Source organism: Anoplolepis gracilipes, chromosome 4 (genome assembly GCF_047496725.1).
Source record: "Anoplolepis gracilipes chromosome 4, ASM4749672v1, whole genome shotgun sequence".
Taxonomy (NCBI): domain Eukaryota; kingdom Metazoa; phylum Arthropoda; class Insecta; order Hymenoptera; family Formicidae; genus Anoplolepis; species Anoplolepis gracilipes.
The window spans coordinates 10,973,643-11,955,805 of NC_132973.1; the positions used below are offsets into that span (position 1 = coordinate 10,973,643).

At 32.9% G+C, this 982,163-nt stretch overlaps 58 protein-coding genes, 5 long non-coding RNA genes and 1 other non-coding gene across 168 annotated transcripts in view; 33 read left to right on the top strand and 31 right to left on the bottom strand.

Annotated features, from left to right (window-relative positions):
* Dap (cyclin-dependent kinase inhibitor dacapo) overlaps window positions 1-9,956 on the bottom strand; it is a 10,114-nt gene extending 158 nt beyond the window's left edge. The window contains exons 1-2 of the mRNA XM_072889662.1: window positions 7,754-9,956; window positions 1-2,789 (exon numbers count right to left, since the gene is read on the bottom strand). The exon at window positions 1-2,789 is cut by the window's left edge and continues 158 nt beyond it. Coding sequence (XP_072745763.1) covers window positions 2,689-2,789; window positions 7,754-8,423 — 771 coding nt within the window. The 5' untranslated portion in view covers window positions 8,424-9,956 and the 3' untranslated portion in view covers window positions 1-2,688. The remainder of the gene's footprint in view (window positions 2,790-7,753) is intronic.
* Window positions 9,957-14,184: 4,228 nt separating this feature from the next.
* Window positions 14,185-21,617, bottom strand: LOC140664513 (uncharacterized). Of its 5 annotated transcripts, none has more exons than XM_072889671.1 (4): window positions 21,525-21,617; window positions 18,578-18,949; window positions 15,065-15,218; window positions 14,191-14,900 (listed from the first exon to the last, which is right to left on the bottom strand). In XM_072889671.1, the coding sequence occupies exons 2-4, from the start codon at window positions 18,595-18,597 to the stop codon at window positions 14,655-14,657; spliced, it is 420 nt and encodes a 139-aa protein (XP_072745772.1). In that variant the 5' UTR covers window positions 18,598-18,949; window positions 21,525-21,617; the 3' UTR covers window positions 14,191-14,654. The 5 variants fall into 5 exon arrangements, with proteins under 5 accessions (XP_072745774.1, XP_072745772.1, XP_072745773.1 ...); XM_072889672.1 differs by lacking the exon at window positions 21,525-21,617 and adding an exon at window positions 21,156-21,254; XM_072889670.1 differs by lacking the exon at window positions 21,525-21,617 and adding an exon at window positions 20,881-20,988.
* A 13,641-nt stretch (window positions 21,618-35,258) lies between these two features.
* Window positions 35,259-41,036, bottom strand: LOC140664512 (uncharacterized). 2 transcript variants are annotated; one of them, XM_072889667.1, is made up of 2 exons: window positions 40,380-41,034; window positions 35,259-36,316 (listed from the first exon to the last, which is right to left on the bottom strand). In XM_072889667.1, exons 1-2 carry the CDS (start codon window positions 40,666-40,668, stop codon window positions 36,174-36,176), a joined length of 432 nt encoding a protein of 143 aa, XP_072745768.1. In that variant the 5' UTR covers window positions 40,669-41,034; the 3' UTR covers window positions 35,259-36,173. The 2 variants fall into 2 exon arrangements, with proteins under 2 accessions (XP_072745768.1, XP_072745769.1); XM_072889668.1 differs by lacking the exon at window positions 35,259-36,316 and adding an exon at window positions 37,502-38,440 and having other exon boundaries at window positions 40,380-41,036.
* A 31,444-nt stretch (window positions 41,037-72,480) lies between these two features.
* Window positions 72,481-107,110, top strand: Hipk (Homeodomain interacting protein kinase). 7 transcript variants are annotated; one of them, XM_072889646.1, is made up of 19 exons: window positions 72,482-72,635; window positions 73,343-74,691; window positions 86,351-86,701; window positions 89,521-89,850; window positions 89,969-90,061; window positions 90,197-90,415; window positions 90,494-90,866; window positions 90,954-91,171; window positions 91,273-91,593; window positions 91,687-91,866; window positions 91,965-92,111; window positions 92,194-92,358; window positions 92,594-93,021; window positions 93,477-93,566; window positions 94,137-94,415; window positions 94,747-94,909; window positions 95,137-95,360; window positions 95,677-95,964; window positions 96,252-107,110. In XM_072889646.1, the coding sequence occupies exons 3-19, from the start codon at window positions 86,354-86,356 to the stop codon at window positions 96,448-96,450; spliced, it is 4,065 nt and encodes a 1,354-aa protein (XP_072745747.1). In that variant the 5' UTR covers window positions 72,482-72,635; window positions 73,343-74,691; window positions 86,351-86,353; the 3' UTR covers window positions 96,451-107,110. The 7 variants fall into 7 exon arrangements, with proteins under 7 accessions (XP_072745752.1, XP_072745747.1, XP_072745750.1 ...); XM_072889649.1 differs by having other exon boundaries at window positions 92,206-92,358; window positions 94,744-94,909; XM_072889644.1 differs by having other exon boundaries at window positions 72,483-72,635; window positions 94,744-94,909.
* Window positions 107,111-110,774: 3,664 nt separating this feature from the next.
* LOC140664508 (protein YIPF1) lies at window positions 110,775-113,270 on the bottom strand. Of its 2 annotated transcripts, XR_012046466.1 has the most exons (5): window positions 112,980-113,270; window positions 112,452-112,837; window positions 112,189-112,369; window positions 111,605-112,053; window positions 110,775-111,523 (listed from the first exon to the last, which is right to left on the bottom strand). XR_012046466.1 is itself a non-coding variant. In XM_072889661.1 (4 exons), the coding sequence occupies exons 1-4, from the start codon at window positions 113,176-113,178 to the stop codon at window positions 111,860-111,862; spliced, it is 960 nt and encodes a 319-aa protein (XP_072745762.1). In that variant the 5' UTR covers window positions 113,179-113,270; the 3' UTR covers window positions 110,775-111,859. The 2 variants fall into 2 exon arrangements, 1 of the variants encoding a protein (XP_072745762.1); XM_072889661.1 differs by having other exon boundaries at window positions 110,775-112,053.
* Window positions 113,271-114,229: 959 nt separating this feature from the next.
* On the top strand, window positions 114,230-120,676 carry LOC140664503 (DNA excision repair protein ERCC-6). The gene is made up of 15 exons (XM_072889652.1): window positions 114,230-114,490; window positions 114,703-114,950; window positions 115,342-115,664; window positions 115,746-115,817; window positions 115,981-116,110; window positions 116,200-116,352; window positions 116,582-116,709; window positions 117,074-117,228; window positions 117,414-117,728; window positions 118,096-118,290; window positions 118,365-118,514; window positions 118,756-118,866; window positions 118,961-119,164; window positions 119,367-120,171; window positions 120,375-120,676. The coding sequence occupies exons 1-15, from the start codon at window positions 114,371-114,373 to the stop codon at window positions 120,527-120,529; spliced, it is 3,264 nt and encodes a 1,087-aa protein (XP_072745753.1). The 5' UTR covers window positions 114,230-114,370; the 3' UTR covers window positions 120,530-120,676.
* Window positions 120,677-120,846: 170 nt separating this feature from the next.
* Window positions 120,847-123,585, bottom strand: LOC140664505 (uncharacterized). Of its 2 annotated transcripts, XM_072889656.1 has the most exons (6): window positions 123,354-123,585; window positions 122,934-123,280; window positions 122,425-122,845; window positions 122,062-122,265; window positions 121,383-121,631; window positions 120,847-121,164 (listed from the first exon to the last, which is right to left on the bottom strand). In XM_072889656.1, the coding sequence occupies exons 1-5, from the start codon at window positions 123,449-123,451 to the stop codon at window positions 121,427-121,429; spliced, it is 1,275 nt and encodes a 424-aa protein (XP_072745757.1). In that variant the 5' UTR covers window positions 123,452-123,585; the 3' UTR covers window positions 120,847-121,164; window positions 121,383-121,426. The 2 variants fall into 2 exon arrangements, with proteins under 2 accessions (XP_072745757.1, XP_072745756.1); XM_072889655.1 differs by having other exon boundaries at window positions 120,847-121,631.
* Window positions 123,586-123,821: 236 nt separating this feature from the next.
* Window positions 123,822-135,204, top strand: LOC140664507 (contactin-1). 2 transcript variants are annotated; one of them, XM_072889660.1, is made up of 6 exons: window positions 123,822-124,133; window positions 125,194-125,481; window positions 125,818-126,008; window positions 126,362-126,491; window positions 126,904-127,044; window positions 128,141-128,304. In XM_072889660.1, exons 1-6 carry the CDS (start codon window positions 124,088-124,090, stop codon window positions 128,161-128,163), a joined length of 819 nt encoding a protein of 272 aa, XP_072745761.1. In that variant the 5' UTR covers window positions 123,822-124,087; the 3' UTR covers window positions 128,164-128,304. The 2 variants fall into 2 exon arrangements, with proteins under 2 accessions (XP_072745761.1, XP_072745760.1); XM_072889659.1 differs by having other exon boundaries at window positions 123,825-124,133; window positions 128,136-135,204.
* On the bottom strand, window positions 134,665-137,132 carry Rrp40 (exosome complex component Rrp40). The gene is made up of 2 exons (XM_072889663.1): window positions 136,927-137,132; window positions 134,665-135,946 (listed from the first exon to the last, which is right to left on the bottom strand). The coding sequence occupies exons 1-2, from the start codon at window positions 137,130-137,132 to the stop codon at window positions 135,427-135,429; spliced, it is 726 nt and encodes a 241-aa protein (XP_072745764.1). The 3' UTR covers window positions 134,665-135,426.
* Window positions 137,133-137,381: 249 nt separating this feature from the next.
* Window positions 137,382-138,123, top strand: LOC140664514 (coiled-coil-helix-coiled-coil-helix domain-containing protein 7). Its single transcript, XM_072889675.1, has 3 exons — window positions 137,382-137,558; window positions 137,714-137,812; window positions 137,882-138,123. Exons 1-3 carry the CDS (start codon window positions 137,412-137,414, stop codon window positions 137,981-137,983), a joined length of 348 nt encoding a protein of 115 aa, XP_072745776.1. The 5' UTR covers window positions 137,382-137,411; the 3' UTR covers window positions 137,984-138,123.
* Window positions 138,124-138,325: 202 nt separating this feature from the next.
* Window positions 138,326-142,753, bottom strand: LOC140664506 (ethanolaminephosphotransferase 1). Its single transcript, XM_072889658.1, has 8 exons — window positions 141,967-142,753; window positions 141,631-141,699; window positions 141,282-141,474; window positions 140,762-141,024; window positions 140,425-140,582; window positions 139,653-139,833; window positions 139,396-139,572; window positions 138,326-139,246 (listed from the first exon to the last, which is right to left on the bottom strand). Exons 1-8 carry the CDS (start codon window positions 142,036-142,038, stop codon window positions 139,184-139,186), a joined length of 1,176 nt encoding a protein of 391 aa, XP_072745759.1. The 5' UTR covers window positions 142,039-142,753; the 3' UTR covers window positions 138,326-139,183.
* A 574-nt stretch (window positions 142,754-143,327) lies between these two features.
* Window positions 143,328-145,252, top strand: LOC140664511 (CUE domain-containing protein 1). 2 transcript variants are annotated; one of them, XM_072889666.1, is made up of 5 exons: window positions 143,328-143,865; window positions 143,958-144,096; window positions 144,190-144,565; window positions 144,661-144,741; window positions 144,826-145,252. In XM_072889666.1, exons 2-5 carry the CDS (start codon window positions 143,989-143,991, stop codon window positions 144,960-144,962), a joined length of 702 nt encoding a protein of 233 aa, XP_072745767.1. In that variant the 5' UTR covers window positions 143,328-143,865; window positions 143,958-143,988; the 3' UTR covers window positions 144,963-145,252. The 2 variants fall into 2 exon arrangements, with proteins under 2 accessions (XP_072745767.1, XP_072745765.1); XM_072889664.1 differs by having other exon boundaries at window positions 143,329-143,883.
* Window positions 145,253-145,528: 276 nt separating this feature from the next.
* On the bottom strand, window positions 145,529-150,511 carry Swip (strumpellin and WASH-interacting protein). Of its 2 annotated transcripts, none has more exons than XM_072889653.1 (3): window positions 150,321-150,511; window positions 147,750-150,015; window positions 145,529-147,659 (listed from the first exon to the last, which is right to left on the bottom strand). In XM_072889653.1, exons 2-3 carry the CDS (start codon window positions 149,981-149,983, stop codon window positions 146,636-146,638), a joined length of 3,258 nt encoding a protein of 1,085 aa, XP_072745754.1. In that variant the 5' UTR covers window positions 149,984-150,015; window positions 150,321-150,511; the 3' UTR covers window positions 145,529-146,635. The 2 variants fall into 2 exon arrangements, with proteins under 2 accessions (XP_072745754.1, XP_072745755.1); XM_072889654.1 differs by lacking the exon at window positions 150,321-150,511 and adding an exon at window positions 150,129-150,258.
* A 380-nt stretch (window positions 150,512-150,891) lies between these two features.
* On the bottom strand, window positions 150,892-152,543 carry Rpl23a (ribosomal protein L23A). The gene is made up of 4 exons (XM_072889422.1): window positions 152,450-152,543; window positions 151,689-151,987; window positions 151,333-151,460; window positions 150,892-151,218 (listed from the first exon to the last, which is right to left on the bottom strand). Exons 1-4 carry the CDS (start codon window positions 152,481-152,483, stop codon window positions 150,957-150,959), a joined length of 723 nt encoding a protein of 240 aa, XP_072745523.1. The 5' UTR covers window positions 152,484-152,543; the 3' UTR covers window positions 150,892-150,956.
* Window positions 152,544-153,140: 597 nt separating this feature from the next.
* On the top strand, window positions 153,141-154,497 carry LOC140664383 (ras-related protein Rab-36). The gene is made up of 6 exons (XM_072889424.1): window positions 153,141-153,449; window positions 153,526-153,692; window positions 153,805-153,906; window positions 153,994-154,058; window positions 154,136-154,266; window positions 154,309-154,497. Exons 1-6 carry the CDS (start codon window positions 153,387-153,389, stop codon window positions 154,357-154,359), a joined length of 579 nt encoding a protein of 192 aa, XP_072745525.1. The 5' UTR covers window positions 153,141-153,386; the 3' UTR covers window positions 154,360-154,497.
* Window positions 154,498-159,463: 4,966 nt separating this feature from the next.
* On the bottom strand, window positions 159,464-161,541 carry LOC140665299 (uncharacterized). 2 transcript variants are annotated; one of them, XR_012046581.1, is made up of 4 exons: window positions 161,268-161,541; window positions 160,702-160,772; window positions 160,352-160,546; window positions 159,464-159,633 (listed from the first exon to the last, which is right to left on the bottom strand). It is a non-coding gene; the product is annotated as an uncharacterized lncRNA (long non-coding RNA). The 2 variants fall into 2 exon arrangements; XR_012046580.1 differs by lacking the exon at window positions 161,268-161,541 and having other exon boundaries at window positions 160,702-161,162.
* A 2,142-nt stretch (window positions 161,542-163,683) lies between these two features.
* On the top strand, window positions 163,684-173,600 carry Cpr (Cytochrome P450 reductase). Of its 2 annotated transcripts, XM_072889416.1 has the most exons (11): window positions 163,684-163,878; window positions 168,053-168,255; window positions 168,537-168,729; window positions 169,221-169,370; window positions 170,204-170,328; window positions 170,425-170,613; window positions 170,707-170,945; window positions 171,037-171,368; window positions 171,466-171,727; window positions 171,824-172,052; window positions 172,134-173,600. In XM_072889416.1, exons 1-11 carry the CDS (start codon window positions 163,867-163,869, stop codon window positions 172,276-172,278), a joined length of 2,079 nt encoding a protein of 692 aa, XP_072745517.1. In that variant the 5' UTR covers window positions 163,684-163,866; the 3' UTR covers window positions 172,279-173,600. The 2 variants fall into 2 exon arrangements, with proteins under 2 accessions (XP_072745517.1, XP_072745518.1); XM_072889417.1 differs by lacking the exons at window positions 163,684-163,878; window positions 168,053-168,255; window positions 168,537-168,729; window positions 169,221-169,370 and adding an exon at window positions 169,769-170,079.
* Window positions 173,601-174,333: 733 nt separating this feature from the next.
* On the top strand, window positions 174,334-177,336 carry Rad17 (Rad17 checkpoint clamp loader component). 3 transcript variants are annotated; one of them, XM_072889420.1, is made up of 9 exons: window positions 174,334-174,753; window positions 175,148-175,559; window positions 175,651-175,807; window positions 175,885-176,007; window positions 176,104-176,282; window positions 176,347-176,436; window positions 176,505-176,692; window positions 176,783-176,901; window positions 176,971-177,336. In XM_072889420.1, exons 1-9 carry the CDS (start codon window positions 174,739-174,741, stop codon window positions 177,098-177,100), a joined length of 1,413 nt encoding a protein of 470 aa, XP_072745521.1. In that variant the 5' UTR covers window positions 174,334-174,738; the 3' UTR covers window positions 177,101-177,336. The 3 variants fall into 3 exon arrangements, with proteins under 3 accessions (XP_072745521.1, XP_072745522.1, XP_072745520.1); XM_072889419.1 differs by having other exon boundaries at window positions 174,336-174,753; window positions 176,502-176,692; XM_072889421.1 differs by lacking the exon at window positions 176,347-176,436 and having other exon boundaries at window positions 176,502-176,692.
* Prp31 (pre-mRNA processing factor 31) lies at window positions 177,218-179,920 on the bottom strand. Its single transcript, XM_072889418.1, has 8 exons — window positions 179,673-179,920; window positions 179,330-179,527; window positions 179,041-179,245; window positions 178,565-178,734; window positions 178,317-178,474; window positions 177,948-178,238; window positions 177,641-177,865; window positions 177,218-177,530 (listed from the first exon to the last, which is right to left on the bottom strand). Exons 1-8 carry the CDS (start codon window positions 179,788-179,790, stop codon window positions 177,426-177,428), a joined length of 1,470 nt encoding a protein of 489 aa, XP_072745519.1. The 5' UTR covers window positions 179,791-179,920; the 3' UTR covers window positions 177,218-177,425.
* A 968-nt stretch (window positions 179,921-180,888) lies between these two features.
* On the top strand, window positions 180,889-183,627 carry LOC140665142 (uncharacterized). The gene is made up of 6 exons (XM_072890894.1): window positions 180,889-181,246; window positions 181,323-181,797; window positions 181,875-182,209; window positions 182,306-182,553; window positions 182,624-182,795; window positions 182,868-183,627. The coding sequence occupies exons 1-6, from the start codon at window positions 181,218-181,220 to the stop codon at window positions 183,091-183,093; spliced, it is 1,485 nt and encodes a 494-aa protein (XP_072746995.1). The 5' UTR covers window positions 180,889-181,217; the 3' UTR covers window positions 183,094-183,627.
* Window positions 183,628-183,834: 207 nt separating this feature from the next.
* LOC140665295 (uncharacterized) lies at window positions 183,835-209,725 on the top strand. 5 transcript variants are annotated; one of them, XM_072891223.1, is made up of 7 exons: window positions 183,865-184,201; window positions 184,617-184,789; window positions 202,335-202,395; window positions 205,380-205,451; window positions 208,497-208,636; window positions 208,702-208,866; window positions 209,315-209,725. In XM_072891223.1, the coding sequence occupies exons 2-7, from the start codon at window positions 184,669-184,671 to the stop codon at window positions 209,332-209,334; spliced, it is 579 nt and encodes a 192-aa protein (XP_072747324.1). In that variant the 5' UTR covers window positions 183,865-184,201; window positions 184,617-184,668; the 3' UTR covers window positions 209,335-209,725. The 5 variants fall into 5 exon arrangements, with proteins under 5 accessions (XP_072747327.1, XP_072747324.1, XP_072747322.1 ...); XM_072891221.1 differs by having other exon boundaries at window positions 183,885-184,201; window positions 208,715-208,866; XM_072891225.1 differs by lacking the exons at window positions 183,865-184,201; window positions 184,617-184,789 and adding an exon at window positions 188,802-189,098 and having other exon boundaries at window positions 208,715-208,866.
* Window positions 209,726-209,824: 99 nt separating this feature from the next.
* On the bottom strand, window positions 209,825-214,159 carry Qm (geranylgeranyl pyrophosphate synthase quemao). 4 transcript variants are annotated; one of them, XM_072891217.1, is made up of 7 exons: window positions 213,701-214,153; window positions 213,425-213,579; window positions 212,305-212,449; window positions 211,727-211,847; window positions 211,498-211,637; window positions 211,319-211,417; window positions 209,825-211,160 (listed from the first exon to the last, which is right to left on the bottom strand). In XM_072891217.1, exons 1-7 carry the CDS (start codon window positions 213,764-213,766, stop codon window positions 210,903-210,905), a joined length of 984 nt encoding a protein of 327 aa, XP_072747318.1. In that variant the 5' UTR covers window positions 213,767-214,153; the 3' UTR covers window positions 209,825-210,902. The 4 variants fall into 4 exon arrangements, with proteins under 4 accessions (XP_072747318.1, XP_072747320.1, XP_072747319.1 ...); XM_072891219.1 differs by having other exon boundaries at window positions 213,688-214,153; XM_072891218.1 differs by having other exon boundaries at window positions 209,825-211,135; window positions 211,315-211,417; window positions 213,701-214,149.
* Window positions 214,160-214,290: 131 nt separating this feature from the next.
* On the top strand, window positions 214,291-219,308 carry Mvb12 (multivesicular body subunit 12-like Mvb12). Its single transcript, XM_072891216.1, has 8 exons — window positions 214,291-214,712; window positions 216,935-217,078; window positions 217,172-217,370; window positions 217,463-217,607; window positions 217,921-218,001; window positions 218,088-218,433; window positions 218,518-218,568; window positions 218,658-219,308. The coding sequence occupies exons 2-8, from the start codon at window positions 216,953-216,955 to the stop codon at window positions 218,691-218,693; spliced, it is 984 nt and encodes a 327-aa protein (XP_072747317.1). The 5' UTR covers window positions 214,291-214,712; window positions 216,935-216,952; the 3' UTR covers window positions 218,694-219,308.
* A 349-nt stretch (window positions 219,309-219,657) lies between these two features.
* LOC140665290 (uncharacterized) lies at window positions 219,658-257,046 on the bottom strand. Of its 5 annotated transcripts, none has more exons than XM_072891210.1 (5): window positions 256,815-257,046; window positions 222,814-223,209; window positions 222,021-222,721; window positions 220,810-221,902; window positions 219,658-220,734 (listed from the first exon to the last, which is right to left on the bottom strand). In XM_072891210.1, the coding sequence occupies exons 1-5, from the start codon at window positions 256,890-256,892 to the stop codon at window positions 220,306-220,308; spliced, it is 2,697 nt and encodes an 898-aa protein (XP_072747311.1). In that variant the 5' UTR covers window positions 256,893-257,046; the 3' UTR covers window positions 219,658-220,305. The 5 variants fall into 5 exon arrangements, with proteins under 5 accessions (XP_072747311.1, XP_072747312.1, XP_072747310.1 ...); XM_072891211.1 differs by lacking the exon at window positions 256,815-257,046 and adding an exon at window positions 252,572-253,257 and having other exon boundaries at window positions 220,810-221,899; XM_072891209.1 differs by lacking the exon at window positions 256,815-257,046 and adding an exon at window positions 252,572-253,249.
* A 371-nt stretch (window positions 257,047-257,417) lies between these two features.
* LOC140664520 (CIMIP2 protein GA14893) lies at window positions 257,418-260,180 on the top strand. The gene is made up of 7 exons (XM_072889683.1): window positions 257,418-257,813; window positions 257,990-258,122; window positions 258,222-258,318; window positions 258,434-258,609; window positions 258,726-258,779; window positions 259,612-259,880; window positions 260,111-260,180. The coding sequence occupies exons 1-7, from the start codon at window positions 257,761-257,763 to the stop codon at window positions 260,178-260,180; spliced, it is 852 nt and encodes a 283-aa protein (XP_072745784.1). The 5' UTR covers window positions 257,418-257,760.
* On the bottom strand, window positions 260,080-263,676 carry Kyat (Kynurenine aminotransferase). The gene is made up of 8 exons (XM_072891215.1): window positions 263,548-263,676; window positions 262,374-262,510; window positions 262,136-262,286; window positions 261,717-261,953; window positions 261,384-261,627; window positions 261,135-261,301; window positions 260,710-261,060; window positions 260,080-260,606 (listed from the first exon to the last, which is right to left on the bottom strand). The coding sequence occupies exons 1-8, from the start codon at window positions 263,578-263,580 to the stop codon at window positions 260,550-260,552; spliced, it is 1,377 nt and encodes a 458-aa protein (XP_072747316.1). The 5' UTR covers window positions 263,581-263,676; the 3' UTR covers window positions 260,080-260,549.
* A 965-nt stretch (window positions 263,677-264,641) lies between these two features.
* On the top strand, window positions 264,642-266,077 carry LOC140665115 (E3 SUMO-protein ligase NSE2). Its single transcript, XM_072890855.1, has 5 exons — window positions 264,642-264,894; window positions 265,080-265,237; window positions 265,312-265,405; window positions 265,522-265,711; window positions 265,794-266,077. Exons 1-5 carry the CDS (start codon window positions 264,816-264,818, stop codon window positions 265,891-265,893), a joined length of 621 nt encoding a protein of 206 aa, XP_072746956.1. The 5' UTR covers window positions 264,642-264,815; the 3' UTR covers window positions 265,894-266,077.
* Window positions 266,078-266,197: 120 nt separating this feature from the next.
* Window positions 266,198-268,131, top strand: LOC140665114 (uncharacterized). 3 transcript variants are annotated; one of them, XR_012046547.1, is made up of 5 exons: window positions 266,200-266,860; window positions 266,931-267,099; window positions 267,333-267,448; window positions 267,535-267,848; window positions 267,998-268,131. XR_012046547.1 is itself a non-coding variant. In XM_072890854.1 (4 exons), the coding sequence occupies exons 1-3, from the start codon at window positions 266,417-266,419 to the stop codon at window positions 267,416-267,418; spliced, it is 699 nt and encodes a 232-aa protein (XP_072746955.1). In that variant the 5' UTR covers window positions 266,198-266,416; the 3' UTR covers window positions 267,419-267,428; window positions 267,535-268,131. The 3 variants fall into 3 exon arrangements, 2 of the variants coding, with proteins under 2 accessions (XP_072746955.1, XP_072746954.1); XM_072890854.1 differs by having other exon boundaries at window positions 266,198-266,860; window positions 267,333-267,428; window positions 267,535-268,131; XM_072890853.1 differs by having other exon boundaries at window positions 267,535-268,131.
* A 222-nt stretch (window positions 268,132-268,353) lies between these two features.
* On the top strand, window positions 268,354-319,711 carry LOC140665112 (uncharacterized). Of its 9 annotated transcripts, XM_072890845.1 has the most exons (13): window positions 268,358-268,861; window positions 272,380-272,904; window positions 278,397-278,558; window positions 280,423-280,939; window positions 282,207-284,876; window positions 291,691-292,249; window positions 303,202-303,445; window positions 303,569-303,789; window positions 304,499-304,691; window positions 307,083-307,412; window positions 310,736-310,993; window positions 312,290-312,452; window positions 314,914-315,052. In XM_072890845.1, exons 2-12 carry the CDS (start codon window positions 272,637-272,639, stop codon window positions 312,409-312,411), a joined length of 5,544 nt encoding a protein of 1,847 aa, XP_072746946.1. In that variant the 5' UTR covers window positions 268,358-268,861; window positions 272,380-272,636; the 3' UTR covers window positions 312,412-312,452; window positions 314,914-315,052. The 9 variants fall into 9 exon arrangements, with proteins under 9 accessions (XP_072746944.1, XP_072746939.1, XP_072746942.1 ...); XM_072890838.1 differs by lacking the exon at window positions 312,290-312,452 and having other exon boundaries at window positions 268,355-268,861; window positions 314,914-319,711; XM_072890841.1 differs by lacking the exon at window positions 312,290-312,452 and having other exon boundaries at window positions 268,355-268,861; window positions 291,694-292,249; window positions 314,914-319,711.
* On the bottom strand, window positions 285,753-291,727 carry LOC140665117 (uncharacterized). The gene is made up of 2 exons (XR_012046548.1): window positions 291,438-291,727; window positions 285,753-286,830 (listed from the first exon to the last, which is right to left on the bottom strand). It is a non-coding gene; the product is annotated as an uncharacterized lncRNA (long non-coding RNA).
* Window positions 319,712-319,958: 247 nt separating the features above from the next.
* Scar (wiskott-Aldrich syndrome protein family member 3 SCAR) lies at window positions 319,959-343,647 on the bottom strand. Of its 4 annotated transcripts, XM_072890850.1 has the most exons (10): window positions 343,305-343,647; window positions 334,878-335,117; window positions 327,854-328,194; window positions 327,573-327,726; window positions 327,375-327,489; window positions 327,084-327,116; window positions 325,633-325,931; window positions 325,076-325,386; window positions 324,503-324,922; window positions 319,959-324,272 (listed from the first exon to the last, which is right to left on the bottom strand). In XM_072890850.1, the coding sequence occupies exons 3-10, from the start codon at window positions 328,125-328,127 to the stop codon at window positions 324,091-324,093; spliced, it is 1,788 nt and encodes a 595-aa protein (XP_072746951.1). In that variant the 5' UTR covers window positions 328,128-328,194; window positions 334,878-335,117; window positions 343,305-343,647; the 3' UTR covers window positions 319,959-324,090. The 4 variants fall into 4 exon arrangements, with proteins under 4 accessions (XP_072746951.1, XP_072746949.1, XP_072746952.1 ...); XM_072890848.1 differs by lacking the exon at window positions 334,878-335,117; XM_072890851.1 differs by lacking the exons at window positions 334,878-335,117; window positions 343,305-343,647 and adding an exon at window positions 342,298-343,212.
* LOC140665116 (uncharacterized) lies at window positions 330,012-332,159 on the top strand. The gene is made up of 3 exons (XM_072890856.1): window positions 330,012-330,076; window positions 331,328-331,425; window positions 331,962-332,159. Exons 1-3 carry the CDS (start codon window positions 330,016-330,018, stop codon window positions 332,103-332,105), a joined length of 303 nt encoding a protein of 100 aa, XP_072746957.1. The 5' UTR covers window positions 330,012-330,015; the 3' UTR covers window positions 332,106-332,159.
* Window positions 339,702-340,924, top strand: LOC140665119 (uncharacterized). Its single transcript, XR_012046549.1, has 3 exons — window positions 339,702-339,773; window positions 340,231-340,300; window positions 340,844-340,924. It is a non-coding gene; the product is annotated as an uncharacterized lncRNA (long non-coding RNA).
* Window positions 343,648-344,594: 947 nt separating the features above from the next.
* Window positions 344,595-345,414, top strand: Lsm3 (uncharacterized). The gene is made up of 3 exons (XM_072890349.1): window positions 344,595-344,756; window positions 344,829-344,936; window positions 345,096-345,414. The coding sequence occupies exons 1-3, from the start codon at window positions 344,736-344,738 to the stop codon at window positions 345,261-345,263; spliced, it is 297 nt and encodes a 98-aa protein (XP_072746450.1). The 5' UTR covers window positions 344,595-344,735; the 3' UTR covers window positions 345,264-345,414.
* Window positions 345,415-345,614: 200 nt separating this feature from the next.
* Window positions 345,615-346,657, bottom strand: LOC140664838 (sperm flagellar protein 1). The gene is made up of 3 exons (XM_072890350.1): window positions 346,506-346,657; window positions 346,068-346,349; window positions 345,615-345,925 (listed from the first exon to the last, which is right to left on the bottom strand). The coding sequence occupies exons 1-3, from the start codon at window positions 346,615-346,617 to the stop codon at window positions 345,636-345,638; spliced, it is 684 nt and encodes a 227-aa protein (XP_072746451.1). The 5' UTR covers window positions 346,618-346,657; the 3' UTR covers window positions 345,615-345,635.
* Window positions 346,658-348,188: 1,531 nt separating this feature from the next.
* On the top strand, window positions 348,189-353,340 carry Mfs3 (major facilitator superfamily transporter 3). Its single transcript, XM_072890341.1, has 9 exons — window positions 348,189-348,418; window positions 349,741-349,982; window positions 350,123-350,356; window positions 350,436-350,523; window positions 350,765-350,997; window positions 351,081-351,221; window positions 351,307-351,439; window positions 351,636-351,877; window positions 351,957-353,340. The coding sequence occupies exons 1-9, from the start codon at window positions 348,394-348,396 to the stop codon at window positions 352,137-352,139; spliced, it is 1,521 nt and encodes a 506-aa protein (XP_072746442.1). The 5' UTR covers window positions 348,189-348,393; the 3' UTR covers window positions 352,140-353,340.
* L(2)10685 (5-methylcytosine rRNA methyltransferase l(2)10685) lies at window positions 351,635-354,770 on the bottom strand. 2 transcript variants are annotated; one of them, XM_072890344.1, is made up of 9 exons: window positions 354,557-354,770; window positions 354,174-354,356; window positions 353,721-354,090; window positions 353,396-353,578; window positions 353,045-353,331; window positions 352,853-352,977; window positions 352,627-352,764; window positions 352,396-352,546; window positions 351,635-352,104 (listed from the first exon to the last, which is right to left on the bottom strand). In XM_072890344.1, exons 1-8 carry the CDS (start codon window positions 354,638-354,640, stop codon window positions 352,405-352,407), a joined length of 1,512 nt encoding a protein of 503 aa, XP_072746445.1. In that variant the 5' UTR covers window positions 354,641-354,770; the 3' UTR covers window positions 351,635-352,104; window positions 352,396-352,404. The 2 variants fall into 2 exon arrangements, with proteins under 2 accessions (XP_072746445.1, XP_072746444.1); XM_072890343.1 differs by having other exon boundaries at window positions 351,635-352,546.
* Window positions 354,771-354,879: 109 nt separating this feature from the next.
* Window positions 354,880-369,437, top strand: LOC140664839 (uncharacterized). 2 transcript variants are annotated; one of them, XR_012046503.1, is made up of 5 exons: window positions 354,880-355,025; window positions 355,560-355,658; window positions 364,876-365,283; window positions 367,835-367,991; window positions 368,720-369,437. It is a non-coding gene; the product is annotated as an uncharacterized lncRNA (long non-coding RNA). The 2 variants fall into 2 exon arrangements; XR_012046502.1 differs by having other exon boundaries at window positions 367,835-367,981.
* Window positions 369,438-370,960: 1,523 nt separating this feature from the next.
* Ttk (zinc finger and BTB domain-containing protein ttk) lies at window positions 370,961-419,031 on the top strand. 5 transcript variants are annotated; one of them, XM_072890337.1, is made up of 7 exons: window positions 370,961-371,735; window positions 386,332-386,758; window positions 387,027-387,759; window positions 387,858-387,917; window positions 413,215-413,480; window positions 414,042-414,317; window positions 414,501-419,031. In XM_072890337.1, the coding sequence occupies exons 2-7, from the start codon at window positions 386,543-386,545 to the stop codon at window positions 414,651-414,653; spliced, it is 1,704 nt and encodes a 567-aa protein (XP_072746438.1). In that variant the 5' UTR covers window positions 370,961-371,735; window positions 386,332-386,542; the 3' UTR covers window positions 414,654-419,031. The 5 variants fall into 5 exon arrangements, with proteins under 5 accessions (XP_072746438.1, XP_072746439.1, XP_072746440.1 ...); XM_072890339.1 differs by lacking the exon at window positions 414,501-419,031 and having other exon boundaries at window positions 370,975-371,735; window positions 413,798-414,176; XM_072890338.1 differs by lacking the exons at window positions 413,215-413,480; window positions 414,042-414,317; window positions 414,501-419,031 and adding an exon at window positions 392,896-405,063 and having other exon boundaries at window positions 370,968-371,735.
* A 1,756-nt stretch (window positions 419,032-420,787) lies between these two features.
* On the top strand, window positions 420,788-425,778 carry Fz (frizzled class receptor). Its single transcript, XM_072890340.1, has 3 exons — window positions 420,788-421,957; window positions 422,296-422,675; window positions 422,990-425,778. The coding sequence occupies exons 1-3, from the start codon at window positions 421,143-421,145 to the stop codon at window positions 423,526-423,528; spliced, it is 1,734 nt and encodes a 577-aa protein (XP_072746441.1). The 5' UTR covers window positions 420,788-421,142; the 3' UTR covers window positions 423,529-425,778.
* A 208-nt stretch (window positions 425,779-425,986) lies between these two features.
* LOC140664836 (uncharacterized protein C18orf19 homolog A) lies at window positions 425,987-429,272 on the bottom strand. 4 transcript variants are annotated; one of them, XM_072890348.1, is made up of 4 exons: window positions 429,023-429,272; window positions 427,546-427,887; window positions 426,657-426,921; window positions 425,987-426,287 (listed from the first exon to the last, which is right to left on the bottom strand). In XM_072890348.1, the coding sequence occupies exons 1-4, from the start codon at window positions 429,084-429,086 to the stop codon at window positions 426,068-426,070; spliced, it is 891 nt and encodes a 296-aa protein (XP_072746449.1). In that variant the 5' UTR covers window positions 429,087-429,272; the 3' UTR covers window positions 425,987-426,067. The 4 variants fall into 4 exon arrangements, with proteins under 4 accessions (XP_072746449.1, XP_072746447.1, XP_072746446.1 ...); XM_072890346.1 differs by having other exon boundaries at window positions 427,498-427,887; XM_072890345.1 differs by having other exon boundaries at window positions 427,447-427,887; window positions 429,023-429,271.
* Window positions 429,273-430,044: 772 nt separating this feature from the next.
* On the top strand, window positions 430,045-434,037 carry LOC140665232 (pre-mRNA-splicing factor 38B). 2 transcript variants are annotated; one of them, XM_072891072.1, is made up of 6 exons: window positions 430,045-430,368; window positions 430,871-431,154; window positions 432,068-432,231; window positions 432,404-432,808; window positions 433,103-433,339; window positions 433,697-434,037. In XM_072891072.1, the coding sequence occupies exons 1-6, from the start codon at window positions 430,338-430,340 to the stop codon at window positions 433,767-433,769; spliced, it is 1,194 nt and encodes a 397-aa protein (XP_072747173.1). In that variant the 5' UTR covers window positions 430,045-430,337; the 3' UTR covers window positions 433,770-434,037. The 2 variants fall into 2 exon arrangements, with proteins under 2 accessions (XP_072747173.1, XP_072747174.1); XM_072891073.1 differs by having other exon boundaries at window positions 430,046-430,368; window positions 432,080-432,231.
* Window positions 434,038-434,477: 440 nt separating this feature from the next.
* LOC140665231 (glycosaminoglycan xylosylkinase) lies at window positions 434,478-439,238 on the top strand. 4 transcript variants are annotated; one of them, XM_072891070.1, is made up of 6 exons: window positions 434,478-434,634; window positions 435,320-435,700; window positions 436,074-436,374; window positions 436,785-437,053; window positions 437,836-438,062; window positions 438,276-439,238. In XM_072891070.1, the coding sequence occupies exons 2-6, from the start codon at window positions 435,320-435,322 to the stop codon at window positions 438,502-438,504; spliced, it is 1,407 nt and encodes a 468-aa protein (XP_072747171.1). In that variant the 5' UTR covers window positions 434,478-434,634; the 3' UTR covers window positions 438,505-439,238. The 4 variants fall into 4 exon arrangements, with proteins under 4 accessions (XP_072747171.1, XP_072747169.1, XP_072747172.1 ...); XM_072891068.1 differs by having other exon boundaries at window positions 434,493-434,844; XM_072891071.1 differs by having other exon boundaries at window positions 434,493-434,716.
* On the bottom strand, window positions 438,945-622,849 carry Sick (sickie). 7 transcript variants are annotated; one of them, XM_072891062.1, is made up of 23 exons: window positions 622,582-622,849; window positions 603,169-603,266; window positions 559,000-559,117; window positions 557,549-557,601; window positions 540,005-540,174; window positions 522,263-522,426; window positions 501,130-501,283; window positions 499,163-500,720; window positions 498,255-498,628; window positions 488,186-488,528; window positions 480,014-480,361; window positions 479,520-479,747; window positions 478,589-479,006; window positions 478,238-478,379; window positions 475,370-475,608; window positions 474,421-474,572; window positions 445,409-445,492; window positions 444,572-445,228; window positions 443,825-444,363; window positions 442,957-443,487; window positions 442,461-442,663; window positions 441,769-442,136; window positions 438,945-441,369 (listed from the first exon to the last, which is right to left on the bottom strand). In XM_072891062.1, the coding sequence occupies exons 2-23, from the start codon at window positions 603,232-603,234 to the stop codon at window positions 441,220-441,222; spliced, it is 7,059 nt and encodes a 2,352-aa protein (XP_072747163.1). In that variant the 5' UTR covers window positions 603,235-603,266; window positions 622,582-622,849; the 3' UTR covers window positions 438,945-441,219. The 7 variants fall into 7 exon arrangements, with proteins under 7 accessions (XP_072747163.1, XP_072747164.1, XP_072747160.1 ...); XM_072891063.1 differs by lacking the exons at window positions 603,169-603,266; window positions 622,582-622,849 and adding an exon at window positions 590,831-590,995; XM_072891059.1 differs by lacking the exons at window positions 603,169-603,266; window positions 622,582-622,849 and adding an exon at window positions 586,680-587,684 and having other exon boundaries at window positions 501,130-501,280.
* Window positions 622,850-624,629: 1,780 nt separating this feature from the next.
* LOC140665230 (uncharacterized) lies at window positions 624,630-634,500 on the bottom strand. 2 transcript variants are annotated; one of them, XM_072891067.1, is made up of 6 exons: window positions 634,323-634,500; window positions 632,262-633,308; window positions 631,735-631,912; window positions 631,303-631,596; window positions 630,761-631,003; window positions 624,630-629,866 (listed from the first exon to the last, which is right to left on the bottom strand). In XM_072891067.1, exons 2-6 carry the CDS (start codon window positions 633,305-633,307, stop codon window positions 628,274-628,276), a joined length of 3,354 nt encoding a protein of 1,117 aa, XP_072747168.1. In that variant the 5' UTR covers window position 633,308; window positions 634,323-634,500; the 3' UTR covers window positions 624,630-628,273. The 2 variants fall into 2 exon arrangements, with proteins under 2 accessions (XP_072747168.1, XP_072747167.1); XM_072891066.1 differs by having other exon boundaries at window positions 624,630-629,869.
* A 2,193-nt stretch (window positions 634,501-636,693) lies between these two features.
* Crb (cell polarity complex component crumbs) lies at window positions 636,694-673,977 on the top strand. 2 transcript variants are annotated; one of them, XM_072889607.1, is made up of 19 exons: window positions 636,694-637,063; window positions 654,606-654,976; window positions 655,215-655,395; window positions 656,120-656,293; window positions 657,725-658,052; window positions 658,520-658,980; window positions 659,811-660,052; window positions 660,305-660,527; window positions 661,080-661,543; window positions 662,285-662,556; window positions 662,674-663,076; window positions 663,756-664,232; window positions 664,778-665,524; window positions 665,754-666,570; window positions 666,861-667,233; window positions 667,697-668,012; window positions 668,680-669,000; window positions 669,518-669,613; window positions 670,290-673,977. In XM_072889607.1, exons 1-19 carry the CDS (start codon window positions 637,015-637,017, stop codon window positions 670,524-670,526), a joined length of 6,552 nt encoding a protein of 2,183 aa, XP_072745708.1. In that variant the 5' UTR covers window positions 636,694-637,014; the 3' UTR covers window positions 670,527-673,977. The 2 variants fall into 2 exon arrangements, with proteins under 2 accessions (XP_072745708.1, XP_072745709.1); XM_072889608.1 differs by lacking the exon at window positions 656,120-656,293 and having other exon boundaries at window positions 636,695-637,063.
* Endog (endonuclease G, mitochondrial) lies at window positions 673,705-676,246 on the bottom strand. The gene is made up of 5 exons (XM_072889610.1): window positions 675,802-676,246; window positions 675,158-675,351; window positions 674,805-675,041; window positions 674,491-674,671; window positions 673,705-674,299 (listed from the first exon to the last, which is right to left on the bottom strand). The coding sequence occupies exons 1-5, from the start codon at window positions 676,066-676,068 to the stop codon at window positions 674,201-674,203; spliced, it is 978 nt and encodes a 325-aa protein (XP_072745711.1). The 5' UTR covers window positions 676,069-676,246; the 3' UTR covers window positions 673,705-674,200.
* Window positions 676,247-676,586: 340 nt separating this feature from the next.
* On the bottom strand, window positions 676,587-680,373 carry Rad9 (cell cycle checkpoint control protein Rad9). Its single transcript, XM_072889609.1, has 6 exons — window positions 680,081-680,373; window positions 679,501-679,703; window positions 679,269-679,433; window positions 678,848-679,004; window positions 678,415-678,586; window positions 676,587-678,112 (listed from the first exon to the last, which is right to left on the bottom strand). Exons 1-6 carry the CDS (start codon window positions 680,112-680,114, stop codon window positions 677,431-677,433), a joined length of 1,413 nt encoding a protein of 470 aa, XP_072745710.1. The 5' UTR covers window positions 680,115-680,373; the 3' UTR covers window positions 676,587-677,430.
* A 111-nt stretch (window positions 680,374-680,484) lies between these two features.
* On the top strand, window positions 680,485-682,452 carry Vps29 (vacuolar protein sorting 29). The gene is made up of 4 exons (XM_072890737.1): window positions 680,485-680,671; window positions 681,133-681,324; window positions 681,601-681,836; window positions 682,163-682,452. Exons 1-4 carry the CDS (start codon window positions 680,669-680,671, stop codon window positions 682,278-682,280), a joined length of 549 nt encoding a protein of 182 aa, XP_072746838.1. The 5' UTR covers window positions 680,485-680,668; the 3' UTR covers window positions 682,281-682,452.
* An 88-nt stretch (window positions 682,453-682,540) lies between these two features.
* On the bottom strand, window positions 682,541-685,425 carry Ufd1-like (ubiquitin fusion-degradation 1-like). Of its 2 annotated transcripts, XM_072890736.1 has the most exons (5): window positions 685,237-685,425; window positions 684,998-685,118; window positions 684,768-684,922; window positions 683,979-684,530; window positions 682,541-683,524 (listed from the first exon to the last, which is right to left on the bottom strand). In XM_072890736.1, exons 1-5 carry the CDS (start codon window positions 685,237-685,239, stop codon window positions 683,453-683,455), a joined length of 903 nt encoding a protein of 300 aa, XP_072746837.1. In that variant the 5' UTR covers window positions 685,240-685,425; the 3' UTR covers window positions 682,541-683,452. The 2 variants fall into 2 exon arrangements, with proteins under 2 accessions (XP_072746837.1, XP_072746836.1); XM_072890735.1 differs by lacking the exon at window positions 685,237-685,425 and having other exon boundaries at window positions 684,998-685,130.
* Window positions 685,426-686,058: 633 nt separating this feature from the next.
* Window positions 686,059-699,793, top strand: LOC140664523 (uncharacterized). The gene is made up of 12 exons (XM_072889695.1): window positions 686,059-686,411; window positions 686,485-686,659; window positions 688,314-688,457; window positions 689,013-690,910; window positions 693,035-693,053; window positions 693,463-693,594; window positions 694,423-694,566; window positions 694,842-695,600; window positions 696,646-696,930; window positions 698,502-698,729; window positions 699,108-699,289; window positions 699,523-699,793. Exons 2-12 carry the CDS (start codon window positions 686,525-686,527, stop codon window positions 699,605-699,607), a joined length of 4,011 nt encoding a protein of 1,336 aa, XP_072745796.1. The 5' UTR covers window positions 686,059-686,411; window positions 686,485-686,524; the 3' UTR covers window positions 699,608-699,793.
* A 2,974-nt stretch (window positions 699,794-702,767) lies between these two features.
* Prp19 (pre-mRNA processing factor 19) lies at window positions 702,768-706,065 on the bottom strand. The gene is made up of 8 exons (XM_072889899.1): window positions 705,963-706,065; window positions 705,426-705,575; window positions 705,049-705,326; window positions 704,785-704,979; window positions 704,290-704,445; window positions 703,988-704,218; window positions 703,474-703,814; window positions 702,768-703,131 (listed from the first exon to the last, which is right to left on the bottom strand). Exons 1-8 carry the CDS (start codon window positions 705,979-705,981, stop codon window positions 702,987-702,989), a joined length of 1,515 nt encoding a protein of 504 aa, XP_072746000.1. The 5' UTR covers window positions 705,982-706,065; the 3' UTR covers window positions 702,768-702,986.
* A 254-nt stretch (window positions 706,066-706,319) lies between these two features.
* On the top strand, window positions 706,320-708,271 carry Rfc4 (replication factor C subunit RfC4). The gene is made up of 6 exons (XM_072889937.1): window positions 706,320-706,466; window positions 706,934-707,201; window positions 707,289-707,537; window positions 707,619-707,828; window positions 707,908-708,021; window positions 708,125-708,271. The coding sequence occupies exons 1-6, from the start codon at window positions 706,354-706,356 to the stop codon at window positions 708,224-708,226; spliced, it is 1,056 nt and encodes a 351-aa protein (XP_072746038.1). The 5' UTR covers window positions 706,320-706,353; the 3' UTR covers window positions 708,227-708,271.
* Window positions 708,272-708,325: 54 nt separating this feature from the next.
* On the bottom strand, window positions 708,326-772,660 carry Sprt (PDZ domain-containing protein sprite). Of its 5 annotated transcripts, XM_072889890.1 has the most exons (12): window positions 772,304-772,660; window positions 747,289-747,425; window positions 746,505-746,598; window positions 728,837-728,917; window positions 717,077-717,237; window positions 716,141-716,326; window positions 714,946-715,101; window positions 714,319-714,471; window positions 711,691-711,955; window positions 711,484-711,525; window positions 710,782-711,189; window positions 708,326-710,378 (listed from the first exon to the last, which is right to left on the bottom strand). In XM_072889890.1, the coding sequence occupies exons 2-12, from the start codon at window positions 747,366-747,368 to the stop codon at window positions 709,965-709,967; spliced, it is 2,040 nt and encodes a 679-aa protein (XP_072745991.1). In that variant the 5' UTR covers window positions 747,369-747,425; window positions 772,304-772,660; the 3' UTR covers window positions 708,326-709,964. The 5 variants fall into 5 exon arrangements, with proteins under 5 accessions (XP_072745991.1, XP_072745992.1, XP_072745995.1 ...); XM_072889891.1 differs by lacking the exon at window positions 711,484-711,525 and having other exon boundaries at window positions 772,304-772,659; XM_072889894.1 differs by lacking the exons at window positions 746,505-746,598; window positions 747,289-747,425; window positions 772,304-772,660 and adding exons at window positions 743,433-743,874; window positions 744,040-744,242.
* On the bottom strand, window positions 715,333-715,404 carry Trnae-uuc (transfer RNA glutamic acid (anticodon UUC)). Its single transcript has one exon. It is a non-coding gene; the product is annotated as a tRNA-Glu (tRNA).
* Window positions 744,415-850,963, top strand: LOC140664636 (uncharacterized). 14 transcript variants are annotated; one of them, XM_072889905.1, is made up of 16 exons: window positions 744,415-745,128; window positions 781,353-781,727; window positions 783,821-784,112; window positions 810,880-811,127; window positions 811,364-811,556; window positions 814,849-815,043; window positions 815,333-815,500; window positions 815,776-815,917; window positions 816,137-816,169; window positions 824,569-824,771; window positions 825,634-825,731; window positions 826,669-826,878; window positions 838,116-838,235; window positions 840,469-840,737; window positions 846,293-846,409; window positions 847,141-850,940. In XM_072889905.1, exons 7-16 carry the CDS (start codon window positions 815,452-815,454, stop codon window positions 847,358-847,360), a joined length of 1,461 nt encoding a protein of 486 aa, XP_072746006.1. In that variant the 5' UTR covers window positions 744,415-745,128; window positions 781,353-781,727; window positions 783,821-784,112; window positions 810,880-811,127; window positions 811,364-811,556; window positions 814,849-815,043; window positions 815,333-815,451; the 3' UTR covers window positions 847,361-850,940. The 14 variants fall into 14 exon arrangements, with proteins under 14 accessions (XP_072746006.1, XP_072746011.1, XP_072746003.1 ...); XM_072889910.1 differs by lacking the exons at window positions 810,880-811,127; window positions 811,364-811,556 and adding an exon at window positions 845,238-845,284 and having other exon boundaries at window positions 847,141-850,963; XM_072889902.1 differs by lacking the exons at window positions 810,880-811,127; window positions 811,364-811,556 and having other exon boundaries at window positions 781,353-781,750.
* Window positions 768,117-862,484, bottom strand: LOC140664524 (uncharacterized). Its single transcript, XM_072889696.1, has 4 exons — window positions 862,220-862,484; window positions 840,536-840,612; window positions 796,725-796,787; window positions 768,117-769,491 (listed from the first exon to the last, which is right to left on the bottom strand). The coding sequence occupies exon 4, from the start codon at window positions 769,332-769,334 to the stop codon at window positions 768,117-768,119; it is 1,218 nt and encodes a 405-aa protein (XP_072745797.1). The 5' UTR covers window positions 769,335-769,491; window positions 796,725-796,787; window positions 840,536-840,612; window positions 862,220-862,484.
* On the bottom strand, window positions 860,070-861,242 carry LOC140664932 (uncharacterized). Its single transcript, XM_072890566.1, has 2 exons — window positions 860,752-861,242; window positions 860,070-860,562 (listed from the first exon to the last, which is right to left on the bottom strand). The coding sequence occupies exons 1-2, from the start codon at window positions 861,133-861,135 to the stop codon at window positions 860,089-860,091; spliced, it is 858 nt and encodes a 285-aa protein (XP_072746667.1). The 5' UTR covers window positions 861,136-861,242; the 3' UTR covers window positions 860,070-860,088.
* A 280-nt stretch (window positions 862,485-862,764) lies between the features above and the next one.
* Window positions 862,765-870,599, top strand: LOC140664639 (uncharacterized). Of its 11 annotated transcripts, none has more exons than XM_072889926.1 (9): window positions 862,765-862,850; window positions 862,953-863,031; window positions 864,186-864,209; window positions 864,823-865,162; window positions 865,503-865,829; window positions 866,426-866,645; window positions 867,724-867,858; window positions 867,947-868,003; window positions 869,962-870,599. In XM_072889926.1, the coding sequence occupies exons 2-9, from the start codon at window positions 862,978-862,980 to the stop codon at window positions 869,999-870,001; spliced, it is 1,197 nt and encodes a 398-aa protein (XP_072746027.1). In that variant the 5' UTR covers window positions 862,765-862,850; window positions 862,953-862,977; the 3' UTR covers window positions 870,002-870,599. The 11 variants fall into 11 exon arrangements, with proteins under 11 accessions (XP_072746027.1, XP_072746029.1, XP_072746034.1 ...); XM_072889928.1 differs by having other exon boundaries at window positions 864,189-864,209; XM_072889933.1 differs by having other exon boundaries at window positions 862,788-863,031; window positions 865,545-865,829.
* Window positions 870,600-871,084: 485 nt separating this feature from the next.
* Ttll12 (Tubulin tyrosine ligase-like 12) lies at window positions 871,085-879,492 on the top strand. Of its 2 annotated transcripts, XM_072889896.1 has the most exons (3): window positions 871,085-872,282; window positions 873,795-873,956; window positions 877,498-879,492. In XM_072889896.1, the coding sequence occupies exons 2-3, from the start codon at window positions 873,950-873,952 to the stop codon at window positions 879,357-879,359; spliced, it is 1,869 nt and encodes a 622-aa protein (XP_072745997.1). In that variant the 5' UTR covers window positions 871,085-872,282; window positions 873,795-873,949; the 3' UTR covers window positions 879,360-879,492. The 2 variants fall into 2 exon arrangements, with proteins under 2 accessions (XP_072745997.1, XP_072745998.1); XM_072889897.1 differs by lacking the exons at window positions 871,085-872,282; window positions 873,795-873,956 and adding an exon at window positions 876,982-877,420.
* Window positions 874,325-876,891, bottom strand: Nst (phosphoglucomutase 3-like protein nst). Its single transcript, XM_072889898.1, has 4 exons — window positions 876,575-876,891; window positions 876,331-876,401; window positions 874,920-876,246; window positions 874,325-874,757 (listed from the first exon to the last, which is right to left on the bottom strand). Exons 1-4 carry the CDS (start codon window positions 876,667-876,669, stop codon window positions 874,619-874,621), a joined length of 1,632 nt encoding a protein of 543 aa, XP_072745999.1. The 5' UTR covers window positions 876,670-876,891; the 3' UTR covers window positions 874,325-874,618.
* A 319-nt stretch (window positions 879,493-879,811) lies between the features above and the next one.
* On the top strand, window positions 879,812-890,219 carry LOC140664630 (uncharacterized). Of its 3 annotated transcripts, XM_072889888.1 has the most exons (7): window positions 879,812-880,427; window positions 880,605-881,163; window positions 881,290-882,233; window positions 882,319-882,541; window positions 882,679-883,640; window positions 883,916-884,135; window positions 884,318-890,219. In XM_072889888.1, exons 1-5 carry the CDS (start codon window positions 880,333-880,335, stop codon window positions 883,480-883,482), a joined length of 2,625 nt encoding a protein of 874 aa, XP_072745989.1. In that variant the 5' UTR covers window positions 879,812-880,332; the 3' UTR covers window positions 883,483-883,640; window positions 883,916-884,135; window positions 884,318-890,219. The 3 variants fall into 3 exon arrangements, with proteins under 3 accessions (XP_072745989.1, XP_072745988.1, XP_072745990.1); XM_072889887.1 differs by lacking the exon at window positions 884,318-890,219 and having other exon boundaries at window positions 882,679-883,644; window positions 883,916-884,311; XM_072889889.1 differs by lacking the exons at window positions 879,812-880,427; window positions 884,318-890,219 and having other exon boundaries at window positions 880,634-880,747; window positions 880,825-881,163; window positions 883,916-884,311.
* Window positions 887,886-971,770, bottom strand: Tara (SERTA domain-containing protein 2 taranis). 9 transcript variants are annotated; one of them, XM_072889923.1, is made up of 5 exons: window positions 971,602-971,770; window positions 970,297-970,379; window positions 969,798-969,845; window positions 911,805-911,843; window positions 887,886-893,589 (listed from the first exon to the last, which is right to left on the bottom strand). In XM_072889923.1, exons 3-5 carry the CDS (start codon window positions 969,804-969,806, stop codon window positions 892,216-892,218), a joined length of 1,422 nt encoding a protein of 473 aa, XP_072746024.1. In that variant the 5' UTR covers window positions 969,807-969,845; window positions 970,297-970,379; window positions 971,602-971,770; the 3' UTR covers window positions 887,886-892,215. The 9 variants fall into 9 exon arrangements, with proteins under 9 accessions (XP_072746024.1, XP_072746023.1, XP_072746019.1 ...); XM_072889922.1 differs by having other exon boundaries at window positions 970,297-970,401; XM_072889918.1 differs by having other exon boundaries at window positions 970,297-970,595.
* On the top strand, window positions 955,861-957,100 carry LOC140665076 (uncharacterized). Its single transcript, XR_012046545.1, has 3 exons — window positions 955,861-956,119; window positions 956,208-956,267; window positions 956,864-957,100. It is a non-coding gene; the product is annotated as an uncharacterized lncRNA (long non-coding RNA).
* Window positions 971,771-982,163: the final 10,393 nt, after the last annotated feature.

Here is a 982,163-nt window from a genome sequence, read left to right on the forward strand (position 1 = left end):
ACCGAAAATGACATTGTTCGCTAGAATTAAAATGTGATTACAAAGGACTATTTTATTATCACTTTTTCGAGAAATAAAACATATCAAAAAATATATTATTATATCGTACAGTACCATTGCCAAATCAAATTCATTTCCAAATTTACTTTGTTTTAAGTTTGCTGCATTTATGTCGATCAAAATCGCAAAGTGCTACATCTGCCACGAACATACAATCAATGATAATTATTATTCAACTTTCGATTATAAAAATTATGTGAAATTCTGAACTTTACGTTCCATACGGAGAGAAATAAATATTGCAATCAATGCGTATCTTTAAATTTGATTTATGAAAAGAGAGGGAGAGAAAAGAGAGAGGAGAGGGAAGAGAGAGAGGAGAGAGAGAGAGCGATTTATATTTTTCAACTATCTCTCCAATATATTCGATGTTATGATATGGATTTTGAAAATATATATAGCTTGTAACCACCAGTCGTATTTTTGGGCTATAATCTCAAAAAGGAATAGGCGAGCGGGAAAATATCAGGAGGAGCGAGAAGATACGGTAAGGTCCTTTATGAGGACCGCTTTAATAAGGTATTGATAAACAAAAAGTCGTGTATGATAAACAGCTACGATTATAAAAATCAATTAAGAATATACACATAGCTAACATTACGTTTTATAAATTCGTTGGCGATGAACGAAGTAAACGTTCGCTTTACAATACGCATTGAAGTTTTTTTTAATTATGAAACGCTTAATTCGCTCAAATTCAATATGAAAGAAAAAATTTTTCTTCATAATTATTGATAACAAAAATGAAAACCTGCAATTTATTAACCTCTCGTTGGACACCTACAATTTAATTTTCCGATAATATAGCTTTTTTGCTTCTTTTTAATTTGTATATATTATTAAATATTTTATATATAAAAAAAATACTTTTTTATAATTATATATTTATATAATTACATCATTATATTATTGAAGTGGCCAACACAAAGTTAATGTTATTACAATTAATTTAACATTCTTGTCAGAGATATGAAAATCATGGAATACTTGTTTTATATATAAGATTGGAGAAAGTTAAATATCTAAAAATCTTCCTATTGGCTTTACATTTAATCAAACATGGACAGATGTTCGAAATCATAAATTTTAATATAAATTATTACATTTGTCTAAACTAATTGAAATGTAGAAAATAATAAGAAAACTGAAAAGTTTTTATCTAAATAAATTTCTTAGAGTATATCGCAGCAAAAAGTCAAGCAATTCAATTTAATTGAATCATGTAGAAATATATATTAAATAATTTTGTGTCAATATTTTAATCTATAACGTAAAAAAATGGAAATAAAAGATGTAACTAAAGAATGTTTTTCTTTTAAAAGCTGCGACTTTATGAGGATTTGTGTGTCTCGTATTATTTGCTGGAATAAATGCGTAGGACAAAGAAAGGGAAGGGAGAAAAGAGATGATGGATCTTTTTTTTTTAATAGGTAGAGAAGAAAAAAATCGTAAGGTGATTTGGCATCGGCTGTACTTTCTTAAAATCGTACAGGAGATCAATGCTTAAACATGGGTAACAAACTACAACTAAATCATGTTTCTCTTCTTTCTTAAAGCTGATCGCATTCTGATATGGAGTCGCAACCGTCCTTTTGAACTTCTCCTTATATTTTCGCAAAATCACATATCCAAATTGAGAAAAACAAATATTTATGAAACTTTAATTTGAAAATTTTTCAGTCGCTTCGATATTGCGCTCATTTCAAGAATGGCATCGAAATTAGCGCGATATCTGTCGCGAAAAATCTATTTCTTAATAAGATTTTAAATTTCCTCAGTTATTCAACAAAGGAAAATCCGTCGTTGAATACTTGGGGAAATTGAAACAGTCGCAAATCCCAAAAATCCATAGACCAGCTGAAACATCCTATTCTTTCATTCAATGAATACGCGCGATATACTCTGCTCTATATCTTAAAAGCTAATAACCTAATTCCTATGAATAATCTAAACTTGCGTGTATTTCATAGTTCTTCTTCTCTTTCTTATAAAGTTTTTTTTTTTTTGTGTGTGTGTAACGACATCGTTTAAAGATTTTTCTATGAATGTCTCAGAAACAAACGTAGAATATATTACATTAATTAATTTGGACACAAATCATTATTCTATCTACAATCTAATTTTTATATTCTCCTTAACATTACTTATTCTATCCTAATACAAAAAAAAGATATGCTATGTTTCATAAAAAAATAGCGACGAGAATTATATATTCTCCTCTCTTCTTCCATCAAGCGCGGTCCTCTCTTTCGCTTTTCTTCTATTTATTTTAATCTTTCTGTTTTCCTCATCTCGCGCCTTTCCTCGCTGTTACTATATCGTTTTCGTGAATTACAGACAAAGATGTATGTGATGAAAAGCGATGTTGTTTCCTATTTCTTTTTTTTTTTTTATTAATTTTTTCCCTTTTAATTCATCTATCTCTCGATCTGTTTCGGTTGCACTCTCATGGTAGATAAAACTATATATGAATGGCACAGCCAACGCAAACCTCGCGCCTCCTGCCGGAGTTCTCCCTTCTCCGTTATTCCTCTCGGCGATGCTATTTCCTGCTTCTGGTATTGTCTCACGTCGCGCACAAACGAAATGGAAGAAGACGGCAAGGTTTGAACAAGAAAGCTGAAGGTTTTAGCTGCGTATCTGACCCGCGTTACGAGTGATCTTCTCCGGCGGCTCTATCATACTCTTTGTGGTGCCGTTCAAGCCACGCTTACGACTCTTCATGTAGTCTGGAACAAAGAATGGAAAAAAACATATTTTTATATAAACCGATGGGATAATCGAATAGAAAGTCGAATTGAATATGAAATATAAAAATTTATTGTCGTTTTAATAACGTTCAACTTTGAGTCTTTAGACGATTGAAAAATTTTTCTGCATTTTCATCATTTTTAAATATGAAGAGTGAACTCTCTCTTTCTCTTTCTAAAAATATTTCAATTATTGCATAAACGAAATATAAAAAGGGCACTTTTTATCCTATAGATTTTACAATAATTTTGTAATTAGGATAATCTTATTACAAAATGCTAATACTAAACAATTTAAATAATGTAAATATTATTTATTATTACATATACATTTTTTTATATTTATTTTTATTTGTATTGCATCCGAAAACGAGATAATGTATCTTAAAAGGCATCTGGTGAATAACGCAAGCAATTCATAGCTTATCTTCGACTTTGATTTCTTATATGTAATCGCATGCAATGCCAGACTTGACCTTATGCACAATCCGGCTTGCTAACGACCGTATGTGCATGCGAAATCTTTCCTCTGATAACCTTGGGAATATAATATCGACGTACCGTGTTGCTAATTATATCAGTAGAAGATAAGAGCGTGAGATCAGAATTTAACATTGTTTTTGTTAGTCGTTTTATATAGTTGTAATTTCCAGACAAATATTTTTGTTGAGAAACATTAAATATTAAATTATTTTTCTGTAAAACTTCATAACAAATATTGTAGAAAAGAGGTAGAAACGCTTGCAAGATATAAATTAAATTTTAACAGTGTATAAAATTCTAAAATTTATACAAATATGTTGTATATAGAAATTTACATACGTGTATATATGATTCATACTTGTGTGATTAAATTTGAATAAAATTAATAAAAATATGACGAGCGTCGAGACAAGTTTGCTCATCGTGACTCATAAATCGATACGTTGGTACGACGTACCCTAAATGTATAAAGGCACCCTTCCAGATCCCTTTGGTATAGCATTTGGCAAATTTTTCACAGAAAATTAGGTGCATCTGTCCAATTTTATATTCGAACCCTTGTACTTTTGTAGGATTGTCTGGCGAGCCACGTGACAAAGATCACACGATACATACATATATATGTATATGTATGTGTACACCTAGTTTTCACTTTTCCAATATTTTTCCTTACTACAAAATTATTCGATTATTACATTTTAACAAGTTATTACAATTACTATCTACAGTATTTTAATCTATTGCGCGAGTATATTTCACTAAACACATGTTTATTTATTATGACATCTACGTTATTATAAATATCGCAGCTTTTTCAAAACCCCCGAATATAAAAAAAAAAAACAAAAAAAAAATCACCGTTTTTTAATCAGTAATTTAGACTATATTGTGGAATTTGTAAAATATAAAATTTGCCGAATGAAATAAAATTGAACGGATACAGTATTTAATTATTTCCCGATACTTCTTACCCTCTAATTTAAATACCTATGAGACGAGATATGCGGGTCCTAAATCCTGATTTTAAATGCCGACCCTCTCGCAACGACCCGTCTGCCGCCCCTGGGGTTCGTAGTAGTCAGGGGCACGCGATTGCGTGCACAGCTGATGCCCCCCACGCGTGCAAACACTCGACGTACACGCGTCACGCGGGATACAAAAGGTCTGAAGAGGAGGGCGGGTGGGGATTGTGAGAGGAAAAGCATGGGGGTGCACTCGGGGCCAGCAACCCCATATGGATTTCAACAGCTGACCGCGCGGCTCATTAATAAAGTACGTTAGAAATATCGTTCGGCGCCCCCATAACTGTATCCGTAAAGCAAAATACGTTACGAACTCGTTACTATCCCGGCGAAAAAAAGAATTGAGTAGCGTAGATAGCAAACGCAATCGGTTTCTCATCCATTCTACACGGGTGTACAAGATGTTCCGGAAGTTGTAACTTCCTTTCATTGTCAGACAGATAGCAGAAGTCGAATTGAGAAAAACGTTTCAATATCGGAGTATTCACATATATAGAAAACAATTTATTATTAAATTTTATTGAATATCAGATTTTAATAAAAATTGAGAACAAAATGAATCAAATGAAATATAAATCCGATATAAATATATAAACCGATGGGCTTTTTCTTCTTTTTTTTTTTTTTTCGACGATTTGCAACAAACTGTGTAGTATCACTTTTCGCAATGCATTAAAATATAAACAAAAACGTCACATGTTGTGGTTCAACGTGAAATGTGTTCATAAGCATGAATATGCGTGTGCGACACATGACGAGTCACGTCCAGAAATAGTGGCGTCGCGTGGGTGGTGTGCATAGCCGAATAATAAATATGAGAAAGAAAGAAAGAAAGAATTAGACTTTGTAAGATTTATAGTATTTACAAGATGACTGTATTGTAATACGAGCGCGTCAAGCAAATGTACAGAAGTCGAAACTTTGTTAAAATATTTGAAATTGCTTAAACGCTTGTTAATTTCGATCTTTGTGATAAAGAACTTTTATATTTTTTATTATTTCACATTAATAAAAAATTTAAGTAATGAGATGTTTAACGGCATAACTTTGACATTGCAGAATTTCGAATATTGCAATTTCATAAATAAGAGTTCGCAACTGCATATCTGTATTCTCGTTCTTTCTCCTTTTTTTTTTCTTTTATAAAATTGCCAACATCGCTTATCTCTCAATCACATTATGTCACTCAATTATATATTGACTCAATCTCTTCTCATCTTCGCACAATCGATTAATCGTTATCAAACAAATATCCAGACAAAGAACAACGATTAAACTCGAATTTAGCATCGCAAATCGTTCACGATACACGTTATTCGCACGTAAATATATGAAGTGCCAACAATGATAATTTTGCGTACGAGAATGATAACACGTGTACGAATGCATCGTATATGCAATTATGATTAGTGATGCCGTTTTTTTCCATTTCAGACTTTGCCAATATTATTGCGCATCATTATGTCATAGGTCCCTTGATGAATAATAATATAAAGCATCTATTTTGAAGAATGGATAAGCTAAGATTTAGCTAATTTTAAATTTATTTCATAGTTCAAATTTATTGAAAGACTTGGAAATCTCTTATCTTAAACATACTGCACGAATTTACAACACACACACATACACCCTAGGTCTTTGTCCATTTCACATAAGTTGGTTGTGTTATCTCAAAATTCGGCTTGCGCCACTGCTGTCGTAAACATGTAATGCAATATTATTTTGATTGTGTCATCGTTTACAGCGCAGACAAGCGATTTTGCTTATCTGTAGAGGAAAAAAAGAAAATATATTTATGGCCAACATCTCTCCTTTCAACATTATCAACATTATATATACTACGCGATAATGCAGTTTCAATAATTTACTTTGCAGAATTCATCGGTAGAATATCTTGTTGACACATGTCATCGAAAAAGGGGGAAAAAAATAATTATGCATTTATACAAAACATGGAAAATGATACAAACTGCATGAAGTAAATATTAGAAAATAGTAGAAAAAATTAAAACCAATTCCAGTAGATACTCTTTAGCTGATTATCGTGCCGTAAAATATATTGGATGTGAATATACGGTACGTGCAGTAATATGCAACAACATATTGTGAAATAACTATGAAAAAGATTTTTAAATCAATCACTGTATATGTTAACTTTATTCTATTATAAATATGTATATCGATTCATTGTCAGTTTATATATTCTTAGCGTTATATCTTTGTACTTTGTAGCCAGAAGGAAATAGCATTGATAACAATTTGAAATATATGAACGATGCGAAGCGCAATTTGTTATTATCAGGTACTGACGTAATTATACACGAATTGCGGCAATCTTACAACAGACGGATTGGATTGACCTAGGCTATGTGCTTTCTGTATAAATATAACGAGCGAATTAATCGCGATAAATCCTGTCCAAAAGTCTGTAATCATTCGATATACGGAGTCATTTCCGCAATTCGTAGAATACTATATAATAAATAAGTACGGCGAGTAAAATTATGATGTTTATACCGAAAGCAATGATTCGCAGTTTCCGGGATCTATTTCCCGGAAAGAAATTTGTAACGATAAGATATAACTCTTATATATCATGTCCTAATTGTTGCTCCTGTTAGATTACAAAATTATTTCTATAAAGTAGATAATTCACAATTAGGAATTTCGTAAATTAGCGGAATAAATTCTTTCTCTTTCACTATTTAATGTAAGACAGATTCTGATGAAACGATCGATTAAAGCGAACATACTTATACATAATTGATAACACCGATACTTGCGGGCTCGCGCGCGCAAACGAGATCCAAATACGATCCAATACGAAAACAATATATCAATCACTTCCTGTCGAATTGTCTTCGTCGAATATGTATTCCTCGTGCATATGCAATGCAGGTGTAAACAAACTTGATCGTGCCTTCGTGGCGGCAGATATGCGCAGAATTACAAGTAGATTAAGGCGTTGAAAACTGACAATAAGATAGATATCGTGCAATCGAACGAAACCCGTCGCGATTTTAGCGAGATAATTAGCAGAGAGCGACCAATCGGATGAATCGTCGTTGTTCACGATAACGACAGCCGCGTTAATTTCGTACGCGAACGCGTGCGCGCGATCAAACAATTGCAAAAACAAACATCGCCCGGTTGCATTTATGTAATCGACAGAAATCCATCGCCGAAGACGATATACCGCTTTGCGAGTAAGCGCTGTAAATAATTTTTATCAGTAATTTTGCGCGGCTATCTTTTTCTTCGAACACGTTTCACAACAAATCGAAAATTCGCAATCAAAGGGCCAAATAAAACTGCAATGGTAAAAATTGATGGTAAATTGTCGGAAGCGGAATGAAAACACGTGCGATTGCCGTTGTTGACTTGTCAACAAGCTTACTTAACAGCTGCTAGATTTCAGAATAAATTTGTGAAACTTACCGGTGATAGTGGATTGCTTTCTCGCGACAGAGGGTAGAACAGGGGTGGTCGGTTCCGGCGCGCACCTCTTCCTTTTCACGTTCGCGTCCAAGAGCTGATTGGGCGTCGTAGCTTCGCCGATCTCGGGCACCCTGGGCTCCTGCGGCGGCGTTCTCTCGGCCGTCGGCGTAGCGCATGTCGACGTCTCCAACTGCTCGACGATTCTCGTGGTCGTGGTCGTGGTCGTCGTAGTCATCGTACTTATCATCGTCGTGAGCAACGTCGTCGGCGACGTCGCGACGGAGGTCGGCGGGACGTCGTCGACGCGCAATTTACGCGGCGTCCCGGGCGCGTGTTTTCTCAGATAAGGCATGCCACGCAGAGCGTAGGGCTCGGGGACGACGTCGTGTTCCGTCACCTCTTCCCACTCGTAGCGCGAGTTGTTCCGCGGTATCCCCAGCTTGAATTCAAATCCCCATCGTTCGGCATCGAGGAGCGATTGGGCGCGCAGCTCCCGCTCGGCTAGAGCGCGAGCCGCCGCGTGGTCCACCGGCCCGAAGAGATCGCGTCGCACGCGGGCGAGCGCGGCCCTGCTCGGTGCCGCTCGCTTGCCACCGCCGCTGTCACCGCCGCCGCCTAGATTCCTGCTTATTTCCGTCATCATCACCGGATTCAGCACTCGTGCGCTCATATTTCGTCGCGCTCTATCGCTACTGCGCAAACGCTCCACTACGGCAAACGTTCGTGCGCGCCGTTTCTTTTTCACTCACTCACTCACTCACTCTCTCTCTCTTTCTCTCTCTCTCTCTCTCTCTCTCTCTCTCTCTTGCGTCAAAACAAATAACACAAAAATCCGGACGTGGAGAAATTTCAAAGCAAGACGAGTGCGCGCGTACACACACTCACACACACACAAATATATATATATATATATATATATATATATATATATATACACTGTCTTATTTTTTTCTTCTATGTCTCTTGCTTTCTCTCTTTCTCTCTCTGTCTCTTCGAGCACACTTTTTTTTTAACACGGGATCGTTTTTTTCTAGCAATGGCCGTGACGCATTGGGGATGATGACTATGATTCCTTCCAGGAATCGTTGCCGCCGTCGTCGCGGGACGTTGGAATTGTGGCTACGCACCGTGGACGGGATATGGCAACACCGCGATCCGTGGCGCGACCCACCGAATTTCGAATAATGGCCGCGTTGCTGCTGAGCGTTGACCAAAGCTTCCGCTTCGTGATCGGATTCACGGACTTGACGCGATGGTCCCACGGCACACGTCGACGCTCATAGTCGCCGAGAAGGTAGGTGACGACAACGATGATATTCGAGTCCGCTTCTGCAGGAAAGAGTCTGTACCATGGGACGATGCGACGCAAACAGCAGCCGCGCTTGGCAACACGATGGGCACGGTTACTATGTGCCAGACAGAGATAGCGGTAGCGAAAACAAACTCCCACTCGTGCGCGATTTTGCCGCGCCGTGCTGCACAAAACTGTCCGTCAAAGTCACTACGGAGACGTTCCTCACGTTTCCATGCAAAAAATACACGCGACTTTAGTCACCCTATCAACATTCCCCTCTCGCGATACGACAATTTCTTCGGCGTAGTCTGGAAGAACACGATGAATGATGCGGCAACGTTGCCTGGCCGCACTTGCGCGTGAGTATCAAGCGACGGCGAGAGAGCGTGTTACGTGTCCCGCGCGAATTTCGTGGTCCACCGTCGGCGATCGTCTACGTCGCGGACGGATCTCTCTCGCTCTTTGTTCCTTCTCTCTCTTTCTCTCTCTTTTTCTCCCTCTCTCTCTCTCTCTCTCTCTAGCTTTCTCTCGTACTCGCGTACTCACACACGACAAGTATAGTATATCCGAGACGCGATAACGCAATCGGTCTTCTTGGCGCGAGAAAATTCCATAGAAAACCGCTATTGCACACGGCCCGCAGCAATATGTCGATCCGCGGTGGGGGAAATCACCGAGTCGCCTTTGACACCGCGTAAATAAGCACGTAAATACACGGCTCGCGTCGTTTCCCGCCAAACGCGCGGCTGTCAAGACACGCGCGTGGCCCACCCGTGTCCGGAAGGACGTGCGGGGAACGATTGCGCAGTTACGTTGATGCCGAACACGACGATACGTGCGCGAAAGCGAGCTGCGGCGCACGGAGCTGCGCAGAGGCACGTAGTAACCACGAAAAGCGCTCTCTAGCGACTGAAACGTACTTCTTAAAGTGCGAGCAACCGAGCCTCCCGCGAGCTCGGGATTTTCCGTCTCCGTTCGGCTCGACTCGGCGATAGTCCCCCCCGTCTCTTCATCACCGTGGAGACCAATCACGCGACGAGCGGAGAAACGAAATAACCGCCATTCCCAATGTATAGTCCCCTCGACGTGACTGCAGCTACGTTCAAACTTGCTGGAGCATGTGCGGAAAGATTGTACAGTTATCGCGGTTTCTACTAAGGAAGGTGAAGAGGGGAGGAACACGGTCGAGAGAATACCAATCGCAACCTCTCTGGACGTGCTACGATATTCCAAGTTCCAGACTCGAGATTCGAGATTCGAGGGACGAAATTTCAAGAGTCGTCTCTTCGCACATTGGTTCACAGATTTTTCAGGAAACGGTAATCGCACGGTAGGATTGCACAGAGATAAATATCTATCTTGCGCGACTTCATTTTTCTTTATGAAAATTATACCAGCGGAATTTATTTCCGCATCATGGAGAGATATCTGATTAATTTTTTTTATTATTTTGAATTACATTCATGTTTCTTTTTTTTTTACCATTGGAATTCTTATATCGTATATGTATATTCTCTCCCACACGATTCTTCATCGCTCGTTACTCTACGACGTGATTAACGAGATCAACGTAAAGGATCGGGATCGAAAACACACATCGTCAAATTAATTTAATTGTGGCCTTAATTCGTCGCTTTAATTGTCCTTCACGCGCTCGTGCTCACACGAATGGCAGTCGCGAAAAGAGAGCGGCGCAGCGGCGCGTCCCCTGGTTAACGGCAGAAGGAAGTGCATCGAGAGAGAGAGATGAGAAATAAATAAGTCCAGTCTCTCCAAAACAACGTACGCAATCTTATCGCATACGTATATATTCGGTGGATTTTTATGTTTTCGCACGACGCGACGTGTTACGCGTCGTCAACTTATTTACATACTGCTCGGATTATCGTTGACGTTTTATACAAGACGATAGACTCATACGTTCGAAAGTTATATTGAGTTGACCCAAAACGTAAAAAGAGAACTGTTATCTTAATTTATTTTTTTAATCTTTACATCGAGGCAATGGAAAATGTACGCGAGAAAAAGGTTTCGCTCTAGATTAAGAAAAAAATAAGACGCACAATTTTTGATACGTCATTATTTTATATTTATATTGATATTAAATTTGCTGACTTTGCTATTAATATATTCGTTATCAAGAATAATCGCGATCGATGATTGATAATTTATGTCTCAGATTTATCAATGTCAGTTTAAGTTCGATGTACTTTTAAATCGATTAAAAGTAATACTCGCCCAGGGGAGGGAGCGCGGTGAGTGCGTTGAATAACTCTTTGAAATAGTCTGAACTGTAAAAAAAAATCTAGGTGAAGAAATTGGAAAATTTTAATTCATAAAATGTTGCGCCAAGATTTTCAAGATTTTTCGCGAGGCTACGCGACGCGACGTGACGTTTCGTTCAATTTTACGCATCAAGTTACAGCGCTCCACGACAATCGCGCGTCGCAGCACCGAGTGCGATGACATAAAATCAACGAGACGAATCGAGACCTTTTTTCATTGATAATTGTCAATTTACTCCGTTGTGCTCGTCTCGCACGCGGCACGCGAGGGGACCTACGGGAAATAACAGCATCGCGCGCTCGTCGACGGCGCAACTCACGGCGAGCGAAGCGTAGATAAACGATCCCAGAGACCAATTGGAGAGAGCGCTTGCCACGCGGCATTCTCTCTCCCTCTCTTTCTCTCTTAATCGCGTTGGTGTACGTCGGTTCGGTTTACACGCCGCCATAGCGTGGCGCGGGTATTTCGAATATTCAAACTGTCATCCTTTCCCACGCAAATCTTAGCTCGACGATCAATTAAATCGCAGATTGTCTATTAAATTATTTTATATGTATTTGCAAAAATCTGCAGTTTGTCAAATTTTGCATTTTATATGTTGTGTTAAAAATGGCGCAAATTATCTTTACACATATAATATATTATTAATTTCTTTTTAATTACGATTCGAATGAGAGATATCATAACGTGAGAAGAGAAATTCCGGTGCCGGTGCAGCACGTTGCGCTCTGGGAAACGAGAATCCCACGCAGCATCCAGGAAGTGGTGAGGGGTGGTACCGGATGCATTTCAATGAGGGGAGACGAGCGAACGAGTTCACGTAAAACAATTCTTTCTGCTTTTGGCAGAGAGAGAGAGAGAGAGAGAGAGAGAGAGAGAGAGAGAGAGAGAGAGAGAGAGGAGGGGGGAGGGAAAGAAAGAGACCACCAGTCTCTCTTTCATTGTCCACCGCAGGAGTGCATTTCAGCGAGGTGTCTGGTCGCACAGGTTGCGCTTTGTAACCCGCAATAAAGCGAAGGCTCTATTATCTACTTTATGGGATATTTGTTACAAAATATCATCGATAAATTCGTCATCAAATTTGTATCGAATAATGAGAAAGGCTTATACATTGAAATTAAGAAGCGATGCAAAGTGCAATGCAATAATTAATCAACTGATTATTACGTTATTATGTTTCCATTGTTTATATTTTGCTTTTGTCTTGATACAATCCTTCGTGAAATATTATTTGAAATTGAATGTATCATATTGGATATTGACACATTTTATTTATGCAGTTTTACAAATTTACGTATTGTTGCGCAAATAATTATTGACGATTAAAAGGAAAACAAACATCTTTCGCATGACAGATAACACATTGCGCGTATATTTGTAAAGTGGTCAGATTATTTCCGAAGGAAGTTTGTGTTTATTCGCGGACAAGGCGCGCGACCGGAAGACGCACGGCTGCATCTGCATCGGTCGCGTGTTTGCCAACGAAAGAGAGTCACCTGTTTCATCATTTTGCTATCAAAGCCGGGCTTACCCTGAGACCGGCGTGTGTTATCTCATCGCGTGCTAGCGGTAACGAGGACAAAGCTGCACATGCGCGATAAATCACTTTTATCAAGCTCAAGGTGGTGGTGGATCGAGATCGAGGTTGAGAACGGGTGCACTGTTTCGCAGAAGTCTACTTTTCTCCGAGACGGTATTTGGCGAAATGGAAATAGAAGCACTAATTCCGACGGTTTCTCGGCACAAATATTACAAATAAAAATACTAAAATTTAAGAATCGAATAATCGATTAAATCTTTGCTTTAATTTATATTTGTGTAGAAACATTTTATACATATATATACATATATATATATATATATATATATATATATCTAATATTTAAAAATATACATGATAATACACAATACACGCACACACATACAGACTTTTGTAGAGTTTTTCAAAGAACGGAGGTTTCTTGTTCTTGAGCGTCTGACATTATTATCCGTTTGCATTCGCGGAAGGTTCTTTATCGGAAGGATTCTCAATGCTTGGTCAGAACAATGTGTGTGGTATATATCCTACAGCAATATCCTTTGTCGTCGTCGCGATTGTGCCCACTTCCGTGGGAATTCGTAGAACGGAAGTGCAATTTCTGGCTGGTACCGCGTCGTGTCCAGCTTCCATAACAGCAACGCGAAAAAAAGCGATCTTTAAAGAAGCGACGCCAGGTGCAACGCTTTCTCGCGCCTTCTCGTGAACGAATTCTCCGGATTTAATTCGACGAAATCATGATACTCGTGGTATTAATTTCTCTCTGACGGTGAGAGTGTTTTACGGAGAAGATACAATCGGTGAAAGGTGACAAAGATTCGCAATCGTAAGATTTTGTAGTGTTTAATTTGTGATTAATGCGAGTTTACGTAAATTGTGCGTTCTGATAACGTCAGAAAAAAAGTGTGCCATTAAAGTTATTATCTATTAAAATTATACATTATTAAAAATTGTCATGCTGAATCATCAATTTTACAAGTTTGAAGATTAAAATATCTAGCGGCAAATACTATAGAATGCTCATTGTAGACGCAGATGTTTCATTTTGACGTAATATACATATGTATATATTAGATCACGCATAATTTATGTATAATCAGCTGCAATAACTATGAGCGTCGTAAACTTTAAGTGCGTAATTTCCTGGCTTTTCGTTAATGCTTTTTATGAAAATGGAAGAGAAGGCAAGAAGAATATGTTGGAAAACACACAGATTTTTTTACAAATATCATAGAAATATATTATCTTTTCTTACATCTATACATGTGAATTATTTATCTCATATTATATAAATATCATTTGAGTATATAATGTACGTGTATTGCACGTTCGTTTTCTATAAATATTAAATTGCATAAAGTCACATACGATGCTTTAAAAATAATATAATTGAGTTTAATTGAGACAAATCACGCGTAGTTGCTTCTTTTGTCAAATATTAACAAATTTCATTAATTAAAATAAAAAATTTTGCTTTGGTTTCTTCGAGACATGTTGGCATTATGCCTTCTTTGACTAGAATTTATAATATAAACTAAAAATAATTCAATTTTATTAATAAATTACCAGTTTGAAAATATAGTCTTATCACATTTGTTTACAGGACTTTATATTCGCCACTTTCTCGCTATTTGTATAAAAATCTAACTCTTACTTCAACTGTAAATTTTCAAGAAAAAATGTGCAAATTAATTATATAGGTTATTTTTTTTTTTTTCACAGGAAACCATTTCTGTGTCTCGTCGATGCTATCAAGTCTTTGCTATTATCTATATCGAAAAATATTACGACTCTTCTAATTTAGCTTTTTTCGTCGCATTTTCCTCCGTTGGTTCATCATTTTTTCTTCTTGTATTTCTTTCTGTTTCTGTTTCTTCAATCTGTTCTTCTTGCTCGTTCCTATTCTGTTCTTCGTCAACTAAATTTTTAGAATCAGAAATTTCATTTCCGTATTTGTCTACTTTTACCCACATGTAACGGCCAGGTAGTGGCATTTCGCGGTTAAAATCAAAGTTCCATTTTTTCATGACCTGCACATTCACACAAAAATCAAAATTTTACTTCATTTTAATCGATATCTAATCTATTTTTGATAGAATTATTTTGTCGAGATATATAATTATTTAATAGATGAGAAAAATTTTAATAAATCTGGATTTAACTTGTTAGGAGAAAAATCGTTTGTTTCTCTTACCTCTTCTGATATTCGTCGGTTCTCTTCTATAATACGATTGTAAAAGTTCTGCTCCTCGCCGTCGCTGTCATTTTCGTCTGCAAATAGTTTTCTACGCGCGCGCTGTAGACCATCTACCGATGTACTGACATTTTTTTCCATTATCAGCTGGACTCTTGTAAGGAAAGTTAAGTTTTTAATGACAAAACATTTTTAAATTTATTCTTATATTTATGTAAATAATTGCTCACATATTGAAATTCTCTCCCTCTCTCTCTTTTTCGATATTTCTTTATCAACTTTTTATAATTTTGATTATATGTATTTACGTAAGGAAACAATTTTATCTTGTATAGATATGGGTAATGTATATTTTTACTTGTTTTCTTTGTTAAATATACACACAGACTAATTTCATAAATGGAGTTAAAAAATTGATATAAATTAATTTTGTTTACATTTTTATATATGCAATACGCTATTACAATGCACTAGAACGTACGAGAATAAATAATTACAAGTCTAATATTGTATTAGAAATGTGCAAATATTTTTTTAAGCGTGAGATTTCTCTTTCGTTTTTTGCTTGCTACATATTATTTTATATGTATTTATTAATTTTGAAAGAATGTATTGTTTTTATGTATAGTATAAAATATTAAAGAAAATACTTTATACTACATTATATACTATTTACTTATATATATATATATATATATATATATATATATATATATATATATATATATATATATATATAATTCATACAAAAAAATTAATTGTAAATGTGTAAACATTTTTTGTACACTTCAATTACTAGAAATTGTCAAAGAAATTCTTTGAGAAATTTTATCAATGCATTTGCTTGTTCTTTGATAAAACGATTAAAGCAGTTAAATATAAAACTACTGACTAGAGGTTCTGTCGTTGAATGGAACAAGTAAACTTGTTGACAAACTTTTAAAATTAAATAAATATCTACAAGGATATATTTGAAAAAAAAACAAAGCTATAATTATATTATTTATTTCATACACGATTATATCGAATATAGTCAAAATATCAAGAAAGAATTTTGCCGTTATTTTATCTGCAGTGCATTTTTCTTTTGCTTGTTGATAATTTCAAAAAAGTTATTCTACATGATACCTATACACAAACTAATAATATCCTTCTACGTAAAGCTGTCAAGCTACCAGGAAAATTCATTGAAGAATAACATTCGATATTAATCACCGATCGTGGCGAGTTATGACTATGATATTGTATGGTTTGTAAATAAGATGACATGCATCAAGAGTCAAGCTTTCGCGCGAGGTAAGACTATCTATACGTGCAAACGGTAAAAGAAGGAGAAAAGGAAGAGAGAGAGAAAAAGAGAGACTAGTAGCATTGTCGGTCAATATGCCGTTGGACGGACGTATTGGAATGCATTACACTTCCGGCACACACGATTGCGGGCACGAAAGCTATTTGTCATTTTCACGTACATACACTCTTACAGTCTTTTAATATTACTGTGTGTTGATCGTTAGATAATTTACATGGTAAATATTTTAAAATTACCTTCGATATATAGTATTACAATATTTTACATATAATTTAAGAGCTTATTCTTAAATGATTTTGAATTCATATTTAGAATATTTAGAATAAAATGAAAGTTATGCGTGGAAAGCTTTGTAATGAATAGTTTTCAATTTTTATAGATGTAGTAAATTATTTCTAAAAAAAAAAGTTCTTTTAATTATCTGTGAATTACGTGTATGTAATTGGAAATCCATGCACTAAATACAAACATTTATTTCGATAACATTAAAAGAATACCCTTATTGTTAGTAATATCCAAATTTACTTCTGTATCTTATAAAAGATAATTTTAGTGGTTTTACTCTAATTGACACGCGTTCTCTTTCTCTTAATGAACGTTGTAGAGGCATTTCCTGAAGCCAATAAGAATAAAACCCAGATTCCCAAAATTACATTAAAGTCGAAGATAAATTTTTTTCTCTTGTATGTTTGCTCTTTAATGATCGCGAAACTTTTTGCGCGCGTTCTTTAACATAAACTGGTTTGATCGGCTGGCTTTCGTCCGGGGAAATTAACAAGCAAATTCCGCGTTATTCGCATAATTACCTAATTACTATGATGCACTTTGGTGCAAATGATACCAGTCAAGTACATTAATTCCGCTGATTATACGTGTAGATATATATACAATGTCGGAGTAAGAAAAACCAAATGCATCTCTCTTCACACACCGGGTTAATGTACTCGATTGTAATACGAATGTAATGCTTTTCTCTCCGACATTTCGGCCACACTTACGCGTACACGGATCAAGAAGATAAATGGACGCTGCGTGGTCCACGAATCAAGGTGCGAGATGACCCGCAAGAAAGAGAGAGAGAGAGAGAGAGAGAGAGAGAGAGAGAGAGAGAGAGAGAGAGAGAGAGAGAGAGAGAGAGAGAGAGAGGGACGCATTGTTGAAATCACTCGAATAGCGTCATGCCGGGTTTGCGATCATCCGATTCTCGGCATAATATATTGTCGCGTCGTATTAACTCGAAAATCGCAATCGTCCGAGAAGAACAGTATTTTTTTCTGCGACTACCATATACCTTTAACGATCATCCAATTATTGCGGATTTATTGCTGGCATAAATTGCGCGTACCGTTTATTTGGTCGTCTTAAGTTGACAACAGCGATTTATTTAGAGCACTATGTGCCTGCCCGGCAAACCTAACTGCCACATTGAAGGTAATACTCGTTTGAAATAATATCTTGCGCAGCTTCAATAAAACATGAAATTGTTTCATTTGTTTACATAAATTTTCATTTTTTAAAACGTAGAAAAAATTATTTTATTATATCGCGCACGCCTGCAATTATTATATATAGTTTTCCACAATGTGTCTTATCTAAATAGCTATATGGATCGAAACATCGAGAATTTCGTGTTATAGAGGAAATTATTGTGTCCTTGCACATTCCACTTATACGCCTATAGTCTATCAAAGGAGGTAGTATGGGTTTAAACGGAGGTGCACGCCTTTCCCTGACCTACTTACGCATTTTATTCCCGACAAATATCGCATTGCACATTTAAAATTTCTCTCTTTTATCATATTATTTATTTTAACACGTGAGACACAAATATTACGTATTGTCAAATTGCACGTGACAATAATCTGTTTTAAATTAAAAAGTCGATTTTATAGTTGAAAAAATGTGCATACAATGTAAAAAAATTTTATATTCGATAAATATAATTGCGGTTTATTATGCGCAATATAACTTTATAATTTTTACAAATTTTATTTTTATATTAATCTTATGATCTAAAGCTGCATAAAAAATGCTAATGGCAACACGATATGTATTTATCGAAAAAGAGAAAGAATACTTATAGATTGTAAAAATAATTAAAGAACAAAGGAAATTATGCTACGCTCGATAAAATAAATATAAATAAATATAAATGAAATTCAGCTCAATCTATTAACGCTCTCTTTAGACGTTCATCTACTCACTTCTTTGGGATATTTTTCATTCGATTTCTCAGGAATATATATGCGCATGTATGTGTGTGTATCTGTGAACGATGATAAGGTATCGACTTTATCTTGTATTAATTACACAGACGAGCGCACTCAATCGAGATCACTTTTGTTACACTTGGTAATTGCACACGCTTATTTATCTCGTCTTAGCACGTGCGTCTCGTCTTTCCGTTTAACGTCGACTTCAGCCAGTTTGTACAGTTCCACCCGATCGATAAACACGTTTTCATCGGGGGTGTGGAATTCAATGGGGTAGTTTGGTGCGCGCGCACGTTTCTGTGACAAGGCTTGTCAGTGCGCATTCGCCAAGTGTCAATGATAGAGGACGAATGTTGATTCGGGCTGAATTGGAAAATTTATATAATAAATAACAGGTTTTTCAGATAATCAAATATATAAGTGATAAAATTAATACTACTTTAAAACGGATCCAAGTTGAGTATAAATGCACAACTTGTTCTTTGGATTTATTTAAAAAAAGATCAATTTTTTAAAACATATGTTTAGCATTGGTCTACTTTCTAACGTGAGAATCAGAGTCAAATGACCTGTCAAAAAGATTTGTGCATAGAAGGCAGTAATAATTTATACTTATTTTTCACATTTTCGGTAAATCACTTGAAACTCACTCAATATATTGGCTAACGCCAAAATATCCTAAGATGTAAGCAATATCGTTATCCTCCCAACAATATTTATCGGTATTTATAAAAACACGATATATAAGTGAAAATGTTGGTTAACTTGTTGGATGACGGAGTTATAGCGACCGCGAAACTTGGGATGCAACTAATCCTAAGGTAAGACTCTAGTCACTTGCTGCATCTGCAGTTGCAGCTGACTAGCCTAGATTCCGCTGTTAGACCCCGCGTATAGGAATAGCCACGAGAAGCATGACAGTACGAACGACACGCATGCGCGAGACAACCCGTTAACCGCACATTTTATTCACGCGGTCGTTCATCCCGCGAAGCGAATTTATATATCGGCCGATAACGATCGAACGATACCCTTCCGTGAAAATATCTCTGGACGTTCCGCGAACTTTATTCTCGCTCCCGCGAGACAAAGGGGAGGATTAGCGAGAAACTTTCGTTGGACCACCTCGGAGAGGCGCGATGGGAATTATCTTGTCAGCTTGGCGCACACGTATTTCCGTTCCGGACTATAATGTCTCCTTTCGTAGAATCATCTGCGCGGAATGGAACGTAATTAATGATGCACGTCCGCAATGAGTCGCCCGATGCCTTAACGATAACGCTTTAATTAATAGCACCGCGCCGTTATCGATTCAAGCTCAAGGCCCAAGGTTGCAGCTTTCCGAGAAGTGTCTAATGCATCGCATTTACGATCGATGAAAGAGAGTAACACGATCGCTCTGCCGTATATCGGCTCGTAAAATCCGATATGTGTACCTCGATTGAACACTATGCAAAGATTGCTCTGACTCATCGTATCATATTGAAACGCAGTTTGCGATAAGATGCACAACTGAGAGAAAGCTCCGTTGCTTCGTCACAATTGACCTTTCCGCAACCTGATTAAAATAAAACGAGAATAAGTTGCCAATTAAGCTAATATAACATCTGCGTATATTTTAACTTGCAAATTTATTTTATCTATACCTAGTATAACTAGTCTGTATTTATATCTATATAACTAGTATAAGAGCTGAAATTTCACTTGAAGAGATAAGATTTAAAAATAGTTTTAAATTTTTGAATTGATAATTAATTGCAAATTTATATGGGGTAAACTAGGGTATGATGGCCATAGGCTGTCATTTTTTCAATAATCGCTATATAGTGTGCTTTTTCAGTCATTATCAAAGATAATCGATATTTATAGTAGTTTATGCGCATACATTATTCGAAATAACGATATTGTGAATCTTATATTGTATTTTTACTTTTGATTACTTGCAAAGTTTTTCATGTGTCCACTAAAAACTGTTATAACGTCGAATAAATGACAGTTTAGCTATCGTAATCGACGTTAGACATATTATAAAGATATGTAAATTGTTATATGACCTACAATTTTTATTTTCGTTTTCACTATTTTTTTATAAATATTATGGTCATCTTTTCCTTAAAAGTTGGATAAGATGGCCAATGCTTACGTTGTACTATTTTGATAATATAAATTTTCCTTTTAATTTCGATAATATTACGTAATTTAAGCTTCGGTGAAGATAATATGCCAAACACAATTAAAAAATAACAAAAATAAAAGTATGTTTTTTGCATTTTAAAAAACTATGGTCATCTTACCCGAGTTTACCCTATTATCATCGATATGTTTGCGATATAACGTTCGATTCCTGTGCTGTAGAATATTTTTATTTTACGAGATACGTAAAAGTAGCACAATGATGGGAAGTGAAGAGTTTTCACACGCACGCACACATTACGCGAATACGCTCGTACAACGTCTGCGAAACGCAACTTCGGAAACGTTCTTCGATTCTTTTTCGTTTCCTTGGGCTCCTTGGTTAGGTATTTCCGACGACCTCTTTAACGGCCCCAGGGCAACCGCCGTTTCGTACCGTTTCGAAGGCGGTGTTCCGTATCGTGACTGCGGTTGAGAAAACACAAGCAACTAAATCGCACAGAAGTTTTTTTTTTCAAGTAAGCCAGCACCTCTCTCGAACGTTGAATGGCGGAACGTTTTTCGCGCCCGGTACTTGTCCCCGTCCTCGACTCGCTCCTTGACTCTGGTCTTTAACCTGTCAGCAACAGTGTTTTTCTCTTCCTCAAATGAACTCGTGCCGTTCCAACAAAACGCACGTTTGTTCCAAATGCGTGATGCGACTCTTTCATTTTACCAGAAAAGATCCGCGATTTTTCGTCCCTCCCTCTCTCTCTCTCTCTCTCTCTTTCTCTCTCACGGGCAAAAGTATTCTCTGCAAAATTACCAATTATCAGTGGTTGGTCATTGACTCGTAGCCTCTTCTCTTCTTTTCTCTGCTGCACTTTCAATCATTCACACGGAAGTCAATTCGTATTGTCGCGATGACACAAATTCAGTATGAAAAATTATCTAACCTTATAATCGAATGACAGAAGGACGGAAACATGAAAAAAGAAATAGCTATAACCATAGATATAGTATATATATATATATATATATATATATATATATATAATATAATGACAACATGATTGCTTAACTACTAATTAGAAATAGATCCTAACATATTTAATATCACTAGTTTGCATCTATATTATTTTTTAGTAATTAAGATTATTTCTGATTGATTAAAGAATTTTGAATCACTGCGCATTCACAAAAATGTTACACTTTAATCTTATATTATGAATGAAAAGATCAGCTTAAATTAATACAATTTTGACAGCTCAGTTTCAGCTGAGTGTGCAATGTATCGAGGTTAGCACGTCTGTTGCATAATGATACACGTCTATTGTATGATGATGCACTTATTATTTCTCTTTTCCTTGCAACACTTTTCAGCTGCTACGTGATATCCTTGCAAATACTCTTTCGATTGTTGTGCAAATGCAATACATACGACGATCGATAGCAGGACGGAGTAATAATATTTATCGCTTCAGCATCGTTATTGACAGCATTATGAAACTGTTTTTCTTTCTCCCTCTTCTCGATCTTATTATATGCCAAGTTCCTTTTATTTCGCATTACGAATAAAAATATAAGTATGGAACATTGTTGTTTCTTCTGTTATTAATCGCATTGAAAAATTTGCATATAAAATTATTAAACAGTAAATAATTAGACCAACTTTTATTAAAGAAACATGTAGTATATAAGAAAAAAATAATAGTCTATATTTGATGTCCCTTTTCTAATGTGATATAAAATAATTTCTTATTTATTATATTATTCTTGTCACATGTAAAATTTTTGCCAAGATTAGATTTAGTAACCCATCTTTTTTATTAAGATTTGTCTTAAAGCCATGTTGATGAATAAGATCAGAATGCAAAAAGTTTGATTAGGAAAAACGAATGGTTGAGCAAGATTCGAAAAAATCTGACTTGACGACGCAGTCGCGCGTAACGCGGTTCTTTCGTTCTGCGCCTCGACACCTGTGCAAAAGAAGATTCCCCCAGGTAAACTCTCTCATCCCTACTCGCCAAGAAATCGGCTGAAAGGACGTAGAGGGTTCGACTAGAGTGCCTATGCCCAGTAATTATTCCGCTTGAGTTACCGGACAAACGGATGGGCCTTTAGCGCCCCAGAAAGAAATTTCTGCCGGACAGTCCCCTCGTGGCGAAGAAATCATTTGCATCTCTTAACACGAGAAAAGATTTCCGATGCTATTATAGATAGAGTTAATCTAATGCAGTGAAACTTTGCGTGATACAAAACAGCGCCTAGGAACTATTAGCTTGTTTTGAAAATTAAATGAGGTTTTCCTGCATTATTTCTTTACAGTAAAATGCACATGTTTAAGTACATTTAAAACTATTTTAATATACGCATAACATACTTAAATTGTTTTATCGTATTTCCAGAAGAAAATTCTTTTTTGTCCTTTGACAATAAAAACATGAGTTTGAGCATAAAATGCGTGACTTATTTATTTAGCTTACGTGACTTATATTTAGTTTAGCATCGTATGTGTGTGCCTCTAACACAAGAGTATTTCTAACATATCTAATCAATATTTAAAAAAATTGAATTCAAAGAGCATGACATATCGAATATATATAACGTAACAAATGACGTAATTCTTCACAATTCCAAACCACATTTCTTCACATTTTATATTAATAAACTGCTAATAATTCTGTGTTTAAAGAAAATTTGATTTCATCAGGAATTTTTATCTTATATGATGAGCGGTTTTATTTTAATTCCCGAAAAAAATATAATAATATACATAATATTAATTAAAGAGAGATTGTGCGGCAGTCAATAATGTTATAAAAAGCTATTTTACCTTGCGCGCGTTCTTGACTTCGTTTCTTATCGCAGGTCGTAAAAATTGCATCCTCGCAGTACTCGAATGCCGACATTATTAACCTATCGCTAATGCGTTTCAGATTTGCCCGATAGCACGCGACCATATTCGTTTCGCATTCTATCGAAGTAGCGATCGATATTAAATTGTTCACTTCTTTGACGAATAAAATATTAAATTTTTTTCTTAAGTTTTTCAATTTTTTTACATGATTCGCTTAATTGCACCTTCTTTTTGAGCATATTCGACATCCGGATATTCTGTTTCTGTAAAAAATCACAAGCCTTAATTTTAATGTCGCAGAAGTCAGGCGTACCCTTTTTCTCCCTTTGACAGGCAACGAACCTCGAGCGATTCTTATGAATGGGATGCATATTCATTCATTTCTGACCGAATGATGATGCACGTGTTGCCTTCCACGGATCCGACATATGCTAAAATCTTTCGTGCCAACTGTCGCTTCCTGCATAAATTCACAGACCTTGAAATGTATTCTTCACGAAAAGAAATCACCTCGGTCACGCTCTGTTCGAAGAGACTCGCGCGAGGGACAGGTTGCTATTACTGGTAATAGGAAGCGAGTCTTTGATTCCTTTCTGGAAAATTGTTGCGGAGTAAGATAGTAACGCGTTAAGTTGTGTTAACAATCCGTGATTCCTGCATATCTTGAAGTATGGAGAAACATTCTGTGTAGAAACTCGGAAGAAAATGAAAGACAATGAGAAACAAATAAATAATTTTTTTTTCTATTAGAAAATATGTATATAGGGTGTCTGATAATTACCGCCCCACCTCTATAGAGCAGATCAAACTGAACATAAAAGTCCTCTACCATTTTGCGATTTTTGTGATAATTATTAAAATATTAATTAAAAACGCTCAGCGTATGAGCGCGCGCCTTATATAACACTCAGCATATGCTATAAGTTTTTAATTAATAATTTAATAATTATTGCACAAATCGCAAAATGGTACAGAACTTTTATGTTCAGTTTGACCTGCTCTATCTGCCCTAGAGAGGTGGGGCGGTAATTACCAGACACCCTGTATATCTAGTACAATATAAAATGTCTGGCGGCTCTGACTTTAAAGAAACGACTTCTCGAGGAGTCACATGGCCTCTTTACGAAGGGTGCATGCGTTTAACGAAACTCCCCATGAAAGTCTGAGACTGCTCAGATTCAAAGTTAGCCTGCGGTGTCACCCCTCTTTATTTTCTCTGTGGTTTAAATCGGTATAAAAAAAAAGCAGCCCTCCGATTCAACAGGAATATTTTCTGTCGGATGTTTTCATCCGGCAGACGCGACATTTCCAGGGGCAGGAGCCAGACGGGAAAAGTCAAAGCTGTCTCACATGCGGCCAATCTGTCTCTGCTGCACGCTGCAGTCATTTATAAGTACGCGAAGGGAGATTACAAGATAGATAAAGAAGTACTCGGAATGTTCAGAAAAAATAAATCACTACTGGCAGTTACGAAGGTTTAGTTTCTTTGTATGGTAAAACGCGTAGAGAAGAAAAAAAAGTCAGAGGCACAAATTACACGTTTTATAGTAAAAATGTAATCTTTATAGATTAAATTGCAGCGTTCAGATAAATAATTAATATTTTATATCATCCAAATAATTATTTTTACAATTTAAACGCTAATTAAATAAGCTAGCTTTTCGAATCGCGATAAAAAAAATCGCTTTGTTGAAACGTCGTGTTCCGTAAACAAGGGTTATTTAAGAGTCTTTCACCCTACGGCATTTATATCCCGTGCAAGAATGCGAGCAAGAAATTATCGTAGTTCGCCAAGGTGGTTTCCTTGGCGCTCTCTCGCTCCGATGTTTCTTCGTTCCGATCATTATCTCTCGACCGGTTAATTACCTCGGGAACTCTTTAATAATTAACGTTACGGCATGCAACACAATTGCGATCTGCATTCTATCAGACGGCGGTTATCATAATTTCTGTATTACGTGAAGCGTATTTCTGATATTCGTATATATTCCTCCTCGTGATTTAACGTTATTTTTTTCTTCAAAGATGTTTATACGCATCGACTTATGAAAATATCTACTTTGAAAGTCGGTTTCTCGGTCCGTGATTTTATTTGCAGGAACACGTTTTATATACCAGCTGGATGAAATTTACGACGACTCGTTCGGTCGGTGTCCTCTCGCGCATTTTTATTCAGGACTTCGGGCTATCAATTTTTTCCCTTGGGAACGGGAACCACCTACAGATTCACCGCCCCCTTAGATCTTTTGCCACTAAACAAAAATAGATTCAACGTAGGTCGCGAACGCGACTGCGGAAATCCGTCTAGTATTTATTTCGCTTTCGCAGACAACGCTCGTTCATTTATGGCAGGTCAGTGACGCGTGTTCGTCCCACGCTCTAAAGAGATCATCGAACGACAATTCTTTTGTGATCTTCAGCAAGGTTGATGATAAATGAGTAAAATTGCATACTTTTGTTTTCGGACTTACATTTCTGATACACGTATAAGTTTCTACTTCAAACTTATCGGCATATCTATCAAGCTTATTTTCAAAAAATAAATTCTTATTTTGCAAGCATATAAGTGCAATAATTTTACAAAGATGTTATTTACAAAAAAATAATTTTCTTTTATTTATAATTAGATAACAATTCTAGTTATGTAATTGTAGTTTGATTGACAGTAGAATATCAGAAGAAAGAAAAATGTAGTGGCGATAAAAGTGTTACATGCATCTGATGATAAATTCTACAGACACATGAGCGCAATATTTAGCACATCTACTTCAGATTGTTAAATATTTGCTTTCGTACTGTCTGAAATTTGAAAAATCAGTGTATTGAGTGTCATGATGCTTTTTTTTTATAATGGAAAATAATGGTTTAACTTGCAACGTGTAAAATTATCGATGTACTTAATATATAAAAACAAAAACAAGATTTAAAACAAATTTATTAAAAATAAATTTAAAACATATTTTTAAACGAAGAGAAGAAAAACAATTTTCTATGTTAAATAGAAAGAAAAAAGAAAAAAGTGTCATTGTTTTTTCGCTTTGCTTGTTTTGTTTCTTATTCGTATTTACGTATATACACAAAAAAAGATAGGGCAAAAGGCTAATTATCATTCCTGTTTCCAACTGAGAATATTCACAGAAAATACTGCGTAGTATACCAAAGCGTACAGCCTTTAATTACTCATAATTGTACAGATACACATATTCAAAGAATTCACATTTATATCAACGGGGTATGCTTGATCCGATCTAGATCAAGATTATATGATATGTAAGTTATTCTTTTTCTCTTTATGAATTATATTAACACTGCAATCTTTGTAATAGTTCGTTTCGCTAAATAATGGCCATAGTTTGTAAGGAGAGAAATATTTCTAGGAAATAAGCTATATTTAATATGAGTGAAAATTCTTTCCAACTAGTTATTCAAATCGCTTTTTTTCTGTTTCTTCCGTTTCTGAATTATAGATATTTATTATTTATTATTCTTCATTAATTAAATTTCTTACATTAACATTTACAGGGTTTATACTCCCTGGAAAAACATGGAAAACCTGGAATTTTCAAAGATTTCTTTTGTATCTGAGAAAATCAGTTTCATGAATTTTTTTTAGTACATTTATTATATTTATAATAAATCAATTATTTGCATAAAATGTAAATACAATAAATAAATGTATTACATTTATAAATCTTGAAATTTAAGAGGTTCTGTGTTTTTCCTTTATATGAATTAAAAACATTAGGAAATATATGTAATAAAAAAATTTATTTTAGAGAAAGTTGTATTAAAATTTGGAAAATGTTCTCTTTACTTGGAATTTTTTAAACAAAATTACCTAGAAAATTAGAAAATTTTTTTACAAGATTTGAGTCGACACCCTGATTTGATGTTAATATACATATATCATGACATTAATTATTGACATGATAATATTAGCGCGTGAAAATTGTATGTACAATTAAGAAATTGATTTTTTTTTAATATTTACACTTATATTTATATATGTATAAAATTAAATACTCTTATTTTTCCGTCATCGAAGTGATTTTCGAATAAATCTGCCATTCGTTAAAAATTAAAATAATATCTAATTCGTTGGAAACGTAAATAAATAAATCCTTTTTTATTTCACACGTCTTATCAGCGCGATTATTGCGAAACACGCATGTATGGAATCTGGGCATTGTTCTATCGACGATGATCGATGACGTCCCCATTGGATATATAGGTTCTCGATACCGAGGAGAGAAAGCATAAAAGATTAGATGCGCCTGTGGGCGCATTCAACTTGGCTCGGAATTCAAAACCCTGGCATACAATTACCTCTTTTCTCGAGAGAAATCCAAAACCCGTACCGCGAATCCGAGAAGCCCAGGAAAGTCTCGGCATACAACGTAACGTTACACTGTTAAATCCCGTATGTAACGCTAGTCACGTGTATCTCCTTTTTCTTCTCGGTTCCTCCTCCCCTCTCTCCTCTCTCTCTCTCTCTCTCTCTATTATGAATTACCGGATGCGAGAGCGACCGCAAAATCTCTTCGTAGGATCTATGCGATATATTTTACTTCGCGCGAGTACGGTATGATGTCTAGTTTCGTCACGCGCATAGCGGACGCTATTGTACAATCGGTCCGTGTAATTTGAGACCGGTCGGATACATGTCACGATTCACGATCTACATACGTCACACATAAATCATATTATTTTAGATATTACGTAACCAATCATGTGTAAACAAATATATGCAAATTTATATATAGCTAAGAATGATATATACATTTTTCTTTTTTTTTTTTTATAATTATTAAATCATTCGAGTTGTCTGATCTTCTATTTTATGGTTGCATCTTGCGTGCATACGGCAATGATCTTCTTGATCCCTTTAAATCGATCGACAAACACATTTTCAAATATCACGAATAATTTTCCATAATTCTCAACAGAATCATCAATTTTCCACATTTTCCAGAAATAGACTCTCTTTGTCAAAATGCGTAAAGGTACTATTAAAAATTAAATAAAACCTATTAATATTAACATAACTAACATCTTAAATGTCGTCAACGTTTTTACTAAATTTTTTTGCAGATTAACATGAAATATAAATGAGTTAAATTGTAATTGTTTAAATAGGGAGTTAATAGTTAGGATCATACATGCAATAAAATATTTCGCGGTATGATTTAGGCCTAAAAAGGTAAAAGTTTAGTTGGAATAATTTCAAACATGCACTTTTAATTTCTTTTCAAACAAACAACTTTTGAACAGAGGAAATGGTCATTTTTCGAAGGAAAATTTTATTATAATTAACAATAACTTTTGTCTAAAAAAAATAGCAGTTCTTATCTGTAACAAACGCAAATTATTATTCTCAAAACTGCTTCGTGTTCAAAACACTACGCACAAACGATTTTAGCTCACCTGTGCTTTGTCGCAAACATAATACTGCCATAAATAAGCCGCAAAGGCGCGAAACGCAACGTGATTGTCCCGGAAATTTTACTATGCAAATATTGTCGGTTACGATATCGATTTATTGTTAGAGCAATATCACACGAATAGAAGAACTGTTCGTCGCAAGTTTACCGCGTCGACTGACGTCGCCCTCTCATGCTCCTCGTCAACGAGATGCGAAACAACGCTAAGCGTTCTGTTCGCGCTTACGGTCGTTCTTCCACGTTTTAAAGGGACTCGTGCACCAAACTGCATTCCACCGCGGTTAATCCATCTATGTATGTCTATTTATAAGTCGAACACTCACCGCCCTGTGGATTTCGACTCGGGTGCACGCACGCATTCACGGCCGTGCATCCACGGAGAAGTTCTGAGCGTCGCGCATCGATTTTATTTATAGAATAAAACACAGGACGGGCGTAGATATATGTATATTGGCTGTAGGAGGGCTTCAAAGAGAGAGACGTTGGGGTGCGCCAGTCAACGAGGGGATACCGTGCGAGCTTTAGAAAGGAAGTCTATTTCCGGAAAAAGGGGGAAACTGTCGAATTTACCGAAGCGAGAGCAGCTTGCGACGCTTGAAAACTTGGAATCGATCGACGATCGATTCCAAGAGATCACGTAGACTTGCCACATGCGTGCAAGAAACGATTTATAGAATGAAAAGATGCTCGAATCAAATGATTATTAAATAATAACTGTAGGATTAAATAATAAAAAGAGAGAAACATATAATTTCTCGGCTAAACGAATTTACAAAGAAAGACAAAATTAGCTCTAGAAGTGTAGAACTGAACTTTCTAGATAGTTAATTATATATTTATGGAAAAAGTTCAATTTTTATCGCAAAACTTTTTTTTTTAAATCAACTTTGAATTTAAACTGATTTGTGTGAACTTTAAGTTTCAACTGTGACTGTTTTCACGACGTTACAAAGAGTGCTCTCGTATTATTATTATTTTTTTTTTTTTTTTTTTTCGAGCTTGAGTATAAACCGGATGCGACATATACCGTGCGCTACGAGTCCATATAAGTACGTTAACCCGCTTGGCAACAAATTTCTAACTGTTCCTTTTTTTCTTCTTTTTCTTGCCTCGAGCGGCAGTACTTCCTTCGTCTTCGTGATAATTTTAAAACACCTTGTACCCTTCCTCCTCTCATTTTGCTCACTCGCCGAGACCGTTATCTCAATGTGTTGTACTTTTAACGAATATTTACTCAAAACGAAAACTTACGCACCGGTCTTTTATTTTCATCAGGCAATGAACCTCGAGGCAATTTTGAAATTTAATTTCGTTCCCAACTCCTGCAAATTGCGAAATCGTCATTATTAAATACTTTCGACAAATTCTCTGCGCAAAATGCACTCTTTTCTCGTCTCGATTTCTCTTTTTTTTTTCATCAAGTGCATCAAAAGAGTTACATATGTTATTCATATGTTATTAACAATAGATATTTTTATATTTAATTTATGTAATATTGAAAGGAAATTGTTGTTAATTTAATATACGATAGGATTTATTCTTATAATTGTATATTTAATGGATTCCAAAAAGTTTATCAAAGTTGATAAAAAAATTAATGAATTCTTTATGAGATTATTCGCCTAATATATTCATCATCGCCGTTTTAACCGTACGGTGCTTTAATTACTACTAATAGGTTAATTAACACTAATAGCGATTCTTTTAACGAATGTTGGCTAAACGAAGAAAGTAATCAAAGCTCTCGACGCATGAAGGGAAGAAGCTTAGTAGGCGCGCGATGATTTCCAGGATAGTTGTGGAGGCGGTGGTACGGAACGACTGAAACACAAACGTACATTCGTTTTTTCGCTCTTTATATTCAGACTGGAAGTGATTTCACGCTTCGAAGGACCTCTCTTCGACCTCGAGACAGGATCTAGGCGAGGCATCCTGCCAACGATCCTCCTTCCTCGCAAGCCTTATTTTGTCGTCTGCTATTCAACTTAATAATTTCTCTCTTGACCTTCGCGAGTGATTCACATTTTCATTATTGCGTATTTAATTTCTTTTTATTATTTTGATTTTATATTAAATTAAACTAGATTTCCTAATGTTTTTTTCCTTTGAGATACACCGCTATCCATAAAACCAAATACTTAAACAAAAGTAGATTACATGTAAATGTAAATTAAACATCTTTCAATCTAGATAGTAAAGAAGAGTAAAAATGCGTTTTATAGAATTTATTGCGGAATGTAGGGTTAAAAATGCGAAAAGCATTGAAAGGGAAGAAAATGCAAAGGGGCATAAAATTGGATATGGTCAATGGTGGTTCGAGGAGATCGCGGTTATAACAGCAGATGGACAATAATTTGTGTCGATTCGCTTGTTGGAAAGAGTCTGGAAATAGTCTCGTCGTCCTTTCTTTTGCAATCAAATTCGCAACGATTCTCACAAGGAGCCGTGAGAGACAGGATGAAGGACATTGGCTCGTGATTCGTAACTTTGGTCGATACGGTTAGTTTTTGCGGTGTCTTGGTCTACCGGCCAAGAAAATCTGTAAAGAAGTCTCCCCGTGAGACATCTCGGAAGAATGCATGCTGTAAATGTAAATGCACTAACTTTGTTGAAGTACACATTGATAAAATGAGTAACTCAATGATAAAAATCAGTCAACCTTTGGTTGACGAGGAGAAAGAATATACTTACCGACTGAAATGTTATCAGGCACTAGAAAAAAGGAACGTAAAGGGTATTTTTTACTTTCTACATTAGTGAATAAAGTGTCCGTCTCACGTTTATTATTTATTTCTATATGTAATTTTATCAGAAAAAAATCTAAAACGAAAACGAACAGCATTTTTTCATATTTACAAAGCATTTCTGCACTTAAAATTTTTATACATTTATCGCCGATTTAAAGTAAGAGCAAAAATGTAATTTTAACCATAAACGTAATATAAATATACATATAATCAATATTTAAACATTTGCTTAATTGATCGTAATCACAAATCATAAGATATAAATAAATCGTATATCATCAAAGGAATGCGGACGACTAAAAAAGAACGATTTCTTCTTCCAACAATCGAGTGATTATATTTCATTGAGCCAGGACTCGAATGCCATGCAAGTGTCGCTGAAAGATTTATAATATCTCTATCGTACCACTTAACTGTCAATGAGATTATTGTCAACTTAACGATGAGCAAAACGTGGTAGTAATCAAAAACCACGATTGAAATTGCAAGGACACTTTTAAAGTTGCATAGTTTTTTATAATAATGAAAAAAAAAATATATATATGTTATACAAAGTTTTTTTTTATAAAAAAATACGATAAATTTTTTACTTAATAATTTTTGCCAGGCCGTATTTTATCTAGAATGTTTTGATTATCAAGTATAAAAAGAAATTTAAAAAATGCTATTTCAAGTTTTGTATTTCTATGCAAGACAAAGTTAAAAATTATTAATTTTTTCTTCTTATATTACAAAGTCTTGATTTTAAGATGCGGATAAGCATAAACACGATATTAAAGAATTGCAAACGCCAAATTATATGCAAAAGGAAATGGTCATGACGTTCGCGTGGCGAACCAAACGGACATTCGAACCAGTTTTCGCGAAAGTCGAAAGTAAAAGGGATCGAAAAAGCGGGCCTCTCGATATGAATGTCCTTTAATTAAAACTGCCGGCTGGACCCTTTTCAAGCGTGCGTGTTTACAAAGTATTAGTTAATATACGGAGGACACGCGGAAGGGGGGGGGGGCGCGGATGGGGCGCGTGCTACCGTTAAAAAGTGAAATGCTACTGGGCGAGTTCGTTTTGGCCATTGTGGACATCATTTGGTGGTCTTCGATCGCGGACGTTCACCCTTCTCATTTAGGGCCGCCCTGATCCACCGGAAAGATTGTAATTTATCGCCACTGCCGACACGCGCTTTCTTGCCACCCGGTTGTCTGGACGCGAATGACAGTTAAAGTTTTTCACGGGAAAGAACGAACCGTTGAAATTTTCGACATTAGCCGAATGCGGTAGGTACAATTTGAGATTTGTTAAAAAAAACAAATAATATACGAGAACCATTATCGGTGATTTATCATACGATTATTGTAATACACGACATTTTCAAGATGGATGAGATTGAGTGCAAATCTTGCATTCTTTTCTAGCTTGTCTAGGTTTTTTTTTTATTATAAATTGAATCGGAAAATATACGAGAAGTTTTTTTCCACTAGCAGTTGTCCTACTTACAAAAAAATATTAACAGAAGAAAAAGGCCTTATATATACTCGTACGTGCGAAATGCATTTTATTGTCCGAAAAAAAAAAACCTTTGCTTGCTCCATCAGTGTTAGATACACTTAAATATTTCGATTATTAAAAGTATAAATCTAAAAAATGATTGATAGAACTTTGTATGTATTAAAAGAATTATTTGATAGATGGTTTGGTTGTCGATTTGTCAAAGTTGATCCGTCCGTAACTTTGTTACGATCAGGTGCTGTCCCTGATGTAAACTAGTTCTACAGCTAATTCAATCAATTAAGTCTATAGTGGGGCGCGTTACACGTGTATCGATGATAGATATCCATTAAACGTATTTCAATCGTACACCTGGATATGTTCTACTACTCGGTTGAATGAAGGAAACTTTCGACTTTTAAAATGCTTAAAACATATTCTACAGACAATTTACATCACAGAATTTGGATAATATTCTATCCATAATTTTTAAGTTATATTTATATATTTATGCAATCGTATTATCTGATAATGGATTAAAATAGAGAACACCCTGAAGAAAGACAATTAAAATTGCTAGTTAAAAAAGACATTACTCGAAACTTTTTGAAAAATATGCATATATATAATTCGCAGTAATTTCAGTGATTTGTCATTAATCGCTCGGTGAATGCTAATCGAATATCCATTGCAATATATATGTATATAACGTTCGAAAATTCATTTACGCAATAATATTTCGTCGATATTCGATTTAACGCAAGTATGGTTCCGCGTTTGAGAGGGGCATCGTATTAGTTACCATCGAAATGACTAGCTAGGATGACAGCCATTAAAACCATGAACCAGCTGCTTCCCTTTGCGTAGTTCCCCTATAGTTGGAAGACCCCACGGTGCATCATGCATTATAATTAACCATATAGCAACCGCGCCGAGTCACCCCCATGCATCGTATCATCGTACAGATAAGTATAAACTACCCACCTATATGGGGTACCGTTGAAAATGTTGCTTCGTTTTGTTATTATACGTTTTAAAATTATGTTGCTTTGCTACATAAATATACATAAATATTCTTTACCAAAGAATAATAGATATTTATTGAAGATTTTGTGTATATATCTTTATTACATTTATATCTAGTGTATATTATCTTTATTATATATTTGTACTTTATATAACGATATCTTTTCTTTCAAAATTAGCACGAATTAAATTTCCAATATTTTTTCATTATTTATGTCATTCAGATATTTTCATATTTATTATATAATTTTATCGTAATTAAGTTTGAGACTAGTGTAATATAAATTACGTGCGTATGTAGGGATAATAGTCATGGTTTTTGTGTCACCCTGTAGTTCACCCCCATACGCGTATCAGGACCACCATAGCACGCGTCCAGGTGGATATATTAGAATGTTCGTTACAAAACGCGATTCGTGCTGCTCAGCTGTCTAATTTTTGACGATTTTGACTCATTCTCCACGTGTCATTTCCCTTAAAATGTGTCGATGGATCATCAGATAATTTCGATTCGCCTGCCGTTTTTTAACGTTTACGTAACATATTATTAATTTAAAAGACTTGAAATAGTAATACGAGAGTAATAAATATTACTAACTGCTGAATATGGCGAAATAACTATTGCTTTAATCGATTAAACTTCTACTTGTTAAATTAATTTTATAGTATTAATTAAAATAATCAAGAGATGTATACAAGATATGTACAAGATGCCGTAATTATGCGAAAAATTATAATTTTAAAATTTCAGTATACATCGATTAAATAGGAGAATAGAGAAAGTGAATAGATTACATAACATTATAGAATTATATAATAATCATTTTTAATTAGTAAGAGATATATTTATCAGAATTATCAGTTTATTTTTTTCAAATTAAAGCATATATGTCTTGATATAACATTTTTAAAACATTTTCTAATATGATATTCTTAAAATATATATTAGAAAATGTTAGGGTAAGAAAAAAATAACAACAATAGGTAGAAATGAAAGCACGATAGTTTATTATTCGCTTAAATGACTAGATGACTAGAGGTGTGTTCTAATTCTAAAACGAAATGTACATAGGACTTTCCCCTATCTCTCGTGCGACGAGAGTACGAAGAGAAATGCGTTGATGTTTATAATCAATTAGTCTTTGGAGGCGCTGCATTGTTGCTTCCTCGAGGAATCAACCGTTTTAAGCTTCCGATGGACCTTCGCCATTAAAAAAATCTTTAATGTGAGGAATTTGTTAAAAACTGTGTCGATAAATCGCGAGTGGAACTTTCACGAGAGACACCTTCGATCGGTTCGCTAAAGACATCATTCATTAATTGTAAAAATTCTAATTAGACGATATGGCGATTCTTATGACAATAAGTCCATCCTAAAAACCTCCAATAAATCACCTGACGAATTATTTACAAAAATTAATTAATACGTCCGTCACAATTAATACTACAGAAAATTACTCCAATAATTGTTCAATGATAATAATGCTTGAAGGACGCGAAAAAGAATAAATATACAACATTTGATAGCGCAGATAATGTCTGTTCTACTAAAATGATTGTTTATGTGCCATGCATACGCACAGTTTACGCTTATATTTAATTACTCGAATCATTCTGCAAAATATGATATATATTTTAAATTTTATATTACCTAATTTTTTTCTCTCTCTCTCTCTATAATCTTGAAATATAATTCTAATATTTTATATAATAATAATAATAATATATTAATTTTTTAAATATTTTCGTAAGAGAAAGAGAGCTGATTGCTCGCAAGCAATTTTTTTTGTCATTCGAGGAATCACATTCAAGTTAACAGGATAGTTTTTTTTTTGTCACTGCAGTGAAATAAGAGAAAACTATACGTATGCACGGGATCTAAGGATATACGATCGTTTTTGATTCGACGTTATATTCTACGTAGTTTTCGTTATCGTCGCTGTCGTAGTAGACGTCTTCGTTGTTTTCGACGATTCCACATTTTGTTGCTTTGTCACGTCCACCGAAGTCGTCAAAGGCTTTTTATTTGCGTCACATATTTTTCGAGCTCGCCAGTAATCTGTAACAAAAATATTAAACGGTATTGAATGTAAATGACGAATGTTATTGAAACGTCGTGTCACGAGAGAGAAGTCGTAACAATAATAGTATAATATATATTGTATAAAAACAAAACTTTGTGAGACACAATATAAGAGCATTCGTTCTATTCATTCGGTACGTTTCACGCGGCGTGAATAGATATCTTTGTGAGTGAACACACGTGAGACTTCCCGTAACGAATATATTTAAGATTCCATGGCGGTGTATGAACTTTAGCGGATCGATCGGGTCATCTCGACGTCATTGCCTCGCGTAAACCTGTATAGAAGCATCGTGCGAGGGAGAAGCACGAAATTTCCACAACAAAGACTACACACGTCAGGAATCGTCTTAGGGACACCCTACTTTCGATCAGGTAACCACCTGAGCATCCTACCCTCGTTCCTTTTTATTCGATTTTCCTCTCTTTTTCTGACTGACTACTGACAGGTGCGACTTAATGTTAACGGTACCAATTCTGAAAGTAAAGTCTCCTTGTTCTTTCGATAATATAATAAAAATAGGACGAATATAAGACGTATACATTTTGTTATAAAACTTTATGAAATAAATAATCAAATGTATGATGAAGGAAGGTGATCGCTTGTATCATACGTATATAATATATGGATAAAGTTATAAAATAGGATATCGTAAAATCCATAATCTTCTTGAGCAATTTGAAAATCATTTTTTTCTTACAAGGACTGCGATTTAATCGATTATTCTCATTCGGTCCAAATATTAAATTATTAGCGTTTGCGAAACGATATAACGAATCGGAGCGCGATTCGATCCGACAAATCGATGAGGGAAAGGTCGAAAAAAAATCCACGCAATAGCCATATGTCGAGGACATGATCCTTTCTCTTCGCGCTTCTCTCTTTTGGCAATGGCGCTCTTTTACCATATGGCGCGCGAAACCGAGCTCTTCCTCGATCAACGTTTATTCTCTCTTCTCCTTTTCTTTGCTCGTATTCACGATTCCGCTTGTCAACATCTGTTTCCACGCCTCAACGTGCCGCGAAGTAGCTCCTAGATGCGTGGAAGGCTCAACTTTACCTGGACGTTTACCTGTCCATATGTCTCGAACGAGATTCTGGTTCAAAAGTTTTCCTATTGTTCGCAGATCCGAACGGCTTCTCCTTCTAATGCGTTTTTCACCCAAAGGAAAGATCTTTTTCGAAATCCTCTCCAAGGCATCTCCGATTTTGCGGGAGACGGAGAGTCTACTTTCCAGTCGCGATCGAAAGGATCTTTTGTTGATTTCTCGACGATTGACAATGTCAAAGGTTTTCTATTCCACGTGGAAAATAATACCGCGATCTACAGTCCTCGTTTCTACGATACGATGCGCTTATTTTTTTTTTCTCCCGTTAATCTTAAAAGAAAATAGAGAACACTTTTTTATCTTTTCCGTTACTCGTGCGATTTCAGCCGAATAGATATATATTAGAGAATCCAAATTTTTCTTTTTTATGTTTATTTTGTATAGATGTAGAATTATTTTGGTCAAACGTATTTTATCTTGGATTAAAAATACAAGAAAGGAAACTCAGGACAATGTTAAGAATCAAATAAAATATAAAAACAGTGTCGTACTTTATGTTAAATTAGTAAATGTAATTTTCATCAATCTGTGAAAATGTTAATAAGCGGAGGAGTTAGTGAAATTAATGTATGTCCAGTCCTTGTCGTATTCGCATCAAATGCAACTTGTTCCAGCAGGTGACGCGCGACCTTCGAAAGGCCCCGCGCGACCTTCGAAAGGCCCCGCGCGACACGATATCGCGTGTTCGCGGGGTCTGATTTAATCGTGGGAAAAGACGTTCCAGTCGTCATGGGCCCATATAGCAAGGGCTAACAGGTGTTGGTGGAAAAAGAGGTGCTGGTTGCACCGTCCCGCTCCGTTGAATTTTCGAGGGTCGTCGCGTTCCAGTCCAAGGAGTCATCGTGGCAGGGGATTATCAGTGCAAATAGACGCAGGATCTCTTTCGAAGTTGAGAAAATTAATCTTTCTCCCTCGCGCGCGCTACGATTATCTTGCACACGTGTTTCAACCTATCGACCATTCTTTTATCCAGCGAACCACTTCGAATGCCTATATATTTCAAAACGAAAATATTGTAGTCATTATATATATTTTTTATGATAGTATAAAAATTATTTTTATGAAAGAATAAAAATTTTTTTCGGATTATTATCTCAGATAAAAAATGTAAGATACGTTTATCTGTTTATCTTGCATGCAAAAGTTTTGCACTTGGTCGAAAAAGGATATTATCCATTGTGCATAAATATTCATACGATTAGATTAAATAGCAAGCATAGGTATGTCATGCTGGAGGAATCCAAGGAATGCAATCGCGGCTTTCTTTTACTCCTTGGAAATCAGGGCCCTTCGATGATGCATGACAGGACCCTTGAAGGTATTTTACGTCGGTCGTCTCTTGAACGCATGACTCATAGTCGTGATTCATTCTCGATCACGACGTTCCTTCCCTAACTGCGTTATTATGCCGCGTACTAATCGTAGAATGCGACTAGCAACTAAAGTTTCTCACGCGATCATACACGTACACATGTCCACTTATCTTTTCTGATAACTCGAGTATTTTTTTTTTTTAGATATTCGATAGATATTGCCTAGCAACTAGTGGATGTTCTTCGAATACGACGAAATTATGAAAAAAAAATCAAGTTGCATTCGTTATAAATTGCATTTTCTAAATAAAAAAATTATAATTGTTAACTATTATTATTCAAAATTTAATATATTGAAATATATCACAGTTGGATACACAGTTGGATTTTCTAAATAAAAAAATTATAATTGTTAACTATTATTATTTAAAATTTAATATATTGAAATATATCACAGTTGGTTTTAAATATATACTTTATTCAATTTTCTAAGAAACTATTTATTTTGTAAAAATTATTTATTTATTTACATTTTGTAAATAATTTCAAAAATTATTAAAAATCTTTTTCTTTTTCCTATTTTCTGTAATTCACAGACCATATTGCATTTATCATTGCAATTGAACCTATGCAAACAATAAATTATATTTATTACACTAATCTGAATCAAAAAGCTCATAAAGATATAAAGTTTATAGAAATGATTTATATTTCATAAATAATTAAAAAAAACACAACATGAGTTTCTAAAGATAAGGTCTAAAAATAAATGAGTTGAAAAGATAAATTACGAAATAGTTTGAGAAATTTTTAGTTTAAGACCTAGATTATCTCCATAACGGATCTCGTTTACGACGCGTGCTTCTAGCGTAAGAAACGAATAGCCTAACAGGATGAAAGGTTCTCCGAAAGAACGGAGAGCGTAAGACGGTAGCCGGGAGTACTCAGGCGAGGGATATAGCTATATAGAAGCTGGAGGAGGAGGAGAAAAGGCAAGATGTGACGAACTTGGAATAAGAAAACAGGTCGAAGCCACGCGACCAGGCCGCGCCTGCGCGTCCAACTTCCCTTTCTTCTTCGACATGACTTTCCCGCCAAAAAATCGCGGTTCTATGACGCCATAAGCGACAGATTTACGTTATTTTACGCTCTCATTACAGCATCCTTCAATGAGCTAAACGGTAGATTATTAATTGTAGAACGGACTAATTTTAACATCAAATTTGGCTTTTTTTTAATTTATTACAAGTCGCAACTCTGTAGAGAATTGCTATTATACTAGAATCACGAATGCAATTCAGTTGCATAATTCAGTTTTCATCTCAAGGAACATTATAATGCCATGCCATATATTGAGTTATGTGTAAGAGATATTTTTAGCTCGGCGCATTAAATCCAAAAAGACGGTATTAATTAAAAGAGTCATAAAAAGACGAACTTTTTTGCGTACGATACATGCATTCTGATATATTTTTCATTGTCTCAAGGAAATATTTATCAAACACCCTTCGCGACTCGTGCATATATACCCCGACCATATATGAATATTCGACTAACTTCCATCAAGTTTATCAATAAAATCCGCGTTGATATTTCGCGAGAGAAATGTTGCTCACCGTGAATGCTGGTCTGCCTTGAATATGGATTGCTTCGCTTTTTGTTAGTCGACGGCTCGCTCTTCTCGTTGTTCCGCCTCTGGTAATTATTCTCCTTGTCCTCGGAACAGGGATCCACTCCCCATCTCTTGGCGAATTTGCTCCTCTCGGCGTCTAGCGCTTCCTGCACCATCTCCATGGTTTCCCGCGGGTCCGGCTTGCCAAAGAGGCAGCGTGGTACTCGCGAGGTCATGGTCGTGTTGGGTAACACCATGTAATAGATTTCGCAACAGATTGAAGCTGCCAGCATTCTTCTTGCGTATTTCACCGGTGCGTAATGGATTTCCGACAACTTGCGTTCAATTCGAGATTACTTCGCGCTCTCCGCACTTTATTGTAGCAAATACGATACTACAGAACGTCGATTCTTCTCGTGCCTTCCGTTTAACGTCTTCCGGAAGGACAGAAGAATTTTCGATAACGTAAATTCCGCAGCGGCGTTGAACTTTTCTGTGAAGTTTCCTCTTCGATTCTTGACGCTCACTCTTGCGCGATGTCTGCCCCAAACCCAACCAACCAACCAACCAACCAACCAACCAACCAACCAACCTTGATCTTCACCGTATGACGGTCAAACTCGTTCTGGTAGAATCGTTCGGAATGGAGAGTGGAGTGAGTCTGCTCGGATCCGTTTGAGCTTGAGCAAAGCCACGAGGTCCGGTAGTCCCCACTACCGGGTGTTCAAATTTAAATCTGATTGGTGCGCCGTGCTGGTTGCGCAGTAAAAATGGCGCGAATTGTCTCTAGCAGCGTCCTCGTTGCGCGCACCATGACATCCGTGCGCGCGTTCTCTCTCTGGTGCGTGCAATCTCCACGTGTACCCTCACCATCGTTCTCAACCTCGAAACCGTCCAACGGATTATGCTAAGCGATCTCTCAGCCTTATGGTAGGAAAGATCGCGCGCGCCATGGAGCGTACCTTTTGCCTTTTTTTCTAAGTAGCGCGACGTATAGAACGATCACGATCACGATCGCGATGCGATTCGACGCTCTCTCGTACATCTCTTTTTTCTTCCATCTAATTTCTTTCCGGATTACGCTATTGCATCTGGATCGATCGTTGAAAAATGCGCGAAGAGAATATTTATCTTCTCGCAAATTACTTGATCGTCAGTTTTACTTCAATTTGCTTCTTTAAAAATCTCTTGCATTAGATGAAAAATAATTTATACCTGCCCGTATATATTTCATACGTTTTTAATTGTCTCTTTACATACGTCTTCAAATTTGTTACTACAATATAATTTTATTTAGCCTTTTACAAATACTTTATGATCAAATATTAGATATAATTCGAAACTATATATATATATATATATATATATATATATATATATATATATATATATATATGAAGCTATTATAAAAAGTGTATCGTCTTTCTTTGAAAAGATTAATGAATTTAGAAATTGAGTTATATTTTTGAGAAAAGTTTATAGAGCAATGATTTAGATCGCGCGAACGTAAAGAGTGCGTAATCAATGAGACTGCAGGACAATTCATCCAATTGTTAGCACGATTCTGCCTCGAGCATTTTTGCGGGAAGTCGGGTGTTCTGTAGCAAGAAGAAAAAACGGTCGTCCGAGCAGGTGGAGCAGCCGGAGAATGAGAGGGAGAGAGCAGAGTGGAAGCAAGTCCCGGGTAGAAAATCGCTCTTCGAGTCGCCGCCAATCGCTTTCTCAAGCACATAGAACTTTTGGATAGACGTGACTTACGAAATACAGACCAATGTAATAACCGTAATCATGCGGTTTTCATATTATTAGACTTATCATATCAAAGAATCATACAACTGATTTAAAATTTTTTTTCTTTTCATTAAATCAAGATCCTTGATTTTTATTTTGCGTTATTAAATTTACTTATTGAATCGCCTTTGAACTGACCGTATTAACGCGAATTAATATCTTAACCATATAAATTTATATTTTTTTTTATTGTGTTTTCTATACATTTTGCGCGGACACCAGATATTATGTAACAGGTCAACGTGATTCAATGAAATGGGGTCGCCCATTCTATAGAGGGCATTCAAAGTGTAACCCGGGAAGACCAAACTAAGGTCACCTTTGACTCTCACGTGTAAATTTTAGTTTCTTTGAAATCTTCTTTCATCACAAATTGATGAGATTGCGATTTCACTCGATTTCGTGGAAAAACGAAACCGGTGTTGTAAGCGCAATCACTCAACCATGAATTCGCATTTTCGATCTCGACAAGACCTGTTTCTTTTACGCTTGTCGAATATACCGAAAAGTATCAAGAAAGATTGTTACCTTAAAAATGATTTTACCCTCAAGATACAATTTTTATTTCGAAAGTGAATAGAATAAAATCTATAAATATATAAAGTTTTATTTAAGTGATATATATATATACACGTACTTACTTGCATTTATAATAATCTGCATGCAAGTCTGAGTGGACGAGACAAAGAGATATGCAAATGAATGGTCAAATATGGGGAAGGAGGGATAGCAGAAACATAATGCGCCACTGTGTGCACGTATATGTGAAATAAAGCGTGACGCACGCTGCCGCGAGATTCGAAGACGTGCAATTATAAGCATCTCGCGCGATCCACCGGGTGGATTGTAACGCAACGTGGTTGAGTCATGCTTTGCTATATCACGGCTGGCCGCATGATGGGGGTAAATTTGACCGTTACAGAAATGCATTGCAGCGCAATGCATTGGGCGTGGACGCGTGTGCGTGCACACGCGCATCACGCGTCCTCTTATACATTCACCAGGACAGGTGAACACCATGACCAACTATAGCCAGCGCCCGTAACGCTCATTAGGTTTGTGATTGCTTCTTGAGATTTTTCCACCGTAATATCCACGCTCGTTCGGTTATTATTGTTGATTATTGCTGCGTTTTGCCCCGTAATTGCTTCTCAACATGATATATCGAAGCTCGTGAGATTGCTGACGATTATCAGTCCATATGTGGAACATACTTTGTTATAGGAAATGTACCCGTGATTTTTTCTATAAAGATTTAGAAAATTAAGCAATTTGCTTTTTAAATCTTTACAGCATGTTATAATAGATATTTATGGATAAATCTCGACCTTTACTCACTTTGCTCTCCAACTCCTAAATCGTTTCCCTCGCTCTTGTCTTGACATAACCGTTGGATCTCTGAGGAAATGCCGACTTCCTTCTCGTTTAAACCCGGGAACATCGATATCCGTGGGGGATTTCGAGTTTCGAGTGTCCGCGCTCCCCATCGGTCTCCCACTTCCGGTCCTGGTCAAGCAGACCGGAACACACGGGGTCCCGAGTACACCGTGACGTCAGAGCATCGTCGAAAATTAGGGAGGAACTTATCTGCAGGGGTTCCACGCCAGGATGTAGTTAATGCCGCGACTTTAACTCGTACTAAAGACGATTACTGACCCGATCATTTTTCACGGTTATGAGCAGTCTAATGGAGAGCATGCTCACGAGGTACGCCGACCGATTTTTCGAAATGCCAAACGTTTTATATTATTATTGTTTTCTTCATTTATTCTTCTTTGATTCTTTTGGGCGAGAAACTGATAAAAATATAAAAAAAAAGAAGAGTTTATAAATTATGCTGTTATATTTTTTTTAAATTAATTTTATAATATCATTTATATTCGACAGCGTTTATAAATTAAGAAATATAATTTTTTATTTAGAATTTAGTAGTCGCTCAAAAAAATGGTCTGGCAACTTGAACAAAAATTTTCTAGGTATAAAAAATTAACTGAAACAGATAAATTATTAGCAAATACTGTGATACTGCATATATTTTACACTTTAATGGCAGAGACGAAATTTATATCTGTTATATTAGTGTAATTTAGACAGAAAATTTGTCTGTAATGCCTATCTTTAAGGCCTATAGTCAAGGATAATTATATTTGTGATTAATATTTGGCAATGAGATCTAAATTTTCTAGAGGTAGGTATTGCTAGAATATTGCTGCTATAAATTCTATATGTGACAAACAATATTCCAACAAATACAAAAAGTAGTGATAAATTTTAATTGAGACATCTAGAAATCTATCTACATTAGCAAAATATTTTTTTGAGGGTTAGCGTTTTTTTTCACTGCGCATTCTTAAACTAATATTCACCATCCATGCTTCTGTTTGCAGACACGATTGCTGCGGAAGAAAGCATCTTGTGAAAAGATGATCGACAGCTGATACCATCGAGGAGAAAGAAAGAGAGCGAGAAATATCGAATGGAACGAGCGAAGAAGTCGCGAAGAAAAAGGTAAGAAAATTCGAAACTCTACCCTTTGGCCATCGGGCGCGAGCACCTGGGCAGCATATGTGCAAAATATAAAAGAACGCATCTCTGCAGGCCGATCATTTCTCTCTCTTCTCCCTTCTCCGCCCCTCTGTCTCTCCGCAAATTTTGTGTCCGCTCGGAAGGTCCCAAAAATTTTGCGGAATCACCGGTGCGTCCCGCGCGACTTTTTCCCAGCGTCGAAATTAACGGAAGCGCACCGCGTGTCGGCCGAGCGTCAATCAGCTGTTGGTTGTGATTGTTGCTAACCGCGTATTGCCCGTTTAAATAATGATAGATAACACATGTGAAAATGACAGATTTGTAATAAAATCTTTTGTTCAAGTTCTTATTAATTTCGGGACTGTAACATCTTATTAATAAAATATTCCATTTGCTTTTCTTTTGTTGTAATGTTGTAATAATATTAAACGTTTATTAAACTTAATTACTTAATAGTAATGTTAATTTTTCTAATTAAACTCCACAATATTAAGTCATTTGCAATGTTAATTTTAATAATAGATTTTTCGGTGATAAATATATTGTAGATTATTAAGAAAGAATTACTATGAGGGAAAGAATTTTATTAATACGAATTGAAGTCAGCATTCGTTTTTTAATATTAACTAAACAATTTAATTATTTAAGTCAATTAAGTTATTTGCAATTTTAATTTTAATAATAGATTTTTCTGCGATAAATATATTGTGGATTATTAAGAAAGAATTACTATGAGGGAAAGAATTTCATTAATACGAATTAAAGTCAGCATTAGTTTTTTAATATTAACTAAACAAAAGTTTTTATTAATTTTTATCTTGTGGCAAAACATCAGGCACTGCACTGTACACGTGTGCACCTATACTCGTCTAGGAAGAAAAATCGTGCAGGAAAGAGCAAAACGAGGGGAAGAAACTGGACAATAGGGTTTGTGTTTGCAACCACCTGTACTCACAGGTAGACGAAAGCATGTGTGAGTAAACAAGGCCGTTTTTTCCACGTGTACGTTTATATCAGACCGCGAAAACAAACAGAAGTTGTCGCGTGGGTTTCTCGTGGCTGTTTTTACGTAGAAATTTGATATATTCGGTCAGTGTTCCATCATCTGCTCACCACAAAATGCCTGGTGCGCGCGTCAGAGTCGATTATCTCTTGGTTTCTCTCACAAACATCTCGACGAATGTAAAGATATCTTTTTATAAATTTTTTGAAATGAGAATTCTCGTTGTCCGAGAACGCGATATAGTGTTTAATGTTCCAGACGCCTGTAGACGTCTGTAGATCGTCGCGTTTGTCATAGACACCGGAGATAAGTGGTAAAGGGTGTGTACGCAAACAGCTGCCATTGAGTTGCAGATGCTCTGGAAATTCTGAAATTCCAACCACGTCGTAAACAGCCACGGACATTTACGGCTGTATCCGCACGAAACTGCGTGCAAGAAACCATTTTCCACCAACCAAGGACTTAAATTTGATTGCTCTGACAAACAGAAATTTTCACATTCGTAGTTGAATTAATTTGAAATATTAAATTAACATTAAATATTAATTAATAACACGTTAATAAGTTTCAAATTAGACGGTAAAAGGCTAAATTATTACTCTCTCTCTCTCTCTCTCTCTTTCTCTTGCATATAATTTCTTTTAAACGATCGGTTCTATAATATTTATTCTGTTGTTTACCTGTCGACCTCTTCAATAATCAATTGTCAGATCATATTGATAATATTTAACGGAATTTATATAAGATAGAAGATATTTTTGCAGGAAAAGATTAATAAAATCAAGTCGTTTTATCTCGTGTTCTTAAAAATACAATTAATTTGAGTTTAGCTAAATTTATACCTCATAAACATACATTTTTTTTATTCGTTATGCCTAACACGGTTAATTAATACATTGGCTGATTACCGTATATCAGGTTAAAAAGGTCGCCAGTAATTGACCAGTTTATTCATGAATCGCGCTTGCATCGGAGCGAAGAAAACATTTAACGCAGGATGTTGCTCCACGCTTTGTATCCCGCGTGCGTGTAGCCAACGCTTTTTATTTCTCTCTTTGCTGACGCGATGCCGTACGATGCAGAAAAGGACGTGGAAAAATTGTCGGTTAGAAATTAGCCACTTTTCTGAACGAGCGAGGATGCGTAGTGACACGAGCGACGAAGCTCAAGGTTGACGTCGCAATTTCAGTCAATTTAGACCTCCTACGGTACAAACCGTACGCATTTACATCTCTACAATCCCTGTAATTTGCACGCTTCTTATGGATTGCGAATTAATAATTAGTGTTTTTTTTTCTTTAATGGTGCGAACATTCTTTGGCAGCTCGTGTTTCGTATTCGAAACATGTGAACAAAGATTGCTTGCATCTTGTCCCCAATTATAAGAGTCTATTCTACAAACTATTGTTAAAAAGAATTCCAGATTCTGTGTTTTAAACATATTATTCATTGGAAAGCAAAAATTTAATTAATGACAATACATTTTTACGTGTACACAAATTTTTGTAAACACGAAAATAAAACTATTGTCCATAAAAAAATCAAAGTGATAAATTTTAATAAGTGACGTATAATTTAAAAAAAAAAGAGATGCTGCTGATAAAATAAATCTAGTACAAATTTTTTTATATAGTTTTGGTATTTCATTTAAATGTAGTGCATGTGAATTATAATTGCGCGGTTTTTACGAGTGCCGTTTAACTCAAACAGATATTAGGGGGGTGCTTTGGGAAGCTAGGTTCGTGTGGTAGAGAAAAGCAAAAAAAAAAAAAAACATGCCGACAAGATTTGAACAATGCGGGAGGAAGGCGTGACGGCAAGCTTTACGAATCTCCGCCGATCCAGCTGCTCGTACCTACATTTACCGTCGACCTTTCGAAGCCTCCACCTCCGCGATAGTTCGTTCAGATAGTCTGAATACCGGTAAATCTACCGACGAGCTGCCCCCGTTGGAGAGGGTGGAACAGCTGTTTCGCTCAATAAGAGAAGATCCTGAATCGTGAATATTTAAAGATCCTAGTATTTTGCGTTTTACACGCTTTCCATTTCAGAGCTTTTTAGCAATAGTTGCTGGAGACAATAAAATATTGTCGATTGGATTAAATTATCTTAGAAATTCAAACCAATCTTTACGAAAGAAATAGACATTTGTCGTTCCTTCGTTATTTAACAATACTTTCGATAGGCTTTGTTCCGTGTAAAAATACAAAACATATACAAAATACACAGAAACATATATCTATACAAAAATGATGTTATTATTTTCTGATTATTTTTTTCATAAAGTTTTGGTAAGTAAGTTTGAGCAGTAATTAAAATTCATGGGTGAAAAGAAGAAATCTCACCAAACAGCGTAAGACAGGGAGCTGAAAGTAATTGAATTGTAAAACAGAAGCCGGATGTTTCATAGCTTGTGATGAATTGCAACTCTTAGGCCACGTCAAAATTCTTAAAAACTAAAATTTCTACTTTACAAAGAACACACGGAGACTCACATTCAAAGAAGGCCTTCACGGTTTATAAATGGAAACAAACCTTGGAATTTAATAACAAAACAGTAATTTGCGATTCTGATTCTTTCTTATATATTTTTTTACGTTTTAATTATTTTTTTCTTCTCGTGAAGAAAGGACAATGATTTCGAAAAACCGTAGGATTTATATAAAGGTTAACGTTCCAATACCAGCGCGCCAGATGTCGGGAATAATTAAATTGCTGTCACGAAAGATCCCTGTTCCTCTCATCATTTTGGCGTAACCAAGCTCTCGTATTTCTACGGTCGAAACAGGAACAGGAAGAACACGTCCCCTTGAGTGAGAAAAAAAAACTATGGGTTGGTTCAAGAAGGAACCATCTTGTCGTGTGGGCACAAAGTAATTTGATCTTCTGAACAGTTTTACGGCTTCTATATCGACATTAATTGTAAAGTTATTTCGATACTTTGAAAGATGTGCAAATTAAAAAGATGTATAATCAGAATAAAATTTAATAGGCAGAAAAGGAATTCTAATTATTGGCGCAATATTATTGAATGAGTATTTATTGTACATTGAAAAGGAAAAATGGAAAGTTAAGTCGACGGGTTTGAATTTTTTAATAACCAGAAAATTATCAAAGTTTTTATACTCAAAGTTTATGAAATATTTGAAACATCCTTTAAGAGACCTTAAGCCATTTCTTGACTATGGAATTGAGAGAAAACAAACCTCGCACGAATTTTTCCGCCGCGTTGAACCGCATGTCCGCTTGCAACGCGCAATTACAACGTGTGTGCATTTTAACGATAGGCCTGAGACGGAAAAAAACCGTCGAAATAACCGTTGTCACAGATAAGTCTTACAGACTCCTGGGAACGCGATTCCCGCCAATTTCTCGACGGGTGCTCGAGGCGATGTAACGGCCGTTGGTCCGAGATGCCTCGAAAGTGGCAGGTGCAACTCGGGCCAAACTTCATTAAACACAATCCCATCTGCGCCCTCATCCTTCCAAGACGTCTCGCGGCCGCCGTAACTTTTCGAGGACGATGGAGAGAGATGAGAAGAAAGGAGCCTTAGCAACTCCGCTTGGCATATATATATATATATATATAATAATGATATATATATATATATATATATGTTCTTTTTTTTTCTTCTTTTTTTATCTTTGCTTGCAAGATTGACAGCCAGATTGACTGGTCCAATGGAATTGCTTAAAACTATACGTGACTCTGCGTGACAATGACTGAAAACTGTGACAGGTGTTTGTTCTCACGAAATGAAAAAGATATAATCTAAGAAAGAAAGAAATGTATTTGTGAATATATGACATCCCAGGTAGCAAGCACACGACATTTTGACGTCAAAATATGGTCAGTTCGAACCAAATATGACGTGATGTAATGATGTAAAAATGACGGACTAATGTCACAGACCGATGACGACATTTCAAGACGTTAAAAAGACGTGACTTCAAGACCATTTTCAAGACCTATTAGTGACGTTTTAATGACATATTTGAGAAAAATTCGTTCACAAATATTGAATTCGTTAATGAAACTTTTCCCTTTTCACGAGTTCACGCTAGAGGAAAAGATTCATGATCAAATGTCATGATCAAGTCCCAGGTTATAGAAGAAGTTCATGTTAGGGCTCTGAGGTATAGAGAATTGTGAATATCAAAATTATACACAAAATTGTTTGAATAATTTAAGATATTATAAGAAATTCAATGAGTTTTTAGTTAAAAAATAGTAATACTTAGGCGATTTATAATAATGACTTAAGAATCACGATATTATAACGTTCTTTTACAACATCATTAAGATGTCACAAAAAAGACGTTTTAAATTAGACATTATTTAGTCACATGATGTCATTGAACCAGAAATGACCAATATTCGACGTCAAAATGACATGTGCTTGCTACCTGGTATATTTATAATTATTTTAAATATTATTGCACTCTTGAAAATATACAAGAAACGTTGAAAACTTTATATTTTATCACAGAATTAAACTTATAATTAATTAAATTTATAAATGTATTCATAATAATACATTATATTTAGAAGTATACACTTCTTTTTTATCATTTAAAAGTAAAGGAATTTGTTTACCGTTGCAAAAATTTCCAGACTTGCAAAAAGGATTTTGAAAGAGCTACGAGTTTTTTAAATTATTAAATGCCCTTAGGATTATTTGAAAGAATAAAGGAGGAGTCAGGCCATTCGGTTATTGTCTCTTAGGCAAACAAATTATTAGTAAATGTCGTCAGGGTTTTGAAAGAATAAGAAAGGAATCCGTTATCGCCGATTAAACAAACAAATTGTTTCTCGGAAAGAAGAGCAAGCCACGTGGCTGGTTCTTTTGACACGTGCCTGGTCTTCTAAACCCTCGAAATTTATTAGTTTTAAGATGCTCTCCAGCTCGAAGGAAAAGGATCGACCGGAACTTGAAAGTAAACAACGTTTGTTATATCCCATCATACCCGCACAATTCTCATTAATTCGATTTACGATTACGAATACGTCATCGTAATTATCAGCTAATCAAGCGCAATTGTTTATCAAATTAAAGATAAAGATAACGAAATAAAAAAAAAATATTTAAATATCTTTTAATTTGTATTTTCTAATAATTGTGAATTGTAATAATTTTGCAAACAGTAAATAGTACCATAATCTAGGATTCCAGCCACAAGCGAAAGAATATTATTGTAAATATCTTTAAAATTACACTGCTTTATTTTTTATCTCAAAATTTATATTTATACGACGCTATTTATCGACAATAGATATACCTTGTAATGTGCAATTGGTACAATACAATAATAACACTTGCTATTACGCGAAAAATCTTCAAGACTTCATGTTCAGTTTTTATTAAATTTCTACGTTATAAATAATATCAGATAGAATAATATTTTCCACTGTCCGCATAATGTAAAAAAGGCTCAGCTTGGACGGAAGGTACATAATAGGTTTTATAGGATCTTTAAATTTTAAAGGGACGGCACTCGAACAGCTGACGCTTCCCAAGATACCTAGATATTCTTTCCAATAAATTCGGGTTTGAAAAATATAATTAATTGATGTCGAAAAATGTCTATTGAAAAAGTATGGAAATTTAATTAAAAATATTCTATTCGTGTGTAGATGTCTGTATATAAATAATGTTTGTATTATACGGTTATATATTATTATTATTATTATTATTAACGTTTTATATTATTATTCTTGACAATAATAGAAACGTTTTTTTCTCCATGTTTAATATTATCAGACTGATACGAGCAGTTTATTTCTCATAGTTCTCACGGTAACAAAAACGATTGTATTTCTCACATGCATTAACCCAATAATAAACATTCCTGTTGATCAATTGACGCGGATAATCATGAATTTCATTATAACATCTGTTGTAAGCGATATCCAGGTGCTAAACGAAGGGTGTGCCTTAGTATTTGATACTTTTTTCCGTCGGAATCGGTATGAAATACGAGCGTCTTCCGGTTTTGTACGAGTGACAAACAATTTTCGTCATTATTACGAGAATACGTCCAAAATTCGCTGTACAAATTAATAAAAAAATGTTTAAATATAATATATATACATATATATTGAAATAACGATATCGTGCTATTTCGTTTCAAGTTGAACTAAATCAATATACATGAAAAGGTATGCTTCGCAGGATGCATCCCGGTTGATCAACGTTCACACGATTGCGCAGATGGCGCCGTTAATGTTACAATTTTACCAAATAACGAGGTAATCGGGGTGGGCGTAACCCCGGCGTGACGGATACAAGGGTGATCAAAACCTCGAGCTATTTGTTAAACCTAGAGGTTAGGTAATTAAAGAGCATTTTTTTCCCAACACCATATGCAACTCTTATTGACTCATCATGCGAGAATCGGCAATCGGCAATCGGCAATTCAATCCGCAGATATAATAAAATCTTTATTTCTTCAGCTTCTGCCAAGAAGGAACTTGGTTGGTGGTTATAAAAATTTTCACTCATCCCTCCATACCCGTTGATAATTAAATCTAATATAATATATCATATAAACATAAAAACATAACATCCGCAGCTTAACTTAACAGCCATCTAATCACAATTATTTATATCTTTTCCTCTCCTCTTTTCTTTTTCTTTCCACAGCCTTTTCAATATCTTTCCTTTCTTCTCATACAATTCTTCGTTCCATATCTTAGCTAATATTTCCTCTCCATTATTACCTAAATCACGAAACCAATCTTTAACTACACAATAACATTTTATTACATAGTGTTCCAAGTTGTCTTCAATTCGCAGATATTAGACGATGGAAATAGTTTGAAAACAAGACATGACACATTATTACAGTCTAAACATTTATATTTACTGTTGAATGAAAGTGATAAATTTTTTTATAACAAGTTATCAGTGAGAGACAGAACTTGCTATGTTTTTTACAATATTGGCGCCACTTAATTAATATTCTCTGCTATTTCGTTAAAACTATTTTTTTGCAAGACAAGAAATAGTTGGTAATATTCTGAAGTCTTGCGGAATTTGTCCTTCTTGAACGCCATTTGCGAAGAATTAAAATAAGAATAAGAACAATAAATACTGCACCAACAATCGCATGGATGTTAATATTTGTCTCAGCGATGTAATCTGTCTCTGAAACAGTACTTTACGTTAGATTTAAAATATGTAATTAAAAACAGCTGATAAAAACATTGTAGAGTTTTGTCTTTTGAACGTTACAATTACAACATAATTATATAATTTATACAACACACACCTGTTTTCGAGCAATTCTGGATGCGTTCATTGAATGCAATCAAACAGATATCGGAAATAACAATGTCTATTTGATGTCCGATGTTTATTATGGTGTTTACTTTGCATATGAATATTCCGTTATTTATCGAAGCAGAAAATAATTGCAGATGCCTGTCTGCTGTGTCTCCACGCATTCTTTTCTCTGTCAAATATTGAAAAAAAAATATTTTGTAATATATTTAAATATAAGATAATGAAAGGTCAGAATAACATACATCATCAAATATCAAATAAGTATATCATATATAACAATGATCAATTTTTACAGTTTAAAACGTAACTCTCTCGACTTACTTTGTGCTCGCGGAAAATTATTGACATCCAAGTGCACATTGATAGAAATGAAATCGAGAAAGAATTTTGTTTCATTGCGAGCATAATGAAAAGTGATTTTATTTTTCTTATTGTTGCCGTCTATTTGATTCTCGTCGGGTTCTTCCCAACTCAAAGTCATCTCGGCTATTTTTTCATCGCAGATACCTGTTGTCTTTGCGGTCGTCGGAACCGTCAACGTAGCATTGGCTATCTAAAAAATGTAATACTGCGTTTGATTGTTCGGTAAAATAAAAATTAAATATATGTCATTAAATCTTTTTAAGATATCAATTAAACAAAAATGTAATTTCTTGTTTTTTTTTTCTACGACGTTTTTATCATCATTATTTCGTAAATATATGCGGTATGTCTTTTGATAAATATTAATATTTTACCTGAGAATCTTTCATTGCGTATCGCAAATTAATTTGAATCATCATGTCATTGTGTCATGTTAGTCAGAATGCACGCTACTCCGGTCTCAATATCTCTAACGATATAACTAAATTCAAGAGCGATATATTTCGTGCAATCTATTGTCGTATTTGCTTCAGTGCATTTTGAAGTAGGCATCGAAGTTGTTTCGGATGCAGTTGTATCTGTCATTGTATTTTTTACCGTTGTTGTTGTAATCGTCGTCTTATCTGTTTCCATTGTGACTGTACCAGTTATTTTCGTTGTAACAATTGGTGGAATGGTTAATGTTGTGTCAGCCGGGATTTCGGCGGTCGTTCCATTTGTTACGAGCGTCGTTGAAATTGTCGGAAGTATCGTAGTAATCGTAAGTGATATAGTTTCTGACGTGTCCGTCGTTATTTCTTTAGCATCTGTCATAATTGAATCTGAAGATATCATCTCAGAGGATGATGGTTGCGACGTGCTCGTTATGCATTCTTCTGTAGATCGTGTTGACAAGGTTGTAGGTGGAATCGGTGGCATTTTAGATTGCGTTCCAGGTACTGCAGTTTTTCTATTTATAGTTGTCATCGTTTCAGACGATGAAGTCGATTCTGTAGATGATACTCCAGCCGTAAGGTTTTCGAAATTGTATCGTTTGTCTCATTTCTCTACATCTTGCGTATGCGTAATAATTTTATACTTAAAATTTTATATTCTCATTTGCTTGTCAAATATCTAGCTGATGGGGGAAATCATTTTTAATGAAAAAAATAAAAGTCAAAATTTTTTCTCTGATGTTAGTTGATTTCTTTTACATGAAAAATAATTTTTTCACAAATTAATAAAAAAATTATCCTATACTTTTACTTTTTTACGAAAAAAAGAATTTTTATTTCGACTTACTCGTTACAGATTTGTATTTTTCAAGAAAGAGATTAATCAGAGAATTATTAATTGTTATAAAATTTACTATCAGAATAGGAATTAATATCGTTAAAAGAATATAAAAACGGAGTTACCTAACTGTAGACTAATAAAACTTCAATCGCGATTATAAGGATTATAAGGAATACTCCAATCAATAACGTCACAAGTGTTTTCTTCATATTTTCTTTTGAATTTCCTTCAAAAATCCACCATATACACACACGTTTTATTTCTTCTTTATACTTACTAATTGCGATTAATTGCAACTGCACACGCGATTTAACAGCAAGTACAATACAAATACAATAATATTAAAAAAAAAAATAAGAAACAATCGAAAACACGCAAGCAGTAAAAGAAAGTATCTGTTTGTTACGATTGTCGTTGAAAAGTAATAATGATTGATGTTTGTCTCATGGAAGAAAAAAAAATTATCTGATCAGGCGCATGGCAGTGGTTAATATAGACAAAACGAATATAACCCTTCCCTCACAATCAGTCTATCGGTATTTATGTATGCATTATCGTTCGGTTTTTTTTTTTTGCCAGACAACGAGATAGGATATCTCTAAATCTTGTTTTCCTCCTGTTTAATCGGTTCGTATTTTAACCGCCATGATTAGGCCGAAGATGATAATTTATGAAATTTTCAAATCTAACATTTTCATAGTCTTGTAATTTCGATCTTTTAAAAATACAGATTTAAATAAAATAAAAAAAAAAATTCTTTTAGCTCAAATTAACAATCTTGCGTTCAGTCATACTTATTCAAAATGAACGTTACTTTTAGTTACAATGTATATTATATTGCATTGTAATGTATATAATTATACATTGAATAACGTAGTAAATATGTTGGAATAATTAACGTATCACGCACGAATGCACCCCTTTCCGTTGTACGACCGGACATTATTGTCCGGTTTTTTGTTTCTGCCGTATCATTACCTTCTTTGTTGGCGACTCGTGCCGGTGCGTGCAATCAGGATCAGTGAAATAAAGCCGAGCTCCTTCTATCCCCATGCGAACCACCCCTTTCCCGATTTCGGTGACCCGCGAGCGATTGCGGTTTCAATTATTAGCTCATATGCAACACGTGTAGGTGGACAAAGCACTGGAATGGATGGAATATTGTCGTGACGAAAATTGCATTTGACTTGATTACGCAACGCACCCTGTGGTCATTAATCACGCATTAAGCCCGCATAGCTCGATATTGTTGGTCTCGCTATTTCGCTTTCTCTATTGCAATGCCATTCTTTCAGCTGCCTAATTTGCGGTTTCGTCCAACTTTCTTGTCTATCAATTTATCGTACAGCTCGAGCGATACTATAGATTTACTTTGAAAATTAATGCTGCAGATTTTCGAACAAATAACTTTAGTAGTATTGAAACATTGCTTATCTCACATCACTTATTGTGATTTATTTTTCAAATAAGAAATTGTAATTTTTTTAATAATTTTTTATGGAAATTGTTTTCTTATTTTTTTAAATATGTATATTGTGTATATACTTTTCTTCAACATTTTTTTTTAATGATAGATAAAATATTTTAAATAAAATTTACATGAAATTTTTTTTAAAGTGAAAAATAAATAACAATATTCCAAAAATTTAAGAGAAAATGTCAAGAAGAACTTTATTATTGTTCGAGTTTTATTTGATTATAGTTTAAATAAATTTGCAATAATTTTACTGAAATTTTTAAATAAACTTTCCCATTATTCTAAACTATTTAAAATATTATCTATTTATATTATGTTTATTGTACCAGGACTCGGGGCAGTGTCTTTTTTATTTCTGTTTTTAGTGTGGACACTTTTATCATTATTTTTATTGGAAAATTCGTACCGCGATAAACTGTGCTCGAACTTTGAACGGTCACAGATAATATAGAAACGCATAGAATCATAAAATACGTAGAAAGCAGCAGATATAATGATGATTGAGTACTCTCTTTCTTTTAACTTAGTGTGCCGATTTCTTTTGAGCCAGCAATCCATCAATTTCAGTCTAACAGATTTTTGAGTCACCTTTGCAAAAATTATCATTTTACGAAAATGATTATTGTGCATCATAATGTATGAGCTTTTCTAATAAACAATCTAAATTATATCAAGTCAAATTTCGAGCCTTTTAGAATGGTCACCTATATCCGAGCAGAAAAGCAAACAAACAAAGAGAGAACTTAATACTAAATTTAGATAAAATATAATAACAAAATAACATTAAGACAATACATTGTGAAAAGAGAACAAAAAAAACTTGTTTCAATTTTTTTTTATATTTGATGTTATGGTGGAGAATATATTTTCGATAACAATCTTTTCCTTTTTTATATAAATTGTATATAATAATCAATAATATCACGTAAAATAGATAATGTAGCCAAATATTAAAAAAGTTTCAAAAAACTAGTTACACCATCGTCTCGAAGCATCTGCTCGTTTACGAAACCCTTCGAGTTTTATCGAACAATCTTTGCCCAGCGAAATCATCTGGCAATACTTTCTGTTTTTTCTATGGCTAGATCGTCACTATCATGATTAAATTTAAGGATCTATTCAAGCTATCTAATTTATCGAAAATATATACCAAATTGATGATTGAACATTGCATGGTAAACGCGTTAGAGGAAAACATCTGCTGTACTGCGAAACCCTTCGACATTTATCAGTCAATCGTCACGTGGAAATTGTTAAAAAGAACATTGAGAAACGATTGAGCGCGACCCCGCGGAGCGACACAACGTCGAGATTTTGATAGATCAAGCCAGAGATCGATTTTGTTCAATCGACCATCTGCCGCGTCGAAGGGTTGTTTGTGGCAAACCCTTCTTGGACCTTCGGACCTTTACGTGCGGATGGTTACCCACAATACACGACGAAAGGTGTACCAACAATACGAATAAACGGGTACATTGATTGTTTTATTCGTCACGAATATTCAAAATAATATCGATTAAGTTAAAATTATTATTGACACTTTGCGATTCAAAATTATTTCGAAGACTACTTATTGTAATAATTAATTTTTATCATACGATATGTATATATATATATATATATATATATATATATATTATTATTATTATTATTAATCATAGTCTGTGAAAAAAATAATATACGATTATTTTAATAAGATAATCAAGAGAGAGAAAGAGTATATATATTATATTATTTTTTAAGAGCTTGAAAGAGGTAAACTATAATAACTATAAATTCTCTTAACTTAAAATTAATTTTTTATTGCGGAATATTTGCATTGATCTCTTTAATTATAGATTTTTTATGATAGTCTTTATGAGTGTTTGAGTATTTGAAAAGATGTAGATTAAAATATTATGACAAATCTTTATATAAAAAAGCAGTTGGTTTGTCGGGCACATGTGTTCCAGAATTGAACTGTGATTTCTCTATGAGAACCGGAAGTGACCCAATTAACAGATGCACATTGGCTCGATAATATATGTGAGTACACGTCACACGTAGAAATTCCCACAAAAATTTATATTGGGTAAGCGTTTCCAACTCGCGTGCGCGCGCAGAGTTTCCCATAGAACACCCCCAACAATAAATAATGTATGTCGATTTGCTCCGCTTCATGGCGGTTTCACGCGAAGCCGTGACACCGAGACGAGACAACAGGACAAAAGAGAGATTTACATAAATTTCACTCTCATACACGTTTCACGTAATCCGAGATTCCTGATAAATAAAATCTTCTAAAATCTCTTTTTTATGGAAAACTCTGATTGAAGAAATCGTGACGAGGAAATTGATATCTAGATTCGTAGAAAAGTCGACAAATAAAATTAAATATCGCACGGTCATCTCTATGCGATTATATGACACGTATGTTGTTACATGTTATACTCACATTCACAAACAAGCGTATTTATATTCTTACTAGTATAAAAGGGAATTAAATTTATGAGGAGAATCGGAGAAAAGATTACTGTAATAACCCGCATATCTAATATATGCAAAATTATAACGTTTTATGTCGCGTGTTATCTACAATGTTATCTGCCGTAAAATTTACTGAAAAATGTATCATGTAACATTATTATGTTGTGTTTTTTTTCGCCATTGCATCTGATATGTTTTTTATTTTGCATATTAGTTATTCAGTTATTACAAAAGTAAACATTTATAGTGATTATATTTAAAAAATAAATTTATAAAATTTTTCCTTTTGATAAAAAACAAAGGCTATTCGAGGTATCAAAACCTCTATTATTTATTTTATTATTATTTTATTCTTAATCCTTGCCTTTCGGCTTAGCATGGCCCCCAGCTTACATGTTTTTACGTATTTATGTATAACCAGTTCGTATCTTGAATTCCATAAATCATATGAGTACACTTGCTAATTTTACCAAATATAATCCAAAAATATATCTCATAAAATAAAATAAACTAAACTGTAATAAACAAAATAACTCCATAAAAATATAAACATATAGGTATAAATATAAATATTTATATATACAAATATATACATACATAAACTATATAATCTATAATTCCTTAAAATTAAATCTGTCACTCTATTTTTGTCCAGAATTTTAAGTTAAAATTAAAATCCAAATTAAAATCAGAAATTACAATTAAACTTAAAATTAAAACTTAAAATTAAAATTAGAATTAAAATTAAGACATTTAAAATGAAAATCAAAATTAAAATTAAAATTAAAATTAAAATTCAAATTCAAATTCAAATTCAAATTCTAATTCAAATTCTCAATTCAAAATTCAAAATAATAATTCCAAATTCTAAATTCTAGAATGCAAAATCCAAATTCAAAAAACCAAAAATTCACAACTTCAAAGTTCAATATTCCCACTGCAGACTTTCAAAATTCAAATCTTAAAACTTCAAAACTTTAAACTCCAAAATTCGAAAATCCGAAAATCCAACCCTTCAAATTAAATTAAATTAACTTACTTATAAAATTTAAAATTTAAACTTTCAAAATTCAAACCAAAACCTCTATTAAATTAATTTATTTACCTTTAAACATTTTAAATTATTTTTAATTTTATAATTATCTATACCTTTGGAATTGTTAATTTCAATATTACGCTTTTTCCGATCATTTAAGGATCCTTACCTCATGCATAAGAACATGTTTGTTATACGCATCGTGGAGTAATCAAGTTTTGTTCAACTGTATGATTATAAGAGAATTAACTCGCAAATGTTAACTCAATTTCGTTATCCTTTCATCAGGCGCGTTGGTTCGTTGCGAATTAACATACAGAACCAAGAGCCGATATGCGGCGTAAATTGTGTGAAAACTTTCGCGAGGAACACCTGCAAAGACGCAACGCGAAACGGAGAGTATACGGTTACATGCGTAAAATTTATGTTGCGTGAAGCAACCGTCCTCGCAAGAACACTTTCCTTCGTGAGAAACGGCTGCGATGGCGATCGTCCGTAACACGTAAAAAAAGTTTTACGAGATAATTGCAATATTCGTAAATAACACGTAGGTATGCGAAAGAACGCCCTGATGCAGCAAAACTTGAAGGAACCAACAGAACTTTATTATCCAATCTTTGCTCATAACTTGACACGCGAATAGTGTTGAATTATATGTATATTCTTAAAAAAATGAAAGTTTAATCGTAATTTGGAAAAGAAGTTTTAGGATATTTTTATCTTAAAAAATATTATTTTAATTATACATCACACGCGCGTGGTTATAAATTATAATTTAATTTATGATGATGATGATGATCTCTTCAACTTATCATTATTGTTATTATTTTTTATAGTATACATTGATATTATTTATTCGTATAATCTGCTGTTTATGCTATATACGTTGGCGATTGTTTGTAATTTGTGTTGCGAATATTTCATAATTATATAACGTCATTTATTACTTTCTACCGAAAATGCATTCACGGTTTCATAATCGCGACCCGAGCGAGAGACAGTCGACGCCTATTATGTGTTTCAGTAAACGTTAAAATTTCCGTTGGCGCGTTGTAGGAAACGGTTGACAGAATCCTTTGAAAGTATTTCCTTTCGGAGATATCGACTTCCGGATTAAGAACCCATCGTCACGAAATCGATCTGGGGGGGGCACGCGCTTCCTGCGTTAGTGGTATGGCTTCCCATAAACGCACAGTCATTGATATTGATTAGATACATTCGAGTAATTGGCCATGATATAAGACTTTAACTTAAAAAACGGAGTAAAAATTATCTTTTTATTTAATATTTTAATTAATTAGCATAACAGTAAAGATTATCTTTTTATTTAATATTTTAATTAATTAGTGTCTGTAAAAACTGAGAAAAGATTATCTTTTTATTTAATATTTTAATTAATTAGCATAAAAATCATATTTTTATATTTATTATTGTTTATATGTATATATATATAGTATTATCATTATCTTTTTAAGAAAGAAAAAAAAAGAGAGGGAGAGATATCTAGTTTCTTACTCTCTTTGATTTAATGAGCAAAATGAGAGAGGAAGAAGAAGATGTTTTATTTCGCTCGTTTTTCTAATCATAGCATTTTATCTTTTATCGTCTTTTAAAATTTGTGAATCGATCCGGCTTATCATATATAATATATAGGAATTACAACGACATCATGTATCGCGATAACATATCGATCTTCATCGACGTAAACGTAATTAAACAAGAAGAACGGTATATTTTATCGGATGTTAATATGCTATTCGATTAGACAAATGTTATCTGAAACGAGTGTCATTTCGTTTGCAAGTTAGAAAGAAAATATTGCATACATATATCCACTGATAAATCGAGTCTGCATTAAATTTCCTGGTCCAACTACTGCTAGAAAATTTATTGGTTCAGTTCTTAATATTCTTAATTGAATATAAATAATAAAGCTTACGATTTCATTTAATTTAATCTCGAAAAAATTATATTTATTATATACTTAATTTTTGTCTTTAGTTAGATTTCTATATTAATGATACGCTTGTGAAAGTTGTTATCGTTTAATAGAGTTATATTTTCCATAACATCTGCATATTGATTTTACGAAAAGAACAGAACATGATCGTTTATAGGTCTTCTTTATGTAACCATGACCCGTCACTTCCATGCTGGGGGGCACGTGAACCATATGGTTTATGTGATCAATCATGCACGCGATTATGTTGGCGATCAAGCTATCGAATTTGCGAAATTTAAACTTTGCACACGCGAGTAATTTTTCGTTACACTTGGACGGCTTCGTGAGAGACAAATTTTACGTTGTGTCAATGTTATCTTTGTGACATATTTTTAGATTTGTTCTACTAATAACTTTTAAAATCGTTCAAAGTACAAGTTTCAGAAAAGCATTGTGTGTGATTACCTGTACTAAAAATATTGTATATTCTAAAAAAGAAATTATTTAATATAATCAAATTTATTTTTTAGTATTAAATGTATTTATAAAGATGTATTGTGTTTATTTTATCATGGTAAAATATAAAATATAAAGTGCAGTACAATATAATAGTAAAATATTGTTTTTCATTCAACTTATCATTTTCCGGAAGCTATAACATCAAGCACTTCGAGCGCAAGATAATAGTTATAAAATAAATTTAATTAATGAAAAAGAAATTAATTGCAACCTTTCACGATTCTATTAATTAAAATATTGATACATTTTGTTAATTAAAAGTACAAACAATGAAAACGGAAAAGGGCAGTGATATCAGATGACAGTGGGTTGCATGCTTCAGTTATATTACAGTTCAGTTCAATTATAATTAATTTGCGAAAATTATATTAACTTACGGTGCTTACAGAAAAAAATAGTGTTTTTATTTTGGCTCGAAACCTGAGGGCAAGGACGTTTTGCGAAAAATTGCATTTGTGTTGTAAAACTGCGGTTGCATAATTTGTGAATTCGTCCGAGGTGTTCGGGCATTGTTCATTGTGTGACAACCTGCACCTGCAGTTTTACGATTGCTAAAAGCGGAAGAACTCCCCCAAGTACATGCTTCACCTGTGCTTTTCTGTTCTCGGACGTGTGCAGAGTACGATAAAAGGACAATAGACGTGTATGTTAAAAACGGTATTTATCTGCATGCAGATCGGTGCTCAAATGCAACGAATGCAGACTCGATGCGCTTAAAATGCTTCACGCAGTTTACGATCCGTCACCAGTGCGATTATAATCTACTTAATTTATTTGAAAGAATGAATATATTTGACATATTTGACACATACACACACACACACACACACACACACACACACACATATATATATATATATATATATATACAAATTTGTAATTAAATATTTTATAAATAATTAATATTGTTACATCATACTTGATATTATTTTTTATAATAAATTTAATTGTTGAACGAGTTTTTGCATTTCGCCAGCAATTTTTCGTAAAGATAGCTGAAAAAATTTATGTAAGTAATTTTATATAATTTTTTTTATACTTTATTTTCGAACAACTTTTTAGATAACATGCATTCTGTTTTCAGAAATATTTTTACCGGTAAAGTATACATATGGTACGTTTCACCAACGTGAGATATGCATCGTTGGCTTCACTGCATTACCTTCTTTTGATTATACTGAAGCTTTGCTTATGCTCTCTTTGATAAAAACATTCTCTACTTTATCCAAGATGCAGCTTGCATTTGATATGAGATGTCACTACACAGTATTTTTGAAGATATATATGTATATATATATATATATATATATATATATATATATATATAATGATGTATTAATTTATATATATATATATATATATATATATATATATATATATTAATATTATTATTATTATAAAATTATAAGCTATATACAGACACACATATGTCTTATATTTCTATTTTCGAATTAAAAAAAAGTAAACTTTTCACATTCTAGTAAAGCATTGCGATGTCACAATTTTAATAATATGTAATTCAACTGCTAGTCGTTGATAAAGTCTTGAGAGATAGTGGAAAGTCGAACAGTTTAATTGCAGTATCTGACATATCGGTATTTTCAACACGGCATTGTCTTTCGAAAGTTTCCTCTGTCAGGTGAAAGTTACCATTACAATTCGACGAAAAACTGTCCTTTATTCTGATTCTTAACATGTTACATGAATATCTAATCTATTTCATTATTAAATATATATACTAATTGATATTACATACATTGATTGATTTAAATTACCAGTTGAAACTATTGTATTTAGATCAATTTTAATTTTTAATTAATAAATAATTTAGCGCGTTAAAGACGAAATAAATTTTCAAGTAGGGATCACAGAGTATCAAGGTTTTACGTTTTACACTGTAGAATCGCGAGACAACTTGTAAACTTGTAAACTTATACACACACAGACGCGAAAAGTGTATAGATATCAAGGTGGAAGACTCTCGCCGGCACCCACTACCACTGATAAATTTATCATTTGTGTCTATTTACAACTGAATCAATAATCGATGTCTTAGATACACCTCGCGTGTAGACGCAATCGTGTACCCGCATCGCGGAAACGTAACTCCAAGGTACTTTACGTTACCCCGTTCATTTCAACTTTCATATCGGATCACGTTCTGTGTTGACTATTCTTAAAAAAAAACTCTACTTATTCTTATAAAATACAAAGCTAAGAATATCTTATTTCAATTTTTATCTGAATTGAAAAAGTATTTACTTGGGATTCGTGTTTAATAAGCATCAAGACGTTTGAGTAAAATAATAAATAAAAAACTAAAATAATAAATAAAAAATGAAATTTTAAGTAAATGATTCTCGATACATTTATATTATTCTCTTTCTTTTCAAGGAAAGACTAAAAATATTTGTAACATAATTGAAGGAATTAAAAATGATTGAATATCCCATATAAATATTTCAATTTAAGATTTAAAATATGAAAGTACAAAATCACACTTATGTTTGTTAAACAATATATTGCCAATATTATACCTCAACAAAGAAGCGTTTTTATTCGATATTGACAAATTATTAGAGCCTGCGAAAATTAAGTATAGATAACTAAATAAAAAACTATTTAAACTCTATGCAAATTTGCGCGAACGCATATGTATTGTGTATTCATATTGATTGCAAATCGATCAACCGTACATGTGTCACATATATGTACATCCGATATTAACAATAAGATTGCTACCAGCATGACCGAATCGGGTTACCGTTTCCGTGACGGTATGAATACATAATGTATACATATGCATACATACATACACACACATATATATATATATATATATATATATATATATATAATACAGCGCTTTTGTTGTATGTATATATTTTTCAGTATATATGTGTACACAGTGTATATATAAATATTCGTGAGATTAACTTCATCTCAATTAAATTAAAAGCCTGGTTGAAGTGGAAAAAAATCATATCTTGAAATATATAAGAATTAATCCACTTTTGGTTATTATTCGTCGCACAATATCACGGTTTTATCATCATAATTTTATCGTTTAACGTACAGTGTAAATTACACATACAATGTCACATTATCTGACTCACACAAAATTTCACAAGTATATATGTATATGTATTTCGTATTTTGAAATGTAGCTTATATTGTACCAACTTATATTGTAAAAATATTCCGCTTGATTAAATTGCGTTGAAAATACCTCTTATTTACATTCGATGTGATTATTGACAATACAAAGTTGGGTTGTTTGCATTTTTACATGCAAATCATTGCTTTTAACAGCGATATACGTATTTTGCACAAAACAACAAAATTATCTGATTGTAATAATTAATATTCTGTAAATGACGTTGCGAAAAATGAAATACAGTGGCAGAATTTTACGTTAAAAACAAACATTTTATAAATTAAATTTGAATATGTAACATGAATCCTTTTTCGTCTTATATTTTTGTTACTTCAAACAATGTAACATACCTGCATTGGATTGAGAAGTTTTTAAATGTGACATTAGATCTCATATCATTTCGGGCCAAGGACATTATTTTTACAAACTGCCTAACTAAAGCTTTGAACTATGGATTATGATAATAAAGTCTGTTTACTGCATATACATCTGACGTATTAACTTACGGTTGTAAGAAAATAATATCTATTGTAGCTTTATGGATATAAATCTATTTATAAAAAAAAAATGTCAATTTTTTTTTCGAAATTTAGCATTTACTTTTCGAAAATTAATATTACCTTTTTCAAAAATTGCATGTATATTTTAATTATGCAACTGTTCTTTTTAAATTTTTTACTTGAAAGACTATCGTTCTCGAAATGCATAAAACCCATAAATTTATTTTTATGATTCTCGCGCGTTCTGAGACTTGAAAAAAAGTATGTATGTGCGTACGTGTGGGTGAAATTATTAATAGAATCTTGTTCTAATTTTTGTGGTAAATTTTAAATCGTGTATAACATGGACATTAAATGAAATTTTCAACTTGTTTGAGATTGCGTTATTAAGGAAAAAATTATTTCGATATATTGTCATCGTGTCACGTAAAATCATTCGTCGAAAAAACGTTACTTTTCTCCTCTGTATGAACGTTTGAAAAATTGATTAAAGGCAGATGCGCCTGTTATTAGAGCGTTTCCGCGCGGTGCAAAACATTACGCTTGCTCAGAATGATAAACGATGTGTACGAGCGATGTCGTTAATCATTCATGATTATAGTACGGGGACACATTTCGTGGTACGCGCATAAGCTATTTCGCATAGAATTATACATGGGTGTCCTTAATTTTCATGAAAAATAAGATAATGCCAACTGCCTACTGTTAATTTAAAAAGATAAATTCCCGTGACTGAGAATAGCCTTATTTACAAACATTCAATCGATAATCTTTCCTTTAAAGCCCGGATAGAAATTTTGTTTTTTTATCTAAAAAAAATGTAGAACACAAAGAAAATACAAAGTCATACCAGCCTAAGTATTAAGCCCCATTTATCACAAAGATACATTTTGCAAACAATATCTAGACTGAAGAAATTCACGAGTGATTATCTCATGGAGCAATGTATCTGCAAAGATACTTTTGGTTACATAAGACTTTAGTATAAAAAAACAGCCACGAATATTTTTTTCTTCTTTACTATGGAACAAATCTCGAAAAACATATCGATTTTTTATTTTCTTACGTTCAGAAATTAAAAAAAAAAAACATAAGTAATGATTTTAGTAATAGAGAGAGCAACATAAGTAATGATTCTCTTATTTGTGGAATAGTGCATCTTGAAAAAAATACATACAATTTTTAGCTGGGAACAAGAAGTCAAAAGAATGCCGTGAATAATGATATACCTTTACCATGTAGTATCTCGAAAAACATGTCCTTGGATCTAAGAAAACAGAAAAGAATCATGAAAGATGAGCCTTTTGTTTTATGGAACAGAATATTTCGAAGGATATGTTGGTTATAAGCTTATCCAGGAATCAGGAGAGCTTTGTGAATAATGATCCTTTTACTATGGCAGCAAGACGTTTAAAAAAAAAACACATTCAGAGCTCGTGAGATCCAAGAGATGGGAGAGCGTTGCCAGAGATTTCCTTTTACTATGGTGGTACACTTCGAAAGTCATGTCCAGTTACAAGTTCGTGAGACTCGGGAATCAAGAGAGCGTTGAGAGAGAGATGGTCCTTTTTTTTTTTTTTTTACTACGCGCGGCAGATCCCATCGTCGCACATCTTTTCCCACAGCGAATTCACCCTAACTCTTCGATTACAGAACGCGACACGCGCTACGTCACCTCGCGCACGTCCTCGCTCATCTCATCACCATCGCTCGTTTCTTCACATCGTCATTCGTCTTTATAGGGAAGTCATTGTCGACGGCCGCACGACTTGAGAATGTCACTCTGATTAACTCGCGTTGTTCCGCATTCAATATTCAACCAACAGCATGATCCTACAAGTACATTCTGACAATGAGAATGAGTTTCTAAATTTATATGATTCTAAATAATTAATTAAATAAAATACGTAAATAAATTATTATATTAGATGAAATTATCACGAAACTCGATTAACTCGATTTAATGGAATATTTATTTAAAGTGTTATTATTCACCGCGATAGATTACTCGCACGTGACCACTTGTCGCGCGTAAGAAAAAAAGACGCAAAGTATATAAAAAAATATATCATACCTGTATAGATTTATCATCATCAGCACTCAAACAGTTTGTTGTCAGATTTTATTTTCACACTACCATATATATAGATTTAGATTTAAATTCGAATACATTTTTACAAAGTGTATCGAGATTGATAAATGAATGAGCATACAATGGATATATATGTATATAGTTGAAATATATTTATATTGCATACGTATATATATAAATCTCTCATGTACGTGTACACATTCTTTATATACACGTGATCGGTAAGGAAATTAATCGACATAAAGAAGGAAAATGCGATTCGAAAGCCGCATAATACGTTCCCAAGGAAGCAGATAAATGTGACTTCCGTCTTACGGAGCGCGGAAACTGCGACAATCGTAAAATAAAATATAATGGTATCGTGAGAGAATGTTATGGAAGATCGAGAAATGAGTTGAACTAAATTCGACCAATGTATATTTTATCAGTAATGAAATTATACTCCGCGCGTAAGAAAGTAAGCCAATTAGATCTAACATATCTAACGAAACCTTACATTGATTTGACAAAGATGCGTCGATGAATATAGAATATTATTGTACAAATTCCCTTGAGGTTTTCGACGAATATTCATTGAAATATTTGATTAAATTTTTATTCTAAATCCCTTAATTTGATATTTTATTCCATCGACAATTCGCTTCTTCCTTCGCTCACGAATGCAAAAGACTTTCCGAGAGATTAAAATTGAAAAAAGTATTATAATTTAATAATGGATTTACAATTTACAATCTTTTAATTATCTTTTAATTATCCGTGGTATCGTGCATTTGTGTTATGTATGTGCGTATACTTCCTCGGATATATCGTATATGTACACATGCGTTATTACTCACTATGACGCATTAACGGGTAACAGAAATATAGTCCGGTCGAGGAAGGAGATGATGGAGGCGTGGTGACGTGGAGGAAAACGGTTTCAAGAGGAGAGACACGTGTGTTATCGAGTAAGAAACAGGGGAGAGAAAAAGAGAACGATAACGCGGACTTGTATAGGAGGTCGAGGCCGAGTGCAAAATTTAGATGCGAATATGACGACAAAAAAGATTCAAGCGTAAACACGAAGACGAGGAAAGGGAACGTTTGTGCCTAAAATCTTAATTCTACTCCTGTCATTTTTAAGGTAACGCGAACGGGAATTATATGATAAATTGATCATTTGTTTTTTGCTCTATAATTTACAATCTGTATTTTTCTTACGCGACATTGATATTTTTAAAGAATTTCTTTCCCGTTACGTCCCGTTATTAATGCTTTTATTATATTACTTTGTAAGATTATACGATTACCCCGCCCTACGGAAAACTCTATTCTTTTTTTTTTCTATTCTGTTTTTTTTTTTCTCTTGATTTTTCATCATAAACTTTACCCTCGGTCAACTTTTTTTTTTAATGAACAGTCCAGGGCCATTCGAAAGGTAAACCTTCTAGCAAAACGACTTTCAGAGCCTGCAGTAATGTACTTTCACATTTGCGAGACCAAGGCATTGAATCGCTGGAAACTCGTTTCATGTTATAAGCGAGCGAGAGAGAAAGAGAGAAGGAGAATGTAAGATGAGGAATAAGTGAGAGAAGAAAACCGAGAGAGAGAGAGAGAGAGAGAGAGAGAGAGAGAGAGAGAGAGAGAGGGAGAAAGAGAAAGAGTAAGGTAAGAAAGTAGGAACACACAGAGGAGAGAGACCAAGTCGTGTTTTTCGCGATCGTGTGCATCAGCAGCGATTTGTAAATTTGCCGGTGAGAATGGCGTCGAAAACAAAGTCGCCTTCGATTATTCGCGCCAAAGGGTGCGAAATAACGATACTGTCGGATTTCACGGCTAAATCGTCAGCAAATCGTTTAAAGGATATGCCGGATTTATCGACGAAATCGGTACGATTTTGTGGCTGCATTTATACGTTCATCGACACCGGGGTACAAAGTCGCTACGTTCCTGGCTGCACTTTGGGAACCGCCGCCACTGTATGCAACTCTGCCAGCACTCTGATATTTAGAGAGCGATCTGTATTCACGTCCCCGCACGTAGGACACCTAGTACGGTGACCCAGTGACACGCGGAAAATCTTAACGTATATCGCGTCGCGTCGTATCGCGTAATTACCTACTACTGACAGAATAGAATTCTCTAATCGCGATCGAAAGTTTGGAGATGAACGCGCAACGATGAGTTTGTGGGCTAATTTCGACGTCGACGACGACGACGACGACGACGACGACGACTGTCAAGCGAGATGACAGCGGTTACGCCGGTATATAACGCTTTTTTTCCAACTGAAAAGAATAAACTCGCTAGACTGTAATTAATATCGCCACAATAATCATATAAATGGTTGATATTGATAAATGTTTAATACTGATAAATCTCAACTTATTGATAAAAATGTTTATGAAATCTAATAACAGTGAAACGTTGTTGTTGCAATTGTGTAACTTCTTATGTGACAAAATCTTGTAGAAAACAAAATAAAGAACAAACATGAGATAACGATATCTCGCATTAAATGTCTAAATTAAGAGTGCGCGTTGATTGATAAAAAATATTTTAAATATTTTTTCTACAATGTTGATTTTTGCGTATTAAGACTTTGGGAAGGAGGGAAAAAACCAACAATAAGTTTAAAATGAGAGAAATGTCACTGTATAAGAAGCTTCTTAACAGTCAGTAGTAAATATAATGTTTAAAATCGAAAAAATGCAATTTTGGCTCATCGAAATTGAATCTAAATTGAATTCAGTAAAACTTATTACTTTAAACATCTGCTAAAAGCAATTACGATAATATGATAGTAAATCACTTGGAAATAAACCATATATCATATACATAAGTCATATTCATTTATTAATGTTTAGAGTTAGTGGTAAGCCCTGACTCTAACTTTCTCACAAAATAATTGCTAGCCTCCTTGAAGCCCATGGAAAAATTAGTCTTTATACCTTTCTATAAATTTATTTACTTTCTACAAAAAAATCTGAAAAGGTAGAAATTTTGGAAAGTTTAACTTTATATGTATTATATTCTTGTTCGTTTTACTTGGTACATTGAAATTGCGCACAATGAAATGAAAAGATATTTGTCTAAAGTTTAAAATATAATTTCCGTAGCTTGATACAGGGATCCTTTTCAAATTGTAGAGTCGAGTTTTCCGACATCGAATTCGACCAAAAACCGTCATTATGGCCGAGAAACGATTATCATAAATTGTTTAAAAAAATGGCTTTTTTTATTATCGTCTAAATTTATATTCGTGGGTGGAGCTGAAAGTACACAGCATGGTTTTGCATGTACCGAATTAGAAGTATTTCGCGCCGGCTGTCTTTATATTGGCACTGACGCGAACCGCGTTCTCTTGAAGATCCGGTTTCACTTGGCTCACGCAGACGGGGAAGATATTCCATGACGAGCACGCAAGTTGCATGTGTGTGTGTGTGTATGTGTGTGTGTGTGTGTGTGCGCGTCTGATTCAAGATTTCTTATTATATTGTCATTTCTTGCTGTGCGTAACGCGGCAGCAAATATGCGTGTAATTGAGATGCAAAACTATGTCAGTACCGAAAAGAAGTTTCATATAGTCTCTCAAACATACGTTACGATTCTAACTACCTAGAGAGAAGTAAAATAATTTAAGTAATTTTTAAAAAAAGTAATTGTTATCACAGAATGTTCTAAAATCGCATGATGTTTTTATAACGAAAAATTTCTGTAGCTCATTTAAAGTCGATTCTTCCTTAAGGAAAAGAATCGAGAAAGATTATTTCTTGTTGAAACTCTCCAACTTTACGATATTATACATATATTATACTTTGTAACTAAATTTCAAAACTTTGTTAAAATTAACTAAGGAATGTAATTTTGGTTTTTTTTTAAATTTAATCCACAAAAAACGTTCCTCTTTCTCTCAATCATGTATAATTCGAAAATTATTATTGTCTCGATACTTTTATTAAAGAAAAATTAAATTTAAATTAGTTATAGAGAATTTGTCAATTTAAAGAATATCCGATGATTTTGAAATATATTAAATAACAATATTAAATAATATAAATTATATAACACAAATTATATAACACACAAAATCTAGCTAAAAGTATTACACAAGATTTATTGATGTTCCATACGTTTTTAAATATGTATTTAATTTGTATTTAATTTACATTTTAATTGATATCTAGATATTTATATATTTATTACTTTATTGACATAGCACAGACATACATATTTTTTATCGAAACGAATGTTTAAACTTGTTCTATTCTTGTTAATTAATCAGATGTGGTATTTTAGAGACTACATTAGTTAAATTTGAACACTGTTTTTAAGCACATTATCATATAGCAAGACATTTTTCACGAAAAAAGTTTAAGAGAGAGTAGTCATTTTTCGCTTTATTATAAATCGCGTCATCAGAGGAGGGTTAAAAAATATACGTGTCTGTTATATTTAGCTAAACATATTTGTGGCTTGGCAAATTCGAAGAGAAATACGCAGTTATTTTCCGACACACTTTATTATTTAAGCTGTGTTTTTGCTACGGCGCGTTTGTAAATCTGACGCAATCGCGTGAAAGTGCTTAGGACGCTTGAAATTTTACTCGTCTTCGGTCAGATCTCACAAGCGCGATTATAAATCGCCGGCTTAACCTCAGTGTAAGATCCATTGTTTTCGTATTTTTTCATAGGGAATCAGTTCGGTGCGGTGCGAGCGTGCAACGCGAAAGGAGAATGAGAAACCACCGACGGTGGAAACTGTTACGATCGTGCTCCATATAACGATGTGGAAGCTAACGTTACGAAGAATCGGCAACGTTGATGAACAAACCGCAGAAATATCGAGGTAAAAAAATATATATTTTATTTATTAAATGTCATGCCTTTTTTTTATAAGCATATCTTATTAGATGCTCAACTTTTGAATTGTATACTGTCGAAATAACTTATTGTCGTCGTGCAATTTTTCTTTGTTCAAAGAAAAATAAAGCAAAGAATTTTTAAAGACTTTTAAAAGACGCAAAAATGAAAAATAGCGATAAATGATAAAACACGGATCACTAGAGGCGATAATAGATACTGTACGAATGCACAGCATAATCCTGATTGTGAATTTCTCTTTTATTATCATCATGCGCTTTATATTTATCGGCTAAAAGAACACACTTATAAAGATGAGCTGAATAAAAATTATCTCGATAAAATGTGTGAAAAATTATGCATGCTACGTGACTTATACATATACTTGGATACTTGGCACATTCAAGAATCTCTCAAACAAAATTGATAAATATATTTAAATATACATTTTAGCTGCAAAAATTTATATTACATATGAATATGTATGTATGTACAACTTTGTTGTAAAAAGAATGCAATAAATAGATAAAGGTTAGTCTGTCGTTATAAAGGAATGACTTGATAAAAAAAAATTATCGTGCGATGAGGGAAAAATTTCAAAACTATTTTATGCGTTTTTCAATCGCACCATCGCGGAATAAATAATCGATACGTTCGTTATACAATAACCGTATTCAATTTTTAATTTCAAAGACAACGCCGTCAAAATTTAATCGCGGCCGGTGTGCCACAATCAACAGTCACCAATCGTCCGCTCAGCCCGCAGTCTGGCCGGCACTGAGCGCTCGACTCGCCGAGCAGCGACGAAGATTGCCGAACGCCTTTCGTGTCTCGTCTCCCGTCTCCCGTACGTCACGCGGCGACGGCAGCGGCAGCGGCGGCGGCGGCGGCAGTTGAGAGTTGAGAGTCGAGACGAGAGGTGAATCAGTTGAGTCCGAACGCGGTCGCGCATGGCAGTGTGTGGTGGAGCGCGGTTCACAACGGGTCGTCGATGGTAGTAACCGCATCGCGGCAGTAGCACGCCAACAACAAGAGGGAGGAAGGAGGAGAGCGACAAGGACAGGGACAGATAGAAGCGTGGATACGGATACATGATCGTAAGACTGCCGAGATAGCTCGCACCGCCTCGAAAATAGAACGACGTATCGCTGATCGTCACATCGTACATCCTACATACTACATACGGATACAGTAACACGTACCCCGCGCGAAACGAACGTTGACGTAACGACACCGCTGGTTCGTGCGAAACATGTACATGAGGGAAATAATTCGGGCTCGTACGACAGAGTGGCGAAAGGTGTAAAGAAAGTGGTGCAAGTGCGCGCACGTCGGCGGCGATAGGAGTCTGGAATAGTAGCGGCAACGGTGACGACGGCGACGACGACGAGGGCGAGGACGAGAACGAGGACGAAGACGAGGACGAGGACGATACAGACGTGATAGTGGTGGTGTCGGCGGTGATTTAAACGGTGACACACAGTTAGTAGTGACGGTGCCGAGACGCTCCGATGATCGTACTTCGGTGTCGTTGGTCCGCGCAGTGGTAGAGAAGAGGAGCGCACAGCGCACTGCGCTGGCCCAGTGGTGGTGCGCGAGCGTGTTAGTGCGACACGCATTTTGGTCGGCGGGGCCGCGTGCCGCGTCTCGCCGCCGCGCCGCGCCGCGCCGTCGTCGCCGTCTCGCTCCGTTCTACTGTCACTCGTCGTCATCGGGCGGCGCGGTCGTCGGTCGTCGGTCGTCGTCTCGCTCGACGGCAACGACGGCTCCCTCTCCCGCGCCCTTCGCAGCGCACCCGCCGGCCGTCATCGTCGTCGCCGTCGTTCCTCGTTCCTCTCAGTCGCTCTCGCCGGAGGCCACCGCACCGAAGGCGTCCGCGCGACGAGCCAGGCCAGCCGCTACGCAAGATGGCTGTGTGTCGCTGACGAGGGGCCGACAAACCGGACAGGGGTACAGACAGCCCGGGGATATAAGCGGAACATGCGGCTACGCGATCGTCGGGCCCGTCCCTGAAGAGAGAGACACTGGCCAAGAAGCGAGAGGTGAGATTCTCTCTTGCTATCTCTACCGCTTGCCTTGTCTTTCCTCGCCTTTTCTCGCCTTTCCTCGCGTCGCATCTCGCTGTCCTTTTCTCTGTCTGTTTTTTTTTTTTTTTTTTTTTACCGTCCTGTCAATTTCTATCCATTTTCGTTTACACGCTTTTTCCGTTTTTTAAACATTCTCGCGACAGAAATTGTCGGCAATGACACTTTCGAATTCGAAACTTTCCAGACAGCGATATATCGACAATGAGGTTTCGTGATTAAGACGACGGAGGAGACGTCCGGTCCGACGTGCGTGTCTCCTCGCACACGTTCACGCTACAGCGACAAGCTGATGAGCGAGTGAACGAACCATACGTGGACTCTACCATCACCGCGAGCAGAAATTCACGTCGCATATATCGGGCGTACGAAAAGTGTAAACAACTTGAGAGATATCTCTTCAGGATATCTTTAATAACGTAGTACGCGTACTCCAATTTTCAAAACTTTACGATAATAACGTATTCGTAACATCTCTCGCTCTTTCTCTTCCTCTCTCCTCCCCGCCCCCTGCCTCTCTCTCTCTCTCTCTCCAAAAACTCGCTCATCATTGGGTATCTTCCACGACGACGTGGAATTGTACGCGCTCATATATCTTGCACAAAGTTTTTGTGTATCGATAACGACCTGGTCGGTATATCTCTTCTCCTATCTCCCATTATTATCCTCTGCTCTCGCCCTCCTACATTCGCTCTCTTTCTCTCTCTCTCAGCGTCTGCGTGGCTGGCAGTCTATCGGTGTCTGCACTTTGTCGGTCCGCACTTTCCCCCGTGCCAGGCTCCGTCCTGTCGATTGAATGGCTCTCCTCTATACACGCATACAATACAATCGCGGAATAAGAGCCTTGCTGGAAACATCTGTCGCGCGACCGATCTAACCTAATCTGCAAAATTCGCACGAAATCCATCGTCGTCGTCGTCGTCGTCGTCGTCCTCGTCGCGACGATCGACGTGCGCGCGCGACCGACCCGTGTCCGGGTGGTTGGCATTCCCCGGCGCGTCGATGTGCGTCTTATTTTCGAGTCCCGTCCGCGAGAGCAATTCGATCCGTCCGAAACGCCCCGCAAACGTTACGCATTATCCGGAACGCAAGCGGATATCGCTACTATTTTTCGTCATTTCACGCTTTCGTAATTTCGCAATGTATTAAGTATATTTTGCATTTCCCCGAATTTGCGGAAACTTGACGATCCCTTCCCGGAATCGGAGAGTAAGCAGGGTATAGCTGGAGTAAGCGCGTATCCCTCATCGCGTCGCGCGACACGCTTTGACGTTTGCTCGCGAGCAGGCAAACGCGTGATAATTGCAGCAAGCATACGGCATCGCCGCGAAACGTATGCTTTTTTTTTTTTTTTTTTTTGCGAAATAACCAGCTGTCTCGAAGGATCTCCTTGCGAGCGAATCGATTTGACATAACCTAGAAATTGCGGTGCTACGCTCGTTGAATGACGAAGGCTTCCCTACGTTACGATGTCGAAATGGACGTAACTGCATTAGAAGATCCCTGTTATCGGTAACACAAATTATTTTCGCTTTTGTCGCGTTACTTATTGTCAGGTCGCTTTTCGCTGTATCGCGAGATACACAGCATTTTTTTTTTAATTATATAATTTGTCTCGCGTGAAAGTTTATTGGCATACGGTGGAAATACGGAATATTATCTTTTTCCGAATGATAATGATGAATTTCAAATTATAAGCGCCGTTATTTTCCACATTCGTTGAAATTGTTTATCTATTTTTTTTTTCTTTTATATTACAATTTTTTACATAATATAAATATTAACGCTTTATCGCACTATCATTGATAAATAAGAATAATCTGGACATGAAGCGTTAGAGAGAAAGCCGTTAAGGCTTATTTAGACTTCTACACAAATATGATTAGAGCCAGGTTTGCCTTGGCTCCGCTTTAAAACGCGAACCGTTATCTGACATTCTGACGTACTCACTTTCATTTTATTCAATTATGAGACTGCGAGATTTTAATCGCATGTAACTGATCGTCCGCATTACGTGCCAGCAGGACGTTAAGCCTCGCAAGTAAAATTACAAGTATTCCGAGTGAATTGAATTTACAATTCTTGCTACCTGAAATCCGTTTAGGCGTTGTCCTTCGGAAAATCTTCCAATACGTCGGCAAAAATGAAACGTTTTATCGGTTTATATCTTAAATCGCGAACCGCGACGTCGCAACATCTGTCGTTTGTAGTCGACATAACGAGTCACGTCGAGCTGCGTCGCGGAAACCTTTCTGGATCGCGATTTCCTCGCGTCACGCTATTGCTCGCGATTGTCGGCGCGACGTAGTCGTTGCCTTCGTCGGGTCTGTCCGTCGACGGTTGTTAAATCGAGTTCACGCATACATATACACGTATACATGTATACACGCATACACGGGTGTCGGATTAGAACATACGTCTGCGTACGTCAGTGGTGAAACTTTCAAGTTTTCTGCTTCTTTAGTACAAAAATGTGCTTTCATCGCACAAACTTTATACTATCATTATATTTATATAATATTCATTTTGTATTTTTAATTTCGTTGCTGTTATACGTATAGTTGAAAAATTCCGTGATCAAATCTCTCCTGTAATATCGGAGAAACCGCTCTTTCATATATATATATATGTATATAGGGTAAGATGGCCATAGTTTTTTTTAAAATGCAAAAAAACATACTTTTATTTTTGTTATTTTTTAATAGCGTTTGGCATATTATCTTCACTGAAGCTTAAATTACGTAATATTATCGAAATTAAAAGGAAAATTTATATTATCAAAATAGTACGACATAAGCATTGGCCATCTTACCCAACTTTTAAGGAAAAGATGGCCATAATATTTATAAAAAAATAGTGAAAACGAAAATAAAAATTATAAATTATATAACAATTTACATATCTTTATAATATGTCTAACGTCGATTACGATAGCTTAACTGTCATTTATTCGACGTTACATAACAGTTTTTAGTGGACAAATGAAAAACTTTGCAGCTAGTCAAAAGTAAAACGATGATATAAGATTCACAATGTCGTTACTTCGAATAAGGTATACATATAAACTACCGTACATATCGATTATCTTTGATAATGACTGAAAAAGCGCACTATGTAGCGATTATTGAAAAAATGACATCCTATGGCCATCATACCCTAGTTTACCCTATCTCCGTGTGTAAGAGCGTGTTGATTTTTGGGCACACCCTGTATATGTGCGCGCGACTGGGTAGTTTCCATCGGGTACGAACGTCAGTGTGGGCTTCGGCCATGCGGGTATCTCCCTTATACCTGGATATTAACATGGTGAGCCCGTCGGCCCTTCGTTTTCGGCGATAGGCATTGTACCGGACTGGGGTTTCAGTCGAGTTTGGACGGTGCGCGCTGGAACGCGTCGGGGAGTGCCCTAGCCGTAATTAGTAATTTTGCGAAGAGGCGGGCAGGCAGGCCTGAATTCGGTAAGAGCTTATCGATTCGCTCGGTTCGCAGCTACATTTCAGCGTAGAATTTTGGCAGCTCGACAGTGTGTTTGCAACGAGTGGCCTGTCTCTTGTTGTCTTTTTTATGTCACGAAACGTGAGAAAAAAATGCGTTTGTCTCGTACCCAAGGAAAAGAGAGAGAGAGAGAGAGAGAGAGACGATTTCTTTGTTGCAAAATGTTGATTATAAACAGCACGTGGCGAGGGGAAACTTTTATTGTCGCTTTTTTTGTAATGTGAATCATTATTTATATCGTCTTCTTCGAGCTATGTAAGATTGAGGGACTATGGCCGCCGTGAATCGTGTAAAACATCGGAAAAGTGCGCAAACAAATGTATTTATCTCTCGACTTAACGATCGTAGTGACTTAATGACTTGTTATGTATTCCTATTGGCACGTTTTGCAACGGGCTCCGGGACAAATTTCAGATATAACAAGATAATATAACGATTTCACCATCTCCGTACACAAGATATGACGAACCTAAGCGTGGAATTGGAGAGTGTGCCACATTTGAGAAATATTAGCGATGCTTGGAATAGCTCTCATCGCCGTGTTCTCAGCGGGCATATTTCGCAAACGGATGATTCGAATGGTACATTAAACCCCGCCTCTTGGAAAATGCAAATGACAACACAGTTTCTTATTTTCTGAAAATCTTACACGTAGCTTTCTCCCGTAAGCTGTTTATTCAATACGATGTGAATTTTTAATATTCTTGTTAGCATCACCCCGGCGACTGGGAGCTGTTCATTTATTGTGCATGCGCGTGTTAATTTCCATAACGAATAACTTTGCGATAACGTTGATGTCGTGATTCATATATGAAGAGAAAACTCTCTAATTTTTAAATTCTTCATTCTAAAGAATAACAAGTGAAACAAAAACTACGAACTTGTAGTTTCAAGCTATTTTTTTTATGACGGAAAACATATTTTTATTTTTCGATAACATTACTATAGATATATATCTGACTGTCTCTATCAGGGCCAATATTTGAAATGACAATTAATGGACGAATAGTCAATATCAATATATACACAAACTATTTGAATTGATTTATCTATATAAATAACATAAAAATGCCTCAGAATGATAATATTATATTTTACGCTTATATATTTATTACGAATAATATGATATTTATGATATAAATATCGAAATACTGAGCATTTTTTTCTTATTTTACGTTACTTTCCAAGATATTCGAAATTCCAATATTTGAGCAGTTCCCTAGTTATTTCGAGATAAATCAAATACTTGAGAATATTCTACTGATAATTTGGTACCAGCTTAATGTCCACAAGTTATATTCGAATATTAAGAATCGAGGAACAAATTTGAAATTGAAAATGTTTTAGCTTCTACTCTTACTAATTTTAAGCTTAATCCTGAAGATTATTCCTGAAATATGTTTATTTGATAAAAAGTGGAGAAACTGTAAAAGGAATGCGAAATGATACACGATAGTTTTTAGTTATTTATTAGACATGTTCAGTTTAGCTTGGTTTCTCGGCTTCGATTTTTTTTTAACGAATCTTTCTATATACACGTCGCGTTGTACACGTGCAGGCATTTCAGGACATACGTTGCTTGTCCGTTAGGGCATTTTTGTGCGGCTGTTCTCCTTTGCGGAGGTACGCGGTGTACGTGTGTGAGTGCGTCGAATACATGCATACGAATGCATTCGTGTCCGAGTACATTGCACCGGCTGGTAGGCGCTGACACGTCACATTGCTGAAGGAATTCATTATACCACGAATTTTAACTAAGTAAGATATCTGTTAAAATTGGCAAATGTCCAAAGCGTCGTTAATTGTACCAATTCGAATCCTGCTTTAACGCGCATACAAAATATGCATATCTTTTTTAAATATGCATATCATTTTAATTTTACAATTAATTTAATTACATTCAATTTAATCATGTTACATGTTTAATTAATATGTATTACAAATTTATCAAGAATTAATTATTAATATTTCGAATATAAGGCTCCTAATATTTATAAACAAGTAACAATCAACTTGGCGAACAAGAGCCATACGCGGATGTTAATTCGTAAATTTCTTTTAGAAATTAATTTTTTCTGCGAAAATTGAAACGTGTACAGGGCACATATTTTACTTGGTGTATTTTACCAAGAAATAGATTCTCATTTTTGAGAATTCTATAACTCCTCTTTACTCCCCTAAAGAGACGTAGGTGAGAAAAATTCTTGGTAAAATACACCAAAAAAAAATATGTGCCCTGTGCACGTTTCAGTTTTCGCGGAAAAAAATTAATTTCTAAAAGAAATTTACGCATTAACATTCGTGTATAGCTCTTATTCGCCAAGTTGATAGTTAATTATTAATTTATAAATTAATATTAAAAATAATTGTCGCGTCGATTCTTTATATTCGGAATTCCCAGAGATTTTTATTTTATGCCAAAGGATACCCTGAAATTCCAATATTTCATCGTATCTCTTAAATTTTGATTTACGAAAAAACGTATAATTCTTTTAGACGCGGAGATGAGATACCGCGAAATTGTGTTTCTGGGATGTGGTAAATTGGATTCCCGTACGTATCCTTGACGGGGTCGTGTACAAACTCGCCGGAAGAAAAGATATCATTTTCGGGTCCGTAATGACACGCGCGCCCCGTCATATTTCCCGTCGCAATATTCTACATTAGCTCATGCCTGGCCCTGTAGGCCATTATCACCGCATGGAGGATTTTCTTGGCTGTCCATTCGTCTAGTCCGCGTTTCTTCGTTTGAAATCCATCGCTGTAAATATACGTCGAACGAATATCTTGTGCGTTGCAACGACAGACGACTCGTCCTTCTATCGTCGAAGGAGTTTGATCGATATAAATATCGTCCAATGGTCTCGGCCGAGGTTTTACCATACAGAATCGCGCAATGTTTGCGTTTTATCGATTATTCGCACGAGAGAGAATTAAAAAACGGAAGCGGTTCGGCGAAACGCGCGAACACGTCCGTGGATATTTCGTGAAAAAAAAAAAAAAAAAAAAAAAAAATACATTTTCGACAGTCACGCACGAATTGATTATCGCCGCTCGAACAGTCGGAAAGAAATATTTTCAACGACAAGACTGACGTAAGGACGCACATACATGCGTCTTCATTGTGTATTAATCCGTGGAACAATTGCTTAATCGCCTATTGATTTGTCGGCGCTTCTGCTTCTACGAAAAGAAGCTCCTGCACGTTTATTTGCTTCGACACGCACCTTGCGTAATATAAAATAATAACAAGCGGACGATTTAGTCTATGCGGCTGTATAGTTTATTTGCGCAAGGGTGGATTTACGTAAAAATTATAATTAGATCACGCAAACGAAGAAATACGTATCCTTAGTCGACGCATATGCGTAAACGAAACACGAAATACGGCACACCGCGATATCTCTTTGATTACAAAATAGATTTGATTAAACTTCAAACGTAACGCTGCTTTCTAAAAAATAGATTCTTTGAAATTTAAATAATTTATAACTTGTTTTTTCCTTTTTACGACACTACAATCGAACGTCAATTCTTGAAATCAAAGTTTTCAAAGATTGTAAATTATTATTCAACGTATTTGCAAAGAAAGATTACAATCTTCAACGATATAATTGAAGATTCTATCTCTAAAGTATTTCGTCCGCGTATTTTTTTTTTAGACAAGATCATTATACACGTCCGCAAAACTTTCCAAGGCTTTACTAACGCGTAATTTCCATTTCTTAGAAACGCGAATTTAAGACAGCTTGGGCAAATACAGTCTTGGACCGTGCCACTGATATACACGCGCCTTTATTAAAACACCCGGTGGAACCGCGGAGGATTGCATTACGCGGTTACATTTGCATTAGGCGCGATTATTTACGGTACAGCATTCGCAAAGGATTATTACTCCGCTCCCTCGATTGTTGGCGACGTCGTTTCATGCGGCGCGGCGCAAATGAAGCTTAACGCGCGAGAGTCTAATTTGTCGGCGAATTTTTGCGCGCGCGCGAGAGAAAGAGTGAGAGAGAGAGAGAGAGAGAGAGAGAGAGAGGAGAGGATTGCCGGTTATAAATAAGGGACGTAACGTCGGACGTTTATGGTCGCGATACTAGGATTCTAATTTACGACGATCGGCGTGCGAGCCTCCTTTAGCGCGAGAAATTAATGTAACATCGCGCAAGAGCGACGCGGCGGCGGCGTTCTCGTTTACGTCATGTGTCATCTATAATTAGTTGCCCGCTCCGAGTTCTGATAATATTTGCCCGACTATCGATACTTTTGTCGCGCGATACTCTCACACGCATATCGATACCATTCCGCTTGGTTCCGTTTTAAAAGTAACTTGTCGCAGATGCGTCGCGCGGTATATTGATTACATGCTATCAATGTACGTGGGGTAGATGTATCAGTGAATGACCGGTCACCGATGCATGACCGCTGAATCTACGCTTACTCTCTTCTATGATCGCAAGAGATAATACGCAATTCCACCTTTTTGCTAAATACGTACGAAAAGCGAATGAATTTTTTTATCGCTTTTTTTTTTTTTTTTTTTTTTTCTTTCTATCGGGGCTCTCGAAAAAATCCCGCAGACTATTCAGATGAGATATAAAAAATTGTATACACACAACATATACATTATCGTGCCGTGAATACCTTTATGAGGTGTATTCTTCCGTTGATTTCGTGACTTTTTATATTAGGCGTCTCCTATGCATTTATATGACAGCAATCTAGAAAAGTGAAATTATTAACAACGTCTGTAATAATTTGTCTGTCGTATGCCATAAGCGATGGTTTGTTTTTTTTTTTTTCTTTTTTTTCCCAATGACGTAAATATTTTTTTAAAGCTTATTGTTAGATAAGCTTATTGTTAGATATTTTTTCAGTTTTTTTCCAACACATATATCTTTTTTACAGCACGATATTTATCGAAGTGCATTAAGAGTTTGAAGCTTTTATAGAGAAGTTTCAGCACATTCGCTATTGTTAAATACGCGTTCTCGTAACGATTTTTGTAAAAAAAAAAAAAAAAAAGTTACAGTATCTATAAATTGTAAATTTTCCTAGCATGTCCAGTGAGGGATTTACGCATTAGTTTTGTTTCGTTTGTGTTTGTTAATCCGTCATAAAATGCAGTTGAATGGCTGCATATAGAGTGCTTAGAAAAATACAAGAAATAAACCATTAGCGGAAAGATAAAAATGAACTCTCTGCAACTTTCTTAGCGAGAATTTATAAACGTGCGATACGTATATATATTTAATTCGAATTTGACTTATTATCGTTGAAAATTAAGACATTTCTCGCACACGTTTTAATTATCGGTATAATTTAAAATAAATTCTTGGAGAGAAAAATTTTGTTTCAATGAGTTGTGCGATTAATATATTCTACTGCCTAGTTTTTATCGTCGTATTTTTTCATCACTCTGTATACATGATTGTAAGTCTGTTCGCGACAGTTGACGCGATCGGTCACTTGGAATTTGCTGTTACTTGGCTATCGCAATTTGCCACAAAAGTTTTGGCCGTTCGGCAAATAAGCTCGGATTTCCCCGTTCATCAATCGATCCGCTTGACTCATCGCGCGGAATATAAGCGCGGAGCTTCGATGCACATACCTACGTACTTACTCGCACGAACGTACAGCGTACAGTACATATACGGATTATAAACGCGGGGGCCGAGCGCTACAGGGTGACGCAAAGTTTCGTTAATTTTATTCCAGGCTGAGTCATCGGGACGTGACCTGACAAATTACTACGAAACAGTTTATCCCGTTGCTACTTATTCCACCGAAACAAATTACTGCAATTTCATCCATTCGCATTCGCGAGTCAGTTTCCTATTTTGTTCCATATATATGTTTGCCGTACAATCTTGGACAAAATATCACGTTTGTATATAGGATATATTATTTTCATATTTTATATACATTTACTGTGGTGCATTAATTGATTTTTACATTAATTGATGATTATTAGTTGATTCTCACCTTCAAAGAGAAAGAATTATGCGATTTATCGATTCAATTAAATAGATTTTCAATTAAAATATACATTGAGTGATATCATTACATTTATCATTACATATTAACATATTATATTTATTATCTTCAATTAGATTTTTAATATTAATCTTTTAATTAAGAGTGGGGGGAATACGAGGAATATATTTTCCCGCAACCGATGAGACGAGATCATCGTCATTTTTGCGTCGAGATACGTTATTTTATTTTAATTTTTTTTCTACAACTTGTCAAACGACCAGTATGGCCGTACTACTTGTTTGCACCAGTTTATTAGGATCCGACGAGTGTCGAGCCGGTTAACTTAAACGTAACTGTACCTCGTGATACCGTGGATCGTTCGTAATGCCGACCAGCACTATTTCTGACAGTCAGCACTATAATTAGAGCACGTCGCGCACGTTAGATAAATGACAACGGAAACGATAGAGAAGGAGAAAAAGAATGAAATGCGTGTCGATATGATGAATAGATAGGTAACAGGTAGAAGGGAGAATTCAAGGAGGTGGGCTTAAAATCGCGCAATGTTTCCGAGACGTTAAGGATAGCGATCGATCGGATGTTTTCGTTCGCCCGGTATTATTCGATCGGTACAACTCTGGCTATGAGTCACAAGTGTATTGTGCAATATTGCGTATTTAGTTGCGATCGGAGAGAATTACGTGAAACTTATACAGGGTGTCCGGTAATTGGTGAAAAACCTGCTAATGGCGGATTCTTGAGATCATTTGGGGACGAGTTTTTCTCAGCGAAAATGTCGAGGCATCAATAATTTCCGAGTTATAAGCGATTGAAGAAAAGGTGCTTTTCGCAAACTAAACTTTTCGAAGTTACAAAATTACCAAAACTACATTCTTTAGTTAATTTCACATAGAATTTTAATTTAAGGCTTAATTGCAAAGATATATAATGATAAAAATTGGAAACTTGCAAAAAATGACGTCTCTCGATATTTTTTTCTCAAGAATCTGCCATTAACAGATTCTTCACCAATTACCAGACACCCTGTATATTGATAATTAAGGAGAAATATCTGTCGAATATATCAAGCTGCCTTAAGAACATTGAAATATGAATTCACATTAATTTGTATGCATGATAGATTTTTCTTTGATTATTATATATATATATATGAAGCGATTAATATTGAGAAAGATGCTAAAAGTCATGTTTTGCTACTTTTATTCCAGGTTCTGACGTTGGAAGAATTTTGATACTGTTTACTATTTTTCATCTTTTGTGAGTCATCTTAAATGGCAATCCTTATTTTTGTATTTATATCCATGATCAATTTTAATATAAGACATTACAACACACGTGGTTGGAAGAAATTTAGTACGTAAGATAGACTGAAAAATTACGGGTTCCTGAAATAGTCACAAAATTGATGGGTTGTTTCGAAACATTTAATATAACCGAATAATAAGAAGAACGTAAAAACGAGCGACAAGAATTCTTAACCTCGACAACTGGAAAAGAGAAAAGACCATTCTCTCGAGACAGTTAAACCTTTAGAAAATTATTTGCTTTCAAGTTAAATTTAATGAAAAATTTATTGAATAAAATAAAAAGTAATCATTTTCATTTACGTGACGATATTTAATGACAGTATTTAAAAAGAGTTTTTTTTTTTTTTCTTTTGAGAAATACTAACTTAAATTGACGTAGTATGCAAGACGTAATACGCAGGACAAAGAGGTGGCTCTAAAATATTCATGGTCATTGGCCTTACCTTTTATGTTTCTACGGTATTTTTTGTCTTTGTGGAGGTTTCATACATTGTTGACGAGATATCTTTCAAATGTTCTAATTAGTAGCGTAATTATTCGAATACTTGAAACATTGATGACATTTTAACGGTACGATGTTTTCCTATCTCCTGTCAATTATCTCTTTTTAATGAATTAGATTTTTATTTTTAAGAAACCTTTAAAACATACCATGTGTAATAATAAATATAATAATAAATAAAAAGAGATTAGAAATATAATAAGCAAGCATTACTTTTTTATTTATTTGTAAAACTTTATAATAAAAAATTGAGTCACACAATAGCAACGAACATTGGGTCGTTATTACCAAGATCGTTCCTTTCTGATTGCAGGGAATGTATGACATGTTCATCCAAACACAGCAGACGAGTAGCGTCAACGGCAGCAGCAGCAGCAGCAGCAGCAGCAGCAGTAACAACACCGTTCACCACCACAGCAAGAAACGCAAGTTGGACTACAACGTTAGCCAGCCGGTAATCCAGCACGCATTGGTCCAATCGACCAGCGACTACCAATTGGACAATACCGGTCTGCAACAACGATACTCCGTGAACGGTGCTAATACCGCATTTAGCTCGCTGCACAACAATAATGCGCTGCAGAAGAGTAGTCCGAACCAGCAGACCCTGGTACGAGCCTCGACGATCAAGCTCTTAGACACGTACCAACGCTGTGGCCAGAAGGTTAGTGCGACTTTCTACCTTCTTTCTATGTCACCGCATTTGTAATCGTTCAGCAGTAATATAGTCTGCTCTTTGTGTTCAATGCCGCGTTCAGTGCTAAATTCCGCCCTATAATACTCTAATTTATCCAATATAGAAATTGTATTCGTCGAATTACGAAGCTAATGAAATCATATACCATCAAGATTCGCACTTTATTTTCGAGTTTAATTACTATACTGTAATTATTGCACTTGTTAGTACACTAGAATCCGTGTTTATAACACGATGATGGTCTCCGTTTCAGTGTCAGCTACGTATATCTTCGTACTTAAAGCTAAAAACGGCCGTATTTAACGCTAATAAATGCGCGGCTTTGTTTGTTTTCCTTTTTTCAATATCGCGTGTAATCAGCACAATGAACAAACACCCGCGGCAATGGCTCGGTGTCATTTGTTTGCAAGTTTTGCGTTTAATCGTAGCTTGTTGTTGTTTCGTCATTGCTCACATTCTCTCGAACCAACTGTTATAAACATACACGTGTACTTAAGAGTACGAGAGCGCGAACAATCACGGCTACGTCTCTCTCAGCGTGTAGTTGACAATTTTTCATCTCAACGTTACGCAGACAGACAGGATGAACTTTCTTTCACGGTCTCGTCGTACGTTGTTGTCGTCTTTAGCGCTCCGGCAAATAAAACTTAACGACTACTAACCGCTTATTGGCATAACGGCGCAGGCTCGAGAGTTAGATTGTTTGACTCTAAGATTACGTTTGGCAACGAGTCGTGATACTTCTCGCTTCGCAATTGATGCTTCTTCTTGCTACAAGCCGAGCGAAAGGGAAAGGTCTCAGACAGCTCTAGTTTGTAGCAAGAATATACTATACAGTTTGCCCCCCCCCCCCCCTCCCCATTACTCATCCATTGCAAGCTTACTGCAGTGATCCTTCGACTATATGTTCTCGATAATAATTGTATCATAACACTCGCTTGTTGTATATAAAATTAACTTTCAATTAATTAGGGATGAAATATCTTCCTGCTTCATTACTCGCAGCTTGATGTGAACTTGTTTCCAATATCCGTGGCATGAGCTCGTTTCAATTACGTTTAAGAACTGTGTCATCTAACTTACTAACATCTCATCTAATAATTGTCTCCTCGGTTCGCCTCGCGTTTGGCATTTTATCCGCCTTTGAAATTTCCAAATTGCATCCTCGCGTTGGCTGTAACTCGACGTCGATTCAATAACATCGGACGGCGCATGCAGTGCTCGCTATAATGTCCTCACTGATTCATTGCGCTCGTCTTCCAACATTCTCACTTACCGTTTGCGATTGTACGAACGTTTCATAATATGTTGTCGCGCGATTTTTGCCATCTCAATCGTTGCAGTCGAGCCACGTCTCCGAATTGCTAAATCGACGCGCATTCAACTAATCTGACGTTCGTTCTGTCAAACGACTAGGCACTCCCGAATCTCTCGGCATACTTGATTCGATAATAAACGTACCGTGGATTTTTGAAACGTTCGATAGCATCTGAAGGTTAACGAGCTTCTAATTGCGCAGAAGGTACTTTAATTCCCTGAACACTCATTAATTTTCCGATTCCAAAAGCAGCGACATACACGCACTTAGCGTCGTAGGAAAATGAGGGTTTATTACCGGGAACTTATGGATACTACCACAAACGAATGCGCGATATAATCGTGATGCTTATATATTGATATGATGTATATATATTTATACGTCATCCTCTCACGTATAACTTGCGCGATCGATTCGAGAATCCTCGACCGTCGAGAATCGTGGCCTCTGGTAACTGATAAAATGCTGTTTGGCATAAAAAGAGCGTTTGCCATCGGTAAATGAGATTAGCAGGATTCAAGGATGCGGTACCGGTTTGAGATGGAAAATTTTTGCGTACATCTGGCGGAGCCGAGAGTTTGTTATTATTCGGGTACATCGTTGATAGTCCGGGATAGTCAGGGAGAATTTTGACGCCGATTATTTTTAATTCAATTCCTCGAGGTAAAGATTCTCTCTCTTTCTCATGCGAAAGGTTTGGTCTTGTCAACAATATTATACATCGCACATACTGCGCACCGGTCTAAGTTTAATTATGGAACACGACGATCATATTTCGGTAGTCTATCGTTGCACCGGGGTGTCACGAGCGCCGGCCGGCGGCGTAGATAACGTTTCCGTATGGCGTAGTTAACTATCGATTGCTTTCAAGGCTTCCATTACATATTTCATGCCGACCATCGTGCACGGAAGTGTGAACACGCGCGTGATTCTCCCGGCGAGAGTCGCAATTTTGGTGACTAGGCGCGACAAAGATGGGGGATGTACAATTAGCCGGAGATTCACGCGTGATGGCGAGAGGCGGCGTTTTTCTTTTTTCTCGATGATTCCTTCGACGATGATCGATGAGCAGCGAGCATTGATTCACCGGGCGATGTATCATAGCGCGCAAGGATGCACGATATAACGTTTGCTATAAGTATTTTCATCCGTTAATTAATCTTCAGCGATGCGCGAATCACGCGATCGGCGGCGATCGAAGCTCTCTTTCGCGTCGATTAGCCGCGGTGTGGAAAATTTCTAGGATCTCCGTTGCACAGATAGTACGTACTACTGTGTACACACCAAGAGGTGTGCGTTTGCGTTTGTGTACTGTCACCGACTATGTCGAGAGATCTTAATTCGTCGCTGTTACCGTTGGTCCGTTTTATCCGTCGTTCTCCCGTTCGTCCCAATTCGAAATTCTCCGTATTCGACGACGATCTCTTAACGTTTAAAAATTTTTGTATAAGGTATATTCCTCCTACAGAGAAAAACTTGGTCGAGGGAGGGTAATGGTGACGGCCTGGCAGTCCACTCCGCCAACGCGACGAATGCGGTGGGTAGTACTGTAGTGTCGCAGCACCATACCCAACAGCAACAACAGCAGCTGCAACAACAACAGCAGCAGCAACAGCACAACAAGCAGACGAGTATGACAGCGCATAGCAAGCAAGTGGCCAATGCGGCCAACGGAAACGGCGGTGGCAGCAATCCCCAAGGGGACGGGGATTATCATTTGGTGCAGCATGAGGTCCTATATTCCATGACCAACCAGTACGAAGTTCTCGAATTTCTTGGCAGAGGTACTTTCGGGCAGGTAAGAACAAACGTTTGTAATATTATTATTATTATTTTGTCTAAATATGTGAAAGTTGCGTGCATCAGCTATTATATATTCTACTCTAGTTATGCAAAAATAAAATGATTTCTTGCAGGTTGTAAAATGTTGGAAAAAAGGAACGAATGAAATAGTAGCCATTAAAATTCTAAAGAACCATCCATCGTACGCGCGCCAGGGTCAGATTGAGGTGAGTATTCAAATCTAAAAATAAAACAAAAAAAAAAAAATAAAATAATGCGTTACATACAGATAAACGTAAGCATTTATAAATGTTGATTTGCGCTGTATACATACTATACGGAGCAATTTATCATATTTACAGGTCTCCATCCTGTCTCGACTTAGTCAGGAAAATGCGGATGAGTTCAATTTCGTGCGCGCCTATGAATGCTTCCAACACAAGTCACACACCTGCTTGGTATTTGAAATGTTGGAGCAAAATCTCTACGATTTCTTGAAGCAGAATAAATTCTCCCCTCTACCCCTCAAATACATCAGGCCCATTCTCCAACAAGTATTGACCGCGCTGTTAAAATTAAAGGTACGCGTTACAGTTGCACCCATTCACATTACTCGATCGATGAATTAGCATGTGCCTAATAGTACTTTGGCTTTGCAGCAATTAGGATTGATACATGCTGATTTGAAACCGGAGAACATTATGCTAGTAGATCCACATCGTCAACCGTATCGAGTGAAGGTCATCGATTTCGGATCAGCCTCGCATGTGTCTAAAGCCGTCTGTAACACCTACCTGCAGTCACGATACTACCGCGCGCCCGAGATCATACTGGGACTTCCGTATTGTGAAGCGATAGATATGTGGTCGCTCGGCTGTGTAGTTGCAGAATTGTTTTTGGGATGGCCTTTATACCCGGGTAGTTCCGAGTACGATCAAATTCGATATATAAGTCAAACGCAGGGCCTACCGACGGAACATATGTTGAACAACGCTAGTAAAACAACCAAATTCTTTTATCGGGACATGGACAGTGTGTATCTTCATAATTGACGCAGATAATATTATAATATCGAATAGCGAGTACAAATTTCTCACAAACTCTAAATATTATTTTTAGGTACATATCCATTTTGGCGGTTAAAGACACCAGAAGAACACGAAGCGGAGACTGGTATCAAATCCAAGGAAGCGAGGAAATATATTTTTAATTGCCTTGACGATATCGGTCAGGTTAATGTACCGACTGATTTAGATGGCGGTCAACTCTTGCCAGAGAAAGCTGATAGGAGAGAGTTCATTGACCTCTTGAAGAGGATGCTTACAATGGACCAGGTAGTAATATCTAATTGATGCTTTTGATTTGAGAATGAGATTCTTTCGTATGTAAGAACATAAATGCAGTATTCTCTCATATTTGTTATGTGTTTGGAATAAAGGAGCGCCGTATAACACCCGGCGAGGCACTGAACCATGCATTTGTCACTCTGGCACACTTAGTCGATTACGCTCACTGTAACAACGTCAAAGCTTCCGTCCAGATGATGGAGGTTTGTAGGCGCGCGGGAGATTTTACCGCGAGTCCTGCACATCATCAGGCTCCACCGGCGCCTCAACCACCTCCAACGTCTTTAGTAGCCAATTTTGTACCTACCACGAATGGCAGTGCGGTGACTCTCACCTTCAACAATCAATTGACCAATCAAGTGCAGCGATTAGTCAGAGAGCATCGCACCGCACAAACAGGATACGACAATCTGGTATGTTTATATATTATATTTTCTTTTTAATTATATATATCATTTTATTTAAAAAAAATTGATGTATTTAATTTACACTCGTCTCCCCTTTAGTATCAAATATATAGTAACAGCAGTAGACGAGCGACACAGTACAGCGGGTCGTCTAGCGGATCCAACAGTGGGCGAAATGGAGTGCACGACTTTCCGCACCAACTGGTGCCTAGTATATTGTGTCCACCGCCCGGATACCAGACGATGCCGAGTCCTGCAAAGCATGTAGTTGTTGCTCAGGTAAAAAAAAAGAGAATAATATCGCTATTGTGTATGAATAATTAGTGTTATTTATTATTAGAATGATTAATCATTAATAATGAATTCGTTTTTTACAGCCACCGCAACCGCAACAAGCCCCTTTGCAGATTCAACCATCGATTATATCGCAGCAAGCCGTGGCCGCGGCAGCTGCAGCTGCTCAACAACAATACGCTGCGGTTCCTGTGTCTATGGTCGAAACTGGTCGACAAATGTTGCTTACTGTAAGTAAAACAATAACATTTTTCACTTTTGAATGACTATATAATAGTCTAGTGTGTTGATATACGTTTATGATCATCATAGAATGCTGTGCAGACATCTTGGCCTGGTGGAAGTCGTCAAATGGCTGCGATCGTACCATCGTGGCAGCAATTGCCTCCGCAGCACGCAGCCATACAACAACCACTGCTCAGCGATGCTGGTGATTGGGGAAGGCCTCTTATCGTCGATAGCTCTGCTATTCTACAGGTAGTACTTGTCAATAAACTGTTGATGATATTTAGTTAAAAGTTGTAGATAAGACTCGTTAATATGTATCTGCGTCTGGCTTACATAATGTTTTCTTTCTTTTTCTCATCCATGATATATTATTTATCGTTATTTATTAAACTCAATTCTCGCGTTTCATGTATCGGAGTATAAAGCCAGAAAAGCTAGTTTATAATCATTCAGTTTTTAACTGATCTCCCTTGTTTTGGGGAAGGATCAGCGGCCGGTATTTCCTGTCACGGAGGTTTACAATGCTAGCGCACTCGTCGAGCATCCTTCGCAGAGCTGGGGCAAACGTACTGTCACTAAACATCATCATCATGTTACGGTACCACAGCAGACTCAACATAGACATGAACATAAGAAAGAGACGCAACAATTGAGTCCGGTGAAGAAGAGAGTTAAAGAGAGCACACCACCTAGTAGCATGCGACGACACTCGCCGACGTCGAGCAGTCATTGGCAGGAGCAGCCAGTGCAATCCCATCATCATAGTAGCAAGCACAGCAGTAGTAGTCACAATGTGGAGCATCAACCAATCGTTTCCGTGCGACAACAGACCATTACAATCGATGACACGCCTTCACCAGCCGTTTCCGTTATCACGATTAGTGATAGTGAAGATGAGGCGCCTGGAAAATGGTGAGTGTGTATGCCAAATGTAGCATAGCCTGCATCCAGTATATTAAAAGTAGTTTATCAGAGATTTAATAAAACATGATGCACCTGTTTCTGATAATTTTGTAGAGTTCAGACTTAGATATTATAGACATGTCTGATAATCATGTTTTTGTGAATAAATAAAACGCGACGATCGGTTTTTTTCGATATTTGTATCTGTAGCATAGAAACTTACATTTACTGCAATTTTATACCCAAATAATATCTGCCAATCAAACAGACAAATTGGCAAATCAAGACAAAACTAAGAAAATTGAAAATATTATATTAAACATAAAAATGGATTGTGAAAATGCATTTTATATGTCTCTAACATCGTGAACCGATTATCGTTTTCGTAAAATATATGGTTAAGCACGCTTATCTGTTAGCGCATTATCAGTTGGTAGTAGAATCACGCATGATATCATTGACAGCTGCGGAGACCGTCAGTGCAGCGCCTGTCAAAGTTTGGCAACTCGCCTGTCGGGCGACGGACGTCCTGTCCGTGAAGAAGTCATACGAAGGTATATTAATGTAATGTGTCGTTAAGGGTGTTATGTGATTAACGATAATTTATTAAAAATATGCAGTTAACAAATCGAATATTACGAGGGACAGAATTGATTTCTATGCTTTCGAGATTAAACTTATTTTGTTGCGAAGTTTCAAGAATCGGTTGCCTCTTTGTCATTTACTTTGAAAATCTCGAAGATGTCATTTAATCTTTATAGACTTTATGTAAATTTTTTATAAAATTAAATTGGTCTATTATATTTGTTTATATCGTGTATATTGTAAATTTTCGAAAATCATCATTTTATACATATATATTTACACATTTTATTTTGCGAACAGTAATACTTTCAATGTATTTGGTACCAACGAGTGTACTTAGGAATCTGGTTGCGGAGCTTGGCGTGAAACAACTATCGACTAACACAAAACCAATGTCTCCTTAGTAACAACTATCGTTGCAAATTAGCATGTAATATTTCACACACGGATGCAATGTTAACTTGTCGATGATCAAAGCACGCAACGGATGACATCTTGATGATTTAGAATAAAAAAATCTCTTCTGTTTGAATTTACAGCACTCAGTCAACGCCGCGCGTTGTACAAATACAGCAGTCAACACACACGAGTAGTCAACAACACACGAACGGGCACGTTTCGCATAGCAGCAGTTCGTCGTCACATCGAACGCAACGTAAGAATGTCATCAGCTGTGTCACAGTAGGTGATAGCGACGGTGAAGCTAGTCCAAGCCGTACACATGCTCATTTATATCAACATATACCGCAACATCCGCAGCATCAACAGACCACACAGTTGATCAAGCATGAGCCGCAACAGCAACATCACGTTAGCAGGTGAACATTTACAATAATGACGCAGTGAAAAGAATTTTTCGTTAAAACTCTTTAAAACCTTTGTCTACTTTTTTTTAATTTTTAATCATAATCCTGTTTTCCATCTGACGCTTTTTGATTTAATCAATTTTTATAAAAGTAAGAAATATCGCGAAGAGATTTACGACCTATATTTTTAATAATTACAATATTAAAAGAAACTTTTTGTTTTAGTATTAAATAGCTATTATTACTATAAACTTATTGTTAGTTATAATATTTTATTTATGACTTTATTATTATTATTATTAATAAATATTTGATTAACCTTTCTTGTTATTATTTTCAGCAGTAGCTCGGGATACTCTTCTCAGTCACAGAAAAAGCGGTTGTTGGCAAAGGTGCAATCCGAATGCAACATGGTGAACGTTGCGACAAAACCGGAACCCGGTGTCGAGTATCTTGCTCCACATCCGTGTCACGCGCCAGCTTGCAAAGAACCACCGACCTATCAGGTTAATTAATATTTCTATTCAATTAGTTTTACGTTTAATTTGTTTCTATTCTTTTATTTGCAATCCAATCGGATTCAGCGGATCCATTTCGTTCTTTTTTATTTTGCGAAATGTCCGGCGAAGAAAGGGTGGGAGGAAAAAAGGGAAGACCCGAGTCGCGTGTATGCTATCAGGGCCTAATTTTTTATTCTTTTTTAATAATTTCCTTTGGTTAATATTTTTTCTAGGATGACGTCTATGACATGCATGACCACTTCTTGCAGTATGTGACCACGAGTAGTGCGCATCCTCATCTTCAAGAGCAGCATATCGTGTATACGACTGGCACGGACAAACGAGTATCCTGGCCCGGAAAACGTGCCGAGTACAAGCATGAATACGTTCAACCACCAGCTGCACACTCTCGAGACCATCAAAAGTGGGTGGTCGCTAATCCTGTGCATCAATATAGGTGAGAATTTCTTTTTCGCTTGATCGTTATCTCATCCGTATTTTTAATCGAAGCACCTGACGAGACGAGATGAGACCTCCTCTTGAATGATTTATACGATATTACTGACTGTATTATACATACTGACTGTTTTTTGTTTGATCGTATAAATTAGTTTCTTTTTCCCTTCGAGATAGTATGTCGAGAGAACTGAAAGAAGAGTTTGCGAATTTGTTGAGAACGTATCTCTTTAGATCTTTAAATGGACATATCGTAATAAAGAAATTAAGGATGTGAATCATACAAGAATGAATTTTGTTTCGTTTTGTACGTATAGGCAGAGCCAGGTAGTAGGTACGGCGGCTCATCCGGGTCATACTCACAGTCATCATGGGCATCCGGCTCATCTGAGTCCAGGCGGCAGTGGTGGCGGTAGAAGTCCCGCCGGGAGCTCTGTGATAGGAAGTGCCCAGCATTTGGGACAACCTCTCTATCAGGAATACGCTCACGTGCGCTCGAGAGCTCACGCGGTGCCACCTCCCGTGTATGTTACCGCCGCGCCTTCGCAGGCTGCTACCGCTATCCAGCAACAACAAGTGCCCACCTATCAAGGCTTTACACCCGGGTGGGTAACTAGAAAAACTAGTTGATGCATGCATGCCTTTTTATTCTATCTTCCTTCTAGCGTTAATGCTAATTAATTATTAACTAATATTAATCGTTTAAATATATACAATTATTAAAATCAATCATATAATTGTTATAGTTAAACTATTTTCCATTTTCTGAGTTTATTCTCGAAACTACATGTTCGTGAATCGGCCAATCTATATATTATAAGAAAAAACTTATTATTTCTTTTTTTAGAGCTTTGTGAAGACTTTCTAATGTGCGTTATCCCGTTTTTTACAGCTCGTCTCCATTAACGTTGTATGATTCTAGTCGAGCGTTGCCACCGCCAGCTCATCACAGCTCGGCCAGACCATTACTGGCAAGTCACGCAGCACATCCGTTGCCTGCGCATATGCAGCCTACAGCTGTTTATGGATTGGCCCCGCTATCGCCAGCCAAACACCAATATCAACCTTCCGGTTTATGGTTTACCGAATAGATTATTCGGTATCGAGTCGTGGATAAGAGTCGTACGAGCGAATGTAATAAGTACGCGCATGAATTTTCTGGAAACTTACGAGCCGCTTGTGCCAATCAGCGAATGCGTAATCGATTAAATGTAACGGAGAAAAAGGTATGCACATTTTTCATATTTTTTTGTGCACTTGGCCAGTAAGCGGAGCGGGGTGGGGGCGTCCGAACTGTTGCAATTTGTGAATACGAATCGAATATTATGCACACACTTATACAGGAATTTACGATCGAGCAAGTTTGCCGAATGAAAAGCAGCAGAGAATAGTAGAGATGTGTTTAAAGATAAAATTTTTGACAATCCGTCCTATATATATGTATATATAAGCAGTGACCACTCCCTTCCGATCCCCGCTCTTTCATAGAAAGCGAATCGTTAGGAGATCAGTGTAATTAGATCTCTTTATATATATTTGTTACGTCTCTCTTGTGTTTGAAACAATTCCATCGCGTCTCATTGCGACAATTTCATAAGGAGATGAGAAAAAAAAAAAGAATTATTCTACTTTGACACGCAATTGTGTACATAAATAGAAATCTCATTACAATTTTTCTTTTCCTTATTTTTTTTGTTCAATTCGAAGAGATGTATACCTCGGTGTATGCGGCATACTGTATAAATTTCGTAAGTTTCCAGAGATACCGAAGTTTTACTACGAAAGGTAAGAGGTTTATAAGGACATTATGTGTACAGACCAAAATTTTCTATGCCTGGATCTATTTAAACCCTACATGCGCATAGTTTCTCTCTCTATTGTAAATATACATATATATACATATATATATATATATATATATATATATATATATATATATATATATATATATGGAACTGTGGCATGTAATTTAAATAGATTGGGAGCATCGATATCGATGATAAAAATATACACGTGGAATGGCATTGTCGATCACGTGCACGTAAAACTGTGAAACAAATATCGTTCATATACGATTTATATTTGCGATTTAATTTAAAGTACGAATGAGTATGCATTTCTTTACGGTATGTCTAAAAAATATATATATCGCGCGCGCGAGTATCTTATTTTTAATCCTCCTTAACGGAATCATTTTAACGAACTTTATAGGTTTTTTTTTTCTCGATCGTTGCAATAAAGATCGCGATTTTGTTCTTGTTCGTGAGATTTTTGATCGTATTAAGAATTTCGCTATGGGATATAGTGTGCTGTAGTCTTTTATGATATTTTATTCATAACGGGTACTCAAGCCTAACGAGGTAATCACATTATTCTTCGTAGTTTGCAGCGTGTTACTCACAAGTATACGTTAACATAACACACACACACATATTATTTAGTTATATTACATATTCGGAATTTCAGATAGATTCGAGTATATATATATATATAGAATTATTCGGGTTGTCATAAGTATAGTCGTGTGAGGAGTACTCGTCAAAACAATAATACACAAAAAATTTAGAATCAAGTCACGAATCTATCAAGATGATTGCACGACATCCGAATTGACGAAAGCTTTGACGTGCCTTTTTTGGAACAGTTCTATTATTTATTTTATTCCTATGTTATTATTTTCAATCGTTCGTTTCCATCGTCAACGTCATTTTCATCGCTCTAACGTCTCATCATCATCCTCATTATCGTTGCTACTAATCGTCATTGTTCTCATGCCTAATATTTTGTTCTAAATTGTATAAATAGTATGTTACAGGCAATCTGCCTTAAGTTTATGGTCTAAAACGTGAAATAGTGACCACAGTTTGGAAGGATTCATGAATTGTATATAGGTTTAATGTGACTTTTCATTAATATTTCTTTCTCCAGTAATCCTTTGCATTTTGATGAGAACTGTATTTAAAAAAAAAAAAAGAAAAAAAATGTACGCATCAAGTAAGTACATTGCACAAATCAGTAAAGAACAGGGAAAGGAATGATATTTGGAGAAAGCGATAGTTTTTGTTTTCAAAGTAGGAGTCGACAGATTTTTTTTTTCAAATGTTGAGAAGGAAATAGAAAGGCAGTAACACATCCTATATATGCGTGAAAATGCCAAACAGCAATAAAATATAATAGTGGATCTTGTATTAAAGAATTTCTCGCGGAGATATCACAATCGTATATTGCATACATTTCCGCGTACTTAGATTTTTTTTTCAATAATAATAATAATGTTTAGACAGGAAGAGAGAGAGAGAGAGAGAGAGAGAGAGAGAGAGAGAGAGAGAGAGAGAAAAAGAAGGAGAGAATGTAGTTCTCTTTTAGATGTAGAGATTTCATGAAACTGGTTTTCACAATTCCGTTCTTCTCATCGAATCACGTTCTTCCTCGTTGCATTTTCTATGTCAGTATCTAAACTAAAGTCAGTATCTAACATTAATTTTCATTTTATTTCTAGAAAATAGGTATCATCATTCTCAGGCGGTATACGCGTAGATACGCGATACGCATACATGGTTCTTCAAGTATCAGCGTCATTTTACGCAACTGCTAATACATGTATCTCGTGATTTTATGGAATAACGCTTAGGCATTGTTTTGCTCTAATTCTATTAATAAATGTATAGAAAGTTGTAACACGGTAATATTCGGCGTATATGGGATTAATTGCGGTATGTTGTTTAGAGTGATTCACGTCCAGAGTTTAATTAGAGATATTTTACACGTAGAGTGAAAGAGGGAGAAAGAGAGTGAAAGAGAGTAAAAAAAGGGAGAGAGAGAGAGAGAGAGAGAAAAGAGAGGAGAAAATTACAGAATATATATATATATATATATATATATATATATATATATATACATACATATATATATATATATATAAATAAAGATAAATATATAAGTGTAGTGTGTAGGGGTGTAACGGAGTTTTAAACACATGTTACCGGTATCATGAGAAGAGAACCCTTTACGTGATACAATAAGTAAGCGACAAACGATATATACAGCTGCAATTTAACTATATTTAACTTATAGAGCAGGGCCGTTACGGCTATCGGGTCCATGATAGCCTCGCAAAATCTCTCGAGTGCCTTTATATCGAGAGGCATCAGATAAATCGATGTAAATCTGTAACGATGTCGGACTTGTTTCGGCAAAAAAAAAGCGACGTCTATATAGACCTCTTTGTTTCTCTTCTTGCTCTTCTTTGTTTCTACAATTATGCTACAGTTTATCCCTCCTTGTCTTAAAGTTAAGCGATTTGCCCGATACCCTCTTTCGTATACGCATCGATACGTTTACATTGTACGGAAAAAAAAAAAAAGAAATATTTAACCAACTCGATGTGCCTGTTTAACGAATAATCATATTTACACTGGATAATTATTAATTGTAACGGGAAAAGAGAAAAGGATATAAATAGATTGGGAAGTCGTTTTTTCTTTTTCTTCGATATAGACTGAACGCGCTGTCGGCGAAACGCGTTACAATCATCGTAAAACATGTTACGTGTTGATATTCATCCCTGGGTTTTGACGTAATTGATCAATTCACGCCCAATTGTATATGTACATACAAACATACATACATACATGTATACATGCTTCCACGTATGACAGTATAGAGATACTCGCGTCGCATTAAAACTATACCATATACCCTTCTCCATATGAGACTCGTGAGAAGAAAAAAAAAGTCATATCTTTAGGTTTCATCCCCTCTACGCGTAATAATGTTGGATGTGTGTATGTGCGTGAGTTATAGTAGTCGTAGCACGCGTAGCGATAAGTTTTTTTTTTCGCTTCTTTTTCGTATACGTTTCGTATATACGTATCGTTAGATACGGATTTTAGTCACGTTTTCTTCTCACTCCATTTACGAGCAGGTCTTGACTGACGATAGGATTTCGATTATCGAGAAACGATGTGGCGTTCGAATTATCGTAGATCTCGCTAAAGTGTTATTTTCTTCAGGGGATTATGGGTACGTAATAAAAGAAATATAAACGCGGTAGAGCGGAAATCTTTAAGCGGGTGACATATCGACTATTTTAAAGGGTACAAAAAACGTACGCGCGCGGACCACCTACAGTAGGTCGACCTGATTTCGTTGTTACATCGTATCGATATATTGTATATTGTCTGTATATATTTTTTTTTCAATCGATCGTCGGTCAATACGTGTTTGCGTTTCGTCTCGTCGTCATTTCAGACCATACATCACACGTTGCTAATTAATTAAACACACATACATACACATGACTACACGTAATAAGCTATCTAAATAAAAAGAAGTAGAGACGCTATAAAACGCTGTGTGAAAAATTAAGTAAAAGATACCGTAATTGTATCGATGGTTCTAGTTGTGATATTTTATTATAATGCTGATATATATATATATATATATATATATATATATATATGTATATATATATATGTATATATGTGTATATATTCGTGCGCAATTAACTTTGAGCGGGTTTTCTCACATGCCCGACGTATATATCGCGAGATATAAAGTATGTAGAGGAGTTGTATCTTAATCTTAACGTATTAATTATATAGGAGAGAAGGAGGAAGAGATTATACGTTGTTGCGGTAAATAATTCATGATGATCCACATGTATAATGTTACGATTATTTGGCAATTTTGCGAACGATTTTTTGTTTTTTTACTTCGGTCTAAACTAAATCTAACGTACGAACTTTCGCCGTTCTTTTCTTTTGTCGTAACATTAATTCTTACCGATCGGAATATTATTCAAAATGTGCAAAATTTTTTTTCAAAATGTATAAATTTTTTTTTTTTTTTTTTTTTTGAAAAGTTAAAGTTATTTCGTGTTACAAATGTAAAGCTGCTAAATTTCTTTGTGATATAAATACGGTTTACATGTAACTAGCTCGGGTCTTTTAAAAATGAAAAGAAAAATAATTATTTAAACTTTTATACATATACAATCGCAACTGTAACAGTTACATAGTCCTTTCGTTCGGATAGAGTATGATAATAACACATTAGGTGTAAAGTATCTAGTTTTTTTGAATCGTTTTGAAATATGTACATATGTTTCTTATTACATCTGGGGAGGTTGGGGGGGGGGGAGGTGATATATTAGTCTTAGGTGTAGTGCCTAAAGTGATGAGATTGTGTGTCTGATAGATTTATTTAACATGGGATCTCCAAGTTGATTCTGCGTCGGTGCAGGAAAAATTTGCTGGATCGCGAATATTGTCGGAAAACAGGTTTTTTTTAGGTTGAAACTATTCAATTAAGAAAATTGATAGTTTTAATATTAAACCTGTGCAGGCACACAAGACACACACACACACACACATACATATACACACAAAAGAAAAAGGATGATAAGCGCGACCAATATATTTCTTGTGTATTGGGTTGCAGATTATTTAAAGTCACTGCAAAATTGAGAAACGCTTAGATGTGCTTAGCATGAGAAGATATTTGTGTAAAAGTGATCAAATGTAAACAAAAAAAGAAAAAAAGAAAATAGGATAAGGGGGAAGGCTTACAATTTCATTGTTAGGACTGTAATATTCATCGCGTTGTACGGGACAGTTCGTATAAAGATATGTTATCACTGTAAACAAAATAACACTAACTTTCTCACGAGAGAAAAAGGTAGATATGTAGCTATACATATATATATATATATATATATATATATATATAAAGTATATAGGAAAGAATAACATATTTTTGGAGTTAATAGAGAAGATTGATATTGTGCTAATTAAATTATTAAACATTTCTCTTAGGTTCTCTATTTGCTACGTTGCTCGTCGTAATCGGACCACATTTGCAAGTAATAGACAATTATTAGCTAAACAATTTCCGGGCTACGCCTCAATAAATCGAGTTAATTTGTCAAATTTTATTGAACGTCGCATATCCCACTCAAGTGTCCACTTGAATGTATTTGATTAAATATTTTCGTGAATATCCTAAAATTTTATTATTTTATTTTTTTTTGAAAGTAAAAGTATTTGTGATTAAACTCAGTATTACATCTCGGATTTAAAATAATGTAAAAATTTTTGATGTGAGAATGAAAAAAGTCTTTAGAAAAAAAAAGAACGGCAATCCTATATATGTTTAAAATTTAAGAGAGCTTGACATTTTTTATCTAAAGCAGAATATTTAATATGGAAGTTGACTAGACCAGAGAGTTCTAAAAGTTGTCGTTACTAGAATAAATGAAGTCCGATTAGAGAAGCAAAGAAATAGATAGATTTATCGCGCGGGTAATTGTATAATAAGGTAATAGGAACGGCGAGACTATCCGACTGTTCTTCAATGTTCTTAATGTTCACTATTATACTATGGTAATGTAACGGCAAATAATAATTAACGGTGGGACTTGTACTATATATACGTTTATCAAGATTTATGCATAATGCTGTATTATAAAAATTAGTCGTAGAGTGAAGAAAGAGAGAGAGAGAGAGAAAGAGAGTATCCTCGTACGTAGACACATCACTGTTTAGATTCTCTAGCCATTTCACCTACGCGTGACTGATAGAGGCAATGTACAATTAGCCGTGTCTCTTTTTATTATGGAAAATATTTCTCTCCACGAGTCGGTAGTAAATTTGATGTTTTACAAATCGAACATTTTAGACTTTCTTCCTAACGTAACGTAGAAGACGATCCAGTTGCAAACTCTTAGTCGTAGGATCGCTTGTATGCATTGGACCAGACAGAAATCGATCGTTATTGTACTCGTATTTGTAAAATCAAAAGAGAGAGACAGGGGGAGAGAGACGTGCGTAATTAAGGGACTTTTTTACAGACGCAGGTCGTTTTTTGCTCTTTCGAGTCTCCTTTTGGTACGTAGACACGTTGAAGGGACCCAAGTGTCTCGTCGTCTTCTTCTAAGTATCCAGCAAAAGGAAAAAAAAAATTCGCATATATTTAATTATACCTCGTAGTACGATGGGCAGTATTTAGTTCTTTGCTACTCATGACACATTTAGACACGATTTCCTTAACTATTTAAAAACTCGAGATAATCAACGTAACACGGAGACAAATTTATAGCAGGAGTGCGAAAAGATGTCCGTCTGACTTTGATTTTTATATTTTACGATGATAAGCCGAACTTGCACTGCATTTTATCACGATAAAATACAATTGTTACGCTACGTATTTATACCTAACCGCGTGTTAAATCAATGTCCCTTTCGTGTATATTAATTGTACTATGATGATAGTAGTGACGCAAGCTGTATTATGTAATTATTGATGCATCGTTTTAATGGCATCGTGATTACAAGTATCGTTTATCCTCACATCGTACGTACAATCGCATCATATAAATTCTCCGCAAAATTTCAATATTGAATATCGATCAATTACGTTTTCCCACGTGTTTCAATATCTCTTCAACTTATCCAAATTTCTTTATCTAGACAGCTAATTAAGCGACTTTTGTTGGTTTACGAGGAAAATCCTCGTAATAGCTGAGTCTGACATGGTCATTTTTACTGTACTAAATGCAAACTTGAATTATCAAATATCACATATAATTATATCTACATTGATATCATTTATTCATCGTTCAATCTGTTTGACTTATTTCGGAAAAGAATTTTCATAGCGTTGCCTTATTAATGACTTATTGTCGATATATATGATAATCATTAAAAGCGACATTCGTAATACGTATTGCCGAATAAATAAATTGTTAAAGTCATCGATATTAATATACTATCTGCCAAATCTCTTTCTCGTATGAACAAACACACATCACACTACAATTACATTACATCACGAAGAATCTACGCGCGGTGACTTAAGAGCTGGAATTTCTGGAAATCGCGAAATTATCATTTAATCAAATCGTCACGATAAGCCGATAAATGTTATCGGTATTTCTAGCTCGTTCGCGCGTGGATCTTTTTTTTCTCGACCACACACACACACACACACACACATATACACGCATACGCCAAGAATATAGTAACCCCGACTTATTGTCCAAGTGGCGAGTAAAGTGAAGTTTCTAAAGTATGATTATTAAGTGTATAGAGTGTTTTTAAGCTTTCTCAAGAAGTCTCTTGAAGTATTGTAATCGTTGGCTGAGCCAAAAATTCTCCGCTTGCATATATGGTGGCCCTTTTGCAGATTCGTTCGTCAATATATGTATAGAGACAGACACACGCATGGTGAATACCTAAGTACGGATACCTGACGAACAGTTAATCACCTCGAGTCACTTTGGTACAGATGTGTATCGCGTAATGCAATAAGATATTAATGTTGCTTATTATTTGATTGTTATTTTCAAATTTAATAATGTGAAACGTAATGTTGCTACAAATTTGTTCTTGTAATTTGTTGCCATTTATATTTGAACATCAGCTGTTAGAATCGAAAGCTGATATTGGACCATCTTTTTTTTTGTTATATTAAATACGATAAATTTTCGCAAGCTCTTTCTCTTTCTAAAAGCTATTCTATTCTTGATTTATTATCGCAATCAATATTTCATACACATTTTAATCGTTGATTAATGTATATAAAATATTGACGGCAACTTTTACGGTAAAATTATTTACATACATTTTATATATTTCTTGTCCATTTTTGTAATTTATTGAAAAGTATAATTATCTGATTGAAAAAATATATGAAAATAATTGATGTGTGGGTGTGTGTGTATGCGCGCGCGTGTGTGAATATATGCAAAATACAACGCAAGTTAAAGCAACATAGAACAGTGTCTTTAGCAAGAACATAGTTACTATTACAAAGTAAAAAGAAATTCTAATTAAGAGATTTAGAGTAGACTTAGATAGAGCGTGCCTTGCGTTACCGTGACACCGACATTACTGAATGTCACTTCTTCTTCGCGATCGTATCTGTACTAATCCGTACTTAGGTAATCGATAAATGTGCATCGAATATATATATATATATATATGTGTATATATATATATATGTATGTATTAATATATATGTATATATATATATATATATATATATATATATATATATAATATATACATATATGTATACACTTCTACATATATAAATACATAAATAATAGATACATATGCATAGATAGGTATATACACACATACCTGCATATACATATATATGTATAATATATATATTATAAATATTACATCCATATATATTATAAATAATATTCATATTATGTAACAAAAAGCTTATGTACGTGTGACGGATTATTCCGGAGGTCGACCAGAGTACAAAGCGTAGATTTAGTTTGGCCTCGGAAATAGTTTGCGCACGCAGTCGAATCAATGTCATCGACGAATGTTAGAGTACTGAAACATATATTTAACAACAAAAAGGTATGCGTAGTGTAGAGAAAAAGCCGACGACCGCCAAGTTGTTAATATCGTCGCATCGACTGAGAATTGAGAGATTGCCGTCTAACTGACAATAAATGAAAATTATCACAGATCGGGACGAACAAAACTTCTCTGGGGAGCTATTATGTAGCTATTTAGAATTGTTTCTGATCGGAATGAAATTTTTAAAAATGTAGTAAAGTGTGATTGGCTCGGATTCGCTCGCATCTTAACAAGATATAGATTCATAGCAATCTAAAGAAATGATATCGCGATCAAATTCGCGATTTTGTCAATCGGAACTCGTCAGTCACATCAAACTCATCTTCAATTGGAAATAATTACATAATAGCTACTCTGATAAAGATCCGAAATTTGGATACGCTCGTTTTTTGACGCGGATAATGATTGAATGATGAAAACTGATTCGTATAATTAATTTTCAATATTTATTAATATTATTATATCTGACAAATCAAATTATTACAAAAAAAAAAAAAAAAAAAAAAAATATCAGCTCTCGATCGACGCGGCGATCGACATTTGGCAAATTAATTACACCGAACGTATGTCTAAGCTACCAAAAATTCTAATCGTCGTAATACAGCTCGTGATTATCAAGGGAATGATGATAAAAAGTGTGCATATCGCGAAAGATGAGTAAAAAGGAAAAAAAAAAGTAAGACGGATTGGAATCCTTCGATAGCCACGAGTTTGTCGCTTTTCCGATAATAGGGATTATAATCGGTGACGACTTACTTATCGACTATAGAGAGCGTTTCTGAATTTTTTAAGTCGTGCATCGACATTAAGGTGCATATATCCTGTGGGCGTAAGAAGTCTATTTGATATTTATATTTTAATACACACACGAGCCGATTATATTTAGTGTATTGTAATTATCAAACATATTGATTAACTGTCCCGGCTGTTTATTCGCTCGTTTGCGAACTCCACTGAAAGTTCTGGCCTGAATCGAAATCAGGACGGGAGTGAAGAACGGGACGCGAGCGATCGGTCGGCGTGCGAGCCACGATTTTCTGTATATTACTGTAGTATAATAATCAAACACTAAAGACTAATGCTTAAGGTGATCAATGAGACTCCGTTGTAATTCGGAGTAGTAAGTGTATTCGCGAATTACTATGCAATGTAAACAACACGTCAGAGCGGAAGGAAGAGAGAGAAAAAGAAAAGAAAGAAAATTAATACAAAAATGATGAAGAGAAAGATTATGGGGGAAAAAATAAAGAAAAACGCATTTGATTAATTAACATATATCGGGTTTACGCAGCGGTACATACATCACTGTGTCTTAGCTCGTAAATAAATGCGGATGTCCACGCATCGTCGCGGGCAATCTGTGAACTGAGTTGAGTAGTGTTTTAAGCGCACTCTTCTTTTTTCTTCTTCTTCTTTAACACACTCTCCTGGATTGCATATTCAACAGCTCCCATTTCCATCAATATTCAACTCGAACCAACGAAATCTCCTGTAAACTACTGTCTCTACTTCCTGCGTCCTCCGTAAAAGTTTTTATTTTGCTGGACTGAGAGTCAAACGTACTCCAATTTTTTTTTCTCAACAATGTTTAATTGACACATGTTGTGACTACTGTCTTTATCAATAATTCAAACCATCAAATCGGAACAAAACATTTTATATTTAGAAAATCACATTTCTCTTATTTTCTATGTGAGAGTTTTCCACTCTTTTATGATAAAAGCGTTTTTCCTAACAAGTGGAAGGGCGTTACTTTCTTACACAAGTGTGATTTTCTTAAATTAATATCAGCTTTGCTTATTCTTAAACAAGAAAAACACTGGGATGGAGTAAATCGGAGTTCGAGCTTGGCATAATTGTGAAATCTTTGATTTGCTCCAACGTAAACGTCAATTATATCGATATTTGTGACTCTTACAATTAGTCAAAAGAGAACTGAAGAAAAAAAATAGCAATTACTAAATACGCCTAAGTCAGCTTGTCGCGCCTGAAAAATCGACTGTTCACATTTTGCTGGATGTTATCAAGTAGCAGCATAGCAACGCAGCGATTTCGAAAATGGAAAGGCAAGACAGATGTAGAAAGAAGTCTCTTTAACTCTTACGTACCTGTTCTATACGTATAATTGTAAGTCTGCAATCAAAGTAATTGTTTCGTCGAAAGAAAGTGATCAAAATGAAACGTCGATCAAAAAGCTTCGCGCGTTTTTAATAGGTAGACGATAAATTTGTTAGGCACGAAACTCTCACGAATCGTCCCTTTTTATATGACGCTGCATCGAATCCACGAATAGATAAACGTGATTAGAGATTACAGTGTAAATGCTTTGTCTCGGCGCGCGTTTTGTCAAATTCTGTACTTTGCTATGCTGTCACATGACTTGGAAAAAAAAGAAAAAAAAAAATCAGTGTAACTAGAGATCAACCAATGTGATTCTGTAGCTTATTATCCTACTTGTATAGATACATTGACGTTCAGCGCTTGAAATTTCATAGCAATTTTTGCCGATTATAATAATGACGGGTGGATTTCCTATAGATCGAAGGATACGGACTTTCTTTTCTTCATTTTCAAGCTATAGAATGATATTGATTGTACATTTTTGATAGAGTCATAGGGCATTTGAGAATCCACATTAAATATCCGCATATGGCAACCGATCTTTAGAATGTTAAAAATTGAATGTCTGTAAGATAGAGATTGTTTGTCGTAAGTTACATAGTTTTCCATCATTAGGATATAAGGATTTCTATTCTAATATATTAATGTGTTGGCAAAGAAATATTGACTTCTTGAGAGTAGTGCGGTATCTTGCTGAAAGATACGAAATGTATGTAATAATGTATAGCTTCTTCTCTTCGTATCGGCCAAGTCCTATATTAGATTATTACAGACAAGAATTGTTGTCGTCTAGAATAACTTCCAAATCTCTTAAACTACTTAAAAATGTTTTACTCAAAGAACTTGTTTCTATTCTTCTAAAGCAATATCTGTTTTTGATTAATTTTGTGCATACAATTGGATTCCCTGATGCAGAAGAACATATCAAGCTTCCAAAATTTTTGGTAAAAAAATATGCAAAACTATCCGCTTGCTTTCAAGAAATATATTTTTCATGTTTTATATTCTCTCTTTTGACTTTACACTTTTAGCCACAGATTTTACTAAATGCTATCAAATCTCGTACATAAAATTAACAAAAAAGGAAAAAATTAAACATTATACCCAATAGCAGCAAAGAGCCAATAGCGCAGAGAAAGTTTGTACAACACTTTTAAATTTTCGTAAAATTTATAAATATCTCTTAAAAAAAAAAAAAAAAAACCAATAAACATCCATGGTAAATTTACGTGTTGTAAAAATGTGAGTTTTCCACAAATGTATATTTAATTGCGCTGTTTGAACTTTAGAAATTCTCTCTAATTGAAACAACGTGCATGGAAATAAATCAGAGATCCGTGAGTAAACTATATTATATACATATAATTTTAGCATATAGAGGGAAAAATTACTTTTGCTATATTTCGATCAATTACACTTTATATAAAAAAATTGAATACAAGATTGTTATTTGTCTCATTCTACACTGTCCATTGTCTACTTTTCCTTACTACGAAACTACCAGTTCAATATATGTACATACGTTACGTAATACCTATATACATACATATTGTTACGTAAATCAAATTACGTTATTAACTAAGCATGCGACTGAATGCCAATGAAAAAAAAGGAGTATGATAGAGTACACATATACAAATGTATAGTTTGCTCGTAGAGGACGTGTGTGCTTTATATAATATCGGTGGGTTGTGTATATATATATATATATATATATATATATATATATATATATATATACATATGTATATTAAAACATGTACATATATACGGCAGACCGATATTGTATGAAATAAACGAGTCAATTTACGAGAAAGCATTGTTATATATATACGTATGTTATAATATATTAATTGATAAAACCAGGGTACATATTAAAAACTATATATATATATATACATATATATATGTATATATATATTATGTGTGTAATACGTTAACGCGAGACGTTTACACGCCAGCATCCCATCGCACACGTGAGCAAAATAATTATTGTGTATATTATTATATAATAACGTGTTCGGCAGGGCGTGAAATATTGTAAATAAACGTATTTCACCGATTTCGCCCGTCGGGCACAGTAACGAAACATGTAAATGTATTTATTTAAAGATCATAAAGGGGGAAAAAAAGTAGCGTTGCGTGTGTATGGTTGAAAATATAATAGAGAACAATAGAAAAAAAAGAGGAGCAGTGTGTAACTCGATACTAGACTGTCGTAGATTTATTAACTTATTATTATTATCGTTCCTGCCTATTCGCGCAATCTTTGACTGCAATATATCGTAAACACGTCGGACCAAAGTCGTTGTGAGCACTAGCTGTAAATTTTGACACCGTTACAGCCTCGTCGTCGAGCACCGTCACTTCACAGAAAAAGGAAAAAAAAATAGAAACGAAAAGGAAGGAAACATCGTATGCTTAGAAGTACGATGTGTTTGATTTTTTCCTTGTCAAATTACAAAATTAGATTCCTTGTTCATATATCATATTGATATAAGATAAATGTGTATGTCTATTAAAATACGCGCCAGCTATATAAATGCACATAGCTATTCTGTATATCATACATATATATATATATATATATATATATATATATGTGTGTGTGTATATATATATTTAGAGAGAGAAAATTCATTTTACATCTAGAATTAATCGACTTCGACTTGCAATTAATAGCCAATATCTTTTAATACGATAATCGAACGCAACTTGTCCATGTATTTCAAAATGCGGTGTTTGCTTTGTCAAAAATAAAAAGAAATAGACATTATACAGTCGAGTTTACGCAACCGAAGGTAGTATAATGCAGAGACAGGTGCTCGGCTCCAGGTATAATTATATATATATATATATATATATATATATATATATATATATATATATATATATATATATATATATATATTCTAGGCTTTTATCCGTAGAATTCTCGTATTTTATACATACATAAATACATATGACGCTCACATCGACAAGGCTTGCAAGTGAATCTCATCGAGACGATTTCTCAATATAGTAACGTATTCCGAAGAACATGATTTTCCTGTCAAAGAATCATATATATATATAATTTTTGAAATTTGGATTTTTTTTATCGCGATTTTATTATTCCTGACGCACTATTAGAAAGCAAATTTTTTGTCTATAGCTTTTGATAATTTTTTTTCGACCCTATCGCAGAATGCAAAAATTTTCTGAAACCGAAGCGACATCAAAGCGGCTGGTTCAAGCAACATGTGTATTTATCGACATACTTACTGACGACATCACCATTCATTGTCTGCGATTACGTGATTTCCGTCGCAACGGCGAGCGAATTACGATTGTCATGGTATATGTGTATTAAACACACCGACGATAATAATAACATTAACGATACAATTACAAAATAAATGTTGCCTTTTGTCACATTGGTAAATGGTAAATGAGCAAGATACTAATGAATTATGTGCGATTAATAATGTAATAATCTATTGTATTATAAGTATACTCTTAATACCGCGCGGTCACGCATTATGTACAACGTCGTGGAGATTATTTCGTATGATTGTAAATGATATGTGTGTTGCGTTGATGTAACGCGCCCCTATATTGCAGTAGGGCTGTGAAATAAATCAACCAGACACTCTCTTTCCCGGTCGTATATATCATTACCCTAAAAGCATCATCTGAAGATTATTTTGTCGAGAACGAGATTATATAAATAGATTTAATTTTTTTTCCTTTAAATACTCACATATATAGGGATCAGGATATTCTTTATTCTCAACTTGCTTATTATTTCAATCATCATAATATAAATATTACACAATATAGTTTTACATAAACAAAGATCGATATGCTGATCAGTATCGTGTGCGATATTTCATTGATTGATATATGTAAAAAATCGGACCTATATAATATTCTTTTAAATGAAACAATATCCGATATATATCTTTTTAATAGTCTCAAAAATCGCTCTATCGTCAGATCTGCGTCCAGATGACTTTTAAGGTGTAGATCCTACATAGCTATTATTTTGTGTTACTTTATGCAACATATTAGTTTGCGTAGAAGCTACTACTTCAGCCATGGCTGGCACAGTGTTCTTAGCCGGCACGTGAAAGAAATACAACATGAACCCTGCTGCTAGCAGTAGATGCATACCCAGAATTACGGCAATATATATAATTCTATGTTTACCTGTAAAACCATTTATTACATCCATTTATTTCACCTATTATACATCATACATTTTCTATTTATATTAGATTAACTTATTTGACTTAAACTATTCTTTTAGTTTTTATCTATTTTAATGACAATAATATCTTTTACCTGCAATCACTGGTAATAACGATCGTAGTAAAACTCCTCCAGATAAAAATGTCGCTAATATGACTAGACTCCATTGCAACCAACCAATTTGAATTGTCCACAGAAAAGCAACCGGGACATAAATGCTTAAGGAATATCCATATAGACATAAAAGCTCTAACAATCCTGGAGCAGCGTAAGACTGAGAAACAAAGAAAATTATGTGGTAATGTGATAGGTAATACGAGAGATTAAAGCAAAGAGAAATGTTGTATAAAAAAAACCTCAATTAATTCTTCTTCAGTATTTCTTGAACTGTAAGTCCATTTTAATGCACCCCATAGGGCTAATGGTAGAAGCCATGCGTATAAAAATATACAAGTAGCTGCGTACGAGACGACGTGAAAATCATACTTCCAATGATACTTGGCAGAACTGGCAGTCTGTAAATAGTTTGCCATGTTTCCACTGATTGCAATGGAAAATACCAAAGTCACACATATCCAAAAGGGCCCATATAAGTCTGGATTTGGTCTTATGTGCGTTATAAGATAATTATCACTACCATGTGGTACCATAGATCGCTTGAGTCTTTCTAATACATCGTTTGTACTGACATTGAAGAATTTCTGATAATATTTGACCGTCCAAAAGTTGCGTTGAGCAGGAGCTAAAAAATAAAGGAAGAACAAACAAGGCTTTGTTTAAATTCCATATAAATTACAACGAGATTTACTTATCGATATGAAATTGAATAAGATTTTTCTAAACATAATTACAAATTGAATAAGATTTTTCTAAACATTACGAACCATCGGTTTTATCGGGAATTCCTTGTAGATCTTCTACGATGCCGATACCCGTAGAATCATTTGACAGGTTATTGAAAGGTTGATTAGTGGAAGTTCCAGTATTCGCTTGTCCCTCAGTATTGCCGGCATGGCTCATCGATGGGAAATCGTGGAAGGATATGAACTGCGAGCTCGTGTTGTTCGTTTGACCACTATCCATGATTTAACGTAACGTTTCTTTTATCCTCGATTGACACTTTGCTGTAAGTGCCATGTATACATTGCAAACCATATGATACCGAGTACCGACAGCTTTCCAGCAAGAAATACACATAAACATAATATCACGCGATTGGCTGTCAAATAGATAAATTTTCGGGACTTTAATAATTCTCTATCCGTTAGCCAATTGCGTGACATTATGCCTATCACATTGCCTATTGGTCAGGAAAACTAAAGGCTCTTTGATTGGTCACTCGGTCAATATGATAGCACAGTTTAAACTGTGATATTGTAAAAATTTGTCTTAATTCTCTCGTAATAACTATTTAATGATTCCTATCAGAGAGAAGACTATATATTATATAGTCGTGTGTGTAATTTTTTTATTAAAGAAAGAGAGAAAAAGAAAAGCACGAATATTTTATTACTTTATTCTATTCATTATTCCTAATGAAGGTAAATATATAAATATCATTTTATATTTCAATATTATAAAAAATATTTATATATATATATATATATCTATATATATTATTTATTCTTAATCCTTGCCTTATTTCAGCTTAGAATAGATTATTCCAGCTTACATATATTAATCTTAATTTTAATTTTAATTTTATTTTGATTTTAAGTTTAATTTAAGTTTAATTTAAGAGTTTAATTGTAATTTTGTTTCAAGAAATATATAGATTATATAGTTTATGTATATGTATATATATGTTTGTATATATAGATTAATATCACATTTAAAATTAAAATTAAAATCAAAATTAAAATTAAAATTAAAATTAAAATTAAAATTCTCAATTCAAAATCAAAATTAAAATTAAAATCAAGATCAAAATCAAAATAAAAAACTGCACAAAACTATAACTGAATTTCTGAATTCAACCTTTTCCACTTTACTTTCGTTTAACCTTCTCCTTTCCTATTTTTTTTTTCTCTCTCTATTCTTCTTATCACCTCTACTCCTCTACCATCTTTATTTTTATCATCGATTCTATATCTCGTCCGTATTTATATATATATATACATATATTTAATTATTTATTTTATTTACAAATCGGTTGGTTCATGTCCATGCTACATCTATATAACTGTTTTATCATCATCGTAGATGTAGCTATGTAGTTTCAAGCGACCGTAAAATAGATGTATGCGACACTAGTATATAACGTGAAAAAAATTGTATGAAAAATGGCACCGTGGTTTCTCTCAGGCTTCTTTGTGATGACGGCAATATGTCAAACATTGATAATAACATGATGGAAAATATACCAGATGATGGGCTTCCTGATTCTTTACAGGAGGTAATTAAATAATATTAAAGTTATTTATAAAGTTGTGTAATCTATCCTAAGCTGAATAATATGTCATAAAATTGACACATGAAAAAACACATGAAAATATTGCCGGTATTAATTATTTTGGTATAGATACACCACATGTATAGCCTGGCAAAATAATAAAATTATAAACTTTTTTTATTTCTTATAAAATAGTATTGCATATTAATTTGCAGATAGTGTCTATTAAAACGGAAGACAGTATATTCCAAGAGGTATCAGAACATATTAAACGTGCTACAAGGCTAAATAATCAGCAAGTGGATGGAATACAAGAGAATAATATAGAACTAAATGCCAAAGAAGATGGAGAAATTGATGACGAAGAGGATCATAAGGCTAAGCTGCAAAAACAAGTTGAAACTGGAGAGATTACTCCATTTGAAGCAGTATCTAAGCAATCAAATTTAAAGCAAAAAGAAAGGTATAATGTCAAGTAATATTTATTTTAGTTTTAGTATTTTAAATAAAGTGGTATAATTATAGTATTTAGTTTAATATCTAATAATTAAAGAATTTCTAATTCTGATACAATTCAATTTTCTAACTTCTAACTTAATAATTGCAAATTATTTAATATCTTTTTTTTTAAATTAAGGATTAATTTTATTAATTTAATGTAATAATTGAATGATTTAATTTTCTTTAACAACTTAAATGTTTATTTAATTTAGTTTATTATTAAACAGATGAAAAATAAATTGATTATGAAATAGAATAGAGAAAGAAAGAATATTTATAAAATAGAATATATATATATATATATATATATATATATAGATTAAAAAAAATTTATTCATATTTTATATTTCTAGAAGTACCAATAAAGACTCTCAATTATTAGATCTTGAAAAATACTTTAAACAGCAATCTATACTTGCGGAGCAAAAAAGAAAATTAAAGAAAGTATCTAAGATTCCTTGTGACAAAGACAAAGATTATTCAGTACCAGCTAAGAAAGCAAAATTATCCAGTGCTGACATCAAGACAAATAAAAGATATCAAAAATCTAAATCTAATGAGAATAGTAAAGATAACACTCTACAAATTATAGACGAAGCAACTTGTTCAAACATAACAAATGAAACTGAAGGCAATAGTTCTGAAAGCGAATACATTCCTAGTGATAATGAGTCAGGTAATAATAATATTTGATATAAAAAAAACTTTAAAAATATATATTTTTATTTTTATTAAAAGAACAAAATATTTTTTTTAGATACAGAAGATAAGATATCATGGGCATCTAAAAAAAGGAAAACTAAATCAGGATATGTACGCACAAAAAAAAGTATGTGTTATCTACAACAACAATAAATTAGTGTATTTTTTTAATATTATATTTCTACTCTTGTTATTCATTTCTCATTATGTGTACCTTATTTTTATCATTTCATGTGTGTATTATTCTTACATATATTAATTTCATTATATTATTTTTTAAATGTGTCCAGCTCAAGACGACGGAGATAGCAGAATATTCAAGCAGAGGATAGAAACAAGATGCTATCCCAAAGATGAAGCAATGCACAAAATTAATGGTCTCTTTAAAGTGCCGCAATGTATTTGGGCAAACTTGTATAGGTACAATATATACATTGAGTAATTTTTTATATATTAGATTTTTTTTTAAATAATGCATTTTTCCAACTATAAATGTTTTATTTGTGCAGATATCAAAAAGTTGCAGTTCAATGGCTCTGGGAACTACACAGTCGTAAATTAGGCGGCTTAATGGGTGACGAGATGGGATTAGGAAAAACTGTACAAGTTATCGCATTTCTCGCCGGTTTGGACTGTAGTGAATTGCTCTCTCACAATGGAAGGTATTAAAATAGTTATCTTAACCTACATGTGTTTTAATTGTATGTGAGTTCATACAAGACCTAGGCAATATTATTTCTTCAAAAAAGAGGAAGAGAAAAACATGTCTATATGTTTTATTTTATTTTTGTTATTTATCTTTTTAATACCATATTTATATATAATATAGATTATATATATAAAGATGTGTTAATACATATGAAAAATAAATATTGCATGCACATTTGATAGATACAGAGGATTAGGACCAACTATAGTTGTATGCCCTGCTACTTTAATGGAGCAGTGGGTGAAGCATTTCCATGATTGGTGGCCTTTCTTCAGAGTCGTAGTACTTCATCATTCTGGGGGTTACAATGGTAAGTATAGATACACCAGGAGAGATCAGTTTTATAATAATCTGAGACTTTGTTTAATTAATTTTACTAAAAGGAATTTGAATAAAGAATTCAGATGGAAAATATTACTATTCAAGTAACAGTGAAGTTGTTATAACATGAAAAAAGAATTTCGAGAAATTATTTAGTTTTATTTTTATACAAGTTTTTTTATACATATATTAATTATATCATTATATTTATTTGTGTTTATACTTGTTATATGATATATATGTATATGATATATATATATATATATATATATATATATATATATATATATATATATATATAATGATATCAATAGTATATTAATTATAAATAGTATATCATGTTCTTTGTATAGGTGATCCAGAAAGTCTGATAGAATCCTTGCAAACTGGTGGAATACTCGTTACTTCTTACAACGGAGTTCTCAAGCATAAAGATTTGCTTGTATCTAGTCAATGGCATTATGTTATTCTTGATGAGGGCCACAAGATTCGTAATCCGCAAGCAAAGGTGATTTAATTGTTCAGATTGAGAGAAATTGCTCAATATTCATTTTTTTACATTTTATCTATTTATTTGTTATTAGTTTATTTAACAAATAATTATCAACGTGTAAGAGAGATACAAGTATATTACTTGTATCGAATAAATTGTATTTTTCATAATAAACAATAGAACGAGCGATTGATTCATAGGTGAGTCGTGCAGTGAAACAATTCTCAACACCGCATCGATTGTTGTTGAGTGGTAGCCCGATGCAAAATTCCCTGAAAGAACTGTGGTCATTGTTCGATTTTATTTTACCTGGCAAATTGGGCACTTTACCTGTATTCCTGGAACATTGTGCGGCTCCTATAACACGTGGCGGTTACGCGAATGCTACAGCATTACAGGAAGCCACGGCTCTCCAGGTAGCTACTATGCTAAAAGACACCATCACGCCATACATGCTACGAAGGACGAAGAACGACGTGAAGCATCATCTGACTTTGCCAGAGAAAAACGAGCAGGTTGTTTTCTTTCTTTTAAACTAATGTCCATTTCTTTTTATAGACACATTATATTATTCTTTCGTTTTTTTACTTTTCTTCTAGATTTTTTCTTTTTTTTTTCATCATTACAGATTCTTTTTCGAGAAAACGTTGTTTACGCAGATTATTTCATATGCATATTAAATATTATACTGGCCAATTGCTCTAAAAAATGAAATGTGATTGGCTAATAATACATAGTGCTTTAATACACTATTAAAGTATGTCAGTGTAAATTAAGCCATTGTGAACTTTGTCTTACACACACACACGTACGCACGCACATACATGTATTTGAATTGAAAGAAATAATAATTTTTTTTTTTTTTTGCTTTCTCTTCCTCAGGTGTTATTTTGTAGCTTAACAGATGAACAAAAAAAGCTATATAAAAAATATCTATGTTCGGAAGACGTGTCCTTTATCTTACATGAGAAAAATAATCGTGACACTGGAAGATACAGAGCAAGATTTCTTATTGCATTGTCAGTGTTGAGAAAGATATGCAATCACCCAGACTTGTTTCTGTACACCAGAGAAATCGTAAGACCACCAAATATGTTATGATAATAATTAGTTTATTTTTTGTAGTATTACAAATCTTGCTTTTATTTAAGGACTCGGACGAAGATATCACTTTGTCCGAAGAACAATTGGAGAAATTTGGTTACTGGAAACGCGCTGGAAAAATGAATGTGGTTCGATCTCTTTTGAAAATTTGGCATAAACAACAACACAGAGTGCTGCTTTTCACTCAAGGAAGGCAGGTAAACGATATTTTCTGAACATTACAAACAAATAAATTTTATATTTGGAAAATATTCCAAATATAAAGAAGATAACTTGATAACTGAGTATCATATCATTAGAGTGATGATTTTTTTATAAAAGTGATTAACTTTAATTTTAAATTAAAAATATAGATAAGAATATAATGTCATTAAATATATTATTAATTATGTTATATAAAAAATAAAATTATCACAACTTGTATCTTTTTCTTTATAGATGATGCACATTTTAGAGTGTCTATTGCAACGCGAAGGATATACCTATTTGAAAATGGATGGGACAACAGCAATGTCTCAACGACAGCAAACCATTCATACATTTAATAATGTACGTGTTAAGTTCGTGGAAAATTGATTTTTAGTAGTATAATAGAAAAATAACAATTCTCTCAATTACAAACTGTTTTTCTTTTTTTTAAAAGGATACGTCGTATTTCGTGTTCCTGTTGACTACACGTGTAGGAGGGCTAGGAGTAAATCTAACTGGTGCGGACCGAGTGATTATTTACGATCCGGATTGGAATCCAGCTACAGACGCTCAAGCGAGGGAACGCGCATGGAGAATAGGCCAAAATAAACAAGTCACTGTTTATAGGCTAATTACCGCTGGTACGATTGAGGAAAAGGTTGGCAACTACAAATTATTAATATTATCATATATATAATATATAATTATCATATTTTACGAAATTTAAAAATGTAAAATATTTTTTTTTATTATATATATATGTATATGTGTGTGTATATATATATATATATATATATATTGTATTATTGTTTTATGTAATATATTGTAATACAATAAAGTTCTTAATTTTTTTTTTTCAGATGTACCATAGACAGATTTTTAAATTATTACTTTCAAACAAAGTTCTTGATGAGCCACGCCAGCGGAGATTGTTCAAAACGACAGATTTGGTAGAGTTATTTAATCTAAACGAACCGATAGATGGCAAATCTTCTGAATCTGATCATTTATTTAAAGATTCTAAATTAATGCCGGCATCTAGCGGCTTTTCTCTCAGTAAGATCGAAGAGATGAAAAAATTAGCTTCGGCTATCAGCAAGAAAATAAGTGCGAATGTAAAGTCAATGTGCGACGAAAATAAGAGTGCAAGTAAAAATACTTGCGAGGAAAAACAACATGAACAAAATAATAATTCGAGAAGCGCCGAGGCTCTTGTTACGGAAAACGATACTTCTGTGGACCAAACATCATCTTGTGATCCAGTTAACATATTAAAATCTCCAGCTAGATATAATGAAGATTCGAATATGAATTTAAATACGGACATCGAAAAGAATAGCAATGTAGAAAATAAAAATAAATTTAACGAGAATAATCAGCAAACTATAGTTGCAATAAAATCTATCAATGATGATTCCATGGAAAAAAAAAATAAATCTGTTTTAAATGACGATAAAATCACCTCACATAATATATCATCTGTTTGTAAACGTAAGAAGCATAGAAGAGATTCACATTCAGGCAAGAAAAATGTTTCTGCAATGTTTGAGGGAGAACGCGTTTCTTGTCTGATAGGTCGTCGATTAAGTCATTCCAATGAAAAGGAAGAATCAATTTCGACTACGGACGATGATTATGTATTGAGAAAATTATTCACCAAATCTTGTAAGTAAAAATATTTATATTTAATTTTTTTTCAATTTACATATAATTAATCTACAATTTTATCTATTAATTAGAGTGAATGTGTCAAAGTATAATTCAACATGCATTCATGTATATATATGTGCCATATATTTTTATTCATTACTGTTATAAAAAAAAATTACACATACAGAAACAGATAGAAAATCTTATGTTTGTTTTAGCTGTCAGTTCTGCTTTTCAACATGAAGCAGTATTATCGAATGCGTATCATAATGGCGATGGCGAGAATACGTTGCAACGTTTCGCGCGTGATTCAGCACAAGAAAGCATGAATTTCGTCCGTCAATCAGGGAAATTTTGCTGGAGACCAGCGTAGAATAGATACAGTTCCACAGTCCCAACACAGAATATATATTTATTTTCCTCTTCATTTTTATTAAGCTTAATTTTATATATATATATATATATATATGCAATTTTTACATTTCTTATGAAAAAAGTGAAAAAATCGTGAATATGTGATTTGTATAGGTGTATGTGTGTATGTATGTATGTATGTAATAAGATTTATAATTATCTTTTTTTCAAAATTTTTTGCTTGTTTTTTTTAGTTTATAGTAATTACATGCTTACAAAATATGTAGTAATTAAATAATTAAACGATGTTTTGATAGAAAATAAACTATTTTTTATAATACAATGGAAAAATTATATTATAATGGCAAGCTTATTATATAAACATTTACTTACAAAAATATAAATAATACATATATACAATTATGTCCAAATATATTAGGCTCTTAACTTTTTTTTATTTCTTATAATCCCAGTACTTTTTCAGTATTTACATAATAAGCAAAATTAAGGGTGTCTAATATTTTTGGGTATAGCTGTATATCTCAATATATTTCATTCATGTTCTATATTCTGAACAACTTAGTCTTACCTCTATCTGTTACCCTTAATTCTTCCTGCATTTCAATTTATATACATATATGATAATAAGGATATCTATGGAATATATGGATATTTTACAAAAAGAATATTATTATTGATAGAAAACTAAACAATTGTTATTATATAGTTATTAATTTGTTATATTAGCATAAAGGATGTGATAATGAGTAAGCAAAAAGAAAAACAGATAGAGTATAGATATTGGAAATAAAATTACAATATCAAAAATTTCTCTTTGAAAACAAGACATTGGTTCAGTATCATCAACTTACCTTATTCGAAATATATTTTGTAACAAAAATTATACTGTCAATTATCAATGTCGCAAAAATGTCTCAAGATTGGGTCCAGACTTGCCTAATGGATCTTCTGGGAACATGACGTAATCCCCGACGAAAGTTGGCGTCAACAAACGATACGTGATTGTATCGCGCCACTCTGGCTTCTCCTTGTACAGATCTCTATACTGATCCTCTGAAATCACTATTCCTCTACACGCTGTTGCGTATTCTAAAATAAACCTGCAATTAAAGACACAAGACTTTATAATCCAATTTTTTCATTATGGCACTTTGAAGTATTTTAATATATAAGAATAAACTTTTGCAAAAATATAAATTATTTTTATATAAAATAAATGTATAATAAAAAAAAGATCTATAATATAATATTATACATAAAATTTTATCTTTCTTTGACAAGATTAAGTTTTGTGCAAATATTGTAATTAATAATTTACACTTTTGTAAAAATAAGTATTTATCTAATAGGTTTCGTATATATTATATTACAACATACTTAATTACAAAAAATAAGAAATGATTAAAAATACCCAATTATGCGCAGGAAAAATTATTTGGAAATTATATATACATAAATCATAAAAAGGAGTTTTTGTCTTTTTCTTTTCAACATTTCTATTTAAATAACAAAAATATGTAGCAAATTTACCGGTCATCATAAGGTGTGATTTGTCTGCCATTGACCCTGCGACTGGGTGTAAAAACAACTACACCATCTTTATATAATTCTTCAAGTAGAGCATATTTGCGAAGATGATTTGGTAAAAAAACTTTCACAACATGACCCCTTTTTTTAAAATAATCTACTATTAATTTTATGCCTATCGCAGAGAACGTCCGATGATTTGTATGGCTAAAATGTAAAATGTATTTCACTTAAAATAATAATTAAAATAAAATATGTAAACTATATTGCAAGTGTATATATAATTTTTATAATTTTATATAATTATTCAACAAAATTAGCTTAGAGAAATTTGTCATTAAAATGGATAAAAAAAAATGATCGTACGCCATCCCCACATTACATCCATCGACAATTATCTCTCTTAATTTATATTTTCTCTTTAATTTATGATTTAAATCTGGACTGTTTTGTTCACCAGATATAACTGGCTTTGCTTCTTCTTCACAGGATTGTGTATTAGATTGTAAAAGATTTAAATCTTCATTATTAGTGTATTGTCTCCTCTTTTGACTTTTGTTTGATGATAATGTAAATTTATCAAAAATGTGACATGGTTTCTTTCGTACAGGTTCTGTATCTGTCTTTAAATATTCTAGATTTTTCAGATTTGGCCTTGTATCTATCACAAAATTGTCTCTTTCATTTGTCTCATCATAACAATATCTACTTCTCTTGCGTTTATTTGGTCTTGAACTCTTGAGAGAAGACCACAACTCTATCACATCGTCCTCTGTTTGTGACGGTGCTGGTGAAATATGACAAATATTTGAAAATAGTATCAAGTTAAATAAGTTCTTCTATTAAAGTCTTTCTAATAAAACAAAAGTATTTACCTATATTTTCACTATTGCGTGGTAATTGTATATTTGATGATTGTATACTGGATAAATTTACTACGGTTCTTGATAATTTTCTTTTTTTGGCAGATTTTTGTGATTCTTTCATTTCTAATTTTCGCTGTGAAGATGAGGGCAATGTTGTTGGACTGCATTCGATAATGCTAAATGAAGCATTTTCTGCATCTCTCTCACTTGCTTCATTGTCACTGTCATTTATAATGATTATACTATTCCGTGAAGGACATTCTTTGCTCAAGGAGACAAATGCATTTTGTTCATTCAACTTTTGCAGCATTCCACGAGTTAACCTCCTCTTTTCATTGATAAGACTATCAATGTTCCTAAATTCGTTCGAGTTAACGCAATTTTATTAGTAACACGTTTCAACAGAAATGTAATCGCATTAATTATTACCTTTCCTCAGAGTTCTTCAATAGAGTTTTATAATAATCTACCATTTTTGCATAACTCTTCCTTTTCTTGGGACTAGAGTTGTTAGCAATGCCACTCATCGTAAATTAAAATTTTGCAAACAAACGCATTAATTCGAGCTTGTAAAAAATTTGGATCAATAATGTTTATCCGATGTTACAATATTTATTAAAACGTGTACAGATACTCGTACTGTGAATGCGTAGCATGTAACATTACATATATATATATATATATATATATAAATTGATTCATAGTGATAACTCGGTGGGAAAGGTAGCGAGACACTTTATCGGTTAGATGGTTTGATTGACAGATGATAAGTCAGACGGTTTGGGGGCGCTGTCAGCGGGATTCAATAAACGAACGAGGTGCGCCGGACGAGAACGGGCGGTGTTCCACGGAGCGTGACGGGCAGTGCGTGATGTGTATGTGTGAGTGTTGCGCGCGCGTGCTGTGTGTGTGTGTGGTGACATTAAAGTGACAGACGGTGGAACGAACGGCGGGCGGCGGACGGACCGCGATGAGTTTGACAGCGGTAGCGAGCAACGCTAACAATAAGTGACGCATCTCCGGCAATCTCCGGCTACGAAGAAGAAGCACGAGAGAGCGATCGATCGGCGAGAAATGCGGCCGAGAAGAGTCTCGTAATATCAAATAACGCATCATCGAAGAAGGAATCGCGCGCGCTCGCTCGCTCGCCTTATTATGGCAGAATGGATGAACGCAAATTGTTACCGTTGCTGATACTCTTCCTGGCAAGTAAGTACTTTGCCGAATTATACACGAAGAAGAAAGAGAGAGAGAGAAAGAAAGAGATACACGCATCCTGGATGGAGGAATATAATGTCATGATCCATATTCACGGCGATCATGCGATCCATGTCCGGCTATAGTACATAACGTCGACGATCGTTACGATTCAGGGTCGAGTTATGTAAAGAGACTATCTCGTTGTTGCTCTTTATCGTTTTGCACCGCTTCCGTTGCCATTTGCGTCATCGTCGCATAACTATCGCTAGAGTACAGGCAGAATCACCTGCCGCGTCCTCGACGCCAATCGTTATTACACATTATCATTACGTCGTTTTTTTTTTTTTTTTTTTTTATAACGCGTTCGAGATTAAAATCACGCGATGCAGAGCATCTATAAGTCTATTCGTTTCAGTTACATCTTTGTGGATTTTTTTACAACGAGATAAATGTGTAATATATTCATGTTTTAAAATAAAAGGAAAAAAAGAAGCAACAAGCGCAAAAATTCAACTGAAACAAAGTAATATTTTTTTAGTTATTCTATCTAACTATAGTTTGATTAAATTCCAACTGGAATTTATTAAGAAACAGTATTTGGTCGACTAATATTACTTGTTGCTCTATAATTTTGCTTCAATTATGCTTAAATTTTGTTCCTGGAGATGAGAATCAATTTTAGAGTACAAGTCTATAAACATATATATCTTCAACATTAAATAGTTAGAAAATACAGTTTTTAGTTTAGCTTTTTTAATATTTATATTAAACATAACTTATTGTATTTTTCTTTTTTGCATTATATCTCTATTGGATATATCATTATATTATTTTTCTCGCTTATGCTTAACAGAGCAATTGTTTTTAAGGAGGTTTAATAAATTTATTTATCAATCTATTCATATACATTTATCGCTTATAAATTTATTCTAAGAATCAACAAGTTGGATTTCTGTTAGCTAGCTCTATACCATTGAAGTTCACAAGTCAATTTTCTTAATATGTTTTAATAAAACCACACAATAAAGATGAAGAATCTCATGACAAAATTTACTTATGAATTTTTCAGGATGGCAGGAGACAATAGCCGTAGTACTGATACGACAGGTCGCCGTGGACGTGGGTAAAGACCTACAGCTCACTTGCGCCGACGAGAGCGTCCTGCCGCATTCTGAAGACTCGAATGCGAGAGTAATGTGGATAAGAGAAGGACGAGAAGATGGACAGATTGATCGGCTGAAGGTCAAGCCAAATGGCGTTCTGCAACTGTTGAACGTCAGCGTGGACGACGCCGGCAATTATTCGTGTATCCTGGACGACGATGCTGTGAAAGCCGAAATCAATGTGGAAGTCAGAAGTGCGTTCGTGCAATCATTCGCGATATTCTTAATGAATTGCATACAATAAATAGCAACATTTCAAATTCTAATAGTTTTTAAAAAGATATCAATTGTAAATTGCTCGAGTTTTAGATTTGTTCTGGAAAATTTGAATAATATAATAATATAAAATTTAAGGATTCTAAATTTAGCAGAAAAATACATATATATATACTACATGAAAATACTCTGAATAATTTATTAAATTATTTTAGATACAGTAAAGAATTTGAAGATTGTTGAATAATATTTTATTTTTAGAACAAGGATTTTATTGTAATTTTAGCATAATGATTGTGTTTTTCTACCTTTAGCACCTCCTCCAGCCCTGCATAATGTGTGGGTCAAGCCATCCACAATATTGGCCAACATTCTCTGGGAAGTGGTTGGTACTGGCGGTTACCCTATTATAGACTTCACTGCCGAATATCGTTTGAAACCAACTGCAGGCGAGGAGCCAGAAGAGTGGAAGCCTATTATTCCAACACATATTCCTCCAAATTCTGTAAATATTCCAAACTATTTAAATCTATAGATAAGAAAATGGGGATGGAAAACGTAACGAGATAAATCAATAACGTTATATGACGTAATATTGTAATTATTGCAACAATGTGTTTAATATAACATTATTTCTGCTGATGTTGATTTAACTTTTAACTTCAATTTTTATAACTTGCACTGTAGAAAAACATTATATGTGCGTATTTTATATTAAGAAAAAAAAAATATATATAAAAGAAGATATTGACAAAATAAATGTAAGAATGATTTGTGCACGCGTTACAGAGTTATTCCATCTCCTTATAAAGAGAAATTAATGAAATTAAGACTAATGATTGTTTCATTACTTTAAAGAGACAAATAGATGTGTATCATTTGGTGCCAAACACTACGTACTCATTTCGTGTGTGGGCAACCAATCAGTTGGGAAGAGGAGATATTGTGGAGGTCGAAGGTCATACGCATCACAGCGTAGAGGAATTGGGTATTTTGTTGCAATTGCTCTATTACATATAATTATATAATTTATTGCACTATTGTGTTTTAGAGATCTGTTTACTAGGATAAAATTTTAACTTTATATATCGTCACGAAACTCTCGCTGCTATTCTAAATTACATAAGAATATAGAAATTAAAAAGAAATATGTTGCTTATTTGAAAATATCACGATATTCATAGTTTAAGAGCGATTAAAAGTCTTTCTGCTTTAAAAAAAAATACGTAATTTTTTTTTAACGAGTGACGATAGTTTTGAGATATTCTACACGTATATATAATGTATCTTTTAGAAATTGTAATAAACACTCTCTCTCTCTCTCTCTCTATTTAAACGTTCCTTATACAGCATCTAAACTAAAAACTAACATATTTTTATATTATGCGACTAATTTTCAGAACTCGCCCGACATCTTTTAGCCGGCGTAGAGAATTTTGATACGCGTGTCTGGGTGGCAGCCGTAGGTATTGTGATGGGCACACTTATGATTCTTGGTTTAGGTACTTGTTACCTACTGTATCGCGAGTGCAAGGCACCCTGTAAGCATTTCCTATCTGGTAACCATAACGTAAGAGCTTCTCCGCTTCTACTCTGTCTCTTTACTGCTGCTACTACTACTTACTACTACTTTTTTCCGCTGGTGATGATCATAACGTTCATGGCTCATTTCTCTGAGAAGCACGATTCTCAAAGAATGGTTCTCCCCTCCATAGAAGCCTTCGCGCAAGTTAGCTGAAGAACTATATACTCATCACTACTCATCCAACAGAAATATTAGCAATCTTAGCCGGCTAGCTGACTTATATCTATGGCTCTAATTCTTTAGCTTTTTCTCTATTATTCGACACATACACACAGTCATATTCTTCCAAATTATCAGTACTTTTATATAATTAATATCTCGTTTCTATATACTCTCTAAGCACTTGCCAACTTTTCATTAGGTTTAGTATCTGACAAATATGACAAGCATTTAAACAGATCTTATCAATTATATTATTAATACAACACTTTTCGAGCCGCCGCACCGAACGCTAAAAATGAGCACTCAAGTATTAACTCATATTTAACATTTCTATCTCTTATATGATATACAGCACTCATTGGAATGAAATCTTAAACTTCTCGATAGAATTTTACCTGCCGCAGATTCACTTGTCTGGTTACTAACTCTTTTACGAATACGTACTTTTTCTTACTATTCCAATTAGATGTTACTTATATTGTACTGTATAATGTTAATGAAATACAATATTGCCTGATAATAATACTAGTGCAATGAATAGTAAATATATATATATTATAATAGTCATAGCGAGCATTTTATGATCTAGTTGAGTAACCGATAAGACCAATCTTCGGCAATATCGAGGTAGGTCAAGAAGGGTAGCACGTCCATTTGTCAGGCAAACGATTGGCATCAGAATCACATTATTGAAAATAAACAAAATTGTCGATTGTCGACAAAAAATAATTGGAAATTATCTGAGAAGACACACAATTAACGAAATTCCGAAAAAGACATGTTTTTCGATACCTGACAAAGAAATACCGGTGAAGGGAGAGGGTAGAAGCTAATGAGGTCCGTGGCCTAGGCCAATGAAAATTAATCTCCGTTCCGAAATTGCAGCGCAGCTGGAGGAACAGGAGGTGATTGAACTCGTGCCCAACATCATTCTGAATCCGGGATTTTTTGACGAGCGCACCGAGCACGTACCGCAGGATGAGAACTTCAACAATCAGACGACCACTCGCCTCAACAACAACAGCGTTGTGCAACCTAGACGGCTTTAGCGTCGTTTTTCGTTTAGCTTAGACTCGCTCCGCTCTAAAGTAAGTAAATTGGATGCAGTTTTCCACGTCGTCGTTTTGAACGTAAGCAACCGAATTTATCGGAAAGGCCTCGAATTTGTTTAAAAAAAAAAAAGAGAAAAAGAAAAAAAATAATGATCGACAAAGTCGATGCACTAAAATGCAAGACTATTTAGCGATTTAACGGCGAAAGGAGGATACGCGGAATTTCGGGTCACTTCGAGTTCACCGATAGCTTCGAATGTTCAACTAGTTTTCTTGACCTTTCCGTTACAATCAGAGATCGAACGAAAGAGCTGGTTTTTATTCTAAATTTTTTTTCTGCAACGCAATTTTAAGAATTTTTCTAAAATGTATTAAAATAATACCGAAAATTGTCTTTATTCTTGAAAGACAAAGGATAAAACTTAGTAAATTAAGTTTTTATATATACAGTAATAGAAAAAAAATTATTGTTAGACTAATTAAAGCTTATTTTCGAGCTCATTTTCGGAAGATATCTTTTCTTTGCAAAAGAAATATAAATTCAGATTGTACAAACGAAACATTTATTGTGTGAAAATGAGAGAAATTGATACAAAAGATTTTTGTTCGGTCTCTGAAGCTACGACGCGCAACAATGAAGTGTTCAAAACCCAGAGTAAGACTTTACATCAGATTTCTTTGCGAGAGAAGATAATAGATTTTTTGGAGATGTTTACTACAGGACGTTCTCTGTCTATGTGTGTGTGTCTCTCTCTCTCTCTCTCTCTCTCTCGCACAGTTTCTCGACGAGACAATGATTGCTCAGAGTGATCGAGCTTAAAAGAGGTGGAACTCCTGATGAGCCAAAAGAATCGTAGTAAGACTGTAACCCTCTAAGGGTATATAATTTAAAAGAACTCGAAGAATCACAAATCATAATAATCGATATTCAAGTCAAAAAAAAAACAAAGAAAGATATATTTTGCACTTGTTTTTACTTTTTCGAAAACTAACGCAATGTGTGAATAGCATACGTGTGTGAATATTAAGATTTTTTTTTAAAGATGCTCATTTATCGTTTAAGCAAGCGATCGAATCGTATATACGATATGTATGATATACGACGAACTTACTGCCGTTTTAAGGTGTGCACAAGTCGTTGAAAGTTCCTTTCTAGGAATCTCCGTGAAAAAAAAATCTCTTATCTTTTGTTTTTTATTTATTATAAATATATGTATAGATATATCGCACATTTTTTTTTTGTCTTTGTAAATATGTGCTCGTTATGTGCTCTTTGTGGAAAAATCTCGAGAATTGGAGGGATGTAGATTCGTTTTAATATCGTAGCAGTACATTTTAGGTGTATTGTTTATATATTAGATTTTATCGATATTTTTAAACATTTAGTCCCACACGCGATTATTCGATGAATGCGAATAATATTGCTTCGGCACACCTTTGGCGCAAACTTGCCTCTGCACCATTTTAATAGCACTTTAATAACTACAAAACTGTGTCTACGACTCACTGACTCACGCATTTTGATCCGCAAAAATCAAATTTTTCTAAACAGCGACTAAACAGGAAAAAAAAGAAAAAAATGAACAGATAATTAACGAATAATTACGAATCATATAAGTTTCAATAGATACAATAAATCGTACGAGAGAGTAATACACGGTGTCACTTCGAAAGTAGCATTTTTTGGCGATGACGAGATCGACGTAAGTTTCTAGTTAAGAGAAAAATCGATTGCATAATAGGAAAGTCTGTTTGATGTTCTTTCATTGTGATGTTATCGAAAGAAACGAGATGAATGGAAGTGAATCATCCGGCATACAACAGCCTACGAGATGCGCGCGAGGTATAATAACTTCCTCGCATCACGTGCAATAATAAAGATTTCAATAATCACTATTGTGCACCTAATTCTCTAACATTTAAATAAGATGAATAGAGCACATTACATATTTTGAATAATGCCGTATTAGAATCGCGGATGAATCTACTGTAATTGAGTGAACGATTGGATTCTACACGACACTATCTAAAACACTATATTTCGTGCGTACGCACGGAATTTCAATGTCAACGTTTAATTTGTTATATTTAATTTTTTGCGAAACGGAAAAAAAATTTATGAGCAACAGACTCGATGATATTCAATGATGAATAATATTTAGAACAGTTTTATTGTATACTATTACTATACCTTAGATTGCTTCATATATCTGCTTATGTGAAAAAGAAAAAAAGCAACATATTATTTGTGCCCAATATATTATTTGTTAAATTATTAATTAATTTGAAATGTTTTTCTTCTCTCTTAATATCGGTGAAATATATAAAATTTTTATTAATATTATTGAATTCGCTCAGAGCACAGTGGCACATTCATATATCTAAGCAACTATGAGATGACAAAAGTACTTTGATGCACGCAGGTTGTATAAAAATTGGTTGTGCGTTGTTACATTGAGGCTTTGGATCCGTTTCTCTGACACACATTCTTATAAATATACATATATGCATGCATATATATATATTTATATTTATATATATATGTAAAAAAATTGTGATAAGAGTAAGCGGATCGATATTCAGCTTCGTACTATGCACTCTGTGTTGTGAATGGTATAGAAGTATATATTGCATAAGAAAAATAATACAATAATATAATAATAATAATAATAATAATAAAAATAATAATAAGTATATATATATATAATAATATGTGAAAGATACATATATATACATATATATAATATATTTATATAATCGAAGCATCATGCAACTTTAGGCGTAAGGAAAAACAATTTTTTACATACATTACGATTATGCTAAAACCTGATGATAATATTTATCTATGTATCAAGAGATAGACGATGATTCTATGCCGCGATACCATGTCTCGCTTTGCTAATCTCGCTCATGAAAAGTTACTTGTAGCGGATTCCTTTTTTTACTTGTTGGAAGAGTCGTATTATTTTTGCCTAGAACGTCATAAAACTTAAGCTGCTTAATATAAGAACAATATATGTAACGAATCGAATCAAAATTTTATTATAATGTAATTTTTTAACGCATTAAAATAGATTTGGATATTTATGAATGTGACACACCAAATACGTATGATAATAATTATGATAAATGATTATTAATCATCTTTTATATACAGTCTTTTACATCATAATTTTTTTATAATTTATATTTTATAATTTAAGTTACATTTATTTTAATTCAATAATTATTATCAATTTAATTTGACGCATGCAAAGCATCGTCTGATTTTTCAATTAATGCGACTCTTCATACTTTTAAATATTAGAAATTTTACGCACGTAATCCTTACTTTTTACCAAAGATTCTTAAAAAATTCTTATCTTTTATCAAAGATAATGACATAGATAAATATACCAAATGCCTATAGCAAAACTATTAAAAAAAAAGCTGTTTTGCTTTTTAAAGACGAAATAGTCTTTTGTGCAATAGTATAATTCAACACAAATTATTCTTATAATTACTACATACTAAACTGATATAGGGATTTTACGAGATAATAAACTTTAAAAAACATCGTGCGTCATGGAATTTCTGCCATTGTACTGTGTGGAGAGGAACCAGCATATCTACACGAATACAAAACGCTCGTATAGTGATCATTATTTTTAGCGGCACTTGAGAGAATCGCGTTTAAAACGCGCTAAAGTCTTATCATTATAATAAGTGAGGAATATAATAATAGCATTTGAAGGCGAATGAGAAGAATTGACATATACCAATCAACGCTTTATATACCGCCATATATATATATACATATATATATTTATACATAGGAAATATATTTTCTATTCCTTTCTACGGAATAAGGATTGTAAAAGAAAATCGCGCTTATTAAATAAATGTAGGTAGTGACGCGAGAAAAATGCGTGAAATAGAAATCATACGATGTAGAAGAAAATATTTGAACGATAAAATTTAGAGTTGACGCGATTACAAGATTACATAATTACGAGTGTAAACGTGTACCTACAGTAATAATGGCAGATATTTTATATTCATATCATAAACAATAATAATCTACAGGCTGTTGTAGGAATTTGTAAATGCAAACATTTTTTTTAGTAGTTTTTAAGGTAAGACATTGAGGGGAATATTTTTTTGAAAAAAAATTGAGCAACTTATTAATTTTTAAATATTTTATTTAATATGTAATTAATTTTTTTGTCTATTTAAAATATTATGTACAATATTTTAATATTTATTTTATTACATTCGTTAATAGATTCTTTCTAACAGATTTATTAAATATATATATATATTTTTTAACTTACATATTATTACTTGAATATGTCATACTAGAAATATATCGTTGGAAGAATTTTTACTTTACAGAAGTACAGAATTTTATCACGGATTTAAAAGATTAATATGTAAAATTAAGACTAAATTCTAAAGATTTGGGCATTTTTAAAACTTTTAGAAATAAGAGAGTAATTCTTACAAAATTTTAAAAACACAGATTCTCGTTTCTCTAATCTTAAAATGAAAAAATATTATTTTGAGATTTTTATTTTTCAAATCTCTATTCGTTTAATATTTTATCGATGCCTTACCTTAAATTTCTTCCTCTTTTTCCTCAACTATTGTAAGTCCATCGAATCAATGTAGTTTTCATCTTCATCCGGGAAGAAAATTTTTCTCGCATTTTCTTTCCGATCGCTCGCCTGTGTACTAATGTTACCGCTTTTATATATCTCAATATCACTGCGATAGATGTACGTGCACAAAACTTACAATCGTTATCACTATCGTTAGATATAACTTACATAATTATCCCCTCGATATACCTCGATGATTAGCGCACTCCTTGATGAAACGTGTGTGTATATATATATATATATATATATATATATATATATATATATATGTGTATATATGTACACACACACATATATATTAAGCACAATGCCATAGAATAGTATGTTTATGGTTGCTAGTAATGCCACCATGTATCGTCCCCAAACATACATATTTGCCTGCCTAATTACATCCCGATGTGCGATGAACATACGTGTATGGTTTTTACAAGAAGGAAAAAAAGAAACGCTAGGGCTTCTTCCATAATATAACAGAATACATATACGGATAGTTTCATAATATAAATATTAATAGTTCTGATATTACGAATATTTTCTCTTCTTTTTAATTCGCAAACTTTTTGCTTTTCTTTTTATGAAGATTACATTTGTTATATTTTATATTGTTGACGCGATAATATTCGTTCATTAAGAATCTCGTTAGATATCGAAAGTAGCGGCGAAGAGAAAGAAAAAGATGTATTACGGCATATAACATCGCAAAACTTTTGTAATCTGATTTGATTATCGGTAATTTGTTATATATTAGTGTGTAATAAATCGTATCCAGGGTCAGGATTTCAATATTGAACACACAGATGTAGGAAATGAAAGAATTATAATTATACTTGTATAATTTTGATTAAGTCTAATAAAAATCACAATTATAATGTATAATGTTACAATTTTAATTATAATTCTCTGGCTATTTATAGATATAGTATCGGACTTAATAATTTTATTCTTTCTTCTTCTGTGTGTTTCACTATTTATTTTATAAAAAAATCTTTTTTCTGGTTCGCTTATTCGCAAAGATTTCGATTTTCTTTAGATCTGTGAAACATATGACAGAAAATCCGACCCTGTCATATGTGTAAATCCCTTTAGATAGTAGTTAGATGTAGTATTTTATTTTAAAACAGCGCTATGTGCGAAGGGTAGGGGCCATAAATGCGACCAAAAAAGAATAGTTTAGCTTTAATAAGCGTATTTCCGTTGTTATTGATACAATTGTTTTGTTTGCTAGATCTTTTTAATTTCTTTGTTGCATATATGCTCTATTAGTGCAATATGTATACTCGATATGCACCGTATTATTTTTCTCTTTTTTTTTCTTTTTCTGTGTTATATTATTTAACTGTCGATCAGTTAACAGTGATATGTGTGTGTTTAATGTTAAGTTGTTAGTTATTGGCGTTAAAGTATTTGCTGTGCAATGACAAAAAGTAGAAAATCATTGGATATATAAACTTTTATAAAACATATACGTTATATATATTTATTTAAAGAGAAGAAAAATAATTTTGTGTTACTCTCTATTATCTTTTTATTGAAACAGTAAAAGAGATTAGTGAAAATTTGTAGATTGTTTTGCCAATGATTTTTTCTTGCATATATACTTAGAAAGTGATGGCAATGAATACATTCCACCAAGTACAAAGACATCTGTGCAATTTTGATTAAGCAAAAATGTATTTGACAAATGGATTAGACATTTTGCTCTTTGAATATATCATTTTGTAGAGAGAGATTGTGTTTGTGAATGCAAATCACCGTCTAGACTATGCATAATCGACTCTCTCGAGTAAGCCAAAGAGAGCATTATATTATATTTAGGCACATATCAGTGAAAAAAATATAATAAAAATTATCATAAACGCTCTGCACTTTATATATCGATATATAGTTTGCGATTACTAGCATAATGTTCGAATGTCATCGAAAATTGTCATTCCTTTTTGTTAGAGCGAAATTAAATATTGAATTTCTTGTAAAGTTCTTTTACTCCTACTCTTAACTATCAAATACGATATAATTATCAGTTATATCGTTTTGCGCTAACACCTTTATACGAATTTGTCGTTTCCGTCGATGTGCATCCGTACAATGATATTATTTAGTGATAATTGTACCTATAGTTTTAATACTATCACAGAATGGTTGTCACAGTGGTTGTCACGCTATAATAGTCTTATATAAAATATCGATTATAAGAAAACTTCCAGATTTATTTACAAAATTCATTACAAATATTGATACAATAAATGTAATCGTCATTGATAATATCGAGTGATCATTATTCTCCGCATATGTTAAGTAGAATCGGCTTCAAAATATATTTATACATATAAAAGATTACATTTAACATGTGACTTTAATTTTATTTTTTTTTCATTACATTTTTTATTCAAAAAATAACAAAACTTTTTTGAATATATTATTTCGCTTTTATAGATAATCACTTTTTATCTTTACACTGAAAAGTCTAGTTTTGTCGAGCTGAAATTATGCTACCAGAAGCAACGTTTTCTCGATTCTAGCACAAAGTTTTTGCATTTCACTAGGTAACGTGTACTCCGCGGCCAGAATAGCATTCGCCGCGGCTATTGTCTCTTGGACCGATCTCGCCTTGATCCATATCCTGCCGTTCATTCCAGCGGCAAGTTCGTATGCCTGATTCCGACCGAGCATCCTGAATAACGGACACTCGGGATTGAGCAATTTTCTCACGAGACTCAGTGAGCAAGTGAACATCATGCCGTCCGAACTGAGTACCCCGAGTTCGTTCTCCTTACCCTGAGAATCCACGCATACCAATTCAGGCTCCATGTCCTTGCTGGCGATTAGCATCTTGGCGTACACCACGTCACCGACCTGCAAGTCAGGCCGGTTCTTTTTCGTCGCGCCCTCGAAGGCCAGGTAAGAGAGCGTCGCCTGTTCGCTGGCACTCACATCCACCTTGTAAATGTCGCCGCTCTTCTGCGTCACTATACCGACCACGTTTTCACCTCGATTGGGAATGTATCTGCGCATCAAGAATATTTGATGAAACTAATGCAAATTAATTGTACAATGCGATTACAGGGTGTTAACTACAGTTATCGTTCAACGAAAAATATCACTCAAAAAATGATCTTGCAACTTGAACAAAAATTTTCTAGGTATAAAAAATGAACTGAAACAGATAAATTATTAGAAAATACTGTAATATTTTGCACTTGATCAATTTAAATGACAGACAGAATTTATATCTATACTATTAGTGTAATTTGGACAGAAAATTTTTCCACGATGCCTATTTTTAAGGCCTATTGTCAAGGATAATTATATTTGTGATTAATATCTGGCAATGGGATCTAAATTTTCTAGAAGTGTCGCTAGAATATTGCTGCTATAAATTCTGTATGTGACAATATTCTAACAGATGCAAAAAAAAAAAAAAAAAAAGTAGCGATAAATTTTAATTGGGACATCTAGAAATCTATCTACATTAACAAAATATTTTTTTGAGTATGGTTTTATACAGCTAAACAAATGTATGTCTCTCTCTAAACTAAAAAAATGATCTTGCAACTTGAACAAAAATTTTCTAGGTGTAAAAAATGAACTGAAACAGATAAATTATTAGAAAATACTGTAATATAATACTGCATATATTTTGCACTTGATCAATTTAAATGACAGAGACAGAATTTATATCTGTACTATTAGTGTAATTTAGATAGAAAATTTTTCTGTCATGCCTATCTTTAGGGTCTATTGTCAAGGACAATTATATTTGTGATTAATATCTGGCAATGGGATCTAAATTTTCTAGAGGTATCGCTAGAATATTGCTGCTATAAATTCTATATGTGACAAACAATATTGACTAACAGATGTAAAAAGTAGCGATAAATTTTAATTGAAACATCTAGAAATTTATCTACATTAGCAAAATATTTTTTTGAGTGTAAGGAAATATAATACCGGAGTCAAACATATATGAAACAGCTGTTTCTATACCGTTTCTGATAGCTGTCAACGTAGTACACGGTCGGCTCGCGCTTCTTCAGGATACCGGCTTTGCAGACGTATACTTTGTCGCCTTCGCGGCGCAATCCGGGTCCCAGAATCACATTCTCTTTCTCGTTCTTGCCTTCCTTTTTGTTCGACGCGATATCTTTCAAACTATCACCCGGCATCACCACGTCACCCGCGCTAACCTCCATTTTAAACAATTTTGAGGAAAAAGCTATTTAACTTTTTTTCTAGTCTCATTCAAATGATTTTTTTAAAATATTTTATGTGCCCTCAACCCTTTTATTCAAATAAAATATATAGGTTATCTTTCGCAGAACACCACGTGCATCCAAGATCCAGTTTCAATGAGACGAAAATCGCAAGTACTCAATGCTTGAAAATCACCGTTTTTCTTTACCTGCAGCCGCACTTTCTGCACTTTCTTGTAATTTGTTCTCCTTTTTCTTCTCATTCTCTCTTCTTCTTCAATGTATGTACATACATATGTATATGAGGTGCTCTATTTGTTCATCAGCAAAATGAGTAAACAGGAAGATAATGTTATGGAACATGTAGGCCCTGTGAAAAAATATGCATTGAAACGAAACCAAGAACTGGATAATCCTTGTTATAAGGTATTGAAATGATTTATAATATAATTGTTAAACACTATTGAAAGTAAATCATTTTTATTTGTTCTCTCCTTTAGAGAGATAACAGTATAATGCAGTTAAAAGAACAAAATTTGTATGGTTGTAATTTGTCTAGTAATATTTTTTTTTTTTTTTAGGAGCATCTTTTATCTTTGAAATGCCTCGATTCTAATCAGAAAGAACGTGAAGCGTGCGAAGTATACTTTGTCAATTATAGAAACTGTAAAGAATTCTGGGTAAGTTCTCTTCCTATGTAATATTACTTCTTTCTCTGTACAATGGCTGAAAATATTTTTCTTATACAGACTAATGTACAGTTTGAACGTAAGTCAAAAGGTATCAAGCCATATATGCCACCATTGGAAGAGCGCAAAAAGATAAAGGCTGATTTTCTAAACTCTAAATAGTGATAAATGTACATATCATTTTACTTTGTAAAAATATCTTTTATTTTGTGATATCTTAGGTTTATTCGATACATCTTGTAATATTACACTATATATATGTAATATAGTCTTCAATAAAGTATATAAGCTCTTGTAAGCATATTAAACTTTTCAAAAAAAATATTTGTCAAATAAAAATCTTTAACTTAAATTTTGTTCAGTATGTCTTAATAAATATATTTTTTAAATCAAATGTAATAAAAAAATTCAATCAAAATGTAATTTTAATCAAAAATTTTCATTTTAACATAAAAAAAAGACAAAAGAACATTTTGTTATCAATATTACATTTGATTATATTAGAATTCTTTTATGTTGTAATGTCATACGGAAATATAATGTAATAATTATAATCATATAAATCTTAACACAAATTTACACTCAAATATAAACAATAATCACTCAATCTTTTATCATACATATTAACTTGTACTAAGTATGACTTGTGTATTACTACAACATGCATTATTATATTATTGAAATGTATATGAATTGCCAATAATTTATACATTTTTAAACATTAGAAAGAAAAAGGAAACTTAAAGAAAAGAGGAAAAGTATAGACAATACATTATTAGTAAATTAACGAATAACATCCGAGGGACAATACGTGTCAAAAATGAAGAGGTGCACATTTTAGTTTAACGCTGGATGAAGTCAGTAGCATTCAAAGAAAAAGTATTTGTACACACATATATGTATATATAAGCCCGATGTTTTAAGGAGAATATATGATAAAAAATGTTTATGGACAGACCACTGTTCTTTCAAAAGTAAAGGACTGATGCGCTGATAATTAAATTATATCACAGTAAGATTAATATAGAACAGATTTGGAAAATTTTGTTTTTAACATAGAAATAAACAGACGATTCAGCAGGTACGATTATGTTAGATGTGAAGCAAAAGAAAGCTATCACAATCTCTGCGAGTAGCACTTTTATATAATCGTATTTTGCAACGTGAAGGACGTAATTCTAGGAAATCTTTGCTCCTTCAAGTATCTTGTCATGATAATTAACTCCTCTCCTAGTGATTAAATCTAATAACAAGTTTGCATGTTATGTGTGTCAGATCTCTTCTCCCTGGTTGCTCCTCTGCGTAGGTTTTACTGATTTTCTCTTAACCCTTTCATTTTTAACATGTATCGTCGGCAAGTAGTCATTCAGAGTGATTTTTTATGGAGAACGTCTGAATACGAAAGTGACGGCACATTTGGCGCACCTGTAATTGCAAAATAGATGATGTAAATAAATTGCTTCATATGAATATATAAAAAGATATATAGATTATATAATATATAGTTATATATACAAGTGTCATAAATTTTAATTACAAGAGCTATATATATAGTTATATTTTATTAAACTTACCACACAGGTACCATAATGAATGTGTGCCAACAAAGCTACTATAGAGACTAAATACATAAATCCCAAATCTATACTAGGTAACATAAATGAGAAAGTAGCGGCTACTGCAACTGGCAATAGTATCCATGGTAATACTTCACATCTAGTATTACTCATCTGCGATACAATTAATCGACACTGTAACAGTGAACCATTAAATTAATAACATGGATAGAATCGATAGATTTTTTAAATTATATGTGTTTACAGAATCTTACACATATATTGGAAAAAATAGTGCCAATGGCAAAATATATTATTCTTGGATCCTTTTCTAAAATGTTATTTGGAGAGTGCATTATCCAAATTGTAGAAATTGCAAAAAGCAAAATCAAAGGCACCAAGGGCCGTATGGCCTCTGGAAACGTCCGCATTTTGCCCGTCTTATCTTTATATGACCTGCAAAAGACAGAAAATTGTATGTGTAAAAATAACACGAGTAATGTATATTGTAATATTGTAATTATTAATGTATGTAATGTGTAATTGCAAAAAATTAATTACAAGACCACTGTATATTCTAGAATATAGTTATTATGAAATATATAATTATCAAGTTGATGTATTATTTGCATATTTCATATATGTATATCTATGTGTGTGTGTGTATATTATATATGTATATTCTGTGGTAAATAAAGTTACTCTAATATTTTTTCTAACAAATATTTTGTTAGAAAAGACATTGGAGACAATTTTGATCTAGATAGATAATAAAATATCAAAGTCAATGATAAGTTATTATATATAAAGATTATTTATAAACTATTTTAAACAATAACTTGTGTTAAATAAATAATATAAAGAATAAAAAATTAAGAATTTATAATTACTAATATTTATTATTATTTATATACAGACTTTACTAAAATAATTTGATAAAAACTTGTCTATGTAAAAACTATGAAAACTTGTCTATATATCCTGAACTTTTTGATACGAGTTTAATTTTAGAACAAATCTTGCTATAATAATAAGATGCATACTGACTTGTATATGTTCCAAAGAACAACTGGCAAGTTAGACACAAGTGCACTAACATAAAATAACATTTCAAACATCATTCCTGCTGATATACCACCCGGCAATTCGAATTTCCAGGCTTCATGTCCACCTATGCTGGTAAGAGTAAATACTATGACAGTTGCCTATAAAATTGACAAAAAAATATAAATTTTCATTAAATGAAAATTTTTAATCTATAAGATCATAATTGCTCTATATATATATATTTAGATTTTGAGTAATTCTTCAATCATTATTATAATCTTAAAATATTCAAACCACATGCACACATACACACACATTATGACTTAAGTAAACTTACTAGCATGGAAGCATCATATCCCCAAGGAAGAAATAGCACACCCGTGTTATATTTCTCCCAGTGACTCAAATAGAAATTAATAAATACATTCCATAGTATAAAGTACATTCGTAATGGCGAGACACTGTGATCCGTTCTGCCGAAAACTGAATACATACACACAGTGATCAACATAGCGGTCCAACTATCTAAGCCATGATCAAATAATTCTCCTAAAGGACCAGAGGTTTGTGTACGTCTCGCTTGCTTTCCATCTATTCCATCTACAATATAATAATCATCAATGACCATTTTAATAGATACTGTTAAAACATTTATTTCTTAATAAATCTCTAGTTTCATATAAATTTGTATACATTTAATTCAATTGTATTCAAGTCTATTATTTTTGTTTCAAAGAAAAAATAAACTTAATGTATACATATATAATTTCCTAATCTTTTATATTAATTAAATTCTATTTTGATTCTAATAAAATTATAACTATATGTTAATGTGTATCAATTCTAAATACACATACCAAGCGTATATGCCATAAAAATGTTAAAAGCAGCTACAGCAAAGACCCATCGTGATATTGGAGGGTATTCCGGCTTGTCATCACTCGATGAGTAAAAGTAGTAGTCATAATATGCAAATAACATAAAATTCAACACGGTAAAGAGGAATCCAAAGAAGGTTAGTACATTTGGAGCAACCCACTTTGGGCAATACTATAAAATAAGACACACAATTAGTATTTGTAATAAATATTATAAGATATTGTCCTATACTATATAATACTACAAAATATATATTTTCTATATATAAATAAAAATAAAATTTTTATTACAGTATTATTCTGTTACTAAAAAGCATAGAAATCATACCTGTACTACTTTGTTCCAGAAAGGATGCATAACATATACGCTTAGGGGGCTTGTATCCAAAGAACTATACTGAAATCAGAATATTTGAAATAAGTATCGCAAATATACACTATTATTATTATTATTAAGTCAATTAATCAAGTAAGGATTTTATATATAAAATCCTTACTATTATTATATAAAATTTAATTCTATAAAATATTTATTATAATTTATATATGATTTGCATATTGTACATATATATATATATATATATATATATATATGTGTGTGTATGTGTGTGTACGTACAATTTTCTAGATTGATAATTATTGATAAATTTTAAATGAAGCTTACTTTGTAGCTCTCGAAGCCCGTGAGGTGTTCCTCAGTCAGGTATTCCACCTCGCACTTGAATTTACGATACATTCTGGAATCTCTAAAAATCTAACCACCTAACGAATCCAACGATGACTCTAACTATTGTTAATCACCGCACATTTACGCGAAAAATATCGTTCTATCGATGAGAGGCGCTCGATGGCGCAAAAACTCGGCTCTTCTAGTACGAATCTTTTCCCTCTATTTATTTTCCTTTCCTATTTGTAACAATCCGCAAAATCATCTGTCGTTAGGCGGATTCATCGTGCGAGCATTGACACAGCTCTACCTCGTGCGCGTTTCATAAACACCTGATTCCGACGTGATTTTCACTCAAGGGAGATATACAATTGCGCCTTCGTCGCGAATCGAGACTTCGCGCGAGCCGAGGCCAAGAGACGTGATGCGTGTAAATGTAATGATAAATTACACGCGTATTACGTATGCACGCATATCAGACGAGCCCGGCTTGTCGACCACAGGTCACGGACCACAACCGCATACACCACAATGCATGCGCGACGCGTTTCACGTACGGAGGAAGAAACACCGGCTGATCATCCCCCCGGATCCCGGATCGCCCACGCGCTCGCCTTTCTGTTTCAACGATCGAGAAGGGGCTCCGCATTCTGAGTCGCTGAATCGTGCTCGTTGACAGACGGCAGCACAATTGTATTTATTTCTGTGTCCGGTTTTATACACGTACATATATACATACTTACACACGCGCATACGAAAAAGGCTTTTTGGAAAGAACAAGATAAAAAATTGTGCCTTCTTATCGCAACCTCGTAACCGATAAACGACAGGTGAGAGAGTTTGTGACATTATATATTTATAATATTAATATAATTTTTTTTAAATACTGTTATATAATATATTGAAAATATGCGAAGACTTGATATTATTCAACAAGCATTGATATACATAAATAATTGTATAAATAATAAGTATAGAAAAAATACATTACGTAAAAATATTACGTAAAAAAGAAAAAAGAAGGAGAAACAATTAATTTTGCATTTGAATTTCGCGCTTGTGTTTATTTTTGCTCGGGCTAGAGAATCAATTGATCGTTGCCAACATTGTCGCAATAAAACCCCATTTTTTTTTATGGGACCTCTTCGCGGAATCTGCCGAAACGAGCCGAAAGCCAAAAGTGATGTAGCACCATAGACATAAAATACATAGACGGAACTTATTCTGACAATGAGATATGTACAAGAGTTATTAAATTAAAAAAAAAAGGCATATAATAATAAATTAATTAGATATATGATTATAAATTATACAATAATTTATAATTATAAATTTTATAATACATGTGTATCAAACGTAAAATATGTCAAATTATAAACTGTCAGACATACACGTGCACGTTCTCCCGCTGCTTTGAAACAGTACTACCGTTTGTTGAATAATACAATTGTAAATGAGATATACAATACTCGGAAGAAACCCAACAAATCGTATTCCAATGTAATGTTGCGTCTATTTTTAAACTCCCTCCCCCGTATCTACCCATATCAATTATCAATGACTAATGTTCCATCTATGTATTTGATGTGTCTATGCCAGTCTATGGTGAGCAGTGAGCACAGATTTCGATAGTTGACAACTTTTTGATGCTTGTTTAGTACATAACAGTACTAAGTACTAAGATAAGATGACATAAAAATTAGACATAGGCTGATAGCGGATCTCGTATTCTGAATGCGTCGTACGCACATATATTTGACTAATTAACAGTTTGGAAAGATGACACTATGCTAATCATCACGATTGACACTAAGTAAAGGGCAGGTCGACGTAACAACGTAACCGGTATTTGCAGATATGGGTTACGCTGTCATTTCTTGAAGATCGTCAGCAGGTGTTTGTACTTTTATATACGTACGTGTTTTTAATATATATATGCAGAGATTTATTCTCGCTAACGATTTATTCTTTGATTATAACGTATCTAGCCTCGTCAATCTCTTTGTCAAAAACTTCACCATGGCCTCTGCCACGGAGCAACAACAACAACAGACTACCCTGGAATTTTACCAGGCGATGGCTGACTTCAAGAATATGTTCCCGCAAATGGACGACGACGTGATAGAGGTGAAAATATTGAATTTGTAGACATAATAATCGTTTAACTGTATCATTAACCTGATGTACGTTGAAGTATCATATCGTTGTATTATTTGCCAGGCTGTGCTAAGATCCAATCAGGGAGCTGTCGATACTACGATCGACCAGTTGCTCACTATGAGTACCGACAACGAGAACGAAAAGATCAGAAGTGAGTTGGAACAAAAGGAAGAACTGCCAACCACTACAAAGTCACCTAGGAAAGACTCTAGCAAATCGTTAAAAACTATACATAAGTGGCAGCCACCGTTGTTGGGACCATTGCCGGATACTTTTTTAAGACTACCCCAGCAAATGTCAGATGATGGTGTTGACTCGGTGTACTCGCAAGAGAATTCTATGTTGGAGGATGAGAGAATTGCTATGTTCCTGCAGAACGAGGAGTTCATGGCAGAACTTCGTTGGAACGAAGATTTTCTATCCACGTTGGAACATGGTAAAGAATTCAAAATTTACAAGATGACAATACATTCTGTATTTAAAATGTTTACTAATGACAATACTAAAAAAAAAAAAAAAATATCTCCCTAGATTCGAAGCTTGAAAAGGGCGGTCAGACCGGTCACGATGACGAGGATCTATTTAAGGAAAGACTGAAAAATATGGGCAAACGTAAGCAATCAATTGGGAAATAATTAAATTTAAAAACCATGTTTACCTATTTTTTCTTCTTTTTAATAATAAACATTTTTACAGTATCTCGACGTAAATTCGCACAACTTACGAAAGTATTCACTCGCAGTAAGAAACGCGGCGGTAGGCAATTGTTGCCGCCGACAGCTTCCTGTGACGACCTTTTAGATCCAGAAGAGTCATCCAAACCTCAATCCTAAAGAAACATCTGTACCTATAATTCTACAGGGAATATCTGTACTCTTGTCTTACTTTATTGTGAAGGCAGAGGGCAAATTTAATAGCGTTCACAGCTTAAGTGTAATTTAAATGTCACAAAAAATAAGCATATCCATGTTGTAATTTGCAAGACAACAGAAAATTATGTTAGAGTACTGTAAGATATAATTTAATGATTTATGTTTTTGATTTACGTGACGGCTGACGAAATAATTGAAAAGATAGTTGAACAGAAATAATGAAATTGCTAGACTGAGGATTCAAAAACGTATCAATGAAAAAAACAAAAACTTACTAAGAAAAATATCAAGGAAAAAGTCTCAAATAATACACAAAATTATCAAAATATATATATGTTTTTTGGTAAATATAAATCTTGTATTTGTGTATATATATATATATATATATATATACATAATTATATAGAGGAATAATATATATTAATTAATCTTAGTCTAATATATTTCCTAATAAGGATTTTTAAATCTGTTTTAATTTTGATAAAATTAATGTGATATTTTATTGCGATATTGTGACACAAATTTTATTTTAATAGATTTTATATTTTGTTGTGATACATGTTGCTTGCTGTTATTTGTATAATTGTATGTTAATCACGCGTAATCGTCTGAAGATTGGCACGAGAAAGTTTTATGAATGAAATTTATTGAACGAAAAAGATTATTGCTGATATTGAGAAAGAAAATATTTAATATTATTTAAGAGCGATAGTTATCGTTTTAAATCGTGATAATTAAGAGATCAGATTCTTATTGTATGCAATGCGATTGCTTTTTAGCACGTGCGGCTACGAAAGTAGTTGATCATATTGTGTATATATGTCTATGTTTATCATGTACGCCAATAGGTGCGTTAATGTTATTATAGACAGAATAGTTTGTTAAAAATTTAGAAAATGCAACGTCGAGATCCAGATTAAGACAATTCCTTCGAAAAATCCAATTGTCAAGAAAGTAGAAATTATCTGATCAGGTGAATGATTCATTAAAGTAGTGAATGAAGGCTTCTATCACATTCTCAGAAATTTACATTATTGTAAATCATTTATTAAATAGTACTTATTCTATATCAGTTTAACAATATAATTTTTTTGCATAAATTATACACATGCATACTATTGCGATGAGTAATTGCTAATGAATTTGATAGAATTTACAGCTTGAAAAACATATATGCCTTCATTCATTTACTCTTTTGATTCTACTTGTTATTGCAAATAGTAATTGCACCTTTTTTAGACATAATAAATCCTAGTCGCTCAGTCTAGCCATTATTGAACGAGAATCTGATATAATGATATTGTGAATGTAGAATATATTTATAAAAAGTGATTGTAAAAAATCTAAGTCATTTACAATAACATATGCTCTATGATTTTATATATATATATATACATATATAAAATCGAAAGAGACGCTAGACTGCATTATATTTACTTTAAATTCTGTTCAAATTCAAAATTAGGAATAAAATTAAGAAATAGTTCTATATAAATGTATATTTATTTTTTTATAATCATTTATGATTTATATCGATTATTTCTCCCTTAACAATCAAACAAGAAATCAACTCGAGTCCAAGAATATAGAATTGTATTATATTAAAGTATCGAAATAATATCGGCTGTCTCGCGTTACGTGTCAGGTTGTTTGAAAAACACTCTAGCACCAGAAAGACTATAGTACAATAACTGGAATTCAGCATTTCTTTCAGCGAGACGTTGGAGAGTAAGCGCTCTGGTTTGCTGGAGTTTTTCGTCACCGTGATCGTCCTTACTTTCGGCAGCAATCTTTTCCTGAGCAAAGTGCTGTTCCACTGTCTTGAACCAATGCAGGCTGTCCAGCTCTGCGCTCTGGTCGAGCAATGCGTTGATGTAGGCAATACCCATCGCAAAGCCGTCGTCAGTAAAGGCCGCTCCAGTTTGGTTCTTTTTGAACATTTTCTCTTTATTCGACACAGAATTATCTACGAAACTGAGCGTCAGCGGCGGCACGATAGCGTAGAACTGCTGCAGATGGTAAGACTTGGCATCGCGAAACGCTGACGTGAACACATCCACCAGTAGCTTAAAGTACTGGATGCCCTCGGTGAAGTTGCGTACAAGATCGGCGATGTCGTCCTCCAGTCGTCTGGACGCTGCTTGCGTTTCGACGCTGTAATTCAGTCCGCGACAAAGTGTTTCGAACGGCACTGTTTTCTCGATGTCCGGTAGAAAGGATACCGCATTGGAGCTAGCGTGGAGACCGCCGGAACGGATCAGCCGCACGTAGCCGAGCGCATTGCCGATTTGCGTGATCAACTGACGAAACTGATCTAGATAGCTTAATCCGTCCGCGGTCATGCCCAGTTTCCGGATGCCTTTCTGGAATTTCTCTGCTCGCTCATATGTATATGGAGCGGCACCCGCTTCCCGTTGTGCCCGGACAAATCTGATGTCGCGCATTAATCGCGACTTGATGTGCTCGTCGAAGAGGAATTGTGAAAACGTATGCAGTTTAACGCGCAGGAATTGGTAAACAAAGTTCACCGTGGTACTCATGATACCGGTGCCGTGGGTGCGAATCGAATTGGCAATGTGTCGGATACCGATGGTATTGAGATGCTTGTTACCACTGCTGTGCTCTATGAACGTCTGCGTGTTCAGATTGTACAGATACCTATGAAAAACGATAATTAATATATATATATATATATATTAATATATATCAATTAATTTTTAAATATTAATAATTAATAATTTTGTCTACCTGGAAACAAACACGTGTATGTTACGCATGATTTCTAGAGCATCTAGACCTTGCTCGAGGGTCTGCGTCGGCAAATGATCTTGCACTGTGTCTAGACCCATCTTATAGCTGGCCAGTGTATGCATCATCCGATAGGTTCTCCAATCATGCAGAGCTACTGTTGTCAGATTGTAAAACATATCATCCAGATAATGTTCGACGAACCTCTTGGTGCAGACCATGTTTTCGAGCAAAGGCAGTGGCGGGACGCGCACCACTCTGCCGCTGTCCTTGGCACCAATGTTGAAGGGATTCGCGGAATCTAGTTTGAGATGGGCATGCACATGCAGTCGTAGACTAGTCTCGATTTCGTGACAGGCTGGCTTCAGCACGTTTTTCACCAGGCTCTCCCTAAGCTCCGCAATATGTTTTTCCCTCAACTCATCCGATCCCTGCTCACTCACGGCACTGTTGAAGGCGGCGAACAGGTGAGCGATGTGACAGACACCGGTGTTGCCGTCGACGACTGAGGAGAGGTAGGCGGGCAGCATATTTTGATGATGCAACAGCAACGAATAGTCGCCGAGCTCGTCGACAAGCTCGTGCAGCTCAGCCACGGCATCATAACTGTCTAGTAGAAATCGTAGCTTCACCACGTCCTCCTCGCGAAAGGTATCAGTCAGCTGGCTAGCACATGCCAGCGTGCAGCGCACTATCAACCGTCTATCCGCGCTTGCCGGGCCGCTTATCAACCGCATACCGAGCCCTATCAGCGATAATGCGTCCAGTCGTTCTCTGCTATAACTTTTGTCCTTCTGAACGAGACCTTTGCGCGCCGTCTCCAGCATAGCTAGCATATAATAAGCTAAATATTGTAGTACCTGCGCCTGTGATTGCACCACGATCGGTCCAAGCGCGTAAAACGTTGTTTGCAAAGATTTTTGCAATTCTACGATTCTGCAGATCAGTTGCACTGTGTTGCGGCTCATCGGCTTCGACAGAGAAGCGTGAAGATTCGTTATGAACGCGACCGTCTCTCGCATCTGGGACAAGAGAGTTAACAAATCCGTCAGCAGCGTACGCTTCTGCCCGATATCCGACACCTGGAGATTTGTCCTTGTAAGGATACTCTGCATCTCCACACACCAGGTCGTTGCTCGGTGTATTAGATTGTTCGCTATAGTCGGCAATCTTTGCGTTCTCGCTTGTAGAATCTTTTCACCTATTTGTGGACTCACGGCGGCACCGGTTTCCTTTGGAATAATATTGCTGAGGAATTTGCTAGGCACCCAAATCACATTTCCTACCAACGTGACCGCGTAGAACCTCTTGTTTGCCTCCAGTACTCTCTTGATTAATCTCTTGTCGCAAGCGCCAAACAGTTTTATCACTATCGCGACGCCAATGTTGGCTCTTATCCAGTTTTTGTTCAATGCAGAATTGTCATTGGATTTAGTCTCCACATCTGTGATTGTGTTTTTCAAATAGCTGACGATTTGCTCGCTCATAACAACACCTTTATTCACATCCATCACATGCTCGATTGCCTTCAAAAACATATTCCTTCGTAACAATTTCTCCTGTAAATCCTTGAGTAGATGATCGAATGTCTCTAGCTTCGCCTCGGCGACGCCGAACTGCGACGGATTGTGCATCATGGAACGTACATGCATCCTGTATTTTTTCCACTGATCCACTATTGTTGGTTGAGCATCGATGATCTCGTCGAGAGTCATAAAGATCACAAATAGATCTATGAAGCTTTCTATAAGAGTGGGTAAATAGATCTCGTGGACAGCACCAGATAGACTTGCCAATTGTTGCGTAGTCAAGTGCACAACGGTTGACATCCGATTGGCAAAAATGGACAGATCCTGCAGATCAGAGAGCAATTTAGTCACACTAGGGAGATCATCATCTGCGCATCTCTCCCCATGGGTAAAGAGTTTTGCGTAGAAACCAGCAGCTTCCATCTTCAAGAGCCTGATTTCTCTGCATGTTCCTACAACAGCCGCCAGCAGCTTGGACAGTGCCTTATTCTCCATCTCTACCAGAGAGAGGATGCTAATGTTTTCCTTCGCTTTGTAAACAAGACGCAGAGGACCTTCTATAATATACTCTAGCGTAGAGTCACCACTCCAGGATTTTGCCACCAGGTTTTCAAAGAACTCCCCATACTTTCGCAGGTGCATAGCACCTGCAGCCTTGAAGATGCTTTCATCTTTCTTGGAATTCCATGCTGGTGCCTCTATCATTTTGAATTAGTGAATTATGCAATTCTGATAATCTGCAACAATTATTAGAAATATAAATTACACAACCTTTATATATATATATATTAATAACCAGTTTTTTTAATGATGTGGAAAATTTATTTGACATATGATACAATCTACTTACTCATACACACATCTATTTTAGCATGCATTCGAGTTTAGATAATAATGTGACAGATTGTTCTTTTATTTTCGTACAGTAAAATTCATTGTTGCTATCCAAAACGACTATAACTTTAACTTTTTTTTATACATATTAATATTATTAAGTTTTTTTAACGATGTGGAAAATTTATTTGACATATAATTTACTTACCTCGCACATTATATTTTTTCATACGTATCTACTTTAGCATGCATTTGAGTTTAAATAATAATGTGACAGACTTTTGTTTTCGTAAAATGATTTATAGTAACATTCATTGTCGCTATCCAAAACGACTATAACTTCAACATTTTTTCATTTGACATTTATTAATCTACACTTGTTCGAGATGAATGAGTGTTTTCAAGTGTAGTTAATGTTGTACTATTCACGATAGATGGCGATACATTACGAGATCACGATACATTATCGCGAGTACAGTCGATATTCTTTACCATCTTGAAATAACACGTGGCTCTACGAAGGATGTATCGTAATTTTCAGATATTTTTTTATTCAACATTTTCACTGAAGAAAAATCTTTTCCAAATTGATCAGAGAAACCCCCAGTTTAAAAAGATCTGGTAATTACAATACACCCTGTATATATAATGCAAATAAAAAATGTTTGAAATCTATTGATTTAAAAAGAAATTTAATTGATTAGACTTTTTGTTTTTGCTCTATTGTTTAAAAAAACATAATGGAGCAAGAGTGGCGAAATAATGCGGATAAGTCAATGTCCATATTGATATTTTTTATTATCAGTACAGATTTTATTTTATTTTTTAACAAGAGAGATAGAAATTATATGATGCCAATCTTGTTGGCGACGTCAAGAGCGTCGTAGTCACGCGTCAAACGCACATACGCCTTCTTTTTGCCATCTGGCCTAATCAAAGTGTTCACTTTCGCTACATCGACATCATAGAGTTTCTTGATCGACGCCTTAATGTGATATTTGTTGGCGCTTGTGTGCACAATGAAGACCAGAGTATTATTGTCTTCGATCTTCTTCATCGCTGCTTCCGTCGTAAGCGGAAACTTTATTATATTGAAAGCATCCATGCTGAAATAAAAGTTTCGAAAATGTAACGATAGATTTTCAAAGAAAATTCATGTAAATCTAGATTTTGTTAGATATCTTAAAAAAAAAATTCGAGCATTTGAGCTCTCTTCTCACCGATTTCTGTTTGGAACAGATTTACGTGGATACTTGGGATTCCTCGGTGGTCTGAAAGTCTTGGGTCTGTGGAAATGGACAGAGGTCCTGATTTTCCGTACCCTAGATCCATGTACTCCCTTCAAGATCTACATGAAACAAACATGCAATTGCCAGTGTCAATAACACAAATATATGCAATTAAATATGTATCTTATGTTTTTTAATTCTTCAGTATTGTGTTAAAAGTTATTTTCACAGAAATTCAAAGAGATTCCCACACTTGTAAATCATCATATACAGGAGTAGTATTTTTTTGAGACAAAAGGAGATTAAAAAAATTAATAATTTGTAAGAAAATTTATTTGAAAAATAACCTTCTTTTGCGCCTTGAGAGCTTTTTGCAGAGGAGCTGCTGATTTTCCACCCTTCGGGGTCTTTTTAGTAGCCTGTACATTTTTCTTCGGTTTGCTGATCAATGGTTTACTGGCAAGCTTAAGGACAGGTTTAGTCGCAGGCTTGCTTGCAGCAGGTTTGGCAGCACTCGCTGGTTTTGCAGCCGCTGGTTTCTTTGCTGCTGCTGGCTTGGCTGCAGGCTTTGTCACTTTAGAAGTGGAAGCCGTGGTAGCTGGCTTTTTCTCCGCCTTCTTCTCTGTCTTCTTCTCTGCAGGCTTACCTATCATTTATAAAAATAATGTGAAATAATTACACTGATAACTGAGAAAATACACTGAAAAGGGAAGAATTGAAAATATTTCTAATATTTATATTATTCTTATAAAAAAATGAGACAGCTCTGTGCTCTTTCCATTTTCTAGGTTATGATACACAGCATATAAATATTAAATCAAATAACGCTATTGCAAGAGGTTACAATTCACATAAAAGAGATATGTAAAGTTTCGAAAAATATCTTTCTGCAAATATTTTTAATCTAAAAACAAGGATAAAGATGTACATGTATATTCGAGAAACGATCAAGCACATGGGTATGACGGGTTGTGTTCTCGGTATGATTAATTTTGAATAACGTAACATTGTTACAAATTTATGTTAATTAACAAGCACCATTCATTATAAAATGTATTAATTCAAAAGAGAAAATAAAGTGAATGTTATAAATTGTTTTCAAATCTACCTGCTTTATCAGTAGGTTTCGGTTTAGGAGCCATTTTACTGAAAAGAACGTAAAGGAGAACGTCAACGTGAAGCGGAAGTAGTATCGGCCAATTCGACTACTACGCTAATTGTTGACGGACGAAACAGGATTTTCAAAATGGAGATTGCTAGGGTCGAATTATCGATTATCGACCGGGAATTAGTGTATAATTTGTTTCGAATTTTTCACTTATGTACATACAGTCATTAACTGTTAATAAATTAATAAAATGAACGATTTAGAAGGAAAAGAATTTTAAATGAGAGTAAAAATCGATAAAATATTTGCAAGAACAGAAGAGAAAAGAGAAAGAAAGATGCAAGTATTATTTAAAAATAAAAATTACATCGGTATTTAATAAATAATAAATTAATATATATATATATATATATATATAATGTATATATAAATGAAAAAAATATTAGTCAGATATATGTGGTTTTCGAAAAGAAAGAGAAAATAATTTAAAAATTGTATATATAATTATATATGATATTAATAATTTTTTAATTATTATTATATAGTTATTATATAATTTTTTAATTATAATAATATAATATAATTTTAATAATATAAAATAATTGACGATAAATTTCTCGTATTAGTTTCCAAATGTTACACCTATCGTGTTCGACAATCTCACCCCGTATATTTTAGTTCCCCCACGTGTGTTACAATCGAGCACCTGCCACAGCAACCAATGTTTTGTTTTGACTCACACGGAATTACTTACTCATATGTTGTGTTCACATAATAATCCACACTAGAGTTATCAGTGAAAAGTTTTAGACAATTCGGTGCGACGTATAAAAGATCAATCTTAACATGTCTATGTAGTTATATATACATAATACACGTATAAAATAAAAACTGTATTATTTTTCAAGATGCTTTAATCCTTCTTTTGGACAGTGCAATGTTGGAAACGCGCTCTGCGGTTTACAAAATGATGAAAGAAAAAGCCCACGATGAGAGACAAGTAAGTACAATATTTGTTAAAATGATTTTTTTTTTTTTATTAATACAGTTTTCTTTTTTCAATCTTCTCCAAATAGATAACTAATTGGCCGCCACCTTTTTCGTCAGAGATGACACCATATACCGAAACCGATTTCGGTAATTTAATCAGGCGAACTTGTAAAAACAAGAACTTGACCCTCAGAATCTCTAAAGTGATTGTCATTGGTGACGTTGCTGTCGGAAAAACATCATTAGTAAACCAGTAAATTCGAACTTAACAAAAAAATTTTTTAAAATAACAAAGATTTATTACTATCATTTAAAAAAAATGTTTATATTTGGATGATAAAACACATTATAATTGCTTTATACAGTTTTTGTCACAAACTCTTCGATAATAATTACAAGGCTACAATCGGCGTGGACTTTGAAGTGGAGAGATTTGATATCCTCGGCTTGCCTTTCCATTTGCAAATGTAATGAAATTTCAAATATTCTGAAAATATTTACAAATGTTTATATAAATGTATGTGTACGATAATAATTTGAAATAACATTTGCAGATGGGATACTGCTGGACAGGAAAGGTTCAAATGTATAGCAGCGTCTTATTATCGTGGCGCTAATGGTTAATCAATATTATTTAAAACATTTTCCTTTATTTTATTATTCGTTTATATAACTTATACATATCTTATTTCACAGTAATTATGGTTGTTTTCGATGTAAGTAACCTGATATCACTGGCGCACTGTCAACAATGGTTAAACGAAGCGAGTCGCAGCAACGTTGGTCCTTACCACATTTTTCTAGTCGGTGCCAAAAAGGATTTATTGGTATGTGTGGTAAATGTAAAAAATGATAACCGTTTTCTCTAGATTACCATTACCATTTTGGGAAATACCAGTCTCATCAGGTGTACGACATAATTGAAAAACGAGCGGCGGAAACGGCGAGAAGGATGCGGGCAGAATATTGGGCGGTCTCCTCGAGAACGGGCAACGGAGTATCCGAATTATTTACTCGTATCGCTGCACTCACTTTTCAGGCAATGGCATTGCGTGAGATGCAGAGTTTAAAACTCGAACCGATCAACATTGGCTCAACGACAATAAGTAAGTAGAGATATATTTCAATCTCGTAGCTCATATGATTATGTAAAAGAGATTATTCTTGGTATCGCAAAGATAAATTATATTATTTGTTTTTTTTTTAGCGTTAAAAAGGCAATCGAAAGAAGCCGAGACGAAGGCACAGAGAGTGCCAAAATGTCTCAAATGCCCGTCGTAATGGCTGAATTTAATATAAATATATTAAATGGTAAAAAAAAAACATTACAGTTTTTCGGCGATTTGTCTATATAATTAATGAATAAAGAGACGCATAGATATTTTAAATAATTGTAATAAATTTAACAATCTTATTCTTCGCATATATTGCATGCGGAAATTAAATCGCAATTTCGAATCGCAGCTGTTCTCGCATCCGCGTCGCGTTGAATTTCCCGCGCCAACTGCGTGCTTCTGATCACTGCCGTTCGTGGCATCACCGTTCTTACTACCCCCATTACTGCTCTATGTATCGCTCTTTCGTGCTTGTTACGTATCACCCGTCTTAAGGATTTTAGCCAATGAAAAAAGAGATTACAGCTGTGGCAACAGCGGATACATCACTAATCGTGGTCGATCGTGGTCGATCGTTGCGTTTCTTGCGCGACGGTTTTGTCTTCGTCGGTGCTCGCAAAAAATATTCGTCTTGCATCAAATTATTGTGTAATTTTAGCCGCTAAATTGTTTATCACGTGATTGCCGCTACAGAAAATTGGAGCAAGACGGATCAACGACGACGAGTTGCTCCGAGCGTTTTATTTGACAGGTAAATTTCGAACTGCATTCCGACAGGTGATAACGTAATAGGGGGGGGGGAAATCTAAGTCACGTGATTGGCAATATTCGCATGCAACGTATGAACTTTGTCAAGTTTTTCTGAGAAAATAAAAATATTTTTACGTTGTATAAATACATACAGTGTACAGTACATCTGTTTTATATAGTTTTAATTCGTAACATCAACTCGAGTGGCATTGGCTGCTGTTCGGTTTAAGGCACAATTCCAAATGAAATTATTTGTTTAAATCAATATTGATAATATACAGATTAATAAAAAAATATTAATAGCAACTAGAAAGTGTGGAACTAGCGGAGTAATTAGAGAGAGTGCGATACGCGATTTCCTTTATATCAATGATTATAGTTTACAGTATACGCGCGTGTCTTGTACCTTGTGTCACGTATACGTGTGTAAAAAATATTTTCAATTTTTTTCTCTAATGTACTCTGGAAACATCTTTTTGCTTGCGTAAATCTATGATGCAAACAAGAGACTCTTGCGTGTTTAATACATAAATCTCATGAAGAATTCTTGTGAATACTGATGTACTGGATATCATTAATTCGATTGTGCACGTGTCCATTTGATGATGAATGAATTTTACAACGGTCACTCAGTTCAAACTCAAGTATTACGTCTCATTGTCAATATAATCATTTTTCAAATCTGTTATCTTGATATAATTTATACAAACGAAATCGATTGTATTGTAAAAAAAAAAAACAATATTTTAACAATAACTTGAACCCTTAATAAAATACGTGTTTATATTTTTATACATTTATTAATATATTTAAACTGCAAAAGAGAGAGAGAGGGAGAGAGAGACAACAATAGTAAAAATATGTTAAAAAGTTGGAAAGGTTAAATCTCTCTCTCTCTCTCTCTCTCTCTTTTTCTCTCTCTCCAGGACAACTCAGGTTCAATCGGAGACATTTTCCGGGACAATTTTAATGCGAGATAAAGAGCTTAAATCCGGGATGTCTGGTCACTTTAAGCGTAGTCTACAATGAGACTTTAAGACGTAAGACTTAAGAAATTAACCAATCATATTCATGATTTTTTTCTAAACTCAATTATAATTTATTAATTTCTTAAGTCTTACGTCTTAAGGTCTCCATTGTAGACCACGCTTTAGGCCAGGTCTACAATAGCTGTAGTAAGCCTTAAATCGTAAAAAGTGAACCAATTGTATTATTACTCTTTCCTAAAGTCAATTGTAATTGGTTTATTTCTTACAGCTTAAGGCTTACTACACCTATTGTAGACCCGGCCTTACTTTTAATGTAGTTTAATACGTTGACATCCATAGCTATCAACTACCAACACATGTTTTTGACGTTGTATTATCACGTGTTCGACACTTAAGTATAATAATTGCAATTAATTGTTTGTTATAATATTCGTTCTAACATTATAGTTTTAACATAAAAAATAAAGTCTAATATTTGCATAATTCTATATTATTATTTTATTAATGTAATATATGATACATATAAAATATTAAGGAGATACCGAATTACCGACCAAGTTCTAACTTAAAAAAACAATATTTATAAATTTTTAGAAATGAGCTAGAAGCCTAGATAAAAAAAAATTTTGTTACAGAAAATGTTGTTGCCACACAACATTTTCTGCAACGAAATTTTCTAAGCTCATTTCTAAAAGTTCACAAATATTCTTTCATGTAATTCTGATCCAGAAAAACCTGTTTTATTTTATGTGTATAAATTGCAACTTTTATATTAAACAAATATATTGTTTTGTTAGGTTAGAACTCGGTGCGGCATCTCGTTAAATCGGATTAAATGAATTCAATTAAAAGTATTAACGGTTAAAAAGTTAAAAAAAATATACATACATTAAAAAAATATATATAATACATATATTATTTTATTTAATTTATATGTTTTTATAATTTTATCTCTCATATACATTACTATATGTATATGTTATTAATATATTATCAAGTAATTATTTGCATATGACGCTATTAATATGAATGAACGAGTATATTTTTCGCAAAATTTGATGTATTTTTTGAGCCAATTTTTGGCCTATTACTTTTTATTGCTTTTCGAGTTATCCAATTTCTATTAAAGATCTGTGTCAATGTGTTTCCTTTTCTTCTATTTTTAACGCTATGCCTATAGAGTGTTATATGCTTATAAAGCCTGTCCTGAAATCACCAAATGTTCTTTAAATAATAGGTTTTCTCAATCCAATTTTTTGTTAGTAAAATATCGAGGAAATATATCATTTTTTTACCTTTATAATAAATTAAGTCTTAAATTCAAATTTTATTAAACTAAACTGTATGAAAAGTGATAAAAGAATGTAAAATTTTGTTAATTTTTTGATTATCTTTTAATTATATTTAAATTAATTACAGAATTTGCTATTAAACAAATATTCGATGGTTTTGAGACACATTATATATGTACGTGTATTAAAAGTTATCGATGAAATTTTATAATTGAAACTCGGTAAATAAAATTTGTCCGTGACAAGATATTAATTGTAAAAGCTTATACTTATCACATAATGCTTCACTTGATTGATTTGTATAATTTAATTATAAGTTATCATCATAATTAGTAATATTTAATCGTACAAAGTAGGCTAACATGAATAGGTTCTTGCATCACTTTTTGTAAGTTTACAAGATACTTTCACTAATTTTTTGTGATGAAAATCTACTGCAATCTTATAATCAATGTCTTATAAGACGAGAAATAATTCTGTTTTTGTTAAAAAAAAAATTGTTTATAATGTATTTTTTTGTTTCTAACCAATATATCATCATTGATAATGACATATTATTGGCGATATTATTATCAATGAGTGAATGTACTTTTGGAAGAATTTATGAAGTTTATCTTTTAAACCAAATATTCTTTTTTTTCGTAATGTTTACAATACTCTATTAAATTTTCAATTTCTCTATTCTCTATTCAATTTTCAATTTTTTATTTTATTACAATACGGTCAATTAAATAAATTTCTTCTAATAGTGCTAAACGTTTTATCTAGAAAAAATGTTTAAGCTTCTATTTTTACCAAAATAATCAATCTGATATCAGAAAATACACGTCTTAGTGATCTTTGATCCCGAATGCATTATTCAGATTTGCGGTCGTCGCCACGACGAAAGTATCGAATTAAATGACCGTGCAGACCTGACTGAAAGTTCACGTTACGTCGATAACGAAAAATATCTTAAAGAAAGTTCTGGAAAATTGTTAAAATTTCTGATTCTTCGTTATAACAATATTGTGATCCAATCACATCCAATTGTGATGTCAAAAACGAAAGAAATTTACGCGACCTTTTTTTCTCTGTCGAAATATACAAATATGTTATTCTCTACTTGTGTTTGGCAATATAAATTAATTAAGTATACTGAAAATATTTTCTTGAATCAACAAATAACTTGGAATCTATTGACTGTGATAACATTCATTTGCAGTGAAAATGCGAAATGCGTAACAGACCTAATTATCAATGCGGAATAATAAAGAAAGATCTTGGAATATTTTAGTAATAGTTATAATAATTGTCGTGCATATGCGCATAAAAGAGAAAACAAAATAGTGGGATAAAAAAAGCTAATTTACTTTGATGAATAAGATGAGAAAAAAAAATTTTAATATTTAAATAAATAATAAATAAATAAATATTTAAATTTCTAGCTTCTGATTTTATAATTCAATATTGCAATAATGTAAACAAATCAATGTAAAAAAATTTACCTACGCGAATGTATTTACAGATTATTTTCTATGAAATGCAATATAAATGCATAGATTCCGTATGTTACATATCTAATATATTGCATCACTTTGTTAAAAAAGGATACAATTAATTATTGCTAAATCACGCTGTATAATAGGATATCAGATATTTTTTACTGATACTAAGCGAACAACATCGATATCGATAAAAAAACGTTATCGTGCTAAGTAGTTTCCTCTGTTATCACTACCGGTATCTTGTTATTGGCGATTCGATAAAATATAATCGAATTATGAATGCAATTTAAAATGTATTAATTTTGTTTTCTAATACAATAATTTTTGTAGATATATTTTACAAAGATTTTGTTAACATTTTTCACAAGATGATTCAGAATATCACTCTTTATTTTCCACCGAGCTCTTCTAACTTTCCGGCTTCATTAGACTTTTAAACAGCTTCACAATATAAGGTTCTTCCTCGCACGCTTTCGGTTGTTTATTTTTTTGCTCCGGATTCTTCGATATCATCTCGAGCTTGACGTTTTCCTCGTTCTCCTTATTGTTTAAATCTTCTTTCTAAAATGTAATATCTCTTTCTTTTATGAAAATTGTTGACCGATTTCTGAGATGACGATATTTGTATCGAGTTCGATCGACAATATATATATATATATATATATATATATATATATATATATATATATATATGAATTTTTTAACAATTTGAGAAAAAAAATTCTACAGAAGGAATAGACTAGCTAGGAATAGAGATAGCTATTCTCTTATAAAGATAACTATTCCTTTTGTAAAAATAACAAACTTATTGCTCAGTCAATCAGATATACAATCAATATATATAAATATAAACACGTGTACTCCACGTGTACTATATATATATATATATATATGTATCTGTGTATTTACCGATTGTGTATTTTCATCAATTTTTGTGTATCATCGGATATGTATCCTTGTCAAATATTTTTATTCAATCAGTACACGTGTTTATATTTATATATTGATTGTATATCTGATTAACTGAGCAAGTTTGTTATCTTTATAAAAGGAATAGTTATCTTTATAAGAGAATAGCTATCTCTATCTTTAGTCTATTCCTTCTGTACAATCTTTTTTCTCAAATTGTGAAAAAATTTATAATAATACACAAAAATTGTCGAATTTTTTTACGTCAGTGAATTATTCATTAATTGGAATTCATTGTTGACTTAAATTACCGATCTGTCATTTCAAACATACATGTATTTTGTACCTTTTTTCGTTAAAAAATGTTTACCTTCACTGTTTCAGTCTCAGGTTCATTTATCTTCTCAGGTTCATTTATTTTTTCAGATTCATTCATCTTCTCAGGTTCGCTCGCCATGATAAAAAAACTCCGAAAATATTTTTGAACTGATAAATTTGTTTTACGCTATTGTATTAACACTCTCTCTTTTTTTCAACTCGATTTTAACTTCTTCTTTGGATATAACTAATGTGAGAAATATAAAGATAAATACGAGTTTTTCATTTTAGATAATCAATTATTTCGCAGATTCTGTTTGATATCTATTTCGTTACCAATATTGCACATTAACATTTAAATCTGATTGATATGTAATTGGAGTAAATCTGGTTATAACTTACCTTTGGATTCCTGTCGTGAAAGTATAAAAAAGGCTGTTAATGCGTGCAAAGACATCATAACGAGCATGCATCTATGATTAAAATTATCCCAATCTATTAACGCCATAAGTGAATAGTAATAGACTATTAACTTTCTCCGTTAATTAAAGTTAATTTATTTGAGAATTTTAATCTCACATGATGACCGAAAAAGAAAAGAATTTCTTTATGAAAATATACCATAAATTCTCGGAGACACAACAAATGAATAAAGAATTCGAGATGCGTTTAATGTGCTATCGATCTTATTAATCTCGTAATTGCTATCGATAATTTGACATAAGTAATAGACATTTAAAATATGAAAATTCTTGCGGCAACGAATTTACCGAAATTATTTATAATATTTATAATATTTATTATATTTATTATAAAATTGAATTAGAATTAAATATTGGTATAGCGTACGCATGTACGTAGTATAGAGATAATCGGCAATAATATTGCTGTTAATGGATTGGATGTATGACGTATGTATATATACATATATGTATATAAATAATGCCGGACGCATTTAAAAAACTGACCTTGTAGATAGCATTGTAATTCATCTAATGTATCCTGCTCTCTCTCTTCAACTTTAATCCGTTCAACATAGTAGTTATAACATCAGACATGACGCGTCATTCCCATTGATGAGGTAATGCGTCTCCTCTGATGATAAATTGATGAAAATAATTTATTTACTTTAAACACGCGAAGCAACGACACCGAGAGGATACTATGAGAGACTAACTTTCTAAAAAAATTTACATTTTTTTTTAAGACGAAAGTTAGAAGAGAATTGAAAGAGAGAATTTTTTAAGAGTTATCAGAGAGAAAGAGAGAGAGAGAGAGAGAGTTAGGAGAAAGAAATCTAGAATATACTAAATAAAAATAAGACACGAATATTTGACATGGATTTTTTTTCGTAGATCAAGGTGACACAATATATTTTTTTTTAATATACTATTAGATAGAATATTGAAAAATAATTGCAAATGTAAAAAAATATTTACTGTATACTTTTTGTGCTGTCGATTCTAACTCTAACAAAAACGCTTGCGTAATCGCAATGTATTAGCGTGGAAGAGAGTGTATGCGAATGTCTCTTTTCACCTGTTTCCTTTTATTGGCTTTCACTTTATGCAAACGGCACCTTCCATCTGCATTTACAGACGTGATTTTTAAATTACATCGCAATTCTGGCAAGTCTCGTATATTTTTATCAGTTAAGCGTAATTTCTATTACGCACAATTGAACAATATTTTCATGTAGGTATAAACCTGATTAAGACATGATATCATTTATTAATCTGTTAATCTGATTAAAATTTTCGTGCATTCAAAGATATCGATAGCGATTTGAAATTGTATTAAAATGTATTAATTTTTAATTTCATCAATTTCTTTCTTGAAAAAAATATTTAAAAAATCTTTATATATAAAATGATACGAGTATAAATTTTTTTTATATGAGTTTTATAATAATATCATAAGAATAATATTATAGAACATATTTTATTACAGATGTAGAATATAATTTACAAAATATTTATGTTTATATCTAGTCAAGTATTGATCTCTTCTCCGTATATAAGCTAAAAACCGAACTCTGCTCTACACTGAAAATTAACATTAATTTGATTTTTACTTCGTATTTTGTTGATCTTGTATTTTTAGCTTGTTATGTAAGATACTGATTATTTTAGTATTTTTTACGAAGAAATCTAGTACTTTTTACTTTTGAAATGAGACTTAATCTTTAAAAGTTTAAAATTTTTAGATAAAATTTAATAATAAATGAATAATTTATTATACAATTTATAATAACAAATTACATATAATTACATAGACATATTATGTTACTATAAAAATACGTAAAAAGTTGAGTGACATAATCACTTGAAGATTTATAAGAAAATTAATAAAAAGCTAATACTGCTTTTGCAACTTTTTGCAAATCTATTTGAATTATAGTATATTAATCACAAGTGTGAGAGTGTGATTATTATGCGCGCCTCATTAAGTTCTATTCATTATCAGATTTTCCTCTTTACATTAAAAATATTTTAAAAATATATTGAAAATATGTTTAAATATATTTTTTATATATATATATATATATATATATTATAATATGTATATTTAAAAACATGTTTTTGTATCAAAAGTCTAAACAGACTGAAACGAGACCCGCATAATAAATTGTATTCTAGTAAAAAAAAAAAAAAAAAAAAGAAATAAAATATTCGATTTGTATATATGCCAAATTACTTGATACGGAATTTCATTCATTGTCAGATAAATTTACACAAAAAGCATACGTGCAATATTAATCAATCGCCAGCTCTATATAAAAATTAACATTAATGTAATTCTATACACTATATTGATGTGAGCTTATTTTTCTTTTTAGAATCGTGAATCTTGTCGATTATTCAATCTAAATATTTTTTTTTAATCCGAAATCTGTTTGGATAAAACATTATTTTCAACATTAAATGCACACGTATAATGTTCGAAAGGTGTCTGGTGCACTTCCTGTATAAGAACGAGGAAAAATTTTAAACATTAAACATATAGCATTTACACACACACACACACACACGCGCGCGCGCGCGCGCATAGACCTGATGATCAAAATAACGATCGAATAAAACTCTCTCACTTCGAAATTAAATCTCTTTTAAATTATCCTGCAATTTATTTAGTAGATTTAGCTGATTTTTAGTTGAGGAGAAAGCGCAAATTTCTGGGACACCCCGTAACAGTACGACCCTCGACAAAGCATAAGAATGACTTGTCACTTTGTCATTGCCGAGACGATGACGGTCGTCGCGTGCGCGCGCGTCCGAAAGAAAGAGCTAGAGAGAGAGATATATATACATACATATATATATATATATATATATATATATATATATATATATACACACTGTGTACGTACTGTACGTAGTCACGCGGAAGATTTCCTCCATTTTCAGTTGCGCGTGAACAGTCATCGTGAGAGGTTGTCGCGCACGCGATCGTTTACTCAGGTGTTACGGATTAATCGTGTGTGTGATTAATCGCACGTTTTCACTCCGATTTTTCACGTCCTCCCAAAACTGCACACGTTCGTTCCGTTCAACTCTTTCGTAAAATATGGAATTGCCGGTAAGCGGATATGAGATGCAAGAAAACAACGTAATACGATGCATATAATTATGCGCTGATAACGTTGATATGAAAAATTAAGATTATTTAAATTTTTTCAACAGTACTTAATTATTCTTTTCAAATGCTTAATTTATGATAATATTAACAAATATTCTTTATAATTTAATAATAAAATATATATTTTGAAGCGAAATTTATTTTAACTTTGACATGAGAGAAATACATTCGTGTACTTTATTTCCTTTCAATTTAATGCAAGTAGATGATTTATTCATGGAACTATAGAAATTAAATAATGTACAGAACGATAAGAGAATATCTCATAAAAATTAATATTTCGATATGTTTAACAATTGAAATTGTTAATCATAAATATTAAATTAATTATTTTCAAAATAGTACAAACAAAAAATATTATTACATATCTATTAGTTTTTAAATAAAGTATCTATATACATAACAGCTTGATAAAATGCAGATCTACTCTTACAAAAATTCATATATTTGTAAACAACAAGCAACTATTAACTTGGGGAATAAGAGCTATACGCAGATCTTAATGCGTAAATTTCTTAGAAATTAATTTTTTCCGCGAAAATTGAAACGTACACATATTTTACTTGGTGTATTTTACCAAGAAATAGATCCTCATTTTTTAGAATTCTATAACCCCTCTTTACCCTCATATATTTGTACTCGGATAATAATAATATTAACAATTTATAATAATATATATAATAAGAATATCTCACTAAGAAAATACGTTTCGTTTATTTTTTTTTTTTTTTTTTTTTACTTTATTATTTGATTTACAGTCTGCAGAACAAAATGATGTAATGCGAAATTGTTTCACGTGCAAAAAATTCTTTAGATAAAGATCGATATATATACATACATACATAAAAATTCCATCTTTATACTTGCTTGTTTCGAACTTGACAATTGTTATTTCTTTCATTTTTGGTTTCTAATATTATTTAAGTAGAATAAAACTAAGTAACTAATAATATAACTTCCCAAACCAAGGTAAGCGAACAATCGCAAAGGGATATTGACCATGACCGATACTATTAATATAAATGACATTGAGTGACTATGACCAATCTCTCATAAAAATTAATGACATAATAATATTAATGCTTCCCTATGTTTGACAATTGAAATTGTTAATTATTAATATTAAACACACATAGATTTGTGGACTGAGAATTTCTTTCAACGTAAAATAATTATTTACTTTATTTATACGTGATTTTTACGTTATTTTACTTATTCCCTTATTCTTATTCCAATATACAACATTGATATTATACATATGCGAAAAAAAATTTGTTTTTTTTTATAAGTGACTCATTCTCTTTATATACTTTTATATGCTTTTCAGTTTGATTATATTACACAAATACCAAGTAGCTGTTATATTTTTAACATTTATTATTTATACGTATAAAAGTACTATATATAATTTTCATCTAAAAAATATTTACTTGCATATCAACGATGTAAAAAATATAATATAAGAAAAAAATATAAAAAAATTGATATATTGATTTTGATAATTTTCGCAAAAATCTAATAACAGTAAAAGTTTACAACATAGATATTTTACATACATATCTCATAGAGCATTTTTAATTTTTACTACTATGTACTAAATTTTTGTTATTACATTGAAAATTTTTCTTTGCTTTTCATTTCTTATACTACGACGCTACTTATGGTTAGAGATTAACTATCTTTTTGTCTCAAAAATTATACATCGGATATTAATTATCTTTGCAAAATGAAGAGAATAAATTTTATATGTTTGATAAATTTTGCATGTTTTAATATTTATCATACAGGATATTTACGTAATGCTTACGCAATTTTTTGAAAGCGGCACGGATATGTAATTTTAGTTTAAATTAATTGAATACAGTTTGTTAAGTTTTCTGGTTTTTTCATATTCATTACTTGGATTACAATCGACACGTTGAAAGCATTTAAGCAGTTTGATAATGTAAACTTTGGATAATTATAAAGTTGCATTATTTTTTTCGAATTTTTGATATTTGACAATACGACTGACAAATAGAGCGAGTTACAGTATTAAGTGACGCGTGTGATAAAAAAGAGAGAGAGAGAGAGAGAGAGAGAGAGAGAGAGAGAGAAACAGGACAGTACAGAAAAAAGAGAGAGAGAGAGAGAGAACAGTATTAAAGTTGACATTTCTTGCTTTAAACATGCATTTCTAATTGTATTATTTCAAGTAGCCTTTTAACTTTAAAGTTGAAAGGCTAGAACAAAGTATGGGTCTTTAGAACGAGACAAAGCAAGCATCCTTTAAACAAAATAAATTTACATGGTATAGTGGATAAGCAAACAGAGATATAGGTAAAGCAAAGAGTATATTAACGTAGATATAGAGAATAATTTTTTATTCCTCAAATGCTTCAACGATAAAATATCTCGGACGATGGAATAATGTTTTTTACGATAAAAGGAAATTCTAATTGAGAATATAATTATTGGTTTGTTTTTTTCATCTATTATAACAGCTCTTAATAATTAAATAACATAATAATTGTGTAAATTTTGTCTTTTCATGCATTCGATAATATAATAAGTATTCTCCACCAGTCATGAAAATGACAAAATAATCTTATACTCGCAAAATAACAAGATAAAAAATAATAACAAGAAAATGTACCAAATAATGCTGAATAATGTCGAATAAATGCTAATATATATCTGCTTTATCATCATTGGTTCGCACGTGTTTGCACGCATCATCTGAGTCATAAATTGATGATGACACTTATTGCATACAAATGTCATATAATCCATATGAGGTTTATAATTGTGAATCGAGGAATTGAGAATCATCAAGAATCATTCTGCATGCATCGTTTGAGTGCTCAATAAGTGCGCGTTCTTATCTTTCCACGAAATGCAAGCTGATAGATAGCACTCTCTTTTTTATTTGGAAGAGGGAGAGTTGTGCTTTAAATAATTAATAATAATTGCAAATAATCACGACGCTGTCAAATCTTTATTTATGGGCATTGAATTGTAAAAAAAGCGTATAAATTTCTTACATGAAATTCTTAATTTACTGAGTTATTCGTTTTTTTATTTTTATTTTATTCGTATTATTATCAATATCAAGAAACAGACATAGATATGTCAAATATGAGTTGTTCTTATATGAGAGATATATATTTTCGAATTGTCTTCGAATTTATTCATCTTTCGTAATTGAAAAGATTATTTTTCCAAATCATACTAAATTTTCCTTTAATATCATGTGTCTATATTCTTATAATGAGTCACTTGTAAGTTTATGTTACTTATCTTGATTTTTTAAAGATAAATTTGATTATTTGTGTAAACAGAACCCTCTTCAGTTTCGAGAAAAGTCTTAATATTTAAATCAATGCCAGACAGATATTCACCGATAATCTGATGACGAATGAAAAGTTGGAATATTATCGAAAGGAATATTATTTGCATAAATTTTGTAGGAAGATTTATTAACATTTTTTAAAGAGATAAGGCAAAAACAAAGCGAAAAAATTTGAATTGTTTTTTAACTGGTGAGAAATGCAAACTATTAACACATTGCTGTAGTCAATGTATATTATTTAAATTTAAAATATAGTACAGTTAAAATATAGTCCATTTACAATTCGTACTCGAAGCGCTATCACTAACAATCAAGTTTGATAAAAGAGAGATATGATAAAAGCCGAGTCATTCCAAATACGTGTTAATTTTTCGCTACATTCTTGATTAACATTATAATAGAGTCATGAATTCATTATTTAAAGCAGTTCTTTTAACATCCAAAAACCTTTTTTTATTTGTGAAACTGAAAATGTTTGGACTTTAGATTAAGTCTCAAGGTTCAAAGTGCCGTTTACAATCGTACTTGTTTTTGCAATTCGTATGAATGCAAAATATTACCTTGCTACAACTAATGCACGCAGAAAAAGATAATGAATAGTATGTTATCAAAATAAATGTATTCTATATCTTGATTAGTTTTTGTAAGTCATAAATATGTATGTAAAAATTTGAGAAAATTGAGTTTTGTAAAATTTTTCTTTGTAAATGTATCTTTGTAATTGTTTAATAATTTCTATTAAAATCGAATGGATTATTGAATTGCAAATTTTTTTTTTCACAGACTGCGGACGCATCACAGCCCAAAGCCATAAGAATGGCAGACTCCCCAGTAGGAGACGAAACCAGATCGGAAACCAATGAATCTTACTTTAGTACTCTGGATATCATATTACTCGCCAGTCTCCTTATAGTGACACTATGGTATTTCTTCAAAAGAAATAAGCGAGAGGATCCTGCGCCAACGACAAAATCTTACTCCATCCAGTAATTAAGTCTTTTCAATTCTTTATGAAACTACTCTTTAAATTTTTTAATGCATGCCTCTCTAACGAAAGTTGGATAAATTTAAGTTGCGAAGGAATATCACGAAAAATTATTGAAAGGAAGGAAAAGGTTTCGAAATTGAAGATGTATTGTGGAGGTGAAGAATGTAGATGATTGAAACTTGGAAAAATCGCGTATACTTGTACATACATGCATGGATAAATTACAAAAATTAAATGATAAATTACAAAATGTCCTCAACAATTTTATTGCAACTGCAGACCAACGTCATTTGCCGCAACACCCCCATCAGAGAACTCATTCATCAAAAAACTGAAAACTTCCGGCCGAAGCTTGGTAGTATTTTACGGCAGCCAAACGGGCACCGCCGAAGAATTCGCAGGTCGTCTCGCTAAAGAGGGCATCAGATATAAGATGAAGGGTATGGTGGCTGATCCCGAGGAATGCGATATGGTAAATCATGGCATTATTATGGCTCTTTTATATCGGCAATTCATTCAAACTATTTAATTCGCCGATGTTTATTATTTGAAATGATTAGTGTAGTGAGATGTAAATTAAACAAAATTTTCTTCACATCATTATAACACTTTTTAGCCATTATACACAACATTTTTCAGACTTCATCTCGTTAATTACTCATTCAAATTATTCAATTCGCCGATGTTTATTATTTGAAACGATTAGTGTAGTGAGATATAAATTAAACAAAATTTTTTTCACATTTTAAATAACACTTTTTAGCCATTATGCACAATATTTTTCAGAATTCATCATTCATCTTGTAAATTATTCATATTTGCAATAATGATTAGTGATTATTATGTTTATCTAGCCCTAGACAGCCTCGCATTCTTGTGCATGATTATTAGAATAGTTCGCAATAAAAAAGTTAATGTTTCTATAAGCGACGTAATAATGAATGTATCATTTTGTCGTGATAGGAGGAGCTAGTACACCTGAAAACTATTCCAAATAGTTTAGCTGTATTTTGTTTGGCCACATACGGAGAGGGCGATCCTACTGACAACGCGATGGAGTTTATCGATTGGCTCAAGAATGGTGATGGTGATCTGACAGGATTAAATTATGCGGTATGTATACTCGCAATCAACGTTACTTCTGACTTCTTGTGCTCATTATATTTGCCTTGAACTTAATTATCTTCCTTCTGACCTCTCTGTGCAAACTGTTTTAAATTTCACAAGCAAGTCAGTCCAATTTTTCATAGTGGAAATCTTAATTTTAATATTAAAAATAATTTTAAATTATTAGTTATATTAATAATAATATTAAAAACCTATTAAGAAAAAGAATAAAATAAACACAATGACACAACAAATTTATTATTCTTTCTTTTTTTTTTATCTGTATCTGTTTCTATCTTATTGCTTATTTTTCAATGTTGGTATATTGATATTAGGAGTCGGGAGACTCCTCTGCTAGTCACGTCGCTGAGTATGACGTAACAAGCGCATGGCATAGAGGCGTAAATGGCCATGAGCCATGATGGCTTGATTAGAGTAGTGCACGTGCGATGTGCAATACGCTCACGCGTAATGTTCACGTGACAGGGTCGTGTGCGAAATTGCTAATTCTCTGACAGGAAATAAAGCGCCTAGCAAAATAGAGAGTGATGTTTTGAGTGATAAATTGCCTGTAATATCAAGTACCAATTCAGACGGTTATTACATACGAACCATGAATCTGAAAACATATAATAGAGTCTTCCGTTTCTTCCTCCAACGCCGTCACGTTTGTGGCGCCGCGATGTATCGTAATGCGGCATTATTACCGTTCGAGGTATCGTTTGAGTTCGTGCGAATCGATATAAAATTCAAATCGTCAGATTTGCCTCGAATTTTTGAGATTTGAATATCGTGAGCAAAGTTTCGCTAACAATTTCTTGATTGTTTTTTTTGTTCAGGTATTTGGACTTGGTAATAAGACTTACGAGCACTATAACGAAGTTGCCTTATACGTAGATCACAGATTAGAACAATTGGGTGCTACACGCGTCTTTGAATTAGGTCTTGGAGATGATGATGCCAAGTAAGTTTGAAATATATGATATTTTTTATTTATTTTTTTATTTAGTCTTTATTTTTATTGCAATTTTAACAATATTTCTTTTTTTTTATTATGTAGCATAGAAGATGATTTTATTACGTGGAAAGACAAGTTTTGGCCGGCTGTCTGCGAGTTCTTTGGCATCGAAGGAGCTGGCGAGGATGTTAGTATTCGACAATATAAGCTTACAGAACACGTGGATCTACCTGCGGATCGCATTTACACCGGAGAGATTGCTCGTCTTCACTCCTTCCAAAACCAGAGAGCGTAAGGATCTTCATTTATCTTTATCTTCATCTTCAAATGTTTCCGTATCTAACTAATGTTCTGTATTTCTGTAACATTTTTTTTTATTTTCAGACCGTACGATGCGAAGAATCCGTTCCTAGCACCAGTTAAAGTGAATCGCGAATTACACGGCCCGACATCCGACAGATCGTGCATGCATATTGAATTTGATATCGAAGAGTCCAAAATACGTTATGAGGCGGGTGATCATTTGGCTGTCTACCCGGTAAACAATGCAGAACTGGTAAATAAAATTGGTGAACAATGCGATGCGAACTTGGATACCGTATTTACCCTTACAAATACAGATGGTGAGTTATGTACTTATTCTTTTCTTTTTGTACCTTTCTATTTATTTAAATTTTTTTTGTATTTATATTATCTGTGCTACTTATTTTACAGAGGAATCCACGAAGAAGCATCCGTTTCCTTGTCCTTGCAGTTATAGAACTGCCTTGACGCATTACTTAGATATTACGAGCAATCCGCGAACGCACATTCTCAAAGAATTGGCCGAGTACGCGACCGATCCCGCGGACAAGGAGAAGTTAAAGCTGATGGCATCGACCACCGTGGAGGGCAAGGCGGCCTATCAGCAATGGATAGTTCAACAGAATCGCAACATTGTGCACATTTTGGAAGATATTTCCAGTTTGAAGCCGCCGTTGGATCACTTGTGCGAAATTTTACCGAGATTGCAGTGTCGATACTACTCAATATCCTCGTCTCCAAAAGTATTTTATCGATCTTAAAAATAATAAGATAGATTTCTTTAATTAAAAGATACGATAAGACTATTATCATTTAATAAAAATAATTTCCGTGTTTCAGCTTCATCCCACTTCGGTTCATATTACGGCGGTAGTGGTGGAGTACAAAACCCCAACTGGCAGAATCAACAAAGGCGTGACAACCACTTGGTTACAGGAGAAACATCCCTCCGATCCACCCTGTGTCGTTCCGATCTTCGTAAGGAAGTCTCAATTCCGTTTACCGACGCGCTCGAGTATTCCTATCATCATGGTTGGTCCGGGAACTGGTCTAGCACCCTTCAGAGGTTTCATACAGGAACGCGATCTCGCGAGAAAACAAGGTGAGTTTTTTCTAACTTCTTGATATTTTGTAACGCAACATTTTGCCTTACCGCATTCTGGAGTATATATTAATACTTTAATCCTTATTGTTTCAGGTAAAGAGGTGGGCGACACAATACTTTACTTTGGATGCAGAAAAAGCCAAGAAGATTATCTTTATCGTGAGGAATTGGAGCAGTACGTGAAAGACGGCACCTTAACGTTGCACACGGCGTTTAGTCGCGAGCAAGAGCACAAAGTCTACGTCACTCATTTGCTTGAGAAGAACAAGGACGAACTTTGGCGCGTCATTGGTGAACAGAACGGACATATTTACGTTTGCGGGTTAGTTCGAGTTCCTCCTTCCCTATTATAGCAAAAAATTTTCATATTTTGTAATATGTAAATTGTGTGTGTTTCTTTCAGGGATGCTAGAAACATGGCTCGCGATGTACACAATATATTACTCAAGGTTGTGATGGACCGGGGCAACATGTCTGAGCTCGATGCCGCAAATTATATCAAGAAGATGGAGACACAAAAGAGATACTCGAGCGATGTCTGGAGTTGAGCCGTATTAATTGTATAATAGAGAGGTATAGAGAAGTATTTTTCATTGTCAGAGGACTTTCAAGTCTACCAAAATTTGATTTATCAAAGTATCGGGATGGTCGTTAATAGCGATATGATTTATAAAATGCCACTCGATTTATTTTCGTTTGGTAATTTTTATCCCGCTATTTTTTTATTCCCACTATCACGTCCTACCGAATAGAATAATTGTAGTTGAATTATACTTTAGACCTTTATAATCAAAGCTGACACAGAATCTTCCTTAAAATTTATATGGAACAAAGTATTTTCTACTACATTTCAATGTATTATAGATTTCTATATTATATAAATCCAATTTTTGAAAAATTACAAATTTATATATTACAAAAAGTATATATTTATAATATAAACTTATAATCTACTTGTCCTTTTTTCAAGAATATGTTAATCTAAAAAAGAATTATTTATTAAATCATATAATTTTATAATTATTTTTAAATGTATGTGCAATTACTAACGTTCGTTAATTGTATAAATAATATCACTAAAATTTTATTCGTTTTCATAACTGTTTACGATCGTTCCCGGTCATATAATGCATCTAGTTAAATATTGGCATTTGGAGAACACAATGATTGAGTAACTCATTAATATAATTGGCCTACATTTATGGATTTAACAGTGAAAAACAATTAATTACAAACTGATCACTTGTGTTCTCTAAATGTAGCCATCTTAACTCTTACAACAAGTTTGATAGGCAATATGCAAAAAATATAATAATTTTTTGTAAGATCAATATAGTAAATATATATAAAAGATTGTTATTGCCTAATAGTAGTTTATAAACAATTAATTAAATGTAAAAAAACAATTGTTGAGTCTTATGGATAGGGAGAAGTTAGATGTAAAGAGTGTAGGAGTCAGCCAGATCATTGAAAGAAAAGGTAAAATTGAGTGATCCTTGTTATCTTTGTTCAGATTGTGATCAGAATGGGAAGAAGAAACATTCAAAGTTGACAAGGAGAGTAGAACATTCAATTTTATCTCTTTCTAAACGTCTCTTTATAAAATCGCCTTACAACGTTTTCGATTAAACAGATTTTGATCCAATCCAGATTAATTAATCATTATTTTACTGTGAATTATTTTATTAGTAGAGACGATCCAATGATGTCATTAATCGCTCTCGGAACAGTTAAACCTGCTTTACTCGAAAACGCTATTACTTTCTTAGGTTTTATGTTTCCACTTGTATGAGCCTCTATGGCTGCTGTATTCAACTTCTCTTATTTACTTGTGAACAAGTCTCATTACAAATATCTTATTTAGTAATAATTACATTTTTTCTTAGACACATTCTTTACATTACATTTTTTAGAATCCATATATCGGTAATATATATTTATTACATATATGGAAATTTAATACAATTAAAATTTTTGTGCAAATATCATAGATGGTTTTAGCCTAGTGTAAAGATAGTTTTACTTTGAAAAATCTTTACAATAAGTTTGTATGCGGACCATGAATCTAATTATTAGTTTAATTGTTAGCTACAATTATAACATCATACAGTATATAAATTATAAATCAAAAGTTATTGTGTACTGGTTATAATTAGCATTAATGATTATAATGGTGTTAATTAAGTTTTTTATCTCTATTTAATTTAGAATTCAAATTTTCAGATACAATTGATACAGATACATTGATAATAAATATAATGAAATATTGTTAATATTCACAATTAAACAATTGTGAATATATAATTAGTTATTTATACAGTGCCTTTTAAATATATTCAGAATATATCTAGATGTATCTAAAAAAAAAAATTCATTATCGAGGAACATATATCTTAACAGTGATTGTAATTATAAATAATTACATTTTTATATGATATGATGCGTAGAGAGCAATAATAAGTGAAATAAAAATTACATAAATTTTTACATGTAAAAAGTAATTAGGGTTATATACAACTTATTTAAACGATATAATTAATTATTATATATTTCAGAAATATTGATTGAATAATTAATTACTGATATATTTGTAAAAATTTTATAATAATAATGATATCAGTTTTGTAATTTTTCTGAAGTTAATTAAAAATGATGTTAATTATGCTCCGTCTATGTATTTCGTATGATCTATGGTTTGATTGACCAATCAAATGATTTGAAACTTTCTGTCAAACGGAACACGTGTATAATATTATTTTAGTGGAAAAGATACGTTCCATTTGATGCTATTTTTGTTTCGAAGCGTTTGATGGATCAATCAGAACGAAGGATGCGTTCGATTTAAAGTTTTTGTAACGCTCGTGAAATTATTTTATCCTTGCTTTTTACCGAAAGTTAAACAAAGACAGATACTCGCAATCATAAACATAAACAAAGATTAAAAGCGCGTGTAAAATGATTATTCAAACTAATTACAACTTAAAAATGTAAATATAATATAAATAAGCATGGCCCATCCAAAAGTAAGTAAATATATAAGTTTTGAAATATGTTGGAAAATTTTTTAGGATTTATCATTTGATTGGAATTGAACCTTATTCGTTTTAACCTAATTTCTAATTGCTATAAATTAATAAATAAATTATATAGCATTTGTGTGAGCTAATCTATTGCTTGAAAGTACTCTAAAAAAAAGAAAAAAAAATTGATTTAAGATCTTGATTTTAATTTTTAAGAATTATAGAATTAATGTATTAATTCTGTTTTCTTCCTTACTTTTATGCACAAGTAGTATTTAAATTTGATTCAATTAGATTTTACAAATATATTATATTCTTATTATATGTATAAAATGTAAATTTCTTAAACATTTTTTAATTGTGCTTGTCATACTGATTTTTTACCTTTTTTTTGTAGAGAAATAATAAGTGGTGCGTGCCATCATTTGACTGTGAAATCATAAATGAGCCTTTGGTTAAGCGTACTAAAAGAGAAGTAAATAAGACTATAGAAGAATTAGATAAGACTCTATCCAATTACTCATTTACACAAAATAATTTCAAAAGAAGAAAATCTGAAACCAGCTTATCGAAATTACTTGAGACTTGTGAACCTAAAAAACTTTCTGAATTGGTAGTTAGCAAGCAGAAACAAAATGAGATTTTCAATTGGTTTCAATATAAGGCATCAAACAGGCAGCCTTCCATGTTAGTTCTCTCTGGCCCTTCTGGTTGTGGAAAAACTGTGGCTATAAAGTTGCTTGCTAAAGAAAATGGATTCAACATTATTGAGTGGATTACTCCAATTGATCAAATGGAGGATGAAAATAGTAATGATTATTATTTGATACTTATAAAAAAAAAGTACACGATAAAGTTTTATAAATTATATATTTAAACATAATTTTTGATAATTTTTAGAACATGTGATACGACAAGGAGATAAATTCGAGGATCATGTAATTCGCGCAACGCGTTACCACACAGTACTCGGCAATTGTTCCAAGCAGTTGCTTCTCGTCAAGGATCTTCCAAATGTTTATCATGAGGATCACAAAGGCTTTTTTACGCTCGTAGAGTAAGCAGGCATTTACTTTATAATAAACTGTTTAGATGTTGCTTGATATTGTTTCTTTACAAATATTTTTTTTCTAGAAAATATTTCCAGATGGGTAAGGACCCTGTGATATTTATTTGCACAGAGACTGGAAATTCTAGACTAATGCAAACGTTATTCGCACCTGATGTAAGAGAGAAGTTTGGTATCGATCTCATCAAGTAAGTTCTTAACAATTAGATCATTTTCTTAATAAATAAATTAAAGGTTTATTTTTGCTCAAAATTTTAAGCCTAATTGCAATTTATCTGACGTAGTGTGAATGCAGCCACGCAAACCGCAATGAAAAATATGCTGAAGCGAGTATCTGGTGTACTGAATTCCATCGCCAGTGACATGCTTCATGTCTCTCAGCAGCACATTGACGAAATATTGTCCAATAGCGTCGGAGATGTGCGCAGTGCCGTTTTGAATCTAATTTTTATTTCTCTCAAAGGTATAAGAATCATATTAATTAAACCAAAGAGCCAGAGAATTTATATTGTTTTTATGATCACTAGTGCCTGAACGATATTTAAAGAGCGAGTGCGGCGTGCGAGAAGAAACTTTAGGTCTACTGCACGGCGTCGGAAGAGTCATAAATCCGAAAAGTATAATTTGACTTTACATTTTGGACTTTTGCAAACTGGTGATTGAGACTTGTAATTAATTCCAGAAGAATCAGACGGCGATTCCTCCAAGTTCGTGCACGATCCTGAAGAAATAGCGGCATTCTTCCAGTCACAATCGGTAGTATTTGTTCAATTTCTACAAGAGAATTACCTAAACACTATAAGAACTATAGAAGAAGCCACTGTAGCATCTGATATCTTGAGCTTGGCTGATGTTTTAAATTCAGAATGGCGTGTAAGTTTTTTTGTTGAAACTCTTTTCGGTTACATAAAATATATTTTTATATATGATATAAAATACATAAAATATTTTATAATTTGGCAGGATCGCAATTTGGGCAAAGTTGCATTATCATATTGCATCCGTGGCTTGATGCTAACAAATGAGAAACCTGTAGCTCGTTGGAATCCAGTGAGAAAACCGCGAGACACTCATAGTAATATGTAAATATTAGATCAGGTTAATTATTTTTGCTGATTGTATTTTTTATTTTAATACACATTTATTTGCAGACGACGGTGTCTGGTAACAGCAGAAACACAATGGTATGAATCAATCATTAAACCTTGTATGAAGAAAACAAACGAAATATCGATAACAAATAAAGACGAAGATATGGAAATAATTATTGAAGAAGATTAATATATATATTGAATTATAAAGTATTATTTTTGTTTCGTGTCCTTTTTATGTTTTTTAGTCTTTTTTCCTCTATTCATAATTAATATAAAATATAAATAATTAGACATAATTATGATATAAATATTAACTTGTTTCTATTTACATTTATTGCATTTCTAACCAGATAAGAAAAATCATGTACAGAAAAACAAAAAAAAGCATCTAGAGTCAAGCAGCAGGTTGAGGAGCACAAAAATTATATATACAAATATGTAATGTAAATTTACGAATGTTAAATATATATGCGTTTTCTCGTGTTTATTATTGTAGTAGGAATTTTTCTCGTTTAAGTTTTTTTGACTTTCAAGAAACCAGCTGTGTTAGAAAAGTACTTTGCATTTGCTTCATTCACTTTTTTCTCCGCGGCTTGTGGATTAACGATTTCAAGACCCTGTAAACATGTATGATCGTAAATAATTATATAAAAAAATAACCATTTTATTTTTATACATGGGCAATTAATGAAAAATTAAAAATAAAAATTATAATAGAACAAATTACCTGTAAAGGGGTAAAAGCTACACTAGAAGCGGTGCCGGATACTTGCTTCTTAACGGTAGTGCTCCCACCCCATTGCTGTTGTTTCTGCAGATTCTTTTGCAGTGTCTTGGATATTCTAACTTTTGTCTTCTCGTCAATCTGCGGCAGCCTAATTCGACCGGTTCCGGCTTTGCCAATTGTTCCTCGTGAGTAACCGAGATCCTCTTGGTAAGCGTCATTCTCAATCTGCAATAATACACACATTCAATAATATCTATGCTTTGATATTACAAGTTACGAATATTCTAAAACCTCACGTGTAACTCACGTCTGCAAAGTTCATCCTGTTGGCATGCTTTCTAAACTCTGTGATTGCGTAGCGTTCTTTCATCTTACGGACGCGTTTACCGCCTCGTTTCTTCCGACCAGGATCAATCGGTTTTGGTAGCGGTTTCACAAACTTTACGGGCGGCGGTTCTTGCAACTTGTCCAACTTCTTCTCAATCTCCTCGCGCAGCATCTGACCGATGTGGCCGTCCGTACTTTCGTGGCAAGCGTCCACTCTAGCCGCTAGCATACTCTTTGCTGCCACGAGCCTCGCCGCTTTCCTCCTTAGATCCTACAATGTCGTCAGATTTGTGATTGTAATTTTATATATATATATATATTTTTTTTTGCATTTTTCTTTTATACTTACGGGAGGCGTTTCTTGCACGATATCGGAATAATATATGAATCCTGTGTGAGGCAAGGTAGCAACTTGCGAAAATCCAGAGAGAGTAGTTTTTTGAGATCCTAGGACTAGAACGTTACAAGCTGGCATCTTGGAGAGTTTTGTCAGACCACCTGCGACACCTAAACCACAGAAATTTGTTATAATGTAAATTCACTTATTTCATAACATATATATATATTTTTTTTTATGCGATTTTATGTCAAATATACCCATAATTTTGGCAGCTGTCGAAGCACCAACAATTATCGATAAATTTGGTGCGATAAATGCCATTCTGCTTTCTACGTATTCAAATATCTTTAATTTACAATTGTTCAATTCCACTGCCATATCGCAAGCTTCACAAATGGCTTCTTTCTCTTCTTCTGTCAATAATTGGCTGTGTGACAACATTTGAAATAATAAAATGTTAAAATTAATTATATATTGTATAATAATTTTCTATTTTCAAATTGACTAAAATCCTCCAAAAAATTTTTTTTTACATTGTTCTACTATTTTATATTTACTATTATACATGTAAAATAAAACAATTAATAAAATTATAAGAATATTTAATAATTATATAACTTTGCAGTATTTTCTAGGGCCATAATACATTATAAATGAGAAATTTATAATAGATTTGCTTATTCTTAATAATTTGAGATTAGAGGGATTTGATTATGCACAAGTAGAATGTTACCCTTGAGTAGTTGATGCTGTTACAGAAACAACCATAATTGTGGCTTGAGTAAGAAACTGTTGCAGAGTTTCATTATTTTTGGCCCTGTCCAAGTCATTTCCCAATTCTCTAACAGTCATTACATATTCCAATTGTCCAACTACCAAAGATTCCAATTCTGGGAATCTTTTTGAATACTTATCTCTTGTAAATCTATGTATAGTAGCTGAAAAATATAAAAATTATATATCAATATACCAATATATATATCTTACAAATTAAAATTATTTCTATGCAGCTATATCATCACCTATTTCATTGTCGATATCTACAGCCATATTATTAGCTTCAACTATTAATTGATATTCTGGATCAGATTCTACAGGTCCTACAATGTCGGCTGACTTTCTGGGTACTTTGCTGTGCTTTTCAATCTGTGACATGACCTTTCGTAGTTGTTCTGAATCTCGTAATTTGGCTAACTCTCGAACAGTGGATACCTTTATCTCTGTGTGAGAAAATAAATTATTTTTACTATAATGTGCTTAATATAACATAATGAAAAAATTATAAAGATTATGTTCTTAAATAGTGAAACGTAATATTATAAAATATAAACAAGAAGAAAATTATTGTCAAGCATAAAGAATAACCTTCTTCTAGGACTTTGGAGACCGAAGCCGGGATGAATTTCGGCTCCGGTTCCTCCATAAAAGTATCCGCGTCGTCATTTTCCTCAAGATCTGCGAGTAGCTCATCCGCCAGAGACATTTTCTTTCGTTATAACTTATTTGCAGTTATTTATTTATCACAAGATTTGCTTGCCGAGACAGACATATATCCGATATAGAGACCCTCTAACCTCTAATAAGAGTCTAATAAAATTCTGCGAAAAAGAAGAATATATACTTTACTATCTCTCTCTTTAACCTAACCCCTTCTGACGTGCACACACATCACGTATGCTTATTGTTCATGGTGTTCTACGGAATTAAAAATTAATATATATATGTACATAAATATTTAGAAAATAGAAAAAAAGTATTTATAAAATTAGAAGAATATTTTATTATTATAGTATTTTTTTAAATTAGACATTATTTCTAAATGTAGAATTTGCAAAATTAAATGCTGATCATATTATAAATTATCATAATAATTTATATTTCAAAATTATAAGAAGATTTGCAGCATTTAGATTGAAAATTTATAATAAAAAAATACTTTGCGTAAGCAATATGACAGCAAATCTATATATAGCAATGCATGCTTAATTTTCTTACTTCTTATTATTTCAATCTTTATAGTATGATTATACATATAGTACTTTATAATTTTGTGACACATAAAGTATTTTAATTTATGCTACATTTGTGATGTATACAATATTCTAATTTGTTTTCTAATAAAAAAGTATTTTAATTAATATTTGGTTTTTATATTTTGTATTTATTTTTTTCATATTTATTTTATTTTGCTAATCTTTATATACAACTACTAAAGATTGAATGTAAGTAGTTTCTTATTATATATATTATTTTGAAGTTTTATTTAAAAAGATTCTAATATTTTTAGTTCTTCTGAAACCTTTATGTTTGATTTGTGTTGCTGAAATATATTAATATATATGTGATTCAAATATGAGCGGGAGTTGCCCAGATCTAGAGGACCAATCAAAAGTATCTCTGATTCGATCCGATAAAAATCACGACACCACCTAGATCACATACGTGTAATTATATTCGACCTTATCTACGTCGGTAATATTTTTCTGTTTATCCACCATCTGGTTCGTGTCTCGACTAAATCAGTACCATCCTCGATACTTATCGCGCGTATCGCGTGCGCACGAGACGAATCACAAATCCGCTTTGTTCACGGTTCCATGTGTTCGTGTCTGTCATGTCGTGGTCAATATTTCGGTCACGGCTCACGGACAGGATCGATAGCTGCTTGCGAGGGATATTCGTATAAAATAGAAACGTTATGAACGACAAAAATGTACGGCAGTGATACTGCGACTGTTTCGCTGACAAGTCTGAATCGAATTCGACATTATGAATGTCAGAGATCAGAAATGCGTCAGTAAGTTTTTACTCTGCCTGCGGAAAATTCGCAGGCTATAACTCGGCAAGGAGGAGGAATTGTCAAACTTGATCGGGTCCTGTTGATGGAGACAATCTTTCGGAAAGCATGAAATGCGAAGGAACAGCCTCAAGAAAAACACGTAAGTCTGGTACTTTACATATTCTGGAAAATCCCCTGCGATAAATACTGATGATGACAACACTTCTGTCTCGCAGAATTAGTCCATTGACGCAAAAAATAAAGGCTCCCCAACATCTGCTGAGATTTCAAGACGAAGACGATGGATTTGATAATGAATGGAGCGATCGCTTCCGGCTGCCTAGTCTGCCACGACAGAAATCGTGGAAGGATGACGATGACATCTTGTCAAATGGAAATAGCGCGGCAACATCTGTGTCTTGGTCGCAAGAGGTGGAAGATACAGCGACCCAGAAATTGGAAGAACAGTGGTCGAACGTGGAGAAGACTTTCTACGAAGAAGAGGATACTCAGCTGCTTCAAGGATCCGTTTTGGACGAATGCACACAATGGAGAACACAGATACCGTATTTGAGACTAATTGGCAAAAATCCAACTTGTACCGATAACAACAGTACGCAAAATGATATTGGCTCCAATGATGAAAAGATGAAAAGATTCGACACTGTACAAAATGACAAAATATCCATGGAGTACAATCTTTCAACAAAGGTAAGGGAAAAATTCTACAATTTTCTCTAGCGTGCAATATGCAAAATATATATTGTATTTTTACATATTATTTACAGGAAGGGGAGGATTCTACACAATACAAATTAAACAAAGTAAAATTTGAAAGTGTTCTTAACATATTGATGGAGTATGTAATTGCAGAGGTCATTCCTAGCAAGGAGAATGATACAGATTCTTTGTGCGAAAGTCTAAGCGATGCCCTAAAAATAGCTCCCGCTCCTGTTCATGGCAACAGAAATTCATCAAGAAATTCAAAAACAAATTGGGTGGAAGAAGCATTTTCTCCAAATTACATTGAAAACAAGTCTTTAAGCATAAGAAATCGATTGTTGGATACAGAAAGCTCTCTTCAGACAATAAAGAATGATACAAATTATCAAAAAGTTCAAAAGTGAGATTAGTAAAACAAAAATTAAATATAAGAGCGCTTTCTTTTATTTTATATATAATCTGATTTTTTTTTTTTTTTTTTTTTATTTTTTTTTAGGAAACAAAGAAAATCAATTTCTGCAAATAAACCAAGAGACTTTAATAATATGGAAGATGATATATTGAGATCCAAAGAGAGATTGTGCACGCCACACATAGGGAGAAATAAGCTTGGCACTATCTTCAATGAGAGGATTGTTGTGAGCCCCGTGCCTTTTGTGGTATCTACACGAGAAAGTTTCTCTACTTTAAATACTATTCCCATTAGATTCATAAACGAAGATTTGGAAATTTCCTCTTTTCAAGGTAGAAAATATCAAGTTATTTCTTTAGCTTTAAAAGATTAATATTAATATAAAAATTGCAAATTCCTTAGGATCAGCCCGAAACATTTCAAGTGGTTTCCATAGCTCTGCAAAAAGATCCAGTGTTTTGAGAAATTCAAATATTCATTCCGCCTGGCAAGCTCCTGTCTGTCCTACCGTTTGGCCGAAAAATATCCGACTTGCGCCTATAGATACTTCAAAACTTCCTAATAATAAAAATAGGTATTGTCGATAATTTAGCGAAAAAAATTAAAAACCAAAGCATATATATTTGAATAATTTTATACATTTTAGATTATTGGCACCGTCGCCTAATATCTTACACTGTAACAGAAAACCACTGAGTCCGATTTCCAAGATATCGAAATCCGCCCACGCAACTCGCGATCGTTTGGAGATTCAAGGAAAACATATCATTCCTTCGCAATCAAAAATCAATTTGCTGTCAGCTGGCTGGGATTATAATTCCAGAATGGCCAAGAGTAAGAGAAAGAAAACTCGAGCAACGGATGGTTCTTGAAAAAAAAAAGAAAAAAGAAAAATGCTTATTGCAGTAAAGTCGAAAGCGCTTCAAACAACACTTGCTTATAAGAAATATATTTTTCTAAAATGTGTCGTATTATGTCTTATTCTGCGTCTGTAAGGAAACCGAAAAGTACAAAATATGCTGCTTCGATGCGTTCGGTTTCGTAGCAGAATAATGCTTGGAGCACGGCAGGAAAACGGCTTTAAAAACGAAGTACATACATATATATATATATATATATATATATATGTATACAAATATATTTATTGTCGTATATAATTTATGGATGGTAAATCATTGCAATTATATACACACGCAATGATATATGATTTTTAAATACGATTGTTCCATAAATGATAAATCATGACTGTTTCTACCTCACCACGTGTCCGTGTTGTTCGAATGTTCTTCTACACGCTTATCGCGAGTGGATATATTTTTATATATGCTGCACAATATTATGTATTATTGTAAATATTGGAAATGATATATATATATATAAAATATATAATAGCGTTGTTGTGAAAATGTAACATCGTGTTATTATCCTATTGTCCTCTGCCTAAAATTTGATTTTATTTAAAGAAAGATATAAAAATTGAAAAAATTTATGACAATATTTTATACATATATATATATTACATATTGAAAATATAAAGGTCATTAATTTTTCCATTTTGCTACATAATGTTAAAGTTAAATATATATTGCATAAAAAAGTATAAAAATACTAAATGGAACTGAACTTTTTTTTTATTACATGCATAAACTATTTTTGTGTATATATGTGTGTGTGTGTGTGTATACGACATATATTATTTACATAAAAAACAGTAATATAAAATGGCAAAGAAGAAAATGCATAAATCTTTATTAAATTGATAATTTGTGTATTAATCGTAATAAAAAACAATATTGTCTATTCACAAAGAGCACGGAACACGTGGTAAGGGGGTTGATAATAAATTTAAACGGTAGTGACATTTGCGCATGTTCAATGTTTTTGGCGCCACGGTGACGTTTCCCGCGACGCGCTTGCACTTTGCAGTTTCGCGTGAGCTTGCGATGGTGAAGGACGTTTGGGCGATCAGTGGAAATTTTGGTGAGTTGAAATCGAAATCAAAATTAGATCTGTGATAAAACTAATAATCGCGACAAATTTTTCTAATCTAAAACACCAAACATGTTGCAACTGTCAGCGAGAAAGTTCATTATTTGTACAGAAAGAGTAATGATAGTAAACACGTAGTACTAACAGTAAAGAATATTGTTTCTTCAAATAAAAAAATTATAAATTGTAATTTACAGTCTCTTTTGAATATCTTATTATGTGCTTTTTTTATACATAATAATTATATAATAATCCTAATAGGGAATATGTACTAGATATTAATAACTTCTCTTACGTAAAGATTTTTTTTTTCCGATGCACTTTGTGTGTAAAGGTTAAAAGACATTGTTAAAATAAATTACAAGTGATATGTATATATATATATATATTTTTTTTTTTTTCACAGAGAAACTTTGTTGAAAAGCGTAAAAAACGTGCAGCGATTTATCGTACATCTCATGATAACTCAAACCAAGGACTTTGCGAAGGATACTGTCGGCGATATGGCTACCTACGAAAGACCGAGCGATCATCATCTAAGGACGATGACAAGGATCGTCGGGGTGTGCACTGCTGTTGGTGAGTCGATAATTTATGTTATCAAATTATCATACCGTCCCGATAGAAAGATATGTATTATTAAATTATGCGGAGAAAAAGGTCCGGTAATTTAAACAAAAAATTTTAGAGAGAAGGAATAGAAAAAGAACGGTAAAAACGGTGGAGGCGAGGAGGAGAGGGATAACAATATAATAATGTTATATAAGAATATAAAAAAATTATATAAAAAAAAAAAATTTTATTTTCTCTCATTTCTGATAGGAATTTTTATCTCAAAGATTGTGACGGGATAGAAACGATCTTTTTTCTTTCTACTTTGAATGAAGGAGAAATGACTCGTGAGAAACACTCTGCTTTTCATTACCGCATGAAAGGTAATGAAAACAGCAGTCTATCTGCAAGACTCTTTACATTTGTTTAATATTAATAGATCATTATAATACAGCGGAAGACAGTAAAGCTTGATCTTTTGAACAACCTCCCTCCGCTTATTATTGTTTAAATAACCATTATTTATAAGGTTCTCAAATTATTTCTCAGGCGCATCTCTCTCTTTCTCTCTCTTCGTGAAAATTGCAGTATACGTAGCATAATAGTTTCTTTTTCTCTAAAAATATCCGAATTCAAGAGATTTGTCTGAAACAATAATGATAAAAAAGAAATATACAATCACATTAAAATAATGTTAATAATAATTAAATATATAATATTAATAAAAATATTAAGTATTAATATCAAAATAATAATTTGTTAATAATTATTTGTACATAATAATTTTTTGTATATTGCAGGTAATCTTATATTAATCTAAAAAATCTAAGCTTTTCATGGTTGTTTTATAAAAATTTATGCTTTATAAAAAAAAATGTTAAATTCAGAATTTACAAAGAACTTATAACGATCATATACATATACATATTTAAAATTAATATGTGTAATATATTTAATAAAATTAATAAAATTAAACAAATTAATATACATCTAACATTAAAATAATAATAAAATAAAATGTTTAAGTAAATAATTAAATAAAATGACACAAAAATATGCTTTAATGTATTTTCTTACGCTTATAATCGTTGCGCTGTCAAGTTTGTTACTGATGACACGTGTTTTCTTTACTTTTGATGATCTCATCCCATTCTTTTCCCACGTCGTGATAAATAATAACGAAAAATACTCTCGACAGATCCGATGGAGTTCCTGATGGTCCATTATCCTCGAATGAATGGCGGTAGATTTTTTTTTTTTTTTTTTTTTTTAGCGTCGCGTCGACGCTATCGAAACGGGTGGATGAGTCGCAACGTTGTTGCTGACTCATCTGATCCGAAACGGTTACGAGATTAATTGCCCGCGACAATCGTGCTTTGGTCGTGCCTTAATTGATAACACTCGGTGCGCTTCCCGCTTCGGCTCCAATTAGTGTGCGCGATCGGTCGAACGAGGAATCGGCGGATCACTTCCAGGCCACAACGATATCTCGATCTTGTAACAGCCCATTGACGTTTAATCAACGTGCGCAGTTTCCAGTTCCAGTGCCAAATGGCCGCGAGGGTTAGTGAATCGTTACCGGAATTCCGCAGCGCGGCTGCGGAATATATGTGTGTGCATACATACATACAGGGTGTATTTCATGTTTCCATTCCATGTTTTTGTTTTTTTTTTTTTTTTTTTTTTCGAGCGAGGGGTAGTTTGACGAATTTTCCTCTAGCGACTTGTTCCTTTTTTCGCGCTCTCTTTGTGATCGCTTTGTAAATATTGCGTCCGGTAAATATATATATCTCTCTGTTTAGCAGTTTGACGATTTGTCACCCATCCAACAAAAGTCGGCGACTCGGTTGAAAAGCACAGAGTTTTTAATTGGTCCACACGAGCGTAAAGCGAAATATATTTTACTGCGAGTAACAAACAAACGTGAATGGTATAACAAAGCGCGAAAACTATTCTAGGAATCATGTTCGCGAATTAATATAACAAAATAGAATATTTTCCTGCGATAAATTCACCGCTCGACGGGAGTGCGTATTTTTTTTTCCACATTGCGTTATAATGACGCACGCGCGACTTGCTTCACATTTTATCGATTGTCAATTTAAATTTTGTTGACGATTCGCGGTGCAGTTAGTTATAACAATTGCATAAACGACCAATAATTTATAAATAATGAAATAATATTGAAAGAGAGAAAAAGAGCGGCAGAGAGAGAGAGAAAGAGAGAGAGAGAGAGAGAGAGAGAGAGAGAGAGAGAGAGTGTATGTGTGTGTGTGATTGTGTGCGTTTAGGTATGTGTGTGGAAACAAATTCACTGGTCATTACGTTTGGTCGGCTGCGTAATAATCTGTCGACCATCGGCGTTCTGAAAATGGAAATATCGGTGAAATAAATAAAGAGCAACGCGTGTGAGGTGTGAGGTGCGAAACGGAGAGTGCAGCTGCAGTTGCAGCGCGACCACAAGCAGTATAAAACTGCTGACGGCTTCAAACAAACCGACCGTTATTTATGCCGTTTGCACGCGAGGCGCGCCCGCATTTGCAATAGCAACTTTTTCGTTTAATCCGGAAGAGACGGAGACAAAAGGAAGAATACCGCCGTTGATAACGACGCGTTCGCGCACCGGGAATTGACGCATAAATCTTTTACGGAGATATATATATATATATATATATATATATATATATTACTCTTTCATTACGTGCTGATGGATGAACGTTAGGGGCGACAAAGAACTCATGTCATCGGTTCTTTTGTCAAGGAATTCAAAATTGAAAAGGAAAGGGTAGGAAGTAGGAAGAAGGAAGAAGGGCAAGTTTGAGGGATAGAATTTTACAGGGTTGGAAAGTAACACCGTTACAGTTATTTTTTTTTTTTTTTTTGGTAACGAAGTGATGACGGAGTTACTATTTTTTTTTTTCTGTAACTGTAGCGGTGACGTAGTTACATTTTTTTAGTAATGGTAACGAATTTAACTTTAGTTACTTTTCATATATGGAACCTACCCAGGTAGCAAGCACACGACATTTTGACGTCAAAATATGGTCAGTTCGAACCAAATATGACGTGATGTAAGGACGTAAAAATGACGGATTAATGTCACAGACCGATGACGACATTTCAAGATGTTAAAAAGACGTGACTTTATGACCATTTTAGACCTATTAGTGACTTTATAATGACATATTTGATTATGAATCTTTTTCTCTAGCGTGAACTCGTACAAAATGAAAAATTCATTCACAAATATTGAATTCGTTAATGAAACTTTTCACGAGTTCACGCTAAAGGAAAAGATTCATGATCAAATCTCATGAGTTATGATCAAGTTACAGAGGAAATTCATGTTAGGGCCCTGAGGTATAAAGAATTGTGAATATCAAAATTATACACAGAATTGTTTTAACAATTTAAGATATTATAAAAAATTAAATGAGTTTTTAGTTAAAAAATAGTAATACTTGGGCGATTTATAATAATGACTTAAGAATCATGATATTATGACGTTTTTTTACAACATTATTAAGACATTACAAAAAAAGACGTTTTAAATTAGGCATTATTTGGTCACGTGACGTTATTGAACCAGAAATAACCAGTTTTTGTTAAATGACGTTAAAATGACATGTACTTGCTACCTGGATATTTATGATTTTATATTTTCTATTTTTATGATATTATATTTTCTATTTTCGTATATTTTAATCTTATCAACAGAGATTCATATAGGTTCGTATTTAGAACGTGCTAACATCTTTGTAAGCGCGTTCTGAATACGGACCATAATTATAAAAGTACAAAAAATATATCGTGTATTTGACTATAGTTATAAATTTAGTGCAAACTAAAATTTTTTATTTATACTTTGAATGTTTTAAAATTTTTTCCTTGTTATTTATGGTTTTACAAATTTAAAATAAAAAATTTTAAAAAATTTATTGATATTTTATTAATATTTTAATTATTAATTTTTTTAATAAAATATATTACAAAAATATATTTTTTATTTAATTTTTAATCTTGTTTTAACATTAAAAAAGTAATGAAAACAGTAACGAATAGTTACTTTTAATAATAAGTAACGAATAACGGTAACTATTTACTATTTTGACTCGGTAACGAGTAACGGTAACGAGTTACTTTTTAAAAGTAACTTTCTATCCCTGGAATTTTATACGTGTCTCCTCTTCCCTTTTTTCTCTAAGGATGTGTACTTTAGATAGAATCTTCTTAAATCATACGCGCATTAAAACGCGGATAAAGTCGTGACAGTGATGGTGAAGACAGCAATTCTGATTCAATTAAAATTTATAAAATTTTCAAAATCGAATGACAGGTATGTAAGGATATAAATATCAAGCTATTTACGTACGACTAGCTATCGGCATTTCGTTATCTTGGCCGGGCGACGTTGTGGAAAAGCCGCAGTCAGTTGAGGCTTTTCGCTCCCGCGTTTTGCCGCGCGCTTCTAACTAGAAAACAACCCCCGGGCCATCGTGCTCTCCCCGTACATCCCTCTCCCCTATACTTCCTTGCACTTGCACCCTCGTTTTAGACGGCACTGTCGATAAAACACCGTTGATTTACTGTCGAAGACTTATCGCGAAATTGCGCGCTTTTACAAGAAAAGAAACGTCGATACACGGAAATAGTTCTCGATATATATATATATATATATATATATATATATATATAAATATAAACACCGTTATTCTGTTGATAGAACACAAAAAATTAGCTCGTCTGAAAAATTTCCAAAGTAATCCCTTATTTCTTTCGCGCAGATCGAATCCTCTTAAGCCACACGTTAATTAAAACAATAAACCTTCTATCTGGTAGAGCAGTAGAGAGATGATCGATTCACCGCGATGGAATTTATAGAATTTCGAGCAAAGCACAAAGGTATATATAAAATATAAAGCGAGACTGAATTTTCGGACGATCGAGAATTTTTGGTGAAATCAGTCGCGCGTAATATCTACTTTTAGTTCTCGTGGAAATACATTGTATATTTGATGTAGATACACCGTGAACTCTTATATAGGGATGCTCCGGAGAACCGGGTAACATATCACGTACTCGAATCGTCGTTGTCGAAGATCGAAATCGTGATAGTCGAATATATATAGTGGCTTGCGACTTGGGGCGGATGAAGAGAAACGCATTCTGTCAGCGTCGATGGTGATCCCCGTTCAACTCGACCCGAGGGGGTTGAACTTTCGATTGCCGTAACTCGGTAACGAGGATAAACTGGGTATTTTGAACACGTGAGCTCCACGAACAACTTACGAACTTTGCGCGAGTTCTTGTTATATACATATCGTACGAGTATCGTCCCGAGTTTCTTGACGAGAATTATTGCTACAATCCTGTTCTTCTTTCCGTCTTTATCGAAAAAAGAATTTTGCACGCAAGAATATCGTTCAAAAAAATGATCTTGCAACTTGAGCAAAAATTTTCTAGGTGTAAGAAATTAACTGAAACAGATAAATTATTAGCGAATACTGTGATACTGCATATATTTTGCATTTAATCAATTTAAATGACAGAGACAGAATTTATATCTGTACTATTAGTGTAATTTAGACAGAAAATTCTTCTGCGATGTCTATCTTTAAGGCCTATTGTCAAGGACAATTATATTTGTGATTAATATTTGGCAATAGGATCTAAATTTTCTAACGGTATTGCTAGAATATTGCTGCTATAAATTCTATACGTGACAAACAATATTCCAACAGATACAAAAGATAGCGATAAATTTTAATTGAGACGTCTAGAAATCTATCTACATTAGCGAAATATTTTTTTGAGTGATCGATTTCATTTTTGATGTTTTTTGGGGGGGATATTAAACTCATATTTTTTTAGATCTAAATTGTGCAATCACGTGCTCTTTCGCATGCTTTCCAGATGTGGGGTTTTAGAATTAATGAAACGTGAGGAAAAAAAGAGAGAGAGATACTCGGTAACTGGAACAAGGATTACTTCTCTATCTGCAACTGACGACCTCGATTAGACGAGCCCCGCGTGATCTCGCCATTCGTATATTTTAATTAGTTTCAGAAGTCTGTAGGTATTGTGTTGAAATCGCTGCCGCAGCATCCTGAAATTATATAAACTGCAATCAGATTAAGCCCATCGTTCTATAGCCAGCTTGTTTACAACGTAAACATCGCGCCCCTTTGATTCCTTCACAGCGCACGTGTTCACACATGACGTGTTGATTACGATTTATTTTTTAGTTTTACATATATTGGCGATATTTCTAATATTTAATATGTTAAAAAACATTTAATAACGTATATTTATCGAGGCAATTGGTCAATATTTTGTTTGGTAAATATTGCGAAGTAAATAATTTGTCAATATCCATCGACTTTTGTATAAATATGTGTTTTGACGGTGTTTTTAACATTTCCATCTCACAAATTAGTGCTCATCGAGAGATATAATTATAATTAAAACAAATCAATTAAATAAGGAGATATACATATTTAAAAAAAACTAATGTTTAAGTCTATAATAATATTGTCAAACGCGTTTAATTTTAATTCAATCGTGCTGTGAATCTCGATGAGACAAATAAACGCAATCAAACATAAACAAATACGGATTTCGGTTGGATTTGGAAGAGAGAGTTTGTCATCGTATAGAACGGAAACGTAAAATTAGGCAATTAGACACTCGGCAATAATTTACAGCCGCGCGCGCGTATCGTGCCAGTGCAGTTGCATTCGTATCGAGGCGTAAATCACCGCTAATTTGTGCACGAATCGCGATTATCCGCCACCGAGAATCAGTCGCTGATACAAATTGCATCTTTCATATCGTGCGCCATAGGAATGCGCATTATGGAATACATAATACGCGAATATCGCGCATTCGTACACTCAAAAAAATATTTTGCTAATGTAGATAGATTTCTAGATGTCTTAATTAAAATTTACCGCTATACTTTTTGTATCTGTTGAAATAGTTTTTGTCATAGAATTTTTATAACAGCAATATTCCAGTAATACTTCTAGAAAATTTAGATCCCATTGCCAAATATAATTGTCCTTGACAATAGGCCTTAAAGATAGCCATCACAGACAAATTTTCTGTCTAAATTACATTAACAGTACAGATATAAATTCTGTCTTTGTCATTTAAATTGATTAAGTGCAAAATATATGCTGTATCACAGTATTTGCTGATAATTTATCTGTTTTAGTTCATTTTATACATCTAGAAAATTTTTGTTAAAGTTGCAAGATTATTTTTTTGAATGTAGCTTTTGAAAAAAATTAATTAAATTTAACTTTATAAAATAGCGAAATTACCAAGGCAACACATTCACCAATGCTTTTTTATGTAAATATATTTTTTTCAGATTTACATAATGAATCATCGTTAAATTTCTCTTTCTCAATAAATTGATCTATTAGATGTCACAGAGTTTCTCTTTTTTTTTCTCGCACTCTACCATTTTATAAAAACCTGTATAAACCGGTAGTTTCATACCAGCGTAGATTCAAGAGGCAAGCGGAATAATATTCCGAAACTTTGCCGAAAAGTAGCATATGTGGCAGCGCGAATGCAAATATAGAAGCATGGATTTATCGCGATTCCTGCGAATGCGGTGAAGCGCATTCCGCAAAAATGACGTTAACGCGAATTTACTGCAGATGAAACATTTCATCCCCGTAATCCTTCAGTCGCCGCGAGATATTTTAAGCGATATATGGAAGCAATGCGAGAATGCTGGAAGAGCTTGATTCTTCTCCGCGCGATAAGAAACTCACGGTAGCTATACCTATACTTATTTTATGCACGGTAGCGATTTGTTAACTCTTTCTGGAAATGCAATGAAAAGCAAAATCTCATTAAAATCTTCCGCTGGCCGAATGTCTTCTTATTCTCACATCCAGATTCGATTTTAATTGTGCCTCAAATTATTTTTACACGCGTGGAAACTGCAACGAGAGCAGAATATTAATATTTTTATGAGATTTGTAGAATATTGAATTTTCTTTATATATATTCAAGATAATATGGAGAGATATAATAATGATAATAATTTATTTTAATTAGCAATTAACATATTTTCGCGGACAGCTATTCTACGTGTACCTAACGCGAGTGACGAAAATATTCTGATGAGATACATAATACTTGAAGTAATTTCACATTTACATATAAACACTTCAATTAAGAACTTTTAATATTGACAAAATCAAGAAAAACAATATCATGTGAAAAATATTTTTACATATAATTTAAAGTAAGTATACTTTATAAAGCAGAAATTTATTTTTATATTTAAATGTTTTATTTTCATTAAATTTATTTATAATTTTTATTATTTTTAAATTTAATTGTATTTAATTTAATTTTTATATTTATTATTGCTATTGAGAGGAATATATATTCAATATTGAAAATTTAACAAAAATTACATCTCTCTTTTCGATTTTGATAACTGAAAATTGACTAAACGTTGATTCGTTAGAGAATACATTCTTATCAACTTTTGCAATCATAACTTGTTTTTTTTTCACCGAAATCTCTTTTCTTTTCATTCATCGTGCGTTGTTTGTTCTCGCGCATGTATTACGAAACGTGCCACTCAATATTATTCTTATCAGTATTTCTGCCAAAGAGTTTCAGCTACTTTTATTTTTTTTTGTTTTTTTTGTTTAGAAACAATACAAACATGTCTTCAAATGAATCTAATTAATTGCCTGAACTGTTTATGCACCAAATTCAATATCCATTTCTTATAAAAATACATTCAGAAATAATCAAAATAAATCTTTCACATTTTCCTCGAAGCAGGACAATATAATATCGCACAAGGGAAGCGATGTTGAAAATATAGAGGTATAGATTGTTTTATAAATAGTTAAAATTAATTGATATCTCTCTCTCTGATGTTTTTGCCTCTATCTAGATTACGTAATTCTCTTTCTCGAGAATTTCGAATTTTAGGTCAAAGTACAATAAAAGCAGAATTCTCTCGATGACTATAGTGTGCCGCATTCCTCGATGAAATTCGTGGTTTTGAGGTTTTGGGAAGTTGGTTATGCAAGTTTTCGCGGCTAAGCGTGGAAAATTCGTGTACACATTCCATTTGCAACATGTGCGCCCCTACCTACAAAATTACACATTATCTCTGCTTAAAATATAAATATATAAATAATAACAAACACTCAAAAAAATATTTTGCTAATGTAGATAGATTTCTAGACGTCTCAATTAAAATTTACCGCTACTTTTTTGTATCTGTTAGAATATTATTTGTCACGTATAGAATTTATAGCAGCAATATTCTAACGATACCTCTAGAAAATTTAGATCCCATTGTCAGATATTAATCACAAATATAATTGTCCTTGACAATAGGCCTTAAAGATAGGCATCGCAGAAAAATTTTCTGTCTAAATTATACTAATAGTACAGATATAAATTCTGTCTTTGTCATTTAAATTGATCAAGTGCAAAATATATGCAGTATTATATTACAGTATTTTCTAATAATTTATCTGTTTCAGTTCATTTTTTACACCTAGAAAATTTTTGTTAAAGTTGCAAGATTATTTTTTTGAATGTAGCTTTTGAAAAAAATTAATTAAATTTAACTTTATAAAATAGCGAAATTACCAAGGCAACACATTCACCAATGCTTTTTTATGTAAATATATTTTTTTCAGATTTACATAATGAATCATCGTTAAATTCCTCTTTCTCAATAAATTGATCTATTAGATGTCACAGAGTTTCTCTTTTTTTATTAATCACAAATATAATTGTCCTTGACAATAGACCCTAAAGATAGGCATGACAGAAAAATTTTCTATCTAAATTACACTAATAGTACAGATATAAATTCTGTCTCTGTCATTTAAATTGATTAAATGCAAAATATATGCAGTATCACAGTATTTGCTAATAATTTATCTGTTTTAGTTAATTTTTTATACCTAGAAAATTTTTGTTCAAGGTGCAAGATCATTTTTCTAAGCGAATGTTTCTTTAAACATTTATTATTTTCTATTTTATGTAGAGACAGTCGAGTACGTCACAGCTTTGTAATTACAGAAAAATTAAGTCATTTGAAAAATTTTTCGACAACTTGATATACACAAAAAGCGTACTGAGCTCTCGCTTATTTGCATATAATTTTCTATATTTTGACTTTTTATAGTCTCTACTGTTGTGCTTCGATTTTCTTACGTCGTGCTCGCATCCGCTAGCGAGGAGTTTCTGGCGTAAAGAGATAATGCCTGCCTAGGTATACTCAATGCCTTTAGAATCTTCCGTAGGGTGGTGCAACCGGTGTAAACCATATGGAAATTCGCGCGCAGCTGCAAAGTTTGCTCAGGTTGACATACTGTGAATCATAAGTTTATATCCGCGGGGACTCATTGCGGTAAAGTTTAAGGCCGTGTCGGAACGGAGAAGAACGGCTGCGGTTGGCTCCGGTTTCATCCCTTGTACCCACATGTAAGGGCACGTGTCTGCACATAAAGGTCGTCGATGATAAGACTATATTCTCTCGATGAGAGATTTGCCTTTCTTTCAGCCAAGAGGAAATATCGCCTGCTCTCGCAATTTTATAGCGAAATACGAATGGCCAAGGAACATACAACTCACATATCTTCCCAACTATCGTAATTCAGGATCGAAAAGAGTTGACATTTAATTCAAGAGATTATTTATTCAAGAATGTTGAGCTCATATACATATTTATGGAAAGCCATCTTATTCATGGAAGAGTAAATAAAGCCTTTAAATAAAACTAAAAACGATATATCAAAGCCATTTTTACGCGTTAATTTCCTTTACGAATATTGAAAACAATTTTAATTTAGCTTCATCTTAGATTCTCTAATTAGAGACACATAAATATATGCAAGTATATTTATAGGTATATTTATAGGTATGATGATTCATTCGCGAATATTATATATGTATATTATTTATATAATTTTTTTTATTAAGTTTTAATTACATAAGATATATGTTCCAATCGCGCTTTTTTTAAATTTACTACAGAAAATTAATTTTATTTGTTTTTTAGATTTAACTTTAATTTGCAATATTTTTCATGACCTACATTTGTCGGTCCAAATATAATTCAACGAAATAACGATAGCCGGGACGAGACTATGGTAAGAGGGAGGTTGGTATTTTATATTCTCGTCTACCTACATATCCTGGGTCGTTGCTTTCGAAAAAGTATTGCGAGATAAAAAAATATGACACGCATCGAAATGCTCGATGTAAAAATATTTTTATTAAGCTGTATAAAAATATCTTTATTGCGTCATGTAGAAAAATATCCAATAAGAGTGATCAAGGGTTGAAACCGAGGCGCAATAAAAAATATGAAATATATATGTGCTATATATGTGCAAGAAATATTAGAATTTTCCCATTCAATCAAAGCAATGTCTTAACGTTCGGTATACTAGATATTTATTATATTTTGTTGATTAAAAACCTGAAATGGAATTTAAAAAAAGGCAGAGTTTAATTATTGTTAGGAAAATTACGATGTATGTCGGTCGATTTGCTTTCACGAAAGTTCCGCCGAGCCAAAAATTTTCCCAGCACTTTGGAAATTAACTGCGAGTCGCTCTCTTCAATTTTAATTTCTGTGAAAGCCACATTTGTGCGCGCACGCGTATACACACACACACACACACACACACCCTCACTCATCCATACATTTATCGTGTTGTTTTGTACACTTTCCTTTTTCTTTTTTATCGCATCATCTAAAGTGTAAGCTATTGTGAACATATTCAAAATTCGCTGCCATTGAGGACTCGCGGATACGCGGCATTTTCCGTGATACATTCCATACGCGATGTATGCATGCGGTAAAGAAAAATTGTGCGACATAGTTACTGACAGTTTCGACACTCTTTAACAACATTTCGCCCGACATTCAGCTCTGTAAATAGATTTATAATGTACAAAGTAAAATGCGCATTGAGGGAAGAGGCTGAGGTACGCTTCTCAACCATAGATTTTCTCGACGACCATTTTCCCAAGATATCGTAGGAACGCGATATATTTTCCAAGGAGACCCCAGTAAGGTCGGATTCTTTCTAAGGGAGGCGCATCCATCATCTCGAGAAAGTTGTTCACCCGATTTTCTCCCACGTTTTCTTTCTACTTGTCCGCTTTATCGCGACCTCGAGGCGACGACGAGGATCGTCGTCCCTTTCGCGCGCGAGAAAGTTTTGATGCTGTTCGTCACGGTGTCGCGGGACAAATCGAATCGTCGCGATGGAAAACTCAACGAAACTCAATTTCCATCCGCGCGCTTCGTCGCCGGAAACGCGACGCCGCCGTCGCCGCCGTCGCCGCCGTCGCCGCATTCGTTCGACGAACGCATCCGCGAGATTCTCCCGACAACGAGAAGGAACGAGACAGGATTCCCTTCGATTGCCGCGGATTAAATTAATTCCCGCTGAATTTTGTACATCGAGAGATGCTTATATATATTTGTACGCTAACGATTTTTCAACGTTGTCGACTTGCAGAAGGAATAAGGAAGCGTGTCAACCGTTTAAAATTCCATTTCACTTTTTCTATCGTAAAGCCTATTAATATATAAATTGAAAAAAGTTTTAATTGATTGAAATCAATTTTGAGGAATATTTTTTTTAAATTAATTGATTAAAAATGATAGCGGAGAACTTCGTTATCCGTTTTCACCAAAACACAGAGTCTTTGTTTCCGAAACACATGTCACGTATAAAGTGATATTGCTCGGTCAAGAGGGCGGTACTTTCCAAAGTTAATTGGTCTAATTATATATTCGAGAGTAGTCCGTCTTAATTATCTCGCGCTTTCACCCTTGCAGGAAGGACACCCTTGACGACACAAGTGGGTGTCCGTGGCTAATTGCATCGCGTCTCTAATTGAATCTGAGAACGGAAATTTGAATTACCCCACTCATCGGTGGTCGCGAAAATTCACTCCGGACAAAGCGACGAGACTATAACAAAGGGAAAAAAGGAAGAAAGACACGTGAAGAAGAAATAAAAATATCGAGGAAGCTACACGATTGCATGAGATAGGAATCCGATCTATAGGCGCCAATCTGTCTTCGTTCCCGCGACAGAGGAAGAGATTAAGGGAGAAAAGGCGACCTATTGGCCACTATTCATCCTTAGGCAAGCTTTCGCGAAAGTACCATCTCCCTCTTTCGCCTTTCCTCCTCGAATTTTCCACCTTGCCACCCACCTCTCGCAACGTTTCTCACCCTTTTAGTACCTCGTCACTTTGTCGCCTCCGCGTGTAATTTTCTTTAGTGTTATGCTTTCGCTCGCATAGTGTAGTTAAATCAACGTTGGTGAAATGTCAACTTTACATCAACAAGTTCTCTGTGGTTATCGATTTTTTAATCAAATTAATCGTCGCAGCAGCACTTAGCGCGTGACTTGCTCGTGTGTGAGAAAAATATCTTCTATGTAGATGTAAGGATCTAATTTTCGAGATAACGACTAGTCAGATGGCGACCTTCTCTTGTCGGTGGGAGGATAATGGATATCCCCCGGTGAACATCTTGGAGGACAATAAAGCCCCGGAAATTTCATTCGCGACACGAACCAGCACAATCCTAGGTGACCGACTCGTGTTCTGCCAGCCGCGGAACATTCGCCCGGCGACGTCCCGCGTTGGCGAACACGCTCGAGAACCCGCATCCGCCAATCTGGCGAGTTTTCCAGACGGTCCTCGACGAAGCATGGATGCAGGCAACATTTTTTTCAAGATTTTATCTACATTCGAAAAGTCGCTCCAACCAAAAATTAAAATTATATGGAAATTATTCCTCTTCTTAAAAAAGACATATTATCTACATATTGTTGCCTCTTTTCCGAGATGCTGATTGGTTATCTCGATGTCTCGTTGTCAAGTGCGTTATTGCGACTTGCTCCGCACGTGTCGATTTGCAGCTGTCAAATTTTGACAGTTTATGTGACAACTTGTAAAAAAATTAAATTAAAGAAAAGTTAAAAAAATAGTTAAAGAAAACAAAGAAGAAAAAAAGAAAGGTACATAAATATTATATATGATGAACCTATATATAAACATTTCCCATGATATTATATGTATATTTAATATGTAATTTATATTTGTGTAATTAATAGAAAAAAGAAGAGATGAAAGAAGGAGAAGGGATATAATATTAAATAAAGAAAGAGAAAGAGAAAGAAAGAAAGAAAAAGAAAACAGGATGCTTTCTTAAAGCCAATAAATATTAAAATTAAATATTCAACAATCAATTAGCATTGCGGAAAAGAAATTTTAACGCTTAACTTTAACATACACAATAATAACCATGTAACACGATATAAACACACATAAAATAAATAGCACGCGCTTAAAATCTTCTAGTAAGATATAAAATTTAATCAAAAATTAATTATTATTATGCGCTTTCGATAGACTATTATAATACGTACATACGTCTATGCTCTTTTTCATTTTTTTTTTTTTTTTTTACATCAACTTCTGCGGAAGTGGGAATTGTCCATCCTGTAACAGCAAATTTCACCTCTTCCGGCTCTTGGTTGCTAGCTCGTAAATACGTAAAATAAGAACATATCGTGAAACGGGAAGGGCAGAGGTACCGGATAAAAAGCGTTAAATTTTGCGCAAGTATTTTCTTCTCGACGACAGCCGAAAAGATCTCAGATGCACGTGTCGTCCTGGTCGGATTTTCCTTTTATTAAACTTCACGCGACTTCGTCCTCTGAATAATACATCGCGCTCGCGTTTCCCCAAATTCGTTGTTGAACTCGCAAACATGCGCGCGCGCACATACACACACGTATACGCGACTCCTATTGTCAAGTTTCTTGGAAAATGAAAATGTAAGCCGTGGTGTTTAACATTGTTTGCAAATCGATAATTACAAAATTTCGCTTCTAGAGAGATTGAAAGCGATTCGATGTGAAAATCATATTGGATGGGATCGCGTGAATATAATATATCGAGTAATGCTTTGAATCGAATATAAAAGTTTGAGACCCATTGTGAATTAATGAATAATAAATTAATTAATATGCAAATTTAATATAAAGAAAGGCAAATAAGAACCAATGCAATCGTTGTAGCGTATGTACATATTAAAATAAATCAAGCGTAATTATAAATCAACACATAATTAATGCATAATTTAAACGCACGTTTCGGTTCTTTATTTGAATTATCTACAACGCAATTAAATAAAGAAATAGTTAGTCATAAAGTAAAATTAGTAATTAAGTCGAGAGTTGATTATTTTTGACTTTTATCGATCTGATTTAATTCTTGCTGTTTTATATTATACCATTATGTTTTATTCACGTTTATTTATACAATTTTATCCTTGACTCGAATTTATTCTTCTTTTTATATATTAAATTTAATTATTATTTCCAAAAGAGCCTTTAAACGATTATTAATTAATTAATATATAATTGACAGTTTTTTAACAGTAATTAATTTCAATGTAATTTTATCGAATCGTTTAATTTATCTGTTATATAATTATTCTCTTCAATAGCTCGATCTTGCAATTACCACGTGAGAACGCGTCACCATTAAAATTGAAACGTGACAATTTTCTTCGAATATTCTTATTGTTAACTGCATTTGTAACATGGTAGCTGAAATGAAAAGTTCTGTAATGGCGCGTAAAATTATTTTCCCGTGTGTCGGTTATTTCATTTTATAGAAACCCTTTGATCGGATCCTCTCTGCAATTAGGACCTTTCACGGACTGCTCTTTGATATCGTTCTCTTCGACTTTCTCAGAAATTGCCTCTGGTCCGGCTTAAATTGTATTCCACGCGTATCTGAAAATTCCGCGTTGACAATAGAGCTTCAGCTGAGTGTGGCGATAAAACTTGTATGCGAGAGAAACTGACTTTTTTCCAACTCCAATTTAATTAAATTTTTTTTCCATTTCAAAGTTTTTTACCGAATTGATCGAAATTGCGTTTCAACTGTCAAGGATTGGATTTTCGAAAAATTTCGGAGCGTTAAGTCGTCACAGCGATGGATTGATAGAGCACCATTTCCAGACAGGGCACTTGCGGTTATCATCGTCATATGTTCGTTTACCGTTGTTTGACAGTTTAGACATTATATGTATATATATAGATCATCCTGTGTACGAGCCAACGATATTTTCACTACAATAAATTTAAATTATTAAATTAATAATTTTTTAAGAAATAAGTTTTTTCAACGGATGGATTAAAAATTATATATTTTTTAAAATTATATTTTTTTAGAAATATATCTGTTTCTCTTGTTGAAAAATTTGGCAGGGCAATTCATTCACTACAATGTGATTGATGTGAGGCTGAGTCTCGATGAAGCATCGCCTGACATGTACATACAACGTGCATTCTCCTGAGGGCAATTACATTGATTCGAGATGATCGGCTTTGTCCCTTTGTCTATAGTAGGCGTTCAAATTGAACCACTGCTTCGCGAGAAAAAAAATCCCGTCGAAATCGAACCTATTATATTGATTTTCTGTCAAAGGGGAGTATAGTGCATTGTGCACATGATACTTGCATAGAATATGTGTGTACTCTCTTCGTAAACAATAGAATAATTTTGTACCGAGATAGCGCGGATTTAGTACAGGATCTCTCGATCGGAATCTTATCGTGTAATATTTTTATAGTACACGTATCCTTTTATAAAAAATGTATGTTCATGTCTTTCGATGCTATAATTTTCATCGTGTAATAATCTCTTTGTTTTAAGATGAAGAGCTCTTGATAGAATATGCGCACACACATTTTCGACAAGATGCAGGGAACATCTCTCTAGAACTTTTTTTTTTTCGTGTTTAAAAAATCGCGAATTGTCGTTTCTTTTTTCAACATTCATTATCATAACGAATTACATATAATAAACGGCAAAGGATTCCAACTTGCACGTTCGTCCCACACGTTTGGAATGCATGGGCGAATTTCAGAAGTGGTAATTAATGCACCGGCATGCATACGGAAGCACACGGAGAGAGAATTTATGCCGCTAAGTATCCTGCGGGAATATCGGTGTTTCTCTCTACAGAGAGAAGGTAGATGGATGGATAAAATGTTCTGAAAGAGAAAGAGAGAGAGAGAGAGAGAGAGAGAGAAAATATTTAACAAAAATTTAAATACGTATAAAATTAAAAATATTAAATTGAAATTAAATTTTTATCAACGCATGCAAAGATAATTAACTCGTGAGTCAAGAACCTCAAATAAAATTAAACAAAAATGTAATCATCTTAACAAAAAATTACTAGGTAAAAATAAAAAAGAAGACTACATGTGTATTATTATACATCATATATTTATGAAACTCGCTCAATTTATCATAGCTGAAATATTTCGCGACGATTTGTATGCGAGTTGTATCCGCGGTTATAAATTACGCGAATCTCGCGTTCGGCGTAAAATACGATCGAGGAGATCGATGCCTGCAAAATACATATCGTATAGCAGCGCGGTGAGATGGAATTCATCAGACGGGACGGGAGATGCAATCTTTTTGATCCTCTTTCTGTCTGTTGCAGTTGTATGCGGCGTCGGCGCGGATGTGGCGTACCATCGACACGTCATGGGGCTTTACGTTACGTGAGGATAATTCAACATGCGTATACCGTAATTCAATTCACGCATTATCAGCCTCCTGCGCGCGCGTTATCGCAATTTTCTGCGTCGAGATAATATTACATATTAGACCCGTGAGAAGGAAAGTGTTAGACAGGTTAATCAAAGGATGATATCGATAGGAGTAAATATTATCCCGTGAAATCAAACTCCTCGATTCTTCGAATTCTATATAGTCGAATCCTTTGAAATTATACGAAGAAGTAATTTAATTTTACAAAAGAGATTTCCGTCCATTCCTTTCAATTCGCCTGGCTCTCGCGGGGTGATTACTATTTATCCATCTGTCAGAGACAGCGACAACATTTACCGTAGTACGTTTGACGATTGTATGCTTGCAATAGTATTGTAAAGTGATTGAATTTTTCTAGAGAGCAAAGATTATTAGTTTATTATTATTATTATTATTTAATTTATGTGGCTATATTTTTTTCTCAAAATATATTTATATATTGTAAAAATACAAATGTTACGAACGCTGAGACTTTTTTCGAAATTTTCTACGATCGAAGGAATATTTCGGATAATAGAGACAACGAGATGAGAATATATAACTGAAATTTTTGAGTTTTACGCGAGATTTTACGAATGGATTTTTCCCTCGATTTTCGTTCTTATATTCTGTTACGTAAATAATAATAACAGTAGATATTCGTAATAAGAGATACTTGCGCAAGTTATTTGTGTAAACAGACCGGAGTAACGCACACCCCGCTTTTAAGGGCTAAACATGAGATTCTAATTTATCCACGGCATATCCTCCAGCTCCATTGTTCCTGGCCTTTTATGCTTTGCATACTCTCAGCTGTGCGCTTTAATTACGATTCCTGGATAAGATCCATTTTGTCGAGTACTAGTAGTATGATAATTAAGCGCGATGAACGACGGTGAAAATCTTTACGACCGTTCTTATACTTATACTTATCGGGCAATTCATGCGATTCGATCCGTCCTCGAGAAATCTAATTTAGGGCCAATTAGATTATCAGGAACGGAAGCGCGATGCTGAAACGAGATTATCTTTAAGGCAAGGTATTTATTCGGTCACGGGAAAGAAAAAGTGAACAAGTCGAAAGTCTTTCCTTATCTAACGATAAATTAAAGGTCTAATTTTCCAAACAAACTTGATAGAATTTTAATATATGCATTAGAGTCATAAATCTTTACAACTTTCTTTTTCAGTGAGTTGAAAAAAATTATAAGGTTTTTTGCTTATCCTAAAGATTCTACTAAAGCTTACTTGCATTCATAAAGAATCCATAAAGCAGAGTTTTATATACTTATATATGATATAGTTTTATTATTTACAGCTTATAAAAAACAGGAATGGGAAAGTTATTTTTAAAAAGTAACTAGTTATCGTTGTCATTACTTAAAAAGTATAACTATTCGTTACTTTTTTCGTTACCTTTTTAATGTTAAAACAAGATTAAAAATTAAATAAAAAATATACTTTTGTAATATATTTTATTGAAAAAGTTAATAATTAAAATATTAATAAGATATCAATAAATTTTTTTTAATTTTTTATTCTAAATTTGTAAAACCAAATAAATAATAAGGAAAAAATTTTAAAACACTCAAAGTATAAATAAAAAAAATTTTAGTTTGCATTAAATTTATAAATACACGATATATTGTTTGTACTCTCATAATTACGATCCGTATTCAGAACGCGCTTACAAAGATGTTAGCACGTTCTAAATACGGACCTATATGAATATCTATATTAATAATTGGAGATTGAATATATGAAAATAGAAAATATAATAATAGGTTATAATAATGTTAATTTAAATATAATAATGTCATAAATAGGTTCCATATATAAAGAGTAACGATAAAAGTAACTGTTAAATTTGTTACCGTTACTAAAAAAAATGTAACTACGTTACCGCTACAGTTACAGAAAAAAAAAAAATAGTAACGCCGTTATCACTTTGTTACCAAAAAAAAGTAACAGTAACGGCGTTTCCAACCCTGAAAAAATATTTTAAAAAATTATACACGAGATATCAGATTCCAAATAAAACTGTTTTAAATTCTGTCACATTATAGATTATCTAAAGTAGCCTTACATTATGCATACAACTATTATATCTCAATTTTTAAATTTATCTACGACGATATATTTGCGACACCCTCGTATTAAAGCACAAACGTCTGATAAAGTTCCGCATTCGAGAAAGGACGATAACTCTTAATTAGATATTCCCTTGTGTCTGCGGTCGCATTTTTCCACAGAGGCGCTAATATATATATATATATATATATATATATATATATATATATATATATACGTGTGTGTGTGTGTGTGTGTGTGTGTGTGTGTGTGTGTGTGTGTGGGTGTGCGCAATGAACTCGAGTGCGGCGAAAAGAAATATTTTCGACATTGCTCACTGCAATTTTCCTGCTGGTATCTCACTCACTCACACTTTCAGGAAAAATATCGTGGCGAGTGGGAGAGATTGAGAGAAATGTTTTACATTTTTTACCAGCGGAGTCTCCCTCGCGTTTTACGCAAGGCAGTCGGCGCCCTTAAATCATTGATACACTGCGTGGGGCATCGTGATTCTCCCGGGATACAAATCGCCATTTCCCTTACAACCAGTCGAATCACGTTTCCGCGATATTGGCAAACATTGACATGAATTTTTCTCGTATAACGAAATTATTATTATTTATGTCCTATATCTGTGTAAAGAGCGGTGAGGTCCTTTATAGAAACTTGAAGTCCGCTGCGTGTTTTTCTTATCCCCATAACTCTCTCTTTTTCTCTTTTTCTCTCTCTCTCTCTCTCTCTCGCATCCCTTCGAAAAATTGTTGACGAAGCGAACGTATTGTTACGACGTATTCGATCCATGGAGTGCAAAGTTTCGTACCGTATATTCGGTTTCTCTTCTCTTATTGTTAGAACATTTAATTCAAACATACGTCTTGAATTACAGAGCAGCATCGGGCGTGATCTTCTTCCTCGAAGTAACTTGGGCCATCACCCTATTTGTACAGCTCTGCGTCAGGTATGTCTTGATAAAGAAATAAAAATTTCTTATATAATAACATTTTATTTTGTTACATATATATATATAGATAAGATTTTGTTTTATGTAAAAAAAAGCTTTATTGCTTTCTTTTATTTTATATTTGATTTTTTATTTATTTATGTATTCTTTCATTTTTCTCTCTCGCTAATTAATATATAAATTTATTTGTATATGATAAATATAATATATAAGAGAGATTAATAATTATATTGATAAATGAAATAAAGAGAAATGAAAGACATGTTGATATACTACGTTTCACACAAATTTAATGTAAATATCGAGATATATAACTTTGCAAATTGCCCGAAACTGGTTCGTGTATATTAGAAAGGATAAGCTGGACGGGCGTAAAGGGTTAAAAGGGCCCCGGGGAACTATCATCGAGTCCAAACTATCGCGGCAGGATAACACGGAAAAGAAGAAGCGCAAAGCCAGCCGGCAATTACCAACCAGGTCGGAAGTTTGCCCCAGTTTTCCCCGCGTTTCCCGACGAGCGGATGAGGAAACGCGGATCACCGGCAAGCACCTAGATAACGCTTTACGATGCAAAAGACGAAGCCTTTACAAGTAGTCTGTCTAAACAAGATAAATGTGTCAAACGCAAGCTTCGAAATTCCTTCTCCTCGAGATGGTTTTAATGGACAAAATTTGTGTGAAAAAAAAAAATTAATTAAGAATAAAGTTATTGTTCCGATTTGTTCCAAGATTTTATATCTTCTCGATATAATAAATATTAGTTTGAGCAAATGTTTTTCGTAATCATATCTTGATTATTGCCCGGCTGATCAGTTTCCCATCCAAGTTGCTCTCGTATCGATCAGGACGGGACGAGAGCCAATGAGAACGATGTCGCCAGCGTTCTTCGTAGCTTGGTACAACTAGTATGTGCTAGGAGAAAGTAAAAGAAGTTTTACCATCGTCCTACGGTTTTATCGTACAACTTAGCTTAGCGATCCATCGAATCGACGTTACTCCCCGACGGAAGTTTATGCTCTCGACGACGACGACGACGGTGCCATTAAAACTGCGAGTCGGAACGATCGATCACCCTACACGAGATCCACCTCCCACTCGATTGTCCCTGATCAGGATGAAAGAGATAATGTGTACGTCGCTTCGTGCAAAAAACACATTTTCAGAGGGAGATATATTTTTACACCGCAAATACATATCTTGGACGAGGATGAAAATTTGTCGGATTAATTTAGAAAATAATTCAATTAGAAATATTTGTGCTTAAGGGGTTTTCGAAAAAAGAAATTCTTCTCTCAATTATATTTTTTGAATTATTTTCTTTCGATTAATTTTGAAAGAGAAGATTTCTTTGTGTTTTCTCTCACAAAGTCGTATAAAACATGATTATCGTGCTTTCCCCCTTTCGTCATCGTCATCGTCATAGAGGATTAATCCTCTGCGAACTGTTGATTGGGCGAATTTAGCAGTGTCTGTCGTGAGTGCTAATATTGGTACGTTTCCAGACATACGCGATAATTACTATCTACCTTTACGGAAATTTCCCTGATAATTTCGAAGCTTTAGCAAGTTGCTTCCAGATAATTTCCTTCTAACTGTCAGTATGCTTACTGCGAATATTTCCATGAAATTACATTACAAAGGACATCGCTATTGCATATATTTAAGTCAAAGTGTTAATGTAGGTACAATAATTTTATATACATATATATATATATATATATATATATATATATATAAATATATATATATATATATATATATATATATATATATAATATATATACAAGGTGTCCGATAATTGGTGAAAAATCTGTTAATGGCAGATTTTTCCTCAGCGAAAATATCGAGAGATTTCATCATTTTTTGCAAGTTTCCAATTTTTATCATTATACATCTTTGTAATGAAGCCTTAAATTAAAATTCTATTATAGTAAACTCTATCTGAAATTAACTGATGAATGTAGTTTTGATAATTGTTTAACTTCAAAAAGTTTAATTTGCGAAAAGCGCCTTTTTTCAATTGTTTATAACTCGGAAATTATTGATGCCTCGACATTTTCGCTGAGGAAAAATCGTCTCTAAATCATCTCAAGAACCTGTCATTAGCAGGTTTTTCACCAATTATCCAACACCCTGCATATATATATGGGTAAATAAAAATAAAACTTGGACTTGAACGCCTACAAAAATTTGACACTCTTTTAAAAAATTGAGCTTTTATGTGAAAAGATAGATTTTATATACAGAAAGCTAATAAAGACACATAATTAAGAGAATATAATATAAAAAAAAACTTGTTGCACTTGTGATATATCGACAACAAATTGAGTTTTTGTTTTGAAGTAAAATCTTCTCTTCACAAAGACAAGATTAAATTTATTAATCTTGGAATGAGCGATGAAAGTATCCGACGCGAGAAGTTGAGTTGATGAAGAAATTATTTTGCTATTCCACTCCTTTAAAAAGAAGGAAGAAATTGAATGAAAATTGATGAAGCTATAACAAGGATTAAAGCTGATTGTTCGTCCGCGATTCAATAGAACGTCGCGTCGTTCTCATAAAAGTTTGTTTATCGAATTTAAATCGGATAATCCCTCTAACTCTTGCGCACAAATCGGAGCTTATGTAAATATTTTTACATTGTTTGCAAATATTAACTCTTTGGTAGAATATGCACATTTCATTTTTGACGGTAATTATTCATATTAATAATAATTATAAATTATTACAAATAAAATTAAAAATAGCTTTAAATTAATTTGACATTTGATATATAATTTTATATATATATATATATATATAATTAAAATAAAGCTCTTTGTGTAAGAATGAAAAAAAATTATTTACAATATATTAATTAATTTAAATAAGTATAGCATATATGAATTAATTAATTTATAATTTTTTTTAATACACGACACATTATTATTCTCTCTCTCTCTCTCTCTCTCTCTCTCTCTTGCCTTCAAATATTATTTTTAATTTTGCAAACGAACGAATCTCTTCCTGTGGAAAGAAAGAATGCTTATACTTTTTTTCCAGAAACGAGGATTCTCTTTGCTCGCGTTGTTGGTCCAATGTTCTGACAAGCACGCGAGGCTGGCGAAGAGCGTTGTTATACTTACCATTGTCGTGCAGCTTGGCATGGCGCCCCAATAGACTTTGGCTGTCCTACGTTGCGGGTAAGAGGACATAGACTCCTTCAGCAATCCTCGTTGTATTTCTCTGTGTGAATTTCTCAATATAGATACGGTTTGCAGCCGGCCTGTTGGCGGTATTGTCCTTGCTGCATATTGCATCGAGCGCACTAGGACGACGAGATCCTTGCCAATCGAACACCGGGACCGATTCGGTAGGCGAAAGTCTCTTGAACTCCAGACAGGACAATTACGATCGTTTCGAAGAAGTTCTAGTGAGTATCCTCAAGATCCTTGCATATCGATTTCTTCTCGCTTCGATTCCTCTTTCCCGTTGTTGAGGTCGGAATATTGTAAAAAATTTGTCCCCAATTTTTCTTATTGTAATTTATTTATTTTCATATACAAGAAAATCTATAATATTTATAATTTAGGAATTTGTCGCTCAATTTCTTTACAGAGTCATTTCATTGTTCTGTATTTTAAAATTTGATTCCCTATAGTAAGATATTTTACATACAATTTTATAATCGATTTTTATAATTTTTTTTACAATTCTTTTGACTTTAGTATATTATATCGCTTTATTGACTTATATATATATATTGAAATTAATTCAGATTCTGTCGCAAAATGTACATTACTACAAATTTATTATTTTTCTTTATTACAATTTTTTTTTTTTTTGGAATTACATCTATCAATTATTGTCTGTTTCGCAAGGTGACGGAGGTCCTCGATGACGGCGTGTCAGGTTCAGGCCGCTGTCCCGGGGACAGCGACGGCGAGATATGACACGAGCGACGGCCCTCCTGGGCCAGCGAATCCGACGAGGACAGTGAGCTTGAACAGAGGACATGTCAAATCGCTACGTTATCTTAGTCCTTGAATCTGAGAAATCTCCGATCCGATCTGGTCCTGTGTCAATCGAAAGCAAATTATTTTGCTCGAAGCCAGAAGACGAACGTTAGAGATACTCGAGGCCGAAAGAGGCTGAAGGCCTTCTAAAGTTGTGCGAATTAAATGACCGAAAAGTCGTTTTGTATGCGAAATTTAGTCTAAAAAAAGAGGAAAAATAAAAGAAAAGAGCTTCCTGATTTTTAAATCTGCGTAAATGATCTAAACACGACACTGTAATAATGGAAGAGATGTACATTGCATGCGCGTGCGTGGAAGAATGAAAAAAAATGTGCGAATATTTTTCTTAGATAGATATTCGTGACTCACAAATGATGATTTTCTATGTATTATGTATTTCAGAACATAACAGGTACAAATGTATAATATATTATAATTGCATGATGCGTACAAAGCTATAAAACTTCAATAAGGCGATTATTTAGTATGCTACTAAATTACTGTATACACGTTGCGCGATTGCTAATAAATACTTTCTAATCTCCTGACTGATGAAATTTATTTATATAAAGAGCTGTAAAGAGAGAAAGAAATATTTCCATTCTTAATATCACAGACTGAATAGCTTCTTTCCTGACAGTAAAAATTGCTTTAACTTGTTCACAGTTTTGTTCTATTATAATTTGTTATGTATAGTACTAATAAAATTGGCACGTGCAATTTACATGGGGATGATTTTACATGAAAAAATGAGAGATGAGAAAAGAAAACTTCTTTTTTATTAAGAAGTTCTTGAAATTAAATATTTTAATAAGACTCACATTTGAAAAGTAAAAAAAAAAACTTTTTGAATGAGCAATATAAATGTTAGATCGATTATGGTATTAATTTTGATCATTTAGATTACACAATTCGTCACATCTCTTGATTTCAATAGTTTAATTTGAGAATTTCAAGAGTGATGAAGCTTTATAAGCAAGAACAATGTCAGCATTTGAAGAATCAAAGATCCAAAATATTGAACAAGATATCATAATTGTATTTGTATAGTACATAGTTTTTAACATAACAAAAATAGGCTACAATTTTTATATTTTTTTATATTAATATATAAAAACAATATTAAATTTTTATTTTCAAACTTTACAATACACCAACTTATATATTATTTTATAAATAATACTATTTGTAAAATAAGCATGATATGATTATCATGTTCATTCTCTACGTTTTTTATAAACCTTTTTCCTTTCTTCAAAAATAAAGCCTTCTATAAAAAATCTTTATTCTGCATTTTTTACTAATTATTTTGTAAATATACATATATCATTTTTTTCATGTTCTATCACCCCTTGTTTACTTTTACCATTAATAATAGATCATTGCTACGGGACCTTGTACTTTGACGTAATAAAGAAATATATAAATTAACATGCATCTTTCTCTCTTAAATTTAAAATGTTCCGGTTAAAAGATCTTTGGGTGCTTCTTTAGTATCCCAATTCTTAAGCTCGTCTAGAATTTTTATTAAAAACGGATTGCCTCCTAAACGATCAATTTCAGCTCTCGCTTTCATGTCCAATTCTTCAAGTACGCCTCTCGTGTATTTGAAAGAGCCAAATTTCTCTAATAATTTAATGCAATGACGTTTTACTTCGATATCTTTCGTTCGTTGTCTCAGAATATCTTTATCAGGCATTATTAAGGAAACCTATATATGTAATAAAATTTATAAAAATTGTGTATATGTGATATAAGATTATTTACATTTTCTTAGTAAATAAAATGTGTTAATTATAACAAAAAAATTTTTTCTCTGTCTCTTTAAATAAAAAAAATATACTAAATATTATATTAAAGGATACTTATTATTTGTCTATCATCAGGATTAGTTGTAAGGGCATGAATAATTGGAAAGCTGAATTTTCCTTCGGTCAAGTCCTCGCAGTAACTTTTGTTTTCAGTATACTGTAATAAAAAATTAACTCAAGTCTTTTCATTTTATATAAGTATGTATATAATGTGACAGATATATTATTATTACTCACCTCACCGAGGCACAAATTGCAATAATCATCACGTATTTGAAAGTACAAACCCAAAATGGCTACCAGCGACGATAAATCTTCTTCGTAAGTTGAAAATAATTTCATTAATCTTACCGCCAAGTTAAAGAGGCCACCAGTCTCTGCAAAATTGATATTTTAATTTTTTTCATACCTATTTTCTTTAATTTCAAAGATATGTATGTTTATATGCACAAGTATTAACATTTACTTCTTATTGTCATGGTCTTGTAATCTTCCTCACTTGGACAAATAAAATTATCCCGCCAAAAAATGTCCATTCCCTGGCCTCTGTGAAGTTCCAACAATTGTTCCATATACACTTTTGTTGCCTGAAACAGATAACGCTACAATGTTTGCACAATGATGTGAATTTACATTTTATCTAACTAAATGTGGAGCTTATCTTTTACAATTATAATAAATTACAATAACATTGAACTATTGTTTTAAATTTCATAAAATATTTTACGCAGTTCATATTCTAGCCAAATTACAATTTTTATTTTAGCTACATTTCATTTTATTCAGTTTATAATTAATATATATTAAAGTTATGATTGACGGATCAAGAACACACACATACACAGGCTTGATCTATTCTTTTATTTAAGCATGTATAATATCATAGATAGCTCAAAAACTGCATTTAAATTTTACATTTTTTAAAAATGTTTGCGCACTTACAGGAAAGAATAAGATCTCTTATTTTTAACTTTTTTTGTAAATATAATGTGACTATAAAGTATCGCTTACTTATTTGTTTTTAAGCAGAATTTGATTACTTACTGCAGGATGTTGCAAATTAACAACTCTTTCCATAGCGATAAACAATATATAATTTGCAGCACTCAACGAGCTAGCAATTCCATAAACAGAATGAGCAACAGGAATACCTCTTCGCAAAATGGAATTATCTTGAATATCATCAATTCTATAAATAAAAATAGAACAAATAATTTTATAAAAATATACTTGCATTTTTGGTTAACATAAATTCAATTTTATACAATTATTATAATATAAAAGTAATGATATGGTAATGTTAAAAAATGTAAGAATTGTAATATGTGTAAATAAAAGTATAATTCCTAGAAAAAGAAGACATTAAGATAACAATAAAACACAACTAAATAAAACATTAGAATGTTAAATAAAACATTAGAATATTAAATTAATGTCAATTTACAAAAAAATAAGTCCAAACAAAAGGAATTTTAGATAAGTTAAAATGTATCTAAATAATATAACTATATATATAGTTATTATATTCAGATATATTTTAACTTATCTAAAATTCCTTTTCCTTGAACTTATTATATATAATATATATATATTATCTTATGATATATATATATATCGAATATACACACACACATATATACTATTTTTTTAATGGAAAAGTGTATATATATAGCTTTTTTTAAAAGATTGACGGCGGTTTTTATGACTCATTTACAAAATGTTAATCATTTATTTAGAAATCATAAAAATTATAAAAAAAGTTTCCTCGCTACTTTTAATAGTTTTGGAAGAATTAAGTAGCAGTTACATCCTGTGATATATCCTGAATATATATAAAAAATATGCAAGATATTTCTATCTGGATTAATATCTTACTCAACAAATAATTTGTAAAAATTACTTTCCATTAATTTGTACAAAATCTGGTAGTGTTACAGTAGTTTGATAAGTAAAACACAATAATAATAGGAAAATAATAATGAAAATTATTGTTCAATACATTGTAAAAAGAATAGTTACAAAAGTAATACTTCCTAATGCTAGAAAATTATGCTGACAAGATATAACAATCTAAACATGTATATATTATGAGAATTTGAAAGTATGTAATTGAAAAATGTGTTGTACAAAACACATAAAAGATTATAGCAAAATGCAAACTTACACAATGCTTGAATTATGGAGCATGCTTACTATTTCCTCGATTGCTTGTATTCTGTCGAGTGATATTTTTAACCAATAATTAAAAGCTTGAGCTAATTTTGCTCTTATCTGTTTACCAGGAACTTGAAGAATGTACCTGATTGGTTCCAACAGTTTCTACGAGAAATCACATAATTTGTTAGTCTTTAATTAATGCTATTTTTCTCTCTATTCGCTGATTGTAAACAACTTAATTATTTAAAAAAAAAAAAGAGAAAAAATTACAAAGCAGAATAACCTCATCTTCTTTCTTGTCACCGCTTAAAGAGTAATAAAACGGGTTAGTTTTATCCATATTTGTCATATTTCCAATTCACAGTGATACTTTCCTCTTCCGAAATCGTAAGAGATCAAAAAGAATAATATCTCGTATATACAAGTAAATTCGTGATACAGCTGTCAAATAAATACAAGAGCACCGCGGCGATTCACATCATCTGACGGTTTGACATCCACAAACGTTACACACCACACACTACACGCCGGCATTAGCACACGCCAATATATACCATTACGCCATCGGTATGAATGGAGGGAGTATATGATAGAGAAGAATAAGAGGGGTCATGCCCCCATTTTTTAGGGAACGCTTTTTCCCCGTCGTACAGTGGCGCTAACTGAATCCACAATTGAGTTATCGAAACATATATTGTAATAATCAACGTTATTTCATTCTCCGTCATTTGTCATGTCGCGAACGGACATTGATAAGCGTTCTATCTTCATTATTCTCTTACTTCGTGACGTAAGCCGCACAGGCGCTAGGCGCATGCGTGACGAAGTGACAGTAACAAATACGTCACTAACGGAGCGCGGTCGGAGCTCGGAGCTCGGAGCTCGGAGCAGGTCGGAGTTCGGCGGCCTCGGCAATGCTCGGTACGTTTTCGGACAGTTTCGCAGGGCGCATCGCGCATCGTCGTCGGACAACAGTAACGTGTGATAGCGTGGATACTGGACGTTGTGATTGACGTCATCCCCTGTTGTCGGTCGCTCGGAAATATAATGCGCGCCGGTGGAAGCAATTGTTCTCTCGCGTCTTATCGCCGTCGCTTCGTCATCAGCGCGGAGTGTACGATCGTGTGAGGAATAGACGAGGAAGAAGGAGAGACGTGACGGAGGTTCCAGCGTCGACATCGGGGCGTCGCGAGAAGGTCAACCTCTATCGAGCGCCTCGAGAGAGACGACAGGCGACGTCGCGCGGCCGATGACACGTCCAATATAATCTACGAAAGGGGGAAGAGTGACATCACGTATAATATATACATATACACATATATATTTATACATATATGTCGCCTCTACTAGTATATATATATCTCTCTCTATCGACCTCTCTTCTCGAGCACGCCCTTGAGTATCACGCCGGTTTTCCACGACTCCCTAAACGCTCTTCCCTCTGCGTCTCATGACTCGTGACGTTATGTGTGTTGTTTGTTTTGTCCAGCATTTGTCTATTATCTCTTACATTACCTGATTACCCCTATCTCATATTCATTATATATATATATATATATATAATCGATCTTTGATACATCTCTCTCGAGTTTTAGCTCTTTAATATATATATATATAAAGAGATCTTGAGAGATAAAAATATACACATATATATATGGTTATCTACAAGTGCTTTACGTCAACGCTAAACGTGGCGTGCTTCAAAGATTTTGTTCCTTTGTGCGAATAATGGTTACGAAAAAGACCTCGCAAAAGTCTTAATTAATTTAATCTCCAGACGAAAATCATCTCAGAGATGAGATGGCGGGATTTCCTGATTGTCATTGTTTCGCAAGATTCCGGAGTCCGTATTCTTTTTTCTTTTGCGTTGCAACAGTGAACAAGTATTGGAAGATGACTGGCTCACGTTCTTATTTTTCGTATGACGTTTTCTTCCGCGTATTAACATCTATTTAGACGGTTCATAAAAGCTGATTAACACATTGCTATATTGATCTAATTCTAGAATGCTAATATATTTATTTGTCGTATTGGAACATTCGTAGATAGATTTGACCTTTTCTTAGGTTCAAATGACAGGAGGAAGTCGCCTCTTTAATACAACGAAATGATGTTTTATCGTTATTAATTCGTAGATTTCGAAAACATTGATATTATGCTTAATTTTAAACTTGTCAAGAAACATGTTTATCAAGGAAAGAATTTGTTTATGAAATGTTCGCGCAATTATTAATGTAGCGCATTCTTCCACGAACATGCCGTACGTTCCACTTTACTTTCCTCTTACGTTTCGTCTTCCTCAAGCCTGTTGTGTTAATTCAAGCTACATACATTACATACTCATCGACAAGGGCGTTCACAAGATTTTTTTCAAAAGGGGGGGGGCATGGCATAAATGTCACTCAGATTGATGCGAAATGCTTTGATAATTATCTTTATATCTTTATATCTTTTAATATTAAAGCTTTCTTATCGCGAAGATAAGACGAGATGTAAATCGAGAAAAGTTAATTTGTTTTTTTGTATTTTATTTTAAAGAATTTTTTAATTTTTTGTGTTTGTATTTTAATTTTTTAATATTTTTTCTTGTTAAATGAGGAACATAAGCATTGAAAACATGAAATAAAATATGATTATGAATTTTTTCATATTTCGAGTCAAAATTCATTTTATCTCGACGTAAATTCCAGCGTGCTTGTCATTTTTCGAGAAAGGCCAAAATCATTATTCTTACGCTTCTTAACACATAAAAAAAATGGATAGATCTCCTTATCGATAAGCGAATACAATCAAGCCGCCTTGACGTAGAACGTCTTAAAAGCGTCGTCTCTGAACGAATCTATTCTCCAGCCAAACTGCAAATCGAATCGAGAATGTAAGACAAGATTGCAACCAAAGAATTCAATCGATTTGCTATATCGCATCGGATTAACGAGTGTTTCATAGTCGATTGCTTCGCGTTTGGAAAACCCGTAGAGCGAAGAATGTCGGTCATACGTTGATATTTTTGGAGCGCTTTGCTGATACATCGGAAAAGGGCGATTTCGTTTATGATTTTTGGACGCGTCGTTATATTTACGTCGCAAGTTTTTATGCAAACGTAATTTTCTCGCGATAATCATCGAACAATGGCTCTTGCAATGGTGATTAGGAATGAAATTAATTTCTATTAATAATTGACGTAATACATTTGGCAAAAAAGAAAAAAAAGCAGTACAGTAGACTCTTGTATAACGTGCAAGACTCAGGTAGCAAGCACACATTTTGATGTCAAAATATGGTTGGTTCGAACCAAATATGACGTGATGTAATGATGTAAAAATGACGGACTAATGTCACCGAGGACGACATTTCAAGACGTTGAAAAGGTCACGTGACGTCAGTGAATCAGAAAACCAGTTTTCAACGTCAAAATGACATGTGCTTGATATCCTATAAATGTCTCAATTATTTATGATTTATTGGTCCATTCTTCTTTGGAGCATTACTCGGAATCTAATCGGAAATGAATTGACAGGTTTCCGGGATCACAGCAATGTCAAAGAAGACCAACTGTAAGATGCTGGTCCATCAGGTGTCAGCTGTGTTACCGGACGACAGGCCAATAACTGCCATTAGTGTTGTCGAAGACGTAGATAAGTGTCCACCGAACTTCACAGTGGTACGAGACCGATGTGTTTTAATATATACTTATCTATAATATGTGTAACTTATTATCGTTGAATAACTAGAGATACGGTTGCGTCTCGTTAAGGTATCGAGAACTTACGACCAGGACACCGATGCCGATCTGTGGAAAGAGAGCGGTCTGTTCATCAAGAAGAAGGGCAGATACATCTGCTTCTCGAAAACCGAGGGTCCGCCTGGTTGCGTGGTCGAAGACATCGTAGTGATTAATGAACGAGATACTCCGCCGGAAGGATACAACATGATCTCGTATACTGTGGATTCGAGTAAGTCTTTCTCTCCCTTTTTCTCTAACGTGTCGTTATATTTGTCAATAAAATATATAAATTTGTAAGCCCTTTGAAACAATAAATTGCAGGGCAGAAAGCTTGGCGGAAGAAACAAGTGTGCTATAAAATTAGAAATAAAAACTCGTGCGTGAAAGCAGTCACGGATATCATAATATGCAGTAGGATAATCCACAAGGATTCCAAGTTGGCTCCTATTGGATTTTCCGCTGCCGGGTATGTTGCTTTTAATATTGCCAATTCAGCTCAACTCTTTGCACACTCGTTTAATATTTTTATTGTAGTTATAATTTTACGTTAAAGCATTTAAACAATTTAATTATCTATATTTATCAATATTAATAATTTACAACAGAAAATAAATACAAAATAATAACTAATCTATACGATATTTCTTAAATATATAATGTTTAAAAAATATAGAAATATAGAATATTTATATATATTATTATTAGAAAAATTCATAGAGTGCAAAGAGCTAATTGCAATATCTTGAGATCGTAATATATTTTTATCTTCTTCTTTTCAGTGTTATAAATGGTGTTCGCGTGTGCTACAAAACCGTAGATATCATAAACGCAAATTCAGATTCGTCATACGTTAATATAGAGTGAGTCAATATAGAGTTATTTTTTTTATATTAAGCGCCTAAGGCATATCTCAATTTCATCTTATATTTTACGATATCTCTTTCAGCTTATTTCAAAATCCTTCCCCGAATCCTTCGAATGGATCTCCTCACAGACCAGCCCCCGAGAGGCCCCCGAAACCAAAGTTTTCGCCAAAACCACCAGTGAACGGGATTTATCCGCAAATTGGTGGCGCAGCTAATAAGGATAATGACGAGTCCGGTGATCGAGATTACGAAGTACTGAGTATTAATGCGAGAATCAGGCCCACAAGGCCGGCGCCCCAACCGCCCACGTCCGCCTTGCCCGTTGTTGGTTCGACGCTCGTTTACGGCACACTTCCAGGCTCGTCCGATCTCGATGGAGTTCCGTTCGCGCTTAATCCTCGTCTTATCATTAATCACTCTGCAAATGTGAGTATGATAATTCGGGGGAGTAGAGTTAGTAATTAATACTTTTTTACAATTTATTTTCTGATATTTTCCCCGTTTCAACAGAACAAACTTCCTGTTATCAAAGTGTGGACACAAAGGGATTTGGACAGAGAAGTACGTTGTATTAAATTCTGTTTTTTGTTTTTTCTTTTTTTTACGATTATTTTGTGATAAATATAAATCTACTATGCTCTCTGTCACAGTTCTTCTACGACTTCCGTGCGGAAAGGGAGACTTGAAGAACACGACGTTTGTGCCAAAACTAACTCTGCGAATTTTCGTGAGCGAGCTCTTCCTGCCGTTATATTCGTACACGTTTGTATCCGATATAATATTAGCCAAACAAGCGTAAATGGAGTGCCTGAACGAATGATTTATATATAACGCGCGAAAGAATAAAGATCGCACGACGCTTAAAAAAAAAAAAAAATTGGGGATTGTGTACTACTCTTAAGAAGGAATAAGATAAACTTTTATTCGATGTACGCGTTTCTTCTTCTCACGCCCCATGTTTAAATTTTGATACCGGTGATAGCGTTGTCATATTTTTATAGACTTGCGTTATATTTTTTAGATACATAGTAGAGATTATATATGTAAAAAATATATGTACACACGCGCAAGAAATTTGTATTATAATTAGAGATCTTTTGCGTATCTCACAAATATCGATGCTTCTAAACTATTGTGTGCACGAACAAATTGCATAACTATATTGATAGTGCTGGCGCGTTTTCACTATATATTTAGCGTTGAATACGACGATAAAAAACCTAAATGTATGGCAAAAGTGCGCACTATGAAAGCTATTTAATTTTTTCCCGTTTCATCTTCTTTGACGCGATATATGTATACTATTTTTTATACGGAAATTCGAATGTTTAGCCTGCAATTTTTTATCAAACGCCATTTTTCCTCTTTTCCTTCTTTTTTATGTTAATAAAATATATATTATAATATTTTTTATTTATATACTCACACACGTTTTTTTGTATCTGTATAATTCCACTTAAAAAACATATATGGTTGTGTATTGAAGGAAACATGTCTTCGATGTCGATGAAACGCGACGTTAGATCCTATTCTTCCAATTGAATCCTCTCATCGTTATATTCTTCAATATTAAATTCGTACCTTACGGTAAGATTCCTATCGATCATCACACATGTACGCGAACGTAATTTAAGATAGAGATACCCTGTATGTTAAACAATAGTTTTAATAAAAAGTGACGTGTGTGGGTGATCAATGAACCACCAAACATATCTTCACATTCATTAAATAAAAATCATGTAAGGTAATGAAGGATATAATACATAGTTCTCGTTTCGAGATAACAATTTTTATAAATAAAAGTATCGTACTAAAAAAAATCGAAACATTTTTTTTCACAGATTACAAAGACTTATAAATATTTTCACAGCAGAAACAATTAAATTAACATATTATAAACATCTTACGAGAAAGGATCAAAGTTAATCACTGCAAGTGCGACTTCAAGATCTAGAAAGGGACTCGTGTGTGTACATTTTATAGATATTAAAAATCATACAATTTTTATAATATTATACACAATATTAGTTATTAGGCAGAAAGAGAGATTGTGTACTTTTCTACTTGATATTATTAAGGATTTTCTGTTTCCTCGATCATGATATTATTTAAAATTCCAGTTTGCGTAAAAAAACGAGAATTATTCAACGTGTATGAAAACAACGGCTAAAAAAATATTTAATTAATCGTTAGCGAATTAAAGGCTCAGAGTCTTTTGTATTTTGCCTTTATCGGTGAGTTATCGGCCGATACAGCGGGACGAAAGATATTTTTGCCCGGCAGGACACTGGCTAGACGTCAGACAAACGGGCCGGTCCAGTGTCTTACGTGCGTCGTCGTAGCATTGCCGGCCGTCGCTTGCACCCCGTGCCTCTCCAGAACTGCCGTAGCTTTAATTCTGCTTTTGTATTTTACATCCTTCGGTTTCAGCATGCTTTTGTGATTGCTCAGCAGTCTCGAAGGCGTGAGGATCGACTTGTTGCTGAGGCCAGTTGCCTCGAGGAAGTGATCGTATCCGCTGGTTCCGGTTTCACCGTTGCCGTTGCTACTACCGTTACAGATACCGGTAGCAGAAAGATTGTTGTCTTTGGCGACGTTCTGGTCGACGTTATTGAGCCCGTTGTAGCTTAACCTTTCGGATCCGTCGCCCTCGGGCCGATCGGGATCGTCCGACAGATCGCATTCATCCAGATTGAACTCCTCAAAGTTTTGCCGAATGTCAAAGTCCTGGAAAGAATTATTTTAGAAATTAATTATTTTTCTCAAAATATCTTATGATGAATCTTCCGCGAGAAATCTTACCTGATCAAGTTCACCGTGGCGTTCCTTTGGCCGAGTTCTATCTTTCGTCTGCTCTTCAGGATCGCCGATTTTGAACTCCTCGAAATGCCGAACGATGTTTGTGACTCTAGCAGTGTTTTTCGATTGGTCCCGCTCTTTTTGTCTCACTTGGAAGGACGAGCGTACGTGATTGAATCTATTCTTCCAGAATCCACCACCTTCGCGACCTTTCGTTTCTTTCGTCGAACTCCTGGTCAAACTTTTGGTCTCTTCCAGGTTCAAGTTCCTCGCCGCTTTCGACGATACCAGTCCTAAAATGTTTTTCTTCGAAGGATCTACACCAGAGTCTTGTTGTCTCTTTTCGTCGATTAAAAATGACGGACTCGGGATCTTTTTCAAGATTAATGTATTATTGCGAAACTGTGGCTTTGGTGGCAGTGCCGGTGGTGTTCTGGGCGGCGTCGGCGACGACATCGTTACTTCCGGCAACGATTCAATGTCTTCGTAATCCAAGTTCCTGGCAATGGTTAATCCTCGTGTGGACATTTGCAGACAAGCCTTTTCCTCAATTCTTTCCATTTTTAAGGGAGGATTATTCACTTGAGATTTTACTAAGGCCTTTTTTGCTTCTTCATCGATTTTGGGCTCGATGATAACCAGCGGAATCGCTTTGGAATCGTCCTTGGAATCATCATCCGATTCCTTTTGAACGATTCTCATGCCAAACTCGTCCTCGGCCACGTCGGTCTCGTTTTCCACTGGCTCCTCCTCTTTCGGAGAATCCTTACTGTCCACAGCGGATTCTTCAGAGATACCCCTCTCCATCTCCGAACCTACTGATTCGATATCGGACAATCTAGCCGACTGGAAATGTACGATCCTACCACGGTGTCTGAATTGGCGCGGTACCGATAATACTGAATTTTCTTCTTCCTCCATGTCTTGTAGTAAAATTTGATTCACACACTCTAATACAGAGTTGTGATTACTATTTGGTCGGTAGGTGCTATGCCTGAACATGTCGTCATTCAATCGGTCCTCGTCAGGATCGCTATACCAATTACCGCTTGTGTCCTCTACCATCAGCTCAGGTGTCTCGATCTTTATCTCACTGCTAAAACATATTGAAAAAAGATTATTTAAAAAAAAAATTAAAAATATAAATTGTATATTTAACGGGATAAATATTTAATTAAAGTGTCGTAATAAATAAAAGATTGTTTGCAACGTACACATTATTGTTATTGTTATTGCCATGCTCATCTTTTGTCCTCAACAATTCTGTCTGCTGCAGATTCTTCTCGTTCGCTTCATTGTAGGCGTTAACGTAAATCGGTTCCTTAACATTTTCTTCTCGATTATTTATTTTTGGATCCTGGTTCTCATCTTCCGAGACAAAATTGCAGTCCATTCCATCATCCTTGCTCTCTGTCCTCGCGATGCTGACTACCTCGACTATCATATCGGAATCCTTGGATGAGATCTTTTGACCCTTCGTCCTGCGAAAGGATGCCCTTCTCTTCGTCATCATCGTCGTACCGCCCTCTTCTACCATATTCTCCTCGTTTTCGTCCGCGATCATGGTCGTTTCGTTCTCGCTGTCGGTCACTGTTGTCGGCGTATACCTGCTTGAACACTTGTTCAGGGTCGAACCAGGTGACACATCTGTACTCTCACCCTCGCAGAAACCCTCCGTGCTAAGCAACGAAGGACTACCTTCCGTCGTTGTGGTGATGATGGATGCATCTGTATTCTCGCTGCTGGTCAAACTGGCTTTGGAGATGTCACTGCCGGCAAAACTGTGCGTCTTCTTCACGCTGTTGCGATTAAGCTCGTCCAAGATCCCAGACGATGCCGGATTCAGCCGTGTGATTATCTCGCACTTCAGGCTTGCGATATCTTTGCCGATACCGCTCTCCTGCAGCGTCTCTCTCTGGAAATGATGAGTTAATTGAAAATATTGAACGTTATAGAAAATGTAGAAACTAATTGTACGCTAATTGTGTATAATTTTGTTCGAATTACATGCAGATTGTCGAGATTCTGTAGGTTTTTTTCGATATTGGCATTGACTGTCCTGGCGTCGGTGGCCATCGTCGTCCGATCACGTTTGCTCTTAATGTAGTTCTTCGTATACCGCCTCAGCATAGTAATCTCCAGCTGTTGATTTTTAATAACATTGTCCTTCTCACATAGCATCTGCCTGATTGATTTTTGCTCCTGTTTGAGTCGTGCCTCCAGGTACAGCAGCGCCCGCAATATCCTCGATAGTTGTTGATCCCGTAGAATTTTTTCCGACTCGTGACCGGTGATACGATGATCCAGCTCCTTCACTAGATCCCGGCATTTCTTCGTGGCGGCCTTTAGAGCGTCCTGCGTGCGCGCCAGTTCTTGCTTGAGCGTTCGGACCTCGGTTTCCATCTTTAAAAGATAAATTAAAAAATATTTCACACAAATGCAAAAGATCTCTGCGCGCGCGCTAAAGATTATCACTATACTAATTGTAAGGTGGAACTTTAATGAACCTTGTTTGATTAATTTAGTCTCGATTTTTTTTTTCATTTATAAAAATATTAGGTGGTTAAATAATTTCTATTTTATAGAAATAAATTGAGTATTAAAAGAGAATTATATAAACGCTAAGAAAATTAGTCTTCTTTTTTTCTTAGAGATCTTTTTCTAAATTTCTACGTCTCACACATACTCTCTCTCTCTCTCTCTCGATGAATAATTTTGCACAATGTGAATAGCAACGAGACATTATTCATCATATATTGCAGGCATGAAGGATGAATGCTGTCAACGTCTACGCAAAATCGATGAACAATGCCAGTTTTGGCCTTACTTCCCGTGAACGAAAGAGGAAGAGTCTCGGCTGAGCTGACTCGAAGAAAGGGAGACGTCCGTGTTCGTTCATCCAGATGCAGATGAGGGTCTGAGATCGGACCGACTCTAAAACCGGAAGGACTTGACCTGGCCACGAAGAACCGGTAAATCGCGTTTCATCGAACGACAGCGATTCATTGTTAGGTAAATACTTTTCAACTTGACGTCTTGACTGCCTAAGGGTAAGCGAAACGTTCGCATTTTGGGTCATGTACGATACAATGTACAGCGAGTCCCATTGTTGTGCCAGCATCGGTTAATGAGATTTTTTGGTGAATAATCTGAATGATAATTTTAACAAAAGATTTAGACGAATTAGAATTCGAAAGAGTTAGCGCAAATAGTTGAAAATAAGATTATAATATATACATATATATATATATACGAGATTTCAATCTCTCCATTTTTATTTATTTTTCTTTCCAGATAATTTATCGTAAATTTTAGTTTCTATGCATGTACATACGCATGCCAAATTAAAGTAAACATTTATATCTAATCAAGATAGATTATTGAATAATGTAAATTAATGAAAATTTAAAAGTAACTTCTAAAAGTAAGGAAAAAAAATTAAATTTTTCTATTTAAAAAAATTACTAAATTATACTTGGATCTTTTTTTACGTTTTTAAAATTTTCGCAAAAAGGTATTTTCGAGATAACTTACGGTTTCCGCATGCGGCGCAAGTTACCTTTTAGAAAAGGAAATCGCGGAGCGGCACTTTCCGCTAGTCGCAATTTAACGCAGCCGATGATCTAACGGCGATGCGGCTAAAGTGCAAGCTGCAATTACGCGAGGTTTATTCGCGGCTCGATGCACGCGCGCGCCTTTCCCGTTTTACAGAGGGTTACGGATACGATATATCGACTGGAACGTAACGAGACACATTTCCCCATCTCCCGCGAATATACCCTTGCTAGATAACTCGTTCGATGTTCAGCGTCCTTAAATCGATAAGCCGTAGCTGCATCTAATTTAATAATCGCGAGATGCTAATCGCATCGCAAGCAGAACCGTTTCCTCTCGATTAACGAGCGTGCAATTTTTCAACGACTAAATCTCCGTCAAGTCTTTGAAACACGCTAGATTACTCCAAACTTTGTATTGTGGTGTTCAGAGATGCGCATTATTTGAAATAGATGCATTTAAAATGGAAAAATAAAATGCCTAGTTTGTATTTTGCATTTAAAATATTCAAGTCTCCAAAAATCATTTTCCATTTAAAGAGTTTTTATTACTCATTTTCTATTTCAAGTGCATTTTTCTTGCAAACTCAAAAATTAATCGAGATATCAAAAATTAGTTCTAAATATTAATAAATCAAGACATTTACGAAATACTGCGTTACACTTGTTTATTGTAAAATAAATTAAATGTTTAATAATTCAGTAATTAATTCATTACCATTATTCGTGTAAAAAAAAAAAAAAAATGGACAGTAAAATCTAATCCATTGCATAAATAGTAAGAAATATAAATAACAAGAACAAAATAAGATATTTAAATATACTAATATTAAAAAAAAAACATTTCTATTTTAAAAACAATTTTAAAAATGCCTATTTTTCATTTCCTTTAATTTAATTGTATGCCTAACAATACAACCTATTTTTTATTTTACATTTTTAAATAAAAATGTTCCAACTGTTTTGCATTTTCTATTTCAATGGGTTCAAATACCCATTTTGCACATCTCTGGTGGTGTTTGAATATAACATATCCTTTTAACTGTTTCCGCATATCCGAATAAACTCCCATGTACCTAGACTGATCTTTTTGCATCAAAACAAAGACCTTGTTGAGACTATAAAATCTGAATGTACCGACCTATATAATTTTTTTATCGGGACTGAATCTCGCCATGGGGTCTTTCTCATATTGCCAGCCTCGCATTCTTCACGCGAAGGCGAAACAATCGTGCGAGCTCGAAATACCTGTGCTCGCTGAAGGAGAACGCTAACGGGAGGAACCTGCACGAGGATCCTTCCGTGAAATTTTTAAGAAGCTCGGCCGCGGACCGGCCGATTACAAGGTTACCGAGTCATCAGGACGGGAGTTTCTCAGGCTGTTGGCGCTGACCATAAATTATACGCCCCTGGCTCTAAGAGAGAACCGAATAAAATGCTATGGAAATCTCGCGAGATGATTTTTCTTTTTCAATATATAATAATGTGAAATAAAAGTGAGACCTATTGGCACGAATAAAAATAAGAATTTTTTTATACAAACAAAAATTTACGATTTTATATATCATGTATTCTAGGAAATTGTGAATTTGGAAAAGTTATACCTACATAAATATGAATGTATAAGTAATTAGTTTTATTCTCATTACATGATAGCATTTTCTCCATCGTGTAATAATTAATTAAGAAAGCGTAAGAAGAAATTCTCAAATATGTCAACGCATATAATTACACATAGCATAAAAATGCGTAATAAAAATTTATATTAAATCTTAGTAATAATTTGCGATTATATTTTTATCAGGTATTTAATAGAACCGTCATGAATGTTACTATTAAATGTTACGATGAATGTTATGATTTAATAATAAAGTATATTTCAGAGACTATATAAATAAAATTTCATTTCTCTAACGAAATGAGTTTTCCTCTTATTTTAAATTTAATGCAAAAGAATTAACGTAACACGATAGTCGCGTATGATGTTATAAAGTTGAACAAGTTCTGAGAATATTCTCTACATAAACCTGTAAACTGTGATTTTTATTTCCGCTCAGTTAGAAATTTCAACGTTTATTCATAAAGTTTCATTGACGTATTTATTTCTAAAGAAAATAAATAATAAAAATAATAATTAACAGAATCATTACTTGTCGGTCAATAATCCCTCGCGACAACTCGTTCGCTTATAACGCGGTAATGACCGTGAAAAGCTCACGCTGGCGCAAGAGAGCACCTTGAAGAGGAGGCACCATAAACAGGAAGAGCACGGATGGCACGACAGGAAGACAAGTGTGACACAACGACACACGAGTCCGTTTCCTCTCGCAATATCGTAGAGCCAGACGCGAGAGGAAAGGTGGCCTCCGCTCGTCCTCCGATTCTTATCGTCCTCTCGACGCCCACGAGACAGAGTGCGGGTTTACGAAAATCCACGAGCCCGTTAGTATAATATAATACGTATGGAAAAAAGTGTGCTGCGCGACTTTCTCCGTTCCCCGAGCAACGGGTTTTTCGGTTGAAGGTGCACACGATTGGAGGTCAAGCGAGTCGAGCCGAGACAGATCGGGGGTCGGTACAGTTATCCGCCTTTGTACGATCGAGGCAAGAGATCTCGCGCTCGATCTTGGCCGTCGATCGGTTCCGGACCCGTCGAGTGATAACGGCATAGACGAAGAGGACGGATATTAGATGTAGTGGAAGAGAGATGCTCGCTAAAGAGCGCGAGGATTAACGCAATTTCTGCTCCGGACAAGCGGCTTGTCACTGACGTCACTGACTTCGGTGTCACGCGCGCGGCATTCGATGAATGGAAAGAGAGAGAGAGAGACAGAGAGAGAGAGAGAGAGAGAGAATGCACTTTCTCTGGCACGTTGCATACAGGCTGCATTTGTTGCGCGCGTCGCAACAGCTGCAATACACTCGCATTGTTTTGCTCGCCAACACCGGCACCATATGCAATTCCCTCCCGCTCAGAGTTGACTGCGAAACGTACAAAGACCAGCCAGGTGTCGTCGTCGAGTCGTCGAATGACGGTCAAAGGAGGCGATACATACGGGACGTCAGTTTCCTCGCGAATTATCCGACCAAAGAATGAATTAATCGATATGGGAAATCATTTCCTCTGAAATCTACATTTTCAAAAGATGAAGATTACAATGTTGCAAAATTGTTATGTTGAAACAAATTTCTCGTCATCTTTAAAAAAAATGGAGGTTTACATAACGCAGAATCTAGAAATATCTATGATTTATGCTACCAAACTCGTAGCTCGATTCCGAATCCGTTGAAACCTTATCTTAGAAGAAATACTTTAAGCTATAGAATAAACTCGGGTAAGATGACCATAGTTTTTTAAAATGCAAAAAACATATTTTTATTTTTGTTATTTTTTAATAGCGTTTGGCATATTAACTTCACTGAAGCTTAAATTACGTAATATTATTGAAATTAAAAATTTATATTGTCAAAATAGTGCAACGTAAGCATTGGCCATCTTACCCAACTTTTAAGGAAAAGATGACCATAATATTTATAAAAAAATAGTGAAAACGAAAATAAAAATTATAAGTCATATAACGATTTACATATCTTTGTGTCTAACGTCGATTGCGATTACGATAGCTTAACTGTCATTTATTCGACGTTACATAACAATTTTTAGTGGACAAATGAAAAACTTTGCAGGTAGTGAAAAGTAAAAATATGATATAAGATTCACAATATCGTTATTTCGAATAATGTATGCGCATAAACTATCGTAAATATCGATTATCTTTGGTAATGACTAAAAAAGCGCACTATGTAGCAATTATTGAAAAAATTACAGCCTAGGGCCATCCCTAGTTTACCCTATTTTGTTATTCGCACTTAAAAACGGACGAGTCTTTACCTTTTCAAATTCCTCCCGGTTGCACTATCTCAGGACGCTTTTTAATGTACTTGTATGAACTCGCGAAGAATTTTACATCGCTCCCGATGACGCACACCACAACGGCGCGGCCGAATTTCACCTGGTTGCGCGACAGCATTCCGCGTGCTCCCGGGCTCTTCTCTCGGACCCCCTCGGGGCCCGGCGAGTCCCGAGACTAGTTTACCGAGACGTTGCGGACCCGTTTCACATTTCGCAGCGAATAAACGCATACAAGAAAAGGAGGAAGAAATCCTGAATTTGAAGAACAAATTCGCGACGACACTGGCACGTCGCGAAATCCACTCGAGGAACTTGACGAAACGCGAGGCGCGCGCAGACAATACGAGCTTATGCCACGGGCCGACTCCGACCTCCGACTGGTCGGCGAACACTCGGTGGTTCGTCGCCGAGCCACCAGCGAACGGTGGAGAAGGGAGACTGTTGCCACTCAGGCTCGGATTTTCAAAGCCAGAGCTCGATTTCTTTGTACGTGTAACTCCAAGTCTATAACTGAAGTGGAGATTTGTGCCGAGTAGGAGATACGTGTGATAACAAAATTTTGTTTCTCTAAATGGAAAAGCTTTTCTCTCTTCGAACTTTTCCAAATATACGACCTTAAAACACGACTCAAAAGTGTATAAAAGTATTTATGCCAATATTATACACATGTAGATAATGGAGACAAGAGAAGATATTACGTTATTATTTTCATTACATAAAAAAAAAAATAATAAATTATCGTAAGCAAATACAATAAAAGCAAGTTGACAAAATCGAAACATATAAGACTAAATATATAATATAAGAATAAATTACAAATATATTAAATTAATACGTACAAGTTGTGAAATATAAGACTAAATTGCAGAAATTATTTAACGTTATCGCATAAATAATTTTCTCCTCGCATTACATTTCGCGGAATATCCCGATTGTATTTCGCAGAGAAATTGAAAAATTAAACATTAATTGACAAATCCAACCCTGGACCAAGTTGGCAGGCGGGGAGAAAAGAGAAAGTAAGAAAAGCAGGTATAGGGAGAAGGAAAGAAAAAGATGCAAAGTCTGCCCCACGTAGTGCAAGCGCGTGTGTGTATGTGCGTCTTACGCGGTCGGCCCATCGTGCCCAGACGGAAACAGGTAGGACCACCGATGAGACCGCCGTATACGTAATGTAAACGTGAGCGAAACGTGTCCCTTCTCGGATAAAATGCGAAACGCCAGAGCTTCGTGGTTTCGCTCAGCTGACTTGGTTTAACACTTTGCATCCTTTGTTCGAACATGTTTTTTTATCCCGATCAATGTTTTGACAATTACCTCACGAATTAAAAAGATCTCTCAAGGTGAAAATATAAAAAAGACGATTCTATCTAACAAACTTTGTCCCTAAAATATTTGTGTTAATTTGTTAATATTATCTGTAAACTGTCAAGTTTCTCTCTTCTAAATTTCATAGAGAATTAAAATATCGATCTAAATTTTTTACGAGTTTGTTTTAGATGCTTTTGATCAAAAATTAATATTTCGTCATATTTTTGAAATATACATTTTCAATATATTTTTATAAGGGTCACTTTTTTAAATTAATAAAGAATATTTTAGATACAAAGAGCGAGCATTGTTTCGAGACATCGTATCTGCGGTTATCACCTTCTCGGGCTGAAAATATAAAAAACTACAATACGATTTTATTTAACAAACTTTGTCCTTAAAATATTTGTGTTAATTTGTTTATATTATTTCTTAAACTGTCAAGTTTCTCTCCTCTAAATTTCAAAGAGAATTAAAATATCGATCTAAATTTTTTACGAGTTTGTTTTAGATGCTTTTGACCAAAAATTAATATTTCGTCATATTTTTGAAATATACATTTTCAATATATTTTTATAAGGGTCACTTTTTTAAATTAATAAAGAATATTTTAGATACAAAGAGCGAGCATTGTTTCGAGACATCGTATCCGCGGTTATCACCCTCTCGGGCTGAAAATATAAAAACTACAATACGATTTTATTTAACAAACTTTGTCCCTAAAATATTTGTGTTAGTTTGTTTATATTATTTCTTAAACTGTCAAGTTTCTCTCCTCTAAATTTCAAAGAGAATTAAAATATCGATCTAAATTTTTTACGAGTTTGTTTTAGATGCTTTTGATCAAAAATTAATATTTCGTCATATTTTTGAAATATACATTTTCAATATATTTTTATAAGGGTCACTTTTTTAAATTAATAAAGAATATTTTAGATACAAAGAGCAAGCATTGTTTCGAGACATCGTATCCGCGGTTATCACCCTCTCGGGCTGAAAATATAAAAACTACAATACGATTTTATTTAACAAACTTTGTCCCTAAAATATTTGTGTTAATTTGTTTATATTATCTCTAAACTGTCAAGTTTCTCTCTTCTAAATTTCATAGAGAATTAAAATATCGATCTAAATGTTTTACGAGTTTGTTTTAGATGCTTTTGATCAAAAATTAATATTTCGTCATATTTTTGAAATATACATTTTCAATATATTTTTATAAGGGTCACTTTTTTAAATTAATAAAGAATATTTTAGATACAAAGAGCGAGCATTGTTTCGAGACATCGTATCCGCGGTTATCACCCTCTCGGGCTGAAAATATAAAAACTACAATACGATTTTATTTAACAAACTTTGTCCCTAAAATATTTGTGTTAATTTGTTTATATTATCTCTAAACTGTCAAGTTTCTCTCTTCTAAATTTCATAGAGAATTAAAATATCGATCTAAATGTTTTACGAGTTTGTTTTAGATGCTTTTGATCAAAAATTAATATTTCGTCATATTTTTGAAATATACATTTTCGATATATTTTTATAAGAGTCACTTTTTTAAATTAATAAAAAACATTTTAGATAAAAAGAGCGAGCATTGTTCCGAGACATCGTATCCGCGGTTATCACCCTCGCTCGACAACGCAAACTGTCGTTGTCGTTGGAATGTTATCGATGCCGAGTACCCGTTCTTGATCTTGCCTCGATAAGTGCACGATTGTGGCTAAAGCGCAGGAATGGTAATTGTCCTAGAAAACGAGATTCTACAGCTCGGCGCCTTCCCAGCGGTTTCCCAACTCCTAGATTGTGCAACTACCATTTAATGACTTTGTCAGAGATTTCATTCTCCCTCGCTCGCGGAAACCAGCACCTTTGATCACATTCGAATTAGTCTCTCGAAATTCTTCCATTCTCATTTTTATCGCCCCGCATTTTGTTTGTTCTTCTGATCGTTCGCGATTCAAGTTATTTTCCTTGCATTTTAATATCGTTCTGCGTAATTTCAGTTTCTCTCTTCGCATTCCAATAACACTTTTCGAAACATTTCGAGATTAATGAAGAATTAATTTCTTTCCTCGCTTCTGGTGTCTTATCGATTTATTAACTCGGTTACCTTAGAAACTTGTAATCTTAAGTCTACAACTCGCACCCAGGTAATGACAAAATCATTATCACCAGGCATCAATATTCATTATCTAAGCGACGAGCAAAGCAAAGCTTTATAATGTAAATGTAAAATATCTTTATTAATGGAAACGATGAACGCAAAGTTTTTTTCTTTCAATCTCAAGTTTATAAAAAAAAAAAAATAACACTTGCGTTAGCAACGTCTGTCTATTCAACTGGAATCCACTCGGTTTTCTCAAGTTTCCGGAAATCCGACATGTACCTATCGAGGTCGACAGTGAAGGCGATCGCAAGTCTAATTTACGTTAGCCTTAATTCCACTAATTCTCCGTTTAAAACACGCAAGGAGTTATATACATTGGCGTAAATTGCGAGAAAGTCGTAATTGATTTCACATCGGTTAGGTCCGTGAGCCCAAGTTAAAATCAAGTCAATGACAATGACAATTGATATCGTCGTCTGTAGTGGTAGCTGTCAATGTCAGCTCGTTTGCGAAAAGAAACGTGCTGACAGTCTCTCTTCGCTGTCACGATTATAACGGCGATAACGATAACGGAATAAAAACAAGCACCTGGCTTTCGTAATCGATCGCACCCGTACTGTGTACTGTACTTTGTAAGTCGTGACAAAGTTCACTTTTGACGCATCTATGTTATCGAGATCGACTTCCTACTTTAACGAAAAGATTTGTTTACAGATTTATACTAATTTTATACGTATAAATATATGTAAATTTATATGTAAAATACGTAATTGTTTATAGATTTTTATACCGGGCACGATTGAACACAAAAAAAAATGTGTAATGAAAATATTTGTCAAAATATGATTAATTAAAAACATTAATAAAAAAATTGAAAGAAAAAAATACAAGCAGTATGTATGCGAATCATGCAACAATGACATACATAAATAAAATTTAAATTAATAAAGTTAACTAACACACATACATACACAACAAAAATGTTTCAGTTTTTTATCCTTTAAAAATTATTAAAATGGACGGTAACATGTGAAATAAGTAAGAATTAAGAAAAATTGCATAATGTACTGATCCAATTATAAAATAGAACGTGATATCGTGAACGATATTACAAAGTCGTGATTTCGAGAAGCCGCCATGATTTTCTCCTTAAAACCTGGTTTTTCACCGAGACGGAAAATACTGGAAGCTATTTATTACGCAGCGATGTAACGCGCAAATGTCTACTGTTTTGCGATAAACGCAGGAAAAATTATCCAGGGAGTATTGTATTATTGCCTACGTTAATAAATACTTGTGACCGACCGCAAAATTCCGGTTTTACGTGAATACGAACGTCCTGTCGGACGATGATTACGTCATCCCTTATCACGGGTATCGTACACTGGCTTATTCTTATCGTTTCCTCTAAATATATGCATAATCTTCCTGTATAGTTGCTCTTCGTATGAAAATCTTTTATTTTCTATGATAAAATTTTTATAATTCTTTGTATGCTTTATATCCTGTTACATTCCTTTATACTTAACATTTCAGAAATATCAAGAATTCTGTTTTACATCAAAAATTTAAGATTAAATTAAATGTATAGAATTTTTAATTATTTATTTTAAAAAGAATAAATAAAAAGTTTAAATTTATCGTCAATTCTTATCTCTTTTAACGAAGATTCGGATAATGATCAAAATAATTGCAACGCAATTCAACGGAATAATCTTTAGTCGATCTTACCGTTTTTCAGCGAATAACATGCCAATTTCGCGGAACTTTTGCATAATGCTTGATTACTTATTACGTTCAATCTCGGATCGTAAACATAGTTTACGATGCAAGCATATAACTAAGGATCTAGTTAAAGTATCAATACTCAGATCGCATTTAAAATAAACGGAATTAATGTAAAAAAAGAAACGTAAAGTCCTTTCGATATTTTATCTTCGATATTAAGTTTAATTAGATTTTATCTTCAATTTAATAGGTATCTGCGAATATACCTTGGATAGCACTGATATGTTCATAAAGAGAAGATTAAATAATGTTAAATGGATAAGACAGTATCGATTAATAAAAATTAAATTAAATACACGTGTAGTTCGAATGAAATTGAGAAAGACTAACATATTAAATTAAATATCGCGTTGCAGCATCTCGGGATGCGGGCGCGATCTGCATCTGCGTGTGTCACGCAGATGTACGGAAAAATGGTTTTGCGATACGGGTCTTTTTACGTGCTCCCATGATCTTTCGACCAGGATATGTCAACTTGTCGATTCAGAAAAATATTTTGTTAATGTAGATAGATTTCTAGATGTCTCAATTCAAATTTATCGCTACTTTTTGTATCTGTTAGAATATTGTTTGTCACCTACAGAATTTATAGCAGCAATATTCTAGCGATACCTCTAGAAAATTTAGATCCCATTGCCAAATATTAATCACAAATATAATTGTCCTTGACAATAGGCCTTAAAGATAGACATCGCAGAAAAATTTTCTGTCTAAATTACACTAATAGTACAGATATAAATTCTGTCTCTGTCATTTAAATTGATTAAATGCAAAATATATGCAGTATCACAGTATATAATATATCAGGATATAATATATCGCTAATAATTTATCAGGAAGAAAATTATTCTTAAACAACAAGAATATTTTTTAATTGGACTATATAAAATGTCTTCATCCAAGCAAATTTTTATTATTTAACGCAATATAATCTCATTTCAAGATTTACATTTTGAAATTAAAGATATTGTCAATATAAGAATATTCTTTTTTTCTGTGTAATAGAAATTAACGAGGCGAGGACCAGTTTTTGCAACAAAAAAATAAATTCCATTTTATTCCATTTCCATTGCTATTGGTTCCAATCAATGCTTCTGATCAATATTAACGCTTCGGAAAAACGGCTGAATAACGGTGGATGAAAACCACTGCCTACTCACATGTCTTTAAGCCACGTAAAACAATGAATGTCGTGAATGACATATGGCGACCAGTTGCAAAAAGCATTAAAAAAATGATAAAAGATAGATATACTGTCGAGATAAGATATTACTGTGTCACAGCTCGTCGTTAAATACGAATATGTGACAATTGCTTTTCTAAAACAAACACGCATAAACTATAAAAAATGACGACAATATTTTACGATCGAGTGACTCACTGCACGCGTCTATATAATACAATAGAAGAATCAAATTAAAAATAATTACATGCGTGTCGTGATATTTTTAAAAATGGACTTTCGTAAAAGTTTTAGTTTGACATTTAAAATATTTGGGAGAGAGACACGGTATGATATTTTTAAGACAGCCAAAGCCAGATCTGGCGAACGGTTCTTCGCGTGCATGGAAAACAATTCTGAGAATCGCAGTAAAACAGTGATGCAGTGCAAAAATAAATGATAAAGTTGTCGCTATCGAGAGTAATGATCGTGTCGCTCTTATCTTATCGCCATGGAATTTCTTCGTTCTCTTTAAAGCCGGCTACTGTGTGTGTGTGTCGACGAAAGTGGAGCGCACATTTCGGATGCGCTTCATCGATTAACCGAGGAAAAAAAAAAGTTCTCTGCATATTTTCGTAAAGTATAATATTTTCGCTCTTTGACGTTCGTTCTTCCGTTCATAATTTCTTCGATAGAACTGTCAAAAATAGTTAAAAGGGCAGCTGCTGGAAGCTTCGATACGCGAAGTACGAAGCATTATAATCATCTGAGAAAGCTATTTTCATCCTGGCGTCAATATCAAGGATCTACACGTCAGCGAGCGTTTAATATCGAGCTATGGCGATAGGAAAGAAATCTCATATCGAGTTTTAATAATTCACTCACGACACACGATTCAATTATGATCGAAGCTAACGGACAGCCAAAGTATACTTTCGCTCCATATCGGATGGAGAAAACTAGCCAAACGCATTTTTGTCGCATACTCGATCACTTGCATTCCGCTCTAATTGTTGCACGCATTTTTCTCTTATTATCAGCATCATATCCATCATAGCATTTGATGCGATAACAAACTTAATTTGAGCGAATCTATCGTTCAACAATTTATTCAAAGAAAAAAAATTCGATTCGAGAGCACCAAGAATGTAGGGTAAACTCGGGTAAGATGGCCCTAGTTTTTAAAAATGCAAAAAACATACTTTTATTTCTGTTATTTTTTTAATAATGTGTAGTTTGGCATATTATCTTCACTGAAGCTTAAATTACGTAATATTATCGAAATTAAAAGGAAAATTTATATTATCAAAATAGTACAACATAAGCATTGGCCATCTTACCCAACTTTTAAGGAAAAGATGGCCATAATATTTATAAAAAATAGAACAATTTACATATCTTTATAATATATCTAACGTCGATTACGATAGCTTAACTGTCATTTATTCGACGTTATAACCGTTTTTAGTGGACGCATGAAAAACTTTGCAGGTAGTCAAAAGTAAAAATATGATATAAGATTCACAATATCGTTATTTCGAATAATGAATGCACATAAACTACTGTAAATATCAATTATCTTTGATAATGACTAAAAAAGTGGACTATGCAGCGATTATTGAAAATATTACAGCCTATGGCCATCATACCCTAGTTTACCCTATTTAAAAAAATTTCTGGTTCTGTAAAAATCATTAAATATTCTTAATGTATCTTGGCATTTCAGCTTCATTGAGATCGCACGCTCTAGTAATGATTAGCAGAGACTTCTGTGCGGCCTTCATCCTTTGATCATTCACGGTCGGCTTCTTGCTCGCAATTGCGATCGCGATAGAGATAGCACGCGAGATGCGCGACACGGATAACAAACACGCGGCAGGGCGGGACACTGATATTATGTTTGAAAAGTGAGCATACGTGTCCAATGCGGTAATGGGCCCCGCGTGAGTTGCCTACGGGAGGATGTCTGCCCCATTCCCTTCTTGTTCTCAACACCTTCTTGTTCACAGAAACTACCTTTGGCTGCAGCTATTCGTTTTGATAGCCCTCTCCAAAACACGCGTTATTATACTATGTATTTCAGAGCTTTTCGATGAAAAAAAATTCACAGCTGATGTTTAACAGTTAGCTCTAAAAAGCTCCAACTTTATTGCTGAAGAAAATCAGACTAACTGTTATCACGCATTTTTCTTGTACGTATGTTATACTTTTATTTTATTTTATATCATATGTCTGTGTTAAATCTCTCTTAAATATATTTTTTGATTATTATTTTTTACGCACACTTTACGCCGATTTAAATGTCTACTTGAATCGATCCAACATGAAAAATTCACTAATCGATTTCGCCGATGGCTCGGCAAATATATGAATAGACTCACTACGTGTATTGATGGGACGCAATTATGGCAATAACGGTAGCTAAGAAATACGACGACAATCTGTGATGAAAGTTAAGCAACGTTTTAATCATTGTTCCATTACCTATTCTTCTTCTCCGTCTTCTTCTTCTTCTTCTTCTCGTCGTCTCTTCCTTTCCTTTACGAGTTTCGCCACGTGACAGCTATGCGAATGTTATTACGATCATGCATGCGTACATTACTATCATGGTAGCAGCAGGCAATCCCGGTGCCTCCTGTCATAAATGTACGACTTCTTTTTCAAGCCCTAGAAATGCGTTTCATTCGAGCGAAATACGAGCCACGATGACTAAAGAGAAAATATATAGTGAACGACGAACCTAATGCAGACATCTTAATCGTGCAAAATATAAAACAACCATGGATTCTGATCCTAAAATAGACACAAAGAAATTAAACTTCTAGACTTGTAAAGACTACAACTAAAAGGGAGAATTCAGTATCTCTATTATATTTTAATTTTTTCCTCATTGTCAGTAAAATAAAATATCAAATTAATTCGAAACGTATGAGAGGCTCGTATTAATGGTTTTAATTATAAAATTTATCGTTGAAATATTCTTTTGAATCTCTCGTACATAAAGCCTTGCCATTGGAGACTGGAAAATAATCCCGGCAGATGATGGTTAAATATTTTTTTGGAATACATTAACTTGCAATTCTCAAGAGAGGCAAAATCTGCGAGTTACGATAACTCGCGCTTCTTTCACCACGCAAAGTACCGCAAAGTCTTCCTGATTGTAGGCAGCGAGACAATGGACGAGATATGATGATGCGAGAGAGAAGAGAGTGGAATGAGAGAAAGAGTATCTCGAGAAGACTCGGCGATACAACCGTTGCAGCCTCCGGCTGTCCATTAGATCGAACGTGTGCGATAACTCGACTACGATTGTTGCATCGCCATTAAAAATGCGCAGCATTCGCGGGGGTGGATGAACGCGCATATTGCAATCGATCCTATATCCTCGCGATTCAGATATATTGACGAGAGAACCGAGAGAACCAAGAGAACCGAGACGTTGAAGAGGCGGCGGAGATATGAGATTCATTAGAATGATAGAATATGAGGTAATTATGCATGATCTGTTGAAAATGTACAATATAGCTCAACCGAGAGAACTTGACATGAATAAGATTCCACATTGTCACGCGAAATATATAGAGAATCTTTTAACAATAGGCCTTAATTTTATCGATAAAATCAATAATAAATTTGAAAGAGTCCATTTTTCTTATAATACGATAAAATAGTCGCTAATAATCTTTTTAATCTTTTTAATAATCAAATATATAGAGATATTGTACTTTTTTTATCTTTTTTTAATTATAATCAAAAATTTCCCATCAACAATTTTTTATTCTACTTGTTATTTTATTTTAATGTACTCAAACTGTCATTCATTTTCTTTTGATAGCCAAAATAAAACATTGGACGGGGAAACTTTCTTTTCTCACAATTACATGACAAAGAATCATGCGAGCTGAAAGTGCGGAAACGTTATTATTTCTCGAATGATTGTGATATTAAGGGAAAAATTTTTAATGTTATACATTTGTCGTAGCGATAAACGGCATCGATACACTTGATTCAGACTTGTTTCGGATAAATTCGGCTGTTCGGTTCAAATATATTGATCAAAACTATTTTTAAGATATTTTATTGTTAAAATATCGATATAGGGTTAAAATGATCCATATATTCTGCGAATGAAATCTCAGCTTAATCGATAAAAAAAGTGTTTAAAAAATTATTTTTTAACTTCTGTTGCACTTGATCATTTTCTACAAATGTCAAGGAATATATAAATGTTTTGTAGATTTTTTTTCAAGCATTTTGGACAGCTAAAAATGCGACAAGATGTCGTGGCCAGAGCAAAAAACATGTGTGACCTGTAAAGAGTTATACATGTCATATGCACATTTGCTTTCCTCGCACGAGAAAATGATCGGCCTTGAACTCTCTTTTTCTCTCTCTCTCTCTCGCAACCTTGACGTAGGTTCCATCGATCATGAACGCGCAGCGTGCGGGTCCCGACAAATTACTTAATTGATATCCAGCCGATTCGAGACGGTCAAGTCAGCTTTGCGGGCGCATCGCGGGCCCCATTAAGGCGAATTTGCACGCTTCTCTTTCGATCCTCGGATCCGTGAATCGTCCGTGACGAAAGAAAAACGAATCGGATAATACTCGGGCAAAAACGATCTAATAAAATTTCTGGGAGAAAATCAACCGCGCAATTTCGTCCGCGTCGAGAAATCTGTCATTAAAATTTGATCCAGCGACGCGGTAGGACATATGAGCGGAGAGTAGTTTGTAATTATGTTGTTATATATATAGATTGATGTTATGTAGGTAATAGTAGTATTCAAACACACGGGTGGAGTTTCGTAATTTTGTTTTTGCGATTTTTCAGATACTACATTGCGAGTCGTTTATACCCTCTTTCCTTCTCCTCTGACAAAAATCTTCTCTCCCTCCCTCTCATTCACATTCTCGTTTACGGTATTTATTCTTGTTGTAGATTCGCTTTCACTCTCGGTTTTGTTCTTTTGCAGCTTCTCATGCGCTTAAACAAAAAAATTCATCTTTCATCCAACGCGTTCACGTGTCGAGGAACACGATCATCAAGCTCGAACCGTGTAAATTTGCTTTTACGCGCCTTTTCACTTGGCTATCATCCTTGCTTTGTATTGCTTTCTCGACACTCGATTAATTCTCTCTTTTTCTCTATTTTGTATATTTTTTTAATGTTGAAATAACTGCAATTTTTCGCAATCATATCAACTGAACCGGATAATCATCTTTCTTCGGCGATTGTGATTTTAATTGTAATCGTCGGACGATTCGGAAAAAAAACTATGGTATGGAAAGCAATTTTAATTTTAACTTTTTAGCATATCTATTCCCAATCATGTACGTAATTTTCCATCAGGTTTTGAAATGTAAATATTATATTACATAATGTTTCTTCTCCTTCATTACAGTACTCTTATATAATAAGATTAAGTCACCTAGGAAAATTTTTTAAAAAAAATTTCTGACTAGAACCTGATCTACAGTAAATAATTTAGATTTTTCTTTCGAAAAAGAGACTCGACAGAGGTTGAATTGAAATTATTCGTACGCATAATCCTGAGGGTTTCATCCATGCTTCGGACATGCGCATGTGTACGCAGTTGAGGGATCAACGGCATCACATGGGGCGAGAGACACACGGCGGAGTCACGGGCGCGCGACACGTCTGGTGTAGACGTAATGCCACGCGTATATCCGGAGAACAGAATCTGACAGAATGCACGTGACACGTGCGCCGAGTGTCTCTCGCGCCATGCGCGACCTCGTGGTGCGATACGACTCGTTGAACAAGAAGCTAGTGGACTAGTGGACTCGAAGACGGGTGATGTCCTTCGGTGAAGCTACCAAACACAGTATCCGATAGATAATTAGATAAAGAATATATGTGTGTAACGTATTTTTCAAATTTGCTCAATATATTACAAGTTTCTTATCTCTCGTTATCTATCGTTGTATTAATACATACACAGTAGTTGATCGATAAAAGAAATATTCCCTTGACCTAAATTTCAAATTTGTATTTTAAGCGATAAGACACTCTATTTCTATGTTATTTTACAAATATCTTAGATTTTCAGACTTGATTTTTTTAGACTTACATTAATATTCGTAATCTTTTCGGTGATTGGATCGATTGATAAATTATCTAAAGAAGCACATATCGAATTGTTTTACTACAACATTAAGATTAACAATGTGTGTGAAAAAAAAATATATATACATATAATAATTAAATATTTTTTTTTATCAGAATAGAAATGTGAGCGTGATTGATATAATATAAAGAAAACAACCTATGATAAAATCATATAAACTTTGATCTTCTCTTTATCATGTTTCTTATCAGTGTCTTTAGACAAAGAAAAAGAATTTCCCATTTATTTGTAACATTTATTATTTATAACATTTTGTAAAACTAATTTTCGCAATACTTTCTAGAATTGCATCTTAGGATGCTAATTAATGAAATTTCAATTCTCTTAGAATATTACGGTTGTGTCGCGTGATAGAATCATTTAGAGGCGATGATTTTATACATGAGAAATTTACCTGATCGTTTTCCTATCCTCCGCGCGACGATGACGATGTGCTTGTCGTTTTTGTCCTGCCGTGAAATTCCAATGTCGATAGTCATCTCTTACACGCTATTTACATTTAATTTTATAACTGTGTTCGCGGAAAATGCAAGATTGAACGAAGGGACAATCTCTCAGGTCATTAAGTACGGGTGAAGAAACGCGTGAGCGCATCATTGGTAAGTTATAGAGTCATATCGTTCACATATTGTTCATAGTTAGTCCTTATTAAGTATCCTTTGAACCTTTATTGAACCTTTCTTGCTTTTTTTTGTCGAAAACTTGTGACAGCAAAAAAACATTTCACGGCATCTCGTTGCATGTGATTTTTCATATCTTTTATCGGAGTTTAAAAATAAAGAAAAAAAAGTTTTCAGTAGAGTAAAAAAAAAACCTTTCTTCCTGAGATAAATTAAATCGAGATAGCCATCGCGTATATCACGGCCAATAAAACAAACTCACTCTCGATGCCGTCACCTAATTACGCTTTTAATTACGAAACGAAACCTTGTGTTAATTAGTATTATCGCTGTATTATACGAACGTTGATTTTATCTGTTGTTAGGAAGCAATCTAATTCCATTAATTAGGCTGAATTGTTTTAATTGATTGAATTAAAACTTTATAGTTTTGTAAAAGTTGAAAAATCTTCCGCGCACGAATAATAATCTCTACTAATCGTAGCAACTGATCGCTCGCTTTCCGAGGCTCTCGGTTCACTTTTCATTTCGTTCGCGCGCATAATTATCGTTCATCATCTCGCTCGCCGAGCAAGAAGCAGGTACATACTTGAAGAGATGTGTTTCGGCGCATAAATCTTGATAAGCATAAAACGCGAGAAGCTCTAACGGTATGCGCGCACGAATGATTAGCACACTAACCAACATCGAGAGAAGTCTCTCGACTGCGCTTGTCGATCGTATAGTGGCAGCATTCTCAGAGAAAATTATGCACGTGCAACGTGCATGTCAATATGCAAATAGGATAATTATAAATTTAATGGAGTACAGAAAGGCACTTTTACTCGTTCAGTCTTGAGTAACGTCCAATATCTCTTCTAATCTGGCAAAATTTAGATAATATTGTAATTAGAAAAACAAATAATAATTAATTAAATATATGTAGACATTTTTCTCTTTAATTAGTGGAAATAAATTTGTATAGAAATTACATTAGAATTATATTATTTGTCAACAGAGGCAACAATTTGATTTGGTAAATTCTTTCTATTTAGACTGTCGCGTTTCGCAGTAAATCAAATATTTCAGAGACAATATTTGCGGTGAATATTGAAACAAAATTTCCTTATAGTAATTTTCTTTTCTGCAAAACACAAATCATTCGCGTGTCGAAAAGATGTGTTTTGCATAAACACATATTTACAGAATAAGTAAATCATCGTAATAATCGTCAATACTGTCAATGATCCCAGGTAGCAAGCACATGTCATTTTGACGTCGAAAACTGGTCATTTCTGGTTCAATGACGTCACGTGACCAAATAATATCTAATTTAAAACGTCTTTTTTTATGATGTCTTAATGATGTTGTAAGAAAACGTCCATAATATCGTGATTCTTAAGTCATTATTATAAATTGCCCAAGTATTACTATTTTTTAACTAAAAACTCATTTAATTTCTTATAATATCTTAAATTATTAAAACAATTTTGTGTATGATTTTGATATTCACAATTCTCAGGGCCCTAACATGAATTTTCTCTATAACACGGGACTTGATCGTGACATTTGATCATGAATCTTGTCCTCTAGCGTGAAATCGTGAACTCGTGAAAAGTTTCATTAACGAATTCAATATTTGTGAATGAATTTTTTACTTTTTACGACTTCACGCTAAAGGAAAAGATTCATGATCAAATATCATTAAAATGTCACTAATAGATCTAAAATGGTCACAAAGTCATGTCTTTTTAACATCTTGAAATGTCGTCATCGGTCTGTGACATTAGTCCGTCATTTTTACGTCATTACATCACGTCATATTTGGTTCGAACTGACCATATTTTGACGTCAAAATGTCGTGTGCTTGCTACCTGAAATTTTTCCTTTATTGATGAGGGAAACGTGAAAATCAGAACATGTTTGCAAGAAAAATTTTGCGGTCCAGATACTCAACAGCATCCAATATAAATCTAGTTTAGCGAGAATTCAAAGAGCCACCTATATGTTTACGATACAAATCGCTTGATTTCACTTTACTCCATTAGTTGTCACATATTCTAGATCCTGTCCTCCAACTATCAAACCAAAATCGACCGCGAAAAAGCGCTTATCTCTCGACAATCTCAACTAGAAAATGGAAATGTGTATAATAAATAAATTTATAAACGAGAGAGAAAGAGAGAGAGAGAGAGAGAGAGAGAGATTGCTGCAAATTTATCAGACCGTAAACTTGTATTTAAACATCCTGTTATTGTAAACTGTTCAGTTTTTTACATATTTACCTATAAAATTATAATTATACATGTCGCCACATTTATATCTACAATACGAATAATACGAAGCAAATGGTTTACTATTATTTTTACAGAATCGTACATGTGTTTATCTTGTTTATCTATGTTTAAATCTTTTAATATCTTAAATGTAATTAAAGTTGGCTTTATCTCGTTCTTCTACTTACTTCATGTATTTTTTGCAATCTGATTTCTGAGACAGAGTGTCTAATCAAATCTTGTAAAAATATTCCCTGAAAATTTCCTGATCTTTCAGGGATATTTTTATTCAAAATTTCAAGTAAAGAAAATATTTAAAAGAACTTTTTGGGTGCAACTTTCTATATAAAATAAGTTTTTTTATTGTATACTTTTATTTTCTAATATTCTTTCTACTCGTACCAAGGAAAAACACAGAGCCTTAAGTTTCCAGTTCAAATTGCTTTTGTAAATGCACTGAAAAAAACTGAATAACTTTCGTAAAATATGTAAATATTTTTTACTGGTATAAAAATTTGTTATCACTAAAAATTATAATAAAGAATATTAATATATTCAATATTTTTTGGAGACATGTGGAATATATAAACAAAGATAAATATATGTTTTAAATAAAGCATAATTTATTTGGTTTATCGACTTTTATAACACGAGCAAAATATCAAAACACATTTTTTTTGCAATTCCCTGAGAGTCTAGAAAAAAAGAAAATGCATAAAATTCCTTAAGAGAGGAATTCGGTTTAGAGGCCAGATTTTTAGGCTTTTTTTGCAAATTTTTCATAAAGGACGGATAAGATCAATTAAAATAAAAGTTTTTTCTATTTGTTAAGCAACTTTTTAAGTATCTTTTAAAATTTTTTTTATTGAAAAATTCCAAGAATTCTATACGGCCGCAGTTATTATCGTTATCAGGCTGCGCGAAAAGAAGGTGACAGACGTGACGGCGACGGCGACGGCGACGGCGACGATGACGTCGCGCTGACCGCGTGCGTGGAGCGCGTATGCGCGTCGCGTTACGCGATTTGCGCAAACGTCTTGATCGCGGCTCTATCAGGCGAGCATGGAAGCGGTGGAAGCAGCAGCGGACGAGAGCCGGGTCCGCGTATACACACGTATATCGCGGGCCGCGTACACGCGTGCGTGTCCGACACGCGCGGGTGCGCACACCGCGTATTCGCGTGTCGCCCTTGGCGACTTCTCGCACCGAGAAACTGCAACGCGATGCGATACGATGCGGTTCCCCCTGTTGCGCCTGTGATCGATACGAGAGGCGCGAGTTCCCTTACCGGAAGCGTATGTTTTTCATCTCTCACTCCACATTATTATAAACATCAGTTTTCATTTTTAAACGAGTTTTGTGTATACGAGATATACGGATAACAATGCACATAATAATGCGCAGTACTTTATATAATGTTGTCTCTTATATAATTTCATTTACTGCGAGACGACGAGCTGTTAAAGAAATTTATCTCACAAAAATAGGGATATAACGTTACTGTTTTAATCATTAATTTTTTTAATTGTTTAAATTATTAATAAATTATTAAAAATTCCATATTCAGATACATATACATGCTTGCATATAATAAATTATTATCTTCTCGATGAATTCAGTTTTCTCTATACATATAAAAAATGTTTTGTCTAACAATAAGTCAAATATACATATATATATATATATATATATATATATACACGTAATCTCTCTCTACAAGAAAACATTGTATAAAAAAAAAAAAAACAATAATTAAAAATATTTTTGTCGGCCTGCGGTTGACCTAGTTTATAATTTAATTGGCAGTTAATCTATTAAAAATAATAAAAGTTAATTGTGTGATATTTTGCATAAAATATTTAAATAAAAATACATACGCGATACATGTATCGAGAATATATCTATCATGCAAATATATTAGATAGAAAAAAAAAAAAGAGAAATGTATAACAACTTTGAATCATTAAATAATACAGTAAGTTTTATACGCCAACTTTTTTTGATAAAAATAACATCTTGACTCTTTTACGTCTCGGGATAAATATAATATGCATCCCCTTTTTATTTGGCGGCTCGGCAAAATAAATGTTGCACCTTGCAAGACGAGTAAGCGGAACGAAATCTCGGCTTTTGCGAGAGGCCACTTTGTACGACACAATGCGGCTGAAAAATACGCAACGCGGTAAGAATCCTGAAACGGCCCTGAACTCGATACACGGCGCTGAACGAACGATTTCGTTGTCATTATAAAGCCATTACCGCCGCCGTTGTTGCGTTAAAGCGTTGCGCAAATAGCGCGCGGCGATAAATTAATGTCATCAGGGACGTAGGAATTTTCGAGCTTTCCCGCGCGTCGCGCATTTTGCAAAAAACCTGTTGCGCGCATGCTACCCTGTTACGCGTGTAACAATGTACCAACAATTGTAACTCCCTCCCGGGCGGATAGTCCGCCCTCCCCCCCGTATGTGCGTGAGAGTTGAAAATAATGTTAAACAATCGCACGAGTACGATGTAACGTGAATGCAAAAAGGGTAGAAAATAAATTTCTTGCGTTCAAAAAGCTTTCGACAGGTGCTGTAAATATTGTATTATGTAATTAATTATTGTCGGGGGAATAAATGACAAAGCTTACTCGCATTACGAATGAAAAAGATGTAAGAATATTTGCAACATATATAAATGAAAAATATTTTGTAATATTGTATAGTCTTGTACAATCGTAGTCCTTATATATGCAACAATCCATCAGATAACACTTTGTCATATGAAAATTAAAATTACATCGCAATGACATTGCAAATTGAATCACTGTTTATTCTGCACATATCAATATACAGTGTGTAGACTGATAGACTTGAGTAATATCGGTTGGTTTAAATTTTGCGAAATGTACATGACATTTGTCGCAACTGACAGCCGATATAATAAACAAATAAACAAGTTAAAAGCAAGTAAGATCAGAAAACTTGTTCAAAATAAATAATAAAGAATAATAAATTAATTTAAAAAAATTAAATTTTATAAACGTAATTTAATAAAAAATAAACAATATAAATAAAGTAATAAATTGAGAAAATAAAAGAGGTAAGTAAAACAAACACGTTTTAAGAAGATTAATATATAGCGTGATATGACACTTGAAATGAAAATTATATAAACAATAAATAATAAAGTTAATAAACTATGGCAGCTATCAGGCGCTTTATCTATCTATGTATCGTTCTTTAACTACGTGTTTCCCTGATGATTTCTCTTCAGGGCTGATACCTACGCACGCCTACGCATTTCGAAACGAGGATACGCTAGACAGGTAATTCCTCGCGGCTCCCTCGCTTGCTTTTCTACCCTCTTGCAATAACAAATCGCGCATACGTCGCGTGCACAAAGAGTTCTCGCCTACGCTTGCTGCGCTCGCGCGCTCGATTATACCTTATTTATGAAAGCAAAACGCTCGCATGTTTATTTTTTCTAATTCGACAAACGAGAGACACGGTCCTCCGGAAAAATAGAATTCCCCGATCAAATTTCATACGGCATTCTGCGATTTATTGAAGGGATAATTTGAAATTTTCAAATAAGTTAAAATTTTACGTATATAATTGTAAAATTTATTTTTGCGCGTAGAAGAAAAATTAGAAAGATGTTGTTGCATCTTAAAATATTTGAAAAGCTCTTCTCTTGATATATCGCCTAGATATTCACGTCGTGCAAGAGTACTAATCTACGAAAGGCAAACGAGACGCAAAAGAGAATTGGAGCGATCGAACGATCGGTATTATATCGGGATATATCGCTCGAGGAGCCTCACACTGAAACGAGATTGAGAATCGTGACTGGTTAATATGAGCTATCGCGATGCTCGGAAATTTTCGACGAGCTTTGTATCTGCTTTACAATATAATGTTTATCAAATGATAGCGATGGAATTTTTCCAATAAATCACTTGGAAAAATACGTAAGAATATCTGTGTGGCTCAAAATCATAGGTACATTTTATATTATGTAAACTAGGATATGATGGCCATGCGGAAAAGATGGCCATAGGCTGTAATTTTTTCAATAATCGCTACATAGTGCGCTTTTTTAGTCGTTATCAAAGATAATCGATATTTACGGTAGTTTATGTGCATACATTGTTCGAAATAACGATATTGTGAATCTTATCATATTTTTACTTTTGCCTACCTGCAAAGTTTTTCATGCGTCCACTAAAAACTGTTATAACGTCGAATAAATGACAGTTAAGCTATCGTAATCGACGTTAGATATATTATAATGATATGTAAATTGTTATATGATCTATAATTTTTATTTTCGTTTTCATTGTTTTTTTATAAATATTATGGCCATCTTCCCGTCACTATGGCCATCTTTTCCTTAAAAGTTGGATAAGATGGCCAATGCTTATGTTGTACTATTTTGATAACATAAAATTTTTATTAAATATTTTTCTTTTAATTTCGATAATTACGTAATTTAAGCTTCAGTGAAGATAATATGTCAAACGCTATTAAAAAAATAACAGAAATAAAAGTATGTTTTTTGCATTTTAAAAAACTATGGCCATCTTACCTGAGTTTACCCTACATACATATATGTAAAATCAATCTATTGATTTATATTTTATAACATAATATATATTGATTAATTTTTCACAAATATTATTTCTTCTTCTTATATATTTTATAATAATATAATTATCTTATTATATATTTTATAAAATATTTATATTATATTGATTAATTGTTATATTAAATATTATTTCTTTTTATTATATATTAAATGTGAATTATATGAAATATACGATGGCTTTAAAATGCATGTTGATTGTGAGTAATAACGAGTAGATTTAGTGGGTGAGTGTCCGATCGGAAATGACGCATTTCCGCATAGGACTTTAATTTGCTGCTTTGAAGAAATATATCGAGGAATTACGGGCAAGCGGCGTATTGTGAGCGAGATAAGTTATTCTCGCGCGCGATACGGAGCGGCGAGGTCCTGATTTATCGGGAGTTCTCTTCTCCTTCTGGGAAAAGATGGGAGCATGTTGCCCGGGAACTCGTGACTCGTTAATCGGTACCATCGTACCATTGGCTATTTTATCCGGTTATTAACCGGCCGTGAAATGAACGCGGGAATACTATAAATACTTGGGGGATTATCCGCGGAGGAAGTTGTACCGTGGAGCCGGGAATGAAGATTAAAGTCGCGCTCCCAATCTCGAGATAAGATAGGATTTTGCAATTTAGTCTCTGTTTTATCGGAGCCCAATATGCGTTGCAAATTTTTTTTCCAAGAGAAAGAGAGAGATGGACGATTAGTTTTATACGAGAATAATTCGTTCGACACAAATAACGGGTGAGATAATAAAGTAGCGCGAATAATGTATTCCGCGACAAGCTACAAAGGAAATGGCAAATTAACGAAGAAATTATATGACGACCACAACACGCGATAGAACTCGTTTCCTCGCCACTTGAGCCACGGAAGTGAAAGACGACAGACGACGCGCGCGTTTGCGTTACGGTTTACGCGACAGTTACAATATCTCGTCGTTGATTTGCATAACACGTCCTCATTACCGAAAAACCCGACGCTATATGTAAAGGTAAGACGCGTTAATGCTCTAACATATATCGTGGGATACGTGTCGTGGGATTTTTCGAAAATGCGGAGAACGCGACGACGGAAACACGACGTCGCCGCGTCACGTCGAGGCATCATTGTCCCTTCGCTAGCTTAAGGGCTCCTATTATGAGAAGCTAGTGAAAGGGTACAAACAGCCGGTCTGTCGTCTGTCGGAATATGTCTAATGTTCGCGAAAAAGAAGAAGAAGAAAAAGACAAGGTCGTTATTCTTCGAGAAAAGTATGCGCGATAAATGAAGGGTTCAAGACACGAGTGAGGCAAGTCCATCATTTATAAGCTTCGCTTTGAATACAAAGTCGTATTCAAGTTAAACCCTCTAAGTCGACTTGTTTCGTTTACACTGCCAGCTCTTTAAATAGAGTTTAGCTTTTGTCAAATATAGGTACTACTTTTTTCTCGAAAACCTCTTCTCGTTCTATAATTTTATCTTTTGTGTTATAGGGTAAACTCAGGTAAGATGACCATAGTTTTCTAAAATGCAAAAAACATACTTTTATTTCTGTTATTTTTTTAATAGTGTGTAGTTTGGCATATTATCTTCACTGAAGCTTTTAAATTACGTAATATTATCAAAATTAAAAGGAAATTTTATATTATCAAAATAGTACAACGTAAGCATTGGCCATCTTATCCAACTTTTAAGGAAAAGATGGCCATAATATTTATAAAAAATAGAACAATTTACATATCTTTATAATATATCTAACGTCGATTACCGTAATAGCTTAACTGTAATTTATTCGACGTTATAACAGTTTTTACTGGACGCATGAAAAACTTTGCAGGTAGTCAAAAGTAAAAACATGATATAAGATTCACAATATCGATTATCTCGAATAACGTATGCACATAAACTATTGTAAATATCGATTATCTTTGATAATGACTAAAAAAGCGCATTATGTAAAGAAAGAATTTTTTTAGATATTTGTTGCATATAGTATATGATTCGGAATGTTATTATTTCCCTTTTATCGTTAGTATATCCATTTTATTCACTTTCACGGTACGTCTCTCGCAAGAATGAAACGCTTGCTCGTTGAGTCGCACGCGAGTATTTCTTTAATAAAGTCGATTAAACGAATGCGCCTTTTAGCAATCGCGCCAATTAAGTTTTGAGCCACTTTTAATTGTTTTTAATGAGGCTAAACTCGCCTGTGCTCTACGTCACGTCGCATAACAATGACTAACGGGTCGCCGCGAGCGTGACTCTATTTCATTTCCTATCGAGTGACCAAGTCGATGACACAATAATCGATCCACGTTCATTCATACGTGCATATACAAATTAAAGTGTAATACAATCGATAGTAGAGAAAATCGAGTTTAAAACGTCAAAATTTTTTATCTTTGAACTCATCAAGAGATATTGTTTAAAAAATATTACTTTTTAAATTACGCTTATCTGATCTCTTCTTCTCTTTCAATAATTTCAGGAATGCAGCCTTTCCTCTGCAAATATATGCACGCTCTCCTATTTTCTTGAATAAATATTACCTTATACTGAAACGCGTTCCCACTAGTCCCTCGATAACCCTTGTAAATGGACACTCATGGCGCATCTGGACGAGCAAATCGACCGGATGAGAATTGCAATGATCACGGTGGTTTCGATTCATCGAATCGCATATATATATATATATATATATATATATATATATATATATATATGCGGAACGTAAACGGAATTGCGCAACGAATCGCGCAATTACAGCGCGAATGAATGTCGGAGAATCAATTAGAAATGAGCGCGACAAAAGAGAAAGAGAAAGAGAGAGAGAGAGAGGAAGAGAGATGCGATCGACTTAACGCGGCTTCATTAGTTACGCGATAGCAATTACGTGCTCGTTATATCGCGAACGCGGTTATCGACCCGTGATAGTAATTCCGTAGGTTTTAAATGCCGCCCGACCTTATTTAACGCCGCTTTTATGTCGGCGCCTCTTAATCCGCCGGCTATTTTTAATTAAATGTTAGTAAAGTCGCCCTTAACACACGAGTGGAAGACTTACACGAGGCGCGTCTTGAAACGCGGGCAATGTTGTAAAGAAAAAGAGAGAGAGAGAGCACGTTGTATACATATATATAATAATATATTCATTAGAGAGAAAAAAAACAACCGATTAACCGCTAAACCGTTGCTAATTATTTCGTAGAGGTACTCTCCCTCTTCTTATAATAAAAGAACGATTTATAATCGCATTTCTTACGCCAGTGGAATTAATCGTGAGCGGAATTAACGCTAAACGCAAAGTGCAATTATCGTAATTATCGAAGGTTAAAGATACTTTTCATTGAAACAAGAGCGAAACATCCGAACAACTTTGGATGTTCAGACAATCAGAATTAATCGTCGAGCATTATCCATTAATCATTGGCTATTAGTATTCGTTCGATACGATTTTATCGGAAAAAGCGACGAGTTAAAATTAAAGAGATCTCGGAAGCGTCTCGAGCACGTCTCGACTACCTGTCGTCAACCGGTTCCGATCGCGATTGACTCCTTGAACTTCGAGATTAGTCATACTCCTGCCGAGAAAAATCAAGAAAAAAAACTTGCTTTTCTCACAAGAAGGTAATGTTTTCTCGATAATAAAAAATTTTTCTTGACAAAATGCTAAATTTTTCGTGATTCAAAAATTAGATAAATATCATTGAATAATATTAAATATGTTTTATTTTAAAAAATATATATTAAATATATGTTTAATTAAATATACATATAAATAATATATATGTTTTAATTAAATATACATAGTTTTTAAATATATATTATATTTTATGGTTTTTTATATGTTGTATTATATTTATTATATATATATATATATTATATATATTATTATTATTTTTTATTATTATTTTATTATATTTATATTTTATTATATTATATATTATATTATTTATTATATTATATATTATTATATTATTATAATATTATATATATTATATATATATATATATATATATATATATATATATATATATATATATATTACGAGAAATTCGGGCATATTTGCGAGAAACTCGAGATTCGTATCTGAATCGCTCCTTTTTATGTCAAGTCTGTCAACCGGTTTCAAGATAGTCCACCTACTTTGCCAATATATTATAAATATGATCGCAACATATATACATATTTATCAATAATTTTGCTTAAAATATATTGTGCGAGTTTTTTTTTTGTTATTTCTCAAATCAAGCCGGAGGCATGTGACTATACGAAAAGAATTGAAAATTGCCCGAAGGTCGACTCACCTTCAGATTGACATGCCGTCCGTCATGTGAATGTCGCCGATGGAAACCTGTCACGCTCGAAAGGATCGTCGACACGATCATGCAATTACATTTACGGACGATCAAGTATATACCGATATCGATACATATTTAACACAAAATGTCAAATCGCGACAACTTGGAACGTTTACTTTGAATCGTTGAAAATTGACAAATTTTTCACCCTTGAAGAGATTGATCTCAGATAGCACTTTTGCACGAAATACGACAGAAATGATTCGCGATCTGTATGATAATCTACGAGACACACTTGACGAAGAGTAGAACCACACTGAACTGGTGGTTGTCGCGAGTATATCCCTTCTCCGGCTTTTGCCCCCCTTCTTTCTCGTGTCCTTTCTCTTCCTCTCTATCGAGCAACCCTATTTGACCTTTTCTTATCCCCTCTTCCGATGGACCTGCTTTGACAGCACGGTAGTCTAATCCAATATTTTTTTTTCATCCTCTTTGAGCGATCTCTGACTAGTGAAAAAAAACTATGCCGTACATCTGGATAATAATAAAATAGATAATGTAATAAAGAAATAAGGGAAAAGAAGAAGGGATAGGGTGCATACGTATTTATATTTCAACTCTACTTTATAGCATGCCTCGAATCCTTTAAAGTGCCTTCTATTTGCGGGTTCTTTCAGCAATTTAAAATCGATATTATTTTTTTATCAGGATCAGTTGTGACAACAATATTTATATTTATATTTGTGAATTCTGAACATTCAAAATAATCTTGATAGCACAAACATCTATGGAAGAAAATTTCATTTCGAAATGAAGTCTACTTTGTGAAATTAATGAAAATTATGCTATTATTTTCTTTGCATCTTTCATTATTTTTTCCATTTTACCTGAGATGTTCTCACAAGTTCTTTAATCTCTAGAAAGGGTAAAAAATTGCAACCTGTAATATCACTCGCGTTCGGCAGGCGCGAACTGTTTTCCCTCATCTGTAATCTCTCGTTACTTTAACAACGTCGTGTTCGCTGATTCTACTAGCGCGAGTTTATGGATTATACGGTGCTTCTTCCCAGCACCATAAAGTCTGCCAGAGGAGATTTGCAGACGCGCGCGTGAGTCACGATACGAGAAGGAAGCGAGCGAGAGAAACCGCTCGCGTCCTGTATGGCGTAAACGTTAATATCGTTCATTCCTTATGCCTTTTATGATGTGTCGAGGAGTGCAAGGGCCTTTATAGATACCGTTAACCGCATCCCGCGATAATTTCTCTAATATCTGGTCCTCAATCGTTCTTCCTAAAGCAGAGAGTTCTCGTTTTTTTTATATTTTCTACGATTCGAGGATTTGTCAAGATCCCGATGAGAGAGACACGGGATCCAAAAAGATCAAGTTTCGTGATCATTGCATCATGTTTGCGAAACTTTTTTATCATATTTCAACAGATGCATTTTATTTTACGTTTCAACAGGTACGTCGAGAAGTATCTTTGATAGGCAGAGAGGCGGATTCCTTGCGGAATGCGGTCACGTTGGGAGCCGAATGTTGTGAGAAAGTCGCCAGGAAGACTTGTATATACCTTGAAAACAGATTGATTTCCGCGGAGTTGAAAAGTTTGCCTCATCTTTATTCTGCGATTTTCTTATCAAAATTATTATAATGGATATTAAAGATTCACAAATAAAAATTTCAAAATTTAGAATTTTCGAATAAATAAAAAAAAAAATATATAATTTCAATTTTAAATTCATGTAAATAAAAGATATTTTAGAGATCCTAATTATCGTCTGTGTGTATATACATAAAAAAACTAATATATTTGTATAAAATAAAATTAAAATATACATTTACACATATTTTTATTTTATATAATCTATTTTTATTATTAAATTATTCGGACCAATTTCTCTTTGCTAGGTTCGATTACCTTATTCAAATTTTTTCAAATGGATATAAAATATCTTAGCATTGAAGATAACTCAATGCCCTCTAAATTAGCAAAATGGAATCGAAATTCACTATCAAGTTTTTGAAGTTAAAATTAAAAGGACTCATCAATACGTAAATTATGCGGGTAGTCGATGTCACATGTGTAATTTATGCACGCTTCCTATTTTCAGACAATGACGTCTGTTCGCAGCACTCAGTGTTGCATTCGCATCTTTCGATTCTTTTGTTTGTCTCACGAACATGTTTCCGATGCATCCGCGTGATCGGCGTGACTCGCATCGCATTCGCCGTATTTTATTGTTTGCAACCTGTTCGAATCTATACTCGAGACATTAGCATTCAAGAAACGAAATTAAAGTGATGAAATTAGAGAAGCTGCTGTTTTTTATTCTTTTTTTTTATGATACGCACAGTACATGTGATGATTCATGCTGCGTGTTTCACGCACGTGTCACGCATCATGCCACGTGGAAATTTCCCCAAGCTTTCGCTTAAAACCTTTAGGAATTTCCTTGTTCATATCCTCAAACCAGTATATATATTTTTATTGACTATTAATTAAAAATAGACGAAAAATCTAATTTTTATCAAATCGCAGGCACCCTCTAAATACAAACTTTAAACAAAACAGTGAATTTTTTCTGGGATTTTCTTTGCTAAAAAACATGACAGTGTTAAAGTAAAAGCGTGCAGAAAATAGCGGTAATAGCGGGCGCCAATTTAATGTCTTTCTTTTTATTCGAGAAGCACGTGCTCGGAGAACCAAGTCGTTTTATCTATAAAGTCATGGAGAAAACAATTGATATTCAAGGAAACACATGTGTATCGACAGACTTTCTGCACATTGTAGCGTTATGTCCATTGTCGTTTGTATTATAGTTTCCGTTTCGCATCTTTCTGTCGATAATAAATGAACTATCTAAATCAATTAATCTAATAATAGAGAGGTAATTAATATATATACACATATATATATAAAATTTATTTTCAAAATTTTTTAATTCTCTAGAAATATCTAATATTAAAATACTTGAAATATAACGAAACGATTGAGCTAGAGGAGAGAGGAAAAGAGAAAAAAATCGCGAGTTTAAAAATTAATTAAATTCAACTGCGATCGCGATATTTATAAATTTGTTCGTGATAAATTTTAATTAAGAGAGTTTACGACAAATGAATAAATTAATTATCCGATTAAGTGAGATTAACGACTGCTGCATATTCTTGGCATTGATATTCAAGAACTTTTAATTTATCGCGATGAAAAAACGTCCAAAGTATTAACATCTTCCTCTGTCGCGTTGCAAAGGAAATTTTTAATGATTAAGTTGTTAATTAAATACCAAATTTTTTTACGGTCTTAATTAATGAAATATCTATTCTATAAATATATAACTATAAACGCGTTTTCTTATAATACAATATAATGTTAAAAGTAAATTTTTGATTATTATTAGCATCATTCGCGTAGCGTTAGGTCACGTATATCTGTTACTATATACATGTCGTCCACCCACACTGAAAGTTGACAACGAGTAACGCGCGATAACGCCACTTCCGGCAATGGGGACGCAAAATGAAACACCAAGCAAAAGAGAAAATTATTATTCCTTCGTCGAGTACAACGCACATATGACTGCGTTTCGTTCACCTGGTATGTACAACACACCTGGTCGGGTAACCCTCGCGAAAGAATAATATGATTAGTGTTTAATGAGTCAACATCGAGAATACATTTAAATAATTTGCGACATTTTGTACGTAAACATAACATTAACCAAATCATATTGTACAATTAACAACAATAAAATATTATTTCATTTTATTAGGTAAATAATTTTATACAAACGATATTAATTCCAAAATTAGATATAAAATTAGAATTGAATAATCATACGGATAGCTTTATAAATTTCTCACTCTGGTGCCTCGGTGTCGAAATCCAGAAAATTTACAAATGTGGCCAGGCGTTACTACCACAAGTTTCACTTTTCCTTTTACGCGTTATTATTATCATCACTTTTGCACGTAAGCGTATGTGTGGGTGGAATTTCCACTTTTTCATGAATCACACGTCGCACTTTTTTCCTTCTGTCTATAATTTTTTCCTATTCTCTCTTTCTCTCTTCTATATTAATATTCTTCTTAATATAAATACATAGTTTTAAACTTGTTTGTATAGTTGAATAATTAAGTTGTTGAGTAATTTGAACTGACAATAAGAAGAAAGCCTTAATTATCTTATTATTGTTAACAATTCTGCCAATCAATGTCATTAACCGTTTAAACATAAAAAGCTATTTACCTTGTCTGTAGCCAGTTTGACAGACTCACAGTCAGATTCGACATAAAAAATGGAATTCATTTCTCGACGGTACCACATAATTTTCACCTCTAAATAATTTATTAACGTGTTTCAATCTCGTGATTTACGAATTTCTCGTTTAAAAATAATAATAATAATAATAATAAATACACATGTCACTTAACACTTTACAAATATTTTATTTTAATATTATTCCGCATCACTAATTCCTTTCAATCGCCTTTCGAGAATTAAAAGCTTTATCTTAACGTTGCAAATCAGTCTATCACTTATGCTTCTGCGATTTATGATTATCTACGAATCAATTATATTTATGTATTTCAATCGCGTCTTTATCTAATCACAGATAAATTTATTTTATGTTTTTTTTTCAATCTAATTTTTTTATTATGTAAGTAGCGTATTCTAATAATTAAAAAAACTCTTTAATTATAAGAAAAAGATTTTTCCGGAAAATAAAACAAAACATGCTACCGTCACGGTGGTCCCGTGAAAACTGGAAAGCGAAACCATAATCGTGCACCTTCTCCTGTGTGAGTACGTAACGCATGCTCTCCCTACTCTATCACAAGTAATCTCTCTTCTTTCTGCCTCTCTCTCTCTCTCTCTCTCTCTCTCTCTCTCTCTTTTCTCCTCTCTTCTCGTCATCCCTATGCTTCCCTTGTTGGTCGATTATCTCTTTAAACCCGCATTAATTCTTTGTTCATCAAAAGCTACTGCAAAGTCATAACGAGTGAAGTAACTGAGAGTAAAGTAAGAGTAAAATATCTGAATTTCAGTTGTTTAACAGTATGCCAATTAAATTAATAAGCTAAAGGAAAAATATATTTAATTAAAAGTAGAAAAAAACTAACTTTTTTGCAAAATTGACAAGTTTTCTCTTTTTCTTTTTTTTTTTCTTTTTTGAAAAAACCAATTTCACAGGATGACTGTTGGAACGGAATTATTAATTACGGCAGAACCTCATCTGATTCCAGGGTAAAAAAATTAACCTTCACGAAACAATAAATATTTAACATAAAATATTTTTTTGTCATTTATATATTAAAAACCAAATTTATAAACATTAATTAACAAGTAATTTAATAACTTATTGGCTTAAAAAAACGTTGCCCTGCATATTTTAAAAACGTCGCCTGGAATTTTCTTTTTAGATATACTGGTTATTGTCCGCAATATCAATTTAGATATGGTGAAACGTATGCAAAAGCCACGCATAAACTGTTGCTTGATCCTACGGTTAATCATACAAATACACTCATTTTATCAAATCGTACAACCGACGAGGTGATGATTCATATAATATTAGTCCCTAAAATATTTAATTATTTATGACATACCTATATTTTAATAATATTTATTGATTCCTTGATAATAAATATGTAGGCATGGAGACCTCCAAAAAGCAACATAAACATAGTTAATGCTCGTTTCAAAAGGACCGATCCTGTATTTGTTCACCCCATGTTACCAGGATATGAGGGTACTTAGCGGTTTCTTGTAGCTCTTATCACAAAGCAAACTGTCATAAAATTATCACAAGTCCACGTCATCCCATGAAACAAGTTCTTTTTTTGTACATTCTATATTTTCCTTAGGTTTCATACCAGGATTAACCGCTAGAATCGGACAGAGATACACGGTGGTCGCGACCGAAGGGCTTGCCGATTTCGAACGGCAACAATTACGAGTTAAGGCAACTTTAAATCGATTGAAAAAAACGATTGACATACAAAGCGGGCAGGCTGAACCGCGGAATTTGGAGGAACGTTTGGTGAGAGAGAAATATTCCAATCATTGGAATCCATCGTCCATAAAAATTGTTTTTAAATTAAAGAATCTTGGAACACAAGATTTCTTATCATATGTTTAATATTATTTTTATTATAGCTGAGTAAGAGCCTATTTAAATTACCCGTACTAGTCGTGCGACCTGAATGCATGGCAGCGACGAATTCGTCATGAATGAGATATGCGGGACATCGAAGAATCATACATATCTTTGTTTTATATATGAAAGAATAAGAAATTATATAATTTAATAAATTATATTACTTAATATCGTTAAAATAATTTTAAAAAATATTCTTTCTAAAAAACAATATTTATTACTTAATCGATCGCCTAATTACCATAAATATTTTTTTGCCCAACTAAATTTATCGCAAACTATTATTATTTTCTTCCCCTTCAACAATTATTATAAAACTTTAATTAAACTTATGTTAGACTCACACATTATGTATACATACTAACAAATTAATTTTTAAAATATTTCAATTTTTTAATTTTACGATATAAAATATAAACTATAAATATAAAGAGCATTATTTCATTCAATTGTTTTTGTAAATTGAATTTCTTTCGTCATTAAACGTATGCAGGTTATTAATTCTATTCTCATAAAATAGTACCTACAGCTATTGCATAATTACCAATAATTGAATAAAATGAAACTTTCCGCTAGCAAAAAGGACACGTGGTATTTCTTCATCCGCGAAAACGCGAGAAGTAAGCAATTAATTATGAGATTGCGTTAATTACGATTATTAATTATTCGGAATAAGTACAATCTTAATGTATCCTTTTACCGTACGATATAATTTTATAGAATTTGAACAATTTATATTATCTAAAAAAATATATACTTTTAAATTCTATATAAATTATTCAATATAATTATTTAACATAAACTTATATAATATCTAAAGTTGCACTTTATTTATTTAGTTTGCACAAAGCACATAATTTAAAACCGATTTAGAAAAATTTTTAGCAAAAAATAATTAACGCGGCCTTATTCCGTAAAGGATACGCGAGTCACGTTCCTCATGGATATGCATATTTAGAAAAATCGATTGTCCCATCGCCTGATAGTCTGTTGTATGATTTTACAAGCTGTCAAAAAGGAAAGAGTATGGAGTACGAGTCGGTGGCTATTGCGTATCCTAATCCTCCCTTACTTATCCAGCCTTCCGAGATTTACCATAAACACGTGGGAATGATACCAAATTATCTCGGACATGTTCCCGGAACGGTGTTCAGGCAAGTTTAATTAATTATTTAACTACATTATAAATGACATAAATGAAGGATCGAAGGATCCAAGGATTTATTAATCAAGGTGTCTAAATATTCGAAAAATCAGGATTAAAGGATGCATTATTCAAATAAGGATTCAAGTACGAGTCCAAAGAGAAAGGAGAATTTTTAAGGATCCGAGGATCTTAATATGTATCAGACATTTTTTTCAACAACATTTTTTTACTTCGTAGATGCGGCAAAACATTTGGAGCCGACACGATAGATGCCAAAAAATGGCTTCAAGGAGATTCCGCCCTGTAAATCTACTTTATAACGATATTGTTTGATGTTGTTCGATTATAAAATACATCATTGAATCGTATATAAACCACGCGAAAATGTATCAAAAATTTACAAAACTTATATGTATATAAATTTAATATAAGTATATTTATATATACAAATGACAAAGATAAAAGGGCACTGATATTATAAACTATAATGCTTCCACAAGAAATAAAAATCTCGGCTATGGCATCTTTCTAAGTGCTTTCTAATATATTAATCATATGAAAGCAATGTATAAAATATTATCCAATGCGAAATACGAGACAGGTATTAGTCAGCGAATATACAACATGCACACACATGCACACGTATTTTGCATGTGTGTGTACAGTTATATTTCGATTATTTAGACACCCATTTCTTCAAAATATCGGCAGCTGCCTTCAAATTTTCGTCTTTCTGTTAAAACGCAACAATTGATATTTAATAAACGTATGAAAGTTTGTCGCCTTAATTAAAGTTATAGCACTCACTTTTATTTTATGATAGTATTTTGGCTTACCTTTATAAAGCAGTATCGTACATAGTCTTCTGCCATATGTTTGTGTTCAGGACCATAAAACGCCGAAGGAGGAATACCTTGTAGACCGACATTCTTCGTCATCCATTTGGTAAATCTGTAATCCTTGTTCTCGTCCGTTTCCTCATGCAGCTTTACTTTATTTTCTAAAGCGGTCCAATTGGCGATCATAAAGTATCCACCCTCGGGTATCGTCGGCACCATACCGACTTCCCGAAGGAATTTTGCCATGTAGTCGCGCTTCGGTAACAACTCCCTTGCCAAACTATAAAAGTAGCAGTCCGGTTGACCAAAGCGTTCCAATTCCAATTCGAATCCAATAGCTATCGATTCCTTCAATAGAAAAAATAATTAAATTTTCTATTAAACAGTACAATTATGAAATATTTCCGTTAAAAAAAAATTACCTGAATCGGTGTGCTACAGGTATATACAGAGTTCTGATGTATCACTTGTAGATTATACAATAAATTTGCTGGGCCATAGGCCCAACCTATTTTCCAGCCTGTAACGCTGAACGTTTTGCCCGCCGATCCGATCGTGATGGTGCGTTCATACATATCAGGCAATGTTGCTGATTAAAATAAAAAAATAATTTTTTATAAGATATTCAAGAGTTTATGACTATTATTAATTATGTATTGCATAATTCTTACCAATTCTTATGTGCTTATTTGGTTCATAAACGATATGCTCGTAAACTTCATCAGAAACCACAAGAGTATTCCATTTTTTCGCAAGATTAGCAATAAACTGTAGCTCGTCCAACGTAAACACCTTTCCTATCGGATTATGTGGAGTATTGATAACGATGCCTTTAGTTTTGTTGTTGAAAAGACTTTCCATTTCTTTCCTATCAAATACCCAATCGCTAGAAGTGATGGTACTCGATGTAGATTTCTGTAAAACAGAGATGCAAATAATGTTAAATTATACATAAATATTCAATATATTAAAATTGTGAAAATTGTATTATTCAAAGTCTGTACTGGTTTTAGTGGTATATATCTGACAATTCCTCCGGCCATCTGTACTATAGGTACATAACAGTCAAAGAAGGGCTCAATAATGATCCATTCATCGCCAGGATTAGTGTGACCTTGTAGAGTAGCATACAATGCTTCATAAGCACCAGCAGTGACCAACACTTCCTTGTTTGGATCCAAGTCACGCTTAATAAACTTGGAGTAGACTTTTGCGATTGCATTTACTAATCTTGGATGACCCTGTAATGTGTTTATACTTATATTAATAAAATATAAAATTTCTTATATAATTTAAAAATGTGATAATTTTATCATCATTGCTGATTATTGTTTATGAATAATAATTATCTTGATAATATTATATTTGTAATTTATAAACAAAATATATAAATTGAATTAAAAATTAATAAACAGATACTTACAAATCCTCTAGTATATTGCTGCAAAAGTGGATTGTCACTTTTGGCAGTGGCAGCCAAAGCGTTAGTTATATTTTCTGGTGCAAAATAATCGGGAAATCCTTGGCCCAAATTCAATGGCTTATACTGCAGACTAAGCTGGATATATTCCACCCTAATCAAATAAATACAACAATACAATAATAAGTTTTTATATATTTTTATTACCACAAAAATTTATTAAAGTAATATCGCTACTTACCAGATAGATTTGTCATTGCCCTTTAAACGAGCAGGAAGATCAAATTTTGACATTCCAGTAATGCTTCTGATATCTCTCACTGTATTAAATGAAGCAATTTTACTCGCTGTTATCAGGAAACAGACTCTCGCTAGCATCTAGATAATGTAAACAAGCAAAGTCAATAAATGGTAAATTTTTCCTTATTAAAACACATTATATACTACAGTTTAAAATTTAAATGTTAAATAGGTCATTATGTTAAAGATTGTCACCAGAAGTGCAAAATATAAAATTACCTTTTATTTACAAGATTAAGCACAGATTAACAGTTAGCAGATTAATTTTCGCGACATCAGAATTAAAATACATTGTGTAAAAATATACTGTGTTCAAGTCAAATATATGTGCATAATGATAAAAACTTATATAACCCCTAATATCCTGTGTCATGGCGGGAAACTCAATTTTCGCAAAGATAGGAGTATCGCCATTTTTTTTAACTAACAATAAACTTGTTTCATCAGCTAATTATACTTGTTATTTAATTCTCAAAAACGTAGCACTAATCGAGTAACATATGTCGATAGGAAAGAATAGAAATCATAAGACATGACGAATACGTACTCAGTTATTCGTTGAATTTCTGGGTAGAAAACGAGATGAAGCAAATACGTTTGAGGAAACACAAAGATTAAAACCGATGATATCAAGCGGACGAAGTAAACGCGGACATATTAGTTGATATTAGTCGACTTATGCAACAAGTGTAACAAGTAACAAGTGGCAGATAAAACAAAGTAAAAAAAAATACTATCAGGATGGCCTGAGAGGGGAATATCTAACCACGTGAGGCGAGTCGAGCTACGCTATTGGTCGATGGAGATAAAGATAATTCAAATAAATTAAAAATCAAAACAGTGCAACACTGTTAAATAATTCGTTATTAATATCGAGGGTTAATTATATAAAATTATAATTTCTGTGAAAATGATTGCAAGATTATGAAATAAAGAGACATGAGATATATACATCAGTATTAAAATTATTAATATATTATATCGACTTATCGGGTGTAAAATTTTGCAAACTCGTTTTTGATCGAGAGCGTGGATGTTTAATCTTTATTATCTTTACTATTGCATACATTTTTCAAAGTTTAAAAGAGCAAAAGGTGGGAAAAAAGAGATCTTACCGAGAGCGCGTAGAAAATCGTGACGGTTTTCATGATGGATATAGACTCGCTCTGATACAATTAACGCGTGTGTCAAATAAAAAATGAAAGGCAAAGGCTAACTACTTTCACTTTTCAGTAGTCCACCTTCGATTTGTCGAAAGACAGATTCGAGTTGTCACAATAACGTCCCCTTCCTTTTATTCGCGCGCGATTTTCTATCGCGCGTCATCGACGAAATGTTTTTAAAGACCCGCAACTCGCAGTAAGTTTTTGGGCTTTTCAATTTTTATATCTGGGAGTAATTCAAGCTTACGTAGACGAATTTGCATATAAACGCATAAGGCCTGGTCTACAATAGAATCGTAAAAGTCGTAAGTCGTAAGAAATTAATCCATTTGATTCGATTATTCTTCTCTAAATTTAACTGTGATTGGTTAGTTTCTTACGACTTATGACTTCCGATTCTATTGTAGATCAGGCCATAAATTTAAAGAGGAATAATCGAATCGGATTCATTAATTTCTTATGACTTACAACTTACAATTCTATTCTAGACTAGGCCTAATGCGTGTGTGTAAAAAAAATTAACCAATTAAGTCTGGTCTACAATAGAGTCGTAAGTCTTAAGTCGTAAGAAATTAACCAATCACAGTTAAATTTAGGCAAGAATAATCGAATCCGATTCTAATGTATGTACATACATACACAGAGCTGCTTTCGCGACGAAATCAAAATATGATCCGTGCGCTGTGATTGGTCAAATTTGACATTTCATTATCATTGGTTCTTTCTTCAATGCCGTATCGATCATCAGCTACACACGAGTATATAATAATTTCTTGTGCAGTAGCATTATTATGATTTTCCATTTCTTCAAAAGTATTGTATTTTTTTTTACAATAGAATTAAACATTTTTAGAAATGTTATCAACCTTATTATATATACCTGTGTATAACATATTGCATCAATTTTCTGTGCATATGCATTATGCATGCAAGTCACCACTGAAATAATTGGCATACAAAATATGAATTAATGCAATATAAAAAATATAATATATTACAACCAATTATATATAAATTGATAGATATAGCTAAAATAAAATAAGTTTCTTTTACTGTTTCTTGCAAAAAATTCTCATCAAGGGCAGTCAACTCTATAGAGTTTATTGATAAAGGTTGTTTATTAAATGGCGTCAAACGTCAGTTTGTTTGGTTACCGGCCAAGTGTCGCCGAAAAGAAATTTGACTGGCATTGATATATACCTCGAACAATTATATACAAAATGGCACAATCTCAGCAAATGATAGAGACTCTCGACGATTGTATTGTGAAAACGGCGGATAATATTATGAAACACTTCGGTAAGATTCTAGCGAGGTTAGAAATACATTTTAGGAATAATACAATTTTTTTTCCAAATACAATATCTGTAATTTTGCATGTTTTTCTTTTATACTTGCGCATGTTGTTTCAATTGCAGATAAGTAGTAAAAATCAAAATATATAGTCTATCTCAAAATATTAAAAAAAAAAATTATATTTTCAGCTGGTGAAGATGAGAAGAAAAAATTATTGGAAGAGTTGAGAGAACTCTTGAAAGAAAATTGTAGCGAAACTACAAGAATGGCATCTGCAAATGCAATTAGAGAGGAAATGGAATTCACTTTTGAAGCAGAATCTAAGAATATCGAAGATATTATAAAAGTAAGACAATCTTAACTTAAAGAGTTTTTAGTTTTTTTGTAAGATTTTATTCATGTTTACTATATTTGCAACAGCTGTATAGAGACACTTTATCTAATATCAAAGTTGATTCATTGGAATATAACAGACTATTGGAGTATGACCGTCAGATTGAAGTATTGCTTCAAGGTAATTCCTAAAGTAGAAATTCTAATCTAATATTCATTTTTAAGATATTCCTTTTCTGAGGACACTATAAATAATATAAATTAACATAAATAATATAAATAATATACATTTTTTAGCTAATAAAAATGCATCAAATAATGGGCTGGACGACACAGACGCGGATTTGCAATTGACAGGTCGCGACATAAACGTAATTGATCCAATTTCAAAAACAAGGATGACCGATCCAGTGAAAAATGCAGTCTGTGGTCATGTATATGATAAAGGAAGCCTTATTGCAATGTTACAAAAAAACAAAAATACCAGGTATATTTTTTTTAATACATAATGCTACATATTGAAATATAGTACTGCACTATGTTACAGAGTATTTGTATAATATTAACAGATGTCCTGTGGTAGGATGCAACAGCACAGACTACATAGACTTAAATCAATGTCGCACTGATATTGTGACAAAAACGTACCTGGAAAGAAACCCTGCTTGAAAGCAGGATTAACCCTGATTTGAAAGCAAATGATGCAAGAATCTATAAATATATATTTATATATTCCTAATATATATAATTAATGTATAGATTCTTGCATTATTATTGCATATTTTAGCATATATATAAAACATATTTTTTATACTAATTATCTTACATTGTACAAAACTTGCTTTAACGTCCAATTAATTATTCGTCAATATAATTCAAGAAACTATTATATCTCTTTATAAAATGAAGAAAAGAAAATAATAGATAAAAAAATTTATAGTTATATTATGTTATATATTCTTTAGAGAGAATATATTGTGATACTGATTTTATATTGTATTTTACTTATAAAGTAAATTATAATACAATTATATAACAATTGATTTCGATTTTTGTGTTAGGTATATCTGACGACGCTATTTCAAGTAACTCGCAATTGCAGATTGCAGTCGATTGCGTATGCGTATAATAAAACTAATTGCGCTTACGTTCAATCGGATCGCTACCGATCGATAATGATAAAACTCAGGCTATGTTTACGTTTGTTCTCTTATTTACATTTTTAGTTCTATCACGCATTCGTACTGTCGGTGATGCGTTCGATTGGGACTTTCCAAGATCGCCCGCATCGACCATAATTACCGAAAACATTTACGGAAATGTCCCATATGCAGAATTTAAAGTTTATGAGGATTTTGTACTGTCACCACGACGTCGTCTTTTAGAATATCCACGATGGATCAAGCAAGCATATCGCAGCAATGATTACAATGTTGTTCGAAAACGACATCAATTTCGAAATAAACTCGACGAGAACAGATCTTATCGCTCGGCCGTAAACGACGACGAAAATAATAATGAAGAGGAAGAAGAAGAAGAAGAAGAAGAGAACGAGGAGGAGGAGGACGAGGGCAACGAGGAGAACAAGCTTGATGACGAAGAGATTGAAGAACAGGATGAAAACGAGGAAGAAACGGTGAACGAGGAACCCAGCGAGATCTACGATTACGGTTAGTTGAAGGCGAAACTCTTGCCGCATTTTCCAGGTCGCAGCCGTCAGAAGTGGGTCCAGGAGTCGCGGGGTGAGATCCGGTTATGTGCCGTTTGGAGGTAAGGTCAATGGACGCGAGAGACAGGAAGTCGTAAGGATCAGAAGATCAACTACCGAGAAATGTGAGAACGGGTCGACGGAATCGCCGCAATATTATGAATACGGTGAGGACGCATCGAGGAGAGAAGAACATTATCATCTTTTCTCATTTTTTTTAGATACGATATCTTAAAATTAAATTAACGATCAAAGAGTCTATTTAGTCATGCTAAATCAAACGTGAAAAAAAAATATTACAATTCTACTATTCACAGAGCTTTTCCAATTTTTTTATCTCGACAAGTTTTACCAATATTTTTGTAAATCGTCTGTTATACTGTAAAAAAAACTTTTTTAGAAATCGAGGTGAGAAATAACCAATGTCGAAGAGTATTCCTCGCAAAAATGCTCGGCGTGAATTTTCTGCTTTTCTTGCTCACCTGAAAATTTCGGGGTACGAAGAAAAAATGCGCGGTATATTTTATATTAAATGAAATTTTATAATATTGTGTGAGCTATAAAAAACCTTTATTTATAAATATTTCGTCTGAAATTTGCAGAAAAAAACGATACATATCTTTACTTGAACATAAAGTCGGATAATCGAGAAATGATGAAGATGAAAAGCGTACTCGAGGATGGATAAATCCTGAATGATGAATAATCTTGAAATTCAACTTGAACGAATCCGGATCAATAGCACAAACACGTAAAGGACCTTGATTTTTTCGAGTTAGATTATCAACACTAAATACAATCATCAATCTCATGCCCACAAGGTCAAAAGCTATTACGCGCCTTTCTTCGTAGTTATTGCGTAGCGCTATAATGATCGATCGAATGTGTATCATTTTTCTTTAGAAACGCTAGCACAGTAAAGAACTCGATTATCTAAAAAATATTTTAATTATTTGTAAAATTAGAAAAAATGCGCGTATATGTATTTTGTGTACAACTCAAGTAAATAATAAGGTAATGAGTCATAATATTCATTATATCTCATTATGTTTCGTATGACGTAAGGATTTGTGAGTGATTCGAATGACGCAAAATTCATAGTTTGACGTGTATTTTAATTCAAACTTTCATCGAAGCGTTGCGGAGAAATTTAACTAATACTCTGGAGAGAAAAATAATTGAAAACTACCAGAAGAAGACAAGGCTAAAAGATTTACTTTCAAACGCAATCGATATCGCGTGAAATTCGCTGGAGCCTCGATCGAGCCGACAGATGGCTTTACGAACGCTACCGCGTCGAAAGCGGCTGCGCGCGCCTCGCGTCGCCCGATTGGCCGCGATTCCTACCATGTGGTCGCGCGGCGCGGGTGGGGATTGGCCGGCGTGGCCGCGCATCGTGGACGAAAGTAGCGCGTTTCCTTGTAGTATTTACACCGCGGTGCGTAAAGTCTAATCGTCGATCGATGCGCCTCGCTTCGATCCGCAGTGCGGCAAACTTACTTTTCGTCCAAACGAAACAAAATAAAACCAAAGCAAACGAGAGGAAACGAAGCCGCGCGGACTCGCGGAAAAACCCACCGTCTCTCGGTATGACGACAATATCTCGTGCCATGTTTCCTCGCTCGCTCGACGTACGTGCTTCGATCGTACCTGTGGATCGACGTGAGTGAGTGCGCCATGTTCGCGCGTCGCGGCACGTCACCGGCTTGACATCGCTCTGCAGCGATTCGCGACAAAGAAGTGGACAAGTGTATATATATATATATATATATATATATATATATACATAGTTTCGCGTGGTGAAGCGACGACGTGGTAACGCACGAGTGCGCTTGCGACGCGGAAAAAAAATACGTTGTGTCGAGCGGAGTGTACGCGGAGAGGTGTCGCCGTCAACACGTCGTGGGATCGTGGAATGCACGCTGACAGGTAGATAAGCCGCGCCGCCGCACTTCTCGCTTCTCACAGAAGTGCGGTGTATCCTCTTTTATCGTGCTATAACACACATCGTTCTCTTTATAGCTCTCTCTCTCTCTCTCTCTCTCTTTCTCTTTTTCCGACAAGACGCTCGCATACGCAACTTGGACCATCTCCTTTTCCCTTTCTCTTTCTCTCGTTCTGTACGGATATGTCTATTTACGCGAGCGTCTTGTCTATCTATCTCTCTCTCTTTCTCTCTTCCTCTTTTACTCTGCCGGGATATCTGGATAATACAACTCTGTCTCTCTTTCTCTCTCTTCGTATCTCTCTTGCATTTTGTTTCTCTTCACGGTCGTTTTGCTACGCGTGTTGCCGTTCTTTCGCGTTGAGGAATCGCCAACGATGGAGCGAATAAAGACACCTTGAAAGCTCTGCGGTTTAACTTTTCGGAATATTCGTGTCGTGAACTCGTGAAAAAAAAAAGAATCCCAGGTTTTTATAAATTTGTTAATTGTTTGGGATTTTAATTTTTTTAAAAATGTTTTTAAAATCTATATCCTTGAGTTTTCGAGACTTAAGATGCTTCTGTATTTTTACATGCTTGTAAGAAAAAAAATATATAGTCTCTTTACATCAAATTATCGGAACATGTCTATAGGAGTGATTGAAAAAAATTTTGACATTAAATAGTTAAAGTCACTGTTATCTGCGCAATGAAAAAAGGCGTTATGTAAAGTGAAAGTGTCCGCGTGTAGTCGGACGTGCATTACAAATATATACATTGACGTGAAGGTGCAACGGAGAGTGTGCAAGCGCGAATGCAATTTTTTGATTAGCGATCCTGAATCGTGACACTATTTCCGCAACGTTTATCAGAAACAGCACTCGAGAGAGAAATCGATATCCGATTGATATTTCATTCTCTTTTTTTTTTTAGATTCGATATATTTGCAGGATATTACGATAGAATAAAGTACGACTTATTAATTGAAGAATCGATAGCTGAGAATAAATTCTGCAACACTCTGTGCATTGAAATATTCTTGCGATTATCGTGAAAAATATAGGATGACATAGTTTGAACAAGTAATAAAAATGTGAATCATGTGATCTTTATTCTCCGACACATTTATCGGTGATCGTTTTCCGGTTCTCCTTTGCGATCGCGATACTTTCTATGCTTTTGAAATAAATCCCCAAGGACGTTATCACAGAGCGTGAATGGCGATAGCGATTATCTCGATCAGGAGAGTACATTCATCGATTGCACGAATGATCTCTCTTCTCACTTGGATAAAAAAAGTCAGACAACTTGATTAGCTATTATTTTTGTACTCTTCATAATCGTCATTATATATAAAACCACGTGTTATTGCAAAATGTCTTATTATCGGATAGAATTATATATCTTTTATGCTATCATTAAATTAAGGCATAAAGGCTGTAGCCGGATAAGTATACAAAAAGTGTCCCCGATGAGTTTTCAAATAATACTTGGCCTGTCACTTCCTTATATATATTGTAAAAAAAAATTTCCTTAAAATTTCAACTCCTTACCTTTATTATTTTCTGAATTATCGAGAAAAATGTCATTTTTTTGTTTTTATTTTTCTTTTCTGTAAATATTTGAGATGATCTTACATTGATTTTTTTTAATACTTATCAACAAAAGACAAAAAAAATGTTTTTTCATTAATCTCGAATAAAAACTCAAGTTTTAAAAAAAGAATGAAATTAAGAAATGGCCTTTTTAACATGTTCCTTTCGAGGTTCAATCATCAAACTTTTAGAGCATATCCTTTTTATATGTCTCAATATTCTGAAATTTTTTCAATTTTTTCGAGTTGGTGCAACATGGTGAAAAAAAATGAAAATTTTTTTTATTATTTTTTGATAATAGGACGGAAAATTATTTATTTTTCTTGTGATCTCTTTTTCTCTATAATTATAATAGTAATGATAATAGTAATAATAATAATTGTAATAGTTATAATTACACTGCAAAGTAGAAATATTTTTTATGCAAAAAAACTTTTCACAAATACAACTTTTAAATTATTTTTGCATAAAAAATATTTTTATCCTGCGGTATAATTATTATAAGTATTATAATTATTATAATTACTACTATAATTATTACAAGAAAATAAATAATTTTCCGTCTTACTACCAAAAAATAATAATTTCCATTTTTTTATTCGAGATTAATAAAAAAATACTTTTTTTGTGTCTTTTGTTGATAAATGTTCAGAAAAAAATCGATATGGGATCATCTCAATATTTACAGAAAAGAAAAATAAAATCTGAAAATAACGTTTTTCTCGATAACTCAAGAAATTAAATAGAATTAGGAAGCTGAAATTTTGAGCAATATTTTTTTTACAGTGAGGACATGACAGGCCAAATGTTATTTGACAAACTCGTCGGAGACACTTTTAGTAAGTTTATCCGGCTATAGTCTTTGTAGTTTTTTTTTTTTTTTTTTTAGTTTTCAGAATTTTTAATTTTTGAAGCAGTTATATCTTCGCGATATCTTCCTTCTTCTTTGTTTGTGTTTTTAAGCCTTTTCCTACTTAGCATTCCTTTATGACGATTTATTTTGGAAGATTGTCAAGGGCGCCGCATCGTACGTATCGGCCTTAAGCCACTCGGTCTGTCTGCCGAAAGAAATACGACGGTAATAACATTTCTGCCGCTCGTGGAATCGCGAAGGCCGACCAGGGGGTGACGGGGAAGAAGGGGAGAGAGAAGGGCGACGACCCGCGATCTTTATCCAATTACACAAACCTAACTCCCACCTGGGTAAAGGATTCCCTTCGCTGCCGTGTCATGTAAATCCGCGCCTCGCGGCAATATTTAACGCCTGCCTCAGGCCCCGGGCCCCGGGTCCCGAGCCAGCCCCAGGTACGCATACTCGTTAAAAGGCGTATTTCTATCGCAGGAGAGATGCAGGCCGTATCTTCTCTCCTTTTTCTCTCTCTCTCTCTCTCTCTCTCTCTCTCTCTCTCTCTTCCTTTCTCTCGCGCGAGTAAGCTGGGTGGATCTCGCGATACCTCCCGATACGGCCGATGAATCGCGAACGGATTCCATCGCAAATTCCTCCTCATCCGTGTATTCCAGCTTGAAAATTCCACCGGGGAAAGTTTGAGGCAGTCAGAGCTGTCGTTATCTAAGATGATTTTAAATCTAAAGTCATAGATTGTACTGAACTTTTGGAAAGAACAAAGATTTAGAAAAATCGAAAGAACGCACGCACATTTAAAAATACCGATAATTCTAGTATCTTTTATAAAAGAATGTAGTTAAAGACTATACTATTCTTCGATGCCTGTTAAAACAGTTGAAAAAATATCTCTGATAAAATTTTTATGAAAAAAGTATGTTTTAAATTTCTCAGAAAATCGTAAAAATTAACGGCGCTAATGTGTGTGTGTGTGTGTGTGTGTGTGTGTGTGTGAGATTACAACATTTTCTATCTTCATATCTTTTTCTATAAAATTAATCGAGTTAAATCGTTTCTATTTCAGTGGCCCCCCCGCGCGGACATATTCGAATGGTAGAAGGGTTCGACATCCGGATCTGGATGATGCCGAAATCACGCCGAATCTGACGCCGAATCAGAACGTTCTCTCCCCGGCCGGAAAGAAACGGCGCGGCTTCCGGTGCTGTATTTGTAGTGGAGGGATATGAAGGAGAGGCGGAAAGGGGGTTTACAGTTCGTCGGAGTTGCTAACGATCGTCGGTACCGATCGTGGACGAGGCGAGGAATCGTCACCATCGTACGATGATGAGCGGGAACGACTCGAGCGCGACCGCGACGTTGACGTCGACGCCGACGCCGACGCCGACGAGCGTCGCCGTCGTCTCCGCGGCTTCTTCCGCCGCGGACGAGGAGGAGGAGGACTCGGCGGCCTTGACTCTGGACTGTGTCGAGTCCGCTGCCGATATGGACCTGGTGAACGGACCGAATCCCTGGCTTCCGGCCTACGGTTTCCAGCTGCAGCATCATTCCCACTTTCAACCGACACACTTGGAGGATTTACGGGCTAATGGTTCGTATGTTCTCTCTTTCTTTCCGTAAGGTTTTTTTCACACACGTGCATTCTCTCTATCTCTTTTTCTCTTTCTTCCTGTTGACGTTTGACTATTCGCATTTAAGCTTAAACGCGCGTTCAACGCAGTTCAACGGTTTAATTATTTGCTGCATATACACATATGTGTATTAACATATATTTAAATAATTTTTTTTATTTAATATTCTTAATGTTTTCGTCTCTCGTCGTTTTCTACAATTAGAGTTGCAATTTAAAATTCTTTACCCCAATAAACAAAGAAATAATCTCTTATGGAATCTTGGGCGCAAAAAACAAAGATTTATTATCCTTTTTTTTTCTTCCTCTTCACCACGTGTGACTCTCCTTCTGAGAGCGGGCGTACAACAACAGACCGGGATACTGTTAAATCGCTCTTCTCGACGTAATTTTACGCGCGATTATAGTGATCTAGGTCGTTACTCGCGGCTCGTTACACTAAGCGATTGACCCTTTTAATTCGAAATTACGTATTAGAGCTTGGGAAAGGAAATGTTTTATAATATTCACAATACTTGTTGAATCTATTTTAAGATTGAAGAGATATATTCTGCAGCATCTTGTATAGCAAATAATGTGTTGATATAAGAAATAAAGGCATATGTTATACATCAGGGTTGGCTGACAAAGTCGAGTGAGTAGAAAATATCATGGTAAATTTTTATACTGTCCTGGACTTAATCCAATGGATTAAACTGGCTGAAACTATAAGAATAATACTAATATATGACACTAAAATATATTTATATAACTTTATGCAAAAATATATTTTTGTTTTAATTAATAAATCATACTATATTATATTTATATTTAAAAATATTATATTTAAAAAAAATAAAATAATAAAAAAGTCTTTTAATTCAAATTAATAAATGAAATTTTTAAAACAAAAAGTTTGGAGATAAAAATGTTATTAAATTTTTTATTAATTTTTAGTTTAATAAGAAAAATATTAAAGAAATAATATTAGTAGAATTGAAAATTTTTATCAATATGGGTTCGCGTTTACCATTCAATATCTAACAAAAAACTAATTTATTTGCTATTAAAAATTAATTTATTTCTAATCTATATTACGGCTTTTATTTTAGATAAAAAATCTTTAATTGTATAGAAAATACTCAGTTGACAAATATCAATAAAAGGTTTTTCATTAACTTTTTTGATGGAAAATATCAATTTTTACTGGTTTTTACCATTGTCATGGATTTTGTCCAAAAAAATATGGAATTTTGCCAACCTTGTTACACATACGTATAAAAGATTTTTAATTTAGAAATTTATTATATACAAAATACTTTTCTAAATTTATTACATTTTCATTAAATATATTTTATATATAAGAGATGATATTTATCAGGTTTTAATTAAAATTAACATCAACATAAAAAACGATTAAATGAGTGGCACATTTATGGAAGTTTAAGAACGTGAGCGATTTTTTTTTTTTTTTTTTTTTTTTTGGCATCTCTCTCATTCATGTTTAAGTAGAAAGTAACGTGCTATTAAAGAACGATCTGTATGCAAAGTTGCCCGTTTTCTAAAGCCGCTGGAAATCGTGGTAATGATATCGGCCTCGTCGTCGATATCTAGAGCGTAATAGACGACGCGGCGGCGGCAGCTTTGAGAAGGCTCTGGGAAATCGTTGAAAATAATGCATTTTGCTTTTCGATAATACGCGCAAGCAATGTCAATCGGTTATCTTCGGCCAAGGTTTGATCGTTGAAATTACAATCGCGGAAAGTCGCTCGAAAATGCGCATGACAATCGACAATAATAATCGAGAAACGAGATTCTCTGGATTTTTCAATTGCGCTTAATGTTTTGAATTTACCGTAATTTTTATTCAGCCATGTCTTGATGAATTTTGAGGAGCAAAACTTTCTTTCGATAAAAATTAAAGAGAAAGGCAATTTTGCTCGGTGAATTTCAAAGTCAGTTAGTTTAGACAACAGTAATGATGATTAATCGATTCGCCGTGAGAAAATTACTAGCTTGAGTTTCATGTCACGTGAATTAACGTGGATCGATTAGTAAGCGAGCAACTAAGAAACAAAGCGAGAAATGGAGAGTGAGTAAGGAGATCGGTCGAGTATATCTAGAGAAAAGTTATCCGCTCTGGTTACTTTATTATTCGCTTCGAAAGACTGATTTAGAATAAAGAAAGTCTTATTGTTTAACATATCCAAGATAGAAATAAAAATGAACAATATATTCTGGAAATTATTATAAAATTTTTTTCTTAAAAAAAAATACTTTGTTATAATGCATCGCATTTTTAATTTTAATATAATTATACAATTATAGAATTTTGATATAATTATATGTATATTTTTAATATTATTTTTTAAATTTTATTAGAGGAAAATTAAATTTAATTAAATATTCCAATTCTTGGTGATGTCCTCGAGAACGAGGATTTAAAAAAAAGGAAAAACATTTCATTGTCAGTTCGAAGTAAAGATAAACCTAAGGAGCTCTTTGACATTCTCGAATGTATTATACCTATCGCTAATACCTGAAAGACTTCTGAAAATATCTAAAGTCGAGTTGATTATTTTTATGTAAGTCGCGACAGTTTATTCTCGTCCGTTAGTCACGGAAAGGCAACAGGCAGCAGACGACTGCAACAGGTGGCTCCGCCATAATGTTGCATAGTGGTGCGTGCATCCGCACTCGTGCAAGACAAATTGCGTTTCAGCGTCCTGACGACCCGTTCTCGCAATTGCTGAGGAGAGGAGAGGTCCGGTCTCACATGGTTAGAGACATTTAATTCCATTTAATGACGTATCTTCTCTCATCCCGTGTCTAACATCGTATTTGAACGCTTGTGGGAAGGACAAACATTTCACACAGTATATTGAAATCGATAACCGAGTATGAAACTTATGCAAAGAAATATCTTTTTTCTTCAATTTAATAACATCTGTTTTAGTTCAATTAAGTAAAATAAAAATTCTGAAATTTATTATATTGATAATTATATATTTAATTTAATATATTTGAAATTATATAATAAACAAGCCCAATATTATTTGTGTAATATTTATTTTCGAGGAATGTACCTGTTCTGATGGTTCAAGAATATCATGGAAACCAGCAATCCTCACGCACATGCATACGCATACATAAGACGCTTCTTGCGTCATTCGAGCAAACCAGCTCTATAATTATTGGGATTAATTGATCGGTCGACCGATCAATGATTCAGTGCGTGCCGATCGTGCCATTTGTATATCTTGGATTCGCGTATAATCGATCACAGATTGTAGCGAATTGTGTTTTCGATTGATCTTTCAAATACTTTGGTCAATATGTACGGTCTTCATATCAGGATTGCGCTGCGCGTGTAAGATTCAAAACGTAACAATTTTTACATAATTAAATATGACTAAAGAAAATAAAAAACAAATTTCATATTAATGCGTTACTCTTCTCGCTTCTCATTCATTACTTTCTCGCGTTGACTTGCAAAATCAGCTGTGATCTGTCAGTCTCTGCGATCGCATTCAAACATTCCTAGTGTGCAGATGTGCAAAGTTTATTTCGATAACGTTATCGTCGCCCACTCGCGTGGAAAGTTACATGCAATCTCTCGAAGAAAGCTTCGATCTCGATTATAAACACCTATTTGACTATTTATTTTCGTCTTTTTTTCTTTATCAGCGACAAGCTTTCGCGAATCTTATTTCAGAAGTCTTAGCGAAAAGAAATACAGTGTGAAAGAAAATATTTAAAAATCGGACTGCGCATTAATTTTCTCCTTTTGACCCTTTAATTATAAATCAGACAATGCCAAGAGAGGAATGCAAATGTTATAATGTGATTATTATGTAACTATTTCAATAAGAGATGAAGGGAGATAAGACAGCGCTTGACTTTTCCACAAAAGATCGCGTAGTCGCTCGCGGTTAGAATGCATCGAATGCATTCTAGCGCTGCGCCGTGCAACTATGCAACATCCCGTTCCCAGCAACGGCTAACTGTTCACGCCATCATTCATCGCACGATGCTGGAAGAAGGCGGGAACGTATACAAAACTTTACGTTCCTAAGCGCGCTCTTTGTCTTCAAGAACGGCCAATTGACCATTGTTAACCCATTATAGTCGATAATAATTTTTATCGCGATATTACTTATTTCGCTTTATTTGTTAGATGCGTTTTACTCCCGAGCTTAGAATTAGAAGTTGGTATTTATCGAACGACGTTAATAAAATAAAATAATTTAGTGAGAGAGTGAGAGAAAGAAAATGTTCAAGTCAATGTGCGAACCGTTAGGCACAGGTGTCTAAGTCTACTGAAGAGTACATATACAATATTAAAGTACACTACTCGTGGTATTTTCAATTCACTCTCCGTAGCGGAACTAGTTTCTTCATCTTTACTCAGGCCTTTTTCAACCTGAGGTTGGCGACTAACGGATAAAACTCCAAGCCTCTTGTATTTTTAAGTACAGACATCTCTCTGATGGTTGGCGACTTTGAACAGATGAGTCATTATAAAAAAACAATGTGTTTACAATGTATTTCTGAAGTTTGTCTATATAATTATGTAATAAATGTTTTTAATTTAATAATGTTATAATTATATGTATAACGGAACACCGTAAATATTTGTCTTTATAAATAAATATTGTTTATTTGTGCTTCGTTCTGACCTAAACGTCATTTCTAAGTTTTTTTTTTCTAAAAAAACGAGCCTCTATTTTTTTAATAAGATTAATTTAATTTATTATGTTCTGCTTATAAATATTCTTTTAATTGAATATTTTATGATAATATGTTATGACATTTTGTTAAATTTGAGAAAAAATTAGATTAATAATTATTTAATATAAAAATTCTAAGAGATGCGATGTTAAAATTCTAAGAAAAAGTTAAAAAGAAGATTTAATATGTTGAAAAACGATTTTTCGCAAAAAGTGTGTGTGTGTATATATATCGCATACTCTAAAATGCCTTAAACCGGCTTTGACCGATGGCGAAAGCTCAAACAAGAGGTGGATGACCTTCCAGTTACGTTATCTTCCAATGTAATAATGGTTGCATTTCTCGATAACGAATGAGTCACGAATTCTCGTGAAGAATTTTGCTCAGTTGCTTCTGTAAGCGAGTAATTGCTGCACTTTTGACGAAATGACAAGATATCAATGACGAGTTTATTTTATGGGCGCGAATTCTATTGCTTGGAACAACAAAATAATAAAAGGCAGAAAATATTTATAAAATATATAACACATAAAACTTAAAACTACTACACACAATTTTTCTGTGATTAATACATAAAACAAATAAAAGAAACATAAATTTAAAAAAAAATAGCTTTAATAGAAAATAAATATTCATTAAATATATTTATTCTGTATGTTATATTTATATTTTTAAAAATTCAAATTTTTATTGAATGACAAATTTTTACATACTATTAATCATAGAAATGTTTGTGCTTACAGATACGGTGCTAGTACAACAAATTGATTTTCTGGAGACAATTCTGGAAGAGACATCCGATGATCTTCAGAGCGATTCTGATCGCAGCGGAACGACATATTGGCTGGGATCTGATTCGGAGACCGAGAGCGTTATTCATATCAAAGCAAAGCAGAGATCCACAGGTAAAAATTCTAATTATTAACATACATATATAACTGCGATGATTTAATAATAATATTTATTAATATTTATATGGTGAAGCGCGCGTTAGAAATTATCTTATATTTATCTGAACGAATATCACGGAAATGAGGCGTTATTTTATTCATTCATAGTCATTCTACTTTCTCTTTCTTTTTAGCAATTTAATCTTTTGGCTTGGAGAATTACCGGAATTACGGGAATTACATCAAACTCGCGATTATCTGTCACGATTATTACACCATCAAAATTGGAGAGATTGAATTAAGATGTCGAAAATTAAATTTTAGCTTTATTTTTGCTAAAAATGTAAATTGTACGAAGCAAATATACATATAAGAATTATAAATTATAATATAAATATACAATATACATTATTCTAATAAAAGTAAAAATCTACGCAATAAAAGATTTAATAAACGGATTTTTTTTAAACTTTTTAAAATGAATTTTTCAATAATTATGAAATTATAGAGAAGTTTTAAGAAATATTATCAATTTAAATATATATGTGTGAAGCATTTAACTAAGCAAATCGAATTATAATCATATAGCAATTAAATATCATTCCGTTATATTTTTAGATACGCCTTTAAACACGCAATCGTTATAACATGCGGTTTGACATGGTTGCAGCGTTGCAGGGGCATTTACTTTTTCTTTTTAATATGAGTGCTTCGAGATGAAAACAACGACCGTTAAAAAAACACAGATGAAATCAATACTAAAAATGGAGGAATAAATTATCTCTTAATTGTGGCAAATAGTTTGTTATCGGAAATACGTTTTAAATTTAACATATGTATTAATAAATAAAAACTTGCATCAATTTTTCTTTATTTTTGGTATGTATCCTTAAAATATAAATTGCTGAAAGTCAATTAAATAACAAATATAACCGGGGAAGTTATTTTCTAACACCCCCGCGATTTTTTCTTATGTTGCCAATGCAATGTCTTTTAATAGGTATTGTTTATCGAGGAATGTATTGCACTTGATCTCGAATTATTGTAATGTATATATAAGGTAAATACACATATATACTCTCTTATAATTGTAAGTTCTAAGGATTATATATATAATATATAAATGAATGTTCATTGTGCTTCAATGCGGAGATTAGCGCCAAAAGACCTTCTCTGGAAGTACATTTAAATTTTTAAGAAAGAGAGAAAGTTAAAACGACTTCTATTAATGCGTGTAAATATATATATGTATAAAAGAACTTTTTTTTATAAAAATATTAAAATTATAATATCTATTGAATACAAAAAAATTATATAAATCTTTATAAAAAATAACTCACGTAAAAAGAAATTTGTGTAATAAATGATTAAATTCCAATTTAAATTTCAACCTCCGAATATTCGATTTTAACCTGGAATTTTAACGAGCATTATTAATGTATATTAAGACTTATCACGATCGCATCTGAACATGGCACATTGATCAATTATAATCGATATTGGTGAATCGCGCATCGCACGCAACAATTACCAACTGGTCGAGAACTGGTAACGTTCAGCGCATAAATGTTGCTTCCGGTTGAATGAACCGTAGCTTCCTAACAGAAGGTATGCATGGGGTTACAAAAGTGGCGACCATTAGATTGCATCTCTCTTCCGTGGCTCGATTTTACAAAGTGGGTCGTCAAACATCCTCCTTTATCTATCCTCACGAGATTCGCGAAATTAAAAACAATACATGCGATCTGGATTCCAAGAGTAAAGTAGATTTAGGCCACTCACGTTCGCTCGTCTCGCTTTTACTCTGTCGAGTCTTCACGTGCCTTACATATCATTATCGTCATCGTATCTTTCTCATCTCTCATTTCTGTTTCGGCAGATGAGCGACTAGATGGTAGCGGCAGCGAGTGCAACTCGGTGGTGCCGAAAAAGAGACGTCGTCGGGATCATTATGGCACCGATCATCATTACCATCAGCACGTGACAACTTACGACGAGTATCCGGTCTCGCCGAGGTCATCCAGATCCACCGCTTCCTCCAGATCGAGCTCGCTACTGCAATTCGAGTCCTTGGAGAGGACCTGTGCGACCTTGTCACCTTCCAGCTACAGCTTCGACTCTCTGGAATACTCCAATCGGTCGAATGCCTCTCATGCAGAGAACGATTCGCCTGATAGCTTGGAACAAGACTACAACAGGCTGCTACCGAATGGTTTTTCCAGCACATTGGCTGATCATTTTCCGAGGATCAGGCCGTACCGCAGTTTTGAAAGTCTGGATACGTGTCAGAAGGACGAAGGTTTCGGCCAAGCGTCTATGTCAAATGGTTTCACACCTTTGTACCTGAAGAGGAATGCTGATTTGTCGAATATTGGAAAGAAGAAACAACGTTCAAGGTAAGTTGTATAGTAGCTTTTCATGTTGAAAAAAGCTGTCGTGTTGAAGACTTTATTTTTTCTCTCTCTCTCTTTCTTTTTGAGTCTGGTTGAAGAAAAATTCTATGTAACAAGATCTCTATTTGAATCTTTGAAAACATTGTGGTTTATTTTATTTAAAAATTATCTTTAATTTTTACTAACTAAATAAAAATACAATTAAAATAAAAAGATAATATATTCTTTCTTGTATTTTCTAATTTTTGATGTTTCAATACATTGTATATTATTCGAGCGAATAGTTTCGTTTGTACATACTATTATTTTCTTATCATTAAAAGCGAGACATAACGCAATTAATACACGTCCACTTGGGTTGTAATTTTAACTAAAGCCAAAAAGATTTTTGTTTGTTATTCTTGGTTTGTGTGCACATATCGTTTAACATTCTCCTCTTCACACGCGTTAGAATAGTGATATACAACTATTGTAATCATTATTTCTCGAATTAACAGTTTGCAAGGACCGATGGTAAGTGCATTTTGTGTATTCGAGAAAAACATTAAAAGTAAATATTTGTCTATATTTCTTTTTACCGGTGAAATATTTTTTAACAATCAATTTTGTGCCTAGTTATCATTTCTTTTCTGATAATTTTAAATTTTAAATTTATTAAGAGCAAAAATAGAGGTATTAAATATTAATCTAGCATTAACATAACGCATTAACATAACGCAATTTTCTTAATTATTTGTAAAAATAATAAATATTCGCATTTATATATATAAAATTATTTTTTTCTTATTTTTTAAATAAGCTCGAAAATGCAGACAGTCGAGAAATTTCTTCTTGATTTCTATGTTCCGATTTCGAAATGAAAGAATTAAACAATGTGCGTGTACATTTGTGCGAGGAAGCCGTGTGTCGAACAATTTTCTTGGCAACGTATGCCGACTGCTCGCTACGTGATGATTGTTTTACGGCCAAGTTAAATGCAATCGCGACCCTGAGAAAGACCACCTTGACTTTTGCTACTGATATTATAAACGTTAGAAACATAAACGTTTTGTCGAATTATTGTTACATGATCTTCAAGAATGCAGCTTTTTGCATATGCATTTTTTAAATAGTTTAGCAGTTCTTGCAAAAAAACTTTTGAATAAAAGTCGGTACGCGTATCAGTATAAATCCCGATAGTTTGTCATTAATTAATTAAATAGAAATAAATAAGATAACAATTGTACCAACTCGTATCAATATTTCAATCGTGTTCGCCTCCACGAAACAGAGACTTTTGGCACGAGGACGAGGAATACAGGGACCACGATTACGAGGAAGAGGATGACGAAGACAATTTCGAAGAATACGAACGAAATCGGACGAATACGGATTCCCGATTAACGACCGGTTTCGAGGATCGGTTGCTGCTGTACGGCGAATCCGGCAAGTACGCAACATCCTTAGACTACCGGAATACGATCGATCTGAGGGAGATCGGCGTAGAAACGAAGAGAGACACGCTTTTGGAGCTCAAGTCCGGACAAAAGACAGCTAGGTTAAATATAGCTGGCTGCGGCGCGGAGCATCATCACCATCATCATCATCATCATCATCATCATCATCATCCGCAGCAGCAGCAGCAGCAGCAGCAGCAGTACCAACAGCAGCAGTATGATCAACACGATCACCATCACCACCGCTGCCGCCAACAGCAGCAGCACCAAGGGTGGAGTCACGAGGAGCGCTTTAATTTTAGATTCACGGACAAGTCGCAGAGCGCGCCCAGTCTGCTCGACAGTGTCGAAGAGTCAACACATAGTGATTTAAGGAGCACCTCGCCATTTCGTCTTCGCACCTCGAGGACTTCCTACGTATCGACCTCTTCTCTCTTCGAGAATTACACGCAGGTGGCCAGCGTACCGGTGGATTTGAATCTCTGTGGAGTCGCCGCTACGTGCGACGACGAAATAAACGATCTCGAAATGGCGGATGCCGCATCCGATGACGAGGCATCGATCACCCCGGATTCGCAAGAAAATGCGACTCTGCAGGAGACCGATGAAACGCAAACGAAAACAAAGTTAATCAGCTCGGTCAGGACCCAGCCGGCCCAGAATTCGTTCATGGACGGCAATACGAAAAATCGGAAGAAGGAAAATGAAGAACGAACGAAGGTCGAATGCGAAAAGCAGCAACAAACATGCAGCGACAAACAAATGAAACCGGTATCGACAGTGAAGACTCAGGATGGTACCAATTGCGTGCTGGACATGGCAATGGTGACGGAGAACGATCTTGACGAAGCCATCAAACAATTCAAGCGTGAGATAGAGGAGGCGGCCGCCTCCGAAGTGGCGAACGCCGCCATTTTGACGATGGAAACGATTCAACGAACGTCATCCGCTCGAACCGCTAGAAACCGAAAGGTAAAGAAAAATGCTAGTTATGAGCTAGCGCAGCAATTTGAGGTGGACGAAAGAAATTTCCAGAGAAAGTTGAAAGATAATGACGAAGATTGCAATAAATCTCCCAGTTCTCCCGGAAAAAGACGAGTAATAAACAATGCCAGCTACGAGCTGGCGCAACAATGCGATTACGTCAAGGCATTGCAGAGCTCAAGGGCTGGGTTTCATCGAATGGACGCGTGCGACGAACTGGAAGAAGCTGCATCAGGACGCTCCTCACAATTAAGACTCGTCGACTCCCCGATGCGCTCCAACACAAACATCAGCAAGGATTCGTCGTATTCCAGACCGAAGGAACAGCAAGATGACTCGATCTTTGGTCAGATAAAAAAAAACTCGGATCCATTTTCAGCCTGTGGCGATGCTAGCGCATTAAGCCCGCGGCTGCTAGACGACGAAGTAGATTATCCCTGCTTGGAAACCAAACCCATAGGAGCGTCCTGCTTGGAGGATAGGGTCGTTCTGCGCGAGAAAATTGAATTGGAGAAGCCAATTGCAGAGTTGGAAAGTGTCTCTCAAAATTCCATACCTATATCCTACATCGACAAAGAATCTTTCGATAAAGACGAAGAGGAGTCTGCAGACGCGAAGAAAAATTTTATCGCTGAATTTTATCCGGAACGAATGGCACAGTTTTCTCAACAATGTCTTCGGAAGGATGAAAGTAAGGAAACAGATCAAAAACTGAGTAAAGAGAATTTTAAGAATGCGTCGTCGAATCAAGATCCCAAAGAGCGTTCTCGTAGTCCTGACTTGAATGATCGCGGTACCAGCGAATGTCTATGGAGAGTCGTGATCGAGAAGCCAGCGGCAAAGAAGGAAGAGCAGGAGGAGGAGAAGAGAGACGGAGAGGTGGAGGTAGCGGAAAAGAAGGAGAAAGAGGAGAAGGGACACAGTGTCCGCAGTGTTGTTGGCTCCGAGTCCCCACCCGGTGGTCTGGGTTCATTCGGTGAACATAGTAGTGGGAAGCCCGCGATGGCCGTGGCGGCAGTTGATACGAATCATCGTGGTAGTGATCGCGACAAACGTCAGAGCGGAGAACAACGTGCGTTGGGTATCATTGGTATCAACAAGAAAGACGCGGACATTGCGACCGCGAGAAGGCCTTTATTTACCGCCCCGCAGAAGGAGACCGCCAAGACCTACGCGGCGTCTTCGACACCTTCCCTGTCTTCATCTGCCTCCGCCGTTATGAAGAACGAGGAGAGAAAGAAGGGCGGCCTGGGCGGCTTTCTACAGAGATTTTCCAGGCTGAGGTTCAGCGGCCGAACGAAGGTGCCGCGTTCGGAGGCACAGAAGAAGGTTGTCGAGCCGACGTCGAGAACGCAAGAGGAGCAACAGTCGGCAGCCACCAAGAAGAAAGAACCGGACTACATCATCATACCGTTGCATCCGCCCGAAGAGGAGAGAAGACGCCAACAGGAGGTCGTTACTCTCGAAGAGGCCGCTAGAAGGAACAATGTGGACATTCAGAGAAGCGTTTCTAATGTCAGGTAGGTCGCAACATTCAAATTCAATATTTTACAAGTATCTATATTTCAGTATTATTTCTTGATATTTTTAAATGACAAAATTTTAAACTCCATCACAATAATGAAAGCACAGATTGATATAATTTTATATCTCGGATAATCGGAAGCTACAGTTATCGATGTATTTTTTAATAATTAAAGTAGGGCGACAAGATATTCTTGACATATGTTAATACTTTGTTGTCTTCCGACTGAGAGCAACAAGTTGTCGGTCGCGCGTCGTTTGTAAATATATATATATATATATATATATATATATATATATAGAGAGAGAGAGAGAGAGAGAGAGAGAGAAAGAGAGGAGAGATTCTAAAAACAATTCAACAAGTATTATCAAGAGTTTTGTGAATTTTTCATTAGCGATGTTGTGTTGTCATGAAATACATGCTTGCGCGCGCGAGTCATCAATCGTTATAATATATTATCTATGTATATTATGATATCATATGACGATTTGTGCAATTTTTAAGTTTCCGAATATGAGTTGCTTTGGTACTGAATCTGATTTCCGTTATTTAAGAATACAAAGAAAATGACTTGAAAAAAATATGAGTCGCACACGTTTTATCATTGATCGTGTTTACATTATCTCTCTCTCTCTCTCTTTCTCTTTACGACAAATTTTAAATTTTTAATAGATTGAGAAGTCATAACATTGACTCGAAAAATGGTCAATGTTATTGACAATTCACTTAATCTTAAATTTTAATATAAAATTAAAATTTTAATTTTGTTTAAATACCTCAATTTGAATTATACACATATATATTTTTTTTTAATTTTATTTTAATTTATTTGCTATATATATATCTATATATTTTTTTTTATTTTTGATACATGCATTGTTATTATATTTTTCAATTTAATTAATTTCTTGTCGAATGAGAATCTATTTAGTATATTGGATATTCAATATATCCACTCTTTCTACGTAAACTTTAATATAATTTTACTTGATTCTTTACTATTTCTTCTACTGCGGTGTTATGCTAACGCTGGCGAACCGCTTCATTCACAGTTTTGTTTAATTCCACTTTCATTCCGTCCCACACCCGTTCGTCTGTCGCAATCACTCGTCGACGGGTTTGTTTCCTCCTCTCTCGACGATCGTGTATATTCCTCTCGATCGGTTTGCGTCTAATTCCGTTCTAATCAGGGTTCGCGCTTACACTTCACCGATCGATGTAATTTCATTCGCGCATACAGCTTTGCTGGCCGATTACTCCGACAACACTGGTGGCCCCCGCATCATTTCTCTCGTTTCTTCAGTAATCATCGGACTTGGCTGGTGCGGTGCGATGGAACCAAGTTCGGTCTCTTAATTAAATTTCACTCTCACCCCGCGCTCGCCACATCATTCTCGCGTAATGCGACCTAATTGCATTTTATAACTCATTCCTTCCCCCATTTCCCCTTCTCTCCTCTATCTCTCCCCACCGTCCCACCCTTATTCCATATTTCTCGTCTTCCGAGTATTGCGTCTATCGTGCATCTAGATCTAGATCTTAATTTTGATATCGACCGTATTTTTTATATGAAGAATAAAACAAAGTCTTTCCTCTATAAAGTTAAAATCATTCGGTGAATTAATTTTATTTACACGAATAAATAATAATTAAGGGAATTTTTTCGTCTGTTTCTTCTCTCAATGCAACTGCGTATTTTTATTGGCCTGCGCGCGAGTCCACCGTCAATCAACATGGGTCTTCTGGGAACGCTCTATCTGATCCATCCTTCTTCTTTTGCCTTTAACAAACATTTGCTTTATCGTATTAGATTTCGCCGAATTAGCGTCTTTAGTTTCGATTTGTGCTGCGCCAAGAAAAAGTTTCATCGAGACGAAGAGTGCGACTTGTATTTTTTACGCAGAAGACTTTGCTATCTTTCCGCTAGCGCGTCGTATAAATCTTTGATTCTGCAAAATATGAATCGCATAAATGTAAAAACCTCACTAAACTTGGCATAGAATAATATAAAAAATAATTTTTTTTTATTTAGATCATATAATTTTGTAAAATGTCTCTCCTCATAAATAAAAATATATAATAAATATTAATCAATATGAATAATTTTTAAATTAATATTTTTAGATCAAAACTAAATTAAGGCGGTCCTCTATAGTTAAATACAAACAAAATGTAACGGATGCGCGATAATAATAAAATAAATAATTTTGTACGCTCACTAATTATTGAGCTTAGCTCCTCATTAGCCAATTTATATTTTGTTTGTATTTAATATTTTCAATTTGTAGTATTCTTTGAAAGTTGATAGGACTTTTTTTTTCTTAAATATTATAGGTGTTGACAATATTAGTACCTATTAATATCTATTTACATTATCTATGTTTGATGATTAGAACTTATTACATTCTTTTTATTAGCTTGCATAATAGGTTTTGATTTTGAATTTTATTTTCTCGCTTTCGTAACACATTTCGAAAGTATTACTTCATATATAACGCGCCAAAAACTTTCGGCGTTTGCGTTTCTCGGTCTGTTTGACGAGACGTTAAACAGAACGCAGTCGATATCCCACGCCCGTTCGCGTTTAGGAGCGATGAATCATCATTGCAAGCTGCGAGATGTAATTTAGGAAGCCGACACCATTCGAGCTTTTGCAAACGGAGCTGGAATCTGCGAGTTGAGCTCCTCTGGCAAGGATACGGTATAATTCGATTTACAATTAGTTACGCATAATATAATGGTCAACTTTCGGCAGTTTATGAATTAAAACAATTTATAGAGCTAAAGCACGTTTGCTTTTTTATTATTAATGTTTCACCTATCACGTATTTTTCAAAGCTATATATTTTTTTAATAACAAAAGACAACAAATTATGAACAAAAGGATATAAATGAGATCGATACGAATCGAAAATGATTTGAAAATATTTTGTTTCCATCTTTTAAAAGAATTGGACCATTGAAAGTTACTAGTACTTGCAAGAGTTTGCGATCTTTGCGATAGTTTGTTCAATCATTTAACTATTTCTTTGACAATTTTTTTGCTGTTATTTAAAACAGATTTTCTTTACATACAGGGTTAAAAATATACAAAAAAACTCGCGGTTTAAATTAAGATTTCATCTTTTTTTTCTTTCGATTTTTAATCATCAAATATATTTCGCCCTACTTCTAATATCTCGTTTTGCGCGATGAACTCGCTTGTTCGTACGTGCCACAGTTAAATATACACTTTGCACACATGTGTAGGTGTAGTGCTGCTGGCCAGAGAGAGAGTCGCCTTATTAATCTTATTCCATTCTGCTTCGAGTCCGGAAGTCGCGTTCGAGGCGAGTTCAACGTCACGTTCGGAGTTCTAATCGTGAGGTTTCTGCGTCCCCCTTAAACTTTTTGCTTTCTTCGCGTCGTCGTTGCGTAAAAGGACCATCAGTGTTCTCCGACTTGGTTTCTTATCTGCATTCCATTTTTTTTTTTTTTTTTTTACATCCACGTATATTTTTGCTTTTATTCCGCCGTCTTAAAAAACGCAACAAACGCTCGCATTTAACCGTCTCTTTAACGATAGCGTAATTAAACTCGCTCCCGCGCTCATTCCGTGCGGCTTTTAGTTGCGTTCCATCGTCGTCGGGACGAGTTACTACGTCCGTATCGCAAGACCATATTACGTTGATAGGGTAAACTCGGGTAAGATGGCCATAGTAAGTTTTTTAAAATGCAAAAAACATACTTTTATTTTTGTTATTTTTCAATAGTGTTTAGCATATTATCTTTACTGAAGTTTAAATTACGTAATATTATCGAAATTAAAAGGAAAATATTTAATAGAAATTTTATAATTATCAAAATAGTACAATATAATTATCTTACCAAACTTTTAAGGAAAAGATGACCATAGTGACGGAAAGATGGCCATAATATTTATAAAAAAAATAGTGAAATCGAAAATAAAAATTATAGGTCATATAATAATTTACATATTTTTATAATATGTCTAATACGTCGATTACGATAGCTTAACTGTCATTTATTCGACGTTATAACAATTTTTAGTGGACGCATGAAAAACTTTGCAGGTAGTCAAAAATAAAAACATGATTTAAGATTCACAATATCATTATTTCAAATAATGTATGCACATAAACTATTGTAAATATCGATTATCTTTGATAATGACTGAAAAAGTCAACTATGTAGCGATTATTGAAAAAATGACAGCCTATGGCCATCTTTTCCGCATGGCCATCATACCCTAGTTTACCCTATCGCACGGGAACCTAACGAAAAGCATCATTGCCATTTGTGGAACTTATTTTTTCAAAATACCAAATATTTCTCTCTCATTGATATTAGCATTTATTAACATCGATAAAAACACGTGACTTGTGCAAATTTTTCAAATATTAACATCTCCATTTATACTACATGGAATATGTACTCTCTTATCAAATATTTTAGTTATCATAGACTTTTTAGCTTCAATTTTTGCCAAGCGTTATGTGCGTTATCCAGAAATCAGAAGATATAGATCACGAACGTTAACTCTCGGAACAAAAACAACGGAGAACGCTCATTTTCAGGGCCTCGAAAACCATGAGTGTTTTTACGCCGGCGGTCGTATACTAATTTTAGAAACCGATGATTCCCCATCGTCGTGGGCCGCGTTTATAAACATGATCTCACACTATGCCACGATAATAAAATCGAGCACATATGTTGCAATGCGCCGTTGTCGGATCACGTGCGAACCGAGCATGGCTTCCGTAATTTCATTTGGGTTTCGCTTTGTACAAGTCGCCTTGGCTCTTTTACAAATTTAAAATTCTTAATTCTTAATTTGAGTAGTAATAAACTTGTTTAAATGTCACATTTTAAGACCGTTTGGTCGGAAACGCGCGGTAATATAAACTTTTCCAATTTTTTTCTTTAAAGTTATGAGGAAGTGTGAAAATAAAAGCTAAGCTTCAAAATTACAGGAAAGAAATTTCCATATAATTTAATATACGATTTAAAGTTGAATTGAATCTGACAAAATCTTAATTTAAAGTTTGATTATTGAGATACTTTTAATATAGTAAATGTGTAAATTGTGGATGATGAAAAAATGATGTCATGTTTCATGAAATTTTCAATAAAAGAGAAAATAAGTTAAAAGTTAATCGAAAAAAATTTGCAAATTAAAAGAAACGCATTTGATTTGGAACAATCTATATATCTATACATAGGTAAGTACCTATAATATTCGAGAAAAGTTAAATTTCATCTAGTACTAACTCATTAATCATTCTTCCAACCGAACAAACTTGGTGTTGATTATTCCATAATCAACGTAACTGGCGGTCAGAGATCACAGATTACAGCTTCGCGACGGCTTCATAACAGATTGCAACTCCATGTTCATTTGTAATGTAACGAGGTCTCAACGAACTCGCAATAGTAGTTTACTGTATTCAGTTCCTTATCGGAGACTACGCTCATGGCGGATGAAAAGTGTCTCATTAGTGACTGTCCTCTTCGTCAAGATGTATAGTCGTCCCTTTATCAATACTATTCAACCGCTACTCGGAAACTCAATAAAGCAACCACTGTCTCTTGCGATCATGCTTTGTAGATCGGAAATAAAAAGTCGGGATAATTTATCTCGCGTATAAATCTTTCTTATCGTTGCAAATTTTAACTCGCAAAAAATATTACAAAGCTAATGTTTGACAATCAATCGCAACGTGTATACATTTATTGTTAACAAATTTATTATAATTGTTTTTTTTTATAATGTGCAATTTTTCCTCGCACACATTCTTCACATACAGTCTTAAATCACGATAAATCATTAAGATTTGAATTAAACGAATCAAAGGAAAAAGGTTAATATCCCCCCCGAGTCCGGTCAAGGGAATGGGAAAAAAGGAGTACATCACTCAAACTGCTAATTGTCTGCTATCGGAAACCGATGATGTACCGCGACAGCGTAAAATACGCTTGAACGCCAATTTTCAATTATCGCATCACAATAACGTCGCGTATAGAGAACAAAAACTCTCTCCGTGCTCTCACTCTGTACCACTAACCCGGCTCATAATGGAGATGCGAAAGAAACAAAACTGCGACGCTATTATGAGCTTCGTATAACGTGACTTGCTTTCAACGTAGGATGATAATGCGTCAGTTTAATGAAGTAATTATTCTTTATGAAGCAATTATCCTTTACTGCGGTGAATTGTCAAAAAAGTGCTTTTAATTGCGATGAACGCGAATGCATCATGAATAAAAGACGTAAAGAGCAATTAAACGGTTTTCCGCATGTAAAATTAGACAATCGAGGAGCAAAATGCAAAACACACGACTGGGATCTACGATTCTACGAGTTAATCAACAAATAAAATTGCAACAACAATTATATACAACATTGTCAAATTTGACGAGCTTCTCCACGTTATAAAGTGTCGCATCAGGGTCATCTTGAAAACTCTATGTGCAATGTAATCCGTCGATATCCAATTATTCTGCACACGTCAATGCAACGCGCTGCACCTCTGGTGCAAGTCTGGATTAGTCTTACTTGCGTTCGCCGTAGTAGGTTTCGTTGGGTCGTGTTCCATCCTTCTACCCTCTTGTTTCACCCTGTTGTTCGGCCGCGAAAATTCAACAAAATCGAGAATCGCGATGTCTTGGTCGTGGCGCAGCGAAATTGCCGATCGACAGTTCGTATCAGATCAAACCACCCGCGTGATGGTATCTCCCTTCCTACCCCTGTAATCGGACGAAGCGGTCCGATCCAAGTCGACCACCCTGAAGAGTGTTTGTTCTTGCAGCAGCAACGGGAGGGCGCCAGTATCCAGCAAACCACCCCTGCCGCCACAACCGCCGCGCGTCGCCGCCCTGGGTACGTCGACGCGAGCGTCGGCGTCGGCGTCGGCGTCGCGCCGACGCGCCGCTACGGACCTCGGTAACCCGGCGGCGATCGAGATGGCGAAGGCCCGTGCGATGCAGGCCGCCCAGGAGCGCCCGGTCGGCCTGCTCGAGACCGATCTCGACGAGGCGGTGATCGAAACGAGTCGCACCTCGTATATCTCTGGTTCGACCGCCGCTACCGCCGCCACCTCTGGCACCGCCGCCGCTGCCGCCGCCGCTGCTGCTGCCGCTGCCGCCGCCGGCGCCGGTGGTAAGAAGACCCGCAGCCTGCTCGACCTCAACCACACCTCGGCGGCGGCGCCGCGGCCGCGGCCCGAGCACGCCCTCCACGTACCCCAGTCGCCCGTCGACAGGAGTCCCCGCGACGACGTCGCCTCTGCCGCAACGTCCGCCATCCATCAGCGGCCCCACAAGTCCATGGAGTTCCTCCTCGACAAGGAGAACCTGCACTTTGTCAAGGTGAGTGCTCTCTTCCTTATCCTTTATCTCGTTTATCTCGCGATCTCTACATTTATACGTCTGGTATTATATATGCACGATGCGACGAGAGAGAGAGAGAGAGAGAGAGAGAGAGAGCTGGCGCGGAAGAACCGCGCGCGAAATTCCTAAATTTATAGATCGATCTAGAGAGGATGACATCTCGACTAGGAGGCGGCTCTCGCGGCGCGAGATGTTGCGAACTTATCGCGACGAGGATCGATAGAGGCCAAGTTGGAAAGATCGAAGGAGGGCATTTATATTGAATCCTGACGTGAAGAATTTCGTATGAATTCAGGTCTGTCGTGCTTGAAATCGGAGAAATTTGCGCATGAAATTGGAGAAATAACCAGATCGCTTTCACTTTTTAAGAAGATGAATAATGAATATTTGCATTTTATTTGAAATCTCTCATGTCGTAACATTCAATTAATGTTACGACATCACAGGCTTCAAACAGAATGCGAATATTGTGACGAATATCCCTGTAATAATTTTATTAAATTAAAAATAATTATTAAATATTCCTCTTTCGACCGATCGAGGTAGTGAGATAGATTGATAAACTTGTGTGTTTTATCGATGTGTTGTATCGTTTATAATTCTTTTCGCGTTTAGAATCAAACGAAAAATTTAGAACAAAGTGGTATCAGGAAGTGGAATTTAATTGTTTCTATGCGGACAAGTACGGTCCGCATTGCTATTCATCAACACAGGTTTTGATCGACGTGTTAATTAACCCATGTTCTTCGCTTCATCGTGTCAGAAATTAGCATTCATTTAATTAACGTCGCGTTGTACATATCAACATCATCCAATGGTCTCATCGGCTTATCGGATATGACTTCCTATCTACAAATAATAATGCAACAATATCTATTACACGTATATTGAATAGATTTGCACGTGATATAAATTTATAAGTAAATCTCTTCTTAAAAGCTTCTTTCTCTGTAGGATATAAATTCCATTTCAAGGGTATATATTTCAGTCGGAAAAGAATAGTAGTTAAGCAGTTAAACGAACTGATTGAATCGGCTCCGAGAGTTTGACTTTGAATGTGCTGGGATACTTGGTCTTTACATCTTGAGACTGATTCGAGTATCGACTATCTTCGTGGACAAATCGTTGTAACCGCGTCCTAGAAACCACCGCAAGGGTGTCCCCTATATCGACAGGTTAACTAAATTGGGTTCTCCCGGATCAGTTCCTTTTAGCGTTCCCAAAGCGACGAATCTCGCCGATACACCTTCGGTTCTCTATTTCCTCTTGGTCGGTTGGTCGCTTAGGTATATATTGCGGCGAGGATCGATAGAGGTTCCTTCCGCGATTAGACGAGCGACGACGAGTGTCGTAGAATCTTTCTTCCGCATTGGCGTACTTTTCCATATGCACTTTTAAAAGTGATTTCATTGCGGGGATAAACATTTATCATTTCCTCTTTGGTCATCAACTATTTTTGAGCTCTCTGATTGCACAATTTTGCAATTCTTACTCGTCGAAAGAGAGGCCTCAATTTTTGCAATTTTATTTACGCGACTAAGAAAACTTTAGGACCTTTTTTTATTTTTATAAAAATTTTTAAAACAATATAATTCTGTCGCGACATTATCGTATGACATGATTTCGAGACTTTTGCACTTTATGACATTGTGAAAACACAATGTCACGAAGTTATCGTGTACGAGAACTTGTTGGACAGAGGCTCTCTCTCCTGCTTCGCCCTGCTTTCTCTTCGATTATACGTATTTCTCGCAATGACGGCTCTGTTACACGTCTGCGAAAGATAGAAACATCGATCCTGCCGTAATATAATTATTGCCGCGGCAATCTCGTCCTCGTCTCACGATCGAGACGTATAAACTTGACTCCATAGAATAGGACTAGAGAATCGATTTTCCATTTTGTCTGTCGCCAATCGCGTGATGGACAAACTTTGACATTATACTAAATAAATGATTGACCACTTAACCTTTTCAATATCGAAGGACACGTGTACGTTGTATAATATGTGTAATCGTTTAAAAAAAAGGTGTTTACATCTCCATGAATTTATGAAAAATCTCTTGTATCAATTTTTTTACATATAAATCATTTATTTGAAATGCTCAACTTAATACAATAAGAGAGACTTTTTTTTTTTTTTTTTTTTTTTATTAACATTAGCTATTCGGACTAAACTAGCATAGGACGGACTTTCGAGACGCCGTATATGTGACCTAGTCGAGCTTAAGAGGAAGGTGGCTTTAATAAGAATCGACGGTCATGGGGTTACGCTTCAGAGGACGGGGTCCCCGCTCGATGATCAGTATCGTGAGACTTGCGTCGATCATTCGTTCCGTTCGTGCCTCTTAAATAGAGATACACACGTAATAAAGACCATTGACCCTGTGCGCTTTGGTTCACGCCCTTCCTTTTCACGCGTGCACACGTTTCCATCGACTCGTTTAGCGCTGGCTGGTCTGCCATACGTCCTCTATAGCCAAGCTATTCGGCGCTGTATTACGGTGTTTATAGCTACTTTTGTCGCTAAAAGAAATCGCGACCGAAACGAATTCTTGTTAAATACACAAGAATGAGGACGTGGACGAGCAAGAGCGTGGGAAAGGATAGCGAAATTGGGATTCTCGAGAGATTCCTTTTACAAGCTTTACGGTAACATAATATCAAAATCATGTTTGTGGTAAATTTCTAATACAATGACCTGTTTTGTAAAGCAGCTAGTCTCTCTCTCCAAGAGCCGGGAAATTATACAATCGCGTGCATGCACGATTTCCGTTCTTTTTAATTGGTATAACTCGCGCGAGGGAAATCCTTGAAATGTTTGTTTACACCCGGACACCCGGTAGTCTTTTTCTTCCTCGACATTCTAAAAAAAAAAAAAAGGCAGGCTCCTCACCTACTTGCTTTTATTTTATCTTGTTCGTCCATTTGCCATTCTTTTGTATTCCAGTTTCTTCCTTTCCGCGACGTTCCTTTTCTCGTTTTTTTTTTTTTTTTTCCAAAACAGGATCTTCGGAGATAGAAATTCAAAGGAAATAATGAGAGAAAGAGGGGAGGGGATGAAATCTGGCGACAGGTCGATAACCCTTATGCGCAATTCTTCCGGAGTCGAGGGAGAAGGCTCGACAAAGTGTCGTCTCTACAAAGAGGACCGTCTTTGCGGAAGAAGAAGCGATGCGCAAAAGTGCTTTGATGCTGCCATATCCGCGTCTTTGAAGATTCGCGACAACGTAAAATGATCGATCTATCCTAAATTTGATGGATCAAAAATACGGAAATAATACATTTCCAAAAATCATTAGATTCAGGCAACGATACACTTATTAACCACTTGAGGAACCTGTTTGCGTATTGTTGCGAGATAATCGATAATCGTTTAGATAAAAATACCACTTCAACGCATCGTGCGATCCTTATTGCTGTAAAATAGCTACGAAGACTTGACATAAAGGATGCTGCGAGTGTCGTGAAATTCTAGGAAATTATTTTTAAATCAATTACAAAATACCGCTAGACAAAAAGAGAGAGAGAGAGAAACAGACAATAATATTTAATATCATGTAATATACATGCATGCAAAAAACCGAAAATTGTAAAAAATTAAAGCTATTCGTGATCTTTATACGAAAAAAAAATTAGAGGCTATTTATATATAATTGGTCGAATTTAAAACATATATTTCCACGAATATATTAAAAGTATTCGTATAAAAGATAAGAAACAAATTACTTCCCGTTATATAAAAAACCTCAATTAGCCTTACATCAGATATAACGTGTGCGGTTAATTTCTGGCGATTTGGAGGGCAAGGTGGATCAACGGAGGAAATCTCAAACACGGTCACGCGACTTTCTGGGCCGCGCTCGATGCAAATATTCAGCTTATGTCCAGTGTGTCCGTGGCTTTAACAATACCTCCTCCCTCTTGCCGTGCTCTCTTCAGCTTCCTCCTCTCATCTCGCTTCTACCAGCGTGGTATATTGATCGACCAACATCAACGGCAGCGGCAGCAGCTCGTCCCGCATCCTATGTATGTGGGTGCTCGCGCGCGCGCGGCCGCGCGTTTCTTTGTGCATGTGCATGTGCATTACGCCTCGTCGTTTCGCGATACGCGCATTTTCACATACGAATGCATAAACCGATCTCTCTCTCTTTCTCTTTCATTCCGCTTCATTCCGCACGGCGAATCCATCTCTATCAACGCGCGAATCAATGTCATGTGTTGATCCGAAGGTGACGTCGCTTTTATCCAGCTGATGTTATCCCGGAGAAATTATTTAATTCCCCCTTCCTCCGTTCCGTCGATAACCCAGTCTCTCTTTATTTAAAGGAAAAAGCGAAATTTTTCATCAATTCTTGGTGCGTGACGATTCAGGAATTTTTCGAAAAGATTATGATAGATTTGGAAAACCTTTTACATGTTTGTAATATCTTATTTATATGAATATCATTATTATTATTATTATTGAAAATTTATTAATATAAAATGTATTAATTGGCGCGCATCTTGGGGGAGCGATGTTCTAATAAATTAATATATTATTTATACTTTCCTTTGAGCGTAACGCACTGCGCAGATATCCGTGACGGTAAAAAGATTAAAATTGTCTTGCAATTATCCTCGCGCGATTCCGATCTACGTTCATTAATGCGAGATATTAACCATCGAGATAATTTCGAGTTGTTGGCATCGAAATGAGAATCAAATAGCCGCAGGCGTTTCCTTCTTGATGATGATTAAACATATACTAGTGTAAGAGTGTATTAAATTTTTTCGATTTATCCAATTGTGCGCACAATCTCTCTCGCACCTGTACTGTTGTGTCATAAGTACTGCTGGTCGCTTATTTCGTATTGACACTTTGAATAAAGTCCAATTTAATTACACGTCGCGTACGTACGAACCGAAGGAAGTGTATGCCCGGAAGTATCGAACATTTAAATGTGCATTGCATTCTATCCATTTGATAACTCGATTATTTATGAGAGTCACGATGCATAATTCTGTAATGTAATAAACGTTGTGTACTCGTGCGGATATGCCTGTTAGCGAAATTGTTCGCAAATTCTGTGCGATTCGCACGATCGTAACGCCCTTGTTAAATTCCGTTGTCGAGCGTTGAGTCACGAAACCGGAAAAGCTGGTAAATTCCAAACGACGAAAGGCAAATTTGCAACTTGGTCATTTTATTTCGTTGACTCGCAATGACGTCTTTTTTAAATTTTTTTTTTTTTTTTTTTTTTTTTTTTTTTTTTTTTTTTACCAACCTTTGATACGCACGCGATAAAGTCTATTATCTTGGAATAAGGAAAGGCTTAAGGGGGTCACGGTAAAGTCAATGACTCACGTGGAATTGTGCATTCAATGAATATGCCACCGCGATCGATAGTCATGCTTGGTCTGTTGGAATCAGTATGCCAAGTTGATGTATAACAGCGCTATATAATTTTTATTAAAAAAAAATATATATATATATATATATTATATAAACTAGAAACGGGAAACATGAATCTTGATGTGCAGATTAGTTTCTGAAATTGATGCAAAAAGTTAACAATCTAATTGGGTAAATTAGACTGGAATATATATTTTTGGCGTCAAGTTCTCTCATACCATTAACTATCGGAACACTATCGCGCGAACTTGTCGTAATCTTCTCTCGTGTCATGGAATCCTCGACAATTTGCTGCAACTTGAGCCAGAACACTTCCGGTTCATTTGCGAAATTACGTCGCAAATTCGTGCCAGCGTCCGTTTGTCTTGTCTCGTCTGGTTTTATCCCGTTTCGCCGAGACTCTCGGAAATTGTGCCGCGTCTAGTTTCTCGCAAATCGATTCAAAATATATCTGCATTACACCTGCATGTGCACCCGTATCCTGCACGCACGCATTGCAATTGGCATGTCAAGATCGGGAAAGGAATCGGCATTCCACTAACTAGACGCATATCGCATATATATCATTATATAAGCGTGCGAGCGCGCGCGTTAACATATTTATTAGAGAATAATTTTACAACAAGTTAATATTAAATCAAATATTAAAGAAAAAAACATATAAATGAAAAGAGCTATGAAATAAAGATGTAGATTTTTGTAACTTGTCTATATAAAAATTATAAAATTTATATACCCTTTCAAAAACGGGAAATTTTTCATTTTTCTTCATCAAAATTATCATACATATGTATGTTTATGAAACCCTCTTATAAAACTTGAAAATAACAATTTTTTTTGTAATTCTTTAATTTTTCTACAATTTTTTAATCAATGTGACATACAAAGTGCGGTTTTGTTACCGAGGACTATGCAGAAACTGATCCTTTGTTAGCTACTCTTGTGTCGCCGCTGTATTTGACCTACTTTAACACCCTATTTTGGGTGAAAGATCTTGGCGTATAATAGGGGAAGCAACTCTCTGCAAAAGGGGGTGGCTTTAATTCGCGTGACAGCTTGAAAGTGTATCGATGTTGAATTTCGTTGAATTTCCAAAAATCTATTTGATCAAAACAAAATTTGTATTTTAAAAAATGAAAAAAAGTGAATATTTTTCTTATATATATATAAAAGTTCTATTTATATAAAAATAAATACATTTTTGTCTTCAAATTTGCTTGAATAAAAATTTATTTTACGTATATATATATATATATATATATATATATATATATACATTTAATTGTAACTTTTCTTTATAAAATATAGCACGGAGAATTTTTTAATGAAACAATTATACGAAATGAATTTTTTAATGAAACAATTGTATGAAATTAACTTTTTTATTCAATGTTTTTCAACAAAACAACGGCCTTTCGAGTAATGATTGATTCACAAAATCATAGCCTCGATTGCGTTAGATCACTTAGCTGTTGAATGGCGAAAGAAAGAGGCAGTTGCGTGAAACGTTAATACTCGTGACAGGCAGGAGAGTCCGAAGGCCGAGAATCCGCGACGTGTGGGCGCTCTTCGTGCCCACGTGTATCTACGGGTTGTGCCACGTACAGTGTCGTAAACATCGAGGGACCGATTCGTTATATTTCAAAACGACGTAATATAACTATCACAGCTTTATCACAATTTTACGTTAATCGAATCGGTAATTACAATCATGTTCCTTATTAAAATTGATATTTTTATTAATTGAGAATTTCTTACGGTAAAAATTTATAATTAATTTTTTTTTTTTTATTATTAATCGCAAAAGTCATTATGAAACTTGGATATTATGTTAGGCATCAATGACCATAAGAATCCTGAACTAGAAAGCTGCAAAATAAAGGTTGCGTGTGACGCGCACTTTCTTGGTTACTCTTTTCGCGTAATAAAACGATGACTTTTCGTTTCTGCAAAGCACTTTGTAGACGGATCCGTTCACACGCGTATATTTATGAACACGTGCGTCGATGTATCTGCATATGGTTTATACAGCATACGTGCTGCATATGCGAACCGCAACGCACAGCTTTACGTAGGCGTTATTTTAGCCGGCATGAATATGTCACGTGGCTTCAATAAATATCATCAAAGATTAGAGAATAAAATTTAATCTGATACTGGAAATAAAATATATGTGTGTGTATAAAGTATATAAAAAATAAACAAAATCAAATGTAAAATATAGAAGATGATTAAAAATTTAAAAAATAGAAAATGTGTATAAAGTATATAAAAAACAAACAAAATCAAATGTAAAATGTAGAAAATGATTAAAAATTTAAAAAATAGAAAATGGACTTTTCGTCCTGGGTTTTATTTTCTTGTATTTTGAAATGAAATGTGACTTAATTAAAAATTATCTACTGATTGATATTAGTCTATTACTATACTATAAAACATGAATGACGTAATACTTTTACGAGTAACTCCGTATTATCAGCTACTCGGCTAATTCAGCTATTCTAGTTATCATTCATTGTCAAACTTTTTTTCCAACAAATATTTTTGCGATAAGGCGGCATGGAAATTATTTAGAGAAATAATTAACGTAGAATGATTTTGCGATTTCAAAGTTTCGAATGGCCGAGGAAAAGTTGTGCCAACTTCCGTCGTGGATGTGGATGCATTATTAATGTCAGTCTTTGAAAACAATTGCAATCGATGGTGGTTAACAATGAATGGTAGCGGTGAGAGTCTCGATACAGCTTTCTTTCTTTCTACTTATATGACTATAGGATTGCGTTTATGGCAAGACTATATTATATACATGTTACGATGTACACGCGTGCATTTAAAGGTTCGACGCAATTGTTAACATTTTTTGTACAATCCCTAAGTGATATTTTTTCAAGCTCGTACAAAATTGAGAAAGTCTGTTTTCTTCCAGAATTATTTTTCCACACGTCGAGCCTTCAAAATTTAATTAAAATTATTTAATTAAGATTGTATTAATATTTGACGAGCATATTTTTTCAACGTCGGAAAAATTGTAGGTAAAAAAATCATTGGAAAATGTTTCATAATTTAAAATGCGTTTTATTCCCAAGATGAATTCTGTGAAGAGTAAGAGATACGTGGATATTATCGAGACATCATAGGCATTCCCAGTGTGCCTCGGAGCGATATCGGATGCAGCGGGAACAGGATGCACATCGACGCGACGCATATGCACTTCTAGCGAGAGAGATGCGGGGTCTTTGGCCGCCTAATGGCGGATGCTTCACTTTTATACTGTCTTTGAGGTGGCTTTCCCCTAATTCGCATCAATTGACAACGCGACGAAGGCAGAAGGCTCTCGAGCCGTAATTAAAATTAGCATCGCTGCATCTCTTCGCGCTCTGAAACTCGAGATGCTCGTTGTGCAATACATCCGTTCGCGCAACGCGATATCGAACCTTGGCGCTGTTTTCTTTTCGATCAGAACGTGGAAACCTTGATATCATTTTGATTGTATCGTTCCGACCTACATTTTAATTTTAATTTTCTAACAATAATTATGTTAGTCTAATTTAATTTTTGTATATGTAGACTTGTATCTATTTTTTTATCTTTGCATAATTTGTACAACTTTATCGAAGATATGTAACGCTGATAGATTGTTTGTAATTTTATGATTTATATTATAAAAAAAAATTAGAAAAACCTGCGTTATCAAACGTTTAGCGAATCGCGAATTTTACACTCTAATACATTTGCGGCGACTTTGGCCTTTGGCGTCGATTTTATCAAAGATTTAGTGACTCATGAAATCGATCTTGTAATGTAAACTCGTCGCGTGCTCGTCCTATTCGTACATATTACGTAAGCGTTCCCGTCACATTTCCACACACGAATCATTTCTAACCCGTTCTGTTCAGCCTTGGCCTCGTAATCTGAAATCTGCATCACCGTCGTCTGCGAGATTCGGAAATGGACCAAGAACATCCAGCTCTCAATTTTTTTTTTTTTTTTTTTTTTTTTTGCTACCGAAAATAGAAGATATCCTTAATTACTTCGTAATTTCTCAATTCAGGTTAAGAATAAAATTTAGGGAGAATACGTGCACACGCACACACAACATTAATTACACGTGTAGAATTTGTTTTTCAATCGAATAAAACTCTTATATTGAATTATTTAAAAATGTTAATTATATATAAATTTACTCTCATTGTATTTAGTGATTTGAAAACTAATTTTTTAAGCAAATCCTCAAGTTAATTTTAATTTCTTTTCTTTCTGTTGTGATTTTAATAAATACGTGATTGCTCCGAGAGAATTTTGACCGAAAGTCTTAAGATAACGATAGAAAAGAGTTCAGGTTGAGAAAATATTTGTGGAGAGCTTACATACATATTCTATCCGCAAAGAAAAATACAACGATAATAATATCCACAGCATCTCGAAAAATATTTTTATTAGGCCGATATGCACACGTGTGTGCGTACTGCATCACGTACTATTCTTTCGCTCGATGACGAAGAGACGTGGAGACCATTCTGACTCGATCCCGTTAGATTTTGTACATGCAAATCGCACACAGATTTACGTGCATCCGTTATATAACCCTCGCACGATTAACATTGAAGTTAAGACACAATGAAAAATATGAAGAGTGGCGTGTCTCTAAATGAGAGAACTTCCCGATATTTGTCAAAATAGTTAAATAAAAAATATCATCATTTTCTAATGATACAATAAAATATGCGCGTGATTTTTTTTTAACGAAATAAATAAAAGGATATACACAGGATATACTTTGCATATGGAAAAAAATTTAGTGAGATGACCTGCACTTGGAATGTAGATTTTAATCGTGTGAAAATGTGCTGTGAAAATAGAGGCGGATCCGTGAATAAAATGAAGTGTCGTTCCCAGATCGACGATTGCTCTCGACGTGTCTCCGAGGACTCGCATCCTCGATTGTAGATCTTCGAATAGCGACCACAACACGAGATGACGGCGACTCACGAATTCATTAATAGCGTGGCGTGTCGAATTTTGATCGAGAGCGCGGCGAGAAGCTGCGACGAGGACCTCGTCGCGTCAACCTTGGCGCAGGTTTGTCCCTGAAACTTTCGCAAAGCAGGATCGATGTTTCGCACAATGCTTCGCACGACATTCGCAATTCGCAGTTACATTCTTTGTATGCCACCACGTCACCGGATGCCTCAAAACGATCGCGTTTCCGCGATCATCATCAAAACCGATTTTTCTTAGCATTGTGAGGGAAGAGTTTTTTTATAGGAACTAGATTAGTTATGTTTGTGTAATATAGATATCATATAGATATACATATGTATGTACATGTACACACGCACGCACAACATGAGTTGTGTCAAATAAATATTTGTTAGTCACGTAAGTTCTAAGGGATTAGAATTATTAAATTTATTATTTTTCTCTCATTGTTATCGACATTTTAATCAAAACTCAAACTTACGTGAGGAAGAAATATTTCTTTTAATTAATTGGCCAATAACTGACAAGCGCAAACACGTGATGTTTGTCATTACAGCCACCGGAGAATGAGCTGCAGAAGGTGGGCGAGCGTGTGCCGAGCGAACACGAGCTCAGGGTGCAGCGATCGTTGCAACGGCTCAATGTGCCCGACTGGTATAAGAATTCACCCGCTGCTCGTGACGGCTTCCGGTTGAAGAGGCATTCCGATGCTTCGCAGCACGGAGGATGGCGTGCCCTCGGATCCAAGACCACCTCCTTGTCGTCCCTCTCGTCGTCTTCCAATCGACAGCCGACCACAGGTGAGACCAAAGTTCATCTTCGATCAACGAACCCATATAATTCGCCCTAAACCAAATTCAATTTTATAGCCACGAAATTTTTGGATAAACTGAAAGATATCAATTTGTATTCTCGCGTTGCAGGTGCCCTTTTAAGTCCCAGTCCCACGCCCCCTGTATTTTCGAGATGGAGTACCAGCTTGCTGAACAGTGCCGGCAGTTCACCCGCGAATTCGGCCAGGTCGTCCTTCAATCACCGACAGCCCTACTTGGGCTGGCGGTCTCAGGAGAGACTGACCAACCCGCGCACACCGGCGGAACGTCTTGCTCAGGGTATTCTTCCCCAGTTGCAAGCCGCGAATAAGGTGAGAAAAAGGACTATTCCTTGGTCGAATCTTTTTCATTATGGATTATTTCCGTCACCGTTGACGTCACGATTTTTCTTACGTCAGCAAACTTTGCATTTCCGTCTAGTTGACGAATCGATACCCATAAATATACCATATAAAATCTGTATTACATTTCGAGCTATTTATAACGGTTATTCGTGAATTTTGTAAATGAAAATTAGGTTCAAATACCGACGATACGACCCTGCCTGGGTATAACCGGCTAGTTTTTGTTTCTTTGCCTACATGATTTATATATCGTGCTCTTCGTACGCGGTTCGTCGTCGCTTTCTAAAATTAGACATTCTGACAGGAATGCTTCTGTCGTCTCACATTTCTTTTTCGCAGGTTCCCTGCAGAGAGACATTTCATGCAGTCTACATATTTTTCCATAAAATTCATTACATTTTAAAGCTGTTTTCTCTCTTGTAATAATTTTCATAATTTTAAAGAATCATAAGTAAATATGACAAGATTTACATCCGTTAACAATAAATTGTTTTACATAATTTATACTTAAATAATTACTTGATTCAACGTCAGGCAACTTTGTTGATATTAAAAGTAACGCTATTTAATAATGACACATGTACAAAAGTTAATTTAAATAGCAAGAAAATAATGATATCTTTACATTAAAGCTTTGATCGTTTGAAAGGAATTTCATGATATCTTTGTTTCGCAGCAACAGCAGCAGCAACAGACAACGAATCAGCAGTTGGAGGTACGAAACTCGATAAAGGAGGTGACTTCGGCCATCGTGCACTATGTGCAGAGCGGTCAGGAGGTCGGAGGTGGCGGTGGCGGCAGACTCTCGCCGCGACCTCGACCTGAAGATTGGGACGACAGGGGCGGAGCGAGGTCTACCAGCCCCAGAGGTGAGCACTAAATCGTCCCCACAGCTACCAAAAAAAAAAAACAAAAAAAACAAAAAAAATACGATCCTATCAACACCACAACCACCATCACCTTTGCTCTCCGTCACGAAGGTAATTTTGAGTTTTCCTATTTTCTTAATGTCTTCTTTTGTCTTCCTTTGCAAGCTGCCTCTCTTTTTCTCTCTGTCTCTGTCTCTCTCTTTGTCTCTGTATGCATCAACTGGCTCTTCGCATCGTTAAGGTCAAAACAGGTCGGTCTTTAATATTTCCCCCATTTTTTCAGCAAAATTTTCAGTGTTTTCAGCGGTTCTACTTTATCCGCTAAAAGTGTTTCAAAATATTTTTACACCCCATGCATTAAACGTCCTTAAAATTCTTTATTCAAATTCTCAGTTATTATAATATCATAACAATCATAATTGAGCAACGTAATTGTTATCGATATGAATCGCATATTGTATAATATTCAGAATTAATGGAGAAATTATTAATAGCATTAATTAAAAAGTTAATTATGGAATTAATATACAGTAATTAATTATACAGTTTTTATTTAATTAAAAATTGAATCGATTCTATTTTTCATTAAATATACTTAGAATATCTATTATTAAAAAGAAACATTCGAAAACATAATAATTGCCACAAATTGTGTGACGACTACATGTCGGACTTTAACGTGATGCAAGTATGTAAAATCCTCCTTGTTTCGACCCAACTGCAACTCGGTTCCTCCGATATCATGCGGTATCTCACTTTAAGTACATGAATAAATCTCTAAGTAAGGTGCAAATGATCAATCTTGGCATTAAATAATATTTCATCAGACCCATCTAATGGGTCGATTATTCTTCTGAGGAATTTTCGCTGACAGGGATCCTCGAAAATTTCGCGAGAAAATCGGCGCGTTTATGCTAATTGTATTCAAAAGACTGAAAAGTATAAAATCGACGATCATTTCTTCATGATGGAATATATTATACATATCTTTAAATATGATACTATTTAATAAAAATTTCTCGTTAACAAAAAGTTTGTAGTACTGATATATTTTCTGCTATCGTACATTTAAAAATATTATTTAGTATTAAATAATGACATTTATAATTAAAGAAATGTTTCAATTTGAAAACGTAAAACTGTTATGTTTCGAGAGCTAAATGATTCGAATGATCTAGCAGATGATCTAGCAGATTGCGACCTTCTAGTCTTAGACAATCTCGACGCTGTGCTATGATTCGAGAGTATATCATGTCGAGACAAGTCGTTGCTATTTCGATAGTGTCTCGTGGCCGTCGTCACCGAAATAGATTACCCTGAAATTCGGACACCCCTTCCCCTCGACTCTCCTCTTCTTTTCATCTTCTCAATGCGAATGAATTTACGTTCGAGTTGTTTTGTCTTTTTTCGTGAGATACGAGAAATCAATTGAATAATTGATAAAAAAATATACTTTACATAAAGTCGTAATTGTAAAGTCGTCTTGTCATTGAAACTTTGATAAACTTGTTATCTTTCTTGGTGGAAATTTTTGATGCAATTTTGCGTATTTTAACTACGCTTGGTTGTGACACTAACACATACTAACACTGATAATAATAGACAATGAAAATAATCTGCCGCTTATTTCTTACTTTTTTTTTATACAATTTGATATTAACAAAACTTTTTTACTACGCCAGCTTTATACTTACACTAACATTACATTTTAAGATAGATGTATACGTGCGTGCGCGCATATAAAGACAGATTTTATTTTTATAACTTATATAATATTTAAATATAAATTGGACATATTATTTTCTATAGATGGATGTAATTACAACGTCGAATATATTACTCGTCAATCTTGCAATTATTTTTACTTTTCTTTATTATTCCGGTATACCCGTATAGTGCTCTTCTGCTACTTAAGACGATTACGCGGTCATAAAAGTAGTTAATGCCCGCATCACCGAATTCTAATTATTTGAGAGAGCCTTGACAAATGATAAATCTCCACGGTATTACGTAACGTGTATGCACAATAGTTTTCAATGACGCTTTTACGCGCTTAAAAACGATATAGTTATTTTTATTGAACTTTTATCTTTTGTTCGAAAATAAATTTCATAGATGCAACATATTTTTTTGCAACAGCAAAAAATCGAACGCACTAAAACAATTTCGCTATAGTCACAGATATTTGAAAAATAACTTTTTTATTTCGGATTGAAAAAAAGCGACGTATGTTTTGAAAAAAATTTAGAAATTTTTCAAGTAGGTTCTATAGAGACGAAAGAAAGTTAGGATTTTTTAGTAGAATTGAAAAAGCGATAAGAGTAGTCTAAAGTAGCCTCGAAGGGTCGTTGATGACCCGGGCCTAATCGCACTTGTGTCGGTACCTCGAAGGGAGCGTGAAGCTGTGCTGGATGGAGAGCTCGTTCGTCGGCACGCGACCCGTGGACTCGCCGGAGACGCCCATGAGCCTGGCGACCGACCAGGAAGCGGGCGACTGCTGCAACGCTGCCGGCACCGAGTCCTGCAGCTGCCAGGACTCGGCCGCCTCCGGCCTCTACCTGGATCTGACGCCCAGCCGGGACGACTTGCGTCACCATCAGACGTCCTCGGCCGGCCCGTCGCCCACATCCTCTTCTCACTATCACCATCACCATCATCATCATCAGCGTCATCAGCATCGTCAGCAACAGCAGCAGCAGCAGCAACAGCGTCATCACCGCGGTGAGTTGCTGCTCGCCTAGCGGACGCGCAAAACTTCCGGCTACGTATTCCGTGCTGTCGCCGAGCGTGCAAAGCTGACGAAGACGATCCAGGGGGAGAGCCTCTCTTTCATTCGGAGATTCATTCGAGTCTTGTACAAAACGGTGTAATTAATTTCTGACGGAATTCGAGAAAAAGAAGCATAGTGACAATATTTATATCAATATTAATATTAATAATGATCGAGATAATTAATTTTTTAATACTAAGTAACAACTTAATTAAAGAATTAAATCTTCGCGTAAATTTGTATGCACGGAAATTCTTTCTCCCGCATTCGTTGCAAAACAATCTTTCATCTACGATCCCGTTTTTACGAATTACTCCAATCTCTAATAGAACGATTTATAGCATAGACACCCTTTAAAATGATGACGTTCGCTCTTTGCGCTTTCATCTCGTCGATGTAGGCGCAAAATCCCCGGAAGCACTTTCATAATTCTCTCTATCTCTCTCTCTCTCTCCCTCTCTCTCTCCCTCTCTCTCTCTCTCTCTCTCCGGTCTGCGAGCTTTTTATCGTTATCGTGACGACGATTAGAACTTACGCCCACATATCGATAATCGTTATCTCCCCTCGTCCTCGTTTTCGTCAGTTTACGTCACGCGCTCAGGCGAGTCGCAGGTACGCGAGGCTTAATCTAGCTTTCAGGACTCGGCTAATTAATTTGCAAAGCCGACTCGAGCCAACATACACATATATATACTCTCTTGTTCTGTTGCGAAACAGATAAGACGATAAGACTGTGTATATCCGTTTGAGAGCTTTCTTACGTTAGAGACTGAATCCTGATAGTAAATTTTTTTTTTTTTTCTTTTTTTTTGCGAATAATATATCTGATATAATTCATTGGAAATTTTTACTATCGAGGATGACTTTGGGAGAGTGAAACTTTCATAAAGAAATAATCACTCAGGCTTGATCAAATGGCGAGACTCGAGATAATGATAATAAAATGAACATTCTTATTGCGTTGATGTTTAATAACGATGTTTATTATTTAACGAGTTTATTGAGACTAAAATAAATTTATGTTCAACAACATTAGTTCTCGAGGGGGAAAAAAAAAAAAGAAAGAAATGGGTCGAAAATACGGAAGAAACATTCTCGAGTCGCGCTTTTCGCAGACTTTTCGCGAGAACTTTATAGTAAATTCTCTCCATTCCACGCGCGTTCTCTCGTTTCTCACTCACTCACTCACTCTTCTCACTCTCGTCGTTGCTCATGCGAGAGAGCTCATCGTGATGAATTTTGTAGAGTACACTTTCTTATTTTGTTTACGATACGTGTTGACGATCCTCCGCTCCCCCCCCCCTTCCTTCGCTGATAAGAGTATGATTAAAAGGCGCTCTCCCAGTATCATATTATGCGAGATATTATAATTTCAGATTAATTTAATCACCTCCCCTCACCTCTTCTCGTCCACTCTTTTATCAGTAGTTATTTGCATTCATGTATGTTTACTGTTAAAACTGTCCACTTTACGTTAACGCCTGTAGAATCTGTACAGGTGCGTACATACGTGTATTAATTAGGTTTAATTATGCGAATCACGCACACTGTTCATTATGTGTTGCAAGTGCGTTGATATTATTATTATCATTATTATCGTTATTATTATCATTATTATTATTTTTTAAGTATATTATTATTATTATTATTGTTATTATTTTAATTACGACACTCCGAAGCCCGCAGAATCTCGTCGCGCGCATCTCGTCTTCTCCCTTGCTGTGCCTTAAAGATCTTTTTATTTTGTAATTGATGTACATTGCGCGATAGAGATAAATTTGATCTAAAATGATGGGACGAACGAAAACGATGGTCCCGCGACGATTCTGCGTACCTGGTTCTCCAGCCCGTTTCTCTTTTTCTTTTTTTCAAACGGTTCCGTACTTATTGTCCGGACACACATCAACGATTATCATTTGTCTGTGTAGAGCGTTATTACTCTTGGCAACAAAAAATAAATTATTGTCATTATTATTTGTGTTCTCTCCGTAAACATATTCCTGTGCGTTCATCTCAATATTTCTCTCTCTCTCTCTCTCTCTCTCTCTCTCTCTCTCTCTCTCTCTCTCTCTCTCTCTCTCTCTCTCTCTCTCTCTCTCTCTCTCTCTCTCTCTCTCTCTCTCTCTCTCTCTCTCTCTATTGTTATTTTTTTCTCTCATTTTTATATATTTTGTTATTTTATGTATATTATTATATATTTTGTTTTTAATTAAATCGATTAATTTCATAATCCTAATTGGTCAATAAAGCGAAGTAATGTAATAAATAAAAATAAGTGCCGTCTTTCTTTTTCTTTTTTTCTTTTTTTTTTTTATTGTGTATCGAAAAATTTATCAACAAATGTAAATATCGTGCATGTTTATACGCATTTTTTTTAAATAGCCGATTTTAAATAGCACGGTCACCTTTGTGCCTACCCTTTTCTTCGATCACATTGTGTACCACTGTGTTCTGCTTGTGTCACGGTAAGTGCTGCAGAATTTTGTTGCCTTCTCGACTACGAGTCTGCGTTCTGCGTTATTTTCTTTCTATTTATAATTCGATAGCCATACTTATATATATATATATATATATATATATATATATATATATATATATATATATATATGCGCGCGTAAAGCACAATCGATGACATAAATATTGCAATCCTGAAAAAAAAACTAGATCTACTGTTAAATGTATTTATCCTTTGAACTGCAAGTTCAGGCACCTGCAGTTAATATATCGCACGGTCTGTCGCATTTCATCATTGATGAAGACCGCAAGAACTTATCTCTCTCTCTCTCTCTCTTTCTCTTTCTCCCTGATACAAAAAACGATTTTTTTTTTTTTTTTTTCGAAGAAGGAAGAAAATTAACAAAATTAATCTAAAGGTGCAGGAATGGGGCAAGAATGGACCGCTTTATGTTTTCTTAAGCTGAGGTCAATAAAAACTTGGAAAGGATTTATTCGATTTGCACTCGGATATAGATGTACACATACTCATACATGGATGTGACTCGCTTTTTAAAAGGAGATTAACTACATTAGGGTTAAAAGGGCAACGAGAAAGTGATCGCTTTATTATTAATCATAGAATTAATATAAAAAAAAAATGAGAAACGCTTATCTCTCTCTCGTTCTCACTCCTAAAAAGTATACACACACACACGCACATACACATGCATACATACATATATACATACATACAAAATACGCGCACGTACACTTTCGAGGCCAAGAGGATGACGCAAACCTCTCTGTCTCTTTACCCCCGCATGATACCGATGATCAGGATCGGGCCAGAGCGATACGGACGAGGCGTTGGCGACGGCAGCTCTTCTGCGGAACAAACCGAGCCCGGGCTCCACAACCCTGGAGGACGTACTCGACTCCCTCCTGGGACTGCCACCCGCGTCGCGTACTCCGAGTCCTGGTCCGGGAGGACCCGTCGTGACCGCCACGTCCGCCATCCGTCATCGCCATACGAACGCCGCCGTCGGCCAGGCAAAAGCCGGGAAGAGCTGCAGCGACCTACGCCAAGACCTCCAAGGTAGGAGGACTATGTAAGTTTTCGTTCTGATCGGCAGATCCTACCAAGAGACGATCAATCTTTATCGTACGACGCCCTATTCTTCGTACCCCGAAGAGCGAACGCGTGCGCATCGAGTGTCTCGTAAGGATCTATCTACGCCGACGACCAAACTTGTCGCAACCAAATTTTTATTTTATTTTCAAAAAATATTTCATTTCTGAGATCATCATTTTTCGCAGAAAATTTTTCTATTGTTTTTTTTTGTTTAGAAAAAAACTTTATTTATCGTTAACATTTTATTTCCTTCTTTAATATATATATATATATATATATATCTCAGCACGAGGAAGATCTGCGGTGTATATACGTTTCGTGGGACACATCTCGATGTACACGGGATCGATTACGTATATTCTGCTTCTTCGATGCAAAAGCAGTAATTTGCGTTTCTCTTCGCCTCGTCGTCTCACCTTTCACTCGCGAAGACTGCACCCGTAACTTGAACGAGGAACCAGATTCGCATACGAATGATACTCAAAATTACATACATCATATCATATCTGTGTATACAGGGTTTTCGAAAAGTCTGCAAACGGTCGAATATCTCGAAAATAAAGCATTTTAGAGAAAAATGTTTCAAATAAAAGTTGTATGGTTCGAAAAGCGCTATAAAATGGTACCATTAACGAAATATCTCGTAAAATATTAATTTTTCGACTTTTTTTTAAAAAAACAACCATGTATTTTCCTTATGATTATTATTATGTGCTAAAAATTATTAAAATAAGATAATCAAATATATACAAAAATATATAGAGTGTCCCATTTAAGAAATTCAAGTTGACCTTTATGTAACCTTCAAACGACTATCCAAGGTCAAACCAATGGCACCACTTTATGGGGCTTTTCGAACCAAATAACTTTTATTTGAAACATTTTTCTCTAAAAGGTTTTATTTTCGAGATATTCGACCGTTTCCGGACTCTTCGAAAACCCTGTAAATACCCTACATTTTTACATTATTACCATCGCAAAAGTAAGAAAAAAGGAAAAAAAATTACTTCGAAACAAAAGAGCTCCCTATCATTCTGAAAGAACCTTAATTTCATCGTTAAAGACCACAAAGGAGATAAAATTTACGCAAGATTGCAAATTTTATTTTTTTAACTCGAGAGTCTGCGCACTCTTCAGCCTTTGACTCGATCATCAACTATATCGATACGTACGAGAACGTCATCTGACACATCAAGAAGAGGCGATAACTCGATGCCTTCCCCTCTCTCGCCAAACTCACATTCTTTTGCACCTTTGCAGAGGCGAGCCTAAGGGCGTGTAAAGCCCCTCACGGGGTCATAACCACCCCCGAATCCGAGGACAAGTTTGGCCGTGGCCGGCCGTCGCAGCAGCCGCTCGCTGCTTATCGCGCGAATGATTAGGAGAGCGCATGTGATTAATAACACGAGCCGAGACGGAGATCGTAAGACAACAATCATCACCAAGACTCGACACACTCTCTTGTATTTTTCTCTATCTCTCTTTATCTCTCTCTCTCTCTCTCTCTCTCTCTCTCTCTGTCTCTTTCTCTACAAGTCTGTCACTCTTCTAGCAACGCTGTTTTACACTTTCTTGCAATCTGCTTTCATCTCTGTAATTTCATTGAAAATATGTTTGATTGCCAAATTTATAAAAGCACAGTATTATAAATTTCATCGAAAGACTTAGCGATCAACGTTTGATTTCTTTTAAAGGCTTAAATATATGTATGTATATTGCTTTTTTTTTTAATGCAGAAAGCGTAAAAAAGAGTACAGACTTTCTGTGCTTCTGTGCACATTGATGGCACATGCACAACTCGATGTCAAGCTCGATAGGGTGGGTTGGATGCAGATTTGGTTCGCTCTTAGGCAAACTTGTGGTAGTAATATCTAATCATTTCTATTCATTATAATAATGCTTTTTATAATTGTAATCTATATTCAACGAGTGCTCACTCACTTTATATAATAATAATAATTTAATCTCAAATATAGTATACACACATATATATATATATATATATATATATATATATATATATATATATATATATTTCTTTTATCAGTAGTATTTAACATCATTAAAACTAGTATTACAACTAGTTTACTCACTACAACTAATTACTTCCGTAAATTGCAACTCGATATCTATTTATGATTTTAATTAGCTTTGTATTTCTTTCCTAATTGATTTCAAATCCAATTATCTTGCTTTATAATCTTGCTTTAGGTTTTTTTTTTTAGACAATTGCTTCAGGTACAAAGTTGTGAAGCCACCACTGACACAAGCGAAATGCCAATTAACAGCAAAAAAATTGTAGATTTTTGCTAGGGTTGAAGAAGGGGGGAGGGATATATAAGTGCGTTATTGAGGAATATATCACGCCGATCACTATCATCACTATCATCACGCTCGCTCATACGGCTTGCTTACAATCATCACGTTATTGTGCTTAACGCGTCTCTCGCGCTGGCTCTCGGTAATGATGACGGAGGAAAGTGAGAACGAATTTGCGTCCCCTCGTTCAATATAACATTATTCTCCTATACTATGTCACTCGTTGTTATTTAATATCATCTTGCTATACCGAAGCATCGACCAACACCATCATTTTCATTTAATACCATCACTTTGCTAGAATAATGCAATCAAAGAGCCAAATTGTATTACATCCATATTTTGAAATAAAAAAACGAAAATTGTCTTAATCTAATTGTAAGTAATAATGTCAAGGTCATTTCCGGTATCTCCAGATTTAGATTTCTTTCTTGTTAGTTTATAATTGTCTTGTATAAGATAAAAAGAAATTTTTATAAAATTATTGGAAATATAATTTTAAATAAATAAAATTTTTCTGAATCGTGCATTATACCTTCTCGTTCTTGAAAAGTTAGCTGACAATGAATAAAATAAATTTATTTTCAGAATAAAATAGAATTTCGTACATACACAGAAAAAAAGAATATTCTTATTTTGACAATATCTTCAGTTTCAAAATATAAATCTTGAAATGAGATTATATTGCGTTAAACAAAGAAAATTTGCTAGGATGAAGACATTTTATATATAGTCAACTAAGAAAAATATATTCTTGTTATTTAAGAATAATTTTCTCGAATGGAGAGGAAAAAATGTTGGATAGAAAATAACACATGTTCAAATCCAAGATTATAATTTGCTTAGAGTTAAAATAATTATTTCATTCTTGAAATGACAATTGTAGTATTGAAATAAGATTATAATATATTGTCAAAATTTAAGATTTTTAAATTCTTCCAACAAGATTATAAATTGTTGCGTATATGTATATGAACAATAATGAACGCGTTCATACGAGTATACAAGTTTTGATTTGACACTTACTTTTTTCTATGTACATTAACGTGTGATTTTAGACGTAAATATTATTTGTTTATTATTATTTACAATGCCTTACCTTCAATGGAATAGGAGTAATGTAGTACATATTACATGAGAAAAGACCTAAAGTTTAATTCGGTGAATTGTTAATCTTTGTCTGGGGAAGATTATCCGAGTACAGATCGAAACTAGGATCGTTAGAGGACGGTATAAATATTATAAAAAAATGTATATTGTGTATCTTGTAAATTGTATATATTGTATATATTTTGTAAATGGAAATTTCTTCACAGCACAAATATCTTTACTATAATAAAGATTTATATTGGCCTTGACAAAACACTTACACGTTTAAAGAAATGAGTGAAAATTCTGCTTCATCAGAAAAGTTGTATTTTCTAAAGATATGGATAATGGCGATTTGTGACAAAGCTCTTAACTCACGATCGTTCTCCGACCTCTCTCATCGTTTTCCTATCAACTTTCCTCACCTTATCCGGTATACTCATACTGATGAAGACAATTGACCTGACCTGTCGCAGAGTCCGCTAGGAGCGTGATGGACGTTCATCAGGTGGCCGTCGAGGATCAACGCAATTTCTACTCGGGCGAGCTATTAAGACGAAAGAGCGAGGGCAGCGATACGTTACCCGTCTCGCGAGCTACCGCGACGGCTGCGTCTTCCTCATCGCTGATGCCAAATCGGAGTGGCGTGACACGTCATCGCAGAGTGTCCTTCGACAACGCGCAGGATTCCACCACCAACGGCAGCTCGGCTATGGACAAGGTGATACGCTGTCGCAACAACAAGTGCGGCAACTCTACCACCCTGGCGGAGGCGAGGAGGACCTACAAGAGCTGCCACAACTGCACGTGTCTGTACTGCTCGCGCGAGTGTCGACGAGCTCACTGGCAGCGTCATCGCAGGACCTGTCTTCATTCGCGAGCCGGCAGTCTCTGCCGTCAGGTATTGTCCTCGGCGAAGGAGGATCCGGTCACTCTGAAGCACATCTCCGCCCTCGCTCGACGTGGCCACGACGCTCACGGTCGCGGTGCGGTCAAGTGCTTCTTCTCGAGCCCCGAGGCGGCCGAGCGCTTCGTCGGCAATGGTTTCGCCGACCTCGGGGAGCCCACCTACGTGCGCTGGCCGGATTTACTGCCCGGCGAGATGGGCCACGAGCTACACGCCGAACTGATGCGTCTCTGCAAGACGTACAATCCGGAGGCGCGGCTGGTGCTTTACGTAGCGGTGTGCGTGGTCAGCGAGGTGCCGACCAGCGGTGCTGTTAAATGGGAACGGCAACTGGTATCCCGATGCGCCAAGATCAGACTCGACGGAGCGACCAAGCAGCACGCTTCTTCGTCCTCGGCGTCACCGCAGGCCAGAAGGCAGCAAATACTACCCGCGTCGCCCTGTAATATCACTCGGGAGATGGACTCGCCGGAAACTCTGGTGCTGACATCGTTACCCGGAAACAACGGTCAGAACACGCCTCGGAAGGCCCGCGAGATCAGTTTCACCAACATCCAGCGGCAGCTTAGGCTCAGGGGAGTTTCTTTAAGAAGACACTTTCCCCAGGTCTATCGGAAGCTCTGTTCCTACGTGGATGGCTCGGTGGATAAGTTTGCGCCGGTGACCATCTATCCCAGGGATCAGGCGTCCGGTAAAAGCTTCATGTGCATCATCATGTTGGACGCGGAGCCTGAACGTTTACAACTATTGCCCACGGACTCATCCAGGGTCAGGACAGTGGACATTAGCGTGGAACAAGAGTAAAGATCGTAATCGTATTCAACAAGAGAATTCGAAAACATTCTTCGACAACAGGATGGTCGCTCAGAATTTCCTCCTCTTAGATGGAGTTCTTAGATGGGAGTCAACGGAAATGTTGCCGAGAATCTCTTGTTCAGAAAAACGGCTAATGTTAACCAACGGTAACGATAAAAGAATGAAGATCACATCTGGATGAAGGAAGAATAGAAAATGTTTGAAATTTCAAGAGACGTCGCTCTCTCAGGATTTTCCTCAGGTTTACGGGAAAGGAATTAAAGAAGAGATGTCGCGAGATCACACGATTGTCGACGGACTTCTTTAGATTGAAGTAAGATGATGCAAATACAGATGATGCAAAAATCTAAAAGATGTTCCAATTTGATCGGACATCTTTCAAATGTTTATATTATCTGGGAAGATTGTATCTAGATAGAAGAGCACAAATGAGAATGTTAGGTCTCAAATGAATCTAGTAAAGCTCGACATTTAATGTTAGCTTATATAGATTCGCATACACACACACACACACACACATACACACACACGCACACACACACACACATACACAAAGACTGTTTCCATTTTTTCTTCTAAAGAAAAAAAAAAAAAAATCGAACGCGAAGGAAACGAAACGTCGCTCTGTTCATATGCATCTTCTTTTGCGACACTATATCTCGCGATTGTATTAAATTAAAGCAACCCTTTGTCATTGCAAAAGTCCTCGATTTGGCCGTTGCTATGTGAGATATTTATCAATCGTTTGCCGAGAGTGAGTCTTATTGTAAAATCGTTATCGATCATTTAATCCTTTCTTAATCTTTTCTCATGAAACATATACGATTAATTCTCTCCAAGATTAAAATAATACAATATTTTAATTATAATTATGTTTACGTAACTTGTGTATATCGTATAATTCGATAAAGCAATACTAATGCACATTTATTTTAACGCAAATTTAATTTTCGTTGATAGAAGATATTATCAATTTAATTTATAATATAATAGTACAATAATTTTAATTAATGTTAATTTTTTCTAGCGATTTTTTTTAACGATGGGATTGAAAGGATCGGCGATGATTTCAAGTTCTCGGCGAATGGAATGGAAAGTAATATTTAGAGTACGTTGTTGTGTCTTTGTTCAACTTTGCATCGTTTAAATTTTATCGTACATATATATATATATATAAATATATATATATATATATATATATATATAAATATATATATATATATATATATATATATATATATATATATGAATATGTAACATATATGTGAAGACGAAGAACGCAATTTTTTCTCAGCGAATATACTTATGATAATCGAATAAATCGAATTATGAGATTTTGCTTAGGTCCCACGTGCTATCGAAAACCGATTAAAATTGTGTAGTATAAAAATTTAAAAGAAAAGATCGAAATTTTTAACATTTGTTTGCAAATATCAATTTACTAAGAGAGAATACTTGCCTTACTTTCCGTTGTGGCAAATATAATTCTCGCATTTGTTATTAATCTGTTATTAATCGGATTAATTTAATAATATAAATATATATATATATATAATCGTGAAATTCTTTTCATATCTATAATTCTTCAAATGCATGGAAAAAAAAAAAGAGATGAATATATCTCGCGCGTAAAGTCTTGCCGCAAGTGTATCATCCGCCTCCATGACATTGTGCCAAATGAAAGATATGAGATTAATCGCGTATATATTAAAGAAAATAAATTTTCGAAATACTGTCGCAAGAGACATTGACGTCTTTGGATATGTCATTCAGTTGATCTTGAAAAAAAAAAAAGAAAGAATGAAAGAAAGAGAGAACGTGCATAATTTTGGCTTTTCCATGGATCAACGAATCCCCAATTTATTAATAGTAAGCATAGCTTAAGTGAAATTGCATAACGAAATGACATTACAAAAAAAAAAAGGCTGATCTCTTTCTAATAGAAAAGGAGGGCGATTGATAATGGTGCCAATGATAACGTCTCGAGACTCACAATCGAACACATCATCATCACTTTGTAGTGATATGCAAATAAAAATATAAAAATAAAAGCACTAATTAAAAAAGAAAGTTGCAAGCTGAAAGTTTGAATGGAGAATGTCGCATCGTCATCGAGCGATTAATCAAGCAATCGATGCTTCGGTAATTTTAATTGAACAGATAATTAATTAATGGAAGCATCGTTAGGAAAAACCGAGAATGCGATTTCTTACGTTATTAATTGATAAAGCCGACATCCGTTTCTATCGTTGATACAATGCAATTTCGAGAGAACGACGAGACGGAAAATGAATCGAATCGAATCGAATCGAATCAAAGAGGAAGCATCCTAGTGCCAATAATAAAATGCCACGGATATTTCTACATGTACTCAACGAGGAATACACCGGTTTCTCTCGATCTCCTATCGAGCATCCAGGATTAAACCGTACGACGAGATTCATATTTCATATGCACACCATCACGACCCTCATTACGATGATTGATTTCGATTAATCGCATTCCTTTGTATGTATAGCGAGAATATAAAATTATTATGTCACGTTAACGTGTTCACTCGATCGTTCGCTCATCCGTTACATTTACATTATCAAGCTTGCGACCAATGTTGATCGTACATTTACGTTTGTACATAGCGCTCCTAAGGGAATATATTTAGGAAATAAATTAGAGGTAAAAAGAGAGCAATTTTACTAGCACGAGAAGGAGAGATTTAAAGGATCGATCAAAACTTTGCGAGTAGGTGGCTTATTCGGAGATCAGTCCTCGTTATATACTCGATAGTTCCTTTTTCCTATCTCTATTACGAGGACGATCACTGCGATTTCATTATACAGGTTGTATGATAAAGAGTATATTGATTTTGGCGCTTTACAATACACCTTGTATAAATATATTTATATATTCACACATTCCGCTCTATAAAAAGTATATAACAAACAGTGAGGGAATGTCGGTCGGAGAAGAAAACTCAATTCCTGTTATATTAAGTGTATATATTATACAGTGTGTTTGTAGAGAAGAATCTATATCTATTTCTATTTCTAAAAAGTTTATTAATATAAAGAAAGAAGTATAAATACTATTACGCGTTATCATAAATTTTAAGTTACGAGTTATAGTTACAAATTGACAGAAAACATATCCAGAATATTTTTCATCTGTAAAATATTTTCCCCCAATTGATTAAATAAATGTTTACTATTTAATCTTGGACAGAGTTTCTGTATAGAAGATAAATTATGAGTTTGCGGAAATAGGAATGAAAACTTTACGGGCACCCTCTATCACTCCGACCGATAAAACGAGAAAGCTGTTGCTCGACAAATAATTTAGAAGAGTGATAAAGAAGAAAATTAATTATCGCGCATCCGTGCGAAGAAAATTAAACGACTCAATCGAACGAGCAATCTCAGCCCGCACATAATCACTCTAAAGTCTTAAGATATCGTTTCAACGTCTATATTTATCGGTGCTATCAAAATGTGCTACCATTGTTTTCGCATCTGTGTATGTCTCGATTTTTCAAATAAAATGTTAATTTTATTACATAGGCTCACAGTTTAACTACCCTTTTGTCCAATTATACCGAGATATCGAGCGTCGAAATAAAATTTACAACAAAATAACAATAATTAAACTATAAAAGATTATATACACGATGAAATTATTATACAGAAAAAAATGAAAGAGCTTTTTCAAACAATTTAAAAATCATTTCAATCTATATATACATATATGTTTGGATCATTGTCGAAAATACATTTGTTGGATAGTAAAAAAAAAAAATCTAAAGAATATTTACGAAACGTTTTTGATTTATTTGGCTCTGTACAGATTTACTACAAATTTATTATTGTTAATAATACCATCGTATATTTGTAACGGTTTGGGTAAATGATGCTCGCACATGTATCCTGGATGGATCTTTCCCGGAGATAGATTCGAGCCGAGACCGTCCTCTCCTTCTTTATCTCATCTTTCTTTCTTCCTCTCTCAGGCTAGATCTCTCAATCTGATCAATCCCGACAACCGTTTATCGACTATATATACCTCGAGCATACTTCGTTTTACATAAGCTTTGGAATACCCGTGGACACATAGGTACAACGGCTTTACAATAATTTATAGGAAAGCGCGGTTGAGACGAGTGATGACAGCTACACTTATTTCGTTCATATAAATGCACGATATCAAGAAGCTTACATTCCACAAGAGAATCCCGTTTTATATCCTCTTTTTTTTTTCTTGATAGAAAAAAACTTTCGATAAATACTGTGTCGTAAATTGGCGAGATAGCTAAGAATATTCTTTACGTCTAATGTTCTTACGTCTAATTTCGATCTGCACTGCGCTTGTATGCACCGGATGCGCCAATATTTCCGTAAAATCATCTAATTGGTGTATTCCGAAAGAATACCCTGCGTGGCTATGGTCCACAATTAAAAAAAAAAAAATACAAGAAATAAACGAGTCATCTTTAAGAGAATTATTGGTGCATCCTGTGTATATGTTATTCAAATAAAAAATAGATATCAGATACAAAAAAAAAGTACAATACCTCCAGAAAGTTAAACAAAATCATCTATCGATTATTTTTGTAAAGTGAACGATGTAACAATCCGTTCATAAAATATCTTTGGCTATTATAAGGAAATTGACACAGACGAAATAATATATTTGATTGTTTAAATTTCGGAAAAATTGAAAATGATTAATAGAATTAATTCGATTTGTTTAATCTATTGTATGAAATTGTGAATTTGTCTAAATTCTCACTTCACTTTGTGTGATTTTGTTCACATTTCAAAATAAATTAAACTTGAGCTTGAATCGTCAGGCAGTTCACTTTTCACCTCAGCGAGCCTCGTATGTAGAAATTCATTAATATTACATTCTATCTTAGCTTCCTGTGTTCTTATAGATTCGCGTAAATGTACATACACACATCGTTGCCATATATTTCGCCTTTACTTAATATATTTTATACACAATTGAAATGTTAAATATAATTACAATTACGCAGTTTGACTCAAATAAATTGACATGACGTGAAAATAAAATGACCTAAAAAGTAACCGGTGAACACGTAAAAATGTATATTAATTTTATAAAATAAAGGAAAAACGTGTATATATAAAACACCAAAAAAAATTGACTTTAGTGAATTTTCTAAAAAAAAAGAGAAAAACTCAAAATTAACTATTAGTAGTTTTCTAAGAAAATTTTATATCATAATCCCAGAAAATTTCTGGATTTGTCTAGTTTTGTTTGCAAGCAAATCTTTTGAGTGTCTACGTTCCTGGTCCAACAGAATCGCTCGCTTCATTTGCGTTACTTACAGAAAATTCGCAGTAGTACATACAAGAAAATTTACAGACCTTATTTTCGAGGAAACCCGGAAGAAGTAGCGGAGAAAGAACGCTCTTCCTTCTCATTACCACCGTACGATTTCGCGGCACACAATCTTAACAATCAATATTTTTTTATATATACTATAATATTATATATATATCTGTATATATATATATATATATATATATATATCTGTATATATATATATATATATATATATATATATATATAAATATATATATATATATATATATATATATATATATATGTATGTATATGTATATCATCTTATCTAAAGTCGTCGTCATCGTCGTCGTCATCGCCATGCTTTGTCAACATCGATGCAAAATAAATCACAATCGTATATTTCTTCCTCCCCGTTACCCTCCGATTGGCAACTATGCTCCTGCGTAATTAACAACATATTTATATGTTGCATATACATATATTTTTCTCCTGCCTTTTTTTCCGTCATCGAGTTAATGAATATACTAAAAAATATTAATCCTTTCTCGCGCATTTAGACGTATTGTTCTATATAACGGAGTATTTTGGTTTTTCGAAACTATGTGATTTCACATTACAAGATGCGGCAAAAGTAATATCACCTCGTTTGAATATTTAAAAACAAAAATCAATTTCTTTTTCTTCAAAAATTGAAATATTTGTCGTAAATATGATTGTCATATTATTATGTCTAAAATAATATATATAACATTGCTTAAAAATAAATAAATGCAGAAATAAAAATTGATATATATATTCGAAAAACGATGCGATTACTTTTGCATTACACCTTGTGTACATCTTGTACAACGTTTCTATCTACGCCATAGTATGGAAGATCGTGACTCGGAAACGCGAAGAAGGATAAAAGTTCTCAAGATTCACTCTCATGAATACGAAACATACTTTTAGATTAAGAAATTTATCTTATAGTCTCGCTCGCGAGAGTACGTCCTATTAACGCCTGCACCTTTTGGTTTTAACTCGACTTATTGATAACGTACGCATTAATGCGGAGCGCTTCGTCTATGGGGTAAGTAGAGAGATGTGCTTATATATTATATTATTACTATTATCGTTATTACTATTATTATTATTATTATTACATGTGTTTATGTGTGAGTGTACGATCGTCGTACATCTTCGTACATCGTCGTTATGGAATGTGCCGGGAAGGAAGTCGCTCTATTCGGGGAGCCACGACTTCGGCAAGTCGATGTTTATTTTCTCCGTGCGCGCATTTCATTGACAGCTTGAACGCCTGAATTGCAACACGATTATTGCGATCAGAATTATGTGTCAATTATAAATATTAAATATATATAAATACTTAGATATTATAAGTAAGAAAATTTAATATATTTAGTTTAATATTTTTTATTTTATACGTTCCAGCATGTTTAAGGAGAAATTTTTACCTTGATCGATAAATTTATATAGTAATGTGTGATTAATAATAATATATTACAAAAATAATAATATATTATATTTATATTATATTAGTAATATTTAATATATTCAATCTCTAAATTGTTTTTAGTCGACCACAGAGGAATATGTAAGATATTTTATTTCAAAGTGTACAATTTCAAAGAAACGCGGCGTTCAATCTGTCAGTCGTTTCGTTTTCAGGATTTTCCTATTTATCCAAGATTTTATAACTTGGATCAACAGCATCTACGAATTTTTCTATTAACTAGTGCGTGAACTTGACATTGTGTACTCTTGCAAGCTCACGAGTTCTCATTCAAAACTTGAATCGCGATTCGGCGAAAGCTACGCTCGCGATTAAATTGGCCGCAATTGGCGCGTCCTCGAGAACGTCCTAAGGACAGAGTGATTAAACTAAATGATGCTATTGCTATGTCGATTGGTTGACTCGTCAGTTTATTCAATATTGCAGATTAACTCATAAGACTTAGAAAGATGATGCCATGTCTGACAAATCTATGAAATTATCAAAATTTGAAGATTTAAAAAAAATGTTTTTTTTTCAACAAATTTGAATTCTTTCATCTTTTCCAAAGTAAATATGTTTTAATAAATTGTTCTCAATGTAAAAGATTAATAAAGAAACCAAATAATTAATAATCAAATGTGACGCAAATGTTTTTTAAACTTCTCTCGTAATAACGCAAAAAATAAGGCAAATATAATAAAATGTATACACTGCCTTTGTTGATTTGATAACCGATAATATTATTTGATAACCGATAATATAAATTCATCGATATATAAGACCCTACATTACATCCTCTATGCCAAATGATTTCTATTAAGAGAATTATGCAGGAGATTATATATCTTTATAACTTGGAATTTATCTCGGTCTAGAATTCTGAAGATTACCCAAATTCTAAATATACAATATATATATTTAAAATGTGTGAGCGTTTCACAATATTCAAATTTCTTAAAAATCAAGAGTTGGTCATAAAGATAATAAACAAACCAAATAGATCAGCTCGCTACAGCGCGACGAGGCATATTAAAATGACGTGTCGAAACGAAAGAATCATCGGCCATTTCTTTAGGAGGCAGTAGCGGCGGCGGACTGAATAGAGTTGGGTCACGCCAGATTGCTCTCCTGTTCACCCCATCCCTCGCTGTCGCACTCGCTCTCCGATGCCGAATCGCTGTCGCTAAATTCGACGGCAACGCGGCGCGCCAAAATGGATGCGACGTCGTTGAGCGCATTCACGCGCTCTACCTCCTTCTGTTCAATTTTTTCCACCTTGCGTAGCTTTATCCCTGTGAAAGACGACGATATAAATTTTTACTCTACTTTAGACTAAAGTAGTATTAGCTCTTACAATTTCTACGTAGTCGTTATATATATATATATATATATATATATATATATATATATATATATATATATATATATCTGATACGAAAGATTGTTATATAAAGATCTAAAGAAATAATTTGTTTTATTCTTGACTGTATTAAAAATCATAAAAAACACAGAGATAAATTACCATCGCGAATCGCCTTGAGCAGATCGTTTCGCGGATCGACCAGTGGAATATTCGGATTGACAGGTTTCCTCAATTGACCGTCTATGATGCTCTTCAGAGGCTTCAGCTTCGGCGGATTGGTCGCGATCATTTTCGCGATATCGCCATTCGTAAGTGGCAACGGCGCTGTCGGGCCGTTGGCAACCGGTGGAGGAGGCGGCGGCGGTGGTGGTGGTGGAATGTTACTGGGAGGTGAGATGGGTCTCGGCGGAGTAGGATCTGGAGTAGGTGGGGGCGGCGGAAGATCCTGGGGTGCCGGGTCCGTTTCGTCCACGCCCAACTGGCCCGAATGGTTCGGCGGCGTCGGTGTCGAGCGTTGGCTCGGCAGAGGACTATCCGTCCGACTTCCGTTCCTGTTCAGCAAGTGCGATGGTATGGAACCTGTAAAGTATATTAATAAAAAGATGCGTGCCGAATGTAAGTTTTCAATTAATAATTATTATTTTAAAACTATTATTTAAAGACTCAGAAACTTGTTTCTTTAAATACAACTACTATAATAAATTAAGGAATAATAATTAATAATTAACATACCGTTCATGGAAGGAGGAGACATGGTTTCTCCCGGAGGTGGAGGTGGCGGCGGTAGAGTGTCTCTACCGGTACTCATGGATCTCCCCCTAGTGGGGGTGTTGTTGGCGGATGCTACCGTAGGCGTAGAGTTGCTGGAAGCATTACTTGGTGGCGCCGGTGGTGGCTGTGACGGCCGTGATCTGCCGCCTCGGCTTGGAGTGCTCTGACCGCCAGGACTCTGATACGTTTCGCTGCCGGCCGGCACTTGACCCGGTGCGTAATGCGATCCGTACGAGTTTTCATCGTAGCCCTGAGCTATGTAGTTCGTTGCCCTGTAATAAAAAAATAATTATTATAATTGTATAAGCTGCAAATCTATATAGAAAAATTTAAAGTCAAAAGTAGAATCAGAAAAAGATAAAAATAAATAAAACGGAAAAAATCAAAATAAAAGTACCAATAAATTATTATATAATAATTAAAAAATATTATATTTCCGATTATTCATTTATCTGTGTGTATTATTTATTATTATTTTAAAATTATCAGTTGCATTATTATTATCGCGATATTTCTACCTGTAGTCGGAAGAAGGCGGGCTGTAAAGATGCTGCTCTTCCGGAGGATAACTTCGCCGCAGTTCGATACTGTTAGGCCTGGGTGGCCTAGGATCTGTCATCACCATTCCCAGTAGCGTGTCATCGCCAGGCTGCATGTGCGGCGCCCTATACTGCACCGTCTGCGTCGGCATGATATACTCGCCGTGGCCAACAGCCAGTTGCCGTTGCCGTTCCCTAGTATTGTGCGGCTGTCTTACACGCTTCTTGTGCCTGCCGCCGCCACCTCCACCACCACCCTCATTCCGAGGCCTATGCGGCTGTTTTGTGGAAAAAACATAATTTTTAAAATGCAAAACGGGAAAGTGACAACGATCAAGGTGCATCGCATGTTAAGTCAAGCACAATCGGTTTAAAGTCAAGAACGTCCCGACGATTGATCCAGTGACTGTTGTAATATTATTTCAGCAAATTTGGATTGCATTGGAATGTATTGCAGCCTAAATGTTATCTTAAAGATACCCTCATTTGTCGTTCAATCAAATGTTATTTCAAAGATACCCCCTCTCATTTATCGTTTAATCAAATTTATTTGGAATCAAGAATTTACTGGATCAATAGTTAAATAGAATATATGAATATATAGTGTATGTAGGAAATAAAAGTGAAAAGCCTTGTGAAGATGATAATAAATTATAACTTTCGAAATTTGTCATTCTTGAATTCTATTATTATAAAAAAATATATATATATATATATATATATATATATATATCTATTTCCTGCAACAATTTTATTTCCTACAATATGACAAACATGACAAGATGGATATGAGATATTCCTGAAATGAACGATGAAACGATATTGAAATTATGGAGATACCGGTGTCAGTCGAAGATGAGTCAGTGGATGATGAGTATATAACGCACTTCTATATAAATACATTCAAAACTTGCATGAAACTGGCAAAAAACGGCATTACATAATAAGTGATCCACAAAGTGACGGTAAGTGTAAAAGACTTGGTTCAAGTTTCAAAAAAAGGAAAAAAAAAACACAACTCAATGGAAGTGGACGGTGGAGTCAGGATAGAAGGAAGCCCTGCGTAGATGGAATTTTTGCGCTCTCTCTTAATTTTTCGTCGTTTAAAAGATCGACGAATTTTAGACTTGGACAAAGAAAATCTATTTTCATTCGATCTACGCAAAGTGATGTGATCGTCATTGAGAAAATGTGACTCTATCAACTACAGAGAACTTCGAGAAAGCGAGCATCTAGCGTCAATCTCTATATCAGCGCGCAAAAACGTCGGTTAATGAAAGAAAAACCACAGAGAGGGTGATTATATGCGATGAGAATGGAATGGTTGGTGTGGCGAACAATTCGCTGACTGAAATTACTGTTGTCGGATGTTTCGTAAGAGGGTAAGAGAGATTAAAAAGAAACTACAAAGATCCAAACCATCGACTTGCCTCTCTGAACGGTTCGGCATATTCAGACTCGCTCTATAACGAAGGGGATAGTAATTCAATAGTTAGAATCGCAGTATTAGACACGTTAAGAAACTAATTTGGTCTACGAGCTCGCGCGCACCTCGACAATTTAAAAAAAAAAAATTAGACTCGGTCTTGATTTGCTTATATTTCCTTCATTAGTTTGAATTTCGAAAGTGACAGATAATACAAGTATTACAAATATTACAAGTAATACAATAGTTATCGAGGTGCGCTTTTGAATATATATAGTTTCGCAAAGATTCTTACCTTCTTCCCTCGATCATGCAACTTCTTTTCCGTGTCCTTGAGCATCTCCTGACTCCACAAGTCAAAAAAGTAATTCGGGTCGGTATAGAACTTTAAACCATCCTTGCCGTCCTCTCTGAAAACAATAGAATTTAATTATTTTCACAAGTTAAATCTCCTAACTTATATCGATGAAAATTAAACAATATCGCTAATTACCTGTAAATATTAAGCTTGTCTAGAGGCGGCGGCGTATCGCATTGGTGATAGGTCTCCAGCATCGCTGTCGGCATCGTGTCTCTGGAGACGACTTGTTGATCGAATACTACGGAACTCTTGAAGGCTTTTCTCATGTGTATATCTTGCAACGAAACTGCGTAAAAAAAATCAAGAGACTTTGATATAAAGATCTTCTTCTTCATCTAAGTTTTCATAATTTCATTTCTTTTCTAATTTTTATCTCGCTTACGAAGAAATCGAAACGAGCATATTTCACGTACCTTCTTCGACATTACTATCCAATTGGGTGACCTTGACGGCCAAACGATCTATCCTAGCCTGCAGAGAGTTGGCTCGATCGCTCAATCCGTGCGCCTCCCTCGCCAGCTCGCCGAACAGATCCTCAGCGTGCCTCGATAGACTCGACAATTGTCTGATAGTATTGGCTAAAGTGCCGTTAGTGGCTGCTTCGAGCTCCGACGGCAGTGGAAAATCCTCGGGGATGGTTCCACGCGCCACGTGTACGGGCTCCACTAATCGTTTCGGAAGCGGCATCCTGCCGACTGTTTATTCCTCCTGCTTGCTCTTCCTCGCGGTAATTCACTCACCGCTCTCTCGAGACCTGAAATTATCGCCAAAATTATTGTTGGAAATGTCAGTTAGATTTTCGCAGAATTATAAGTTTCTCGATTATATAACGTTAGACTTGTGATAATGTTGACGAAATTAACTGATGTTAATGATAAAAAATACATGTCCTTCACATTATCTTGAAGAATAAAATCCACTGACAATCAGTGTTTAAGACAATTAAAACATTATAATTATAAAAATGTTTCTGGATTATTGCAAGTATAATTTTCACAAGAATTATCCTTTACTCTATACTATTATTTTTGACACCTTCTCTAACCGTACAGGTGGATCAGCGCCGTATTTTCGATAAGTTTATTAATACGTAAAAGTGTTTTAAAAGTCTGAAAAAATTTATACAACTTCTTTGAACCTTCTAAATAAAGACTAAAATAATAAATTTGAAAAATAATTTATTTAAATATAGTATTTTATAATTATTCGTTTTTGAGAAATTGACGTTAGAAAAATCACGGACAAAAATAACTCACTACAGTAAATGTTATTTGTATTTTTGAAAGGTATTTCGTGAAAAACTAGAAAACTTTAATACAATTTGATGAAAGTTGTATATATATTGTTTGCAAGCTGACTCTAAAAAATATTACGCGTGCGCGCGTAAGAGAATATTATTAGAAAAATAACTGAAAGAAAAATTAAACATTGCCGAAAATACAATTATATCTTTTTATCGGTAGTATCATTTAGAGTTTTAAAATAATTGAAGAAAATTCTTCTGCAAAGTAACACTATGTCCTTCAAACGTGTTTGAGAATAATCGAATGACTCTTCTTCTAGCACACAAATTTGCTTGAAACGTGATTTATTCGAGTAGAAGAGTACTCGACTATAGTGCGAACCACTCGCGGTAGTTTAAAATCGTCCCCGTTCTCGAAGAGGACCATTAACAAGATGAATATTTGATTCGAGGACATCCCTTTGATGCAGCCCCTGTTTTATCCGGCAATACTTTAAATAGGGGAAGAATCGCGAACGAGAGAATCTCGTTGCAATTTCCAACATGTAATCTCGCAATTCAGCTAAATATACATTCGTAAATATAAATTCATTTAATTCAGAGTCTCTTACAAATTCGCGATATTTCATTATCGACTGCCTTGCTGCTCTTATCTTGTTAAGCGCCGGTTGTTTCATTTTTCCGCGAGTTTTAAAACAAGCATGCATGCACGCACGCACGCACGCACGCACGCAACGGTAAACACCATTGCATTACGCAATTGCCAGCGTCATACGTGATAACGATAATATCTTATCGCTCACGGTTGACTACCATTAGCCAAGCGACCGTATCAGTTGCTTTACTTTTTTCCAGTTCTTATGGCTAATTATTATAAACGTGAGTTATCAATGCGTAGAGTCGCGCATTTACAAGCAGATAACGTTACAGTTAGACTAACAAAATACTGAATTGAAGAATTGCATTCTTAACTATTTAAAATGTATTTATTTCATAAATTATGTTATTATATTTAATTACTTTAAAATTGTAAAGAATTTTATGTCAAACTATTTTAACATTGCTTACTTATAAAAAAAAAAAAAAAGAAAAAAAAATTTGCAGACTTTAAGATTAATTAAACCACACGGCAGACAAATACGTCAATAAACGTCATTTGATTGTCAACAAAGATCGTTTGAGTTATCCAGGGTCAATGATATGACCGTAACCCAAGCTAACGACTTGATGGCGACGACAACGAAGTCGGTGACGTGTATACGCGTAACGCTATTGTATCTCCTAATTAGCAATTAGCCGCTGCAAAGTGTGCAAATGGAGCTGTTCTATGGGATGTACACCTGCGAAGAAAACCATGAAAAGCCTCCGACATGGCTAATAATATCTGTCGAAGGTATTGTGTCTAAAAATACCTATTTCGCATCTCGTTATCGTTTCCCGTTAAATTCTCATGCGTTACTTTTGAAATTATACCGTTTGAATTTAATATTCTCTTACATTTTTTTACATTATGATATTATATTACTATTCATTTTTATATTCTCAAATAAATATATTAAAGTTTTTATAATAAAGTTTTTTATTTCAATAATTATATAAATAATTATATAAAACACTAATTATATAAAAATTACTGCGTCATTTGGAAACCCCATCACATGGAATAATGATCAATGTGCTATTTGTCGTTATAAAATATTTGATAAATTTGCAAAATTTATTTATATAATTATCAATATATAACGATAATATTATTACATTATGCATATTGTAACAAAGAATGACCAAATCTTGTTGGATAACTCGTTGTCAGGCGTTACAATATTACCGTGTGAGTCAATAGAACCCTTTTGCCATCAGTATATTTTATTAAACTGACACGCAAAATATCGAACAGTCATTTAGTCATTGAACCAGTCAACCAGTAATGAACGATTTATTTCACGGATGTTGAATATCAAGATCCATTGAGTATAAAATTGCATAACGAATGTGCCAAGTATTGCGAAATGTTATATGAAATATAGAGATAATATTTCACGAGGAACATGATAATTATTATATTTGGATTATTTAATAGAAAAAAATATTTAATATAAAAGATTCACGAGAAACGGTCTCTATAACTGCTAACAAGTTGCAATTGCAATTAGCAAGTATTTACTTATATGTTCTCCAACGCGTAATTAAAAAGCTGCAATTATCTTTTTGCGAGACGTATATATTAATTTAATTTATATGTATATCATTTCAAATTTATTATTCATATAAATTTCACACATATTAATTTATAATAATATAAATTATATTATTCAAATTTATTTTGATAATGTGTGTATATATATATATATATATATATATATATATATATATATATATATATATATATATATATATACTGATTATATATTTTTAGGATCAATATCTTATTTCTATATTATTTCGCTACCAATATATCTAAAGATATATATAAAGGTATATATACATATGTTTTTAAATGTTTCCCATTTTTTTGCAAATGTAAGTCAATGCTGTGTGATATTCGGAAACAAGTATCGATATGCTGCTAATTTTAAACATTTGTGGCCACAAAATTTGTGCAGCGAGCTTGGTGTACTTATGTTCTTTGTGAATGAAACCGTAGACACGCTGCCGCATGCAGCAGACTTGCATAAGGTAGGCAGTATCCTAAGGCTGCAAAAGGTCACTACTACGCTGCAGTACTCGCCTACTACTATCACCGTAAGTAGAAACCGGAAAGACTTATTCTTTGCTCCTCGCAACGTGTTTGTCGATCGTTCAGCCGTTGCATCTATTTCAGGTTGTATGTATTTGACTCATCTGCAAGGACACTAACGATGCTGCAAAGTTCCGATAATACTCGCGCTTCGATAAATAAATCGATTTTTTACTCCAGATTTTTATATAAAAAATAATTCAATAAGATTCCAGTCACGCGCGAGAATTTTATTTTTCACTCAATTTTATATGTGTGTCGAAAAGATATTTTATTTAATTTCCTAAATTGAAGTATGCGTTTTGAAAAAATCATTTAATGGCAATATATCTCTTGTATGAAAAATCTTAATTTTCCATTCAGAGATATTCATATTTTTCAAAGATTCATACACGAAGAAATAATAATTTCTTGCCCCAACGCGCAACTTAATGCAAGTACGTACTTTCGCGATATATCGAAGGCGTCGACATTCGTAGCAAAAGTTTTTTTAACGTTCAATAATATGTAGAATTGTGTTAAATCTCTTTTAAATTTGCAGGACGGCGGTAAATGGCGAATGACAATGACGAAAATGTCGTGCTGTTTCCACCGATTATTCACGCTTATTCGCAGTTGCATTCTGGTGCGCACGTGCGACTGGGCGAGCAGAGAATGCACATGTCGACCATATGGTCACGCATAAAACGTATACAAGAAATACAAGGTCACTACCCCCTACGCACAAATCGATGTAATTTCGCGATTTTAATAAAAATTTCTTTTTCAGATTATATCATCTACGTTTTCTTCACATATTTATTTTTAATAATTTATATGTCTAAAATTAAATTTCTCTCTCTCTTTCTTTTTAAAAAAATTGTATTGAAAATAATAAATGATATTTGATATTAAAAATAATTCTATCGAATTATAAAACAAATGTAAATTAAATAACAATTGATATTTAAAAAAAATTGTCTATTAAATTCATTTTTACTACTTTCTGTCATGCAAAAAGTTATTTATTTCTTTGCATCGTAAAATATTTCATAGCATTGAAATGGTCTGCGGGAGATTTCTGCGTCGACATTCTAACTGTTTAGTGTGCTTCACAGGAAAGAACCGCATACCGAGACGCATTAGAATCGAGACGATATCGAGGCGATTGAACGGTGCAATCTGACTAGACATTATCGTTGACAACAAAGAGTTTATGCTAATGTCACGACGTGCAACGATTTCGCAATCGCAAACACGTGCACCTAGGAGAATTCCGTCTTCCTCGCGAAATGTCATTCCTCGCCTTTCGAGCTTATAATTGAGACGGCATTTTATTTAAATCAAATGGAAATTGTTCATATTTTCATTATTTCTTTATTAATAAAAACAAAACATGTAAACTTAATATACGGATTTATTTTAATATCAGCAAGTTAGTTCAACTACAACTTTATAATTATTATTCACAGATTTAGAAGTTTGGATATTTATTTATATATGCTTATACTTTTTTTTACAAAATAAATTTTTTAATCGGCGCAAAAATATTTTTCATTGAACGTGGGTGAATTATTAACTACGTGTGGCTAATTAAAGCGCGAGAGCTTAACCAGAAGAAACGATAAAAGAGAGATGGATAGAATGAGAGAGAACGAGTATTGTATTCGGGTCACTGATAAGGGAAGGATGTGAGTCGTTGGGGAGTCGCTAACGACAGGTTGAATAAATTATATCGACGTTTATGCGTTACGGGAGCAACGTGCTGAAAAGCTGTGTGGTGCTGCTCTCACAGATTGCCTGGCCGAGATATTTATATCCTGCCTGCTGTGTAAAGCACTACTACCATCTTGTATTTTGTATACAAGCGTGAAGTCGATAGAGGTACAGCGATCATCAAACTTCCATGCTTGCGATATTACGAAAAATATTTACTCGTTATGTGATATCTCATACTACTATACAAACAAAACTTGATTGAAGATTTTGTCATCATTGGAATAATGTTGCCGACGAACAAAGTAACCGTGATTAGTGTGTAGAAATTCAAGATTTTTCTGTTTGAATTTTAACTGTAAAAAAACCAAGTTTCGAAATGATAAAAATTCAAATTATTCATTCGCAGTATCAAATTATTCAATATGAAACGTAAAGGAAGAATTTAATTTATCATTTGAAGTTAACTTGAATATTTTTTATTAAGTCTGTCATGCACTGTAAGTGACTGCAACGTTTTGCATTTTCATCTCACACATATATATATATAATTTTTATTACTATCGAAAAAATAATTATCAGAAGAAACTTGTGATATCAAATATGTACGTATAGAGTTCATTCTGTGGAGATGCAAAAATTCTAGAACTAATTATATATATATATATATAATGACAAGTGAAATCAGTTAATATGTTAAAGTGGATTAGGTAGTGCGACTTTTTATCGCGAAACACGTTTGGGTTTGCCACTTTTTCCTTCGAGTTAAATCTAGCTAGACCTGAAGCCGCGCTCGAGAAAACACGTGGGCTCCCTTAAAAAGGTGCTCATTCCTCATTAGCGACGTTTACATCGTTTGAGAAAACAAGATGTCGATATATGCTACAGAAACAAGTTCCACTTCGTTTTTATTCGTTTTCCTTGTATATCTTTAGTCGGTACAGTAAAATCTATTTACTGTTATTTACTGTGTATTCTTAAAAAAATATAAAAAATCAAGATATTTTCTTGGTTTTCGATATTTTTGCTTTCAAAATTTTCTTAACTTTACAGTTATTAATTATACATATAATAGAGATTTTTTTATTACAGTTTTTCTTAAAATTTAATTTTGCAATATATATTTATCTCTCTAAAACGGTAAATCTTTCATGTTGCGAAATTCTTTTACAGATTCATACTTGACTCTTGAAATTGCAAGCAATTCCTCCTAAATACACATAAATTTTAATTTTTAATTATAAGATTCTCTGTTTCTCTCAATGTCAAAAGTGTCTGCATTCATGTAATTAGAATTATAAAAAATAGATTCTTAAAATGAGAAAATATAGGATTTCCAACTTAATTTTCCTTTGTATCTGCAATAATACGAATGTTCAACAATGACAATGAACAGTTTCAGTCCAGGCTTTTTGCCCGGTAAAATCGCCTCTTGAAACGACCGACGTCGGACGTCGGACTCGCTTTATATACCTGTCTTCGTCGGCTTTGCAGCTTGATCAATATTGCGCGGACGAAGGCAGAGGCAGCAGTGACCGGGAATCGGTTTGTTCGCTGTTGACGATTAGCGATCGGCTCGCATGATCTTTCTAGCACGCCTCAAATTTCATGCTCTCGATATCGCGCTCTCGACATACCGCTCGTTCGTCGAGTGAAAGGTGATTTATATACAGACCGTTCCAAAATACTCACGAGGAAAATGCCATTTTTTTCCTTTCTCTAAGTTTTATTTAAATTTCTGAAATTTTGTCTTAAATCTTACCAATGGTGAGAAACGAAACTTCTTCTTCTTCTTCTTGGCTATGAAACTATATGTCAAAACAACGCGGTGCCACGTTCATTGAAATAAAGATCACCCTGAGGATATTTTCGTCGACCCTCGTTCCGAGTCAAGTCAGCAGGAACGAGTATCGGGGCGCAATGCGTCAGTTCCTTCGATACTAGAGTTACCAACAACCCCTCGATATAATACAAGGGGTGACGTCATACTCTCCATGTTACTCTGTAAATATAATTCGTTGTTTTGAAGTCGAGTAAAATCGTTTATATGTATATGCAAAATTTATGTATCAAAGATCTATAAAATTAATCATGAAAAACACAATTAAGACCTGAAGTGAATCAAGAAACTATAAATTTACAAGTTGTAGATATGAATAAAAATTATAATTGCTAAAATATACAATTGAATCTATATAATATAAAAATTAAAAATATTCGTGAACCGCTAAAAATGTATAAAATCTAAAATTTATCGGACGATTTACGAATCTATATGTACAAGGATGTATGGATTGAAAAATCTGTGCTGTCGAGACAAACTAACAATAAGCAGATGTTAAAACGTCTCTCGAATACACTCGATGCACATGTACTTCCGGTTGCTCTCTTATACGCGATATATATTTCTGCCACATGTGATATCGTAAAGTGCACCGCGCGTTGGAAATTGATGTGTTCGATCGAGGGAATCGAATGTCAGGAACCGGTTAGTTAACCTTGTTTCGAAAGAATATTTTAAAAATAAACAGCACGTAGGAGAGGCGAGATACTTGTTCATTGAGTATATTGCTTCAATGCTGCTATTATTACATCCGCAAAGACTAGCCTTGTGATCTGTAAGCCCTGTAATTTTTGCGCGAGTTAATCTAAAACCTTTTGTCAGAAAATTTTTAACAATTGTTAATTTATCATATTTAACATTTTAATTAATGCCAATAAAAAAATTTGCATCTATTTTTCATTTTCCATATAATTAGTTTTAAAATTTTTGCATCTTCACAGAGTGAACTCTATATGCACATATTTGATATCACAAGTTTCTTCTGATAATTATTTTTTCGATAGTAAAAAATTAGAAAATTTAAATCTTTTCTCAACAATTTATTGTTAAAAATTATTAATATTAAAAAATTATTTGCATAAAATCTTTGATCTTAAAAATGATCGATTTTGCAGCTTCCCTTTGTATTTCACAAATTATGATGGAAACATTGTTTTCTAGTTTCTTATCAACTATTTGCCGATTATTAAAGTTGTTTCAAACAGATATATCGGACTGAATAAAATAAATTTTTAAATAAAATTTTGCATAAAAATTGTATACAATTTCTGAAGAATGACAATCAAATTCCCTTAAACGAGCAGCAATCTAACGGATACAAGTGCACGACTAATTATAAGAAGATGTTTCAAGAGAGAAAAGCAAGGATCAGAAGGAGGAAGACTGGAACAAAAAGCTACGGTGGACAGTGGCAAAGTATCAAGTAACATTCGTCATGGTGAATGCGGAGACGTCGACCTCGGATGCATCCCGGTCAGGCTAGTCGCATATATGCGTATGTATGCCATGTGTGAACATACACATGCACACAGATCCGTTTTCCAGTCAGGCAGATGTACATCATACACAGTGTGAACGGATTTAACCCTCTTTCTTCTAGTTGGAGGCGGCTTTTATAAATTGGAATGATAAATCGGGAAGAAAAAAACGCGAACCTCGGAGACAATGATTCTGTAAATGATATCATCGTCTCTCTTCTCCGCGAAGAGCGCGGAAATACAAATCGAAAACTCGCAACAGACTCGCGAAGGGCTGCATCTCAAACTGTACTTGCCATAAAGGTCAGTGCACCACGAGGCTGGTACGGAATTAACCTAACCGCAGTATATAGCGCTCATAATTGTTTGTTTCCAGATTCTTCAGAAGTTGGACCAACGGAGTCGATTAAGGCGCAAGAGCTTGATATAGGAAAAAAAAAAAAACAGGAATGATTATTACAATATATCAATACTAAGAACGCATTGACGTAATGTAATTTTTAAATTTGAAGAATAATTTACTTCCTTATAATTAGCATCGAGATCAAAATTGATTGTAGAATCAATAAATTATATACGAGAGAGCGTGCACGTCGTGTGTTTATTGCAGACAGCGTCATTTCTCTGGGATAGGATATGCGTTGATAATGATAAAAAAGTATAAGATGACGTGGCATCAGCAAACGCCCACACGCCGAGGCGAGAAAATCGAAACTTTATTGAATCGCGCACATTTCACCCTTGAACTCTTCCGCAATCTACTTTACGATAATTAAACTCTAGCGCTAATTAGGAGTTTAATGACCGAGATTCCTAGGCACTATGATTTTAAGGTATTTATAAATCTTGAATAATAAAACTAAAAAATTACTTATCATCTTTATATATTATTACTTAATTATCATATAATTTTATTTATAATTTTTAAAAAATTATATTTTATTTAGTTTTTGTTCCCCAAAATAATTATATATAAATAATTACTACTGATTAGTATTACATTTTTTTATTAATTTCTTGTTTTATCTGACAATGAGTCAAAGTTTTGCTAAATATTACATACATGTATACACGACGTTAATTCCGCGACTCGTCAAACAAAAAAGCGCAATAATTTGCTTATCTCACAGTCAAATATTTGTATTTCGATATATACACATATATATATATGTACATATATATTCACGCTTTTATCGCGAATCATAAACCGTTTTATCATAAATAGCGCAATCTGTTTTTTGAACACGTTTCTGCATTATCGTTTAGCTCGTGATATCTTCGCAAAATATGTAAATAAATACATGGCCTTGTACAGAAATATTTTATGATTGTTCTAGTTGCAAAATGCGATCTATAAAACGCGAACAAAATTCCCAAATTAAAAAAAAAAAAAAAACAGATTATTCAAGAGATATTTTCAAGCTTTTCCAAGATTTTTATGTATTTACGAGAAAAAAAATGAAAAATATATTTTTAGATGCATTAAATTTGACTGAAATATGATGAGAGAATCGCATATAAAACGTTTTATTTAAAAATTAGAATCGATATGATTTTTTAAAAATATTTTAAAATATTTGGCATTAATCAGATATAATAACTTATATTTAGAATGAGTAATAATAAGTATGTAAAGTTAATGAATGCAGTGGCCAGCTGTTAGCCTAGTTTCCACGAACGCATGGATCCTCTTATGAAGCTTAATTGTATAGGTCTTCACGTAAACATGGATTAAACCGCAACAAGATTCAAAAGAGAATCGTCTCACAATCGATTAGTTGTCTGAGGGAGATAAGTAACTTTTTTTAGTTTCTTGCACATTTATTTATATCTGTTCGAAGAATAAGTTCAAGTCTTTACTAAAATATTACGGAAAAAACGTTATTTCATCATATTGTTATGAACATTCGTATAGAAAAAATGGAAAAATTTCTTTCAAACATATGTATTGTTATATTGTACGTCTATCGAAATCCTTTCTTCAAAAAATATGCAGAATTATTTCGCTGTTTTATTGTGTAATTTTTAAGGATAAAAAGATTAATTAAGATATTAATTAAGATTAAGATACGCTAACAAAGAGAAAAATGACAAATGCAAAGAAAGATCAAGGTTCAGATATTATACACTTGGCATAATTAAATGCTAATGATACTTGCAAATGCATCTGAAAAATGCAATTACACAAAATGAAATTGCAAAATTGCGTGTACTCTCAAAAGAGTCGAGTAAGTACTAGTAGAAATTAAATACGCACAATATAAGCAGCTTGCTATAATAAACTAACACAAGTCGTCAGCTATGTACAGCTCAAAGCTTGATCAACGATGATGTTATTTGAATAATTCCTACAAACGGTCGATAATGGCATCAAATTGAATCGCTGAATAAAGTCCAAAGGGACTGGATCTCTTCATCACTAGCGCGATATAATATTGATGCACCTACACTAATGAAACTATATATCGAATTAGATTCAGAATGTTAAATTTATATATAGATAGGAGAATTAAATTTACATGATAATAAGAAATTTATTTAATTCAAATTCTAAATTTTAGCTTGAGATGAATCGATAATTAAAATAAAATGATATGTTAGTGTTAGATCGACAATTTTGATTTCTTTAATGGGATTTTAAATTATACTTTTATTATATAAGCGATTTTTAATTCTTACGAGCGAGAACTGAAACGGGGCTTTTCACGAGATTCTGTTTCTAGATCTGAAATATTAACTTTCGAAATTATTAAATTATTATTAAATTTAAACGACAATAATAAGAAATTTATTTAATTCAAATTCTAAATTTTAGCTTGAGATGAATCGACAATTAAAATAAAATGATATGTTAGTGTTAGATCGACAATTTTGATTTCTTTAATGGGATTTTGAATTATACTTATTAGTGATTTTTAATTCTTACGAGCGAGAAGTGAAACGGGGCTTTTCACGAGATTCTGTTTATAGATCTGGAATATTAACCTCGATATATTATTTGTATGAGTTTCGAGTCGTATGACTGAAAATATATATACAGCAACCCAGTTTCCCTGGTCTTTATGTGATCGCAGAAACACGGTCAGATATTATTGCGCGTAGGACTATTGTGCGTCTGTCTGTGTGTAAGAGAAGAGGCATAATCGCGAGTTTCTGGCAATTTTCATAGCCAAAGGGGCAAAGACACCGACGGTTATTTCTCTCTACGTTAACTCCGCGATATCGCAGCGATTTCCCACGACCCTCGTCGAACCGTGAGCACCATAAAGGCCGGACTATCGATTTTGCATCACGCTTCTTTTTCTGTCATGCCGCGAGAGTCTACGAAGCTTCTTGGGTTCGTACCAAATGGGAATGTGTTAAAAATATCCGTCGTGATACTTTCGTTTCACGTAGATACAATTTAAATATTAAAGCTAAATTTTATTCTTAAATTACTTTAATCAAATTCTATAATATTTAATTTTATTATTATTTCAATTATATAAACATAATGTATATTATTTTAAATTATTTTTAATTTATATATTGCATAGATAAAAACTTGGAATATGTAATACATTTTTCACGTAACGCTCTTGATTAATAAATCAAGAATGATTAGAAAATCAACGTGAGAGAGAGAGAGAGTATCTAATATTATCCGAAGAAATTCAATGAAACTAAAAGAACTCAACTGAAGACATCGCTTTGCTATCGCGAAACGCGAAGCGAAATGTGCGTGACAGGATTACGAGACCGTGGTCGGCGTGCCTCGACGCAGTTGCATAATTTCTTTGCTGGTGTCTTTGCAGAATTTTCGCGAAACGGAATGCCGCGGTGCGTATTTACGTTGCCAGCAGCACGCGGTCGACCCCGTTCAAGGTAACGCGGCCAACGAAGACCTGGAGAGAACGGCAATATATATATATATATATATATATATATATATATACTATTGTACTTTTTATAGGGTGTTCTTAAAACAACGCGTCGACTATTCTCGTAACATTATTGCATATACTAGAGAAATAATAATTATTTACAATCACACATTATACATTTCGTATAGATAAAATCGATAAAAATTATGCTGAAAACAGAGTGGTATTTATTTAAAAAATGGAAAATGATATATATATATATATATATATATATATATATATATTTTTATTATTACACTACAGTCGAACCTCTTATTCTACGACCCTCTTATGCTACGAAACCTCTTATCCTACGACAAAAAATCCTCTCATGCTACGACCGCGAAATGGGAATTATACCCCCACTCTCAAATTTTTGTCATAGGATCAGAGGTTTAAGGGGAAGATTCCGGACCGAAAATGTCGTAGGATAAGAGGTCCGACTGTATATCCAAAATTTGCGTGAAGATATATAACATAATTAATACTAACACTATTTCCCTAGTTTTAGATAAGATTTGGCTCGTAACGTCATGCAAGGGGATCCACCGGAAGATGATCCAAGATTAGCCGAATAACCGAGAGACGAACGAGAGGGTCGAGCTCATGACGGTTGCATTCTCCCTCAGGCTACATCGAGAATGTCAACAGAGAGTAAATGGGATCCAATTGGGTCACGAAGATCACGAGATCCAAGTAAGAAAACCGTAGAGTTACAAAATTTCAAAACTCCTTTAAATTCCCGGAAAATTCGAAGACTTTTGCAGCTTTAAATTTTAAATAGTTTCAACAAAAGTTGAGTTTTATAAAATTAATTTAGAAATCTCCGAAACTTATTAAATCCAAAATTCCACAAAAAAGAAGATAAAAGTTTCATGGAACTCTAAAACTGTTCAAAACTTTAAAACTAAACCGTGTATATTTAAAAAAATTTTAAATTGTATAAAATATATTTTCTCCTTTGAAACTATAAAACTCCGCGACTTTAGTAACCTAATCGATAAATCTGAAAAACTTAATTTCAAAATATTTTAAATCTTACGTATATGTATTAAAGAGATATTTAAATTGATTGTGTATTAAGAATTTATTTACTCCCCTGAGCAACTTTGGTATACGTCGAATCATATTCTTACAATTACAGACAAAGAACTCACGTGTAGACAATAAAAGAAAAGGATAAGATGGCTTGATGTGTTAACAGTCGATCGATAATGTTACGTATGCACGCATACACACGCATTACGTATTAATGCGTATACGCACACACGCAACGACCGCGATCTAACGGTTCATTAATAAATTATCGCAGAAAAGGTCAGGCAAGACGATCGCTCTCTTCGAGATCGCATGACCGAATACACATATATCGTGTTCTCACTTCATTTTATATACAAAGTATCCCATGTTCAATAAGCTTGTCTTAAGCAATAGATTGAAGAATCGAGAATTTTGTAGGATATATTTTTAGTTTTTCAATATTAAATACTCGAATCAATTGTCAAAAATTTACAAACAATTATATTTAATAACAATTTAATTACAATTTATATCGCATCGAGATCGTTTGTCTTGACGAGACACCCTATATCGAAAGTGCCAACAATTGATGTCTCCATGTTCTCATCTCACTCGTAAATTATTTCTAAATGATCATTGTGAGATTTATATCACACAATACTTGGCACATTGTTTTCGACCGTCTTAATTCACTCTATCGTGAAAAATGCACCTCGGGGCGCTATAATTTCCCACGCATGAGTTTTTCTCATTTCCCGTTCTCATATGTACACGCGGCATCATGTCACGAGATACACGCGCACATCTTCGAGCGATCGAACCTCCGAAATTCTTGAAAAGCGCCCGCGCAGATGTGGACAATATACAGACAATGTGAAATGATACAATTATCAATAATGAATAAATATTATTAATATTTAAATAAATATATATTATTACCGTAATAATATTCAGATGCTTAGCTGTTAAATCTCTAATTCTCTATGCAAATTATGCATTCACGTTCTTTTCACCGGGTGTTAAGTTTATGAAACTTGTGTCATTCCAGGCGAGAAACATGAAATGACGTTAACGACGGGATTGTCGATGACAAAATCAACGGACGCAAATATTGACTGCTTTATAACTGAATTAAGTTTCCTTATATACCGGAATGCTTTTAATCTCGACACAAATATCGACATAAAATTGTCGAGGAAAAAAATTAATTATTTTAATCATTATAATTATTTAATATATATTTATATATATATATACACACATAATCACGGAATAAAAAATTAGAGTTTATTGCAGAAATGATACAATTTCCTATAAGAAGCGTTATAAAAATAAAACATCCAAAGCTTGTGAAGCTTACACAAATTATAGATTAATCTCAGTGTTACACTATATATTATTTCACGGATATGCAGAGTTAATTATTATACACGATAACAAGACTTAATCGCGTTGCGATCTCTCTCACTTTAGCGATGAGAGAAAGAGAGAGAGAGAGAAAAAGAGAGGCGTCTCTTCGTTAAAACTGTTCGACAAAAGGAAAGAGAGTGAGAAAGAGAGAGAGAGAGAGAGAGAGAGAGAGAGAGAAGGGTAGAGAAACAAAGAGAGAGAGAAAGGAAACTACTCGAAGGGAGGGCCACCCCCTGCACGGACAGCCGGCGCCCGTGTCCTATGCGGCGACGACGGCCATGTGCCGCCCCCGGAAAACCGCCGCCCATCGAGTACGGCGTACGGCGTCGTCTCTCGACGTCGCGACTCGTTATCGAGGCTCTGCGACTCCGTTATCGCGGTCACGCGACGACGGCGCACTAGAAAACGCCTGACTGACAAGATATGTCACGGAACACGAAGCTCCGATCTCGCCGTCCCTCTCTCTGTCACTCTCCAATAACTTTCTCTGTCTCTCTCTCTCTCTCTTTCTCACACACGCACGTATATACACTCACCATCGTATCCGTCGCACGGCTGTCCGCCGCGTGTCCGTGCATATCCCGAACGGAGAGCCGAGGCAGGCGAGCAGGTGGAAAAAGAAGGATCGACCGTGTCCTCGCGAGAAGACGATCGGCGTTCAACGTGTGGGCGACGTCGCCCGACGTCGCGACGGCCGACCGGACCGGACAAACGCGAATCGACTTCACCCGCGGGCACAGACAGGCACAGAAAATGGCGTTGCACTGTAGCACGCAGCAGCAACAGCGGCAGTAACAGCCCGTTCGTAACAGTTCGTAGTACACTCGCTCGCGTTCGCTCACTCGCTCGTGTTAGCTCGCTAGTACTCGCTAGCTCCCTCGCTACGTCGTCGCGGCGCGGCCGTCGCTGTGGGCTCCGCCGGGGCCGCCGCTCGATTCCGCCGAACACCGTCGGACTCTGACGGCGCGACGGTCGCCCCCTCTCTTAGCGGCGCGAAATTTAAATCGCACGCATTCCCTCTTTACATTCTAGTTTGATTAGAAATTTCAATTATTTTCATTTAACATAGCAGTTGTAAGGAAAATATTTCTTTAAAGCCTGCCTCTATTTTATATCTCTATATCTCTATTTTCAATATGGAAGTTGTCAGAGAAGAAGGGAGCTGTTAGAAATATTGTCACAGTTTTATGTAAAAATTGAAATCGATATAATTAAAAGCGTGTATGTTAATGAATTATAATATTTATGCTTCTAAAAAAAAGAGATATATATAGGAACGCATTAAAAAATGTGTAAAATTAATTCTATTAGAAAAATACATACAATATCAATGCGTGATAAATCTTCTCTTGATTTTACGCGATAGATGATGCAAATTTCTCTCAAATTTGTAAAAAAAACGTTATGATATACATATATTTTGTATATACTTTGCGTAGTTTGCGTTCTCTTTTGTGATTACACGTATCTCACACTTTTGATGCTAACCGCGCCATCTATTGCAACAAGTCGAAATAACAGTCGCGAAATCATTGTCGAAACCATAGACATAAGAAAATATCTAGAACCGGCTAATCAAGTTGGTAAACTAAATTGGATTACACCATATTATTGGCTGTATTCAGCGCACTCAACAACAGGAAGGGGGTAACATTTCCGCCAACACTCGACGTTGATTTGTTGGTCTAAAAGTAAGAACCAATTACAGTTTGGTCCTGAATGTGCTCCGTAAACTCAAATTTATCCGTTCTTATATTTGAGATCAGCTGGTCTTAAAAACGAAGCCTAAGAAGTGATTTATTCTTACGGTTACATCTCTATTTATTTTTTATACATCGTGATAGTAACCGGTAACCTATCGTATGTATCTGATTGATATTTGAATTTTGCGTATTAATTTGTAATTCCTCGCGAGTAGTGCCATTAACATAAAATAATTGCGCAGTTTTTACAAAAAGAAACTCACGATGGTTGAAGAATCAGAACAGGTGAGTTTTACATAGATTTACACAGACCGTCGTATTTACTCACGTGTAATCTCGAATGTCATCCTGAAATAGCTGCCGCCGATTGACGTGAAAGAGCCCCTGGACCTCATAAAATTGAGCTTGGAAGAGCGGATTTACGTAAAAATGAGGAACGAAAGAGAGCTTCGAGGAAAATTACACGTAAAGATTTTGATTATTTTAATCACTTTGAGTCTCGATATTTCAAGTTGTATTTCATACAAAGTGGAGTTATACAATTTGTTTTAAAATATTACAAATCAACATCAAAATTAAACCAAGTACTGGAAAGTAATTTTTACATCTTAATCGTAATTTCAGGCTTTCGACCAGCACTTAAATATGGTCCTAGGTGATGTAGAGGAGATCATAAATATAGTGGAGATCGATGAAGAAACGTATGAAGAAATTTATCGCCAGAAAAAAAGAACCATCCAGATGCTGTTTGTGCGCGGCGATGGCGTGATCCTGGTGTCCCCGCCTACATAAGATTACTATAACACTTGTGCGGTATTTCTTTCTCCTTTTTTCTCTCTTTTTATAATGCTATAAATACTTTGTGTCTAATGTATAATCTAAAGTGAAGTTCTACATTATTGATGTCCGATGATTTACAGCAAGCTGAATAGATTTAATAATTTGATAAGCTTGAAAAATATTTTGCAGTCAATTACACAATATGACTGTCTTATTTCATAATATAATTACATGTACATTGTAAGATTCTATAGATGTGATCCAATTGAATGAATAATTAAGTGTATTTTTATAATATATAGTACATGTATAAAAAAAAAGGAAAGTGAGTTACATTGTATGTTGCGTATTAGATGGTGTACAATCGTGTTCTTTTGAGAAAATTTATTGGAACAACTTGGTAGAAGTATGTAGTTTCGATATTCCACTGCCGATAACGTGAGGACGCAAAGTAGCGACATTTCTCTCGATCGGCAGTCTCGTAATCTGCACCGTGAGATCGTCGATCCTTTGATCTTTCAGCTTCATTATGTTTTCCAGGTGCGAGATCTTTTGCTGTAACGTGGAGATCGTATCGTTTTTCTCCTGTAGTTCCTGTTTCAGATGAATAAAGATGTGTCGAGGGACAGTTTTGTTAGCTACTTCATCAGGATTTAGCACCGACTTCACCATCTCTAAATTGTGCGTGCACGGAATGATTCAGTTAAATTATTACAAGTGAGAGAATAAAAAGAATTTAAAGAAATTGAGAAGAATTGAAAAATAATTTATTATAGTTAAATAGAGAGAGAAAGAGGTGGAGGGGGGGGGAGACACCTTCACTGTCTTCATGGCCGGAGTACAAAGACTCCCTGTCGGCGTTGCAATCTTTTAAAATTTTGGTTCGTAGATCGGCGAGAACTTTCTCGATAATGCCTGGCTGGGAACTGGCCAGCAGATTGATCGCTTCTTTTCCTAATTTCATGTCAAGTTTTGACAGTACTTTACGATTGAGCGTACACCAATTATCAATCTTTCTCGCAATGCTGTTACCAGCGACGTAATTATGCACGTCCACGTGCTTAGGATAATAACGTTTCAGTAGCTCTGCCATCAACACTAAAATTTAATTATCTTTTGATTAATTTTTTTTTTTAATGTCATTACCAAAGTCATAAAGTCGTTATTTTGAAAAACTATTGATTTTTCACGGTTCAGTAAAGAATTGACAGATAGATTTTTATAGAAAGAACACTTCTTTGATGTGTCTTTTACCGCCATCGGAAAAATCCCTGGATATATTTTTTTTGGGCCTGGAAAACTTGATTTGATCGATCCAATCATAGATCTCGTCGAGGTGATCACCGATTTCTGAATTTGCGTTCATGTTTATCGCGACTGATTCGCGCACTAAGTGTGAAAATCGTGAAAAATATGAGAAAGAGAGAGAGAGAGAAGAAAGAAAGACTGTTTTGTATATCAGAAATTTGTAAACGCGGTTGACATTTTCAAATCGAGCAAACTCGCTCAATGTTCGCTCGAGTCTAGCTTCAAGTTTACGAGAATAAATATCAGTTATTTGCAATTCATTGTTCAGAGCGATCGATAAATCAAATAACAGAGTGGCTCAAAAACATTAGCTACAATTTATGAAAAAGAAACCGAATAAAAATAACAGTCTTAAAGGCTATAGCCGGATAAGCATACTAAAAATGCATCTGACGAGTTTTCAAATAACATTTAGCCTATCCTCACTGTAAAAAAATTTTCCTCAAAATTTCAGCTCCCTAACTCTATTATTTTCAGAGTTATCGAGAAAAACGTCATTTGCAGCTTTTATTTTTCTTTTCTGCAAATAATTGAAATGATCCCATATCGATTTTTTTCGGAACATTTATCAACAAAAGACACAAAACAAATATTTTTTCATTAATCTCAAATAAAAGCTCGATTTTTAAAAAAAGATTGAAATTAAGAAATGGCTTTTTTAACATGTTTTTTTCGAGGTTCAATCACCAAAATTTGATATAATCTCTTTATATGAAATTAAAAGATTTTTATTGTTTTTTACTATGTTGCACTAATTCGAAAAAATTGAAAAAATTTGAGAGTATTGGGACATATAAAAAGAATATTCTCTAAAAGTTTGATGATTGAACCTCGAAAGGAACATGTTAAAAAGGCCTTTTCTTAATTTTAGTCTTTTTTAAAAAATCGAGTTTTTATTCGAGATTAACGAAAAAATATTCTTTTGTGTTTTTTGTTGATAAGTATTCAAAAAAAATCGATGTGGGATCATCTTAAATATTTACAGAAAAAAAATAAAAACTAAGAATGACATTTTCCTCGATAACTCAGGAAATAATAAAGTTAAGAAGCTGAAATTTTGAGGAAAATTTTTTTTACAATGAGGAAATGACAGGCCAAGTATTATTTGAAAACTCGTCGGAGACACTTTTTGTATGCTTATCCGGCTATAGCCTTTAGATTTTCATTCATGAAATTTTTGGAAAAGATGAATGAATTGCATCATTAGCAAATAATCATCGTTGTTTTATTCACGTTTCTTAATTTGATAAAATACTTATATAATTATTACTAATTATTTTCTGTATAAAATGTAAATAAAGTACTAAAGTAACGCGATTTTTAATTGAATTATTCCTTTTTTTTTAAGTGCAGAACACGTAGGAAAGTTGCAGGTGATGCATTTCATCACTCCTTTTGTCCCTTTTCCTCATCGTGTCAATGACTGAGGTCGAAAGTATGAGCATCGACACGCGTGTTTCATGCCCGGTCCTTTCCTTTCACGCACCACATGCGCACACATACGCACCGACATGCGTGTTGCGGGTGTTTATAGAACAGGCGCACGCTTCGCATCCCTCCAGAGTCGCACCAAGATCTTAGAATTTCTCGCCGCTTTACATCAGTGGCACGTAGCTCTCGTGACGAGTCGGAAGTGAAGCATCAGGTGTCTGTCAAAAAGTGATTTACTCGAGAAAGATAAATTTACGATGATGTAAAGTAAAGAGAAAATATTACTAAAAAAACTACGAGAAATATTGTGAAATAAGTAAAAGCTATCGATCGCGTAATTTTTGCCGTCAAAATCTGCGGATATCTTTTTGAAAAACATCTTCGAGGACATTACATTGATACGATGGTTATGGAAAATAATTCTAACGGTGAGTTAATAATTTTTCTCTGTCAATTTTCGAAGATTAGAATTTAGATTCTATAGATATATAATTTAAAATTGTAAAATATTAAAAGTATAAATAATCAAATATTGTTTAAAAATGTATTACTAATTTATATATCTCCAGAAAATATATGTATATATAAATTTTATTCTTTTATTGCTATACACTTTTTATATTATCTAACATTTTTTATTACATTTCTCAACAACAGGTAGATTATTTGTCATTTAATTTCTTAAAAAGACATAAAAAACATAATTCTAGTTTGAAAAACATTTTCCGTAACCTTGGCGTGTCCTCTATACTCCGGATCGATTTTCTCGAAAAAGATATTCAGGAGTTTTAATCAATTTTCTCAGAAATTGATTTACGACATCCATCATGTACATCGCGTCATGTGTCCTCCTAATGATGCAACGCTATGCAAGTGCTTATTATCCAACGTATAAAATTTTGCAACCATATGTTGAATATAATAATATAAAGATTTATAGGATATGATTAAATGCGGAATTTGAATATTGCAAAAATTAATTGAACATGTAATATTGCGATATGCATTATAATGACATTTCACTCGAAGCAGCGGCCCATATGTTTCGCTCCCCGTATAAATATGTTCGTTCTTAAAATAATCTTTTAGAGACGCCTTCGTATGCAAATCGATTTCACGTTAAGCGAGACAGAAAAATAGTTTACAAAACTAAAAAATATTTCGTCCGCGACATGATTTAGAAAATTGATTTTTCAAAGTTCTTTTCTTTGCTGTGAAAATTGTTCCAGCGAATAAAAATATGTAGATCGGCTCAAGCAATATCGAACCAAATGTGTTATAATTCTGACATGATACAAAAAAAATGAAACGGCCTGATTGTTATAGATAGCCGATAAGTGCATCACGCAATTCGTCATATATGTATGTACATACATCTCTTTCCTTTGTAAAAAAGAATTAAAAGCTACTCCAAAAATATGATTCATGTGATTATCTTGATTTGCCGCGATTAAAAATATTAAATTGTTGCGTGCATATATATAATATATATGTATAGATAAATTAATAATAAATGAAAAATGATAAAAAAAATAAATCGAGTTACCGGAGATCATTTAATTTTCATCTTGTAAAATTGTATATAATACAACGCAAAAGAAAACCTAATATAAATTTAAAGTTCAAAGCAAGATATTTAATATCAAAAATGTAAAAATTACGATAAAACACATTGTCTTTTATAAATTGTATCTTTCTTTTTGAAAAAGGAAAATATATGTGTTAGTATTATTATTATTTATTTTTCTAGATGCAAGAAAGAATGGAACGAGATTTCCGATTCGATACCTGATGGCTATAATGGGATCGATCGGCCTCGCCATTCTTTATGGTTTCAAAGTCAACGCCAGTGTGGCAATTGTCGCTATGGTAAACCATACTGCTGTCAAACTATCCACGTCGCAAAATTTAGAGACTGGCAATACTACGACAGTGAGCGCGGACGTTTGTCAGTTTGATGATGCTTCAAATGTTACAAAGATCACAAGCGAGGTTTGACAATGATTTACATAAAAAACAAAAATCGATGCAACAATTGCGTGTGCAATTCTAATATCGTTAGTCCAGAATAAAAAAAAAGCTTGTTGCTTCAATAAAAACAAATGTCATTATTATCGTATTCTTTTTTTCAGAATGGTCCATTTGTATGGAATGAAATTATCCAAGGTTTCATTTTATCTTCTTATTTCTGGGGCTATACAGTGTCTATGTTGCCTGGCGGAAGATTAGCGGAACTCTGGTCAGCCAAATGGGTAATGAACGGATCGGTCCTGTTAAATCTCGTAGCTTCCATATTGACGCCTATCGCCGCGCGTATTCACTACTCGCTTTTCATAGCAATGAGATTTCTTCAGGGGATTGGCGGAGTTAGTAACAGTCTAAATTTATATTAATGAATCAGTTTCTAAATATTTACCACACAATTTAAAATTATTTGAATTATAGGGTGTATCGTTTCCCGCTATGCATGTTATGATCGCCAAATGGGCACCGCCGAATGAGAGGAGCGTCATTGCCTCGATTGTATATGCAGGTAAAAATATAAATTATAGAATTAAAAAATTCCAGTAATATTCTGAATATCTTATATCGTATCGTCATCGTAATTAATTCGAGACTCATAATTATATAATGAAAAGTGTAATGATAGTCAAGATTCGCTCTTAATTTGAACTCGATAAAAATCACAACACATTAGATTCCTGGAATTTTTTAGACGTATCATAAATTTGTATTTCAGAAAAAGAGATCAAACTGATAAAGTTATATTTTAGGGACGGCACTGGGTACCGTCATTTCCATCTTGTTAACCGGTTTGCTCGCCGCGAATCTCGGTTGGGAATCCATCTTTTATGTGGAAGGCGCGCTTTGTCTTATTTGGTGCATCGCTTGGTGGCTGATGATAGCAGATTCCCCGGAAAAACAAACGAGATTCATTAGTCAAAACGAGAGAAATTATATCGTCGCGTCTTTAGGCGGAAACGGCAAGGATGATGTTCCCAAAACGGTACTCGAAAAATATCCAGTATTTTTTTTGCACTTTTCTTTTTTTATCCAATCTCATGTAATCGTAATCTTATTTGTTATTAGATTCCATGGCGACAAGTATTTCGTTCTAAACCATTCATAGCGATTCTAATTGCCCATTTTTGTAGCAACTTTGGCTGGTACATGCTACTTATCGAACTGCCCACATTTATGAATCAAATCTTGAAATATGATATGAGCTCGGTAAGAAAACTGTTTTAAAACTTGATGCAACAATGCACGTGATTTAATGTACGCGATTTTACAAGTTCATTTATTTGTTCGTCAGAATGCTGGATTGTCATCCATTCCATTTTTGTGCATGTGGCTCTTCACTATGATTCTCAGCAAAATATTAGCCATCCTGCAAGGAAGGGGTGTAATTACAGTGACGATATCTAGGAAAATCGGCACTCTTTTTGGTAGGTTTAACATAAAAAACAAAATTTTCAACAAAAAAAAAAAACAAAACTTTGAATTAATCAAATAATTTACAAACATGAATTTTGCAATGTCTTTTTTTATATATCACTCCAGATTTTTATAATGTAATTTAGATATATTGTATATAAAATTATATGTAATTTTATAATTACAACTTCACACAAATTATTGCAGCATCCCTCGTACCTATGCTCTGCTTGATACAAGTGTCATATGTCGGATGCGATCGCATTAGGGCAGTTGTGTTGATGACAATCGGAATTGCTTGCATCGGCGGAATGTACTGCGGTTTCTTGGCAAACCACATAGATATCGCACCCAACTTTGCCGGTAGTCTGGTGGCGATGACAAACTTTGTCGCCACTATACCCGGCTTCGTTGTGCCAGTATTCGTAGGACAATTAACTCACGGAAATGTGAGTAATAAAGTACAAACAATGTCTAATTCCACAAAACGAAAGTGATTGTATCGTGATTTTATTTTATTATTTACAGCAAACCATAGAAGCATGGAGAATTGTATTCCTGATAACGATCATTCTATATGTAATTGAGATACTGGTTTACACTATTTTTGGAAGCGGCAACGAGCAACCATGGAATAAAATTAAAACATTTGATGAAACGAGCGATCAAACATTACCTTTAAGAGAAAATAATACGAAATACAGTTCGTAAAATTTTACATTATGCGCTACATTTTCATTTATAATTAATTATTAGTGTTTCGTTATAAACAATTGTAGAAATATTTATCATATATATATATATATATATATATATATATATTTTGTGCAATATTTATGCACAAAATATAATAAGTTTGCCAAATATTCATTTTAGAAACAAAATTTATTTAGTTATTATAAAATAATATTTATTGATGTATAATAATGATGCAACATTATATTTTAAATTACTTGCATGCACTCACCTTACGTTACTATCGTATCCGCATTATTTTACAAAAGTACATGGGACCCCAATTGTTACCGAGTGTAGGAATGACAATGTGGCCGTATTTTAACGCAAAGTCATGAAATTTATAAAGGCAGCTTAATGGCTTTAATGCTTCACGCATATCTCTGCTCCAAAAAAGAACGTTATTGATATAAAATTGTAATAAATTGAAATTTATTATTATATATATGCAAAGAATGCTTACTTTACGATCATAATAGAATTGGTGTCTTCCCAGACTTTCTTTAACGCCATACCAACGACGCCGTCATTTTGAATAGGACTGAGAGAACATGTAGAATACACGACTGTTCCACCAACTGATATTATTTTTAAGGCGTTACTATAACATGAGAATTGTCTAATAAAAGAAATAATGCGAGACACTTTACAATCGTAACATTAAAGTTTAAGTTGACTCTTTTACGCACGTTAGAATCGCCGCTTGCAGCTCCGGTATTTGTAATCTCTCTCGAATCCTCTGTGGTTTAAACATATTATTATCTTCCGAATGTAAGACGTGTCTGTCTGTGGTACATGGTACATCCACCAAGATCTGCAGAAAGGAAGAATTATTAAAAGGATTTCAAAAAATTCTATTATAAATCTTTTGTGTTTATTACCTTGTTATATGTATCTTTGTCATCAATGAATCTCGCATCTTGTTCCGTTACGTGCAGTCTGTCGTGCCATTGGCCAATACCAGCTACAAACTGATTTATGACATTGTGGATCCTTTTTACTCTGGATTTGGAAATGTCATTAGCAACTAGTGTACGTGGCATAAACGTCTGAAGAATACTTAGAGTCTTTCCTCCTGGTGCTGCACACATATCTAGCACGACGTCGCCAGGCTGCAGGTCCAAGGCCAACGTCGGCAATACAGAAGCACCATCAAGGAGATAATAATCTAAATAATCATAATAAAACTAAAATGCTTATATTGATAATAAAATTATTCTAGTAAAACTAACCCAGAACTCCTGTGGATCCTTTCTTTGGAGATGGAAATTTACTATCGTTGTCTTCCTCGAATGTATAAATGTTGAGATACTGTGGAAACGTTAATATCACTTCTTTTTCGATTTTCGTCGAGAAATCCGCGCCTTCTTTGTAATAACCATAATGTTGTGACTCTAATATCCAGTCTTCCATACCTAAAAAATGAAAATAAATTCATATTAAATCACACACACACACACACACACACATATATATATACATAAAAAACATTTTCAATTATCTAAAATTAATGTCTTCCATGACATTGATATGTTTTTCAAATGATAAATAAATTACCTTTAATTTTTGTGGCTGGTACAAATTCATATAATCCGCTCAAACCAGTATTGGAATATACAATTCGATTTTCATCCACCATTATTTCATTCAAGTTTGACTCAATAGATTTCATTTCTATAGGCTTTAATGCTTGACTTTCTACCACTGTATCCTCATCTTCATTCATTGAATTTAGAGACACCGATGATGATGTATAATCTGACAGATAATGTGAGTCTATCGCTGATACCTGAGCATCAGCAATTGTAGATTCCACTTGCTTATCTCTTGTTTGTTTTTTCCTTTTCTTTTTTTTATTAGGTGTGTATTCATCAAGGTATACCTTATAGGTTTCATAGATTGTTTTTAGGTTCATGGCACCATGGGTCTAGGTAAAATAAAATATATGTTTACTACAGTTTTAATATATAAAGTAAAAAAGCGTTTCACTATATATATATATATATACACCTCCAATTCTGATTTTATTCTGTCTATATCGCTAAAACTGTTCACAACAGCCATATATTTGTGCGTTTCCATTAGTAATGCAGTTCTTATATCCTTCCATGATTTTCCATAGACATTACCATAAAATTCATCAAAATGCTTCAGAGCCTTATCCATGTGTGTTTTCTTTTTTCTAATCACAGACTAAATACAAAGAACAAAGAAGAATGAAAATTAAATAGAGATTTATGTAAATACTTATTTTACATATTTAAAAAAATAATTACAAAAAGATACAATTACACGATAATCCGTATCATATATGTATTTATAAAAAAAGCAAAATATAGTAACAATAAACTATATTACAAAGTTAGAAAGCATAATGCAAGCAAACACTTTACCCAGTGATCCGCTTTGTTAGTATATCTGACAGCTTGCATCTTTGCGAGCTCGCGGATTGTCAATTTATTAAACAAACGTGCCATTATTAAATAAATTCACTTGGCGTTACAATTTTTTATTTAAATCTATGGTAAATTCTAAATTCTCGCTGTTGATGTTTAAGGTTATATCCTATCAGCCGAACTCATTGTCGGTCGGCGCCAATGCTTCATTACTCGCCGTTAGATGGCGACTCGGTTAATAATGTTGCGCGCCGCCGCTAGATGGCGCGTGCCTTCCGTCTGTCGCGACTCGAGTAACAGTGGCCAGTCCCTTAGATGACGCCATTGGTGCCGCATCGGCTCAAGTGCAAACTATTCTCGGCGATGCCGCGTACCGCGTACGCGGTTTGCGATTCACCGTTAGCGGAGGAGCGAGAGACGATGAAATACAGGAAGAAAAGGGCGTGAATCGCGCGGGGGCACACAGGTAAAGACGCGAGCGAGCGAATCCATGAGAGTTACGGTACTATCTGTAACCTGTACTATCCGCATTATTTTTGTTTACCTTTCGATTGCGCGCGCGCGCGCGCGCGAGCTCGCGCGCGCGATACATCGCAGCGTACAACAGGAGCAATTGACGATTTGTACTGTTTGTTCATATTATCTGTACGTATACTCTAATTACTCTTACATGTCATGTTTTCGATTGCTTCTGTTGTTACAACATTAAAATATAGACGTGATGGTAAATTGTGGTATTTCGCGTGGTCAGTAGATAGAAGGGGGTGAGGGAGGGAGACAAGGTGGTTGTTTCTTGAGGAGCCACCGTATGAGCCAACACTCGGTTTCTAATTTGATCAGGTCATTCACACCTGTGTGTACCTCGAGATAATTCAATTTCTCAATTGTCATCACCTTATATCCGCGTTCAAACTTTAAACGCGCAGGCCTAAAGTCTTCCCTTATCAGTATACCTTTAAAAGGCTATAAATAGCGGGAATGACTCGAGTTTCTATTACAGGAACTTTTCCCCCCCTCTCTCGGTGTCACCTCACCGTTCCTTCCAAATGGACTTGCATCGTACGCTGCTCACTATGGACGGAGCCAGGAAACCAAACAGGTAGATATATACATCATTTCGCCATCCATCGCGCGTTATCACGACGTCCGAGGCGAACGACGACGAGGCAACGGGGCAACGAGGAAACGACGTATTTGTCGCGACATGGTTCGCGAGCAAGCGGGGCAAAGGGGGGAAGGAGTCTTGCGGGGGGAGGGTGCGCGGAGGGAGGCACATCCGAGTCCGAGTCTCCCTCCAAGCGCGGAGGCGGGCGCGCGGCATGTGAAACGTGGCTGTTTCGAAAGTCCCTGCGCGTAGCGAGCGCCTATTTTAGACGCGGGGCACTTTGTTGAAACACACCATCGCGAGATTGAAAATTCTTTCTACTCCGAAAAAAAAAAAAAAAAAAAAAAAAAAAGTTTCGGGGAATCAGATTTGGATTAATTTAATAGGAAAGTATAAGAATCCACGCCACGCTAAAAATGTATAATATAATGTAAATTTATCGTACACGTGGTGTGTGATATCAAAATTCAATCTAAAATTGTAGAATTATGTAAATCGGAAAATGTAAAGTCGGATTACGGATACATATTTGATCAATATACACGGTTTTTTCGAGTATCTATAGGAATTTATGGGCGATTCCGCGATGGATAATCTCGGACTTGATCTCGCTCGACCGAGCCGATAACCCTGTAACCCTCGAAACCTTCATGCGGCCAACAGTGAAAGTCTCGTGCTAGACTAACCCGACGATGAGAGGACCAAAAGGAGAACGTCATTATCTCGTCTTTTGTGAGAAGGAAAACCTCTTGATCGTTACGTCACGAATCAGTACGGAGCATACGTAGAACACCGCACCCCGTCGATACACGAGACGTGTGACTTCCCTGAACCTTTCCCTCGCCCCTCTTCCCTCCTTTTCGATGAGTCTCGACGACCCGAATCGCTCGACGGCGAAGCTGGTTTCGTGGATCTCTTCATGAGAGGCACGTCGTACGCGATTTGTCGAGGGAGAGAGAGACAGGAGGGAGGGCACGGGATGTGACGGGACTCGGGGGGTTCGTAAAGGCAATGCACTGTAAGGAGCTCACGACGACTATACCCTCCCTTTCTCTCTCTCTCTCTTTCTCTTATGCTCTCACGCTCTCTCCCTCGTCGATCGCGCGTCGCGACTTTCTATCTCGCTCTGTAACTCTTTTCTTCTCGCTCTCACGCGTTCCTCTCTTTTTCTCCCCCCCCCCTCTCTCTCTCTCTTCCTCATTCTACGACTTCTCGTCCATTCCCTCTCGCTTGATCATTACCTCTCCCTCTTTTCCTCTCTGTACTTATCCGTCTATCTTTGCCATCTTCCCTTCCCCCTTTCCTGCCCTCCTATCTCTTCCTTTCTCTACCGCCCTCTCGCTCGAGGAGGGCGCGATGGGGCGCGCTCGCTACTTGTGCATCGTTCTTGAACAACTCGAACCGATTTTCGATTCGAGGGATCTCGCACTCGGGTGTGTGTAATTCAAGCTTTCTTTATTGTCAATTTCTTTAGTCGCAATTTTGAGATTAAAACTTGATTGAAAAAAAATCATGTGCTTGAAATGTTTTTAAAGTATTCCGCGTACACTTAAATTTAAGATTATTTCAAGTCACTCGAGGCAAGGAAAAAATTCATATTTTTATCGCTAAAAGATTATCGTGTACATTTAACGAACGACATTCAGTTCTCTCCAATTTGACATAACTTTAGAATGGAAAATATCTGAATCGTTGAAGTTCGCACAATTCAAGCCGAGTACGCACGCTTACACGGGGCGGGACGTCCGGGGCCAAAGGACTCGGAAGTTACGACATCCGGCGCACAATACTGCTTCCTGTCGCTCGTGACCTTTGATCTCCGTCTGTCCCACTATTTGTGATGGCACCTCGTTCGCAATGTAATTCCGAACGAACCGCTGCTGTAGCGAATCTAATCGATCGATACGGGGAAAACAGAATTATCATCATTTGTTGGCAGAAACATGTCTATGTTTATGACAAAATTTGAAAAAATTTTATTAAATTATAAGCGACAATTTTTTTTATATACATGTGTGTATATATATGTAAATTTTTAGATAAAAGTACGGAAAAAAATTGTGATATTTCTCACCGAGGCATATCGTGAAATGATTCTACTTTGAATAACGGCATTTGACTGAACGGATAACGGAATATGTAATATGTATATATATAAAATGATCGAAGGGGTTAGCCTTTGTGATCCCGAAAGTCGAGACTTTTCACGCTCATATAGCGGAAAGGCTTTCCACGCGTCGCGTCGCTCGGATTTCAAAGGCGTCGACAATAGATGGATTGATTCCTTTGGATCGTCGAGAGAGAAGCTCTCTCTCTCTCTCTCTCTCTCTCGACTCTCGACGAAAGGACAGTCTACTGGATCCCTTATTTACCGTTTACCGGCCCAATATCCTGGGCACATCACGTCCGTGCGGAGTCGAGAGTGCGTACATATGTACATCGACGTCGTCGAACGCGTCGTCGGGGTCGTTGAACGAGCAGGGGGGTATTCACGACGAGGACGACACTAACGACCGCGCTCGAGCGCACCAACCCACTTGTGTCGACCCTGGACGCGAGTCACGTGCATACGTGTACATACAGAGCCGACAATAATGCGATCCGGAGGGTGTGACCCGTTCCACATGTCTGACTCTCTTTTTCCCTCTCCTTCTTTCTCTTTACGCTCATCTTCTCTGTCTTTCATTGTTTAGATGTGCAGTATTTTCAACGCGAAGAATATAAATGATAAGAGTAACTGCGTCAGATTAATATTCTTTCATTTATAAAACATTTGTATAAAACGTTACGCGTTTTCAACTTTATTTTTTTTTCTAAACTCAAAATTTAATTCTCAAAGGACTTTCTTTCTATTTCACTCCTTCAAATTAAAAATAACCCATAGAAATGATTTAAAGAAAGCTTTATATATATATATATATTTTGCTCTTTCGAGTTATTAAAACTTTTTATATATACTTTGTACCAATGATACGATTGCAATCATACACACACACACACACACACATAATAATTAACAATCTCTTAAAATTAATCTCTTTCAGATTAATTTTAAGTTAAGAGAAATTAATTTACTTTTACAAATAATCGGACGAAGGAATAAATTGTACTTTATTACTTCAATATAAGCTGATACGTATTTTATCATCAAGCAAACGCAATAACTTGTTTGATCATTTTTCGGACAAATACTCATCTTCTTTGACCGTTCCTCGATTTTCAAATACCCGGAGCTACTTCTTTCGCTCTTCTGTCTCTCTGTCTCTCTTCTCGACGATATACGAGGACGAAAGTAGGTAGGTAGGTAGGTAGGTGGTCAGACGGAAGTCAGTTTAACGGTATCATCCGAGAGAGCTCAGTCAGGCTTCGATCCTTGGCGCGTGAAATGGGGTTCAACGAAATTCTGATATCTCTCGTGCGATATACTGCTAATTTTTCTTTAGGGTACTTTACGCCCCAATATACAAAAAATAAAAAAATCACAGTTTAGTACGCTCTCGTAATAATTTAATTATCGTCAACTTTAATATTAACGATTTTCCTGCTGGTCAGTTTAATTCGAAAGAGAAAGACCAACAAGAAAATTGCCATTTTCTTTGGTAATTAATAATGCATTAACGCTTAGGTTCTCATTAGCCTTTATTATTACGATATATGTATTAGAAAGCCTGTTTTTCATTCTAATCAATACTTTCTTCGTTTATCTTTATTTAATTTTCTCTTTTCTCTTATCTTTTATTAGTCGGATTAGATTGTAGCAAATGAGCCCGTATTAAGATTTCGCAAAAGTTAGTTGACTTTCGACGGAGCGATTATGCCCTCATCCGGACAGGGTTGCTAGGAACAATGATTGTTGGGAAAGAGGGCATTGACCCTGTGGCGCTCCCACACTGCATTACGTCATACCATGTCCACCGCGTGTCTACCTTTCGTTCCTCTCGGCATTTTACGGATGCTTTGAGCGCAGGGTTGCACCTTGCAAGATATCCTTTCCGATACTTTAGCTTTTTCGAAAACGAAAAAAAAAAAAAATAAAAAAATACCTGACGCTTTTACCCGAAATTTTTTGTTATGCACATTCATCTCTCGTTGCGTTTTATTGTTATACTAGAAGAATGGATATCTCAAGGAAGATTATCTTTATTTTTATCAACGCATCAAAAGTCGATAATAGAGATAGAAAGTCATCTTCATATCGTATACACATATAGATTCAGATACGATGACGAAAATCTTGGACAAATTTTTATCACGCTTTTTTATTTCCCGAAGAATCTTATCTACTTACATTCATTGAATTTTTCCTACATAATATAATATATGCGAGTTACATCAAATAAATATTTTAAAATTATATATATATATATATATATATATACACAGTTGAATACTGTCTGTTAAATGCATCGTAAAAGAGCGAACAAATATTGCTAATCGTGCAAATTGTCTTGAAGAAAATATATATAGCGAAATTATATGCGAGAAAAATTTATACGTAATAAGGACGTAACTCAAAATCAGATTCGGTCACTTTTGACTTTACGATCTTTCTTTTTCTTTTCCTTTTTTTCTGAAAATACATATTAGCCCACATAATTAGAGGGCTTCCCGTATTATTCGGTAAAATCCAAACAGTATCATGAAAACACCGACAGCTGAAACAACCTGTTGCAACCACCCTAAACATTGGACCGCGTAGCGGGTGGGCACCTGATTGGTCCGAGAGGGAGAAAAGCTGGGCGGGATGGCCTTGTAATGGACTCTCTGAGACCGAATAGAACCGGATGGCGAATAATGAACGCGTGCTCCTTCAGCAAATTTGCGCGAGCGTAACTTTACGAATATCCGGTGGTCTCACAAATCTTGATTTATAAAGACATCAAAAGTGTACGATAAATAATTTTCATAATAGAACATTTTACAATACTTAGGACTTTCTAAATATCTTTTTTGTTATGCATTATGAGATAGATTTAACAAAATCGAGATAATAGTAGGAATTTTTTTTACAAGCGAGTTTCTAAAAAATTCTTTTCTTTCTTGTAGAAAAAAATTTAAATTTATGAAAAGATAATCATAATTTACTACTCTGCCGATTCTCTCCCCCTCTCTTTTTCTCTATAATTTTACATTGTAAAGTTATATATTTTACTGTCGCTTTTTTAACCTTGCATTGTAAATTCGCTTTGCAAAGATAAACAATAGATTCCCAATAGACGCGATTAATCTGGATAATCCTGTAAGATGAGTAATCCTGAGGCGATTCGAGGGCCGCTCTCTTTGAATCAAGGTGAAATCGACTGCGTTACCTGTCTACCTGACATCCCACAGAGGGATGAAAGGAGGAACGGCGCGGGGAAAAGAGATGAGAAGGGGAACGCGAACAAAGGGCGTATTCACGCGTCAAAAGTCACCACAGCGTGACGGTAGGGTGGTCCATGAAGAGAAACCTGTGGGACCTACTTTGGTATTTCAGCGCCACGAGCACTTGTCGCACAGCTGGCTGTTTGTTCGCCCGCTCTCTTTTGCAACTATTATAGTACCTATGTCTCAAACTATTATACTATGATGTGTGTATTATGCATGTGTCAGTGACATTTACATTTCTAATGACCGGAAAGTTCGATTTTTTTTTGTTGGAGGACAATTTGCGCGAGATAATGGTAAAATTTATTTTAAGAAATTAATCTAAATTTAATTTTTTTTTAGCATTCAACTTTAATAATATCACATTATTATAATATGTATTTAAATTGTATAATTCAGATTAACGAGAGAGCTAAATTGTAAAATTGAGATTGAAATTCTTATGCATATCGCATCGTTTTTACAATCACGAAACATTAGTTTTCTTGTTTCAATTTTCTAGATTTTCTAAATTTTATTATCTATGTTATACAATCCATTTTCTCAGATAGAAAGTTTCGTCTATCCGAGGAGAAGCTTAAGAAGAAATGTTATGTTGTAACCACTTTAGACTCTTTTAATTAATGTTTGTTTTTAATCAATGAAAAGCTAATATATGATATTGACACTGCATGACAAACTGATATATTTTCAGCAATGGAAAAATATAAAACCACGTTTGCGTTGCCGCTGCCATTATCGATTCGCAATGTCTTTTATCACATGCTTGTTTGAGAGCAAAGCCCGGCCGAAAAGCCAACGCGACCCAAGGCGGAGGCTTTCGAAACACCGAAAAGACAGGGCGTTCAAAGGAACGCGTGCGAGAAAAAGTCGACTCTTTAGTAGGTCAACGCCGATGTTGTTCCTTCCCTTCATCAGGATTACGTCACCCGTTGCCTCCCGACTCCCGACTCGAGGCCCGCACGCCAACGCTCATTCGTTAGCGCGCGTAAAGATATGCCACGTGTGCGTATGCGTTGCGTATGTCTACATACACATGCAAGTTCGCATCTATTAGATTTACGCACACATAAGCGTACACGTGTGCGCACACATGTGGGGTATCACACTAGCGCGCACTTGGACACCCACCAATCCACCCACCTAGACAACTAGGAATTATTTTAACGCGCCTATAGGTATAGTGATCGATCTCGTCGGAGAATCGCTGGCTGGAAAAGGGAATCTTTACGAACTTTGCGAATTTTATAATTTTCTTTGGAAACGAAAAGGAATATATGTTGTGTAGTAACTCCTTGGCTCGAGTTCAATGGTTTGAGAACACGGAGCTGCGATTAAAAAAGCTGAATTACACATGTAAATAAACATGTAGTTTTTTTTTTAATCTAATTAATATTCTTCTATAAAATATATTTTTTTCATATTTATCATTTAGTCGAAAATGTTATTTCCTTTCTATTTTTCTCGGGTTTCTCTCTTAATTTTTGCAACACAAAAATGCATATATCGTGCATTTCAGGGAGGATTAATGCTTTATTAACAAATTAAAAAGGAGGACTAAAGAAAAGAGGATTTCTCCATGAGCTACTTCGTGATCGGTGAGTTTACGAGGGGTTTACGAGCATGTACTCGACTATCGCGTTAGAGGGAGGAGGCGGGAAGAGAAAAGGCTATGCGGGTCGGGGTCGAGTCATGCATATCGATGCTGGCTTGCATGAATTTTTCATACTCCTACGATTTTGAAAGCCGTTCGCTTGCTCATAAATCCATAAGTTTACCTGCCCGTCTTAGCTACAAATAAGATGCTGAGGAAAAGTCACCAACGTGTAATACTACCCGATAGTTCTTACAATTTTACTTGAAATTAACTAAACTAGTAATTTACATAATAATGTAAAAGTTTTTATACATCGATCAAATAGAAAGGTAGACTGTTTAAAATAATTAAATGTCACGCCATACAATTTTGATTTAATTTGTCTTAAATGAACATTATTTCAATAGCAATATATATATATATATATATATAGAGAGAGAGAGAAATTTACAAAAATAAAATAAAGTAAAAAAATTGACAAATTGACAAGAATATATAAATTACATTATTTTCAATTTTAAATATTTAAAAACTGTAGTTAAGTAAATTTCATTGAAAATGTAACAAAAATAAAAAATTGTACAAAATTTGGAGGAGAGAATTAATTTTTGAAAATAAATTCAAGTGAAAAGTTTCTCTCAGAGTGTTCAGAATAATCTATAGCATAGAATTTATAGCAGGGTTAACGCTTGAAAGAAACCGCCTACGTAGTGTGTTCTCTCCACCGATCGCAGTCAGCACGGTGTCGTCCATTGATAGTACCCGATAGAGAAAAAAAAAAGTGCGCTCGCTCGTGGTGCTCGCACTACGCAAGAGAAAATGGAAAGGAGAATGAAAGGAGAGACGCTGGTGGAAAAGGTGGAGAACGGGTGGCAGAGGAGGGGAGGACGGGGGGCGGCGATAGTCGAGGAGGCAAGGGGGCAAAACGAGGGAAGCGAGGAGTGAAAGATATTGGTAATCGAGGAATCCGGGAACTCAGAACCGTTCGAACGGTTGCCGTTGCCGCAGACGCAAGGTCGTTGTCCTTGGGGGATCAACGACCCTTCGACGAGAAGGGTGTCATGGTGGGGGTATCACGCGCGCTCGCCTCCCCGACGTCGCCGCCGATGTCTGGGTATAAGGGCGTCCCCGGGTTATGCTGTGTTCAAGTCGGCGGGGTTAGAGCCAGACCAATACAGCCTCCACAGTGGTCTGGGTTTAGCGTCTAACCCCATCTCAATGATTCTCTCTTTCTCATCCTACATTCCGATACGGTAATAAAGATTCAGTTCATCTCTCGATTTGATTAGTAATGCTACCATTTTTTCGACTCTGATTCTATTCTTAATAGATGAGGAAAATAAATGGAATTTAGTTGCCATTAGCGTAGTGAAGATTGGAAATGTATTGAAAGAAATTGTAGCTCTAATATAGAGAGTGGTGCACATTTTTTTTTTTTATTTCTTTACACTTGTAAAAATGAATTATTGCTAAAATAATTCTTCATTCGTAGAAATTCATTTCCTAGGAAAATGATTGATATGATGAATGATTAGTTTATTTTTTTCTTATTTAGAAACTGAATATTTGAAGAAATAAATTTCCATTGAAGATTCAAGTCGATGGATACATGTAACGAAACGAATGTAAAGAGACGAGATTTTCAAGTTATTCCGTAAAGAGTATAACCGTCTTCGGGTATGACTGGCTCTTCGAGATCAGGAATAAAAATGTGACCGGTCATGTAGACTAAACAGAGGACGAGTCGGGGAGAGAAGAAAAAAAAGTGAAAAGTTAGCTCAGGGGGATAGAAAGTCCGGGTGGTATGAAGGAGATAGAGGAGGGTTAGTTAGAAGGGAAAGTTTGATCTTGGAGCAAGAGTGCGGCGCGTAACCACCTGTTGGGGTGGCGGCGGCTCGGCTCTTCTCGTGACTGTTTATTTTCGGCCGCGAGTTAATTTCGAATATCCTGCGGCGTCCCGGTGGGTTGATAGCGTGCGCTGAAGCGTAGGCCCTTTCGCAGAAAGAGGCAGGGAGAAACATGATGAAGTATACAAATAGCAAGAAGTGCACGCAACACGAAGCACGATATACTCGACGTTTTGTAAAAAAGTTACATTGCATTTCACTATTTATTGTTTTTTATTTGAATTTTGAAAAGGGTTGAAATCTCTTAAATATATATAAATATGAAAATTTAAACATTCGATGTATATGAAATTATTCGAAATAGAATATATCGTATATAATGGCATATATATATTTGCAGATGAGGAGGAAATTACGTATGTGATATCAAGATACTCCAGCGCAGGTAAACGCTAATATTATCTCGATTCAACTTCATCGATGCATATTCCAAGTGTGCGGGGCGGTTTGCCAAGCATCCTTTCGTGTTCTCGCCGGAAGGACCTGCTGGTGTTACGCTCGAAGGCGTGAGAGCGCGCAGGACGACGCGAGAAAAGGACGAGTGTAGATCCTTGGCTGGACACGGAACGCAAAGAGCAGAGCAAAGCAGAGCGGAGCAAAGCAGAGCAGAGCAGAGCAGAGCAGAGCAGAGCAGAACAGAGCAGAGCAAAGCAGGGCAGAGCAGAGCAGGGCAGGCCAGGGAGCAATGTCCCTTCGAAGAGTCATCCCCTTCCTCGCTATCGCGCATCGCGCTTACTCGCGACGCAAGGTATGCACGCCGTTATTCGCCTCCACGCGATCTCCCTCTCTTTCTCGCTTCCTCGCGATCGCGCTTACTCGCTCGCTTTTTATGGAACAGTCGCAAGGCGGGAATTGCTTTCCCGAGACAATTTCCCGTCGCTTCGATTTAACTTTCCACCCTGTACCTATCGCGCACGTGTACCTAGCGAGATTTTCGTCGAGTTGTATCAAGGACGCAGTGAAGCTCCGCGATATTCTATCGTTATATTACTATGATTGTAAAAAAAAAGTACTTTTTTACATTTTTTTTTTTCAAAGTTATATATATATATATATATATATATATATATATATATCTTTAAAAAAATTTTTAGAACATATAATGTTATATTTTATTATTTTATTTTATTCTATATATTTTTAACATATATTTTCTACATATACACTGAAACCAGAATAATATATATTTATTTACTTTTTGTAATTAATATTTTAATTGTTTCATTGGAAGGGCTGTATCCACGACTGATTTTATTTTTATTCGGGATGAATCATCCGCACTGAGTAACAATTACTTATAAAACGAATGATGAAAAGAAAGAGTTGGCATGCCGTTTCCTTCTGTTGTCGCGGTTTCTCGAAATATCCTTTGCGGTCGACGGGATGCGGATATCTGGATACGAAACAACGTGTAGCATTTCAAATCGACGTGACAAGACCAGAAACGGGGGACGATATCTATCTCGTTCTTTCTATTTGCCTCGACCTCAAAACCTTACGTTGACCTTACAAGGGCCTAGCAGCGCTGGAATTATCAAGCGCTGCTAGCCAGAGAAAAAGAATATCGTTCACGCCTTTTCGGGGTGTAGCTCTCTCTGAGGTTGATAAGATATAACTATATATATATCTTATATATATCATCACGTATGCAATCCGGATATGTGATCCGCATACGTGATAGAGTATTAGGACGAATTTACACGATTCGCTCTTAATGATCCTCCCGAGTGATTCATTCGAGTAGAATGTATTTTTTAACGACAGAGACTGTTTGTTTAGAGTTTGGAGAATTGAAATCGGTACAATTTGGATTATTATTTAAGATATAGATTTCTAAAAATCGTACATGTATAGCAATCCAGTCAACGCGATAAGAAAATACAATGATTAGATATCTCTTGTAGAATTTACGCGTTATCAGATTGATTATTTAGGGAGCTACATAAAGCCTTTGATATGCAGATTCTCGCGTTTAATTACTCCACGATTGGTGTCATTGACACTCTGGGCCATTGAGAGATCGCTATTGGATCACGTTGATTCGAGGAGAATTCAAACAACACTGTAAAGAGGTTAAAACGATACTTAACCCCCCCGGTCGCATATGGTTCCCAGTTGGAACGGCACTGGCGCAGCGCGGCGTGTCGTAACACGAACCTTATGTGTACACTAATTAGGACCATTGAGGAAGAAGAGACAGAGAGAAGACGTTCGATATATAGGACACTACCCGTTAGCTCGTTGTTAGCGGATCGCGGTTACGCGACAGCATTAACATTTCACGTTAACGTCAACCCGTTCCTCCTGTTGGCCTTTTCAAGCGGACGTTTCAGCGCGTTTCTTCCTTATTAATTCTTTCTTCTTTCCTTTAGGGTTCTTTGAATAATTATTTGTACTATCGTTTCAACATTAATTAACTTTTCTTTCCGAATTATCAGATTTTCTACATCTCTATCTCATTGTCAGTTTGAAACAAAGATTTTATTTTACGAGAAAAAAAACAATTTATTTTTTTTTTTTTTTCATAATATTTTATAATCTATATGTGGGTATAGTTACATTTTTTTATTGTACACGCACACTTTCTTCTCACTTTTGCTTTTGTCGACGCTTTTTGGTGTTCTGTCATGACTCGTTAATTTTTCTGGAAATGTATCAAAACAGTTTGTTGCAATCATGCGTGATGATATATGCATCACCACTTTTGATGATTCAACTTTTACTCAAAAATCTAATCTCGATTTGCACAAATTGTAAATGTAAATTTGCACTTGTCCGTCGTCGATTCATGAATTTGCAGCTCGCGATTCCGGAAATAAAAACGCTAATAAATAATTCGTGAAAGCACATCTAGACAATCTTTGTATTCGTTATCTGATTTTTATACATATTCGATTTTTTAGAAATAAAATAGCATTGTGTTTTTATTTTTATACTACATTGAGAAAAAATGTATTATTTACAAAATTTATTATTTGCTTTCTTGAATAACATATTTTTGTTTATATCTTCTCTTTCTCTCTTCCTTTCTCCCTGTCATGTGTGAGTATGTACGTATATTTTATTAGATAGATGTTATCTTTATAGATGTTATCGTGACCTTGTCTATACTATTTATTTTAGTTATTTCGAATTACGTTAAGAGCCGAGAGTCAACGATCTCAAGATAAAAATCCCGATACTTTCTCGGTAAGGCTATAAAGCCAAGAACTTGTACATGAAGAAAATTAAAAAATACATTTTGTATATTTATTACGTACATATAAAAATGATTAATTTAAAATAAATTTCCTTCACAGAATAAATCGGTCATATTTTTCAAATGTCAATCATCGCAAAGACGAAGTACGAAAGGCTCGGTATGACGCGCATATATAACGGAGAGCCACGCTGGAAGGCAAGGAACCGAGCAAGGCAAAGCAAGGCAAGGCAAGGCAAGGCACAAGGTAAAGCCTGGTAAGACGCGAGAGAGGGCTTGGCTCTCTCTCTCCTCTCTCTCTTTCTCTTTCTTTCTCTCTTCTGAGTTCGAGGCAAAGTCGTGTCGGACGTCGCCACGGCCGTTTCTCAACCCTTTCGCGGTTACGTCACGTTAAAAAAGCTATTTGGGGTCAACACCCCGCGCTACAGCGACACGTGTAGTACTTCTTGGTCCCTCTGTCCTCCCGCCGCTCTGCCCCAGTCCTCCACCCCGCGGTTAACGCGAAGACAGCCCTCTCCCTCTCCCTCTCCCTCCTCCGACTCCTTCGCGCGCGCAAGCGGTGACGCCATTGCTACCTCTTCTTTCTTCCTCCCCCCACCCTCCATTTACGCTCGCCTAATCCAAGTATCCCTTCTCCCGTCAAAGTTTCTAAGCTCTCTAGACGCATCATAGCCAGGACTTCGATTCCAGACAGACACGCGTAATACTGGACATTGCCGATAAATATTTGCAATACTATAACCATACATCTCTCTTATATTCATTATTTTATATTATACACGTACTCTTTTCACTAAATATTATAAAATTTTTAATATAAAAAAAAAAATGTTATATATTATAAGAAGAGAGAGAGAGAGAGAGAGAGAGAGAGAGAGAGAGAGAGAGAGAGAGAGAGAGAAAATAAATTATAGTATATATATTATAAACATTATATTATATTATAAATGGCTGAATTTATATAAGCAAGTCTTTGTTACAATAGGAAAGGAAGAGAAAGAGAGCTGGATTCTGAGAAGGAATAAGATGACGGAAAAAAAAAAGAGGAAAGGGCGAAGCAGCCCCGAGCGATACAGCCCTGGCCGTAGGCGCAACGGAGAGTAGGAGAACCAGTCGAGTTTCTCCGAGGGAGAACGAGCGAATAAGCGCGCACGCTCTGAGCTAGAACTAGCTAGAGTTTTGCTAGAGCGAAGCCAAGGACACTAGACAATCAGCAACAGCAGTCGGAGGAGTCAAACGGCGGTGACGGCGGCAGAAGCAGAGGCGAGTGACGCCCCTTCACCCCGACCCACATCGTCTACATGTCCGTCTACCCCTTTACCCCTCGACTACTACCATCGTCGTCCTCGCCCCCTCCATGCCAACGACGCTCCCGTCCGTCGCCACCACCGCCGTCACCACCACCGCCACCGCCACCGCCACCGTTTCTGTCCCGAGAGTCTCTCTCTTTCTCTCTCCGCGACTTCTCCTTCCAGACACTTTTTTTTGTCCGACTATACGCCTCTCTCATCGCGACAAGGCACCAGCTCGGTGTCTTTTTATCAGTCGACCGAAAAGTCCCGTAGAGATTCTACTATAGTATCGCGCCCCACACATTGGTATTGGCCAACTTGATGCGAACAACCCTCGTACACATGCTGTAAAGAATATACACATATATGTATATGAAATACACATATATAAATATACACATGTCGCGTTAAAGCGCATTCTCTTTAACAGCCGCCCTCTCCCCTTGTTTTTATTCGTATAGCGAGAAACGGCGTGACCGTTCTGTTAAATGCGTTCACTGAAGGGTGAGAGGGACAGAACGGAGGAAAGAGAAGGCGCGAGATATAAAGTCATGGCGATGGCAGTGCGTTTGCGACACAAAGTACGCGTGTCGGGGTGAACGTGCCAGCAAAGCAATTTCGCTGATAAGACGACGCATCACTTTTTATTCGGGTGTGTTTTCGATAGATCGCCGCTTTCGTTGCCAACGTGGGACTCTGATAGGGAGTATCGAAAACTATCAGTGGATAACTTGAATTGGACAGAGATTGCCAGACACGTAACAGTGGTCGGGTAGGTAGGTAAGTTAGCGAACAATTTCAAGTTTGGTTGTAAAGCAACTTTGTCAGCGGCGGCGGCGGCGGTGGCGATGGCGGTGGTGGAGGCGGACAGAGGGAGATGAACGCGAATCGCCGCCGCCGCTGCCTGGCGGAAAAAAATGCGCAGGCGCATGAATCGCGACGACACTACACACTACCACCGTTTCTTCCCTCTCTTCCTTCCCTCGTCCGTCCACGCTTGCGAATTTCCTGTCCCGCGGGGACAGAAGTGGCGGGGGAATCACCTCGTCGCATCCCTCTCCACGTGCATCCCTGCGATATTCGAGGTCGATCCATCCCCACCCTGTCTTTCTCTTGAGAAAGGACTTTGGTCTCCGCTTCTCTCATCCTCCGCCTTGACCCTCGCCCCAAACACCAAAATGGTCAACACTTTCGCAACGAAGCAAAGTTTCTCGGAATCGACCCGAGTTTGAGTCGATTTCAAGGTCAAAGGCTAATGTTATCAAATTTGGAACGTTTTGCTAAAATTTTAATAACGACGACTTATTATTCGCGCATGACTTTTATTCACTTTATGCATATTCGATGAAAAATGTCATCGACGAGAAACGAGCGCAAAAATGCAATTCTTAACGTCGAAGGCGGAGGGACGAGGGTGCAGTTGGAAAAAAAGCCAAAGTCGCGGGGCAGGCAAAGAACGCTCAAGAGCTCTGAGAGCGTGAGAACAATGGGACGAGAGTGCCCTTTTTCGAGAGTGGTCGAGGGTGAGAATCAAAGGGAAGCAAGATAGAGACAAAATGTAGTTCGCGCGTCTTACAAAAAGACACTATGTGGAATAAGAACGAGAGAGAAAAAAAATCGTTTATTCTTATGGGGGCTGACGCGAGGAAGAGAATACATATGGAAAGGGTAAAGTGCGAGGGACAGGAGGAATTTTCATACACGACAGAGAGACACGCGTTATCGCGCGCGCACAAAAGAGAGAGAGAGAGAGAGAGAGAAAGAATAGAAGGACAATGAGCAAGATAGCGCAAGCGAGACAGGGTGCCGGGGGAAGCGGTAGCGCGCTGCGTAGGGTGCGGGGGTGGGGAGGGAGCGAGCGAGAGAGAGAAAGAGAGAGAGAGAGAGAGAGAGAGAGAGAGAGAGCGGTGAGCTCGCCAGGGTAGAGAACGCGAGAGGGTATAGTGGGGGAGCTGTGTGGTGCGTCGCGTTCGCGTCGCGTCTCTAGGTGGCGGTGGTGATAGAAGTTTGCGCTCTTGCGGGAGGTTGTCGAGCGCGCCCGACTTCGGATTGGACTCGGTTTAGCTCGGCCGTCGTCGGTTCGGTGGTTCGTTCGGTTGAACGAGGGCGCGCGAGCGAGGAGCGAAGCAACCGAGACCCGAGACTCGAAGACCGAGGCGAGTAAGCGAGCGTTCGTTCGAGTCGGGTGTGCGTCGTGCTGTTGCGTTGCGTTGCGGTGCGGTGCGGTGCGGTGCGGTGCGGTGCGGTGCGGTGCGGTGCGGTGCGGTGCGACGCGGTGCGGTGCGGTGCGACGCAGTGCGGTGCGGCACGACAACGGTGAAGGGTACTACGAGTGGAAGACACGGTCGTGGCTGAGCTGCTAGGCGGGCGTAGGCGAGGTTCCGTGACGGCCGTTCGGTGGCGCAGCAGAAATTCCCCGGCGCGGGTTGGTCAACAACGTGGTGTGCGTGCGTCTTCTATCTCGCTTTCGCTCACGCCGCCCGATTCAAGTGTGCGTACCGCGCATCGTGTACGTGTAGTAATCGTCCGCGCGCACGTATCTGCCCCGAGAGTCCGTCCGCGCCTCGACTTGCTGACATGGCGTCCTAGTGCTGCGCACGGACAAAGTTGCACGTCCTTTCGCGCACCACGGAAACTGATCTCTACCTCCCATTTTTTTTTTCTTCTCGCCTTGTGTCGTCGTCGCCGTCGAATCGCAAGGATGTCAAGGTAAGTGCAAGTGGTGCGTGTGTCTGCGCCTCGCTAGCAGGCGGTGTATGTTAGTCTCGACGAGCTGTCTTCGTCTTTTTCGTTATCGTCGTTGTATCGTTATCTCGCTCGCTCTTCTCGACGAAGAGAGAACAGACTGTGTGGTGTGTCGGGTGTCGTCGGCCGGGCGGTGTCGATAAGGCCGGACGGATTTCGCATTTCGCATGAGTAGTCTCGCGACAGTAGCGTTCGCGAATTGAAACGGGACGTTATAGCGGCAGGGTCGTTGCCATCTCGAGCCACCCTCGCGAATCGATATCGTCAGCGCGGTTAGACGATCTTTTTCTCATTTCCTCCCTCGCGTGATACGTATACGTACACCGTACACTGTACACGTCTCTGCACCCCCTCCCCTTGTCCCGGATCTTGGTCCGTTTCCCTCTTTTCGCCCTCTCGGCTATTCATTTCCTTCGTCTTTCTGGGTGCATGACACTGGGTTTATACGATGCTCAGCCCCGCGAGTATCGCGGGTCGCGGGTCGCTGGTACGTGGTACGCATGTATGTATGTATGTATGTATATGTATGGTACGCGTGCGCGTGTCTGTGTTTACGTATACATGTGTGTACGTCTGTACGTCGCGCGTCGCGCGCGCTCCTACGTGGCTGCGTCGGAAGGGTTAGCGGCGGCGAATCGGCGGGGCAGAACGGAAGAGGTTAGTTTCGTGGTAGTTTCTTTTCCACGAAGCAAAACTGCGATACAGAAAGAACTCGCACGCTCTCCCTCTCTCTTTCTCTCCCTCCCTCTTCTTCCTTACAGCAAGAGGGAAAGAGAGGAAGAGCGCGCGGACCGAGGGTTCTACGTGGCTTATCGGCGCATCGACGGACGGCGTGTTTCTCGACGTGGATTTTCGCTCGGGAGAGGGTTGCGTAAATCCCTCTCCCTCTCCCTCTCCCTCCCATTTCCTCCTCCGTACCTCTCTACCCTCCCGTCATCCCCTCTCATCTCCCTCGCGCCTCGCGGTCGACTACGGCGCTGCCCATAGGCGCCGATACGCCCCAGGGTGTCGAGGCCGACTTGAGTTTATTCGGAGCAGTTCGGTCGTCTTCGGCTCCGTTCGTCTATCGGTTCGTCCGTCCGTCCGTCCGCCGAGCATCCTCCCCCTCGCAGTCAGTCTCGCTCATTGAAACCGCGTGCGTGCACTCGTGTGCGCTCCGCTCTTCTCTTCGCCCCGTTCCGTTTTCCTTTCCTCGCCAACAAACACGCGTATCCTACTTCTATCTTCTTGCGCGACCGTTCTCGCTGATTATCGTTCGTGATTTCTCTCGTTCTAGTTCGCGCCCTCGTCTCGCGCCATAACAGGTGAGTTTCGGCCGTTCTCGAAGTCTCGACGATATATCGTTTATAAAGCACGTGTTTCACTCGGCGTTGTGAATTTTCGTCCAAGAGAGAGCACGAGCGAACGGACGTTGATGCCTCGTCCCTCGTCCCTCGTCGCGCCGGGTAACTAAATCGATCGACGCAATTTTCTGGTGATAACGACGATTGTGCAACCTGTGCTTCGCCCCGAGCTCCGAGCTCCGAGCCTCGAGCTCCGAGCCCCGAACCTCGAGCCCCGAGCAGGAGCGATTGTGTGGATGTTGTCGACGTGTTCGTGAGTCACGGCGGGGTGCTGCCAGTGTGTGGGTGAGTTTGCATTTTGTATGTGTCGTGCGTGCGAATGCGTCAGGGATGTGTCGCGATTTTTTCAGCACCGTAAAAAAAAAAAAAAAAAAAAAAAAAAAAGAAAAAAAATTATGTCACATCCTCTAGTTACGCGAGGGAATGAAACATGCGGGAAATATGTGTGAAATATTAGTGACATTCCTTGCGACAAACTATGAATGAACCTATTTTTTTTAGTCATTTCGAAAATATTTCTTTTATTGTCTTTTATTTTTTATTTTATTTTTAACGTGTACAAGATTTTTTTTCGATGAAACATACACGTGTAACGTCCTAAAACTGCTCTAATCTTACACAACTGAAATTTTACGATGATAAATACACGTTTTGTACGCGGCTACGCCGTTTTATCCACAGTTATCACGAACAGGGATTCGTGTTATCTTGAAGATTAGACACTCTCGAGCACAGATTGGACTTGGCTCCACGTTTCACAACACAACCCCAAGGATCTTTACACGAGATTTCGAGTGTTTATTACACACGATTTATTACGGAACTATTGCCACGCCTCTCTTCTATGAGGAGTGCCGATAATGCGACACCCCGTATATAGTTACATAAATACCACTTCCGTCATTAACTTCTCCAGCAAAGGATACTATATATCTGGAATTTTTTATTTGAAAGTGTTGAAGAATGTTGAGAAAAAATTTACATTTTAATCTTTTCTTATGTCATATGAATACGACCACCTGATTAATATATACACGGAATCTATCGGACATTTATATACATATAATTGACATTTTATTAAGAATAACATTGTTAAAAATAATTTTTTTTTGATCGCATGAAAATTAAAATTAAATTTGTTCCGCAAAGTTTTTTTTACGCGTATTTCTTCGTTTAATATACGAGAAAGTTGCAAAAAAATGAGGTACACTTATTGTTCGGTCGACATATCTTTATTAAGTGCAACGTTATTCGTCATGCTATTTGGAACACAATGCACGAATCTGTCGACAAATTTTTGTGAAAAAATAAAATGATAATATACAGGGTGTCCTCAATTTAAATGACAAAACTTCGGGAGCGTGCAGGGGACCGAAAAATTAAGTTAAAAAGTCCTTTAGAGATTTACTCGTTTTTGCTCCATTTTGGAGAAAATCGCAAAAATTTAATCTCTCATTGTCAGTAGTTGCTATCTCGAGTCGAGCATGGAAGAAACTTTCTGCTTCAAAGTTTCTTATATATGTAAACATTTGCTGTTATCTTTTACATTCTTTTGTTTGTTTATATTCATAGATACAGTGTACCAAATATCAGTAGAACAATGTGTTTCTGCAATTAATGTGGTTAATGCTAGATGTAATGCTTGCATTGCTGCAACAGGGCAATACTTTGAACAATATCTGCTTTAAATAGATGATGACATGAATAAAATGTAAACAAATAAGTAAAAAAAACGAAAACTTGTTTCTTTTTTCTCGAAAATGGAGCAAAAACGAGCAAATCTGTAAAGGACTTTTTATCTTCGTTTTTCGGTCCCCTACACGCTTCCGAAGTTTTGCCATTTAAATTGGGGACACCCTGTATAAGCTCCATTTTGTTATATATAGTGTATTTGTGAAAAACTAAAGTAAATTTTTAATTTATTGAGTAATAAATTTCTCGAATGTATTTTACTCTTGGAACTTTTTCATATTGATACTTTCATAATTAAAGAGAGAAACTACGAAAAAGGTCGTGAGACCTATAACTTTGCACTCTTGTCATTCGAGGATTTTAATGTGCTTCGAGTTTATAAAAAATATATTCGATTCGAAAAGTATCAGGGCAAAGAGAACTCGGGGATCGGGGATCGGGGAGAGGGAAGGCACGGCGGGGGCTGCGACGATGCACGCGGGCGACAAGTGCGTGCACGCAACGAAGCGTCGACATATCGACCGTACCCACGTGCGTTCCGATGAGAATTTACATGCGACTTCCTGCGGGCTATCTCTATCTCTCCCTCTTTCTTTCTCTCTCTCTCTCTCTCTCTCTCTCTCTCTCTCTCTCTTTCATGATTAAGAGTAGCGTGACGATTTTATCGCGGTACCCGCGAGGGGTTGAAGCGGCGCCAATTATAGTGGCGACGATGATGATGATGATGGTGGTCACGGAGGTAGGGCGTAGATAAACAGCGTAGAGGGTTAATATTCGTCACGCATCGAGTACGACGATCTTTGACTTATTGCGGGGATTCCAGTTTCCTGTTGATTCATTTTCCCTCTCTGTTTGTCGTTTCCTAGAATTTTTTATAATTATCCCTGAATCATTTCTAATTTCAGAAATCTTGGGAATTTTCTGTTAATTTTCTACCAAACTTATTACGTAAAGTTTTAACTTTTTGAATTCTTTATATTTTTATATAGACTAGTGCAATTTTAAAATTTTGTGCTTAATGTATATATCTGATTATTTTATCCATGTTTTGAGTAATGCAGGGTTCGGAATAGAAATGAGAGAACTAGGGGTGTTCTCTGAACCGAGAAAAAGGGTTTCCGTGTATCCCGACTATAAAGAGTCCGCTTGCCCAACGGAGGTTTCCTTTTTCCTGTTCTGGTAAATTGTGAAATCATGGCTTGTCTTTAAACATCTTTCTGCCGTTTCCTTTCGTTAATTTATATATGTTAATATCCGTCGTATTATCGAATCCATCATCATTATTGAATCCATTAATATTTTTATCTTCAAATTAATTTCTCATATATTATGTTAACTTATATAGAGTGCTCCAAATTATTTATAATTTTTCGATTTAATCCAGATGTAACATTCTTAAAAAAATATATTAGACATAATTTTTGTTCTACTTGCGTTTTTATAGTCACTATAGCTTTTTAGAGCGGAAATTTTTTTTTTATAGCTTGTTTGTCTTTCAAGCAAACACATAAATGGTTTACAAAGTACGTTTGTATAACGGTTATGAGACAATTGTGTTCCTTCACTTATCCTCTTTCCTTTATTACGTGTCGATTTTAACTGTGTGCTCATCATAATACTTCTATTACAAGAATGTTGGACTCGCTTAGCATTCTTGTCAACTCGTCAAAGGTATAATTTCTAGAAAGATAGAGTAAACGACCTGTACGATCGTTTATTGAATTTTTTTCTTATAATTAGGAATTTGTAATAAATATAGTTTGAGTATTCAGTAAGAGATAAAGTATTAATTTACTTTTGAACTTTTACTTAGAATATATCTTCAATATATTAATAATTGTTGAAAATAATCGCTATTATTAACGTGTATTATATAAAAATTATAATTATAATATGTCACAAACTTTTTTTATATACAATATTTATAATATATTATAATATATTATAATATTTTATAATACTCTATTGAGCCATGCTATTCGTTTTCTTGTAGTCAAAGTTTATAATAATTGTACATAAATTTACGATAAAATAAGTATTTGCTTACAATTTGTTTACAATGAAACGTTTGGCATTATTACTTATTCTGTGACTAGTTTCTCATGCTTTCAAATTATTTTTTTGAAATGTTCCATTTGTAAAAATTTTAAAAATGTACAACTAAAGTGAAACCATTAGTGACGATTAGAATAGAAAGTTGGAAAAATATCCAACAATAGGTTTATCTTCAGGTTTTTTTCTTCAAGTCGGGCGCGCATGATAAATAGTTTCGACAAAGGACGAGTATAAGCTCAAGGACGAGTTTATGATATGATGACTAATATATATATATATACTTGTTTTACATTAGAAATTTTAACTTGTAAATTAATTAACTTTAGTAATGTCGTTTGCCATAAATTCCAAGTACAATGTACGAATTTTAATTTCAACAAAGCAGTTTATCTGCGATTGTTTCGAGGTAATTATTTCAAATCTTTACAGAATACAGACAGAGTTTCTCGTCGTCTGTCTAGGTCCTTGATTCAATTAGTCGATTGATTTTTCGAATGATGTCACTTAATTCCTGGATGTGGCCTTCCGAGCGTTGCAATTGCTGCTCGTAGTACATTATTCTGTAATTGTGATGTTCAGAGGGATGTCGATTGTCCCCAACAATGCTCCCCTCTCTCAACAGCAATGGATGAAGAGAAGTTGTAGTAGAGAGAGAGAGAGAGAGAGAGAGAGAGAGAGAGACGCAAGAATTTATTCGTGGGGATCGTTCTTTCGAGCAGACTCTCTTTGTCCTTGCATTTACACATAGAAAAAAGGACTTTGCAACCCTACTTGCATTTGTGTATGCGTACACTTGTTCTCGCAACATCGTGCGAGACTATACAAGCTTCAAATGGGTGTCGCACCGTCGTGTCCTACTTACACCTGCCATGCCTAGTTATATAGGGTCGGAGTCAGATAATAAGCCAACAGGGAAGAAAGAAAAAGGGTAACATTGCCAATTCCCAGAGCACATTCTTACTGAATGGTCGGAATTTTTTACTATTCTAATATATACAATGCGATTTTTAAAAGCTTTTCGTAGAAATTGAAATGGGAAAAAAGGAGCAAAAAAATAATACCGAGTCCCTGATGGGACGGATATTCATGAGAAAAAAGAAATTTGCTTTAGATATAATTTATCATTCTCAAAGAATTTTCTTGGACTTTTTTCATAATTTTTTTTTGTTATTTTCACTTAGAATATTATTTAAAGAAGGCAGGAGAGATAGACAGAAATAGAATACATGTATAATAATTTTTATAGAGTATTGTTACAAAGAATTTTTTTAAAATACAATAGTTTTTTTTTTTTCTGAAAATGTTAAAATATTTTCAACATATTTTTACGTTCTTTTTATAAAATACTTTTGAAATATTCTCTGGAAATATATTTCTAAATTTATAAAAAGTATAATAATGATTTGATTATTACACTTTTTACAAATTTACTAATAGAGCAAATATTTTTCGAATAACAATATTGTCGTTTCTTCAAATATTGAGACATCTTGTATTATTAAGTAACTTTAAAATATTGAAAAAACATTCTTATTAGAAATAATTATGGATCGATGGGGGTTTGTAAATTTAATGACTAATTTATTGGTGTCGATGGATTATATTTTCATATAAAATCAAGTATCTGACATTGCGTTTTATGAATTTTCTACGCAACTTTTCGTTCCCATAAAACGATTCGATCCATGCACCGTTGCTCACCCCAGTTTAACCGCCCCTTGTTAAATCCCGAAACCCTCGTCGTTCCCGAGTGTTGTTTTATTTTTTGTTCGGCTGCCGTGCCCTGTCCTCGTACAACATTCAGTCACCGGAATCGCGACATCCTTTCGCGGATCGCCCGCGTTTCTTGCGATCCTTTTTTTTCCCTCCCCTTGATGCGTTCATTGAGGTCGAGCGTCACGCACGACGACGTCGCAATCGGCGCGAGGAAAACTCGTAAAGTCCTCTGTTTTTCCCACAATAGCGTTTCAATTAATCCCACTTGTTTCGAAGAAAATTTCAACATTATTATTTAGTGCCGTTACAATTCCAACATAAGAAGTAGGGCCAGATTGAAAAGTATAACGCATGTACGCGAATACGAAATATCATTGATGTCGAATATCATTGATACCCGAAATGATCATCATGCCGATATCATTGTACGCCGTTGCAAGTTTGCAAAGTTTTCACGACATTGGAAAAAAATTTTTGCGGGGTTGGCGCCAATGCGCGCGGCGAGGTCGAGCGTCGTCATCACCGTCGACGGGAGGGTGGCGAGAGGGCGAGAGAGGGCTGGGAGATGTAGAACTGCCGGAGGCTCAGCGGAGAGAGCGGGATGTGGAGCCACAAAGATGGCCGCTCAGCAACGACCGCACATGAGAGGGCGACTCGGACGGAGAGGGATTCTTAAATCACCAATTTATCAATCTTTTATTTGGAATATCGGCCAATTTTTTTATTCGCAATACACACATATATATACACACACACACACATATATATATATATATATATATATATATGTGTGTGTGTGTGTGTGTGTGTGTGTGTGTGTGTGTGTGTGTCTGTGTATCCATACACGAAAGCTAAATTTAATCAACGATATTTTATAAAGTATAGATATATTTAAAAATATAAATTGATAATAAAATAAATTACGCGGCGAGTCTTTGATATTCTTCTTATATTCTTATATTCTCTGATCAATTTCAAATGCCAGTATTTTCAATATTCTCTCTTGAAACATCGATACTTTGACCGATAAGAAATACGTAATCTGTAAGCGAAAACGCATTCCGTATCGAGAAGACGCTACTTTGATAATCGCTACTACGTAACGCTGGGCTTGCATATTCCAATAGCGGATATATAGTTGGCGCTATCTCTAATACAAATACTTTGGATATCGGAGTAAGCATTCTCAGACTAGAGAGGTAATCTCGGATTAATCCCGGGCGAAGGCGAGCGTGCGAATGGGGAATGCCGCGCGCGCTTCTCTTTCGCGAAGAGCGAAGAGCGAAGCTTCGAAAATGTGGGACACGGCTGTGGCTGTGCTCGGTCGACAGGGACAGGGTCCGCGGCTCCCCTCGCGCCGCGAAATTCTCCGTTAACTCCGCCGTACCTGGTGGCCGCGACTAACGGAATGAGCAGTACCTGCCTGCGGCCCGTGCTCTGCGCTCTGCGCTCACTGACGCGCTTCCACGTACATTTGCCACACACCAGATATACAGGGTGTACCGGGAAACCGGGAAACCCCGCCCGCCCCGTATATAGTCACGCTCCGAAGCGATATTTCGTGCTGGTCGCCGCAAACACAGATAAAGAATATTTCCTTTCAACGTTAAACGTTCTTGCAAGTACTATACCAAGGCTATGTCACAATAATTATTTCGTCAAGCTCATAAAATGAGAAGAATTTTTTTTTTTTATGTCTGCAACGATTCCTAATACAATGTTTTTTTAACGCGTAAAAATTGATCCAAGTTGATCCGTTGAGAAAATTGTGCAGACACCTCGTACCTCGTACCTCGTACCTCGTACGCATACATGCGACACTTGCAGGCGTGTGCGTTGAAGAATGTGTACGACGAGCCATCGTTCCAAGCACATCCTGGCACTCCCCCAGTGGGTGGAGATGCGACTAGGAACAGATATCCGAGTGCATTCGCCCCTCTTTTTCCCCTCCTCCCACTCGAATTATTATTATCGCAGTCCCACAGGAGAGATGGGGAAACGATCGTCACCACTCTCGGTTAGGTGATTAAATCATAATTAAAATGTCATTAATCACACAGTGATAAATGATAGGCAACAAAATATACGCATACAATATTTAAAGCATTAAATTCTAAAAATATATTAGAGCATAAAAAGACCAGAAAAACCTTGTCGATTCACGTTGTGACATCATGATAATTTGCAAAGAAATTACGCGATCGAAAGAATCTTTGCGCGTCAATCGGAAACTATAATTGCTAATTAATAATGACGTATAAAATCGCGCCACTGACGACGCCCTTGGTTTTTCCTTGCCCCGATTATTGTAGTCGCGCGAGATCGGAAGGTGATATCAAAGGAATGCGTCAACTTGTAACGGAATGTACTCTGGCATGTTTATTTGAAAGAAAAAAAAACCGTTTTGTTCCATATTCATATTCTACAATACATTGAATGCCATGGTGGTAGGATACTAATGCAAGCTACAGTGAATTTGCGGGAAGAGAGAAGTCTGACGTTTGCGTTTCTTCGTCCTACATCTTTTTATCTCTTTCTCTCTCTTTTTTTTTTTTTTTTTTTTTTCGACGCCGCGCTTCGTTAAATTCGACTTTGATTTCGCTGTCGAAATTCGGTCGATCGATGCAGCAACCCCCATTCTAGGACGATGTATGTTGTCTCCGGATGCACGTCCTCGCCGCCCGCGATCTCCTGTCCTCTCCTCTTCTCTCCTCTCCCCTCCCACCGCCCCTTTTTTCTCTCTTCTCGCGATCCCCGCGCTACCCCACACCCCACCTCGCTGCCATGTAGCGCGAGCGAAGGCGACTATATCGCGGCTGCGAGTCACGTAAAATCGCGACTCGAGGAATCGCACGGATGTCGCAATCGCGGTAATATTCGCTCCGGTCTTCCTCTCCGCGCGTACGATAGGATAACGTAGGAGGCCGATGGCGGAGAGGGTGGAGAGGGTGGAGAGGGAGATGGGAGAGAACGAAAAGAGAAATAAGAGGCGTGTGTTGCACCGTGACGGAATCCCGGCAGCGCGAGTGCGATTTCGCCGACCGGACATGTTATATCCTTGAGCGCTGATTCAGCGGAATGTTTCTCTAATCGATCCGTATCTCTCGCTTTTTTGCGCGCAGCAAAAGTAGTCTAGCTGTAAAGAAGAAAAAGAAAAAAAAAAAAAAGAATTAGGGAATAGAGAGCAAGAGAAAGATAGATGAGAGCGTGAAGCAAAACGTGTTTTATTATTAAGACGCCGATATATTTCGGAGAATAAGATTGCGGTTGGGCGTATTATAACTTGTGTTGTCCAACCATCATTTTTTATAAGGAATAAATCTTATAGATATATATATATATATATATATATATATATATGTATATATGATTGCAAAAGTAAAATGTATCAAGACGTAGTATGGCCAACGCCCTCGTAATAATTTAAAATAATTTATTACGTGAGAATAATTAAGAAAAAGAGAGATAGAAGGGGGAAAAAAAAATGAAGAGACGCGAATAATTTTGCCATGTCGCGACGAGTTTAAAGTAAGTGAGTCGTCGGTCCGTCTTTGCGGAAACGCGCGATATCCTCGCAAAGTACGCGGAAGAAGAAGAATGTAGGTGCGAGACAGAGAGGGCGAATAAAGACAGTTAAACGCGTCGGAGACAACCGAGGATGACCGAAGCCGACCGAATCCGCGGACTACAGTCTACTCCGAAACGCGCAGAGAGTCGCAGAGTGGTATTGGCGCCGCGCGAGGTAGCGAATGCGAATGCGAATGCGAATGCGAATGTGTGTTGTTGGTTTTGTACCTCGCGCGGCGTGACTTACTACTCCGCCGCGTTGATTACGCAACGCGTGGCCATGAGAGCGACTTGCGCTCGCGAGAATGCAGCGCGCGCGAGCGCGAGCGCGTCCGCGTCCGCGTCCGCTCGTCGCGCAGGATTGGCGCGATTATCGATATCTCCTTATGTTTACAACAACAAATCACAAGACGCGTCCAACTTTTCAATTCAAATCCGACCGATTGGTTATCACGTCGAATTGAAAAATATATCTTTTTCATCAATTCATAATATGAAATAATTACATACATGTATAACGTATACGTATATATGCTTCTCTCTGTATTGTAATATCCATATATTATGTAGCATCATGAATTTTAAAACTTACGTCAGTTACGTAACATTTGTTGCAGCTGTTACTACGCGATGATTTTTTTTTTTTTTTTTTTTTTTTTTTGTATCGATGTTTATGCAGATTGAAAGAGGGTTGCGAATGTTGAAATACAACTCGACGCATTGGTTGAGAATCGCTGATTTAGCGCAAACGTGCAAGGTTCGTTATGCGCGCGTGCACGCGCACGCGTGTAGGCGTGCGTGCATGGCGCGCGATGACTTGTAGGATGAGCGTGCAAAGGCGTATATCTCTAAAGATTTATGTGTAGCCAATATTGGGAAGCGAGAACAGCCCATTTCAACATGTTATATAAATGAATAGGTATACAATATCAACAGGAAATATCGTTGTTGTGAAACAAGAAAATAGTTTGATAGTTATTTTCACATTTACGAATGGGATGGTATAATCACACTAATGCGAGGAAATAACAATCTCTGTCTCTCTTTCTCTCTCTCTCTTCTTTTTTCTTTTCTATTTTTGTAATTTAATCGAGCTTGCGGAAAATGGATTAATCAAGCAACTATTAACGAGATTATATCGTATTTGCATACTCATGTGGGCAGTAATATGCCAATTATGGCACGATTTTTATTTACGTCATTTCAACACACGGAATAAAGAAATACTTTCCTGAAAACTTTATATTCGAATCGGTCACATGTCAAGAGGATTATCGTGAAAAATAATGTCCTATCGAAACATACAATTATAATAAAACGGTTATTTTAATTTTAATTCAATAAGTTACAAAAATAATTATAGATCAATATGATGTAAATGATCATTATTACATTTATTTTATTCGGTATAAAATTACTTATCTATTATAATGTTCATATTGGATAAATATTAAATTTAATCTTCTGGCGCTATCGTTAAATCCATATATACTTTGGGGTTTCCCATACACACATATACGCGCGCGCGTACGAGCGTTTAGTGAAAAAAAAGGAAAAACACTGCGCTCATCATCGCGTGAGTATCGGAGCGACTAAGTAAACATGAGAACGAGAGAGCCTTCGACATTCGGCGGTGCCGGTTTTTTTTATCCGTGTGTGCTGCATTTCGGAGAACACAGTTGTGTACACTGTCATGGTCTTCATTTATGTCTGCCAGCGAGTCCTCCTCACGTCAGGTTCCTTCTTCTTCTGGCGAAAATCAAGACATCAATACTCTTATAGTATTGGTTGCATTGAATAAAACTTGTCTTTATATATATATATGTGTGTGGGTGTGTGTGTGTATGTCATGAGAAAATCTTAATATAAAAAGTAAATTACGAATTATGAATTTATTAATATCGACCTTTTCTTTTTAGTATTAACTATATTTCATTTATGTCACTAACTGTGTCAATATTTTTTGAAACTTAATATTTCGAACACTATTAATGCTTGAAATCCACGATAAATGTAAAATTTATTGAAAAGGAATTTCCATCGAAATTTAATTTGAAATTTTGACTACTAAAATAATAAGAGCTTTTGACATAGAATTTATTTATGTCAATTTTGCAAGGCCTACATTATTGATTGGTGCTCTTCTCATGGAGTTTATTTTTGTCCCTGTTTTTCGTTCACAGAATCAGATTTTGGATAGACGCGGAAATCAATTTGTCACATTAATAACTAAAATTGAGATATGTAATAAAAATTATTCGTTGTAATAAATAAATCGATAACATCACGTGTATGCGAGATGTGTCAAAGTCACGCTCAAAGAAGATTCAATATTTAGCATAGATAATTAAGCATGAGGAACAGGGTTGTGTATGTATTTTTTTATATCGCAAAATCTATAAACAAATCATAATTTTGTAATAGACAATTTTTCTGGTGTCGTGCGCAGGATATAATTGAAGAAATATTGATTATCTTAGACATAATGAATTCGATATCAAAGTATCACGAGTATCTTTATATAGGTACGTTGCAAATGCGATCGTCTCGTTACACGTTCGGCCGCGTAATACAATCTCGCCGCGAGCGTTTTCCGCTTTCGCGGGCTAATTGATCTCCCCCGAATGTTGTAACATAATTCAATGTTCTCGATGGAGTCGTCGATCGCGATCGTTAAAGGTCGACTTCTCTCTTTCTCTCTTTCTCGCCCCTCTTTCTTCCTTCTTCTTTTCCTTTCTCTCTTTTCGTCTCGAGACCTGCCGTCTTACTTTACCTCGCCTCGCCATGGTGTCGGCTGCCATTCATCGTGAAAACCGTACGTACATTCGCGCTCTGGTCACCGACAAGGTCGCGCAAGGTCGCGCAACCATCCTGCATCCATACGCCACGTGCAACGCGTTGCGTGTGCGCGATGCAGGTGGACGATATCGAGCACGATTCGAGAAAACTAAACCTCATTGCAAATTGAGCGCGTTCATTCTATACCTAATCATTGATTTACAATTATTTTCTCATCCTTGAATTAAATTGATTTTTAATTTATCTCTAACAGACTGAACTTCTTTCTTGTTTTGAGAGCACATTGTTTTACGGATTAAAATTTGTCATTTTCTCATTGCACATGCAACCGCATCTACGTGTATACATGTAGGGTGATTTGCGCGCGAAAGCGGGTCTCGGTATCGATCCGAATGCGTAGAAAATGTTATTGATTTCCTCGGCCGACCCCACGACCTCTTTCTTCTCCATGGCGACGATCCGAGAGGAGAGACCGAGACCTATTTTCTTTTGATCGTTATTTTAATCTTGAGATATAAGATATTAGATGGATATTAAAATATTACAAAAATATAAATTATATTCAACAATGTAAAAATATATGTATGTATATTTAATTATTATTTCCAAATATATATTCAATCATATATAGGTAAAAAATAAATGGGCCAAATAAAAGTTTTTAAAATTTCAAGTAAATTTTACATTACACACGATATCACTGTAATATTGTACAATATACATATTATTATATTGCATATAATATTAATTAAAAAGTACGTCAGTAAAGAACTTATTAAAAATGAAGAGTTAAATTAAACTTTATGAAAGTGGATGGCAATATTTTATTTCGCTGGAGTGTCTTTCAATGATTTATTTTTCTTTGGTCGACTTGAAATATCACGTATGTGATGATTGTATTGTGATTGGAAAGGGTGAGAAAGAGAAAAGAGAATTGCATAAAAGGTATACATTAACCGACTGAATCGCCTATTCGCTCTCTGTCTATGTTTCCTTCAGGGTCGTACACCCACGTCTATCCTCCAGCATATTCCTTTCGCTGTTCTTTCTTCAGAGTCGCCTTTGTGGCTTTACGATACTCGAGACACTTGCTTTGATACGGTCTTTATATATTAAAAAAAAAAAAAAATTAATGTAAAATAAAATGTTTTAAAACACATCATTTTGTAATGATTAGTAAATATTAGTAAATAATTATATACACATTACGTTAAATTTGATTACATAAATGTATTGGTACAATTTTTGGAAAATGCTTCATTTAATAATTACGGTACAAGTTCTGATTGAGTCAATTGAGATTGAAAAAAAAAATTAAAGATTTAAGAAAGAAAGGAGATACGCTGCCTCTTTCACAATACTAATCATCACTACGATTCTGTTGGCAGGTCACGACTAAGACGAACACGATAATTCTTAGCCGATGAAGAGCAGAGCAGCACGAGGACGAGTAGTAGAAGGAGCAGCAGCACGAGTAAGAGCGAGTGGCTTCGTCATCGTAAAAGGTGGTGGCGCCGTGGAGAAGCAAAAGAAGAAACGAGGACGAAGTGGCGGCAGCAGTGGCAACGACAATACGGCGACAAACAGCCAGGTCCCCCCATGTTAGCGGATATCAACGGCAACCTGGATCTGAGAAGCGAAGCGATGTCGTCGCAGAGGTTCTGTTTACGCTGGAACAATCACCAGAGCAATCTGCTTTCCGTCTTCGACCAGTTGTTGCACGACGAGTCGTTCGTCGACGTTACACTGGCCGTTGAGGGCCAATTACTCAGGGCGCATAAGATGGTGTTGTCGGCATGTAGCCCGTATTTTCAGGTAAACTCGATCTCTTGCACATTTTGTATGTACGATTATTCTCTTATTAAAATTTCCATTGAAACGAATAAATGACAAGAAATTGCCGCAAATTATTTATAATTTTGCAATAAGTTGGTATCTGAACGTAAATTCAATCAATTATATAGTCGAATTTTATCGATATTAATATTTTTTAGAAAAAAAAAGATTGCAAGTTATTATCTGCTCTCTTAATCTTCCGAAAAAAAGGATTTTTAACTGATGCGACAAATATTGTTGTTTGTAGGCCTTGTTTGTTGGCCATCCCGACAAGCACCCGATAGTCATTCTCAAGGATGTTCCATACGTGGACATGCGCAGCCTTCTGGATTTTATGTATCGTGGCGAGGTAAGCGTCGACCAAGATCGGCTGACCGCCTTTCTACGAGTCGCCGAATCTCTAAGGATAAAAGGGTTAACCGAAGTGAACGAGGATAAATGCGATCTACCGAGTATCACGTCCTCGCTATTGGGTGGCGGTAACGCGGTGGCGCCGCCACCGCCCAACCTCCATCGTATCAGCCTCGCTCAGCATCATCATGTCGCGCAGAAGAGGTTCCATCATATGTCGAGCCATCCGTTACTCGGCTCCGCGCTTACAGCGCCCAAGAGAAAACGTGGTAGACCCAGGAAGTTGAGCGGTTCGTCGGACACGCCGATCGGTGAAGTCGGCGGACAAGACTTACAATCGTGTTCGGGCGCCGATCTAGTTCAAGGTTCACCCGAAATGATGGAAATGAAGATGGGGCTGGACTTTCAGAGCGAGGTCAGTGGCAACAGTAACATCAGGAACAGCAGCAACACCGGCAGCAGCGTTGGTGCCAATTCCGCGGTGGCCGCTAATAATTCCGGTACAGCCTCCTCAGGATCGTCATCGACGAGGAGAGAAGAGCCTACGGAAAATGGCACCGATACACCGGAGCCGCCGGTCACGCGGGTTAAACGGGAACCAGAACCGACACCCAGTACCTCTGCGCAAGGTAAGAGGCGGGACGAAATATGTGATATAAGGTCGTATAAAAAAAAAAAAAAAAAAAAAAAAAAAAAAAATAAACTAATTCGTCATTGTTAATTTTAGCCTCAGATGAGACATTCGCACGGCCGCACAGTAGACAAGGGAGTGAAGGTTTCAAGCAAGGTAAGATCTTCAGAGCGTACTTGATTTCGATATAGAAGCGCTGCAATACTAATATTCCCTGATATAATGCAAATAGCGGTTTAAACCCTTACGTAATTTTCGTGAATGAGCGTTTCAGACATTATAATATCTTTCAAACAAAATACTACGTGATGTTTGGAAATTAATTAAATAATTGGTTATGCGAATTGATATTACAATTAATAATAGTCTTTATAACAAATATTATTGAGATTAACTCCTTTAAATTTACATTTCTATAAATTTAATTATTTTATATTATTGTAGATACATGAATAATGCACAGATTAAATACAATATATTGAGATTTTTTGGGACTTGAAAAAATTTTTTTTAATTTTTCTAAAGATTAAGAGTTTAAAAAGATTCGAATGTATAAATCAGATGGAGTTAATTCTCTTTAATTGTTGAATCGGCGCAAAAGAATTGCATAGAAAATATTTCTGGTTGTAATTCCTGTGATTATAAACGTTGCTTTTGAGAATGCGAACATTATACACAAGGTAAGTCGCAAGGTCTAGCACAGAATGCAACATGCGCCTAAAGGTTAAATCGTATTTTAAAAAGATCAAGTAGCTTCGCGATTGCAAAAACTCGTAATAATAGCGCAGAATGAAATTGCGCATTTAATCGCGATATCCTATGAAATATGTCTTAGCATGGTGTGAATTGTGATTCCCATAACGCGTGAGCGCGCAGAAGACTGTTGGATTATCTCGACAATATATATATTTACTTTGTGAAATTAAATTTAACAGGCTAATTGTATAATTAATTATTACTACAAACTACTTTATTAATACTGGCAATTTTTTTAAATATTAATAATTGTATAATTAAGAGAATTAAAATTTAAATGTCAATTTTCTTAATGATAAATTTACGATTATTTTGTCGCGTCAAACATTCTTCTGCGTGCGAACCCGAAGAACGGGGGAAGAACTCGCTTTTGTGATGTCCGAATGCTTATTCGTCTCTTGTGAAGCCCCGAGGAGCAAGCAAGCAAGCAAGCAAGCGAACCTTGCGCGGCATTATGGACGACGCTGTAGACTCTCTACGTGAGAACGACTCTTATGGCTCTCTTGCACGATTCGTCGAGGTCGATCGACGACGTCTGAGAATCTTAGAATCTTAAAAGCCCGGTCCGCGAGGGTGATTGATAACTTTATTTGATTAGCCAAGTTTCGAGACTCGCGTCGCTAGTTAGCGCGAATCGAACTTTTATCATGCACGTCGTCGACGTGGACGATGTTTCATCCTTTATGTGCTAATGAATTTAATTTTTCAGACCTCTCGAGCTGCCTTGCCGCGGCTCATTGTCGCTTTTCAGCAAGTGCGCTCTTTCCCTGTTTTTTTTTTGTTTTTTTTTTTTTTTTTTTTTTTTTAGGACTTGACGACCAGGACTCGCGATGACATAAATGTCTCGAATCGCGCGCGCGATTATTTTCTAAAACCGCGTGATTTTCTAATTCCGCGCTTTCAAATTCTCTCGCGAATCTTGATCATTTTCGAGACAAAACATGCAATAAAAAAAAACAGAAAAAAAAGAAAATTCCGACGTGAGAGAAAGTTCTGCGTTCGGAGAAGCTTGCATCTTTGAGAAAAAAAAGCGATAAAGTAATTTCTTGACGAGATTAAAAAACGATAGTAAAATAATTTTCTTTTTAAGCTACAGCTTAACGAACAGTATGTCAAATGGTAGTCAGACATGGCATACGTATATTGATACACGCGCGGGGTGATATTTAAATTGCGAGGAGAAAAATCGAGACACAGAGGATATAATAAAAATAAATGAAGACACACACACATATAGAAAGGGGGAGAAGGAGAGAGTCTGCGAGAGAAACAGTCGTCTCGTTAAAGAGAGTTCGTACGTTCGGAATGTACAATGATACCCTGGAAGAAAGACAAAAAAAAAAAAAAAAAAAAAACATAAAGAAAACTCCCTTCTGAAAACGCCCGAACGTCTCTTTGAAATTAATTAATCTTTGAAACCCATTGCACTTGTCGCCGGTTGTTGTTCTCGTTAAAGACGTACATAATAGAAAAAGATATATATATATATATACATATATATATACATACATATATATATATGTATATATATATCTCTCTAAATACATATATACGTAATAACCCATACGTAATTCTCACGCTCGGCCAATGCGCAGCGCCTCATTTCCTATCCTTTTTTTTTCCCTTCCCTTCTTCGAAGCACAAATCGGCCACCTTTATCTTGCCTCTCTATAATCTATATCTTCTTTCTGCCGCACCGCACCTGTCGCTCTATTCGATGTCTCAAATCTATCTCCATCCTAATTTAACTCAACCAAATCTAATCTACGACTATCGACACTTGTTCGTTAACATCCTTGTACCATGTTCACCATACTCTCTTTATCGCACGAATAAGAAACGCTTCGCTGCCATTGGCCAATAGTAACAGGAGGGGGTGGAGCCAGCTTTTAGCGGTGCTTACTTTTTTTTTTTGTTGTTGTCTGATTTTCACACCTTGAACGCTGGTTAACTTCTTTTACGCTCGTTCGTTGCGAGGAAGATAGAATAGCAAAGTTTCATTTTTTTATCGCGGAAAGACAGACAGCAAAGAGGGAGAGAAGAGCGTAAATGATGATGACGATGATGATGATGATGAAGTATACTTAAATAATAGACATATTGTCGGCAGGTTTATCGTTTCCGTCTTCTCTTGCGTTCTTCTCATTGCTTTATTAGACGATAATGACGACATAGAAAAAAAAAAACAAGATGACTAGCAAAAGGAGAAATGAAAATTGAAACGGGATAGATTAAAAATATGTAAAAATAAAGAGTGACAAACTAAAAAAAAAAAAAAGAAAAAAAAAGAAATCAAGAGAGAGAGAAAGAGAGAGAGAAATAGTGTGACGTACGTTTCTTTTTTTCCTTTCTATAAAAATGTACTACTACATATACGTGCGCGCGCGCGAAAGAGAGTGCTTCGAAGAGAGAAATGTCGTCGGAGATGATCTCGTTTCGGTAGTGACCGTGATTGCTTTGTTCACTTTTGGTGCAGGTGAGTTAAGATTATCTGAGTCACCATCATTCGATCTCTGAAAGATTTAAGCTTTGCGCGGGGAAGCGAGGGAACTAGGGAGGCCAGCCGCTAAAAAAAAAAGATTTCTAAAAGAATTGAAGTTAAAATAATAAATAAATAGATCGAACGTAAAGACGGAACTATTCCGAAAAGTACCGGAGTGAAAGAGAAAGCCGGATGATAGAAGGATGTGACGCCGGAGGCCGAAAGCGGATAACGACGTATATGTATATATATATATATATATATATATATACATATATGTATAATAAAAATATATTTATTAAACATATATTTGAGAAACAATTTTATACAAAGTAATTTAATAAAACATACAAAGAAGAGAAAATGTTGCTTTTTTCTCGAACGTCCTCGATCTCGATGGATCGTTTTCTCGTAGAGATGTATACTCGTAGACTGACTGGACGCACTGGACGAAGGGGTTGGTAAAGTGTGCACATGTGTCGTTAGGTGTTTATTAATCAATTCACATGTATGTGATGATCACCTGATACGTGTACAGGTTGTCCAAAGAAGTATCTATCCTTCCTATCGATCTCAGATTCCATAAGTAAAAAAATGCTTTTTCAACAAATTCCATGTTCTATATAAATTAAAAGTTTTAACTTTTATCAAGCTTTTCTAAACTCTTGAGCTTATATAATTTGCTTAATCGCGATCGCACTTTTTCGAAGGTTTAAACATCGATAGTTTTTGAGTTACGAGCAATTAAAATTGATCAAGCGCTTCTCACTAAGCCACATCTCTTACTCGATGGACTTTGATCCCTCGACTCGACTCGAAAAACCAATTTCGAATAATCAAAATAATTTTTTATTTATTTATTTATTTTTTTTTTTTCGGAATCTACGATCGAAGGAAAGTATAGTCTCACACGACACCCTGTATATACATGATTTTTTAGAGGCTTGTATGTTTGCAGGAATGTAAGCGCGTGTGAAATGTGTAAATGAGAAATAGTGCGGGTGTATACGAATGTATGGTGAGTATGCAGGAGAAGAAGATATCAAGGATACGTGTGTGAAAGAAAAGATGGAACGCCAGAACTTTGGAAGAAAGAGAGAAGAGCTGATGTTGCGCTGAGAACTCAGTTTTGCAACTTGGCAAGAGAGAAAAAGAGAGAGAGAGAGAGAGAGAGAGAGTGTGTGTGTGTGTGTGTGTGTGTGTGTGTGAGAGAGAGAGAGAGAAAATGTGTGAAAGTGATAGAGTCTAAAGGGGAATAAACGAGCAGGGGTGGGGACGACATGGAGAGGGCGTGTCGCGAGGGCAGAGTGTAGTAAAATTATTCTTTAACGCGGGACAGAAGTTGACTGAGACGGCCGAGATTCGGTACGGTGACTTTTTTGCTGGCTCTACCCTTCCTCTTGCTTCCCCCCACAAATATAGAAATACGTTGTGTCAATACAGTATATACATATACACAGAGATACATAGTCACGATGTGCGATAGAACTCCGTTTATCAGAATATCCGCGGAAAAGTCTGCGCAGCGGAAAACAATATGTACTCGTGTAAGAATACTCTTATCTACTTGTGAGATGGCTCGATGGTGGATGACGAGTATCTCACTTTAGAGACTCTTTTTTTTTGTTTTCTAAAAAGTCACAAGGATTTGACTTGCGACGACGAAGATTTTTCATATATACCAAGGATCTAAGATACTAATTAGAAGACGAATAACACACCAAATATATCTGGACTATCTTTCATCGGTGTAATTTTTGTTGAAAGCTTGATATTTAACAAGAATTTGGTTTTCTGATAAACGAACTCCTACTGCACATCCAAATGCTTGCACGATATATATTACAAGAGCGAGTATATAGAGCGATTTAAAGGATCGAGATTTCTTCGTTTCAGAATTAGAAGAGACGTCGAGCGGTGGCGATAGCGGCGAGCCGCCGACTCATATCCGCATCAACTTTGAACGATGCTTTCGCAAGGAGTTCAGCACGTCGACGCTGCAAGGTAAGGCCGCGTCGACCGCCGCGGCCGTGTCAATGGCTGACGATCAGCAGCAGCAACAGCAACACTCGGACACGGAAATGGAGACGAAGACGAAAGACAGCATAAGCAGTGCCATATTCAGTGTAATGGCCGGCGAGGCGGAAATCAGTCAGAGCGATTTTGAAGGCTCGTTCAAGGTTGAGAATGAGCGCACGGAGGGCTCGGTGCGAGACTTTTGCGTGAAGGAGGGCGACGTTTATCGCTGCACCGTATGTCATCGCACGTACACACACATCAGCAACTTTTGCCGGCACTACGTCACCTCGCACAAGCCTAACGTCAAATACTACGCCTGCCCGGTTTGCTGTAAAGAATTTACTAGAAAAGACAATATGGTCGCCCATGTGAAAATCATACATAGTCTTAAGCCGCACATGAGTCTCAGTAGCAGCAATGGTGGCAGCAGCAGTAGCAGCATGGGTCAGCCGCGGTAGACCACTGCTGCCAGTTGGGCGTTCTCTCCTTCTGCCTCCTTCTTCGGGTCTCTTGTTTCCTGAGTCTCTTGTTTCGCGCGACGGTCCGCGCAAAGTACCACGATATTGCGATATTGCGATAGTTTTTCAACATTTTACGATACACCAAGCTTATATAGCTCATATATACCCAGTGATTAATAATAGCGAGGAGCTTAATATAAAGATTCTAAAGTCTACAACGTTATAGATTACAATAGTAAAAGAGAAACTATAGGCGGAGAACGCTAATTATAAGGGAGATTCGCGGGACCTGACGTGCTTGCCAAAAAAAGAGAGGCTAAAGGAAAATGTGAGCGAGGAAGGAGGAGGTAGAAGAGCTCGAGGAAAATGCGAGGAAGCGCCTCGAACAAGGTCAATGCGCTCTCGCGAATGGAAAGAGAGGAAGATGGTAGATAGATAGACGCGTTGTTGTAAGCGATAGACAAATATACATAGGTAGGCAAATGACCAATCTTGTGAGATGGCTACAACGGAATGGGAGTATAGAGGGATGGGTATGCAAGATTTTAACTGCGATCATCGCCGCAGCACATATGTTTCTTTTCGATTTTTACACAAACGTTTTTACAAGAGAGTTTTTCCGGTGCGCAAATTCACTTTTTGAGCGCTAATCATCTCCAATTTATAGTGAAACATATTTTATAAAATATATGTTTCGCCATTTTTTTAGCGTTACTATGACGCGTGCATATCATATATGAGACAGATAAGCTCTCGATATTCTGGTATCAAATCTACGCCTTGAAAGGATCAATCTATCTATATCATGTGTATTCATAGATATCAAATATGTACGCTTTTATATTTCCAAATTATAAAATCTTTTCGGAAACACTTTATAGATACGATGTTATCGCTCAAACAGTTGACAGAGCTATTTCTATTGGATTGCGATACGCTGACGACGCTGCGTAACGTCTGCGAGTACGAGGCGCGAGTCCGACCAAGTCTAATACAAATAACTAAAAGTAATCTTTACAAATACTATAAAATACTTTTTATAAATTAACCAGATTCATTGGCAAACTATAGGTTGATGTCTTTTTAACGGTAATTTTTTGCCACCTTATACTTTTTATAGGCAGCTTTTATTGCTCGTGCAATGTGCATTCTACCCTGAATTTCATTCTCTGCTTCTGATCTCCTAATCCTAATTTCAGCGTTAGTTCTAGTTGTCTTTATCAATCTCCGTGCCTTCGAGGACCCATTATGCGCATTATTCAGCATATCGCGTTACGCAACGTCTACCTTTTTCCGAAAAATCGCAATCGTAGCTCTAGCAGCGCTGGAAATTCCAAAAGACGAAACTGTGCGCGCGTGACAAACAACGGGCATTAAAGTTACGAAACGAATGAGCTTTATTATCGCGCTCGCTTTGAGTAGAAAGGGCGAGGCGACTGTAAAAAGGGGGACAGAAGAGGCTTTGTACTATCGTAAATGTAAATGAAGAATTTATATAAATCTAATCGAGATACGCTCGTTTCGATACGTTGTACAACGTAAATGAGGGTACAATTGTAAAAGCAGTTGCGAGCAAAGGGAGAGGCACCGTATAAATCCAAATCAAGGCAGAGGCAGAAAAAGAGAGATAGAGAAAGTATATTTATTATCGCCTGACTATATATTACGTTGCAGAGAAAGAGAGAGAGAGAGAGAGAAAGGGAGAGAATCAAACACGCCAGCTGTAATGCAGCTCGGTGACATATTTCTACGAAAAGTGCACGTGCGCGCGCGCGTTTCATCGAAAATTATTACACAAGTTTGCAAACTTTACTCGTACTTTTCACGAACAAAGATCTTTGTACGCTTTTTGGTAAAAATGTATTGTACTTTTAAACACTTGATTCTTATTAGATTTCAAAGTACTTACCTCTGTACCTCGAGAGAAAGTTATCTCCCGAAGAAGAAAGATGGGACAATTATGCCATCACACGTAGTAATAAAGAAATTTGCATATGAAAACTGAAACTTTTGGGAACAACACATCATTTATATATAAAATAGATTGTTAAATATTTATTGTTTAACTATATTGAGAGAGAAACTCTCTCTTCTCTGAATTCGCATAAAGACTTGACAGATGAAAAGGGAAACGAATTAATGCGAAACACGCGCGCGCACACGCAGTGTAAGTAATAAGGGAACTACGTAGACTGAGCAAATGCAATATATATATATATATATATATAATATATATATGTATCGATGACCGTTCGCCATGTTGTTGTTGAGCCGTTTGACTCGTGGAGAGAATGTTGCGAAAACATTTTTTGGGAGTAGCGGTGAGATGAAGAAAGTGGGGGAAATAAATGGAAGATACGGGAAGCGTCACAATCTCGCGATAGATTGCAGAAAGGGACGGTTTTAACGACACCAAATACAAGATAGTACTGACATTGGATAGACTGAAGGCACCTTAGTAATAACTTAACAACGCCGCCGTCATGTCGGACCGTCCGGCCTGTTTGGCTGATTCCATTCCTGGACGAATATTTACGGAAGAAACTTGAATCGTGTGATGACTTAAAAAAGGTTGTACATTATATAAACTTTTAGGTAGCTTGAAAAATTAATGCACGTTACAATTTTAATTGGAGGAAAATGAAAGAGATTTCGGAGCGGAGATTCTCTACCGAGGATATAAAAATTAGGAAAAAAAAAAAACATCGAATCGCAGAGATTTATCTAAAATCTAAATTATAATTTTAAATTTTAATTTTGTTATTATATAATTCCTCGAATTTTTTTCTATTATATTACAAATTGTTTTTATTATACTTTATATATAATGGATTTATTTATAATGTAAAGACAAAATTTATTGCAATATCTATAAATTGTTATATATCTTTTATTTATTTATATATAGCATATGTATACGTCGTGCTTATCATTTTTGAATTTTGCAAAGTTACCAGATTTTACTAAAAGTTTACATTTTTATAGCTTTTGAATCTTATTCAGAGTGCAATAGTAGCTTCAAGTTAGTCACTTTTGCTAAATCTTTTTTTTTTTTTTTTTTTTTTTTTTAATAACTTTAGTTTATTTTCTGAAATTCATCAAGTCATCAAGTTATTCCCGAATTTTGAATAGTCAATAATGAATAATATAGTTTTATATATTACGTTATAGATTTCTATATACATATAAATTTTCAACAACGGGTAAAAAAAAAGCTAGTTTTATTACATGTATCTATCATTTTATTTTGTGCGATTTTATCATCTCTACAATCAGATGAGAATTTCGAAGCAGCAGTAATATATATGTAGTGGTTAAATAATAATTGCTAAAATACTGCTAATTTTACTGATGTGTGTAAAAAAGATTTCTATTCGAGCCGTGACTTTATCAGCCAAAACAGGCCGCGTAGTGATACGATAATGGCGGTAGAGGCTTAGTCGCGAGAGAGAGCACTAAAAATACAAGATCGTAGCTTACTATATTTTGCACCTTACACTCCGTCGAACGCGCTCTCCCTTTGTGGAGAAAAAGGCGAGACGATTTATATACAAATTTTTCACTAGTTGGGCATAGACATTAGACGACTAGAGGCTACATAATAACTATAACTATTATTATTATTATTATTATTATTATTATTATTATTATTATTACTGCTACTATTAATCAGTTATTACAAGTAACAAAAATCTTCATTGTTACTTTAACACGCGGCGTGGGGTCCCGTCCCGCGTGATCGACCAGTGTTGTTCGTTCGTTATTCAAGAGGTTTTCTCTAGCGTTGCAAGGATAACAAAAGTTACAGTCGTATAAGGGTCGGATCGCGTTTGTTGCGCGAGCAATAGTGGGCTTCGTGATCTCCTCGGAATAAGTGCTTTCGCTTCTTTTTCATCAAAACGAGATACTCTGTGATGGCAAAAAGGCTCAAGTATAGGAGCATTTCCTAAAAGCACGTCAAACAAAATTTTGTTTCTGGCCAAAGTTCGAGTAGTTCTACTTGAGGATTGGAACGAACTTCAAATGAGAAAACGTTCTCACAATGTTAGGAAACATTTATTCGAAATTTAACAAATTTGTTTTTTTTTTTTTTTTTTTTTTTTTTTTCTGTGCTACCTATCTGGAAGAGCAATTATTCAAAATTATCGAGAGCACTCGCTCTGCGTTTAATTCATGGAGCTCAGTAAGATCGCGCCGCGATTCGAGCGTACGTTTTAGACAAATAGAGAGTTCTATATAATATTATATATATATAGATAGTTAGGCGTAGAGGCAGCAAAGATAGCGCAATAGACGTAAGGGGGTGATAGGGAAATGGATTTGTTAGCGGGGAGGAAAAATGATGACGGGGTTGTTTCGTCAACATTAAGCGGGATTGGGTGGTGAACCGTGCCGTGGATGTTTTTCGCGCACTCAGGTCAATTATCCGCAATATATTCGAAACTGCGATGGACCAAAGAGCTTCTTACCGACCCTTGTAGATTATTTATCCCAAGAGAAGGGGTAAAGGTATATCTTGTGGAGAAATCTCCCGCGAGTCTCAAAAACCTAGGATATGCGGTGCCAATGGAAAAAAAAAAAAAAGAAAGAAACAAATCTTTTTCAATTTACATTACTCGTATCAAATTTTATAAAAATCTATAAAGAAGCTATTCTATAAAAAAAATCTAAAATTAGAATAGTACGCTTCCCCCCTCCCCCACTACTACACTTACAAGGCGCACCACAGACATGGCTCCTTTCAATTTCATCCAGTCTGATATATATTATAATTTTACTCTTTCACTAATGAATACATATATATAATTAATATAATTAAATAATAATATAATTAATACAATTAGTTATACTGTTATAATTATGTATATATAACGATATCATCACGTAAATTTTCAAAAAAATTTTTCTCGCTTGAAAATAAGTCGTATTATTTTAGCATAGATTAGTAGGAAGCTAAACTGTATATCTGTCAGACTCTGTGAAATCGGAGGAGCGACATATCTAGTGTTTCCCTGGTTAGCGGCCAAGATATTTATGAATTAATTAATTAATCGTGAGATAGAATATCGTTTATAAATTAAAAAGGCACAGTAAGTGATTGGTATTTACAACTACGATATATAATATTTTAATTACATTTTAATTATTTTAATTATAATGATATTTTAAAATATCATTCAAATAAAATGTATAATATAAATATGAGATAATTTGTTATTTGAAACTGTTAATTAAGAATATCTTTATTCGATTTCTGTTCAACCGAAACTGTTTGGCAACGGCCTACATAGAAAATGTAAATATAAAATCGACGTGTTTAATGTACGATTACAACTACGTATTCAACAGAAATAAATTAGTGTGCGACATTTTCATAATTATATAATAGTCAAAATTAAAGCATTAAATGTTAAAACCGAGATAGACCAACTAGACCAAACAATTATTAAATCTATGTAATATAAAATATTAATATAAAAAAAAACAATTGCACGGTATTTAAGAAAAAAATCTAAAGATGCCTTAAAATCAACTTTGTAAAGATGAGGACCACGTTAAAAAGCAATGTAAAAATACCAAGAGAAAAAAAACAAAGCAACATAACATTTGAAAAAAATCAACTCAAGACTCAAAAAATATGATGTAGTAATATACAATAATACATAAATACTTATTTTCTGTGTCTTTTTAATTATGAACGTTAATTAGATTTCAACTTGTTACAATTTATTCACGAATGTTTCATATATGTAATTGCAATCGAACATTCTTGATAAAAGATTAAGGCACCAAGTATTTCTGGGATAGGAGAATTTCGCGTGTGCCGTCAGGTCAATTATTATCAGCAATATTCAAAACTTTAATGGACCAAAGAACGTCTAAGGATGGTAGGATTCCCTAAGGACCCTAGAAAGAAAAATCGTACGAAAGTGAGTGAAAGCGGGCGGTCACGGCCTGGTTCCATGATGGGTTGTCTAAACTCATTGTCCAACGTGTGTATGCGATGTCACGACGGAAGAATTTATGGGAGTGGTTCACGAAGAAAGGAAAAAAAAAATAAGAAAAGTGCAAAGAGGCAGCGGCTAGACAGCTTATATCGATTTTTAGAGAGAGAGAGAGAGAGAAAGGCAAGCAAATATAAATATAATAATTAAATACACTCACATTTGATAATCACTGAGAGGCTAAGACTAACTCAATTAATTAATGGGAAGCGAAAAGGATTGTCGTTTCGAGAGAAAAGATCACTGAGAGAGAAAATGCCTGCAGGTTGATGGATAATTTTTTTTCGAAAAGATTTGTCTGGGATGTTGCAATTTTTCCTCGAATTTAAACGAGTCGATTTTAACGATTTATCGTCGTTGCTGTTGTTTCGCGCAAGACCTGCAGAGTTCTCGTCGGTGTGCGATTTTTGAAAGTTGCAATTTTATCAGTTTGTACAATAATAGCTTTGGTTCACCCTAGTCGATGTCTGCGTGAGAAGCACGTAAAAGGGTGTGAGAAAATGTTGGAAATTTATTACTTCTTCAGCACGACTTATCGTTCTCACATTTTGTTACTTTTTTTCTTCCGTGCTATTTAGAAAATCTGCATACACCAAAGGATTATGTACATGTATGTGCGTGTATATATATATATATATATATATATATATATATATATATATATATACATACACACACACGCATACACACACACGCGCGCGTATATAATATAGTTTATATATAAATTAAAATATTATTTACCATATCACTGTAAAATTTAGCGCAACACTTTTTCAATTTACAGAATGTTTCTAACAAATGAGAAAATGTTAGAAACACTCTGTATATAAAATTGTGTATATAAAATCAGTTTTTAATTTCTAGAATAAGTCTTTTAATAGTTGTCGTATAAGATTCTGCGAAATCTTTTAGTATCATTACACAACTTTGAATTCTTTTACTTTCAATCGCCGTAAAATTTCACGATACAGATTAACGACGGTATCCTGATGGTTGTTGACGTTATCACATCCTTTTGTGGCAATCAAGGCAGTTACAGAGAGCACTTTGCTACGCGCGACGATAGTAGAAATACGTGAGCAGATCGGCCGGCCTCGAATTCGATCTGGATTCCTTGCCGGCATCTAAAGGCTCGTGATCAGAGTAAATCGCTGTTAAAGTGCGATGTATATTTGCAGCGACTGATCTTGAGACCCGTTGTTCAAATTTATGACGTTTAAAGGGAGGAGAGAAATTCGCTCACGTTCGTTGCCTTCTCGATGTTGTTGAATTTTTAGAGTTAAGATAATAATTGTTAAAAAGCGCTTTCAATGGTTGCCAATCGTAGAGGGAAAGGAGGGGGGACTTTTGCGAGAGGATTAAGGAAGTAAAAAAAAAAAAGATACATAACGCTAAGTCCCTGTATATTCGTACAAAATTAGTGTTCAAATTTTAAGAAGTGTTCATAGTAAAGGAAGAGAGAGATGCCGTTTTGTGAGGGATATCAATATTTTCACGAGGCCGGCCGCTATGTATCTGCAACACATGTTATATACATACCGCTCGTTTCACTATCAAAATTTCATTTTTCAATCTTTAAAATTCATATATAGATGTTGTTTCGTAAATTTTATTTGTAATAGATAATACTTGAGGATGTATGTATGAAAGAATTGTGAATTCTGCACTAGATTTTGTTAATATTTGTTAAATTGTATATATTGCAAAATTTTATAGTATCGTTGTATTTTCAAATTTTATTACTCTAAATTTTATTGCATTTTTATGTATGCATATATATATATATATATATATATATATATATATATGTACACACACACACATGTATAATTTATATGTTTACATTATAAAATTGTATTGTGCGTAAAGAAATTTGTTATATCGTCAAGTTATAGAAATCAAGAAATATATTATACTTTTGTGCGTCTGCAACTGCCTCTTACCTGCATCTCGAGAAAAGTGCAAGCATATGATTGGTGTATTGCGCTTTTCTACGACCATAACTTTCTCACGCTCTCATCGCGGGTGCGATGGTCTTGTCGATGAGTTTCGAACATGTTTGCTTAACATGTTCAATAGATTTTGTTAAGAGAGGGATACAAGGTAGGATTAGAAAGAACAGATAGATGAGGGAATCGTGAAAAAAAATATTAAGAACTGTAGCGAGAGATAGATAGATAGATAGAGAGAGAGAGAGAGAGAGAGAGAGAGAGAGAGGGGAAAATATATATATATATAAAAAATATATCTATGCGCGTGTGACTCTTGCAAAAATGTGTCGAGACTTTTCTCATCTCGTTTTTCATTTATCCTTTTATAAAAAGGACTATACCAGTCAATATATATATATATATATATATTGATTATTCTTTTAGATTGTTCGCGCGCGCGCGACTCTCGCAAGGAGAAGTCGATCATCGCGAAAGAGAGAGAAAAGAGGAAGTTAACGTTTACGAGGCTTAAAAAGCAGACTGTACTATTGAATAGATTTTAATATATATATATATTAAATTAAAAAATATATATACAAACACATCCATATATATATATACATACATACATATATATATGTATATGAAGAAAAGAATCATAGTTTATTATCGCAATTAAATTATCCACGGATATGTACACATATACAGAGAGAGTGAGAAAACGAGTGAAAGAGAGAGAGAGAATGGGAAAGAGAGAAAAACATAAACAAATGGTACGTATATATATTATTGCGATTATTATTATTTTATTATTACGATTATCATTATTATTATTATTATATATTATATATATATAAACAAAAGTTATATCGAATATATTTTAGCGCTAGTTGATAATACCTATTATATATAACGTCGTTGCAGTTTCGAGACGATGCGTCAGAAAACGAGAGCAAAAATAAAAAAAAAAAAAAAAAAAAAAAGAAATGAGTAAGAAAGGAGGGACAATTGTGAGGATCGATAGTTGCGAAAACAAAAAGATCGCTCAACCTCCGAAATTTTTGTAAATGTAATTAAATGCGAAAACGTGCGTTGAATTAATATGTGCTTTTCATGCGGGATCCAATGTTTTAACGCGCAAGCAGTCTCCGGTTTGGTGCCTTTTTTAAGCGACATAAAGTAAGAACAATGTTGAAAAAAAAAAAAAGAAAGAGAGATATGAAGATTGTAGAACAAGAGGTAAATGAAAAATAAGGTAAAAATAAATAAATTGTTATCGCGCGCGTATCCCTCCCCTTTATTGAAGGGACGGATCGATGATCGCATTCTCAGTGCCAAATATAAAGGAGAGAGTCGCTCTCCGAGAGGGCGAAAATTTAATAAGAGAAAAATAAAAGGAGATGAGAGAGAAAGAGAAAGAGACGAAAAAGAGAGAAGGCGAAAATTTTATAGAAAATTTTTCTAGAGCTGACGAGTCTTTTCTGACGCTGGGTAGACTTAGTATATTTTATATGCACTGATTGTTCGACTATGACTATCAATAATAAAAAGAACGGTGTTCAATAGATTATAAATCAGAGAGTTTTTAAATGATGTCTCGTGTACCGATCACGTATACCGAATATATACAGTGTCTCGAAAGAAGATAGCGTCTACTATTATAATTAAAATTGCGAGAATCTAATTTCCCAATATTTTGGCATTTGTTAGAAAAATTTTAAATATTTAAATTTACTCACGCATCATCATGAATTTTCCAAAATCTGTAGATATAATTAACGTCTTAATCAGAGCATTATTTATCTTTGCAAAATTTTTTTAATAGTTTCTTTAGAGACATCTTGTATGTATTTGACGCCTTTTCGAGTTCCGAGCGACGGAATCTATTCTTGTAAAAATGGAAAAATCCTGTTGCGAAAACAAGTATTGTGCATTTTGATAAAGTCAATCATGCGTAATATATCAACATATCGTGGTGAATAATGATAAGAAAAAAGACTAAAGTGTAAGAGAAAAAAAGAGAAAGGACGAAAGAGACCATTTTTGCCAAATGAATTTGCAATCGCGATTGGTGGAAAGTGTGACAATGTGTGTTCGAAAAGAGAAGAAGAAGCGGAAAAATATTACGTTTTCCGCGTTTCGTCTACAAGACGTCGGCGACAATTTCGCATTTTTTTCTAATCCCGTTGACTCGAAAGGACAGGTAACTACCAATGCCACTAACAATGTAGTGTTCGTATGTAGTAGTAATTGTTGTTTTTTTTTTTTTTTCAGTTCCATTTTTACGTTATTGTTGAATTATAATATCATGCACGTGAAACCGCCAGTCTTGCTTTAATAGAAAAAAAAACATGTTCTTTGGACTACGAGATACATTAAATATTGAAAGAAAATTTATTGTTTTTTTTGTTATATTAAATATAAATAAATATAAATATAGAGAATTTTCAAAATTTTTAATACCATTAATTTTGAATGATTATATATTTATGCTGAATTAATTTTGTTGAATTATGCTGAATTATATTCGAGTTAGAGAAAAGAATATTACTAGTGTTTTTGTTTATTATTTGTTGTTAGAATTAAAATTGGCGAAAAAAATGTTTAATAATGAAATTATGTTTTATAATTTTCTTTTACTAAAAAATAATATATATTATAATTTGATTATTATTATTATTTAATATATTTTCTGTGGTCCAGATAACGTCACCTCCGTTTTTAATACATAACAATAAAGTGCCATATTCGGACGGCAGCGCAACTGTCACGACTTCCTCTCATGTCAGTAGGACGCGAGTTTCACGTGCCGACGACATTCTTATTATATCACTTTAGAATTCGATATCCCGTGCATCTTAATTTGTATGTATACATATTTTATTTGTATGCCGACACCGGATGTTAAGGGACCTCCCCGCACTTATCACGAAGCACCCCGTTATTCTTAGCCAAAAATTACTTTTATTTAATTTCGTTTTAATGCACAATCATCTTATCGGCCGCTGCTGCAACCGACATAATATCTTTATACGACTATAATCGTATCAATTATATAAATTATAAATGACAATCTTTTTGTCGAACTTTTTGTCGAACTTATTTTCCACACGTAGAAATTTCTTCGCGTATCGCAAATGTCGATTTTTATTTTTTGCAAGCAGTAAAATTTTTTCATAACGCAAACATAAGGATCGATACATTTGCAATAATTAAAGAGAGGAAGATAAATTCTTTCATGCACGAGCAGAAAATTATTTCTTTAAAAAGAAATTTCCGTTTTATTTAAAAGATTAAAAATCTTTTCTTGTAATCCTTGAGAAAGGTTTATGATGTCGGGATCACAGCTGCCGAGAAGACGATCCTTAGACGTTAAGTTTCCTCCGTCACGGTTTGCTCGAAGAAGCAAATCGACTCTGTCTCGACGTTCTCCAGAGCGATTTTTAAATCTTTCCATGTCCTGGAGGACATTCGAGATTGTCGAGGAGTTGACTGCGACGGGAGGCCAGCGATTATTATTATTTTTTACAGACTTTTGTTTTGCATGTTGCGCATTGTTGTTTTATTTTCTTTTTCTCTTCGAAAAGGAGAGCAAAGAAATTGTGGAAAATAAGAAAACGATAAATATATATGTATATGTGTATATGATTTTTCGTTGTATTTATATTATTGTATATTTTTCATTTGTTGCCCCTTTTATTTTTCTCCTCACGACAATTTTTCCTTTTTCGTACAATTTTTAAATTTACTAGTATAAATCTTTCCTTTGTGAATTTTTGTGCTGTTATTAGATACATGATACGCATAACATTTACAAAAGGATATGACGCACATAACACGTAATTGATTGAAAAATGAACAATTTTAATTAACAAACAAGTAACTATCAATTTGGCAATAAGAACTATAAGTACGCGGATGTTAATGCGTAAATTTCTTTAGAAATTAATTCTTTCCGCGACTCTTATTGCCAAGTTGATGGTTACTTATTTGTAAATATTGGGAGCCTTTATTTATTCGAAATATTAATTTTAATTTAATTTGTTTGACACTAGTATCTTTTTGTGAATATTATATTATTGCATTTACCTTTTATGTTCCTTATATGTATATATTTTATGAAAACTGCAAAACACGTATGCGATGTATTTTTATTTATTACAGCGCTGTACACAATTTTCCATTTCATGATTAATTTAGTTTTAAGTTGGCATCATTCGAACGTATCTTTAATTTTAGTTTTAGATTGATTATATATTCGCTTTTATGATCAATAGCGAAGTATTTAGATAATTTTGCATGGTATCGATATGTATTTTTTATGAAGTATATCAGCTCGATTATTTATTTATTTCTCACTTTACGGCTTTCACATATGTATAGTGCACCGTAATTTTATCGAAGATATCTTTTTTTACTAGAAAAATATTTTGCATAACGTTTGCAATATTGATATCTTCGAAAGAAGGACAATTTTTTGGAATATCTATATCTTTGGAGAAAGCATCGAATTTCGGAAAAAAAATAATTTTGACAATATCTTTAGAAATATCAAATAATAATTACATGAAGAATAAGAATAGTATAAAAAACACATTTGTGGAGCAGATTTTCAAAGAAAATTTTATTTAATAGGATCGATTGGAAATAGTATTTTGTCATATTGACGCTTTTAAAAATAAAACTGAAACACATTAAACAATATTGAATGTTGAGAGATACCTTCGAAGAACGTACAAAACACATCATTTATATATTTGTTTTATTCTTGATAGTGAATTGTAGTAAAAGTGTCGATATACTTGATTAAATCTATCAATATATCCTATACATGAAATTTTCAATTTGAATTCAATAGCACTTATTAATTATAATCTTTCCGCAGAATTCTCGTCGAACAAATCGGATAACGGCAACGAGACCTGGAAAGAGAAGACCCGTGGCATGAATCAGGGTTCCTCACCGGCTGCGATGGACATATCGTCGTCCCCGAATTCTTCCTCGGCAAATGCACGGGCGAGCACGTCGTCGTCGACATCGACAACAAACGCGGTGCCGACGACGACGAACGCGAGCGCGACGTCGACGACAACAAGCGCGGGTGGCGGCTCGTTGACCCGGAGCTCGTCAGCGTCGCCGGCTTCCAGAACGCCGGCGACTCCAAGTAGCGGTAGCGCGAACGCCACGTCTGGAGGCGGTGCCGGTGCCGGTGCTGGCGCTGGCGCAATGTCAGCGCCAAGCGGCCGTCAAGCACCGAAGCGGCGAATGCGCCGTCGAGCTACTTCGCAGTCCCAGGATCCAGCCGAACAGCTGACAGAGATGTCGGTGCGCGGCTTAAATCTCTTCCGTTACGCTTCCATCAACGAAGGCGTTTATCAGTGCACCGAATGCGCCAAACTTGACATCCAGAAGACCTTCAAGAACAAGTACAGTTTCCAGCGGCACGCGTTCCTCTACCACGAGGGCCATCAGCGCAAGGTATTCCCCTGCCCGGTATGCTCCAAGGAATTTTCGCGTCCGGACAAGATGAAGAATCACATGAAGACCGTACACGATTGTTTTATGCCCAAGGATTGCGTCATGCCCTACGGCTATTATTTGCCTAGTTCTACGCCTTAGCGGGCGGGGCGAGGGCGAGGTGGGCTGCCGATCGGCCCGGCGGCGGTCCAGAGGCACGCGAGGAGGCTCGGTGCCACCGCGGTGTCCAGAAATGTGGCCGCGGCGGCCAGGGCGACGACCTTTAGGCGCGGCGGCGGTCGTTCTTGAACGATGCTTATTTGGCAACGGGAATGGGTGAATAGAGAGAATCAAAACGGATTTAAAATTTGAAAAATTGAAGGGTCTAAAAAACGAAAGCGGCGTAATCTTGGAAAAATTATTTGAAAAAAATACAGTCTAAAAATATTTGTTAAAATCGGAGATTTTATTACGAATAAGCAAGGCCCCCCCCTCCCCCCCGAGTAGTCTCACCGCGGCCTTTTCCTTTGACAATTAATAAATAGCCGTAAAATGAATGTCAAAATAAGTCTACTTACACAGGAAAATACGCGGTTTGACAGCTGTCTAAAGTAGAAAATGTTCCTTCCACATAATATATTCCTTGCTAATCTTAGTTTTCGGACAATTTTACAAGTGTGCTAAAGCGATCTATGATATTGTTTTATTGAAATATCTTTTTATTTAAAAATGGCACGCAAGAATAATTTGACTGTTATTTCTTGCTTATAACGTCACGATCCAACACGGCGACTACTCAGGAGTCTTAATGATAAAAATATCATACAAACTTTCAAGTCATTTGGATATAATTAACATTTGTCACAATTGCGAAAGTGAAAAAAACTAATTCGTTAAATTTTTTATTATAATTTCCAAGTAATGCTGCTGCTTTCGTTAGTAGAGGTGTTGCGGACAAATTAGCGAACAATCGGTAAGTAAGCAAATTGTTTTCCAGCGAGAGAAATTTTGCGAAACAAGTTGCCGAAGAAAGTGAATCAATTGTTGATTGGATTGTTATGTTTAACATTTTACCCTCTCACCGTTGTTATCATTGCGTTTGCCGACATACGTAAGATATCATCCCACGCCGAGAAAAAAAAATTGGACCAATCGCGTAGCCCATCTCACCCCCGCGATGACGGTGATGATCGATGATTCGTTTCCTTCTATCTTCTGGAAATGAAAAGAGACTTTTTCAAAGAAACAATATTGTCCTTTAAGAAAATGCGAGAGAACGAGAGAGCAAACTCCAAGGGAATCTAAAGAGGGGGAAGGAGAAAGAGAGAGAGAGAGAGAGAGAGAGAGAGAGAGGGGAGGGGACCGATAATGATGACAAAGACAAAAAAGGAAAAAAGAAAAATAGCCTTCTTTAGCTTCCTATGTACATTAGTATTATATGATCCTCGAATTGTGCAATAACGAGCTCGCTCTTCATTCACTCGTAAACTCAGCGTAATTTAGATAAAATATGGAGAGAAATTGTGGTGCATGTGTATATTAGCGGAAACATTTTTTTCCAATTATCTTATTTATTAAATTCTCGAAATGAAGCACGAAAGATGTGTGATGATTAGGAAATACAGAAAAGAAATGTGATGATTAAGTCAAAATATAATTATCTAAAATATATAAGATCAAAATTTTTGAAATCGGTCAAATCAATAGAAGTTCGCTCTTTACATGCACCACGAAACAGTATCATGATTCTTATACCTTGAAAAAGTCTTCGTATCAAACGTTTGAGAAGTCGTAAATTAGTCTCGCGAGCAGCATCGAATTAAAAGCACTGTTACGTTTATGGAAGTATACTCAGATTCTTTAAAACGTTTACGATATTCAAGTTGCTTTGAAAAAAAACATTCGTTTTTTAAGAGGGCTCGATTATTATTTGGAGCCTGAATCGAAAATCTGTGACTAAATAGCGATTTTTTCTACCGAAAATGATAAATGATGAAAGAAAAGGTTACAAGCTTAATATTCGATTTCTAACGTTTCACGAACAATACAAATACGAATAATTTAGATATATCAAATATCTCTTGTGCCAGCAATATATATATATCGTTCTAATTTTGTATACACATTAAATGTTCTGAATTTTAAAGTGTTTGAAAAATTAGAATTTATTTCAAATTAAATGTAAATTTTGTAAAATTAATTGTCGATTTATATTCTCTTGAAATTTAATTTAACAAATTAATTGATATGATGTTAAAAGGAAAACTCGGTTTAGATTTAATTAAATAATGCATTCCTGCTTCTCTATGGAATTTTCGCGCGCGTGTAATACAATATATAAGAAAATTATCAAAATAAAGCCAAATTATTGTTTCGTGAAACGAGCGGAATTAATATTTTAATTCTCTATCGACAAATACGCGAAAAAAGAGAAAATAAAAAAAGAAGAGGGAGACGAGAGAAAAAGAGGGAGAGGGGAGACAGAGAGACAGAGAGAGAAAGAGGAACGAGAGAGAGAGAGAGAGAGAGAGAGAGAGAGAGAGAGAGAGAGAGGAACGAGAGAGACGAGTGTATATTTAAAAAGTATATTAATGTGGAGAAATAAACAAAAAGAAAAAAAAGAAAAAAAAAAAAGATTCGGAAGCGGGGAATGTTACCCTGTATAGTGTAATCTCGTCTAGTGTACAGATTTCTCTTCTTTCCTGAACATCTTTCCTGTTTTTTTTTGTCTCTCGAGAAAGTGTATTATAGAAGCATTATTGATTATTGATTATTAATTAACTAGTTACTTGCTATTATCGATTATTTTCGCACTTTCTATTGATACTGTAACATTATTTTTATTGTCACTGTTATTATATTACAACTATTATTATTTTTATTATTATTGTTCGATAAGGATTATTAATTTTTAGCTCTGGACCAGCATGGATATAAAAATTGGTTATTATTATACTAATTATTATTACATATTTAGCATATAAGCGAATGCACAGACGCACGCGCACGTAGAGAAACAAAAATGTAAGTTGTGTATGTATACAGACAATGCAGAGACACATGCATAATGTATGGGTCTCTTGTTTTCCTCCTTTTCCTTGCCTTTGTTCGTTTCCAAAAAAGACCTAAGTAAAAAATATATATATCTCTAGTTTGGAATATTATCGACACCGAGAAAGAAAAAATGAAGAGAGAGAGAAAGAGAGAGAAAGTGAGAGTGAGAAGATGAGGGATGACACCAGCTGTCATTTAATTCATCAAGAATTACGAAGACAAGTACAATTCCTGCGTGTATATGTATCAATCTCTATCAATGAATTAACCTCGCAAGAGCTTTCGAGGGAGCACCGAAAACCGAAAGCAGTATTTTCGTCTTCCGCATTGGTGTTATCCGTGTACATGTGTGAGAGAGATAAACATAAAAGATGAAAATGTATGAAAGTGAGAAAAGAATTATTTAAAAGAATATATATATATATATATATATATATATATATATATATATATATATATGTAGAAGGGGGCGAGAGAGAGAGAGAGAGAAAAAGAGAGATATATTGTATGAGGGATATTGTATGAGAGGGAATGTGCACGTGCTTGTAATTTTCTTTTCAACAGGAGAAGGCCGCGGTGGCCTTTGCCTCGAGATATCAAAGTCACATTGATAGCTATTATGTTACACGAAATTGCATGTAATAATATGTGTTAATATTCGATAAAATGATTCGATCATACATTAGGCCTTTGTAAATTTTCTATATAAAATTCCAATTTTATTATTTTGTTCTATTCACGATGTTGTTATTTTAATTAAACTATAAAACTCTTAAATCATAGTTCTTTAAGTATATATAGAGCCTCGTTTGCTGATACCATAAATCTGTGATGATAATGGGTTTTTTCTCAAAAAAAAAAAAAAGAGAAAAAAAAGATGGAACTTTAAAAATTCTGAATAATTTTTCTCTTTATAGAATCATTTAATATTACATTTATATTAATGAATAATATCTCAAAGCAAGGTCTTCCAGAAACGCGTCTAAAAACGTGTCACCTTTCCTCTCAGTTTTCCAAGGCGCGTCGCAAATAGCGACAAACTTACTTTTATGGTTTTAGTTTCATACGATTATTACTAAATATATTGCTACGTTACTATAGCGTTATTTGCTATTTTTTTGACACTTGGTCAAATTAACGTTTATTATTTGATTTTCCAATTTTATTATCTGTAACATAGCAGGTATTAGTTGGAGGAGCGCGTGAGATGCGTTAGGCTTTAAAGAAAAACGCGGCGCGTTCAGCGGAGCGAAATACGAGATAGTAAAATGCGATTATATATTATTATTAATATTATTATTATTATTATATAATATTATATATATATTATTCTATTCACACGATGCAGATATTTTATTTAAGCGTTAAATGGTACATATATTATATATAGACAGAGAAAGAGAGTTTTAAACGAATTATATCGCCCCTCTTCCACCTTTTCAAAATTTTTTGTACGAAAGAAAAGGGAAAGTATCGATTTGTTTAACATGATTGTGTATAAATTTTATTCCTCAAATTAAATTTACGTTCGAGATTGGTTATAATTGATCGGTCGCACGAGTAACTAATAAATTTTCGAAGAATATGAAAAGAAAAAACGTATTTTTTTAGTATTGGTGGTGAAACAAATCAATAAAAAAACTTGTATACGCATTATTCATATCATTGTATCTCTTTCAATGTCTTTTGAAAATGAGAGAGAAGATTTATATCAATTTTTCATTAGCAGCGGGCATTTGTGAGAATTTTCTCCGACAAAATTTTTATAAAATGATTGTATACAATTAAAAAAAGGATTTAAAACAAAATTAAATTCTTTGATATTTTAATCCTATGAATTTTATCCTGTGTATCTTTTGAGCTACATTCCTTAAAAAAAATTATACAATTATAGAATTTAAATGAATTAATTTACAAATTGATTATAAATTCAATTTTTACTCACACATAATTATTTTAAATATAATGTATGCAATATATTTTAAATATATATCCTCTTTTATTGGATAGTAATTTGTCGGAAAAAATTTTACAGATATACCGCTGAACCCATTATTCTCGATATAGCAATTGTGTCTGCAATAGGAAGAAGGGGCAGAGATTGTGCGCATTTCGAAGGTGATTTATACAAAAAAATATACACGTTGCGTTTGAAAAAGAAAATATATATATTATATATGAGAGAAGGAAAAAAAAAATATATATATATATATATATACGTATATATATATATATATATATATATATATATATATATATATATATATATACATATGCATTGGAACATTATATGAAATATTAATACAGGTGAAGAAGCAAGATGCACACGTTCGCACATTATTGTCGTACATTGCGGAACCTGTCCTATCATTATATACGTTTTGGATGTACCTATATGTATATCTTTGGTGCCTGGTGGCGAGAAGAATGATAACACACACAATCTAATAACGATTATTATCATTTTTATTTGTTTTTATCTAATTGTAGTTTCTCTCTTTGTAACTTTTTGTGATATACATTGCAATAGTTTAGCGGAGTCTGTTTCTTTGTATTATTCTCCACTCTCTACAAACATATAACTCCTCGCGCGGATTTGTCAAGTATCAAATTTTTCGTATACAGGTTCTCGCGCATTTTTCTTGATATTTAACAAGAACTATGATAAACTTTTAAGATTCAAGTCTGTTACAAACGTGAGTTACAAACAAACACACTCTATAGGGATTAGCGGATTAAGTTTATTTCTAAACTTTATATTTCTTGCACTTTTCCAAATTTAATAAAGTCTATATTTTATTAAGATCTTAATTCATTGTTTTAAATATAAGGCTACATAATATTAAAAATGGAGAAATAAAAATAAATTATACTATTTAATAAACTAATAACCCCTAACTAATTTGACATAATTATCACATTCGAATAAAATGGTAACACACTAGGCAAGAGGTGCTGAATATATCTAAGTTTATTCGAAAAGTTTTAAGACGCACTGTTAAATATTTAAAAAAATATTTTACAACTAAAACTAGATATCGGAAAATTTTCCAAGTATTTTAGTGCCGATTGGTATCAAGAATCGACTAGATAAGGATAAGAAGAACTACTTGGAATATTTTTCCAAAGCAGGTTTTTTTTACATATATGGTTCTTTCCTTTTATAAATAAAAAAAAAAAAATGACGAATGGTCTTGGTTTCCTCCTGATTCCTCTTGACCGAGATCGCGTAACAATGTTTAATTCAAGCCGTCTACCTCTTTTTCTCATTGCATGTGCGATCGGCAGATCAGTTGCTGCCGCAGCTGCCGAGCGACATCACCTTCGAAATCTGCGGCTCGTCGTCGCCGTCGTCGCCCGCTGTGCCGGCTTCGTCGACCCCGTCTTCGGTGACGCACGGCGGCGGCGACGACGAAGGCACCGGCACTTTCATCAAAGCTGAAAGGGTGGTCAGTGGCGTTCACTTTCTGACTGATCGCGCGGAGGAAGATCGGGCCGACCTTTTGCTATCCAAATCAGAAGCCGGTGAAAGCGAGCCGGAGGTCAGGAAGCAGGTTGGTTGTCAGAGATGCGACTTTTTTTATTTTAAAATGAAGATGGCTTTAGCTAGATCATTTTTATGTCAAAATTTATCATTGTTATTGTTGAGTTGAATTTTTAACGCGTAGTGAATAATTGTTAAGAAAGACAACCCATATATATATAAAATTTATTATATGTAAATGTATAGTATTTCTTAGATAAATATTACAAACATTTATTTTACGTTCAACTTCTTCATATTTTTTACGTTATACGTTTTACCCTAAAAAAAGATAATTATAAAATTTTGATTTTGAAATTTTTCCGAAATATTTATGTTATGTTGCAGCAACTGTGCTGATATTTTGTAGATTTATATCTCTGCAACGTTTTTGGAATGTTTCATTGCAATATTGCACCGTTGCTGCAATGTAATTGCGCAATGATCTATGCTGCATGGGAATTCAGTTGATTTTGATACTCTGTGATAAAATTTGACGGAGTCCATAAATCGATAATAGCAAAGCGAAAGAGAGGGATGAATAGAGCGAGAAGAGAGGAAGAAAACACCAATAAACGTTATTTTCCCCAAGCTGCTGGAATACCTCATTCAAAACGACGGTTCCGTAGTCTGCAAGTGGTGCGGCGAGGTGCTACCGTCGCGAACCCGTTGGTACAGACACAAGTACAAGCTGCACGTGTCGACTCAGGTGGCTCAACCGGCGCCGCTCTTCAAGTGCCATAGCTGTAATGCGTATTTCAAATCGCGCAAAGGCTACATTGGTCACTTGAGTTCTCGTCATTCCGACAACGAGAACGATGAGAATCGCGAGGAGCCCGGCAACAAAAAGCCGCGCAAGACCTCCGACGTGAGTATATTAATAAGAGTGCAAGTTTCCTGTGTGTGTGTGTGTGTGTGTGAATTTTCCAATTCATTATATTCTCAAATTTATTATCGATACAACTCGATACTTTTTTTTTCCCAAGAATATTGATACTCCCAAAATGAATACAATATCCTGATGAGACAATGTACTACTACTATTATATAGATTGGCAAAGGTCCGGATTGGGAGCAGCAACGGGAGAAGGAGGAAAAGTTGGTGGCGGATATAATTGACCGGGTGAAGCGGGAATGCGAGGCACAGGGCGAAACGGTAACGAGACGCGGCTATTCTAGGAGGTCCACCATCATGAATAGCTAAGGTTGCCGAGCCAGCCGCATCGGCACCTTTCTCGAAGCGCAACCATATCATCGTCGGGCGAGGCCCTCCTCGTGATCCCGAAGAGGACCGTTCAAGGTCAACTCGTTCGGCCCTATCGGGCACTCCCTCTCCCTCCTTCTTTTTCTTACAAATATATAGATATCGATTTTTATTTTCGACACGTAGAGAACGGCATAGTGATTCCTTTAAATATGATAAGGAAAATTACAGGAAGGGAAAGGGCCGAAAGGGATTCGAACGTCTTCCGGGTTCGCGAAGAAGATACGTTCCTGATAATCGAACGAGATATACGTTCGAGTGATGTAAAAATAAGGGACACGGCTGCGTATATTTTTTTTCCGGCCAGCTGTGGATGACGAACGTCAACGATGACGTTCTCTCGATCGCTGCGATCGATTCTTAATATATTGTAAATAGAAAAACACCTTTTTTCGTTGCGTATCAGCGAGCTGCAAAAAGAACTCTTGATTATCTGGCGAAAGAGTGAGCGAAAAAAAAAAACCCGTAACATATTTACCACAATTTTATTTTCAAATTTATCGTTTTTTATTCATATAATTGCGAAATTAATTTTATATTAGCAAGAAAGGTAAGACAAAAAATAATATCGAAAAGAGTGTAATCAAAATGAATAAGATAAATCTTTGCGCGATCAAAGTTAGAGGTAATTAATATTCCATGATTAAAACTACGGGACAGAAAGAAAGAGAGAGAGAGAGAGAGAGAGAGAAAGAGAGTTAAATTTTCGACAAATACATTTTAATCTAGAACTTGGAGCAAGAGTTAACAAACACGATATCAAAGTATTCTTAGAGATTCTTAGAGCAATAGATATAGAATTTTAGCTTCTAGATCCTTTTAAACTTTAACTATATATTATAAAATTTTTCTTTTTTAATATTCAGATTTTTTGTCTATTGTGATTCATTTCAAATCGCGTAATCGAGAGTTCTCTATTCGCACGCTGTTTTGTCACGAGAGAAGGGCTTTCCTTCCAAAAAATAAACGAGAGAGAAAGAGAGAGAGAGAGAGAAAGAGAAAATCCAGTGCCAAATGTACATCTTCCCAGGCGCACGGAGATTGTTTGCTCAATAAGTGCGACTGTACTGTAACAATTTTTTGTTATTATTTATTTTTGATGACGTGCGCTTAGTCCCACTAATACTGCGTGTCCATGCAATGCCAATGATGGTGCTCGTGCGATAGTGAGAGCACACGATATTTTCGCCAAACATAGAAGATAATTAATTATTTTAAGAATCAATTAATTAAGTAAAAATTAATATCAATTAATCTAAGTGCAATATATGAAACGTGTATAATGTAATTTTTTGACATTGCGATACAATACGCGTCATATAAAGTATAGAGAATTGAAAGAAATCTTATCGATACACATATACGGGTACCAATATTTAATTATATTTACTCAATTATGGACTTTCACAATCAGTCATTTCTCACAAATATAGATGACTATTCCTATGAACCTGACACGCAGAAGGTGCGGACAAGCACGCTATTGCATTCGGATAATTAAATGACACGATTATTAGTGTCGCTAGCGGAACACTAGATAGATTCATAGATAGATAGATAGATAGACGAATATATCTGTCGTGCGTTTGATCGCGAAAGCATATTTTCAAGGAAGATCTTTCGAGAAAAAAGGAATTTTCCAAAGTGACTATATATTAGAATAAAATATTCTTAGCAATAATTTTAATAAAAATATTATAAATATTATCTCATGTATTTTTGCTTATCGAAAAATTTCAAAGTTAATACAATTTTGTGTTACTTTTAAAGATAAATTTTTATTGCAAATATATATATATATATATATATTATATGTATATGGATTTGATATTATTTTTTTATATAACTTGTTGACATTGAGAAAAAAATATTTCAAACTCTCGTTGAATTATTTTTTTTTTATGAATTATTTTTGTTTTTATTCGATATTCACTTTTAATCATTTGTCCTCGAACGTATGGACTTTTATGATCGAGCGCACGTGACGTCTACGAATAAGTATGATATAATGCGCGCTGGTCGGCCGAATGTGTGCAGTGGGCGCATTATACTCGTATATTAATAATCTCGCTGAAATATTCCAAGAAAGTCTGTCCATTTTTTCGAATGTCTCGAAAGTATTTTAATCTCTATTATCTTGTCTTATGCACCAATTGGATGCAACGCTATAAGAATTGTGTGCGTTACATCGCGCAGTATACATTCTACACACACACAAACACACATGCATTCATGCATACACACATACATATATATATATATATATATATATATATATGTGTGTCTATGTGTGTGTGTGTGTGTATGCATATATGTAGAGTATCTCTCGTGAATAAATAAAACAGGATGCAGCCTGTAAAAAATCTTACACACACACTTACATAAAAGATATACAAAAACTAGTTTAAGTTTGGTGCTAATGGGACGAGATAAAAAACACAGACATACACACAGACACAATAAGAAGACATACACGTTTCCTACACACAAATGCGCGCTTCCTTTATTAGACGCGTAGAAACGCGTCGATTAATTACGTCGAATCGTAATCGCGGCGGCGGTGTATCTTCTGATCTCGCGCGTCGAATATTACAATCATATACAGATATGAATGCGGATGTGAGAGAATGTATTTGCGCTGGTACACGTTGTTATACCAATCTTTTGGCCCGTATCCGTATCGTGTTTTTATTAACACTAACTGCGGCACTGAATTTCTCTTACGCTAAAGATCAACGAAGGCTGTGTTTAGTCTTATTGTTAAACGCGCTGTTAAATAGCTGAAAAGCAACAAATGGCTACAAATGGCTACAAATTTGTGCAACATGTGTACCAGTGAAGAGGATATTCTCTGGTAACCTTTGGTTCGTCAAAACAGAATGTCGCCTACTGCTTACCTCCTTCTCTTAATTAATTTAATGAGAATATCATTTCGATTAAATTAAACGATAAAAAAATTTTAATTATAAAAGTGAATATAATAGATTAACGAAAAAAATGATGAAAGAAAACAGACACTTTCTCAAGAATTACATCATCGTTACTTGTGATCACTCGTTGTCTTCCCTTTAAAAGATCAGTTTCTCTTTATCTTTACCTCTCTATATAAATTATTATAGAATCAAATTTATAAGCGTTATTTAAAAAAAGTCTCAACTCCAATCTGCTAATGAATTACTAACGCCATAGTGAATACAAACGTGTATACAGGTTTCGTGAAAAGAAAAATTTCGCATATATACAATGAAGAGGTACACGAGAAATCTCTCTATCGCTCTCCTTCAAATTTTTAAAAAGAGTTAAGAAAAAAAATATTGTTTATTCGGATAAAAACTAAAAGATACAAACTTCTCTAATCATTATAAAATTTCCTATTCTAAAGATGAGTATATTATTAAAAATATAGCAACCTTATATAAATATAGTATATATAAAGTCGGAATATAAAATATTTTCTACTACTTGTTTAGAGTCGGTACATACATATATATACATACAAAACCGCAAAAAAGACTTGCGTTCGATTTTGTCTTAAATTTGTCACTCGACATTGTGCCAATAGCAAGATTTACAATCGATTTTAGAATTTATTATTATACAATATTATTATTAATAGCAATTCTAAAATTAATAGAATTTTTAGCTTAAAGACAGTGCTTCCTCACAGAAATAGCGACTTGTAATGCGATGACCCTTGGCATCGTTGATAACATTTTGGACCTTCCAGTAGTAGAATATCAATCGTCTTCCATAATATCGCGTTACTATAAGTACAGCATATTTTCTGATTCATATTAAGAAAATAACCTTCTTTAATAATTTTTTATCCCATTTTAAAAATAATACTAAATCCCTCTTTTTGCACAAGAAGAAAAATAAAAAAAGATCAATCAAATCTTGAAACAATTCTAGTTTTAAACAGAGAGATTTAAGGATTTAATATTACATAAAGCTTCTCTTTTTCGAAATTTTGTAAATTAAATATTCTTTCTTCTAAGATTTAATCATCAATTGATCAACTAACAAAATTAATTAAGACAGGGAGGCATTAGTACTGGCGGCACACTTCAAATCTTCCATAATGACTTTTAAATGTTAAATAATACTAATCGTAAGATGTAAGAAGGCTGAGCTCCTGCAAACTGAGCGCGACTTGGTATGAGCTGGGAATACATTCGTGCGAGGAGATAAATTATTTATTTGTTTACAATAAACGAGGTGCAATTCGCGGTTCGGGCAGTTCGCGCAATTTCTTCAATAACTATAATATTGACTATTATACGAGTCACTTATTTTCAATATCCGCTATTATCTTAACGTTACGAAATAAAATTCACTATTCTTTTTAGATAAAAAATTAGACATTTGTTTTTAGTTTGTAAAAAATAAAATAACATTTTTTACTTGTGAAAAAAACGTTTAGCATTTTTAATAATATTCAATCATTTTTTCCAATTATTAATATCATCAATCGTCAAATAAATTATTATTACATTTTAATAAATTGCTGAAAATTTATTTTTATGTTGAATGTTAATACAAATTTCATATATATAAATATATACATATAATACAATATATCGAATCAGAATAATTTTTATATTCTCAATTTTTTCTTTAGTCCTCATCAATTTTAAGAATTGCTATCGTTATATTATTTGATGCGTAATAAAATGAAAGTATCATGTGCAAAAATAAATTTTCATTGGAAAAGCGAATGATGGAAAATATATAATCATGACAATCGTCATGCAGGAATAATGCATAAAACGATAAATTAAATTTATTAGCCCGATAAGTTAAATTTTTTAACTGATTAAGAATAGGAAGCTTAAATTGAATGGAGATTCGATTGTAGTTTAATTATCGCTCTTTCGGAACAATTTTTGGGAACAGCGGTTTCTGAAAATATGTAGCTCGTATAAAAGACGATTATCGTTGTAAATAACACAGCAAGTGTGTAGCAAACGCCCGTAAATATGAACCGTCTAAAAAGTGCATAAAATGTACGTATACGTACTGTAAGCGTAAAAAGAAGAATTCTCGTAGTACTTACGATCGTGCGCGCCGAGAGCGATTGTCAGTGAAAGCTAACGGGACGTATTGTGCATTATGTGTCGGGAAGGAAATAAAATCAAAATCGATCGATCGATCAAGAGTTCCTGCCTCTTAATCTGCCATCTCTCTCTGCCTTGTCCTTTTCAATCTATATTATTAGTGTCCTGTCGAAAAAAAAAAAAAATAATAATATATCGCTTATCGGCTCATCCATTCGAGATCACTATCATTACTGGAATATGTAGATTATATATTGAACTCTTATGTGTAGAAAGATATTCATTTTCATTCAATAGTAGAATTGCTAAATTATATTTTTGTTACAAAAAAAGCAAATTTTACAATTAAATATAATTACTTTATTTAATTGTAAAGAATTATATGATTATATTTTGGTATACTTTATACTTGAAAGTTTGTACTGAAAAACCCTGAATAATTTGATTTAGATTCTTTCAAAAACGAGCCATGTTATTTTACTTATTTTTATTCAATAGTAGGACTGCGAAATTAGTTTTGTTAAAAAAAAAAAAAAAAAAAAAAAAAAAAACAAGCTTTTTAATTATATATAATTATCTTATTAATTGTAAAGGATTATATTATTATATTTTGGTATGCTTGAAAGTTTATACTGAAAAACCCTGAATAATTTGATTTAGATTCTTTCAAAAACGAGCCATATTATTTTACTTATTTTTATTCAATAGTAGAACTGCGAAATTAGTTTTGTTAAAAAAAAAAAAAAAAAAACAAACTTTATAATTATATATAACTTTATAATTACATGTGTCCTTGCTCAAACTTTTCTTACGTTCCAATTTTCTGCCGATTTCTGCGCTGAGTCTTTTAAAAGTCATAAAGTAATAAAAATCTAGAAAGGAAAATGTCTAGCCAATCGTTTTTTCCCCATAAATGAAGAACGATACATAGATGCGGTAATAAGATTTGGTAATATTTCCTTCGTCGTGTTTAATTGGTTGTTATTGGAAGAAACCCTAGAAATTTCCTATTCGCCAATCGTTACGCTGTATGATAAACGCAACATGACATTGGGATCAACGGAAATGTCACTAGAAAATAGATTCTCATTGGATACAAGCACAGACTTCACGGATCTCTCTTATAACCTCATCTGTAACTGTTTACACTGCTACTCCGCGTTCCGCGTCCATATCATTTATCATCTTCGCTGATCTTCACTTTCGCTATCACCACCCGTCACCCGTCACCCGTCACCCATACATACGCGTATCGTCTCACTCTCACATATCGCCATCCTGGGTATAAATTTCGGTATGTTCCACGCGGATAAGCAACGACGCTGGTTGTGAATATTATATTCGTGAGTGGTGGAAAGAGAAGGTGCCGAAGATGCTCTGGACGGCGATGATCGGCATGATTCTATCCAGCGTGGTGGCTGTCACCGCCGCCCTGCATTCCTCCACCGCTTTGAACGGCGGTGGTAATTCTGAGAGCCGTTGCGAGCCCATCACCATCAATCTCTGCATGAACATCCCGTACAACGAGACGATCATGCCGAACCTGATGAACCATCAGAAGCAGGAAGACGCCGGCCAGGAAGTCCATCAGTACGTGCCGCTCGTCAAGATGAAGTGTAGCCCGGATCTGCGTTTCTTCCTGTGCACCGTCTACGCGCCGGTCTGCACCATCATCGAGAAGGCGATACCGCCGTGTCGATCGCTTTGCGAGAGCGCCCGCTCTGGTTGCGAGGGCCTGATGAACAGTTTCGGTTTCGCCTGGCCGGAGGCTTTAGATTGCTCCAAGATGCCGGAGATGGATGGCACCGAGCTCTGCGTGGGTAATAACGAGACTACCCCTCGAGAACCAGCCGCGCCGGTTTATCCTCCACCCCGTAGGCCGGTAGCGGAGTTTCAGCCAACCTGGAACGAGGGTCATAAGCCTTACGGTAGTGGCGGTTTTGCTTTAGGTGCCAGAGATTTTGGCTTTGTCTGCCCTGTCCAGTTTAAAGTTCCTCATGGATTAGGATATTCGCTCAAGGTTGGAGACAAGGTGGAGCCTGATTGCGGAGCACCCTGTGACGGCATGTTCTTTACCGAGAGGGAGAGAAAATTCTCGAGAGTATGGGTCGGCACTTGGGCGTCTATTTGTGCCGCATCGTGTTTCTTTACATTCTTGACGTTTCTCATCGATACGGATAGATTTAGGTAAAGCCTTTCTTTCCTCACAAATCAAACTGCATAATATTTTGTAGTATGTATCATGCAACAAGTTTAGTCATTGAAAGAGAGAATATTGGTGAAATATGATAGATGTGTCGTTACATTATTGATAATTTTAACATTTGTTATAATATATTACTAAATCATAAAAATAAATTATAATATGGATTCTCCTAGTTATATATAATCCATGAAAACAAACATATTTTTCAGAACTTGACAATTATAGCTATTGTTGTATAAAACAGTAAAATATTACAAAGTATTAAATCTTTACAAAACGTGTTTGAAATAAATTTAATTTTTTCAATTTTTTTGCACAGGTATCCCGAGAGACCTATTATTTTTTTGTCCGTATGTTACCTGATGGTAGCATTGGTTTACGTGATTGGTTGGGCAGCGGGCAACTCTATAGCTTGCAGAGAACCATTCCCACCACCTATGGGTATTCGAATACAGATGGCATCGACGATTACGCAGGGTACCAAGCATGAACTGTGCACCGTACTCTTTATGGTCCTTTACTTCTTCGGTATGGCATCAAGTATCTGGTGGGTCATCCTCACTCTCACATGGTTCTTGGCTGCTGGATTAAAGTGGGGACATGAAGCGATCGAGACCAACTCGCAATATTTTCACCTGGCTGCCTGGGCCGCTCCGGCCGTGAAGACTGTTACTATCTTGGCGATGGGAAAAGTGGAAGGTAAGGGGAAATAATTAAAAACAAATATTAAATTTTACACCAAAATGTTGATATGAAATGAACAATCGCCTTCTTTATATCTTTTTCTTTTAATAATACAAGCATATTAAAAGTAAAAATTGATGTTACATATTGTCTGAATCTTTGTTAGTCATGGGATTAATAGTTAATTGTATTTACAATTAGTTTTAACAGTACAATTAAACGGAAAATTTTTTATTGTTATATTATTTTCATTAATTGTATATTTATAAAAAAAAAACATACATATTTTATGTTTTCTACTTTTATCTAATTTCTAATTTATTTTACAGGCGACATATTATCTGGGGTTTGCTATGTCGGTCTTTGGAACGTGGAGGCTCTTCGGGGTTTCGTACTGGTGCCACTATGCATCTATCTTATACTGGGTACCGCGTTCCTTCTGGCCGGTTTCGTTTCGCTCTTTCGCATTCGCACAGTGATGAAACACGATGGCACAAAGACGGATAAGCTTGAAAAACTCATGATTCGCATCGGGATTTTCTCCGTGCTGTATATCGTACCTGCCCTGATCGTAATCGCTTGTCTTTTCTACGAGCAAGCGTATTTCGATCAATGGATGCTTACATGGAACATGGAAATGTGTTCACGTCCGGGTCCACAATCTCTCTATTCGCTGCCGTGCCCGGTTGGTGAACGCACACGCGACCTTGGTCGTAGACCAGAATTCGAGGTCTTTATGATCAAGTATCTCATGGCGATGATTGTCGGTATAACCAGCAGTTTCTGGGTATGGTCTAAAAAAACGCTCACTAGCTGGCAACAATTCTTCCATCATATACAAGGTCGCCGCGCCGAGGCCTATGTTTAAAAGTGCTGCGTTTGCTCTCGTCAATACTCTCTATACTCCTTTTATAATCCCGAGAAATCAGTACACTTGAAAGTGATCATAAGGATTGATAGAATTTTCGAAAGCATTTTCATAAGAACAAATTAATGTTTTTCAACATAGATTTTTGTGACTAAACACTTGCGTATTAAAAGAGTAAGAATATTTTCAGAGTAGAGGGAGATGTTTATGACGCAAATTTTATGATAATGATACTAAAACTCATATATGTTTATTAAATTGATGACGATCGCACTAACAGAAGTAAAGTCTGACTTCTCGGTGTTATGTTCTTTTGCATAATGTAAAAAATGTCATTTTTCATTATAATTAGTAAGTGTTACAATTATTATCCAATCATTAGCTTTTAACAAAATCTTTTAATTCATTATTTAACATCGACGGAAATTTTTCGTTCGATCTTTTTTATATATTTTATTTATGTACACATTATTTATGTTACAACTACTTACTTTGCAGTCTTTCTAACTTTTGGGAACCCTTAGTTTATAGCAATCAAGTCAGATCTGAATCAAGCTAGCAAATAATACTTCATACTTATTTTGTGGTTCCTTTATGAATAATTAAAGGCATGCATTAATATGCATCGCAGTGCCAAATAAGATTTTTGTCTCTAACACTTCTCTATCGTGTAATCTACAATTCTGTGAGATATTTGGACTAAATATCAGTCAGTTTAAAAGTATTATTAGACATTTTTTCTCTTCAGTAATTTAGTTTCTTCTTTTTATGAATATGATTCTGTTTAAATTGAATATATTCATATGCTGTATAGCAAACAAATCAAATGTTCAAAGTTTTTAAAACAGCTAATCGGATCTGAGGATCCGATATAATAAATATAAGGATTAAGATTTTAATAGCAAATTCGATTAAATGCATTTAATGCGCACTGGTACATATTACGTCGTACATAAATTGACAGTACATATATTAAGCGATTGGATTCTCAAAATTTCGCACAAGTTATTATGTTGCAGAATACATATTGAATATTTTTATTAATCAAGACTTATATTTTGATTTTAGTATCTACATATATCTACATATACTATTAATTAGCCTCAGTCTATAATACGTGATGCAAACCTAGATTAAGAAGCAAGAGAGCTATTTCCTTTCCAGTGTAAGAGAGCTGGAGTAAGCGACTAAAATATTTTTATTTCCTTACTCCTATTTGTTGTAGACTGGTTAATATTTAAAGTACGACAAGCTTTAGTTTACACCAGTGCACATAATTTTTGCATCTAATCGAATTATTCAGTATAATATAAGGATTAAGATTCATAGATTTTAATAATCGTAAATAATACTTCATACTGCCGAATTTTTCGAAATTCTCATTTTATTTGATAGAGAACTAAAATCTATTACACTTAATTTGTACGAGGCGTTTTTAGGGAAATGAAAAAAATGCAATAATACACTCAAATGAAGACTTTAACGGCACTTGCCGAATATTTCTTCCTTCTTTTATTTTCTATAGTCGTTAAGAACAACTTTTTTGACGATCCTTTTTACGCGCGATGAATTTATCATCATCTGGACTGTATGTAATGTTCAATATCGAGGTCGCGTTTCAAATTTCAACGAGATTAGCTTGTAAGATTGACTAAGTGTGCTACTTTAGGTTAATACCAACATTGTATATAATTATATGCGTTCTTTAACTCTATACTCCATGTATTATAATATATTTTTAAAAAACTGTACATATATATACATCAACGTGCTATGCATGATTAAACTTGCGCGAACAAACCGCGAATTCGTCCAAACAGAAATTACCGAGCTTTTGTCTATGAAAATTTCGTGCTACATATAAAATACGATACGCATGATTATATTATATTATCAGAGAGGTTTCTTTCTGATATTATTGAGGTACGCGTGAGTATATATCGAACTTTGTCGAATACACGAAATATAAATTTTATGGTCGCTATATTCTTTATATATAATAAATATAAGAAATGCATATATATATATATATATATATATATATATATATATATGTGTGCGTGGGTGCGTGTGTGTGTGCGTGGTGCGTGAATTTTAATTTGCTCTGCTGCCCTTACTTAACAGTTTATTTACAGATAATTTTTCTTGACAAAAGATTATGTGATAACATTCTATATAAGTATATAAATGTGTGCCTACACCATCTACAATTATATTAAAAAATTAAAGCTTTACAAATTATACAAAGAAGATAACAGAGTTTTGTTTATCTCGAATTCAATGATAAGATCCTACATTATTAATATTAATAGATTCATTTAAATTTTTTACAAGACATTTATATGAATATATATAACAAATATCATTATAGAAAAATTATATATATATTATCCGTTATATCATCATAAATTTCCTTTCATAGCAATTTTTATAGTATTTTATTGTTAAACAGGTCATCTCTTGTTGAAATACAAAGTATGTATTTTAATATATAAAGATATTTTAAAAAGAAAAAAATAATTATTATGAAGAGAGATCTTTACGAAGACGGTTTTACTTTTGGCATCTTGAGCAAACCGATTCTCCTAAGATGTCTTACTATCACTGGAGTCACTGTCAGGGATATTGATATTCTAATGGGCGCAAGTAGCTTATGAACGGTGTACGCTATTACAAAGTCCGTTGAGGTTTTTAACACTTTATCGATTTGTTCATTCCCACCTGTCCACTTCTGCGTGAAAGGCATCACATCAATTCCACTGAAATTAAAAATTCATGTCACTAGAGAAGAACTAACAAAGAATTTCTTTGAGATAGAAACTTTGAAAAGCAAAATAACAATTTAAAGGAATTATATTAATGAAATAAAAAAAGATATGTTATTTTACAAATCGTCATGTTGTATGAAAAAGAAAAAAATTTATATGTTAAAATAGATGGATTATGAGAAGTTAATAATATGCAGTTGTGCTTGAGAAGTTGTGCACACTTCATAGAAAATTTCTTTGTTAAAGCAATTAACGTTTGTTAAATTAATTAAAAAATATATATTTCTTATTATAAATCTTTGATATTTTTTAACTTTAAAGAAAATGTGTACAATTTCTAGATGATTTTTCATGACTGACCTAATGATCACCATATAACAACAACCAAGACTTATCAGCGAGATAGTAATGTGAAAGGCAAGGAGAGTGCCACCATAATCCCTCAACATCAGGTGAAATTTATCCCGCTTTGACATGCTCGCGTTCGCCAGCGGTATCCCTTGATCCTTTTTGGCGTCCTTCGACGTTTGACAGTTGTCAGTCGAGTAGCACATTTTGACGATATAGCTCGGCCAGCATGTCGCTCGTAAAAACGGACTCATTAGGAAGGCATTAGTTGTGGTACCTAAGCGATATAATTGCCTGACGTGAATTTCGAGCTTACAGATGCTTACAGAAGCTTGCGTAGTTCTTATTTATCTTGAAGATCTGAGATTCTCAAGTGTACGAGAACTTTCGACAAAGCTTATGCGACCATCCAATATTGTTAACAATGCAATTAATCAATATAAGAAAATAAAAAGTCTGTCTGAATTTTTTTTATTGTCGTGAAGGTATTATCAATTTGTGATGCCGGATCTTTGAATCTTAGTAAAGTAAATTCTCAAATTCTTAATTGTATATAATTTTCAAAAAAATTTAATGTTAATTTTTTATATTGATATTGATAATTGAACAATTCATATAGATTACAATATATTACATTTATAACTAATTTTCTTTATCCTTTTTACATATCTAGATTTTCAAGATGAAAATATCAAGACATTATCTTCTAGAATTCAAAGTACTAAAAGATGCAAGTCGCAAGGAAGCGAAGATGGGAGAAAGCACCTCTACCCTCTAGAATCCACTCAAAGGTCGCTCTTACACGACAGTCTACGATAGTGGGAACGTTGCATGTCCTCAGCAATGTACTTGCCGTCCCGGGACCATTGTCCACCGGGCATATTGAGATGCATGGATCTACCGTGCGACGAGAAGGGTTTCGGCACGTTGCTCTGCATCGTGCCGTTCAGACTGATGGCGCCGAAACAATCGTACGAGTCCACGTGGCCGTCATCGTGAATCTTGGGGAAACCGGAGCAGTTTACCGCGGACATGATCGCGTCGCCGTTCTTCTCGGCGTACAGAGCGATATCGCGCACACGTTCCGGCGTAAAGCGACCGGTCTCGTTGGCGAAGATGTCGCAGACGTTGTTCGGCAAATCGAGTATCGGCGGATCCGGATAACGACGTACACTTGTCACGTGTAGCGCTTGCTGCTTTCGATGAACTGCCGCTGGAGTTGCGTACTGTATTTCCATAGATGCTACAATTTAAAAAGATTATGTTATTACACATTATAATGTTATGTTGTATCAGAGAAGAGTTTATTATATACAGATTGAGGTCTTATATAAGAAAGACAAGGCTAAGAAAAAATAAAGCAAAAGTTTATTAGACTAAAAACAGAAAAAAATAGTTAATTATATATATATGGAATAATTTTTAAAATTATTATATAAACATATAAATTATAATACTTAACTATAATGTATTATACTAATATGAAAAACAGAAAAAGAGAAATTATTATATATATGTGATGTAACTGCAATGTTGATAAATATAATAATAAGGTAAAGAGAGTAAAATAATAATAAAGGATAAAATCATACACATTTAATACATTACAATATTTTATATAATATATTATAATATATTATATGTAATATTTAATAATATTTATCATATGAAGCATCTATGATATTGTAATAATATATTTATGTAATATATTATTGCAATATCAAAGACGCTTCATATAATATAATGGAAGACTATTATGTGAAATTTGAATGTCATGTATGTACATACATTTTATAAAGTGCAAGAATCATACGACAAAATTTTGTGATAAAAATGATATTTGATATCTATGGAAAGACATTATTAAAAACAAAACTTTCAAAAGAATTATAAATTTGCTATAAATGTATAAAAGTTGTCAGTAACAGAAGACTGAAAGACTGATAAACTACTGATGTTGGCTAGAAAATTAATATTGTTGATGTCATGGATAAAAACTTTCAATGTCATGTTAAATATATCATCAATGTTGATGTACTTTGGACCTTGGAGGAAAAAATACAAACTTAAAAAAAAAAAACAGTTAATTTAAATATATTCTTCAACACTATAGTTGCTATCAATATTTTCAAATAATTCTTAAAAACAAGAATGGTTTTCGAAAATCGCTTTTATATAATCGCTAATATAATATCGTTAAACAACTAATAAATTAAGATCTAGAAAGTTTTCAATCATTTTCTTAATATTCATCTCTTTAATTATACAAAAGATTCTAACACTTTTTAAATATAATCTCAGCAATATTATGTATTGTCCCTACAAAGATAAAATAAAGCGAAATATGATTTAAATAATTATGTAAAATCACTTTGTACCTGTGCGTAAAACGCGAATTAAAGCGTTCAACGTGTCTAACGTGCCGATTTTCGACAATGCCATTGTCGAATCCGCTGTTATAAGAAATATTCAGAGTTTCGTGCAAAAAACGATACACCAAATACCGCTAATGACTAAACAGAATAATTTAGAAACGAGAAAAACAATCTAGACGATCCAGACTACACCGAACTTCATCTAGATTGTACGATCGTAACTATCAACTTACACCTACAGTGGTTGCATTCGGCGAGACACTATTTAGGGTGATTCCACAATAGCTGTCGTAAGTCGGACGTCGGAAGAGTTGACCAATCACAGTTGACTTTAGAGAAGAATAATCGAATATGATTGGTGGAACGAGCCTTAGTATTTAGGGTGATTCCACAATGGATTGGCTGACGCATTTTCTATTCCGTACTTCTATTCCGCACCATGTGACTTCACCCTTATAGATTACACTAGGAAATGATTGTAAAATAATTTTCAGTGTCTCATAAATAAATAATTAAATCGCATAAAATCAAGTAATCAAAGTTAAAAAAAAAAAAAATCAGATTTCTCCTTATGGATAAATCAAAAAGCTCGGAAGTAAAATTAATATTTTTATTTATTAATTAAATAATATAATACTTATAATAATATAATAATTATCAACTTGATTTGATGAATCATAAAGGTTGCGTTAAAAAATCTGTGCAAATAAAAAAATATTTGATTGATCAATCAGAGCAAAGAAACCTTTGCTTCTTTTGTCCTGATTGATCAATCGAATACCATCTATCGGGTGGATTTTCGAACTCACTTCTTTATAGCCAAGCTCGATTGTCTATGGCTAAAGGCAAATCTACAATAGTGTAGTAAGCCTTAAGCCGTAAGAAATTAATCACATTCGATTATTCTTCTCATTCAACTGTGATTGGTCAATTTCTTACGGCTTAAGGCTCGCTAAACCTATTGTAGACCCGGCCTAAAGCCAAGGGTCAGATGTCCGATGTGTGTGTCCTGTATCTACGCACTACGCATATTTAATCTATGCTATTCGTGGATCGTGCGTGTAACAAAGTATATGTATTTATATACGTATGCACATCGCGATTTGCGATTTCAATTTCTCCGTTTTTTTGTTCGTCGCAAAAATTAACGTGAATCTTGCGACTTTGAAAAAGACTGCGTCACTTTGAGCTCGAGGATCTTTCTCGAGAGTTGAAGGAAACAGCTTGAAAAGGGAAAACGAGTTCACTGATCGTTTTCGGCACTTTGCGCGATTAATGCGGAGACTCTCGAAGAGTCTCGCCTACGGATCGCTCGAGCATGCAAATGCAGGAAACCGAGGGTGCAGATGGTGAGTAAAAACACGCGCGCTTCTCGTCCTCGGAAGCACTCGTTTTCAATTTTATATCTAATATACTATTAGCCGCGAAATGATCTCCATGATCTTTGTTCCTTCGATGACTTAACCTTACTTTGCGTACTTTCCAATCTTTTTACCAGATTATTCCAAAGTTAATCCTAAGACTTAATTAATTTATCGGCATTGTTTAATTTATTTTTGTGACTTGTTTGAAAAAGAACGCGGGGAAATTAATTTTATAATATTATAATAGTTAAATATTATAATAATTAAATTTGATATAATTTTTTAATAATTAATTTATATTAAGAAATGTAATTAAATAATAAATGCAAGAAAAAACGCATGCATTATTTAAATCTGCTTTTTCGATATATTTTTATTTTTATTTACATTTGTTTACATGTCAATACATTCAGCATTTTAATATTTTTTAAATAAAAATATCAATAATTGGAGTTTATCATAAAATGTCGATATTTTCTTTCCTCAGGTTCGCCTTGGAACAATTCCAGTGGCTGCGACGAGGATCGCAGGCCAGTTCAAAAGGAGGGTAAAAAGTCAAACGTACTACCTCTATGGGGCAATGAAAGGACTATGAATTTGAATCCTTTGATTCTCACCAATATACAATCGTCGCACTATTTCAAGGTGAATCTGTATGAACTCAAGACTTACCACGAGGTGATCGATGAGATTTACTACAAGGTTTCTCATCTAGAACCATGGGAAAAGGGCAGCAGAAAGACTGCAGGCCAGACCGGCATGTGTGGAGGCGTGAGTATGTTTTCTCGGAAGAAATATCAATCTCTTTTTTTTCTTTGATTCCGTTTGTCTCCTTTTGTTAATTATTAATGCCTTTATTGGAAGTCTAAGGCTTGAAAGAAAGAAAAAGAGAGACAAAATCGTCACACGTCGATGTACTTGTTTGTACACGGATAATTGATTGTAGCACACTAGTCGGCGAATTCGAGGCGAATTGTCAGATGAGAGGTGAAATATCTGATGCTGAAAGATCATATCCAACGTTTAGGTCGATACTCGATGTTGATCTGGACGTAGCATTCGACACATGGAGAGAGATATTGATTGTTGTTATCGCAAAATAATTTTCAAACGTAACAGATTTCGTCTTTGCTTTCCTTTTTTTATTTAATATTTTAAATATTCTTACATTAACGTACATGTTCAGAAACAAATTATGCCTCTGGCAATTTGTAAAATAGAAAATTCAAATTTTAATATTTCTACAAAATTATAATAAATGTGCCAAACAAGTTTACATATTTACATTAAATGATTATGATTATGCTGCAATAAATGCAATAACATTAAGTGAAGCAGAGACAGAATTCTAACGTTTGTGACAGATGGAACCGCAATATAGTAAGAAAAAACTAATTAATATCGTTGAAATTATATATAAGCCAAGGACTTATAATATATAAAAAATTGAAGTTGATAATGCAAATAATATTTTGCTGACAAAATCAGACATTCGTGCGATGGTAATATTACCAATGCTAGCATTCATTCAGACGATTTTTAAATTCTTTTGGTATTATTACCATCATTGCACATTGTGTACAGTGTTTACCGCACCACTTATTGCAGAGTAGCATGTATTTGGTTCATATGTTGTACGGTAACACGAATGTAACTTAACTGACTGAGGGGGGTGTAAATTTAGCGGTTCATGCAGGTACGAGGCGTGGGAGCTGGCGGGATTGTCTCCACGGCTTACTGTCTACTGTACAAACTCTTTACGCTGAGGCTAACCAGGAAGCAATTAAACGGGCTCATCAATCATCCGGACTCGCCCTATATCCGCGCCTTGGGATTTATGTACATTAGGTAATTTGATTAAATATGTATTGCAAGGATTTATAATGTTTATTAAAATTACTTTTGCATATAATTTTTAGTGAAAAATATAATTTAGGGTGATTGATTCTTTACGAATATTTAATCGTTCACATTTCGAGCTACAAGTTGATTACGATTGTATAAACAATTACAATTATAGATATACGCAACCACCAGCAGACTTGTTCAGCTGGTATAGTGACTATCTGGAGGATGAAGAGGAACTAGATGTAAAGGCGGGCGGTGGACAGACGATGAAGATGGGCGACATTCTTAAGCAGTTTCTTACGAAACTCGAATGGTTTTCTACGTTGTTTCCACGAATTCCGGTACCAATTCAGAAAGACTTGGAGCTGCGACTAGCCGAGCGGTTTCCGCAGCAGCAGGTGAACGCGCGCAATGCTAAGCCACCGATTACGCTCAATAGTCACGGCAAGTACGGCAGTAAGGACAGCCGTAATAAGGACAACGGCAATCTGATGTCACGCAACCAACAAGCTCGACACATCCCCGACAGTGAGGCTCAGTGGGGAGAGGCGGAACGTATGAGCCACTGGCGTGCCAGGTGCGTCCACGTGGTATGAATACAACGATCACGTTATTTATTAATATTTCTTTGCTTAAAGTGTTGCGCGTATGTGTATGATTATAATATTGATACTAGTCAGGAAATGAGGTCGAGACGAGACTCTAGACGCGAGGAAAAACTCTTAGGAAATTATTGTCCTTATATGTATACATGTTTGCCATTGAAATTTAACGAGGAAGTGAGAAACTAATAATTACCGCGCCAATATAGATTGTAGTTTCAGTCGGAACAATCAATGTCATACTTCCGTTTGAACGTTTTTCTTTGTAGATCCGATGAGGATCGCAAGGACAAGAATAGGGACCGTGATCGGGAGCGAGAAAGATTGCGAGAACGCGATAGAGAAAGAGCTCGTGAAAGGGATCGCGAGAGGGATAGGCATGGCAGAAGATCCGACAGTCGTGATAGAAGTAGAAGACAGAAGGACTATAGAAGCCATAGTAAAGACAAGTCATACAGAGATCGGAGTAAGGACTGTCATCGCGATAAAGATCGACATCGGGACAGGTAAGTAAAGAGGACAAAAAGAATGTAGACAAGTAAAAGTAGATTTACAATTGATTTAGAGTTCTGTGCTTTATAAAAAAGATGTAGGCTCCAAATTTGTCAAAAATATTCATTAGCAATTAAATCAATATCGCTTCAAATTTCTTGCATTTAAAGTTTCTGATTCTTCGCTATTCATATTGCCAAACTATTGAGCAGTGAAATACCATAAAAGCAAATTTTGTAAGAAAAACGATTCACATACAGTATTTTTTATTTTTAATGTCAATTCAATATGATTGAATTCTTCATTTTTAAATTTATGTTTTGTGTCTCGAGATTAATGTAGATTCTAAAGAGTGATTATTTTAATTCTAGGAGAGGTTCACCATATGATTATGCTACAGAATTGGCACGTGAGCGCGAAAGGCAACGAAGGGAAAGAGAATGAGAGGTAAGAGAGATCCTCTCTCTCTCTTTATCTCTTTCTCTCTGCATATACTGTGTACATATTTAATTATTTATACACATGATGAGGATATAAAGAAAAAGTAACAGGAAGCTATACGGAGCCATCCACCATCATTACTAGCACGCACGACTACCATGTGTGCATTCACAAAGGGATGTATTCTGAAGCAGGATAGCTTAAATTTAACTCGTCTATATTCACACATATGTAGTTTACATGTTTTTATAAAATAAATTCGTCACACCATCATGCTGTCTTTTTATCATACTTATCTATATCTTTATGCAGTGCCTTGAAAGATTTATTTAAACAAATTTATTTTTTTTTACATTACAAAGAACTTGGATTGTCCTATATGCATAAACTAAACTATATGTAAATAATTGAAAAGATCACTTTCGAGCGATTTTTAATTATATTGTGTAAATAATTATTATTACAATAATCTTAAAACTAATTGCTCTTGAGCAAATTTTATGTGAAAAAGAGAAACTTTTTTGAAATTATATTTTTCTTCCCATCATTTATTTTCTCTATAAAAAATGAGTAAAATTTCGAAGCTGTCGAGGTACTTTTTAATACGCAAGTGCCATTTGTAGCAGTATATAATTTGAACCGGTATTTCGGTATGAATGACTCCGTAAAAGGTGAATAGAATAGTGAATAGAATAGGTAAATATTTGATCGAGATGGGTCACGCACTACAGCGGGCAGCATGGCTTAATAAAATGGCGAGGAAAAATGGCGACGACGACCGGACACGGATGAAGTCTGCAGTCTGTGACAGTTCATAGTTCAACGAACTATGGGAAAGGCACTTGTCACCAGGTGACAGCGTGACAAGGTGAAGAAACGATCGAAAAGCTAAAGCTATCACTGACATTTGTTATATCACGAGTGGACTCGCTGAACGCATCGATTCTCACGTGCGTGCGCGAATAAAATTCCAAATTTTCGTCGCCCTTGTGTAGTGTTTACGTTTCGTTCAACTTTGTTATATCCACAATTATGATTTTGATGGAACGAGAAGACGTTCACTTAATTATAATTAATGGTAATTAGTATATTGGCGCGAGCAACATCACCAATGTTGTCATGAATCATGATCCGCAAACAGGAAATGAGTCACGAGACGCGGGAAATTTTATTTTCAATTTTTTTGTAAAAATTAATTATTTATCAATTTTTTGGTGATTTTAAAAAACTACTTGTTATATTCAAGAATGTAATAAATTTGTAAAAAAAAGAAGAAAAATATTAAATTTGAGATATAATCAACTCATTTAATGTTTTAAGAAAAATCAAGAATATTACAATTTTTTTATCGAGGTATGTAATCTTGGGAATTCTAAAAATAGATGGGATATTTAGATATTAATTAAGATTTAAGTAGATATCTCAGTGTTCGAAAAACTCAATTTAAAATTATTAATTTGTTTTTAGTAATTAGTAAAAATAATAATCTAATTTTATTATTACACAATTATTATATGGAATAATTATTAACATTTTTATAAAAATAATTACAGATGATTGGCCGACGTTGCGCCTTTTTTGCTCTGAGCGTCCTCCTGATATTAGTCCTCGGTGTAAATGTCTACTTCATCCGGATGATTGTAGAGAGTTCCTCTTCCTCGCGAGGGATATATTCTAGAAATATTCCAGAGCCAAAGTCTAGACAAGATTCTTTTACATCTTCGCAGTCCAGTGAGAAAGATCTGCAAGATCGATCACAGTTGAGATTAGTCACAAAAGACATTAGTGAGAAGATCAAGGAAGAGATTCGCACGCTACCTTCCAAGTATTTTAAACAGAACACCAGCTACGCGCTCGTTCTGGAACGGCTGCTGGCCGAGCTAAGAATAATGTCAAACGTTCGCGAGGATATCTGGAATATCCCTAATAACAATGTTAGTAAGAAAAATATTCTAAAATAAACTTCTGTAACGTTTGAAGAGTTTATAACAGATTTCCAAATTTTAAATTTAATTTTGTTGGAAATTAAAGACAATAAATTATAATTATATATAATATAATATCTAATAATATAAATTTATTTTAATTGTATGAGAGATTTGAAACGAACTGACTTCTAACTAATCTCTTTTTTTTTTATTCTTCTCTATCTTTGTACAATGTTTGAAGATTTTATTATCTTGATTAATTTGATAAAGCTAAATCATTAGTTTTCAATCATGCTTTTTTATAATCATGTTAATTTATTAAATTGAAGTAAATTTAATAATAATAGCGAAACATAAATATTATTTATTGTATGCATAGTGGCCGGATGCGCATCAGCTAATTCCACCAGCAGCTCCGGAACTAGGGACTATCCTGGAAGTCTTGCGAAGGTCCAAAGTAGTTCGTGCTGATAACGCTCCATTGGGCACTCAGCTGAAACTCATGCTTAATCTGGAAAACGACGTAAAAGCATTATTCAAACCACAATGGTATTCCAGAGATGCTATTATACACGGACCAGTGTATCATGGCAAGGATAGACACAATGCTGAAGTGGTGGCTTTTTATTTATCATCCTTGCTGGCATTGCGAAGAGTACCTCTCACAGTTATACGAAAACGTATGTTGAAACGTAATGAAATAAGATGATGGAAGCGTCCATCCAAAATAGAATTGTAGCATTTTCAATTAAATTAGAATTACACTTTATCACTAATCATCACGTCGTGATGTAGGCTGTGTTCCAAAATTCAGTGCAATTACTGCCAGCATATTATCATCTTTGTCTAGTATTTAATGAACAATAAGGATGACGATATGCTGACAGTGCTGGTAGTGAATTTTGGGAAACAGCCATAGAAATCTCAATTAAATTATTTTCTTTCTTTTATTTTAATAGAGAGCCTAAAAATTTGCAATCCAAACTTTAATCGTTTTCCGACTGTAATTATTTTCCTCCAATCAGGAAAGCATAGTGTTTTTGAACTTTCTGCTATAAATTAATAAAGTATTCTCTCTTTCTATTCGTAGTTAATTTGATAGAGGAAGTTCGCAACCGTGCGACGCCGGCATTATACGCAACCATGTATCAAGAGGGTAATGACACGTGCCTATATGGCGTTTGCCATTATTGTTCTCTGGCTGATCCCGTTTGCGGATCAGGGGATACACTCGAAGGTGCTCTCATTTTTTGGCTTCCGCGATATTTAAGACTGGTCAAACATCGTCATCCTTGGCAACGAACGTACAAAAAAAATAAATTCGCTGCATGGGAAATCGACGAGGCTTACTGTGATAAGGTATACTTTTAAATCTAGAAATTTTTTGCTAAAAGTATTTAAATATAGTATTTAAACAATTTATACATATATACAATTATACAAGGTGTGAGAAAATATCAGAATAGCAAAATATCTCGAAAAATATAAATTTTATAAAAAAATATTTCAAATAAAAGTTGTAAGGCTTAAAATGATCTATTTGGCTTCATCAAAAAATGTTATATAGATAAAGGTCATTTACGTGACAACATCGAAAGTGATCATTGTATCTTCTATTATTATTAATATTAATATCTATCAGCGAGTTGTACAACTTGGTGTCAAAATGCCACGATTTTTCTCGTATGAATAATACGCAGATATGATTTTCATTTTGTAAATAGACTAATAAATAGGTAGTCAACCTATTTCACACAATATTATATTAATAATAAGAACAAGTCCATTATTATTTCATTTTGTTGTTATAACTTTTTAGTAAAGCATTTGTATGTCTATATAATATTTTTTTCTCATTTCTATTTGTAAAACATATTGGCACAGTTTGACAGAAAAAACCTATCATATTCTATATATATATATGTCAAATTAAGCAGTACTAAATATTAATACACACATTTATTAAATGTTATTTGATGTAGAACATTGTGTGTTTTAGTTTAATTACTTTCAATTCATATATTTTGCATTTTCACAAAAGAAATTGTGCAGTTGTAAAATAAAAAGACACATTGTCAGAAATGCATTTGTAGTTATATTTCATGTTCTTCAGAGAATTTGAAATTAATAATTTTTTTAAGGTAATGGATTCAAAGACTTATTCGCCGCAATCGTCTAGCAGACTTTTAGACTTGATCGATATGGCAATCTTTGACTTTCTCATGGACAACGGCGATCGTCACCATTATGAACTCGCGCAAAATAATTTTCATAATCCCGCTGTACTATTAATCGATAACGGGAAGAGCCTAGGCAATCCTGATATAGATCATCTCGATATCCTGGCGCCTCTTTATCAATGTTGCATGTAAGTACAAATTGTAATTGCAAATGAAATAAAATGTGTTTAATGTGCTTTATATTTGACATTATTTCTGAAACAGTTTGTTCTAAATCTCTATCGTTGCATTCGAAATTTATTCTTGTTTTGTCTCCTTTTTGTTAGTTTTGGAAATTGAAAAATGGGATAGAAATTTAAAAAAAAAATGAAAAATTTGAAAAAAGATTAATCTTATTTCAGAATTCATAAAACTACATGGGACAGGTTGCGATTATTCAGTGGTGGATCCTTAAGTATTGCATTGGGTAGACTTGTTGCACATGAAGCTGAAATATCGGATGTCCTTCCATTGATCACAGAGGCACATTTAAGTGCTATGGATAGAAGATTACTTATTATCTATGCCGTAGTGGAGAGTTGTCTGAAAAAAAAGAAATATGTTTCCAATGTGATCCTGGATCATCGGTAGCCCGAGGATGACTTTTTTTTATTTTTATTTAGAACAATGCAAAAAATGTTACCATGAATAGAAATGTTCTTTGTGAAAAATCAAGAATGGCAAAAGGAAAGAGAGAATTGAGAAATTAAACTAATTAATTGAATAAAATTAAAGAGTTTAAAGAATATAAAAATATAAATAAATATAAATGCATCTTTTGTAAAGAAATTTTTTAAGATTTTTTAAAATATTTTATTTTGCTAATTTAGAACTCAAGTCTTTAGTAGAATAAATTTCTATAATTTTTCTAAATTTGTTTTATTTAATGAAATAGAAAATAAAATTGCTTTGTTATATTTTAATAAAATTTCTTCAGTGGAAATAATTTCTCAAATCATAATGATTTTTTTTCATGCGTCTCTTTTTTAAGAGATAAGGGTAGAAAGACTGAAATGAGAAAGATGAACGAGACAATTTGAATGCGATTTATTTAATGACACAGTTAATTATCATTATTTGGATAGAGTTTGGAGTGCTGTGTACAGCGTTATAAATACGGTACAAACGTAAAAAACCTGTAAATGCGATTGTATTATCGTATGTATATTATTATACGTTGATGTGTCCCCTTCTCTTCTCATTGTAGCTAAAGAACACCATGCCATCAATCATATACATTATATATAGTCTTCGTGAATCTCGTATTATCTCCCGTAACGGTAATCTTTTAATTAGTATTATTAAAAAATGCATTTTTTATTTTCTACGCATTTTTTTAAATATGTAAACTTATTTATTAATTTCGAGGAAGTTGTGTGTTATCTGGAACAATAAACTCCTAATTTCTGAACTATAAAAAATTTTTTTAAATTTGAAAGAGAGAAATAAGTAAATTAAAAAAAAATTTAATATTTTCTAACGAAATCTTTTATACGAATTTTTGATTTTAATTACATAAGATTAGGATTTTACTTCCTTAAAAAAATACATATATATATATATATACAAAATATGAAAAGATAGATATATATTTCTCCTTGTTGCAAAATATAATAAACGAAGATAGACTTGGAAGTAAAAAAAATATATATATATATATATATATATATATATAAAAGCAGGCAAATAAAACTGTTGCAGGGAGATACCGAGGCCCATTTGTATGGGACTTTGAATCGAATTTGCAGCATTCTAGCGTAACCTATCCCGCTTTATATCTCATATTTACAATATTATATGACCAGAATTATTCACGTACCTTACAGGCTAGTTAAAAATTCCATTTTTAAATATGTATATATTTATATAATATATTTAGAGTGCCGTATCGTCATTCAGGTATATATGAGTATGTATATATATATATATATCAACATTCTTTAATTAAATAGAGCTTTCGTAGCAAAGTATGTATAAATAGACTATCTTTGCACAGACCACGATCGTTTGCTTCGAACTCGCTCGTTTATACATTTATCTGTAGAGAATTGTCGTCCATTTATTCATCTTTGAGATCCGTCCGCATTTAGATAATTTTACATAAAAAATATGTATCGGACGAAAGAGAAGTCTCTTATTCATTGAGAATTTCTCGGTTCGAAGCCATTCTCTCTCTTTTTTTTTTTTTTTTTTTTTTACGTTCTATCATTAATACTGTATTATATCAAACGACGAGATCGAGACGAGTCGACTTTCATTTTAATTATACGCTCGTCGTAAGTGAAAAAAATGCATCCCATCAAAATAGAATTTCGCAAACGGCAAAAGCGTAGAAATTATTGCATCGCATTCGCGTGTTTACACTCCGCAAAAAATTAGCCGAACCGAAAAAATTGAGGAAGTCTTTGTACGAAATCAAATTTTTGATATTTTTAATATTTTTAATATTTATTAGTGTCATTTCAGAAAATAAAAATAAAAAGAAATTTACTTGTACAATTTATCTTAATATCTCTGCTAGAGACATTAGAAATTAATCTCTTTTATGCATTCTTTTTTCTTTTTATTTAGTAAAAAAAGATTTTTAATCTAATTTTCTAAATTTTAATTTAATTTAATAAAATTAAGTTTTAATTTTATTTTATTTTAAGTCTTCTCAAAAATATGTAGAACTTAATTTTATAGAATAGATCTTGTAAATAAAATCTCTCGGTTCGTTTATTTTTTGAGAAGCGAAGAATCATCGCGCTTAGGTATTTATTGTTGCCGTCCTTTATTCATTTAATATTACATATCACACCTTTGGTGCAGAATGCACGTAGAAATCTATAAATCTAGGCCAGCTTTAATAGGCATATTAAATCCCTCTTAGGTCGTAATTGAAACTCTTGGTATCGTGCGATACCAGGATTAAAATAGCTGGCGCTTCATTGCGTGACTTGTTTTAATTTTATTGCGTTTTAGAGGGGTTTTAACGAACATAAAAGATGATATTTATTGTGATTAGAATTATCGCAAATACTTAACTGAATTCCTATCTCGACTCGGAAGTATGATTTATATTTGTAACTTTCTTTCTCGATTTTTAGTCTTAGAGATATTCCGCTGATAATTTTCCCTGATGATGAGGATGTATCCCCGTTTTGTGTAATTACCTTTTATTTATAAATAAATTCTCTTGCTCTTTTCGGCGATCAGAATGATTGCAAGAGTTATCGATTTTTACATCTTTTTTAGCTATTGAGCAGTCAATACACATATGTCTCGACCTTTCGGCGATGAGTTTTTTCAAAATATCTTGTTAACTTAGAGTGCTGATTCCACTCCGCGTGTCGAGCTGCTCAAATCCTCCGAGTGACGAGTATGCGACGAGTCCAGAGATGTTACTGAATCGCTGTCGTTGCTATGCGGACTCGAATAATTCGCCGCTTCTTGCAGCCTCATCAGCATGTTAAGCTGCAAAAGTTAAAGTAACAACATTGAAATCGATCATTTAATAAGATTGATTCTTGCATCAAACAATATAAATAATTAAAATTTTCTCTACAAATATAGTATAGAACTAATGTAAATTTTTTTCACCTTTTTTCTTCTTTCAATTATTTTATTTATTTAGAGGGATAATTTTTCTCTTACACATGCCATGATACAGTAATATAATTAATTTATTTTTTAATATATATATAATTGATTTTTTTTTTTAATTTTGAGATTGATTTATATATAAATAGATCTCTGAATTCTTTTTGATGATAGATATTTTACTATATCTTTGAAAATTAATTTTATATTTGAGATATATGTATATAACTGAGTGTTTTAAAGTTTTCTGATCTCAATATTTCGTATACTAACGAGAGGATCTCCTTCGGTGTCACTGTGAGTACTTCCAAGACTCTGTACACTGGAGGCGCCAACGCCGGAAGTATGTCCACTGGAAACGACGTCATATCCCACATCCTCGGGTCTCAAACGTAGAAGAGCATCGCTGCCGCCGTGTACGGCATGTCTCGACAGCCACGGGTAGCTGGACGTAATGAATTGCGCTGGATCCTCCCACGTGGGTTCGCCATTTCCGTTTCCGCTCACGCGTCTTCCATACAACGTCAAGCTTTCCCTGACCGCCTCCACCAGGTAAGGTATGACCGAATAATTCCACAAATCGGTAAACCATACTTGAGAGCCAGCCACTTCCATCGGGCACGACAAGAAAAGCCGTGGTCCTAAGATACACATTTATGATTATTATATATTTAAAGTAATCGAAATAAGTGTAGAAAATTGATGATTAAAAATAGCAACATTTCAGCTCAAAAAGCAAAAGAATTTTATTGTAAAATGCAATATAATTTTATTGTAAGTGTAAGAATGTCATGTCAATTTCTTGAATAAAAATTATTAATTTCTTATTATTAATTTCCCATACCAAGACAGTTGAGAATTAAAATTTGTTGAAGATTTTTATTCAAATTGGAAGGCTTCTTGTAAGATTCGTCACAACTTTGTTCAAGTTATATCTTTTGAGATGTATAGAAATTTATTTTTACCTATGGTGACGTCGGAGCTGCTGTGAGTTTCTAGGAACCTGTTAAGATGCAGCCACACGCGGGGCAGCCATTCTACTACCGCTGCCATTTCCGCGTTCCTCGTTCCGGCGCACTCGCACAATTCGTGCTCCAATAATTTTCTTCTCAGATAACGTCCCAGAAATCCTTTGACTGGCTCCATATGGTTTGCGCATAATACCCACCTGTTTAATTACATAATTAAAAACAAATCAGTTTCATTAAACAAAAATCAACGTTTCATCTTTTCTTTGTAATAAAATATATACAAAAGATAATACATTTAATTATCAATTAAATTTACTTAACTTTTAACATTTAATTTCTTACTAAGAATTTTTACAATTTTTAGAATATTTCTTTCTATATATTAATCCTATTCTATTTCTAGTTATATGAAAAATTATCAAAATCTTTTTGTTTTTTATAGATTAGAATTAAAGGATGATCTCTTTTTTTTTCAACAGGTGAAAAATACCTGAAATTATGATGCAATTGCAAGTTGGTGGTACTGCAAGTAGCCTGACTCATGGTACCAATTATGGCAGGACACGATGAGTGCCTAGTTCCTAGGAGACCACTGAAAAGTTCACCCAAAGACGCCGCATGCTGAAGATCTTCCAAAATGATCACTCTAGGCAATTCATCAGCGTCACTCGAGTCACATCTCTCGGCAATGTGCGCGAGATACTGGCGCAATTCTTTACTGGACTTGTGCTTAACGTTGAACATCGCAACGGCGGCGGCGTCCTTCGTGTCATTGTCGGCATCCACTAGGGCGTGTGCCAATTTTCCGGCTAAATAACTTTTTCCCGTACCACTTGGGCCGCACAGAATCACTCTACGATGTTCTGTTAGAAGAGAGATCAAACGCTGGACGATAGAGCGCGGTATCAAGGTGTCTACCGCTAGCCAGGAATAGCCTGACAGTACTAGATAGATGGTCTTTACATCGCCAACCAAGTAGCCACAGGGCAACAGCTCAGGATGCTGAGAATCACTGGTGCATCTGTAGGACGAAGAAAAAGAATATTATTTTAATTATCAATAAAAATAGAAAAAAGAGATACATCTTAAAAACTTAAAAAAATGTATCCATTATATATTTTACAAGATATTTATTTAGATATTTTTGAGGAGATAATCTCTTTTTTAAAACGCAAAGTCTTGTCACAGTTGAATGATAATTTTGTTATTTTAGTTTAAAATGGTAATTTTATTTTAGTTTAAAAATTATCGTCTTTGAAACATTTTGTGAGATTGAATAATTGTCAAGTTTTCAATTTATATTATTTTGAAAGTTATTCAATATTTCAATTTATATTATTCTCGAAATAAGCACATACTTGGAGGCTTCGCCGAGATGATACGCAGCGACGCATTCGACGCCGAGACCCAAATTTGTCACAGGATCCACTCGAGAAACGTACTCTTTGAAGCAACGCCTCACCATAGAATCCAACGCGTCCCAGCTGGTTTTGTTGCTGATGCACACGCTGGCGATTATGCAATGGGGTGGTTCGCCTATGGTTCCATCGGCGGAACCGTTTCCAGTAATTAAATTATAATTGAAATTTCGTTCGCTGCCGAGGTAGACGGCGACGTTAATCCTCTTGCCATCGGTATCTTGTTCGAGAATTGGTTCCGAAGTTGTCGTGTTTGATGGCACCACGTCGTGTTCGACCGGGACGTTGAGATCTTCTAGTTGATCAGCCGTGGAACTAGCATCGCCGTTTGACAATGCCGCGACGCTCGACGCCACTTCGGTCATACTGAAGCGTCGATCTGGATCACTAGGTAGAGAAGACTGCGAGGAGGTGAGCGACTTCGAAGTCACCAATCGCTGGAGGCGTTCATTGTTCTGCTTCAGATTCAGCATCTCGTACTAAGAACAATGATAAATTAATATAAAGAAGGTTTTTAATAAAGATAAAGCATAGAACAATTTTACTCACATATCGACCTTATATAATAAACATTTCTAACATTTTAAAATATTTACTTAAATATTAGAAAGATACTGAAAGAATTTTACATTTTTTGAATTAGAGACTATTGAAATTTGCATAGTCTTTTTTATCGCAAGTACTTACTCTCATCTTGATAACTGTGTCCTTTAAAGATTCCAATTGATGAGCCGAGGATAACGCTTCCAATCTAATGTCCGTGAGCACTAGATCTTTTTCCCTCAGTTGCTTTTTCAATTCGTCCACGTCCTCGTCCTCCTTTTTATACAAAGCCGAGCTGCTTTTACTTCCCGATAGAGGATTTTCATGATCGGGTGACTTCTGGCCGTTACTCCTCGCAGCTTGGTTCCTCGAAGAATCGTGTTTAGACGAGGTTGGTAATCTAGGGCTATTGGGAGCGCTCAAATCACCAGCGGGACTCTCTTTGCAATCTTCGGCATCGGATACTGAACCGTGTCGATTCTTGCGTGATCTCGAGAACGCTTTGGAAAAGGAGCTGCGCAGCCAGCCCTTCTTCTTGTGATGATTGCTGCTGGCTGAACAAGCGCTACTCAGCGAGTTCAAGGACGTCACGCTATCCGCGGACAGCTGTCTCGCCATCGATGCACCTTGATGATGATTGCTACTGTTGCTGGTGCCGGTACAGCCGGTGGTACCAGATTCGGAGTCGCCTAAAGTATGACGGCGACCATTGTTCGCGGCTGGACCGTTATTTAATCCGGCCTCAGCACTCTGTTTGCGTAGCCTTTCGATCGTTTCTCGGAGTTCCTGAAGCTCGGAATCCTAGAAAATTGTCGACATTATTTTTTTGTTCGGCAACAGAAATATGTAGATTAAATTTGTAATTTTTAAAAAATTAAATTCGCTGATTGTCACTCGGTGAAAATTTCTTCAGAGAATAAAAATGTTCCTCACTAGTCAATAGAAATAAATTAAATAATCAATATTTTTAATTATTTTTACCTTCTTTTCAGCTGTTGCTGTGAGTTGCTGCAATCTTTGTGTCATGTTGGACAGTGATTGCTCAAAGGCCGAAACTACGTGTGCCTGAAACAAGAACAGCAGTTTGCAATTTTTAATATATGTATAATCACATCAAGGTAATAATTATATAAAAATAATTAGGAAGTGTTATTTTGTTAAATTATAAATATATAAATGTATTTATTTTTATGTATTTATTTTATGACCTGTGCATATTTCTACTATATTGACGAAAATATTATATAATTACATAAATTTAAAAAATTATAGTTTTTTAAATAAAATGTAATTTTATTAAACGGTTACTTATAAGAAAAAGGATAATTTTATTTTTCTACAATTTCTATTAAATCAACACAATCTCTCAATTTCTACAATTTGTATTGAAATAATCGGGCCTCTCAATGACGATGTAAAAATATATAAAAATCTAGACAATGTATATATATATATATAGCAGGTCAAACTGCACATAAAAGTCCTCTACCATTTTGCGATTTTCGCAATAATTATTAAAATATTAATTAAAGACGCTCAACATATGCTGAGTGCTATATACGGCGCGCGCTCATACGCTGAGCGTTTTTAATTAATAATTTAATAATTATTGCGCAAATCGCAAAATAGTAGAGGACTTTTATGTTCAGTTCGACCTGCTCTATCTGCCCTAGAGAGGTGGGGCGATAATTACCGGACACTCGGTATATATACATTATTATGTATATTTCATCATGTCATATATCTCAAATAACTAGGTCTTAAGCAAAGTAATTCTTACGAACGTGCGGAGTGTAGATTAATATTCGTCATCGTAATTCCTTTCATAAGATATTTATCGTAATGTGTCGGAGTATTGATTCGTGTTTCTCATCACGTAATTAGTCTCTTAAGATCTAGCGTATTTTCAACACTACGCTACGAAGCGAGAAAGATATCCAGTTATAACGTAGAGAAGACTCGGGCGACAAAACGTTCAATAATCTAAACTAGAGCGATGCAAATTATCTGTCAGTTTCTCTTTACTCTTTCTTCACTTCGTTGGTCTTCTTCGTCTAGTCCCGACCATATGGTCGACGGCTGTTCGTTGTTACATTGCCCTTCTTCAACTCTTGTTATTATAACGACTGTAACTAGTGTCATCGTTGATACTTCAACGATGACACACTTGTATAGTGTTTATAATATAATTACATTTTATTTTATCTCAAAATGTTATTGTATATAACATTATTGTTCGTAACATTTGTAATTCAACGTTAGGAGATAATAAGATTACACATTACGAATCATTTATAATTACAATATATGTATTATATGTATAGGTGCAACAACAAATTATGAGAATTATTAAAGAGAATAATTCATATACTGTTAATCTATATAATGTAGTTGTAATTATTTACTGTACATATTATATTGACTATAATGATTGCTTTCTAGATCGCTATAGTTACAAATTTTTGAATCATATTTATAATTACTTTATAATTGATTGTCAGCTTAATAATAAGATTTGTTTTTAAATTATTACTAAATCTTTATTTTCTCTCTTTTCTTATTATCAAGACCTTTCATCCACATTTCTAAAAGCTTTCATATTATTAATATCAGAAATTGTATTGGATGCTTCAGAAAGTTTTGAATTTAATTTTAATAGTGTCTTTATCAACGAATTATTTTTTACAAATTATTGCAACTTAATTCTTTTTTTTTTTTATTATAAAAATCTTATTTTTTTATATTCATTCATTAAATATTTTAATGGTTAAATTTTCGATTAAAATTCTTTAAAAAGATAAAGCCACTTAAAGACTTTTTTTAAAAAAGAAAAAAGAGAAATATTTAGAAAACCTATTCTTTTTTTAAAATGTTTACTCGGAATAAAAACGCGGTCATCGCTCGCTTTAATCATCATCTCGTTACCACGGAACGATTCCAAATCTCAATCACTGAAATCGCAAGAGTGATCGTTTCCGCGAATGTAAGCATGTCATCTTTTTCCTTCTTTTCAAAAATATTGCGCAATCGGATGATCATGAAATTCTAAGAGGACAATCAGCGTGGCTTTTTTTCTTTGCGAAGGAACGAGCGTGGAATTTCATCAGGATAGCGAACAAAGAGATCACGGTGGGAGCCGGAGGATTCTGAGCGTGTGTGAGTGCAATTCTGGAGTCGCGCGCGTAATTCCGGAGGAAATTATTTCGCTCGTAAAACGGTAACAGCAAACGTGGGACGTGTAATTCGCCACCGCGAGAGAGTGTCTCGAGGGGACCATTGTCCTACCTTATTACTTTAACGCGCGACGTGGAATGACTCCCGACGTCATCTCGTAGTTAGGATGCGAGGTCCTTTGGCTGAGCGCCGACCTCACTTTTTTCTTCGAGATAGAAAGAGTAGATGGAAATTTAAATCCGAATAAGATTTATCAACTCAGAAACGCTACGTCAAATAAGAGTAATTATGTATTTTCTAATAAGATAGCGCACCCCAACTACACAGAAAAAAAGAATATTCTTACTTTGACAATATTTTTAGTCTCAAAATGTAAATCTTGAAATGAGATTATATTGCGTTAAATAAAGAAAATTTGCTTGGATGAAGGCATTTTATATAGTTCAAGAAAAATATATTTTTGTTATTTAAGAATAATTTTCTTAAATGGAGAGGAAAAATGTTGGATAGAAAATAATACATGTTCAAATCGAAAATTGTAATTTTCTTAGAGTTAAAATAATTATTTTATTCTTGAAATAACAATTGTAGTATTGAAATAAGATTATAATATTGTTGAAATTTAAGATTTTTAAATTTTTCCAAGAAGATTATAAATTGTTGTATATGAACAACAATGAACGCATTCATATAAGTATATAAGTATATAAGTTTTATTTTGACACTTACTTTTTTTCTGTATACAATCTCTCTTTTCCTCCCTTTTTTCTAATAAAAATCCAAGATACAATATTTTACTTCTCGTAAATATATATTTATTTCTTCTTAGCTTTAATATGTAAATCAGGTAAAAAAACACACAAAAAAATTAAAATCAGATTTAAAAAAATAAATTGAAATCGAAATTTTATGTCATATGGTAAATTTTAAGTTGATTATAATGCCGTTTATCTTATGCAATTGGAAAATAAGTATTTGTTAGGCTATAAAAAATTCTGAGTTTGTCAAAAAAAAAAAACCTTCAATTAATAAAGAAAATAGTATTTGAAAATTCTGTGTATTTGTTTAAAAAGGATAAAAGTACTTGAGATTTGAGACTAAAGGGAGTCGATTGTCCATTCGATATGGATCGTAAATATTGGCTCCCACGTTTGTCGCTAATGTGCTCGGGTTCACCTACCGCTGAGATGCACCCGAGAAGTGCGTACATACACGATATATATTCTCGTAAAAGAACCACCTACTCGCCTTACTCGGCCACCTTCCTCGAATACTCTGTTCCAGGCGTTTCTTTTTTATGTCAGATTGCGCTTGATAAATTAAAATTACGATGCATTTATCGCTTAAACGCAATTACCATGACTATCAAGACTGTTAACTAAGACATCAAATTTGAAATATAAACAATATTAAAATGTGTCTTAAGAAAATATGTTAGCAATGTAATTATATTAATATTTCTTTAAAATTAATATATCAAAAGTAGAAAATTAATATAAAAGATTATTAATTAAAATTAAATCAAATTAAATTGAAATTTAATATTTAATATTTACAGTTACATATAATTTAGAATTATTGCTTAACGCAATATCGATATTGTTGATGTTAACTTTTTATAACAACAGATAAAAGTTGTCTTTTAGAAAAAAAGAAAAAAGCTTTGAGATTTCGTCTCATTGTGTATCCAGTTAACGAAGGGTCCGCTGACAGTCGAGGACGAACGGGGCTAAAAACTGGACCGGAAGCCTGCGGCAAAAACGCACGTGCCGAGGAGCAAAATGCATCGCGCGCAGCGTACAGTGATGAGCCTTGTTCTCTAGAGAAAACGAAAGCATCTTGACGAGGGCAAACAAGCTCGGTCGATATTTTAATCCTCAACGAACATCTTTCTTGAGAGTTTCCCAATTATATTAATCTTGCGAATATTGACAGAATAATTAAAGAAACGAGGTAATAGTGATAAACTTTAATTTAAAAAAATCTTTTCTATTAAAATATTATTAAAAAATAAGCTTCAAAATATTAATTAGTCACATCTTATAATGATGATAATTAAATCCAACTATACGTTGAGATAAAAATGATATACATATAATTAGATCAAATTTCATGATTCTTATATAAAATAGAAATTAACACATTTTTTTTTTAAATTTTGTTACAGGTTGAATCTTTTTGAATAACACACATTTTAAATTTCCGTAAAATCTAGTATGCAATTTGAAACGATGAGAGGTCTGATATTTCGCGCGGAATCTTTGTAAATTATCTTGCGAAAAAAAAAGGTTAAGGTTGTTGCTTTCGAAACATCTCGCGTGTCTGCATAGATAAAGTATGGGATGCGTAGAGTGTTTTAAACTTGAAAATCTTTCTCTCTGAGAAACGAAAAGACATATTCCACACACGAAGTACTAGTGCAAGGCGTTTACGATCTTTAAGACGTAGTTAGAAGACTTATAAAATGACTGATAGATACGATAAGTCAAGGTCTGCGAAGCTCAGCGGCTTCTTACAGTTACATACTGTACTCATATGTAGTTAAGCACGATAAATCAATTTTACGCGCCTATTATGTTTTATCGAATGTCGGATAAAGACTTACATTCACTTGAAATACGTCGCTAAAATGATCAGTAATTAGAAATATACAAAGAAATACAGCGAATAAATTATAAAGCAGTAAAGAAAGTAATAATTTATGAGAATTTTTTCACCGATATGCAATATACATTTTCTGCGAAGATTTAGCTATTAATCTTTTATATATGTAGGTAATTGGAAATTATTTACATAGAATCTAATTTAATTTTCCGATGATATCTAAGTAATTGAATTGTAAGAGTCATTAATTCATTAAATCGCAATTTAAAATATAAAGAAAAAGTTTAAAAATAATATTTCAGAATATAATGGCGAGTACGTAAAATCTGATTTTTCAAGTAAGTTTATAGTGCCCTATCGCATTTTTTTCAGCCTGGGAACTGTTAGCCCAGTTAGCTTGGATCGTAACGCTTCGAGGATTTTGTCGTATTCACAACATACATTATCCCAGTTGTTCCCACTACCATGTGTGCCCTCCTGTGTAATTGTTCGTACAAAAAGAAGGGTGAGGATCAGCTTTATACCTAATAATTAACGTCACGAAAACATTTTCAGGGTCGAGGTCTCCACAAATTGTGTACGTTACACATTTTTTCAGATCTCTTACAAATATTCTCTTTAAATATTTTATATTTAAATATCTCATTAATATATTTGATAGTTATTAATCATTTACAATCAAAGCTCTTTATTCGCAGGAAATAGATTTTGCGAATATGGAAAACTGCAAATGCTTTCTTTTAAAAGTCAAATTTCCCTCATTGAGAATCAATTTTTATGAAGAATTCATAAGATAATAGAATAGAATTAAAATTTTAACCGTAAATGTAGAATTTTCTGGTTGAGAATAAAAAGAACGATTACAAGTTTTAACTGTATATAAATATAATAATTAATTAATTAAAACTTCGTTTTTTGAGGAATTGGTTTTCCTTTCGCAATTCTTCTAATACAGTGATTTTTTCATTCGGTTTATTTTTCATTCTCTTAAAATAATTTTGTTGTTTTTGTTTTATTACACGAATATGTTCGTTTGTGTTAATCGAGATGTTAAGTTTTAAAATAGTGTGCGTTTAATTGAAATAAATAATGCTATATTTTATATATCAACCAATGTAACTGTTAAATTTGGAAATAAAGTAAATCTGTAAACATTTGTAAACATTAAATCTATGTTGTGTTAATATGAAAAAGCATTACCAATCAATACCATCAATCATAATGAGAAAAAAACGGATAAAAAGAAACACATGTGATTTTATTTAACAACTAGAAAAATGAGATCTACGAGAGAGACATGTTCGTGTGCATACAAAGTCTGGTCGAAAGTGCACCCTCGAAACATATAAATCTTTTTTCTGTAAAGGAGAAGGGTAAAAGGTTTCCCGCAGGAGCATTTATAACACGACGGCCTGTCACAAATCCCGGTGACAGTTTTACATTCTCCTGCTACGTAGAGTTTTAAACCTCGGAAAGTTTCAACGTGATAGAAAGAAGGGAAAAAAAAGAGAATAAGATTAGTCTAGGAAAATTCAGTCAGGACTATCTGCTTACAGATTCGGGTTTCTCGATAGAAATGTTCCTTTTTTAAAGAAATTATCTTTAAAGAAAATATATTTTTTCAACTTTAAATCTTGAAATATAAATTAAATCAAAAGCTAGATTTAAAAAATATAATATTCTAATATTTTGATATAAAATGTAAAATAAAATAAAATACTATATGTATGTATAATAAAAGCATTAAGATTAACATTTTAATGTCATTTAGAAAATAAAATTATATATAATTTTATATATAAAACTTAATGTTGAATTAACTGCATATCCGACTTGGACCTAAATGGACTTATGTGATTACATATGTGAGCATAATTATTAAATCTGAAATTTGACATAACACGATATCTAGTCAAATATGTAATAATATCCGAAATTTGGCGTGATCTTACCTTTTATATATATATCATATTCGATTAAATGTGGTTTCATATATATAATCAGATCTAATCAAATACGATTATATAAAGATCATATCGCGCTAAATTTCGGATATTATTATATTATATATTATAATCACTAAAAATTACATTATCAGATCTTTTCATATATATACAGGGTGTTCCCGAGTTAAGTGGTCAAACTTAAAATATGAATTTAGGAAATTCAAAACAAAAAAAATTTCCTCTGGAAGTATGCTCCTAAACAATTTGTTCGAGAGATATTGACTTCTTAAGTTACAGAACTATAGGAACGAATAATGTCAAAATGTCTCTGTTTTTGCTTTGAGAATAAAGGTCATTAATAGGCTTTTGTTTTCTTGTAAAGAAAACTCCTTCTCACTGTGGTAGAGATCCTCGACAATGGCTTAATATTTATTTTCCCAGAAAATGGATCGGTGCTGGACCTGTAGCTTGATTTGCACGTTTACCGGATTTAAAACCATTCGATTTTTTGTATGAGGTACTCTCAAGCAAAAAGTATATGAAGCGCCTGTTAATGACTTTAATTATTGCAACAAAGGATAGTGCAAGCGTGCGAAGAAATTATAGACGCACAATCCCAATTAGCCACTCGTTCTCTCATTTTGAACAAATTATTTAAAATATGATAAAGCAATAAAGAGAATAAATTTACATTACTTCGACATTATTCATTCCTATAGTTCTGTAACTTAAAAAGTCAATATCTCTTGATCAAAGCGTTTGCGAGCATACTTCCAGAGGAATTTTTTTTTTCTTTTAAAGTCCTAAATTCATATTTCAAATATTGGCCATAAATTTTGGCCATTTAATCCGAGAACACCCTGTATATTTATATTTGACTATATTATTGTATATCCATTTTTCTCAGGTAATCTAGACAACGGTCTCGGTACGCGGTTGGAGAAAGTAACCAGGGGCGTGTCGCATGAAGCGACTAAAAGTGATGTTTTAATCAACTGCAACTGCAAAGAGGGATTACAAAAGAGTGAATTGCACAAGAAGACGAAATGCAGAGTACACAGAAAATAAGAATATTCTTACTTTGACAATATCTTTAGTTTCAAAATGTAAATCTTGAAATGAGATTAATTACATTAAATAAAGAAAATTTGCTTGGATGAAGGCATTTTATATAGTTTAAGAAAAATATATTTTTGTTATTTAAGAATAATTTTCTCGAATGGAGAGGAAAAAATGTTGGATAGAAAATAACACATGTTCAAATCAAAGATTATAATTTTTTTTAGAGTTAAAATAATTATTTTATTCTTGAAATGACAATTGTAATATTGAAATAAGATTATAATATTGTTGAAATTTAAGATTTTTTAATTTTTTTAAGAAGATTATAAATTGTTGCGTATATATGAAATATTAAACGCGTTCATATAAGTTTCGATTTGACACTTACTTTTTTTTGTGTAGAGAATAAAATTCGCGATTAGTCAATCATTTTGGATGCCTCTATTTCTTTCTAATTGTCTTTTTTCTCGCTTACTTTTCTTCTCGATAAATGACGAAATATTGAAAGAAATATATGAAAAAATTCTAGAATGCTCAGAAATACTTTAAAATTGTCTACAATAATTTTAAAATTATTAGAAAGAAAGACTTTATTTTGGAAAATAAATTGCGAGAATGCACGACAAGAGAAAGATATCTTACGTAAGATACAAGTTGTAACTGTGATCACAATTGATGAGAGCGACGTTGTCATTGTTAGGTAAGATACAAAGAGCACTAAAATATGCATAATTGTTCAATCGAGACCACGAGTGATATTGTCGACCCACGTTTATTACACGTCATTTTTCTAAATGCATCGATGGAATACGTCGGGTGTAAATTTCGGTCTCATTATCGAATTTATTATTTCATTGCTCTAACTACCCTAAAGGGTAATGCCGAAAAGGAAACGTAATATCATACACACACACACACATATATATATATATATATATATAATTAAGCATTATTGTAATATATATATATATATATATATATATATATATATATATATATATATATATTACAATAATGCTTAATTAATGGTTAATAATATAAATTGCACTTGTTGCGATTTAAATTATCAGTAACTTGAATAAATTAGTTACAGTCTATAAAAATATCCGATAATATTTATTCTGCAATATATATTCAACATAAAGATAAATATATAATTAGCATAATTTTACATCGGCATGATCGGTTATTTCATATCGTAAAATAGAATTTAATTATATTGAGGCTAAATTGTCATGAATATCGGCGAAAAATATTCTTGTCGTATGATTATCGTTAAAAGAACAATTTCATATAAAACCGCCTATTTATTATCACCAATAAATATCAATGTGCCTTGCTCCGTTAAATTAATTCCTCGTAAAACGGTCACGCTTCACTGATGTTTGCGATAGCGCAAAGTACGATCTCACAAGTTTACACGTTGTATATGTCATCCGATTTATTATGTTACAAAATACCAAGCAAACTCTCTCTACTTCTCTCTCTTTTCATAAGCTCTTTATTACATATTAATTTTTACTATAGAAAATCTTGTAAAGATTTCTTAAAAATTAATATCCGCAATTTTATTCAATTTTACAATGTTTTTTTCCTGTATTTTTGCATAATTAATATAAAAGTTATTAAAAAAATTTTTAATGTACGATACAAAGAATATTTTCCTTATTTTTAGAATTAGAATTATAACAACATTATCAGTTAACAAATATATAATCTTTTCTTGCTATACTTTTTTATATATTATATAATTAATCTTTCTATATTTATATACATATATAATATTAATTTCTTTCTCTATCTTTTATATAAATATCTCATTATAATTCTTTTGAATAAGATTCACTAATTCCAAGCATCAAAAAACAATTGTCATTTCGATATGCATATTACTAGAGTATTAAAGTAATCATCATTTTAATATAATTAAAATAATATAATTAATATTCTAATAATATAATTTACCTGTAAGGATGGACAACTGCGATGTCTATACTTTTTGGTGGCCAGTTCCCACCATGGTATCACGTTTTGAGTATCTCGTGGTTTAACAGGATCACTAACTGCATGTTCATATAATGGTTCGAGAATCGGTCCGTTCCCAGAAAATCTTCTAAGAGGCTCGGACTGATCCTTGGCGAGATTAGCTCTCCTCGGCAAAGTAGCGAATCCGCCAAGAGATTGGATCTTGCCGTCTGTCTCCTTAGATTCCAAAGAGTTGTGTCTAGTCTCGGGAAAGCAATTTTGTTGCTGCTGTGAGTGATTAGAACGCTCCAATTGTCCTTTAAGGATCACTTCAGTGGCATCCATCATGTAGAGAGGATTTTGTTGAATTTCTGCAAGATTCTCATCAACGTTTCGTTTTCGCCTGACGTCATTAATGTTTGAGCAGGATCTTTGTAAACTAGAATCTTTACGAGAGATCCTTTCGCCATCAAGTACGTCCTCGCTGGACTTGTGAAGCGGTCTCGAAGATATTCTGGATTTTCGCGAAGGTAACGTATCGCATCGACGGTCCTTCAAGCGATTCTCTAAAGATCGTACTTGCTCCAGTTTGCCTGAAATCCTTTCCAAGATCTCGTTAGAAGCTCGTTCCTTTCTCAACAACGGTTTTTCCGCCTGGTCGACTCGAGAGCGATTCTTGCGAATCGCATTGGTGACCGGCAATCGACTTTTGGAAATCGAAACTTCGTCGTCCGTTGAGGACGACGAGTCTTTGGACTTTGAACCTTCAGGCTTAATTCTCTTAGAGATATTAGATTTTGACTGGTTTTGCAAATCACTTTTTCTCGATTCTTGGCAAGTTCTTTTCCAAGTTGAATCTTGTTTCTGAAGATCATTAATTTTTGACAGCTCCGTCAAAGACTCGCTGATTGCATATAAGGATTCGGTGGATTTGCTTGAGGAAGCAGTAGTAGATCCTGTCGAGTGTCTGGACGTGTTTTCGATGGACGAAGACCTCGGGAGAATTTTTGGCGGAAGTTTGCCTTTGGAATTTGGTCTGCGAAAATACTTGGTATCCTTTTTAGAATCCTTTTCGTTCTTTTCTTCAATAATCTCATCTATATTGGCACTGATAGGTGGCATAGGTACCATGTCTCTTTTCCTGACGTAGCCGAAGAGGTTGCCGGATTGATCCTGTGGTAGCAACTCGCTTTTGGCGATTCTGTTGATTACTCCATAAGTTCTGGGACTCGTCTTCATCTCTTCATAGCTCTTATCAATCTCCGCGAGGTTTCGATTAATGTCCTCGATATATTTAGCCGTAGTGCGATAGAGATCGCCGCTAGGAACGTAGTTTCCATCAACTATGACCAATCGACGTTCTCGTCTAGGCTTGGAAAATACTTGAGGAACCGCATAAATAGGTTGTCGATCTTTGGAAAATCCTCGTTTCACATTCTCTAAATCGTTCTTAAAAATAAAAGTTTTCGAACTTTTAACAATGTCATTTTTCATATCTTTATCTTCATCTCTAATGCTCGTTAGCTTATTATCCACTTCAACATGAGAATCATCGTGATTTTTGAAAATATAATTGTTTTTCGGATCTTTCGTAGAGTAATTATTGAGATTCTCGACATCTTCCCTGGATTTTTTAAATACATCATGTTGAGTGTTATCGATATTAGCAAAATCATTCTCCAGAGGGATCTTACCGGTGTAAAAAACTTTTGGAATTTTCGTTTCATCCTCCACTGGTACTACATCGTAAACTCGTTGGTCACAGTTGGGATGAGCACAACCTTCACACTTCCATCCATAATGATTGCAAAGATCAGTTTGATGATCATCTCTCTGCACTTCACAATTTTTACCGTTATTTTCCTTCAAATGCTCAAGATTGCTTTGCACAGCGTCGTTTCTCGAAATGATGCCTAGCTTATCCCGTTTAGAGAACGTTTTCAGCGTCACCTTTGGCGGCTCTTCAAGATCACGCGATCTGACGACACGCAAGGTGCCGTAATTCTCGATCAGCGGCCGATCCCAGCCAAGATCAGCCCACCTAGGCACCTGCCGCGCGTCTTCCGAAACCCGGAAGTTGGACAGGCGCGGCAAGGCATATGGACCATCTGTCTCCTTCAGCAACTCTTCGGAGTCGGAACGGTAGACGGCACGTGGTCTGCCGCGCGATCTTATGGTCGCGTAGCCATCGTGAACCCGCCGTGAACACACGTTCACGTCCATCTTCAACAAATCGTTATCAATTTCGTTTCCTTTGACGTGTAGAATAATGTGTAAAGATTCACATAATGAATATTTTCAAAGATACACACATCTTGAAGAAAATATGCTCTCTTTTACTTTATTACTTTCATGTTTAATGACATTAGTCTTAAATTTAATTGAATTCATGTTATTTTTTTCTTGTTATTTTTCGAGAAGAATGTTTGGATTTGCCATGTGCGCGTGTTCCTTCTTTGAAATGTAAAATTTATATCGACGAAGTTTTCGAAATCTTGCAATATCTTGAAGCACCATACTCCGATCACATACTTTGATAAAGTTTGTTCGATTATAACACTGTTAGGAAAAAACAGAGTCTTCTTCTATCGTGGATCAGCGACCTTTACTCATGTTTTCAGCCAACGGATCTTTGTATGAATAATTCATTATTTGCTTCGGAATCGTTCGCTTGGGTATCGATATAGGAATCGATGCAACCGGCAAGTTCTTCTGATACGTTTGCATTTATATTTCTTTTCACAAAGTGTGCAAAATTATGATAAAAAAAACAGACAAAAAATATTTATTTCAGTGTATTTCTTTGTCATTATATTTTATCGTTTCAATTTTATTTAATCACTATTTTTCGTTTTTTTTATCATACTGTAATATAGAAAAAATTATTGATATACATTTACAATTTTTATGCACCTCTAATTTTTAGTTATATTATTATATTTCTCGCAACATAATGTTTTAATTTTATTTTTCGGATTTTAAAATGTTTCTCAATTTAAAATAAAACAGCACTCATGGATCAATACATCAACCCGACGCGATATCGATTAACACTAGCGTTCGTTGTTTATTTCTTAACAGTTTAAAGAAGATTACATATGCGAGGTCGTGCCTAGCAGAGCAACTGCTGTCGTAACAGCAGAATTGATAACGCATTTGGGTCTCGAGAGCTGATGACGTAACGCTCTCTCCAGTTACAATAATCTCAGGATTCTCATTATTCAGACCAACTAGAAGAGAAGCTTAGAATAATTTAAATTTAGAATTATTTGTCTATTCTTAAATATATCATTTTAATTACCACTTAAACATGAATACGGAAAATAGCAAAGACAAATAACAAAAACATATTAAGGGGTTAAATCGGTATCACAAGAGTTAATACGCTCATGCCTAAGTCAGACGCTATAATAAGAAGCGATGACCTAGATCGACCCGGAATCATCCAGAACGTATTGACTTATCATGAGTGATGAACGTGGCGCGATAAAGCGTCCTCTAACAGCATCCCACTTCTACGCATTTCGTAATAATAATTAAGACCATCTGGCAAAGAAAAGGATGTGCGAGCGATATGTCAAATCGACCTAATCGAACAGTTTTCGAATGTATCGATTGGTTAGCCTAGCCGAACGCTAATTAAATTGCTTGATAGCCTGCAGAGAGAATTATGCAATTAGACAAGAAACATTAACCGATTAATTAATTAATGTTTTCATATTGCTCGCAAATGTGAAATTCAAGTTTCAATAGTATTCACATGGATAATTAGTTGTCTATTAATTATGAATTGTATGCGCGTATCAAATCTCTCTCTCTCTCTCTCTCTCTCTCTCTCTCTCTCTCTCTCTCTCTCTCTCTCTCTCTGTGTTTATTTAATTCAAATTTAGCATTCAGTAATAAACACTATAAAAAATAATAAATTATTGGAATAAAAATTAATATTTTATTTGTATTAAAGATACCTAACAAATTTCATGTACTTTATTTATATTACATATATATGTAATATTACTAATATATTAATTTATTATTTATGTGTTGGGAAGAAAATACTCTTCTTTCTATTTTTAATTTTTATATAAATAAGAGACCAAAAAAGTTAAAAAAAAAACTTATTTTATCGATATAGAATACGAAACTCAAATGGCAACGTTTCTTCTGTCTTTTCGCGGCTGTAACGATTAGCATAAAAACAACATTAATATTCGTTTGAATTTATTTATTAAAATTCTACGTGTAGTTTGAGAGGGGAACTCGTGACCGTTTTGCTCGTCACCCTAATCAAAGTTCATCTTGTCGTTGATTAGCATGAGGCCGTCACTCGCTTTTTCGGTCGTTAACGCGGCTCGTAGGCGCATAGCGTAATGTGTAACGACGGGCATTACAAGCGATTTATAGACGGTCGGACGAGGAGCAGCAATAAGATGATGAATGTGGCAACGCGCGAAATTGCTAATAAATACTTTTGCGACGCTAAACTGCAATAAAAAGCCAATTTTCCAAATTGAAATTGTTTAATTATTTTCTTCTCAAGATTATAACAATTAAAATCTAATTATGCCACACATCTATATTCTAAAAATAATTAATATTTCCCCACAAATAAATTATTTTAAAACGTCTGAATATCTATTTATGCGATCAATAAGTTTTTAGCGTAATTTGGTAATCAAAGTCGATCTCTGATTTATATCTTTGATACAAAATTTTTTATTTCATTCTGTAATGTCTAATTTTTCAATATTTAAATGATTTATATTAGTCCAACATTTTCCGTAGAAAAGTGCAATTTTCGCGGATTACGCGAAACCAATAACGATTTATAAGAAGAAATTCCTAATTTATCAACTCTATATTATCGAATGATTTCAAGTGTATTTATTTTTATAATTGAAAGATTTTCCAGGTTCTTTCTCTCTCTTTTCTCTCATTTTTTCATTGGATATAGAGATATATAGAAAAAAGGTGGTCAATTATGTTATTTACTCTTGTTTCTAAAGCGTGCAATTCAAATAACGATTAATTGTAGCGAAAAAATATTCTCGGGCAGATAGGAAACGTCCTGCAAATGATGTATATATAGCTTTTCTCCGTCGAAAAACGGCTGTCGAGGTCGATACGGCTCGAAAGCCAGCGGCAAAAGAGAGCTCTTCGTGATCGCTATTACGAGGCCGACGGTGCCACGCGAAACCAGAACGCGTGGAAAGAGAACGAGATCGAAACAGAAATATCATCTGTGAAGTTAAATATTTTTTTTTTTCTAGCCCAACACTACAATTATCACATATGTTTTTAAATTAAATCACAGATCTTGCGTCGAGAGATATCGGGAGTCCTACAGGCCTGCTATAAATGTATGTATCTACGCGAACCGAATTGAAAGGCCGCATTTACGTATTTGTGGTGCAAGAAATCTTGTGTGACTCGCGTGAAGAATCGCAAATAGAATAGTCCAGTCATAATAGCTGGATCTTTCGTCATCCGATAATTGGCGGTTATTAAATCTTCCCACTCGACCTGCCATCTCTCTCCTTTTTTCCTCTTCCTGTTTTTCACTCTTCATCTCAGTGCGGCTCGTTTTGCCTTTACGATTTTACACGCTCGACTTTATTGCAGTCTGCAGTAACCTCTTGAGAACGTAGCTTCCGGGATGTAGATTCAGCTGGATGATCTCAGACAGGAGATCTCGGCACACGAGTAAGAAATGCCGTTTCCAGGAATTTCCTAATCTCGATTCCGGAAAAGAGATCTGGCGGAATTGTAAATTTTGCAAACAAATTCATATATATATATATATATATATATATATATATATATATATATAACAGATTTAGAATTTTGTGCTTGAAGGAATATGAGAAAACAAAGGGCTGAAGAAAAAAATAAGAATACGAAGAAAAAAGGGCGAATACAGAGGCGAGTGCAAGATGGCGGTCGCTAAAGGCAAATAAAAGTCGGACACGCATGTCACGCATACACTGTTTAAAGGAAGTTTCCTCCCCTTCGCTTTGTCTCTCTCTCCTCGGTGAACCCACTCGTAAAATGACGTCCGCGGCTTTGTCTCCGCGCGCGCACACGCGCCAACGAATGCATACGCATACCACACGCACACGCGTGACGCAGGTGCACTTGCTTCTCGCAAGTAACATCACGTATCTCTTTTCTTAGTGTCTGCAAAGGGGGAGAGGGGAGAGCAGAGGCTCATAAATATTAATATCTTCGGAGATGTCGATCGCGACACCTTCCTCTCTTCACGTCTTCTTGTCGTCGTTAATTTTTTCTTTCATTAAAATATTTATTAAGAAATATTTAAAACTCATTTGCGCGTATGAATGAAAGCCACATTATACGCGCGCAAAAAAAAAAAAGCATTTGCAATGCGAAATTTGACAGCCCGTGCTGTAATAATTACAAACTCGTGAAAAGAACGACGACCCACCTGACGCACAGAAGTTTCAACGAAATGATTACAGACTCTTCGCGTTCAAACATAATCATCTCCCGCTCTCGACACGCGCGCACCGAAAAAGTCCGTAATTTACTTTCGGAGCACATGACAAGGAACGTACACACGCGTTAATTACCCAAGTGCCAGGACATCTGCATCAGATAAGTCCATGTGTACAGGGTCGCTGCACCTCTCGGAGACTCGGAGCAAAGGGACTCTTTAGCTTTACTTTGATTAATTCTGTATAATTTTCTAAACTATATTAAACAAATAAACATATTGTCTCTACACAGAAAAAAAGAATATTCTTACTTTGACAATATCTTTAGTTTCAGGCTTGAATAAAGACATTTTATATAGTTCAACCAAAAAAAATATATTTTTGTTATTTAAGAATAATTTTCTTGAATGAAGAGGAAAAAATGTTGGATAGAAAATAACACATGCTCAAATCAAAGATTACAATTTTCTTAGAGTTAAAATAATTATTTTATTCCTGAAATGACAATTATAGTATTGAAATAAGATTATATTGTTGAAATTTGAGATTTTTAAATTCTTCCAAGAAGATTATAAATTGTTGTGTATACATGAAACAATAAACGCGTTCATATGAGTATATATTTTGATTTGACACTTGCCTTTTTTCTGTGCATTCATCTCATTACAAGCTAAAACTATTGATGCAATTTTAGTCATAATATTGTGCGCCGTTATGTTTGAATTTTGATTAATTTTATGTACAAAATGTTCCAAATATTCAGTCAAATTTACTACTAGAATATTAATGATGATTTTTCTTATTTATATAATTATTATACATCACATACGTGTTACGCACACAATTACGTTGTAGCTTCCATGTTATTATACAGAACAGTTATTTCCTTTGTGTTAGTCATCATCTCTAGTATCGCGATATTTTATCACGGCTTTATTATCAGTAGCAAATAGAGCGGAGTAGACGCACGGAGTATATCATTAACGCGCGATTTCGCATCGTTTGAGCAAGATAATTGCGGCGTATATCTCGCGAGAAATGCGACTCAACCTTACATAACGCGGCAAAGAGACAACATCGTTGCACCGCAGTCCGTAAAATAAAACAATTTTCATAAATCACGGGGTGTGTCACTGAACGCAAAATATACGGGCAATACTTGCTTAAAGCAGCAAGAAACTGCAAATAGAGAAATAGACGAGAGATGACGATATCTCGATGCGCCGCGCCGAGCGGATCGGAATATCGAATCGAAATCTGCACAAAAAACTTGCTAGCCTATCCGTTGCGTCTTTCGCTTTTTCACCTGATGATCGATATATCGAGTGATCGAAAAGTCACGCCTTAGTATCAAAGTGATCTTAACGGTATGAGAATATGTCTGAGAATGATCTAGATCTTTCAATCTACAATAAATCTAAACTGTACCTAAACTATAATATGCTCAAGAATTATGTAATAATCTTTCATTTAATTTACTAAAAGATCAAAACAATTATTATGCAAAACAGGTATGATAAAATTCCTTCAATATAAAGAAGAGTAACAAGGTGAAACAAATAAAAACAGTACAAAAATAAATTTCGAGAGATGAAAGAATCAAGGCACTTAAGAAATATATAACTCGAAAGATCTTCAAGCCTATAAATTGATCATAATTCACTATCAACAAGACAATCTTGAGATAATATGCCGCCACCATTAAATTTCAATGTGAAATTTGCATGCCAAGTTACTTGTGCATGACGCAATCGTATCGTTGCAACGATTAATACTATATTTATTTTTCAAGGAAGTCTCTACGAATCGATCGATGATTTAACTTGACGAGATTGCACATGCTCGTGTCTTTCTTTTTTTTCTTTCTAAAAATCGAATTTTCTAGCCAAGATTGATTAAAAAAAAAAAATCAGAATTTAACAGAATGGAATGTAAAATCAGTGTGCGTCATCAGTGAAAACGAGTCTGCACTATGAAGATATTCTACTATGCATACAGATGTAGATTCAAGCATGTTTTTACGCGTGTCATACTTAACATTACTTCGTACGAAATCTTGTTTCTCTAATCACGTTTTCTTCGCGTAAAATCTTGATGTATTTTTTATTGCATGGTTCTCAGAAAAAGAGACACGCAAAAAATTCTGACACTTACTAACTTTTGGCGTCACATGTGCACGCGCATAGGCATAGGTATAAATATGTAGATGCACATACGCATGCATAAAAATATATATTTTAATAAGAGAAACATTTATTTAAAAATTTTATAAATTTAATAATATCGCCTATTAAATATTTTTGCATTTAATATAACATCTCGAATATAAAAATTTGTAAAAATTTTTAATAAGAATTGTGTTTATTAATAATAATAATAATAAACTAAATATTTTCATAAAATGTTATTTGCAAGAGTATTTGTATACTTTTAGATTTGATTTTTACATAATTTAATGATTAATATTTTATATTAAATTATATAAAATATTCTTATTAGAATAAATTTACTTTAATAAAACTGAATCTCATATTATAGATTAAATAAAATGTATTTTTTCCATAATTTTTTTAATTAAAATTTAGTCTATCAGTTATTGATAACGCAAAAAATAAAAAACACAACTAAAATATGAACAAATAATATAAAGACGAAGATGAAAGACGGGAATAGCGATAACAATAAGTACGACGATAATAATGATTCATTGTGGTGGATTTAATTCATAGGCCAGCATACACGCACACATACACTTGTATATGAACGGCCAAAGGCCCTGAAGGTATAGATGCGAAGACGAAGAGACCCCAGGGCTTGATTGAAGCCAAGTACCCAGCCAATCCCGTAGTCCCGCTTATTAAAAGTCGCACTGTTGTTTCGCCTTTTGTCTCTCCTTTTAATGTTCAATTTTAACTGACCGCGTTGAATGCGTGTTCGTCTTTATAAGCATCTTTGCTTTCCCTCGTCTTTCCCTCGAAAACCAACAACTCTACTAACTTTCATAGACTCTTCCGCAATATCAGTGACGTAAAATAAAGTTTAAAATAAAAAAAATTACTAAAACTACGTTATTTAAATAATTTAAAAAATGACGATATAATGACAGATAATTGCTATATAAAGAGATGTAATATTAAAGTGTTATTTCTTAAATATTGTTGCTATTTAAAATAATTACATGTCATTTGATAATCTTTTGAATAAAATAAGTTTGCCATGTATTATGTGTTTTTTGCTTTATTTAATCATTTATGTTATCATAAATTACAGTTTAATTGATTCTTTGTCTTATACTTTGTATATTTTTCATTTTTTGTCTTATACTTTTAATATTATAAAATTTCGATACATGTAACAATTCCAATCTAAAAATTCCAAGCATCTATAATTTTAAAATTCTCTCAAAGTAAAAAATTTTCTCATATATGTATATTAGAATAAAGCTTAGAAATTCTAGAAGAAAAAAAGATTCAATGACTCAGCATTTGAAAATTCAAATATTTCAGATTAAATTTGCATTAAAACATCCTAAGTAGTAATGAGTCAAGATTACGGATTGTTTACGATATTCTCAACGGTAGTTTTGATTAGCCTACGACAAGAATGTCCTCCAAACATGTTTCTATCTTTACAGGATCCACTTCCGCTAACGAAGCAGCTCTCGCAAAAAATGCGAGAATTCTCCGACAGAGAATTCGCGTAATTGGTCGGTTGATTGGATCGTGGATGTAAAAACAGAATAAAGGATAAATTCTCAAGACTAATTCAACGTCGATATTGAATTGAACGCAAAGAAAAGAGTATAATTCAAAAATGTTGAAGAAATTCAACGTCGCTACGTGAGAAAAAAAACGCCGATAAAAAACAAAACTCCTTGTATATCATCATGAGAGGCTAGAGGATCCGGGCTAACTATTGAGTAATAGTAATTCAACGTAGTACTCTGAGAGTCCTTGAAAATATAGCACACAGCTGCTTCTTAAAAATCAACCCTATGATTCTGATAGAGAACATTAAAATATCAAAATATTTATTTTATGAAATGTAAAAAAAAATATCAAGATGTAAATATATCATCATTTAATACAGTTATAAAATTATATCATGTATATAATTAATTTAAAAAATTAAATTTTTAAGATAATTGTATAATTAATTTTACTATGTATATACATACATGATTCAATAAATTACATTGTAATTTAGAGAGAGAGAGAGAAATTATATCTATTCTTTCTCTCTGTATATTACTTTGTAAGTTTTAATTTAAAAATTCTTTTTTCAGTTTTTAAATTATTAAAATAATTTAATATTAATCGATTTTCAACGTTTATTCTAAAGTAAACGCGTCGTTTAATTTTTCACATTGTAACCTTCACATCTCATTAAAATATTTCATATTCGAATTAAATCATAAGGTCCAGCGAGTCACGCAACATTTTTTCAAGAATAAAAAATTTCAGGAATTGGTTTTAAAAATTTCGCACAGACACGAAAGAAGTGTTGCTGCTGGCTATCATTTCGCGAGAGGATCGCAAGGATAATAATAATTGCAATTTATGGCTGGCTGCGCCAATAAACCGGCCGCTCGATGGATTAACAGAACTCCCACGTGTGTTCTCGATATACTGTTTTTTGTTCCAAGTTTACGAATCGCGCAAGTTGACATTTCTGAGCATCCTCCCTCTCCATTCTTGGTGATAATAATATAATCGATAAGAACGTTTTGTTTATGCGATTTCTCGATATCTAAATTGTGATGTGGAAATTTTGATATATTTGAGACATATACATATGTAATTTACTGTTTCGTAATCTTTCTCTGAAAGTTTTAACATCAATATAAAGAATTATTGTTAAAAATTATTAATATTTAACATATTATTTGTCATAATAATTTATTAATTGATTACTAATTATATTAAAGCAGTTAATCTTTATTAATATATTTATTAGTATTTATATATATGTATATATATATATATATATATATATATATATATATATATATATATATATATATTGTAATATATACAAATAATGGATATTATATTTATTTATAGAAATTTGTAATTTAATATTTTTAGTTTAATTTAACTATTTAGATATTGATAACATAAATAAATATTAATTGAGTCCGATTCCCGAATAGTATGCTCTATGATAGTATAGATGCGGTTAGAGATTACAAATTAATTAATGATAATGTACGCATTGCGTGATCGGTCACGCAAAAGTGTGAAAAAAAAGCATTTTGATGCGCACCAGAACTACTAATTAGATGACAGATACGTAAGTGAATACTATACTGCATTTGAATTTGAAGATACAAAATTATTCTCTCTAGATGCACATATACATATAAATGCAACTTTTCACTTTAATAGAATATGCATTGAAAAGGAATCGACATTTTTTAAATTATCTATCAAGAAAAATTCATCTTTGTAATATTTAAATGATTAAATAATTCTATTTAAAATTTTAAAAATAACATTGTAAAAAATAATTTTTCATTATCCAACTGTATCAAAACGTCTCTTTTTGATATTATTTATAATTAATTTGTCTTGATCAATGTTTCAATATTTTAAAATTTAAATTTTAAAGTTTGAGCGGTTTGAATTTAAAGAAATCTATTAAAATTAATAGAATTTATTAATTAAATTTTTGCTTACAGAATAAGACTGATAATGAATCTGGCCGAAATGAAAATTCGTCCGAATAAATCTAGTTCACCTACTTTCGCGTTTCTATAATTTCGATGCCATCGGCGACAGCACGTGTGTTTGGAAAGAGTGACGAATGATGCGTTGTAATGAAGCGAGCAAATGGAGAGACTCGCGCATTACGAGATTTAATTACAAACATGCTCGCGCTGGTTGCTAGAATATCGCAAGAAAAACGTCATGCGTACGAGCTAGAATCACTAATAAAATCGACATATGTACATACAATGTGTATGTATATATGAAAGCAGCACTATCTGAACCATCAATGTATTTCCGCTGCTTAATCAACAACTATATGGGCAATCTCTGTTTTTAATTATGCGACTCTAAGATTTAATCATTCTATCTGGATCGAAGAACGTTTCTGCGCCACATGGTTAAGGTGTTGTAATACTAAGCACATCGAAGGACGATCGTAAGTGACGTAATCATTTACAAAGTCGATTAACAAAGTCGCTCGTAAAAGCTCACCTTGTGAATCTTCCTTGTAAATCGTGATTAATAGCGAATCGTCGTTCGAGATTTATATAAGAAGTTTTGAATCTTTCGTTTTGTTAACTATTTTTTTTTTAAATACATTAATAAATAATATTTATTATTTTTTAAAATAACTTTTTTAAAGCAAATAAATATAGACTATAAAATCCATAATATATGACAGTTCTACACAGAAAAAAAGAATATTCTTACTTTGACAATATCTTTGGTTTCAAAATGTAAATCTTGATGAGATTATATTGCGTTAAATAAAGAAAATTTGCTTAGATGAAGACATTTTATATAGTTTAAACAAAAAAAAATATATTCTTCTCATTTAAGAATAATTTTCTTGAATGGAGAGGAAAAAATGTTGGCTAGAAAATAACACATGTTCAAATCGAAGATTATAATTTTTTTAGAATTAAAATAATGATTTTAATCTTAAAATGACAATTGTGATATTGAAATAAGATTATAATATCGTGGAAATTTTTAAATTCTTCCAAGAAGATTATAAATTGTTGCGTATATATGAAACAATGAACGCGTTCATATGAGTATATAAGTTTTGATTTGACATTTACTTTTTTTCTGTGTACATGAAGAAATACCAGATAAAATGAACTAAATAATAATTACGTAAATTATATGTATATCGTAAGATTTACGAGTAAAGTTCATGTGTGTGCATAAAATAAGATTCTTTGGACAATTTTTAGTGTCAAACTCGAATATCTTTCATTTATGTACTTTTCGGACGTCCTTTATATTATTGCGAAATATTTATCAATGCTCTAAGAAGTCACGGCATTGATCGGCGAGGGCAGTACTCCCGTAGAATGATTCAAGGGATCCTTTGCTTCACGATCGATTGTTGCGGCCATGAAATCGCGGGGTCACACGACGGGATAGTAAATCCTGAACACACATTCACGGACCCTCGCGCGCACAAAAGAACGAAACGCAGCGCCTGTATTGTCAGTCTTTCTCTTGCTCCTTGCTTTCGTTACAATATCTCGCAAAGATCAACGACAACGACGTCGAATCCTCCTATATTGCTGTTTCCTTTCCCGAATATTCCATTCACTAATCGTTTTCGTAAATTCCCGACGGTGATTTGTCAAAAGAACGCTCCCCTCCCTGGGAATTTGCAATTCTATATATAGAGTTTTATTGTTGCCAATCGTATTTTAGTAGTGACTTTCAACGACAAAATCCTACCTACATATTTACAATCGAAAGACGCACGAGACATTCTCTTTTTTTTTGCGAATGAATTCATAACTAGCTTAAGATTACTCCTAAAAATAGCTCTTGGAATTTAGATTGCATATAAAGATTGTAAGTTTCATTCGGATAAATAATAAGCAAAATCGAATGAATTTAATAAAACTTAAAACACTTGTCAAACATGAAAGGATTCTGTATTACATTATTTTTTTTTCATGTTATTCATATTATTGTTTATTATTATATTATTATATTATATTATTGTGATATTTTTATTTTATATAAAAATTATTCAGACTTTGAGAGAAGGAAATATATATTTACACACATCTTCTTTGAAAAATTATTTTTCTGGTCGACCCTCGAAAAGAGGGTTTATGTTGTTTAGATTAGACAAAGTCACACAAAAATCTCAGACACTGAAGTATCCTATTTTCTGAAATATTAGTTTAAGATTCTATGCTGTAGGTCATAAATATAAAGCAAAAGTATGCGCCACTTCAAATAAATAAATAAATAAATAAATAATAAAACTCTTAAAAAAACGGCATATTACTAATATAGAAAATGTAAACTACTAAGAAGTCTATAATTTCAAATTTTTTTTTATAGAGAATAAATTTAAACTAAATGGTATAATTATGTTGCTTTTCTTTTCACCATACAGGAAATATAAGCGATAATATAAATTACATAACGTATAATGAAAGCGCATGGAAACACTGTTCACTATAAATCTCGATAATGCGGTCGATCGATCATTATTGCTCATCGGATGCGATAAATATCCGTTTACGAATGGACTATCATTAGAAATTAGGCTATAAAATTTATGATAACGAAACGCTATAGCGCATGAATCGCGGTCGTAAAATACGGTATCTAGTAGCTTTAAATTTTTATAAATGAGCCAGTTATCTTTTCAAATTCCTTGAGGCACAGATTAGTCAATTTTTTGTAAAGTTTTACTACCTGTTGCCCAGAGAGTGAGAGAGTGAGAGAGAGAGAGAGAGAGAGAGAGAGAGAGAGAGAGAGAGAGAGAGAGAGAGAGAGTGAGAACTTCCGGGATTTCTCTAAATTAATTACAATGGCAATTCATATAATCGATATTGAAATTGTTTTAATAAAGGAAATATGTAAATTGATATTTCTCTAATATAAAAATGTTTTTCTTAAACATAATTATAAACTTAAAATTTATCAATCTTTGTGTGATATTCAATATAAAAAAAGTACTGTAAGATCTTTTTAATTTAAAATTAAATACTGTCGAAATTCAACATTTTTTCTGTTAATTTTAAAAATTAATTTAAAAAAATGAAAAAAAGAGAGGAAAGCTACAAAAATTTTATATCAATAATATCAAATATTGCATAGTTAGTTTGCGAAATTTGCATCGGAAAAATTAATTAAAAATTCATAAAAGGGAGGCAGGAAAGCAGTGATCGTTTGAAACCTTTACACAAAATGACTAAATCGCTATTTTTTGTCTTCGATAAAATCGAGAGATAATCACGGTTTCGTTTTTTTTTTGGGGGGGGGGGCTCCTCTGTTTACAGTGCTATTAGCGAGGCAAAACATTAAACGCTTTGCGATCGAGTAGCGAGAGGAGAGAAAAGTGGCGAGAGAAGAATCACAAGGAGCGGATTCGGACTGCATTTCGGACCAAGCAAGCTCTGTGGATTTTCCGCTTCGTCGAGCGTTTCGCGGCGATTTATGTTCTACGAGCAATTAAACGTACAATTAGAGTACAGAGTGTTAGTGTGTGTGTGTGTGTTATGACTCGTGTATGCTACTCTCTCCGTGGCGCTGATACATCGAAGAAAGGGGAAATAGTATCGGTACGCGGTACTTCCACAAGTCTAATTAAATGTTTCGATAAATCGGCTTCCTCTCTCTTATGATGAGGTCTAGGATTATTTATTCGCAATTCGCTCTGCTGCTGTCAATATTACACCAATGTTACGTAAAATCGAAAATATAAAGCTGACGTTGGAAAATTTTATTTTAACATCGTAATAAGAATTATATATTAAACAGAAAGATATTCTAAAATAAAATTTTTTAATGAATTTAAAGAATTTTGTATGTGTATATAGAATATTTTTTACGTCATTATATAAAAGCGTTTTAAATAATTACAAACTGGTAATCGCTTTATGAGTGTATATAATGTAAAAACCAGATTAAAAAATAAAATTAAATAAAATAAAATTAAATTAAATTAAAATTGAGTTTGTGAGTTAACAATGATATTTATTACAATTGCTGATAATATGCAATATAATACAAGTAAAAAATAAATATAGAGCATCTGCGTACATTCTCGAATGCAGCCTGCATCTACATCGAGAGCGCACTTACCCCGCCATATATAGGGTGTCAATAACTAAATACGGGTGCGACGTTCTCGCGAGATTTCTTCAGGGATTGAGGGAATGACGTACTCGTATATACAGAGAGAAGAGAAGAAAAGCAACCGAGTAAGTACGACTATGTGTGTGCGGTTCGAGAATGCACGATGCAGCCGGCGACCGCGCAAAAATCCGCGACTCTTAGGAACGACCTAGGATTCCCTCTATTTCTGCCATATATGTATGTACGTACGCACGTTCGAGAGTGCGATGAACGCGAACCCTGCGATCTCGACCTGAGAGGTCCCTCTCCTCATTATCGATATTCAGATTTTAAATATGTTCAATTGTAATGGAGCAAAATTATAAATTATTTCATTTTCCTTTAGAAAGGTTCTCCTATCTACTGATTAATTAGACGAGTTATAAAAAGAAAAAAATGTTGCATTTACAATTAAGAGTCTTCAATCAATCAATTTTCTTTCTTCTTTAAATAAATAAATTATGAAAGAGATATAATTTGTTTTTGTTACGCAATGGAATTTGAGACTTTTATATGTGAAATTTAATTTCTGTCAACAATCGATTTTCTCGCGTATGGACTTTGTCGATATATCGAGAGTGGCAAAGAGGTTACTGTGTTGTATAGGTAACGTGCGAGAGAAATGTGGCATACTTAGAGAATCGCGATATCTAGCGAGATAAACGCGAGTCCGTGAGTATAATGTGACATAAAATGTCGAAAATGAAAATTTGGCGTTTCCTGTTAGTGAAAATTGAATACCACGTAATTTTCTTCGAGAGTCTATAATCATCTTACTAAACTATTATCTATAGAGAGATATGTAACTCTAAAATTTCATCGATAAGTTCTTTAACTTTCAATTTAAGTGAAAGTCATTCACTAATTTAATAGACAATGGATAAAAAATATGTGTACGATTATTTATTAATTATTAATAATTAATAAAATAATAAATAAAGTTTTTAATCAATTGTGTAATTTGATTAAGTTTTTTTTTTTGTACTTTCGTAAAGTTTTATTATTCCAAAATTAGCTAATAGGAAATAATATGTGTATGTATATCTCACCATCGAAAGATTAAATTCTCAATAATAAATTCAATCAAATCAAGCAAGTTGTTCAATATAGTAAAGATTTCATAATAATAAATCATTATCAATATGATCAATAAATTTTTACGATAATTATATGATGATTTGATATTTCACAAGTTTGAGATATAAACTCTAACAAAAGTAACGCTTCAAGTAATATACACGTGTCTATTGATATTCTTACATATTTCTAAAACGCTACCAGCTTGCAGCGAGATAGACACTCGTATACACATTCGAATAATCATTGTGATAGATAACACGCGATAACGTATCAGAAGGTATACGAATGCATCGGATAGTATCAGAAGAGAAAATCGATAGATCCAAACGAACAATCTCGCGCAAATTGCACAATTATTTTCTTTTCTAATTCTCTCCTTCGACAATCACCTTTGAGTCACCGTTTCAATATATTCCACGAGTTAATAATCAAGAGATTCAAATCAAATCAAACTACACACCCTCACATCCCGATCACGATCACGAAGAAAATATTGGAGAAGCACGTAGATCACGATCGATTTGCGAATCAAAAATACACGTGCGACGTCAAACGCTGCATGACGCCAACTGAGAACTGAGCGCGTGAAGCATCAAAGCATCTCGGACTCGGACTCCGTGACTCGGTAGGGACTCGATGACGGTCTACGGGGCCTGAGCGACGCTCGATCCTATTGGTTGGTGTGTTGGTTGGCAAGTCGAGACCACCAAGTGGTCCCACGGCCAGTCGACTGCAGGTGCATTCGCTCTGCAGCGCGCGCTTTTTGAAATAAAAATGTTTTATCCAATATCGATACTTTTTTATCGATACTCACTCCGATATCGAATATTATTCTGTATTTAAAAAAAAAACATATATGTATAGAAAACATATATTTTTCTTTCTAGCGTATCATTCGATGTCCTTCGTAAATTATAAATATTTTCAAGTGTATTTTTACGTTGTGATATTTAAGAAATTCAATTAAAATTAAATTGAAAAATTTAAATTAATTATTATATTAATTAAGACAAAAATTGCACGTTAAGTCAGTTTTTAAATAAAAATTAAAATTACTGCAAGAAATAAGAAATATAAATAAAACCTATGAAATTAAAAATATATTTATATATATAGGGTGTCCGGTAATTACCGCCCCACCTCTCTAGAGTAGATAGAGCAGGTCAAACTGAACATAAAAGTCCTCTACTATTTGCGCAATAATTATTAAACTATTAATTAAAAACGTTCAGCGAACGATATTGTATATATATATATAATTTCGTTCGCTGAACGTTTTTAATTAATAGTTTATTGATTATTGCGCAAATCGCAAAATAATAGAGGACTTTTATGTTCAGTTTGACCTGCTCTATCTACCCTAGAGAGGTAGGGCGGTAATTACCGGACACTCGGTGTATATATATATATATATATATATATAAAATTTATGTTAACATAAAGTATTTAATATGTAACCTAGTAAACGTACGGATCTTGATCTGGCTGTCGCAATAGACAGATAATTGCCATATACAAGATCATTGCAACAGGTTACAGGAGTTTCGAAGTTCATTAGAGAATACTAGCTTGTAGGCTCGCTAATTGTCGATTAATTATAACTAATCATCCACGCCAATTTGCTCTGTTTCCATGCGACTAACTGCATACGTCCCATTCGCGGCGATGATAGATCCGGTCGTGTTAATTAGTCGCTATTCGCAATTATAGCGACATCGTTTTGTGTTAATCATCGCACGCTCGTTACGGTGAACAATCGCGACGATAGATATCAAAGTGGAGCAAAGTTCAATATTAACAGCCGCATATAAAATTGAAGCGACACATAAATAAGATCGCAATTATACGTATTATATGTATATAGTACTTACGTTTGTAGAAAGTTGACTGGTTAACGAGTGCACCTTCTCTTGAGCATCTAACAACTCGCGACGCAATTTTCTCAATTCGTGAGCTTGCTTCTCTTCAGCCGAGCTGTAAAGACTGCTCGCGGTAGACACCAATGATACCGAAGAGCCATGAACTAAAGCAAACGCAAAAGATTCCTTCCTTATTGCATTTATCGCACATTAATTATCGATCTTTCATTCTAGAATCAATATTAATATCCGTGTTTAATCTGATTATACAAAAAAATTTTAATTTCAAAACTATGTTATTAATTTATTATATCTTTCGCGTATATAAATCTACAGAATAATTCAGATTAATTTAAAAAATTTTCCTTTTTTTCACAATTCTTAAACATTTTAATATTACTTTAAGACAATTTAATAAAATTTTCTTTTTTCACCAAATGAGAAATTTTTAAGATATTTAATTTAAATTACAATGTACTTTTGAATAATTTGTTCCTATTTACTATTATGCACTTATTACTATTATTGTTTCTATTCTGCCCTCTTAATCATATATTCTTATCATATCATTCTTTCTTCATAGCCAATTACTATTTTTTTTATCTTTTTTTTTTTAAATAAATGAATTAATAATTTTCTCTTTGCTTTTCTTTATTATTCTTTGTTTTTTTTTTCGCTTCTTTAATTATTTCATTTACTTCCATTAGCAACGTGTAATCATCAATTTTTGAGACTTCAACTCACTTCAAAATTCATTAGGAAAGGATTCAATATAATATTGATCCCGTTTTTTATTAATTCAAAGATGTTTTTGGGCTTCTTCCCTCTTTCTGACAATTAACAATTCAAAAAATTAATCTTAAAATTGGTATAAACTTTTTCACAAATTTGCGACAAATGTAACATACAGGTTTTTAAATATTTTGATATTGATTTTTATACTTTATGACGATATACTCACTGTCATCATCCTTGTGTACGTGCTGATACAAGTTCGGTGGTTGTCGCGAAGTGTGCGTGGGTGTCGGTGATGTTGGCTGGGACCAGTGCTGGCCGGTACATCCCGCTGATCCCACGGGAACGCTGTAATACGGTTCTACCCCGACTCCCATGCCTATTCCGACTTCCTCACCCACCGACGACGAAGCACCGCTGCCGCGTGCCAGCATCGATGGGTACATCTTCTCGCTCTTTGTAGATCTGTGAAAACACAAGCGCAACGTGTTCTCTTAGAGATTCCCCCCGAGGCGTCTTTAAATGATGTTCTTCTATCAAACCAGACTCCGAGAGGATTGCTTTTCAGCTCGGGCTATTTTATCGATACCAATATCACCAGCCAATATCAAAGTTAAAGTATTGACATCGAATATATTCAGCTGAAAGGAGTGTCTTTATCAATCGATATTATCGGAAAATTAATACTGCAATTTTCAATGAAACTTTGTTTTTGATCCTTAAAGTATTTTAAATTATAATTTAGCATACAGCATCTATAATCTTGCAATCATTTCTCATTAGCGTCCGGTTTTGATTTTATTTATCATTATCTATGTAATACTAATTGTAAGCACACACAATTATCGCGTGCTTGAAAAAGACAATGTGCTTGAAGGAAAATTATTTTCTATTAAAAATCTACTGTTGTAGATCCAATTTCTTTTCACTGCTATTTTGTTAAAAAAGTACATTTTTCTTTTTCAAATCTAGTATTACGTGTATTATTTTGCCTGTTTTATATTTAATGCTTTCAGTTTTCAAATTCTTCAAGTCATTTTTATAAAATTTTAAAGAAATTTTTCTTTATTTTCTCATTTTTATTTTATATTTAATTCTTATAATTTTTGAAAACTTATTAAAATTATTAAAATACAAGAATAATAAGTAACTTTTATAAAAAATTAAAAAAGATTAAAAATTATTTTTATTATAGGAAAACGATGTTTATATATGTTTATATACGTTCCGGAAGCAAAGGTTTATAACATCTCTCAGTGAAAAATCAAGAGTATCAATTATGTTGGAAAAAAGAGGATTTCGAGTGTTTCAGTCAATCCCGGCAACGAGAATACGTTTGTCTACCAGTCGAGTGTGTGCAATTAGTCGATCCCAGAAAGTGTTTTTAATTAAAAGATAAGCTTACTTCTACTTGACAGGAAGTCAAAGGCCACTTCCTGAGATCTGCATCATTGTGTATATTCAATTTCACGGCAATGGAACATCAGCTATCGATCTATTGAATCGACATTCCGACCTGAATTCATCATTATTTTTATATTCAAATATTTTTATATTTTTTCAATATTGTTCGTTTAATCAAACATGATTATTATTACTCCAAAGCACAGACTTCTGCTTTTAATCTCAGCTTAGAATATTGATAAAGCATCACGCATGCATGCAGCTACACAAGCAACACGATTGAAAAATGGACTTTGACACAATAGGCGACGTCGAATCTGGCAGAAATAACTATCAGCATAATATATCGAAGACACGTGGGACACACTCGGTGAATTACTTTTATTGTATTAGTATAATAAAGTGAATCTTAAATCTAGTAATCTTTAAAAAATCTAGAATTTAAATATTTAAAGATTCTAGGAGTCAAAAATTTAAGAATTTACGATTTTCTGTTATTCTAGAGAGATTTCAAATATTTTAAAATCTATAATCTCAAAATTTTTGAATAATTTGAAACATCAAATTTCAGAGCCAAGTTACTAGATCATAAAATCTAAAAATTTTAGGAGTCAAGGATAGTGGGTCTTAAAAATGAACTTTAAAATGAACTTTAGAATTTAAACTATATTTCAAAATCTAAGAATTAAAAAAATCGAGGATTCTTTAATTTTATAATCTATTATTTTTAAATCTAAAAATCTTAGAATTTAGACTTTTAAATTCTAAGATAGAGAAATCTTGAAATGTCAAATATTTAAAGTTTATAATTCTTAATTCCAGAAACCAATTTTTCTGTAACTTTTTGAATTTAACGATTTTCAAAGCTCGGTTTCTAGATTCTCCTCTCTCTCTCTCTCTCTCTCTTTTTCTCTCCTTTTCTCTCTAAGATAAGTTAATAATATATATTGCAAAAAATCTTCGAATCCAAGAATCCGATCGACATTGGATGTTGAAGGATCCGCGGTGCGTGAAAACGAGTGCTTATGTGTATTACGACTCTGTTCATGTTCTTTGACACTTATGCGTGAAAAACGGACTCGCCGAGTGTGTATTATCGCACTACCTTGGGAATGTCCTGTCCCGCAGATGGCTAGAATGGTCAATCAAATTGTCCTGTGTTATTTCACGGTTGAATTGATTAATTAAAGAATAAGTGAGAGAAGAGAGCTGGAAAAAGAGAAAGAACTAATCGTCGATTGAGAACTAATTGAATATTGAAGTCGTTTGCATCTTCTAAGCGTGTTATAATATTATACTACATATCACAATCAGGTCAAAATTGAAATCAGTTCTCACAATGATCGACATTTAACTCAAATATTCAAAATAAAAATGAAATTAGTGAATTTCTAATTTATGTATACATATATATGTTTTTTAACAAAAGATTAAAAAGAAAAAAAATTATATTCTATTATATTTTAAAGATTCTTTTATATTCCCTTCAGAAAATATTTAGCTATTAAAAGATGGTTGCAAAGTTTTAAAGTATTATATATTATATATATGTATGTATGTATATATATACATACATACATACATAAATACATGTATATATGGAGTCTTATACAGTTCTATTATTATTAAAATAAAATATAATATAAAGAATATTTTTTAAATTAATGAGTGAGGTGTTAGAAATTTTCACCTGATGGAGTTGCTCCTGTTTAATCTGGGCGGTGCTGGAGATCCTGTAGAGTCCCTTTGATGCATTAAAAGACGGGCATGTGTTAAGCTCGCACGATGCGAGCCTAATGATTCCACACTGTCTGCCTCGCATAAACCCATTCCTAAAAAAAAAAATAATGGTTCCAAGTTAAAAAAAATTATATACAAATTTTGTAAAATAAGAATAACAAAAAACTGTATAGGTATAAACTGTAAATAAAAAATTATATTAAAATGAAATATAAAATAAATGTGTAAATTGACTGAAAATTTGCATTATCTTTTAATTTAATATCTTACTTAAAAAATAACAATATTTCGATCAAATCACCTTGAGATCGTCCGCTGGGCGTATAGGTGTTGCTATGTCTCATCCACGAAGTAGTATAGGGACTGTTGGGCGTGCCATAGTAACCTTGAAGATCAGGTGCCGCGTAATTACTGCATGTATCGCTCAGACTACCATCAGACGGTTTGAGTACTCGGGGTGAAAATGAGGTATTCGCCGGTCCAATGCCAGTTCCTCTCTCACGATGATGAGCGGATGCGAAGAGAGCGGTGAATTCAGGACTGCCTGGTTTCGGGAGACTCTGAGAGCCCAACATGAGACGATCCCGTACTGATTGAGAAAGCTGACTGGCACTGGGACCGGTGAGACTATAGCTCTTATAGTGATGACCCTGATTGGATCCTGAGGAGTTGGCTTGCAATTCCGTTGTGCACGTTTGCGTGCCGCCGGACACTTTAACCTGTGCACCAAGAGAAACAACTCTAACTTAATTTACTCTATTTGAGAGACAGACTTAACTTTGAAATAAATCAAGATAAAGCTGTTTTATAGTTTTACACTAAAACACAAGTATTAATTTGAATATGTTCAATTAAGAAATAATTAATTTAACAAACATGATTTTTATATATTTCAACTTTTTATTTAATCAGATATTAAAGAAATTCAAAAATTTTTAAATGTTAAAAATCAAGTATCCAAGAATAGTAAAAATCAATAAAATTATATAAATTTCGATTCTAGAATGGAGTAAAAAAAATTCAACTTTTTAAAGTTTTTTCGAATTCAGAGATATTAGATTTGACAGTCACTATAGATTTTGTAATCTAGATTTTAGATTAAAAATTAAAGATTGAAGATTGTAAAATATATAATTTTTGATTCTCTAAAAATTTAAAGATTTTGGATTAAAAGAATCTGTGACTGTGTATAATTCTAGACAATGTACAAGAATTAATAATTTTGACTTTACCTTGGTCCTTGGCACAGCACTAACTTGAGCCGTCCTAGTGGCGTCCTTATTGCCATTTTGAACGCCGTTGGGACTTGGACTGGTACCCGCACTGTGCCTTTTAACATAGCCGAAACTTTGTGGTACCCCGCGAACTTTGCTACTTCCGCTGGTCGACGTACCCGATGAAACTTTCTGTGGTTTCTCGCCATTCGCATATTCAGCCATGGCCTGCTTCCGATGCTTATCCTGTATATTTCGATTTTTTAAATTAAAATTATTAATAATATTAATATCATACAATATATAGGATAAAAAAGCTATTTTTAATTTAAATAATAAATTAATAATCTCTTATTGTAGGCATATCTTTTTTATACGATTATCAATTTTAATTATTCAACTATTAATATTAGATTCAAGCCAGATAGTTAATTTATTTATTGTACAATATGAAAAATATGTATGATATAGAGGAATCGAGGACTTGGATTAAATATTTTTTAATATCTTACCTGCGATCTTCTGGAGGGACTAGGACTGGGGGGTGCGCCCTCCTTGTCTCTCTCCCTTGCGACACCCGCCTCGATGTATTTCTTCCATTGTTGACTGTTGGAGCTGCCGCTGGAACTGTTCGAACCCTGCTGTTGCTGCTGCTGCTGCTGCTGTTGCTGGTGCTTGAAGGCCGAGCTCTCAGTTTGCTGAGAGCTGTCGGACTTTTTTACGTGCGAATGATGACCGGGGTGTCCGCGTGAACCCACCACGCGGTACACCAGGTTATGACTGTTACCTTGCTGCGCCCCTTGGGGGGTGGCCGAACCTCCGCCACCCCCCACAATCACACCCCCTCCGCCTGGCACCCTCTATTTGGCACATAGAAAGATAATATACATATAAGTCTATTATAATACGTATATTCAATAATAAAATATACATTTAATACATATATTCAAAAGTCATACGAAATTATGCGGAATTATTTCTTAAAGTTATATTCAATATATATAATTAATTATTGAATATATCGCAAGATATTAAAAAAAATCTTACAATACAATAAAACGATTTTAAAATTACTTGAATACACATCTCTATTTATCTTTATCAATTTATTGTCAATAAATTATTAAAAATATTAAGCAGCTAAAATAAGATTGATGTTGTTGTTATCATCCACGAAACACGTTAGTTAAAGGTTCATAATAAGAGAGATATCGATTTCCAAGCTTGATAGAAGTCAGAACCCTTGATGATTCAGAACATAGGCGCCACTATGACGAGACACTACACCAATTTTTACTGCGCTATTCTCATTCTCTAGATAATCTATTTTCATATAAACACATCTATTATAAATAATTACAAAAACAACATATATAAAAAATATAAATAAAATAATACGTAAAATTATTTAAGAAAAATGTTCCATGAATATATGAATATACATGTAATAAAAATACAACATAATACTGTCTCTAAGATCATTGACGATTAACAAAAATTTTTCTTAAAAAGTTTAATTATTTCTCTAAAAAAAGGTGTACAAATTTCTAGAAAATAGGGTACGAAAAGAATAAGAAGAAATAGAATAGAACCTTTAAAACTAAAGTGTTCATTAAAACGAAACAAGGATATATACCATTTCACTCTTCTACATGATTCGCGAATGACTCACAAGGGTGGAAGCAGGAAGGCTCTTTAGATTTTTATGACGAGGATCGTAATCGTATAGAGAGACTAAAAACGTAGGACAAAAGATCCGCAGGTCAAACGCATTTTTTTTTACTAGTTTGTCTTTGCAAAAAACACGCGCCGGTTTATTCTTTTTTTTTTCCATGTAAAATTGCTTAGGAAATAACTAAAAGTTTAACTAATACATCCTATATCAGTATATATCCTATATGAGACTTTTACTTACAAAACATTTGATTTGCAAGGCGAATAATTTTAATTATATTATAATTTTATTATATTTTCTTTTCCCACGTCGATCTTTGATTACGTTTTTTTTTTGTTTTCTACATTTATAATCTCTTCTAATCTCTAATTTATTAAGTTTACCATCTTTTTATATATAATATCTACAATTTACATAATATATTTTTTAATTCTACTTTTTCTGGGAGTTCTTTTATTACTCTTCGCGAACTTGCTTTCTCCTATCGTTAATAATTAATTTTTTTACTCCCCGAATTTATTATTTTCATTTTTTCATATCCAAGACGATACGTTACACGTTAGGCGCAATCAACCTTGTCAGCAGGAAACAGCAAACATTCGCATGCCTTTGAAGTACGCGAACCGGGTGCAGAAAATCCAAATAAACCGGGCGCATCTCTCTTTCCGAGTAGATGCTTTTCCGAGACTCTTTCGCGCGGCACAGAGTCTGGGGTTTATTTTTTCAAATCCTCGTCGTGGAAACAACCCATTTTTTACGATCGTAAAGCACGCGGCACAGCAAGGCGACGACGCCTCGAATGTCGACTGAAATGATATCGATTGGTCGGCTCGAGGACAATTTTCGAACAAAGGATGAGAATCTATCTTTTTCTCTCTTCAGCTTATGTTTCTCTTCAGAATTATGTCTAGGAGTTTCATATATTATTCTTATTGTTAGCCAATACTGAGAATCATTATTTCGTCTAAAATTATAACATAGAGAGATAAATAATTGAAAATTAAGATTTTTTTCAAGGTGTTTTTATACAAAGTCTAAACGGTAATATTATTCTGCTACTCATTTAATTATTCCGCTTTTAAATTAGAGAAACTACTCACCATGAATTTTCTCTTTTACGTGATAAAAGTTTGCAATCTTGCTTATCTTTCACGCATAACAAACACCTTTCTTTATTACAATTTTATTTTATTGTTAATTATTTCAGTCATATTCTTTCTCTATCCCTTTTTTGATAACACAACTTTTTTATTGTTTTTAACCATGATTATATAAAGTATTTTAAAATTGCAATGCTATATCCTGTATAAAAAGTATTTTCTTTTTTTAAGTTTATTATGCAAATTGATTCAAACTGTGAAAATTAAAATTAACTAATTAATTGATTTTACATAAATTACTTTTTCTGGAATAGAATCAAATTGCAATCACGAATCAAACATCTTAAAGGTAATTGTGAAGTAATAAGCAAACCCAGCGAAAATTTATCACGTGAATTTCTCTGTGGAAAAATTAGAAATGTTTTTATCAACAGTGACTTTCAATTCGTTCTCGATGTAATTTAAAAAATTTAAATATTTTATTAAATAGTTAAAAAATGATAAATTTTAATTTAAAAAATTTAAGAGAAATTCTTTGTTTATTGGATTACGATAACATTAATCCACTAAGAAACTTTCTATTCACTCAAAAAAATAATCTTGCAACTTCAACAAAAATTTTCTAGGTGTAAAAAATTAATTGAAACAAATACTGTGATACTGCATATATTTTGCACTTGATCAATTTAAATGACAGAGACAGATTTTATATCTGTACTATTAGTGTAATTTAGACAGAACATTTTTCTGTCATGCCTATCTTTAAGGCCTATTGTCAAGGACAATTATATTTGTGATTAATATTTGGCAATAGGATCTAAATTTTCTTAGAGGTATCGCTAGAATATCGCTGCTATAAATTCTGTACGTGACATACAATATTCTAACAGATACAAAAAGTAGCGATAAATTTTAATTGAGAGACATCTAGAAATCTATCTGCATTAGCAAAATATTTTTTTGAGTGTTTGAGATAATTTATACTTTTTTTCTTTTTCACTTCATTTAAGGGATAGTCCTTTACTATCCTCGATACTGTTCTCACTCTGATGAGGATACACTCGATATTACTGCACTAATTAAGACAATTTATGTTCACCGCGATTTTCACCCCGGAAAATATATAAAGGGCCGCACTTTATCACACCCCCGCGCCTTCGGCACGGTTCCGAATGTAACGTACGAGGCGTCCGAATGTTAACCGCCGACTGTGAGGGTCGACGATCCATAGCTCACCGGCTCTCTCGCCCCCACTTCTCCCACGCACACCGTGTAATATTACTAACCGGCAAGTATACTCGCGCGCGCCCTCCCGAATACTGCACCCGTTCGCTACAGGGTGCCGCAGGAGTAACGACTTGATTCAACTTACGATAAGAGCACAAAGATCCCGTTGACTGAACATTACACTTCAATTGCATTTTCTTTTTAATCCATATTTTATTTATTATAATTTAAAATTTTTTAATGAATTTGTTAACATTTATAGAACGTTGATGTAATTCTCATAAAATATTTTATATCACAAAATTATGGACATTATTACTATTAAACATTAATTATAAAGTTGTCAGGGAAATTATCATTCAGTGCGCGATATTTTAATTTTATTCTAAAAAAAGACATATGCACACGTTGTACTTCAATTTCGAATTTAATATTCTGCCCGCATATACAAATCCTATTAAATATTTTTATAAACCAAAAGAGACTTATCCTTTTTTGTCCAAAAAGAGAGTAAAATATTAATTTAATTAAATTATACGTATATGTTATGTTGTATAATTAAAATGTTAGATTATAATATCATCAAAGTAAAAATTATAGTTTTTTTTATTTCAAAAGGTATGGTGTTTCTACGAGCTCCTTTGCCCTAAAGCATTTAATCGACTTGATTTACGTTCGAAAGGCTACAAAAGAGAAGCATTACCTTGGTCAGCGATAAGAAGACCATGCACAAGCCGAGTTCCCTACGTTCCCGTTCCCTTATCTCTAAGGGGTTCGAAAAGGGTTGTTACACCGGGACCGATATCTCTCGTTTAAGATGTGCCTTACGCGAGTCGATAGTTCAAGACCAATGGATTAGTGAGAAAGGATTAGAAGAAGGATCGACGTAAAGACATCTTCGAAAAAAAAGTTATCTTTCTCGCTATAATCCTTTTACTATAATTCGCATATGTATGACTATAAATTTAAAAAAAACTACAAATTTTGATTATTATATTAATATATCGATAGTATTATATGGTGAATTAATAATAATTGTAAGAGATTTTATTACGATTAAAATTAAATATGTGTAAAAGAAATTAAACAGTATAATATATGTATATGTATAAAAGAAATAAATAATTATATACAAAATGTTCTCCATTTTCCATTTCCTTTTAAGAGCAGATTCTCTGATCAATTTGGAAATGATTTTTCCTCAAAGAAAATGTCAAAGTCATTATTTTTTGCAAGCTTCCATTTTTTAGATTAAATTATATACTACAAATCTTTACTTTAACACATAAAATTAATATTAACTTTAGACGTAATTGATCTATACAGTTTCTCCTTAATTCTATAAAGTTTAGTTTTGGAAGAAAACTCTTTTCTATTGTTTATAACTTAAAGATTATTGATACATTTTGCCGAAAAAATCTCGTTTCCAAATTAAAGAAATCGTTTTTAAATGAAAATTCAGAGATTTTGGGACACACATCCATTCTGTATATACATGTATATATAGTAGGCATTTCAATCGAATAAATAGTTATATAGTGGGCGTAATCAAATATAAAGATGAATTTATATTTAAAATGACTATATTAAAGATATAAAATATATAATTAAAATATGCAATAAAATTTATGTTAATTTATTTATCTTAAAGTTTCAAAGTAAAGATCAGCTTAAATATATTATTTCTCATAAATTCGTACTGTAACTATAAGCATTTAATTCATAACTATTATAGAGCTTGGCGACCATCGAGATCGCAATTCATTTGTAGTAAGTGGTCCATCAAAAGAAGGATAGGGGACAGCAGTTATTGTTTCATTATAATAATCGTCGTTAAAAAGTTTATGCGTCGATGCGACTTTAAAGCTATTAAAATGGTCGATTTGCGGCCGTGCAATAATGCACGAATAATTAATGAGTTGGCTTTTAACAGAAGAAAAAGTTATCGTGTGCAGTCTATCTTGAAAAAGAAAACGCTCATTATCTTTATTAAGAATTAGTTCAATAAAAGCCGATTATTTTTGAATGTAAGCAAAATTTTCTTCGAAAAGCTACATAAAACTCGCAGAAAAGCTTATATCAATATAAAGAGTAGTCTCTTATTTTTTTCTCTCTTTCTCCTTTAACAAAATTATAAAAAACTTCAAGGTAGCGTATTTCTATACAATCAAAATAAGAAACAGAGAGTTAAGAAAAAAGAATTTTTAATCGATCAAGTTCTTATTTAAGTCTGAAATATCGCAAATATTTTTGTAACATCGATGTTGTTTTCATTCTAAACTTTCTTCGATACAAAATAGCGATACAAGAAAATAAAATAGCAAAAGGAGAAACAGTGGCATTTATTATTTCATTTGGTAGATATTGATTTTATTCACCAGTGATCTGTCATGAGAGCCGGTTGCACAACCGTTTGCAACACAAATAATTTTTTTCGCGTTTTCTTTCTTTCTTGAACTATACATGTATTTAAAAAATTTTTTTATTTAGATCTAAAAATGGTACTCTAATTAAGCGTACTATCATGTAATTAAGAAGATATAAATATATTAATTAATGTTATATATATGTTTATGTATATTTAAAACATTTACAATATCTATAGTCATTTTATAATTTTTAATAATAGATTCAAAAATTTTAATAAAAATTATTGTAAATTTCAAATGGAGCAACAATTTTTCCTCTCAACATTATAGGATTACGTTTATTACTTTAAAAGATTATGATAAAGACATTTAATAATAAAGACATTTAATAATTAAAATGTTAAAACTTTATCTTCCATTTTTGTTTTAATCTCAAAAATTTATCTTATCAAACATTGTCAAAATGGAAAAGAGCCGATAGAAGAATCATGATTTATATATTCGAGCCGATTTTTGAAAGCAAAAGGAGGATCGGAAGGAAGAACAAAAGATAAAATGACAATAGGCAAGTATTGATGTGAGAAAGCTTAGCAAGAGAGATTATCGTCTTAGGCGGACTGAGAAAGAAGAATAGTATTTCTGTAAAAGCAAATTGAACGACATGGAAACTTTTTTTTCAGAACTGATACGATTCAAGAGAACATTTCGAAAACATGAATAGATAGAAAAGAATCTGAAGAGGGTCAAATGCAATGTAACTGATGCGCCATTATTGTAGTGTATTCCACTTAAGAGGAATGGACTTTTAGATTTAAATATATTAAAATGCATCAATATTGTTCTTTTAAATATGACTTATATATATATATCTTTAAAAAAAAAGTTTAAAAAATTATATAGTTAAACTCTTGCACAGAAATCGGTTTAATTTGATGTATTTTGATTATACCTTTATAAGTGCACTGACTTTTATAATCATACTTATTGTATATTCTTTTTGTTAGTTTCAAATTGTTAAGTCAAAAGATTCTAAATTTGTTTAAAAAAAAATTTATGCTGTAATATGAGAACGGAAGAACATAGAAATTTAAAAAATTTTTAAAAACAGTAACTCGCAAGCAATAAAGTCATTTTTTTAATGGTATGGAATACTTAATAGATGACAGCTGCACGATGCAACAGCTGACGTTCACACATGTGCTCGATGCTTTGTGACTCGATTGTATAGGTTTACGAGATTGTGTTTGTGGTTTGTGCATACATGCTACACTGATTTTAGTGTTAATTAAAAAGAAAACCGATCAAATGTTGATGGAATATTGTCATACGAAATTGAACTCTGCTTCAAATAAATAAAAAAAAAGAAATAATGATTCATATTTAATAAAATTTTAAAGATAAAAATTTCTTGACTTATTCCAAAAAAATACTCATTTAATTGCGAGAGATTTAAAGATGTTTAAAAATTTTTTATAAATTTTATTAACTATAGACTAGAATATTTGCATCAAAAAGAAGTTTCCCATTCGATTAAAATAGCAATTTTCCAATTTATTACATGTATTAAGTAAATGAGTTACGTTTCCAGTGAAATTATGACTATACAATTGGCTCATTTCGAATCACGAGCCATGTACACATACGCCAATTGTTGTACCAATGATCTCTACATCGAGAATAGCTCGGTAGCTTGATAGTTCATTATTAATCCCTTTAATCATCTAACATGTTACTATTGGGCCAATAATTATTGCATTATGTTTGGTATAATAACCACAAATAGCAAATATAGTTCCTAATAGTATTTTAATTGTATGTTAAAACGAAAGATATTAAAAAATATATAATACATGAAAATTGGATGGAAATTCCATGGAAATTGCAAGCAATATTTCGACTTTTCCATAGTCGCTTTAAAAATAATTATTTAATAATAGAAATATAATATTAAATGTAATAATTGATTAAAAGATGAGAAAAGAAAAAAAATTAAAAGTAAAACTAGATTAAACTAGAATTTTGAAATAAGATTAAAAAATATTTATCATATAGACAGAAAAGATTTTTTTTCGAATATTCTTAACTTTAAGCCAGAAGAGTGTATTAAATTAATATATTCTGTTTATTAATATTATTTTAGAACATTATTTGAACAAATGACACAAGAATAGTTAGCCGGATACGACTTGGATTGTGAAATTAGAAAGAAATAAGAATAGATGCTGTTTTGAAATATGCATCGCGAGTCTCTCTTTCTCTGTGTCATTCACTCAAACAACGCGCTATCGATTTTGAGTTTGCGAGTTCGCTGACCTTGTGATGAGAGGGATGTCCCGTGTGATTGGCGGAGGTGTGATTTCCGGCGGGAATGGAGGCCAGCTCCTCAATCGTGAGTTCCGCCAACGCGTCGTTCCCGCCGCTGCAGCTGCCTAGAAGACCGCCGGCGACGACGCCGCCGACGCCAACACCGATGCCGCCGCCGACGACGACGCCGCCGCCGCCGCCGCCGCCACCGTTGCTGCCGCTTCCCAGACTGACGCTCCCGATGCAACCGCCATCCGACCTCGCGACCCCCGACGGCCGACTCTTCTGCACCCGCCTCGAGGTCACCAGTTCCTTCACCCCCGACAGCTCTCGTCGCGAGCTGCCCACGTACCTGCGAATCAATCCAAATCAGATTATTATTAGCTATTATTATCCGAAAAAGTAATTGAGTTTAATCGTATGACATAATCTAATTTTAATCGTTCCTGCAGTACATTCTTAAACTTGCAGAAAAAATATGATTATTTCAAGTATACGTGTATAAAGTGTTTTTATAGATTAGTTGTTTTACAATTATTTCACAAAATATATAGTTTTCTTTTTTTCATTGTTGAGCAAATTTTGTGATTTCCTAATTTCTTCCTATCATATAATTATAAATTAGTTATTTATTTATTTCACTCATTATAACATTATTAATTGTTTAACTTTAAAACATTTATTTGTCTCTCAGTACAGTGTTTCTTAAAATTATAACACTAATGTTAAATAATATAGTTATTTAAGATTAACACTCATAAAATTTAAATTATAATATCTGAAAAAAATTAAATGTAATGCAAAAATAATATTTTTGTTTAGTAAAAAATGCATTTTCCAACTATTTGTTAGTTAATCGATAATTTAAGGATTTATTTGTCGCTGTGTATTATCTACTTTTAGAAAAAAAAATTGATTAACATGTAAGTTTTGCTCACTCGAAAAAAAAATTCACGACAGAATAATAATGAGAGAAAAATATAACAGTTTTATTCGTTTCGAACGTATTGTCTACAATATAGATGCGGAGGTAATACACGTCTGTACGTATGTACATGTGATTCATAGCGATAATAATTATATTAATTATATATTATATATTAACTGTTAATTTTTCGTCCGAGGGGAGGTTTGTTGCTTTTATGCTGTTTACGCGAAAATTGCTCGTATTTTTAATGTATAGATGTAAATATTTTTCCCGTATTTGTTTATATCAGGCTTTCTCGCGACAGAGATATCGCATTTTAGATTTTATTTGTGCAACTGTTTTCGAACGATTCCGCTTGTATGAAAATTGTAAAATGTAGAGAGAAATAGATATAAACAAATTTTATTGAATTTAGGTAATTAAAAATATTTAATATAATTAATTGCAAACACACCAATTTCTCAACAAATTAATGAATCAGATAATAGTGCTTTATTTTTAAATAACTTTTTATCATACATTAATTTAGATAAACGAAATTTGAATAACAAAACATAAATAAAACCCATTTTCTTCTCTAGAAAAAATTTAAATGATACATTCAAGCGCGTCTGAAAAAAAAATAATACACATATTTATGATAAAAAACTTGTATAGGATTTTGTAGCAAATTTTATAAATTTATCTTGCACGCACCTTTTTTGATAGCAGTCGTTACTTTAACTGCTCTTATGGGTTAATACGCTTCATAAAGAAAAAAACATGCTTAACTTTGGTATTAAGTTAAGACTAAATTGATTCAGCTCGACATCTTGAAAAGAAAAAGGATCAAATAAAATTTCGAACGAGATGAAAGAGAGGACCACCACGCATCTGGTAATTATCGAAATTCACTTAATTAACTATTATTGAAAAAAAAAAAGTTTCTCTGGTTTCTTTCAAATCGTCTTGTGTGTTACATACATGTAATTAATTAAATAAAATTCTAGTCGTTTAAATCCACGAAATTTAATTTAAGACATTTTTATTTCGAATAATTGTTGTACCGCTCTGAAACAAATTTAATTAAATTATAATCATATATTACGTAAATTTCGTATTTTATTTAAATCGTAATAATTTTAAATTTTGAACCAAAAGGGTAAACTTTCATTTTTTAATACAAGATTATTTTTAATATACTAAAGTCCATTAAATAAAGTCATAAATTAAAAAAAATTGGAACTATATTAACTTTCGGATTGTTTTTCGCGTTTTATGATTTACAAGCTCATTGATCTCTTTGTGTGGATTAAATATTTGCGAAAAGTTCGACTGACGTCGGAATTGAAACGGTAACTTTCTAGCAAGCGCACGATAACTTTATTCTCACAAGAAGCTTCACCAGAACGAGCGAAAACTTCGAATGTCATTTCTTAAACTCGTTACTCGCAGAACTTCTTGATTACAAGCACAATTAGAGTCAATAATTAAAAAGTTATTATTACATAGTGGAAAATATGAAGAAAATCCGAAGAAAGCAAGAATCGTTTGCAAATGAGAACAAAGTTCTTGTTTTTTTTTTTTTTTTTTATAACACAAGTGTAATATTTATATCAATATATTATGTTTTTTGAGTTTAACTTGTCTATCAAAAAACTATTCTCTTTTTATTTTTTGCTCTCTTTTTCTCTATTAATAAAAAACATAAAAATAAAATGTTTTAAATATTATGTTAAATTCTTCAATATCAATTTTTACCCAACTAACTTAACTTTTGCTAACTTAAATCTTAACGAATTAAATTTTTCGATACAAATTCTTAACAAATTTTAAGAAACCTGTCGAACATCTCCAACAAAGAATAACTTTTTGATATCGCGACAAATAAGTACAAGCTTCATCAGATTTTAATTTTACGTCTAATTTTGAATAAAACAATACTCACTGTCTTGCATTGTGCCAATATAAAAAAGAAAAAAGCAAAACGGAAGAAGATGGAAAAGTTACCTGAAAGAGCTCGTACGGTTTTTAGAGAGTTATTGCAAAATATCCAACAGTCAAATGATGAATTTTCTAAGAAACTGTTAACTAATGTCTCATAAAAAAATGAAATAGTTACAACATTAGAAAAACTTGATAACATATTAAAAACTAAAAATATTAAAACTTGGATATTATCAAATCTCAAAATGTGTGCCTATGTTTCATCTAATTATTATTTTAACCCTAAAAAGAATTTAATTTAAATTGATAAATTGATAATTAAATTTAGAACGTAATTAATCCTGAATTTTAACTTAATACCTAAAGAAAGTACAGAATTTTTTGAGTCTTATTATGATATCAACATGTTTCTGAACAAATTTATACTAAATTTCTTCTGATAAAAATCTTTCATTCTTATTCCATTAATAATATAATATCATACTAAAAAATCTATATTATAAAGATAAAATTCAAATTACGTAAAAGAATTTATAAGAAATTGTATTTAAAATATAGAAAAAAGTACTTAAAAAAATATATACGTATATATATAACACTGTTTTAAGAAATTATTAATAATCTCCCTAAAATCTTTTAAGAAATTATAATAAATAATAAATAATATCAAAAGCAATGTTAAAAATTTTGGAGTGAATCTAAATTATTTGAAAATAGTTAAATAATTTAGATTTTATTTTTCTTGCTACAAGGGTACGCTAATAAATCTTTGTTTGAAAAACCACGAGTGGTACATTATGCTGTCTAAAGCCTAAACATTGGATCTGCCAAGAAAACAGTATTTGTCAGACTTTCCCTTTCGCCCTCGGATTTTTCCGACATTCACACCCTGTGCATTCACTCTGTCTTCATTCTCACAAAACCAATATTTAAATTAATTAACAAAAAGTTTCAGAGACAAATAAAGATACGAGATTACCGTTCAGCTCTCTCTCTGGCTGCAGCCTCTCTTCTTCCAGCAATTTCTAAACACCTTTCCTTGTTTTCCACCCTCACTTTATACTCAGGACACTGTTCACACCGAAAACTGGAGAGAAATAACCGGCGAGCAGAGGCTTCACCGAAGATGAAATTGGGCAGAAATTATTGTCGATCCGGAATAAACTTTGCTTCCTTCTGACAATGATGAGGACAACGATGTCGAGCAACGTCACTCCCCACCCTCGCTGGCTCGGAACCTACTCTCCTGCCTCGTCGTCGGCGGAAAAAGCAACCCCCGGTCGTGATGCTCCCTTGAATCGCCCTATAGTAACGCGTCGACGCCGGCAGATCGCGCCACCGCGCGGCAACGTCGGATCGATCGACGTGACGTCACCGCGTCCACGCAAGCGTCGCGAGTCGCGAGTAGCGGCTGCTGCTGCCGCGCCGTCGTGAAAAATTTTATCTCCCTTTCTCCTACTGACAATGAGATTTTCATCTAAGGATGAATAGATCTTGCATTTCCGAAGAGTTTTTAATTATATGGATTTTTTTACGATGACCCAAAAAAAAAATAAATGTTTAAAATGAAAAAAGTCAAAATGTTCTATAAAGAATTTTATAATCTGCGTAATCTATTTTTTATACGAGTTAAATTAGACCAAGTCCAGCTTTTGTGTATATATATATGTACATAATTAAAAATATATAAATATACGAAAAATGTATGACAACATAAACATGTTTAAAGAGCATAAAAAAAGAAAAGAAATTATGAACAAGTTATTATTTTACATTATTAACTTATTGTTAATTTGTTTATACAAATGGCCATACAAATAAATGATTTAAAATTAAAAGTTGTATCTAAAGTGCAGGTTTTATATTTGTACAAATGGTAGATTTAAATATAAAATCGTATATAAAGTGTCTAATAAATTATGGACTTGGTTTTTCCGAATTTTTATATCATTTTTAGAAAGACTAGTATTTTTAATTAGAGTTTTAATTTATCTCACACATTGTTCTTTAATAATTGATACATTGCTTTGTATAAATATATCTCTTATCCTGTTATGAACATAAATAAGAGAATGTAGTATTTCATTTAATAAAATTATTAAATTCAAATCGCTAGTAATCAATTAATAATAGGTAATGTAAGTAGAACGACCAAACTAGCCAGTAATATCTTTATTAATAAATTTTTATCTTTATTAATAAAGATTGGTCGTTCTACTTACATTACTTACTTTCTAAAAATATATTTTTTAATTTAATTTATTAATAATTAATATATATTAATTAAATTTTTTTTCTTTTCAAAAATTATATAAAAATTCGGAACAAAAATACAAGTCCATAATTCATTAGACAGACATTTTATATACGATTTTATATTTAAGTCTACTATTTTTACATATACAAACATAAAATCTGTACTTTAAATCATTTATTTGTATAAACAAATTAACAAATTAACAAACTTTTTTAATATTTTTAAATTTAAAACTTTTTAACTATAATTGATTATTTTAAATAATTATTTTTATTTTCATGTTTTAAATTTTATTTGAAATTGTCTTTCTATTTACCTTTAATATTCGACGACAAACACACATCTTACTTATATAACTTTTATATATACATATATATAACGCGCTATTATAGATAATGTCTATCTAGTGCACGTGCGGAGCAGTTGCACAACGAGATATGCTGAAGAGATGCATGGCAGCATCCTCATCTCGTCAAAATGTATGAGGGCGAGGAAAAGGAATACGTCGCGTGCGAATCCTATGGCCAGAGAGAGAGAGAAGGACAAGTTGAGAGAGAGACTGTTGTTGGAAAGAACAAAGGCGCTTATCTCTCTCATACAGTACAATAATGCCACTCGGTGTGCGAATGGCTGCCTTCTTCCAGCGCGGTAAATTGATTTCTCGCTTCAGCATATATGTATATCGTATATGTGTATATAATATAATACATGTATACGTTGTCTGTCTTAAATGTGAAAACGTATTATGTTATTCTGCTCCAAAGGATACAATCGAAAGTGAGACAAATCATGAGAGTAATCATGTGACATCAACACAAGTGATATATCTTAATAAAAAAATAAGAATTTTACGTTATTCAAAGATTTATTTGAGTAGGTATAAAAATATACTTTTTTAACATTAATTAAAAGATAAATACTTAAAGAAATAAACGCAAAGACCAGAAATGGACACTTTAAAAATGTAGATAATTCAATTAATCAAATAATTCTAGATCTAATGTATTAATAAGTGATAAAAATCAATCTCTCTTGGCTATATATTTGATATAGTCTTAATCATTACAATATCGTATTATATAATATTATATATAATATTTATCATAAAAAAGACATATATGCTATAAAAAATATATATATCAAGATATCGAATACGATTCTTTCAGATCATCGTGTGAATAATGTATATATCAATACATTTATTTTTAAATATATTACCGAAGAAAGCATACTTTGGCAGATCCGCGGTAATCGTCGAAATATGCCAAGAGTCTTTGTTGCAGGTTCAACGGAGTTTCTCTTAACGCGATGACGATGAGGGTCGTAGAAGGGTCTTTCGGCTGAGTATATTGAATTTCCGAAAAGCGCGTCGGGTTTCAAGCGGATGATACCGCGCACGGCCCCGATTATGCCAAAGCGAGTTAGGCGAAGGGGTCCGTGCCGTGCCCTCCGGGGTTCGCGTTTCCGGAGCATGTTATGGCAAACAATATCCTATAAAGCTCGTGATACCACCCGAGAAGAGGTCTTTCTTAATCATCGCATATGTCTTTGGAAATCAAACAATTCCAAGTACCATATACTAAATAATAAATAAAACGTGATGCTTAAATTATACTGATATAGAGAGAAAGCGAATTTTTCATTATAATTTACTATAATACTAAAATTTATTATAATATTATTTAATATAATACTATTTTAATTTTAAGAAAAAAACTATGTTTTTAATTATATATTCATATATAATATAACTGACATATAAATATAAATGTTAAATAATAGTTTAATAGTAATTTAAATTTTAGCATTGTATCTAATACATATTAGGATGAAAGTCCTGTATTTTTTACTTCTCTCTTTTCTTTTTCATTCATTTCAGTCATTTGATTCTACGTTGGCGATTCCGCGATTTTTTTAATAAAAAGTTTAAGTTTATTAGTAGAATCGTGACGTTTGTGAAAACATAGTAAAATCATTTTCGCGAATTAATCGAATGACTAGCCGCGCTTTAATTCGATCGCGGTAAAAGCAGTCTAAGCTGAGTGCTGAGTAATTGGACGCGCCTCCAGAAATAGTTTCGTGAATATTGCATAATTAGAGATCGTAGTTAGACTATCCGGCAGAAGCATTTTTCTCGCGAGTCTTGTATGATTCACTCACCTGACATATGCGTACAAAAGTTTAAAATTTTAAAATTCAGATAGTTTAAAAAATATATATATATATATATATATATGTTAAAGGTCGGATCATTTTGACCCTATATTTTAATAATAGAATATCTCGTAGGACTTGATCAATAAAAAAAAAGTTTAAAATTTATTTTTTAACTTTTGTTGTATATGATCATTTTCTACAGATGTCAAAAAAAATATATAAATTTTTGTTAATCTTTTTTTAAGTCAGTACATTGAGTCAAAATTATGATAAGACATCATGACCCATATGTGACCAGGAACAAGGCAAAAAAAAATATGTGTGTGTGTGTGTGTGTTTGTAACTTTAAATCTTATTATACATATATATATATATATATATATATATATATATATATATATAAAGAAAAAAATCCTTTTTCGTGTTTTTACGTCGGCGAAATTCGTTAGCTAGTAAATTCTGGACTTGTATCATAGCCTCGATCAGAATATTAATCGTTGCATAATAAATAACGGAAAGAGCTGGCATAACACGAGAGACTAAGAATTCGAATATGATGTAAAAAAAGGGTGTCTTCCGCGAAGAATACGTACACTTCGCCCTTGCGTTTCTCCAATGAATTTAGCTTACTACTTGAAATGTTAATTTGAATATACATAGGTCAGAAGAGCTAATAATAAAATTTTCTCTCTCTCTCTCTCTCTCTCTTTCTCTCAGTTGGTCGTGAGTATTTCATTGCAAGAAGGGAGAGTGGCAGAAGCATGATGAAACGATGAGAGAATTACGACGCGAATCCACTTTGTGTATCGGACAATATCTAAACATTGGGTGCATCCAAGAGCACAACCGTTCATTGAGCGCTCAGTGAGCTGTTTATTAATGATTGGCGTAGCTTTTAGAATATAAGAGTATATAACAATCACGAACAGTTGCTCGCTGAGCGTTCATTGCTCACTTGTGCTTCTGGATACACTCATTGTCTAAAATAGAAAGCGTTTCTATGCTAGATACAATAAAAAAGGACAGAAAACCATAACTCTTACTCGCTTAGTCGTTATCTTAGAATTAAATAAAGTAAAATTGATCTACACGAAACAAGTTTTTTCAAGCAAACAACACGAAACATAATGAAGGAAAAACTTTCTGTTTATTTTAATGATAATTTTAATGAAGATCAATATAGTGTATCGAAGGTTGCGAGATGCGTAAGAGTCCCGAGGAATGCTGCGGGTTTTTCATCGAAAAACGTTCGCGACAGGCTTAGACCTGGAGCTTTCTTGATCAATACTCGGCGCGCGCTCAGCGTCGCCCACGCGGCGTTAATTTATCGCCGCTCTCTCGCGTGCGCGAGCATTGCGCCTTTGCACCTTTCTCTCATCCATATTTCATTCGATAAAAAATGATCCACTCGGCTGGCGATTCAGCAAAACTTTCCCGACGCGCGTCCCGAATCGCTCACGTGGTCGACGTTGATATGCAAAATTCAACCGCGAAAAAGCTCTCCCGATCCCTTTTTCATGCCAATTCGATTTGTCGTTGATCCTCTCAGAGTTTGATAATAATCATTTGTCGCGACATTGGTAGAAATTTTGAACCAATGTTATTTTTAACAGATTATACCATACAATATTTTATATTTTTCTTTTGTTATATTAACTTTATCTTATCGTATATATTAATTATACTACTATTATATATATATATGTGTGTGTATATATACATATTTTTTTTATTAGAAAAACTTTTATGTATAGAAAAAATAATCATTATATATATTTCAAAATACTAAATATATACAATATATAAAAAAGGAGAGTCAAGTTTAGTCTCATTTTGCGGCATTCGAAATTATTTTTATCTTAATTTTTTGACAAAATTTTAACTATTTATGAATAGAAAAGATATTAAAGATAAATATCAAAATGATGCGTCTCACCATCTTTTGGAAAATTTTAAAAAATGGTCCAAAAAGATACGTATTCTGTTGAATAAAGTGTCCCCTTACAGGAAATGTATATAGAAAATATTGCAAGAAATGTAATTAAAGTTTTTATTATATAAAATAATATGGGTTATAATTACTAATAATAAAATTTATTAATTTAGGATGATTTTTAACAAACTTTGATTAATTTAATCGATTAATACCATAGCAGACTTGGCTAATAGCTATTATAGTGAGGCGCGTGACTTTGATATTTATATATTTTCCAATCCCATCAATAGTTACATTTCTATTAAAAATAATTTAAGATTTTTGAATATCACAAAATAGAGCAAAAATCTTATGAGAACTTGACTGCTATCTTTATCAAAAATAAAATTTTAATTTAATAGTGTGAAGATATGCATATTCTATCTCTAAAGAATTTTGTCTAATAATATGCGACTGATTGTTAATTTACGCTGAAATTATCTTTTATCAAACATTTAACTTTCTGCCAATTAATTTTTTTCGCAAATAAATTTACAATAGATAAAAAAATTCCATTCTTCTAAGATTGTTATGATAATTCTTTAAGATGCATTTATTTTTATTTTATTTTATGGATTGAATTATATATATAGTGTGTGTATATATGTGTATTTTTCTAACTTCTCTACTAACATAAGTACTGATGTTATAATTCATTCATTTTTAAAAATTTTATTAGAAGTTAGAAATTGATTGCCAAGAGATGCAACTAAATTTAGAAATCGTATTGATTCTTGAAATTTATAACTTGTAGCACAATACGCGTTGATGATTTCAAATTCAAATATGTATGTACAATAAAATAAAAAAATTCAGAAAAATTATAAGGACTTACCTGTCATGCTCATGACTATAGGAAGGATTGAGTCTGCGTGCATATAGTGACGCGCCACCCTCGGACATGTATCCGTCGCACAGATCCGACAGAGTCCTGCTGCCGACGTTCATGCCACCTCCACGCAGTACTTCACCATCGCTCAGATAACCGGAAGCGACGTCTACATCAGCGTAGTCGTGATGACCTCCAACATGATGATGCGACGATGAGTGTAGAACAGTGTATTGTCGGGTCGACGTGCGACTCGGAAGGGTCTGTAAGCCTCGAGCCCCGGGTGTGTAACCACGCAGAAGAGGCTGCATGGGTTTTACCGTCATCTCGGCTTCGTCGTCCGCCAGAGTACCACCGCATGTTGAACTCTCTGACAGAACCTATATAGAAAAATAAAAATAAGCGTTTCTGACGTCATTTTTTATTTTTAATTATATATATATATATGTTTAATGTATTTATCAAATTTTTAATTTAGTGTTGTTTTGGATAGCATTGGGTTTAAACAATTTTAGTATTATTAAGAAAATAATACTTTATAAAATACTCTACAGAAAAATTACGACCTATATAATTTGAAAAAATAAGATTTCGAAAACTGAGATTCCATTCAAGTTTCTTTTCCAAAAACTTATATTTTAGTGAAGTTATAATTAATATATTAAAAAATTATAATACAAAAATTATATTAAAATTAAAAATGAACGTACAATAAAATATTGTTGATGTTATTAATTTTTTTGGGCTAAATATATAAATTAAAATTTTTGCTCCATATAATTATCTATTATTATAATTATTAATCATATATGTGTATATAAAATTATTAACAATCATATAATAGAGTTAAATTATTATGATCATCTTTCAATTTTATCCAGTAATATATCAAAAATTTTCCAAAAAATACTAACCTTCTCCAATTGTTCGAATGTAGTGTCGATCTTCCGATTGGGAATCGTCTTGATCTCGCTGCCGCTTTCGCTGCTCGGTCTATAAATTACACTACTGTCGCTCGAATTACTTTGTCCAGTGCTGTTAGAATTGCTATGCGAGCTTTCAGACATGAGGTCTGAGATACTCGGCATGGGCGACACCATTGCTACTGTATTGGGATCAAGTTTGCGATGAAGAGTATCGCCACTCTTCAACTTCGTCGGCGTTGGTACACCACCGGCTATGCCGCTCTCTTTCGATGGTTTTGACGTACCCTTCACGAGAGCGGTAGGTTTTGGTATGCTGGAACCCGGACTGAGACCAGGACCTGCCAAATTCGGACCCTGAAGAGGACTATTCAAATTCGTCAGCGGTTTACTGGGCCCAAAGTTCAGATTACTCTGCGCGGGAGAGCTTGTAGGTCCATCTTCAATATTAGTTGGCTTCTCATCAGTCACTGGATCCCTGTGATCAGTCGGAGAATGTTGTTTTTCGTTGGGAATGTCGATAGATTCGACTTCTTCCTCGCAAATAACCTTGTCCTGGTTTGATTCTAGAGTCTTTGATGCTGAATCAAAACTTTCCACTTCTGATTGCGCTTCAAAAACTTCCGGTTCTTTCTGTTTTGATATGAAATCCTTGCAGTCTGACAAGTTGGCTTGATTCATGCTCAAGGTGCGATTAAAGACGTCGTTTTCGCGGGTGAGCATTTCTACCGTTTCGGACGGCTTGATGATGCCATTGGTATTCGCCAAAATGGCCTTCTGTATCATTAGGTCTTTGTTTAGACCGTTCGGCGGTGATTTCACATTTTGCAAATGAATTTTCGGATCTGGTATCTTACCCGGAAGCTCCATTTTAGGTCTAGATGAAGGTTTTGTCGTAGGGAGCTCGTTCTTCAAGTTTACGTTCTTGATGTCTTGAGGATTAATCTGTCTAGGCGGCGTCAGGACTGAAAAATTCGTCTTTGGTGATTGTGTCACCGATTGCTTTGCCAATTCTTGAAGATTCGATGTTTTCTTATCATTTGGTAATTTGGTAGCCACCACTTTACTGGCGATCTTCCCATCTTGCTCTAAGACCGGATTATTATAGGGCATCGTTAGCTTCTCCGAAGAACTTAGAGGACCTTTACTCGTACGTGCGATCTTACTCTGAGCCTTGCTTTGCTCCTTCCTGCCTGTCTTCGGGCTTGCCTGCTTTACCGGCTTGGCTGATTGCAGTTTCGATTTCAGAGCGCGACTCTTCGGTGATTCTTGGGCTTGCGCTTTGCTTTGATCACACAGGGAAGTTGAACTATCTGAGTGTTCAGATCGAGCTGAAGAAAATCCAGAGGAACTCGAAGTGCGTTTTGAAACTCCTGAAGAAGCTTTCCCACGTTCTTGATTTTTCTCCTTATTGTTGAAGAGTTTAAACTTATCTAACACAGAATTTTTGTTTGGTTGAGGCGCTGGAGTGGGGTTTCCGGAATATGGCAAGGCTTGTTGTTGGACCCTTAGGCCCCCGTTAGGTCGACCCACCGTGGATGCCCGAGGACTGCAAGTTAATAAAAAATAAATAAAATTAAATTAAGAAGAGAGAGACAAATGTCATTCAAAAATTCTAATTCTTTAAATATTTAAATATAGATTATATAAAAGATATGTGTTTCTTTCTAATTAAAACATAAATTTCAAATAATAGTATTTAATATTAATATTATAGAATGCGCGGTAATTATTTTGCAATAAACAACAATCTATGCAATATCTCAAACAATGCATTTTCTTTACTTAAAAAGAAAATTCTAAATAATCTTTTATTTTAATTTTTTATATTAAATTCATTTTTAATAGTTTTTAATTCTATTTTATTATATAATAATAAATAAAGTTTAATAGTGATTAATAAAATTTCGCATGATTGCGAAAAGAAAGTATTTATATTTTCTCAACACAAATTTTACCTCGGTGTAGTAGCCACTGGTTGTCGATTCGTGTTCTGACTCCTGGGTTGCGGGATAAACGAAAGAGCGCCTTGGGACGGTTGTTGTTGACTTGGACTAGTACTCCTAGAACTGCTCGCGCTGCCTACACCACCGTTTCCGTGTTTCAGGCCTACTGAAACAAAAAAAGCAAAAAAATATAAAGAATGTTTAAAATCAAAATATTTTTTTACAATTTAACTGCAATTTAATATGCTTTTGATTGAGAAAGAACGAGGAAAAGAAGAAGGAGAGAAGAAAAGAAATTTATAGAATTAAATAACTTAATAATTAACTAAATAACTAAACAATTATAATATGCTAAATAATACAGAACTTAACATGCATACATATATCAGTTGCAATATGTAAATTCGAAAAATAATCTTCTTTTCAATCAATTATTGATTTCTTACAATTAGTTTTTAATTTTTTTGAGAATAAAACAATAAAATCAAAGATAATATTTGTAATACGGTGGCAATATTTTTAAGAACAATAAAAATTTAGTGGTAATAAAAAATAATAAAATTTTTGACAATACTGAATTTGAGAAAATAATGTAATGCTTATGTTTAATTTTTCCATTATCAAGTATCTAACAAAGAATTATGACTGTAAATTTTCCATCCAGGCATCGCGAGACACACTGTTATTAGCCGTCTCAATAAAATGATGATCGGCCGCATCATTAAGCGCGCACAGCCGCGCTGTGATTCCGATTCGCTGTATGTGCACGCACTGTGCATATGCGTAATGCAGAACGCGGGCGTAAAGCACCGTAGACAAAATAAACCGTTCGTGTTTACCGAGAGCGAGAAGATTAATCCACCATGTCGTACTATACCACCCGATCCGCTCTTCCCGAGTAATCGTAGAAGTTGTTTCTGTCAAACAATCCGCGTCGGCATGCAACGCTAGAGAAAGAGAGAGAGAGAGAGAGAGAAAGAAAGAGAAAGAGATCTCAAAATCGTAAATAACTGTGATCAATTATAGAAATTATATATGTAATTATATATATATATATATATATATATATATATATATATATATGTGTGTGTGTGTGTGTGTGTATGAACGGGCCGATAGATAAACGATTTTATCCAAATAAATTAGTTCCTTGATAAAAAAAAATTTGACAAATTCTGAAAAATTTATAAATCCTCTTAATAGATATTCTTAATAAATAAGGATATTTTCTTTGTTTGTGATTTTTTTCAAAAAATACTTTATTTATAAATTAAGTAAAAACTGTATATTTAACTCGTTCTCGAAATTTTAATAAATAGCAAATGTTCACAATTTGTAAAATTGTTTTTTATTATCGTTAGGATTATTAATTCCAGATAATATAAGAATAATAAGAAAATATCCTATTTAGTATTATTTCTCATATGTTAAGAATATCTGAAACACACTTTAAAGGATTACACTGTTAAAAAAAAAGAATCCTTTTGGCTTATTTTAAAGAAAGATATTATATAAAGATATAAATGAACTTTTTTCGGTATGTAAACGATAAGTAGCAATTTTATTAAAAGTGAAAATTTTATAAAATTATAGAAAACTTAAAAATTAATTTCTCATTATTCAAAGTTACGTTATTTTCAATTTGTTTTTATTTTTTTAGTTATTTGTGTTATGTAGATATTATTTTTTTGTACGTAATAAATATTAAATATATAAAACTAGAAAATTGAAAAGAACAAAGATTGTGAATTTTTCAGTGATTTGTCGTTTTTGAAATCATATATGGATTTCGCAACCATTATTGCTCTTCTTCATTGACCCATTTGAGAAGGATTTGCAGAGTAGTTGCGACTACCTAATTCTCGTCTCAATTGTCCCTACAAGCGTGACACGAAATGTGATTGGCACAAGACGAATGAAAGCGATCAGTCGCACAGGAATTTTACGATAACCGACATGACCTTTTATCGCAGTTAATGCGACATATGTATAATCTATCTTGTTTTATTAGCTTATTGTTGGTTGCAAGCTTTAATTGTTTAATGACGTTTTCCACAACGAAAAATCTTTTCTTATCCATTTGTATGTATGTACATATGTGTGTAGTTAAATATATTTTTATTTAAATCAAAATCATTGAATTGTGTTGAATTGATTCACTCAAAAGTTTGTCTTCTTAAAAAAAAATAATGATAAAATCCTATAAATTCTATATAAATTACTAATTTTTATCTTATAGAGTACTAAACACAATTCTGTAATTATTTTTTAGAAAAGATAGAAACACAACTATAGAAATTTAATAAGGTTTCGAGACAAAGTTGAGGAGCCATTCAGGATATTAAGCAAAGATATTGGTCGAGGTCTCGTCAATGTTGAGTAAAGATCAAATCTATGTATTTGGAGCCCTATCGAAACCGCCAGTCACGGGGTGTCGTAATAAATTCGATTCCTTTTTTATCCAGTGCACAATGGAGAAAGAAAAGAGACAGACAATTTAGGGGAGTTAAAACGTGACCGAGCATTCGCTCGGCTGTCACAAGAATGATTCATCGTGCGAGTCGAGGACGATATCGATCGATCTGTCGTGATATTAATAACAGTGTATTGCAAATTTTCAAAGTGAAACGAGATGTCAGAGAATCAGAAATGAATGTTACATCAATATTTCAATTATGCTATTTTCGATGAAGAAATTTAACAGTTGAATTTAAGTAATCCTTATTTATAAAAACTTTTCTGTATAAGAGATTCTGTATAAGATTTCTTTAATCATTGGAATATTCTGTTCATTTCTTACGATAGATAAATTTTTACAAAAAATTTTTACGGAAAATTTTTGAAAAAATAAAAATCTCTTACCAGAAAAATTAATGAAAAAAGACAAATTTATTATGAAAGATTTTTGTAAGAGAATTCGGACCAACAGAATATTATATTTATTAAGAATTTGTTGCAAAAATATTAATTAATGGAACGTTTCGTTTTCAAGATAAATTTTTTAGAGAATTCTGATTAGGAAAATATCCTACCATTAACTTTTTGCGACAGGATTCTAAATAAAGGTCTTGTTCTATAAGCAATACCTTGTACAAACTGCAACTCTTACATGCGGAGAATTTCTTGCCACAGAATCATGACTGCACTCATTCACTCACTTCACTGACACTAATGTTCACATGTCCCCTTCGCTATCCTCTCATTGCTCCTTCCGTTTGAGATAAGACAATATCAGCCCACGTGGGAAAGCAAAAGGGATGCGCCTGATTTGTTTCTCATGATACATACAAAAATGTATCATCAATTAATATTTAAAAATATAGATCGTTAATTTTCAAAACTAGAAATATCCAAAATTTATTTTCTAATTTTTTATACTTCATATAGTATCTAACAAAAATATAACAACTAATAATAGAATTTAGAATATTGTCACAATATTAAGATCCGTAACAAAAATAAATAATTTCCATAGATAAAGAAATTAAAAAAAAAAAAAAATGTTTTTGTATAATCTTATCGATTTTTATGAAGCCCTAGATAATCAATAAAACTTTCTCAAACTTTTATATGTACTTTGCGAAATTAATTTTTGTGATAAATCGACTAGCAAGGATTAAAAAAAAAAAAATATACTTGAGAATTAATTACACACAACTCTCTCTTTTAATATTTTCAATAATTTAAAACGTTTTGGTTAATAATTTGTTATATCGTTCAGAAATTAATTACAATATCTGCAGCTGCAGCTCGCGTATCCTCTCGCAATCTCTCGCGCGTGCAAACTCGTACTTATATTTTGTACGAGCTCATACACTCCCGCTATAGCCTTCTCGGGACCCCCTCAGTTTCTCCCTTTGTTTCTCCCGTTCGAGAGCGCATCTGAGTACGAGGGAATTGCGCTGCAAGGCACTGCAACGGTACAACGCGAAAAGGCATTTCGCGTACATGTACATACATATACATACGCATATGTATCGCGAACGCAATTGACAGACCGAGATTAACTTCAGCGGTGATCAGCTTCAAACTTATCATTGTCTTATTATCAAGTTTAGCCTCTTTTATTTGTTAACTCCACATATATCTAAAATTAAGTTTCAAATTATAAAAATCACAAAATTAAATTAAAAAATTAGATTTGAGTTAATAATACACTAATTTTTTATTAACATATTTTCATTAATCTTTTTTGAGATTGTATTTTAAATTATGCATTAAACACAGCTTAACACTATACACTTTCTTATATTAATTTTAACGTTTATCAGGTTTAACATGAGTTGCAGTTTATATAAATTTTTACATTGTATAAATATGGAAAATATAAATTATTTACGAAGAAATAATTTACATATAAAAATTGCATATATACATATACACATACATGTATATGTAACATATGTATATATGTATGTATGTGATTAATTTTAATTCACTAAAGGACATTACTTTCATATAAATGATATGAGTGCTATATATATAATTAATGAATTAAAACGAATCGCACACATGTAAATGTTGATATATGAGAACCACTTGTTAGAAGCGCGTCAATGTACCGTACGCCAACCGTAAAAGTTTTCTTCTTTCTCTTCTGTTATTCCTTTTTTCATTTACTATACCGCACATACCCATGCATATTTCAGATATGAAAAATTATTTGTTCAATATGATACGTGTACCTAAAGTAAATAAAATTTAAGAATTTTAAAGAAAAAACAAAGAAATTGTTGAAGACAAAAATTCAAGACTTGGCAATTTTAAATATGTGTGGTTAAATCCAAAGTTAACAATTAAAAAATCCAAGAATTTAAAAATCTAACAATTTGATAAAAAAAATCTAAATTTTGATATCCCTAATCTAATCATTATATAAATATTTTTTTAAATTCTATTTATGTTAGCCAAATTTCTATTTATATCATTATACATTGTTGTATCTTATATTTAATATATAAAATTACATCATATTTCTTTTTTATTTTTCATCACAATTTATATAGTTATGTAAATGCTCTCTGCCTTGATTTTGTAAAAAATTGTAAAATTTCAAGATCATAATAAATTTTAATGTAGTTTCGAAACGTTTCGAGTTTTATTTGGACCATAACTTGAGACGTGCGGAAGCGAAACGGAACGCGATATTGCGTGTCACGAATTTCTTCGTGAGTGCACAGACAAGGTGTTCCCGTAGACATGAATCTTTAAGAAAACGTTTATGGTGCATAAACGCGATAAGCACGATTTATCCTCGAGTGACTCTCAGATTGTCGAACGTTTGCTCCTTCTTTTTTTTTTATATCATAACTGCTACTTTCATCCCCTTTTGCTTTGTTTATTGCGGATGAAGCAAATGTGCGAGAAAAATATAATGCAAATGCATTCGTCTCATAACAGACGAGAACTGACGTGATAAAGTAATCGGATGACGTAAAAATTCGAAGTACTAAATACTGAAATACTAAAACAATATCGAGATATAATCAATTAATTTAAAAAGATTTTTCGTTAATCTCGATAAAAAATAATAATACTTAAACGTATGTAATCATATATATTCAATAAAAAATCAGAATAAAATGTGTAATTAAAAAAATATATATAAATAAATTATAAAAATTATAATTAGTCTTACAGAAGAGGAGAAAGATGTTAAAACAAACATGATAATAATAATTGAGCATTACTATTATTAAATTCTTTCATTGATATTTTTTCTTCTTTCTCTCTCTCTCTCTCTCTCTCTCTCTCTTTCTTTATCAAATAAAAATTTATTCCTGGTAGTGTATGCGCAGAGTCAAAAGACAAGCCGCACCGAGGAAAAGTAGAAAGAGTGATTAAATACACGCAATGTGGATTTAAGTTACATCTTAGCTCACTTCAAAAAGATCATTATCGAGGATTAGAAGAACCCTTAAAAGCTTCCTCGATAATTAAGTCTAGTCTTTTTCAAAGAATCCTCCGCTATCGACTAGCTGTCGAATCGATTTGCTCGATGACCGACACGTGTTACATCGCGCCTCGTCAGGCTTCCAGGCTGATTAGCAGTCGGTACATCGTGCAGGGATAGACTCCTTTATCTTGATTAGAAGAGAAAGAGGGAGAAAGAGACAAGGAGAGAAATTAGCAGAGATTACATTATGACGATTAGAGAATAGATATATCCGTAAAATGGTACTTGAGGGGATGATGCTCGAATTTTAACTCGGCGTAAATAATTCGAAATGTAGTAGATATATGGTCTTTTGAATGTTTTGTAGCACAGGGACGTGTAGAGAAACTTAAAACGCAATATAATGCAATAACATAAATTATTTGATATTGTTAAATTGATAAAAATTTATATGCGGACGTTTATATAATGAACAACATTTTAGTAAAAAAATATGATTGGTGGGATCCGTTGCATCTTGTATGATATTTTCATCGTATTAATATTGATCCAAATAAAGGGAAAATAAATTAAGTTTGCCTCTCAAACAAGTCGATGCGTTCGCAATAATAAAATGAACTTGACGCGACATAAGAGGGAGAAAGAGGGATATTTAGCTATTACACGTGGTCGTTAACAAAGTTAGTGCCTCGTTCTTTTTATTGCGATTGCAAAGTGAGCGTAAAGCGGAAAATAGCGAGTATGTCTATGAAGAAACGAGGGAACGAATAACTCCCTAAGAGATAATATCGCGCTCATAATTGACGGGAATGGCGATCGAGAGCTCGTTTCAATTTCGACCGACTCTCGCGGCCTTCTCTCTTTGTGTCTCCTTGCACGTGCGTCGAATTAGCGCAAGGGTGTTTCAACCCCCCTTTTTCTTCTACATTCGCGGATCCCCACAAGCGTCCCGTGGGATCGACCTAAAACCTAAGCAGACTGTGACTCACACAAACCATATACAAACTGTGCAAAGCCTCTTTCCCTTTCGCTTGTCAATCTGTCTTCCTTTTACTTTTCAATATTTAGTGACTTTACCTCCAACGAGATATACAAATATACAAAAGATATTGTGTCGGTCAACTTTAATTATGAACCTGATTCATAATACAGGGTGTTTACTCAATTCTTGTAAAAAAATTCCCTGCAAATTCCTTGATTTTCCAGATATTTTTCTTCAAAATTCCAAGTAAAAGGAATATTTTCGAAACTTTTTAATACAGCTTTCTTTGAAATAATTTTTTTTATTACATGCATTTTTCTAATATTTTTCATTCATATGAGGGAAAAACACGGAGCCTCTTAAGTTTCAAGTTGGTTAGATTTTTATAAATGTACTAAAAAAAAACTGAATAACTTTTATAAGATATCTTTTCATTTATATAAAATTTTCATTTCTTTATGATTAAAAGTTACAAAGAGTACGTACTTCATATTCAATATTATGTTTTAAGTATTTTTTGCTAGACTTTAAGCGTTTAAGAGTTTCACAATTGTTATACAAAAAATTCTATGCGTAAAAATTATTAGAATATTAATTAAACAAATTAAATTGGCAAATTAAACGCTAGTCATATTTCGATAGTTCTATCGATTAATGAGACTGTGTTGTTTTACAATTACTTTTAATTTCTAGAAAGAAAAAGAGAGAGTTCTATGTATCAAAATTATTAGTATATTTATTTAAAAAATTACAAAATAGATCGTCCAAAACGTCAAACGTATTAAATATTGAGATGAGACATTGGTCGTATTTGGATAGTTCTATCGACTTTAATGAGATTTCATGTCAGTCTATAATCATTTTTCATTTCCATAGAGGCTTCTATGCGTAAAAATTATTACAATAAACATATGTTTATTAAACAAATTAGATTGGCCGAAACGTACAAGTGCTTAAAATCTGATAAGAAAAATTGTCAACGAACAAAATGCAGTGAACTTGACATCTTACAATCAGTTTGTCTCGAGCCATTTTTTTTGTTTAATAGTCAGAATTATTTGTGTGTTTAATCTTCTCAAGAATTCTAGAATTATCAAAAATAAAGCCAAAACTCAACAATTAATGAGTTTCTACAAAATGAGACGCCAGTTTCACAGCTGACTGTTTACAAGTTGAAAAGCAAAATTATCAAAAAAAGAATTTTTGAAAAAATTCTCTGAATTCCATTAAAATTTCATAAGACCTCCCTGATTTTTCCAGATACAAAAGAAATCCCTGAATATTCCCGGTTTTCCATGCTTTTTCAGGAAGTAGACACTCTGATAATATCATTACTATATTAATAACTAATTTTACTTTTTATATCTTACTGTAATTTAAAGATGATCTTTGATTTAGCTAATTGTAAGATATTAATTTTAGAGCTAGACAATATTTCTGATGTTGTATAATAATATAATGGTATTTTTATATTTTTCCTTATTTCTTATTTATTTTCCATCTATGCAAATTTTCATGAAAAATAGACAAAGACGTATTTTTCATCGAAGTCTTTCTCGTACAAACGCTTGCTTATGCCAGCATAATAATAAAGCGAACAGCTAATCTCATTGCGTTTGAAGAGCCGAGGACACCTCTCTCTCTCTCTCTGTCTGTCTCTCTCTCTCTCTCTCTCTCTCTCTCTGTCTCTTCACAATGGGGACTAATGAAAAATAATGAAATTGCAAAACGTGATGGACGTTGGCACAGATGGGGGTTACGCGAGCGTAACGGTGCGTCAGACGATGATGAGACGCGATGATAAACGATGATGATCCCAAGACCTGTAAGATATAATGTAGCGCGTGTGCTGAACTCTCTCGTCCGTTTCAGAGATCCTGCCTTTCTTTTTTCCCCTGGCGATCGAGCCAGGTGCATCAAATGTACCTCAAAAAGGTTCGCCATTAACTGAACGATAACGGAATCACCTGTCGTTTCACGCTAGTTTTGATTGATTCGATCTGATACCTTATGGATTTGGTATAGAGATTGATAAAAATTATTGCATCTAGTCAATTATACTTTGATTTATTTCATTATCTTTTATAATTATTATTATTATTTATTAAAAATTAATTGGTTTAATTTATATTTATATTTTATTTAAAATCGAGATGTAAGAAACTTTTTATTTCATGTAAATAATCAAATTAATATCAATTACTTTAATTTCTTACAAGCATATTAAATTAATACTTTGAATTAATTTAATTATTGATAGCTATTTAATTAATCTTACAGTTGTATATTTTTATATTACAAATGTTCGAGTGAGAAGTTCATGAAAAGTTTCATTATGAATAAAATGAAAACGTATGCCTCTTCTAGTCTCTCGATTTAAGGGAGGCTTGATAATGGCCGACGCGATCAGGGAATTGATCGCGACGACAATGCAGGGACGCGTGGGGTGAAACAAGATGGAGTTAATGTCAGCAACAGCTGTTGATACCCGCGGAACAAATAAGCAAGAGTGCTTCTTCTGAGCGGAAGATGCTGTTCCATCTTTAAATCGAATGCCTCGCGTGCCGACGTGTCAGCTACTCGTAAAAAACATATTTTTTGTACAGAAAGGGAGAACAAGGGGACAAAATCATATTACAATTGCGATCAGAGATAGGGAAAAAGATTTTATGGAAAATAAAATATTAATGTAGTGAAAAACGGCAAATAATTTTGGATAAATTGCAAAAATATTTTATTAAAAATGTTATTATTTAAAATATTAAACAAAAATTAAATAAAATAGAAAATTTTTTGAGTTTATATATAAAAATAAATTAATACAATAATAAAAATTTATATTTAAATTAAAAGTTGCTTCAATTAATATTTGGAGCTCAAAAGAGAACAATAATAATATTTTTGTGCAATGTCAAAATTAAAAAATTCAATAATTATAAATGTTTAAAAATATATTCTAAGAAAAAAAATGTCAAGTAAAAAAGAATGTTTATTACCTACTACAAAAATACTGTATTTTATAGAAATATTTTTTAAAGTTATATGATTATTATATTTTGTTCAAAATAATATTATACAGGTTTTTCAGTTGTAACATTATTGGTCGATATCTGTTATCATCTTATAATCTAGGATGACGAACTTGTTTCTGCAGGAGAACTATCTTGCCGAGAATGAAAAAATACAAGAATATGAACAGAATGACATTTTGTAAAGTTAATTGCTCCAATTTTTGATATCGGATAAAATTTGAGATTTATTTGTGATTTTAACCGAAAAAAAAATTTCTGTAAAAGAATTAGGAAAAATTGTATGCAATCCTTTTTAACATCTACGAATCTTTTTAATTAAAATATAGTCATCTTGTTTTAGTTTTGAATCCTTACTATATGTAGATATAAAAGGAATCTTAGATCTTTGTGATCGTGAGAAAGTTTGATGAACTACATGGACCACTACCGAAATCGCGAATGAATGAATGTTTTTCATATTCGTTTCGTAAAGAAAAAGTGAAAGAAGATAACATTTTTCTCTCATAGAAATAAAAAAAATGTTTTATCTCAGCTTCAAGTTTTTTGTCGTCGCGTACTTTTGACGAAGAACATTCACCATCTAGTAAAAGTTGAAAGATCGATGGGAATGAAAGCAGAGATTGAAAATTCCCCGAGAAAGAGAGAGAGAACGGCAGAAAAGGATTAGGAACCGGCAAAGGAGATCGATCGAGAAAAGCATGAAAACGAACTTAAAGGCGTTTTTTTATATCGGCAAATTCGTCTTTGATCAATTGCAACGAGGATGCATCGAACGGTCGTGCTTTGACTATTGCAGAAAAGTCTCTGAAGAATTTAGAGGTTCTTTAAATTCGATTGAAAATCGATAGCATTTTATTACTCGAATTATATTATAATCCATTATGAAATTGCGGGCTCAAATATCAAAAGTCTAAGAGTAGTACATAATATGATTTAATCGTACATATATATATATATAAAATCACAAAAAGGGATAAATTTTCAAAATTTTTAAGAAATTTCTAATTTCTAGAAAAAAATACATAAACCCATATGTCACGTATAAAGTACAAAGGTCTCAATCAAACTGGAGAAGCCTTAATATCCGAACGAGAAGAATGTTTGCAATATTGCTATGTAATATTTTTCGAACACAGCTATACAAAATAAATGTACAGCAGGAATCGCGTTTTTTCCTAGTCACAAAGAGGCGCTCATCAGTAGAATAGTGTGCAATTGACGATATTTCTCCCCGCGCGAAACGAATGAACGAACACCCTGCCGTGTCAGTCGGTTGTCTCGTTTTGCAGTAAGCTTCGGCGCAAATTACAATCTCCCCTTTTTCTAGATTCCCTTATTTGTCCCGTCTGCCTATCTCTTTTTCTCTCATTCTCGCTTGCCGATTGCAGGTCCTTCGTCCTCTTTTCAGGACGACCCTCTTTCAAAGTTCTCTGTCACATACACGTGTCGCGTTTTTTGCAGTACGTTTGTCTCGAGACGCGCGCTCAGGTATAACGTCGAGAAAAATGACAACAAATACTGTGCGAATGCATTCATCGAGAGTGCTCTCGAAAATTCTCATTTTCAACGCGAGACTTTATTATACACTACGTAAGAGAAAATGGACGTTAAATAATGCCTATTACTTGGCGAACAAAACGTAAAGATTAAGAGAATGGAAAATGAACAAAAGATCGTATTATGAATCTACACACTATTATGACTTTACAAAATAAATGAAGAATGTATAAAAATCATTTATGCACTTATGAAATACATGTGTAAATATTATAAAGTTAAAATATATGTATTATAGATATATGCAGGGTGTCTCAAACCTTGTAAAAAATTCTATGAAAATTCTCTGATTTTTCAGAGATTTTTGTTCAAAATTTCAAATAAAAACAATATTTTCAAGATTTATTAACAATTTTCTCCAAAACAATATTTTTTTATTACATACATTTTCTAATTTATACGAAGAAAAAATACAGAGACTCTTATTGTTTCAAGTGTTAGATTTGTAAATAACTTGCAGAAGCTGAGAAACGTAATGAGGACATAAACGTAAAATATGAGACGTAATGGACGCAAATGAGATTTCGTATTATACCGACATCTCGATCTAATTTGTTTAATATTCTAATAATTTTTATGCATATCTAGAACTCTGTACAAAAAATATAAGTGATTGCAGAACGACGCAAAAAAATCACACGAAATCTCATTTAAAGTCGGTAGAATAATCGAATATGATTTCGTCTCGGTACTTATGTACCGGCTAAATTAATTAGTTTAATAAATATTTTAATAATTTTTACGCATATAATCCTTTCTGGATTATATAATCCAGATGCGTAAAAGTGAATTAAAAGTAATTACAGACTGATATAAACTTTCTATAAAATAGACACAGAACTATCAAAATACAACCAGTGCTGATATCGATATTTTTACGTTTGGTGTTTCGGCCAACATGTAAATAGTTTAATAAATATTTTAATAATTTATTAATTGAATAATTTTTATGTATAAAACAATTGTAATATAGATGGAACTACTTTTATGTATAGAACTTTTTTTTCTGAAAATTAAAAGTAATTGAAAAATAACACGAAATTTCATTACTTGATAAAACTATCAAAATATCACTAGCGTTTATTTGGCAATTTAATTTGTTTAATTACTATTCTAATAATTTTTCAGTATAGAACTTTTTTTTTAGAATTATTACAGCACTCTAAAACGTTTAAAATCTGATTAGAAATGTTAAAAAAATCATCAGTTTATCATTTTTTTTGGTATTTAATAGCCAGAACTATTTGTTTAATCTATCAAAAATTCTATTAAAAATAAAGCCAGAACTCTCAACAATTAATGAGTTTCAGGAAGTAAAATGCCAGTTTCACATACACGGCTAACTGTTTACAATATTAGAACAAAATTATCAAAAAGAGAATTTTCGAAAAAAATTTCTTGAATCCCAGTAAAATTCCATTAGACTTCCCTGGTTTTTCTAGATACAAAAAAACTCCTTGATAACTCCAAATGTTCCATGTTTTTCCAGGGAGTAGACACCTTGTATATGTGTTAAATGCATTCCCCACTATACAAATATTTTACTGCAGTAACCAGTACAATGATCTACACGTACAAACATTATCATTGGCTCGCTTTTGTTCCCTTAAAGTACATTTTATATAAAAAAATTACTTCCTTTAGAATCTTTTATAAAAATTCTCTATGAAATTTTAATAATTTTATTTACATAATCCTTCTTCAAATAAATAAATAAATAATAGTAATAATAATAATATATTATTATTATTATTATTTATTTGACGAAGGATATATATAGCAACAAGAAATAAAAAGAAAAAGTGAAATTGAAAGGAGGTAAAAAAGAGAAAGAAAGAATATATAAAAGATGCATAACGAAAAAAAAGATATCAAAGGGAATATGTATGAGAAAACGCATAAGTATCATACATAGTATCTGTGTATGAAGAAAGAGTGAAAGAAAGAGAGAGAATGATTAAAAAAGGAAGAAAGAAAAGAAAATGCAAGATCGAGTTCAAAGGTCCAAGTCCGATGAGTGTATCTTTTCATCTAGATTGTCGTGGAAACAGCATACGATTAATACTTTGCATCGTGAGTTACGCAGCATTCCGAGAGATAAATATCGGTGTATATTTGTGTCTTCTATTCTTCTGCATCATAAAAGTAGTTTACAATATTTCCACTCCAAAAATATCAATATTTTTGATGGAATTTTCGTATTTTCGTATTTAGGCATATTTCAGCTGTGATATTAAAATATATGTTTATGTAAAAAATCCTACTAAAAAGATGAGAAAAAACTGCACGCTTGCACAGGAAGGAGTTAAGAGTTGCAAGAGGTAAGTCTGAGTGCAGTAGAGTTGAGGGATGCAAGTTCAGAGAGCGTTGCAAAAGAGGACAAGCGATGACAGTTGAAAATTGCCAGAGGGTAGAAAACACCGTAGTAGCATACAAAGAGCGAGTTTTCCATCCTCCGGAACAAAGCGGATTTCACTCTCGCTTTTTGAATGATAAAGGGTAAGAGAGCTTTGCAAAGGGTGGAAATGCCTCACACACGAACGTGTTAATGTCCAGATAAGAGATTCACGAACATTCGTTCTTGCTTGTTAAGTTTCAGAAAAAAAATGCAAAAATTTAACACTGCATAACTAAATATTTTTTTTGTATTTCCACTCTTATAAAACTATTATAAAACTGCCAAAAATTCTTCACAAATTACTAATAAAGAATTATTAATAATAAATAATATATAATATTATTAATAAAAATTTATTGTAACGTTATAAAATATTTACATTTCTCGTATTAGAAAAACAATGTCCAATCGAAATATATTCAAATGTACTATTTTACCTTAATGTAATAATGTTAACGTGATATCATTTCATCATACCTCGATATATTTTACAAACACAAGATACTTTGTAACATTTTATATCATGTGTATACATAATACACATGTACATAATCGGCAATATTAATTTTTTTATTCCGTTCTATAATATTTCTTGACAACTATATGGAAGAGAATTTTACAAGTTTTGACAACTGTACGATTGAGAAAAAGTGTGTTAATATTGCGAAACAAGGCCACACATTATATGTATATCCATGTAGCAACATATATAATACACAGTATCATACATCTATATTGCAATCTTTTTAATTCATTATTATTTCTTAAATTTATTTTATATGTTAAAAATTGTTAAAATTGTTGATGCGTCGCATTTGAAAAATTAGTAGATCTTTAATCAAGGATTGAACATTAAATATATCTTTTTTATCTTTAACAATTAAACTCGAAATATAAAATATATATGCTACTGCAGAAGACGGTAAAAAGACCAATTCGGTGTTGTGTTAACAAACGGTTAGTATCGATTCGATCTGATTATAATTTGTTCTTTTCAAATTTTGAATTTTTTCAGTGTCATTGATTTAAATATTTAAATCAATTATCAATCAACTAAAATATGTAATCAATGTAATATGTAATCGATCAAATTAAAATATGTAATTAAAATTATCAAACTTGACAATAACTATACATAGATCCTTTACATTTTAATGAATACTCTTTTTTTAAAAGCAACTTTAAGAAATGATTTTAAATTGAAAAAAAAAGAAAAAAAGAAAGAAAGAAAGGGGATCTTTCCGAGAGATCGAAGACTTTGCAAAGAAGGAACGCCGCTTGTGCTAATAATAAAAGTGTAAATTATTTATATCTTTAAATCATTCCTCTTCCTCCACATCGTAATGATACACATAATTTCTGATAAAATGCTGCCGATCGCGTTGCACTTTTTTCATATAGCATTTTCCTCTTTTCTCTGTCATGATCGGTCGTCTCTAGTCTTTCTCTATTTCAAAAAGCGGGTTTAAGGCAGATCGATTCTCGAAACCAGTACCAAATCGGTATCCAAATGTATATGTAGAATAGTATTTTTAACTAGTATAAGGCAGAAGGAAAACGAAAGGAAGAGAAAGATTTAAGGGTTTCTGAACGTCCTCGGTCAGTGATGCTCAATCGATATTTTGATTGCGTTCAGAATTGTGAGAATTGTCAATAATCTTTTATTGAAAAAATCAGATATAAAAATAAAAATATATAGATAAAAGATAAATACATACAAATTATAAATAAAAAGTAAAAACATAATAAAAAATTCAAAGTCAGTAATCCATGTCATTATTGATCAGATAAAAATTTTAATTTTTGTATAAAAAGTAAATATTAATAAATATAATCACACGTACACATAAAAAGTGTAATTATAAATTATTGCACATCTCTAAAATTTGTAAGAAATTTTTATATAGTAGTACATGTATATATATATATATATATATAGTATATGTATAACTATAATAGTATAATAAAACAAAAATTCCTGTTCCCCTATAATTATATAATTATATAAATAAATTATGTCAAAATAAAAATGTTAAATATTAAATGATGGAAGAGAGATTTAAAATTGTTATGTATACCTGCAATATATTTGGTTAGCTCGCAAATTTACAAAAACATTTTCCTTATCCTTTTAAAATTGCAATAAAACAATGAAGAAAAAGAAGTTAGTTGCGTGATTCTAAATAATCCATTTTAGAAAATATATTCCAACAAAATCATATAAATAATTTCTTAAAATAGATATTCATTTTTAGCGAAAAATGTCACAACTTTCTTTCTAAACTTCGAAAGCTCTAATTCAAAATGTACTTTTTTTAAATTTGAGAATCTCTGAGGCACTCGAGTGTTTCGGGGTTAAAGACCGACTGCAGCAGCAGATCTTACGTATGCTTCGAGACTTCAATTTTCTCTCGTTGTTCTCCCTTTCATCACCCTCTTTCAGTCTCTTCCCTTCAACGTCGATCTTTTCGCGCTTTCTCTTTCTCTCGAAAACGTCTCTTTCTTTTTCTTCTACATACGCACGCGAAACGAAAGACAGTTTATAACGGAGCTGACGAATAGTCGAAACCGTTCTTCGGTTCCTCTTTTCTTTTTTTATTTTTGTCCTCTTGTTCTATTTACTTTGCTTGTCTCTTTGAAAGATTCTTGCCGGATTACTAAGCTTAAGATGACTTCACAACGTGCGCATATATCCCAAATTAAATTTTGCTTAAAAGAATAGTTCAACAAACTGTATGAATTCCACAAATCTTATAATTTTCATATATATATATATATATATATATATATATATATATAATAAATATTCACATAAAAAATAAGAAAAAATATAATTTATATTATTTGTAAAAATTTTCTTATTTTGCAGATATATAAAACATTAAAATTACACTTTTTAATAAAATAGTTTGTTTTGGTTAAATTTAAAAAAGTCTTGAGTTAATACGTATGATTTTGATTATTTCTACGCTCGGATAGCATCCTTTAATTACGGCTTTTAGTACAACGTACATGGAACTCTTTCCCTTGTTCTCCGGAAATCTCTTCAGGAAGTTGCACGGTGGATTACGAGGATTGAGTTAAGCCGAAGCAGAGACAGAGAGAGAGGAAGAGAGAGAGAAAAAGAGAGAAATAGAGAGATCGATATGTTCGTAGATGAGTGGCAGGCATAATTTCGCATAAAGCTTGTCTAATTGATACAACCACTGTTCTATAATGACTATGATAATGTGATAAACGCATATTAATTAATCAATAGCTTTATACATCGCATAAAGAACCATACATATAGCTGTGTTTGCAAAGTTTCGCAATCATAAGCAATATAAACTCAATTATGTCACTGTATAATAAAAATATATATATAACAAACAAGTAACTGTCAACTTGGCGATAAGAGCCGTATGCGGATGTTAATGCGTAAATTTTCTTTAGAAATTAATTCTTTCCGCGAAAATTTGAAACGTGCAGGGCACATATTTTACTTGGTGTATTTTACCAAGAAATAGATTCTCATTTTTGACCCTCTTTACCCCCCTAAAGAGATGTAGGCGAGAAAAAATATCGGGGCAAAGTCGCTGACATCCGCGTATGGCTCTTATCGCCAAGTTGATAGCTACTTGTTTGTAAATATTAAAAGCCTTATTTATTCGAAATATTAAAAACATATAAAAATGCAAATATATTTAAAAATACATATTTAAAAAATATCCCTCTCTGTTGCTCTAATATAAATATAATTTGAAATAATTTATACATGTATGTATGTATGTAAATTGAAAAACATAAATTATATATAAAAGATCGTATAAGATGAAAAAATACGGGAAAACTTTTGAATGTGATATTATTAGAGTGTAAGAATACTGAAATATAATGATATCTAATGATAAGAAAAAAATTAATTCAATAAATTTTAAAACATTATAAATCAATGATATATGTATATTTCATAAATAAAAAAAAATCATAGCAATCAGATCTGTAGAAAAGATTCATACATCTTCAGGAGAAATTCCATTAATATTTTTTTATTCCATAAATATTTTTTGATCCACGAATATGTTATCGAGAAGGAAATAGCCATGTAAATCAAGACCCTGTCCTAGACCTGAGTCTAGTCAAGCTTATCGTTTAAACTATCAACAGCAGCAACGCTACAAGTAGCAGATAGCCAGAAAAAAAAGAACTATCTTAAATTCCTAATATCGTAAACCATGATGAGTAACAAATCTTTTTTTCGTTTATGCGTACGCGGCACATGCATTATGGCTGGTCGGCTAGTTTGTGTACGACGTGAAAATCTATTTCGAACGATGGAGAAACGCAGTCTGTATCCAGGCATATGAACATGCGCGTTTTGATACCGTCACGATATATGTATAGAGTAGCAAGAATGACGAGAAAGAGAAAGAGAGAAAGTACAGAGCATCCCCCTGTAAAAGCGCACATCAGCGGTGCCCAACCGTGTAAATAAGTGATAAGGAGATACAGATTCTGTCCTTCACCCGGAAGCTTAGAAAGTACTGAAAAAAAAGAGTACAAGTTTAACAATATAAAGAAATAATATTCAAACTTATATAAATACATAAATAAAATAATAAATAAAAAGAAAATTGTAAAAAAGATGAGAAAAATCATTATTATTAACATTTATTCTACAATTATTCTAAATATGCAGAGAAAAAAATATATTTTTTTATATTAACATAATAAGCTTAACTTTGTAGCTATTATTATTTACTTTCTCCTCAATAAACGTAAAATATTTTTTTCGCAAATTTATTAACGTAGATGTTGTGTAACTTTGTAAAAAAATATTTTTCGTATATTACATACGTAAAAACCTTGTTTTATCATACTTTACTTTCAAATTTTCAAAGGAAAAATCTCATGCATGATAATATACGTTTATATGAATAAAACAACCACATGGGAGTGGTGATTTAATATTAATCTTGTTCTCGTTCATTACCGTAATGGCCGGCACGAGCTGTACGAGATCTCTTAACAAGAAAAAAAAAAAAGAAAAAAAATCGCACGACAAGGACCGGTTAGCATTTGCATTTTTCGAGACGGTTGTGAGGCAATCGAGGGAAAGAGCCGACTGGATTGTCGAAAGCGGAGAGAAAGACTCGTGTGTATGTGCATTTTATCGAAAAGACTGGTCTCTCTTCTCCTTTGCTTTCCTTATCTGTCCTGCATTATCCTGCGGAAAGGCTCAAAGTTGAGCGCCTCTGTAAATCGGGTGCCCGAGCACATCTGGCTCGTGGAAACTGGGAGTTGAGAGTAAAATATAAACTATGGGGTGCCACATCATCTCGCAGGGGCGGAGAACACTCCCTCGGGTTTCCTACCTTTACCCTATTCCCTTCATACGTAATATTGCCATACGTATGCGTAGTGCGCACGCAATAGAGAAGATAGATGAATGTGGACGGATGCGAGAAAGCGATAGAGAAACAGCAAGAGAGCGAGAGCGAAAGAGAGAGAGAGAGAGAGAGAGAGGGGGAGGAATGAAGAGAGACAAGAAGATTATTTATCGTTTTGGAAGAAAATAAGTGCAGTTAAATAAGATAGACATGAAAGAATTACGATGAAATCAAATATATGTTTCTGGAAAAGACCCTAAGAAATGAGAGTTAATAAATTATCAAATTTATCTTATATTTTATGTATAGGTATGTATATACAGCTGTGATAACAACATTTTTATAGATTATTATTTTATCACAGTGTATAATTTTTCTCTATACTAATCACTTATCCAAAAGACAAAGAAACAGTAACTGAGAGAAAGAGAAAAAGAGCAAAATAAAAATAAAAAAACATATACCAGGAAGAAAAATTCACGCACATACATAGATATACACATATACATATACACACATATATATACATATGTATAGAAGGGGATAAATGAAAGACGAATGCGTATGAGAGCGTACGCAGGGTAGATATGACCATACAAGCCAACGTATGTATTCGGGGGAACGGGAGAGCCCCATAGAGGCTAGTTCCCCATAGCGGTCCAGGATCTCCCGCGATAGTCAGAAATGCGCAAAGGGTTGCTGAAAGCCATTCAAAGGCTAATGGCTAATAGAGTGTTTTTAACGCGGATGTTCGTTCTGCCCTTTCGTCCTTCTTTGTGTCTTGAAAGAAATGTGATTTGAAAGAAGAAATCGTTTAATTGCCTTTCAAACGAAGAAAGTCTTCTTATAATTTTGCATATTTTTGTAATTATTCGATATTTAAATTCATATCTATCTCAAATTAGTAGTCACGTTATTTTTGAATCTTTTCTTTTAAATGTTTTTTTTTTTAATCATAGATATTTATTTCTCTTATAATATAAAAATAGCAAATTTACAAATTTCTCAAAATTTTCTAAAGTATTAAGAGACTTATATATAGAAAACAATTGAAAAATTTGGATAAATTTTCTCTCAATGAATAAATGAATTCAAGGATTTAAAAGGATTATTTAATTTTCTGTTAATTTAATAAATAAGAAGTGGTAGCGCCAATTATTTTTCTTGAAATTATCTCAACGATTATTCTCAATAATTCAGAGAAAGCGCACGACTTTTGGCATATTCCATACATGCTGAAAGTTGATAACGATCGGCGCAATAAAATTCCAACAGCGATATTACGGTGACTCGATAAAAAATAATGGAAACCGGCTGGTGAAACCGGCCGCGGAAAGATCGATTTAGCAAGAGCTATATATTGCTCACTAATGAATTTTCATTCATAAAAATGTGGAACATACAGACATCGTCACGATCGTACCGCAAAACAAATAATAAATTTCGTGTGCTTGCCATAGTTACCGATTGCTTTTCAAATTTAGAATTTCTCAAAGTTCGGTATTTTATCATATTTTGTTGTCCATTAAATTATGCAGTAATAAATTTGTTAGATTAAATAATGTGAAATGTCAGACTATTTGGGCATTTTTCGAGCAATCTTTCACGTACCATGTATATTAAATTAATGTATATAAATAATAAAATGTATTATTTTAGCAAATATATAATTGATTTTTTAAGTAATATTAATCTTTAATCAAAATAATATCTAAAATACTTATTAATATCAACTAAATAATTTACAAATCTTTCAACTTAAAAATTAGCGTAAAATCGGTATAATTATTATAGTATAACAAATATTTTATCGCATAATAAGAGCAAAGCTTTCACGTTTGTTTGTCAAACACGATGTGAAAAGTTTGCATCAGAGGAGGGTGAGAGAGATGAGTTGATGTAACTTACCGAGTTGTGATTGATGCGTCGGTGCCGGAGCCGGTCTGACTTTGTCCGGGGGGCATCTTCTGGTGGCAGCGACAGTCGCGGGCAGGGGTATGCTCGTGCCACCTCCTGAACCACCCCCAACGCCGCCAACCCCCGACGACTGCTTGTTGTAAGGCGATGGTAATCTTAAATGAAAAGAGAATCTCTGCTGTTAATTCGTTTAAATGTTTTTCTTGTGTGTATCCTTGATTAAAATAAATTTATAAAAAATATATAAGCATGTATTTCTTGAACACTTATTTATGTAATTTACCGCAGCTTATTAATAAAAATAATTATAAATATCATTGTACAAAGAAAAATAGAAAAGAATATGTGATAATAATACCATAATGAAACTCTGAATCAATAATCATTAATTTAAATCCCATAATATTTCTTATACAATTATATATTTCTGTTATATGACATTCTCTATTAGATTTTGTATATTGCATAATTTTCTGTATTATAACGATGAACATATAAACTAATTATATACATCTTACATATAAGAAAAAATATGATAACAAAAAAAAAAAAAAAAAAAACGTCGTATAATACAATACGATATTATACAATAAATTTGATTGTACATTGTACATAGAATATCTTCTTTAAGTCATTATCTAATTAATAACCTAATTTGGTCCAGCAAACGTATAAATCAACGTTTAAATACGTCGTTAAATTCCTTTCAACTAGCAGCTTTTCGACATGCAAATGCATATAATCCGCAATATACCGCTCTGTACACACTTGTGCTCGAATTACCGAGTACCGTCTATAAACCTCGCGAATATAACTGGCTTGGCAGAGAAACGGTCTTTGACTCGTATCCATACTGCACATTTAACGCTAAACGCGGCTATCCGATATCCACATCTCGTGTAAATCATCGCGCTTTGTTCTAAATATATCCGCTATTTCGCTGTAACAGAAATAATTGCAGCTGTCAATCGACTCTAGTGTCTATAGTGGAACATTGCTGCTACAGGATGCTACCAATGCTGCAAAAAAATTAATGCCTCCGGCTTGCATAGCACAACTTCTCCATTTTTTATCTCTTAATTGAAAATTGAATTATTTTCGACAGATGCGAACAAAAAGAAATAAGAATTTCCACTGCAATCATATTGAAAAACCGAAATAATCTATCCAGTGTTTAAAAAAAATTAACGATTATTCAGTACAGGTGTTTACTAAATTAAATTCGGGAACTATTATCTGATCAAAAGTAAATTAGATTTTGATTGTCTGATCAATTGACATTGATATGTATATTACTAAATAGTGCTAAATACGAGTATATAAGCAACAATGTAACTATTGTATATATTATAAAATACTATTATTCTGAGATGTAAAATAATTCTTTGAATTTTTTTTTAGTATATATTTTAATGAAGTAAAATTTAAATGTACACTTTGTAAGGTACGTTGAGAATGAGTTGGGTTCGTTCTCTGATTTATATACTAAGCTTGCGCATCCATTTGCATCGTATGCACACGCACACGCACACGCACGCGCGTGTATGTACAGTTGGTACAGCGCGACCCGCGGGACACACCTCGTGGCGTCCTTTTCTTTGAACTGTGAGAGGCTGTGAGAGATGCGATCCTTCGCTATAACGACACAACACAATAATGCTCGAGGAAGGCACAATGCAAGCGAGATATACGGGAGATTAAATTATGCGGCGATGCGTGATGCAGGGAGATGCACGCATAAAGCCGTTTTATAAATTTCCATTTCGTTTGTGTCAGTGTGATGAGTAGACGATGAGTTGTGAGATTTACATCAAATGTTCGTCGAGAATACTGTATAATAATTTTTTAATTAGAATTTTTTTCATTTTTTTATGATTGTGATTGAAATAAATGATTGAATCGATTAAGGTTTTGCTTAATAAATTATATAGAGAAATAACTGCAATAAATCTGCCCCTCCTCCCTCTCTCTCTTTCTCATATTTATCGAAAAAAGTTTTAATTAAATTAATATCGATATAGTTTTATATTAGTATTAAATTAGAGAACATTATATATATGTACATACGTAAAAAGTAAATATTATACATGATTTAAATATTAATTTTCTTTTATATTTTAATTTTGAGTTTATATAACATTGAACATTTTTTTTCTAATAAAAGACTGTTATCGAAAGAGAAATGCTATTATTTTGCGTGACAAAATGTAGACTTGTCGCAGATGTGTTTTAGGACATCCTTTCTGTTCCGAATCCTTCCTTAATATATTGAAACAAGACTTACATAGGACTGTACTTCAAAAATAATTCTAGAATCTTGCTATAAAAAATACTAATTTCAAAAAATTTTATAAAAATTATAAAACTTCTAAGGCACAAAAAGGAAGGAAAGACAAATGATGGAATTTGTTGTGACAAGAGAGGGAAAGAAAAAAAGAGATAAAAGTTAGACATTTTTAAATAAAAAATACAATTTATGAATTTTTATAAATAAATTTACAAAAAAACAACTTGTGTACCTTTCTCCCTCTCTCTCATATTATTTCTATACATATAATTAAACTAAATTAAAATTATCCTAATAAAACTAAACTCCTTTACTTTACTTTGCAAGTTCCTCTAACATTAGTCCTTTATATATATATATGTATATATATATATATATATATATATATATATCCTTCTTTTTCAAAAGTATAACTACGGCCCTGAGGATCGATATATAAAAAATGACCCTCTCGCAGAGATGTACGCACCCCCGCGCCGGCGACGTCGAATCGAAGAAAAAGAGAGATGTTTCAATCTGGCGAGGATGGTATACGGCGAGTCGCGAATATTTACGAGAGCAATATCGGAAATTAATGCCACGGCCGCGACGCGTGTTGCAACTGCCGCCACCACCACCGTCACCACCACCGTCGCCGCCTCCGCGACGTCTTATCCCCGACGTATTAATATCGCGCGAGATGGGCGTCTGGTGCAACCGTAGACGGCGTCTTTACGGCGCCTTTATTTTCACTTAACTTGCATTGATGACGATACTCGTGTGTGTTATTAATCCTTTAGCTAATTAGACACTAAACATGCTCAAATCATTCAGAAAACAATTTAGCCAAAAGTTGAAATTAATTTTGTTTTATTGTGGTTATATGTATAAAAGTTGTACTATCTTAAATTAATTATAAGTTATTAAACAATATTAATAATTAAATTGTATTATTATAACAAAAATGGATAAAAATAAATTCTTAAATATCGTAATTTTCACATAATCATCAATCATTATTGCTTCGTTGCAAGTCCACTCTGTTTCGTGGTAATGTTATGTTATTTATGACAGCGTCGGATTAAATAATTTTTACTTGCGCGTACTGTTTGCGTTCCGCAAGGAAAGGCGAAGGCCATTATTATCGTGACGTCTGATTAATTGCGTTCGATAGTCGCTCGATAAGAGCCTTTATTATAAGAACAAATTACACGCAAGCGAATTTCTCGATTACATACGCGATGCAATTTGTTCGACATCACGTCGATTTATTAATCGTCGACGTATAATTTATGATCCTCGATTTTTTCGTACAAATGACGTCAGGTTCCCTCGGTTTTTTTATTACCTAATGTTTTATTAATATCTAATCTCTAATCTAATAATGATACCCGGCGATACATCGCGCGAGATGTGCACTTGCATCGTTCTCGATGTAATTCAATAATGAGATTACAATTAACGAGTTGACGTAAATTCATCATATATATTTATCGTTTTAATGTTTTTGTGCTTGCCAATTAGTTTAATTAACTCGTTTATGTGCAATATTTTCTATATAAATAATTTTTGCTAAATATCTTTTTTTTTAAGTTTCTTTTATAAATTCAATATTACAAAAACTATTATATTGTATTATTTAAGATTGCATCTGCGATTCTTTTCTCTCTCTCTCTCTTTCTCTCTCTCCCCTCTCTACCTCTATGCAAATAATAAATTAATCTTTTGAAAAATCTCTGAGTTAATATTAGGTTAAAAAGATTACTATTGAAAATTTTGGACAAATTAATATTCGCAAAAATTGTTTGCAAAACGAAAAAAGAAACTGAAGAGCACCGTTTAGACGTAAAAGCGCCGTATGCTCATTTAGTTATAAAAGAAGGGAGCTGCTGGGGTTCCCTTCTTCGATGCCTGCGAGCAACAAGAACGCGTGATTAGGTTGGTTGATTAACAACGACGAGATGCATATCGTCCGGGACGACATTCCTTCTAATTGCCAACTGCCGGGATCGGATCGGCCGGTGCAATTTTTCGAACGGTCGCCAATTACAGATCCCGTCGCCGCGATATAGAGAGAGAATGTTCTTTCTCTCGTTCGCCATCGCGAGATTCCCAAGTCTCGCGAAGGTAGAAGCCAACTTTCGTTAGAAACCCGAACATGGTGTAACATTAACTGTAGCAAGTTGCTCTTATTTTTAAGCTTAATAATAAAATTAATAAATTAATTATCTTTAAATTAATATAATTAATATCTTCTTTTCTATATAGATATGTAAAGAGATAAAAAAAATAATTTATAGAAAATAAAAAGTTTATTTTTACAAGATTGAATCATTTTTGCCAAAGCAGATTACAAAATAATAAAAATAATAATCTCACTTATCTTATTTTATAAATTATATTTTAAATTATAATAATCTTTTTTTTATTTAATATTTAAATTTATTATTAGATATCTTTAAATATAATTTAATTAGTTAAATTGGAATTTAAAAATTTCCGGAATTGAAATTTCAATGAAGAGCATATAAAAAATTGCAAAAATATTTCTAGCTACGGTGTATCTCGAAATTATGCAACGACACATTTAAAAATATACTTCTTCAGGTAAAGCCGCAAGAATAAGCCTGCGATTAACAAAACCTATATTTTTACTTGCTTCGTACACCGCAAGGACACGAACATTGCACGTTAATCCGAATATTTTGACGTTAGACAAGCGCTTATCCGCGATAAGAGAAAGTTTTCTATTTAAATACCTAGAAAATTTATACATTTATTTATAATACTATCCATTCAAAATTCAAATTTTAAAACTCTTTCTTTACTCCAAAGTTCCATTTCAATTTAAATAAGTCATAATCATATATAATTATTGAGTACATATTCAGACAAATAATATATCTCTCTATATTATTTTAGTAATTTGTAAGTTGTTTAATTATGTAATAAATATATACGTTTATTAATTTCTTTAATGCTACATTGAATAATAAAACTACTTTTATAAATCGTAAATAAGAAAAAAATGTATAAGAAAATGTTTCTAATAGAAAAATCTGTATCTATGCTTTATTAAGATTTAAAAAAATTTTTATTTAATCATAATTTTTTAAATGTTATCGTCACAAATATTTCGATATTTTTACTATTCATATTTTCCATATTATTCACGCATAAGTAGCTCTGTAATAATGAATAAATCTCTGCAAATTGACAATGACGTCACGCGCGAATAGTCACGTTAACGAAGACCAAGGAAGAGAAGAGGCGAAAGCTAGGTGTACGTATATATAGCGTTGGAACGAGTCAAATAATTCATTCTAAGTATTAGAAATAATTGCCGGATCTTATTCAAGAGAAAGAAAAAAAAAACGAGAAAATAAGAGTCGGTACCGACACGAAGCAGAGCGGTACTTGTGTTTCAGAAAAGTGCAGGATAAATTTAGAGAGTCTCGAGAGAAGAAGGACTTAACGGTCGTTTCCAGGAAGAAGCACGATGACGACCAGAACCGTTCTTCCCCGCGAGGCGATATTATTATCGTGACTCTTCAACGACCACTGGTTATCGCCGATACGCACGCAAGGACGTGGATGCATACCGTTACTTACGACTAGTGAGATGCATCTTTCGGAAGATATTAAATTCCTTCAAAATTTCGAGTGCGTTGAAAATGTCTGGAAGGTATGTCAAAATATAAGAAAAATTAAAAAAAAACGATGCAGATTTTCAAAGGTATAAAAATACGTTTAAAAAACATCTGCAATATTATTACAACAGTTACTAAAAAAGGTATTAAATATGCATGATATATTAATTATTAAGACCATTAATTTTAGAGTCAATACTGTAATGGAATTATTTTAAAAACATTTTGTGTATGTGTGAATATTTAATCTGTTGAAATTTTTTTTTTAAATAATAAATTTACATCAAATTAATTTAGGAAAATATTGAATATATTAAAAAAATTTTTTTTTACTTTAAGATAGAGTTTGATTTTACTTCAGTCTTGTTGCATTCGAAACAATTGATGCATAACGGTATCATAACCGCTTGCCACGATCGTCGTCGATACATTGAGAAACAATGCGCCATTTTAATTAATCGAAGCATTCTAATTAATCACTTGATGAGAGCATCTTTCTTAGGGGAACACGAGCAAAATACAGTGTTGATTGTTCGGTTTTTTTTTTTTTTTTTTTTTTTTTTTCATTAAGGCACACACACACAACTATCGGTTAAGTAATTAAATAAATTGTACAGAGAATGTTTAAAAATTGTTCGGATATTTCAAATAATTTGCGAAATTCTTTAGGCTCTCTCTTCTCTTCTTTTAAACTTTCACAATTTAGTTGAACTACTTTAATTTTTTATATAAAACTAATTTTTTTAAATATTTCGAGTGTTTTTTAGACATGTTTAGACATATCTTTTTTTAAACATATTTTGTTGTATTCTCTTGATTGTGTATCTTGGTTCTTATTATCTGAAAATCATTTATATGTGACTTGGCTCGGTTTCCGAAGTTATTCAATCATTACACGAGCGCAACATAGAATAAACCCTGTTTATATAGTATGGTGAATCCTCGTTTTCTCTCTCTCTCTCTCTCTCTCTCTCTCTCTCTCTCTCTTTCTCTCTTTCTCTTTCTCTTGATACACGCGATTAGTGACACATACAAGAAACGATGCTCTCATTTCACTAACATCAGCGCATAGGATTTAGCTTGCGAATCGCGCGATCAAAACGTGCTTGCCCGAGGATCTATTTCTGCGGCCATTCACATTGAAAACATTGACTCACTCGTCGACTCACGGATGTCTTTGAACTCGTTCGCTAAATAAAGAAAGGAAGAAACCGAAAAAGTAAAAAAAGAAAGACCGTTCGGGAAATTATATGACGAGAAATTAAAAGTTATATATATGTAAGTACCATGAAACAACGTACATAAGATAAACTATACATACAAACTAAATTTAGATTTTTTTTATATAGATTGATATATCACTCGTAATATAAATTGATAAATAAATGTCGAGGACCATTTGATATGTATAATCATTTGCTACGTTTAAATTTTATGCAAATGAGATTCGAAAGGAACCGGTCCACCTACGAGGATTCTGCTGTCAACACGATACAATATTGCGAATGCTGATTTTTCGCTGAGATTTTAAAACAGACATGGTTGTTCTAACAACTCTGTTAATTATCAACTTTGAAGAGAGTTTTGTTTCTTCGCGAATTCTCGTTATGGCTGGCTAAGGATGGTCGAAATTGAATGCCTGAAAAATATATCCGAGGGGAATTCAGCCTCTTCCTCCTCTCTCCCTCTTTCTAAAACGTTAGTGACAAGGAATGAATTTTTTAAGCCATTTTAATTAAAGGATCCTATTACTCTCCACATTTCATCGCTGTTAAATTCCGCCTCTAAAATTTCGTATTCTTTACAGTATTCCCTGGGTAGCGATTGCCAATAGCTTTGCAAAAAATATTGCACTCACAGGCGTAATGCTCGATAATAAATAATATCTATTTTTTTAATTAAATCTAAAAATTATTAATATAATTAATCTATTTTTCTCTCATTAAAAAAGACATTATTTATTATCATATTTATATACCTACTATTCTATTTTTCTTCACTTTTTATATTATATGTATATCTTATGTATACATATATAATAGATAAATCTTAGATTTTTCTATATTTAAAAAAATTTACAAGACATTATTGATAAAAAAATTTCTGAAATTTTCCAAAGAATTTATTCCACAAAAAATACTAATATATATAGTTCGTTTCTTATTTTTCTATATATTCTCCCTCTTTATGTAAATATAATAAATTATATAAATAAATAAATAAATATATATACACATATATAAAATTACAATATATAATACACGGAGAAAATTTTTTATTAAAAATTACTGTGATGTCTAATAACTGTAGACCATTAAGAATCATTCTAAAGTAAAGTGCTATGTAAAGTTATAAAAATTACATCAATTTACGCAATTTTTATAGTTTTACATAGTACTTTAAGTGATGCCTAATGGTCCACAGTTGCTATATAGCATAGTAATTTTTAATACAAAATTTTCTCCGTGTATATATATAATTGTATAAATATATTTTATAATATATACAAGGAAGAAAAAATCTCGTCATTTTTACAAATACAAAAGTCTAAATTTTATCTATTTTTTATTCTCATTGAAAACGTATACAAGTATTATTATAAAGATATTATATCTTTATCTTCCGTGATCTTTATTATTCATTTTTCTGCAATTTCCTATATGTACGAAAGAGTGTAATTATACGACAGAAAAGACTGAGAAAGAGAGAAAGAGAGAAAAAATACTATGAGTCGGCCGCTCGCTGCCGATCTATATTGAGAATTGAAAAATGCAAAACCAGATCCTCTCGCCCGGTCAGTTGCAGCCGATCACTACGAGAACTCGAGAAGACCGGTTAGGACCTGGATGCCGCTTTACAGGTCGCGAGTCTCCTCGACACCTTCAACCTACGACACAATTCGTGCCCGAACATTATCGAGCAACGCAAAGAAAAATATGAAGAAAATGTAATTAAGCATCATTTAAAAAAATAGTATTATATTATATACGATTTGTCTCGATTAATATGCGAGTGAGGAAGCACTATTCTAATTTTTAATAAATAAAGTGACTCATTAATGTAAAAAAAAAAAAAAACAATTTTCTTGTTTAAATATTAAAAAAGTGATAAGTAAATTTCTTCCTTTTGACATTTATGACATTTTTTCTTGCTTTACTATTTAAATAAACTTAGAAATAATTATTTTTACAGAAAACGCAAAATTTTCCTAAATCATATTTAATTTAAATGAATATAAAGGAATGCAAGTAAGGGGATTTAAATGATTATATTTCCTCGAAGAACTTGCGTGTAGTGACAATGTAAAGCGCGATCCAGAAAATTCTAAATATGCATACAAAATAACCGGTTTCGTCATTGCTTGTCAAGACGAGCGAAAGAATAAAGATCAAGATACAGTGTAATGTACAAGAATAAGAATATGTCAGAGCGAAGAATAAATATGAATCCCACCCACAATAAACCAATTCACAATGTTGATACAAAGAACAGATAACAAATTTGTGAGTCTTACATTTTATTTTTGACATTTAATATTCTGTATATCTAATTTAAATCTAAAGTTAAATAATCGCATAATTAACAGTCGTGTTATTTATAACAGAATTTTAATATTAAATAACTAATAATTTTATTTTCTATTCAATTTAAAGGATATACGCAATATTATATTAATTACAATATTATATTCTTATATGTACGAAAGAGTAATTAGATGAAAATGTAATTTTATATTTTCTGAAAACGATTTCCAAGAGTTTTACGTTTACAATGTAATATCATAAATATGTAATTAGATAATTTAATTTTTAAATTCTTGTTTTTACATTAATTTTTATATCGTATCTCGATCCTATCTCTTTTATCTTTGCGAATTAATTCGGCGAAAGAAATGTCGAGATACCTGTGTGCTTCCGGCGAATTCGGCAAGCTTCGTGCCTTCCTGCTGTTGCCACCGCTGCTGCTTCCGCTGTTTCCCATAATATTCTACGATTATTTCCTCTTTGTTTCTATATTTTCTCACAGATAATTCTTCTCAAATTGATGAAAGCAATCCTTGTAAATGCACTTTATATTACATCATCACATATTAACTTATTTGTCTTTTTATTTTAATTGTCGTGTGTTTATTTTAATTATTCATTAAAATAATTTTTATTTTATCAAATGTATTACAAATTAATCGTATAAATATATTAATTATACATTTCAGAAAAAGATAATCCTCTTCAAAGTTATGAATTACAATATTAATCAAGTTAGCTTGACAAATTTGATCTTCTCTTTCTCGAAATTTTTATTATTTCCGTTATAATAAGAGCTCGTAAAATGAAGAAATAAGATAAGAATTCTTCAAGTTGAGCCTTTCAATATCGTTTCGTTGATTCTCGTTGTCGATCAAATGGCAGAATTTATTGTTTAAAAGTTTAAACCGATCAGCGTTTTCTATCCGCCAGATCCCGGATTCTATTTTATCTTGTATTCTTATCCGTCTTGTCTACTAATCTTATTCACGCTTCGGGTTAAGATCGCTCTTTTCAATCTTTCGAGCGAAGGCGAGATCAATCTAAATGAGAAATATGGAATGCTCAATATGGAAACAAAGGAAACCTCTTGATCTCACAACATTTGATGTGATTGATAACTTTCAATATTTATTTCAGTATATGTATCTGTTGAATTTCACTTTTAAAATAAACAATCATGTTTAAATAACCAGTTATTGATAATAAAATATTATTTTTTACACATCATTCCAAAATGGTTGCAGCCACGTGATAGCTTCTCAACTTTGTTGTTTAGTTCTATCCTTTTCACAATAATTATCGTTCTATTTCTAATAATATAATAACATATTTTTACTTCTTTCACTAACAATGCAATAATATTTTGCTGCTTTATATAATCTTATAATTATACAATACTTGCTTCTTTTACCTCGCGTAAAAATATCGATCTGTTTGTTCACTGAAAGACAAAAGTTTTATCAAAAGTTTCAAATTCAGCACATTACTCGGATTTTCCGGAAATCGTCTGAGAAATCAAAAACACTCTATGTGTTTGTTTCTCTTTTTCCTCCTTGAAGCGTTGAATAATTCATTCTCAAAATTCATGTATATTTCATCAATTTTGTTCATCTTCAATTCCTCGAATCCTGGTTATTTCGACCTTTTCTCAGCAATTCATCGATTGATATATGTATATACTTTCCTTAACGTTATTAGAAAAATATTTTCACATTGCAATCTTCTCATGAGCTGCAATTGCAACAAGTGGCTCTTCAAGATTGCACTGGCAAAAAATAATAAGGATTTTTTCGAAAATCCTGCAACTTGATGATAGCGTTCTAACCGACACTTTTATCATAAATTGAATCGGTTTACTCAACTTGATCATGAGACAAAATCACTTTAGATCTTTGATCAATATTCTTGTAAAATGCAAAAAGTATTTTCAAGAAGCTTTTGACGTCTCGACTACAGTAGATTATTTAATAAAATTTATTTTACAGATTTTATAGAATAAAATTTATATTAATTACTCTTCCATTAATACTCACTTCAATTTATCATAATCACATTATATTCTCACTTTATATATATTTCACATGGCAATTAAATTAAGTCTCAAATTTAATTATGATTTAGCAATCACTAGTTTATTATGTTAAAAAATTAAATATAAAAATTACTTATTTTAATTTATTTTATAATTATGCATATTAAATCATACGTCAGGATACTCTTAAATTAAGTTTAGATTAATCCTTTTTAATTATGTCTCAAATAAATAGCAACAATTTAAATCGAATCTTTTTTTTGCGCAGATTAATCTTAAATCCTCGAACGATCTTCTCACGCGTTCAAACATAATCCATAAACGTATATATCATTAACTTCCATTTCTTCTCTTTTTATAATATCACTTCCATGAGCGCGATCACTATGGATTCTTCGCGGAACCCGAAGATTAACATTTTATTGTGCTCCGCGCATGATCGATGCGACCCATCGATCATTCTACTTTACACTCTCGAAACGAAATAGAGTGAAAAAAATGACGAGAGAAAACGCGCGAAGAAAAATCCGAGAAACCATTTGGCTTTTGAGAGCGTCATCGACTTGAGTGACGACGACGCTTCATGGCGACCACGGGCGACCACTACACTCTGTCGCGATGGTCATGATGGTGTGGCCATGGTGTATAGGCATCGTTGATGGTCCGTTTCGAACTGAACCGCCGAGAGGCCCGGCAAGAGAAGAGAGAGCCATTCCCGTTCCCATAGCACGTGGTGCTTTTCTCTTTCTCTCTCTTTCTCCCTCCCTCCCTCCCTCCTTCTCTCTTTCTCTCTCTCTCTTTCTCTCTGCTATCTCCCCCTTTTCGCTTTGGTCCTTCATCCCACCCCTCGTTCTCCTCCTGTACCGTTGCTGCTATCTCTGTTGCTCTTATGTTCACCTTCCAGCCCTTTTCGGTTCACACTGGCTTCCCCATGCAGATATACGTTGTTTCTCTTCGTCTCTCTCTCTCTCTCTCTCTCTCTCTCTCTCTCTCTCTCTCTCTCTCTCTCTCTCTCTCTCTCTCTCTCTCTTATCATTCTGCAGCGCATTTTATCTCGTCAGTCTGTCTTTCTTATCGTTTAGCGCTGGACCTGGAATCTCTCTCTGCCATACACTCCAATGCTGTTGTGCTTCCTTGACTATAGCACCTTCTCGCACCCCTCCTATATCGCGCCTTTTCTCTCTCTCTTTCTCTCTCATTCTATTCCTCTCTCTTTCCTTTGAATACACCCTCGCAAGATCTGTCCTTGTTCCTCGTCCATTCCAACCAGTCGCTTTCTCTTTTCCTCGCAATCTCATCTCATCTCACTCGATCTCTTCCTCGCTCGTTTTAGCTCTCGCAGCCTCTCTAAAGCCCATTCTCTTCGACCCCTCTTCTGTTCAACCGTATACGCAGCTAACCAATGACAGACCCAGTCTTCCCCGGGAGCCGGCCAATGCCAGCGGCACGCTCGACGGATTTTTAAACTATTTTTATGTTAATACCCCGATGTGCACGTGCACGTGCACGTATGACCGTGTGTCACGAGCATATTGTGCATACACTCTAACGAGAAGTGCGTAGGTATGTGTATGAGAAATTTTTTCGTCACCCCCTCGTCTGTCTTTACCTTCGTTCATTCTCACCATTTTTGCTCGATGTTTCTAAATTGAAATTCGAGTACTGAATTGACCATCTCCCTTCCTCTCCCTCTCTCTTTCTCTAATCTCAATATGTATTTTAGAACGTATTAAATTATATACACAGTAAAAAATAAAATGTTAATTTTAACATTTTTCGCATGTCCCAGAAAGTCCACTCTAAATTTTAAGTTAAAATAATTCATTTATTGTGTGTTTCTTATTGACAAATTAGAAATGTTAAGTAATTGACACAAAACTTTATATTTATTTTTGTTATTGTGACTTTAAGTGTAATGTAAAAATAACATACAAATTAATTAAAAGCTACAAAAGAATAGTTACAATAATTTGTAAGAAATGTTGATGGAATATTTTAAAGTTCATGATTACTCGAAAATTTAGTTTAACTTTTCTCAGAATGTTATTCTATATAAATTGATTCTTGAAACATGTTGATTAAAAATGATTGTTAATGATGTATTAAAAGCACTCAAAATAATATTCTATTTCTAAGAGACATACACAAAGTGTTGAGTTATAAAGTTGACATAAATCTAACACATGAAAATGTTATAAAAATAATACCATATCGACTGAATGTTAATTTTACATTAAAGTAATAATCAAAACGTGGTAAAACAAGAAAATTTGAATGAACGCACAACTTTTTACCATGTATAAAATACACATATTTAGGAGCAAAATTTAAAATAATTATTAACCCTTATTCCTTACTGATGGATCATTTTTGTCGATTTCTCGAAAACAAATAATCATAAAATAATATATTTAAGTACATTATTTTTCAAATTTATTATTTTAATCTTTATTTAGAATGTTCAAAGAAGGTATATACATTTTTTCAGATTTTTTAAAACACTTTTACATATTAATAAATTTATCGAAAACACGTTGACCCATCTGTACAGTTAGAAGGTGCCAAAAATAACAATACGCAGTAAAGGGTTAATTTTGATTTCGGGAGAAAACTTTGAATAGTTTCTCAACCGATAAGCGATATGGCAAAGAAGGAAAGATTAAAAGAAAAAAATCTTTGACAAAATAAACGTCGGCATTCATTACCAACCGACAAACCAATTATACTATAGTAAATTTATTAAAAAATTTGAAAATGTACATGTAATGGAAAAATGATGATAAAATTCTCTGACAAAATATATAACTCACATTCGTTAAAGTGTTTTCGTTTCGGAACAAGTTCCGGACACTGTCTCTATAATGCGTTTCGAGACTCCGAATATACGCTTCGCGGTCTCGAGAGTGGTCCGTAACACGCCTACGCGAGGGACTAGGTATACACTCGGGCATAATGGAGCATTGTTAATATGTTAATGTACGCGCGCGCGGTCCGTTCGAGGGCCCCGTCCTCGCGTTTCTCCCGCTCGAGGAATCGTTACGCGCTCCATTAGATCCAAGCTCCGAATATCCCTTTTGCCTGAAAGAGATTTCTCTCAGTTTCTTTCGTTTCTGTTTTTTAGATTCTAATCATAAATCTCTCGGTAAATTTTTTCATTCAAACGCAAACATTTTGTCTTTGTTATTTCTAGAATAAAGTCTACAGTTGCTATTTATTTTCTATATTAATTGTCATTTTAAAATTGCTCATTAGGGAAAAATTCTAAATAAAATATTTTCTTCATTCTATTCTTAATCCTTTCTTTAATAATAATTTTACAATGAAAAATAATTTTATTAAATAACAATTTTTGTTTAATGAGAAAATTATAAATTAAAAGTTGTATATAAAAGATTGTTTCTGAAATAATTAGTTTTCAATTCGGATAAATTTCAAAGGATTTTCACAGGAATACAAAAATGTAACATCTTTGATATAGACAACTCTGTGTTACTCAAATCATTACAGTTTAGGATGCATCCAGGCAACTGCATTTTAAAAATATCAACCTTGACAGTTGAGATGCTCATTATCCTTGCGGCATCCTTATGTATCGTAATTAATAAAAATGTAGAGTCAGTCACTTTTGACGTAGCTTTAAAAGTTTTTTATTATCCTTGAATTTCGTGTATTTTCTTTAATTGCTACGCAAAGTTAATTTTAATTAATTTTTTACTTAAATTAATTTTATATTTGAAATTTTTTATACAATTTCTTATTTATTCAAAATCTTGAATTTATTTTTATTCATTTAATTTAATCAAATTTATCATCTAATTTTTATTTTTTTAAATAGTTTCTCATTCATTTAATTTAATTAAATTCATTTAATATTATTTTCAAATATTATTTTTACTGAAAATTAATTTATGTTCTAAAAAATTTTTCAAAGATGTAACAAATATATGGTTTTCTTTCTCCTCCTCTCTTTCTCTCTCTCGTAATTTCTTTTTTTCTCTTTTCGATTCTATAATCAACCGCGAAGTAATTAAAATATTTGAATTTGCTTCGTTCTCGATTATAAAACACATTTTCTACATGCCAAAATACTGGTGTAATTATATACGTATTTTATTCAACGTCAATAATGAAAGCAGACGAGAAAAAAGAGGAATGAGAGAGATATACTAGTAGTTGATTAACGCAGACGTTAATGAACGCCACTGCTAGCCGACAGGACATCAGTATCGATTCGACTACACGACAGAAAACAAGGCTCTCGACATGGATCTCGAGTTAAAATTCACACTAAATGCGTAAAACTCGTAATAAATTATATAAAAAAGTAATTATTATAAATTATAAGAAATTAAAAAAAAATTTTTAAACAAATTAAATTTCTGATAAAAAAATGAAACATATATAAAAAAGAAAAAAAAATTTAATTAGAAAAAATTATTATAACAAAAAATTAATAAATTTTACTTGAAAAAATATAGGGTTATGTACTTTTAATTGTTCCTTCGAATTGCAAATATTACAAGCTAATAAAAAGTTATAGAAAACTTTAATAAACAAATAAATAGATAAATCTTTCAATATCGAGGCATCAAAAATGATTTAAAAATATATTTGATGGTATTTGAATTATATATTACTTTATCAGTAAATCCCCCCCCCCCCTCTCTCTCTCTATCTACTTAAAATATAATTTTAACTTAATATAGCATTCTGATTTTAATGTTAAATACATTATTCTATTTACATTAATGCATTAATAATTATCCAATTAAAATACGCAATTAAAATAATTAAAATGCAATAAATAATTAAGATATGAAAGACACAAATACTCGAAAAATTTAAAATTAAATTTTTAGATTAAAGTAAAATTTAAAAGAAACATCTTTTTAAAATAAAATTTTAAAAATATCCGTTAATATCTACATATCTGATAAATATAAAACCATTAATCCATTGTCGCTTATCAAACTGTGAATGTGTCGATACTAACGATAAAAAATTCCTGTGCGAGTCAGCAAAATCTATTTTAAGATTTCGTGGATTTTAATACTTGCCGAGTCGAACATTATTTGATGGCGCATCATAATCTAATTTAATTGATCTTATATAGACTCATAACAATTTCATTGGTGGAAGCTTCCAAATGACCAGTTTCAAACTAGTGAATAAAATTTAATTTATATTTACGCGAATCGTGTTTGAAGTTCTTTCTCGTCGTTTTGCATCATTAAAAAATCTCTCCTCATTTATAAGATGTCCTCATCGGTTCTTAAAAGTTAATCGGCTATATAAAAGATCAGCCGAGCTACGTATATTTTACGATTCAACGTATATCTTTTATTTTATAGAATAGTAAATGATAAATACTGAATAATGTTGATAAATATGCTGAACAAATGATGCTTATAATTAAGTAGATGATAAATAAACTTGGGAATTTCAGTTTTATATTGTTGTGTTTCATTACAGTCAATATCGTGATTGTTGATAAAAAGTTATTAATATAATTTATCAAAATATGATAGACGAGTACCAACAACTACTATGAAGGATCTTTAAATATCAGCTACAAGTAACTCATGAATTCATGGATCGCCATTTTACCGACGTTGGATTGTACAGGAAGCCATCATGTTTGGTTTCCAATGAAGTAATGTCTGAAGTAATATCTACAGGGGTTATCCACTATCGATATAGCAAAAAGAGTGTTAAATATAAAAATTTTTAAAAAGTTATAACAAAATTAATCCGACAATGAGATCAAGAATACATGTGTACTACTATCGCTAGACTACAAAGCTAAAAATCCAAAAATGTAAATTCCAAATAACAAAATTAAAAGAGAAATAAGAAATTTATAATTTTTAAATTTCACAAAATTTGTACAATCTCTCTCTCTCTCTCTCTCTATATATATATATATATATATATATATATATATATTTTATATATATATATATATATATATTTGTATTTTTATATTTCTAAAAGTAGCCAGCACATAAAGTCACACAAAAAAATTCACAATGTTATAGTTTGTCGTCTTGACATTTTTGCACACATACACACTTATGTATATTTATATTATACTTATATAAAAAGTTAAAGATCTAATACTCTAAAACATTAATGGATCAAACGTCTCAGAATCGTAGATTGTATTTACGATTTAAGATTCTTCAAAATTACGATTTTTTTTTCAATATATATTTGAATATCTATTTCTTATAATCAATTATTAAATAATCTACTTACTTGGGCATGTCCTGTAGCTGCTTGGCTCGTTGCTTGTAGCGCGACAGAGCGAAGAGTAAAGCCAAGACTGGCCACAGAGTTGATCCTGCCGCCAATTCGCCCGGGTTGACGGATCCCACGTCCGCTCCCAGAGCCCGCAATGCTCCCACACACAAGCTCACGTTTTCAACCTGCAACACACATATGCGAAATTTTCTTATTGATCAATTTAAAAAAACACGATTTTTCAATAGTCACTTTTTTTCAATAGCTATTTCTATAATTTTTATTTTTAATAATTTAATTTTCTAAATCAAAATTTAAAATTTTTAAATAACAAATACAAAAAATTAATTTCTTCTTTCTCTCTCTCTCTCTCTCTCTCTCTCTCTCTCTCTCCTAATATATACACATATATATATATATATATATATATATATATATATATATATATATATATATATGTGTGTATATAATTTTAAAATAATACAGCTATATATATAAACTTAGAATTAATAATATACTGAAAAGTAAAGTTTAAAACAATTATTTCCCTTATATTTAATCAGCACAGAATCAAAATTAATTTTAGTTAATTTCTAAGTCTTAAATTGTCACATTTTTTAGTTTATCTATAAAATAATACATCTTATATTTTTTTGTCAAGATCAGTGAAGGGAGAAACTCCTGATTATTTTTCTATTAATTCACGAAATCGATATAATTAATTAATTAATATTCAAAATCAGTTATATTTAACCATTAAAGAGACACATTTTTTCTGATATTTAAAAAGAATCAGTTTTACGATCAGGGCTCGAACAGATATTCTCTTGTTGTAGAATGTTATAGAAGAAGAGGTCAGGCGGAAGGATACAGGAAGAATGTGTTCATGAAAGGTGTATACAACAGACTAATGTTGGTTTTCCACATACTGTATCACGATACACACATAACGCGAAAGCGAAACGTGACCAGCGCGACCACGTCTACCTTGTACACGCGTGCTCACCGACTTCTCTCGTTTCCATTGTTCTCGACCCCAGCTTTTGCCTAGAAAACGAACCGCGTCGAGGTACGACAGGGTGGCACATGAGAAAGCCGATGATTCACCCGAACACGAGAGCATAGATATTAAGGTGTATTCTATAGGTGTATCTAGCTGAAAATGTAGCGTAAAAGAACTAGAAAGAGTCAACGAGAAAAAATAAAGATCTACCGGGCACCTAATTTGTATCTAATTTTTACACAAGTTAAAAGGTAATTCCTTTTTAAAAAGAATTTTTCATGACATTTTATGAAAAGTAAACAATAAGTAAAAAAATATAATTTTGTATTCAAAAAAGTAAAAATATTGGATAAAAAATAATTAACATCAAAAATAACTTAATATAAAATACAATAAAATTTTAATAAATATTGATGAATAAAATTATATCAAGTAAATTATAAATTATAACAAGCAAATAATATTTTGTTATTGATTTATATCATTTGCATTCTCAAGTTTTTCTTCTTTTGACAACTTAATCGGAATGTCACGTCAGAAACTGATCATGTAGGATTTTATTTTCTTTTTTTTTTCAATATCGAACACAACGCTACGAGTGCATTATCGAAACATAAATTTTTATCACGATTCACTTCTCTCCATTAGCTTGAAAAAGGATATCTTCAGAAGAAGCTGCTATGTGGCAAGCCGCAAAAGGCGGCACTCGCGGTTTCAAGTTATCTTGATGCGAGATGACAGCCATAAATGGCACGATGGTGCTTTTTAATATACATTCCGTTGTCTTCTTGAACCGTCATCGATAAAGAATCGCGTACATGGATCATACTTTATGATAATCTCGCACATTTCTTTAACTAGCTTTAGTAAATTTTGTTTGCTTCCTAACGTTATTAATTTTTATTCTAATGACACGATTTTTATTCTAATTAGATGACTCAAGCCTTATACGTAAATGGTAATAACTATAAAAAAAATATATTTATAATTGACAGTCAGAAATTAAATTAATTAAATTATATTGAATTTATATTTAATTTAATTAATTTAATTATACTACTGCCTACTTGGCCTATAATTCTCGAGAGCAACTTTTAATTAAGTTTTTTAATAACTTTATTATATAATATAATTAGAAAATAAACTTTGATTTTTTATTTCTATTATATCGATTATTTCAAATAAAAAATTAAAATTTATTTATTAAAATTTGTACGCTTTTAAATACTAAAATTTTTAATAAATGCCTTAAAGAGAATATAATTTTTTAGTAAATAAAACAAGTTTATTCTAAATTAAGAATTAATCCCGATTATATTTCGTTATTCATGAACTGCAAGTATCCGCAAATACAATTTCCCTCGAAATACTCTAACCCATGAGCCTGCGGTCCCAGAATGAGAAGAAGGAGTGAAGAAAGCGAGGAATGAAAGGTGAAAAAGAGAGACAGAGACAAGGGGGAGAGGAGAGAGAGAGAGAGAGAGAGAGAAAGAGAGATCCAGAGACGGCGAGAGATGTCCTCTTATGGTAACGTCTTCGCTTCTGCGATTCTCGAAGAAGAAAACAAAACGACAAAAAAAATGTCATCATTGGAAGACAACTTTTCTTTTTTCTTTATATATCTTCTCTCTCTTTAGTATCATGAGATTGAACGACAAAATAATACATTATATTGTATTTGCCTTATCTTTGCTTTGAGAAAAAAATGCGATATACGACATATTCAAAATTTGACGTTAATTTATTAAAAAATCTGACTAGATCTTGTCATAATTTTTACATTAAATTTTTAGTTTCTTCATTGCCTCTTTATAAAATTTTCTTCCTATATTAATAAATTAATCGTAAAAAAAGCTAACAGTGAAATTATATTAATATTCAATGATTGACAGAAACACGTGTTGTCTACAAACAGTTGGATGAAAACTGCAAGAAAATACATGCATGTAATAAATTTTCTAGAAACGCCGCGATCTCAAAGTAATAACGGACAACATAAATGGAACGATGGGTTATGGACTTTTTTCACCTAATGTCTAAACAGTTATCGCGTTTATCTGCTACGTATAGATAAGCTGTTCTTGTAATATGTATATCGATATCTTATATCAATTATGTCAGAGATTCCGGAAGATAACAAAAGTATAGAAACATGTAAAATCATTTGCCATACGTTTTAAATATTTTCTAACTTAATTAAATAAAAAATAAAAGACAGTAAGTAGCAATAATACACGTAAGTACTTCTAAATTTCCTCTTTATAAATTTCTTCTTCTGTATAAATATAATTGTATCACAATTGATTTAATTAATCAAGAAAAAGAACAGCACAAGTTGATAATCAACAATATCTGTAAATATAGTAGAAACGTTATACAACATATAGCGCATATATTATTGGTACACTTAATTTAATTAATTAAAAGACAAGAGTTTGTTAAAAGACCAGCGCAATAATTATTAATTACAATATCTTTTTAAATAATGCTAAAAAATGCCTTACTAAATAAGAATAACTTAATATAATTAGAATAAAGATTTTTTAAGTTCGTTTGCTAATTAAAAATGATTGATTGCACAAAAAGAAGAAATTTTTTTGGAAGCTGTTTTTGCACGGTCTAGTGTTCGATAGAGGAAAAAGATGAAAGGAATTCTTACATAACAAGCCTAAACTGATTTTCTAAGACACCTCTGAGAGAGAAGACGCACAATGTCCGCAAGGGATCCCGGAAATGGAAGCAGCAGGTGGACAGACCGACGCTCGTTAAGATCTGCAATTAGCGTGATCCCTCAGCTTCAAAACGGCTTCGAAACGAATTCGGTCTCTGGTCAGCGGATCCAATTGACTCTACTAGCCAATTGAACATACCAATGCCGAAATTACATCAGTGCGCGAGCTTAAAATTGCAAAAATATACTTATATATCTTTTAAGCCGTCGGGTTATTTAGCTATCAAAAAATATTCATAGTATATTTATGAAAATAAAATGTAAATATTAAGATTCTTTATAAGCTTCAAACAATTTTTAAATTGTTAGGCTTTAAAATTTAAACAGATGAATGATGAGATATTTTTAATTTCCTATCCAAACATTGAAGTATGAGTATTTAGAGAGAAGAAAAAAGAATTTAATAAAAAGAAAATTTATAAAAACTTTAATAATAATTAGAAAGCAATTAAAAATTTGAAATTTCGAAAATGTTCAAAAAAACTTTAACAAGACTTAGAATTAACTATTTTTAATAAAATACATAAATGCAAATTTAAATTAATTAATTCGCAATACGTCAACTCGTGTGTATATATTTATATATTTCCTTGTTGATTCAATTAAATAAAGTTGGATATAAATCGTGCTTGTAACTTTATGTTCATGTTAATTGTATACGACATTACGGGGGGGAATATAATTAACGACGCACTGTCACGAAACGCCTACATACATTTTCGAAAAGTCAGGTCGGCAACCTTTTTGTCTAAAGTGAGAAAAGAAAAATTGCGCAGAACAAAAGCGTACCGAATCAATTTTGTCATTAGTATAGATTACCGTTTGCTTCGCGGTCTTTAATTAAATCCATTGAGAATGTACATCAATTTAGTCCGTGTTATAATTCGAATTTTTTGTGAAGAAAAATTATTCGCCCGACTCACGCTTTTATCAAAATCATTTAACAATAAATGATGCAGCAGCGAATAAAAGACAATTCTTAGCAAACTAAAACAGTATTAAAATTATGAATAACGCTAAAAATAATAAAGCAATAATTGGTAAAATTATAGAAATTTTTTTTATTCATGTGTAACTTTCATGTAAAAAAATTTGAGTCTATGTATTAAAAAACGTTGGATTATGTGAAAAAAATACACATTTAGACATCTAAATATCTAGGCTCCTAAGCAAATTTATTATGCCAAAATTAAAAACTATGGAATATATTTTGCTCTGAAAATTTGAAGATTGGAAAATCTTGAATTATAAAAACTTATTTAAAAAAGGACTTATAAGATATCAAAATTGGAAGAGCCTTAGCTTCTTCAGCTTAAAGGTGTGAAAAGGACAATCTCGTTGAAATTTTGAGTCACCCGGTGTAATACGATAGGATCCAAACAAGCCAACTTAATGGTTATAACGACCGACAGAATTCGCGGAATGTATAACGGGAGCATAATCTGGCGAAAAATGAACGGTTTACGAACGGTTTCGAAAATGGACGATCTTGTAATGATTGTCCATAAATTCTTGGCGCGTACATTAATTCGGGCAAGTTCATCCTGACCTAAAAATGTAATTCTCTGGAGAGAAATATGAAACAAAAAGTCAAAAAATTCTGATTATAAGTCATAAATTTAAAGATTAAATTCAAGCGATTTTATTGCATTAAATATATCTTACATTAATCTTCTTACGCGATAAGAATTTAATTTAATCTTTATTTTTTCTTTAATTTTGCATTTTAGATGTACGAGATTCTTTTCTCGAATGATGAAATCCGTAACTTGCAAAGTATTGTTCTAATCTAAGATTCTAAGATCTCAAGGTTCGCGAATTCCATGAAATTCCGATCTGATGATATTTAAATCTGATTCTCTTTTCCGACTTTTTTTCAAGATAGGAATTTTGACACTTCCGGATTCCTAAATGTTTAGTACATTCTTAAATCTTCGAGACTTAATGTCACAATAAAACATCAAAATTCTGAGAAACTTAGCACCTGACGAGAGTCTAATAATTTTTATCGTAGTAATCTTTTCTTAATGCGTCGCGGCAAAAAAAGAAAAAAAAAAGAAAGAAAGACATGATCCGTGCAATAATTGCTCCGAGGTTCAACGAGCCTTCTGGAACGGGTCGCATTACCGTATCGAACTCTCTCGTGCGCGCACGCGTGTGCTCTCGAATCGAAGTTTACCTTGAGTCTCATTTCGAGTCGGCGCGGCTCGTATAAACGGACAACGGATTTGCGGCAAAAATTGGCACGCCGATGAAAATGGCACCGCACTGGCGCACAGCGCAGATAATAAGCAACGATGGCGATCGCAGAAACTGCAATTCGCCGTATCAAGGCTCCGCAAGTCGCGGATTGCAACGTGTGCACACACGTGTCATTCAGCTTGGTTAACCCTCGATTTCTAGCGAACTAATAATGCACTCGGTGACGAGGCCAAGTATCTGTTTCGTGCCGCAAACACACGTACATACACAAAGAAATGTGTATCATTTCATTTCATTATATATTATATCTCTTTCTCTCGTTATAAATTATTACATTAAAAAATGACAGGGAGAAAGAAATTTCCACATTACTTATATAATATAAAATTTAATTCTCACCTCTCTCTGTCTTCATTTTAATTCCTAAAATTAGTTTAATTTATTTGTAATTTAAAAAAAATAATTTATTCATTAAAATTATACTTTTATATGCAATATTGTATGCAATGTTCATGTGCAATATATTATGTTATATTTTCATATGCAAATTGTACAATACTCGACATTAGCAAATTACGAATGAAGGTTCGCCAACACATCTCATACACCTGCTTTTTCATTTTTGATACCGTTAAGAAGCTATTCGTAGCATCTTATCTCGGCCTCTTGTAGCAATTTAATCGTACGTGCGTTGAAATTCGCAAGAGTGCGGATGACTCGATCTTTCAGCGAAAAACCAATTTCTCTGAATTTCTGTGATTCGTCAGAACTTGTTAAAACCGATGATATAGAGTTCTAACAATCCTTTAGTCTAGAAAAGGCAAGACCTCCTAAAAATAAAAGAACGGAAAAAGAGAATGGATGTTGACCACGAAGATTTTTAAGACTTAAAATATACATTTTATTCTTGCAGAATAATCATACACTAATTTAATTCATACATTTAATCGCGAAAAAGAATTTTAACGCTAATTTATGAAGTTGTAATTTAATTGATTTACGTATTTTAATGTATTTTAAATTATTCATCTTTTTTTTAATAAATTGATTATTTACTTTATAATTGATAAGAGTCTATTCTATACATACAAGTTATTTGTTATTTTTCAAAATGTATCGTTAATTGGCATGAAACCAATTAAACCGCACGATTCTCGACAAAGCTCTTTCACAATGATCTAATACAATTGCAATTGCCGAGAAATTCGCATACGCGAAATGCCGCGGGTTAACGATTACGTTATTGTAGATGCGCTTGCAACGTATGTGCAACGTATCGGCTGAATAACTTTCGAACGGCTAAGTATTTCGTAATCAAAATCGAAATTGAAATACAAAATTTACGCCTTGTTGCCAAAATGCGGCAATACTATAATTCATTTATGGCGATACATCAATCGCGATTGCACGTCTATCGTACAGTGCAGTTTGTTTGATGCATATTGAGAACGGAATAATAATGCATTACGAGGTAATGCTTGTCAGCACTGTTTGACGTGCGTGGAATGCTTGTGTGGAATAAAATGTACGAGGTCAAATACTTGAAATAGTTATAAAAGAGATAAGAAATGTCTGATGTGTTGATTTGACTTTAGGTATATACTTTCTGACGTGACACAATTTATTCTTCTCTCTCTCTCTCTCTCTCTCCCTCTTTAATCTCCTTTCTTCCTTCCCTGCCTCTCAGTCTCGCTATACTATATGTATATATATATATATATATATATATATATATATATATATATATATATATATATATATATTTTTTTTTACATCTAATATTTTTAATATTAATAAAATTCTTTTCCTTGTAATTAAAATACATTATTATTTTATTCGTTTTTGCATTGTTAGACAGAGAAAGAAAGCCAAAATTTAAATTATTGTCGTCATTGTAATTATATTAATTGATAATAAAAGATATTCTTTTCCTTGTAATAAAAACACATTATTATGTTATTCGTTTTTGCATTGTCAGACAGAGAAAGAAAGGCAAAATTTAAATTATTATCGTCATTGTAATTATATTAATTGATAATAAAAGATAGTTTCACTGTGTGTGTGCGCACGCGCGCAATGTGTTAATAATATAATGCTGGTTAGAAACTAAAAATAATGTATAAATATAAATAGATTTTTTTAAACAGCATACAAAGGAAACAACAAAATTACATCAGCCCAATTATTATTGCAATTATATTGGTAATATCACATAATTATACCATGTGAATGCCGATGTTGGAAACGCAACCCAACGATAATAATTGTCTATTTTCCCACCTGAAGGTCGCATCATAATAAGACTTTGCAATTTTCCGCGACGGCGGAAGTCGGCAGCGATTTACACGAAAGATCCCAAAGGACGCAGGTATACGACCGCATGAAGAAAGAATATCTAAGCGCATACGACATGCACAGTAGCAGTGCATAGCGGGAACGATGTTACGATTGGTCGGCGAGTACCTTGCCACTTATGCAATTTGCTTTACGCTCGTTTTTAAGAGGCAATTTGACATTGCGGCCGATCTCTCGCGGCCGTTTATTAACGTTGCTCGATCCCGAACAGGCTCGACTCATAAATGGCGATAATAATTTAATAAAACGCGCCCGCGGGTCGCACCAAGTCGTCGTTTAATCCTTATTCGCTCACACGGTTTATTTATCGCTTTTTTTGCAATGCAGCATTCTCCCCTCCTCTATCTAATTAATTATTCCCCTAGATATAATTTAATTATAAAAATTTGACAAATAACATATATTACATATGTATATAGACATGCTAAACGTGAAGAAAAAGTCAGAGAATTTCATAATGAATATAACAATCCAAATATATAAGTTTATATACCTTGTTGATTTAATTGGTATAAATAAAAGTTTGATTTGATTAAAATTGCAGTTTTGTGGCAACACTATTTCTACATAATTCCATTAAATGCGAATAAAAGTATGTAATAAAAGTACATTTTTAATTTTTTAAATTTTGTTATTTTTTTCTATGTATATTAATATAATTATAATCGTATTACATTCATATAATTAATTACATATCTTTCAATTAAGAAATTTCGTTAATGATTTCGGCTATATTTCAATAGATTTTTAGATCTCGAGTAAAATTTTCGTCAAAAATGCATTTGCACAAACTGGAAAAGAGCTTGCTCGACAAACGCAATGAATGTAACCATTTGGAGTGTGTCGAGGATCAGACTTAGTTAAGAAGAATTTATTATGGCATGTTGTTGTCGCCGATTAACGACCGCTTTATTAACTGTGTGCATGAGTATCATTGCTACTTTGACTGACAACTCAGACCATTGTTCGCCGCGATCAAATCGACCTTTTATGATTTTGATAGTCTGCTATTTCGACTTCTCATTTAGATTCAAATAAACGAATCTCGAAATTGAATTAAAACTTGACTAGAAAACTGTATTTATATTTACAAGAAACTATAATTATATATATACACATATATACGGGTGTTTTTACCGTGAATATAATAATATTTATATTTATTCTGTATAACCTTCTGTATAAACTTATAGAGAAAATAGATATTATACATACGTATATTGTAAGCAGAGATTGTTCCGTCAAACGTTTGTTATAAATTAAACAAAAAAAATGAAAGTGTCATGAATAAATAATATAAAACCTTACAACAGTTTAAACGAATCTTTTGAGAAATTAGAGATAAAATTTTCTCAAAAACCAAAATGAATGATTATGGATTTACTTCAAAGCATCTCTTTATATCATTAGAACTATAGACATTTCAACGCTGATAAGTCTTTATAGACTAAAGTGTGACCTCGAAGCATATCATATGTATATCATATATATAAATAACTGTAAAATAACAAAAATCATTCATAATAGCTTTGCATATATAATTTTTTTCCGTAAAATTATCTCTTTATTCTCCAAGTTTAATTAAAAAATATAATATTAATAAAATAATTTCATCAAGGTGTAGAAAAATTTAATTTATGAATTATTATATTATTAATAATTATAAAATTGTATATATATAAAACAATATTTTAGATTAATATTATAATATTTAAATAATTATGTTTTAAATAGTAAACTATCATTTTTTGAATTGTGTGTGTGTGTGTGTGTGTGTGTGTGTGTGTGTGTGTGTGTGTGTGTGTGTGTGTGTGTGTGTGTGTGTGTGTGTGACAACTAATCTTTATATTATTAAATTTAAATTTCATAAAGTATTTTAAAAAGAAAGAATATTTTAAAATATTTTATTTCATAGAAAATTTTTAATGGAATTTCTTTGCTTATTTAATAAATTAAATTCCAAATCCAATTCCAAAAAGACATATGCTTTAAAATAATATACTTCATCTAAAATAATCTCTTACAATTAGTCAATCCACCGAATATTAATATGCAGATTGCAGCGGTAACTATATTTGTATATTGAGTACTTTAATTATTATTTATTCGCAAAGATTATTCGCGGAGATAAACATAAACGTGCATTATGGTCAAGTCATAATCGATAATTTTTTTACTCATAAAGAATGAAGCTAAGAGAGAGAAAAGAAAAAAGAAAGAACAAGGAGATTATAAGAGGTAAAACGCGTCGAGAATCTCCTTCTCGTGCCAGCACGTGCTAGTCGAACATTTACGAAACATTAACTGAGAAAAGATAAAAGACACGTGTTTTTATGACGTATCTGGGTAATACCCATATCCTGAATTTGTTTTTGTTTATGTTTCACACGCAAATTAGTTTTTTAAAAAGAATATTACGAATGAGAGATTTATTCTTTAATTCAAAATTGATTTTTCTTAGGCAAGATTTAATAAAAATCACATTAATATTTCTCGGATGTATATATACATATATATATATATATATATATATATATATATATATATATATATATATATATTTGTTTTAATGCTGACAGTATAACAATGTGTATTTTTGAATCATTTATAATGCAAAAATAAAATAAGAAAAATTTAAATGATAAATAATAACATTAATAATCAACATTCTTTTAATCGAAAATGTTACCTTGAAAATGTTACTATAAAACAATAATTCCAGTTTTTTCAATCAAAACACAATAACAAAATATAAATAACACAACGATTATCCTGTTAATTAGCATCGCGTTTCCGGCATTTCACTTTGCAATAAAACTAATTGATTTCGACACATTTCGCGTTTTCTGAACGAGAATCGATGCAGCATCCGTACTGCCGGACCACTCGTGAGACACTAAGCGATGAAAGATAGAGAGAACATACACGGATACACGAGGTCGAGGTAAGCCACACCGCAATTGGCCAAACAGAGACCACGTTAGCAGGCTGCGGAGAAGGCCAAAAGAAAAAGGAAGGAACAATCGGCAAGTAGTGGGAGCACTTTCCAAGTGTGGGAGCCTAGAGAACTCAGGTATCCACGTGGTTAGCGGATCGCGAGTGGGGTCAGTTCGTATCGCATCGCTATGCAACTATCAATGTGTGTCATTAATTCAACATTTTATAACTAAATCTATTTCACAAAAAACATAATATATGATGCTCAAACAATATTGTCAATGTGTATGTTAATTTTTAATATAAGTTGACACATCCTCATTGATTAGATGACAAAAAATTAAGAGAACCAAATATCTAAAATGTAAAGATTCGAAAATTTCAAGGTTTCAAGGACAGGATAGTAAGAGATTCTGGAATATCAAAAGTTGAAGTTCTTCAAATTCTAAATGCCGAAAAATCTCAATGTTTTATTAATCGAACAACTAAAGCTTCAAAAATTTAATGTAATTTGGAGTACTTAAAAATTACTCCAAAAAGGATTAATGGCATCATATATGTCAGCCTCGCTATTGCAATTTATATTCAATATTCTTCGCACACATACACACTCACACAAATTAATTGTTTCCAGAGCAATCCAAAGCTATTTCAGTAAAAAACGCTAAAATTTCAAGTATTCAAAGATTAAAGAATTCGTGCCTTTAGAAGATTTAATTATCTAAAAAGTAAAGTTAAATTAAAATTATTCCAAGAAAAAATATTTAAAAAAGATTTAAGCTTATTTTTCATAACATCTTCCAATCCGAGACATCAGGTTTTTAAATTTTTTATCAGAGGAAAAAAGCATTAGTTACGTTTGATTGTCATCCAATTTATTAAGCATATTGTGTGTATTTAGAAAGTTACTATATTGACAAAATTTCTGAAAGAAGCGAGACTTTTTTTCCACAGTAGGCTCATTCACAAAGACACCACGAATCGAATTGTTAAATCTTTCACGAATACGCCAGTACGTCAGTCGACAATGTAACAATTTATCGGCTTCCACGGAAACTTCATTAACTTTTGAAAACGAACCGTTAGTGTGCTGACAAACGACCGGAAGTATCGATGCAATGTACTCCCTCCAGAATGCGTTGAATTATTTTAAAAAACTTCTCGTTACGTAAAACATTTTGCTTTATAAAGTATGTATTAAAATACTGAACAAAAATTACTGACAAAAAGTTATATATAAAAAATTTATTAATCAAAATTGAGACATTTAAAAAAACTTTTGAAAAAAAAAAGCAAACTTAAATATTTGTAATTAAAAAATGAATAATTTAATAAGTAAATAATCACAATATTATATAATATGGCTTAAAATTTATTAATTATTTATAATAAATAATTATTTGTGTGCAATTTATTTAATAATTTTATATATTTATATTATTTAAAAGATAAAAAGAGAGTGAGAGCACCAATCTTTAATTCACATATAATAGCAGATACATTACTAGTAATTAAGAAAAGTACACATTGTGTAGATGTATTGTCCGCCTTTATTTCTTTGGCATTTTGTCTGATGTATTAATTTACAATAAATATGAAGGCATATTTTTAAACACAATAATTAACGAATATTTATTAATCCAGTGATCTGATCGATCGATGATTTTTACGCAAGAAAATCTTATATGACAAAATCGAATTATTAATTGATCAAGTACTTAATATTTGTGATTAATCCGGAGATAGAAAAATCGTATTTATACCGAGAAGAAAAAAATCTACTATAGAACGGTAAAATCTTTCAATTTAAACTGAATTCCATAAAAAAAGTGTAAATCTGTATAATGATATAATAAATTTATAAATTAGCTCAAATAAATATTAATATTAATTGTAAAGGTAAATTAATTTTAAATTAATTAAAAGAAACATTTAATTAAATAAAAAAAACATTAGACTTGTAAAAAAAATATATATATATTTATAAATTCTATGTTATAAATTCTTATTAATTATACTTTATTTTTCCGAGATGATAGAAATGCAATTTTTAGAGACACCCGATATATACGACAGGCTTTTTAGTCTCTCAAAGAGGAAATGCGGCCTAGAACGTTTCTTTCTTTTTTTTTTTTTTTTTCACAAAAGCGATCTTACCGGGAAACCGCGCCTACGTATTTCCTCCTTTTCTTTCGGTCTTCCTCTTTCAACTCATGCAGCGTACAAATGTGTACTAACTCGTATCTAGGACACCTGCGGCATTTCCATCGTGTTTAACACCCAGGACACCCATCTCCCCTAACACCTACTCACGCTTTTCTAATCTAAACAATCGGATAATTGATTTTTAAGCGCTTGTTCATCGAGTTGCGTTTATGCGGTCTTTCGCTTTATAGTATTACCTCGCTTACAAATAAATTACGTCACACGTTCTAAATTTGAAATTCATGTATAAATTTTATAATTCAAAAGTATTTTAATGTATTATTCAATACATGCGCTGTAAAATAAAATATATTTCACGATTATCGTCGCCGATTCATTAAAGAGACCGACTTGCAATGCTTGACTAATATATGCGAAATGACTCATCTTCGCTATCTCTCTCGAAAGTGGATTCTCCGCGATATAGAAATAGATCGCATTGGCCCAACGTCGGCCAAAATCGCAATGCCAGTTCTGGTTTAAGTTCGAGTACCGACTTTTTAATCAACAACGTCAACAACCGAAGGATAGCGCAGAGATGAGAACTTAATTATGTGGGAAAAAAATTTATGTGAACCAAAAAAACGGGCAAATTTTTCGATGAAAAGAATTAACGCTTTCGATTCACGATAGTAATTAAATCAGACGCGACTAATCCAAAAAATATTGAAGAAGTCTATACTATCAATAATTTAGAAATCTAAATGTATCTTTTAAAAGAATCTAGACTTTTTTGTTATATTTAATAAGATTTTAAACTTTTTTTTAAATTTTGTAAAAAATTTAAATTCTTTCCCTTCTTCAGTTTTTTTAAATATATTTTTGAATTTTTCTCTCAATGAATAAAGACTGACAAGTGAAAGGATTGATATGGCTGGTTGATAATAAGAGAATGGACCGCATCTCTATGCATAATGGCGACTTATGCAACCATTGAACGCTTCCGGTTTGTTTAGCGAAGCACGGAGAACGCACATTTCGTTCCGTACGCTATTGTGTGTGTCACACAAGTGTGTACGAATTATAAATCAACAATAAGTTGTAAGTCGCGTGCTAGTTGTAAGCGCAGGTCAGAAAGGAAAACATGTGATTCTAACCAATTACAGGTTGTTTCACGAATCACTAAAAAAATACCAAGAAATAGATGAAAATTAATATTTATGATAATAACATATACAATATACATTGAATAATATTTTAATCACACTTGAGCAAAAAAAATAGAAAATTAAATTTTGCTCTAAATTACATAAGTCAATTGTTAACTAACTAATAAAGTGTCCAATAAAAAATCTTTTTTAATGTTAAAAAATATTTAGAGTCTCGATTAATCGCTTAATAATATAAATTCATTTTTTCGCTTCGATAGATTGTCCTCGCTTATCACTATGAATCACCGTGTACATATGGCGCGTATGCTTGGCTTGCTTTTAATTATAGACCGGAGCCCTTCTCCTTTCCTTAGCGTCCACCCTCAACACTGCGAAATTGGAAAAGCGACTTCTCTCTATGAACCAACTACCTACCTAGTCTCGTTTTTGCTACTTACTCAATTGAGGGTAAGAACAAAACTCGAGAAAACAGTTTGAGAAACTTTATATTGTCTATGTTCTCAAAGTGTCAACATGAAGTTAACTTTAGAGCAATATGAAGTATACTTAACAAAGCATAAGCTGTATAGCTATTAAAAGTTATGTGCAAAGTTTGCTGGTTAATTATCGAGTTTCTGTCGAAAAAACTGAAGAATGATATTTGAAAGTTCACACAAATTTTTTGTTCAATTCACAAAAATATAAATATAATCAAACTAATTTTTGTGTTCTCACTTTTTTTCATATATATAATTTTATATTTTATTATTTAGGAATTATAAATTTATGTATTATATTTTTAATTATTATGTTTGTATATTTTATTATATATTTTTAATTTCTGCATCAAGTTTTATTTAATTTTTGATACGAATGACTTTATTATATTAAAAACACAACAAAAAAGCGTAAATTTTTCTAATTTTTAATTCGTTACTATTTATATTATAAATACGAAAATTTGAATAGAAAAAAAAGAAGAGAAAACGATCAAGGAAACAAGAAGATGAGAGAAAAGAGACGCATGTTTTATGGATTCTAAGTGCATCTTATTAGGAAAACGAGCTACGTCACATCCGGATGTATAAATCGAACCGCGCAGTTGAGTTACATTTCTATCTCACTCATTCTCTCTCTCTCTCTCTCTCTCTCTCTCTCTCTCTCTCTCGAATAGAGTGATACTTCCTTGGTTCAATTTGCATAATCCTGTGTCAATGTGCGATGCTCTTCCTTAAAAGATATAAATTGAAGAACTGCCTTCGAGAATAAAATCCTCATGTTACGCGACAGAAAGCTCTATTTTGAAATTTTATTGCACATTTTCTAACATTTTGTCAAATGTTATAATAATAATAAATAAGAAATAAATATAATAATAAATAAATAGTTCAGTTTTTTAAAAATTATTGATTTAATAGAAAAAAAATTAATCGCAAGGAAAATAGTAAATATACTTATTTAGATTCTGATAACATATATTATTAGTTTTAATATTTGTAGTTTAAAATGTAAAAAAAAATACTTTTTATAAGTAGAAACGCCACTCTTGTTTTATTTTTTATTAAGCACTAAATTCTTTAAATATTATATATATTTGCTATACCTACTAGACAATTTTCCTTTCAGAGGATACCAAAATATGATTAGCAAAATAAATGTCTATCAAAAGAGTACAGTCTCTGGACAGTTTAAGATTTTTCCTACATAAGGAACTCAAAGTATCGCATTCGCTAGAAGAAAAAAATAAATAGTTGACAAAATTTACGAGCAAGGACGGAACGAGACGTTATAATTAATAGCTTTTAATTAACCGCGAGTCCTTTAGAGAAACCAGATGTTTAATCGCGGATATAAAACGCGCGTGTCAAAGGTTATGCAAAATGCGATTGTAAGCAAATCTTTTTGCCGCGCTTCTGTAAAATACCTAGTCTGAAATCCAAGTGATCATTCTTTTCAGACTAGGCGCAGATTTACCTCACAGTTTTATTCCAAAATACGATTGTTACACATTTATAATAAAGTCTTAATTTAATCGATGATATTTACATTATAATTATATTATACATATTTTATAACAAAAGATTATATTTTGTTAAATAACACATGAAACGCGTAGCTTCAAAAATATGCTAAGATTTATTAACTTCGATTTATTATTCAGAAAAAAATTTGAAATTATTGTTAATAAATTAACTAAAAGAATAAAAACTAAAAAAATAAAAAATAAAAAGGAAGTATATGTAATATGATTTGAGATCTAGTGTCTAGATGAATCAAGTTATTGAAAAAATTAATTAAATTTAGAATTTAAAAAAAAACAAGAAAATAAATAAGTAAATAGAAAATTATATAATTTTAATTAATTAAAGATGTATAAAAAATTAATCAAACAATTAATCAGAAAATTTATAATTCAAAAATTGATATTGACATTAGATATTTTTCGAGGAAAAGAATCAAAATGTGCAACTAGTGTGTTATTTTAAATACATATTGTTTGAAAAACAGCGCGGACGGTGATCTATGCATCGTGCATGTGATTGCACTGATTTGATCTGCGTATCCTAAACGATGTGAGCTCTCTATTTTTAAAGGAATGAATGGTTCTTAAATTTACTCCTTTGAGAAAGCCGCATCAGATATGATCTTTTCGAGTTTTCAAGTCACTCGCCTTATCTACAAACTGAATTTTTCACTTTTTGTTTAATTAACAGGCCAACAATCGGTATTCTCTTAAAGTTGATTATAAAAGGAATTTAATGATCGATAATTAATGTTTTGTAAGAATATAATGTTTACGTAAGAATATAAAAATTCATTATATGTTGCAATAATAAAACAGATCAAATATAAATTTCTGTTATGCAATTAATTTAAAAAAATCGTACAACCTTAATTTATTTTATACAATATATATGCACATATATTTGACAAATTAGATAATATTAATTAAATGTGACATCTTTGTAATATGTATTATATTCTTTTCATTGTTATGATAATAAATAACATTTAATTTCAAAGAGTACACTTACCATTTGTTGAGCGCTTTTCGGTTTCCGGTTAATGTCGATTACTTTTTGATTAGCTGTAACAAGAGAGATAATCAGGAATTAATTTAGAAATTATTTTTCTTTTATTTAGCTGACTAACGGACATTCCGGCAAATTGCATATGGCACGCACATACAGCACGTGACTATCGTATCCTATGCGATAATGATTTTACTGCAAATTTATGTTACGAATAACTGTCCAATGCCATAAACGATTCGGTACTGTTAAACGAATCACATATTTAGCGAGTCGTCAGCTAGTGTGTATGTGCATGTGTACGAAACTGACGTGGAAATTCAATTAATTGTTGAAAGTTTAGCTTTATTTTCAACAATTCTACAGTTCTTGATAAATTAAACAAATAGTTTTCTGAACATTAAATAAAAAAAAGACTCGAAACAAACTGAGATAATCACACTACATCTAACTTTGTTCTCTGACGATTTTTTAAACATTTCTTACCGGATTTTAAGCGTTTGAGAGCGCTTTCTATAATAATAATTCTACAAAAAATTCTATATGTAAAAATTATTAGAACACTAATTAAAGAAATTAGGTCGCCTGAGACTTCAGACGCATAAGTACTGAAGTGAGACATTGGTCAATAGTTCTATCAATTTTACACAACATAAGTATTATTCTGCAATCGCTTATATTTTCTGAATAAACTTCTATGCGTAAAAATTATTAGAATGTTTATTAAACAAATTAGATCGCTCAAGTCGCTAGATTATATAAGAGGTGTATTTAAAATCGATAGAGCTATCGAAATACGATTAATATTTCACCTCGGTAGTTCGGTACTTACATATCTGGTGTCTTAGACAATCTAATTTGTTTAATAAATATTCGAATAATTTTTACACTTTTAAAACTTTTCAAACTCTTGTAAAACTGTTGTAAAACTTTGAAACGTTTAAAAACTAGCAAGAAATGCTAAAAAAATCGACGGGCAAAGAGATACAGCATGACCTTGGTGTCTCATTTTGTTCCAAGTCTTTTTTTTATTTAATAGTCAAAATTATTTGTTTAATCTGTATCAAGAATTTTAGTATTATTGAAAATAAAGTCAGAATTCTTAACAATTAATAAGTTTTCACGGAGTCAGATGCTAACTACACACACCGTCAGCTAACATCACCGATCAGTTTTATGCATCCATCTTTATTAATAAAGTGCCACAACTAGTGTAAAAAAATTTTTATTTATTTATTTCATATAAATGTTAATTTTTTTTCTTCAAAACAATAAATAAAAATATTAATTTTAAATTATAATATTTATAAACAAAATAAAATTTAGTGTGCAGAAAAGATTCGCAAACACACATTTTTAAAATGCATATGTAACTGTTTTCGCTTTTTCTTGATACACACATATCTGAATAATTACATAATTTTTAAAAGGTAGAAAAACGAGGATACACTTACTGACAGCCTCCACCAAGTCGGCCAGAAGGACACCGTCGCAGAGATCAGCCTGGAGATCGGTTACTCTCCTTTTGCAACCACCTCGTTCTAAGTAATAATTCGCCCAATCTGTATAGATCTGAAATATTAAAAGTATTATTTTATTTTTACTATTAAATACAGTATTATATAAAGTTGATATATAATAAACATATATCTTAAAATCATTAATAATATAAATAAATATAATTAATGACATTTTTCAAGTTATCACAGTTTTTTCCTTTTCTTATTCTTTTAAAAATATATAAGAGAGAGAAAAAGAGAATCTTTTATATATATATTTAAAATATAGGTTTTTTATAATTTTAAATTGTACTTTTTCCATTATATCTAGTTCTAATTACTATATATTATACAGGGTGGACCGTTTTAATCAGTACAGGCAATATCGTAAACTAACTACTAATTAACCTAATAATTATAGAAATAAAAATATTTAAATGTATTCCTATGTATTAAATGCGAATTTAAAATTTTTTCTCATTCCTAGTAAAATTGCAATTTCAGGCTTACGCCTCTATTTTATGAAATCCTCGATACATATACTAGATTCATGTATACTTTATCATGTAAATTTTCTTCATCTTCTAAAAATAAGAATAATAATAAGAAAACATTCGTAGAGTAAATTCGAATCGAACTTATTCATCGTAATACTACGATGTGAAAAATTGCGTGCACTTTTAATTATAATATGCTTTTCATAGTAATGATTATATTTGATCGATTGGCTTTCAAAATCATAGCTCGGTGAATTAAAGGCAATCATAAAAGAGAAAGAGAGAAAAACATATTGTAGAGAAACAGATTTTATGGTAGATATGGATTAATGGCAGATAGATCAATTATTGTTTCTCTATGCTGTAATTGCACGCCAATTATTACTTTGCTTCCATTATTACGAATGTTTGTATTTGTAAAATAATAAGTAATTACAAAAATCTGTACGCGCAAATGTTTTATAAAAAAATTTTTTGTCTGTTACATTAAAAATTCCTTGAGACTTTAGAATAATTAAAAATAATTTTGTGGAAAAAAATACAAACTTTTCTTGTATTTTATTGTTAAAAAATAAGAAGAAAATAAATTTGTTTATATAATTCTTCTTAAATACTTTTAAAGATTGTCATAAATATGTCTGCTGCACCGCTAATCAAGTTTATGCAAATTGTATGACTGACTCTATGTTACTCGAATGATAGAAGCAAAGTGAAGAATGTCGATTGGCGTGATAGAAACCTTTTCACCTCAAAGAACCTCTCGCGAGATGTTTCCTTATTCACCTCTCGTCTTTAATACATATGTGATTCACAAATATTAACTTTGTGTTGAGTCTTGCTTAATTCTTTTGATACATTTTCTTATCTTAAATTTCTTTGTAATATTTAATATTTATTATCAATAAATTTCATTCAATTTATAATACAAATAATTCAATAAATATTTTTTGGAAAAATTTTGGTAAGAAAATGATTATAATCAAGAAATTTATTATTCTAATTCTCAAAAAAAAAAAAAAATAATATTATAAAATAAAAAAGAAAATTTTATACATATACATACATTTATATGTACATGTATATAACAAAATAAGAGTATATTTAATTTTATTAAAATTTTAATTTAAAAAATTCCAATTAGGCACAGAAAATAAGCAAAAGTTCAATAAAAAATATTTGTAAAGTTACAAGTATGTGACACAAAGAATTATACACCTTATATGTAATTATTCCAAATTACGAGAAAATGATGACCCCAAAAAGTGGATTAACAAGCACTTATGAACAAATTGTACTTTAGAAATCTTTCGTCAATGAAATTGAACGCAACTGTAATTGATTGCTGACTCTTCTCATAATTTTCTTGTTCAGCGAAAACAACACGATAGAAAACCCTGAGCAACTGCATGTACGCACTTACGTTTATTAACACGCGATTTTTTTCTCATTTCCCGTGTTTATTTTCTCTCTGCTTTTTTTACCTGCTATTTTATAGTGCCGTAAATATATGATCGTCATTATGTATGTGATTTATTTGTCGGATATTCGAATGATCGGATGGAAAAAAGAGAGAGAGAGAGAGAGAGAGAGAGAGACTGGGCGGGGAGGAAAGAGAAGAGGGAGTTATACGTTAATAAATTTATTCGCAAATTCAATCAAATCAATATTATTTCAGATATTTATACATTTCATCGAGTGCACATTTCCTATCTCGTTCGCGCTACGCCGTCTCCGACTTGCGGATATTGCGTCATTAATTACATCTTCAACCGCAAGCTTGTACAATTTTTACGTGCAAGAAATTTTTATTTTTTCTAAAAATCCTTTATGCGTAAGTATTTTTATAAATGAAGTTCGGGAACATAAATCACGACAGCAAGCATGAATTGTCCCGATGCGTTTACCGTGCTGGCGGAGCGCCAGGCTTTTCAGCGCGTGCAAGCGTGCAAGCGTACGAGCGAACGACTCTCGAGAGTCTGTCCGAAGAGGCAGAGAGTAGAAAGCAGAGAGCAGAGAGACGCGCACTCGCTCACAGCACTGGACGCTGGAAGGCATAAGGAAAGACAAACGTGATGTAGACGAGAAAGAGAAGAAGGCAGGAGCCACATAGAGCGCGAGGAGAGGAGAGAGTTAGTCATCGCGTACTATTTTTAAGCGTGTAAAGAGACGAGCGGAAGGGACGCGGGCGAAAGCTTGCCTCATGATTTCAGGTCGCCATTATTACGGTGGCCACGATGGGGTCGTCGCTTCTCCGAATCTTTTCGCGCTTTTCCGATGAAATCCCAGGACTTTCCCGTGGTATTTTAGTAAGAAAAGAGAGAAAGAGAAAGAGAGAGAGAGAGAGAGAGAAATTAAAGAAACAGAAGTAAGATTGAACGAAACGCATATACTAAAGTACATCTCTCACTGACTGTGAGATAAAGGCGTTTTTTATTTCATACACAACTTATAATTTTCACTTTAATATAAAATTTATTCTTTTGCCGAAAAGAGATAGTAATAAATGTAAAAAAAATAAAGCTAAAATGTAAAAAAAATAAGATAATTAAAGCAAGATATAATGTAATTGAGTACATAGTTCTTTATAATTCTATATACTTTATGCTGTAAAAGTGAATTTAATTGATCTTTTGAAAATATTGAGAATATCTAAGATTGAAAAAAATTAAGTTTTTTAAATAATAATATTAATTAGCATTACAACAAGACACTTTGGTGTGTATAAGATTTAATATTTTATTTTTTCTTTGGGTATTAAAATTTACCGAATAAGATATTTTTTCGTCGTGCAAAATATTTGTGATGATCTGTTTTATAGAATGTTATAATTTAAATTCTTATGGATTTATTGTCCTCAAGAAAAATAATCATTATTTACATATTTGCCCGGTTATTTTGTACGAATCCATTTTTATTTTGCATCTTTTCGTTATACATTAGACTTTTATTAATCTGACTTTCATCCTAATTTACCTATCTTTCAATTAACCAAGTATTCATACTTTCATACTTGCCCTGTGGTTTACCCTGCGGACTCAATTTGCCTGGCTCTCGCTTGAAATTTGTTAAAACAACAATTGTATTCAACTTTCAAATCAAGATTTGTAACAGAAAACACTGAAATTTAATTCAAGTTTCTATTTGTTTCCTTTTATTGCATTTTTTTTGTATTATAAAGCAAGATTTTACCTATGTCCGATCAGAAAAGACAAGCTTATCTTTCGCTCGATATTTATATACAAAAAGTGTTTATATATATATAAAAGCTTTATCTATCTATATATTTATATCGAACGGACGGACGATAGATTTAGTTAGCAGCCTGATACTTCTGTCCAAGCAAAACTTTATTATACTCCTGATTGTATTAAATTGTCTTTCTTCCATTAAAAGTAAATTTAAGGAAATTTATAAATTTGTGAACACATACACAGAATGCAGAATGATGTTTAGAAATGTGCAAAATTATTGCATAAAGATTCGGGAAGTCTCTTGGCAAAAGAAGTAACGAACCTGTACAATATTACGCGTGGAATCGGCCTTAATGTCGTCGATGGAACCGCGCACAGATCTCGGCGCTCTGATGCACGCCATGACGCCGCCGGTGGTCATCGAAATGCTCCAGCGTCATTCGAATGTGCGCTGTGATTATCTTTCGCGAATCGTAATTGTATTCTGCACTTTGAACCGAATTGTCACACAGTAATGCACAATTGCGCTCGCGCTCTATTCACACTACAATTAAAATTATAATCCTTCACTTGTGATACGATGTGTCATCGACCCTTCATTTTTTTATTCTTGTCCTTTCAATAAAAAATCCTTTCAATAAAAGTCCTTTGATTTGATACCAACTCGTACACCGAACGCCGAAAATTAATATTTTTTTCTAAAACGGTTTTGTTTTATTCTTCTGAAATTTCAATTAAAAAAAATATATCAATGTTATAAATAACAATATTGGGATGATGTTATTTATTGTTATTTCAGATCTGAATTGCAAAGAAGCTTGTTATATAATATTAAAACAAACAATTGCATTAATTTTATTCGTACTACTTAATATTGTTAAAAAAATGGCCTCACTGCAAAATTCTTTTATATACACTTGATATATTGTATTTCAATCGTTCAATTGTTCAATTTGCCGCCCTCGTTCCAGATCGATCTCCAGAACGACGATTTGCGCAATGTCACGATCCATTATATTATACGAAACACACAGAAACGTCTCGACACCACGACGCATCGGACGTAACTGAATACGCGAGCAACGAAGCGCACGTTTCTCTACTCGTAAGTATACAATCTCTCGCGCCTTCTCCTTCTCCTTCTTCTCATTTTCTCCCTCCTCATCTTCTCTTTCATCTCCCCCTCCTTTTCCTGCTTTGCCATTCTATCTATATATCTCTATTTACAAAACCTCACCATAGAATATCAACAAGTTACGTTCTTATATTATAGAATTTGATGCAATCATTATGTTTTGAAAATTTGAAATTAGTTATGGAAACTTAAAGAAATTTATTGCAAACTTTAAAATATTGTTCACGCGAAACATCACATATTTTTTAATAATGTATGTGTATTTAGTATATGTGTATGTAATAAAATCATTCAGCATATTTCTTTCAATTTTATCATCATCATTATCATCATTATTATTATAAAAAACAATATATCAGTATAACGATGGAAAAGAAAGTTGAAAAGATGGAAAGAAAATAATCTAAATTTATTCAAAGTTTAATATTAAAGTCTATTCAATCTATAATCGTTCACATTTAATTTTAATTACGTCAATTAATCAAATCTGAAAATAAAAATTAAAATAATATTTTAATTTAATATCAAAGTTACTAAATATAATATTTTAATCTTGGATTAAAAAAAATTTGTAAATTATATAATTATAGCAATTTTACAAACACACACACAAAATTTATATTATAATTATATTTTTCTTTATTTGCGCGCATATTTTTATAATTAATCGTAAAATTATGCAAGATGTTCTCATAAAAAAATTATATATACAAAAGTCTTGAAAAATTAAGCATTATAATCATGATGATGGTGCATACGATCAGAAAGTGTGACACGCCTTAAGATTGATATTTTAGATATTTATTATAAACACGACTAAGAAACTGCATCGAGCTATCAAAGAAGATGATAATATTGTAAGGATATTAAATTAAGAAGAAAATTTCTTAATAATAACCAATATTAACGAGTCAGCGTCAATTCAACAATATATTCAATGCCTTCCAATGCACAATTTCTCAATGCCTTCATTTAACTTGAAGAGAGCTAACGGAAGAAATAATCAGAGAAATATGTATACGCAGAGAGTCGCATAATTCTTGGCAAAAATATTAATTTTTATTTTATTTAACTAAAAATGTAAATAACATAGTAAAATGTTGAAACTGCAACTTCTTATATACTGAATGCCTTATATATCTCTATGATATTTTGCGCAACATGTATATAAAATAAAATAAAAATCGTCTCTATTATTCTGATTGCGAAATATAATACATCCAAAGTTTTAATACCTACTCCTTTTTCGCAATCTTTGAATATATATGTAATTTTTGCTAATAACTATGTCATCCTTGATTTATATTAAATATATTGGAATATGCAATAATTGTCTCTTAAGCTTACTTGAAGAGATAATCAAATTGTATAATGTGTCGGTGTAGAGGGAAAATGAAAGAGAATATAAAGAGGAAGAAGAAGTAATAAAAATTGCTAGACGTGCGACGATGTTCCGGGAAGACAATATCTTTCCTCTGTGGGCGAAAATAACGCGTAAAGGGGGATGGAAATAGAAAACGAGAGACGCGGTTCGCGGCGGCGGCGCGTTGCGGCCGTTGAAGGAAGGAAAGAGCGGGCGACGGCGACGATCGAAATAGAGCGAACGAGCATCGTCGTTTGCGTGGGCGTCTTGGTTTGAATTAACGAATTAATGGAATCAAACAGAAGGCAGTAAATTCATCAGCAACCGATCCGTGCAACTGCCGTTTGATTAGGTCGCCAAGTAGTTCCGTTACAACAAGCTACCGCATTCTACATCTTACGTACATGTATACGCAATCTAATTTTTCTTCAATATAATAGTGATTCAAATTAGTTTTTCAACAATTGAAAAACATTAATCTCAAGATTTAATTCTAATTTAATAAAGCAACTCGATAAAAAAAATTAATTTAAAAATCTTAAAATATAATACATAAAATTCATTGTCCATTAATGACGTCGATTAATTTAAGGAATCTTAATTATAATTTCTGTATAACAAGTATGCTTCTTTCATTAATTTCCTATTAATTATATTAATAATAAGATAAATCATATCATAGACAAATTAACTGTAATTAGATATTAGTGGTTGATCTCACTATATATTTCAATTCTTTATATTTTGTTATCAAAGTTCCCGGCAATTTTGATGATGGTAGTTTGACAATGCAGCTTTGAATTTTGTTTTTTATTTCGATCCCTGTCATCCTAGATGTCAAAGCCGAGAATGTCACAATGAAATCGCAATACAGCGCGGCATTGATAAAAGCCGGGGGGAATCGTATATGTCTGTATGTATATACGCGTGTACGCGTTACGCGCTGATCGATATTCGACTTGGCGCCGATCATCGCACCGCAGTTGTGGCCGCGGCCGCGCGACTAGACGCGCGCGTTAAAAGGCAACGCGACGGACGGCATTACAATTAATGACGCTGCTCGTACGCAAACCGCGCGTGGAATAGCAATCGATTCGCGCACCTGTCGGGAATGTTCATGTCTCATGCGTGTATCCCTGCTGCCATTCATTCGTCGTTACAACAGCGGAATCCCCTTGGCTTCGCGAGTATTTACAATCTCTGCTAATATACTATATACATATGTATGTCTTTGATTCTCTTTGATGATTTTTAAATTAAAAAAAAAAAAAATAAAATAAAATGTGTTCAGTCTTCTCGTTGCTGCAACTCTTATTGTGTTTCGATAAAGTTAAAATTTTTTGCTTTCTAAATTTTTATTTATGATTCTATTTGCATGTCCTCTCTTTCTCTTCCTCTTTTGATTATTAAACTTTTTTTTTAAATCATCGAAATCATTTTTTTCCTTTCAATTTTAAATTTTTATTTTATATCGCACGCGTACGGATTAATAATTATATTAAGTACACAAGTAAAATAAGTGCAAATCAGGTTTACAACATCGCGCAACACGGTCTTTCTTGCATGTATGTGAGTTGATTTCAGTGATTCGAGCGATCTTCTAAAATTTGAATCTGCAAATTGTCAACATTTGCATTTCGAAAAATTTAACAATTAATTCCTGATGCTTTCACAATCGTTTTTCCAACACAACGATTTGCATCTCAAAGTTTGAGGGAACAGTCAAACGATAATAATTGTCCTTCGGCAGGGGAATGGCGGTCCATAGCGCAAAAGGGGTGCATGAAATTGAATATTGCAACAGATCCCTCCGGAACGATGGCGATGCCGAAAGCTCAGGAGCTGGAAACGAAACCGTTAAAGGACAATAATTAATTCGCTCCTGACGACCAACGGCAGTCTGACGGCTCGTTAGTCCCGTAATCCTGCTCTTTTTTTCCTGCGTGATAATGCAACCGAGAGGATGATTTGAGTAAAAAAGAGGGACGAGATGAAAGGTAAACCTCATATGCTTTTTTTTTTTTTTTCAAAAAGAAAAGAGTAAATCGCCGACCGAGATTGACTATGATAAATAAATACTTTTGCAGTCTTTATTTTCTTACGGTAAGATTATAAAGTCCTTATTCTGATTACATTCTTCAACATTTCTTTTATTTTTACTATTTTGGAGAAAAATTATGTTTATTTTAAAAAATACATACAATGTACAAAATCATAGAGAGATATGTTGCTATAATTTTATATAAACATAGATGTTTTTCTTCGATATAAATCAATATTTTTATTTCTATTTAACTATTTGAAAAATAATATTATTATATTTTACTAATAACATATCTATATAATGTAAACATTAAATTTGATACAAATTTGACATTTCTAATATTTTTTTTTCCTTGAAAAACTCTTCCTCAATTTCTTTGCCTTTTATATTTTCCAGCCTTTTTGCAATACATTTTAATTTGACAAAAATCCTGCCAGTTGGAAAGTTGTGAGACTAATTCACACCGACTGACGAGAGAAAGTGAGTTTCACTTTACCCCAATAATGACAAAAGGGGTTGGATAGCTTACGTCGACGTAACAATTTTGCGGGCGGAACACGTCTCGCGTCTGCGTGTGGTGAGAACGGGAGACGAGAAAGGGATGGAAACCCTTGGCTTTGTCCATTATAGTGAGAGAGAGGCTTGTTCTCTCGATGGACACCACTGATTATATGTATAGAACGGCTCGACGGAATTAGATTTGCTTTAACCCGAACGATATCGAAACATACCAGGGAGTTGTTGGCATGTTGAGACGAGAGAGGAGAGAAAATGGAGGACGAAAGGGAAATCCGGGAATCGGGAAATTATCTTAAGCATAATTCAACAACCCGATCGGAATGATCTTCCTAATTTAATAGAGTGTTTCTCGAAAAGATCGAAAAGAAAAGAAAAGGAGGAAGCACAATATATATATAGGTATATTTTCGTAACTTGTTAAAATTATGATACTAATTGTAAGTCATATAAGTATGTGTGTATATATCCACATGCGAACATTATTACATTTAGTTATATTTCCTTAAATAAAAAAAAATCTTAATTATGTAATATTATTTTCATCGCCAAAAATTTAATAATGATGAAATATAATATTAAGAGAGAGAGAGAGAGAGAGAAAAATGCATATTAGTACTTATACAGTTTAGCTTTTAAAATTAATGGAAAAGTTGAAAAGAAAATATTTGTGGTACACACAAACACACACACACACACACACACACAAAGAATCAAAGTGTGAAAAATGCACAACTTATCGATAATATCAATATAATATAAGTGACAAATGCGTTAATACGAATCCGTTTGTTTTTTCGCCGGTCATTGTCCGGGGCTGTCCCTTTTCCTCGCCGTCACAAAGTATCCCCTGCCCGTGTGACAACCTCTTTTCTCTGCATTTTTCACTCTCTTTACTCCGAGAGATGCACGTTAACTGTGCACTTAGTTACGCAGCAAAATCTCCCGCGGTCAATTTTCCGATCGACAAAGCGCGACTCAAGTCAACTGGGAATCGTTAGAGATATGCAAATATAGATCGCGCCTCTCCATCAGGAAATAGTACAAGAATCTATATTGTAAACCGAAGGATTTAATCTTATCTAATCTGCAATTTAAAGAGTCATATAAAAACACAACTTAATAATAAAATTAATTTATAAAAATCAATAGGAGAAAAGTATAAGTATCAAATAAGAATAAAAATACATATTTAAAAGTAATTAAATCATTATACATTTTAAATTAAATTATAAATTATTTACATAATCAATTAAAATATAAATAGTTGAGAAATTAATTTAAAGAAAGTTACAAAATTGTAAATTAAATAATAATATCAGTTTCAGATTCAAATAACAATTGTTTTGTTACACTCTAGAGTCTGATAACTATCTGACAATTAATAGCAAATTTTCGAGTTATATTTTTTTTTAAAGTAAAATTCTTTCACAACTTTTTATCATCTTTTAATACATAAAATTTGATAACAATAAAAGTGTATATATATATATATATATATATATATATATAAAGTGCTTCCAGTTTAACCGTCAAACCAGCATAAAATTTAAATTAAAATATAAAAATGTCAAAATAAAAGCATTTTCCTTTTAAATATATCTGCAAAACAATATTTTAAAAATATTCACATTTAAATATACGGAGGTAAAGGATGAAATAAACATATAAAATTATAAATTGCTATAAAATTTTACCGTAATTTTATTTTTTTTTCTAATAATTAATAAAATTTCAACATTTCTCAAATTTTAAGTTCGTCTAAAATCTAAGCACTCTGTAGAAAAATTCATCGAGATTGATAAGAGTATAATAGATCAAGTCAGATTGAAAATCATGCACGGTTGAGAACCATTGTAACTGAGTTATCGTTCCCCCAAGAACTAGATGGAGGATGCACCCTCTTTCCTCAGGAGGGAATGTATTCTGCAACAAGCATGTCCTATGTTCTCACACCCTCACGGAATTCGAGAAAACTCTGTGTCGTCATGACTACCAAACTCTTTTTCTCTTTCTTCCTCACGGGGAAGTTATTTTTACGCGTTTACCATTACGACAGTACTCTGATAAGATCTGATTAGCATCTCTTGTTTCCTCGTAAAATTAAAGCCTATCCAAACATCTTTGAATCACTAATATCAAAACAAAAATATAGAGATGTAAATGAGAGAATGTTAAAAAAAGAAACAACGATCGTAAAAAAAGCAAAAAACAAAAATAAATCCCAAGTTAATAATACACATAAAAGCGTGTATTGTATATTAATCTGTTACACTTACAATTACATAAATATGCATAACATTAGTAAGAAAATAGGCTGTTATAAGATGCTCATTTATTTAACATCTCAATATTATTCAAAAATATATTAAAACTATATACTAGAAAATAAAGATTTAATAAATAATATAATAAATGAAAACTATATAAATTTATTCAACTAATAAAAAATATATAATTCATATTATTCAAATTAATTACACAATATTACTAAAATTCTTTGATCAAAACATTTCCTGCGAAAATCAGTGCAATAGAATTATTAAGAATTGTATCCTTTTTCCTCGACATGTTGTTTCTTTTTCTTTTTGCCCGTCTCTTTAGCTTCCACTTTGGGATGCTCGCAACTTGTTTTTTCGTAGTTTGCGAGCCGCCGGCGCCACGTGGGTTATGTTTTATGAATGAATGGCTCACCTACGCGCCATTATACAACGTGTGCACGTGTGTACACATGCACTCGCAAGAACGAGCTAAATTTACCTGAGTCGCAATGCAACCGGGCCCAACCCTGCCATTGTGTGTCGTCTCGTGTGGGCATCCTTTCGCATATATTAACTGACTCACATGAAGCGAGTGAGAGATAAGGCCCTCGATTTTAGAATCTCACAGATGAACACGTGCAAAACTTTCGCTAGTGGGTTTGTCTTGCGTAAGAATACTAGAATACTCGTCTATAGCTTTTCTGAGGCAGTTACACATCTTACGACATGCACTTTGTCAACAGTGCAGTGTATGTACTTACATATTTAAATATGCATGCGGAATGATAATATTAATTTTAGAAAAAAAATTGTACTAAGATAAAAAAAAATTATAAGAATAAAATATGTATTATCTTCATAGTTAGAATATACATATAATAACTTTCCAAAGTAAAAATATATTTAGAGTATTAAAAACATGAAATAACTATTGTGTAAAGCACAAGAGAAATAATTATACCCATGTAAAATACGCGAAAGAAAAAAAATTGCTTTTTATTTTACGTTATCAAAGAATAATTGCATAAAATTCGAAGAATTAATTTCTTAAAAATATTATCTTGTCTAGTTTTCTATTACACAAAAAAGATTTTAGATTTTTGCTAGAGTTTACAATAATTACACTTATAACTATATATTCAAATTAAAAGGCAAATCTCTTCGATTATTAATAACAAGTAAAATTTCTACTTACAATTAATTCTTAAAGATAGTAGATAAAATCTACATCTACAGCATACACGTGTTATTCGTAGAAAGTGTATTACGGATTCAGGTTTCGTCACGTCGAAATTGCTATAATTCTTTCGGCTCACGTATAGCGCGCGGGAGACCGCTAACTCGCTCTTCGAAATACTCTAACGAGCTTCGACATTTGCTTGGGGTCGTGCTCCTGATTCGATGTCAGTCCTATCTTCCCAAGCGGTATCCTACTGCCCCAAGGAACAAGACGGTTCTCTTCGCATCTCAACGATGCGTGTTGCCGATCTTTTCGCTTCTTTCACTCTTTTTCACAAAGCACCTACCCCGAACAATACTACCCCATATATTATAATTTAAATGTTATTTACCACTGTTATTTTAGAAATAAATAGCTTTAAAAAATTACATCTAAATGCTAATTATCTTGCGTGTGCGTATACCTTTAATAAATAAATTTCTAAGATATTTTTAATTTTTATAGAGTCGTTGAATATATTAATTTCATTTCTCTTATTTTTAAATAATAATAATTTATGATATATTTACGTAGTCTATTTACAAAAAGAAGAAACTATATATCATAATTCATATTTTATTTTGTTATATACGAATTTTTTTGCATATAATAAACATATCAGACGAATAGTTTGATTAAAAAGGAAGAAGAAAAAGAATTTGTTATTGATGTGTCTGTAATTGTGGTTTTAACATTGGCTGCCATTATGACACATTTCTGCGATGTAGTTCGACACGTCTGTTCTCGCGTAAAACGTATCAGTACCATATTCGTGTGATGTGGCATTTCCGTGTGGCATTTGATGTGGACGCAATGTGGCATAGACTCCGGAAGGTCTGACAGTATACGCGGGGAATATTGATTTTCCATGACGGGTGTCCTTTTTCGGACGGCTTACCGAAATTTCTTTTGATCATAATACATATAAAATGGTCATCAAAGATAAAAGGTAATATTGCATAATAGAAAGTAATAAAAAAATAAAAGAAAAATTGCTCTTCTTTTTCTCCCTTTCTCAAATATATTCGTATAACAATTAATTACGATATTGACTCGTATAAATGTGTGTATACATTGTACAACAAAATATACAAAGAGAAAAAATTGTAGAATTAGGTATAATATAATTAAAAAGCTCATCATTTTAATTCGTATTAATCATATGTAATCTGACATTTTATTTCGTAACAATATAAGAAATATAGAAATAAAGTTTTTATTAAAAGCTAATTCTATTATAAATTAAGTCATTGGCTATATAATTTAATTAAATGAAATTTTTTCTTTCTCTCAAACATTTCTTTAATTTTTACTTTTAAATTTGTTTCTAGAAAAATGTATACGTTAACGAAACAAAATTTAATTATTATTTTCCTTTTTTGACAAGTAACGTGCGGAATAATTCTGATAAAAGTTGAGCTGCAAAACAGCAGCTAAAAATCCGCGCAAAGCGAAACCTGATAGAGCTGCGAAATCCCTTTCTCGTGATAATCCAGGTGCAACGTTGTGTGTGTCGACGTATTTATTTAACACCATTGCCGCAAACGCATCTACCTCGATTATTTTTTTAGCATCCTGCTGCATCCTGCTGCGCAAATGGATTATGAGTATTTATGTGTTCAGAGCACGGCACTCGGATAGAAAGAGAAATATTTATCCCAGCATGTAACGACCTTAATAAACTATACAATGATTTGAAAATTTGGAAAGCATGCTCGTATGCCTGTTTATTTATCGTGTAAGCTACACTTTGGAAAAATATCCTCTACCCTACTGTATTATTTTATTTTACTTATTTTAATAATAAAAAAATCAATAACATTTTATAATTATAATTTAATTATAATTTTATTACATACACACACCCTCTCTCTCTCTCTCTCTCTCTTTCTCTCTTTCTCTTTAATATTCCAAGCAATTAAAAATTAAATAATTTTGATATGGATAAAAGAAAAAATATAGTTAAAAAATCTGTTTTTTCATACTTTATGCATCTTTTAATTATTTACAAATAATAAATCTATAAAATAGTCTTATTAACTTTGAAATAATTCGCGACTTATGGAACGCCTTGTAAAGAAGCAGTAGTTGTAGTTCGTGCACGTGTCTGTGACTCACTTCGCGATTTGATTAAAGATCTATTTTCTCAGTAAGATGACTCGATAGGCGGAAATATGCGCTTCGCCTTGGGATAGGTTCGTCTCCATACCAAATATCGTAGAACAAATACAAACGCATATGTACATATACTGAGTATCGACATTTGTGAGTACGACCTAAATCATTTATCGTCCGATTGCCAATTTGCAGCCCCACGAAAATTGCTCTCGTCAGGCCATGCGCCCTCTTTCGCGCGCTCCCTTTACGTTATTTCAACTTTTCCTTTATCGATTTCGTATGCTTCAACAATATAATAACAATAGAGAGATGCAAGGAAATTTAACTGATTGTGAATAAAATTAAAACTAATTTTTAAAATCAATTTCAAACTTCACTAAAATCAAATTAAATTTCACTGAAATTAAAATGATATAAAAAATTAAATATAATAGTACTCTTTTATAATATAAAAGCATGCCTCAATTCGTTTATAACTCGTACTTTGTTTTATGAGAGCTGCAATTTTTCGCAAATGCATCTATATATATTTCAATGCAACCTTGTTATTAGTTAACTCGTTATTAGTTAACAATAACATGGTCCAACAATCTACATAGAGCGTTTTATTTATAAATGAGACATACGTCAAAGCTCATTGATTCATAATAAATAACAAATGACATCAGTAATGAATTTTGCCAACTGTAAAAATTTTTTTTCCCGAAATATCAAAAGAGAGATAAATAACTCTATTGTGTGTGCGATTCGCGAAAAACAAAACATGAGAAATATGTAATTCTGACAAAAAAATAGTAACAATTAATTATTTTATTACTAAAATAATAAAATAATAATTTATTAATAAAATTTAAAGGGAAATTTTAAATTTTATTAATAAATTATTATTTTAATTTATATTATACTAGTAGATTTTGCAAATAAAATGTAAGTAAAATAAAAGGAAAATTTCTGTGAGTCTCAAAATATTAATAATGTTAACAAATATATTTTATAAATTATACATTTTATGTGTGAATGTATTGCATCTTCATATATTACAAACCTGCATATGTATGCAAATTTTTGAAGTTGAGAATATTTTTCTCTTTTTATTTGAGTATTTCGAATGCATCTCAGTATCGGATGCATTCCTGTCAAATTGTATAAATTATATTATACGGGAAAAGAGAAAAAGATACACCCAATAAGATATATCCAATAAGGCACAAAATTAGATCGTTCATTTCCGCACGAATAATTGAGCTACGCGAGATGCAATAATGACGCGAATATGTTTGCTTTGTCAAAAGGAATAGAAGCATGAGCCAATTCAGTCCTTAGTAACGGGAAAGGGAAACAGAATCACCCTCCTTCCTGCAAGAAGATGCTGGTGCTATTCCCCAAGGCAAATATTACAAAAGAACAAATGACGAAAAGAAACGCCAACTGTATTCACCGAAATCGATCATCATGACATTTACGATTTTTATGACATTAATTTTGAATCGTCCATAAGATAAACAAAATGAAATAATAGAGAAACAGTACATTATTTAATTTCTTCGCAAACATTTAATCATATTTTATAATAATATGTATATTTCAAAAAATAGATTTTAATCTCTAATAAGTAAGTTGTCTAACAATAAAAATATATATAGAATAGCACGTTTGATTATCCTATATTAAATAAAAAGTCTAACGATAAATAGTAATTACTTATTTAATATATAGGATGCTTAAACATGTTTTTATATCAATCGTGTTTTATAGATTTTTATTAATTTATATATATAAATAAATACGCAAAGGAAATTAAATATATTTTAGAAATTTTATCTAAAAATATTGTAATTAGAGTCGCGAGAGATAATTCCTCAAGGTATCATTTAATTAAATATTAATATTATCTTTAATGTAAACTTGACGAGTAAAGTCAACATTCGCTTTGATCGCAATCTAATGAACATCCTTGTTTTCGTCTCGCCGAGGGCTAATCCTTTGGCGATATACATACGTATAAGGAACAAGAAGACGACAGTGCACCTTGCGTCATGGATGCTGGTAGCCGATAGCATCCCTTAAAGTAAACATCGCGGAAGGGCGGCAACGGACTTCTTTAGGGTTGATCAAAGTGCCTTCACACCCTCAGGCAGCATATTTGATAGCCTTTGCGAGGATCGATTCTCACGCTGAGAGAAATCTCGAGAGCCCTTTACAAGCGAAACATGAGCGTTGTGAAACTATGAGAATAAAAAGAAGCAAAAGAGAGCAACACGAAATGCTCAATTTTTTTGGGTCGATTTGACTTTCTCTTAACATCATACAGGATAATTCATTTCTAAAAACTATCTAAAATACCTCAATAATAAATAATATAAAATTGTGCATAGAATAATTCAGAAATTATTTGCCTTTAGGAAAGCATGCTATAATGTATAATAAATTTTCTCAAATTAATTTATTTTGTCGTTAGGGAATATATATAATTTTGAATAGATAATTCCCTCTCCTCCTTCACTCTCCGAGCTGTCATAGCACCATGCGCGAGATCGCTCCTTTTTATTTACTAGTATTTCGCACTTTATAAAGTTATATTATTTTAGCAACCTATTTCTAATGGGCAAAGTGCAATAAAAAAACAGGTATCTATTATACTTGAATATATAAAAAATATTTTTGTAACATTTAAGTTTTTTACATACTTAGCATGTTTGTGTTTTTTTTTGCTTTTTTTCTTTTATATTTGTAAACTTCTTTTGTAGGAAATAATCACTTTCTTTAAATTAATCTGCATTATTATAAATAAAGTTACACTTATATGCTCCTAATATAAAAAAAAATAATATAAAATTTGTATTCTCTTCCTAAAAGTATTTTTCAATTTTATATCTCCATTTGTATATTGTCCGATGTATAACTGCAGTCATATTACTGCGCTATGATTATTTTGCGATTATTTTCGCAATAGGCGATTGCGTGAAATACATGAATCGCCAGCGGCGAAATGGAGCTAAATTCGATATGCGTAGCGCCGCGAATTTGCGGCTCGGTTTCCAAAATTAGCTCGACGAGAGGGTGTATAGGAAAATCAGCTCGCCTCAGGGGATGACGAGGCTGGTCATGGGGTATAGTGAATATTACGAGCCTTTAGGGGGAAAGACAGAATGGAAAGAGAAACGTTATCGAAACGAAGAAGGACGAATGTCCACGTTAAATACGACGATTCACCGCGTCCGCTTGCAAAATTGCTTCCGTTTTTCGATTAATTCGAGAATGTGAGCGCATGCAAGAGAGCGTGCTGCTGACAGTTTATTTCGAGACCTGCATTCGAAATTCAAAATTCCCGACAGGTAAGGATTTATTCACTGCCCGATACAATGTCACTATCGTTTGTTCTACTCGTAAAAACAAAAAAATAGGTAAGTGGTATATATTTAATTAAAGATTTGAAAAATAGATTTTTAACTACAATTTCGTCATTTTCAATATGTTATCATTTAGTAGTTTATAGTTTAAGAATTACAATAAAATTACAACTTAATGTGTTGCCGTGCAATGCTTTTTTCTCAATAGTTATAATTTATATATATAATTTATCAGCTTGATTTGTATTAAAATATAATTTAAAGTGAATTAATCCTTCATAATTCAATATTGTAATATTCATATATTTCATGATTCAATAATTATAATTAAATAATAATACGATATTACAATCTCTCTTTAAATATGATTTATCGTCTATTCAATTTGCAAAAATAAAATACATAATAAATATTTACTTAATCTAAATGCAATTTTAAAATATAATTCTCTTTCCAATATGTAATATTGCATAATTTAATAATTATAAATGAATTATACTCTAATATGCTTTCAGAGCCTTTAAACAGATAATTAAATTTCGCTGTCAATAATTTCTATAAAATGACTGTACAATCAAGCGCTTCAATAATATCTGGTGTACAGCTATTTACAAGAATACTTTTTGACACAACTCATCGGTTTTTTTTTTCATCAATATGAATCAGTTAAATTATTGATAATTACGTAAATAGAAAAAAGTGTGTACTATTTAATAGTACAGAGAAGTGTGCTACTTAATATTACAGAAAAGTATTATAGGGGAATTTGACTACTAATTCAATGCCCTAAACATTTCAGTGTACATATATGTATATGTAGCTGAGCCGTAAATAAAAAAATATTTTTAATAGTTTATATACATTATAATATATTCAATTATATATATATATATATATATATATATATATATATATATATATTTTATATATATATTATCATAATACTCAAATAATTTAAAAATATAAATAGAAAATATAAAACGATTTCTAAATTTATTTTTATTTCACTGTTTTTAATATCTGCTTCTGTTAATTGCTTTAAAATGAATTATTATTATTTCTTTTTGAGTAAAATATTTTTAATTGTGAAAAATCTTGATCGCGATTGATTACTACGTATTATTAATAATTCATTACTGTTTTTAGTATCTGTTTTCATTAATCTTCCTAAATTCGATAAAGTTTTAATTATTATTAAAACATCTTGTATTCGAGAAACTAGATTGCACAACTAATCATAAACTACCTGCTGTGTAGTTTTTCCGCGATGCTGCCACTGATAGAAATGATCTGCATTTAAAGACCATCCGGGTGCAAAGCTGAATCCCTCTGTCGGCGCCTGCGAACTGGAGACAGATGTAACTGCAGCACACATGCACATGTGATGACACAGCAAAGGATCTGGAAGTTCCGTGTAGACACCCTTTCTACCACCAAACCATCCCGCTATCGTGCACTTATCGTTTAACTGAGCCGCTAGATCTTGATGGCATCGCGATTGCATCTGCATCTCCTTCTCCAAGGTGTAAAGAGTCTCGAACTCCAGGAAAGACATACCAGATCTTTCGCCGACGCATGTTGACGTGGTCGACGATATTTCGAGTCCCAGACCCATCTCGTTCTGTAATGAATCGTCATCCAACGATGAGAAAAATTTCCTCGGCGAACGCTTAGGATTGTAATACGCTTGTTGACGTTCTTCTGTTGACAGTCTTCTAGGCGATTTTCGATCGCTACAAATTCTTCGCGGCGATGTGGATGATCTGCTGGGGCTCGATGACGAAGATTCGGTTACTTCGAGGGTTCTTTGCGGAATACTTCCCGCTAAAGAGGGTATCAGCGATCTCGAAGATTTCAATCGACAAATCCTGCTCTTTGGTTTGGTTCCATTACTGGTGCGTGAATAGCCCGCGGGCGCCTTGAGACCCGACATTGTTCCTCTTTCATTTTTCGAGTCGCTCTACGCAATCGCGATTCGTCTTCGAGTAGATTTTCAAGTATCCAGAGAGAATCAAAAAGATCCACAGAATTTACGATTCGATTGGATCGCATTCGGTTCTTCTAATTAGAAATGATAGAAAAAATTCTAGTCTTATGTAATATAAATTACAGTAAAGATTCAATGATGGAGAACATAATTGGAAAAATCTGTGATTATATTTCGACATGTGATTTAAAATCACATAATTAAATTTAAAATTAATTTATGTAAAATCAAATTTTTTCTCTGATATAATAATAATAATATTGAATTCTTTTTTGATTTTATGACATTTTCCTAGGCGTGTATTTCTGTATTTCTTTTTAAATTTATTTAAAAAAATTTTTTTTAATCGATAAAAATTTATAAATATAAATCTGCCTTGCAATGAACATTGCATAGTCTATAAATTATTATAACAAATTTTTCATTTCACACTTAACTTTAACAGACTATGATAAAATTCATTGCATAGTCTGTAAATTATTATTGTATAACGAATTCTTCATTTCACACTTAACTTTAATATATTATGATCAAATAAACATTATTAAAGATGCACGTATTAAAAGGATTTAATTAACATATTACTCGACACTTTATATTCTTGGATTTATCAGTAACTTCCACGAAAAATTTCATTGATATCAATTGAACAACCTTGAAATCACGGACCGACACGGAAAGATGAATACACAATCATCCTTTCTCGGCAGGACTGACGGTTCGGCCCACTGCAGGACGATGCGAAGCGTCGCGTCAACCAACGTGCGCACGCGCACGTGTATTAGAAGAATCTACACAACTCTCTTATTGTTAGTTTATCATTACTAAATTACTATTACATATTTTTGTAATTATTTTTCATATATATATATATATATATATATATATTCCTTCTTTCTTTAATGCGTTAGTGTTTAGAAATATAATACTCGGATATAATATCCGGACATGTAACCGTTCACCTGACAGTTATCGTCCACTGCATTAAATAAAATTAAAACTCATTGTATGTTTTTTAATGTGTTACAATTAATTATATATATATATATATATATATATATATATATATATATATATATAATGAATTAATTATCTGTCTCCAGTTTGCAGGCGCCGACAGAGAGATTCAGTTTTGCACCCGGTCTTTAAATGCAGATCATTTCCATCAGTGACATCGTGAAAAAAACTACACAGCAAATTGTTTGTGATTAATTATGCAATAGAGGCTTTAAGAGAAACAACATTATTTTATAATTGATTATGCAAATTTATAAACTCGAAAATTATTTATTATTTATCTTTCCCTTTCTCTCTCTTTCTATATATATTTCATATATATATATATATATATATATATATATATATATATATGTGTATATGTACATATGTATGCGTGTGTGTGTACATACACGTTGAATCAAATGAGACACGACAATGGAGAAGAGAGAAGAGTAGCGATTATTTCATTCGCAGTACGTCGCTATCGGCCGTAAATTTTGCGAGCAGTTATACGCGTGATACGCGTCGCGGCTCGCGGCGCCGGCGCCGCGCTGGCTGCTTCGAGGCATGAGAGCTTTTTGCAAACCTGGTTGTAAAATTGGATTACCGTCGTTAATTGCTGGATACTAATGGAAATTGAGCGTATTTGGATTATGACGAGTGGCATTCGAGGAGAAGAGAAATTTGAGAAAAGAACGTGACGATGAACAATTTAAAGGGATTCTGCACACAATGTAGACACTTCTCAAGTAAATATTATTATTATTTATTTTGTATGAAAAATATCTTGTAATAAATTAAAATTTGATTTCCATTTGAAAGTAACTCTTGAAAGAGAAATCACAATATAATTAGATCGAATAATTTGCAATTTACTTTATTCTATGCCTCTCTCTTACTTCATACTTTCTTCTTAATCAAGAAAATCAGACTAAATTAAGGTTAAAATAATAAAAATTAATAAAAGATATAATTCTTTCTAGTATTCCAGTAACTCAGTAAACACTGTATATTTATTTGTGAGCATGATACGCCTCAATGCCGTTTTATAGAATGTATCATTAAATACTAATGAGATAAAATGGCAAATATCTTTTCAAAACATTATTATAATTTTTATCACAGTTTCATTATAGTGGCCCTCCTCTTTTTTGAAAAATTTGATAGTCCAAAGTAATCTTTTAAGAAATAAAAAATTAAGTTTAATTTTTTTCCTATTTAAAGTTATCATTAAAATATTATATATTTTAATGATAACTTTAATAATAACTTTATAAAATATATAATATTTTAATGATAACTTATGATAATGTAACAAACATGTACCGATATTATAATACAGATTGAAGCATTATTCCTCAGAAAACAAACACATTTCTTTTCTAACGATTCTTCTATTGCAATTGCTTTAAAAAAATATCGACAATTGAAAAATTATCGATAAAATCTGTTTCAGCGATATTTCATTTTGTAGAGATCTTCGAAAGATTATCAAGAATCGAACGCGATATATCAAAAGATGATATATCCTCAAGATAACAAGACGAAAGACCCGGTCTTTCTTACAATATTCGATATCTCGATCGTTGCCAAGGTATTTTCCGACATTGGCATAGGAAATGACGGAGGTGACGCGGAGACGAAAATCATCATCCCGACGTGTGTACACGTAGGGTGAATATTATAAAAGCGCCATCGTGATGAAGGAAAAGGTACACCACCGTGCCATTCCACCCTTCGAAAAAGCAGTCCTCTCTTGGCTACACCGTATGACGAGTGCCGGTACAATATCACCCCTCTTACTCCTCGCAGCCTTCCGCAATCCCTCAAGGACGAATTTACATATTTATGGTGAGTGTTTGACGCACCAGAAAATTTCGAATGCATGTTAACTAATAAAGTCGCTCTGCTTGTTGCCCGGATGACAGTAAAAGCCCGGTTGGTTTGAGAGTGATGTTAATTAATGTAATCCTGATGCTGAGATAGTAGAATAAGGGTAGAGAAATGGGATGGGAAATTTCCGGAAAAACAAACAATATCAAATCTCTTGCATAATAATCCTAGTATGGACCAATAGACATAGTAATAGGATATGGTATAATATTTTTAAAGTTTTGACTTTTAAACTGTATAAGTAATATCTAATTGTATGTAATATTAATTCTTACACATTTAAAATTGTGCTATTTCGGAAAGTAAACAATTTAAAAATTTTAAACATTCATTTATAATGCATTAAATATTAAGAGATTTCAGTTTTTTAATCCTGAATTTCAAGAATGTCTGAATGTTTAAAAATTTATTACAAAGTAGAGACATGATAAAATATTTAATTCTCAAACTTATTTTTATTTTCTCTTGCCTTTTGTTTTAATTACGGATAATGTTTTAATTGCGAATTAATCTTACAATTAATTATACACAACTTTTTCTCAATTTTTTCTCTTCCTTATCTTAATTTTTACTTTATTTGACATATGTCACATATATTACGTGTGTGTGCAATATGTATATACTATATGTATATTATATATATATTATCTAAAGCTATTATATATATCTTTTCACAAATCTGTAAGAAAATTATTGAGATAGAAATCCTTTTGGTGCTCTCTCATAGTCATCTGTATAAGTTTTCTACTACTCATTTCTGAATAAGCTCTGAATAAGTTAACTCTCGTTTCAATATTAATCTCTAGAATAAAGATCAATTCTGATAATTTATGACTTAAATAATTTCAAGTTAATTTCGCCTTTTAAAATGTGACATTTACTTTAAATATGATTTTAATCACCCTAAACAACAACCCTCCGGGCAATACGAAAGGGGTTTGCATGCCAACAAGAGAGAAAAAGAAGGAATTCGTCATAACACGCACGAGTCACTCAATACTAGGGGGATTTCCATGAGTTTTTAATTTGATTCTACTCGACTGATAACTTAATATTTTCAAGTGCCTTCCTTGAAAAAGATTTTCCGTGTGTTAAGGTGTATGATTGGATATTTTTTAAGAGTTAATAATTTACGCACATGGGCCATTCTAAATGCATCTCGCAATTTCTTATTTTTTATACGATTTATATGAAATTCTATTTAATCAAAACTACTAAATATAATAGAATTTACAACTATATACCTCTCATAAAAAATTTTTGCAAAAAGTTATTAAATATTATGAAGAAGATAATAAAATGTAAAAATTTTTTCCTTTATAAAATAAAGATTATATCTTTATTTATAAAGATAAGTTTTGTGTACAAATAATAAATAAAAATTACAATATAAATAGGTAACTTATGTAGAAAAAAATATATATAAAATTAAATTGCATTATATGAATTTTTTGCGATGTACAAATATATAAATGTAAAGTATAAATTGTGATATATATGTACATACAAGATTTCACTTTTTTCATTAACAGGAATAAAAAGTGAGATAAGTGCAATATATATTATATATATATGTGTGTGTGTGTGTGTGTGTGTATATCTAATATATATAATATATTTTAATTTTGATCGATCAAAAAGTATTACATGTATGTACATTTATTTTGCTATAATTATGAATAATTGCATTATGGACGAAATGGAATGCATCAAAACAGTAGAGCTCCTATTTTAATTACGATTTATTTTAATCAAAACTATCTTTAAAAAAATTAGATTAAATTTGCAAACATTTGTTTATCAAGGCTTGAAAAAATTGCGAGCGCTCTTAATATCGCGTAAGCACGAGTGAATAATATCTCTTTATTAGCAAAACCAGTCTAATCGATATGCAATTCCATTCGCAAACAAACACAAATGGAAAAGGAGTAGAGGTGACGGATGATGGAGGCTAAAGGGTCGTCGCAATAATTAATAAACCATTGGGCTTAACGCTGTAGCAACTCCTCGCTTTCCATTCGCTTTCCGGTCTTCCTGTCAACTTACATTTCTGTTTCCACAAATTCAATATAATAATGCACTCACGTTCTCGGGTTATGCCCTGCAGCTTAGCATTTTAGACCAGAGGTTCTCAGCCAACGATTCAAAAGTCTTATAAAAATTATAAGAATGAGTCAAATATTATCATAAAGATAGAAAAAAATATATCTCATTGCATCGCACCTTTATCATAAAACAATTTTCATACATGCAATTTACATTTCTTTAACTATCTTTTTTTTAACTTTTAAGATATATTTTTATTAAGGGCTATATATATTATAAATATAAAATACAATATTATATATTGGTTTATATATAAAATACCTAGTAGATTCGATGAATAAAGTTCTTCTTCCGCGAGTCCTATTTTAAGATGTTAAACATCTAAACATTTTTTAAATTTACACAGTTTTGTTGCGAGACAAGCAGTTTCACATACGTATGTACATATAAAAAGTTATTTCGAATAATTTAATCTCAAATATTATTACACGAAAAATGCATATGCTATTTCGCATGCTTCATTGAGAGTACTAAAGCTATGTCAGTTAAAACACTTTCGTACGTTTCATAAACATTTATTTCTATATCACGATCACGATTCTGTTACATCGGACAGGCAATCAAATAAGACCACATTTGATAAGGCATTGATTATACATATAATCGTACCAATACAAACCGTCCATTCGTGATCAGTTCGATATAGTATAAAACAAACTTTCATAACAAGGGAATTTTTTTTTAATAAAATATTAATACTTTTGCTCCGTATTGTAAAAAAGAAGTATGTATACTTGTAAGCATCTGTAATACATATTTCGTTTCAATTCGATACTATACAAGACTATATACTTTTATTATAATCAAACAGTAGGGTTTGAAAGAAACTGAGTTTACCTATTTATAAAGGGGGAGAAAGATATAAGAGAGAAAATGTAGAGAAAAAATATCGCATATAGAGGGGTGACAATTCACGTGGAATAAGCGGTCAAATTCCACGTGCTCGAAAAAATTGATACAAAAACGATTTTCTATTTTCATTATATTCAAGTTGATCCGCCTACTATTTTGGTCTGTTTGATGTCTCGTAAACATCATTAATTTCAAGAAAAAGCGATCTGATCAGCGAATTCTTTTCAAAATCATATATGCTGCAAAACGTTTTTAGAAGGCTATAAATCTTGATAACGTTTCGCTAATGATGTCAAATATTTATATATTAAGTATTAATATTATATTAATACTTTTCCATTATCTCTATAATGGAAAAGTATTAATATTTGCTTAATTAAAATAACATTAATAAAATATTAAATAAAAAGATTACATTGTTAAGGATAAAACTAAATATATAAAAATGATTATAAAGAAGGGATTATATTTAGTGGAGAAAATATTATAATAATAGAGAGGCAGAGAGAGAGGAGCGAAATTTGTTCTTTCTTTTTAACAGATTATAACAGCCTGAATTAATTATAAAATTCGACTAGGAGTCATCAATTTAAACCAAACTTGTTTAATCTCGATTGTTATGTATTTATTAATTTATTGATATTTTTGTGAAATATAATATTTGAATCACATCTTTGGCATACATGTCGCCATCAGACGGAATGAAAGGAAACTTGATAGATATAATTTTATACGGATAAGAAGTCTCGAATCCTTATTATTTTCAACTTTATATGAAAAAACATTCTAGCTTCTCTTTATGTATATACATAAAGAGAAGCTAGAATATATATATGTTGCAAGTTTTTTGTAAAATCAGTCCTTTAAAAAAACTTTAGTTTTTATAAAGTACTAATTTTTGGCAGATTGACATTTTACAAAACACCAATAAAGCTTAAGCATTATGTTAAAAAACTGATTAAAAAGCTTGTAATTGTTGATGTACATATTTATATTAATGCTCATTCAATTATGTGTATAATTAATTAAAAGTTATAAAAAATTATAGTAATAAGAATTATAGTAATAAAAAAGTTATAAGAAACTTTTCTTGTATGCTTTGCCATAATCTTAAATTAATAAAAATTGTTTATGTATTAATTATCTTTAATACATTTAAATTAATTTTTAAATTATTGTGTAAATATAATTGAAAATATTTCTTTAGTATATTTTAGCATATTTTAATTTTTTCACGATTTATATAACCTATATGGAATTCTAAATAAATAATAAAATAATAAAATATTATTTTTTTTAAACCAGTATTTTAATTATAGTCACTTGCGCTCTTATGAAAAGAAAAATCAACAATCACAGTCTGTGTGTATGTGTGTGTGCTCGTATGGAGAAATGAACGAGATGAAATTTTGTTGTATAAGCATCTCCATGAATGAGTGGCACGCAGTATGTAGTACATAGGGTGCTACGAGCGCATGCCTACATACAAAGTGAGGGTGAACGTAATTCCTTCGCACCACGTGCTCGCGCACCCATGGGATTTGCCTTGCTCGCCCCACGCAACTCATGACTCACAAGATTTATAGCTCTTTCATCGCGGACTCCATTTCTTCCGAGAACACATGGATTGTTTCAAATACAATCGCAAAACAAGTGACAAAATTTTAAAATTCAAGAAAAAGAACCGCAGGTAAAAAATTTTAAAACAATATAAGTTTTGAAAAATTACAATTAAAAATTAATATCAATAACTATTACCAAAATTAAGGCAAAAAATAATGACTATTACTTTTATCATATTGTCAAATTACTTTTTATATTTTATTTTTTTCTCTTAAGATTGTATGATATTTTTATGAATTATAATATTATATTCATTCAATTTTAATTTTTTAATTCAATATTTATCCTAAGATAATAAAAACTAATAATATCCTAAGATAATCTCATTAATTTAATTAAATATTTTAATTATTTCCATTTACATTGACATCTCAACAATTGTCTTGCAATGTTTGTCAAAATTGGAGGACTACGCTTAAAACTAAATAAAATTAATAAGACAATTCTATTTCTTGTGAACAAATTTCAAACTGTAAATTACCTCGGCTTGACGCTTCTCGCAAGAACAGTTTCGCAATTTTTCCAGCTGCAGTTGAATAAGACAAAAAGCCGAATATTTTTGACTTTCCGGCGATAAAGGTGAGTTCGGTGATTCTGGCGATCCTAAACCGGAACTTTTACTGTCGCTGCTCTTGATAATGTCTTTCGAGGTGCCTGTACTGATCGATGGATCCTGATGCGGTGATAATGGCGATAACGGTGAACTAAATCCTGAGCTTTCCGAACTCGAACTCACTAGGCTACGAGTCGTGCAAGATCTCATCACAGTTGGTCTTGGTATCAAACTTTTGAACTTCAAAGATTTGGATCGGCGGATTTTAGTCATTCGGTTACCAGTGGACTTCCATTCGAACGACTCGCAATGCAACTTTAAGCCAAAGTTTTTTTTTACCTTTACTTCTCTGTTAAATAAATCGTGCAAGCAAATCCCTTCGACAGTTTCAAATCTTGTATCAGTTTTATCTTTCATCTCTTTCTCAATGTGAAAGTTACGATTTTTCTCAAAGTTATAGTTTACAAAGTCCTTCTTCCATTCTTCGACTCTAAAATTTCTTGAGTGTTCTTGAGGAAGTTCTTGTTCATCCGCGAACGTTTTCACTCGCGCTGACGCTTTGAATTTTTCAAGCTCGTTGTCTCGACCATGCGGCGTGTTCTTCTTACGAAGGTAGTTCGATTGGGGATATTTCGAACAGTTTCCATTATTCGCGCTCGAATTCTCGAATTTTGATTGTCTCGATTCCAAATGCTTAAGATTATAACCACCGATGTAATTACGAAGCTCGTAATACTCAACATTCTCAAAATGATTGTTCGATGATGTCAAGAAGAAGGCACTCAGTGATGCCGGGCGTCGTTTTACCGTTCCGGTTTCGTGGCTGGGAGAATCCCAATCCACGTGGAAAGTCCTTCGCTTTGAGGCCATTATCTAATTTTCTTCTCAACCACGACATCGATCAATATGTCCAATTGCGCGCAATTGCAATATCGATTATACGTATTCTTATAAAACTGTAATATATTCATAAAAAAATAATTGTTTTTTGTAAAATTTATAAGTTAAGGCGTACAAGCAACTTATTGATTTATTTTTAATATAAATTTTCTTTGAAATATTATTTCAAAGTACTATTACAGATTTTTTTCTTATTGAGAAAAATTCCTTGTATTATTTTCTTCCATTAGTTTTTAACACTATTTTTTTCTTTTATTATAGTATTTTACACTCACATTCTCAAGAATTATGTTTAATCATACATTTAATTATTTAATTTCATTACATATGTATATTCTTAATATTCTTAAGAAACTTGTATAAAATTCGCGAAAGGAAATTACATCGCAGACGATAAACGTATTTTCGGGTTTTTGCACTCGAACAATAGATGCACTTGCCAAGGGTGCTTGAGACAAACTGAACTCACCCCGACTAGGCACGAAAAGCACGTGTATGTGTATGTGTACTATTCTATGTAGGATGGCCCCCAGCGCCTACAACAACCCCAAATGCATATCATAGCTGTGGAGCCGAAAACCAATTACATTCGGCTACGCGGTTATATGATCGCACCATATTGCAAATGTGTCCTGCCAATGCGATTGCATGAATTCGTAAGATAAGCTCTTAAGATATTTATAGTTGCAAAATATCTCTTATCTGACAACATTCGCAAGCAATAATGTAGAGCAGCCATAATTTTAAATATAACTTTTTATTTAAAACGTTTTTCATAAAAATTATTTAGAATTAAAGATCACAAAAAATACGTCTAAAGATTAAATATTGCAAACATGTAATTATGTGTTATTAATTAATTTTTAAATTAAAAATTGGTTTTGGTTTTGGTAGAACTTTTCAATAAAATAAATTAATATTATCATTAAAATAATCTCATTATTAAATCATTAAAAGATTATAAAAATTGTTTTCTTTTTTTATTATTACTTTTTATAATATTATTATTTTATAATTTAATAATAATATTTTTTTCATTAATTGATCCAATCCATTGTTGCACTTTTTATATGTCATAATTAAAAAAACTCATATTATATTTGTAATTTCAGCAACTCTCCAAAAAATTACTTCTCATTAGAGCGTATGTGTGTGTGTGTGTGTGTGTGTGTATTGAATGATATCTGAATGACATCTTTAAAAAAAAAGGAAATCATAAGCTAAAAAGGGCAAATAAGAAAAGTGGGGGGGATGCATTATCAGTAATTTCTGGTGATAATAGAAACGTCTATCCCTTTATCCGACTATCGATTCATGAATAGCATTTGGATAAAATCTCATCGCTTTAGCCGACGGCAAGGGTAGGATAAAAATTCCTCCCTCATGCGGATTAATCGTCACGAAATTGCGACGGTTTCAGGGATAACAACTGGTTCGCAATTTTAAATAAATAGTAGAAATTCAGAAGGCAGCACTAGATAAAAAAAATAATTTGATATAATTATTTAATAAATTCCTAGTTAAAATACTTTTTGCAAAAGAGCAAGTAATCTTTTTTTCTAAAAAAATTATATAAATAATATTTTAATTAAGAAAATTATTAAACACAATTTAATAAGAAATATTAATTTTTTATAATAATTATAAAAGTAATTAAAAAAATAATTTTTCTACGCCAGAGGAAAAAATTACAGTTTTGTGATTATTAAAAATTTATTAAATAATGTAAATAGAGTTTTATATTATAATAATAAAAATTAATTAACGCTCGAACTAATCGTATGTATAGCAATACCCAACTATCACTCAGGTTAGTTATCATCAGGTGAAGAAAATAATCTTTATAAAGAAGAAAAAAATATAATTTCTTTCTTTTTTGGATAAGAAATAAGTTTTTTAATAATAAAGTAACTAAGTTTTTCATTTTGACATATTGTATTAAATTTAATCTGACGTATTCTTTCAAAAGTATTATAATAAAGCATATTACAATGTTACAGAAAATAAACAACGTAAAATTGATTATAAAAAGCTTTTGTCTAACAAACAAAATTTCAAATCCACTTCACACCGGCCGCAAGTTTCCTCATCACTAACGAATGGGATTTTACGATTCAGGAAGGCTTACAACTTATAATCCTAATATATCTCGTTATAGGTTTAACTCTCGTTCCTTTTACCCCTCTAGTGGCGTATCTGAAGATTAAACCTGCACACTACCGCATTGCGCTTCGAATCCTGCATGTGTATCGGATTAAGCTTCCTGCAGATTGCACGCATAATTTAGCCGATTTGCACAAAAACTATTGACATATTCCATGTTCAAGACTGATCAGATTGGACGAATTTCGATTTAATAAAAAAAAATTGCGTGAAAAATTTATAAGCTTTTGAGGAATGTAAAATATAATAATATTAATAAACAGATGTTTAATATTTGGCAAATAAGGCTTGTTTGCATTTATTAAAAATAGCAATAATTTATTTTAATAAAAATTTCAAATCATAAATAATTTTAAGTCAAATGCGCTTATTTTATTAAATACTGCATAATTATACACACACACCCACACCCACACAAAAAAAATACACATACACGCACACACACACAAACACACACACACACACACACACACACACACACACATATATATATATATATATGTATATATGTATGTATGTATGTATAATAAATAAATGTAAAATCATCCGTAGATTTAGTGTTAATACAATATCACATCAGCATTCACACAAACTTGAATAAACTTAATCCTCTCGAAATATTGAGCGCAATTAATACCTTAAATTATAATTATAAACATTCATTTTTATCAAAAACAATGTTTTCTCTTACATATATATATATAACATATGTATCTCTTTTATAATTATATAATTAACTTTATATAAGTTATTTATACAAAGAATCTTACATATGTATATATATATATATATAAGATTATTCCACGGATTTGAAGTCCGTAATTATTCATATAAAAGTAATTATGTAATTATAAAAGATTATGCGTAATAAATAGATATATATAAATTATTATAATTATAATTTTAAATATTAATTACTCAACATTTCAAAAGCATTATTTTTTGACATGTAATTGTATCAAGCAAATTTCGACAGGCATCTCTATAATTATCTGTAGGTTGGATAAAACACTTACCGACTGTAGCGCGCTCCTCAGTAGAAACTCTGAAGGGCTCGGTATGATATATGTATATCTCTCAATATTATACGATATAGGTATAATGTATCGCAATTTCGTGTTTCCAAAAAAAGAACTTATTTTTGTCTTTTTCACATTTTCATATAAATACAATTATATATTTTAGATTCCTCTACTTTTCTCTCTTTTTATTTTTAAAAAATTATAAAAATTAATCTTTTAAATGTAATTTTTCTTTTTGTAAAATACAAAATAATTATGATAAAGAATTGAAAGAAATATAAATATGTAATTTATAAAAGACTTTGCAATCTTTCTATTTTCTAGAAAGTTTCAAATTTCTAAAATATAAAATAAAAATATGTCTTGTAAGATACATAGTGTTCTCTATTTACAGTTATCTTAAATATTTACATTTAAAGTTTTTAAAAGTGAGTTAAAGTATCTTTTAAAGGAAACACACCCTTTTGTCAGAAATCAATGTAACAACCGTAGGTCAAAGTAGTCAGGGTTGTAACCCCGAGAGATGGAGCCTCGGAGGCACATTGCGAAAACTGGCAGTGAGGGTGGAAACCAAGCTAGTACTCCACTATGGATTTGCCATTAATTTTAGCCGTCGAGAAACTTTTGTCCTGCACCCTTCTAGTGAGCTACCTGCGGCTTTCCAAAAAAAAAAGGAAAAAAAAAGGAAAAAGAATATTGTCGTCCTTTCTGGCACTGCCATCTCATAATATCGTAGCGACATAGATAGTATTAATAAACACGGCAACGACGCGATTTGTATCAGTGCGATTTCTAAATAATTTATAGATTTTTATATTTAAACAAATTTGTTTTTTCATGGAAAACTATACACAATATATATATTAAAAAGTTGTACTCGTGTAATTTTAAATCTAAAAAGATTTAAATTTTATTTTACAACGATATTTTTTATAGACATTTTATATATTATACTTTGTTATATTATAGATTATATTATGTTATTAATCTATCTATTTTATTAAATTGATTAATCCTTTTAGTTCTCTTTTATTATTAAAATTATAACAATAATATAATATAATAAGCCACATTTTTTCTTATATTTTTAATATGGACAATCAAAATCACATCATATCATTAAAAAAACATCTGACCTCTATGTAAGTATATCGTATATATATCTACAAAATTTGAATAATTTTCTAAATTTTTAAGTTATTATATTATTGTTATTTGCGCTGCATTTTTTTTATATAGATTATCTTTGATTCCTAAAAAAATTATGAATTATATATTTCATATATTTTTCCATTATTTAAAATCTTGCGTGCATTGTCATTCAGCATGGGAACTATGTATAATTCTGGCTCGAGACATAAAAATTATATGTGTATATGTGTATATGTGTGTGTGAGCGCACGCAAATATCCAAATACTTCTAAATATAACTTGCAAAAATTGTGAATAAATTTGAAATTTCTCAAGAATATATCTTTCTTTAAGCATATATATATATATATATATATATATATATATATATATATATATATATACACACAAAAATATCTTTGCTGCAAGAAGTTTAAATGAAGAGAAAAAGAACGGAAACGGCGATTTGCGACGCAACAATGTTTGCTGTCAAAAAGCGGAAACAGACCTTTTTGGCACAGTGACGGCGGGAAACGGCCGCAACCCCCGTCCACGTTCTCACGTTTGCGGGGGTGAATTTTCCCACGTGGCCGTTAGATCATGCGCATCTCGCACCGGCGAAACTTTTGTCCACGAGCCGCGTTTATTGCCATCGAGCATTACCTTGACTCCTAGAGAGTGAGCATAGTGAGGAAAACTAGAAACAAGGCGGGAGGGCTGTGAGAGTGAATCAACGATGGAAAAGCGAAAGTTGACTTTAAAGTTTCAAGGGGATGCTTTCCTAGTTGCTTTCTCTGTCGATTTCATTTTTCATCATTAACAGAAAAAATCTATTTTTTCTTTTATTTTTTTCAATATTTAAATCTGGAAACTTTTTAGAATATTATATAAAGGATTAAAATTTGCTACGCTGTGAAGTTTATTTTTTTATTATGTAATAAATAACAAAAGTTTTTAATAATAGATTAAAAATTAATATTTTATATTAAAATATGAATTTTTTAATATTTTTTAACTGGAATTTAGTAGATACAATTTTCCTTTACTTGTACATAATTGTACACATTTTAATTTAAGTACATATACAATTAAGATAATTTCCGAAATATATTCAACAATAATTTCATTTTTTAAAATAACTAGTTTAAATCAATACATTATCAAATCAATATTTTATCAAAATAATATAACGATGAGAGATTTGTTCTTACATATTCTACAACAGAAACGATAGAAAAAAACATCATATTCAGGCAGAATTTTTCCGCGCGCGATTCTTTTATTGAGTTACATCTTCAATTTCGTTTTCATGCCCCATACTTTCGACCGATCAAATAAATAATGACGAAATTAAGATAAACTTGAGAATTTTATCTTATCAAAATCATAAAATGTCCTACGATTACACTTAAAGCAATTCCTAGGATTTTATTACGCTAAAAATTAATATTATAACCCAATGTGTTAATTTGTTTTGCGCTATTAATTTAATTGTGGACAATTTAAATCACTAATTACTAATCTAATTATGAATAAAATTTCTAGCCTCTAATATTAATTAATTAATTTAAATTTTTAAGTACACTTTAACTTTTAAAACACCAAGTAGTTTTTCGTAAAAAAGAGCACATTTTTGAGTAGACATGTTGACAGATAGAAACAAGCATATGTCAACGCTGCCACAAAATAAAAGAATCTCGATTAATCTTGATCGCGTGTTTATCTACTGACGGAATATTTAATTCCTCATTTCTTCACTTTTATGTCTTCAGGTCCTTCTTACGTCACATAGTATCAAGCATGTTTTCACGACTGCTTGCATGCAGACTGGTTTTTGCATGTCACCGGTTACGTATCGCACGCGCGAGCCAAGATTCGATAACGCATAACCGTGTATCCGCGATGGGCGATAATAACGTGAACCCTTCGTCCTTTCAAACACGCGAATCGCGTTTCAATCTTTTGATTGTGAAAATGAGTTAATCGATTATTAACCTTCTTCGCAAATAACTTCTTTAATCAGGTATATTATTTTACATAATCTTAATTACTATAGTGAGAAATATAAATTTTTAAATTAATATTATATTATAATTTTTTCTTTAAAATAATTGAGAAATATTATTTCATTTATAATTAAAATTTATTTCATTTATAAATTAATATCACATTATAAATATATCGGAATGACAAATTAAAGTAGACTATCAATATTACTCAAAATATGTATAATGCTAAACAACTATGTCAAAAGTCTTGCATCTCACACAAACAAGATTTATTGCTTGTTTAATGAATACGCATTCATATAAAGTATTCTAATAAAGATTTCCTGAGATTACTAAGCAAAAACGACGATGCGTTCGTGCGGAAAGCAATCGATCATTTTAAATGCGTCTCGAGTTGGTCACTTCGTAATGCCGTCATGTGCAATCATTAACGCAAGCACGAGTGTTGATCATAACAAGTATAGGAAATGGTTCGAACTGTTTTAATTTTAATGAAGTATCGTTAAAGACGAAGAGAATTTTATGAAGTACAACAGATATATGTTTATCTTATTTTCTATTGTAGAATTTAGCATAAACATTATGGGAAAGGTATTTTTAATTTTTTTAAACTTTTACAAGGATTACAAGTGTGTTCATAATATTTGAAAATCATTTCTTCAATCGTGGAAAAATGTAGGTAATGTTTTTAATCCACGACAAAGAATATAGAAAGAAAAATAATACTAATCTTAATGATTTTCTATTAAGTCTTCTAATTAAGTATTTATGACAAAGATAAATTTACATTACAACGTCCCGACGTATTATTAATTACTTTTTCTTAATCTGCTTCTTAATCTATTTAGTTAATTAAAATATATAAACATCGCGGAAATGCAAGTCATGCGGATATATTAATCGAAATTTTTATCTCGGTTTAACCGATAACAAGAAAATTTTCTAATTAAACACGCACGTTAACGATAATTTTGGATTTTATCAGCGCATCCACTGGATATCAAATTGTAAAATTATTATCATGACTCATAACATCGTATTATTATTAACTTGTGTCTACATTCTATATCTTTCGCATAATTTTCTACGCTGTTCCCTGTGAACCTTTCAAAATGATAATTCAACCCCCAAGTGAGCAGATCTGTGCTTGGATTATCGAGAAACGATTCGTTCTTTCTATCTTAAAACATACTCTGAATTATCGTACAAGTCGTGGTGCAAATAAGACAGAATTTAATCTCACTATAGCAATATGAAAAAAAAGAAAAAACAAAGCTAAAGAAAAATATAATTATATTGATAAAAATATTCTCTCCTTCTCTTTCTTGCTTTAGATAAATTTAAAAAAAATAAAAATAAAAACTACAAAAAAGCAATATATTTTTTTATATTTTGTGTAAGGTATATGAGTATATATTTTAAATCTCAAATTTTTTAATTAAAAAGAAATTAATTTATTAAGTTAATTTTATCTACACATATATACGTGCATGCGCCTGCATGTGTGTGTGTGTGTAATTATTAAAAAAAAGTATTTAATAATATCACATAATAAGAAAATTAAAGTTAATAAAAAAATATTTTTTAAATAAATAAATTTTTTCTTTTTTCTAGAACGGAAGATTAAAATTCAAGTTTGAATTAATTCTGACTTAAAAAGAACTAAAATTTTGTATTATTATATGAAAATAAAATACACCTCTCCCCCCTTATCATTATCTTCCTTTTCATTATTTTTACTAGAAATGTACGAATAACTTGTGCACACCATTCGATACTAAATAAAGTATTATCCATATATAAAAAGAATAATAAAATAATATAAAACGCACTTAAATTCTTACGTTTTTTTAAATTATCTATAGAGAGACATAATATTAATCTATAAAAAAAGATAAGTTTTTTAATGTAATTAATTTTTATTTAAATGTACACTATGACATGTAATACAAACACATTGACATGTAATTAAATAAAGTGTAAAAATAGATGAAATTAAAATAAGTATATTTGAAACATAAGATAAAACAATTATTATTTGAACCAATAATATTCGTTTCATTTTTCTCTTAATTTATAATCAATTTTAAAAGAATGTTAGTAAAATTTATTTAACTCGACTGCGGTTAAAGACGAATCAAAACACGAATATAAAGGAAGCCATTTTTCGTAGATCGATCTCTTTATAATAGAGTTTGGATTCCATGCAATTTTGTGTGCCGTGTAAGTAATATTATCCGATCTGTGCCTCGTACTCATCGCGCTGCGTAACCTCGAAGAAGCTTAGAACTTGAAACATGCCGTGCCTTAAAACAGCCCGAACCAGGGAGCCAGGGAGCCGGAGCGCCTACAGATGCTGTCACATAAATATCGTGAAACCCCTGAATTCTGGAGGCTTTGAAGGTCTCCTTCAGCTCCCTCGCTCTCCAACTCTCCCGGAACAAAGTTGCAGAAACTCCGCCGCAGCACCAAGCGGTGCTATCGATTCTCAATTCTTAGAGGTGTGTGGCAGGGTTAAAGGACAAAAACTTTTTCAAAGTTACATGTGTCATCATCGCACGCATTTGCAAGCCACTTTCCTTAAGATGATTTATCGATTGTTTTTTGAGATCTAAATGTGTGTGTTTGCGATTGCTCGGATTGCAGAGATATGTACAGTTCAAGTTGCTTATATTTAGCGAATGAGATGTCTACACATGTGTGTATTACATATATTATAGCTCACAATTATTAAGTAGCCAACAATACCTAAGTACGAGTCTTTTTTCGCTTCATGCATGTCGTGACACGAAACATAAGTGAAAGTACATAAAAAGGTATTTTTGACGGTACTTGGCTTTCGATGTTTTCAACAGAAAAAAGCTTTCGTGTTCTAGATAATCCTTTATATTTGTTAGCTTGTTTAGTTTCTAAAGAGTTGAGGCGTAATAAAGAAATTAAGTCATCTGTCAAAGAATCACTGTCTTGAGTATTATCATGCACCTCGCGTGTCCAATAACGAATTCAGTTGGACTGCACTAGAGTGCACACAAAAATCATAATACACAAATTTATATTGGCATATGTAATTTAAAAAATAAAATAATTAATCCTAAGAACTATTACAATATTATTCAACACTAATAATAATAATAATTCATACTATTATAATTATCTTAATGTTTTAATTAATTATGTTTATATTGTAAATTTGTGTACGATAAACTTTCAATGTACACCAGTGCGTACTAATGCATCCAACTAAATTTGTTATAAACTAACCATTTTTGAATGTCATTGTGAAATGTTTTAAAAGTCTCAAAGCATCATAATGTGCAACAAGAAATGCGAAAATCTGCACTTTTTGCATTTTTACTTTTTTTTTTTCTTCTTTTTTTAAATTGTTATAGTAATCTCGTTTTTTTAAGTGTAACAAAATAAAAAAAATTATAATGAGTTACAATATCAGTATTACTTAATTATTATATAAAAAATTAGTATTATTTAACTATTATATAAAGTGCATTTCAAAATAATTTTAGATTTTTAAATATGTATATATTTTTAATCGATATTTCCTCATTCCTTTCACCTAAAATCGCAGAAGAATTAAGTATTTTAATCACATCGCGATTGCATTGAAGATGAAAATCAACGTAATCAAAAATTATGTATATTAATAAAATCGTTTTAATATAACGACCATTTACGATACGAAATTAGCACGCGTTTCATCCGCAGGATGCATGTATGCAAGCTTTTCTCACCGCCAAGATAATTTATAATTATCGCAAGACATATACCGCAAAGATAATTTAATAGTCCGTTGATTTATGATCATCCTTTAACCCATTGATGCTCGCTACTGAAAACTTATAATTATTTATCGTTCTCCTTCGCAGAAAAGAGAGCTGTAATTCGAAAGCAGCGGTTATTCTTTTTATCTTGCGGATTTAAGATGTTCCTTATAAATTGCAAAGAGATAAGAATGAAAGAGAGAGAGAGTCGTAGCCGGCGGCACGTAAGATCAATCCTTAATCGCAATGCGTGACAACACAGAGGGCTCCAAACCCCGATAATATTAATCTTCGATTAAAGGCTTATCGTGCGCTACGTGGCCAAGGGTGCAGAAAATTCGGCTGCGAAAAACTCCGAGGTTACCTCTTATCTTGGGCGTGAATTTACGGGCCTTAATGTATCTCTGCATTGGTATACACTGTATACAGTGTACCTTTTGTAATCCTCCCAAAGCGATTTGTCGAAGCGATATTAACACTCCGATAAACACTCCGAGAAAATATGATATTTATGAATAAATCTCAGTGTGAGAATTATGATTCCTTTTATTCGCAATTATATTTTTAATTTTTAATAATTTTTATACCTCTATAAATCGATATTATCGTCTTGAGGTATATCGATAAGAAGATTACAAAGTATTAAATAAATATAAAATACGCCCTGATATTTGCGTAATATTATATTTTCTAAAAATATACTTATATCAGATAACCAAGAGAGTTTGTGCAGCGTTCTTTATCATCAAAATTACAAATCTTTTTGATTCTACTTGATAAAACTTTGATAATATTAAAATGTTATAAGCATTATCAATAAATAATTAAATAATTAATGTAATAATGTTTAATTATTGTGCATCAAATATTAATTTAAAATGGAAAAAAATATTTAACTTATTAAATCCTCAGATTCTATCAAAATATTCTAAATATTTTACCTACATCAGTATAAACAAATATAAACAATAAATAATTGATTACAATATAAATAAATTTTCAATATGCATAATCAGATATTATAAAAAAAAAAATATTCCCCAATTATATCAGAATATTTAATTAAAATCTTAGATATATCTATAATAGTACATATCTTAAGTATCTATAATAGATATCAATAATAGAGATATTTTAAACAATTATAATAAAATACATGCGTGTGTGTGGATGTGTGAACGTACGAGTGTGCGGGTATGCGTGTGTGCGTGTGTAGAGTGCACAATCAATAATAACGCAATTCGCGATTATTGTTTAACATGAAAATAAAGACTGTTTAAGTCATTTTATCTCATTGGAGAAACTTATGAAGATGTACAAGCAAACTTGCAACTTATAGAAATAGCGATCGTAAATTAGCTCCTTTCGTATCATCTTAAAATCTTAATAATATTTTTAATAATATTCTCAATAATAATTTTAATAAATTATTAGTTTTAAAGACAGGCGGTAATTAACGTTAGTTGACATCTCTTAACGATTCCAAATTTAGTTAAAACTTGGCAAATCAACTGCAACGGTTGTTCTTGCGGAATTTCGAATTTATAAATACAACGTGAAAAATATCTCCATAATAGATATTCATGATTTATGTACATACAAGAATTTCCTTTATCAACATTTTTAAATTTTTAATTGTAATTTATAGTTTTAATGTTACTTATTGTTTGTTAAAACGTTACTAAAAAGTAATATCAATTATAATAATTATATAATAAAAAAAATCACAGTTATATACTATATGTATATTATTCTTATTTAAGAAATTGATAAATATTATTTTAATAACTAATATAATTTTTAATTTTTTATTTTTATAACTCTATCAATTTCAGAGATACAGAAAACCATGGCATTAAAGTAATAAAATAAAATCGTCTTTAGCGACCTAATTGACGCTCTACAAAAAAAAAGAAAAGACTCAAGCCTCACGATATCTCGGAACTCATTTCACGCGATATCGACGATAACCCTCCGCCCTCCAGCTGAACGCAATATGTTGCGAGAAAGACAGAGAGAAAATTGCGATATATCGTGGTATAGGAGGAAGAACGATACGGACTTGATTCTCAAATGGCTAATCGATGCCAGGCATCGCGCGCGCGAGAATATGCCCGAGGGATGTTCTCGTTCGAATACCGACCCTCGAGCCTCGAGTCGACTTTCCAACTCCCTCTGTCCTCCCGCAATAACTTCCGCGTTGACACCCGCTCAATTCCGAAGGGTGACTTCCTCTTTCAAAACTAGAGCCTTTTACGACATGCATTTTTGCGTATGTAAAAGAATTAAAGACATACATATACAGATATATTTTAACATTAATGTGATAAGAAATTTTCAACTAAAGAAATTCTTTTAAAAAATTTCAAATTAATAAGCGTGAGAAAATATTATATTTCCTCTCTTCAAGGAGAGTTTAAGTTATTTTGTCATTTAATTTTTGTATAATTTAGATTTTTTTATGTCTATCTGCGTTTACAGGTTACTTTTCAATTTTTTAATTCTAATTTCTACAAACATAATTAGCTTTCAAAATTTTCCAAAAACTTTAGTACTATAAAAAATATATTTTTTATTTTCATTAAGGATAGTAATATTGCAACAAGAAATTTCGCACGTTCATATTTGCAATATTAATCAAGTCGCTTCTTGTCTTTTAAATAGATATTTGGTAAAAAAAAAAGCAAAAAGAAAAAAAGATTTCTGATGGCCAGGAGAAAATAGAACCACGCCCCAACCATGAGAATGAGATGATACTATTTTGCAGCCCTCTGGGTGGCATTCGCAGTATCCCTCGAATTCTCCTTCGTCCCTTGACTGGATAATTAAAGATACAACTCGACGTGCGTTACAACGATACGTGAAATTAAGCTCATCTCATACAATTCGTTTCTATTACTCTAAATAAACTGTATAAATTAATAGAATTAATAAATTTTACAAAATAATGCGACTTTGTAAAAAATATAATAATTATATAAATAAACATTTAACACAATTATAAAATGTAATGAGAAAGTATCAATACATATTATATTTAGAATAAAGTAATCGTATATGTATATATATTTATTTATTTATCTGTCCATAAATATCCGAGCAAATATTTCGCAATTAATTGAAGTTACAATGTAAGAGAAATTTGCACGGATTTAAGTTTGCTAGAAAGTGCACGTAAAAAAATTATTAATCTCATGACCTTTTCAATTTATAGAAGCTATTTTCAGTTTATAAAAAATATGTAAATATTCGTTGCAAATTCATTTATTTTTCTGTAAAACAACCATGTGTTTTTTTATAACAATTATTCCTATCATTATTCTGTGCATATGCATATAAAAATATTGAAGCAAGATAATCGGAAAATGAATATCGTGATAATGAATATTTACGATATTTCATAATTTATGTAAAATTATGTCAAATGAAAGTATAAAACATTTCATAAACTATTCTATTTTAGGCAATTCTTATAACTTTTTATGCGGAATATTATATATAAGAAACCAATTGATATAAAAAATTAAAATAGTTCTATTAAAAAAATAAAAATGACTTTTATAACTCGAAAAGGTTACGAGTAAAAAAAATTTTTTAGATGCACTTTCTAGTAGACTTAAAGTTGTACAAATTTCTCTTACTAAACTTTTTTGTAACATCAACCAATTGCGAAATATTTGTTTGGATAATTGTGAGTAGACACCCTGTATATATCAAATAGTATTATATAATGCATACACACATTATACATATATTAAATATTATATTAAATAGTTCATTTCTATTAAATCTCAATAAAAAAATATCTAATAATAATAATAATGGAATAATTTTAAAAATTGAATGTTATAAATTGAATTTTAGGAGAAATGACAGGACAGAACAGGAAAGCGAAGGTTAGTAGGCGCTAAATTGGCTTACGTCTGCAGAATTTTACTGCTCCCTTGAATGTTTCTTGCGAATCTTTCACACGCGCCCTTGTTAAATTTTCGACCCTTCGCGGCTTCTCTTTTTTAATAAATCTAATCAAAAAGGGTTGCAGAATATAGGAAGTTAAGGTAACTGATAGCCGCAATGATCATAATTTTTTAATTATCAAAATATTTTTTATATTATAAATATATTAATTATTCAACAATTTTATTTCAGAATTTTCTCTTTTATCATTTATAATATATTTGTATAAAATCAATATATTTATGAAAATAATAATATAAATAAAATTTAGCATTTCATATAAGAAATGTTCACTTACAATTTAGCATTTCATATAAAAACTGTTTACTTACAATTAGATTTAAATTAAAATTGTTGATAATTTGACAAACAAATTATCTACAAATATAAATTTTAAATATAAATCTATATGTTTATACAGGGTATATATATAATAAAAAATATAAACATTACTATATATATATATATATATATACACACATCTCTAATTTATTATAATTTGTCCTACAATTTTTATATTTTTCAATAGAACGAGGAATATTCTTAATTATTAGAAAGTTGCAACGTGCAAGCATTCAAGTGAAAAATTGTATGATTGGCGTCTCGCTATATCCCTTTGCAAATTAATGCACGCGCGCGCTTACAACACACACACACAAAAGCATCAATTTAGTCCTTAAATTATCAATCATTTTTAAACATGTAATCGTTATTTGTAAAACATCCTAATTTTCTCTATTGTCTATTTTTTTATTAATTATTTAATTTTCGTTATTTAATATGTAAGCTGTTCAATATTTAAATTTCTTGAAAATTTTTTTTAATAATTATTATGTTAGTTTTATTCAATTAATTTATATGTCATTAATTATCTTCTTTATTTAGATCTCAAATATTTTCATCTAATTGTTCCTTTACACTGACTTTGAACACATTTTCTACTTCATTCTACTTCGTTTTTTTTCTCCTTATGGCGCGAATGCCAAGTGAAACAAGCTGTGTACAGTCAGCCATGAGAAATTAATCTCAACATAGATGTCAAACGAGCCGTAACGTGATCGATGTAACTATGATATTATTGCGAGAGCGAGTTCCGCTGTTAATCATTGAAATCAGATAGAAAAAAGAAAAATAAATTCTGCTTTGTATTGTTGTGTACTGCTAAATATATAAAAAAAAACGTTTTTAATAATTTTACTAGAACTTTTTGTACAACTTTCGTGAAACCTTTGCAAATGTTATAAATGCAACAGAAATCTTTATCATTAAAATTGTAAAATAACAAAAAAACATATATTTAAAAAGAAATATATCTTTAAGAAATTTTGAAAAATACTGTATTCTTTATAAAATATTCAAATATTATGTTTAAATATAATAATAAATAACATTATTTATTTTGCCTTTAACATCTACATAACTATTAATACAAAAAAAAAAAAACTCAATAAAGACTCACCTTGATGGTCTCCTGAGGGGAGTACCTCGCAGATCGCTGGGCTGGAGCCTGAGCCTGCAGGCTCATCGCTGTACCATCACTGCGAGACACTCGATATGCTGCAAGAACAATACATTAGTTATACACATATGTATATTATTAACACAAAGTTGGTCTCTAATTTTTGTGCAATATGTAAAATTAAAAATAAAATTCACAAAGATTAATAAAATCAGATTAATTAAATTTATTAATTAATCCTGTTTTCAGAAATAAATATATTTATCTATATTATTAATACTATTTTAGAAACATATGTAATTATACAAAACTATAGTAGAGAGAAATGAATTTGAGGAATATTTTTATAAAATGAAATACGTACAATATAATTATATTTTTTCTACTTCATTACTTTTAAAGCATTGTATTTTAAAAGATAAACATTTATTACATAAAGATTAAATGTGACAAACTAATAAACTAATAACAAAATAATTTTCGCGAAAATATATGTATTATTTTCCTAAAATAAAATAAATAACACATTATTCTGTTTATTCTATTTCATCGTTATCTAGTTCCAGACTCAGTATTTTCAATCAATAAATGACTTTTCGAAGAGTTTTCGTGATTGTTTCAGGATGCCGACATCTCGGACCGAAAATCGCGCGTAGTGACGAGAAGCAGCGGAATGGAGGCCTCCTGGTTGGCTGCTGGTTGGCCTGTCAATACGAAGAGGTACGTGACCCAGGTACCAAATGACATATCCGGCCAAAGGGAGGACGACGGTGGTTCTCTACTTTTCCCGTTCCAACTTCGTTCCTTCGATCTCTCTTTCAAGATCCACCCTGTTTCCCGTCGACGTTTTTCCCAGGAAACGCGTGTGAACGCGAGCCGCTAAAGCTATTTTCCTCGTCCTTGGCCGTCGAGCGAAAATTTTATCCTCTTTCATCATCAACAAATAATAACTCTACGAGTTATTATATTTACAATGCATATAAATTTCAGAGAAATTGAGAAAAAACTTGTGTAAAAAGGTTTAGATTTATTATTATGCGTTAATATACATATATATGCATAAAATAAATATTTTTAAACATTTTGGAAAAAATAATTACGCAAATTTCTCTCTCTAAATTACATTTTAATTTTATTTTTAATTAATATATATAAAAGAACATTTGAAACAACTTATAAAGTAAAAAGTTTCTTTAAATAAAAAATTAATTAGAATAAATAAAAATTATATACGCGAATGAAGACAGTGTGGATAAAAAAATCATTAAATAATCCACATACAGACAGACCAACACACATACACGTACGCACACACGCACGCACGCACAGGCACACATATATATACGTAAAATTTTTGTTTATAGATTGTAAAATTCAGTATAGTTTTTTTAATGTTTAAGCTTGTAAATTTTATGAATAAAGTTTCGATATTATCATGAAACAAAAAACAGAGAGAAAAAATTAAGGAGAGCAAGTGGAAAAAGTCGACGGAAGGTAGGAGGAAAGCTAATCGGGCGAAAAGCATGATTAATCACGTGGCAAATTCATCGTGATTAACGATGCATACGAATTGTCCCCGCTGGCTGTGAGCATAAACACTGTTAATGCGCGACAAACGGACATACAGTACTCACGTATAGTTCCGGATCATTCATGATTACGATTGTTCTCGTATCCATTCGCTATTATTACAATTGATAGAACATTTTACAATGTTCAAATTTCAACGCAATTGCAAATTTTTTTTTCAATTTTTAATTTAAAAACAATTTTGTTATTTAAAAATATAAATTTTTTTAACTCCGTAATTAAATTTTTATTTAGAGAAATCTCTTTATTTTTCATAAAATAGTATTCTTATATTTTATTATATTTTATTATAATAATAAAAAATCTTATTGTAATTTTAAATAAAAACTGAATAGATTCTTTATATAAGAATAAAATAAAGATTTACATATATCAATGCAACAAAGATATAAAGTATTTTTTTAATTTTAAAATAAACTAAGGATTATTAATTATTTCAAACTATTGTTAACTATATTAATTGTAGAGAAATTATTTTAAAAAATAAACACCGTCTCTTAAACAATTCTGTATCACTTGAGAAATGTGTTTATTTCCCTGAATGTTGATATTCACAAAAGTTTGTATTAAATTTTTCTTAAGTCTATAATTCGAAGAGCAACAATAAAAACAGATAAAAGTAGATAAAAATAATATTAAATAGATGCTGTAACTAATCATACACAACATGTCATTAATTCACTTATGGCGATGTAATATGGTGGCAGTTTGCCAGCAAGAGTGAGAGGGCAAGAGCATTAAAACGAAAGCGCCGAGTATCATAGGAATTTAGCGGCGTCGAGACTCATTAAATAGCACAAATAAACATCCCGTACGTATATCGTGACCAATTGATACTCTCTCCTTGACATTACATTTAACTGAACACTAATAATCTTACTCCCTCCGCTAAACTTTGGCTCTCTTCTATCATCCCTTTTTTTATCACTATTCAATCTATAAGTACTCGATTAGTCGAAGATCTCGCACACACATAAAGACGTTATATTGTGCACTTCTTGAGAAATATAATTATACTTTCAATCTAGTTAATTATTTATTTATTTTTATCATTTTTTTTTTAAATCAAATGTTATTTAGTGAATATAATAAAAAGTGTGAATTATATAAATTATTAAATAATTATAAAATTTATTTATTGTTAGTTTTGTAACATTTATTTTATTTCAAAATCTTCTATTTGATAAAAAGTAATTACACGTATATTTCAATTATATCTAAGGATTATAAAAATATGATGTAAATTATCTTTTCTTTCAATATATTAAAATTTTTTTATATCATCTATAGATATGACATAGAATACATATATAGATCATGTGATGTACAGAAATATATGTATATATAGATTATATGACAGAACACTCACAAAAAATATTCTCTTCTCTTTCATGTACAAGCATTAATTACGAAATTTACATAATGTCATATTTCAAGCGAGTGAAAATAATTTAAAAAGAGAAAAACATTTATATTTCTATTCCCAAAATTCGATTCCGTATTTTTTTCTTTATAAAAAAAGTTAGCAAATTAATAAATTTAGTAAATTATGTTTCATCAAAATCTTCCGTGTTTAATTTTCCTCAAAAGTTTCTTACAATCTCAGACGTTTTATCTTTCTAGACAAAGTTATTTCCCTCTCGTACCCACTAATTATTCTTTGTCTATCGCTAGTCGATGAAATCATGCATCTAATTAGCAATGTTGCTACAGGAAAGAGAAAGAAAAAGAAAGAGAGAATTGGAAATAGGATTTGTCGCGACCCTTGCAACGTTGTATCAGTACGACAGCTTGCTCCTCTGGTACACACTCGCTTGTCTTGTGACAGTGATCGAAAGCTGTGATGTTATCTTCACAGCTCGATAACGACCACCGGAAGTATCGCTTTAATCACTATATCCGACCAGCTCCCCTAGCTTTGTTTCCCATTTTCGCAGAATCAACAATATCACGATGCGAATTCACTTTTGCACAATACATGAATTTTCTTAACAGAATTTTTATGATACTTTTTAAATAATTCATCGAGTGTAATTTTTTAAACTATATAAAACATGCTTAAATAAAACAACAATAACTAAAATAACTATACTACGTTATTGTAACATATATTGAAACAAATATTGTAATACATACAATTTTACAGAAAAGAAAATAATATACATATTAAAAATTACTAATCTAAAAAAAATTTTTAATAATTTTTTTAACAAGTTTTACAGAGCATTTCTTATATACAATTTCCCAACATTTGTTCCATGACTTAATAAACATTAAAATTCGCGAGAATTGAGAGTTTTATATCGATAATTCGCTCTTATGTGCGGAAAAATCAACATTGCTATTCTTCGTTAATAAAATACTTTGCAAGAAACCTTAAAAAACCAAATATCTTCCTCGATCTCCCTCGAATGTGTTTGAAATTAAATGCTATGTGTCAAGAGAAAGAGAGAGAGAGAGAGAGAGAGAGAGAGAGAGAGAGAGAGAGACCAAAAGAAATCTCTCTTTCTCTCTCTCTCTCTCTCTCTTTTCCATCAGCCTTATTCATTTAATATCGATTTTCGCAAACTTAAACAACGCCTTACATTTATTGCACAATTTGTGACTTTTCAATCTCAGTTTTTTCGTTTAAATAATCATCAATGAGAAATTATTAAATAGTCATTCTGAAAAAAGATAAACGTAAGAAACAATTTTTTTTATAAAATTGCTCTCTAAAATCTCTATGACACGTTAATACGAAAAAGCACGAAAATATTTTTTTTTATAATTCGAATATAAGGCTCTTAATATTTACAAACAAACCACTAAGAAATTGGCGAATAAGAGCCAACGCAAATGTTGATGCGTCAATTTCGTAGAAAATAATTTTCTCCGCGAAATTGATGAGTGCGCAGGGCACATATTTTTCTTGGTGTATTTACCAAGAAGATTATTATTCTCATTTCTGAGAATTTTAGAAACCCCTCCTTACCCCCTCCCCCTAAAGAGATGTAGGCGAAAAATAAGATATTTTCTCATTTTTCTTTTTCTGTTTCTTTAAAAAGTCTTTTCTTGCATAGAAAGAACGTAATGCAAAATGTGCGTTAATTTTGCCGGCCTAAATAAAACGGAAAGAGGTACAGGGAGGGAAATGAGACGAAAGAAAGGGAAGAGGAGGAGAAGGCACCATAAGGTCTGGAGGGACTCTTATGCTATCGATCTGTCCCTACCTCAGCGGTGATACTACACACCGTGGCGCACCATGGCATGCACAGTGTGCTCTCTACCCCATGAAACTCCATATTGTCCGTACTCATTCGCGCGTATATAAATATCGAGGTATATGTCGTGTTTGTGTTCAAGGTGTATATATAGGCACGTTTAGGACTTTTAAACAGCATTTTGAAACTTTGGTTCTAATAATAAATATTTTAAATATTAATTTCTTTATGATATTAAAGAGAGTATCAAAGTATCAGTACTTCGTTTCTAAAAAGATAAGGTAAACAATTTCCGAAATTAAACAATATTTAAAATTTTTTTCTAATACGTTTAATATTAGCAAGTATATTTTTATTTAATTTATTTTATTCTATATTTTTATTCTCCAAAAAATATTCTTTCAGAAATTTTTATGTCGTAATATTATTTTACACTCTTTTCTAAAATTTAAATTTTTCAAATTTATTTAAAATTTAAAAAAATATATAAAAAAATTTTGTTAGGAATTTTTTATTCATAAGTTTTTGTGATTTATAACTGTACAACTCTCAAATTATAAAACCAAAAAGATTTGCTGTTTTTATTTTTAAAAATTTGAATTTCTTCAGATATTTTCATAATTTTATGTTTTATATTATATAAAATATTTTAATGTACATATAAAATAAAATTAATTTTAAATTTTAAAAAATTTGAAATATTATTAATTTTGAAAAATTAGTTATCTTCTCAGAAACAAAATACCTATCAATACTTTGATATTTTTTTTAATATCATAGGAAATGTTGATTTCAATAATTTTTCTATCAGGAAACAAACAAAAAAATTTAATTGAATTTTTGACTTGTAAATAGTGACATAAATAAAATTATTCTAATATTCTAACGAGAGAAAACTTCGTGCGAATATTCGTAAGAGAGATATTAAATTTTTCTGAGACTAATAAATTTTCTGAAAAGAGAAAAAAATAGAAAGAAATATCCATTAAAATTAAAAAAATTAATTATATAATAAATAATATAATAAATAATGTATAATAATCATGTGTATTTAATAAATACTTTAATTTGTGAAAAATTTAATTCCTTATTTTAATTTAACTACGAAATTTATTTGATATTACATTTGATATTCACAATGTAGAAATTTATAGAATATCATTATATCGTTATTAAGAATTTTAAAAAATGAATTCAAATTACATGTTTATTTCTTTTAAAAAACAAACCTTCTCAAAAAATAAACCCTTTTTACGATTAAAAAAAGAACTAAATTCTTCTCCCTTGTAAAAGATACAAATCACAAAGCAAAATCTTTGTTTATTGGCGTATATCGGCTTAAAACCAGAAGCGAGCTCTCGTGAATTCCTCTCTTCGTTTTTTCTTACTCTCACCCTTTCTCTCTCACATAATCCGCTAGAATATGTTTGCTGTGAGAATAACCAGCGTATGTAATATGCAAAAAAAACTTGTGCACTGTATCGAGAGGTCAAAAGTTATTTTCACACTGTCGGGGTAAAAAGTTTGTGAAGAAAATTGACTTTCGCCAGAGCTACATATCTCGATTTCCACCCCTCTGACGTGGACGTATAATATTCCATTTTTCACAGCAACCATTTTTGTTGGTTTCAACAAAAAAGAAAATAAAGAGAAAGTAGAAAAAAGATATATTCTAAAAGGATTACAATAGTATAAATACGCTCATATAAAGTCAACATTAAAATTTCGAAAATTATTATTATAATTATGAAAATTAAAAATTTGTTTAAATTTAATTTAAATAAATATATATTATAATATAAAAAGAAAAAAAAGAAATTTTAATTTAACATCGTCAAATTTAAACATCGCCGAAATAAAACGTGTTTTTAACATAAGAAAACATATAAATAAAAAGAAATTTGAATTAACATTCAAAAATATTATAACGAGAAAACTATAATATAAAAAAAAGAGTTTGAGAAAAGAAAAAAACTCTAAACGGAAAATATTTGCTTATTATTAAACTTATTTATCACTACATAATTTCTTATTATTTAAATTATATATTTTTATAAATACTTTTATATTAATAATAAAATAATAAAAGTAAGATTCAATGTAATAACAATTACTAACAATAAGTGATAAAAAAGACAACTAAGATCCTCGAAATTTAGTTGCAAAATACATATGTATATTATATTAAAAATTATTTTATAATAATATAAATAATTGAGTAATATGTATTTCTTTCTCTCTCTCTCTCTCTCTCTCTCTCTCTCTCTCTCTCTCTCGCTCTCCCCCTCTCTCCTTCCTAAAGTATGATACATGTGTAGATATTAAATATGTACCTGCGTGTCTCACCTCTTCTTTTTAATAAAATTGAAGAAAGGTAACAGAAAAGTAAAGAAAAAAAGAGAAAGAAAGATAAAACTCGAGCAGATATGAGAGACACTATCACAGAATGAGAAAGAAATATTTGCAGAAGAAGAAAGGAAGAGAGAGAGAGAGAGAGAAGAGAAAAGGAGAGCAGGGGATGCTCTAAGAAAGATTAATATCTCTATCAGAGAAGTTCAGTGTAGCAGACCATTTATCTACGTAGAACCGTGCAAGAGTGGCCACCCCAATCTCGTACTTCCTTTTCCTGCTTGCAGAAATGTCTGCTCACAGAACCTTGGAGTTTATTTAACCATCGGCGACCTTCGAGAGAATAGCGGAATCAGTGTATCGAGAGAGCGATGAGAAAATAGAAAAAAGAGAAGATAAAAAAAGGAGAATTAAATCCGTGTGCGCCGGATGTCGCTTTCTTTTTCACTCGGCAGGGAAATTTGATTTGACACCCTTTAGCTTTCATTCTTCCGAACCCCAATCTGTTTACGAAACAGAGCTCTAATGAATTTCATCAGATTCTCTCCTTTTCCACTCTGTTTTAGTCAATTTCGTTTTTGAGTACAGTACGCACTTACATGATGATTTGATTGTTTTAATGGAAGGAAAAACTAATTAAAATTGAAAATTTTGAAGATTCCTTGGGGATTAATGATATGTTTACTTGTGATGTCGTATAATGTATGAGAAGAAAAGTTATACATGTATATATATTTGCACATTTGGCTAAGTTTAGATTTTAGTTTAGTTATTAAATAGAGAAAAATTTTGTCATAAAAAATTATTTTCATAAAAACGTAATTACTTAATTACGTTTGTCTAATAGTAAGCTACAATGATTAATGAACAACATTATTCTTATCAATCAGTTATTAATAATTAATAATAATAAAATTAATAACCATGAATCATTCATAGTTATTAAATTTTAACAACATTAATTACTACATTAATTATTTAACTAATTATGACTAATACAATTATTATATTTCTGTATATAATAAATTTATAAATTTTCTTTTCTTAATCAAACACAAATAATGATAAATTTCTGTGTAATTTTTATTTTCTTCTTATTTTAATTTTTTATTGATTAAACTTTTATAACTGCTGTAATTAATTTTACTAATCGTAATTAGTTAAATAATTAATGTTGTAATTAATGTATATAATAAATTTATAAATTTTCTTTTCTTAATCAAACACAAATAATGATAAATTTCTGTGTAATTTTTATTTTCTTCTTATTTTAATTTTTTATTGATTAAAGTTTTATAACTGGTGTAATTAATTGTACTAATCGTAATTAGTTAAATAATTAATGTTGTAATTAATGTTGAATGAGCGATTCATATTTATTAATTTCATATATATGTATATTTGCGTAAAAGAATTATCTACCTTTTAAATATGTATTATATATGTTCATATGTACAATATATTAATATTACATGAATATTATATACAAATCTTTTTCATAAATGTATCTATATATATTATCTTATTTTTCACCCAGTGTAATATTTGCAATAAAAATAGATATTTAACAAAATAAGAAAGAAAGAGAAATAAAAGATTAAAAAAGATAAAAATAATTCCTTGATCGATATATTATATTGATACATGTATGCTGATTGATAAATGTATCATCACAAATAAACATTTTTACTTGTCCTAAGATGTCTCTTAAATATGTTCAGAACAAGTAAATTAGAAGCTATCTCTATTTCGTCTAATTATTGTAATTTAAACAGTTCGTGATTATGCCGCAAAACACGCGATATAGCTTTGTGAATGGCCTCTTGTCCTCACTTTCCCATCATCCCAAAGATGAATTTATCGTGAGCAAATTGCATGATAATTTTCAAATAATGAGTTTACACTTAATTAATAACTTTAATACTACTACACAAATGTTGATTCTAGAATTAAGAGGAAATCTAAAATGCATAATTAATCATATTTTCAGTTAAGATATCTTTTTTTCTTTTCTATATTTTATTAATGTTATATTAATATTATGAAATCTATCTATATATATATATGTGTGTGTGTGTGTGTGTGTGTGTGTGTGTGTGTGTGTGTGTGTGTGTGTGTGTGTGTGTGTGTGTGTGTGTGTGTGTGTGTGTGTGTGTGTGTGTGTGTGTGTGTGTGTGTGTGTGTGTGTGTGTGTGTGTGTGTGTGTGTGTGTGTGTGTGTGTGTGTGTGTGTGTGTGTGTGTGTGTGTGTGTGTGTGTGTGTGTGTGTGTGTGTGTGTGTGTGTGTGTGTGTGTGTGTGTGTGTGTGTGTGTGTGTGTGTGTGTGTGTGTGTGTGTGTGTGTGTGTGTGTGTGTGTGTGTGTGTGTGTGTGTGTGTGTGTGTGTGTGTGTGTGTGTGTGTGTGTGTGTGTGTGTGTGTGTGTGTGTGTGTGTGTGTGTGTGTGTGTGTGTGTGTGTGTGTGTGTGTGTGTGTGTGTGTGTGTGTGTGTGTGTGTGTGTGTGTGTGTGTGTGTGTGTGTGTGTGTGTGTGTGTGTGTGTGTGTGTGTGTGTGTGTGTGTGTGTGTGTGTGTGTGTGTGTGTGTGTGTGTGTGTGTGTGTGTGTGTGTGTGTGTGTGTGTGTGTGTGTGTGTGTGTGTGTGTGTGTGTGTGTGTGTGTGTGTGTGTGTGTGTGTGTGTGTGTGTGTGTGTGTGTGTGTGTGTGTGTGTGTGTGTGTGTGTGTGTGTGTGTGTGTGTGTGTGTGTGTGTGTGTGTGTGTGTGTGTGTGTGTGTGTGTGTGTGTGTGTGTGTGTGTGTGTGTGTGTGTGTGTGTGTGTGTGTGTGTGTGTGTGTGTGTGTGTGTGTGTGTGTGTGTGTGTGTGTGTGTGTGTGTGTGTGTGTGTGTGTGTGTGTGTGTGTGTGTGTGTGTGTGTGTGTGTGTGTGTGTGTGTGTGTGTGTGTGTGTGTGTGTGTGTGTGTGTGTGTGTGTGTGTGTGTGTGTGTGTGTGTGTGTGTGTGTGTGTGTGTGTGTGTGTGTGTGTGTGTGTGTGTGTGTGTGTGTGTGTGTGTGTGTGTGTGTGTGTGTGTGTGTGTGTGTGTGTGTGTGTGTAATAAAAATCTATAAAATATATAAATATATAATACATATATACAGAGTGTCTACTCAAATCTTGTAAAAAATTCCCTGAAAATTTCCCGATTTTTCACAGGTAAGTAAAGAGAACATTTTCAAGATTATTTTCAAGAATTCTTTTTAATACAACTTTCTCTACAAAACATTGTTTTATTACGTATTTTCAAATGTTTTTCATTTATACAAAGAAAAAACACAGAGCCTTTTAAGTTTCAAGTGCTAAATTTAGAAATGTAGTAAGAAAACTGAATAACTTAAATAAGATAAGCAATTTTTACTTGCATAAAATTATCATTTCTTCGTCATTAAAAATTACAAAGAATATGTATTTCACATTTAATATTATATTAAGACATTTAATATATAAACAAAACAACAAAATATATATTTATAATATATTTTAAACGTATAATCTCACAAATAGTTTTGACTATTAAATAAAAAAAATTGCTCAGGACAGACTGAAACGTCAAGTTCACGCTGTGTCTTACTTTGACTGTCGACGATTTTTTAAGCATTTCTTGCTACATTTTAAACGTTTCATAATAGTTTCTACAAAAAGTTCTATGCGTAAAAATTATTAGAATCTTAGTTAAACAAATTAAATTGCCAAATTAAGCGCTGATCATATTTCGATAGTTCTACTTTAATGAGATATCGTGTCAGTTTGTCACTTTTAATTTCCAGAGAGAATTTTATGCGCAAAAATTATTAAAATATTATATTTCATCATTTTTTGTGTCGTTCTGTAATCACTTATATTTTCTAAACAGAATTCTACGTATAAAAATTATTAAAATATTTATTAAATAAATAAAATTGAGACGCCGGTATACACGAAATCTTATTTGCGTCCAGCGTCTCAGGTAATCTAATTTGTATAATATATTTTAGTAATTTTACGCATAGAATTTTTTTAGAACTATTGCAATACTCTCAAACGCTTAAAATCTGATAAAAATGCTAAAAAAATCGTCGAAGGACAAAGTAACCAGCGTGAATCTGGTGTCTCAGTTTGTTCTGATTTTTTCCTAAGCTATTCTTTTCATAATCGAGACTATTTACTTTTATTTAATCAAGAGTTCTAGAACGATTAAAATAAAGCCAAAACTTTCAACAATTAATAAGTTTCTACGAAGAGAGATTGAAGTTCAGACAAATCTAAATAAAATTGCATGAAAATACGATAATCGCGACAAAAAAATTAATTCCGCGAATAATACGTAATAAATTATCTGATTCCCTGATTATCTGATGTCACAAAGTCCGATCCCATCTCAAGCCTGTTTATTTTCTTTTAATCGTTGATACATCTTTAAAAACACATAACACTCGCGCGACATTTTGCACGACACTCCTGATTTCGATACATATTACGTTTATTTATTAATACACAAAATTCATGTCAGATCGCTATCTTTCTGCTTACGCGCCGCACAAAATAACAAAATCACCGCGTACAGCGGCGTTATACATACAAAAAAGTGAGGTGTTAATCAAATTTTTCGTGGATTAATAGATATGTACAGTGAAACAAACGTTCGTCTTTCAATTCGCCATAAAGTGAGATGCCAGTTTCTCACACACACACACACACCACTGATTATTTATAATATAAAATCAAAATTATCAAAAAGAGAATTTTCGAAAAATTCCCAATAAATTTTCATAACACTTCCCTGATTTTTCCAGCTACAAAAGAAATCCGTGAGAATTCCAGGTCTTCCATGTTTTTCCAGGGGTTAGACATCCTGATATATTAAGTAAATATCTCTCTTTCTCTATTTCTTTCCTACTCCCTCTCATTGTTTGAATTTTATATCTAATTGAAATCTCTTCTCGTGTATTTAATAATTTTATTTATATTATTATGTAAATAAAATTTATTATTATTATATATTTATTATATAGATATTATTTTCTCATAAATTGTTAACATTCTGTATTATATATTCTGTTCTCATCATATTTCTATAATTTTTCTAAATTCTAATTAAAATAAATGTCAATTTTAATTTTTAAAAGTTCCACATAAATCTTTATAGAGTGAGAATTCGCGCATGGAAGCATGAGACTATCATTTATATGTATAGTCATAACACGTATGAAAATTTTTAAATAAATAAACAACGGCCAACAGTCACGGAGGGTCACAAGAGACAGTCCTTTACTTGAGAGCTATGGTCATTAATAAACTCGGCTGTATAAGAGTAGACCACCAACGAAGGAGTCATCTCATCTTGCGATGATTTAAAAGCCGAGCCTGCACTGTTGACTCCTTTCAGGCGTCAAGATCCCTCCCGAGATTTCACCGTGTTTTCGACACCTAACGACCTCATTCTGTATATGAGACGATATTGTTAACCAATATGAATTTTAGAGAATAAACATGAATAAAAAACTTTATAAATAAATATCCTAATTTTGAGCAATAAAAATAGCTACATATGTATATTTCTATATTTTTATAAAAACTTTATTTTATATGAAATTTTATCTCAAAAAGAAAATTCGAATAGTTCAAATACTTTATAAAAATAACATTTTATTTATTTTTTTATTAACTGTTAAAACATTTATTATGTAATATATTATTTTTTATAAAAAATTACTAAAAACGATAAATGTAAATAAATAAAAATTAAAATAAAAATAAATAAAAATATAAATAAATTAAAAAAGTTTCTAAAACTTTTATATTTGAAATATTTTAAAATTTGAAATAAACGTGTGTTTACATTAAGTACAAAAATAAAAAAAAGAAAACATTGATAGCTTTCATCAGCCAAAAGATTTAGTCTGATTGTGAGTCCTACACGCATTAAAGAGACTTGTTCGACATCAAGACTATTGTACGATAGTACCTACTGTGCATTTTGTACGGATGTCTTTATCGCTTTATGAGGCCCGTAAAGTGCCAGTAGTATGCTCGTGTATCTTTACCACAAGAAGAAAGGGAAGCATGGTCATTATTGTTTATGCGTCTCATTAGATATACCGTTATCATCGATTCTTCAGTGGAATAAAGATCCACTCGCACGATGTTTTACGTTTAAAGTGTTCTTCAATGTAGTATTACAAGCTTGTCGAAAGATTTATATAGTAACAGCATTTTTTATACATTAACTATCTTCAAACAAGATACATACAAGATAGATTACACACAAAAACCATATGTATATGATATTTATTTTTTCTTAATAAAATAATTGTAAAAAAAACTCTTAAAATACCTAACTTAATTTTCTTTTTAATTGTTTAATCAAAATACATATTATATTAATTTTAATTTTATTTTTAATCCTATTTTCAATTTTAATTCTTAATGTGTGTATGTGCGACAAATTATCTTATAACTTTTAGTGTCATTTCTTATGAAATTTTGTAATTTTTTTAAATAATATTCAAATACTCTAAAAAATTGTAATAAAAAATTATTATAAAACTCTTTCACAGAAATTAAAAATAAACAAATGAAATAATGTATCCTAAATTTTATTCTGCACAATATAATAATTTAACATACATGCATTTTAACGTGTCATAAGAAATGAAAAGGATATTGATAACTTTCAAATTTTCAAAAAAAAAATCTAAAATATAACATTAAATAATTCGAAATATATAATATTAAAGTTGTATGCACTATTAATCACAATGGAGCTGTCCATCAAGATAAATCTCGTATAAGCAAAAAAAAAAAATGGTAATAATTTCGTAAACTTAATATCTCCAATTTATCATTTAGGGAAAATTATACATTTCGTTAATTTGAATTTATTCGCAAATCCTATTAATCCTTTGCTTTATCACTATTCATCGTCGTAATATCACATTAATCATTTATATCACATTCATGTCACATTAATCATTTATATTATTTATGTCATATTAATCTCTTATATCATTTATAACATATTAAACTTTCACATCATTTATTTTATTTCTTATTGTATATAAAAAAAACAGAAATATTCTTAAAAGAATTGTTAGATGCTTTTTCCTTTTTTTTGGCAAACTTTTAATTTTTAATATATTAAATTTTCATAATTCAAAATATTTTTTATTAAATTAAAATTTACTTAAAATTAATTATAAAATTAAATTATAAAATCAAAGTTTACTTAAAATTAATTCAAGAATTATTTATAATATCTATTAAATCCTTATTATTATATTATTTGCGTACATAATTAATTATCTATATAGCTACATTATTTAGATATTTCTGTGAATATAAGTAAGTGTAATAAAATTAATGTCCATCTTTCTGCATTTATCAAATAATATTTATACCAACAATATTTCACCACTTGTTGTCTAGCAATACACACGTTATTGTGATCGTGTTATTTGTTATCTGTTGTAAAAATCTTGCTCACACACATACACACACAATATTATATATAATCCGTACTGTAAACATTATCGCTCCAAATATATATATATATATATATATATATATATATATATATATATGTACGTATATATTCAAAAGTTTTTTTTTAGATATTATAAATATAAGCAAAAGATAAAATCATAAAAAAGAAACGAATATATACGACTACGGGAATGATCGTGATCAGTATAGAATAATGTGACCTTTGGCTGGGCTCACAATTCATGCCACGTGAGTCCCGTTAGTTCTATATAATGCCTAGGGATGTTCAACACATTCACGAGAATGTGCACCACCGATGGCACATTTCTGTAACGTTTATCAATCAATCTTAATTCCTGCCGCTATAAACTTTTTATGACTTTAGTTTATGAATCTATGAAACGTCTCGAAGTTACTTTCGTTAAATAAAAACTTCAAAACATTTAAAATCCTTGTGTCGATCACACATTATGCGATGTTTTGTTTTAATTATTACAATCGTTAAGTATTTCGTCCAACAAAATGTAGATGAAATTAATGGTTTCTGAAAATTAAGAGGTTTACCTTTATCTTTTGTTTCATCAAACACGCCGAACAATTAATAACGCATGATAACTTAATGATTTTCAATCATTGGCATGAAAAAACTGAAAATGAAAAGGGTAAAAAATATCGATTAAAAAAAATTAAAAGCAAATTTTAACGCAAATATTGTTTTTCAATATAATTATCAATTTGTCTAAAGAATATCGATATTATCTTATAAAAAAAGAGAATAATTCTCTCTTCTCTCTCCCCCTCCCGTTTCTCTTTTCCTTTTGTGATTTCTTATAATCTTATGAAAATAAATATTTATCGAGTATAGCCTCTTCTAATTTTTAATACAAAATATAGTTGCAAGTTATTTTTATTTCGATAAGATATACTATTTTGATTTATGAAGAAACTAAATATTGGTAATTTTATATTAAATTTTAATAATTTTTTAAAATCATTACTTTCTCTTTTAAATTATATTAAACATGCCTACATCTATACGCATTAAATAAAAAATCAATTTTCTAAATTATGAGTTTTTTTTATTCACGATGTATCAAATGTTTTATTGACTCAAATGCTGAGATTTAATCAAAGTATCATAAGTCTCCCTATCTATACAAAGTGAACGAGAATAATATATATAATATAAGATATATAATAAGATAAGATATGTATATCGATAGATTTTCAAATTGACGAAATACATAGACAGTTTCCTATTTACATACGATTAATTGTAGTAATGGTTAATGTGCAAATATTAATGCACGTTCCTATATTCATCATTCTTTTATTGATAGACGGCATTCATCTATTAAAAAATTAAAAAAATCTATTTAAAATGTTTTCTCTTTTCACCAAATAAAGATTAGTTATAGATCAATAAAAAATTCATAATAAAAAAATATATAATTACAATAATAAAAAAACTTTTATATATAATTTTATAAGTAAACTTTATAAGCATTTGATTTGAGTCTACAATACTATAAGTATTAAGTATTAATATTAGTATACGGAATATTAATTTATACTTCAAATGTATTTCAGACTTTATACATATATCATTACTCTTATACCAAAACCAGATGTGCAAATTTTTCACTAATGTCATTTTTTCCCTTAATTTCGGACATAGATTCTATGCTAGAGATGCTAATGCGATAACAGTAGTAAATCATGTCAAATTTGAGGTATCAATTCACGAAAGTAATAGAAGCTGATTTTTCGGAGCAAGTTAAATTTTCAAATTGCAATAACTTAAAAGTAAAATTGCACATTCATGGTTTTAGCATAAGGGCGACAATATAGAATTCCTTTTTTATTACAAAATTTGTATATTTAATATTTTTAATTACAATATTATAATATATTTATATAATTATATATTATATAATATTATTATATTGTAATATTTACTTTTTATTATTATTTAAATAAATCTAATATTAATTTATGTAAAGTTTTGTAGTTTGTTTAATTTTATATCGAACAATTAAGAAGACATATAGAATTTTACTTTATGACAATTTTCTACCATATTTTATCGGAACTTACCAAATTAAATATTTCTCCAAAAGGAAAAAAGTAAAAAATTCATTTACAACAAATTAAATACACGTAATACGTTCGATGCTCAGGCTCAGACATACACGCTTATGTAAATATATTATTATGCAATCGTGTGCGCAATATAAAAAGCATATCAGTCAGAAATTGCCAAATTTGGCAATTACATCGTTCTTCTCACAATCAGTTAACTGAGCTATAAAGAAATAATATATAAAGTATGAATATATAATTGCAAAAATATGTATTATTTGTAAGAAAGTTTCGTCAGAAAAATATTTGTACATCAAGCAATTAACTTTTTTTATTAATAAAAAATAAAGAATATTTTATATGTATGTGTGCGTGTGTATATATATATATATATACAAATTTAATAAATTAAATAAATAAATATAGATAAAATATTTCAGTAAATTCAAGAACACATGCAAACATAAATACATATTTCTAGAAATTAAGAATATTCTATAAAAACTCCGTGACATAAAAATTTCAGTGATTTTAAAAGTGATTTACTGATTAAAATATTTTTAAATTAATTAAATAGAGGGAAAAGCACCTATATGAACTTAGAGCAGCCAATTTAAAAAAAAAATTAAGTTTTTAATATTTAAAATAATAGCATTTTGTTCGTAGTTGTTTGTAGTAACAATAATTTCGTTTGTAGTTTTATCCACTAAAATTTTTTTAAAAATAACTCGCACTCAACATTGAGATCTTATTGTTTAATCCGCTTGCGAAATTTGATTTAGAATCATTTGAATCAATACAAACAACTAAAAATTCTAAAATCAAGATTCAAAGCAGATTTAAGATATCTCAATATCGAGTGCGGATTATTTAAAAAAAAATTTTTATTTTTTAATAAATATAACAAAACTGCAAACAAAATTATTGTTATTACAAACAGATACAAACAAAATGCTATCATTTTCTATAAAAATTAAAAACTTAATTTTTTAAAAGTCAAGTGCTAAGTTTACACAAGTGGAAAAAGCACAATCTTTAGAACATTTTAATATAATATATAAATACAAAATAATTTTATTCACACATAAAATATTTTGTAACCTATTAAATGATCGTCGTAAAAACTAGAAAAACTTATTATCACAATCGCGAAAGTTAAAGCAAGTAATAAACAAGAGTTAAATCCGTAAAAATTGCTAATAAAATTGAACATATGGCATTTTGAAAAAAAGAAACGTCCTTGCGACGCAATTATCGCAAAACAATCATTAGTGACGCGTTTAAACGCAAAGTATAGCGGCAATGGCGACACGATACACATGAGTATTATGTATATCACAAAAATACCGTTACGCTCCGGTAATAATTGCGCCAGGTGTTTTGATATAACGAATAATTTTGACTATGACATTTGTAATGTAGAGCCAATTGCAATAATTATTTTTACAACTTGCATCTCTCTCAAATAACATTGTCTCGGCGAAAACACGTAGCAATCATTATTATTATTACAATCTTTTCCCCAAAAGTTTTATACGTGATTTCCATGCAATATAATGTAAGGTTATTTTTTTCATAATCCTAATAACAATGGTTATCTTTAAATATTTTTATATTACAAAACTTATTTGCAAATAGAGCCAGATTTGTATTTCTTAAAAATGTTGTCTCGATTAAGCATACACAAATTATATTTTTATAATTAGTTGAAAAAATTTTCTACTCGCAAAAATTATAAATATTTTTCTTAATTCTTCTTTTCTTTATCTTTGGAAATAATTATAATTTTACGAAACAAAAGATTCGTAAAAAATAAATATCTATTTTATATTTTCTCGTCGCATATATTAAATATAAAAGAAGGGAACAATATTCAATTCAATTTAACATTCTTGTGTACTCGCATAATAGTCTTGGTTATTATATGTATATTACCATCATGCTATCGTTTGATCTACGAGAGTAAATTTTTCACATAAATTTGATAAATACAAATAACGCGCGATACACGCATATGTTCATCGCGGCGAGCTACCATTTGAACACGATAAATTATCATTTTCTCACACAAGATATTGTATGTTTGCTGACGTACATAATTTAATAAACTTTTTGTATGAGTAACGGCAAGATATAATGTCGAAATGTGCGCAAACAATGTGTATATAATAGAAGAACAATTTTTCATGCTGTCAATTATGGCAGTATATATTATTAGAATGTATTGGAGCATCACGTACACGCAATCATACATACACAATAAAAAGTGGAATTTTAGAATTTTGAAAAAATTGTAATTATTGAGAAAGAGACTTGAGAATAATAAATAATGTAAATAATGTTTTAATCGGATGTTGTACAATTGCATTTTAATTATAACAATTATTATATATGTATATTAAATATGCGTAGATTAAAATTGACATTAATTGATATTGTAATTATACTGCTAAATAGTATTTTATCAGGTATCATATCAGATATCTACCAACGATTGCGCGCGCTTTCAATCGACTACAAATTTATAGTTTGTGATATATTTTATGCGACACGTTAATCAGATGGATCAAACTACTACTTTGAAAATATTTGCAATCTCACTGCGTTATATACCAACAATATTCTATATATTGATATAATATATGTTGATAATCATTCAATCACATATATAAAGTTGAAATCTTCAAGTAGGACTCACCTGATCAGACGCCACGCCGAGCTCGATGCGTGTCCTTGGTATATCCTACGACTCTTATCGAACAGAAACACACTTTTACGAAAGTGTTTCGAAAGAAATAATTCGCGCACTCGATATGTAAACGAAATCGGGACGGATTCACGCGCCGCGACATGCCAACTAACGGCGACGAGCGGTAAACGTTGACTGCGCCTGGCCTGATCGTACGCCGTACATAAGGCACGCCGTGCGCCATGCGCCGTGCGCCGTGCGCCGCCGTACACCGTGCGCCGCCCGCCACCCGCCGCCCGCTGCCCCACCGACCGCCGCCGCGCGCTATACGTAGGACATGGCGCGAGGAACAGACTGACTGACGGAACGGACAGGTGGGGTGTAGGTGTAGGTAGGAGGTAGAAGGGGAGGAGGAGGGAAACGCGGCTGCGTAATCGAGATCACCCGCGACGAATTTGAAGCGACTGAAGCGCGGCGTCGAATATGAGCAACATTTATCGCGCGATAAATTTGCTTTAGCTACGTTTTCTTTTTTTGTTTGTTTTTTCTTACACGCGCATTTAGACAACATTGTATGTACATACATCGTGAATTTGACAAAGAAAAAGAAACATACGTAAACATATTTCTATCACGCGTGATAAATGTAATGTGAGTGAATTTATACTTAATTAGATGTAATAATATTTTGTCGTAATCATCCCGTCGACCATTTCGCCCTTTTACGTACTAGGTACTCGGACACTTGTAAATCGATTGAAAAATCGCAATTACGATCGCGCATACGGTAATTAACGCGATACGATAATCGTTCGTGATGATTTTGCACAACATTCTCAACACTTATGTCACACACACGACGCATTTAAAACGAAACAATTACGTGTAAATACGGGACACTGACGATTGACGACACTCGGACTCGCGACTCACGATCTGGAACGCTCGGAACTCGGAACGTTGTTTAACCATAGACATAAAAAGCATATAGATTCGTAACTAACAATAAGAAAGATATATACGCACTGCTAATTTCATGTCGCTACGCGCATTGAAAAATTCAAATTACGTAGACATGCATATAATATGTATGTATATGTTGCGAGAAATCTCGATCGTGAAAATTATATTTTAAATTATTAGATCCAATTATACTTATATAAAATACATCTTACAATATACAACAAAATATATTTCGCGTAACATATTGATATCTCGATAAATATCGATTATATATTTTTATTTATTTACTGTTTTATATTTTTATATTCATTGTCAAAATGATTTAAAAAATCGATATATGTAAAAAGGAATTACAATATATGATATTAATTAAAAAATTGCGTTAAGACCGCCAAATATTTTACATTAATTTATTAATGTCTATTAAAACCATGTATGTGTGTATGAGATATATTTTATGAGATAATTTTCTCTGCCCCCAAATATTTATTTAAATTACTTATTTTAAATGTCTCATTATGTATTTAAACATAATATGAATTTAAATACACAATGATTATGTATATTAATTTTAACGTAATAAAAAATAATTTTTATTTCAATAATATGGTTATCATTGAACATCATTACGAATTAATACAATTATTATATTAATTTTAAGGATTATATATTCATATTTGAACACTATATATAGTGTGCCATTATAATTTTAAATATTATTATTATAGCAATAGAGAATTTTAATGTTGATTATGATTTAAAAAATTGCAAAAGAATGTTATCATTATTAAGACAAGATAATTATTATCACATATATTGTGTAATTTGGTTAACACATCAATCAATATCCGAATTAATATCTTAGATTATAATTTCGATTAAATTATAATATAAAACAATTATATATTATTAAAATATCTTATTTCAATGTGTTTTAAACTTTTGATGCTTCAATATATATATACAATTGACGAATAACATAATATTAATCAGATAAAATAGAAAATAACAATTTTGAAAATTTATTAATATATATAATGATATTATAATTATTATATACAACAGCATATTCGGATTTTGAGTAATCTTGTGTAGTAAATCAACGTGAGAAATGATGAAAAAATTATTAGAAGAATAATGTAAACAGAGACTTGCACACACAAAAACGAACATAAGAGAAAGACAGCAGACAGGCAGAGAGAGAAAGAGAAAGAGAGAGAGAGAGAGGGAGAGAGATATCTGTAATTATATTTTTCAATATAGATATAACGAGAACTTCGTGGCAGTACAGTTAAATATATTTGAAAATGCATTTATGGTGATGTATATTTATTATTTGTATGCGTGCGTGTTAATTAATAATATAGAATAATTGAAATATTAATAAAATATAAATTCTCTTTTGGTTACCCTGGAGCATCACATGCAAATCGATGCAATCGATTGCACATGTAATACATATATGTTGTAATCGCTTGTTTATACACATTAATAATGCAGAAAATTATCATAATTTTGTCTCGATGAATCTGACAAAGAGAGTTTCATATAATTCAAACATTTAATTTTATTGAAAATTATAACGACAAATAAAATCGTAAGGAAATTTAAATAAAATTTGTTAAATTAAAGAAAAATTGTAATGTTCATAATTATATATTAATTATTTCATTAATTTATTGAATACATTTCATTAAATTTCGATTTAATTAAAATTAATCAGCATTCATAGTAGAATTGACTCAAACGTATTTTACATTTACTTACAATTAGAGTTATTAAAACATTTTATTCGTCATATTTGTACAGAATAGAAAGTGCGTATTATTTGAAAGAAATAAATAAACCCGAATTTAATATCACAAACCTGACATAGATGTTACATTGTTTTTAAATTTTGTTCTTGCAAATCGCAAATCAAACAGATGTAGTTGATTCGCAAACAGAGAATTGCGCGATATCAATACGCGACCTTCCTTCGTGCGAATATCATATTTATATTTATATATGTATAATAATAATAATAATAATAAAATAATAATAAAATATAATATAAATAGTAAATAGCTAAAGTCACAATATGTACGCATCTTAATATTTGGCGTGAATCACTTTTAAGACTACGGTGTGCTTATTACGATATTAAGGATAAAACTACGAAACGAGAACAAAAAAATACTAATTCATTGTATCAATAAATCAATTATTAAGAAATTGGCGAATATAAATTATAAAAATCGGAATTCCGCGAGTAAACAAATGACGAGCGAACAAATCACAGTAACGACATTATTTCTATTCTATTATTTCACAAGTAACCGAGTCTTACACATGTCAATACAATTATATACATAATTTTTCAACATCAGATATCACACGAGCGCGTTACAAAAATCATAATTGAAGAATCGCTGTAGAAAAGTGAGACTATATATTATTAGCAATCGAGTGGTACAGAGCACTATATTAAAATAATATTGATGATTCTCTTAATTGAATCAAGAAGAATTTTGACAGATACTTTTATATATTCCAGAGAAATTTACTTTCTAATATTGCTGAGAAATCTTTTTTATCTTTTTATTTTTGGAATTTCCAAAAATTCCAATTTTATTTTGTACTATGTTTTAATTCCAATATAATTTAAATTTAAAATATTTGTGCTCTTAACTGTTTTAATCTAGAATTAAAAAATATTGGTATATATATATATACATATTTCATAAGCTATAAAAAATATAAAAATGTAAAAATAATTTTGTGCGCACTTGTGTGAAATTGGTATGTGTTACAAGCACAATTCTTAATTATTTTCAGAAACAGATACTTTTGTTAATTTAGTGAACTTAATTTCAAATTAATTAAAGTATACTTTTTTATTAACTTGATTAAAATGACTTTGTCAATGTTTGTCTTTTACTTTCTTATCAACATCTATAAAAATAATTTTAATAATAGCCATATTTCTTCCCTTTTGCAACAGTGCATGCACTTGTTCGTCAATTTATCAATGTCATATTTTATTAGTAGAATATGATTTCACGATCTTTACAAAAATAATTCTCTTCTTATCTTTTCTTGAGCACAAATTTAATATGCACTACATTTATGCAATATTTCAAAATCGCCTAATTCATTTTGTCTGTGAAAATTCTTGCGGTATTGTTATTAATGCCAATCTACTTGCATCTTTTTAAAAATTAAAGACTAATCTTTTTAAATTTTTGATCTTCTACTACTTCATTTTTTCAATCTTACATTTTACCTATCAAGACATTATTCAATATATCTTTTAGTCTAAAGTCGTATTCCTACTTAAGACGAATTTAATTTAAAACGAAATATGTAACCAATAATATTATATAAACAAGCACACTAAAGACTAATAAAATTAATTTTTACCACTTAAAATTTCTTTCGCGTTATGGAAACGAAAGGATTAATACAATACTCCATTTATATGCTTTTTTACCTACAGCTAGACTTATGCGAATATTCGATACAAAATAATCTACTTAAATGCATTTGGCATGTTTTGTTTTTAATTCGAAGCCCGCCCGTTTCAATCTCTATCATCATCGTTACTCTCACAATCAAGATCCACATTATTCAATATACTTTTCAATAATATTTTGTTACAATCTGCTTCCAATGCTGGATGATTCAGAACCAATTGTATCAACATCGGTTAGCATTATAATTAAAATTAATTAATATACATTGTTTATTCTTATATTCTATAAAAGGATATTTCTAAAAAAAGGACGTATTGCAACCGGGAATAATTGTTCGCAGATCTTTCAGATTAATCCCGAAAATTAACACTGGTAAGTCTAAGTTATGCGTATATAATATATTTAATCCGGTTTCTCATCATTATTTTTTATTAAAACTCTCGCACTTTGCCTTTATATATCTGTCTTTGGTCTCTGTTATTTAGTTTTCAACAGTAACAGGAATTCTGTGGAAATATATGCGCATCTGAAAAGTCTTGCATTCTCAATATTTTACGCTATTATATATTACCTACAAAGTTTGAAGATCTTTTCTTGCATCAATAGAATCATAGATCAATAAAAAATATAACTATATTTTGTAGAAATATATTTTCAGTTAAATCATTTTACAATACTACTTTTTTTTATCAAAGAAAATATTCTTAACAAAGAGATATTGTAACTTTCGAATCTTAATATAATTATTATATAATTTGTTTGTAGTTTTATTTAATATTTTGCTTCTCTAGATAACTGAAGAAGAAATTATTGTACAATAATTGTTTTCAAAGCTTAGTTTTTGTTTACTTTTCGTTGAAGCCGTTTATATCTGTAGATTTTAGATTTGCAAATTTAAAATCTCTAGGAATTGTGAGACTCAAAAAATTTTTAAAAAAGATTTAATAGATTTAATAGATCATTTCTTGATGTGCCAATTGTTACTTTAGCTACTTTCTCATTTCAGACGCAATTTAATAGAATTTAAAGTGATGCAAAACTTCTTGACGCGCATATACGTATAATTAGGAAGATAGTCTTCGATTTCGACGAGACTTGCCTTTCCGGTCGTCTTGCGCCAGAAAGCATTGATCAGTTTTAATTGCTTCAACCAACATTACCATTGCACAATTGGTGCTTCACTTTTAAAGCAATTACACTGAACTTTGGATTTCGTGCATCAGTGATTAAATGTTCACATATCCTCGGTACTACTAACCACCTTAAGCCTTCACCATTCGTCATCACTTTGTCCTGTTTGCATTCACTAAAGCACTCGGTCTCACGTGAATATTCTGCCGGTTGGATTTGCTTCTACTGGCGACTGTCGAAGCGTCAATCACCGATCTTCGGCTTTTATCTAATCTCTCCTTCTCAACTTCTTCTCCGTCCCTTCTTTTGCTCTCAGACTTTTGAGCGCGACTGACCGGCTTGCACGCGATCCTCCCTGTTTTTGCCTCGCCCTCGTACGTCTTTCTTAATGGCTGCGGAGTGTAGAATAAGCTGAATCGCTTCGTCCGCGTCGTCGGCTTCTGCCTAACTTCATCGCGCAATTCATCGGTTGAACTAAACTTTCGCGTCGTAACTTGGTCGCCACTGTGTATTTCGTCAGGTGATCTTTTTGGCGTGCACGGTGAGTAGCAACTGTATCTCTTGCTCCTGACATTTCTCGACTCTATCGGGTTTTTCTTATTAATATATCTTTCATGGCGCAGCTTTACCGGTTCGTTCTTTACACATTTGTCTGTTTCTTGAACTCTCAAATTGTTGCAGTCTTTCTTATCAAGCTGAATGTCCAACTTGGGCGACCTCAATGCGTTCAGGGCAGTTGAATATTGCATTCGGGGCTGTAGCATCTTCGTGACGGACTTATTCTGATCCTGATCCTGATTAACTGTGAGTTTCGAAGAAATTTGCAAAGAATGATCCACAAGACAGTTATTTTGCTGCGCGTATCGGAAGCTTACATTTTCGAAGCTATCAGTTGACTCCATGCTTTGCGTCGAGCTTGATTTTTGTCCGCGTGTCAAACGCGCGAATTGAATATTTACAAAACTATCGGAAGTCTCGATGTCGTTGCCAGTCGAACTATCACCGGTTAAACTGTTGCTCGACGTTGAGACGGTCGTGTTACTATTGCGAAAGTCATCATTATTAAACCTGCTCTCGCTATTATCGCGACTCGTACCGCACAATTTTTTTTTATTGCATTTACTGTGCCAATTCGCAGCGGCAAATTTACTCGACGACTTGGGCGTCTCGCAGTTTAAGTCGAGATAATTTGTTTCCTTCGACGACTTTTCATTCTTTTCTTCGTCTCGATGGTTAATGGGAGTTGCAGTAGCCTTTATAGTAACTTCATCGCAATAAGTTGACAAACTGCTACGATAATTACATGTGTTTAAATTTTCCGAAATACTGTTGAGCGAAGAAGTAGCGCTTTGCGACTTGAGACGACACCGTTGCATTCTATTGTCATTCAAATTATTTATCAGATCGTGCATCGATCGGCTCAAGCTGTGAATGTTTCTCAAACAATCAGGACTAAGGAACACCGGCTCATCCTCGCTGTGATTGCCGTTAGTGAAATCGATCTCGTCGCAATCCTGTTTATCTTGCTTTCTCGAGATGTTGATAAGCTCCAGTGCGTCGCGATGATTGACATCTTTCCATTCAATTCTTGTTTTGACATGATCGTTCTCCTGCTGTTGACTACGCTGCTTTTTAAAGTCGAATTCAAAAGTAGCCAGCCTTATCGGCTTACACTGCTGATTCCGGTATTGCTCCGTCGGTGCGTCGGTGGTTGCTGCTGCGGTCTGCTCGCCTCCTAGAAAGCTCTGCTGATATACAGAGGCGGGACAAAAGAAAAGAAAAAGCACTGCTACAGATACAGCAAACCACTACGGAAGCTTCCTTAGTCTTCGTGTAATCGAAATGAAGCTAACAAAGTGCGATGGATAGGTTTTCGCTCACACCACGCTCGTAATATAAAAATCCCGCCCAGAATAAAGCAGAGAAAATTTCTAAATGACGAATTTGAAAAGAAAGAAAAAGAAAAAGAAAGAGAGAAAGAGAGAGATAGTTTCTTAAATAATTATATTTCTATATAAATGAATTAAATCTATTTTCAAAAAAATGTATATATGCCTACATGTGTGTATATATATATATATATATATATATATATATATATATATATATATATACACAATTTATATACATACATATATTAGATTGTCCCATAAGAGTAATGTCATTTTTTTGTGCAGTAAAAATAGTCAGCACTTTCAAAAAAGATAAATTTTTCAAATGAGAATTTAATAGAAAAATTGATAGATAGCTAGCATGCTACTATATATAATAAAGAATATGTACTTGATTAAAAGTAGAAATTTATGCGAATCTTCTCTTATCATTCAAAAATTATTTTAAAAAATACATTATATTTATACAATATATGATATATGTATAATTTATAAGTAGATATATTGTCTGTGTGCTATCTCATCTTTTCATGTAGCGTAATGTTGGCGAAAGAAATCGTGCTCAAAATAATAAATGCGATAGCAAACGTTCTATGTAGGCAAAAACTATCCAATATTAATCTTATTTTCGATGCGAATGAGAAAAAAATTTTAAGCCATGCAGGAGTACAAGCAACGCGGCAGGATTGATTTTTCTAACTCGTAAGATATAATACAAAATAATATATGTATACTAGTGACAGTTACCGCGAGCCACGGATGATCTAACACATCCTCAGCACTGAAGCGAAGTTCCGGTTGTGCTTGCAGCATGTTCGAAATTAGTTGCTTTGCCGAATCCGATACTGTGTCCCAGTATGGTGATGTAAATTCATACTGGCCGCTCAGAATACGCTCGAACAGCTCCTCCTGTTCATTCTCTACCGATACGAAAGGTGGAAAGCCACACAGAAGAATGTACAGAATCACTCCAGCTGCCCATACATCAATCTAAAAACAAATAAATAAGATTTATTTTATATGAAATGTTTTCAAAAAAAAAAGAAAAAAAAATCTAATCTACTATATACTGAATAATATGTTTAGACGGCAAAATAAAAAATTTATTTATTTATTTTTAAGTAAATATTTCTTACATACATATATGTATGAGAAATTAAATTAATTCAGAAAACAAGTTAATAATTTTAATTCATCATTCTTAATTAGTGAATTTATATGTTTATATGTGTGTGTGTGTGTGCATTAAAAGAAATACTAAAAATACTAAAAAAATATTATAAACATACTTTCAAACCATATCCGGTTTCGGCGAGAATTTCAGGTGCCACATAAGTGGGAGTACCACAAACAGTATATAAAGGTTCTCGCACTACTTGTGCGAGTCCAAAGTCACCCAGTTTCAAGCATCTAACGTGACTACCATCCATTTCAACTAGGAGATTTTCCGGTTTAACATCGCGATGTACAATGTGATGTGAATGTAAATAAGCCAAAGCGGAAGTCAGGTGTCCAATCATCACACTTGCCTCTGCTTCAGAAAATTTCGTCGCAGCTGCGATTGCGTCAAACAAATCTCCCCCCTAAAAGCAAATAGCGTTATAATTCCTATCGTTAACATTTCTTTAATTATTACGTTAGTGTGTTGTGTTAATTGAATTGAATTAAATTAAATTAATGACCATGAAGCTCCATTAAGCTTTTATTTTATTTCAACGCACCTTGACGAGTTCCATGACTAAAAACAGCTGATCAGCAGTCTCTTGCTCCGCAATCAAGCTAATTATATTGGGATGGCAGACTTGCCTCAAGATCGCCACCTCGCTTGCTAGCATTGTTTCTTTCCCTTGACACTTGTATTTATCCACAATTTTCATAGCATATTCAGTACCAGTAGATCTAAAATATCATTAACTTGAATATATTATGTTTTACATGTATCTTGTTTTTAAATTAATTATTAATCGGCTAAGTTAAAAAAAATATCTTTGGGGCTAAGATAATAAAAAGATTTAAAATAAATTAATACTACTTTTTATATTAATTATAATATTTCTCCATCTCCCCTTTTATATAAATCCTTATTAAATCTTCTTTTTATATGTCATATATAATTATTTGTCATTCATAAAATAATTATTGGATGTATTTTCTTAAGTTTAAATTAAAGATTTTATCATTTGTATTAAAAAAAAAACTTATATATATTAAATTATACATTATGTATATTATATATACTTATACTTACTTATGAATGCAATGCCTAACGACAGCAAAGTTTCCATCTCCAATGACATGCCCCACAGTATAGTGTAATCTCAGTGGTTGAGGCAGTATTAAAGATGACGGACTAGGAGTCCTGACTTGCGGCGTAGTGAGCATCTTCTTGCCAGACTTTCTCGGCATACGTGGCATCGGACCGCTCTGTCGCTTAGAGCTCCATGGACATCGTCGAAAACTCTGCACGCATTTACTTTCCTCGAAATCTAGCTCAAAGTCTTCTTGTATAGACTTCTCCGGACCATAGGCCACGAAGATGTCGTCATTGTCGAAAAATTGCTCGAGCGAAGTGACTTGCTGACCCGACAATGTGTACACCTTTCTTACCGCTCCAGAGTCAAGTTTCACCGCTTCTGTAATCGCCTCCATCGCATGCTCAAGACTCGGCGCATTACGTTTGTTCAGCAACAATCTCACCACTTTACGCGGCTTGGTACCGTGGCGGATCAGCGTCACGATGCGTGCTTTCACGCACAGCGGAATGGCGCTGATCTGCCTACCGGTACCACCGCCGCTACCGCTAGCTGCTGGCGACTGCGGTAGTCCGGATAAAGAGCTCCCTCGGCGGACCTTGGATGCCGAATATTCGACCTTCTTGAAGATCTCACCTTGACCAGACACCACGTAACACTTGCCGTCTTCCAAGTCGCTAACGCTCTGCACCTTACGGCCGTCCATGGTATAGATCGCACGAACACCGTTCGGTAGGGTCACGCTCGACACCAAGGCACGTGTCAGGTCAGACGCAAGGCTGTCGAAGCTGCGATATCTTTCTGGCGTTACTGCCATTACCACGCCCGTATAATATTTATCTCCATTGCGAAAAAATCGAACTCTCTTGGCCTTTTTGGTAGGCGGTGTCCTGAGAACGTTTAAAGTGTGTCGCGATGTGATATCCAATATCCTTTCATCCAAACTCACTATGTTAGACGAAGTGAGATCACCGCTACCACCTGCCGAAAAGTTGCCACTGCTAGACGGCGAAGCGCCTTGGTTTAGTGGTTCCTCCATCATTCTGTAACATATGTGTAACGTCTTCTTATTATTGACGCAAAAAACTATTATTTTATATCTTTGAATGCGCTGTCTGTTTTCAATACAATTCTAGTGTAACAGAACTTATATTTAATTATTATTTTATATCTTCCAATATGCTCAACATATATAACGTATATATAAATAACTATCATTTATAAAATCTTTTTCAACATACATATATTATCTCCTAATGTAATGTGTATCTACAGCATAATTACAGCAAAGAGAAATAATTGTTTTATAATAATATATTTACAAAAAGAAAAGTAATTTGTTGAGCAATATTGTTTACGTAATTATTTAAAAAGTGATTATAATTCATTATTTTTCAATACAACTAATTAACATAATTTACACATTTATATTACATGTATTATAACTAGATAATATCAGAGTGATATGTTCAAAAGTATATAAATTTATTATCTCTGACATTTATATCTTTGTAAGTTTATTTACATTTCTCTCTCTCTTTCTCTCTCTCTCTCTCTCTCTCTCTCCCTGTAACATATTAATTGTAAAATAACAAAATTATAAATTATACCAGATTCTACAATTCCATTCATTACAAATACAAAGTCATTTAAAAATTATCGCAAATTCTTACTGTCAATAAACTAGTCGATAGACAGATATTCTCTAGAATAGAAAGCATTTCTATTCTAGCCTCTTTACATCCTTATCAGCAGCAATGAGTCATACACATTAGAAAGTGCACTTGAAAGCAGAATTTTATCCGTTGATTATCAAAATGATATCAACCAAAAGCACAGAAATGCTAATCTACATCTAATGTTTAGAATTATTATCACAAAAAGAGGACAGGGGACAGGGGACAGGGGACAGGGACACATGGACACAGATGGACAAATGGACAGGATGCAGCGACAATAGAATGCACTTAACCTGCTTCCATTAAAAAATCGGCGATCGGCGATCAATGATCGCCGAACACGAGTTATTCAATAAGCGTGCATCTACTCTAACTCACCTGCTCGTAGACCGAGCAAAACGCGATCGATCGTCTCAGTAAACACGAGACGAAAAGTTAATTTACACAAAACGCTATAGACCTAGCGTAAGTCACCACCAACGAGCTTAAACGAGCTGACATTTTCGTGACAGCAAGTAGCAAGTAGCGACTCAAACGGTCAAGAGTCTAAAACGGCTGCCTGAACATAAACATTTCAAATATATAGACCACTGAGCTCTATAACATACTGGAGCGAACCTTCTCTGTTTTATAAACAAAGAACGTTGTGTCCGTAAATTAGAGGGAGACACATAGCAGTGGTTGGATCTCTGTCTCTTTTTAGCTAAGATATTATAATACATATATACAAGCGACGACACGGCGATACGGTGACCAATCACAGTTTTGCTATCTGGTGATACTAAATAGTTTTATCAGAAAAACAAGACGGTGATTGGCCACCGCGTCCCATGTGCAGAAGTCATTACGTCATATTCAATTTGTCTCGCTTTGCCGATGTAAGATGGCGCCATCGTGTCGTAAACCTATTATTTATGTTTAAGCACGAACAATAATATCCAGTGGTGTTTGAACGCGGTAATGAGTTGTGTCGGTTTCGTCGAAATATGATAAAGAAAAAAAATATTTGTGCGTTTATTCCGGCCAGTTCAAGACACGCGTATCGGTACACGGATATTTATTTTTGCATCCGAATTTGCATTCAATTCTGCAACTGCGGGATGTTGATTCGTCCAGAGAATTCGCTCATCGAGATAGTCGGGGTAAATTGTTTTCTCCTCATTTTATATATTGATATTTTATCGTTTGACAAATAATGCTTGCGCGATCAAACATATACTTATTCCAAATGCAGAAAATATATATATTTACAAAAAAAGTTGCTAATATAAGTATATAAAACAAGCGGTTCGATGAATGCGCGGAAAAAGGCAAAGTTAACTAAACGTGAAATGTGATGTGAAAAATTTGATCAATCTGAATTCACAACACATGTTGACACTAGACGTCTACATTTTACGAGCATATTTAATATATAGGGCATTTATTATATATTACCCGCTTATTCCGTTTAAAGTAATGCAATTATAAACTATATTGAGATTAACGCGGCGAAATATACGCAACGCGTTTCGAGATGATACGACGTTCTTTCTCAAGCTTCTAAAAATACGTTTATGTATATCCATTATAAATCTATTATAGATGTTGATTACAGAGTGTTTTGATTTACAGCGACATAATTATTACAAATATAAGCACATATTTATTTTTACAAGTAACAACGTTTATAATTGCATCAAATATTCAGGTTAATAAAATATAGACATAATAAGTATTTTTGTTCCAACAATGAAAAGACTAAAAAATAATTAATTTAATTACGTATTAATTTGCTTTGTTTTGAATTCTTCACTTTTTATTAATTCAAAAATAAGATGAAAGTACTTGGTGATCCGGTGAAAATAAACGCCACGTTTATTGGTAAAATATAATTGTTAATTATCGATTATCTCAATAGAGGACAGTGAGATGTCATGGGTTAGGTGACATAAACTCTAGACAAGTTTTTCCTCTTCTTTCAAGCAAAATTATCGAAACTTCTTTGTAATGTAAAATATTAGCAAAAATATTAACATTTTTAGTTCTGCTGTTCGTTCTTGGTGCGTTCAATCAAGCAATCTTGGTACTAGATGATTTTTTCGTTATTTTTTTAAATCTTTTATTAAATGCATAAGAGAAATATTTTAAATCTTGTAGTATTATTTATTTTTAGTTGTTTACTGTTTTCACAATATGTATATATATAGTACTATGTTTTACAATAGTTGTACAAATTTTTTCCTTTTATATATATATATATATATATAATTATATATACATATGTAGTTTTTATAGATGGACATTCAATTTATCAAAATTATTTTTCTCTTCGATTTTGACAAACTTTTATTGAGAATCCATGTGCCGAAAATTTTAGTAAAGTTTTAAATGGATTTGTTATTTTTTTTTTTTTTTGTTGCATAAAGAAAGACAAATTCACAAAAACTGTACATTCTTGAATTATTACGCAAGACATTTTTATACCATTTCGGCTAACAATAAGTGCGGAGAAAATCGCTTGTTTGTTCGCTTATTCGTATCTACCGCGCAAGTAGTAAGAGCAGGTAAAACGAACAGGTAGATAGGTAACCGTGATTACCAACCCATACACAGTAATGTTTTATAATGGAGATCATGTAAGGTGGCCCAAGACGAGCGAGATGGCAGCGTGCAGCATTTTCTGCCTGCCTCCGCCCTCCGTTCACCGCCCACCGCCGCCGTTATAACATATACATAACACGGCGACAACGGTGGGTAGTGGTGGTGTGGTAGCGGTAGCGTGATAGAGTAGTAGTGTAGTGGCTGGTGGCGGCAGCGGCAAGCGGCGGTGGTAACGCGACTCGTAGTCTGGAGTCTGGAGTTCTGGAGTTCGCAGTTTCGTTCGTCGAGCGTTCGTCGTCGGTCGAAGTTGGTGTCAGTTGGCGGTGTATACGCGCGCGCGCGGGTGTAGAGGTGAAAAAGTGGAGGTCGGAAAATAAAATTCGGAGGGGGAAGTAATTTTTTAGTGCAATAAAAAAAAGTGAGCGATAAAAACAGAGAAGAGTCTAGCATTAGAATGGTGAATGCGTGAAAAAGAAAAAGGCAGAAGATGAAAAAGATCTGGAGCCGGAAAATGCGGTCGCGACACGTCGTAGCAGGTGAGTCAAGTTCCCTCCTCCCTCCCTCTCCCTCATGCCGAGTCAACGCGGTCGCCATCGCTGTATGAGCGTCGCTAAGCCACAGACAATGCAAACTCCGAAAGCGTCTAAACGCCAGTTGCATTATTCTAGAAATATATTTCAAATCATTTTGATATTTATATATATGTATATATAAATACACGCACGTATATTTTGATTTACAACTACATCTTTATACGTGCTATCGAGGGTCTCGAATTCGAATGGAAATTATAATCGAAATATATGACGATTTGCACGGATTTATAGTAAACGTGAACGTGAGAATCGAGTAAACTTTATGGTTAATTTGATTCATGTTTGTGCTAAAATATTTTGCCCCATGAAAAAATTATATTTAAAATAAAATTCTTATTATATCAACAGACTTGAATAATAAAACGTTGTAAGTAGATAATTCCTATATCGCGAGAGACGGTAACGCAGGAACGAATTCACCTTCTTGAAACAAAGTTCCGTGCACCTTGCATTTACTTGACATGACCTGACATATTGTTTTGAAAAGAGCGCATTGTGCTAGACTTAAAAGTCTGACAGTCCAACCTTTAGTCAACAGAATGGCCCTTTCAATCAAACCGGCGCACATAAATTTTAATAACAAAGATATCGTGGAATATCTAAGAAAATAATATTTTTCAAAAGGACTAAAAGTCATAAAGTCAGGAGATTAAAATCCTTGTAAATTATAGAATTAAATAAAAAAGACAATGAAATTGGAAGAAAAATTAGACAAAGTTTAAAAGAGAAATTAGAAGAAAATCGAATTGAAATTAAAAATTAACACATTGCCAAGTGTACGCTTTATATTAGCTTTGGTATTTCAAATATTGCAAGTTATATATCGAAAAACTTTCAAAGTTTTGCCATTGCACAATTGAGTTTGTTCAATTAGATCTAGATCTAGATTTTCCTTGGTTCTACACAATATTTTCCGTGCAACTCGCAACACGATAACGAAACGGAGCATGCTGAATCTATTGAAATCTCTCGCCAGTGAGTTCGATACCAGATACTATGATGAAGAAAACTTTTCCTTAGCGCGTTGAAATTGAATTTTATTACATTAATATTATAAATTATTATTTTATACATAAGGTGTGTAGCATTTCTACATATAAAGTCACACATTAATAACATCTAGTTTCGTTGAACATTTTGAACACGTATTTTCAGGTATTTTCTTTTTTTTATTATGTTTCCAATTATTTAAAATTAATTTAATCGTTTATTCGTAACACAAAGGTATTGTCAAATTTAATTTTTTTTAAATTGTTGTCTAATAATTAGTTATTTTATATATCTAAAGGAAAAAATTTACATTTGTGAATTTATATTTGATATTACTGGAAAATTATAATAATAACGAATATGAGAAAGTTATAACTTGCATGTGAATAATAGATGAGTTTTCTAACGAATATGTGATAAAGCAGTTAGGCGCTCTCTTTTAATACATTATAAACAATTATTAAGAATGTGAGAATAAAAGTTCGAGTTGCGTGCGATGCGATATTAATCGCAGCATAAATTAATCGCTATCGGTTGGTTAGGTACAACCAATCCTGCGATAAACTTGCAAAAAATGGAGCATTTAAAGGCATTGAAAATAAAAATTGCAGAAATAATATTTTTATCATCTCTATTTATTAGATACATTTTTTTTAAAGATAATGATGTTAAATCATTTGTAACACTATCTCAGTTTTGCACATCTAGTTACAGAATTGGATACAATATCTTGAAAAATCAAATATCGTAAAATATCACGAAATTTATTCGAATAAATTGTTTGAAAAAATTTCAACATTGTTAATAAGGCACTGCGTTTTAAAAATTACAAACTAATTGTAAGAACGATTAAAAGACAAAAAAATTATCATTACATATAATATCATTAAATAATTAACCGTTATTTAATTTCGTGATTTTTATGAGTGTTGTCACATACACAAACTTCAACTTCATCATTGAAATGTAAAATTACTTCCAATTGTGTACATATATGTGAGTTATGATGAGAAGTATTTATGAAATCACTAGCGATTAGAATTTGAGTTAAACGAAGGAATGGAGTAATTAAATCTATCGAAGACATGCTATCAAATTTTTGAAAGCATGATGTAATCGCGCTGTTCTTACAGAATTTTTGATAATTTTGTCATCAAATAGGAAAGCAGACTCTTTTTTTATTTATGTCTCAAGGACTTATTTCTATCCGAATTTTCTCCTTATATTCTGTTGCATCCAATTTTATTTTATTTTTTTAAATCGTTACAATCGTCATTTTCATCTAATTTAATGATCAAAAATTTTAATTATATGTATAGTTTACCAACACACGCACTCACGCACGCATACACATGTACATACACAATCATAAGTGTTTAATGTTTAGTTTATATTTTTATATCAAAATAAATAAATTTTTCAAGAATTTTTACAAATTTTTATGGAATACTTAATAGAATCCTACGTTTTCTAAGAATTTTTAGAATGCACTTTTGAAATAAACAAACGCTTACAGACACATTATTGTCTCATCGCACGAAACATCCGGGGACTTTCCCTTACCGTTGACAATGCATGCAGCATGACTTTTTCTCAAGTCGGAAAATTTTTTATTCAGAAAAAAGAGACCGCACTTTTTTTTTTTTTTTTTTGTATAAATAAAAAAATTTTTTGTAAAAATATACGATTGTTACATACATGTCGCAAGCGAAATATTCTTCTGATCTGACAATGAATATGTAGCTGCGAGCTTCCGCTCTTATGCGTATCTTTCCGGTTGTGCATTGACCGCGTGTGAACGTGCACGAGAGAAAAAGAGAGAGAGAGAGAGAGAGAGAGAGAGAGAGAGAGGAACGGTGCTCTTTCGTAACGGTATAAACTTTTACCTCTTCGGGATCACCGGTGTAGATCAGTGACCGACCCGAGAGACCACTATGATGACCCATCGTCTCTAGACACGACAATTACAAAAAAACAAGCGTTTTTATTTAAATTAATTAAATTTTGGAATTTTTTATTGTCACACATATAATATAATTTGTTGAAGTAACAATTATTATGTTTTTAAGAGAAAGGGGGAGAAATTATGTATGTATTGTATATAATAATTAAACTGGATTTTTACTTAGTAACATACACTAATCACAATAAACTTTCCATTTATATGTGTCGAGTTATTAAAAAAAATAAATGTGACTTTTTGAAAATTTTTTGTTCGTGAGTGGATTATATTTATATTTGCCGAGTTCTTGCACATTGTTCCATTTTTCAGAGCTGTAAAAGCTCATCAAATTCATTGTTAGGAAAATATGTTTTGTTCACTCCGTGAAAGACATTTTAAATCAGGACGACATGTGGCTTATCACCGTTTAGAAATTTCTGTGTCTCACGCAATTTATGCATTCTTTTCATATGAAAATGTAAACATCAAAGTACGTTTAGATAAGCGAGAATTTGTACAAGAGCACCATTCGTAGTATAATCGTAGTATATCGTTTCAATTTTTCAAACAATATCGAGAAAAATTCTTTAAACAATGAATTTAGAATCTTACAATTATAAAAATATTAGCTTAAAACATTTTATTTACAGAATCTTAAATTTCGATTTCACGCGATAAATAATTTAAATAAATTAATTGAAAATAATCACATTAATTTATTCCAATGATTGAAATATAACAGTATATAATTTATATAATAATGTTGTACAATATTTACTTTGCTTAAAAAGTATGAAAGTCACACATACCTCTATACTCAATCAATGAAAAGAAATCAATATAATTGTAAATGTATTATAATATCGTATACTATAGTATATCTTAAGATAACTTAAAAATATTTAAGATGCGCATGCCGTAAATAAACGTCAAATTTTTCCAGATATTTAAGAATTTTTTTGAGTAAAAAATATGAAACGTATAATTTTTATGATTGTAATATTCTGAATATATTGGAAAATATTAATCCTTGTCCCATTTCAACATTTTATCTTACATATAAGTCTTTGTACTAGATTTTATACAGTCAAAAAATTGCGTTTATAAAGATAAAGAATATGATAACACGCCTGCATTTGCTGCGCAATATTGGATTACGCTTGCGATATTCATTGTCAGATGAATATACATACATATACATATATATGTATACAAACACATCTTCTGTAGAACGCGTGACGTCCATTCAACATTTCATAAATTCGACAAAATTTATTTTTGTTTTATATAAAAAAAGATAAAAACAGTTACGTGTATTTAAATAATTATATTAAATAATTGAAAAAAATAAAATTATATTAAAATTAATTATAAAACATAGATTATTAAAATCTCGATGTAATAAGGAAACATTTATCATTCGGGAATTTTTAAACTGAAAGAATAACAACATGTTATTAATATTAATAACAATATGTTATTTTTGAAATGTTCTGTGTTTTGCATCGCTTTTTAATTTCGGAACAGATTTAAAGAGAGAGATCGTAGGATGTTTCCAGACTTTATCGCGCACATATGTATATACACGATATCAATAGCCATGCCAGAAGAGGTCGATAGTTTCATAAACATACGTCGTTTTCTCTCTGAAAAAGCATTTACCGGAACGTCATCTCGCATGAGAGTACAGAGTACAGGCGGACGTGTGTGACGCAATTGTTCTACGTGTCGCCTGTCAATTTTATATCGAGCACTTGCCGGTACTTGACACGACGCCTCGTCGCTCGTCGCGTTTTCGCGAATAATTCTGCGAATAATTCGTCACGACCGTGAAATATCTCGAGTGTATTAAACTCGGTTTTCTGCCACAAGCGTAATTAATACTCATCACACCTTACGTTTATTGTATTATATCACAATTTTAAACGGACCTGCGGACATGAAAGAGTTTTCAGAAGACTTTTACCTAAGTTTACGTCGTTCACGTTCAAAAAAAAATTTCTAATAGCAAATTCGATCATCCGCACTATACCGCACTAGTGCATACTAAAGGCTGCTATACATGAAGATATATAAATTAAAAGGAATTATATAAACATTTTAAGTAATTAAAATTCAATCATGATATATTTGTCCGTCATTTTTTTTTAGTAGAACATACATTATCCATTATCAAAGTGTTTATATATTACATCATTATACTTACAATACTTCATATATAGAGCAGCCTTTAATATGCATTAGGGTGGTGTAGTGCGGATGACCGAATTCGCTATAATACGATTAATGATCAACTGTAAAGTACACGATGTAAAATAGTTTTCTACATGTTACAATCGCAAGATATTTTTTTTTATATTTAAAGAACATACACGGAATAGATTATTTTTATAGCGATATTAATTCATGTTATTGAGGATAAATGAATAAAGTGTTGTACAAGATTTGGAATTATTTAAATAAGAGAGCCTTCTCTCTCTCTTTCTCTCTCTCTCTCTCTCTATATATATATATATATATATATATATATATGTACATATATATCGCGCGTACGTTGTGTGTACAATACAAGCATGAAACAATTTCAATACCTAGGATTATAAAGATAAAGTATTTCTATACGATTGATTGCGAAAGCGCGGTCGCGATGGAAAACGCAGCGAATCGAACGAAAGTTGCATCCATACGAATGTGCACGATACCGGCGTTAAATTACAGAGCCGGTTCGCGCTGCGTAATATTACGCTCCACTCGCTCGCGCGAAATCCGAATGTGAAAAATAAATTCCGACACACCTTCCGACTCGTCGGTGAAGTCGAATAAAACGCGCGATTATTTCACAGAACGATTCGCCGGAAAATAATTTCTAATTGCTGCAAAACTTGTGCGCGCGTAATTTGTCTAAAAATAAATCCTTGTTTTGCCTAAATAAATATTTCATTGTAATATTTTCAAGATTTTATGTTCAAGACAATTAATTGTAAATAAAAAAGTTACACTCACACACATAATTATTTTAAGAAAAAATCCTTCTAATTAATTTTCCAGGAAAGTGTACTGTGTTAGTTCGAAAAGAATAAAGATCTTAACTTTTCTCAGGATGATAATCGCAAGAAAAAAGAGAGCACATGGCTGTCTTGAGTGGCGCCAGAACCCTCGGAGTCCAGTATTTTCACCAACAAAGACATTTCACAGATCTCGAGAACTCTCACTCGTACCTAATTTGGACAATTAACAGACCTTATTTGACTCGAATTCTATGCATTTGCTTTCTTAAATAAAGCGACAAGAAAATGCGTTTAACACCAAAATAACATTGTCAGCAAACAGTAATTAAATGCACTATCTTGTTAATTTTATTAATGAATTAATAAAAGTTGAATGGACTCTACATATTTTAACTTTAATGATTTTCTCGGTAAATTATTAAGCATATTTCAGAATGGAAATTGTCTTATTTTTTTTTTTATTTTCCTTTAATTATAAAATTTAACTCAATATATTGTTTTACAATTTTTCGTGTACCTACGTAAATACGTAGATATATACATTTTTTCTTATATATATATATATATTTTTTCAAATCTATTGTGTAGGTTTTTTTTAAATTAATTTTAGTTTTTTTAGTTTTTATTTAATTTATAATAAGTTTTTTCCTTGATAATATTTAGAATATTATCTTTTTTTTCGCAAACATGTGACATGTATCATAACAGCTGACTCATCAGCGACCATATGTAATAATTCCGCATGCTATAATTCTTCCATACTTTGTTGTACAATATTATAAATATTTTTATTATATACAGGATAAATTGGAAGTATTTTTAAACTATTTATGGTATCTTCTTTTGTGATTGTTTAAAATAAAAAAAGAAATTATGTGACAAAGACAAATTGTAAACGAAAATTTTAAATTAATTTTTCTTATTACATGTCTATTTTTCTTCTAAGTGTTAAACACTGAAGTTGAAGATAGATTGAATGAGAAATAACGTATATACCAATTTACATCATATAATCTAAAAAAGAATATTATTAAAGTTATGAAAAGAACTTTTTGAATCTAAATGCTTTGGCTTTACGAATGTCTAACTGCAGGATTAATTATAAAATACGACCAAGAAATTAAAAATGGTATAAATTATATTAGAAACTATTCTTATTTATATAAGCAATAATTATTTCTTAAATTTATTAATTATAAAATACACATTACACACTTTTCTTCATTTGATTGTACTGATTGAAGATACCTGAATTTTACGGAATTGATTTAGAGTCACTTGATATTAGAGAAATATCAAATAGTTACAATATATATATATATATATATACACACACACACACACACACACACACACACACACACACACACACACACACACACACACACACACACACACACACACACACACACACACACACACACACACACACACACACACACACACACACACACACACACACACACACACACACACACACACACACACACACACACACACACACACACACACACACACACACACACACACACACACACACACACACACACACACACACACACACACACACACACACACACACACACACACACACACACACACACACACACACACACACACACACACACACACACACATATATATAGAGCTTTAATAAATCATAAAATCAAGATTGTGTGATACTAAATATAAAAGAATCATCGGTGGTCGATATACGTTCATTGATATATGGTTTTCTAATTTTAATTTCATAATTTTTATATTTTGCTGTCTTTGTTTTACAATTAAGTGTCATTACTGACATGGATTCTTTTACGAATTTTTACAACGATTTCCTTGTGCTTTTCTTGGAGTTCTTAAATGAAAAGATTTATCAGAAAATTTATTAAAAAAATACAATATTTTTGTATTAATATCTTATTTTTGCGAAAGTTCAACTGTTTATATTTTCTCTCTGCATATAGTTTTTACAAAAATAATACATGTATATTACACATATACGGAATACTTGAAATATTGATAATGATTTATTATATAAATCTTGAATTTCCAAATTCTTTTTATTATTTAAAGACTAGAAAAACAAAAATTAGATTAAATTCTCAATTAATAATTATTATAATAACTATTTTAATAATTTAAAGTTTATATACAGTCCTTTTTAATTATTTATTTACAAAATTTCCTTAATACCCTGGTTTCATTACACACACACACACGCATATTTTTATTTTATTGTTTACTGTTTCAATTTTATCTCGCTGAAAAAAAAGAGTAAAAATTTTTAATGTAAAATAAATATTAACAATTGTAAACCACTATTGTAGAATATCCTTGCTAATGATTATATAATTAGATTATTATCTGATAAATTATTTTAAACATTTGTAATACTTTTATAATACTTAAGCTATTCATTTATGGCAAGCGTGAATTAGATTTCCCTCTATATTGTATATCTGATATATAATCTCAACAGAGAGATGCAACTGCATATCTTATTCTGGATCCTCTTCTATCATTATTATGAGTTACCATATAAAATTGCATGAAGTCATGTTGCCGCGCGTTGTCTGCATGTTCATTTTTCCTTATTTGAATTTTCATCACCGATAATAATAAATATATAAAATCAATTTTATCACAATTCAAACTGCATTTATATCGCATATTCTGTTTCGTTTTTACATAGACTAATTTGAAATTAGAAAAGAAATTTATTGGAAGAGAGAAGATGCTAAATATTAATTTATTATGTTTGTTCATACATCTAGCATTTGTAATCGATGATTGTCTGATCTGTAAAAGTACAACTATTATATTTCTATATTGCAATATTAAGAAAAATACAAAACATACATCGCATATTCGCGAAAAAATGTGCTTATCCTTGGAATGCCGCATCGATTGTATATCTGTTATACATATGAATTCTTGATAGGACAGCATGTATGCGATAAGAGAAATCACGCTAGTTTATTAAATTTATTTTTCAGTCAATTTCACCCAATTACGAAGATTTATGAGAAAAATATCTGGTTTTTGCAAAATTAATTTAACAATAAGATATTTTCACGGAGGATAAATGACGGTTGATGATTTTAAATAGATTATGACAATGAGATCTAGACAATTTAAAAATCTAAAAAGTGATTAAGAATCTATATAATAAGATAAAAAGTTAGGAAAATCAACAATATTAGTTTAAATTATTTTTTAGAAACAAAATAATGAAGAAAATTAATCTCGATTTAACTGTAGTATAAATATTTTACGAGTAATTTTTCTAAATTAGTTTAAAAAATTAAGAATTTTTCTCTCCATATTATTAGCTATAAAAAATGTATTAATAATATTTCAAATATAGAATAACTTGTATGCGTTAATCACATTTTTCATTTAATTTATCGCAATACGTATGTATATCAGGAATACTCCTTTTTATTTCTCACGATATCGTTTGATACAATTCTACATCATAGTATAGCTGCGTTTCCTTTGGATGCTCGCGTACTGGAAGCGTCATTCTATTTTTTTTTTTCACTAATAATGAGCAACAAAGATAGAACGATGCTTTCAAACGCGTGAGTATGTCCGAATGAAGGAAACGCAGTCTATAGATAAAAGAACTTACGGAAATTAGGTAAGTTTCATTGTTGAAATCATGCGATTGATTTACGTAATTGATGTATGAGAAGGAATATTTTTCACGGAATGTGTGGCTAATCTTTTCTCCACATATAGAAATTAAACCATAGAAAGGATTACGAATTATAATTATTTTACGTTTCATTTTAAGACCATATCCAATTATATCCCGTAAAAATTGTCTCAAAATATTATAAGTTTGCATCGTCGTCTCATTTTGATGAATGTTTATAGACTTTATCGTAAAGAATGTTAATTTGAAATAATGTCAACTTTGACTATACACACAGTTACCGAAAAAGTATCAAGTTAATTTTTTCTTTTATGCATTTATGAATATTCTATGACACTTTCTCTCTTTTTTTTTTACAATATATGCATTTTTTATCAAAGAATTTTTATCAAGTAAAAAATTTTTTTTAAAATTTTATATCACGAAAGCATCTTTCTATCAAAGCCACTTTCTTTGACTTTATTATATGAGCCTTTTAAATCTTTACTACTTCTTCGAAATCTTTTTATGAAACTGCAACGTTGCAGCTAAACACAAGGCGGCTCTTCTTTCATCTACGACGTTTGAAACGAAAAACGGTTAAATAGCGATTTCGTCCGACCGACAGGTAACGACGACGTTGTAATTTGTAATCCTCTCTTTCTATATGCAGCTGTATGTGTGTGCATATGCGTATCGTTCTCAAGGCACGCACCTGAGCGTGAAGCGAGGGAACTAGCATTGATGTATCAATATGGCTTCCACCTACGAGCTCGAGTCAGTGTATTTCGACAATTCAGTAACAAAAAGAGTTCTGTGAACTTGAAATATAAATATGTGTATGTACATATTAAACGTATAGCGAGTTTCTCAATAAGCGATACAGTATAAGTGTATATGAATTTTTTTTAATAATAAAAGAGTAAAATCATTAAAACTGGAATTTTCTTAATGTAATTTTTCTCAAATATAACGAAATGTACTGTTTGCATATAAAACTAAAATTATAAATATGACTAATTGTAAGATCAATATGAAAAAAATTGTAATGATGGTAAGTAAAATATTAATAATTATATAGGGAGAACATACACATACTTTCAAAAAAAAACTGCATACGCGCGCATACAACATATTACAATTATAATATGAAAGTATCAAAAATAAATTTTATTAACAAGAGACTAAAATTATTGAATTCTATTCATAATGATGAAATGAGGAAAAGAGTTGTGTCAGATATGTGTATATGTATATGTATATATATGCAAGAACAAAAATGTGTTCTGAGAGAAGCAGTAATATCGTATCTACATAATGTACTCTCTCATCAGCTTTTGAGAGTTTCATATAGTCGATCTAATCACCGAAACTTACTAGCTGCGGAAATTGCACTTCTACGATAATTGTGCTCGGGTAATTAAATCGAGTAGTTTTTTTGTTTTTTTTTTTTTTTATTTGACGACAAAGCTTCGAGCCCGGCTCACTCTACGATATCGTCGAGTAGAAGGCGATATTGCAACCAGATTTAAAGGCGATCGATATTCTGTGCGTTAGACATGCGGGTCGCAAGACTCGTCTATGAGATTCCACAATCGATTTTAAGACTAATTGTAAGACCGAACGAAATTGAGAAAAATTACAAATGAAATTTGCAATGATAAGATATCGAAAAATCAAAAAGAGCAAAAAAAACATTAGAATAATCAAAGGTGATAAAGAAAGGATTAAGGATGTGTTATGCATAATATGTAGTTGGCTGTATGCAAAGCATGTGGGAAAGCGAGAGGGAGGCGTTGGCGTTTTTTAAGGCGGAACAAACCATATTTACCGCCGTTGGGAGAACACAATTCAGTTGTGCAGTTATCCGTCATTATATACCAAGTTGCGGTACTTTCTGCCAGCCGATCTAACTAGCTACATATCGCATCCTGCCACTTTTCTGTAGCAATTCCTTAGTTTCGTATTACAACAAAATGTCAAAATTAGGAAAAAAGGAAAAGAAACACACAAAGATATACAATAACGAGATAAATTGGAAATAAAAAATGTGTTTCTTTTTTTTTTTTTTGTAGAAGCTTTCTTATTTACAACATCAATCGTATTAATATGTGTCGTGTAATTATTAAATAAATAATAATAATAACGTTAGTATTGTCTCTCACGATTGCACGATTTGTAATATGATTGTAAATATAATGGTTTCACCTTTTTCGAATTTCAAATTTTTCGTCCAAGTACTACTACAGAGCTACGGCTTTATGCAAAATTAATTTAAGGTATCGGCTGCTGCTAATAATACAAATGCAGGAAATTTATTAAGTAGCTTAATCTTATTCCCAACTATTATTAGTTAATTGCAAATTTCATAGCGAAGCACATTATTATGCGTAATTCTAGAAACGCACATATGCGTCAGGCTTTTCACATCTCACGGGACAAGCTGATTTTTTTGTACAATGTGGAAATTAAATTGTCTACTGAGGAAATTAGACTTTTTAGATTGTCGGATGTTTTCTTATTTTTGCATATGGCAAGATAAGACTCTCTCTCTCTCTCTCTCTTTCTCTCTAAAATAAATAGAAATATATGTATATAATAAATAAATATATATATATATATATATATATATATATATATATATATATTTCTATTTATGTCACAAATTTCTATTTATTTCTATTCAATTCTATTAAATTTCTATTTATGTCACAATTTTTTCAAGTTGTATTATTAATGTATTCACGTGTGTATTTAATCTTTCTTTCCGTATAAAAATATATTATAATTACACACACACACACACACAATTTTTACGGATTTTATACAAATTAAATAAAACATTTTTTATAATTTATTTAACTTATATAAAAAAATGTTTGTGCGTATGAAGAAAACTGTTTTATAAAAAAATATGATAATGCACAAAATATAAAAATATTTTAATTGTGTATTATATTATATAATTTATAAATTATCTATACATATATATATAAAATTATAATATATTTTTATATACGGAAAAAAATTAAATACACACGTAAATACAATTAATAATACAATATATCAAATTTGTCATAGTCACCGTCACATTATGTCAATTCGTTTCTCGAGGGCAAAATAGACAATTTCTATCAATACTGTCTATGGAAATGACCACAGGCTTCCATCAAAAATCATTGTGAACGGATCAAGTCATCCTTACAGTTGATTGCATCACGAGTCTCGAACAATAACTTATCACAATTTTCGTCACTACTCATTTTCATTAAACACTGCGTCATTCAATTCAAGTTTATTTTGCATTGAGAAGAATCTCAGGGGGGAAACTTACATATGCGCACTGACAATTATATATAAAACCGACGTATACCATTTAAGTTAAGTTTCCCCATGTATCCAATATTATTAACAAAATATATGTATTACATTTGGTACAATTTCTTTACGTTATAAACATTGTGTTCTTTATGCTCCAACCACATTTATTACTAACGTTTTTAATAATACAACTTGAAGAATTTGTGACATAAATAGAAATCGTAAAAAATGAGAATTATTTTTGTCACCTGGAATCACATAGTTTTGTCATGACTCATGTCAGTAAATCACATTTCTCATTAACAGAGAAACTTCTTATTACGACGCGCGAGCAACTGCTACACGTTTATATGTATAGATGACGCAATGCATAATGTTCGATCGTTGAATTCCCACGTGTCAGTGAACCGAAAGCTCCGCGACCAACTTATTGTCAACCATGGCCACGTGCAATAGTTCTGTTCTAGTTGTAGTTCTCTGTTTGTCCCTCTTTTCTTTCTCTTGTCTAAAATAATCAATATGCATTCATATCAAGATCCTTTTCTGAATGAAGAAAATGTTTTTCAAATATAAAAAATAAGTAAAAGCTTATAAAAACTTATATCTCACGGATCATTTGACGGTATATAGAGAATACATTTCTAACAATAAGTACATAATAAACGCTTTGAATTTTGCGTCAGACTCTTTTGGTTCCTAGAGATATACGATTTTAAAATATTAAAAAAATAATATTTTTAGAAAAAAACAGATTTAACAGATTTAATTCCAATGACTTTACTCTTGACATGTTTTTTTTTTTTTCATTTTTTATCATAAAATAAATATTATACGTGGGAGAGGAGGCCTGCAGTGCACTGCGTACTAATGCAATACAAACAAATGTAAACAAAAGAAATATACACAGGTAAATAAAACGAAAAGATAATATAAAAAAATATTAAAATTATATTTTAAAGTCACATATTTTAAGAACCAAAAGAGTCGCAAAATTTAAAGCCTGTATTATTTAAGAATGTACTCTGTATGTCAAAATGAAAATGATCCGTGAGATGTAAGTTTTTGTAAACTTTTACCAAAAAATTTACTATTTATGATTATATTTACAATGTAAAAATTTTATTTTCGATGTTTTATAAGTAATATGTATTACTATCCTTACGTATACACGCACACACACACACACACAGACAATTAAACCTGCACAAATTAATTTGTTACGTTTTTCTTGTATTAAGCAAATTATCAGTTTTCATCAATATAGTGACGGAACCATTGGATTCATCGTCTGTACTACTGCTATGTAGTACAATAGTTATATTAAATCGTTTTGCATAAGTTTCTAATATTCTCCAGAACTCATCGGTATTCATCTATGAAAACTGAGTTATACCATTCAACTGACTCACAATAGCCACACCTTCGTCGAACCTCGCAAGCACAATTCTCTGTTTTATTATACTGCCGCTTTTACAAACAATGCAATCTTTGTGATCTCGCCATCTTTGTTATCTTGCTATTAGACTAGAAACGTGACAGCCACAATTAACAGAACAGTTTATTCAAGTAGCATATTAATTATTACCATGATTATTGTCATGTCTATCACGAATAGTTGCGTAGAGCATTCGATGCGTATTACTTAAGTGATTTTCTTTATTTCGTTTTATATATATTTAAAGATGAAGAAGAAAATAAAAAAAAAATTAACCACTAATTTAAATAATTATAACCATTAACCGATTAATTAATTAATTATTCCATTTTCGTTATAGCCACATTTTTCTCTTATTCGATATTCTTGAAATACGTAACATACTTTCGCAAGCGATTATACTTTTACGAGACATCTTGCAGATGTCCCGTAAAAATGCACCTACGACATTCTTACTGATTACGGATAAATTATTATGCTTTCTAACGGCATTTCGTGAAATTGGAATGTATTATTCTGCTATGATTTGTCATGAATGAGATGTGCCTAATCAGAGCCCGCATTTTCGACTTTCCGCAATGAAAACCGTTACGCTATTTCTACTACTTTCTCCCATTTAACGTAAATTGTCGATCGCATTAAACGAAAATAAGGTAACTACACTGATGGATTAATCAATCTACTTCTAACTGTTAAATGGGCAATTGTATAGGTATATAATTATGACTTCGGCCGGGCAATGCTCAGTATAGAATAATCACATTTGGAAGAAAGTCATAATTATGAGGTTTTATTCAAAATAATAAGGTGGAATCTATATATATATATGAAACAAAAAATGGAGGAAAAAATGCACGGATATTGAATAGGAAAAAACTATCGAATTTTAATAGAATTTTTACAACTTTTATATCAACCATATAAATACACATGGATGTTAATAAAAATTAAATGCATAATTTATATAGAAAAACGAATCTTTAAAGATCTATGATAAAAAAAAATTGAAGTTCTATGTGTACATAAATTGCATCCGCATCATGAATGAATATAAACAAATTTTTTCTCACGTAAGTGATGTAAATGTAAACGCTCGCGAGACATCGTAGTTAATTTTTTAAGCTAACGGCACACAAGAGAAGAAGCGTTATGCAATTTGACATCCATTACATGCATTGTTAAATCGCGCATTTCTCGTGAGTCTTGTTCACAAATATCGAATTTATTATTTTAAAGAATGATTCAGATGAATGACTATTACTCAATTAAAATAAATATAAAATTTAAAAAGAAATTCTATATATGTGTGTATTAAATCCTTTTTCAAGCTTGTATTTTTTTTATTTTGTCATAATGTCACAAATCACTTTTTTAAATCACTCTTCGGAGAATAAGTTCGGCACGAAGATTTAATGTACCTATTAATAAAGTTTTAAACACACACACACACACACACACATATATATATATATATACATATATATAGAGAGAGAGAAACTATGTATGTGAAAATAAAAATTTCACGGGCTGTTGAGAGCCAATGTCAGATGAGTGCGTCGGTTTCGTAAAAATACAATTTTTCTGCGACCATATTACCGATTTATGCATAAGACACGAAAACTTCTTGGTCTTATACCAAGTAGTATATATATAAATTAAATCTCTACTTAAAATTCTAAATCCCTCTTTACTCTTCTATACAGAAACGTAAGCGAGAAAAATATCGGGGCAAAGTCACTGTATCGGAAATCGAACCCGAGAATTATTTAAACTTTATTTAAATCAATTTCATTTTTATTTATGTTTTTTAGTAAAGTTTCTCAATTTTTCGAAAAAAAATTATCGATCGCTTGATTTTATTGCCAATCCCAATGGGTTTGCAAATATATTAATCGATATTGTTTCATAAATCTTTCCTTGTTTTAAATATCGTTTCTTTGCAAACAATGAGGAGCAAAAAATAAATTTTTCAAGAGATATCCTTTTTGGAAATGCATTCGTCATCGAGACGAAATAATTGCATTTTTAAAAATATATTCGTTTCGATGAAAGTGCATTCTCTCTCATGTATGTACATACATTATCCTTTCACCTACCTACTCTTTTGTGCGATGCTAGTCTTTTTATAAAAAAGAAAATATCTTTTTAGAATAATTTCCTAAAAATAACTTTTTATGCATTTGTATTTATTATTATTATTACAAAAAGAGAGATTATACTATACACAAAATAAAAATATAAGTTATTAATTATATATTATATTATTGTTAATATTATTTTTATTAAATTAATGTTTTAATTTTAAATTATATTTTTGCATATTATGATTTTACATATTATACATAATATAGCTAATAATATTGATAAATATACTATATGTACATTATTATAATATTATTACATATAATATAAATTACAATTATAAATATATTAACAAAAGTAAAAGGGAAAATAAGGCAAAGAGAAAATATTTTAAATTAATTATTTAAGAATTTTTTTTAAGTGATTAATTAATTTTCTTAATTAAGATGTAATATTTTTTATGATTATAAAGATTTCAGAATCGTTAGGTTTTTTGAACTAAGATGTGTCAGTATGTTGTAAACATAAAAATGTCGTGTTTATTGATTACTGCGACTGCAGTAGAAGCAAAAAAATTCAATACTTTTATTGATAATGCATGTGTTGGTACTTCTAACGTGCGGCGCTCACAAATGACAACGAAAATTAGAACGCGTGCTAGACCCCCCCCCCCTCTCTCTCTCTCTCTGTTGTCTGTCTTTTTCTCTCCTTCTCTCCTCTCTCCTTTCTCTTTTATTTATTTAATATATGATAGAGAGATAAGATTGTAGAGATAATCAGGGTTGTGTTAGACTTTAACTTTATACCAAAATTTGTCTTCATGTAATATTCTTGTCAGCATCAAGTATTTATATTTTTGACTACGATATTAAAATCTACGATATCCAAAAAACTCCAATATATATATATATAGGACAATGGACTACAAAAGTCAGAATCAAAAAATAGTAGGCAGAAATCCAAAATTTATAAAAACTGTAATTTATGATAGACATTATTTTTCTTAGGATATAAAGAAATCTTTAAGTATCACATTTTCTAATAGTCTTTTTTTTCTATTGCAGTTCTAGCAACTTTGCTGGTAATCACTCAGGGAGCTCCCCAAGATCTCAGACGTCGAAACTACGAAGAGAATCCGCGCGAGGCCTATTTCAACGGTTCAGCGTTCTTGAAGCTGAGTTCTTTTGTATCCGTGCATCGTCACAGTGGTCTCAGCTTTCGTACGTGTGATCCCGGACGATTGTTTCTGCAAAAGTACAACGATAATTCTATTAGTCTCGAAGTGACTCCCGAGGGACTACTCTTTGTGGCTGTGGTCGATCAGCAAAGGTATAGGGCTAGACTAAACGCCAGGTTACTGAACAATATCTGGCACAACGTTAACCTTTTCTTTAGACTCGGTAATCTCACTTTGAATGCCGCAGGACATACCCAGGTAAATACACATTACTTAATAACATAAATTGTATTGTATAATAGAAAAATAATAAAATGTATAATTATATTTACAATAGAATTATAATATATTGAGGAAACTTATTAAAAAATTTTACTCATCAAGTTTCATCAATTTATTGAAGCCTCATTGCATTAGACTTTGTAGATAAAATATAAATATAATGTCAAAAACTATAAAATTCGCATTTAATATATACAGACATTGTTTTCTCTAGGTGGTTGCAAATGCGACTTATAATTCTGCCATTCTGACTCTTCCTGATTATGACGTAAACAGTTCACTCATAATTGGCGAAGGCTTCAGAGGATGTATTCTGCATGGACCCGGAATTCTCTTCAACAACAGCATCAACAACGGTGCCGTTTTCGGACCCTGTCCATTGAATACCAAAGGATGTAAGGACACAGAGTCATCTATAAATTTTTCTCAAATAATTTTTGTTTTGTTAATTATTTATGCTAGAGTATTCTTGCACTGAAAAATGTTGAGTAATCACACGTGGTAATAAGGTAGATCGATAGCGTAGATATCACACAAGGTAGGTAGGTAGAACAGTTTCAGGTTAGTATTAAATTATTTAGAGCAATCCAGTAAGCATTGCAATAGGATAGATTAATATTGTGCTCGACGCAGACGGATTATTTTCAATTTTTTAGATGAGTTGTAGGAAGTACCTATCGAATGATAACATTATTTCTTTTTATTTTCTATTTACACAGACACTATTATTTTACATTTTTATTATAAATATATTAATCAGATTTATAGCTGTCAAATTGTGTATGCTGAAATTCAGTTTTAAAAATTTTACTTTGGAATTAAAAATGAAAAAAAAGTTTTATTCTGGTTAGTTTTTCTTATTGTTCTTGATCTCGTTTTAGAAACAGTCTTTTCATAATAGTCTTTATAGTATAATCTCTTGGCATCATTTTTTTTAATTTATAGGAAATTACGATTGCAAAGTAGTGACACACACATCTTCTTTTCTGAGTGAAGCGCACATATGTTTGTTGCCCTGAAAGTGCATAGAATATGTATAGATGTGTATCAGGAGAAAAAGAAAGAAGGGGGAGGAGGAGGGGTTGCATGCGAGTTCTGTGAAAAACAAAAAACTTTCAGGTGGAACGAGCAGTCTCGTGAGTGGTATGGGAGCAGCTTCCGCTACAGCCTCCACCATGGATTTCTGTCACCATGAACCATGCATGATGCATGGTAAATGCGTGTCGCGGCAGGATCGTTACGAGTGCCACTGTTACGCCCGGTACTCCGGCAACAACTGCCAGATCGACAATGGTAGACCTCGTCGATATCTCGAATATGCGGGCTTTATGCGGCATTTGTGTAGAATGAGCGGACTCATACCCAACGCGCGTTAAACGGAAATATTATATCATGACGATGTATATTTACATCGCGACGAGAAAATATCATCCTACTGCAGTTATGATTTTTATTATTTTTCCCGTGGATTCCAGGAAAATACGTTATAAAATTATTAAAAATTTAAATTGAATAGTAAAATATAGATTATAACATAAAAATGAAGTAGAGATTAATAAGACATATGAATACAAAGAAATAGCAGACGATTTTAAGTGTAGTGAAACGTGTTCTACAAATATGATCTTTACATTAAGAATATATTAGAAATTAGAAATTAGAATCTTGTAGAGGAATTATACTTATTACTGTGTGATAGAATGGGTATGAAATCTGTATCGTTTCTGGTTAATTTTTTCATATATTGTAAATATAGATCTATTCTGTTCTGAAACAGCTTCTATAGAAAAAATCATAGAAACGCTTTTTGTCTTGCCCTTATTGTTAGATGTAGAAACTGCTTTAAAATCATGCTTAATGATTTTTATTGTGTTGCCGTGTTGTCTTTTCTCTTCTTTTATCGACGTTGCCTTTTAAAAATATCACCTTGAATCAAAATTAAACTAATTGCTTTATGAAAAGTTGCACAGTTGATGAATATCCCAGCACTCGTATGCACCATAAGAGATAAACCTGAGAGTGCATTCTTGTCATCAACTGAACATAAAATACTAATTGTAAAAAAAGGGCTCAAGGAACAATGCAAACAAATAAGATTGATATTTAAAAATTAAATGCGCAAAAACTTTAATCATTATATATAATAAAAAGTTGTATAAAATATATAAAAAAGCGCAAATAACAAATATTTTTGTCCTTGTCCAAACTCTCATCAATGTGAAAAACTAAAATTATAAACGAACAGAGTCAAAGGTGAAACAAATAATCGCGTGTAATAAGTGATTTTTATTGTCTAATTTATTAGTTTTTATTTGTTTTACCTCTGACTGTTTGTTTATAATTTTAGTTTTTAACACTACATCTTTTTTTATATCAAAAATTAAACTTTATATTTAATTTTTAATCTTATTTATTTGCATTGCTCCTTTTTTGAACTTCTTTTTTACATTTAGTTAATTATTTTTGGAGCTGTATTTCTGTATTGAATATAAAGTATGCTTAACGTTTTTACTAACAAATTCACATTTTTATCTATATTTAATTTATGTTTAATTACTTTATTAACTTTGAATAATTAAAAAATATTATGACCTTTTACTTTTTCTTTCGCGTGTAATTAATTATTAGTGTCAATTAGAATTAGCATTGCTTCGTATTTTTCTCTCATCGACTTCTTCATAATTATCATTGATGAAATAATAATCTTTTTCGCGTATCTTTCAGGTCCACCTTGCGAGAACAAACCTTGTCATAATGGCGGCATTTGCATCGAAGATGAGGATGGCAATTTTGCCTGCAATTGTAAGCCTGGATTTACCGGTAGTCTCTGCGAATCTCAGTTGGGAGTGCGACTATGTGAACAAAATCCATGTAAAAATGATGGCATTTGCATATCGCTGACAGATAGCGAGTACAAATGTAAATGTCAAGTTGGTTGGACTGGGAAAAATTGTGAAACTAATATTAATGAATGCGCCTCGAACCCATGCAAGAACGGTGGCATCTGCTTTGACGGGATCAATAATTATACCTGTAAATGCGACAGGACTGGGTGAGTTTCTTCAAAGAACTGAAAAACTATTTGGAATTTAATAATTAAATGAAATTATGAGTTATACAATTCAAGTAATCCGTCGCGATTCGTCGTTCAGTTTATATTTTATTTCTAATTTTATTACAAATTCTCTTTTAAACATTCTAAAATTTTTATTCTGTAGATTTCTCGATTCTGGTATCAAAACTTGGAGTTGACAAATTATAAGCTAAAACGGAACATTTTATGCAAATGTCAAAATTTTCATTTGTAGTTCCTAGATTTTTCAAAATATAGGTCCTTCCTTGATTTTATATATTTCTAAAGATTTAAGATTTTAAATTGCAAAAGAGTAAAATGCTGCACGATAGAGATAACGGATTAAATTTATATTTTTCCATTTTATGTTTTCTACATTCCACGTATGGCAATATACATAATACATATAGATATATTTCAAGCGTTTTTCATTTTTCGCTCTTCAGCTACGAGGGTATCAATTGTGAAGAAGACGTTGACGAATGCCAAGCAAACCCATGCCTAAACAACGGCGTGTGCTTCGATTATTACGGCAGCTACATTTGTAATTGTCCAGAAGGCTTTGAGGGTCAAAATTGCGAGCTGAATTTAAACGAATGTTTATCCGGGCCTTGCGCCAATGATGGCGAGTGCATCGATGACGTTGGTACCTATCACTGCGAGTGTCTCCCGGGATTCACAGGCCGCCACTGCGAACTGAAAGGCCTTTGCGAGAATGCAGCCTGTCCACCTAACAGCATCTGCGTGGAAGACGTCCATGGGCCTCAATGCGTCTGTAATCCCGGCTTTATGGGTAATCCGCCCAACTGCACCGTCAACTATTGTGCCAGCAATCCCTGTGCTAACGGCGGTACTTGCATCAGTGGCAGAGATGGTTTTAACTGCACTTGTTCATCCGAATGGAGAGGTAAGAAAAGAATATTAAGATTAACGTTATTGACAATATTCGCTTATTTCTTCATTTTGTGAAATTAGTTTCTATCTTAATATATAATTTACTTTTTATCTAGATGAACAGCAAATGTATTAATCCAAACGATGATTTCAGATCCTAAGCTTAAAGAAAAACGCTTCTCTTTAGGAATTTAATATTTTGTAACTAGAAAATAAAAAAATATAAGAGAAAACAAAAGCGAATTATCAATATAATAAACTATTGATGTTAATTAAATTTATTTTAAATTTTTATGTCTAGCTTTAAAGATTTATGTCGCAAAGATTTGTATCAGTGTACATTATACACAATATACGCGAAAGTATATTATCGCACATTCTCTAATCTCTAATGGAATTGTCAACTGATTTGAAATTATACGTTTTTATCTAATTATTTGTATTTATATTTTATATTATTGTATTTATTTATATTAATATTTAATTTTAAGTAGTTAAATCCCGGGAATTAAATTTTTTCTAATGCAGTTAATAAAAACAGTTAATCTTTCAATTGGAATCAACATTGTATATCTCTTAATATCTTTGTTTGAATATCTAGTCTTCTTATAACTCTAACATATTAAACTTTTTTCTATATATCTAAAATGTTTGGTAGTTTTTATAGTTATCTTAATATTAAATCTTTTTGCAATTTTTCTTTTTTATTGTTAAAGCAGATTTATTTATTTTTGTAGTTATAATTTACGACTATAAATTAATTCTTTTTGAATTACATGTGATTATAGCTATATATTTTTTCAAACGCTTAAAATTTTCTTTCTGAACACGATGTTTTTGCAGGAAAGAATTGTCAATTCAATGTAGACGAGTGCCTGTCACAGCCGTGCCAAAACGGCGGTATTTGCATCGACCGCGTCAATGGATATACATGTAACTGTACTAGAGACTTTATGGGTGATAATTGTGAACGGGAATATGATGCGTGCGCTGTAAACCCTTGCCAAAACAACGGTACTTGTACACTGTTATTGAGATCGAAAAGGGATTTCGTTTGCGAGTGTCCACATGGCTTCGAAGGCAAGGTATCGTCGTAGAGCATGATAATATTCTTATACATAAATATAGAAAATAAAAGTATAAGAAAAGAGATAAAATTGAAATATAAGTAAAATATGCATATACAAATAATACATAAATTTATAAATTATTTTATAATAAAAATGGAAAATATAAGAATATCAGAAAAATAGTTTAATTAAACCTCTTAAAAAAACTATGTCACTTGCATGTTCTATATATATTTAATGATTTAATTTACATGACAATGATTCAAGGTATGCGATGTAAACATCGACGATTGCATAGGCGCAGTGTGCCCCGATGACAAGGTCTGCGTCGATGGTATTGCATCTTACGAATGTAAATGTCGTGAAGGTTACAGAGATCCCAATTGTACGCTAATCGTAGACCACTGTGCCACGAAACCGTGTAACAACGGCACGTGCATCGATCTCGGCGAGCGCGGCTTTGAGTGCAAATGTACGAATGGCTTTCAAGGTAAATATCTCGCAGAATCCAAAGCGAGTTTACAGAGAGAGGGGGGGGAAGAGGGAAAGAGGGAGAGAGACATCATCAAAAGATCAAAAATATTTCAAAACTAAAACATTATATTTTGAAACATACACGTGTATATTATTTCTAATTACTTTATTATTTATTTTCTTAACTCGTGTTAATCTTTTCAATTATTATTCTATACATAATCTAAAACTTTTATTATTTTTATAAATTTTGTTGAAAATAATAATTTTAATTATTCTGAGTTTTAATTATTTGATTTTTTAATTAATTTCTTTAATTAATTTTCTTAATCACATATTTAATTGTATAGTTTTTATATTATAATATTTTTATATTTATTTTGAATTTTTTATCTTTTTATATCTTTATTTAGTAATAACTCGATATAAACTTTTGTTTATTGAAAAATAAACTTTTTACTTTTTTTAATTTACTACAATAGAAAGATAAATAATATTTGATAAAATATATATATTTTTCTTTTTTTTTTGCAAAAATTGAGTGACAAATATCGAACTCTATTTTCAGGCAAGTACTGTGATCTTGATGTGAACGAATGCGATTTACATGGCAATTCTCTATGCAACAATGGCATCTGTGTCAACACTGAGGGTAGTTACAACTGTTTCTGTCGGCCGGGTTTCTCTGGCGATCACTGTGATATCAACATTGATGAATGCCTATGTGGTCCATGCAAGAATAACGCCACGTGTCTCGACGGTATCAATACGTTTCGATGTTTGTGCCAGCCCGGTTACACTGGTAAAACTTGCGAAGTGGATGTGAATGAATGTGATAGCAACCCATGTTTAAACGGAGCACGATGCGTAAACGGCGTAGCGTCGTACAAGTGCATATGCCCAGCGGGTTTCCTCGGTGCAAATTGTGAAATTGATATTGACGAGTGTAAATCGTCGCCTTGTATGAATTTGGGAAGATGCATCGATGGCGTAAACAGTTACACTTGTGATTGCAGTGATACTGGTTTCGAGGTAAGGTTTGTTATACTATCATAAAAATGTGTTTTTTTTTTGTTATACCAATGATATCTTTATGAAATATCACGAAAGATAATTTCTTGTCACTAAAATATAATATTTTTTTTTTTAGTTACATAATTTAAATTTCGACAATTCTAGCGCGCACGCGTTCTTCTTTCTTCCTGTTATTTTTAGATTTAAAATACCGGGTATACCTTCAGTTTCTGCCGAGAAGGTTTATCATACCTTTATTTACTTTTCCTAGTACAATATACCTATACTTAATTCCTATGAAAAAAGTCTCGTAGAGCCATATGGTTTTCCTCAGTGGGCTCGAACCCGCGTTTCGTCGTAGCCGACGACGCTTCGATCGCAGCCACACTCGTCCCCTTCTTATTTTTAGATTTTAATTTAATTTATTTTTCAAGTTGTGTGTATTGTATTGTATTTTGATAATAGTAACTCTTTAAAATATTACGATTAGTATGTAATTTAATTATATTTTATCAAATATGTGCCATTAACATCGATAGACGCCTATCCTATGCAAAAATAATACCAGATATTCATTTATTTATTTTTTTCTTTTAAATATTGATTTAATTATATTTCTTTTAAATATTGACTTAATTATATTTCTTTAATTACATTTTATTTTTTATATTAATTTATTTTTAATTTTTTAAACTTTAATTTGAAGTAAAGTGTTATTTTTTTAAATTAAAAATTTTTTTTTATTCTGAACTTTTTAAGGGTCCACGTTGCGAAGAAAATATCAACGAGTGTCTTTCGCAACCGTGTGAAAACGGCGGTCATTGCTTAGACGACATTAAGAATTACAAATGCCAATGCTACGTTGGTTACACTGGTAGGAACTGTGAAGTGGATGTGAACGAGTGCGAAAGCTCGCCTTGTCAGTACAATGGCACTTGCCTTGAACGGTCAAACAGGGAACTCTACAAAAGCGAAGTCCTAAATTTACCGGCAATTTTTAACCAAGAGTTTAGTTATATCAACGCCAGCGGGTGAGTTTTTAAATAATCTTTTTTAATCTTTTTAAATTTGATTATTCTTTGCAAAAAATTTATTTTGAATTTTTTCTTGTCAAAAGACTAAAGAGTTTATTTATACAATTTTGACAGATACGAGTGCCTTTGCGTGCAAGGTGTCACTGGTAAAAATTGTGAGGTGAACATCAATGAATGCGATAGTAATCCCTGCGGTCCAGGCACCTGCATGGATCGTATCGGCGGTTACACCTGCGAATGCGACGAAGGTTTTGAAGGAGATCATTGCCAGCACGAAATTGATGAATGTAAAAGGTACAATCCCTGCGAACATGGAATGTGCACCGATGGTAGAGCCGATTACTTTTGCACTTGCGAACCGGAGTATGGTGGCAAAAACTGTTCAGTGAAGCTGATTGGCTGTCAAGGCAATGCTTGTCAAAACGGTGGTACTTGCTGGCCTTACCTTGTCGACGAAACCATTCACAAGTTCAATTGTACTTGTCCCAACGGTTACCATGGCGAAGTCTGCGATTATGTAAGTATTTATTATGTAACTTTTTTCTCTCCTTTGTTTATGAATAATAGACTTGAAATGAAAGAATTTATGACAAAAGGTAAATAAATTAAGATAATGTTTAATATAAAATATAACAAATATAATAACAAAAAGTGTAAATACAATATAAAATACAAAAATTGATAAAATTTTAGAAAATATAACAATAGTTATATTTTAGTGAAAATAAAAATAAAATAACTTAATAAAATAATAAATAACCATAATTAGCTGAGGGTGATAAGCAGGTGGTAATGAATAAAATAATAAATTGAGTGATGAGAAATTCTCAATTATTTTACGTTAAAAGGAAAGGAAAAATTTAAATAAATTTAAATTATACATTTTTGTATTTCCCAAGAAACAGAAAATCAATGTACATATACAATGTAACATTCACTGAACATTTCTTCAATGTAATTTTAACTAAGCTAGCAATAATTAATTTATATTTTTAGATATAAAGATTGTTATTAAAATATAATTTGAATTAAACATAATTCGAAATAATTCAAAAATATTTTTAAACATATTTTAAACACATTGAATTCTTTTCGAAGTATCTCGAAAAGGCGTATATAAATATGTTGACAACAGTCTTTATTAAAAATACTCTCTTAAGCAGCAAATCTTGAACAATTATTTGACCAATTCACAGGTGACGACAATGTCTCTCAGCGGTAGCTCATATGTCCTGGTGAATACTACACGCGATGAAGGCTATGATATCCAGTTTCGTTTTAGAACCACCCTGCCGAACGGTCTTCTAGCGATCGGCAGAGGTGTGACCATTTATATCCTTCAATTGGTAAATGGCAAGCTCAACATACACTCCAGTATACTGAACAAATGGGACGGAGTCTTCGTAGGTAGCGGACTCAATGATTCCAATTGGCAAAAAGCTTTCGTGGCGATCAACGCGACTCATCTTGTTCTTTCGGCCAACGAGGAACAAACTATTTATCCCATCAGCCCTAACGAGGGTTCCAACTCGTCAAACCATACGTCTTTTCCTACCACTTTCGTGGGTGGTAGCCACATCAGCTCTCTTAGCTTTCTAAGAAGATTGTCTCGCTTACCTTCGTTCACTTTTTTCGTCGGTTGCATGGAAGATGTCGTCATCAATGGCGAATGGGTATGTTTTGATTACTTTTTTTTTCAATTTACTTTAATATACTTTATCTACTCTTTTTCGATTTATATTATATTTGTAAGTTAGTCTCTTAAGATCATTTCTCTACATGTAATTTATATATTAATACAAAATGTATCAATTTTTTATTATTTCAATGTTATAATATAGTTATAGTATATAATAAGTATATTTTATATTTTTATATCAAATTTTATTTAAAAAGTTTTATATAGTTTGTACAGTTCATATATAGTTTATATAGTTTATAAGTTTATACAGTTTATCTTTTATTTACTCTTTAAATGATATAATATTAAATAAATTTTATTTAATAAATTTTATTAAGAAATTATTAATTTTATAAGATTAATTTACAAACAATTGAAATCTGAACTCTAAGAGCTCTTTAAAGCTTTAATATATTTTAATGTTTGTTGACCAATCTGAATAGTGATAATTTCTTAATCTGCTAAATTGTCAAACCCAAAACTGTGCCATTTAAAAAATTTTTACAATAATGTTTTACATGTTTAAATTTATCTCAGGTCTACTCTGGTACGACATCAAAGACAGTATATATGGAAGATGTGGAACCAGGCTGTCCTCGTGAAGCTCAATGCTCGCCAAACCCTTGCAAAAATGGCGGCCATTGCACTGATCGTTGGCGTGATTTTTACTGCAAATGCGAGCGTCCTTACCTCGGTCATACTTGCCAATACAATATGACCGCTGCTACGTTTGGTTATGAGAACATCACAAACGGCTACGTTACTGTGAAAGTCAGCGATACGGCTAGACGAACTGTCAGTTCGGTTGTCGATATCTCCATGTTCATTCGTACACGAGAGAGCCGTGGCGATATCTTTTACCTAGGCACAGAACCGGATCCTCAGGATGATCAAAAGTCTCAAGAGAGAACCTACATAGCGGCACAATTGGTGGAGGGTGGAGAACTGCTCGTGAGGATTCAATTCAATGGCACAGAGGCTTATACCGTCGGTGGCGTGAAACTTAATGACGGAAACAATCATCTGATCCAAGTAGCGAGGAACGTAACCCTCGTTCAGGTAAAGATCAACGGTACTGAGTATTTCCGCAAGACCATCAGTGCCACAGGGGATCTGAATGTGACCGTTCTCTATCTGGGAGGACTACCACAGACGTCACGATATATTCGTCAAGTCGACAACAGGCCGATGGAAGAACAGCGGCTTAACTTTAAGGGAGTCATCCAGGACGTGCAGATATCAAATGGTACAAAAACAATGGTCGTGGAATTTTTTCCGTTAAAGGTAATTTAAAATTCTTAACTTTCATTATTATAATTCATGTATCAGGTCAGAAATCTTTGTCTTCATATTTTGAGTCGCCATTTTTGCATAAAATACGAAAAGACTTTCTGAGCAACCTAATATCATACATCGTACCGTTTTATCTTTTCTTAATATTCAGTAATTTTTTTCAGAATATATTTTCACATTTAGGATTTTAACAGCTTTTTTTTTTTTTTTTATCTTCTAGGCACATGACATTCCTACGCTCGTTCAGTTCGGCAATGTTTCTTTTGATCATGAGAAGGTCTTTGAGGGTGTGGTATCAGACAACGTATGCATAAGTAGCCCCTGCAACCACAACGGCACGTGTCATGTGACATGGAACGATTTTTGGTGTCAGTGCCCGCGCGGTTACACCGGCAAGACTTGCCAGGAGATGGAGTTTTGCCAACTACAAGACTGTCCTGCGGGTTCACGCTGTCAGAATCTTGACGACGGTTACGAATGCATCGCCAACGCGACTTTTGATGGAATCTCTACTGCTTTCACATATGTATATGGACGCGCCGATGAGATTACGGATGTCAGTGACGTTGTTCTCGATACCATCGAGATTACATATCGATCCAACACCGGCGGCACGCTATTTCATATGGCGCCCCAGGTGGGCGACCAACACTTCACCATCTCCGTCTTTAAGGATATCGTCTCTGTATCTTGGCGACTCGATTTGGAGAACCAGGATACAGTTTCCTTCGGCAAGAGCCAACCTGACGGAAATTGGACCTCGTTGCTTATTAGATTGAACAATAATTCCGTAGAGTGTGGTTATGCTAATCCTTCCGAAGAACAACCTCGCATGAGTTCCAACTTCAATTTTCAACTGTGGTATGATCTCCTAGTGACTGGAACGGTCACCCTCGGTGGACTTTCCAGTGCCTTGTCCGATGTACATACTTATGTTGGATTCAGATCTGAAAGAAAAAATGGAATCGAAGGCAATAATGTGGACTACAATGAGCATAAGCTAACAACAGCTATACCATCGCATAACATGATGTCCGGTAAGTATGATATTTTAATAAAATTTTTTAATTTTAGCTTTAAATTATTTCAAAATTAGTTCTTAGAACGTGACGGAGCACGTATTACATATACTATATTCTCTAATTCTTAAAATTCGAAAACATTTAAATTTCAATCATTTATATTTTTTGTTATTTTTTTAAATCTATTTTTAATCGTTAAGAACTCTTATTGTGATATCAGCCATAGCTTTTTATTTACTTACTTTTTTTTAAATTTTTGCTTAAGACTAAAAATATTCACTCGTTTTTTCTTTTCCGTTACATAGGGGAACCATTTAAGGGTTGTCTGGGCGAAGTTCGTGTCGGTAGCATACTGCTACATTATTTTACATACGAAGAAGTATATCAGAATGCAAACTTTACGCCTTTAGAGTTCTTAGCATTGCAAGATAATAGCAATGCCACTCATCGCGATAGTGTTGGTTGCCAGCTGTGTTTCGACACGGATTGTAAGAACGACGGCTATTGCCTCGATAAGGCTAACAGCTATGTATGCGAGTGTCCAGCCGGTTATGCCGAAGATGATTGTTCCTTCAACATCGACGAGTGCGTTGGCAATAAATGTCAGAACGGCGCCATGTGTATCGATAATATTGCCAATTACAGTTGCGTGTGCAAGGTTGGCTGGCAGGGATGGCTGTTAGTAATTTTTCTTTTTAAATGACTTAGATTTTTATGCAAAGAAAATCCCTATTTTCCCTCTCCATTTCTTTCTCTTTATCAGCATCTAAAATTTGATTAATATACTATAAAATTAGAGTATAAATAATTTTATAATTTTACTTTTTAATTAGAGATTTTTTTTATAAGAATTTCTGGTTTCTGATATCTTAAAAATATAAAGAAAAACATACAGTTATGCAAGAATTAAGCTTCTTTTCTATTTCTATTAGACATATTATAAATATGCCTCAAATATTTTCTAGAACAATCACGATATCTTTACATTCTTATCAACTACTCGTCTTATCACTTTGATATCACACATTAGCCCCATGTAATCATAATGTTGGATAAATCGACAAATACACAAAAGATTAAAACTGTATTCTTCAACAGTTATAAAGAGCACTGTCTTCTATCGACTCTCTTTTGGTCACAGATGCGACAGCGACATCAACGAATGCGTAACATTGAGTCCATGCCAGCATGACGGTGTTTGCGTAAATCTGCCAGGTCACTTTAGGTGTGAGTGCCCGGACCAGTTTACCGGCGATCTATGCGAGAGCTTTCGACTGATTACTTGCGAGAACGAACCATGCAAGAACGGCGCTACTTGTGTGGATATACCGAATACAAAAACGAGCGACAATTTCACCTGTAATTGCATGCCCGGTTACGACGGCCCTACCTGTGATACGCCCTACTGCATTCGCAGAAAATGTCAGAACGGCGGAAGATGCGATTTCCTGTATCAGGTAATCCTTTAAACTCCAGTAATACTTTAGAATACTCTAAATAGATAGTGGTTGCTTAAAAAAAAATTCCTTGAGTTATTATACAATCCAGTTTTTTTGATTTTAGAGAAAATTTTCTAATTATATAAATTAAATAGAAGTAAAAAGAAGGGAATTGAATTTTTATTAAATTTAAACATCTTTCTTAATATCTTTTTGGACTTTAAAATTATATATAAAAAAAAAGAATTGATTTTTAAGACTTTTAATTAAGATTCTTTTGCACGTTTTCTTTGATTTTAATCATTAACTTCTTTAATCTTGATTTCTTATATATATAAAAAATTACTTATTAAAACTAGATCTTCTAAAGAATTTTACAATATTTTCTACAATTATATAAAGTTATATAATTAGAAATTATATAATTGTCTGTGTGTTTGGTTAAAATAACATTTTTTTTTTATTTTAGAATCTTTAAACTCTAAAAAATTGAAATTCTTAGAAACATTTTTAACTTGATTAAATCCTAGAATTTTTTTCTTTACTGACTTTGTGAGTTCCCTTAAGTTTTTAAATCCAAATTTTTATTCCGAGTTTTATACAATCTTTACAGAAAAATTATTAAAATTTCTTTGTCTTTTAATCATTATGCTATGATAAAATTATTATTACTATGATAAAATAGGCACCGAAATGCACTTGCACTCTCGGTTTCTCTGGCATGTATTGCGAGACCAACATTGATGATTGCGCACCGGATCCTGAGGGTAATGTGCCCTGCAAGAACGACGGCAAATGTTATGACGGAGTGAATAGCTTTACATGCGACTGCCAGGGTACCGGATACACTGGTCCCGATTGCTCCATAGACGTGGATGAGTGTCAAAACTCAGAGATCGATTGCGGACACGGTAAATGCGAGAATCTGCCCGGTACCTACCAGTGCATTTGCGATCCTGGCTATTGTGGATATAATAATTGCGACATGTTGGATCCCTGTCAGGAGGTGAGCCCTTCGTGTCATTAAAAAATAAAATGAGAAAGAAATGATGACAAGTGTGATAAGGCATTTAGAATTTTTATATTGTTAAATTTTAATAAATAAAAAATATAGAGATAAAATTTTGTAAAAATTAATAGATTGTGGAAAATTAAGAAAAAATTATTAATTGTTGAAGATTTTGTTAAATTACGGGTCTCTTTCAGAAATTTTAATAAGATAAATTATAGTAAATTTAAAATGAGAAATTAAAATGGCATAATATTTGCATAATATTCACTTGCATACAGTGCCGTAACATACAGTAGCCTGCATTTTGCGCCCGGTGCGAAGACATCGACGGTACCGCTCTATAGTTACGGCACTCCTCGCATGACATAATATTTGTATTCATTTTGTTTTTACTTGTAGATATAATATATATACTTTGTTTATATATATATATATATATATATGTATGTATACATAATAAAGTAACTAATGTATCATATTAATTAATCTTATTTTAATTTTATACTTATAGGACTATTGCCAGAACGGTGGTACGTGTGAGTGTGCTAACGATGGCGGATACGAATGCCATTGCACTGTTGAATACACGGGACAAAATTGTACAGAGGTAAGATAAAATTTAAAGAGAAAATTAGATCAGATCATGTATGTACACACACATCCAGATATAGCTAACTGCTGTCATGTTGCCCAATTATAGTATTGCTGGCAACATAATAGTAATATGTAATCAATATGATTAATCACGTTTTTATTATCTTGGCACAAGATATGAAGAGATAAAAAAATTAATTTATCTCAGTAACGTGATAAATAAACACAGAAAATAGAGTATAAATTATTATTATTCTGCACCGTAATTATAGTTATGCAAAAAATAAGCGAATATTAGTTTCTCGAAACTTTACGATCTGAACATATTTATAATAAATATTACTTAACAATTGATAAAAGTTTTTAAACCTTTTTATAACATATATAAATTATTTTATAATTAAAAAATGTCCCAATTAGAATTTTTATGTTAACATTAATATTACCATTATTGTTTTTACATTAGAATATTACCTCTACGTATAGAACATTATTTATAAAAACAACAAAATGTATTATGTATATAAATAATTTTAAATATTGTTTTCTTCTTTTTTTTCTATTATAAATATTTATTATAAATATGTGTGTTGCAGCGTTTTTATTGCAAAAAAGTCTAAACTTTTTATAAAAAACTTTAATTTTTATAAAAATTTAATTATTTCAAAAAATAAATATTCTCTCTTTAGCGAGAAACTGTAACCAGCAACTTGGGTAGTCAAGTCCTTGATATAGCGGTGATTGTGGGCCCGATCGTGGCCTGTCTTCTTCTCATCGTTATCGGCTCCCTTGTTGCGTTTTTCATGATGGCGAGAAAGAAGCGGGCAACACGTGGCACGTACAGTCCCAGTGCTCAAGAATTCAGCAATCCACGAGTGGAAATGGATAATGTGATGAAGCCTCCACCAGAAGAAAGATTAATTTAATCGAAGACACGTAATTGATTTAATTAAAGCGATGCAAACGAACCTCGATATATGGAAGCTGCTTTTTCGAAAACAGTAGATTTTATAAGTACAGACAGATAATAAAGATAAAATTATACTTTTGTATTAAAATTCTTTGGTTAAATGGAGTTTACGAATTAAAATTCTTTTAAAATTAAATTTATACTAAAATTGAAATTATAAATTAGACTTTTACGATGTATAAATTAAAGTCAAAATTATATGTTTTACTATTGTATTACTATGGTATTTAAATTATTAAAGCTGATGTGTGTGTGTGTGTGTGTGTGTGTGTATATACACATTAACATGACGTTGAAATTGATAAAAGTGATAAAACAATTAATTTCGTTAATTAAGAGTTCCATACATCGAGGAATATGTTTGTATAGCCTAGTCTTCCGAAAACGCGATTTGTTGGATTGCGAAGTTTCTCAATTTCAAGAATACAGATTACTCGATGAATGGCCGTAAGTCGAAACGGTTACTCATCGCGTCTTCTAGTCCTCGTTATTTCATTATAACAAAAGATACAAATGAATTAAGAAAAAATGACTATAACAGATTAAATCTCAAACTATTTTGAGATTGGTTTAAAAATTTCCGTGAAATCCTTTTACTTTTGTTAGTTGTTTATATAATAATTATGTGGGCAAAGGGACATTTTAAAATTACAGTCGAACCTCTTATCCTACGACAAAAAATCCTCTCATGCTACGACCGTGAAAGGAGAATTATACCCGCACTCTCAAATTTTTGTCGTAGGATCAGAGGTTTAAGGGAAAGATTCCGGACCGAAAATGTCGTAGGTCGTAATAATAAGATAAATATGCATAAAAGCTTACACTTTGTTGATTATTTTGATTTTGAGATATTTTGTGAGGTAGAAATCAAAGTGAAACATAAACGAAAAGCGTTTGGGAAGCTTTTAGCGCTATAAGCATGTTCTGTCCTTGTTCAAATTTCAATAAGAAACAACTTATTGAACAAAACAAAAAGAGTAGACTCTTTTGATTGTCACTTCCGCGAAAGCATGCTCTTTAAACGCAGCCTAAGTAAAATCAATCAAATGTAACTACTAAATAGAAAGAAAAGTGATTTAAAATGGTATATATATATATATATATCAGAGCAAATAAAAGTGTCTACACTTTCTCTTCATAAACATTTATATCAATCATCTCTACAATATATCTCAAATATATCAAAGTGGTATAATTTGTTATGCATATTTATCAATAATTAATAAGAAATTACTTTTCTCTGATATACTTCTCAATAGTAGATTTTTGCCATTAGAAAAAAATGATTATTAAATTTTTGCTTCAGAAATTCTGCATCACGTTAGAATGAAATGAAAACATTGTATTTCTTCGAGTTTTCTAAATACTATAAAGAATGTCGTAGCGTAAGATACATAATGTGCATTTACATATTTCTTAAATAATTGTTGTTTCGGAAATGATTATTATAAATATTATTTAAATTATTAAAATTAAAATCTAGTTGAAGATTTCTTTAATTGAATTCGAGGGACCAATAATAACACAATTCGAAAAATTAAAGATTTATAAATCCTAAAAAATAAGCCTAGAAAAGCTTAGTATGTAAAAAGATTCATGAATTTTAAAATTTATAGATATTAAATGTTAAGGATTTAAGGAGAAAAAATTCGAAGATTTAATGATACTTGCCTAAAAGGATTTCATAGAACAGTAAGGGGAGAGTAACAGTAATTTATGCTCTCTTTCGCCCCTTCTCTCTTTGAGACTTTGTAGATGATATGCGTAAAATAGATCACGTAGATTGTAACAAAGTGTACTTAAAGTTCTCAAAAGTGTCCTTAAAATGTTAAGCAATACTCCAAGGAGACAAATCCAAGCAAACAAACCCGTCCATTTTAGTGCCTAATTCTCTTGAAAGAGATTTTATTTATAAGCCGCGATGCATGCAATATCGTTAGAAAAAGAAAGAACAAAGGGAGCAAACTAGACAACATTCCAAAAAACATACAAGTAAAACATATGGAAGATCTCCGAGAATAATGCATAAATATTCTTATGTTTGCGAAAGAACAGGCCAATTAGAGGAAATTCTTACGAATTTGTCTTGCGAGTTTAAATTTTTCAAAATCCTAAAAGACTATTTTTATAAAATTGCGTATTTCTTTATTGTATTATTTTCTTATTTTACTTATGTCTATCATCTAGACTTCTTCTTGCTATTTCTAAATTATTTTATTCTTTTTTACTGCTATTCATTATACACACACATGTTATTTTTTTAAATTTAATTAAATTTTGTTCTCTTCTAGAGTCAATGTTAATTAAATTTGTAATAATTTTTCTTTTAATTTAGCTTTAATAAGATCTTTTCTTAAAAACCATGTACATATATAGTCTTTTTTCATCTTTCTATCCTAATATGTATACACTTATATCTAATATTCTTTATTTTTTACTCTTTTATTAAATTTTAATTCTCTATTTTAATTCGATTTTAATACGATTGTAATTGTCTTCCTTTTTAAATCAATTTGGATTTAATTAAATAATGTATAATGGAATTTCTTTTAATTTGCTTATATCTTTCTCTATGCGTGAATTAGTATATATTATGTCATAAATATCGTTAAGCAACAATACATACTCTGGTTTACTGTAAAGTGATGACGATTTTATCGTCGAGCGTTCCCGCGAGATGGGCAAAATAAAAAAAGGACTTTAAGTGCTCATATAAGACTCGCGCTATCGTCACTCCTCTGTTAATTTTGTACATAGACTAGCTCATAAACTGAGAAGATTATTAAGGACTTTATCATATTTAGAATTTTTGTATTATTATAGTATTATTTAATAATAATTAATGGTACTTATTAATCGATACATAATTATATCACGACCAAAGTAGAGCGGCGAGGTGATTTTAACAGTTATAGAATTTATTCTATAATACGCGATTTTTTTAATAAGTATATCTGATTCATCTTTTTAAAGCGTTTGTTCAAGACTGAATTTTTAACACGAAATAAGAGATCTGAGTATATTTCAGAAAAATAGAGTAAAAATCCGTTTTTGTAATTTTATTACTTTATTGTGCTAAAATATGTTTAAAAAAATTGCCCGAATATATATATATTAATTCAAGAAAATTAGTATCTTTCTCTTACTTCTGTGTAAAGTTTTTTATAAATTAAGTTTATTTCATATATATGTATCAAGATTGATTCTCTTTCTCTTGGCAAAAGAGACAAGGAAATAAATACGTAAATTTGAACGCGAGCATTTTCAATCATTTTATTCAATGTAAAATGTGATCATGACAAATCGATAAGGGTATGTACCAATAGAACGTGTTATATAAGTTATAACGATTCCAAACGGATAATTAAATGTACAAATCACAATAAATGCATACATAATTTAACAAACAGCTTTATATTTATTACTTTAATAAAATACATTTAAAATAATACATAAGATGTCATAATTGATAAAACTCCTAAAAATTATATACAATAATAGTTTTAATATTTTCAATTGACTAGACTTGTGTATGTGTGTGTGTGTGTATATACTTGTGACATCAAAAATTAAGAATCTCTACAATTGAAAATAATTCAAAAGTTCTTTATTATTTAAGAACGGTTAAAGCTAGCCTGTCCTCTTGCCGTTCACCTTGCTTAATTTATTGCGCGATATTTTGTCAAAGAATAAGAGCCCGGCGGCGCGTTCGATGCTCTCTGGTGGCACCTATTAAAATTTGTGATTATATTCTCGTAATTATTACATTTTCATAGATTCATTTCTTAAATCTCATTTTATATATCTAAGATATTAATAAATATTAATAGATACTATTTTTCGTTATTTCATTTTTTATTACTCTTTAATTGTAATATTCCGAATAATAGTGTAAAAAACAAACAAACAAACACACATACCTGGAAATTAGTCAGTGGCGTGTTATCATCGATCGGTGCATTTGGCATCACAAAAGCTTCCATATCTAATTTGCCATCGTCTGTCTCGCCAACAACCACTTTGTAGAAATGGGTAGGTACTGCAACATGATTCACTCCTATCACTTCATAATGCACATATTTCTTTCCATCTGGTTCTTTTCTATAAATAAAAAAATTATTACAACATTAATTTTAAAAATTAATATTTTAAGGAAAACAGGCTAATTTTAGAAAATATTTGTTGCATAATATATTTTGCAAAATGGGAGGAAATTGTAAGGAAATAGACGCACTTAGGAAGATACAATGGCCCTGTGCATACATAAACATCTTTATAGACATTTGTCAATTTTCGAACATGTTTCTCTAATCTGTTCCAGGAATCTCTGTTGAAACCCACACCGACTTGCGGTGCCATATTCGAGAGAAAAAAGGTTTGCTCCATATGATTTTGTTCCATTTTATGATTTCCAGCTGCAGCCAAGTGACCACGATCATAGCCGCTTCCCTTATAATCTGTATTCTCTGATCTATCGATATTTTAGCAAATTAATTTATTAAATAAAATTAGTAATCTTTCTTTTTTGCACAATTTTAATATTAATATTTAAAAGTTATTTTAATAATTATACTTTTTTATTCTTACCTGAAGAAAGGATGTATACTCTGATCAGGCTTGAACTCACACTTTGAACGATCCACTTTATTCATGTACTGTAGTCTCTCTTTAGTTAAGTGTTCAAACACCCAGTGAGCGACTTTATTTCTTCTATCGTATGACAACACAAAATCTTCGTACGACCTGATATGATCCAATCCGGGAAAACCAAATTTCATAATCTATCACAATATCCAGTATTTTTCAATTTCAACAAATTTTATCATAATATTATTTATTATTAATTAATGTTTCTCTGATTAAATATCACTATATTATTAAATTCGAAATTTGACCTTTTATTTAAAGAGAGGAAGAGATGCTATAAAAAATTTATTTATTTATTTATAAAATTATTATATGCACTGTGACATTATATTACTTATTATTGATATATATATGTTGATTATTTAATATTGATATATATAATTTAACTATCTATTATTACATTATCTTTTACATGTATATTTAATATATATTTTCCTCCCTCTCTCACTCTTTTGCCCTCTCTGTCGTTAAATTGATTTATTATTATATATAAATAATCTCTGACTTAAGTAATTATTATTAAATTATCTAATTATAAATTAAATCTCACACATTAAATAAATTTGTTTAACATTATCATTTACCTGCGACACTCTCGTAGCGATGGACGACACTTTGGAACCCATCTCCCGATTGCTTTCATCGAATGTTAAAGAAGTGGCCGCCGAAACAGTACCAAATAAAGGCAATCCTGGCATACTTTGAATTGGCATCCTCGATAAAACGCTCGTTTCATTGTCTTTCTCGTTCGAATGTCGCCTTTGTTCGGAGAACTTGCCTAGATACCAGCCTCCTAGACCCACGCTGGTCAGGGCGGTCAGGTTAAACGCTACTTGCCGTATACCTTTCATTTTTTGGTTATATTTTATTGTAGTAATATCCGTGAGATTGAGCTCTCAACAAGCAAAACGCATCTAAAACATATTTTATACTATAACGCGAGGTTAAAATTACACATTAGCACTAGAGCTATCACACAATTGCACGAGCTGCATCAGCTGCATGCTGCATGGTATAAAATGGTATGACCAATGAGCATCGAGTATTGAGCCACATGCTCCAAGAACAGCGCGAAGTTCTGAAAGAGGAAGGATAAGCACGTGTTATATTGTTGACATATGATAACATATAGGGCGCGTTCAGACAGACACTATATTAGCGCGATTAGCCTATAGTGTTTCGAATACATTATGCATATGAAGAAAATTATAAAACATATGTGCATGTATATAATCGTTTAAAAATATCAAAATTGTATAGAATACATTTTAAAAAATTTTGTACTTGAAAAAGTTAAATTTATTTTACTCAACTTCATAAAAGAGAGGTATATTATTATTATTTATTATTATTATTATTATTAGAAATTTACAAGGTTATCTTTTGTGTAATTGTTTTATCTGTATCTAGTACATATATAAAATAAAATGAAAGGGGCTATTAAGTCATATATAAAAACTTTCTTTATTTACAGTTACAAAATTCCTGCAAAAGAAAGATTTTATTTAAAATAATTTAAATTTCTATTAACTCAATTCTCTTTTAAATAATCCTGCGTTGTACTATGTACTATGGCTGGGTTGAAGCACATACATGTGTATTACTACACTTTAATACACTATAATTAAATGCACATATATGTGGTTTACGAAACTCAACCTATGTAATATTTAAGTATAGAACAGTATAGAATTATCATCTTTTTACTACAAGATCTCATTATATACACATATAACTAGTAACACCTACATTTATCTGAAAATTATATGTAAAAGTCCAAATAATTAGAATTTGTCTACAATATGTATATGAGAGATTTGTGTTTAAATATATGTACATATAACATAATAGTTAATACAGCTGCAACATAATTATTTGAAAGATTGTTATGAGCTTTGAAATACTGCACAAAAGTTCTCTGTAAAAAAAATTTAAAGAAATATTCATATGCATTTAGCAATATACTATAAATAATATATATTAGTATCATGAAAAAAAGTCTAACATGACAAAACGATCTTATTTTCCAAATTAAAAAAAAAATTATTAATCATTATAAAAAATCAATTAAATAAATAATTGTTTTTTAAACAAAACATTATATTGTAGTTACTTGCTTAGAAAGTTGTAACAATTGTACAGTTGTGATATTTGGTTATAAAATTGATTTGACCAATAATTTGCACACATATACAATGCGGACAGATAATATTTCAATCGCTATTATTCTCATCAGAGTCTTCTACCAAGATAATATCGTGACCAGGTAACATCCGAGGATCAAAAGTGTTCTGAAAACATTTTTGGAATACTAACTTAGCTCTCTTAGCTGCTTGACGTAGCGGCGGCGGTGAACGTGGCACACTCTCTTCCAAATCTATATACTTTTCTGTGGTCTGTTCTTGTAATTTGCAATCTTCTTCATCGCTTGCCGATTTTCGTTTCACGATGTTAGAAAACACTGAATTTACTAGTTTCCGTTGATCGTTCGGAATTTTTTTATTAGTCATCGAAGATGTTGCGCTGACAGGATTAAGCAGCAAACGACTTTGTTTCAAATTTCTCTCTCGGGCATTATTTATAGAATTATTCGTTTCAGCCGAAATAATGTTTATAGAAGTGGTCTGGTTGAGCGTCTTGTCCATTTGATTCATCTTTTTCTTTGAACTATCTTTAAATGTATTGTTGCCAAGTTCGGCAGGAAAAGTAGACTTCTTAATTTGAGTTGAAGATTTATTAACACATTTAGAAATGTTCTTTAAAGAAACACTTTTTCTTCGAATAGGTTGCACTTGTTTGCTGATAGTCGACGAGTCCGACTGATTATCTGGACTCAAAGTTGATAACAACAAATTTGCCTCAAATCCCTGATTCTTTAATGTAAGCAACATTGGTCTGAAAGATGTTACATACAAGATCAAAAATTCATTAAAATGTAATTCATAGGATACTTGTATACACACACACAAACACAAAATTATATTATTATATCATTAATATATGAAACAAACATTTATATAAAATTTTAAGATATTAGAATATTTATTTTGGTAAAATTATTTAAAATTTATTATTATATATAAAGTAGTTATTTTTAATACATATTAAACATTTTTAAACATTTTCTCTTTCAATAAAATTATATATAAAATTATCTGATTAAATAAAGCGTTTAATGCATATACTTTAAAGCATACCTTCCTGTTGTCTCAAAATTTATATTGACTGGGATGCCTATGCTTTCGCTAAAAGTGAGCAATGCTCTGACTTCTTTCAAGCAAAATGTGATAGTTGTCCCATTGCCCATTATGTAGCGCTCAAACTCCCCACCACCACAGGCCAATTGGGTACGTGTAATATTTCCCATGACTGTACAAAAAATCAAATACTAATCAGAAACGAAAATAAAATCAATTCCGACAATAGTTCCGTTATTAAATTATACTTCAATAATTATTTCGTTACATTTTTGTCAATGTTGTATTGTCACATCATTAAATGCATATTTGTTAATATGTAATTAAGTAACATATTATTAGTTAATTTTTTCATCTCGTTTATATTCATATATTTTTATTAACATTATATCAAACTGGATTTCACATATAGTGCGTCAAAGCACTTGATTACCTGATGCATCATCTATATAGTTCCTAAGCAACAGCTTATGCGGCGTTATCTCGAGCGTTATTTCAATCAGATTTTGTGGAAAATTTTGCAGAGCGTCCACCAACGTACGAGCTCGCGATGTCAGTTCGTTAGACATACCAGCTTTAGCGTATGATGCCTTCAAATTCAATTTACACAACTTTATTAAAAAGTGATTAATTAGATAATGTAAAAATTTAGGCCTAGGATACATGCAGCATTTTTCCAATATTAAAAAGTTATATCTATCCAAATTTTCATAGTATAGATATTTAGAGACTACATTACTTGAATATATTAAACAATTGCTTTAGGTTTTAATGTTAAATGTAATAAATTTTGAAACTGCACAAGTTTTATGCTCCAAAGGTTAAACATAACGAGAAGAATGTTTTCACTGTACTTGCAACTTTTCAGAATCCAAGATAGGTAACAAATGGGACTTGTTGACACCATTTTTGTATTTTAAGATAAATACTAGATTGCAAGAATCAATCTCCAAACGAATATGACAATTCTCCACTTGTTTGTCCAATGTATGCGCAGATTTAAAGACAGTCATAGCACTCTGCAAATTACAGAATAAATATTAGATATCTAAATATATAATGCTCACATAAAATAATAGATATTACCCTCATCGTAATTTTACACTTCTGTGTTTCTTCTTCTTCAAGATCTCCAAGTGTATAATAAGAAAAGAAATTTTTGTGGAATGTAACATCAGAATATGCCGATTTTGCCATATTAACAGTACGAAAAGATATAAATTCTTGTTGTGGATTCACATACATTTCATCTCCAATCTTTGCCAGCATATGTATCGCTTTTGCCAATACTATCGATCAAGATGTTATAATTATTAATCAATAAGTGTTAATTAAATAAAAGCTTTAAAAACTATTAATCATTTTAAAAAAATTTTTTTAATTCTGATATGCATATAACATTAAATTTTGCACAAGATTTTATTTTATCAGAATTGTAAACACATGTATAATATATATACTTATACATATATATTTTTGCAAACAATATCTAGAAAAAATGAGAAAAAATATATTGAACAAAATACTAAAACAAGAGATAAAAAAGAAAAATTTAAACATGAAATAAATAATTAAGTTAAATTATAGAGAAAACAATATTTTTGCACTACACAACTATTAGTCTGAGCAAAATAACCTAAAGTAAGAAAACAAACTAATGACATACCCTTGACGTTTCCCCCGGGAATGATACATTTCATATTGATGCCTTTGTTATTGCAAGTAAAATTAATATTTATACAAGATATTTGTAAAAAAAGTTTTCTTTACTCGTAACATAATTCGCTGGAGAAAATGCACTGTGAAATTCATACTTTTTCGCGCGGTCATAAACACAAAAATTATAGATTTTCTTCGATGCAATTCTAAATAAAAGTAACATCATAAACGAAATATATATTTTAAGATCCACAAACTGCGTTTTTACAAAACTGTTCGTGATTGGTACATCTAGTGGGGAGAATTCACACCTTGGCGGAAAAGCAGAGGCCAATGAAAATTCATGCAGGAAGTAAGGAGTATGTACAACGGAAAACTTTTCCCTTCGCCAAGGTGTGAATTCTCCCTAAGAGTCCACAGTTTACAAATACATATGGCTGAAGTCTGAAGTGTCAAGTGTCAAGTGTCTGATAATTGTTTGACATTTCTATTCATTTTTGCCTATTCTCTATATTTGACTCGTTACAATTATCGATATCGCAAAGATTATAAATATCGAAATATATTAGCATATAAGAATTTAATTAAGGAAATCATGGTAAGATGCAAGATTAATTTACTAAAAATTAATCATTTTAATAACCTCAAAATAAAAATGATTTTATATTTATCTAGTACAGAATAAATCAAGGATGATCATGTTTTTGATATTGCTTTAAGAAATAAGTCTATACATACTTAGACACATATTTTGTAGTCACAAATATCTTGGAATAAATTTTTTCCTTTTTATTTTTTTCATTATTTAATCATTTGTTTGAGATTAAATTTTAATCTTAATTTTGTGTGTATAAATAAATATTAATTTCTTCTATAGATTTTTATTGAAGTATATTTAACGAAAATTACTTCATACAATTCACAAATCTTTTAAAATAACTTAATTTAAAATTTATTTCCATCGTATAGTACGGTCGTCTGGAATCTTTAAATTACTATTATTAATTAAATTACTGTTATTAAGAATAGATATTTTTATAGAAACAAGTTTTTTTGCAGCTTGTGTTGGTATTGGGCGACTTGCATATTCCACACAGATGTAGCAGCCTTCCAAGTAAATTCAAAAAGCTGCTAGTACCTGGTAGAATACAGCATATTTTATGTACCGGTAATCTTTGTACAAAGGAATCCTACGATTATCTCAAAACACTAGCTAGCGATGTACATGTAGTTAGAGGAGATTTTGACGAGGTATACATTATTCCAATAATAGTTGTCTTTAATTATATAGAAATATTAAAATATAAATTACATATAATATTAAACATAAATATAATAACAATAGTAATTAAGCGTAATTAATTAGTTTAATGAAATGCAATTAATATAATTTAAGCAAATTTGATGTTAAAATTAAAATATATAACAATGTTAAAGTAAAATATGTTTAAATTGATTAAAGAATTGGATATTTTTAAAAATATAAATAAAATGTGTATAAGGAAATAAGGTTTCTTTTTATTACAGAATCTTAATTATCCAGAACAGAAGGTAGTCACTGTCGGTCAGTTCAGAATTGGACTTTCTCATGGACATCAAGTGGTGCCATGGGGTGATCCTGAATCATTAGCATTGATACAAAGGCAATTGGACGTTGATATTCTGATATCTGGTCATACCCATAAATTTGAAGCATATGAGCACGAAAATAAATTTTACATCAATCCTGGATCAGCTACTGGAGCTTACAATCCTTTGGACACGTAAGGCTATGAAATTATAGAAGAAAGAATTCTATATAAAAGTATTTCTACGATATATAAAAATTTAATTCAAAAGTATTTCCTAAAAAATACAAAAAACCCGACTTTTAAAAGATATATATTTTTTTTAGCTATTAATTGTGAATTTTTTTAATTGTAATTTGTTAAATTTATAATTTAAAGTATTTTTTTGAAAGAAAAAAAAATAGAGTTTATTAGAGAAATATAATTTATGTCAATTATTTTCATAATATAATTAATTTAAGATCTTGTAAAAAAAAATTACATCTTTCTCCAACCTTGTTTTCATTTTCATTTTTTTCCAGATCAGTTATACCATCATTTGTATTGATGGACATTCAGAGCTCAACAGTGGTCACTTATGTATATCAATTGGTCGGAGACGAAGTCAAAGTAGAGAGAATTGAATATAAGAAAAGTTAAAGTTACAATGGAATTTTCAATCTGCGTCTATCATTACAATTGTGTTTGAAATTCAATAAAAATATGCATAAATATGTAAAATTTGCAGGGCGCTTACAATCCATCTTGGATTAATTGAAATATTTGAATAATTATTGAATCATATGTTGTAAATAAACTAAAATCGATTATATATTATGTAAAACAGATTTTCTTTTGAATTTAAAATGAATTAGTAGATGAAATGGAATAATCTTAAAAACTGTTATTAATAATTAAAGAAATGTCTGTTACACACAGAGTGTTCAAAAATTCATGATATAATCTTTGCAGACATGTAGTTACTCGTCGAAATAAAAAGATCTGGAAAGTTTTGAACACTCTAATCTATTTTATAGAATTTTAATACTTTTCTAAAGAATGAATCTCTTGTACAATATTTGATATTTGATTGTTCTAATCTCTTCACTTTTTTTACATATACATATACATAGTTACATGGATTTATGCAATAATGATTCAATTTTAACTGATCAAACCATGTATGATCATGTGTCTTGTATTATACAAATTTGCATTTAAATACTAACTAACAGGTTTATGAACTTGTTTTTCTTTCCATCTGTTTGTTACTTATGAACGAAGATAGAAGAATTTGCGGAAATTTATCATTTTAAGGTGTGATTTCTTCCTTACAGGAGAACAGACAGCATTTTTGTAATCTGTATAGTATGTATATGTAGTGACTTGTGAAATTCTATAAACTTGTGTATATATTATATATATATTTATATATTGTATACATCTACATTTTGAAAAATATCGCATGAATATATTTCATCTTTCTTTCTGATACAAGATGAAGATAAAACAATAATTATTTTTATAATTAAAAAAGAATCTGTGGAAAATAAGGACAATTTTAAGAGATAGTAATATTTATAAATATAGTATAAGTAACAGAAACAAAAATTGACTTTCCTTTAATCACATTTTTGTAACAAATGAGAAACATCAGTCTATAATATTATAGAAAATTTTTATAAGAAATATTCAATCTAAGACAAACATTCATAAAAATTTATTTTTTATTATAAATTAAAAAGATAAACGCTAATGTATTTGAATTGATGTGTGTGTGTGTGTGTATGTGTGTGTGTGTGTGTGTGTGTGTGTGTGTGTGTGTGTATTTATTATTTTCTAGATTTCCTCAGAAGGGTGAATCCTTCGCCACTGAACGCCTTAAATTCGTCTGAATCCTTCATCTATAATAAAACAATCATATATTTTCTCGCGCGCGCACACAAACCACACAGAATAAATTATCATAAAGATAAATATTTCAAAGTATATCATAATATGTAGAATTATTAAAATTACTTAATTACTATAAATTAAATTGAAAAGTTTACATTTTGTTTTGTAATTAATGAAATATTACAGACTATTGTAATTTAGATTATTAATCAAATAGAGGTGTATTTGGAAAGATGCTATTAGCATGTTCTGTCTTTGTTCAATTATCTCTTTATTATTTAATTTTCAGTAACCAACAAAGATAGAACGACACTTGGTAGTGTTAATAATTAATAGCGTCTCTTCAAACACAAAGGCATGTACGACGATTATTATTCCAGTGTAAAATATAAATATGGAAATTTATCTATATATGTTTAAGATTTTTATATTTTATTATTTAAAATCAACTTTGGTGTTTACCTCTTTGTTATTCATTGGTTTCATGTTGCGCAAAAACCTTAGAGTGCCTATCTGATAGTCATAATCAGGTATTCCTCGAACATAAATCGGTTTAGTGGCTACAGTTTCTTGCTTGGGTGTGTCTTTGCGCTTCTTGCCGTCCAATCGAACGCCTTCACCTTTGAAAGGCACAAAACCGGTCGGCACTGGCATCAAATCGGCCAGATCCTCTACCTCGTTTTCCTCCTTCCTCATCTCTCTCTTTGGTTCTTTATAACCGACTGGCGGTGCAAACTCTACATTCATATCACATTCAATAATACTGACTGCTGAACCAGGTCTAGTCTCCAGAACGCACATCTCATAAATCTTTTGATTATATTTGATAGCAATTAAATCGCCTGTAGTCAGACAGGCAAAGCTGCGTAGACCATTCTCCAGCACAGCCTTTGGGTTTGTAATGTCTAGAAAGTCTTCCGACTGTGGCTGAAAACGCGAGAACGTCGCAACTGGTAGCGACACACTCTCTACATTTAACAACTCGCCTTCCTCTAGCAAAAGATTATGCATCATCTATAAGAAAACAGTACATATTATTACATATAATTATTAAAATAAAGTTGTTATAAATGTGTTACATAGTACCGGTTATAAAAAGTTATCTAAGGTGTTAGATATAAAAAATATTTTTTCATTTGTTCTTCTCTCATTGTGTGATACATGATATAAAAAAATATCAAATGATACTTTTATTGTAATTTAATAGAAGTTTCATTGTAACTTCAGAGTCAAATTTGTATTCATACAAACCCAATAAGGTAAATACACTTTGCCTTCATCGGCGATAAATTCTAGCACACCGCAATGAGTAATTCTGTTTGTTTTCTTATTTGTTAGTTTAAACAGCATTGGATAAATAATATTGAGCCTGGTGAGTTGTTCCAGGGCAGACGGTGGCATAATTACTAAAACAAGAAAAAAAAAACAAATTAACGAAAAGCATTAGCTTTCTTTTCATACAGCAGGCAATCTCTACTGACTTTTGCCACCGCGTTCAACATCCTGGCGATATGTCCCAGGTAACATCGACACCGAAAAGCATTTGTATTGGGTGTTAAAAGGCCGTGGAATCTCCGGGAACATATTAAACCCGAATTGAAACTGAAAAGTCATTTTAATTATAATTCATTATAAATCATTAACCTCAATCTGCCTGTTGAAAGAAATTGTCAAATTTCGTCAAGATTTATCTCAATCATTATCCTCGAATCTTTCTTACCATGGTTGCGATTAATTATTTTTTCTGGCAATCGGTTTTATAAAACTTTTGTTATATGGGAACGATATAAATATATAAATTGTGTTCTATTTTATTTCGAGGTATTGAATAATAGACACTAAACACAAACCCGCTGCTCACTTTTCGCATTTTCACTTTTCACTCCTTCACCTTCACACTCACACACATAAATTTTGCATACCTGCAGATGCAATGCATGGCATAAAATTGTATGGACCAATGAGCGTCAAGTATCAAGCCATATACTTGATGAATAGAGCCAATCACAGCTATTCCTTCTTTAGAAGAATGGCTATGATTGGCTAGTATAGTACTACGCGCATCAAGTACTCGATGTAAATAAGACCAAAGCACGGGAGCATTTATATGAAGTTAGCCGACAGAAATTATTGAATTTGATTATTTTTAATCAATTTCTAACTGTATTTCGTTTGTAAATCGTTTGTGATTGATTGTGAGTCCATTTTTAATAAATGTTTGTGACAAATTAGTTTTTGTTTAATTAAAAATTTTATTTTAGTCATGATGTCAGCCGACACTTTTTAGTACTAAACAGATTTGTAATAACTCATAATCGTAATTGATAGAAAATTGTTTGTGATTTACCAATATATACGTTTGTGAATTAATTTATATTTGCCAAATAAGTTTATTTTATAACTGTACTGCGCATGCGCAAAGTGTATTCAAGATGAGAATATAGATATGTATAATGTAGTTTGATCGGCGCTGATTGGTCGATACCGTCGACCGTCGACCGTTGACTCGTCGACACTCTATGACTCCGTGATTCGTGGCTCGTGGCTCGTGGCTCCGTGCTCGGTGCGTGGCGCAAGGCGCAAACAGTAGTCTGGCGTCTGGCTCGAATGCTGTTATTCTCCGAGATTCGCAAGTTAGTCCATGGCTTTGAACAGATCGCAGCAAGTAGTAACGCCAACGTAATCTTCTCCATTTTCGCCCCTTCCTCATGTACACAACTTCCCATTTACGCGCGTTCTAACGTTGCTATCAAACAAAATTGTATCGTATGTTTTCTGCAAAAAAAAAAAAAAAAAAAAAAAAAAAAAAAAAAAAGCGGATCCTCGTGAAAGAAAAGTGTGGAAATTGCGTCGCCAGCGTGGTGGCGTCGGTACAATATATACGTAACGACAAACGTAAATCTTTACTCTCTTGTCTCTTGTTTTTCCTATATCTTCAAATAATCCAACGTATACGTACTACCTACAGGCTACAGGCATTTACCATTGCGCTGAAAAGATAAACGAGAATGGATGTCGAAGAGAGAGAGGCGAAAATGTGCAGGCTTTGTGGCCAATATGAGAGAATTTACATCGATGTGTTTGGCGAGGAGGGCGTTAGACGCTATTTGGGCCGTAAAATTCACAGGAAAATTAACATTCTGGTGAGTTGCTGGATTTCGCACGAGCATAATGAATTTTTTTTTATACTCGGTGTTGTTTTCTCGTTTCTCCTACTCTCTTACTCTCTTACTTTTTCGTACCCTTTTTGAGGATTAAAAAAAAATATAAGAAAGAAAAAGAATCTAATTTCTTATATTCTTTTTGTTTTCTTTTTTCCTTGGCTGCGTTTTTTGCCAAATCTTTGCAAACTCGTGTATTTATACATACTGCATGCTTAGGTGTTTTTATATTTTATTTGTTTCATATCTTAATATGTATGTTTCACGCTTATCGATGCACAGAAGAGGTGCATATTCGCAATATCAAGGATATTGGTGCTTCTAATTGAATTGTACAGTTTTGACACTTAATACATAATTAATTGCTATTTGGGAATGGCTTTTAACTTCAATGTTTTACAAAATAATTACAAAGAAAAATATAATGACAGAAAGCATATATTCTACATGCATACACACACACACACACACACACACACACACACACACACACACACATACACACACACACACACACACACACACATGTCGAGAATATATGTTCTCTGTGCCATTATATTTTTCTATATAATGGTGCAAAAAGTTCATATATATATATACATGCACAGAGCTTTTGATATTTTTTCAAATAATAAACTAAACCCAAAGCATTGAAACTTTTGTGACTTTTATAACTTGTTAAAATAATTTTGTAACTTTTGTTGTTATATACATACTTGTTGATCTTTCTTCATTTTCTGTTTTTTTTTTTACTAAGATAATAAAAAATACTTTTTCAGTTAACAAATTTTAATTTCTGTGTTTGTTATTCTCTAACAAAATAATTATATATATTTTTAATGTATTTAATAATAGTATTATATAGTAGCGCTTAAGTTTTAAAAGAAAATGGGGTAACCTTATAATGTTGAAACTGGTTTAATTATTTTTTTTTTGTTGGAGATAATAATTTTGTTCAGTATCAGTATTATATCAGAAATTGATTTCTTTATTGTTATTATTTAGTGTATTATGTTATTTCAATGTATTATTCTGATACACAATATTGCAGTTTATAATAGATATTCTTTTATGCAAATTGTTGTAAAATTTTCTTCAAGATCATTATCACTATTGATTAAAAAGTAATTTGCAATATATATATATATATATATATATATATATATATATATGTTTAAAATACAAAGATATTGTGTTTATTTTTAAATGTGCAAGTGTTCATAAATGTGCTACAATTATTGTACAAATTATTTTTATATTTGTACAGATAATTTTTGTGAATATTCTTCGGAGAAAAGGATATAGTGAACTTTACTTAAAATTGTAAGTAACAAACAATGTAACTGTGTGAATTATAAATTTAAGTTTGTCAATAACTCCAGACTCGATGTTGTCACGAAGTTTAGTGGGTACTAGAACGTAAATATATGTCATAAATTGATTATATCTATAGCAGAGCAGAGCGGTAGTATTTGCATCTAATAATGTATCATAAACTAAAAGACAGAAAGAAAGAGAAAGAAAAAGAGTTAGTGTATTATTTAAAAATTACTCGGGTTAGGTTAATAACAACCTGTCTTTTCTTAGACAAGTACATTTTTTTAGTACTTAGAATGCTTCTGTTTGTGAATCACAGATAGATGAGAGGGATCCTCTGCCCAAGGCGATCTGTGTTCAATGTCTGGGCAAGCTCGAATTTGTTTGCGACTTTCAAGAGGAGTGTCTACGCACCCAACAAATGTTACGCGATCAGTACAATCTACCGCCTTTAACAGAGTCTGTAAGTCTCTGTATTTAATTATATTTCATCTACCGCTCTATAGCTCTTTTACTTGCATGCTCTTTTTTTTTCTCTGGATTGGTACAATCGGTACTTGTACCGATTTCTCCCTCAAATGATATATATAATATACATAACGTAAATATAAATTTATAAGTGTTACAAAATAATAAAGTAGTATAATGGAAAAACTGCCACATATATAAATAAATTAATAAAATGTATTTAATAATTTATGAGCAACTGTTATGTTTTTTAATTACCGATAATAAATATTATTGAAATATATTAAGATTCTCTTGAACCATAAGTGGAAAATCTTCTATTACTTCTATTTTATTTTACTATTTACTACCACGAAACATGAATATAACAGCTGAATAATAATTTTATGTAAAAGTATTTTTAATGAAACAATATTGTAAAGCTCCAGACAAGAAATTTTTAATTTTATGCTATTATTCTCAAATAGCTTGCTCGCGTTATTATAGAAATTATAGAGGCATATTCTGGTACCCACTTTCGTACGTTTTTTTAATTCGATCTCTCTCTCAGGCGGAGGTAAAGAACGAAGAATCAGCTTCTCCGGCGAGCACATCATCCACGGATAATAACAACAGTATTGAAAAAAATCTTAATTCCACTAGAGATAATCAAGCGGAGGAGAGCCAGAATAATGTTAGCGTCTTGGTGGAACAACGAAAAAAGAAAAATACCGTTTCGAAGACTTTGAGGAGTCTTCGTAGCCAGCAGCAGCAGCAACAACAACAACAGCAACAACAACAACTTTCCAAATACAACGATGAAACTAATATAGAGAAAAATGTACAAAATCAAAATACAGAAACGTTGCCGATTCGTTGGCTTCGAAGCAGACAAAGCGCGGACTCGTCGTCGGTGTCATCATCCTCCGCGGATAACGAGGAGACACCAATCGCGAATAGGCTGAGAAGTCATAATAATAATAATGTAGAAAATAATATTAACGCACGTTCGGTAAACAGCAACGGTAACGGTAATGAAAATACAGATAAACAGAATCCGAAGCAACAACAGCAAGAGCAAGAGCAAGATTCATCGTCGACGATTCAGTTGCCGACCTCAGCGTTGAATAAATTATTGAAAATCGTGGTTTGCCCCGATATCGAAGTCTCCGTGAAGGAAACGAGAAATCGGAATAACGATGCCGAGGATATTAGTTTTACCGTGGAGTTGTGTAAGAAGCAAAACGATGATATATCGACGGTACGAGCGCGAGTCTTTCCCGATCAAGGTTACTGTCTTGTCGACACGGCAATCGTAAGTCTACTGCAAAGCAACAATAATAACGTGGAGATGAATGGCATTATAAATGGTATCCTTAATGGTACAACCACAAAGAACGGCAGTGCGGCAGCAAAGCTTAAAGATCTGGCGGAATTGGAACAGCAGTTGGAGGCGACGCAGAATCCGGAGGAGCTTTTCAAGATCGACGGCGAGGAGATTAAAGTGGATGACAACGTGGAGCACGTGGTGAACGAAACGCAGAATGGTTACGCGTGCAAACTCTGTCGCAAGTTTTACGAGCGCCGAGACAAATGCACGGTGCATGTAAAGACGCATCTCGGTATCAAGCAGTATACATGCGTCGTCTGCAATGCCAAATTTGTCTGCAAGTCCGATGTAATGAAGCATATCCGATGTTCGCACACCAATCCTAGGCCTATACAATGCCCCAAGTGCCCGAAACGATTTAAATCCAGATTTTATCTAACTGAACACGACAATGTTCACAAAGGCGTGCGACCTTACGAGTGTACAGATTGCGGACAGAGCTATCATCACAAGGTTTCGTTGCAGATCCACATGAAGTCACATCTACCACCGCAGAATCTCGCGTGCGAGTACTGCGGCAAAGTCTTTCCGTTTCGCACGCGATTACTCGGCCATATCGCGAGCGTTCATATGAAAAAACGACGAAACTTTCGTTGCCGCTTCTGTTACAATCTCTATTCCAGCTTGTCGGTGTTGGACGAGCACATTAAAACCCGCCACGCAACTACGTACACGTGCGACACGTGCGGCAAGACCTTCAAAGTTGCTTCGAAATATAAGGCGCATGTGCTGCAACACTCCAATCCCAAGCCTTTTGTATGCAATATCTGCAACAATCGTTACGCGTCCAAGGCATTTCTCAATGAGCACCTGTTAAAACACGAAGGTTTGCGCAAGCATGTGTGCCAGGAATGCGGCGCGAATTTCGCGCAAGCGAGTCATCTAGCCGCTCATCGCCACGTACACGGTGAGAAAACACACGCTTGCCCGGAATGTGGTAAAAAGTTTAATCGTCGTGATAACATGAAAGTACATCGGAAACGGCACTTTGAAGAGAAAAAGACTGTTGTGGCTAGTAAGCAAAAAACCACGTCTAATGACTCGGCGACCTCCACCGCCGCATCGATTAATGAAAAATAGTCATCAGAAAAATCATCATTCAAGAGGACAGAGAATCATCGTTCGATCAAGCTAGAGAGATTTCTCAATAGACTGAATATCATAGAAATCGCGAGTTTATTCGAAGGAACAAAATTTCAAGATTGAATACTTGGCAAGAGTATTATTACGATGGAATATTGGAATATTGCTCAAGGGAGATGATCATTACGCGTATACATATACATATATATATATATATATATATGTATGTATGTATGTATGTATGTATGTATGTATGTATGTATGTATATATATATATATATTGTGGTGCTCTGACAAATTTTCAATGTCATTCCTAACGCTCCTACGTATAGTAATGTAATAAAATAGTAAAAAAACGTTTCTTATTTTCTCTATAAAAAATTAACTTGTCTATAAAGAGATTCAATTTTAACTTTTTTTATTTTCTAGAAATTATATGTCTCTATAGAATCTTTTATTAACATAATTTATTCAAGCAATTTTTTCTTACATATAAATCTTTCTTTGCAATTTGCAGTTTTTTTTTCTTGAAAATCGAGGTTGTCAAATTTTATTAGAGAACATTATGATTATATACTTTTCTGTCTTTCTATAATATATTTAAATGTTTAAATACCGATTTAACGTATTTCAAAATGTGATGTATAGTCTGTAAAAACATGCTTCGTTTTTCTCCTTTATACTTTGCTTCTAAGCATAGCAAGTGCTCGAGAAAGTTTACTCTATTTTGTAATATAGACAATACGTTTCGTTTCATGACCAAAAATATAATTACTCGAATAATCGTATAGTTTTATTAAAAATTTAACATTGTATACGTGCGTGCGTGCATGTGTGTTTCCACGTGAAATATATTAGGAATTGGGCTTCCAAAATCAATAATCCTACAACAAGAGCAGATATTTTCTATGTCTTTACATGTATTGTGTTTACGAAGAAACACAAAATTATAACGCGATAATCTGCGCGTTTCAATATTTTTTAGAGAGCATTTTACAATAAATGTTATAATATAATAATATTGTTAAATACAGACTAGAGAGAGTATTAGATTAAATATTGTGCATTTTTTGTAAAATGTGCGCGTGTACGTGTGTGTTTGTGTGTGTGTGTGTGAGTGAGTTTGTGTATGTGTGTTCTTTTTTCTATACCGACAACAATATTGATACAAAACTACATAAAAAAGTTTGGTGCAAGTGCCTTGATCAAGTTTTGAATGTAAGAAAATAGTCTACGAACAAGTTGACTGTAATTAATGGAAAAAGTGTTATAAGAGAGTGGTTTTTAATTAGAATAAACGGCGATAAAACAAGAGAGAAAAGAGATATTTATAGTTACGAGTTATTAAAGAAAGAAAAACATTTTTGTTATGCGATTATATTACGAATTGTTTGTAAAAAAAATTATGATTAGGTATTTATAATTAATACTGTACTATTTTTCATATACCTAATCCTTAGTTAAGTTACAAGCAATACGCGCGATTTTATACACATGTGTGATTAGAAGGTGATACTCTCTTTTCATCGAGACGAATGTTTATATATTAATTATGCATAAGTAATAAGTGACCCAACAACCCCCATATACTGTATATACATTTATACAGAGTTATAAATTTCCATTATAAGAAGCTTCTTTACGATTCCACCGTTGCCTCAATAAAGGTGCGATATTTTTGGGACATCTTGTTTCACTTTATTTTACACTCAATTTTTTGAAAATAAATTAAAGTTTTTACATACGTAATGGTTTTTAATTATATTTTGTTATATTTATTATATTTTAAATATAATTAATTAAGCTTATAAATTTGATCATGGATAATTAATTATATACTTATTATGTTTATGCAAAATAATCCACGAAAAATTTTAAAATTAATTTCTTTAAAAAAAAAGAAAAAGAATAATGATAAAATTTTTAATAGTATTTTGTAGCTTTTTTTAAGTATTTTTTATATTTAGCTTTTAATTTAAAGAAATAAAAGACTCTTCTATTTTAGAAGGTTCTATTTTAATTTATTTTAGCGATATTTTGCATTTATAAAGAGCTTTAAATAAATCTCAAAATACCGAAAAGTATTTTATTGTTATCTAATAATTTTTGAGAATATATAGCTTTATACGTGAGCTTCTCGTTTGTGCGTATCTATGTCTGTGTGTATTATTATTATTATTTATTATAATAAATATTTATACGCACAGAGAGAAAGAGAGAAAGAGGTAATTGTTTTTTTCATGAATGCGATAAATAACATGATGTGCCGCTTTCCTAGGATTTTTTTATTGGTACTATTCAAAATTCATAGTTACGCGGGGGATATTTGTATCATTACAAATTTAGGCTAATTAATTATTTTGACATAATGTAATAATTTTTGGTATTTAAACTGCAAGTTTATTTAGACTGATATAAAAAATTACTATTATTAAATTATACTATTTTCTATTATGTTGATATATTATAATATATCGAGATAATAAAAAATAGTATAATTTAATAGTAGTAATTTTTTTCATTAAAGTTGTTTATTAAACTATTTCAGATCAAGGAAAACGATAATATGCCACGACAAATTTGTAGGAAGTGTTTTGAAAAGTTAAAATTTACGTGCGCTTTCTATGACAACTGCCATGAAATTCAGAAGAAACTTTGGTCTACTACTATAAATACTACTGTAAGTACTCGCAACAAAGCTCTTACACTAAATGGTTCACTGATATTAGAATTTATACATATAATTGATATATGTCAAAAATTCAAAAGTCGAATTATTCATTCAGAATTATTTTATTTTTTTATCAGTCCTTTTACATTTATTAGCCCAGCATTTCTAAATTAAATTACAAGAGCATTAAAATTATGCATAAAAGCATCAATTCCTCAAAGGCCATCTAAAAAACAAATAGTTGTTTTATAAAGAAAAAAATATGAATCTGCAACGAGCATTTACACTTTTTTTTCTTTTTTTTTTAACAACCGTGTGTTTAGTGACACCAATTAATTCTCCTTATTATTCTGTGTATAAAAGTATTGACAATAAACGAAAGATGAATATTTTACGAGAGATTTCATAGTTAATGTGAAATTAATGAGATATCTCGTAAATTATTGTATTTGTGGCCATCGTACTCGTAACTTTTTATACAGAATATTGCGAAAAATAAATTTATATAAAAAAGGGTGGTTCCATTAAAAAAAAAAAAAAAAACAAGATTAATCTCTATATGACTTTGACATATGTACACCCAAGCATTAAATCAATAGTATCATCTTACATCCCCTTTCGAATTTAACAATTTTTGTCTGAACATATTTTTAATTCGACTTTATTCTTTTATTCTTATTTATTTATACGAAAATAAAAGGGATGAAACATTAAAATGGAACATCCTGTATAAAATCAAGATTACATAGTACATATTATTTATACAATTAATGCTGAATGCCTTTTTTCTTACTGTTTTTTAATAATAATTTATCTTTATTAATAAATAATTAAAAGAAGAAACCTAACGACGATAATAATGTTGAGGAAAAAGAAAACGTGATATCGCCAAGGAGTAATGTGGAATATCAGGTAAAAATCTTGTCGGAGAATCTGAGGAAAAAAACTCATTTATTGAAAGGAAACTCGCTGATCAATGACGTTAGTATGAAAATTATTTATTAGCTTTAAAATTTAGCAATTATTTCTATAATAATAGCAATTATATCTAATTATCTCTTGGAAAAGTATGTTTTATATATATATATATATGCGTGCGTGCGTATGTATGTACGTATGAAACAATAAAACAACATAATTTTTTTTGCAGTTTTAACTTTTTTATGGATAGTTATTATTATGTCAATTTATTATTTCTCTGTTCATTTTACACTCCATGTTCTATGCTATCTAATTATTTTTTGTTAATATATTAGGAATCGTCAAAGAATCAAAATTGTGGAAATCCCCTTAGTAGACGAAACTATCTACTCGAGATCTGTCCGAATGTACAAACTGCTACAAGTTTATGGACACAGGAACAATCTGTTGGCATTCAGGAGAATAAACAGGATGGTCAAACGCAAAAAAAAACAACGAGTTTTGAAAAGGCGATGAAGCAGAAGATTGATATCCAAAAGGAATGTTCATTATCCGAGAATTCGAGCTCAAGGACTTCTCTTTTACTTAAATCGACGATATGTATTAATTCCTTAGATTGGTCTCTTAGGTTGTCACACGAAGCGGACAAACCCAAGAATGTCACAAACGTCAGTCAGATAAACAACAGTCCATCGCCTGGTGACGAAGCGGAATCAAATAGAAGCAGCAGTTTCGAGTCTAATAAGCTCGCAGTGCCAAATAACATTGCAGAGTCTCCTCCGATCGTTCCAAATGCGCCAAAAAAAGCTTGCTCCCTTGAATCGAACATCACCTTTGTCCAAAATAACAGCCTAAATAAAAGCACTGTCTTGTCTGGCTCGTCAATAATTGATAGATGCAAGGTGAGGCGCAGCAAAATTTCCGAGTTGATTACCAACGAACAAAAACAGATTATAGAGACATACTATTTAGTGGACGTGGACATTATGGACAAGTACGCAGAGGAGGTGCGGAATAACATAACGATACGAGCTAAAAACAGTATTGAGTGCAATCTTTGTTCTGCGAAATATTCTAGACTAGATAAGTGCGAGGTAAATTGTACACACACGAGATGAAAGTTTACTACTGTTTTGTGATTTTTCTTTTTACGATTCAAAATATCCGCGTTTCTCATTTTCGTTTTTATCTCATCTTTTTAACAAAGGCTTTGCTTAATAATATGTTCAATATAATAAACATAATACAATAATAATATAATAAATATAATAAAAATATATAATATATAATCAATTTAATAACTGGATGTTGAATTTTAATTAGTTGTTAAATTCTTTTAGAATGTAATTATAAAAAAATCTTCTATAATAATTATTTATAAAAGTAATTTTTTTATAAGGCTTTTAAATAAAACTAATAACGTCACGGAGAAAGGCAATAGGGACCGGCGCGCGCAGGATGTATGGGGGCAAATAAAAACTCGAGTCTTTTTAATAAAAAAAAACTGCATTTATTTGAACGTTTTGGTTCATCTTTGGACTGTCTTTAGCAGTACAACGTAAGAATAATATTGTATATAATCATATAGTATATTAAAACACTTAAAAGTACGCAGACAGATAAAATGTAATAATAAGTTTCTTACCAGCCTTAACTGCCGACGAGTTGCGTCGAGCGACGGTTGTATGCGCTTTGTGACAATATTATACATATACATTATATTGCGTTGAGATCCATAATGGGTTTCTTCCTAGTTCCTATTGTTTTTCTTTCCATTTCGCCATTATAGCGTGATATTGGAAGGTCCATTTGAGTATGTATTCGATATTTTGGTTTGTAAAGTTTGGTTGGTACAATGGATGGATCGAAACTTTCAAATAAATGCATTTTTTAAATTAAAGACTTGAGTTTTTATTTGCGCCCTTACATTTCGCGTCGGCCCCTTATTGCCTTTTTCCGTGACGTTATTAATTATTTATAATTTTTTTATTAGAATAGAAGAAAAAACATTTAAAATTATAATTTTTAATGTTTTAATAATAAAATGTAATACAAGATTCTCTTATTTTTTCTAACGTGTGCGTACGTGCATGTGACTTAATTTTTATTTTTTAATTTTTGAAATATTTTTTTCTCTAGGTTCATATCTGGGCGCATCTCAACATTAAGCCATATAAATGCAAAAAGTGCAGCTTCTCGACAGTAACTCTTAGTAACGTTCGCTGCCACATTAGAAAGAGTCATCTGAAAATTAAGCCATTTGCTTGCGAGTTATGCCCTAAACAATATGCGACCCTTGCACTTTTGAAGGAACATAATAATATTCACATTGGCTTACGACCATATAAATGTGATACGTGCAACTTTTCCAGCACTAATCGACAGGCCTTGAGTAATCACATGGAGATCCACGCGTCAAGCGAGGTAAGTTGACTTTGCTTTGTTATACAGACCGGGGCCGTATACTCTTTTATTTCTTAAACTAAAGGTGATAGATTATATAACATATAACATATATACAATGTTAAAATGATAACGAATATCAAAAGCAAACATTAATATTTATGGAAATTACAACGTTTGTAGAGAAATACGGATAATTATAACAGTTAATAAAAATTACAGATGTATGTAAAAGACTAGATTTTCAAAATCTAATTATTAAAAAAATATAATATATAAAAACTATAATTATATAATATAAAATAGTTTATAAAATAAATTTCGTATCTACATTTTTCTATTGCAATTTAATAAACATTATTATATAAATCGTTACATCATAAAACAGATTAATCATCTCAATATCCTAAACTAATTATACAAAATATCAGAAATCATACTAAAAAAAAAAATAACCGCTATTGAGACGAATTCAATGACATAAATTAAAAATTATTAAAGAGAATTTAAAAACGTAAATATGTGTATATTTTGATATTCAAATTATAATTATAAATTATAAATATTCTAGTCTTTTTAAAAATAAAATTTCGTAAGAAAAAATTTATTCTATATTTTTACTTGTCCTTACACAAGAAATCATTTTTATTTTTCATTTCGGTAATTCTGATGATTTGTGTAATTTCGTGTACTTAATTTTGTATACTCTACTCAAATAGAAGAATAGGAAACACTTTTTGTACTCCTCAAATTGGACTATTTTCAAACCGCTGCAACTCGGCGAAAAATCATTGTAGATAAAAAATTAAACAACCATTTTGAAACTAAATTTCTGAACTTTAATTAACTAACACGCTATTGGTATTTTGAAATTTTTTTATCTTTTCAGTTGTGTACCCCAAAAAGGACACATTGTTTTTTTCCTTACAATTACATATTTTTTTTATACAGCTCGATGAAAAATTTCTCTCAAAAATATTAAGTCAGGTTCCATAAATTACAACATTTTACCTACAAAACGCTTCTTTCAAACGTTTTACTTTTACGATTTTTTTTACCGAATTATACGACTTTGAAACTATATATTTTTTTTAGAAATGATGTCAGTACTCTGCGAAAAATCATTATAGATAAAAATTTAAAAAAGTTTTTTGAAATTTCAAGTTTCAACTTTATTATGCTATCAATAATTTAAAAAAATTTTTTTATTTTCTCATTTTTTTTAAATACAGGTTTAGCTTTAAAATCGTATAATTCGGCCAAAAAAATCAGGAAAATTTTTTTAAAAATGTTAGATGAAATATTGTAATATATGGAACTTTTCTATTTAATTCTTTTATCGAGTTTAAAGTATCAAAAATATGTAATTTTAAGAAAAAAACCAATGTCTTATTTTTTTAGAATACGAAAAATGTTCCTTTTTTCTATAGACTATGTATATGTATAAGTACTAAAATACTTGTACATATATTGTATAACAATAATTATGTTTTCTTTAGTTTTATTACACAATCATAATTTCTGTGTTGCAATAAATTATTGTTAATATATCTTTGTTTCTTTTCATAATTTTTTTTTTCAAATTATTGTAGGACATTCCTTGCAGCATTTGTGCTAAAACCTTTCACTCCCGCATAAAAATGCGTGCACATATGCGCATTCATAATAATAACAATGTGACATGCGATATTTGTCGGGTTCGCCTGTCGAATGAGAATGCTCTGGAAGCGCATCGCCAGAAAGTACACGTGCATGATCATATCTGTCAAATATGTAATAAAGCGCATAAATCCAGAAAAGCTTTGCATAATCATATGAATGTAAGAAAACTTTCATTATCAATCCTTTACATATATTTAATTCAAAATATTTAGAAAATACTGGAAAATTTGAAATTTTTAGAAAATTCTTTCTCTCAAGATGAACACAATCTACCAATTTTTATTAACAATAAGATCGAAAAATTCTCTAAACGATTTTAGTTTAATATACATATATAACACATTAATAAAATGTATTATCTAATGTGTTAAATAATTGAATTTACATTAATATATACACATATATAATATAAAACATGTGCTATAATAGAATAGCAAATTTATAATGAGCAGTATACATTTTGATAAATTCAAAATAGAAAGTAGAAATTATTTTAAGCGTTTTATTAATTACATTGTTAATTGCTAATATTACAGGTTCACAAAGAGGCCAAGTATAAATGCACAAAATGTCCTAAAACGTATAAAAGTAAACATATCTTGAACGAACATCTCCTGAAACACGAGGGCATCCGAAAGTATAAATGCTCTGTTTGTGAAAAATCATTCGCTCAGCAATCGCATCTGGCTGCTCATAATAAAGTGCATAATCCTCCCAGGTGAGATATTTTCAAAACAAGTATTAAACAAAATAGAATGAATAAAAATTTTTAAGTATACAATTATTACAATTAAATACTGATCGAAACAGTTGTGATATATGATTAAAATATAATTATAATTATTTTGATCTGATTTTAATTATTAATTTTGATTTTATAATTAAATATTTTAATAATAATATTTTAAAAGTAGTACAAATAATTATAATTGTAATCTTTTTAATTATCAGCTATGAGTGTCCGGGTTGTGGCAGGAAGCATAATCGCCATGACAATATGAAAACACACATGACGCGATGCAAAGCGTGTCAATAATCCAAATAACCATTCAATGTGTGCTTTGATTGACAAAATATTTTCTTAGCTTGTAGGAAAGATTGCGACATTTTTCAAATTGTATAGACAAATGGTGTAGTAAATTGCGAATTTGAGAAAAATTCTCTCTTTTTCATTATTTCTCATTAATATTATGTAATTTGTATGTTTAAATGTTTGATAGGTATAAAAGATCAAATATAAAATTATATAAAAAATAGATCACGTTATTTGATATTAATAAATTAGATTGATAAAAATATGCATTTGAATTTATTTATTAATCTATAGCCATGCACAAATATCTAGATATTATTTGTTTTATAAATCTCTTGAAAAAAAATACTAGATTAAAATCTATTGTTGCATTATTATTATGCAAAATTATGTCAAAATACCTTTATTCATAAAAAAAATTTCGAAAATCAAAACACTATACTTTAATGACTATTAAATTGCATTGGAATAACATTGACAATCGATGTTAACTTTGACTAAAAAGCGCAAGCAAACATACATCGAGTCGTTTTCCTGAATGTCATTGTACTAACAATAAGTTTTCTCTTCCTTTATTAAATGTTATTATTAATTCTTCCATTTTTATTATTTTCTACATATTATTGCAAAAATCTTGTATCCGTTATCTGCTTTAATAATTTAGTACATTTATTTTAAGCTTTTAATCTTTTTCATAATTTTACACTTGTTTAATTTTTTACTCATTAGATTTTATTATAAAAATATAAAAGATGTATGTGTGTGTGTGTGTGGGGAGAGAGAGAGAGAGAGATTATTAAGACTGAAGATACATATATGTATCGCGTTTTTAGTTATATTTATTGTTTATAGTTTCAGTAAAGTGGAACTTTTGCGTCATTTGATTTAGACGAAAATTGATCGATCAATTTTTTTTTACTCGTATTTAGTTGTTTTGTGCGATGGTATTCTTTAAATTTTATACTATATGAAAGTCGTACTCTTTATATATTTTAGTACGTTAATAATGCAATAAAATAAAATTTTGTTTTTTTGTGTGCTCTTTCAATGGCCCATGTATTCTAAATTTAGCATTAAATGTACAGGCGGAATTAAATCGGACAAGGACGTAGAAAGGATTGCAATTTTCGATAAAGTGACAGAGTAAATTATTACATTAAGACTGCTTGCACTAATTCTGTTTCTTTGATAATCTTAGAACAAAAAAAGAGTCACTGCGCTTTTTAAGAAGAAAGGCACAATATATCAGAAAAAGTAAACCGATTGATTTGAATTTTTATTCGAAGGCGTCATTATTGAAAAGTTCATTATATAGTGGATTCTTTGTAACTCTCAGTAATTAGCTGTTAGAAAATTGATATCTTAATCTGCGTCGGTGGGTAGAAAACGTTATCGTAGCTAATGAAAATTATATTGATATTTTCAATCCATTTAATCGAGTATCAATAATATATTATTATTGCTTACATTTTAAAAGAACGTATTAGTGTTTATTTAATTAATACTTATTAATTGTGGAAAATTTGTGAGCATTATTTTATCGTCAGTGATTTCGCAGCATGCGTAAATTACGAATTTACGTTAACTAGAAGAGAAACAATGAGAAATGATTAGTGCGAAAGAACAGCTGACGGAAAGCAAAGGAAGTCTGTGATCTTATCTCTTTGCGAATGGACATATTCGATTCGCAAATTCTTCATAATCACGAATCAGTAATTATTAAGCTCTTTTTATGAATTTTTGTTCGAGATGAATAAGAAATACTGCAGATGTTTAAAGGAGAAAACAGGCTGGGTCCTTGTAAAAAAAAAAAAAAAAAAAAAAAACAAAAGACCAAAAAATATTTTTCTCCACATATACACAGCAGGCATTATGTGCGTGCGTGCGTGCGTATATACGCATGCACGTATGCACACATCAATATTGTGTAATATGTATTGTAACAATTTGTATTAATATATTATAATATATTGAACCCATTCTCTTCTTGAATATTTTTTAAATATTTTATCTAATTATTGATATTTCTAATTTTAATTCTAAAAAAACAGATCATAGAAAAAAGTAAAACTTTAAAAAAATATATTATCTCTTTATATATTATTTCGCGCGCGCGAGAAAGAGAGAGAGAGAGAGAGAGAGAGAGAGAGAGAGAGAGAGGAAAACATGTTTTCGGAAACTCAACGCCAGAGCAGACAAATCGAACAGAATCTCATTGTCAGTTGATGCTATATATATAAATCTGCGTTTCCCATTTTTCAATAATATAGAATTGAGAAATCGAACATTTGATAAATTAAAGACATTGTCGATCTTAAAGTTTGATTGTTTAATAAATGTATATATTTATTTGTTTTCAAGAACTATATACTTTGATCAAAAAACTTCAATTAACTTATTTTATTATAAAAATATATAACAGATAACAAAATTATAACAATTCTTTTATAATTTTATTACCTGGTACATATTATATGTATATACTCGCAAACTCGAAATATTTTATTTTTACATTGTTTTCATACTTTCACAGAAAATTTATTAAAAAAGAATGTATATGGAAAATATATATCATATACGTTTTTTATTACTGTATAAAATATTTATTTTTTAACAGTCGCGCATATTAATAATTTAATAATTGAAGACAGATTTGGATTTTATTTGTAACAAAATCGCGAACGTGCCATTCAACTTTTACAAATGAGACTCACATATTATAGTAAAAATATATGATGGAATATTTTGAATTTTGTATTTAAAGCAAGGAATTTAAAAATTCTTTAGCCAAATCTTATTCTAATTTGAAAAGAGAGAATACAGAAGTACAAGTTTATAGTTTGAAAAGTCTATTTCAGATATGGATTTAAAAAAATAGATTTTTTAATATTATACATTCGCCTTATAAACTGTTTTTTGTCACTATACAGTAGAGTTTAATTAATTTTGGTTAGATTAGGTTAAGGCGAAAGAAATAAAAAATTTCTGGAAAAGCCACGTACTTGCGTAAACGCAGCTGTCATCGCACATGTGCACAGTTAGTACTAATTGTAAGACTGGGCAGTCAAGTGAAGATCGGTACAGATACGTGTGCAATTCATTGAACATTAAATCATCAGTTAGAAATATCAGGACCATTATAGAAAAGAGGCGAAATTAAATGTTTGTGAAAATATGTAATGAAAAGATACTAAATTATGGAGCCAATTTAAGGAGACTCCTTTGTATATAATGTATATACTGTCAGCATAAAGGAAAAACAAGTTGTGTTTCACATACACAAATCAAGATTGATCAATTCCATTCGATAGACATTAGATACATTAGAGAATAATCTAATCTGATATTAAATAATATATGAAACATATTTCTAGTTGTCTATTTATGACAATCCATAAAGCTTCAGAGTTCTATCCATACTGGTGGATGCAATATATTGCGCGTGTTTTCCGAAACGAACGCCAGTAGCTGCTGCCGTATGATCATTCAAAACTTTCAATTCCTGCCACTGCTTACAGAGATATACTCTGAAAAGAACAATGTACATGTTTGTAATATGCAAACTTACAATTAGTTTAAATTAATTCAAATTATAATATTAAGTCGTAATATAACATGGCAAATTTAATTTTAATTATTAAAATGTTTGTACCACTTATTAACACATGTTATTAATACATGTTATTAATACATAGCAAGATTTTCTGTACACATTTCTATATATAGTAAGATATTCTTAGAGAGAGATAAGATACATTCTGTATTATTAGTTATTTTATTAGTCAATATTTATGTAATTAATTCTCAATTATTATTATTATTATCATTATAAAATAGTCAAAAATTAGTAAAATTAAAAAAAAAATTACCTCACATCCGTTCCTGCTACAGCCAGATAAGTTCCACTTTGGTCGAAGCAAATATCTTTCACCTCGTAAGATTCCTCCAACTGCAGTGTTTTAAAGTTCTTGAGCTTGCGCAAGTCCCAGAGTTTAACGCACGAGTCCTCTGCGGCAGTCGCCAAATAATATCCATTCTCGGAGAAACTAATTGCCGTGATCGGACCGGTGTGACCAGGGAAATTTGCAACGTTAGATTGCTCTTTCAAGTCCCAGATTTTCACCTGAGAATCTGCCGTGCCAGTACCAAAAATCAAACCATCAGGATGAAATTGCGCTGTGGTCAACGGTTGTCCTGTTTGTCCTGCCACCTTTAAATAATTTAAATATATCGTTTTTATATTTAAAAATGCATGTTTCATAGTTTCATGCCTACTTCTAGTAACGAAATTATAAAGCGCTAACTTTCTTTTTCTTTTTTTAAGACTTGGAGCAACTTTGCGACTTAATATAATTATATATATGAAAATTGTTTAAAATGCACCTTAGTCAATAATCTGCCAGTGCGTATATCTGAGAAGGCCCAATGCTGATCTAGAGATGAGCTTAACAGATAATCGCCAGTTGGATGTAGAGATAATCCGGTTACTGAAGCATCGTGAGCTTTCAGTAATAAAGTCGTCTGACTGGTACCAACGTTCCACACACGAATTGTAGTATCAGGTGACGCAGTCATTACTATGTCTTCCTCTGGATGATAAATAACTCGGGTAACCTAGTAGTAAAATGTAAGGGTAATATGAAAAGAAATTAAGATACACTTGAAGAAATAATAAGATTACCTACTTTCTTCGTGTGACCTTTGAGAATTGCCACTACTTGTTCAGTGTCCTTGTTGAAAACAGTAGCATTCTTGTCAGCGCCACCCGTTAGAATCTTGCTGGTGTCCGCGCCATGAATATCAAGTGCCAAGATTCCAGGTACACTAGCAGAATGCAGTCCCTGGAATAATTATATAATAATAGTATTCGTCAACACAATATTTAACATTGTCAAAAGGAAATGATACAATATATAATAAATATAGTCACCATGATATCATTTTCATATAAGTGAAACAATTAAAGTAAGAAAAAGATATACAATGTTTAAATACAAGAATTCTCAGAAAGAGATTACCAATATAAACATCAAAGGTGAATTAACCTGTCGGTTGTACATGACACATATGCACACACAAGTGCGAATGTAAATTTGTATGTCAATCACTTATGGTAGTTGTGTAAATAGTGAAATAATAAATTTTTGAAAACATTAAAGTTAAAAAAAAAAAATTCTTACAGGATGCGACGCGAGAGTCTGGAATGACCGGATACTATCCTGAGGCATCAGATCCTCTGGCACTGAGCGTCCACGTCGCTTTCGTTCTTGAGTAAGAACAGTTGCTCGTTCCTGCAGTTTTTGAATCACGTCCTCGGTGATGCCAGCCTGTTCCATTGGTTGAGCTGCTGTACCACCAGCTTCTACTGCCACAGCCTAAAGAAGAAAACATTTGACAATTATTGTAATTTTAATAAAAAATAATCCAATAACAATAATACATACAGGTTGTGGGATTGTAGCAGCCTGTACGATTCCAGCCTGTGGCTTGAGAGTGGCCAGAGCTTCTCTAGCAGCGGTAACTTCCTTTGTCAATCTAGCAATGACACGACAAGCTGCATCATGCTGGTACAATGCATGGGACAGTTCTTGTCTCGCAGTCTGAAGTTGTTGTCGCAATGTAAAGGAATGTAACATAACAGCATCCCATTCGTCTTGCAAGATTTTTAATATCGCTGGAATGGAAGTTGCACTAGGCGGTTTAGGCTTGACTATCGGAGTCGCTGCAACAAATAATAGATTTTGTAATAGATATTTTAATTACATATAAATGAATATTATACATAAATATTTTATATTAAATAAATAAAATTTAAAAATACTTTTGATATCAATAAGTTGTTCAATAGTAAGTTCTTTGCCATTGATAGGATCCACTCCATTCTCAGTTACATATTTTTCAACGAGACGTCTCTCGAATATCGAACCAGAAGCAGGAGATATCACTGGGTGCTCTGGTACCTCGTTAGAAACTACAAATTAAAAAAACGATTTATAATAATATTTACCAAATATTATGTTAGAATTTTTTATTTGTTAATTATAATAAATCTTTTATGAATATCAAAATAATATATAAAATAAAATAAGTAAAAATATATATTTCCGAACACTCTGTATATGTATTATATCATTATTATGTCTATTTATTTATTTTCATTTATTTTTTTCATTTCTATTAGTATATGCGGTGAAGTATTTTTAGGTTATATTCGCCAATTCTGTCGATATACGAAACTGCGAAATTTTTTTAACGAAAAATTCAATTTTATTGTTAATCATTATCATGTAAACTTAAATATTTTACAAAAAATGTAAGATAAGCTTGATAACAAATTATTTGATATGTTCACACTTACTAGCACAAGAGAGCGCCATTTTCTTCGTTGATATCAGGGCTGCTCTCGCGACGAGATCAAAATCAGAGAGAAAGGGTACGTCTGGGGCGACACTATTCGTGCAATTTAGTACTATTGACTGTTCATAGATGAGATAGGTAGTAGCATGGTGGAAAGAAAGTAAGGCCTTAGGCCGGTATTCATAGTCCGTTCTTAAAATTCTATTCGGCCATCTGATTGGCTGAACGTAGTCCACTAAAAACATATCTTAAGATGATCTTATATATAAGAACGGACGATAAATGTCGACCGATGTAAACAAGGCCTAAATAGTTCAATGTCCACAGAGTATCGCTTTCAGGGATCACTAGAGTCCCTTATATTTGCGCGCGTAGCCGGCACAAATTCAAAGATGGCAGGAGATTATGCTGTTGACGAAGCTATGGAGACTGAAATTTTACCATCTACAAGTAACAGCGATACGAAAATTAAAGAGAAAGATAATAAGTCTCAAAATTTACCATGGTATGTCTTATTATCGCGAATAAAAATTTAATTTTTAATAATTGGTTTATATTACTGTGAAAAAATAGGTTATCCCTAACCTTTGACAAGATTTTATTTAACTCTGTACAAAACAAAGACATAAATTTAAGAAAATAACGTGGAATATAATGAATTCTTAGATATTATCTTGTTTGTCAATTTCGTAGAATTTAGTTTGTTTATAAATGCATCTCCTTTTATACAATCATGATTATATATATATATATATATATATATATATATATATATGAATAACATATAAAATCTTGCTATCAATATGCAGTCGATATTCATAGCATTATTTACTGAATTATATAGAATATATTGACCACTTCTTGCAAGATTGCAAAAAGAAATAACAATATTTGTAATAATATTAATTGATTAATAAGAATCCCATTGTGTTTTGGATCATATAGAATAATATGTTATTTATTGGTATCTAGGATCGAAAAATATCGGCCACAAGTATTCTCAGATATTGTTGGCAATGAAGACACTATATCAAGATTAGCTGTTTTTGCTCAACATGGAAATACACCAAATATTATTATTGCTGGTCCACCTGGAGTTGGCAAAACTACTACGATTTTATGTTTGGCACGTATTCTATTGGGACCAGTGTTTAAGGAAGCTGTACTTGAATTAAATGCTTCAAATGAGAGAGGAATAGATGTAGTTAGGAATAAAATCAAAATGTTTGCACAAAAGAAGGTAATATATGGAATACATAGAACATATAGAATATTGGATACAATTTTTTTTAAGTAATACCATATGTTATAATTGTTCTAATTACAGGTAAATCTTCCTAAAGGAAAGCATAAAATTATTATTTTGGATGAAGCAGATAGCATGACCGATGGTGCGCAGCAGGCACTGCGTCGAACAATGGAAATTTATAGTCATACAACCAGATTTGCTCTTGCATGTAATAATACAGAGGAGATCATTGAACCTATACAGTCACGATGTGCCATGTTAAGATATGGGAAATTAACAGATGCCCAAATCTTAGCAAAAGTTCTCCAAGTCTGTGAAAAAGAAAATGTACAAAATTTTACGGACAATGATAAATAATTTAAAGTTGATTTACACAAAAGCTATTTATTTTTACTTTATCGTTCGTAGATTTCTTATACAGACGATGGTATGGAAGCAATAGTGTTTACAGCTCAAGGAGACATGAGACAAGCCTTGAATAATCTGCAATCTACATATAACGGATTTAATCATGTCAATGGTGAAAATGTTTTTAAAGTTTGCGACGAACCTCATCCTTTAATCGTCAAAGAGATGTTGGATGATTGTATAAAAGGAGATATTTCTAAAGCATGCACGGTAAAATATATACACTTGAAAATATTATTATGTGTAAAGATATATATCTCTCATTATATTTATAAATTATATTTACTAGGTAATGGATCATTTCTGGAAAATGGGATATTCTGCAGAAGATATAATCAGTAACATATTCAAAGTTTGTAAAAATCATACCATGGATGAAAAATTGAAGCTGAAATTTGTTAAGGTAAATTGCATGTGACATTATTTTGTGTGAAAAGATTACAATTATTTTACTCTTACATACAACTTTAAGAAAATATTTTTAACATTTTGATTTACATACACAGGAAATTGGAATAACGCATATGGGAATAGTGGAAGGTATCAATAGTTTGTTACAATTACATGCCCTTGTGGCAAAACTTTGTCGTGTATGTATGTCGAAATAATTGATTAACATTCTATCATTTTTTTAATAAACATTTGTATATATATTTTTATTATGCTTTATTTTTACTATACATAATCTATTTTTGTAGTTTCTCAAGTCTGGAAATATTATGTCAAAATAATTTTTCTAGAAATATTGTTTTACTTGGATACTTACAAAATAGAATATATATTATAGCCCATGAATCTAATGTACATTGCATACAATACTGCATAACATATTGATGCATATAGTTTCACAAATACTTTGTCATGAGTAGTTAAGAAATGAAAATATTTGCACAGTAACTTATTACTGTTGTACAAGTTACAAAGATAAAAAAAGAACTTATAAATCACTATATATGCATAATGACAGCAAAAGTCATAAACATGCATTTTAATATTAAAATATTTTGTATACTTTACATAAGATTTTATTTTCACAGAGGAATCAATCTATTTTTCATTATTAATATGCCATTACAAAATAATTGTTTTCAAATATATGATATTTATGAAATGTATTTCAAATATTTCTATTTTTCTACTTTAAAATTAGGGGCTATAATACTTTGTACATTTATACACTTAAAACAATATATAATTATAGAGTTATATTATAAATCTTATTGTAATGTTTAACGATAATTTTATCATAAAATTGCAATATAGAATTTATTTGCTATCTTTATACACACAGAATTATATTAACAAGTATTACTTGTATATGTATATATGCCTTTCTTGGAAAATCAAATAATTAAATTATGTTATTAAAAACCACAAGGATGACAAGAACTATAAAAACATGTATAATATATAATGTGATTGTGATATGTGAGAAAATTTGGTACATGTCTGATACATGTACATGTTACTGAGCCATATATACAGTGGTAAATTTATTTTAATTCATTTTGGTACTTCTCATTAATTAAAAAAAAAATTATAATCTTATATTTAAGAACATTAAATAGTATTATTTACCAATTATAATAAATTGTGTTTATACATATTGCCTAATCGAGATTGACTGAAATATAGAATTTAAAAAAATTTGACTTTATATATTTTAAATACAAAAGTCAAGGACCTTTCAGATGTACATTTCATGAATGTGCAATCTGTTTAGATTTGTCCAAATGCCTAGTTCATCAGTCTTATATTTTTTCTTTTAATTTTTTTGAGCGAAATATGTGTATTTTGGGTTAAAAAAAAAATTAAAAAATTTTTGATAGAAAAGGATAAATTAAAAAGATTTTATCCTCTCAACATAACATGTCCTTGATATAATTTATATCATAATGTACAAACGTGTTATCTTTCAATTAGAACATAAAACTAATCTTGATTATAAATAGTCGATGGAATGAGCTAGTCATTAAATTTAATAAATCGAAGTTTAAGTCTCAATATGCATTACTAGTTTGTGATATAGATTGCGTTCTGATATTCACTGCCAGTACTGAAAATCTATAGTGTACGTGACGTAACTTATAGATTTTCAGTACTGGCAGTGAATATCGGAATGCAGCCATAATCAGTTCCAAGCAATGGAATGGCATATTTCAAGGATTCATTAGATATTTCTTTGTACATTCTTATCTGTATCATTGATTAACTTTGCAAATTATCATAACATGGAAGTGATAGAAAAGTAACTGTATTAATGATTATATAAATTTGATACTCCAAAATTCTCACTTCGGGGAACATTTTTCTTTTATTCATCTGGGAAATGCAGATTTGTAATGTTTAGCACCATTTTTCCATTGGTACGGATGTCAAATGCGGTCTCGGTTTTGGGGAAGGCCATCGCAGCGCGCTTTGACACGATTCCGCTCTAGAGGGTGTTCTTGGAGGCGGTTGAGGCGGATTAATAAGAGATTCCTGCAAGTTTGAGTTCATATCACCGCCGTTCATCTCAAGATGCCGAGGTATACTCTTCTCCGTTGGTGGATCGCCGCGATGGTTTCTCTTTGTGGGCTTTCGGGCCATGTCGTGCTGCGATGCGGTCGGTGGCGCACTTTCCACGGATTGGAGGCTCGCCGCGCGATGCAAGGAAAGTCGTAACGGCTTCTTTGGCGGCGCCGGGCGAGTTTTCGTCTCCTGAGAGCTAGCGTACATCGCCGATGCTTCCGAATTCTCTGACGCACGAGACTGGGAATCCTAAATCGAGGATATTATACATATAGATTATATCAATAATATAGATACCGAATAAATTTGAAAATTTGAATCACTGAATAAAGTACTCTTATGTATTGGGTTGGTTTAACGATAATTTTGTTTTTCGCATTTTTTTAATGTCACAAAAACGAAAAAAACTTTCCATCAATCTAATAAGTAAAAGTAAAAAATTTTATATCGGATGTTCCTTCATTAATCCTTTTATTTTATCAAATAAACGAATCAATGGAAAAAAGAATCAAGATTCAATTACTAACATTCAGGACTCAGGATTTGCATATAATGTCTGAAGAATTTTTTAATTTTAAGAAAAAATTCAAATTTTGTATCAAAAACTACATACACTACATACATATACCACTATACATGGTGCAAAATATACCTGTAAGCGGTAATAAGTCGGCTCAGAGTCAAACTCTAGAGAATGCAACTGCGAGACGCTCTTGCGACTTTTATGCAGGTGCTCCATGGCAGATTCGGCGCGTGGCGATCTTCGACGGTGCATCTGCGACTGCATCAGCGATTGCTTACAGTCGAGGCTGGCCGTCGACCTGGCCAGCTGTAATCCTTGATGTTTCTGTTTATTTCGTGATTTGTGATGACCGTTTGAAACTCCGTCGGACGAGAAGTCGAGCTCACGCTGGTTTCTAGCATCTATCAGACGTTTGGAATGATCACTGTGTCTGCTTCTGACAGTTGGCAAACTTTGCCGTAATTCCGTACAACTTTTGACATTAAGACCAGGTAGATTTGCCACTAATGCTGTTACCTGAGGGCCTTTTTGGAAAACCTGTAATTCAGAATATTAATTTATGAAATCATTACGTTTGATACTTATTAGCCGTTAATTTTAGTTATTAGGCGACTTTCTTCTTATAACGAACATTTTATGAAAAAACTTATCAACCTCTTGTCAAAATTTTTGTAACTTAATTAAAATATATATTTTATATATATTTTATACATATATGTATATGGAAAATGAAAGGGAATTTTTCACACATTGATTAATTATAAATTATAATAATATAATTTTTTCTAAACATTGTTCTATGCATTCATTATAGCTGTGATATTAACTTACCAAATTTTTTTCTTCTTCTGTGAGACATTTTTTAAAATTTTTCTATAAAAATAATTTAGAAATGTACAATAATTAATAAATATACAAAATATAATTTTAATGTCGGTGCAATTAAAATTTAATAAACTTTCGTTCATTGATATGGATATTTAGTCCAAGTTTTGATGATTTATTTTACCAAAACGATCTGATGCGTCAGCAAGTTACCTGTACATGTTCTTGACGATTCGGCGACGGCTCTTCGGTGGGGACTTCGGTTCTGCTCGGCGCCAAGAGATCTCTGACTTGTTCCTCGAGATAACCGATCCTGTGCGTCAGTCTGAGATTATCGGAGCGTAACGTGCGTAATGCCGCCAGGGACTCGCCTTTTCGCAGGACTACTATTTGCGCAGCGTCAGGTGCAACGGCCAGAAGCCGTGCCAAATCGCTTCTACCCGCTCCTACCACCAGTTTTCCATTTACCTCTAAGATTCTGCAAATAATGTATACCGTTTAATCACTGTAAAACAATTGTATTTTATTTAGCTGGATGAATTTTCTTTGATGTTAAAAAATTGATTTTTTTTAAGGAGAAATAATTGAAAATTCTTTAATACATCATACAAATGACAAGAGATACATTTCATTTTTTTTTTAGTATAATATACGCATATATGTGCATATAATTAATGAAAAATTAGTTGATTACAGTATTAGTCTCTCTCTCAATAGAACTCATTGTCAGACTGACGATTGCAATGTTGGGCGATATCTGATTACAACTTTATATTCTATATGATCAAGTTATAAGGTGAAATTACGTGTAGAACTGGGTTTAATGACGCGTAGTGAATAATAACGTGTGGGAACTAGAAAAAAAAATACAGGGTAAAGTATGCGTATTATCTTTATTTATTTCGTGAGAAGCAACACAAGGTTTATTAACTAAAAAAAAACTTCAAGTTTCTTAATAAGCAGTTATAATATCAATTAGGAAAGAGAGTTCAGTGTATTTTTAAATAAAAATTTGTACTTTGCATTTTTTAGAATTTGTTCATTGCTTAAAAAATATTAAATTGTTTATAACTTCTGAATTATATAATCAATTAAAAGTAAAAGAATTTTCGCTAATTCTACGAATGGAAGTAGATAACAAAATCAAATTTAATTTTATATTTAACATTTTGAGTCGACTTTACTGAAATTTTAAAGCAACTTATCCGAGAATCAATTCCATTTTTCAAATTAAACGCTTTGAACCAAAAAGTTCAACAGTCCATTAATTTTATGCGAATTTTTAGAAGATCTACGTAAGCAGTCTTGAAACACCCTTGTGCCTGGTAATAGTGGAAGGTGGGGTCATGTGAAGTCGCGGGTGCAATTAGCGAGGGCACACGGCGAACTTCCGGTGCTGCTTCACGCTACAGCGACCCGTTGGGAACCAAATGTCAAGATTGCTCCATTGTTCTTCCCCGATAGTCACATTCGTTACGTTAGTACTACCACCGTCGCACAAACACATTATGATTCCTCCGACACCCTTCCTGCATCTCATTCCGAAGCTAACAGAGCTGCGTTCGAATTAATAGAATTCCTCGAATTTTTATTTTCAAAGATAATTCTTACTTTTTAAAAACTTTGTATTAATCCATAATGCATGGATAATTTCTAGAAATAAAATAAAAAGACTATAATAATAAGAAATATTAGCATAGTAAAAATTGTTTTTCTAATTGTGAATTTGCAAATTGAAAATTCCGAATTGTAATTACGAAATTTGTCGGTGACAGCTTCGTCGGAAAGCAACGTGTCGTTCCAAAGCATAAATTTCGAGAGAGGCACGTTAATTGTTGCGACGGATGTCGACAGAAACACGACTTTTTTACTCCTGTTAGATGGTGATTAAAGAGTGCGCAGAATGGAATGGTTACTTCGCTCCCGCAGTTACGTGCACTACCATCCTTTCACACAGAAGAAATATCCTATTCGTGTTGTCGTAATCTTCCTGAAGAGGAAAACAGTAAAACAAAACGGTCGACATTCGATTTACAGTTTTGCTCACACTTTTATACGTTTGGAAAGTTTTACTGATTTTGTAAACTTTAAATTAAATTTCAGAAGCATGTATTGTATATTCTGATATATAGAACAGATAATTTTTCTAATTCAAAAATTTTTTAAAAATTAACTTTCCTTTCATTATTAATTCATTTAATATCTAATAGATTAAAATTCTGCTTATTATCCAGTGTAAGAGAATTTTTATCATATATTATATAATTTATAAATAAAAATACTTTATGGAATGTTTCTCTTAAAAAAATCAATTCTTTTTAAGAATTCTTAAAAATTTTACAAATTTTGCAAAAATAAATAGTTATTAAAATAATTTTTACACATTAATTAATAACACTATAAATGTATTTTAAATATCATTATTTGGATCTACATTGAAAATAGGAGTGTTTAGAAGTTTAATCAATTACAGACTAGTTAAGGATTAAAATGAGATATTTGAAACTTAAATATTATAATAAATATTATAATTATTATCTCGTAAGCAATATCGTAAAATAGATCCTTTCTGTATCTGTCAAAATATATGCTTCTGAAATTCGATGATGGGAAATTGATGATGAAATTCTGATCTTGGGAAATGTGCCATATATGTCGCTTACAATGCAGCAAACAAGACATTTGTAAGACAATTACGGAAAGAATATCTTTACGCGAGTCGAATGTACGCACGAGGAACGAAAAATTCATGGATTTTTTCATTAAAACACCTTGTATACCGGAGGAACGCTGTATGAAGTTTATTCGATGACTCGCAAATTTCGTGCGATGTAACAATACCTGTCTCCCTTACAAAGACCGGAATCCTCTACGGCCCAATCGACGTAAAGGCCGATCGCGTCGTCTCTTGGACCGGCCCCAAAACGAGGACTTTTCGGATCCGCGCTGACTTCTACCGCGTGAATCGTAACTTGTGTCGAACCGGAAATGCAGCTGCAAAGCAAAGTGATCGATGTAAATTTAAGTCTCTTGTTGAAAAAATATAACATATAACACTTATACAATCTTATTTTCTAGTTTTGTTAAATTTAAATAGTTTTAAATAATATATATAAAGTCTTAATATATTTATAATGTATATTCGTATATTTTAATTATTAAAATATTTAATGATAAAAGCACATTTCTAGTAAAAAATGAATTCTAATTATATTATATTTTGTTGAGAAAAATAATTTTAAATTAAAAGACAAGGAATTTGAAATATATCGCACACATCATGTATATAAATTAATATGCTGAGATACCTTCATTTCCTTATAATGTTAATCAGTTCTTGTTTATTTTTGAGCAAATAGGGCAGAAAAATAGTTTCTTATTATTTTGTTGAGTTTATGTAACGCCAAAAGAAAGTTGCATAGCATTATGAAAAAATGATTTAACAATAAAAATATAGAAAATATATACCTGAATATTGTATCGTTTTTTTGTTTTTCTTGAGTTTCAGCTAATTCTAAAGCAGTTTGAAGAGCTCTGCTTTCTTCGTGAAGAGTCAGCAGCTCGAGTTCTTCGCGGCCTAGTCTATACTCCAATTCCGCTTGTTGTATTCGAACATCGATATTACTGGAAAAAATTACATATATGTACACACACATTTAACATATTTATAATATAAAATGTGAGAGAAACGACACAAATTATAATTTTAATATTATTATATTTATTCATTTAAGTGTTTTACTTTTTGCAATCGTGTATTTTTTTAAATTTTAAATAGATTTAATTTTTTTTGTTCAAAGATAACTGTTTTTGTTAATAAATCATTAAGTCTTTCTTTTTTCTTGAAAAAAAAATTTCCCATACCGGGAATCGAACCCGAGCCTCCTGGGTGAAAGCCAGGTATCCTAGCCACTAGACCATATGGGATCTTAAAATTACCTCTTCTAATATATTTCAAGACTGTATCGTATTTAGTTTTGAAAATTATTTATTATTTATTCTATATTTATTAAATTTTGTTTCACAAATAAAATATATCTGTTAACTTTTATTATAATTTTTTTTTCAATTATTCATATATGTCAATATTAATAACATTTTGAATTTTCGTGTATGTACATAAATATTCATTCAATCATAACTTATTATTTATTGTAAAAATTATATATGTACAAAAACTAATAATTATTTTATTTAGTGAATAATTTGTCTATTATTTACCTTTTTTGTACTTCCATATCTTTATTAAATTCTCGTAATTTTTGAATTTTTATCTGGGAATGTTTACTAATCGATAGTTATTGATACGTTTATAATTACAAATATAAATTTAATATATTAATAATCACACTCTTTTTATGAATTGCTTGATTAAATTAGTCATTTCAATCAGTCTGTCACTTCTATCTACTTTATAATCTATAATCATATAAATTATTAGTATTTAATGCAGTATAATAATATCCAATTAAAGTACATTACTATAATATTAAATGGATAATTGTGTTTATCTGTATATTATCGTACACAGACAATGTATATAGTTTTGTCTATATTGCCGTGTGTTTATAGCAGACGTTTGCACATCGTGGTATCGGTAATCATAATTTACGATAATGAGATCGAGTAAGCCGCGCGGCTGAAATCTTGATTTCATCCTTACTCTGTAATGTCGAGACGCTCGAGCGCCAACTTGAGGTTCTTAATAGCCAGTCGCTTATTGTCGGCGTCCCGTCGCAACCTTTGAAGCCGTTCCTCGGCCGCTTTCCTGTCGGCCTCGGTCAAGGGTGGCGCGCCATTGCGTAATGCCAGTCTATTGCTCAGCGTGTTGCAGAGCTGACCCTTGAGCCTGAAAAATAACAAAGGCCCGAATGTTCAAGCAAAGGAAATACACCTTTGTGCTCTCTATTGTCTACACTCTGATCTTTAGAAATATATTATTCATTGAGATTTCGAGATAGATTTTTTACTTTGGTAGATTATTTACTATCTATAAAATCTATGTATAATTTTTAACAATAGATCTTAAGCTTTAGCTTAAAAAAATAGAGTATAAAACTTTTAATCTTTTTACTATTGTATTATATAGAATGCTTTGCTTGTATTGCATTTTATATTTTAATAATAATTAAAAATTATTTTATCTTTCAAATTTTTTTGTAGAACAATTTATAGCCAGTATTTTACTTAAAAAAAAAAAAAAAAAACCGAAAAAGGTCTTACTAAGAAAAATATTAAAAATTAATAAGGCACACAGTATTTTTCTCTGTAATTCTTTTATATTTTATATTCATTTTAAGATGAATAATATGAAGCAATTTATCTATGCAGAAAGCGAAAAAAATTGCTCCGACAAACCAATTCTGAAAGATTTATCCTTTAAAAGAGAATTTTTTTTTAAATTGCGATGTTCATTTAGGAAAATCCGGCTATTATGTTTCTCTTTAAAGTATATCAAGCCCGCTCGTTGCCTATTTATTATTTCTGCACGCGATCATTATAATAAAGGAATGGGACGTGATCAATCGCTATACCGGCGATCTTTCTCTCTCAATGCCGACCGTGTATCTCAAGGATGTGTAATCAAGCAATTACTCACGTCTGTATGATGTTTTCTTTGTCGCGCAGAGCGACTCGGAGAGCGTCCAATTCTTTATAATGATCTCTATTCCGGTGAGCGGGGGAGGTAACGCCTCCGGAAACACTGCCGCCTTTTTTCCGTCTTGGAGTCGTCGACAGAGATACCTCTATACTGGCCATCTGTAATATGTATCAAGATATAATTACAAGTTAATTAAAAAAATAATAATTTTGTAACGACGATGTTTAACGTTTTAGATTTGTATTTAAAACTTAGAGTTGCATATCATTGTATGTTTGTTCTATATCTCTCTCCTGATGTAAAAATATTTATTTTTACGCTTACTTACACGCACACACATTATATATATTATATATATATATATATATATATATATATATATATATATATATATGTGTGTGTGTGTTTAAAAAGTTATTAATAAAATTCGTAAAATTTATTGAAAGAACTAGTGAAACATGACAAGTTTGGGCGTTTTCCTACAAATAATTAATCAAACTTGTAGCATTTTGGGGAAAACGCTACAAGTTTGATTAATTATTTGTAGGTATAGCTCGGACGAAAGAGAGAGAGAGAGAGAAAAAAAGTAATTGTCATCTCTTTGATATAATAGGTATTATATATATTCCATTTTCTCACATGCATGAACAAGCAAGGCAATTTACATAACGACGAAGCGTATAGGTCTCGCAAGACAACGTCGCGAGCAATTTGTCAAACATGAATATTTATAAATCGTGCTGGCTGAAAATTATAATTCCCCGGTATATAATCCGTTGTTTCATGCTGTAAATGTTTATCAAAAAAGTGGAAACCACGATAAAAACTATAATATTGTTGTAATATATAGAATAATTTTCATATCGAACATATAGTTAGTTTTTTAATAATTTTTATATATTATTACAAAACGTCGCGATAAAAATACTAACAGCTGATGAATTAACTTTAAATAATATTATATATTATATAAGAAAAACCGACACATAGATTCAAGATTGATATTAATATATTTTTTATATTAACATAAAAAATATTTAAATATATTTAAAAATATATTAATGCAAAAAGAGAAAGATAGAAAGAAAAAAATATAATATAATCTCTATAGATATTTTTAAAATTGGAGATGTACGAGATTAATTATTTAAACATTTTTATAACGATTCTATTATTAAGGGTTGTGAGATAATAAAATTTTGGTATGAAAAAATTACGCAAAAGAGTTATGTAAGCCATGTAAGAGCGAGAGAGCGAGAAAGAGAAAGAAACATTTGTCGATGAAAGTGCTTCTTTTATTTCTTCTTTTTTATTGTTCACGTATTAGTCTTTAGCGTCTCTTTTTTCTTTTACGTTGTATTCGACAGCATCCACGACAGAGGTGCTGGCAAGAAACGCTGGCACCTATCAATTATTCGGATTCCACGGTGCGCGCACCATCTCATCACAAGGTCCTCGTTGCGGTGTACCTTTCGCTCCTCTTTTTCACATCCGCAGCGCACACGGATACGACTTGGTGGCGAGAGCGGGGTTTCGCGGGGGTGGATCGGCACGCGGCATGAATACAAATTTATCGTTCCATTAAACCTATGATTTGCGACGATAGTCGGGACGGGATGTCTCGGGATGCCTTAATGGGCTTCCAGCGTCGGTACTGCACACGACGACCATCCTCGATGGTCCTTGAGAAGACAGCACCTACGGCCCCCTCTCGCCGTCCGGCCCAGGAAGGTCAATGCCGGACCCCGAGTCCGCACCGACGAGGGCCTCATGTCTCATCGACCGATACATACCGAGGTCTCTACTCTCGCAAGTGCGGCATATCCTAGACCGGACCACCAGCCAGGCCTCTCGTATACAGAAAATCGACTATAAACCGGATGTCTCTTTTTGGTCAGAGGGACGCCGTTCGCTCATGATTTACCTTTCCGCGTTTTCTCACGTGGTGTATGAGATCCGTGAGAAATGGTTACCTCCGAGAACGAGAAATGAATAAGTTTCATTTTCTCGTTAATGATTAATATGTAACGTGAAAAGCAAGGGATACTTTTGATTTGCATATTATTTTTTTGGTGTTACTTAATTTTACATCCACAAGGAAAAATCTTCGAGATTCAAAAGCAGATATTTTTTAATGTCTTTTGTGTAATCTGCATTTATCCAAAATATATATTATCTACTTTTATGTGCGAGAAAGAACACTCTCACTATAAGAACATGCTACAATATTAATGTCGACTGTGAGTTTGCGATGTTGAAAGCCTCGCTGATTCCTAACGATTTTTCGTCTCATGCATGTTAGAAAAATAACTGTTGAACTTTGAACCGCGAAGAGTTCTGCAAGTCGTTGGCGGTGGACGTTCCCGCTGGAATAGGCGCATCCGGTTCATCGTTCCGAGATGCCCGGTTGGTGGTCCGTGTCTCGTCCGAGTCCGAGACACACTATGCCCATGATACTACCATATCGCGTCCGCCTCCATCACGAGAGTACACACTCGACGAAGGGCAACATCCACCTCCGTTGCATCGCCAGGAGGGACAGCGTATCCTCTCAAGGACCATGTATCAAGGACCGCCATACCGTGACTTCGAATCTTTCCCCAAGGGTCATAGGTCTCGAAGCCCTTGACTCGCGAGTTCTGTCTTGCGGGAGATACGTGGAACGAATTTGCGGGAATCGATGATTCTTCATTAAGAAGTCATGAATTGAGAGACGCTCACAATTAGTGTTCTCGCAACAAGGCATTAATCGTGCCTTAATTATGCACTATTTTTGCACATTGAGAGCGACCGATTTTACTTTAGCATATCAAGATTTCACTCTTGAAGACGTTTATTGCTGTTTGTTCTTTTCGTTCTACGAGACATATAATATTAAATTACTTGATTTTTTCTGCTTAAAAAAAACTTCAGTAATTTTTCATTTTGATACCGACACCATTTATGAAATACTTTGATTTTATATTTTTATATATTTTTATTTTTTGTAATAATAGTTTTATGATGTATGCAATTCCTCTCTAGCATTGAAAGCCTCATCTAATATTAAAAAATGTAAAAAAAAAAAGTTAGATAGCAAATATTTATTCTTATTCTTTTCTCGCGATTATTTAAAATCATCTCTATAGGTCATTTGTCGGCATCGCAGAGAGATTTCCAGATCTTTTAATGTCTCGAGAACATCGCTTCGTTCGTTTCGCAAGTATTAAACTCTTATAGCACCGTAGTCACTGATTTAGTATCAAGCGAGTTCGTGTACATTTGTTTTCGAGCCTGTGTAAGATAAGCGGTCTCTCGGCGCGACACTTCTCGACCGTGAGAAGGAAGGCTCTCTCTCCTTCATGTGCTGCAAGTTAGCTACTCGACGTGTTTGCCCGTGGGATTATCGCATACGGAGATTTACGGGACGCACCGGTATCCCACAACAGGATAACGCGGCTTGGTAATAGCCGGACCGAGCGATCCTATTACGTCTCAAAGCCAAGAGACTACTGTCGCCGATGGGACCGACGCGTTGGCCAATTAGCTCGCAACGGCCAAAATGTTCGCATTACGGTATTACGAGATTTCATACCGGTTATTTTTACAGCCGCGCAATTTCGTTGATTACGGCCTTAACGTTCTCGGAAATACACTTATAACATTCTGCAATTTCATGTATATCGAGTCTTTTTTTGCCTTTCAGGAATTATAATAACTCATTCGATCGTGAATTGGATTTAAAAATTAGGTATAAATCATGTATAATATAAATTAACATGTTTGAGATGCTATAATTTTTAGAAAAATATATTCTTCAAAAAAATTATCATTTTTAAGCAATTTTATGAATTTTTAATTTTAATTATTTGTTCACGTTTCAATGCATGTATAATAAACTCACAATCAGCTGTCGTTATACTTAACTTGTTCTTTTTAATTTTTTTTTTTTTTTTTTTTTAATTTGATGTAGAGAAAGAAGTTATACAATGGCAAATTTTTATTAATTATCATTTAATAAATTTGATCTTCAGTGATTCTATTACAACTTCCTAACTTTGAAGAAATAAGATTTCGTGTGATGAGACAATTGTGAATTATTTCTTTTCTTAACAAAGTTGCGAAACATGTAATATTGAAAATAGAAGTTGTCTATAGGTTTGCCTCTATCATAGTTTTTGAAGATAGACCGGAATATCTATTTGAGCACGTCATCCAGTGGCATTAAAAAGTTTATGAAGTTTATTCGGACGAAGAAGGAAGTTTCTTATAATAAAAAAAAGATTGCCTCTTACATGGACGATATGAGATTTATGTCAATCACTTGCCATTCTCGCTATAATCTTGAATTATACTGTTGTCAAAAAAAACTTTTGTAATTTTGTTCTTTATATTTTTATGTACAGTTTCCGCTGATGCTTATAGTAATTCTCATCTTGGCAACGTGCTGTTATAAAAAAAAAAAAATTTATAGAAATTAATACTTGTCACGAAAGAATGAAATATATATATATATATATATATATATATACAAGAATTTTTAAAATCAATAATTCCTGTTTTCCACGAAGTTCAAATCAATTTTCTTACGCTAGAAGGATACTAAAAGAAATATCCAGTATCGTCTGTAAATAATGATCTCGGCTAACTCCCGCAATTAGCAAGAGTAAGCAAGATGTAAAAGATAACGACTGGGATAGGGCAATTAATTCTTGCTGACGCGGACGGTCGTTAGCACTGCCTCGAGAATATATGGAAACTATCTTCTTATAATTCCGGATACGTAATCATTGTTCTGTAAATTCACGTACACGACTTAATTCGTGATTCGGAGCAGTGTGAGCGAAGCGGCTTCCCTGCTTTCTCTCTTAAGTGATACGTGACAGTTCCTTGCAGTCTAAGTATACAAAAGCGGGCCTTTTACATAATTAACTCGCGCGAGAACGATATTATCCTTTTCGATGCGTGCGTGCGTACGTGCGCGCGTAAAAGCGTCGACGCGCATTTCCTCTTCCGCGCAAGGTTTCTCATCTTAAATCGCCGTTATCTCATTTGAAATTTCCCGGAAACCGACGACGCGGTAGCCAAGGCACGAAAAATGCGGAACGCTTGAGAACAATGTGTCGCCGTGGTAGGAATTGTTCATGGTAAAATCGTCGCGCGAACGTGCTTCTTTCTGGCAGACTTCTTGCTCCCGTGGGTAAAGAGACAGCATTGCCTTTTTGCTACAGAGAAATCCCGTAGGACGATCTCAATTGGAAATCCAGAGATACATTGTTTGAGATGCGTGACATCGTGCGATTTTAAATGCAATCCTATCGTATGACAAACTACATTTTGTCAAAATTATTTAGAAAAATATCTTCTTATAATATCGATATTAAAGTAAACGATGAAAATAGCAGAGCTTTAAAGAACCGGGAGAAAAAGAGCTTTATCTGTATTCTTCTCGACTCTAGAGGTCAGCGGGTTCATACGAAATATATTCAGTATATTCACGCATGTTTCAGCCTACGTATACTTACGGGTTAACAAAGGACTCCTCGCGTGCATGCGACCTTCATCGTGAAGTGCCTGCTTTCCATAAACACGGCTTTTCGCCACTGTGATGTCAAAGATCAGCAACAAAGATACCATAAATCGTGTTCCTTTTTTTCTAGCATAAAGAGAAGTTATCGTACCTATTGAAATTCTGCGCTAGTATCGCGATAAAAATATGTTATTTGCAATCCACTCGAGATTTTTCTCAAGTTGCTACTTTCGAGTTTCGTAAAAAGTTTTTTCCTGGATTTTTAGAAAAACAATCATTTCTTTCTTTACAGAATCAAAATCAGAGACGAAGAGAAACTTTCATGACTGAAGTAGTTATAATAAAATTGATCAATGCTGATGAAATCAGTTGTAAGTTCCTGATCGTATGATGTATAATTGGTTTCTCGAACTCTCTTAACTTATGAATGAAAGACTATATACAGGAACGAGACTTTGTAGTTAATAATTATTGCTTCGCCGATCCTCAATTGGCTTTACACGAAAGTCGAAATCCTGTCACAAGTTTCTATCCATTCTGTCCGCGAGCGAGTCTCTCCTGTACACGTGGACAAGGATAAGATAAATCCCGAGGGCACGTCTGTTGCATGTGAATAATCCCGAAAAGCTTTCAACAAAAATATATATTGATTCTATGTATAGCTCTTTATGTTTAGAGAAATTTAGAAATTTGTGACAGATGTTGCGTATGGAAAGGAATAAAAGAAAAAGAGAATTGTTGAATTATATATTAACAATGTTATTTGTGACGAAGAAAATTGATTAATTTCTTTCATGAATAATATTACGGAAATAAATTAAAAGGAAATAAATTAAAATTGATCAAATGTGAGTTTTTGTAAAAAAAAAAAAAAAAATAATATATATAATTTAATGTTTCAAGTAGTTTAACATCCTACTGATAAATATACAAATATCTTGTAAAATATTAATGCAGTTTATGATATAAATTTGAAGTATCGAGCTATTCTTTAATAAAAATTTGACTAAACTCTCTTTTCTTTATTGCGTAACTTTCCACAATAATATTAAATATTAGATACAAGACACGTTTCAAGGTGAATGTTTATATAGCTGTAAAAATAAATTTTCGCAACACAAAAAAGTTATAACGTCAAAGGAAATGTGTTTCTAAAGTTTACCGTAGGTACCTTTTATATATCCATAGTGTGTATATTCTTTTTCCAATTCAATTTCTTTTTATCCGCGACACGAGACAATATATTGTACATCAATATCAAAGTTTATTCGAGTAAAGAAGAAAAAATGAGAGTGAGTAAGAGCAAAACCACATCTCAAATAACGAGATAGTGACAAAAAAAAATGTTTATTGAAACCGAGCACGTGGGAGAGGAGAACGAGCGAATCGCACAGCAAGATACGATACATCGTTGCATTCGATAGGAACATTTGTTTTGGAGTACGTCTAGCAGGAGGCGAATCGTGACCCGAGGCGCGATGTACCGATGCTAAAATTTATCTCGTTGCACGAGGAAGAAACGCGCGAACAGTACACACGTGGATCGAAATCCGCGATAATTCCTGCCTCCAAAGTGTCGATTCCATCGCTTTCGTTCCGCTGACGCGTTTCAACGCGAATGAGAATCTTGATGGTGCTCCCTTATCGCGACTGGCGTAGTATCCTTCGCAGGATAGATTGGTACGATTAAGAAGATTGGCGCGGAAGACGCAGATGTGGTATCGAAATAAATCCGGGCGCTCTAAAACCTTGATTCATGATTACAACATGGATGAGAATAGATGAATCATTACCAAATTAAACTTCGAAAGCTTCGCATTAAATGTGATTAACACTATTACGTTATACGCGCGTATATTTAGTGCAAACTAATATCCTTAGCTTATACGCATTCTAAATCGCAAAAATCTATTTCGCTGCCATTACGAGATAATTATAGAGATTTTCTGCATAGTAATTGATTTCCGACAATATATTATTTCACGTTATTCAGGTATTTCAAATGGCAAACGCGCAAACATATTCCGCGATGCAGAACATATGCTTTCAACAAAACAATATCGAATATTTTTCTCGCAAAGCGATTCCGACATATGCGAAAAGTATGTGTATTATAATAGCCCTCTAAATAACAAGATAATAGAGACACGTAGGTGAGTGTTACTTTCAGATCGCATCTTCCAGACACCTTTCCAGCTTGCGCAGAAGTGGAAATGAATGGGCTGCGAAACCGCCTGGAGCATTCCACGAATTTCTCGACGCGCAACTGCAGCACACACATCGCGGCAAAGGAACAAAAACGGCGCAAGCATGTAGGAAACGAAAATTTATTGCGGAATTTGCGAAGGGAAGAGGACTGGCATTTTTCTTCGAGAAATAAAACGCCGCGCTCAACGACGCAAAGTTTATAAACACGATTTCTTGTTTCTTGAAAATAGAAATTTTCTGTTGCGAGATAATCTTCGATTGAAAAATTGCATCTGCCAGTTTCCATCATATTTTTAAATTAAAGATTAATTATTAATTCTGCTCGAAAAATTGTATCTATTTGCATGAAAAAAAAAAAAAATATATATATATATATATATAATTTTGCATAATTTTTGTTCTTCTATTTTATCGGGTCTGACGGGTGTAAAGATTTTTTTCTGCTTTCATGTATTTCGGTTTGCAAAACGAGAATTTGACGACACGAGCGGTAGCGAGGTTATCGAGGGGCAACAATCCTATATTCTTCACCAAGTAGAACTTGGTCGAAAGTATCGGCGCTCAGACAGCTAAGGGCAGTGACTCTTGGGATCGCAATCTCTTGGCAGATCTGTCTGGGCCCTTGAGCCCAAGGGCGTATTATGACCTAACTTCTCTCTTCTTGCGACGAAGGGTTTCAAAATTAACAGACTCGAACGATTCGAGTAGAAAGGAAAATATCTTAGGGTCTCACGATATATCAGGTCGTTCTATATAATTGTAAGGATTATGCCTTCTATTATCTGCTTGGATCTGTCTAACAATACTGTCGCATACTTGAATATTCATGACAATTTAGACGAAAGCAAAAAATGAAGCATATTTTTACATAAATCTAAAATTTATTTTTTTCGCACGTTTTATTCCATATTCTGAAATATTCTTCAATCTTTCATGCGACACGGTGCGCGAAATTTTTTTTTTTTTTTTTTTTTTATGTACATGTCGAAACTTTTCTCTCGATCTTTTTGGAGAAGTAGTCGTTCCGTCGCTCGCCAGGATAAAATTGGAGCGGAGTTCTCGAGACGTTTTCATCCCGCACGAGAACTCGGGATAAAAGATCTTCGACGGATATCAACCGTCTTAAAAGCTCCTGAGCAAGGATGCTTCTCACCAACATTGATGCAACGACTCTTCTCGAGTTGACGCATCCTTTTTTATTATTCATATCGAGTCTCCCGCATGTGACGTTCCCATCCTTTTCGTCTCGCAGTTCTTTCACTCGTCATATTGCCTCGAGAAAACGAAATGTCACATCGGTCGTGGAGATTCGGTTGAGCATGAATTTTCCGATGCATTTCGATTAAACAAGTTAGAAACTCTCAGAAAACGACTTTTTTTTCTTTAAAACGCGTAAATCTGCATTATGCAAATGCATTTGAATAAAAAAAAAAAAAAAAAAAAATATCTTTATCTTGAACAACGTTTATACGAAATAATGTTTTATCAAAGACACGTTTTTCAGAAAGCTTTATCGCAAACAAGAAAAATGCTGAGACACAAATTTGTAATGTTCTTCTTCTTTATTCTGTTATATGTATTCTTTTATATCCTGATATATTGGTCGTTAGTCGTTTCCTTTCGTTGATAGAAAAATCAGTAACACTGTACCTTCCAAGATATTGGATCGCGATACACAATACTATTCTGATCAATTCGGACTACACGAGCAACGACGTGATTTCTCGAAACTATCAAAGTTAAGGTCAGTTCGATGTCGAATTGTATTGTACAATGTACTAAGGGACTCAGAGATATGGCCGACGCGGGTTTAAGGACGCTGGTTAGGAAAACCGGATCGTTCGACTGCCTCGATGGTACAGGGCGTGCCTGTTGTTCGAGTCGATAGATCCACTCGTTGCAAGAAGAAGGGTTTAGCGAATGGATGATAAATAATGACCGGCGGATATGCATTTATCAAAATGCAATTCGATGCAGATAGAAGCGAGTAGTGGGTGTAAATGGAAAAGGATTCGCGCGCGTCTATCGTCTCGCGAGTTTCAGCGAAGCAAAGAGCTGAAGGATGAGATTAGAAATCACTAGAAATGTCGGAATAAGATTCTAACTATCCTGGTGCATATTATGCAAACTGTAAATTAGAATAGAGTGGGAAAGTAAAAGTACGCTCTCCCAATAAAAGAATTCTCTTTCTTCTCAAGTGAGATGAGTATGCGAAGTATTTGCATCTTTCTTCCAGAAACCTGATCCTTCCAACGGAAGTAAATATTAACTATGCCAAATATAAGAATATTGTAAACAGAAGTAAATATATGATGATAAATATTAGCTCGTCTTTCTTACGTTTACTTACATCTTTCTTTTAGACACCATTAGTTAACGCTGACAGAATTTGTGTACAGAAAGAGAAATTTCTTTTGTGTAAATTCTTATATTTATCTTTATATATATAATTTAAACTACACCGCTTTTCTAATTTATAATTTTCAACTAAAGTACGCAAAAAAAAAAAAATGATACAGGGTTTTATTCAATTTTAGTTCAATTATAATGTTATAGTAAGATTCGATTGCACCGATAATTTAAAATTACTACTTGTGAATCATATTCAATGATATTGTCGCTGATTTAATAGAACGATGAAATGTGTGACGCGAGTTATATTCACTAGAGCGAATCGTATGATTGATAACGTCGCATTAGCTCCTATTACACGATGAAGGCGATTGTATTTATGCTAATTAACGCGGTGGTATTATTTCAACTCTGCAATGCCTGGCAGCGATTGGGGTGCGGTTGTAAGAATCTTTTTCAAAGGGGTAATTAAGGTTACATTCAACTAACAAGTAGCGCGGCAATTTATTAGCAAACTACAGCACTTCGTCATCGCAACGCTGCTATTAAACAGAAATGCAATCGATAATTTCAATGCTCCTAGCAATCGTGTATGTCAGATAAATTAACTATACCGATGTACAATGTTATTTTGGTCAAATATTTGTTCGTCAGTCATAACTCTGATTTATCGTGTGTATTGTGTATACAACATAAATATTTTTATTACTTATAGATATCGTATACTTGTAGATATTTATGACGAAATCGCATGTCAGTAAATTCTCAAATATTTACATTAAAATGCAACATGATATATATCATGCATGTATTTAATTTTAAATAATATTTTTTTACTCATATATTTTTCCTTGATTTATTTGTTTCCAGCGTACATGATTAAAATGAGTTTTTGGAAATTTTACTTCTATTCTCGACAACAATGTTAGGGCAGAAAATAATACAAAAATCCTATATTTTTTGCGTAAAGCTAGTTTAATAGCTCGTCGCATAGTTTATCATGAAAAATGCGCAAAAGTTGAAAGGTAAATAATGATGCATCGCGGGCTGCATAATTTTCAATTTCAATCTCCTCCGCAATCAACCGCGAGAAATTCAACGATGTAAAAAAAAAATTCATCGTAAAAGCATCGTTGTCAAAAAACGAGCTCACCAGTTCTTCATATCTGCATTCTTATCGTATTTCGACAAAAACTCAGCGCACGGATGCTGCGCCACTGGACATCCGCGCGTCGGGGCAGTTTTAATGGTACCGGGCCCCGAATCCCTCTCTCCCCCCCTAGCCGATCGCCGAATTCGGGTACGAGGACCTCCGGACGAAACTCCGAGTTCGGTTCACGCATCTGCATATAAATCACTGGTCGGACAGGCTTAGGGAACCGGTGGGGGCTATAACGCCGACCCGCCAATAACCGCGAAACATCGCCTTCGGTTCCTTCCGAAGGGTCTTTCACTAAAAACAGCTTCCATACAGCCGCAATTTCGCCGCCATACAGGTTTGAGATAGGAAAAAAGAGGATTTCGGAAACCAGAAGGGGAGCCGTGCTCACGCGAAATGACTTCCTATCACATTCTCGTGCTACCTTACTTTAACTCGACATGAATTTTGACACTTTTTCAGTTTTACGACGTTCGTCAGTTTTCGTTTAGGAATTTTTCTAAGAAACCGTGAAATTTAAGAGTCTTACCTTAGCCTCTAAAGTTTCCAATTGCGCCATTCTTGGTTCCAACAGCTGCTGCTGAGGTCCAACTCCCGTGTGTAGTGCGGTCTAAAACAATTATTCATCAGATTATATAAAGATATTAATGGACCAAGTTATATGTTATAACAATTTATTTTATATTTTCTTTTATTTGCGCTGTTACTTTCCAGCAAGTTTTCGTAAAGAATGATATTCATATGTCAAGAAATTGGCGACGTTAATTTTCATTCCAATTTTTTCACAATAATAAAAATGATATTCACAATAGTAAGAATATTCTTTATTCTATACAACTAAAAAGAAGCATGTAGGAAAGCTATATTCTTAGGAGTATATTCTCATTCACCCATGATATTTGATATGATGCTCGAGGATATTATGCACACTCTACATTCGCCAATATCTCACCATGTTATTATGAAAAAATTTTGTACCTAGCTTGGTAACGAAAAGAAAAATGAAAAAGAGAAGTTATTCGCAGACCGCGACCTTCCAAGTCTTTATGGTCGGTCGTAAGCTAATACCCGTGGCGGCTGTAACATTTTCTGAAGACGATGCGAGTTCAACGGCGAGAATATATTCGTTACAGACGTTCATAATTAATGACGGCGGTCATCAACCCAGGATAAAATCGAGATTACCAATCGCCTCTCTTCTTACATATTTGGCGCAAACGCGTCGGTATTTTGAACATGTCACGCGGTAAAATCGATCTGCATACATATAAGGCCAATGACAGCACTCACATTTGAATTAAATTAACACATATTTAAATACATAATATGTACACAGAATGATTAATAATTTATATTAATTATTTAACAACGATTTATCTATAGCAAATCCATTTTTTTAATCCATTTTTAATAAGGCCAAATAATATGAAGATAAAGAACAATATACAATATCATTCTGTTATGAATATATCAATAAAAATGTTACTGTTAATAAAATACTAAATTTTTTAAAAGCAATATTTTTTTCCTTCACAAGCATAAACGCATTCAGCTTATATTACCGTTCGCGATGTCCTTCGTTAGCATCGATTTTTTTCAACACTATGAATTATTAGCAGGAGACCAAGAATATATGCAAAAAAAGTGTGTATTTTTCATGTGCCTTTATTGCGAAGGTATAATCTTTATTGAAATTATTTTCTCGCTTTCTTCTCAAAATAGCTCCTCGCGCGGAATCAAGATTGCGAACGGAACGCAATCATACTTGGTGATTCGCGAAACCCACCGGCTGATGGAAAACAGTTTGCGGTCGTTGTAAGCATCTCCGACAGAGCGGTTATGATAAAATAAAAATTGAAGGAAAAAATTTCAAGAAAGTAAATCAACACGAACGAAAGCTCTTGAAAGCTTTTATGACCTCATCTAACATTAATTCTTCTTGATGTTCCTATCGCTATTAAAATCTGAAATCAGTTTTAAGTTTGTTCTGCACTTTTAAAGTTACGCGATATCTCGCATAACTTGGAATAAATTTTTTTTAAAATAATATACTAGCAAAAACATAACACTGATATAAAACAAAAATATTTGCTATTTTTAAAGTAAAGAAAAGTGTTTGGAAAATACACGTAAAGCTGATGCTTTCGTAAAATATTGTAAGAAATTGTATTTGCGCATTAATGATATTATTAACATATATTTATTAATAAATTAGTTGGCAAGATATTAATAAAAATCGTTACTATTAAAAAATACAAGATTTTTATCTTCGTCGAAAATATTCTTCCATTTTAGAATCTAAAAATTATTCTTTTCTATAATATTTACTTTTTAAAATAAAAGTTCAATAATAGTAATATTCTTTCTACGCTATGTTTTTTATAATAGTTTTATAATACTATCGAAAGATCATCAATCGATCGTAAGCTTATAGTTCTTTGCAAACTTTCTAAGAATTGCACGGAACTTTATGCTTCTTATCACTGCTTGACGTTATTAATTCCCTGGTTCTGCGTCTCGTGTTGTATGCATGGTTTACGAGAATCTCGCAGTTTTATTGCGAGGCAGCATGTTGACCTCTTTGACCCCTCTTTACGAAACTATTCTGTAATATAGCGGTAGTGTTCACGAGACTAGTCTAATCAAAAAATTGTCATGTTAACTTAATCATCGATGACTTTTATTCGCTACTCTGAATGCTAGATTTGTTGTTCTAACAGATATCTGACAATATCGCATATATTATTTAACGATAAAGCCATTTTAGACAATTTTCAGAAAATAAGAAAAAAAAATCTGCTCCTTTTCACATTTTCTCAATACACGCACACCATACTAATTATTTATATTACACCTACATATAATTTAATTTCATTGTTAAAATTCTTTCAGCTAAATTGAATTAATTTTTATATAAATGCATAGGTTTACGTATAATACTTTGCTTTTAAAATAAACTCAATTAGATCTTCGAAAAACTATACAAAATCTATTTTTTCAAATATTTGTTATTTAAAGAATATATGTATATTATCCATATTTTTAAAATTTTTAATAGCAAAAAATATTTTAAATATTATATTATTAATTATATTATTGATATTATATATTGTTATATAGTAAATAGTACATTTTTCGATGTACTCTTATGTTTGAGATAGTCAGAAATGAAACGTGGCAATTTAATACGATGTTCGCTTCATATTCTCAATCCATTAGATTTCCAACATATCTCGATGTTACCAATTTAAATTAAAATAGTAAAATGGAACATCTTACACATGTGTACCATTACAGACTTTGTGATAGTCAGGTACATCAAAATTTATGAGCGAAGTTTTGACATCACGACAACTAATCTTTCGCTATTCGTCATTGTCGGACTGTGATGTATGTGTTGTGTGCATAAATTCTGCTGCATATCAAGATTTAAACTTTTTAATGTCCTCTATAAATTCATTTCATTCATCGTCAATTCATTCAATCGTCAAAAAACATTTATTTAAACATTTATTCAAACATTTATTCAAACTTTTGACAACTGTTGTACTAATATCGCATAAAATTCAATCAATTATTTCATACAAATATATTATTTTTTAGTAAATTAAGAAAAATAAAATTGCGATATATATCTAATAAGACAAGGAAAATTATCCAGCAACCATTTCCAGATAGTAATTATAATTGAGAAAAACAATGCAAGTGTGCAATGATATAATTTAGAAATGTAAATAAATAAATTTACGCGTTTAATTGGAATTTAATGCAAAAGTTGTCATTTAAATGGAAACATTTCTTCATTGTTCGATCATATGTGCGATAATTTTTAATCACATTTTATAAACACCGCTTACGATCGCTAATGACAATGTGATTCTACTACGTTGGTGAAAAAGAAACAAAATCGAGAACTCGTAAAAGACTTGAAAAAGAACTGGCGTTCTGCAAATTGCGTCATTAGGCGCCACATTTCGCGGTGAGTAATTGCGTTTGCGAGTAAATGAAGGTGCATATTTCTGTTAAAGAGTCGAATAAAAAGAAGGAAAAAAAGAGTATTATCAAATAAAAATGCTATATCATAAGATAACAGTATAGGATTCTCTAAAAAATATATATATACATATATATATTGCGTCAAATATTATATGTCATATATTTTATGTTAAATATGTTTTTCGTTCTAGGAAATTAATCAAAATTACACTGTATGACGTCAAGCTCGTCAATATCGTCTTTTTCGCGGCTTTGTGCATTCGTCTAAATGTATTGTATAATATATAAAATAAATATATGTATAAAATATTGTCTTATATTTCTCTCCGCAAACAAGTTAGAGATTCACATTTATGAGTGAATTTCATCGTTTCATCGTCGGCATAGTATTGTGTTTCGTGCTGTGTCGATGAAAAACAGCTTTGCAGTCATTTATTGATACGTTCGATCTGGCGTCTGCTGTACGAGAATAAGTAAAAAAAAAATCACGCAGAAAAAAGAAAAAGAAGATGCGTAGGCGGATAGATCGTGCACGTCTCGTCTTTCGATGCATGACCTCGCAAAAGTACCGTAAAAAACAATGCAACTGAAAAAAAAACAATGCTACAGGGAACGTAACGCGCGCGCGTGTGTGTGTAAATAACTTTGTGTGTGTAATTTATATAAATATTTAATGAAGACACATGTTATATACATATATGTATATATATATATATATATATATATATATATAAAATACGAAAGAGATGCAATGATATTTATGTTATAGATCGAAGTTATGTACAGGAGGGTCCGCGTATAATTTGATCATTTAGATTATATCCATTTAAAAAAAGAACTGGAATGAAAGGCGTTTAATGCGTTAAAGTCGATAGCGCGCGGATGTTCGTTGCGATGCCGAGAGAGGTGAAAAGGAGGAAGGGAGGATAAGATGAGAGAGAAGCTGGGGCTTCTCTCGTGTATAGAGAGTTAGAAGAAAAATCTCGGTTATATTTCACGTAACGCGTCGAAGTGCTCGCGTGTGTATGTACGTAAGAGCACGCGTATATATATGTTGCACGTGCGAGCACGCACGCACATAAACGCATGTCTCATGCTTCTCTCCCACGAAGCACACGAACCGTTCCGTGTCTTTGTCGTTCCCGTCTTCGTTTTTCACCGCGAGCTTTTTCCTCTTTTTTCAGGGTCTTTCTTAATTGCTTTCCAGAGGAGTGAAGACGAGCTCTCTTGTCTCCTCTTCATCCTTTCCCGCCATCGCACTCTCTTAATGCCACGTACAGTTGATGACTGCCACCAGTCGGATGTAAAAGGATGAAAAACTATTGGATGAAAAAGCTACGCTACATCTAAAGATTTTAAATTCATCTGCCTTAAAATTCCCAAAATCTAACAAGACGATAATTCAAATAACATCGTGTGAAATATAATTATCAGAAAATTATCCTCGATTTATTCGATATATCGTAATATCTTATTAGATTAATTTTCAAATATTATCTAAGGGATATTAAATATCAATATAACATAGTAGCTTTCTCTTGTTGATAAAAATTAGCATCGTACGTAATATTATATATGCAGCGTTTAAAACGTGCGAGAAGTTAACGCGTCTCAAAATGCGATTACGAAGAATTCATCAAACATTAATTGCATTAATATTTTTATAATCAATATACACGATGGGAATCGTAATAACAAGAATTGATAATAATTTTATATCGATACAATATGAATACATATTTAGCACAACAGGCGCAAGTGGCAATTATCCGCAACGGTTACGTAATCACTTCGACACTTCGAAACCGGACAAACGGTACAATCGAAGAAATGCGATAAAAAGTGAAATACGTACGCGTACTCTCTACGTCTACGTGATGTTCGATCTTTCCGAGATGAAAGAAAATTGATCGCGCGCAGCTCCTTGAAGTGGAACGGCGACAGCAAAGCAGACGCCGTTCGTGCGAATAATAATCAGACCTCGCTCGTTAATTGACAAGCGCAAGTGTACCGATATGATTATAGCGGTATCCATAAATATCGATGTTTGCACAATCATCATATCAGCTTTTCGTTTTATAACGAGAAAAGCATCGAGAGGCGAGCCCGTCTATCACGCAAATACCGCTCTTCACGTGGACACGCGTTCGAGTAATCCGGTTGCTGCTCCATTACTCCACCCCGATGTATCAATTAAAGTCCCGACGAGATGAGTACAATCAGGGGACGCGGACACAATCTGGAATACGAATGTTCAGGAAGGAACGCCCATGCTCCTGGGAAGCGACGGGAAAATCCCGTTCGTTACATGTAATCGCATTGCGGTGAGATTTATAGCGGTGAGTTACGCACGTTCTTCGGTGTGACAACCACCATTATACCGCTTCGTATATTCTTTCTTGAAATTCTACACACTAATGTCGCGAATATTGTATTTTTTGTAATAATACGATTAATCGGTGCTAAAATTATATAGTTTTAGATTACTGTTTACTTATCCTTTTTTTTTACACAACAATTTAATTATACGCTACAATAAATTATTTTATTTTAAGGCATGTGTGTGTGTGTGTGTGTTTTTTTATTTAAGCTTAAGATAATATTAGATTTTTGAAATAGTTATTTAAAAAAAAAAGATAAAATCTTTCAGTGAAAATGACAAACGTAACGTAAAAATTAATATGTTAGTTCATTTTTCCTCGAAATGAATATTATATAAGTAACTTTCCTCTCTCTCTCTCTCTCTCTCTCTTTTTCTTTTCTTTTCTTCTTCTATGTCTTCCTGACATAAATATTAAAATTTCTAGAAGAGCACGGAACATGTTAGAACAATGACTGACTCATGTCATGAACATAACAATTACATTTACCGTTATGAGCGCTAAGACAATATTAATTAGATTTCTCAAACAGGTGTAATACCGGGAGATTATGGTAATGACGATAAAATGCGTATTATGAAGAAACGAGTTGTGAAACACACCTTAAAGCAAAATCGCACGGTGTAAGTTGCCGAAGCGTGGCTTCCTCGGCGATTTAATGGCAGACGATAGTCAGCAACAATCGCGAAAACAAGGCTCACGGTTCACTAATTGCTGACGCGGGGGAGCAATTATATTGCATACCGAGCGCGGAGGAACAAGGCGTGAATATAATCCGAGAGACGAGGGTACAGTTAGCTATCTCACGGGGCTCTCATGGTGCGCATCACGTGCCGGGGGCCAATTTCAGGTCGCGCGTCGCGCACCCAACACGCGATTCGATCCGTTTCTTTTTGAGGTAGGTTATTACCTCGTTTTCCTCGAAGCCACAACTCGTCCCAAGATGTTGCGAGCCTCGAACCCGCCCATTTCGTTTAAACTAAATGAAACGTGCGAGCGGCCATTAAATCACGTTCTAAAAATATATAATACTTGTGATCTACGAGGTTCAAATACAGAGGTTGATTATATAATACCTGAAATAAACTACGCGGGGTTGAAAATGTTTAAATGCGGATATCCCTTTCGCCAAAACATAATTTTTTATTGGATTGGTTTTATTGTTATGGTTTCGCATATACCTTACAGTATTTTACAAAACGTAAAATGATGCAAATGATTATACGCGATTAGCTTTATAAATAATAACATTCCCCGGAATTTGAGCGAATTAAAATAGACTCATTAATGAAGAAATTTTATGAATGTAAAGAATAAAAAAGAATCATTTTATAGGTTTTATTTAGATTTCTTTGCTATTCAGACTTTGAGAAACCTTAAGAATAATTCTCTCCTGATATATACGTGTTATGTCACGTCGCATACACTAAATATATAAGTATATCTTGCATGCTTCATCGTAAATATTCAATTGGAGCGACACAATGTTTTTGGTAAATACGATTCGTCACGTTTCTCAACTAAGTTTATTCGTATATTATCCTTGACGGTTTACACTGTCAGAGGTACACGTCTTCTAGCTGATTTATTCGCGTCGTAAGGACTTACGCGTGCCTGACAGCTCGATACAACGTGTACTACAGCGAACCTGCTTCCGCCATTCTACGCTGCCACACGTGTATCAAGCCAGTTCTACCGTAAATCGTACAAGAAATCAACATGTGTAACAGATTAGGTATCACAACGATTTGTTAATTTCACGAGACGTCGATGTACGAGAACCAGAATAATTGCTGTCTAATGGATGACTTTGATATAATGTTTATGCGAGTATAATTTCTCTCAGTGATACGATGCGAATAGAATCGTCTATTTTTATCGTATTATGACAAAATCTGTTTCATATAAGCAATCGATTGAGAGGTGCCAATGATAGTCATATTTTAAATAACTTTTTTAACTAACATCCATCTTGCATGCTTCGGATGATCATGTCGAGTCACCTAGGACGTCTGCTCGCCAAATCGCCCAAGGCGAATGCCGTGAGATTGCCATGCGTGCCAAACGATGAGCACACGAGAGCTACAAAATTACGCGTGGGGTCCCGATCGTCGGGCCCATGAGAATTACCATTTCATGGCCCGAGGTAGGAATTCTCACGAGTGCATATATGTGTGCGCTTATAGGTGTTTGCGTAACACGAGCACGTCGACCTCGTCAGCGATACTGATATGCTGCAAAACAAAGTTGCTAGATTCATCTCGTTAACAGAGTTTATAAGTCAGAAACTGAAGAATAAGCAATCTCGAAGCGTTCACATTTTGATGTTGTAAACGGATGTGAACTCATTTATTTAAACATGCTGATAAAGTATATGCGCGACATACAAATTTTTCTATTATCTCTAACAATGAAGAAATTTGAAGAGAAAGATTTTAGAATTTGCATCTAAAATAAATTTCAAAAATTCTCTATAACATTCTCTGTAACAGTATTAAAATTATTATATTATTTGTCAATGTTGTTATAATTATTAATTAAATTTATCATACACTTTACACGTTATTGAATTATTTGAAATATTCATGAGAGTATGTAATATTATAATAAGCTGCTGTATTATCCAAGCACACATATCAACCAGATTTGGTCAACAATAATATATATGTGTGAAAATATACTATGTTATGACATAAATTATGTTATTAAATTTGATTATGTTATAAATCTGCTTCTAATAATATATCATATGACAATATTGCATTAATAAAAAAATCATACATATATACGTATATACATATATAATTATTAATCACATGCACTTCAACAAAGTTTACATCTTTTGCAAATTTTATTTTCATTATTTTTGCAATCGGTTAATCTTATGCGTCATATCAAATTAAGTACATTTATAAGTCAGAAACTGAAGAATGAGCAATCTCGAAGCGTTCACATTTTGATGTTGTAAACGGATGTAAACTCGTTTATTTAAACATGCTAATAAAGTATTGTATATGCGCGACATACAAATTTTTCTATTATCTATAACAATGAAGAAATTTAAAGAGAAAGAATGTATATATGTATATATTTATATATATGATTTTTTTTATATTTTTTTTTTTTATTAATGCAATATTGTCATATGATATATTATTAGAAGCAGATTTATAATTTACATAATTGACTTATTATGCTTTATATTTTTTTTCTATGTAGCGCGAAACACCGAAAATACAGTATACGTAAGCTTCAGAATTATTCGATCCTACGTGTGCACGTTAGCCATCAATAATGAAACATGCAACGGAAATTAATGGCTTCGATCGAAGCTCTCTGATTGCAATTTCGAAATTGGGGCACTCGAATTCGGACCAAGCATTGGTCCGAATTCGAGTGTACTACCATTTCGAACCGAAGAGTAGTTAGGAGCACTATTTATCTTTGATATGCTAATCCAGTGCTATTAATCGTACATTAGTACGTATGATTTCAACGCGATTAATTAGTGTTTATTAATAGAGCTTTAACGTTTAACTAATTTTGTATTTTATTCATAAGAGCTGCACATCTCGGAGTTTTCAAACAGAAAGTATATTATACTTTTATGAAAAAAAAAGATTAATGCGAAGATGAAAGTGGAATGTCGATCTAATTTGTCACGTATAATTCACGGTATCAAACTATTTGCTAATCAATTGATTTAAAATTATACAATACAGTTGCTAATGATGTACTGTACACAATGAATGAATTGCGCATAATATGATTGATGTTTGACATCAATCATATAATGGACTATCCTCCCAATTTAGTATTCATAACAAATGCAATTATTGAGATTGACTTGCTAATGAGACGGATTGTTGTAAAGTTACAAGCTTATTTGCGACATTCAGTCGTTTAATTCTTTACCAAGTCATTTCCAAGTTTTTTATTTGACATTCGTTAATTTTGAATACAAGAAAAAGTGCTAATTATAATGTTATGGAAAAGCAATATTATATTTTTAATGTAAATTTTCAAAATGACATCTAAACATTTTTTATTGTTAATCTATTCAATTTCATATTTAATACTAAATATAGTCAGTTAAATTTAGACCTCATAATTCGCTAAACGTGATATAAAAACTCGGTAATTTTAAGTTTTAATATTTTTTGCGGTTTATATCTGCAATTAATCAGTCAGAAAACATTCCGTGATCAAGATTTTGGAGCGTATGATAAAGATTATCGCTAATGAAGCCATTCAATATTGGTTCGCTCTTCAATCATCGGAAAGGTTCTTCGATCTGATTAATCCTACTAATTTAAATGCAATCGTTATCAGACACGATCCGCGATCAGTGCATGAGCCGTGGATCAATAGTAATTACGGCCGTCTATACGACAGAACGCAATTGAAGTATCATCTAACAATAAGACAACGTAGTCGGAAATAAATCCACCACTAAGAAGAACTCTCGACCTCCTTCCACTCTTACTCAGCAATAATCTTCGTCGCGGCAGGCAACAGACCGTTGCACATGCGTTGCCGCAACTTAAGGATGCACTGTTATGCATGTTACGGTTTTTTTTTCTAGAAAATAACGGGAACGCGAGTACGCGAACGACTACAAAGAAATAATGCATATTTTCAAGTTCTAACATGTTAATCGTTCGAATTACAATGGAAATTTGCATTCAAATAATATAAGAATTATGCAGAATTTAATTCTATCACTAAACATTTTTAAAATCGATAATTTTTCAGTATATTGTACATTTATATTGTACATTTTGATTAATTGAGATATAGTGGATTAAAACGATCTTGGTTCGCGATTAATCATAAAGTTTCGATTATTTTCTCAATTTATCTTTGTTAAGATTCGTTATCGATGTCAACTCGATGGTAACTCAATTATACGAAATCCACTGTGAATTCTTTCTATTTTTCTATTTTTCTTTTCGATATACGATACTATATGTCAAAACTTTTCTATTATTATTTAAAAAAACTTAGAGCAGTTAATATATTTTTCATTTAAAAGATTTCTAAGTACTATAATTAATTGGATCCGCATAATTGACGTAGACATTTAAATAAAATTATTTTCGATCTATTTTCGATTATTATATGTGTATCGTCTGTAGTTTAGAATTTTTTCGTAGTTTAAAAGAAGTTTAGAATTTAAGTAGTTTAAAAGTAGTTTTAAAGTAGTTTTAAAGTAGTTTATCTAAACGTTGTGTAGATGATACATAAAAAAATCTCATAAACATAGTTTGAAAGTCTATGATACAAGAGTTTGCTGCCAGCGCAAAACTACTGTGGCGTGGGCGAATGTTCTATCATAAATGCATGATGAAACAAGCTGTATGGACATGCATAAAGCGCATACAGCAACCATGCCGGCTCAACATGGTTAATCGAAACGATTAAAACCGGTCTCGTATTGCCAAGGGTCATCCTTGTGTTCATAGACGTTATAAGGGAATGTAAGAGGGTGTACTGACAATCTCTTCAAGCTTCAAACAGACAAAAAGTTAATTAAAACTTAATGCTTTATTAATCAAATTTTCACGAAATGAGTTATCGTTAATATTTATGTATATTTTAAATACTAATACTTTTTAAATAACAATACTTTTATAAAATGTTACTTTGAATAAACACAACATAATAAAAAAAGAAAACAAACCTATAACTTTCCAAAGAGTAAAGCCACCTGAGAAAAAAAGAAGAAAAGACACAATTATAAAATATACTCGAATAATTAAGAGTTAAATGCGGATGATAGCGTGTTCGAAGAAAAATAATTTTCTTTAAAATTTATGCACCATCATTCGCGTTTGGCTTTTAATTGCTCAGGTATAATATTTTTTAATTGCTTTTCTTCTTTTCTTTCAGATACCTTCACTCTTTCTCACAATTCCTCTCTATATAATTTTTTTTAAATTTATTAAAACGTATTTTTTTTCTTTAAGTGATTGTGCACAAATTTTACTCGGGTATCTTATACCGCGGGATTTTATTTATATTAAAATAAATTTCAAATTCGAAATTATATATACTTAAGTATTTAGTTTCTGCACTAACTGTAAATAAAATTTGTACTCTGTGCAGAACCACTTAACTTCAAAGAAAACTAATTTTCTTTGAAACTTATGCACACTACTTATGCATCTATGTTGGCTCTTAATTGCAAAGTAATTATATTTTTTCACACGAAAGCTATTTTAATTTTTTAATGTTAAAAAATATTAAAATTTTATTCAATATTTAATGACAGTATGAAATATAAATATTAATAATGACGAACTCTTTTTCTCAAATATATGTAAAATAATCATAAAATAAAAAAGTTTAAGCTATAATTTATATCATAAACCTATATTGCATTCCTGTTTTAATTTTCAAAAAAGAAAAGATATTTAAATGAAGAGCAAATGCCAACTAAAATTTTATCAAATATTCTACTATTAATATTAAATATAAAATTCATCTTATATTTCAGAAAAAAAATTTATAATAATTTTAGTAACTTATGTAGAAAAAATTATCTTTATATGTATTTACGCGAAAAAAGATCTATTTTGTGCGCGCGCGCATTTGTGTATGTGTTATGTGATGGTTATTATCATGTCAATTAATCGTCGAGGGTGATAATGTGCACGTTAGAGCGCGAGTAGGAAATATCATATCGACCAAAGATGCAATCGGTAAAGATATGTGCTCCCAACTTGGAAAATGCGGAAGACGATGCCAAGGCAATACACTATCTCGCAAAGCTGCGATTAGGGAGCAGCGACTTATGCTTACCGATTTTCTTATCGCGATCAGATCGTCGAACTCCTCTTTTACCAGCCGATCTATTACAGCTTTGGAGATGTAAAATACTAGGAACATACGCATCGACGAGCGCATCGTTTTCTATATGATTTGACGGTAGGCGGATACGAAAGCATTGCCGATCCGATGCTTTAATATTCGCAATATTAGAATCAGAAATTATATGTGCGTGAGATATATCTTGCGATTAATGATCGATATAAATAACATTTACATGATTGGGAGATAAATATTAGTGATTTTAATGTCACGAATCCAGATAAACCTATCATAAAATATAAAAAAGGCAACAAAAGCGAAAAAAAAATTTTAATTATAAAAATGTAATTACTGAAAGAGACATAATTTTTATAAGGACATGTAGAGATGTAATTATCATGTTCGTGTCAAAAGTGTGCCTTTCTTTTATGATATAATTATAATTTATTTTTTCTAAAATCTTGAATAAAATAATAAAATAATATAGTATAGATGTAGAGTATAATATACATTTATATTATAAATTGCAATTAGAGATAGAGAAAGATTTTATAAACCTCTATAATTATTATCTACAATTAGTAAGTATATATTATGAAATAAAATATTATAATTAACACGAATTAATCTTTCATCATATATCCTATCTTATTGCAATTTTTAGTTTTTCATTTTCTACACAGAATCTCAGACGAGGTAGATTTGCTTTCAGTGCGATTTGACAGAACGCTAGAAACACAGGACCACCGGTTGTTGATATCGCTTCTACCGACAATCCGCCAGTGTTCATAAATCAGTGCTGAGAATACGTAAGGGATAATAATGAGGAACGAAGACGATGATGAAGAGTCTACGTGGAAGCGCCTGTGTTACCATTGGGACGACTGATACGGCAGGTGATCGGGAATTTACGGCGTGCGATAGTATCGAAATGGAAAGTTATAGACCACCTTTAGAATTGCGGAAGGTTTATGGTCTAAAGAATGTCTACCCGGTATGGTTAATAATCAGCAAAATTGAGTGACAGTTAGAAAATTGGACGTCAGTTATGACAAAGTAGTCGAGTTATCATTAGACAAGATGCTTAATTATTTTCAAGAAGATAATAAATATTCAAGTTACAATAATAAATATGATACGAATAATAAATGTAATATTTTAATGAATAAATCTACATATGAAGAAATGAATAAATCAAGAATATAAGCGAAGTTTATAATTCAATAAAACAAAGTAAAAAGTTTATATCGATGCGAATATAATTAAAATAATAAATATTAAATAAAGACCGTAAAATACGAGTATTGTAAATTATATAATAATTTTCTTATATATTTCTCTATTTTTTACTTCACTCTTTATTTATGCATCAATATTTTTATAAAAGTAATGAGAAATAAAATAAATGAAAAGTTTTCTATTTATGTACAACAAAATTAAAGACTTCACCGCTTGTAATTAATTTGTAAATTTAAAAATAAGAGTTCCTTTTTTAGAAAGACACAAGAAAAGAGTACATAGAAATAATAAGGGAAAACAAAGATGATAATGCAGAATCTATATAAAAATGTCTAAGAGATCAAAATCATTGAAATATGACAAGATTGAGATTGAGAGAGAGAGAGAGAGAGAGAAAGAGAGAGTTCATAACATATTCTATACAATGTGTTATCGAAAAAAATTATGGAATGTGCTTAGAATAATGGAGGATTTATGGATTGTATCACGTAGTTTCCAAGCTCCACTTTTTATAACTTTAAAACACACAATACATTGTACTGTTAGATGGATATCAAAAAGCATACACTAGGGTCTATAAAATAATATGTATGCTTAGACTTATTTCATTCAAAAAGTTCATTAGCTGCTTTACAGGATAAATGAACATTTAATTATCGCAAGTAAAAAATTAAATAATTAATAAATTATATTTACCTACAATTGCTTTGCCGCCGCCGAACGTTTATTGTTTCTTCAAACACTTAGATGATATTTACTCGCACAAACATAACTATAATAATTACGATCGCGCGGCACTTTTATACGACATTCCCGATGTTAATCACACGTGCGATACGTATTACGACGAAAATAACATAGAAATTACGATTCGTTTAATTTTTTGGAAATCGTGTAACAAATTCACAGTATTCATAATATTACTAACAAATAGTATACAAACAACTCGACTGGAGTCAATTTATTCCGTGTACTCGCGATGCTTAATTAATGATCCAACTTTTCACTCGAGAGAAGGAAGTAGAGGGATAACATTGCTAATTTAATTCTGATATTTCACGATATTGCGACAAATGTTAGTAGCGTTAAAATACGATGTTTATTCGAAAATATTACGTAATTCGATATAATTTTGAACCTATAAAACTCATGATATAAATATGTACTATTGCTGAATAAATGACACATTTCGAGTATATGTAACTATTACTTGTACAACAGGAGGTGAGACTTATAAATTATTGTTTCATTACGATTTTTAAGAATGATAATCACTTTGTAAATATCGCGTTTCAATTCTTACTTTAAATACACAAATAGCGTAAAATATATATTTTATAGTCGTCACACTGAGATACGTTTAACTATTAATCACAAGAATTAATTTCGCGGATCATTAAAAATTGTTAATTGTAATAATTATACAGAATAATATATTTGATGTCCTCTCGATCTTCTCACGACCGTGTCTCGAAGATTACTATGACAGTATATGGAAATGAACGACCTTTTCATTCGAATCTTACCGTATGAATGATAACAAGGTCAACACTACACATAAATAACAGCGCGTTATAACGTCGTGTCGTATACGTCACAGTTTTGGCATTCGTACTTCACGGCGTATAATATTCTTGTGCGCGATCACCTTTGTGTCATTCGCACGACGACACTCGGAAGAGCGCGACGCGTATCGTTCCGTTTCTCCTCGCGATATAAATACCAAATGCGATTAATCTACTATCTTTTTCATATATGTATTATTACAATTAGCGTTTATCAATTCGCACGATTAACGTATCTATATATATAAATGTGTCGAAACATTATTTACCGACATAGATATTTTACGCGATTTATTTTAGATAACAGTAATACATTGATTTTGCGCGAACGAAATAGACATGTCTTATATTTTATATTGTATATTTTCAGACTGCGTATATCGCGTCTCATTGATTTAATTCTCACAGTATCATGTGGAATCAAAATGAAATAATTTTCGAAGTTTTTTTTTAATTATTAACAAATCGTTACGAATATAGAATTGAGTCTAATCAAGCTCTATTCGTGTATTATATTCATTAGTTACAAACATAAAAAGTAACGTTATCGTAATGAATAAAGGATGAATTTGGGCTACATGATTTTCGAGCCCTGAGCGAATCGTAGTATTTGCGTTGTTTTCCGTTGTAATACGCGTCGCGTGCGATTACAGGAATATTTATACGATATTATATCGGGCGTGTCGTGCAAAGTGTCGCGCAATCGAGTGTGTACGCGGGCGATCGTTATTAACTGTGTTTTTGTAATTATTGTGTGAGTGTTATGAAGTAACAGGCATAAACCAGAGAGGCAGAGAAGTACGAGGCGACAATGAAGTAATCTTGAGGTAAATACAATCAATAATTAATTAATTTTTTATTTATTACATTAATTGCTTGTTTATTGTTGTGATAGTAATTTATTTTATATTATTATGTAATTTAATGCATATAAGTAAAATAGCAAATTTTTAATTTTCTCTTTCAAAACTGTAAAACTTGGACAATATTAAATAATAATATATGTTAGAGATGACATTATAATAATTCCGGTATTGCAGTGATTGCGTAATTAAAGTATTTTAAAAATTGCCAAGTTCCAGCTATTATAAAATGTTCACTTTCTTATTTATGATTCGAAATGAAAGTAATAATGTAAAAAGTTAAATTAGAAAAAAGTATTAAGATGAAATGATATCATTAACGATAATTCATCAAATACCTGTATTCGTTTATCACATTTGATTGTAACTGTGAAATAATGACGATGAGAGAGATTACTTCCATCGCTTTGACGATGCAAGGAATAACGATCATCGATTTTTTTATCTACCAATAGCTTCTCCGTCTTCACTAATGATACTAATACATGAATTTCGTACTTTTTATGCGAAGTACATGACGTTATTTTCAAGGTTATTATCGAATTAATTCCTAAGATAATTTTAACTTTGAAATTTATCAGAGATTAATTTTTACAAAAATGTCGATTAACAATGATTCAATTCAAAAGTAAGTACGTTGCATGCGTCGTATCGCGACTAAATTATAGGCTGGATAAAGCCTTCAACAAGGCCATTGTATCCTGTATCACGTGCGTGAAGTTCATATGAAGGTTCATATGATTCAGCGTCGATACTATATTGTTTTGGTGCCGCACATCATTAAGCACCCCATTGAATAATGACGGCACTGGATAATTCAGTGAGAGAACATCAAACTTAATAGAAATCACGCTTGCCTCTTTAGGTCCGAACAGGAAGAATTGCCACGCACTTTATCAAGCCACATAAATGCTATGGCATATAATTATATTTAAAAATAATAGTTGTAGCACTAAGAGTATTATATATATATATATATATATATATATATATATATATATATATAAAATTGAACTTTTGTTACAATTTAACATAATAATAATTTAACATAAATTAACGTGAAAATATATATATATTATAGTTATATAATTATAGTTTTAACGTAAAGTTTACATTACACGCAATTTTTGACTTAAAAGATACAAAATAAATTTAAATGTTTATAAAACTTTTACCAAGATCCTTATACTCTTTTTTTATTAATTTTTTATCACCAAAAATTTCAATCGTACGTAGTATACGTTCATTGTGAATGAATCAAAAGAATTTTCCGTATATTGATATAAAATCAAGTGCTATGTACAATTTGGGTACAGATTTGACGTTAATGCGAGACTTACCAATGAGACGGATCGTTGCTGAAGCTTGAGACCTAAATCCTCTTTTTCGTCCCCGCAGTCAGTCGTATAAAACAGTACGCTCTTCTTAGATCCCCTGAAATCAACCCTCGTTATAGTGTCTTCGATGAGAAGAGATCCAGGTAGAATCTCTGCCTTAGCGTTAAGCATACTTTATGAGACACGAACGGGAGTTAGGCTTCCGCGGTATAATCTGATTAGCGGAGGACCACAATTCGATCGATAATCTAATTGAACATCTCGCAATGTTAATGACCGATAATGCTACGATAGTAATAATTTAAAAAAAATTTGATACAAACGTAACAGAGGAAGCATCCAATAATATATTGTTAATATCATTGCTGCATAAAATATTATTTAACACGGAAGGATACTTAATAAAAGATAAATAAAAGAGATCAAATTTTTTAACAAAAAGTAAATATATATAACTTTTTTAAATAATAATATAATAATCCTTATATTAGAAATTGGATAATTTTGTTTGAATAAAGAGTGAATGTGTACGATATATGACACTTTTAATAATATCTACGAAATTAAAATTTGCAATATCAAAGTTTTTTTAATTAGCTGGCGTAACATCGAAATAGAAACAACCGTCGATCGTGTGGTCTCTCGCCGGTTGTTTTCGAATTATACTCTTCAATTATGAGCTATAAATCAATGGCTCGATCAACGCTCGCTCTGTCGCAGGTGATTAAGCTCGCAGGTTGATGGTAGACTGCACACTAGCTATAGTCTGCATTTATGATAATCGTACCTGAGCGCCTTCCCATTACGGTTGAAGGGCTGATGTTCGGCGAGCACGGGCGAATCCGTGTAGCACCGGCTCTCGTTCATAGCGACGACTACGGCATCTCTTACGATTCTTTTCAATTGACCGATTCACGTTGACATCTGCAATCAAAAGAGTAGCTATGAAAATCAGTTCGCGCATGCGATAATCGGAGAGTTTATTGCCTATTTTTTTTTTTTTTTTTTTTTTGTGACAACGCAGTCTGATTTTTTTAATAATAGATTCTTTGATCAATTTAAAATTAATTTTTTTTTTTGAAAAATGTTGAAAAAGAATATTAATAATATAAGTAATTTATTTGCTTTTCTTTAAAGTAGTCTTTAGTTCGCAAAAACATTTTGTTTTTCAGTAGCTCCTTGAAAATGATTGGTGTCGCGATTTTTATTGAGACATAATTGCGTTTATCATTGATCGAAATCTATAATTGCTATCCTATGAACGTGATTGAACGCAAAGACCGACGATTTCTGTATGCAAAACAAACGTGATAATCACTATAGCACGAAATCTCCTACAGAATTTGGCTTTTCTACAGTATAAGTACGTCGAAGTGTGTATTGATGATGCACAAGAGATACATCGATTTGATGCGGAACACGCATTGCCAATAGTCTTCGCTATCGAGCTCGATTGTTGAGCACAACCCACGTAACAATCTCAACTTAACGACCTCGATCACTCGTAACTCCACGTCCGGATCTCGATCCGAGTGTTTCGAGGCGCCAGGCCGATTTCGCTGTTTGCAACCCACGCCATAATCGACTCATGTACACTGGACAGCGTTAAATCCGATTCAAATAGGTAGTAATGGCGATCATTGTTGTACGTTATTTTATATCCGTAGAGTTATGGCAGATAGATTATATAAACATTAATGCAGATATTTAAATGGAAAATATAAAGCTAAGAATTATATAAAAAAAACTTGTAGTTATAACGTAAACATAATGTAATATGCTTGTTTTTTTCCATTTTGTCCGAGAGAGATTATTAAAATTATATGAATATTTTCAAAGAGAATATATATATATATATAAAACTAGAAGAGTTATATAAAACAAAATTATAACAATTTTTTCCAATCCTTTTAATTATTTTTTAACGATAACTTTTATATAATTCTTATTCTAAAAATATCAAATTATATAATAGATTAAAATTAAAATTGATATATTTATCTTTTCTCATCGAAATAAAAAGTGCTGATTTCATCAATTTTTTACGCCAACTCGTGATGGAAATAGATTAAACATGTCGTTAAGCAGCACGCAATGCGTAGTAATGTTCACGTTTGGTGCTTCGTAAAGATCTTATAACGCACAGAGAAGTCTATTAGAGGAAACACGTGAAAGATACCGTTCTGAGTAGGGTTTTTGCGAGTGATATCCGTAAATGTATTAAGCAACCGTACACAATGGTCGACTAATTTACATAAGTTATGCGCGAGAAAGTTCATTCCTCCGCCCACGGCGGAAATCCATGTGTTTTATGCGTGTGTAAGCGTGAACACACAACACATTGCGTGAGCGGGACTCGCTACAGTCAACGCATAATTAGATGCACCCTGCGATTTTAAGTAGAAGCACCCCGAAAAAAAAAGAAAGATTGATCGAAGTTTACATACATCGTACTGTCTTGTGAAACTTCAATTTTGAAATATTTATTATTTCATAAAATTAGACGAAGAAACTAGGAACAATTTTTAAAAACTTTTAAAACTAGATGAATTAAAAGAAAAAGTTAATGAGAATTTTATTTCTTCGAAAATAAATGGCTGGTATCCGATATTGAGTAACGAAAATAATTGAAATAAATTTTTTTAAATTTATAAGCGATTAAAAAAATAAAAAGCTTTCTGAAAATCAAATATTACAGACGTAAAATAATTTTATATAACTTTTACTTTAAGAAAATGTTAATTTTATATTTAATTACAAAAGTATTTAATCTCTGTCTCGCAAATGTTTATATAAAAAATTATGAATGCAAATATGGTTAATATATTAAATTTTCATAAATTCATTCAAAATGAATTTAAAAATCCATAAATAAATATTACTTTTACAATTTATACTTTTACAATTTATTAAAATATTACTATTAATATTAATAATTTAATATCTTCTGTTACACATAGCTTGTTCATTTTAATAAAACATCTTTTGTACGAAAGCTTTTGAAGTACCAACATTTTATCAAGAAATTTATAAATAATTCATTTCGTATTAAAATTGCGAATCATTTATCGGATACTTTAACAGATAAAAAATCAATTGTAAAGAAGTAAAAGCGTTTCATGAAACAAGATATAAATATTAAAAAAAATGTTAAACATAAAAAAATCTTTTAACATAAAGTTCAAGTAAAAATTCAATCGTTTGTATATTTTCTATAAAAAAGGAATAAAAAAGAATATGTATGACAAAGCAAAGCAATTTAACATGTATCAAAAAGTATATAAGCAACGATAAAATAAACGTGTTATTCCATTAAGCGTGATAATATATATATAATTAATACATTGCGTAAATGACCATGACTAAAATCGAATATTTGTTTTCCATGTATGAGTTGTCGATTTAATTCATGAAATTAAACAGAAATGTAAACAAGTTTATTTACACGATAGTAATGCAATTTGTTTTAATTCAGTTCTGTGCTCTGCTATTTGCGACATACATTATTAACGAATTATATACGTGGCGAATTCTTTGTTACGTGACGTCCGGTGTAGATATCGCACGGTGTTCTGAAACTGCAACTAATTGCGAGGATGTCTAACAAGTCGACCTTGACGCGTGCGTAATAGCAAGAATACAACCCTCAGGGGAGACATCAATAGAAACATGATAATGATCGTATGTTACACATTGACGGCACGTACAGCTTTATGAGTTTGATCAACCAGCCGCAACGCTGTTTCACGCCGTCGCGGATCGCTTTCAAATAATAGCGTTGCAGCGCAAATAGACGAATAACCACGCCTGTGGTTCTATTCAGACATAGATTTTAGCAAAAAACCTACATTGACGCGAAACTTTTATTAAAAGATTTCTATGTGCGTACTATCACTTCCGTTCTTTTTTAAAACTTTTTTCGCTAAATCTTTGTTTACTTTTTAATAATACAATGTACGAGGGTATATTATAATATAATATTATAGCGTAATATTTTTTTGTATTTTATTATGCTTTTGATTAAGTATTAAATCATTTATTAATTATTGATTTGCATCATGTATTACATGGATATCTGTATATATATTTTTGTATAATTTTGTATAAATTTTTCAACTATTATATTTTATAACTATTATTTAAATATTATATTTAATATATTTATTGTGCATTTTTCCTAGTAGTATTATAGATTAATACTCGAATTTAAAAATATAGATGCTCTTCTTTTGAGTTTATTTCTTTCATGGCTTATATATGTGTTTTTCTAACATTTAGATATTATTTTCTTTAATTCTACTTTAAAAATACAAGTTTAAAAGAAATATACGTCGTTAAAAGCAACCGTAATTATCCATAAATAAGGTAACTGTGTAGATAAATGTTCCATACGTCTTGTCAGACGTTATAAAATTTCAATTTTTATGAAAAAAAATACGGCCGTAATATTCATTTCAATTGTTATTGTAGTGAAACTGTGATTAAAACAGTAGTCAGTACTATATATCTTGAATACTACAGACTGATACTACAGAATACTTACGTGTAGAGACACGCGCGACACAGACGTTAGAAAGGGGGTACGAGAAGGGTGAATTATGCACGATCAAGATCCGTGACGGAGCTATGACGGCTACACAGCTGTTCGTCAGGTGTAGCTTCGAGCTTAAAGTCAGTGAGCTTGTCGAGTTAAAACTTTCTCGGAGAACGGATATTTCTTGGAATTTCGGGTGTCGCGGATTTCCGCTTCGAGGAATTCTTGTTCATTGGAGTTAAAGGATATAAAAAAAAAAAAAAAAAAAAAAAAAAGACACGACTATTATCAGTAAAAATAATATTTCAATTAGAGAAGCTTGTGTGACTATGGATTTAAAAAGTTTTGCATATATTATATATATATTATATATATGTTGCGTGTACGTGTATTAAAGAATTGAGTGTAACAGCGATCAGTATACTTTACTCTTCGATATGCGATCAATCAGAATTAATATCGAGTACTTGAAATATCGCCTACAATTTACTGTGATAAATGTGATACATGATCGTGTATAAATTGCGATACCTTCGAGGACCAGACTGCTATATATATTTACTTACACGGATTTTGCGAGAAGATTAATCGGAGTCGGAGAATCTCTTAAGAGCACAAAGTTTCAGAAATGTCAACTTAACACATAAGCATGTGAAATGACACGCAGAGCTACTTACCGCCTGCAATTTCTTCAGCGTCTCGATGTAATCAAAACGAAAATATATACACAAGCGGAGATTGCTTTTTAAGCTTTCCATTTTGCTATGTGGAATTGCATATAAGTGCAATATATATATTAAACTTGCCAGCACGAACGAATATTAGAATTTTGATGAAATATATGCGCGACACGGAGAAGAGACATTTATAGCGAGATATCTGTATATGATATTGCGCGTAATTAAAATTGTACGTAGTATTAGCGATGTGCACGTGGCAACCTACGTAGAAACAAATATCGGTATTACGTCTTGTCAACGTCGACAATGCGGCGCGGAGAAACACGAAGAAACACGTGCGTTGCAATGACGCGCGCGATATAGATACGCATCAGAAAGCATGGAACGCTAAAAAAGGAAAATGCAGTCGCACAATGGAGCGCCGGCAGACGTGCAACGGAGGATATGCGGGTGTAACGTGAGTTTACGGTATCGTAATACCGATCTGTGCAATAATAACGTACAAATAAACAGCGAAATAACCATCCTACCGAGAACCTTGTCCCATTGTCGTTGATATACCGATACAAGAATATACAATGGGAACATAATGCCGTGATGGATGCATCTTGTCGACGTGTTATTTGTCAGTCGCGGAACTTAATAAATAATAACGATACAATGTGCTTTAATCTGTTGACGAATCACGGTTCGAATCGAAGGCGAGTTTATAATATATATTACAGATTATCTAATAAAAATAAAGAAAAAGTATATACGAGATGTGTGTTAATAAACAGATTGGTCGCGCAGACTGATTATAAAATTAGAACTGATTTGTAATTTAAATGACAAATGGACTTATTACTCATTAGTCTTTAAATGTAATAATATAATAATTAAATTAAATAAATTAAAATTAGAATAAAATCTAGAAAAGATTTTTTATATATCTTGGATTTTTTTATTTGTTAAAAAGTTTCTCTCTCAATTATTGTGAATTGGAATTTCTCACTTATCTGAGAGTACCCGAGGAAACTCGAAGAGATTGTCGGTAGCGCTGGATAACTTACTAGAATTCCGGTTTCGATTCGCCGAAGGAATAATAATATTACCAATCAGCCTTATCTAATCCAAAGCTCGTTGTCCGTGATATGTAAATTAAATTACCTATATATTACATTTTCTTTCAACTGCTAAGATAAATTATCTTTTTATAGAAATTCGAAATATATGTTTATATATGTGTGTATATATAAAGTATGTACGTTTATGTGCGTAACTTTAAAAATATAATTTTGAACGTGAATAATTCTTTATTGATAATAAATAAATATCTCGTGATTATAACACAAATTGCTTTAGAAATTACGAGGCATATTACAAAGCTTTTGAAATTAATTAAAAAACTAATAACTAATATTATGATTTAACCGCGCAATGTTTATTCGAGTATTTTGATGCACTGATATTGGAAGCTTCTCGCTACAAAGATGTGCTTCAGCTTCCGTGAATGCTGTTTCCGCCATCGCATCGTATTCATTCGAGAAGGGGAGGAAGATAAGCTGGATAATAACTTGCGTATGTAGGTGCACAGAACCGTTCTCTCGATTGGTAATTGCTATCTGTCGCATGAAAAGCGTTTGCCAGTATGAATACTGAACTTTTATGATTATGGGATATGACTGGATTTTCCGATTTTACGTTCTCTCTTGAAAAAGTTATCTCTGATAATTCATTCGTTTGAATTAAAACGACTTTGTCTTTTCCTTTAAAATCAAGAAAACTTGTTTGTAGAAGAAACGATACTACATTTTTATTATATCTTATTGTTAGCACTTTTACTAGAACAGCCTTACGATCTTCCTATATTATATATCTTGTATGCTAATGTACTGAACATTTCCCATAATAATAAATGCATGGTAACTGGTACAGCAATAAAAGACAAACTTGTAAAAGACGAACACTTTAGCGCTAATTATATATCGGAAGAACTAATTACTTTCTTCGATGTTCAATGATTCATGATAAAAGCCTCATCATACATCGATAAGCTTCCTCGGCTTATAATTAGAAGAAACGAAAGTGCCCATCGACTTGATCATTTCTGTTAAGTTTTTTTCAAGTTTAGACATATTTGTATACATCTGATAATTCATGATAATTACTGTGCGATTAACGAGTATCATTTAAATGTTTTTCTTTAAAGACTATCCATTTTAAATTTCTCCCTCTCTCTCTCTCTCTCTCTCTCTCTATATATATATATATATATATATATATATATATATATATATATCAATCACACATATATATCAATCTATCTCTCTGTCGAAGAATCTGAAAAGATTTCTCTGTCTGTTATTATTTTTACGGTAAAGTGAGAGAAGAGTAACTTTAGTAATATTTATGTATGGATTTCCGCCGGATAACGTTTAGTGTCATGTATATTTGCTAACGTTTTTTACTATTATTTGTAATAGAATGTTTATGATTATTTTATCGTTGATGTCGATTCCACTAATGAGCTTCCGCAGTAAATATGAATATTTTGTTAATTTACACATACACACACACACACACACACACACGCACGCACATATATATATATATATATATATATATATACGCAGATTCTGTACAAAAATATGTATTTATCTTATAATCTTTATTAAGATTTATACTTAATCCATTTATATGTATACCTGAATTGTATTTAGATATATACATATATAAATATATAATAGATGAGTACTTTCAATCTAAGAATTACATTTATTTCAATGTCGAACTAATAATTTTTGAATTACAATGAAATAAAAAGTGAAAAATTTTGAATGATTTGAAATTAAACAATAGTTTCTGCTAATATATATATATATATATATATATATATATTTATTATATATTTTTGTTGAATTTGATATCTATATTTTGGTCGAATAAAATATGATTGATTCTTATCTTTTTAAAAGCTAACAATCGCAAATTAAAGTAATTTTACAGAGCTTTAATTTGCGATTGTTAGCTTTTAAAAAGATAAGAATCAATCATATTTTATTCGACCAAAATATAGATATCAAATTCAACAAAAATATATAATAAATATATATATATATATATATATATATATATATATATATATATATATATTAGCAGAAACTATTGTTTAATTTCAAATCATTCAAAATTTTTCACTTTTTATTTCATTGTAATTCAAAAATTATTAGTTACGATTGTTAGCTTTTAAAAAGATAAAAATCAATCATATTTTATTCGACCAAAATATAGATATCAAATTTAACAAAGATATATAATTCAGAGAAAAAAGAGAAAGAGCGCAATATTTAAAATTATTCTGTATATTTGAGTGGATACATAGTATTTGTTTAATATGCAACTTTAAAATCTATCTCTCGTAATTGCATGTGTTCGCATGACTGCTCTTGTGATGTAGGGCGGAAATCATGAGTCGAATACAGCCACCATTTTTCGCAATTTGCGGAGCTATATATCTGTTTACGAAGCCACCACTGTCGAGCATAATGACACCGCAAAGATATCTTTACGATTCTATTTCACGCAACCGACGTGCAATTGAATATTTTACGGTATAATGACTAAAACAGATTTTGCAATATAATGTAGGTCCGCATATGTTACATTACGTTTATCAAAAAAATAATCAAAATTATTTTAAATTAAATTCTCAATCACATGCATATTTGTAAGAAATTTCTGTTAAACGTAAAATTAGTATTATTTCATTTTCGTTCTGTTGAAGAAAAAAAAAAACATAAAAAGAAGAAAGAAAATAATTTAAAATTGTAAATTATTTTTTGAAGTAGGATAATATACTATTAAACAATATAGTGCATTTACACGAAAGTGTAAATCTATTAAGTGTATAATCTATTTACCTCTTTATATCAAACTTACTAACAGCGCTAATCGACATATTTCATTATTTGCATTCACGCTTCGAGATTTGAAATACATTGTATTCGTAGGTTTCGATTTTAGACTTTCTATTAACAGAGAGTAAATGCATGCAATCTCAAAGACGGATCGCTCGTAGAATTATATAAACGTGATACAGAAGAGATGTAAGAAGGCAGTAACACTCGCAAGTAAAACGGCGCAACGTCCAGCACTCATAACTCGATGCTGCGAGGCGAAATCAGATGTAATCGCTCTGATGCACCGAAACGAAAAATTCTCGCACCTCGAGCTATTCGCAGAGCTGACGGAGGAGTTCGCATAATACGACTTGAACAATGAAAATGGCAAAGCGGTCTGTTTCCCATGGTACTTGCGAGCTAGCAGATGTAGCAGCCCGGAGTCATCGCATTACAAACACGCTATTTCGCCGTTCCGATGTATTCGCGACGCGTTAGCTCGGCTGTCGCGCGGTCATCATGACAATTATAGCGAAGGACAGAGATCGCGCTCCGATATAATGTCCGACAAATTGCATGACGGTGATGGTGAGAAGAAAATCGACAATCTTGACAAACTCGCAAGTTTTCTCCTAAGTTTCACATATTTTCTTGATAGGCTTTCGCGTAGCTCGTGATTAATCTCAACTTAATCTCGGATTAAGCTCAAGTATAACGCGGCTTAATTTTTTGAATTCTCTGGAAAAGAAATCGGATTAGAACAATATTTCGAATCATTTTTGGAAAAACTCGACGGAGATATAAAATTCAGATCTGATTATTTAAAGAATGCATGACTTTCAATATCATGAGAAAAAATGTACGGTAACTGACGTTGCAATCATAAATAATATTTTAACATTTTTATACTGATATCTGACATTATACAGATACATTTGCTTATCGCATCTGTTTAATATACATTGTATTAAAAAATAAACTTACACTTTTTTGGAAAAAAATTTTAGTTTTATCTAAACATTATCTGAAATTTCATCCTATTAAATATAAAATATAATCATATTTACTCATTTATTATCATAATTTTAAATATTTTACGTTATTGCTACCGGTATTCTAATTCTCACTATTGTTACGCAATGCTCTTTCCATTATCTCTTAGGGCACGTGCCAGTATGATCTATGCCCTTGCATTCAAAGGGGTCTCGAAAAAAAATCTCAGGCAAGATGTCTTTCCGATCCCCCAGGTTCAAAAGTGCAGATGAAGCTGGCGACAATTTCAGCCCATCAACCGTGTATTCACAAACCGGTCTTTCTCATCTCTTCATGAATTAGGATCTCGCGCTCCCTATAATAGTTTACTGGCAGTGATGTATGTATCGCGCTTTAATAATGCGTTTGTCCCGAAACGATTCGGTAACCGTCTCTGGTTGGAATAACGCATTTCTGGCAGCAGTGAATGGTGCTTGTCTCCTCGCATCACTCTCACATGAAATCATTCCTGCGTGGTGAGGAAGATAAGTGGTGACGGGATAAAAAAAAAGCGAATTGGATGTAAAAAGTAAATTGTTTGGAAAGAATATTTTTTTAACTTTTTTCGAATATGCATTATATTACATTATTTAAATCTGTAATATTTTTAAGCTACTTCTTGTAATTTAATAATTAATTTAATAATTTAAAAATTTAAACTAAAATATAAATTATATTATTTAATCAGATACTCTTATTCAGATTCTTAGATATTCTTAAAACAAAACGTTCAGCTATATAATAGTAAGAAGAAGGAAGTTAGAATGTTGCTAAGAAATAAATCATACCTAGCAATAAGTGTTATAATGGTTCCGCATTAAAGCGGAAAGCCAAGAATGTTTTACGATACGCTATAAATAAGAATATATCAGAAGCGTCGATTCTAAAGAAGTTTTAATCGCCACGTAATAATTTCCCTTCTCTTCTTCTCTTGCGAAATCAAATAAAATTAATAAAATTCTTGCCAAGTTGTTTATTACCACTCGAAAAATTGATGCGTGCACATTGCTCGTTCTTACAGTATAGCCTCAATCATTCAAGATATTACACCACGGATTACATTTCCGTCAGACAGTTTTATTTTTCTCTGTATATAACGGCAACGCTTCAGTGCTTACAGATGAAGGTATCCTTTTTTTAAAGAGCTAATTTATGTGATTCCAAAAGAAAAAACAGTTTAACTTTCAATAATTAATAAATTATTGAAAATTGTGTTTAAGTGTAAATTTAATTAAAAATTTTTAAAAACTTTTTATTTATTTTTGTATCTAATAGACTTTCTTAAAAAAAAAAAAAAAAAAAAAGAAAAAAAAGAAAAAAAACAGAACAGCGGTCAAATAGAGGAAATGGTGAGTTTATCTTTAAAATCAAGTTCTCTGACGAGAAATTTATTAAATTATTTTCGTCTGATATATCAAATAGTATGTTATACTTTCTCATTCTAAGGTCTCACTGATATTATCGCTTGGCTTATTTTTGTCAGATAGGTTCATATTATTAATTATTGTCTTTATATATTATACATGCAATATATCAGAAGATATTAATATATTTAAAACTAAAAAAAATATTTAAAAAATATTAAAGCATATTCTATAATAATTAAATATTATTTTAAATATTGTAGATAAGTCTACAGATTTTCCTGGATTTAATTAAAATCATCTCTTGGTAAATTCTTGTCATAAATCACAACTCTATTCATACAAAATTTAAATTTGTTAAATTATTTATACGTAGTTTGTGATGTGTTTTGTGATCCTGGAAGAAAGTAATAATATCGAGAATATATATGGAATGAAAGTTAACAAAAGAAAGAAAGAGAGAGAGAGAGAGAAATCGAATTAGTTTGACTGCATAGCAGGATTCTTCTTCTTTCAACTTTGAAGGACTATTATTAAATTATATCCTCGTGACGTATTCCACGAAGAAGATGCGCATGATTCACCATCGTTTGCACGCCAGATTCAGTTGAGTTTCACCTCGCCCCCGTATAATCAATGATATATGCAATGGGAAGAATGAAAGTCCGCGAACTTTAAAGATGCAGAAAGTACAGATACATTGTATATTTCTGTGTATATAGATACTGTGGTTTAGCTTGATTATTTATCGGCGGATCGAATTACACCGCGTGTCGCACGTAAGAGTCGGCGTAATAATTTTCAAACCAATATACAAGATATTCTTTGTTGATTGATTTACTACTGATCGGGACACGGGAAATAAGTCCATCACGTTAATGATTATGAAGACGCGATATAACAACAGCCGCGCGGATATATACGCTAGACTCCGATTTAGTCTCCGCTTCATTCGTTGTTGTCGACACGAGAATTTCAAGTCAAACGTGAAGTCTTGATCCTTTCGGATCTGAAAGCTGTTATCTACAATTCCGCCGATGAGCATGTTCCATTATTCATGCTCTATGAATAATCGCGCTGACGATTCGACAAGAAGCAGAACGTTCTTCGCGTCGGCGAGAAACGCGAGATTGAAAAAACGATGGGAAAAAGGGAATTTTTTACAACAGGTTGGATTCTTTCCAATGAGTACCAATGATGAATTTTAGAATATGCAAAATTGTAATTGAGAAAATTTTACATTTTACCGGGAATTTTTTTACCAGGGTATTATCGCATTTAATTCAGAATTTTTATAACTTCATTAAATTAAATGTCTAATTATTTGTTAAAAAATAAAAACAACAAAAAAGAATTTTTTTTAAATTATCGAATGTGTTAAAAAATAATCAGTAGACACATAATTGTATCAGTTAAAATTGAAATTCTCTTTCTTTACCTTGTTCTTTCTATCTTACCAATTATTTTGTTAAATATTAAACAATCTAAAATTTTTTTCTCCATATAATACTCTCGATTACCTTACAGTCTTACCTGTCTTACGATAATCTTTAATGTACACCGTGATGGTTTCGCTTTAATGCGTTCCATCTGTATTCTGCCGTCACGGACTTGTTCGCCTTTACAACATAACTCGATCGATGACTACACAAGGACGTAAATGATAGCTCAGATATAGGTGTAGTTACGTGTAACATTGAGAGTATGTTGAATGTATTGATATACATTGAGTACATAATTTTCTTTTATTCTTTGAAAAATGGTACATTTTTCAGAAAAAAAATATGAAAATACCATTCTAAACAGATAGAATATTTGCAATCAAATTCTCAATTGCTAATTTTCAAAAAATAATAATAATGAGACATTTTTAAATATTACTGTTCTAACCGCTATGTAGAAACTGCACTAAGCTGTCACGACAAATAGCAAGCGGTAAAGATATCAAACGGAAAGGATGTATCAAGGTATCATTACGTGCACGAGAATCAAGGTATCATTACGCGCGCTCCCGACTGCTCCGTTTTAAGAATCCATTCATTGTCTGATGCTTTTTGCGTTACCGGATCGGTGCGGTACGGTACTTCCGTTTCTCACGAAATATCGCAATGTTCTGTAACCACTTTGGCGAACAGTCTGACTTTGTAATGCAGTTCGCAAACTTGAAACTTACATTTAAACTGCGACTAATAACAAACCGACTGCGAAGTTATTCTACATTAAACATGATTTTATATTCTGTACAATTCCGATTGTGTTAAAGTTGTTTAACTATGAATGCAAAATTTTATATAAAAATAAGAAAGAGAAGAATAAAACAAAGCTCCATTTATTCATAAATTATAAAGGCAAAAATATCCATTAATAGAGAGAAAGGATTTCAGAATAAACTTTAGAAAAAGTTGATTTAAGCATATAATATTTTTGAAATTAAAATATTTTTTTTTTATTATATAATTCTATCATTTATTTCTTTTCAATTTTTTCATAATGTATTAAAATATACGACAAAAAAAATTAATAATTTTGTTTGTTCAATTAAAGTGAATATTCTGCATTTTGCGTATATTCAAAAATTGTAAATTATAATGTTATAATCATGTTTTAGTCAGAATAATTATTATACATAATTAGAAACAATTGTTATGTTCGGTTGAAGTGTAATAGCGATTGTCTCTTACTCAATTTGCGTAGATGCCAATTATAAATTGTTTCGTAGATAAGTATAGTATCCATAGAGAAACATCGGTGAACGGAGATAAGTAAATTGCCGCGTATAAATTATTAACGTACGAGTTTGTGCCACTGTCTGCGAATCGATGGCAATAGTTGATAAATTGCTATTGACAATGTATTAGTAACTTATGGACCGTCTATAGTGAATAGATAACAATTTTCTTCATTAATAATCTTAGGTAAAGGCAATATAGTTGCATATATTCTTATATATAAGAACGATTGAATGTGTGCAGATACATATAAATATTAGAGTTTACCGTTCTTTCGAACCCTCAGATATCCGACTAAAATTCTTTTAAAATATTTACGAATTTATTCTTTAATAATTTCTTTACCTTTGTTTCTGAATTAAATTAAAAACGATTTTAGAATAATCTGTGAAAATAATGCAGGCAAAAAATCCTTTCTCGCAAGTATTAAAATAAAAATTTACAAATTATTTTTTTTAAATGTTATTTGAAAGATTTTTAAAAAACTTTTTTCAATAGCACAAAATTGTAACCGCAAAGTGAGTAATTTTGCATAATAATATAAAATAATACGATTTGCATAATGCGATATAATTGATTAATAGAATAAGAATATTACGGAAATACTAAAGGAATTAAAGTTTCAGTGATTTAGTGTTCGAGGAACTTATACATCCTTTATAGCCAGAGCTTAAAGATATAATTCCTCGATTTGAGAAGAGGTCGTTTTCTATAGCGGGAATTCTATACTATCGTTATCGATTTATTTCAAAGACTCGCCGGCATTCCCGCGTTATATGTTTCTCAGGACGAAGACTCCCCAATCATGTTCTGATGAATACGTAACGTTCGTCGTAAATATCTGGCCGCGAACAGCTCCGGTTACGAGCGACGAAGCTTTTTCCTCTCTCAGCGGTCGCTTCCAATTTCCATCCGTAATCCCCCGGTAACGTTTCAAGCACAGCGAGGCATCGCATGGCGTCTCTTCAATTATCCCCGCGAAGAGTAAACAGCGGTTATCGTAAACCCTGGACCATGAGTCGCAAAGTGCCGGGTTAGGACGTACAAATGCGCAAAGCATGTATATATACGGGTGCGATATTCGCGAATGTTTTATGATACGTTTAGACTTGACGTTTATTTTATGACCTCACCCTGCACGTTATTGTGTCTCTCTCTTTCTTTCGTCCCACACGAAGTAATAAGTCTCGATATGTAAAAAGGTGATGCGCAACGAAAGTTAAGAACCCTTTTAGTAGGCAAAACAGCGTGAAATAAACGCCCGCGTCTGTTAACAACAACGATAAACATTGCCAGCTATTTCATCTTATATTTGATGTACATGTTATTACCCGGTCGAATGTTATCACCCTGGCAATAAGCAAATGAATTATATTAATTAATAATAATGTCTCCGCACTGTACAATATTATATTAATTTATTCTTCTTTAACATTCAATAATTATATAATAATTATGTTATAAAACGTTTAAATGTCTGAGATTCAGGAAACTGCGGAAATTAAAATATACATGGAACTATTATTTTCTAATTATTCGAAAGATATTTATTTAAGAATGTCAGAGAGAAAGAGAGAGCTGGAATTATATCTTGAAAAAAATTGAAAATTATAAAAAATTTAGTCCTGTATTATATTAATTTCCATAAATTAAAAAAATGATATTGTTATAGAATTTTTTGTTTACGCATATTACAACAATTTTTATTAAAAAGTATTGCAAAGGAAAATTATTTACACCTACATATAAAAACTGTACGTTGGAATTTTTAAATATAATGTAAGAATAATAAACATGCGCATATAAATATGACGATATGCAAGAAAATTGAAATTTGTTCCTTTCATCTGCATATATCACGATAAAGCTATCCGATCAATTTATCCCGCAGAGTAAAAAGGCCTCTCTCGTAACAACGAACATGGATAAGCGCTTAAAAAAACAACTCGTTTGCCGGATCGCGAACCGAGAGAAAAAAAATGTCGTGCCTCACGTAACGAATAAACTTGCCTAACGGTATTCATTATACACTACAGAGTCGCAAGTCCTCGAATCCGTTATGAAATCGATCGTCTGTAGAGTTTTTCGCTCATTAAAAGTTTCGTTACTTGTTGCGATTTCAATGCAACTACATTTGCATAGGGGTTTCAGTTCTCGCAGTAATTATTCAAAGATTTAACAAGGCGTTAAAAAGTGAAATATTGATTCGTCGGATCTACCAAGCGATTCAACAGTCATACAGATTTCTTTTTTAAATTTAAAGAATATGTAGACTCGATTAATGAATTTATTATAGTTATAAATCTCTTCGTCTTAAATAACTCTTGTCTTTTATCAGTTTTATTTTTGCGTATTTTATCATTGTCATCTGAAATAATAGCGAGAGATTCGATAATGCATGCTTTATTTTATAAACTATATCCCAAATATTAATGTACATAATACATCTTTTAATATAAAGTTTAAACATTAGCGAAATAATAATATAAGATTTTCGATAAAACTTTTTACATAACTATTAAAATGCCATAGTCTTCTTAACATCATACTTTAGATGCATAGTTAAAATTTATTTTTTGTCGCGCTCTGAACGGAATTGGTATTATAAAAAAAAAAAATTAAAAAAATATATCTAGAAAATACCAATATCCTCTTAAATTCTAATATAGAATATTTATGTATATAGAGTGATAAAAGAATATATATTATAGACTCAAGAACCGGCCTAACAAGAGTATCGATTAACATCACGGCGTTAATTCTAGAAGCAGCTCTCGTGACTTCTATGCGGACAATTTATAATGTGGCGCACAACTTAGGCAACGATGTAAGAACGAAGGGTCGTCATTAGGATATAATTTGCGGAGGTAAAATTTGAAGTTGTCGGCTGAGCGGCAGCAGACAGACACACTTGAAGATAAATTTATCGTCAAATTACTGCTCGTTAATAATCGTGACCGATAGAAGTAGCAAATTTGCAGATAGGTATAATTTCACGGCGCAATTATTATTTAACGAGCTGTTTCAATGCTAAATTTTCCGCGCCTCGGACTCTCGTGTATATTTAACTCGCCCGTATTTAACCATCGGACGAACCGATTCTGCGCACACTAGATCGGCAGATTTATTATACGCGATGTAATTAGTTTTTAGAGATTCGAAATACAAGCCCTGCTTATATTTCATACCTAGAATATTAATGATTCAATACACGGCGCGCGGCGACGTTGTTATTTTGATTTTCTCAGTGATAAGACTGACGTTTAATATGGAAAGCTTGTCATGTTGGAAATTTTAATTAAGCTTACAACGGAAGCCCTCCGATTTTAATACCTTTTGAATACGTTGTAGTCTAGGTCAAAATAGGAGACAGGTATTTTTTTATATGTGCTTTTTCGACCGTTAAGAGGGTAAAACATCCTCTTGAGAATAAATCGATTTTTATATTTCTAAGCAAATAAACATCGAAATAGTAAGAGATGTAAAAAAAGTTTCGAATAAATTAAGTTTTATGGTTTTTAACTTTAAAACTGCATAATCAGATTTTTTAAATTAAAGGGGGGAGGAGAGATTTCGAAAAATATAACATTTTCAAAAAAATTTGATTATAAAGTTTTAAAGTACATTAAAAACCATAAAACTTTTATTGGAAACTTTTTTTTATATCTCTTACCGTTCCGACGGTATTTGCTTAGAAATATAAAAACCGATTTTTTTCAAGAAGGTGTTTCAGCCCCTTAACGGTCGAAAAAGCACGTATAAAAAAATACGTGTCTTCTACTTTGACCTAGACTAGAACATATTCAAAGTGCATTAAAATCGGAGGGGGTCACTTCCATACCTTTCCTTGTTAGAGAGCTCTAAAATAAATAAATGTAAAAATCTTCAAGTACTGTAAAAAAATGTTTCTAAAAGATGAATCTGTTTGATTGTAAATTCGATTCTAAAAAGAGAAGAGAGAAATTTTTCTCTTTGTTATATATATATATATATATATATATATATATATATAAAATAAATAAATGTAAAAATCTTTAAGTACTTTAAAAAACGTTTCTAAAAGATGAAACTGTTTGATTCTAAAAAGAGAAGAAAGAAATTTTTCTCTTTATTATATATATATATATATATATATATTATACAATATATATAAAGTTTTTTTAATAATTATTAATATTAATGAAAGTATTATTGTAAAAACTGTTATTATTTTTAAATAAATAGAAATCCTTGGATAAGAAAAATCTTCTTTTAAAAGAATGCCGATATTAAGTTGATATCGAAATCGATATCGCTATCCAAGTGACTTGAGTACCGATATTCAAGCTCCATAACGATCATATTTAATTACTAAAGATAATTAATTATCAAAGGTTACCAAGATTCCATATACCGATAAATTTTTAATTAATACTGAATGCTATGGGTGACGTATCTGTGACATTCGTGCATGTGCTGAAGCTCGAAGCATCTTTATCTCCTCTTATATAAGCGATATTTTTCATTTACTTTCAATGGAATAATATTTTTAGATATTCTACAATACGAACACAAACATGCAATGACAGTATTTTTTATTAATTCTTTATAAATAAAAAATGTCCACATTTATATAAAATACTTCACATATCTACACTTTTATCAAATACTTTACTAAAATATAAGCAAAAAAGATAGATTTATAAGTAAAAAAACAAAAACTTTTTGTGCGTTTTCCTAAGTATATTTTATCATAAAAAATCAATAACCAATGAAAGTTATAATTAACTATTAAAAGAGTTTTATAAATATATATAAAATATTATTTATAAATTTATGCGTAGCAAATAATACTTTTATCTAAATTTTTTGTTTTTTTTTTTTAATTTTCTTCACTTTGAACTTGTTAGACAAGATATATTTAGTAATAAACGTGTGAATTTTTGGAAAATTACTTGAGGGCGATGCTTCTCCTGGGAAATCTTTGGACGTTCTAACAGACGAGCAACACCTGGCGACAGGTGCTAAGGGAATATATATCCGTATTATCTTGAGTATTAACTGTCCGAAAAATGTCTTGATCTCATGTCTCGCGAATACTTTTAAAAATCTTATATATCAGTCATTCAGAAAATAATATTGAAATAATTGTTCTTAATTCTTAAGTATAAATTTATCTATTATATCAGCATATAGGTAAATTATTTACAATATATAAATTTTTTTTTAAATAAAGTAAAAAGATAACTTTTTGAATATATAAATATTTAATATTTTAATATAAGTATATTTTCAGTTTTTTTAAGTATATAATAATTACATTTACAATGTTTTCTCGATGCTTAACTTTTATATATTGACATATACAAAGTAATTCTTAGTGGCCATTACTTATCTGACACCTTGATTAATATCTAGGAGGAGATGAAGGATATTAAAAGAATATTATACATAATTGATATGGCAGTCATGTTACCACACAAGTGTAAGCCACGTTATATTTTATGATATTGTATATACTAAAAATAATTTAAGGTTTTGATAACAAGAAAAATCAAGTATTGATCGAAAGATATAGTCCGTATATAATTTTAATATATTAGAATATATTATCACATATATCAAGCTTAATTCTTCTACATTCACAATTCATTTCACGATGTAACTTTACTACAGATTAGAATGTGTTGGAAGTTATTGCATAAAGATGATAATTTGTGATTTAATTAAGAGACGCGCGATAACTCTTTGCATCATGTAGTAAATAAAGTCACGTGCGCGCGTGATATATAGTTAAACTATTTTCCCTTACAATTAGTTAAAACAATTTTTATTTAATTTTTAGTTTTTATGACAATTTTCAATCGACATTCGTGTATCGATCTTGTGACTCTCGTTTTTTTTCTAACAATCTCGATCTTGTAACACATGGTTAACTCACAAACATGCGTAAAACCTACGGCCTACGGCATTGAACGTCCGTTGGGTTTTGAACTTCCGCCACAATTTCCGGCTATTTCTCTCACGCTTCACGGTTTCCCTTTTGACCTTCTTATGGAAGGCCTTCTCATCCTGTTCGACGAAATAATTTCCGTTTCTTTCAATTGTTGCATATCATGCCTGCCTGAACTCTAATTTTTAGATATATTTTCTGCAGCAAAAACTACAATACTATTTTCTGTGAAAAAAAGGAGAAAGCTAAACTAAAAGTTTCGGATTTTTTCTTTTCATGTAATTTTCTTTTTGCATTATGATATTTATCGCTACAAAATTCGTTTTTTCGCTTTCTAATATCTTATGAATATCTTATTATTGAAATGAACTTTACATACATGTATGTATATCTAGTTTGTTATCAGCAAAAATGATAAAGTTCCTTACAATTTTAATATAAATATTATACATTATACAGATGTACATATTATTACTACTATTATTGTTTGATTTTTTATAGATATTTTAGTCCGTTTCTGAGTGATCGTTAATATGCTATGTCTTTCTTTAATTCCGCTCTAAGACATTTTTATTACTATCTTCCTTCGGATTTCTGGCTTCCTTCCAACATCTTTTTTGTTTCCTTCTAGCTCTAGTCCTTCTCTTTCCTTCATTTGTATCTTGCAATCGAACCGATTACTTTAACGGTTCTTGACATCATATATTTTAACGGTATATATTTCAATGAGCAGATATTCTCAGTAATTAAAGATTTTTATTAAAAATATATCAATAATATTACATGTTATGTGCAAAATCATTAATTGCTACCTTAAATTTTTTTTTACTAATTGCTCTATTCGCAAAGTTCGCGATGTTAATTGCGTATATCTTCTTTTCATTTTTTTCAGTCGTTAAAAATAAAAAAAATTATTAATAATCCTCTTCTTCATCTTCGGAAGTAAGTAATAAAACGTGTGTTTTTAGTCTCTTATTTGTTCTATGAAACTACTCTTGGTTAATAGACTTATTAATAACACGTTTCTTGTTCAACTGTAATATTGTCGTCGTCAATCTTAGTTTTCTCCTCAACGGTTACTGTTCTTTTAATGCTTTACTTCTTCGATCATTTCTTTTTATTTTTGTTCTTCCAAAAATAATTTCTATCTAAATAACACATTGTATTTTTTCATCTTTAATATTAAATATTATTCTTTTCATTTTAACTTGCTCTTCGTAACTATTTCTTAAATCCTATAATTATTAATAAATCTTTATTTCTCGACAAACTTTCAAAAAATTATTTTTATTTCCATAATTAACATTTATTCACCATTACCTCCTCTTTCGTTTCATACTTCCATGGCCTTCAATTTTTTATTTTCCTCATGTATCTCTTATCATTAGATATTATATTTCTGAATATCTCAACAATTAAAATTTCTCTCTTGTTTCAAGTCTTTATAATTTTCTTTAATCTTTTTATGTCTTCGTTAGCACATTATCATTAATATTTCCAGTGTCTTGAGTTTCCTTCGTCAATTCGGCAAGGATTTGTCGTTCCTCGGTCGTGAGAAGTGCTCTATTCACAAAGCTGGCGATATTAGTCGCGTGTATCGTCAACAATCGTTTTCTTTCATCTTTTGCGCGTTCTGCCTCAGCTAATTCCAACCTCCGTTGCTCTTTAGCGATTTCCTCAATTTTAGCAATCTCCTTTTCGCGAATTCTGCGGCGGTGCGCAATCAAATTCTCCAGGTCCTTCCGGTACTGTATTTTCATCCTCTTTTGCGCCTCCGCCGTGAACCTTGCCATCTTCTCGTCTTCCATAATCTTCCTCATGACTTGTTCGGCCCATACTCTATCCTCCTCCACGAAACGTTGCTTACATTGCTCCGTAAAGACTATCTGTTCCCGTAAACTAGCTGCCAGTTCTTGCTGCATCTTTTTCCTGCGCATCGCCTCCTCCCTCTCTTTAATTATGAGCTCGCACCTAATCTCCTCAGCCACGAGATCAATCAAACGTTCCTCCTTCTCTCGTTTTCGAGCCTGAGCGTCGAGCATTATTCTCGTTGTTTCAAACAGGACACGTTCGCGCCTCTCTAGCTGCTCCTGTCTGAGTCTGCTCACCTCCTTCGATCTCTCTTCGATCTCGTTCAAATATTTTAGATCCTCCTGCCGTTTCTTCTCTTCCGCCTCGCGCTCCTCTTGACGATGAATCTTTTTCATTTCTTCGAGAATCAGTCTCTCTTGTCTCGTCTTTTCCACAAGTTCACATTTCTTCTCCAGTGCCCTTGAGAATTCCTGTTCCTCCTGTACTCGATCCACTTCTTCCAGATACTTCCTGTACTCGCGAGCTTCCTCCACGAGGACTCTTTTCTCTTCCTCTTTCCGCGTCAGCTGTTCGTCCAGCTGCTGTCTGTACTCCTCGCATTTCCGCAGTATCTCTGATTGGTGCTGGAGATCCTCTTCCAATACTTTCTGTTGTTGTTCGCGAGCCAATTTGACGCTCTCGCGTTCTCGTACGAGCTCGATGTATCTGCGAGTCTGTCTCTCCTCGACTTGAGCCTGCAGTCCCTTCACCATGTAGGCACGCCGCAATTCCGCCGCCAACTCCGCAACCGCGTCGTATGACTCGCGATTGCGGCAACCATGACACAACCTCGCAACGTACAAAGCACTTTCGTTATTTACGGGTTCCATAATCGTTATATGTATATATTTCTTCTCTTATGAAGGATATTGAGATGTCCGGAGAATGCGTGCATTTGATAAAGACCGTGGAATTAGATGTCAGCAAGTTGGTTAGGTGAGATGTGCTTTAACGTGCTGGAATCTGGTCATAATCTTCTGGTTTTGCCTGTAAGGGTTACGCTAGTTCATAGTCTTATAAAGAGTAAATATATTTACATGCGGAAGCAATAAAATATTTATAAAACTCTTTGAAAATTTTACTCTTTATAATTTATCGAGTAAAAATATATATATTTTATATTTAAACAAATATAATTGATATATTCGATATAGACTGATTTTGTTGCAATTTTATGTGTTTTTTCTTACTAATCAATTTATTATCCTTTTTATTACGTTAAGTATTAAGTTATATTTATTACGTTAGTATTTATATATTCATTATATTATATAGTTAAATATTTATACATATATTTTAATTTTAAAAATTGGAATACATAAAAGAGTAATTGACAAAAAAAGCACATGCATTAAACATTACATTATTTTTCGAGTTTTATGTTTGTTAAAAATTATGTTTTATTGTACGTATTTTGTTGAATGTTCTATTCATTTTTCACATGAAAAGATTCAACGGCTAATTAATTCATTTATGCATCGTTCGATTCGACATTGCGTAATTCGCTGGAAAACATGTCGCAACAAGAAAAAAGCATTTAAAACGAAAAGTTTTCTTCACGATATGCATATTATGCTACAAATCACATTTACATCTTTACATCTGACGCGCATTAATATTAGATTGAAATTAATCGCATTAATATCAGATTAACAATATGGTAAGATAGTCTTCATATTGATTGCCTCTTTTTCTTTTTCCTTCTTCCTATTTTTTTCTTTGCAGGACTTTGCGCGATGGGAATTTTCGCACGGTGAATTAGGTTAATCTAAATTTAACGAGAGAAGTAAACTATTTTCTTGTAATGGTTCTATTGTTAGTAACGAAAACGAAAACTATCATTTAAATCTCAGCTTTAATACGCGGAGAATGCCTTGAATCTATTTAAGATCATGTTTCATTAATCAAGCGTTTATGATAAATAACCACGTGTTTTTTTATTTATTCTTCAATATGTACGATATAAGGTGATAAAATTCAACGTATAATAAATAGTATTAATTAAGTATCACGCGAGTAAATATAAGACGCATATAAATAAATAAAATTGCTTAATTACAAAGTATGTAATCAATGCTTCTATTAACGATCAAGAAATAAGAAAGTGACAGTGAGACAAATGTATTCAATCATGATATGCTATTACGTTGTACATTTAATACTATTAGTACATCTCTAATATAATGCACACATAATTAACACAACACACGCAAATCAATATGTAAATAATTTATATATGTAAAATGTTATACATATTACGAAACGATGAAAGAAAAATCTAGTATTTTCTTTTATAACAGAACATATTTTGTATGTGAAACATGTTACATGTAAAGAATTTGGAACGTGACGAAATGATTCACAGATCATCGTTCGAATTTCCTCGAAAAATACTAGATTGAATCAGCACTTTGTCCCAGTGACTTTGACATATGCGTCCCACAATTACGAACCTCTTGTTGTGCTAAAAGCAGCTGCCGATTTAAGTATGGAACCATAATTTATTAGAGTACCCATATTTTAAGTACATTATTAAAATAGTAGCAAAATTTCTTAATAATACCTATTAAATTCTGATAAATCAGTATAATTCAGAAATATTTTTATATTTTCTTATTTTTAATAATTTTAATAATTATAAACAGTACGTAGAGAGAGAAAGCAAGAAAATGTAATACATAAAGTTTTATTGAAAATATGTATTGAAATTATATTTCGCATAAATCAATTAATTTAATTTGTAATTAAATTTACAATTAACTATTAAAAATAACTTGTTAAAATTACAAAACATATAAAAATGATTGTAACCTTGAAAACATATATCTACAAATCTACAAAAACATATTTTTACAATAAGAAAATTATTTTGCAAATTGGTTTAGAAAATACTTTTTTTAACTCGAGAGAGAAAATATAATAATTTTTAAAATAAAGAAGAAACATTAAGAAAAACAAGATACTTTATACAGTATAATTACAAGTGCGTAATATTTAAAAAGCCTCTTTGATACGAAAAAATAGAATGCCGAACTCGAAGAATAATATTCTTAGGCGATTCAACGTCCATTTATTTGCTTTAATAACGCGAATCTTTTGTGTAACGAACCGTTTATTTTATATGTGAGCAACGATTATAATGGCTACCGACCGTTAAAATGTATGTAAACATTATTATTAGGGGTATCGTGTTTGATGAATAAGTCTCGTAGCATTATGTTATATACATATGTGTACATATACCTAAAAAATTTTATGGAATAAATGTTATATAAGACAACAGTCCTTTCAACTTTTTAAATTTAGTGCGATAATCATTTTCAAAACATTAAAAAAAATTATTGATACATGTGTTTCTTCGCATCAAAGAAATCTTTGACAAATATTATGAGAATTTTTATAAAAAAAAGAAAGAGAGAGAAAGAAAACGAATTTATTCTATAACATATCAGAACTTGAAATAATGGACAAATTTCAATAATTTATAATTCTTTAAACTTTATTATTTCTTTTTATTTAATATTGCATCTGTTTCATAAGTCTATTTCGTCTGATATATTTCTTGGACAATTAAAAAAACAATATAATTAAATTAATAAAATAACTAAATAAATATGGATAACATATCGTGTAGAATTTCCATTACACGGTTATATTGAAAGAGAAATCTTTCTCAATTAATCAATGTTTACTCCGAGTCTCTGCGCTTTCAATGAGCCGAGTAAACAGCGATTGACCCCGAACGTACGAGGACGCGTGCGCTGTCGTGGAATTAGTAACCAAAACAAGATAGACATACCTTCTCTGCGCAGGTCAGGGTATATACCGAACTCGAATACGAATTGCAGCCACGTGCACCGTCCACACTATGTATGCAACACTGAGGGGAAAAAATGAGAGAGAATAAGAAATTACACTCGAAAAACAAAAGAACTTTCCGCTCGGCAATTCACGCCGGATCGACGATATATCGTGGTGGACGAACGCGCGACGAGCCCGCGTTTTTTTCGAGATTCGAATATTTTTTTTTTTTTTCAATTTTTTACGCCCAGTCTAAATCGCAGCTCGAAGCCGCACCACAGCTTAATACGAACGCCACGGCGGATTGAGACCGACTAACCGGCTTTCCGCGTCGGAGCACACGCGAACCGAAGCTCTCTTGCTATTTGCCGCCGCCGGCCCCTTTAAACCCCATCTCGCCGACACGACGGGGCCCTTGCGGGAACCGGCTGGGTAAGTTCCTACGGCCCTGAGAGCGAGGAGATGTGCCGATTAGTGGGAGATGCGAGATATATATGCGTGAGAGAGCGAGGAGATATTGACTATAAAATGTAAAAATGTATTCGACTTGATTTCATATAATCGCGGCGAGCTATGCGTGAGACATTATTAAATAATTGAATTCGGATATCCAGGATTGATTCGTCTATAATTGGTGAGATACACGTGGCATGTAGCCGGGATGATTAATTGTTCGTTCATTAGGCGTCCACAAGTATAGAAGGTTGTAACAAAATTGCAACGTCAGGATATATTATTAGGCTGTACGCAGACATATGTCATATGTACATATATATATATCTTTAGAATATGTATAAAATTTATTTGATATTTTATTTTCTTTCTTAAGATTTCTTAAAATTTCATTTACTAATACACCAAAACATCAGACAAATATGAAAAGGTGGATTTTTTAAAAATCTCTAAATTTACTTTCAAGATTTCTATTTTATTCTAAAAATAAATTACACAAAAAACTTAATACACAAAAAAATACACATTAATGTAATATTAATGCAATATATATATTAGGATGTACGCAGACATATGTCATATGTACATATATATCTTTAGAATATATATAAAATTTATTTGATATTTTATTTTCTTTCTTAAGATTTCTTAAAATTTCATTTACACATTAATGTAATATTAATGCAATATATATATTTTAATCAAATAACATTTTTAAAATAAAATAGAAATCTTGAAAGTAAATTTAGAGATTTTTAAAAAATCCACCTTTTCATATTTGTCTGATATTTTGGTGTATTAGTAAATGTCAAATCGTGTATTTATAATACAAGAAGCTTAATGATTTTATCAATAACTATTTATTTCATTAGTATTAAGTGTGTCACATAATTACTCGAAAGAAAGAATAAATCGTATTTAAAAAATAGTAACTTATAAAGAACACATTATACCAGGAATGCGTATTTATACTCTTATCTTAATTTACTCCGTTCGTGAAACGCGCCGAAAGGGATACAAGTATCAGGACATAAAGGCGATGGTCTCATTTTTATAGGTTTCGTTACGATAGCGGTTGCGACCGTTGTTTTCACGCTTTTACGAAAACCTGTTTCTGAATCGCAATTCGAAGGTGAGCAACGCATAATCGTACGAAAATTCTGACGGTATAAAATACTTGAGTAACGTAAAATGGTAATATTAGAAATAGTTTCAGCTGAAGGCATACGACTTAACAGTATTATTAAAATGATCTGCGACGGCGCAATTATTCTACTAGAAACTGGTCGCTTTAATAGAGTCGTAAAGACTTGATATGAGGATAGAGACACTAATCATCGTAATACGTAAGTGCCCTTATTGTCCGGTTACGCCTCCTGAGTGTTTATGCGCACGAGCATAAAAACTGCTTTAATCTCGAAAAAGATTATTAAAAAAGGATAGTTAAAACTTCACATAAATCTTTCTCTCCTCTTCTTCTCACGCAATCTAATATACTTTTTTGAAAAGAATATTCACACCAAATGTGACAAAGCGATGTAAAGAGAATTAATATTTTATATATTTTATATATTCAATATGTATATATAATCAATATATACATGTATAAATTTTTCATAAAATAATTACACTCACAATCCAACAAAAAAAATAAACATATATAAAAGATTCCACATAAAAAAGAATATAAGTAATAAATGCAATTTAAAAAAACATTGCATAGAGAAAGCTTCTTTTATCGAAAAAATATTTGCTGTTTACTTTTGTTTGAGTATAATTGTTTTATGACAAATATAAATGTCGAATATTACGCGTAAAAAGTAAAAATATAATTTTAAAACAATATCGGACATGATTGAAGTTCCGTTTGAAAAAGATGTTGTCTTTGACTCTTGACGCATGTTTTCTGTGACTGCCAGCTAAAACGTTAAATATGACTAAAGTGAGTCGTTACGCCAGCCATTTGAGGGGACTCGTGATTAAAGCATGGATACGTAAAATGCCCTCGAGGGGGATCAATTTGTGCTCTTCTCTCGTTCCGCGTGAGAGAGCAAGAAATAGAAGAGGTGGGCGAGGAAAACGAGGAAGCGCGAGGGATAACCCGGATGATGACGATGAGAAATATCTAAATTAACGTGAAGGAGAAGCGTGGCACATGTAAGATTAAGGCTGGCTCGTCCGACATGACCGTCTTGCCCGTATATGATACATCGCTGTTTTATACGAAATAAACGACCTGACAGGATGCATGGAAAGGACGTTCATGTACGCGATATTTTCGTAAATCTCGTTTTCGCAATAAGATAAAGATTTATAAAATGTCAAAAAATATATGATCGATACACGTGTGTTTGAGAAACTTTGAATTCAAATAACTTTACCACAGAAGTTATAAAATAAATGGCTAAAATATGTAAAAAAAGAAATAAAATAAAACTTTATCTTCAAACTTCAAACGCGTTTTTAACTTTACCAAGAAAATTATATTCATAAGATAAATCACGAAAATTCGATTTTTATTATATCCCACTGTATTGTAATTTAATTTCCTACATACATTTTACATTTTAAAATTAGAATTTTATTTTCAACAAAGAAGACAGTATGTATTTTCTGATAATAATTTTAATATTTTTACTATAAATTGTATTTAAATGGTTTCTTGATTGTAGTCGTGAAATTAAATTGTGGCTTCATATATTTTGTATAACTGATGTGGTACGAATGAAAATTGCAATTTAATCATCGACCGTAAGTTATAGAAAATTTCAGCCTTAACAAAATTAAAGTTGAATGGTTGAAGTACATTATTGAAAAGTGCTTCCAGCCTTGTCACGAAACATCCATATCTATATCATCTTCTTCATGTAAAATAAGATCCGAATAATTAATTAAAGCTTTCACATATATAAGATACTTTTTCTTCCTTTTATAATAAATTATATTACTTACAGAATATATGAATAATGTTATTACATTTGTTAGCATATAATTTTTTAATTAGGTAACATAATAAACACATTCTTCTTTTAAAAATGATTAATTAATAAGTCTCTCGATTTTCAATTTCTTAAATATATTATATATATTGAATATTTAGTCAAATAGCATAAATACAAAGTGTTTATCAATGAAAAAAGAAAGAAGTGAGATATATGATTTTTTTGGTTCTCTTTATCATTTATAAACTTTGTAATTATATTGCACAGTCAATCCTATTTTTCAGTACTGTTAAAAAAATAGTAATTTTCTTCATTTAATTAGTATCGTTCTCAATGACGTTTGTGACGTCGAGCACGATATATAAAGATTGACGGAGCTTGAACATATAACCAGGCCAATAACTGAAAGAGCTTTTTAAGCTGACCTAAAAGCTTTTTCTTTAAATTCTGTATATATATATATACATTGTTTGCTATTTTCCACAATTCTGTCTGGTTATTTAAAGTTGGGAGCTTTGAAAATACATTGCTATTGTCTAACATGGTTCTTGAAATTACATCAATGAGACGAGATATAATACATGATATGTAGAGAGAGAAGCCACTTGAATTAATAAGCTTCGTTTAAATTTCGACAATAGAGAAATTCTTATTTTAATTCTCAAGTTTAATATAAATTGTTATTTTTTTCTATAAAGGGAAGAAGTTGCTTGATTGACACTTAATGCTTGACACATAATTTTTTTTTAATTTATAAAAGAAATATATAAATATAGTATAAAAGAAATATTTATTTTTTTATAAAAAAAAGACTTTAAGGGACATTTACATGTATTAGCCTTTAAATTAATAAATTATAAAACAATGTTTATAGAAATAAAAATTTCCTTTAAACTTTATTATTGAATAGAGTATAATTTTTCAAAAATTAAAAATGTGTAGCATAAGTAGTGATTTCATTAGAATGAAATATATGATACATATTTCAACTATCCTAAAAGAGTATATGCTTATAACATTAACCAATTATATTTTAGAAAATAAAGTTATAATAAAATAAAGTTATGCTTATAATAAATCAAAAAATAGAAAAGCTAAATAAATCATTTATGTATATCTACATGTCATAAAAATAGCTATTTAACTTTCTATATTATTTTCGTTACTTTCTATATGAAAAGAATTCTAAATATGCTAAAATATGTGAATTGTTAAGTTTTATATTAATTTCTCTTAATTTGAGATAATAATTAAATTTACTTTTAGTTAAGAAAGATAGAAATAAATTACCTTGCAGCAAAAGACATCAAGAAGTTTCGATGAAATTCGTGTTCAAAATATACATAATAATTAATGGTAATAAAATGTCGCTATTTACAGACCAATTATAGAACATTATAGGAGTGGTGTAATGTAGTTGCTCTAATTATGATGAAGTCTACGAATAATTATTTTATTGCAACAAACATAATTATTTCAGTGCGCCATGTTTATATTTTGCATCTTAATAGCAAAAATAAAGGCATTCTTTTAAATAAAGATAGACATAGATATGTCAAAAATTGTAAATTTAATGAATTTTATCGATCATCATAAAGTGATTAAAATAGACTACGCGACTAAATAAATTAGAATATTATCATGTTTTTATTATTATCAAACTTTCTTCTGTCATAATAAATTCAATAATAGGTTTTATCTCGAAACGACACTCTTAATCGTGCTTTTTACAACTAAAAGGATTGCCAATTAAGCATTCGTAATATAGAGTGAAACATGGCATTCTGTAATTCACGATGATTCATCAACATTGATATATCACCGTTTTAAGTAAATTATTAAATTTTACAGATAATATTAAAATTATATGCTTATATAATGCAAAAAATTTCATGCATATATAAATTTGAGAAATTTATGATTTCTATTTAACATACAATTTAAGAAATTGTGATAAGAAATTCCTTTAGCGCAGAAGGTAGGCATTGGATTTCCAATTTAAAGATCAGAGGTTCGATCCTGACAAGAAACGTACGATAGAATATAATATAATATTCTCCTTTTACTTCTGAAATCATCGGGATCGAACTACCTCTTTATTCTTCCTTTATTCTGGAATAATTAAAAACTGATCTCTTTCACTACACATTTATCACGTGAATGCAACGTGACCATGCGTGAAATTAGATAGCGAATGGAAGCAAAATATCTCTATATATATCATTAGAATGACATGATTAAGCGCAAAATGAAGAGGTAGCTCGATCCTGATGATTTTGGAACAGAAAAGATCTTTTTACTATGTTGTTTGATTTCAAACATTTCTGGAATAATTCAATCATCATCTACATCTCTAATAAAATAAAGTTGTTTTTAGCGCTTGCGTTATCCAAAGAAGTAACAAAACGTAGATGTAGAGATTTAATTAGAGAAAACTTTCATGCTAATTGTAAGTTTAACCTTTCATATGTTCCCGTTATACATCCCCGGTTTTATACCAAACCTCTGTGCTGTTTTGCTTCCGCGTGTTATCAGTCATATCAAAAAAATGATATGTTTCTTGAAAAAGTATGGTAGAATGTTTGTTTTTTGTGAAAAACATGTGAAATACACAGTTTAAAAAGAGAACAGGTTTTAAATTAAATGTCTCCTAATTTTGCGAAAAATATTCACTGTAAAAGCGATTTCATTAATGATGCACCAGTACAACTGGAAAAAGCAAAACTACTTAAGATTATCATTCTCAATTAATTAAGCGTAATGGAGTTTTATCAATTTACGCAATATATTCTGACGCAATATGAAGTCATTTTTCGCACGCAAAAATGTTTGCAAATTGTAAAAATAAATTTGCACACGTATAGTAATCTAGTAATGCATTGATATGATGCTTTTCATAACTAAACAACATCCTTTTACTATGTTTAATGTCCGAAGAAAATAAATTAACAAAATAACGATTCATACGTCCTTGGATACGATAATTTTGTAAATGACAATAAGTATCCTAATGTGTCGTAACAAAATTACTACATTAATGTTCTTATAATTTCATAAATGGAAAGATACTCTAATGTTCTTATAATTTCATAAATGGAAAGTTATATCGAGGAAACATACGGGTATGTAATATTTTAACAGGCCATAAAAAAGACAAAAAAAAAGAATAACAAATAAAGTGAAATATGAGAAAAATCGATTAAATAAATTATTTCCTTTTATCAAATATGAAGAGCTATTTAACTTATTTAACAAAACATTCGAACATGCGTATACTATAAAACTACATGTCTTGAAAATTATATCAATACTTTTTTTTTTTGTTTCTGATTCTCTACGTCTCGCCAAACTTTATTTCATTATAGTTCGCAACTTATACATTATGCATCACTTACCAGTGAATCTCCATGTATGTATTCTCTGTGACTATACTCATAACATTCAAATTGCCTAACCTTGATCCAGTTGACCCTACACGAATATTTATACGTAAATATCTATAGCGTTCAAGTCACGAACGGCGACTAGTAACTTTGTCATCAAGAATGTTGCGAACTGGTGTCGCTCTTATTAACAGACAATGATGTCCGATATTATGTATACCTAGACATATTAAAACTAATATTACTAAATCCTATATATTCGGAAAATAATAGAATACCTAGTTTTGACACAGATATACGGATAGCATCACACGAATAAATTAAATTTGAGTGTCCATATATAATATTCGTTTATTTAATCAAAAAAACTGTTCAAAAACAATGTAATTTTTAAATTTATTTTATCGTTTTAGATTTTTTAAAAATACTTTATTTTTTTTTTATTTGCTAAAGATAGAGACAAAAGTAATTCATCGATGAAGATACGATTGGATGAAGTAATTTTAAGCTCGATTTTTTATCTTTCGTCAAAGTGTGAAGTTATACTGTAACGATTTTTATTGCGAACAAATCCGGTACAGAAACGAGTTTTAATTCCAAACCACCTAGAAATTGCTGGAGTGTTGATGTATTCTGTTTCATTCCATGTTTTTTTTGTGGAAAAGCGCATTGACGTCAGCATTCGAACGGCGACAATTCGGTTTTTGCCACATGCACGTGATGGGTGTTATCACGAATATTCTCTCTCGTTATATGTTTTTTCGTTTTTTGCAAAAATTTAACGCATCAATTAAATTAATAAATATTACGATAGAAACTCATTGAAGCATTGGTTTAAACTTCCAATTTGAATTCATTAATATCCTTGAGAATTATTCAAAAAGCACATCATGTATGAGAGATGAAATGTTTTTAAACGTTATTTAACCAACTAGCTGACTATACCATAAAAAAATAAACATCTTTTAACAGAAGTTGTATATTTAAAACTCGCTAACAGCCAACTTTTTTTAATAATTAAAAGAAGAATTAAATGAAAAATGTTTTGATATAAAAATTTTAAATTAATTAATAATAAAGGAAGTATAAAATAATAAATTTAAAACTTAATTGTTTTATTAATATTTTTCTCTGTCAAATTAATAGATAATTAAAAAAAACTCTAAATATTAAAAATACTAAAAATTAAATTAAATTAAATATAAATAAATATATATATATATATATATATATATTCTATTAAACTAAAAACTCTCAATTCTCTTAAAATTTTACGAAACAATATCCCCGTATCGCAATTGTTGGATATTTTCGTGTACATTTTTGGTTCGGCGCACATTCACGAATGGTTTCACAGATCCGGAAACTCTGAAACTTTTCTCGATAGCTTTTATATCAAACCCTGACAATGTTCGGTTAAAGTTAAAAAAGTTACAAAAAAAAGCTTGTGACGTAAAAGACAATGGTGGGACAGGTGACTCCCAAGAGTTTTACGACGAGACTTCCTTATGTTTGACGCGCAAGCGTCATACCATTTATTAGGGACGAGTTTTTATAGGCGCAAAATATTCATTCGCATCTCTATAACAAGCACATTCATAAAATCTAATTTGTAATAAATTTATATTAGGAATTGGAATTGATATAATTTTAACGGATTTAATTCGTGTCACATGTATTCATACTGATCTTATTAAATTTAAAACTTTACATATGAATAAAACTGTTCCTGTGAAAGAGTCTTGAAAAGTATGACAAACGTTCAAATTATAAAAATATTTCAATAAATTTTATGAGTTATACAATTAAAAATAGAACAAATGCCGTCACAGAAGAAAGAAGAAAAATCCGGCATATTCTATATATACATTATCGTATTCATATGCATGTACAAAATATTTAAAGTATTCGTTTGTAAATGTCATTCTCAAGTATCAATATAATTCAGTGAAAGATGAAAAATGTAAAATTATATAATTATGCTTTTATTGTTTATATTTCTCAAAAAATTTTGTACTATCTATGTTAGTCATATAAGTATTACAAATCTCAAATTTAACAACTTAAGCATTCTAAAATATTTGTATATTTTAAATTTTAAAGTGAACTTTTTATCGAAAATTTTAAATACTTTAAATTTAAATGTAATTAAGATACGAAGAGATTTAATCGAAATTATACAAAACAATTTTTTATTTTCTTCTATCAAAAGTTACGTACGAGAAAATGTATACTATGCTTATGAGAGCAAAGGTTCATCTTGCTACAGGATCTGCGTACGAATGAATCGGCCCTGGTCACCACCACCACCCAGTAGAGCTATGAGAAGGCAAGCTGTACCGAGGGCGCCTACCGCGCGACAACCCCTCGGCGTTCAGTGGCTGCGCTTCGTTCGCACCAGGCGTTACGTACGTGTATCTCTTGCATCTCCAGATCTCGTGTGCGATATCGCGGTGTGCGTTTTTGATAAAAACGGATAACCCGCGGATTTTCAACAACAATAAAAACAACTATCGGGTGAATTATCGATAAAGAAATTATCGTGTTGGAACATATCACGCGTTTGCCGCCTGGTCGCGCGCGCATTGCATCCATCTAATTTTCAAATAATTCCTTGACATTATCGTTTTTGTCGTACAATGCAGTTAGTGTTGTATTCATTCTATTGTTGGTGCATTTAATGCATTTAATAATGTTTTTAGAAATAAAATTTCAATTTCATGTACCTTGCTGTCTTGTTAGACGTTAAGCGAGAAAGATAGCGCTCTTCGTGGTGATTTGTATAAATTTGTATAAATTGTGTCGCAAGCAAGTGTATTGAACTTGACTATAAAAACCTTTTTTAATATTAGAGAATATTAAATGCGGATTTCGAGAATGCGATTTGTTTAGAAAATACAAATAATTTGTCAGATAAATAATAAGATAAATTTTTTAAATAGAATTTGCTTTTTTAAATAAACAGTTTTTTGTTTATTTTATGTATAGAAAAAAATGCTCTCTCTTTATTAAATATATTTTTAATAATATTTATAAATATAAATATATATATATATATATATATATATATATATATATATGTGAGATCGATCTTATTATATCTTCTATTTTTCATCGAGCAATCAACATTTTTTGCAAATACATTTTTTACATTCTTGCTATTTAAAATATTCATTACTTAAATTAGTTACATGTTATGATATGTCACGAACACAATATTAATGCAGATTATATATTACAAATATTGATAGATTTTATTAACGGCGGTCAAATTTCGTTTACGATAAATTCTTTAATTTTTACTTTTAAATTGAGTATATTTTCTTTAGTTTTTATTTCTAAATTTAGCACATTTTCTATAAATATTTTTTGTTAAATAATGCACTGTCTTTTTTCATTTTTGAAATTAAAATATAACTCTATTAGGTTCTATAAATTGTAATGTCAATCAAACTGTCATTTCTAATATTTTGAGATTATTTATCAAATTATAAAGATAGAACTTAACAAAACATTGACTCTCTTAGTTTGTAATATGGGTTCATCATTATAGTGATGTTCTTTACGTCAGGAAGTGCTGAGGTCACATGTTCTGACCTACCTCTTTGACCTCATTTAGTACGTAGATATAACTGTCGTGAGTGTTTATCATTTATAATTCAAACTTTTAATTTTCTGTTGAAAATTAATAAGATTGTCTATTTTTGCAATGAGTAATGACGTATTTAAAGAACAATGGCTCGCGCTGTTATACTACAGTTTTTAATTGCTTTTTAAATAGTGGAGAGATTCTCAAATAATGTAGAGAGCTTCAAGTTAAAGTCTAGATTATCCGACACCTTACGAATTGGTTGTCATTTTTTTTAATGGAATCAATCAGAAATACAGTACATTTTATAACTTATTGGAATCATCAATAAATATAGCTCCAGTTTTTAGACAACGAATATTTCTAAAGAGTAACGTGTTCTCTATCTTTCCAACATGCTATAAAAACAGCATAACCACTTAGGTACTATCTCTCTATCTGGTTGAAACTGGTTTGGATAGAAAATCGTCACTTATTCATTATTCAATATATTATAGAGTTTACTGCAGAAATATTGAAAATTTCATATTTCGTATAACTAGCCTATAAATACTATGACACTTTTGATCATTTTATCGCTATTTTTAGCAAAAATCACATTCAAACTTGAAGAGCTTTATAAATGTGTAACGTATAACGTCTGAAAAAAAATTTAAAAAAATATATTAATAAGATTTCAAAGAGAGAGAGAGAGACAGAGAGAGAGAGAGAGAGAGAGAGAGAGAGAAAGAGAGAGAAAAAGATTAAGATTATAAAGATAATGCGCTTAAAATGCAATAATTGTTTTAGATTTTTAATCTTAGATATTTGAATATTTCTTGATAGAACAGGATATTTAAATTGGTTTTTTAAAACGTAAAAGTTTTCTTAAATGGCTCTATAATTAGAAAAGTTTATTCGAAATTGTTGTCACATAAATTTTCTTAGGAAAATATTTTCTCTTCTCTACAGTCACCAAGATGAGCGCTTTATAGCTTTCTGTACTATTATGACACAAACATGTAAACATGATACATTGACAATTTAATTTCTGCTTATTTCTCATAAAAATTTTATATCATTTATTTGTATCACTCGCGAATGAAATTATCTAAAATATTAAAAAACAAGAGTGTGTGTGATATTTAGTTTTTACGTAAATCGTTTAGGATATTTCTACCGTTTGCGAGGATGGCAACAAAAAATCTATAAAAGAACATGGAATAACACGGTGCGAAATCTCCGATAACCGGACGAATCGCTGTGACCTTTAATCACAGGTCAGAAGATATCTAGTGATTGAATGTGCGATATCGAGAAAAACTACGATTGGACCGTCATCATTGATCTCAAAACGCTTTCCATTCTCCTTCGTTTACGTTTTCCTTTCCGCATTTCGCGGAATTTCGATCATTGACATCAAAAAGACCGGTCTCCATCAGGGATATCGTTACATCGTGGGTGAGTAACTTTCTAAAGAAACCTGTGATTATACTCTTGTCTCTAAATTTTATAAAAATAGCCAATTTCGTTTAACGTCACAAACGATGCTTTGAGGTATTTGTTTTAAACGGTTTTCTTAATATTTTCCTGATTATACGAAAATAGATCTATTAACAGAAATGTTGTGTTTTATATTATATATTTTTTATAATATATTATTATTTTATTGTATGTGTTGATTTTATATACGAAATTTTATAAGGAAAAAAATATTTTGTACAAAAATAATATAAAGCACTGCCTAAAATTAATAATTCATAGAATATTTTCGTAAATATTTGAAATTTAAATAAATTTCTCTACGTAATTTACGTATATTTAATTTCAACATTATTCTTATTGTTAGACAGACTATTTCAAAAGTGTATTATTGAATATATATATGTTTATTTTGATATTTATAAGCTAGAAAAATATATTAAAGTAACATATTAGAAATTAATAGTGAGAAAATTACTTTACCTTTCTTCCTCTTTTTATGAGACAATATCAAATTGCTTCATGTAGCTAATCATAATAATTAATTAATAAAATTAAAATTTAATTGTTTCTGAAAGTCTTGATAGATTTGAAGATCAGAAAAATTAATCATAGAATGTTTGTACGTGATAAGGTCTTATAAATATAAACGTTCTGACGTTCATATGATATACATTTTCCATAATAACGTTGCCATTTGTCAGAGCGCGCACTTAGCGCGTGTCTCGGAATAGCTATCGATTGTCATTTACCTAAATTACGCGCTTTTTATGATAGACCAATGAGGTCAGCCATGACTTTTCAGCTATAGCCGAGTACTTAAGATAGAATATCCGTTTTTCTCTTCGTTCATTAGTTATATAAAGACAAAGCACATAAAAGATTACGAACAGAATATACATCTGCGAATCATAATGCGTAAATAATTTTCTTTTAAAATTCAATAATAAATTTTACACATTGTTCTCCTATAAATGATTGTAACTCATAATTAAAGTGCAGTCCACATTAAAATCAGTTTACATAAAAATCAGTAATTTATAATAAAATAAAAAAATAGAAGAAGGTAATAAAAAAGTTGTATGGTACTTATCACAAAACTATCTTGATCTTTTCTGATGTTAACAAAAATTTATCGTTTGCATTATTGTAAGAGATTTAATTCTACTTTCTTTGATTAGTAGCGAATCTTGATTTATTACAAGTGTTTTTTAACTGTACATCCTTTGTATAAATGTCTCCCTTTTCAATGCAAATTTCATATCATTGATTTTATTTATAAGATCAAATTTAATTTTAATTATATTTAATTATATTAAATTTTAATTAAAATTTAATTAAGACTAAATTTAATATAAAATTTAGGAAGAATTATACTTGAAAAAATATATTTTGGATTCAATACTTCAATATTCTGATTATTATTGTTTTGTATTATCACATCTATTTTATTTTAATCTCTTTTCCCATTGAAAGAACGCATGATATTTGCTCCAAGATTATTGAATCAGACACGGTTCTTTCTAATTATAAAGTATATTTATTTTGTTGAAAAGATATGAAGTTTTTTGAGAGCCTGCGGACATATCGCTTAAGAATTTAATTAACTCGTCGACATTTAAATTTTGTATACGTAAAATGCAAATTACATGTTGTACTTAATAAATACATGTCCTAGTATAATTCCGTAATTACCGGAAGAGCGTTCTGCGTTAACGCATCATGTTTCCCCGGCGAATGTTAATCTATTTACGCTTATATTTCTCGTGTTACTAAATATTTTTCTTTATCACGTTTGCTGCTATAACAGGTTGCGCGATTTTATCGATAGTCTAATTGAAAGCGCACCTCGAGCGCAAATGCATACCCGGCACGAGTTGGCATTTCTGATTTATTACGTGTCAATTTATATCCGTACTCACTACCTGCATCTCTCACGGAGAGATAGCAGCTTGTACTATTTATAAGACCAACATCCAATAGATGAACTGTCATTTATTTAAGTACGTTTCTGCGAAATTGCCTCCGGGTAACGCAAATCATATTCCTGTGTTGAATATTTGCGGATCATTTCGTTCCAAGCATTTAAAAACTTAATTAACTTCGAACGAAAAAAATTAATTATTGTCGAATATATCTATAATTTTTGGAAAATATAAATCGATATACTGATGTGAATATACTGAAATGATGAAAAATGAATATTATTACAATCTTTCATAGTCATTTCTATAGTAAAAATTTTTAATAATATTTAGAAAATATGAATAATAAATAATTTTCTATATATATATCGCAAAATTATAAAATTAAATACATTCTAATATTTTAATAAAAATATTAGAAATGTGATTAAATTAGAGTTTTTCAAATGTCAATAAAAATTAAAACTGATGTAATTAAAATGTCAACATCAATAATACACATATTAATACTTGATTTACTCTACCTTATTGAAGAATAGATAAATGTTAACTAACATCTGTTAGTATCATCTGATAATGATATTATTAATAAATGCATGTTTTGTACGCGATATAATCACGTGTTTTAAATAATTCTTATAATTAATTTAATAATGTTAGAACTAATCTTTACGAGAAAAAAGTTATAAAGTATAAATTATTATAAAAGGACATACCAATACAACAAAATTACAACTTAACTTTACAAGATAAATTAGATTAAGCGTTTCGCGGTGGTTTCATTGTACGGTAATGCACTTTACTGTGCTCCTCTAATACCAAGCTGAAATTAATAGGATTATCTCGAACGATTACTAAAAGAAAGAGACAAAGAGAGAGAGAGAGAGAGAGAGAGAGAGAGAGAGAGAGAGAGAGAGAGAGATAATATAAAATCGGGATAAATATTCGTCTAAATATCTAAAATATTATAGTATATTTCTATAATTAAATCGATATCGCAGTAACACATCATAATTATAAATAGCATTAATTAAATAATAGTAGTCTCTCTAATAGCATTAGTAAATAATAGTATTCTAAAATTATCTCAAAAACTCAGGACAAGTAAGTTCAAATAAACAAAACAAAAAAAAACATAAATAAAATTAAATTTTAAATCAATTAAAATAATTGTAGAAATTCTTAATTAAGCAGTTTAAAAAAAATTTAATTTTATACACACACAAGTGAAAGCTTTCTGAAATTTAATTTTTTATTTTTTTATATTATATTATTTAAAAATCTAATAGAATTTCCTATCGTTTGTATATTACCAAATTTTAAAACAACTTTAGATACCCATCTGTATGTAATGCAATATTCATCTCTTATGAGATTGGAGATGTAATCAATTTCACAGCAAAGTCACCCACGCATTGCAATTTGATCATTTTTATCCATACTGATGCTTCTAAATCTGTGTGCGCAACACGTGTACCATTGTGTTTACGCATTTTCAACATGCTTCCTTCCCAGCACTATTATCGCTTTAATACAGTTCATTAATTTGAGATGTTCGAACAAAATAAGTTTTAACTTTTAATAGACATGAATTGAACTGGCATAGCTTTATTCAACATAACATTTTAAAACTTGCAGTATGCATCATGAATTGAAAACGAAAAATTAGGCAACATAAGATTGAGTTCAATGTGCATATGTTACAAACTAATACATACGTATTGCAACACAATATAAATCTATATATAAAATCAAATACTAATTTTAAAATACAAATGACGTAAAAACGTGCTTCAAAATGTAAAACTTCTTTACTATATTATTCAATAAATATTCAACTTGGGAAAGCGTTTTTAGAATATATTATAAATATTTAAAAATTCAAAATTCCAAAAATACGGAACGACATCATCATATATTGATTTTCGCCCGAAATATCATAATACAGAAATATTATTTCGTCGAAATACATATGTAGTAATATGTAAATTCCTGACAAATACATAAATTCCTGAATAATATCTCTTTATTATGGAATAAATATTCAAAAGAATATACAAAAATTTGAGATTGAGAAATAATGAAAATAATGTGTTTTAGAGATTGGAAATTTTTTATTAATTTCGAAAATATGATTTTTCGAATTATATTATTTTGAAAAAATAATATCTCTGAGCGATGACATTTCCAAGCAATGCAATTCAAGGTTTGCACCAACTTCACTTTGCCGATTTCTTCTTTAGATACGCCTGTATTGTATCGAAGCCGTGCAAAGACTTTGACCTATTTTGTAAGAACGGAATATCTTAAACGATGTATGTTTCTTGCTATCCTCGGTTTTACGACGTAACAAGAGGAAGAGAATTAAGTTTTCACGTGAAAGTTGTATGTAGTAATCTGGTTAAAATCATCTGAATCCATTCTTGTAATAAGAGAAATAGGCGTTGTCAGCTTTCTGTTTACTGTCACATAATAAAAGCAATCTTTGAGTGATGAGAGACGTGATTAAAATATGACGATTAAGATATGATTTTCTCGGCGTTGCAAAAATATAGTTTAGATGGATTAAAGTACGTGCTCCTTTTTACAGGTGATATCTAATCTCAACAGAGAGTATAAATATTCGGACATTGAAATTTTAAATTTTAACTAAGCGTCAAAAATAGAAAACTTCTTGAACGGTATTCATATATATAATCCATATATATAAATATAATACATCCTTTAAGTTGTCAAATATGAAAGTTTCAAAGCTCGCTTTTAATATTTGCTCTTTGACCCGCAATCTTAAAATGTATCGTCAATGGAACTTTCCGATTCTCTATATATTCGATTGCTACTTTATCATATTTCATAGTGTTTTATATCAGCTTTGAAGTGTACTATATCAAAGAAAAGCTAAGTTACTTTATTCGCGATAAAAGCGATAAAATGATTTTAGAATAAAACAAATGAGCGTATGATACATATGTGCTTGTTGGTCCTTCGCTATTCATGATTGTGTTGCTATTGTAATTGATATTTAATCAATTGATAAATCGGGAAGAATTATTCATTATTGAATTTAATGAATTTTTATTTTCTTCATATCATTAGACATGTTACTATCAATATTGTGCATATGTTTGATCATATATTTGATAGATTATTAAAATATTTTTTCAAAATTTGAGAAAATTGTCTCGAAATAAAACGACAAAATAATGTTGGGAGCAATAATTTCAAGATGATAGGAATCATACAATTGATACATGTATAGTTATCACAGAAAAATACTTTAATAAACAGTAACAATGTTACTTGTTTCTAGGTGATTTCACGAATTCCACTAAATAAATTTTTTAAATAAATTTTTATGTTTAATTTAGTATAATTATATAGGTTATATTTCTAAATTGATTCTTTATATGTGTGTGGAACTTTCTTATAAAGAATATTTGCAAACTACGCATACAATAAATCACAGCTAAAACAAATATCGGTGATATGACTTCGAAAAGGGTTGCGATTCGTTAAAGTATAGAAATAAAATTACTGTTAATTTCCTGTCAACTTGTCCAATGTGATACTTGATCATAAGAGTAGGATATATGAGACTATCATTTATTGTCTATTTTGATTTAAATAGTAATAGAATCTTTTGTTTTGATTTACAATTTATGATGTAACGTTTTCTCCATATAATAATCAACTGTTCCACAAAAGAGAAAAAGAGAGAAAAAGAGTGAATGAGAGGGTGGATGAAAGAGAGAGAGAATGAGAGGAAGAAAAAAAAATAAAAAGAATAGAGAATTGCATTAAGTACACAGCAATGTTATAATTAAATTTTTCATATATCACAGATGTACGTGTACGTCATTTTTTATTTTTAATTATTTTCATGTTCAATGTAACGAATAATTTTATCCCAGTATAGCATAAAATAGGAAAAAAATAATAGATGCAAATTATTTATCCCGTGAGAATAACTGCTCCAATTCTTTTAATAGGAGTTCTCGGAAATGGCTTTTACACACACAACGACATGTAAAATCTAAAGAATGAAGTATAATCGTATTTGTGCACAGGAAATGGTGTCACGTACGTGTTTTCCTTCTCACTGGAGTATTTGCATAATTATGCGTTGTTTACTTACCGATTGCATTCAACTAAATTAGCATTCTCTAAGATTCATTAGAGCTAAGTAACGAATATGTGTATAAATAAGCAATAATATTAGCATAATTGATCACGACATTTAACCGTATTGTTTAAGAAAATTGCTTATCAAATTAATTCAGAGATTACATCTTTAAAAAATAAATATAGCAAGTGTATTTAAATAGTTTCTAATATTTTTATGTTATGACAATTTTATGTAATCGCAAGAAAATATTTTTAGATATTTTTATGTGCGAAAATCTGATATCTCGCATTAAAAAAATTTATCTTTTTATAAAAAGGCATATTATATGTCGAGGACATTCATGAAACTTTATAATGTTCAAATGTTTTTCTTCGCATTTTGTCAGCATCTTAAGTCGCCTATTAAATTTGTTTTTTTTTCGTTATTTCTGTGCCAGTATGTATTACATTATAATTTAAATTTACGCGACGACAAGCTTTTTCTTAACGGATAAATTGGCAGTTAAACCATGATATATCAGCTATATCAGTTGCCTTCTAACGAAAAAGCGCGATGAGGAAATTTGTTTATGTATTTTCAAGACAGACAAGTCAATGTAAACTTTTCATACATAGATGAGATCGAGACAAACGAGATTACGATGTAGTAATCTGAAAAGTTAAGCTCTGCGCAACTTTTACTAGTATAATAAAAAAATAATACATACATGTGTATCATAAAAACGATCATGCATTACATGAGATTAATATAGACGAACATTTTTTTTTTTCCATTGCATACTCCATCCAACGCAAATAAACAATTAAAATATGTTAAAATCGAATAATTCGAATGCAAACACTTTTTTATTTCTTTAATGGATATCAATTCTTATTTTATTAATTATATTTAAAAATTATATATATAGCAAAATAATATAAGTATAGCTTTATATATATTATATGTCATAGTTTACAAACTGAAAAGATTATTAGATTGAAATAGAACTTTGGCCAAGCCCATATATTTTTCAAGAAAAATTATTCATCTTTAAATTAGAGGGTAATTAGAGCATTAATAATACAGCTTGGATAACACGAGGTGTCTAATCCCAATCATACGGACATGAGATTATTTGAAAAAGATGTTAAATACACCATTAAACATAATTACACTATTAAAGAAGATAAAATAGGACGTTGTACGTCGCAGAATCTTGACGCTGCCGCTTTAATGTCGCGCAAAAAATTCATCTAAAGTAATTTATTTGGCACTTGGGGTTCATCCCTCTGGATGTTATTCATCCGAGATTAATCCGTGCGACGCATTTCCACGACATTTCGGGCGATCGATAGTATCGATTCACTACCGGAAAAGGGTCGGATTATATGTATATCGGTGTAACGACGATGCTTTGCGCATCGCGTACTTATGTACCGCGAGTGAATATGACCTCGTGTATCGCGATGTGGTATATCTACGGTGCGGCATGCGACACAACTAGGGCGATGCTACGTCAGATTGGCATTAAAATGTCTCCCCAGCGATCCGGCAACGGGAGCATGCCGATTTAAGCCGTGCATCATTTCGTCAGAGACTGTAATTATTTCTCGAAACGCGCAGAACTTAAATTCTTGTTTGCCGACGGCTCTAGACAGTTTTGACGTCAACGGTAAAGCCGATGATTCGTTTCGATGTGCATACCGTTTATTAACATACCGTTCCTGGAATTTCGTCGAAAACGCTAAAATCAATTGCTGAATTCAATTTGGACATCCAATGCAAAGAAAAGATAAAATAAAAATGAACGATAGACTAATCAAATTCCGAATTAAAATATAATATTTTTACAATATTCAGGAAAAATTAAATATGTAGATATACTTTAGATATAATATCAATATTGGAATCAAATAAATATTAGACTAAAAAATAAATCAAATTTTTTATACTGATAAGCGCTGATTAATTTCACATTAGCTTATTTTAATAATTTTGTCGGTTATACGCCAAGAAATATAATAATTATAATATAATATAATAATTATTTTTATGTTTATAATTCTAAGTCTCTAATTTTCAGATTGTAAGTTTGATTTGATTTATTTTCTAATTACAATACATTTGAAGCTTTAGTATAATCATTCATTAATATTAATTGTGTGTCGTTTCGATTACAAAAAGTATAATAATTTATTAAAAATATAATCACGATAATATTAAAATTTAAAATTTTTTACAGTTGCATATGTATTGAAAAGTATTAATTTTTAAAAGAATAGGAAACTCTATTAATTTTTTGATTTGTATTAACTATAGAAGAAATAATAACTTTAATTAAAACTTTTTTTTTCACTAAACCGTAATTTACTTTACCCATCAATGAGCTTTTGTTACAGTTAATTCAATAGTATCATTCTAGTCGCCTCTAATCTTGAAGAAAGCTTTCTCCCCTTGTTTTGAATTTAATTTACAATTGAAATATTTTTTTTTCATTCTTGCAATATTCAGTAAACTTAATTAATTAAATTGGATAGGAAGATATCGAGCTAAACTTTGTGAATAAAATTGTGGTAAATATTCGTTATTAAACAAAAAAATGAACACTTTTTGACAAAATTATATAATATAATATAAAATTTTATTCAATTAAAAAAATTTAAATCTTTATGTTTTAAAGTTCTATCTTTTGCAAGATTCATATGAATATTTATCAATACATAGTTACTAATGAATAATTATGTATTACATAAATAATTATGTAAATAGCAAATATATGTACATTACTATTTTATAGCTATTAATATATACTACATTAATATACAGTTACTAATATATACACGATTTTCGATTTTTTCATAGTACTCTTATTTTTTATTGAAACAAATTTTGTGTTGATGAAACAGAACTGATATCAAATACTGATAAAATGTCACAAATACTTATATAGTATAGATCGTATCATGTAGTTAAATATATTTTTATATGCTACTAGATTAACATTGTGCGAAAAATAATTTCACATAAAATTTAGTGTTTATAATTTTATGTCTTAAGCACTTCTGTAAAAAATTCTTCGTTCAAAAATAGCAAACGCTTTGCTAAAATCTGCTATTGATTTATCATGAATAAAATATAAGCGCTTAAATGTTTAATCTTAATAATAAAATCAACATAATAGAGTGTATGATTTTGTTTATATATGTAACTATTGTTTTCGTATTAATGAGTGGTTGAAAGAGGAAAACAGATACTCTTATTATTTTTCAAAGAAGCGACAGGAAAGATTTTATAAGATGAGTGATAGGAAAAAACAAAGAGCAGCCTTGACTTATATTAAATCGGTTTGCATACCGGTGGGGAAATAACGATTCATGTGTGTCTACATAAGATAGACCATAGTATCAGTCTTTCATTGTCTTTCATTATTAGTAAGGATCGATCCTTGATCGATGTCTTGTGAAGTCTTTAGGAAGGTAACCTTATTCATCTCTCTTCTCTTTCTTTTCCTTTACGAATGTGCAATAAATTCAGATTTGCTGCTTGCTTTATCGTTGTTAATAACCTATAACTAATGTCTCGTATTGGTCACAGTGTGTTAGTGGCGTAACAACTTTGTAGCAGAACTCGGTTGAAACTAAGTAACAGCGACTCCGCCGTGTTTGATTTAGATCTGGCGGGTTTAGAGTTACCTACAAGTGCGGCAGCCATTATTTAACATTAATTTAGGTTGATTATTTATTTATTTATCAAAAATTCGCCAAAATAAAGCTTGTTTATTATCAGTTTCTATTAAAACATAATACGATGCACAATGCATGGCATTTTTGTTTAACCATTTATCTCTATTTTGTTAATTTTATTCAGTTAATCTTAAACTTCTCTAAAATTGATATTTCTTTTCATTCTTTGAGATTTATTTATTCAACAAAGATCCGAATGTTTATGAATTATTTTTACATGAGCAGAAATAATCATTTGAAATATTTAAATGAATCAGTTTTAAAAACAAAGCTGGCGTGCGAGCTGCTGGCTGCACAACTCGATTCAATTTGCCTATGACCTTTTATATGACGTTACGTGTGCGTTTCTTATAACCAATTACTTATTAACGGGTATAATTTTTCTTTTCTATTTAATAATTCATATTTGTTAAGGTAATAATAGATAAATTCATTGACAATAATATAATTTAAAGGAATTTACTTATCCGTAATGTAACGATATATCTGATTTATAATTTTTAATAATATTATATGTTATTACTATATAAAAAATTTAGAAACTAATGAATGACTTAAAGATTTTTTATCTTTTGTAAATCTATTCTTTTATCGCATTTAATATTATGTTTTCGCTATTTATATTAAATTATATTAGAAATTTGTACACATAAATTATATTGTTTAAGTAAAAATTGATTAGACTTGATATTACATTTGACATAGATTTATCACTCGGATGAATATTTCCAATAGCAGATTGTTTCAATAATGTAATAAACATCTTTAAAAAGACCAGTATATTGGACGACCTCGTCCTACAACATCTGATTTCAATCATTCTGACATATTGACGGTCCCATTCGGGGAATAAATTGTCTTTGCGATTGATATCTACTAAAATCATACAGAAATATTTTTTACAGATTGTTGTGATATTTTTGATGGAAAAGATATAAAGAATATAGATATTCAATAGAAACTAAAATCGCTGATATTATTTTTATAAAACAGTAAAAGATTCCAATATTCGGATAGTAAAATATTTATTAACAAATATTTATTTTTTTATATCCAGCTAAAATCCGTATTTATATATTAAAAAAGATATGTGCGTATTTATTGCATATTATAACATTTTATCTATCGAAACATGCTTCGTGTATCGAATAGCAAGGGAATTAGTCTCTCGTTAACACATATTTCATAAACCGTATCGTATATAAGCACCCCTAGTAATTTGAGCCGCTTTATTAGTTGCCTAATTACATTTGACGTCATTTGTTCAACATTTTGTTTTTACAAAAGACCTTTTATGTCATTCGTCATTGCTAATGAGAGTTTTGTATGTGTGTACGTGTTGTATGCAAAAAAGGTATAATCACGATCATTTTCACGAATAAAAGAGATATGAATAGAGAACTTTTTCTCATAGATTTTTCTTTTTATCGATTCATCCTGCATGTCGCGTATAAAAAGGGTGTTTATCTATAATTCATGTAATAATGCCTACTATTGCACGAGTATTGCAAATGTGTGAATGCACAGAATATCATCATTCTACAAAATATGTCATTTTAAAAGATGGAAAATATCGCGTATCATGACTCCAATAAGTTGATCTATTGCGGATTTTAAAAAAAAATTAAAGAAAAATATGCATGATATATGAACGCATGAATATATATTTTGTGTGTATTTATTCTTCGAATGATTTATACAGTTTTCCACAGAAAATTTGCCCTGGTCAAAAATTGAACAACTCAGAGATTAAAAATATAATAAAGATAAAAGATATTTTTACGTGTAAAAAGATATATATGTATATGTATATATAAAACGTAAAATATGTAAAAAATTACTATTAGTATGATGACATCTTTATTTTATGCTATACATTAGCACTATGTATACGAATCTCAATCCATTGATAATATTTTATGATTTTAATTTTGCATTTCAAAAAACAAAAAAAATCATTTCCAGAAATTTTTGAATGTAAGTTAATATAAAATATAAAATCAATAATAAAACAATAGACTCAAGTAATAATGATTTCTAAATAAGAAAGATGGTAAATAAAAGCTAAGGTATAGTAATTAGAGCACACTTTTTTTAATATTACAAAATATTGAATTTTATTCAAAATTATACGTTAAGTTAGGACATTTTAGACTATTTTTTATCTATCTTTAACATATTAAAACAAATCGAAGTCAAAAAACTGTTGGAAGTTACAATAGTTAAGATAATATAAACATAAAATATACCGCATCTCAGCTCTTATTTACCACTTTTTTCATTTATTGTTAATAGTTATAAAATTATTGGGATGAAACTGTAGATTATTTAAGAATACGTTTTGCATTTTATATAATTTTAATTTTTCATATATAATATGCAGAATTTTACGAATTTGAAAAAATCTGAGAGCGAAGATTAAGGGCAGACTCTTTATTCATGGCACGCATCGACCCACTTCTCTCGACTTTACTGTCGATTGCCATTGGTCGAGGAAAAAAAGGTGACACCACTCTATTATACGATGGTGTCTATAAAAGGGATTTTAGGGAGTGTTAGATTAAGACAAACTCGCCCGCAGGAAATTCTTTTGTCCTGCGCGATTAACTTTGCATAAAATGATTTTGTTACAACTTTAAGCTTTTTATCCTCACATCTTCATAAAAAGAATGGAAATTTTTGAACTTAGTAGACCGTATTTTTCGATATGATAATACATAATTTGATATATTTTTACACTTTGGCTAAAGATGACAATAAATAATATCAGCTGTCTACTTTATTAATTTTATAGAAAGAAATTGAATAAGAAACTTACCGAACTCATCTGTACCAAAACAGCTTACAACTTGAATGAATAATGAGCCATATACAAAGCAACCTGTAACAAAATTGTTATATTTATTATATATAATTTAATATTTGCTATATATTATTTGACTCTATTTTTAAACTTATTTTTCAATATATTATTGCTTAGAAATTACACATTAGATTTAACTAATTTCTAAAAAACTATAATTTTTATATGTATTTTTTAAAGGAAACTATAAGTTAGAAATGTCTATATATAAACGTAAATATATTATGTATATCATTCTAAAATATGAAAACATTATATAAAAGTAATCTGCCATTCTATTATGATCTAATGATGCTTTGTTTGTTTCTGGTTTACTTAGAACCATAAATTATTATGTATTAATTATATTTTCATTATATTTTATGTAATTGTTTTATGTTCTATTTAAAAAATCTCTTTGCAACACATATATTTCACATAATCTCGAAATGCAAAATATCGATATCATAATACAATAAAGACTGCATTTATGTGGATAATAAGGATGGAATATTCGATTTCATCCTATGCATGTGTATATGTACATGGATATATGCTATGTACATGGAAACCATATTTATCATTGCGTGTAATGATGTGTAATAATAATATTGTTTTCTTTTTACAAAAAACATTTCTATAAAATGATTTATTTCTGAATTTTAACTAAAAAATGATTCAAATATATAATTAAAATATAATTACTTTAAATCATACATTTATTAATATAGTTAATCACAAAAAAGTATTTAATTTAATACGATATATATAATTATTTTACACTAATTATATTATCTTTGCGCATTAATTTAGATATTTTAATTATAATCAAATTAAGTTAATAATTTTAAAAAAAATTTAGTTTTTTTTGCAACTTTATAAGATTTATGATTTACTTATAATCTAAACACTAATATAATAAATCACATAAACTTTTAATAATAGTAATATAATTTTTATCTATTCGATATTTTTGTATAGTTATGTATGTTTATTAGTTTAATTTTAATTATTTAATTTTTTATCTATTCGATATACTTTTGTATAGTTATGTATGTTTATTAGTTATTTGTAATTTATCAATTTGCTGTTTTCTATTTAACATTTCGCAGATTGCAATTGTTTAGAAAGATAAGGTCACATCATTTTATAGTTTCCTTGCTCATTATGCATTAATGAAGTCACATTGTTAAATTTAGGCGTGGCTCGAGCAACGCGTGCGCTCGTGATTCTCCAGAGGACTTTGCGATATTATCGCTGTCATATCTCTTGCCCTTGTATACCGTACTTATGTCTAAAAAAAACAGTAGTGGTTCTCTTTCGTTGTACTTACATATAATCGCTAGCGAATAAGTTAATCATATCTGGAATCAATAATTCCTATCCAGTGGACAGTTTGAGATAACATTGCATATATATCATATATATTTTGAAGAAAATAAAATTTATTATAAATTAATTAAATTTTTTACGATATTTTATGAATAGAGGATTTTTCAATCCAACCTTAATGTGTCGATAAACAAAAATCTATTCTTATATCGAAGATTCTTTGAACACAGCTTTACAGCGCAAGTAAAACAAGCTGTAAATACAATTCTCAAAAATTGGATTTAGGAAATATTGCTATATAAAAGAGGAACTTTACTTTGAGAACGTAATAAAGTGTTCTGCTTTGTTCTCCTCCTGTGTTCTCCTTCATCTTCCTTTTCCATCTTCGGCATTTTTCTTGTCGTCGGAAACGCTTCAGGAAGTGTTGAGGTACAAAGTTTACTATATATCTTTTCACAAAGGATGAAGAAACGAACTTTGAGACGAAGGATAAGAACGATATATATATCTTCTTTATTCCGTTTAATTAAACGCGGCTTCTTCCGCGTTTTGACCGGAACATCGTTTCCCTCGTCCATATTTAACGGACAATTTCTCTATTATCCCACGTGGCAGTGGTCGCTTTTAATAATATGCGATCTTTAGAGGATCGAGTGATTGTAAATTGCGTTCAAATTGGAAACCCGCACAGCATGTGGCATATTAACAAACTCGGGAAACCTGCGCCTATTAAACACGTAGAATAGAAGTGTCGTGTATCACGCCAATTATTAATAATAGTTTCTCTATTGAATACGGAAACAGATATTTTCTTAGTACAGAATCGACAAGAGGCTTAATGTATGAAGGTATATAGTGTTTTTTATATAGTGATTTTCAAATAACACTAAAAGAATCTTTGATACATTTTTCAATCAGATTTTACCTTAACTAAATTTATCTCTCTCTCCCTCTCTCTAAAGTTTTTCATTCTCAATATTCAATATATTAATATTCATAAAATCTCAAATTAGAATCTCATAAAGTTATGATATTAAAAGATTAATAAGAAAATAAAATGCTTTATTATCTGCTTGATTGTTGGTCATGCAATCTGTCAAATTTTATAAAATTTAATATATTTATATATATTAAAAATAAAAGGTTAAATTTTATAAAATCTGACAGATCGCATGACCGACAATCAAGCAGATAATAAAGTTTCATTTTATTTTAGATCATCACTTTATGAGATTCTAATTTGAAATTTTATTATTAATATATTGAATACTGAGAATGAAAAACTTTAAAAAGAAAGAGAGAGAAAGAGACAGAAATTGTATGTGTGTATATTATATATATATATATATATGGGTGTATGTATATGTGAGTGTGTATACACAATATATAGAGTATTTATTTTCCTCAAATAATCTTTATATTTTGTTTATCATTGCTATAAAATAGCTTTTGGCGACTGTTTGTCTTGATCGAAATTAATAAGAAAAAAGATTTTAATTGTATTGGAGTAAAAAAAATATAAACTCATTGCTAGTAATTAGTCTTGGATTAAGCACTATTAAGTTATTATTAACATAAAGAGAATGAGATAAAATTTATAAATAAATCGCGTTATCAAATCTTTTAAGAAGTAAATCTCAAAGTACATAATCAATAATATAATACCCTCCTTTTTCGCTGTTACTTTAGTTCACATTGTCGAGCTGATCATTTTTGAGAAAATAAGTCACTCCTTCTTAGCGCTTTTATGTAAAATTCTGAATGGGTGACATTTCTTTGACAATTCGATATCATTCTTCACTCTTTTTCCATGCTATGCTTTTTCAATTGATAGTTATCCTTACAGTAGAATCTCATGAGATCATGTTGTAGCATCGATTGTATTATAACGCTGCGACTCTTATTAAATCTTTCTGAATGATAGTCTGAAAATATATTTTATCAATTTTGTTAATTTGTTACATTAGAAATTTAAATTTCGTAATAATAGATAGGCGCGATCTTATCTGTATAGTAAATGTCGTTTATATTTTTTATCAATTTTTATATTTTTTCCGTATCTTTTAGTTTTTTTACGAACCAAATAAGCTTTGTCAAGTACGACAAGAGAAGTCGACGATATGCGAACGCCCGCACAATTTTTCTTTAAAAAGGAATTTTCTAAAGCCATCCCACTTAATACCCCTCTAGAGATCTTTCGCCGAGATATTGAAGTACCTCGTTTTAGATTATTTTCCTCACTTCATGCGTAAAAATACATTTCACAGATACTTCAGTTCTATCGAGATTATTATATCATGTAAAACGTCGCTAATTATAAGACAATTACATATAAATGATATAGAAATCCGTATTAATTACAGTTGCTTACACAATATTCAAATTTCTTTTTTACATGCAACTTGTGATAGATGTAACGTATTACTTTTAGAATATAATGTATTTAAATATTTTTAAGTAAAATGTGAAAACATTTTAATATAACATCTTAATTCATCTTAATATAAAATTTGTTCCATTGTCAAATGCTCTTGGAAATTGTTCTACATTGTACAATACATAAACTGCATTTTAAGGTGCGTACCCTGTCGACTGTAAAGCTGACAAGCAGTAACGCGTGTCACATGCATACGCACCAATGCGTTATTGATTGACATTGTTACCGCAATTTTCTCCGGTAACAAAATGCTACATGATGCATAACAGGATTTTTCTCTATTCTGAAAACATTTTTGACTATTTATTATTGAAATATACATTTTCTACTCTTTTGCTAATATAACTACATATATATAAACTCTTAAAAAACCAATTAAAAATTTGCACAATAATTTAAAGTTTTATATAGTAACCAAAATCTTATCAATAAATTATTTATTCATAGATTCGCCATTAAATCGACACGTATAATTTTTCAGTTGCAAATAAAAGAATGTAAACAATTAATATAAATTTGCATAAATTTTTTTCAATTTTTTTCAATCTCACAAAGTATAGAATATGAAGTTTTTTATAAATTAATATACTTACACAATTTTTTTCAATAATGCTATAAATTCATCAATCTTTGTAAAACACTAGATTATAGATTGCGTGTCTAACGAACAAATAGTCTGTGTTGCCTCCTTTTGAGTGGATTAATTCGATCTCAGCAAAGTCTTGGCATAACATGAAGTGATATCTAATATCGTAGTCATCCAACTGTCGTGAATCGATCGTTACATACATGCAAATGTCAGTAACGAAAATAGCCTTAACATAGGCATAGTTCAGAAACATTATGTAATAATGAACTCCATTTCCCCTGTCAAATCAACAATTAATAATCCTATTGTGAATAACGCATACATAATGGATAATGAATAATGTCACAATCTCATGACAATGGTAATATACATCAATATACGAAATGTCCTCGGACCCCTTCGATATTTATTTTAATGTCAAGTTATTTGACAAGTTTGGAATAAGATTTTAATATTATATTTTCACAAAGAAATAGTTTACTTATTTTTAATCAACAACATTAAAAATTTCGGCAATTTAATTTTAAATTAAAAATGTGAAGCTGCGTGAAACTTTATTCGTCATAGTACGCAAGTTGACGCAAGCTTACGCAAGCTTTTTATAATTCCATACGAATTGTTTCTCGAGATTCCCTTTTTATTTTAACGAAACACAGACTACTCTTATTCTCGTAAAAAAAAAAATGTTTTTCATGCTCTAAGACGCAAGCAACATATATTTCACTCTGTTGATAAGTCGCACCTAAGGCAGGGAGTAAGGATTATCCCTTCCGGCTATTCCGGCTCTACTTTAATAAAAAATTATGACAGCATTATCGCTCGTGCAACTTTGCCCGAAGTTATAATTAAATTAATGAGACCAACTAATGATATGAGAACAAATCGTGCGTAATATTTTACTTTTTCGTCATATTTAATTTAACGATGCGTCGCAATGTTAAATTTCTAATAATTATTATAAATAAACAATGACAAGTTTACTTGTAAACAATCCTTGATAATTTTATAAAAATTTTATAAAAAAGTCTCACGCAAAAAAAAAAAATATTAATTAACATTAACAGACCTGACGTCTTTATAGTAAGATCGAGAAGGACACCCTTATATGTACCAGAAAAATCCGATAATCATTATCGCTTAATAGCTTAGTAGCTTGCTATTAATACCAGGATCTTTCTACGCGCAGAATATTCAACAATTTTTTTCATTTAGTACTGAAAAGAAAATAGAATTATTACTGTCTTTTTTATTTTGATGAATTCGTTAGATATTGGAAAATTGCACAAAATCATAGATTATAAGTTATTTTTTTACATTTAAATTCTGTTAATCAAAGATTAATATAAATATCAGAAAATATTTTTATTCGCACTTCTTTTTTATGATTATATCGAGTCTCACATCTAGAGAAAAGTCAATATATTCCAATTTACTATATTGTAGTAATTTGATTATATTGTTACTACGATGCATAAAAACATTATTTTTATAGCATTATTTAAATGAAATTTTAATTAACAAAACAATTCTTTTTTTTAAACGAACTTTTCTTCCTTGTTTAAAAGCCGAAGATAACACACCCTTGTAGACCATGCCTGCACGTCCTTCGATAATTACATTTGGCAAAAAATCGTTCTGGAACCTTCCACACACACACACACACACACACGCACGCACGCACACATCACACACACACATCGCGGAAAATCCAATAATCTTTTTCATGACGTCCAATTCTACGAATCAATTCCACGCCAGTATGTCTACATAGAAAACTGTAGAATCGAGTAGTCAATCAATGCTTATAGAGACCTGTCGCTTATAGAGGCCTGCTTCATTGGTACGCATACTGATTGTTACGTAATTATCATTAAAACAATCATATGGGGTTAATTAACAACGCTATGCATTCAAGCAGCAACCTTATTGTACCTTGTCACCATTTAAAAGAATCTTAAATTTTCAAGCTCTTCGTGAAACCTCTCGCAGCAGTTTATAAAAATAAAAGAAATTAAAATTTAAGTATATGTACATACATATTCAATATGAGTTTCATATTTAATATAATGAGTTTCAGTAGTAAGACTGATTTTGTGCAGATTTCACTATTTTGCCGATATATTTGAAATTTCCGCAAAAATGTAAAATTGATCGAGTAGCAGAAAAAATGCCATGATTAAAATATGATAATCCTTAAACGCGCAAAGCTTTTCTTGTAAAATGTTACATAAATATACGTGCCGCAATGTAAGTCCATATTCTTTTATGTTCTTTGTGAAAAACACAAATTTAAGTGCAAATTTATATAGCATTCCTTCTTGATTCTGCAAGGAGTGTTATATGGATATCACCGCAGGATGTTGCAACACCTAGGTAGCAACTACCGCTACTTCTCTTCGTACCTTGAAAGTATAAAGTGCCTCTGGGCATTCATGCGTTAACACGAGACGACAAAGGGATGTACTGGTCAGAATTTGTCCGTATCCCGAGAGTCGGAACGTGTCATCGCCTAGGCGACAGAATAGCAACTCATCAGTGTACTCGAGAAATATATATATGTACATACAATAGAAGAGAAATACAATGCTAGTGTCGTGTAACAACGGCATATTTACACATCGCTTAGGTTGCTCTACAGAAGATGAAAGTCGGTCATTGAAGAGCTGTCAGAGAACGAGAGAAAAGTTCTTCAAAGCGCGAAAAGTTAGTTTTTGTAACTACGTACTTTTCGCGATGTAATGATTTGCTCTCTATATTATTTTCATCATTATATATACAGAATACCTCTTTTTGTGTGTGTGTGTGTGTGTGTGTGTGTGTGTGTGAAATCTGTTAGATTATAACAATAGTATTCGATTGACCAGTTTAAAAAGAGAATTATTTCTTTAAGAAAAAATTATATAAATTGTTATATATCAATTAATATATTGCGCAGCATTTTTATACTCATTAACGCATTAAGTATCTTAATAATTACAATAAATATGTAGTTAATAAATTTTTAAAGATAGCTTTTAAATATATTTAAAATGAAATACAAATACAATAAACTTTTTATAATTTAATTGCACTCAAGCTTAATCTACTTTTTATTTTTAATTCTTTATAAATTAAAAACCATGTCGTAATATTTTATTTAATTCAAGAAACTTAGCTACTAATAATGATTATAACAAATAAATGTAGAATGCAGAAAGTATTTTTCATATGAAATTTATATTGAATTTTAGAATCATAACTTGTAGTAATAATAGTTTATGATATTAATCATTTTTTTATAAACAAAAACTAAATGTCCTATACATATATATGTATATCTCGCAAATTTTTAATCCATTACATATTGATTTTGTAAACTGAAAGTTAGTAAATTCAAAATTTTATTAAGATTTACCATGTCTCGGTTCGTATGTAATGTGAGTAATGAATCAAATTATAATAAGGCTCGATGAATTTTAGCGATTGATTAACTGAAGAGTAAATGAAATGATAATTGAAGTCAAAATGAATAAATAAAATGCATATAGTGATTTGAATCTGTGTGAGTATGTGTGTGTGAGATCCTTAGATTGTGATTTCACTTTACTTAAATTTATTAATGAAATATGAAATGGAATTCGATGGAAATAGAACTTTCACGATCAAAGAAAATTGAAAAACTGAGGAAACGAATGAGATTGGAGGAAGAGAATTATATAACGACAAAAACGATACAGCCTCACTCTTAACTTACAACTTACAAGTGAAACTTGGGAATTTGTAATAGCATTCCAAAAGTTTTTACTATAATTCTCCTTTTGGAGTGCCATTAAATGACTTTACTAGTGGAAGTCATCTTTCTTCGAGTAAGTTTTCTTATTATTTCAAAATGTTTAAGATTTTCTTTAATTTTTTCTGCTTTAAGTTATAGAAAATGACTGATAAAAGTGCAATAATATCTTCTACATATTTTTCATCAGTCTAATTTAACTACATTTAAATGTAATAAAATATAATCTAGATAAAAAATAGATAATAATAGGTTTTTAAGAGATAAAATATTGTCGCATAAGCAAACGTTTTATATTTGAATGCAACTTGTTAATCTGCATAAATAAGAGCGTCAACGTATCCTTGTTCTCTAACCAAGGTCATTGTGAACAGCAACATTCAACTTGCGTCACCATAAACCTTCGCGGTTTGTGTTTGCTGGCGGTAGGAGTAAAATCAAGGAATAATGCGACCACAAATGTGTTTTGATGGAGATAAAATTAACTGTATCAAAATTATTAAAATTATTTTGGTATTTTGTAATGACATGCAAATAAATTTGTTAATTAACTAAATTATCTTTCAATAATTCTAATCCAATTAAAAATTAAAAGAAAAAAAATATTATGTATATAGTAAAATAAGGTAAAAGTTGCCAAAGATTTTTTCGTTTGAACTATTTAAACTTCTCAAAGTAATGACACTTTTTGATATTCTCTTTTCTGATGTCTATAATTTAAAAAATTACTTTATTACTGCGAAATGTTTTATTAAGAAAACAAATTAACAAATTAACAAATTTTTCTTGATAAGAAATAAATTCGCATAATAGAATCGCTTCATTATCAGTAGCAATGTTACGTAATACGCTAACAATGAGTGTCAATTAGATTTCCTCATTATAATATTTATGTACCGACTAAAAAGAATAGTTTAATTGTTCAATTGATTCATCGAGATAAGATCAACTTGTATTTGTTGGTCGCTCTTCCTGGACCAATCCTAGTTTCTTTCACCGACCTTTTTGCTGGCCTTTTTCTGTTTTTTTTTTCTCGTAAACAAACGCCCATAAAAAGTAACAACCAATATGGAACACATCGTGAAGTTGGACACATGCAATTACGACGTGTCGTGCACGTAAGGGCGATCGATCGGTGCCAGTTGAAAGGACGCACGTACAGATGTATGTACATACATACATACATACATTGCTAATCGCACTTGACAATTCAGCATCAGTTGTTATAAACAACGGCGTGTAGATGACTTGATATTGTATTATATTATTTTAAAATCACGTAAATTGTCGACGAGGATCGGAAGAATGAACTTATTTGAAAGAGAAACTTAAATCGCAAATCTTTTTCCAATAATGTAATTAATATTAATCCAATTATCTTTTGTATAACATTTGCGTAGATATCCCATGATATCCAATATACAATGCTTTTATCGGAAATAACTATTTGTTTATTATGATTGACAAAATCAATTTTAAATTACATAATACAAGGAAATCGAACGAGATGTTTCGCAAATGTTGAAGAAAAAGCCGTAAGTTGTGATAATTCCTATCATTAATAAATTAAAGTGTTGTGTCAGGGGAAGAGTCAAAATATTTTCATTCGGCTTACGAGTTAATAGCTTAGCAGTCGAATTCTCTTCACAGTAACAATATAAAGATCCTCAATCTGTTAAAATGTGCGATGTAATATAGGTTCATCTCAAGCAGAATTTATTCGTGTCAGTTGATTTATACTGATTATACACACTGAGGAAAACGAATCACCGAGAGTACCTATAGGAAAACATAAACGCGCATTAAAAAAACTGTGTGAATGGATATTAATTGCCCTGATGTTCGTTTAATCACCTTCTTTCTTTGTTGGCATCATTTTTCGAGTTAACGTACTTTAAAGCTTATTTATTTCCAAGGAAGAAAAAACGTTAGTGTCTCGAAAAATTTATAACAACATTACAACACACATTGCAGTACAATTCTTCGTAGCTCATGTAAGAAGTACATCGTTTTTCTCCAACTATTCTTGCCCGTGATATTACTGAACAAATAAAAAAGAAAATTGTTCGGAATATTAATTTTATTTCGTTAATTTTATTTGAAACTTTATAAATTAGCATCTACATACATGAGTTTTATATTTTTTTATAAATTTGAATTAAAACTCTCGTTAAGACTTTTTTCAATCTACGTAAAATTTTACGCGAATTAAAAAATACCGATCTCAAAAAAAAAAAAAAAAAAGCCTTTCTAGTATCATGCGAGCATGTGTGCGGAATGAGTAATCACTGTCGATGGTAACTGCCACAGGCACAAATGACGAAGCAAGACATCGTATTTATAAACGCACGTATACGGGGCTTTATGACAAGCCGCTTCGAGGCAAACATGAGTGATAGAATCCGAAGGGGGTACATATTCAGAGTAAGTCTCATAAAAGAGAATCGTGTAGGTTTATATTTTATTTCACAATGTCCGAGATTCCGAACACCGATATCATGTTTACGTAAGATTTCCTTTTTATTTTCTTTGATTTCAGAACAAAAATAAAAAAATTAAAAAAATATGTCGAAAAAAAGTTCTATGTTTAGATAATTAAATAAAATTAGATTTATGCGAATTAGATAAAATTAGATAATATCTACCCGAGTAATCTAATAAATAAGATAACAAGACATGAATACACAGTTGCTAATATCTTATTTAAATTATTTTAATACATAACTTAGCAATAATATATGTAGATACATTTTTTTTTTAGCAATGTTCTAACATTTGAAAAAGAAGATAATTTTAGCAAATTTAGCAAATATAACTTTATAAGTCACGTGAGAAAGAAAGAGAGAGAATAACTCAGTTTTAAATTTCTCTCGAAATTTAAAAATTAGATTATTAATAGAATTCATATAAATCAAATTGCATATGTATATAGTTAAAGTAAATATTATTATATAGACGATTATATTTGTGATATAATTTTTTTGAAAAATTAGGTGATAATTTGATAGAATGATTTTAAATTAGGCTAAATGCTTATATAAAAATGTTTCTTCATGTTACATACACACGATATGAGCTCAAAGGTGTATGTATTCTTCGAAAGAAGGTACCAATCGGTGCCAACCATTATCACTTGGGTGTCATAATATATAGGAAAGTAAAATTTTAGATATTATTTTAATTGTTTGTTCGTGATGCAATCTGTGCTATAATCTGCGGTAATATTGCAGCACGAAGATAAAGGAAATTCAGAGAGGGTGAATTAGCACCCTCGTACTTAAATATGAAACAGGAAGTCGGCTAAATTGTGGAATAGCATTGAATGCAATCACATTGAATATCTTATAAAATGCTTTCGGCGATGTAATGAAGACATTATACCTCTTCGTAATAATGAAGAGAATATATTACAAAACTAATTGTAAGACTAATTTCAAGTCTTCTCTAAATTATATCACACAAAGTAAAACTGAAATATATTGTAGATTAAACCGAACGAACACTATGAATAGATAGCAACCTTTGAGGAAAGATCTGAAAAACTCTTTGTAAACAAACATTTAATCTCACTCATCTCAATGTTTGGGTTTATTCTGAATCATTGCAAGATATTATTAAAACACTCTATCATATCTATTAAAGACAGAGAATTACTATTAATTATATTTTACTATAATTTTCGTATGCTAATTAAATCTCATTTAGATAATAAAGATTTATTCATTATTTTTTCGAAAGAATTAAAAAGCAGCTTCTTTTTGGATAAAGATAAATTAAAAAAGTATCTCAAGATAAATTAAAATCGATATCTCAGTTTTCTGAGATTACAGTCAACAATTCAATCAATCAATGAGTTTTTCGTGCAAAAACAGATTTCAATTTAATTATAATATAAGCTAAAAAATTAAAGAAATAGTTTTATATGTTCAAATTAAAATAACATATCTATTTCTCAATAAAAGATTTTTTCATGCAGAGCAGAACACATTTAATATTAACAAAAACAGTTTTACATGTGTTCTGCTAAAAATATATTCCAATATCGTAGACTAAATATCATAAATTAAATTTATTGGACAGCGTGACGACGTTTTTTTAACTCGTTGTTTTATAATGTGATTCTAATAAAAAAATCTTATTATCTGCACGTGAATGGAAATAGAAAGGAATAAAACGTCTCCTAATCACGTATTCAGTGCCGCATTCAGCATTTTAACCAACATCACATTGCGTATACCGTGAAAAATATGCGAAAACTTTAACGACTTTTGCATGCGGAAGCATCGTTAGCTGCTGAAGTTTCTGAAAATTACGTTCTATAGATTTTGCTGTCGTAATTAGACGATCGTAATATTCCTCGAGAAGTTGTGTCATTACTGAAATTAATTGTAAAATACAGGTTGCGAAACATAACATTGCGTATTTCGTACGGTGGCATTGCAGAAATTACTGCGCATTGGATATTACATCGCGATACACTACGATCGATATAGAAATTACGCTCGCTATTCTCGGTAGAATAACACTTTTGCCGTTGGTTGTTTGATGGCTTACCTATAAATATGTTCCATGAAATGATTGTTTCCGACATTGACGTTAATGAATTCGGTTTACTTTATGAATGATTGCTCAAGTTATTCTTAGATGGTATCTTTAACAATCTGCGGTATACTTAATAAATAGTTGAAGATGTATTTTTGAAATAAGAAAATTTTATTTTATTCAGTTTTCATAAATTGCGCGAAAATGATTGGAAATATATTTTTTCGTAAATATATAATACCAATTTTCAAAATATCAAATAACTCTTATGTTACCAAAGAAATTGTACAACGTAGTTTTAATTACATACTGACGTAAATTATGACTGTAATATGGAAATATATTTACCGCAAATACATACTGCATTATTATTCTGTGTGGTTGTCAAAGTACATAATTTAACTAAACCGCACAAAGGATATGCACACGATAAAAATAATCTAATAATTAGAAACAAGATATGCATTGAAATACTAACTCGTGACAATTCAATGACAAATCTAACCGAATATCTAATCATTAATGATATAATTAATTTTATGACTTTTATAAACTAAAAATAAAATTTTTATAATTTTTAAAGTGTTAATTGCACAAATTAGAATAATAAGTTAATGAAAAGTTTTAACTAAAGATTTAAATTTTCATAGCTATCATTTTTATTGCAATTTTTTTAATGTTATCTGTTTCAGTAACTAAATTTAAGTTAAAATGTTAAAAAAAGGTCACATAAATTTATAAGATTTTTTTTTACAAAAATGCTGAGACATCAGTAGATTTAGTTAAATTAAAAATAAAAGATTTTTTAAAAATTAAAGCTACCAACTGTTATGTATAATTGACAAAAAATTTAATTTGTAAAATCTTTTTAATTTTAACTATTTTGAAAATTGTTGATGCTTTGATATCTTAATTAAAGAGAAATTAATTTGATATTAAATATTATTAAACTCGGCATCTCCTCGACGCAAGCATAAAAATACTGAAAAGAAATTTTATGCTATTATCAAACAACACCAAAAATAAATTAGAGAAATGTTGACGACTATAGCCAACTGGAGTATGCTAACTATAATTGGAAGGTAATTGAGAGAGAGAGAGAGAAAGAGAGAGAGACTGAGAAGCGAAGCATACTTTCGCTAACATATACATAGGTCGACAGACTTTAGTCTAAGCAGCAGCGCTATTTGTATAACAACTTTCTCAAAAACAGCAATAATTTTTTCCAGGCTTATGTGTGTTAATAAATTAGCGTGTCGGTAATGCACCAATTACGATTTATGGTTATTTTACAAAATTTTAGCAGTATCCAATTAGCACACGAAAAATTACGAATAACTCAGTTTGTTACATATATAATAAAGCACACATCGATAACTTTTACACGAGATTGTCATTCATATTTTTCGAATTAAGAGCATTATTTCGGATTACCACATGCGCTTTATTATATCGTTTACAGGAAAAGGAAGATACGAAAATTTCGCAGTAACGTAGTAAGACTTAGACGTTTATTTTTCTTTCGCCATACTGAAGCAAGCAACAGTCACTCATCTATTTATAACGCCACCGTGCTAACCACCATCCGCCGTCTATTATCGCGTATAAATATGGAGCACATAAAAAGAATGCCGATATGATGCACGGAACGCTTGAAAAGATTGTAAGGAAAAAAATAGGACTGAAAAATCATTGATCCATCCTGTTGGCGTAAGTGTAAAATCGCATGCACACGAGCGGGAATTACGTAATCTTTTATGACAGCAAAATTTTCTTGATTAACTAATTTTGCATTTTCCCTCCTCTCTCTTTCTATATATATAATCGCATTTATTCGCATCATAATCTACATATTATTTTTCATCCCTTTGAAGCTTCGTTATCGCTTGAGTTTAACGCGACAGCGAACATAGCGCCTAACTTTATATTATTCACAATTTTAATAGCTTTAAACTTTAAATGAGAGAGAAAGAGCTGGATATTTGACAGAGGACGGAACTTCGATGTAATTTTCACAATTACGTCTGTCGCTACGGAATAAGCACGATTGAGTGTCTCTTCCCAAGATACTTTGGAACTGACATAAATTTGAATGTAGGAAGATCTAAAAACGGGACAACAGCTTTTTACTATTACGAGGTCAGTGTATGCATAATCCAAATAATTACGGTTGCAGATTTATGCGATATGTTATGCAACGCGCAAAGCGTTCGTCATCCGCCAAAGTGGAGGGAGAAAAGTCGTCGAACTTGTCGCGTGTGTAACCGATGTATCGCGAGCTTTCTTGAAATAGCGAGACGACCGCAAGATGAATGGCCGCAATGCGATCACTTTTATGAGATTGCAGGGCCTGAAAATCGTATCACTTAACGAGATCGCTTTGTGCGATCACAAAAAATATGTCTTTAGTTAATGATTCTCCATCAACAAATTGATTATCTGTATAATGGAGTATTCTAATATCACTATCTGATACTGCATAATCTGGTCGATTTACGAAAAGAAGAGTTCTTTCAAAGAAAAATAATGTATTATCATTCTTATGAAACATTTGTCATTACAAAGCGATAAAATTCTTTAATATTCGATAAAAATTACGCACATGCAAAAAAAACCATTCACATTTTCTATTGTATATATTTATATTTAATAAACAAAACACTCATATGTATATATACATGTACACTCTCACTCTCTCTCTCTCTCTCTCTCTCTCTCTCTCTCTCTCTCTCTGTCTGTTAATATTCTAATATTTCTATGAAAAATAGAGCACAACATATGATAATATCGGAAAATGTATCATTTTATCATCTCAAAAAATATACTGTTTTATTAAACTCCTGAAAAATTTATTAGAACTTTGATTATAAATAATATCGTCATCATCATCATAATTTGATCGCAAATCGCGAATAGCCACTTTATCGTAATGTAGAATGCATGCAGTTTCGCATTTGCATGTAAGCAAATGTGTGCAACATAAATATAACTTCAAGTGACTTATATTTCATCAGTACGTAAGATTTACAATCGCGTGATGTGTATGTACGCCAGATTGCTTCACATATGTTAATATTTGAATCATTACAAGAAAAATGAAGTGCCATTGGACGAACCATTATTTCTCAAAACGCGTCAGTTTTCGGTGATATACGAACGACAAATGGTCCGAATAATAAATGGCTTTTCGAGAATAGATTCTTTATATATCGGGAGATCTCTACGAATATTCTAATAAATCTTTCAAATTTATTCTAGCACATACAATTTTTTATTAAAAATTTAAATATATTTAATTCTCCCTTGTTTTTAAAATAAATCTAATTAAAATATATATTTAGTCACTTTATGTGTTTGATCGAAATCATTAAATTGCGTCAACGTTTATTCGATTGCATTGATAACATATTTTATGAATAAAGTGAATATTCAAGTAAATACCATTAAAACATCTATTAGTAATAATATTAAACTATTATAATAATATTATTCGTAATATTGTTAATATTATATTAAATATGTGTTACGTGTTCATAGAATATTTCTTTTATTTTTTATAAACGTTTACTCTAATTTATTACAAAAAAGAAATATTTTGATCGTCTATATACACATATTTTCTTTTTTATGATCATAAAACAAAGATTTGCGATGTACACACTCATGTTCTCTAGTTTTTTTTCATTATTATTCTATTGTGTATATAAAAAGATATATGAACAGATCTGATCAGAGTCAAACGTCATATTTTATGTAAATCATATCAAGCAATTACATACGTTACTTCTGTCAGCATTGAAATAGAATTCATAAAATTGACATTTTAAAACTTGATTCTAAAAGTTCGTAAACTATTTCGTTCTGTAAATAAGATTAAACTTATAAATTTCTATTCTTTTTTTGTTAGAAATATTAGTACCGCGTTTAACCGGCGGATTAAATATTCGTGTTGCTTGACAGATAATAATGGTGTATGTGACTACAAAGAATAACGATTTTTTTTTCTATAGAGTATAAAGCTTTGCTCTATCAAGCATGACAAAATGCTCGCATGCTCATAAAAGACTTAAAAGGGAAAGCCCAACTATTCTTCGTCCGATGAAAATATTTTTCATAGCACGTAAGTCGTTGCATTTAGGTTCATGGATGGATCTTGATATTAAAAAATTTTTAAATTGCAGAATCAAGATAATTAAAGCGTAAAAATAAAATGGAAGATATTTAAATATAGTATATAATTCTAAAACTTTATATAATCATAATAATTAAAACAATGTCAATCGTACATTATATGTAAATTCAAAATATATATAGGATAGCGCAAAATTTCTAGATTCATCTTTACTTTGTCGTGCGAGTACACATAAAAAAATTAAAAAAATTATTTTGTATAATCTTACTGCAATTTCTAAATTTGAAAATTATAATCTAGCGCGACAGCTGCTACACATCATTCACAATTATCTATTTATTTTCATCATCAATGTTATTCAGGAGGAGCTTGATTAGGTAATATTTATCATTGCTGTCTTTTATCATAAAAATTCATTGATATATCTCATGGTTAGAACCTCTGGTCGGGAAAACGAAAACACAAATGCTTTCCTTCGCGATTTTACGCCGCTGTGAGATGTAGCAGAACGCGCTTGCACAGGAAACCGCCCTATAAAGGCGACTCAATGTAAACCGCAAGCCCCATTTGTTGCTCGCAAGCTCGCGGCGGCTGCCGACCGCCGGAGCTTTGTCTGTTGTATTTTCGTTGGCACAGTACCGGTACCGCAACGGTGCACCGCGGCCACGCAATCCGGAAAGGTCAGCCAGCACCATTACGTACCCACGACTCGTATAAAACACGCGCGCGAATTACTTGGATGTATGGCGGGTCTTTTATCAGGCGCGATACTTTTATCGGTCACGCGAGCTTTTTCGGGACGCGAGATGTGCTATTCCGTTTCGACAATAAACGGCACCGCGACGACTCTCGTGAGTGTGTGTTGTGTGCACGAGAAACAAATAATACTTTAATTAAAATATTTTCGGACACACATAACTGTAGATAAAACGTAATTTTGTTTGCACATTATTTTTTTCCACGGATGAGATACGTTTCTGAATGTTAAAAACATATATGTGGAAATTAAATAATAATTTAATAAGTATTTTTAACAACGAAATGAGAAAACAAATTGGAAATTATTAGATATCAGAAATGTGTTATATATTTCATTGGACGTGGATGCATTTTATTTGATACGTGCTATCATATAAAATATTTTAAACATATTATTCACAATAATCTTAAGCAAAAATCCAACATCCTTTTTTGATCATTATATTTGTCATTGCTACGAGATACATATATTAAAACAAATATTTATATTAAAATATAAATTTATTTGCAAATTAAAAGTTTGTTCTTGCATTATTATAGCTGTAATCCAGAATGAGCTCGTAAACGGATCAGTATTGGGAAATAGCATCAGACACAAATGAAATGTACAGCTGAATAATGTACCGTGAAACGGTGATCTCGCGCTATCATTGTTATGACATAGCTCGAGAGGAAAGATGCACTATGGTAAAGGAGGATAGAAGATACGGAACGTTCGAAAAGCTGTATGTACAGGTAATAAAAGATCTTTACACACGCGTTGCATTACAAAAGTTCTCCATAAAAATCGATCCATCTTTTTTAGGGATATATTTTTTGCAAAATTTTGTACGCGCAAAATATAAGCAAAGCGTAATAAAATACTGAAAATAGAAGAATTAATACTTTTCTCATATGGTTTCAAATTCCATGGATTTTTAATTGAAGATTTGGTTAACAATACTACTTTTTGTGTAACTAAAGTTCCTCAAAAAATTCCCTTAACATAGAATTTGAATTAGAATTTAACTAAACATGTGTACAGATTACTGGAATTTCCTTTTGGCATCGTAAAAACGCACGGCTACAATAAAAAGCAGAAGTGGAGACGGACACGTGTGCGGAAGGATACGCGGTCCATATCCGGCCCGCCATCCTGGCGGCATGGTCCTTTGGGCCACAATACTAATCCTCCAAGGAGCTGGATTCGTAGGTAAACGAAGAGTCACGCATTACGCATCATTGTTAAAAAATAGTAAAGAGATACTTTTTATGAGAGAGACACGATTTATTACACAATAATTGATATAATAAATCTCGCATACATAGTGAAATTTAATTCTTTATTTTTAAAAGAGTTTTAACGCAAAATCTTTGTTTCAAGCTTAATTATTAAAATATTTGAAGTTGAATATTTGAAGTAAAAAATTTAAATTTCTAAAAGGGGATATATTATCAAATAATGACAGATATATTTCGTGTTTACAGGCTCGGTGACAGGCATTCCCGGCGTCCCGGAAAACATAACGGTGATGTTCCTGAATCCGACGTCTGTACGTGTCTCTTGGAGCACCAGCCAGGTTGAGCAGGTCGAGAAATACGACGTCACGTATAAACCAACCGACGCCAGGTGCGTTCCAGCGATTCTGATATTGCGAATCGACTCAGACTTTCATTTCGCGATGCACAAACAACATTCGTAAAAAAAAGTACTAATTTCGCGTTCTATTCTGGTATCGGTCTATCTTTTGAAAGAAATGATAATTTTTCAATGAATAGTACGCTCAATTTGTTGTTAATTATTTGTCTTCCTAATGTCTTTATTGTAGCAAGTTGTCGTTCTTTGTAGGTCATGTACAAACACGGATATGATTCACAAAAGGTATGATTTGCTAGATGATATTGATGTTTGACGCAATAAAGTTTTGTTTATTTATAATTTGAAGAGATAATCGCTGAATTAAATTACTAGATATTTATTCTACTTAGGCGCGCACGCGTGTAATTGAGAAATAGGGAAGTGACATAAATTATTCTGTTTTGATTCCCTTCGATCTACATTTCTACCTTTCATTTGTTTTTTTTCACACATTACATGATATAAAATTGAAACACTGACATACTTAACATGTTCAAGGATTGCGACAAAATGCCGCAATGCAGACATTTAGGCTTATCGAATCTGAAATATGTTATATATATATATATATGTAAAAAGTTTAACAACTACACATATATAATATTGCATTCTGTGCTATACATATATATATATATATATATATATATATATATACTTATTATTGAAAAAGGATTGAAAGGATAGCGAGCAAATCGAGTTGTGCGTGTGCCTCGTGTATGTTGCGTTTGCAAAAGCACACGTATCGGTATTACATACTATTGGTATTTCCTTTAATTATGTCGGGAATGTTTAAATATAACTAACTGCATATACTCTCTATCATTAAAAAGCTAAACTATTAAAGTGATATTTATTATATAAACCATCGAGATAAAATTTCATACATGGATAGACACGTGTAGGGTGTTCATAACACCGTATATTTATTATTATTATGTAAATGTCAACAAGTACAATTTTTCATGTTTTTCTTAATAATCATTTGTATATTTTTATCTGTTTTCAAATTTTCATAATTTAAAGATTTTTAGTTAATAACTATTAATTTGTGTGTTAAGATATTATTTATTTTAAATTCAGCTGAAATAAGTAAATTTGACTTATTAGTTGTTAAAAATTCATTATTCAATTTTATAATAGAGAAAAAACTATAAAACTGCACAGAATTAAAGAAATATATCAGAGAATAAATAAAGATGTATGTTAACGTGCACGAAAGTGACATTTTTAATATAGTGAACAAAATTCATATATCATTAAATAAATAAAATTACGTTCAATAAAAATAGATAAAATGTAAACTATTTAAGCATTTAAAATCCATAATAACAAAAGTGATGAAAACCCGTGAAGCGTGTTTGTTCAAGTCAAATTTCGAGATTTATATTATTGCACTTTTTCCGTCTGTCTGATTGACGATCAATGACGTTGAAAAGTGAATATTAATTCAATTTGTTTTTTGACAGTTCGGTGAAGTATGCTACTTACAAATAATAAAAATGATAAAAATGCATATTTAAGCAAATATAAATTACTATTTTACTAAAATAACTATTATAATTCCATAAATAATCTTTTTAATAAACTTACAAAATAATTATTTATTTATTACAAATGATTTTTATCATACTATCAGCTTTGAATTTATCATCGCAAAACTTAATAAAATTTATTCGACATCATCGATCAATCGATATATAACTTAACAATTTAAAATAGAGTTAATATTAAATTAATACACTTCTATAATACCAATACATTACATTTACTAATCCCGCTTACGAGATATAAAACGCATTTTATACGAATACCATTGTATAATAATATAATTAAACAGACGGAAAAAAGTGCAACAATATGAATTTCGAAATTTGATATTTTATACGGACTTAATTTTTTTTCAATTTATTTAGAAATCGAGAATAGAAGTAAGAATGACGGACAAAGAGATTACTCACATTTAGCTCTATCTTTGGGGAGCTTCCTCGATGTTTTTTGAGATATTCTAAATACTCCTCGCTAGGAGTATTTGAAATCCAAATGCTATCCTGGTCGGTTGCATAATATACGATACGTAAAACGAGCGGAAAATCTATTCTTCTACAACGATCCATTGAAACGCACAAAGAAAGATATGAGGATTATTGAAAAAAATCATCGATTACAGTCACGCAGATTACTCAACGAAATGATTACCCGTTACTAAATTTAGTCCTTTCGACACTTTTCTATGCACAATTTGTCAAAACGCGTAAAAAGACGCCAAAAACTACGCAGCTCACGCGCATCGCGCACCGTAACTGTACTGGCAAATACTAACCTCGGTAACATGGAAGGTGCAAGAAATTGCTCCCCAATGTGACTGTGCCAGTGCCCCAGTGACCTACTTTTCCTTGCGCCTGCACGGAACTGATCAACGGCTTAAAGGGGAGCTTCTCTTATGTAACGCACGATCACATCACACAACGTGACGTCATACATACGAAAAACATTATTTCATGCAGAAAAATTTCTTATCAACGCGGGGATGTAAATAAAATGTTAATGGAAGAATAAATATTATTGAAATATTAAGAGACATATTATTAAAGTGCAATGTCGATTTGCTTGCATTTGATGCATTGGACAATTTATAAAGAGCTAATATCTTGTAAAGTTTGTGATTGCTGAAGTGCTTTGTGTACTCATCTTTCAAACGACTATGATTATTCTGTTAATTTTGTTGTTCTTTGTGTTTCGTATTTTTAGTTCAACATTAGTGTTCTATACTCTTAGTTCAACATTAAAGTTAACATATTTTAAAAGAGTATAATTTTTTTCACAAATACTGTAAATGAGTGACAGTACGAAGATGAATATTAAAATTAATTAAAATCAATCAGAAAGCGCAACAATAATATATCTTGAAAAACTATATATATATTAATTCTTTTATCAATTCTTTCTATTCTAATATACAATATACTTTTATGTAAGTGTAAAAATAACTAATTTTCTTATATTATATAAAAGAAAAAGAATAAATATATGTATATGAAATTACATGTGGACAATATAATATCGTGTATATTAGGTATTGCATATATTGTAGAAATAATACTGCTGTCGAAAAAAGTCTCTAATGACATATGAATGCCTGGTTAAACTTTAGGAGAGCCGGAAGAGGATGAAACGGAAAATGTCTTAAACAAATTTTTCCTTTATAAGAAAGTAAAAGCGACGAGAAAGAACCAATGGATATATATATAAATATCCATGAAATAATTCTTAGTAATAGAAATAAAACGAGATTTGTATGCATGTATGAGACATGTATATCCAACAGAGTGTTGATGTAACATCATACGCTATGTAGAAACGGAATGGAAAACATAATTTAAATCGAATAAATTCCAACCCACATATGTGGTTCACGTATTTTCTTTTCACATTGACAAATGCATTAAAAAGTTTAGATAAATCACGTCATGATAATAGATTTTGACAAATTACGGATTTATAGGAAAGATCGAAATAATGAATTTATTATGCGGTAATGAATATCCACATTAAAAGAAGATTCAATTAATATTGAGTATTTGAACAATGTGTGTAGATTATAATAAATAATATTATATAAAACACTTTATTATATTATATAATTATATAATATATTATAGTTTGTATGATATTTCAATTAGATCAATATAATTAGATTCAATTAGATTAATAGAAGTGATCTATACATTCATTTTTTTGCTTATTAATTTCCAATCCATAAAGAGAGAGTTTAACATATAATAACACCAATCTGCAAGATTGCTATGTTTTTCGCGTTTATTCATCAGTAAAGTTATTCAATTTATCAAAAATTAAAATATCTATTATTAAAATTAGCATTTATTTAATAGTAAACTTAACTATAATCGTGCATTAAGTTACTTAAATTTCACAAAATAACATGACATTTAAAATAGATCAACCATTGTTTAAATCGATCGTAGATCGATTAGAACTGAAAACGAATAAAACAAATTATAATGAAATTTTCATGTTTAATATAGCATAAGAAAAATTTTTCTAAAATAATATAAGTATTACATATATAACAAAAATTTTAATAAATAATGCAATACTGCATAGTTTACTTTAAGTGCTACAATTTCGAGATGTTAATGATCAAATTAAAATAACACATATAGTAATAAATAATGGCAAATAATATTGTTAAACACGCATTTGTATAAAAGATTGAAAATAAAAGCAGATTATATGAGATGAGTTAAAGAAACCTGACAATTTTCAAAATAAAATTAAAAAAATAAAATATAACTTAAATATTTATTTTTTGTTACATAACAATATGATATATAATGTCATTTGAGTATATTGCCTATTATTTATTATTATTCACTTTATTCATTTAATAATATATTTATTAATCGTCAAATATCCTCCATTTATTCTACACTGTTCTATATTATGCAGGTTTCGCTGTTTATACAATATTGTCTGGTATAGTTGTATTTTTATTCCTGCATATTGATTTTGTTAATATACAGAAAAAAAATTAATATGCTTAAAAAGCATATATATCCAATATTTTATATGTTATTGTTATATAACAATAAATAAATATTTAAATTATATTTAATTTTTTATTTCAGTTTGAAAATTATTAGGTTGCTTTGGCTCACTCTATATTAATTATCACATCTCTCTCTCTCTCTCTCTCTCTCTCTCTCTCTCTCTCTCTCTCTCGCTGCATTAAAACAAAATGATTTTTAAACTGAACAAAGCATTCATAATGCGAATTTTCATAAGTTAATAATTATATACAATATATCAAGTTAATAATTACATACATATCATGCATATGTTTTACTATTAATACAGTAATAATTAAATTAAATTAATACGGTTTTATTCTATATATGAAAACACAACTTTGAATTTTGCAAAGCCATTAAGAGCCAATAATAATATAATATAATCTCATCTCGCATGCATATACAGAAATCGTTTTTTTACAATAGTATTTGTAAATTCTTACATTTTTCAAATTTTTTTAAATTTAAAGTTTAGTATTTTATCATAACAAAGAGCTAAATAATAACTAAATAATAAATAACTAATAGTTAAATAATAAATAAACATATTTTCAAATGTATTTCTATAAAAAAAACTTTTCTTTTATAGAATTGTAACAAACTTAAAATGTTGTATAGAATACAAAATAATATTCAAATTACAACATTAAAATAAAATAACTTGCAGATTTATAATACTAATAACGTGAAAAACTTTAAGGCTATTTTATATAAAAAAATTAATATCCTAAAACAAGGACATTAAGTAATATAAATAAAATCATGAAAGAAAAATACTGCAGAGACTTTGAATTTTTATTTTACATTTTAAAGTTAAGAAATATTCTGAAATAATCTTTTATACAAATGATTCGTGTAAAAAGTTACAAGTTGTTTTCTTTTAAATAAACCAGAATAACGAGAAAGTATTTTATGATAAAACTTTTTTTAAAGATCTTGTTGGATGTCTTTATAAATCGAATATGGCTGGTATAATAAAAAAAAATGTTTACTAAGAATATATTTTTAAGATATTATCCACATTAGTTTTAAAGCAATACACCTAAAATTTAATTAGTAGTAAACATATATCCTGAACATATCGTTTTGTATTAATTATATGGTTTATTTTCTTACTATTTTGATGTTATCTGTTATTATAAAATTATTAATATGTTATATAGATTATGTCTGTGATGTAATAATAACTAACTGAATATTTATATCAGAATGATATTGATATGAATATTATTTATGTATGTCTTACGCAAATATGAAAATAACGATGAGTGATTAAATTCACGAAATGGCAATATATCAAGAAGATAATAGAGCGAAATTAAATAAAATATAATATTCGTGCAAACCATTTTCCCAACTGGAAAAATATTAAATTTCTGATAAACCCGGGATATCGAAACGTGATATATCGAATAAGCTTCATGAAAAATATTTAAAGTCAACTTTTTCAAATGCAAAAAAACGAATTTTCTAGTAAAATAAATAGTAGAAATGTCACCAGAAAATATAATTACTACTTTTTAATATTCAACATTAAGTATTGGAAGAAAAATATATGAATATTATTCGAAATTTACCGATGTAAAATTTACTTAATTTAAGTAATTTTCTAGCAAAAAACAAAATTATTTTTATTTTTACTTCTGAAGAGAGAAAGAGAGAGTAACTTGCAAATATTTTTAGAGTGATAGACATAATCATACATCGACTTATCCAAAAAGTATTAATGGTTTTTTTTATTAAAGAAAATCGATTCCGAAGAAATGTGCTTAATGAGAGGTATCCTGTGAACTAATTTATCATGAAACACGAGCATGAGCAGGTCGGATGAATCATTACGACGTCCGTTTAAATATGATACTAGAGAAGCAAAAGTGCAATCTTTTACAAAAATGTATAGCATCGATCTGTTCCGCGATAAGACGACTAGTGCTATGGTCTCGTTATATAAAGTTCATTGCATGCACTTAGACTCTGGTCAGATTACGGCTTTATGTAACGACGGAAACATACGAGAGGCTATTAAATGGGTTAATTGGAACTAGCTAGAGAACAACTTGCTGCTTAAAGTTTTGTTTTCATTCAACTTTTAATCGAATTATTCTTACTTTGTATTTTGTTTGTCTTATTGTTAGAAAAGTTTTGTATTAGTCTCAGCATCAACAGAATGCATATATGTGGTGCATCAAATGTATTTTGTGTTAACGATGTAGTTTATAATTTTTAATAAATAGGAATATTTTTTAGAATAGACAACACTTATGACTTAATATTATCATCAATTGATTAGAATATATATTAGACTGAACATTTCCGCGATATGGATATTTAAGATAAAATGTCTTAAAAATTTCACATTCTTTAGAACACACGTAAATATCTCTTAAATATATGATATGTATAGTCACAACACATTGCTATGCGTTTACCAACTTTATCCCATTCTTTTGTTAAAATTATTTACGGTATTATTTCTATACCGATTGCATTCCATAAACTATCTTATTTTCATCTAAAATATAATACAAAAATAATACTTTTGTATATAATATAAAATTAGTTATATTTTACGGTTGCGATCTCGATAATAATATCTATGTACATTTATACCATATAACGAAATTTTATCGAATATCGGCATTTTATTATTTTGATACATTCAATCTTTCACGATTATTAACAGTCTATCTAACTCAAACTGATTATTGTCGTTCGTAGTATGACGGTAGTCTTTTCGATAGAATTTATCAAATGCAATGCTAAATCGAAGTTGCATTTTAATAACTGTTATTTCAATGCTTATCATGATACAGCTATTATATTGTGATTTTATTACCCTATGATATTTAAGGCTTCTCAAAAATTTCGATTAACTTACACGATACCCGCAACATATCGAAATTCAATGTTCATCTTCTGATTAAATTACAATATTCACTCCGCAGAATTCCGATGATCAAAGACGTTTTCAATTTCTCTTTTTTATAGTGTATCACTTATATTACGTTTATGCATTGATTAATGAACTCTCAATTAAAAAATATTAAATTTATATATTAATTAAAATAATTATAAATTACTATGTAATTAAAAAATGCTTTCCCACAAACAGACCATTACAATACTTATATAATATAAATAATGAAATAATTATATAAACTTAATAATGAAAATTTGTTATTTATTAAAATAATTTATAAATCTAGATTTCCACTCTTCTTTAATATGTTGATAAAATATGTTATATATTATAATGTAATCAATTTTACTATCATAAAACAATAAAATTTTTATAATTAATTAATAATCACACACACATTATGAAAAAATGAATATAAATGTAAAATATAACATTAATACATGTAAATAATCTTCTTCTTGAAATATAAACATACATGATTAACTTTGTAAATGGAACTTTTTTACCATGATTTTTGTCATTTCTGTATTTAAATTTTTTATGTTGTCAGGCTTTTTTTAACCACGATTAGTTTCTATTTGTGTCATTTCAGCGAGACGATTCCGAAAGCACATGCAAACTTTTTTTATCATTCGTTTCCGAATATATGAATGTAAAAAAGAAATTATGTGATTGAAAATGATCATAATCAATAGTCGAAAGTTAACTGTTTTAACAAAAGGATTGTTTATACACAAACCAGTGTCAGTGTTTTGCATTTTGTTTGGCTTTAATGGAAATTAGTTGTTTCCTGAACAAAATATAATTTAATTACTATTGCTAATTTTATAAAAACAACATTAAATCTTTTTTAATCAACAATTTATATATCTCCTAAATTTAATTTTAAGAGGAAGTTACTTCAGACAACATGCGCACTCTTCTTAATAATGATATAATAATTTAATTTCCTAATTATGAATATGCGGAAATTTTTAACTTTTTAATAGTGATTATTTTTCTGAAAATGTAGAAGTAGGATAAGAGAAAATCTTCAATAACCGATTTATATTTAGAATATTTCCGTGGATCTCGCTCAAGGTCTTGTGCATAAGCTATCGTAAAACATTGAATCATAACGGCAAGGTGGTTAGTTACAGGGTGGTGGCGGTGGTCGCAGGAAATAGTGAAGCAGTCACCTTGAGTAACCTCCGAGCTGATACGCAATATCAGCTGGTTGTAACTGCCGTGAGGGCCGGAAAGAAGTTTCGAAGTCGACCAATCGTCTTCCGCACACTCGGTAAGCTTTGCCTTCCTAAGCTTTACCTGTCTCCGGCATCACGGTCACATGTGACAGGTGCGTTTCTGATAAAGAGAAAATTTCTCTAATCTGTGTAGTAATCGTGAACGTCCGTCATGATGCTTGCGTAGTTATTTATTATTTATTTAATCTTTTACAAACGACGCTGCGAGCCAGTATTTCGGAATATTTTTGTTTGCGTTCTATAGTACATTTCCGCTTTTTATTCCATTTCTTTTACCATACACACAATAAAAAATATATTTAAATAAAGATATGTACTTTATAGAATAAAGATATTAAGGAATTTCCATTATATTTAATTTGAAAAAATATAATGGTGTATAAAACAAATTATTTTTTAAAAATGTTTTTTATTTTTTTATTTTTTTGGCAATTTAATATTAAAAATATTCAATTTCAATTTAACTCACGATTTAGTTTCACAAGATTGAAAAGTTTTAATTCAGCTCGGTACAATTTACAATCCCATAATACGTAAAAAATAAAAAAAATATATATACATATATATATATATGCACAATATAACAGATATCTTTATAGTGTAGTAAAAATATTTCGCAAAAAAGTGTGATCCATCTGATCTTACAAAACTTATTTTTGAAATATCCGCAATATATCGTATGAATTAAATTCTAAATTTGAAAAGAGAATTTATTTTCCGGAAATCTTAAATCAATTTTTTCGTTTGCTTAAGCTCGTTAATCATATATAATATAGTACACAGAAATTAATTTAGACAGAGTACACAGAAATTTAGATCAGTCATTTTCCGACGTAACACTATCCAGCATAAATCATGTAAAATCCCACAAGGATGATGTACGCGATCTCACATAAAGCGATTATCGACGAAAACGAGCTTGTATCGATGTAAACGAGCATGCATCGTTTTCAGAGCCACCACGCACGTCTCCACAGCAAGATGCAGCGGTAACTGGTGGTCCTCTTCCTCCACCTCCACCGTCCTCACAACAACCTCAACCGTACATACAAGTAAGCTATATTTTCCTAAACAAATTTTTTTGAACAATTTTGTGTTTAAAGTTTGTTATCTCTCAAAAATACTTGTATCGTTTCAAATTTGAGTAAATGAACCAATTTATTCATAATAGCGACCAAATAGGTTGGAAAAATTTTACTTAATCTAGATTCACGTATAAACATCACGATTGGCAATCGAGAACTTTCTTAAATATTACGTAAAACTGAAGGCAACATAATATATCCTTTAAAGGAAAATCAATTTATTGGTACATAGAATACAATATCGAGAAGTATCGAAATAGAAGAATGAAAGAAAAATGTGGTTGAATAAATTGATGCATCTTTTATCTCTATTTCCGTATTTCACAGCTTTCTTCGACTACAATTTCCAGAATATTAAAATAAATTTAAAAATTCTCTTTCTTTTCGAATATTCTCCATACAAGCATATAATTTAGAATATTTATAGAATTTTTTGCGAAGTGGATTTTACATCAATTTTCAGAACTTTTATATATGCATGTTCTTCGGTAAAATCAATAATGTGAAGCGTTACTTGTAAAGAAAAGTAGATAGACAATTTCTCACCTAGTGGGATATAACATCATTTTACCAGAGTATGAAAAAAGAAGAAACTGGAATATGGCTGCGAAACTTTTTCAAATCTAATCCAGGCGAGAAAGAATCCTCTGCGTGAAGAAATGTGTGTCTCGAAATTATATTTCTTTTCGAACTTTTTATCATATGAGAAAGAGAAAAAGAGACATCCATTTCGAATGTCCGATGAAGGACTAACTAATAACATCTGTCATTCGAGAAATTTCTCAATAAATGCAAATATGCCGAATGTCGAAAATATATTAAAAGATACACGCATAAAAATTATTATTGCATGAAAATCTTCACATCGCGAATTAAAACAACGCGACTTGTGTTCCGTTTACAGATCCGTGGCGTCGAGGTGGGCATAGTAGTGTTAGTGTTGATAGTTTGGGCAGGCGCGATAGCGTTGTTCTTCAATCGCTGGGGAAAGATCCGGATGCTGCTGCCTTATCAGCCCGACTATAAGGAGCAATTGAAGGTCCCTGGCACGGGCGTGTGCACGGCCGCGAGCTCCGCGTATACGCAACATCCAACGCAACACGCGTGCTCTCAGGTAACGCATAGGTATACTGCATCCGATATGATGCAACGAACCTTCCTGCGCTCGCATTGCATAATATAAGCCGCGCCCAGGTAGCGTTCTGAAAACTGGAAAAATTTGACTGCTCAAGCTATGAGATTATTATCCTCGAGAGACATAAGAATAAAAATTAGAAATTTTCTTTTGCTGCTAAAAATTATTTAAAACAATGAATATCTTTCATATGAGAAACATTTTTTTACTTTATTTAGGAAATACATCTTCAGAGGATTCTATGATGTATCTCCGTAATCTAAAGCTATTTATTTAGCAACTAAAGATTTTTAAATATGGTCTATTGAAATTATATATATATATATATATATATATATAAAGTTTCATTGAAATCAAATTAAAATTTACCGCTTTTTTTGCAAAACTAAATAATTTTCTTTTAGATCTTATAAAATACTAAATCATTATATATTTTTGTAGCACAATTAATCAACGAAAATAATCAATTTATTATGGATTTTTTAATATCATCATATAATACCATCATATCAACTAAAAAAGGAATTGAAATCAATGTCTTTTTAATACAAAGGTTTTTTAACTTTCTGTCGATATTTGAAATTGTAAATATAAGTTTCTTAGCATAACACAATATTAAAATATATCAAGCAAAAGACACTCGGAGAAATATTTTGTAATATCAAATGCAGGCCGATCTTCCAATTTAAATATTACGGATTTCAAGAAAAATATTTCATTGAAAATCGTCTAGTCATATTTATGCAAAACGCGAATGTTAGCGTGGGATATATAAGTTTTTAATTTATGAGAGCGAATCGAACTGACGTCGAATATCTAATATTCGAAATTTTGAAGTTCGCGTGACATTGACACTTTATTATACGTATAGGGTTGATACGATATGTGCATGTGCGATCTCCATTACGCATAGAACGAGTATTGCGCGATGTAAACGAATACATAGTCATCGGGAACACAACATTCGAATAATGCCCGCATACGGCCGGAAATACGCGGATGTAAAGGCACAGAAGGAATGGTGCTACCGTATGTTATTAGCATGCCACAAATTCTGGTTCATTCGCGGAAGCATAATCGTATTCGTGCAACGGTATTCAACCATATACGCATTGCAGCTTGATATGAGAATTACCGAGAATGCATCTTCTAAATTCTATCGTAAATTCCTAACTAAACTTTATTGATTTAGAGGATAAGTGGTTAAAGACAATTAATTTAAAGTTTCATTAATGAACTGAAAATTGCAAAAAAGTTAAATGTTCAATACGTAATAATTACTTTAACAATAAGTGGTTAGAAATTAAACATTTTAACGAATTAATTAAACTTCAAAGAGATTATAAAATTCTGTTTCTGAATTAGTCTTAATCAATTTTAATGTAATCTAACTTTAATTTGAAATATAATTATCGGAAAATAATTAATATTAATTAACATTTACTAGGAAAACTCAATCCGAGGAAACTTGTCATTAAAATATACATCGATTAATTATTTCAATGCTAATTTTTATTAGTAAATATTTATTATTATCGTGTTGTTACCGCATGTATAAGTCATAAAATTTTATAAAATTTTATATGCGTATATTATAAAAAATATAAAGTGCTTCTTTTGTAGTATGTTATATTATATATAGTAAAACATATAGAATTCGAAAAAGAATATAGTAAAAAATAGAAAAATTCTATTTTTTACTATATTATACATATAACATATAGTATACCATAAAAGAAGCATTTTATATTTTTTTATTACATATTTAAAACACATATATTGAACATTGCACAAGTCAGCAATTGATGCAGCTACAAGCCGCATTTGATTAGCATACTTTAGTACATTAAGTCAATAGCAAGCTGCTAACGAGTAAAGTTTATTGACTATTAAACTAACCATTTGATGTCTACAAACTAGCTTTACGTAAAGCTGTTTTGCCCGATTTGTGCGATTACCCGATTCACGGCGAATTGTTTCGCGCAACAAAAGAGCTTTCGCTCGGGTTGAGTTTGACGTCATGGCAGAATTACAAACAGAATTCAAGATTGGGTAATTAATTAAAATGTCACCAACAATCCAATATTGCTGGCTAATAACCTGTCTGCATAATTTGCATATATCTCGGGAATGAAAAAGAGAACTTATAACAATTTCCATTTCGTGTCGCATAAGAAAGAAGAACTCTAGAGAAACTCTAGACATATCGATTTGACCTCCCGTGGATTCATTACGATTTAATTGGCGACAGTGAATAATCATTGTAAAAAAAAGAATGACAATAATTTTATATTCAGCACGTTTCACCAATTGTTGCTTTATATCGAAGTCAAAAATTTTGATCGATCGTTTAAAAACAAGTGCAATTCTCTCTCTCTTTTACAAATTTGATATTCTCGAAAAACATATTTCTAATATTTTTTGTTATTACTTTTGTATAGAAACAATTTCCAATAACATGATTTCAATATATTGAAGCATTTCAGAAATTCAATTCTCTTCTGCCTTGTATATCTAAAATATACATGTATGTATATATTCATAATTTTTTAAAATGATATCTAATTTTATTATATTATATTATACATTAATTTTCTTTTATAATTTTTTATTAAATATATTTTATGAATTCAAATTCGATTAACGCCGTTATAGTTCTACCTTAATCAGATTATCAATATCGTTTTTAATTTTAGATTTACCGCAATTTTGATGACCTTCGATTTAATAATTCAATAACATAAATCCTATAAAATATAAAATTAAAATTTTCCGTGTGTATCACTGTGACATATTTAGCTTTTTTGTAGAACGTGCATGATCATATTAAAAATTTGAACATTATTAGATATGAAGATATTTACTAATATGTAATATATGATTTACTATATATATAAGATTACTAATATGGATAAATATATAAAGTAAATAAATATATATGTAGTTTTTGTTGATTTTGGTATTAATTAATAGTTGCTGATCCACGATGTAGAGTCGAAAGTTGGAAGCTTCTGCAACACCTGTCAAGCTTCGATGCAGTAACAGATAAATTATCGGGTGTTTAATGCTGTTGCCGTTATATGCATAGATCTCATATCTGGCAATTGCAATGTTGCGATTACATAATTACTCGTTAATAAGCGAGCTACACTTGCTTACCATATTGGCTAGAAATCAAAATAGTACATCTCGTGTTTTCATATACGAATCAAAAATTAAATAAATAGACATAATTTGATACATATATCGTGAGTTAACATTGACAATAAATTGTCATGAGATTTTTTTTAATCGTTGCTAATTTTTCAATTTGTTAACAAAGTTATTATAAATAGATGTCTAATCTTTAGAAAATTATAAGCATTTAAATGACATTAAAAGTCAGATTAGATTCATAATAAATAATAAATAAGATTCCATATTATTTTTATATTTGCAATTCATGTCGGATAATGTTGATTATTATTTCTCTAATCGCGATGCGCATACTATAGACGTAATATTGTAGAAAAGATATTCATGTTGATAAATTTTTAATAAGTTCATAGTGATATAATATCGCGAACATTATCGTTATAGATTAAATAGAACATTATCATTATAGATTAAATAGAATTTTATGTTGAAATAAGAGCAGAAAAAGATAGAATCTTTCTTGACATTATTTCATGATATATTTTCATGAATATTTTTATTTATCGGATAATTTTTATTTTTTATTTGAAAAAGTAGTAAAAGTTCCGTCGACGAGAAAGGTTACTACAAAATACTGTAAATTATTAAAGCTAGTAACACATCCATCATTCTTTACATGTATGCGGTAACATTATAGATATATATTAAGCTACATGGACAAGAATTATGTTCTATCGAAAATTACGAAAGAAATGAATGGCGTTTTTCATTTATCTATCTCGTAAAAATATTACTGAAAAATACTTTTTACTCCATTTCTCAAGTAATAATTATTTTAATTCATAATTAAATTATTTATTAATTAATTATAACAGGTTTATTGGATTGTTTCAGAAAAAGAAAATTTATTAAATATTTCAAAAATAATTTTATTTCATATTAAAATTCAAAAATGCTGCCGCATATTTTAGAATAAATTATCTAGAGAAAAATTTATATCATCAATTTAGTACTAGACATTTGAATTATTTGTATACACTTAATTTATTAAATAAATAACCAAATAATTGGTATTCTAATATTTTTATAGAGTTAATTTTTTATTTCATGAAAAAAGAAATTACTATTTCACAGTGCGATCATACTATTAATTTTACTTTTACATTAGTAAATTATTAAATATGATTATTTTATATATATTACATAATAAATTGAAAGGAAAACAATATTAAATGACTAAATTGATGATCAATAAAATTTTTCTTCTCATTATTAAATATTAAACTCAATTAGTTTCTCATTAGTGTAGTAGTAGAGATCCCAGTAGCGAGAAATTAAACAAAATAATAATGCATATGTATCTTTAGCGTAGATCCACATTCCTCAAACATTAGCTACATTAGTCACATAGTCCGTAAGATTAATTAATAATTTCAATTAACACAATTTAATTCTATTGATCTCTTCTGTTCCTCTCTTCTATCTCCACGTCGTTTCTTTGGATTGACTGCACGAAATTCGCGAATATCGGCTGGCGCTACATGCGATACCGGTACTACTCTCCCACATACTGTTCTGCGCTGCGTGTGTGTGCCCTCCCCGACCACACTCTCGTGTTACATTCGGCGGATCTTATACACGACTACGAAAAAAAAAAAAAAAAAAAAAACGAAAAAAACGATAAACGACAAAAAACAATAATGCGATACGCACAAAACGAACGAACGAAAACGACGGAAGGTAATGACCACATTGTCGGATATGGTGATGCAGTGCGGGGGCGGGGGCTGCTGCGTCCTGGAGCAGTGCTTTCAGTACCCCAGAAGAGCCCGAGAGCCCCGGGACTGCGGCTGCCAATTCGCTCTACTCCACAGGGCGGACATCGCGTGACCATCGGTACATGTCTTAAAATCTCAATTTTATCTTCTTGTGGCCCTACCTATACATGCTGGAGAGAAACCTCGGCTGCACCGAGGCTCTCATCCTATCTTTCTCTACTACTGTTTCTCACCCTTTCACATGTTTTATTTGTGTCTGTGTGACCTACGCCGTACCCCCTTCTCTCTATATTGTCTGTATATTTTTCTGTCTCACTTTTGAGCCCACTCGTATATTTTATGATTTTCTTTTCGGAAACTAAAAATCTATTTAGCCATTACTGACTCTTTCTCTATCTACCCTAGGGACTCATTAGATCCACATATTTATTTATCTCTTATTAGAGTACCTACATTTATGTGAGTAATTAATAGAGTAGATTCCTGTTTCTATTATATTTTAAATCATGTTATCAATTGATATCGAATTCGAGAACTTATGAAAAACTTATAGAAACTTGAATTTCGAGGAAAAAACAATAGAGTTGTAGAAATAATTTATTATATGTCATGTAATTTTCTTTTGTATTTACGAATTCGTGGAAACTCATTTTATATACAAAATCGTAGAAAAGTTTAATATTCTAAAGCAGGCTTTTTTCATTAAATAAAAAATAAACCTTTTATCTTGTTACTTTTAATGTGGAAATATAATACATATTCGTATTATTACATCATATATACATATATAAAGCTTTTCTAGTACTTCGTGTTATATTGTAATTTTCTTAGAATCTCTATTATATGTATTATAAAAAGAGAGTTTATTATAAACTACTAGAGAATATTTCCATATTAATCACGTAATGAGAGTATGCAATTTCAATCTAAAAAATGTTGCATTCATAATTGTCATCAGTTTTTAATATCAATCATTTTTCACTCTATATCTTTTTCCATTTTTAATTAAAACGTGAAACGTTCCACTTATCAATGCTGCTAAATTAATATAAAAATGTATCTACTTTTTACTTTTCAACTTATACAAAAAATTACGCGATCGATATCAAGTTGGTAATAATTTCGTAAGGAAATATAATTCTTCTGTTACGCAATAAAAATTAACTCAGCAAATGATATTAATATTACTGATTGCCTGTACACGTTCTTTTCATTTCTCTTCTCGTAATTAATTACGGGCCAAAGTCCTGAAAGTGCGAAAAGGGGTCGAGAAATCATCTCATGAGACAAAGGCATTTACCTTATTTCCTCTCAATGAATCGAGGCTTGCCAACTTTTTTCACACGGATATCATTTCATCGATAATCATCAATGACGATATAAGATATAAAAAAATGAATTTTATATATTATATATCTTATATAAAAAGACTATCTATAATATAAAATAATGATTTTAGAAAATACAAAATAGTATAAATTTCTAAAAACGAGAAATTGTGTTTTTCTAAAAACAGTATCTGAACAAAAATTAAGATATCAGATTCTGATTTGCAAATGTGACATCTTAATGATAGCTATTTTAAAAAATGAAGAATATTCAAAACTTTAATAATTACAAAATTTTAGGTGGTAGGAACACAAATCGCATAAAATTCACGTAGCAAATTTTTACTAAATTTGCTTATAATTCGTATAGGAATTAAATGCATAAATACAACAAAAAAGATATCAGTTTTATACAAAAATAAAAATGAGAAGCGAGAGAGGTATAAGTTGCTACTTTTATCTACTTTTTTGCAATCAAATTTTAATAAAGTCCGCTTAAGTCAAACTACTGCCCACTTTGTTATACTTTGCTGATCGCGATTAATCCCTATTCCCTCTGGAATAGGAAGTCTTAACTGACATGAAGGATGGAGTTTCGATCAACTTGTGAAACTCGTAAAGCTTCTGTTGACTTTCAGTCCACGGCTATAATGAGAAAGCGCTTTATGTCACACGTATATCCTATGAAAACTTAACAAAGAGAGCACACATTTTAGAGTTGGCAGGCCTTGTTCTAAGAATTCTTTCACAAAAAAAAGGATCGATTATGACTGTGTTATAAAGGGAATTATCAGTCCGATCTCTGTCGCCCATATGTTTACATATGATTAAATACGCGCACACAATTCGTATAAGTCCTTTGCGAATTTTATACTTAGAATCGCAGGTGTATTCGTTGTTCATAAATTTATCCCATCTCGAAATCAGTCAAGACCTCAGACTAATAGCACGCTGACCCAAATCTGATCGGAATCACGAGTCCTGCCAGAGACAGGAGATTCTAACGGGATATATAGCTGTAGTAAATTCGATTGAATCTCTACCCTTCGTCGGTGCCTAATTAAATTGCATGACGTAAACTCTGTCTAATCAAATAAATGTTGCAAAAACTTGATCGATTTTACTGCGATTAATTTTATATGAGACTAGAAGCCTCTAATTCCTAAATGATCCTCTTATATATATATATATGTGTCTTCTCGCATCGTTAAACATTGAATAATTTACATTTCGATATATCAAAATTAGTTACTAAAAATAAATTATACATTCTAAAATCAAAGAAATATTTTCCATCATTCTATCTTAAAAACATATGAGAAAAGATTAACAAATATTGTTTTATTTAATAATTAAATAAATTTTGTTTCATATTTTTTGATGCTGATAAAGAACAAGATATAACTCATCATACGCATTGTGTGCGCAAGAATCATGAAGCTGTAAAATGTCCTTCGCACGACTATTTACGTCATAAAATAAAATTCGGCTTATTTCCGGGTATACAACAGTAATATAGAATAATATATTATAGAACGGTAATATAAGCTGGAAAATTTTACGATCATATATTTTAAAATGTTAAAACGGAAATTCTCTTCAGCGCAAAAGTATTCGTACTCCATTGACTTGATACTTCCATTCTTTCAATCTCTTTAATTTTTTATGTATTCTATTTCACACGTTAATCTCCGTGAAATCACAGGGATTCGTTAGATTGATGAAATCAAATACAGAGTTGATGAAATACGTCATCATCTCATCGATAAATATTTTCCGAACGAACAATCGGTTTAATTTTGAATTTAATTCTCAAAGCTGTAAATATACGTCTGTAATCATTTCAACATCTCGCATATCCGTTATATTCACATATCTCGTATGAAATGAATAAAAAAAACATTTAATTCTTTCTGGCATATAGTTTGATTAAATTAATATGATAAAATGTAACTATAATCAAATTTATATTTATATTAAATTAAAACACAACTTTTTATTACTCATCTTTATAATAAATAAGAAAATAACAAATTATAAATCCGTTGAAAAATAATCTAAGAGAAAAAGCCGTATTGCTTTCTTGATATTTCATAAAGTGTTAGAGCCAGCTTTGATTTCATCATAGTGGTTAGAAGTAAATGCTATATATAGCTTAGAAGTCTTTTACGTATCTAAAAGCACAAGAGCTTCCCCAACGATCAATAAATAATTCCGGGAAGCGCAGCTTTAGAGGATCATATTTTAGATTTTAGATGATCTCACTTGCATGCATACAGATACGCGATTCGCTTTTTCGTATTATCGTAACATAAAGACAATAATATAACATCTAATTATCATGTATTATCTAGCAAAACTATATCTCAATATTTACATCTAAAGCGTTAGAATATAAAATCGCTCGGAAATCGATTTTATTCATCGCTACACATTAAGATGATCTTATTCTGAATCTCAATTCAATTGATTTATTTCCAATGAATATTCCTTTTTCATTAAACGACACTTCCAGTAACTTGATTTAAAAATATAATCACTGCTTCCCAATCGCTTCAAGTCGCTTAAACTCGTCCCATTTCAGTTACTTCTTTAAACATATGGCACTATTTAAGCACAATAGGGAAGATTTTTATGCACAGGAGTTTCTATTGCAGTCGCTTGAATCGTATATTATTATATTAGCAACTATAAATAAAATGTCACGTTATTGATGCAGTGAGGTAGGAGGTAGGATATTGTTATTTCATGTCATGTGTTCTTAATATTGTTTTTTACTCAGCTTCGATATCTATTTCATATATTATTGGAATTATTCATCTATATATATATATATATATATATATATATATAGATGAATAATACACAAAGAGTGTTCGACGATATATAAAACGAAATTGTAGTGAAAGCTTCGTTATTTTTAGTTGAAAATATTTGAAAATTCGCGTAAAAAGTGCTTGAAGCATGGTAATCCGCCAATTTCTGGCGTGTATAGGCTACATTGGTTGAATCGCCCTCAAAATATACTGTGACGCACAAGTATACAGCGAATTACCATGCTTTGATTACCTTTTATGCGAACCTTCAAACATTTGTAACTAAAAAACGAAGCCTCCACTGTAATTTCGTTACTCTCTTGATTTTATATTTTATTTTATCATATAGAATCATTCCTTAAATTTTGTTTCAGCTATTGTCGAACATCCTGTATGTACGGTGTTTATTTAATATTTGGTTGTCATAAATGTAAATTTTATATTTTTTTCTTCGTTTTATAACACGTATATTTATAAAACAAGCAAATGTCAAATGCTTATTACAACTAAATAAAGTCAGTTGTATCGTTGAACGAACTAGCATCAAAATGGCATAGATTAGCTATGATTTGAACACCTTCTCGCACTAATGGCAAGCTAAATAGTTGAACAGCTGTTCAACATTAAGACAATGCTTCGCACAATACACATCAATGCTTTTTGTCACAATTATCAAATCACGAAGATGCTTACAATTTATCCAAAAATGCTTTCAAGTAGAACCAGAGCAGCGTGTCGTATCGCGTAGTAAATTCATGCCAATAAAAATAGTATGTTAAAAAGAATAATGCTAACCCTCTGAACGATTTTTTCGCGCAAATATATAGTTTTCGCGATACGACAGCGCGATTTACGCGTCAAACAGGCGATACGAAAAGTCGGATGAAAATGTGCTCCAAAATATTTTCAAAATAAGGAATGATATGTTACTTTAAAATAAACAGGAGATATTAATATAATTGGTATAATATATATATATATATATATATATATATATATATATATATATGAAAAAAAAATAAAGAATAATTTTGAATAAATTCCTTTTAAAGTTCTCACATGTAAACTTTGATATGTTTTTACTGTCTTCAATATTAAAAAGATATGAATGTAAGTTAATAATGATTTAATATTATTTAGGTATTTTTTGTAAGCCATGCTAAAAAATATCCAGTTAAAAAACATGTTTGAAAAAATTTGACAAATAAAATAAAATGCGATTATTTATACATATAAAGATTTATATATAAAGAAAATATACGAATATATCCATATTAAACGGATTTATCAATTATATTTTATGAGTAACAATTTCATCTGCATCAATTCTCGGATCGTCTTTAGAGATTAGTATTTATTATCCTGAATATGAACTTTGACGTGTAAGTATTCAGCTCTTAGCTGAATTAATAGTCTACAAATATTTATGAATGAAATGAAATAAAAATGACACAACCGGTATAAAAAACGATATTTATAATTATTAGTACAGAGAGAGTAAGAATATTTGAATATTAAAAAAATGCGTAAAATGCGCCGTAATACGTTAGCACCTGTCCAAAATTGTAACGTTTAAATCTTCTTAAATTGCTAAATGTAAAGATATATACACATAATAACATAGATTGCAAAATCGTGAAATTGTATTCTTATTGCAACTGTTAAGAGAAATAGAACATAGGAGGGCAGTGAGATGAAGATGCTTGGATAAGATTTTAAATTTTTCGTTTTATTAGATAAATTTTAAATGGATAATTTAATGCTTCTTTACTTGATACAAATATACTAATCCTATTTTGACATTTTATTTATGAGTGTAAAGATATTTATTAGTGTAAAGAAATTATAGCAAATAATAATCCTCTATCTCATTCGTGCTGACTAATAACAATATCGATATCGAATTTACGATAACGAATTTATGACCGAAGAAAAATCTTTGAGTCCCCGGTGCATTCTGTAGTCCACTCTCGTCTCTGCAATCTCGTTCACGGCATCCTCACTCGCCGCCCTCCGTCGGCCTCTCAACTTTTCTTATCACGTAGATCCCACGTGCATTAAAATGTCACGCTTCGAGAGGCCGCGCTCGATTGCAATATCACCGCCGTCGATCGCGCTCCCAAAACGGTAACGTGATCAAAAACGACTAAAATTTCCAGCATCTGCACTGGTCGAGCCATCACGTGGACTCCTTAGACAGCGGCGGAGTTTTAGCCTGGCCGAGAACCTCGAGGCCGCGCGTTAACAGTGCCATCGACGTGGCCGGCTTCCTATCGCAGGTAAGTAATTGTGTCGGGAAAAATCCACGCAGAAAGATCGATGGATTACGCGAGGTGGACAGCCACGTCCTCGAATCCGCCGATCGATCTGCTGGCGCGATTTTGCCGCGACCTTCCCCCGGATGGACTAACCATGCCGGCCCATACAGTCGCTTTCCGATTATAGCAATCGAGGAGATTGAAATCGAAAATCAGTGAGCGAGTTCCAAGGGTAACATTTAGCTTCAACTACGCGAATATTTACAATGACGTAACTGCGCGTCCTTCCATTACAATTTAAGTCTATACAATTGATATGGAAATGAATTTGGAAATTGAAAATATATATATTTCTCTGATAAAATCTAAATTTGCGTATCTTGGAACTTAAGCTGATATTTATTCATATCCCTTAATACGGCGCATGCAAATACGATACATGTCAATGTATCTTCGAAACTAAAAAATAAAATGCTATATATTATGCGATAGCAACTAATGAAATTGAATCAATTATTTAATATATTAATTTTTACAATCTTGTACGCAAAGCATAGAACAAAATATAAAAAATAAACAAAAAAATATGTACAATATATATGTATGTGTGTGTGTATGTGTGTATGTACACGTGTGTGCATGTGTTTTGTACAAAAATTATTGTAATATATAATTTTTGGTATATATAAAAAATTACTTTTTAATTTAATTAAATATGTTATTAATGTATTAATATTTGTACGAATTAATAAGCAATTTAAAATTAAATTTTTTATGTGTTAGTGTTCCATTTATAAGCTTCAATGATATTAATAAAAGAGATAAATTATTGACCAGTATGTTTCTCTTTTTCCTTGTGGAATTTAAAAATTAAATTATAACGGCTGTAAAATAGATAGCGATAAATAGATTGCGATAAATAATTACAAGCTTTCGTACAAGAGTCTACACTAATTACACTAAAGAAAAAACAATAATTAATCTCAATTACACAAAAAAAAATATAATAGATCATTCGATTTATTACTATGAACTCGTTTTGCAAAACGTGTTACGCGAATGTCCCATTTTCTACCAAAATAACAGGCCAAATCGTTACAAACGTGATAGTCACGATTGTCTCGCTCGAATTAAAAGTTTCTTTCTCCGTCCATCACAATTGCGTTATCGATATTTTTTTTTCTTCTACTTGCACGATTGTTACACGATTATTATAGTTTCAGATCGCGCGTTTCGGGATATATTGTTAACATAACGCAACCAAGTCAAAGGGAATAACCATATCCCTCAGTGCGACAGTTATTTCAATAAATAATGAACACGAAAGAGTTCGTGCGAAAGAGATACCTCAAACGTCAAAGTTCAAGGTAGTTTGAGGCAAAGTGTAGTGCACCACAGATGATCGATATGTTCGTGGATTACTTGTAAGGAAATGGATAAATTCATTTTCGCCGCATCAACGATGTGTGTATTACATTTCCAAATCGCGTTCTCATTAAGTCGGCACTAAATGTCTACTTTACCATTTGTCGTACACCATTTCCGTATATTTCTCTCTATACATTATATTATGACACGCTGCTGCCGCGATTAGCACGATACTACTAATAATTGGCTCGCAATTGGCACAATATTAGCACAACGATATCGTCAATACTATAAGATTTGATGTTTTTCAATATTAAAATTATATACAGATTTGTTGCATTTTCAGCGTATTTGTTTGCAGTAATGAAATTAAAATAAATTTTTCAAATAACTAATCAATCGTTTCCGAATATTATCAAATTATACACATTTGTAAATTAAATGTATAAATTAAAATTAGAATATTCGATATCTGTAATTAAATCTTGTAATATTTATACTAATTTAGCTAAAATTTTCCTCTCACATTCCTGACATAAAATTTATTAATTTGTAATAAACTGAAGTAAACTTTATTATTCAAATTAATATATAAATAATAATTCAAGCACGAAAAAGGATGTGCCCAGCACAGCAAGCACACATTACAATACAACAATTGAAAATATATTTGTGCTCAAAGAAACGATATATTCTTCTATCTCCTGCGTTTTACTCACGCGTCACTGTCTTTGATCACACTATTCATTGTATTACACTTGATGGCGCACAACGTAAAACCGTAAATTCATAAAAAGTCTATTAAAATTTTGTTAAAAACTTAAAACGCTGCCCTAATTACATCGTGCAGTTCTCTCTGACTAAACTCAATGCTCTTTCATTTCAGGAATTTCTGCGCCGTCATGGATCCACGTCCAAGTTATGTCGTAAGGTTCGCAGTGCAGATAACTTACCTCTTGTGTCGAATCGCCAACAGAATCCACGAAGAAATTCCAAGGACGACTGTATCGAAGGGGACCGGGAGTCTTTTCTGAAACCAAATCAGGACGATAAGTCTGATGATCAAGAATCAAGGAGGCAAAGTAGTCTCGAGAGTACAACGAAAGATAATATGGAAACACTGTTGGATCCCGGTTATCAACAGCCTTCTTCAAGGTAAGTTTAAGAAATAACTACATGTATCAAGTTGCTCACTTGTTACATCTTTTAATCCGATAATTCGCTAACTCTAAAAGTGTGTTTACACATAAATATTTTATTAGTATAACATATTCATTAATTTACCCTATGTATATATATGTGTATATGTATATATACATATGTATTATTTAACAATTTCAGAGTGTTATAAAACTAAAATAATTTGACAAATTTATTTTTATTTCATTAATTAGTTGTTTCTTATAAAATAAAATCAAATATAATATATTTGAGTTATTGTAAAACTTAAATATCAGCGCACGAAGCTGAAATAATTACTCGCGGAAATGAAATTACATACATACATACATACATATATATATATATATATATATATATATATATATATAACTATAATTATATACAATATAGCTTGTATTATATTGCAATTAAATATATGTCTTAATATATGTTAAATATATACTTTAAAATATATTGGTTTCATAATCTTGGAAAAGTCAATCTAAATAGATTCCCTAAAAAAGTCGCATTTGCCATTTGCAACGTGGAGACAATATCTTTATAATTCAACAACTTGGACAGACATGCTACTTCTTTTCCTTTCGATAGTAATATATATTATGTGATATCTTAAAAGGTTAAGATATGCAGATGAGATATAAGAAAAACGATAACATTCTCGTTTATCGAACATATTCGCCTCTCGACTTGAGAAACCGTCATATTGATCGTAGAACGCAAATTGCTCCAGCTGCATTGTGATTTTAGATAAACGACGTGCTCTCTGTCTCCTTTCCTTCCCACATTTCTTTAACTTTTTACGATTTATTAATATCACAAGCGTTTTTTCTCGCGAAAATAGATTTATAAATATTTGTATTATGTAATAAAAATCATCAAATGACGCTTTTTCATAATGTATATATGAAAATAATTTTCTTTTACATGTTCGCATATGTATTTTAAAATTAATAATAAAAAATGTTTCAATAAATACACTATAATAAACGCATTACAATAAATGCACATTTTATAGTGTTTTGGATTATATTTGCATACATCAAATTAAATAAACATAATAGTACACACAATTTTCAAGATAAATGGCATAAAAAGATTACATCGCATTTACTAAAAAATATTGTTTAAATAAATATTTGTTTATTTATTATTAATAAATATTAAGAAGAATATCTTATTCATTTTCAAAATTATTTTTTTTTTATTTTTATAAGTACAATATCACAAAATTTTTATAAGTCAAATGTTTTGAAATGAATTTGTGTAATTGTTTAATGCAAGGTATTTTGCAATTAGGAATTAGAAATTTTAATTTTAATGATAATATGGCCAAAGAATTTGTAAAATTTCAAAATTTCAAAATTGCAAAATTTCGAGGTAGCCGTCATTAGAATATATTTAACATATATATGTACAAATTTGCTAACTTATCATAAAGCTTTTCTTTCAGCACCTTCTTGTAGCAATACTCGAGCCACACATGTCTTGTATAATAAATAACAATTTCATATTTTATATATACTGCTATAGCAATTAACAGAATTTAATATTTCTAAATTACACGTGTGTACGATATTGCTTGTACAATATTCACGTTACAGATATTAGTAATTTTATTAAATGCCATCTTTTTTCTTTTGAGAATGCAACGCACATTTATTTAATGCAATTGCAATTTAACGTTTATGTTCATTGATGTATAAAATAAAATTAAACACATCTGTGCGTAAATATAATTTCAAATCAAATGCGAAACATTTCCCATTTTCGTGCCTTACACGATATACAAAATTTGCAATTACTTAAATGAGTTTAAAAAGTCACAATATTAATAATAATGTCAATAAGTATTACAAAAAATATATTGATCTTAAAGAGAACGATATTATCATTAGATGTTAGTAAAATAAAAAATTGATAAAATATAAAGCTATGAATTTGTGAAGTTACTCATTCTGGAATATTCGATTGTCATCAATTCGTCAATATCAATGACAAAAATCTCTAAAGAGTAGAAAGTAATATTCAATAAAATGTCAAACAGATTTTAATCGAAATGTATTAATTATTGTTACAATAATTTTTCACAATAACTTAATATGTAGATAATATCTTATATATTCTCATATTCATTTCTAATATAATTATTGCTATTTTTGCAGCATAATGCAAGAGAAATATATTGAGGTTTTATTTCATTATATTCCTTTTCTCCTTTTATTTTTAAACAATAATGTAAAATCTATCTCCACAATATTTTATAAATATCAGATTACGTTTGAATAAGTATACTTGATAAATCAAAATCTGCAATATCTATGCTTATCGATACCGTTATTACTTATTATGTTGATATTGAGAAAAAAAATTCACACTAGCGTGCCTGTTTGAATTCGTTTTATCGGTTTCAGAACAATCTACATTAGTTATTAGGAATGCAGGAACGCAATTTACACAGAGTAATAAACGCATCGACCTGGCCGCAACATGGCCAGGTGCACTTTCGCCCGCGGCGTCACACGCGCAAGCGATAATGACAGTCCGGGGAATTTAAATACGGCGGTACATTGTTGCGGGAACGCGGTGACTTCGATCCGCGATGCACGACCCCCCTTCCCGGTCGGATGGGTGGCTTATCGATCACAATTTCACTAGGCGATGTCCACTTGACCCGCGCCTCGCATGTAAATGACTTTGCTACTTTGCAACCCTTTGCAATCGTTCGCGTTGCGCGACCTTTCGCTTTTCGCAGCGCGCGTTGGCGTGTGTATTCTCATATTCGCTACATCATGTCGCGAACTCGCGCAGCGATTAGCATCGATGAGTATAACGATGCTCTTTGCCGGTTAAAAAAAAGCTACACGAGTTGTGTAGGACGTTTAAGCCTTCGACTATCAAAGGACGCATTAAAATTACCTCAGAATAGAATTAATAGATTCTGCTTCAAATAAAATTTTTAATTCTATTACAAATCATACCTGTTAATATAATGTTTCTAATTAAAGGTTGTGTTTGGCTATTAAAATGTATCTAAGATTTTATATTGAGATTGAATTATCTTAGAAATAAGTTGTAAAAAAAACATTTTACAGTCTTTATACCGTTACTCTGAAATAATTTTAATCAACATTTTGTATATGTATTGATAATAAATAGTAAGAATATAATAAAAAGTATAATTAGAAAGATTGATTAGAAAAATGAGATTAGATTAAAGAAACAATAAAAACCCATTTGCTTTAAATTGAAAACAGAAAAAGTACTGTGACATAACAGTCACATTTTCATTAGTAATAGAAGGATTAACAAGAGGAGAAAAAGAGAGAAAATTTCCAATTTGATATTAAAATTTATCAAAAAAAGTACGCGTTATTCGTGCGTTAATAATCAACTAAATTGTACGCTAAATTCAATTGTTGTATCATAACATGCTTGATGTGCTTGAGCAATTGTAAAAATTTCAATTTGATAGTTATTCATTTACATAAAATAGAACTTATTCATAACAAATAGATGCATCAGAATTTGAATTAAAATGTAACTAATATGATACAACCTGTGACAACCCATTTCTGATAGTAAAGAATTATTGAATAGAAAATTTCTCTTTGACTATATAATTTTACAACTATATATTCATCGAAAATTATTTTACATAATATGACCATATAAATTTGTAACTATCGAATTATTTTGCATGTTACAATTTAATAGTTTTAATTATACTCTTCTCTAATTTTAAGTACATGCAAAAAACTTTATTAAATATTTTTTATAAAAAATACCGTAATCAATTGTATCTTATAAATTATATTATTAAAATTTTAATGCAATTACTATTGTAAATTTTAGAAATAGGGATTAACAGTAACTATGGATCATTTTGAACATAATCATTATGAACATAAGAAAACTGAAATTAAAGTTAATGGTCTTATTATTAATCTTAAGAAATTCGTTCAGATCTGTAAAGTTTGTAAATTTAAAGTTTGTAAATATTAAAAATACGAACTACAAAAAATTCCTAATATAAGTTTAATAGATGTACTTCTTACCGCTAATATAACTCATCCATTTAATGATACTCTTATTTCATACAATAAGTATAATTGTCATAAATTTAAATTGTTAGATTTTTCAAGCTTCTCAGTTATCCTAAATTATTTTCACTGTGCACTTAAAAATCTTTCTTTTTTATTGAAAAAATACTTATTTAAAAAATTGAAAAGTAATGTAATATTATAGAATAAAAATAATTAGTAAATGGCTCAATAATTAAATAAATAATGATATAATACTAGAAGCGTAAAAGAGCCGAATATAACAATGTAATTTAATATTATAGACGTTATCCAAGATATCTTTTACTCTTATTAAAAGATATCATGGAGGATTTTAATTTCTCATGCATATCACACAATACATAGTATATTTCACGGTATCTATTGCCCAATGTAGATTATCTCTTTTTAGAATGCGGTTGCGATTTAGCATCAATAAGGCGAGAAAAATGTTTCGAGGTATATTTAGGTCTACTTCAAATTCTCTGATTCAATGATTTCTGCACATGCATGTCATTTAATATATTCTGCAAATGTCCTGCTTTTCTTTCTGTATTGCATTATTTCCATAACATCAACGTTACATGCGCATGTGTCACAGTAACTACTATACAAAGTTATAAATTATAGAATGCCCGCGTGTGTGTATACGATATGTACGCAAACGTCCTTCGGGTCTAACTTGATTTTGTCATAAGTTACGCAAATCGTTTTTCTTACCAGCTTTATATCCCTTGACGTTCAGAACTTTATCTTACGATTAGTATCAAACTATTACGTTATTATTTGTTGATAGTCCCGTATCAACGCAACATCTTGATCCTTGATGATTATCAATAATGTAAGATTCTTTTATATTTTTTCGTAATATAATTTATATACAAGTTATCAAAAAGAAGAGACGAACGATATTTAATATTGATAGTATACATATTAAGTTCTTTTTAAAGGTGAGAGAAAATTGATGATTAAAGTATCCGATGTATGTAAATTTATAAATATAGATATTCTATCTATAGATTGAATTCACTAAAAATTATCGCACTATTAAATCCTATGTACATATTAATAAGACTATTTTGATATTTGGCAACTAATCTACAAGCTATGATTCAATTTCTTTTTAATGAAATTACGAAGATTTAATATTGAATATTAAAGATTTTTACAAAATAATTTTTGCCAAAATAATTTTGCAAGATCACACAATCTAAATACATAAATCAGATAACGCGAAACTCTACTTATCTAACTTCAATTTTGAATTAATTTCAGCAAAAAAGTTTATTTTAATTTCACCCCATTAAAAGATATTTATTACTAAACTTCTCCGGCTGTGGGAACTTCGTATTTGGATATGTACAAATTCTTTGGATATGTAAATATCACGGCGTGTAAATAACACTTTATATAAACTACATAAATATAATCTGCGGCGTATTAAAGATAATCATGCTCATGTTTCAGAGAGTCCCCAGTGGCATCTTCGTCTTTGGTCGCCAAACGTTTCGGAGGATGGCGCACCAGTGGAAACCATGAATACGTCAGATGCCCTGTGCGACAACCTGCTTCCATGGACGAGCGGTAAAAGCCTTTCGTTTTGTTTACGATTTAAGTGCGTGAAACAATTTATGACAATTCGTCAATCTTCGACATTCTTTTACAGACGAATTTCTTAATAATGCACTCACATTTGACGAGTAAATATATCTCTGATAATTTAAGAACAGCACCCGTGACATCTGTTATAAAATGCATTTCTTCATAAATTTACAATAACTGTTCGAGATATTTATATCTCGAAGCACTTCCCTAAAAGCTATCGGTCATAAATACGTCATCATAGACGACACCGTCTTATTCTATAAATACCTCCTCCTCTGTTAAAGAATAATGACCTACGTAGTCATGTGCTAAATCTTATACGAGGACAATAATACCATTGTATCCATGCATACATCTCAATGCGTGAATTAAGTATTTCCAAATTCAAAAACGCTTTTTGCATAAAGATAAATAATAAGTAAATTTCAGATATAGACACAAAATTTCAATCATGTTTCCACATAGTTTTGCACAATTTAACTAAAAAAATAGAGTCAAACCTTGAGCTATTTATTCAATATTGTATATTTATTTTATTTGATATAATTAAAAAAAAATATGTTTTATTTTAACATGTATAATTATTTTCTGCTCTGATTAAATTCTATTCTAGTCAAAAAAGATTGAGACATAATGTTTTTTTAAAAAGCATTAGTCTAGAATCTAAGATAAATTCTAACTCAATATCGATAATTCCGAAAATCCTGCAGGTGTTATCGGCGATCATACGACTCCGAAGCCACTCGTCCGCTACGGTATCATCACTATCACCGACGCTCGGACACCGACCGGCACTCGAAGAGCTGCGACTATGCAAGACGAGGAACTACAGATTCGAGCATCGAGGTACAACACTTCGGTCTACCGATCCTCAGCGTGAGTGAACCGAGTCCACCAGACGAGAGCGAGCGCGTCGATGACTATTTGTAGGACTTGCTTGCCGAGGACTTCCTCAAGGAACTCCTCGTGTAATCCGCCCGGTTAATCTTCTCATCCTGATCTCGTCCCTAATCACGCGAAACTGTACGTCGTCGCTCGGATAGTTTATTTTCCCTCGGACGTTCATTGTATCACATCGATCTGTATTAGCAATCGTTTTGCGATAATACATACTACATATTGCTGCGACTTTCAGGAAATCGTAATCGGAATAAAGTTAAGCGAGATTGAGGATTTCCCGATTGCATGCAATCTCCTTTATCTTTTTTCATTGTAAATGATATTCTTCATTGCATTTCATTTTAGAAGAGTTCAGAGATCATAAATATATATATATATATATATATATATATATATTTGCTACTTGTCTGATAGGAACGCGCAGCTACGAGAAATATTCGTCTTTGATCCGGACTTATTCTTTCGGCATAGATTGAAATATAATGCTATATAATATTACTTCTCGACGTAATAATTTTATACTCATTAAATACATTTTTCTAATATTTCTGGAAAATCTCCTAGTGAATTATATATGCAAAAACTAATATATATTTAAATATCTAGCTTTTATATTATAAAAAAAATATACCCCAGAAAAAAATTAAGTGCGGATCAAATTTGATTATCCTTTATATCATATACATATATCTAGGAAATATGTGGCTTGGTGAATAATTTCGTTACTTCGATATCCCTATAATATTAATTTATATTAATAATAATTATAAATTAATATATATATAATTTGAGAAAATTTGCCCTGTCTCACTTTGGAATCTCAAAAATTATAATCAAATCTGCACTTTTTTATTCACAATGTAATATCTTGTAAATCTTTTGATGTAGTGTGCAAAAGTTATAAAAGTTATGAATGCCGTTTTCAGGTTGCTTACTTATAAGCTTATACAGTTACAACTCTGCTGTATGCATGAACAAGTGCGTAATAATATATATATGTTACCTTCCATTCTTTGCACTTCCCTGATTTTCACGTCGTATTTTCTTATCTCTATGCAGAATAACATTTTCTCTTCTATACTCGCTATAATATTATCGAGTATACTATATCAAGATCCAAGTCTTTTTAAGTTGCAGCTTGAAGTTGAATGCATGAGTCATTAATGTTGAAGCCATATCGAGATATGTATTAAATGTCTAGATATTTCTACAGAATCTATAAAAACATCATAAAATATTTTATTTTACGAAAAATTACGTGAAATAATATAAATTATGTGTTTAATACCAACTAGAAAACAATTCAATAATATGGCAATATATGTCGCAATTTAATTAGTAAATATAAACATCGTAACACACATATATATATAAATTGCGGTAATATCGGTTCGAATTATAATCCGACTTTGATATGTGTCTATGTAATAATATAGACCGTGTTCACAGAAAATACATACATTAACAAAGGTATACATATACATGTATGTATGTGAATTCATATAATTTACTTTAATATTAATAATATGACTATAAATATTATTGAACTTTATTAACGAATTTTAAATAACGATCAAAATCTATTAAAGATAAATAACACAAAATGAAAATCAGAACTATTAAAAATTATTAAGCATTTCGATTGGATCGAAGCCTACATGGGCCAAAACGTCTGTGATGTTTACGCACATGTTTATCTTGTGATAACTTCAACGTTTCAAAAATGTTATTCCAAGTTAAATAATTAACTTGATAGGGCATATATTACTTGTTTGATCTCGTTAATAATAAAAATAAATGTGCAGTCTCACGAGTATTCGAAATTATACGCCTCGACCACTTGCGATATTATAATTATTGTACAGGAATTATATCGCGATATATTATATACATAAATATATAAGTATGATTAAATCAGCTACAGTTCTTCTTTCGCTACAAGAAATAGTGCAGCTGATCAAAAGCACCCCTTGTCAGGAGCGATAGACATCGATTTATTTTCATTACATATTTCTTCCAAGTGACAATTTAAGACTTGCGCGTGCAATAATTTCAACGCACTGATGCTTGAAAATTTGAGTTGTATTCTAATCTTTCGTGACATATATCGACATATGAGGAAAAAATAACGAAGAATAAATGCAAAGAAAAATTGTTTAATTATATTAATAGAATCTGCCAATAGCAAGTTAATTTTTAAAAAATGTGTTATTTTCTATACGTAATATATCTAATTTCACAAATATAATTAGATTAGTTATAAACTGACACGAATTAAACGAAGGAAAAAAAAATCGCTATTTTCAGGCGATTAAAAAATTCTTCTCTAAAAAGCACGCGGAAATACGATTCTTGATATGGGACCTAAATGCCTGAATTGCGAAATTGCCTCTCTCCAAAAGATATCGAGGAAAAAAAATTTCCCTCAGCTTATCGCTTATCAGGGTTCATCGTAACGTGGGAACAATACAGATTGTGTAATAATGCGTGCGACAGATTCTCGTGCCGGGTTATCCGAAATATCCTAGAATAGCCAGCGCCTTATCAGTCGATTAGAAAGCCGCATGGCTTTTTTCAATGATAACGATTCACCGCTATTACGAAGTACATATCTTTCATTGCTATTGATTGTCTCTCAACTTATCTTTGGACCAATTATTGTAGAAAGAAAGGGTCACAAAATAAAAAAATTCACAAGAATTGATTCATTACAGCAGACTGTATAGAGGTGTCAACAAAAATATATAATCACATTGTACAGATAAAAGGATTTACTGTAAACACAAACTGTATTCACAAACACATACATACACATATATACGCTTTTTTGAAAAATTATAAATAAATTTATTTTATAATTATACTAATAAAATAGTACCAATACTAATTATAGTTTAAAATATCGCCTTAAAAGATAATTCGATGGTTATCGTTCTTATCAAACACAAAAATAAATATTATTTTAATATCATAATAGCATTTCAATTAATAATTTTTTTTTATGTGCGACGGTTTAATCTTTAACAATATTATGCAAAGGGATTGATTTTTAAACACACATTATAACATTATAACATTATTCGAATTTACAAAATAAGATATATTTCAAGATTTTTTATTCCTATTTATACTTATCGTCATAATTCAAATGTGATTTTTTATTTTTTAATATTTTAAATTCTTAATATCATTATGCGAATAATTTCGTAATGCGTAAAATTTGGGGACCAATTGAATGAAAAATCATATACATATATTTGGAAAAATATATTTACTTTTACTTTACGTATGAACATTTTGTTATGATAAAATTTGTGCACATTGTATCAGAAATTGCGAAAATTTTTCTTAGTAAATCCCTCGTGAATATATAATTCAATAATCCAGAAAATATGAATATTGATTAATTTTTACTTATAATTTCTCAACCATTAAATGATGAAATTGAATTTAATAAAAATAGATGTTTTAGAGTATACCTATTCACACACACATACACACACATTTTTTACAATTAATTTATTCATTGATATAGCTGCCAACATTAAATCACAATTTTTACCTGTAATTTTATAAAGTGTGAGTGACCAAAATATAATAATAAGAAATAATATAAGTTTTAACATATTTAAATTATATCAAAACTAAACTATAAAAATTTATTTCTAAACTTAAGTTTTAAAGCACTAATCACAATGACAGAAATAAAATCAAAGCTTCCTTTTCACTATTGACATATTACAATATACTTTTCACATATGATATTTTACTAATGTATGTGCATTATTATTTCAGATAAGTTTTGTATAATTTATCTATTATATTTATCTATAGTATCTATCTATATTATTTATCTATTATAAATATTATCTATTTTCTATTACATTATAAATATTAACGTGGAATATGCAACTTTATTACTTAATCTTTACATTACTATAATTTTATTATAATAGTATTAACAAATAATGTTATTGTACCTCTTGTCCGTAGAAATAAAATTGTATATTTGTTTATTTATTTGTCTTTTGAACTATAATATATCAAAAATAATTAAAGAAATATTTGAAAATTTTATTATAACAAATTAGCCTAAAATTATTTTCATCACTCATCAACATGTGTGTTATTAAAGTGAGTCTTTATTTATTAAAGTTAAAAATTTAATATTCAACATCAAATTTTAAGAAAATTTTAATATTATATAAATCTTCAATATATGTAATTTCCTAATATTTGGTGCTCTCCAACATATAGTGCTCTGAGTAGATGCAAATTACTTTTAGATCTTGACGAGAACACTGTCGCACGTATTAAACTACAATGGATGAGTAAATTATACGACGAGCGCATTTATACAGCACTCATTGTAGCAACTGTTTAAGGAAATCGATAATATCTTAGATCTCTCGTGATCTTTCATCTAGTCATGTATTTTCATTATTTCGTCCATTGATAGGCTGCGATCAAGCAGCTTTTTCGTTCCTTTCGCTCGTAAATACGTGTGTAAATATCCACGACCAATATATGTATATATATATATATATATATATATATGATATATATAATTAAATTTATGTACGGATGATACTTTTAATTCTTAGAACACGTTTCAGAATTTCAGATCACAGCCATATAGACACTATGTTTGATTTTTATTCTACTTAATACTTGCATATCAGATATCACAGCGTAAATAATGTACGATTTTTTAAAAATATGTTATTCTAAATTACATTATATGTATAGTTAAATATGGAATATAATGTGTCACGGAGGATATTGTTATATTGTCGCTCGAGTGCATATGAAAATAAAATTTGCATATTTGCATCCCGTCGGAAGATTAGGCGAACAGATGGACTTATTAGTAATCATTTATAAATTACAATTTTGACAAACGAAGAAAATAATAGCAACTTTAGACGTTGTGTAATAGAAAAAAAGTTGTTGTCCATAATGACTATAATTTGCATCGCATAATCTTTCGCACAAAATTTTGTGTCGACAAAAAATGTATAGGGTATCAAATAAGTATATAAAGATTCGGAACCAGTGGCTTCAAACTGACGGCCGCCTAAAATTTGTATATCGTGATTATATATACATAAATGCATACACATGTTTATGTGTATTGACAAATACACATAAATATGTGTATTGACAAATACACATAAATATATGTATTGACAAATAAATATGTGTATATGCAATACTTCATATATTACAAGCTCATCAGTAAAAAATGATGATGCAATGCTTTATATCTCAACCAAATATTGTTTTTATGGAAAAATATCTAAATATTAATTGTAAGAGCTCATGCTGAGATCCATTTGTGCGCCAAACTATTTAATTGAACGTTTACGTTTAATGCTTTCCATGTTACTTTCAGTTTATTTCTTTTCCCTATTTCACCTCTCTCTCTCTCTCTCTCTATATATATATATATATATATATATATATATATATATATAATTTATTTTTATTAATTGAAAAAAATAAATATATATAAAACTCATAATTTGCTTAATACAAAAAATGATAATATTAACTCGTTAGAAATTTAAAAAAATTCCAAGAGACGAGAGTTATAATACTATACTAATATCTGAACATTTATATAATAAATACAAAAAACTTGTAATATTTAATAAAGTCAGATTATGAAAATTCTCGCAATTTTCTAAACATTTAAGATAATTCAATTTAAAATATTGTTAAAAGACAAATAACAAAATATAAATTAAAATTTATTATTTAAAATGATTTATTTAAATCAACTCAAAATGCTTTGCTCGATGCTTCAAAATGTCTTAAAATAATTTTTATAACATTAAATGTTTATTAGCAATGAGAGATATCAAATGATATATAATAGTATCTAATAAAAGAACATAAAATCAAGTATAAGTACTTGAAATATTAATGGCAGTTCCTCTTTGGATACTACTATAAACTTTCTTTTTCTTGATTAAGTGCATATAAGGTATTTAAATAATGAAATGATAAAAAGTGTATCATTAAATATATGTTAATAGTTAGTATAGCATATATAGAGTCTCTGAAAACAATTTTATAGAATGAAATATAAATTATTACTCGATAAAATATTTAGATAATGCATTTTTAATATTATATTATTAGTCATAAATAATAATAAATGGACTGCAATATAAGATGGATCAAAGCATGAGCTACACATAGGTAATGCGCGCACATGCAAGCGTTTGACCGTGTAAAGAAACTGAAGGATTTCAATTACCTCCAGACATTGATAATTATAGCTTTAAACAAAGAGACCAAATAATTTAAAAAAATCCATATTCTCTTACGAAAAGGCAGTCTTAGAAAGACCCGAATTAAGCAATTTTACAAAGAAAAAAATATCCGTCTATTATTATCATAACTTCTATATGTATGTATGTATGTATGTATGTATGTATGTATGTATATATATATAATATATATATATATATATACATACACGTATATTTGTATGTAGAGATTAGAATTCTGATCATATTGATCTAAATATTTTGATCAATGATATATCAAGCGAGTATGTTCGATCGATGAAGGGTGCGAATGAATAAAAGTTCTATATGTATTACTTGGATATTAAATCCTATCTAATTCCGTATATACATAATCGAAAAAACTTCGAGTGTGAGTAATGATAAGAGATACTCTAGCAACAGGTAATTTAGCCATTATATAATAAACATTACAATCTAACCATTATCGAATAAATATTAATGAATTATATAATCTTATATAATATTACATAATAACACTATAAATACAGTGACTTTTCAGATCAGAAAGATAAAAATATTCAAAATAATAAAATTTTATCATAAAGCTCGGTCGAGAAATTTTATGTTCTTTACAGAAACATATTATTTTTAGCAGATTTATATATAAAGCTATTCTTCTAATAAAGTCACACGTTAATCATCCTTTCTGGCCATTCATAATCACTAGATTTTTATGTATACATACGCACCCTTTATCATCGGCACGTCTATATGCCTAAGGACTTTTATCAGATATAACAGAATGTGATCAACGACGATCATCTACGCGACAACGATATTCCTAGCTTTCCCTGTCCTTGGCGTACGGAATGATGACACAATGGAAAACATGTATAACTAATTTTGCATTTATCTAATTCAATTCGATATATAACTGGATATATAAATATCTTTATAATTGGCGGGATACTAAAACAAAAATTTTCTGCATCTTGAAATCTTGCTTAAATTAAAGTGAAAACACAAAACCTCAGTCTAATAATCCACAGAATTATAAATATAGAATTAAAGTCTGTCAATTCGTGACGTTATAAATTCAAAACCTGTGATTTATCGAATCTAGCTTTAGGAGATAGCTTAAAGCTTTTGGTAGAATAACAGATGTACTGACATATGCGACCTGTACTCTATATACTATATATAATACGTACATTCTCGGTTCACTCTCGGAACATATCGTATTGCACGCTCCGTTGTAATAAAAAAAAAACAGAAATGTCTTAGACCCAATTATTAATCCTTAATCAGTAAAATCATATATCCGATATGATGAGTTCATGGATTCGTGGAATTAACTTTCTTAGTACTGGAATTCTAAAAAAAAAACAATTTATAATGATTTAGTTTTTGTATAAAGTGGCTATTAGAAAAGTAAAATATTTTTATAGAAAATTAACGTTATTTATGTTAACTTTATAATAAATTCGTAATAGAGAAAAAGAAAAAAGTTAATCATCGATTATATTTAATTAATTAGATTTTTTACGACCTCCTTGAGATGAGATAGATAATAATTAAAAACTTTAGAAAGCAAATATATTTTTAAATTAAGGAAAATAGTAGCACAAATTATATAAATATTGCCAGTAATTAACGTATCGTATCTGCAGTTTGTTGCTGCTACTGTAACTAGATAACTCGCTTCTATTCTCTTAAGAATCCATTGTGTGCTGGTTAAGGATTAAAATATATTTTTTCAAACTAATTGTAATTGTAATTAAAAGTGTGAGTGTGCATGTGTGATTTCAATATTGATCACTTAAGAGGATGAAAGGCACGATATGGTAGCGGAGAAAGTGGAAACATTTTATTTACATTAAAAACTTTATAGCCGATCTTTCTTGTAGATAACCCAAGTGGGGACTAATCTTTTTATTGAATAAAGTCTCTATCACACATCTATATCAAATTGATTTAAATGTAAAAAAATATAACTTTAGATCTATTTCGTACATACATTGAAATATAAGCATGTTGATCTTATTATTAATAAGATAATTTATAAGACTTTTTCATATCATTATCATTATTATTCTATTTAATTAATTTTTTATGATGTTATTTTACTATAATTTTTAAAACTGTTTTTATTATTATATAGCAAATAATTCAAAATTTTTTAAAATAGTATTCGGCGAATTTGCTTGGTTTCTGTAGCCAATTTGTTGCGATACTCTAGTTATTCAAAATTAATATTTAAAATTAATATTATAAAAATTAAAAAGATTAATTTGATTTCTGTTGTAGGTTTGTCGATATAATTTAATACGACATACTTTGAATCATATTTACCATATTTTTACTAGTAGAAACTTGTAAAAAAGATTTGCATAAAATTTATTCTCGACAGAACTATAATTATTAAAATAACCAACGAGAAATCTGTCACACACATTCAAAACAAAATTGACCTTATTAACTCATAAATACTGTAGATATCTAAGTACTTCGAAAAAAATGTAACAGTTCTCATCGATAAGTTATTTCTATTGACTACTTCAAGGACTACCTGGATGACGGATGGTTGGGGATTGCGACAAACATATATGAACGAAGTAAAATGATACGAACAGTAAAAATCTTGTAACGCACTATCACAGAGACGTAACAAGATGTCAGGAGAAGCTAAAATGGGTTTTACATTGTCATTGTAGTAAGTATGTAATGTGTATTGTTATGAAATGTATAACATACAATTTAAAAAAATGTACGCTAATAGAATCTACTTTCATAAAAAAGTTTCCAAGAAAATATCTCTTTCATATGTTAAAAATTATTATTTAAAAATTAAATGTAATTATACATTATGTCTCTACGTGTGTGTGTCTTGGATTAATAGTAGTAAATCTCTTGTATAAAACTGCACTAATTTTTATATTATATAATTCGCATTTTTTCTATGTTTTATAAATTTTATTATAATTATTAATAATTTCATTATAATTATTAATAATACAGTAGGTGTCGAAGATAAATTAAAAAGCTATGTCGACTTAATGCAAGAGAATATATCTAATATAGGAGGATACACAGTTAATGTTCATTATATACTATGTAATCTATCTGAAATAGAGATAATAAATAATAATTTAAATAATAATAAATTATAAATTATAAAGATTTCAAGGACTTTTTTGTACTGTTAGTATTATAATTTTTTATATTAATATGGAATACAGAGATCTTTAAAGTCTTTGTGCGATAAAGATCTCTGTATTCTATATTAATATAAAAAATTATAATACCAACAGTACAAAAAATTCCTTGAAATCTTTATAATGTATAATTATTTATTACAAACATTATTGCTACCATTGGTGAAAATGAACAGAACAGGAGCAATACTGTCTATGGCCACTAAAAATGTTACAATCACTGATAAAAATTTAGTACCAGCTATATCAGAGTCACAAATTATATTACAGAAGATGTTTCCTCAGTAAGGTTTTATTTTTATTTAGCCAGCAAGAAAAAAGATTTCTAAATTTCAGAATGAATAGCGTTATGTGTGTGCTCATCTTTTTCTGAATATAATTAATTTTTTTATTTCATTAAATATTGTATTGTAGTTTTAATATATATTGCTGTATTGTAATTTATATCATTTTAATATTGCATAAATATATATAATATTTTATTTTGAAAGTTTAAAATCTAATAATTTTATTTTAATAATTGCATTATTTTAATTAATAGTTGCACTATTTAGTATGTGTGTGTCTGTATGTGTATGTATATGTGATTAGATGTTCGCAATCTAAATGCTTTCATACTGCAATACAATTTAACTACTGTAAATAATTAGCAGATATATTAATCAGCTGTCAACGATAACGATTTGATTGAATCTATCAAATCATTGATAAAAAAATTAAAAAGAAACTCAATCTACAATAATATTGTTTGTCTAAAATGAAGTAAATTAAGTAAATCGAATTTTATTAATATCAAATATATATAGGTATATGTATATATATGTCCGTGCGTGACATCGATATAATATTCATTATATAAAAAAAATATGATAAGAATATTATTAAGATATAAAAAGTATCTGTTTCTCTTTAAATAATAGATTTCAATTATAAATATTCTCTAACTTATATATATATATATGTATTAACTTATCATTTTCTTGATATTTTACTCCTTATACTTTTTGCATTATAATATTAAAATTAACATTATTTCGTTTGTATCTATGTTTAATACAATTAATTTTGTATATATTGTTTACACAAGATTAAATATTTGGACAATTAATTTACATCACAGATTTCTATACAATATAGAAATTTGTGATTTACATATATTCTAGACAGATGGCTATCTAAAATGGTAAGTTACAAAATAAATTTTTGTACCAGATCGATATTTATATATTACACGTGTTGAACCGTTTTCCTTATTATTAGTTTCCTTCACATATATTCAAACAATAAATAGAAAATTAATATTTTCCTTATATTGTTTTGTTCAAACCTGAAAATATTTTAGATAAATTTCTCTCTCATAAACAAGTGTCGTAATATAGCGTAAAATTTATTTTATTTATGCGATAAATGTTAATTCTACATTGATTAATTCTACATTGTTGATAAAATTTATTCAAACACATAGTATTAATTTTCTATTTAATTAATTTTAATAATATTTTAAAAATAAATATTTTGTAAGTTGTTACATGACCTATTTTTATTTTATTTATTCCTAAGGAACCATTAAAAGCAATTATGTAATATGTAAATAAGTTTTACTCATTATTATCAATAAGACTGAAAATAACTATTTAATAAAGATAATGCTGTTCTAAAGTTATTCATATGCTACTTATTTAAGACTAATGATATACATTGCAATTGCAAAATAATATAAAAATAATTAATTATTGCAAATTTACAAGTCTAGAGAAATATAAAAAAAATAAAAAAGTAGAAATAAAACCTATAATAATTATATATCTGCCAATATGTATGTATAAATGGATGTGAAAATCTGCAACGCTAGTTTCACTTTTAACGATAAAAATTTTATATATGTCAATCCTATAAATGCGTATTTTTTTATGCATATAAAGCTCTCGAAATTATCACTCTAAAAACTACATAAATTTATTACATCAAAACATTTGTTTTCTCTTAATATAAATTTAAGTATAAAAGTACTCATACTTGTATGAGCTAAGAATAAACTAAAATATAATCACATATATACATATAGTTACTATATGTATCAGAATATATAAATTTGAATAATAATCCATGTCAACACTAAAAGTTAATGATAAAGATCACATTTGTTAAAAATTAATTAATTAAAATTGAATCAATTGATATTTAACTAAAATGTTTTTTACAAAATTTCACTTTTTCATTTTCAGAGAGTGCTATAAATGTGTTTCAGCAATTATATGTACATAATATAAGTTTCCAAAATATATAGACATCAGAGGGATAGAGATCTACAGACTCCTTATGTTATGTTCCTAACTTATATGTAATAATATAAAAGTATAACTATATAATAGTAGACTATAATTAGTAAAATTATATAAAATAATTTATATAATAATAAGTATATAGATTACTTTATATAGCTTTACTAATTATATTCTACTATTAAATCAAAAGAGCTAATATATTTTAAATTGAAAATATTCATTTAAAAAAATATATCAGGATATATTCAATGTATAATTTTATTTGAAAATCCAGAATTTATGAAAGTTTGAAAATTATATAGAAATATTAAGATAATCATCAAAGAATGATACTGGATATATTTACAAACTTGTTAAATAAGAATAAAAAAAAAATATATTTATACAAACTAAAAAAAGTAATGACTCATTAACTCATTGTTCAAGTATCCAAATTGATTTTAAATAAAATTCGAACATCAAAAGCTTAGAAGAATTTTAAAGATACATTTAAAAAATAAATTTCACATTTTTAAATAAAATTTTAAGTCTCACATATACTTTTATAATATAATTCTGTTTCAAAGTGTGTCGAAACTCTTTACTAAGATTAAACACACTTCTATTAGTCAAGAATTGGTGTTTCCTCAAGTTCTTATATCTATTGTAAACTCATACGTACTACAAAATTGCACATATAACTATATAATAATCTGTAATATAAATTTTATATATTTTTTTTTTCACAGCCAAATTGTGAAAATATATAATCTTATCAAGATAATATATTGATATTGTTTACATACATTTTGAATATAATTTCACAACTCTAACTTGTTTCTAAAAAAATGCATCTCGAAAAATTTTGATAATATATTTAATATATTTAATTTTCTATGATGCTATACTTATATACAATCGCTATATACAATGAATATGTGTACAACAACAATTATTACGTGTATTTTTGCCCAGTATAATTTCTCTTCATAACATAAAAATGTTATTGTTTATTATTGTTATATATTTTTCTGATCAGCATCAGTCATCGATGCAGTTGAATGAGTATTATCCTTCTCCTCTATGATTCCACAAATTTTGCTGTTAATACTGCATGTACTTTCATTTAATGAATCCTGACTGGAGCAAATATCGTCAATTTCCAAATTTACTGAACTATTCGATATTTGACTAAGATCTGTATTCTCTGTCTCCAAACTTATATCTACACAAGTCTGTTCATTTTTAGATTCTTGACTGGATTGTGAATCATCCAAGTTTATATCTCTTAAACATTTGCTCTCAGATTTTTCTACAAAATCATTATTTGCCAATTTTAAATTGCATAGAGATTCATTCTTAGATGCTTCACTTTTGCTTATTTCTTTTGAATTATTTAACTTTTTGACTAGATTTTTCCAAGGGTCTTCCAAAAAAGAATTCATATCTATATATGCTGAAATATTTGCTTGCCTGTGTATTCCTTTATAACCCTAAAGATAAATATAAGTAAGATTCATTACTCACAGTAATTATTACAAATAAATTTAGATTCATAACTCACAGTAATTATGAATAAACTAATTATATATGTATGTGTGTGTGTGTGTGTGTGTGTATCACACTGTACGAAATACACTTTATCATTTGATAAAATCTTTTCAATCTATCAAGAATCTCACCCTTCTTTTTTGTCCATGGAAATGATTGCCAGAATGCTTGTAAGTAGAATACCGATTATTACAATTCGATCTTGAGGTAGCGTGATAATTGTTCCTGTAATTATACCACCCGCTACCTGGATTGACGCTATTGCGTCCATTCGCAGGGCTATACCGATTAGCATTGTGCTTTTCGTGCTGCGTTACTGGCGTGCTAACGTTTAGAGGAATAAAATTATCCCCGCAAGGCTGTAGCTCATTGTTCACAGAAAAACGCTGATAACTATTATTAATTGGCTGATAACCTCTATTGTTCGCATTTTCGTACAATTTCCAATTGTACGGCGAATGCCTTGAACCGTATGTTCGACTACCATGTGGATTATTTAGTGGCGATCTCTTCATTTTCGAAATTGATGTGTTAATTAAAACGTGCGATAATTATATACGACAAACGAATATAACGTACGATTATTTACAACGAAAGTAACGTAAAGTATAATGTTAGTCATAAACAGACTGAAATACTGTAGAACGTCGCCTTTTCCTTTTTTTTAGACCGCGCAGTGCGCCCTCATTCGATTAATCGATTACTCTAATTTCGTGATAATAGAAAATAAATATAAAAGTTCTAAAATCAATTTCACGATTTTCATATATATGCTGACAATAAAGATATTATTTTTAACAATAAAAGAATGCAAAAAATATGATAAAAATCAAAGCAACTAATTATAGATGATACGCACACATGCTTGGTGACAATCATATTTATAGTGCATCTGAATACACTTATAAAAAAAATAACAAGTACGAAACACGCAAAGAAAATTTTTAATCGACTCTGGACACTTGCATAAATAAAAAGTTGCCAATTGAAATTGTGATAATGGCAATATAATGGTGAGTTTACAGACAGAAGGCATCGATGCCTTCCATTTCTGGATTAGACATTTTCAAGTTGAACACATTGTATCTAGGTATTTGCACATCATGACTGTTCCTTGGTTCCTTTCTAATTGTGAGAATAATCTTATAATTCAACACGTATAGAAAGTTTATATGAGATATCTCTGATCTATTAAGATTTATAAAATATGCATTAAAATCAACAGGACAGAATATAATTTTATTTCCTGTTCAATGAAAAAAAGAGTATCAAATACTCCTCAGAATATCAATATACGCGAATATCTCAATACAATACTTATATACGTCCATTTGAAAATCTAAAAGTGTACTTCTTACGAAAAAATTATTTTTCAATATTCGTTTTTCGGCGATAATAATAGCAGAGAGCGAAACAAAACTCTAGAGTATCTAAACGTTCGAGAATAGCGCACCATCACTATAATTAAATCTGTTTAGCGCTCTCCAAAATATTCCAAACTACTCTTATAATTAATAATTATATATAATTAATAATTTCCAAAATACTCTTCCAAAAAACATGAAATCGATGCAATTAATTAAATAAGAATTATCATACCTGTGTAATGATGGTCGTACGAATTGCATTTTTGGCCAAGAGCTAACGGAGAAATATATGCGGAGCAATATTAATCTTGATCGACGAACACACACACGGATCATTGAAATCGTCATTTTGGCGCCACGACGGTTGATGTACACTCGCGAGTCTCGCTTTTTGTCCGAGAATATTCACAATTCGCGGCGAATTGCGCGACACATTACGGCACTCCCGACAATGTTTCGCGAATAAAATTCACTTTTAAAAATTCATCGCGATAAATAAACGCGAGTCCTGCGAGGTGCACGACGCACCGGTGGAAAAACAAATGCAAGTCGAAACTTGAAGAGATGACAGATTACATTGCGATTCTCGAAATATCGAAATGCTCACAGCGTCGCCTCTATTGACACTCGATTCTGATTGGCCGGACCGGCATTCTGTCTAATGCGCATGCGCGCAATACGAAGGCGTACCGAGTGGCCAGCCATAGAGACTGGTGTCGCCCTCTTACGTGATGTTGGAAAACACGTGGAAATGAAGAAGAAAGAAACGAAATGCGCCGCACGGTTGGCAGCACTGTTTCCCGCATAACGAACGAGACACAATAGCGGCGTCGTGTACTACGTGCGAGCCATTTTTTTTTAACGTAAGTTACGGGAGCGTCGTACTGTGCCATTCAGAGCGAGCGGAGATACAACGATCGCGTAAATACAATATTAGCTTCTGCACGTTGATCTATTTATTTCAGTTTCTGTCTTTTTTCCGCATTATCGATGGACACGTCTGTCGGTTACCACGCTACTTCGGAGACGTCGGCGGCTGGAACGGTAATATCATTTCTGTAAATTCTCCTTTTCTCTTCCTCCTCCCTCATTCCCTCTTTCTTTCAAGGGAAATTCATTGAAATTAATTTCATCGCGTCGATTATCGAAACGGTATCGTCCTGTAAACTTTCCCTCTCATCCCATCTCTCTACCATCTCTCTCTTTCTACAGGGTAAACTAACATGTATACGGTTACATCGCGTCGTTCGCGTGCAAGCCTCGAGGGGGGATCAATAAATTGAATGATCGTGGTAGCACAACGACGCGAGCGATCGGGATCGGTAACTTTTTCACAGACAAAGGTTGGCAGTACTTCCGTTGGCCGTTCGTTCACTTCGGGTTCTCTCTCGCACGAGAATACACCGGAGTGGACTCGACTTTGACCCGCCATTTCGCATATCTCTCTCTCTCTCTCTCTCTCTCTCGTTGCGAGACTTATTTTTTTTTCTTCCGCCTTTGTTTTCGATTTATTTCGCCAAAACGGCGCACGTACACGTAAGTAATGTATTGTCGATCGCGACGTAAATCAAAAACGCAATGATAGATTTTTTGAGACTACCATTGGCGAGATCAGTCGCGTTTTCCTAAACTAAATGGAATCTTTTGTAGGCACGTGTACATCGTAACATGTTATCATACAATATAACTATTGGTTTTCTCTCCATAAAGATCAATTGTTTAACGATGGTCGTAATTTTCCGGGCTTTAATAACAAAAATTGAGATTTAATCGATGCGACCTTGAAAGTCTTCGTGCGCCTTTTATTTGTTATTCTCTAACCCTCTCTTTCTTAGTTTAATAATGCATATCTTTGACGTTTAAGATGAAAGATAATGTGAATATTCTTATTGATGTCTTTTAGAGATACTTATTTTTACATGGAGGATTGTTAAATTAATATTAACAAACATTTATTATTATGTAATATAAAAATATAAGGGGAGCTTAATTTATATAACACAAACAATATTGAGGTAGATTATAAAAAAAATATCTTACATAATAAAAAGTTCTTATATTAAATAATTTTATTATTCACTTGCAAGTTATGAAAACCTCATTCAGTGTAAAAGACAGTTGAAGTGATGAATTAAAATACATAAATTACCTAATACCTGTATTTATGAAATAGTAATCTTGATGAATTATGTTTTCAGAAGATGGTTTCATCTAATCAGCCGGTAAGATCATATAAATATTTTTTATTCTTTTAATTATTCAACTACTATACATATTATAAAATATATTGAATCAATATTAAAATATAAAAAAAAGATTGAAATTAAGATTTTATTTATTGAATAATTTAATGCTCAGTATATTTTACATTATTATAATTTTACATATTTTGTAAAATGTTAAGACAACTGAGCAATAATAAATCTCGAACAGACACCATACTTTTTACAATAGATGTATGGTCGATTTCTGAGATACAATTATTATTGAATTATACTCCTATCAAGATTGTACTTTTGTTGTAATATATTTCTTATGTTATAAGCCCTTTTCAAACAATATAATTTACAAGAAAATTCAAGACAATTTTATTTTAAGTTTCATATATTTCAGTAAACATTTGATGTAAAATACATACAAATAATATATATCAGGATATATATTAAAACAATTATATAAAGTTATAAATAGAATTCTGTCTTGAATTTTTTTTAGGATATATCTTATAAAAAGGACTTAATAAATTTACTATTAAGTATTTAATATTATTAGTATATTAATTTAAAGGTAAGAGAATTAAAGGTAAAGAGAATAATCATTTTTCTTGTTTTGTAGCGGAAAACAAAAATATTTGTCGGCCGGCTGCCAGAAAATTGTCGCAACGATGAATTGCGACAATTATTCTTGCGCTTTGGTGAGGTGACAGAATGTGATGTCATGAATCGATATGGTTTCGTCCATATGGCACGGGAAGAGGATGCAGCTGCGGCAATTAAGGCACTGCACAATTCCAACTTCAAAGGAGCGACGATCAATGTGGAACAGTCAACCGGGAAGTCACGCGGAGGTGGAGGAGGACGCCGAGATGACCGAAGAGGTGGACCAATGAGAGGTGGTAGAGGAGGACGAGACGGTGGTAGAGACGCTCGTCCTGGACCATACAATGATAGAAGAGGTTGGTACAGTTTGCACATCGTTATTTTTAAATTCCGACAAGACTATTTTCTCATTTAATTTTCTTCAACTATATATGCCCTATGTATATATGTGTATGTCACATTTACATATTGTAACATTTTTTTATTTATTTCTGTTTTTACCTCTTTCTTATCTTTCCTATATCTATAAGTATCAAAGTAGGATTTGCTTTGTTAAATCGATTTGTGAGTTGTGAATGATATAACATTCTATATTACAGAGCGCATTGAGAAAATAGTATGTTGGAATAAAATGAGAGTATAACTTTGACAATGTACATTTGAAAACCAATTCGATATCTCGGCGTGCTTTTGCAGTTCTTCCGATCCAACTCGTTGGTTACGATGGATCTGCTGCAGGTGGCGTCGCGACCGGGTACACCGATTACAATCGCGGAGCTGGTGACTTTAGCGGCCGTGGAGCGGACTTTGGTACCGGCTATGCTGATCGTGGGGCTTATGGTCAGAACGTGGGTGGTGCGGCGATGGGTTACACCTCGACGGCGCCAGGAATGGGTGGCGGATATGGACCAGCTGCCGGCGCCGTGGGAGGATACGGACCGACTGGTGCGGCGGATTATGGACGAACGGCTGATTATGGTCGTGCCGACTTTGGTGCTAGAACAGACTATGGTAATCAAGGTGGTGAGTGGTGTTTGTACAACTTCGAAAGTATGTGAAAATCCATTTTAATACCTACACTACCTATATATTGTGTGGACTAAATGGCATTAAGATAATAGAAGAAAATATAAATTTTTCATTATTGTCATTAAATAGAGGGGCTTTTAATATATATATATATATATATATATATATATATATATATATATATATATACACTTATTTATTTATTTAATTTATATTGTCATTATATAGTACATTGTAAATATAGACGAATGTACAAAACTTTTTCAAGAATATTGAATGCTTTTGAAATGTTTAGAATCGTGAAAATACCTATCTCTTAAATATGTTATTTCTCTTATAAAAAAGTTTTAAAAACGTAAATTATTGATTTAAGGATAAATAGCCACATGATATACATCACATAGTATTTTAATTAGTATTTTATATTCTTTATTTACATATACATATTCCTCTATTAAGCCTTTTTAAGTTTTTGATGATTAAGTCTCATGAGATAAAGAAACATGAGACAAAGAAACGCAAACTTTCCAAGTAAAACAAACGCGAAATATTTATTTAATTCAAAATCTTAACATATACATTGTTTACAGTAGTTGGTGGAGGTATGGCCGGAGATTTCAATCGTGGTGCACCCGGTCCAGTAGATTATGGTCGTACCGATAATTTTGGTGCTAGTCGCACAGTCGATTACACAGCTAGAAACGATTATGACCGAAGTGCGACTGGACCAATGAGAAATGGTGGTGGTGCCGTTGCCACTACTGGATATGGAACTGGGTACACTGATGTAGGATATGATGAAAGTCACTGGTAATGTTGTTTTTATTGTTTTGCTTTTTTCTTAAACTTTCGAAAATCCTTGAATTTCAAATTTTGATTCCTATATTGAGTTTTTGTCAAACCAAAGTAAATCTCTAAAATGCAGTTAAACACTTATATCTACAAGTGTTGATGTATCTTTCTATCCTTTGAAACTCGTGATTTATATACTTCACAAAATATTGAATTATAAATACTTAAAATTCATTTGGTTTGAAATATTATTTTAATGCAACATTATTTATAAAATAGGAAACGTTTAAAATATAAATATTTAATTACAGATCTTAAATATATAATAAAATTAAATGATATTGATTTTATAATTGATATTTGTTTTATGAAACATTTTTCAAATATAAGATTTTAATTTGTGAGTTCAATTTTTTTAATAATTTAATTAAATTTACAAAGAACTTGGTGCAGTAAAATGTAGATCATTTATCAATCTACATATATATTGGCATCTTCCTTTATTAATAAATTTTCAAAATCCATAAAATTGGATTAATCCAGAATTGTTGTAATTATCTAAATTGCACTGTACTTTTTTTTCATTACAATAGCTTTATTACATACATGTAAGAAAACTTTTTACTTTAATATTTTTTCTTATTATTTACATGTTTTGTGAATGTCAGTGCTGAAAATTATCTTTTGTTAAACTTAATTAAAATTGTTGAGTTTGAATTTTTAATATAGACATTAAGTTTGCTAGAAATGTGGGTACAAATACATTTACAATTGGGAAAATTACAGCTTATAAAAAAATTTGTACGGTTCACCAGCGGATTTTACAAATTTTTTTTAAACTGCTATTAAGCTTTATTTTTATTCTAACCAAAGCGATTAAGAAGTGACATATTGCAGCAATGCTTATGTGGCAATCTAGTAATATTCTAAATATCGCCTAAGGTAGAGTGAAAATAAGTTAATTTATGCACAGCAGAGGTTATCCGGGAGGGCTAGGTGTGATGGGTGGGCCTGGGGGGGTAAGTCAGGGAGCTACAATGATTTATGAAAGGAAGGATGGATATCCTTCTGGTAATAATATACCTCTATTTGACAGGCCCATGAGCACTGGACCTAGCTACAGCACTGGAGCACCTAGCTACAGCACTGGTCCAGGACCACAAGCTGATATGTTTAGTAGAAGACCTGGCAGTGCCGTACCCAGTGGTGGATATCCACCAGTAGCTGGCGGGTGAGTAACAAATAGCGACAAATTGTTGAAAAAAAAAAAAATTCTCCATATATGTGTGGCTATACGTGCTTTGTCCATCATGTTGCAGTTATGCTGAGGGATATGACAGACCAGATGCATATGGTCCTCCACGTGGCGGCGGCCGGTAAGTTGCACTTTATTAAGTTATTTCTTTCATATATATTTCATTAAAGCTGCGACTATGAAAGTAACACACTAAACACGTTGACGTTGAAAAGCGAAGGGAATCTATATGCGTATGCTTATCAATCTAAGCGTATCCACTCCTTTTTGCGTTACATATGCCTTTCTCGATTTCTTATCTCGATTATATGTAACACATATGCAGTTTCTATGCGAATCGACACAGGTTAAATATTTCTGTAAAAGTATAAGGTGTGACACTTAGCGCGACGAACTCATATACGGAAGTGTACCTTTACCATACGTGTTATTTTGCGTAAACAAATCGTTGCTTCTATCGGTACACGTGTACAAGGAGCCGACGTTTTTTGTCTTATGAGTGTAAAAGAGAACAGAGGCTGAAAATCACCATGGCTGAAAGCCCTACAAATTTTAATTGCTATATATAATTAACGATATATGCATACACTATCGGACATAATAATTTTTATATATTGATACAAAATTTTCTAAAATTATTCTAATCATAATAATATTTTTTGACTGAAATATTTAAACCAAATATTGTAATGAAATGTGAATGATAAAAGAAATTATTTGACAAACAATATATACCTGAAAAAATATTGATTCTCGCGGATAGATATAAAATTTCTTGCAAATTAAACTAGTTTTTTATAAGTACCGTATTCTTAACATGTGAGTTTTAATTTGGGAATTTATAGCTACATTTTACTTTATATTTATATTCGTGATATAATCGCCTCTCTTCTTTTACGTACTCCACGATGAAAGTTCTCGATTTCAACATTTATCCGAGATGCGCTATGCGATCACTCTGCGGCAATTTCGGCAATGACGAGATGCCATCGAGAAAAAAGTGGAAATTTCTTTTACAAACACAAAAGTATTTTCCGGACGACTGATTTCTGTGAGCGTGTTCTCACAGCGCGTAATGTGTTGTCGTGAAAATTCTTACGATCCGCGGAAATATCTCAGAAGACGAAATCTTTCCGCAAATTTTCTATCTCGCGTCGCGAATATAAACCGATCATCACGATATACATTACGCACCGCAAAATTTGCAGCCTGCGAAACTACAAATGCACATCCTTCACATTTTGCTTTCCTCGCCCTTTGCCATAATTTGAGGCACTTTTCTTACAATTTAACTTGTTCTCCGAGAAACAACAAAGCGTTGCGTTGCGCCTATGATGAACGACGATCGAACATCCGACAAAAGTCTTTTGACGACTTGAAACTCTTCTGCTTTCTACGGAAATAAATCCAGTTTTCAAACGCACTTGCGACAGTGCCAAGAGATGACCGATTGCGGCGTACCGATTGACTAGCTTCTTACATGTATGACAGTTAATCAGAACTGGGTAGGAGCTTTACTTCAGTTTGCTATTAAATCGGAAATCCTTTTACAAATCTATATTTTTCTGTATTTGAGTAAAATAGATTAATCTCTTAATACTCTACATTTTTTTATATAACGTTGCCTTATCATGCAATAATACATCAAATAATTGGCGTATATTAATTATCCAATAATTTGACATATATTTAAAAGAAATCAATATTCGATAATTTACAAGTGAAAATTCGTCGACTCTTAATTTGTTCTTCTAATAATGCTTAAACAGATTTAGTACAGCAACACATGTAAATGTAAAAATTCAGTAATCACGTAAAACGAAAGAAATATCTTATCCAGCTCTGGTAGCTGTATCTCTCAACAAATGTGCGTTATATGCGCTGCGACGTGGAAAAAGCATACAATATTTCCTTAACACCATATCAGAACCCATACCGCCGTCAGATATGCATTCGATTTCGCATCTGGACGCGTTCCGCGTTAATCGCGCATGCCAGTGTTACATCTTATACTTTCTCCTTGCCCAGCAAGGCGATCACGTGATTAATTTTGCGATTTTTCATTTTCTGACCTTTTAGCTTCCCAGGTCCGGCAGACGCGATGCCACCGAGGTACTAAAAGTATACTAAAGCAAACATGCTAGCGCATGCGAAAGGCGACCGTATAAAAAAATCATAAAAAATCACCGCCTTTTAAGCAGCGATCATTCGCTTATGGACTCGATTACCTAGGAACTGCCCTCTGCGTCCGACATTGAGTCCATATGATTATAATGAAAAACGTATACATAACTTATAATGTTTATTTCTATCATAAGCTATGGTAAGGATAATCTTATCAGTGGATTGATATAAATTTGGGTCAAAATTGAAAAATATATTATTAATTAATAATATGATATATATCTATTATGTTGTCTATTGTGTGTTTAAAAACAATTTTTGGAATATTATTCATGTAGTTTGTTTATTTTTTTTCTTATTGGTTTTTTTTATGAATAAATAAAATTCAAAATGTATTAATTCTGATGTGGGTCGAATATTTCCCTTAGCTTAATTTTCTTAATGCCCACATTGTAGTGTAGATATCTTATTATACTCTATAGCTTTAATTCTACAGAAGATGACTTATACTATTGATAATGCTGTACAATCTTTTTTTAACACTTAAAAAGTCGAATATAATATTTTAAATGTTCATAAAGAGCAGAGAAACCTACATATATGATAACAGTTATCATACATTTAATGTACCTTTATATAAAAGAAATAAAGTGCAAATAAATGTAAGTAATCTTGATATAAAATCTAATAATATGATATAATTTATTTCTTCTTTCAGTCGTTTTGTGTGTAATAAAATTGTTCCAAATTATGTACTAAATTTAATTGTTAATTACAATTATTGAAATAATGTTAGGCCAACTAACGAGCAAATTCAATCGGGTGTTCGTTAAAATAATATTTATTATTGTTCCGAATCAATCTCAGACTCTTTACATGACATAATAAACATTTCGGCTGTACGCAGCCTTTCTCAGTATTAACGCGAACGCAAACTACAATAACTTCATGAGACGTAAATTTTAATCGTATCATTATTATGCTACAACGCAACCGTACTAATAAAAAACTTTTTTGAAAACCCATAGTACTTCTTGACAACAGCTACATCGAACCCAGTTAAATTGACAATTTTTTAACTGGGTCCGATGTAGCTGCTGTCAAGAAGTACTATGGGTTTTCAAAAAAGTTTTTTATTAGTACGGTTGCGTTGTAGCATAATAATGATACGATTAAAATTTACGTCTCATGAAGTTATTGTAGTTTGCGTTCGCGTTAATACTGAGGAAGGCTGCGTACAGCCGAAATGTTTATTATGTTATGTAAAGAGTCTGAGATTGATTCGGAACAATAATAAATATTATTTTAACGAACACCCGATTGAATTTGCTCGTTAGTTGGCCTAACATTATTTCAATAATTGTAAAAACTGGAATACGAGCGTAATAAGCTGTGATTTTAATTTAATTGTTAATTGTTAAAGTATAAAAAAATATAATTTTATCAGTAGCATCTATTCTCAATTCATTATAAAAAGTATTTTGCCTTTATTTTTCTTTTACTGTTGCACTATTTTTATTATTCAAAACATCAAAAATTTAATTCTCATAATACTTATGCAAAAAGCTGATTTGGTTACTTCATAGAAAGATATCATCAAATTACAGCAGCGACATTAAATAGAATACTAGTTGTTCATCTAACATATCCATTTGTACCATTCGCAGAAGCGAAGAAACCAACTAGTAATAATCAGCGTGCGTTCAATCATGTTACTCACAATCAATGTCAATTCTTAATTCGACGATGTTGTGCATTGTAATCTTTTAAAATTATTTTTAGGATAAATAATTGTATAATAATCTAATATAAAGTATATGTGAAGTTAAAAATTATATATTACCACAAATGCATCATGTGATACAGTATATGATAATTGTATGATAATGAAGCAGTATAAAAATCAATCTAGTACTAATATTCCTAAACATTAACAAATTTTGAAAAGGACAAATTCATAGATATAGGAAGATTTTAAAAAACTCGATAACAATGCAAAACGTCAATCTCCAGCTGGTGCAGTTTACTTAGTTAGGTACTGTACTGAAACGCCGATTTGTGAACGCGTGCGGTGAACGCGTTGCCGTACGTTACCTTGGGGCGGCTTGTTGACCTGCGATTATTGAAGAAACCGATTACGACGATTACTCGCTATGCGTGGCTACCCGTAGATGCGACCCGATCGGCGAATAAACCAACCTGCGATATATGGATAATGCGCCACAAATTGCGTTTGCGCTCAAAGCTGGCGTGCTTTGAATTTGACCAAGAAGAAGGTATGTTCAACGCGTGCGACCATTATAATACTTTATCTGTTGAGAAAACCTAAGCGCCTTCGGGCCTATATCAATGTTCTATAAGTGCGAATGGAGAATGTCCGGTCGAACAAAAACGTCACTGTTCAACGCGAAAAGAAACAAGTACGTCGATTAACCGAAACGCGTATAAAAGCGGCCGCTTTTTTTGTGATCTCAATATTATGCATTGCGATAGAAATGCATTGATTCTAATTCCGTCTCTTTTACATAGACTCACAAAATAGTTTTAATTAATTAAGATTTCTAGTCTTTAAGACAGATTTTTAAGCTATTTGTCTAAATTAATTACCTAAATGTTTCACACTTTTATTTTCTTCTATCCAATCTTTTAAGGATTTAATCATCTGATGTAATGAATTTTCTGAAGTATGACTACATTCTAAAGCTTTATTTTATTTTATTTTAGCCTTATTTTCCGGACTGAGCTCTCGGACCGAGTTACAGCATCATGAACACTAGGCTTTAGAACTTTTTCACTCAATTGCTCTTTCACGAGTAATGTTTTGTAATATATATTTTTATAATTTTATAAATTCTGAAACTATTTTATAAAATCAATGTCACTTTATTTAATTTAAACAATTGATCCTGTTCTATATGTATAATATAATGTTACATTAAATTATATCAAATTTTTCTGATATGCATGCAATAAGATAAAGTTCAAGAAATCTGAACGTTTTAATCTTTCTAATCTTCAGTAAATGTGAAATAGATTTACCTTTCTATATGAAATAAAAATTGTACGGATATGTTCAATTTTATTACATTTTCTATTATATTAATGCATTTATATACACATAAATATTTATATATATATATATATATATATATTTTATGAGATGGAATTAGAATGCAAAAGGTAAACGAATGCGATGCGTGAATTGGAAAAAATAATGGTTTTTTTCGCTAATAATATTATCGCCGCAATTTGCGAATCATTTGTCTTAATATTCTACTGCCGCCGAAACAGAATAAATTCTTAAAAATTCCGCTCAACACATCCTTTCGCGATAAAACTAAGCGCCATTGTAAGATACGCTGTTACATCTTCGGAACAGCTCGTATTTTAATGTTGATAGAAGAATGTCGCAAGAAAAATTTTTTTCAAATTGTCGACCTGTACAACGCTCCTATTAATTGTTCAATTGATATGCATTACATCTCACCAGAATTTATATTTTTAAAAAGTGCACTATCTTTTTATGATATATTTATCAATACAAAATACATAATTTTTATGATGTCACGCTCAAGGTCCGTTTTACAAGTTCTAAAATATTAATTTTTGAAGTAAAGTAACATATGACAGTTACATCATTAACTAAAAGATAATTTCTACGAATATTGACTCTAGCTAGCGTTTATAGAAATAAATGATAATATAAGCTAATTTTAAATATATTATATTAAACCCACCATTAGTGGGATATCTCATGTACGTTCTATATAATATTTTTTTTTTAATAGATTGCAAACGGGATGAAGAGAGACCAATCGACATTGAGATGAACTCAATAGGAACTGCTAATAACTCTCAGAAGCATTCAGTGGACTCGTTTGTATGTCCAAGGAAGGAGATTAAATATGAAGAAGATGGATAGTAAAGCCTGGCTACTTATGTAATGAGAAGTAAGAAAACATCAATAAAATGGAATTATTATCAATTATATGCATTATCATATAAAGCATTGTTACAATAACTGCTATTGCTGGACACAGTTGAGATTATTTTTTTAAAAATAAATTTTTTTTTTTTTAGTTTTAATCCCAAGAATTCTTAAGTATGATAAAAATTCATATTCCTTTAGCATTAATATTCTTTAAGCATGTGTACATCATATTAGCTGTTAATTCAAAATATTCCTGCTGACAAGAAGACAGAATATTCTTATTGTAGAATAAGACAATGAAAAATAAAGAAATTGAAATTTTGTATGTTTTTTTATTAAAATGCAAAAATATCTAAATAGATACGAATTATATATATAATTAGTATATATTAGCATATATTAGAATATGTTTTTTTAAATAGACCAGCACAAAACGTCGATAGAAATTTGTTACTTTGATCACAATTATGACGAAATAAAATGATGTAAAAACTTTTTCAACAATTAATTGATCAGTTACTTCTTTAGAATCTATCTGTATTAAAAATTGTTAAATATTAGTTTACCATATTCTGTATACATCAAATTTCAAATATGCAAACAAAACTTAAAATCCAAATAGAATATTTCAAAGAAATTATCACTTTGATATAATGAATGTAATTATATAATTGAATTTAATTATGATAAGTTGGGTTCAGGCCCAACACCGCCTGCTAATCTGTACACGAGTAAGGCTACTTCCATAGTTAATGTGTAGACATCTGATGAGTTTTCACATTCTGCATAAACTCGCACGATGTCTTCAGTTCCAGAAGGTCTGAAACAAATCATGATCAGAATATTAGTTAGACATTACAGTTTAATTGGTTTTTTCAATTGTAATGATTTTTTCTTCTAAATAAATTTTTAGATGAATAATAGATGGTGTTTTACAGATCTCTAAACAAGGTTTTGTATAATAAAAGTTATTGCATTATACCTAACGAAAGTTCGACCTCTTGAATATTTAGAGACGGTTTTATCAATTTTTGCTTGTAAACCAACAGGAGTCAAACAATGTCTTTCAGCATTCGTTGTTGTTATAATATTTCTATCTCTCACACTGACTTTAAGCTGTTTATTCGGTAAATCATTGTAACTCCTTTCCCATTCAATAATGTCCCAGTCCTTGGTGTGTAATATAGTCTCGACTAACAGCATATCGCTTAACGCATCGCCGACCGTTTCATTTATCAAATTAATTATATCCTTTAGTTTTGTAGTAGCCGCTTTTTGTGCTTCTGAAAGGCTCTCGTTTTTAGCATGATTCTTAATAACTTCTTTAGCAGCATCTTTGAAAATTACGGTTCCATGTCCATTTGCTTCGAAATAGACTCCAATATCGAATTCCAACGCTTTTTTGTGTAAATGTTTCACGCCGGTTGACACGCACGCAACTGGTACTTCTAATACGTTTGAAATGTAATCTGTAGAACCGCCGTTGGCATATGCAGTTTGCACTAAGCCTAATTGTAAAGATAAACCGCTCGTCGTTAATAGTTCCTTGAAGTAGGCAGCCACTAGTGTCGCTATTCGGTCTCCGTCCAAAAGATGGAATTTGTTATTCTCATCCATATAAAAATACACCACTCTATCAGCATCCCCGTCTATACTGACGCATCTGACATTTATTTCAGAAGGAACATTTAAAGGCATAGTCTGCTGTACTTTAACATAATCTGCACCACACATATAATTCAAGCCTCCGCTTCCATCGTTAAACAAATTAATATCCAATGCACCTCCCAAATATCTTTGAAATTCCTTCACTGCTATAGCACCAACACCATTTGCAGCGTCTAATTGTAACACATTTGTATACTTTTTATTATTTTTCTCAGCACCTCTTATGCTTTTGAATACTGTTGCCAGTTTCAAATAGTATCCTTGCAGTGAAGGATCGCCATAAGCACCATTAGTGTTTGTACATACTATGACATAGTGTAACTGCGGAGTTGTAACCAATCCTAAATCTGTAATATCACCGTTCAAAACTCTGATTCCTGCTAGTGCAGCATTTAATAAGGCAGAACTGCTTTTACGAGTATCTCTTCCTATTATCACAATGGCTGGTTCTGATAAATCAATATTTTCTTTTGTAGCTATAGATGTTAACATTGATATCAAATCACTATCTTGCACATTAGCTAAATTTGTTGCTATGGTTTCCCAAGAAGCTTCAAGCATCTCACCAGCAGGATCAATGAGCTTTATTCCATTATCAGGTTCCAAGTTATGACTTGCTGTGATCATTAAACCTATGGCAGCTGTGAAAAGTTTAATCATTGATGAAAATAGAATTAACTAAACTCAAAAACATTTCAAATTTTAATTTTATGATATGCTCTCACCTCTTTTTGCTTTTGATCTTAAAACTGCTAAAAGACCCATTCTATATAAAACATGTCCTAGGATATCCGATCTAAAATTAATATACACATTTTAGAATTACTTTAAATAAGATTAATATATAACATTGTATATGTTGTTATAAAAAAAAAAACATAGAAATGAGTAAAAAAATTATTTTTATGTAATATTTTAAGCTAAAGAAATTAACAGGTGTCGATGAGAAAAATAAATGATTTTACTTACTTTGTTCTAAAACCAGCTGTTCCATATTCAATATATTTATCATATTTCCGACTGTATTCAACATTCACGATATTTTGAAAATAACTGGATTCCATAATGAAGCATTTATTTCAATATATGCTTCAATAATTTCAATATATCACAGATTGGCGTAAACTAATAGTACACACGATATAATACATATATTGCGTACAAAGGTTACCATATGGTAGATACAGGTAAGATATCTATTGTCTGACGTGGTATCTGTTTTTTAGCTGCACTAGTTCAGAGTTTATCTTTCTCTTTTAAAGGTACAGAGAAAAAGATAAACTCTGAACTCTAGTGTAGCCAGTTCAGCTAAAAAGAACAGGTTGCTTGGATTAACAGTCATGGATGTACGAATATCTAGTTATGATGTTATGTCACAGTTAAACTGTGGTTATGTGCATTGTGCATTATTTTGATTGGATTTAATTGGTCAACCATATACATTTTTGAAAATAAAATAATAAATTAGACGAGTTAAAATATTCGCATGATTTAAATAACTCATATAATTTATATATTGTTAGTCAAAACGGTCGATAACGTCATTATTCTTCAATTACCTCTGCGCCCACTTAGCCGTCACGAAAATTTGCCCAAGACTGACGGTCTTTAATACTATCTCGTCGATGGTATAATCAAAAATTGAGATTTTCTCAGTGAAATTTAAAAAATTTAAGTGGATACACAAAATTTATTCTAAATGTTTTTTTTGTAATGTTACAAAATAATATATTCACTTATTGTTAAGTATTCATATTATGTAATTTTCTATCGATAAATTGACTATCACGTGCATCAATTTTAGAAGAAATACATGTAAATATCAATCATTTTCAATGATATATGTAAATGTTATATTGAATAAATAATGGTTAAATATTTGTTTGTTCCAGATCTACTTATCTATTTTTATATAATGGATGGTACAGATTTATTTAATATATTTCTTCAAATACACAAGCCACAACTTCAATCTTATGGTATTCCACAATTATTCTGGGAAAATCTGTACAAAAAATTAAAGAATCAAATTTTTGATAGCGGTCTTGTCTTCCAATTAGCAAAGGTAGAATATGAGAATGAAGAAAAACATGTTACAGAACCAATGTGGAAACTAATTGTATCTGCGAAAAGTGGCATTTCTATAAAAGATCCGAATAATATTTATCTGATTGATCATGCATGGACTTACGATATTAGTAGTGCTCGACAAAATTTAACCCAAGTACCTAATCTGCTTGATCGTATGTGTTTGTTGATGGGTCTAGATATTGAAGCTGAGGAACAGGAAAAAATTGAAAGTGTTATGAGAGAAATGTGGCGATACAATCAGTCATATTCATTTAATTATGGAGCAATAGAAGAGAGAATGCCAATATGGTACATTATGGATGAAGTCGGATCAGCGATAAATCATAGTGATGAACCAAATTTTAGAGCAATGCCTTTTTTGCACATGCCTGAAGGTATAATTTATACGCTTTTGTTTCCTATAAAAGATGTTGATGCAGGGGATGAAGTTACAAGAGATTTTGTAGAGGGTCAGACAAAAGATCCTCAAAAGAGACGTGCATTATTATTGCCTTGGGTCAACAGCACTTTTGAAGATGAAAATTTTGAACAGATTGAGCCAGATGTAAATTATTTTTTAGTAGGTCACGTTTGTGAAAACTTACCAGAGACGATGGATAAATTAAAGGCTGATACTAGTAAAAAATTAAAGGTTTTTTCACATTATGATAATGTAATTAATTATTTGACAGATCCAGCATTTGAAATTACTGATAATGAAGAAGAGGCGAACATACTGTGGCTTATGTCTCACTACAAAATGTATAAAGAATTGAGTCTTTCTTCGCCTCACATTTTTATAAACCAATTTCCATACGAAAATGTTTTGACGATAAAGGATCTCTTGTCGATTATATGTAGAAGAAAAGCGACAGATAAGTTGTACGATTCAGATACTCTTGAAACTTATCCAGCATGGTTACCGACGACATATAATTTGAGCACTGAATTGGTACAGTTTGTTGCTTATTTTACACAACGAGTAGATAAGAATTTGGAAAATCATTGGATTTGCAAACCATGGAATCTGGCGAGAGGCTTGGATACTCACATCACAAACAACCTTTATCATATTCTGAGATTACCTTGCACAGGGCCTAAAATCGCGCAGAAATATATCGCGCAACCAGTTTTATACAACAGACCGAATATCAACCAAGTGAAATTCGATATAAGATACGTTATATTGCTCAAATCAGTAAAGCCACTACGAGCGTACGCTTATGCAAACTTTTTCCTGCGTTTCGCAAATCTACCGTTTGCGTTGAACAATTTTGACGTATATGAGCAACATTTCACCGTCATGAATTATACTGAGGAGAATGAGCTGTTTCACTTAAAATGCGCAGATTTCATCGTGGAATGGGAAAATCAGTATCCCGACTATCCATGGAAAACCTACGTTGAACCAAAGATTCTTTTTGTTTTACGACAGGTTTTCGAAGCCGCAATCGCGCAACCGCCGCCAAAAGGAATCGCTGAAAATCCGCAAAGTAGAAGCGTGTATGCCGCCGACTTGATGCTGGAATGGATGAATTCCGAAATGCAGCCCAAATTGTTGGAAATAAATTTTACGCCCGATTGCCAGAGAGCATGCGAATATTATCCAGATTTCTACAATGATATCTTTAAATGCCTGTTCTTGGATATTGATAATCCAGAAATCTTTCATACATTAGATTGAGCCGAACCTAATAAGGTTGACCTTACTAAAGAAAAAAAATACTGTTAAATATTTCTTAATTAAATGTTGTATAACTGTTAACTACTGTATTTTTATATTAACTGTGATCAAGTAATTATATTATTTAAAACGGGTTATTTGATACTTTATATTCATGAATAAAATGAAAGAAAATGTGTGAAAAGAATAGACGCGAACGATTTTTGCTTCAATTAGTAAACTTATTTGGAATTTAAAATGATTCTCATTATTTAAAATAAACTTGTTTAGACAAGATCGCGCATCTTAATAATGCTGAGACAAAAGATAAGCCAATTATCAATTGACTTATTATCGTTTGGAATTTTTTTATAATATAAATTTAGGCTAAAATATTTTTTATAACTTTCTAACATTTTAAATTAATTTTGATGATTCAACATAGTACATAATGTCTAACAGGTTTCATTAAAAAATATATTTTATTTTAGAGTTTGATTAAGAAACTCTTTTTATGTAAATTAATTTAATATTTGACGTCATTTTTCGAGAAGATATTTTTTAAATTTGAGATTTTTTAATTACAGTTTATTAAACTAATAAATAAAATAAGTAGCACGTGCTTTTGTAATATTCTAGTTAATATAAATTCTTGGCATAACTGTATTTACATTAATGATTCTAAAACAGTTGAATTTTGTATTATTATCTTTTGATTATTAAAATTAACTAATCTAGAATTTATGGATTCAATAAAAAAAATTATCTAAAATCTATAACTTTTCAAAATAAAACGCCCTTGAATTGATTCGAGGAATGTGAGTATATTGGCGTAACAGTCGCATTACATTACAATCTATTGGGAGCGACTTTTCTTATCTTGTTTCTCTATGGTTCATGCACGAAAAATCAGTCACAAAAGCAAACATCTTTGTACATTTTAATAATAAATTTTGATCTCTTATATCTGTACAATTAACAATAATAATCCAATATGAGAATTATTTGCGCTGCATTAAATTGTAAATATTCCTCGGAAAACGAAGATTCGTCAAATGTCATTTTTGTTAAATTTCCTAACAATGACAGGTAAGTATGTTTACAGTATAGGTTAACGTATGTTATTGTTCATGTAGGATAAACATTATTTCAGTAGTTTTGAAATTGATTTGTCATTATTCTCATATTATCGACGATTATCTATAATAATTATCATGTTACTATTCTGTCAATGTTTATTTCATAATTTAAAAATAATTTTTATAGAGCCAAAGTATGGGCAGAATGTTGCGGTAGATCGGATTTAGCTACAAAATCGAATGCAGAATTACATTTAAATTATTACATTTGCTCCCATCACATTGAAGATCGTTACATAAGCAAAACTGTGCCTATTATTATAGAAGAAGGTACTATTCCTACCTTATTTAGAACCAACTCAAATACTGATAATGAGGATTCAATAAATATATTTGATAAATCACAGCATCTCCAAGAGGTAGATGATAATATGCCTCTAACATATTGCGATATGAATGTTGAGATAGATGAATATCAAGATATCACTATCAGATTTACCAATTTATGCCGAATCTGTGGTGAATCTGCTTTGGATGGGATAGATATTTTTGCAGCCAAGGGTATAGAACTTAAATTAAAAGAAAAAATTAATTTGCTTATGCCTATTTCAATTGGTGTAGAAGACTCGATGCCACACAGATTATGCATTGATTGTTGTAACAAATTAGAAATTGCACATTCACTAGTTGTTTTGTGTTTACGAACTGATATACGAATGAAAAGATTCTTAAATATTGAAAGACAGGTAAGAAAAAATACTAAAAATTCTTAACAATTATTAATATTTTTAGAGTTTTTGCTTATATATGAAAAAAGTTCTTACAATATTCATTAATTTTTTTGTATAATCTATAAATGTGACATTTTGCAGTCAGAGTATAAGAATAAGTACAATGCATTACTTGATGAATGTTCATTAGAGATGGCTCAAGAGATGTGTGCAAATGATACTACGCAACCTTATTCATTTGTTACAAATAAGATAATAAATCCTACAGAAACAAGTTTGAGAGAATTAGGAAATGGTGTGTGTTCTGAAATACAGAATCATAATTTTAAGAGCATTGCAAAAAGCATTATACCATCAGAGCTAAGTACTCTGATTCAAACCTGTACAGAAGTTAACAGCAAAGCTAATGAAACTATCACAGAAGAAATATCACAAATTCAACAAGATAAAAATCAGGATGAAAATCACAGTATTTTATGTCAAACTTTGTGTGATACACAGAAAGTATTTGAGAATCATAAAATATTTTATAATAAGAAAGATGTTCTTAAACATGTAACTATATCTAGAATTGCAGAAAATGGAAAGTATAGGAATGAACAGATTAGCCTTAAACTAAAAAATTCTCAGACATTCAATAAAGGATGTGAAAGCAAGCAAGTTACTGATAAAGCTAAAATATCTGAATCAATTTATTGTGCTGTTTGCAATCAAACATTTAAATGTCAGCAGGATTATGATAAGCATAAATATCTTCATGAAAATCTTGTCATTGAAATGAATAAAAGGTGTGGTCATTGTAAAGAAGTTTATCATAATAAAAGAGACTTGTTAAATCATATTATGGAATCGCATGAGGGGCGATTATTATTTCAGTGTTTTACATGTGATAAGATGTACGAAAAATGGTCGAGCTTGGACATTCATGAAGCTACTCACAGAATAGATAAACCATATCTTTGCGATCTGTGTGGAAAAAGTTTTAAGCATTCTAATAATTTGAGAGGTCATAAAAGAATTCATTTGGATGAATCTATAAAGAAAAGACACATGTGTGAGGTCTGTGGCAATGCATTCAGATCACGGTAATAATTACACAAGAAGTTATTCTTAAAATTATTTCGACTAACTTTACAAACCTAGTTGTTATATAAATTGTATTTTTTATAGATTTCATTTGCGAGAACATATGAATCAACATGATGGCAACAGAGCTTATTCTTGTGAACAGTGTGGGAAAGCCTTCTACAAAAGGATTCAATTACGACAACACAAATTATCACACGGATCTAATAAGCATGTATGTTCGATTTGTGGAGCGACATTTAATCGCAGAGGAAACATGAATATGCACATGAAACGACATGATGTGATTGAAGCATATACATGTAGTGTAAGTGCATTGATATTTTGTAAAAATTCTATGAAATTTATCGATTAATCTTTGTATTAGTATCGGTATTAGCCATATATTCTTATTCAAAAAACTGATTGAAAACAATATGAGAAGAGAAATTGATCGATTTATAGGTCTGTGCCTACAAGTGCAAATCTATGAGCGAATTGAAAATACATAGGAAAAAACATACAGAGGAAGAAATAGTAGATAGCATCAAAAAGAAATGTAATGACAAGGAAATATGGCGGTGTAATGTCTGCAACAAAGTATTCTCAAAGCGCACTCTTTTGATAAATCACGAACGCATACACGAAGACGATAAATCGTACGAATGCGACGAATGCGGTAAGAAATTAGCGAGTAAAAGCTCGTTGCTGTATCATAAGAAATCTATGCATCTGAAAGAGAGACCGCACATGTGTCATTATTGTGGAAATTCATTTGTTTCGAAAGAGACGCGATTAATTCACGAAAGAATACACACCGGAGAACGTCCGTATGTTTGCAAGGTGTGTAATATGCGATATAGATGTTCCAGTAATCTCAGCCAACATATGAAGATCCACACAGGTCTTAAACCGCACAAGTGTCATTATTGTAACAAAGGTTTTACACGTAAAGGTGCGCTACTTGTCCACGAGAGAATCCATACGGGCGTTAAACCATATCCTTGCGAGACTTGTGGTAGAAGTTTTTCGCAAAAGAATGATATGTTGAAGCATGTCAAGACGCATAATGGCAAATTAATACAGTGTAGTCAGTGCAACGAGATCTTTCAACGGAAAAAAGATATGTTAAAACATATCGCAGATACGCATAAACGAGATATTTCGGTAACTTCAAACTATGTCAGTTCGCCGTCACACATTCCTCGAGCCAATACAACTTCTGCCAATACAACTACTTCTTCGGATAGAGAGAAAGAAATTGAATAATTTCAATTTTCTAATATAAAATGATATTTTTAACTGATAGTGTTGGTTTCATCGGCATATGAATTGAAAATGTCAATATCCAAAGGAAAAGAGAATCTAGTCGAAAAAGATATGCTGTGAACCATGCATATTTACATGGATATATTTTTCAATATATTGCAAGTATAACAAAAAATTCTTAACTTTTTTTATCTGGATAGTTTCTATCTAAAAATCGATGACGTAGATATTTTCGAAATTCTTATTCAAAGTCTTTATCAAAGATTGCAATCAAATTATAATATTTCACAATAGCACAATTAAGATAGACATATATACAATTATATAGTTATCTAGATATCATAGATTACATAGTTTATTTTATTTTATAGTTATCTTCTCTATAATTGAGGTAAGAAAAAACATGTATTTATTATATCTAATATATTTTCAGAGATTACCCGAGAAGCCTGCACATCTTTGTTCACGTTTCGAGAAAAAAATAACTACATTTGATAATCTGACTCTGGAATTGTTGCAAAAAATCAATTTACTAATAATAAGTTTCATCGACGTTTTTATCTACAATGTATTTTTCAAGAAAGAATGAAGATTGTCTTATAAATCAATGTTTTGAGTGTACGAGTAATACTTAATCTAGCTGAAACGTGCAGGTATTTAAAAATTCATATAATTCATACATACGTCATTATAACTTTCTTGTATTGTTACACAAATGTCCTATAAAGCAGCGAATATTTAAATTATATGTAAAATTAATTTTCATGCAATTCTCATGATTTTTTGCGACGTATTAATATTAATAATAATAATATAATAATCAATTATTTTGAAGGAGATAAACTTTTTTGATGAGATAATAAGAGCTATCTACGAAAACTGTTAATTGGGAATTTAAAGAAAAAGAAAGGTGCAATAAAAGTCATTGTTATATATAGAATAATACTCTTTATTGTTTTTGATAGTTCTTGTCGTTTTTCATATCGCACGTGCGCTGCAGTTTCTTTTTATTCAACTTTTGTCATTCAATATCCAGTTAAACGATTCTTCATTTTGACTGTCAGTTCTGCTGCTGCTGGCTGTTGCTGCTAATATATTTTGGTAGAACAGTACGCGATACACAACTCCACGATTTTTAGAACAAAAAGAAACGAAAAGAAATGGCGACACGCCCGATCACTCGCGAACACACGTGTGCGCCGTATTATTCGTCGACCGCATATAGGACTAGAGTAATTGCGATTTCCCACATATAACACATTCTCTCATATTTGCCGATTAATCTTTCTCAATTCCTAAATGATCGAGGAGCACACGTGCTTTTTGTGCGCAAGTACAAACGTGGGCCCGATCGAGTCGCACGCGTCTTACTCGTTCGAACAGCGGATGACTGTCGGCGGTGTCATCGCTCAAAACTCCTCACGCGCTCGTTAACAATATTTGTGTAGTTCTTTCTTTCCTCTTTTTTTTTTTTTTTTTTTTTTTTTAAACGCAGTGGCCTCGCAACGCCACGCTCTTCCTTACGTCATGATCGAGTGATCGGTACGTGATCGTCGACGATACACAATTACGCATCTCTCGGAGTAACAATCTCCGCGGGCTCCGTTAAAACGCGCGCACCCGGCGCGCGCGTTGCGAGTGCACGGCGTCAGGATCGAATAAAAAGGCGGACGATGACTCGAAGAGAGTTTTTCATTCATCGAGAGCGCGCGATAATTTTCAGCGAGGTCTCCGATTGCTCGATCGTATTCGCGGATTCATTCGCACGAACTTTCGGCGAAGCCGGCACTAAAGGTCAATCAGCGCTGGAGAGACCGCTCTCGAGCCTTCGTCGAGTCCGACGATGGACAGCTTACATATGAGCTTTCGGAAAATGCTGTGTGAACCGGATGACCTAGAAGTGCCGTGCGTTTGCCTTACGACATCGCCTCGATTCGCGACCGCCTCTTTTTTTTTTTTTTATTCCATATTTGTTTCTTTCTCGTCTCTTTTAAATTAATTAACTCTGTCTTTCTCTGTAACTGTCATCCTTCGCGCTACTATTTACAATGTACAACGTCGTGCATCCTTCCTGCCCTAATTTTTTACGACGGCGAAAGGATCGGCGTGCCCGATCGCTTCCCCATCGACGATTTCTCGTTGTTCCTTTCGTCTGGAATTTTTACTCTTTGTTCGTGATTTTTTTTATAGTAAAGGAACAAGATCGAGGAAGAGACGAAATTGAACGAGTTCATAATGACAACCCGAAACTTGCTACGCGCACGTAAAATTTTGACATCATAGAAAAATATAAATAATAATCGTATATAATTTTGTGCTGTAACATAAGCCCAATGTTGAAATAAGTTACGAATTTAGGTGAGCTGCTTATACCGAGAGAAAAATATCGCGAATACTGTATAACGCTTTTAAATTTTGCGCAGTCTGCGCAAAATGTATTTTTAATCGTATAAGTCTGTAAATGTCAGCAAAAATAGTTTCAGGAAACCTCGAGAGAACAAGAAAGCTCATCAAATCGACAAATATTATCGAATAGTTGTCATGCGCGTAAATAAAAACGAATCTCGTCCGAATATCCGCGACGATGAGGCAGAATCGATCGCGCGAGCCCGTCGCCGTCTTATATTATTTATCAAGATAAATATATACATACATATGTATATATAATAATAATAATAATCTTATACACATATACGCACACGTATACGTGTACATATACACTTTTCTTTATAATATATATAATATATATCTTATTTATATATATATATATTTTCTCAATATTAGACTTATTATATCCTCTTTTCATATTTTTTACTTAAAACGTATCTCGCATTATTTATATTATTTACAAATGCCTCCATCCGTTGTCCCAATAGAAAAGAAAGGAAAAATAATAATTAAAAAAGACACGATAATCGTGTTAGAGTGTGTCGCACACCGTATGCACGTCGACGTGCCGAAGACTCGCGCGCGACCTTGCCGTCGGGTTTTAACAGCCGTAACTTTCTCTTTCGGCGGTTTTTAGGCACTTCACGAAACGCGCGTGTCCGATGGCGAGCTACGCGTCCGCGTGATCGCGAAGAGCTTCAACGTATCGATGCCGGCAGCGCTCATTCGTGTTTACCCTTGTCAAAGAAGCCAAGCTTCTCGCGGATACTTGACAGTTGCTTTATGTGTCTTTCAAACTTTTGTGATATCTGAGAAGGGACTCGTAGACATACAGGCGGATTTAGACTTCCTCTAAGGAAGAATCATAACTTCTTATATGCTATTACAGATAGAATAATCATAGGCTAACTGAGATATAATACCGATAAATGCATTGTTTCTTTTATATTAAGACTTTTTCTACATATCGAAATTTCACTATTTTAATCTTTAACTCTTTTTTTTAAACCCGCCTATAGTCATAGATTATCTTCATGTAGACTATTGTCGATCGCGCTATGTCAACCAAGACAATGGCTGCAGTAACAGTTCGGACAGCAATCGAATCTGATTCAGTGAACCTACATATGTAGCGATCGATTGCGATTGCTACCCAATTGTTTACGTATAGATCCACGATTGACACATGATCGCGAAACGCTGCTAGCACGAGACGCATCGATCTTCGTAACCCCTTCGGTACAACAGAATTTCTTTTTAGACGAGAATACACATTTTTCGAGATCCTTGCACTTCTCTGTGTCCAGATAATACAAAGAAAAATATACATAAATTACTTTTTTAACATATATAAAATCACTGTACCCAATCGAAGCGGAGAAGGGGTTCATTTACAGAAATGTACGCAATTTCAAACACGCGCAATTGTACGACGCGGTGCTAATCGCTTCCAATAGCTTTACTTGATATCAACAACATCGTGGAAGAACAACGCGGCTGCTCCACCGAAAAACGTAGTGTGCAAGATATTTATGAATATTTTCGCGAATATCAAATCACAATATCTGTTAAATCATCATTTTATCGCGCTTCATCTCGCTAAGTATGTGCAATAATGAAAAATACCAATTTACTTAGTATTAATTATTACAATTATTATAATCATTCAATTTTAATTAAATTATAAGAGAGTAATGTTTTATATATATATATATATATATATATATTATAGTTAAATTATATATATAATTATGAATGATTATAAAATATGAAGATATAAAAATATATATAGATAATTTAAAGATCTTGAGAGAAAGATGTTGCATCATTTTGTTTTTCTACGGAGCAGTCAAACGCACATCGCACGCGCGAATCCCTCCTTCAGTGTACAATAAATCGGAGGGTGAATCGAATAGAAATATGAAAAAAAAAAAACTCGTTGATTTGCTTCCGCTCGTTTCCGAGCGTCGCTTAATCTTTCTTCTAATCTTTTTGTGAAATTTTCTAGTTTGAAGTAATTTATAATTATATATATTCTTAATTTCAGGGATAAACTTTACAAAAATTTCAAATGTACACATTCTATCTAATTTATTTCGCAAAAGTTAAATTACTATCTATTCGGCGAATTCAAATTCTGTGCAGTAAGAGATGATGACAGCTTCTTAGCTGATACCTTACTATAAACCAACTCTCTCGGTCGGAAAGGAGCTGCCGTTTTCGCCTAATCACTGCTCTTTCCCTGAGAGACTCGAGTCTTTGCATTTGTTCGGTCTACGGATCTCCTGCGATTCACCCACCGTTATTATGATAGGTGTTCGACACCCAACGAGCATACAATGTATATATAACGCACATACATAAAGATCTCGTGTGTGACACTCTCGCGCGATCAGATGCATCAGTTTGTACGTACGCTTTTTCCTTTATCTAAATTCTCTCCGCGCTTATTAAAAGTAATATTGCTCGTCGTATTCGAAGAAATCGCGCGGAGAGAAAGAGGGGAGCATTATCATTAGGAGAGGATTAGAGGGGAAGAGAGGGTGTGACAGAAGATGTGTGCCGATCGTAATGCGCTATAGTACAAAGTAGAAAATGGAACTCGAGGAAGGATTGAGGATAGCGGTTTACAAGGTGAGATGAAGGGTTTCTTCTTTCTCGACGATTCGCGCGTTTATACTTAAGAGCTTAGCATAGTAAGTAACGCATATATAATATATATATATATATATATATATAATATATACAACAAGTATCTATAGGATATCTCGTGTATGTCTCTATGTATATATGTGTTGTGTCGTGCGTGTTGTGTATGTGTGTATGTGTGTGTGCGTGTGTGTGCTGCGTATATGTCCCGCGTGTCATTGTAAGAGAGAGAACATCATATATAATTACAATTTAAATCAACTCTATCGTGATAGTTACATTATTCCTTTTTACACACATTCACTCCTTTTACACTCTTTATGTCCTTATGAGCCTTTCTCGCACACTCTCATTCATCCACTCGTTTAAGTAATCAGTCGAGTCGATAAGTTATTATATTCTCTTCGTAACGTTAGACTTTCTTAAATCGTTTAGCTTTTAAGTATAGCTGCTCTCTTGAATGAATTCGTGGACGTTGAGGGCGAGATCGCGTACGGATCCACGCGAGAAGATGCGTTCGGGGTCGAGGGTGGACTTTAAATCGACCTTAACTCTCGAGCGTTCGTCTTCTTCACGCGCGCGCGCACGCCGGCCACTCTCTAATTTATATTTAATATGTGTACATATGATACATTTATGGGAGATCAGTGACGCGCAGTGGCCACCGTGCGACGATCCGAAGGGGAGAACGTTATCCCGATCTCTAAAATGCAGGTACATTTGTCGACGTCGTACGTCGAGACACAAGATATTCACACGAAGGCGTCGGCGTCTCACGTTAATCTCCTTGGGATGCATCGTCTATTTCATATATAACACATGCATACACAAACGCATGACGCGGGTCCTGCTTCGTCCCACTCACGACCGCAAATACTCCAATTTTTTTTCAGAATAATTCCTTTCCTGACATTGAAGGAATAAATAATTCATATTTCTAAAAAGTATTTTTTTTTTTTTTTAATATTGTAACTCATTATCACTGCGATGAATTTTTCATTAAGAATATTGTGTATATATATATATATATTTTTTTTTTGTATCTTTAATAAAAATTATAAGTTTTTTTCATTTTTTATATCTTATCTTTCTCCTTCTATTGGTCTTTCCCCTACTTATTTTTTCGACTTAGTTATAAACGGGAAATGTAGAGACATGGTCATTCTGATAAAATAGTTAATGTGGAGTTCACATTTAAAACGGTGGTTGAGTCATACTGACCCACGTCATACATTTTAGGGCTAACCCGTTGCGTTGGAGCTTAATGGACTTTGAAAACCTAATGGACTACTTTGCATGCTTAATTTTCACATTTCGACTTACAATTAGACTTTGTGAATTGAGTCAATCATGACATATATGTCTTTACTATAGTTTGGTGTAAGAAAAAAATTTTCTAGATAAATATTACTATTTGCTGAAAGAATAATCATCAGTTGTAAATCGTTAATTAGAGTGAGTGTTGGCATCAAGAAACATATGTCGCTTTGAAATTGAAACAATATATATTAGAATTATTTGTACTTTCAGATATATATATATATATATGTATGTATGCATCTCTTAAAATGTTATATAAAATCAAGATAGACAAATATTATTCGTTAAGATGATATTTCGTATATAATCGCTGTATGAAAATAATTTTTGTTCTTGATGACGTCAATGCTTCTGATGATAACACTCACTAGTATTAAAAACACGCATTCTATTGCACAGCCCAAACACATTTCGTAGTTCCAACGCAATTGTTTTAAACCCTTTTTTTCACTATCCTCATTCTCACCACGCGTAAATAATCGAGACTAAGTCGCATTAGCCTATCTACCTATCTATCTACCTTGAATCAACAATTTACTTTTTTTGACAAAGATACTCAACAGATACTCTTTGACGATCTTCAGAAGAAATATTCGAACAATTTGGGCGATGGTGCGACCAATTTCTCGATCGAGACGCCGACGTCTCTGACTTACATCGTATCACGCTTACGACGGTAGGACGCGTCACGACGACCCCGAGCGACGGAGCAATCCGTGCGAATTCGATACGCGTTCGGCTTAAGGTATGTATGTCTGTATGCGTGTTTGTCTGTCCTAGAGAAAAGAAGCACCAAGCTACAGCCGCCCTGTAGCACCGTACGACTTGTGTGTGCACTTGCACTCGCGCGTGTCTTTTCGTGTGTCGTGCGTATAATATAGGCCACGGCGGTCGTATATATACTACGTGTGTGAATGTGTATATGGTTGCATACTGGGTACGCGCGGATGGTGTATCATTGACGTTATCATTGATTGATCACATTCGTCTCAGAGTCACAGACTCTGATGTTGAACGTCATTTCACGAAAAAAGATCCCTCGGACGGCCTCCCCCAGCAATTTCAGAATATAATTTTATGAAGACAGAGAGAGAGAGAGAGAGAGAGAGAGAGAGAGAGAGAGAGAGAGAGAGAGAGAAAGAGAGAGCGCAGAAGAGGAAGCAGAAATTCTCCGAGCCGAGAGACTTCGATCACAATGTTCTCGTAGTTTTTCGGCCTGGAAGAGAAAGCTTCTTCATTGTCAACGTGTTGCCAAAAAATCGTCTTCCCTCCCTCCCTCCCTCCCTCCCTCTCTCTCTCTCTCTCTCTCTCTCTCTCTCACACACTCTCTCTTTGTTTCTCTCCCTTTTCCGTTTTCTCGGATCTTTCCGCACATATGTCTTAATCGCTTTTCCGACAACTCACACGTGAATTTTCAAACTTACAGATGCAACTATGGAAACGCAAGTTTCAATCTTCCAATAGGCGTGCCTTATCAGGCGCCGAATGAATCACACGTTTATTGAAGAATTAACAATTACCGATGGTTTTCTCAAATCTTACAACGGCTTATTTTGAGATAAGTATTAATCGCGTTTGCACCTGGCTTGGAAATTCCACGGTGGAGAAAATGATACATGCGGTAACCCGATACGAAAAACTGTCTGAATTTCTGCCGGGACATCGGATTATCCGACGCGAATAGCAGCACCTGTCGGTTCACGGACAGTGAACATTCTTCTCCAATCCCTCTCCCTCGCCCCTTTTCTTTCTCTCCCCGTTTTTAAACTCTCAGAGCGCTCTGTTGTCTTGTCTGCACCTGCGAATGTGTCGCGTGTCATGACGCGTCCGTCCCTCGGGGAGAAGATACTTATTATGGGAGACACGTTAATTAGCGATAGTGTAATAATAGTATAATAATAGTAATAGTATTTAGTAATAGAGTAGTAATAGTAGTACTAGAAGTAGAGTAGTAGGGGTAATCGTAACAATAATGGTAAATAGTCACGGGAGGATAGTAGTAAAAGTGGTAGCAATAGAGCCCACGGTGGTAGCAGTCATAATAGCGGTGGTAAAAGGAGCGGAGGAAGAACGAAAGTGTCGCACGAGGTTATTCTGTATAGTATTCGTCTGTCCGTATGTACGTGTATGTGTGTAATTGACGCGACAATAAATTAACGTGAACAGAGAAGAAAGCGGCTCCTCGAGAGTCGCCGGCCAGACGTCGAACGCTCCAGAGAGAGGGTGAGCCGTATTCATCGCCGCCTCTCGCCCGCGCGCCTTCCAGGGACTTTTTCGCAGAATTTTTGCATGCTGGCCGTCGTTGTAGATCTATTTGCCCTGCGGCGTCAGCGGATAAAAATCGATGAGGTGACTCAACGATGTCAAGGTCGAGGGCTATGATCCCACGCACATCAACGACTCGTGCGTACTACTGCTGCTACCGACGTTGTTGACGCTGGTGCTACCGACGACGTTGCTATTGCCGCAGCTGCTGCCACAACTGCTCCCCGAGGACATTAGATGCTGCTGCTGCTGCTGCTGCTGCTGCTGCTGCTGTTGTTGTTGTTGATGGTGATGATGCTGATGATGGTGATGGTGGTGATGATGATGGTGATGATGATGTTGTTCCTGGGTCGTTGTACTTCTCAGGCTATCATCCGCCGAGAGGGGCGTCAATTTCCACCCGGGCATAAAGTCCAGGTCGAGATCGGGCCCTATGTCCACGTCCAGTAGTTCGTTGTTGTTGAGCGGGTCGAGCGGCGACTGGCTCGACAAGGATAGTACGCTGCCCCAGTTAATCGATCGACTGTCGTCGCTGTCGCCGATGCCAGAATCGACGTCGGTCTCGCCCGACGACGTCGGTGGTACGGGGAAAGGCGTTAACCTGCCCTGCTCAGGCGGTTGCAATTGAGCTATCGGTGCCGGTACGACCGGCTCCATGGGCGGTGGACTCCTGTCCCTCTCCATCTCACGTTCCAGGTGTCTCAAAGTGTTGCAGATCAATACCGACCTGTGGAGGCTTGGATCCGGGAACTGGCGGTACCTGGCGAGTTTGCACATGGAGATGTTCAGCACGGCGAGTCGCCGCTGCCGGTAACAGGCTCGGCCGCGCCGACACCAACTCGACTTGGAACCTTCGCAACATCGCTCGTTTGCTCGATAACTCGAACCGAGTTCCAAGTAACTTTTGCCGTTTTCCTCGCGACGTATCGTCGGCGGTTCGTAATGATGAAGCGCGCCCCATTGCGGCTGAGATCTCGATAATTGATTATAACCGTTGTTGCCGATTGGACTGACGGCGTTGCGCTGGTGATGATAGTAATGTTGATGATGTAATTGCGTCACCGTGGACGAGGCCGATGTCGAAGGTGACGCTGACGCTGATTGTTGCTGCTGCTGCTGCTGCTGCTGCGATTGTTGTTGTTGCTGCGCCTGCTGTGTTGATTGGGAAGATGAATGGTGCTGTTGAGATGAGTGTTGTTGCGATTGTTGCTGCTGTTGTTGTTGCGACTGCGAGGAACCCGTTGCCGCGGGCTGACACGGGTTCGTTGCCTGTAGGCAGGGTGAGCTCACCTCCATCTCGTAATATGACGTCGACGTCTGGTTCAAGGGCGGTCCATAACTGTCATCCATCGCCCACCAGCTACCGTCCACGCGTCCGAGCTTCGACGGACTCTCGCCCAAGTCCATATGGAATTCCATGCAGCCAACACCACCCTCCAATTTGCGTTTTCCTGCCGTCGCCTGCAGACCCATCATTGCACAACTCTGAAAGCACGCATAAATCGCTACCATTAGCTCTACGTACTTTCTCGTATTCACATTTCTAATTCTATTTATAAAAAAAAGATATTTAAGTTACAATTTTATCATATCATATATTTCGTCGCTAACGACTAAGATATAAGGGACAGCATTATTTTGCATATTCGTCGGCGTTAATGCAATAAAATCGAATGGGCACGCTCAGCTTCGCGCGCTGCATGAAGGCGAGAGAGTAGGCAAGAGAGGACGTGACTCAGACGCTCGGCACTCTGACGAAGCGATGGAGAAATGACGTCACGCGACTCCCTAGCCCTGAAGAAATCATCAGCGGAACGCGAACGATCGCTGCTAGCGAGCCGGTTCGACTTCCAATAATATATCTTATAAACATTACCGTTCACTGCTATTCGTGATAAAAGAATTTATATATTGGAGACTCGATAGATATAAAATATAATAAAACTTCATTTCCTTGTTCTTTTAACTTAATTACAAAGTATTTCGTTAACAAACATATTTGTAAAATTATATCTATATATTTGTTACATGCAGCCATCCAGTGTGATTCACCAAGAAACGATAATTGTTGTCGTTAAAAATTGTCGGGAGCTTTGAATTTTGAAAGTTATAAGCATTTCTCTTGCGGATTAAAGAATGTAAATAGCGTATGCGTATGTGATACGAACGGCGGATTATAAATATTCTTTCAAGTCTCATCGTCGATCGCGTAAGGGCGGGTCGAACTCGCGTGCGTATCTCGCGACCCTACGAAAGCAGTACCCACGCAGCCGTGGATGATTTACGCGCGGACGAGGTCGCGCGAGTGAAAGTAAGTAAATAATCATTCCTCCCTCCAGCCCTTGCTCACCTCGAGAGACAGAGAGACACGTTTCTCCGCTGGCGCGAGCGAGAACGCGCTCTCGCGAGCGTGAGAAAGAGAGGCCGAAGTAGGGGGAGTTAGAAGGGCGAGAGGACAGAGGTGGGAAGAGAGGAGGAGAGAAGAGAGAGAGCAAGCAATGTATCGCTACGGTTGTGCTCAGAGATGCCGTGAGATGTCACCGGCGATATGTTCGTCGGCTGGCCGAGTCCACGTGGCCTCCACATGACGTTTGATTTCACGGGAAAAAGACAGGAGGGAGAGGGGCTGGCAGGGTAGGACTTTACTCCGGATGAGACCGACGAAAAAGTGACAGCGTCAACGTCGCAAGGTCGACTGAAAGGGTAACGACGGAGGCTTTGCCTCCTGGCAACACGTGGACACGTGAAATTCAAAACGAAGGCAGAGGACGCGACCCCAGAATCCCTTTCATAATTGCGCGATTAATCCCGTTACCAAAGTCGATTATCGTCTCTTTGACTTAACGTCGCTAGACTCGATTATAGAGAGAATTGCCACTTATAAAACTTGGATAATTTGCGAAACTTTCGCAAATTTGCGTTAGAAATAATCGCGGATGCTATATTCTCCTATTCCGAATGTTTCAAACTCACAACTTATTAAATTTCAAGTCCCGCAGCAAGTTAAAGAAAAAAAAAAAAGTATCGTTTTTTAAAATAATATGTGACTTTAAAAATTGACAACTGCTAAATGATATTATTCTACAAAGTGTTTTGATAGATTGAAATCTTTCAGCTTAAAACGCTTTTGCGTTCTTTCGTTCGGAAAAGTTAGAAACCAATGTCATCTCACATACCAAAGTTGATAAAAGCGGCTATGTCGTTTCGTTAAACGGTCAGCAAAGTATTAAGTTCCGTCAATTTTTCCTATAGATTCGTTCGCTGACGAGGTGTACGATGAAGACAAATCGCGCTAGCGTTTTGTACGGAATGTTTCAAGACGATAATAGGATTCGCTCGGCGAACAGACGTCATCGTCACCGTATTTCCATCGAACTCGGCTTCCGCGCGTCACTACCATGCCGCAACAAGCAATGCTGATAGCACATATAGCTCTACTGTCATAGCATAGTAGTCACGATGGCGACTGAATCTATCGTGAGTAAAGACAGACGTGTAGAACCCACGAGACACGCGTGATATGTTCCTACTGTTGCTGCGCTCTGTCTTCGGTCTATTCGAGCTATTTTATAATTTCATTATATTCCGACAGATTATCCGAAAGAAAAATTCTAAATTTAACAAACTCAAGAGATAATTAAATAATAAATTACAATTTTTTTAAAATTATATTAAATTAATTATATTATGCCAAATATTTTGTTCCGTATGTATAAACTTCTTGTAATTGAACTGAATATATAATTTTATATATCTGACTGGACCGAAGGTAATCCAGTTTATGACTGATCGATCAAATATGATGAATTGGATAGTCTCAAGCATTCCTACTTACGACGTGATAGCTACGTCCCTGGTCTGAGTCGAGTATCTCTAGCGGCAACAGCTTGTGCTCTTGCGGCCGCGTATATCCGCCGCGGCCGGCCGTAGCGGCCTACTTGGAATATGACTCGCTCTCGCGGAGATTCTCCTTCCAACGCGACGTGGTCAACCGGTCAGCTTGGAGCTCTGAGGAACGTTCGTAGAATCATCGTAGAGGAAAAACAACGCTCGGATCTCATCTCGCCTTCTAGCGTCGAGAAAACGAAACGCTTTTTCCCCCAAGCAACTTTTTAAACTAAAGTGATATCTGTTATTTCGCGCGAGGCTTTGAGTAACAACAATTTACGTTCTTTACGCGAAATTAATAATTTAAGATAAATAAAATTAAATCCAATCATTGAGAAATCGTGTTCTAAAACGTGCGCTACTTTAAATCTAGGATACAAAATGACATACAAGTCGCTGGATATAATTCACTTATCATTAAGCGATATATAATTCTAAAGATATCTGACATTTTTTTATTTTACTCCATATTTATCATCGGTAAAGTATTGCGCGAATAATACGAAATCTCAGTTATCGCGTTCCAAATTATATAATTCGTGAGTTTTAGATTGTAGGAAAGAATCCACGAAATCTGTCTACGCGATGAATCTTTGTACACTTCATTGTACATATCATTCCATGTATTGCGAAAGTAGCAAGATAAGCTCGTGAAATCAAGGATATATGTATAACGTAACAACATGAGTTAATAATTTCGTCGAAACTTTGTTATTATTGTCTCTCGACTCGCAAGGTTTCGTACTTGGGAATATACTTGAAAATTTCGGCGGAACTCGACGAACGGGCGGGCAGTTACGGATGCGGTCGTAATCTCAGCGTCTCCTCCTCTTACGTGCGATATTTGCGAAGCGTGACCGGGCACTTGTTGAATCGACAACGGGAACGGGAACAAGAGGAACACCAGGGGCGACGGAGAAAGGAGGCGAGAGAGACCGGGACAAAGCGTAGAGGATAGTGCGGGAGAAAGGGGCAGGAGATGGATGGACGGTGAAAGGTAAGGTGGTTAGGGAAAGGAGGAAGTGCAGAGAGAGAGAGAGAGGGAGGGAGGGAGGGAGGGAAGAAGGGATGAAGAGGTACAAAATACGAGATGAGAGAGAGAGAGAGAGAGAGAGAGAGAGAGAGAGAGAGAGAGAGAGAGAGAGCGAGAGATAAGAGAGGGTGACCGGTGTGAAAGAGGGTCAGAGGTGGCTGGGGAGGACGAGGGTGAGACGACACACAGATGGGACAATAAGGGAGAGGGAGGGTCGAGAGGAGAAAATACACTGGAAAGGATTAGTTGTACGTGGCGATAATATGCGGTTCTTAACTGGCCGTAAATCAGAGTTGAGAGACGCCACGCCCCGGCGTTCCTTTTCCACTTGTGAAATCCTCATAAGTTGCATCTCGTTTGTAGATCTTGCGAATCTCGCGTCCATCGATAGATATTAAGGGATGCCCTGAGATTGCCGTGAAATCGTGGTTTTAAATGGTTATTAAAAGATGATAACAAATTATTTTGCACGCCCATGTACATTTATTTTTGAGTTTTTTACGTGTAAATCGTATATTATGTAATCGGTCGTCATTTATTTGATTAATAAAGAGAACATTTTTAAAACGTGCATGCACATATTCTTTGATTGTTGTACGAGACTGAATAATCTAAAAAAACATTTTCCGACGTGCCAAATAGTTTCCAAGATATTCGCGCATTACAGCTTTCACAAAGTTGGACTGCATAAGTCACTTCGATATCGTATTTAAATATAAAGGAAGTCATAGATTCCACGACGCGTGGCAACTTTGACGGCGAGTGATAAAACGGATTCGCCACGAGCGAGCAACAGGCGTCAAGCGAGCGAGGGAAGAATAACGAAAACATAGGGAACATAAAACCCGGAGAAGTTTTATCGCGGTTCGAACCGGAGACGAATACGAGGTAACCCGGTGCGCCGCGAGACTTGGATAACCGTATAAATCGTCGGAAAGTAAAAAAAATATCGCACTAAGAGCATTTATCTCATCGCGATTCGATACAAATCAATGATCAATGAATACGAATGACACGTTAGAAGTAGAGGAGCCTCGCGACGTATCCGACTACAACCGGATGACAAGATAAGTGAGTTTACACGAGCGGTAAAGTACTTGTAAATAATTGAACAACTGAGAGATATGCGAAACGCGAGATCGAAATCAGTACAATTCTAGAGAGTCCAATTTTTTTCAAGTACAAATTAGTGTTCGATATTTTCGCGTATAATAAAATATTTAAATCATTATTTATAATTCAAGTATGTAAACGATAAAAAATAATAAAATAATAGTTTAGATAAATTTTATGCATAGACTGTCATTAGACGCGTAGATACTCAATAACGGGAGCGCTTTTCATTAACGAGCAAGAAATCGCAATAGTGGCGACGGATAAAGCCGGATAAAATCAATGATTTCGCAAGAAATAAGACTCAAGGCAAATATAATATAAAGCAACAAAATACAATATAATAAAACGAAATAAACGCAAATAACTACGCGCATTACAAAAATTTGAGAATACATATATGCATGTGTATATAAATTATATGTATATATGCACACGCATATACACATATACGTTCCACGCGCATCCGTCCGTCGTCGAGCTGAAAGGAGCGTTTTTGTGCTTCGAGCATGTAACTGCTCGAGCAGTGGCGCAAGATAGTAACGGCCCGCGCGACTAGTAAAATCCCAAGTGGAGAAGGTTCGCGGTGGATCCGGCTCTGCCAGGCGATGAGGTAATGTTTGCCTCGGCCGGCCGCGTCGAGTCGAGTCGAGTCGAGTCGAGTCGAGTCGAAGCTATCTAGCAACCTCGCGCGACAGGGCCGACGCTAGAAATCATTGCGCCTAGACTTGCCATTTCGCGATCGTTAATAAACGTTAATAAAGATTCAATCCTCTGTCGCTACTAAAGACAAACAGCAATCATCCACGATTGCGCGTTATCTGTCAAGAGGAACGACTATTATCCATTGCTCGCATAGCGGCAGAGTTTATCTCTCGGCTAAACGATCGAGTGTCTCTTAGACATTAAATATATATGTATATATCATTATAAAGAGTATGCCCCCTGAATCTTATCGGAAATTACATTGAATCTTGGATAATCTGTTTCGCGCGTGCATATTATATATACAATATATACATATATGTGTGTTACTATATGTAATATAAGTTATAATATGTTAAAGGCTTTATGATGACTATGTTTGAATGTGATATATTTAGAAGAATGCAGATAAAGTCGCTTAAATCTTTGATCAATTGTTCAAATAATATTTAATTTGAATGATGTTTAAAACGCTTGAATTAAAGCTCGGTCAATCGGCCATTTCCATTCAACTCGAACCGCCGCGCGCGTTGCTTTCATATACATATAATGCTGATGTACTGTGTGTCTACATATATTTAGCATAACTAAATATATACCACAAAATATGTAAGATCTGATAATTTTAACAATATAACAATATAAAAATAAAATATTATTATGTATATATAAATTACGAGAAAAAAAAAAATCTTTTTTTTAAAATAATGTAATTAAACATAAGCCTAAACTTTCCTCTGTTTTTTTTCTTTCCTTCCAACATATCTGTGTATACATAATTTTGTATAACATAATATTTGAATGAGAGAACAGAGATTGAATCTTAATGTTGGCCTTATATATTTATATTTCTAAATCCACTGTCTTCTGCCGGCCCTGTTCGCTTCGCGAACGCTCTTCGAAGGCTGAGTCGACCGAGAGACCAGTCGTCGGGTAGATAAAAGTAGTCAGTGTATGGTGTTGGTACGGATACGTGTATGTGTGTATGCATATGTGCGTTCACACGCGTTCACCGTTGATATCGGCGGTGACACGCGCACACGCGATGGAAGAGTACGGCAGTGTATGTATATTATATATATATATATATATATATATATATATATATATATATATAAAAAATACATGTATATGAGTATAACGCGCAAGTATGTGTGTATGCGCGCGCGAGAGTTGAATTTTCTGCGCCGCGCGCACATACACACACACGACGTCAAAGCAACGTTGGCGCGCCACGGTGGTCATGACAGCATGACGTCAACCGGCCGTGTGTTATTTTCGAAAGGGGACTCGACGGTGGCGGCACCGAGAGGAGAAATTGCGAAGCGACACAAACAGCCGGAGCACGTTGCTATCGGACTGAGGAACAACGAGGCAAGCTCCGGGCGATGCGAGCGAGCGAGCGAGCGAGCGAGCGAATGAGCGAGCGAATGAGCGAGCGAAATATGTCGAAAGGACTCGCTCGGTTGCGTCTTGCGTCTTGCGTCTTGTGGATGGAAAGTATTTTTGTTAAGACACACGCGCAAATAGCCACGAGAGCGAATTTTCCAAAATTTCGCTTTACGTATAAATAAATAATGACTTTACTTTTTTAGGCATGCATCTACTCACTTCTCAAAAATTAGAATTATAAAACATATCAAAGATATATATTTCTCCCTCCTCGAGAAATAATGTTGGCTTACTTTCTTCCCACCTTATCGTCTATCTTTTCCGATGTGATACTTTACATTGTCACTATCGTTTCTATGATTTATTTTGCGATCTTTTTTTTAGATTTGTGTAACACAAAATTTAAATCTACTTTCTACTATCTAAAGTTAGAAAATCGATAAAAATATAAAATTAATAAAAATACAAATACTTGCACTATATGTATACGTTCTATTTTGATTAAATATATATAATGTTAAATAAGAATTTATTTTATAGTAATAAATATTAAAATAATATTTCTCTCTCTCTCTCTCTCACACACACACACAATGTGTGTTCAGAAAGACAGATCTGACGCACATATCTCTCCCTTTCTCCTGCTTTCTCAGTCCTATGCCTTGACGTGGAAGCTCATTCGTATACTGACGTTTCCCTTTCGTCACAACTATCACGTGCGCGCGACTGGATCGAACGTCCCGATTTGACAAATGTCCTCGGGGACGCGACCGGAGGTGGGTCCTCGGATTTTACGTGAACCGCGGCCAAGGTCGAAACACTATCGTTCTAACAGATCGTCACGTTAGCGGCGCAAATTTAATCTATATAGTATATATTTCCAAACTCATATTAATATATAAAATATAAAACATCAAAAAAATCTTTGCTTATATCAAAATATATCGCTGATGTATTCTCGTAGTTACGTCCGAGACGATTCCTGGCGTTCGAAGAAACCCCGTTGTCGAAATTCGCCGCTATTCTGGAAGCTGACCCAACGACGACGAGTTTAGCGGAGTAAAGTCCACGGCAGATTAGCCACGCGCTATCGCAACGAGCGCGTGTGGATAAGATTGTACTGCGCCGCGCCGGTCGACCGGCTTCAGGCTTCAAGGACTCCGCTTTGTTCAAGGCGGTTAAGACGTTAAAACGAAATTTCTCGCCGAGAGTCCCGTTGCTCAATCCTGGAACGCGTGACCTATTTTATACAACAGTGGCCATAATATATCATTAATTAAATAAATTAATAATAAGTCAGATAATTGATACAAATTTTTATGATAGAAAAAGAGTAATTTGCATAAATCATGACATTATTCTTTATTTAAAAATACATTTTTATTTGTATTTGAAGATTACTTTTTTTTACCATATAAAATGTAATACATATCAACTAATAAAAATTGTTTGTTAAAAATTTAATTTTTTTATGTGAGTGTCTTGCAATTAATACAAAATTAAGTAAATCTATAAACTATTTAATTACTTAATATATCGAATAATATAAATTTATATTCACATTTTTTTCTGATTGAAAATTGATTATTTTAAGCAATTATTTCATCGAAAAATTTTTCAAGGTTTCTCGTGAACATCCACAAAAAACTGGTTGGTACCGTAAATACTCGAGACACCGGCCTTTTTCGGCAACACGAGACTCGCAGTCGAAAACGGCGCGAGCGATACGTCATCGGACGCGAAATGCGCGCGAGAGTCTGCGAAGCTTCACCCTCGAGGGACGGCGGGCACGTGTACGAATCGGTCGTCGCAGGGAGGCTGACGGGACGAGAAACACGCGGGGGGATTGTTGCGATGCGTCTCGACTGTAACTATCCAATAGGCGACGTCGACCCGCTCATTCACTCCTCCGCCACCCCCGAGGCAACCCGCTACCACGCGATACATACGAAAGCGCGTAGGCGATCTCTCCAGCACGTAGATACGCGCCCTTGCCTCGCGTGCTTGTATATAAACGTATGGTATATAACGCGTGTATATATGCCTCCCAACTGGTAGATATCCTACCCTATATACGAAGCGACGAGGAGAGCCTACGCGCGTCGGGCCTACATTAGGGGATGAATAAAGGAAGGTCGCCGAAAACGAAGGGTCGGCTCCCCTGATCCCCAGTGCCTCTCATTCGTCCGTATCCCCATCATCTGCTCATGCTCGATAAACACGCATGTGCGTTCTTCGGAAATATTTCATGATTTTTATATGTCTCACGAAATATTACAATTATATATATATATGTGTTATTAAGTTTTTCCCACGTATGATATTAAAGATATCTTGTGAATTATATAATTTTTTCTTTTATTATTTGTTGAAATTTTCATTACTATATGTATTGTCAAAATGTATGTCTATAAGTATGTATAGATTATTTTATGAAAAAAATGTATTAAAGTTATACACATATATAAGACTCTGACAATAAAATTTTCCTTTAACGTTGACATAATGTCATCTTTAAAGAATGATCAAGGACACGTGGTCTTTTATATAAGCCGAGCTGAGCGTCACTGATACTATCTATAGGGGCGCATGACATCTGCGGTGTCCTGAAGGGTTCTACCCTGAAAATCGGGGAACTAAAGGGGGGAGGGGCGAGCAGGACCGAGAGGAAGGATGAGAGAGAAAGTAGACAAGAGGGAAACGAAAAACTAGAGGACGGAAAATTGAGAGACATCGACAAGAGGGCGAGCACATACGAAAAGTAGAAAGGAGAGAGAGGCGATAAAAAGAGCGAGCCAGAATAAAGGGGAAAAAGGACATCAAGTTCTTTGAAAATAAAGCGATGGCAAACGTCACTCTGGAGGTCGTTAATTGGACCGTGCCAGTTCTACTAGTAGTGTCAAAGGTTCGCGCGTATCCCCCGTAATTCGCGATGTCTCAATTTGTTTGGACAATAGTAAGAACATGGTTTCGATCTTTGTAAGTCACGTGGCATACAACAAGTTATTACAGCGAATAACGAATTTTGATCGCAAATTATAATACTGTAAAAGATTTAACGATAACTGTCACGTAATTGTAGTAATTGCGCGATTATATCTATAGAAATATACAAAAAATTATTTAAAATACATCATAATTATTTTATATATATATATATATATATATATATATATATCATAATCTTGTAACTGTGTTATATATTTCATTTTTCTGTCCATGCGGGTTATTCGTTCTGAGAGAAGTTCCGAGTTTAGAATCAACAGTATATTAATCAAATTTATATTCGAAATTATATTTTAGAGATACAAGAAACGATATACAAGTTTCGGATAAGTAGAAATAAACTCGGACCGTGCTAAAAGTAATTCGCGTTAAGGCAAACTTCCCTTTTTGTTCTATCGAGAATTCAAACAGCTTGATGGATGCATCCGTGCGGGCATCACCATGCACACGCACATACACATGCACATGCAAATATACATATACATAACTGTACCTTCGCCGTGTGGGAAAGTGGAGACGCGCAGCGACTGAAAAAGGGGGCCATATGTCAGGCAATGGTGGGCACCCCTTGCGCGTGGGAGTATCGGTGGGGATATATACATATACATATATATATATATATATACACACACACACACACACACACACACACACACACACACACACACACACACGCACGCGCCACTCTCTCTTTCCGATACATTTTTTGCCCCCGCGCCGGATTTTTTACCGTGGCGTCTTCCTGCTTACGCGCGTATGACGTGACACCCTCCCCTTGATTCGTCAACCCGAAATTCCCTTCTCGTTCGCCCTTCGGCGTCCGTCATCCAGCGTCATGTGGAGCGCAAAGGTTTTTATTTAAAATATTTTCGATTTCGATGAAGGCAGAAACGATCGCATCGATTGACCCGTCTATGAATGGAATGGTGCGATCAGTCACGCTGAAGCTGTGAAGCAGTATATCTCGAGATATCGTACTCAATATACGCATGTATTTAATGATACGTTAAGTCTTTTACGGATGCTGGATGAGTTCTTTCAGCAATGAATTCTCTTTGACAAATTTGAAGCCATTCCGTCTTTACATTATAATGGAAAAAAGTAATTTAATTTTTAATTAAACACGTACATTGCATTTACACATAATTCAAAATTCTCTATATATGTAATAATTCTGTCTCCAAATAAAACGATATGAAATAAGTTATAACATCGCAATAATAAATGTTAGTGTGAACACGAATTTTTTCCTTCTGCTTTATTTAAGGGTAATACATCACATTGGTGGAATTCCACGGTTGCTTTGTAACAAAATGACTTTAAAATAGTATACTTAAAGTCCACGTTAAGATAAAACAAAACAAAAGAGAAAAGAAAGACTAAAGAAGGGAAAATAAAGCGGGAGAGGCAACGCGCGCGCGCGTAACCTGTTTACATCTGAAGAGTGTGGGCGCGCGGGATGAAGTTTACGATGTCCGTGGGACACTTGAAGGAGAGAGAAAAAGAAAAGGACAAGTGGACAGTTCGGACGTAGCAGGTGCCGGCTGGTCAACAATGGGCACGCGTCTGGTTTGCATATTACGCGAATACTTTCCACTTGCGTGATGAATCAATACATGAGTAAAAATCCATTAAATTAGTGAAAGTTCGATCACATAAAAAATGAATATTATATTTTTTGTTCCGCGAAATCTCTTGAAATATTTAATTTTATATCGACAAAATATATACATACGTAACACGAAAAGATGGCAGAAACATTGCAAAAATATTTCACCGCAAGACTCTGCAATATTGCAAATACGTGAGACTTATTTAAATATAAATATAATTTAATTTAAGGTTTGATATCGCAAGATAGTTTTTCTATTTGTTTGTTTATTCTCTTGTTCTATTGATCTTATTTTTATTATCTTGATTTTATATTTAAAACGCGTTCGATTCGCCAAGATTATTACATCACTAATTTTGTCCCATTGCAGCTGGTTCGATTTATATCAAAATAACATTAAACTATGCGATTTATTATACAAATTGGATCCATCTTCTATTAGTCACGTCTAAAAGCAAAGTCCCCAAAAATTCCAAAGAAGACGCGTCGTGGAAAAATTAGTTTCGAACCATCGTTTCTTACCTACTTGTGGGGCCTAGTCCTATACCTGGCCCCAGGTAGGAAATACGAATGAACGTCGTGCTTGGGTCACGTTAACCCACGATGCTATGCTGCTTTGACAAGGGTCGGACGTAAGGGCGCATCGTGGTACGTTTCGTGAAGAGTCGACAATAAAACTCAGGGATTCTCATTTAAGTTTTCGTTTGTGGGAATGCAATAGGCGTAAAACATTCCAACGAGAAGATTGACCGAAAAATGCACATTATAGAAAATATAGTCTTAGAAAATTCAAAGTATACGACTAACAATAAGTATAAATATATCTTTAACGTAAAATACTTTTAAGTAAATTTAATTTATTCTACCTTTAGAATTTGCAATATCAATATATTATATTTCCTACTTAAGAAAGAAAATTATTTTATAAACTTTTATAATTCTAACGAAATAATACAGTGTTGTTACTTGTGTTTTGAACAATACGTCCTCCACATGGATAACACGTGGGTTAATGGAAATGCTCACGTATGATGACGTATGAGCAATGTTACATGTGGCCCTACGATGAAATATGTTGCGGAGGCTGCAAGGACCAGGTCGGATTTAAATTCAGGATAGAAGACCCTATACGTACTATCCGAAGGGAAAGAGAGAATGAGGGTTGGAGCCTTTTATACCGAAGGGTCTCCGGGTAGACTATAGTCTCGGACCTTTTTGTTCGGATCGTCGAAGCGGCAGCGGAAAAAGCTCCCTTCATCGAGTAGGCCTGCCGCTCCTGCGAACAGGACTGCGCAGGATGATCGGTTGGCTGATTGTTTCATCAACCGACTTTGCACTTTATCACAATAATGTAACTATGCCAATTAGCTAATTAGATCCCAAGATATCGAATAGTTAGATAACGTTCTTATATTACAGAAATAAAGTCATTAAAATAAAATCCTATTAAACAAGTCATGCATGTCAAAAAATAATTTAAGAAACTTCAGTGCTCAGCGTTATTATGCAATTGTTAATCACAATTTGGTTATTTTAATGTCCAAAAGGCATTCTCATGTGATTCGATTTATAATCAGGAAAAGAAAAGAAAAACATTATAGAAGAACATTATAGAAGAACAAAGAAAAAACAAAAAAAATGTGACAAGATTAGAAGAAAAAAAGAAAAAAAGAAAAAGGAAGGTCGAAAGAAACGTCCTTTCAAGAATTGTATCGTTAAAAAAAAAAAACTTTAAGAATTTCCAAGAATACCAACAGAAACCTAAGGAAATCTTCGTACGGTTTTCAAAAGATTTTCTCTCATATATTAACTTTTTATAGTTTTTAAAAAGGACTGTTTTCTCAGTTAGATAAATTTAAACTTTGGACTAAAATAACATTTAAACAAAACAAATTTAATTTAGAAATAGAATAATAAAAGAATATATGTAATAAAATAGATAAAATAAATAATAAAATAAAATTATACTAGAGAATAAATGCTATATATGAAAATAAATTATTATAGAATAAATATACTATATATAAAATTGTAGTGTATATTATATACATATATACTTCACTTTTTAATCTGGAAAATCGACCCTGTATTTAGGTAAACTTGTAAGTTGAACGATATATTGCGAAAAAAGAAATAAAGCTGGCTATTTCTGTTCTGAAAACTATTTTTGTATATGTTTTTCTTAATATCTAAATTTTTCGAATATTCGAGTTTTTAAACATCGCGAGTCGATCAAATAGTTCGATGATTCTGTTAACATTATATAAACTGCTTAAATTTACACTTGGAGTATTTTTATTTCAAAATATTACGTTTACTCAAACGTTTAATTATACAATTCGTTAATCTATATAGAGATATATTTTCAATTTGTATCTGAAATCTGTTTTCAATATTAAAAATATGTTATATGTTAAGCGTGTTATATTTTAATTTGAGTATATCGTGTATAGAAAATTCCTCAAGATTTAAGAGAAACAATCCCCGCAATGAAAGCAAAGATAATGAAAAGATATAATAAAAATCCTATGAAATAATCTCTCTCCGTTGGAGTCAAAGATTATGAAGACGGAACAAAGCGAGAGAGACTTTACTGTTAGGCGACTCTCGCGTTGTGAGATGTGCGCGAATAGTCGTCATACAGCCGGTCGCAGTAAACGAACGAGTCGAGCGATTGAGTCTGGCTATTCCGATCGGCAAGCCAAGCCTAGCTATCCAGCTAGCTAGCTAGCTAAAGCACGCTAGTCAGACCAAAGCCTGTCGGGTGTTGGTGAAAGGTGTGGCCGCATTAGCTACATGAGAAAAGGAGAATGCAATATTCTAGCCATGGTGCGCGATATTCACCGATGATGACGGCTTCGACGACGACGACGACGACGACGACAACGACGACGACGACGACGACAACGACGACGACGACGACGACGACGACGAAGAGCATAATCGCTTTCATCCTGATATCCCTCTTCTCTTCGTCGTCGTCGTCGTCGCTCGACGCACATCACAGCAGGTACACCGCAAGAGGTAGGGAGAAACACGGATGCGGAGACATTGGCTGAAAAGAACGTCGGCATACAGGTGGTCGGCAGCGAAACGATCAGAGAGTACCGCTTAATGGGATTCAACGACCTCCGTACGCTCGTTCGGTCGGATCTAGGAGTGTCGTCCTATATCGCCCCTTGCCGATCCCCGTCAAGCCGTCTATTTACCCCCGATCGATTTCGCCAGCGTCGCTAATATTTGGATCGGAATATTAACCGTGGAAATCAGAATTTCCCTATTTGTCGGAAGAGACAATGTGTTATGTGACCCTCGATTCAATGCTCGGATCGCCATGTCTAGAAAAACAATCAATGTAAATTAACGCGAATAAGCAAAATACTTATTTTTTTATTTAAAATTTTAAACGTACTTTTGATAGAATTTTTATCCAAGAATTAATTATAAAGATATCTCAGATGTCGAACGACAGAAGAAAGATATTCTATTCGAACATATTAAGGCACTCTGAATTCCAATTGAGAATAAAAAAGAATGGAGGAAGTGTGCGTTACCATTCTCTGTAAATCTCACGTTAATAGATATCATATCTGTTCCGAGAAAATGACTCATCACAACATTATTCCTCGCTTTTCTTAAGACGATCGGTAAGTTTGAACCGTGAGAATCATGCGAGGAATCGGCGATCAGCGAGAATTTCCACGGAGGAAACGAGATTTTTCGCGTCATAAATTCCTGCGGGAGAAGAGCAATGGAAGATCTTTGCCCGTAGCGGTACCGTCCTTGCCTCGAGGCGCGCTGGCCCTGAGACGCGCCGGTAACTGTTCCCGTATCCTGTCCCGACTATTTTCCTAGCCGAGCTGAGTCCGGCATGCCACGCAAGTAAGTAAGAACGAAGCGATCGAAATCACACGTTCAAAATAGTGTATTTTCGCAACTATTGAAACATTAAATATCATTCCTTTGAAATATAAGAAATAAATAAAAATTTGAGAATGTCGAAAAAAAATTGTCATCAATGCGACAGTGCATGTTTGCGCGATAAACTTATGACATAAACCAAAAAATATCAGAAATACTTATTGTATTCTAAAATATTAGAAATATTAAAGATGAGGAAAGAAAATATGTATTACATATAACGCACAATCTCGCTCATAAGGAAGTTATGACTTTCGAGCCAAGTGTTCGATCGGTTTAACTCGGATCAACGCAACACTCGCAAGTCGATTTTATTTAAAGTCATTCGTTCGATACGCACGCGATGTTCGATACCGTCCGAACATTATCGAAGTATTCGCGGCGGCAATCGCACGCCGCGCCGTGGCTTTGGATTTACGAGTGTCAGCCGCGGCGCTAAGACAGCGAGATATAGTGGGGGATGGCATCGAGGTCGCGGGACGCCACCACGGGACGAAAATAAAATTCGTCTCGCCGTTGCACGAAGAGAGAATCCGTTGATCGCGCGCAGCCAACATTTCGAGCCCCGACCCGCGATGCTACGCTACCAAGATATATATGCGCCATAAATATAATATTGATACTCTTATTAACACTCCGATCACAAGCCTTTCCGAGTCCTCAAATGTCATTCTATCATCGTGGAATTGACAAGTATATTTTAACGCGTATGTCTCTCTATAGAATTTCATATATGATATATAAAGAAGACACTTGAAAAATGAAGTTGGTATTCAAATAGTTAATCGATATCAAAAAGTCAAATTCCCAATAATTTTTTCATCAAATAGAATGTGACAAAGTCATCCGAATTTTATATACGAGATCTATGATTCCGTTAAATTATTTTATACATCTCCCTTTTCTAATGCATTAATATTTATATTTTTATTTATATATTTATATTATTGTGTTTATATTTTATTATATAATTATGCCAATTTAATTTAATTAAGGTGTCTAGACGCAAGTAATTCTTTTCCAAATTTTTCTTTTAAGAACTTTTTCTCGAATTAAAATATCCATGTTATGCTTTGATAAATTAGTATATACTGAATTTTTTATATCTTGACGGAGATTAAAAATAAATATATGAATAAATAATGAGAATAAACTTGCTTCAAGAAATTTAATAATGTCAAGCATCGCATATAAGACTACGAATAATGATCAAACTTGACAAATGTTATTTTCACGAGAATATTAATAATAAAGCAAACGAAACTGTCACAATGGCAGAGCCTATGACAGATCTCGTATGTCAAGTTTACGTTCGAAAATTTACGAATATATCGACTCACACATACACACACACACACACACACACACACACACACACACACAAGTACGATCTAAATAATTTTTGTTTCATAAAAAGCACCGACAAATTTGTCCGGTTTTATCGATGCGAAAGTTTCGCGAAACAGAAACGTGACAATTCGTCATCAAGATTGATATAAATTCGTCCTGTGACAAATGTGCGAATCTCGAGAGATTCACGCGCAACGAATGGAAAACTCCGATTAATGATTATAATACGCGCGTGCGTTAAGCGAGCAAATAAAATGTCTGTTTGCAACTCGTGTAGAAGCGATAAAAGTCCTCTGTATAGCCGGTATAAGATGGATATTAAAATTCCTGCAAAAAATCGAAGCGGCGTGACTTTGTAGCTCCGTTCCTAGACTTCTTCGATACACGACGCACAACGCGCTCAAGGCTATGTCGCAATGGCGCGGTAGCGTCATCGATATCGCCGTCCAGCTTAGCGGTGGAAGCTACCAGCTCGCAGCAACAGCAACAGCGGCGGCGGCGGCAGTCAGCGGTAAATGCGACGTGGACGATGTAGACGTCGACAAGGACCGGCTCCGCCGCTGTTACTGTTATTTTTAACTCGACGCCGACGCGCCGAGTCCGTAGTCTAAAACCGCGTCTCTAAACCCTCCCGCGCTCCCTTCCTCGCCTTCTTCATCGAGGTCCTCCTTTTCCTCTTTGACTTCTTCTTTCTCCTTCTCTTCTTCTTCTTCTTCTTCTTCTTCTTCTTCTTCTTCGTCTTCTTCTTAGCCGAGACCGACGGAAGGGTTCACCAGGCGCGCATATTTCGGAGAGAGCCTATTTTCAAAGTGACTTTCTATTTTCAAAGTCACAGGACGTTGTCGGACGTCGCTCGGGGCTTCTCGAAGACGCCGAACTTAGAGATCGGGAACTCGTATCACAATAGCGGACTTAATAAAGCTTGCTTTTCCAAAAATGTATGTTCTATATTTGATTTCGAGATATGTAGGTTACCTCTCGAGAATCAAATATTTTATTGCAGTATAATGCAGCGCATCACTAGTTGTTTAAAAATAATTTAACTACAAATTCAAACGTATTTTTTTTACAGTCCAAAGTTGTAATTGTAAACTATATTAATCTATAATATCATTTAATTTGCTATCGATCGGTAGACATTAGATTTTGAATTTTAAAATATATATAGAATACATGTTTCGTATTAAACTTGGTCTTAATTTGCCTTGTGGGATTCTCGTAATTAAGCTATCGAGTAATCGTCGGTTTGACAATGGTGTCTATGGTCAGGGTTATCGTTCGCAATCTGAAGCCACACGAGATTATTCGCGCGGTATGATGAAAATTATGAAGGACAAATCCTTCTAAATTACACTTTATGTTATAGAGAGAAGTTATAAAAATGTTTTGTATAAAAATTTATTTCGAATCAATCTGCCTAATGTATTTTTGTTTTCGATTATTACCGTTTCATTTACAGCATACATTCTATCAACTATCAGGGCTGTCACGTGTGAAACAAAAGATAATATAGTTTTTTTAATAAATAATAAACTGTCCCAAATATCTGTTACATCTCCTATATTCTTTTCTATTTTATTAGTAAAAGTATTTACAGACATAAATTTCAAAAAACTATCGTAAATTTACTAAATGAAAAGTATTATATATTATATATTTGTATTTATAAAATTAGCTTACCTTTAGGCCCAAAACATCTTCCCTTTCATTGGTTTTATGCTGAAAACAAAAATAAAAGAAGGATTATAAATCTATACTCATTATAATATAAATTTAAATTTGAGTATTATATATAATTATAAAAGAATTTATATACATATTATTATAGATATTATTAAAGTACTATATATAAAATTTTCTTATTTTCGTTGTAAAAATAAACAAAATATAGTTCAACTCCAAATGATAACAAGGCTCTAAGAGATACAGAGATAATGATTCATCTTTAGCGTGGAAAATGCGTTGTAAATGCAACGGATGTATTTATCGCTTTCTCCGCGAATGCGGTCGGTGTTATTTCCATTGTTTACACGAATACGGGGCAACATTTTCGAGAAATTCGCTAACTCTGGAATAAATCTTCGCTAAAATATAGAAGCGACCTCGAGATTCGTCGCGCTCGACGCAAAGTTGATGACGGTCGATAAGACCGTCAAATATCTGTCATACCGATAGCCAGATCATGAGCGAACAAAGCGACAAGACAAAGTATAATAGCGAGAAATCGTGTGCCGTGTCGCGGGAAAATCCGTTTGAAGAGCTAGTTTTCCCGCCAGTCGAATCAGCAACGTTGCACGGCGAGAGGCGGCAAGAGGCGTCGAGAGAAAGAACGAGTCGGTACTGCTAAGCGCGAGGCGTCGGGGTGGAGGACAGCGAGGAAGGGAAAGGAACAAGCTTCAAGGAGAGACGGAGATCATCGAAGAAAAAGAAAAAGTAAGAGAGAGGAGAGGAGAGGGAGAGAGGGAGAGAGAGAAAGAGAGAAAGAGAGAGAGAACCTCGAAACGTGACAACGCCGCGCTAATGCGTTGTAGACTCGGTTCCGTGCTGATACCCACGCTCCGAGGCCTCGCCTCGCCTCGTTTCGTCTCGTCTCGTCTCACCTCGTCTCGCCTCGCCTCAGCTCAGCTCGCTTCAGCTCGTCTCGCCTCACCTCGCCACGGCGGGAAGTCGCCGCGTTGCCTCGGCGTAGAACGAAATACTTCTACCGGTGGACTTTCTACTCGCAGGAACAGAGGCGTCCGTGCGACCAAGTTTCACGATCAGGGTGGATTCGCGCGTCTTAATCCGTCAGCAATACGCTGTGGGGTACGATGTAGAGTACATAAAATTTTAATTTATGGTACAGCTCGAAAATAATATTGCCATTAATATAGACTAATATACATACGCGAGCAGAAATTATGTCGTTCATTTGCAGAGGGCAAAGATTTTAAATTATTTTCAAAAGTTAAAAAAAAGTTTTCTCTTTCTTTGTTTCCTTCTTCCTTTCTTATTGAAATAATTTTATTAACTTTAGCACGGTCAAGAATCAAGCATCAATCTCAATTATAATTGAGCAACGCTTTCGACGAGAGACACAGCGCGATATAAAATATTAAAGCGTATAACAAGACTTCGTATACATTATATACGTATATATACATATATAAAATGTATATACATTGTGTGTGTATATATATATATATATATATATATATATATATATATATATATATGTATGTATATTACATATATACCCAGTATGTAACATGTAGCAGTAGTATATTATGTATACGTGATGGCGCATCGCGCGTTTTGGCTTCCGACCAAATATACGCTCGATCGATCGCACCTACCGATCCGTAGCGAGCTCGCCGCCGCTCGCGAGAGAGCTAACGCGGACGGCACGGATATACGGGGGGCTTTCGAAAACGCTGCGTTCGATCGCCGCGCGTCGTTTTATACGTGGGCTGTGGGCTAGTGCCGCTGCCGCTGCCGCGGCCGCGGCTGGCAAGAGAGAGAATCGAGTACGGTACGCGCGCGCGCCGATCGAATTTTGCAGTTTGCCAGGACGCGCATGTCCGGCGCGACACGACGCGACGTCTATACGTAGAAAATATTCGCGGTTGAAATTCGAAAGGTAGAGCTAGCTCGAGCGGCGTTTCTTCGACCGACAACGTCGGCCGGAGCAACTTTCTAGTTTAGCTGACGTTGTACATGCGTATGGTGAGAAGACTATGTACATGTGTGCGCGCACGCACTACGGCGCGTGCAACTCTGTGTGCGTGCATGCGGGCATACATATAGCGCCTGTGAGAGCGCCTCTCTTTCTCTCTGTCTGTCTGTCTTTCTTTTTCTCTTCTTCCTCTTCTCGCTCTCCTATCTCTTTCTCATTCTCTCACGGTATATCTTTCTCGTTCTTTCAGTCTGCCCTTCTCTGACGGTCATGTGGAGGAAAACTGGTTTCAAGAGAATAGAGCAACTGCGCCTTACCAGCAACAGCAACGAAGAACGAAAGCTCTGACACCCTCGCGAGAGTTTAATATCGCGCGTATCTACATATATGTATATGTTACATATGAATCGTTTGACAGGATAAAAGTACAAATTATACGTTGGCGCATTTTTGAAAATAATTAAAATGATATAAAATTCTGAAAAATATGACAACACATATGAATATTTGAGAAATATAATAATCATAATATTTTCGTCTCTATGGATTTCTCGATTAAATTGTATTTATATAACTCTGAAGAAATTTTCATATAATTAATATAATAGATCTCATAGAATTAACATTATTATTAAAAATGCATTAAATTGAAATAAAAACTCATCAAATGTCATTGAAAATTATTCAAAATTTCGATATCCCAGCATTTTTAATTCCAGTTTCTGTCATAATCAAGGGACGACTGTATGTCTCGAATATTTCCGTGAATATCCGGATCGTTTGGGAGGATTTATCGGGAGATGACTTTCTCGTGGACCGACTTCAGGTTCCTCATTTACTCGGGCGTAGTTCGAGATACCGTGTGCGAGAGAAATGTCGATAATATTCTCCGGCGTGCGCAGCGCGTTATGTAAAATGCGAGTTTTGTAACGCGACGAAGGAACAAAGTTTTCACAATTACGACATCAAAACGAATTTAACGCGGACGCTGAATGAACAAAGACCCCGTTTCCCTCCCGTCTTTCATCGTTTGTTACTATAAGACGAATATAATTGGTCGGCATTATCTTTCAGAATCAAGTATATTTATTTCGAGATTATTTGCGAATAGGCAGCCTTGTCGACAATTGTCGTCGCGGTTAAGGGCGCGGATCGAATTAAAAAAGCACGCGTGTGAATGATGGTCTTGGGATCTTTAACGCAGAACGCTGCTTTATCGATGGAGTCTCGTTACAGGTAGCAGGCATCTAATCTCGTAATTTCGTCTGGTCTTTTTTTTTCGAGCACTCGTTTCTCTTTACCCTCTATCTCGCTCTGCGCGCTCATTCCCTCCCTCTACATCTCCTACTTACTCGATGTCTCCTATACTATATGCCTGCGTGTACATGTATGTATGTATGTATGTATGTATGTATGTATGTATGTATGTATGTATGTATGTATGTATGTATGTATATGTGTATGTGTGTATGTATGTATGTATGTATGTATGTATGTATGTATGTATGTATGTATGTATGTATGTATGTATGTATGTATGTATGTATGTATGTATGTATATGTATGTATGTATGTACGTATGTATGTATGTATGTATGTATGTATGTATGTATGTATGTATGTATGTATGTATGTATGTATGTATGTATGTATGTATGTATATGTGTATGTGTGTATATGTGTGTGTATGTGTACATATAAAATATATTTATATATATACATATATAAAATATATACGTATATAGCGACAAAGCTCCCTCCGCAATATACGTATCCTCGTCTGACTTCGGGATAGTTTTACCCTCGCGAGTGGGCAACGGGTTGATTGCACTGGCGGCTCCGCATTTGCCGGCTATCTCCCTCTAGCACGTGCCCTCTCGTTTTCCATCCTACTCTCACTCGCTCCGTTCATCACCCACTCCCCTCTCGATATCGCGTTGCCGCTTCTCTCGCTCCCACCCATCCCCAAGCCCTATATTACTCGCTCTTTCTCTCTCTATCTCTCTCTCAATTACTCCTTTCTCTCTCTTGCTTTGCCATTCTCTCTGTCTTTCTCGTTCTCTCCTGCTTCCACCGACTCGTGCGGCCAACTCGCTCCTCATCCCTCTCTCTACTCTCTTTCTTCCTCTCGCGCTTCGTCCTTTTTCTCTGTCGGTCGTCCTTTCGGTCCCTCTATTTCTGTCACCGTCTCCCCCTCCACTCCCCCCCTCGTCCCTCCTTCGCATTTCTCGTTCCCTCGTTCTCTCGCGCTGCCTGACGAGCGAGCGAAGGGATGGAGAACGAATAGGGGTTTCCGTGGTAACGCCCCATGCACGAGTAATGCCTTCCCTCCTTGTCCGACTACGCGCTCGATGTCCTTCTCCCGTCGCCGCGCTTCCCCGTTCACCGATCCACGCCGTCGTTCGCCAGCAGCGAACATTGCGCGCACACCGCCTTGCTCCCCCTTACCGCACCCCCTCACCTTCTCCCGCTCGCCCACGCTCCCCACTACAACGCGCTTCTGCGTACAGGCTGCTTCATATGCTATCGTCGAAAGCTTTTGCCGAGTCGGATGAGCGAGCGAGCAAGCGAACGAAGTTCTCTTTTTCTATCTCCCTCCCTCTCTCCTCTCCCTCCCTCTCTCTCTCTCTATCTGTCTGTGCGAACCAAAATTACGCGATCACGACGAAAAGCGTCGGTCCGAAAACTCGTGGCTCATCTGACTCGAATGTAAATCATCTTCCCTCGTGAAAATAACCGAACGTGATGAAAAACTTATCTATCACTCCGTCCATCGATCGCCATATCATACACATACGACGTTAGATTTATATTAATAAATAATTTTCGAACGGTCGTGCTCGAAATTTGAAATTTCTACAAAGATTAATTATGTGTTACAACCAGTGTGCAACCAGTCATTTAGTTTATTTGAGAGAAAAGCAGGAATGTTTTCTGAATCGGACCGTAGAACGCTCCGCGCCCAGTTTCCATCCGACGTATAGATTTTCTTCGTCTGGTTGGAGCCGAGGAGGAGTACAGTTAGGAGAAGTTTAGTCTTATGGTTTTTTGAAAAATGCACTTTTTTGAAATTGCCGTAGCGAGGAGATAGGTCGACGAGAGACTATACGGAGGCGTGGAGAGATAGGAGAAGGGGGTAGTTGGGGATGGAAGTGGGAAGAGAGGGTGGGGAGGTGCGCAATGGTAAATGCGCAGGTGTATGGGAAAAGTCGCTTACGCCCGTAGTAGAACCGGGGCAAAACGAATCCCGTTGAAGAGCAGCTATGGAAAATTTGCAAATTCGTGCTGGCGCGATGATGAACGTCTAGCTAGTGAAAATAATTTCGCGCTGCTCTCAAAAACATGAAAAAAGAGAAAAGCATGCTTATTACGGGAAAAGCAACTAGCTCCAAAATACTCCGTGCTTCAGCTACAGTCGGTTTAAGGGTACATTAAACCTGACCTTTTATATCAGCATTATATCAGAGTTGTACAATTTTTTTATAATTTTAATGAACTTTACTAACATGTTTTCCCTAAATGTATAAGTGCAAAGGTAGACTACTGTCCCACTTTGCGTTGGGAGTTATTTTAAGGGAATGTTAGAAATAAATTCCGTATCATATCACCGCTAGTAATATTATGTTGAAAGTTTTACATGATTCTACTATATGATATAGCATCCAGAATTTAATCAACATTATTGAACGCCATTTCGTTTAATATACAAGCACAAAGATGAACTTTACTCGTTAACATCTAAATGTTCTGCATTGCATAACAATATTGCGACAACGTGCATTTTAAAAATAGACTATCTTATAATTTTATTATATGCAGTCAATATTATATCAGAAATGCATAATATATAAGATTCAAAAAAGACAATTTGCTCAAAATTCAAATAAATATTAATATTTATATTTATTTGTAAATAAATATTAATATTAATGTTCGTTGAAATTTTCTAGCAGTATAAAAAATGAACTTTGTATTATTAGTCCACTGATATTTACGTGAACGATATATCTTGTATGTCTTACATATCCGTAGATCAAGCGATTGATATTGATTATTAAAAATCACCGAGAGTATAATTCTACCATCAGTAGTTACTATAGTTAGAAACTATTAGATAACCGTACACCTTGATGATAATCAGCATCCTTCTGTTCGCCATCTCTTTCGCGAATTTTTAGGCGAAGAAGATCGGTGATCGGTCCTCGTTTAGAGAGCGCGGTTATCCAATGGATAATTATTATTACTGGTTCGAGATTCGTGTTGGCAATTAGAGACGGCCACCTCTAGTCTACCGCGGAGACCAACAACAGTAAGCGCCATTAAGCAAATAACCGCGGGATTGTTACTCGTTAGTTGGCAGTTTCAGCCGACCGGAGGCGTTCTCTCTCAACCATTCTCTCTCTCTCTCTCTCTCTCTCTCTCTCTCTCTCTCTCTCTCTCTCTCTCTCTCTCTCTCTCTCTTTTCACGTAACCCCCTTCGTCGCTATTTTCTCGTTGACTACTCCTTGCGTCCCCCGACACTTACCCCCTATCCAATTCACGTTTCTTTCTCTCTGTCATTCACAAACATCCTTACTCACTTCCTCCTTATCTCTATTATTTTTCACTTCACCCTAGTGTGCAAACGAGAGTTGATAACGCATTCTCTGTGGACGCGTTGAGAAAAAAACGAGTTTCGAGTAACTAGTTATATGACACGCTCGTGAATGTGGATCGCGAGCTTATTCTCGGTGGTTTCCATGTTGTTCTTCGGCTCGGTGCACACTCGAGAGTTTTGTCCCTCGGGAGAGCGACAGTTACGAGTTCGTAGACATATGAATGCGAATAATTATTGATGGGTATTCGGTCAAGAGAACTTTATTCTCCGGGAGAACTTTTAATAGTGAATGTTGTCGGTGAACGCACACTTGACACATCGAAGTCGGTAGATGTCCCTTTGCGAGTTATACTTTCTGAGATCCAACTTTCAATAACAAGTTTTAGAGTCGACTATTAATGAATATATTGAGAGTTTTATTCTTCAACAACTATTGCAATTGATAAAAATCATGATGACAGAATAAAGGAGAATGACTTTCAATACAGAATAAATGGTTTTATTTTTCGACAATATCTACTCGGAGCAAAATTTTCAAGTGTACTCCCTAATGGAAGGAAGCCTCAATTCTTCAGGAGGAATTACATTTTTTTCCGCTAATTCCCTCGAATTAGCTCGGCATTCGTATTTATCGGCAAGAACATTGTCGAAGCAAACTATCGTGGATGGGCCAAGTCTGAACCAATGAATGAGCGGAGGTTTTGTCAGGCGGTGGCGTACACTTGCTCAAATATATGATTATCATGCTTGATGAAAAAGGCATTGTATCTTCGTTTCAAGAAAAGCTAAAATGACGAAAATACTTTTTTTCTTTCTCGGAACTAACATTTCAATTTCTCGTTGTTTCACATCTAATTGATGCAATCGCGAAAAATATATCCAACCATTAAAAACATCACCATCATTATATATATCAACGAAATATTTGTATGAGTGAAATATATACTCATAAAATTGCGATTTTAAGCTTTAACTATTGCGATGAATTTCTATCCACTCCCGGTGCAGACGGTTTGTAAAATATTGGAAAAATGATTTGTAATCCTATTTTTTATCATAAATTCATCGAGCAATCAAGAAAAATAGGTAGTATATATTACTGTCTAAAATTAAGAGTAAGAATTATATTATTGCAAAGAGTACTTTAATTAAACTTTAATTAAAATGTAATGTAAAATATAAATATGTTATATATTATGAACCGTTCATTCGTAGTAGAGCTTACATTAACCAGGCTATGATGATTAAGGATTATAATTCTAAAAGGTTAAGATATGTACAGTCCATTAATACTTGAAGCAAAGTTTATATCGACTACACTAACGATCATTCTTACGTAGTAATTTACTCTATTTTATGTTATCTATCGTTTGTGAAACGTATGCCTTTTTTTTAGAATCTAATCGTAAGAATGGAAAGTATCGCTGAATAAATAATTATACATTTGCGATTTGTCATTCGAATTTATGTCCGTTCGATGACCGGACGAAAATGTTGGTAAATGTAAATTGACGTAATACGAGCGCGACTTGCTCGCTGCCGAAACGAAGCAAAGCGGCCGATTTCGTCTCTCGGAAAGGCGCGCGCGTTACATGTCGCCGCTCAGAAAGAGCCCCGAAATTCGACGGGGCGTCGGTAATGGCATAAACTGTATACCTCGTGTTCAGCGACTTCTCTCGCGCGCGCGATATATCCAGCTCATTCTGAGATACAGTTGTGTACGAGCGCGGCGCGCGTATATACTACGCCATGTCCATGTACGTAGAGATGTACATAACGATACGTACCTATATACGCGCCATAGTTTAGCGCGGTGTGTATAAGGGTTAGGGGCGTGGTGGTGGTGGTAGTGGTAGTAGTGCCGCTGTGGCGGTGCGCGATGGGGATGCGGGGATGAACGGGGGAAGGGAGGGAAGGATGAGATGAAGCGAGGCAGCCGGGGGATGGTGGCGGAAAAGAAGAGGGAAAGGGGGAGGGAAGAGCGAGGGGATGGCGCGGTAGGTAGGTAGGTAGGTGACACGGGGGAATGACGAGGCTGAGGGTGGGTAGGGTGAATCGGGGGATGGGTGGCCGTTCGATAGCGGGCGCACGTGGCCGCGCTTCTCGGAGCCGCCGTCGTGGCGCCAACGTCCTATTAACCCTCCACCCGATTCGCGCGCGCGCGCGAGCCACGAGCGCAACACACACACACACACACACACACACACACACACACACACACACACACACACACACACACACACACACACACACACACACACACACACACACACACACACACACACACATACATACATATACATACAGATGCACATACAGATCCACCCGCGCCCGCGAAGCGGCGCCCACCGATACGCCCTACCACCGCCACCGCATGGCCGCAGGACCACCATCGGTCGAGAATTTCCAGCGTCGATTCGCGCAGGCGCCTAACTTACTTAAAGGACACTGACTCCTCCGCGCCGTAGCGCCCTGATGGGATCCTCTCTCTTTCTTTCCCTTTTTTTGCATCTCTTTCCATCTCTCTCTTTCCCGCGCTTCTCTATCTCTCGCGCGCTCCACCTCGATACTTTTCGGAGGAGGTCGTTGAAAATAACGGCTCGCGCGCGCGCGCGCGATGGAGAGGGAGAGACAGAGAGAAAGAGAGAGAGAGAGAGAGAGAGAGAGAAAGGCGATATATTAAAACTTCGCTGGTCTGCGCGTAATCAATTTTCGTTAGCGCGAATATCTAAAATCCATGGGTACTCATGTACTCGGACAATAGACAAGTGTGATCGAGATTTTTTATTGCAGAATATATTTTCGAGATTCGATAGGACTCTTTATTACGTACGAATAACGTAATATAAAATAATATACTCGCTCACTCCTTTACGCACGATAATATTTTGATGATAATAAAAATATTGAATATACACGAGACTCTTCTGTCATATATTGTATAATTGTTTCCATATTCAAGATTTCTGAAGGACACTCTATATCGTTAGAATATTGTGAACTAATATACCCTTTGTATGTTACAATAATCTCAATGATTATCTCTATCGATGGCCGTACCAAGTTCGACGATACGATCTTCTTGAGCAACGGTGCTAGATAAATGGTAGCGATCGAATTATCCACGATCGCGAGCTAGCGCGCACGCAATTGAATCGTCATCGCGAAGAATAAAAAAAAGGGTAGCTAGGTAAAACGACGCTGAGTAATAACACGTGGACGAATAGTCGATTAATTTAAACTGTCCTCCATCGTACTGTCAATTAATATTTTCTGATGAAATTCACATAAAAGAAAATTTGATTCCACATGTTGAGAGAGAGAGAGAGAGAGAGAGAGAGAGAGAGAGAGAGAGAGAGAGAGAGAGCGCGCGCGAGAGAGAGAGAGCGAGAGAGAGAGAGAGAGAGAGAGAATTTTATAATCTCTCTAATTTTTTTTTTGCTATTTAATAATTTATTAGCACATTAAAATATCTCATAGAACTAATATCTTTCGAGAAAATATATAAATGGTATGAATATACACACCGTTTCTGAATTAAAAGAGTAATCGCCCCTCGATTGAGTTCATAAATTTAAATACCTCAGATCGAGACACGTTTTAATCCGCCAAAACACACCGTTTACATTCGTTGTAGACGACGTTACACGTTGTTGTTGAATCGTGTTTACCGGATGACGCATCTCTAAAATAAGCCGGGACTACGTAACAGAAAAGAAGCGCGCGATCTACACCGAGCCTCGCGGCTACACATGCACGCATATACAAAATTTATCCTGCGCAACGTAACATATCCTGGCGTAAATCGATATAATTCAGGAAAAATTGTAAGATTTGTCACACGATATTTGTAATCGAGAACAATTTCTCCAGAGAAGAAATAAAACATCAAGAACCTTGATGAAAAGCAACGAATAAGACGGATGCTTTTGAATTTTTTCCATGGATTCCTCGAGCGAAAACTCTTTTCTTATTATTATTTTCCTTATTCTAAACAGTTATGCATCAGGAAATTTATATATATAAATATATATATCCAAGTTTATATAACATTTTAATAAAATTACGTAATCAATCCGAGATGTGACCGTCATTTCAACGATCGAATCTTTTTCGAGACAAAATCAAGAATTGCCTGTTCTAATTCACAAAGTAGGATTTCGAGATTGTGTAAAATTATATTCGAGCGAGGAACAGCGATCTCGGTTGCGATCGACGAGCGGCAGCGACCTAGCCTTGCGATATACCAAGCTCTCCCGCAGGATCAATGCGGACTATCAACCCTCGGCGCTATCGAGCGAGCGAGCGAGCCGCGACAGTAACGGCGTAGCGCGTCGATCGCCGGCTACGTCGAGTGAACCTCGTTCACGACGGAGCTCCGTGAGCGTCACGAGAAATCGCGCGGTCGTTCGCGTCGCGAGCTCTGCGCCGCGATGTTAGACACAATGTTGCCAAACGTTAACGTCGACTACCGCTGCAAGCGGTCGATGAATGCGAGATGTAGAGAAAACCTCGTGACATTAAAAAGAAAACAAGATGAAAAAGAGATCGTTGCTTTACGAGTAAAAAACGGCGTATTTATAATAAATATATGTCCGTCATTTTATATATGGGTAAAATATATATGTATATATATATCTAATCATTTTTTATTCAAACATAGCGTTTTATATCATGAATATTAACTTGCCGAAGAAACGAACGATTGCGTAATAGTCTTCTACATACTTGACTGAAATCTCCCCCGCGTCAAGATATTGCTTTCGGTCATCTGACCAAGCGTTACGTCGACTCGCCGCGCAATAATTTGATACCATCGAAGCACATCGATACATTATTTTCGCGTTTTACTTTTTGCATCGATATTTTATCTTCCTCAATAAATATCAAAGACCCTCAATTCACTGCATCTGGGTGCAGAATATTGATATCAAATGGACATAGCATTAAAAACTTATTAAAACGAAAATACTTAAGCGAATAATATTGCCTCTAATAAGAGAGAGAGAGAGAGAGAGAGAGGGAGAGAGAATGGCATCCAGCACAGCGAGACACGCGTATTACAGATTACGCAAAAAAAAGCACGGAAAAGAAGGATGCTATGAGTCGGCGCGATTAAGTTGACGAAGAAATATGTACACGCGTGTGCGCGAAAAGGGGGGAAGGAAGGCCGTCGCGCGAAGAAGCGCGCACGCCGCAAAAACACGTTGCTTGCGTGCGCGCGGCCGCGAGGCGAGATGGGCGAGGCGTGCGGGGGGAGACGAGACGAGGCGAGGCGAGGCGAGCGGGACGAGACGAGACGAGGCGAGGTGAGCGGGGCGAGACGAGGCTGGGCGAGACGAGGTGAGGTGAGGTGAGGTGAGGTGAGGTGAGGTGAGGTGAGGTGAGGTGAGGTGAGGTGAGGTGAGGTGAGGGTGAGGTGAGGCGAGGCGAGGCGAGGGGAGGCGAGGCGCTCTCGCGCGAGGACGTAGCCGCGCGTGACGTTGACGCGACGCGAGGAACGCGAAGGTATATCGCGGTGTGCTGCCACCTGCACGAGAGCGTGCGATTCATCGCACGTGGTTGGCCTTTCGCACGCAATAAAATGCGCCCGAGTCGCGTGCGTTGCGAGGGACTTCAGCGACATTGCATCCCCCGATCATCCCGCGACATATAAGACAAAAGAGGAGCTTCGTATTGTCGCTATCGATGTATCAGGACAGAATTTGATTAGTAGTCGATTATCAATATTTAAAGAAAGCGATATCGAACGGAAGACGTTAGTGAGGAAACGATAGATATAAGCGGCTAAAGTCAACTTTTTCGTGCATTTTAAACAACTGACCAAAAAATGTAAAAGCAATAACTGTTGTGAAGAAAAATATTATAGAATAAAATATTATTCAGTATATATTCAGAAATTCTTTTGTTTCTCGAAATACGAGAGATTTAATTTATGCCGTTGGTAAATATTTAAATTCGGAATTTTAATCGTCGAAAATCCTGATAACATTATTTTTGCGTAAAACGTCTCGGAATTAAAAAAAAAAAAAAAGCTTTCATGAGAATTGATTGAAAAGAAACTGCATTCTCAAACGGCGTCCGCAACTGAAAAAGCGGATTCGCCGGTGAGTTGTCATCGTTGTCTCTTTCGCGAAAACCACGTCGCGAGAAGATACTTATTACTGAATGAATGCAGATATCTGCGCTTCGTCCGCGGAGTAACCGCTTTTTACCGTCGTCGTCGCGCGCACGTTGCCGACTCCCGTTTGCATACGATAAGCGGTCGTCGTTTCCCCCACTCTATATACTCTCCCGCGCGTTTAGACACGCTTGCTATCTCCAAAGGGAGTCTGCCTGCTGCTTGTATGCATGCACTTGGCAAAAGAGCGGTGCCACCTGTGTGTAGGCGCGTGAATTTATAGCTCGTGGGAATGTCGCGAAGGGTGAAAGGGAGGAGCGGACCGCGAGAAAAAGACGGAGATAGGCGACCGAGGGAAGCAGGGATAGGCGCGGGGTAGACGAGGGGCGCGAGGGATGACCCGAACCACGTGGCGATCTATTTGTCACGCGAGAGCGGTCACTATCGCGTTAAGTTTGGTTAGGTAATCGATGGATCTTGGCTGCGCGACCCGAACCGGCGCTTTTCGCGAGACCAAAATACTAACCGGGCTGCAAAAGATATTGGATTGACAAGTCTATCTCGGAAACTACTCATCGAGATAGATTTCGTTTTGAAAACTCTACGGTGAACTGCGAGCTTCTCGTATATTTATCGCGTTAAGAAAAGTAATACATTTTAGATTAATATATTGTTAGATTCGTATAAACTCGTCCTATCTAACAAAATTACATTATATAAACTCTATTGATCCATGAAATAAAAATCTTGAAAAATTTCTCTATAAATTACAATTTTTCACACACACACACACACACACACACACACACACACACACACACATTAAAAATTATAATCGATGATAAAGTACTTAATCTTTTGAAGTTTTATTTATTAAAGTTTATTTTTTTTTTCATCGTTAAATAAATCTATTATTAAATCACGATTGAAAATCATGCCAAAAAAAGATGGATTATATTATCAAAGAATACAATGTCCTTACAACGTTTCCCAAATCATTCTTTCCGTATACCAACGACTCGGACACTTGTACCCGAGTGTTCGAGCGACGCCTAACGCAGTCACGCAGCATACGCGGTACCATGTTGCTCGCAGACAGTTCTCTCGGTAACCTTGAAGTAAATATCATCGCATACGTGCAGGACGATACTTGAGGCTCAAGGTAAAGGGGATAGAAGGGAACGTATAGGCCCGAGATCGCCTCTATCGCGTCATACTCTCGTTCTTCTTTTTCTATTTGTCTAGCAGCCCTTTCCTCCGTCGCAGTCCCTTCCTGCTTCGTTCTATTTCTATTTTCCGTCTTTTTGCCACCCCCGGTCTCTCCCGCCCCCGCTCCCCTATCTTTTTCCTTCAATCTCTTTCTTGCTTTTTCCCCGCTTTGGCCTCTTTCTCAGTGTGCGCACGCACACAGACATATCTATATACGTAAACATGTATATATGTTTTATATATATATATATTATATATTTTATATATATATATATATATATATATATACACATATATATGCTACATACACATATACACTCCCCACACACACACACACACACACATATATATATATATATATATATATATATATATATATATATATATATGTCTATATACCTATCCTGCCGCATCCTCTTTTCGCTCCCACCACGCCAGCTCGTTTGATTCCGGTTCGATGGAATGCTATACGATCTTAGGAAGCGAAGGGAGGACAGACAAGAGAGGACAGAGAAGGGAGAATAGGGGAAGATGATGAGAGAGAAACGGAGAGGGAAAGAGCGAGAAGGAAATTGGAGGGAGGGAAAGTAGACAGAGTCGACAGAGGAAAGATGAGAGGGGAAGACGGAGGGAGTAACGAGCAAGACAAAGTGGGGGAAAGGAGAACAAGAGTGGGAGTGCGTTGGAGGAGAGGACAAGGGGTTGCGTACATGTACCTTCGGTACTCTAGGCACACACGGTTGATATACATGCAACGTTTTGATCGTTAAAAGGGGATTTCCATTACCGGGTCAGTGCCGGACGGAGGAAAACGATGAGTAGAAGAGCGTTCTGTCCTATCGTCATCGTGTCTCTGCTCGCGGAATTACGAGTTGACGATTAACTGGAAACGCCAGTTGTCAAAAGCGCTCGAAATTGCAGCGAGCGCACCCCCACAAGATTTAACCCTTCGCGGAGAGAAAGAGAATAATAATTATATATAAATACGTAAAAATTATATAAATATTTAAGATGGTAAGGCTTAAAATATAATAGAGAAAATATTAGGAATATAGAAATTAAAAATTAAATATTACCGGAATAAAAAAGAAAGAGATCTTCTCTCTCTTTTTTCATATTGCTAATATTGTCTTTATTTGGGCATTGGGCCTAAAATACCATTAAATTATGGCCATACAGAAACAAATAGCATGAGTAACTTATTATGTTTGCGCGTGTAACCTATGTTAGATTGTTTTATATCATATTTCATTTTTAAACCCCTGTCATCATTATGGTCATAAAGAACTTGGGGCATAAAAGAATATTTCGTCACGGTATAACAATAGACTATTTTAGGTATAAAGCTTAAACGTATTAGATGCGTGCCTAGCTCTACATCACTTTGTTTTCAGTTCTAAATCACCTTGCTTTCACTAGCCCTAAATTTGACAGTCTATCACAACGATATTTATGTTTTAAATAGATAATTATAAACGTTCATAATGGGAATGATTTACAGCGTTTATGTATGACTTACAGTTTAGATATATCATCACATGATTATTGCTATGCACTATATACAATAAACGCACAAATCGATATTCGCTCGGTTGCATCTGTTTATCAAGATATATATTTTTATCAGTTTAGATCACTTTTATAAATTTAGATCATTTCTGAATGTATGTTAGTCTTCGTCGCACGATTTCTTGTCTTTACGAGCATCTATTGAAAAATGCAATATAAAATGGGACATTAATAATTTCGTAAAAATTTGAACACATTATTATAAACACATAAATAAACACATTATGCAATTATAACGAATCCAATAATTAATCATTATATACTACTTTATTTACTATGTTGATTTGCTTGATTTTGTTTTCATCTTGACACAATCTTGTCACATTCTCTATAATTACATATTTTTACGAACTACAAACTACGTGCTTTTCATTACGACCTATTATGTATCTATTTAGCATCATATTACATTATATGTATTTCCGTAAAAATAACTTGCAAGAAGTATTTATAGTAAAATTGTACGATATACATATATACAACACATCAGCTTAAAATAGCAATATACAATACAACATAAATATTTTAATACTTTAAATAATCCTTTACGTTAAATATTAGTAAAAAACAACATCATAATCAATCGCGCCGAAAAGTACAAGACTAAACTTTCAGTGAAATATCCAAGTTTGCGAGAAGTTTCACGCGCTAAAATTAGATCAAGTGCATATAAGAGATATTGCTGAATATTGTTTCGTTCGAGATTATTCATTAATTATGAATCTATTAATGAATTAAAGAAAAGGATTTTGTTTGATTTGTTAAATATACAGCGGCGGAAATAGATCGAACGGTAGCGTCGCGACCAAACTTTGAATCCGCGGGCGACCTCGCGAGAGAACATCGGGACGAGCCATCGATGTACCACGCTACCGATGTGTCACGGCACGGCACGGTGCTCCGACTAGTGTTCGCAAGTGTCCGTGACACTCGTCGTCGAAAGCCGGCGGCATTCTCGCGCGCGGGAGAACACACGCATACCCGTGAGATATAGGCGCCACGCGGTACGATGCGGTGCGGTACGGTGCGGTGCGGTGCGGTGCGGCGACGGCTCCTTCAAACGGCGCTATCCACGTGGTTCCTAAACGCCCCTCCCTTCTACGTGTTTACGATCCCTTCTACGTCCGCCCGCCCGCCCGCTGCTCGCCGCATACCCAGCCCCTCTTTTTACCGATAGGGAAGGTAAACAGCCGTCGAGTGTCACCTGTTATTGCTCGTACGCAAATAGGCTTCATTCATGGTCAAACGTCGTGCACGCGCATACGCGCGCCGGCTCTAATCCGGAAATGTTCGTGTTGTCAGACGCTCCGTGCAGGTGTTCGCGGTCTTCTTTCTCTACGGAAAGCATCCTAGATGATAACTTTATCTGCCTTTATTTATTTTTCGATATTATGCAGCGTACAGAATCTTTGATGATTATGCAATTAAGAAACGAGAGATGTGACTTTTTCTTAATATTTAAAATTTTTAAGAAAGTTTTTTTTGTATTTCTTGAAGATACATTGAAATTTGAATATTTCAGAGTCTGTCTACTTTTAATTTTTATATTTAATTAATTAAATTTCTATTTTTTTTCTGTATATTATGTAATATAAATTATAATATATTATTTTGTACATATTCCATTGCATTACTTTGCTCGATCGGTGAATTAAAATTACGTCAACAAAAATTTCGATTATCTAAAATAAAATCTATATTAATCAGATAGCATTAAATTTGTCGTTCAATTTCTACTCGTCAAGTGAAGACAAGTTATATACTAATAAAAGTAGTGCGATAAGTAAACGATATTATGTACCGAGATGTAGCATGTATTTATATGTGTTTAATGTAGCATTTATTTATATAATATAGCATTATCAAGATGTTATCGCGCAAAGGCATGAATTTCTTCCCACGTGCATTTCGGCTCATGAGTGACAGATGTACGTCCGGCGGGCGCGCATCTATCTCTGGATGAACCTCACCGGCAACCGAGCCAAAACCGACTGAGCCGCGGAATGGAAGCAGCGGTGGCGACTACACGACGACGACAAAGTGTATCGCTCGTTGCACTGCAAGCGAGGGCGCCGAGGGGAGAAGAGAGATCGCGGCAGGGAGAGAGGAGGAAGAGAAAGAGTGAGTGAGATGAAGCGAGACGAGGCGCACAACGAGGTGAATCTCCAGTGTGGTCGAAAGGGATGGATGTGGAAAGGCACGAGGGGCAGCAGGGTACAGGGGAGAGGAGAACACGAGATGCGGGACGGAAGGAGTAGTACACATTGCGCGCCGGTTGTGTCGAGGTATGGAGGGAGGGAACATCCACAATGCACCCGACACATGCACGTACACATACATACGCAACACATGTATACATATACTCGGGGCGAATTCACGAACTTCGGCCGGCTCTCTCGTAGTCTCCACCCTTCTCCCTCCCACCGTGGGAACCCTCCGCATCACCCACCGTCACCCAACGAGGCGCGTTGTCTATCTCCGTCTTCCTCTCGTCCATACCCTCCTCCGTCCCCCATCGTCCCCCCCCAAACTCCCCCCGATCCTTTTACTCGTGTGTGTTTATACCGCACTTTATGGTACATATACGCGTACGTATACACGCTCTCTCATGACGCGCGTAACGCGAGAGCCTCTCACGCATACGCGCGAGTCGTTTCTACGGCGCGCGCCGTAGAAAGTACATAAACCGTCCTCATTCACGTCGATATCGTCAACTGTTGCTTCCTCCGTCGTCGCGCCGGTGAGTAAACCACCGCCGCGTGTGTCCCGCGTGTTAAGGCGGCCTCGTTGAGAGAGGCACGCGACTCTCTGAACGACGAAAAGAGAGGGGAGACCCGAGTGACCGCGTCAAACTATCCTGCTGACTCGAACAGTCCTATCTGCTGAATATCTTGGGATCACCTCTACTGTGTTAAGTCTCATTTGGTAAAACTATTAATCTAAAGCTTTTCTTCAAATCTAATGTTGACATTAGAAAATATCTCTTAAGCCGATCATAGAGATAATGGACTATAAATCACTGTGGTAACAATAAGACGTACAATCTCTCTCTCTCTCTCTCGTTAGGATAATGTTGACTGACAAAAGTCACGACCCGGCACCTGCTGCTCGGACAGCAACTTTGTGCGTGTCCTGGTACGAGCAGCAGGTGCTATTGTGTCGTGCAGACATCTCCATCGCCGTAGGCTGACTCCTGGTAGCCATTAAGGTAGCGGTGGGCGTGAAATTCACCCGCACAAAAGGACCGCGTGGTCTCGTTAATGAAGGGGAAAGAGAACGGAGCTGCGAAACTCTCCGTTCACATTTCGCTTTCTCCTTCTCGTTTGGTTTCCTTCTCTCTTTCTGTCTCTCCGTTCTTCTTCTCTCGTGCTTAACCTTAACCTACCGCAAGAGAGGACAAGAGTTTCGCGGCGTCGCACGCGCGACTCGATTAGAACGCGATGCATCGTTGGATGCCGCGACGCTGAGAGTTCGCGAGGTATGCACCGTGTAATTCAAGCTCGCTTTACGAATTTAGGGCACTTATAAACACCAACCTTAACCTTTAACGCGAGCAACGTGACACACATGTGTCGACTGTCGACCACATTCTTTTTAAACAGAAGAGTATCAAGTCTTTAGAACTAACAATAAGAATAGAATAATGACAGTTAATCTTACCATTCAATACTTTTTAATTTTAACGTAGAATACGTGTTTACACTGAATCTTTAGCTTGATTATTGCATAGTAAAAAAAAAAAAAAAAAAAAAATGTTAGTGTTATTCTCTCTTTTAAAAGGATGTAATTATTTTATTGCATATATCTCATAATATGATCGGTGCAATAGTATCACGATCACGCCAACGCTTGTCAAAATTATACAAAATATGTATAAAATAATGAGAAACTACTCTTGGTACTGTGAAACTACGTTGTTCTGCCCGTTTCTACCAACTCGCAAGGTATCGCTAACGGTTATTTTTACGGAAGATTCCCGCGCGCGAGAAAAGCCCGGATGAGACGAAACAACGAACAAAATCCGCTATTCTTTCACACAACTCGTGAGTAGTCGCACTTATGAGGACTTTATTCAAGCAAATAATTTTTTTATTACAGTGATAAAATATGGTCTTGTAACGTAGAGCGTAGAGCATCTTACTACACATGTGTACGTATGTTTTCCAGTCTTATGTTTTCTACATATATAATCTGTCGCTTATAAATAAATAATAAAATGCCAGAGAGTTAGAAAAGAATTAATTATGCCTACAAGTGCATGTAGTGGCGCGTCTCGCACCTTTCTACTTTCTAACTTAAAATACCCTTTGTTTCCGTGCGCCTTATCGTTCCACATTAATGTTAGAAAGATGGAAAACAATACACTTCTCATGTCTTTCAAACAGCAGAGACAGACCTCATTTCGTGCAAAATTAGACTTTGTTGCGTTCCTATATCTGAAGTTTAATTTGTCGAAACTAATAAGTTGTAAGAATAAGATTTATATTTTAAAGTCTATGTATGCATGAGATATCTTGAAGCAATCGTATTGTATCTTTGCGAGCATCTTTATATCTTTGTTAGAAAAGAATGTTTTGTTTCAAATTCAAGATATCATTAAGCTTTCTAAATTATTCCTTACATCTTAAAAATGATTATATTTCAATATTCTGAAACAGAAATCCCTTCTCATGAATAAATTTACTTGATAAAAGATATTCTTCGATCGCCCCGATTTTAACGAGTTAAAATCCTCATAGAAGAAATAATTTATTTCACAGCTAAAATGACAACTCTTTAAAAAGAAATAAATGTATCGACAGCTTCAAAACTTTATCAGTGTATTGAATAATAATTATATAGTTGCCTCTTTATCGAAAACAAAGCGTATGGAAGAATCGACGATAATTTCATTCAAATTAGATAAAAAAAGAATATCTATGAATCGACCAAGAGATACAATGTAAATCTTTTACGTTCTGCCGTCTTTTGATACTCATTGCGCGCGTACGTCCGCGCATGATTGACGTATCGATTACACCGGGCGAATTTTTCAATCGCCGCGGACCGTTCACGTAACGTAAACAAAACAATGCGCGACGATACGATGCGAGGCGCGTACGATGCACCACGTGTCTCGATGTCTCCGATGGCGACAGGGAAGGGGATCATGGGAGGTGGGGTCATGGGTAGAGGTAGACGGTGTTACAATATTCGTAATTCATGATTCATCGATCTTGCGATACAGCCACACACATCCGAACATTTTTATACCGGTAATCCACGTTCTCGTTTTTGGGATTTTATGGGCAAGTTTTACGTATTACGACAAACACAACCACAGAATTTGTTTCAATTTTTTATCACATGAACGCTTTGATTTCGACATTTTAAATTGTAAAAAGAAAGAAAGAAGTAATATTTCTCTATGACATGTTAAGTATCTTCAATATATCTTCTCTGTACATTGATAAATTTTTAATTCGACGCTACTTAAATTATTCTCGTACATATCATCGGTCGAAAGCCACAACTTGTAGAACGACGATAACCTCTAGCCGGCAATGCGATACACACGCAAGATGAGCAAGCAGAAAGGAGCAAAAGTTAAGAACGCAACGAGTAAAGATGCGTTGGAAGGTCACCAGCTCAACATTGTTAATGATACCGCGTTGCTCAATCTACGATATGATATCGAACAAAAAGCATCGATTGGAGAAACGCATTGAGTGCTAGAGGAAAATGCAATATCGGAGAAATAAAAGAGAATAAAGAAATCTTTTTTTTTTCTTTTTTTACAAAAATATGTATTGCTACAAATTTTATAAATAAATATTCCTAAGGAAAATGTGATTCGAAATTTTATTGAAATTAAGATACGGGCAAGTTTGGGTAGAAAAAATTCGAAGCACTTGCAGCACCCCGTCATATAATTTTAAGATGGAGACGCGAAAGATATATACAGTGTATCGATGTTTTATTTCATGGGCAGTAACACGGCGAGTGCTGGACCAGTCTTTCCACAATCGGATGAGAGAGAATAAGATTCGACTATAGGCCGCGCGGGAACAAGCTCGGAGCACTCGGTGCGCTACTTCTCATGCATTTAAAACGGGGAAGCCGGCCGTAAATCACGCGGTTAGAGCGGGAGCAGCCCGGTCGCGTAGCGTAACGGCAGAGGTGTCCGTCTCGTCCATCGGTACGGCGTCTCGTGGTCATCGTCGCCGCCGCCGCCACCGCCGCCGCCACGTGGTTTCTGCGGCAAAACTATGCGGCGGCGGCCGCACGCCGGCCCGGCGAATTTATGAATGGGAGAAGCCTATTGACAGATCGCGCGTCGATAACTCTCTCGTTAATGGCCCGTGATGGTGGGCGCGCGAGGGTCGGCGAGGGGCAAAGGACGCGGAGGTGCTCGGAGGGAGGGTAGGAGGTAGGGGAAACTTGAACTCACTTTGTGCCGACTCGCGCCGCGTCGAGCCGCGCCGACGGCCCGTTGCGACATGCAGCAACATCAAGTAGCACACGCGCGCGTTTGATCGGTCGAAATAATCCATCGAGGAGTCGGAGAGCTTGTAGCGCGTTCATCCCGCGCGCGGGAGAGAAGAGCCGGCAGAGATGCAATATTGAAATATAATTTCCAGTGTAAATGTGAGCGCGCGTCAACTCTCCATCGGGGAATAAATATTATTTGGTTCACGGAGGACGTACACACAGACACATGCACCGACTGCAAAGTATAGATTTTATTGTACATGTAATATAGAAATTAAAAACATTCCTTTTTCGTCGTCATAGCAGAGTGTCATGTTTATTGCTTCAGAATAAATATGGGATATTGGTTTTGATCAACTAATGAAGTGAGCGAGTAATTTTAGTATTGCAATACTCACTATTACGGAATTAGCGTATACGTTTTTGGTCAGCGGTTTGCCTCTCGGTATCAAATCAAACGCTGGGTCCATCCAGTCTCCGCCATGCCGTCGCTTACGTCGATAATACGGAAATACATCGTGAACAGAAATAGAATTCGCGGAGGAGTTATGTCACATAAGTTGCACATTTTCTGATGAATCGATGTTCGCTGGTTCTCTGTGTTTATGTAAGCGTGCGTCACAATAGAATATGTTATTAAAAAAGTTTGATAAATTGCAATAATATATTTAACACGATATTCTCCACAAAATTAGCGTCTAAGTCTATTTACATTAATAGAATTTAGAGAAAAGATTCGAGCAAAGAAAGAGAGCAAACCGCTAAACACACGCATAACGTTGAAGAACTTAGAATTTCGAGAGTACGTCATGTATATTTATGTGACAAATATCTGATTATGTGATTATATTTGATCTCAGCGTTCTAAACTAAATCGAGTTAAAGGAAGCGAGAAATTAAAAAATATTCATTTTTTTCGAGTATTTAGGAAGAGTATCTACATAAATTGCAAAAAATGGTTTGCAAAAATTGTAAAATTTAACATATAGAAATGCAAATGTACGTATTCCGCAGATGAGGCGCATTAAAGTTAAAATACAATAACTAAAACGTTAAAATACATATTCGTTAACACTTGTTCTAATGCAAAAAAAAAACAAGTTGCTTTTTACGTTATAATTATTTAACAATTTTTGCAATTTTTTAAGGTCAAAACAAACTACTATTTATACCATTGTCAGTGATCGAACAGCTGCGAATTCATCATTGATTTTGACAGGGTTAAGGGGTAAGTGAGCGCGTGCACGAATTTTTCGTCCAAGTTCAACGATGCGCCGGTAAACACGCACACATCGAGACAACCTTTTGTCGCGTATACGATGCGAAACCACGTGGAAAAACTGCTGGTTTTGTCGGTCATCGGGCCACCGATGGCGCACCGGCCGTCGGAAACGCCGAAAAACCCTCTCTTCCTCTCTATCCTTCTCTCCTCCTCTTCCCTCCCCCCTCTTGTGTCTGTATACTACCATTTTCATCCCCTAGACACTGCTGATTTATCGCTACCCGAATTTTGGTAGACGCGTCCGCTCTACGTCCATGTGCCAATTTTACGTCCATTACGCGGAATCGCACCTACGATAAACAAGTAAATCGCCGATTGCTTTCTTTTACACTAAAAGACGAAAATCGCAAGTGATATTCTGATCTCATGATTGATTCTCGTCACTGAATTTTCAAAGAATGAAACGCGAAATATATCGCACGAAAAATGATGTCATGATATTCTTATAATATATAATATATAAGATATTGTTATACTTGTCTTTTACTTTAAATATATTAAAAGATTTTTGATACAAAGAGAGAGAGAGAGAGAGAGAGAGAAAGAGAGAGATGCTAGATTATTGACAACTCTTAAAATTCTCCATTCTCTAATTCCGCTGTAATCTAATTTTAGAGATACACGAATCTAACATCCACATTCATACATTTATGTGAGAAATTTTCGACCTGTCTCGGAAATTATTTGATACGAAGCGTTATTTACACGCTTCGTTGTAAATCATTTATTATGGATGATCATTCGGACAAAGTGATAAAAGATGATTCTACTGTATTTGGCTTAATGGATGATCAATGTTTTTGAAATACTATTTACAGTACTTCTCTCTTGCTTTGAATGGTTTTGTCCGAAATGATCATCAAAAGCAAATCGTGTAAATGTATGCCTTTACAGTGCAATTTCACACGAGTCGACCTACAGTTAATCGTCCAAACAAAACAGTGCTTGTGGTTGGCATTTGAAGTACTATGGCAATCCGGAGCAATCTTTTTTTTTTTTTTTTTTTTTTTTTACTTTCGATACTGAAAACCAGGGCGGCAAGTCGATTTCCAATAATCCAAGAGTAGTAAGTCGAAAAAATTCCATAGAGTGGTAATGTCGAATTAGAAAAAATTGTATGAAAAAAAATTCAATAAAAAATTGAAAACTTCGATCGGTTTCCAGATCTAATAAATTTATTTTCATGCAAAATATAGTGAGAAATAATTTTTTACTTAAACTGGTGTTTTATATATTAAATTTTATCTCATAATTTATTAATTATTGTATTTAGACATTCGTACACGACATTATTACAATATATAATGATTAATAGAATTAAGTTTATATAAATAATGTTTTAGTAACCTTTTGTTTGGCTAGGAGAGATCTGAAAAACAATTCGAATGGCGGTGGCGCAAAATTATGACTCTAGCCGCTCTCTTCGTGGATTACGATATCGCGCCCCTCTTCTTCGATTTTGTCGCAAAACATTTCGCCGCTCAAAGACCTCGTGACGAAAAACAATCGCTAGGAAGAGGGAAAGGCGGAAGGGATAAGGGGAGGATAAAGGAAAAAGGACTAAAACGAGAAAGAGAGAAAGAGAGGAGGGTAGAATAGAGAACGCCGGAAATGGGAGAGAGAAAGAGCGAGCGGGAGACGCGGCAAAAGCGAATATGTCTTTAAAAACACCCCCCTAGACCAGATCAGGTTGTTGTCGTCGTGGTAACCATGACGACGCTGCCCCTTGATGGTTGGTTATAACCGTATCCCCACCTAGCATTTCTGAACCGACGCTAGGTTTCCTCGCGGCGCTGGCCAAGCGAAGAAGAGGCAGCCAGCAGCCTCGGGCGATCTCTCTCTCCCTTTTCCATCCGCTCTTCCCCGCCGTTCCCCATCCTCACCATCCTCACCATCCTCACCATCCTCGCCACTCTCTACTCTACCGCTCACCGCTGTCCCCTTCTCGTCCCATCCCCCCTCCTCACCCATTGCGCTATCAAGCTGCTGCTGTCGCTCGTTTCGTCCCCCCTTCTCTCGCTCCCCGCTGACTCCACGGCCCACACAGTACGCAAGCCACCTCGTCGTTTTCCCCCTCGTCGAGCTTCGCCTCGTCATCCTCTTTCCCCTTGCGGCCTCCCTCCTGCCTTTCCCCCCGCCGGGCCAAGGAAACGCGGGATCGCTTCGAATTCAAACTACCGAACACGAGGTTACCACGCGTCAAATCTGACACTTGGATGTCCTATGTGCGGTCGTGTCTGGTGTATGCCGCGAAGAATTTTTTTGCTTCAAGCGAAAGGTCCGAAAATAAACGAGCGAGTATGAGAACGTTGATCGATTTTTCGAGAATGCTGTAAGCGCGATGCGCGCCGTACAGAGAAACGACAAGTTTCTAAGTCTTGCATCTTTCTTTTTCGATCTGTCTTATTTTCGAAGATAGCAGCCGACGGAAGGAGAATCGAGGAGCCAAATTGCTCCTTGGATGATTTTTCGAAGCAGAACGACGATCGAGAAAGCCGGGTTATTCTGTACCGGTATATCGATACGTACGTGTCGCGTAACGTCGTTATCGAAAGATTAAAGCCCAACGGCAAAACACTCGAGTCGTTGTCGGTTATATGAATCCCGGCTCTTTCACGATCGTCGCTCTTGGAGAGCCGAGAAACGGCGCGCGATCACGTAACTACTCGCTCTCGTCGGCCGGCGCGAAACGCGGAAACGCGGAAACGCGGCACGCGTGTCGTACACGCCGAAAGAAGGGAACGCACGTACGGGGGAGCGCAAACGCGCGCGCGGAGGGGATAGGGGATAAGGGGTTGCGAGAAAAAAGGACGGCGACCGGCCGTCGTGTGAGAGCAAGAGAGATCGATGCGCGGAACCGCGCGCCAAACTCACCTGACTGACGTCGCACCACATTATTATTTCGCTGACACTGACGACAGCATCTTGGTACGCTGCTGCTGCACTGCCGCACACGGTGCTACCGCGACGGTCCGTTTTTTTCCTCCCCGCGTGACTCGGTATTCGAAACGGAGGAAGAGAAGAAAAAAAAGAAAAAAATAAAAACCAACACCAACGGACGACGGGAGATACGTGGAACCGAAGTTCCACGTTATTTGGGCCCTGGCACGATGAGTTCTGTTCGTCCCGATGTCCGTTCTCTCTTTCTGTCTTTTGCGCTCTCTCACTGTATCTCACTCACTCTCTGTCCGTCTTTTCTGCTACGTGTCCGTTAGCGCTTTTTCTGTATACTTCCCCTTTGTTTCTTTTTTTTTTAATTCACAGTCTCACGAAAAATTCACTGCGCGACATACGCGTCGGCCGCCGGTATCTAGCCCCGTTAGCTCCTCGAGTAACATCGCACGATCACTCCGAACAGATGACAACGCGACTGTCACCGACGCACATACTAGTAGTTAGCTGGCCATGCGAAGCATTACTGAACACTCTGACAACAGTCCTCGCTGAGTAGCGCCGCTCGGTTTTCCCCCGAATGCGCGCTCGGTTATTTCCGCCGATGCTCGGCCCACCTGCACTCCGACACGACTGTCAGTGCCGTACGCGTGCATTGGTGTGCCCCTGCGATGCGCGCTTTGTCCATCGAATTTCGTTTGACGCGGAAATCAAAACGCGATATACCATCGTTTGAAAAGCGATCATCCAAAAACAATTTCCTATCTTGCGACTCGCGATCCTGTTGCCAATATACGTTAATATAAAAAAAGAAAACAAACGGGTCTGCGCGACCTAGGGATGATTTCCATCAACGCTAACATATGTTTGCGTCCTTCTTAACGTGAATTTTGAAAAAAAAGCTGATTGCTCACGAAACGCATAATGCCATATTGTCAGCGTTACGCTATAACTGATATAAATGAAAGGATACGTTTTCATTCACGCTGCGTAAATTAATTACATAATTAATATCGAATTGAATAACGTAGGACCGTATATGTCACTCTAAACCGCACGCGAAAGGAAATTCATTGTCGAAGTGTGCAGCTTTTCAGATATAAACAATGCTTTTATCATCGAATGATTAGCGACGCTTATTAACGTGCGGGAAGACGAGGGGAAAAAATATATGTCGGAAAAAATATTGCGTTCTAAAAAAAGAAAACGAATTCTCTCGCACGAGAGGAGAGGGGACGGAAAAGGGAAAATGAACTGATATTAAATATCCTTCTCTCAGGACGCAAGAAAGGTCCGCGATCGAGAAAAATCATTTTGTTCGAGAAAGTCCGTGATAGCGCGGTCGGTCGATGAAAGTTATCGGAGAACGGATCGACGAACGGCCGCTGAAATATTTCAACGACACAGAACGGCAGAAACTCAAAATGACTTCGCGTAGTCGTGCGCCGTGCGCAGATCGCACCGATTGCAAGCTCGTCGCGGCGCTGCTTAATATCTTACGAGACGACCGAGATAGCACGGTCAATCGCGCCACTGCGCGACGCCAGGACCTTGTGGCCAGCAAGGTAATCACGCGTTCTTTTGCAAAGAGTCGACGGAACGTTTTCCGCGCTTATTTCCTTCTCCATGAAAATCGAGATCTGTCGAGGAACCTTAGCGTTTATAATTATACGATTTTTTCACAATGAATATACATACTAGATTTCTCTCCTTATATGATAATATATAATCGATAATATCTGTAATATATATGGTGTAGCATAGAAAAAATGCAACATCATACGGAATTACTGCGAGTATGAGTCTAGAGTCACGATTAATTACCTTATTGTAATTTTCAGAACGTTCAATTCGATAAAAAAATAACGTTCGCGTAACAAAGAAGAAGAAAAAAAAAAAAAAAAAAAAAAAAAAAAAAAAAGACTCGAGAGAAAACGGAAAGAGAACGGGGAAAAAAGAATCCGCGGGAGAGCGAAGCCTACGTGAGCGCGTCCGTGAGTAAATTTTCATGCGGCCTTAAACGCAAGGTATAGAGTGTCTCGGAGGTTCGGGCGCGCGTCGAGAGCGCCGAGCGACAGCCTTCACCGGGGAACCTTCGGTCTCTCCGGTGCAGGGGCCCCCGAGCACGAGAGAGTCGGCCTAACGCCACTAGGTTCGAAACTCGCCACTGACTGGCTGGCTGTATACGGCGCGCAGCGCAAGAACGGCCGAGTGAGAGAAGGTTTCCGCTCTCGCTCGCTCGCGCGGTCGAGGCAGCCGAGGCAGCCGAGCCAGCCGAGCCAGCCGAGCGGTGACGGGCGGCGGGCGCGGGCAGACAACGCGCGAGCCACGTTCCATACGGCGTGCAGCCTAAGAAAATTCACCGGGAACATTTTTATTCCCTATCGGGTAAAAGGGGCGCGTCATCGGGACGCCGCGACGGCGAAAGGACGCCGGGGGTCGTGCGCCGTCGTTCTACGATCGGCTGACCTCCCCGCGTCGGCCAATTCCGCGAATTTTGCGCGTCATTCCGTATGCGGCCGCGAGGCAGAGCGCGCGGCCCCGAGGTCTCGGCAGAGACCGAGAACACAAGCGTGCCACACGATTGTATGTACGCCGACGACGCGGCTCCGTGCCGCGCGTAACGCCGAGCTCGGTTTCTCTTCGGAAGCGATGGCGACGGCGACGGCGACGGCGACGGCGACGGCGAGGCGACGGCCACGACGGTGGAAATGTCGGCGGGGCCGAGGGAAACGTCGACGCGCCGTTGTATATTTTCGGCGTAGTTCGTGATATTGTCTCTATACGCGCGCGTTTACCGGCACGCTTCTTTCAACTATTAAGACGCGCGGAAAATACCATAACTCTAAATGATTTATTTCACTTTGTACTTTTTTCTTTCTCTCGGGAATTTTAAGAAAATTTTATCGTTACATGCAATTCGATAGTCTATTGAATTTCGTCATAATATGATTTTGTCAAGTCTTTGAAAGAGAGCTCTCTTTTGAGATATGAGAAAATTTTGAAGACGTAAAATAAGTTTAATAAAATATCGTTTTATATATATATATATATATATATATATATAGCTTTCTATCTCTCTTCAAGTTATCTGATTTCTGAAGCTCGATAAAGTTGCTCGATCGTTTGTCAACGAAAACCTACACGCGCGGTAGAATAGCAGTATCAGTAACAATAATCTATTATATACAATGCAGCATATATAACTATATAAATGCAAGAGGTCGAGATGAAATCTTTAAACGACCAGGCAAATCGCGCTCGTCGCGCGCGCGCGCGCGCGCGCGAGTGTTGGGATTCCCTGTCGACGATTCCGTCAGCCGGTTCGACGTGTCCAGTTGTTGTTAACCGCGGCTGACGCCACGGAGCAAGAGAGCGGGCCAAGTTGTAGCGGGCGGCATGGAGGCAACTTTTAACTGGCCGGCGCGACGCGCCGCGAGAATGCGCGGACATTGCTGAGCACGGAAACTGCTGCGTCGCTCGAATCCTCGAATCCTCGAATCCGCGCTCTGTGCGCCTCGACTTGGACGGCATGTACGCGCATATACATGGTATCCACGCACGCGATATACGCGTGCGATCCGGCGCGTTATCTATGCACATGGTAGGCCCTTTGCGTGAGCGCGCCAAGTCGCCGACGAGGACGATGAACGCGACTCGGGTACGGAGCAAAGTACCGGCCGAGTTTACGATTGGCTGGGCACGGCACGACGGATGAATTGTGGCCAATGAATGTCCTTGCTCTCTGGACGCGAGCCTTATTCGAACGCGGGACGCGCATGCACGGCCGCGAGATGGAAGGGAATTTAGAATTTGGCACGATACCGCGCATTTCCGCCCACGTTCGGTAGTTCCATGTCTTTTCTCGTCCCGGCACTGCCACTTTGTTTTCATATTTCAGCTGCATATCTTTCAAGCTTTATTAATAAATATTCTCTATCGAATCGATCTTCGTTAGATTCTTTCATTAATAGCACAAGGTCATATTTAAATTTATGACTATATTTTTAACACGTGTAATATTTTTATAAAAATATATCATATATAAAATAAATAACCAGAGAGAGAGAGAGAGAGAGAGAGAGAGAGAGAGAGAGAGAGAGAAAGAGAGAGAGATATTGTTTCTCTGTTGTATTCGGAAATAATTCATCATCTCTTGCGACTGAAGAGAAAACTATTAATATCGTTTTGTATATATATATATATATATATATGTATATTGTGAGTAAATGTAAAATGTCATAAGATACTCTTGTCCTCAAAAGGGGTACAATTATTCTCGATATATTTCCTTGCGTATGCGTCGGTTACAAAGGTGCCCATAGAATTCAGTTCGTTGAGATTTGCCGCGCACAGGCGTCGCTGAACTTTCTCGTCGACTAGGAGCGCTCGTTAATGCCTTGGTGAAGCTACTCGGCGAAGGATTCCGCGGTGGGGATCAGGAAACGGCGGAGATCTGACGGGACGTTTTACGATCGTCTTCGAAAGCTGTGACTCCTGTGCACTTCCGGCCTGAATTCTTAAACCACTGCTGGACTTTTTTACGTGGAAGACGAGACTCGGACACGTCACGAAAAAGCAATTTAAGAATATCTCTTTAATTATTAAATCCTTCTATGATTATGCATTCTTTTTTTTACAGAAAATAGAATTCATTAGAAAAAATATCTTAATTATTAAAAAATAAAAGTTTAAAAAAATGTATTCCACAGAAATTATGCAATTTAATATTAGCTTGTGAGTGTTTGTATCTAGAAAAGTTGTTTTGTGTATCGAAATACTAAATATTGATATAAAATAAACATGCGTGTTCCGATATGCATTTATAATTTATATATGATATATTATGTAGAAAGAAATCACGTACTCTTTTTCTTAATTTTATTCCAATTTTCCTTACTAAAATTATATTGCTACGAATGAATGTTTAATTTATCGTTTTTATACTTTTGAGAAAAAAAATCAAACGCTTTATAATTAAAATCCAGGAGATCAAATTATGTTTTCGTAAAAATCACACTTGAGATTAACTGGAAATACTAAACATCGCACGTTATATCAATATGTAATGTCGAACCAACGTTAAATCCGCGCGCGCTGTTCGTGTACAGTTATGGCACAATTCTGCCTAGCTGTAACTCTGAGAAAGAGCCGGTGAAAACCGTATTACACCGGTGATGTGGTGCAGCAACAAGATATACTAGGATGGTTGGCTCAATTTTCCCGCCGTTCTCGCCATTGCCGCCTTTCGCCTCCGTGATACCAAAAGTTGTGTCTTTCGCAAGCTCGTCTCTCTCGCACCCCATGTGATGAGCATCGTCACGAGTATCAAAGAGAGTGCGCCTTTTTCTGCACCCCATGCTGATAGTATTAACAATATCCTTATTCAAATTGCAGTTTAGCTATTCATATAGCAATCAACATTTTCAATACATACTAATACATGAATTTATTATATTTTCATTTATCCGTGGAAATACGTAGATATCTCATATATATTGTATTTAGTTAAACCGTAAAATTAAATATATATATTTACAAATTTTATCATTTCGAAAAGCAAGTTTTATCAGATTATTTTCTTTGAAAAAAGATACAACCGCTTGTATCATTTAGGTACATTTAGGTGTTTGTTACATTTAGGTTCGAGCAATGATCTGATTTTTGACCGCGAATGTGGTTAGATATATTGTATGATCTCTTTCTTTCATATAAGATAAAATACTAGCTTCTCAAATCAAATTCGGCACTATTCGAAATCGAAGGCACCTGTTAACATAGGCTGGCTCGGCGCGCCGGTGACACCGACATCCGGGGATGATGACAGGTGCTGTAGGCTAATCGGTTAATTCGACAGCTCGTGCATACGCGTGACTTCCATTCGCCGAGAGCGGCTCGTGCTGATTGTTATCGGCGCATGACTTAAAGCGCTAATACAAGAGCAATCAGGGAGAGATGGCCGAACGACCAATCAGGACGAAACATTCTTAACGAGCAGGATGCTTCCGATTGTATCAAAGTGTTGATATTCAGTTTTCGATACTTTCCAATAATTAGGTACAGGATAGTCCTGACAATAAAGAACCATTATTCGCAACGTGCACAAACAATAGATACTGATGAATTTATATACGTGAATGTAGACTAGTTATCAAAGAATGTCAATTGCCAAGATATGCAGAAATATGCGGGAAAAGTATTTGCATACATGGACAGATACAGACAAATTTGCATCTCTAGAGTATTTACAGAGACTGCCCGAAAGTTTTCGCGTTTCCTTTTATTTAAGAATGTAAAATAAATTAGATTTTTTATCTCATTTATTATAAATTATTATTGCTAATTATTTTTTGTAAATGTATTTTGATTATTTTTGTGCGAAAAGTAATTTCTTTTTGTTAATATAGTAATTATATTATTATATATTTATATATATTATTGTGGAGTTGAATGTCGTTTGACACCAATATAAATTAATTGATAGCTTGTTAGGATAACTCCTAATTAACTATAAATTAAATATATAATTTCTAACAGCTTCTGCTGAAAAAACAACTTGTAAAATGTAATAAGATAAGTCTAATAATTGGCAGTGCTAACAATAAAATATATTTATAAATATATCTTTGCTTCATTCAATAGCTTCATCATTCTATTATCTTATAACGAAAACATGTCATTATGAATTATCAAACTATTGTATTAATAAAAAATTATCATTCTTAATCTCTTAAAATTAAATCAATAATAGATTTTTCGGTGACTAAATCTTTATTTTTTGTATCTATATTGGTGATTATAATTCTAAGATGATTGTCGATCGTTAATAAAGCGGAAAGAGAGAAAGAAAGCCGAGTATGTCGACAGCCGTTCCACGCGACGCGTCTTATCAGCGCGTCGAGGGTGATAAGGCTATCTTTATCTGTGATAAAGTCGTTTCAAAGCTCGCGAGTCTATCTCGACCGCGAGAATACGAGCGCGGAAGAACGTCGTAATATATAGCACGCGTGCGATTAAACAATGCTCAAGATATCAATAAATTTTTGGTAATTATTTTTTGTAAATTATATATTTTTATATATCGATACTTTGCCTTTAAAATTAACTGCCTGAATATTATAATATCCGAGAAATAATATTTAATAAAAATTGACGTGATTGAAATACTGAACAATGAAAATCTCTTATCTCGCAATTTCTTGTGAGTGATAATTCGCGAATAAGGAATGCGTGCATATATATTGATGTACACTTTCCATTAATTTAGAAAAGAAAATATTAGAGAGAACAAAGCTTTTTTCTCTTACTGGATATCGTATGAATACAATTATTGATATAATATTAAAAGTAAACATTTATCTGATGCAAAAGATTGAACTTTTCGAAAGCAATGTCATGTTTCTCTCACGGGAAACTGTTGAAATATCTCACAAAATTACGTGAAGAGGCAGTTGAACTTCTCATTATACATGATAAATTGTGTTTTGCTACGTTTTAACAATTTCTACTCTCATTACTGTTAAGTTTATTTAGTCTAAATCGATTTAATATATTGTTATTGTTTCGAGACACTAATTACTCATCGAGTGTGTGTGTTTGTGAGTGTATGTGTGTGTGTGTGTGTGTGTGTGTGTGTGTGTGTGTGTGTGTGTGTGTGTGTGTGTGTGTGTGTGTGTGTGTGTGTGTGTGTGTGTGTGTGTGTGTGTGTGTGTGTGTGTGTGTGTGGAAAGGGGACTATACATGAATAGTCGTAAGCAAAATTTCGAAAAATTACAAATCTATCTAAGGTGCCCGTACACAATTCATTGAATCTTGCATGTTTAGTACAGAATTAGCTATATAATGATTATTTTAAAAACACTCATTTTCATATTTTTCACTTTCGCTTATTTCTAATGTCAACCATCGATATCGTGACGATGAACGATTCAATTGACTAACTCGGGGGTAAACTTTTGCGTTCGCCTCATTCATGCGGAAATGGTCCGTGATGGAGTCGACGGCATCACTCCGAATTAATTTCTATCTGCAAGGATGGTGTTGGTAGCGCATAGAAAAAGACAGAAAGAAAAAAAAAAAAAAAGAGAGCGCATACGGAGAGAACCGTAGTAGTCGCACGTAAAACTCTCGTCCCACCTCCTCCTCCTCCTCCTCCTCCTCCCCCTCCCCCATTTCCTTCGCTCTCTACCACGTTCCTCTCTTTCCGCCTCTGTAACCCTGACCTCCCGTAAAACACACCGAGAAAAAGACTTTTCCGGCGTGTACGCACGAGCGCGCCGTGCTGCTTCTGGCCGAACTCATGAATGGACCCGCGACTCTATTTACGAGGGCGTGCGATTCCGCCCGCCACCGCTCCGCTTTTATCGCCGTCTCCGCCGCACGGTGGTGTGAGGAGGTGAGATGAGGCGTTTTCGGAATCCCCGGACTCTCTTTACTCTCGGAGGCCCCTCGCCGCCGACCTCCTCTACTACCGCTGCTCGACTGTATCGGTGCCTCGTCGAGATATGTATCGGCCCACGAAATTGTTTTCGAACGGCCAATTGTTTGGCACACCTCGGTCTTAGCAAGAAGGAAGAGTCCGTTGGGGAAGGGGGCGAGAAATCTCTTTTTTCCTTCCACTTTCCTCGTACTTCCTCTCGAACGCAGCCGGTGTGCTCGCCCTCATGTAAACAGCGGAATCATTTGCGAATTCCGGCTTACCTATGGCGATCGAAACACGTTCGGCAGACAAATCGACGGCGTATCGACGTGAAAGGTTAAATCAAAGCAAAAGTGCCATGTAAATAAGGCACACAAAATATCCGTCATAAATATTCTCATTTCTCGTGAATAATCGAGGTATTTATAATAACATTCTATTATTCGATATATCGGTATTTATATTGATAATAATAATAGATACTATTTGACTTACATAAACAACCCCACAGTAACTTACACGTGCGTTCATAAATTCTTTTTGGTAGATTATACATAATCTTCCGAAAGATTTTTTAGATTTTTTTTTTCTATTTATATTAATATTGTGTAGACGGACAATGTAAAACTATCCCGTGCACTAAAGCTGTTATCTAATTTGTAATTTTTAATCTACATGGTAGAGTTCTCATTCGATCACTCATTAGATAATTATATGCAAAACAATTAAAATTATTATAAAATTATAAGTTAGAAGAAAAGATAAATATTAGAATAATTATTTTTGACTTAGATGGATAAGCAACAGGAAACGAAAAGATAACGTAAAGATAGCGACCTATGATACCGCACGTGTCAATTAATCATCAATTAATTATAAAAATCGCTTACAGTGAATGTGACAATCAGTTATAAATATAATAACTCATAAGTTATTTTCTCACATGCACCATTACACATACTAACTTTCTGTATACTGATATTTATTATTAGAGAGAATTTGTGTTCTAGGATAGAAATAAACGATTCTTTCTTCTTCCTTCTTTATCTCTCTCAAATCATTTTCTTTCTTCCTTCTTGAATCATTGTTATTATACCAAGCTTATAGTGAGTGTAATTTGTCACACGTGTAAGAGGCGTACTTCACGGACCTTTAAAGCAAGCTCGTTAATAAGAAGCATGCGGTTAAGGACCACCATGACCTACGGTAAATTTCATCTCGCCGGGTTTTAAGTTCGATCGCGCGCGGCGCGAATAACTAAAGATCATTAATACATCTCGCCGGACTATAATTCATGTCGCGTGACCGCACGACGCGTGGCGCACAAACATGGTAGACAAAAGTCCGTCGATGAAAGTCGACGATTGAATGTACAAAAAATATATTAAAAAAAAAATATATAGTTTTGTAAAATTGACGGGGTTTACATGTCGTACTATTTAAAAATCACTTCGCATACGATAACATTAGCAGCATTTAACGACGCACGTTATAAGATAAACAATGATGGGAGTAAATATTCTAAAAATATCTCGAAGCTTTGGATATTTATTCTTTTGAAGTTGCCATTCATTACTCGTGAAAGAAATATTTATATGAAAACTCGGGTTTGATGAATTTTAATTTGCCGAACAACAATATACATCAATTCAATTAGATCGTACATCATTGTACTATTCATCTTGTTCATAGTCTACGGGACAAAGTAGTATTTGTTTAGGATAAATCAGTTAAGTATTTTCTTTCATTGCAATAACACATGTATACGTTATATTACGCAAATACAATTACGAATATACATGTATTCATATTCCTATATACTGAGTATATATTGAAAAAAATGTATAGAAAGAGAGAAAGAGAAAACGAAAAGAAAACTGAAATTAGTATGGAATAATTACATCATATGTATATCGAGATTCGTAAAGTTTATATCACTATATATATAAGAAACTTTGGATTATAAAACTTTAAATACAATTGGATATCTTTGGATGGACCATGTAATATTCAGTATTGTATTATACTCTAGAATTTTACCTTGATTAATTAATTGTATAGAGACAGCGATCTTTGCGATTCCTTTGTAAGTATAGCTTTTGATATATGATAAATAGAAAAATAATATTTTGTTTCGGATGACAGATTAGAACTAATCAATTTTGATATGAACAAGTCTAATAGATTTTGACAAACTATGATCTTTGTAATTACGTAACAAGCTTCAACAAATCTCTGTTAACTAAGTTCAGTAGAAACTCTCTGTCTCTTTCTAAATTATAGTCCCTGACATAACATAGATAGAGGAAGTTTGGGTAAGGATGGAGAGCGAGACTGAGCAAGAGTATACGAGTCAGTATGACGGATTCTAACGATTTTCAAGCAGTTGTGATTTTTGTATGCATGTAGAGTATAGCAAGCGGCGACATTAACAGTATCAAATAACAAGTCGCCCTCCATACATTGCGAGTTTATACTTTTCTAATTAAAATTAGAAGTCACAGAACCAATCTCCCACGCGTCAACCGCGTATAATTTCTACTCTTCCCAGACATCATCTTCTTTATTGCACCGTCTGTGTGCGCGGTATTACCAACGTGCTCGCACAGTGCAGGTTCCATCGAATATCTAAAATGACATCGTCCAACCCATCCCGTCCTCCACCCCTTTCCCTCTCATACCTGCTCCATCTCTCCCCATGGTCTCTCGCTCATCTCCCACCTTCATCTCGCTTTCCCTCCCTCCTACCACTCAAACCCTTCCACGCCACCTCGTTTTCTTTCTCTTTCTCTCTCCTCTCTCTCTTCTCCATGAACGCGTTCTACCCCTACCTGTTTCCTCTCGCCACATCCTCCCCCGTCCTTCCAACCGCTCGCGTTATCCTCCACCATCCCCTGTACATCCCGACGATTCTCACGATGTCCGCCTCTCTCTTCCTGTCACCTTCTTCGCCCTTCCTTCTTCCATTTCCCGCCTTTCGTCCCTACGAATTATCGACGGGCGCAATTCCGATGGATAAAAGCGATGGCGGCCTATTATCGACATTCTGTAGTACCGACCTAACCCGCGGATACCGACTAACCGTAATGCCAACTGACTGCGATACCGGCGTGGGGCTTGACGCTACTGATTATACGCGAAATGCGGACAAACCGGAACGTGGCGAGAAAAATATATTGACACGCTGTATAACGCCCACGGCGCAAAATACGAAGATGTAATGTCAAGATGCATACCGCACGCGGATCTCTCGTTAACCCGGCAGTAGCCGCGAGATTTTCTACAATGTAAACTGTCGAGCGACACGCGTCTCATCTTACAAAACATTTATTAATTTTTATATAATTATATTACATAATATATTATATTTTCACAGACAAGAATTCTACAAGAGCGCTTTATTAATTTTTTATATTATAATAAAATAATAAGAACATATTGTTATTAGTAAATTTATAACAGTTAAGTTTATGTATTGCCATTATAGAAATTTTATTTTTCCTTTTATTATATCTTACGTAGAATATCATTTTATTTTAATAATCTTTAGAGTTTTCAAAAAATAAAATTATTTAATTAAAATAATAATTTAATTTGTTCATTTTCTACCTGCTTTTCTTCTTTCATTGAAAATGTGATAATTCAGAAAATATCTTCTCTATAGAATTGGATATTAAAGTACGGAGAGTTGCGCTTTAAAAATGAAGAAGCCAACAATGACAATTGGAGAAATGAGTAAATAGGAAAGACTGTTATATTCTGATAGAAATTACTTTATGAATTCCCTCCCCCAAATTGATATTGTGTATTACGTTGTAAAAGTATGCTATAAATCTAACGCGATAGCTAATATTTTCTTAATTTACAAAAATAAAGGTTTCATATAATGTTAGATTCCATTTCAGTGACGATCAACTTTTAAAGGAGATAATTACAAAGCGATTATTAGTTACATCAATTTTATTGTTCTCACACACTTGTTTCATCGGATTATTCGTCAGATAGATACATAATTCACATAATCGCAGGATATCCGTTTCTAATTTTTAATTTCCGAATTTGTAAGTATTAATACATCATAATGGAAAGATGTGCTGATAGCACAAGGTGGAGAATGCGTGTCCGCTGCATTTTTACCCATCGATGATGCATGAAGAGCATATATATATATATATGTATCGAGATGAACGCCACGATGAATGGACTTTCGAGCAATGTATTCGATTCGTTTGGATTGGAATAGTTATACGCAGCAAATGCATATATATAGTAAGTATGTATGCGTGCGCAACGTTAATTCTGCATGTAAAATGGCTCTCTTCCTGGAATTTCGAAAATGCACACGAGCCGAGCGTGCAAACCCCTCGATTTATTCGCGATTCCTGAAAATTATTTGATCATCGACAACTTTCTACTTCCCTCATCCACCCACGCTTGTTGATCCTCTCTTGTTCTCTCGTTTACGCGATTCCTCGCAACCGAATGTCCGATAAACACATGAAATTGGATGTTCGTTTTGATATTCTTTAACTTAATTACTTGTTCCCACATGGGGATACATGCGTGAAGTTAACAATAAAAAATCAAATCTTTTATTACTAAATATTTATAAGTATAGAGTTTGTTACATAAATTATTATATTTTTTTAGCCGAAATATTATTTAATCTTTGTGCTCGGAAATTGTCTACGATAACTTCTATAAAATACAAAACTTTTTTTAATAATAATTCTTGCGCTCATTTAATTTATTTAAGAAAAAAAAAATATATATATATATTTATATAATAAATAATATTATACATGCAATATTTGAATTTTTCTTTATTCTATATTGGATAAAATTTATTGGATCGTTTAAGCTTTATTTATTTTGTTATATCTAAGATCATTGATACATTAAAATGGTGTGGACATATATATATTGTAAATAAAGGTTTAATAGATTGCAATCGGGAAAAAGTTATTATTTCATCTTCTGATCGATTTCTTTTTTTTAAGACTATAAAAGAACGTACATTCTGACTTTTTCATTGAAGATTATTATGATGGACATCTCTTTCGTTCTCTTTAGAGTGTTCTTTTTACTGTTTTCATAGCTTGAAAGATTTTCATATTATCGGAAAAGTTAACTAAAGAGAAGAATAAATATCATCGACAGTTAAAATTCAAGAGATTTTTTAGGTGAAATTATTGTATAGAAATAAATAAATGTGAAATAAAATATTTTCTATTTTATAAGATGTTATCGTATGAATTTTTTTCAATCTTTCATTTTCTGATAAAATTAGAGCCAACTTTTCGCGGAACTCATCTCGACAACTTTTGTCTTATTGTTAGAGGATCGTATGAAATTACGCAGGGACGAATAGACCCGGTTTAGATCTGATGATTGCAATTACGCGAAATAGTAGTTGAGGCGAAGCTTTACTCAGGATTTCGAGAGACTTTTCCGTATCGATCGTACGTCCTTACGGAACCATAGCCTTTCGCGAATCTTCAACTCTCCGCGAACTCGATTGTAAATTTTCTAGCTAGAATGCCCGAACTCGAGGTAGACTCGGTGGACCATCCGATACACTCTCCGCGAACGACCAGAGTGCGCGTGTGCGGTCGGAACTCTCGCGGTTTATCCGCGCAGAAATTTATAACACAAACACACACAGAGCCGGCCCAAAGTCAACCGAACCAAAATGTCTCTTGTCGACTTGTCTCATCTTTTATCTGACAATAACTAATTCGATTTTCTAAATCCGTATTCTACAAGATACAGAGAAAGAAAATTTTTCGGTATTATTTTAATTAATCTATTTATTTGCAATTAATGCTTTCGGCATTCACAGTGAATTAATTATCGCCACATTTCGTCACATTATGTAATTACATTTTATATAGTCGCCACTCGGTGACTACTTTTTTTTATGACAGTCCCAAGAGAACGTAATAATGTCGTTTTGCTAATAGCGCTCTTGCAATATCCTAAGGTGGAGTTAGATTGCACCAGCGGGGATAATTTTGTGCGACAATGAACAAAGATTGTAGTACATATAATTTATTATAGTTTAGGTTTATTTATTACCTTCGGTATATATTTATAGTATATTTATATTCTTCCTTTAAAAAATTGTAACTGGTGCAATCGAATTTCATTGTGTCCATTGTCGAAAACAAACATAGAGATTGTTCTCCAGTATCTAGTTAAAATTATTGAAATTACATTGGTTTTGATGAATTTAATTTAACAAAAATATCAAACAATCGTATAGATCATCTCGCTTAATCAGCGCGGCACCGTGCCACGTCGAAAATTTGCCCCGGCTAAAAACGCGGGCGATTTTAGCCGGCGCTGCTCCTGCTCTTCGAGCGGGATTCGGATTTGGGTTTTGCCGCAGGGGTAGGTGCGCAGAGTGAACGCGGATCGATCCCCCTCGGCGCGAGTACGAAAGGGGGGTTGCGACCGAGTCGCCCTCTCCGTCGCTCGGTATCCTGGCGTGTTCACCCCCAAAAACGGGAACGGTTTAAAGGGAGCCACATCGTCCAACGGAACCAATGAAATTCGAATGATCGGTGAGAATCGCGATATCGTGCTCGTTCCTCATGTCCGTTTAATTTTTTTTTCCTTTTTCTTTTTTTTAGCGCAAGAGAAAGCAGAAAGAAAAGTTGAGACATGCATTAGAAAAATCGCGACAAGCCTGTTTTTTTCATCGGAAAAAAGTAATGTGTCCCTATCTCGACGCGATATGCCGCGAGTCTCATTATCGGACGCGTTTTATCAGACTTCGTACCGCCGCTATAACTCGAATGTAGGTTAGCGGCGGCGGATCCAAGAGAAGGGATGCCGAGTTTTCTTCGAAAAATCAATAGACATTTCTGCCCCTGGGTTTCACCTTGTCGCACTAATAACGCCCGCCATTAACTCACTTTCGAAGATTCATATCGCGCGATTATGTATCGAAAGGCCTAATGAGCCCCAAAATTTATGTAGTGAAACTTTTTATGCAGGATTAATCATTTCTCGCAAAATTAATAATCGTAAAAATAAATCTTTCTTTTAATCTAATACATCTTTGAACGTTTCGAGTTGGTATTAACAGTTTTTTCACTTCTTTACGTTCCTGTTGCCAGTATATATATATATATATAGTATATACATTTTAAAAAAATAGCTCCCACATCTTTGAAAATAAATGAAAAATTAAACTTCTTCAAATTTTCACACACATTCTGAGAATTTACTGAAAATGCTTTTCACTATCAAAAGCATTGATACATTGGCATTTACATCAAGAAGTAATCGACTTTAAATTAACTTTACTATGTTGTAAATTAAGCCAGATGGAGTTCGTAAACATCCCGTATAATAGTTCAGGGTTAACCGCAGAATGTACGCATCTCGCAGTTACTCGCTTCGCGATAGATTTCCAACGTAACCATAGTGCAGTAACAATAGTGTCGTGTATACGATAAATCCATACAGCCTTGCGTACGTAAACACGTGATGATTCGCGGACTCTCGTCGATCATTGGTCGATCGTTGGTTGCGAATCGAAGTTGGGACGAGGTCGAGCGTGAAGAGATCCCGTTTACCTTCGCAAGTACGTTTCCACCTGGTCCGTACATACCTGAGGAACCTGTACAGTCACGCTCGGTTTCTAGCGGCTGCCGCTGTACCACCCGACTATCTTAATATCCGGATATTCGCACAACGATTTCATTCTTGATACGCATGCGTAATGTATTGTTTGTACATCGGAATTAGTATTATCCGCGATATTTTTTTTTTATATTCATGATTCAGTTTCTATCAACGAACAGATTTATATAAAAACTAATGAAACTTAATCCGGTAAATATATGAATTTCAGAATAATTTTTGTTGTGTGAAAAATATATTTGTCAATTTTTTATATATTACGAATAAAAAGAAAAATACTTATTGTATGTGTGTGTTAATATAAACTTATTTTTCTCGATTATACAATTAAAGACATGTATGAGTATTATTATTTGCTTTAGTCTCCCAGGAAATCACTGTTTATCTGTGGTAATTTATCAGATATCACTAATTCTTTTTTCTGATTATTTTTAATAATAATTATTATTAGAACAATTTTTTATTTTTATGTTTATGACAGATTTTTTTAATTTAAAAATATATATATATATACATATATATATATATTTTGATATATATATATATATATATTTTGATATATATATATATATATTTTGATATATATATATATATATATATATCAAAATATATATTGAAAAAAAATTTGCCGTCAAGACAAACGGCTGAGATATCCTATATCTTCTTTTTTCAATTTTCTCTCACGTCTTCTTTTCCAATTGATTTTATCGTCTACGTCAGTACTGTGTACTGTTACTACCACTAGGCGCTATTATTATTTGTACTTGATATCTAGATATTTTCCAAACAATGCTATTATATATATATATATATCTATTTTTGGCAAAGTTCCTCGCTCAAAGGACAATAGAAAGCACTGCCAATTATTTAAAAGAAATTCAATGTGCAAAGTTATCTTTTTATTGTTTTTACGTATTTTATAATAGACTTTTGAAAGATAATATATTTTTGCGGAATAAAAACACATGAAAGCAAATATTGCTTTCATGCTTTCCCCGCAGTTTTAACATTAAATATATATACTATGGTTGACATTTTATCTGTTTCATATTCCATGATTACTATACAAGTCTCTTCTATATTAGCTCATTCTTTACATCTATGAATTTCTTGATTAATTCCTTACTAAAAGCACCGAGAAAAATTATTGTTTACCATAAATTTCACTATTTTCGATTGTTTGTTTGATATATTTTTAAGTAATTCAAAAATTAAAAATATTATTTTTTTTAAATTAGACATGAAAATTTTGCATTTTAAAAATTTCTTTTCTTCAAAAATCGTTCATTTTTAATCACTGATTTAAAAATTATTGATTTCTCAATATTTTTGTTGAAAAATTTAGGCTATTGAGATAGAGAGGGGGGAGGGGAGAGGGGGAGAGAAAGAAAGAGAGAGAGAGAGAGAGAGAGAGAGAGAGAGAGAGGGAGAGAGAGAGAGAGAGAAACTCGATTTCAAATTAATCAAGGAGAATATATATAAATATAAAAGATGTCCAATATATTTTATATATGTATAGGACATAATATATATTTTATATGTCAGCGTGAAAGAGTAATGCAGAATCAGATCTGTTCAATTCTAAAAATTAAAAAAAATTAGGGAACCATACTCGGAATTCTTTATCTATTTAATATTAATAGAAATATCCAGAAAAACATGCGCTGCTATAGTATTGTTATAATTCTAGAATCTATAATACGCGATTCTGCTTAAGAGTCGCCGAAAGGATCTTCTGCGGCCTTCCAACCTCACCCCCTCCCTCTCATCCCTTTTCGCGATGCTGCGCGAGTGAACGGTGGTCCTACTTCCGGCCGATATTTAAATCCGACGAGGACCGAATTCGCTCGACCTTAACCGAAGCGTTCGGTCCGGCTGTCACATTCGCGGCGTGCCGAATGCTCGTCTCTCGCGTGGCGACGACGGCGGTGGCGTGACACGTTAAATGAAAATGGCAACGCGCTGCTACGCCATGTGGCAGCTTCTACGGGGTACGTACGGTCGCGCACAAAAATTGTGCGCTCCTTTTTCAATCTGAAATAACACCAGGACACGGGACAATGAGCGACAATGTGAAACTTACAAGCACTTGGCCGACTAACGTAAGGATCGCGCTATAGTTGACATGTACGTATAATTTTGTAATCTATATATAATGGATCACTTACGCATATTATGGAGATATAGTTGATATTACAGATAAATTTTATTACAGATAAATGAAATTGAATCTTAGGATATCGTGTTCAAAAGATTTCACGGAGTGCCTAGCAATGTAAGTATTTATATTTTTTACTTTTTTAAGTCTTAATATTATATTAAATTTTCTTCTTTCAATCAAAGTAATTTATCAATATTATCTTTGTATCGTTGTTATATTATTACAACATTTTTCCATAAGATATAATGCTATTTTGTCTCAATATGTTCATATTTTGTTTTACAATATAAAATTTAAAATTGTATAGAGAAAAATTTGTAAATAATGGATCAAAAATACTATTTTCAAACAAATGTGTAGTTTATCGCATAATTCAATTAAATTTGATAATATTCTAAAAGTTTAGTTATTTTACACTAGAAGGATTATGATTTGATCAAATATAAAACATAAGTTTTCTATAATAATATTAAGACAGTTTAAACTTCTTTTTAGAAAGCTAAAAAAAAGCAATGTGTATATTATTATGTGTAAATTAGACTATTATCGTAATTAAAGACAGTTTATATGTATACATGTTGTTTTCTTAGTCACATAAATTTTTCTGAATGTATAAATTTTTAAGATTTTTTAGTACTTTCTCTATAAACTATTTTACTTCTTCTTTTTATAAGGAAATGTAAGAGCATTCATTGTTGTTATCCTTACAGATATTTTCAAATTTCGCAAGCAGAAGATAGCGAAAGTAAAGCAAATGACATAGCAGCAGTTTAGAATATACATGGAACCTTCAAGATAATCCAATAAAAAATAAAATATGATAAATAAAAAATATCTTTGAAAGAAAGAACTTTTGATATATTTATTGTCTTAATAATTTACTGGAAAATTATATTAATAAAAATGAGAAAGAAAATTAATATTGCGAGAAACAAAAAAGACATTTAAGAAAATATTTTGTCTATGCTAATATATATCCATTCTCTGTTTAATGTATATTCAATTATATAATCAAAATGAATAATTTAATATATTTTTAAAACAGTAATCACAATTATATGGCGTATCTTAAAAATAAGAAAAGATTTGCCTCTTCATCTAAAAAATCGTTCTTTATTATTTTGTCTAATTATTTTGCAGTAATTTTTATGTATACATATACACGTAAAATGATATAAATGAAATATCTAACATATGTATTTCGCACTTTACATTGCTGGATTATATTATTTTTTTTGTAAAATTAAATTATTTCATTAGCTCGTAGTAATAGTTATTTTTACAATTGAAGTATTTTACTTTTTAATTTATCGCGTTTATCATAATAAGTAGCATGCAATATATGTATATATCAGATGTGATAATAAAACATTTGTTTGTATTGTGTGATTAAATTATAAATTTATATATATAATGGTATTAATATTGAAATTAAATAATATGCTAAATCTAAATGTAAAATTTATATTAAAGTTTCTGACTTATTATAGCCATATTGGATTAACATATAACGATCGATCAACGTTCGTAGTCATTTAGCAACATTTCATAAATCTTTATATTTGTATCAAATAAAAATTGTGACACGATATGAAGAAATCTAATTTATTTCAACGTGTACAGTGTACAAAATATTCACATGACTATTCGTTTTAGATATCATAATCCAATATGGCTGCAATGGAAGCCTGGATAAATTCTCATCTGTGTGTGTTTAAAATAAACATAAATCTTATATATTAAATAAATCTCCATTTTTTAGCTTTGCATTTGCTGTTTTAAGGTCTCACAAATGAATAGCATTAAAATTGATGTTTTTTTATTAGTGATGAGGCTCATTGCATTATGACCCCCGGGGTCATCTCAATATTAAAGACGGTCCTGTTTTTTGCAGATTGACTTTCTATATAAACTGAATGACATCTATCAATATTTTCGAGCTAGTATATTATTTGAGCGTAATTCTCAGATAGTTTGCGACGCCAGAATTGTGAATAATTATCCAGTTTTTGCTACGATTAATATTACAGCTTTTTATTACATTACGGCGCTGCGGTCGCACGGATGCAACGCCAGTCAATGTCGAACAAAGTCGAGAATTTATCGCGAACTGCTCTCTCAGTTATAACATACGTAACGCCGGCTAATATTCGTCGCGCATTTGTATTTTTGTATAAATTTTACATCCGATGGCGGACGAGCGTGGCCGAAAATATCCGAGATTTTTAGTCCGTTGCATCCATCGTGCGTCGAACGCGCTTCCCTCCTCGTCATCCCCCTCGTTCCCCATCCTTCCCCCCCTCTTGGCAACATTCTATTCGCTCGGTTCCTCTCTATCTCACCATTTCTCTCCGTATCCGTCCCTATCCTCCTCGCCGTCGCGCCACAACTTCGAGTAACATCGGACACGCTCGTGCAACGTCGACCCTGACTTTTGTTGCGCGCTTTGTTGAACGTATAAACGGATGAGGCTTTTTCTGAGACCGGCAACGCGTGCTACCTTGTGCCTCTCTTGCGCAGGATACAAAGGAGAAGTAAAGTCGAACCTGACGAGAAGCGAGTTCTCCGTTAATGATTTGCCGTTACTCAGAACAAGCATAAATTCCAATCATCTAAAGTAATTATATATAACGTATGCGCGTTGTACTGAATTAATTCGACAGTAATAACAGAATTGGCAAGTCGCGTGATCTCATCGCGCTAGAAGAGAGCTATCGTCGTTCTCATTATAATGTTGAAAGGCATAATAATCGAGTCCTCCAGGATTCGGCGGTACGTCATTCACTCTCGTTCGTAGCGAGTATAGCCCCCGCGCCGTCATCGTGGCTGCATCTCTCACGGTTATACCCGTAGACTCCGGCGCTCTCTCGGTCCCCGATGTTAGCGCGATCGATACGACGACCATCCCCCGTCGTCAGCCCGGCCGATTTTTTTCCATTCGACCCTCGCGCCTGCGCGCGCCAACGCGGTCTCCCCTTTCCGATTCCGAGCGAGCGGCGAGAGTCGGAGGAGGGTACGCCGCCACCCGGCGAAGCGGGACCGAGCGAACAGCGAGCAGGCGAACGAACGAACGAACGAACGAACGAACGAGCGAGCGAGCGAGCGAGCGAGTGCGCGGCGGTAGTATGGAAGCGCGAGGCGAGGCGAGGCGAGGCAAAGCGAAGAGCTTCGTGGCAGGATGCAACGGGACGGGACGGGACGGGACGGGACGGGACGGGACGGGACGGGACATGGCGAGGCGAGGCGCGGGAAATGCGGGGATGAGGGGAGGGCGCCTTTATTATAGCCGCGCGCTTCTGCCATACCCCCAGCGCTCGAGCCAGAAACTCGGCGCTGCCAGGGATCGCCAATACCAATTTTGGAACGCGCCAACGTCGACCGAAATTCACAAACAAGATCTCGGAATTAGCAGGGAAAATGTGGGACCGCGCGGCTCGATCGATCTCTCGAAAAATATCAGGAGGGCAGCAGAAGCGAGATTAAATGTATTTATGTACATTACGTCGGGGAGAGGAGGGGGCGGTGGGCGAGGGATGATGGTGGCGGTAGAGGAGGGAAAGGGGATGACGCATTACGCGCGGACGACGCGGAACGAGCGGGCGGGTAATTTAACGAGAGGCGCCGTATTATTTTCGAATGGGACGTAAGGACGCTCCGCGAGAGAGCTACCGGCGCGGCGCGGCGCGGCGCGGCGTTCTCCGCCTGCGTCTTGTAAGCACGCTTTGCAAGCACGAGTCTCGTGGAAAATGAATCTAACGAGTACCTGGTAGAGGACCTGCTAGACTTTTGACATTTTCTGCAAATTATTCGACGCACAGTTATCCCTTACAAATAATGTCGTGCGGACTCGACGTCTTTCACGATGGAACATCCTTTCATAAATATACAATAAATCTTAATTTTTTATATTAAGCTTTTAGTATACTTTTTCATATATTAATTTGATCGAAAATATAAGTAATATATGATTTTAAGTACGATTTACAGCACGATCTAGTCTCTTTTTACAATTAGACGATTGTGGAATGTAAAAAGCAAAATGAAACGGATATTCTAAAACTGTATATCTATTTATATTTGTTTTGCTTTATCGGTTCAATATCCTCGAAGTTGTTTTAGATTGCACCGATAAGGCAGAAAATTTGGTTTAACATTGCAGTTGTTGAGTCTAAAATGCGCGCTGCATTCGACATCGATCTCAATAAGCCAAAGCCTCGATTATATACTTTCTCGTGATAAAAAAACAATCCTATATAATCTTAATGAATATTATAATTTCTCGCAACATAGATATGAAAATACATAGCAAGCCCGCCGAGGTAATACAATATGCGCATAAATATGCTTAAAAAGGAAAAAATTAAAACTTTTTTTCAAAGTATATAGCGAGAAATTTTTTCTTTGTTATTATTATGTACCAGAGAGAAATGAACTCGACATCTGTGATAACTGAATTAAAAATCGAAATTTCAATATCGCATTGTTTTTTGGTCACGGAGAAACGATGCGCTCGTTCGTTTTTTGTACGTTGTTATTTGCTGACAACGATTGCAATACGCAGCGAATTGTTGGAATTTATTATATCGAATTTGATCTCGTTTTTCGTTGTTAAAGATATTTCACATAAATATGCAAGCATTTTTGTCCCGATCGCTTAGCGTCATATACTAATGGCCAGTTGGAATGGAATTGAAGGACGAATCGGATTGAACTCGAAGACTTCTCGGAGATAATATATAGTGATTGGCCAGAAATAAAACTGTTTTTGGGCGATCACAAAAGTTGATAGAATTAATCCAAGTAAGTGAAACTGACTCCGTGTATGAATTTTTAATTTAAAATTGCACGTACGTCTACTGTTGTTATACGAGTAAATACTTCAACAGTGTTTTCTCTTATATTATGGCCGATATTCTTTCTCCTGCATGTCAGCTTGTAAAATATTTCGCGGATAATTAATAAGTGTATGTAATTGACAATAAAACTATCAAAGTAATGAAAAAGGATTCTGACGACAAGAAATTAAACGTGATTCTTTGTTTGTCATGATATCTCTCTCTATCAATCTAGAAGAATATAAAACCCAAAGCCAGGAAAATTGTTAGAAAATCGTTAGAAAATCTGCGAAAAACTTTTGCATTTTTCTAATCACAATTTCTACGAAATATCTCGCTTATTTCACTGAATGATGAAACTAGAAGTATTTTAATGTATAAGCATAGATAATCGATCCTCGCTAACTTACGCTAATGAGAGAATTCAAGTTCTCTCTTATATTGGTCATAATTACCAGGTAAAATATTCATGATTGCAAAAGCGACGCAGCACATTATCGAAATTATCGCCTAATTATTTGCATAATCCTAGTATCATATTGCATCACATTTATATATATATATAAATGAAAGAGAATCTATATATGTGGAATATTCGATACTATATTTGCTCTAATCAAAATCGAACTGTATATAAAAAAATATTATATATATATATATATATGTATATTATACATTATATATAAAATATGTATATATACATAAAATATAATATATATACATATAAAATTCAATTTTTATAAGTGCAAATATAGTATCGAATATTCCACGTATATAGATTTTCTTTTATATATTAATACATTCTTTATATAATATTTTATATTTGCTTATTAAGAGAATATAATTGGATATAATAAAACTTCATTTTTTATTTAAATCCAATTGGAATTTAATTCACTTCAACGAAGAGATTGTATCTGAAAGCTTAAGTGTTAGATTAAGAAATAAAGCTATTGTTCCTTTTAATCGAGATTTTGTAATGAGTCTTTCAATGATTTCTTTCGGATAATGACTATTTCTAGAAATCCCCGTCGTAGATCCTGAAAGCTCACGATTCGAGAAAGTCTCGCGTCTTTTTATGCAAAAATGTGGAATAACGATAATTCGAGAATACAGGACAACGGTGACCGCAGGTTTCCATTTTTGCTCGGTCGAATCGATCGGCGATTCGACTCGCGGTGTTGCACTATACACGCGGGAGATATTAACGTGCCTCGTCAAGATTTTAACGCGGTGATCGATCGACTTGGAGTTCATCAGCGATGCGATATATGTATATGTACAGATATGTATATGAACGTATATATGTGCTCAATTACGGAAAGTCGAATTCTCGTCGTTCCCGCGGTCGAAACTCGGCCCGATCTGTTCTCCGAGCGTATATATTAAACATGCTACAAAATAATACATGGCCATGATGTCCATGCAGCTGCAACTGGCCGTGCAAGCTGGACGCGTAGCGGTGAATCGGGAGCTCCTTGTCTCGCCCATCCTCTCTCTCTCTCTCTCTCTCTCTCTCTCTCTCTCTCTCTCTCTCTCGCTCTCTCACTCTCTTTCCCTGCCACCCTCTGCTCCGTCACTACTCTCTGTCTCTCTCTCTCTCTTTCTCTCTTTTACTCTCTCGCTCTCCCTCCCGTTTCTCCTCTCGCGTTCACCCGACTAGCTCACGCGCGCGCGCGGCCGCGCACGCTTCCCTCCGTTTCTCCCCGCTTCTGAGTTATATTTAGGTGAACTCTGGTATTATCCGACGGGCTGACGGACGTACGAGCGGATGGACGTACGGACGGATGTACGAACGGACCCGTCGTACCAACTGGAACCAGAGGGCTTTTACTATCCTGTCCGTTACGTCTGACGGCCCGCGCGACACGGTAGCTCGCGGGTCCAGTTCGATGGATCGATATACGTCGACATCCGACCGGCGCGACCGGCTGGACAATTCGCGAGTCTATTTCGCTATGACGATCGACTGGTTGAAATCGGCGGCCGCTGCTGAACTTCCGAACAGTCCGTGTTTGGAAGCTCGCCGATAATAGTCGGAAAAATAACGATGAGCACGGTAATCGGATGTTGCCGATTCGAAAAAGAGATTATCGCATCAGTTTAATGAAATTTCTGAGAATATGTCGGATTTCTCTCAACTTTTTCTAATTTAGTTTAGTATTTGTACGTGTATTTGTATGTGTGTGTTATATTTAATTATATGTAAATTTATTTATATATTAACTTATTTAGAATATTTTCTATTCATGAATATGTATATTTAATAATATTATAAGAAATATATGCTATATATTAATTATTATAATAAATACGATGCACATACAACTAATATATAATATGTGTAATATACACGCACTCCATGTATAGCATAATATATATAATATTAAATTAAAATAATTAAAATACAAAATAATTCTTTCTTTCTCTTTTTCTCTCTCTTTTACAACTTTCACAACGTTTAATAAACATTGTAAATTAAAATAATACAAACAAAAAAATTACTAGTAAATCTTGACATTCTTGTTACAAACACAAGAAACTTTTAAATTATTTCAAAAAGTTATATTAAAGTAAAGTGCAAGAAACCTGGGACTTAAACATATACGCTCACATAGAGCGTTATTATATAGTACAAGTACAGATAAAAGCAAGAGAAAAGAGAACGGAGAAGAGCAGTACGAAGGATGTAAATGAAAAACCGATGATATAGATTATACAAATTGAAGGATGTTTCGCGCGATTTAGGCGGCAAGCGAGTGCGCGCGTCGCATATTCCGAGATTCGCATAGCAGTATATTTCGCTATTTATGATATATTTATCGCCACGCGTTTATAGAACAACGTGTAACTGTATACAGTCGCATATAGTATGTGATCGTAATAAATTTTTATTTCTATTTTATACATTTATTAATACCCGGTCGCGAATATTCGTCATAGTAATTGTATTATTTGTTGGCCTGTACTGTATAACGTTCAAGCCGGCGGTAGGGTTTCGAGCTCCGAGTGTCGATGGATCGATATGTCCATCTGCTCTCTCGCCGCGCAATTCCAAGTGAGTCGAATTTTTTCCATCGTAGTCTCGTGTCACCTCGCGATTCGATCGTTACTCGCGATAAATGCGCATTACGGCTCCATTTTTGCAAAAGTCAATTGATTTTATGGTTATATTAACCGAAGAAAAGAGTAATATAAGATTGCGTAAAAATTGGAAAGATATACTGCACTCTGCGTACGCGATTGATTTCCCCCCCCCCAAAAAAAAAAAAAAAAAAAATCTTTAAATTGTATGTAAATAGTTATATTTAAAAATGTTTGTTAAATTTTTTAACAAACTGAAATAAATAATAAAAGGAGAATGCACGGTTTTTTTTTAGATTTTTCCTTACTTGGCTATATTCTCTTTAGATTGACAATTATTAAACTTTTTCCAAGAAATTGACTGTCTTGCTCTCTAAGCTACTTACTAAATGATAAAATATTTTTGTTAGTACAATATGTAATTTTTATTTTCACCAATAAATCAAGCTTCACTATAGAAAAAAATATCTTACGAAATAACTATTACTTGTAATTGAGAGAAAGAAAATTTTCTGTTGTTTAATCATTGTCGATTTTCGGACAACGGTTCTTGCGTGCATGGAATTTCTCCCTGCTGGCATATTACCGGTAGGAAACGTAACGGCATCTATGTCGCCACTAGGTATGTCATTCTCTTGTGTTTTCAGTTTCTAACTTTCTAAAACTTTAAGCAGCGTTATCAAAAATTTACTTTTTTTCTGCTTAAAATCTTAATTTTATTTTTCACACAGAGATGGTTGTAATAAAATAAAATAAATTATCAATATATAAATATTCTATCTCTAATCATCGGTGATATCAATTGTATCAGTTTTTGTAGTGCTAAATAATCCTTATTGTATTAGTTATAAGTAGAAAAAGTGAAGAATTAATTAATTTCCATCACATACATACGAATAAATTAACTGTAGTAAAATACATCCGTTTTAGAAATTAACAATAAAAAATATATCCAGTATTGACACATTAATTTCAATAATTTAATATTTTCATTATTAATACATATGTATAAAATTTGTTATTTATATTATTTTATTATAGTATTAAACTCACAATTATAGTGCATAATATAAATATTTGTATAAAATACTAATATTGTTACTTAGCTAAGAAAATATCAATAATTGAAAGTTTTTTATTTGAATTGATTGTTTGAATTCACAAGATAAATCTATTATTAATAAAATATTAAAAATAATATCGCAATAATAGTAAAAAATTTTCGTTAGAGCATTTATATAGTTCGATTTTTTATCTCTTTTTCTATAAATTTTTTTATCAAAACATTTTAGAATCAAACGAGTCATACGTATATAAATACAAAGCTTAAAGTTTAAATAACATTGAGTCGAAATTTTTACAAATATTGTCAAAGTGATTGTAAGTTATTAAATAATTTTTAAGAATTAATTATTAAAAAATAATATTTTTACAAATCAAGAATATTGATAAGTAAAGATAAATATAATCAAAAATCGCACGATGTCAGATACTTTCAAAAATTCATCATCGTTTAATTGAAACACGCAAAATTCCTCTCTCTGAGGTACAAAGGGACTAATTCCATCGGCAATCCACAGCCGTTGCGCGCGTATATTTATTCGTTTGCCGTAATGCATACATTAATATCCTAATAACACCCCCAATATCGCGAATTTCAATAAATCCAATCGATTTTTCCAACGTGCGTATTCGATAAAATGTCTACTACATTTCACAGTACAAGTAGATATAAAATAATAACAATTCTACTTTTTAAATATATTTTTTAAATTTCTCAATTGAAAAAAAATATAAATATTTTAGTACACAGGTTCTTCCAAAATAGTAGTTATTTTTTTAGCTTTTTTAAACGCAACAAATTTTGATAATTGTATAAATTTTTAAATATTTAGATTATAGTTTTGTCTTAAATTAATCAATAATTAAAATAATGCTAATTATTAAAAACTCACAAATTACACTCATTGTATTATATATTAAAAATATAAAAAAACATGTCACGCACATTGATAAAATATTTTAGTGTTAGCAATATTTTTATAATTGATCGAAATGTTACTTAAAAACATTATTGTATTTATTTGTCTATGATGCATCGTACTTGTGTAGAACTATTTGCGTAAAACGAAAATGTCTAAAAGCGCGAATGGGCGCGAAAAAGAAATTATGCGTGCATTTTCTTTGTAATTCTAGATAGACTAAATGGTTAATGTAAGTCATAGATAACATTATATATCTGCATGAAAATCTTAATTTTAAGCAATAGTTACTTATGTAATAAATTATATATATATATATATATATATAAAGAATATGCATATAATTTCAAAAGTAGAGAGAATTAGTTACTAATATCTTAATCGCGGTATCAAGTAAATTTTTAAGTGCTCTCCCTATGTAATATAAATATTATGTACGTAACAAGTGAATTGATAAAAATTGATATACAATTTCGCAAAACCATTATGAATTCTTGTATTTTCAAAATCTCAAAGATAATTAAAAAAATTTCTTAATATTTTTTATACTATTTTTAATACTTTCTTCTTCTACGGATTATTTCTTTTATGAATATAAAATCTTTATCTCGGATAGAGATTATAAAACTCGTAGATAAAGTTATATATTAACAATCCTGTATCGCACAAATCTATAAACAATTTTTCAAAATTGAAAAACTCAAATCCGCGCTTGAATCAAACTTTGAAGAAATTTTTTAGATTTTTGAGAAGCAGAAACATGGTGAGAAATCGATCGTGCAATAGCTGGCAGTGACGATTTGTAGAATCGCCAACTTGGTAGCAGAATCGTCAGAGTGACGGAGAAGCAAAAAAAAGAGAGAAAAAGAGAGAATATGTGTAATAGTGGCGGTGAGGGGTGAAGGGAAAACAGAGAAAAATAGATGGCAGAGGGAGAAAGCAGGCGAGATATAGAGAAACAGAGTAACAGAGATTAAAAGAAAAAAAATAGAGAGAGAAAGAGAGAGAGAGAGAGAGAGAAAGAGAGAGAGAGAGAGGAGAGAGAGAGCGCAAGATAGAAGCAACGAAGAAAAAAGATAGAGTTATAAACATGCAGAGAGAGAATGAGCGCGATAAAGGGGCAGAGAGAAAGAAAGACAAACGAAGGAGAAAAAGAGATAGTGAAATAAAGAGAAAGAGAGAGGATGGTGAGAGGAGGAAAGAAGAGGGGGTGTAGAATCGAGAGCGCTGCGCAGAAACCATGGCAGCATCGTCGTGGCCTCATCGACCTAACCTACTTTAGCAAGGGACGCCTGCACGAGGTCGACGGTAACATCATCGTCCGAGGATGTTCGGCTACGACGACGACGACGACGATGATGATGATGATGACGACGACGACGATGCCAAGCCTAGCAAACTAACAACCGTTCTCCATCTACGACTCTCCATCTGCGTTCTAATATCTATGGCTCCGTTTCTCTCGTCCCTTCTCTATGCAACTATGTTATTGTCTCTTTTCTTTTCCCTTCCAACTCTTCGTTCATGCCAGTGCCAATCTCTTTTTCTTTTACTGATTCTTTTCTACATCATAATTTTATTTTTTTTCCATTCATTTTTCTTTTTTTTTCTTTCTTTCTTAATTTATAATCCCTTAAACCCCAAGGAACATATGGATTAAAAGGAATTCGCTAGACTCCTTCATTTCGCAGAGTTGAATTCCATATTTTTGAAATCACGAATTGGTACATCCAAGTTTTTGAAATATCCCCTATTAATCTCTCTCTTTGTGATATTGGTTACAACTCGTGTCTTTTATAAGAGATTTGAGAAATATTTTTATTTTGATTTTTTGCATCTCTTTTTTACAGAAAATTCTAATATCAAATTTATTAAACAAAACTTGAAAAGCGAAAATAATATCTACAATCGTTTTAAAGATGCTCACATATGTCATAATTAGCAATGAAATATATTTATATTCATAACTATATTTTTGTCAATGTGTCTTCTTCAATAACAGACGATTTATTATTTTGCATAATTTCTGACTTAGAGATAAATTAGTAATGATGTTTGGAATGTAAACGATGAAATTTCGTAGGTAAACCATGCTTTAATGTGAGTGTTATGAATTTCATTTATTATTCATTCAATACTCATTCGCGATTATTATAAAAAATAAGTGAGAGAAAAGAGTCTCATTTCATTTAATTGTTTCAGAAATTTCATTAGTTTTAAATAGAATTTGCTAAATCTACTATTAATTTGACGTGTATCAGTAAAATGATTAGGATTTATTCACTTTTATATGTGAAATGCATTTTCATACGTATAGTGCTTACATATATAATTTATATGTATTAAGATGTATTTATATGTATACTCTTTTCATTACTATATACACAGCGAGACACAGTCTGTATTTTTTCCTCGATCAAGTGTGTATGTGTGTATATGTGTACACGTGTGTAATAGGCCTCATAAAATTATATTAATAAATTTTTATATAGTAATATTGTAGTAATATTTGTCTATTAAAATCAGAATTAAGTCTGCTGCTAATTGCAAAAAAATCGAAAGAAACATCGATATTGGTGACATAATATTTGCTAGCATATAGCCACGCCTGACTCTTTTCTTCCACGACATTAACTGCGGAGAAGTCGCTGACTCGGATTGGAAAACGTTATGCCGTGATCCGGGCGCGCCTTCTCCCGCGCGAATAGAGCGACTGAAGCGACTAGAGCTTGAGTCATAGAGAGTGAATCATGCGTTACCCGCTATCCGCTCACCGCCTAGGAAACATTCTTACGGGATTCCTCTCTCATGTTAATGCACCATTTACAATAATGCATTATTATTGGTATATTATAAAGAACTTACAAAAGATTATATAAATAAAAAATTCAATAAATAAGAGAGTAAATATTAAATTAATCATATCTGGAATAAGTATAGAAATATTCTCCAAAGTGTAAAAGAAATTATGAATTTTACATATTTATGTTTATCTAATTATATACATTGCTGTAAAATATTATTAGGAGTACAGTTGCGTCAGAATCATAATATAATAATTTATGCTTTTTTTCTCATGTTATCTTAGAGAGGAAGATAGATAGATAAACAGATAAATAGATGAATAGATAAATAGAGAAAGAGAAATTTATATATATATATATATATAAATTTACAAGATACATATACGTTAAACTTTAAGAAAAAAATTAAAATGATTAAAGGAAAAATTATTTCAACAATGGTAAGAATGAAGCAATGAGAAATCCAGAAATTGCTTAGAGAAACGTCATTTCTTTCCCCAATCTCTCGAGGATTGAGTCAGAGGCAAAAACGACAGGAGTGTATCTAGGAAATGTGTAGTTAAGAGTTTAAGAAATACAGGACATTCTTACTATTCGTTGTGTAATTGAAAACGTAACTGTGTAACCTTGTTAAAGTATGGAGCGTTTTTAGAGCGAAAATTTAAAATTTGCTAGTAAGCAGTACTAAGCAGGCATGTAGAAATGACTGTGTATATATAGAATCAGCGTACAAAGACTCGTTAGTTCGAAATTAAACTTAAACTTAACTTTCTAATCGTATATATGAAAGAAAATAACATATGATGATATTCTGAATATTTTTTATATATCTGGCGTTTTTTTTTAAGTTATCTAAAATCATTATTTTAACAAAAAATGTTGCTATCTCTCTCTACTCTCAAGATTATTATATAAAATAAAAAATAATCTACCACTCACCGCATACATGGTATGATACCCAATGATGAAATTGTAGCCAATGCTGATCTGTAAAATGCAAATGAATTCTAATAATTTATAATGTTTACAAATTACTTAATATTTCCAAACATAATTATTGCGCGCAATTAAATTTTTTATTCACTTCTTTTTAGACAAATATTTAATGAAAACAATTATATTTTCAAAATAAAAAAAAAAATTATTGAATACAGATGTTAGGAAAATATGATAAATAAAAATCTAATTCTAATTATACCAAAATAATTATAAATCTCAAACTTACAATAGAAATATTTTATATATGTATATAAAAATATTAATTATAAAAAATATTTATTATAAAAATTCTCTTTTAAATACACAATTATATAAAAACTTTCTCTTTTAAATAATAAAATATTTAGAGTATTTTTGAATTATACAATAATCTATAATGGATCACTATTAATTAATTTTACAAGTAATAAATAATAAATAAGTTGTAAATTATGCTCACCTCACGGTTGTTCCACCGTAACCTGATACCTCCCGGGCCTCCTCCTTCTCCTCCTCCTCACTCTTGTTCATTTCTTGCTGTTTCTTCATGACACTCACGAAAATACTGTTAATTATAATCGCGCGCACTAATCAATAAGATACAACAATCGCGCGGCACTTTGTACAATACTTCCGATGTTAATCGTACGTATGACACGTAATTATATTACAACAAAAAAACTGCGAAAGCTACGATCCGTTTGGTACTCGACAATGGATGGTTTATACCGAGTCTTTACGTTATCACCTGGTTAATCTCTAATAAGATGTTAAGAAATAGTATACACATAACTCGATCCGTCCCGTATCTGTCATGTTTTTTCAATGGAAAGTTAAGAATAATATCGATAATTTCCACCAGATAATGTATATTATTATAAAAATTGAGTTAATGGCTAAGCTGTTATATATTATTCAAAGGTATACAGACAACAAAATATTGTTCGCACGAGATAAATGTATTATTACGATCGATATACATATCACGGCTTTTTGTTGCTTAATCAAATGAACTTAAATCATTCAATCCGGTGATTGCTTCACGTTTGCAATCCGAAAATGATGAGCAAATTATCGGAATAATTTTAAAAGTGCGATGCATGAGATATATTTCATGTAAGAAGTATGTATTTAGATTAAGATTGGGGGGGGGGCTTATACCAGTGTTAATCGTGCGAGTTGATAAACGCTAATTGTAATAATTACAGGAAATGATTGGGTTTGAGCATCGTTTAAACTTGTTACGATCGAATTTCAATAAATAATACATCGACATGTCGCGCCGCTAATCTTTCTCGAGTCTCATTACGCAAATGGCAACGGCAACACAAGGTGACTGAAGATCACTGTGTATAAACATATATGTTACGACTACGCCATACGCCGATACGCCGCAAATTTTGATGGTTATTTTTTCGAGATATAAGTATTTCATGTAAAAAATATTTAGATTAGGATTAAGCTTACCAATTATTATTCGTCGCGCGAGTTGATAAACGCTAATTATAACGACAGAGGGAATGATCAAGTTTGAGTATCGTTTAGTACTTATCACGATCGAATTTCAATGAATAATACGACGACATGTGCCGCTAACCTTCCCGCTCGAGTCCGTCGCGCGAATGGCGACCCAAGGAGACTGAAGATGAACGTATAAACATTACGTCACGAATACGTCACACGCCGATACGCCGCAAATTTCGATGCTTATTTTTACGAGATATATACTTCATGTAAGAAATATTTAGGTTAGGATTAAGCTTACCAATCGTTCATCATGCGAGTTGATAAATGCTAATTGTAATGACAGAGGGAATGATCAAGTTTGGGTATCGTTTAATTACTTGACACGATCGAATTTCAATGAGTAATACGACATGTCGTGCCGCTAAACCTTCCTGCTCGAGTCTCGTCGTACGAATGGCGACCCAAGGAGACTGAAGATGGCCTAGGTATAAACATTACGTCACGAGTACGTCATTGCCGCAAATTTCGGCGCTTATTTTGTTTATCAAACCGCTCAGTATCATATATTTCAGAATACGATTACATAAAATAGTGCGGAACATTATACATATAAAGCGATCTTTTTCTTTATAATTTTAGCAATTATTAACCCGATTAATTAACTTCGCGTTTCGTAAGAAGAAAGTTAAACAGATATTTCGCGTAATGTAAATATTTATTTGATAAAGAAATTGAAAGGGGAGATAAAAATTATTGTTTTATTGCGATATTTATTTTGTTAACACACTTTAATTTTTTGAAAATACCTCTCATCATACTTTTTAAGATAGATATAAATATGACTTGCCTATTACATCCGAATTGAAAGCATAAAATAAAGATCAAGTGATTCAAGAAGATGGTGATGTAAAAATTTAATAAATGAGCGAGAAACTCATAAAATAGAAAATAGATATTCGGCATAAACTTACTTTACATTAAATATTTCGTGACAACAAATTCACTGTCATACGATGCTCGGCATTCATATTTTTCGGCGTGTCTTATTGCGTGGTCTGTTATTTACACGTGGTAACTTTGTCCTCAAGGTTGCCGCCGAGAAGGTTAGCGGCGCGAGACACTCTGCGACATGCCGGCGTACATATTATTTATATTATTAATCAAAACTCGATCTTAATAAATACTAGTCTTAATAAATATCAAACACGATTGTTCTTTGTATCACAATTAGTATTTATTAATCCGTCGATGAACGATTCGTATTAAATTTATATATCAAAGGATTTATTGAAGAATATTTTTAGCGCGTTATATCTATTTATTTGAAATAAGAATTGATTTTGATAACAATGACCATTATATAAAACATTGATAATTATATAAACATTTTTTTTTTATTTCGATATTTACTATGTTGTTTAATGCTTAAATTAAAATACATCTCGCACAGCACTTTAAAATTCTTGTCGATTTGAATAATTAATTTATCCAGCGCTTTTGAATTTCGTATTTACTATCTTGAAAACGTGCAATACTAAATTTTAATTGTATATTTTCGGATGGTATATCACGTTCTAACAAATTTATTAATTCTCACAGTATCGCGCGTTAATCAGTGTAAAACGGTGGCGTTACGAAGGTCTTAGGCGCCCCTACGCTGGGATTCGTTCGTGCACCCTACGCAAAGCTTCAAAGAACTAAATTAAAAAATCATTTCAAAAATTCCTATTTTAGCGTTACCCGAAACTATGACGAGGACGTAACAGGATAATGGTTCTTTTTTTTTGTTTTTTATATTTTTGTTTTTATATTTTTATATTTTTTTATTTTAATATTTTTTTGTGTATTTTTATATTTTTTATGTTTTAAATTTTTATACATATGTATATTTTTTATCTTTTTTATATAATATTTTCAAGAATATTTTATGTCTGTTAATAATATATTTTATATCTTATTTTTAAAGCAATTTAAAAATTTTATTTCCTGCTTCTAGTATTTGCGAATATTTCTATAATATCTTTATAATCAAGGTTGTTGTCCAATTCACTCTCGATTGATAATATTGTTAAATCAGATAATCGCGTTTGAGTCATTGTGTTTCTAAGGTAATTTTTAATTAATTTTTATTTTGAAAAGGATGCTTTATCAGTTGCCACAGATATTGGCATAGTTAATAATATTCGAAACGTTATTACTAAATTGGGAAATATTTCCAAAAAACCATTTTGCGCTAATTTATTTAAAATATCAATTGGAGATTGCAAAGTATTTTGTTGTATATTTGCAAATGTTGTTTTATATAAATTTATTTCGTCAAATAGTTCAACAGCATTTATATCAGAAGAATTTGTATTTTTGTTATAAAGTTTTGCTCTGATTTAATGTAATATCAGAAACATTATTTTATCTATATCATATAGAAATTTGAAGACATCGCTGTGAGAATTAAATTGATTAAATCGTTCTTCCAAAGAATTTAAAGCTACATCAATAATATAATTAAAAAACTCTATTTTAAATTTTTGTTTGGCATCTCTAATTGGTTCATCTGAACGTTCATTATTAAATTCTGTTTGTTTTCTTAAACGAAGTTGTGACACGGGTGGAAATTCTGGTGAAATATTCTATAAAAGGGCGGCATCAAGACAAGTAGGCGTGAATTAATGCATAAACCATACGGTCAATTTTCATGTTTTGGACAGTTTACACTTATTGACCTTTATCAAAATTTTGCCCCCCTTCCAATTTCGCGCCCTACGCTGGAGCGTATACTGCGTACCCCATTGCAACGCCCCCGGTGTGAAATTTCATTTATCATTCTTTTCAATCATTAACAAATGATAACGAGACAGTTCGATTCCAATGGAGCATTCATTGTATCATTATTTATCAGTAACGAAGAATTTATCGTAATAGGTGGAGCATGAATTTTATTCTTCGCGATTTTTTAATGTTAAGTGGATCGTAACTTTTGCTTCGTTTTCCATCGTGTCCTGTGCGATTAATATCGGAAGTGCTTGTGTAAAATATTTTTGCGATTGTTGTATTGTGTTGATTAATGTATGTACGTTTGCAATTATTTGTATTTTCGTGAGTGTTATGTATAAATGCCATAAAGAAGTAGCAAGAAATGAACAAAGGAAGAAGAGAAAGAGATCCGGAAGCCTGGAAAGACGACAGACAACAAAACAATCATGAAGTGAGCAATCTATTTATTTATTTATTACTTATTTATATTATTTATCTATTATTTGTAAAATTAATTATTATTCCTTTATTTTCGCGATAATACATTTTAGATTATTATGTAATATAATAGATATAAAAATTCTAGATCATATTTTAAAATATTAAAAATATATTTATAATAAAGTACTCTTATAATAATTAATATTTCTATATAATAAGTGTATTTATATCATGACAGTACATCGTATCGATAATGTGAGAAAGTTCTTTTAAGTTAATATTGTGCGATATAGTTCCAAATATTAAAAGTAAATATTGATATAATTACTGAAACTAAATGTCGCCTTTAAGTAAGCCTGTAGTATTGAGAATATTGAAAAAAAATATTGGACGATTATATTATATCCAGATATATTAGTATAATATATTACATCGATAGTGAAAATATGTGACAATTTCTTTGAGTAAACTCCGTACGACCATAGCTTCAAGCATTGTTAAACATAAATCAACACTTTCAATGAGATATCTTATAATAATAAAATAATCATCAGTGTTGCATATTTATATATCGTAGTACATTCATATATTTTTATACAGAAAATCGTATATAAAAATAGATTAAATTATAACAACATTTTTGCCAGTTAAACAAATATCAAGAATGACACATCGATGTGATTTGCCTAATTAAAATCATTCTGTTGTGTGAACTTTACGTTTTGTCAGATAACTGGCAGGATGCAATAATAATAGAATGTTCGTAGAAATTTTTTTTTCTTTTGTAATCAAATTAAACGCATATAGATGTATATTAATTTGGCAGCGCACTCATCAGCCTGGATCAGAAGTTGACAGGTGATAAATTATTAATCGTGTGGCCACCAAGAGTAGGACCATGCTGTTTTCGACAGGTCTGTGATATTAAAATGCCTTCTCGAGTGCCTTTTTCGTCATATTAAATTTCAATCAATGCCTCGTTCTAGCAGCGCACCGATTTATTATGTTTGAGCGCTGCCAACGATAAGAGATAGCGAACCGATATGCGCCACTTGTCGATAAAAAAATCGAAATTCGAAATTGGCTTTGCATGTGCAATTATATTATTGCTATCAATTCTAGGAAATGTTTAAAATAGTTTGCATCGAAAGTATTACAAATTTAAATAGCATTTTTTGAAAGCTTCATTTTTAATTAAAATTTAATTTCTCTTGCACTAATTAATTCAATTTAACATTTATTAAATATGTATAAATTATGAATTTTCGACATTCCTTTTTCGTGATTTGTGTTTCGATATTAGACTCGCCTGATTTTTTGCATCTCATCTGGTAAATATTTGCCCTGGTTGTTAAATGTGACAGAAATAAAATATAATAAATACAAAAAGAATACACCTCAAGAAGCATAATAAAATAGTATTTATAATAAGATAATGTAGAAATATTAATTATGTATGGACATCTTAATAAAACAAGCTAAATTAGTATTTAAAAAAATGCATAATGTTAGCTTATTTCAAAATAATTTACGTCATACATAAATAAGTATCTATTTAAATGTTAAATCGTGCTCTTATTAAATTTTAATCGTGCAAGTATAAATAACTTATATATATTCTCCATCTTGTTAATAGAACATAAATCATATGATGGACTAGAAGTAAAATTTTTAGTGCGAGTTGAAAATAAAAAAAAAATTGTCGATATATAATTATTGTCTTTAGTTTTTTTAAAAATAATGATTTAAAAGCATGATTACAAATTTATTCAAGAAACAGTCATTGAAACAATTTGAGAATTTTGAAACTTATATTCCAAAACTTATATTCCAAAATATATGTATAATGTATGTGCGTATGTGAATGTACATATGTGTGTACGCGCAATTAGGTTGCAATATCTAAATAGCTAAGGCATCGATCTCGACCAAAACGTTCTATGGGTAAAGAGCCGATATCTGTCTTGACGCGATAATCGGTATACATGGTCGCGATTTGCTACATGCCGCGTTACAGCTCGCAAGGTCTCGACCTTGCGCGAATACAATCTTTCGTTCGAGAGAAGAGAAGAAAAGAGAAGAGACTTCGTCGTGATGGCGACCAAAGAGACGCGGGCGCGCGCATCCGACTGCGATTTTCTTTGGGGCTAGAATGCGCAAAGTGGCGAGGTAAGTTTCCCATGCCGTATGGCGGTATGACGGGGCGCGTCGTTTATCAAAAATAAATTATCAAGAGGAGGATCTCAGAGAAAAAGAGAAAGAGAGAGAGAAAGAAGCGCGAAGGGAGGGGTGGTTATACCGCGTGCCTTCGCGCGTGCATGGCCGTGTACAGGAAACTCCAGGGACCAGGGGACGAGAGGCTGTGATAGGCAAGCGTGGCGGGAGAACGAAGCTCGACGAAGATGAAGAAGACACCGAAGAAACGGCGAGCTACGCGAGCGAAACGTGGGACAAGAGATGGAGGGAACGGGAAAAGGCACAGACCGACCACGAAGAAGCAACTTACGGCGACCGTTGCTCGAAGGACGGAAAGGTGGAAGAGCATCCTTTGGAACCGGTCCGTCTTCTCGGAGCTTGCTTGCTGCGACCAGATGAAGCCAGCAGGCGAACCTTCCCGGCGCGGCGCTCGTCCTGGCGCATCCGCCAAAACTTCGTACTTTGAACGAGCTCGAAAGAAATTCGAAGAGTGACTCTTTGATGAAATCAGAGCAGCGAGAAAAAATCGATATATATATATATATATATATATATATATATATATATATATATATATAGTATTAGCAGTTTTATATTTTTAAATTGGTATATGAGAAATTACTATCATAACAAACCGATATTTTCGCTGTAGTTGAATAAATACTTGTCTTTGAAGAAACTAAACATTATTTTCTTATACGACATAAACAGACATATAGAATAAAAGATATAATTTTACATACAATTTTAGATACAATTTTTATAGTCTCTTATATTTTGAAATATATATTTTGCATAGCTTGACAGACGTATCGCGATTCAAATGAAACGCAAATTGAAAGGGTTAAAAAAATAATGACACGGTTGCGTTGAGAATATAACAGGGTTAATGAGAGAACTCAAAAAGAGCTCTTGCGAGGCAACGGGATGAAACTGATCTTATCTCTTCGATACGTAGCTTATCATCATGATCGCATGAAGTACTGTTATACTTACAATTAGAATGTACTATTCCAGTTTTACCTTGTGTGAGTGTCATGTATAATATCTATAACTTCAAGTTACAACAGATGTCATATTCTTGTACACATTAGAAGTATATATCACACAGAATAATATTCTAATTATATTATAAAATATATTAAATATATCATAAAATATATTAAATATATCATAAAATTTAATCTGAGCTTTAAAAATATTATATTTAATTCAATAAATATCAAATTATCTCAAATGGAATATTTTATCTTTAAGTATAATACAAAGAAAAAAGAAAGGGATGCGTTAGTTAGTTATAGACATTATTTACTAGAGTAATAATTATTATGTGATTATTATATTAATACATTAGCTTACAATTCAAAAAATAATTGCTATCAAGTTCTAAGATATTTCTTCCTTTTTTAATCCGTTACATTATTTTTTTTAATATTTTATTTTTATGATAAGTTCTTGTAATATCAGTCTTATAACAAATTATTTTTTTTATATCTAACTCATTTTGTCTAACGGTATGTAACAGTATTTCACGATATAACATAATCACGCCGAAACAGTAAATTTATTAAATTGATTGTTAATTTATTTGCATTTCCGAATTCTTCAATGAAAAATTTGGAAATCTTTCATTAATTATAGCAAAACTTAATTAGAAACATACATACAAAATGTCAAATATAAAATAAAACAATACTTGGGAATTACGGAAAAGTGATGAACCAGCGTTATTTAGAATAAAGATAGAAAATATAGAAGTGGAAGAACGCGCGAATAAAAGAGAAAAAGGAGGAGAAGAGAAAGAGAAGAATAAGAGAGGAAAGAGCGGAAAGCGGAGTGAGCACGAGAGCAAGAAGACAAGCGGGGCGGGGGGGGGGGGGAAGCGGGAGAGTCACAGGATCACAAGGTGAGAGGATGAGAGAAAGGGAAAAGGGGGACGTAGAGCAGGTTAAAAGCGATGACGTTGGAAAGAGAGAGACAAAGAGAAAGAGACAGAAACAGAGAGACAGAGCGAAACTGTGACGTTAAAGAAGACTCGAGAGAAAGAGAAAAAGAAAGGGAAGGGTGAGCGAGACGCGAGGGTAACCTCCAATAATTGTGAATGGGGATTTGGTTTTCTGATCGACTGTTTTGTATGCGAGAGAGAACGCCGTATTGCTCCCGAGGACTAAGAATATTGCGAAATCTATGTGAATAACTGTAAATGCGCGGCGCTATTGCAATTTCTATTCATCGATGATACTTATTGTATTTTATGACGCGGCGATTAATCCTTAATTAGCTGAGTTTTTTTGCAATCGAAAGAAAATTTGATTTGGGCTGAGATAATTATTTAATATAAGAATCTTTATAATCAATCGAGAGAAAGAGAGAGATGTTATGATAGAAAAAAATCCAAGTTCTTTTATTTGCAAAAAGAAGAGCACTTAAAGTCTGACTGTTAAAAAAATTAACTTGTCTTCGTACATTTCTGCGTATTGTATATTTTTAATCGAAATATTGTACATATTGTACATATACATTGTATATATGTATTATATACATATACATATGCATATCGTTTCTTAGGTGATTTTAATATTTATTGCCCTCAATTCTCTCTTTTCCTCTTTTTTCTCTCTCTTTTTCTGTAGAATTTATTTTAAAGGCATTTTTTTAAAGATAATCATTTTTTAAATGTTTGATTATAATTACTATGTACGTTACATACGTGTGTGGCACAGGCTTTTTGTAAATTCAGTTCTCTTATAAAAAGTCTACATTTCTTATTAAAAATATACATACATACTCTGCTCTAAAAATTTAACTTTCTATAAAAAGCTTAAGCTTATTTATAAAAACGCTGATTTTTCGAGAATCCTGCAATATACGTATATATACATATATTTTTGCATTAAATATTATTCTTACTTCTTACTGTATAATAAAAAAGACCGCTAAATTTATTTAATTTAAATATACAATTTTTATTCGCGTGTGCAAATATTAATAATATTTTACACAGAAATAATTAAAAATTTATGGTGAAAATTTACATAATTATTATATAAACAAAGAATAAAAATACTCTCCTTTTTTTATTATAAAAATCAAATATTCTCTCTATATTAGTTTTAACAGTGACATCTTCTTGAGATATGCAGAAGCATGATTGGAGTTTGTACAATTTTGTTTAACCTTTGGAAAATTAAATCATAATTGGAAAATCATAACTCTATATTCATGATAACAACATGTAAATAACTATTTACAATAATAATAGAGATATATTTGATGGAAATAAAATTTAGTTTAAGATAATATATCAAATATAGATGTTTGAAAAATATTTTACCGACACATTTCCTTATATAATAGATATTCAATAAACAATATTTAGCTTTATTAATTTTTTAAACATAGTTTTCATCATCAATGAAATAATATTAAAAATTTGCAACTTTGATTATTGCTTCGTAATTATTATTTGATCCGGTGATAATTGAAGCATCTGGTTGATTGTCGGTAACATCAAGTAATATAATGCATCATGTGTGAACTTTACTTTTAAATAATAATAATTACAAAAAATACGAATTTATATAAATGTAATTTTGCAATCTGTCGAGGTTTTGTGATTAATTGTTAATTTATTTCAAGATATCTATATATATATATGAGAAGAAATAGTATTATATTTATCTATAATATTTCTCCATAATATTTTCTCAACTTAAATTATTCTTTTGATGTATATATATATATATATATATATATATATATATACATCAAATATATATGTATATATATATATATATATATATTTATTTGTAATGATTATAGAAATAAATAAATATATAGATTTAATAACACTTTGTGCGTATATTGAAAAAAGCCAAAATAGTAAAATATATATGAGAGATTTTACTTAATTGTATTTTAATATAGTTCTAGTATTTACAAGATATAATTTCAAGGTGTGTACAAATTTTGTAAAAAAATTCTCTAAAAGTTCCCTGATTTTCCAGATATTTTTGTTCAAAGTAAAAAGAATATTTTTAAAACTTTTTAATACAACTATTCCTAAAATAAATTTTTTTATTACATGCATTTTCTAATGTTTTTTATTCATACGAAGAAAAAACACGGAGTCTTAAGTTTCAATGCTAGATTTATAAATGTAAGTATACTTATGTACTAAAAAAAACTGAATAATTTTCATAAGATAATTTTTCATTTCTTTATCATTAAAGATGACATTTACAAAGAGTGTGTACTTCATATTCAATATTATGGTAAGACATTAAATATATAAACAAAAAAATATATGTATATATACATATATTTATATCGGACAAACTGAGATGTCATGTTCACGTTGTCTCACTTTATCTGTCGACGATTTTTTAAACATTTCTTGCCAGACTTTAAACGCTTAAGAGTTTCACAATAGTTATACAAAAAGTTTTATACAGTAGTATAATAGTAAGTAATACAACAAGTTTTAAAGAATATTATATTAGATAATTATATAAATTAGATCGCGAGACACTGGATGTAAATGTCTTCTTATCTCGATATTTATACGTTTGGCGATTTGGGCAATCTCTCTACTTTGTAATTTGTTTAATAAATATTTTAATAATTTTGATATATAGAACTCTTTCTTTTTCTCTCTCTAAAAATTAAAAGTAATTGTAGAATAACACGAAGTCTCATTAATCGATAGAATTATCGAAATATGACTAGTGTTTAATTTGACAATTTAATTTTTTAATTAATATTCTATAATTTTTACGCATATAACAAAAATTTTTTGTAGAACTATTGCAGCATTCTCAAATGCTTAAAATTTGGCAAGAATGCTAAAAAAATTGTTGAAGGACAAAGTGAGATGCAGGGTAAACCTGGCGTTGTAGTTTGTCCCGATTTTTTCCCAGTCTATTCTTTTAATGGCCAACACTATTTGTTTAATCTATGTATCAAGAATTCTAGAATTATTAAAAATAAAGCCAAAACTCTCACCTCAATTAATGAGTTTTCACGAAGTGAGGGGCCAATTTCGCATATCCAAATAGAATTGCATGAAATATGCTATGTAATAACTGTGATAAAAAATTAATTTCGCGAATAATACGTACTAAATTATAACCTCATACGTAATAAATTATCTGCTTGTTTCTATCAAGTCTGATCAGTTTCTTTTAATCCTTCGTTGATGCATCTTTCTAAGCACTCACAAAACACTTTGGCGACATTTTGCACGACACTCCCGATTTCGATACATATTACGTTTATTGATACACGAAATCTATGTCGGGTCGATACCTTTCCGCTTACGCGTCGTCGCACGAAATAACAAAATCATTGCGTATAGCGCGTTTATACAAAACATTCGATGTGTTAATAGACTTTTTCGTGAATTAATAGATATGTTTAATAAAACAAATATCCGTCTTCTATTCGGCAGTCCCGATACTCGTTCGCGCGCGA

Excerpts from the sequence above, each read along its gene's own strand:
- LOC140664513 (XM_072889671.1), bottom strand. The coding sequence starts at position 18,597 with ATGAAAAATATCCCAAAGAA. Across the intron at positions 15,219-18,577 it reads ATGAAAAATATCCCAAAGAA|AGTCCAGCTGATAATGGAAA; the intron begins GTGAGTAGATGA and ends TTTCCTTACAAG. Across the intron at positions 14,901-15,064 it reads ACCGACGAATATCAGAAGAG|GTCATGAAAAAATGGAACTT; the intron begins GTAAGAGAAACA and ends GTGAATGTGCAG.
- LOC140664512 (XM_072889667.1), bottom strand. The coding sequence starts at position 40,668 with ATGCTGGCAGCTTCAATCTGTTGCGAAATCTATTACATGGTGTTACCC. Across the intron at positions 36,317-40,379 it reads AAGGCAGACCAGCATTCACG|ATTACTGGCGAGCTCGAAAA; the intron begins GTGAGCAACATT and ends TTTTTGTTACAG.
- Hipk (XM_072889644.1), top strand. The coding sequence starts at position 86,354 with ATGTATGACATGTTCATCCAAACACAGCAGACGAGTAGCGTCAACGGC. Across the intron at positions 91,594-91,686 it reads AAACAGGATACGACAATCTG|TATCAAATATATAGTAACAG; the intron begins GTATGTTTATAT and ends TCTCCCCTTTAG. Across the intron at positions 95,965-96,251 it reads TATCAAGGCTTTACACCCGG|CTCGTCTCCATTAACGTTGT; the intron begins GTGGGTAACTAG and ends CGTTTTTTACAG.
- LOC140664508 (XM_072889661.1), bottom strand. The coding sequence starts at position 113,178 with ATGGATAGTGGTCAAACGAACAACACGAGCTCGCAGTTCATATCCTTC. Across the intron at positions 112,370-112,451 it reads CTGAAGAAGAATTAATTGAG|TCTTACGCTGCTCCAGGATT; the intron begins GTTTTTTTTATA and ends TTTGTTTCTCAG. Across the intron at positions 112,054-112,188 it reads GTTATTACCAGTGATTGCAG|GTAAACATAGAATTATATAT; the intron begins GTAAAAGATATT and ends ATGGTTTTACAG.
- LOC140664503 (XM_072889652.1), top strand. The coding sequence starts at position 114,371 with ATGAAAAATGGCACCGTGGTTTCTCTCAGGCTTCTTTGTGATGACGGC. Across the intron at positions 117,729-118,095 it reads TGCCAGAGAAAAACGAGCAG|GTGTTATTTTGTAGCTTAAC; the intron begins GTTGTTTTCTTT and ends TCTCTTCCTCAG. Across the intron at positions 118,291-118,364 it reads TTCTGTACACCAGAGAAATC|GACTCGGACGAAGATATCAC; the intron begins GTAAGACCACCA and ends CTTTTATTTAAG.
- LOC140664505 (XM_072889656.1), bottom strand. The coding sequence starts at position 123,451 with ATGAGTGGCATTGCTAACAACTCTAGTCCCAAGAAAAGGAAGAGTTAT. Across the intron at positions 123,281-123,353 it reads TTGAAGAACTCTGAGGAAAG|GAACATTGATAGTCTTATCA; the intron begins GTAATAATTAAT and ends GAACGAATTTAG. Across the intron at positions 122,846-122,933 it reads ACGCAATAGTGAAAATATAG|CACCGTCACAAACAGAGGAC; the intron begins GTAAATACTTTT and ends ATATTTCACCAG.
- LOC140664507 (XM_072889659.1), top strand. The coding sequence starts at position 124,088 with ATGGATGAACGCAAATTGTTACCGTTGCTGATACTCTTCCTGGCAA. Across the intron at positions 124,134-125,193 it reads GCTGATACTCTTCCTGGCAA|GATGGCAGGAGACAATAGCC; the intron begins GTAAGTACTTTG and ends TGAATTTTTCAG. Across the intron at positions 127,045-128,135 it reads TCGCGAGTGCAAGGCACCCT|CGCAGCTGGAGGAACAGGAG; the intron begins GTAAGCATTTCC and ends CCGAAATTGCAG.
- Rrp40 (XM_072889663.1), bottom strand. The coding sequence starts at position 137,132 with ATGGAGGTTAGCGCGGGTGACGTGGTGATGCCGGGTGATAGTTTGAAA. Across the intron at positions 135,947-136,926 it reads GTTGACAGCTATCAGAAACG|ATACATTCCCAATCGAGGTG; the intron begins GTATAGAAACAG and ends CTTGATGCGCAG.
- LOC140664514 (XM_072889675.1), top strand. The coding sequence starts at position 137,412 with ATGTATGTACATACATATGTATATGAGGTGCTCTATTTGTTCATCAGC. Across the intron at positions 137,559-137,713 it reads TGGATAATCCTTGTTATAAG|GAGCATCTTTTATCTTTGAA; the intron begins GTATTGAAATGA and ends TTTTTTTTTTAG. Across the intron at positions 137,813-137,881 it reads GAAACTGTAAAGAATTCTGG|ACTAATGTACAGTTTGAACG; the intron begins GTAAGTTCTCTT and ends TTTCTTATACAG.
- LOC140664506 (XM_072889658.1), bottom strand. The coding sequence starts at position 142,038 with ATGTATCGTAAATTCAAGTGCGAGGTGGAATACCTGACTGAGGAACAC. Across the intron at positions 140,583-140,761 it reads GATATGATGCTTCCATGCTA|GCAACTGTCATAGTATTTAC; the intron begins GTAAGTTTACTT and ends TCAATTTTATAG. Across the intron at positions 139,247-139,395 it reads TTCATTATGGTACCTGTGTG|GTGCGCCAAATGTGCCGTCA; the intron begins GTAAGTTTAATA and ends TTGCAATTACAG.
- LOC140664511 (XM_072889666.1), top strand. The coding sequence starts at position 143,989 with ATGGCCTCTGCCACGGAGCAACAACAACAACAGACTACCCTGGAATTT. Across the intron at positions 144,566-144,660 it reads TCTATCCACGTTGGAACATG|ATTCGAAGCTTGAAAAGGGC; the intron begins GTAAAGAATTCA and ends ATATCTCCCTAG. Across the intron at positions 144,742-144,825 it reads ACTGAAAAATATGGGCAAAC|TATCTCGACGTAAATTCGCA; the intron begins GTAAGCAATCAA and ends ACATTTTTACAG.
- Swip (XM_072889653.1), bottom strand. The coding sequence starts at position 149,983 with ATGATAGAGGCACCAGCATGGAATTCCAAGAAAGATGAAAGCATCTTC. Across the intron at positions 147,660-147,749 it reads ATACACGTGTTTGTTTCCAG|GTATCTGTACAATCTGAACA; the intron begins GTAGACAAAATT and ends CGTTTTTCATAG.
- Rpl23a (XM_072889422.1), bottom strand. The coding sequence starts at position 152,483 with ATGGCTCCTAAACCGAAACCTACTGATAAAGCAG. Across the intron at positions 151,988-152,449 it reads GAAACCTACTGATAAAGCAG|GTAAGCCTGCAGAGAAGAAG; the intron begins GTAGATTTGAAA and ends TATAAATGATAG. Across the intron at positions 151,219-151,332 it reads TCTGTTCCAAACAGAAATCG|CATGGATGCTTTCAATATAA; the intron begins GTGAGAAGAGAG and ends CTTTTATTTCAG.
- LOC140664383 (XM_072889424.1), top strand. The coding sequence starts at position 153,387 with ATGTTGGAAACGCGCTCTGCGGTTTACAAAATGATGAAAGAAAAAGCC. Across the intron at positions 153,907-153,993 it reads TTGCCTTTCCATTTGCAAAT|ATGGGATACTGCTGGACAGG; the intron begins GTAATGAAATTT and ends TAACATTTGCAG. Across the intron at positions 154,267-154,308 it reads GTGCCAAAAAGGATTTATTG|ATTACCATTACCATTTTGGG; the intron begins GTATGTGTGGTA and ends CGTTTTCTCTAG.
- Cpr (XM_072889416.1), top strand. Across the intron at positions 170,614-170,706 it reads TCCTTCCAAAACCAGAGAGC|ACCGTACGATGCGAAGAATC; the intron begins GTAAGGATCTTC and ends TTTTATTTTCAG. Across the intron at positions 171,728-171,823 it reads CGATCTCGCGAGAAAACAAG|GTAAAGAGGTGGGCGACACA; the intron begins GTGAGTTTTTTC and ends TTATTGTTTCAG.
- Rad17 (XM_072889419.1), top strand. Across the intron at positions 175,808-175,884 it reads GGCTTTTTTACGCTCGTAGA|AAAATATTTCCAGATGGGTA; the intron begins GTAAGCAGGCAT and ends TTTTTTTTCTAG. Across the intron at positions 176,283-176,346 it reads AATTTTTATTTCTCTCAAAG|TGCCTGAACGATATTTAAAG; the intron begins GTATAAGAATCA and ends TATGATCACTAG.
- Prp31 (XM_072889418.1), bottom strand. The coding sequence starts at position 179,790 with ATGTCTCTGGCGGATGAGCTACTCGCAGATCTTGAGGAAAATGACGAC. Across the intron at positions 179,246-179,329 it reads AGATATCGACAATGAAATAG|CTACTATACATAGATTTACA; the intron begins GTGATGATATAG and ends TATATTTTTCAG. Across the intron at positions 177,866-177,947 it reads ACAGGATGAACTTTGCAGAC|ATTGAGAATGACGCTTACCA; the intron begins GTGAGTTACACG and ends GTATTATTGCAG.
- LOC140665142 (XM_072890894.1), top strand. The coding sequence starts at position 181,218 with ATGCGAAGGAACAGCCTCAAGAAAAACAC. Across the intron at positions 181,247-181,322 it reads AACAGCCTCAAGAAAAACAC|AATTAGTCCATTGACGCAAA; the intron begins GTAAGTCTGGTA and ends TCTGTCTCGCAG. Across the intron at positions 182,210-182,305 it reads AATTATCAAAAAGTTCAAAA|GAAACAAAGAAAATCAATTT; the intron begins GTGAGATTAGTA and ends ATTTTTTTTTAG.
- LOC140665295 (XM_072891221.1), top strand. The coding sequence starts at position 184,669 with ATGATAACTCAAACCAAGGACTTTGCGAAGGATACTGTCGGCGATATG. Across the intron at positions 205,452-208,496 it reads TTTGTACAGCTCTGCGTCAG|AAACGAGGATTCTCTTTGCT; the intron begins GTATGTCTTGAT and ends CTTTTTTTCCAG. Across the intron at positions 208,867-209,314 it reads ATCGTTTCGAAGAAGTTCTA|GTGACGGAGGTCCTCGATGA; the intron begins GTGAGTATCCTC and ends CTGTTTCGCAAG.
- Qm (XM_072891217.1), bottom strand. The coding sequence starts at position 213,766 with ATGACAAATATGGATAAAACTAACCCGTTTTATTACTCTTTAAGCGGT. Across the intron at positions 211,418-211,497 it reads GCAATTTGTGCCTCGGTGAG|TATACTGAAAACAAAAGTTA; the intron begins GTGAGTAATAAT and ends TTTTTATTACAG. Across the intron at positions 211,161-211,318 it reads ATCCTGATGATAGACAAATA|GTTTCCTTAATAATGCCTGA; the intron begins ATAAGTATCCTT and ends TTACATATATAG.
- Mvb12 (XM_072891216.1), top strand. The coding sequence starts at position 216,953 with ATGTCAAAGAAGACCAACTGTAAGATGCTGGTCCATCAGGTGTCAGCT. Across the intron at positions 217,079-217,171 it reads GTCCACCGAACTTCACAGTG|GTATCGAGAACTTACGACCA; the intron begins GTACGAGACCGA and ends CGTCTCGTTAAG. Across the intron at positions 217,608-217,920 it reads ATTGGATTTTCCGCTGCCGG|TGTTATAAATGGTGTTCGCG; the intron begins GTATGTTGCTTT and ends TCTTCTTTTCAG.
- LOC140665290 (XM_072891209.1), bottom strand. The coding sequence starts at position 252,652 with ATGATCGTGTCGACGATCCTTTCGAGCGTGACAGGTTTCCATCGGCGA. Across the intron at positions 221,903-222,020 it reads AATAACAATAACAATAATGT|CAGTGAGATAAAGATCGAGA; the intron begins GTACGTTGCAAA and ends AATATGTTTTAG. Across the intron at positions 220,735-220,809 it reads GCCACGGTGAACTTGATCAG|GACTTTGACATTCGGCAAAA; the intron begins GTAAGATTTCTC and ends AATTCTTTCCAG.
- LOC140664520 (XM_072889683.1), top strand. The coding sequence starts at position 257,761 with ATGACTGTTGGAACGGAATTATTAATTACGGCAGAACCTCATCTGATT. Across the intron at positions 258,123-258,221 it reads CAAATCGTACAACCGACGAG|GCATGGAGACCTCCAAAAAG; the intron begins GTGATGATTCAT and ends ATAAATATGTAG. Across the intron at positions 259,881-260,110 it reads GTTCCCGGAACGGTGTTCAG|ATGCGGCAAAACATTTGGAG; the intron begins GCAAGTTTAATT and ends TTTACTTCGTAG.
- Kyat (XM_072891215.1), bottom strand. The coding sequence starts at position 263,580 with ATGAAAACCGTCACGATTTTCTACGCGCTCTCG. Across the intron at positions 261,954-262,135 it reads AGCAATATACTAGAGGATTT|GGTCATCCAAGATTAGTAAA; the intron begins GTAAGTATCTGT and ends AACACATTACAG. Across the intron at positions 260,607-260,709 it reads TACGATACTGCTTTATAAAG|AAAGACGAAAATTTGAAGGC; the intron begins GTAAGCCAAAAT and ends GCGTTTTAACAG.
- LOC140665115 (XM_072890855.1), top strand. The coding sequence starts at position 264,816 with ATGGCACAATCTCAGCAAATGATAGAGACTCTCGACGATTGTATTGTG. Across the intron at positions 265,238-265,311 it reads ATATCGAAGATATTATAAAA|CTGTATAGAGACACTTTATC; the intron begins GTAAGACAATCT and ends TATTTGCAACAG. Across the intron at positions 265,712-265,793 it reads CAAAAAAACAAAAATACCAG|ATGTCCTGTGGTAGGATGCA; the intron begins GTATATTTTTTT and ends TAATATTAACAG.
- LOC140665114 (XM_072890854.1), top strand. The coding sequence starts at position 266,417 with ATGTTTACGTTTGTTCTCTTATTTACATTTTTAGTTCTATCACGCATT. Across the intron at positions 266,861-266,930 it reads ATGAAAACGAGGAAGAAACG|GTCGCAGCCGTCAGAAGTGG; the intron begins GTGAACGAGGAA and ends CGCATTTTCCAG. Across the intron at positions 267,100-267,332 it reads GCCGCAATATTATGAATACG|AAATCGAGGTGAGAAATAAC; the intron begins GTGAGGACGCAT and ends AAACTTTTTTAG.
- LOC140665112 (XM_072890838.1), top strand. The coding sequence starts at position 272,637 with ATGATGAGCGGGAACGACTCGAGCGCGACCGCGACGTTGACGTCGACG. Across the intron at positions 292,250-303,201 it reads AGAACCTGCACTTTGTCAAG|CCACCGGAGAATGAGCTGCA; the intron begins GTGAGTGCTCTC and ends TTGTCATTACAG. Across the intron at positions 303,446-303,568 it reads CAATCGACAGCCGACCACAG|GTGCCCTTTTAAGTCCCAGT; the intron begins GTGAGACCAAAG and ends CTCGCGTTGCAG.
- Scar (XM_072890848.1), bottom strand. The coding sequence starts at position 328,127 with ATGCCGCTTCCGAAACGATTAGTGGAGCCCGTACACGTGGCGCGTGGA. Across the intron at positions 327,727-327,853 it reads GGATAGTAATGTCGAAGAAG|TTTCGTTGCAAGATATACAC; the intron begins GTACGTGAAATA and ends TTTTTTACGCAG. Across the intron at positions 325,387-325,632 it reads CCGCCTTCTTCCGACTACAG|GGCAACGAACTACATAGCTC; the intron begins GTAGAAATATCG and ends TTTTTATTACAG.
- LOC140665116 (XM_072890856.1), top strand. The coding sequence starts at position 330,016 with ATGTACACCTGCGAAGAAAACCATGAAAAGCCTCCGACATGGCTAATA. Across the intron at positions 330,077-331,327 it reads GCTAATAATATCTGTCGAAG|ACACGCTGCCGCATGCAGCA; the intron begins GTATTGTGTCTA and ends ATGAAACCGTAG. Across the intron at positions 331,426-331,961 it reads ACTCGCCTACTACTATCACC|GACGGCGGTAAATGGCGAAT; the intron begins GTAAGTAGAAAC and ends TTAAATTTGCAG.
- Lsm3 (XM_072890349.1), top strand. The coding sequence starts at position 344,736 with ATGGTTGAAGAATCAGAACAG. Across the intron at positions 344,757-344,828 it reads TGGTTGAAGAATCAGAACAG|CTGCCGCCGATTGACGTGAA; the intron begins GTGAGTTTTACA and ends ATCCTGAAATAG. Across the intron at positions 344,937-345,095 it reads AGCTTCGAGGAAAATTACAC|GCTTTCGACCAGCACTTAAA; the intron begins GTAAAGATTTTG and ends TCGTAATTTCAG.
- LOC140664838 (XM_072890350.1), bottom strand. The coding sequence starts at position 346,617 with ATGAACGCAAATTCAGAAATCGGTGATCACCTCGACGAGATCTATGAT. Across the intron at positions 346,350-346,505 it reads CAGGGATTTTTCCGATGGCG|TGTTGATGGCAGAGCTACTG; the intron begins GTAAAAGACACA and ends ATTAAATTTTAG. Across the intron at positions 345,926-346,067 it reads CGGCCATGAAGACAGTGAAG|AGATGGTGAAGTCGGTGCTA; the intron begins GTGTCTCCCCCC and ends CGCACAATTTAG.
- Mfs3 (XM_072890341.1), top strand. The coding sequence starts at position 348,394 with ATGGTTATGGAAAATAATTCTAACG. Across the intron at positions 349,983-350,122 it reads TTACAAAGATCACAAGCGAG|AATGGTCCATTTGTATGGAA; the intron begins GTTTGACAATGA and ends TCTTTTTTTCAG. Across the intron at positions 350,998-351,080 it reads AGGATGATGTTCCCAAAACG|ATTCCATGGCGACAAGTATT; the intron begins GTACTCGAAAAA and ends ATTTGTTATTAG.
- Ttk (XM_072890335.1), top strand. The coding sequence starts at position 386,543 with ATGTTAGCGGATATCAACGGCAACCTGGATCTGAGAAGCGAAGCGATG. Across the intron at positions 387,760-387,857 it reads ACCCAGTACCTCTGCGCAAG|CCTCAGATGAGACATTCGCA; the intron begins GTAAGAGGCGGG and ends TGTTAATTTTAG. Across the intron at positions 387,918-406,300 it reads GAGTGAAGGTTTCAAGCAAG|AATTCTCGTCGAACAAATCG; the intron begins GTAAGATCTTCA and ends ATCTTTCCGCAG.
- Fz (XM_072890340.1), top strand. The coding sequence starts at position 421,143 with ATGCTCTGGACGGCGATGATCGGCATGATTCTATCCAGCGTGGTGGCT. Across the intron at positions 421,958-422,295 it reads ATCGATACGGATAGATTTAG|GTATCCCGAGAGACCTATTA; the intron begins GTAAAGCCTTTC and ends TTTTTTGCACAG. Across the intron at positions 422,676-422,989 it reads GGCGATGGGAAAAGTGGAAG|GCGACATATTATCTGGGGTT; the intron begins GTAAGGGGAAAT and ends TTTATTTTACAG.
- LOC140664836 (XM_072890345.1), bottom strand. The coding sequence starts at position 429,086 with ATGGCATTGTCGAAAATCGGCACGTTAGACACGTTGAACGCTTTAATT. Across the intron at positions 427,888-429,022 it reads AATTCGCGTTTTACGCACAG|CATCTATGGAAATACAGTAC; the intron begins GTACAAAGTGAT and ends TTTAAATTGTAG. Across the intron at positions 426,288-426,656 it reads TGTTATATGGTGATCATTAG|TGGAATTGATGTGATGCCTT; the intron begins GTCAGTCATGAA and ends TTTTAATTTCAG.
- LOC140665232 (XM_072891072.1), top strand. The coding sequence starts at position 430,338 with ATGCAAATGCAGGAAACCGAGGGTGCAGATG. Across the intron at positions 432,232-432,403 it reads TTGGGATTTATGTACATTAG|ATATACGCAACCACCAGCAG; the intron begins GTAATTTGATTA and ends TTACAATTATAG. Across the intron at positions 433,340-433,696 it reads AAAGATCGACATCGGGACAG|GAGAGGTTCACCATATGATT; the intron begins GTAAGTAAAGAG and ends TTTTAATTCTAG.
- LOC140665231 (XM_072891068.1), top strand. Across the intron at positions 436,375-436,784 it reads TCTCACAGTTATACGAAAAC|TTAATTTGATAGAGGAAGTT; the intron begins GTATGTTGAAAC and ends TTCTATTCGTAG. Across the intron at positions 437,054-437,835 it reads ACGAGGCTTACTGTGATAAG|GTAATGGATTCAAAGACTTA; the intron begins GTATACTTTTAA and ends AATTTTTTTAAG.
- Sick (XM_072891058.1), bottom strand. The coding sequence starts at position 587,621 with ATGGCCTCAAAGCGAAGGACTTTCCACGTGGATTGGGATTCTCCCAGC. Across the intron at positions 488,529-498,254 it reads TATAGTCATGAGCATGACAG|GTACGTGGGCAGCTCGCGAC; the intron begins GTAAGTCCTTAT and ends ATTGATTCGCAG. Across the intron at positions 445,493-474,420 it reads CCAGTCAACTTTCTACAAAC|GCACACGTAGTTTCGGCCTT; the intron begins GTAAGTACTATA and ends TTCTTGTTTCAG.
- LOC140665230 (XM_072891066.1), bottom strand. The coding sequence starts at position 633,307 with ATGATGGAGGAACCACTAAACCAAGGCGCTTCGCCGTCTAGCAGTGGC. Across the intron at positions 631,913-632,261 it reads GTTAGGCATTGCATTCATAA|ATCTACTGGTACTGAATATG; the intron begins GTAAGTATAAGT and ends ATGATATTTTAG. Across the intron at positions 629,870-630,760 it reads TAGATCATCCGTGGCTCGCG|CAGAGCTTTCTAGGAGGCGA; the intron begins GTAACTGTCACT and ends TCTGTATATCAG.
- Crb (XM_072889607.1), top strand. The coding sequence starts at position 637,015 with ATGAAAAAGATCTGGAGCCGGAAAATGCGGTCGCGACACGTCGTAGCA. Across the intron at positions 658,053-658,519 it reads TGTAAATGCGACAGGACTGG|CTACGAGGGTATCAATTGTG; the intron begins GTGAGTTTCTTC and ends TTCGCTCTTCAG. Across the intron at positions 658,981-659,810 it reads TTGTTCATCCGAATGGAGAG|GAAAGAATTGTCAATTCAAT; the intron begins GTAAGAAAAGAA and ends ATGTTTTTGCAG.
- Endog (XM_072889610.1), bottom strand. The coding sequence starts at position 676,068 with ATGAAAGGTATACGGCAAGTAGCGTTTAACCTGACCGCCCTGACCAGC. Across the intron at positions 675,352-675,801 it reads TCGCTACGAGAGTGTCGCAG|ATTATGAAATTTGGTTTTCC; the intron begins GTAAATGATAAT and ends ATATTGTGATAG. Across the intron at positions 674,300-674,490 it reads CGCCACTGACTAATTTCCAG|GTGCCACCAGAGAGCATCGA; the intron begins GTATGTGTGTTT and ends AAATTTTAATAG.
- Rad9 (XM_072889609.1), bottom strand. The coding sequence starts at position 680,114 with ATGAAATGTATCATTCCCGGGGGAAACGTCAAGG. Across the intron at positions 679,704-680,080 it reads TCCCGGGGGAAACGTCAAGG|TATTGGCAAAAGCGATACAT; the intron begins GTATGTCATTAG and ends CTTGATCGATAG. Across the intron at positions 679,434-679,500 it reads AGTGTAAAATTACGATGAGG|AGTGCTATGACTGTCTTTAA; the intron begins GTAATATCTATT and ends TGTAATTTGCAG.
- Vps29 (XM_072890737.1), top strand. Across the intron at positions 681,325-681,600 it reads TTAGAGGAGATTTTGACGAG|AATCTTAATTATCCAGAACA; the intron begins GTATACATTATT and ends TTTTTATTACAG. Across the intron at positions 681,837-682,162 it reads GCTTACAATCCTTTGGACAC|ATCAGTTATACCATCATTTG; the intron begins GTAAGGCTATGA and ends ATTTTTTTCCAG.
- Ufd1-like (XM_072890735.1), bottom strand. The coding sequence starts at position 685,130 with ATGACTTTTCAGTTTCAATTCGGGTTTAATATGTTCCCGGAGATTCCA. Across the intron at positions 684,531-684,767 it reads AAGTGTATTTACCTTATTGG|ATGATGCATAATCTTTTGCT; the intron begins GTTTGTATGAAT and ends GTTTTCTTATAG. Across the intron at positions 683,525-683,978 it reads AACCAATGAATAACAAAGAG|ATGAAGGATTCAGACGAATT; the intron begins GTAAACACCAAA and ends GTTTTATTATAG.
- LOC140664523 (XM_072889695.1), top strand. The coding sequence starts at position 686,525 with ATGGATGTCGAAGAGAGAGAGGCGAAAATGTGCAGGCTTTGTGGCCAA. Across the intron at positions 693,595-694,422 it reads CTACTACTATAAATACTACT|AAGAAACCTAACGACGATAA; the intron begins GTAAGTACTCGC and ends AATAATTAAAAG. Across the intron at positions 696,931-698,501 it reads AGATCCACGCGTCAAGCGAG|GACATTCCTTGCAGCATTTG; the intron begins GTAAGTTGACTT and ends AAATTATTGTAG.
- Prp19 (XM_072889899.1), bottom strand. Across the intron at positions 705,327-705,425 it reads ACAACTTATTGATATCAAAA|CGACTCCGATAGTCAAGCCT; the intron begins GTATTTTTAAAT and ends TATTTGTTGCAG. Across the intron at positions 703,132-703,473 it reads GTAGCAGGAACGGATGTGAG|AGTATATCTCTGTAAGCAGT; the intron begins GTAATTTTTTTT and ends TGTTCTTTTCAG.
- Rfc4 (XM_072889937.1), top strand. The coding sequence starts at position 706,354 with ATGGCAGGAGATTATGCTGTTGACGAAGCTATGGAGACTGAAATTTTA. Across the intron at positions 707,538-707,618 it reads AAGTCTGTGAAAAAGAAAAT|ATTTCTTATACAGACGATGG; the intron begins GTACAAAATTTT and ends TATCGTTCGTAG. Across the intron at positions 708,022-708,124 it reads TGAAGCTGAAATTTGTTAAG|GAAATTGGAATAACGCATAT; the intron begins GTAAATTGCATG and ends TTACATACACAG.
- Sprt (XM_072889890.1), bottom strand. The coding sequence starts at position 747,368 with ATGAACGAGAGCCGGTGCTACACGGATTCGCCCGTGCTCGCCGAACAT. Across the intron at positions 714,472-714,945 it reads AAAAACGATACAATATTCAG|CTGCATTTCCGGTTCGACAC; the intron begins GTATATATTTTC and ends TTTGCTTTGCAG. Across the intron at positions 711,190-711,483 it reads CAGAAGAAGAAAAAAATTTG|GTTTTCCAAAAAGGCCCTCA; the intron begins GTAAGTTAATAT and ends TCTGAATTACAG.
- LOC140664524 (XM_072889696.1), bottom strand. The coding sequence starts at position 769,334 with ATGGAACCCGTAAATAACGAAAGTGCTTTGTACGTTGCGAGGTTGTGT.
- LOC140664636 (XM_072889902.1), top strand. The coding sequence starts at position 815,452 with ATGGTCCTTTGGGCCACAATACTAATCCTCCAAGGAGCTGGATTCGTA. Across the intron at positions 815,918-816,136 it reads TATAAACCAACCGACGCCAG|GTCATGTACAAACACGGATA; the intron begins GTGCGTTCCAGC and ends CGTTCTTTGTAG. Across the intron at positions 816,170-824,568 it reads ACGGATATGATTCACAAAAG|TTACAGGGTGGTGGCGGTGG; the intron begins GTATGATTTGCT and ends CAAGGTGGTTAG.
- LOC140664932 (XM_072890566.1), bottom strand. The coding sequence starts at position 861,135 with ATGAAGAGATCGCCACTAAATAATCCACATGGTAGTCGAACATACGGT. Across the intron at positions 860,563-860,751 it reads TCCATGGACAAAAAAGAAGG|GGTTATAAAGGAATACACAG; the intron begins GTGAGATTCTTG and ends ATTTATCTTTAG.
- LOC140664639 (XM_072889926.1), top strand. The coding sequence starts at position 862,978 with ATGGACACGTCTGTCGGTTACCACGCTACTTCGGAGACGTCGGCGGCT. Across the intron at positions 863,032-864,185 it reads AGACGTCGGCGGCTGGAACG|AAGATGGTTTCATCTAATCA; the intron begins GTAATATCATTT and ends TTATGTTTTCAG. Across the intron at positions 865,830-866,425 it reads AGACTATGGTAATCAAGGTG|TAGTTGGTGGAGGTATGGCC; the intron begins GTGAGTGGTGTT and ends CATTGTTTACAG.
- Nst (XM_072889898.1), bottom strand. The coding sequence starts at position 876,669 with ATGGAATCCAGTTATTTTCAAAATATCGTGAATGTTGAATACAGTCGG. Across the intron at positions 876,402-876,574 it reads ACAGCTGGTTTTAGAACAAA|ATCGGATATCCTAGGACATG; the intron begins GTAAGTAAAATC and ends TATTAATTTTAG. Across the intron at positions 876,247-876,330 it reads AAGATCAAAAGCAAAAAGAG|CTGCCATAGGTTTAATGATC; the intron begins GTGAGAGCATAT and ends AACTTTTCACAG.
- LOC140664630 (XM_072889888.1), top strand. The coding sequence starts at position 880,333 with ATGAGAATTATTTGCGCTGCATTAAATTGTAAATATTCCTCGGAAAAC. Across the intron at positions 880,428-880,604 it reads AAATTTCCTAACAATGACAG|AGCCAAAGTATGGGCAGAAT; the intron begins GTAAGTATGTTT and ends TAATTTTTATAG. Across the intron at positions 882,542-882,678 it reads TTGAAGCATATACATGTAGT|GTCTGTGCCTACAAGTGCAA; the intron begins GTAAGTGCATTG and ends ATCGATTTATAG.
- Tara (XM_072889916.1), bottom strand. The coding sequence starts at position 937,923 with ATGTGGTGCGACGTCAGTCAG. Across the intron at positions 911,844-937,902 it reads TGTGGTGCGACGTCAGTCAG|CATAAAACCAATGAAAGGGA; the intron begins GTGAGTTTGGCG and ends TTTTGTTTTCAG. Across the intron at positions 893,590-911,804 it reads AAGATGTTTTGGGCCTAAAG|AGTTGTGCAATGATGGGTCT; the intron begins GTAAGCTAATTT and ends GCGTGCTTTCAG.